The sequence below is a fragment of the Bombus fervidus genome, chromosome 1 (genome assembly GCF_041682495.2).
Source record: "Bombus fervidus isolate BK054 chromosome 1, iyBomFerv1, whole genome shotgun sequence".
NCBI lineage: Eukaryota > Metazoa > Arthropoda > Insecta > Hymenoptera > Apidae > Bombus > Bombus fervidus.
Window position 1 is genome coordinate 11304055 of NC_091517.1, and position 1090976 is coordinate 12395030.

The 1090976-nt window shown below is 31.8% G+C and overlaps 50 protein-coding genes and 5 long non-coding RNA genes across 132 annotated transcripts; 29 read left to right on the forward strand and 26 right to left on the reverse strand.

Annotated features, from left to right (window-relative positions):
* Positions 1-325514: 325514 nt before the first annotated feature.
* Positions 325515-335822, reverse strand: LOC139985925 (uncharacterized). Its single transcript, XM_072000829.1, has 4 exons — positions 335807-335822; positions 335044-335179; positions 330436-330737; positions 325515-325736 (listed from the first exon to the last, which is right to left on the reverse strand). Exons 1-4 carry the CDS (start codon positions 335820-335822, stop codon positions 325555-325557), a joined length of 636 nt encoding a protein of 211 aa, XP_071856930.1. The 3' UTR covers positions 325515-325554.
* A 3434-nt stretch (positions 335823-339256) lies between these two features.
* On the reverse strand, positions 339257-351265 carry LOC139986816 (venom allergen 5). Of its 3 annotated transcripts, XM_072002465.1 has the most exons (6): positions 349582-351265; positions 348698-348937; positions 348530-348625; positions 348135-348462; positions 340852-341022; positions 339257-339951 (listed from the first exon to the last, which is right to left on the reverse strand). In XM_072002465.1, the coding sequence occupies exons 4-6, from the start codon at positions 348282-348284 to the stop codon at positions 339859-339861; spliced, it is 414 nt and encodes a 137-aa protein (XP_071858566.1). In that variant the 5' UTR covers positions 348285-348462; positions 348530-348625; positions 348698-348937; positions 349582-351265; the 3' UTR covers positions 339257-339858. The 3 variants fall into 3 exon arrangements, with proteins under 3 accessions (XP_071858566.1, XP_071858551.1, XP_071858558.1); XM_072002450.1 differs by having other exon boundaries at positions 348530-348937; XM_072002457.1 differs by lacking the exon at positions 349582-351265 and having other exon boundaries at positions 348530-349065.
* Positions 351266-353854: 2589 nt separating this feature from the next.
* Iav (transient receptor potential cation channel subfamily V iav) lies at positions 353855-412029 on the reverse strand. Of its 3 annotated transcripts, none has more exons than XM_072000234.1 (13): positions 410243-412029; positions 408379-408604; positions 400839-400954; positions 396759-396989; positions 394537-394688; positions 376607-376823; positions 370499-370660; positions 368872-369069; positions 368241-368350; positions 365154-365497; positions 361595-361843; positions 360819-361122; positions 353855-355235 (listed from the first exon to the last, which is right to left on the reverse strand). In XM_072000234.1, exons 1-13 carry the CDS (start codon positions 411062-411064, stop codon positions 355058-355060), a joined length of 3309 nt encoding a protein of 1102 aa, XP_071856335.1. In that variant the 5' UTR covers positions 411065-412029; the 3' UTR covers positions 353855-355057. The 3 variants fall into 3 exon arrangements, with proteins under 3 accessions (XP_071856335.1, XP_071856327.1, XP_071856344.1); XM_072000226.1 differs by having other exon boundaries at positions 396759-396995; positions 410243-412028; XM_072000243.1 differs by lacking the exon at positions 370499-370660 and having other exon boundaries at positions 396759-396995.
* LOC139985657 (uncharacterized) lies at positions 356480-363849 on the forward strand. Its single transcript, XR_011799467.1, has 3 exons — positions 356480-356606; positions 356691-356818; positions 363001-363849. It is a non-coding gene; the product is annotated as an uncharacterized lncRNA (long non-coding RNA).
* An 8321-nt stretch (positions 412030-420350) lies between the features above and the next one.
* On the forward strand, positions 420351-475119 carry LOC139985677 (icarapin-like). Its single transcript, XM_072000283.1, has 4 exons — positions 420351-420613; positions 453967-454176; positions 471930-472045; positions 473602-475119. The coding sequence occupies exons 1-4, from the start codon at positions 420547-420549 to the stop codon at positions 473899-473901; spliced, it is 693 nt and encodes a 230-aa protein (XP_071856384.1). The 5' UTR covers positions 420351-420546; the 3' UTR covers positions 473902-475119.
* LOC139985687 (uncharacterized) lies at positions 424471-428451 on the reverse strand. Its single transcript, XR_011799477.1, has 3 exons — positions 428329-428451; positions 428113-428261; positions 424471-424844 (listed from the first exon to the last, which is right to left on the reverse strand). It is a non-coding gene; the product is annotated as an uncharacterized lncRNA (long non-coding RNA).
* Positions 456184-462876, forward strand: LOC139985683 (uncharacterized). Its single transcript, XR_011799476.1, has 2 exons — positions 456184-460712; positions 461102-462876. It is a non-coding gene; the product is annotated as an uncharacterized lncRNA (long non-coding RNA).
* Positions 475120-476242: 1123 nt separating the features above from the next.
* Syx5 (syntaxin 5) lies at positions 476243-478342 on the forward strand. The gene is made up of 5 exons (XM_072000371.1): positions 476243-476535; positions 476940-477196; positions 477260-477451; positions 477529-477650; positions 477892-478342. Exons 1-5 carry the CDS (start codon positions 476337-476339, stop codon positions 478049-478051), a joined length of 930 nt encoding a protein of 309 aa, XP_071856472.1. The 5' UTR covers positions 476243-476336; the 3' UTR covers positions 478052-478342.
* An 80-nt stretch (positions 478343-478422) lies between these two features.
* Positions 478423-485545, reverse strand: Tango1 (transport and golgi organization 1). 6 transcript variants are annotated; one of them, XM_072000359.1, is made up of 17 exons: positions 485327-485545; positions 485101-485234; positions 483046-484825; positions 482874-482950; positions 482652-482789; positions 482381-482497; positions 482239-482316; positions 481916-482140; positions 481813-481833; positions 481512-481679; positions 481223-481445; positions 481013-481151; positions 480828-480917; positions 480652-480748; positions 480438-480561; positions 479357-479426; positions 478423-478976 (listed from the first exon to the last, which is right to left on the reverse strand). In XM_072000359.1, the coding sequence occupies exons 1-16, from the start codon at positions 485484-485486 to the stop codon at positions 479362-479364; spliced, it is 3636 nt and encodes a 1211-aa protein (XP_071856460.1). In that variant the 5' UTR covers positions 485487-485545; the 3' UTR covers positions 478423-478976; positions 479357-479361. The 6 variants fall into 6 exon arrangements, with proteins under 6 accessions (XP_071856460.1, XP_071856452.1, XP_071856425.1 ...); XM_072000351.1 differs by lacking the exon at positions 479357-479426 and adding an exon at positions 479562-480071 and having other exon boundaries at positions 482652-482774; positions 482874-482944; positions 485327-485542; XM_072000324.1 differs by lacking the exon at positions 479357-479426 and adding an exon at positions 479562-480071 and having other exon boundaries at positions 482874-482944; positions 485327-485542.
* Positions 485546-486517: 972 nt separating this feature from the next.
* On the forward strand, positions 486518-624954 carry LOC139985753 (uncharacterized). 17 transcript variants are annotated; one of them, XM_072000549.1, is made up of 14 exons: positions 486518-486918; positions 487654-487792; positions 595963-596026; positions 605970-606226; positions 610417-610480; positions 614539-614634; positions 616726-616826; positions 616904-617035; positions 617115-617288; positions 617776-619659; positions 619907-620045; positions 620133-620255; positions 620338-620727; positions 621002-624954. In XM_072000549.1, exons 2-14 carry the CDS (start codon positions 487688-487690, stop codon positions 621043-621045), a joined length of 3573 nt encoding a protein of 1190 aa, XP_071856650.1. In that variant the 5' UTR covers positions 486518-486918; positions 487654-487687; the 3' UTR covers positions 621046-624954. The 17 variants fall into 17 exon arrangements, with proteins under 17 accessions (XP_071856650.1, XP_071856657.1, XP_071856667.1 ...); XM_072000556.1 differs by lacking the exon at positions 486518-486918 and adding an exon at positions 486939-487136; XM_072000471.1 differs by lacking the exons at positions 486518-486918; positions 487654-487792 and adding exons at positions 525769-526149; positions 528141-529670.
* On the reverse strand, positions 489547-491514 carry LOC139985883 (uncharacterized). The gene is made up of 2 exons (XR_011799517.1): positions 491368-491514; positions 489547-490370 (listed from the first exon to the last, which is right to left on the reverse strand). It is a non-coding gene; the product is annotated as an uncharacterized lncRNA (long non-coding RNA).
* Positions 624955-625378: 424 nt separating the features above from the next.
* LOC139985818 (uncharacterized) lies at positions 625379-650270 on the forward strand. 2 transcript variants are annotated; one of them, XM_072000611.1, is made up of 8 exons: positions 625379-626000; positions 627367-627564; positions 638358-638615; positions 645483-645616; positions 646839-647345; positions 647610-648671; positions 648754-649209; positions 649542-650270. In XM_072000611.1, the coding sequence occupies exons 1-8, from the start codon at positions 625877-625879 to the stop codon at positions 649719-649721; spliced, it is 2919 nt and encodes a 972-aa protein (XP_071856712.1). In that variant the 5' UTR covers positions 625379-625876; the 3' UTR covers positions 649722-650270. The 2 variants fall into 2 exon arrangements, with proteins under 2 accessions (XP_071856712.1, XP_071856729.1); XM_072000628.1 differs by lacking the exons at positions 625379-626000; positions 627367-627564 and adding an exon at positions 637690-637894.
* On the reverse strand, positions 635027-637652 carry LOC139985852 (uncharacterized). Its single transcript, XM_072000672.1, has 2 exons — positions 636903-637652; positions 635027-635753 (listed from the first exon to the last, which is right to left on the reverse strand). Exons 1-2 carry the CDS (start codon positions 637033-637035, stop codon positions 635107-635109), a joined length of 780 nt encoding a protein of 259 aa, XP_071856773.1. The 5' UTR covers positions 637036-637652; the 3' UTR covers positions 635027-635106.
* Positions 649806-651405, reverse strand: LOC139985857 (transmembrane protein 70 homolog, mitochondrial). The gene is made up of 3 exons (XM_072000686.1): positions 651150-651405; positions 650592-650951; positions 649806-650516 (listed from the first exon to the last, which is right to left on the reverse strand). Exons 1-3 carry the CDS (start codon positions 651255-651257, stop codon positions 650268-650270), a joined length of 717 nt encoding a protein of 238 aa, XP_071856787.1. The 5' UTR covers positions 651258-651405; the 3' UTR covers positions 649806-650267.
* A 982-nt stretch (positions 651406-652387) lies between these two features.
* Positions 652388-653247, forward strand: Osi (electron transfer flavoprotein regulatory factor orsai). Its single transcript, XM_072000717.1, has 2 exons — positions 652388-652779; positions 652963-653247. The coding sequence occupies exons 1-2, from the start codon at positions 652741-652743 to the stop codon at positions 653167-653169; spliced, it is 246 nt and encodes an 81-aa protein (XP_071856818.1). The 5' UTR covers positions 652388-652740; the 3' UTR covers positions 653170-653247.
* On the forward strand, positions 652963-654539 carry LOC139985864 (trafficking protein particle complex subunit 2-like protein). 2 transcript variants are annotated; one of them, XM_072000707.1, is made up of 5 exons: positions 652963-653086; positions 653801-653973; positions 654047-654134; positions 654201-654280; positions 654370-654539. In XM_072000707.1, the coding sequence occupies exons 1-5, from the start codon at positions 653084-653086 to the stop codon at positions 654419-654421; spliced, it is 396 nt and encodes a 131-aa protein (XP_071856808.1). In that variant the 5' UTR covers positions 652963-653083; the 3' UTR covers positions 654422-654539. The 2 variants fall into 2 exon arrangements, with proteins under 2 accessions (XP_071856808.1, XP_071856799.1); XM_072000698.1 differs by lacking the exon at positions 652963-653086 and adding an exon at positions 653478-653662 and having other exon boundaries at positions 654370-654491.
* Positions 654540-654872: 333 nt separating this feature from the next.
* LOC139985839 (uncharacterized) lies at positions 654873-656593 on the reverse strand. 3 transcript variants are annotated; one of them, XM_072000647.1, is made up of 3 exons: positions 656343-656593; positions 655164-656099; positions 654873-655013 (listed from the first exon to the last, which is right to left on the reverse strand). In XM_072000647.1, the coding sequence occupies exons 1-3, from the start codon at positions 656386-656388 to the stop codon at positions 654919-654921; spliced, it is 1077 nt and encodes a 358-aa protein (XP_071856748.1). In that variant the 5' UTR covers positions 656389-656593; the 3' UTR covers positions 654873-654918. The 3 variants fall into 3 exon arrangements, with proteins under 3 accessions (XP_071856748.1, XP_071856758.1, XP_071856740.1); XM_072000657.1 differs by having other exon boundaries at positions 656408-656592; XM_072000639.1 differs by having other exon boundaries at positions 655164-656592.
* Positions 656594-658004: 1411 nt separating this feature from the next.
* LOC139986063 (uncharacterized) lies at positions 658005-672640 on the forward strand. Of its 5 annotated transcripts, none has more exons than XM_072001083.1 (12): positions 658005-658140; positions 659130-659318; positions 659471-661204; positions 661284-661551; positions 661629-662062; positions 662133-662356; positions 662427-663851; positions 664236-664399; positions 664786-664976; positions 665083-669097; positions 670018-670097; positions 670179-672640. In XM_072001083.1, the coding sequence occupies exons 2-12, from the start codon at positions 659217-659219 to the stop codon at positions 670902-670904; spliced, it is 9363 nt and encodes a 3120-aa protein (XP_071857184.1). In that variant the 5' UTR covers positions 658005-658140; positions 659130-659216; the 3' UTR covers positions 670905-672640. The 5 variants fall into 5 exon arrangements, with proteins under 5 accessions (XP_071857184.1, XP_071857202.1, XP_071857172.1 ...); XM_072001071.1 differs by having other exon boundaries at positions 658064-658576; XM_072001073.1 differs by having other exon boundaries at positions 658064-658576; positions 659158-659318.
* A 1006-nt stretch (positions 672641-673646) lies between these two features.
* LOC139986105 (glycerol-3-phosphate phosphatase) lies at positions 673647-676053 on the forward strand. Its single transcript, XM_072001162.1, has 6 exons — positions 673647-673944; positions 674127-674287; positions 674370-674507; positions 674593-674800; positions 674889-675030; positions 675111-676053. The coding sequence occupies exons 1-6, from the start codon at positions 673854-673856 to the stop codon at positions 675295-675297; spliced, it is 927 nt and encodes a 308-aa protein (XP_071857263.1). The 5' UTR covers positions 673647-673853; the 3' UTR covers positions 675298-676053.
* Positions 676054-677500: 1447 nt separating this feature from the next.
* Positions 677501-767805, reverse strand: Grd (GABA-gated ion channel). Of its 2 annotated transcripts, XM_072001148.1 has the most exons (10): positions 767043-767803; positions 746770-747277; positions 720551-720698; positions 714036-714228; positions 712997-713217; positions 689112-689194; positions 688290-688430; positions 683395-683547; positions 682503-682762; positions 677501-680232 (listed from the first exon to the last, which is right to left on the reverse strand). In XM_072001148.1, the coding sequence occupies exons 3-10, from the start codon at positions 720655-720657 to the stop codon at positions 679843-679845; spliced, it is 1548 nt and encodes a 515-aa protein (XP_071857249.1). In that variant the 5' UTR covers positions 720658-720698; positions 746770-747277; positions 767043-767803; the 3' UTR covers positions 677501-679842. The 2 variants fall into 2 exon arrangements, with proteins under 2 accessions (XP_071857249.1, XP_071857240.1); XM_072001139.1 differs by lacking the exon at positions 746770-747277 and having other exon boundaries at positions 767043-767805.
* LOC139986114 (uncharacterized) lies at positions 679997-680945 on the forward strand. Its single transcript, XR_011799569.1, has 3 exons — positions 679997-680132; positions 680200-680480; positions 680576-680945. It is a non-coding gene; the product is annotated as an uncharacterized lncRNA (long non-coding RNA).
* Positions 695485-697458, forward strand: LOC139998069 (uncharacterized; the record flags this gene model as incomplete). The annotated part of the gene is given in 3 exon segments (XM_072022307.1): positions 695485-695679; positions 697230-697274; positions 697276-697458. Coding segments are annotated over 3 exon segments (423 nt in total), but the record flags the coding sequence as incomplete, so codon positions are not given.
* Positions 726133-735760, forward strand: LOC139991752 (uncharacterized). Its single transcript, XM_072012148.1, has 5 exons — positions 726133-726396; positions 727844-728022; positions 731022-731227; positions 733804-734117; positions 735395-735760. The coding sequence occupies exons 2-5, from the start codon at positions 727876-727878 to the stop codon at positions 735637-735639; spliced, it is 912 nt and encodes a 303-aa protein (XP_071868249.1). The 5' UTR covers positions 726133-726396; positions 727844-727875; the 3' UTR covers positions 735640-735760.
* On the forward strand, positions 765847-778236 carry LOC139986088 (arylsulfatase B). Of its 2 annotated transcripts, none has more exons than XM_072001125.1 (9): positions 765847-765932; positions 772123-772313; positions 772698-772928; positions 774322-774477; positions 774601-774865; positions 775879-776036; positions 776105-776240; positions 776564-777012; positions 777178-778236. In XM_072001125.1, the coding sequence occupies exons 2-9, from the start codon at positions 772134-772136 to the stop codon at positions 777670-777672; spliced, it is 2070 nt and encodes a 689-aa protein (XP_071857226.1). In that variant the 5' UTR covers positions 765847-765932; positions 772123-772133; the 3' UTR covers positions 777673-778236. The 2 variants fall into 2 exon arrangements, with proteins under 2 accessions (XP_071857226.1, XP_071857217.1); XM_072001116.1 differs by lacking the exon at positions 765847-765932 and adding an exon at positions 770175-770470.
* Positions 778231-794918, reverse strand: LOC139986029 (uncharacterized). Of its 5 annotated transcripts, none has more exons than XM_072001066.1 (11): positions 794746-794918; positions 793541-793714; positions 793089-793466; positions 792653-793005; positions 791808-792567; positions 791537-791645; positions 790379-790507; positions 781359-790242; positions 779669-779832; positions 779322-779376; positions 778231-779022 (listed from the first exon to the last, which is right to left on the reverse strand). In XM_072001066.1, the coding sequence occupies exons 2-11, from the start codon at positions 793706-793708 to the stop codon at positions 778998-779000; spliced, it is 11025 nt and encodes a 3674-aa protein (XP_071857167.1). In that variant the 5' UTR covers positions 793709-793714; positions 794746-794918; the 3' UTR covers positions 778231-778997. The 5 variants fall into 5 exon arrangements, 4 of the variants coding, with proteins under 4 accessions (XP_071857167.1, XP_071857169.1, XP_071857159.1 ...); XM_072001068.1 differs by having other exon boundaries at positions 791579-791645; positions 794662-794918; XM_072001058.1 differs by having other exon boundaries at positions 794662-794918.
* A 1210-nt stretch (positions 794919-796128) lies between these two features.
* On the forward strand, positions 796129-806329 carry LOC139986257 (fatty acid hydroxylase domain-containing protein 2). 3 transcript variants are annotated; one of them, XM_072001472.1, is made up of 6 exons: positions 796129-796309; positions 802961-803087; positions 803236-803339; positions 803761-804088; positions 804558-804830; positions 805022-806329. In XM_072001472.1, exons 1-6 carry the CDS (start codon positions 796282-796284, stop codon positions 805179-805181), a joined length of 1020 nt encoding a protein of 339 aa, XP_071857573.1. In that variant the 5' UTR covers positions 796129-796281; the 3' UTR covers positions 805182-806329. The 3 variants fall into 3 exon arrangements, with proteins under 3 accessions (XP_071857573.1, XP_071857563.1, XP_071857580.1); XM_072001462.1 differs by lacking the exon at positions 796129-796309 and adding an exon at positions 799481-799631; XM_072001479.1 differs by lacking the exons at positions 796129-796309; positions 804558-804830 and adding an exon at positions 799481-799631.
* An 863-nt stretch (positions 806330-807192) lies between these two features.
* On the reverse strand, positions 807193-808837 carry LOC139986311 (uncharacterized). Its single transcript, XM_072001534.1, has 2 exons — positions 808453-808837; positions 807193-808273 (listed from the first exon to the last, which is right to left on the reverse strand). Exons 1-2 carry the CDS (start codon positions 808678-808680, stop codon positions 807557-807559), a joined length of 945 nt encoding a protein of 314 aa, XP_071857635.1. The 5' UTR covers positions 808681-808837; the 3' UTR covers positions 807193-807556.
* Positions 808838-811714: 2877 nt separating this feature from the next.
* On the reverse strand, positions 811715-814934 carry LOC139986250 (uncharacterized). The gene is made up of 2 exons (XM_072001448.1): positions 814144-814934; positions 811715-812933 (listed from the first exon to the last, which is right to left on the reverse strand). Exons 1-2 carry the CDS (start codon positions 814631-814633, stop codon positions 812179-812181), a joined length of 1245 nt encoding a protein of 414 aa, XP_071857549.1. The 5' UTR covers positions 814634-814934; the 3' UTR covers positions 811715-812178.
* Positions 814935-815202: 268 nt separating this feature from the next.
* Oscillin (glucosamine-6-phosphate isomerase Oscillin) lies at positions 815203-817873 on the reverse strand. 4 transcript variants are annotated; one of them, XM_072001556.1, is made up of 6 exons: positions 817718-817873; positions 816893-817041; positions 816494-816778; positions 816060-816418; positions 815848-815929; positions 815203-815502 (listed from the first exon to the last, which is right to left on the reverse strand). In XM_072001556.1, the coding sequence occupies exons 2-5, from the start codon at positions 817014-817016 to the stop codon at positions 815852-815854; spliced, it is 846 nt and encodes a 281-aa protein (XP_071857657.1). In that variant the 5' UTR covers positions 817017-817041; positions 817718-817873; the 3' UTR covers positions 815203-815502; positions 815848-815851. The 4 variants fall into 4 exon arrangements, with proteins under 4 accessions (XP_071857657.1, XP_071857675.1, XP_071857667.1 ...); XM_072001574.1 differs by lacking the exon at positions 817718-817873 and adding an exon at positions 817672-817695; XM_072001566.1 differs by lacking the exon at positions 817718-817873 and adding an exon at positions 817258-817480.
* A 185-nt stretch (positions 817874-818058) lies between these two features.
* Rtel1 (Regulator of telomere elongation helicase 1) lies at positions 818059-823980 on the forward strand. Of its 2 annotated transcripts, XR_011799589.1 has the most exons (13): positions 818059-818420; positions 818492-818915; positions 819002-819257; positions 819368-819631; positions 819702-820012; positions 820092-820298; positions 820379-820541; positions 820641-820898; positions 820966-821205; positions 821269-821778; positions 821898-822042; positions 822125-822278; positions 822357-823980. XR_011799589.1 is itself a non-coding variant. In XM_072001287.1 (12 exons), the coding sequence occupies exons 1-12, from the start codon at positions 818288-818290 to the stop codon at positions 822202-822204; spliced, it is 2991 nt and encodes a 996-aa protein (XP_071857388.1). In that variant the 5' UTR covers positions 818059-818287; the 3' UTR covers positions 822205-823980. The 2 variants fall into 2 exon arrangements, 1 of the variants encoding a protein (XP_071857388.1); XM_072001287.1 differs by having other exon boundaries at positions 822125-823980.
* LOC139986196 (T-complex protein 11-like protein 1) lies at positions 823347-828337 on the reverse strand. Of its 10 annotated transcripts, none has more exons than XM_072001360.1 (8): positions 827143-827282; positions 826268-826381; positions 825352-825471; positions 824941-825235; positions 824342-824860; positions 824075-824259; positions 823800-823966; positions 823347-823733 (listed from the first exon to the last, which is right to left on the reverse strand). In XM_072001360.1, exons 2-8 carry the CDS (start codon positions 826276-826278, stop codon positions 823486-823488), a joined length of 1545 nt encoding a protein of 514 aa, XP_071857461.1. In that variant the 5' UTR covers positions 826279-826381; positions 827143-827282; the 3' UTR covers positions 823347-823485. The 10 variants fall into 10 exon arrangements, with proteins under 10 accessions (XP_071857461.1, XP_071857452.1, XP_071857471.1 ...); XM_072001351.1 differs by having other exon boundaries at positions 827043-827249; XM_072001370.1 differs by having other exon boundaries at positions 827088-827245.
* An 871-nt stretch (positions 828338-829208) lies between these two features.
* Aif (Apoptosis inducing factor) lies at positions 829209-833181 on the forward strand. The gene is made up of 12 exons (XM_072001323.1): positions 829209-829600; positions 830096-830385; positions 830513-830573; positions 830660-830820; positions 830892-831022; positions 831107-831282; positions 831344-831535; positions 831623-831816; positions 831931-832183; positions 832282-832466; positions 832538-832735; positions 832830-833181. Exons 1-12 carry the CDS (start codon positions 829510-829512, stop codon positions 832899-832901), a joined length of 2004 nt encoding a protein of 667 aa, XP_071857424.1. The 5' UTR covers positions 829209-829509; the 3' UTR covers positions 832902-833181.
* Positions 832875-837667, reverse strand: LOC139986161 (protein broad-minded). Its single transcript, XM_072001273.1, has 8 exons — positions 835980-837667; positions 835569-835906; positions 835285-835481; positions 834877-835206; positions 834470-834789; positions 833892-834069; positions 833597-833812; positions 832875-833529 (listed from the first exon to the last, which is right to left on the reverse strand). Exons 1-8 carry the CDS (start codon positions 837653-837655, stop codon positions 833422-833424), a joined length of 3363 nt encoding a protein of 1120 aa, XP_071857374.1. The 5' UTR covers positions 837656-837667; the 3' UTR covers positions 832875-833421.
* A 134-nt stretch (positions 837668-837801) lies between these two features.
* LOC139986174 (TBC domain-containing protein kinase-like protein) lies at positions 837802-842236 on the reverse strand. 2 transcript variants are annotated; one of them, XM_072001302.1, is made up of 15 exons: positions 842084-842236; positions 841694-842002; positions 841347-841557; positions 841021-841270; positions 840686-840914; positions 840339-840613; positions 840124-840270; positions 839926-840046; positions 839562-839723; positions 839318-839495; positions 839049-839255; positions 838681-838940; positions 838478-838605; positions 838235-838397; positions 837802-838177 (listed from the first exon to the last, which is right to left on the reverse strand). In XM_072001302.1, the coding sequence occupies exons 3-15, from the start codon at positions 841549-841551 to the stop codon at positions 838070-838072; spliced, it is 2433 nt and encodes an 810-aa protein (XP_071857403.1). In that variant the 5' UTR covers positions 841552-841557; positions 841694-842002; positions 842084-842236; the 3' UTR covers positions 837802-838069. The 2 variants fall into 2 exon arrangements, with proteins under 2 accessions (XP_071857403.1, XP_071857411.1); XM_072001310.1 differs by having other exon boundaries at positions 837802-838170; positions 841694-842230.
* Positions 842237-842394: 158 nt separating this feature from the next.
* On the forward strand, positions 842395-844816 carry Rpl10ab (ribosomal protein L10Ab). The gene is made up of 5 exons (XM_072001585.1): positions 842395-842544; positions 843239-843394; positions 843925-844073; positions 844308-844480; positions 844588-844816. The coding sequence occupies exons 1-5, from the start codon at positions 842540-842542 to the stop codon at positions 844756-844758; spliced, it is 654 nt and encodes a 217-aa protein (XP_071857686.1). The 5' UTR covers positions 842395-842539; the 3' UTR covers positions 844759-844816.
* Positions 844817-846272: 1456 nt separating this feature from the next.
* Positions 846273-856320, forward strand: LOC139986126 (tyrosine-protein phosphatase 10D-like). Of its 9 annotated transcripts, XM_072001242.1 has the most exons (20): positions 848398-848691; positions 849676-850080; positions 850149-850436; positions 850566-850844; positions 850928-851194; positions 851274-851606; positions 851728-852045; positions 852132-852464; positions 852571-852870; positions 852943-853146; positions 853274-853379; positions 853542-853768; positions 853853-853929; positions 854018-854152; positions 854224-854346; positions 854444-854592; positions 854767-854902; positions 855484-855550; positions 855631-855729; positions 856168-856320. In XM_072001242.1, exons 2-19 carry the CDS (start codon positions 849681-849683, stop codon positions 855714-855716), a joined length of 3828 nt encoding a protein of 1275 aa, XP_071857343.1. In that variant the 5' UTR covers positions 848398-848691; positions 849676-849680; the 3' UTR covers positions 855717-855729; positions 856168-856320. The 9 variants fall into 9 exon arrangements, with proteins under 9 accessions (XP_071857314.1, XP_071857296.1, XP_071857304.1 ...); XM_072001232.1 differs by lacking the exon at positions 856168-856320 and having other exon boundaries at positions 855631-855954; XM_072001258.1 differs by lacking the exons at positions 854767-854902; positions 856168-856320 and having other exon boundaries at positions 855631-855954.
* Positions 856321-856402: 82 nt separating this feature from the next.
* On the reverse strand, positions 856403-857719 carry Dim1 (thioredoxin-like protein Dim1). Its single transcript, XM_072001599.1, has 3 exons — positions 857347-857719; positions 857086-857222; positions 856403-856909 (listed from the first exon to the last, which is right to left on the reverse strand). Exons 1-3 carry the CDS (start codon positions 857422-857424, stop codon positions 856696-856698), a joined length of 429 nt encoding a protein of 142 aa, XP_071857700.1. The 5' UTR covers positions 857425-857719; the 3' UTR covers positions 856403-856695.
* A 253-nt stretch (positions 857720-857972) lies between these two features.
* Positions 857973-860857, forward strand: Ugalt (UDP-galactose transporter). 2 transcript variants are annotated; one of them, XM_072001488.1, is made up of 5 exons: positions 857973-858223; positions 858787-858858; positions 858996-859115; positions 859213-859427; positions 859511-860857. In XM_072001488.1, exons 2-5 carry the CDS (start codon positions 858840-858842, stop codon positions 860156-860158), a joined length of 1002 nt encoding a protein of 333 aa, XP_071857589.1. In that variant the 5' UTR covers positions 857973-858223; positions 858787-858839; the 3' UTR covers positions 860159-860857. The 2 variants fall into 2 exon arrangements, with proteins under 2 accessions (XP_071857589.1, XP_071857599.1); XM_072001498.1 differs by lacking the exon at positions 857973-858223 and adding an exon at positions 858277-858428.
* Positions 860858-861294: 437 nt separating this feature from the next.
* On the forward strand, positions 861295-864505 carry Taldo (transaldolase). The gene is made up of 6 exons (XM_072001511.1): positions 861295-861487; positions 862479-862602; positions 863262-863501; positions 863584-863709; positions 863771-863907; positions 864020-864505. Exons 1-6 carry the CDS (start codon positions 861391-861393, stop codon positions 864292-864294), a joined length of 999 nt encoding a protein of 332 aa, XP_071857612.1. The 5' UTR covers positions 861295-861390; the 3' UTR covers positions 864295-864505.
* Positions 864506-866060: 1555 nt separating this feature from the next.
* Noa36 (zinc finger protein 330 homolog Noa36) lies at positions 866061-868149 on the forward strand. 2 transcript variants are annotated; one of them, XM_072001527.1, is made up of 6 exons: positions 866061-866583; positions 866806-866976; positions 867091-867322; positions 867426-867590; positions 867699-867752; positions 867841-868149. In XM_072001527.1, the coding sequence occupies exons 1-6, from the start codon at positions 866464-866466 to the stop codon at positions 868074-868076; spliced, it is 978 nt and encodes a 325-aa protein (XP_071857628.1). In that variant the 5' UTR covers positions 866061-866463; the 3' UTR covers positions 868077-868149. The 2 variants fall into 2 exon arrangements, with proteins under 2 accessions (XP_071857628.1, XP_071857624.1); XM_072001523.1 differs by having other exon boundaries at positions 866063-866583; positions 867699-867770.
* A 113-nt stretch (positions 868150-868262) lies between these two features.
* On the reverse strand, positions 868263-869795 carry Spase22-23 (Signal peptidase complex subunit Spase22-23). The gene is made up of 5 exons (XM_072001612.1): positions 869505-869795; positions 869059-869132; positions 868767-868855; positions 868574-868677; positions 868263-868482 (listed from the first exon to the last, which is right to left on the reverse strand). Exons 1-5 carry the CDS (start codon positions 869645-869647, stop codon positions 868353-868355), a joined length of 540 nt encoding a protein of 179 aa, XP_071857713.1. The 5' UTR covers positions 869648-869795; the 3' UTR covers positions 868263-868352.
* LOC139986236 (uncharacterized) lies at positions 869752-873604 on the forward strand. Of its 2 annotated transcripts, XM_072001437.1 has the most exons (6): positions 869752-869869; positions 870321-870444; positions 870948-871267; positions 871336-871781; positions 871850-872301; positions 873025-873604. In XM_072001437.1, the coding sequence occupies exons 3-6, from the start codon at positions 870959-870961 to the stop codon at positions 873048-873050; spliced, it is 1233 nt and encodes a 410-aa protein (XP_071857538.1). In that variant the 5' UTR covers positions 869752-869869; positions 870321-870444; positions 870948-870958; the 3' UTR covers positions 873051-873604. The 2 variants fall into 2 exon arrangements, with proteins under 2 accessions (XP_071857538.1, XP_071857529.1); XM_072001428.1 differs by lacking the exon at positions 873025-873604 and having other exon boundaries at positions 871850-872674.
* A 3828-nt stretch (positions 873605-877432) lies between these two features.
* On the reverse strand, positions 877433-882307 carry LOC139986361 (uncharacterized). Its single transcript, XM_072001622.1, has 3 exons — positions 880814-882307; positions 879071-879414; positions 877433-878795 (listed from the first exon to the last, which is right to left on the reverse strand). The coding sequence occupies exons 1-3, from the start codon at positions 881614-881616 to the stop codon at positions 878233-878235; spliced, it is 1710 nt and encodes a 569-aa protein (XP_071857723.1). The 5' UTR covers positions 881617-882307; the 3' UTR covers positions 877433-878232.
* A 1101-nt stretch (positions 882308-883408) lies between these two features.
* Positions 883409-886188, reverse strand: LOC139986650 (serine/arginine-rich splicing factor 7). Of its 3 annotated transcripts, none has more exons than XR_011799692.1 (4): positions 885920-886188; positions 885268-885647; positions 884631-884880; positions 883653-883895 (listed from the first exon to the last, which is right to left on the reverse strand). XR_011799692.1 is itself a non-coding variant. In XM_072002137.1 (3 exons), exons 1-3 carry the CDS (start codon positions 885926-885928, stop codon positions 883637-883639), a joined length of 648 nt encoding a protein of 215 aa, XP_071858238.1. In that variant the 5' UTR covers positions 885929-886154; the 3' UTR covers positions 883409-883636. The 3 variants fall into 3 exon arrangements, 1 of the variants encoding a protein (XP_071858238.1); XR_011799691.1 differs by having other exon boundaries at positions 884631-884883; positions 885920-886172; XM_072002137.1 differs by lacking the exon at positions 884631-884880 and having other exon boundaries at positions 883409-883895; positions 885920-886154.
* A 192-nt stretch (positions 886189-886380) lies between these two features.
* Nnp-1 (Ribosomal RNA processing protein 1 homolog Nnp-1) lies at positions 886381-890087 on the forward strand. 2 transcript variants are annotated; one of them, XM_072001944.1, is made up of 7 exons: positions 886381-886751; positions 886890-887113; positions 888021-888191; positions 888255-888437; positions 888532-888806; positions 888890-889613; positions 889791-890087. In XM_072001944.1, the coding sequence occupies exons 1-7, from the start codon at positions 886529-886531 to the stop codon at positions 889839-889841; spliced, it is 1851 nt and encodes a 616-aa protein (XP_071858045.1). In that variant the 5' UTR covers positions 886381-886528; the 3' UTR covers positions 889842-890087. The 2 variants fall into 2 exon arrangements, with proteins under 2 accessions (XP_071858045.1, XP_071858035.1); XM_072001934.1 differs by having other exon boundaries at positions 888890-889607; positions 889786-890087.
* Positions 890088-894006: 3919 nt separating this feature from the next.
* On the reverse strand, positions 894007-896652 carry LOC139986593 (lysocardiolipin acyltransferase 1). Its single transcript, XM_072002035.2, has 5 exons — positions 896493-896652; positions 895971-896150; positions 895637-895844; positions 894901-895467; positions 894007-894819 (listed from the first exon to the last, which is right to left on the reverse strand). The coding sequence occupies exons 2-5, from the start codon at positions 896136-896138 to the stop codon at positions 894656-894658; spliced, it is 1107 nt and encodes a 368-aa protein (XP_071858136.1). The 5' UTR covers positions 896139-896150; positions 896493-896652; the 3' UTR covers positions 894007-894655.
* A 500-nt stretch (positions 896653-897152) lies between these two features.
* LOC139986603 (regulator of microtubule dynamics protein 1) lies at positions 897153-899766 on the reverse strand. Of its 2 annotated transcripts, none has more exons than XM_072002054.1 (6): positions 899361-899766; positions 899048-899227; positions 898752-898934; positions 898286-898500; positions 897984-898150; positions 897153-897871 (listed from the first exon to the last, which is right to left on the reverse strand). In XM_072002054.1, exons 2-6 carry the CDS (start codon positions 899221-899223, stop codon positions 897614-897616), a joined length of 999 nt encoding a protein of 332 aa, XP_071858155.1. In that variant the 5' UTR covers positions 899224-899227; positions 899361-899766; the 3' UTR covers positions 897153-897613. The 2 variants fall into 2 exon arrangements, with proteins under 2 accessions (XP_071858155.1, XP_071858147.1); XM_072002046.1 differs by having other exon boundaries at positions 897984-898222; positions 899361-899764.
* A 2117-nt stretch (positions 899767-901883) lies between these two features.
* On the reverse strand, positions 901884-907249 carry LOC139986537 (phospholipase DDHD1). 3 transcript variants are annotated; one of them, XM_072001954.1, is made up of 10 exons: positions 906530-907249; positions 905514-905828; positions 904805-904972; positions 904586-904714; positions 904378-904519; positions 904171-904277; positions 903767-904080; positions 903362-903647; positions 903142-903279; positions 901884-903045 (listed from the first exon to the last, which is right to left on the reverse strand). In XM_072001954.1, exons 1-10 carry the CDS (start codon positions 906591-906593, stop codon positions 902900-902902), a joined length of 1809 nt encoding a protein of 602 aa, XP_071858055.1. In that variant the 5' UTR covers positions 906594-907249; the 3' UTR covers positions 901884-902899. The 3 variants fall into 3 exon arrangements, with proteins under 3 accessions (XP_071858055.1, XP_071858063.1, XP_071858070.1); XM_072001962.1 differs by having other exon boundaries at positions 903142-903276; positions 906530-907247; XM_072001969.1 differs by having other exon boundaries at positions 907036-907245.
* A 1092-nt stretch (positions 907250-908341) lies between these two features.
* On the reverse strand, positions 908342-909399 carry E(r) (enhancer of rudimentary). Its single transcript, XM_072002169.1, has 3 exons — positions 909176-909399; positions 908750-908837; positions 908342-908620 (listed from the first exon to the last, which is right to left on the reverse strand). The coding sequence occupies exons 1-3, from the start codon at positions 909176-909178 to the stop codon at positions 908400-908402; spliced, it is 312 nt and encodes a 103-aa protein (XP_071858270.1). The 5' UTR covers positions 909179-909399; the 3' UTR covers positions 908342-908399.
* Positions 909400-910041: 642 nt separating this feature from the next.
* Positions 910042-913316, forward strand: Pgi (glucose-6-phosphate isomerase). The gene is made up of 11 exons (XM_072001982.1): positions 910042-910255; positions 910551-910644; positions 910813-911004; positions 911126-911206; positions 911287-911502; positions 911565-911804; positions 911919-912099; positions 912212-912330; positions 912416-912644; positions 912716-912782; positions 912856-913316. Exons 1-11 carry the CDS (start codon positions 910125-910127, stop codon positions 912977-912979), a joined length of 1674 nt encoding a protein of 557 aa, XP_071858083.1. The 5' UTR covers positions 910042-910124; the 3' UTR covers positions 912980-913316.
* Positions 913317-913708: 392 nt separating this feature from the next.
* Dolk (Dolichol kinase) lies at positions 913709-916891 on the forward strand. Its single transcript, XM_072001994.1, has 7 exons — positions 913709-913877; positions 914235-914488; positions 914696-914916; positions 914986-915174; positions 915249-915458; positions 915547-915874; positions 916086-916891. The coding sequence occupies exons 1-7, from the start codon at positions 913798-913800 to the stop codon at positions 916217-916219; spliced, it is 1416 nt and encodes a 471-aa protein (XP_071858095.1). The 5' UTR covers positions 913709-913797; the 3' UTR covers positions 916220-916891.
* Positions 916892-917147: 256 nt separating this feature from the next.
* Syt4 (Synaptotagmin 4) lies at positions 917148-931035 on the reverse strand. Of its 4 annotated transcripts, XR_011799682.1 has the most exons (8): positions 930685-931035; positions 928777-929088; positions 927566-927927; positions 926635-926793; positions 925590-925907; positions 919537-923528; positions 919340-919467; positions 917148-919267 (listed from the first exon to the last, which is right to left on the reverse strand). XR_011799682.1 is itself a non-coding variant. In XM_072002001.1 (6 exons), the coding sequence occupies exons 1-6, from the start codon at positions 930734-930736 to the stop codon at positions 923409-923411; spliced, it is 1323 nt and encodes a 440-aa protein (XP_071858102.1). In that variant the 5' UTR covers positions 930737-931035; the 3' UTR covers positions 917148-923408. The 4 variants fall into 4 exon arrangements, 1 of the variants encoding a protein (XP_071858102.1); XR_011799681.1 differs by having other exon boundaries at positions 917148-919467; XR_011799680.1 differs by having other exon boundaries at positions 919340-923528.
* A 2513-nt stretch (positions 931036-933548) lies between these two features.
* On the forward strand, positions 933549-938965 carry LOC139986587 (arrestin domain-containing protein 17). Its single transcript, XM_072002028.1, has 7 exons — positions 933549-934508; positions 936295-936450; positions 936520-936731; positions 937017-937199; positions 937283-937494; positions 937839-938026; positions 938137-938965. The coding sequence occupies exons 1-7, from the start codon at positions 934394-934396 to the stop codon at positions 938268-938270; spliced, it is 1200 nt and encodes a 399-aa protein (XP_071858129.1). The 5' UTR covers positions 933549-934393; the 3' UTR covers positions 938271-938965.
* Positions 938966-960790: 21825 nt separating this feature from the next.
* On the forward strand, positions 960791-974920 carry LOC139986659 (uncharacterized). The gene is made up of 4 exons (XM_072002157.1): positions 960791-962163; positions 964129-964499; positions 969319-969498; positions 974742-974920. Exons 2-4 carry the CDS (start codon positions 964403-964405, stop codon positions 974918-974920), a joined length of 456 nt encoding a protein of 151 aa, XP_071858258.1. The 5' UTR covers positions 960791-962163; positions 964129-964402.
* A 31569-nt stretch (positions 974921-1006489) lies between these two features.
* Positions 1006490-1086143, forward strand: LOC139986479 (potassium voltage-gated channel subfamily KQT member 1-like). Of its 3 annotated transcripts, XM_072001867.1 has the most exons (14): positions 1006490-1011110; positions 1025367-1025925; positions 1042410-1042500; positions 1048141-1048267; positions 1049985-1050160; positions 1050429-1050569; positions 1053683-1053793; positions 1054404-1054610; positions 1058523-1058543; positions 1063525-1063757; positions 1066148-1066240; positions 1070170-1070326; positions 1076111-1076233; positions 1077118-1086143. In XM_072001867.1, the coding sequence occupies exons 1-14, from the start codon at positions 1010801-1010803 to the stop codon at positions 1077217-1077219; spliced, it is 2451 nt and encodes an 816-aa protein (XP_071857968.1). In that variant the 5' UTR covers positions 1006490-1010800; the 3' UTR covers positions 1077220-1086143. The 3 variants fall into 3 exon arrangements, with proteins under 3 accessions (XP_071857968.1, XP_071857976.1, XP_071857985.1); XM_072001875.1 differs by lacking the exon at positions 1058523-1058543 and having other exon boundaries at positions 1063510-1063757; XM_072001884.1 differs by lacking the exon at positions 1058523-1058543.
* The last annotated feature ends 4833 nt before the right edge of the window (positions 1086144-1090976 follow it).

Here is a 1090976-nt window from a genome sequence, read left to right on the forward strand (position 1 = left end):
TATACTATTACCTTATAGCGTATAACGTTATGTAGCAGTACGTTATAACGCATATCGTTATATATTGTTACCTTATAACGTTATACGTTATATACGATTACCTTATAACGCATAACGTTATGTAGCACTACGTTATAACGTATAACGTTATATACTATTACCTTATAACGTATAGCGTTATGTAGCATTACGTTATAACGTATAACGTTATATACTACTACCTTATAACGTATAACGTTATGTAGCTTTACGTTATAAGGTATAACGTTATATACTATTACCTTATAACGTATAACGTTATGTAGCACTACGTTATAACGTATAACGTTATGTAGCACTACGTAATAACGTATAACGTTATGTAGCACTACGTTATAACGTATAACGTTATGTAGCACTATGTTATAACGTATAACGTTATATACTACTACCTTATAACGTATAACGTTATGTAGCATTACGTTATAAGGTATAACGTTATATACTATTACCTTATAACGTATAACGCTATGTAGCACTACGTTATAACGTATAACGTTATGTAGCACTACGTAATAACGTCATACGTTATATACTATTCCCTTACAACGTATAACGTTATGTAGCACTACGTTATAACGTATAACGTTATATACTACTACCTTATAACTTATAACGTTATGTAGCATTACGTTATAACGAATACCGTTGTATTCTATTACCTTACAACGTATAACGTTATGTAGCACTTCGTTATAACGTATAACGTTATATACTACTACCTTATAACGTATAACGTTATGTAGCATTACGTTATAAGGTATAACGTTATATACTATTACCTTATAACGTATAACGCTATGTAGCACTACGTTATAACGTATAACGTTATGTAGCACTACGTAATAACGTCATACGTTATATACTATTCCCTTACAACGTATAACGTTATGTAGCACTACGTTATAACGTATAACGTTATATACTACTACCTTATAACTTATAACGTTATGTAGCATTACGTTATAAGGTATAACGTTATATACTATTACGTTATAACGTATAACGCTATGTAGCACTACGTTATAACGTATAACGTTATGTTGCACTACGTTATAACCTATAACGTTATATGCTACTACCTTATAACGTATAACGTTATATAGCACTACGTAATAACGTATAACGTTATATACTATTACCTTACAACGTATAACGTTATATAGCACTACGTAATAACGTATAACGTTATATACTATTACCTTACAACGTATAACGTTATGTAGCACTACGTAATAACGTATAAAGTTATATACTATAACCTTATAACGTATAACGTTATGTGGCTTTGCGCTATAACGTATATCGTTATATATTGTTACCTTATAACGTTATACGTTATATACTATTACCTTATAACGTATAACGTTATGTAGCATTACGTTATAACGTACATCGTTATATATTGTTACCTTATAACGTTATACGTTATATACTATTACGTTATAACGTATAACGTTATGTAGCACTACGTTATAACGTATAACGTTATGTAGCACAACGTTATAACGTATAACGTTATATACTACTACCTTATAACGTATAACGTTATGTAGCTTTACGTTATAAGGTATAACGTTATATACTATTACCTTATAACGTATATCGTTATGTAGCAGTACGTTATAACGTATATCGTTATATATTGTTACCTTATAACGTTATACGTTATATACTATTACCTTATAACGTATAACGTTATGTAGCACTACGTTATAACGTATAACGTTATGTTGCACTACGTTATAACCTATAACGTTATATGCTACTACCTTATAACGTATAACGTTATGTAGCACTACGTAATAACGTATAACGTTATATACTATTACCTTACAACGTATAACGTTATGTAGCACTACGTAATAACGTATAACGTTATATACTATTACCTTACAACGTATAACGTTAAGTAGCAGTACGTTATAACGTATAACGTTATGTAGCACTACGTAATAACGTCATACGTTATATACTATTCCCTTACAACGTATAACGTTATGTAGCACTACGTTATAACGTATAACGTTATATACTACTACCTTATAACTTATAACGTTATGTAGCAGTACGTTATAACGCATATCGTTATATATTGTTACCTTATAACGTTATACGTTATATACGATTACCTTATAACGTATAACGTTATGTAGCACTACGTTATAACGTATAACGTTATATACTATTACCTTATAACGTATAGCGTTATGTAGCATTACGTTATAACGTATAACGTTATATACTACTACCTTATAACGTGTAACGTTATGTAGCTTTACGTTATAAGGTATAACGTTATATACTATTACCTTATAACGTATAACGTTATGTAGCACTACGTTATAACGTATAACGTTATGTAGCACTACGTAATAACGTATAACGTTATGTAGCACTACGTTATAACGTATAACGTTATGTAGCACTATGTTATAACGTATAACGTTATATACTACTACCTTATAACGTATAACGTTATGTAGCTATACGTTATAAGGTGTAACGTTGTATACTATTACCTTATAACGTATATCGCTATGTAGCATTACGTTATAACGAATACCGTTGTATTCTATTACCTTACAACGTATAACGTTATGTAGCACTTCGTTATAACGTATAACGTTATATACTACTACCTTATAACGTATAACGTTATGTAGCATTACGTTATAAGGTATAACGTTATATACTATTACCTTATAACGTATAACGCTATGTAGCACTACGTTATAACGTATAACGTTATATACTACTACCTTATAACTTATAACGTTATGTAGCATTACGTTATAAGGTATAACGTTATATACTATTACGTTATAACGTATAACGCTATGTAGCACTACGTTATAACGTATAACGTTATGTTGCACTACGTTATAACCTATAACGTTATATGCTACTACCTTATAACGTATAACGTTATATAGCACTACGTAATAACGTATAACGTTATATACTATTACCTTACAACGTATAACGTTATATAGCACTACGTAATAACGTATAACGTTATATACTATTACCTTACAACGTATAACGTTATGTAGCACTACGTAATAACGTATAAAGTTATATACTATAACCTTATAACGTATAACGTTATGTGGCTTTGCGCTATAACGTATATCGTTATATATTGTTACCTTATAACGTTATACGTTATATACTATTACCTTATAACGTATAACGTTATGTAGCATTACGTTATAACGTACATCGTTATATATTGTTACCTTATAACGTTATACGTTATATACTATTACGTTATAACGTATAACGTTATGTAGCACTACGTTATAACGTATAACGTTATGTAGCACAACGTTATAACGTATAACGTTATTTACTACTACCTTATAACGTATAACGTTATGTAGCTTTACGTTATAAGGTATAACGTTATATACTATTACCTTATAACGTATATCGTTATGTAGCAGTACGTTATAACGTATATCGTTATATATTGTTACCTTATAACGTTATACGTTATATACTATTACCTTATAACGTATAACGTTATGTAGCACTACGTTATAACGTATAACGTTATGTTGCACTACGTTATAACCTATAACGTTATATGCTACTACCTTATAACGTATAACGTTATGTAGCACTACGTAATAACGTATAACGTTATATACTATTACCTTACAACGTATAACGTTATGTAGCACTACGTAATAACGTATAACGTTATATACTATTACCTTACAACGTATAACGTTAAGTAGCACTACGTTATAACGTATAACGTTATATACTATTACCGTATAACGTATAACCTTATGTAGCACTACGTAACAACGTATAACGTTATGTAGCACTACGTTATAACGTATAACGTTATATACTATTACCTTATAACGTATAACGTTATGTAGCAGTACGCTATAACGTATATCGTTATATATTGTTACCTTATAACGTTATACGTTATATACTATTACCTTATAACATATAACGTTATGTAGCATTACGTTATAACGTATAACGTTGTATAATGTTACCTTATAACGTACAACGTTATGTAGCATTACTTTATAACGTATACCGTTATATACTATTACCTTATAACGTATAACGCTATGTAGCATTACGTGATAACGTATATCGTTGTATACTATTACGTTGTAACGTATAACGTTATGTAGGACTACGTTATAACGTATAACGTTATGTAGCACTACGTTATAACGTATAACGTTATATACTATTACCTTATAGCGTATAACGTTATGTAGCAGTACGTTATAACGTATATCGTTATATATTGTTACCGTATAACGTTATACGTTATATACTATTACCTTATAACGTATAACGTTATGTAGCACTACGTTATACGTTATATACTATTACCTTATAACGTATAACGTTATGTAGCACTACGTTATAACGTATAACGTTATGTTGCACTACGTAATAACGTAAAACGATATATACTATTACCTTACAACTAATAACGTTATGTAGCACTACGTAATAACGTATAACGTCATATACTCTTACCTTACAACGTATAACGTTATGTAGCACTACGTTATAACGTATAACGTTATGTAGCACTACGTTATAACGTATAACGTTATATACTATTACGTTATAACGTATAACGTTATGTAGCATTACGTTATAACGTATAACGTTATGTAGCACAACGTTATAACGTATAACGTTATGTAGCATTACGTTATAACGTATAACGTTATGTAGCACAACGTTATAACGTATAACGTTATGTAGCACTACGTAATAACGTAAAACGATATATACTATTACCTTACAACTTATAACGTTATGTAGCACTACGTAATAACGTATAACGTCATATACTCTTACCTTACAACGTATAACGTTATGTAGCACTATGTGATAACGTATAACGTTATGTAGCACTACGTTATAACGTATAACGTTATATACTATTACGTTATAACGTATAACGTTATGTAGCATTACGTTATAACGTATAACGTTATGTAGCACAACGTTATAACGTATAACGTTATGTAGCATTACGTTATAAGGTATAACGTTATATACTATTACGTTATAACGTATAACGTTATGTAGCACTACGTTATAACGTATAACGTTATGTAGCACTACGTTATAACGTATAACGTTATGTAGCACTACGTTATAACGTATAACGTTATGTAGCATTACGTTATAAGGTATAACGTTATATACTATTACCTTATAACGTATAACGCTATGTAGCACTACGTTATAACGTATAACGTTATGTAGCACTACGTAATAACGTCATACGTTATATACTATTCCCTTACAACGTATAACGTTATGTAGCACTACGTTATAACGTATGACGTTATATACTATTACCTTCTAACCTATAACGTTATGTCGCATTACGTTATATCGTATACCGTTATATACTATTACCTTATAACGAATAACGTTGTGTAGCATTACGTTATAACGTATATCGTTATATATTGTTACCTTATAACGTTATACGTTATATACTATTACCTTATAACGTATAACGTTATGTAGCACTACGTTATAACCTATAACGTTATGTAGCATTACGTTATAAGGTATAACGTTATATACTATTACCTAATAACGTATAACGTTATGTAGCACTACGTTACAACGTATAACGTTATGTAGCACTACGTTATAACGTATAACGTTATATACTATTACCTTACAACGTATAACGTTATGTAGCACTTCGTTATAACGTATGACGTTATATACTATTACCTTATAACGAATAACGTTATGTAGCATTACGTTATAACGTATATCGTTATATATTGTTACCTTATAACGTTATACGTTATATACTATTACCTTATAACGTATAACGTTATGTAGCACTACGTTATAACCTATAACGTTATGTAGCATTACGTTATAAGGTATAACGTTATATACTACTACCTTATAACTTATAACGTTATGTAGCATTACGTTATAAGGTATAACGTTATAAACTATTACGTTATAACGTATAACGTTATGTAGCACTACGTTATAACGTATAACGTTATGTAGCACTACGTTATAACCTATAACGTTATATACTACTACCTTATAACGTATAACGTTATGTAGCACTACGTAATAACGTATAACGTTATATACTATTACCTTACAACGTATAACGTTATGTAGCGCTACGTTATAACGTACAACGTTATGTAGCACAACGTTATAACGTATAACGTTATGTAGCACTACGTAATAACGTCATACGTTATATACTGTCACCTTATAACGTATAACGTTATGTAGCAATACGTTATAACGTATAACGTTATATACTATTACCTTATAGCGTATAACGTTATGTAGCAGTACGTTATAACGCATATCGTTATATATTGTTACCTTATAACGTTATACGTTATATACGATTACCTTATAACGTATAACGTTATGTAGCACTACGTTATAACGTATAACGTTATATACTATTACCTTATAACGTATAGCGTTATGTAGCATTACGTTATAACGTATAACGTTATATACTACTACCTTATAACGTATAACGTTATGTAGCTTTACGTTATAAGGTATAACGTTATATACTATTACCTTATAACGTATAACGTTATGTAGCACTACGTTATAACGTATAACGTTATGTAGCACTACGTAATAACGTATAACGTTATGTAGCACTACGTTATAACGTATAACGTTATGTAGCACTATGTTATAACGTATAACGTTATATACTACTACCTTATAACGTATAACGTTATGTAACTATACGTTATAAGGTGTAACGTTGTATACTATTACCTTATAACGTATATCGCTATGTAGCATTACGTTATAACGAATACCGTTGTATTCTATTACCTTACAACGTATAACGTTATGTAGCACTACGTAATAACGTATAACGTTATATACTATTACCTTACAACGTATAACGTTAAGTAGCACTACGTTATAACGTATAACGTTATATACTATTACCGTATAACGTATAACCTTATGTAGCACTACGTAACAACGTATAACGTTATGTAGCACTACGTTATAACGTATAACGTTATATACTATTACCTTATAACGTATAACGTTATGTGGCAGTACGCTATAACGTATATCGTTATATATTGTTACCTTACAACGTTATACGTTATATAGTATTTCCTTATAACGTATAACGTTATGTAGCATTACGTTATAACGTATAACGTTATATACTATTACCTTATAACGTATAACGTTACGTAGCATTACGTTATAACGTACATCGTTATATATTGTTACCTTATAACGTTATACGTTATATACTATTACGTTATAACGTATAACGTTATGTAGCACTTCGTTATAACGTATAACGTTATATACTACTACCTTATAACGTATAACGTTATGTAGCATTACGTTATAAGGTATAACGTTATATACTATTACCTTATAACGTATAACGCTATGTAGCACTACGTTATAACGTATAACGTTATGTAGCACTACGTAATAACGTCATACGTTATATACTATTCCCTTACAACGTATAACGTTATGTAGCACTACGTTATAACGTATGACGTTATATACTATTACCTTCTAACCTATAACGTTATGTCGCATTACGTTATATCGTATACCGTTATATACTATTACCTTATAACGAATAACGTTATGTAGCATTACGTTATAACGTATATCGTTATGTAGCACTACGTTATAACGTATAACGTTATGTAGCACAACGTTATAACGTATAACGTTATATACTACTACCTTATAACGTATAACGTTATGTAGCTTTACGTTATAAGGTATAACGTTATATACTATTACCTTATAACGTATATCGTTATGTAGGAGTACGTTATAACGTATATCGTTATATATTGTTACCTTATAACGTTATACGTTATATACTATTACGTTATAACGTATAACGTTATGTAGCACTACGTTATAACGTATAACGTTATGTAGCACAACGTTATAACGTATAACGTTATATACTATTACGTTATATCGTATAACGTTATGTAGCATTACGTTATAACGTATAACGTTATGTAGCACAACGTTATAACGTATAACGTTATGTAGCATTACGTTATAAGGTATAACGTTATATACTATTACGTTATAACGTATAACGTTATGTAGCACTACGTTATAACGTATAACGTTATGTAGCACTACGTTATAACGCATAACGTTATGTAGCACTACGTTATAACGTATAACGTTATGTAGCATTACGTTATAAGGTATAACGTTATATACTATTACGTTATAACGTATAACGTTATGTAGCACTACGTTATAACGTATAACGTTATGTAGCACTACGTTATAACGTATAACGTTATGTAGCACTACGTTACAACGTATAACGTTATGTAGCACTACGTTATAACGTATAACGTTATATACTATTACCTTACAACGTATAACGTTATGTAGCACTTCGTTATAACGTATGACGTTATATACTATTACCTTATAACGAATAACGTTATGTAGCATTACGTTATAACGTATATCGTTATATATTGTTACCTTATAACGTTATACGTTATATACTATTACCTTATAACGTATAACGTTATGTAGCACTACGTTATAACATATAACGTTATGTAGCATTACGTTATAAGGTATAACGTTATATACTACTACCTTATAACTTATAACGTTATGTAGCATTACGTTATAAGGTATAACGTTATAAACTATTACGTTATAACGTATAACGTTATGTAGCACTACGTTATAACGTATAACGTTATGTAGCGCTACGTTATAAAGTACAACGTTATGTAGCACAACGTTATAACGTATAACGTTATGTAGCACTACGTAATAACGTCATACGTTATATACTGTTACCTTATAACGTATAACGTTATGTAGCACTACGTTATAACGTATAACGTTATATACTATTACCTTATAACGTATAGCGTTATGTAGCATTACGTTATAACGTATAACGTTATATACTACTACCTTATAACGTATAACGTTATGTAGCTTTACGTTATAAGGTATAACGTTATATACTATTACCTTATAACGTATAACGTTATGTAGCACTACGTTATAACGTATAACGTTATGTAGCACTACGTAATAACGTATAACGTTATGTAGCACTACGTTATAACGTATAACGTTATGTAGCACTATGTTATAACGTATAACGTTATATACTACTACCTTATAACGTATAACGTTATGTAGCTATACGTTATAAGGTGTAACGTTGTATACTATTACCTTATAACGTATATCGCTATGTAGCATTACGTTATAACGAATACCGTTGTATTCTATTACCTTACAACGTATAACGTTATGTAGCACTACGTTACAACGTATAACGTTATATACTACTACCTTATAACGTATAACGTTATGTAGCTTTACGTTATAAGGTATAACGTTATATACTATTACCTTATAACGTATAACGTTATGTAGCACTACGTTATAACGTATAACGTTATGTAGCACTACGTTATAACGTATAACGTTATGTAGCACTACGTTACAACGTATAACGTTATGTAGCACTACGTTATAACGTATAACGTTATATACTATTACCTTACAACGTATAACGTTATGTAGCACTTCGTTATAACGTATGACGTTATATACTATTACCTTATAACGAATAACGTTATGTAGCATTACGTTATAACGTATATCGTTATATATTGTTACCTTATAACGTTATACGTTATATACTATTACCTTATAACGTATATCGTTATGTAGCACTACGTTATAACATATAACGTTATGTAGCATTACGTTATAAGGTATAACGTTATATACTACTACCTTATAACTTATAACGTTATGTAGCATTACGTTATAAGGTATAACGTTATAAACTATTACGTTATAACGTATAACGTTATGTAGCACTACGTTATAACGTATAACGTTATGTAGCGCTACGTTATAAAGTACAACGTTATGTAGCACAACGTTATAACGTATAACGTTATGTAGCACTACGTAATAACGTCATACGTTATATACTGTTACCTTATAACGTATAACGTTATGTAGCACTACGTTATAACGTATAACGTTATATACTATTACCTTATAACGTATAGCGTTATGTAGCATTACGTTATAACGTATAACGTTATATACTACTACCTTATAACGTATAACGTTATGTAGCTTTACGTTATAAGGTATAACGTTATATACTATTACCTTATAACGTATAACGTTATGTAGCACTACGTTATAACGTATAACGTTATGTAGCACTACGTAATAACGTATAACGTTATGTAGCACTACGTTATAACGTATAACGTTATGTAGCACTATGTTATAACGTATAACGTTATATACTACTACCTTATAACGTATAACGTTATGTAGCTATACGTTATAAGGTGTAACGTTGTATACTATTACCTTATAACGTATATCGCTATGTAGCATTACGTTATAACGAATACCGTTGTATTCTATTACCTTACAACGTATAACGTTATGTAGCACTTCGTTATAACGTATAACGTTATATACTACTACCTTATAACGTATAACGTTATGTAGCATTACGTTATAAGGTATAACGTTATATACTATTACCTTATAACGTATAACGCTATGTAGCACTACGTTATAACGTATAACGTTATGTAGCACTACGTAATAACGTCATACGTTATATACTATTCCCTTACAACGTATAACGTTATGTAGCACTACGTTATAACGTATAACGTTATATACTACTACCTTATAACTTATAACGTTATGTAGCATTACGTTATAAGGTATAACGTTATATACTATTACGTTATAACGTATAACGCTATGTAGCACTACGTTATAACGTATAACGTTATATACTATTACCTTATAACGTATAGCGTTATGTAGCATTACGTTATAACGTATAACGTTATATACTACTACCTTATAACGTATAACGTTATGTAGCTTTACGTTATAAGGTATAACGTTATATACTATTACCTTATAACGTATAACGTTATGTAGCACTACGTTATAACGTATAACGTTATGTAGCACTACGTAATAACGTATAACGTTATGTAGCACTACGTTATAACGTATAACGTTATATACTATTACCTTATAACGTATAGCGTTATGTAGCATTACGTTATAACGTATAACGTTATATACTACTACCTTATAACGTATAACGTTATGTAGCTTTACGTTATAAGGTATAACGTTATATACTATTACCTTATAACGTATAACGTTATGTAGCACTACGTTATAACGTATAACGTTATGTAGCACTACGTAATAACGTATAACGTTATGTAGCACTACGTTATAACGTATAACGTTATGTAGCACTATGTTATAACGTATAACGTTATATACTACTACCTTATAACGTATAACGTTATGTAGCTATACGTTATAAGGTGTAACGTTGTATACTATTACCTTATAACGTATATCGCTATGTAGCATTACGTTATAACGAATACCGTTGTATTCTATTACCTTACAACGTATAACGTTATGTAGCACTTCGTTATAACGTATAACGTTATATACTACTACCTTATAACGTATAACGTTATGTAGCATTACGTTATAAGGTATAACGTTATATACTATTACCTTATAACGTATAACGCTATGTAGCACTACGTTATAACGTATAACGTTATGTAGCACTACGTAATAACGTCATACGTTATATACTATTCCCTTACAACGTATAACGTTATGTAGCACTACGTTATAACGTATAACGTTATATACTACTACCTTATAACTTATAACGTTATGTAGCATTACGTTATAAGGTATAACGTTATATACTATTACGTTATAACGTATAACGCTATGTAGCACTACGTTATAACGTATAACGTTATGTTGCACTACGTTATAACCTATAACGTTATATGCTACTACCTTATAACGTATAACGTTATATAGCACTACGTAATAACGTATAACGTTATATACTATTACCTTACAACGTATAACGTTATATAGCACTACGTAATAACGTATAACGTTATATACTATTACCTTACAACGTATAACGTTATGTAGCACTACGTAATAACGTATAAAGTTATATACTATAACCTTATAACGTATAACGTTATGTGGCTTTGCGCTATAACGTATATCGTTATATATTGTTACCTTATAACGTTATACGTTATACACTATTACCTTATAACGTATAACGTTATGTAGCATTACGTTATAACGTACATCGTTATATATTGTTACCTTATAACGTTATACGTTATATACTATTACGTTATAACGTATAACGTTATGTAGCACTACGTTTTAAAGTATAACGTTATGTAGCACAACGTTATAACGTATAACGTTATATACTACTACCTTATAACGTATAACGTTATGTAGCTTTACGTTATAAGGTATAACGTTATATACTATTACCTTATAACGTATATCGTTATGTAGCAGTACGTTATAACGTATATCGTTATATATTGTTACCTTATAACGTTATACGTTATATACTATTACCTTATAACGTATAACGTTATGTAGCACTACGTTATAACGTATAACGTTATGTTGCACTACGTTATAACCTATAACGTTATATGCTACTACCTTATAACGTATAACGTTATGTAGCACTACGTAATAACGTATAACGTTATATACTATTACCTTACAACGTATAACGTTATGTAGCACTACGTAATAACGTATAACGTTATATACTATTACCTTACAACGTATAACGTTAAGTAGCACTACGTTATAACGTATAACGTTATATATTATTACCGTATAACGTATAACCTTATGTAGCACTACGTAACAACGTATAACGTTATGTAGCACTACGTTATAACGTATAACGTTATATACTATTACCTTATAACGTATAACGTTATGTAGCAGTACGTTATAACGTATATCGTTATATATTGTTACCTTATAACGTTATACGTTATATACTATTACCTTATAACATATAACGTTATGTAGCATTACGTTATAACGTATAACGTTGTATAATGTTACCTTATAACGTACAACGTTATGTAGCATTACTTTATAACGTATACCGTTATATACTATTACCTTATAACGTATAACGCTATGTAGCATTACGTTATAACGTATATCGTTGTATACTATTACGTTGTAACGTATAACGTTATGTAGGACTACGTTATAACGTATAACGTTATGTAGCACTACGTTATAACGTATAACGTTATATACTATTACCTTATAGCGTATAACGTTATGTAGCAGTACGTTATAACGTATATCGTTATATATTGTTACCGTATAACGTTATACGTTATATACTATTACCTTATAACGTATAACGTTATGTAGCACTACGTTATACGTTATATACTATTACCTTATAACGTATAACGTTATGTAGCACTACGTTATAACGTATAACGTTATGTTGCACTACGTTATAACCTATAACGTTATATACTACTACCTTATAACGTATAACGTTATGTAGCATTATGTTATAAGGTATAACGTTATATACTATTACCTTATAACGTATAACGTTATATACTACTACCTTATAACGTATAACGTTATGTAGCATTACGTTATAAGGTATAACGTTATATACTATTACGTTATAACGTATAACGTTATGTAGCATTACGTTATAACGTATAACGATATGTAGCACAACGTTATAACGTATAACGTTATGTAGCACTACGTAATAACGTAAAACGATATATACTATTACCTTACAACTAATAACGTTATGTAGCACTACGTAATAACGTATAACGTCATATACTCTTACCTTACAACGTATAACGTTATGTAGCACTACGTTATAACGTATAACGTTATTTACTATTACCTTATAACGTATAACGTTATGTAGCATTACGTTATAACATATAACGTTATATACTATTACCTTATAACGTATAACGTTATGTGGCATTACGCTATAACGTATATCGTTATATATTGTTACCTTACAACGTTATACGTTATATAGTATTTCCTTATAACGTATAACGTTATGTAGCATTACGTTATAACGTATAACGTTATATACTATTACCTTATAACGTATAACGTTACGTAGCATTACGTTATAACGTACATCGTTATATATTGTTACCTTATAACGTTATACGTTATATACTATTACGTTATAACGTATAACGTTATGTAGCACTTCGTTATAACGTATAACGTTATATACTACTACCTTATAACGTATAACGTTATGTAGCATTACGTTATAAGGAATAACGTTATATACTATTACCTTATAACGTATAACGCTATGTAGCACTACGTTATAACGTATAACGTTATGTAGCACTACGTAATAACGTATAACGTTATGTAGCACTATGTTATAACGTATAACGTTATATACTACTACCTTATAACGTATATCGTTATGTAGCTATACGTTATAAGGTGTAACGTTGTATACTATTACCTTATAACGTATATCGCTATGTAGCATTACGTTATAACGAATACCGTTGTATTCTATTACCTTACAACGTATAACGTTATGTAGCACTTCGTTATAACGTATAACGTTATATACTACTACCTTATAACGTATATCGTTATGTAGCTATACGTTATAAGGTGTAACGTTGTATACTATTACCTTATAACGTATAACGCTATGTAGCACTACGTTATAACGTATAACGTTATGTAGCACTACGTAATAACGTCATACGTTATATACTGTTACCTTATAACGTATAACGTTATGTAGCAATACGTTATAACGTATAACGTTATATACTATTACCTTATAGCGTATAACGTTATGTAGCAGTACGTTATAACGCATATCGTTATATATTGTTACCTTATAACGTTATACGTTATATACGATTACCTTATAACGCATAACGTTATGTAGCACTACGTTATAACGTATAACGTTATATACTATTACCTTATAACGTATAGCGTTATGTAGCATTACGTTATAACGTATAACGTTATATACTACTACCTTATAACGTATAACGTTATGTAGCTTTACGTTATAAGGTATAACGTTATATACTATTACCTTATAACGTATAACGTTATGTAGCACTACGTTATAACGTATAACGTTATGTAGCACTACGTAATAACGTATAACGTTATGTAGCACTACGTTATAACGTATAACGTTATGTAGCACTATGTTATAACGTATAACGTTATATACTACTACCTTATAACGTATAACGTTATGTAGCATTACGTTATAAGGTATAACGTTATATACTATTACCTTATAACGTATAACGCTATGTAGCACTACGTTATAACGTATAACGTTATGTAGCACTACGTAATAACGTCATACGTTATATACTATTCCCTTACAACGTATAACGTTATGTAGCACTACGTTATAACGTATAACGTTATATACTACTACCTTATAACTTATAACGTTATGTAGCATTACGTTATAACGAATACCGTTGTATTCTATTACCTTACAACGTATAACGTTATGTAGCACTTCGTTATAACGTATAACGTTATATACTACTACCTTATAACGTATAACGTTATGTAGCATTACGTTATAAGGTATAACGTTATATACTATTACCTTATAACGTATAACGCTATGTAGCACTACGTTATAACGTATAACGTTATGTAGCACTACGTAATAACGTCATACGTTATATACTATTCCCTTACAACGTATAACGTTATGTAGCACTACGTTATAACGTATAACGTTATATACTACTACCTTATAACTTATAACGTTATGTAGCATTACGTTATAAGGTATAACGTTATATACTATTACGTTATAACGTATAACGCTATGTAGCACTACGTTATAACGTATAACGTTATGTTGCACTACGTTATAACCTATAACGTTATATGCTACTACCTTATAACGTATAACGTTATATAGCACTACGTAATAACGTATAACGTTATATACTATTACCTTACAACGTATAACGTTATATAGCACTACGTAATAACGTATAACGTTATATACTATTACCTTACAACGTATAACGTTATGTAGCACTACGTAATAACGTATAAAGTTATATACTATAACCTTATAACGTATAACGTTATGTGGCTTTGCGCTATAACGTATATCGTTATATATTGTTACCTTATAACGTTATACGTTATATACTATTACCTTATAACGTATAACGTTATGTAGCATTACGTTATAACGTACATCGTTATATATTGTTACCTTATAACGTTATACGTTATATACTATTACGTTATAACGTATAACGTTATGTAGCACTACGTTATAACGTATAACGTTATGTAGCACAACGTTATAACGTATAACGTTATATACTACTACCTTATAACGTATAACGTTATGTAGCTTTACGTTATAAGGTATAACGTTATATACTATTACCTTATAACGTATATCGTTATGTAGCAGTACGTTATAACGTATATCGTTATATATTGTTACCTTATAACGTTATACGTTATATACTATTACCTTATAACGTATAACGTTATGTAGCACTACGTTATAACGTATAACGTTATGTTGCACTACGTTATAACCTATAACGTTATATGCTACTACCTTATAACGTATAACGTTATGTAGCACTACGTAATAACGTATAACGTTATATACTATTACCTTACAACGTATAACGTTATGTAGCACTACGTAATAACGTATAACGTTATATACTATTACCTTACAACGTATAACGTTAAGTAGCAGTACGTTATAACGTATAACGTTATGTAGCACTACGTAATAACGTCATACGTTATATACTATTCCCTTACAACGTATAACGTTATGTAGCACTACGTTATAACGTATAACGTTATATACTACTACCTTATAACTTATAACGTTATGTAGCAGTACGTTATAACGCATATCGTTATATATTGTTACCTTATAACGTTATACGTTATATACGATTACCTTATAACGTATAACGTTATGTAGCACTACGTTATAACGTATAACGTTATATACTATTACCTTATAACGTATAGCGTTATGTAGCATTACGTTATAACGTATAACGTTATATACTACTACCTTATAACGTGTAACGTTATGTAGCTTTACGTTATAAGGTATAACGTTATATACTATTACCTTATAACGTATAACGTTATGTAGCACTACGTTATAACGTATAACGTTATGTAGCACTACGTAATAACGTATAACGTTATGTAGCACTACGTTATAACGTATAACGTTATGTAGCACTATGTTATAACGTATAACGTTATATACTACTACCTTATAACGTATAACGTTATGTAGCTATACGTTATAAGGTGTAACGTTGTATACTATTACCTTATAACGTATATCGCTATGTAGCATTACGTTATAACGAATACCGTTGTATTCTATTACCTTACAACGTATAACGTTATGTAGCACTTCGTTATAACGTATAACGTTATATACTACTACCTTATAACGTATAACGTTATGTAGCATTACGTTATAAGGTATAACGTTATATACTATTACCTTATAACGTATAACGCTATGTAGCACTACGTTATAACGTATAACGTTATATACTACTACCTTATAACTTATAACGTTATGTAGCATTACGTTATAAGGTATAACGTTATATACTATTACGTTATAACGTATAACGCTATGTAGCACTACGTTATAACGTATAACGTTATGTTGCACTACGTTATAACCTATAACGTTATATGCTACTACCTTATAACGTATAACGTTATATAGCACTACGTAATAACGTATAACGTTATATACTATTACCTTACAACGTATAACGTTATATAGCACTACGTAATAACGTATAACGTTATATACTATTACCTTACAACGTATAACGTTATGTAGCACTACGTAATAACGTATAAAGTTATATACTATAACCTTATAACGTATAACGTTATGTGGCTTTGCGCTATAACGTATATCGTTATATATTGTTACCTTATAACGTTATACGTTATATACTATTACCTTATAACGTATAACGTTATGTAGCATTACGTTATAACGTACATCGTTATATATTGTTACCTTATAACGTTATACGTTATATACTATTACGTTATAACGTATAACGTTATGTAGCACTACGTTATAACGTATAACGTTATGTAGCACAACGTTATAACGTATAACGTTATTTACTACTACCTTATAACGTATAACGTTATGTAGCTTTACGTTATAAGGTATAACGTTATATACTATTACCTTATAACGTATATCGTTATGTAGCAGTACGTTATAACGTATATCGTTATATATTGTTACCTTATAACGTTATACGTTATATACTATTACCTTATAACGTATAACGTTATGTAGCACTACGTTATAACGTATAACGTTATGTTGCACTACGTTATAACCTATAACGTTATATGCTACTACCTTATAACGTATAACGTTATGTAGCACTACGTAATAACGTATAACGTTATATACTATTACCTTACAACGTATAACGTTATGTAGCACTACGTAATAACGTATAACGTTATATACTATTACCTTACAACGTATAACGTTAAGTAGCACTACGTTATAACGTATAACGTTATATACTATTACCGTATAACGTATAACCTTATGTAGCACTACGTAACAACGTATAACGTTATGTAGCACTACGTTATAACGTATAACGTTATATACTATTACCTTATAACGTATAACGTTATGTAGCAGTACGCTATAACGTATATCGTTATATATTGTTACCTTATAACGTTATACGTTATATACTATTACCTTATAACATATAACGTTATGTAGCATTACGTTATAACGTATAACGTTGTATAATGTTACCTTATAACGTACAACGTTATGTAGCATTACTTTATAACGTATACCGTTATATACTATTACCTTATAACGTATAACGCTATGTAGCATTACGTGATAACGTATATCGTTGTATACTATTACGTTGTAACGTATAACGTTATGTAGGACTACGTTATAACGTATAACGTTATGTAGCACTACGTTATAACGTATAACGTTATATACTATTACCTTATAGCGTATAACGTTATGTAGCAGTACGTTATAACGTATATCGTTATATATTGTTACCGTATAACGTTATACGTTATATACTATTACCTTATAACGTATAACGTTATGTAGCACTACGTTATACGTTATATACTATTACCTTATAACGTATAACGTTATGTAGCACTACGTTATAACGTATAACGTTATGTTGCACTACGTAATAACGTAAAACGATATATACTATTACCTTACAACTAATAACGTTATGTAGCACTACGTAATAACGTATAACGTCATATACTCTTACCTTACAACGTATAACGTTATGTAGCACTACGTTATAACGTATAACGTTATGTAGCACTACGTTATAACGTATAACGTTATATACTATTACGTTATAACGTATAACGTTATGTAGCATTACGTTATAACGTATAACGTTATGTAGCACAACGTTATAACGTATAACGTTATGTAGCATTACGTTATAACGTATAACGTTATGTAGCACAACGTTATAACGTATAACGTTATGTAGCACTACGTAATAACGTAAAACGATATATACTATTACCTTACAACTTATAACGTTATGTAGCACTACGTAATAACGTATAACGTCATATACTCTTACCTTACAACGTATAACGTTATGTAGCACTATGTGATAACGTATAACGTTATGTAGCACTACGTTATAACGTATAACGTTATATACTATTACGTTATAACGTATAACGTTATGTAGCATTACGTTATAACGTATAACGTTATGTAGCACAACGTTATAACGTATAACGTTATGTAGCATTACGTTATAAGGTATAACGTTATATACTATTACGTTATAACGTATAACGTTATGTAGCACTACGTTATAACGTATAACGTTATGTAGCACTACGTTATAACGTATAACGTTATGTAGCACTACGTTATAACGTATAACGTTATGTAGCATTACGTTATAAGGTATAACGTTATATACTATTACCTTATAACGTATAACGCTATGTAGCACTACGTTATAACGTATAACGTTATGTAGCACTACGTAATAACGTCATACGTTATATACTATTCCCTTACAACGTATAACGTTATGTAGCACTACGTTATAACGTATGACGTTATATACTATTACCTTCTAACCTATAACGTTATGTCGCATTACGTTATATCGTATACCGTTATATACTATTACCTTATAACGAATAACGTTGTGTAGCATTACGTTATAACGTATATCGTTATATATTGTTACCTTATAACGTTATACGTTATATACTATTACCTTATAACGTATAACGTTATGTAGCACTACGTTATAACCTATAACGTTATGTAGCATTACGTTATAAGGTATAACGTTATATACTATTACCTAATAACGTATAACGTTATGTAGCACTACGTTACAACGTATAACGTTATGTAGCACTACGTTATAACGTATAACGTTATATACTATTACCTTACAACGTATAACGTTATGTAGCACTTCGTTATAACGTATGACGTTATATACTATTACCTTATAACGAATAACGTTATGTAGCATTACGTTATAACGTATATCGTTATATATTGTTACCTTATAACGTTATACGTTATATACTATTACCTTATAACGTATAACGTTATGTAGCACTACGTTATAACCTATAACGTTATGTAGCATTACGTTATAAGGTATAACGTTATATACTACTACCTTATAACTTATAACGTTATGTAGCATTACGTTATAAGGTATAACGTTATAAACTATTACGTTATAACGTATAACGTTATGTAGCACTACGTTATAACGTATAACGTTATGTAGCACTACGTTATAACCTATAACGTTATATACTACTACCTTATAACGTATAACGTTATGTAGCACTACGTAATAACGTATAACGTTATATACTATTACCTTACAACGTATAACGTTATGTAGCGCTACGTTATAACGTACAACGTTATGTAGCACAACGTTATAACGTATAACGTTATGTAGCACTACGTAATAACGTCATACGTTATATACTGTCACCTTATAACGTATAACGTTATGTAGCAATACGTTATAACGTATAACGTTATATACTATTACCTTATAGCGTATAACGTTATGTAGCAGTACGTTATAACGCATATCGTTATATATTGTTACCTTATAACGTTATACGTTATATACGATTACCTTATAACGTATAACGTTATGTAGCACTACGTTATAACGTATAACGTTATATACTATTACCTTATAACGTATAGCGTTATGTAGCATTACGTTATAACGTATAACGTTATATACTACTACCTTATAACGTATAACGTTATGTAGCTTTACGTTATAAGGTATAACGTTATATACTATTACCTTATAACGTATAACGTTATGTAGCACTACGTTATAACGTATAACGTTATGTAGCACTACGTAATAACGTATAACGTTATGTAGCACTACGTTATAACGTATAACGTTATGTAGCACTATGTTATAACGTATAACGTTATATACTACTACCTTATAACGTATAACGTTATGTAACTATACGTTATAAGGTGTAACGTTGTATACTATTACCTTATAACGTATATCGCTATGTAGCATTACGTTATAACGAATACCGTTGTATTCTATTACCTTACAACGTATAACGTTATGTAGCACTTCGTTATAACGTCTAACGTTATATACTACTACCTTATAACGTATAACGTTATGTAGCATTACGTTATAAGGTATAACGTTATATACTATTACCTTATAACGTATAACGCTATGTAGCACTACGTTATAACGTATAACGTTATGTAGCACTACGTAATAACGTCATACGTTATATACTATTCCCTTACAACGTATAACGTTATGTAGTACTACGTTATAACGTATAACGTTATATACTACTACCTTATAACTTATAACGTTATGTAGCATTACGTTATAAGGTATAACGTTATATACTATTACGTTATAACGTATAACGCTATGTAGCACTACGTTATAACGTATAACGTTATGTTGCACTACGTTATAACCTATAACGTTATATGCTACTACCTTATAACGTATAACGTTATATAGCACTACGTAATAACGTATAACGTTATATACTATTACCTTACAACGTATAACGTTATGTAGCACTACGTAATAACGTATAACGTTATATACTATTACCTTACAACGTATAACGTTATGTAGCACTACGTAATAACGTATAAAGTTATATACTATAACCTTATAACGTATAACGTTATGTGGCTTTGCGCTATAACGTATATCGTTATATATTGTTACCTTATAACGTTATACGTTATATACTATTACCTTATAACGTATAACGTTATGTAGCATCACGTTATAACGTACTTCGTTATATATTGTTACCTTATAACGTTATACGTTATATACTATTACGTTATAACGTATAACGTTATGTAGCACTACGTTATAACGTATAACGTTATGTAGCACAACGTTATAACGTATAACGTTATATACTACTACCTTATAACGTATAACGTTATGTAGCTTTACGTTATAAGGTATAACGTTATATACTATTACCTTATAACGTATATCGTTATGTAGCAGTACGTTATAACGTATATCGTTATATATTGTTACCTTATAACGTTATACGTTATATACTATTACCTTATAACGTATAACGTTATGTAGCACTACGTTATAACGTATAACGTTATGTTGCACTACGTTATAACCTATAACGTTATATGCTACTACCTTATAACGTATAACGTTATGTAGCACTACGTAATAACGTATAACGTTATATACTATTACCTTACAACGTATAACGTTATGTAGCACTACGTAATAACGTATAACGTTATGTAGCACTACGTTATAACGTATAACGTTATATACTATTACCTTATAACGTATAACGTTATGTAGCAGTACGTTATAACGTATATCGTTATATATTGTTACCTTATAACGTTATACGTTATATACTATTACCTTATAACGTATAACGTTATGTAGCACTACGTTATACGTTATATACTATTACCTTATAACGTATAACGTTATGTAGCACTACGTTATAACGTATAACTTTATGTTGCACTACGTTATAACCTATAACGTTATATACTAATACCTTATAACGTATAACGTTATGTAGCATTACGTTATAAGGTATAACGTTATATACTATTACCTTATAACGTATAACGTTATATACTACTACCTTATAACGTATAACGTTATGTAGCATTACGTTATAAGGTATAACGTTATATACTATTACGTTATAACGTATAACGTTATGTAGCATTACGTTATAACGTATAACGTTATGTAGCACAACGTTATAACGTATAACGTTATGTAGCACTACGTAATAACGTAAAACGATATATACTATTACCTTACAACTAATAACGTTATGTAGCACTACGTAATAACGTATAACGTCATATACTCTTACCTTACAACGTATAACGTTATGTAGCACTATGTGATAACGTATAACGTTATGTAGCACTACGTTATAACGTATAACGTTATATACTATTACGTTATAACGTATAACGTTATGTAGCATTACGTTATAACGTATAACGTTATGTAGCACTACGTTATAACGTATAACGTTATGTAGCATTACGTTATAAGGTATAACGTTATATACTATTACGTTATAACGTATAACGTTATGTAGCACTACGTTATAACGTATAACGTTATGTAGCACTACGTTATAACGTATAACGTTATGTAGCACTACGTTATAACGTATAACGTTATGTAGCATTACGTTATAAGGTATAACGTTATATACTATTACGTTATAACGTATAACGTTATGTAGCACTACGTTATAACGTATAACGTTATGTAGCACTACGTTATAACGTATAACGTTATATAATATTACTTTATAACGTATAACGTTATGTAGCATTACGTTATAACGTATAACGTTATATACTATTACCTTATAACGTATAACGTTATGTGGCATTACGCTATAACGTATATCGTTATATATTCTTACCTTATAACGTTATACGTTATATAGTATTTCCTTATAACGTATAACGTTATGTAGCATTACGTTATAACGTATAACGTTATATACTATTACCTTATAACGTATAACGTTACGTAGCATTACGATATAACGTACATCGTTATATATTGTTACCTTATAACGTTATACGCTTTATACTATTACGTTATAACGTATAACGTTATGTAGCACTACGTTATATCGTATAACGTTATGTAGCACTACGTTATAACGTATAACGTTATATACTACTACCTTATAACGTATAACGTTATGTAGCATTACGTTATAACGTATAACGTTATATACTATTACCTTATAACGTATAACGTTATGTAGCAGTACGTTATAACGTATATCGTTATATATTGTTACCGTATAACGTTATACGTTATATACTATTACGTTATAACGTATAACGTTATGTAGCACTACGTTATAACGTATAACGTTATGTAGCACTACGTAATAACGTATAACGTTATGTAGCACTACGTTATAACGTATAACGTTAATTACTATTACCTTATAACGTATAACGTTATGTAGCATTACGTTATAACGTATAACGTTATATACTATTACCTTATAACGTATAACGTTATGTAGCAGTACGTTATAACGTATATCGTTATATATTGTTACCGTATAACGTTATATGTTATATACTATTACCTTATAACGTATAACGTTATGTAGCACTACGTTATACGTTATATACTATTACCTTATAACGTATAACGTTATGTAGCACTACGCTATGACGTATAACGTTATATACTACTACCTTATAACGTATAACGTTATGTAGCATTACGTTATAAGGTATAACGTTATATACTATTACCTTATAACGTATAACGTTATATACTACTACCTTATAACGTATAACGTTATGTAGCATTACGTTATAAGGTATAACCTTATATACTATTACGTTATAACGTATAACGTTATGAAGCATTACGTTATAACGTATAACGTTATGTAGCACAACATTATAACGTATAACGTTATGTAGCACTACGTAATAACGTATAACGATATATACTATTACCTTACAACTAATAACGTTATGTAGCACTACGTAATAACGTATAACGTCATATACTATTACCTTACAACGTATAACGTTATGTAGCACTATGTTATAACGTATAACGTTATGTAGCACAACGTTATAACGTATAACGTTATGTAGCATTACGTTATAAGCTATAACGTTATATACTATTACGTTATAACGTATAACGTTATGTAGCACTACGTTATAACGTATAACGTTATGTAGCACTACGTTATAACGTATAACGTTATGTAGCACTACGTTATAACGTATAACGTTATGTAGCATTACGTTATAAGGCATAACGTTATATACTATTACGTTATAACGTATAACGTTATGTAGCACTACGTTATAACGTAGATCGTTATGTAGCACTACGTTATAACGTATAACGTTATGTAGCACTACGTTATAACGTATAACGTTATATACTATTACCTTATAACGTATAACGTTATGTAGCATTACGTTATAACGTATAACGTTATATAGTATTACCTTATAACGTATAACGTTATGTGGCATTACGCTATAACGTATATCGTTATATATTGTTACCTTATAACGTTATACGTTATATAGTATTTCCTTATAACGTATAACGTTATGTAGCATTACGTTATAACGAATAACGTTATATACTATTACCTTATAACGTATAACGTTACGTAGCATTACGTTATAACGTACATCGTTATATATTGTTACCTTATAACGTTATACGCTTTATACTATTACGTTATAACGTATAACGTTATGTAGCACTACGTTATAACGTATAACGTTATGTAGCACTACGTTATAACGTATTACGTTATATACTACTACCTTATAACGTATAACGTTATGTAGCTTTACGTTATAAGGTATAAAGTTATATACTATTACCTTATAACGTATAACGTTATGTAGCACTACGTTATAACGTATAACGTTATGTAGCACTACGTAATAACGTATAACGTTATGTAGCACTACGTTAAAAGGTATAACGATATATACTATTACCTTACAACTAATAACGTTATGTAGCACTACGTTATAACGTATAACGTTATGTAGCACTACGTTATAACGTATAACGTTATGTAGCACTACGTTATAACGTATAACGTTATGTAGCATTACGTTATAAGGTATAACGTTATATACTATTACGTTATAACGTATAACGTTATGTAGCACTACGTTATAACGTATAACGTTATATACTATTACTTTATAACGTATAACGTTATGTAGCATTACGTTATAACGTATAACGTTATATACTATTACCTTATAACGTATAACGTTATGTGGCATTACGCTATAACGTATATCGTTATATATTCTTACCTTATAACGTTATACGTTATATAGTATTTCCTTATAACGTATAACGTTATGTAGCATTACGTTATAACGTATAACGTTATATACTATTACCTTATAACGTATAACGTTACGTAGCATTACGATATAACGTACATCGTTATATATTGTTACCTTATAACGTTATACGCTTTATACTATTACGTTGTAACGTATAACGTTATGTAGCACTACGTTATATCGTATAACGTTATGTAGCACTACGTTATAACGTATAACGTTATATACTACTACCTTATAACGTATAACGTTATGTAGCATTACGTTATAACGTATAACGTTATATACTATTACCTTATAACGTATAACGTTATGTAGCAGTACGTTATAACGTATATCGTTATATATTGTTACCGTATAACGTTATACGTTATATACTATTACGTTATAACGTATAACGTTATGTAGCATTACGTTATAACGAATAACGTTATATACTATTACCTTATAACGTATAACGTTACGTAGCATTACGTTATAACGTACATCGTTATATATTGTTACCTTATAACGTTATACGCTTTATACTATTACGTTATAACGTATAACGTTATGTAGCACTACGTTATAACGTATAACGTTATGTAGCACTACGTTATAACGTATTACGTTATATACTACTACCTTATAACGTATAACGTTATGTAGCTTTACGTTATAAGGTATAAAGTTATATACTATTACCTTATAACGTATAACGTTATGTAGCACTACGTTATAACGTATAACGTTATGTAGCACTACGTAATAACGTATAACGTTATGTAGCACTACGTTAAAAGGTATAACGATATATACTATTACCTTACAACTAATAACGTTATGTAGCACTACGTAATAACGTATAACGTCATATACTATTACCTTACAACGTATAACGTTATGTAGCACTATGTTATAACGTATAACGTTATGTAGCACAACGTTATAACGTATAACGTTATGTAGCATTACGTTATAAGCTATAACGTTATATACTATTACGTTATAACGTATAACGTTATGTAGCACTACGTTATAACGTATAACGTTATGTAGCACTACGTTATAACGTATAACGTTATGTAGCACTACGTTATAACGTATAACGTTATGTAGCATTACGTTATAAGGTATAACGTTATATACTATTACGTTATAACGTATAACGTTATGTAGCACTACGTTATAACGTATAACGTTATATACTATTACTTTATAACGTATAACGTTATGTAGCATTACGTTATAACGTATAACGTTATATACTATTACCTTATAACGTATAACGTTATGTGGCATTACGCTATAACGTATATCGTTATATATTCTTACCTTATAACGTTATACGTTATATAGTATTTCCTTATAACGTATAACGTTATGTAGCATTACGTTATAACGTATAACGTTATATACTATTACCTTATAACGTATAACGTTACGTAGCATTACGATATAACGTACATCGTTATATATTGTTACCTTATAACGTTATACGCTTTATACTATTACGTTATAACGTATAACGTTATGTAGCACTACGTTATACGTTATATACTATTACCTTATAACGTATAACGTTATGTAGCACTACGCTATAACGTATAACGTTATATACTACTACCTTATAACGTATAACGTTATGTAGCATTACGTTATAAGGTATAACGTTATATACTATTACCTTATAACGTATAACGTTATATACTACTACCTTATAACGTATAACGCTATGTAGCATTACGTTATAAGGTATAACCTTATATACTATTACGTTATAACGTATAACGTTATGTAGCATTACGTTATAACGTATAACGTTATGTAGCACAACGTTATAACGTATAACGTTATGTAGCACTACGTAATAACGTATAACGATATATACTATTACCTTACAACTAATAACGTTATGTAGCACTACGTAATAACGTATAACGTCATATACTATTACCTTACAACGTATAACGTTATGTAGCACTATGTTATAACGTATAACGTTATGTAGCATTACGTTATAAGCTATAACGTTATATACTATTACGTTATAACGTATAACGTTATGTAGCACTACGTTATAACGTATAACGTTATGTAGCACTACGTTATAACGTATAACGTTATGTAGCACTACGTTATAACGTATAACGTTATGTAGCATTACGTTATAAGGTATAACGTTATATACTATTACGTTATAACGTATAAAGTTATGTAGCACTACGTTATAACGTAGATCGTTATGTAGCACTACGTTATAACGTATAACGTTATGTAGCACTACGTTATAACGTATAACGTTATATACTATTACCTTATAACGTATAAGGTTATGTAGCATTACGTTATAACGTATAACGTTATATACTATTACCTTATAACGTATAACGTTATGTGGCATTACGCTATAACGTATATCGTTATATATTGTTACCTTATAACGTTATACGTTATATAGTATTTCCTTATAACGTATAACGTTATGTAGCATTACGTTATAACGAATAACGTTATATACTATTACCTTATAACGTATAACGTTACGTAGCATTACGTTATAACGTACATCGTTATATATTGTTACCTTATAACGTTATACGCTTTATACTATTACGTTATAACGTATAACGTTATGTAGCACTACGTTATAACGTATAACGTTATGTAGCACTACGTTATAACGTATTACGTTATATACTACTACCTTATAACGTATAACGTTATGTAGCTTTACGTTATAAGGTATAACGTTATATACTATTACCTTATAACGTATAACGTTATGTAGCACTACGTTATAACGTATAACGTTATATACTACTACCTTATAACTTATAACGTTATGTAGCATTACGTTATAAGGTATAACGTTATATACTATTACGTTATAACGTATAACGCTATGTAGCACTACGTTATAACGTATAACGTTATGTTGCACTACGTTATAACCTATAACGTTATATGCTACTACCTTATAACGTATAACGTTATATAGCACTACGTAATAACGTATAACGTTATATACTATTACCTTACAACGTATAACGTTATGTAGCACTACGTAATAACGTATAACGTTATATACTATTACCTTACAACGTATACCGTTATGTAGCACTACGTAATAACGTATAAAGTTATATACTATAACCTTATAACGTATAACGTTATGTGGCTTTGCGCTATAACGTATATCGTTATATATTGTTACCTTATAACGTTATACGTTATATACTATTACCTTATAACGTATAACGTTATGTAGCATTACGTTATAACGTACATCGTTATATATTGTTACCTTATAACGTTATACGTTATATACTATTACGTTATAACGTATAACGTTATGTAGCACTACGTTATAACGTATAACGTTATGTAGCATTACGTTATAAGGTATAACGTTATATACTATTACGTTATAACGTATAACGTTATGTAGCACTACGTTATAACGTAGATCGTTATGTAGCACTACGTTATAACGTATAACGTTATGTAGCACTACGTTATAACGTATAACGTTATATACTATTACGTTATAACGTATAACGTTATGTAGCATTACGTTATAACGAATAACGTTATATACTATTACCTTATAACGTATAACGTTACGTAGCATTACGTTATAACGTACATCGTTATATATTGTTACCTTATAACGTTATACGCTTTATACTATTACGTTATAACGTATAACGTTATGTAGCACTACGTTATAACGTATAACGTTATGTAGCACTACGTTATAACGTATTACGTTATATACTACTACCTTATAACGTATAACGTTATGTAGCTTTACGTTATAAGGTATAAAGTTATATACTATTACCTTATAACGTATAACGTTATGTAGCACTACGTTATAACGTATAACGTTATGTAGCACTACGTAATAACGTATAACGTTATGTAGCACTACGTTAAAAGGTATAACGATATATACTATTACCTTACAACTAATAACGTTATGTAGCACTACGTAATAACGTATAACGTCATATACTATTACCTTACAACGTATAACGTTATGTAGCACTATGTTATAACGTATAACGTTATGTAGCACAACGTTATAACGTATAACGTTATGTAGCATTACGTTATAAGCTATAACGTTATATACTATTACGTTATAACGTATAACGTTATGTAGCACTACGTTATAACGTATAACGTTATGTAGCACTACGTTATAACGTATAACGTTATGTAGCACTACGTTATAACGTATAACGTTATGTAGCATTACGTTATAAGGTATAACGTTATATACTATTACGTTATAACGTATAACGTTATGTAGCACTACGTTATAACGTATAACGTTATATACTATTACTTTATAACGTATAACGTTATGTAGCATTACGTTATAACGTATAACGTTATATACTATTACCTTATAACGTATAACGTTATGTGGCATTACGCTATAACGTATATCGTTATATATTCTTACCTTATAACGTTATACGTTATATAGTATTTCCTTATAACGTATAACGTTATGTAGCATTACGTTATAACGTATAACGTTATATACTATTACCTTATAACGTATAACGTTACGTAGCATTACGATATAACGTACATCGTTATATATTGTTACCTTATAACGTTATACGCTTTATACTATTACGTTATAACGTATAACGTTATGTAGCACTACGTTATACGTTATATACTATTACCTTATAACGTATAACGTTATGTAGCACTACGCTATAACGTATAACGTTATATACTACTACCTTATAACGTATAACGTTATGTAGCATTACGTTATAAGGTATAACGTTATATACTATTACCTTATAACGTATAACGTTATATACTACTACCTTATAACGTATAACGCTATGTAGCATTACGTTATAAGGTATAACCTTATATACTATTACGTTATAACGTATAACGTTATGTAGCATTACGTTATAACGTATAACGTTATGTAGCACAACGTTATAACGTATAACGTTATGTAGCACTACGTAATAACGTATAACGATATATACTATTACCTTACAACTAATAACGTTATGTAGCACTACGTAATAACGTATAACGTCATATACTATTACCTTACAACGTATAACGTTATGTAGCACTATGTTATAACGTATAACGTTATGTAGCATTACGTTATAAGCTATAACGTTATATACTATTACGTTATAACGTATAACGTTATGTAGCACTACGTTATAACGTATAACGTTATGTAGCACTACGTTATAACGTATAACGTTATGTAGCACTACGTTATAACGTATAACGTTATGTAGCATTACGTTATAAGGTATAACGTTATATACTATTACGTTATAACGTATAAAGTTATGTAGCACTACGTTATAACGTAGATCGTTATGTAGCACTACGTTATAACGTATAACGTTATGTAGCACTACGTTATAACGTATAACGTTATATACTATTACCTTATAACGTATAAGGTTATGTAGCATTACGTTATAACGTATAACGTTATATACTATTACCTTATAACGTATAACGTTATGTGGCATTACGCTATAACGTATATCGTTATATATTGTTACCTTATAACGTTATACGTTATATAGTATTTCCTTATAACGTATAACGTTATGTAGCATTACGTTATAACGAATAACGTTATATACTATTACCTTATAACGTATAACGTTACGTAGCATTACGTTATAACGTACATCGTTATATATTGTTACCTTATAACGTTATACGCTTTATACTATTACGTTATAACGTATAACGTTATGTAGCACTACGTTATAACGTATAACGTTATGTAGCACTACGTTATAACGTATTACGTTATATACTACTACCTTATAACGTATAACGTTATGTAGCTTTACGTTATAAGGTATAACGTTATATACTATTACCTTATAACGTATAACGTTATGTAGCACTACGTTATAACGTATAACGTTATATACTACTACCTTATAACTTATAACGTTATGTAGCATTACGTTATAAGGTATAACGTTATATACTATTACGTTATAACGTATAACGCTATGTAGCACTACGTTATAACGTATAACGTTATGTTGCACTACGTTATAACCTATAACGTTATATGCTACTACCTTATAACGTATAACGTTATATAGCACTACGTAATAACGTATAACGTTATATACTATTACCTTACAACGTATAACGTTATGTAGCACTACGTAATAACGTATAACGTTATATACTATTACCTTACAACGTATACCGTTATGTAGCACTACGTAATAACGTATAAAGTTATATACTATAACCTTATAACGTATAACGTTATGTGGCTTTGCGCTATAACGTATATCGTTATATATTGTTACCTTATAACGTTATACGTTATATACTATTACCTTATAACGTATAACGTTATGTAGCATTACGTTATAACGTACATCGTTATATATTGTTACCTTATAACGTTATACGTTATATACTATTACGTTATAACGTATAACGTTATGTAGCACTACGTTATAACGTATAACGTTATGTAGCACAACGTTATAACGTATAACGTTATATACTACTACCTTATAACGCATAACGTTATGTAGCTTTACGTTATAAGGTATAACGTTATATACTAATACCTTATAACGTATATCGTTATGTAGCAGTACGTTATAACTTATATCGTTATATATTGTTACCTTATAACGTTATACGTTATATACTATTACCTTATAACGTATAACGTTATGTAGCACTACGTTATAACGTATAACGTTATGTTGCACTACGTTATAACCTATAACGTTATATGCTACTACCTTACAACGTATAACGTTATGTAGCACTACGTAATAACGTATAACGTTATATACTATTACCTTACAACGTATAACGTTAAGTAGCACTACGTTATAACGTATAACGTTATATACTATTACCGTATAACGTATAACCTTATGTAGCACTACGTAACAACGTATAACGTTATGTAGCACTACGTTATAACGTATAACGTTATATACTATTACCTTATAACGTATAACGTTATGTAGCAGTACGTTATAACGTATATCGTTATATATTGTTACCTTACAACGTTATACGTTATATACTATTACCTTATAACGTATAACGTTATGTAGCACTACGTTATACGTTATATACTATTACCTTATAACGTATAACGTTATGTAGCACTACGTTATAACGTATAACGTTATATACTATTACCTTATAACGTATAACGTTATGTAGCAGTACGTTATAACGTATAACGTTATATACTATTACCTTATAACGTATAACGTTATATACTACTACCTTATAACGTATAACGTTATGTAGCATTACGTTATAAGGTATAACCTTATATACTATTACGTTATAACGTATAACGTTATGTAGCATTACGTTATAACGTATAACGTTATGTAGCACAACGTTATAACGTATAACGTTATGTAGCACTACGTAATAACGTATAGCGATATATACTATTACCTTACAACTAATAACGTTATGTAGCACTACGTAATAACGTATAACGTCATATACTATTACCTTACAACGTATAACGTTATGTAGCACTATGTTATAACGTATAACGTTATGTAGCATTACGTTATAAGCTATAACGTTATATACTATTACGTTATAACGTATAACGTTATGTAGCACTACGTTATAACGTATAACGTTATGTAGCACTACGTTATAACGTATAACGTTATGTAGCACTACGTTATAACGTATAACGTTATGTAGCATTACGTTATAAGGTATAACGTTATATACTATTACGTTATAACGTATAAAGTTATGTAGCACTACGTTATAACGTAGATCGTTATGTAGCACTACGTTATAACGTATAACGTTATGTAGCACTACGTTATAACGTATAACGTTATATACTATTACCTTATAACGTATAACGTTATGTAGCATTACGTTATAAGGTATAACGTTATATACTATTACCTTATAACGTATAACGTTATGTGGCATTACGCTATAACGTATATCGTTATATATTGTTACCTTATAACGTTATACGTTATATAGTATTTCCTTATAACGTATAACGTTATGTAGCATTACGTTATAACGAATAACGTTATATACTATTACCTTATAACGTATAACGTTACGTAGCATTACGTTATAACGTACATCGTTATATATTGTTACCTTATAACGTTATACGCTTTATACTATTACGTTATAACGTATAACGTTATGTAGCACTACGTTATAACGTATAACGTTATGTAGCACTACGTTATAACGTATTACGTTATATACTACTACCTTATAACGTATAACGTTATGTAGCTTGACGTTATAAGGTATAACGTTATATACTATTACCTTATAACGTATAACGTTATGTAGCACTACGTTATAACGTATAACGTTATATACTACTACCTTATAACTTATAACGTTATGTAGCATTACGTTATAAGGTATAACGTTATATACTATTACGTTATAACGTATAACGCTATGTAGCACTACGTTATAACGTATAACGTTATGTTGCACTACGTTATAACCTATAACGTTATATGCTACTACCTTATAACGTATAACGTTATATAGCACTACGTAATAACGTATAACGTTATATACTATTACCTTACAACGTATAACGTTATGTAGCACTACGTAATAACGTATAACGTTATATACTATTACCTTACAACGTATACCGTTATGTAGCACTACGTAATAACGTATAAAGTTATATACTATAACCTTATAACGTATAACGTTATGTGGCTTTGCGCTATAACGTATATCGTTATATATTGTTACCTTATAACGTTATACGTTATATACTATTACCTTATAACGTATAACGTTATGTAGCATTACGTTATAACGTACATCGTTATATATTGTTACCTTATAACGTTATACGTTATATACTATTACGTTATAACGTATAACGTTATGTAGCACTACGTTATAACGTATAACGTTATGTAGCACAACGTTATAACGTATAACGTTATATACTACTACCTTATAACGTATAACGTTATGTAGCTTTACGTTATAAGGTATAACGTCATATACTAATACCTTATAACGTATATCGTTATGTAGCAGTACGTTATAACTTATATCGTTATATATTGTTACCTTATAACGTTATACGTTATATACTATTACCTTATAACGTATAACGTTATGTAGCACTACGTTATAACGTATAACGTTATGTTGCACTACGTTATAACCTATAACGTTATATGCTACTACCTTATAACGTATAACGTTATGTAGCACTACGTAATAACGTATAACGTTATATACTATTACCTTACAACGTATAACGTTATGTAGCACTACGTAATAACGTATAACGTTATATACTATTACCTTACAACGTATAACGTTAAGTAGCACTACGTTATAACGTATAACGTTATATACTATTACCGTATAACGTATAACCTTATGTAGCACTACGTAACAACGTATAACGTTATGTAGCACTACGTTATAACGTATAACGTTATATACTATTACCTTATAACGTATAACGTTATGTAGCAGTACGTTATAACGTATATCGTTATATATTGTTACCTTATAACGTTATACGTTATATACTATTACCTTATAACGTATAACGTTATGTAGCACTACGTTATACGTTATATACTATTACCTTATAACGTATAACGTTATGTAGCACTACGTTATAACGTATAACGTTATGTTGCACTACGTTATAACCTATAACGTTATATACTACTACCTTATAACGTATAACGTTATGTAGCATTACGTTATAAGGTATAACGTTATATACTATTACCTTATAACGTATAACGTTATATACTACTACCTTATAACGTATAACGTTATGTAGCATTACGTTATAAGGTATAACGTTATATACTATTACGTTATAACGTATAACGTTATGTAGCATTACGTTATAACGTATAACGTTATGTAGCACAACGTTATAACGTATAACGTTATGTAGCACTACGTAATAACGTAAAACGATATATACTATTACCTTACAACTAATAACGTTATGTAGCACTACGTAATAACGTATAACGTCATATACTCTTACCTTACAACGTATAACGTTATGTAGCACTATGTGATAACGTATAACGTTATGTAGCACTACGTTATAACGTATAACGTTATATACTATTACGTTATAACGTATAATGTTATGTAGCATTACGTTATAACGTATAACGTTATGTAGCACTACGTTATAACGTATAACGTTATGTAGCATTACGTTATAAGGTATAACGTTATATACTATTACGTTATAACGTATAACGTTATGTAGCACTACGTTATAACGTATAACGTTATGTAGCACTACGTTATAACGTATAACGTTATGTAGCACTACGTTATAACGTATAACGTTATGTAGCATTACGTTATAAGGTATAACGTTATATACTATTACGTTATAACGTATAACGTTATGTAGCACAACGTTATAACGTATAACGTTATGTAGCACTACGTTATAACGTATAACGTTATGTAGCACTACGTTATAACGTATAACGTTATATACTATTACTTTATAACGTATAACGTTATGTAGCATTACGTTATAACGTATAACGTTATATACTATTACCTTATAACGTATAACGTTATGTGGCATTACGCTATAACGTATATCGTTATATATTCTTACCTTATAACGTTATACGTTATATAGTATTTCCTTATAACGTATAACGTTATGTAGCATTACGTTATAACGTATAACGTTATATACTATTACCTTATAACGTATAACGTTACGTAGCATTACGATATAACGTACATCGTTATATATTGTTACCTTATAACGTTATACGCTTTATACTATTACGTTATAACGTATAACGTTATGTAGCACTACGTTATATCGTATAACGTTATGTAGCACTACGTTATAACGTATAACGTTATATACTACTACCTTATAACGTATAACGTTATGTAGCATTACGTTATAACGTATAACGTTATATACTATTACCTTATAACGTATAACGTTATGTAGCAGTACGTTATAACGTATATCGTTATATATTGTTACCGTATAACGTTATACGTTATATACTATTACGTTATAACGTATAACGTTATGTAGCACTACGTTATAACGTATAACGTTATGTAGCACTACGTAATAACGTATAACGTTATGTAGCACTACGTTATAACGTATAACGTTAATTACTATTACCTTATAACGTATAACGTTATGTAGCAATACGTTATAACGTATAACGTTATATACTATTACCTTATAACGTATAACGTTATGTAGCAGTACGTTATAACGTATATCGTTATATATTGTTACCGTATAACGTTATATGTTATATACTATTACCTTATAACGTATAACGTTATGTAGCACTACGTTATACGTTATATACTATTACCTTATAACGTATAACGTTATGTAGCACTACGCTATAACGTATAACGTTATATACTACTACCTTATAACGTATAACGTTATGTAGCATTACGTTATAAGGTATAACGTTATATACTATTACCTTATAACGTATAACGTTATATACTACTACCTTATAACGTATAACGTTATGTAGCATTACGTTATAAGGTATAACGTTATATACTATTACGTTATAACGTATAACGTTATGTAGCACTACGTTATAACGTATAACGTTATGTAGCACTACGTTATAACGTATAACGTTATGTAGCACTACGTTATAACGTATAACGTTATGTAGCATTACGTTATAAGGTATAACCTTATATACTATTACGTTATAACGTATAACGTTATGTAGCATTACGTTATAACGTATAACGTTATGTAGCACAACGTTATAACGTATAACGTTATGTAGCACTACGTAATAACGTATAACGTCATATACTATTACCTTACAACGTATAACGTTATGTAGCACTATGTTATAACGTATAACGTTATGTAGCACAACGTTATAACGTATAACGTTATGTAGCATTACGTTATAAGCTATAACGTTATATACTATTACGTTATAACGTATAACGTTATGTAGCACTACGTCATAACGTATAACGTTATGTAGCACTACGTTATAACGTATAACGTTATGTAGCACTACGTTATAACGTATAACGTTATGTAGCATTACGTTATAAGGTATAACGTTATATACTATTACGTTATAACGTATAACGTTATATACTATTACCTTATAACGTATAACGTTATGTGGCATTACGCTATAACGTATATCGTTATATATTGTTACCTTCTAACGTTATACGTTATATAGTATTTCCTTATAACGTATAACGTTATGTAGCATTACGTTATAACGAATAACGTTATATACTATTACCTTATAACGTATAACGTTACGTAGCATTACGTTATAACGTACATCGTTATATATTGTTACCTTATAACGTTATACGCTTTATACTATTACGTTATAACGTATAACGTTATGTAGCACTACGTTATAACGTATAACGTTATGTAGCACTACGTTATAACGTATTACGTTATATACTACTACCTTATAACGTATAACGTTATGTAGCACTACGTAATAACGTATAACGTTATGTAGCACTACGTAATAACGTATAACGTTATGTAGCACTACGTTATAACGTATAACGTTATGTAGCACTACGTAATAACGTATAACGTTATGTAGCACTACGTTATAACGTATAACGTTATGTAGCACTACGTTATAACGTATAACGTTATATACTGTTACCTTATAACTTATAACGTTATGTAGCACTACGTTATAACGTATAACGTTATATACTATTACCTTATAGCGTATAACGTTATGTAGCAGTACGTTATAACGCATATCGCTATATATTGTAACCTTATAACGTTATACGTTATATACGTTCACCTTATAACGTATAACGTTATGTAGCACTACGTTATAACGTATAACGTTATATACTAATACCTTATAACGTATAACGTTATGTAGCATTACGTTATAACGTATAACGTTGTATACTATTACCTTATAACGTATATCGCTATGTAGCATTACGTTATAACGAATACCGTTGTATTCTATTACCTTACAACGTATAACGTTATGTAGCACTACGTTATAACGTATAACGTTATGTAGCACTACGTTATAACGTATAACGTTATGTAGCACTACGTTATAACGTATAACGTTATGTAGCACTACGTTATAACGTATAACGTTATGTAGCACTACGTTATAACGTATAACGTTATGTAGCACTACGTTATAACGTATAACGTTATATACTGTTACCTTATAACGTATAACGTTATGTAGCATTACGTTATAACGTATAACGTTGTATACTATTACCTTATAACGTATATCGCTATGTAGCATTACGTTATAACGAATACCGTTGTATTCTATTACCTTACAACGTATAACGTTATGTAGCACTACGTAATAACGTATAACGTTATATACTATTACCTTACAACGTATAACGTTATGTAGCACTACGTTATAACGTATAACGTTATGTAGCACTACGTTATAACGTATACCGTTATGTAGCACTACGTTATGAGGTATAACGTTATATACTATTACCTTATAACGTATAACGTTATGTAGCATTACGTTATAACGTATAACGTTGTATACTATTACCTTATAACGTATAACGTTATGTAGCACTACGTTATAACCTATAACGTTATGTAGCATTACGTTATAAGGTATAACGTTATATACTATTACCTTATAACGTATAACGTTATGTAACACTACGTTACAACGTATAACGTTATGTAGCACTACGTTATAACGTATAACGTTATATACTATTACCTTACAACGTATAACGTTATGTAGCACTACGTAATAACGTATAAAGTTATATACTATAACCGTATAACGTATAACGTTATGTGGCTTTGCGCTATAACGTATATCGTTATATATTGTTACCTTATAACGTTATACGTTATATAGTATTACCTTATAACGTATACCGTTATCTAGCATTACGTAATAACGTATAGCGTTATATACTATTACCTTATAACGTATAACGTTACGTAGCATTACGTTATAACGTACATCGTTATATATTGTTACCTTATAACGTTATACGTTATATACTATTACGTTATAACGTATTACGTTATGTAGCACTACGTTATAACGTATAACGTTATGTAGCACTACGTTATAACGTATAACGTTATATACTACTACCTTATAACGTATAACGTTATGTAGCTTTACGCTATAAGGTATAACGTTATATACTATTACCTTATAACGTATATCGTTATGTAGCAGTACGTTATAACGTATATCCTTATATATTGTTACCTTATAACGTTATACGTTATATACTATTACCTTATAACGTATAACGTTATGTAACATTACGTTATAACGTATAACGTTGGATACTATTACCTTATAACGTATATCGCTATGTAGCATTACGTTATAACGAATACCGTTGTATTCTATTACCTTACAACGTATAACGTTATGTAGCACTACGTAATAACGTATAAAGTTATATACTATAACCTTATAACGTATAACGGTATATACTATTACCTTACACCGTATAACGTTATGGAGCACTACGTTATAACGTATAACGTTATGTAGCACTACGTTATAACGTATAACGTTATATACTGTTACCTTATAACTTATAACGTTATGTAGCACTACGTTATAACGTATAACGTTATATACTATTACCTTATAGCGTATAACGTTATGTAGCAGTACGTTATAACGCATATCGTTATATATTGTTACCTTATAACGTTATACGTTATATACGTTCACCTTATAACGTATAACGTTATGTAGCACTACGTTATAACGTATAACGTTATATACTAATACCTTATAACGTATAACGTTATGTAGCATTACGTTATAACGTATAACGTTGTATACTATTACCTTATAACGTATATCGCTATGTAGCATTACGTTATAACGAATACCGTTGTATTCTATTACCTTACAACGTATAACGTTATGTAGCACTACGTTATAACGTATAACGTTATGTAGCACTACGTTATAACGTATAACGTTATGTAGCACTACGTTATAACGTATAACGTTATGTAGCACTACGTTATAACGTATAACGTTATGTAGCACTACGTTATAACGTATAACGTTATGTAGCACTACGTTATAACGTATAACGTTATATACTGTTAAGTTATAACGTATAACGTTATGTAGCATTACGTTATAACGTATAACGTTGTATACTATTACCTTATAACGTATATCGCTATGTAGCATTACGTTATAACGAATACCGTTGTATTCTATTACCTTACAACGTATAACGTTATGTAGCACTACGTAATAACGTATAACGTTATATACTATTACCTTACAACGTATAACGTTATGTAGCACTACGTTATAACGTATAACGTTATGTAGCACTACGTTATAACGTATAACGTTATGTAGCACTACGTTATGAGGTATAACGTTATATACTATTACCTTATAACGTATAACGTTATGTAGCATTACGTTATAACGTATAACGTTGTATACTATTACCTTATAACGTATAACGTTATGTAGCATTACGTTATAACGTATAACGTTGTATACTATTACCTTATAACGTACATCGCTATGTAGCATTACGTTATAACGAATACCGTTGTATTCTATTACGTTATAACGTATAACGTTATGTAGCACTACGTTATAACGTATAACGTTATATACTATTACCTTATAACGTGTAACGTTATGTAGCATTACGTTATAACGTATAACGTTGTATAATGTTACCTTATAACGCACAACGTTATGTAGCATTACTTTATAACGTATACCGTTATATACTATTACCTTATAACGTATAACGTTATGTAGCACTACGTTATAACGTATAACGTTATGTAGCACTACGTTATAACGTATAACGTTATATACTGTTACCTTATAACGTATAACGTTATGTAGCATTACGTTATAAGGTATAACGTTATATACTATTACCTTATAACGTATAACGCTATGTAGCACTACGTTATAACGTATAACGTTATGTAGCACTACGTAATAACGTCATACGTTATATACTATTCCCTTACAACGTATAACGTTATGTAGCACTACGTTATAACGTATGACGTTATATACTATTACCTTCTAACCTATAACGTTATGTCGCATTACGTTATATCGTATACCGTTATATACTATTACCTTATAACGAATAACGTTATGTAGCATTACGTTATAACGTATATCGTCATATATTGTTACCTTATAACGTTATACGTTATATACTATTACCTTATAACTTATAACGTTATGTAGCACTACGTTATAACCTATAACGTTATGTAGCATTACGTTATAAGGTATAACGTTATATACTATTACCTTATAACGTATAACGTTATGTAGCACTACGTTATAACGTATAACGTTATATACTATTACCTTACAACGTATAACGTTATGTACCACTACGTAATAACGTATAAAGTTATATACTATAACCTTATAACGTATAACGTTATGTGGCTTTGCGCTATAACGTATATTGTTATATATTGTTACCTTATAACGTTATACGTTATATAGTATTACCTTATAAAGTATACCGTTATCTAGCATTACGTAATAACGTATAGCGTTATATACTATTACCTTATAACGTATAACGTTACGTAGCATTACGTTATAACGTACATCGTTATATATTGTTACCTTATAACGTTATACGTTATATACTATTACGTTATAACGTATAACGTTATGTAGCACTACGTTATAACGTATAACGTTATGTAGCACTACGTTATAACGTATAACGTTATATACTACTACCTTATAACGTATAACGTTATGTAGCTTTACGCTATAAGGTATAACGTTATATACTATTACCTTATAACGTATATCGTTATGTAGCAGTACGTTATAACGTATATCGTTATATATTGTTACCTTATAACGTATATCGCTATGTAGCATTACGTTATAACGAATACCGTTGTATTCTATTACCTTACAACGTATAACGTTATGTAGCACTACGTAATAACGTATAAAGTTATATACTATAACCTTATAACGTATAACGGTATATACTATTACCTTACACCGTGTAACGTTATGTAGCACTACGTTATAACGTATAACGTTATGTAGCACTACGTTATAACGTATAACGTTATATACTGTTACCTTATAACTTATAACGTTATGTAGCACTACGTTATAACGTATAACGTTATATACTATTACCTTATAGCGTATAACGTTATGTAGCAGTACGTTATAACGCATATCGTTATATATTGTTACCTTATAACGTTATACGTTATATACGTTCACCTTATAACGTATAACGTTATGTAGCACTACGTTATAACGTATAACGTTATATACTAATACCTTATAACGTATAACGTTATGTAGCATTACGTTATAACGTATAACGTTGTATACTATTACCTTATAACGTATATCGCTATGTAGCATTACGTTATAACGAATACCGTTGTATTCTATTACCTTACAACGTATAACGTTATGTAGCACTACGTTATAACGTATAACGTTATGTAGCACTACGTTATAACGTATAACGTTATATACTGTTACCTTATAACGTATAACGTTATGCAGCACTACGTTATAACGTATAACGTTATGTAGCACTACGTTATAACGTATAACGTTATATACTGTTACCTTATAACGTATAACGTTATGTAGCACTACGTAATAACGTATAAAGTTATATACTATAACCTTATAACGTATAACGGTATATACTATTACCTTACACCGTGTAACGTTATGTAGCACTACGTTATAACGTATAACGTTATGTAGCACTACGTTATAACGTATAACGTTATATACTGTTACCTTATAACTTATAACGTTATGTAGCACTACGTTATAACGTATAACGTTATATACTATTACCTTATAGCGTATAACGTTATGTAGCACTACGTTATAACGTATAACGTTATGTAGCACTACGTTATAACGTATAACGTTATATACTGTTACCTTATAACGTATAACGTTATGTAGCATTACGTTATAACGTATAACGTTGTATACTATTACCTTATAACGTATATCGCTATGTAGTATTACGTTATAACGAATACCGTTGTATTCTATTACCTTACAACGTATAACGTTATGTAGCACTACGTAATAACGTATAACGTTATATACTATTACCTTACAACGTATAACGTTATGTAGCACCACGTTATAACGTATAACGTTATGTAGCACTACGTTATAACGTATAACGTAATGTAGCACTACGTTATGAGGTATAACGTTATATACTATTACCTTATAACGTATAACGTTATGTAGCATTACGTTATAACGTATAACGTTGTATACTATTACCTTATAACGTATAACGTTATGTAGCATTACGTTAAAACGTATAACGTTGTATACTATTACCTTATAACGTACATCGCTATGTAGCATTACGTTATAACGAATATCGTTGTATTCTATTACGTTATAACGTATAACGTTATGTAGCACTACGTTATAACGTATAACGTTATATACTATTACCTTATAACGTGTAACGTTATGTAGCATTACGTTATAACGTATAACGTTGTATAATGTTACCTTATAACGCACAACGTTATGTAGCATTACTTTATAACGCATACCGTTATATACTATTACCTTATAACGTATAACGTTATGTAGCACTACGTTATAACGTATAACGTTATGTAGCACTACGTTATAACGTATAACGTTATATACTGTTACCTTATAACGTATAACGTTATATACTGTTACCTTATAACGTATAACGTTATGTAGCATTACGTTATAAAGTATAACGTTGTATACTATTACCTTATAACGTATATCGCTATGTAGCATTACGTTATAACGAATACCGTTGTATTCTATTACCTTACAACGTATAACGTTATGTAGCACTACGTAATAACGTATAACGTTATATACTATTACCTTATAACGTATAACGTTATGTAGCACTACGTTATAACGTATAACGTTATATACTACTACCTTATAACGTATAACGTTATGTAGCACTACGTTATAACGTATAACGTTATGTAGCACTACGCTATAACCTATAACGTTATATACTACTACCTTATAACGTATAACGTTATGTAGCACTACGTAATAACGTATAACGTTATATACTATTACCTTACAACGTATAACGTTATGTAGCGCTACGTTATAACGTATATCGTTATATATTGTTACCTTATAACGTTATACGTTATATACTATTACCTTATAACGTATAACGTTATGTAGCATTACGTTATAACGTATAACGTTGGATACTATTACCTTATAACGTATATCGCTATGTAGCATTACGTTATAACGAATACCGTTGTATTCTATTACCTTACAACGTATAACGTTATGTAGCACTACGTAATAACGTATAAAGTTATATACTATAACCTTATAACGTATAACGTTATATACTATTACCTTACACCGTATAACGTTATGTAGCACTACGTTATAACGTATAACGTTATATACTATTACCTTACACCGTATAACGTTATGTAGCACTACGTTATAACGTATAACGTTATGTAGCACTACGTTATAACGTATAACGTTATGTAGCACTACGTTATAACGTATAACGTTATATACTGTTACCTTATAACTTATAACGTTATGTAGCACTACGTTATAACGTATAACGTTATATACTATTACCTTATAGCGTATAACGTTATGTAGCAGTACGTTATAACGCATATCGTTATATATTGTTACCTTATAACGTTATACGTTATATACGTTCACCTTATAACGTATAACGTTATGTAGCACTACGTTATAACGTATAACGTTATATACTATTACCTTATAACGTATAACGTTATGTAGCATTACGTTATAACGTATAACGTTGTATACTATTACCTTATAACGTATATCGCTATGTAGCATTACGTTATAACGAATACCGTTGTATTCTATTACCTTACAACGTATAACGTTATGTAGCACTACGTTATAACGTATAACGTTATGTAGCACTACGTTATAACGTATAACGTTATGTAGCACTACGTTATAACGTATAACGTTATGTAGCACTACGTTATAACGTATAACGTTATATACTGTTACCTTATAACGTATATCGTTATGTAGCATTACGTTATAACGTATAACGTTGTATACTATTACCTTATAACGTATATCGCTATGTAGCATTACGTTATAACGAATACCGTTGTATTCTATTACCTTACAACGTATAACGTTATGTAGCACTACGTAATAACGTATAACGTTATATACTATTACCTTACAACGTATAACGTTATGTAGCACTACGTTATAACGTATAACGTTATGTAGCACTACGTTATAACGTATAACGTTATATACTATTACCTTATAACGTATAACGTTATGTAGCATTACGTTATAACGTATAACGTTGTATACTAATACCTTATAACGTATAACGTTATGTAGCATTACGTTATAACGTATAACGTTGTATACTATTACCTTATAACGTACATCGCTATGTAGCATTACGTTATAACGAATACCGTTGTATTCTATTACGTTATAACGTATAACGTTATATACTATTACCTTATAACGTATAACGTTATGTAGCATTACGTTATAACGTATAACGTTGTATAATGTTACCTTATATCGCACAACGTTATGTAGCATTACTTTATAACGTATACCGTTATATACTATTACCTTATAACGTATAACGTTATGTAGCACTACGTTATAACGTATAACGTTATGTAGCACTACGTTATAACGTATAACGTTATATACTGTTACCTTATAACGTATAACGTTATGTAGCATTACGTTATGACGTATAACGTTGTATACTATTACCTTATAACGTATATCGCTATGTAGCATTACGTTATAACGAATACCGTTGTATTCTATTACCTTACAACGTATAACGTTATGTAGCACTACGTAATAACGTATAACGTTATATACTATTACCTTATAACGTATAACGTTATGTAGCACTACATTATAACGTATAACGTTATATACTACTACCTTATAACGTATAACGTTACGTAGCACTACGTTATAACGTATAACGTTATGTAGCACTACGTAATAACGTATAACGTTATGTAGCAATACGTTATAGCGTATAACGTTATATACTACTATCTTATAACGTATAGCGTTATGTAGCATTACGTTATAAGGTATAACGTTATATACTATTACCTTATAACGTATAGCGTTATGTAGCATTACGTTATAACGTATAACGTTGTATACTATTACCTTATAACGTACATCGCTATGTAGCATTACGTTATAACGAATACCGTTGTATTCTATTACGTTATAACGTATAACGTTATGTAGCACTACGTTATAACGTATAACGTTATATACTACTACCTTATAACGTATAACGTTATGTAACACTACGTTATAACGTATAACGTTATGTAGCACTACGTAATAACGTATAACGTTATGTAGCACTACGTTATAACGTATAACGTTATATACTAATACCATATAGCGTATAACGTTATGTAGCAGTACGTTATAACGTATATCGTTATATATTGTTACCTTATAACGTTATACGTTATATACTATTACCTTATAACGTATAACGTTATGTAGCACTACGTTATAACGTATAACGTTATGTAGCACTATATTATAACGTATAACGTTATATACTATTACCGTATAACGTATAACGTTATGTAGCACTACGTAACAACGTATAACGTTATGTAGCACTACGTTATAACGTATAACGTTATATACTATTACCTTATAACGTATAACGTTATGTAGCAGTACGTTATAACGTATATCGTTATATATTGTTACCTTATAACGTTATACGTTATATACTATTACCTTATAACATATAACGTTATGTAGCATTACGTTATAACGTATAACGTTGTATAATGTTACCTTATAACGTACAACGTTATGTAGCATTACTTTATAACGTATACCGTTATATACTATTACCTTATAACGTATAACGCTATGTAGCATTACGTTATAACGTATATCGTTGTATACTATTACGTTGTAACGTATAACGTTATGTAGGACTACGTTATAACGTATAACGTTATGTAGCACTACGTTATAACGTATAACGTTATATACTATTACCTTATAGCGTATAACGTTATGTAGCAGTACGTTATAACGTATATCGTTATATATTGTTACCGTATAACGTTATACGTTATATACTATTACCTTATAACGTATAACGTTATGTAGCACTACGTTATACGTTATATACTATTACCTTATAACGTATAACGTCATGTAGCACTACGTTATAGCGTATAACGTTATGTAGCATTACGTTATAACCTATAACAATATGTACTATTACCTTATAACGTATAACGTTATGTAGCACCACGTTATAACATATAACGTTATATGCTATTACCTTATAACGTATAACGTTATGTAGCACTACGTTATAACGTATAACGTTATGTAGCACTACGTTATAACGTATAACGTTATATACTATTACCTTATAACGTATAACGTTATGTCGCATTACGTTATATCGTATACCGTTATATACTCTTACCTTATAACGTATAACATTATGTAGCATTACGTTATAACGTATATCGCTATATATTGTTACCTTATAACGTTATACGTTATATAGTATTGCCTTATAACGTATAACGTTATGTAGCATTACGTTATAACGTATATCGTTATATACTACTACCTTATAACGTATAACGTTACGTAGCATTACGTTGTAACGTATATCGTTATATACTGTTACCTTATAACGTTATACGTTGTATACTATTACGTTATAACTTATAACGTTATGTAGCACTACGTTATAACGTATAACGTTATGTAGCACTACGTTATAACGTATAACGTTATATACTACTACCTTATAACGTATAACGTTATGTTGCTTTACGTTATAAGGTATAACGTTATATACTATTACCTTATAACGTATAACGTTATGTAGCAGTACGTTATAGCGTATATAGTTATATATTGTTACCTTATAACGTTATACGTTATCTACTATTACGTTATAACGTATAACGTTATGTAGCAGTACGTTATAACGTATAACGTTATGTAGCACTACGTAATACCGTATAACGTTATATACTATTACCTTACAACGTATAACGTTATGTAGCAGTACGTTATAGCGTATATAGTTATATATTGTTACCTTATAACGTTATACGTTATCTACTATTACGTTATAACGTATAACGTTATGTAGCAGTACGTTATAACGTATAACGTTATGTAGCACTACGTTATAACGTATAACGTTATATACTATTACCTTATAACGTATAACGTTATGTCGCATTACGTTATATGGTATACCGTTATATACTATTACCTTATAACGTATAACGTTACGTAGCATTACGTTGTAACGTATATCGTTATATACTGTTACCTTATAACGTTATACGTTGTATACTATTACGTTATAACTTATAACGTTATGTAGCACTACGTTATAACGTATAACGTTATGTAGCACTACGTTATAACGTATAACGTTATATACTACTACCTTATAACGTATAACATTATGTTGCTTTACGTTATAAGGTATAACGTTATATACTATTACCTTATAACGTATAACGTTATGTAGCACTACGTTATAACGTATAACGTTATGTAGCACTACGTAATAACGTATAACGTTATATACTATTACCTTACAACGTATAACGTTATGTAGCACTACGTTATTACGTATAACGTTATGTAGCACTACGTTATAACGTATAACGTTATGTAGCACTACGTTATAACGTATAACGTTATATACTATTACCTTATAACGTATAACGTTATGTAGCAGTACGTTATAACGTATATCGTTATATATTGTTACCTTGTAACGTTATACGTTATATACTATTACCCTATAACGTATAACGTTATGTAGCATTACGTTATAACGTGTAACGTTATATACTATTACCTTATAACGTATAACGTTATGTGTCATTACGTTATAACGTATAACGTTATATATTGTTACCTTATAACGTTATACGTTATATAGTATTACCTTATAACGTATAACGTTATGTAGCATTACGTTATAACGTATAACGTTATAGACTATTACCTTATAACGTATAACGTTACGTAGCATTACGTTATAACGTATATCGTTATATATTGTTACCTTATAGCGCTATACGTTACGTAGCATTACGTTATAACGTATAACGTTTTGTAGCATTACGTCATAACGAATAACGTTATATACTATTACCTTATAACGTATAACGTTATGTAGCATTACGTTATAACGTATAACGTTATATACTATTACGTTATAACGTATAACGTTATGTAGCACTACGTTATAACGTATAACGTTATGTAGCACTACGTTATAACGTATAACGTTATGTAGCACTACGTTATAACGTATAACGTTATATATTATGTCCTTATAACGTATAACGTTATGTAGCAGTACGTTATAACGTATATCGTTATATATTGTTACCTTATAACGTTATACGATATATACTATTACCTTATAACGTATAACGTTATGTAGCAGTACGTTATAACGTATATCGTTATATATTGTTACCTTATAACGTTATACGTTATATACTATTACCTTATAACGTATAACGTTATGTAGCATTACGTTATAACGTATAACGTTGTATACTATTACCTTATAACGTATATCGCTATGTAGCATTTCGTTATAACGAATATCGTTGTATTCTATTACGTTATAACGTATAACGTTATGTAGCACTACGTTATAACGTATAACGTTATATAGTATTACCTTATAACGTATAACGTTATGTAGCATTACGTTATAACGTATAACGTTATATACTATTACCTTATAACGTATAACGTTACGTAGCATTACGTTATAACGTATATCGTTATATATTATTACCTTATAACGTTATACGTTATATATAGTATTACCTTATAACGTATAACGTTATGTAGCATTACGTTATATCGTATATCGTTATATATTGTTACCTTATAACGTTATACGTTATATACTATTACGTTATAACGTATAGCGTTATGTAGCACTACGTTATAACGTATATAGTTATATATTGTTACCTTATAACGTTATACGTTATCTACTATTACGTTATAACGTATAACGTTATGTAGCAGTACGTTATAACGTATAACGTTATGTAGCACTACGTTATAACGTATTACGTTATATACTACTACCTTATAACGTATAACGTTATGTAGCTTTACGTTGTAAGGTATAACGTTATATACTATTACCTTATAACGTATAACGTTATGTAGCATTACGTTATAACGTTTAACGTTATATACTATTACGTTATACCGTATAACGTTATGTAGCACTACGTAATAACGTATAACGTTATGTAGCACTACGTTATAACGTATAACGTTATATACTATTACCTTATAACGTATAACGTTATGTAGCAGTACGTTATAACGTATATCGTTATATATTGTTACCTTATAACGTTATACGATATATGCTATTACCTTATAACGTATAACGTTATGTAGCAGTACGTTATAACGTATATCGTTATATATTGTTACCTTATAATGTTATACGTTATATACTATTACCTTATAACGTATAACGTGATGTAGCACTACGCTATAACGTACAACGTTGTATACTATTACGTTATAACGTATAACGTTATGTAGCGCTACCTTATAACGTATACCGTTATGTAGCACTACGTTTTAACGTATAACGATATATACTATTACGTTATACCGTATAACGTTATGTAGCACTACGTTATAACGTATAACGTTATGTAGCACTACGTTATAACGTATAACGTTATATACTGTTACCTTATAACGTATAACGTTATGTAGCACTACGGTATAACGTATAACGTTATATACTATTACCTTACAACGTATAACGTTATGTAGCACTACGTTATAACGTATAACGTTATGTAGCACTACGTTATAACGTATACCGTTATGTAGCACTACGTTATAACGTATAACGTTATATACTATTACCTTATAACGTATAACGTTATGTAGCAGTACGTTATAACGTATAACGTTATATACTATTACCTTACAACGTATAACGTTATGTAGCGTTACGTTATAACGTATATCGCTATATATTGTCACCTTATAACGTATAACGTTATATACTACTACCTTATAACGTATAACGTTATGTAGCACTACGTTATAACGTATAACGTTATATACTATTACCTTATAACGTATAACGTTATGTAGCACTACGGTATAACGTATAACGTTATATACTATTACCTTACAACGTATAACGTTATGTAGCACTACGTTATAACGTATATCGCTATATATTGTTACCTTATAACGTTATACGTTATATACTATTACCTTATAACGTATAACGTTATGTAGCACTACGTTATAACGTATAACGTTATGTAGCACTACGTTATAACGTATAACGTTATATACTATTACCTTATAACGTATAACGTTATGTAGCATTACGTTATAACCTATAACGTTATATACTATTACCTTACAACGTATAACGTTATGTAGCACTACGTTATGACGTATAACGTTATGTAGCACTACGTTATAACGTATAACGTTATGTAGCACTACGTTATAACGTATAACGTTATATACTATTACCTTATAACGTATAACGTTATGTAGCAGTACGTTATAACGTATAACGTTATATACTATTACCTTACAACGTATAACGTTATGTAGCATTACGTTATAACGTATATCGCTATATATTGTCACCTTATAACGTATAACGTTATATACTACTACCTTATAACGTATAACGTTATGTAGCACTACGTTATAACGTATAACGTTATATACTATTACCTTATAACGTATAACGTTATGTAGCACTACGGTATAACGTATAACGTTATATACTATTACCTTACAACGTATAACGTTATGTAGCACTACGTTATAACGTATATCGCTATATATTGTTACCTTATAACGTTATACGTTATATACTATTACCTTATAACGTATAACGTTATGTAGCACTACGTTATAACGTATAACGTTATGTAGCACTACGTTATAACGTATAACGTTATATACTGTTACCTTATAACGTATAACGTTATGTAGCACTACGGTATAACGTATAACGTTATATACTATTACCTTACAACGTATAACGTTATGTAGCACTACGTTATAACGTATAACGTTATGTAGCACTACGTTATAACGTATAACGTTATGTAGCACTACGTTTTAACGTATAACTTTATATACTACTACCTTATAAAGTATAACGTTATGCAGCACTACGTTATAACGTATAACGTTATATACTATTACCTTATAACGTATAACGTTATGTAGCACTACGGCATAACGTATAACGTTATATACTATTACCTTACAACGTATAACGTTATGTAGCACTACGTTATAACGTATAAAGTTATGTAGCACTACGTTATAACGTATAACGTTATGTAGCACTACGTTATAACGTATATCGTTATATATTGTTACCTTATAACGTTATACGTTATATAGTATTACCTTATAACGTATAACGTTATGTAGCATTACGTTATAACGTTTAACGTTATATACTATTACGTTATAACGTATAACGTTATGTAGCACTACGTTATAACGTATAACGTTATGTAGCACTACGTTATAACGTATAACGTTATGTAGCACTACGTTATAACGTATAACGTTATGTAGCACTACGTTATAACGTATAACGTTATGTAGCACTACGTTATAACGTATAACGTTATGTAGCACTACGTTATAGCGTATATCGTTATATATTGTTACCTTATAACGTTATACGTTATATAGTATTACCTTATAACGTATAACGTTATGTAGCATTACGTTATAACGTTTAAAGTTATATACTATTACGTTATAACGTATAACGTTATGTAGCACTACGTTATAACGTATAACGTTATGTAGCACTACGTTATAACGTATAACGTTATGTAGCACTACGTTATAACGTATAGCGTTATGTAGCACTACGTTATAATGTATAACGTTATATACTATTACCTTATAACGTATAACGTTATGTAGCATTACGTTATAAGGTATAACGTTATATACTATTACCTTACAACGTATAACGTTATGTAGCACTACGTTATGACGTATAACGTTATGTAGCACTACGTTATAACGTATAGCGTTATGTAGCACTACGTTATAACGTATAACGTTATATACTACTACCTTATAACGTATAACGTTATGTAGCAGAACGTTATAACGTATAACGTTATATACTATTACCTTATAACGTATAACGTTATGTAGCATTACGTTATAACCTATAACGTTATATATTATTACCTTACAACGTATAACATTATGTAGCACTACGTTGTGACGTATAACGTTATGTAGCACTACGTTATAACGTATAACGTTATGTAGCAGTACGTTATAACGTATAACGTTATATACTATTACCTTAAAACGTATAACGTTATGTAGCATTACGTTATAAGGTATAACTTTATATACTATTACGTTATAACGTATAACGTTATGTAGCACTACGTTATAACGTATAACGTTATGTAGCAATACGTTATATCGTATAACGTTATGTAGCACTACGTTATAACGTATAACGTTATATACCATTCCCTTATAACGTATAACGTTATGTAGCAGTACGTTATAACGTATATCGTTATATATTGCTTCCTTATAATGTTATACGTTATATACTATTACCTTATAACGTATAACGTTATGTAGCATTACGTTATAACGTATAACGTAATATACTATTACCTTATAACGTATAACGTGATTTAGCACTACGCTATAACGTACAATGTTGTATACTATTACGTTATATCGTATAACGTTATGTAGCACTACGTTATAACGTATAACGTTATGTAGCACTACGTTATAACGTATAACGTTATATAATATTACCTTATAACGTATAACGTTATATACTATTACCTTATAACGTATAACGTGATGTAGCACTACGCGATAACGTACAATGTTGTATACTATTACGTTATATCGTATAACGTTATGTAGCACTACGTTATAACGTATAACGTTATGTAGCACTACGCTATAACGTATAACGTTATGCAGCACTACGTTATAACGTATAACGTTATATACTATTACCTTATAACGTATAACGTTATGTAGCACTATATTATAACGTATAACGTTATGCAGCACTAAGTTATAACGTATAACGTTCTATACTATTACCTTACAACGTATAACGTTATGTAGCACTACGGTATAACGTATCACGTTATGTAGCACTACGTTATATCGTATAACGTTATGCAGCACTACGTTATAACGTATAACGTTATATACTATCACCTTACAACGTATAACATTATGTAGCACTACGTTGTAACGTATAACGTTATGTAGCACTACGTTATAACGTATAACGTTATGTAGCACTACGTTATAACGTATAACGTTATATACTATTACCTTATTACGTATAACGTTATGTAGCATTACGTTATAACCTATAACGTTATATACTATTACCTTACAACGTATAAAGTTATGTAGCATTACGTTAAAACGAATAACGTTATATACTATTACCTTATAACGTATAACGTTATGTAGCATTACGTTATATAGTATAACGTTGGATACTATTACCTTATAACGTATATCGCTATGTAGCATTACGTTATAACGAATACCGTTGTATTCTATTACCTTACAACGTATAACGTTATGTAGCACTACGTAATAACGTATAAAGTTATATACTATAACCTTATAACGTATAACGTTATATACTATTACCTTACACCGTATAACGTTATGTAGCACTACGTTATAACGTATAACGTTATATACTATTACCTTACACCGTATAACGTTATGTAGCACTACGTTATAACGTATAACGTTATGTAGCACTACGTTATAACGTATAACGTTATGTAGCACTACGTTATAACGTATAACGTTATATACTGTTACCTTATAACTTATAACGTTATGTAGCACTACGTTATAATGTATAACGTTATATACTATTACCTTATAGCGTATAACGTTATGTAGCAGTACGTTATAACGCATATCGTTATATATTGTTACCTTATAACGTTATACGTTATATACGTTCACCTTATAACGTATAACGTTATGTAGCACTACGTTATAACGTATAACGTTATATACTATTACCTTATAACGTATAACGTTATGTAGCATTACGTTATAACGTATAACGTTGTATACTATTACCTTATAACGTATATCGCTATGTAGCATTACGTTATAACGAATACCGTTGTATTCTATTACCTTACAACGTATAACGTTATGTAGCACTACGTTATAACGTATAACGTTATGTAGCACTACGTTATAACGTATAACGTTATGTAGCACTACGTTATAACGTATAACGTTATGTAGCACTACGTTATAACGTATAACGTTATATACTGTTACCTTATAACGTATATCGTTATGTAGCATTACGTTATAACGTATAACGTTGTATACTATTACCTTATAACGTATATCGCTATGTAGCATTACGTTATAACGAATACCGTTGTATTCTATTACCTTACAACGTATAACGTTATGTAGCACTACGTAATAACGTATAACGTTATATACTATTACCTTACAACGTATAACGTTATGTAGCACTACGTTATAACGAATACCGTTGTATTCTATTACGTTATAACGTATAACGTTATATACTATTACCTTATAACGTATAACGTTATGTAGCATTACGTTATAACGTATAACGTTGTATAATGTTACCTTATATCGCACAACGTTATGTAGCATTACTTTATAACGTATACCGTTATATACTATTACCTTATAACGTATAACGTTATGTAGCACTACGTTATAACGTATAACGTTATGTAGCACTACGTTATAACGTATAACGTTATATACTGTTACCTTATAACGTATAACGTTATGTAGCATTACGTTATGACGTATAACGTTGTATACTATTACCTTATAACGTATATCGCTATGTAGCATTACGTTATAACGAATACCGTTGTATTCTATTACCTTACAACGTATAACGTTATGTAGCACTACGTAATAACGTATAACGTTATATACTATTACCTTATAACGTATAACGTTATGTAGCACTACATTATAACGTATAACGTTATATACTACTACCTTATAACGTATAACGTTACGTAGCACTACGTTATAACGTATAACGTTATGTAGCACTACGTAATAACGTATAACGTTATGTAGCAATACGTTATAGCGTATAACGTTATATACTACTATCTTATAACGTATAGCGTTATGTAGCATTACGTTATAAGGTATAACGTTATATACTATTACCTTATAACGTATAGCGTTATGTAGCATTACGTTATAACGTATAACGTTGTATACTATTACCTTATAACGTACATCGCTATGTAGCATTACGTTATAACGAATACCGTTGTATTCTATTACGTTATAACGTATAACGTTATGTAACACTACGTTATAACGTATAACGTTATGTAGCACTACGTAATAACGTATAACGTTATGTAGCACTACGTTATAACGTATAACGTTATATACTATTACCTTATAGCGTATAACGTTATGTAGCAGTACGTTATAACGTATATCGTTATATATTGTTACCTTATAACGTTATACGTTATATACTATTACCTTATAACGTATAACGTTATGTAGCACTACGTTATAACGTATAACGTTATGTAGCACTATATTATAACGTATAACGTTATATACTATTACCGTATAACGTATAACGTTATGTAGCACTACGTAACAACGTATAACGTTATGTAGCACTACGTTATAACGTATAACGTTATATACTATCACCTTATAACGTATAACGTTATGTAGCAGTACGTTATAACGTATATCGTTATATATTGTTACCTTATAACGTTATACGTTATATACTATTACCTTATAACATATAACGTTATGTAGCATTACGTTATAACGTATAACGTTGTATAATGTTACCTTATAACGTACAACGTTATGTAGCATTACTTTATAACGTATACCGTTATATACTATTACCTTATAACGTATAACGCTATGTAGCATTACGTTATAACGTATATCGTTGTATACTATTACGTTGTAACGTATAACGTTATGTAGGACTACGTTATAACGTATAACGTTATGTAGCACTACGTTATAACGTATAACGTTATATACTATTACCTTATAGCGTATAACGTTATGTAGCAGTACGTTATAACGTATATCGTTATATATTGTTACCGTATAACGTTATACGTTATATACTATTACCTTATAACGTATAACGTTATGTAGCACTACGTTATACGTTATATACTATTACCTTATAACGTATAACGTCATGTAGCACTACGTTATAGCGTATAACGTTATGTAGCATTACGTTATAACCTATAACAATATGTACTATTACCTTATAACGTATAACGTTATGTAGCACCACGTTATAACATATAACGTTATATGCTATTACCTTATAACGTATAACGTTATGTAGCACTACGTTATAACGTATAACGTTATGTAGCACTACGTTATAACGTATAACGTTATATACTATTACCTTATAACGTATAACGTTATGTCGCATTACGTTATATCGTATACCGTTATATACTCTTACCTTATAACGTATAACATTATGTAGCATTACGTTATAACGTATATCGCTATATATTGTTACCTTATAACGTTATACGTTATATAGTATTGCCTTATAACGTATAACGTTATGTAGCATTACGTTATAACGTATATCGTTATATACTACTACCTTATAACGTATAACGTTACGTAGCATTACGTTGTAACGTATATCGTTATATACTGTTACCTTATAACGTTATACGTTGTATACTATTACGTTATAACTTATAACGTTATGTAGCACTACGTTATAACGTATAACGTTATGTAGCACTACGTTATAACGTATAACGTTATATACTACTACCTTATAACGTATAACGTTATGTTGCTTTACGTTATAAGGTATAACGTTATATACTATTACCTTATAACGTTATACGTTATCTACTATTACGTTATAACGTATAACGTTATGTAGCAGTACGTTATAACGTATAACGTTATGTAGCACTACGTAATACCGTATAACGTTATATACTATTACCTTACAACGTATAACGTTATGTAGCAGTACGTCATAACGTATATAGTTATATATTGTTACCTTATAACGTTATACGTTATCTACTATTACGTTATAACGTATAACGTTATGTAGCAGTACGTTATAACGTATAACGTTATGTAGCACTACGTTATAACGTATAACGTTATATACTATTACCTTATAACGTATAACGTTATGTCGCATTACGTTATATGGTATACCGTTATATACTATTACCTTATAACGTATAACGTTACGTAGCATTACGTTGTAACGTATATCGTTATATACTGTTACCTTATAACGTTATACGTTGTATACTATTACGTTATAACTTATAACGTTATGTAGCACTACGTTATAACGTATAACGTTATGTAGCACTACGTTATAACGTATAACGTTATATACTACTACCTTATAACGTATAACATTATGTTGCTTTACGTTATAAGGTATAACGTTATATACTATTACCTTATAACGTATAACGTTATGTAGCACTACGTTATAACGTATAACGTTATGTAGCACTACGTAATAACGTATAACGTTATATACTATTACCTTACAACGTATAACGTTATGTAGCACTACGTTATTACGTATAACGTTATGTAGCACTACGTTATAACGTATAACGTTATGTAGCACTACGTTATAACGTATAACGTTATATACTATTACCTTATAACGTATAACGTTATGTAGCAGTACGTTATAACGTATATCGTTATATATTGTTACCTTGTAACGTTATACGTTATATACTATTACCCTATAACGTATAACGTTATGTAGCATTACGTTATAACGTGTAACGTTATATACTATTACCTTATAACGTATAACGTTATGTGTCATTACGTTATAACGTATAACGTTATATATTGTTACCTTATAACGTTATACGTTATATAGTATTACCTTATAACGTATAACGTTATGTAGCATTACGTTATAACGTATAACGTTATATACTATTACCTTATAACGTATAACGTTACGTAGCATTACGTTATAACGTATATCGTTATATATTGTTACCTTATAACGCTATACGTTACGTAGCATTACGTTATAACGTATAACGTTTTGTAGCATTACGTCATAACGAATAACGTTATATACTATTACCTTATAACGTATAACGTTATGTAGCATTACGTTATAACGTATAACGTTATATACTATTACGTTATAACGTATAACGTTATGTAGCACTACGTTATAACGTATAACGTTATGTAGCACTACGTTATAACGTATAACGTTATGTAGCACTACGTTATAACGTATAACGTTATATATTATGTCCTTATAACGTATAACGTTATGTAGCAGTACGTTATAACGTATATCGTTATATACTGTTACCTTATAACGTTATACGATATATACTATTACCTTATAACGTATAACGTTATGTAGCAGTACGTTATAACGTATATCGTTATATATTGTTACCTTATAACGTTATACGTTATATACTATTACCTTATAACGTATAACGTTATGTAGCATTACGTTATAACGTATAACGTTGTATACTATTACCTTATAACGTATATCGCTATGTAGCATTTCGTTATAACGAATATCGTTGTATTCTATTACGTTATAACGTATAACGTTATGTAGCACTACGTTATAACGTATAACGTTATATAGTATTACCTTATAACGTATAACGTTATGTAGCATTACGTTATAACGTATAACGTTATATACTATTACCTTATAACGTAAAACGTTACGTAGCATTACGTTATAACGTATATCGTTATATATTATTACCTTATAACGTTATACGTTATATATAGTATTACCTTATAACGTATAACGTTATGTAGCATTACGTTATATCGTATATCGTTATATATTGTTACCTTATAACGTTATACGTTATATACTATTACGTTATAACGTATAGCGTTATGTAGCACTACGTTATAACGTATATAGTTATATATTGTTACCTTATAACGTTATACGTTATCTACTATTACGTTATAACGTATAACGTTATGTAGCAGTACGTTATAACGTATAACGTTATGTAGCACTACGTTATAACGTATTACGTTATATACTACTACCTTATAACGTATAACGTTATGTAGCTTTACGTTGTAAGGTATAACGTTATATACTATTACCTTATAACGTATAACGTTATGTAGCATTACGTTATAACGTTTAACGTTATATACTATTACGTTATACCGTATAACGTTATGTAGCACTACGTTATAACGTATAACGTTATGTAGCACTACGTTATAACGTATAACGTTATATACTATTACCTTATAACGTATAACGTTATGTAGCAGTACGTTATAACGTATATCGTTATATATTGTTACCTTATAACGTTATACGATATATGCTATTACCTTATAACGTATAACGTTATGTAGCAGTACGTTATAACGTATATCGTTATATATTGTTACCTTATAATGTTATACGTTATATACTATTACCTTATAACGTATAACGTGATGTAGCACTACGCTATAACGTACAACGTTGTATACTATTACGTTATAACGTATAACGTTATGTAGCGCTACCTTATAACGTATACCGTTATGTAGCACTACGTTTTAACGTATAACGATATATACTATTACGTTATACCGTATAACGTTATGTAGCACTACGTTATAACGTATAACGTTATGTAGCACTACGTTATAACGTATAACGTTATATACTGTTACCTTATAACGTATAACGTTATGTAGCACTACGGTATAACGTATAACGTTATATACTATTACCTTACAACGTATAACGTTATGTAGCACTACGTTATAACGTATAACGTTATGTAGCACTACGTTATAACGTATACCGTTATGTAGCACTACGTTATAACGTATAACGTTATATACTATTACCTTATAACGTATAACGTTATGTAGCAGTACGTTATAACGTATAACGTTATATACTATTACCTTACAACGTATAACGTTATGTAGCGTTACGTTATAACGTATATCGCTATATATTGTCACCTTATAACGTATAACGTTATATACTACTACCTTATAACGTATAACGTTATGTAGCACTACGTTATAACGTATAACGTTATATACTATTACCTTATAACGTATAACGTTATGTAGCACTACGGTATAACGTATAACGTTATATACTATTACCTTACAACGTATAACGTTATGTAGCACTACGTTATAACGTATATCGCTATATATTGTTACCTTATAACGTTATACGTTATATACTATTACCTTATAACGTATAACGTTATGTAGCACTACGTTATAACGTATAACGTTATGTAGCACTACGTTATAACGTATAACGTTATATACTATTACCTTATAACGTATAACGTTATGTAGCATTACGTTATAACCTATAACGTTATATACTATTACCTTACAACGTATAACGTTATGTAGCACTACGTTATGACGTATAACGTTATGTAGCACTACGTTATAACGTATAACGTTATGTAGCACTACGTTATAACGTATAACGTTATATACTATTACCTTATAACGTATAACGTTATGTAGCAGTACGTTATAACGTATAACGTTATATACTATTACCTTACAACGTATAACGTTATGTAGCATTACGTTATAACGTATATCGCTATATATTGTCACCTTATAACGTATAACGTTATATACTACTACCTTATAACGTATAACGTTATGTAGCACTACGTTATAACGTATAACGTTATATACTATTACCTTATAACGTATAACGTTATGTAGCACTACGGTATAACGTATAACGTTATATACTATTACCTTACAACGTATAACGTTATGTAGCACTACGTTATAACGTATATCGCTATATATTGTTACCTTATAACGTTATACGTTATATACTATTACCTTATAACGTATAACGTTATGTAGCACTACGTTATAACGTATAACGTTATGTAGCACTACGTTATAACGTATAACGTTATATACTGTTACCTTATAACGTATAACGTTATGTAGCACTACGGTATAACGTATAACGTTATATACTATTACCTTACAACGTATAACGTTATGTAGCACTACGTTATAACGTATAACGTTATGTAGCACTACGTTATAACGTATAACGTTATGTAGCACTACGTTTTAACGTATAACTTTATATACTACTACCTTATAAAGTATAACGTTATGCAGCACTACGTTATAACGTATAACGTTATATACTATTACCTTATAACGTATAACGTTATGTAGCACTACGGCATAACGTATAACGTTATATACTATTACCTTACAACGTATAACGTTATGTAGCACTACGTTATAACGTATAAAGTTATGTAGCACTACGTTATAACGTATAACGTTATGTAGCACTACGTTATAACGTATATCGTTATATATTGTTACCTTATAACGTTATACGTTATATAGTATTACCTTATAACGTATAACGTTATGTAGCATTACGTTATAACGTTTAACGTTATATACTATTACGTTATAACGTATAACGTTATGTAGCACTACGTTATAACGTATAACGTTATGTAGCACTACGTTATAACGTATAACGTTATGTAGCACTACGTTATAACGTATAACGTTATGTAGCACTACGTTATAACGTATAACGTTATGTAGCACTACGTTATAACGTATAACGTTATGTAGCACTACGTTATAGCGTATATCGTTATATATTGTTACCTTATAACGTTATACGTTATATAGTATTACCTTATAACGTATAACGTTATGTAGCATTACGTTATAACGTTTAAAGTTATATACTATTACGTTATAACGTATAACGTTATGTAGCACTACGTTATAACGTATAACGTTATGTAGCACTACGTTATAACGTATAACGTTATGTAGCACTACGTTATAACGTATAGCGTTATGTAGCACTACGTTATAATGTATAACGTTATATACTATTACCTTATAACGTATAACGTTATGTAGCATTACGTTATAAGGTATAACGTTATATACTATTACCTTACAACGTATAACGTTATGTAGCACTACGTTATGACGTATAACGTTATGTAGCACTACGTTATAACGTATAGCGTTATGTAGCACTACGTTATAACGTATAACGTTATGTAGCAGTACGTTATAACGTATAACGTTATATACTATTACCTTATAACGTATAACGTTATGTAGCATTACGTTATAAGGTATAACTTTATATACTATTACGTTATAACGTATAACGTTATGTAGCACTACGTTATAACGTATAACGTTATGTAGCAATACGTTATATCGTATAACGTTATGTAGCACTACGTTATAACGTATAACGTTATATACCATTCCCTTATAACGTATAACGTTATGTAGCAGTACGTTATAACGTATATCGTTATATATTGCTTCCTTATAATGTTATACGTTATATACTATTACCTTATAACGTATAACGTTATGTAGCACTACGTTATAACGTATAACGTTATGTAGCACTACGTTATAACGTATAACGTTATATACTATTACCTTATAACGTATAACGTTATGTAGCATTACGTTATAACCTATAACGTTATATACTATTACCTTACAACGTATAACGTTATGTAGCACTACGTTATGACGTATAACGTTATGTAGCACTACGTTATAACGTATAACGTTATGTAGCACTACGTTATAACGTATAACGTTATATACTATTACCTTATAACGTATAACGTTATGTAGCAGTACGTTATAACGTATAACGTTATATACTATTACCTTACAACGTATAACGTTATGTAGCATTACGTTATAACGTATATCGCTATATATTGTCACCTTATAACGTATAACGTTATATACTACTACCTTATAACGTATAACGTTATGTAGCACTACGTTATAACGTATAACGTTATATACTATTACCTTATAACGTATAACGTTATGTAGCACTACGGTATAACGTATAACGTTATATACTATTACCTTACAACGTATAACGTTATGTAGCACTACGTTATAACGTATATCGCTATATATTGTTACCTTATAACGTTATACGTTATATACTATTACCTTATAACGTATAACGTTATGTAGCACTACGTTATAACGTATAACGTTATGTAGCACTACGTTATAACGTATAACGTTATATACTGTTACCTTATAACGTATAACGTTATGTAGCACTACGGTATAACGTATAACGTTATATACTATTACCTTACAACGTATAACGTTATGTAGCACTACGTTATAACGTATAACGTTATGTAGCACTACGTTATAACGTATAACGTTATGTAGCACTACGTTTTAACGTATAACTTTATATACTACTACCTTATAAAGTATAACGTTATGCAGCACTACGTTATAACGTATAACGTTATATACTATTACCTTATAACGTATAACGTTATGTAGCACTACGGCATAACGTATAACGTTATATACTATTACCTTACAACGTATAACGTTATGTAGCACTACGTTATAACGTATAAAGTTATGTAGCACTACGTTATAACGTATAACGTTATGTAGCACTACGTTATAACGTATATCGTTATATATTGTTACCTTATAACGTTATACGTTATATAGTATTACCTTATAACGTATAACGTTATGTAGCATTACGTTATAACGTTTAACGTTATATACTATTACGTTATAACGTATAACGTTATGTAGCACTACGTTATAACGTATAACGTTATGTAGCACTACGTTATAACGTATAACGTTATGTAGCACTACGTTATAACGTATAACGTTATGTAGCACTACGTTATAACGTATAGCGTTATGTAGCACTACGTTATAATGTATAACGTTATATACTATTACCTTATAACGTATAACGTTATGTAGCATTACGTTATAAGGTATAACGTTATATACTATTACCTTACAACGTATAACGTTATGTAGCACTACGTTATGACGTATAACGTTATGTAGCACTACGTTATAACGTATAGCGTTATGTAGCACTACGTTATAACGTATAACGTTATGTAGCAGTACGTTATAACGTATAACGTTATATACTATTACCTTATAACGTATAACGTTATGTAGCATTACGTTATAAGGTATAACTTTATATACTATTACGTTATAACGTATAACGTTATGTAGCACTACGTTATAACGTATAACGTTATGTAGCAATACGTTATATCGTATAACGTGATTTAGCACTACGCTATAACGTACAATGTTGTATACTATTACGTTATATCGTATAACGTTATGTAGCACTACGTTATAACGTATAACGTTATGTAGCACTACGCTATAACGTATAACGTTATGCAGCACTACGTTATAACGTATAACGTTATATACTATTACCTTATAACGTATAACGTTATGTAGCACTATATTATAACGTATAACGTTATGCAGCACTAAGTTATAACGTATAACGTTCTATACTATTACCTTACAACGTATAACGTTATGTAGCACTACGGTATAACGTATCACGTTATGTAGCACTACGTTATATCGTATAACGTTATGCAGCACTACGTTATAACGTATAACGTTATATACTATCACCTTACAACGTATAACATTATGTAGCACTACGTTGTAACGTATAACGTTATGTAGCACTACGTTATAACGTATAACGTTATGTAGCACTACGTTATAACGTATAACGTTATATACTATTACCTTATTACGTATAACGTTATGTAGCATTACGTTATAACCTATAACGTTATATACTATTACCTTACAACGTTTAAAGTTATGTAGCATTACGTTATAACGAATAACGTTATATACTATTACCTTATAACGTATAACGTTATGTAGCATTACGGTATAACGTATAACATTATATACTATTACGTTATAACGTATAACGTTATGTAGCTCTACGTTAAAATGTATAACGTTATGTAGCTCTACGTTATAACGTATAACGTTATATACTATTACCTAACAACGTATAACGTTATGTAGCACTACGTTATAACGTATAACGTTATGCAGTGCTACGTTATAACGTATAACGTTATATACTATTACCTTATAACGTATAACGTTATGTAGCACTACGGTATAACGTATAACGTTATGTAGCACTACGTTATAACGTATAACGTTATGTTGCACTACGCTATATCGTATATCGTTATATATTGTTACCTTATAACGTTATACGTTATATAGTATTACCTTATAACGTATAACGTTATGTAGCATTACGTTATAACGTTTAACGTTATATACTATTACGTTATACCGTATAACGTTATGTAGCACTACGTTATAACGTATAACGTTATGTAGCACTACGTTATAACGTATAACGTTATGTAGCATTACGTTATAACGTATAACGTTAAATACTATTACCTTATAACGTATAACGTTATGTAGCATTACGTTATAACGTACATCGCTATATATTGTTACCTGATAACGTTATACGTTATATACTATTACCTTATAACGTATAACGTTATGTAGCATTACGTTATAGCGTATAACGTTGTATACTATTACCTTATAACGTATTACGTTATGTAGCACTACGTTATAACGTATAACGTTATGTAGCGATACGTTATAACGTATAACGTTATGTAGCACTACGTTATAACGTATAACGTTATGTAGCACTACGTTATAACGTATAACGTTATGTAGCACTACGTTATAACGTATAACGTTATATACTAATACCTTATAACGTATAACGTTATGTAGCATTACGTTATAACGTATAACGTTATATACTATTACCTTATAACGTATCACGTTATGTGACATTACGTTATAACGTATATCGTTATATATTGTTACCTTATAACGTTATACGTTATATATTATTACCTTATAACGTATAACGTTATGTAGCATTACGTTATAACGTATAACGTTATATACCATTACCTTACAACGTATAACGTTATGTAGCATTACGTTATAACGTACATCGCTATATATTGTTACCTTATAACGTTATACGTTATATACTATTACCTTATAACGTATAACGTTATGTAGCATTACGTTATAGCGTATAACATTGTATGCTATTACCTTATAACGTATTACGTTATGTAGCATTTCGTTATAACGTATAACGTTATATACTATTACCTTATAACGTATGGCGTTGTGTAGCAATACGTTATAACATATAACGTTATATACTATTACCTTATAACCTATAACGTTATGTCGCATTACGTTATATCGTATAACGTTATATACTATTACCTTATAACGTATAACGTGATGTAGCACTACGCTATAACGTACAACGTTGTATACTATTACGTTATAACGTATAACGTTGCGCAGTACTACGTTATAACGCGTAACATTGTATACTGTTACGTTATAACGTACAACATTATGTAGCACTACGTTATAACATATAACGCTATATGCTATTACCTTATAACGTATAACGTTATGTAGCACTACGTTATAACGTATAACGTTATGTAGCACTACGTTATAGCGCTTAACGTTATGTAGCAATACGTTACAACGTACAACGTTATATACTATTACCTTACACCGTATAACGTTATGTAGCACTACGGTATAACGTATAACGTTATGTAGCACTACGTTATAACGTATAACGTTATGCAGCACTACGTTATAACGTATAACGTTCTATACTATTAACTTACAACGTATAACGTTATGTAGCACTACGGTATAACGTATAACGTTATGTAGCACCACGTTATAACGTATAACGTTGTATACTATTACCTTACAACGTATAACGTTATGTAGCACTACGTTATAACATATAACGTTATATACTATTACCTTATAACGTATAACGTTATGTAGCACTACGTTATAACGTATAATGTTATGTAGCACTACGTTATAACGTATAACGTTATGTAGCACTACGGTATAACGTATAACGTTATGTAGCACTACGTTATAACGTATAACGTTATGTAGCACTACGTTATAACGTATAACGTTATGTAGCACTACGTTATAACGTATAACGTTATATACTATTACCTTATAACGTATAACCTTATGTAGCAGTACGTTATAACGTATATCGTTGTATATTGTTACCTTATAACGTTATACGATATATACTATTACCTTATAACGTATAACGATATGTAGCACTACGTTATAACGTATAACGTTATGCAGCACTACGTTATAACGTATAACGTTCTATACTATTAACTTACAACGTATAAAGTTATGTAGCACTACGTCATAACGTATAACGTTATGTAGCACTACGTTATAACGTATAACGTTATGTAGCACTACGTTATAACGTATAACGTTATGTAGCACTACGGTATAACGTATAACGTTATGTAGCACTACGCTATATCGTATATCGTTATATATTGTTACCTTATAACGTTATACGTTATATAGTATTACCTTATAACGTATAACGTTATGTAGCATTACGTTATAACGTTTAACGTTATATACTATTACGTTATACCGTATAACGTTATGTAGCATTACGTTATAGCGTTTAACGTTATATACTATTACGTTATAACGTATAACGTTATGTAGCACTACGTTATAACGTATAACGTTATGTAGCGATACGTTATAACGTATAACGTTATGTAGCACTACGTTATAACGTATAACGTTATGTAGCGATACGTTATAAAGGTATAACGTTATGTAGCACTACGTTATAACGTATAACGTTATGTAGCACTACCTTATAACGTATAACGTTTGTAGCACTACGTTATAACGTATAACGTTATATACTATTACCTTATAACGTATAACGTTATGTAGCATTACGATATAACGTATAACGTTATATACTATTACCTTATAACGTATAACGTTATGTGACATTACGCTATAACGTATATCGTTATATATTGTTACCTTATAACGTTATACGTTATATATTATTACCTTATAGCGTATAACGTTATGTAGCATTACGTTATAACGTATAACGTTATATACCATTACCATACAACGTATAACGTTATGTAGCATTACGTTATAACGTACATCGCTATATATTGTTACCTTATAACGTTATACGTTATATACTATTACCTTATAACGTATAACGTTATGTAGCATTACGTTATAGCGTATAACGTTGTATACTATTACCTTATAACGTATTACGTTATGTAGCATTTCGTTATAACGTATAACGTTATATACTATTACCTTATAACGTATGGCGTTATGTAGCAATACGTTATAACATATAACGTTATATGCTATCACCTTATAACCTATAACGTTATGTCGCATGACGTTATATCGTATAACGTTATATACTATTACCTTATAACGTATAACGTGATGTAGCACTACGTTATAACGTATAACGTTATGTAGCACTACGTTATAACGTATAACGTTATGTAGCACTACGTTATAACGTATAACGTTATGTAGCACTACGTTATAACGAATAACGTTATATACTATTACCTTATAACGTATAACGTTATGTAGCATTACGTTATAACGTATACCGTTATATACTATTACATTATAACGTATAACGTTATGTAGCACTACGTTATAACGTATAACGTTATGTAGCACTACGTTATAACGTATAACGTTATGTAGCACTACGTTATAACGTATAACGTTATGTAGCACTACGTTATAACGAATAACGTTATATACTATTACCTTATAACGTATAACGTTATGTAGCATTACGTTATAACGTATACCGTTATATACTATTACATTATATCGTATAACGTTATGTAGCACTACGTTATAGCGTATAACGTTATGTAGCAATACGTTATAACGTATAACGTTATATACTATTACGTTACATCGTATAACGTTATGTAGCACTACGTTATAACGTATAACGTTATGTAGCATTACGTTATAACGTATACCGTTATATACTATTACATTATAACGTATAACGTTATGTAGCACTACGTTATAACGTATAACGTTATGTAGCACTACGTTATAACGTATAACGTTATGTAGCATTACGTTATAACGTATAACGTTATATACCATTACCTTACAACGTATAACGTTATGTTGCATTACGTTATAACGTACATCGCTATATATTGTTACCTTATAACGTTATACGTTATATACTATTACCTTATAACGTATAACGTTATGTAGCATTACGTTATAGCGTATAACGTTGTATACTATTACCTTATAACGTATTACGTTATGTAGCATTTCGTTATAACGTATAACGTTATATACTATTACCTTATAACGTATGGCGTTATGTAGCAATACGTTATAACATATAACGTTATATACTATTACCTTATAAGCTATAACGTTATGTCGCATTACGTTATATTGTATAACGTCATATACTATTACCTTAGAACGTATAACGTGATGTAGCACTACGCTATAACGTACAACGTTGTATACTATTACGTTATAACGTATAACGTTGTGCAGCACTACGTTATAACGTGTAACATTGTATACTGTTACGTTATAACGTACAACGTAATGTAGCACTACGTTATAACATATAACGCTATATGCTATTACCTTATAACGTATAACGTTATGTAGCACTACGTTATAACGTATAACGTTATGTAGCACGACGTTATAACGTATAACGTTATGTAGCACTACGTTATAACGTATAACGTTATGTAGCACTACGTTATAACGAATAACGTTATATACTATTACCTTATAACGTATAACGTTATGTAGCATTACGTTATAACGTATACCGTTATATACTAATACATTATAACGTATAACGTTATGTAGCACTACGTTATAGCGTATAACGTTATGTAGCAATACGTTATAACGTATGACGTTATATACTATTACCTTACATTGTATAACGTTATGTAGCACTACGTTATAACGTATAACGTTATATTCTATTACCTTATAACGTATAACGTTATGTAGCAGTACGTTATAACGTATATAGTTATTTATTGTTACCTTATAACGTTATACGTTACATAGTATTACCTTATAACGTATAACGTTATGTAGCATTACGTTATAACGTTTAACGTTATATACTATTACGTTATCACGTATATCGTTATGTAGCACTACGTTATAACGTATAACGTTATGTAGCGATACGTTATAACGTATAACGTTACGTAGCACTACGTTATAACGTATAACGTTATGTAGCACTACGTTATAACGTATAACGTTTGTAGCACTACGTTATAACGTATAACGTTATATACTATTACATTATAACGTATAACGTTATGTAGCATTACGTTATAACGTATAACGTTATATACTATTACCTTATAACGTATAACGTTATGTGACATTACGCTATAACGTATATCGTTATATATTGTTACCTTATAACGTTATACGTTATATATTATTACCTTATAACGTATAACGTTATGTAGCATTACGTTATAACGTATAACGTTATATACCATTACCTTACAACGTATAACGTTATGTAGCATTACGTTATAACGTACATCGCTATATATTGTTACCTTATAACGTTATACGTTATATACTATTACCTTATAACGTATAACGTTATGTTGCATTACGGTATAGCGTATAACGTTGTATACTATTACCTTATAACGTATTACGTTATGTAGCACTACGTTATAACGTATAACGTTATGTAGCGATACGTTATAACGTATAACGTTATCTAGCACTACGTTATAACGTATAAAGTTATGTAGCACTACGTTATAACGTATAACGTTATGTAGCATTACGTTATAACGTATAACGTTATATACCATTACCTTACAACGTATAACGTTATGTAGCATTACGTTATAACGTACATCGCTATATATTGTTACCTTATAACGTTATACGTTATATACTATTACCTTATAACGTATAACGTTATGTAGCATTACGTTATAGCGTATAACGTTGTATACTATTACCTTATAACGTATTACGTTATGTAGCATTTCGTTATAACGTATAACGTTATATACTATTACCTTATAACGTATGGCGTTATGTAGCAATACGTTATAACATATAACGTTATATACTATTACCTTATAACCTATAACGTTATGTCGCATGACGTTATATCGTATAACGTTATATACTATTACCTTATAACGTATAACGTGATGTAGCACTACGCTATAACGTACAACGTTGTATACTATTACGTTATAACGTATAACGTTGTGCAGCCCTACGTTATGACGTGTAACGTTATATACTATTACCTTATAACGTATAACGTAATGTAGCACTACGTTATAACGTATAACGTTATGTAGCACTACGTTATAACGTATAACGTTATGTAGCACTACGTTATAACGTATAACGTTATGTAGCACTACGTTATAACGAATAACGTTATATACTATTACCTTATAACGTATAACGTTATGTAGCATTACGTTATAACGTATACCGTTATATACTATTACATTATAACGTATAACGTTATGTAGCACTACGTTATAGCGTATAACGTTATGTAGCAATACGTTATAACGTATAACGTTATATACTATTACCTTACATCGTATATCGTTATGTATCACTACGTTATAACGTATAACGTTATATTCTATTACCTTATAACGTATAACGTTATGTAGCAGTACGTTATAACGTATATAGTTATATATTGTTACCTTATAACGTTATAAGATTTATACCATTACCTTATAACGTATAACGTTATGTAGCAGTACGTTACAACGTATATCGTCATATATTGTTACCTTATAACGTTATACGTTATATACTATTACCTTTTAACGTATAACGTTATGTAGCATTACGTTATAACGTATAACGTTGTATACTATTACCTTACAACGTATAACGTTATGTAGCACTACGTTATAACGTATATCGTTATGCAGCACTACGTTATAACGTATAACGTTATATACTATTACCTTATAACGTATAACGTTATGTAGCATTACGTTATAACGTATACCGTTATATACTATTACATTATAACGTATAACGTTATGTAGCACTACGTTATAACGTATAACGTTATATTCTATTACCTTATAACGTATAACGTTATGTAGCAGTACGTTATAACGTATATAGTTATATATTGTTACCTTATAACGTTATAAGATTTATACTATTACCTTATAACGTATAACGTTATGTGGCAGTACGTTACAACGTATATCGTCATATATTGTTACCTTATAACGTTATACGTTATATACTATTACCTTTTAACGTATAACGTTATGTAGCATTACGTTATAACGTATAACGTTGTATACTATTACCTTACAACGTATAACGTTATGTAGCACTACGTTATAACGTATATCGTTATGCAGCACTACGTTATAACGTATAACGTTATATACTATTACCTTATAACGTATAACGTTATGTAGCACTACGTTATAACGTATAACGTTATGCAGCACTACGTAATAACGTGTAACATTGTATACTGTTACGTTATAACGTACAACGTAATGTAGCACTACGTTATAACATATAACGCTATATGCTATTACCTTATAACGTATAACGTTATCTAGCACTACGTTATAACGTATAAAGTTATGTAGCACTACGTTATAACGTATAACGTTTGTCGCACTACGTTATAACGTATAACGTTATATACTATTACCTTACAACGTATAACGTTATGTAGCATTACGTTATAACATATAACGCTATATGCTATTACCTTATAACGTATAACGTTATCTAGCACTACGTTATAACGTATAAAGTTATGTAGCACTACGTTATAACGTATAACGTTTGTCGCACTACGTTATAACGTATAACGTTATATACTATTACCTTACAACGTATAACGTTATGTAGCATTACGTTATAACGTACATCGCTATATATTGTTACCTTATAACGTTATACGTTATATACTATTACCTTATAACGTATAACGTTATGTAGCATTACGGTATAGCGTATAACGTTGTATACTATTACCTTATAACGTATTACGTTATGTAGCATTACGTTATTACGTATAACGTTATATACTATTACCTTATAACGTATAACGTTATGTGACATTACGCTATAACGTATATCGTTATATATTGTTACCTTATAACGTTATACGTTATATATTATTACCTTATAACGTATAACGTTATTTAGCATTACGTTATAACGTATAACGTTATATACCATTACCTTACAACGTATAACGTTATGTAGCATTACGTTATAACGTACATCGCTATATATTGTTACCTTATAACGTTATACGTTATATACTATTACCTTATAACGTATAACGTTATGTAGCATTACGTTATAGCGTATAACGTTGTATACTATTACCTTATAACGTACTACGTTATGTAGCATTTCGTTATAACGTATAACGTTATATACTATTACCTTATAACGTATGGCGTTATGTAGCAATACGTTATAACATATATCGTTATATACTATTACCTTATAACCTATAACGTTATGTCGCATGACGTTATATCGTATAACGTTATATACTATTACCTTATAACGTATAACGTGATGTAGCATACGCTATAACGTACAACGTTGTATACTATTACGTTATAACGTATAACGTTGTGCAGCACTACGTTATGACGTGTAACATTGTATACTGTTACGTTATAACGTACAACGTAATGTAGCACTACGTTATAACATATAACGCTATATGCTATTACCTTATAACGTATAACGTATAACGTTATGTAGCACTACGTTATAACGTATAACGTTATGTAGCACTACGTTATAACGTATAACGTTATGTAGCACTACGTTATAACGTATAACGTTATGTAGCACTACGTTATAACGCATAACGTTATGTAGCACTACGTTATAACGAATAACGTTATATACTATTACCTTATAACGTATAACGTTATGTAGCATTACGTTATAACGTATACCGTTATATACTATTACATTATAACGTATAACGTTATGTAGCACTACGTTATAGCGTATAACGTTATGGAGCAATACGTTATAACGTATAACGTTATATACTATTACCTTACATCGTATAACGTTATGTAGCACTACGTTATAACGTATAACGTTATATTCTATTACCTTATAACGTATAACGTTATGTAGCAGTACGTTATAACGTATATAGTTATATATTGTTACCTTATAACGTTATAAGATTTATACTATTACCTTATAACGTGTAACGTTATGTAGCAGTACGTTACAACGTATATCGTCATATATTGTTACCTTATAACGTTATACGTTATATACTATTACCTTTTAACGTATAACGTTATGTAGCATTACGTTATAACGTATAACGTTGTATACTATTACCTTACAACGTATAACGTTATGTAGCACTACGTTATAACGTATATCGTTATGCAACACTACGTTATAACGTATAACGTTATATACTATTACCTTATAACGTATAACGTTATGTAGCATTACGTTATAACGTATACCGTTATATACTATTACATTATAACGTATAACGTTATGTAGCACTACGTTATAACGTATAACGTTATATTCTATTACCTTATAACGTATAACGTTATGTGACATTACGCCATAACGTATATCGTTATATATTGTTACCTTATAACGTTATACGTTATATATTATTACCTTATAACGTATAACGTTATGTAGCATTACGTTATAACGTATAACGTTATATACCATTACCTTACAACGTATAACGTTATGTAGCATTACGTTATAACGTACATCGCTATATATTGTTACCTTATAACGTTATACGTTATATACTATTACCTTATAACGTATACCGTTATGTAGCATTACGTTATAGCGTATAACGTTGTATACTATTACCTTATAACGTATTACGTTATGTAGCATTTCGTTATAACGTATAACGTTATATACTATTACCTTATAACGTATGGCTTTATGTAGCAATACGTTATAACATATAACGTTATATACTATTACCTTATAACCTATAACGTTATGTCGCATGACGTTATATCGTATAACGTTATATACTATTACCTTATAACGTATAACGTGATGTAGCACTACGCTATAACGTACAACGTTGTATACTATTACGTTATAACGTATAACGTTGTGCAGCACTACGTTATGACGTGCAACATTGTATACTGTTACGTTATAACGTACAACGCAATGTAGCACTACGTTATAACATATAACGCTATATGCTATTACCTTATAACGTATAACGTTATGTAGCACTACGTTATAACGTATAACGTTATGTAGCACTACGTTATAACGTATAACGTTATGTAGCACTACGTTATAACGTATAACGTTATGTAGCACTACGTTATAACGAATAACGTTATATACTATTACCTTATAACGTATAACGTTATGTAGCATTACGTTATAACGTATACCGTTATATACTATTACATTATAACGTATAACGTTATGTAGCACTACGTTATAGCGTATAACGTTATGTAGCAATACGTTATAACGTATAACGTTATATACTATTACCTTACATCGTATAACGTTATGTAGCACTACGTTATAACGTATAACGTTATATTCTATTACCTTATTACGTATAACGTTATGTAGCAGTACGTTATAACGTATATAGTTATATATTGTTACCTTATAACGTTATAAGATTTATACTATTACCTTATAACGTATAACGTTATGTAGCAGTACGTTACAACTTATATCGTCATATATTGTTACCTTATAACGTTATACGTTATATACTATTACCTTTTAACGTATAACGTTATGTAGCATTACGTTATAACGTATAACGTTATCTAGCACTACGTTATAACGTATAAAGTTATGTAGCACTACGTTATAACGTATAACGTTTGTCGCACTACGTTATAACGTATAACGTTATATACTATTACCTTACAACGTATAACGTTATGTAGCATTACGTTATAACGTACATCGCTATATATTGTTACCTTATAACGTTATACGTTATATACTATTACCTTATAACGTATAACGTTATGTAGCATTACGGTATAGCGTATAACGTTGTATACTATTACCTTATAACGTATTACGTTATGTAGCATTACGTTATTACGTATAACGTTATATACTATTACCTTATAACGTATAACGTTATGTGACATTACGCTATAACGTATATCGTTATATATTGTTACCTTATAACGTTATACGTTATATATTATTACCTTATAACGTATAACGTTATTTAGCATTACGTTATAACGTATAACGTTATATACCATTACCTTACAACGTATAACGTTATGTAGCATTACGTTATAACGTACATCGCTATATATTGTTACCTTATAACGTTATACGTTATATACTATTACCTTATAACGTATAACGTTATGTAGCATTACGTTATAGCGTATAACGTTGTATACTATTACCTTATAACGTACTACGTTATGTAGCATTTCGTTATAACGTATAACGTTATATACTATTACCTTATAACGTATGGCGTTATGTAGCAATACGTTATAACATATATCGTTATATACTATTACCTTATAACCTATAACGTTATGTCGCATGACGTTATATCGTATAACGTTATATACTATTACCTTATAACCTATAACGTTATGTCGCATGACGTTATATCGTATAACGTTATATACTATTACCTTATAACGTATAACGTGATGTAGCATACGCTATAACGTACAACGTTGTATACTATTACGTTATAACGTATAACGTTGTGCAGCACTACGTTATGACGTGTAACATTGTATACTGTTACGTTATAACGTACAACGTAATGTAGCACTACGTTATAACATATAACGCTATATGCTATTACCTTATAACGTATAACGTACAACGTTGTATACTATTACGTTATAACGTATAACGTTGTGCAGCACTACGTTATGACGTGTAACATTGTATACTGTTACGTTATAACGTACAACGTAATGTAGCACTACGTTATAACATATAACGCTATATGCTATTACCTTATAACGTATAACGTATAACGTTATGTAGCACTACGTTATAACGTATAACGTTATGTAGCACTACGTTATAACGTATAACGTTATGTAGCACTACGTTATAACGTATAACGTTATGTAGCACTACGTTATAACGCATAACGTTATGTAGCACTACGTTATAACGAATAACGTTATATACTATTACCTTATAACGTATAACGTTATGTAGCATTACGTTATAACGTATACCGTTATATACTATTACATTATAACGTATAACGTTATGTAGCACTACGTTATAGCGTATAACGTTATGGAGCAATTCGTTATAACGTATAACGTTATATACTATTACCTTACATCGTATAACGTTATGTAGCACTACGTTATAACGTATAACGTTATATTCTATTACCTTATAACGTATAACGTTATGTAGCAGTACGTTATAACGTATATAGTTATATATTGTTACCTTATAACGTTATAAGATTTATACTATTACCTTATAACGTGTAACGTTATGTAGCAGTACGTTACAACGTATATCGTCATATATTGTTACCTTATAACGTTATACGTTATATACTATTACCTTTTAACGTATAACGTTATGTAGCATTACGTTATAACGTATAACGTTGTATACTATTACCTTACAACGTATAACGTTATGTAGCACTACGTTATAACGTATATCGTTATGCAGCACTACGTTATAACGTATAACGTTATATACTATTACCTTATAACGTATAACGTTATGTAGCATTACGTTATAACGTATACCGTTATATACTATTACATTATAACGTATAACGTTATGTAGCACTACGTTATAACGTATAACGTTATATTCTATTACCTTATAACGTATAACGTTATGTGACATTACGCCATAACGTATATCGTTATATATTGTTACCTTATAACGTTATACGTTATATATTATTACCTTATAACGTATAACGTTATGTAGCATTACGTTATAACGTATAACGTTATGTACCATTACCTTACAACGTATAACGTTATGTAGCATTACTTTATAACGTACATCGCTATATATTGTTACCTTATAACGTTATGCGTTATATACTATTACCTTATAACGTATACCGTTATGTAGCATTACGTTATAGCGTATAACGTTGTATACTATTACCTTATAACGTATTACGTTATGTAGCATTTCGTTATAACGTATAACGTTATATACTATTACCTTATAACGTATGGCTTTATGTAGCAATACGTTATAACATATAACGTTATATACTATTACCTTATAACCTATAACGTTATGTCGCATGACGTTATATCGTATAACGTTATATACTATTACCTTATAACGTATAACGTGATGTAGCACTACGCTATAACGTACAACGTTGTATACTATTACGTTATAACGTATAACGTTGTGCAGCACTACGTTATGACGTGCAACATTGTATACTGTTACGTTATAACGTACAACGTAATGTAGCACTACGTTATAACATATAACGCTATATGCTATTACCTTATAACGTATAACGTTATGTAGCACTACGTTATAACGTATAACGTTATGTAGCACTACGTTATAACGTATAACGCTATGTAGCACTACGTTATAACGTATAACGTTATGTAGCACTACGTTATAACGAATAACGTTATATACTATTACCTTATAACGTATAACGTTATGTAGCATTACGTTATAACGTATACCGTTATATACTATTACATTATAACGTATAACGTTATGTAGCACTACGTTATAGCGTATAACGTTATGTAGCAATACGTTATAACGTATAACGTTATATACTATTACCTTACATCGTATAACGTTATGTAGCACTACGTTATAACGTATAACGTTATATTCTATTACCTTATTACGTATAACGTTATGTAGCAGTACGTTATAACGTATATAGTTATATATTGTTACCTTATAACGTTATAAGATTTATACTATTACCTTATAACGTATAACGTTATGTAGCAGTACGTTACAACTTATATCGTCATATATTGTTACCTTATAACGTTATACGTTATATACTATTACCTTTTAACGTATAACGTTATGTAGCATTACGTTATAACGTATAACGTTGTATACTATTACCTTACAACGTATAACGTTATGTAGCACTACGTTATAACGTATATCGTTATGCAGCACTACGTTATAACGTATAACGTTATATACTATTACCTTATAACGTATAACGTTATGTAGCACTACGTTATAACGTATAACGTTATGCAGCACTACGTAATAACGTATAACGTTCTATACTATTAACTTACAACGTATAACGTTATGTAGCACTACGGTATAACGTATAACGTTATGTAGCACTACGTTATAACGTATAACGTTATAAACTATTACCTTATAACGTACAACGCTATATACTATTACCTTATAACCTATAACGTTATGTAGCATTACGTTATAACGTATAACGTTGTATACTATTACCTTACAACGTATAACGTTATATAGCACTACGTTATAACATATAACGTTATATACTATTACCTTATAACGTATAACGTTATGTAGCAATACGTTATAACGTATAACGTTATGTAGCAGTACGTTATAACGTATATCGTTATATATTGTTACCTTATAACGTTATACGATATATACTATTACCTTATAAGGTATAACGTTATGTAGCATTACGTTATAACGTTTAACGTTATATACTATTACGTTATACCGTATAACCTTATGTAGCACTACGTTATAACGTATAACGATATGTAGCACTACGTTATAACGTATAACGTTATGTAGCACTACGTTATAACGTATAACGTTATGTAGCACTACGTTATAACGTATAACGTTATATACTATTACCTTATAACGTATAACGTTATGTAGCAGTACGTTATAACGTATATCGTTATATATTGTTACCTTATAACGTTATACGATATATACTATTACCTTATAACGTATAACGTTATGTAGCAGTATGTTATAACGTATATCGTTATATATTGTTACCTAATAACGTTATACGTTATATACTATTACCTTATAACGTATAACGTTATGTAGCATTACGTTATAACGTATAACGTTGTATAATATTACCTTACAACGTATAACGTTATGTAGCACTACGTTATAACGTATAACGTTATGCAGCACTTCGTTATAACGTATAACGTTATATACTATTACCTTATAACGTATAACGTTATGTAGCACTATATTATAACGTATAACGTTATGCAGCACTGCGTTATAACGTATAACGTTCTATACTATTACCTTACAACGTATAACGTTATGTAGCACTACGGTATAACGTATCACGTTATGTGGCACTACGTTATAACGTATAGCGTTATGTAGCACTACGTTATAACGTATAACGTTATGTAGCACTACGTTATAACGTATAACGTTATGTAGCAGTACGTTACAACGTATAGCGTTATGTAGCACTACGTTATAACGTATAACGTTATATACTATTACCTTATAACGTATAACGTTATGTAGCAGTAAGTTACAACGTATATCGTCATATATTGTTACCTTATAACGTTATACGTTATATACTATTACCTTTTAACGTATAACGTTATGTAGCATTACGTTATAACGTATAACGTTGTATACTATTACCTTACAACGTATAACGTTATGTAGCACTACGTTATAACGTATATCGTTATGCAGCACTACGTTATAACGTATAACGTTATATACTATTACCTTATAACGTATAACGTTATGTGACATTACGCTATAACGTATATCGTTATATATTGTTACCTTATAACGTTATACGTTATATATTATTACCTTATAACGTATAACGTTATGTAGCATTACGTTATAACGTATAACGTTATATACCATTACCTTACAACGTATAACGTTATGTAGCATTACGTTATAACGTACATCGCTATATATTGTTACCTTATAACGTTATACGTTATATACTATTACCTTATAACGTATAACGTTATGTAGCATTACGTTATAGCGTATAACGTTGTATACTATTACCTTATAACGTATTACGTTATGTAGCAATACGTTATAACATATATCGTTATATACTATTACCTTATAACCTATAACGTTATGTCGCATGACGTTATATCGTATAACGTTATATACTATTACCTTATAACGTATAACGTGATGTAGCATACGCTATAACGTACAACGTTGTATACTATTACGTTATAACGTATAACGTTGTGCAGCACTACGTTATGACGTGTAACATTGTATACTGTTACGTTATAACGTACAACGTAATGTAGCACTACGTTATAACATATAACGCTATATGCTATTACCTTATAACGTATAACGTTATGTAGCACTACGTTATAACGTATAACGTTATGTAGCACTACGTTATAACGTATAACGTTATGTAGCACTACGTTATAACGTATAACGTTATGTAGCACTACGTTATAACGCATAACGTTATGTAGCACTACGTTATAACGAATAACGTTATATACTATTACCTTATAACGTATAACGTTATGTAGCATTACGTTATAACGTATACCGTTATATACTATTACATTATAACGTATAACGTTATGTAGCACTACGTTATAGCGTATAACGTTATGTAGCAATACGTTATAACGTATAACGTTATATACTATTACCTTACGTCGTATAACGTTATGTAGCACTACGTTATAACGTATAACGTTATATTCTATTACCTTATAACGTATAACGTTATGTAGCAGTACGTTATAACGTATATAGTTATATATTGTTACCTTATAACGTTATAAGATTTATACTATTACCTTATAACGTATAACGTTATGTAGCAGTACGTTACAACGTATATCGTCATATATTGTTACCTTATAACGTTATACGTTATATACTATTACCTTTTAACGTATAACGTTATGTAGCATTACGTTATAACGTATAACATTGTATACTATTACCTTACAACGTATAACGTTATGTAGCATTACGTTATAACGTATACCGTTATACACTATTACATTATAACGTATAACGTTATGTAGCACTACGTTATAACGTATAACGTTATATTCTATTACCTTATAACGTATAACGTTATGTGACATTACGCTATAACGTATATCGTTATATATTGTTACCTTATAACGTTATACGTTATACATTATTACCTTATAACGTATAACGTTATGTAGCATTACGTTATAACGTATAACGTTATATACCATTACCTTACAACGTATAACGTTATGTAGCATTACGTTATAACGTACATCGCTATATATTGTTACCTTATAACGTTATACGTTATATACTATTACCTTATAACGTATAACGTTATGTAGCATTACGTTATAACGTATAACGTTGTATACTATTACCTTATAACGTATTACGTTATGTAGCATTTCGTTATAACGTATAACGTTATATACTATTACCTTATAACGTATGGCGTTATGTAGCAATACGTTATAACATATAACGTTATATACTATTACCTTATAACCTATAACGTTATGTCGCATGACGTTATATCGTATAACGTTATATACTATTACCTTATAACGTATAACGTGATGTAGCACTACGCTATAACGTACAACGTTGTATACTATTACGTTATAACGTATAACGTTGTGCAGCACTACGTTATGACGTGCAACATTGTATACTGTTACGTTATAACGTACAACGTAATGTAGCACTACGTTATAACATATAACGCTATATGCTATTACCTTATAACGTATAACGTTATGTAGCACTACGTTATAACGTATAACGTTATGTAGCACTACGTTATAACGTATAACGTTATGTAGCACTACGTTATAACGTATAACGTTATGTAGCACTACGTTATAACGAATAACGTTATATACTATTACCTTATAACGTATAACGTTATGTAGCATTACGTTATAACGTATACCGTTATATACTATTACATTATAACGTATAACGTTATGTAGCACTACGTTATAGCGTATAACGTTATGTAGCAATACGTTATAACGTATAACGTTATATACTATTACCTTACATCGTATAACGTTATGTAGCACTACGTTATAACGTATAACTTATATATTCTATTACCTTATTACGTATAACGTTATGTAGCAGTACGTTATAACGTATATAGTTATATATTGTTACCTTATAACGTTATAAGATTTATACTATTACCTTATAACGTATAACGTTATGTAGCAGTACGTTACAACGTATATCGTCATATATTGTTACCTTATAACGTTATACGTTATATACTATTACCTTTTAACGTATAACGTTATGTAGCATTACGTTATAACGTATAACGTTGTATACTATTACCTTACAACGTATAACGTTATGTAGCACTACGTTATAACGTATATCGTTATGCAGCACTACGTTATAACGTATAACGTTATATACTATTACCTTATAACGTATAACGTTATGTAGCACTACGTTATAACGTATAACGTTATGCAGCACTACGTAATAACGTATAACGTTCTATACTATTAACTTACAACGTATAACGTTATGTAGCACTACGGTATAACGTATAACGTTATGTAGCACTACGTTATAACGTATAACGTTATAAACTATTACCTTATAACGTACAACGCTATATACTATTACCTTATAACCTATAACGTTATGTAGCATTACGTTATAACGTATAACGTTGTATACTATTACCTTACAACGTATAACGTTATATAGCACTACGTTATAACATATAACGTTATATACTATTACCTTATAACGTATAACGTTATGTAGCAATACGTTATAACGTATAACGTTATGTAGCACTACGTTATAACGTATAACGTTATGTAGCACTACGGTATAACGTATAACGTTATGTAGCACTACGTTATAACGTATAACGTTATGTAGCACTACGTTATAACGTATAACGTTATATAGCACTACGTTATAACGTATAACGTTATATACTATTACCTTATAACGTATAACGTTATGTAGCAGTACGTTATAACGTATATCGTTATATATTGTTACCTTATAACGTTATACGATATATACTATAACCTTATAACGTATAACGTTATGTAGCATTACGTTATAACGTTTAACGTTATATACTATTACGTTATACCGTATAACCTTATGTAGCACTACGTTATAACGTATAACGATATGTAGCACTACGTTATAACGTATAACGTTATGTAGCACTACGTTATAACGTATAACGTTATGTAGCACTACGTTATAACGTATAACGTTATATACTATTACCTTATAACGTATAACGTTATGTAGCAGTACGTTATAACGTATTTCGTTATATATTGTTACCTTATAACGTTATACGATATACAATATTACCTTATAACGTATAACGTTATGTAGCATTACGTTATAACGTATAACGTTGTATACTATTACCTTACAACGTATAACGTTATGTAGCACTACGTTATAACGTATAACGTTATGCAGCACTACGTTATAACGTATAACGTTATATACTATTACCTTATAACGTATAACGTTATGTAGCACTATATTATAACGTATAACGTTATGCAGCACTACGTTATAACGTATAACGTTCTATACTACTACCTTACAACGTATAACGTTATGTAGCACTACGGTATAACGTATCACGTTATGTAGCACTACGGTATAACGTATAACGTTATGTAGCACTACGTTATAATGTATAACGTTATATACTATTACCTTATAACGTATAACGTTATGTAGCACTATATTATAACGTATAAAGTTATGCAGCACTACGTTATAACGTATAACGTTCTATACTATTACCTTACAACGTATATCGTTATGTAGCACTACGGTATAACGTATCACGTTATGTAGCACTACGTTATAACGTATAACGTTATGCAGTGCTACGTTATAACGTATAACGTTATATACTATTACCTTATAAAGTGTAACGTTATGTAGCACTACGGTATAACGTATAACGTTATGTAGCACTACGTTATAACGTATAACGTTGTATACTATTACCTTATAACGTATATCGCTATGTAGCATTACGTTATAACGAATATCGTTGTATTCTATTACGTTATAACGTATAACGTTATGTAGCTCTACGTTATAACGTATAACGTTATATACTATTACCTAACAGCGTATAACGTTATGTAGCACTACGTTATAACGTATAACGTTATGCAGTGCTACGTTATAACGTATAACGTTATATACTATTACCTTATAACGTGTAACGTTATGTAGCACTACGGTATAGCGTATAACGTTATGTAGCACTACGTTATAACGTATAACGTTATGTAGCACTACGTTATAACGTATAACGTTATATACTATTACCTTATAACGTATAACGTTATGTAGCACTACGTTATAACGTATAACGTTATATACTATTACCTTATAACGTATAACGTTATGTAGCACTACGTCATAACGTATAACGTTATATACTATTACCTTATAACGTATAACGTTATGTAGCATTACGTTATATCCTATAACGTTATATACTATTACCTCACAACGTATAACGTTATGTAGCACTACGTTGTAAGTCATAACGTTATGTAGCACTACGTTATAACGTATAACGTTATGTAGCACTACGTTATAACGTATAACGTTATATACTATTACCTTATAACGTATAACGTTATGTAGCATTACGTTATAACCTATAACGTTATATACTATTACCTTACAACGTATAACGTTATGTAGCACTACGTTATAACGTATAACGATATATACTATTACCTTATAACGTATAACGTTATGTAGCACTACGGTATAACGTATCACGTTATGTAGCACTACGTTATAACGTATAACGTTATGTAGCGCTACGTGATAACGTATAACGTTATATACTATTACCTTACAACGTATAACGTTATGTAGCACTACGTTATAACGTATAACGTTGTATACTATTACCTTATAACGTATATCGCTATGTAGCATTACGTTATAACGAATATCGTTTTCTATTACGTTATAACGTATAACGTTATGTAGCCCTACGGTATAACGTATCACGTTATGTAGCACTACGTTATAACGTATAACGTTATGTAGCACTACGTTATAACGTATAACGTTATGCAGTGCTACGTTATAACGTATAACGTTATATACTATTACCTTATAACGTATAACGTTATGTAGCACTACGTTATAACGTATAACGTTATATACTATTACCTTATAACGTATAACGTTATGTAGCACTATATTATAACGTATAACGTTATGTAGCACTACGGTATAACGTATCACGTTATGTAGCACTACGTTATAACGTATAACGTTGTATACTATTACCTTATAACGTATATCGCTATGTAGCATTACGTTATAACGAATATCGTTGTATTCTATTACGTTATAACGTATAACGTTATGTAGCACTACGTTATAACGTATAACGTTATATACTATTAGCTTATAACGTATAACGTTATGTAGCACTACGGTATAACGTATAACGTTATGTGGCACTACGTTATAACGTATAACCTTATGTAGCACTACGTTATAACGTATATCGTTATATATTGTTACCTTATAACGTTATACGTTATATAGTATTACCTTATAACGTATAACGTTATGCAGCACTACGTTATAAAGTATAACGTTATATACTATTACCTTATAACGTATAACGTTATGTAGCACTACGGTATAACGTATCACGTTATGTAGCACTTCGTTATAACGTATAACGTTATGTAGCACTACGTTATAACGTATAACGTTATTTACTATTACCTTATAACGTATAACGTTATGTAGCATTACGTTATAACCTATAACGTTATATACTATTACCTTACAACGTATAACGTTATGTAGCACTACGTTGTAACTTATAACGTTATGTAGCACTACGTTATAACGTATAACGTTATGTAGCACTACGTTATAACGTATAACGTTATATACTATTACCTTATAACGTATAACGTTATGTAGCATTACGTTATAACCTATAACGTTATATACTATTACCTTACAACGTATAACGTTATGTAGCACTACGTTATAACGTATAACGATATATACTATTACCTTATAACGTATAACGTTATGTAGCACTACGGTATAACGTATCACGTTATGTAGCACTACGTTATAACGTATAACGTTATGTAGCACTACGTGATAACGTATAACGTTATATACTATTACCTTATAACGTATAACGTTATGTAGCATTACGTTATAACCTATAACGTTATATACTATTACCTTACAACGTATAACGTTATGTAGCACTACGTTGTAACGTATAACGTTATGTAGCACTACGTTATAACGTATAACGTTATGTAGCACTACGTTATAACGTATAACGTTATATACTATTACCTTATAACGTATAACGTTCTGTAGCATTACGTTATAACCTATAACGTTATATACTATTACCTTACAACGTATAACGTTATGTAGCATTACGTTATAACGAATAACGTTATATACTATTACCTTACAACGTATAACGTTATGTAGCACTACGTTGTAACATATAACGTTATGTAGCATTACGTTATAACGTATAACGTTATATACTATTACGTTATAACGTATAACGTTATGTAGCACTACGTTATAATGTATAACGTCATGTAGCAATACGTTATAACGTATAACGTTATATACTATTACCTTACAACGTATAACGTTATGTGGCACTACGTTATAACGTATAACGTTGTATACTATTACCTTATAACGTATATCGCTCTGTAGCATTACGTTATAACGAATATCGTTGTATTCTATTACGTTATAACGTATAACGTTATGTAGCTCTACGTTATAACGTATAACGTTATATACTATTACCTAACAGCGTATAACGTTATGTAGCACTACGTTATAACGTATAACGTTATGCAGTGCTACGTTATAACGTATAACGTTATATACTATTACCTTATAAAGTGTAACGTTATGTAGCACTACGGTATAACGTATAACGTTATGTAGCACTACGTTATAATGTATAACGTTATATACTATTACCTTATAACGTATAACGTTATGTAGCACTATATTATAACGTATAAAGTTATGCAGCACTACGTTATAACGTATAACGTTCTATACTATTACCTTACAACGTATATCGTTATGTAGCACTACGGTATAACGTATCACGTTATGTAGCACTACGTTATAACGTATAACGTTATGCAGCACTACGTTATAACGTATAACGTTATATACTATTACCTTATAACGTATAACGTTATGTAGCACTACGGTATAACGTATCACGTTATGTAGCACTACGTTATAACGTATAACGTTATGTAGCACTACGTTATAACGTATAACGTTATATACTATTACCTTATAACGTATAACGTTATGTAGCATTACGTTATAACCTATAACGTTATATACTATTACCTTACAACGTATAACGTTATGTAGCACTACGTTATAACGTATAACGTTGTATACTATTACCTTATAACGTATATCGCTATGTAGCATTACGTTATAACGAATATCGTTGAATTCTATTACGTTATAACGTATAACGTTATGTAGCTCTACGCTATAACGTATAACGTTATATACTATTACCTAACAGCGTATAACGTTATGTAGCACTACGTTATAACGTATAACGTTATGCAGTGCTACGTTATAACGTATAACGTTATATACTATTACCTTATAACGTGTAACGTTATGTAGCACTACGGCATAACGTATAACGTTATGTAGCACTACGTTATAACGTATAACGTTATATACTATTACCTTATAACGTATAACGTTATGTAGCATTACGTTATAACCTATAACGTTATATACTATTACCTTACAACGTATAACGTTATGTAGCACTACGTTATAACGTATAACGATATATACTATTACCTTATAACGTATAACGTTATGTAGCACTACGGTATAACGTATCACGTTATGTAGCACTACGTTATAACGTATAACGTTATGTAGCGCTACGTGATAACGTATAACGTTATATACTATTACCTTACAACGTATAACGTTATGTAGCACTACGTTATAACGTATAACGTTGTATACTATTACCTTATAACGTATATCGCTATGTAGCATTACGTTATAACGAATATCGTTTTCTATTACGTTATAACGTATAACGTTATGTAGCTCTACGTTATAACGTATAACGTTATATACTATTACCTAACAGCGTATAACGTTATGTAGCACTACGTTATAACGTATAACGTTATGCAGTGCTACGTTATAACGTATAACGTTATATACTATTACCTTATAACGTATAACGTTATGTAGCACTACGTTATAACGTATAACGTTATATACTATTACCTTATAACGTATAACGTTATGTAGCACTATATTATAACGTATAACGTTATGTAGCACTACGGTATAACGTATCACGTTATGTAGCACTACGTTATAACGTATAACGTTATGCAGCACTACGTTATATCGTATAACGTTATATACTATTACCTTATAACGTATGACGTTATGTAGCACTACGGTATAACGTATCACGTTATGTAGCACTACGTTATAACGTATAACGTTATGTAGCACTACGTTATAACGTATAACGTTATGTAGCATTACGTTATAACCTATAACGTTATATACTATTACCTTACAACGTATAACGTTATGTAGCACTACGTTGTAACGTATAACGTTATGTAGCACTACGTTATAACGTATAACGTTATGTAGCACTACGTTATAACGTATAACGTTATATACTATTACCTTATAACGTATAACGTTATGTAGCATTACGTTATAACCTATAACGTTATATACTATTACCTTACAACGTATAACGTTATGTATCATTACGTTATAACGAATAACGTTATATACTATTACCTTATAACGTATAACGTTATGTAGCATTACGTTATAACGTATAACGTTATATACTATTACGTTATAACGTATAACGTTATGTAGCACTACGTTATAATGTATAACGTTGTATACTATTACCTTATAACGTATATCGCTATGTAGCATTACGTTATAACGAATATCGTTGTATTCTATTACGTTATAACGTATAACGTTATGTAGCTCTACGTTATAACGTATAACGTTATATACTATTACCTAACAGCGTATAACGTTATGTAGCACTACGTTATAACGTATAACGTTATGCAGTGCTACGTTATAACGTATAACATTATATACTATTACCTTATAACGTGTAACGTTATGTAGCACTACGGTATAACGTATAACGTTATGTGGCACTACGTTATAACGTATAACCTTATGTAGCACTACGTTATGAAGTATATCGTTATATATTGTTACCTTATAACGTTATACGTTATATAGTATTACCTTATAACGTATAACGTTATGTAGCATTACGTTATAACGTATAACGTTGTATACTATTACCTTATAACGTATATCGCTATGTAGCATTACGTTATAACGAATATCGTTGTATTCTATTACGTTATAACGTATAACGTTATGTAGCACTACGTTATAACGTATAACGTTATATACTATTAGCTTATAACGTATAACGTTATGTAGCACTACGGTATAACGTATAACGTTATGTGGCACTACGTTATAACGTATAACCTTATGTAGCACTACGTTATAACGTATATCGTTATATATTGTTACCTTATAACGTTATACGTTATATAGTATTACCTTATAACGTATAACGTTATGCAGCACTACGTTATAAAGTATAACGTTATATACTATTACCTTATAACGTATAACGTTATGTAGCACTACGGTATAACGTATCACGTTATGTAGCACTTCGTTATAACGTATAACGTTATGTAGCACTACGTTATAACGTATAACGTTATTTACTATTACCTTATAACGTATAACGTTATGTAGCATTACGTTATAACCTATAACGTTATATACTATTACCTTACAACGTATAACGTTATGTAGCACTACGTTGTAACTTATAACGTTATGTCGCACTACGTTATAACGTATAACGTTATATACTATTACCTTATAACGTATAACGTTATGTAGCATTACGTTATAACCTATAACGTTATATACTATTACCTTACAACGTATAACGTTATGTAGCACTACGTTATAACGTATAACGATATATACTATTACCTTATAACGTATAACGTTATGTAGCACTACGGTATAACGTATCACGTTATGTAGCACTACGTTATAACGTATAACGTTATGTAGCACTACGTGATAACGTATAACGTTATATACTATTACCTTATAACGTATAACGTTATGTAGCATTACGTTATAACCTATAACGTTATATACTATTACCTTACAACGTATAACGTTATGTAGCACTACGTTGTAACGTATAACGTTATGTAGCACTACGTTATAACGTATAACGTTATGTAGCACTACGTTATAACGTATAACGTTATATACTATTACCTTATAACGTATAACGTTCTGTAGCATTACGTTATAACCTATAACGTTATATACTATTACCTTACAACGTATAACGTTATGTAGCATTACGTTATAACGAATAACGTTATATACTATTACCTTACAACGTATAACGTTATGTAGCACTACGTTGTAACATATAACGTTATGTAGCATTACGTTATAACGTATAACGTTATATACTATTACGTTATAACGTATAACGTTATGTAGCACTACGTTATAATGTATAACGTCATGTAGCAATACGTTATAACGTATAACGTTATATACTATTACCTTACAACGTATAACGTTATGTGGCACTACGTTATAACGTATAACGTTGTATACTATTACCTTATAACGTATATCGCTCTGTAGCATTACGTTATAACGAATATCGTTGTATTCTATTACGTTATAACGTATAACGTTATGTAGCTCTACGTTATAACGTATAACGTTATATACTATTACCTAACAGCGTATAACGTTATGTAGCACTACGTTATAACGTATAACGTTATGCAGTGCTACGTTATAACGTATAACGTTATATACTATTACCTTATAAAGTGTAACGTTATGTAGCACTACGGTATAACGTATAACGTTATGTAGCACTACGTTATAATGTATAACGTTATATACTATTACCTTATAACGTATAACGTTATGTAGCACTATATTATAACGTATAAAGTTATGCAGCACTACGTTATAACGTATAACGTTCTATACTATTACCTTACAACGTATATCGTTATGTAGCACTACGGTATAACGTATCACGTTATGTAGCACTACGTTATAACGTATAACGTTATGCAGCACTACGTTATAACGTATAACGTTATATACTATTACCTTATAACGTATAACGTTATGTAGCACTACGGTATAACGTATCACGTTATGTAGCACTACGTTTTAACGTATAACGTTATGTAGCACTACGTTATAACGTATAACGTTATATACTATTACCTTATAACGTATAACGTTATGTAGCATTACGTTATAACCTATAACGTTATATACTATTACCTTACAACGTATAACGTTATGTAGCACTACGTTATAACGTATAACGTTGTATACTATTACCTTATAACGTATATCGCTATGTAGCATTACGTTATAACGAATATCGTTGAATTCTATTACGTTATAACGTATAACGTTATGTAGCTCTACGCTATAACGTATAACGTTATATACTATTACCTAACAGCGTATAACGTTATGTAGCACTACGTTATAACGTATAACGTTATGCAGTGCTACGTTATAACGTATAACGTTATATACTATTACCTTATAACGTGTAACGTTATGTAGCACTACGGCATAACGTATAACGTTATGTAGCACTACGTTATAACGTATAACGTTATATACTATTACCTTATAACGTATAACGTTATGTAGCATTACGTTATAACCTATAACGTTATATACTATTACCTTACAACGTATAACGTTATGTAGCACTACGTTATAACGTATAACGATATATACTATTACCTTATAACGTATAACGTTATGTAGCACTACGGTATAACGTATCACGTTATGTAGCACTACGTTATAACGTATAACGTTATGTAGCGCTACGTGATAACGTATAACGTTATATACTATTACCTTACAACGTATAACGTTATGTAGCACTACGTTATAACGTATAACGTTGTATACTATTACCTTATAACGTATATCGCTATGTAGCATTACGTTATAACGAATATCGTTTTCTATTACGTTATAACGTATAACGTTATGTAGCTCTACGTTATAACGTATAACGTTATGTAGCTCTACGTTATAACGTATAACGTTATATACTATTACCTAACAGCGTATAACGTTATGTAGCACTACGTTATAACGTATAACGTTATGCAGTGCTACGTTATAACGTATAACGTTATATACTATTACCTTATAACGTATAACGTTATGTAGCACTACGTTATAACGTATAACGTTATATACTATTACCTTATAACGTATAACGTTATGTAGCACTATATTATAACGTATAACGTTATGTAGCACTACGGTATAACGTATCACGTTATGTAGCACTACGTTATAACGTATAACGTTATGCAGCACTACGTTATATCGTATAACGTTATATACTATTACCTTATAACGTATGACGTTATGTAGCACTACGGTATAACGTATCACGTTATGTAGCACTACGTTATAACGTATAACGTTATGTAGCACTACGTTATAACGTATAACGTTATGTAGCACTACGTTATAACGTATAACGTTATGTAGCATTACGTTATAACCTATAACGTTATATACTATTACCTTACAACGTATAACGTTATGTAGCACTACGTTGTAACGTATAACGTTATGTAGCACTACGTTATAACGTATAACGTTATGTAGCACTACGTTATAACGTATAACGTTATATACTATTACCTTATAACGTATAACGTTATGTAGCATTACGTTATAACCTATAACGTTATATACTATTACCTTACAACGTATAACGTTATGTATCATTACGTTATAACGAATAACGTTATATACTATTACCTTATAACGTATAACGTTATGTAGCATTACGTTATAACGTATAACGTTATATACTATTACGTTATAACGTATAACGTTATGTAGCACTACGTTATAATGTATAACGTTGTATACTATTACCTTATAACGTATATCGCTATGTAGCATTACGTTATAACGAATATCGTTGTATTCTATTACGTTATAACGTATAACGTTATGTAGCTCTACGTTATAACGTATAACCTTATGTAGCACTACGTTATAAAGTATAACGTTATGCAGTGCTACGTTATAACGTATAACATTATATACTATTACCTTATAACGTGTAACGTTATGTAGCACTACGGTATAACGTATAACGTTATGTGGCACTACGTTATAACGTATAACCTTATGTAGCACTACGTTATAAAGTATATCGTTATATATTGTTACCTTATAACGTTATACGTTATATAGTATTACCTTATAACGTATAACGTTATGTAGCATTACGTTATAACGTATAACGTTGTATACTATTACCTTATAACGTATATCGCTATGTAGCATTACGTTATAACGAATATCGTTGTATTCTATTACGTTATAACGTATAACGTTATGTAGCACTACGTTATAACGTATAACGTTATATACTATTAGCTTATAACGTATAACGTTATGTAGCACTATGGTATAACGTATAACGTTATGTGGCACTACGTTATAACGTATAACCTTATGTAGCACTACGTTATAACGTATATCGTTATATATTGCTACCTTATAACGTTATACGTTATATAGTATTACCTTATAACGTATAACGTTATGCAGCACTACGTTATAAAGTATAACGTTATATACTATTACCTTATAACGTATAACGTTATGTAGCACTACGGTATAACGTATCACGTTATGTAGCACTTCGTTATAACGTATAACGTTATGTAGCACTACGTTATAACGTATAACGTTATTTACTATTACCTTATAACGTATAACGTTATGTAGAATTACGTTATAACCTATAACGTTATATACTATTACCTTACAACGTATAACGTTATGTAGCACTACGTTGTAACTTATAACGTTATGTAGCACTACGTTATAACGTATAACGTTATGTAGCACTACGTTATAACGTATAACGTTATATACTATTACCTTATAACGTATAACGTTATGTAGCATTACGTTATAACCTATAACGTTATATACTATTACCTTACAACGTATAACGTTATGTAGCACTACGTTATAACGTATAACGATATATACTATTACCTTATAACGTATAACGTTATGTAGCACTACGGTATAACGTATCACGTTATGTAGCACTACGTTATAACGTATAACGTTATGTGGCACTACGTGATAACGTATAACGTTATATACTATTACCTTATAACGTATAACGTTATGTAGCATTACGTTATAACCTATAACGTTATATACTATTACCTTACAACGTATAACGTTATGTAGCACTACGTTGTAACGTATAACGTTATGTAGCACTACGTTATAACGTATAACGTTATGTAGCACTACGTTATAACGTATAACGTTATATACTATTACCTTATAACGTATAACGTTCTGTAGCATTACGTTATAACCTATAACGTTATATACTATTACCTTACAACGTATAACGTTATGTAGCATTACGTTATAACGAATAACGTTATATACTATTACCTTACAACGTATAACGTTATGTAGCACTACGTTGTAACATATAACGTTATGTAGCATTACGTTATAACGTATAACGTTATATACTATTACGTTATAACGTATAACGTTATGTAGCACTACGTTATAATGTATAACGTCATGTAGCAATACGTTATAACGTATAACGTTATATACTATTACCTTACAACGTATAACGTTATGTGGCACTACGTTATAACGTATAACGTTGTATACTATTACCTTATAACGTATATCGCTCTGTAGCATTACGTTATAACGAATATCGTTGTATTCTATTACGTTATAACGTATAACGTTATGTAGCTCTACGTTATAACGTATAACGTTATATACTATTACCTAACAGCGTATAACGTTATGTAGCACTACGTTATAACGTATAACGTTATGCAGTGCTACGTTATAACGTATAACGTTATATACTATTACCTTATAAAGTGTAACGTTATGTAGCACTACGGTATAACGTATAACGTTATGTAGCACTACGTTATAATGTATAACGTTATATACTATTACCTTATAACGTATAACGTTATGTAGCACTATATTATAACGTATAAAGTTATGCAGCACTACGTTATAACGTATAACGTTCTATACTATTACCTTAGAACGTATATCGTTATGTAGCACTACGGTATAACGTATCACGTTATGTAGCACTACGTTATAACGTATAACGTTATGCAGCACTACGTTATAACGTATAACGTTATATACTATTACCTTATAACGTATAACGTTATGTAGCACTACGGTATAACGTATCACGTTATGTAGCACTACGTTATAACGTATAACGTTATGTAGCACTACGTTATAACGTATAACGTTATATACTATTACCTTATAACGTATAACGTTATGTAGCATTACGTTATAACCTATAACGTTATATACTATTACCTTACAACGTATAACGTTATGTAGCACTACGTTATAACGTATAACGTTGTATACTATTACCTTATAACGTATATCGCTATGTAGCATTACGTTATAACGAATATCGTTGAATTCTATTACGTTATAACGTATAACGTTATGTAGCTCTACGTTATAACGTATAACGTTATATACTATTACCTAACAGCGTATAACGTTATGTAGCACTACGTTATAACGTATAACGTTATGCAGTGCTACGTTATAACGTATAACGTTATATACTATTACCTTATAACGTGTAACGTTATGTAGCACTACGGCATAACGTATAACGTTATGTAGCACTACGTTATAACGTATAACGTTATGTAGCACTACGTTATAACGTATATCGTTATATATTGTTACCTTATAACGTTATACGTTATATAGTATTACATTATAACGTATAACGTTATGTAGCATTACGTTATAACGTATAACGTGGTATACTATTACCTTATAACGTATATCGCTATGTAGCATTACGTTATAACGAATATCGTTGTATTCTATTACGTTATAACGTATAACGTTATGTAGCACTACGTTATAACGTATAACGTTATATACTATCACCTTATAACGTATAACGTTATGTAGCACTACGGTATAACGTATAATGTTATGTGGCACTACGTTATAACGTATAACCTTATGTAGCACTACGTTATAGCGTATATCGTTATATATTGTTACCTTATAACGTTATACGTTATATAGTATTACCTTATAACGTATAACGTTATGCAGCACTACGTTATAACGTATAACGTTATATACTATTACCTTATAACGTATAACGTTATGTAGCACTACGGTATAACGTATCACGTTATGTAGCACTACGTTATAACGTATAACGTTATGTAGCACTACGTTATAACGTATAACGTTATATAATATTACCTTATAACGTATAACGTTATGTAGCATTACGTTATAACCTATAACGTTATATACTATTACCTTACAACGTATAACGTTATGTAGCACTACGTTGTAACTTATAACGTTATGTAGCACTACGTTATAACGTATAACGTTATGTAGCACTACGTTATAACTTATAACGTTATAAACTATTACCTTATAACGTATAACGTTATGTAGCAATACGTTATAACCTATAACGTTATATACTATTACCTTACAACGTATAACGTGATGTAGCACTACGTTATAACGTATAACGATATATACTATTACCTTATAACGTATAACGTTATGTAGCACTACGGTATAACGTATCACGTTATGTAGCACTACGTTATAACGTATAACGTTATATAGCACTACGTTGTAACGTATAACGTTATGTAGCACTACGTTATAACGTATAAAGTTATGTAGCACTACGTTATAACGTATAACGTTATATACTATTACCTTATAACGTATAACGTTATGTAGCATTACGTTATAACCTATAACGTTATATACTATTACCTTACAACGTATAACGTTATGTAGCATTACGTTATAACGAATAACGTTATATACTATTACCTTATAACGTATAACGTTATGTAGCATTACGTTATAACGTATAACGTTATATACTATTACGTTATAACGTATAACGTTATGTAGCACTACGTTATAATGTATAACGTCATGTAGCAATACGTTATAACCTAGAACGTTATATACTATTACCTTACAACGTATAACGTTATGTAGCATTACGTTATAACGAATAACGTTATATACTATTACCTTATAACGTGTAACGTTATGTAGCACTACGGTATAACGTATAACGTTATATAGCACCACGTTATAACGTATAACGTTATGTAGCACTACGGTATAACGTATCACGTTATGTAGCACTACGTTGTAACGTATAACGTTATGTAGCACTACGTTATAACGTATAAAGTTATGTAGCACTACGTTATAACGTATAACGTTATATACTATTACCTTATAACGTATAACGTTATGTAGCATTACGTTATAACCTATAACGTTATATACTATTACCTTACAACGTATAACGTTATGTAGCATTACGTTATAACGAATAACGTTATATACTATTACCTTATAACGTATAACGTTATGTAGCATTACGTTATAACGTATAACGTTATATACTATTACGTTATAACGTATAACGTTATGTAGCACTACGTTATAATGTATAACGTCATGTAGCAATACGTTATAACCTAGAACGTTATATACTATTACCTTACAACGTATAACGTTATGTAGCATTACGTTATAACGAATAACGTTATATACTATTACCTTATAACGTGTAACGTTATGTAGCACTACGGTATAACGTATAACGTTATATAGCACCACGTTATAACGTATAACGTTATGTAGCACTACGTTATAACGTATATCGTTATATATTGTTACCTTATAACGTTATACGTTATATAGTATTACATTATAACGTATAACGTTATGCAGCATTACGTTATAACGTGTAACGTTGTATACTATTACCTTATAACGTATATCGCTATGTAGCATTACGTTATAACGAATATCGTTGTATTCTATTACGTTATAACGTATAACGTTATGTAGCACTACGTTATAACCTATAACGTTATATACTATTACCTTACAACGTATAACGTTATGTAGCACTACGTTGTAACTTACAACGTTATGTAGCACTACGTTATAACGTATAACGTTGTGTAGCACTACGTTATAACTTATAACGTTATGTAGCACTACGTTATAACGTATAACGTTATGTAGCACTACGTTATAACGTATAACGTTATATACTATTACCTTATAACGTATAACGTTATGTAGCATTACGTTATAACCTATAACGTTATATACTATTACCTTACAACGTATAACGTTATGTAGCACTACGTTATAACGTATAACGATATATACTATTACCTTATAACGTATAACGTTATGTAGCACTACGGTATAACGTATCACGTTATGTAGCACTACGTTATAACGTATAACGTTATGTAGCACTACGTGATAACGTATAACGTTATATACTATTACCTTATAACGTATAACGTTATGTAGCATTACGTTATAACCTATAACGTTATATACTATTACCTTACAACGTATAACGTTATGTAGCACTACGTTGTAACGTATAACGTTATGTAGCACTACGTTATAACGTATAACGTTATGTAGCACTACGTTATAACTTATAACGTTATATACTATTACCATATAACGTATAACGTTATGTAGCATTACGTTATAACCTATAACGTTATATACTATTACCTTACAACGTATAACGTGATGTAGCACTACGTTATAACGTATAACGATATATACTATTACCTTATAACGTATAACGTTATGTAGCACTACGGTATAACGTATCACGTTATGTAGCACTACGTTATAACGTATAACGTTATGTAGCACTACGTGATAACGTATAACGTTATATACTATTACATTATAACGTATAACGTTATGTAGCATTACGTTATAACCTATAACGTTATATACTATTACCTTACAACGTATAACGTTATGTAGCACTACGTTGTAACGTATAACGTTATGTAGCACTACGTTATAACGTATAACGTTATGTAGCACTACGTTATAACGTATAACGTTATATACTATTACCTTATAACGTATAACGTTATATAGCATTACGTTATAACCTATAACGTTATATACTATTACCTTACAACGTATAACGTTATGTAGCATTACGTTATAACGAATAACGTTATATACTATTACCTTATAACGTATAACGTTATGTAGCATTACGTTATAACGTATAACGTTATATACTATTACGTTATAACGTATAACGTTATGTAGCACTACGTTATAATGTATAACGTCATGTAGCAATACGTTATAACCTAGAACGTTATATACTATTACCTTACAACGTATAACGTTATGTAGCATTACGTTATAACGAATAACGTTATATACTATTACCTTATAACGTGTAACGTTATGTAGCACTACGGTATAACGTATAACGTTATGTAGCACCACGTTATAACGTATAACGTTATGTAGCACTACGTTATAACGTATATCGTTATATATTGTTACCTTATAACGTTATACGTTATATAGTATTACATTATAACGTATAACGTTATGCAGCATTACGTTATAACGTGTAACGTTGTATACTATTACCTTATAACGTATATCGCTATGTAGCATTACGTTATAACGAATATCGTTGTATTCTATTACGTTATAACGTATAACGTTATGTAGCACTACGTTATAACCTATAACGTTATATACTATTACCTTACAACGTATAACGTTATGTAGCACTACGTTGTAACTTATAACGTTATGGAGCACTACGTTATAACGTATAACGTTGTGTAGCACTACGTTATAACTTATAACGTTATGTAGCACTACGTTATAACGTATAACGTTATGTAGCACTACGTTATAACGTATAACGATATATACTATTACCTTATAACGTATAACGTTATGTAGCACTACGGTATAACGTATCACGTTATGTAGCACTACGTTATAACGTATAACGTTATATACTATTACCTTATAACGTATAACGTTATGTAGCACTACGTTATAACGTATAACGTTATATACTATTACCTTATAACGTATAACGTTATGTAGCACTATATTATAACGTATAACGTTATGTAGCACTACGGTATAACGTATCACGTTATGTAGCACTACGTTATAACGTATAACGTTATGCAGCACTACGTTATATCGTATAACGTTATATACTATTACCTTATAACGTATGACGTTATGTAGCACTACGGTATAACGTATCACGTTATGTAGCACTACGTTATAACGTATAACGTTATGTAGCACTACGTTATAACGTATAACGTTATGTAGCACTACGTTATAACGTATAACGTTATGTAGCATTACGTTATAACCTATAACGTTATATACTATTACCTTACAACGTATAACGTTATGTAGCACTACGTTGTAACGTATAACGTTATGTAGCATTACGTTATAACCTATAACGTTATATACTATTACCTGACAACGTATAACGTTATGTATCATTACGTTATAACGAATTACGTCATATACTATTACCTTATAACGTATAACGTTATGTAGCATTACGTTATAACGTATAACGTTATATACTATTACGTTATAACGTATAACGTTATGTAGCACTACGTTATAATGTATAACGTCATGTAGCAATACGTTATAACGTATAACGTTATATACTATTACCTTACAACGTATAACGTTATGTAGCACTACGTTATAACGTATAACGTTGTATACTATTACCTTATAACGTATATCGCTATGTAGCATTACGTTATAACGAATATCGTTGTATTCTATTACGTTATAACGTATAACGTTATGTAGCTCTACGTTATAACGTATAACGTTATATACTATTACCTAACAGCGTATAACGTTATGTAGCACTACGTTATAACGTATAACGTTATGCAGTGCTACGTTATAACGTATAACATTATATACTATTACCTTATAACGTGTAACGTTATGTAGCACTACGGTATAACGTATAACGTTATGTGGCACTACGTTATAACGTATAACCTTATGTAGCACTACGTTATAACGTATATCGTTATATATTGTTACCTTATAACGTTATACGTTATATAGTATTACCTTATAACGTATAACGTTATGTAGCATTACGTTATAACGTATAACGTTGTATACTATTACCTTATAACGTATATCGCTATGTAGCATTACGTTATAACGAATATCGTTGTATTCTATTACGTTATAACGTATAACGTTATGTAGCACTACGTTATAACGTATAACGTTATATACTATTAGCTTATAACGTATAACGTTATGTAGCACTACGTTATAACGTATAACGTTATGTACTATTACCTTATAACGTATAACGTTATGTAGCATTACGTTATAACCTATAACGTTATATACTATTACCTTACAACGTATAACGTTATGTAGCACTACGTTGTAACGTATAACGTTATGTAGCACTACGTTATAACGTATAAAGTTATGTAGCACTACGTTATAACGTATAACGTTATATACTATTACCTTATAACGTATAACGTTATGTAGCATTACGTTATAACCTATAACGTTATATACTATTACCTTATAACGCATAACGTTATGTAGCATTACGTTATAACGTATAACGTTATATACTATTACGTTATAACGTATAACGTTATGTAGCACTACGTTATAATGTATAACGTCATGTAGCAATACGTTATAACCTAGAACGTTATATACTATTACCTTACAACGTATAACGTTATGTAGCATTACGTTATAACGAATAACGTTATATACTATTACCTTATAACGTGTAACGTTATGTAGCACTACGGTATAACGTATAACGTTATGTAGCACCACGTTATAACGTATAACGTTATGTAGCACTACGTTATAACGTATATCGTTATATATTGTTACCTTATAACGTTATACGTTATATAGTATTACATTATAACGTATAACGTTATGCAGCATTACGTTATAACGTGTAACGTTGTATACTATTACCTTATAACGTATATCGCTATGTAGCATTACCTTATAACGAATATCGTTGTATTCTATTACGTTATAACGTATAACGTTATGTAGCACTACGTTATAACCTATAACGTTATATACTATTACCTTACAACGTATAACGTTATGTAGCACTACGTTGTAACTTACAACGTTATGTAGCACTACGTTATAACGTATAACGTTGTGTAGCACTACGTTATAACTTATAACGTTATGTAGCACTACGTTATAACGTATAACGTTATGTAGCACTACGTTATAACGTATAACGTTATATACTATTACCTTATAACGTATAACGTTATGTAGCATTACGTTATAACCTATAACGTTATATACTATTACCTTACAACGTATAACGTTATGTAGCACTACGTTATAACGTATAACGATATATACTATTACCTTATAACGTATAACGTTATGTAGCACTACGGTATAACGTATCACGTTATGTAGCACTACGTTATAACGTATAACGTTATGTAGCACTACGTGATAACGTATAACGTTATATACTATTACCTTATAACGTATAACGTTATGTAGCATTACGTTATAACCTATAACGTTATATACTATTACCTTACAACGTATAACGTTATGTAGCACTACGTTGTAACGTATAACGTTATGTAGCACTACGTTATAACGTATAACGTTATGTAGCACTACGTTATAACTTATAACGTTATATACTATTACCATATAACGTATAACGTTATGTAGCATTACGTTATAACCTATAACGTTATATACTATTACCTTACAACGTATAACGTGATGTAGCACTACGTTATAACGTATAACGATATATACTATTACCTTATAACGTATAACGTTATGTAGCACTACGGTATAACGTATCACGTTATGTAGCACTACGTTATAACGTATAACTTTATGTAGCACTACGTGATAACGTATAACGTTATATACTATTACATTATAACGTATAACGTTATGTAGCATTACGTTATAACCTATAACGTTATATACTATTACCTTACAACGTATAACGTTATGTAGCACTACGTTGTAACGTATAACGTTATGTAGCACTACGTTATAACGTATAACGTTATGTAGCACTACGTTATAACGTATAACGTTATATACTATTACCTTATAACGTATAACGTTATGTAGCATTACGTTATAACCTATAACGTTATATACTATTACCTTACAACGTATAACGTTATGTAGCATTACGTTATAACGAATAACGTTATATACTATTACCTTATAACGTATAACGTTATGTAGCATTACGTTATAACGTATAACGTTATATACTATTACGTTATAACGTATAACGTTATGTAGCACTACGTTATAATGTATAACGTCATGTAGCAATACGTTATAACCTAGAACGTTATATACTATTACCTTACAACGTATAACGTTATGTAGCATTACGTTATAACGAATAACGTTATATACTATTACCTTATAACGTGTAACGTTATGTAGCACTACGGTATAACGTATAACGTTATGTAGCACCACGTTATAACGTATAACGTTATGTAGCACTACGTTATAACGTATATCGTTATATATTGTTACCTTATAACGTTATACGTTATATAGTATTACATTATAACGTATAACGTTATGCAGCATTACGTTATAACGTGTAACGTTGTATACTATTACCTTATAACGTATATCGCTATGTAGCATTACGTTATAACGAATATCGTTGTATTCTATTACGTTATAACGTATAACGTTATGTAGCACTACGTTATAACCTATAACGTTATATACTATTACCTTACAACGTATAACGTTATGTAGCACTACGTTGTAACTTATAACGTTATGGAGCACTACGTTATAACGTATAACGTTGTGTAGCACTACGTTATAACTTATAACGTTATGTAGCACTACGTTATAACGTATAACGTTATGTAGCACTACGTTATAACGTATAACGATATATACTATTACCTTATAACGTATAACGTTATGTAGCACTACGGTATGACGTATCACGTTATGTAGCACTACGTTATAACGTATAACGTTATATACTATTACCTTATAACGTATAACGTTATGTAGCACTACGTTATAACGTATAACGTTATATACTATTACCTTATAACGTATAACGTTATGTAGCACTATATTATAACGTATAACGTTATGTAGCACTACGGTATAACGTATCACGTTATGTAGCACTACGTTATAACGTATAACGTTATGCAGCACTACGTTATATCGTATAACGTTATATACTATTACCTTATAACGTATGACGTTATGTAGCACTACGGTATAACGTATCACGTTATGTAGCACTACGTTATAACGTATAACGTTATGTAGCACTACGTTATAACGTATAACGTTATGTAGCACTACGTTATAACGTATAACGTTATGTAGCATTACGTTATAACCTATAACGTTATATACTATTACCTTACAACGTATAACGTTATGTAGCACTACGTTGTAACGTATAACGTTATGTAGCATTACGTTATAACCTATAACGTTATATACTATTACCTTACAACGTATAACGTTATGTATCATTACGTTATAACGAATAACGTTATATACTATTACCTTATAACGTATAACGTTATGTAGCATTACGTTATAACGTATAACGTTATATACTATTACGTTATAACGTATAACGTTATGTAGCACTACGTTATAATGTATAACGTCATGTAGCAATACGTTATAACGTATAACGTTATATACTATTACCTTACAACGTATAACGTTATGTAGCACTACGTTATAACGTATAACGTTGTATACTATTACCTTATAACGTATATCGCTATGTAGCATTACGTTATAACGAATATCGTTGTATTCTATTACGTTATAACGTATAACGTTATGTAGCTCTACGTTATAACGTATAACGTTATATACTATTACCTAACAGCGTATAACGTTATGTAGCACTACGTTATAACCTATAACGTTATATACTATTACCTTACAACGTATAACGTTATGTAGCACTACGTTGTAACTTATAACGTTATGGAGCACTACGTTATAACGTATAACGTTGTGTAGCACTACGTTATAACTTATAACGTTATGTAGCACTACGTTATAACGTATAACGTTATGTAGCACTACGTTATAACGTATAACGATATATACTATTACCTTATAACGTATAACGTTATGTAGCACTACGGTATGACGTATCACGTTATGTAGCACTACGTTATAACGTATAACGTTATATACTATTACCTTATAACGTATAACGTTATGTAGCACTACGTTATAACGTATAACGTTATATACTATTACCTTATAACGTATAACGTTATGTAGCACTATATTATAACGTATAACGTTATGTAGCACTACGGTATAACGTATCACGTTATGTAGCACTACGTTATAACGTATAACGTTATGCAGCACTACGTTATATCGTATAACGTTATATACTATTACCTTATAACGTATGACGTTATGTAGCACTACGGTATAACGTATCACGTTATGTAGCACTACGTTATAACGTATAACGTTATGTAGCACTACGTTATAACGTATAACGTTATGTAGCACTACGTTATAACGTATAACGTTATGTAGCATTACGTTATAACCTATAACGTTATATACTATTACCTTACAACGTATAACGTTATGTAGCACTACGTTGTAACGTATAACGTTATGTAGCATTACGTTATAACCTATAACGTTATATACTATTACCTTACAACGTATAACGTTATGTATCATTACGTTATAACGAATAACGTTATATACTATTACCTTATAACGTATAACGTTATGTAGCATTACGTTATAACGTATAACGTTATATACTATTACGTTATGTAGCACTACGTTATAATGTATAACGTCATGTAGCAATACGTTATAACGTATAACGTTATATACTATTACCTTACAACGTATAACGTTATGTAGCACTACGTTATAACGTATAACGTTGTATACTATTACCTTATAACGTATATCGCTATGTAGCATTACGTTATAACGAATATCGTTGTATTCTATTACGTTATAACGTATAACGTTATGTAGCTCTACGTTATAACGTATAACGTTATATACTATTACCTAACAGCGTATAACGTTATGTAGCACTACGTTATAACGTATAACGTTATGCAGTGCTACGTTATAACGTATAACATTATATACTATTACCTTATAACGTGTAACGTTATGTAGCACTACGGTATAACGTATAACGTTATGTGGCACTACGTTATAACGTATAACCTTATGTAGCACTACGTTATAACGTATATCGTTATATATTGTTACCTTATAACGTTATACGTTATATAGTATTACCTTATAACGTATAACGTTATGTAGCATTACGTTATAACGTATAACGTTGTATACTATTACCTTATAACGTATATCGCTATGTAGCATTACGTTATAACGAATATCGTTGTATTCTATTACGTTATAACGTATAACGTTATGTAGCACTACGTTATAACGTATAACGTTATATACTATTAGCTTATAACGTGTAACGTTATGTAGCACTACGGTATAACGTATAACGTTATGTGGCACTACGTTATAACGTATAACCTTATGTAGCACTACGTTATAACGTATATCGTTATGTAGCACTACGTTATAACGTATAACGTTATATACTATTACCTTATAACGTATAACGTTATGTAGCATTACGTTATAACCTATAACGTTATATACTATTACCTTACAACGTATAACGTTATGCAGCACTACGTTATAGCGTATAACGTTGTATACTATTACCTTATAACGTATATCGCTATGTAGCATTACGTTATAACGAATATCGTTGAATTCTATTACGTTATAACGTATAACGTTATGTAGCTCTACGTTATAACGTATAACGTTATATACTATTACCTAACAGCGTATAACGTTATGTAGCACTACGTTATAACGTATAACGTTATGCAGTGCTACGTTATAACGTATAACGTTATATACTATTACCTTATAACGTGTAACGTTATGTAGCACTACGGCATAACGTATAACGTTATGTAGCACTACGTTATAACGTATAACGTTATGTAGCACTACGTTATAACGTATATCGTTATATATTGTTACCTTATAACGTTATACGTTATATAGTATTACATTATAACGTATAACGTTATGTAGCATTACGTTATAACGTATAACGTGGTATACTATTACCTTATAACGTATATCGCTATGTAGCATTACGTTATAACGAATATCGTTGTATTCTATTACGTTATAACGTATAACGTTATGTAGCACTACGTTATAACGTATAACGTTATATACTATCACCTTATAACGTATAACGTTATGTAGCACTACGGTATAACGTATAATGTTATGTGGCACTACGTTATAACGTATAACCTTATGTAGCACTACGTCATAGCGTATATCGTTATATATTGTTACCTTATAACGTTATACGTTATATAGTATTACCTTATAACGTATAACGTTATGCAGCACTACGTTATAACGTATAACGTTATATACTATTACCTTATAACGTATAACGTTATGTAGCACTACGGTATAACGTATCACGTTATGTAGCACTACGTTATAACGTATAACGTTATGTAGCACTACGTTATAACGTATAACGTTATATACTATTACCTTATAACGTATAACGTTATGTAGCATTACGTTATAACCTATAACGTTATATACTATTACCTTACAACGTATAACGTTATGTAGCACTACGTTGTAACTTATAACGTTATGTAGCACTACGTTATAACGTATAACGTTATGTAGCACTACGTTATAACTTATAACGTTATATACTATTACCTTATAACGTATAACGTTATGTAGCATTACGTTATAACCTATAACGTTATATACTATTACCTTACAACGTATAACGTGATGTAGCACTACGTTATAACGTATAACGGTATATACTATTACCTTATAACGTATAACGTTATGTAGCACTACGGTATAACGTATCACGTTATGTAGCACAACGTTATAACGTATAACGTTATGTAGCACTACGTGATAACGTATAACGTTATATACTATTACCTTATAACGTATAACGTTATGTAGCATTACGTTATAACCTATAACGTTATATACTATTACCTTACAACGTATAACGTTATGTAGCACTACGTTGTAACGTATAACGTTATGTAGCACTACGTTATAACGTATAACGTTATGTAGCACTACGTTATAACGTATAACGTTATATACTATTACCTTATAACGTATAACGTTATGTAGCATTACGTTATAACCTATAACGATATATACTATTACCTTACAACGTATAACGTTATGTAGCATTACGTTATAACCTATAACGTTATATACTATTACCTTACAACGTATAACGTTATGTAGCACTACGTTATAACGTATAACGATATATACTATTACCTTATAACGTATAACGTTATGTAGCACTACGTTGTAACGTGTAACGTTATGTAGCACTACGGTATAACGTATAACGTTATGTAGCACCACGTTATAACGTATAACGTTATGTAGCACTACGTTATAACGTATATCGTTATATATTGTTACCTTATAACGTTATACGTTATATAGTATTACATTATAACGTATAACGTTATGCAGCATTACGTTATAACGTGTAACGTTGTATACTATTACCTCATAACGTATATCGCTATGTAGCATTACGTTATAACGAATATCGTTGTATTCTATTACGTTATAACGTATAACGTTATGTAGCACTACGTTATAACCTATAACGTTATATACTATTACCTTACAACGTATAACGTTATGTAGCACTACGTTGTAACTTATAACGTCATGTAGCACTACGTTATAACGTATAACGTTGTGTAGCACTACGTTATAACTTATAACGTTATGTAGCACTACGCTATAACGTATAACGTTATGTAGCACTACGTTATAACGTATAACGTTATATACTATTACCTTATAACGTATAACGTTATGTAGCATTACGTTATAACCTATAACGTTATATACTATTACCTTACAACGTATAACGTTATGTAGCACTACGTTATAACGTATAACGATATATACTATTACCTTATAACGTATAACGTTATGTAGCACTACGGTATAACGTATCACGTTATGTAGCACTACGTTATAACGTATAACGTTATGTAGCACTACGTGATAACGTATAACGTTATATACTATTACCTTATAACGTATAACGTTATGTAGCATTACGTTATAACCTATAACGTTATATACTATTACCTTACAACGTATAACGTTATGTACCACTACGTTGTAACGTATAACGTTATGTAGCACTACGTTATAACGTATAACGTTATGTAGCACTACGTTATAACGTATAACGTTATATACTATTACCCTATAACGTATAACGTTATGTAGCATTACGTTATAACGTATAACGTTATATACTATTACGTTATAACGTATAACGTTATGCAGCACTACGTTATAATGTATAACGTCATGTAGCAATACGTTATAACGTATAACGTTATATACTATTACCTTACAACGTATAACGTTATGTAGCACTACGTTATAACGTATAACGTTGTATACTATTACCTTATAACGTATATCGCTATGTAGCATTACGTTATAACGAATATCGTTGTATTCTATTACGTTATAACGTATAACGTTATGTAGCTCTACGTTATAACGTATAACGTTATATACTATTACCTAACAGCGTATAACGTTATGTAGCACTACGTTATAACGTATAACGTTATATACTATTACCTTATAACGTATAACGTTAAATACTATTACCTTATAACGTGTAACGTTATGTAGCACTACGGTATAACGTATAACGTTATGTAGCACCACGTTATAACGTATAACGTTATGTAGCACTACGTTATAACGTATATCGTTATATATTGTTACCTTATAACGTTATACGTTATATAGTATTACATTATAACGTATAACGTTATGTAGCATTACGTTATAACGTGTAGCGTTGTATACTATTACCTTATAACGTATATCGCTATGTAGCATTACGTGATAACGAATATCGTTGTATTCTATTACGTTATAACGTATAACGTTATGTAGCACTACGTTATAACGTATAACGTTATATACTATTACCTTATAACGTATAACGTTATGTAGCACTACGGTATAACGTATAACGTTATGTGGCACTACGTTATAACGTATAACCTTATGTAGCACAACGATATAACGTATATCGTTATATATTGTTACCTTATAACGTTATACGTTATATAGTATTACCTTATAACGTATAACGTTATGCAGCACTACGTTATAACGTATAACGTTATGTAGCACTACGTTATAACGTATAACGTTATGTAGCACTACGTTATAACGTATAACGTTATATACTATTACCTTATAACGTATAACGTTATGTAGCATTACGTTATAACCTATAACGTTATATACTATTACCTTACAACGTATAACGTTATGTAGCACTACGTTGTAACTTATAACGTTATGTAGCACTTCGTTATAACGTATAACGTTATGTAGCACTACGTTATAACGTATAACGTCATATACTATTACCTTATAACGTATAACGTTATGTAGCATTACGTTATAACCTATAACGTTATATACTATTACCTTACAACGTATAACGTTATGTAGCACTACGTTATAACGTATAACATTATATACTATTACCTTATAACGTATAACGTTATGTAGCACTATGGTATAACGTATAACGTTATGTAGCACTACGTTATAACGTATAACGTTATGTAGCACTACGTTATAACGTATATCGTTATATATTGTTACCTTATAACGTTATACGTTATATAGTATTACCTTATAACGTATAACGTTATGTAGCTTTACGTTATAACGTTTAACGTTATATACTATTACGTTATACCGTATAACGTTATGTAGCACTACGTAATAACGTATAACGTTATGTAGCACTACGTTATAACGTATAACGTTATGTAGCACTACGTTATAACGTATAACGTTATGTAGCAGTACGTTATAACGTATAACGTTATGTAGCATTACGTTATAACGTATAACGTTATATACCATTACCTTACAACGTATAACGTTATGTAGCATTACGTTATAACGTACATCGCTATATATTGTTACCTTATAACGTTATACGATATATACTATTACCTTACAACGTATAACGTTATGTAGCAGTACGTTATAACGTATATCGTTATATATTGTTACCTTATAACGTTATACGATATATACTATTACCTTACAACGTATAACGTTATGTAGCAATACGTTATAACGTATAACGTTATATACTATTACCTTACAACGTATAACGTTATGTAGCACTACGTTATAACGTATAACGTTGTATACTATTACCTTATAACGTATATCGCTATGTAGCATTACGTTATAACGAATATCGTTGTATTCTATTACGTTATAACGTATAACGTTATGTAGCTCTACGTTATAACGTATAACGTTACATACTATTACCTAACAGCGTATAACGTTATGTAGCACTACGTTATAACGTATAACGTTATATACTATTACCTTATAACGTATAACGTTAAATACTATTACCTTATAACGTGTAACGTTATGTAGCACTACGGTATAACGTATAACGTTATGTAGCACCACGTTATAACGTATAACGTTATGTAGCACTACGTTATAACGTATATCGTTATATATTGTTACCTTATAACGTTATACGTTATATAGTATTACATTATAACGTATAACGTTATGTAGCATTACGTTATAACGTGTAACGTTGTATACTATTACCTTATAACGTATATCGCTATGTAGCATTACGTGATAACGAATATCGTTGTATTCTATTACGTTATAACGTATAACGTTATGTAGCACTACGTTATAACGTATAACGTTATATACTATTACCTTATAACGTATAACGTTATGTAGCACTACGGTATAACGTATAACGTTATGTGGCACTACGTTATAACGTATAACCTTATGTAGCACAACGATATAACGTATATCGTTATATATTGTTACCTTATAACGTTATACGTTATATAGTATTACCTTATAACGTATAACGTTATGCAGCACTACGTTATAACGTATAACGTTATGTAGCACTACGGTATAACGTATCACGTTATGTAGCACTACGTTATAACGTATAACGTTATGTAGCACTACGTTATAACGTATAACGTTATATACTATTACCTTATAACGTATAACGTTATGTAGCATTACGTTATAACCTATAACGTTATATACTATTACCTTACAACGTTTAACGTTATGTAGCACTACGTTGTAACTTATAACGTTATGTAGCACCTCGTTATAACGTATAACGTTATGTAGCACTACGTTATAACGTATAACGTCATATACTATTACCTTATAACGTATAACGTTATGTAGCATTACGTTATAACCTATAACGTTATATACTATTACCTTACAACGTATAACGTTATGTAGCACTACGTTATAACGTATAACATTATATACTATTACCTTATAACGTATAACGTTATGTAGCACTATGGTATAACGTATAACGTTATGTAGCACTACGTTATAACGTATAACGTTATGTAGCACTACGTTATAATGTATAACGTTATGTAGCAGTACGTTATAACGTATATCGTTATATATTGTTACCTTATAACGTTATACGATATATACTATTACCTTATAACGTATAACGTTATGTAGCAGTACGTTATAACGTATATCGTTATATATTGTTACCTAATAACGTTATACGTTATATACTATTACCTTATAACGTATAAAGTTATGTAGCATTACGTTATAACGTATAACGTTGTATACTATTACCTTACAACGTGTAACGTTATGTAGCACTACGTTATAACGTATAACGTTATGCAGCACTACGTTATAACGTATAACGTTCTATACTATTACCTTATAACGTATAACGTTATATACTATTACCTTATAACGTATAACGTCATGTAGCAGTACATTATAACGTATATCGTTATATATTGTTACCTTATAACGTTATACGATATATACTATTACCTTATAACGTATAACGTTATGTAGCAGTACGTTATAACGTATAACGTTATGTAGCACTACGTTATAACGTATAACGTTATGTAGCACTACGTTATAACGTATAACGTTATGTAGCACTGCGTTATAAGGTATAACGTTATATACTATTACCTTATAACGTATAACGTTATGTAGCATTACGTTATAACATATAACGTTATATACTATTACCTTATAACCTATAACGTTATGTCGCATTACGTTATATCGTATAACGTTATATACTATTACCTTATAACGTATAACGTGATGTAGCACTACGCTATAACGTACAACGTTGTATACTATTACGTTATAACGTATAACGTTGTGCAGCACTACGTTATAACGTGTAACATTGTATACTGTTACGTTATAACGTACAACGTAATGTAGCACTACGTTATAACATATAACGCTGTATGCTATTACCTTATAACGTATAACGTTATGTAGCACTACGTTATAACGTATAACGTTATGTAGCACTACGTTATAACGAATAACGTTATATACTATTACCTTATAACGTATAACGTTATGTAGCACTATATTATAACGTATAACGTTATGCAGCACTACGTTATAACGTATAACGTTCTATACTATTACCTTACAACGTATAACGTTATGTAGCACTACGGTATAACGTATAACGTTATGGAACACTACGTTATAACGTATAACGTTATATACTATTACCTTATAACGTATAACGTTATGTAGCACTACGGTATAACGTATCACGTTATGTAGCACTACGTTATAACGCATAACGTTATGTAGCACTACGTTATAACCTATAACGTTATATACTATTACCTTACAACGTATAACGTTATGTAGCATTACGTTATAACGTATAACGTTATATACTATTACGTTATAACGTATAACGTTATGTAGCACTACGTTATAATGTATAACGTCATGTGGCAATACGTTATAACGTATAACGTTATATACTATTACCTAACAGCGTATAACGTTATGTAGCACTACGTTATAACGTATAACGTTATGCAGTGCTACGTTATAACGTATAACGTTATATACTATTACCTTATAACGTGTAACGTTATGTAGCACTACGGTATAACGTATAACGTTATGTAGCACTACGTTACAACGTATAACGTTATGTAGCACTACGTTACAACGTATAACGTTATATACTATTACCTTATAACGTATAACGTTATGTAGCACTACGGTATAACGTATAACGTTATGAAGCACTACGTTATAACGTATAACCTTATGTAGCACTACGTTATAACGTATATCGTTATATATTGTTACCTTATAACGTTATACGTTATATAGTATTACCTTATAACGTATAACGTTATGCAGCACTACGTTATAACGTATAACGTTATATACTATTACCTTATAACGTATAACGTTATGTAGCACTACGGTATAACGTATCACGTTATGTAGCACTACGTTATAACGTATAACGTTATGTAGCACTACGTTATAATGTATAACGTTATGTAGCAGTACGTTATAACGTATATCGTTATATATTGTTACCTTATATCGTTATACGATATATACTATTACCTTACAACGTATAACGTTATGTAGCAGTACGTTATAACGTATATCGTTATATATTGTTACCTTATAACGTTATACGATATATACTATTACCTTATAACGTATAACGTTATGTAGCAGTACGTTATAACGTATATCGCTATATATTGTTACCTAATAACGTTATACGTTATATACTATTACCTTATAACGTATAAAGTTATGTAGCATTACGTTATAACGTATAACGTTGTATACTATTACCTTACAACGTGTAACGTTATGTAGCACTACGTTATAACGTATAACGTTATGCAGCACTACGTTATAACGTATAACGTTCTATACTATTACCTTATAACGTATAACGTTATATACTATTACCTTATAACGTATAACCTTATGTAGCACTACATTATAACGTATATCGTTATATATTGTTACCTTATAACGTTATACGTTATATAGTATTACCTTATAACGTATAACGTTATGCAGCACTACGTTATAACGTATAACGTTATATACTATTGCCTTATAACGTATAACGTTATGTAGCACTACGGTATAACGTATCACGTTATGTAGCACTACGTTATAACGTATAACGTTATGTAGCACTACGTTATAATGTATAACGTTATGTAGCAGTACGTTATAACGTATATCGTTATATATTGTTACCTTATAACGTTATACGATATATACTATTACCTTATAACGTATAACGTTATGTAGCAGTACGTTATAACGTATATCGTTATATATTGTTACCTAATAACGTTATACGTTATATACTATTACCTTATAACGTATAAAGTTATGTAGCATTACGTTATAACGTATAACGTTGTATACTATTACCTTACAACGTGTAACGTTATGTAGCACTACGTTATAACGTATAACGTTATGCAGCACTACGTTATAACGTATAACGTTCTATACTATTACCTTATAACGTATAACGTTATATACTATTACCTTATAACGTATAACGTCATGTAGCAGTACATTATAACGTATATCGTTATATATTGTTACCTTATAACGTTATACGATATATACTATTACCTTATAACGTATAACGTTATGTAGCAGTACGTTATAACGTATAACGTTATGTAGCACTACGTTATAACGTATAACGTTATGTAGCACTACGTTATAACGTATAACGTTATGTAGCACTGCGTTATAAGGTATAACGTTATATACTATTACCTTATAACGTATAACGTTATGTAGCATTACGTTATAACATATAACGTTATATACTATTACCTTATAACCTATAACGTTATGTCGCATTACGTTATATCGTATAACGTTATATACTATTACCTTATAACGTATAACGTGATGTAGCACTACGCTATAACGTACAACGTTGTATACTATTACGTTATAACGTATAACGTTGTGCAGCACTACGTTATAACGTGTAACATTGTATACTGTTACGTTATAACGTACAACGTAATGTAGCACTACGTTATAACATATAACGCTGTATGCTATTACCTTATAACGTATAACGTTATGTAGCACTACGTTATAACGTATAACGTTATGTAGCACTACGTTATAACGAATAACGTTATATACTATTACCTTATAACGTATAACGTTATGTAGCACTATATTATAACGTATAACGTTATGCAGCACTACGTTATAACGTATAACGTTCTATACTATTACCTTACAACGTATAACGTTATGTAGCACTACGGTATAACGTATAACGTTATGGAACACTACGTTATAACGTATAACGTTATATACTATTACCTTATAACGTATAACGTTATGTAGCACTACGGTATAACGTATCACGTTATGTAGCACTACGTTATAACGCATAACGTTATGTAGCACTACGTTATAACCTATAACGTTATATACTATTACCTTACAACGTATAACGTTATGTAGCATTACGTTATAACGTATAACGTTATATACTATTACGTTATAACGTATAACGTTATGTAGCACTACGTTATAATGTATAACGTCATGTGGCAATACGTTATAACGTATAACGTTATATACTATTACCTAACAGCGTATAACGTTATGTAGCACTACGTTATAACGTATAACGTTATGCAGTGCTACGTTATAACGTATAACGTTATATACTATTACCTTATAACGTGTAACGTTATGTAGCACTACGGTATAACGTATAACGTTATGTAGCACTACGTTACAACGTATAACGTTATGTAGCACTACGTTACAACGTATAACGTTATATACTATTACCTTATAACGTATAACGTTATGTAGCACTACGGTATAACGTATAACGTTATGAAGCACTACGTTATAACGTATAACCTTATGTAGCACTACGTTATAACGTATATCGTTATATATTGTTACCTTATAACGTTATACGTTATATAGTATTACCTTATAACGTATAACGTTATGCAGCACTACGTTATAACGTATAACGTTATATACTATTACCTTATAACGTATAACGTTATGTAGCACTACGGTATAACGTATCACGTTATGTAGCACTACGTTATAACGTATAACGTTATGTAGCACTACGTTATAATGTATAACGTTATGTAGCAGTACGTTATAACGTATATCGTTATATATTGTTACCTTATATCGTTATACGATATATACTATTACCTTACAACGTATAACGTTATGTAGCAGTACGTTATAACGTATATCGTTATATATTGTTACCTTATAACGTTATACGATATATACTATTACCTTATAACGTATAACGTTATGTAGCAGTACGTTATAACGTATATCGCTATATATTGTTACCTAATAACGTTATACGTTATATACTATTACCTTATAACGTATAAAGTTATGTAGCATTACGTTATAACGTATAACGTTGTATACTATTACCTTACAACGTGTAACGTTATGTAGCACTACGTTATAACGTATAACGTTATGCAGCACTACGTTATAACGTATAACGTTCTATACTATTACCTTATAACGTATAACGTTATATACTATTACCTTATAACGTATAACGTCATGTAGCAGTACATTATAACGTATATCGTTATATATTGTTACCTTATAACGTTATACGATATATACTATTACCTTATTACGTATAACGTTATGTAGCAGTACGTTATAACGTATAACGTTATGTAGCACTACGTTATAACGTATAACGTTATGTAGCACTACGTGATAACGTATAACGTTATGTAGCACTGCGTTATAAGGTATAACGTTATATACTATTACCTTATAACGTATAACGTTATGTAGCATTACGTTATAACGAATAACGTTATATACTATTACCTTATAACGTATAACCTTATGTAGCACTACGTTATAACGTATATCGTTATATATTGTTACCTTATAACGTTATACGTTATATAGTATTACCTTATAACGTATAACGTTATGCAGCACTACGTTATAACGTATAACGTTATATACTATTGCCTTATAACGTATAACGTTATGTAGCACTACGGTATAACGTATCACGTTATGTAGCACTACGTTATAACGTATAACGTTATGTAGCACTACGTTATAATGTATAACGTTATGTAGCAGTACGTTATAACGTATATCGTTATATATTGTTACCTTATAACGTTATACGATATATACTATTACCTTATAACGTATAACGTTATGTAGCAGTACGTTATAACGTATATCGTTATATATTGTTACCTAATAACGTTATACGTTATATACTATTACCTTATAACGTATAAAGTTATGTAGCATTACGTTATAACGTATAACGTTGTATACTATTACCTTACAACGTGTAACGTTATGTAGCACTACGTTATAACGTATAACGTTATGCAGCACTACGTTATAACGTATAACGTTCTATACTATTACCTTATAACGTATAACGTTATATACTATTACCTTATAACGTATAACGTCATGTAGCAGTACATTATAACGTATATCGTTATATATTGTTACCTTATAACGTTATACGATATATACTATTACCTTATAACGTATAACGTTATGTAGCAGTACGTTATAACGTATAACGTTATGTAGCACTACGTTATAACGTATAACGTTATGTAGCACTACGTTATAACGTATAACGTTATGTAGCACTGCGTTATAAGGTATAACGTTATATACTATTACCTTATAACGTATAACGTTATGTAGCATTACGTTATAACATATAACGTTATATACTATTACCTTATAACCTATAACGTTATGTCGCATTACGTTATATCGTATAACGTTATATACTATTACCTTATAACGTATAACGTGATGTAGCACTACGCTATAACGTACAACGTTGTATACTATTACGTTATAACGTATAGCGTTGTGCAGCACTACGTTATAACGTGTAACATTGTATACTGTTACGTTATAACGTACAACGTAATGTAGCACTACGTTATAACATATAACGCTATATGCTATTACCTTATAACGTATAACGTTATGTAGCACTACGTTATAACGTATAACGTTATGTAGCACTACGTTATAACGAATAACGTTATATGCTATTACCTTATAACGTATAACGTTATGTAGCACTATATTATAACGTATAACGTTATGCAGCACTACGTTATAACGTATAACGTTCTATACTATTACCTTACAACGTATAACGTTATGTAGCACTACGGTATAACGTATAACGTTATGGAGCACTACGTTATAACGTATAACGTTATATACTATTACCTTATAACGTATAACGTTATGTAGCACTACGGTATAACGTATCACGTTATGTAGCACTACGTTATAACGCATAACGTTATGTAGCACTACGTTATAACCTATAACGTTATATACTATTACCTTACAACGTATAACGTTATGTAGCACTACGTTGTAACGTATAACGTTATGTAGCACTACGTTATAACGTATAACGTTATGTAGCACTACGTTATAACGTATAACGTTATATAATATTACCTTATAACGTATAACGTTATGTAGCATTACGTTATAACGAATAACGTTATATACTATTACCTTATAACGTATAACGTTATGTAGCATTACGTTATAACGTATAACGTTATATACTATTACGTTATAACGTATAACGTTATGTAGCACTACGTTATAATGTATAACGTCATGTAGCAATACGTTATAACGTATAACGTTATATACTATTACCTTACAACGTATAACGTTATGTAGCACTACGTTATAAAGTATAACGTTGTACACTATTACCTTATAACGTATATCGCTATGTAGCATTACGTTATAACGAATATCGTTGTATTCTATTACGTTATAACGTATAACGTTATGTAGCTCTACGTTATAACGTATAACGTTATATACTATTACCTTATAACGTATAACGTTATGAAGCACTACGGTATAACGTATAACGTTATGAAGCACTACGTTATAACGTATAACCTTATGTAGCACTACGTTATAACGTATATCGTTATATATTGTTACCTTATAACGTTATACGTTATATAGTATTACATTATAACGTATAACGTTATGTAGCATTACGTTATAACGTATAACGTTGTGTACTATTACCTTATAACGTATATCTCTATGTAGCATTACGTTATAACGAATATCGTTGTATTCTATTACGTTATAACGTATAACGTTATGTAGCACTACGTTATAACGTATAACGTTATATACTATTACCTTATAACGTATAACGTTATGAAGCACTACGGTATAACGTATAACGTTATGAAGCACTACGTTATAACGTATAACCTTATGTAGCACTACGTTATAACGTATATCGTTATATATTGTTACCTTATAACGTTATACGTTATATAGTATTACCTTATAACGTATAACGTTATGCAGCACTACGTTATAACGTATAACGTTATAGACTATTACCTTATAACGTATAACGTTATGTAGCACTACGGTATAACGTATCACGTTATGTAGCACTACGTTATAACGTATAACGTTATATAGCACTACGGTATAACGTATAACGTTATGAAGCACTACGTTATAACGTATAACCTTATGTAGCACTATGTTATAACGTATATCGTTATATATTGTTACCTTATAACGTTATACGTTATATAGTATTACCTTATAACGTATAACGTTATGCAGCACTACGTTATAACGTATAACGTTATATACTATTACCTTATAACGTATAACGTTATGTAGCACTACGGTATAACGTATCACGTTATGTAGCACTACGTTATAACGTATAACGTTATGTAGCACTACGTTATAACGTATAACGTTATATACTATTACCTTATAACGTATAACGTAATGTAGCATTACGTTATAACCTATAACGTTATATACTATTACCTTACAACGTATAACGTTATGTAGCACTACGTTGTAACGTATAACGTTATGTAGCACTACGTTATAACGTATAACGTTATGTAGCACTACGTTATAACGTATAACGTTATATACTATTACCTTATAACGTATAACGTTATGTAGCATTACGTTATAACCTATAACGTTATATACTATTACCTTACAACGTATAACGTTATGTAGCACTACGTTGTAACGTATAACGTTATGTAGCACTACGTTATAACGTATAACGTTATGTAGCACTACGTTATAACGTATATCGTTATATATTGTTACCTTATAACGTTATACGTTATATAGTATTACCTTATAACGTATAACGTTACGTAGCATTACGTTATAACGTTTAACGTTATATACTATTACGTTATACCGTATAACGTTATGTAGCACTACGTTATAACGTATAACGTTATGTAGCACTACGTTATAACGTATAACGTTATGTAGCACTACGTTATAACGTATAACGTTATGTAGCACTACGATATAACGTATAACGTTATGTAGCACTACGTTATAATGTATAACGTTATGTAGCAGTACGTAATAACGTATATCGTTATATATTGTTACCTTATAACGTTATACGATATATACTATTACCTTACAACGTATAACGTTATGTAGCAGTACGTTATAACGTATATCGTTATATATTGTTACCTTATAACGTTATACGATATATACTATTACCTTATAACGTATAACGTTATGTAGCACTACGTTGTAACGTATAACGTTATGTAGCACTACGTTATAACGTATAACGTTATGTAGCACTACGTTATAACGTATAACGTTATATACTATTACCTTATAACGTATAACGTTATGTAGCATTACGTTATAACCTATAACGTTATATACTATTACCTTATAACGTATAACGTTATGTAGCACTACGGTATAACGTATAACGTTATGAAGCACTACGTTATAACGTATAACCTTATGTAGCACTACGTTATAACGTATATCGTTATATATTGTTACCTTATAACGTTATACGTTATATAGTATTACCTTATAACGTATAACGTTATGCAGCACTACGTTATAACGTATAACGTTATATACTATTACCTTATAACGTATAACGTTATGTAGCACTACGGTATAACGTATCACGTTATGTAGCACTACGTTATAACGTATAACGTTATGTAGCACTACGTTATAATGTATAACGTTATGTAGCAGTACGTTATAACGTATATCGTTATATATTGTTACCTTATATCGTTATACGATATATACTATTACCTTACAACGTATAACGTTATGTAGCAGTACGTTATAACGTATATCGTTATATATTGTTACCTTATAACGTTATACGATATATACTATTACCTTATAACGTATAACGTTATGTAGCAGTACGTTATAACGTATATCGCTATATATTGTTACCTAATAACGTTATACGTTATATACTATTACCTTATAACGTATAAAGTTATGTAGCATTACGTTATAACGTATAACGTTGTATACTATTACCTTACAACGTGTAACGTTATGTAGCACTACGTTATAACGTATAACGTTATGCAGCACTACGTTATAACGTATAACGTTCTATACTATTACCTTATAACGTATAACGTTATATACTATTACCTTATAACGTATAACGTCATGTAGCAGTACATTATAACGTATATCGTTATATATTGTTACCTTATAACGTTATACGATATATACTATTACCTTATTACGTATAACGTTATGTAGCAGTACGTTATAACGTATAACGTTATGTAGCACTACGTTATAACGTATAACGTTATGTAGCACTACGTGATAACGTATAACGTTATGTAGCACTGCGTTATAAGGTATAACGTTATATACTATTACCTTATAACGTATAACGTTATGTAGCATTACGTTATAACGAATAACGTTATATACTATTACCTTATAACGTATAACCTTATGTAGCACTACGTTATAACGTATATCGTTATATATTGTTACCTTATAACGTTATACGTTATATAGTATTACCTTATAACGTATAACGTTATGCAGCACTACGTTATAACGTATAACGTTATATACTATTGCCTTATAACGTATAACGTTATGTAGCACTACGGTATAACGTATCACGTTATGTAGCACTACGTTATAACGTATAACGTTATGTAGCACTACGTTATAATGTATAACGTTATGTAGCAGTACGTTATAACGTATATCGTTATATATTGTTACCTTATAACGTTATACGATATATACTATTACCTTATAACGTATAACGTTATGTAGCAGTACGTTATAACGTATATCGTTATATATTGTTACCTAATAACGTTATACGTTATATACTATTACCTTATAACGTATAAAGTTATGTAGCATTACGTTATAACGTATAACGTTGTATACTATTACCTTACAACGTGTAACGTTATGTAGCACTACGTTATAACGTATAACGTTATGCAGCACTACGTTATAACGTATAACGTTCTATACTATTACCTTATAACGTATAACGTTATATACTATTACCTTATAACGTATAACGTCATGTAGCAGTACATTATAACGTATATCGTTATATATTGTTACCTTATAACGTTATACGATATATACTATTACCTTATAACGTATAACGTTATGTAGCAGTACGTTATAACGTATAACGTTATGTAGCACTACGTTATAACGTATAACGTTATGTAGCACTACGTTATAACGTATAACGTTATGTAGCACTGCGTTATAAGGTATAACGTTATATACTATTACCTTATAACGTATAACGTTATGTAGCATTACGTTATAACATATAACGTTATATACTATTACCTTATAACCTATAACGTTATGTCGCATTACGTTATATCGTATAACGTTATATACTATTACCTTATAACGTATAACGTGATGTAGCACTACGCTATAACGTACAACGTTGTATACTATTACGTTATAACGTATAGCGTTGTGCAGCACTACGTTATAACGTGTAACATTGTATACTGTTACGTTATAACGTACAACGTAATGTAGCACTGCGTTATAACATATAACGCTATATGCTATTACCTTATAACGTATAACGTTATGTAGCACTACGTTATAACGTATAACGTTATGTAGCACTACGTTATAACGAATAACGTTATATGCTATTACCTTATAACGTATAACGTTATGTAGCACTATATTATAACGTATAACGTTATGCAGCACTACGTTATAACGTATAACGTTCTATACTATTACCTTACAACGTATAACGTTATGTAGCACTACGGTATAACGTATAACGTTATGGAGCACTACGTTATAACGTATAACGTTATATACTATTACCTTATAACGTATAACGTTATGTAGCACTACGGTATAACGTATCACGTTATGTAGCACTACGTTATAACGCATAACGTTATGTAGCACTACGTTATAACCTATAACGTTATATACTATTACCTTACAACGTATAACGTTATGTAGCACTACGTTGTAACGTATAACGTTATGTAGCACTACGTTATAACGTATAACGTTATGTAGCACTACGTTATAACGTATAACGTTATATAATATTACCTTATAACGTATAACGTTATGTAGCATTACGTTATAACGAATAACGTTATATACTATTACCTTATAACGTATAACGTTATGTAGCATTACGTTATAACGTATAACGTTATATACTATTACGTTATAACGTATAACGTTATGTAGCACTACGTTATAATGTATAACGTCATGTAGCAATACGTTATAACGTATAACGTTATATACTATTACCTTACAACGTATAACGTTATGTAGCACTACGTTATAAAGTATAACGTTGTACACTATTACCTTATAACGTATATCGCTATGTAGCATTACGTTATAACGAATATCGTTGTATTCTATTACGTTATAACGTATAACGTTATGTAGCTCTACGTTATAACGTATAACGTTATATACTATTACCTTATAACGTATAACGTTATGAAGCACTACGGTATAACGTATAACGTTATGAAGCACTACGTTATAACGTATAACCTTATGTAGCACTACGTTATAACGTATATCGTTATATATTGTTACCTTATAACGTTATACGTTATATAGTATTACATTATAACGTATAACGTTATGTAGCATTACGTTATAACGTATAACGTTGTGTACTATTACCTTATAACGTATATCTCTATGTAGCATTACGTTATAACGAATATCGTTGTATTCTATTACGTTATAACGTATAACGTTATGTAGCACTACGTTATAACGTATAACGTTATATACTATTACCTTATAACGTATAACGTTATGAAGCACTACGGTATAACGTATAACGTTATGAAGCACTACGTTATAACGTATAACCTTATGTAGCACTACGTTATAACGTATATCGTTATATATTGTTACCTTATAACGTTATACGTTATATAGTATTACCTTATAACGTATAACGTTATGCAGCACTACGTTATAACGTATAACGTTATAGACTATTACCTTATAACGTATAACGTTATGTAGCACTACGGTATAACGTATCACGTTATGTAGCACTACGTTATAACGTATAACGTTATATAGCACTACGGTATAACGTATAACGTTATGAAGCACTACGTTATAACGTATAACCTTATGTAGCACTATGTTATAACGTATATCGTTATATATTGTTACCTTATAACGTTATACGTTATATAGTATTACCTTATAACGTATAACGTTATGCAGCACTACGTTATAACGTATAACGTTATATACTATTACCTTATAACGTATAACGTTATGTAGCACTACGGTATAACGTATCACGTTATGTAGCACTACGTTATAACGTATAACGTTATGTAGCACTACGTTATAACGTATAACGTTATATACTATTACCTTATAACGTATAACGTAATGTAGCATTACGTTATAACCTATAACGTTATATACTATTACCTTACAACGTATAACGTTATGTAGCACTACGTTGTAACGTATAACGTTATGTAGCACTACGTTATAACGTATAACGTTATGTAGCACTACGTTATAACGTATAACGTTATATACTATTACCTTATAACGTATAACGTTATGTAGCATTACGTTATAACCTATAACGTTATATACTATTACCTTACAACGTATAACGTTATGTAGCACTACGTTGTAACGTATAACGTTATGTAGCACTACGTTATAACGTATAACGTTATGTAGCACTACGTTATAACGTATATCGTTATATATTGTTACCTTATAACGTTATACGTTATATAGTATTACCTTATAACGTATAACGTTACGTAGCATTACGTTATAACGTTTAACGTTATATACTATTACGTTATACCGTATAACGTTATGTAGCACTACGTTATAACGTATAACGTTATGTAGCACTACGTTATAACGTATAACGTTATGTAGCACTACGTTATAACGTATAACGTTATGTAGCACTACGATATAACGTATAACGTTATGTAGCACTACGTTATAATGTATAACGTTATGTAGCAGTACGTAATAACGTATATCGTTATATATTGTTACCTTATAACGTTATACGATATATACTATTACCTTACAACGTATAACGTTATGTAGCAGTACGTTATAACGTATATCGTTATATATTGTTACCTTATAACGTTATACGATATATACTATTACCTTATAACGTATAACGTTATGTAGCAGTACGTTATAACGTATATCGTTATATATTGTTACCTAATAACGTTATACGTTATATACTATTACCTTATAACGTATAAAGTTATGTAGCATTACGTTATAACGTATAACGTTGTATACTATTACCTTATAACGTATATCGCTATGTAGCATTACGTTATAACGAATATCGTTGTATTCTATTACGTTATAACGTATAACGTTATGTAGCACTACGTTATAACGTATAACGTTATATACTATTACCTAACAACGTATAACGTTGTATACTATTACCTTATAACGTATATCGCTATGTAGCATTACGTTATAACGAATATCGTTGTATTCTATTCCGTTATAACGTATAACGTTATGTAGCACTACGTTATAACGTATAACGTTATATACTATTACCTTATAACGTATAACGTTATGTAGCATTACGTTATAACGTATAACGTTATATAATATTACCTTACAACGTATAACGTTATGTAGCATTACGTTATAACGTATATCGCTATATATTGTTACCTTATAACGTTATACGTTATATACTATTACCTGATAACGTATAACGTTATGTAGCATTACGTTATAGCGTATAACGTTGTATAGTATCACCTTATAACGTATTACGTTATGTAGCATTTCGTTATAACGTATAACGTTATATACTATTACCTTATAACGTATGACGTTATGTCGCATTACGTTATATCGTATAACGTGATATACTATAACCTTATAACGTATAACGTGATGTAGCACTACGCTATAACGTACAACGTTGTATACTATTACGTTATAACGTATAACGTTGTGCAGCACTACGTTATAACGTGTAACATTGTATACTGTTACGTTATAACGTACAACGTTATGGAGCACTACGTCATAACATATAACGTTATATGCTACTACCTTATAACGTGTAACGTTATGTAGCACTACGGTATAACGTATAACGTTATGTAGCACTACGTTATAACGTATAACGTTATGTAGCACTACGTTATAACGTATAACGTTGTATACTATTACCTTATAACGTATATCGCTATGTAGCATTACGTTTTAACGAATATCGTTGTATTCTATTACGTTATAACGTATAGCGTTATGTAGCACTACGTTATAAGGTATAACGTTATATTCTATTACCTTATAATGTGTAACGTTATGTAGCACTACGGTATAACGTATAACGTTATGTAGCACTACGTTATAACGTATAACGTTATGTAGCACTACGTTATAACGTATATCGTTATATATTCTTACGTTATAACGTTATACGTTATATAGTATTACATTATAACGTATAACGTTATGTAGCATTACGTTATAACGTATAACGTTGTATACTATTACCTTATAACGTATAACGTTATGCAGCACTACGTTATAACGTATAAAGTTATATACTATTACCTTATAACGTATAACGTTATGTAGCACTACGGTATAACGTATCACGTTATGTAGCACTACGTTATAACGTATAACGTTATGCAGCACTACGTTATAACGTATAACGTTATATACTATTACCTTATAACGTATAACGTTATGTAGCATTACGTTATAACCTATAACGTTATATACTTTTACCTAACAACGTATAACGTTATGCAGCACAACGTTGTAACGTATAACGTTATGTAGCACTACGTTATAACGTATAACGTTATGTAGCAATACGTTATAACGTATAACGTTATATACTATTACCTTATAACGTATAACGTTATGTAGCATTACGTTATAACCTATAACGTTATATACTATTACCTTACAACGTATAACGTTATGTAGCACTACGTTATAACGTATAACGTTATGTAGCACTACGTTATAACGTATAACGTTATGTAGCACTACGTTATAACGTATAACGTTATGTAGCACTACGTTGGAACGTATAACGTTATGTAGCACTACGTTATAATGTATAACGTTATGTAGCAGTACGTTATAACGTATATCGTTATATATTGTTACCTTAAACGTTATACGATATATACCATTACCTTACAACGTATAACGTTATGTAGCAGTACGTTATAACGTATATCGTTATATATTGTTACCTTATAACGTTATACGATATATACTATTACCTTATAACGTATAACGTTATGTAGCAGTACGTTATAACGTATATCGTTATATATTGTTACCTAATAACGTTATACGTTATAAACTATTACCTTATAACGTATAAAGTTATGTAGCATTACGTTATAACGTATAACGTTGTATACTATTACCTTACAACGTGTAACGTTATGTAGCACTACGTTATAACGTATAACGTTATGCAGCACTACGTTATAACGTATAACGTTCTATACTATTACCTTACAACGTATAACGTTATGTAGCACTACGTTATAACGTATAACGTTATATACTATTACCTTATAACGTATAACGCTATATGCTATTACCTTATAACCTATAACGTTATGTCGCATTACGTTATATCGTATAACGTTATATACTATTACCTTATAACGTATAACGTTATGTAGCATTACGTTATAACGTATAACGTTGTATACTATTACCTTATAACTTATATCGCTATGTAGCATTACGTTATAACGAATATCGTTGTATTCTATTACCTTATAACGTATAACGTTATGTAGCACTACGTTATAACGTATAACGTTATATACTATTACCTTATAACGTATAACGTTATGTAGCATTATGTTATAACGTATAACGTTATATACTATTACCTTATAACGTATGACGTTATGTCGCATTACGTTATATCGTATAACGTGATATACTATTACCTTATAACGTATAACGTGATGTAGCACTACGCTATAACGTACAACGTTATGGAGCACTACGTCATAACATATAACGTTATATGCTATTACCTTATAACGTATAAAGTTATGTAGCACTACGTTATAACGTATAACGTTATGTAGCACTACGTTATAACGTATAACGTTATGTAGCACTACGTTATAACGTATAACGTTATGTAGAACTACGTTATAAGGTATAACGTTATATACTATTACCTTATAACGTATAACGTTATGTAGCATTACGTTATAACCTATAACGTTATATACTATTACCTTACAACGTATAACGTTATGTAGCATTACGTTATAACGAATAACGTTATATACTATTACCTTATAACGTATAACGTTATGTAGCATTACGTTATAACGAATAACGTTATATACTATTACGTTATAACGTATAACGTTATGTAGCACTACGTTATAAGGTATAACGTTATATACTATTACCTTATAACGTATAACGTTATGTAGCACTACGTTATAACGTATAACGTTATGCAGCACTACGTTATAACGTATAACGTTCTATACTATTACCTTACAACGTATAACGTTATGTAGCACTACGGTATAACGTATAACGTTATGTAGCACTACGTTATAACGTATAACGTTATATACTATTACCTTATAACGTATGACGTTATGTCGCATTACGTTATATCGTATAACGTGATATACTATTACCTTATAACGTATAACGTGATGTAGCACTACGCTATAACGTACAACGTTGTATACTATTACGTTATAACGTATAACGTTGTGCAGCACTACGTTATAACGTGTAACATTGTATACTGTTACGTTATAACGTACAACGTTATGGAGCACTACGTCATAACATATAACGTTATATGCTACTACCTTATAACGTGTAACGTTATGTAGCACTGCGGTATAACGTATAACGTTATGTAGCACTACGTTATAACGTATATCGTTATATATTGTTACCTTATAACGTTATACGTTATATAGTATTACATTATAACGTATAACGTTATGTAGCATTACGCTATAACGTATAACGTTGTATACTATTACCTTATAACGTATATCGCTATGTAGCATTACGTTATAACGAATATCGTTGTATTCTATTACGTTATAACGTATAGCGTTATGTAGCACTACGTTATAAGGTATAACGTTATATACTATTACCTTATAATGTGTAACGTTATGTAGCACTACGGTATAACGTATAACGTTATGTAGCACTACGTTATAACGTATAACGTTATGTAGCACTACGTTATAACGTATATCGTTATATATTCTTACCTTATAACGTTATACGTTATATAGTATTACATTATAACGTATAACGTTATGTAGCATTACGTTATAACGTATAACGTTGTATACTATTACCTTATAACGTATAACGTTATGCAGCACTACGTTATAACGTATAAAGTTATATACTATTACCTTATAACGTATAACGTTATGTAGCACTACGGTATAACGTATCACGTTATGTAGCACTACGTTATAACGTATAACGTTATGTAGCACTACGTTATAACGTATAACGTTATATACTATTACCTTATAACGTATAACGTTATGTAGCATTACGTTATAACCTATAACGTTATATACTTTTACCTTACAACGTATAACGTTATGTAGCACAACGTTGTAACGTATAACGTTATGTAGCACTACGTTATAACGTATAACGTTATGTAGCACTACGTTATAACGTATAACGTTATGTAGCACTACGTTATAACGTATAACGTTATGTAGCACTACGTTGGAACGTATAACGTTATGTAGCACTACGTTATAATGTATAACGTTATGTAGCAGTACGTTATAACGTATATCGTTATATATTGTTACCTTAAACGTTATACGATATATACTATTACCTTACAACGTATAACGTTATGTAGCAGTACGTTATAACGTATATCGTTATATATTGTTACCTTATAACGTTATACGATATATACTATTACCTTATAACGTATAACGTTATGTAGCAGTACGTTATAACGTATATCGTTATATATTGTTACCTAATAACGTTATACGTTATAAACTATTACCTTATAACGTATAAAGTTATGTAGCATTACGTTATAACGTATAACGTTGTATACTATTACCTTACAACGTGTAACGTTATGTAGCACTACGTTATAACGTATAACGTTATGCAGCACTACGTTATAACGTATAACGTTCTATACTATTACCTTACAACGTATAACGTTATGTAGCACTACGTTATAACGTATAACGTTATATACTATTACCTTATAACGTATAACGCTATATGCTATTACCTTATAACCTATAACGTTATGTCGCATTACGTTATATCGTATAACGTTATATACTATTACCTTATAACGTATAACGTTATGTAGCATTACGTTATAACGTATAACGTTGTATACTATTACCTTATAACGTATATCGCTATGTAGCATTACGTTATAGCGAATATCGTTGTATTCTATTACCTTATAACGTATAACGTTATGTAGCACTACGTTATAACGTATAACGTTATATACTATTACCTTATAACGTATAACGTTATGTAGCATTATGTTATAACGTATAACGTTATATACTATTACCTTATAACGTATGACGTTATGTCGCATTACGTTATATCGTATAACGTGATATACTATTACCTTATAACGTATAACGTGATGTAGCACTACGCTATAACGTACAACGTTATGGAGCACTACGTCATAACATATAACGTTATATGCTATTACCTTATAACGTATAAAGTTATGTAGCACTACGTTATAACGTATAACGTTATGTAGCACTACGTTATAACGTATAACGTTATGTAGCACTACGTTATAACGTATAACGTTATGTAGCACTACGTTATAAGGTATAACGTTATATACTATTACCTTATAACGTATAACGTTATGTAGCACTACGTTATAACGTATAACGTTATGCAGCACTACGTTATAACGTATAACGTTCTATACTATTACCTTACAACGTATAACGTTATGTAGCACTACGGTATAACGTATAACGTTATGTAGCACTACGTTATAACGTATAACGTTATATACTATTACCTTATAACGTATAACGCTATATGCTATTACCTTATAACCTATAACGTTATGTCGCATTACGTTATATCGTATAACGTTATATACTATTACCTTATAACGTATAACGTTATGTAGCATTACGTTATAACGTATAACGTTGTATACTATTACCTTATAACGTATATCGCTATGTAGCATTACGTTATAACGAATATCGTTGTATTCTATTACCTTATAACGTATAACGTTATCTAGCACTACGTTATAACGTATAACGTTATATACTATTACCTTATAACGTATAACGTTATGTAGCATTATGTTATAACGTATAACGTTATATACTATTACCTTATAACGTATGACGTTATGTCGCATTACGTTATATCGTATAACGTGATATACTATTACCTTATAACGTATAACGTGATGTAGCACTACGCTATAACGTACAACGTTATGGAGCACTACGTCATAACATATAACGTTATATGCTATTACCTTATAACGTATAAAGTTATGTAGCACTACGTTATAACGTATAACGTTATGTAGCACTACGTTATAACGTATAACGTTATGTAGCACTACGTTATAAGGTATAACGTTATATACTATTACCTTATAACGTATAACGTTATGTAGCATTATGTTATAACGTATAACGTTATATACTATTACCTTATAACGTATGACGTTATGTCGCATTACGTTATATCGTATAACGTGATATACTATTACCTTATAACGTATAACGTGATGTAGCACTACGCTATAACGTACAACGTTATGGAGCACTACGTCATAACATATAACGTTATATGCTATTACCTTGTAACGTATAAAGTTATGTAGCACTACGTTATAACGTATAACGTTATGTAGCACTACGTTATAACGTATAACGTTATGTAGCACTACGTTATAACGTATAACGTTATGTAGCACTACGTTATAAGGTATAACGTTATATACTATTACCTTATAACGTATAACGTTATGTAGCATTACGTTATAACCTATAACGTTATATACTATTACCTTATAACGTATAACGTTATGTAGCATTACGTTATAACCTATAACGTTATATACTATTACCTTACAACGTATAACGTTATGTAGCACTACGTTATAACGTATAACGATATATACTATTACCTTATAACGTATAACGTTATGTAGCACTACGGTATAACGTATCACGTTATGTAGCACTACGTTATAACGTATAACGTTATGTAGCACTACGTGATAACGTATAACGTTATATACTATTACCTTATAACGTATAACGTTATGTAGCATTACGTTAATTCCTATAACGTTATATACTATTACCTTACAACGTATAACGTTATGTAGCACTACGTTGTAACGTATAACGTTATGTAGCACTACGTTATAACGTATAACGTTATGTAGCACTACGTTATAACGTATAACGTTATATACTATTACCTTATAACGTATAACGTTATGTAGCATTACGTTATAACCTATAACGTTATATACTATTACCTTACAACGTATAACGTTATGTAGCACTACGTTGTAACATATAACGTTCTGTAGCACTACGTTATAACGTATAACGTTATGTAGCACTACGTTCTAACGTATAACGTGATATACTATTACCTTATAACGTATAACGTTATGTAGCATTACGTTATAACCTATAACGTTATATACCATTACCTTACAACGTATAACGTTATGTAGCATTACGTTATAACGAATAACGTTATATACTATTACCTTATAACGTATAACGTTATGTAGCATTACGTTATAACGTATAACGTTATATACTATTACGTTATAACGTATAACGTTATGTAGCACTACGTTATAATGTATAACGTTCTGTAGCACTACGTTATAACGTATAACGTTATGTAGCACTACGTTATAACGTATAACGTTATGTAGCACTGCGTTATAAGGTATAACGTTATAAACTATTACCTTATAACGTATAACGTTATGTAGCATTACGTTATAACGAATAACGTTACATACTATTACCTTATAACGTATAACGTTATGTAGCATTACGTTATAACGTATAACGTTATGCAGCACTACGTTATAACGTATAACGTTATATACTATTACCTTATAACGTATAACGTTATGTAGCACTACGGTATAACGTATAACGTTATGTAGCACTACGTTGTAACATATAACGTTCTGTAGCACTACGTTATAACGTATAACGTTATGTAGCACTACGTTATAACGTATAACGTTATGTAGCACTACGTTATAACGTATAACGTTATATACTATTACCTTATAAAGTATAACGTTATGTAGCAGTACATTATAACGTATAACGTTATATACTATTACCTTATAACGTATAACGTTATGTAGCATTACGTTATAACCTATAACGTTATATACTATTACCTTACAACGTATAACGTTATGTAGCACTATGTTGTAACGTATAACGTTATGTAGCACTACGTTATAACGTATAACGTTATGTAGCACTACGTTATAACGTATGACGTTATGTCGCATTACGTTATATCGTATAACGTGATATACTATTACCTTATAACGTATAACGTGATGTAGCACTACGCTATAACGTACAACGTTATGGAGCACTACGTCATAACATATAACGTTATATGCTATTACCTTATAACGTATAAAGTTATGTAGCACTACGTTATAACGTATAACGTTATGTAGCACTACGTTATAACGTATAACGTTATGTAGCACTACTTTATAAGGTATAACGTTATATACTATTACCTTATAACGTATAACGTTATGTAGCATTATGTTATAACGTATAACGTTATATACTATTACCTTATAACGTATGACGTTATGTCGCATTACGTTATATCGTATAACGTGATATACTATTACCTTATAACGTATAACGTGATGTAGCACTACGCTATAACGTACAACGTTATGGAGCACTACGTCATAACATATAACGTTATATGCTATTACCTTGTAACGTATAAAGTTATGTAGCACTACGTTATAACGTATAACGTTATGTAGCACTACGTTATAACGTATAACGTTATGTAGCACTACGTTATAACGTATAACGTTATGTAGCACTACGTTATAAGGTATAACGTTATATACTATTACCTTATAACGTATAACGTTATGTAGCATTACGTTATAACCTATAACGTTATATACTATTACCTTATAACGTATAACGTTATGTAGCATTACGTTATAACCTATAACGTTATATACTATTACCTTACAACGTATAACGTTATGTAGCATTACGTTATAACCTATAACGTTATATACCATTACCTTACAACGTATAACGTTATGTAGCATTACGTTATAACGAATAACGTTATATACTATTACCTTATAACGTATAACGTTATGTAGCATTACGTTAATTCCTATAACGTTATATACTATTACCTTACAACGTATAACGTTATGTAGCACTACGTTGTAACGTATAACGTTATGTAGCACTACGTTATAACGTATAACGTTATGTAGCACTACGTTATAACGTATAACGTTATATACTATTACCTTATAACGTATAACGTTATGTAGCATTACGTTATAACCTATAACGTTATATACTATTACCTTACAACGTATAACGTTATGTAGCACTACGTTGTAACATATAACGTTCTGTAGCACTACGTTATAACGTATAACGTTATGTAGCACTACGTTCTAACGTATAACGTGATATACTATTACCTTATAACGTATAACGTTATGTAGCATTACGTTATAACCTATAACGTTATATACCATTACCTTACAACGTATAACGTTATGTAGCATTACGTTATAACGAATAACGTTATATACTATTACCTTATAACGTATAACGTTATGTAGCATTACGTTATAACGTATAACGTTATATACTATTACGTTATAACGTATAACGTTATGTAGCACTACGTTATAATGTATAACGTTCTGTAGCACTACGTTATAACGTATAACGTTATGTAGCACTACGTTCTAACGTATAACGTGATATACTATTACCTTATAACGTATAACGTTATGTAGCATTACGTTATAACCTATAACGTTATATACCATTACCTTACAACGTATAACGTTATGTAGCATTACGTTATAACGAATAACGTTATATACTATTACCTTATAACGTATAACGTTATGTAGCATTACGTTATAACGTATAACGTTATATACTATTACGTTATAACGTATAACGTTATGTAGCACTACGTTATAATGTATAACGTTCTGTAGCACTACGTTATAACGTATAACGTTATGTAGCACTACGTTATAACGTATAACGTTATGTAGCACTGCGTTATAAGGTATAACGTTATAAACTATTACCTTATAACGTATAACGTTATGTAGCATTACGTTATAACGAATAACGTTACATACTATTACCTTATAACGTATAACGTTATGTAGCATTACGTTATAACGTATAACGTTATGCAGCACTACGTTATAACGTATAACGTTATATACTATTACCTTATAACGTATAACGTTATGTAGCACTACGGTATAACGTATAACGTTATGTAGCACTACGTTGTAACATATAACGTTCTGTAGCACTACGTTATAACGTATAACGTTATGTAGCACTACGTTATAACGTATAACGTTATGTAGCACTACGTTATAACGTATAACGTTATATACTATTACCTTATAAAGTATAACGTTATGTAGCAGTACATTATAACGTATATCGTTATATATTGTTACCTTATAACGTTATAGGATATATACTATTACCTTATAACGTATAACGTTATGTAGCAGTACGTTATAACGTATATCGTTATATATTGTTACTTTATAACGTTATACGTTATATACTATTACCTTACAACGTATAACGTTATGTAGCATTACGATATAACGAATAACGTTATATACTATTACCTTATAACGTATAACGTTATGTAGCATTACGTTATAACGTATAACGTTATATACTATTACGTTATAACGTATAACGTTATGCAGCACTACGTTATAACGTATAACGTTCTATACTATTACCTTACAACGTATAACGTTATGTAGCACTACGGTATAACGTATCACGTTATGTAGCACTACGTTATAACGTATAACGTTATGCAGCACTACGTTATAACGTATAACGTTATATACTATTACCTTATAACGTATAACGTTATGTAGCACTACGGTATAACGTATCACGTTATGTAGCACTACGTTATAACGTATAACGTTATGTAGCACTACGTTATAACGTATAACGTTATATACTATTACCTTATAACGTATAACGTTATGTAGCATTACGTTATAACCTATAACGTTATATACTATTACCTTACAACGTATAACGTTATGTAGCACTATGTTGTAACGTATAACGTTATGTAGCACTACGTTATAACGTATAACGTTATGTAGCACTACGTTATAACGTATGACGTTATGTCGCATTACGTTATATCGTATAACGTGATATACTATTACCTTATAACGTATAACGTGATGTAGCACTACGCTATAACGTACAACGTTATGGAGCACTACGTCATAACATATAACGTTATATGCTATTACCTTATAACGTATAAAGTTATGTAGCACTACGTTATAACGTATAACGTTATGTAGCACTACGTTATAACGTATAACGTTATGTAGCACTACGTTATAAGGTATAACGTTATATACTATTACCTTATAACGTATAACGTTATGTAGCATTATGTTATAACGTATAACGTTATATACTATTACCTTATAACGTATGACGTTATGTCGCATTACGTTATATCGTATAACGTGATATACTATTACCTTATAACGTATAACGTGATGTAGCACTACGCTATAACGTACAACGTTATGGAGCACTACGTCATAACATATAACGTTATATGCTATTACCTTGTAACGTATAAAGTTATGTAGCACTACGTTATAACGTATAACGTTATGTAGCACTACGTTATAACGTATAACGTTATGTAGCACTACGTTATAACGTATAACGTTATGTAGCACTACGTTATAAGGTATAACGTTATATACTATTACCTTATAACGTATAACGTTATGTAGCATTACGTTATAACCTATAACGTTATATACTATTACCTTATAACGTATAACGTTATGTAGCATTACGTTATAACCTATAACGTTATATACTATTACCTTACAACGTATAACGTTATGTAGCACTACGTTATAACGTATAACGATATATACTATTACCTTATAACGTATAACGTTATGTAGCACTACGGTATAACGTATCACGTTATGTAGCACTACGTTATAACGTATAACGTTATGTAGCACTACGTGATAACGTATAACGTTATATACTATTACCTTATAACGTATAACGTTATGTAGCATTACGTTAATTCCTATAACGTTATATACTATTACCTTACAACGTATAACGTTATGTAGCACTACGTTGTAACGTATAACGTTATGTAGCACTACGTTATAACGTATAACGTTATGTAGCACTACGTTATAACGTATAACGTTATATACTATTACCTTATAACGTATAACGTTATGTAGCATTACGTTATAACCTATAACGTTATATACTATTACCTTACAACGTATAACGTTATGTAGCACTACGTTGTAACATATAACGTTCTGTAGCACTACGTTATAACGTATAACGTTATGTAGCACTACGTTCTAACGTATAACGTGATATACTATTACCTTATAACGTATAACGTTATGTAGCATTACGTTATAACCTATAACGTTATATACCATTACCTTACAACGTATAACGTTATGTAGCATTACGTTATAACGAATAACGTTATATACTATTACCTTATAACGTATAACGTTATGTAGCATTACGTTATAACGTATAACGTTATATACTATTACGTTATAACGTATAACGTTATGTAGCACTACGTTATAATGTATAACGTTCTGTAGCACTACGTTATAACGTATAACGTTATGTAGCACTACGTTATAACGTATAACGTTATGTAGCACTGCGTTATAAGGTATAACGTTATAAACTATTACCTTATAACGTATAACGTTATGTAGCATTACGTTATAACGAATAACGTTACATACTATTACCTTATAACGTATAACGTTATGTAGCATTACGTTATAACGTATAACGTTATGCAGCACTACGTTATAACGTATAACGTTATATACTATTACCTTATAACGTATAACGTTATGTAGCACTACGGTATAACGTATAACGTTATGTAGCACTACGTTGTAACATATAACGTTCTGTAGCACTACGTTATAACGTATAACGTTATGTAGCACTACGTTATAACGTATAACGTTATGTAGCACTACGTTATAACGTATAACGTTATATACTATTACCTTATAAAGTATAACGTTATGTAGCAGTACATTATAACGTATATCGTTATATATTGTTACCTTATAACGTTATACGATATATACTATTACCTTATAACGTATAACGTTATGTAGCAGTACGTTATAACGTATATCGTTATATATTGTTACTTTATAACGTTATACGTTATATACTATTACCTTACAACGTATAACGTTATGTAGCATTACGATATAACGAATAACGTTATATACTATTACCTTATAACGTATAACGTTATGTAGCATTACGTTATAACGTATAACGTTATATACTATTACGTTATAACGTATAACGTTATGCAGCACTACGTTATAACGTATAACGTTCTATACTATTACCTTACAACGTATAACGTTATGTAGCACTACGGTATAACGTATCACGTTATGTAGCACTACGTTATAACGTATAACGTTATGCAGCACTACGTTATAACGTATAACGTTATATACTATTACCTTATAACGTATAACGTTATGTAGCACTACGGTATAACGTATCACGTTATGTAGCACTACGTTATAACGTATAACGTTATGTAGCACTACGTTATAACGTATAACGTTATATACTATTACCTTATAACGTATAACGTTATGTAGCATTACGTTATAACCTATAACGTTATATACTATTACCTTACAACGTATAACGTTATGTAGCACTACGTTGTAACGTATAACGTTATGTAGCACTACGTTATAACGTATAACGTTATGTAGCACTACGTTATAACGTATAACGTTATGTAGCACTACGTTATAACGTATAACGTTATATACAATTACCTTATAACGTATAACGTTATGTAGCATTACGTTATAACCTATAACGTTATATACTATTACCTTACAACGTATAACGTTATGTAGCACTACGTTGTAACGTATAACGTTATGTAGCAGTACGTTATAACGTATATCGTTATATATTGTTACCTTAAACGTTATACGATAAATACTATTACCTTATAACGTATAAAGTTATGTAGCATTACGTTATAACGTATAACGTTGTATACTATTACCTTATAACGTATAACGTTATGTAGCATTACGTTATAACCTATAACGTTATATACTATTACCTTACAACGTATAACGTTATGTAGCACTACGTTGTAACGTATAACGTTATGTAGCAGTACGTTATAACGTATATCGTTATATATTGTTACCTTATAACGTTATACGTTATATACTATTACCTTATAACGTATAAAGTTATGTAGCATTACGTTATAACGTATAACGTTGTATACTATTACCTTACAACGTGTAACGTTATGTAGCACTACGTTATAACGTATAACGTTATGCAGCACTACGTTATAACGTATAACGTTCTATACTATTACCTTACAACGCATAACGTTATGTAGCACTACGGTATAACGTACAACGTTATGTAGCACTACGGTATAACGTATAACGTTATGTAGCACTACGTTATAACGTATAACGTTATGTAGCACTACGTTATAACGTATAACGTTATGTAGCACTACGTTATAAGGTATAACGTTATATACTATTACCTTATAACGTATAACGTTATGTAGCATTACGTTATAACCTATAACGTTACATACTATTACCTTACAACGTATAACGTTATGTAGCATTACGTTATAACGAATAACGTTATATACTATTACCTCATAACGTATAACGTTATGTAGCATTACGTTATAACGAATAACGTTATATACTATTACGTTATAACGTATAACGTTATGTAGCACTACGTTATAATGTATAACGTTATGTAGCAATACGTTATAACGTATAACGTAATATACTATTACCTCACAACGTATAACGTTATGTAGCACTACGTTATAACGTATAACGTTATGTAGCACTACGTTATAACGTATAACGTTATATACTATTACCTTATAACGTATAACGCTATATGCTATTACCTTATAACCTATAACGTTATGTCGCATTACGTTATAACGTATAACGTTATATACTATTACCTTACAACGTATAACGTTATGTAGCACTACGTTATAACGTATAACGTTGTATACTATTACCTTATAACGTATATCGCTATGTAGCATTACGTTATAACGAATATCGTTGTATTCTATTACGTTATAACGTATAACCTTATGTAGCTCTACGTTATAACGTATAACGTTATATACTATTACCTAACAGCGTATAACGTTATGTAGCACTACGTTATAACGTATAACGTTATGCAGTGCTACGTTATAACGTATAACGTTATATACTATTACCTCACAACGTATAACGTTATGTAGCACTACGTTATAACGTATAACGTTATGTAGCACTACGTTATAACGTATAACGTTATATACTATTACCTTATAACGTATAACGCTATATGCTATTACCTTATAACCTATAACGTTATGTCGCATTACGTTATAACGTATAACGTTATATACTATTACCTTACAACGTATAACGTTATGTAGCACTACGTTATAACGTATAACGTTGTATACTATTACCTTATAACGTATATCGCTATGTAGCATTACGTTATAACGAATATCGTTGTATTCTATTACGTTATAACGTATAACGTTATGTAGCTCTACGTTATAACGTATAACGTTATATACTATTACCTAACAGCGTATAACGTTATGTAGCACTACGTTATAACGTATAACGTTATGCAGTGCTACGTTATAACGTATAACGTTATATACTATTACCTTATAACGTGTAACGTTATGTAGCACTACGGTATAACGTATAACGTTAAGTAGCACTACGTTATAACGTATAACGTTATGTAGCACTAGGTTATAACGTATATCGTTATATATTGTTACCTTATAACGTTATACGTTATATAGTATTACATTATAACGTATAACGTTGTGTAGCATTACGTTATAACGTATAACGTAGTATACTATTACCTTATAACGTATATCGCTATGTAGCATTACGTTATAACGAATATCGTTGTATTCTATTACGTTATAACGTATAACGTTATGTGGCACTACGTTATAACGTATAACGTTATATAATATTACCTTATAACGTATAACGTTATGTAGCACTACGGTATAACGTATAACGTTATGTAGCACTACGTTATAACGTATAACCTTATGTAGCACTACGTTATAACGTATATCGTTATATATTGTTAGCTTATAACGTTATACGTTATATAGTATTACCTTATAACGTATAACGTTATGTAGCACTACGGTATAACGTATAACGTTATGTAGCACAACGTTATAACGTATAACCTTATGTAGCACTACGTTATAACGTATATCGTTATATATTGTTACCTTATAACGTTATACGTTATATAGTATTACCTTATAACGTATAACGTTATGTAGCACTACGTTATAACGTATAACGTTATGCAGCACTACGTTATAACGTATAACGTTATATACTATCACCTTATAACGTATAACGTTATGTAGCACTATATTATAACGTATAACGATATGCAGCACTACGTTATAACGTATAACGTTCTATACTATTACCTTACAACGTATAACGTTATGTAGCACTACGGTATAACATATCACGTTATGTAGCACTACGTTATAACGTATAACGTTATGCAGCACTACGTTATAACGTATAACGTTATATACTATTACCTTATAACGTATAACGTTATGTAGCACTACGGTATAACGTATCACGTTATGTAGCACTACGTTATAACGTATAACGTTATGTAGCACTACGTTATAACGTATAACGTTACATACTATTACCTTATAACGTATAACGTTATGTAGCATTACGTTATAACCTATAACGTTATGTAGCACTACGTTATAACGTATATCGTTATATATTGTTACCTTATAACGTTATACGTTATATAGTATTACATTATAACGTATAACGTTATGTAGCATTACGTTATAACTTATAACGTTATATACTATTACCTTACAACGTATAACGTTATGTAGCATTACGTTATAACGAATAACGTTATATACTATTACCTTATAACGTATAACGTTATGTAGCATTACGTTATAACGTATAACGTTATATACTATTACGTTATAACGTATAACATTATGTAGCACTACGTTATAATGTATAACGTCATGTAGCAATACGTTATAACGTATAACGTTATATACTATTACCTTACAACGTATAACGTTATGTAGCACTACGTTATAACGTATAACGTTGTATACTATTACCTTATAACGTATATCGCTATGTAGCATTACGTTATAACGAATATCGTTGTATTATATTACGTTATAACGTATAACGTTATGTAGCTCTACGTTATAACGTATAACGTTATATACTATTACCTAACAGCGTATAACGTTATGTAGCACTACGTTATAACGTATAACGTTATGCAGTGCTACGTTATAACGTATAACGTTATATACTATTACCTTATAACGTGTAACGTTATGTAGCACTACGGTATAACGTATAACGTTATGTAGCACTACGTTATAACGTATAACGTTATGTAGCACTACGTTATAACGTATATCGTTATATATTGTTACCTTATAACGTTATACGTTATATAGTATTACATTATAACGTATAACGTTATGTAGCATTACGTTATAACGTATAACGTTGTATACTATTACCTTATAACGTATATCGCTATGTAGCATTACGTTATAACGAATATCGTTGTATTCTATTACGTTATAACGTATAACGTTATGTAGCACTACGTTATAACGTATAACGTTATATACTATTACCTTATAACGTATAACGTTATGTAGCATTACGTTATAACCTATAACGTTATATACTATTACCTTACAACGTATAACGTTATGTAGCACTACGTTGTAACGTATAACGTTATGTAGCACTACGTTATAACGTATAACCTTATGTAGCACTACGTTATAACGTATATCGTTATATATTGTTACCTTATAACGTTATACGTTATATACTATTACCTTACAACGTATAACGTTATGTAGCACTACGTTATAACGTATCACGTTATATACTATTACCTTATAACGTATATCGTTATGTAGCATTACGTTATAACCTATAACGTTATATACTATTACCTTACAACGTATAACGCTATGTAGCACTACGTTATAGCGTATAACATTATAAACTATTACCTTATAACGTATAACGTTATGTAGCACTACGGTATAACGTATAACGTTATGTAGCACTACGTTATAACGTATAACGTTATGTAGCACTACGTTATAACGTATATCGTTATATATTGTTACCTTATAACGTTATACGTTATATAGTATTACCTTATAATGTATAACGTTATGTAGCATTACGTTATAACGTTTAACGTTATATACTATTACCTTACAACGTATAACGTTATGTAGCACTACGTTATAACGAATAACGTTGTATACTATTACCTTATAACGTATATCGCTATGTAGCATTACGTTATAACGAATATCGTTGTATTATATTACGTTATAACGTATAACGTTATGTAGCTCTACGTTATAACGTATAACGTTATATACTATTACCTAACAGCGTATAACGTTATGTAGCACTACGTTATAACGTATAACGTTATGCAGTGCTACGTTATAACGTATAACGTTATATACTATTACGTTATAACGTGTAACGTTATGTAGCACTACGGTATAACGTATAACGTTATGTAGCACTACGTTATAACGTATAACGTTATGTAGCACTACGATATAACGTATATCGTTATATATTGTTACCTTATAACGTTATACGTTATATAGTATTACATTATAACATATAACGTTATGTTGCATTACGTTATAACGTATAACGTTGTATACTATTACCTTATAACGTATATCGCTATGTAGCATTACGTTATAACGAATATCGTTGTATTCTATTACCTTATAACGTATAACGTTATGTAGCATTACGTTATAACCTATAACGTTATATACTATTACCTTACAACGTATAACGTTATGTAGCACTACGGTATAACGTATAACGTTATGTAGCACTACGTTATATCGTATAACCTTATGTAGCACAACGTTATAACGTATATCGTTATATATTGTTACCTTATAACGTTATACGTTATATAGTATTACCTTATAACGTATGACGTTATGCAGCACTACGCTATAACGTATAACGTTATATACTATTACCTTATAACGTATAACGTTATGTAGCACTACGGTATAACGTATAACGTTATGTAACACTACGTTACAACGTATAACGTTATGTAGCACTACGTTATAACGTATAACGTTATATACTATTACCTTATAACGTATAACGTTATGTAGCATTACGTTATAACCTATAACGTTATATACTATTACCTTACAACGTATAACGTTATGTAGCACTACGTTGTAACGTATAACGTTATGTAGCACTACGTTATAACGTATAACCTTATGTAGCACTACGTTATAACGTATATCGTTATATATTGTTACCTTATAACGCTATACGTTATATACCATTTTCCTTATAACGTATAACGTTATGTAGCATTACGTTATAACCTATAACGTTATATACTATTACCTTACAACGTATAACGTTATGTAGCACTACGTTGTAACGTATAACGTTATATACTATTACCTTATAACGTATATCGTTATGTAGCATTACGTTATAACCTATAACGTTATATACTATTACCTTACAACGTATAACGTTATGTAGCACTACGTTATAACGTATAACATTATATACTATTACCTTATAAAGTATAACGTTATGTAGCACTACGGTATAACGTATAACGTTATGTAGCACTACGTTATAAGGTATATCGTTATATATTGTTACCTTATAACGTTATACGTTATATAGTATTACCTTATAATGTATAACGTTATGTAGCATTACGTTATAACGTTTAACGTTATATACTATTACGTTATACCGTATAACGTTATGTAGCACTACGTTATAACGTATAACGTTATGTAGCACTACGTTATAACGTATAACGTTATGTAGCACTACGTTATAACGTATAACGTTATGTAGCACTACGTTATAACGTATAACGTTATGTAGCACTACGTTATAATGTATAATGTTATGTAGCAGTACGTTATAACGTATAACGTTATATACTATTACCTTATAACGTATAACGTTATGTAGCATTACGTTATAACCTATAACGTTATATACTATTACCTTACAACGTATAACGTTATGTAGCACTACGTTATAACGTATAACGTAATATACTATTACCTTATAACGTATAACGTTATGTAGCATTACGTTATAACCTATAACTTTATATACTATTACCTTACAACGTATAACGTTATGCAGCACTACGTTATAACGTATAACGTTATATACTATTACCTTATAACGTATAACGTTATGTAGCACTATATTATAACGTATAACGTTATGCAGCACTACGTTATAACGTATAACGTTCTATACTATTACCTTACAACGTATAACGTTATGTAGCACTACGGTATAACGTATCACGTTATGTAGCACTACGTTATAACGTATAACGTTATGCAGCACTACGTTATAACGTATAACGTTATATACTATTACCTTATAACGTATAACGTTATGTAGCACTACGGTATAACGTATCACGTTATGTAGCACTACGTTATAACGTATAACGTTATGTAGCACTACGTTATAACGTATAACGTAATATACTATTACCTTATAACGTATAACGTTATGTAGCATTACGTTATAACCTATAACGTTATATACTATTACCTTACAACGTATAACGTTATGTAGCACTACGTTGTAACGTATAACGTTATATATTGTTACCTTATAACGTTATACGTTATATACTATTACCTTATAACGTATAACGTTATGTAGCAGTACGTTATAACGTATATCGTTATATATTGTTACCTTATAACGTTATACGTTATATACTATTACCTTATAACGTATAACGATATGTAGCATTACGTTATAACGTATAACGTTGTATACTATTACCTTATAACGTATATCGCTATGTAGCATTACGTTATAACGAATATCGTTGTATTCTATTACGTTATAACGTATAACGTTATGTAACACTACGTTATAACGTATAACGTTATATACTATTACCTAACAACGTATAACGTTGTATACTATTACCTTATAACGTATAACGTTATGTAGCACTACGTTATAACGTATAACGTTATGTAGCACTACGTTATAACGTATAACGTTATGTAGCACTACGTTATAACGTATAACGATATGTAGCATTACGTTATAACGTATAACGTTGTATACTATTACCTTATAACGTATATCGCTATGTAGCATTACGTTATAACGAATATCGTTGTATTCTATTACGTTATAACGTATAACGTTATGTAACACTACGTTATAACGTATAACGTTATATACTATTACCTAACAACGTATAACGTTGTATACTATTACCTTATAACGTATAACGTTATGTAGCACTACGTTATAACGTATAACGTTATGTAGCACTACGTTATAACGTATAACGTTATGTAGCACTACGGTATAACGTATCACGTTATGTAGCACTACGTTATAACGTATAACGTTATGTAGCATTACGTTATAACGAATATCGTTGTATTCTATTACGTTATAACGTATAACGTTATATACTATTACCTTATAACGTATAACGTGATGTAGCACTACGCTATAACGTACAACGTTGTATACTATTACGTTATAACGTATAACGTTGTGCAGCACTACGTCATAACATATAACGTTATATGCTATTACCTTATAACGTATAAAGTTATGTAGCACTACGTTATAACGTATAACGTTATGTAGCACTACGTTATAACGTATAACGTTATGTAGCACTACGTTATAACGTATAACGTTATGTAGCACTGCGTTATAAGGTATAACGTTATATACTATTACCTTATAACGTATAACGTTATGTAGCATTACGTTATAACGAATAACGTTATATACTATTACCTTATAACGTATAACGTTATGTAGCATTACGTTATAACGTATAACGTTCTATACTATTACGTTATAACGTATAACGTTATATACTATTACCTTATAACGTATAACGTTATGTAGCATTACGTTACAACCTATAACGTTATATACTATCACCTTACAACGTATAACGTTATGTAGCACTACGTTGTAACGTATAACGTTATGTAGCACTACGTTATAACGTATAACGTTATATACTATTACCTTATAACGTATATCGTTATGTAGCATTACGTTATAACCTATAACGTTATATACTATTACCATACAACGTATAACGTTATGTAGCACTACGTTATAACGTATAACATTATATACTATTCCCTTATAACGTATAACGTTATGTAGCACTACGGTATAACGTATAACCTTATGTAGCACTACGTTATAACGTATAACGTTATGTAGCACTACGTTATAACGTATAACGTTATGTAGCACTACGTTATAACGTATAACGTTATGTAGCACTACGTTATAATGTATAACGTTATGTAGCAGTACGTTATAACGTATATCGTTATATATTGTTACATTATAACGTTATACGATATATACTATTACCTTACAACGTATAACGTTATGTAGCAGTACGTTATAACGTATATCGTTATATACTATTACCTTATAACGTATGACGTTATGTAGCATTACGTTATAACGTATAACGTTGTATACTATTACCTTACAACGTATAACGTTATGTAGCACTACGTTATAACGTATAACGTAATATACTATTACCTTATAACGTATAACGTTATGTAGCATTACGTTATAACCTATAACTTTATATACTATTACCTTACAACGTATAACGTTATGCAGCACTACGTTATAACGTATAACGTTATATACTATTACCTTATAACGTATAACGTTATGTAGCACTATATTATAACGTATAACGTTATGCAGCACTACGTTATAACGTATAACGTTCTATACTATTACCTTACAACGTATAACGTTATGTAGCACTACGGTATAACGTATCACGTTATGTAGCACTACGTTATAACGTATAACGTTATGCAGCACTACGTTATAACGTATAACGTTATATACTATTACCTTATAACGTATAACGTTATGTAGCACTACGGTATAACGTATCACGTTATGTAGCACTACGTTATAACGTATAACGTTATGTAGCACTACGTTATAACGTATAACGTAATATACTATTACCTTATAACGTATAACGTTATGTAGCATTACGTTATAACCTATAACGTTATATACTATTACCTTACAACGTATAACGTTATGTAGCACTACGTTGTAACGTATAACGTTATATATTGTTACCTTATAACGTTATACGTTATATACTATTACCTTATAACGTATAACGTTATGTAGCAGTACGTTATAACGTATATCGTTATATATTGTTACCTTATAACGTTATACGTTATATACTATTACCTTATAACGTATAACGATATGTAGCATTACGTTATAACGTATAACGTTGTATACTATTACCTTATAACGTATATCGCTATGTAGCATTACGTTATAACGAATATCGTTGTATTCTATTACGTTATAACGTATAACGTTATGTAACACTACGTTATAACGTATAACGTTATATACTATTACCTAACAACGTATAACGTTGTATACTATTACCTTATAACGTATAACGTTATGTAGCACTACGTTATAACGTATAACGTTATGTAGCACTACGTTATAACGTATAACGTTATGTAGCACTACGTTATAACGTATAACGATATGTAGCATTACGTTATAACGTATAACGTTGTATACTATTACCTTATAACGTATATCGCTATGTAGCATTACGTTATAACGAATATCGTTGTATTCTATTACGTTATAACGTATAACGTTATGTAACACTACGTTATAACGTATAACGTTATATACTATTACCTAACAACGTATAACGTTGTATACTATTACCTTATAACGTATAACGTTATGTAGCACTACGTCATAACGTATAACGTTATGTAGCACTACGTTATAACGTATAACGTTATGTAGCACTACGGTATAACGTATCACGTTATGTAGCACTACGTTATAACGTATAACGTTATGTAGCATTACGTTATAACGAATATCGTTGTATTCTATTACGTTATAACGTATAACGTTATATACTATTACCTTATAACGTATAACGTGATGTAGCACTACGCTATAACGTACAACGTTGTATACTATTACGTTATAACGTATAACGTTGTGCAGCACTACGTCATAACATATAACGTTATATGCTATTACCTTATAACGTATAAAGTTATGTAGCACTACGTTATAACGTATAACGTTATGTAGCACTACGTTATAACGTATAACGTTATGTAGCACTACGTTATAACGTATAACGTTATGTAGCACTGCGTTATAAGGTATAACGTTATATACTATTACCTTATAACGTATAAGGTTATGTAGCATTACGTTATAACGAATAACGTTATATACTATTACCTTATAACGTATAACGTTATGTAGCATTACGTTATAACGTATAACGTTCTATACTATTACGTTATAACGTATAACGTTATATACTATTACCTTATAACGTATAACGTTATGTAGCATTACGTTACAACCTATAACGTTATATACTATCACCTTACAACGTATAACGTTATGTAGCACTACGTTGTAACGTATAACATTATATACTATTCCCTTATAACGTATAACGTTATGTAGCACTACGGTATAACGTATAACCTTATGTAGCACTACGTTATAACGTATAACGTTATGTAGCACTACGTTATAACGTATAACGTTATGTAGCACTACGTTATAACGTATAACGTTATGTAGCACTACGTTATAATGTATGACGTTATGTAGCAATACGTTATAACGTATATCGTTATATATTGTTACATTATAACGTTATACGATATATACTATTACCTTACAACGTATAACGTTATGTAGCAGTACGTTATAACGTATATCGTTATATACTATTACCTTATAACGTATGACGTTATGTAGCATTACGTTATAACGTATAACGTTGTATACTATTACCTTACAACGTATAACGTTATGTAGCACTACGTTATAACGTATAACGTTATGCAGCACTACGTTATAACGTATAACGTTATATACTATTACCTTATAACGTATAACGTTATGTAGCACTATATTATAACGTATAACGTTATGCAGCACTACGTTATAACGTATGACGTTCTATACTATTACCTTACAACGTATAACGTTATGTAGCACTACGGTATAACGTATCACGTTATGTAGCACTACGTTATAACGTATAACGTTATGCAGCACTACGTTATAACGTATAACGTTATATACTATTACCTTATAACGTATAACGTTATGTAGCACTACGGTATAACGTATCACGTTATGTAGCACTACGTTATAACGTATAACGTTATGTAGCACTACGTTATAACGTATAACGTTATATACTATTACCTTATAACGTATAACGTTATGTAGCATTACGTTATAACCTATAACGTTATATACTATTACCTTGCAACGTATAACGTTATGTAGCATTACGTTATAACGAATAACGTTATATACTATTACCTTATAACGTATAACGTTATGTAGCACTACGTTATAACGTATAACGTTATATACTATTACCTTATAACGTATAACGTTATGTAGCACTACGGTATAACGTATCACGTTATGTAGCACTACGTTATAACGTATAACGTTATGTAGCACTACGTTATAACGTATAACGTTATATACTATTACCTTATAACGTATAACGTTATGTAGCATTACGTTATAACCTATAACGTTATATACTATTACCTTGCAACGTATAACGTTATGTAGCAATACGTTATAACGTATAACGTTAAATACTATTACCTTACAACGTATAACGTTATGTAGCACTACGTTATAACGTATAACGTTGTATACTATTACCTTATAACGTATATCGCTATGTAGCATTACGTTATAACGAATATCGTTGTATTCTATTACGTTATAACGTATAACGTTATGTAGCTCTACGTTATAACGTATAACGTTATATACTATTACCTAACAGCGTATAACGTTATGTAGCACTACGTTATAACGTATAACGTTGTGCAGTGCTACGTTATAACGTATAACGTTATATACTATTACCTTATAACGTGTAACGTTATGTAGCACTACGGTATAACGTATAACGTTAAGTAGCACTACGTTATAACGTATAACGTTATGTAGCACTACGTTATAACGTATATCGTTATATATTGTTACCTTATAACGTTATACGTTATATAGTATTACATTATAACGTATAACGTTGTGTAGCATTACGTTATAACGTATAACGTAGTATACTATTACCTTATAACGTATATCGCTATGTAGCATTACGTTATAACGAATATCGTTGTATTCTATTACGTTATAACGTATAACCTTATGTAGCACTACGTTATAACGTATATCGTTATATATTGTTAGCTTATAACGTTATACGTTATATAGTATTACCTTATAACGTATAACGTTATGTAGCACTACGGTATAACGTATAACGTTATGTAGCACAACGTTATAACGTATAACCTTATGTAGCACTACGTTATAACGTATATCGTTATATATTGTTACCTTATAACGTTATACGTTATATAGTATTACCTTATAACGTATAACGTTATGTAGCACTACGTTATAACGTATAACGTTATGCAGCACTACGTTATAACGTATAACGTTATATACTATCGCCTTATAACGTATAACGTTATGTAGCACTATATTATAACGTATAACGATATGCAGCACTACGTTATAACGTATAACGTTCTATACTATTACCTTACAACGTATAACGTTATGTAGCACTACGGTATAACGTATCACGTTATGTAGCACTACGTTATAACGTATAACGTTATGCAGCACTACGTTATAACGTATAACGTTATATACTATTACCTTATAACGTATAACGTTATGTAGCACTACGTTGTAACGTATAACGTTATGTAGCACTACGTTATAACGTATAACGTTATGTAGCACTACGTTATAACGTATAACGTTATGTAGCACTACGTTATAATGTATAACGTCATGTAGCAATACGTTATAACGTATAACGTTATATACTATTACCTTACAACGTATAACGTTATGTAGCACTACGTTATAACGTATAACGTTATGTAGCACTACGTTATAACGTATAACGTTATATACTATTACCTTATAACGTGTAACGTTATGTAGCACTACGGTATAACGTATAACGTTAAGTAGCACTACGTTATAACGTATAACGTTATGTAGCACTACGTTATAACGTATATCGTTATATATTGTTACCTTATAACGTTATACGTTATATAGTATTACATTATAACGTATAACGTTGTGTAGCATTACGTTATAACGTATAACGTAGTATACTATTACCTTATAACGTATATCGCTATGTAGCATTACGTTATAACGAATATCGTTGTATTCTATTACGTTATAACGTATAACCTTATGTAGCACTACGTTATAACGTATATCGTTATATATTGTTAGCTTATAACGTTATACGTTATATAGTATTACCTTATAACGTATAACGTTATGTAGCACTACGGTATAACGTATAACGTTATGTAGCACAACGTTATAACGTATAACCTTATGTAGCACTACGTTATAACGTATATCGTTATATATTGTTACCTTATAACGTTATACGTTATATAGTATTACCTTATAACGTATAACGTTATGTAGCACTACGTTATAACGTATAACGTTATGCAGCACTACGTTATAACGTATAACGTTATATACTATCGCCTTATAACGTATAACGTTATGTAGCACTATATTATAACGTATAACGATATGCAGCACTACGTTATAACGTATAACGTTCTATACTATTACCTTACAACGTATAACGTTATGTAGCACTACGGTATAACGTATCACGTTATGTAGCACTACGTTATAACGTATAACGTTATGCAGCACTACGTTATAACGTATAACGTTATATACTATTACCTTATAACGTATAACGTTATGTAGCACTACGTTGTAACGTATAACGTTATGTAGCACTACGTTATAACGTATAACGTTATGTAGCACTACGTTATAACGTATAACGTTATGTAGCACTACGTTATAATGTATAACGTCATGTAGCAATACGTTATAACGTATAACGTTATATACTATTACCTTACAACGTATAACGTTATGTAGCACTACGTTATAACGTATAACGTTATGTAGCACTACGTTATAACGTATAACGTTATATACTATTACCTTATAACGTATAACGTTATGTAGCATTACGTTATAACCTATAACGTTATATACTATTACCTTACAACGTATAACGTTATGTAGCATTACGTTATAACGAATAACGTTATATACTATTACCTTATAACGTATAACGTTATGTAGCATTACGTTATAACGTATAACGTTATATACTATTACGTTATAACGTATAACGTTATGTAGCACTACGTTATAATGTATAACGTCATGTAGCAATACGTTATAACGTATAACGTTATATACTATTACCTTACAACGTATAACGTTATGTAGCACTACGTTATAACGTATAACGTTGTATACTATTACCTTATAACGTATATCGCTATGTAGCATTACGTTATAACGAATATCGTTGTATTATATTACGTTATAACGTATAACGTTATGTAGCACAACGTTATAACGTATAACCTTATGTAGCACTACGTTATAACGTATATCGTTATATATTGTTACCTTATAACGTTATACGTTATATAGTATTACCTTATAACGTATAACGTTATGTAGCACTACGTTATAACGTATAACGTTATGCAGCACTACGTTATAACGTATAACGTTATATACTATCGCCTTATAACGTATAACGTTATGTAGCACTATATTATAACGTATAACGATATGCAGCACTACGTTATAACGTATAACGTTCTATACTATTACCTTACAACGTATAACGTTATGTAGCACTACGGTATAACGTATCACGTTATGTAGCACTACGTTATAACGTATAACGTTATGCAGCACTACGTTATAACGTATAACGTTATATACTATTACCTTATAACGTATAACGTTATGTAGCACTACGTTGTAACGTATAACGTTATGTAGCACTACGTTATAACGTATAACGTTATGTAGCACTACGTTATAACGTATAACGTTATGTAGCACTACGTTATAATGTATAACGTCATGTAGCAATACGTTATAACGTATAACGTTATATACTATTACCTTACAACGTATAACGTTATGTAGCACTACGTTATAACGTATAACGTTATGTAGCACTACGTTATAACGTATAACGTTATATACTATTACCTTATAACGTATAACGTTATGTAGCATTACGTTATAACCTATAACGTTATATACTATTACCTTACAACGTATAACGTTATGTAGCATTACGTTATAACGAATAACGTTATATACTATTACCTTATAACGTATAACGTTATGTAGCATTACGTTATAACGTATAACGTTATATACTATTACGTTATAACGTATAACGTTATGTAGCACTACGTTATAATGTATAACGTCATGTAGCAATACGTTATAACGTATAACGTTATATACTATTACCTTACAACGTATAACGTTATGTAGCACTACGTTATAACGTATAACGTTGTATACTATTACCTTATAACGTATATCGCTATGTAGCATTACGTTATAACGAATATCGTTGTATTATATTACGTTATAACGTATAACGTTATGTAGCTCTACGTTATAACGTATAACGTTATATACTATTACCTAACAGCGTATAACGTTATGTAGCACTACGTTATAACGTATAACGTTATGCAGTGCTACGTTATAACGTATAACGTTATATACTATTACCTTATAACGTGTAACGTTACGTAGCACTACGGTATAACGTATAACGTTATGTAGCACTACGTTATATCGTATAACGTTATGTAGCACTACGTTATAACGTATATCGTTATATATTGTTACCTTATAACGTTATACGTTATATAGTATTACATTATAACGTATAACGTTATGTAGCATTACGTTATAACGTATAACGTTGTATACTATTACCTTATAACGTATATCGCTATGTAGCATTACGTTATAACGAATATCGTTGTATTCTATTACGTTATAACGTATAACGTTATGTAGCACTACGTTATAACGTATAACGTTATATACTATTACCTTATAACGTATAACGTTATGTAGCATTACGTTATAACCTATAACGTTATATACTATTACCTTATAACGTTATACGTTATATACTATTACCTTATAACGTATATCGCTATGTAGCATTACGTTATAACGAATATCGTTGTATTCTATTACGTTATAACGTATAACGTTATGTAGCACTACGTTGTAACGTATAACGTTATGTAGCACTACGTTATTACGTATAACCTTATGTAGCACTACGTTATAACGTATATCGTTATATATTGTTACCTTATAACGTTATACGTTATATACTATTACCTTATAACGTATAACGTAATGTAGCATTACGTTATAACCTATAACGTTATATACTATTACCTTACAACGTATAACGTTATGTAGCACTACGTTATAACGTATCACGTTATATACTATTACCTTATAACGTATATCGTTATGTAGCATTACGTTATAACCTATAACGTTATATACTATTACCTTACAACGTATAACGCTATGTAGCACTACGTTATAACGTATAACATTATATACTATTACCTTATAACGTATAACGTTATGTAGCACTACGGTATAACGTATAACGTTATGTAGCACTACGTTATAACGTATAACGTTATGTAGCACTACGTTATAACGTATATCGTTATATATTGTTTCCTTATAACGTTATACGTTATACAGTATTACCTTATAATGTATAACGTTATGTAGCATTACGTTATAACGTTTAACGTTATATACTATTACGTTATACCGTATAACGTTATGTAGCACTACGTTATAACGTATAACGTTATGTAGCACTACGTTATAACGTATAACGTTATGTAGCACTACGTTATAACGTATAACGTTATGTAGCACTACGTTATAACGTATAACGTTATGTAGCACTACATTATAATGTATAACGTTATGTAGCAGTACGTTATAACGTATATCGTTATATATTGTTACCTTATAACGTTATACGATATATACTATTACCTTACAACGTATAACGTTATGTAGCAGTACGTTATAACGTATATCGTTATATACCATTACGTTATACCGTATAACGTTATGTAGCACTACGTTATAACGTATAACGTTATGCAGCACTACGTTATAACGTATAACGTTATATACTATTACCTTATAACGTATAACGTTATGTAGCACTATATTATAACGTATAACGTTATGCAGCACTACGTTATAACGTATAACGTTCTATACTATTACCTTACAACGTATAACGTTATGTAGCACTACGGTATAACGTATCACGTTATGTAGCACTACGTTATAACGTATAACGTTATGCAGCACTACGTTATAACGTATAACGTTATATACTATTACCTTATAACGTATAACGTTATGTAGCACTACGGTATAACGTATCACGTTATGTAGCACTACGTTATAACGTATAACGTTATGTAGCACTACGTTATAACGTATAACGTTATATACTATTACCTTATAACGTATAACGTTATGTAGCACTACGTTGTAACGTATAACGTTATGTAGCACTACGTTATAACGTATAACGTTATGTAGCACTACGTTATAACGTATAACGTTATATACTATTACGTTATAACGTATAACGTTATGTAGCACTACGTTATAATGTATAACGTCATGTAGCAATACGTTATAACGTATAACGTTATATACTATTACCTTACAACGTATAACGTTATGTAGCATTACGTTATAACGTATAACGTTATATACTATTACCTTATAACGTGTAACGTTATGTAGCACTACGGTATAACGTATAACGTTATGCAGCACTACGTTATAACGTATAACGTTATGTAGCACTACGTTATAACGTATATCGTTATATATTGTTACCTTATAACGTTATACGTTATATAGTATTACATTATAACGTATAACGTTGTGTAGCATTACGTTATAATGTATAGCGTTGTATACTATTACCTTATAACGTATATCGCTATGTAGCATTACGTTATAAGGAATATCGTTGTATTCTATTACGTTATAACGTATAACGTTATGTAGCACTACGTTATAACGTATAACGTTATATACTATTACCTTATAACGTATAACGTTATGTAGCACTACGGTATAACGTATAACGTTATGTAGCACTACGTTATAACGTATAACGTTATATACTATTACCTTATAACGTATAACGTTATGCAGCACTACGTTATAACGTATAACGTTATATACTATTACCTTATAACGTATAACGTTATGTAGCACTACGGTATAACGTATCACGTTATGTAGCACTACGTTATAACGTATAACGTTATGTAGCACTACGTTATAACGTATAACGTTATATACTATTACCTTATAACGTATAACGTTATGTAGCATTACGTTATAACCTATAACGTTATATTCTATTACCTTACAACGTATAACGTTATGTAGCACTACGTTGTAACGTATAACGTTATGTAGCGATACCTTATAACGTATAACGTTATGTAGCACTACGTTATAACGTATATCGTTATATATTGTTACCTTATAACGTTATACGTTATATAGTATTACATTATAACGTATAACGTTGTGTAGCATTACGTTATAATGTATAACGTTGTATACTATTACCTTATAACGTATATCGCTATGTAGCATTACGTTATAACGAATATCGTTGTATTCTATTACGTTATAACGTATAACGTTATGTAGCACTACGTTATAACGTATAACGTTATATACTATTACCTTACAACGTATAACGTTATGTAGCATTACGTTATAACGTATAACGTTGTATACTATTACCTTACAACGTATAACGTTATGTAGCACTACGTTATAACGTATAACGTTATGCAGCACTACGTTATAACGTATAACGTTATATACTATCACCTTATAACGTATAACGTTATGTAGCACTATATTATAACGTATAACGTTATGCAGCACTACGTTATAACGTATAACGTTCTATACTATTACCTTACAACGTATAACGTTATGTAGCACTACGGTATAACGTATAACGTTATGTAGCACTACGTTATAACGTATAACGTTATGTAGCACTACGTTATAACGTATAACGTTATATACTATTACCTTATAACGTATAACGTTATGTAGCATTACGTTATAACGTATAACGTTATATACTATTACCTTATAACGTATAACGTTATGTAGCACTACGGTATAACGTATAACGTTATGTAGCACTACGTTATAACGTATAACGTTATGTAGCACTACGTTATAACGTATAACGTTATATACTATTACCTTATAACGTATAACGTTATGTAGCATTACGTTATAACCTATAACGTTATATACTATTTCCTTACAACGTATAACGTTATATACTATTACGTTATAACGTATAACGTTATGTAGCACTACGTTATAATGTATAACGTTATGTAGCAATACGTTATAACGTATAACGTTATATACTATTACCTTACAACGTATAACGTTATGTAGCACTACGTTATAACGTATAACGTTATGTAGCACTACGTTATAACGTATAACGTTATGTAGCACTACGTTATAACGTATAACGTTATATGCTATTACCTTATAACGTATAACGTCATGTAGCAGTACATTATAACGTATATCGTTATATATTGTTACCTTATAACGTTATACGATATATACTATTACCTTATAACGTATAACGTTATGTAGCAGTACGTTATAACGTATATCGTTATATATTGTTACCTTGAAACGTTATACGTTATATACTACTACCTTATAACGTACAACGTTATGTAGCATTACGTTATAACGTATAACGTTGTATACTATTACCTTATAACGTATATCGCTATGTAGCATTACGTTATAACGAATATCGTTGTATTCTATTACGTTATAACGTATAACGTTATGTAACACTACGTTATAACGTATAACGTTATATACTATTACCTAACAACGTATAACGTTGTATACTATTACCTTATAACGTATATCGCTATGTAGCATTACGTTATAACGAATATCGTTGTATTCTATTACGTTATAACGTATAACGTTATGTAGCACTACGTTATAACGTATAACGTTATATACTATTACCTTATAACGTATAACGTTATGTAGCATTACGTTATAACGTATAACGTTATATAATATTACCTTACAACGTATAACGTTATGTAGCATTACGTTATAACGTATATCGCTATATATTGTTTCCTTATAACGTTATACGTTATATACTATTACCTGATAACGTATAACGTTATGTAGCATTACGTTATAGCGTATAACGTTGTATAGTATCACCTTATAACGTATTACGTTATGTAGCATTTCGTTATAACGTATAACGTTATATACTATTACCTTATAACGTATAACGTTATGTAGCATTACGTTATAACCTATAACGTTATATACTATTACCTTACAACGTATAACGTTATGTAGCATTACGTTATATCGAATAACGTTATATACTATTACCTTATAACGTATAACGTTATGTAGCATTACGTTATAACGAATAACGTTATATACTATTACATTATAACGTATAACGTTATGTAGCACTACGTTATAATGTATAACGTTATGTAGCACTACGTTATAACGTATAACGTTATATACTATTACCTTATAACGTATAACGTTATGTAGCATTACGTTATAACCTATAACGTTATATACTATTTCCTTACAACGTATAACGTTATGTAGCACTACGTTGTAACGTATAACGTTATGTAGCACTACGTTATAACGTATAACGTTATATACTATTACCTTATAACGTATAACGTTATGTAGCATTACGTTATAACCTATAACGTTATATACTATTTCCTTACAACGTGTAACGTTATGTAGCACTACGGTATAACGTATAACGTTATGTAGCACTACGTTATAACGTATAACGTTATGTAGCACTACGTTATAACGTATATCGTTATATATTGTTACCTTATAACGTTATACGTTATATAGTATTACATTATAACGTATAACGTTGTGTAGCATTACGTTATAACGTATAACGTAGTATACTATTACCTTATAACGTATATCGCTATGTAGCATTACGTTATAACGAATATCGTTGTATTCTATTACGTTATAACGTATAACGTTATGTGGCACTACGTTATAACGTATACCGTTATATACTATTACCTTATAACGTATAACGTTATGTAGCACTACGGTATAACGTATAACGTTATGTAGCACTACGTTATAACGTATAACCTTATGTAGCACTACGTTATAACGTATATCGTTATATATTGTTAGCTTATAACGTTATACGTTATATAGTATTACCTTATAACGTATAACGTTATGTAGCACTACGGTATAACGTATAACGTTATGTGGCACTACGTTATAACGTATAACGTTATATACTATTACCTTATAACGTATAACGTTATGTAGCACTACGGTATAACGTATAACGTTATGCAGCACTACGTTATAACGTATAACGTTATATACTATTACCTTATAACGTATAACGTCATGTAGCACTACGGTATAACGTATAACGTTATGTAGCACTACGTTATAACGTATAACGTTATGTAGCACTACGTTATAACGTATAACGTTATATACTATCACCTTATAACGTATAACGTTATGTAGCACTATATTATAACGTATAACGATATGCAGCACTACGTTATAACGTATAACGTTCTATACTATTACCTTACAACGTATAACGTTATGTAGCACTACGGTATAACGTATCACGTTATGTAGCACTACGTTATAACGTATAACGTTATGCAGCACTACGTTATAACGTATAACGTTATATACTATTACCTTATAACGTATAACGTTATGTAGCACTACGGTATAACGTATCACGTTATGTAGCACTACGTTATAACGTATAACGTTATGTAGCACTACGTTATAACGTATAACGTTACATACTATTACCTTATAACGTCTAACGTTATGTAGCATTACGTTATAACCTATAACGTTATATACTATTACCTTACAACGTATAACGTTATGTAGCACTACGTTGTAACGTATAACGTTATGTAGCACTACGTTATAACGTATAACGTTATGCAGCACTACGTTATAACGTATAACGTTATATACTATTACCTTATAACGTATAACGTTATGTAGCACTACGGTATAACGTATCACGTTATGTAGCACTACGTTATAACGTATAACGTTATGTAGCATTACGTTATAACGTATAACGTTATATACTATTATGTTATAACGTATAAGGTTATGAGGCACTACGTTATAATGTATAACGTCATGTAGCAATACGTTATAACGTATAACGTTATATACTATTACCTTACAACGTATAACGTTATGTAGCACTACGTTATAACGTATAACGTTGTATACTATTACCTTATAACGTATATCGCTATGTAGCATTACGTTATAACGAATATCGTTGTATTCTATTACGTTATAACGTATAACGTTATGTAGCTCTACGTTATAACGTATAACGTTATATACTATTACCTAACAGCGTATAACGTTATGTAGCACTACGTTATAACGTATAACGTTATGCAGTGCTACGTCATAACGTATAACGTTATATACTATTACCTTATAACTTGTAACGTTATGTAGCACTACGGTATAACGTATAACGTTATGTAGCACTACGTTATAACGTATAACGTTATGTAGCACTACGTTATAACGTATATCGTTATATATTGTTACCTTATAACGTTATACGTTATATAGTATTACATTATAACGTATAACGTTATGTAGCATTACGTTATAACGTATAACGTTGTATACTATTACCTTATAACGTATATCGCTATGTAGCATTACGTTATAACGAATATCGTTGTATTCTATTACGTTATAACGTATAACGTTATGTAGCACTACGTTATAACGTATAACGTTATATACTATTACCTTATAACGTATAACGTTATGTAGCACTACGGTATAACGTATCACGTTATGTAGCACTACGTTATAACGTATAACGTTATGTAGCACTACGTTATAACGTATAACGTTACATACTATTACCTTATAACGTATAACGTTATGTAGCATTACGTTATAACCTATAACGTTATATACTATTAGCTTACAACGTATAACGTTATGTAGCACTACGTTGTAACGTATAACGTTATGTAGCACTACGTTATAACGTATAACGTTATGCAGCACTACGTTATAACGTATAACGTTATATACTATTACCTTATAACGTATAACGTTATGTAGCACTACGGTATAACGTATCACGTTATGTAGCACTACGTTATAACGTATAACGTTATGTAGCATTACGTTATAACGTATAACGTTATATACTATTATGTTATAACGTATAAGGTTATGTAGCACTACGATATAATGTATAACGTCATGTAGCAATACGTTATAACGTATAACGTTATATACTATTACCTTACAACGTATAACGTTATGTAGCACTACGTTATAACGTATAACGTTGTATACTATTACCTTATAACGTATATCGCTATGTAGCATTACGTTATAACGAATATCGTTGTATTCTATTACGTTATAACGTATAACGTTATGTAGCTCTACGTTATAACGTATAACGTTATATACTATTACCTAACAGCGTATAACGTTATGTAGCACTACGTTATAACGTATAACGTTATGCAGTGCTACGTTATAACGTATAACGTTATATACTATTACCTTATAACGTGTAACGTTATGTAGCACTACGGTATAACGTATAACGTTATGTAGCACTACGTTATAACGTATAACGTTATGTAGCACTACGTTATAACGTATATCGTTATATATTGTTACCTTATAACGTTATACGTTATATAGTATTACATTATAACGTATAACGTTATGTAGCATTACGTTATAACGTATAACGTTGTATACTATTACCTTATAACGTATATCGCTATGTAGCATTACGTTATAACGAATATCGTTGTATTCTATTACGTTATAACGTATAACGTTATGTAGCATTACGTTATAACCTATAACGTTATATACTATTACCTTACAACGTATAACGTTATGTAGCATTACGTTATAACGTATATCGTTATATATTGTTACCTTATAACGTATAACGTTATATACTACTACCTTATAACGTATAACGTTATGTACCACTACGTTATAACGTACAACGTTATATACTATTACCTTATGACGTATAACGCTATGTAGCACTACGTGATAACGTATAACGTTATGTAGCACTACGTAATAACGTATAACGTTATATACTATTACCTTACAACGTATAACGTTATGTAGCACTACGTTATAACGTATAACGTTATGTAGCACTACGTTATAACGTATAACGTTATATACTATTACCTTATAACGTATAACGTTATGTAGCATTACGTTATAACGAATAACGTTATGTAGCACTACGTTATAACGTATAACGTTATGTAGCACTGCGTTATAACGTATAACGTTATGTAGCACTACGTAATAACGTTATACGTTGTATACTATTACCTTACAACGTATAACGTTATGTAGCATTACGTTATAACGTATATCGTTATATATTGTTACCTTACAACGTATAGCGTTATGTAGCACTACGTTATAACGTATAACGTTATGTAGCACTACGTAATAACGTTATACGTTATATACTATTACCTTACAACGTATAACGTTATGTAGCACTACGTTATAACGTATAACGTAATGTAGCACTACGTTATAACGTATAACGTTATGTAGCACTACGTTATAACGTATAACGTTATGTAGCACTACGTTATAACGTATAACGTTATATGCTATTACCTTACAATGTATGTCGTTATGTAGCACTACGTTATAACGTATAACGTTAAGTAGCACTACGTTATAACGTACAACGTTATGTAGAACTACGTTATAACGTATAACGTTATATACTATTACCTTATAACGTATAACGTTATGTAGGAGTACGTTATAACGTATATCGTTATATATTGTTATCTTATAACGTTGTATGTTATATACTACTTCCTTATAACATATAACGTTATGTAGCATTACGTTATAACGTATAACGTTGTATAATGTTACCTTATAACGTACAACGTTATGTAGCATTACTGTATAACGTTTACCGTTATATACTATTACCTTATAACGTATAACGCTATGTAGCATTACGTTATAACGTATATCGTTATATATTGTTACCTTATAACGTTATACGTTATATACTATTACCTTATAACGTATAACGTTATGTAGCACTACGTTATAACGTATAACGTTATATACTATTACCTTATAACGTATAACGTTATGTACCACTACGTTATAACGTACAACGTTATATACTATTACCTTATGACGTATAACGCTATGTAGCACTACGTGATAACGTATAACGTTATGTAGCATTACGTTATAAGGTATAACGTTATATACTATTACCTTATAACGTATAACGTTATGTACCACTACGTTACAACGTATAACGTTATGTAGCACTACGTTATAACGTATAACGTTATATACTATTACCTTATAACGTATAACGTTATGTAGCATTACGTTATAACGTATAACGTTATGTAGCACTACGTTATAACGTATAACGTTATGTAGCACTGCGTTATAACGTATAACGTTATGTAGCACTACGTAATAACGTTATACGTTATATACTATTACCTTACAACGTATAACGTTATGTAGCATTACGTTATAACGTATATCGTTATATATTGTTACCTTACAACGTATAGCGTTATGTAGCACTACGTTATAACGTATAACGTTATGTAGCACTACGTAATAACGTTAGACGTTATATACTATTACCTTACAACGTATAACGTTATGTAGCATTACGTTATAACGTATATCGTTATATATTGTTACCTTACAACGTATAGCGTTATGTAGCACTACGTTATAACGTATAACGTTATGTAGCACTACGTAATAACGTTATACGTTATATACTATTACCTTACAACGTATAACGTTATGTAGCACTACGTTATAAGGTATAACGTTATGTAGCACTACGTTATAACGTATAACGTTATGTAGCACTACGTTATAACGTATAACGTTATGTAGCACTACGTTATAACGTATAACGTTATATGCTATTACCTTACAATGTATGTCGTTATGTAGCACTACGTTATAACGTATAACGTTAAGTAGCACTACGTTATAACGTATAACGTTATGTAGCACTACGTTATAACGTATAACGTTATATACTATTACCTTATAACGTATAACGTTATGTAGGAGTACGTTATAACGTATATCGTTATATATTGTTATCTTATAACGTTGTATGTTATATACTATTACCTTATAACGTATAACGTTATGTAGCACTACGTTATAACATATAACGTTATGTAGCACTACGTTATAACGTATAACGTTACATACTACTACCTTATAACGTATAACGTTATGTAGCACTACGTTATAACGTATAACGTTATATACTACTACCTTATAACGTATAACGTCATGCAGCTTTACGTTAAAAGGTATAACGTTATATCCTATTACCTTATAACGTATAACGTTATGTAGCATTACGTTATAACGTATAACGTTATATACTATTACCTTACAACGTATGTCGTTATGTAGCACTACGTTATAACGTATAACGTTATGTAGCACTACGTTATAACGTATAACGTTATGTAGCACTACGTTATAACGTATAACGTTATATGCTATTACCTTACAATGTATGTCGTTATGTAGCACTACGTTATAACGTATAACGTTAAGTAGCACTACGTTATAACGTATAACGTTATGTAGCACTACGTTATAACGTATAACGTTATATACTATTACCTTATAACGTATAACGTTATGTAGGAGTACGTTATAACGTATATCGTTATATATTGTTACCTTATAACGTTGTACGTTATATACTACTTCCTTATAACATATAACGTTATGTAGCATTACGTTATAACGTATATCGTTATATATTGTTACCTTATAACGTATAACGTTATATACTACTACCTTATAACGTATAACGTCATGCAGCTTTACGTTAAAAGGTATAACGTTATATCCTATTACCTTATAACGTATAACGTATGTAGCACTACGTTATAACGTATAACGTTATGTAGCACTACGTTATAACGTATAACGTTATGTAGCACTACGTTATAACGTATAACGTTATGTAGCACTACGTTATAACATATAACGTTATGTAGCACTACGTAATAACGTATAACGTTATATACTATTACCTTACAACGTATAACGTTATGTTGCACTACGTTATAACGTATGACGTTATGTAGCACTACGTAATAACGTTATACGTTATATACTATTACCTTACAACGTATAACGTTATGTAGCACTACGTTATAACGTACAACGTTATATACTATTACCTTATGACGTATAACGCTATGTTGCACTGCGTTATAACGTATAACGTTATGTAGCACTACGTAATAACGTTATACGTTATATACTATTACCTTACAACGTATAACGTTATGTAGCATTACCTTATATCGTATATCGTTATATATGGTTACCTTATAACGTTATACGTTATATACTATTACCTTATAACGTATAACGTTATGTAGCACTACGTGATAACGTATAACGTTATGTAGCATTACGTTATAAGGTATGACGTTATATACTATTACCTTATAACGTATAACGTTATGTGCCACTACGTTACAACGTATAACGTTATGTAGCACTACGTTATAACGTATAACGTTATATACTATTACCTTATAACGTGTGACGTTATGTAGCAGTACGTTATAACGTATATCGTTATATATTGTTACCTTATAACGTTATACGTTATATACTATTACCTTATAACATATAACGTTATGTAGCATTACGTTATAACGTATAACGTTATATACTATTGCCTTATAACGTATAACGTTACGTAGCATTACGTTATAACGTATATCGTTATATATTGTTACCTTATAACGTTAAACGTTATATACTATTACGTTATAACGTATTACGTTATGTAGCACTACGTTATAACATATAACGTTATGTAGCACTACGTTATAACGTATAACATTACATACTACTACCTTATAACGTATAACGTTATGTAGCACTACGTTATAACGTATAACGTTATATACTACTACCTTATAACGTATAACGTCATGCAGCTTTACGTTAAAAGGTATAACGTTATATCCTATTACCTTATAACGTATAACGTTATGTAGCACTACGTTATAATGTATAACGTTATGTAGCACTACGTTATAACGTATAACGTTATGTAGCACTACGTTATAACGTATAACGTTATATACTACTACCTTATAACGTATAACGTCATGCAGCTTTACGTTAAAAGGTATAACGTTATATCCTATTACCTTATAACGTATAACGTTATGTAGCACTACGTTATAACGTATAACGGTATGTAGCACTACGTAATAACGTTATACGTTAGATACTATTACCTTACAACGTATAACGTTATGTAGCACTACGTTATAACGTATAACGTTACATACTACTACCTTATAACGTATAACGTTATGTAGCACTACGTTATAACGTATAACGTTATATACTATTACCTTACAACGTATAACGTTATGTAGCACTACGTTATAATGTATAACGTTATGTAGCACTACGTTATAACGTATAACGTTATGTAGCACTACGTTATAACGTATAACGTTATATACTACTACCTTATAACGTATAACGTCATGCAGCTTTACGTTAAAAGGTATAATGTTATATCCTATTACCTTATAACGTATAACGTTATGTAGCACTACGTTATAACGTATAACGGTATGTAGCACTACGTTATAACGTATAACGCTATATACTATCACCTTATAGCGTATAACGTTATGTAGCAGTACGTTATAACGTATATCGTTATATATTGTTACCTTATAACGTTATACGTTATATACTATTACCTTATAACGTATAACGTTATGTAGCACTACGTTATAACGTATAACGTTATATACTACTACCTTATAACGTATAACGTTATGTAGCATTACGTTATAAGGTATAACGTTATATACTATTACCTTATAACGTATAACGTTATGTAGCATTACGTTATAACGTATATCGTTATATATTGTTACCTTATAACGTTATACGTTGTATACTATTACCTTATAACGTATAACGTTATGTAGCACTACGTTATAACATATAACGTTATGTAGCACTACGTTATAACGTATAACGTTACATACTGCTAACTTATAACGTATAACGTTATGTCGCACTACGTTATAACGTATAACGTTATGTAGCACTACGTTATAACGTATAACGATATGTAGCACTACGTTATAACGTATAACGTTATGTAGCACTACGTTATAACGTATAACGTTATATGCTATTACCTTACAATGTATGTCGTTATGTAGCACTACGTTATAACGTATAACGTTAAGTAGCACTACGTTATAACGTATAACGTTATGTAGCACTACGTTATAACGTATAACGTTATATACTATTACCTTATAACGTATAACGTTATGTAGGAGTACGTTATAACGTATATCGTTATATATTGTTATCTTATAACGTTGTACGTTATATACTACTTCCTTATAACATATAACGTTATGTAGCATTACGTTATAACGTATAACGTTGTATAATGTTACCTTATAACGTACAACGTTATGTAGCATTACTGTATAACGTATACCGTTATATACTATTACCTTATAACGTATAACGCTATGTAGCATTACGTTATAACGTATAACGTTACATACTACTACCTTACAACGTATAACGTTATGTAGCACTACGTTATAACGTATAACGTTATGTAGCACTACGTTATAACGTATAACGTTATGTAGCACTACGTTATAACGTATAACGTTATGTAGCACTACGTTATAACGTATAACGTTATATGCTATTACCTTACAATGTATGTCGTTATGTAGCACTACGTTATAACGTATAACGTTAAGTAGCACTACGTTATAACGTATAACGTTATGTAGCACTACGTTATAACGTATAACGTTATATACTATTACCTTATAACGTATAACGTTATGTAGGAGTACGTTATAACGTATATCGTTATATATTGTTATCTTATAACGTTGTATGTTATATACTACTTCCTTATAACATATAACGTTATGTAGCATTACGTTATAACGTATAACGTTGTATAATGTTACCTTATAACGTACAACGTTATGTAGCATTACTGTATAACGTATACCGTTATATACTATTACCTTATAACGTATAACGCTATGTAGCATTACGTTATAACGTATATCGTTATATATTGTTACCTTATAACGTTATACGTTATATACTATTACCTTATAACGTATAACGTTATGTAGCACTACGTTATAACGTATAACGTTATATACTATTACCTTATAACGTATAACGTTATGTAGCATTACGTTATAACGTATAACGTTATATACTATTGCCTTATAACGTACAACGTTATGTAGCATTACGTTATAACGTATAACGTTATATACTATTGCCTTATAACGTATAACGTTATGTAGCATTACGTTATAACGTATATCGTTATATATTGTTACCTTATAACGTATAACGTTATATACTACTACCTTATAACGTATAACGTCATGCAGCTTTACGTTAAAAGGTATAACGTTATATCCTATTACCTTATAACGTATAACGTATGTAGCACTACGTTATAACGTATAACGTTATGTAGCACTACGTTATAACGTATAACGTTATGTAGCACTACGTTATAACGTATAACGTTATGTAGCACTACGTTATAGCATATAACGTTATGTAGCACTACGTAATAACGTATAACGTTATATACTATTACCTTACAACGTATAACGTTATGTTGCACTACGTTATAACGTATGACGTTATGTAGCACTACGTAATAACGTTATACGTTATATACTATTACCTTACAACGTATAACGTTATGTAGCACTACGTTATAACGTACAACGATATATGCTATTACCTTATGACGTATAACGCTATGTAGCACTGCGTTATAACGTATAACGTTATGTAGCACTACGTAATAACGTTATACGTTATATACTATTACCTTACAACGTATAACGTTATGTAGCATTACCTTATATCGTATATCGTTATATATGGTTACCTTATAACGTTATACGTTATATACTATTACCTTATAACGTATAACGTTATGTAGCACTACGTGATAACGTATAACGTTATGTAGCATTACGTTATAAGGTATAACGTTATATACTATTACCTTATAACGTATAACGTTATGTAGCACTACGTTATAACATATAACGTTATGTAGCACTACGTTATAACGTATAACGTTACATACTACTACCTTATAACGTATAACGTTATGTAGCACTACGTTATAACGTATAACGTTATATACTACTACCTTATAACGTATAACGTCATGCAGCTTTACGTTAAAAGGTATAACGTTATATCCTATTACCTTATAACGTATAACGTTATGTAGCATTACGTTATAACGTATAACGTTATATACTATTACCTTACAACGTATGTCGTTATGTAGCACTACGTTATAACGTATAACGTTATGTAGCACTACGTTATAACGTATAACGTTATGTAGCACTACGTTATAACGTATAACGTTATGTAGCACTACGTTATAACGTATAACGTTATGTAGCACTACGTTATAACGTATAACGTTATATGCTATTACCTTACAATGTATGTCGTTATGTAGCACTACGTTATAACGTATAACGTTAAGTAGCACTACGTTATAACGTATAACGTTATGTAGCACTACGTTATAACGTATAACGTTATATACTATTACCTTATAACGTATAACGTTATGTAGGAGTACGTTATAACGTATATCGTTATATATTGTTACCTTATAACGTTGTACGTTATATACTACTTCCTTATAACATATAACGTTATGTAGCATTACGTTATAACGTATATCGTTATATATTGTTACCTTATAACGTATAACGTTATATACTACTACCTTATAACGTATAACGTCATGCAGCTTTACGTTAAAAGGTATAACGTTATATCCTATTACCTTATAACGTATAACGTATGTAGCACTACGTTATAACGTATAACGTTATGTAGCACTACGTTATAACGTATAACGTTATGTAGCACTACGTTATAACGTATAACGTTATGTAGCACTACGTTATAACATATAACGTTATGTAGCACTACGTAATAACGTATAACGTTATATACTATTACCTTACAACGTATAACGTTATGTTGCACTACGTTATAACGTATGACGTTATGTAGCACTACGTAATAACGTTATACGTTATATACTATTACCTTACAACGTATAACGTTATGTAGCACTACGTTATAACGTACAACGTTATATACTATTACCTTATGACGTATAACGCTATGTTGCACTGCGTTATAACGTATAACGTTATGTAGCACTACGTAATAACGTTATACGTTATATACTATTACCTTACAACGTATAACGTTATGTAGCATTACCTTATATCGTATATCGTTATATATGGTTACCTTATAACGTTATACGTTATATACTATTACCTTATAACGTATAACGTTATGTAGCACTACGTGATAACGTATAACGTTATGTAGCATTACGTTATAAGGTATGACGTTATATACTATTACCTTATAACGTATAACGTTATGTACCACTACGTTACAACGTATAACGTTATGTAGCACTACGTTATAACGTATAACGTTATATACTATTACCTTATAACGTGTGACGTTATGTAGCAGTACGTTATAACGTATATCGTTATATATTGTTACCTTATAACGTTATACGTTATATACTATTACCTTATAACATATAACGTTATGTAGCATTACGTTATAACGTATAACGTTATATACTATTGCCTTATAACGTATAACGTTACGTAGCATTACGTTATAACGTATATCGTTATATATTGTTACCTTATAACGTACAACGTTATATACTATTACCTTATGACGTATAACGCTATGTTGCACTGCGTTATAACGTATAACGTTATGTAGCACTACGTAATAACGTTATACGTTATATACTATTACCTTACAACGTATAACGTTATGTAGCATTACCTTATATCGTATATCGTTATATATGGTTACCTTATAACGTTATACGTTATATACTATTACCTTATAACGTATAACGTTATGTAGCACTACGTGATAACGTATAACGTTATGTAGCATTACGTTATAAGGTATGACGTTATATACTATTACCTTATAACGTATAACGTTATGTACCACTACGTTACAACGTATAACGTTATGTAGCACTACGTTATAACGTATAACGTTACATACTACTACCTTATAACGTATAACGTTATGTAGCACTACGTTATAACGTATAACGTTATATACTACTACCTTATAACGTATAACGTCATGCAGCTTTACGTTAAAAGGTATAACGTTATATCCTATTACCTTATAACGTATAACGTTATGTAGCACTACGTTATAATGTATAACGTTATGTAGCACTACGTTATAACGTATAACGTTATGTAGCACTACGTTAAAAGGTATAACGTTATATCCTATTACCTTATAACGTATAACGTTATGTAGCACTACGTTATAACGTATAACGGTATGTAGCACTACGTAATAACGTTATACGTTAGATACTATTACCTTACAACGTATAACGTTATGTAGCACTACGTTATAACGTATAACGTTACATACTACTACCTTATAACGTATAACGTTATGTAGCACTGCGTTATAACGTATAACGTTATATACTATTACCTTACAACGTATAACGTTATGTAGCACTACGTTATAATGTATAACGTTATGTAGCACTACGTTATAACGTATAACGTTATGTAGCACTACGTTATAACGTATAACGGTATGTAGCACTACGTAATAACGTTATACGTTAGATACTATTACCTTACAACGTATAACGTTATGTAGCACTACGTTATAACGTATAACGTTACATACTACTACCTTATAACGTATAACGTTATGTAGCACTACGTTATAACGTATAACGGTATGTAGCACTACGTTATAACGTATAACGCTATATACTATCACCTTATAGCGTATAACGTTATGTAGCAGTACGTTATAACGTATATCGTTATATATTGTTACCTTATAACGTTATACGTTATATACTATTACCTTATAACGTATAACGTTATGTAGCACTACGTTATAACGTATAACGTTATATACTACTACCTTATAACGTATAACGTTATGTAGCATTACGTTATAAGGTATAACGTTATATACTATTACCTTATAACGTATAACGTTATGTAGCATTACGTTATAACGTATATCGTTATATATTGTTACCTTATAACGTTATACGTTGTATACTATTACCTTATAACGTATAACGTTATGTAGCACTACGTTATAACATATAACGTTATGTAGCACTACGTTATAACGTATAACGTTACATACTGCTAACTTATAACGTATAACGTTATGTAGCACTACGTTATAACGTATAACGTTATGTAGCACTACGTTATAACGTATAACGATATGTAGCACTACGTTATAACGTATAACGTTATGTAGCACTACGTTATAACATATAACGTTATGTAGCACTACGTTATAACGTATAACGTTACATACTGCTAACTTATAACGTATAACGTTATGTAGCACTACGTTATAACGTATAACGTTATGTAGCACTACGTTATAACGTATAACGTTATATACTATTACCTTATAACGTATAACGTTATGTAGGAGTACGTTATAACGTATATCGTTATATATTGTTATCTTATAACGTTGTACGTTATATACTACTTCCTTATAACATATAACGTTATGTAGCATTACGTTATAACGTATAACGTTGTATAATGTTACCTTATAACGTACAACGTTATGTAGCATTACTGTATAACGTATACCGTTATATACTATTACCTTATAACGTATAACGCTATGTAGCATTACGTTATAACGTATATCGTTATATATTGTTACCTTATAACGTTATACGTTATATACTATTACCTTATAACGTATAACGTTATGTAGCACTACGTTATAACGTATAACGTTATATACTATTACCTTATAACGTATAACGTTATGTAGCATTACGTTATAACGTATAACGTTATATACTATTGCCTTATAACGTACAACGTTATGTAGCATTACGTTATAACGTATAACGTTATATACTATTGCCTTATAACGTATAACGTTATGTAGCATTACGTTATAACGTATATCGTTATATATTGTTACCTTATAACGTATAACGTTATATACTACTACCTTATAACGTATAACGTCATGCAGCTTTACGTTAAAAGGTATAACGTTATATCCTATTACCTTATAACGTATAACGTATGTAGCACTACGTTATAACGTATAACGTTATGTAGCACTACGTTATAACGTATAACGTTATGTAGCACTACGTTATAACGTATAACGTTATGTAGCACTACGTTATAACATATAACGTTATGTAGCACTACGTAATAACGTATAACGTTATATACTATTACCTTACAACGTATAACGTTATGTTGCACTACGTTATAACGTATGACGTTATGTAGCACTACGTAATAACGTTATACGTTATATACTATTACCTTACAACGTATAACGTTATGTAGCACTACGTTATAACGTACAACGTTATATACTATTACCTTATGACGTATAACGCTATGTTGCACTGCGTTATAACGTATAACGTTATGTAGCACTACGTAATAACGTTATACGTTATATACTATTACCTTACAACGTATAACGTTATGTAGCATTACCTTATATCGTATATCGTTATATATGGTTACCTTATAACGTTATACGTTATATACTATTACCTTATAACGTATAACGTTATGTAGCACTACGTGATAACGTATAACGTTATGTAGCACTACGTTATAACGTATAACGTTATATACTATTACCTTATAACGTGTGACGTTATGTAGCAGTACGTTATAACGTATATCGTTATATATTGTTACCTTATAACGTTATACGTTATATACTATTACCTTATAACATATAACGTTATGTAGCATTACGTTATAACGTATAACGTTATATACTATTGCCTTATAACGTATAACGTTACGTAGCATTACGTTATAACGTATATCGTTATATATTGTTACCTTATAACGTTAAACGTTATATACTATTACGTTATAACGTATTACGTTATGTAGCACTACGTTATAACATATAACGTTATGTAGCACTACGTTATAACGTATAACATTACATACTACTACCTTATAACGTATAACGTTATGTAGCACTACGTTATAACGTATAACGTTATATACTACTACCTTATAACGTATAACGTCATGCAGCTTTACGTTAAAAGGTATAACGTTATATCCTATTACCTTATAACGTATAACGTTATGTAGCACTACGTTATAATGTATAACGTTATGTAGCACTACGTTATAACGTATAACGTTATGTAGCACTACGTTAAAAGGTATAACGTTATATCCTATTACCTTATAACGTATAACGTTATGTAGCACTACGTTATAACGTATAACGGTATGTAGCACTACGTAATAACGTTATACGTTAGATACTATTACCTTACAACGTATAACGTTATGTAGCACTACGTTATAACGTATAACGTTACATACTACTACCTTATAACGTATAACGTTATGTAGCACTGCGTTATAACGTATAACGTTATATACTATTACCTTACAACGTATAACGTTATGTAGCACTACGTTATAATGTATAACGTTATGTAGCACTACGTTATAACGTATAACGTTATGTAGCACTACGTTATAACGTATAACGGTATGTAGCACTACGTAATAACGTTATACGTTAGATACTATTACCTTACAACGTATAACGTTATGTAGCACTACGTTATAACGTATAACGTTACATACTACTACCTTATAACGTATAACGTTATGTAGCACTACGTTATAACGTATAACGGTATGTAGCACTACGTTATAACGTATAACGCTATATACTATCACCTTATAGCGTATAACGTTATGTAGCAGTACGTTATAACGTATATCGTTATATATTGTTACCTTATAACGTTATACGTTATATACTATTACCTTATAACGTATAACGTTATGTAGCACTACGTTATAACGTATAACGTTATATACTACTACCTTATAACGTATAACGTTATGTAGCATTACGTTATAAGGTATAACGTTATATACTATTACCTTATAACGTATAACGTTATGTAGCATTACGTTATAACGTATATCGTTATATATTGTTACCTTATAACGTTATACGTTGTATACTATTACCTTATAACGTATAACGTTATGTAGCACTACGTTATAACATATAACGTTATGTAGCACTACGTTATAACGTATAACGTTACATACTGCTAACTTATAACGTATAACGTTATGTAGCACTACGTTATAACGTATAACGTTATGTAGCACTACGTTATAACGTATAACGATATGTAGCACTACGTTATAACGTATAACGTTATGTAGCACTACGTTATAACATATAACGTTATGTAGCACTACGTTATAACGTATAACGTTACATACTGCTAACTTATAACGTATAACGTTATGTAGCACTACGTTATAACGTATAACGTTATGTAGCACTACGTTATAACGTATAACGTTATATACTATTACCTTATAACGTATAACGTTATGTAGGAGTACGTTATAACGTATATCGTTATATATTGTTATCTTATAACGTTGTACGTTATATACTACTTCCTTATAACATATAACGTTATGTAGCATTACGTTATAACGTATAACGTTGTATAATGTTACCTTATAACGTACAACGTTATGTAGCATTACTGTATAACGTATACCGTTATATACTATTACCTTATAACGTATAACGCTATGTAGCATTACGTTATAACGTATATCGTTATATATTGTTACCTTATAACGTTATACGTTATATACTATTACCTTATAACGTATAACGTTATGTAGCACTACGTTATAACGTATAACGTTATATACTATTACCTTATAACGTATAACGTTATGTAGCATTACGTTATAACGTATAACGTTATATACTATTGCCTTATAACGTACAACGTTATGTAGCATTACGTTATAACGTATAACGTTATATACTATTGCCTTATAACGTATAACGTTATGTAGCATTACGTTATAACGTATATCGTTATATATTGTTACCTTATAACGTATAACGTTATATACTACTACCTTATAACGTATAACGTCATGCAGCTTTACGTTAAAAGGTATAACGTTATATCCTATTACCTTATAACGTATAACGTATGTAGCACTACGTTATAACGTATAACGTTATGTAGCACTACGTTATAACGTATAACGTTATGTAGCACTACGTTATAACGTATAACGTTATGTAGCACTACGTTATAACATATAACGTTATGTAGCACTACGTAATAACGTATAACGTTATATACTATTACCTTACAACGTATAACGTTATGTTGCACTACGTTATAACGTATGACGTTATGTAGCACTACGTAATAACGTTATACGTTATATACTATTACCTTACAACGTATAACGTTATGTAGCACTACGTTATAACGTACAACGTTATATACTATTACCTTATGACGTATAACGCTATGTTGCACTGCGTTATAACGTATAACGTTATGTAGCACTACGTAATAACGTTATACGTTATATACTATTACCTTACAACGTATAACGTTATGTAGCATTACCTTATATCGTATATCGTTATATATGGTTACCTTATAACGTTATACGTTATATACTATTACCTTATAACGTATAACGTTATGTAGCACTACGTGATAACGTATAACGTTATGTAGCATTACGTTATAAGGTATGACGTTATATACTATTACCTTATAACGTATAACGTTATGTACCACTACGTTACATCGTATAACGTTATGTAGCACTACGTTATAACGTATAACGTTATATACTATTACCTTATAACGTGTCACGTTATGTAGCAGTACGTTATAACGTATATCGTTATATATTGTTACCTTATAACGTTATACGTTATATACTATTACCTTATAACATATAACGTTATGTAGCATTACGTTATAACGTATAACGTTATATACTATTGCCTTATAACGTATAACGTTACGTAGCATTACGTTATAACGTATATCGTTATATATTGTTACCTTATAACGTTAAACGTTATATACTATTACGTTATAACGTATAACGTTATGTAGCACTACGTTATAACATATAACGTTATGTAGCACTACGTTATAACGTATAACATTACATACTACTACCTTATAACGTATAACGTTATGTAGCACTACGTTATAACGTATAACGTTATATACTACTACCTTATAACGTATAACGTCATGCAGCTTTACGTTAAAAGGTATAACGTTATATCCTATTACCTTATAACGTATAACGTCATGCAGCTTTACGTTAAAAGGTATAACGTTATATCCTATTACCTTATAACGTATAACGTTATGTAGCACTACGTTATAACGTATAACGGTATGTAGCACTACGTAATAACGTTATACGTTATATACTATTACCTTACAACGTATAACGTTATGTAGCACTACGTTATAACGTATAACGTTACATACTACTACCTTATAACGTATAACGTTATGTAGCACTACGTTATAACGTATAACGTTATATACTATTACCTTACAACGTATAACGTTATGTAGCACTACGTTATAATGTATAACGTTATGTAGCACTACGTTATAACGTATAACGTTATGTAGCACTACGTTATAACGTATAACGTTATATACTACTACCTTATAACGTATAACGTCATGCAGCTTTACGTTAAAAGGTATAACGTTATATCCTATTACCTTATAACGTATAACGTTATGTAGCACTACGTTATAACGTATAACGGTATGTAGCACTACGTAATAACGTTATACGTTATATACTATTACCTTACAACGTATAACGTTATGTAGCACTACGTTATAACGTATAACGTTACATACTACTACCTTATAACGTATAACGTTATGTAGCACTACGTTATAACGTATAACGTTATATACTATTACCTTACAACGTATAACGTTATGTAGCACTACGTTATAATGTATAACGTTATGTAGCACTACGTTATAACGTATAACGTTATGTAGCACTACGTTATAACGTATAACGTTATATACTACTACCTTATAACGTATAACGTTATGTAGCAGTACGTTATAACGTATATCGTTATATATTGTTACCTTATAACGTTATACGTTATATACTATTACCTTATAACGTATAACGTTATGTAGCACTACGTTATAACGTATAACGGTATGTAGCACTACGTTATAACGTATAACGCTATATACTATCACCTTATAGCGTATAACGTTATGTAGCAGTACGTTATAACGTATATCGTTATATATTGTTACCTTATAACGTTATACGTTATATACTATTACCTTATAACGTATAACGTTATGTAGCACTACGTTATAACGTATAACGTTATATACTACTACCTTATAACGTATAACGTTATGTAGCATTACGTTATAAGGTATAACGTTATATACTATTACCTTATAACGTATAACGTTATGTAGCATTACGTTATAACGTATATCGTTATATATTGTTACCTTATAACGTTATACGTTGTATACTATTACCTTATAACGTATAACGTTATGTAGCACTACGTTATAACATATAACGTTATGTAGCACTACGTTATAACGTATAACGTTATGTAGCACTACGTTATAACGTATAACGTTATGTAGCACTACGTTATAACGTATAACGTTATATACTACTACCTTATAACGTATAACGTCATGCAGCTTTACGTTAAAAGGTATAACGTTATATCCTATTACCTTATAACGTATAACGTTATGTAGCACTACGTTATAACGTATAACGGTATGTAGCACTACGTAATAACGTTATACGTTATATACTATTACCTTACAACGTATAACGTTATGTAGCACTACGTTATAACGTATAACGTTACATACTACTACCTTATAACGTATAACGTTATGTAGCACTACGTTATAACGTATAACGTTATATACTATTACCTTACAACGTATAACGTTATGTAGCACTACGTTATAATGTATAACGTTATGTAGCACTACGTTATAACGTATAACGTTATGTAGCACTACGTTATAACGTATAACGTTATATACTACTACCTTATAACGTATAACGTCATGCAGCTTTACGTTAAAAGGTATAACGTTATATCCTATTACCTTATAACGTATAACGTTATGTAGCACTACGTTATAACGTATAACGGTATGTAGCACTACGTTATAACGTATAACGCTATATACTATCACCTTATAGCGTATAACGTTATGTAGCAGTACGTTATAACGTATATCGTTATATATTGTTACCTTATAACGTTATACGTTATATACTATTACCTTATAACGTATAACGTTATGTAGCACTACGTTATAACGTATAACGTTATATACTACTACCTTATAACGTATAACGTTATGTAGCATTACGTTATAAGGTATAACGTTATATACTATTACCTTATAACGTATAACGTTATGTAGCATTACGTTATAACGTATATCGTTATATATTGTTACCTTATAACGTTATACGTTGTATACTATTACCTTATAACGTATAACGTTATGTAGCACTACGTTATAACATATAACGTTATGTAGCACTACGTTATAACGTATAACGTTACATACTGCTAACTTATAACGTATAACGTTATGTAGCACTACGTTATAACGTATAACGTTATGTAGCACTACGTTATAACGTATAACGATATGTAGCACTACGTTATAACGTATAACGTTATGTAGCACTACGTTATAACGTATAACGTTATATGCTATTACCTTACAATGTATGTCGTTATGTAGCACTACGTTATAACGTATAACGTTAAGTAGCACTACGTTATAACGTATAACGTTATGTAGCACTACGTTATAACGTATAACGTTATATACTATTACCTTATAACGTATAACGTTATGTAGGAGTACGTTATAACGTATATCGTTATATATTGTTATCTTATAACGTTGTACGTTATATACTACTTCCTTATAACATATAACGTTATGTAGCATTACGTTATAACGTATAACGTTGTATAATGTTACCTTATAACGTACAACGTTATGTAGCATTACTGTATAACGTATACCGTTATATACTATTACCTTATAACGTATAACGCTATGTAGCATTACGTTATAACGTATATCGTTATATATTGTTACCTTATAACGTTATACGTTATATACTCTTACCTTATAACGTATAACGTTATGTAGCACTACGTTATAACGTATAACGTTATATACTATTACCTTATAACGTATAACGTTATGTAGCATTACGTTATAACGTATAACGTTATATACTATTGCCTTATAACGTACAACGTTATGTAGCATTACGTTATAACGTATAACGTTATATACTATTGCCTTATAACGTATAACGTTATGTAGCATTACGTTATAACGTATATCGTTATATATTGTTACCTTATAACGTTATACGTTATATACTATTACCTTATAACGTATAACGTTATGTAGCACTACGTTATAACGTATAACGTTATATACTATTACCTTATAACGTATAACGTTATGTAGCATTACGTTATAACGTATAACGTTATATACTATTGCCTTATAACGTACAACGTTATGTAGCATTACGTTATAACGTATAACGTTATATACTATTGCCTTATAACGTATAACGTTATGTAGCATTACGTTATAACGTATATCGTTATATATTGTTACCTTATAACGTATAACGTTATATACTACTACCTTATAACGTATAACGTCATGCAGCTTTACGTTGAAAGGTATAACGTTATATCCTATTACCTTATAACGTATAACGTATGTAGCACTACGTTATAACGTATAACGTTATGTAGCACTACGTTATAACGTATAACGTTATGTAGCACTACGTTATAACGTATAACGTTATGTAGCACTACGTTATAACATATAACGTTATGTAGCACTACGTAATAACGTATAACGTTATATACTATTACCTTACAACGTATAACGTTATGTTGCACTACGTTATAACGTATGACGTTATGTAGCACTACGTAATAACGTTATACGTTATATACTATTACCTTACAACGTATAACGTTATGTAGCACTACGTTATAACGTACAACGTTATATACTATTACCTTATGACGTATAACGCTATGTTGCACTGCGTTATAACGTATAACGTTATGTAGCACTACGTAATAACGTTATACGTTATATACTATTGCCTTATAACGTATAACGTTATGTAGCATTACGTTATAACGTATATCGTTATATATTGTTACCTTATAACGTACAACGTTATATACTACTACCTTATAACGTATAACGTCATGCAGCTTTACGTTAAAAGGTATAACGTTATATCCTATTACCTTATAACGTATAACGTATGTAGCACTACGTTATAACGTATAACGTTATGTAGCACTACGTTATAACGTATAACGTTATGTAGCACTACGTTATAACGTATAACGTTATGTAGCACTACGTTATAACATATAACGTTATGTAGCACTACGTAATAACGTATAACGTTATATACTATTACCTTACAACGTATAACGTTATGTTGCACTACGTTATAACGTATGACGTTATGTAGCACTACGTAATAACGTTATACGTTATATACTATTACCTTACAACGTATAACGTTATGTAGCACTACGTTATAACGTACAACGTTATATACTATTACCTTATGACGTATAACGCTATGTTGCACTGCGTTATAACGTATAACGTTATGTAGCACTACGTAATAACGGTATACGTTATATACGATTACCTTACAACGTATAACGTTATGTAGCACTACGTGATAACGTATAACGTTATGTAGCATTACGTTATAAGGTATAACGTTATATACTATTACCTTATAACGTGTCACGTTATGTAGCAGTACGTTATAACGTATATCGTTATATATTGTTACCTTATAACGTTATACGTTATATACTATTACCTTATAACATATAACGTTATGTAGCATTACGTTTTAACGTATAACGTTATATACTATTGCCTTATAACGTATAACGTTACGTAGCATTACGTTATAACGTATATCGTTATATATTGTTACCTTATAACGTTAAACGTTATATACTATTACGTTATAACGTATAACGTTATGTGGCACTACGTTATAACATATAACGTTATGTAGCACTACGTTATAACGTATAACATTACATACTACTACCTTATAACGTATAACGTTATGTAGCACTACGTTATAACGTATAACGTTATATACTACTACCTTATAACGTATAACGTCATGCAGCTTTACGTTAAAAGGTATAACGTTATATCCTATTACCTTATAACGTATAACGTTATGTAGCACTACGTTATAACGTATAACGGTATGTAGCACTACGTAATAACGTTATACGTTATATACTATTACCTTACAACGTATAACGTTATGTAGCACTACGTTATAACGTATAATGTTACATACTACTACCTTATAACGTATAACGTTATGTAGCACTACGTTATAACGTATAACGTTATATACTATTACCTTACAACGTATAACGTTATGTAGCACTACGTTATAATGTATAACGTTATGTAGCACTACGTTACAACGTATAACGTTATGTAGCACTACGTTATAACGTATAACGTTATATACTACTACCTTATAACGTATAACGTCATGCAGCTTTACGTTAAAAGGTATAATGTTATATCCTATTACCTTATAACGTATAACGTTATGTAGCACTACGTTATAACGTATAACGGTATGTAGCACTACGTTATAACGTATAACGCTATATACTATCACCTTATAGCGTATAACGTTATGTAGCAGTACGTTATAACGTATATCGTTATATATTGTTACCTTATAACGTTATACGTTATATACTATTACCTTATAACGTATAACGTTATGTAGCACTACGTTATAACGTATAACGTTATATACTACTACCTTATAACGTATAACGTTATGTAGCATTACGTTATAAGGTATAACGTTATATACTATTACCTTATAACGTATAACGTTATGTAGCATTACGTTATAACGTATATCGTTATATATTGTTACCTTATAACGTTATACGTTGTATACTATTACCTTATAACGTATAACGTTATGTAGCACTACGTTATAACATATAACGTTATGTAGCACTACGTTATAACGTATAACGTTACATACTGCTAACTTATAACGTATAACGTTATGTAGCACTACGTTATAACGTATAACGTTATGTAGCACTACGTTATAACGTATAACGATATGTAGCACTACGTTATAACGTATAACGTTATGTAGCACTACGTTATAACGTATAACGTTATATGCTATTACCTTACAATGTATGTCGTTATGTAGCACTACGTTATAACGTATAACGTTAAGTAGCACAACGTTATAACGTATAACGTTATGTAGCACTACGTTATAACGTATAACGTTATATACTATTACCTTATAACGTATAACGTTATGTAGGAGTACGTTATAACGTATATCGTTATATATTGTTATCTTATAACGTTGTACGTTATATACTACTTCCTTATAACATATAACGTTATGTAGCATTACGTTATAACGTATAACGTTGTATAATGTTACCTTATAACGTACAACGTTATGTAGCATTACTGTATAACGTATACCGTTATATACTATTACCTTATAACGTATAACGCTATGTAGCATTACGTTATAACGTATATCGTTATATATTGTTACCTTATAACGTTATACGTTATATACTATTACCTTATAACGTATAACGTTATGTAGCACTACGTTATAACGTATAACGTTATATACTACTACCTTATAACGTATAACGTTATGTAGCATTACGTTATAAGGTATAACGTTATATACTATTACCTTATAACGTATAACGTTATGTAGCATTACGTTATAACGTATATCGTTATATATTGTTACCTTCTAACGTTATACGTTGTATACTATTACCTTATAACGTATAACGTTATGTAGCACTACGTTATAACATATAACGTTATGTAGCACTACGTTATAACGTATAACGTTACATACTGCAAACTTATAACGTATAACGTTATGTAGCACTACGTTATAACGTATAACGTTATGTAGCACTACGTTATAACGTATAACGATATGTAGCACTACGTTATAACGTATAACGTTATGTAGCACTACGTTATAACGTATAACGTTATATGCTATTACCTTACAATGTATGTCGTTATGTAGCACTACGTTATAACGTATAACGTTAAGTAGCACTACGTTATAACGTATAACGTTATGTAGCACTACGTTATAACGTATAACGTTATATACTATTACCTTATAACGTATAACGTTATGTAGGAGTACGTTATAACGTATATCGTTATATATTGTTATCTTATAACGTTGTACGTTATATACTACTTCCTTATAACATATAACGTTATGTAGCATTACGTTATAACGTATAACGTTGTATAATGTTACCTTATAACGTACAACGTTATGTAGCATTACTGTATAACGTATACCGTTATATACTATTACCTTATAACGTATAGCGCTATGTAGCATTACGTTATAACGTATATCGTTATATATTGTTACCTTATAACGTTATACGTTATATACTATTACCTTATAACGTATAACGTTATGTAGCACTACGTTATAACGTATAACGTTATATACTATTACCTTATAACGTATAACGTTATGTAGCATTACGTTATAACGTATAACGTTATATACTATTGCCTTATAACGTACAACGTTATGTAGCATTACGTTATAACGTATAACGTTATATACTATTGCCTTATAACGTATAACGTTATGTAGCATTACGTTATAACGTATATCGTTATATATTGTTACCTTATAACGTTATACGTTATATACTATTACCTTATAACGTATAACGTTATGTAGCACTACGTTATAACGTATAACGTTATATACTATTACCTTATAACGTATAACGTTATGTAGCATTACGTTATAACGTATAACGTTATATACTATTGCCTTATAACGTACAACGTTATGTAGCATTACGTTATAACGTATAACGTTATATACTATTGCCTTATAACGTATAACGTTATGTAGCATTACGTTATAACGTATATCGTTATATATTGTTACCTTATAACGTATAACGTTATATACTACTACCTTATAACGTATAACGTCATGCAGCTTTACGTTAAAAGGTATAACGTTATATCCTATTACCTTATAACGTATAACGTATGTAGCACTACGTTATAACGTATAACGTTATGTAGCACTACGTTATAACGTATAACGTTATGTAGCACTACGTTATAACGTATAACGTTATGTAGCACTACGTTATAACATATAACGTTATGTAGCACTACGTAATAACGTATAACGTTATATACTATTACCTTACAACGTATAACGTTATGTTGCACTACGTTATAACGTATGACGTTATGTAGCACTACGTTATAACGTATAACGTTACATACTGCTAACTTATAACGTATAACGTTATGTAGCACTACGTTATAACGTACAACGTTATATACTATTACCTTATGACGTATAACGCTATGTTGCACTGCGTTATAACGTATAACGTTATGTAGCACTACGTAATAACGTTATACGTTATATACTATTGCCTTATAACGTATAACGTTATGTAGCATTACGTTATAACGTATATCGTTATATATTGTTACCTTATAACGTATAACGTTATATACTACTACCTTATAACGTATAACGTCATGCAGCTTTACGTTAAAAGGTATAACGTTATATCCTATTACCTTATAACGTATAACGTTATGTAGCACTACGTTATAACGTATATCGGTATGTAGCACTACGTAATAACGTTATACGTTAGATACTATTACCTTACAACGTATAACGTTATGTAGCACTACGTTATAACGTATAACGTTACATACTACTACCTTATAACGTATAACGTTATGTAGCACTACGTTATAACGTATAACGTTATATACTATTACCTTACAACGTATAACGTTATGTAGCACTACGTTATAATGTATAACGTTATGTAGCACTACGTTATAACGTATAACGTTATGTAGCACTACGTTATAACGTATAACGTTATATACTACTACCTTATAACGTATAACGTCATGCAGCTTTACGTTAAAAGGTATAACGTTATATCCTATTACCTTATAACGTATAACGTTATGTAGCACTACGTTATAATGTATAACGTTATGTAGCACTACGTTATAACGTATAACGTTATGTAGCACTACGTTATAACGTATAACGTTATATACTACTACCTTATAACGTATAACGTCATGCAGCTTTACGTTAAAAGGTATAACGTTATATCCTATTACCTTATAACGTATAACGTTATGTAGCACTACGTTATAACGTATAACGGTATGTAGCACTACGTAATAACGTTATACGTTATATACTATTACCTTACAACGTATAACGTTATGTAGCACTACGTTATAACGTATAACGTTACATACTACTACCTTATAACGTATAACGTTATGTAGCACTACGTTATAACGTATAACGTTATATACTATTACCTTACAACGTATAACGTTATGTAGCACTACGTTATAATTTATAACGTTATGTAGCACTACGTTATAACGTATAACGTTATGTAGCACTACGTTATAACGTATAACGTTATATACTACTACCTTATAACGTATAACGTCATGCAGCTTTACGTTAAAAGGTATAATGTTATATCCTATTACCTTATAACGTATAACGTTATGTAGCACTACGTTATAACGTATAACGGTATGTAGCACTACGTTATAACGTATAACGTTATATACTATTGCCTTATAACGTATAACGTTATGTAGCATTACGTTATAACGTATATCGTTATATATTGTTACCTTATAACGTTATACATTATATACTATTACCTTATAACGTATAACGTTATGTAGCACTACGTTATAACGTATAACGTTATATACTATTACCTTATAACGTATAACGTTATGTAGCATTACGTTATAACGTATAACGTTATATACTATTGCCTTATAACGTACAACGTTATGTAGCATTACGTTATAACGTATAACGTTATATACTATTGCCTTATAACATATAACGTTATGTAGCATTACGTTATAACGTATATCGTTATATATTGTTACCTTATAACGTATAACGTTATATACTACTACCTTATAACGTATAACGTCATGCAGCTTTAGGTTAAAAGGTATAACGTTATATCCTATTACCTTATAACGTATAACGTATGTAGCACTACGTTATAACGTATAACGTTATGTAGCACTACGTTATAACGTATAACGTTATGTAGCACTACGTTATAACGTATAACGTTATGTAGCACTACGTTATAACGTATAATGTTACATACTACTACCTTATAACGTATAACGTTATGTAGCACTACGTTATAACGTATAACGTTATATACTATTACCTTACAACGTATAACGTTATGTAGCACTACGTTATAATGTATAACGTTATGTAGCACTACGTTATAACGTATAACGTTATGTAGCACTACGTTATAACGTATAACGTTATATACTACTACCTTATAACGTATAACGTCATGCAGCTTTACGTTAAAAGGTATAATGTTATATCCTATTACCTTATAACGTATAACGTTATGTAGCACTACGTTATAACGTATAACGGTATGTAGCACTACGTTATAACGTATAACGCTATATACTATCACCTTATAGCGTATAACGTTATGTAGCAGTACGTTATAACGTATATCGTTATATATTGTTACCTTATAACGTTATACGTTATATACTATTACCTTATAACGTATAACGTTATGTAGCACTACGTTATAACGTATAACGTTATATACTACTACCTTATAACGTATAACGTTATGTAGCATTACGTTATAAGGTATAACGTTATATACTATTACCTTATAACGTATAACGTTATGTAGCATTACGTTATAACGTATATCGTTATATATTGTTACCTTATAACGTTATACGTTGTATACTATTACCTTATAACGTATAACGTTATGTAGCACTACGTTATAACATATAACGTTATGTAGCACTACGTTATAACGTATAACGTTACATACTGCTAACTTATAACGTATAACGTTATGTAGCACTACGTTATAACGTATAACGTTATGTAGCACTACGTTATAACGTATAACGATATGTAGCACTACGTTATAACGTATAACGTTATGTAGCACTACGTTATAACGTATAACGTTATATGCTATTACCTTACAATGTATGTCGTTATGTAGCACTACGTTATAACGTATAACGTTAAGTAGCACAACGTTATAACGTATAACGTTATGTAGCACTACGTTATAACGTATAACGTTATATACTATTACCTTATAACGTATAACGTTATGTAGGAGTACGTTATAACGTATATCGTTATATATTGTTATCTTATAACGTTGTACGTTATATACTACTTCCTTATAACATATAACGTTATGTAGCATTACGTTATAACGTATAACGTTGTATAATGTTACCTTATAACGTCCAACGTTATGTAGCATTACTGTATAACGTATACAGTTATATACTATTACCTTATAACGTATAACGCTATGTAGCATTACGTTATAACGTATATCGTTATATATTGTTACCTTATAACGTTATACGTTATATACTATTACCTTATAACGTATAACGTTATGTAGCACTACGTTATAACGTATAACGTTATATACTACTACCTTATAACGTATAACGTTATGTAGCATTACGTTATAAGGTATAACGTTATATACTATTACCTTATAACGTATAACGTTATGTAGCATTACGTTATAACGTATATCGTTATATATTGTTACCTTATAACGTTATACGTTATATACTATTACCTTATAACGTATAACGTTATGTAGCACTACGTTATAACATATAACGTTATGTAGCACTACGTTATAACGTATAACGTTACATACTGCTAACTTATAACGTATAACGTTATGTAGCACTACGTTATAACGTATAACGTTATGTAGCACTACGTTATAACGTATAACGATATGTAGCACTACGTTATAACGTATAACGTTATGTAGCACTACGTTATAACGTATAACGTTATATGCTATTACCTTACAATGTATGTCGTTATGTAGCACTACGTTATAACGTATAACGTTAAGTAGCACTACGTTATAACGTATAACGTTATGTAGCACTACGTTATAACGTATAACGTTATATACTATTACCTTATAACGTATAACGTTATGTAGGAGTACGTTATAACGTATATCGTTATATATTGTTATCTTATAACGTTGTACGTTATTTGCTATTACCTTATAACGTATAACGTTATGTAGCACTACGTTATAACGTATAACGTTATATACTATTACCTTATAACGTATAACGTTATGTAGCATTACGTTATAACGTATAACGTTATATACTATTGCCTTATAACGTACAACGTTATGTAGCATTACGTTATAACGTATAACGTTATATACTATTGCCTTATAACGTATAACGTTATGTAGCATTACGTTATAACGTATATCGTTATATATTGTTACCTTATAACGTATAACGTTATATACTACTACCTTATAACGTATAACGTTATGTAGCACTACGTTATAACGTATAACGTTATATACTATTACCTTATAACGTATAACGTTATGTAGCATTACGTTATAACGTATAACGTTATATACTATTACCCTATAACGTATAACGTTATGTAGCATTACGTTATAACGTATAACGTTATATACTATTGCCTTATAACGTACAACGTTATGTAGCATTACGTTATAACGTATAACGTTATATACTATTGCCTTATAACGTATAACGTTATGTAGCATTACGTTATAACGTATAACGTTATATACTATTGCCTTATAACGTACAACGCTATGTAGCATTACGTTATAACGTATATCGTTATATATTGTTACCTTATAACGTTATACGTTATATACTATTACCTTATAACGTATAACGTTATGTAGCACTACGTTATAACGTATAACGTTATATACTATTACCTTATAACGTATAACGTTATGTAGCATTACGTTATAACGTATAACGTTATATACTATTGCCTTATAACGTACAACGTTATGTAGCATTACGTTATAACGTATAACGTTATATACTATTGCCTTATAACGTATAACGTTATGTAGCATTACGTTATAACGTATATCGTTATATATTGTTACCTTATAACGTTATACGTTATATACTATTACCTTATAACGTATAACGTTATGTAGCACTACGTTATAACGTATAACGTTATATACTATTACCTTATAACGTATAACGTTATGTAGCATTACGTTATAACGTATAACGTTATATACTATTGCCTTATAACGTACAACGTTATGTAGCATTACGTTATAACGTATAACGTTATATACTATTGCCTTATAACGTATAACGTTATGTAGCATTACGTTATAACGTATATCGTTATATATTGTTACCTTATAACGTATAACGTTATATACTACTACCTTATAACGTATAACGTCATGCAGCTTTACGTTAAAAGGTATAACGTTATATCCTATTACCTTATAACGTATAACGTATGTAGCACTACGTTATAACGTATAACGTTATGTAGCACTACGTTATAACGTATAACGTTATGTAGCACTACGTTATAACATATAACGTTATGTAGCACTACGTAATAACGTATAACGTTATATACTATTACCTTACAACGTATAACGTTATGTTGCACTACGTTATAACGTATGACGTTATGTAGCACTACGTAATAACGTTATACGTTATATACTATTACCTTACAACGTATAACGTTATGTAGCACTACGTTATAACGTACAACGTTATATACTATTACCTTATGACGTATAACGCTATGTTGCACTGCGTTATAACGTATAACGTTATGTAGCACTACGTAATAACGTTATACGTTATATACTATTGCCTTATAACGTATAACGTTATGTAGCATTACGTTATAACGTATATCGTTATATATTGTTACCTTATAACGTATAACGTTATATACTACTACCATATAACGTATAACGTCATGCAGCTTTACGTTAAAAGGTATAACGTTATATCCTATTACCTTATAACGTATAACGTATGTAGCACTACGTTATAACGTATAACGTTATGTAGCACTACGTTATAACGTATAACGTTATGTAGCACTACGTTATAACGTATAACGTTATGTAGCACTACGTTATAACATATAACGTTATGTAGCACTACGTAATAACGTATAACGTTATATACTATTACCTTACAACGTATAACGTTATGTTGCACTACGTTATAACGTATGACGTTATGTAGCACTACGTAATAACGTTATACGTTATATACTATTACCTTACAACGTATAACGTTATGTAGCACTACGTTATAACGTACAACGTTATATACTATTACCTTATGACGTATAACGCTATGTTGCACTGCGTTATAACGTATAACGTTATGTAGCACTACGTAATAACGTTATACGTTATATACTATTACCTTACTACGTATAACGTTATGTAGCACTACGTGATAACGTATAACGTTATGTAGCATTACGTTATAAGGTATGACGTTATATACTATTACCTTATAACGTATAACGTTATGTACCACTACGTTACATCGTATAACGTTATGTAGCACTACGTTATAACGTATAACGTTATATACTATTACCTTATAACGTGTCACGTTATGTAGCAGTACGTTATAACGTATATCGTTATATATTGTTACCTTATAACGTTATACGTTATATACTATTACCTTATAACATATAACGTTATGTAGCATTACGTTTTAACGTATAACGTTATATACTATTGCCTCATAACGTATAACGTTACGTAGCATTACGTTATAACGTATATCGTTATATATTGTTACCTTATAACGTTAAACGTTATATACTATTACGTTATAACGTATAACGTTATGTGGCACTACGTTATAACATATAACGTTATGTAGCACTACGTTATAACGTATAACATTACATACTACTACCTTATAACGTATAACGTTATGTAGCACTACGTTATAACGTATAACGTTATATACTACTACCTTATAACGTATAACGTCCTGCAGCTTTACGTTAAAAGGTATAACGTTATATCCTATTACCTTATAACGTATAACGCTATGTTGCACTGCGTTATAACGTATAACGTTATGTAGCACTACGTAATAACGTTATACGTTATATACTATTGCCTTATAACGTATAACGTTATGTAGCATTACGTTATAACGTATATCGTTATATATTGTTACCTTATAACGTATAACGTTATATACTACTACCTTATAACGTATAACGTCATGCAGCTTTACGTTAAAAGGTATAACGTTATATCCTATTACCTTATAACGTATAACGCTATGTTGCACTGCGTTATAACGTATAACGTTATGTAGCACTACGTAATAACGTTATACGTTATATACTATTGCCTTATAACGTATAACGTTATGTAGCATTACGTTATAACGTATATCGTTATATATTGTTACCTTATAACGTATAACGTTATATACTACTACCTTATAACGTATAACGTCATGCAGCTTTACGTTAAAAGGTATAACGTTATATCCTATTACCTTATAACGTATAACGTATGTAGCACTACGTTATAACGTATAACGTTATGTAGCACTACGTTATAACGTATAACGTTATGTAGCACTACGTTATAACGTATAACGTTATGTAGCACTACGTTATAACATATAACGTTATGTAGCACTACGTAATAACGTATAACGTTATATACTATTACCTTACAACGTATAACGTTATGTTGCACTACGTTATAACGTATGACGTTATGTAGCACTACGTAATAACGTTATACGTTATATACTATTACCTTACAACGTATAACGTTATGTAGCACTACGTTATAACGTACAACGTTATATACTATTACCTTATGACGTATAACGCTATGTTGCACTGCGTTATAACGTATAACGTTATGTAGCACTACGTAATAACGTTATACGTTATATACTATTACCTTACTACGTATAACGTTATGTAGCACTACGTGATAACGTATAACGTTATGTAGCATTACGTTATAAGGTATGACGTTATATACTATTACCTTATAACGTATAACGTTATGTACCACTACGTTACATCGTATAACGTTATGTAGCACTACGTTATAACGTATAACGTTATATACTATTACCTTATAACGTGTCACGTTATGTAGCAGTACGTTATAACGTATATCGTTATATATTGTTACCTTATAACGTTATACGTTATATACTATTACCTTATAACATATAACGTTATGTAGCATTACGTTTTAACGTATAACGTTATATACTATTGCCTTATAACGTATAACGTTACGTAGCATTACGTTATAACGTATATCGTTATATATTGTTACCTTATAACGTTAAACGTTATATACTATTACGTTATAACGTATAACGTTATGTGGCACTACGTTATAACATATAACGTTATGTAGCACTACGTTATAACGTATAACATTACATACTACTACCTTATAACGTATAACGTTATGTAGCACTACGTTATAACGTATAACGTTATATACTACTACCTTATAACGTATAACGTCCTGCAGCTTTACGTTAAAAGGTATAACGTTATATCCTATTACCTTATAACGTATAACGTTATGTAGCACTACGTTATAATGTATAACGTTATGTAGCACTACGTTATAACGTATAACGTTATGTAGCACTACGTTATAACGTATAACGTTATATACTACTACCTTATAACGTATAACGTCATGCAGCTTTACGTTAAAAGGTATAACGTTATATCCTATTACCTTATAACGTATAACGTTATGTAGCACTACGTTATAACGTATAACGGTATGTAGCACTACGTAATAACGTTATACGTTATATACTATTACCTTACAACGTATAACGTTATGTAGCACTACGTTATAACGTATAACGTTACATACTACTACCTTATAACGTATAACGTTATGTAGCACTACGTTATAACGTATAACGTTATATACTATTACCTTACAACGTATAACGTTATGTAGCACTACGTTATAATGTATAACGTTATGTAGCACTACGTTATAACGTATAACGTTATGTAGCACTACGTTATAACGTATAACGTTATATACTACTACCTTATAACGTATAACGTCATGCAGCTTTACGTTAAAAGGTATAATGTTATATCCTATTACCTTATAACGTATAACGTTATGTAGCACTACGTTATAACGTATAACGGTATGTAGCACTACGTTATAACGTATAACGCTATATACTATCACCTTATAGCGTATAACGTTATGTAGCAGTACGTTATAACGTATATCGTTATATATTGTTACCTTATAACGTTATACGTTATATACTATTACCTTATAACGTATAACGTTATGTAGCACTACGTTATAACGTATAACGTTATATACTACTACCTTATAACGTATAACGTTATGTAGCATTACGTTATAAGGTATAACGTTATATACTATTACCTTATAACGTATAACGTTATGTAGCATTACGTTATAACGTATATCGTTATATATTGTTACCTTATAACGTTATACGTTGTATACTATTACCTTATAACGTATAACGTTATGTAGCACTACGTTATAACATATAACGTTATGTAGCACTACGTTATAACGTATAACGTTACATACTGCTAACTTATAACGTATAACGTTATGTAGCACTACGTTATAACGTATAACGTTATGTAGCACTACGTTATAACGTATAACGATATGTAGCACTACGTTATAACGTATAACGTTATGTAGCACTACGTTATAACGTATAACGTTATATGCTATTACCTTACAATGTATGTCGTTATGTAGCACTACGTTATAACGTATAACGTTAAGTAGCACAACGTTATAACGTATAACGTTATGTAGCACTACGTTATAACGTATAACGTTATATACTATTACCTTATAACGTATAACGTTATGTAGGAGTACGTTATAACGTATATCGTTATATATTGTTATCTTATAACGTTGTACGTTATATGCTACTTCCTTATAACATATAACGTTATGTAGCATTACGTTATAACGTATAAAGTTGTATAATGTTACCTTATAACGTACAACGTTATGTAGCATTACTGTATAACGTATACCGTTATATACTATTACCTTATAACGTATAACGCTATGTAGCATTACGTTATAACGTATATCGTTATATATTGTTACCTTATAACGTTATACGTTATATACTATTACCTTATAACGTATAACGTTATGTAGCACTACGTTATAACGTATAACGTTATATACTATTACCTTATAACGTATAACGTTATGTAGCATTACGTTATAACGTATAACGTTATATACTATTGCCTTATAACATACAACGTTATGTAGCATTACGTTATAACGTATAACGTTATATACTATTGCCTTATAACGTATAACGTTATGTAGCATTACGTTATAACGTATATCGTTATATATTGTTACCTTATAACGTATAACGTTATATACTACTACCTTATAACGTATAACGTCATGCAGCTTTACGTTAAAAGGTATAACGTTATATCCTATTACCTTATAACGTATAACGTATGTAGCACTACGTTATAACGTATAACGTTATGTAGCACTACGTTATAACGTATAACGTTATGTAGCACTACGTTATAACGTATAACGTTATGTAGCACTACGTTATAACGTATAACGGTATGTAGCACTACGTTATAACGTATAACGCTATATACTATCACCTTATAGCGTATAACGTTATGTAGCAGTACGTTATAACGTATATCGTTATATATTGTTACCTTATAACGTTATACGTTATATACTATTACCTTATAACGTATAACGTTATGTAGCACTACGTTATAACGTATAACGTTATATACTACTACCTTATAACGTATAACGTTATGTAGCATTACGTTATAAGGTATAACGTTATATACTATTACCTTATAACGTATAACGTTATGTAGCATTACGTTATAACGTATATCGTTATATATTGTTACCTTATAACGTTATACGTTGTATACTATTACCTTATAACGTATAACGTTATGTAGCACTACGTTATAACATATAACGTTATGTAGCACTACGTTATAACGTATAACGTTACATACTGCTAACTTATAACGTATAACGTTATGTAGCACTACGTTATAACGTATAACGTTATGTAGCACTACGTTATAACGTATAACGATATGTAGCACTACGTTATAACGTATAACGTTATGTAGCACTACGTTATAACGTATAACGTTATATGCTATTACCTTACAATGTATGTCGTTATGTAGCACTACGTTATAACGTATAACGTTAAGTAGCACAACGTTATAACGTATAACGTTATGTAGCACTACGTTATAACGTATAACGTTATATACTATTACCTTATAACGTATAACGTTATGTAGGAGTACGTTATAACGTATATCGTTATATATTGTTATCTTATAACGTTGTACGTTATATACTACTTCCTTATAACATATAACGTTATGTAGCATTACGTTATAACGTATAAAGTTGTATAATGTTACCTTATAACGTACAACGTTATGTAGCATTACTGTATAACGTATACCGTTATATACTATTACCTTATAACGTATAACGCTATGTAGCATTACGTTATAACGTATATCGTTATATATTGTTACCTTATAACGTTATACGTTATATACTATTACCTTATAACGTATAACGTTATGTAGCACTACGTTATAACGTATAACGTTATATACTATTACCTTATAACGTATAACGTTATGTAGCATTACGTTATAACGTATAACGTTATATACTATTGCCTTATAACGTACAACGTTATGTAGCATTACGTTATAACGTATAACGTTATATACTATTGCCTTATAACGTATAACGTTATGTAGCATTACGTTATAACGTATATCGTTATATATTGTTACCTTATAACGTATAACGTTATATACTACTACCTTATAACGTATAACGTCATGCAGCTTTACGTTAAAAGGTATAACGTTATATCCTATTACCTTATAACGTATAACGTATGTAGCACTACGTTATAACGTATAACGTTATGTAGCACTACGTTATAACGTATAACGTTATGTAGCACTACGTTATAACGTATAACGTTATGTAGCACTACGTTATAACATATAACGTTATGTAGCACTACGTAATAACGTATAACGTTATATACTATTACCTTACAACGTATAACGTTATGTTGCACTACGTTATATCGTATGACGTTATGTAGCACTACGTAATAACGTTATACGTTATATACTATTACCTTACAACGTATAACGTTATGTAGCACTACGTTATAACGTACAACGTTATATACTATTACCTTATGACGTATAACGCTATGTAGCACTACGTGATAACGTATAACGTTATGTAGCATTACGTTATAAGGTATAACGTTATATACTATTACCTTATAACGTATAACGTTATGTACCACTACGTTACAACGTATAACGTTATGTAGCACTACGTTATAACGTATAACGTTATATACTATTACCTTATAACGTATAACGTTATGTAGCATTACGTTATAAGGTATAACGTTATATACTATTACGTCATAACGTATAACGTTACGTAGCATTACGTTATAACGTATATCGTTATATATTGTTACCTTATAACGTTAAACGTTATATACTATTACGTTATAACGTATAACGTTATGTAGCACTACGTTATAACATATAACGTTATGTAGCACTACGTTATAACGTATAACGTTACATACTACTACCTTATAACGTATAACGTTATGTAGCACTACGTTATAACGTATAACGTTATATACTACTACCTTATAACGTATAACGTCATGCAGCTTTACGTTAAAAGGTATAACGTTATATCCTATTACCTTATAACGTATAACGTTATGTAGCATTACGTTATAACGTATAACGTTATATACTATTACCTTACAACGTATGTCGTTATGTAGCACTACGTTATAACGTATAACGTTATGTAGCACTACGTTATAACGTATAACGTTATGTAGCACTACGTTATAACGTATAACGTTATGTAGCACTGCGTTATAACGTATAACGTTATGTAGCACTACGTAATAACGTTATACGTTATATACTATTACCTTACAACGTATAACGTTATGTAGCATTACGTTATAACGTATATCGTTATATATTGTTACCTTACAACGTATAGCGTTATGTAGCACTACGTTATAACGTATAACGTTATGTAGCACTACGTAATAACGTTATACGTTATATACTATTACCTTACAACGTATAACGTTATGTAGCACTACGTTATAACGTATAACGTAACATACTACTACCTTATAACGTATAACGTTATGTAGCACTACGTTATAACGTATAACGTTATATACTATTACCTTACAACGTATAACGTTATGTAGCACTACGTTATAATGTATAACGTTATGTAGCAATACGTTATAACGTATAACGTTATGTAGCACTACGTTATAACGTATAACGTTATATACTACTACCTTATAACGTATAACGTCATGCAGCTTTACGTTAAAAGGTATAACGTTATATCCTATTACCTTATAACGTATAACGTTATGTAGCACTACGTTATAACGTATAACGGTATGTAGCTCTACGTTATAACGTATAACGCTATATACTATCACCTTATAGCGTATAACGTTATGTAGCAGTACGTTATAACGTATAATGTTATATATTGTTACCTTATAACGTTATACGTTATATACTATTACCTTATAACGTATAACGTTATGTAGCACTACGTTATAACGTATAACGTTATATACTACTACCTTATAACGTATAACGTTATGTAGCATTACGTTATAAGGTATAACGTTATATACTATTACCTTATAACGTGTCACGTTATGTAGCAGTACGTTATAACGTATATCGTTATATATTGTTACCTTATAACGTTATACGTTATATACTATTACCTTATAACATATAACGTTATGTAGCATTACGTTATAACGTATATCGTTATATATTGTTACCTTATAACGTTAAACGTTATATACTATTACGTTATAACGTATAACGTTATGTAGCACTACGTTATAACATATAACGTTATGTAGCACTACGTTATAACGTATAACGTTACATACTACTACCTTATAACGTATAACGTTATGTAGCACTACGTTATAACGTATAACGTTATATACTACTACCTTATAACGTATAACGTCATGCAGCTTTACGTTAAAAGGTATAACGTTATATCCTATTACCTTATAACGTATAACGTTATGTAGCATTACGTTATAACGTATAACGTTATATACTATTACCTTACAACGTATGTCGTTATGTAGCACTACGTTATAACGTATAACGTTATGTAGCACTACGTTATAACGTATAACGTTATGTAGCACTACGTTATAACGTATAACGTTATGTAGCACTACGTAATAACGTTATACGTTATATACTATTACCTTACAACGTATAACGTTATGTAGCACTACGTTATAACGTATAACGTTATATACTATTACCTTACAACGTATAACGTTACGTAGGACTACGTTATAATGTATAACGTTATGTAGCACTACGTTATAACGTATAACGTTATGTAGCACTACGTTATAACGTATAACGTTATATACTACTACCTTATAACGTATAACGTCATGCAGCTTTACGTTAAAAGGTATAACGTTATATCCTATTACCTTATAACGTATAACGTTATGTAGCACTACGTTATAACGTATAACGGTATGTAGCACTACGTTATAACGTATAACGCTATATACTATCACCTTATAGCGTATAACGTTATGTAGCAGTATGTTATAACGTATATCGTTATATATTGTTTCCTTATAACGTTATACGTTATATACTATTACCTTATAACGTATAACGTTATGTAGCACTACGTTATAACGTCTAACGTTATGTAGCACTAAGTTATAACGTATAACGTTATATACTATTACCTTACAACGTATAACGTTATGTAGCACTACGTTATAACATATGTCGTTATATACTATTACCTTACAACGTATAACGTTATGTAGCACTACGTTATAACGTATAACGTTATGTAGCAATACGTTATCACGTATAACGTTATGTAGCACTACGTTATTACATATAACGTTATATACTTTTACGTTACAACGTATAACGTTGTGCAGCACTACGTTATAACGTGTAACATTGTATACTGTTACGTTATAACGTACAACGTTATGTAGCACTACGTTATAAGCTATAACGTTATATACTATTACCTTATAACGCATAACGTTATGTAGCACTACGTTATAACGTATAACGTTATATACTACTACCTGATTACGTATAACGTTATGTAGCAATACGTTATAACGTATAACCTTATATACTATTACCTTACAACGTATAACGTTATGTAGCACTACGTTATAAGGTATAACGTTATATACTATTACCTTATAACGTATAACGCTATGTACCACTACGTTATAACGTATAACGTAATGTAGCACTACGTTATAACGAATAACGTTATATACTATTACCTTATAACGTATAACGTTATGTAGCATTACGTTATAACGTATAACATTATATACTATTACGTTATAACGTATAACGTTATGTAGCACTACGTTATAACGTGTAACGTTATGTAGCACTACGTTATAACGTATAACGTTATATACTACTACCTTATAACGTATAACGTCATGCAGCTTTACGTTAAAAGGTATAACGTTATATCCTATTACCTTATAACGTATAACGTTATGTAGCATTACGTTATAAGGTATAACGTTATATACTATTACCTTATAACGTATAACGTTATGTAGCATTACGTTATAACGTATATCGTTATATATTGTTACCTTATAACGTTATACGTTGTATACTATTACCTTATAACGTATAACGTTATGTAGCACTACGTTATAACATATAACGTTATGTAGCACTACGTTATAACGTATAACGTTACATACTGCTAACTTATAACGTATAACGTTATGTAGCACTACGTTATAACGTATAACGTTATGTAGCACTACGTTATAACGTATAACGATATGTAGCACTACGTTATAACGTATAACGTTATGTAGCACTACGTTATAACGTATAACGTTATATGCTATTACCTTACAATGTATGTCGTTATGTAGCACTACGTTATAACGTATAACGTTAAGTAGCACAACGTTATAACGTATAACGTTATGTAGCACTACGTTATAACGTATAACGTTATATACTATTACCTTATAACGTATAACGTTATGTAGGAGTACGTTATAACGTATATCGTTATATATTGTTATCTTATAACGTTGTACGTTATATACTACTTCCTTATAACATATAACGTTATGTAGCATTACGTTATAACGTATAACGTTGTATAATGTTACCTTATAACGTACAACGTTATGTAGCATTACTGTATAACGTATACCGTTATATACTATTACCTTATAACGTATAACGCTATGTAGCATTACGTTATAACGTATATCGTTATATATTGTTACCTTATAACGTTATACGTTATATACTATTACCTTATAACGTATAACGTTATGTAGCACTACGTTATAACGTATAACGTTATATACTATTACCTTATAACGTATAACGTTATGTAGCATTACGTTATAACGTATAACGTTATATACTATTGCCTTATAACGTACAACGTTATGTAGCATTACGTTATAACGTATAACGTTATATACTATTGCCTTATAACGTATAACGTTATGTAGCATTACGTTATAACGTATATCGTTATATATTGTTACCTTATAACGTATAACGTTATATACTACTACCTTATAACGTATAACGTCATGCAGCTTTACGTTAAAAGGTATAACGTTATATCCTATTACCTTATAACGTATAACGTATGTAGCACTACGTTATAACGTATAACGTTATGTAGCACTACGTTATAACGTATAACGTTATGTAGCACTACGTTATAACGTATAACGTTATATACTATTACCTTACAACGTATAACGTTATGTTGCACTACGTTATATCGTATGACGTTATGTAGCACTACGTAATAACGTTATACGTTATATACTATTACCTTACAACGTATAACGTTATGTAGCACTACGTTATAACGTACAACGTTATATACTATTACCTTATGACGTATAACGCTATGTAGCACTACGTGATAACGTATAACGTTATGTAGCATTACGTTATAAGGTATAACGTTATATACTATTACCTTATAACGTATAACGTTATGTACCACTACGTTACAAAGTATAACGTTATGTAGCACTACGTTATAACGAATAACGTTATATACTATTACCTTATAACGTATAACGTTATGTAGCATTACGTTATAAGGTATAACGTTATATACTATTACGTCATAACGTATAACGTTACGTAGCATTACGTTATAACGTATATCGTTATATATTTTTACCTTATAACGTTAAACGTTATATACTATTACGTTATAACGTATAACGTTATGTAGCGCTACGTTATAACATATAACGTTATGTAGCACTACGTTATAACGTATAACGTTACATACTACTACCTTATAACGTATAACGTTATGTAGCACTACGTTATAACGTATAACGTTATATACTACTACCTTATAACGTATAACGTCATGCAGCTTTACGTTAAAAGGTATAACGTTATATCCTATTACCTTATAACGTATAACGTTATGTAGCATTACGTTATAACGTATAACGTTATATACTATTACCTTACAACGTATGTCGTTATGTAGCACTACGTTATAACGTATAACGTTATGTAGCACTACGTTATAACGTATAACGTTATGTAGCACTACGTTATAACGTATAACGTTATGTAGCACTGCGTTATAACGTATAACGTTATGTAGCACTACGTAATAACGTTATACGTTATATACTATTACCTTACAACGTATAACGTTATGTAGCATTACGTTATAACGTATATCGTTATATATTGTTACCTTACAACGTATAGCGTTATGTAGCACTACGTTATAACGTATAACGTTATGTAGCACTACGTAATAACGTTATACGTTATATACTATTACCTTACAACGTATAACGTTATGTAGCACTACGTTATAACGTATAACGTTACATACTACTACCTTATAACGTATAACGTTATGTAGCACTACGTTATAACGTATAACGTGATATACTATTACCTTACAACGTATAACGTTATGTAGCACTACGTTATAATGTATAACGTTATGTAGCACTACGTTATAACGTATAACGTTATATACTACTACCTTATAACGTATAACGTCATGCAGCTTTACGTTAAAAGGTTTAACGTTATATCCTATTACCTTATAACGTATAACGTTATGTAGCACTACGTTATAACGTATAACGGTATGTAGCTCTACGTTATAACGTATAACGCTATATACTATCACCTTATAGCGTATAACGTTATGTAGCAGTACGTTATAACGTATATCGTTATATATTGTTACCTTATAACGTTATACGTTATATACTATTACCTTATAACGTATAACGTTATGTAGCACTACGTTATAACGTATAACGTTATATACTACTACCTTATAACGTATAACGTTATGTAGCATTACGTTATAAGGTATAACGTTATATACTATTACCTTATAACGTGTCACGTTATGTAGCAGTACGTTATAACGTATATCGTTATATATTGTTACCTTATAACGTTATACGTTATATACTATTACCTTATAACATATAACGTTATGTAGCATTACGTTATAACGTATATCGTTATATATTGTTACCTTATAACGTTAAACGTTATATACTATTACGTTATAACGTATAACGTTATGTAGCGCTACGTTATAACATATAACGTTATGTAGCACTACGTTATAACGTATAACGTTACATACTACTACCTTATAACGTATAACGTTATGTAGCATTACGTTATAACGTATAACGTTATATACTATTACCTTACAACGTATGTCGTTATGTAGCACTACGTTATAACGTATAACGTTATGTAGCACTACGTTATAACGTATAACGTTATGTAGCACTACGTTATAACGTATAACGTTATGTAGCACTACGTAATAACGTTATACGTTATATACTATTACCTTACAACGTATAACGTTATGTAGCACTACGTTATAACGTATAACGTTATATACTATTACCTTACAACGTATAACGTTATGTAGCACTACGTTATAATGTATAACGTTATGTAGCACTACGTTATAACGTATAACGTTATGTAGCACTACGTTATAACGTATAACGTTATGTAGCAATACGTTATCACGTATAACGTTATGTAGCACTACGTTATTACATATAACGTTATATACTTTTACGTTACAACGTATAACGTTGTGCAGCACTACGTTATAACGTGTAACATTGTATACTGTTACGTTATAACGTACAACGTTATGTAGCACTACGTTATAAGCTATAACGTTATATACTATTACCTTATAACGTATAACGTTATGTAGCACTACGTTATAACGTATAACGTTATATACTACTACCTGATTACGTATAACGTTATGTAGCAATACGTTATAACGTATAACCTTATATACTATTACCTTACAACGTATAACGTTATGTAGCACTACGTTATAAGGTATAACGTTATATACTATTACCTTATAACGTATAACGCTATGTACCACTACGTTATAACGTATAACGTAATGTAGCACTACGTTATAACGAATAACGTTATATACTATTACCTTATAACGTATAACGTTATGTAGCATTACGTTATAACGTATAACATTATATACTATTACGTTATAACGTATAACGTTATGTAGCACTACGTTATAACGTGTAACGTTATGTAGCACTACGTTATAACGTATAACGTTATATACTACTACCTTATAACGTATAACGTCATGCAGCTTTACGTTAAAAGGTATAACGTTATATCCTATTACCTTATAACGTATAACGTTATGTAGCATTACGTTATAACGTATAACGTTATATACTATTACCTTACAACGTATGTCGTTATGTAGCACTACGTTATAACGTATAACGTTATGTAGCACTACGTTATAACGTATAACGTTATGTAGCACTACGTTATAACGTATAACGTTATGTAGCACTACGTAATAACGTTATACGTTATATACTATTACCTTACAACGTATAACGTTATGTAGCACTACGTTATAACGTATAACGTTATATACTATTACCTTACAACGTATAACGTTATGTAGCACTACGTTATAACGTATAACGTTATGTAGCACTACGTTATAACGTATAACGTTATATACTACTACCTTATAACGTATAACGTCATGCAGCTTTACGTTAAAAGGTATAACGTTATATCCTATTACCTTATAACGTATAACGTTATGTAGCACTACGTTATAACGTATAACGGTATGTAGCACTACGTTATAACGTATAACGCTATATACTATCACCTTATAGCGTATAACGTTATGTAGCAGTATGTTATAACGTATATCGTTATATATGGTTTCCTTATAACGTTATACGTTATATACTATTACCTTATAACGTATAACGTTATGTAGCACTACGTTATAACGTCTAACGTTATGTAGCACTACGTTATAACGTATAACGTTATATATTGTTACCTTATAACGTTATACGTTGTATACTATTACCTTATAACGTATAACGTTATGTAGCACTACGTTATAACGTATAACGTTATGTAGCACTACGTTATAACGTATAACGTTATATGCTATTACCTTACAATGTATGTCGTTATGTAGCACTACGTTATAACGTATAACGTTAAGTAGCACAACGTTATAACGTATAACGTTATGTAGCACTACGTTATAACGTATAACGTTATATACTATTACCTTACAACGTATAACGTTATGTAGGAGTACGTTATAACGTATATCGTTATATATTGTTATCTTATAACGTTGTACGTTATATACTACTTCCTTATAACATATAACGTTATGTAGCATTACGTTATAACGTATAACGTTGTATAATGTTACCTTATAACGTACAACGTTATGTAGCATTACTGTATAACGTATACCGTTATATACTATTACCTTATAACGTATAACGCTATGTAGCATTACGTTATAACGTATATCGTTATATATTGTTACCTTATAACGTTATACGTTATATACTATTACCTTATAACGTATAACGTTATGTAGCACTACGTTATAACGTATAACGTTATATACTATTACCTTATAACGTATAACGTTATGTAGCATTACGTTATAACGTATAACGTTATATACTATTGCCTTATAACGTACAACGTTATGTAGCATTACGTTATAACGTATAACGTTATATACTATTGCCTTATAACGTATAACGTTATGTAGCATTACGTTATAACGTATATCGTTATATATTGTTACCTTATAACGTATAACGTTATATACTACTACCTTATAACGTATAACGTCATGCAGCTTTACGTTAAAAGGTATAACGTTATATCCTATTACCTTATAACGTATAACGTATGTAGCACTACGTTATAACGTATAACGTTATGTAGCACTACGTTATAACGTATAACGTTATGTAGCACTACGTTATAACGTATAACGTTATATACTATTACCTTACAACGTATAACGTTATGTTGCACTACGTTATATCGTATGACGTTATGTAGCACTACGTAATAACGTTATACGTTATATACTATTACCTTACAACGTATAACGTTATGTAGCACTACGTTATAACGTACAACGTTATATACTATTACCTTATGACGTATAACGCTATGTAGCACTACGTGATAACGTATAACGTTATGTAGCATTACGTTATAAGGTATAACGTTATATACTATTACCTTATAACGTATAACGTTATGTACCACTACGTTACAAAGTATAACGTTATGTAGCACTACGTTATAACGTATAACGTTATATACTATTACCTTATAACGTATAACGTTATGTAGCATTACGTTATAAGGTATAACGTTATATACTATTACGTCATAACGTATAACGTTACGTAGCATTACGTTATAACGTATATCGTTATATATTGTTACCTTATAACGTTAAACGTTATATACTATTACGTTATAACGTATAACGTTATGTAGCACTACGTTATAACATATAACGTTATGTAGCACTACGTTATAACGTATAACGTTACATACTACTACCTTATAACGTATAACGTTATGTAGCACTACGTTATAACGTATAACGTTATATACTACTACCTTATAACGTATAACGTCATGCAGCTTTACGTTAAAAGGTATAACGTTATATCCTATTACCTTATAACGTATAACGTTATGTAGCATTACGTTATAACGTATAACGTTATATACTATTACCTTACAACGTATGTCGTTATGTAGCACTACGTTATAACGTATAACGTTATGTAGCACTACGTTATAACGTATAACGTTATGTAGCACTACGTTATAACGTATAACGTTATGTAGCACTGCGTTATAACGTATAACGTTATGTAGCACTACGTAATAACGTTATACGTTATATACTATTACCTTACAACGTATAACGTTATGTAGCATTACGTTATAACGTATATCGTTATATATTGTTACCTTACAACGTATAGCGTTATGTAGCACTACGTTATAACGTATAACGTTATGTAGCACTACGTAATAACGTTATACGTTATATACTATTACCTTACAACGTATAACGTTATGTAGCACTACGTTATAACGTATAACGTTACATACTACTACCTTATAACGTATAACGTTATGTAGCACTACGTTATAACGTATAACGTGATATACTATTACCTTACAACGTATAACGTTATGTAGCACTACGTTATAATGTATAACGTTATGTAGCAATACGTTATAACGTATAACGTTATGTAGCACTACGTTATAACGTATAACGTTATATACTACTACCTTATAACGTATAACGTCATGCAGCTTTACGTTAAAAGGTATAACGTTATATCCTATTACCTTATAACGTATAACGTTATGTAGCACTACGTTATAACGTATAACGGTATGTAGCTCTACGTTATAACGTATAACGCTATATACTATCACCTTATAGCGTATAACGTTATGTAGCAGTACGTTATAACGTATATCGTTATATATTGTTACCTTATAACGTTATACGTTATATACTATTACCTTATAACGTATAACGTTATGTAGCACTACGTTATAACGTATAACGTTATATACTACTACCTTATAACGTATAACGTTATGTAGCATTACGTTATAAGGTATAACGTTATATACTATTACCTTATAACGTGTCACGTTATGTAGCAGTACGTTATAACGTATATCGTTATATATTGTTACCTTATAACGTTATACGTTATATACTATTACCTTATAACATATAACGTTATGTAGCATTACGTTATAACGTATATCGTTATATATTGTTACCTTATAACGTTAAACGTTATATACTATTACGTTATAACGTATAACGTTATGTAGCACTACGTTATAACATATAACGTTATGTAGCACTACGTTATAACGTATAACGTTACATACTACTACCTTATAACGTATAACGTTATGTAGCACTACGTTATAACGTATAACGTTATATACTACTACCTTATAACGTATAACGTCATGCAGCTTTACGTTAAAAGGTATAACGTTATATCCTATTACCTTATAACGTATAACGTTATGTAGCATTACGTTATAACGTATAACGTTATATACTATTACCTTACAACGTATGTCGTTATGTAGCACTACGTTATAACGTATAACGTTATGTAGCACTACGTTATAACGTATAACGTTATGTAGCACTACGTTATAACGTATAACGTTATGTAGCACTACGTAATAACGTTATACGTTATATACTATTACCTTACAACGTATAACGTTATGTAGCACTACGTTATAACGTATAACGTTATATACTATTACCTTACAACGTATAACGTTATGTAGCACTACGTTATAATGTATAACGTTATGTAGCACTACGTTATAACGTATAACGTTATGTAGCACTACGTTATAACGTATAACGTTATATACTACTACCTTATAACGTATAACGTCATGCAGCTTTACGTTAAAAGGTATAACGTTATATCCTTTTACCTTATAACGTATAACGTTATGTAGCACTACGTTATAACGTATAACGGTATGTAGCACTACGTTATAACGTATAACGCTATATACTATCACCTTATAGCGTATAACGTTATGTAGCAGTATGTTATAACGTATATCGTTATATATTGTTTCCTTATAACGTTATACGTTATATACTATTACCTTATAACGTATAACGTTATGTAGCACTACGTTATAACGTCTAACGTTATGTAGCACTAAGTTATAACGTATAACGTTATATACTATTACCTTACAACGTATAACGTTATGTAGCACTACGTTATAACATATGACGTTATATACTATTACCTTACAACGTATAACGTTATGTAGCACTACGTTATAACGTATAACGTTATGTAGCAATACGTTATCACGTATAACGTTATGTAGCACTACGTTATTACATATAACGTTATATACTTTTACGTTACAACGTATAACGTTGTGCAGCACTACGTTATAACGTGTAACATTGTATACTGTTACGTTATAACGTACAACGTTATGTAGCACTACGTTATAAGCTATAACGTTATATACTATTACCTTATAACGTATAACGTTATGTAGCACTACGTTATAACGTATAACGTTATATACTACTACCTGATTACGTATAACGTTATGTAGCAATACGTTATAACGTATAACCTTATATACTATTACCTTACAACGTATAACGTTATGTAGCACTACGTTATAAGGTATAACGTTATATACTATTACCTTATAACGTATAACGTTATATACTATTACCTTACAACGTATGTCGTTATGTAGCACTACGTTATAACGTATAACGTTATGTAGCACTACGTTATAACGTATATCGTTATGTAGCACTACGTTATAACGTATAACGTTATGTAGCACTACGTTATAACGTATAACGTTATGTAGCACTACGTAATAACGTTATACGTTATATACTACTACCTTATAACGTATAACGTCATGCAGCTTTACGTTAAAAGGTATAACGTTATATCCTATTACCTTATAACGTATAACGTTATGTAGCATTACGTTATAACGTATAACGTTATATACTATTACCTTACAACGTATGTCGTTATGTAGCACTACGTTATAACGTATAACGTTATGTAGCACTACGTTATAACGTATAACGTTATGTAGCACTACGTTATAACGTATAACGTTATGTAGCACTACGTAATAACGTTATACGTTATATACTATTACCTTACAACGTATAACGTTATGTAGCACTACGTTATAACGTATAACGTTATATACTATTACCTTACAACGTATAACGTTATGTAGCACTACGTTATAACGTATAACGTTATGTAGCACTACGTTATAACGTATAACGTTATATACTACTACCTTATAACGTATAACGTCATGCAGCTTTACGTTAAAAGGTATAACGTTATATCCTATTACCTTATAACGTATAACGTTATGTAGCACTACGTTATAACGTATAACGGTATGTAGCACTACGTTATAACGTATAACGCTATATACTATCACCTTATAGCGTATAACGTTATGTAGCAGTATGTTATAACGTATATCGTTATATATGGTTTCCTTATAACGTTATACGTTATATACTATTACCTTATAACGTATAACGTTATGTAGCACTACGTTATAACGTCTAACGTTATGTAGCACTACGTTATAACGTATAACGTTATATATTGTTACCTTATAACGTTATACGTTGTATACTATTACCTTATAACGTATAACGTTATGTAGCACTACGTTATAACGTATAACGTTATGTAGCACTACGTTATAACGTATAACGTTATATGCTATTACCTTACAATGTATGTCGTTATGTAGCACTACGTTATAACGTATAACGTTAAGTAGCACAACGTTATAACGTATAACGTTATGTAGCACTACGTTATAACGTATAACGTTATATACTATTACCTTACAACGTATAACGTTATGTAGGAGTACGTTATAACGTATATCGTTATATATTGTTATCTTATAACGTTGTACGTTATATACTACTTCCTTATAACATATAACGTTATGTAGCATTACGTTATAACGTATAACGTTGTATAATGTTACCTTATAACGTACAACGTTATGTAGCATTACTGTATAACGTATACCGTTATATACTATTACCTTATAACGTATAACGCTATGTAGCATTACGTTATAACGTATATCGTTATATATTGTTACCTTATAACGTTATACGTTATATACTATTACCTTATAACGTATAACGTTATGTAGCACTACGTTATAACGTATAACGTTATATACTATTACCTTATAACGTATAACGTTATGTAGCATTACGTTATAACGTATAACGTTATATACTATTGCCTTATAACGTACAACGTTATGTAGCATTACGTTATAACGTATAACGTTATATACTATTGCCTTATAACGTATAACGTTATGTAGCATTACGTTATAACGTATATCGTTATATATTGTTACCTTATAACGTATAACGTTATATACTACTACCTTATAACGTATAACGTCATGCAGCTTTACGTTAAAAGGTATAACGTTATATCCTATTACCTTATAACGTATAACGTATGTAGCACTACGTTATAACGTATAACGTTATGTAGCACTACGTTATAACGTATAACGTTATGTAGCACTACGTTATAACGTATAACGTTATATACTATTACCTTACAACGTATAACGTTATGTTGCACTACGTTATATCGTATGACGTTATGTAGCACTACGTAATAACGTTATACGTTATATACTATTACCTTACAACGTATAACGTTATGTAGCACTACGTTATAACGTACAACGTTATATACTATTACCTTATGACGTATAACGCTATGTAGCACTACGTGATAACGTATAACGTTATGTAGCATTACGTTATAAGGTATAACGTTATATACTATTACCTTATAACGTATAACGTTATGTACCACTACGTTACAAAGTATAACGTTATGTAGCACTACGTTATAACGTATAACGTTATATACTATTACCTTATAACGTATAACGTTATGTAGCATTACGTTATAAGGTATAACGTTATATACTATTACGTCATAACGTATAACGTTACATAGCATTACGTTATAACGTATATCGTTATATATTGTTACCTTATAACGTTAAACGTTATATACTATTACGTTATAACGTATAACGTTATGTAGCACTACGTTATAACATATAACGTTATGTAGCACTACGTTATAACGTATAACGTTACATACTACTACCTTATAACGTATAACGTTATGTAGCACTACGTTATAACGTATAACGTTATATACTACTACCTTATAACGTATAACGTCATGCAGCTTTACGTTAAAAGGTATAACGTTATATCCTATTACCTTATAACGTATAACGTTATGTAGCATTACGTTATAACGTATAACGTTATATACTATTACCTTACAACGTATGTCGTTATGTAGCACTACGTTATAACGTATAACGTTATGTAGCACTACGTTATAACGTATAACGTTATGTAGCACTACGTTATAACGTATAACGTTATGTAGCACTGCGTTATAACGTATAACGTTATGTAGCACTACGTAATAACGTTATACGTTATATACTATTACCTTACAACGTATAACGTTATGTAGCATTACGTTATAACGTATATCGTTATATATTGTTACCTTACAACGTATAGCGTTATGTAGCACTACGTTATAACGTATAACGTTATGTAGCACTACGTAATAACGTTATACGTTATATACTATTACCTTACAACGTATAACGTTATGTAGCACTACGTTATAACGTATAACGTTACATACTACTACCTTATAACGTATAACGTTATGTAGCACTACGTTATAACGTATAACGTGATATACTATTACCTTACAACGTATAACGTTATGTAGCACTACGTTATAATGTATAACGTTATGTAGCAATACGTTATAACGTATAACGTTATGTAGCACTACGTTATAACGTATAACGTTATATACTACTACCTTATAACGTATAACGTCATGCAGCTTTACGTTAAAAGGTATAACGTTATATCCTATTACCTTATAACGTATAACGTTATGTAGCACTACGTTATAACGTATAACGGTATGTAGCTCTACGTTATAACGTATAACGCTATATACTATCACCTTATAGCGTATAACGTTATGTAGCAGTACGTTATAACGTATATCGTTATATATTGTTACCTTATAACGTTATACGTTATATACTATTACCTTATAACGTATAACGTTATGTAGCACTACGTTATAACGTATAACGTTATATACTACTACCTTATAACGTATAACGTTATGTAGCATTACGTTATAAGGTATAACGTTATATACTATTACCTTATAACGTGTCACGTTATGTAGCAGTACGTTATAACGTATATCGTTATATATTGTTACCTTATAACGTTATACGTTATATACTATTACCTTATAACATATAACGTTATGTAGCATTACGTTATAACGTATATCGTTATATATTGTTACCTTATAACGTTAAACGTTATATACTATTACGTTATAACGTATAACGTTATGTAGCACTACGTTATAACATATAACGTTATGTAGCACTACGTTATAACGTATAACGTTACATACTACTACCTTATAACGTATAACGTTATGTAGCACTACGTTATAACGTATAACGTTATATACTACTACCTTATAACGTATAACGTCATGCAGCTTTACGTTAAAAGGTATAACGTTATATCCTATTACCTTATAACGTATAACGTTATGTAGCATTACGTTATAACGTATAACGTTATATACTATTACCTTACAACGTATGTCGTTATGTAGCACTACGTTATAACGTATAACGTTATGTAGCACTACGTTATAACGTATAACGTTATGTAGCACTACGTTATAACGTATAACGTTATGTAGCACTACGTAATAACGTTATACGTTATATACTATTACCTTACAACGTATAACGTTATGTAGCACTACGTTATAACGTATAACGTTATATACTATTACCTTACAACGTATAACGTTATGTAGCACTACGTTATAATGTATAACGTTATGTAGCACTACGTTATAACGTATAACGTTATGTAGCACTACGTTATAACGTATAACGTTATATACTACTACCTTATAACGTATAACGTCATGCAGCTTTACGTTAAAAGGTATAACGTTATATCCTATTACCTTATAACGTATAACGTTATGTAGCACTACGTTATAACGTATAACGGTATGTAGCACTACGTTATAACGTATAACGCTATATACTATCACCTTATAGCGTATAACGTTATGTAGCAGTATGTTATAACGTATATCGTTATATATTGTTTCCTTATAACGTTATACGTTATATACTATTACCTTATAACGTATAACGTTATGTAGCACTACGTTATAACGTCTAACGTTATGTAGCACTAAGTTATAACGTATAACGTTATATACTATTACCTTACAACGTATAACGTTATGTAGCACTACGTTATAACATATGACGTTATATACTATTACCTTACAACGTATAACGTTATGTAGCACTACGTTATAACGTACAACGTTATATACTATTACCTTATGACGTATAACGCTATGTAGCACTACGTGATAACGTATAACGTTATGTAGCATTACGTTATAAGGTATAACGTTATATACTATTACCTTATAACGTATAACGTTATGTACCACTACGTTACAAAGTATAACGTTATGTAGCACTACGTTATAACGTATAACGTTATATACTATTACCTTATAACGTATAACGTTATGTAGCATTACGTTATAAGGTATAACGTTATATACTATTACGTCATAACGTATAACGTTACGTAGCATTACGTTATAACGTATATCGTTATATATTGTTACCTTATAACGTTAAACGTTATATACTATTACGTTATAACGTATAACGTTATGTAGCACTACGTTATAACATATAACGTTATGTAGCACTACGTTATAACGTATAACGTTACATACTACTACCTTATAACGTATAACGTTATGTAGCACTACGTTATAACGTATAACGTTATATACTACTACCTTATAACGTATAACGTCATGCAGCTTTACGTTAAAAGGTATAACGTTATATCCTATTACCTTATAACGTATAACGTTATGTAGCATTACGTTATAACGTATAACGTTATATACTATTACCTTACAACGTATGTCGTTATGTAGCACTACGTTATAACGTATAACGTTATGTAGCACTACGTTATAACGTATAACGTTATGTAGCACTACGTTATAACGTATAACGTTATGTAGCACTGCGTTATAACGTATAACGTTATGTAGCACTACGTAATAACGTTATACGTTATATACTATTACCTTACAACGTATAACGTTATGTAGCATTACGTTATAACGTATATCGTTATATATTGTTACCTTACAACGTATAGCGTTATGTAGCACTACGTTATAACGTATAACGTTATGTAGCACTACGTAATAACGTTATACGTTATATACTATTACCTTACAACGTATAACGTTATGTAGCACTACGTTATAACGTATAACGTTACATACTACTACCTTATAACGTATAACGTTATGTAGCACTACGTTATAACGTATAACGTGATATACTATTACCTTACAACGTATAACGTTATGTAGCACTACGTTATAATGTATAACGTTATGTAGCAATACGTTATAACGTATAACGTTATGTAGCACTACGTTATAACGTATAACGTTATATACTACTACCTTATAACGTATAACGTCATGCAGCTTTACGTTAAAAGGTATAACGTTATATCCTATTACCTTATAACGTATAACGTTATGTAGCACTACGTTATAACGTATAACGGTATGTAGCTCTACGTTATAACGTATAACGCTATATACTATCACCTTATAGCGTATAACGTTATGTAGCAGTACGTTATAACGTATATCGTTATATATTGTTACCTTATAACGTTATACGTTATATACTATTACCTTATAACGTATAACGTTATGTAGCACTACGTTATAACGTATAACGTTATATACTACTACCTTATAACGTATAACGTTATGTAGCATTACGTTATAAGGTATAACGTTATATACTATTACCTTATAACGTGTCACGTTATGTAGCAGTACGTTATAACGTATATCGTTATATATTGTTACCTTATAACGTTATACGTTATATACTATTACCTTATAACATATAACGTTATGTAGCATTACGTTATAACGTATATCGTTATATATTGTTACCTTATAACGTTAAACGTTATATACTATTACGTTATAACGTATAACGTTATGTAGCACTACGTTATAACATATAACGTTATGTAGCACTACGTTATAACGTATAACGTTACATACTACTACCTTATAACGTATAACGTTATGTAGCACTACGTTATAACGTATAACGTTATATACTACTACCTTATAACGTATAACGTCATGCAGCTTTACGTTAAAAGGTATAACGTTATATCCTATTACCTTATAACGTATAACGTTATGTAGCATTACGTTATAACGTATAACGTTATATACTATTACCTTACAACGTATGTCGTTATGTAGCACTACGTTATAACGTATAACGTTATGTAGCACTACGTTATAACGTATAACGTTATGTAGCACTACGTTATAACGTATAACGTTATGTAGCACTACGTAATAACGTTATACGTTATATACTATTACCTTACAACGTATAACGTTATGTAGCACTACGTTATAACGTATAACGTTATATACTATTACCTTACAACGTATAACGTTATGTAGCACTACGTTATAATGTATAACGTTATGTAGCACTACGTTATAACGTATAACGTTATGTAGCACTACGTTATAACGTATAACGTTATATACTACTACCTTATAACGTATAACGTCATGCAGCTTTACGTTAAAAGGTATAACGTTATATCCTATTACCTTATAACGTATAACGTTATGTAGCACTACGTTATAACGTATAACGGTATGTAGCACTACGTTATAACGTATAACGCTATATACTATCACCTTATAGCGTATAACGTTATGTAGCAGTATGTTATAACGTATATCGTTATATATTGTTTCCTTATAACGTTATACGTTATATACTATTACCTTATAACGTATAACGTTATGTAGCACTACGTTATAACGTCTAACGTTATGTAGCACTAAGTTATAACGTATAACGTTATATACTATTACCTTACAACGTATAACGTTATGTAGCACTACGTTATAACATATGACGTTATATACTATTACCTTACAACGTATAACGTTATGTAGCACTACGTTATAACGTATAACGTTATGTAGCAATACGTTATCACGTATAACGTTATGTAGCACTACGTTATTACATATAACGTTATATACTTTTACGTTACAACGTATAACGTTGTGCAGCACTACGTTATAACGTGTAACATTGTATACTGTTACGTTATAACGTACAACGTTATGTAGCACTACGTTATAAGCTATAACGTTATATACTATTACCTTATAACGTATAACGTTATGTAGCACTACGTTATAACGTATAACGTTATATACTACTACCTGATTACGTATAACGTTATGTAGCAATACGTTATAACGTATAACCTTATATACTATTACCTTACAACGTATAACGTTATGTAGCACTACGTTATAAGGTATAACGTTATATACTATTACCTTATAACGTATAACGTTATATACTATTACCTTACAACGTATGTCGTTATGTAGCACTACGTTATAACGTATAACGTTATGTAGCACTACGTTATAACGTATATCGTTATGTAGCACTACGTTATAACGTATAACGTTATGTAGCACTACGTAATAACGTTATACGTTATATACTATTACCTTACAACGTATAACGTTATGTAGCACTACGTTATAACGTATAACGTTATATACTATTACCTTACAACGTATAACGTTATGTAGCACTACGTTATAATGTATAACGTTATGTAGCACTACGTTATAACGTATAACGTTATGTAGCACTACGTTATAACGTATAACGTTATATACTACTACCTTATAACGTATAACGTCATGCAGCTTTACGTTAAAAGGTATAACGTTATATCCTATTACCTTATAACGTATAACGTTATGTAGCACTACGTTATAACGTATAACGGTATGTAGCACTACGTTATAACGTATAACGCTATATACTATCACCTTATAGCGTATAACGTTATGTAGCAGTATGTTATAACGTATATCGTTATATATTGTTTCCTTATAACGTTATACGTTATATACTATTACCTTATAACGTATAACGTTATGTAGCACTACGTTATAACGTCTAACGTTATGTAGCACTAAGTTATAACGTATAACGTTATATACTATTACCTTACAACGTATAACGTTATGTAGCACTACGTTATAACATATGACGTTATATACTATTACCTTACAACGTATAACGTTATGTAGCACTACGTTATAACGTATAACGTTATGTAGCAATACGTTATCACGTATAACGTTATGTAGCACTACGTTATTACATATAACGTTATATACTTTTACGTTACAACGTATAACGTTGTGCAGCACTACGTTGTAACGTGTAACATTGTATACTGTTACGTTATAACGTACAACGTTATGTAGCACTACGTTATAAGCTATAACGTTATATACTATTACCTTATAACGTATAACGTTATGTAGCACTACGTTATAACGTATAACGTTATATACTACTACCTGATTACGTATAACGTTATGTAGCAATACGTTATAACGTATAACCTTATATACTATTACCTTACAACGTATAACGTTATGTAGCACTACGTTATAAGGTATAACGTTATATACTATTACCTTATAACGTATAACGCTATGTACCACTACGTTATAACGTATAACGTAATGTAGCACTACGTTATAACGAATAACGTTATATACTATTACCTTATAACGTATAACGTTATGTAGCATTACGTTATAACGTATAACATTATATTCTATTACGTTATAACGTATAACGTTATGTAGCACTACGTTATAACGTGTAACGTTATGTAGCACTACGTTATAACGTTTAACGTTATATACTACTACCTTATAACGTATAACGTCATGCAGCTTTACGTTAAAAGGTATAACGTTATATCCTATTACCTTATAACGTATAACGTTATGTAGCATTACGTTATAACGTATAACGTTATATACTATTACCTTACAACGTATGTCGTTATGTAGCACTACGTTATAACGTATAACGTTATGTAGCACTACGTTATAACGTATAACGTTATGTAGCACTACGTTATAACGTATAACGTTATGTAGCACTACGTAATAACGTTATACGTTATATACTATTACCTTACAACGTATAACGTTATGTAGCACTACGTTATAACGTATAACGTTATATACTATTACCTTACAACGTATAACGTTATGTAGCACTACGTTATAATGTATAACGTTATGTAGCACTACGTTATAACGTATAACGTTATGTAGCACTACGTTATAACGTATAACGTTATATACTACTACCTTATAACGTATAACGTCATGCAGCTTTACGTTAAAAGGTATAACGTTATATCCTATTACCTTATAACGTATAACGTTATGTAGCACTACGTTATAACGTATAACGGTATGTAGCACTACGTTATAACGTATAACGCTATATACTATCACCTTATAGCGTATAACGTTATGTAGCAGTATGTTATAACGTATATCGTTATATATTGTTTCCTTATAACGTTATACGTTATATACTATTACCTTATAACGTATAACGTTATGTAGCACTACGTTATAACGTCTAACGTTATGTAGCACTAAGTTATAACGTATAACGTTATATACTATTACCTTACAACGTATAACGTTATGTAGCACTACGTTATAACATATGACGTTATATACTATTACCTTACAACGTGTAACGTTATGTAGCACTACGTTATAACGTATAACGTTATGTAGCAATACGTTATCACGTATAACGTTATGTAGCACTACGTTATTACATATAACGTTATATACTTTTACGTTACAACGTATAACGTTGTGCAGCACTACGCTATAACGTGTAACATTGTATACTGTTACGTTATAACGTACAACGTTATGTAGCACTACGTTATAAGCTATAACGTTATATACTATTACCTTATAACGTATAACGTTATGTAGCACTACGTTATAACGTATAACGTTATATACTACTACCTGATTACGTATAACGTTATGTAGCAATACGTTATAACGTATAACCTTATATACTATTACCTTACAACGTATAACGTTATGTAGCACTACGTTATAAGGTATAACGTTATATACTATTACCTTATAACGTATAACGCTATGTACCACTACGTTATAACGTATAACGTAATGTAGCACTACGTTATAACGAATAACGTTATATACTATTACCTTATAACGTATAACGTTATGTAGCATTACGTTATAACGTATAACATTATATACTATTACGTTATAACGTATAACGTTATGTAGCACTACGTTATAACGTGTAACGTTATGTAGCACTACGTTATAACGTATAACGCTATGTACCACTACGTTATAACGTATAACGTAATGTAGCACTACGTTATAACGAATAACGTTATATACTATTACCTTATAACGTATAACGTTATGTAGCATTACGTTATAACGTATAACGTTATATACTATTACGTTACAACGTATAACGTTATGTAGCACTACGTTATAACTTACAATGTTATGTAGCACTACGTAATAACGTATAACGTTATATACTATTACCTTACAACGTATAACGTTATGTAGCACTACGTTATAACTTATAACGTTATGTAGCAGTACGTAATAAGGTATAACGTTATATACTATTACCTTACATCGTATAACGTTATGTAGCACTACGTTATAACGTATAACGTTATGTAGCACTACGTTATAACGTGTAACGTTATGTAGCACTACGTTATAACGTATAACGTTATGTAGCACTACGTTATAACGTACAACGTTATGTAGCACTACGTAATAACGTATAACGTTAAATACTATTACCTTGCAACGTATAACGTTATGTAGCACTACGTTATAACGTATAACGTTATGTAGCGCTACGTTATAACGTGTAACGTTAAGTAGCACTACGTTATAACGTGTAACATTGTATACTGTTACGTTATAACGTACAACGTTATGTAGCACTACGTTATAAGGTATAACGTTATATACTATTACCTTATAACGTATAACGTTATGTAGCACTACGTTATAACGTATAACGTTATATACTACTACCTGATAACGTATAACGTTATGTAGCAATACGCTATAACGTATAACGTTATATACTATTACCTTACAACGTATAACGTTATGTAGCACTACGTTATAACGTATAACGTTATGTAGCAGTACGTAATAACGTATAACGTTATATACTATTACCTTACATCGTATAACGTTATGTAGCACTACGTTATAACGTATAACGTTATGTAGCACTACGTTATAACGTGTAACGTTATGTAGCACTACGTTATAACGTATAACGCTATGTACCACTACGTTATAACGTATAAAGTAATGTAGCACTACGTTATAACGAATAACGTTATATACTATTACCTTATAACGTATAACGTTATGTAGCACTACGTTATAACGTATAACGTTATATACTACTACCTGATAACGTATAACGTTATGTAGCAATACGCTATAACGTATAACGTTATATACTATTACCTTACAACGTATAACGTTATGTAGCACTACGTTATAACGTATAACGTTATGTAGCAGTACGTAATAACGTATAACGTTATATACTATTACCTTACATCGTATAACGTTATGTAGCACTACGTTATAACGTATAACGTTATGTAGCACTACGTTATAACGTGTAACGTTATGTAGCACTACGTTATAACGTATAACGCTATGTACCACTACGTTATAACGTATAAAGTAATGTAGCACTACGTTATAACGAATAACGTTATATACTATTACCTTATAACGTATAACGTTATGTAGCATTACGTTATAACGTATAACGTTATATACTATTACGTTATAACGTATAACGTTATGTAGCACTACGTTATAACGTACAACGTTATGTAGCACTACGTAATAACGTATAACGTTAAATACTATTACCTTGCAACGTATAACGTTATGTAGCACTACGTTATAACGTAAAACGTTATGTAGCACTACGTTATAACGTGTAACGTTATGTAGCACTACGTTATAACGTATAACGTTATATACTATTACCTTACAACGTATAACGTTATGTAGCACTACGTTATAACATATAACGCTATATACTTTTACGTTATAACGTATAACGTTGTGCAGCACTACGTTATAACGTGTAACATTGTATACTGTTACGTTATAACGTACAACGTTATGTAGCACTACGTTATAAGGTATAACGTTATATACTATTACCTTATAACGTATAACGTTATGTAGCACTACGTTATAACGTATAACGTTATATACTACTACCTGATAACGAATAACGTTATGTAGCAATACGTTATAACGTATAACGTTATATACTATTACCTTACAACGTATAACGTTATGTAGCACTACGTTATAACGTATAACGTTATGTAGCAGTACGTTATAACGTATAACTTTATATACTATTACGTTATAACGTATAACGTTATGTAGCACTACGTTATAACGTACAACGTTATGTAGCACTACGTAATAACGTATAACGTTAAATACTATTACCCTGCAACGTATAACGTTATGTAGCACTACGTTATAACGTATAACGTTATGTAGCACTACGTTATAACGTGTAACGTTATGTAGCACTACGTTATAACGTATAACGTTATATACTATTACCTTACAACGTATAACGTTATGTAGCACTACGTTATAACGTATAACGTTATGTAGCAGTACGTTATAACGTATATCGTTATATATTGTTACCTTATGACGTTATACGATATATACTATTGCCTTATAACGTGTAACGATATGTAGCAGTACGTTATAACGTATACCGTTATATATTGTTACCTTATAACGTTATACGTTGTATACTATTACCTTATAACGTATATCGCTATGTAGCATTTCGTTATAACGAATATCGTTGTATTCTATTACGTTTTAACGTATAACGTTATGGAGCACTACTTTATAACGTATAACGTTATATACTATTACCTTATAACGTATAACGTTATGTAGCATTACGTTATGACCTATAACGTTATATACTATTACCTTATAACGTATAACGTTATGTAGCACTACGTTATCACGTATAACGTTATGTAGCACTACGTTATAACATATAACGTTATATGCTATTACGTTATAACGTATAACGTTGTGCAGCACTACGTTATAACGTGTAACATTGTATACTGTTACGTTATAACGTACAACGTTATGTAGCACTACGTTATAAGGTATACCGTTATATACTATTACCTTATAACGTATAACGTTGTGTAGCACTACGTTATAACGTATAACGTTATATACTACTACCTGATAACGTATAACGTTATGTAGCATTACGTTATAAGGTATAACGTTATATACTATTACCTTATAACGTATAACGTTATGTAGCACTACGTTATAACGTATAACGTTATGTAGCACTACGCTATAACGTATAACGTTAAGTAGCAATACGTTATAACGTATAACGTTATATACTATTACCTAACAACGTATAACGATATGGAGCACTACGTTATAACGTATAACGTTATGTAGCACTACGTTATAACGTATAACGTTATATACTATTACCTTACAACGTATAACGTTATGTAGCACTACGTTATAACATATAACGTTATATACTATTACGTTATAACGTATAACGTTGTGCAGCACTACGTTATAACGTATAACGTTGTATACTATTACCTTATAACGTATATCGCTATGTAGCATTTCGTTATAACGAATATCGTTGTATTCTATTACGTTATAACGTATAACGTTATGTAACACTACGTTATAACGTATAACGTTATGTAGCACTACGTTATAACGTATAACGTTATGTAGCACTACGTTATAACGTGTAACGTTATGTAGCACTACGTTATAACGTATAACGCTATGTACCACTACGTTATAACGTATAACGTAATGTAGCACTACGTTATAACGAATAACGTTATATACTACTACCTGATAACGTATTACGTTATGTAGCAATACGTTATAACGTATAACGTTATATACTATTACCTTACAACGTATAACGTTATGGAGCACTACGTTATAACGTATAACATTATGTAGCACTACGTTATAACGAATAACGTTATATACTATTACCTTATAACGTATAACGGTATGTAGCATTACGTTATAACGTATAACTTTATATACTATTACGTTATAACGTATAACGTTATGTAGCACTACGTTATAACGCACAACGTTATGTAGCACTACGTAATAACGTATAACGTTATATACTATTACCTTACAACGTATAACGTTATGTAGCACTACGTTATAACGTATAACGTTATGTAGCACTACGTTATAACGTGTAACGTTATGTAGCACTACGTTATAACGTATAACGTTATATACTATTACCTTACAACGTATAACGTTATGTAGCACTACGTTATAACATATGACGTTATATAGTTTTACGTTATAATGTATAACGTTGTGCAGCACAACGTTATAACGTGTAACATTGTATACTGTTACGTTATAAAGTACGACGTTATGCAGCACTACGTTATAAGGTATAACGTTGTATACTATTACCTTATAACGTATAACGTTATGTAGCACTACGTTATAACGTATAACGTTATATACTACTACCTGATAACGTATTACGTTATGTAGCAATACGTTATAACGTATAACGTTATATACTATTACCTTACAACGTATAACGTTATGGAGCACTACGTTATAACGTATAACGTTATGTAGCACTACGTTATAACGTATAACGTTATGTAGCACTACGTTATAACGTATAACGTTATATACTATTACCTTATAACGTATAACGTTATGTAGCAGTACGTTATAACGTATATCGTTATATATTGTTACCTTATGACGTTATACGATATATACTATTGGCTTATAACGTATAACGTTATGTAGCAGTACGTTATAACGTATATCGTTATATATTGTTACCTTATAACGTTATACGTTATATACTATTACCTTATAACGTATATCGCTATGTAGCATTTCGTTATAACGAATATCGTTGTATTCTATTACGTTATAACGTATAACGTTATGTAGCACTACGTTATAACGTATAACGTTATGTAGCACTACGTTATAACGTATAACGTTATGTAGCACTACGTTATAACGTATAACATTATATACTATTACCTTACAACGTAAAACGTTATGTAGCACTACGTTATAAGATATAACGTTATATACTATTACCTTACAACGTATAACGTTATGTAGCACTACGTTATAACGTATAACGTTATGTCGCACTACGTTACAACATATAACGTTATATACTATTACGTTATAACGTATAACGTTGTGCAGCACTACGTTATAACGTGTAACATTGTATACTGTTACGTTATAACGTACAACGTTATGTAGCACTCCGTTATAAGGTATAACGTTATATACTATTACCTTATAACGTATAACGTTATGTAGCACTACGTTATAACGTGTAACGTTATATACTACTACCTTATAACGTATAACGGTATGTAGCATTACGTTATAAGGTATAACGTTATATACTATTACCTTATAACGTATAACGTTATGTAGCACTACGTTATAACGTATAACGTTATGTAGCACTACGTTATAACGAATAACGTTATATACTATTACCTTATAACGTATAACGTAATGTAGCATTACGTTATAACGTATAACGTTATATACTATTACGTTATAACGTATAACGTTATGTAGCACTACGTTATAACGTATAACGTTAAGTAGCAATACGTTATAACGTATAACGTTATATAATATTACCTTACAACGTATATCGTTATGTAGCACTACGTTATAACGTATAACGTTATGTAGCACTACGTTATAACGTACAACGTTATGTAGCACTACGTAATAACGTATAACGTTATATACTATTACCTTACAACGTATAACGTTATGTAGCACTACGTTATAACGTATAACGTTATGTAGCACTACGTTATAACGTGTAACGTTATGTAGCACTACGTTATAACGTATAACGCTATGTACCACTACGTTATAACGTATAACGTAATGTAGCACTACGTTATAACGAATAACGTTATATACTATTACCTTATAACGTATAACGTTATGTAGCATTACGTTATAACGTATAACGTTATATACTATTACGTTATAACGTATAACGTTATGTAGCACTACGTTATAACGTACAACGTTATGTAGCACTACGTAATAACGTATAACGTTATATACTATTACCTTACAACGTATAACGTTATGTAGCACTACGTTATAACGTATAACGTTATGTAGCACTACGTTATAACGTGTAACGTTATGTAGCACTACGTTATAACGTATAACGTTATATACTATTACCTTACAACGTATAACGTTATGTAGCACTACGTTATAACATATGACGTTATATAGTTTTACGTTATAATGTATAACGTTGTGCAGCACTACGTTATAACGTGTAACATTGTATACTGTTACGTTATAACGTACAACGTTATGTAGCACTACGTTATAAGGTATAACGTTATATACTATTACCTTACAACGTATAACGTTATGTAGCACTACGTTATAACGTATAACGTTATGTAGCACTACGTTATAACGTGTAACGTTATGTAGCACTACGTTATAACGTATAACGCTATGTACCACTACGTTATAACGTATAACGTAATGTAGCACTACGTTATAACGAATAACGTTATATACTACTACCTGATAACGTATAACGTTATGTAGCTATACGTTATAACGTATAACGTTATATACTATTACCTTACAACGTATAACGTTATGTAGCACTACGTTATAACGTATAACGTTATGTAGCAGTACGTTATAACGTATATCGTTATATATTGTTACCTTATGACCTTATACGATATATACTATTGCCTTATAACGTATAACGTTATGTAGCAGTACGTTATAACGTATATCGTTATATATTGTTACCTTATAACGTTATACGTTGTATACTATTACCTTATAACGTATAACGTTATGTAGCTTTACGATATAACGTATAACGATGTATACTATTACCTTATAACGTATATCGCTATGTAGCATTTCGTTATAACGAATATCGTTGTATTCTATTACGTTATAACGTATAACGTTATGGATCACTACGTTATAACGTATAACGTTATATACTATTACCTTATAACGTATAACGTTATGTAGCATTACGTTATGACCTATAACGTTATATACTATCACCTTATAACGTATAACGTTATGTAGCACTACGTTATCACGTATAACGTTATGTAGCACTACGTTATAAGATATAACGTTATATGCTATTACGTTATAACGTATAACGTTGTGCAGCACTACGTTATAACGTGTAACATTGTATACTGTTACGTTATAACGTACAACGTTATGTAGCACTACGTTATAAGGTATAACGTTATATACTATTACCTTATAACGTATAACGTTATGTAGCACTACGTTATAACGTATAACGTTATATAGTACTACCTGATAACATATAACGTTATGTAGCAATACGTTATAACGTATAACGTTATATACTATTACCTTACAACGTATAACGTTATGGATCACTACGTTATAACGTATAACGTTATATACTATTACCTTATAACGTATAACGTTATGTAGCATTACGTTATGACCTATAACGTTATATACTATCACCTTATAACGTATAACGTTATGTAGCACTACGTTATCACGTATAACGTTATGTAGCACTACGTTATAAGGTATAACGTTATATACTATTACCTTATAACGTATAACGTTATGTAGCACTACGTTATAACGTATAACGTTATATAGTACTACCTGATAACGTATAACGTTCTGTAGCAATACGTTATAACGTATAACGTTATGTCGCACTACGTTATAACATATAACGTTATATACTATTACGTTATAACGTATAACGTTGTGCAGCACTACGTTATAACGTGTAACATTGTATACTGTTACGTTATAACGTACAACGTTATGTAGCACTCCGTTATAAGGTATAACGTTATATACTATTACCTTATAACGTATAACGTTATGTAGCACTACGTTATAACGTGTAACGTTATATACTACTACCTTATAACGTATAACGGTATGTAGCATTACGCTATAAGGTATAACGTTATATACTATTACCTTATAACGTATAACGTTATGTAGCACTACGTTATAACGTATTACGTTATGTAGCACTACGTTATAACGAATAACGTTATATACTATTACCTTATAACGTATAACGTTATGTAGCATTACGTTATAACGTATAACGTTGTATACTATTACGTTATAACGTATAACGTTATGTAGCACTACGTTATAACGTATAACGTTAAGTAGCAATACGTTATAACGTATAACGTTATATAATATTACCTTACAACGTATAACGTTATGTAGCACTACGTTATAACGTATAACGTTATGTAGCACTACGTTATAACGTACAACGTTATGTAGCACTACGTAATAACGTATAACGTTATATACTATTACCTTACAACGTATAACGTTATGTAGCACTACGTTATAACGTATAACGTTATGTAGCACTACGTTATAACGTGTAACGTTATGTAGCACTACGTTATAACGTATAACGCTATGTACCACTACGTTATAACGTATAACGTAATGTAGCACTACGTTATAACGAATAACGTTATATACTATTACCTTATAACGTATAACGTTATGTAGCATTACGTTATAACGTATAACGTTATATACTATTACGTTATAACGTATAACGTTATGTAGCACTACGTTATAACGTACAACGTTATGTAGCACTACGTAATAACGTATAACGTTATATACTATTACCTTACAACGTATAACGTTATGTAGCACTACGTTATAACGTATAACGTTATGTAGCACTACGTTATAACGTGTAACGTTATGTAGCACTACGTTATAACGTATAACGTTATATACTATTACCTTACAACGTATAACGTTATGTAGCACTACGTTATAACATATGACGTTATATAGTTTTACGTTATAATGTATAACGTTGTGCAGCACTACGTTATAACGTGTAACATTGTATACTGTTACGTTATAACGTACAACGTTATGTAGCACTACGTTATAAGGTATAACGTTATATACTATTACCTTACAACGTATAACGTTATGTAGCACTACGTTATAACGTGTAACGTTATGTAGCACTACGTTATAACGTATAACGCTATGTACCACTACGTTATAACGTATAACGTAATGTAGCACTACGTTATAACGAATAACGTTATATACTACTACCTGATAACGTATAACGTTATGTAGCTATACGTTATAACGTATAACGTTATATACTATTACCTTACGACGTATAACGTTATGTAGCACTACGTTATAACGTATAACGTTATGTAGCAGTACGTTATAACGTATATCATTATATATTGTTACCTTATGACCTTATACGATATATACTATTGCCTTATAACGTATAACGTTATGTAGCAGTACGTTATAACGTATATCGTTATATATTGTTACCTTATAACGTTATGCGTTGTATACTATTACCTTATAACGTATAACGTTATGTAGCTTTACGATATAACGTATAACGATGTATACTATTACCTTATAACGTATATCGCTATGTAGCATTTCGTTATAACGAATATCGTTGTATTCTATTACGTTATAACGTATAACGTTATGTAGCATTACGTTATGACCTATAACGTTATATACTATCACCTTATAACGTGTAACGTTATGTAGCACTACGTTATCACGTATAACGTTATGTAGCACTACGTTATAAGATATAACGTTATATGCTATTACGTTATAACGTATAACGTTGTGCAGCACTACGTTATAACATATAACGTTATATACTTTTACGTTATAACGTATAACGTTATGTAGCACTACGTTATAACGTATAACGTTATGTAGCACTACGTTATAACGTATAACGTTAAGTAGCAATACGTTATAACGTATAACGTTATATAATATTACCTTACAACGTATATCGTTATGTAGCACTACGTTATAACGTATAACGTTATGTAGCACTACGTTATAACGTACAACGTTATGTAGCACTACGTAATAACGTATAACGTTATATACTATTACCTTACAACGTATAACGTTATGTAGCACTACGTTATAACGTATAACGTTATGTAGCACTACGTTATAACGTGTAACGTTATGTAGCACTACGTTATAACGTATAACGCTATGTACCACTACGTTATAACGTATAACGTAATGTAGCACTACGTTATAACGAATAACGTTATATACTACTACCTGATAACGTATAACGTTATGTAGCTATACGTTATAACGTATAACGTTATATACTATTACCTTACAACGTATAACGTTATGTAGCACTACGTTATAACGTATAACGTTATGTAGCAGTACGTTATAACGTATATCGTTATATATTGTTACCTTATGACCTTATACGATATATACTATTGCCTTATAACGTATAACGTTATGTAGCAGTACGTTATAACGTATATCGTTATATATTGTTACCTTATAACGTTATACGTTGTATACTATTACCTTATAACGTATAACGTTATGTAGCTTTACGATATAACGTATAACGATGTATACTATTACCTTATAACGTATATCGCTATGTAGCATTTCGTTATAACGAATATCGTTGTATTCTATTACGTTATAACGTATAACGTTATGGATCACTACGTTATAACGTATAACGTTATATACTATTACCTTATAACGTATAACGTTATGTAGCATTACGTTATGACCTATAACGTTATATACTATCACCTTATAACGTATAACGTTATGTAGCACTACGTTATCACGTATAACGTTATGTAGCACTACGTTATAAGATATAACGTTATATGCTATTACGTTATAACGTAGAACGTTGTGCAGCACTACGTTATAACGTGTAACATTGTATACTGTTACGTTATAACGTACAACGTTATGTAGCACTACGTTATAAGGTATAACGTTATATACTATTACCTTATAACGTATAACGTTATGTAGCACTACGTTATAACGTATAACGTTATATAGTACTACCTGATAACATATAACGTTATGTAGCAATACGTTATAACGTATAACGTTATATACTATTACCTTACAACGTATAACGTTGTGCAGCACTACGTTATAACGTGTAACATTGTATACTGTTACGTTATAACGTACAACGTTATGTAGCACTCCGTTATAAGGTATAACGTTATGTAGCACTACGTTATAACGTGTAACGTTATGTAGCACTACGTTATAACGTATAACGCTATGTACCACTACGTTATAACGTATAACGTAATGTAGCACTACGTTATAACGAATAACGTTATATACTACTACCTGATAACGTATAACGTTATGTAGCTATACGTTATAACGTATAACGTTATATACTATTACCTTACAACGTATAACGTTATGTAGCACTACGTTATAACGTATAACGTTATGTAGCAGTACGTTATAACGTATATCGTTATATATTGTTACCTTATGACCTTATACGATATATACTATTGCCTTATAACGTATAACGTTATGTAGCAGTACGTTATAACGTATATCGTTATATATTGTTACCTTATAACGTTATACGTTGTATACTATTACCTTATAACGTATAACGTTATGTAGCTTTACGATATAACGTATAACGATGTATACTATTACCTTATAACGTATATCGCTATGTAGCATTTCGTTATAACGAATATCGTTGTATTCTATTACGTTATAACGTATAACGTTATGGATCACTACGTTATAACGTATAACGTTATATACTATTACCTTATAACGTATAACGTTATGTAGCATTACGTTATGACCTATAACGTTATATACTATCACCTTATAACGTATAACGTTATGTAGCACTACGTTATCACGTATAACGTTATGTAGCACTACGTTATAAGATATAACGTTATATGCTATTACGTTATAACGTATAACGTTGTGCAGCACTACGTTATAACGTGTAACATTGTATACTGTTACGTTATAACGTACAACGTTATGTAGCACTACGTTATAAGGTATAACGTTATATACTATTACCTTATAACGTATAACGTTATGTAGCACTACGTTATAACGTATAACGTTATATAGTACTACCTGATAACGTATAACGTTCTGTAGCAATACGTTATAACGTATAACGTTATGTCGCACTACGTTATAACATATAACGTTATATACTATTACGTTATAACGTATAACGTTGTGCAGCACTACGTTATAACGTGTAACATTGTATACTGTTACGTTATAACGTACAACGTTATGTAGCACTCCGTTATAAGGTATAACGTTATATACTATTACCTTATAACGTATAACGTTATGTAGCACTACGTTATAACGTGTAACGTTATATACTACTACCTTATAACGTATAACGGTATGTAGCATTACGCTATAAGGTATAACGTTATATACTATTACCTTATAACGTATAACGTTATGTAGCACTACGTTATAACGTATTACGTTATGTAGCACTACGTTATAACGAATAACGTTATATACTATTACCTTATAACGTATAACGTTATGTAGCATTACGTTATAACGTATAACGTTGTATACTATTACGTTATAACGTATAACGTTATGTAGCACTACGTTATAACGTATAACGTTAAGTAGCAATACGTTATAACGTATAACGTTATATAATATTACCTTACAACGTATAACGTTATGTAGCACTACGTTATAACGTATAACGTTATGTAGCACTACGTTATAACGTACAACGTTATGTAGCACTACGTAATAACGTATAACGTTATATACTATTACCTTACAACGTATAACGTTATGTAGCACTACGTTATAACGTATAACGTTATGTAGCACTACGTTATAACGTGTAACGTTATGTAGCACTACGTTATAACGTATAACGCTATGTACCACTACGTTATAACGTATAACGTAATGTAGCACTACGTTATAACGAATAACGTTATATACTATTACCTTATAACGTATAACGTTATGTAGCATTACGTTATAACGTATAACGTTATATACTATTACGTTATAACGTAGAACGTTGTGCAGCACTACGTTATAACGTGTAACATTGTATACTGTTACGTTATAACGTACAACGTTATGTAGCACTACGTTATAAGGTATAACGTTATATACTATTACCTTATAACGTATAACGTTATGTAGCACTACGTTATAACGTATAACGTTATATAGTACTACCTGATAACATATAACGTTATGTAGCAATACGTTATAACGTATAACGTTATATACTATTACCTTACAACGTATAACGTTGTGCAGCACTACGTTATAACGTGTAACATTGTATACTGTTACGTTATAACGTACAACGTTATGTAGCACTCCGTTATAAGGTATAACGTTATGTAGCACTACGTTATAACGTGTAACGTTATGTAGCACTACGTTATAACGTATAACGCTATGTACCACTACGTTATAACGTATAACGTAATGTAGCACTACGTTATAACGAATAACGTTATATACTACTACCTGATAACGTATAACGTTATGTAGCTATACGTTATAACGTATAACGTTATATACTATTACCTTACAACGTATAACGTTATGTAGCACTACGTTATAACGTATAACGTTATGTAGCAGTACGTTATAACGTATATCGTTATATATTGTTACCTTATGACCTTATACGATATATACTATTGCCTTATAACGTATAACGTTATGTAGCAGTACGTTATAACGTATATCGTTATATATTGTTACCTTATAACGTTATACGTTGTATACTATTACCTTATAACGTATAACGTTATGTAGCTTTACGATATAACGTATAACGATGTATACTATTACCTTATAACGTATATCGCTATGTAGCATTTCGTTATAACGAATATCGTTGTATTCTATTACGTTATAACGTATAACGTTATGGATCACTACGTTATAACGTATAACGTTATATACTATTACCTTATAACGTATAACGTTATGTAGCATTACGTTATGACCTATAACGTTATATACTATCACCTTATAACGTATAACGTTATGTAGCACTACGTTATCACGTATAACGTTATGTAGCACTACGTTATAAGATATAACGTTATATGCTATTACGTTATAACGTATAACGTTGTGCAGCACTACGTTATAACGTGTAACATTGTATACTGTTACGTTATAACGTACAACGTTATGTAGCACTACGTTATAAGGTATAACGTTATATACTATTACCTTATAACGTATAACGTTATGTAGCACTACGTTATAACGTATAACGTTATATAGTACTACCTGATAACGTATAACGTTCTGTAGCAATACGTTATAACGTATAACGTTATGTCGCACTACGTTATAACATATAACGTTATATACTATTACGTTATAACGTATAACGTTGTGCAGCACTACGTTATAACGTGTAACATTGTATACTGTTACGTTATAACGTACAACGTTATGTAGCACTCCGTTATAAGGTATAACGTTATATACTATTACCTTATAACGTATAACGTTATGTAGCACTACGTTATAACGTGTAACGTTATATACTACTACCTTATAACGTATAACGGTATGTAGCATTACGCTATAAGGTATAACGTTATATACTATTACCTTATAACGTATAACGTTATGTAGCACTACGTTATAACGTATTACGTTATGTAGCACTACGTTATAACGAATAACGTTATATACTATTACCTTATAACGTATAACGTTATGTAGCATTACGTTATAACGTATAACGTTGTATACTATTACGTTATAACGTATAACGTTATGTAGCACTACGTTATAACGTATAACGTTAAGTAGCAATACGTTATAACGTATAACGTTATATAATATTACCTTACAACGTATAACGTTATGTAGCACTACGTTATAACGTATAACGTTATGTAGCACTACGTTATAACGTACAACGTTATGTAGCACTACGTAATAACGTATAACGTTATATACTATTACCTTACAACGTATAACGTTATGTAGCACTACGTTATAACGTATAACGTTATGTAGCACTACGTTATAACGTGTAACGTTATGTAGCACTACGTTATAACGTATAACGCTATGTACCACTACGTTATAACGTATAACGTAATGTAGCACTACGTTATAACGAATAACGTTATATACTATTACCTTATAACGTATAACGTTATGTAGCATTACGTTATAACGTATAACGTTATATACTATTACGTTATAACGTATAACGTTATGTAGCACTACGTTATAACGTACAACGTTATGTAGCACTACGTAATAACGTATAACGTTATATACTATTACCTTACAACGTATAACGTTATGTAGCACTACGTTATAACGTATAACGTTATGTAGCACTACGTTATAACGTGTAACGTTATGTAGCACTACGTTATAACGTATAACGTTATATACTATTACCTTACAACGTATAACGTTATGTAGCACTACGTTATAACATATGACGTTATATAGTTTTACGTTATAATGTATAACGTTGTGCAGCACTACGTTATAACGTGTAACATTGTATACTGTTACGTTATAACGTACAACGTTATGTAGCACTACGTTATAAGGTATAACGTTATATACTATTACCTTACAACGTATAACGTTATGTAGCACTACGTTATAACGTATAACGTTATGTAGCACTACGTTATAACGTGTAACGTTATGTAGCACTACGTTATAACGTATAACGCTATGTACCTCTACGTTATAACGTATAACGTAATGTAGCACTACGTTATAACGAATAACGTTATATACTACTACCTGATAACGTATAACGTTATGTAGCTATACGTTATAACGTATAACGTTATATACTATTACCTTACGACGTATAACGTTATGTAGCACTACGTTATAACGTATAACGTTATGTAGCAGTACGTTATAACGTATATCATTATATATTGTTACCTTATGACCTTATACGATATATACTATTGCCTTATAACGTATAACGTTATGTAGCAGTACGTTATAACGTATATCGTTATATATTGTTACCTTATAACGTTATGCGTTGTATACTATTACCTTATAACGTATAACGTTATGTAGCTTTACGATATAACGTATAACGATGTATACTATTACCTTATAACGTATATCGCTATGTAGCATTTCGTTATAACGAATATCGTTGTATTCTATTACGTTATAACGTATAACGTTATGGATCACTACGTTATAACGTATAACGTTATATACTATTACGTTATAACGTATAACGTTATGTAGCATTACGTTATGACCTATAACGTTATATACTATCACCTTATAACGTATAACGTTATGTAGCACTACGTTATCACGTATAACGTTATGTAGCACTACGTTATAAGATATAACGTTATATGCTATTACGTTATAACGTATAACGTTGTGCAGCACTACGTTATAACGTGTAACATTGTATACTGTTACGTTGTAACGTACAACGTTATGTAGCACTACGTTATAAGGTATAACGTTATATACTATTACCTTATAACGTATAACGTTATGTAGCACTACGTTATAACGTATAACGTTATATAGTACTACCTGATAACGTATAACGTTATGTAGCAATACGTTATAACGTATAACGTTATATACTATTACCTTACAACGTATAACGTTATGTAGCACTACGTTATAACGTATAACTTTATGTAGCAGTACGTAATAACGTATAACGTTATATACTATTACCTTACAACTTATAACGTTATGTAGCACTACGTTATAACGTATAACGTTATGTAGCACTACGTTATAACGTGTAACGTTATGTAGCACTACGTTATAACGTATAACGTTATATACTATTACCTTACAACGTATAACGTTATGTAGCACTACGTTATAACATATAACGTTATATACTTTTACGTTATAACGTATAACGTTATGTAGCACTACGTTATAACGTATAACGTTATGTAGCACTACGCTATAACGTATAACGTTAAGTAGCAATACGTTATAACGTATAACGTTATATACTATTACCTTACAACGTATAACGTTATGTAGCACTACGTTATAACGTATAACGTTATGTAGCACTACGTTATAACGTATAAGGTTATGTAGCACTACGTTATAACGTATATCGTTATATATTGTTACCTTATAACGTTATGCGTTGTATACTATTACCTTATAACGTATAACGTTATGTAGCTTTACGATATAACGTATAACGATGTATACTATTACCTTATAACGTATATCGCTATGTAGCATTTCGTTATAACGAATATCGTTGTATTCTATTACGTTATAACGTATAACGTTATGGATCACTACGTTATAACGTATAACGTTATATACTATTACCTTATAACGTATAACGTTATGTAGCATTACGTTATGACCTATAACGTTATATACTATCACCTTATAACGTATAACGTTATGTAGCACTACGTTATCACGTATAACGTTATGTAGCACTACGTTATAAGATATAACGTTATATGCTATTACGTTATAACGTATAACGTTGTGCAGCACTACGTTATAACGTGTAACATTGTATACTGTTACGTTGTAACGTACAACGTTATGTAGCACTACGTTATAAGGTATAACGTTATATACTATTACCTTATAACGTATAACGTTATGTAGCACTACGTTATAAAGTATAACGTTATATAGTACTACCTGATAACGTATAACGTTATGTAGCAAAACGTTATAACGTATAACGTTATATACTATTACCTTACAGCGTATAACGTTATGTAGCACTACGTTATAACGTATAACGTTATGTAGCAGTACGTAATAACGTATAACGTTATATACTATTACCTTACAACTTATAACGTTATGTAGCACTACGTTATAACGTATAACGTTATGTAGCACTACGTTATAACGTGTAACGTTATGTAGCACTACGTTATGACGTATAACGTTATATACTATTACCTTACAGCGTATAACGTTATGTAGCACTACGTTATAACGTATAACGTTATGTAGCAGTACGTAATAACGTATAACGTTATATACTATTACCTTACAACTTATAACGTTATGTAGCACTACGTTATAACGTATAACGTTATGTAGCACTACGTTATAACGTGTAACGTTATGTAGCACTACGTTATGACGTATAACGTTATATACTATTACCTTACAACGTATAACGTTATGTAGCACTACGTTATAACATATAACGTTATATACTTTTACGTTATAACGTATAACGTTATGTAGCACTACGTTATAACGTATAACGTTATGTAGCACTACGCTATAACGTATAACGTTAAGTAGCAATACGTTATAACGTATAACGTTATATACTATTACCTTACAACGTAAACGTTATGTAGCACTACGTTATAACGTATAACGTTATGTAGCACTACGTTATAACGTATAAGGTTATGTAGCACTACGTTATAACGTATAAAGTTATATACTACTACCTAATAACGTATAACGTTATGTCGCACTACGTTATAACGTATAACGATATGTAGCACTACGTTATAACGTATAACGTTATGTAGCACTACGTTATAACGTATAACGTTATATACTATTACCTTATAACGTATAACGTTATGTAGCATTACGTTATAACCTATAACGTTATATACTATTACCTTATAACGTTATACGTTATATACTACTACGTTATAACGTATAACGTTATGTAGCACTACGCTATAACGTATAACGTTAAGTAGCAATACGTTATAACGTATAACGTTATATAATATTACCTTACAACGTATAACGTTATGTAGCACTACGTTATAAAGTATAACGTTATGTAGCACTACGTTATAACGTATAACGTTATATACTATTACCTTATAACGTTATACGTTATATACTATTACGTTATAACGTATAACGTTATGTAGCATTACGTTATGACCTATAACGTTATATACTATTACCTTATAACGTATAACGTTATGTAGCACTACGTTATCACGTATAACGTTATGTAGCACTACGTTATAAGATATAACGTTATATGCTATTACGTTATAACGTATAACGTTGTGCAGCACTACGTTATAACGTGTAACATTGTATACTGTTACGTTATAACGTACAACGTTATGTAGCACTACGTTATAAGGTATAACGTTATATAATATTACCTTATAACGTATAACGTTATGTAGCACTACGTTATAACGTATAACGTTATATAGTACTACCTGATAACGTATAACGTTATGTAGCAATACGTTATAACGTATAACGTTATATACTATTACCTTACAACGTATAACGTTATGTAGCACTACGTTATAACGTATAACGTTATGTAGCAGTACGTAATAACGTATAACGTTATATACTATTACCTTACAACGTATAACGTTATGTAGCACTACGTTATAACGTATAACGTTATGTAGCACTACGTTATAACGTGTAACGTTATGTAGCACTACGTTATAACGTATAACGTTATATACTATTACCTTACAACGTATAACGTTATGTAGCACTACGTTATAACATATAACGTTATATACTTTTACGTTATAACGTATAACGTTATGTAGCACTACGTTATAACGTATAACGTTATGTAGCACTACGCTATAACGTATAACGTTAAGTAGCAATACGTTATAACGTATAACGTTATATACTATTACCTTACAACGTATAACGTTATGTAGCACTACGTTATAACGTATAACGTTATGTAGCACTACGTTATAACGTATAACGTTATGTAGCACTACGTTACACCGTATAACGTTATATCGCACTACGTTATAACATATAACGTTATATACTATTACGTTATAACGTCTAACGTTGTGCAGCACTACGTTATAACGTGTAACATTGTATACTGTTACGTTATAACGTACAACGTTATGTAGCACTACGTTATAAGGTATAACGTTATATACTATTACCTTATAACGTATAACGTTATGTAGCACTACGTTATAACGTATAACGTTACATACTACTACCTTATAACGTATAACGTTATGTAGCATTACGTTATAAGGTATAACGTTATATACTATTACGTTATAACGTATAACGTTATGTAGCACTACGTTATAACGTATAACGTTAAGTAGCAATACGTTATAACGTATAACGTTATATAATATTACCTTACAACGTATAACGTTATGTAGCACTACGTTATAAGGTATAACGTTATGTAGCACTACGTTATAACGTATAACGTTATATACTATTACCTTATAACGTATAACGTTATGTAGCATTACGTTATAACCTATAACGTTATGTAGCACTACGTTATAACGTATAACGTTATATACTATTACCTTATAACGTATAACGTTATGTAGCATTACGTTATAACCTATAACGTTATATACTATTACCTTATAATGTTATACGTTATATACTATTACGTTATAACGTATAACGTTATGTAGCACTACGTTATAACGTATAACGTTATGTAGCACTACGTTATAACGTATAACATTATATACTACTACCTAATAACGTATAACGTTATGTCGCACTACGTTATAACATATAACGTTATATACTATTACGTTATAACGTATAACGTTGTGCAGCAATACGTTATAACGTGTAACATTGTATACTGTTACGTTATAACGTACAACGTTATGTAGCACTACGTTATAACATATAACGTTATATGCTATTACCTTATAACGTATAACGTTATGTAGCACTACGTCATAACGTATAACGTTATGTAGCACTACGTTATAACGTATAACGTTATATACTATTACCTTATAACGTATAACGTTATGTAGCATTACGTTATAACCTATAACGTTATATACTATTACCTTATAACGTATAACGTTATGTAGCACTACGTTATAACGTATAACGTTATATACTACTACCTTATAACGTATAACGTTATGTAGCATTACGTTATAAGGTATAACGTTATATACTATTACCTTATAACGTATAACGCTATGTACCACTACGTTATAACGTATAACGTAATGTAGCACTACGTTATAACGAATAACGTTATATACTATTACGTTATAACGTATAACGTTGTGCAGCACTACGTTATAACGTGTAACATTGTATACTGTTACGTTATAACGTACAACGTTATGTAGCACTACGTTATAATGTATAACGTTATATACTATTACCTTATAACGTATAACGTTATGTAGCACTACGTTATAACGTATAACGTTATATACTACTACCTTATAACGTATAACGTTATGTAGCATTACGTTATAAGGTATAACGTTATATACTATTACGTTATAACGTATAACGTTATGTAGCACTACGTTATAACGTATAACGTTAAGTAGCAATACGTTATAACGTATAACGTTATATAATATTACCTTACAACGTATAACGTTATGTAGCACTACGTTATAAAGTATAACGTTATGTAGCACTACGTTATAACGTATAACGTTATATACTATTACCTTATAACGTATAACGTTATGTAGCATTACGTTATAACCTATAACGTTATGTAGCACTACGTTATAACGTATAACGTTATATACTATTACCTTATAACGTATAACGTTATGTAGCATTACGTTATAACCTATAACGTTATATACTATTACCTTATAACGGTTTACGTTATATACTATTACGTTATAACGTATAACGTTATGTAGCACTACGTTATAACGTATAAGGTTATGTAGCACTACGTTATTACGTATAACGTTATATACTACTACCTAATAACGTATAACATTATGTCGCACTACGTTATAACGTATAACGTTATGTAGCACTACGTTATAACGTATAACGTTATGTAGCACTACGTTATAACGTATAACGTTATATACTATTACCTTATAACGTATAACGTTATGTAGCATTACGTTATAACCTATAACGTTATATACTATTACCTTATAACGTTATACGTTATATACTATTACGTTATAACGTATAACGTTATGTAGCACTACGTTATAACGTATAACGTTAAGTAGCAATACGTTATAACGTATAACGTTATATAATATTACCTTACAACGTATAACGTTATGTAGCACTACGTTATAAAGTATAACGTTATGTAGCACTACGTTATAACGTATGACGTTATATACTATTACCTTATAACGTTATACGTTATATACTATTACGTTATAACGTATAACGTTATGTAGCACTACGTTATAACGTATAACGTTATATACTACTACCTAATAACGTATAACGTTATGTCGCACTACGTTATAACGTATAACGTTATGTAGCACTACGTTATAACGTATAACGTTATGTAGCACTACGTTATAACGTATAACGTTATATACTATTACCTTATAACGTATAACGTTATGTAGCATTACGTTATAACCTATAACGTTATATACTATTACCTTATAACGTTATACGTTATATACTATTACGTTATAACGTATAACGTTATGTAGCACTACGTTATAACGTATAACGTTATGTAGCACTACGTTATAACGTATAACGTTATATACTACTACCTAATAACGTATAACGTTATGTCGCACTACGTTATAACGTATAACGTTATGTAGCACTACGTTATAACGTATAACGTTATGTAGCACTACGTTATAACGTATAACGTTATATACTATTACCTTATAACGTATAACGTTATGTAGCATTACGTTATAACCTATAACGTTATATACTATTACCTTATAACGTTATACGTTATATACTATTACGTTATAACGTATAACGTTATGTAGCACTACGTTATAACGTATAACGTTATGTAGCACTACGTTATAACGTATAACGTTATATACTACTACCTAATAACGTATAACGTTATGTCGCACTACGTTATAACATATAACGTTATATACTATTACGTTATAACGTATAACGTTATGCAGCACTACGTTATAACGTGTAACATTGTATACTGTTACGTTATAACGTACAACGTTATGTAGCACTACGTTATAACATATAACGTTATATGCTATTACCTTATAACGTATAACGTTATGTAGCACTACGTCATAACGTATAACGTTATGTAGCACTACGTTATAAGCTATAACGTTATATACTATTACCTTATAACGTATAACGTTATGTAGCATTACGTTATAACCTATAACGTTATATACTATTACCTTATAACGTATAACGTTATGTAGCACTACGTTATAACGTATAACGTTATGTAGCACTACGTTATAACGTATAACGTTATATACTATTACCTTACAACGTATAACGTTATGTAGCACTACGTTATAACATATAACGTTATATACTTTTACGTTATAACGTATAACGTTATGTAGCACTACGTTATAACGTATAACGTTATGTAGCACTACGTTATAACGTATAACGTTAAGTAGCAATACGTTATAACGTATAACGTTATATACTATTACCTTACAACGTATAACGTTATGTAGCACTACGTTATAACGTATAACGTTATGTAGCACTACGTTATAACGTATAACGTTATGTAGCACTACGTTACACCGTATAACGTTATGTCGCACTACGTTATAACCTATAACGTTATATACTATTACCTTATAACGTATAACGTTATGTAGCATTACGTTATAACCTATAACGTTATATACTATTACCTTATAACGTATAACGTTATGTAGCACTACGTTATAACGTATAACGTTATGTAGCACTACGTTATAACGTATAACGTTATATACTATTACCTTACAACGTATAACGTTATGTAGCACTACGTTATAACATATAACGTTATATACTATTACGTTATAACGTATAACGTTGTGCAGCACTACGTTATAACGTGTAACATTGTATACTGTTACGTTATAACGTACAACGTTATGTAGCACTACGTTATAAGGTATAACGTTATATACTATTACCTTATAACGTATAACGTTATGTAAAACCACTACGTTATAACGTATAACGTTACATACTACTACCTTATAACGTATAACGTTATGTAGCATTACGTTATAAGGTATAACGTTATATACTATTACGTTATAACGTATAACGTTATGTAGCACTACGTTATAACGTATAACGTTAAGTAGCAACACGTTATAACGTATATCGTTATATAATATTACCTTACAACGTATAACGTTATGTAGCACTACGTTATAAAGTATAACGTTATGTAGCACTAAGTTATAACGTATAACGTTATATACTATTACCTTATAACGTATAACGTTATGTAGCATTACGTTATAACCTATAACGTTATGTAGCACTACGTTATAACGTATAACGTTATATACTATTACCTTATAACGTATAACGTTATGTAGCATTACGTTATAACCTACAACGTTATATACTATTACCTTATAACGTTATACGTTATATACTATTACGTTATAACGTATAACGTTATGTAGCACTACGTTATAACGTATAACGTTATGTAGCACTACGTTATAACGTATAACATTATATACTACTACCTAATAACGTATAACGTTATGTCGCACTACGTTATAACATATAACGTTATATACTATTACGTTATAACGTATAACGTTGTGCAGCACTACGTTATAACGTGTAACATTGTATACTGTTACGTTATAACGTACAACGTTATGTAGCACTACGTTATAACATATAACGTTATATGCTATTACCTTATAACGTATAACGTTATGTAGCACTACGTCATAACGTATAACGTTATGTAGCACTACGTTATAACGTATAACGTTATATACTATTACCTTATAACGTATAACGTTATGTAGCACTACGTTATAACGTATAACGTTATATACTACTACCTTATAACGTATAACGTTATGTAGCATTACGTTATAAGGTATAACGTTATATACTATTACCCTATAACGTATAACGCTATGTACCACTACGTTATAACGTATAACGTAATGTAGCACTACGTTATAACGAATAACGTTATATACTATTACGTTATAACGTATAACGTTGTGCAGCACTACGTTATAACGTGTAACATTGTATACTGTTACGTCATAACGTATAACGTTATGTAGCACTACGTTATAACGTATAACGTTATATACTACTACCTTATAACGTATAACGTTATGTAGCATTACGTTATAAGGTATAACGTTATATACTATTACGTTATAACGTATAACGTTATGTAGCACTACGTTATAACGTATAACGTTAAGTAGCAATACGTTATAACGTATAACGTTATATAATATTACCTTACAACGTATAACGTTATGTAGCACTACGTTATAAAGTATAACGTTATGTAGCACTACGTTATAACGTATAACGTTATATACTATTACCTTATAACGTATAACGTTATGTAGCATTACGTTATAACCTATAACGTTATGTAGCACTACGTTATAACGTATAACGTTATATACTATTACCTTATAACGTATAACGTTATGTAGCATTACGTTATAACCTATAACGTTATATACTATTACCTTATAACGGTTTACGTTATATACTATTACGTTATAACGTATAACGTTATGTAGCACTACGTTATAACGTATAAGGTTATGTAGCACTACGTTATAACGTATAACGTTATATACTACTACCTAATAACGTATAACATTATGTCGCACTACGTTATAACGTATAACGTTATGTAGCACTACGTTATAACGTATAACGTTATGTAGCACTACGTTATAACGTATAACGTTATATACTATTACCTTATAACGTATAACGTTATGTAGCATTACGTTATAACCTATAACGTTATATACTATTACCTTATAACGTTATACGTTATATACTATTACGTTATAACGTATAACGTTATGTAGCACTACGTTATAACGTATAACGTTAAGTAGCAATACGTTATAACGTATAACGTTATATAATATTACCTTACAACGTATAACGTTATGTAGCACTACGTTATAAAGTATAACGTTATGTAGCACTACGTTATAACGTATAACGTTATATACTATTACCTTATAACGTTATACGTTATATACTATTACGTTATAACGTATAACGTTATGTAGCACTATGTTATAACGTATAACGTTAAGTAGCAATACGTTATAACGTATAACGTTATATAATATTACCTTTCAACGTATAACGTTATGTAGCACTACGTTATAACGTATAACGTTATGTAGCACTACGTTATAACGTATAACGTTATATAGTATTACCTTATAACGTATAACGTTATGTAGCATTACGTTATAACCTATAACGTTATGTAGCACTACGTTATATCGTATAACGTTATATACTATTACCTTATAACGTATAACGTTATGTAGCATTACGTTATAACCTATAACGTTATATACTATTACCTTATAACGTTATACGTTATATACTATTACGTTATAACGTATAACGTTATGTAGCACTACGTTATAACGTATAACGTTATATACTACTACCTAATAACGTATAACGTTATGTCGCACTACGTTATAACGTATAACGTTATGTAGCACTACGTTATAACGTATAACGTTATGTAGCACTACGTTATAACGTATAACGTTATATACTATTACCTTATAACGTATAACGTTATGTAGCATTACGTTATAACCTATAACGTTATATACTATTACCTTATAACGTTATACGTTATATACTATTACGTTATAACGTATAACGTTATGTAGCACTACGTTATAACGTATAACGTTATGTAGCACTACGTTATAACGTATAACGTTATATACTACTACCTAATAACGTATAACGTTATGTCGCACTACGTTATAACGTATAACGTTATGTAGCACTACGTTATAACGTATAACGTTATGTAGCACTACGTTATAACGTATAACGTTATATACTATTACCTTATAACGTATAACGTTATGTAGCATTACGTTATAACCTATAACGTTATATAGTATTACCTTATAACGTTATACGTTATATACTATTACGTTATAACGTATAACGTTATGTAGCACTACGTTATAACGTATAACGTTATATACTACTACCTAATAACGTATAACGTTATGTCGCACTACGTTATAACGTATAACGTTATGTAGCACTACGTTATAACGTATAACGTTATGTAGCACTACGTTATAACGTATAACGTTATATACTATTACCTTATAACGTATAACGTTATGTAGCATTACGTTATAACCTATAACGTTATATACTATTACCTTATAACGTTATACGTTATATACTATTACGTTATAACGTATAACGTTATGTAGCACTACGTTATAACGTATAACGTTATGTAGCACTACGTTATAACGTATAACGTTATATACTACTACCTAATAACGTATAACGTTATGTCGCACTACGTTATAACGTATAACGTTATGTAGCACTACGTTATAACGTATAACGTTATGTAGCACTACGTTATAACGTATAACGTTATATACTATTACCTTATAACGTATAACGTTATGTAGCATTACGTTATAACCTATAACGTTATATACTATTACCTTATAACGTTATACGTTATATACTATTACGTTATAACGTATAACGTTATGTAGCACTACGTTATAACGTATAACGTTATGTAGCACTACGTTATAACGTATAACGTTATATACTACTACCTAATAACGTATAACGTTATGTCGCACTACGTTATAACATATAACGTTATATACTATTACGTTATAACGTATAACGTTATGCAGCACTACGTTATAACGTGTAACATTGTATACTGTTACGTTATAACGTACAACGTTATGTAGCACTACGTTATAACATATAACGTTATATGCTATTACCTTATAACGTATAACGTTATGTAGCACTACGTCATAACGTATAACGTTATGTAGCACTACGTTATAACCTATAACGTTATATACTATTACCTTATAACGTATAACGTTATGTAGCATTACGTTATAACCTATAACGTTATATAGTATTACCTTATAACGTATTACGTTATGTAGCACTACGTTATAACGTATAACGTTATGTAGCACTACGTTGTAACGTATAACGTTATATACTACTACCTTATAACGTATAACGTTATGTAGAATTACGTTATAAGGTATAACGTTATATACTATTACCTTATAACGTATAACGCTATGTACCACTACGTTATAACGTATAACGTAATGTAGCACTACGTTATAACGAATAACGTTATATACTATTACCTTACAACGTATAACGTTATATACTATTACCTTACAACGTATAACGTTATGTAGCTCTACGTTATAACATATAACGTTATATACTATTACCTTACAACGTATAACGTTATGTAGCACTACGTTCTAACGTATAACGTTATGTAGCACTACGTTATCACGTATAACGTTATGTAGCACTACGTTATAACATATAACGTTATATACTTTTACGTTATAACGTATAACGTTGTGCAGCACTACGTTATAACGTGTAACATTGTATACTGTTACGTTATAACGTACAACGTTATGTAGCACTACGTTATAAGGTATAACGTTATATACCATTACCTTATAACGTATAACGGTATGTGGCACTACGTTATAACGTATAACGTTATATACTACTACCTGATGACGTATAACGTTATGTAGCAATACGTTATAACGTATAACGTTATATACTATTACCTTACAACGTATAACGTTATGTAGCACTACGTTATAAGGTATAACGCTATATACTATTACCTTATAACGTATAACGCTATGTACCACTACGTTATAACGTATAACGTAATGTAGCACTACGTTATAACGAATAACGTTATATACTATTACCTTATAACGTATAACGTTATGTAGCACTACGTTATAACGTACAACGTTATGTAGCACTACGTAATAACGTATAACGTTATATACTATTACCTTACAACGTATAACGTTATGTAGCACTACGTTATAACGTATAACGTTATGTAGCACTACGTTATAACGTGTAACGTTATGTAGCACTACGTTATAACGTATAACGCTATGTACCACTACGTTATAACGTATAACGTAATGTAGCACTACGTTATAACGAATAACGTTATATACTATTACCTTACAACGTATAACGTTATGTAGCACTATGTTATAACGTGTAACGTTATGTAGCACTAAGTTATAACGTATAACGTTATATACTACTACCTTACAACGTATAACGTTATGTAGCACTACGTTATAACATATAACGTTATATACTATTACCTTACAACGTATAACGTTATGTAGCACTACGTTATAACGTATAACGTTATGTAGCACTACGTTATCACGTATAACGTTATGTAGCACTACGTTATAACATATAACGTTATATACTTTTACGTTATAACGTATAACGTTGTGCAGCACTACGTTATAACGTGTAACATTGTATACTGTTACGTTATAACGTACAACGTTATGTAGCACTACGTTATAAGGTATAACGTTATATACTATTACCTTATAACGTATAACGTTATGTAGCACTACGTTATAACGTATAACGTTATATACTACTACCTGATAACGTATAACGTTATGTAGCAATACGTTATAACGTATAACGTTATATTCTATTACCTTACAACGTATAACGTTATGTAGCACTATGTTATAACGTGTAACGTTATGTAGCACTAAGTTATAACGTATAACGTTATATACTATTACCTTATAACGTATAACGTTATGTAGCATTACGTTATAACCTATAACGTTATATACTATTACCTTATAACGTTATACGTTATATACTATTACGTTATAACGTATAACGTTATGTAGCACTACGTTATAACGTATAACGTTATGTAGCACTACGTTATAGCGTATAACGTTATATACTACTACCTAATAACGTATAACGTTATGTCGCACTACGTTATAACATATAACGTTATATACTATTACGTTATAACGTATAACGTTGTGCAGCACTACGTTATAACGTGTAAAATTGTATACTGTTACGTTATAACGTACAACGTTATGTAGCACTACGTTATAACATATAACGTTATATGCTATTACCTTATAACGTATAACGTTATGTAGCACTACGTCATAACGTATAACGTTATGTAGCACTACGTTATAACGTATAACGTTATATACTATTACCTTATAACGTATAACGTTATGTAGCATTACGTTGTAACCTATAACGTTATATACTATTACCTTATAACGTATAACGTTATGTAGCACTACGTTATAACGTATAACGTTATATACTACTACCTTATAACGTATAACGTTATGTAGCATTACGTTATAAGGTATAACATTATATACTATTACCTTATAACGTATAACGCTATGTACCACTACGTTATAACGTATAACGTAATGTAGCACTATGTTATAACGAATAACGTTATATACTATTACCTTATAACGTATAACGTTATGTAGCATTACGTTATAACGTATAACGTTATATACTATTACGTTATAACGTATAACGTTATGTAGCACTACGTTATAACGTACAACGTTATGTAGCACTACGTAATAACGTATAACGTTATATACTATTACCTTACAACGTATAACGTTATGTAGCACTACGTTATAACGTATAACGTTATGTAGCACTACGTTATAACGTGTAACGTTATGTAGCACTAAGTTATAACGTATAACGTTATATACTATTACCTTACAACGTATAACGTTATGTAGCACTACGTTATAACATATAACGTTATATACTATTACCTTACAACGTATAACGTTATGTAGCACTACGTTATAACGTATAACGTTATGTAGCACTACGTTATCACGTATAACGTTATGTAGCACTACGTTATAACATATAACGTTATATACTTTTACGTTATAACGTATAACGTTGTGCAGCACTACGTTATAACGTGTAACATTGTATACTGTTACGTTATAACGTACAACGTTATGTAGCACTACGTTATAAGGTATAACGTTATATACTATTACCTTATAACGTATAACGTTATGTAGCACTACGTTATAACGTATAACGTTATATACTACTACCTGATAACGTATAACGTTATGTAGCAATACGTTATAACGTATAACGTTATATACTATTACCTTACAACGTATAACGTTATGTAGCACTATGTTATAACGTGTAACGTTATGTAGCACTAAGTTATAACGTATAACGTTATATACTATTACCTTATAACGTATAACGTTATGTAGCATTACGTTATAACCTATAACGTTATATACTATTACCTTATAACGTTATACGTTATATACTATTACGTTATAACGTATAACGTTATGTAGCACTACGTTATAACGTATAACGTTATGTAGCACTACGTTATAGCGTATAACGTTATATACTACTACCTAATAACGTATAACGTTATGTCGCACTACGTTATAACATATAACGTTATATACTATTACGTTATAACGTATAACGTTGTGCAGCACTACGTTATAACGTGTAAAATTGTATACTGTTACGTTATAACGTACAACGTTATGTAGCACTACGTTATAACATATATCGTTATATGCTATTACCTTATAACGTATAACGTTATGTAGCACTACGTCATAACGTATAACGTTATGTAGCACTACGTTATAACGTATAACGTTATATACTATTACCTTATAACGTATAACGTTATGTAGCATTACGTTGTAACCTATAACGTTATATACTATTACCTTATAACGTATAACGTTATGTAGCACTACGTTATAACGTATAACGTTATATACTACTACCTTATAACGTATAACGTTATGTAGCATTACGTTATAAGGTATAACATTATATACTATTACCTTATAACGTATAACGCTATGTACCACTACGTTATAACGTATAACGTAATGTAGCACTATGTTATAACGAATAACGTTATATACTATTACCTTATAACGTATAACGTTATGTAGCATTACGTTATAACGTATAACGTTATATACTATTACGTTATAACGTATAACGTTATGTAGCACTACGTTATAACGTACAACGTTATGTAGCACTACGTAATAACGTATAACGTTATATACTATTACCTTACAACGTATAACGTTATGTAGCACTACGTTATAACGTATAACGTTATGTAGCACTACGTTATAACGTGTAACGTTATGTAGCACTAAGTTATAACGTATAACGTTATATACTATTACCTTACAACGTATAACGTTATGTAGCACTACGTTATAACATATAACGTTATATACTATTACCTTACAACGTATAACGTTATGTAGCACTACGTTATAACGTATAACGTTATGTAGCACTACGTTATCACGTATAACGTTATGTAGCACTACGTTATAACATATAAGGTTATATACTTTTACGTTATAACGTATAACGTTGTGCAGCACTACGTTATAACGTGTAACATTGTATACTGTTACGTTATAACGTACAACGTTATGTAGCACTACGTTATAAGGTATAACGTTATATACTATTACCTTACAACGTATAACGTTATGTAGCACTACGTTATAAGGTATAACGCTATATACTATTACCTTATAACGTATAACGTTATGTAGCACTACGTTATAACGTATAACGTTATATACTACTACCTGATGACGTATAACGTTATGTAGCAATACGTTATAACGTATAACGTTATATACTATTACCTTCCAACGTATAACGTTATGTAGCACTACGTTATAAGGTATAACGCTATATACTATTACCTTATAACGTATAACGCTATGTACCACTACGTTATAACGTATAACGTAATGTAGCACTACGTTATAACGAATAACGTTAGATACTATTACCTTATAACGTATAACGTTATGTAGCTTTACGTTATAACGTATAACGTTATATACTATTACGTTATAACGTATAACGTTATGTAGCACTACGTTATAACGTACAACGTTATGTAGCACTACGTAATAACGTATAACGTTATATACTAATACCTTACAACGAATAACGTTATGTAGCACTACGTTATAACGTACAACGTTATGTAGCACTACGTAATAACGTATAACGTTATATACTAATACCTTACAACGTATAACGTTATGTAGCACTACGTTATAACGTATAACGTTATATACTATTACCTTACAACGTATAACGTTATGTAGCATTACGTTATAAGGTATAACGTTATATACTATTACCTTATAACGTATAACGATATGTAGCACTACGTTATAACGTATAACGTTATGTACTAATACCTTATAACGTATAACGTTATGTAACAGTACGTTATAACGTATTTCGTTATATATTGTTACCTTATAACGTTATACGATATAAACTATTACCTTATAACGTATAACGTTATGTCGCATTACGTTATATCGTATAACGTTATATACTATTACCTTATAACGTATAACGTTATGTAGCATTACGTTATAACGTATAACGTTATATACTATTACCTTACAACGTATAACGTTATGTAGCACTACGGTATAACGTATAACGTTATGTAGCACTACGTTATAACGTACAACGTTATATACTATTACCTTATAACATATAACGCTATATACTATTACCTTATAACCTATAACGTTATGTCGCCTTTCGTTATATCGTATAACGTTATATACTATTACCTTATAACGTATAACGTGATGTAGCACTACGCGATAACGTACAACGTTGTATACTATTACCTTATAACGTATAACGTTCTGGAGCACTACGTTATAACGTGTAACATTGTATACTGTTACGTTATAACGTACAACGTTATGTAGCACTACGTTATAACATATAACGTTATATGCTATTCCCTTATAACGTATAACGTTATGTAGCACTACGTTATAACGTATAACGTTATGTAGCACTACGTTATAACGTATAACGTTATATACTATTACCTTATAACGTATAACGTGATGTAGCACTACGCTATAACGTACAACGTTGTATACTATTACGTTATAACGTATAACGTTATATACTATTACCTTATAACGTATAACGTGATGTAGCACTACGCTATAACGTACAACGTTGTATACTATTACGTTATAACGTATAACGTTGTGCAGCACTACGTTATAACGTGTAACATTGTATACTGTTACGTTATAACGTACAACGTTATGTAGCACTACGTTATAACATATAACGTTATATGCTATTACCTTACAACGTATAACGTTATGTAGCACTATGTTATAACGTATAACGTTATGTAGCAGTACGTTATAACATGTAACGTTATGTAGCACTACGTTATAACGTATGACGTTATGTAGCACTACGTTATAACGTATAACGTTAAGTAGCAATACGTTATAACGTATAACGTTATATACTATTACCTTACAACGTATAACGTTATGTAGCACTACGTTATAACGTATAACGTTATATACTATTACCTTACAACGTATAACGTTATGTAGCATTACGTTATAAGGTATAACGTTATATACTATTACCTTATAACGTATAACGATATGTAGCACTACGTTATAACGTATAACGTTATGTACTATTAGCTTATAACGTATAACGTTATGTAACAGTACGTTATAACGTATTTCGTTATATATTGTTACCTTATAACGTTATACGATATATACTATTACCTTATATCGTATAACGTTATGTCGCATTACGTTATATCGTATAACGTTATATACTATTACCTTATAACGTATAACGTTATGTAGCATTACGTTATAACGTATAACGTTATATACTATTACCTTACAACGTATAACGTTATGTAGCACTACGGTATAACGTATAACGTTATGTAGCACTACGTTATAACGTACAACGTTATATACTATTACCTTATAACGTATAACGCTATATACTATTACCTCATAACCTATAACGTTATGTCGCATTTCGTTATATCGTATAACGTTATATACTATTACCTTATAACGTATAACGTGATGTAGCACTACGCTATAACGTACAACGTTGTATACTATTACGTTATAACGTATAACGTTCTGCAGCACTACGTTGTAACGTGTAACATTGCATACTGTTACGTTATAACGTACAACGTTATGTAGCACTACGTTATAACATATAACGTTATATGCTATTCCCTTATAACGTATAACGTTATGTAGCACTACGTTATAACGTATAACGTTATGTAGCACTACGTTATAACGTATAACGTTATATACTATTACCTTATAACGTATAACGTGATATAGCACTACGCTATAACGTACAACGTTGTATACTATTACGTTATAACGTATAACGTTGAGCAGCACTACGTTATAACGTGTAACATTGTATACTGTTACGTTATAACGTACAACGTTATGTATCACTACGTTATAACATATAACGTTATATGCTATTACCTTACAACGTATAACGTTATGTAGCACTACGTTATAACGTATAACGTTATGTAGCACTACGTTATAACGTGTAACGTTATGTAGCACTACGTTATAACGTATAACGTTATGTAGCACTACGTTATAACGTATAACGTTAAGTAGCAATACGTTATAACGTATAACGTTATATACTATTACCTTACAACGTATAACGTTATGTAGCACTACGATATAACGTATAACGTTATGTAGCACTAAGTTATAACGTATAACGTTATGTGGCACTACGTTATAACGTATAACGTTATGTAGCACTACCTTATAACGTATAACGTTATATACTATTACCTTATACCGTATAACGTTATGTAGCAGTACGTTATAACGTATATCCTTATATGCTATTACCTTATAACGTATAACGTTATGTAGCACTACGTTATAACGTATAACGTTGTGCAGCACTACGTTATAACGTGTAACATTGTATACTGTTACGTTATAACGTACAACGTTATGTAGCACTACGTTATAACGTATAACATTATATACTATTACCTTATAACGTATTACGTTATGTAGCATTCCGTTATAAGGTATAACGTTATATACTATTACCTTATAACGTATTACGTTATGTAGCAATACGTTATAACGTATAACGTTATATACTATTACCTTATAACCTATATCGTTACGTAGCAATTCGTTATAACGTATAACGTTATATACTATTACCTTACAACGTATAACGTCATGTAGCATTACGTTATAAGGTATAACGTTATATACTATTACCTTATAACTTATAACGACATGTAGCACTACGTTATAACGTATAACGTTATGGACTATTACCTTATAACGTATAGCGTTATGTAACAGTACGTTATAACGTATTTCGTTATATATTGTTACCTTATAACGTTATACGATATATACTACTACCTTATAACGTATAACGTTATGTCGCATTACGTTATATCGTATAACGTTATATACTATTACCTTATAACGTATAACGTTATGTAGCATTACGTTATAACGTATAACGTTATATACTATTACCGTACAACGTATAACGTTATGTAGCACTACGGTATAACGTATAACGTTATGTAGCACTACGTTATAACGTACAACGTTATATACTATTACCTTATAACGTATAACGCTATATACTATTACCTTATAACATATAACGTTATGTCGCATTTCGTTATATCGTATATCGTTATATACTATTACCTTATAACGTTTAACGTGATGTAGCACTACGCTATAACGTACAACGTTGTATACTATTACGTTATAACGTATAACGTTCTGCAGCACTACGTTATAACGTGTAACATTGTATACTGTTACGTTATAACGTACAACGTTATGTAGCACTACGTTATAACATATAACGTTATATGCTATTACCTTATAACGTATAACGTTATGTAGCACTACGTTAGAACGTATAACGTTATATTCTATTACCTTATAACGTATAACGTTATGTAGCAGTACGTTATAACGTATTTCGTTATATATTGTTACCTTATAACGTTATACGATATATACTATTACCTTATAACGTATAACGTTATGTAGCAGTACGTTATAACGTATAACGTTATGTAGCAGTACGTTATAACGTATAACGTTATGTAGCACTACGTTATAACGTATAACGTTATATACTATTACCTTATAACGTATAACGCTATATACTATTACCTTATAACCTATAACGTTATGTCGCATTACGTTATAACGTATATCGTTGTATACTGTTACGTTGTAACGTATAACGTTATGTAGCACTACGTTATAAAGTATAACGTTATGTAGCATTTCGTTATAACGTATAACGTTATATACTATTACCTTATATGGTATAACGTTATGTAGCAATACGTTATAACGTATAACGTTATATACTATTACCTTATAACCTATAACGTTACGTAGCAATACGTTATAACGTATAACGTTATATAATATTACCTTGCAACCTATAACGTTATGTCGCATTACGTTATATTGTATAACGTTATATACTATTACCTTATAACGTATAACGTGATGTAGCACTACGCTATAACGTACAACGTTGTATACTATTACGTTATAACGTATAACGTTATGTAGCACTACGTTATAACGTATAACGTTATGTAGCACTACGTTATAACGTATAACGTTATGTAGCACTACGTTATAACGTATAACGTTATATACTATTACCTTATAACGTATAACGTGATGTAGCACTACGCTATAACGTACAACGTTATGTAGCACTACGTTATAACGTATAACGTGATGTAGCACTACGCTATAACGTACAACGTTATGTAGCACTACGTTATAACGTATAACGTTATATACTATTACCTTATAACGTATAACGTGATGTAGCACTACGCTATAACGTACAACGTTGTATACTATTACGTTATAACGTATAACGTTGTGCGGCACTACGTTGTAACGTGTAACATTGTATACTGTTACGTTATAACGTACAACGTTATGTAGCACTACGTTATAACATATAACGTTATATGCTATTACCTTATAACGTATAACGTTATGTAGCACTACGTTATAACGTATAACGTTATGTAGCACTACGTTATAACGTTTAACGTTATGTAGCACTACGTTATAACGTATAACGTTATATACTATTACCTTATAACGTATAACGTGATGTAGCACTACGCTATAACGTACAACGTTGTATGCTATTACGTTATAACGTATAACGTTATGTAGCACTACGTTATAACGTATAACGTTATATACTATTACCTTACAACGTATAACGTTATGTAGCATTACGTTATAAGGTATAACGTTATATACTATTACCTTATAACGTATAACGATATGTAGCACTACGTTATAACGTATAACGTTATGTACTATTAGCTTATAACGTATAACGTTATGTAACAGTACGTTATAACGTATTTCGTTATATATTGTTACCTTATAACGTTATACGATATATACTATTACCTTATATCGTATAACGTTATGTCGCATTACGTTATATCGTATAACGTTATATACTATTACCTTATAACGTATAACGTTATGTAGCATTACGTTATAACGTATAACGTTATATACTATTACCTTACAACGTATAACGTTATGTAGCACTACGGTATAACGTATAACGTTATGTAGCACTACGTTATAACGTACAACGTTATATACTATTACCTTATAACGTATAACGCTATATAATATTACCTTATAACCTATAACGTTATGTCGCATTTCGTTATATCGTATAACGTTATATACTATTACCTTATAACGTATAACGTGATGTAGCACTACGCTATAACGTACAACGTTCTATACTATTACGTTATAACGTATAACGTTCTGCAGCACTACGTTGTAACGTGTAACATTGCATACTGTTACGTTATAACGTACAACGTTATGTAGCACTACGTTATAACATATAACGTTATATGCTATTCCCTTATAACGTATAACGTTATGTAGCACTACGTTATAACGTATAACGTTATGTAGCACTACGTTATAACGTATAACGTTATATACTATTACCTTATAACGTATAACGTGATGTAGCACTACGCTATAACGTACAACGTTGTATACTATTACGTTATAACGTATAACGTTGAGCAGCACTACGTTATAACGTGTAACATTGTATACTGTTACGTTATAATGTACAACGTTATGTATCACTACGTTATAACATATAACGTTATATGCTATTACCTTACAACGTATAACGTTATGTAGCACTACGTTATAACGTATAACGTTATGTAGCACTACGTTATAACGTGTAACGTTATGTAGCACTACGTTATAACGTATAACGTTATGTAGCACTACGTTATAACGTATAACGTTAAGTAGCAATACGTTATAACGTATAACGTTATATACTATTACCTTACAACGTATAACGTTATGTAGCACTACGATATAACGTATAACGTTATGTGGCACTAAGTTATAACGTATAACGTTATGTGGCACTACGTTATAACGTATAACGTTATGTAGCACTACCTTATAACGTATAACGTTATATACTATTACCTTATACCGTATAACGTTATGTAGCAGTACGTTATAACGTATATCCTTATATGCTATTACCTTATAACGTATAACGTTATGTAGCACTACGTTATAACGTATAACGTTGTGGAGCACTACGTTATAACGTGTAACATTGTATACTGTTACGTTATAACGTACAACGTTATGTAGCACTACGTTATAACGTATAACATTATATACTATTACCTTATAACGTATTACGTTATGTAGCTTTCCGTTATAAGGTATAACGTTATATACTATTACCTTATAACGTATTACGTTATGTAGCAATACGTTATAACGTATAACGTTATAAACTATTACCTTATAACCTATATCGTTACGTAGCAATTCGTTATAACGTATAACGTTATATACTATTACCTTGTAACCTATAACGTTATGTCGCATTACGTTATAAGGTATAACGTTATGTACTATTACCTTATAACGTATAACGTTATGTAGCACTACGTTATAACGTATAACGTTATGCAGCACTACGTTATAACGTATAACGTTATATACTATTACCTTACAACGTATAACGTTATGTAGCACTACGGTATAACGTATAACGTTATGCAGCACTACGTTATAACGAATAACGTTATATACTGTTACCTTATAACGTATATCGCTATATACTATTACCTTATAACCTATAACGTAATGTCGCATTACGTTATATCGTATAACGTTATATACTATTACCTTATAACGTATAACGTGATGTAGCACTACGCTATAACGTACAACGTTGTATACTATTACGTTATAACGTATAACGTTGTGCAGCACTACGTTGTAACGTGTAACATTGTATACTGTTACGTTATAACGTACAACGTTATGTAGCACTACGTTATAACATATAACGTTATATGCTATTACCTTATAACGTATAACGTTATGTAGCACTACGTTATAACGTATAACGTTATGTAGCACTACGTTATAACGTATAACGTTATATACTATTACCTTATAACGTATAACGTGATGTAGCACTACGCTATAACGTACAAAGCTGTATACTATTACGTTATAACGTATAACGTTGTGCAGCACTACGTTATAACGTGTAACATTGTATACTGTTACGTTATAACGTACGACGTTATGTAGCACTACGTTATAACATATAACGTTATATGCTATTACCTTACAACGTATAACGTTATGTAGCACTATGTTATAACGTATAACGTTATGTAGCACTACGTTATAACATGTAACGTTATGTAGCACTACGTTATAACGTATGACGTTATGTAGCACTACGTTATAACGTATAACGTTAAGTAGCAATACGTTATAACGTATAACGTTATATACTATTACCTTACAACGTATAACGTTATGTAGCACTACGTTATAACGTATAACGTTATATACTATTACCTTACAACGTATAACGTTATGTAGCATTACGTTATAAGGTATAACGTTATATACTATTACCTTATAACTTATAACGACATGTAGCACTACGTTATAACGTATAACGTTATGGACTATTACCTAATAACGTATAGCGTTATGTAACAGTACGTCATAACGTATTTCGTTATATATTGTTACCTTATAACGTTATACGATATATACTATTACCTTATAACGTATAACGTTATGTCGCATTACGTTATATCGTATAACGTTATATACTATTACCTTATAACGTATAACGTTATGTAGCATTACGTTATAACGTATAACGTTATATACTATTACCGTACAACGTATAACGTTATGTAGCACTACGGTATAACGTATAACGTTATGTAGCACTACGTTATAACGTACAAAGTTATATACTATTACCTTATAACGTATAACGCTATATACTATTACCTTATAACATATAACGTTATGTCGCATTTCGTTATATCGTATATCGTTATATACTATTACCTTATAACGTTTAACGTGATGTAGCACTACGCTATAACGTACAACGTTGTATACTATTACGTTATAACGTATAACGTTCTGCAGCACTACGTTATAACGTGTAACATTGTATACTGTTACGTTATAACGTACAACGTTATGTAGCACTACGTTATAACATATAACGTTATATGCTATTACCTTATAACGTATAACGTTATGTAGCACTACGTTATAACGTATAACGTTATATTCTATTACCTTATAACGTATAACGTTATGTAGCAGTACGTTATAACGTATTTCGTTATATATTGTTACCTTGTAACGTTATACGATATATACTATTACCTTATAACGTATAACGTTATGTAGCAGTACGTTATAACGTATAACGTTATGTAGCAGTACGTTATAACGTATAACGTTATGTAGCACTACGTTATAACGTATAACGTTATATACTATTACCTTATAACGTATAACGCTATATACTATTACCTCTTAACCTATAACGTTATGTCGCATTACGTTATAACGTATATCGTTGTATACTGTTACGTTGTAACGTATAACGTTATGTAGCACTACGTTATGAAGTATAACGTTATGTAGCATTTCGTTATAACGTATAACGTTATATACTATTACCTTATATGGTATAACGTTATGTAGCAATACGTTATAACGTATAACGTTATATACTATTACCTTATAACCTATAACGTTACGTAGCAATACGTTATAACGTATAACGTTATATAATATTACCTTGCAACCTATAACGTTATGTCGCATTACGTTATATCGTATAACGTTATATACTATTACCTTATAACGTATAACGTGATGTAGCACTACGCTATAACGTACAACGTTGTATACTATTACGTTATAACGTATAACGTTATGTAGCACTACGTTATAACGTATAACGTTATGTAGCACTACGTTATAACGTATAACGTTATGTAGCACTACGTTATAACGTATAACGTTATATACTATTACCTTATAACGTATAACGTGATGTAGCACTACGCTATAACGTACAACGTTATGTAGCACTACGTTATAACGTATAACGTTATATACTATTACCTTATAACGTATACCGTGATGTAGCACTACGCTATAACGTACAACGTTGTATACTATTACGTTATAACGTATAACGTTGTGCAGCACTACGTTGTAACGTGTAACATTGTATACTGTTACGTTATAACGTACAACGTTATGTAGCACTACGTTATAACATATAACGTTATATGCTATTACCTTATAACGTATAACGTTATGTAGCACTACGTTATAACGTATAACGTTATATACTATTACCTTATAACGTATAACGTGATGTAGCACTACGCTATAACGTACAAAGTTGTATACTATTACGTTATAACGTATAACGTTGTGCAGCACTACGTTATAACGTGTAACATTGTATACTGTTACGTTATAACGTACGACGTTATGTAGCACTACGTTATAACATATAACGTTATATGCTATTACCTTACAACGTATAACGTTATGTAGCACTATGTTATAACGTATAACGTTATGTAGCACTACGTTATAACATGTAACGTTATGTAGCACTACGTTATAACGTATGACGTTATGTAGCACTACGTTATAACGTATAACGTTAAGTAGCAATACGTTCTAACGTATAACGTTATATACTATTACCTTCCAACGTATAACGTTATGTAGCACTACGTTATAACGTATAACGTTATATACTATTACCTCACAACGTATAACGATATGTAGCACTACGGTATAACGTATAACGTTATGTAGCACTACGTTATAACGTACAACGTTATATACTATTACCTTATAACGTATAACGCTATATACTATTACCTTATAACCTATAACGTTATGTCGCATTTCGTTATATCGTATAACGTTATATACTATTACCTTATAACGTATAACGTGATGTAGCACTACGCTATAACGTACAACGTTGTATACTATTACGTTATAACGTATAACGTTATATACTATTACCTTATAACGTATAACGTGATGTAGCACTACGCTATAACGTACAACGTTGTATACTATTACGTTATAACGTATAACGTTGTGCAGCACTACGTTATAACGTGTAACATTGTATACTGTTACGTTATAACGTACAACGTTATGTAGCACTACGTTATAACATATAACGTTATATGCTATTACCTTACAACGTATAACGTTATGTAGCACTATGTTATAACGTATAACGTTATGTAGCACTACGTTATAACATGTAACGTTATGTAGCACTACGTTATAAGGTATAACGTTATATATTATTACCTTATAACTTATAACGACATGTAGCACTACGTTATAACGTATAACGTTATGGACTATTACCTTATAACGTATAGCGTTATGTAACAGTACGTTATAACGTATTTCGTTATATATTGTTACCTTATAACGTTATACGATATATACTATTACCTTATAACGTATAACGTTATGTCGCATTACGTTATATCGTATAACGTTATATACTATTACCTTATAACGTGTAACGTTATGTAGCATTACGTTATAACGTATAACGTTATATACTATTACCGTACAACGTATAACGTTATGTAGCACTACGGTATAACGTATAACGTTATGTAGCACTACGTTATAACGTACAACGTTATATACTATTACCTTATAACGTATAACGCTATATACTATTACCTTATAACATATAACGTTATGTCGCATTTCGTTATATCGCATATCGTTATATACTATTACCTTATAACGTTTAACGTGATGTAGCACTACGCTATAACGTACAACGTTGTATACTATTACGTTATAACGTATAACGTTCTGCAGCACTACGTTATAACGTGTAACATTGTATACTGTTAGGTTATAACGTACAACGTTATGTAGCACTACGTTATAACATATAACGTTATATGCTCTTACCTTATAACGTATAACGTTATGTAGCACTACGTTATAACGTATAACGTTCTGCAGCACTACGTTATAACGTGTAACATTGTATACTGTTACGTTATAACGTACAACGTTATGTAGCACTACGTTATAACATATAACGTTATATGCTATTTCCTTACAACGTATAACGTTATGTAGCACTACGTTATAACGTATAACGTTATGTAGCACTACGTTATAACGTGTAACGTTATGTAGCACTACGTCATAACGTATAACGTTATGTAGCACTACGTTATAACGTATAACGTTAAGTAGCAATACGTTATAACGTATACCGTTATATACTATTACCTTACAACGTATAACGTTATGTAGCACTACGTTATAACGTATAACGTTATGTAGCACTAAGTTATAACGTATAACGTTATGTAGCACTACGTTATAACGTATAACGTTATGTAGCACTACGTTATAACGTACAGCGTTATATACTATTACCTTATAACGTATAACGTTATGTAGCAGTACGTTATGACGTATATCGTTATATATTGTTACCTTATGACGTTATACGATATATACTATTGCCTTATAACGTATAACGTTATGTAGCAGTACTTTATAACGTATATCGTTATATATTGTTACCTTATAACGTTATACGTTATATACTATTACCTTATAACGTATAACGTTATGTAGCTTTACGTTATAACGTATAACGTTGTATACTATTACCTTATAACGTATATCGCTATGTAGCATTTCGTTATAACGAATATCGTTGTATTCTATTACTTTATAACGTATAACGTTATGTAGCACTACGTTATAACGTATAACGTTATATACTATTACCTTATAACGTATAACGTTATGAAGCATTACGTTATAACCTATAACGTTATATACTATTACCGTATAACGCGTAACGTTATGTAGCACTACGTTATAACGTATAACGTTATATACTACTACCTTATAACGTATAACATTATGTAGCATTACGTTATAAGGTATAACGTTATATACTATTACCTTATAACGTATAACGTTATGTACCACTACGTTATAACGAATAACGTTATATTCTATTACCTTATAACGTATAACGTTATGTAGCAGTACGTTATAACGTATTTCGTTATATATTGTTACCTTATAACGTTATACGATATATACTATTACCTTATAACGTATAACGTTATGTAGCAGTACGTTATAACGTATAACGTTATGTAGCAGTACGTTATAACGTATAACGTTATGTAGCACTACGTTATAACGTATAACGTTATATACTATTACCTTATAACGTATAACGCTATATACTATTACCTTATAACCTATAACGTTATGTCGCATTACGTTATAACGTATATCGTTGTATACTGTTACGTTGTAACGTATAACGTTATGTAGCACTACGTTATAAAGTATAACGTTATGTAGCATTTCGTTATAACGTATAACGTTATATACTATTACCTTATATGGTATAACGTTATGTAGCAATACGTTATAACGTATAACGTTATATACTATTACCTTATAACCTATAACGTTACGTAGCAATACGTTATAACGTATAACGTTATATAATATTACCTTGCAACCTATAACGTTATGTCGCATTACGTTATAAGGTATAACGTTATATACTATTACCTTACAACGTATAACGTTATGTAGCACTACGGTATAACGTATAACGTTATGTAGCACTACGTTATAACGTATAACGTTATATACTATTACCTTATAACGTATAACGCTATATACTATTACCTTATAACCTATAACGTTATGTCGCATTACGTTATATCGTATAACGTTATATACTATTACCTTATAACGTATAACGTGATGTAGCACTACGCTATAACGTACAACGTTGTATACTATTACGTTATAACGTATAACGTTGTGCAGCACTACTTTATAACGTGTAACATTGTATACTGTTACGTTATAACGTACAACGTTATGTAGCACTACGTTATAACATATAACGTTATATGCTATTACCTTATAACGTATAACGTGATGTAGCACTACCCTATAACGTACAACGTTGTACACTATTACATTATAACGTATAACGTTATGTAGCACTACGTTCTAAAGTATAACGTTATGTAGCACTACGTTATAACGTATAACGTTATATACCATTACCTTACAACGTATAACATTATGTAGCATTACGTTATAAGGTATAACGTTATATACTATTACCTTATAACGTATTACGTTATGTAGCATTTCGTTATAACGTATAACGTTATATACTATTACCTTATAACGTATAACGTTATGTAGCAATACCTTATAACGTATAACGTTATGTCGCATTACCTTATATCGTATACCGTTATATACTATTACCTTATAACGTATAACGTTATGTAGCATTACGTTATAACGTATATCGCTATATATTGTTACCTTATAACGTTATACGTTATATAGTATTACCTTATAACGTATAACGTTATGTAGCATTACGTTATAACGTATAACGTTATATACTACTACCTTATAACGTATAACGTTATGTAGCTTTACGTTATAAGGTATAACGTTATATACTATTACCTTATAACGTATACCGTTATGTAGCACTACGTTATAACGTATAACGTTGTATACTATTACCTTATAACGTATAACGTTATGTAGCATTACGTTATAACGTATATCGCTATATATTGTTACCTTATAACGTTATACGTTATATAGTATTACCTTATAACGTATAACGTTATGTAGCTTTACGTTATAAGGTATAACGTTATATACTATTACCTTATAACGTATAACGTTATATACTGTTACGTTATAACGTACAACGCTATGTAGCACTACGTTATAACGTATAACGATATATACTATTACCTTATAACGTATAATGTTATGTAGCATTACGTTATAACGTATAACGTTATATACTATTTCCTTACAACGTATAACGTTATGTAGCACTTCGTTATAACGTATAACGTTATGTAGCACTACGTTATAACGAATAACGTTATATACTATTACCTTATAACGTATAACGTTATGTAGCACTACGTTATAACGTATATCGCTATATATTGTTACCTTATAACGTTATACGTTATATAGTATTACCTCATAACGTATAACGTTATGTAGCATTACGTTTTAACGTATAACGTTATATACTGTTACGTTATAACGTACAACGTTATGTAGCACTACGTTATAACGTATAACGATATATAATATTACCTTATAACGTATAATGTTATGTAGCATTACGTTATAACGTATAACGTTATATACTATTACCTTACAACGTATAACGTTATGTAGCACTACGTTATAACGTATAACGTTATGTAGCAATACGTTATAACGTATAACGTTTTATATTGTTACCTTATAACGTTATTCGATATATACTATTACCTTATAACGTATAAAGTTATGTAGCAGAACGTTATAACGTATATCGTTATATATTGTTACCTTATAACGTTATACGTTATATACTATTACCTTATAACGTATAACGTTATGTAGCATTACGTTATAACGTATAACGTTGTATCCTATTACCTTATAACGTATATCGCTATGTAGCATTTCGTTATAACGAATATCGTTGTATTCTATTACGTTATAACGTATAACGTTATGTAGCACTACGTTATAACGTATAACGTTATATACTATTACCTTATAACGTATAACGTTATGCAGCATTACGTTATAACGTATAACGTTATATACTATTACCTTATAACGTATAACGGTATGTGACATTACGCTATAACGTATATCGCTATATATTGTTACCTTATAACGTTATACGTTATATAGTATTACCTTATAACGTATAACGTTATGTAGCATTACGTAATAACGTATAACGTTATATACTATTACCTTATAACGTATAACGTTACGTAGCATTACGTTATAACGTATATCGTTATATACTATTACCTTTTAACGTATAACGTTATGTAGCACTACGTTATAACGTATAACGTTATGTAGCACTACGTTATAGCGTTTAACGTTACATACTACTACCTTATAACGTATAACGTTATGTAGCTTTACGTTATAAGGTATAACGTTATATACTATTAGCCTATAACGTATAACGTTATGTAGCACTACGTTATAACGTATAACGTTTAGTAGCACTACGTAATAACGTATAACGTTATATACTATTACCTTACAACGTATAACGTTATGTAGCACTACGTTATAACGTGTAACATTGTATACTGTTACGTTATAACGTACAACGTTATGTAGCACTACGTTATAACATATAACAGTATATGCTATTACCTTATAACGTATAACGTTATGTAGCAATACGTTATAACGTATAACGTTATGTAGCACTACGTTATAACGTATAACGTTATAAACTATTACCTTATAACGTATAACGTTATGTCGCATTACGTTATATCGTATACCGTTATATACTATTACCTTATAACGTATAACGTTATGTAGCATTACGTTATAACGTATATCGCTATATATTGTTACCTTATAAAGTTATACGTTATATAGTATTACCTTATAACGTATAACGTTATGTAGCATTACGTTATAACGTATAACGTTATATACTATTACCTTATAACGTATAACGTTATGTAGCATTACGTTATAACGTATAACGTTGTATACTATTACCTTATAACGTATATCGCTATGTAGCATTTCGTTATAACGAATATCGTTGTATTCTATTACGTTATAACGTATAACGTTACGTAGCACTACGTTATAACGTATAACGTTATATACTATTAACTTATAACGTATAACGGTATGTGGCATTACGCTATAACGTATATCGCTATATATTGTTACCTTATAACGTTATACGTTATATACTATTACGTTATAACGTATAACGTTATGAAGCACTACGTTATAACGTATAACGTTATGTAGCACTACGTTATAACGTATAACGTTATATACTACTACCTAATAACGTATAACGTTATGTAGCTTTAGGTTATAAGGTATAACGTTATATACTATTACCTTATAACGTATAACGTTATGTAGCACTACGTTATAACGTATAACGTTATGCAGCACTACGTTATAACGTATAACGTTATATACTATTACCTTACAACGTATAACGTTATGTAGAACTACGGTATAACGTATAACGTTATGTTGCACTACGTTATAACGTATAACGTTATATACTATTACCTTATAACGTATAACGTTACGTAGCATTACGTTATAACGTATATCGTTATTTATTGTTACCTTATAACGTTATACGTTATATACTATTACGTTATAACGTATAACGTTATGTAGCACTACGTTATAACGTATAACGTTATGTAGCACTACGTTATAGCGTTTAACGTTACATACTACTACCTTATAACGTATAACGTTATGCAGCACTACCTTATAACGTATAACGTTATATACTATTACCTTATAACGTATAACGTTACGTAGTATTACGTTATAACGTATATCGTTATTTATTGTTACCTTATAACGTTATACGTTATATACTATTACGTTATAACGTATAACGTTATGTAGCACTACGTTATAACGTATAACGTTATGAAGCACTACGTTATAACGTATAACGTTATGTAGCACCACGTTATAGCGTATAACGTTATATACTACTACCTTATAACGTATAACGTTATGTAGCTTTACGTTATAAGGTATAACGTTATATACTATTACCTTATAACGTACACCGTTATGTAGCACTACGTTATAACGTATAACGTTGTATACTATTACCTTATAACGTATAACGTTATGTAGCATTACGTTATAACTTATATCGCTATATATTGTTACCTTATAACGTTATACGTTATATAGTATTACCTTATAACGTATAACGTTATGTAGCTTTACGTTATAAGGTATAACGTTATATACCATTACCTTATAACGTATAACGTTATGTAGCACTACGTTATAACGTATAACGTTATGTGGCACTACGTAATAACGTATAACGTTATGTAGCTTTACGTTATAACGTATATCGCTACATATTGTTACCTTATAACGTTATACGTTATATAGTATTACCTTATAACGTATAACGTTATGTAGCTTTACGTTATAAGGTATAACGTTATATACTATTACCTTATAACGTATAACGTTATGAAGCACTACGTTATAACGGATAACGTTATGTAGCACTACGTTATAACGTATAACGTTATATACTACTACCTTATAACGTATAACGTTATGTAGCTTTACGTTATAAGGAATAACGTTATATACTATTACCTTATAACGTATACCGTTACGTAGCACTACGTTATAACGAATAACGTTATGTAGCACTACGTAATAACGTATAACGTTATATACTATTACCTTACTACGTATAACGTTATGTAGCACTACGTTATAACGTTATACGTTATATAGTATTACCTTATAACGTATAACGTTATGTAGCATTACGTTTTAACGTATAACGTTATATACTGTTACGTTATAACGTACAACGTTATGTAGCACTACGTTATAACGTATAACGATATATACTATTACCTTATAACGTATAATGTTATGTAGCATTTCGTTATAACGAATATGGTTGTATTCTATTACGTTATAACGTATAACGTTATGTAGCACTACGTTATAACGTATAACGTTATATACTATTACCTTATAACGTATAACGTTATGTAGCATTACGTTATAACGTATAACGTTATATACTATTACCTTATAACGTATAACGGTATGTGGCATTACGCTATAACGTATATCGCTATATATTGTTACCTTATAACGTTATACGTTATATAGTATTACCTTATAACGTAAAACGTTATGTAGCATTACGTTATAACGTATAACGTTATATACTATTACCTTATAACGTATAACGTTACGTAGCATTACGTTATAACGTATATCGTTATATATTGTTACCATATGACGTTATACGTTATATACTATTACGTTATAACGTATAACGTTATATACTATTACCTTATAACGTATAACGGTATGTGGCATTACGCTATAACGTATATCGCTATATATTGTTACCTTATAACGTTATACGTTATGTAGCACTACGTTATAACGTATAACGTTATGTAGCATTACGTTATAACGTATATCGTTATATATTGTTACCTTATAACGTTATACGTTATATACTATTACGTTATAACGTATAACGTTATGTAGCACTACGTTATAACGTATAACGTTATAACGTATAACGTTATGTAGCACTACGTTATAACGTATAACGTTATGTAGCACTACGTTATAACGTATAACGTTATATACTACTACCTTATAACGTATAACGTTATGTAGCACTACGTTATAACATATAACGTTATATACTATTACCTTATAACGTATAACGTTATATACTATTACCTTATAACCTATAACGTTATGTCGCTTTACGTTATAACGTATAACGTTATGTAGCACTACGTTATAACGAATAACGTTATATACTATTACCTTATAACCCATAACGTTATGTCGCATTATGTTATATCGTATAACGTTATATACTATTACCTTATAACGTATAACGTGATGTAGCTCCACGCTATAACGTACAACGTTGTATACTATTACGTTATAACGTATAACGTTATGTAGCACTACGTTATAACGTATAACGTTATGTAGCACTACGTTATAACGTATAACGTTATATACTATTACCTTATAACGTATAACGTTATGTAGCAGTACGTTATAACGTATATCGTTATATATTGTTACCTTATAACGTTATACGTTATCTACTATTACGTTATAACGTATAACGTTATGTAGCACTACGTTATAACGTATATCGTTATGTAGCACTACGTTATAACGTATAACGTTATGTAGCACTACGTTATAACGTATAACGTTATGTAGCACTACGTTATAACGTATAACGTTATATACTATTACCTTAAAACGTATAACGTTATGTAGCACTACGTAATAACGTATAACGTTATATACTATTTCCTTACAACGTATAACGTTATGTAGCACTACGTTACAGCGTATAACGTTATGTAGCACTACGTTATAACGTATAACGTTATGTAGCACTACGTTATAACGTATAACGTTATATAGTATTACCTCATAACGTATAACGTTCTGTAGCAGTACGTTATAACGTACAACGTTGTATACTATTACGTTATAAGGTATAACGTTGCGCAGCACTACGTTATAACGTGTAACATTGTATACTGTTACGTTATAACGTACAACGTTATGGAGCACTACGTTATAACGTATAACGTTATGTAGCACTACGTTATAACGTATAACGTTATGTACCACTACGTTATAACGTATAACGTTATGTAGCATTACGTTATATATTGTTACCTTATAACGTTATACGTTATATACTATTACGTTATAACGTATAACGTTATGTAGCACTACGTTATAACGTATAACGTTATAACGTATAACGTTATGTAGCACTACGTTATAACGTATAACGTTATAACGTATAACGTTATGTAGCACTACGTTATAACGCATAACGTTATGTAGCACTACGTTATAACGTATAACGTTATATACTACTACCTTATAACGTATAACGTTATGTAGCACTACGTTATAACATATAACGTTATATACTATTACCTTATAACGTATAACGTTATATACTATTACCTTATAACCTATAACGTTATGTCGCTTTACGTTATATCGTATAACGTTATATACTATTACCTTATAACGTATAACGTGATGTAGCACTACGCTATAACGTACAACGTTGTATACTATTACGTTATAACGTATAACGATGTGCAGCACTGCGTTATAACGTGTAACATTGTATACTGTTACGTTATAACGTACAACGTTATGTAGCACTACGTTATAACATATAACGTTATATGCAACTACCTTATAACGTATAACGTTATGTAGCACTACGTTATAACGTATAACGTTATATACTATTACCTTATAACGTATAACGTTATGTAGCATTACGTTATAACCTATAACGTTATATACTATTACCTTACAACGTATAACGTTATGTAGCACTACGTTCTAACGTATACCGTTATGTAGCACTACGTTATAACGTATAACGTTATGTAGCACTACGTTATAACGTATAACGTTATATACTATTACCTTAAAACGTATAACGTTATGTAGCACTACGTAATAACGTATAACGTTATATACTATTTCCTTACAACGTATAACGTTATGTAGCACTACGTTATAGCGTATAACGTTATGTAGCACTACGTTATAACGTATATCGTTATGTAGCACTACGTTATAACGTATAACGTTATGTAGCACTACGTTATAACGTATAACGTTATGTAGCACTACGTTATAACGTATAACGTTATATACTATTACCTTAAAACGTATAACGTTATGTAGCACTTCGTAATAACGTATAACGTTATATACTATTTCCTTACAGCGTATAACGTTATGTAGCACTACGTTATAGCGTATAACGTTATGTAGCACTACGTTATAACATATAACGTTATATGCTATTACCTTATAACGTATAACGTTATGTAGCACTACGTTATAACGTATAACGTTATATACTATTACCTTATAACGTATAACGTTATGTCGCATTACGTTATATCGTATAACGTTATATACTATTACCTTATAACGTATAACGTGATGTAGCTCCACGCTATAACGTACAACGTTGTATACTATTACGTTATAACGTATAACGTTATGTAGCACTACGTTATAACGTATAACGTTATGTAGCACTACGTTATAACGAATAACGTTATATACTATTACCTTATAACCCATAACGTTATGTCGCATTACGTTATATCGTATATCGTTATGTAGCACTACGTTATAACGTATAACGTTATGTAGCACTACGTTATAACGTATAACGTTATGTAGCACTACGTTATAACGTATAACGTTATATACTATTACCTTAAAACGTATAACGTTATGTAGCACTACGTAATAACGTATAACGTTATATACTATTTCCTTACAACGTATAACGTTATGTAGCACTACGTTACAGCGTATAACGTTATGTAGCACTACGTTATAACGTATAACGTTATGTAGCACTGCGTTATAACGTATAACGTTATATAGTATTACCTCATAACGTATAACGTTCTGTAGCAGTACGTTATAACGTACAACGTTGTATACTATTACGTTATAAGGTATAACGTTGCGCAGCACTACGTTATAACGTGTAACATTGTATACTGTTACGTTATAACGTACAACGTTATGTAACACTACGTTATAACGTATAACGTTATGTAGCACTACGTTATAACGTATAACGTTATGTAGCACTACGTTATAACGTATAACGTTATGTAGCATTACGTTATAACGTATATCGTTATATATTGTTACCTTATAACGTTATACGTTATATACTATTACGTTATAACGTATAACGTTATGTAGCACTACGTTATAACGTATAACGTTCTGTAGCACTACGTTATAACGTATAACGTTATATACTACTACCTTATAACGTATAACGTTATGTAGCACTACGTTATAACATATAACGTTATATACTATTACCTTATAACGTATAACGTTATATACTATTACCTTATAACCTATAACGTTATGTCGCTTTACGTTATATCGTATAACGTTATATACTATTACCTTATAACGTATAACGTGATGTAGCACTACGCTATAACGTACAACGTTGTATACTATTACGTTATAACGTATAACGATGTACAGCACTGCGTTATAACGTGTAACATTGTATACTGTTACGTTATAACGTACAACGTTATGTAGCACTACATTATAACATATAACGTTATATGCAACTACCTTATAACGTATAACGTTATGTAGCACTACGTTATAACGTATAACGTTATATACTATTACCTTATAACGTATAACGTTATGTAGCATTACGTTATAACCTATAACGTTATATACTATTACCTTACAACGTATAACGTTATGTAGCACTACGTTATAACGTATACCGTTATGTAGCACTACGTTATAACGTATAACGTTATGTAGCACTACGTTATAACGTATAACGTTATATACTATTACCTTATAACGTATAACGTTATGTAGCATTACGTTATAACCTATAACGTTATATACTATTACCTTACAACGTATAACGTTATGTAGCACTACGTTATAACGTATAACGTTATGTAGCACTACGTTATAACGTATAACGTTATATACTATTACCTTATAACGTATATCGTTATGCAGCAGTACGTTATAACGTATATCGTTATATATTGTTACCTTATAACGTTATACGTTACCTACTATTACGTTATAACGTACAACGTTATGTAGCACTACGTTATAACATATAACGTTATATGCTATTACCTTATAACGTATAACGTTATGTAGCACTACGTTATAACGTATAACGTTATATACTATTACCTTATAACGTATAACGTTATGTAGCATTACGTTATAACCTATAACGTTATATACTATTACCTTACAACGTATAACGTTATGTAGCATTACGTTATAACCTATAACGTTATATACTATTACCTTACAACGTATAACGTTATGTAGCACTACGTTATAACGTATACCGTTATGTAGCACTACGTTATAACGTATAACGTTATGTAGCACTACGTTATAACGTATAACGTTATGTAGCACTACGTTATAACGAATATCGTTATATACTATTACCTTATAACCCATAACGTTATGTCGCATTACGTTATATCGTATAACGTTATATACTATTACCTTATAACGTATAACGTGATGTAGCTCTACGCTATAACGTACAACGTTGTATACTATTACGTTATAACGTATAACGTTATGTAGCACTACGTTATAACGTATAACGTTATGTAGCACTACGTTATTACGTATAACGTTATATACTATTACCTTATAACGTATAACGTTATGTAGCAGTACGTTATATCGTATAACGTTATATACTATTACCTTATAACGTATAACGTGATGTAGCTCTACGCTATAACGTACAACGTTGTATACTATTACGTTATAACGTATAACGTTATGTAGCACTACGTTATAACGTATAACGTTATGTAGCACTACGTTATAACGTATAACGTTATATACTATTACCTTATAACGTATAACGTTATGTAGCGGTACGTTATAACGTATATCGTTATATATTGTTACCTTATAACGTTATACGTTATCTACTATTACGTTATAACGTATAACGTTATGTAGCACTACGTTATAACGTATATCGTTATGTAGCACTACGTTATAACGTATAACGTTATGTAGCACTACGTTATAACGTATAACGTTATGTAGCACTACGTTATAACGTATAACGTTATATACTATTACCGTAAAACGTATAACGTTATGTAGCACTACGTAATAACGTATAACGTTATATACTATTTCCTTACAACGTATAACGTTATGTAGCACTACGTTATAGCGTATAACGTTATGTAGCACTACGTTATAACATATAACGTTATATGCTATTACCTTATAACGTATAACGTTATGTAGCACTACGTTATAACGTATAACGTTATATACTATTACCTTATAACGTATAACGTTATGTAGCATTACGTTATAACCTATAACGTTATATACTATTACCTTACAACGTATAACGTTATGTAGCACTACGTTATAACGTATAACGTTATGTAGCACTACGTTATAACGTATAACGTTATATACTATTACCGTAAAACGTATAACGTTATGTAGCACTACGTAATAACGTATAACGTTATATACTATTTCCTTACAACGTATAACGTTATGTAGCACTACGTTATAGCGTATAACGTTATGTAGCACTACGTTATAACATATAACGTTATATGCTATTACCTTATAACGTATAACGTTATGTAGCACTACGTTATAACGTATAACGTTATATACTATTACCTTATAACGTATAACGTTATGTAGCATTACGTTATAACCTATAACGTTATATACTATTACCTTACAACGTATAACGTTATGTAGCACTACGTTATAACGTATAACGTTATGTAGCACTACGTTATAACGTATAACGTTATGTAGCACTACGTTATAACGTATAACGTTATATACTATTACCTTATAACGTATATCGTTATGTAGCTTTACGTTATAACGTATATCGTTATATATTGTTACCTTATAACGTTATACGTTATCTACTATTACGTTATAACGTACAACGTTATGTAGCACTACGTTATAACATATAACGTTATATGCTATTACCTTATAACGTATAACGTTATGTAGCACTACGTTATAACGTATAACGTTATATACTATTACCTTATAACGTATATCGTTATGTAGCAGTACGTTATAACGTATATCGTTATATATTGTTACCTTATAACGTTATACGTTATCTACTATTACGTTATAACGTACAACGTTATGTAGCACTACGTTATAACATATAACGTTATATGCTATTACCTTATAACGTATAACGTTATGTAGCTCTACGCTATAACGTATAACGTAATGTAGCATTACGTTATAACGTATATCGTTATATATTGTTACCTTATAGCGTTATACGTTATATACTATTACGTTATAACGTATAACGTTATGTAGCACTACGTTATAACGTATAACGTTATGTAGCACTACGTTATAACGTATAACGTTATGTAGCATTACGTTATAACGTATATCGTTATATATTGTTACCTTATAGCGTTATACGTTATATACTATTACGTTATAACGTATAACGTTATGTAGCACTACGTTATAACGTATAACGTTATGTAGCACTACGTTATAACGTATAACGTTATATACTACTACCTTATAACGTATAACGTTATGTAGCACTACGTTATAACATATAACGTTATATACTATTACCTTATAACGTATAACGTTATATACTATTACCTTAAAACGTATAACGTTATGTAGCACTACGTAATAACGTATAACGATATATACTATTTCCTTACAACGTATAACGTTATGTAGCACTACGTTACAGCGTATAACGTTATGTAGCACTACGTTATAACGTATAACGTTATGTAGCACTACGTTATAACGTATAACGTTATATAGTATTACCTCATAACGTATAACGTTATGTAGCACTACGTTATAACGTATAACGTTATGTAGCACTACGTAATAACGTATAACGTTATATACTATTACCTTATAACGTATAACGTTATATACTATTACCTTAAAACGTATAACGTTATGTAGCACTACGTAATAACGTATAACGTTATATACTATTTCCTTACAACGTATAACGTTATATAGCACTACGTTATAACGTATAACGTTATGTAGCAGTACGTTATAACGTATATCGTTATATATTGTTACCTTATATCGTTATACGTTATCTACTATTACGTTATAACGTATAACGTTATGTAGCACTACGTTATAACGTATATCGTTATGTAGCACTACGTTATAACGTATAACGTTATGTAGCACTACGTTATAACGTATAACGTTATGTAGCACTACGTTATAACGTATAACGTTATATACTATTACCTTAAAACGTATAACGTTGTGTAGCACTACGTAATAACGTATAACGTTATATACTATTTCCTTACAACGTATAACGTTATGTAGCACTACGTTACAGCGTATAACGTTATGTAGCACTACGTTATAACGTATAACGTTATGTAGCACTACGTTATGACGTATAACGTTATATAGTATTACCTCATAACGTATAACGTTATGTAGCAGTACGTTATAACGTATATCGTTATATATTGTTACCTTATAACGTTATACGTTATATACTATTACCTTATAACGTATAACGTGATGTAGCACTACGCTATAACGTACAACGTTGTATACTATTACGTTATAAGGTATAACGTTGCGCAGCACTACGTTATAACGTGTAACATTGTATACTGTTACGTTATAACGTACAACGTTATGTAGCACTACGTTATAACGTATAACGTTATGTAGCACTACGTTATAACGTATAACGTTATGTAGCACTACGTTATAACGTATAACGTTATGTAGCATTACGTTATAACGTATATCGTTATATATTGTTACCTTATACCGTTATACGTTATATACTATTACGTTATAACGTATAACGTTATGTAGCACTACGTTATAACGTATAACGTTATAACGTATAACGTTATGTAGCACTACGTTATAACGTATAACGTTATGTAGCACTACGTTATAACGTATAACGTTATATACTAATACCTTATAACGTATAACGTTATGTAGCACTACGTTATAACATATAACGTTATATACTATTACCTTATAACGTATAACGTTATATACTATTACCTTATAACCTATAACGTTATGTCGCTTTACGTTATATCGTATAACGTTATATACTATTACCTTATATCGTATAACGTGATGTAGCACTACGCTATAACGTACGACGTTGTATACTATTACGTTATAACGTATAACGTTGTGCAGCACTGCGTTATAACGTGTAACATTGTATACTGTTACGTTATAACGTACAACGTTATGTAGCACTACGTTATAACATATAACGTTATATGCTATTACCTTATAACGTATAACGTTATGTAGCTCTACGCTATAACGTACAACGTTGTATACTATTACGTTATAACGTATAACGTTATGTAGCACTACGTTACAACGTATAACGTTATGTAGCATTACGTTATAACGTATATCGTTATATATTGTTACCTTATAACGTTATACGTTATATACTATTACGTTATAACGTATAACGTTATGTAGCACTATGTTATAACGTATAACGTTATGTCGCTTTACGTTATATCGTATAACGTTATATACTATTACCTTATAACGTATAACGTGATGTAGCACTACGCTATAACGTACAACGTTGTATACTATTACGTTATAACGTATAACGTTGTGCAGCACTGCGTTATAACGTGTAACATTGTATACTGTTACGTTATAACGTACAACGTTATGTAGCACTACGTTATAACATATAACGTTATATGCTATTACCTTATAACGTATAACGTTATGTAGCACTACGTTATAACGTATAACGTTATATACTATTACCTTATAACGTATAACGTTATGTAGCATTACGTTATAACCTATAACGTTATATACTATTACCTTACAACGTATAACGTTATGTAGCACTACGTTATAACGTATAACGTTATGTAGCACTACGTTATAACGTATAACGTTATGTAGCACTACGTTATAACGTATAACGTTATGTAGCACTTCGTTATAACGTATAACGTTATATACTACTACCTTATAACGTATAACGATATGTAGCATTACGTTAGAAGGTATAACGTTATATACTATTACCTTATAACGTATAACGTTATGTAGCACTACGTTATAACGTATAACGTTATGTAGCACTACGTTATAACGAATAACGTTATATACTATTACCTTATAACCCACAACGTTATGTCGCATTACGTTATATCGTATAACGTTATATACTATTACCTTATAACGTATAACGTGATGTAGCTCTACGCTATAACGTACAACGTTGTATACTATTACGTTATAACGTATAACGTTATGTAGCACTACGTTACAACGTATAACGTTATGTAGCACTACGTTATAACGTATAACGTTACATACTATTACCTTATAACGTCTAACGTTATGTAGCAGTACGTTATAACGTATATCGTTATATATTGTTACCTTATAACGTTATACGTTATCTACTATTACGTTATAACGTATAACGTTATGTAGCACTACGTTATAACGTATATCGTTATGTAGCACTACGTTATTACGTATAACGTTATGTAGCAATACGTTATAACGTATAACGTTATGTAGCACTACGTTATAACGTATAACGTTATATACTATTACCTTAAAACGTATAACGTTATGTAGCACTACGTAATAACGTATAACGTTATATACTATTTCCTTACAACGTATAACGTTATGTAGCACTACGTTACAGCGTATAACGTTATGTAGCACTACGTTATAACGTATAACGTTATGTAGCACTACGTTATAACGTATAACGTTATATAGTATTACCTCATAACGTATAACGTTATGTAGCAGTACGTTATAACGTATATCGTTATATATTGTTACCTTATAACGTTATACGTTATATACTATTACCTTATAACGTATAACGTGATGTAGCTCTACGCTATAACGTACAACGTTGTATACTATTACGTTATAACGTATAACGTTATGTAGCACTACGTTACAACGTATAACGTGATGTAGCACTACGCTATAACGTACAACGTTGTATACTATTACGTTATAACGTATAACGTTGTGCAGCACTGCGTTATAACGTATAACATTGTATACTGTTACGTTATAACGTACAACGTTATGTAGCACTACGTTATAACATATAACGTTATATGCTATTACCTTATAACGTATAACGTTATGTAGCACTACGTTATAACGTATAACGTTATATACTATTACCTTATAACGTATAACGTTATGTAGCATTACGTTATAACGTATAACGTTATATACTATTGCCTTATAACGTATATCGTTATGTAGCAGTACGTTATAACGTATATCGTTATATATTGTTACCTTATAACGTTATACGTTATCTACTATTACGTTATAACGTACAACGTTATGTAGCACTACGTTATAACATATAACGTTAATTGCTATTACCTTATAACGTATAACGTTATGTAGCACTACGTTATAACGTATAACGTTATATACTATTACCTTATAACGTATATCGTTATGTAGCAGTACGTTATAACGTATATCGTTATATATTGTTACCTTATAACGTTATACGTTATCTACTATTACGTTATAACGTACAACGTTATGTGGCACTACGTTATAACATATAACGTTATATGCTCTTACCTTATAACGTATAACGTTATGTAGCTCTACGCTATAACGTACAACGTTGTATACTATTACGTTATAACGTATAACGTTATGTAGCACTACGTTATAACGTATAACGTTATGTAGCACTACGTTATAACGTATAACGTTATATACTATTACCTTATAACGTATATCGTTATGTAGCAGTACGTTATAACGTATATCGTTATATATTGTTACCTTATAACGTTATACGTTATCTACTATTACGTTATAACGTATAACGTTATATACTATTTCCTTACAACGTATAACGTTATGTGACACTACGTTATAACGTATAACGTTATATATTGTTACCTTATAACGTTATACGTTATATACTATTACGTTATAACGTATAACGTTATGTAGCACTACGTTATAACGTATAACGTTATGTCGCATTACGTTATAAGGTATAACGTTATATACTATTACCTTATAACGTTATACGTTATATACCATTACGTTATAACGTATAACGTTATGTAGCACTACGTTATAACGTATAACGTTATGTAGCACTACGTTATAACGTATAAAGTTATATACTACTACCTTATAACGTATAACGTTATGTAGCACTACGTTATAACGAATAACGTTATATACTATTACCTTATAACCCATAACGTTATGTCGCATTACGTTATATCGTATAACGTTATATACTATTACCTTATAACGTAGAACGTGATGTAGCTCTACGCTATAACATACAACGTTGTATACTATTACGTTATAAGGTATAACGTTGCGCAGCACTACGTTATAACGTGTAACATTGTATACTGTTACGTTATAACGTACAATGTTATGTAGCACTACGTTATAACGTATAACGATATGTAGCACTACGTTATAACGTATAACGTTATGTAGCACTACGTTATAACGTATAACGTTATGTAGCATTACGTTATAACGTATATCGTTATATATTGTTACCTTATAACGTTATACGTTATATACCATTACGTTATAACGTATAACGTTATGTAGCACTACGTTATAACGTATAACGTTATGTAGCACTACGTTATAACGTATAAAGTTATATACTACTACCTTATAACGTATAACGTTATGTAGCACTACGTTATAACGAATAACGTTATATACTATTACCTTATAACCCATAACGTTATGTCGCATTACGTTATATCGTATAACGTTATATACTATTACCTTATAACGTAGAACGTGATGTAGCTCTACGCTATAACATACAACGTTGTATACTATTACGTTATAACGTATATCGTTATGTAGCACTACGTTATAACGCATAACGGTATATACCACTACCTTATAACGTATAACGTTATGTAGCTTTACGTTATAAGGTATAACGTTATATACTATTACCTTCTAACGTATAACGTTATGTAGCACTACGTTATAACGTATAACGTTATGTAGCACTACGTAATGACGTATAACGTTATATACTATTACCTTACAACGTATAACGTTATGTAGCACTACGTTATAGCGTATAACGTTATGTAGCACTACGTTATAACGTATAACGTTATGTAGCACTACGTAATAACGTATAACGTTATATACTATTACCTTACAACGTATAACGTTATGTAGCACTACGCTATAACGTATAACGTTATATACTATTACCTTATAACGTATAACGTTATGTAGCAGTACGTTATAACGTATATCGTTATATATTGTTACCTTATAACGTTATAAGTTATCTACTATTACGTTATAACGTATAACGTTATGTAGCACTACGTTATAATGTATAACGTTATGTAGCACTACGTTATAACGTATAACGTTATATACTACTACCTTATAACGTATAACGTTATGTAGCACTACGTAATAACGTATAACGTTATATACTATTACCTTACAACGTATAACGTTATGTAGCAGTACGTTATAACGTATATCGTTATATATTGTTACCTTATAACGTATAACGTTATGTAGCACTACGTTATAACGCATAACGTTATGTAGCACTACGTTATAACGTATAACGTTATATACAAATACCTTATAACGTATAACGTTATGTAGCAGTACGTTATAACGTATATCGTTATATATTGTTACCTTATAACGTTATACGTTATCTACTATTACGTTATAACGTATAACGTTATGTAGCACTACGTGATAACGTATAACGTTATGTAGCACTACGTTATAACGTATAACATTATATACTACTACCTTATAACGTATAACGTTATGTAGCACTACGTAATAACGTATAACGTTATATACTATTACCTTACAACGTATAACGTTATGTAGCAGTACGTTATAACGTATATCGTTATATATTGTTACCTTATAACGTATAACGTTATGTAGCACTACGTTATAACGTACAACGTTATGTAGCACTACGTTATAACGTATAACGTTATGTAGCACAACGTTATAACGGATAACGTTATATACTATTACCTTATAACGTATAACGTTATGTCGCATTACGTTATAACGTATAACGTTATATACTATTACCTTATAACGTATAACGTTACGTAGCATTACGTTATAACGTATATCGTTATATATTGTTACCTTATAACGTTATACGTTATCTACTATTACGTTATAACGTATAACGTTGTGTAGCATTACGTTATAACGTATATCGCTATATATTGTTACTTTATAACGTTATACGTTATATAGTATTACCTTATAACGTATAACGTTATGTAGCACTACGTTATAACGTATAACGTTATATACTATTACCTTACAACGTATAACGTTATGTAGCAGTACGTTATAACGTATATCGTTATATATTGTTACCTTATAACGTTATACGTTATCTACTATTACGTTACAACGTATAACGTTATGTAGCACTACGCTATAGCGTATAACGTTATGTAGCACTACGTTATAACGTATAACGTTATGTAGCACTACGTTATAACATATAACGTTATATGCTTTTACCTTATAACGTATAACGTTATGTAGCACTACGTTATAACGTATAACGTTATGTAGCACTACGTTATAACGAATAACGTTATATACTATTACCTTCGAACCCATAACGTTATGTCGCATTACGTTATATAGTATTACGTTATATACTATTACCTTATAACGTATAACGTGATGTAGCTCTACGCTATAACGTACAACGTTGTATACTATTACGTTATAACGTATATCGTTATGTAGCACTACGTTATAACGTATAACGATATATACTACTACCTTATAACGTATAACGTTATGTAGCTTTACGTTATAAGGTATAACGTTATATACTATTACCTTATAACGTATAACGTTATGTAGCACTACGTTATAACGTATAACGTTATGTAGCACTACGTAATAACGTATAACGTTATATACTATTACTTTACAACGTATAACGTTATGTAGCACTACGCTATAGCGTATAACGTTATGTAGCACTACGTTATAACGTATAACGTTATGTAGCACTACGCTATAACGTATAACGTTATATACTATTACCTTATAACGTATAACGTTATGTAGCAGTACGTTATAACGTATATCGTTATATATTGTTACCTTATAACGTATAACGTTATGTAGCACTACGTTATAACGTATAACGTTATGTAGCACTACGTTATAACGTATAACGTTATATACAATTACCTTATAACGTATAACGTTATGTAGCAGTACGTTATAACGTATATCGTTATATATTGTTACCTTATAACGTTATACGTTATCTACTATTACGTTATAACGTATAACGTTATGTAGCACTACGTTATAACGTATAACGTTATGTAGCACTACGTTATAACGTATAACGTTATGTAGCACTACGTTATAACGTATAACGTTATGTAGCACTACGTTATAACGTATAACGTTATATACTACTACCTTATAACGTATAACGTTATGTAGCACTACGTAATAATGTATAACGTTATATACTATTACCTAACAACGTATAACGTTATGTAGCAGTACGTTATAACGTATATCGTTATATATTGTTACCTTATAACGTTATACGTTATCTACTATTACGTTATATCGTATAACGTTATGTCGCACTACGTTATAACGAACAACGTTATGTAGCACTACGTTATAACATATAACGTTATATGATATTACCTTATAACGTATAACGTTATGTAGCACTACGTTATAACGTATAACGTTATGTAGCACTACGTTATAACGTATAACGTTATATACTATTACCTTATAACGTATAACGTGATGTAGCACTACGCTATAACGTACAACGTTGTATACTATTACCTTATAACGTATAACGTTAAGTAGCATTACGTTATAACGTATATCGCTATATATTGTTACCTTATAACGTTATACGTTATATAGTATTACCTTATAACGTATAACATTATGTAGCACTACGTCATAACGTATAACGTTATATACTATAACCTTATAACGTATAACGTTACGTAGCATTACGTTATAACGTACAACGTTGTATACTATTAAGTTATAACGTATAACGTTGTGCAGCACTACGTTATAACGTGTAACATTGTATACTGTTACGTTATAACGTACAACGTTATGTAGCACTACGTTATAACATATAACGTTATATACTATTACCTTACAACGTATAACGTTATGTAGCACTACGTTATAACGTATAACGGTATGTAGCACTACGTTATAACGTATAACGTTATATACTATTACCTTACAACGTATAACGTTATGTAGCAGTACGTTATAGCGTATAACGTTATGTAGCACTACGTTATAACGTATAACGTTATGTAGCACTACGTAATAACGTATAACGTTTTATACTATTACCTTACAACGTATAACGTTATGTAGCACTACGCTATAACGTATAACGTTATATACTATTACCTTATAACGTATAACGTTATGTAGCAGTACGTTATAACGTATATCGTTATATATTGTTACCTTATAACGTTATACGTTATCTACTATTACGTTATAACGTATAACGTTATGTAGCACTACGTTATAATGTATAACGTTATGTAGCACTACGTTATAACGTATAACGTTATATACTACTACCTTATAACGTATAACGTTATGTAGCACTACGTAATAACGTATAACGTTATATACTATTACCTTACTACGTATAACGTTATGTAGCATTACGTTATAACGTATAACGTTGTATACTATTACCTTATAACGTATATCGCTATGTAGCATTTCGTTATAACGAATATCGTTGTATTCTATTACGTTATAACGTATAACGTCATATACTATTAGTTTATAACGTATAATGTTATATGGTATCACCTTATTACGTATAACGTTATATACCAATACCTTATAACGTATAACTTTATATACTATTACCTTATAACGTATAGCGTTATATACTATTACCTTATAACGTGTAACGTTATATACTATTACCTTATAACGTATAACGTTATATGGTATTACGTTATAACGTATAACGTTATATACTACTAAATTATAACGTATAACGTTAGATAATATTTCCTTATAACGTGTAACGTTATATACTATTCCGTTGAAACGTATAACATTATATGGTATTACGTTATAACGTATAACGTTATATAGTATTACCTTATTACGTATAACATTATATGGTATTACGTTATGACGTATAACGTTATATTCTATTACCTTATAACGTATAAGGTTATATACTACTACGTTATAACGTATAACGTTATATACTATTACGTTATAACGTCTAACTATATATACCATTAAGTTATAATGTATAACGTTATATACTATTACTTTATAACGTATAACGTTATATGGTATTACCTTATCACGTATAACATTATATACTATTACGTCATAACGTATAACGTTACATACTACTAAACTATATCGTACGACGTTATATACTATTACCTTATAACGTATAACGCTATATGGTCTGACGGTATAATGTTTAACGTTATACGGTATTACGTTCTAACGTATAACCTTATATGGTAATACGTTATAACGTATAACGTTATATGGTATTACGTTATAACGTAAAACGTTATATACTTTTACCTTATAACGTATAACATTATATGGTATTACTTTATGACGTATAACGTTATATGTATTACCCTATTACGTATAACGTTATATACCAGTAGCTTATAACGTATAACGTTATATACTATTACCTTATAACGTATAACGTTATATACTATTACCTTATAACGTGTAACGTTATATACTAGTACCTGACAACGTGTAACGTTATATGGTATTACGTTATAACGTATAACGTTATAGGGTATTACGTTATAACGTATAACGCTATCTGATATTATCTTATAACGTATAACGTTATATACTATTATGTTATAACATAAAACGTTATATACTATTACCTCATAACGTATAACGTTATATACTATTAAGTTATAACGTAAAACGTTATGTACTAATACGTTATTACGTATAACATTATATGGTATTACGTTACAACGTATAACGTTATATGATATTACCTTCTAACGTAAAACGTTATATACTATTACGTTATAACGTCTAACGTTATATACTATTTTGTTATAACATAAAACGTTATATACTATTACCTCATAACGTATAACGTTATATACTATTAAGTTATAACGTAAAACGTTATGTACTATTACGTTATTACGTATAACATTATATGGTATTACGTTATGACGTATAACGATTATATTATATTATCTTATAACGTATAACGTTATATACTATCACGTTATAACGTATAACGTTATATGGTATTACGTTATAACGTATAACGTTATATGGTATTACGTTATAACGTATAACGTTATATGGTAATATGTTATAACGTATAACGTTATATACTATTACGTTACAACGTATAAAGTTATATACGATTACGTTATAACATACATCGTTATATGATATTACCTTATAACGTATAAGGTTATATACCATTACGTTATAACGTATAACGTTATATACTATTACCTTATAACGTATAACGCTATATGGTATTACGTTATGACGTATAACGTTATATAATATTACGTCATAACGTATAACGTTATATATTACTGAACTATTACGTATAACGTTATATACTATTACCTGATAACGTGTAACGTTATATGGTATTACGTTCTAACGTATAACGTTATATGGTAATACGTTATAACGTATAACGTTATCTGGTATTACGTTATAACGTATAACGTTATATGGTATTACCTTATTACCTATAACGTTATATACTAATAGCTTATAACGTATAACATTATATAATATTACCTTATAACGTATAACGCTATATGGTATTACGTTTTGACGTATAACGTTATATACTATTATGTCGTAACGGATAACGTTATATAATAGTAAACTATTACGTATAGCCTTATATACTATTACGTTATAACGTATAACGTTATATGGAATTACGTTATTACGTATAACGTTATATGGTATTACGTTATAACGTATAACGTTATATGGTAATATGTTATAACGTATAACGTTATATACTATTACGTCATAACGTAAAACGTTATATACTACTAAACTATTTCGTATAACGTTATATACTATTACCTTATAACGTGTAACGTTATATACTATCACGTTACAACGTATAACGTTATATGGTATTACGTTATAACATATATCATTATATACTATTACTTTATAACGTATAACGTTATATGGTATTACCTTATTACGTATAACGTTATATACCAATAGCTTATAACGTATAACGTTATATACTATTACCTTATAACGTATAGCGTTATATACTATTACCTTATAACGTGTAACGTTATATACTATTACCTTATAACGTATAACGTTATATGGTATTACGATATAAGGTATAACGTTATATAATATTACGTCATAACGTATAACGTTACATACTACTAAACTATATCGTACGACGTTATATACTATTACCTTATAACGTATAACGCTATATGGTATGACGGTATAACGTATAACGTTATATGGTATTACGTTCTAGCGTATAACGTAATATGGTAATACGTTATCACGTATAACGTAATTTGGTATTACGTTATAACGTATAACGTTATATGGTATTACGTTATTACGTATAACGTTATATGGTAATATGTTATAACGTATAACGCTATGTACTATTACGTTACACCGTATAACATTATATACGATTACGTAATAACGTACATCGTTATAGGATATTACCTTATAACGTATAAGGTTATATACTATTACGTTATAACGTATAACATTATATGGTATTACGTTATAACGCATTTCGTTACACACTATTACCTTATAACGTATAACATTATATGGTATTACGTTATAACGTATAACGTTATATGTATTACCCTATTACGTATAACGTTATATACTAATAGCTTATAACCTATAACGTTATATCCTATTACCTTATAACGTATAACGTTATATAATATTACCATATAACGTATAACGCTATATGGTATTACGTTATAACGTATAACGTTATATACTATTATGTCATAACGTATAACGTTATATACTACTAAACTATTACGTATAGCCTTATATACCATTACCTTATAACGTGTAACGTTATATGCTATCACGTTATAACGTATAACGTTATATGATATTGCGTTATAACGTGTAACGTTATATCCTATCACGTTATAACGTATAACGTTATATGGTATTACGTTATAACGTATAACGTTATATACTATTAGTTTATAACGTATAAAGTTATATGGTATTACCTTCTTACGTATAACGTTATATACCAATAGCTTATAACGTATAACGTTATATACTATTACCTTATAACGTATAACGTTATATACTATTACCATATAACGTGTAACGTTATATACTATTACCTTATAACGTATAACGTTATATGGTATTACGTTATAACGTATAACGTTATAGGGTATTACGTTATAACGTATAACGCTATCTGTTAATATCTTATAATGTATAACGTTATATACTATTATGTTATAACATAAAACGTTATATACTATTACCTTATAACGTATAACGTTATATACTATTACGTTATAACGTAAAACGTTATGTACTGTTACGTTATTACGTATAACATTATATGGTATTACGTTATAACGTATAACGTTATAGGGTATTACGTTATAACGTATAACGCTATCTGTTATTATCTTATAATGTATAACGTTATATACTATTATGTTATAACATAAAACGTTATATACTATTACCTTATAACGTATAACGTTATATACTATTACGTTATAACGTAATACGTTATGTACTGTTACGTTATTACGTATAACATTATATGGTATTACGTTATAACGTATAACGTTATATACTATTACCTTATTACGTATAACATTATATGGTATTACGTTATGACGTATAACGTTATATTCTATTACCTTATAACGTATAAGGTTATATACCACAACGTTATAACGTATAACGTTATATACTATTACGTTATAACGTCTAACTATATATACCACTAAGTTATGATGTATAACGTTGTATACTATTGCTTTATAAAGTATAACGTTATATACTAATAGCTTATAACGTATAACGCTATATGGTATTACGTTATAACGTATAACGATATATACTATTACATTATGACGTATAGCGTCATATACTATTACCGTATACCGTATAACGTTATGTGGTATTACGTTATAACGTATAACGATATATACTATTACTTTATTACGTATAACGTTATATACTATTACGTTATAACGTATAACGTTATAGGGTATTACCTTATAACGTATAACGTTATATACCAATAGCTTCTAACATATAACGTTATGTGGTATTACGTTATAACGTATAACGTTATATAACATTACGTCATAACGTATAACGTTACATACTACTAAACTATACCGTACGACGTTATATACTATTACGTTACAACGTATAACGTTATATACGATTACGTTATAACGTACATCGTTACATGATATTACCTTATAACGTATAATGCCATGTGGTATTACGTTATAACGTAAAACGTTATGTACTATTACGTTATTACATATAACGTTATATACTATTACCTTAAAACGCATAACATTATATAGTATTACGTTATAACGTATAACATTATATACCATTACGTATAACCTTATATGGTAATACGTTATAACGTATAACGTTATATGGTATTACGTTATAACGTATAACGTTATATACTTTTACCTTATAACGTATAACATTATATGGTATTACGTTATAACGTATAACGTTATATACTATTACGTCATAACGTATAACGTCATATACTACTAAACTATTGCGTATAACGTTATATACTATTACCTTATAACGTGTAACGTTATATACTAATACGTTATAACGTATAACGTTATATGGTATTACGTTATAACGTATAACGTTATATGGTAATATGTTATAACGTATCACGTTATATGCTATTACGTCATAACGTATAACGTTATATACTATTACCTTATAACGTGTAACATTATATACTATCACGTTATAACGTATTACGTTATATGGTATTACGTTATAACGTATAACGTTATATACTATTACGTCATAACGTATAACGTCATATACTACTAAACTATTGCGTATAACGTTATATGCTATTACCTTATAACGTGTGACGTTATAGACTATCACGTTATAACGTATAACGCTATATGGTATGACGTTATAACGTATAACGTTATATGGTATTACGTTCTAACGTATAACGTTTTACGGTAATGTGTTATAACGTATAACGTTATCTGGTATTACGTTATAACGTATAACGTTATACACTATTACCTTATAACGTCTAACATTATGTGGTATTACGTTATAACGTATAAAGTTATATACTATTACGTTACAACGTATAACGTTATATACGATTACGTTATAACGTATAACGTTATATGGTATTACCTTATTACGTATAACGTTATATACCAATAGCTTCTAACGTATAACGTTATATGGTATTACGTTATAACGTATAACGTTATATAATATTACGTCATAACGTATAACGTTACATACTACTAAACTATACCGTACGACGCTATATACTATTACGTTACAATGTATATCGTTATATACGATTACGTTATAACGTACATCGTTACATGATATTACCTTATAACGTATAAGGTTATATACTATTACCTTATAACGTATAACATTATGTGGTATTACGTTATAACGTATAAAGTTATATACTATTACGTTACAACGTATAACGTTATATACGATTACGTTATAACGTATAACGTTATATGGTACTACCTTATTACGTATAACGTTATATACCAATAGCTTCTATCGTATAACGTTATATGGTATTACGTTATAACGTATAACATTATATACTATTAAGTTATAACGTATAACGTTACATACTACTAAACTATATCGTACGACGTTATATACTATTACCTTATAACGTATAACGCTATATGGTATGACGGTATAACGTATAACGTTATACGGTATTACGTTCTAACGTATAACCTTATATGGTACTACGTTATAACGTAAAACGTTATGTACTATTACGTTATAACATATAACGTTATATACTATTACTTTATAACGTATAACGTTATATGGTATTACCTTATTACGTATAACGTTATATACCAATAGCTTCTAACGTATAACGTTATATGGTATTACGTTATAACGTATAACGTTATATAATATTACGTCATAACGTATAACGTTACATACTACTAAACTATACCGTACGACGTTATATACTATTACGTTACAATGTATATCGTTATATACGATTACGTTATAACGTACATCGTTACATGATATTACCTTATAACGTATAACGCTATATGGTATTACGTTATAACGTAAAACGTTATGTACTATTACGTTATTACGTAGAACGTTATATACTATTACCTTATAACGCATAACATTATATGGTATTACGTTATAACGTATAACATTATATACTATTACGTCATAACGTATAACGTAACATACTACTAAACTATATCGTACGACGTTATATACTATTACCTTATAACGTGTAACGCTATATACTATCACGTTATAACGTATAACGTTATATGGTACTACCTTATTACGTATAACGTTATATACCAACAGCTTATAACGTATAACGTTATATACTATTACCTTATAACGTATAGCGTTATATACTATTACCTTATAACGTGTAACGTTATATACTATTACCTTATAACGTATAACGTTATATGGTATTACGTTATAACGTATAACGTTATATAATATTACGTCGTAACGTATAACGTTACAAACTACTAAACTATATCGTACGTCGTTATATACTATTACCTTATAACGTATAAGGTTATATACTATTACCTTCTAACGTATAACGTTATATACTATTACCTTATAACGTATAACCCTATATGGTATTACGTTATGACGTATAACGTTATATAATATTACGTCATAACGTATAACGTTATATATTACTGAACTATTACGTATAACGTTATATACTATTACCTGATAACGTGTAACGTTATATGGTATTACGTTCTAACGTATAACGTTATATGGTAATACGTTATAACGTATAACGTTATCTGGTATTACGTTATAACGTATAACGTTATACACTATTACCTTATAACGTATAACATTATGTGGTATTACGTTATAACGTATAAAGTTATATACTATTACGTTACAACGTATAACGTTATATACGATTACGTTATAACGTATAAGGTTATATACTATTACCTTCTAACGTATAACGTTATATACTATTACCTTATAACGTATAACCCTATATGGTATTACGTTATAACGTATAACATTATATACTATTACGTTATAACGTATAACGTTACATACTACTAAACTATATCGTACGACGTTATATACTATTACCTGATAACGTGTAACGTTATATGGTATTACGTTCTAACGTATAACGTTATATGGTAATACGTTATAACGTATAACGTTATCTGGTATTACGTTATAACGTATAACGTTATACACTATTACCTTATAACGTATAACATTATGTGGTATTACGTTATAACGTATAAAGTTATATACTATTACGTTACAACGTATAACGTTATATACGATTACGTTATAATGTATAACGTTATATGGTACTACCTTATTACGTATAACGTTATATACCAATAGCTTCTAACGTATAACGTTATATGGTATTACGTTATAACGTATAACATTATATACTATTACGTTATAACGTACAACGTTACATACTACTAAACTATATCGTACGACGTTATATACTATTACCTTATAACGTATAACGCTATATGGTATGACGGTATAACGTATAACGTTATACGGTATTACGTTCTAACGTATAACCTTATATGGTACTACGTTATAACGTAAAACGTTATGTACTATTACGTTATAACATATAACGTTATATACTATTACTTTATAACGTATAACGTTATATGGTATTACCTTATTACGTATAACGTTATATACCAATAGCTTCTAACGTATAACGTTATATGGTATTACGTTATAACGTATAACGTTATATAATATTACGTCATAACGTATAACGTTACATACTACTAAACTATACCGTACGACGCTATATACTATTACGTTACAATGTATATCGTTATATACGATTACGTTATAACGTACATCGTTACATGATATTACCTTATAACGTATAAGGTTATATACTATTACCTTATAACGTATAACATTATGTGGTATTACGTTATAACGTATAAAGTTATATACTATGACGTTACAACGTATAACGTTATATACGATTACGTTACAACGTATAACGTTATATGGTACTACCTTATTACGTATAACGTTATATACCAATAGCTTCTAACGTATAACGTTATATGGTATTACGTTATAACGTATAACATTATATACTATTACGTTATAACGTACAACGTTACATACTACTAAACTTTATCGTACGACGTTATATACTATTACCTTATAACGTATAACGCTATATGGTATGACGGTATAACGTATAACGTTATACGGTATTACGTTCTAACGTATAACCTTATATGGTACTACGTTATAACGTAAAACGTTATGTACTATTACGTTATAACATATAACGTTATATACTATTACTTTATAACGTATAACGTTATATGGTATTACCTTATTACGTATAACGTTATATACCAATAGCTTCTAACGTATAACGTTATATGGTATTACGTTATAACGTATAACGTTATATAATATTACGTCATAACGTATAACGTTACATACTACTAAACTATACCGTACGACGTTATATACTATTACGTTACAATGTATATCGTTATATACGATTACGTTATAACGTACATCGTTACATGATATTACCTTATAACGTATAACGCTATATGGTATTACGTTATAACGTAAAACGTTATGTACTATTACGTTATTACGTAGAACGTTATATACTATTACCTTATAACGCATAACATTATATGGTATTACGTTATAACGTATAACATTATATACTACTACGTCATAACGTATAACGTAACATACTACTAAACTATATCGTACGACGTTATATACTATTACCTTATAACGTGTAACGTTATATACTATCACGTTATAACGTATAACGTTATATGGTACTACCTTATTACGTATAACGTTATATACCAACAGCTTATAACGTATAACGTTATATACTATTACCTTATAACGTATAGCGTTATATAATATTACCTTATAACGTGTAACGTTATATACTATTACCTTATAACGTATAACGTTATATGGTATTACGTTATAACGTATAACGTTATATAATATTACGTCGTAACGTATAACGTTACATACTACTAAACTATATCGTACGTCGTTATATACTATTACCTTATAACGTATAAGGTTATATATTATTACCTTCTAACGTATAACGTTATATACTATTACCTTATAACGTATAACCCTATATGGTATTACGTTATGACGTATAACGTTATATAATATTACGTCATAACGTATAACGTTATATATTACTGAACTATTACGTATAACGTTATATACTATTACCTGATAACGTGTAACGTTATATGGTATTACGTTCTAACGTATAACGTTACATACTACTAAACTATATCGTACGACGTTATATACTATTACCTTATAACGTATAACGCTATATGGTATGACGGTATAACGTATAACGTTATACGGTATTACGTTCTAACGTATAACCTTATATGGTACTACGTTATAACGTAAAACGTTATGTACTATTACGTTATAACATATAACGTTATACACTATTACCTTATAACGTATAACATTATGTGGTATTACGTTATAACGTATAAAGTTATATACTATTACGTTACAACGTATAACGTTATATACGATTAAGTTATAACGTATAACGTTATATGGTACTACCTTATTACGTATAACGTTATATACCAATAGCTTCTAACGTATAACGTTATATGGTATTGCGTTATAACGTATAACGTTATATGGTACTACGTTATAACGTAAAACGTTATGTACTATTACGTTATAACATATAACGTTATATACTATTACTTTATAACGTATAACGTTATATGGTATTACCTTATTACGTATAACGTTATATACCAATAGCTTCTAACGTATAACGTTATATGGTAATACGTTATAACGTATAACGTTATATAATATTACGTTATAACGTATAACGTTATATACTATTACCTTATAACGTATAACATTATATGGTATTACGTTATAACGTATAACGTTATATACTACTACGTCATAACGTATAACGTCATATACTACTAAACTATTACGTATAACGTTATATACTATTACCTTATAACGTATAACGTTATAGACTATCACGTTATAACGTATAACGTTATATGGTATTACGTTATAACGTATAACGTTATATGGTAATATGTTATAACGTATAACGTTATATACTATTACGTTATAACGTATAACGTTATATACTATTACATCATAACGTGTAACGTTATATACTACTAAACTATTACGTATAGCCTTATATACTATTACCTTATAACGAATAACGTTATATGGAATTACGTTATTACGTATAACGTTATATGGTAATATGTTATAACGTATAGCGTTATATACTATTACGTTACACCGTATAACGTTATATACGATTACGTTATAACGTACATCGTTGTAGGATATTACCTTGTAACGTATAAGGTTATATACTATTACGTTATAACGTATAACGTTATATACTATTACATCATAACGTGTAACGTTATATACTACTACACTGTTACGTATAACGTTATATACTATTGCCTTATAACGTGTAACGTTATGTACTATCACGTTATAACGTATAACGTTATATGTATTACCCTATTACGTATAACGTTATATACTAATAGCTTATAACGTATAACGTTATATCCTATTACCTTATAACGTATAACGTTATATAATATTACCTTATAACGTATAACGCTATATGGTATTACGTTATAACGTATAACGTTATATACTATTATGTCATAACGTATAACGTTATATACTACTAAACTATAACGTATAGCCTTATATACTATTACCTTATAACGTGTAACGTTATATACTATCACGTCATAACTTATAACGTTATATGGTATTACGTTATAACGTATAACGTTATATGGTAATATGTTATAACGTATAACGTTATATACTATTACCTCATAACGTATAACGTTATATAATATTACCTTATAACGTGTAACGTTATATACTATCACGTTATAACGTATAACGTTATATAGTATTACGTCATAACGTATAACGTTATATACTATTACTTTATAACGTATAACGTTATATGGTATTACCTTATTACGTATAACGTTATATACCAATATCTTATAACGTATAACGTTATATATTATTACATCATAACGTATATCGTTATATACTGTTACCTTATAACGTATAACGTTATATACTATTACCTTATAACGTGTAACGTTATATACTATTACCTTATAACGTATAACATTATATGGTATTAAGTTATAACGTATAACGTTATACACTACTACGTCATAACGTATAACGTCATATACTACTTAACTATTACGTATAACGTTATATACTATTACCTTATAACGTATAACATTATATAATATTATCTTATATCGTATAACGCTATATGGTATTACGTTATAACGTAAAACTTTATGTACTAGTACGTTATTACGTATAACGTTATATGGTATTACGTTAAAACGTATAACGTTATATGATATTACCTTATAACGTATAACGTTATATACTATTACGTTATAACGTCTAACTATATATACCATTAAGTTATAATGTATAACGTTATATACTATTACTTTATAATGTATAACGTTATATGGTATAACCTTATTACGTATAACGTTATATACTAATAGCTTATAACGTATAACGCTATGTGCTATTAAGTTTTAAGGTCTAACGATATATACTATTACGTTATAACGTATAAAGTTATATAATATTACTTTATAACGTATAACGTTATATGGTATTACCTTATTACGTATAACGTTATATACTAATAGCTTATAACGTATAACATTATATACTATTACCTTATATCGTATAACATTATATGCTATTACCTTATAACGTTTAACGCTATATGGTATTACGTTATAACGTATAACGTTATATACTATTATGTCATAACGTATAACGTTATATACTACTAAACTATTACGTATAGCCTTATATACTATTACCTTATAACGTGTAACGTTATATACTATCACGTCATAACGTATAACGTTATATGGTATTACGTTATAACGTATAACGTTATATGGTAATATGTTATAACGTATAACGTTATATACTATTACTTTATAACGTATAATGTTATATGGTATTACCTTATTACGTATAACGTCATATACCAATAGCTTATAACGTATAACGTTATATACTATTACCTTATTACGTATAACGTTATATACTATTACCTTATAACGTGTAACATTATATACTATTACCTTATAACGTATAGCGTTATATGGTATTACGTTATAACGTATAACGTTATATATTATTACATTATAACGTATAATGTTATATGGTATTACCTTATTACGTATAACGTCATATACCAATAGCTTATAACGTATAACGTTATATACTATTACCTTATAACGTATAACGTTATATACTATTACCTTATAACGTGTAACGTTATATACTATTACCTTATAACGTATAGCGTTATATGGTATTACGTTATAACGTATAACGTTATATAATATTACGTCAGAACGTATAACGCTACATAATACTAAACTATATCGTACGACGTTATATACTATTACCTTATAACGTATAACGCTATATGGTATGACGGTATAACGTATAACGTTATATGGTATTACGTTCTAACGAATAACGTTATATGGTAATACGTTATAACGTATAACGTTATATGGTATTACGTTATAACGTATAACGTTATATACTATTACCTTATAACGTATAACATTATATGGTATTACGTTATAACGTATAACGTTATATACTACTACGTCATAACGTATAACGTCATATACTACTAAACTATTACGTATAACGTTATATACAATTACCTTATGACGTATAACGTTATAGACTATCACGTTATAACGTATAACGTTATATGGTATTACGTTATAACGTATAACGTTATATGGTAATATGTTATAACGTATAACGTTATATACTATTACGTTACAACGTATAACGTTATATACGATTACGTTATAACGTACATCGTTATAGGATATTACCTTATAACGTATAACGTTATATACTATTACGTTATAACGTATAACATTATATGGTATTACGTTATAACGTATAACGTTATATACTAATAGCTTATAACGTATAACGCTATATACTAATAGCTTATAACGTATAACGTTATATACTATTACCTTATAACGTATATCGTTATATACTAATAGCTTATAATGTATAACGTTATATACTATTACCTTATAACGTATAACATTATATAATATTATCTTATATCGTATAACGCTATTTGGTATTACGTTATAACGTAAAACTTTATGTACTAGTACGTTATTACGTATAACGTTATATGGTATTACGTTAAAACGTATGACGTTATATGATATTACCTTATAACGTATATCGTTATATACTATTACGTTATAACGTCTAACTATATATACCATTAAGTTATAATGTATAACGTTATATACTATTACTTTATAACGTATAACGTTATATGGTATAACCTTATTACGTATAACGTTATATACTAATAGCTTATAACGTATAACGCTATATGGTATTAAGTTATAACGTCTAACGATATATACTATTACGTTATAACGTATAACGTTATATACTATTACTTTATAACGTATAACGTTATATGGTATTACCTTATTACGTATAACGTTATATACTAATAGCTTATAACGTATAACATTATATACTATTACCTTATATCGTATAGCATTATATGCTATCACGTTATAACGTATAACGCTATATGGTATTACGTTATGACGTATAACGTTATATGGTATTACGTTATGACGTATAACGTTATATGGTATTACCTTATTACGTATAACGTTATATACTAATAGCTTATAACGTATAACATTATATACTATTACCTTATATCGTATAACATTATATGCTATTACCTTATAACGTATAACGCTATATGGTATTACGTTATGACGTATAACGTTATATAATGTTACGTCTTAAGGTATAACGTTATATATTACAAAACTATTACGTATAACGTTATATACTATTACCTGATAACGTGTAACGTTATATGCTATCACGTTATAACGTATAACGTTATACGGTATTACGTTATAACGTATAACGTTATATGGTAATATGTTATAACTTATAACGTTATGTACTATTACGTTACAACGTATAACGTTATATACGATTACGTTATAACGTACATAGTTATGTGATATTACCTTATAACGTATAAGGTTATATACTACTACGTTATAACGTATAACATTATATGGTATTACGTTATAACGTATAACGTTATATACTGTTACGTCATAACGTTTAACGTTATATACTACTAAACTATTACGTATAACGTTATATACTATTACCTTATAACGTGTAACGTTATATACTATCACGTTATAACGTATAACGTTATATACTATTACGTTAAAACGTATAACGTTCTATGGTATTACGTTATAACGTATAACGTTATACAATGTTACGTCATAACGTATAACGTTACATAATACTAAGCTATGTCGTACGACGTTATATACTATTACCTTATAACGTATAACGCTATATGGTATGACGTTATAACGTATAACGTTATATGGTATTACGTTCTAACGTATAACGTTATATGGTAACACGTTATAACGTATAACGTTATCTGGTATTACGTTATAACGTATAACGTTATATACTATTACCTTATAACGTATAACGTTATATGGTATTACGTTATAACGTATAACGTTATATACTATTACTTTATAACGTATAACGTTATATGGTATTACCTTATTACGTATAACGTTATATACTAATAGCTTATAACGTATAACGTTATATACTATTAAATTATAACGTATAACGTTATATACTATTGCGTTATAACGTAAAACGTTATATACTATCACGTTATAACGTATGACGTTATATGGTATAACCTTCTAACGTATAACGTTATGTACTAATATGTTATAATGTATAACGTTATATACTTCTAAATTATAACGTATAACGTTATATACTATTACCTTATAACGTATAACGTTATATACTATTACTTTATAACATATAACGTTATGTGGTATTACCTTATTACGTATAACGTTATATACTAATAGCTCCTAACGTATAACGTTATATACTATTAGCTTATAACGTATAACGTTATATACTATTACCTTATAACGTATAATATTGTATAGTATTACCTTATAACGTATAACGTTATATACGTTATGAGGTAATGCTACATATCGTTAGTCGTTATAACGTAATAGTATATATCGTTATACGTTATAAGGTAATACGATATTACGTTATGCGTTATAACGTAGTGCTACATAACGATATACGTTATAACGTAATGGTATTTAACGATATACGTTATAGCGTAATAGTATTTGACGATGATCATTATAAGGTTATACTATATTTCGTTATACGATATTACATAATGCTGCATAACGATATACGTCATAACGTAATAGCATATAATGTTATACATTATAAAATAATACCATATAACGATATACGTCATAACGTAATAGCATATAATGTTATACATTATAAAATAATACCATATAACGATATACGTTATAACGTAATAGTATATAACGTTATACTTTGTAAGGTAATAGTATATAACGTTATAGGTTAGAAGGTAATAGAATATAACGTTATTCGTTGTAACATAATACTATATATCGTTATACGTTATAACGTAGAATTACATAAGGTTATACGTCATATGCGTCATATAATGTCTTACATTATAACGTAGTATCGTATAATGTTATACGTTATGCCGTACTAGCATATTACGTTATACGTTATAACATAGTAACAAATAACGTTATACGTTATAACGTAATTCTACATAGCGATATACGTTATAACGTAATAGTTTATAACATAATATGTTATGACGTATTACGCTGTGACGTTATTCGTTATAAGGTATTTTGTTATAACGCATATATGGAGCGTATTTTAGTATAACGTTATATAGTATCGACTTTATATGGTAATACGTTGTATAATATTACGCTATGACGTTTAACGTTAGATTGTAATACATTATAACGTAGAACGTTATATAGTGTAACCTTATATCGTAATACGTTATAACATATTACGTTATGTAGTATTACGTTATAACGCATTACGTTATATTGTATCACGTTATATGGTAAAACGTTATAACGTATTACGTTAAACAGTATAATGTTATGTAGTAATGTGTTATAACGTATTACGTTTTGCAGTATTATGTCATAACGGATTACGTTATATAGTATAACGTAATATGGTATTACGTTATAACGTATTACTATATATCGTATTACGGTATAACGTTTAACCGTATATAGTATATCGTTATATGATATTACGTTATATCGTATTACATTATGTAGTATAACGTTATATAGTTATGCATTATAACATATTATGTTATATAATATAATGTTATAACGTGTTATGTTATATAGTTTTACGTTATATTATATTTCGTTTAAGTATATCATATCATATGATATTATATTTTTTTTATTTTATTACATTATATTTTATTACATTATAATGTATGTCGTATTGGGGATAAACGGAGTGTAATTAAGATCTACTGCACCTTGTGTTTTTCGCGTCTCTGGAACACTGCCTGCCGGGTATACAGGGGCCATTGTGTAAGAGATTGCCGTTGGTCAGTTGAAAGGTGAGTGTTTCCAGCGTTGTAGATGAGTGTCGTTAGCGTTGTCAAGGTGTGTTTTCATCGTTGTCAAGGAATATTGTGTGCGTTGTCAAGGAATGTTGTCAACGTTGTCAAGTAATATTGTCAGCGTTGTCAAGTTGTGTGGTCAGCTTTGTCAAGGAGTGTGGTTAGCCTGAAAAAGGGCGTTGTAATCGTAGTACTGAGCGTAGTGTGTGACGAATGATGATTGCGTGCTTATATACTGACGGGGCATCATTTTCTATTTTGTGTTGACACGAACGATATAAAAACGGACCATATCTTTGCCAATCCTACTAGCAGAATACTCTTGCAGAAGTATTACGTTGTGAAGTATTACCGTATGAAGTGTTACGTTATATTAAATAACGTAATAGCATATCAGAATATGGTATATTATATTACGTCATAATGTATTATGTTTTATATTATTACGTTATCATGTATTATGTAACATGTATATGTACGTTATATTAAATTACATAATAGTATATTATAACATGTTATATTACGTGATACTATATTTCGTTATATTATACTACATAATACAGAATGACATTATTCTATATCACGTTATACTGTATAACGTTATTATATGTCGTTTACGTTATCTTATATTACGTAATATATTATAACGTTATATCATATCACGTTATACTAGGTGACGTCATACTGTATGACGTTATATTGTATCACGTTATACTATGTGACGTTATAGTGTAAAACGTTACACTATATAACGTTATTCTATGTGATGTTGTACTATGTGACGTTGTACTGTATGACGTTTTATTATGTTACGTTATAGTATTTCACTTTATACTGTATGACGTTCTATTTTATTACGTTGTATAATGTTACATTGTACTGTATTACGTTATAATATGTATCATTATACTATATGACGTTATACTGTATGACGTTATATTATATCATGTTATTCTGTATAAAGTTATTATATGACGTTATATTATATCACGTTATACTATACAAAGTTATATTATATCACATTATACTGTATCACGTTATATTATATAACGTTATAGTTTATTATATGTAGATACGTTATATTATAACTTGGTACATTATATTACGTTAAACTATTTTACGTTTTACTATAGTACCTTATATTATATCACGTTTTTTCGTATCACGTTGTACTTTATTTCGTTATGCTATATTACGTTTATTTATGTTACATCATTCTATGTAGCGTTCTGATATATTATGTTACCTTATATTACCATACTTACATACCATATTTCGTTTCATTGTATCATAATTTATAATGAACACCGAATAATTATTCATGTTATAAATCTTTCGATTGAATTATGATTATTTGGTCCATTATTTTTTGTTAATATTTATTCCATGTCATGTGAGATATCTTTCAGACTCTAAATCGGGTTGATCGGTATTTCTTCTGCGGTATTATCGATAGATGGATTAGTAAATTTATTAGTCCAACGTAATAACCCTCAAGAACGGGAAGTAGCAACATTGTTAGTGCAGGATACAATGTTGCTAACTCAATGGATGTTGTAGAAAAAGCATAAAATACATAAGATAACCCAGATAGATAAAAGGCTATCTTAATGTCTAAATTCATATTAATATTAATATCACAATTTCTAACAGTAAATATGACCGTAATCTACATCATTATTATTCTTGTATTCGTAATCTCGTAACTGTAAGGAATATCTGCGTATATAGGTATCTCTTTTATATATTATAACTTATTTTCATATTATACATAAGAAATAATTATTGGTATAAACCAATTCAAAGGAATAAGCAAGCTGCAGATGTTGAGATATTTGCAAGGAATTTAGAGATACGAAAATTCACAGACTGTATACGATACCCAAAATTGCATGAAATACGCAAAGTATATTCATTCTAATGTTCAGTGAGTAAAGAATATACTTCACCTCGATCATATTTCTTTAAATATGTTAAAAACATAAGAGACATACAAATAAAAATCTTTATATAAAAAAATAAATATGATTAAACGAAATACCTACTCCGAAATATTGTTAATAAACAAAGAAGAACAAGTGAAATCAATATACTGTTTTACGCAAATAATACTAAAAATAAGAGCATTTTGCTAAAGTGAATAGACTTGCGGATAACTAGAATATAGGTGTAGAAAATAAGAAAAATCTTTGTATCCACCGGGGTTGCAATAGACGAAAACCAATAGATTATTATTCCTATTATTATTGTTATTATTATTATCCCTATTAACTAGTTACGAGTGTTATATATATGGGCAAACAGGCATGATACCAAGTCTGCTCATAATCTATTTAAGTGTTATAAACGAGCGCGTTATATTTATAGCTTTTAGAACTGACTCTTGCATACATGTATAGATGTTTATGTGCAGATCTAATTCCTGTATATTTTTGCAAAAAGATTTTCATGCTATTCCGAATACTGATACGATTATTGGTAAAATTTTTACAGTTGTTTGGTGTCATACCTTTGTTATTTCTCGCGCTAATGGCACATGTTTTTCTATCATTTCTTGCTACTTCTTTATTACATTGTCGTCGTTTAGGGTGCTGATTTCTATTAGGTGTTCGTTTCGTTCATTTTATCTATTAGTGTTATGTCTGGTCTATTGTTCGTTATTGTATGATCCATTTGTGTCGTTTTATCCCAGTATAGTTTTACGTCATCATTTTATACTATTGCCTGTGATCTGTGTGTACCTATGTATGTACGCATGTACGTGTCTGAGTATCATTTTCCATTGTGAACTTGTAATTCTGTGCTATGGCTCTGTGAATTCCTTGCTGCCGCTCGGTTATGTCTGTTTATTGTCATTGTTACTATTATTGTTATATCGATATAAATATAATTTTGGAAATTAGCAATAGAGCAATATAAATAAGTAGAACTCGATGCTCATTCAACTAACGAAGTACATGGTCTAATTAAACGTTTCAACGATTAAATATTCAGATAAGAGGCACCAGGGGCGAGCATACGGAAAGCGAAGGAGGCATCTACGATATCAGCAACAAACGTCGGCTGGGCTTGACTGAGAGGGAAGTGGTTTTCGAAATGAGAAACGGGGTGCTTGAATTGATCAAACAGGAAAAACAACTACAAGAAGATCAGCAGTGATATCGTCTGTCCAATAGAAATCAACGAGCGGCAAACTGTTTTGCCGATTCCAGGTCGATTCAGTCGTTTTTATGCCTCTTATAAATCGAAATATCTAAACCGTATCGATTAATGTTCCTTCCTTCGGCGATTCTTTATTAATTTCTGATAACATTGCTGTACGGTTGGTAATACCGATTATTTTTATACAGAAATATATACATAATGGCTATATACATATAAATTATATGTGTACTATTTCGTGTTTCAATTTACTTGCAAATTAATTTAATTCAATTTTATATATTTATTGATTTTAAATTAGCAGATATTGCTTTGACGAGGAAGTAATGTCACTTTTAATCACGGAGGAAATCAAGACAATGGTTCTATGCTTTTGAAACATTTGCTCCTTTTTCGAACCTAGAAGTTAACTTAAAAATAGAGTAGTTTTAACGTTTAAACTCGGAGCGTGGCAAAGTTTGTTTTTGGTCAATTATTTTACCTTCGAGATTTCTTTTTACATTCCACATTTCCTAGAAACCCCATATTCTTCCTCTACCGTAAAATTATTTGAAATTGAAAGAAATACATACACATTCGTTGAAAGCGAATGAGAGAATGAGAATTGACTTCTTTTGTATGAAGGTAGTATGGAAAGGCCATAGAAAACAATACTCAATAAAATATAATTAATTAAACAAAATAAGACCATTCACTTTTATACCTATAAAACCGGCACTACTTCCCCATTGGCTTGATATCTATTCAAATAGTTGCACGAATTCTTTAATACTCACTGTGCCACAATAAGCTACGCGAAAGCCATTTCAAGCAGCTGGAATCAAAAGAACTAGCACAGTGTTTTCCGTAGCTGCTAGAAAATACGTACGATCACTTGCGGTAACCCCGTGGGATCTTATATCGACAACATCGACTTTATGACACTCAATATTCACTTCTTCGACTTACCACACATTCAATATTACATCTTCGGACACAGAGGACGCAACACACGACAAATCTGGCCAAGTAGAATTTCATATTGATAACATCGAAGTTACAAAACTTACAAGATTCGGTATAGAGTATAGACGAACGATGGAGAACGATCTTAAAACGAGTAGATCTTAGATATGCGCCAAAGGCGACTTTCACGTTGCCACATAGTCGTGAATTTGGAAATTTATGTAAGATTCTAAAACTTTAGAAACGTAGTAAATAAATTTGATAAATCTCTGTAGGATACGAACATGAAATTCGTCAGATAGAATTTCCGCGAATTTTAAATCTTACATTAATTCTCCAATTGATTTTTTTGATTAAAGAATCAATATCATTCAAACTTGCGTTTATTCTTCCATTTTAGTTATTCTCAAAATTTCAAAGGAAATATTATCTATGTTCTTGACTTATTTTCCATTTAAAAAATGCTTCTTAAACTAGGGTCTTTATACCATCTTTGGATAACTATTATTCCCATTAACTTCTCAAACTTTCAGAGCTCAAATTCTTAGAGATAAATTCGCAGACGAAGCTTTATTAATTTTAAGTACACAGAATCGAAAAATTGAAACGACTCTCGCTCGTACAATTCGATAGATAACTCGTTAGAGAAAACAATCGAATTAATATAAATCGATAAAGACAACGTCGGAATCATTAGACTCGATTAGTAAACTCTTGAGGCGATAAGACGTAAGAGACTAAACGATAATACACGCGAAATGTAGATATCTAGGTTATGGGAATAGTGGAAAGACTTTCGAGGCTTAAGAACACAAATATTTCGCTGGTCTGAAGAGAAATAAGAATTCTAAGAATGTCAGAGATACATAAGAACTTTAGCGGTACCATAGGTATGCGAACTATCCGAAATTGTAATATGTTGTACGGGTGCTACTGATATGTATGGTCGCTAAAAGATTCCAAAGATACTGCAAATATCTAAAGACCGCAAAGATTCCAATGATGTTTGAAGCATCCATGATCTTCCAGAGTTTCAAACTTATCGACAGGATTCGAGGTTATCAGAGGTTTTAAGAGTACCTATTGTGGGACCACGGAAGTCCAACAGGTATTGAGGGTATCCTGGGACCCAGAAAGTTGCGTGAATATTGATGATACACGTCTGCCTGGAAAGCCACGCTTTGGACTGGTAACATAATTGAATGTAAAAAAATCTTTCTTCAAAGTATATCCTTTATTCAAAGTATATCATCTCTCTAACTTTATTTGTTTTTCTCAAAAATCAATGTTATCTACACTCTCAATTTATTCTTTCATGAAAAATCTTCTTTAATTAGAATATTTAGACTATTTAAAAGGTAAAGAAAAAAAACCGAGAAATGTTTCCTGATCTTCCATTTGACAACACATTTTGTTCATGAAAATTGGAACTGCGAAACTATCAAGTCGCAACGATTATAATGTTTCCAAATGTCTCTACCAGATAGCATTAAAGATTTGGTATACCGGTTAAAATCAGGAAATGCCCGCTCTGTACAGGAACAAGATACGGATAAGGATGACGAATATTCTACTAACCATTCTTTGTCACGATGGTTAAGTAAAGTATAAACTTCATTTTATGAACAATACAGACGAATTTATCAAATGTTGTTTCTTTTCTAGTGGACTAAATTATCGATACAATCAAGCCATTTGGTCATATCCCTTGTTTTTCCGCCTTACCTTTCCTTTATGAGTAGCAAAATTCTTTTTACCTTTGAAACTCGTCGAATGATACTCAATAAATAATACCAATAAAGCTAAAGATAGTCGACCAATGAATGAATAGATTTCTGGGTATGTGTTACTGCTGTGATCTCGTGTAACTATTTTTACGTTTGCAATGTCTTCTTTGCGAGTGTGTTATTGGAATTTTGAGTTTCCGGACTAGAAAGTGGTTACAGAGTGCCAAATTAGGTAAATACAGTGGATAAGGAAGCATTGCTACTTTTTTTGGCAAAGATTCACGTACAATGTGCTGATGTAAGCAGGTAATGTTGAATGCCAAGTAGAATATATCAATGTTATGTCTGACGAATGAATGTTGTATCAAGTAGTGGCGTAGTGAAGCATAGTAATGCGATATCCACTGGTTCCTACACCTGTGAATCTTAAAGTTGTCATAAACAGATTCCATGATATCTTGAATCCTGAGTAGGTGTTCTCCTATCGTAAATGTCTCTTGCAATTCCATATTTCAGAATGGTTCCGAAGGTGTATAACTGCAATATTTCTATTATTTCCAGCAAAATTTTCAAATGTGACATAAATAATCCACATTCTATCGTAAATATTATTGAATAATTAAAAAAGTACCGAATGGAGTAATAATAGCAATGTCGAATTTGAAAAACAATTGTTGACCTCATTTCCTTTTTGCTTTCTTTAATCTGAAAGCTGCGTTCTCTTAAGTTGAACGCTCTGGCAACTTTAATATTATTTAACGCCGAGAACCTACTATTTCTCACACCATAAAAATATACTATATGTGAATGTGTCTAGAAATAACAATAACGCGCAGCACAGCAGCACCAGTAATCTGAGAGCCTGACAACGGAATGGTTATGAAAGTTTGCAGGATGTCATTTTTCGCGTATATAAACTATCATATATTACATTGCACGACGTTTGATATTGCAAACTTCGAACTTCTTTCATACTGTAAAAAACTTGTGTAATATGAGTCTGAGTAAGTGCCTGGTAGGAAATAAATATATAAATTTCCCAAATTCTTTTAAATTATAATTTAATGTGCCACCGACTTATGGTAATTAAACTTTAATCACGTGCATAGTTATATGCTCGATAAACTCATTATTCCACATTGTTACTTAAACACTCCAAGTACTCAAATAATGTTATACATTTTCTCGTACAAATTTAAATTGTTTTTAACTTTTCTTCAATGAATTTCTTCCTCCTTAACCCTTTGCGCACAATAAAATCTGTTCATAGATATATGATAGTCCCAATAAAATTTTTTTGAAAACATTTACGTTCCTATAAGCGTATACACACACACACACACACCACATACATGATTTGTGTGGAGCTGGCTTGTGTGTGGATGATGGCTTTGGAGTATCATTTATCGAATGATTTCTTAATTTATTAATTCCATATTCTTACATCTGTGTCAATCTAAATAAATTCATATCACACACGAATTCACATCGTTAGCCAAGCGAGATTCTCTTCACATCGTTTGTTTCATCCCATCCTTCAAATTCTCTAATCAGGGTTCACGAGGTGAACATGTGAAATCTAGTGTGATTTGACGTGAAATGGCTAGTCGTTACGTGATCTGAAGAGCTCGGCTCTCTCTTACTCACTCGATGTCTTTCCGCTCTATGACTGTAAGGAGAAACACAGAAGAGGAGAACCAATTCACTTGGTAAACAATAATCCCGTAGAGATGCGCAAATACTTGACACTTCCAATTAACGCAACGCCATTGTACGTGGTTATGGCTATTTTGTATCCAGTTGACGTGTAACATACAGTCTACTTGTCAGTTGGGAGAGATAAGAAATATTCATTTTATTGTACATCGTTATTCTATACGACGTTTAATCATTTCTTCTATTTCGGCGAATTTTTAAAATAAAATAAAATATTTTCAAAGAAAAGAAAATACTATTTATTGTTTATCGTCACATTCCTTGTTGAAGTATTAGTGACTACAATTTCATATTTTTTATACATATATAAATATTTAAATACTATTTACATGCTTAATTTGGTATAGTTACCTTAATGCTGTTAACTAGTAAATAATTAGTTATTAGTAGTTAATTATCAAACTAGTACAGTTTTACATACATGTTTCTACAGGCGGCGCAAAAGATCTAGTATTTTTTATAGAAAACTAAAGAGTTTTTTTTAAACATTGTGTTCTAGCAGTTAAAAGCGTTTGATATTGTTGGATATTTTTACGTTTTGCCTTTTACGTATATATTAATATTTTTCAGCATGCTGCACAATCACATTGCTCTGCACTGTATTATATTTGTTCACTGTTTTTTTCAAGTACAATTCTGTTTTGTAAAATCATACTTATTTTTTGTGCCGCTTGTATCTAAACTTTCTTTTGTTCGCTACCGTATCTTAGAGTAAAATAAGAATAAAAAGGGGTGTCCAAGGAAGTTGCGGAATGTCCATAGGTTCCGAAGGTCGCGAAACATCGAGCCGAGAAAATTGTTTAATGTCACGAAAAAGGAACATCGAGCTAATATTACTTGTCGCTAGAAACGTTGCGGAATAATTTAATGAGAACTGGCCGGTCCTTCTTTCACGAAATGATTCTCCGCCTCCTCGCGATGTTCATTTTGAATTGGAAGTCGAGCGCGAGGGTAAAGCCGATTGCCTGACATATTAAATCATCTTGTTGTCGAGTCGTGATACCAACTTTCTTCGTCCCTTCGGTTAGATTACCGTTTCCACCAGACCTGCGCCGTTAAAAACTCTCCGGTTAAATTAAAAAACAAGACGATCGCGACGATGGAACGAAAGAAAGAAACAATTTCGCTGTCGCGTGAAATGTTCATTGCGAAAACACCTTGACGCTTTTTCATTAGCGATGCTATTTCTATTGGAACGCAATATAACAGCGTCTCCCACTAAGCTCGAAGCACATTACGATTTCCTTCGAACGTCATACTGAACAAGAAGACATCTTGTAATATTTTTTCGTTTACGATTACGACGATGCCAGGATAATTACGTTGATCGAATCAGCTAATGTAATATTTCGTAATGTGATGTTTGAAAAACAGAATTTTCAATGAATCTTCGATCGGTTCTTATCTTACCTTCTTCTTATGGAATTCAATTAATATCATTATCGAAATTTTACATGTCAGAAATTACAAGTATCAATTATTTCGTTCTCTGCATGAGTACTAAGCTCGTAATGGTCGAAAGTCTAACACGATAATAATGGTAATAATAATGAAAAGAAAAGGATTTCAGAAATAAATTTTGCAAGCTGCGAATAAAACTATGAAACTAAACGTCCTAAAACTATGAAATTGTGAGAGACAAATCTATATCCTACAACCTTTAACTTCTCTATTTATAACATTCGTTAGAATATTAATTTATTTATTTGTCGTATTTTTATTCAAGGAAACATTTCAGACAAATGAAGTTTTATCATATTCGATATATTGTACCTACATACATGTATATAGAACGAGAAATTTATATTACATTGTAGAATTCTTCAGGTGATGTCATTTTGTTATTTACATGAATTGGGCAATTTCATTAAATTTTATTCATAGAAGTTACATCTACTGTTATTACAATTATTAATTGAATTGCGGATTCCCATTAATTTATAATACGATACTGAACTCAAAAAAAAATCGGAAATTAAATATACACAAATTGTTGAAATGAGTGCGATAGTATTTTTTATACAACATCTTTGACATATTGATTGTCGCTTCCGATAATTTGATAATAAAATGCTCGAAACAAAATAATTCCGACCGATGAATAAATTGTTGTAGCAGCTCGGAAAATATTATCTGTCATAAGATTATAGAGATCCTCTTGTAGTTGTGCATTTATTAGAAATCTAAGTGTACAGAAATGTATAAAATATTCAAATAAAGTATTCATCATATTTGGCAAATGGAACAAATTTTTATTTAGATTCTATTTCTTTAGTTATATCCATAAGAAGATAGATTTGCAGAAATAATTGCTGTCTATTCATAATCATAATACATACAAAGATGAATTTATCGATTTACAGTAATGAACGTCATTCGTATATGACATTACTTTAAGATCAAATAATCTTAAAATAATCAGTAAGATCGATGTAAAAAGTGATGCGTATAGTATTTCTGCGTTTACAGTATTCTGTACCTACGACCAAGTTACAAAGTCCATATGTATATCAAATACTATTTGTATCTGTAACGACTGCTCTATGAACATCATCATACTAACAGAATTTTCAATGGAATCGTTTAAAACGCTCGAAAAAATATTCCGTTTTAAACTCACGTTCTCTTAGCACGCAAAAATGATTTTGACAAAATCAGAATGAAATCGAAATTTTATTCACGCGAGCGCTCCCATTTCCAAAAAAAAGAAAAGGGCAACCGAACCGATGGAACAAACCACTCAACGACACGTCAAGCAACAGACATGCCACGAAACGTTCCGACGTTGCAGCCAAACAAGAAAATAACGCAAAACGGGCAAGAACATCGTTCCACTTACGAAACATCGATTTTCTCGTTTCTTCTTTTGCGAAACCTTCGATGACGGCCAGCCGTTACCACCGTGAGTGAAGCTTCCCTTTTCCGCCTCGTAATTCTCGACCTGATCCCCGCTGAAATATTCATCAATCGTCTCGCTCGATTCTCCTTTCGGTCTGTCTCTTTCAATTATCGCCTGGACAAGCTGGATCCGTTTCTTTTTGCACCCAACGGCCATGTTGCTTCGTCACGGTCGTTTAATCGTCCGATCAAATTCTTCGAGCTAGCAAAAAGTAACGGACCTCGGCAAATTGATCGAGTAAAAGTCCACGTTAAACACACGTCTAATCGTTCTACGATCCACGTTCCTCGTTATCGCGGCTAATGAGCCGACCCGGTGACTATGGCATAAACAGTGGTTAAACTGTAATGAAAAGGTGAATGGAGATTAATGTCGTTGTCGTGACACCGGTGATCGTTATGTTTTAGGGGTAATCAAATGAATTTGCCTCGTAAATGGGTTTCTAAAATTTCAATTAGATCCAATCGAATTTACTTACGGCATAATGTCGTTCTCGTTTCGATCGAGAAAATGATTTCTAATGTTTTAAAGGAAGCTTCCAACGTAAAATTGGAAGAAGAAGTTACGCATATAACAGTGATTATTTTATATTTTTCTCGATCCTTTTGACAGATTTTCTGATGATAGAGCAATACGATTTGATCGGAAATAAAGCGATGAAGGCGACAGTGTTCAGACTTCTTAGGGTTAGCGTAAGATTTTTATAAAATTGATATGAAGGATTAATCGCGAGAAATATTAACTATCCGTGTTGAGAATACAAATAGATAAAAAGTATGCGAGAAGAAACTACTGACGTGGAAATCACGGGATTGTTGGATTTTAAATGAAATGAAGTGTACTTACGTGTACTGTGAGTAGGTTTTACAGATCTGAGTTAGGTGCAGCGGCGTGATTGGCATGCAATTTGTAGAAACGTTTTAGTACGTTATATTGTAATTAAGTAACATTTGCAAGACATGTTCAGAAATTTAGAGAAAAGTATAATCACGTTTTTAGCAGTTCTTGAAACGATTAAGTTCTGAAATGTTTGCTTTCAACTACAACGCATGTTTGGCTTCTCCCATTTTCTAGTATTTGCAGACGTATGCAAAAACAAAACTCCCATGAATTTGAAATCCGTCAAAAGCGCTATACAGTCGTAACTAGTTTTCCCTTCCGTTACTATAATTTACTTTCGAATATTATAAAATATTCAGAGATTGGACATCAGACATTATTACGTTATAAGATAAAAATTGTTTTATTACCTTGTAAAGATCTCTTGTAATAATACATATTTGTTGTACAGCAATTGAAACATATCAGTTGTGAGAAAAAACTGAGAGAAAATTGAAACATTACTTGAGTGAACATTTGTATAAGAATTGCTAAAAATAAGTTGCTAATAAGTGAATAGAATAAATAAATAGTAATAAATCAATAAAAGATGAATAAATGAATAATTACGGATGATAATGGAAAATAAAGTTCAAGGAAAATAAGAAATTCGAAGAAGGAAAAGAAACTATTTAAGAATATCAACGTCAAGCGATTAATATAATAACACTAAGAAGATTAATTAACGAAAAGTTACTCAAATACACAATGCGATAATATAATATTAATTCTCTACGAACTACAATAACGGAGGAAAAATCTTTGACCGGATAGATTTTCCCCTGTAACTCTTTGAATACGTTAAATCGCTCGTTCTTTACGGAAATACACAAACATTAATAATCAATACCAATTAAGATTCTTTCAATTTTTTTGCAAAGAACAAGCCTAAAAATTTCCATTTGTTCGAAGACTTTCTATACGCTATTGTGCGCCGAATCAACGGGAAGGAAGAGAAAGAAAAAACGATTTACCTGGTGAATACGGTCTATTAATAGTGCTACAGCAGGGAATGACGATAAGTGGGCGATCGCGTCGACAACAATAATAATAACAGTTGAATAAGATAAATTGCCGATTTGATTAAGAATGCCCCGTTGCTCATCAGTCGATCGTTCCTTTTACCTTGCTTCTGTTGAATCTTGTGCTGCACCTTTTGCGACTGCCGCTTCTGAAACTTTTCTAATAGAGGCAATCATTTTTTCTTCTCTTTTTTTTCTTATCTTTGTCTCTCTCTCTCTCTCTCTCTCTCTCTCTCTCTCTCTCTCTCTCTCTCTCTCTCTCTCTCTCTCTCTCTCTCTCTCTCTCTCTCTCTCTCTCTCTCTCTCTCTCTCTCTCTCTCTCTCTCTCTCTCTCTCTCTCTCTCTCTCTCTCTCTCTCTCTCTCTCTCTCTCTCTCTCTCTCTCTCTCTCTCTCTCTCTGTCCCTTTTTTTCTCCATTCGAGTGGCAGTGTCTCATGGAAAACTTTAACGAGCATCCACCTTATCCTTGTTGAGATCTCGCAAGCGAGTTCGTTGGTATAAATTGGAAAGGTAACTGAAATCCATGCGCAATTTCGCGACCAACGCGGCTACGTTGTTCGGTATAGTAGATTATTGTTTTCGTATATGAAACGAGTCACGCGATATGTCGGTTTTCTGGTTTGCTTTTTGATGGCATAGAAGAGGGAAAATGTCGACTCGCGAGAAAACAGCCGAGCTGGGTGAGATTTATTTGCTTACGACGTAATGTTGCCACGAAGATTGATGTTTGATACTTACAGTGGCTGCACAAAATATTTGCACGTGCTTCTTTTTACTTTGCGTTTCGACGTGTTTGTTCTGACTGGTCTTTTAGGTAACATTACAATTACTAAACTCGTCGAAATACGAAATCTTTCGTTCCATATGTAATTGGAAGGGTTACAGCTATGAGACAATTGCACAATATCTGGTAATTTGAGTAAATAACACAACTTTTCAAGCACGTTATAAATTTATGGTTAACTAATATCGACAGCAATAAAATTCTTTTCTCAAGTGTTAAAATATATTTCTTTATTAAATGTTAAATCTATATTTTGTTCCACTAGGAATAAATATCTTTTATTGTGTTGTGAAAACGAATAATCATAGGGAACTTGTCATTCGCACGAGACGGCAGAAATGACAGTTACAGTTTAATTAATATCGGGATACGTTGATTCCTTAACGTGGAAACGCGGATGGATGTTATTAAATGGCTATTTGCGCAGTTAACATAATTCTTTCGCTGTCATAAGACGCGTACTGTTTGGGACCTGGTAAGAAACCAAACTAGATGACGAATGGATTAATTTTGTCCGCCAAGAACTTTAGCGACATTTCCATCAGGAGCGGATTAAGAAGAAGGACTAAAAGGAGTTACAGCCCCGAAGCCTTCTACATTTTTGTAGACGCCGCTGTTCGAGAAAAATTTCATTTTACGCCAATAACAAGAAATTCACTCGCTCATCTCAAATTTAAAAAATTTTTTAAATTAAAAGAAAGCAGCTGTCTTTTGATAATGCATAGTAGATAGTTTTGAATATGACTTATTATAAAATAAATTTCATTCCATATTTACGTAAATTTATTTAATTTTGCTGTAGATTAATAAAGAATACTTCTTATAATATCTAATCGATATAAATGTATACACATTTTAACTCCCGACCCCGAATTTTCTACAAAGGAAGCCTCGGCTGGATCAATAATCCCAAACCTCAAAAACTTTCATCCGGCCCTGGTTTCCATCGACGGATTTTAGATTTTCTTTCCCTTGGAATACGTAATGGACTGAGAAACGATCGAGTAATTTTCGTAACGAGAACCATACGACTAACTCGAAATCACGAACGCTGTGTCACGATCGTTCCATTGTAACGTATTAATTTGTATCCTCGTTATGTGTATTATTTGGTTGACGATGGTCGAATTGCGATGAAAGGCGAGGAAAAGATTTCGCGAGGAATAAAAAAGGTTATGCACGGAACGAGTCACGCAATTTCAGCGAGGAAAAAGTCGAACAGTGTAACGAGGTTTGTCTTGCTATGATTATTGCTTTTTCCAATTGTAACAACACTCCAGGGAAAGATGCTATTATAGTTTTTTTATCGCATAACTTTACATTTTTTGCTTCTCTTCGGTTTCGCTCTTTTTCAGAATGTTCCATGCACAAAGAAAAAAGTTGAAAACGAAAGATAAGGTAATTAAAAATAATACGTTAAGCAGTTAACGTAAACACTTATGTATAATTTTGTTCGTCTCAAAAGGAAACGTATCTCTTATTGAATTATTGGAAAATAATTTTAGGCGATAAGAAGAAAAATCTTCGCATGCAATGTTTCACGCTAGTATAAGCTTATGGGAAATGAAATTTTGTTTTCGGAGATATGTTTTGTGATTCGTTACTTTTCTGCTGATATTCTTCCTGTCGTAGTGTGTTTTCATATTATTGTTAGTGATAAATCATGTAAAATTTTAACACTTTATGATTCGTATTTTTAGTAAGGAATTATTTGAATGATATCTAAACGAATAATGACGAAAATAAGAAGATATCGATTTAAGTAACTCGATTGACAAAGGTAATAGCGTCACGGTTTTATTGCTGTTCATTCGTTCTAAGTTCAGTTTCAAACAGAAGCGAAAATTTTCGAGGGAACTAGGTACGTTTTCGGGAAACTCTGGAGGATTCAGCAATACCGGAGCAGAATGCTGAATAAGATTGTAGAGACGCTCCCTTAATATTCAGCCTGCCCCTTCTATATCTACTTATAGAAATGTTCTGCAACTTCAAGTACCTATATCTCGCAATCAGAGGTAATAGTTTCGCGGCTCTTACAGTCGCTCGAACGTTGGATTTTACGAATCGTTCAGACATCGTCAAAATTGCAAAGAAATAACATACTTTTGCGAAGAATAAAATAGGCAACGGAGGAAAATAGAGGAAGTAAGGATATTCTTTAAAAGCTGAAAAATGTATTTTATCAGTCGCGACGCCAAATATTTGCTTTTTTATAGATAAATTTTCTAAAAGTAGCTTTTGTTATGAATAAACAAACTAAATCATTTTTTAAATAAAATCCGACAAACGTTTTTCAAACAAAGCAATACTATGCAAAATATTCTTTTGTCCATCATATTTCAGCGTATGAAAAATCGATGTTTTGCACGCAATAAAAGAAGGAACAAATAACGTACAAACTGGTGGCTGCATTTCATTCTTTGACAGAGTTGCATTGCAATATTTACAATGTATATTTCACTATGACCGTTTTCTACTAAATTGAACGTAGAAAATCAGTCTTTCTTTCGCCGATTGACGGCTTACACTTTTATTTTGTTATTTCAACAAAACTTTCATCGCAGTTACCTGCTACCTTGTGAAGTATTTTAAGACCAAACCGTAATTGCAATTTCCCGTGTTATATTAAGATTTCGACAAAAACAACATCATTCTCGTTTTCTCACAGTCATTGAAAAATAATATAGCAAATAAAGACTTATATAGACTTATAGACAATATAGACTTGATCAATGAAGCAAAGTGAAACACTATTTCGATACAACTTCAGTCTTGTCCTATTAACCTGCGAATACCGAACAAATCGATTTTATTCTTGAATTAGCCTTATCATTTTCGCGTGAGATCTGCTAAAAATCAATTTGTGTTATTCTATGAAACTTGATAAGCGTAAATTTGATAGGCATGGCAGCTACATTTTTAAACAATTGAAGTGTCAATAGCATTACATTCCGTTTTGTATATCTTATATAATGTCGATACGTAAACACTGTAGAACGGTACATAAATAGCGTTAAAATATATATAGTATAAATGAATATTGGAAACTAATGGCAAGTTAATCAAATTTATTAAGAGTCACACTTGTGATCTCATGGAATAGGCATACTAATTTGATTCACTAAAATGTTTATGAAATCCATACATAATAAATTGAAATTATTTATTAAATCGTAGTTGCATACTGAGTTCGGATACAGTGTCGGAAGAAAGTATCTTTTATATACCTACTAATTAATTATGTTTAAGTATATTAAATTTCGTATGATTTAGAAGTACCTTCATTTGGTTATCTAATTCCACGAAAGTGAAATGTAAAATCTCATAAAAAACTTCTTCATTGGGAAATAACTGTCGGTATTACAAAAATGCTTTGCATAGCCTTTGTAACTTGTTGCAGCAATTTTCTGCAATCTGCCTGGAAAGATCTACTGCCCCGTTTTACCATTAAATCCCTTATTTAATCTTATCCTACGACATCCTTTCTCATCCTCGACCATTTCGACATCGCAGAGACTATGCGCGCACTAGTGACAATTTGTCGATTGACATTTTCGTTGTTTACGAAAAGTACGTGTATATAAACGCACATTTAATGATTGCAAGACTAGCATTTAACTGCTTATTGGAGAAAGAAACAATTAAACTTGCGGCTTATGCGAACGGGAGCGTGACAAATTGTCACCAGCGCGCACGTAGCCTAAATATTCCGTTATTTACGATAACGAAAATATTTCATATTGTTCTTGTTGTGACAAATTGTTGCATAGACTTTTAACGATGATTGTACGTATCGTCTCTTACGTTTCCCGTTATGTTATGGCAGCAGAACTAACCCACTCCGTATATATCGAATAACCTGAAACCAGTATCCCGTGAGACCAGCGATCCGAACACTCCATGAAAACAATTCTAATGTCGCGTCGTCGCGTCGTCGCAAGAATCGTCATCCAAGGAAATAGTTAACAAGCGCTGTATGCAGACACAGCAAGGGAGAGCACAGAGAGAAGAGAAAGGAAGCGACAACGATCGCGCGAGTTCCGCGGCGGGAACATCTCTACGAGGAAACACTTACGACAGAGGGCTCGGTATTGTGAGCTGCGGATCGTCCCCGGTGGACAAAGAGCCGGCACACCATCTTCGTACAGTTCTCTTGCCGTGTTCCGATCGAGTGGGCCGTAATTGCACACGAGGGCCTCTACGCGATCCCCGAATCCAACTGCCATTGTACGGCCGGCTATTGGCGTGTCTGTGCTACTGCTTGTCGATTGCCCGGACCTGCCCGTGTAAATTGCACGACCGCAACCGATCTGCCTAATTGTCGACGACGCGAACGGAATGTAAGACAGGTTGCTCCGCGCTGCGAAATTCACCAATCTGAAATCGAAGGATTGTAAATGAGGAGGTTTTGCAGAGAAGCATAGAAACTGCAATGTGAGATGAGGTGGTTGCGGTGCCCTGAGGCAATCGATACTATTGTCAATATTTCATGGTTCTCAACGAAAATGTGATTTATCAGTAAATATTGACAATATTGTATTGACAAAACTTATTGAGCTCTTCGGTTGAGAATCTTGAAATGGTGACAATATATATATATGATCTGATGATTGATATCATGGTCTGAAATTTTATATGCAAAGGTTGATAACATTGTATGATATTCGAATTGGAAAAAGTCGTAGCTCCATTTAACACTGGGCTTGGTATTTAATGAGCCATCCCAATAAATAAAATTTGAACAGTTATGGAAAAATGTAATACTTTGTACAACATCATACGATACGTATAATAAAACTGAAGGTGATAGCTACGTATTGTCCTGGATTTTTAATAGCCTTTGTAATAAATATACGACACGTTGAAACTACCACTAAAATTCGCTCGTAGAGACACCCAATTTTAAAAATTGTTTATCATTATTCCTAACATTGCACAAATTTGCCACTAACAAATTTATTTTATACCATTTATTATTGCATGCTCGGTGTCATTCGATATGATTCTATTTATCCATTTTCGTTTAGTTTACTCAATCGAATTTGACTAAAATTGATTCACTACTGTACCAACATATATGATTAAATGGACCAATTAAGACTGATACATGCATATGCATTAGTTTTTACACTTGGAATTAAACAGAGTCTATCAATAGTCTAATAATAACTATCGAGAGTCTGCGATAATTGTCTTTCACTGAAGCATATTAGAATTAAGAAAATAATTTAATCAATCAGAAATTAAGCAAATTCAACAAAACGATATTAACGATACGATTTGAAAATTTCAATCTACTACCACTGTAATACAGATTATTATACAAACTATAATACAGAGAATTTTCATTAAGATCGACGATGAAAGCTTGATGTTTCGGTGTTTTCCTAGACAACGTCGATTCGATGTAAGCGAAATGCGTCTGTCGTACATAGATAGTTGGGATAAAACACGCAGAGACAGAGTGGAAAGTTAAGGAAAGGGCTAGAGAAGGAGGCAATGTAAACCTTCTGCTAAATTCAAAGGCGAGTTAACAGTGTCTACACACGCTGCATCGATCAGTTCCATTCACAAAGTGAAAGCCTTGGTACATAAAAGTCGTTTCGATCAATTCAACTTAGGCTATTGCATGCTGTACAGAATGACAATACGTGTGGATTTTCCGCGACTTGGGTGCACATTCACACGTACACAAGCTCGCGTATACACGAGGTATTATCACACGACAAACATACGGTGAAAGGCCTTGTATCTTTTGACTTCCTTTGTATCTGCGCTATTTATTGTTGTTCCCTAAAGATGGAAGGGAAGTGGTTGAATTCCATTGAATTTTACGAGTCATACTCGTTGGTCATTTTCCTTTAAAGTTGTTTAGAAGCTTATGTCATGTATTTCGTAAGACGGTTCCTATCTTTTTCTACGCTACTTACTGCTCTCTGTAATTCGAGGATATGAAGAAATATACTTACATATTTATATTTTGTAATTTTTATTTTAATTTTCAAGCTTGATTGCGAAATGGAAGAGCACTGAATGGAGAAAAAGTTATAAAAGAATAAAATAATGAAAGAAGTATTTATTTATTGTATCGTTATGCGTACGTTCCAAAAAATATATTTTGCCATTCTTTTCTAATATACTTCTAATTATAAGATTAAATGAAATGACGCTACATATGTAATTTCTGTCTTCGATCCTTTTAAAGATTTTGAAAATTTACGTTAGCTAGAAAAAACATGTTTTATAAATGCTTAAGTACTCCGAATAGCCACAAAACTGCGCGACGCTTCCTAAAAATATTGAAGTATAAAATATCATACTCTGTAATGAAATAATAATACCATCGAAATATCGTAGTAGATACCAATAAATACAAAATTCACGAAATATTCTTCTCTTCGTGCAATTTCGTCAGCGGAAAATATGCTTTCTTTCCCAGTATTCGGTCGATTAGTTTCATTAACAATATAAAAATAAACATTATGTCACAAACGACAACGAAATCATAAAGCTACGTTCATTTCGTCCTTCTTATTTTTTGCGTGTCGAACCGCCGTTAATGCAAATAACGAGTTTACGTCGTGATAAAGTCGCGGCGATGTGATTAATGCATACCATTTTTTCGTTTGCTTTTCTGGTCGTATTTCTCGCTTTTTTTACGTTTTTAATCAAATCCTATTTATCTTGTTAAATTACATACGGTTCATACTTATCCGTGAATCGTCCGCCTGTGGTAAATCACCGTGAATATGTTTGTGAAAGCCGCTTAATGTTACAAAACCGAACAAAGATATCTATTCGAACACCACTTTTTGATATAATTTCACAATTAAATAACATCCCTGCATCATCGATATCGGAAAGCTTTTGTTACAATTTAAAATACGAGATGTTTTTGTACAGAATTGTGTACCTAAAATCTTGAGTGTACGCGTATTTGTAAGTATTTTGTACAAGTACCTTTACCTCATAAGAATGTATCCATAGGTTGAATTTTTTTATTTATTGGAAGTTTGTTATCGATTAGTTTTAGATTAATTATAAGCGTATAAAGAAATATTTGATCTATTCTAGTCTATCCAGTCGGATATCTAGATTTTCAATTCGTTAATCTTCTATTTAGGTTCATAGCTATTTGATCTGAAGGCTTTGTTTCAAGCACCTCCTGTAATCCTAAATACCGATCTTGTAATCCTAAACCGTGACATGACTTATTATCGTCGACATCATATTACTCCTGTATCAATTTTTCATATCAGGGTATTTGCAGACTTTTAGGATTTTAATCATTCCTCAGGGGCCAATAAAATCCGCATCAATATTTCCGAACGACAAACTATTTCGATACTTCAACGCCGTGCAGAGGGAATGAAAAGGGAAACAAGATCTTTGGCAATCTTTGGCGCCGTTCCAATTTCTCTTCCATCGTTCGAATCATTCCTTTCTATAAAAGACATAGTGACTGAAGAAAGTAACTAATCAAGATTTTATATCTCACGAATGAAATTTTATAACTGATTTAAATTGTGTATAAGAATAAGATATTCATTTATTCAGAATAAAATAACCCTTAGAATATTTAAAGGAAGAAGACGTCAATTAGGATCCAATTTATTTCATTCTGTTCATAAAAATATGAATTTGTGTAAAAACCCATAGCCTGCAAATTATAATAATTAGTAACAGAAACGAATAGCAAAATATTGGCGATTATTTTTAAATATTCTCACAGAATCAAAGATTCATTGATGTACCATTAAGAAAGAAAGCCAGGTGGAATTCATATCTTATTCGTTATATTGTTATGTAAAAAAACATTTTGTTTTAACTTGTAGTATTAAGTATTGTAGTATTTCTAGTATTAAGGTACCGTTGAGGGAGTCATATTTTTGTTTCCATACAATAGACAGATTAAAATGTATGTATATGGAAAAGAATTCCTTCCTAAAAGAAAGCCTTCCTAAAGAATAGATCGATTTCGAATTAACTACGTTGCCACGTTCCAAATCTTCGCTTTCCCCCTCATGCTCCCCGCAATTGAATCAAAAACAATATAAGTCACTTTGTAGAAACAAATATAACTTATAACGTTTCTTACGAATCACTTTTTCTATTTTATCATATACACATGTACACATTTTTGGCGTGTCTGCACTCATTTAACGTATTATTTAACGTATTAGTGACGTATAATTCTGCACTAATTTACAAGCGAAAAATATGATTCAGCGAATAATTCGATCCCTCCCCTCCCCCGCCCGCGCCAAAAAAACTTGTTAGTTCCCGATCTCACCGATTCAATTACAGTGTCTTGTTAAACCAGCCACAATAGAACAATTAAACTCAGCAATCTGAACTATACAACAATTCTTCCAATCTCAAAAAACTGAAAGACTACCATACAAATAAAATTCAATTTAACACGATACACAGAATCGGTGCGGAGCACGGCTACGCGCTCACTTTTATTCTTTTCGAATAACGCCTTTCACACCGGATCTCTCTGCTGAAGTTCATCCTCGCACGCTCGTGCAAAAGGGTAGATTGAAAAAGAGAACTTGAAAAACAAAAAAAAAAAGAAAAAAGGAAAGAAAAAGAAAAGAAAAGAAAGAAGAGGAAAAAATAATCACCGCGAAAAACGACGCTGCCTTAAAATCCGTACGAAAGCGCGCGCAAAGCTTACCCGAATTCCGCAGAATCGAAATCTTCTACTTCATCGTACCATGATTGAATATGAAAGCGAATCCTCGCGGTGGACGTCGTGTTTCCTACGCTATACATATCGAGCACGTGCACGTTCTGCCACACTCCGAATCGTTCTACAAAAGATAAACACCCGGATTGTTAGCATCTGTAATTTTAGGTTCTAAAAACTTTTATAACGATTGGATGATACAAAGTGGCTCATGAAAGTATTCTGACATTTCTAGACACATTTTATGTATATGCAGTTATACGAAACATTTCGAAATATCATTAACACTATACCGAGACACGGCTCGTTAACAACAAATTGTTCGAATCGGTGAAATGACATAATGAAATTCTTTTTCTTCGGATGTTCCTTTATTCAAACGTTTCTAATCGTATGCTTGTAATTACTTGCGTTTATTTTATGGTAATACTTATCGTTACTGATACTAATACTAATCGTCAGAGTAAAAGTTAATGTTGTATCGGTATCGATTATCAATTATTGATCATTAGGTATAAATAGATGTAAACAATGTTTCCTTTGAAGTTTCTTAGAAACCTGAATAACAACTTTTGTCAAATTGATTTTTGTGGCCTCTTTAACCTATGTTCATGTGATTCCGAATATCTTCTAATTTCCTATTCCACTGTTAGGATTTTTAGTATCTTCCTTATGTCATCGTTTTATATATACCACGATGCATTTAACGTAGTTCTTAGTAGAACCGATTGTAGATTTTTTTTTTTAATACGGAATTTGGCAGCCATACCGCAAACTTGAATTCAATACGACCACATGAGGTCTGTGATGGTTTTGTAAATTTGTAGTTTACTGTTTGTATTCAGTTTGGAATTGCTGGTTATGAGCCAGTTCATAGTTTTCCTGCCAGTTTTTATTTGATTTTCTCTTGAATATATATTTTCCAGTTTAGTTTGTTGTCCAAACGAAGACCAAGGTATTTGACAAAACTTGTTTGCGGGATTTCTGAATTATGAAAGTAGATTTTCGAAGTTGGATTTTGTTTTCAGTGTAAAAGCGACATTCGAGTTAATTTTAATTTTGTTGTTTTAACATAATAAAATAGAAACGTGGTTACAACTGAATCAATTAAATTCCTTAGTTGGATAAATCCATTTGATTCGTTTTGTTTTGTTTTTCCCTTTGTCATGCGTACATATTGTATATGTTTTGCTAAAATTATGTCGTTCGTCGATATTTTTTCGAACAAGTATCAGTTCATTCAGTGAAAATAGAGGGAAATTTCTGCTTTATTGATAAAATTCCAGTAGAGCCCTATTTTTTGTATTCAAATTTTAAATAGACGTGTAAGTATTAAATGTATGCATACGTCGATCGGTGTAAATTTTATTTCCCTGAATTCAAGTTAATTTAAAATTGAACGCGACGATCGTGGAATCCGCAATGGAATATTTAATAATACCAGTAACATTGGTAACTTCGATGTTATTCGATGTTTTCCATCTGTTGTAAATATTGTTACATTAAAAGAATTCATTTGTTACCAGAAAATGTAAATACTTCAGATTTATGCATCAAAACGCCAAAATAATCGAATAACGTTTGTTAAAAGAAACTGTGTTGAAATTTGTTGTTAGCAACAGACCTGCAATCCTGGGAATTTATGAAACCACATAAATAGCTTCATAAATTAATGCGACAAAAATACTTAAATATCGGATTATGCATTAGCGTGTTAAATATTATATGAACTAAATTACGAGTACTATGATTCTACTAATCAATTAATAATAATATTCATGCTGGTAAATATTAATTTTGTTATTAATAAATAGCATTAACATAATATCAATAATCGATATTATAAATAATGATTAAAAATATATGCGGCGTAAATGTATTATAGAATATATAATTCCTATATATTTCTTGCGGGCAGAATCGCTGCTACAAATAAACTACCATACTTTGGAAATTCGTTAGATCTGGTTCACGTATGACTGACCTCCGGTTTTCGGTCTCATACCCGAGACTGTTTTAATAAAAGGTTTTCTGGTCATTGAATTGATAAAAGAGAGCCAACTGCATGACCCACATGCTCCTCGGATTTCAATCTTTCGGATTTTTTCATCTGGAGGCAACTCTACCGGCTTATTCGCTGGAATCCTGTTGATAGTTCACAAGATCTCAATTATAAACTCGCGTTACGCAATCCAGAACGCACCAAGGGGTTTGAATATCACGTGCCGTGATATATCGAGGGTCACACTTGAATATTTTTCTATTATACGAAAAAATCAGAGAAAAATGATAAAATCTTTAATTTGGAAAAATTGTGCGCGATGTTTAAATTTTCGTTATCGAACGTTATTCTTTCACTGTCAAACGTTATTACAGATACAATAGAAACTCGATTATCCGAACTAACTTCGTTCAGGATGATCGGATAATCTAATTTTTCGTATAATCGAACGATTCGTATATAACTACATTCTACGTGAAAAATTATAATTTGTTACATATTACAAGTATTATATAAGTAAGTTTTATTCATCATTGTTTTCCTAATCCTTGTGAGCTACAAAATCTCATATCTTTTTTAAAGTTAATAGTTTCACAGGAGTGGAAATGTCGTCTTCTTCAAGATTTCACACTTTGGTCTTTTAATGTCACAAATTGTTAATTTACTAATTCCGCAAATTACTGCTATTTCAGTTACTGTTTCACCATTGCCTAATCGAGTCACTGTTTCACGTCTCCCCTGAATTGAAAACGGTATGCTTACGTTTTGATATATTAGCGTGCAATATAAAAATCAACTGACAATATATCGACAATACAGACAATATACTAGCTTGTCTCTCATCGACAAAAACATATGTACAATGTTTACCGATGCAATGTTCAGATAATCGAACGTTCGAATAATCGATGTTCGAATAATGGAGTCTACTGTACTTACAAAGGCTCAAACATACAAAACAACTACATATTCAATATAAAAAGGAATGGAACATTGCCATCTTACTGGGCCCTTCATATGTATATTTTTCTTGTTGCATTATTATTTTATTATTGTATTATGTAGTACAATATTTTCTTAATTATTTTATTACTCTAATACATATTTACCTTTTATTAATATCTTGTATATTTTGATATCTTTTCCTTTTCTTCTTTTTTTTTTCTTTTTATTTTTTTAATGAAACGATCCGCTTAGTTTCTTACGTTTAGTATCCTTTTCGTACCATAATTGTTTACTTATATATGCAATATTCGCTTTCATATTTCACTTTACTTTGTTTTATTTCAAGTTGATATTACTCTGATATTATTGTGTTTATTTTACGTTTCGCGTACTTTACTTTAAATTGGTTGAATCAATGAGTCTGGTTTGATAATGAAAAGCCGATGTTTTAAATTAGCTATATTTTTATCGTTTTAATTGCTGAAATATTTACGCGGAATAGAACTAAATAAGCTTTTCAAGCGGGCTTCCTTCTTCTTCTTTTTAATTTCATTAACGTATTCGAAATATTTTCAGAGAAAAGGAATTCTACGAACTCATGCTTTTTCTAACAGGATATATCTACGCATAATTAGTTTTTTACATATTTCAATCGGTTTTCCTTTCTAGGTAACTTTATATTTTTCGCGGTGAGCGTAAATAAGAGAATCTATTTCAATTATATACCGAACGATATAAAACGATATGTAAAACAAAGGAATTGTTTCCATGCATTACCAGTTAAACGCTTGAAAATTCTGTATATTGAAAAAAGTATAAGAATTATAACTAAAGTTAATAATTTTAAGCCACATTAAAATACATTTTTTGTGCTTAAAAATATACCAAAAGAAAATAAGATGCTTTGTCGAATTAAATTAGTCTATGTAATATTATTCTCTTAAATTATATAACTGTTTCCGAAATGAATAAAAAATTTGCAAATTTATGTTACAGCAACCGAACAAATGATTCCAAGCATTTAATCGATGATGTATATGTAGAGGAATTGTACAGGATTGATAAATAGGTAACAAGAACTTGCTGTTGCAACCCGTCAAATATATTTAAAATAAATTAAATAAATTATAAATAAATATAAACAATGTCCGAAGTCGCTCGTACAAACGTATTCGCAAAGACAGTATATAATCGCTCGCATAACTCGTAGATATTAATCGATAACTCGTATAACTCGTATAACTGCTTGGCTCGCGATAGCATCCGTTTATTTATACTGATCGGGGGAGAGTCGGAAAATTCGAATTCGTCTTTGTTCGACGGTTGGACGTAGCGGCGACATTGTTTTGTCCGGAGTTTATTTATTCTTACATTACGTGTATCCTAACGATCTTGATACTCGGAGGCAAAACAACAACATGATTTGAATTGTTCTCTGATTCATGTGCCGCTACCTATATTATCAAAACGCAGAAAAAATATTTCGAAGGCATCTAAAGCAAGTAAATTGTTTCTGAACAAAATCAAACGAGCAATCAAGTGCACCCATCGAAGACAGGCTATAAACGAAATGGAATTTTTCTTTTATAAGAACCACTGTCGCTTTGTGCGCCTTGCTGTTGCAAATTGAAATGAAGTCGAAACAAACTACAAGGAACAAAAAAAAAAAAAGAAAAAACAATATGGTGGAGGAGATTCGTAAGTAAGAAGAAGAAAAATTGAGGTAAAAAGAAGAAACGCACTGACATCGATCCGGTTGCAGGCGGAACAATTTCGCGTTCGAACGTATACCGGTGGATATTGAAAAATGATAGGGACGACTAAAGGGAATGAAAAATGGAATATATCTGTAGGAGTTACTTGCCAACGTCTCTGCACTGATCTTTCTCGAGAAGGTTGCACTGTACTACCCATCGTCTCGCGATATGAGCAAGTTCGTCATCCCAGATCTGTCAAAATAAATATCGACATCGGATACACAGGTATGATCATTAAAGAAAAGTCCATTAACTCTTTATTCGAAATGATCGAAGAAATCCACGATAGCTGTGTAACAAAAGAGAAATTACTGATATACGCTGCATCATAATGTGATTTTGTTTGTTATTAATATATACAAAATAAATGTAGCTTCAACCGTTAATTGTTATGATTAGACGACGGACTTTTGTATATTTATACGGAATGTAAAATTGTAGAAATGCTTATAATATACGAAAATATTCGAAATACTTCACGTATAGTACTTATTATAATATTCAATGGATTTCTACTTAGATTTCATTTGTTTAATTAGGTTTATAAAAATACGAATTTACATAAAAATCTAATTGTGGTGAAACACAGATACGTCCATTTTCTAGTACACAGATAAAACATCCATAACTGAACTCATAATTATGAAGCTCAAATTAATTTAAAGAGAAGACAAAAATATGAGATACCATTTTTGACTTTTATGTAGCACTTGAATATTTAAAGAACGATCGAAAATCAAGTGTTAGGGAGACTAAAATTCTCCCACGACAGTTATTCACTGTTCTTTCGTTTAATTAACAGTTTTTATTTGACTTGTAATAGAAAGTTTTTATAACTCGAGTTTATAAGTTACATTGGGTTTACGCGTATCGAAGTGGGATATACTTTGGTTTATGAACAGATTTATGAAATAAAACAGTCGAAAGGGACTGGTTGGGAATTTTTCTACTATAGAGAGGGTTGAAATTTCTTTACAGTTGCCATTCGACACCTGAATGTTGTTCATGCCAGTCGTCAGCATGTTCCAACCTTATCCCTTATTTTTTTATAGCCACATATATTATACCTTGGCCGTCCAAACTATATCTTACCAGCTCCATCATGAACTTTGCTGGACGTTGAGGGCCCGGATTTCCTCGCTCCTCGTCACCGTTCGCCACAGTGTTGCGATAAACGTTGTGCCAATCGAGTATGGTCTCGATATCTTTCTCGTTCAGATCAGTATGCTGAAGGTTCACGCATCTGGTGCCATCCGTGTCTTGCTGTGAAAATGATATATCGAACTTTCGATTTACGATAGGACATTAGATGTTTTACTATTAACTTAATATTAAGAAAGTAGAATTTGTTTAATAAAAGAAAGGGAATAGTTATTCTCTTTGATCATTTCTTTCGTTATTTCTTATAATCATATTTTTTCCAATATCTTTGTTTCTTGTTGCTTTGTCTTGAACGATTTTAAGTCATTCGAAAGTCGTTTAAGTTTGACAAACAAACGAGATATTGTTAATTGAATCGCTGTTTTAATCTTTCTGTTCGTTTCAAATAGCTTTTATACATTCTAATTGAAATTGTCATTTAAAAGCCCGATTAGTTATACATCTTGGATGTTTGTATTAATAAACGCAAATTATGAATCGAAATTTCTATAACTGGTATAGCAATAGTACAAGAATAGTGCAGATATACATATTGTATGAAGACTCATATTACTATATTTTAGGTACGTCGACGATTTATTATACCTATGTTTACTCTCACGAAGATTATGGTTTTAAAATACGATTTCTATTACTTGATATAATGTTAGAAGATCTATTTCCATTTTCCATATTAACATTTCTGAAACATACACAAAAATTTATCAATTGGTACGGTCAATTATTATCAAGGATACACAAATGTATTTGGTTTGAGTCAAATAGTTGGAATAAAATTAAAATGTCAATAGCCTTTTTTTATATGGATTTATAGTTCCTTCGAACTGGCGCTATCGACTTGCGAATTTCGTACTCAATAAAAATAGCCTCTTTAAGCTTTTCATACGAAGTGCTATCGAATTTAGTGGGAGTACTCGAAGCAGATACTTTCTTTAGGCAGAGCTTTGACGTGATGCTTCATCGAATTCGCTTTGATGTATAGCAGAGGAAGAAGAATTTTTTTATGTCTATCACAGGCCCACAGGGGTATTCTATCTTTTTTAGAAGCAGGCTATGAAATTCACTCGGTCAGTCTTGATTTTCGTTTTACGCGTTCTTTGTTTGGTTGTTTTATGCGTGTAAAATACATACATGTGTGATATCCTAGCTAAATTAATTCATCAAGTATATACGTATATATTCTTTCATATTTTTGTACGGACAATATATAAAATTCTATAGTCTATATATTCTATATTCTGCAATACATTTCTATTTTAAGTAATAAAGGTACCTATTTAAGAAACAAAAAGAAGACAGAAAAAGCGAGTAATTCAAAAAGTTTCAAGATCGATGTAAAAAAATCATTCTAAGAGTTTTCTATATAATTATTTTCAGGAGAAATAAAAATTGTAGATATAGTGGCGATTTTTTGCCGTGTCGAAAAGTTTGATCTGATACTGCTTCTAAAATATTTTTCCAATAAAGCATTCTATTTTACGCAATCGTGTGATATCGTAAAAGTATCGTTATCAAAGGAAACAATATCACGACGTTGCTTTAATTCTCTATCTTACGTAATTCCATCGATTGCAAATAGGAATGAAATCTTAATTCAACTGCAATTTGAAGTTACTCAAGTAGCACCTTCAGCTAGAGAACTAACGATGACATCGATAACGTAGTACTCGAAGCAAAATTGGAAATTAATTTTGACAAGCCATGCTATAGACCATAGATAAATAATTTTCAGAAATTATTTGATTATACCTGCTTGCATTTATACGTGCATTCGTACCTGTAACAGTTCTCATATGTTTAAATGCAGGTGGATTTAATAAATAGCAGGCAATTCTGTACGTTGCAATAAATACTAAATTTATTTTCAATAAATAATAAATTTAATTCGATTCTGAGCGATTACTATTCTGTATCTCAATGTATCAAATGATAAATAAGACGGCTACTTAATACTTTAACGCTCTAAAGAATCTAAAGTATGACGGTATTTCAACTAATCGAAACAAGACGGATTGATGATAACGCGTTAGTTGTTGCGGCATCGGGGAATTTAGAAAATAATTGGACGGAAAATATCACAGAGAATTTTAAAACTGCCACGAAAGCTCGGATTAAAGGGAAATTAGTGATAACGACAGAGAGCGATCGACCTAATGGCATTTAATCGAAAGGTTTCTTCTCACCTGCCTCCTGCATTAACGTTGATCGAATGAATAGAGAAAAAAACCTCTATCACGCTATCAGTTTTCACCGTTCTAAATGTCCAGCTTTTAATCTTTCATTCTGACGAATGTATAAATAAATTTCATACTTCAATTTTCCGTTAATAATACTACTATATTTTTCTACTATATTTTTGGATTGTTTGTGCCAGCCGAAAGTTCACGTAAAAATGTTATTATACATAACATATTGTTCATTCATATAGAGGATGTTCCACGCAACTAACTCAAGCTATGGATTTAAAACGATAAAACGTAGAAAGAATGCTCATTAAGTAAAATTACGACGGTTCCGAACGGCTCATGTGACGCAAGTGTTTTCTTTTAAAGCGCAGGTGTTTTAAAGAGTTCGAGTTAACCCATATTTTTTAACTGTATATCTTTTAAATAAAAATAAAAATTGACGAGCTTTCCTTCTGCCACCAAAAATGTTAAAGTCTTTAGAAAGGATTAATTCGAATGATATATACACTTTAATTTCAATTTTTGCAAAACGAGGAGAACACAAAGCCGTACTTTATACTTTATTACTTTTTCTACATTACAAATTTCCGAATACGTGTACATTTCTGATATATATTTTCTTGCTTAAAAGTTGCTATTGAATGAAATTTGTCACCCCTTTCAATTACAACAATGTCTCTAATTACACAATATATTGCATGCTGTCTAGCAAAAGCGTTCATAACCAGAAACAGTCAGAAAGTATTGATGAGCACGTAAACTGAAATCTGTATCCGATATATCAATATTTCAAAAGCTCGATTTCAACGGTACGAGCATAAGCGTAATTTATGTACGAGACGTACCTAAATCACTCTAACTAAAATATTAAACATGACAGCGAAATATAGTTTTCGAATGCACATTGGTATTAAGAGCCTTCATAGAAATATATCATAATAGTACTTCGAACGATAAATATTAAATATTAATCGCTTTTATATTTTTACAAATATATATACGTGACACGTAATTGTAATTGTATATGGCCAATAGTAGGTTGAATTTTGGGGAGAAAAGTCCAACAAACGCTAAAATAGAGAGTTAACGTGATTGGTACAAATAACGTTAAGGAACAGCGGCATCGTTATTCGAAATTCCATGGCCCGCAATTTCACACGCACACACTCATAGCCATCGTTAATGCAGTATCCACCCTTTACCACCAGCTTATTTTCGATATATCGCGTTCTCGACATCGTTATTTCCTCGTTTCATAAATTTAAACCGGTAGAAATTTCGCACTGGCCGAGCAACGTCGACACTCCTTGTCGCGCTTTACTCTGAACGTGCATATGAAATAATTGAATATGCGTATGAAATGGTAATTCGTTTTTCAAAAAGCGAATTTTGCGATCGATGTAACGATCGTTTAATCTCGTTCTCTGCTGAAATAAATTAGCTACCAGATTTTAAGAAAAGTGAGAAATCGATTTGGAAACAAGTAAATACATCAAAAAACTGAAAATTATCGAGTACGAAAGTAAATTATTTTTTTATTACGTGTAAATTATTATTTATTTCGTGACATTTTCCGTATACAATAATGGGCGAAACTGAACGTGCACACTTTAAAATAAAATAACTTTTTAAAAATAGGATCAAACGACTTGAGTTTATTTCTTGAGAATTAGGAGGATTAGTTTAATAGTTGACGTGCAAAAAGTTTTTGTAAAAATTGCAAATGAGCGGAATCGCGAAGAAAATAGTAAAGCTCGCATAACGTCTTTATCTGAGCCTGTCATAAAATTTTAAACAATACGTTTGATTATGAATATATTACAAATATTTCGTTTAAACACAATTCGATCCAAAACAAAATTTTCGTTACTTTCAGCCTAAAATCTATAGATTCTTTCATCTTTATATCTTTACTGCAGACTCAGATGAAAAAGTTGTAAAAGCGATTTTTATTTTCTTCTATCGGTTCTGACCAGTTTGCGATTTATATAAAACATTTTTACACGTCATCTAGTAAACTGATTCTTCTTGCTTCTTAAAAAAGAAAAAAAATCAATTCGTTTGGTCGAATTTTAAAAAAGTTACACTGTTTTAGAGGCCGTGTATTTAATTTTGCTCATTACTGTAATTGTCTATCATATTTTCATGCAAGAAATCGTTTGTCATTAATTACAATTGCAATTCTAAAACGAGTAAGCGAGAGGTTGGGAAACTAGGCCAAATGGAGACCTATTGATCTACAAAGATCGATTTTAAGGGAACACGAAATAGAAATTTTATAATACAGTTGTGTTAAGATTAAGTTGTCTTTATATAAAATTACTAAAAGGAAATTGAATCTTTTGTGTAGCATAAGTTCGTTTTTTGAAGAAGCTGAAGCATAAAAAAAATATTATACTTTATTTAACTTGTGCTTTTTAACTCGTTGCCTACGAGAAAGACTCTCTTGATGTCTCCTTTAATATCGTTTAAAGTAAACTAATGTAAAATAAGCATTTTGCTTTAGTATGCTTTGCTTTAAGTGTAACACAACGATTATTTATAATAATAATATATTTGATTTTGAAATTAACATACCTATCTACTGTTCTAGTATATACTATTTGTAAATTGCAAAATAATATACAAGTTACTTTATTTACAATTTTCAATAACATCGTATTTATGAGACTTTTAAACATTGTTTCACTACTTAATCGTTAATCGTTAACAATTCCCTTGTTGCAGGTTAATACCTAGACACTTCCGTATTACATGTTTATAATCTTCCCTTAAATAAAGTAGAATTTCCTTGCAAAACTTTGATTCTTTTATTATCAAAGCTGTTATATCATCATGAAAAAATATTCGTTAACAATGATAATTTGTTACTTGCATCTTGTACTGTTTCCCTAATAATATTGTTCCAGTTCTACAAAACAGCCCCGGTCGTATTTTAATTTAACCATAAGACAATATAATATTAATTTGCAAATTAGTACACTTCGAAATTTTTTCACAAAGGGGCGTTAAAAAATACTACAAAAATGTGAAGTTATACAAAGCTACATTGTCATAGAAAATCAACGATTCATGGCATTTTTCAGTATTTTCCAAGCTCATCAACGAGAAGCAGGCAGCATCGGCGTGCATCCGGCGCGGAATGATGATACCACGTATCTGACATCGCGAATTAACGCCCGTCTCAAGAATTCACGTTTCCTATAAAACCTTAGTCTGAATGCGTTCGCGCTATTCTTCGTGGGTGACGGCGTGATCCTCCGGCCTGGAAATGTGCGCCGAGAATAGACTCATTGTATGCGTGACACCGGGTCGACAATAACGAGCGGTGTCGTCGTCCCGAATTTCCTGTTGCGCAAATTCACACTTGCGATGGATTTTTATGTTCTCGATTCGCTAACCTCGACCGCATTCGTATTTATTATCGACGTCGCGGTGACGTTTTCCGCGCGTATCGTTCGCTCATCGCGAACGCGGTGTCTCGATGAAGCAAAAATTTCGTTGGATATTTACGGGAAACAAGCGGAAATCGATATTGAAAGAGGGTGTGATTATGTTTCGTGAGATAAAGACAAAGCGTAAATGAAGAAGATTTAAACGATGAATCGACGTGTTGCCCTATTTAAAGCGAAATATCCTAAAACATAAAGTTTACTTTACAGTATTTTAGTTTAAAAGATTGTCGTAAAGAAGATTGCATTAGGGCGATACGTACGAGACGTTCGTTTCTGCGAATCAAATTTTAACCGGTTCATAGTTTCTTCAAAATGTCGTGTAACCTTTAAATAGTTTTCCAAAATTTTACGGTAGTCGTATTTCTGGGCAGCCGCGGATCTGCACGCAACGTATTTCATATGATTTCGACGATAATAACGTCTATGATAGATTATGTACTCTGTTTTATGGTTTAATATTGATCATTCTTTATGCACTTGCACGCATTTAAACAATTTTTATAGTTTACCGATACATTGCACTTAATAAATTGTGGATTTAATGAAGATTCAATGGGGAGTAAACAATGGATGATTAATGACCAATAATCTTACTCAGCGTTTTCTCACTCACTGTATCGGTTAATTAAATGAACAAAATCACGTTTGCTCAGACTGATTAATATTTGCTGCATTAATTAAAAATATTATCGATAGAACAAACAGCATAGATATTGCGTAAATGTGAAAGTACCGCAATAAAGGTGATTTAACGGCTCCAATAATTACATTCCACTTCATTCCTATCTCAAATTTATGATGGATTGATTAAAATTCATGTCTTTATATCATTAACCTGATATAATTTACACCATTTGTATCGTTGTACCATTATTCACATCATTCCTGACATCGGCACTAGAACTACCGACGATTAAAACATAAGATTCACAAGTATCAGAGAAATGCAAATGCAAGATAAAATATAAAAAATACCATACTGTTTGGTCCTCTTAATACAGTGATACAAGGCAAAAGGGGATCTTCCATCCACATATTTTACGCAGAGTCATCCAACATTGCAAAAATGGACTGTTTTAATTTTATACAATTCTTATGAAAAGTCGCTAATTTGTTATTTGCGCCATTCTTGTAGTATCAACATTAAAATTCGACATAAAATTAGTACAATAAATCTTCTAACGTAATAACATAAAATAACATTGAGATTGAAGAAACCTCAGCTTAACAGTTGGAGATGTTGTTCATTATTTTTATGATCGATTATGATTAAAAGCCATGTTATTATATTACTAATTTGCCATCGTTTATACCATTAAGATGCAATGTAACATCGAGATAATAAACCTCATAACATAACATGATATCGAAATTTACTAAACTTCGCCTCGATAATTAGGTTAACATCTCACAACAACCATACAAATCAACAATCATAACAAGATGATAGAAATTACGATTCTCCCGAAACGAGTCAGATATGGCACAGAGGATTAATATCTCTAAATGCAACAAATACCTAAGCAGCAAGTCACTTTAATAAATAAGTTCATCGATTCATGGAAATACGTACCGGAAATTGGCACATGGTGTGATTGGCGCAAATACGGCAGTAAGGATTGTCTTCGTGGCCCACTGAGAACGATGATATTGTTCTCGGTAGTATGCAATCATAGCAGCCCGTTAAGAACAATAAGAAGCAAAACGAGATATGACCTGTCATTCCGCCGGTTCTCGTCGTGGCTTTCAGCGGCCGAAAATTCGCCGCGACGTTTTATCTTTTGCGTTTCACTGCTGTCCGGGTAATCTCGCCGCTACCTTCACCCCATGGCGATGTTTTCCGAATCGATTTTCCAATGAAACAATGACAAGCCGGCCCACGGCGGAGGATAATATTTTTCCTGCCGAAAATGATGTTCGTTAAAAAGTAAGCGGGTAGAACGAACCAAAAGAGGATAACAAACCTACGTACCAGTTCCTTGATGGCAACCAACGCTCGCTCACGACTGAGATTTCACGATGGTGACGGTTAATCGCTTAACGTTTAGTTACGAGCCTGCTATTCTATAAATTGAACCGGTCATTTCATTGATCAATACATATAAGTATGTGACAATACGTTAATGATATTTTTACATTAGCTTCGGATATAAATATTTTCAGATTAAAATTGTTGAATACGATCCATTGAATTATCAACAGTATAGATACTAGTATTTATATTAAGCGATGTAGAAACAGCATCTAGCATATGTATATTCACTCTGTTGGGATAGGAACGTTTCGTGTAAAATATGCAAGGATATACGTATATATCTAAGCACTCGCCCAATCCAAAATCAACCGTCATAGTAAAAACACGGGAAAGCTGGTCGTCTGCAAATTAATGAAAAATAATAATTAGTAACTTATAATTACAATTATTTTTTTCCTCCTCGTAACAGATCTTCTAATCAAGTATGTAATTATCGTTTAACACACAGTGTCTCCATACGTTACCGGAATTGAATTTTTTATAGAAAGATTGAAATAACATTAAATTTTTTCTCTCGATTCAGTCACGTGTTTACCTATATATCTCTTACTCATGAAGGACGATTTGTGAATTTCCTTCAAAAAGTTCATGTATTTTTATTGTATATATACATATTACACGCGAAGTTTATGTTTATCGCCATAACATTTATTTTTCACAAATATTATATCAAATAATAATACAATATTATATTGCGAAGTTTTTCTCAATTTTCACATTGCCGACAATTTTTCAGTCCACGGAAATTTATCTTAATTCAATCATTCTAAATTTAATAAAACGTTTGTCACTGATGTACACCGTGGCAATGAACGTGTCAACCATGTACAAAAGGTCCAGTAACGAAGTTGCGTATTTGCGACTATTTACACAGTTAATTATCCCTCGGTTGAATTTTATTTCGACCATATGGTAAAAGTTCCGGTACACAGCATCTATATCGTTCCCCAGACGGAAACACTATAACACGTAAACGGCAACTTACCGACAAGTTGGACGATTTTCGGATGTTCAGCACGTGTTTTCATTTCGTTATCCCACCGACTTCTTCCCATATCATTACTGTTTCAATACGCGCGGGAGACGAAAAGTTTTCCGAGTCAGCGAGCCTTCGTATATCGCTGGTCTTTTTCTTCCCTCTCGTTCATGGTCTTGTTGGAATGGCAATAGCCCAAACCACAAAAGAACGCTTGGAGGAGAAACGACCAACCAAAATTTTATATCGGTAGTTCTTAGATCCGCGAGAAAATCGGGCAGAAAAGGAATAAAGAAGAAGCAGTGTGTTAAGTTTGTCGAATGTTATACCGTGGTACCTATTTTTATCTTCAAGCTGTTGAAATTTAATTCGTTATAGCTATCAAATGTACATACATTTTTATAGACATAGCTAAAGCCATATGTAAAATTCAAATAGAGATTTCAATTTAATCTAATAGAAATCGTAACTGAAAGTACCCTACTTTGGACAATTTGTATATTTTCGTACGGATATGTTGTACGGATTTTTACATTTTGAAATTTCTCACATAAAATAAAAATGTACGGTCTAGATACCAGTGTACCCTTCAAGCGACATTGAAATTAATTCCATCTTTATTTTTAAGAAACAAAAATTCGAATTTCGAGCTTCTTAGTAAGAATCGAAATAATATTAAAAAGACTATTATACTTATATATTAAGTTGACGAAGATTATATATTGTTAAATATTTTAAAAGAGAGTACAAATCACGAATAGACATTTCTGAAACCAATGTGACTGATAGGAAAGCTGATAATATAGATAATAACGATCCCACCATTATACGAACGGTGCACAAAATTTATTCCCTCGTCGCATATTAAAACTATAACAAACATACATTTATTATTTATTATCCGGGTTACTTTGGTTAAATAAAAAAAACTATACACACATCAAATAATGAATAATTCAAGAAAGAATAATTAATAATAAAATAAGAAAAGGTTGGAAATAACTTCCTTTTTCACCTCTACTAGTACATTTCTCGCGTATATATCGTTTTCACACGAGAAATATGTATAAGATCCTCGAGATTCTGTCCTCTCTTTTCTTTTTACATATGTATCAAATCTACGATAATTCTACGCGTCGCTTCGGGATACACAACTGCGTTGGTCTCTAGACACGTTAAAAATAGGGCAGTGACGTAGTTTATTAATGAAATTGCTCCGATAAGAGGACTAATTACTCTTGCATGCTATTGCGATCAGGCATTTAAGAGGCCTCAATTTCTCTTACCTAAGCCTTCTGAGCTTTTAATTCACGGACTTTCTTTAAAGTGTTGAATGTTTCAACTTGAAACATCGACCGCGTGTGTACGCAGCTGCGTTAAGCCCAGCGCACGCGGTTACATTTGCGTTCTAATAACATCCGTATGCACACTTTCAAATGTAAACAAGATTACTTTCCGTCGTAAATGACGTGTAAACTTCTTCGTATATGCTAACATGTGTATAATTATTTGAACGACTTCAAAAGTAAAACGATTGTTGTTTCGATAAGAAAAGAACTTCAACTCTAGATTTAAGAGTAGTTTTGGAATAACATTGGATGAGATCGTAGAAAAAGATAGAATAACTACGGACCTAAGATACGAGCGATTAAATTACAATAATACAGTTGACCACTGTAGTTGAAATAGTTGATTAGTTCATACACATTTATTTAATGCATATTCATGGAAAATTTAAGTGTGCAAATGTATTTAGAATGTAAGTGATACCCAGAATCAACGAAAAAGATATTTTCCATTAATTTTTTCCATTAATTGGTTAAATTGATCCTCGAAGTTATCCTACGAATGTCACTCGTGCGCATCAGATTTTTAACTAAAACATACTGGATACCTTGAGGTCGATGATAAACCGAATTAACCTCTTGACGTCAGGCTCGGTATCCTGCACGCATCAACGCGTTTACGAGTAATAATATGCATTGCCTATTAGTAATATAGACATATATGGTTGTAGTTTATTTAATAGGAGTTTACCCATTCTCCCTACTACAATCAGCGAAAATTCAGTTAATCGGGGCGCTAACTAAAATATCGTGTTGATAAATGGAGTACTGTAGAAGGAAGTATATCCTGTCACCTAAAAATATTTGAAATATTTCCAAAATTATCAAGCACACGCGAAACATATTTAAACGAGCTTCTCAATATACCACGAACTGAGGCTTTATACAATATAAGTACGATACATTGCCCAATTCTACATATTACTCAGTTATAAAAAGTAAATAAAATATGGAGGAAAAATAATACATCGGATACGTAATGTAATATTTTATTTTAAATATGTACGTAAAAAAGATAATTGTTCCACGCTCCGCGTTATTGCTACAGCAATAGTTCTAGTATTGTTAAAGATACATTTATAACAGTCTGTTGTTGCTGTTAATATTGGAAACCGTGTGCTTCGATTTCACTTTCCTCCACCGTATCTCTAAACTGATTTTCTGAGAAATATGTTCCCATTTCCCTATTTTTATGTATCAAACGTATCTGCGGTACATCTTGTATACTATAGTAGCTTATACGTATAACTTCTACTCTCTTGCACTGTTAACTTTGTCATGGAAACTTGATAATTTCTGTTACAATAATTTAAATTCTTTCCTGCATTTTCCGATAATTGTAACTTTCTTTCCTGCGCTTCTTTCTTCCGTACAAATATACCGTTTTGTGTGCAACTTCAAAATTCCAAAGAAAAACATTTGCGATTGTACGGTTTTGTATTTCTTTTTTCATTGTTATAAAGGCTCGACTACATTTGGATCGTTAAACGAAGAAGTCGATGTAACTTTGCACGTGGTTTTCGAAGACCGTAACTCTGAAGAGGAAAAGTTTGCACAATACATCTTTCATTCCTATAAATAGTAGGAAACTTTTCTTAAATATTTTAATAACATTCTGCTTGGAATAAATATAAAGATGAGTTATAGAAGAGTGGTGAGTGCAGCGTTATGTGCATGATATACTTTCAAAATCGAACGTGGGAAAAACGGGAGCAAAATTAAATAATCTATATCCATATCAGTAACAATAGAAAGTTATAAATTAAAATAGAATTTTTGAACGTGAAATTAGAATTTCTATCGAATTTTGACTTGAGAATAAACACAAAAGAAATTTCTTAATGGATCAAAATTAATCAATCCTCCCTTCCTTATTCCTAAGCTAGGAAATGGCAAGACGAGTAATCTTAGAATGATTTCTTATTTAAAATTGATCTACTGTAAAATTCATCTAATGCAAAAATCGTTTATACATAACGCTATTTGAATCTTAGTCTACAAAATGGCCTAAAATATTTACAATTGTATAGCCCCGTATAAGTATTTCGATCATTTCTCAAATAGGTCGTACTGTTATAAGATTTATATTCCTTTTTCTTTTTTGGCACGTGCAATATTTTTTGTTAAATTCCTTCATATATTTTTATTTAATTTAAAAATTACTTAGATACTACTTAAATACCAAATTACTTAATATCATGATACATTTGTTTCTTGAACTTCAATAATCGATATACTAGAGCAATATCTTTGATTAAAGTTGATCTATCAAAAACTGAACATTTATTCGTAGATACCCAAACTATGCTTCAAATTACTATATATATTTTATTATACAATATTTCTATAAAAGCTTTTAATTAAGTAATTTTCAAAACTTTGTTTCAAAATATCTGGAGTTTTATTTTTCATTGCTGTTGTTTCTTTATCGAGATGTATATGCTTTCATATCAAAGAACAGTTTAATGAGCAACATCTGATCAAACGAATGGCGTTCGTCAGCATGATTTTGATTTCTTTGATTCTTTTCTGCGATCATAAATGCGAAGAATTAATCCTTTTGCAGAAAGAAATTACTATTTGTTGATTTTATCATTACGTCATTATCCTTTATGATATTAGTCAATGTTGGTACGCTACAAAAGGAATAAACGCTTTTCGTCTAGTATATTCGTATTTTCGTACTCCTTGTAATCGGATTAAAGTGTTCTTGGATGAACATTTGATACGTTTGTTATTCATTTATAGAGATTTAACTAACGAACTAAATGAATGGTAAAAACGCTTTTTGTATCATCCACGTACAAGGACGACAATCTCATTAAATTTTTAATCCTATTGTTCCTTAAATACATAAATGAACTTGATTTGATGACGTTACAATTTTAACGTTTGAACCACTTTTCGAATAAAAATCTATATCTTTTTCATCCCCATTAATTGTCACAATTTTATTCCGGTATCGCTTTAAAATTTCGTACTAAACTCAGTCACAATTTTCTTGTACGAGATGAAGTAAAAGAAACTTTCAAAAGTTCTTAGAGTTTACTTCAGACAATATTGGAATTAAAACAGAATAAAAACCTGCAGTTTCTCCGGATTCGTTAATTACTGCAATTTTGTTCCTGAATCGCTCTAACATCTCTAACGAAACTCAATCACAATTTACTTTTGCGATATGAAGTTAAAACAACTTTCAAAAGTTCTATAAAATTCATTTCGAATAATTGAAATCAAAAAGATTCTTGCCAACTTTCACTTTTTCTTCCTCAACGGAAATATGTTACAGACAATACACGATATAAGACAAATTGCGTTTCGCTGAAACAAGATGTAAAATGCCTAATAATGACAGCCATAACACGAAATAGTATCACTTCGCATTGTATCCAGACAGTTTGAGCGAAAAACAAACTTATACGTATTTATATACATTATATGTATATATACTTCGAACTGGCAATATACAGTGGCTGCAAAAAAACATTTGTACATCGTTGTATTTATTTGGGCATTTACATACCTATTAATTGGGTCCAAGTATTTTAAATTTCGTCTGATTTAGTAATACTTTCATATAGCCAGCCATAGATATTGGGACACCTACTGGTTATATTTATTCGAAAAATCTATCAAATTTCATTTCCTACTTAATATTTTACATTACAAAAAATACATATACGTTGCGGACGAAACGACTGGTTAACAATAAAATAGTTAAAAGATAAAAGCAGCGAATAGCATTCTACACCAAATATCAATAAGTATTCCAATACCTATAGTCGACAGCTACAAACAACACAATACTGCAAATAATGTTGATACTGTGAAAGTGAAATGTGAGAAGCTATTTAAAAAACAGAGACTATATCTTGCGATAAGAGTTTGTTTGATGTACATACAAATACCATTTGTAGCGACTGTGTTTTCCCTTTTTCTCTCGATACTTCCTCAACGTTACCATCAAATCCTTCAAGAATTCTCTATATCGGTTGAATCTCGGTTTGGCTTTCGAGCGATCTCGAGCTTTCAAGTACTTGACGCGTCGCAGCTTGCTGCCAGGGCAAAAACCATTGATGCCACTTTGTCGATCGAACGATCAGCCGGAGGTACACGGCGCATAATATCGTAAAGTTTCGTTAAGGACTGTCCGGCGTATTCTCCTCCCAAGCCAATATCGTGTTCATGTCCTTAATGCCGCGTGTGCTCCATGGTTCGAGCGGATCAGTAGGCGACGTCGCCGGTGAAACCGCCTTATTCCGCTCGATCGATTCTCTTCTCCTCGGACCAGCCTCCTCTATTTCCTTCGGTGATACCCTGTGCATGCATCGTGCCGAACAGAAACCATTAAACGAACGGTCAATCGTTTCCTGTGCTCACGGACACTAACGCCGCGAACATTGCTTCCGATCGGGATTGGAGGAATGGGTTCTTTCGAACTTGCGATTCGAAAGGTCTTGGTAAGATAGGATTTTCTTATTATTTTCGTCTTCGTCTTTTTTTTTTTTCTTTCCGTTTTCTCTTACTTCTTTTCTTACTTGTTTTCTTTCTACGGGTTAGGAAGTTGAATTTTATATAAAGAACGTTGGAACTGAATGATGAAAGTAGAAGCAAATCCGTATGTATATTTCTGGAGGCCCTAGGAACAACGCCGTTACAAGGTCTAATTAGGTTGCCGAGTTAAGTTTTAAGATGTGGCCACGTAGAGAGCGAGGCCCCACCTTGCTCCTAATGCGCCTTATGGCAAATGCGGCTCTGGGTAGAAGCGTAATAATTTGGAGTTAAGTACGTGGCAGCTAACGGTGTTGGAAATTTATCTTCGTCGATAGAACCATGGATAAGCGCGTATATTTAAATATTTCGAAAAATAATTTACATCGAAGCGCGACAAAATTGGAATTCGAGAATGACTACGCGTTCCAATAGCATAACAGCCCTGAATGTCGTTCATATCTGGTGAAAAAATGGCTGTTATAAAAATAAATGATTCTTTGGATATTGCGTTATGTACGTGTAATGCTTTTGTTCGAATTTATTCAATTCTACTTCCAGATCGATATTGCATATTTAGCTGATTCGATAAATAATAGAAACGACGACGTTGACTGTGATCAATACTTCGCCGCTTGTGCATTTGTTCCGATGTTTCTTTGATTTTGAAATGATCGAAATAGAAGCTCGTCATGTAAAATGGAATTAAGCATTCATACTTTTTGTCGAAAATAATATTCCCCCACTTTTTATTACTACGTCCCTGCATACGCCAATATGGAAGAAATCAATTAAACAATATAATCCGATCGGATAAATAAGCAATTCATTATGACAATATTTACGAATTCGCTTCCGTTGTCGCCTTTTTATCGCATAATCTCAATTTGCTCTGGGAACGACTCGCACTCCGCGTTTATCCCGCCTAATAAAGCTATACTTTCAATTTGCCTTTGGTAATCGTCGATATCACCGATCGTTCCGCGTTTAAATCCCTTCTTTCACGAGCAATATCGCGCTCGCGTGATTTCCAATACTGTTTATCGAACGGCTGCATACGTCGTGATCCGATTTCGTTGTCCCATGGCGTTCGTTTGAAGAAGAATTATTAACGAGTGATTAATAATTTATCGCAGCATCGAGTTCCGTGGAATAATTACAGAGGACGTTGACGTTCCACCGAAACTAACTGTATCGGTAACAGACGCCTCCCGTATTACATATCGGTGCGGAAAATTTTGAAATTCGCGCACGGTAATTTACATTACTTGTTTCGGATAGCTATTCATCATTTCGTTATCCACGTCCCATTGGTTGCTTTAGGATCTCGGATAAAAATCGTGTGACAAGTCGATGATGGAACGAGTAATGCGACTCATGCGAACCAACGTCAGTCAGAATGAAAAGTTGTAAGAAATTTTTCAATTAAGAAACGAAATATGTAAACTATATAACGTGACAAAACAGTGGCAGAATTAGTAGTCGTAGAGAGCGACAAATGCATCGTGTAACGTGCTAGATAAATTTAATATTTCTCGAACCCAGAACCAATGTATTAAGTCACGTTTTTCAAACTTTAAAGCAAAGCAAATCAAAATTGCAAAATCTTTGTATCGAAATACGGACTGAATGTTATTTTTACGCTATTATACGAAAAGCTTAGGATGAGAAAATTTTTACCATCGGAAAGAGCGAAGAATTTGACACGGGAAACATGTAAAATGTTATTTTTGAAAAAAAAATAGACTTAATACATTCTAACTCTGGAGTCTAGTTTTTGGACTGTTACGCTCTTTTCGACTTTTTGTTTAGAAAAATATTTTCACACGTATGGTAAAGCGCGAAAAAAGTACCTGTCGCGTTTCATGGGATTATTTCTATGAAAGGACTATAATTTATAAACAAATTCAAATAAAGTTATAATTAGTAATAATAGATTATTTCAAAACGTTAGAGTATTAAATTCGTTATCTTTTTTTAAAGGAAAATATCAACTACGATTTAATCATCTTCGGAGAAAAATTTTACAGAACAATTTTGTTATTTCAAGAGTTCATTATCCTCGATAATGTTCGCTCGTCAAGGAATACGTATAAGATAAAGAAAATTCTTCCAAATTGAGGTTAATTATAGCAACAATTATATTTAATTATATTCATGCTGCAATGATATATTTAAAGCGCTCATAAGCTAAATCGATGGACTCTCTACTTCCTATAAATTTTCTTCAGTTCAACGACACATTTGTATTACACTAGTATGATTAACTTTTAAATTTTCAGAAACAAAATGATTACTGTCTTTCGTGTCTAATTCATTCAGTTCATAAAGAAAAATACGATAGGTTGAAAATAATAATCGTTGAAATTTATTTTCTATCCTGTCACGCCCATAAAATTCCAGCGGTTACCTCGCAGATAATCCGCAAAGAAGAATGTTTCGATGAATAGGTACCTCGCGTGGCAAACTTCTGCTGCAGATGCGTAAGATTTATTCTAACGTTGGAACAAAACGTCTTGTATTATTCTATTCACGAGGTAACAACGAGCACTGTGCAATCTGAGTAACACACAATGATTTCATTGTGACGATTAATCAGAGCTCTGAGTCTATAGTTTCGAGTGACTCGTTTGCTGTGCTCTCTTTGTTCTGAAACACGATTACTTGGAAATTGAACAATGAAAAATTGTGCACCTTAAAGGAATGTTCCTTTAAACTCTTAATAAAATTGACAAAAGACCGATTCTTTATGATATTCTTTAGAATAATTCCGTGCTTCTACGAGAAGTAACAACGAAATACATGTTTTCTTGAAAGGAAAGAAAAAATTTACAGATGTCGATTCTTCGCAAATTATTTAGAAACAAATTTTATCGTGTCGTAACATGCTACGGGATACAGCTATAATAATAAATAAAGGGAATATTAGCACAATACCGCTTAAAAGTATGTAAACGCTTGCTTGCTTTTGATAGAATCAAATAACTTCGTTACGAAATTACGCGGAAAAAGATCCAGACCGATTCTATTCTTTATCACTAGAATGCGGATTTCTATATATTTATGGGAAATTTTATGGTGTATATAACACGCAAAAATATATAAAATACACAAAATAAAGTATTTATTATAATACTCGAGAGATGAAACAAATTCCTATTTAAATTTCATTTCTTTAGTTCTATTCGTAAAAGTATAAAAGCGCATAAAAATCCGCAGTCTAATAATAAAGAGTAAAATTAATCTGGATCTTTCTCTGTGTAATTCTATAACGAAATTATAAAATTGCGTTAAAAGTAAGCAAGCATCCAGATACCTTTGAACGATACTACGGTATTATTCCTTTCTCAGTTACATCATCTACGATCTACGCAATTACAATGAACCATGTATAATTTCACCGATGCAAAACAATCGAAAACCCATTCTTAATTTCATCCACGAGTACGTGTTTTATACGCGGAAGCGAACCTGTCTGTTTTCAGACTTTGTACGGAAAATGGTGGAAGGAAACATTCGACAAATCTAAATAGGAAATCTATGTTCCAATATTGCGTGTTCCTCGTGTCCCGGTATGTCGACACACGATCGATTATTGATAGTGTTGCTCAGTGCTTCTAGTGTTTTCAGCCTGATTCTATATACCTTTGTCCGGTGTACGTATACGTGGTTGTACATACATCCGAGCCGTGACTTAACACGAATGCCACGAAACGTTGTAACTCGACCATTATGTTGTAATTACTTTTCGAGGCCGGGACAGGAAATTGTGTATTTTCTATACTTTCGTTTCTCTGGCGGGCGTTCACGCGGCGGCTCGATGAAATTTTATTAAAGTCCAAAGAAGTCAGTTCGGCCGTACCACGGATTTCCATTTAACTGTTCTTTAAGTGATAATTGTTTTGTTACGTGTGTATGGCTTTGTTAGATGCCCGATGACGCTCGCGTTACGGGAGATTCAAATTGGATACGGGTAATGGGATTGACGATCGAGGAAAATGACGACGGCGTTGAAATATCAAACGTTAATATTGCTTTCTGATAAGTATAGATTTTTCGTAATGAACCACCTTAATTGAGGAAGTAGGGCAAGCTCTGCGAAATTGAAGCTCTTAATAGTTTTTTGATACGACTCTCAGGTTGTTATCAATTACGTCGAACAATTAGATTAACCTCTAGCTATGATAATATAATATTACTCTAATATCGATATTTTGATTTATAACTCTATATATATATATGTCGGAGATGAAAGGACAACGGGATCACCCGTTGGAATTACTTGAAAAAACCTCAATAGCATTCACAAAATGACCCAGACACAGTCATTCGAAACTTGAGACAGTGAGCTTAGGCTCGAAGCGATAACCGGTCGCCGAGCGTAGCCACGGTCACGGGATGAACGTTCCACCTAACAGAAAAGTACCAATATTATGACACATGTTGTGTTAACAATCAAACCCCGGGCAAGAGCAATGTCGCAGCTACGCGGGTCTGCCTAGCAACGGTGGCTGCAGTTTTGTTGGTATCCCGGGCCAACGTTCAACAAAGCTAACGCAATCGTAAGGAGAGGAAAGTTTCGATCAGTCAATTATTCTTGTGATCTCCTTGGTGAGTGACACATCGTCTAGAGATCAATATACCAAGCGTCATAGCGAGCGTTACTTTTGTGCATAGAATTCTATTCTGAATTTAACAAAGAGTGAGCCCGTGGACCGTGGATTCGCTATATCGAACCTAAGGTCATTGCCATTAGCGTCTAGTTACCGCGGTCACTGGTCGATCTTATTTCATCTGTATCCGTGATAATAAACGCTGTCTTGATTGTGCAACAACAATGAACAACCCAGGCGAAGATTCTTTACACGCCCATAACCCAAGCCCCAACAACTCAAACCCGACATATATATATATATATATATATTCATTGATATAGATTTTTTACGGTTAAAAGTATTCAAATGTTGAATTTTTCAAGCTTCTTCGTTAGATTGTGGTAATGAAACGAAAATACAGACTCTTCTAACAGTTAAGTGGTCCGTAGTTAAAGGCTAAAGTAGACTTTTTCTAACAAATAGAAGATAGGACAGGTAAATATAGGGAGAAACTTATAATCGGATAATCCTAACAATACTAATTAAAACCAAATAACAGTACTTTAATCTTACTGATATGTCGTCCATAGAAAAACGTTCCCTTTCGTCCCTCTTCTTATCTGTTTAACTTTTTTATACTCTACAGAAATACAGACTTTGATTTGGGGATGTAAATTATTCAAAAATATTTTCACCTTTCTACGTTTACTAGCATAGCTAGTAAAGTGCGTTAATCCTTAATTCCATAATTAAAGTTTAATTCTATCAATAATTTAAACGAGAAAAGAAAATAGTTTCATTATGAATTAGCTACCTATTTTTCGCCGTTTTCGGTCGACGCTTCTGAACCTTTATCTTCACTGAATCGCATGACCCGTTCTGCTTTACTTGCGGCTTAATTGCTTCGATAGAGCTTTCTCGACTTTCGATTTGACGGCTCGCCGAGTTCTCAGGGCCGTTGAGCAATGGCTGATATTGAGGATTTCTGTCGGCGGATGTGGACGACGTGGATGACAGGTCGTCGTCGGTGTGCCGCGACCGTCTCCGTGTCGTGATAAATCTGTTGTTCGCTGATCTTATTCTACGTAGACGGGCCTCGGTTCCGAGTATGTTATCGCCTGCGATAAGACAATCAATTTTCATGAAATACACGTGACGCTTAACGCTCTCCAGCGAAACTTACGGTTACACAGCCATTGCAGGTTTTATTCTTTGATATTTTCATTGTAAAATTATCGTTGAGAGATCGCTTTGCTTTTTAATACTTTAATTATACGCGTATAAATGCATATTAAATATTAAACATAAATTTGAAATTTTGATGGTTTGTAATAATTCTCTGGTATTATTCCTTTCGTTGCTCGGAATAAAGCAAAAATAAAATTCGATTTGATGAGATGCTTGCAGATTAAATTAGGTAAGACGCAAGTGTACAGAGATGATTCATTCAAATTCGCCTAGTAACAATTACGCTTAATGCAATCGGTGGCGCGTTTAGTAATAGGCGTTTAGTAATTAGTTTGCAACCAAGCCATTGATTAATTCTTAGAATATCAAAGAAATATTTTACGGAAAGTAGTTCGTCATTACCACCAAAATCGTTGTCGCTCGATTCAACAAAGTACTGCTTCTTTGTAGCGGTAACTTTCTCCTCCATAGGTAGCTTAGTCATCGTGAATTGCTCCAAAATTTGCAGATTTATTTTCGAACTGCTCTCCACTTCGAAATTCGCCGCGGCCCGCTCCGCTATTTTCAGCAGAGTTTCAGGATCGTCCGTATTTTCGGAAGCAATCACAAGCTCCAAAAGCGGATCCTGAAAATCCTCGGCCATGCTCGAATCTAGGATAAATATGTATATTTGAAGATTTGTTTTTAATATTCATCGTTTTGAGAAGTCTATTATATCTATAAATAATATTAATAAAATTGATATATTCTTCTTTAGACACTGCTCGGATATCGTGTAATTCGACGTATCTCTGAATAGAAACGAAAAATCTTTTCGTTTGCGATTATTACAAAAAGAAAATTTCAACAACTCCATTTTTACTGAACTCGATTTTATGCTGTAGCAATTTTTATTTCTTTTGAACATAGTTCCATTTTTGCTGAAGTAAAGTTAAATGCATTGAAAATATGGATAAAATTGTTACGTTCTTATATGTATTATACGTTACATCGTATGATTATCGATATTTATTTATTGTTACTAGGCTATTATTTTGCTTGAAACTTTATCGAGTTAATGTATTAAACGAACAAACATAAAATAAGTACCTGATCCGAGAAAATTTAAAAAACGATTAAAAGAAGTATTGATACTAATTAGCTGCTTTATCAAGTAACTACCAAATTAATTTTAAACAAATGCAAACGGATTTCCATAATGTAGAAACATTTTTGAAGACCGTAATTTGTTATTTGTTTTGAACAAAACACTTCGATCCAGCACTGTTTCGTTCAAAGAAATTGCACTTTCTCAAGAATATAGAAAATTATTTCATTCAAATCCAAACAATTCTAAACAATGTATAAACATCGTTCACCAAAATGCGTATAAACAAAAATAACAACGAAGATATAAATTTCAAATCCACGAAAAGAGACTTTTTAATAAACTTAATTTTTGACATTTCACGACCTATATCCGACAAAAAGAAATCGTACACATATACGAATGAAAGCAACATATCAATTGCTGCTGATCTTTCTGTCGAAAAAGAGAAAAGAGAAAAGGGAATCTTTCTCTTGAAAAAAGAAATTTGTTATCTATATCGTTACCTTTACTTTTAAATTTATTTGTTTAAAAATTGAAGTTGTTAAAAATTGTCATTTCTGCGTCCGTGCAGACTTCTGTTTGCCGCAAATAGACCAGTTTTCATTATTTTAATGCGCAAGCTCGTTTTCAAGTTTTAGTAACGTCCTGCGCATAGCAAGCTGCATAATAAAAGTTGGCCAAGCTGCGTTAAATCCTGACGAATGTGAATTATTTTCAGGCCAAAAATGGGAAATGCTTGTTGTGCAACGATGCCTGAAACAGCGGCATTTTGTTTTGTTGCTCATGAATGGAAACGAGATCAAGGACGCCAGAAACAAGAAAGGCGGAAACGTCGGAGGCCGCTGAAAAATATTTGAAATATTTCTGTTCGAAACGTTAATCAAGTCTACATTTATGGTTTCGTTGATATTTATCTAATTAGCGAACTCGTAAGAAAATAGTATGAGTAACAAGATCTGCAATTTGAGAGAATTGTGGATTAAAGTAAATTTGAGCAGAAAAGTCTGTATGGTTGTAAATATCAAAGTAGCTACGTTGTTATATGTAAAAATAATTCTTTAAATAAATACAAATATTATTTTCTCGTATTACTTCTATCCTTTTTTGGGGAAAAGGCATAAAATACACACGTATATTAAATTTTTTACATTACACATACTATACGTGTAATATATAGCGTATAATGGTTACAATCTAGTTTAATCTTGTAGAATTGGCACAGTTTGATTATATCGAGTAAAAAGCAATAAAAATTTACGTAGAGTTGTATAAAAACTTGAAGGAAACGAAGGTGACAATTAATGAATTGATAACGTTCTTTGTTAATGGAAACCTCGAAACAGAGGTGATAATTAAAGGATGGAGGTATAATATCGTAGCAATTGCTGCAGAATACTGAAGGATTACAATATTTGATTAACGAAGGAAATTAGTTTACAACTTTGCTAATTTATGATAATCATATGCTTAACGGATGAAAGGCCATAAATTATCCGATGCTTGTTGCACTACTTTTCAGGTTAATCAATAAAGTCTCTCGTTTCATTTACGCTTTAATAACCAAATTATCGTGATTAAGATCGAAACTGCAAGCTTCTGAATTTAAGGTGCTGTTAAATGACAAGTGTTCGGTTTTAATACATGAGTATTATGCAGACATAATGAGAGACATCCAGCGAAGAATCCGCAAGATTGAACCGACTTCTGCTTAGCAAACTCGTAAGATTTCCTAATAACGCGAAAAGCTGCAACATTTATATTTCTACTTTGGTCTGTTCAGTTATATATGTACGTTGTAAAATTCGAAATTTAATTCAATATCAAATAATTTGTATTTAATAATTACCAATTATTTCATTCCCCGATACTTTCTAACGGATAACATCGAAATTGGAACTTGGTTTTGTGATCGAATTTTATCCAACAAATAAAACCCTATGTGCAGCTAGTAAAAATTCATGCACATTCATAAGCTTGATTCGATTACCATTTCTATAGGGCTTCGAAACAACTCAAAATTTGGATTATATGTAGAGGATATATCAGATTTTAATAAACAAATTGGAGAACACGTAGAGGCAGTCAAAGAAAGAAGAATAATTCGTCCTGCATTCCTTTTTAAACTATAAAGAAATTAAATTGTTTATAATTGACGGAGTGCATCGTTTGACAGAAAAATCAAAATAAGCAATTTTATTGTAGTACGTTTTCAAAAGAGAAGGAAATATTTTCACTTTCATTAAATTACAGATTACGATTAAATTGTAAATCGCTATATTATGCCCATTGTGAACAATGTTCTTTTTTTTATCGAATCGTTTGCAATTTTCAATATCTCTATGCTTTTTTTTAAAAAAAAAAACCTTTTTCATTTATAAACGAAATATCTTGCGCGATGTCTGTAAAAATCGGTTCACAAAACATCTCGCCCATGGATGTTATAGGATTAACGATATTGAATTTTAACTCCATTTTTACACAAAACAATATTCAGTTGTATATATCGTAAAATAAAAAGTTGGTAAAATTTTTGTTCAAACATTTATCGTTATATTTAGCGATATTTCCTGTTCGTGAATGTGAAGGGGTTATATTTTAACGGATACTCAAGAAATTAAAACAAGCTTTTACCTTGTAAGAGGTTAACAATGCTATTTAAAATTTCACGGTTTTTATTAAGTCATAAGATATTCTTATATTATTCTTCTTATTATTATGCTATGTTAAAATATTAAAAATATAAAAATTAAAATAAAAATATCAAAATATTCGCACATCATTATTATTATTCTACGTTGTCGTGTCGCAATCCACCATTCTTCATAGTTTTTCTTAAAATTCCTTTTTAATTAATACAATAACTTTACTTACGACTCGCATTCTTCGAATTCATCTCGCGAACGGCCACAAATTCGCTGGGTGTTTTGTCAATATCATTACGACTGCTCGCCAGGTTATCCAGATTTTCCGTGATTAATTTCCGTTGTTGCTGAACGTTCGTCGACAATTTCTCCTGATTAGTCGTCGCCGATTTCGCTTGATCCTTGCAGGCGATCTTTGATTTCGACTGCTTCGCGTCGATGTTGGTCGGAATTCCTTCCGTAGCAGTAGACAGGTCGAGATCGTGGGCGAACGCCATCACATCCAGTGCTGCGGTCAATGCGTCTCCAAAACCGGCCGTAACCGCTGAAACTTGAGGCTCGGCAGTGTTTGGACTGCGCAGAAATTGATTATCTCTCTTTCGGTATTATTCAAATAACATCTGCTACTGGAGACTTTATAATTTATTAGGTTGTCCGAAAAGTTTCTTTCGTTTTATGAGGAAATAATAGACGCACAACGTTTTTTTGTTTTATATTATTTTGTAGAATTACGTACGATCCATTTTGTTCTGTTGAGATAAACACCGTGACATTTCACAGACTTGGTTTCACGTTTGTATGAAGGCACACTGTTGTAAAAAACACGTTTGCGAAAGAAAGACACTTTTCGGACAACCTAATAATTTAAATATAATTTACTGTTTATTTTAATAATTTGCCTATTTCGAGAGTCGTTTTTCCTTGCTTTTCTTTTTTCTTCGCATCTCATTTGCATCGACGATGTTTGATATCAGTGAAGTCAACAACGACGCTGATACATATTATATCAGCTAGTTATATAGAACATATTATATGTGTCTGAACATTTTTCATACGTAAAAAATTTGATTACATTATTTATTTTGTCGTTTGCTACGCAGGAAGTTCATACGAATTTAGTAAATAAACTAATGAATGTTTTTTAACGCGGTATAAGGCAATCGGTTCGTTAACTCTATCGTAAACAAACATGTTCAATAATCTCTCGAACACTATGATAGCCGAGTATCAATGGGATTCACTGTATACAAATGAAATTCGAACGAGACCGAATACGATATTTTGGAAATTCATGAACAGCGTTTCAAATTTCGCTAAATATTTAAGTTAGACATAGCGATGAAAAATTGGAATTGAATAGAATATGCATAAATTCTGTATATGTAAATATTTTACGAAACACATTAATATTGATCGTAAAAACGAATTTTAATATTCACCTTATTTTAATGTTACAACTCGTAATATTTATTGTATAAAATATACGCGTAAAGTTTCGAGCGTTTAAGCTTTAACATCTTTAATACCTTTCGAGCATTAAAATCATCTGAAGTCGTTCCGTCTGATCATTTACGAGTCTCGTCGTTTTAAAAGTTTGAGCATCGAGTACAAATGACGACCTAAATTAAATATCTTGGTAAGTAAGATTTGGTGGAAAGCTCTGCTACTCCCAAGCTAATTTCTACTCTTTAACTTTATTAAAATCAATCGCAATGAGGTGCCATTAAAATTGAAGTCCGATGCAGACGTTCTTAATATCAGTTGTCTGATATCGAATGCTATTAAACTCGCGTAAATTTTTATCGGTAATGCCCGAACTACAGAACCAATGAAAAAATATCCCATACTTATGCAATATGGGCATATTAATATTTATTAACCCACCAACATATACAATACCGTACCATTATGATTAGACCACGGAATTCTGTGCGAATTTAAACATTTCTAAAATTTTTCAAAATAAATTTATGTCAAATTCAAAGATGCAAAAATGCACAGTACGAGTAATAAGGAAATATATATGAAATATCCAAAGTAACAGAACAAACAATTTTCTATCTAGGTTCCATTCCTTTTTAATTATCTTTATAGAATTATGAAGCTGCATAATAAATATCCGTAGTCTACTCAATGCTTTCGAAACAATTCACGTGTATAAGGTTGTTCAACTAACTGTAGTACTTGAAATATTATGTTTAATAATATTAAAATATGTTCCAAGTACACCTAGAATGGTTTAGAGAGCAACATAATTTCACATAATTAGCATTTCTCACATGTGAACGCGTGCAGGAATGTCATCGATGTTTTCTAAATCGGAATCATATATATTTTAATATATTAGCATGCATTACTCTCTTAGTGTGTCTCTACCAAAAAGTATTAATCTGTTTATTACCTATTCGTATATACTTTTAGTTTAGTAGATATTTTAACTATAATTTGTCAAATTTAACGTATGAGAGGCAAAGGGAAAAACGCGAAGTGGTATTCCAGTGTTTTCGTTATCTTTATACCTTACCCTTTCGTTATACCTTAAATTTGACAAATTAAAGCTAAAATATCTACTAAACTAATAGTTTTCCGACTACAGGTTATAGAAATATGTTAACACTTTTTTATCAAGAATATCGCAATGGATCGATTAATTTATTAAATTGTATGATTTCACTTAAAGAAAGAACGCTAACCTTTATATATCTTTCACACGTTCATCCACTGAGAAAACTAATCATGCCAAATGATGTTCTTTTCGAAATTATTCGACTTGTATCTGAAATATTCCTTGATATTACCAAAAACAATCAAAATATTCTATGTGATAAAGTTAAGTGGATCGCCTTGTATAGTTGATCACTTAGAATCCTCGGAATTTAGTCTCTTAGGCCTTGAACTCCAAATATTATCTCGTATGATACTATACTAGATTCGTTAGCACAAATTGGTAGAAATTCCAGTGCCTTCAGCGTGTGATACCATGACAGGAGTACTCAGAATGATGACACTGTCAAGCATTATGGTCGACCAATATCGTGTCCTTGGAGATAATAGTTTGTCGAATCACGTGTCATGCCCCTCATGTTACCAATATCGAATGCACCGCATTTACTGACGTTAATATCGGATTTCGTACCCTTGATGCCTTGCATATTAACTCTCACAAGTGCAAGGTCAATTGTATCGCGTTCCATTAAGCCGAGACAATCTATATGGTTTCAGACATCACGTGGGCCCCCGTTAACGAATTAATTAACGATCTCGATGTTACATTTATCACTTCCTTTGTCGTGTAATGAACGCAACTTGATATTACCTTGTTCTGACAGGAGTAGAGAAAGATGCTCGGCCCCACATGACTCGTCGCAACGCCTCTCCTGTTATGCCACGTTTCTTCAATTCGTTTATCGTCACTTTGCCTACGCGCTGTAAGCAGAAGAATTAAACATAAGGAGTTAAATTAAGAGTAACGAGATTAAAAAAATTCAGTGTAGAAATTCTACGAGAAAAGAGGAAGATAAGGCAAACTGCATTTATACTTCTATTTTAATTTCATTAAAAAATCCTGTAATATCGAAGTTAAATTAAAAGTAATAAGGTGTAAAAGAAATTAGTTTCTAAGAGAAGAGAGAAAGAGAATGCAAATTAAATTAATACGTTTATTATAATTTCTTGGAAATACTGTAATATCGAGATAAAGAAAAGATCGTGCAAGAAATACAGCTGATAAAAATTCATAACGCTACTCCGGTTATTCTTGTTATTCTAGTCGCTTAAAACGAAGATTTCGGAAAGTTTGAAACATATCCGGACCCTTTAAATCGATTCGTTACTGTACCAAAATCCATTAAAAATACTTGTTGAAGCACAAAGCTAAGGTTATAAAACGAAGGGAAATATAGTTTGAACATAGATTTGAACATGGATCTCAACTCAAAACACGTCACCTTCCAATTAGCCACTGCGCCTTTGCGTTGCTTCGCCTTAGTTTTCGATTTACTTTTAATAACCAGGACTCCGCGCTGTTCCGAGGCGGGGTTGTTCGGGTCATCTCCAGGTCCCAGTTTAATACTGTATTCTTGCAAATAATTCTGCGCATCTTTCTGCGCGACTGCACGCTCCAGAGAAACCACGATTTTCGCCCACTGCAACCAGTTAAACCCTCTATAATAGACTGCTTCTAAAATTTTCTGACATTTCAGCTTAATTTGTTAATTAATTCTTAAATTAAAAATAAGTAGAATATATATTAAAACTAATAACCATTGAAAACAAGACCTTTGCCAAATTCTTCGTTACACGTATATCACTACGATTATAATATAACTATTTCATCGATATATCAATTTTATCATATATATATATATATATATATATATGTCGGAGATGAAAGGACAACGGGGCCACCCGTTGGAATTACTTGGAAAAACCTCAATAGCATTCACGAAATAACCCAAACACAGCCATTCGAAACTTGAGACAATGAGCTTGGGCTCGAGGCGACGACCGGTCGCCGAGTGTAACCACGGTCACGGGATGAACGTTCCACCTAACAGAGATATGAAGTTACATAGCTTTCCTTTAAAGAATTGGCCGTACCGGCACTTGACAATGAAACATTCCAGCGGCCACACACAGACCCCATTCTTTGGGTAAGATGGTCGCCAGATGCCGACGCATCATTCGCAGTTTATGTTCAGATAGCCTGAGGAACCGTTACAAATCTTAGGATCTGGTTAACTAAAGTCCTTTAGATTGGCAAACAGTCTTTATTATATCAGCCCGTATATCTGTCACCTATTGCGGCAAGATACGGGAGATCTGCTTTCCTCACGTACGACGTTTCCCGCTAGGAACTCTTTCTCGAGAGCGGCTAGCATCCTTTTCTAACCGCCAACATGGAGATTAACCAATTAACAGCAACGTCTATTTCCCTCACCCTTCAAGCGGAGGCTTTCTTTGACGAATCCGATGACCTCGTGCCCTTAGGCACATCCCACCATAGTTTTCCTCTGCAGCGTCGTTGCGACGGAAAGTCATTCTTTTTCTTACAGTCGCATTAGTTAGATACCTAGTGTGTTTGTACGATCAGTGAATAATCTACGTCTTAGTAAAGAGTTAATCAAGCAATCCTTGTATCACGAGGAGTAAGTCGAGTTCGACTTAGACTTTGAAGTAAAGTAGATCAGTTATCCCGTGGGCCGTGGATTCGCTATACCGACCCCACGATCGTTGTCATTACCGTTCGAGTATCGAGACCAGTAGTTTATCTTGTATTGTGACAATAAAAGATATCATCGATTGTACACCGACGATGAGCGACCCTGGCGCAGATTCTTTACACGCCCCAAACCCAAGTGTTAACCCTAACCCGACATATGTATATATATATAGATTTTTTTAATATTTACATAACTATATTTAATTATACTTTATCGACATTCAAATACACGTGTATGACACTTAATTCTATCTGTAGACTTGCAGATCGACGCGATCGTATGATATACAGAACCCAAGGGATAGCAAACAATAGGGCACGTTAACATATATTTACGTTGTACATATATTTACTTGCTTCACCCATTCCTTCTCGCTCTGCTCGATCACATGCGCGTAAGTGTTGCCCATCATCGCAATCAGCATATTCAACAGCAATATGGGCACCAGGACCATAAATATGGCGAACACCATCTTCGATAAATTAGGGTAGGTCGTGTAGCCGAGGTCTGTATACTGAAACGGACAATCGTTTCGCATCGTTATCAGTATCGTATCCAAAACACTCGAACGATCCGGAATCCGGAATCGCGGGCAGCGGATCGATGAAAATAATCGTGTCGCAAGCAAAAGTGCACGACTATAGATTTACCAGCGGGAATCCAGCCGATTCTTCTGCTGCTTCGCGTGTTTAATTCGAAGTGTTTAGACGAATCGCTAGACGAACCGTAAAACCGAGCAACGATTTTTAGCGGACATTTTACGCTTTATAAAGCTATTTATGCGGTGCTGGTGCTGGCGTGGTGCAAAATTTTATTCGTTTGTCTTTTTAAGGCAAAAAAGAAAAAGAAAGAATATACAACATAGAGAAACTGATGAAATAGACTGAAAAATGTAACGTTATTCGCGCAGACGACTCGTAATTGAAATTCAAAATTAATGCGTACCGTAGTGTTCCATGAGGTGAAAAGAGGCCGACTTTGCCGTAAATTTACACTTACCATTAGAGAAATTTTATTCACGGATTATAAAGTAATCGCTGTAACGAAGATCGAAATTTAACTGTATTTCGTTAAAAGTTTGCATTGCAAGATGTTTAAATGGCGCAAATTCGATAACCTTTCTCTATATGAGTCGGTCGACAGCTAAGCTGATTAAGTTGGTAAATTAAAATGCACAGAAGAATGACTATTACAAACTTTATCTCTGAAAATTTTCCTTCGAATTGACAATTATTTATGCAATCTTCTTACGATAAATACGTTTACGAAAATGAGATTTTTGTTTAAAACGTCGAATACTAGTTTTGTATGATAATGTGAAATTGGTATATTTCTAAGAAGTGAAATTGATCAGTTTGAGGCTCGTATAACAGTATCTTTCTAGACGTTAAAGGTATGAAAATGTTGATGCGGATATTATAACACGTTTTATGATAAACAACATAAAACGAGTAGATAGTGAGTACGGGCTTTAAATGTTTTCAAATTTCTTGCTTAAAAGCTAAAGTAAGAAATTAAATTCCGATTTAAATTCATATTAAATTTTCCTAAAATACGTAAATACCAACCTTCCCTCTACAAAACGTACATTGAATTCGAATCTTCACGGGAAAGTTTTTTTTTCACTCGGAAAGTTTGCCAATTTTTATCCACGCATCGGTTTTTCAAATTCGATAATCTGCCGATAGATCGTTTCCCGTAGACCAACGATTCTAAGCAAATGTTTCACAGGGAATAAATTCCCTCCCCTTCGTCGCCCGACAGCATAATCGATTCGTTAATTACGCGAAAGATATACGAGATCTCGGGAAAACGCGGCGTGGCGCGTTATTTTCTAGCAGGTCCGGGGGCCGGGTCGTTGAATGTAATTCAATTAGCCACGGATACATTGAGCGCGCGTTGCGAATTGTCTTGATATTTCATCGGTGAAATTCGATTAATTGAAACGCAGGAAACCACGCCGCGAGGCGAGCCAATTTTTCCCGACGCGCGTGCCGGCTTGCAACTCGCGATCTATCGATTGCCGAACGAGCGAGTGTTTCTCTTCGCCCCTTCTTTTTTCCCTTTTATACGTGCCCGGGAATTGCGCGTAGCGCGAATGTTACATTAAAAATGAGTTTTCCGCGTTGAATATTCTCAACTGTGAAATGACGACTTTTTTTCCTATTCTTGTTTATGGTACAGTGGCTTACGAAAGTATTTGAACGCTCCTGAAAACTTTCTATGGCCATGACACAGGCCGTGTCGCTTGTTGACGTTAACTTTAAGCCTGTAATAATAATACTTACATTTATCGTTGATCATTGTGTACTTTATCATCATTTTTAGCGGACCCCTACTATCTCTCGATTAACTTTTTTATTGCATTTTTCAAACATTTGCGAGGCTTTGAATTAAAAAATACCTAATCTATTATCAACTTGATATATCCGCTATCGTTGGCCTTTTTTTAATAAATATATCATGCGCGTTATATAAAACATTTTGAAATTTCATTGGCACTGTAACGAGACACAACTATCGCGATACAAGATACTCATTGGAAGCGTAACTTCGCAAACATCACGAAAGTAATTGAACAATCAATTATTCACTATATTGTATCTTTAAAGCTACTATTCATGCTGTATACTAATCACTTACTAAAAGTAAAATACATTTTCAAACCGGTTCCAGTGGTTTCAGTGCTTTCACTGGTTTCAAGATAGTTGCGTTTCGTTGCAGTGCTATCGAAATTTCAACAAGTTTCGTATAATGCAAATAATATACTTGTAGAAAAAATCGGTGATAAGCGTTTGAATATTTTCGTGAACCACTGTACATCGATTCAAGTCGAAACGATACCGTTCATGCTGAAAACCCCTGTTACTTGGAAATTGAATTTTCCTGAAACCGGAAGAATAGTTCTTTCATAGTATTGTTGTACTGCTGGTATCAAAGAATTATTCTTTCATTTTATTTATCTTTTTTCCAAATCCCCTCATCCTCTTTTTGCCTTCAACGAATAAAATGGAAACAAACAACAAACAATTCTTTGATAATTCATTTTGTTGCAGCAGTTTGATGGATTGGAACACATTTCCGATGATCGCGAAGAAAGAAATTAAGTTACTTGTTATCTTAAATAAAAAGTAATGAAACTTTGAAATCCGAATTGGAGATACTTCATTTTTCATATTCATTAGCGACGAAATTTCAATGGTTCTATATAATTTTCTTTCATATCGTAGAAAATTAGATTTTAGTGATTGGTGAATTTTAAGTAAATCTTAACTGCAGCTTTGTAAAACTTTGTAAGATATTTTTTACTAGATTCTCGTGAATTATTAGTATTTTATTATTATTTTATATAGAAGCACCATTGCTAATAATACGAAACAATGATATACTAAAATAAATATAATTACAAATTAATAACAACACGAAATAACAATAAGGTAATCATTAACTAACCATTATTTCCTAATCACCTTTCACCTATTATACTCCTTAATAATCAAGCATTAAATCATTAACAAGAACCAATCATTTATTTTATTATTATTTTATATAAAAACGGCAACATTAATAATACGAGGCAATAATACACTAAGATAAATATAACTATAAATAATAATAACGCGAAACAATGATAACATAATAGTTAAGTGATTATTATGTTCTGCTATCCTTTCGCTTATTATAAGCCTTTAATAACAAAGCGTCGAGTCATTGTGAAAAATCAATCAGTAAATTGAACGTTTCTAACAACCAATAATATTTTTACACCGACTTAATGTATTCCTATAAATTATATTGAACGTTATTAAACTCGTACGAAAGAATAAATCAAACGAATTACTTTGAAAAAATAAGAAGAACAGAAGATTCTGTCGCTCTAACAATGTGAAAAACAGAAATGGCAAGTATCTCTGATTGAAACTGATCTACGAGCAACGTTTAAATTCTTAACCCTTCCACGGTAACAGCCACGAAAAAAGCTGTGCTGGAAGCGCCGCTGGGAGTTACGCTCTCCATTGACATGCTGGCACGATTTACCAAATTACCCGATCCTTCTCAATATTCAACTTTTTCCTCCTATTGAAAACGCCGCGACTGAAGTTGTGTACACATGTACATAGAGCACGTAACAACCCGCACAACCTTAAAAAAGAAAGGTTGCAAACGTTTCAAAATTTCCTTTCACTCCTTTCAAACGTCAGTTTCCTTTACCTGTATTGGAGGAAATATTATAAAGAAATAAACATGATCTCGATCGAACTATAATTCGTATGATGAAGGAAAAGAATGTAAGACTTTTTCGATTCTGGAATCATTGGTTATTTTAACTTCCAGTTATTTTTTCCGAAGTACCATTTCGGCAAAGAAAATATTTAAAAGTTATGTTTACTAAAGCTCAGAGAATGTTCGATGAAATAAGAAGAAAGGTATTGAATCATTATTGAGGATACAATAAAATCGGACATGTAAACGGGAAAAAACAATAACGTGTATTTCGTTCTTAGTAGTCACTGTCACTAAAGTGATTATTAAATAGCAATTCAATTTAAGAACCGTGACGATCATATTACATCAATATAACGTACAATGTATATTCTAATTCCTTTCAACTCTGTATAAATATTTGTGCTATTGTTCGTACTAATTGCGAATATATTTAGTTGGTAGGAACTAGTAGCCAATGTGAGTTCAATAAATATGTCTTTACAACGTAACTGGTAACGTAACAGTGTGTGGTTGCTAGTAGCTAATAAGCCGCTGCGACACTAAACAAATAAATAAATAATAATAACGTATAACATATATATTACGTATGAAAAATAGCGAAACTTCGTCCATTTCTATTTTCCTCACAAATTTATCATTTATAAGAATATCGCAATGCCGCAATAATAAAATAAAATGATTAAAATAAAATTTAATATTTAACAAGCATAATCTCGTTATCGCATATAACACTCTCTGTATTTTCGTCCAGTCGCGGGGAGACGCGATCGTTTGATGTAGCGCGTCAACGGGAGTCGTAAATTCCCGCTACGATTGCACGAATCGACACCACGAGCAGGGCGATCCCCTTATTTCTTTTAGGATAATAGGGGTGATTAGTTTTTAATATAACTGGAATCCACAGTTATAGAATATATATATATATATTTATTTACACTAGCCTACAATAATTATTGCGTCGACAGAAATTGTTTGACTTCGTTGTGTCGGAAAGCACAATAATTGATTAATCCGAAAATGGATCGATTTGATGGATAGAACGTCGAGAGATTGATTTTGATACGTATCGATGTTCGATGAATTCGATTTTATCCGTTAGCGGTTAAGACGTGTGCGGTAAGATTTTGGAAGAAAGACTGACTGCCCTAGGATAAATTTCTTGTCCTCTCGGGGAGACGACCCCCTCCGCGCTCCCATCACGCCACCGTTCGCGCCGATGATCACGTATGCCGACTTCTTTGTGTAATTAAAGAACGGATCGAGTTGTCACGTAAAATAATAAAAAAAACACAAAAAATAATAAAAAAACATAAAAAAAGACAGAATTTATTTCTTCACACTTGATTTACACTTGACTTCCGAACTCTAGGAGCGACTTTTTAAGACTGAAGCTCTTACAATTCCACCTTTAAAAACTGATTTGTTTCTTTCTTTGTCATCCCTTAATATCCCCACTATCCACGCGTTTGTTAGCCGTTCTCGAATATTCGGCAAAAGGACCGTTGGGATATTGAGGGTTCATTGAGCACTTCGCCTCGCCGACATACACTGTCGCCGAGTGCGGCCGCATCTTTATTTCTATCATCAGCGGTTCCGAAGCGCGGCCCGGTCTTTGATATAGATCGAGGTGTAGTTGATGTTACACGCTCGTCGATACATTGTATATCCCGTCGGGGAGATGAAACGATTTGTGTATGACGCTAGAGGACCGCGAGAGACGGTTAGAAACACGATCCATATCAAGCTTCGCGACGTAACACTCTCTATCCTGATTTATATAGTAAGCAACGTACATAAACGATGTTTTATCAGATCCTCTCAAAATCCAAAAACTGTCAGCTAAATTATAAAAGAAAGAAGTTTGTTCACTGCCAAATGATTAAGTAATTAATAATTCTCCTCTTCAAACTTTCTACTTCCTGATTTGATTTCATAAAATCTTCTTTGCTTCGTTCTGGCATAAACGAACGATACACGAAAATAATGTAAATATATTGCTGTGTTACATGCTGTGTTGTTAAGCTGGTGATGGCCTTAGTCCGCAACGAGCATTTCGTTCAAAACCTCGTTCGAAATGCGGTGTGTTCATAGTCATGAAAAGACAGAAGTAAAAAACGGGGATAAAGAACAGGCGTGTATCCTTGCAAGCATGTGTGCACGTGAATACATACGACGATAGTAGAAATAACTGTGACAATAAAACGCTGATTTATAGGGAACGAGGGAGGCTTACGTTATAATCGCCAAGGGTTATCTGAAACAGTGCCATCCAGGTCGAATGATAGGAACTGTAGAGGGATGATTTCACTCCCGGGAAGCCTTTGTACAAAAAGTAGAACGACTGGCAAAATCCGAACAGCACCACCATGTAGATTATCCCGAAGGTCAACATGTCACCGGTTATCATACTGTAGACCATGGTAACGAATGGACCGGTCAACCGGATAGCGCTGTTAAAACAATCGAAAGATACATAAAGGTATATATGTGTGTATCAACGACCGCACGATAATGATGCGTTAAAACGCGTTGACGATCAGATATCGCGGTTGCATCGTTTGTTTGCGCACAGATTTCGTCGTGCGTCCTTCTGTACGGATGCAAACAGTCAGAAAGGGTAGAGAAAGCGATAGAGAGCTGGTATGTATTACTGCAGTGCGGTTTTCCATTTTTTGCTTAATAGTATCCTGCTGTTGCTAAAAAAAATTCTCCTTCCTTAATTTTTGCTTTATTAACTCCACTTTTGTATTTACAATCTGTCAAGAAGAGACAACAAGAAGATATATGTAGTTATTTCGTTACAGTAACATGCAGCTTTTCACGAATCTTTCCTAATACGCGTGAATTTAGGTTTTGCTTTTGTCACAAAGTTGTTTTTTTTTTATTTTATTTTTTAATACTACAATAGTCTTTTTGATTAGTAAAACAAGAGTGAGACTAGACTATAAAAATTGGAGAGCCGTAGCAGTAAACCGTTAATTGTATTCGAATAAGGAACGCTGCACACAGGGTACAATTTATGCAAGAGTGAATTGAGCGCTAGTTAGTGTGTAAGTATAACGATAAGTATTGTTATCCCATCTAAGTAGTTAAGCATGTATCTACGAGAACTCACCCCAAAGCAATTAGATTAACCCCAGCATCATTACGGTTCAGCTGTTACGTTTACAGTATTATCAATGTTATGGCGTAATTTTTGTAAAAAGAAGTTGTAGGTAATGAGCGTATTTTTTTTATTAAAAAAAAGCCTTGTACGTGTGTGCTATTGTAGTTTTATCGCGAGAGATAACAACCGACATGATCGATGGAACTGAATGTCGTCGTGAAAAAACAGCGTTAAATGTTAGTGTTCAGGTTTAACGTATTATAAAAGAGAGTAGTAGAAAGAATAGAAAGAGAGAATACTGGATTATTCAACCACAATTTGGAACTTATGGTTTTGATTCCAGGGGAAAGTTGATTATATTGGTCTGACAAAAAATTTGTCTATGCATACATTTTTCTATCAATTTTTTTATTATTGACAATGCTTTGTAATAGTGTGACACGTTCACGATTTATTATTTCATGCATGAGTCCATACAGCGATCTATTCCTGCATCAGTCATGTTCGGGGTCAGAAATCATATACTCTTCTTTCTACATATAACAAATATTTTTCTTTTATTCGCTCATTTATTTTTTTTTTCCGATAAGTTGTAGAGAAAACTTCTACAATAATCGCGTTGTTTGTGAACAATGAATATCAGTGAATATTTCCGTATTGTTTCTATTCAAGTTGCGTGGGGCGTCTTGTTTTGAATAATGGCGAAACAGATTGTCTAACCATGGAGTGCTTCAGTTAGCGTAGTTTGCTTCCTAAGAGAGAGGATACGTAATTAAACCTTCTAAGTAAACATGTTCTTTTATGAAGCTTATCTCGATGACTTGATACCATATATAAGATATACTATTGATTTTGGATAAATTTTACCTTTGCGCTGCTTGCTCTTGCATATCTTATACGATACTTCTTTATACAAAGTTACAGCTCGAGCAGATTGTTCAATCTGAGATGAGCTTCTTATTCTATTGTACGTACCAACACTAATTAAGCTAATTAAACTACATAGTTCCGCGCCTACATACGAAGAAGATAGTTTCTGCTTACAACAACAATGCTTTCTATTCTAAAAAGTTATTAGTTATCTTGCATCTTTCACCATAGCTACACAGTTAACATAAAATAATAACATTCTAAATGATAGTACATGTGGCGTTCTTTATGAATTAACTTCTGGCACGAGACATAAAATTAGCAGTTTCGTAGCTAATAATTTTTTCATATTTTTTAAAACTAAATGTTGCTTGTAAAAGGGTAAATCTAAAATTGGCTATCCTAGAATTACCAGAAATATATAAAATATATAAAATATATAAATTACCAAATCTCTTTTAAAATAAGAATTTTTGTCCTTTTCACATTTTATTACGCTATGGAAAAGTTTATAGTTTATACCATAGTTCATACTAATCATTAAACATGTTTCCTGCATTTAGTTGATAAATGTACGATCCTAGCATATTCAAAGCTGTATTAATATTAGGTTGTCCGGAAAGTATCTTTCTTTTACAGACACGTCTTTTACAACAACGCATCTTTATACAAACATGAAACCTAATCTGTCGAACATTGTGATCTTTAGTTTGATAGAATAAAATGGATCACACGTGATTCAATAGAATAATATAAAACGGAAAGTGTTGTACATCCATTATTTCCTTATAAAATGAAAGAAACTTTTCGGATGACCTAATAATTTTGGAATAAAAATTAAACTAAACTATCTGTAAGAAGGAAAGAGACAGAGATTCTGTGTTAAATATTCGTGGAAAAATATGTATAGATGAAAAATATAAATTTGCGATCTTCAAGAAGCGCTACATCGTTCTAGTAATTTCCTTTCTATTTTCCTTTCACTTTGTCTTGTGTCTCAAAGAGATTTTCGCTCTTCAGCGAGACGCAGCTTTAACAACGATGAAGCGTCACTGTCATTGCGATATCGATGAAGTCTCATGTTCCTTTCAAAGGTACCCGTGCATCGTACAACAGATATCGATCCTTTCTGTGTTTACTGTCAACGGATGCAGTCGTATATAACGTGAACGTGTTTAACGTCAGTTTGTAGACAGGAAGGCAATGACTGGCGTTTGATTCCTCAATACAATGCGATTACGAAGACACTGATCTTCTAACTATCGTTACCAGTGATTCATTAAAGTTACCCGAGAAAAGTGACATTTAAAAACATTAAAGATTAATATCGAATGACGCTAATGATAATTTATCAATTTATTATTGGCGAGAGAGAATTTGAAGTACAGGAATAAAATGATGGGAAAAGGTAAATACGTAATTATTTTATTCTATGTGTATATCATGATATTAAAATTGTAGAGATATGACAAAAAGTGAAATTTAAGCGATTCGTTTGAATTCCTAATAATTTTTGTATCTGCATTAAACACAAGCATTATTATTTTCAGTGTAATTCATCGCAATTGCTTGATTATTGCCACAACAACATCATTATAAATTTTTCCGGGTATTCGATTATTTCTGTAGAAACAAATATTCTGGGAATTTTACACAGAACTTGTCGTAATGAAAATGTAATAAATATAGCAAAATCAATTCAACATATTTATCCGGTCGCTGAATTTTATTAATTATTGCCCATAATACCGTGCGTTTTATTTAAAATAATTAAGATCGTGTCCACTATACCGTTAAAAGATAATTCATATGAAAGTTCCTTGTCAACCCGTCGATGTTTTACATTCAAAACAACGAGATAATTAGCTTATGTTTCCTTTTCTACCGTTTATTATTCTAAATTTTCATAAAAATCAATACAGTAGAGTCATTATCCGGACGCCTATTATCCGAATATCTTAACATCCGAACGTTCTCTTATTCGAACACTTTGTTATCCGAATATAATATTTCCTAATAACGGATGCTTTTTCTGTTTCTTTTTCTTTATTCTATCGAGTAGATTCTGATTATAAGAACTTAGTATAAAACTAATAGAGTTCTAACTATCGAAAGAAAATACGACATAATTAAAAAGCTCGAAAGTGGGGTAAGTATGACAGAATTAGCGAAAGTACACGATGTTAGAGAAGCGATAATCACAAACATTAAAAAATATGATATTGAAAATTATCTAGAGCATGTAGATGTCTCAGGTACTGGTAACATTAGAAAAACCTTATATATCGATGTAACGAATGATGCTTTCATTGCAATAGAAGCGATTAATAACGACGATTTTACACAAATGGAAAGAGCAAACGAAAGTATAATAGAATGTCTCCTCATGTCGAAGCATTAGCAAAGTATTTAGAAAAAGACTTCAATGGTTCGAAGTACAGAAAGATTGTGACTGTACGCAGTTACTCATGTTGAAAGAATTATGTGATTTATCAGCTAGAAGGATATGGGAATAAATATTTCAAGAAACTATCAATCTTAATCGGTATTCGAATAAATGAAATTTTGTATCAGAAAAGTGACTGTTCTATTATCTGAAAATTCCATTTTGTTTTATTTGTTTTGTCTCCCTATTAGTTCGGATAAGGGAGACTCTACTGTACCTCGCTTGTTCGTGGCAGACCTGAAACTGGAATATTTACTTCTTCAGGACAGACGTAAAACTGGAATATGTATTCAGTTCTTCGGGACAAGCTTTAAATTGAAAAGTTCTCGAAACATTGGAACAAAGGTAACTATTAAAAGCACGATCGAAATCCAAAGAACCACAAATACATGTGTCATCTAATAAACATGGTAAAAGTTACAAATTTTAATAACTATTAAATTAATAAAAATTAAATAATTACTAGCTCATAGCCTGTCGATCCCTTCAACAACCGCCCTACCACAATACCCATACCTCTACCAGGCTGCGTAATTTATTCGCGAGCCACGCAATAGCTCTAGACAGCGGACATAATTGCGAATGACGTGATTGTGAACCTTGTAGCGAAAACCTAGTGGTATAGTGCGTAATATAAGAGATCACATTGTATCTTTCGAGTTTGTCATCGGTTTACAGATCATCCCGAGTGGACCATGGACAAGTTCGAAATAAAATGCCGTGAAGAGAGATAAAGTTACTCCTATTACCAATGCTATCGTGTTGTCGATCGCTCGTCACGTTACCTGTTTCGTCGGCCGTTGATTATCCGATTTACCAACACGATCGGCGTTCAATGAATTTGAAGCAGCGCGTAATTCAAGCCGAAATCACGCATGGGACAGGACAATGGTCGCGTTTCCTGAATCGAGCGCCAGCCGAAATCGATTTTCGCGACACCGCCAGACAGACGACAGAAAGGAACATTTTTAATCTGTCGTTAACACGGATAGACTCTTTCGTTACGTTTTCTCTTTCTTTCTCTTTTCCCTTCTTGTTGATAAGGATTTAGAATCGTGTCGATTTCCGATCTAAAAAACTACAGACGTGCAACATGACATATGATGCAATTAAATTTTATGAGAAGCTTATATTAATTTCTTATAAGTAACGTTCGAATCCAACGAGACAAAGGAGAGTCGATAGATATGGAAGTCACATATAGCTTATCCGTGGAACAAAATTCATCAGAAGTAAGCTAATTTACTGGATTGAAACGATCTAAAAGATCAATTTTTATTATTCGGACATACAGTGGAATTAGGCAAATAAAAAATTAGATTTAGAACAATGTTCTAATATTATTAATTTAATTGATTTTTCATAATATAATAATTCAATTTTGAACTTAGTTCTGTTCAAAGAATAATTATAAAAGGTTCTTTCAAGCGTAATAGATGTGTGATATAAATCTTAAATCTATACCACGCGCTTCAGAACATTGACCAAAATTATAATAGATAACTATAAAATCAGTCGTAAATATTTGTCAAAGAAGCGAATCTTCCTCGTTACTTAATCCAGATTTCATCAGTTTTACACGTCGTTCGTATTTAATTTATTCTTTTCTTTTCACTTATTTTGATTTGATATAGCGTACGAGTAAATTGGCGGAATTGGATTATATAAAGAATAGGGAATCATATAAAGTCAATAGAGAAATGACAAAGTGGAGGAGGCATCGATCCAGGTACCATTAGCCAGACCGACAGCTCGATCCCTTCTCGCTTCCGTTAATCGATCGGTGACCTTATCTTGTCAAGAGTTACCGGTAGTCATAAATCTTTGGTTTTTACTAACGCGCGAAATTCAAGGGAGGGTACAGTCGCTGTGGAAATTAATAAAATAGAGATGCACGAGAGAGTTACGAAGATGGTGATAGCCGGAGATGTTGAATCTATGGAATGTAGTTATCTTTTATAAATTTGGAACGTGTATAATGAAATTTTGTGAAACTTTTTCATATATATTGTATAAATTTGTTGCTTCTCCTTTCTGTTTATAGATATCATGTTCTAACCTGATCGTATATTGTCAGATATTTTTCATGCTGTTGAAAATACAGAAGAATTATTTAATAAGAAGCTATTTTTTTTATAGGAATGAAGATATATAATGGTAATGTATAATACATAATCTTATATGTTTTAAAATTAGAAGCTGATTTGTATCGCATAGTGAAGTATCGTTACTTTGAGCGTGGAGTATTTTTCACCATTTTCTTGTATCTTGTAATATATCGCTGAGTAAAGTTATATCTAAATCTGACTATGATTCAAAGTAGTGAGAGAAAAATGGAAGTACAGTAAGTCGGACATCAATGAATTAAAGAAGTGGTAAGATAATAAGTACATATAAAATATTTCTGATTTAAAAAGAAACGAGGAAGATATATATATATGTGTGTGTGTGTGTGTATAATTATTGTTTCATAAATAATAACATTTTCATTGTATATGTATAAATCAAAGGAATGATTTATCAAAATATATTCTGATACCAAGCAATTCCCGAATAAAACCATCTCATCTAAATAAGTAATAACTAATGGAACCACAGATGCACTTCTGTTCAAAACGCAATAAAAATGAATTCGAACGTACAAATCTCTCTGGATGAAAAGCTTATAACAGCAAGAGATATTAAAAAGCCAATAAGAAGAAAAGTATTTTAACTTATAGCCTGTTTTGAAACAAATAACACGGGAACATTAAAACAACTACGAATTTAACCTACAAAGAAATAAATAAATTCATCCAGACCAAAAGCTTGCGATTCAAATTTCTTAAAAAATATATAATTTCATGCTACTCGCGTTTATATATTACAGATTCGTTTATATTTGAATAGATCTATTTCAAACTAATATGTTATTCGCTTATGAGTGTAATATAACGCTATTTTATCACTTAATTAGTACATCCTTCTATTAGTACTCTACTCATAGAACTAACTAATTTACAATTTTCAAATAAAAATGGGAAATTTCAACCAATCATTTTCCTTGCAAAGGAACGAGATTCGAGTTACAGATAGATCTAAACGATTTTCGACTTTTCCTACCGCTAGTATATGTACGTATGAAGAAAAAAAGAAAGATAAGAAAGAAGTAGGCTGATTATAAGTGAGAATAGAAGAACGAGGAAGAAACGGGCACAGATTCGTTTCTAGATCGTACGGAAGCGAAACGCCGGCCTCGCAAACCCGAAGCTGGTAGCATGGCTCGACGTAAAAGCAGATTGTATTTCATCGTGTTTCCTTCTCTTTTTTCCTCACATTTTCTACCATTTTTTCCTCCCTTCTTTTTTCCAACTGTATAACCCGAATCTCAAGCAACATTTCTCGTCCCTTGCTCTCTTCCGCGGGTAATCGAGCTTCAACAAACGGAGAATGATTCCGTAAAATTCACGGGTGTACGGACGATGACAATTATTCGACGGTTTACCGTGCCCGCGACATTTTGAAGGACGACGTTTCGCGGAAATTTACATCGACAGGCTGACTCGTCGTCTCTGTTTTATGTTGTACACTCGCTACCACCGATTTATACCGTTCCTGCGCCACTGTCTCGTTATTTCACGCGCCATTTGTATTATTTAGAAGTTATTCGGCGTGTCCGATTTATGTTCGACTCTTCCCCTGATTTGATTGGTCGCGCCGTTTTTATCATACTGTGCTGTACGAAAATCGATGGGAACGGTGTGCAACGTCGTTTTAAAATATTATCGTTTTATAAACTGATTACAACGAGTATATAACGAATCATATAGAACGTTTATAAACTCCATGTCTATAAGTATCTAATCATATCGTATAGATAATAGATATAACATAAGAGTTAACAACCACCAAAACCCATTAGTTACTCAATTTCTTGACACGTCGGATCAGATCCGCAGGCTAAAAATACATTACCCTTTAGATTTAAGCATTAGATTCAACTAGAATCAAACACACGATAAACACTTATTAAACACGACATAGTAACACGCCAGAAAAATTTACTTATAATTCTCAATGAGAATTGATTGTAAAATTCATCCAAATAAAAAAAAATATCGTATAGATTGTAAAAGATAGATTGTATACATGAACGAAAAATTAATGACTAAAAACAATATTTATTATTAGATTGCGGGTTTTTTATGCATTTGTAGGAAATTTGAAGATGCAAAATTTCAGAAAAAGATCATCCAACGTTTAGTGCTTTCTACATATAATACTTGATAAAGAAAATCTTTTACCAAGATTATTATTATTTTTAATCATATTCTCAGAAATACGAATGTGCATGAAAATCCGCAGTTTATTTATTACCTTCTTGTGAAATCACATTATAAATAATCAAATTATTTGCTCTTTGAAAAAGGTTAAATACGCAAAGTGTTTCAGTTGTACACGATCAAACTTTGTCAGGCTCTATGGGTATAAAATTTTAAAGATGTTATACACTACAAATGTAGATCGTTTGAAGATTTATTGAAATGACAAACAGTCGAAAAGATTAGCCTCCAATATCACCAGATTTCATACCACTTTTATATGTACCTTTATGCATGGGTTACTTTGGAAACAAGGGATATCAAACAAATACGTAATACGTGTAGCGAACTGATAGCAAGATTTCATCGACCGATTCAGTGATATGAAACGGAATCAAAATGAACTTCTGGTATACACATCTGTACTGATCCTATAGAATTAAAATCATTGCAGATCCTTTTATGAAGTATTTTTTTATCTCGCATCCTGTTCACGTTTTGCAACAACAATATATATCTACATCATTCAATATTAATTTTGAATATTAATCTGAAATATTAATCAATGTAATTTTGGAAATTAAACATACATCCGTGGTACGAGTTTGCCAAGTCTTATTTATTGCCAAAACACGATTTTGTGTTGTATGTGTATATTTTATATTGTATGTAAAACAATGACGTGACTTATTTGTATTAAAGCGAATACCAAACAAAGACGAGATTCTTATATAAAACTCTTGTTCATTCCTCCAGCTTCTTCTCTCCTTATTCCTATATCTGGTATAGTCGGATAATTCCTGAGGCTTTCTAAGCGCTTGATACGCTTAGTGTTCCTGGAACGTGATGCAGATTCTGACGGAACCATTTTGTTCTCCTTTGGAATTGCAAATAGAATTTCAGAGATGCTTAGCATTTACGTTTTTTCATTGGCATATATATTAGATAATATTTTTTCAAGGAAATTTGTTACGTAACTATACAGTATCATTTTTTCGGCGTGTTATTTTGTTTCCTTTTCAGAACTTATCAACGTTTCATCGCTCATCTTTTTAATTTTCCAATTAATGTGAGTATACGTATGTAAGGAATATTATTAGCGACATATATTTTATTCCTCGTAATCAAGCAAAGTAACTTAAAAATGCAGTGCTATTGTTTTTGTCATTTCCATTAAAAGATATACATTATGAAAATTACTTTCTCCAATTGAAAAAATCGTGCACACGATTTATTACGTCAGACTTCTGCGAGTATACCGATCGGATACTAACGAATTAATTGCCGATTTGATGATCTGTTGAGTCTTTAAAGACTTAACCTCTCGTTAATAATGATACAAACATTTAAACACCGTTCCATTTGTCAAATATTTCATAAAAATAACCAACGTTTAATTCCTACTAATTACGTAAATTCAATGAAACCCACTCTGAAATTAAAATCTAATCAACCGAATTTTCATAGGCTCCGGTCTCTCATTAGTATAGACACATTAGTCACTAATTACGTTAAAATTGCATTGTAATTCTTAAAGAAAGAGAAAGAAGGAAAACCGATGGCAAGAAAGGAAATATCTCTTAATGTCAACATCGTCAGTCGGAAATACGAAGCTCCATTACGATTATCGATTTTGCGTAGTATAGGACCAAGCAAGAGAAACTCTACCGAGAGAATCGGTTTAACCCCGCCAATAGCTGGACAGAGCTTATGTCAGGTTAACTATAGCCTACAAATCTGAATTAGGTTCTTGGATGGTAGACATTCGATTCATACTTGGCTCAACTCTCTCCTCTCCTCTCCTCTCCTCTCCTCTCCTCTCTTCTCCTCTCCTCTCCTCTCCTCTCTTCTCTTCTCCTCTCCTCTCCTCACTCTCTCTCTCTCTCTCTCTTTCTTGATCGGAGAGGATTATACCTTGTTAGGCTTGTGAATCTAAACTATGCGGGTTAGCATCTCGGAGCTAGATGAGGCCGCAATTATGTTCGCTTCGTGTACCTATAATTAGAAGTCTCGGCACGGTGCTTTCATGCCAACGAATCTGAAATATTCGACCATTAGGTAACAGAAAATTTTAGCTAATCGTTATCCGTTTCGAATAATCGTCTCGCGATGATGTATGCGCAGTACGATATAACCCGTGTGATATCATGTGATTGAGCGGTCGAAATAGGTTGGAATTGCAAATCAAAACGTTGAAATTTTCTATCGGATACTAATGCTTACGCAGACAAACAGTGTTCCGTGAAAGTAGGATAAAATTATTTCTGTGGGATGGTTAAATATTAGCAAATTCTGTACAGGACAAGTGGTTAATTTTTGAACGACTGATTTCTATAAGCGTGTTCTATGATATTAGCACATGCTCGAATGTATCATGCATTTTGAAATTTTATTTTAATACGAAGAAAAGGAGTAATTAAGAACACGAAATGCGATTTAATGTAGAAAGATCATTCAAAAAGTATTTCGATCGATTGAAGTTCCCAAAATTGATGACAATTTTTGAGTAAATGAAATACGGAAATCATTGTACATACGTATCAACCTACTATGATGGGATAGGTATAACACGAAGTAACATTTTTTTAAACCGACGGTACTCTTTTATTAAACATGCTCGTTATTACTAATCTTCGGTATTTTACATCTACTCGAGATTCTTTTATTCAGATTGAGATAAAACTTCCACTTTGAAAAGAAGAGTGAATAACAACATCGTTAAAAAATTTGTTCTCCATATTCCTTTCCATTATTACCGTACAAACCGTTATTTACTCTAAAAAAAAATTTTCGTAGTTTAATGGTACTTCTGTAATTAATAACCTTAAATTCATCTATCATTCGAGAAATATTCAATGATTTCGAAATCCGATGAAAAAAACTACAACATTTGTATCTTTCTGTTATGTTTCAGAATACAGAACAACATATAATTATTTTATGCATAGAGAAAATAAATATGAATACAAAAATACAAATTTGATTTTATATGATATGTTTTTAAATTAAATTAATTCGTTTCCTATAAGAATTCATTAACTTTTTAAAAGGGATGAAAGAAAGGATTTTCAAGTTTCTGACTACAAGCTCAAGAAATAGCGTACTGAAGATGTTGCAAGCGAGGACATTGAAAAAGTGATTGCTGTAGCGAAGAAAGTAAGCCAAGCAAGCCCCGTTGCTAAGCAGTGAGTACAGATTTGTATACCGAAGGATGTAGCAGGATATTTGGGAAAACAAATCGTGAGAAGACTCGACGTTTCACCAAAAAGGGCGTACCGCACTCTGCAGGCTAAAAGATAGTGCTTCCAAACTTCTCGTCGGTGTCGGATGTGCAATCATGCAGTTGCAAAGTGCAATTATGCTTTTTTCCCAAGTGGAGCTCCATACTTTTTGGTGAAACGATCTACTTATACGGTTTTTCATTCTTTTCGAAAAACCATTATTAGGTTTCTGTGGCGATAGATATATAAAAAAAACTAATTATCAAAAGAGAAATGAAAATCTTCTCTTATCTTAGTTTAATAAGAATATTCCCTTGTTAATCCTTAACATTAACCTCTCATTAATCCTGTTTACATTCCTACAGAATTTATCATAGTTATAACTGGGAGAAACGGGAAAATATTCTGCATCGTATTATTTCAAATCATTATGCCATATATTCATTGACAAAAGATGTCATCATTCATATACTCGTAACTTTTTAAGACCTAATCAGTATTAATTTGCAATTCAGCTTAATCATGCTAATATTTATTAGCCCAGTATAGTTTTGAAATTTCAGATCCGAAATTTACAAAATATTTATTTCTAACTTTTGAACGCTCCAATGTTACAAGCATTCTTTCGCAGTTATAATTTTTAATGCACCGTTAGGAGTAAATATTTAATTAACAACATAAATAAAGACAAAATACTAAAATCTTTCTTTGCTTTCTATAAGTTCGGAAACTTTTATAAGGTCTAGTAGACTTTCGCAGGAAAAGGAACAAATGTTTTCTTTCTTTAACAAATAACGATACGCGTCGTGTAATCACCAGGATTATAAAGTTAATCTAAAAAAGAAGAAGGGTAACGATGAATGAGAACACGAAGGAAAACGATGATAAGTAATGGAAACAGAGAGAATCGTAAGCGGAAGTGGCGTAGAATAAAGCGTTTCGGGGCGAGAGAAACTGCATCGATCTGCAGTTAAATTTCGTGCGAAATTAATCTCAGGCGCAACGGTGGCTTATTGCCAAGTCAACGGCAGCAGTTATAGAGGACAAGAAATCTGGTAGCGGGCGTTCGAAAGCCTTTGAGGAATTACGCTCCCTATACATGTACTTAAACGGCAAGCCAGAGACAAAAGGGCGTCCTGATGGACAGTAATTACACGCTAGAACGCAGACGCTTTTACGTAATATTGCTCCAATAAAGAAAATACGTTTTCGACGCGGCATGCAGACGTTAATGCTGTGAGGCTCGTTTTATTTCTCATTATGTCAAATTAAATTAACTCTGCCGATACGTTTTTCCATTGTACACGATAAAATGGTTATTCCTTCGACTTATATTTACTTGTTTTTCAATAAACAATGACGTATCATTTGAAAGAATTATCATGAGTTTCATACGATTCTCGAGTTTCCCGAAATTGTTGACAGTATAGTATAACTAAGTTAGTACAGTTAAAAATAATTCGATGTTATTTAGTTGATAAAAGATTAACATGATCTGAAGATTTCATATGGAAAGGGTTATACAAATTTAACATATTTTCCCTTATCAAATACCCGAAATTGAAAATGTCACAGCATAAGAATTAATAGTTTAAATGATTTTGTTTACACTTTGAAAGATCCAATTACGAAAATGAAACCTAAATATCGTAATAATTTGTTTCAGCTAAATAATAATTATTACGAATACTCCATATATTTTCGTATATTATATTATTTGCATTCTGCATATTTTCAAACGTTTAAGTCTCTTATAAGTGCAGAAATATCCGAGATTTAATAATTCTTGCCAGAAATTTTCTACAATTTGTTTTGCGCTAATATAATCACCGAACGTATTAACATCGAACACGTAAACAAACTACTTCATACAACAATTTGCTCTGAACTTATCCTCTGTAAAATCAGGAATTTTAATGAAACGAAATGAAAATAAATTCAACGCAACAGTTCGTGCAACTAACAATCCTAACATTTTCCACATTCGGAAGCCTTGTTTCAGCCCACCGAGCAAATTCCACTCCTCTCGAATCCGAAAAACTCACGCTTCGCGTAGAATTGATATTTATCTACAATTACCGACATCACGGTTCAAAGTACGAGGTCAGAAAACAAGATGCACTATCGCGGCCCAATAGGGTCTTGCATCCTTTTTCATCGTTTTGACGCAATGGTTGCAGAGGCTCGTCAAAGTGACGGTGGAGAAACCGCGTGAGTCAAAGAGCGTTTGTCGACGAATTGCCTCGGAGCTTTGCAACAGAAGATAGAAAAGAAGTCGTCGACGTCATTGAGCTACACCAAAGAAAGCAGCAGGTGGGGGAGGAAGAGAGAGAGAGATGGGGGGGGGGGACAGAAAGTTCTGCAGTAATATCTGCAGGAAAGTGGTCACGAAAAGGACGCGGCGGTGGAGAAAAACGATTGCCAAGAGAGGCGTGTGTATGGTAATGCGAAATAGCCGGCATTATCTCGTCGTAAATCACGTGAAAAGAGGTTTGAAATCTGGAGGCGCTATCATCCAACCGATTATAAATGCCTTTCTTCTGGTTGCTCCATTCATTCCTGGCGAGAAAAATCGCGCGTACACGGCTGCTGGTGGATTTTATTTCGGCTGATTATAGGGTCCCTTCCTTTATACATATTTAATGCGTTAATTCTCCGTTTTCTTATACGTATAATATTAGATCAGAACGTACGAAAAGTCTAGTTTCTTCAGTTTTACGTTTCGTAAAATTAACGTGCTTATTTCATCCAAATGCGATCCTTCTGATGGTATTTCCGAAAAACATGTACCGAGCTGTCTTTGTAATCACTTTCATTTAATTTAATTCATTAACGATTTAATGATATCGCTAAAAGAAAACTTAGAGAACCACTGACGGATCGTACGTTCATTACTGACACTTTCAAATACATATCAACGTTATCTATGCAAATCGGCTAAACAATTTTTAAGGGAAAATGTCTCAAAGTTCATGTATATTTGTTCTACTCTTGTAAACAGAATATCGAAGAACTTGTAGCGATAGTTCAAAGAAAGAAAGAAACATAAATCAGCATTTAACTTTATATATGTTATTAGAGGAAAGCAGAAAAATAATATGTTACTTAATACAATTTAGATAAAGAACTTGAAACGTTCGACTTTGCATGTTACAACCTATTACGTACAATATATTCGGTTACTTGGGAGTTGATATATCTAGCAATAGAAAGTATGATGTACTTTTTATACCTAAAATATACAGACACAGTACTTCTACAAATTTTGTAATTTAATATTTATAGCATTCTGCGTACGATGTGCATTATAATATATTCTATTCCTATAATAGTAGTATAAAGGATTCGAGTGGATAGAGAAGCGATATTACGCTAGAAGAGGACGCGATAAAAAGTAATATCAATCGGATAGAAATTGAGTAGAAATATAGTAAAGACACAGAGAATAAGAGAGTGAAAATGAGAGATTTGAGTGAAAGATTAAGACAGAATTATAAACCAAAGATTTTGTAAAGCAAGCCCATTTCTTAGCCGTAAGGTTGATAATAAAGAATATTATCAATGATACTAATATTTTCTGCTGCCTGTAATTTTTTAGCTAATAATAAAAACTAAAGTATAGTTTTTGTACGTAAGTAAGGTGTTATGTATACGTGTGAGTGACTGACAACCCGCTAAATAATAAAAGTCCTCTAAATAATCATTTAATCACGCGAGATAATGATCATCTATCTTGTAAGACTGCAAATAACGAATATTTATGTAGCCATTAATATCACTATGTTTTCACTTAAGAGATTTAAGACAAATTACGTTTTAACATTTTGTATTATTTTTAAATCGTATCACATAATTTTCTATGTTTCTATTAAATAATCAAGTTAGTATACCTTTTATCATTGATATATAATTTCGTTTAATTTATAATATAAATGTAGTAAATTTGTGCTATTGATCTAACGTATGCGCGCCATTACCAGCAATATTAATAATCCTGAGTATATTAATCAAATTTATGCTGTGATCATTACATATCATTCCAGGAATGGATATAACTCATAGTTATTTCACGTCAAAATCTAACCAGTTGGATTGTATGTCAATTACTTAGTTCTGAATTAAATGTTTGTTTTCGAATGATAATCAAAACCTGGATATTCGAAACCTTAAATTTGTTAAATCCTCTGCATAACAAAAAGATAGTAAACTATCAAAAATAACCATAACTCAGCGTTGCATTTATTGCAAACAAAATTAACATGTTTATTTACTATTACGTTGCAACAATTTATATATTTGCTTGACATCCATTATATTTTCAGAAATATTTCAGAAATGAAAGTAATTCATTCGTTTAAAAAAAACGAAGCAACTTGCAACGCTACAGTAAATAAGGAGATACGTCAAAGTTACAAAATATCGTCCCAGGTATTTTAAATAGCACGTGTAGCCAACGTTGCATGACCAGGCAACATAATACTTAATCGAGCATTCTTTTATCATTCTTCATGAATATTTCTATCATAAGCTAACTAGCCACCAACGGAATTTCAACGATGAAACATCCATTCGACATCGTCGTTACCTGCTATATTATTAACAAACACCGATGCCGTTAATAATTCACATTCTATTAACGAAGCGTAGCGTAAAGTCGCGCTAGATAAATACGGGTTTGTAAATCCTCTCAGCTAATGCAACGGTCACACACGAAATTTTAGCAGTTAATTGTTGTAATAAATGCGTTAACGTAAATACATAAAGCAGCGAACTATATAAGATAATGCATACAATATATATTAATATATTCGAGTTTATAAAACATTTTTCCGCACTTCTTTTCAGAATTTAATTTCAATGTCAAGTGGTAAATTATTCGTGTTCTTTATTGGAGAAGTATAATTACTGATAAACATCGAGGGTCACCGCTGACTCACGCATAGTTCTTTCAATGCATTAGACATTAATTCAGCAATTTCTAAGTTCACTTCCTTACGATGCAATCATGCTTAACTAACATGCAAATAAGGAGTTGATAAACATACAGCGTAGAATACACAGACTGTAAGCTTATTGTGTGGTGAGTTATCTTTTAGATTATTAGCAAAGATACAGATTTTAAGGTAGCTATTTTTATAAAAAAAGGAATAAAACATGAAATTAATCGATTTGATTCGACATAACATAAATGAAGCTAGAGAATTTGTTAAATATATTACGAGTAATATTTATCAAATATGGAATTAAATTTTGTATAAATTAATACCTTTTAACTTCTATTTTTCAAGTAATTTTAACTGATTGCGAAGCAAAGACATAGAAGATAAAATAAAAATTTCCTTTCAAAGCTCCATTTTCATTTCCGCCATGAAAATCTATAAACGTTCGTTCCATTTCAATGGCAGAGATTAGTTCATGGTCTGGAGGCTGTTACGATCATTCTATTACTTGTTGCTGACTTAATTAGCATTTACACGTGTGCAAGAGGTTTTGGAACAAGTAATATATCAGTAATACATCCAACAGTTCATCAGTTGAATAAAGTAAGCTTCTTATATAATTTCCTATCGTATCTTCTACTCTTAAGAACATACATATATTTAATACATAGTTCCCGTGAGAAGATAACGCTTTAACTATACGAAGTCTGTAATGTATTCAAGAAGTCGCTAACTTAAATCTAATGTAATTACACGTAAAATAAAACCAGTTTTTCAAAGCAGTCGATATTGTGACATTAACATTACAATGATAAAATAACTTTTTATCTTCGTTAATTAATACTCTTTGGAAATTGCTAATCGCTAATTATCTCTAATTACTAAAATAATAGATTTACATGTAATACGATTAAAACTTATATGTCGTTATTAATGAAATAAAATAGAATTAGTTTTATCAAACAAAAAGAGATAGTACTTAAGAGAAAAAAATTGCAATTGATTAAAAGTCGGCAATAGAAACGAATTTTTTTTCATTCCTTCCGGTTGCAGGTCCTTTTAAGCATACGTACAAAATTGCGGATATATAAAAATAATTATATAGAAAATAATTAGGCATATATAAAAATTACAGCAATTGAGCACGCTTAATACGGAATTGGCAATTATTAATGGGAAGAGATTTCCTTTTGAATTCTTATTCAGTTGTTCTTCTCTTAAGCGTGTATCGTAAACACTAGAAATTCAGTAGCAATTAAGAACACAAAACGTCACTCACCCAGCAAAGAACATGAGGAGGAACCAAGAGCCGGGAACAGCAACCACGAGTATCGCGTCTTCAGCATGCCTATTACCAGCAAGACGACATGGTATGCACGCGAGTATGAGCAGATTGCTGATCAAGAATATGAGCTTGGCAGGCTCGTGACTCTGTAAGGTAAATGCGCAGGTGAAACGTCAAAGGTAGCACGTATTCTTGCACGCTCCACGGCCTTCCGCAGAGGAATCGATATACGCCATGGAATTTCGGTACGTGGCAACGCGTTACGTCGCCAAGCAAACGATCTGCATAATTGTACCGTGAAATCGGAGTTGCTTCCTAGAAAATCATTTTCAGTGGTTCGAAAAGGATTTCACGGCAACGTTGATACGCGATCACGATTAATAACTCGCGATATATCACATAATACTGCCGCATATATCAAGTCGTCCTAATTATATTGTACACTTGATGTCTACGTTATCGAGCAAGCCAGGCTAATTACGAATTACGTATTCCCCCGTACGAGAATGCTCAATGAGCGCGATTTACGAGTAATTCTGCCGTTAGTGAGAAATTAATTCGCGAACAATGTCCCCTTTTAGATAAACGATGCAAATTTCTTGTGTTTGGTTTGGCACGTGAGCAACAATTTGTTTCCATTCTCGTTTCCAAGCTTTAATCGTGAGTTTTCGAGGCAGAACGGTGTTCTAGCAACTTGTAATTTTTGAATAATCATTAATACAATATTCTTTAGAATGTATTTTATAACATACGAAAATCGAGAGATACACATGGCACTAAATCGAATCGTTCGTCTAATCCATGTTCATCTAATTTGAATACGTTTTGCCTAAAAAGCAACCGCAATCATGAGATCTCCAAAATAATTCAATTGAATACGGTCCTCTGACATACTTACAAACAAAACCCATCGAAATGATAGAACATACCGATTTCGTGAAAAAGATTGAAATGTATGCAACGAACATCGAATATAAAACCTTTCTTTTTCCCTCCGTAAAAGGATAAAGATTGACAGATGCCTTTTTCTATGGAACTTTTAGTAACAACTGATGAATTATTCCATATAATACCTCAGAAATTGTTATACAACGATTTTTACATTCTTCTTCAGCTTCTACCTGTAAAAAATAAAAAAAAACCTCACGCGGCATACGTTTACTTTCAAATTGCGATCAGAACCCCGTGCACGCTCTATCCAGCCAAACCAACAAAAAAAAAAAAAAAAAAAAAAAAAGGAATCTCTCGTATCTAGAAGCGCACTGCATTCACGACGAAATACTTCCTTTCCTCCATTATACTCCTGACCCGTTACAGTTCACTGGCGGTTTGCACAACCTTCGATACCCGCGGCGCGATTCGAGAGATTCGAAATTGCTTCCGTCCATCCATCCAAGTGAGATATTTCGATGTATGGAACAACGGAGTATTTCGTGAAAGTATAACTTTCACGGCTGAACCGCCGATGTATAATAGAGAACTGAAAAGACTATTTGGCAAAGGAATGCAGGTTTGATTTGCTATTTCTGATTTAGCAAGTAGAATCATAAAAATAAGCACGCCTATTGGTCGAAGGTATCAGACGTACAAATAAGATCATACGAGCGAGATGAACAACAGGAATACGGTAGTACTTCATTTGTTCGAGCTTCATTTATCCGAATTAATTTCATCGCTAGACTGCGAAGAAATATACACGTTCGTATGTTTACAAGCCCAATTAAAAAAAATGTAATCCAGATAGACATCTGTTTTACTTGCTAAATATCGTACCGAGCCCTATACTTCGAATATTATAATATATATAATATAATATATATTTATTATATATATAATATATTTTTATATATTATATATATTAGTAAATCGTGTACACTCTATATTCTACATCTGTTTATACCTCCCAATTCCCCATAAATGCTTAATAATTTCGTAATCTAGTCACCACAGTACTCGGTTTATCAAATTTGTTCCTAAATTCCCATTATTCGACTTCAGACTTGTCGGCTTAGACTTAGTCCTGCTTCACCTTGTAGTCTAACGAATGAGCAAAATCCAGTCATGTGAAAATCAGCTCTGATTGTACAAACGAGTAAGTATCGGATAAGTGGAGCTTTTGCTATACTTAGCTTGCCCCTGTCATTCACTAGCCATCTTTCCAGCTACGCAGCGCGGGATGAAATCATTCCAGAAGCAAGATTTATGATTAAACGTACCAATTGTTTCATGAACGACAGAAGACCAATGTTGACAACCTCGCCGCCTAGTTGCACCAAAATGTAGCTCAGCACACCTATCACCGTGGTGCACTCCGCGATCATGCGTCCAACTTCCGTGATTTCTTCCGGCCATTCCAGGAGGGTGGCATCGATGTTCGACGGTCTCATATACACGGCTAGCGAGAGTGATGTCAGATGGAACACCAGGATGATCAACCGTTTCAAGAACTGCAACTTTCATAGGGACATACTAATTATTAGAGTGGTATGCTAATTATTGAATAATTCTTTGTCTTCTTTGATCTTTCCATAGGTTGTTCCATAAGTGAAGATATTCAAAGTGTTTTCGATAGTTAATACATTGGATCGTATATACGTTGTTTCTAAATTTTTAATATATTTCACTATAAACTTTCCAAACAGCCTAATAATTTTGAATCTCTGTGCCAGTGACTCTTAACTTTTTCAAAATATATTTTGAGCTACGTGTTAAATTTTAAGGGCTGTTTTCAACCTGTTTCAAGACGTAGAAGACGGTCGATAAACGGCAGCAATCAAATATATTTGTTCAAAAACTCTCTCGAAAAATTTCAAAATTGATGATCAACAGTCGAAATACTTCCACTTGGAAAACATACAAATGCGTTTATAAAAAATATAACACTAAAAAAATGACTGAATATCTGCAACGCATATATACATAACATATATCTATCGCACGTCACCATGAAAAACATGTAAAGCCAACATAAATAACAAAAAATGTAACGTCCAAGCGATAATTCTAAGTACCGCAAACAGAATTGCGATTCATGGCTTATGATAATAAACGTAATTCTCCATTAAGTTATTGTGTTGTTTAAGTTGACGGATAACACGAATAGATATTTGCGAATGTTCAAGTAACGTATATTCTCGTCTGTCCGTGGAGTTGTTCTAATGACGTGTTACCATCAAATGTGCTTCGTGATTAATTACACTACAACCATGCTAATCCCTGTGTACAGTATCATGGCATAATTGGTCATTTGACGCTTGTATGCGGTTTAAACGTGGTCGTGATTAGTACTATATGTGGGATATATCATGGATGCTGTGCTATTATGATGTTCCTCCTTAGTTGTACACGATGTTCCATTAACTCCATTACAAGTTTCTTAAATGTCCGTAACGAGCAATCAATTTAATCTCGATATTATGTATGTATACGTATCGATAGGAGAAAGAAAAAGAAAATTTATGTACATACTTCTCTTTTTTTTAACCTCGTGTTAACTCGGCCAACTTTTTTACATTTTTATCGAAAACAATTTTCGAAATAATACACGGATCGGTGGTTACCGCATAACCTCTTTTAATTTTCGATATGGAAAATATAGTCAGCGATATTTAAATATGGAATTTTTCATAAATTCTACGTGCTCACGTTTTTTTTAACGTTTCGTGCTCGCATTTTACGAAACTATTTCAAATAACAGCGAAATTAATCAAAATAATTCGTAAAAGCGACGAAAATACGTGTAATTACGCTCCACGATTAATAAATGATAGCTTTACATGGAACGTTACGTCTTTGATTTCGTGATAATAATTCCAAAGTTTTTTTCTTCTTGCGACATAAAATACTTTTCTTATGTCGAGAAATAGAGAACGTGATATCGATTCCACGAATATAGACATTAAAGAATTTTGTACTGTAAAGTTAGAAAAGCCTGTTATGTGTAAGTACTCGCATGTCTGCCTATACATACGTACATAATTTAATATTATAAATTGAATATTGTTCGTATGATTGATGATATTCATATATTCACATCACTTCGTTCTTTTTGTTTGTGCAACACATGTATATAACATATAAATATTGCGATAATTTATACAGACAATTTATATGCAAAATATAGTAAATTGATAAAATGAATATGTATGAAATTTTAAATGAAAGAATGCAAAAGTGATATTTCGCAAAATTAAAAATATACATCAAATTAATCACAATTTTTTAGTTAGATTTTTCGATCTCTTCTTCAAAAAACATTCGAACATCGTTTGAAGTTCAATTAATATCTTGATCCTCTGGAATTCCGATCATGTTACTGTCAACTTCATACACCGGGACAAGAAACGATTCTAACATGTTCTTTCGTTTCTATTTTTCTTTGTTAAGTAATCTTAATATTACTTATCAAAAGTTCAGAAAACTGTATACTATATGCTTTTCCATGAGTGGAATAATTTTTACATGATCATAATACAGACTCAATTGTCTAGACTAAAATACATTTAACGAAACGTTTCTACGTTTCAATGCCCATCATCAATGAAACTCCCCCTTCGTTGAAAATACCAAACCAAGTAGACATCAAACGTATGCCAAAACCATTCATTCTCATCCCTTTAACATTTTTATCGTGTATCCCGTACGTCAACCCTAATAATAATCCTATAATTGGATGTACATGTCAGCTGTCCTAATTGACGAAGCTCGCACGAGGAGCACCAGGTACATACACCAGAAATTTTCGTTGCTCAGGCAAGTACTTACACGTGCACGAGCGTATTTCAAATTATTCCGGTGATTACCAAGTGACGTCGAGTAGACGTTGGACGAACGTTGACTCGAAAACGATTGTCACCCGCGTGCTCGACGACCGGACGATCGAGTGGCATCGACAGGATTTTCCAGAGGTTTTCTAGGTTGGAATGGTGAACGCGCCGCACGATTTATTTCGATTGACCGGCTCGGCCTGGCATTCACAATGCTCGGCAATCTCCAAATGATCTCGTGGAACAACGATAGTCGTCGACGTCCGACTGATTGCGGTCATAATCGCGCCCACCCAATGGCACTTGATGCCTCGAAAGGGTTAATGAGTGGACGTTTTTTAAATTGCACGTACATTTATTTCATATTCGAAACGACGATGGTTCTCGCGTTCGAGATTTGTTTTGATAACGAGCTCCCAGCGACCACTGTAACCATAACCGTGCGCTTGATGATGAATGTAAATGGTAACGGAAGTACTTACCGCCTGTAACTGTCCGACCGCGCTTTTTCGACGATTTGCGGCAACAATACTTACGTACAGAGTCTTCCAGGTTTTTGCTATAAAACGGTGCCAGCTGTGAGTAAAGATAAGAGAATAATGCTACATAAATGTAGGCTCATAAATGTTATATTAAAAAATTATAACGGAGATAGGCAAGATAGGATCAAAGTAGATTTTCCTTTGATAATTGAATTTTAATTTAAGATGAACGAGACATTAATACTAACGATGGATAAGTCGAGGAGAAGAAATTGTTTGGTTTCTATGAGCATCGGATATGATTTTCTTGTAGGTGATAAAGGATATGCAATGCATTCGATGTAATTAAAGGAAGAAATCAATAAATAATTCGTAGTGTAACAAATCGATCAATATTTTAAAGTGAAGATAACGCCAATACTGTTCATTTATCTGTACGTTTTATTCAACAAAAATCCAGCCTGTTATCATTTGATATTTTTGTTATAACTTTTTAATGAAATACTTGTGAGCTTCTAATTATATAATATTTTTCTCTTATTTTTACCTACAGAATATGCCAATATCGTTTTGTGAAAAAAACCTGAGAAACACGTTATACAATGGTAAACAAAATGCACGAAAATTTTATACATTTCCAAAATCGAATTTCTCTTAAACAAAAGCTCATTTACAAAGATTAAGGCTCTCGCTTTATCCCTTCGTATAGAATTATACCTTGTAAAGCTTTTTAATTATACAAGCGAAAAATAAGAATTCCTCGTTTACGAAATTTTTATTCTACAATTTCATTGTATCTGCTTGTAAAAAATTGCACACGTTGCTCAATAATACTACATTTAGCAAAGCGCCGTATATGAGGCATGCGAGCAGCAAAATATCAATTAAATTCTTTGAACGTATAAGCAAATGGTGGAAATTCCTAACGGAGCGATCTAATGGATACCATTGCTTTTCCCGAGTAGGAGGAAGCTGGTCTAGCTAGAATCCGTGAAAAATGTCCGGAAAGGAGGTGGTAGCGAGAATATTGTCACGTGGACGCACTTACCCGCGCAAAGGTCTTCCATTTTTCCTCGAGTAATCGCTGAATAATACCACCGTCCAGCATGTCCAAGTGCTCCTCCTTCGTACCGTTCAGAATGATAAATAGCGCGGAGTTCCAGTCTGAAATAGAAATTCGGAGAGGACCATTTGCAGTTAATGGAACATCACTTTAGGGTTCTCTCTACGCCGCGATAATTATGGGTTTTGCATTAGCGGCTATATATATTAGATGCACGAGTTTCCTCGAGGCGACGGTGGGCGGCGGCGAAGGAAGGATGGTGGCTTTTTCTGTAACCGCGCCACGTGCGCTGGCTAAACTTTCTTGCATGTAAAGATAAAAGTTTACGCCGGCCCACCTCGATTCTGCAGACCACGAAAGAATTCCATCGAATCGTTAATCTGCTGGTCGAACTTGCTAAAAGTCAGCTAATGTTAGTTCGATGTACTGCACTAGTCGGATTGTTGCACTGAACACATATAAATGACGACTGTCGCACACTGTTAGAAGTAGCCTGTAACTTATATGTCGTAGCAGAAATGAATTTGTGCAGTGAATGTTTTGACAGTTTTAATCGAACGACGATAAATAATATCGATGATTCTCATACATTCGCTGATCTTTTTTACCGGCTGCCTTATTTGTGCAAACACGAGCTCGTATCTCGCTCTAGATCTTTGTTCGTTCCTATCTCGCTGTGTTATTTATAAATTACACTGTATCTTATATAATTTCCTTTCTTTTTTCTTTTTATTAACGAGTGTCTGCCATCAATAAATAGGAAAATGGGTAAACTATAACAGCGAATGTACTTCGACATTGGAAGTAATCGTTTGAAATTAATAAATTCAGACTTACTATTATAATCACTTCAAACTCACATTGCACGATCTCCGTCTTTCTTGATCTATACCAATTGTGGCAAAGTAAGGTTAAAATAAAATAATAAAGAAGACTTTTGATTGATGTTTCGATTTGTAACAGCACGTTAGAGTATTATATCTTGACGCACATAAAGTACCACTCTCCTTGTATTTTTAGTATTCAAAGTCTTAAAACATTCGCCAAAGGCAAGCAGTTGGAGTGCTTACGGGATCCCTATTACTTACACTTTCACTAGTGAACGTGGATAGAGAAATCTATACTACACATTTGCTAGTAACAAAACGTTATGCCGATTTATTTGTTTCCGCTTTAATATATACACCGTGAATTTAAAATCTTGGTACAAACGAATTTAAAGATATTCGATGGCTAAAAAGGTAAAACGAGAATCGAGAACAACGAAACTGCGTCGAAGGTTTCATCCGCTTGAAAAAGAACCACCGACAGTATCGCCTGTATTTTATAGTATTTTTGTCAAATACTACACAAACATTTTAAAAATTTAATCCATATCATATGTACATGAAATTAACGACATATAGCACCTCATAAATCTGTCACGTTTTTGCTAAATCAAAGTTGGCTTGCACACGATCGATTAATCCTTTCATTCAAATCACACAATCCACGAACATTGCTCAGTCAACACTGTTACAAGCAATCCAACATTGTTACACTAATTTGATCGCGAAACAAAAGCAGTCTACAGAGTACGGTGGAGCGTGAAAGATTTGAAAGAACCGACAAATATCGAACAACGGCCAACGACCTTTTAACCGTGTCATCCGTATTGATTATCGAATTTTGTTCAGCTGACTTCGCCGTGAAATATTAAGCGTTCATCGTCAGTAAGTTTGGTAAAGTTTAGCGCGTTCATCGATCGGATTCGTTTTCCTTTTCGCGTGTCGTCTCGACTACTCGCGCCCTGTCGCGTCAAATTCTTCGTACAATGGCGATAGCAACGTCTCACCTCGATCGTCTTGCCTTCAGACTCTTTAATCAGTCGTCGACCCAAACAAAGCTGCTTTCACGGTAGCTTAAAGCGTCAGGAAAGTTCGCAGTTCCATTGGATATTTTCAAGGAAACGTTTTAACGTTCGCTCGCGTCTGTTGTCAATCTCCATTCTTCTCTCTTTCACACTCCACCGCGACGGCGGCAGCGGAGCCGCCATTGATGGGAACTTCCCCGACAGCTTTTGGCTGGGAAATTGAATTTCAGATGTGCAAGCAAAATGGCAACGAATATCCGCGTCCCCATTCTATCCAGTCCGAAACTTTCCATTCCGGCTCTGTCTTCTACGCCGATCAAATCGATGCTCGAACTTTCGGACGACCGAATCTATCTCGTTCCTTTTCTCTCGCACCTCCGAATTATATGGAGCCTCCATTGTGAGATTCAATTAACTAAGCATTTAACGGCTCGTGGATAGTGCGCGAATATTAATTTGACTGACCACTTTGATGTTCCACCGAAGCTTAAACACTGTTACGAGACCGATTAATTCGATCTGCGACCAAATATCTATGCGACGCTGTACTTGTTCGATACGTCCCCTTGATAATCACGTGGATTAAAATATTTTAAGTCGAATAATGGAGTTTAAGAAGTACCAAGCATGTAGTTAAATTTGAAACTGTTAATACTGTTGAACAAAGCTTTGTAAAAGAAGGAAATATTCGTGAATTTACAGAAGCTTATTAAACGAGTACTGTTTGATATCGGTAATAGTAATGATGTGAAATGAAATGTTTTAAGTTAAGCAAAGAGTTTTTTATAATTTTTAGATGCAGAGCTGTCCAATTTTACGAAAGAAAACAGGACAAAATTAGTTTCTTACTATCGATAACAGCAAACGAGAAACCTTTTTCGATAATTTAAGATAAGCAAACCCGAATTAAAGCAATAACTTCCTAGCAAATCCGTGTCTTAAGGTGACATTCTATCGCAGGATTCGTTCTTTAAAACTTTCTTGGCACATTTTTTACCAAGAATTTATACAGCATTTTCCATCGCTATCTTGCACGCACATTTATCCTGTTTCAGCAACATCCATAAAACTTTTGTAGTGCAAACTCTCCAGCACGCTTGATTAAGACAAAAGGAGTTTTCTCGGGGTGTTCGTGATTTCACCCATACATTCACCAAGTTCTTTCAATTCCCTTTTGCAAATTTTCATCAACCACAATTTATTCACACGATATGTTACGCGTATCGGAAAATACATCGTACACGATACGATCCAAGTGTCTTACGTCTGACAGTTGCTGTCGTCCAATCTTGAATTTTCGGCGATACATCGTCACTGTGTCGAACAGGGTGTTCAAAGTTCGCGCACACGACGAACTTCTCTATAGTAGGCGGTCGTTACCGCAACTCGTAATTATATCCAACTCCGGCACGAACCTCACGAGAAGTTTTCCCTGACGGTTCTCTGTTCTCTCTTCACCTATGGTCATCCCGTGGATCAACGAGTGGACCGAGGTGGTCGATCAGTCCCGCAAAAACGGACATTGAGCCAAAGTTGAATAACGATTCGCTATCGCTGATAATTATCCCTAAGTGCTGCGACCGGATAATTATTAACGTTCCAGCAGAGGCGGCCATCCGTGTTCCCAGTAATCAATTTAAGCTATCTTTCCGAGGTTAATTTCATCAGGGAACATCAAAAGTCGATCGTTGGTGATGTAATAGCGCGACAGATTATATTAGGAAACCTCTGTCCCTGTGAACGCATACGCCCGATGAATTTTCGTGTCAAGCCGCTCGATAGAGAACAAAGAGGCGTTAGGAATATCATCGATCAACTTTATCGCTTTTAGTTACTCCTCCCCATTTCATTCTCTTTCTTCCCCCCCCCCCCCTCTCTCTCTGTCTCTCCCTCTACATGATCGATAATGACGACACGTGGACGAAACATTGTCTCCCCGGTGGCCTGTGTGCTCTTTCTGTCTCCCCTTTCGACCCCTGTAGTTTCTCTTGTATTCCCTTGGAGATTTTAGTTCCCTTCGTTCGTCGAAAGAAGAGAAAGATTCTTCGAAAGAAGAAAGGAAATACAACGGCGGGTGAAAGAAGATCTCGACGATTTCATGTCATTGCGGATCCACGAGGAATTCTCACGATGCCAACAAAGGACGACCGAAAGGATTTAACAAAGGAATTAACGCGACTCCTCAAAACTGCGACGTCCTGTAAAGTCTCTTTTCCAAGGCTTCTCCTCTTTCTCGCGGACACGGTGCGCGTGACAAATACAAACGCGAAAAGCTCGAACAGGGAAGGAAGAGCGAAGAAACGACAAAGAAAATAAGGAGGAAAGTCTGGACCTTGGTTAGCAGACTGGTTTACCCAGCGGACTAAACTGATCCGGCTAACCAACTGACGGACCCTGGCTGGCTGGCTGTCTAGCTGGCTAGCTAGCTGGCCTTGGCTCGGAGTAATTAAGCGTTCCCGCTGGAAGGAGAGCAAGCCCAAAGTTCACCCTCTCTTATACATATATACCAACGGCATGGTTACCTTCTTCTCCGCCCCGTGTCATCCCCATCCTTTAGTCGGTAGGTTCGTCTCGACTCAGCTATCGGCGAATCCATCGGATGACATTCACGCCGCGGTGACAAAGACGGACACGGCTAGGAAACGAAGGAGCTTGGAGAGACGATGGTGAGTACGAAGTGGTAGTGAGGTTAGGTTGGGGGAAGAGCTGGGTGAAAGGATAATGGATTCCGAAACTAAATGAAACGCGAGCACCCAACTCCGCGTCCGCGGCTAATCTCGAAACTTCGTTAAATGGCCGTAATTGCATCCTGCAACGACCCGCTTTCCCTTGTCTTCCTTCTTACACCGTTTCCGCGCCCCTCCTCGAGGGTGGCATTCCCAACGTTGCACAATCTTCACACTGGCATCTTTGCTTTCTCTCTATCTCTCTATCTTGCTCTTTCTGTCTTTCCCCTCCGTTTCTTTCTTTGCTTCCCATGAATCACCCAAACGTCTAGAAAACTCGCCAATCGTGGATGGATACATCCACTCCGCACGAGTTCGAAGCTGAATGAGAGAGAGGGAAGGAAAACAGGCAGGCTCAAGAGATTGCTGAGAACTTCGATACAATTTGGCAGAAGTCCGATTGCCGGGCTCTTTAAATGCAGATCGTGGCATGGTAACGGGACTTAACTCCGTGCACGGTGCGTCTCTCTGTCGAAGACGAATTTCATGGAAATTAAACGACGATCGCGAGTAATGTGATTGCTCATGGATATCGAGGTCCCACGATCGAATTATATGATTGCTCGTTTCTTGATTCAGTATTTGGTAATAATCGCAATTAACGAGTGTTATAACGAGTCTTTCTCAAATGCGTACAAAGTCTGAGTAAATTCTTGATAAAATCGGTAAAGTTCGTCAATGTGAACGCTTAAAATCCGCAAAATTCTTAAAAAAGTTCTTAAAAATCAACAAAGTCCATACGAAAGATCTTAAAAGATTCGCATGTTCTGTAAGGAAGTTCTTAACGTATCTAATCATATGTCTTTCGTCAACCGCTTTTATAAACGTTCGTGAACTGTTTAATTAGAAATCCTGTTTTGTAAAAAAGAAAAATTCTATTCAAATAAGGAGAATGTTTCGTTCGATCCACAATTCGTTATCATCCAGTTTTTAATTCTAAAAATAAGATTGCGATACATCTATCGTTAGTAGAAAATATCGAAAGCTTGAGCATCGATTAAATCTCCAATGTTTTCGTTGACAAGAAAGTCTAATAATAAATATAAATTAAATAATTAAATCCGCAAGAATACTAAATATTTTCGTCTGTAGAAACTTTATGCCGCTCTATTCTAAATATCTATTCTATTGCATTGCTGTTCCCAGATTTACTTAATAGAAGCACGGTGTCAATTCTAACTTAAATGATGAAGTAGCGGAAAGTTGTTACAGTAGTGGAACTCAAAATTACAAACGTGCGCTCTGCTCAAGTTAACTGGAAATATATCAGAATTAAGCTTGTAATTTCGGCCAGTCGCGGGGAGACGCGTTCGCGAGGAGGCGCGTCAACGGGAGTCGTAAATTCCCGTTACGATTGTATCAATCGACACCACGAGCAGGTCGATCCCCGTATTTCTTTTGGGATAATAGGGGTAGTTCAGTTGGAATAAAACTGTAGTGTACAGTTTTATTAATATATATATTTATTTTTATTTTGCACGGATACACACTCTCATACACAAGCGAAGTCGGTGAATTTGATTACTTAGACGGAACATGGAGTTCCTATGATGCCCGATTGTCGTACGAACAGTTGACTTGACTGTCGCGAGGGCTTGAAGAGCCAAAGGAACCCGGGAGATGTGTGGCACAGACTGGCCTAGACTTGACTCACAGTTCGTTCTTTCGCCATCTCAGGAATGGGAGACTTTCTACCGTCTTAGGTAGTGGATGATATTGTTTTTTGGGATGAAGTCCCTTTTTTCTTTGTATACACATCCGCTCTTTCCGTATGGCAGATACCTGTTTTATTCGTGATTGTTACCAGCACGTAATAAATTCCAGGTAGTAGTGAATAGCCCGCTGTAAGCGTAAAGTACTTTTTGGGACTCTACGTCCCGTAATTTTAGTGCAGACCAATTGATCCATCTATATACGTTAGACATTAAACTATCGTTAGAGTATATGGTGGGTCCTTGGGTCTGTAGAAGGTCAGAATAACGGTATGAGGGCCGTTGACAGTCAGGTAATAAGGGCTAACTTGTTGGCCGCTTCATACGGCGTAACAAAGCTATTTCATACTATTACGGATAGAGTTGTCAATAGTTGCTTCTATTTCTATCAATCCGTACCGATGTTTGAAATATGTTTACGTCAAATTTAACTATTGTATTATTTACATATAAATAAGTTCAAAAAATGAAATACAACGGTGCTTCGAAAGATGTTCAGAATTCGAAATCCATGACGAATGTTGTTCGTCATTTATTAAAATTATTCGATCTGCTCTCAATATATAGTAAAGTACGTATCTGTTATTAGAAATGAACAAACGTAACTATTTAAAAATGAGACAATTATTTTTAAATCTTAAATACTCTTTCGCATAAATATTCTCTTCAAGGTTTTAGTGATTTCCTCGTCATATCAAAGAATAATATCATACGCGCAACCACATACGCGTAAAATCACATATCGAATCGAGCTCGAATCATGCACAGTGTTCTTCTTAAACCCATATTTTATCTCCATGAGCGCTGGTATCATCGAAAAATAGTTAGTACCTTAAATATCAAACCAAAACTGGAATATATTTTATCTTCTATTACCAACGATATTCGCACGATCTGGCAATTCCATAAATTAAAGGTCCCAAAGCAGCTACAAATTTCCGGCTCTCCCACAACACTGATTTCAAAGCACCGGTATTTCCCTCAGAAAATCAAACAAGAGGTGTCGATCGGGATTCGAAAAGGACGAGCCAATTACATGGTATTACCGGAGAACCGGTGTCCCCTTTTTTTCCACCGAAATAGAGAAAACGATCTAAAGACGATTCGGGCTTGAGTCTTGACAGTTATACGAAGGCACGTCACAAAGTGAGTGGCCACTTGAACGTTACTCGTGGACGACGAAACCCGAACGACGATTCTCGAAAGCGTGTAATTCGATTAGCATTACGACGTACTTGTTCTGCCGTCAGGTAACAGCGTGTCGAGTGCATTCAGCGGATATGCCGAGCAGGTGATATTACTGTAACGCCAGAATTCCCGTGCAGACAGTTCCAACATCTCCCGAAAGACCTCTGCGCGACCCAGCTGGCAGGCGAGTGTCAATGGGGTCAGTCCAGCGGCATTCACGATCCCATTGCGAGCAGGAAGCTTCGGATGACGGAGGGCATACCCGAACATGTCCTGCGTTATACAGCCATGCTATTGTACTCGATTTAGCGGAAATCTTTCTCGATGGTCCAAGAAAAACAGACCAGTACGCTATGTGGTCTCTTGTTTAAGATGGTATTCGTTTGCGTTGGGTCAGTGATATCGATTTTTCTCTCTTTTTTTATATATTCGTTGCAAGTAAATAGCGGATAGAATGTACGTGCACGATATTGTAATATTAGATACGTAACGTAATAATGAAATAAGCGATGAAGATAAAAAAATGAAAATGAATATCATGAAGAAACTTGCGATATTGACTGTGTTAAGGGGGTTGAAAAAAAATATGGTTTTATTTGTCTAAAATGTACACATATAAAAGCGTAATTCCCCTACTGTTTTGTTTTTTATTGTCTTTTCAAAAGAATAAAGAAGTCATACAAGGTTAAAGTCGTATGGACTTGGTATTGCATGCATACGTATGTATATGTAAACAAATCAAATAGTAGTTAATCGAGTTTTCGAATACTCGATGTTCTATTTTTATACACCGTCGCTTTGTTATATTTAACTGTTTATCAATGTAGCATGAATTGTAAAGATACATACTCTCCCGAAATAACTTTCGACTTGGTTGGATCATGATTTCCACGAAAACCGATATGACCTTGTGAAAAAATGCAGATAGCTACGAATAAAAAATAAAAAAAATGTGACAAAAATATTGGTAAATTGCAGCTTGAAATTTTTCCGATTCCTTTGAAAGAAATCAACATAGCGATCAATTTTTGACCGGTTTGCCAACAAATAACCTTTATTAGAGCGTTGTTACATCAGATAACCGAGTAAACTATTTTTAATTACGTTATATGGAAATTACCGATACGCAGAATAATATTTATGGTGAGTCGATTAATTCGCCTGTTCGTTCGATATATTCTGTCTGGTGTCGTGAATGCTAATTCGATTTTATCGTTTAAAGCCGTATGAGGCTTATTAATCCTTTATCTTATAAAGCTTTTATGGCTAGACGAGTTAATTAGGTTTTTAAACACTGCGACTACGTCTACATTTGCTAGATCGCGAAACCTTCTTCTAAATTTTCGTCTATATGTCTCCTGTTTATCATGTATGAATTATAGTTAGGTATACTCATGCTATAGGACAAGGAATTCAAGTGCTCAGTGTTGTTTAAAAAATTTCTGTAGAAAACAATCATAAGTTATTGTTCAAGGTTCTCTAGGCATACAATTTCAAACAATAATAGATATTTTTTCTTCGAGAATTATGTTGCGATATCTATGCAGAATATACGCATATACATATACGTAAAAAGAGTTCTGTCAATAATTTATTAAAGAAAATATCGTAAATATGTTTTCTTCGAAATCTTATGCGACTGAGTGTGGTATAGAAGATATGGTAAAAAAGAATCAGAAAAAATAAAAAAAGCATTGCATATTAACTATTATCACGAATTGAACCTTGAATAACGATATTATGCTTGTACAAGATATCGTTCGATTAACCAACTTACATAATATAGAAAAATATGCCTCTCAAAACAGTGAAATAGAAATATTCAAAGAATATTGCAGAAACAAAACAATAATTTAAATTAACATTTGCTTAGAATGACGTACGATATAAACAAATTTAACAAGTACATACCAATTTATCACAAACGACTACCATATGTAGTATCATATTCCCAAAAGAGTCCTGCTCGTCGGGATCAGCGCCAGAGTCGAGTAATAAGTTGTAAACACTCTCGTTTGCACAACAAGCAGCCCAGGCGAGGGGATACTCTCCCAGGTATGCTAATCCCTCGTAATCCGTATTCTTAGCTGGATTCGTTCGTTGTTGATCTCTAGGCAGGAAAAAGCTGCCTATCGCCCTCTGAGAAATAATCGCGCCCGCCTCCACGAGATCTTGAACCAGTTCATTATTGTTGTACGCGATAGCGAGATGCAGAGCGCTAGCGCCGAGGTACTCCTCACCCTCGACTACGTCAATAGCCAATCGTGGAAAGCACTTAAGCAGAATACGCGCTAATCGTGTGTGTATCCTGGTATCGCATATAATCAGGACATGCAGGAGAGTCTCTCCGAGTGATCCTCTATATTGCATCTGCCAACATGCTTCATGATCGTTCCATTGAGCCAGAGGATCGAACTGTGACAAAGAAGCCTCTATTGGTAGCACAACCTGCTCGAGGTCACGGAATTTCCAACGTAGATATTCCGCCCGATTGATCGCCTGACCCTTCCCATCTGCGTACATCAGTACACCAAACTGTTCCCTGATCAATTTTTCCACTTCCGCTTGGCCACCTTGATTGTACGACTCGATCAGCTCGCCGCCCTTCTTGTAATTGGCCAGACGATACAATAGACATTGATCCTCGTCGCTCGCATGACTGATCACTCGATCAAGGATCGAGCCAGCATTCACCTGGCTACCGCGACCTCGACACGAGCAGACACCACCCATTCAGACATCCCTCTTTACGCTCTTTCACGTCCCCGAAACGTCTTTTTCTTGACGTTTGTCCACTCTAGATCACGCTTTTTCTTCCTTCCTTCTTACTTCTTACCTGCCACTCTCGATAGGCCTACGATCTTTCCACGATCCTTTCCTTCGGTTTATCAACTGCCAGCCGAATGGGATTCTCGTCGAGTGCTTTCAGGTATCCTCCAAGATAAGGGTTCTTCCATTTTTCAACAGTTCTATCCTGGTGGACGAGGTTACTTCGCTGTGTGGCTAACCGTGATCGACTCCCCCACGCTGGATACAACCCTTGAGAGATTCCTTCGTGCCGACGAAAGGTGGCACACAGGTGGAAAACTGTTTTCAAACTATAGCAACCAACGGTGTACACCCGGTGGTAATCTATAAACAGTGCCTGGCTCCGCTTGACACGGGAGAGTCACTGGGTAATGTCTAAACTTTCGATTCTGTGTCAAAACCTATTTTTCTCGTCGATACAGCCTTGAATAATATTTCTCTAAGACATTGTTATTCTATTTTTATTGTTTAATCTATTTTTTCATAAGGCTATCGTAAATTTATGCTCTTTCGCTTCTTTATTCTTTTTTCATTGAAACATCGGCTTGTCGATAAAGTTTTCGCGTAAAATGCAGTTCGAGAGACTAGCGAATATTCGCTCCACTTTTCCTTCGCTCGACCTTAACACAGATTGTGACGTCTGAATATTATGTTCCCGCAGATAATTTTAGAAACCGATTAACAGAGTGTACAAAGCATAGAAGACAGTGGACGTGACTTGCAAAATATGAAGGCAAAGCTGCACGAAATTAACGGAAATATTCGCTTTTTGTGATTTCAGATTTATTTCATTGTGTGAGATCAGAGAATGTCGTGAATTTTTTCTTTTTATCGAATACAAGGAATTTTTACTTTTCGAAAACAATTTTTCATAATAAAAATTCAATTTTTCAATATATATATATTTATAGATATCCATACGTATAATATCAATTTTCTTCTTATTTCTTTTTGTATAATTTCAGCTTTTATATCAATCTTTGATCAGTTTTATTTCAATAACTGTTCATAATGAAAGAATATGTAACAGAGTACATAAATTTATTTTTTAACAAAATATGAAGGATCCCTTGTTAGTATGCATGTCTTCCCGCTCCTATGTTAATTATACTTTCTCCTTACAACATTGAAAGTCTTTCTGTTTATTATCACGAAAGCAAGATTAGAATCTAAAAATTCCAAGAACATAGTGATAGTAATAGAAATATTATGTTTCCCATTATAAAGACTTTTAACTTCGATAGGACTTTTAACCATGATAGCAGTTTAACGATGAATCTTTTACGGAAAGAAACGAACAATGTTATTCGACAGCGTGCTATGATTGCGTGATTGTGTCGCGACATATTGTCATCGATTGAATGAATGGAACCAGGGAAACGCCTTTTTGAATGGATATTTACGAGAAGAATAAGAGCAGATCACGTGCAAATCATAAAAAAAAGATCAATGAAAGATAAAAGTACATTTAGCGTAGTTTAACAACTTATGTTTCGTTTGTCTTTCTTTCAAGGAAAATAATGTTTCGTCTGTAGGAATACGTAACGAATTGACGTGTTCAAGTTATATCGCGAAGAATGAATCACACGTTAACATGTACTATTTTGTTTTATGATTTGAAAAAAAGTCAATAATTATAATTTTATGTAATAGAGAAGAAATTAATAAAGTTGTATTTAAAATTTTCGAACAATTTCATATTAAATTTTATTTAGTTCATAATCTAGTGGCAAATTATTCAATCAATATCACTTGAACCAGTCGGGAGTTAGTAAACTGATTATGAAATATTTCTTGAGAATAAAAATAGAAAGTATGGTAAGATGTCTTTGAGGAATATGCATTCGGAAACGTCCAACCATTTTGAAGATCGGAAAGGAATCTCACAATCTTAATGTAACTTAGCAATTACTTAAAACAAACTTTACTATTCGCTGTCCGTGAACTGTAATTCTTTTGTAGAATCGTTTAATCGATAATGAAACATTGTTGAGTAAATTTATGTCTCACAACTTAATATATTTGTAATTGTGGAATTTAATAATAAAGTTTGGTTAAGAAGTAAAATGCCTTTGAGCGATAGGAAAATTACTTTTGCCAAAATTTGCCCCAATCTTATCAAAACTTAGAAACAGAACATACTGAATCAGTTATTATCAATGTGAAGATCATACAATACGAGGTAGTTCACGATATTTCATTAACGAGTGAAGTCTCATGGAAGAATGAGTGACACTTTGTCACAATAAGATTTATTTTACATGATTACTAAGTAAATGACATCAAGAACGTAATCTGTCCTCGAAATGTTCAAAGTGATTTCTTGATAGTCATCGTATACGATAAAGCATACGAGTGTTTGACGAAATTGAATAAACAAAATATTGGAATAATTGGAAGCCTCTTCGGAGAAATCATACCTTTCCTTCGTTTGAATAATTAATCAAATTTTTTTTTATTTTAACGAAAGTTAATTCGCAATATTACGTTACCAAATCAAAGTATATTATTACTATGCAATGATTCAGCATCTAAGTGTTTATATTTTCGTTATCCATAAAATTAGAAAATTAAAGGAGGAACATTCGTACATATCTATTAAATTCGAGGAAATGGCTATTTCGTATTTAAAGTTTTAATTAAACATCGAAGAAATGAAAATGCCTCATTCTGTCCGAATAACGTTCTTTTATTAAAATTTCGAACCACGACTTTCAATTATAGCTCCGATAAAAACGGAAATAACCACAATTTAAAGGAAGCGAGTTGAAATGGTTGCGATGCATTACTTTATTCTTTCCGCGAGCAAATCATGCAGTTCAAGCTCGAATGTTCTGGACACGTCACCATTTGCAGGTACACTGCATACAGTCAAGGAGAAAATATACGTGTGTAAACGGTCGGTGTAATTACGATATTTTCAGCCGTGATGACTCAACATTTGCGTCGCACAATGGTGCTGGTACCAGTCTCAGAGAAGCACACTTACTATCATTGCACCATTAACCGATAATGAGGAGCAGCCTGACGACACATTATCTAAGAAATATTCAGTCGAACACTCTTCACACAAAGCTTTTGTCGTTGTTGTCAAATTGTTGGGTTCTAGCCAAAATCTGCTGATACCTTCTTCGATTCTTAATATCTACAAAATTGTATTTAAAATTATAGACTGTTAACTGTGCTGCTTTGCTAATGACCTCCGCTGTTGAAACAACGTTAAATATATATAATAAAATCATTATCAACACCGTTCGAAATAGCTGACTTGCAATTTGACAAAAATATTCGACATATACATATTGTTCACTAACAAAGTTACGTAGGTATACAGGGCATTTCATTTAGTTGGAAACGATGGAATATTTCACGACTAGTTGAAGTTACCAAAAAATTGTTCTTACAGAATAGTTTTACAAATTCTCCAACCAAGTTTCCAGCAAAAATGTTTTCGTAAACACGTACAGGGTATTTCAGTACCTTCCCGCAAAACTTTACTGGTGTAGTCTATAACCAAAAATAAGAAAAAGATATTTTATAAACATAAACTCCTAAATGCTTCGATAGAAATTTACAATAAAAATATGAAACGACAATGAGTTACTTTCTTCTTCGATAACACATAGGAGTTGATTATCGATTCACATTATAACACCATTTCAAATCGTAGCCTGTTATTAAGAATGCAAGACTGGCATCTATGAGAAATACAGTCTATTGTATTACCAATTTCTTGTTGGGAAATGGAAAGGAAACTGTTCTTAATTGCGTAAATAGGTATGAATTAATATACGAATATAATAAATATATATAATAAATATAATAAATAGTAATTCTTTGCATTAACTCTTGATGAGTATTAATTTGTGTTTCACAAACTCTTTCTATTACAGTTTCTCACAAGTGAAAATCCATTGATGAGATATCTGGTGATCTTAGTGGCCAAGAAACAAAATGAGAATCAAACCAAAGTATAATTATTAGAAGGTTGCTAAGAATTTAGGATTGATTAAATTAATTGTTTAGATGACTAGTTAAGGTTTATATAGCGATAAGTAAAGAGTAAGATTAGAATAAGTATAATGTAAGGAAAGCAATTATATAGAATTTGCAAGGAATCATGTATAAAATGAACCTCCCAAAGCCGAAAGGCAAGAGGTAATAAATATAAACACAAATACAATATAGCATTCTTTTCTTAACCTTGCTTATAAAACATACTGGAAAAGTTTTGCGGAAAAAAACTGGGACTTGTATACAATTCTTTTCTTCTGAATCAATCTTCATTTCTAAGAAATATTCCTATATCATTAATTTTGTATCCATAAAATGAATCGCGGTTGTATTACAGCAAGCTAAAATCCGATTGCGTCATATTAACATTATTCATCTCGGGCACAATGCAGCTACTACGATCACGTAGATTAATATAGACTATTTTGTGAAACTGGGTAAACAAAGAGACCTCAGTGGAAGTCTTGAGTCAAGCAAATAAATTCAACGTTGTGACGAGAATCCTGCGAAAACATATGTATATTTAACAGCGAAATTCGTTCCTCCTTCGTTTCATCAAGCAATATGATTGTAAGAACGTTAGACGTTTATCTCTTATTTGTGCGTATATACATTTCCACTCGCAAATTATTACTCGCTAACGACAGAGAAATCCAAGTTTACTGCAACTACATGTACAGATGTTCTCTGAGTTAACAACTCTGCTCGTGAATGAGAAGTGGATCTTATACGTCTATAAAATGGAGGAAGTTTATTCGAACTTTGCTCGTAGATCATGATATCTAATCTCTAATTTCGTTTACAAACAAGAAATTAAAATTATGGATTATATATATCGTTGTTCACTATTGGAAATTGGGATTATCGAAATAGAAATCATTAACAAAAGACTATCATTACTTGGAATTAATATTTATAAGACTAATGTTTTTTTAATTTCACTTCTTGGAAATGATGTAGGAATAATAACGAGTACAAAAGTATAACTAGAAAAAGAAAGAAACTAAAACCAGAAGACAGAAATGACAGTGACACAGGTGAAGCAAACTAAGATAAGAATTATCGTTTGAAATGGCAGTTGAGATAGAATGCTTTAAAAAATAAATGATATTAAGAAAAAATTTATATTAATAACATCATTAATAGATTAATATTATGGCAATGAGCACAAAGATGATTTTCTACAAAATAATTTGATTTGAACCTACTACATAATATCATACATTATACATGAAACATGTAATTACAGTAACGCAATCGATTCCGTTTTGTTATTCTTTAAAGTAATCAAACGAAGCACAAAAATCGTATCTCGCAAACAACGGTCTATCACTTCGTTTCTGCAAATGGTGCAACTGATAAAAAGAGAAGATGAAAAAAGAATAGAGAAAAAAATAAAGAGGAACTGTCGTCGTTGCAAAAGAGATCATACTGTGTCATTCGCAACGAAGATCAGGATATCGACGGGCACAATCGTAACACACGGCTTTATGGTCTCCGATAAAACACCGGAAATCCTCGTACATTTAGAACGCAAGCCACGTTGTTTACGACTTTACGAGACACCAAATTAACGCCGACGCCTGGTCTTCTCTTCGAAATAAATCTACGCCAACTGATGATCGTTCGATTCATTCTACGCTTGAATTTCACGATTTCAACGAGCCATCACGGAGAAACGCCGCGAAATGGAGGAAGTAAATCGTTCGAGCATTATTATAGGATATCGGAAAATTGGTAACATTGCTTTGTCGCCTGGCCTATCGCAAATCGATTTTATTTTATTTTTCAAATCATTGTCCGATGTGCCTTTGTTGCTATTAATATAACACATAAATTATCGACGATCGCCACGTTTCGAACATTATGTCGAATTCTGGCGAAAATATTACGTAACAGTCGAACACGTCGCGTGCGTAAATTTTATTCAATCGCATTATGCAAAATCGCAACGAAAATGTAATACATATTTCTCGAACGATTTCGCTTTGTTAACTCGATGCACGATCAAACCGATCGCTCATGGTTGCTCGAACACCATTCCAGATTTTCTACGTTATAAATCGTAATCGTACACTAGATCGGAAAGATCGGAGGAAATGGACACGAAACGAAAAACAACAATGAAATACGACGTCACGGTCGATCCACGGGGCGCATTTTCGCGAAATCGGTGCTGGTTTCCAAGCAAGTGTAGCATCTCGAAAATTCGACGGAACATACGTGCAACGTCGTTAATGAAACTTCCCATTTATATTCCATGACCGTATGATCGTTTAACGTACGTCGTAACAGCTCGCATAAGTACTCACGATTCACACTGTAGGCCATTTACTTGCACGATCGTTTGAAACATTCGCGTATTCAATGACCTGTTGGAATTGCATCATTAACTAAGAACTACATGGTTTCGTCGACAAATTCTCCATTCGTCGACGATTACAGTCTTATTCGTATCTGGTTACAAAAAAATTGCCACGTTGTCGAATGTCTGGACTCGTTAATAATGACTTTTGAAATTCATGAAGTGTCACACTTGCAGATGTTCGGTGAAAACAAGTTTAAAAGTGTACACTCTTCTTATTCTACGATTACAACCAGTTATTACATTGCTATCGCACGTACAGTTAACCTTTCCTTGTGGTGATATGAAATGATCAGTTATATTTGCATATCTGCAAAGGTATCCTTGACGTGCGTTTTTTTTTAACGTAATGTTTGTAAAGATGAATTGAGGTAAACTGTAAATTGTAGAACGTGCAAATCAATCTGGCATGAATGACTAACGTTTAAATGAACAAGAATTTTTTAATGAAATTGTATTCATTCGCAATGTTATTGAAATTTTGCGAACATTTACTAAATGAAAACTTCCATTTTGAATATCACGATACATTAATTATTAAATCGCGTTCTTAATGTCTTATTGTACTTTATATAGCGATATATTTTGCATACTAATGTGGCTACAAACGCTGAATATGTGGTGCGACCACCGGTCATATCTAGGTTATGTTACTTTATCCTTATATTATTATATTAGATAATATATCTCTAATGCTATCAATTATTGCAAAAATGCAAACTCAAAAAAGGAACAGCATATTTAAATTTATGAAAATCTTACAAAAATGATAGACACCCATCTTAATAAATTTATTTTCTAAAAATGAAGCGACAATGGGTTATAGTGGAAAAGAATGTTTGTTTCACTACTAACCTTCATTACTATTCCCTCCATCATTGACTTCTAAAACATCTTGTACATCATCTTGTGTCGTAGAGGAACACGGAGAAATCTAATTCACCTTTGAACCAGAATGGACTGATTACCGCACATAACAATTCAAGGTAGACCAACGCACGCACAGACATCATTAGCATGTATGTAGTTAATGTAACTATACATACCTACAAGTACCGGAGTACCGAGTGAGATTAATTATCTTCAAAACATTACCAAGGTTATTTGTAATATCGGAAATACCAAATCATTCGATAATAAATAACGTGATTGATGACATCGTTTCCAATATCTGAATTTATTTCCATAATATGTAACACTGCTTCGATATTTCAAGAAAACGAAAAATACATATTTTCGAACGATTGTAAGCAGAGCCGTCCACACAGAAGATGTAACAAGGTTATACAGGAGCCCCGGAAAAAGGAAAAAATAATTAAAAAGAAAAAAAATTAGAACGAAAAGTTTTTAATTGGTTAAAATTAATTTCATTTTGTAAACTCGACCAGAATGTGTGCAGAACGATTAAACGCACATGTTTTATTAACTATTGATAAAAATATTATAAAAAATTGAAATTTTTCAATATTATTGATGATATAACAATAAAAGGTTACATATTTAAATATGTTAATGTCTATTTTCTTATTTTTTGGTATTATTTTCTTTATTATGTCTAGTCTTCTTCAGTTTTTCGAGAAAATATGCTTTTTTACCGATAAGGAATTATTTGGGACTCCAAAATATTTCTTGCAGCTGGCCCCCACTATTAAAAGGGTCAATCCTGATTAGAACTAAGGTGAAACGGTGAAACTGATTTATGTATATACATAAATTCATTCCACTATAATTAACAGCGCACTATGATTATAGACTGATTGGTTAGAAAAATTAAACTCATGAATAAACCGATGCTACCCATCGATGAATTCACAACATCAAGGATCTGTAGGAAATGTACCTTCCGTTTGTAACGTTTAGCTCCTTATAATGTTGCAATTATTATATTCTATGAATATCAGGAAAGAAGATAAAAGAAATGATATAAAGGAAGTCACACATTTATGTAATGACTTCAATTATAAATATTTCCTTTGGCAAGGATACAATATGGTATTGTAAGATCAATTATTTCAATAAATTATTTTATATAGAAGAAAATGATTGAATATTATTATGTACTTATAATATTTACAATATTTTATTCTACCACGATAATATCTTGGATGAATTACATTTTATTTTTACAAATAGCTCCTCCATTGCAATAAAATCGGAGAATAGAGATTTAAAGTATTATTAACAGATTTCGTACATATACGTGTAGCATAATCTCTTACCTGACGATACAAACACGGACAAGCGGAATCAGTAATAATGTATTTGAAACAGTAGTTGTTGAATTTCATTTCTATAAATGTTCAAATGATTCGATATTCCAGTTTAGATGCACATGCACAATAAATGTTGGAAATGTAATGCGTTAAGTCCATTTCATAAAACAAATAACATAGCTGTGGCTGACTTTTACGTCTTATAGTATCATTAATTCTCCAACGTGTTTATTACAAATAATTGTAGCTAGTAGTTAACGCAAAATCATACGTTCAAAATTCGCAGAACGGAAAAAGAACTTGTTCATCATATTCACAGTATCATCCATAGTGTTCTCTATCATTATCACATCAACAAAGTCAGTTTGCAATTCTGTATGAAATTAATTATAAAGAATAGTCGCGATCATTCTGTTTACACAGTTGTTGAAGACGGTAGCGACATAGCAGAATGTATTATAGTAGAATGTAAATTAGTAATACCGGGAAAAAACGTTGTGCTATGAGTCAAGCAGCGCGCCGTACAGTCACGTGACCAATTGTTCACGTGATTACGACGAGATGCGCGATGATTGGTCGAACAGCAGGCGAACGATCACATATAGAGTGGCGCGAGACAAAAGTCGTAGTGCAAAGCGTCAGCGAGTTTCAGTGAGCTGGTTCTGTGAGTGACCTTGATCCCCTCGCGAGTTGTGTGACAATCTCGTTCGCAAGAAGCCGAACCCGTCAGTACTAATCGAATCATCGTTGCAGAAACTTACCGCTAGCGGCTTTTCTAAATCAGCGCGACAGGAAAACAAAAAGACAAAACAAAAATGAAAACCTTTGCTGCAGTTCTACTAGTCGCGGCGTGTTTCGTCGCATATACGCACAGCTTCCCCGGTGAGTACACAGTTTTGTGGTTACGGCAAACAAACGAAAAAGCCCCGACTTTTTCGTCTGTAGCATAAAAATTCGACACGAATGACGTACGAAGGGACAATTTGCCCGAGACTAATTATGCCGACAGATGGATCCGGTCACGTTCGACGCTCCGTCGTTATCGTTGTTTGTCTTTCGGGATTACCTTCGAAATTAGTTTCTGTCGACCCTACAACGAATCGAGTTTTTCAATTCGTTGTTCTCGAACAACTGAATAATTTTCCGAGGGGAACGGACAAGTGAATAAAGAGTCGCGCTCGATAGAATTCCTTGGCAATTGCTAAGGTCATATTCGTGATCTTGTCGCGTAACAGCTGAATAAATGCTGTTACGAGCGAAAGGAGCATGCGTGCACCGAGTATTACGTGCGGGGGCGAAACGTATAGTCAAAGGTATAGAGTGTTCGAAAAGTTAGTGTTCATTCGTTAATCGCAGCTTGTTTGTTGTACATGTATGAAACGTTCAAATTTTTAATTATATTTCTTTTTTTCAATCGTTAATACTAGAACTATCGGATTTGTAGATTGGGAAAGTTTGTTTTTCTTTTTGTATTATATGTATATTTTTTATAATACTTCCATTTAGATTTGTTTAGTATAAGCTTTATACTCTTAGTTATCAATAGTTTTAATGTTAAAATATTAGAAGCTATAAATTAAACGTTATTAAAATAATAAATGCCAACTTTATATTCTATAATGTAAATACATATGTATCTACATACATACATACATGTATTTGTGACGAATATACGATTTGGAATATTTACTAAAAATAGTTCAGGGAATATACCGATTCGGTTATCGTGTGTGACTCATCATAACAATCGCGCCGACTCGAGACATCCAAAACAAATGCTCGATCGACATAGATCGGTTTCGTCAAAGAATATCAAACAAGCTGATCGAATCAAAACATTGTTCTTCTTACTATCAGTGACACACACGATATTCGATATTTATCTGATACAAGACTTTCGAAACTTCTCGGAACGTTTGACTAATACTTAGTACGATGTAGAGTTATATAATAATTGATCTTTCCGGGGGGTTAGAGAGTACCATACATAGATAATAGTAATATAAATTGAGTGCAACATTAAGGGAAGATAGATTCATTCGTAAAATCTCGCAAATATTTTTCATTTTAGTTTAAATCTATAAATATTTCGTTCTCGGAAAATTTCTTATATTTACTCATTATATTTATTGGAAAACTAGAAAATTTCGCTTTATTTGGTATTTTATTATCAGATGCATATAATGCAAATGGAATAACAGATCTATAATAAAGTATACAGAAATTAGAGACAGTGAAAAGCATTCAATTCATGCTAGATATTAATAGATATCCTAGTACTTACGATCGGCAGTACATGTATATATATAAATAGTAGTAATATACACTGAATATATCAATAAACTAAACTATATGTATACATTAACGAAAGATAGACTCATTAGTAAAGAAAATCTCGTGAATTTTTTCGCTTTAAGTCTATAAATCTTTCGTTTCCGGAATACGTAGGCGCGTACATATTTGTAAATGGACTTAACTTTTCTCATAGTGGGCATTTTCCTGCCGGAATAGTGCCATCTTGCTATAAAACTTCGCAAATAAAGAGCTGCGTCGGTCTGCCGTTGTTTTACACAATTTTATGCGAAAAGTTGTATGCAGTATGGTTGTACGCCCAAATAATCGTTTTCTCCTTCTTCTCGTTGGTAGAAAGTGAACCAGGAATATTGACAATTGGCATATATGTTTATTTTATTTCTTTTGTAGTATAATTCACGCCTTAACATGGCGTATAAATTTAAACTTGTACGTTTTAAATCTAGCCTAGTGTTGCGTCATTCTCTTAAATACGTTGCAATTCAAATTGCTTCAACGAAGCTTTCCACGATATTAGTCACATAATTTTATTGCTTTTTTTTAGTGTGGAATCATTTTTTGAATATTAAGAAATAAAGAGAATATGGTAGTTAAAGTATTATGGATGATTAAATCTTAACTCGATTTAAATGTCGATATCTCGTAATCAACCTAGACTCGTTTACGTATAACATTTTGGATTATTTTGTAATACAGGTTATTGTAACATGTTACAATATAGGTAGTTTTTGTGAGAGATGAAATGAACCTAAAATAATGGATTTTAGCACAATAAATACTTTATGAAAAATGGATATGAAATAAAATAGGAAGTTGGTAAACAATTGTAGGAGATGAGGGAAATTATAGTAATAATTAATAAACAGATAATTGTTTATTTAAATGCATTGCTTATAACAGTAGCTTGAAAAATATTTCGCGAAACTATTTAAACGAATAATATAATGAGAATTTGTTTATGGTAGATACTAATGAAAGTTCAAACTCTAGAATAAAAATTTATAAGCTTTAATGATTAGGCTCCGAGTAAACTTTTCAAATTCAAAGCTTAAAGAATTCGAAGTATGTGGTATTGATTTTAAAGTTTATCTAACATTTCTGACTGTTCCTATCTTTTTAATGTTCTGAGAGAATCGATGGTTTCAGATACATATTATGATTTTTCCAACTGATTCAAAAGACCTCGTAGCCTCGAAAACGTTCTTCCAAGAATATCTTCCAAAATTGTCATTGAAAGTGACATGATTGAAAAGTGCTGTTTTCACTTTCACGTTCACGTTTGCATTTCGACTAAATTAAAGTGTTTCAAAAAATGTACAATCCTTAAAATCTTTTAAGTAATTTCTCAAATATAGCATTGTTCTCTCACAATATCGTCACTGATTTTTAACATATAGTACACATAATCTAGTATAATAATTTACTTTTCTCTTTAAAATACGAGTAATATTTTCACCTTGTCAATTTAGAAATAATAAATCAAACTCAAAAATCAAGATATTTAACTGATCACTTATTATGCATACCTACAACAATCATCTGGTCAATTTAATAATTGATTTAATTTAATATGACATTATAATCAATGTCACAATTTACGAAACAAGCAGAGGTAATGCGCCTTACAGAAGATCGCAAGAAACCTAAAGCTCAACACTTTTAATGTAAATTTTGAGTTTATTCACATAGGTGATGAATAAATAGGAGCTCCAAACAGATAAACAAAGAACAAAAATAACTACTTCGTAGTTAAAATTAAAATAGTCTGAAAGCTTGATTAAAACGAATGATTAACGTAAACAGTCTCCGCTTTCGCACGTGAACCGTCAGTCCTCGTTTCTTTTTAAGCCGATTACATCGTAATACGTATTCAAAGCGTTGATTAAGTTCTCGTGTTCGTCTCGACAGTTTATTCATTACTACGTTCTTCTTTCCCAGATGTATAAGGCTAAGTATAATTACATAGGTGTTATAACAGTAACTATCGTTATTAATTTAATAATGTAATTAATTGATTAAAACTGACTGTTAATCGATAGTTTATTTTATAATCATCATTAAGTTTTACCATATATCTAATTATACTGAATGGGAATTATTTATTACATGCTAATAGGCAATCGATAATTCTGAAAAATTGAAAAATGTTAATTGCAATATTGAGAAAGAAACAAGAACGATAAGTAAAAAATAGTGTGAGATAAGATAATTGATAAGATAGTAGTTAAAATTGAATTGATAATTGAACTTTATAGTTTATAATAGTATAAAGTAAAAAGTAAAATTTTCCTTACGTTATAAATATTTCTGAAAAATGATCATCTTGCGAAAATTATGTGGGATGCAAAATAGTGGCATGCGATAAAATTACCTTTGATCAAATATCTGGACGCATGTCCTATGTCCAAGAGAGAAAAGCGAGTATTCTGTCGCAGGAAGAAATTGCCGAGTGGTATTGTTGAAAGTACTTTGGATCGTTTATGAGGTAGAAGACAGCCCAGAATAGTTGGCGGAGTATCCAAGACTCGTAGATCCTGGTATGAAATTCACTTGGAGCATGGACTTTGCTAATTAGTACCGACGTCGTTTTTGCAAGCTCGGAAGAACGAGGGAAACTCGTTTAATTGGTGCCATTTCATTCCGAAGATAATTGTTCGGATGAATTTCCGTCGAACCGGAGTTTACTCCAGTTGTGTTTTGATCCAAGTTTCCTGTCAGTCAAGATTTTGTCGCGCCGTGTGCCGGGTTGCTTCATTATTCTGCAAATATGCCTCGCATTGTTGTCTGTCCTGATGAAAAACTAGGAGAAAAAATGAGAATTGCCGGGCTATATAGGTTGCAGGTTGAAAAGAAACAAGCATCGTTATTATATGCTTTTGTTGACCTGTTTCTATTTCTTTCTCTACCATTAAAATTTATGAATTAATTGCACGTTTCTGTAATGCATACTTATCATAGTAAACATAATTTCAAGAATGACAAGGGACTATAACAGATATAATACTATATGATAATAAGCTAATGAAATTATGATTAATGCTTAAAAATTGTTAAACATATATCTTATATGCAAACTGACAGTTTACGATGAACGTTTTTGTCAAAAAATATTATTTTGCACCATTTTTAAGGTCAATTTAGATTTAAAGACCGAGTAGATGGTAATTTTAGTTGATTAGAGATTTTATACGATATTATTTATATGTAAAATGGGAGTCGGTACATTCTAGCAAAAGATATTACTTTTTAACTGTCGTATTTTTATTTTATAAATTAAATCTATTTTGTGATAAAATCATGTGATTGTCTTTTTGATTAATTTTTTTTGAACGCATAAGACGCAAATCCGCAAGCCATAAGCAAGAAACTATTATTTCCATAGGAATTTTAATCGTTTTGATTTTATCCAAACATTCCAATGCTTTCAATATGGCTTTGATAAACTCCAATTTGCATAACACATACAGATAAAAATCTCTGTGAAGCATATATTCACCAACTAAAGTGTATTCGAAGTAATTTATAGACCGTGTCGTATTGTGGTTAAGTGGAACTTCATATGTATTACACCTGATTGTTAGCATACTTGTCATAGGTATAATTTTTTTGATGATTCACGGGAAGTGACTGGAGAACTTCATACACTATGTATTTAATATATTTTATACACTACGTATTAAACTGGTTTTATAATTTCTTCTCATATCATCATAAACATTCGTAAATTTATATATATTTCATAGTTATAATATAGTAGTATATTGATATACTTTACCAATTTCAAAAATATTATATTCTGCTTTAATTTCATTATACCGTGAGATAATTGAAGCCTGCGTTGTTTGTCAAAGAATATCCATTTCGAAAACTCTTGTACTATATTCTATTTATACTATATTTAATTTTGTTCAATACCAATATTACAATATTTTAAACGAAAGTTTTATTTTCATAATCTTTACAAACCTCCAAATAAAGAATCTTCAACGCGAAGGTGTGAAAACAGATCTGCGAAATACAAAATCATACAGCACTTGCAAAAGTACGTAAGAAACGTCCAGTTAGCACAAGTCCCAGAATCAACACAGACGAAGACTAAATTAGATAAAGGTGTGTACTCAACCAATCACTATTTTATTCTTACTTCCATAAAGGCTATTCTTTGTGTCAACGATACATTTGAAAATAACATGACAAATATTTTACCGTAAAATTACTTGTGCCGTGAAACAAAATTAGTGATAGGGAAGTTAAATTTAATATATCGAAAATTTTTTTCGATTTACTTTTTACGATTTATTTTTTTCTTTTTTCGATTTTTCGCATTGTAAGTCAAATTATATTCTATTATGTGAAATCATAGTTTAATCAAGATTTGCGAATCTGCGGTAATTGAAAAGTCATGTGTCTATATTTACATGTCTGTGTACCTCTAAATTTTTCAGACATCTTTCATAATTAGTAATGATCGCTCCGTATATAAAACGGAGTAATACTCATGTAAAGCCAGTTGCAAAATTATTTTAGATCTAAAAATGTTTGGTCATTGCCTTTTAATCTGTCTTTCGATAAAGGTTAAATTGTACGAATCTTATTACAATGTAAAACGTCAACCCTTCGAAATGCACAAAATTTAATGACACAATGATTTTTCTTTGTTTAAAGAAATTTTCAGTGATTGACCTTGCAGTCCCCTCAAAATTCGAGGCAACGCTCAAAATTGCCCGTCTGTTACGTTCAGATGTAACACGAGGTCTCCCACATTTTTAGTTTTTCCATAAGCTTTAGGATTTCTCAGTACATTCTATGTGGCATGACGATTTCTATTTAATAATTTCACAATTTTTGCCAACTTTTCTGGATTTTTAAACCACTTTGATTTGGGTTAAATTTAACTTCATATTTTTTGTCTTTTTTTTACTACCGAATATTGATATTCATACTTTCGTTCATTTGGGATTAATTCCGCTTGGACAAAGTTTATTTGTCACGAATCGCGCAGATATACAAATTAATTTGCGACAAAAGATGTGAAGGCCTCGCTAGCCAGCATTTAATTATATCGCGAATAGGATATGCGACTAATTACTTCCGACATCGTTCAATCGTTAATTAGTTTATCCAGCATGAGCCAACGGGTTAGGTATTGTCTTTCTTTTTATATGCCAACGAACGTAGCCAGGAACGTTCAACGTCCACTTATTCCTCTATCTCTGCACACGTATTTACGCATCCGTTACGAACGTAAATGGATGTTTGCGCTTCCTCGCGCCGTTTCGTGTCACGCTCAGTTGCTCGGTTTATTGTATACGTACCTTTGCTCGCTATCTACCTGCTTAATAACCTTCCACGTTGAAACGCAGTACAACGGCAAAAATATGGGCTCGAGCAAGCTTCGTGTTGCGTTGAATTTTAATTTGACCATTGTAATCAGCGCACGCTGAACTATTTCATTCGATCCACTCCATACACAACTAGTTTCTGATAATTGGCTGTGAAAAATCACAAGATTTTATTGCGATTTTGACATTTGTTTAACGCGACTGTCACGATAGTCATTCGTAATTTACTACGCTGTTGTGGGCTAACAGAAAATAAATATTAAAGTATAAGAACTGTGTTGCTTGCATTGATACACAATAATTGTATATATACTTAATAATGAATAAACAATTTATAACTGTTCGTCATCCACAGACCAGAATATTAAAACGCCGTATCTCTAGAACCAGCACGAATCAGATTTCCGTTACGATTTATTCCGCTTTGTCTAATTAGTTTCGAGAGCTATTAACGGATTATATAATTACAACAGATATTCCCTTGCAAAGATTCCTCCAAGGTATTCTACTACTCATAAATTTCAAAATCCATTCAATAACTTAAACTAACGTAATAGTTATATATCATTTCAACGTTTTCTATTAAACGCACGCCAATCTTCATTCATTCGAACAAGTTTTATCTTTCTACTATCACATCAGAACGAAACTTCAACTTAATACAAAACTAACAACACGAATATATCCTTCAAATAATTCGAATAAAACTTCACCTTGAAAGCTTACTTTGACAACTAGTAAAAGCCACTAGAATGATCCATTGTCTATCCAAATCAGCCATTCAATCAACTTAAACTCTTCACCTATTCTATTCAACTCTCAGTCAAGTTCAGCTCTTGCAGTGTCCTCGACCAACTGCACTCGACGACGTGTCCCTCTTGCATGGATCATCGAAGAGAAGGCCAATCCTCAGTTCCCATGAGACGGAATACTCACGTAGACTAGGATATACGCTGCCATTTGGATAAACGATTACGTGATTTTCTCGTGATAATGTAACGTGTACCTCGTACACAGCCAGAGCATGCGTACACCTGTACCTATATATCCGTAGACAAAAAGCAGCCACGAATTATGAGGAACTCGGTATTATTTTCCTGTCGCGAACAGGTCTGCCAGCCGTTGACGTAGTAGTGTGTTCTCGGTTTGCCTTGAGTGGCAGTGGCAGCGCACAATATGCGGCCATTAGGTATGCCGGCCGCGTCGCATCACTACCGCCTTCGAGTAATTTAAATGAAAAAAGGGGGTACACCCCCAGTCACTTTGCCTGGCCGGCGTGCTTTTTCTCCGCTGATGATCGCCGCATCCGTTCACCGGGTCCGCTGTCCCTTGGCTGGACTCTAACACGTTCGCCCTGCCACCGAGACTCTCCAGGAGGGTCAATTTAGCACACGATCATCAGCGACGTTATCAGCGATTGAGTTTATGATCATGGGAACTCCCGGGACGCACGATAGTTGTAGCAGCTCGATGAGAGCGATAAGATACAGTCGTATCTTTCAGATAGCTTAACCTGTCACCTATGTAGGTATCCCTTTGAATTTCCATGACCCGTATAATGAATCAAGTATAATCTATATATCCGTAAGATGTCGTACGGAGCAAATGTGACATTACGGTCAAGAATAGAACGAAGAACTCGTAGGTGAACGATGTTGTCGATGACTGGACAAAATTGGATTGCGTAGAGTGAGTGTTTCATTGAAGAATAAAGTCATTAGATGTCTCAATCGCTCTGCAGACCTATCTTTGTAGCATAGATTACTGTCCAACTATGGAAAAGGCAATAATTGCGAGAAGTGTAAAACCAGTCTCTTTGAGTCCTCGATTCAATGCTACAAGGAAACAGTACGTTTGTTACATTTACACAAAATGTAGCAAATGTTGAAAACGACAAAAGTTTCTGTCGGTTTCCCACAAATTGGTTGTTTAACGGATATTACCTTTCATAATTGGATTCGCCTTTTTATTTTCTAATCTAATCTTTTATTATTTCATAGCTTAACCTTTCTACCTTGACTTCTATTTTCCAGATCTTCCTATTTTAATTGAAAAAAGTAGATTGTAGGAATGTTTTAGGGAAATCCACAGATTGTTTAAAGTCTAATTGAAGAATCTAAAAGAAGCTACTTCGTTGCAACGTTTTACTACGCGTTGTTATATCTTACCAAGACAGAAATCGGTGAACGACCTCGAGGATCGTTGCAATATGCATCCGAGGTCAAAAGTCGACAAAGTTGACTCGATACGCGGTATCGTTGCAGCAAATTAGTCGAAGTCGATCGGCTGAAATGTATCTGACACTTCGAAAGATTCAGAGGAAACGAGGTTCCTGTTTGCTATCGTACTATCCGAGAAGTTTTCGTTGCAATCCTCAACCGAAATCGTTCGAAACTATATCCCAAGTAGTTGGCCTATGTATTCCATCGTATGAACGTTTTCTTCGATCAAATACGTTAATACTAGAAAGAGTAGTAGGTTATTAGAACATTTCAATAGTACAATATTCTATTTAATGGAATATTATATATTTCAATAACTATTCTACCGTTCTTCGAATTTTTTACAAACGTTTGACTTTATCTACCAAGGATAGATTAACTATTGTAATATCTCTATACACGTATCGTGTCACGAAGTTCATTTTATTTCATGGAAAAATAAGGATGCAAGTTGGAAGTAAAGGAAGTAAAGGAACGATAGGTTGAACACATCACCGAGGATTTATAATTCCAGAAACTGCGCGAGGACAATACTCTGTACTTAACAGGACATGAGATACTTACATCTGTGAGCTGCTCTGTGTTCAGTGTCCCAGATAACTTGCGATGTATCGCTAGAAAAGGCATGTTAGGATTGAACTTTTGTTCCATCTCCGAGCTACGTACTTACGTGCAACTTACATTTAAGCCGAGGCAATCGCATCGGCGTTGCCGCTTTTTAAAAATCGATAAATACGTACATCAGCGGTAAAATGATACGGTTGTAGGAAACTTTTAGAGTGTATGATTCGTTCAGAACTCATGGTTATCAAATTCATAAATCGAATAGTTGAAAAGAGCGATGATATAAATATTATTTTTTTAAATTCTTTAAATTCATTGAAATAGATCAATATAACAGAAATGGATACTTATTGTAGAAACAAATCATTTTTCTTTTTTTTTGTATTTGTTTTTTAGAGAAATTTATAAAAGACGGCCACGGTATGGTTTCTTATTGTTTAGCTGATAAAAAAATAAAGTAGTTCTATTATTAATCGAAGATTAAAGGACTAAAATATTCTAGTTTAATTTTTAGTTTAAAGTAAAAATAAATGTATGGATGCATATGTATTAAGAAATTAAAAAATTTATACGGTTTTTTTAAATGCATCATATCGGAATTTTCTATATTTGTAATTCAATGAATTATTTTTCAAAGTATTTAAAATATCGATACGTATACAATTGAATAATAAAATACATCGGCTGAAATTACAGGATTTCACACGTTGCAATGTAATGTATTAATATATCGCTAATGGATTTTAATGTCCCAACTGTGCCAGTTCGGGCTGTATGCCGGTTTGACGCCACGAAAACGCATTTGATAAATTCAACGTAGCATTGCATTACATAAAAACGCGATGCCGCTATCGGTCACAACATTTTTTAAAATATGTATAATGTATATTATTACTCGAAGTACACGGGGCGCATTTTTGTGATTACGTGGTTTCATAACGTGTCTTTCAAAGCATTGCGGCTGATTTATGGAAATAAGAAGTAAATTAGCCTTTTCCGTGGTGGATGAGTTGAAAAACACGAAACGCCATATGATGTAATAATTCAATACCCTGATGGAAACGTATAAATTTTTAAATAGCTGAAAATTAAATTTTAATCTATGAAGTCGCGATCAACGGAACCCGCGTACTTCCATTTACGTATAATTAAACGGAAATCATATTACCAATTTTCGTCGGCTAACGCGAACCAACATTTTTACTGTAATTAAAATTTTACCGTTTATGTGAAAATTTTTTTAAAGCGAAACAGAACTTTTTAATTGCTGTAACAACAATTACAGTAACGTGAACTGTCCATTTTCATTCTGTACAATGATTTTAAACAGTATTAAAGGGAGTTACTACTACAACGTATTAAACGAAACTCGTACGTTCATATTGCTCTCCAAAATCGATTCTCCAATTTGTAATATACTCAATTGCCAGGTAACCGTGAAACACATTCTTGTTCAACCTTTATACGTTTATTATTTTTTGATACAAGCGAACAGCAATTTCAGCGCGTTTTTACAAGTGAAGCTTTACGTGTAATATTTATGAATTTATTTATACAAGATTATTTGTACGCCCTTTTTCATTTTCCGTCGGTGGAAACAAAACGAAATAATAATTTTCACATTATATTATAGCGGCGCTAGTGAATTACATAGGGTTAAATTGTTCGAAGTACATCGAATCTTGTTTTTAAATCAAAGTTAGTTACTATTATTTAGATCTTATTGAACAAAAATAACATTTCATTATATGATTATCATGTTAACTTCGATAAATGACACGGGCTTTTTAATAAAAAGGGGAGTGATGTTTTCGCTCTGTTAGTTGACGAATGAGAAAGAAGGTGGAAAAAGGATTTAACATAAGCTCGAAGGGTACAAATGGACAATTACACGTTTCATATTAAAATCATTAACTACCTGTTAATTATAACAAATCGGCGAAAATAATCTTATAGTTGCAGTTATGATTTTATTACGAATAAAGTTGCATTGTATAAAAAGACGTAACATAATTGCATCTCGCGTATTCGTTGATGAAAAACTTGATTCCGCCCACGTATGATGTAACTCTCTTTTATCAGCTTCGAAGCGCATAACTGACCCATATATATACAGGTATTATTTAGGAGAAAATAAAAAAGTTGAAACGCACAACGCTTGCAATTAGGAGAAAATTAAATTTTGTTGAGAGAAGTAAGTTTCGCGAGATGTTACACGATAATAAACAAACTAAATGTATATTATTTTTATTGAAAACAGAAAACGTAGTAAATATCGCCAAACATTACAAAGCATAAATATTACAAAATTAATAACAACACGAGGAACGCTTTCTGCGTACATTGCTCAGTTTTTCGTTAAAATCGAATAGATAGAAGACGAAACTAATTGTCTTGAACTTCTAAATTCATATGAAATAAAATTTATAGAGGCAAATAAGTATAATAGAGACACTTGATAATAAGCTTCGCGTTACTTCGAGTCAATATTATTCAATGATAATGAATAACCATAAATTTTGTTTCTTGACATATTGCTCTCGAGACTTCTAATGTGTTTTGACAGTGTCTTCGAAACGTATTGAAACTAACGTTATAAAACCGTACTAAACATTTGTGAAAATGAGAATATCGCGTGTTTTATAGTGAGTTTGGAGCTGGCGAGAAAAAAAGCTACGAGAGAAAGGACGAAAGTATCTTTAAAATGTTCTGCTTCCTCTAACAAGATCTTAATAAGGCGTGAAAACTTTTCAACGTAATATAATTTCGTGAAACTTTTTACACGAAACTTCTCATATTAACGCTTCGATTCGCGCCAGGCAAGACAGGATAACATGTTCGCGAAAACGATTGGTTAAACAGACTTCTAAGAAAGACCTTGCTGACGGAAATAGCTCAGCTAATTTCTATCTACCGTTAATTGGTATTTATGATACATAATGAGTATTCTAATTAACTTCAGAACTTACAAAGTATATTGCGACACTGCCGAAATTGTCACAAATGACGTGTCTTCCATAATACTCAAAATCCAATGTAATATCGAATATTATAATATTTATCGAACTTTATTATGAAAACGATTTGCACATGTCACATTTGAATATAATCATGAACGAACAGATTAATACATATTGAAGTATTCGAATATTCTGTTGCCCTCTGACACGTAACTTTAAAGGAATAATTAACATAAACAGTAACAACAAAAATATGTAAAAAGCTTGCAACGAATAATGGAATATTCAATTGCGTCATCAGTTTGGTAAAAGCGGCTTTATTAAGGAAAGTAAATTTATCAAAATATCAGCTCGAAATAGAAATCTTCATTAAAAACATTATTCATATCTACAATCTGTGTTATATAAATCAAATATCAACTCGTCGTCGTCATTATCTTTTCTTACCTCTTTCATAACTTACAATTTGAAAAGCATGTAATTTACCAAACATGTTTAAATAGTTTGTTTAAAATAGAAATTAAAAATATACCCACGTTTTGTAAATTTCAAATTTTGAGATTACAATAAAATATCAACATTATCGTTCTGAACTGCAAACAAATACTGATTAGAACTCGAAAATTAAAACATACAAACATAGCGGAGTATGCCAACTTTCAAGAATTAATTATTAAAAATAAGAAAGAAAGAATATTATTATTATTCGAGTCGGATAATAAAATACGCTAACAGCCTTTGATTTTCGAAAAGTATACATATGAATACTCCTAATGCTAATACTAATATCAAACAACCAAGACCAAGGCCTTCAAGACAGATAAGGAATACTTTCTAGTGTCTTGGAAAAAGAAATTTGCAAAAAGAAGCCACAGTCATTATAAACAGACGTAGAGCCGATCGTTATAACTTTTTAGCCTTATTAGCAGGCTTAAGCATTATTGATAGTACGAAACGCTGCTACTTTAATTTTCAATTACCTTTGAAATTGTCCATTATACGATGAGCAGAGACTTGTATTAATCGATAGGTTGTGAAAACGCAAAGTTTTTCTTCCATTAGATAAAACCTGCTCTCGCCGAATATAAAAGTCTTATAGAGCACATACGTACATTTTTAAACAAACGTAATATCCAAGTTTAAACGAACGTACTTGCACGAACCTTGTAACGTAATGCCGTATTCAGTTAATTTTGCGTAGCCGCATAAACCTCCTACACAGCTTCGAGCAAGCTTAATGAAAGAAAAAAGAAGCGCTCCGTTAACGCAAAAAATTTTACAGAAGATATTATTTACGGAGAATTTTAGATACAGAGAAAACGTGGCTCGATATGCAGAGCGCGCAATCGCCATTTCGATTTTACGCTACGTACAAAGAATTATGGAAGCGTTCGTTCGGCCAGTCGACAGACAATCCGATTAGCGGCGAGTTGCGAAGCCATAAACTTCGGCCTCTGTGGCCGCTAACTATCCAGTAATTATGAATAGTCGAGTGCATATCGCACGTGGAAATCGGAATTGAATTGGTTAGTTGGAAATTCATTTGGAAGCAATCATAAGTCCGGGTCCCTTTATCATCTATCTTTTTTCTGCTCCATCGTTTCTTCTCTTGGATGCACCGATTCGATTCGTCCCGATTTCCGATCCTACGTATCCCGTATCGCGTCGTCGCTTCGATAACCATCAATGCAATTCTGCGTACGCGGAAGTGCTCTCCACGTGAAATGGAAGAAGAAGGACCTCAATTTGAATCAATTTAAAATGATACATCATTATTCGAGTTCGAAGGAATATTCCTCGACGAGAGAGCGTACTCTGTTTCGAGAGGTAACTAGACGATCATGTTTCACGTGAACGTTGTTTAGAGCAGTAACGGTATACAATTAGCAGTTGTCTGTATGTATCGTGCAGTTAATAATCCACGAAGACGCGAATGAAGTCAGAGGAAGCGTTCTGATTGACGTTGACTCATCGTCGTCGAGCCACTTTGTCGAATGATGTGCATACCTATGTAATTTGCTCTATCCTCTCTACTTTGCTTTTCTTTCTCGTTTTGTAAACGTTAAACCGTTAGGTAGAAAATTGAGCTACGATTACGGGATGTTTGTAATTTCTGTGTGCTATCAGTTTCGATTCAATAGAGATTACGATTTGAATCTCGGACGGTGTGTCGTATCAGAAAAAAGAATACACATCCGGTTTCAGCATGACGAGGCTCCGCTACATTTTTCAATTAATGTGATATAACATCTAAATCGAATCTCTAGTGGGAAATAGATAGGACGAGAAAGTCCAAGAGAATGGCCTCTTCGATCACCTGACTTGGATGCGACTGCTTTTTGTAGGGACACTTAAAGAATCTACTCTGCTGATCGCTAACGAAGTAATGTAGTAGACTTAAAACATAGAAAATAAAAATATATATATAGTCGCAAATATCAGTCTTGTAAGAATGCACGAAACGCGCATAAAATACAAAAATATACAAAATATCTAAAATAAAATACTCTTCGTAACATTTAATACATTAAATAACCTTCTGTTTAAATTCTACTTCTTTAATAATGTCTAAAAATATTAGTTTGCATAAATAACCGCAGTCTACTTATATCTATCGAAGTGAAAAAAAACACATCCGACATCTTTTACGAATATTGTATTTTTTATTGGAAACTTACACCGTTTTGCCTTAGATCAATTTCTGTAACATCCTGTATAAAAATCGAACTAGAAACTATATATATATATAATAGGAAGTCAACTATTACTCACGTTTTCTTAATCATGTATTTCTAATACGTTCTCGTGGGCGGAAAATCACGATTGAACGCGTCGATTAAACGTGGATCACGCGTCGGATTAAATCGACGTGCCGGTCGTTTAACAGGTTATGCGGATCGGTTTAGCTTACAGAAGCGCGTAATCGCGTATCAGATTCACGGTGAATTTTTAAAATTCAATTCGCGCGCGGCCCGATCAGGATGGAATACGATACGCAATGGGGTCTCTATCGCACGGCTAGCTAATATTAATACTTACCGATTATCGAATCGATACGTTCGAATTGAATTGATTCTATTACATTCTACCTCTTTCTTCCTTTCGTTTCCTTATTTTTCTTTTTCCTTTTCCTTTCTGTTCTTATTTTGTTCGATTGGTTTCCTTTTACGGTATTTTCCTACGGCTGTAATTTACCGATTTTATAGATACGACGATTCGTAAAATTCTAAAAATGGAATTTTTCGAGCCAGGTGTAGTTAGCTTTTTTTAGTATCGTTCCCCGTTTCCTTACTTTCTTTCTCTTTTCTCCTTTCGGTATTATATCTATACGTTCTTTTTTTTGGATTTGGACCCTCGAATCGAATCGATATCGGTTTGCCTGATATTTTTACTGTATCTTTCCGATGTTTGTTATTTTCTTTTCATTTCTACGTAACTGCTTTATAATTACGACAGCAAATCGAATATCCTGAATCAGCTTACGTCTTTCCTTTTAATAACATTTCGAAAATTTTATAAATACACCGATATCGATAAATCCCAGGTGTGATTCAACCTCTCGAATTAAACGTTCCATCGTAAACTCGAACTAATCATGGCAGAGTGTACCTTATTTCCACACAACGGCTTTATAAATTATGGTAACGAATTGAATCTCGCTCTCAACTCGCGTATCCTTTTAATAACATTTCGAAAATTTTATAAATACACCGATATCGATAAATCCTTGGGGATTGAACTTCTCAAATCAAACCTTGGAAACCGCAACTAATCATAGCAAAGTGTACCAACACCCATAAATCCTCCACCTTTCCCCTCATCCTCTCTGATCCCGTAGCCCGCAGTAACGCCACTCGTAAATTCTCCCATCGATTTATTCGTATTTTTGTCGGTGTTACCCCGTCTTATCCTTTCCAACGTCGTTCTTTTAATTACGAGTCAGCGATCTCCGAAGAACCGTAGCGTAGGCACACTTCTTAGCAACGTATCTCTATTCGAGCATGAAGAAGTTCATTGTACCGTTTCTTCGTGTGTTACGACACGGTTGGCCGTGCAAGCCTCGCGGAACGTGTCGACGTATACCGGAGCCGGTCGCATTCCAAGATGAGAGTTGGCAGAGGCAAAGAAGTGGAACGACTTCCAATTATCGACAGGCGTCTGGCGGAAGTGTACACGTTGAAGGACTTCGTCGCGGATCGGAGCGAATCATCGGCGATGAACTCGTTTCTTTTCCGATGCATGTCGCGCGTTTTCCGCCGCTCTGATGGATATCTCTGTATAGGGTGGGGCATCTGGAACAGGCTATTCGAACAACTCGTTTGTTTTTCATGGTAGAAGAAGACGCATCGAATTAAACTTGCTTGCTTTGGAGGAAGATATAATCTGGCGTTAATAGTTTTTTCCTAGGTGGAGGGTTAGAGGAGATATCAAGATGAACTTCATTTTTTTTTTTTTTTTTTTTTTTTTGTACGGAACAATATATTTTTTTATCTACCTTCTAAGAGAGAGAGAGAGAGAGAGAGAGAGAGAGAGAGAGAGAGAGCTTTAAGATGAATGCAATGATCTATAGTTGAAGATCGTTCAAGGTCAGTACGTTAATTATTATTAGTTTGAGATAAAACGCGAATCTCGTACAATATCTCAAACTAATAATGATGTAGTTAGTATTCATGGATATAGATAAACACAGATACGACACGACTCAGTGTTTCGAAATGTTAAACAGAATTTAAATATTATTACTGAAACTAATGAAATCTCTCTATCGTCTTTGAAGCATCTATTTATAGATTAACAATAAGGCAAACTGTAGGTAATGAACTCTTTACATAACAAAACTACTTCGTAATGTTTTGTACGTAGATGTCAGTTCTTATATCGCGTATTAATATTTACAAATAGATTGTAATAAATTTTAAATGTTAAATTTATGCTTATATAGACTTCGTCGTATTATACCAATATTCTGCAACAGTTCTGACAAAGGATATACTGGTCTTGAGACTTCCTATTTATAAATTCGTAACTAAATTACATTCTGCTAAAAATAATCTTATAACTGCGTACATATATCTTTGCGCTCCTTTTAGGTATGCAAGCTTATGTGTGGCTTAATATGTATCTTACTGCCTTTATATGCCTCTGCCTCCTATATGCGTTTGTATCTTTAATCTTTATGCGTCTCTCCCGTGCGCACGCATGCGTCTCAGTACGTATATACATAATATATATGCGAAGCTTCTTGCGTTTCCTTGCGACTTGGCATTGGTAACGAGCGTAACGAGCCCGAGAGATGTCCTCTCACGGTCAATCGTATATCCTTTCGAGCGAGATAGAAGCATCTATACGACTTCCTACCGTGCGTCACGTTAATAACACGCATAACTGAAAATGAATTTCATTATGATAATCTTTCTTTATTATGCGCGTCACCGTGATAAAATACAATATGTATGAAGCCCTTGCATGCGCGATACATAACAGTGCACGCGTTGAACGACCATCGTGACGATCGCACGAAAGTAACGCATACTCTGCAGTTTCCATTATTTCGAAATAATTGTTTTCTACGGTTCGTGTAGGATTTTTCTTTAATTGTCTAGATTTCGTAATTAGATTTAATTTAGAAATTGCAAAAGAAATGGATGTTTGTCGAAGAATATTGTAGGTGACAATAATCAAGTGGCTAATATCGAATGGTATACTATATGTGTGTGTAATTGTAATTATTGTAAGTTCAGTATAAACGTCGAAGGTTGTTATACACCTCAACGAATATCAAAGTATTAAAAATACAAGAAAGATGAAAGAAACTCGATAGACAATGATTTTGTTTAGGTTGTTATTTATAGAAACTTCAGTTTCAATGTATCTGCGTTTTACATACTTATTACTTATTATTATATTATTGTAATCGTCCGAAAACTCATTATAGACTTCCAAGATGAAAGCTGTTGAATTAATTGGTAGATTGAGCATTGGTAATCCATAATATGGAGATAATCTGTCTAGATCGGATTAGCTGTATCTTTGAAAAATGAATGTGACGCATTGATTCAAAATAGGTGAAAATAAATCAATAAAAAACATTCTTATTCGGTACTAATTTTTCAAGTCAGATATATATAGGTTATATACTCAGAATAACTCGGTATGTAATTACATATATGTAATCGTATTTCCACTTCTGTAGAAGTCAGTATTAATTTTGCTAAAAGCACTTGCATGCTTTTAGTAATTGTAAAAATAGGAACCGGATTTTATCTCAGATATATAGTATATCTGAAATTATATATATTTGATCATTTTATTTATCAAATGGTTGTATCGTAATAACCATAAAAGTTTAATAACTAATTTAATAACGTAGACACGCGGAAATCCCTTACAATTAAGACACTTAAACGCTCGCCTCTAAAATTCTCTACTGAATTCTACTAAAGAAATAAAAATTCAAACTTCTCTCCGAGACGAGTTGCGTATGGTTAAGGTCCAGCGCGGTCCACTTCATGTTCAGCATACCCAACTAGAATGCAAATATCGCTTATACCTGGTCGCGGTAGTTTCTAGCCGTGGCATAACTTTCAATTTCCCCAATTTCCCTAAGATCCCTGCACCATAATCGTCGTGCCACCTGTTCCGCTCCCTGAAACGCATAAACGCGAGGTAATTTCGCGTACGGTCGCGTCTTTTCGCCTAATTAACGAGCCTTCGACCATAAAGAGTCGCAACCCCACCGCGCCTAAACGTTACGTTACACGCGACTACTTGCGAGTTATTACGTCTTTGGCATTAAGCCCGTACTCGTTGTACGTGTACTCGCTCGCATTATTTCGATTTCAAGTTTCATAATGCCGGAACGTATTGTCGGCACCGTTTTTACTTCGCCTTTACCTCTCAACCTTTCTCTCTTTCTCCTCCTCTTTTTTTCTCTCCTTCTCCCGCCGGCTTGTCAACCCGTATCGTTCGCCTATCGTGGTAGAAAATAGAACTTCGCTGTAGAACGGGCACAACGTCGGGATGAAAATGATTCAACCACTTAACTCGTCAAGATTTCACATTACTTTCCCGTTAAACCCACCCTAAGTTCGCTTCTAGCAGCGATATAATCTCTTTCCGGTTATCTGTTCACGACCGGTGGTGGTTTTCTATGCGTTGATTGTCAACAAGTATTTGCCATTCCTCGATTGATGAACGAGTTAATTTATGAGAATGATTGAGATTGATCGAATTAGACAGGTTGAATCGTGCATCGTTGCGAACTTATTGGCGTCTATGGAGATTGCGAATATTCCAAGTAATCTGATTGAGAATCAGAAATTTTATTACTGACCAATTTATTTCTTGTATTTAATTTTCAAATAATGTTTCTTTTCACATATGTTCAAGTTATTTAGGATTTGACAGAAGTTTATTGTGAAAAATTAATGTCACGTTAAATATTTCATTTCAAGTTATATTTTTGTATTATACGTGTTATCAGGGAACCGTTTCGGCGGTAGGTTCTGCACATGAAAACAATAAAAAAGGTTTATATAACGCTATAAGGATATGACTTATTTAACCTTATTTTCGAGTTACAGTGAGTTTCATTTAAACAAGCAGTATCTGTGTAACTCTACAAGAAGCGTTCAAAATAGTCTTGCATCACGCTTGAACACGAGATTGGAGACGTCTTAATGACTGTTCTCTACTTCTCCAGGTATTGTTCGTTAGATATTCTGTTAGAAATTCTGTCTGTAAATAGATAGATGAGATTAGTTCAACTACTTCCATTTTTCAATAGAATTATTCCAATATAAAGCTCGCTATAACTCGTAAAAAAAGTCAAAGAGGGCATATCTTTATATAAACTTTTTCTTGTCGTTTTCATGTGCAAAATCCATCGTCGAAGCAGTTGCTCGATGCTGAGAAACATCCTGAATATAAAAGTAATCGTTAATCGCAATTCAATGACAGAACATCTTTTTCATTTAATTTTTTACATTTTTTTCATGTTGTATTCGGCTTGCATTGATCTGTGAAAAATAACACAATAAAAGAAGAAGTTTATTAAAATTGTTACTTACGAACGATACTTGTTATCGTTTAATTTGTTATAAAAAGATTTATTACTCCTAAAAACTGGTTAAGTTAATTCCAAATGTGATCTGGAAATTCGTGTTATTTAAACAAGTTTGTGTCCATAATCGAATTACTCCATTCAAAGTTATTTTCAAAGACGAGATAAGAAAATTAAATCTCGTAGCCAGTGAAACAGTGAACGCAAATAACGTTTCCATTTTTAAGAGCTAAGTTTATTTGTATGTCTAAGGTATCACGCAGAGTTTATAAATTCTTAGAGAAACTCATGAATATTTAAAAATCGGATCACGTAAGTACCTACATCATTACAGCCATAATACAGAATTGCAAATTCATTCATTTGTAACTGTTTTGTACCTTTCAATTTAAGATCAACCGACAATTTCATTTTTCTTTTTATAAAATGTAAAATAACACGCAAACGTGATATTTGTTACTTCGTAAAAAGAAAGAGGCTAATTTAAGCCTTCTTCCTCTAGTAAAAAAACATACCTTTTCAACGTAATTATGCGGAAGTCAAGCCAACCCTATCGAAACTAGTCATTCCTAAAGAATTCAATGTTGCTCATGTAATTTCTGCTTCTGATGTTAAAATGCAGAAATTTTCCAGAACTGCTGTTGATCAACCAACTTTCGAATGATTCTAATTATACACAACAATTTTTAAATTTCTCAAACAAAAATTCTACGTATTGTTTTCAAATATAAATTAATGTAATCTTTGTTTCGAGGGCAAAAATATAATTGTATTATCACGTTGCAAAAATACGGTTAATATCTCATTATGATTCTAGTAACGTTTTAATTGCAATTTTATATTCTGCATGTAACAAACTTTTTATCAAGCAGTTAGGAAGATAAGAAGATACGCTCTAATTTGAGAAATGCGTAAATAATCGAACTAACAAAATCAGAACGAATATATTATTTTATTTTTATTTATTTCATTTGCTTCTAATTTTCTTACTTCCAGTTACATTCGTGTTCTATTTTTCCAACCACCAAGCTTAACGTCTCTCATGCTTAACATTTAAACTTAAAACCTACAATTTATATTCCTTATTCTCTGTGTCTTTAGCACTTGCATGTACAACTCTTCTTAAACTTTAATAGCTTAACTTAAATTTCAGTAGCACACAAAACAGAAACATAAAATATGAAACTCAAATAATATAAAATATAAAAATACCAGAATATACATAGAATAGTTATAGATGATCATCGCACGTATTTGAAAAAGTGTTCGTGGAACGAGCAGAATGTAATATGGTCAGGAAGCCAACCAAGGTTCTAGGTGGTTGGTAAATGTCACTGGACGAGATTTACACACGTAGGTCATGTGTGCTATGAATCACACACGATTACGGAAAACTTGTTTCTTCCAGCATGCCAAGAAAGCTGTTCTGTTGTCTTTGATCTCAAATACTCGTTCATTGCGTATTCATTCGTCGGTCAGTCGCATACGTTACGGATTATCTTCGCATAATTTTTCTTAAATGCTCTGGTGTTATGTGTATCAGTTAAAGTCCAATGTCTATTGCCTTTTTTTTACTTCTGTTTTGCCATTTTGTAATCTTTTAAACCCGTTCAAAGCAAAAGTTCTCGTCGACTCCGTCGTAAAAATAATTAATAACGCGTAATTTGTTTATCGAGTTAAATTAGAATAAAGTACGAACTATTATCTGCGATCCATAGATCCTTAAGAACTGTAAATATTTTAATTAGTAAATTTCATGAAAATCTTTGTCAGTACATTTTGCTACCTTCTAAGTGTTTAATAAATATTAAATTCTCAATTAAAAGATAAGATAAGAAAGAAATTAGCCAATCCAATTTTTCACAGAAAAATGCCAGTTTTTATTAAAGAAATGCTTCTGACTTTCAATGAACGAACCTATGTTCTTTCCCGTTTAAGTAATTTCGTAAAAATTGAAAAATATGTTAGAATCTGAAATTATTATGAATACGTGTAAATTATTTATTTAATAAATTTATTAAATTAAAATTATTAACATATAAACTAACGTAATAACGTGCAAATTACTTGAAATTGTTTATCCTAACATGATAAAATTAACATTACTTTACCACTAATTCCATATTTCGGCAAGAAATTAATTCTATCCTTTACAATTTGCTTGTAGTTTGGCGGTAGAGGATTCTAACGAAGCAAAATTATTTTATTATTTATTGTCGTAGTTTGTCGTTTCATTGCGTGAGAAACAATTACGCTTATAGACTTTTAGTAGGGAACGATGCGCTCGAATCCTGCGACATTGCACACAGACTTGGAAACACGAGGTGTCTAAATACTCCTTTTGGGGACACCGCAACAGCACATCGCACTTTAAATGTTGAGTTTCATTCAGATTAACTCGCTTCCGAGTTAAGTTTCCCTTTCCGAGTACGAAAGTCAATGAGATAATTGAAATCTTGTGTTTCGCTGGTAGCCGCGTTGCCTCGAACTCTCAACGAATTTTTTAAAAGAATTAAACATATATTTAAATCGTACACCATCTGCTGGTTTTAACTTATTTGAATAATAGCCTGGAACTTTGTTCACGAAAATTGAAGATTATACAATGGTCTGAAACTGTATACATTTAACAGATGTGAAAGTTCGAAGGTTTGGAACATTTGAATCATTGGAAAATATTTGGTTTCGGAATCAGATTTACATCTCTTTGCACATCAAATTTGAATAAATACGAAGTATGTATTTCACGTAGTTATCAAAATCATATTGTTAATGATGAATGTTGCAAAGAACAAATTTCTGCTAGTTGTCGAAATACTCGAATTCTTAATAAAACAATTACAGATACAGGGCGACGTTGCATTTTTGAATTTTTATTTACGCCTCGTTGAAAGCAATTTACGAATTCAATTCAAAAGTATATTTGAGACAAGTTATTTACGCTATGCATATACCAAATCATCATACGTAAAACAAATTCAAAAAAATCGTTTCTTCTAAATAAAAGCCTCGTAGTTGGAACTGCAACAAATAAAATTCACTTAAGAAGAATATTTCCTTTCGATTCTTCAATGAGTGTACAATTTTATTAGAGAAACGTCTCAACATCGACGCTACCCCATCACAATATAATTACGAATAAGCCTTGCTACATTTTCATTCTCCTAAATATTCGGTCTATCTGATTATCGCCTCTCGCCGCTAAACGCGTGCAAACTTTATTCAAGCCAACTGCAGGCTATTTTCAAGCCACGATATATAGATATTCAAAGAAATGTTAAAACAACCATTTATCCACACCCATTGCGTTCAAAACATATTAATTTAATTAAATTACTGTAACGTAGAAAGTATGTATGTAGAAAGCAGATGTGCCGAAAAAATGTTATAAACGCTGATTAGAAGTGGCCGATAAATCTTGAACTCTTCAATCACCAAGCGAACGTCACGGCTTGAATACGTCTTGGCTCGATAAAGCTCGCGATAAAGTGACAGAAGAGAGAGCACAAGGTACTTAAAATAACACAAGGTCCACTCGTAATCATTATATATTCGCATCGATTTCCATAAAACCTTCTCTGCACCGTTCGTTGCACTCTATGATTTCCTGCAGTTGGCAATTGCGACGACTTGATACACTGCAGTATAAATTTAATGGGAATATCGCTGCGCGCACGTTTCCTGCATGCACACTCATATCGCGTAATAAATCGGGTAAGACGGTGATAATTTGACGATTTTTCTACTAACTCCTAAACATTCACATTTACTTATGTTTTAATAGCGAGCCAGGGATATAATATCATCGGAATAATGATTGTGACATAATTTAGCTCGATATATCTGGCAAGAAAAATATTTCATATGTTATGAATTTAATTATATTATAAAAATAAAAATACTTTCTGAAAATATGATTCCATAATTAATAATATATGATATAACAAAGGCAAAAGATGAAAGCGAATGATATGTGGGTCGTTAGAAAGATGAAATAGATATTAGGAAGGGAATGAGAAGAAACTATGCGAATTTTGTAATGACGAAATTGGAGATTTGAAGCACGTGTTAATAGAGTACGAAAAACTGGCGGGGAGAAATGAATATACAGGAGATAGTTAACGAGAAAGGAAAAGAAGAGACTTTGGACTGATTAGGAGAACTGGAAAGGAAAAGAGAGGAAAGATTAAAAAGGTATTTTAGGAGTTAGATACAGAATCATAATCGGTTAAATAGTTAGCTCTAATAGCTATTACTAAATAATCAGATAAGAGCTAAGCAATAACAGTTTAAATAGTACAGTTAGGTTGATGGACAATAGGTGGATTAATAGCTATATAGTTATACAGTTTGATAAGAAGAGTATTTAAAATATATGTATCAGAAGAATGTTTGGTGAAGACTGTAAGGCAAATAAGAATAAGAAGAAAGAGTGAAAACATAATCTATTATTATTAATAGTATATAACAAATATAAAACAAATAAATAAAGGTATAATCGAATATCTAATATACATATAAGGAAACATCTTCGATATTAATTTTTTAATTTTTCCAAACAGTTCAACAAGAAACACAGGCGTAAACTCAAAACAAAAATAGTTTAACCCTTGTGGAACGATAATATTCTCTCGCTTCATGCTAATAAATTAAGAAATTTAAACTAATTTACTTTCTACAATCTAAGCTAGAAATCAATCATTATATACTAGCTTTCTTCAACTAAATTAGATCTGACTATTTCGTGTTTGAAATTAATGAAAAAGTATCACGAAATGTCATCAAGTATTATGAAGTATCAGGTAGTATCACTAAATCGAATTTGTCCTAATGACCAGCCCCGTTATATATCACATAAATTTTTCTTCTTTACGTGCTGGATATATCTTTTTCTTTCATCAAAAATCCACGAAACGGGCTTTTCTAAGTTAAGGCAATCTATAAATCCACTGGACGAAGAATCGGCGAAAGAAATAAATATCAGACTTGTCTTTCTATCGACACTATCGAGGGTCGTGTATAGGTGGTAGTTCGTATCTACGGGAAGGCAAGCATTATCATCCGCTTAATTGCCGGCTATTAATTCAAGTGGTTGTGTCAATGGTTATAGCTATTCAGCTAGTATATACACTAAGAGATTCATCCTAATGTTAGCCTAGGACGCTGTTATTGAGAAGCTGTGTCGTTGCCGTATGCACATATGTGTATCGGTTATATATTGCAAGCTACACGTCGATCCTTTGCCTATAATTACTATAATTACTCAGAATGCAAGGGCAGTCAGTCCACGTTCATATTGATAAGCCAATTCTTAATTAGGCTTATGTTCAGTCTTTGGTCGAAGTAAATTATTCCAATTGTGAAACTCATAATAAAATCGAACTTTATTAATTTTTTGACTGTTTTAGATAATAGTACATTATAGTGGTTGAGATATACATAGTGAACCATAAATAATATGACGAAACATAGTGAAATATAGCGAATCATAACGAATCTCGATAAATACTATAAAAATTATCTATATTCTATCGTATCGTCGAATCGAAATTGACTGCTTGTACTGAAACAACCTATATCGAAGATGTTTCTCAACGGAATAGCTCTTATTTCTGTTTCTTTTTTCTTTTAGCCAAGCACTAGTGTTCAGTACTTTATGTAACTAGAAAACTTTTGTAATATAAACCAAAAGTAATTGGCAGTTAAATATCGTATGCATCATTTCTCCGTATCGTATCGTAAGAACTTATCTAGTAAACGGAAATATATACGTGTGTATATATCTACGGTTATATTCCGTCCATTGCGAGATAAAGGAGCAGTTCTACCCAAGGTAAGACTGTAAGTCACGCTTTGTACCACAATCCTGAATACACGAACCACTGTGAACCACCTCAAAGACTCGGGACCGCAAACTCCAAGATACCAGGTTCGTGAAACACATCCAAGTCCAGTTCTAAAGTGTTAGAAACAGTACAAACCAATCTAAGATCGTAGAACTCAAAACTGCTTGCTCGGGGGATCTAAAACTGGCCGTGAAATCATAAATTCGGTGATTCAAATGCATAGGATCGGGCACAGTGTAGTAGACTATAAACTACCAGGATTCGATACAAAGCGCCCGAAATGAGTCAGAATTCTACGATTGCGAAATCATCGAACTCGCTTTGGATACACACGAAAGTCGTGAAGACTGACACGGTACATTTCGAAACCTTGAAATTTCAAATTTCGTACAAGTGAAGTAGAACGTGATATAAATACACACAACGTCAAAACGTCGTAGAATCTGGGATTCTAAGATCGTGGATATGTGTCACCATTTGCTGACACTTCTTTTCTAGCCAACGAACGTGAAGTAAGATATGAAAAATTTTGTTATTTACGAATAACGCTACACATATGTACAGTTGTCAGAGTTTCAAACATCTATTTATCCTCTAAACATATATTCTCAGTCTACGTGCGCGATTTTTAACCGGTTTGCCACAAGAATTTTTTAAACGTGCAATGTTTCACTATTTATTCGAGTAAAAACAATAATAGTCGTCCAGAAACACAAACGTAATATACTTTTTGACGCGCCACATGATTACTGAAAACGAAGATTCCATCCGAATGTAAATACACGTCGCGTAAAAAAAGCTTACGAACATTATGCGATCTACTAAATACAACATACCAAACGAAAATTATACATCTTTTTATTTCTTCCTTCATCTCGGTTCGGTACGATATATCGATGCCCAGAGATATATCGATGTCCTTCTTGACAACGAGGGAAAGGGAATGAAGAGACAGAAAAATAACTGAAGAAATTGAACAAAAAGAAAAATGAAAACGGAAAAGAACAAAGAGAGAGGAAATATCAGTTCTTGCTCAGGGCGCGTACTTCGTGGAAAAGAAATGGAATTTTGCCAAGACTGAGCCACGCTGGAAATACCACCATCTATTTTATTCTGCAGTCAATGGCACTCGGCACCTACTAGCTGTACCTCTACACCCTGTTTCCCTTTTTGCAGGCATCGCATTAAACCTGCCTAATGTCACTTGAGAAAGAGCGTAGGAAAGGAAGGCGAAGGAGGGCAGAGGAGAAAAAGAAAAAAGAGAGAAAACGGAGAAAAAAAGGTGGCAGGAGCCGCGTCCGATAAATCGATCAGGTTCAAATTTCTCAAGGGAGGTCAGAGACCCGTGTACAGGGAAAGGCGCGAGGAAAAATGTGACACGACGCGACGCGGGAAAGCGTCGAAGTATCGTGAGGGTCCATGAACCACGGTACATACATAGTTTACCATATTTGCGGATAGACGAGCAGATTTACCGGCTAAGCGTTCCGCCGTACGAACGGTCGACGATAAACTGCTCAGGAGTGGAAGTTCGCTGGAAGTTACCGAACTTTGCTCGCTTTAACGCGTCTCCACGAACGCTATACTCGTAGAAATTAATTTTAATGCCCGGAGATAATTTCGTGACTCTCGTTATAGTCGCTCGGCGAGGGAGAGTTCTGAATTAACGATGGCCAAGCAGCATGTCTGTTAACGATGAGTTTCTTCCGCGTAGTTTTCTGCTTTACGAGAATCACGGACATGGGAATCAACGGTACGAGAGTTCGATAAAAATTAATGGAAAGTTTTGTTCGTCGTTGAGATTAATAGCGTTATTATAATAAATCGCATAAGGCTGAAGTAGATAAGCTTGTAGAGGCTGTAGCATTTATTTCATGAAAGTATACTGAGAAATATCGGTTGTATGTATAGAGTAGATGGAATTTTTGGTTTATTATGTCACTATCTGTTTTACTTTCTGTACCATTTTTTTAATTGTGTAACGTCTTACTTTCTTTACCATCGTGCCTATTTCATTCGACTTTCTTCAGGAATTAATCGAGAGTTTGCAGGAATTGAAATTAAGAAACACAAGTTGAAAGTAATATCTGACGTTTTTGACGATGAAAGATTTTCTTGAGTTTAGATCGTAATTAGACACGGTATGGCCTACGTAATGGCTAAAGCCACTAACTCAGTAACTTCGTCAAGCTCTTCACAGTAGAGTGCGAGAGAGGCTCGAGCAAGTTGTCAAGAATAATGCTATGAACTTTACGTCTTAAATATTATTACACGCGACATGATTATTAGGAATTGTCGAGTATGATAAGCTGAAAGTACATGTTTTCTACGTCCAACGTCAAAAGTGCAACGTAACTTCGCTATAAAGAAATAAAGTATATTTAAGATACATTTAATCTCAACTTCTCATCATTTTTTCACATTGGAGGAATTCAAAAACGATTAAAAAGGACGAAGTATGTACTACTATGCGTTGTCGAAAAGGAGACTAGCGCCATGGAACTATATATATGATACTTGCGATCAATACGCGTGCTTATCGTTATGATTGTGTTGAGTCTATACGAAACAGCTAATCGGACTCGCGTTCCTCACGCCAGTCTTCTTTCCAGCAACGTTCTATAAAATGACAATAAGTTGACAATTCCTACGTACTTGTACAACACAGACTTGTCTACTTCTCTCGATTTCCTTTTTCCTAGATTTTGACATTTTATTATGCACCTAACACAATACCGATACAAAACACTGTTTTTATTTCGGTATGCAGAATTGCATGTACTTTATTGCAATAACTTTATTACAATTTAATAAAAACAGTGGCATGCTCGGTGTCTAGCTGCTTGGAAAGTGTTGTATGGAATAATCCTGAATTCGTTTCTCTATACTATAGAAGCCTTAGAGGAGGGAATTCAATAAGGCAGTAGTATCTTGTCGTTGTCGTCTGTCAAAACATTTCATTCCGTGGCAGCAATCTCGACGACTTTTCGTCATTGAAAGCTGTGGCCGCGAATTTCCTCGAGCTATGATAGACCGTGCGTCGTTTTTCGCACGGGGAGGGACTTCCAAACAGGAATTAGATTGACTCAAACTGACTCCTACGTTTCTACGTGCGTCAATATGAATTGGCTACCAGTAAATTGAATAATCGCCAGAAGCATTCGAGAAGAACCTAGTTCGCAGAGTCCGACGAATATGCTCCTGTCTCTATCTTTCTCTCTCTCTCTCTTTCTCTCTTTCTTTCTTTCTTTCTTTCTCTCTTTCTCTCTTTCTATTTTTCGACACCCCTTACATATTAGATGCTTGTGCGAACGATAGTGATTTCTTTGGAGGAGATTGCTTTTACTGTTCTTAGGATTTCGTAGGATTATTCGTTTGCAGAGTTATTGGTATATCGCAAGTTTCTCCTGTAAAGCTAACTTGAAAAGTTAACAAAGTGCAATTAAAAATTTACCAGTTCGATAATTTAAAGATTACGTAACGCGAAAATTTTCAAGTTCAATGATTCTGAACACCTCTTTCGCTTGCGAAGACAGTCTTTTGTTTTCCCGAAAGGGTTAAGTAAGTAAATGAGGAAACTTAGCGAGATATTACAAAAATTTACAAGTTTGAAAGTATGAAAATTGAAAGGTTTAGTAACTCGAAAGATAGAATACTTGAAAGATTGCAGACTTGAAAATTTGTAAATTTACAGATATAACTCGTATATAACGATTGTATGCATGTATTACGATTATAAATTATATATGTTATACAAGGTACAACGACTATGTATAAAACATTAAAAATGGTTGATGTCTTTTTAGCATAAAAATACTTGTCTGTTTAACAGATTATTCTACGAAATAACTTTGTAATAGTTCGAAAATTGTATTATCATACATCTGAAATCTCGAATAATTTCATTTAACAGCTTATTTTGAAAGCACCGCAGGGGGTTGTATAGAATATAATATCCCGTGTACAGAAACAAAGACGATCTTAGAAACATCCGTAACACCTCTCGCGGTTTCCCTCTGAGAAATTTTCACGAACATCCCGTCGACGTCTTTCAAACGTTGCGCACCCAATTTCTTCACCTCGCCGTACTTATATACCCAGCTACCGTGCTTCTACAAATTGAAATTAAATTATGCTCGAACATTCTGTACACGAAACGAGGATTACACTTTGAAAGGATAGCACGGAATATAGAGGTATTACGTTATCTTTCGCCGATAGTCATGATCGATCGTAACTTTACATTCGCGTTTTTCTTTATCGAAAAACATCCCTATTTTACATTTCATCCCGTATAAACGGTGTAGCGTCTATGAAAAAAATTCGAGGTTCTTTGAGAGGAAGGAATACTGTGTGGCGGACCGTTTGATATACAAACGAGGGGAGGGGTTGTTTAAAAGAAGACACGATCGATCATTCCGAAACGATAGCCGTGCGCGACGCCGTCGAGACTTTAGTTACACGCAGCGCTTTGACACTTTGCAAATGAGACGTCACGTGGTCGCTGTTTTTATTGTTTTCTCCTCTTTTCCTTTCTTTCTCTCTTTCTTCTTCGTTTCTTCCCTTTTCTCTTGCTTTTTAATCCTTACCAGACATACTCTGCTTATCGATTACCGATTAAGTTTGTTCATGCGTGTCAAACTACCAGCACAGAAGTACAGAATCCTGCATTTCCTGGCTGACAGTGAAGTCGATAGCGGATCCAGTGGCATGGCACTAAAAGGGCTCGACGATAAATCACTACGGCAAATTCGTTGTAAAGCACTAAGTGCCACGAGCCGTTTGAAAGGATCGCGCGGGCAAAACACCACGCCGAGAGCAAGAATAATTATTATAAGGTCGCATTCTGGTGCTTCTCGTTTTTAAACGACCTTCTTCGATCGATGCATGTATTTGAAGTTTCGTGATTGAAAGCTTCGCAGCTGCACTGGCTTCTCTTCTTTATCCGTACTAATTTATGTTTGAAAGAAGCACGTGTAATTGAACTCGTATTTAAGAAATTCTACAATTTCTGAAAATTATATTTTATCGAATACGCGATTAATATTCTATTTTTATTCTTACAACAAATTTTACGAGCAACAAGAATCGAGTTCAAGTTGATAAGCTGGAAAACGGAAATTCTGTTTTCCTTGTGATATCTGATACGCAATATATACGGAAGAGTCATGAAATGTATCAGTATTGATTCAATTCAGTTGCTTTTTTTTATGCTTGTCTAATAGATGACACGATCGAAATTAACCGTTTGAGATCCAAGCATTTTGTATTGAAAAGTCCCAGTACATTTGAACGCTACGGACGACTGAGGGTATTTTGTATTTCATTGTTATCTTCTCAATAACTTTTATTGAACAAAACTTGAAATATGTATAAACTAATAGTACACATATATAATAAGATAGATGTATTTTGTAAAATAACAAATATGACGAGCGCTATTGTGTCGCTTGTTTCTCTTCACAGTCGATTAAGACAAGCGCTATCGCGCTGTTCGGGATTTTCCGATCCTGCTTTTTCAAAAACCCCTGGGACTCAAACAGTTAAAAGGTGGAATTTTCAAAATCGAAACGAGAGAATTCGTTTAAAAGGGGAAATAGGTTAAACGCGAATTGCATAATTCGAAAATTGTCCATTTTCGAGCAAGTTTCGACCATAGAAATAACAGATATAGATTGCGGCTGGTAAATAAAGAGCATGTTGAAACGAAATAGACATATTTTGATATGACTTTCCCTTTGTAGCTGATATTTGCTCCGCCTATAGAAAGGGAAAGAAAAACTTGTTACTTATTTCTATTTCTCTCTATGAAGTCGATTTTATCAACACAACATCTGCGGTCTATACTTCTTATATCTACGGTCTTGACATATTCTTACAAATCCTGAAACTAGGCGGTACTTATATTTAGCTCGCCTGAATCTTTTATATATATATATTCTATCCATATAGCTCTTTAAAATACCAGAATGATTTACCTAGATATTATCTTTAGAAAAATAGGTTAAACAGAGGTTATACGGTTTCATGAGGGAGTCGTAAGCTGGATCAAACGAATTCTTTCTTGGAAAATGTGTTTTTCAGAGAATCGAAGGTTAAGCTTAAAATTGTTTGGCGAATGATAAAAATACATATTCTTTAGTACTAACAAAATTCACTTTTTTATAAAGAAAAAAATATACCTCATGTTTTTAGATTTGCTTATTGTTAGTATGGCAATTTGTTTTACAATCCATACTCCTTCTTACTTCGTCATGTATAATGTACCTGGTAATTTTGAAACTTTTCTTCTCGTATTAATTTAACTTTATAAATATACGGTGTGCATACGATAACGTAATATATACTCTCGCCATATGTTTTTCATTAAAACTTTCTATAACGACCGTTCTTTTCGGTACTAGCATATAAATCGGCAACGAAAGATACACGCATATTTACGTAACGTTACGAGATATGCAATCATCGAAATACTTGAATATTCCGGAATTTAGTAACAAACAACCTATCCTGAATCATCGACCAATGTTACATATGTATGTACCGAACATGGTAGTCAACTTGAGTATTAATGCTAAAAGTTATTCGAATAAACTGAATCTTTGTTACATATCACCTAACTGTATAATTTACAAAATGGGATATTGTTAGTCGACGTACGCCCTCATATATACGTCATCAGAAATTTCATTTTAGAGCGAAGAGAAATTTATGTTACGTATTACAATATTTATTAAAATATATACATGATTTATATACAATTACAACGTTCAAAGCTAATACTTAATACTCGGTTAGATTTTAAATGTGATTCAGTTATTTAAAATTGAAAGATCGTATCAAAGATCCATCTCGACAGCTATAATTACTAAGGAACGTATTTAATATCTAACGTGTTTTTCAAATAATTTTGTTATTTTTTACAGGTGCACGTAACGCAGATACTAGCGACAAGAATAATGTAGACACCGTCGTTGTATTGCCATCCGATGTTGGAAGTCAAATGATGTCAGCAGCGTTCGATTTCCCTGATGTGAGCTTCGACAGCGATAGTGACAGTCTTGAAAGTCCAACCTGGAATTGGAACAGGTTGTTCAGGTCAAACTTCTTGGACGGGTGGTATTCCAGCCTGCAAGGTATGTGAATAGAAATATTTGCTATATGTGCGCTATATACAATTTCAATATGTTTATTAAGCATTTTGTCGACGAGGCGGTTTCAAACGATAGCTTGTTATCTGGGCTATCTTTAAAAAATGCAAGAAGAAATTGAACGTTCTCTAAAAATATAATTTACCTATTTAAACACCGTAAATTTGTTCAATTTACTATTAAAATGTTCTTCCGATATCTCCACAATTTAATTTCTATAATTAATACCGAATATCTTTTCTGTCAAGAAAGATCAGCTATTTCTTGCCGTTAATTTTTGAACGAAATTTTTAAAATCGGCACAGCACCTTGCGTGTAATAGTAAATACTCAATAGTAAATAATTTTTCCAGTAGTGTTACACGAGCCAATATATCGCCATTGAAAATAGCCGCAAGAAAATTTCTTTTTTCTATTCGAAACTATTTAGATTATATCTAAAATATTTCCTTCGTCGTTAAGTACAAAGGAAATATTTTAGTTTTTGAAATTAGTTTTTATTAGCTATTAATTAGTTTTTGAATAACAGGATACGATGCATAACGTTCGAAAGAAATACACTCAGCTATATCAAAGAACTCCTTTCGAACAACCGCTTTTCAATCTGGAACGACGTTTTCAACAGTCGTCATTGTCACTGCCTCTCGAAAAAGAACCTCTCGTTAACACCGTGAAACGACTCTAAATCGAATTCTACTTTAACTCGACGGATTATCAGAACACCTGTTTCCACTTTTGACTTTTTCGAATCACCCTCTTTTCAATCTCGAACGACACAATTGCCACAACCGTAATTGCTGCTCAACTCTCCGACGAAACGTCTCGTTAATATCCTAAAACAACTGGCTATCGAATTATGCTTTAGATCGGTAGATAATCAGGGAACGGGGGATTATGATCGCGGATCAGTTGGATTCGTGGGGACGTAACACAAAATCGGCCAAACAGAGTGATAGTTCGCTGGAATCGGGAATGACCGCACGCGTGCCGCTTAGGCTGCCGCAGAAACGCGATCACGGTTCAGCAAACACAAACATAAAATTACACGGAATCGCGAACGGCCGTGTCCGTGTTCCGCTTACATGCGGTTTGTCAAACGTAACTTCCGGCGGCCCGTTGCGCTCGTAATACCCGCGCGCAATCGGCCTCTGTATAGCCAACCCGATTGTCGTTTCTCGCGGTGATATACGGGTTACGTTTGTGTACGTTCGTGAAAGTATTCGCCCGCCGTCGAAATTTCTCGAATTTCCGACTCGCTTTATTGCGACTCGCGTGCACACATAGAACTGTGTCATCGGTGCTTTACGTCGATAACGTGCAGCGTAAAAATACAGCAAAGGAAAAATCATTCGGTCGCAGGATGAGAAACGAATAACGGTGGTCAACGATGATTAACGACGAGTTGGAAGACGAAAAAAGATTGTAGATGCGATTCGTGATTGCGGAGGGATATAATACGTTATAATCATCGATCATAGAACATTTTCAAGATCTTTCATTTCATTTTAGTAAAATGAGAGGCACGAACCAATTATACGATAGTAAGTTTATCGACGATAGATGTCAATAAATGGATGTTTCGTACAGAATATGATAATCGAGCTAGATTATTAGACTATTGATCGTTATTGATTTTGACAATATATGGCAAACGCGTTTAAGAACAATTTGCAAGAATTATCCAAAGATTTGAGGTAAATTACATACAGTATATTCAAAAAGCTGGACTAGAAAATATCTAAATTTGAATCGAGGCATCGTTTAAAGTGCAGAATCAAATAACGATAAATACTTGTAATATGAACATGGATGGTATATAGCGAACGAAAACTGGTTGAACGATCATATTCAGCATTCGAGAGAGGCGATTTAATTTTATTATACAAAGAACATAATTTAATTCCGTTATTTAGGTATATGTATGGTCGTTGAGAAATTTGGTATAATATTAAACATAGACACGCATATGGACCTTTTAAAATATGAGATGATACTTGAAAATTTCTAAAAACTTTCCAGATTTACCTTGTATTTCGCAAGTATCTTATTAAATTTTATTACATGCATGCACATATGAACGATAATATGAACTATCGTAAATTGAATTCTCGGGTGTAGCTATATTTGTAGACTCTGACACGTTTGATAACTTATCGGAGTCTAAATAAATTAGCCGACGTAAACTGAGAACCTTTATCGTAGAATAACGCAGGAGTTTCGAAGTCATTTCCGCGCTAAGTGTTGAAGCTATTCTTGAACGTGAAATAATATAGGAGTTCCGAAGTTACTTTCCTCATGAAATATTGCAAAAGTTTCGAAGTTACTTTTCGACATAATGTAATCGTTTTGCAGTTACTCTTACGTTTACTCTGGAACGTATATACGAATGTGCTAATCAAAATTTCAAGTAATATCGTGACTGACTGTTTCGACTTCTATAATTTATTTTCTTTCTTTCTTATTTTTAAAATTACGCAAGTTATAATGAAAGCCACTGTACGTTTCCTGCATAGAACGTTAATATCACTTTTTAAAAGAACTAAAAAAGAGAATAAGCTTATTTTTGACGTAATTAAAAGTAAATGTTAGCAAATTAATTATATGAAACAACGAAATTGCAAACAAGCGTTAATTATAACGCTTTTAAAATTTCGTTAAACGTTCTTATCGCATAACACGCATCTATAGCACATATTATTAAGTCACTTTTCCATAATTATAATTACGGAAATAATATTTCGAATTATTAATTCTTCTTAATCTAAATACCGAGAAACAATTCTTACGAAATTACTAAGAAGAACAGAGTAAAAGTGAAGCGGTCGCTGTTTAATAAATAAAACAGATTCACGTGAAATCACAATAAAACGCTATGGACATTTTGCTTCGTAGACACTAACCACGACTCAAAGTCGGCCAATTGACACAGGAAGCACAGTTATAAAACATGGTACCGTGAAATCGACGTAATTATAGAATTATATCGGCGATAAAGAAGACGGTAGTTCGGTCTGTACTAATGAAAGCAATTAGCAGAAATTACCGCCCTAATTAGCTGGTCGTGATTACTGCCGCATCGCGGAAACTGCGGATCCTTTCGCTCCTTTCCTTCTGCCGTCCCTTTTTTTCTTTTCCTTTTCCTTTTTTTTGTTTTCTTTTTCATCTTTCCTTCTTTCCTCTCGCCTGTCTCCTTTTCTTTCTTTCTCTCTTTCCCTTCTGTTCCTACATTCCCTTCTACGTAACGGAGAATTGATTCCATAGCCTTCAAGACGAGCATCTACAATTTGTTGCCAGTTCCATGCGCTTCTGCTCACGTTCACGGAGCAATTTCATGAATATATCTGCATACCGTTAGGAACGAGTTTCGAAAAGAAAAAGGGAAGTCAGAAAACGAAGCGGAGGCAGTAGAGAATAAGTGGACGAAGGGGGATGAAGATAAAACGAGGACCAAAATGATGAAGAACGGAAGAAAAGAAACAACGTGATAGGATCGAAGAGAGGCCGACCGCGATGCGAGGAGATTGATGACATTATCGCGTGGAATTCGCAATGAAGCGGTCTTTAAAGTCACCCGACATTCCCAAAACCACACGTGCCTTTACATGCATAATCGAACGAGAAGAAAACAAAAATCCGTGGCTCTAAGTGCAGTTTCACGATTCCTACTTTTAATACAGTGGGTAAAGGTCTGGAATATCGGCTACCTAAAAACATTGCTTCGTATTATACATTTTCAATAAATGAAGCGACGAGTGTCGAGCAAGGAATGTTGTTTGTTAATGTTGAAATAAAGGTTCGGCATATTAATGCAACGATGTTCCTTGCAAACGGATTAAATATTGGCTTGACGCAAGATGCTACGATAGAAGGCAGCAAGGTCCTGCGAACACAACAAGCACAACGATCGTGCAATTGAAATAATAAGCGATATAAATGCTGAGAATGTAAAAGAAAGTGCGAGAGACCGTAAATTATACGTGGAATAAGGTGAAGAAAGTTGTAAGTGCTAGAATAATTTATTTTATTCTAGAACTTACAATGATTACTTAAAGTGATACAACTACGATCCTATGTGCTAATTACATTGTGATAAAAAATGAATAATAATATAATGTAGGAATAAATAAATTCTTCCTTAATTTCGTAAAAATGATAAATGTTAAAAGCCCCGAATGATATAAATTACAAAATTAACAGACACGCCTTCTTTTTTTCTGTGTCTATTAAAAATGTTCAATTCTGACATTTAACCATTTCAAATATCGTCCTTTGTATCGCTTGTTATTACTTGAGATTGAAACAAGCAACTAAAAATTCTCCGTTTTTTCAGTGCCACTGACGATTAATGTAACGTGTGGTAGTTTAGAAACTATAAAAACCTGCTGCCACGTCAGCAGCTATTAACTTGTTAACATTATCAGTAGACGCGAACGAAGTAAACAATACGGAAGACAAGCGTGGAACGGAAGTATTTAGACGAATTGCAGCAGGTCGGAGAAATGAAATTCCTCCCGTCTCTCTAAATATTTCGCTTAGCATTAGCGGCGACAGAATCAAAAACGCGATTCTAATTGTGTTTGCTTACTTTGAAAGAGGAATTCTCGGTTGTGCCGAGGAGGATGAACGGAGGCACCAATTTCTGCTATTATATTCACGGCAGATGTTTGCAGCGGAACGTCGAAGAAAGTAGCAGTCGCGAGATTAAAATGGCCCCAACGTTGCCTGGGCGCAATCTGTTTAATTGTAAAGCGTTCCCTGCCGAATGAAGCAGCAAAAAAGAAAAGCCTGTTTCACGGAAGTTCTCCACGCTCTTGGCCAACGTTTTGTGCTTGTGAAAATGAAGGGAAATTGAGGTTACGAAATTAAAGAATCTTTGATAGCTTGGTCACTGACGATAGCCAGGAAGGATATTGGTTAATGCTGTGAAACTTGTAAGAGGAGTATCGCAAGCATCTGGATCCTGTCAAACGATTAATCATTCTCGTTGAATGTTCACTCGTGGTGAAACACGATAGTTGCTCAATAACTTTGCTCCAGTTGTTTTAGAATCCTACTGGACTTCATTTATCAATCGTTTAATAATTATACAATCGAAACAATTGGTCTCTTTTAAATGAATATGCATCCTCCGTTGAATTTGATTCGAGTATGTCTAAGTACTTTGAAATAATTCTCAACTTGTTTTTAATATTTCTATACGCTTATATTAGATCGTTAGTGGTAAATATTTCTTTTCGAGATCCTCTTTCGTCCATCTCAAAATCACAAAGCATTCAAACAGACATTATTTCCATTTGTGTATCATTTTCTACATAAGGCTCGATCTATTATTTTTTTCGTACATGGTACGTTATATATTATTACAGAGTATTTAATATATAGTATATTATATGCTTAAAGCAAGTATACGGTCTGCTTCTTTCAAAGTGAATTGCAGTTTCCGGGCCACTCTTCTTTTTCTTCGTGAGTACATGTCTAGTACTCTAAACTGCTCCGAAACAGCGAGAATACCAAGTTTTTACAAATCCGAAATTAACAAATTTATATTTAATTACGAAAGAGGAAACATATACAAACCAGTCGGCACCGACCATAAACTTGATAATGTTGATACGATTGACTCAATCTTTGGATTAAGTAATACATTCGATTTTAAACAACTTCATAATCATTACTTCGCATATACACTAAACGTGTCGATAAAAACAATTTCATTCTACTCCTTTGAAATCACTCCTTTGAAAAGAAATCTCTGCTTCGTCGTTACTTCCTGGTAATCTCCGTTATAAGAAATATTCCACAAATTACCTCCGAAGAAAACAGAAGGATCTAATTTAAAAGACTACGGGGAACTAAATCGATAACAACGAGAGCAACGAGCAAAAAGCCGACGATTATCCGTATGCCGCTAGTTGCATAACCCTTGCAGTTGCAAAACACGGACGAGCGAGTTTTACTTTCAAAGGTCGGGTTCTGTGGCGCCAAGGTCGGCCATCGTAATATGCGGTTTATTTGTATTGACGATCGCTTTCACCAGCGAAAGTTCTTTTCCACGCGCTTATCTGATCTCGAGATAAAGAGACACAGAAGGACGCGCCGGAAACGACGGGGAAAGGGAGCAAGAAGGAAAAGAGGAATAGAAGGGAAGAATAATTGCACGGGTCGATCGTGTAATTCATTAGGCGAAAGACGAGCCGGTGAATGGACAGCAATTTTCGGTAATCGCCGATTGCACGACTCGATGAGTCGTTATTCAGATCCACGTTACGTATACCGTTGCTGCTAGCCAGAGTGGAAGAAAGGGTCTTCAGGATTAAAAGTTGCAGAGCTGTCGAGTGGCGGAGCCAGAGACAGGAGCCAGAAAAGCAGAGCCGTTGTTAAAGAGGGGAGAAAATTTACGCCTGAAAAGAGATGCTAGGCGGAGAAAGAAGGGAACGAGAGAGCTCCAGATGTACGGGGTGTTTCTGCAGAGAAAGAATGTTGCGTTGATATAGCGAAGTAGGGCTGGAGAAAACGTTTCTGGTAAATATTGTCTTATTTCGAAGGTTGAGAGGTAAAGAATGAAGTAGGAAATTAAAGTATATATTGACAGTGTGCCTGATGATATAATTAAAAATATAGCAAAAGGCAACGGCTATTTTTACAGTTCTGTGAATTATAAAGAAAGTAGAAGAATTTCTTTTTTAAATGCACAAGCAAATAGAAATGATATCGTCATAGAAAATAATTTAGTCGGATCTAAAGTCTAAAGTTCACTCCAAAGTATTTAAGTAAAAGTAATAGTATCGTTGAAGCAGTTCGCTCATTATGAAATTATCTGCAGGATAATTTCCTTACTTGATACAAATGTATCTGTTCGTATTATCGATTAAAAAACCAAAACTAAAATAGTTTTTTTATCGTTCTAATAGATGAGAACTAACAAACTATACAGTTGTACATACATTTTGAAATACAGAAAGATTTGAAAGTAAAAATGTTAAAATTACTTGAAACAGCTAATTTGTAATAGAAAGAGAATAAACGAAAATAATAGCAGAACTAGGAAACAAGAAAGATAGAAATGAGAGATATAAAAAATTAATAAATGAATAATAGATGGAAATAACAAATGGAAAACTAGTGTTTATATCAATTTCTTGCACGTTCGTGAGGCAATATTCCAACTGTGGGAAAGTCTGGAATCCAACACGCAGTTGATCTCGCTTATAATCTCGCTGTACACGTGATATTTGACGAACGAATTCAAGCGTATAATGTCGAACTGGCTGAGCATGGTTACATGGAAATGTCAGGGATTTTATTCGCGGCAATGAAGCGTTTTCATCGGCGATGAACAGGGGCCACGAAATTCGACCGACCGAACAAGAAAAGCCAACCGAATCGGAGCTGTCGTCACCAGCCGAATAATTCGTTGCCTTCGAAACGCCATTTTCAACGCGTTCACAGGTAGAGCCCATTCGTTTCGATTAATGAAACTGCTTTGAACTGATCCAAATTGATCCTACTGTAGAAACCATTTCACCTGAAACCGTGCAAGATTTGTTATCGTGACGGTGCTTAAATTTGTAACTCTCATTGATAACTAATTCAGCGAAATTAAAACTTCGTTGAATTTTCAACACCTAATTTATAAAGATTAGTGGGTGCGAGTTATCGAAACCTCGGAAATTTTGTTTGATAATCGTGGTATGCTTCCGTGAGAAAGCTTAGATTTCACAAAGAAACAAATTATGTATATCCGTAAAATGTTGTTACTAGATAGTAACCTTTTATTCTCTCCAATTTTTTAGTAAATAAAAATTTGTCTATTGAGAAGTTAAGGATTAAACATAGAAGCTCGAAATAATTAAAAAATATTGTATAAATATGATACGGAAGATTAATCCCGCAAGCCAAGTAAATTAAGATATTATAACGCAAATTCATATTTTTATGAATATAATTTAGAAGATAGAACCTGGACAATAATCTTTATTATCTGCTAAATATTACAACGAGTACTACATTTTGGATAGTTTATACAACTTTGCAGATTATACATTTTTTAGTCTTCGAATCCTCCATAAATGTATAAAAATCTACAGTTTATTAATTATAGTCGTTTCTCGAAAATAAAAAAATATACTCGTTCGAATATTAGACGAAAGAAGATCACTACAAAAAATCTTTTATGTATCTATTGTTGCGTGGAATAACTTTACAAATTAAACATTCATTATCTCACATCTGAATAGGTTTGAAAAATATGCAAGAAGCAGGCAGAAAAATATTCAGATAGAAGCCCATGATTCATTCTATCCTGAACTAGAGCATAAATGCGAAGACAAAACAGTATACTGTTCCGAACCAAAACGTAATCAACGAAACGTTATTATTATTCTCTGTATTTTTTAAAGTCTTCGTCTTTAACGCTTCAAAAAAATTGTTCGATTCAGCAACTAAAATCTTGTGCGTAAAATGATCGCTTCCTTCATAAAATACTTCATTCCACGATGTGTCATCTTGCACGTGCTGCAATTTTATAGCGTTGTATTAAGCGGGAATACCGAAAGCGGTGTCAAGGTCTTGTTTTACCGGTTTTTGGATATGGTTCGCTTGTTCTTACATAATTTAATGTAATTCTCGTGGCGACCAAGGCGAAATTATTAAACTGTTAGCGGGATCGTTACTGGAAAGCAGAACGTGGATATAATTAACTGATCGAATAATGGATCTGTTACCATTTTTGTTACGTGGACTCGATTTATTGCGTTAGTTAGCCTGAGGCATGTAACTTATCAAACTAACTAGATTTGATATGGTGACCGTAACTGTTAATATTATTTATATTACTATTTTCTCGAGGCAAGCAGGTACTATGTTTTAATGAATAGCGGTGTTTTATTTAATTGAAAATGCAGTTAATGCTGATAAGAAAGGAAACGCAGGAATGACGACTTACTTGAATTGACCCTAATACGGCTACCAACGCTTTAATTCTGCCACGTTCATTTTCCACCTAAGTATATTTCTATAATGTTAAAAAATATCTTCGGCGTTTTGGGAAAATATGAAAAAGTTTTGTTAGTATACGTGATTTCTTCATTCGATTTTATATTAAACATCTTCTCGTTACTTTACAAATCCTTCTTTCCTCTTAAGATGAGAGCAAGATTGAAATATAAAAATTTCGACGAGGATCGTGGGTTAAATACAAACAGGATTAAATAAATGCTGGAATTATATGAATCTTTAGAGAAAAAGATATATCTTGCTTAATTAAAAAAAATGCTGATCGTACCAGGGAGGAAAATAATCTAACGGTTCTTTCTTATTTCGTTCTTTCTTTTTTAATTGAATTTAGAATTATTTAATAGAATTTACCACTAAAGATGAGTCACATTAGGCTTCCATTCGTTAGTATATACGATCGAATAATATTTCAGCTCGTAAAATCTGAATGTAGGACGAGAAAATGATGCAACGTTTCTTCCTTACTCTTTCCTTTTGTTCCTTTTTTTTTTTTTTAATTAGGTTTAACGCTGACCGGTTGCTTTTACGCGTAATCGGTCGGTGTTGGTGCAGCGATACGGTCTTATCTAAGTTTCAACGTTTTTTCTACGATATGTTAGCACTTGAATCGCTCACTGACTCCCCGCACGATTATGGCAGCGCGCGCGAGTCCGCGTAACCGCGATAAAACGTTATTGCCCTCGCGGCTATCCGGAGGAACGGAAAAGTGAAATCGCGGTCACAGGTAGGGTCGTGGAGCAACGCGAAATCGATTATCGAGGAAATTACCATAATATCGTTGGCATTTGAATCGCCGCTCATTAGAACAAAGGTAAATTCGCATTTAAGGAAAGTCATCGTAATGCCCGAAACTCTTGGTGGTCGCGGTTTCTAAAATTTGCCGCGACCACCTCGATGTTCGAACGTTTAAAATGGATATAAATGACGAAAGTTAGTCTCGTAATGTTGGCACGTGAATATATCTTTAGGGAATGCTTTCGCATAATATATGCGTAATGTTACGATAGAATTTTATTTACATTAGTTACATTCGGACAGCGCTATCTTTGTATTTTTTGCTGCATATATCATTCGTTTTATTTAAGGTCGCGTCATTTTTTTTTTTTTTTTTTTTTTGTCATTAGCGATTAACCAAAAACGTAACAATAATATAGAAGAAACGAAGTGTACAATAAGGCAAATTGCAAACTTGTGTAACTGTATCTATATGTTTTGAACATATATCATATATAGTATACTATATCAGTACAGTAGAATTAGTCTAAACTTAAATGAATATGACACAGTGTATATTAGAGCTAAGTCGATAACTTACAATATAGTAATTCGTGGTACAAATTAATATATTTGAAGAAATAATGATTTTCGCAATGTTTCTTGTGATTCAAACACGTGTGAACCTCGTTTGGGAGACAAAATTTAATTTTATATTTTGGAACACGTTACTACAATTAAAAAGAATTACTTATAATATTGGCGTTACAATAGAATTCTGTTTACAGTTACATTAATATTCGGACACAGTAGTGTCTCCGTATTCGTTACTTTGTAAAAACAGGTTTTTTAAAATATTGTGTTGCTTATTCTAACAAAATACAAGCTATTTATTATAGCTTGAAGATTAACAAGCTAAGCTCCGAGGTAAACGATTTCTTCCTAGCAATAACATTTTATTGTACGATAAATTTTTAACGTTAATATGAGAAAATGCACCTACCTAAATCCATTGGCAGTCAAGTCGTCCATATTATAATTCATTCACGTACAAATAAATAGATTTAATCGACAGGAGGATTATTTAATTGTGCATTAATATTTCGTTTCAATAAATGGAGTTCTGTTGTACATGAAAATCAACCTTTAGATATTCTCATTATAGTGTTGCTCATTTATAATTTCCTTTATTCTGCCAATGAAAGCCTTCAAAAATACTAGAATAATGCTAGAATGATTAAAGTTCTGATTTAAATGGAAACATGCATGGGATTATTTTGAACGAACCAAGAGAGCGAAAATTGAAAACGGGGTTCCTGAAATACTGAAAATAAACGGATAGGAAATAGAGAATACGAAAAACGATAAGTACAGATGGTATTCCTACATTCCTTTAAAACGGAATAACTTTTTGAAAGTGAAATAAATAAATAGGACCAAACGAATTGAGCTTTTTTTTTTAGAAGATAGGAAAACTAGCTTGTTAGATGACGTATAAAAAAATGTTGACAAGATTACAATACATCGAAATCGCGAAGAAAATAGCGAAAATTGCTTTTTACATTTTGAAATTGCAGTTTTCTCAAAATGTTTTTTACGTGTCATCTAGTAAATTGGTTCTTCTAACTTTCCAAGAAAGACTCAAGTCCAGTTTGACCCGATATTTTAAATGTTATTCTGTCTTAAAGAATACCTTCTACAACCATTGTAAATATATTAGAAAAATGCTGGGTGCCATAAAAAGCATTTCATTTCATAAGAAGAAATTCGATTTTACCGTGTTATATTAGATTTCACAATATATGAAAAGAAATACATATTGTGTATCTCTGCCTTTGATATTCTTAACGAAATTAACTCGTGCACGGGCCATTAGTAAATGGGGCAACAGATAATTGTATCCAATCTCTGGCTGGAAAATAATTACGAACAATTGTGAAGCGTCTTTGTGTCTTTTGGCAATGGACAATTGCGATATATGTATATATATTTACAACGCATTGTTAGCTGATACTATTTCTGTTTCGATAACTAATGGAACAAAGACAAAGATTTCATAATTTTATCGCATATTTGTAGATGTTTTGTTTTCTTTTTCTTTAATTTTCCATGGATACGAGATTAAATAATGGTGTAGCGTGGCATATATCCTGATTAAAATTCCGCGTAACAATAATAAACCAATACAGTAGTCTATTTTGTTCCGCATTGTAAACGTAATAAAATATACGAAATTTATCGACGCGATTATCACCTATCTCCGTGCATTCATGGCCTCAATTCATGCATAAATTATTATTACATTGTCAGGACAAAAACGTTTATCTCGAATGCCGTTCTGCTTACGATGCAGAGGACTTATCTATCACTGTAAATAAAACGAACAAAATACGTATGTTTCTCGAATAATCAATCGTCTATTAAATATTCAAATATCGAAATAGAATAAATTTTATATACAGAATGTGTAATATATAACTGACTGATTTTCATTGTCAATAACTCTTACATAGGACAGAAAACAACAGTATTTTTAATACCAGTCATTTGTTACGGAAGCTACTTGAAAGTTATATATGGAATATAATATCAGAAAGATTTTCGCCTTTGGACGTTGTACAAGGTCGAGCCCTCTCGATCGCATTTTTCGTTATATTTTCACACGCTTCGCATGATATGTTCGCTATCGCTTCTCGAATAGCATCTTTTAGCTGCTCAATTGCGTTTGGTTCGCCGATGTACACTATACGTTTTTAAAAAACGTGAGAAATCCGGTGCGGTTAACCCTTCATCCGCATACTGGGCCATTATCGACCGCTATTTTTAAGTAATTTTTCATATTCTTCATATTTTTGTTCAAATTTCGCTTTGCTTGAAAAGAACAAAAATCACACGTGATATAAATGAAATAATCAACTATACTATCAACCAAGTAAGAACTATCGGATAACACTCTGGAAACTTACAACGTAAAACGTAAAACAAAATGTAAAATAAAACAAAAACATAAAAAGACTTGAACGACCCAATATGCAGACGACGTCAGGTAAAATAAGATTGCAGATCGAGGGTTAAGTCAGACGATCTAGATTACCAGATGATATCGCCAACGTAACTTGCGTAAGGTCACCGTCATCGACGAATTACTTTGGCAAAATGTTTCGACTCCGTCATTATTTTGCCGTGCATCCGTAAAACAATTGCTAAAGCGGAGCAAAATATGATGCATCGTTGCAGAATGGCGGAACTTTAAAATTAGTCAGTTATATATCGCTCACCCTATATATGAGCATTGCATGTAGATTATTCGAATAAATTCAGTCGAATTAGTAAATCATTACGATTATGTAGGAAAGAGTTGTTTCCAAATTTATGTAATTTTACGCGCATTTATATATTCACTTGCTCAAATTTTACATGTATTTTTCATGTTATCTCGTTCAACTTGAGTGTGTCCTAAACCAATGTTTCGAACCTGAGCACGCTTCGGTTCAATCTGTTTAACCTTTATGAGCCCCGAGCTATTCAACCTGTTCGATATCTACGAGTCCCAAACCAATCTATTCGATTTCTATGTGTCCCAAGGTAACCTGTTCTGCTTTTACAAGTCTCGAACCAATCCATTTGGCTTCTGTGTATTACAAGACAATCTATTCGATCTCTACAGTCCCGATCGATTTTTAACAAAATTTAACGTCCTTTTATCAAACTCTATCGTTTTTTCTATGCTTCTCGGATTCTGTAAAAGGCTCACGTATCTTACATTAAAACTGGAAATTTGAATTAATACACATAACATTCGAAGGCATGCACACTTATTTATTATATGTATAAAAAATGTATATTACGTGTTAAAGAGTTGAAGCAGATAAAAAGAGTTCATATAAACTTACGTTCGAAAATGCTTTCTTAATGAGTTAGAAACGTTCAAAGAATTCCGGAGAAGAGCTCTTAAGGCTCGTTGTACAGACTCATACAGACAGGCACAAGTGCGTTTACTACTATTTCTACGACAGCAGGTATGTTCGAAAGAGTTCGACGAATGAAAGGAAGCCTGTGTTCTTGCAGAAGCAAGAAATTTCGGACACTTATTGTAACTGCCAAAACGATCGATAGAAATTTTCGAACGCTTATAACTCTTCGGTAAAACGTTTTCAAAGTAAATTTATATGAATTTTTCTTATCTACTTGACCTCATTACTAGCTTCTTTTCGAACACTCTATATATCAAACATTTTCGTTCTTATACTTTGCCATACAACATACGATATATAAATCGCCAATAACTTCGATATTCTGCAGCTCGTGCTTATTTTTTTATAACGTAAAATTTTAGTTTCATTATACTCGCTGTACGTTAAATGCTGTTAATCCAATCGATTCATATCGATTTTCACTTGTACGAAGGGTCTTATTTCTCATTATACCGCTGCAATATGACGTATAACATCATGCTTTACGATTTAGTGGTAGTCTTTGCCGAATTTCAACGACCTAGGGTTAATCTTTATTGCATTCTGCGAGTGCTTAATAATCTCTATCGGTTACACCAGTCTCTGATGATTTGTAACACCTGGTTGCTCCACCTGTCACGTGTTCTACATCATAGTTTACGAACTCGACGTCGTCTTTATTGTACCCTGCACATTCTGTCTGTCCTGCATTGCGTATCTCAAGTTTACGATTGTCGAGCTATACAAGTCTCCTATAATTTGCGAGCCCATAGTCATGTTTTAGAAATTACAGTAGGCAAGCATACATGATATTAATAGCTTCCACAGCAACTGCGATAGTTCATGTACTCGATACATTTTTTATTATGTTAAATTATGTTAATTACGCTGGCGTGTTAATTATTTGAGAAATATTTCTCTTTAAAAATAAATCTTCCAGTGCGCATGCACAAGCACCACTCTATAGTCTTGTCGTATCTTCGATTAGGCTACACTCTCGCTCGATTCTCCTCGTTGACCTAATTTATCTGCGATATCAAAAGTATCAGTCTATAATTAATCGGTTTATTTATTACTATATTTAATTGAAAATATCTCTCTGCAACTTACTGCTTTATCTTGACTTTTTCGAGGAAATTTATACTGTAGACTTGTAGAATATTTCCAGCAAATAAGAACTGAAACTGTAGCTGCGAGAAAGCATAAAAGAAGAAATTTCTTGGTATTTATAATAATCAACGTTTCGTGTCTCGATTCAACGAGGAAAAACAATAAAATATAACGCTCTAGCAATGCGTCGAGAATTAATTTTTTAAGCCGAACTCCAGGTTATAACCGTCAAGCTTATGCTATATAATACTTTCTTTAAAAATTCATTAATATATTTTCTATTTATCAAGCTGTGAAAGTTTACGTCAATTTGCTAGAAATTGTGCGTTTAACAGAATACTACCTGTCTCCATGGTTGCAGAGTTGTTCTACTACCATAGCTAATCTATAATCTTCGACGCTACTATAATGATCGAGCCATCATCTTCAATATTAGATACTGTAATAATCCATACAATGCTCCAATTCTCTGTCCTATACATATATCCATATGCATGAATAAATCATAAACTACACATATAAATTATAACTTTAGCAAACAAACCGACATTCACACAACCATTTAGAGTGACAATATCGCTCGAGCTGAACATCCTTAGATCTGACATGGAAAAATCGTGTAATTCGCGACGTTTTACCATGTCATTCTCCTCGACTGATAAAGCGGTTAGGCGAGAAATTTTCATCGACGATGGTCTATGAGAGTCTATAGAAATAATTATAGTTTCTATTTTCCCATCTATCTACCGAGGACCGTAACCTAGTCTTAATGCACGTGAACATGTACCTTCCTGAATAATGCTAGACGTTCTTAAGCCAACGTCATGCACGACTGGCCGTGAGGTTTTTTCAACTCGTTTGGTTAGACGCTCTAACAGGATTTGTATGAATAATGCAAGTTCGATTACGATGCTTTCTAAATCACTCTCGTGATTCGAACAATCGAAACGAGATATTTGTGTGCTTTGTTAGCGTTGGCGCACATTGCATTTCTGCATAAACAGTCGCGTGTTTCTTTTGTTAATTTCGCGGGAAGTAACACTGACAAATAATCGAGAATGAAAGAAGTCATTTCTGTGTATTTCTATTATTTTGTGCATACATTTGTTTTTTTTTTTAGAATTCATTAGAACTGCAAATATTATTGTTCGAGTACTGTAAGAACCAACTTTTATTTGTGACTATCTGTAAAGATAAATATCAGAATTCGAACGTGTAAGTACAACGATATTACCAGATGACGAAACAAATCATTTTATTACCAATTCCACATTTCTCCAAAAACAATGATACGAACTAAATATTCAGTTTCTTCTATTTGTCAGATCTTCTATTTGTTATCAACTGTTTCATATAACGTGTTTTATATTCGTTTTCTATGCTTTTTCTGTTTATTCGTTAAACATCGTTTATTCGTTAAAATAGAGATCCGACGCAGAGGTTGACATATTCCGGCAGCGGGAAACGGATTGATAAATTTATTCTTGGTTTTATATTCCTGATATAACCGGGTCAAGTTCAACGTGTACTTATTGATCTGAAAGAGAAACATGTCGATGCAAGGTTGCGAAATGCTTATGTCCCAATTTTGGTATCGATATCTTTTAAATGACTGCGTAGAAACCTACGTGTCAAAAATTTTTAATTTAATAAACGCCAAATATCGTGAATACTATACTCGAATATTATTTATAATTCTATTTTATATCGTTTACACTGTTTATCGAACCTTAGCAGAAATTTCTTTTACTTATTAAACGTTACAACGAGTACTCTGTTTTAAATATTTTCGACATTTTTCCATTCTGTTCATTTGTGGATCTTTAAATTTCCCCGTAAATGCATAAAAATTCACAGTCTAATAATCACAAGTAATAAGCAGCTATCTCTTCAAATTTCAAGTTTTATTCTAGAAACATCTAGAGCAAAAAATACTGCTTTAAGATATCAACTCGAACTTCTTAGCCTTCGAACTATTGAAAACTCACGTACCTATCATAAACTCGATTCAGCTAACAGATCATAAAACTTTTTAAACTATTTCCCTCTATGGAACAAAAATTTATATCCACTATACTGTACTAATGTAGAATCTCTTATTAAATCTTTTTCGTTTTCACCTGAACGTTACAAAGATTATTCTCTGCGCGTGTATAGGAAATATTTTACAGCTATATAAATATACTACAGTTGTGTGTAATAAAATATTACAGTAACATTAATGTCTAAACGTTAATACGTTAATAATACAAGAATAACATTGACAATCGTAATTGCTAAATCTCGTAGAGTAGTTTTATCGTTTGACATGCTCTTTATCAAGTCGTTTAACCCTCTATCCGCAACATTACCTTTACCGCTTTGTTGCTTTACGTGCATACTGAGTCGTTTAAGCCCATGCAGTCTTCTTCAGACTTCTGTGTATTAAAAAATCCCCAAAAAATCCCGAATATTATCCCAAGTTTCTAGAATATCATCCAATAGTTTTTATTGCTACCTATATGTTGCCTTATCTTTTTTTAAGTAAAGCAAAACTTAAACAAAGATACGAATAGAATGAGAAATTACTTTAAGTTACTGGTCGCTAACGACGCGATATACAGCTGGAAAGTTAATCTCTGAATTACGACTTGATAGTTAGATAAATTTTCTTCGAAATGTCATCAATCGAAGCAGTGATATTTAAAATTAATAATCGCGTCGACAAATTGCATATTGTACCGTGATATACTACTAACAAATTCTCTTATGTAGTAGATAATCTAAAAATCCATAACCTACTGACTTCATAAGCAAGTGCACCTTCTCATCATTAATTTACAATTAATTCCTGCATAGTAGAATTCAAATACTATTGCTAGTATATATATATATATATATATATATATATATATATTTATATACTTTTTTTATGGAATTTTTTTTTATATTTTTTTTATGTTTTCAGCCCACATGAAGAGAATAAGAGATCAGATGGCTGGCATTTTGTCACGTATTCCCGGAGATGGGGTTGTGAATTGGAGCAAGATTCCTGAAGGAGCAAACACCACCTCCACTACCAAGGTCAGTCACGCGTAAATATTACGCTCATTTCCGATTTGCTTCTTTCAGCTAATCGATACACGCGGCTGACAAAGTTCCTTCGGTTAGAACCCTTTGTTACTTTTGTATATCATAGTCTTTGTACAGTGAAAAGATACATTCCCGTTGAACGTATTCCAGAGAAATACGTATGTAATTCGGTTCATTGAAAATGGGAATCTTATTAGCATCAAATCGTACCGTCTTTGTGTCTATCGACGAGAACAATAACGGCAAGTATATTATAGCGATTTTTGTTGCATGTTGATGACATAACATGCGTTATATAAATTGTCTGTAAAATCCAAGGTGAAATAGTAAATATCATCGAATAAGAAACTACGATTAATAGTAATTTCATTTTCTCTTATTTTATCTAGCTTTATCGTCATCGCTCTCCGCTTTTCAACGATTCGTTTCTGATTTATTTAGGAAATTAATTATTCATTTAGTAAATGGTAACTTGTGTTCTTTCTATTCAAATACAAATACAATTCCGCAAAACTTTTTATGTATATATTGGATATTCTACCAAGATAAAAGACAAGTTTAATTACGTTTGTTATAAGATGTAAGTTTTAAAAATTGTTAACTGCTCTCATAAAGTACTTTGTCATTGGCCGTGTTTAATGATCCAAGAGCAGAGACGAAAGAGTTAATGGAACATTAATCGAAATATCAAGAGTAATATCATTGCAGAAACTTAAGATGATCCCGTAATTGCCTTTAAATATTTCCACGAAACGATCCTCTTCTATAACATTCAATTTAAAGTAAATACGTTAGAACAGCACGGTAATCCCGCCTCCTGTCTCTTGTGAAAGATGAAATAATGAAACAAGAGTGTTCAACTTTAGCATTACTCAAATATAATTAATAGCGCTGCGTAAGAGTACGGCTTATGTACTTGCATATAACGTGTACGATTTGTCTGAATACGCGCAATACATTGTTCCAAGTTACGTAATAAATTGCGCAACGTAATCTGCACATCAATGCTGATCAGGTTGCTACATTTCCTGGGATGAAATAACCGCCGTGCCACTTAGATCGATACGCAGCCTTTAATTTTTATTGCGACGCATTCGCAGAAAGTGTAAACATTTAAAATTAAAATAGCTGCGTGCTGTGAAAATTGTTGATACAGATTGTAAAAAAATTGAAAGTTTGATACATAGACGAGTGTTCATAGAATATTGAATGTTAATATTTTAGACGTAGCTTTTTTAAAGATTTTCTTAATTTGCTATTTGTTAATATTTTAATTCGAGGAACGTTCATTTGTATTTTAAATCTATTTTTCAGCAAAAGCACCTTCGTCAAATAATGATTAGTAACTTACAAAATGATCTTTTTTAATTTTGCGGAAATTCATTTAATGCTCTAAAGAAAAATAAAACGTATCATTGCATTGTTAACGTAGATATGCGTATTACATTTCATCGTAAATCTTTAATTTTGTATATCCGTATAAGTGTTTGAAATTAAATTGAAATTAAGTTTATTGTAAAATACAGAACACTATCATTTGCTTGTAGATCATCAACGGACACGTGTTGACCATCAACGAAACAACCTACACCGATGGTGACGACGAATACAGCACGCTGATCCGCGTCCGTGTTATTGACGTGAGGCCTCAGAACGAAACTCTCTTGCAGACCGAAAACGAGGCTGATGCCGAAGTAACCACCCTTCCTACAGTTACGGGTACTGGAGGGACCACTGGTACCGACACCAGCAAAGTAGATCGCACCACGCCCTCACGAAGCGTGGAAACCGTGGAAGAATTCGACAACGAAATACCGAAGAATCAAGTGGACACTCTAACTGCTTGAGACATTCAAGAAACAATCTAAAAGAATAGCGTCGGATTTATTGAATCCGAAAGATTCCATTATTTTTTATCAATTTTTACAAAAATTTAATAATTGGTTTATATATCGTATTATATATCTTATGTATACATATACCATCATTGAATGATTTGAGATTATTGTTCGCAATGTTTAAAACATATATTTATATAACGTCTTCCTGAATGCAGTGTATAATCAAAAATTTATGCAAGAAAATAATTTTCCTAAATTAGATCGATAATTTAGATTTTTAAAGTATCATTTTATGGTAAGTAACCGGAATGATGCGTGATCTCAAACTTTTAGATGGTGTCTGTATATTGCACTAATTATATTTTTACACAGTATAGCTATGTACTTAGGTACACTATACGTATATAACTTAATCAGTAAAATAGCAGTGATAACATAAATACATAGTAAAAGAACGTAAGATTTCCGTCCGCGACACTCTTTCGGATTCAACGACGATATTCGTGTACGAGAAACTGTAAACCATCGCGATGCAATAAAATGTTGACTATCGTAGAGTTATATAGATGATATACATATATGTTATATGTTCTTCTATAGCTATGTACATTATATATTTAAGAGAGTCACCTGTAACGAAGCCGATTGTTATGTATGCTTTCTCGAAGATGAACGCATAAACTAAACTATACTATAGTTACGTATAGCAGTCCTATGAAATAGCAGCATTAGTGAGACTATATTACAGGTTGTACACCATCCATAATATTCGACAGTAAGACATTTGGAAAGAGAACGAAAACATCTTTTCTTCAAATTTTTGCTTAAATGAAAAGATACGAGTCAACAATACCCTTGTTTCTTCTGGATTCTCTTCCTTATCCTTGAAGTCAGGAAAATCTCCTCTTAGTAAGAATACATGCATGTAACAGAAATTTTATACGTGCATTCGTTTGTAATGATCAACCGTATTTTACTTATGCTAATAAATCCTTGAAAGAATATTTAAATATATTTACGTGTAAGTATACCGAGCGATTTAAAAATACAGAATAGCTGTTTTTCTTATTCAGTCTTTGACTGGAAAGGGATCAAAATAAATGGGAACTATTTTTTTATGAGATCAGAAATGGTACAGTTTAAAATGTAACGAGTTGTTTCGCGCGAAGATAATTTTTTAATGAAAGTAAATGTTAGCATAAAAAATAAATATTGTTGGCATAAGACTGGTATCTTTATTTCAATTGCCCTATGAAATTTTAGCAGACTTATATACTGCAATAAATAATTCTTTTTGATATCATGCGTGAAATAAAAACTGATATAAAAAGGTATATAAAAAATGAAGTAAAAAAGCCTCGCATCAAAATTGTTATCCCATTATCATTTTCAACATTATCTATACCACTGGTACCGACTAATAGGAAAGGTTTCTTCTTATTTATCACACAATAATAAATAAAATATCATTATTAGAACGAATAAATGCAAATAAATGGTAATATATAACAAATAAATACATAGTAAAAATATGCAGTTCGAAATAAATAACGAATACTTACTTTCCTTTCTTGAAAATTTTCAAACCGTATTAACTCAAATAAAGATAGATCTTCTGTAATGAACCATATAATTGAAATTATTTTGAAGATAGGAATAAAAATTGCAGTTTTCTTTTCCTTAAAAAAGAAATTCACGTAATTTTGTAAAAATTGAAATAATTGAATTATTTAAAAAATCATACGTGTTAAATAGTTCGATAACGAATATGGTGTAAAAATTTGAAATTGATGGGATAACTAAATCAAACAACATGGTTTAAACAAACGCGCTTAAAATTTTAAATTAACGATCTATCTCCTTAATGTACCTATATTTATTAATTCATAGTTGCTTCATATTTTTATTGCATTCAACAAATTTCATTGTGTAAACAATAATAAGCTAATTAAAACGTATTACTAAGCATGAAGCTAATAATAATATAAAATAGTACAGCATCACACTTAAAAAATATTCAATAATTTTTAAATATGACAAATATTTAGAGCAATTCAAAGAATATTTCTATGATGCTTAAAATTAATAGAATTTATCCCATTTTATCAAATGCGCACCTTGACATCTGACGTTGTCAAGAATAAAAGAGGAAAAATCCCCATAGGAAACATAGTCTGTAGTGTCACGATTAGGGGGATTCACGTTAGGCCGTGTAGCGTATAGAACTATTTTATTTAATACATGAACGTACAAAAATGGTTACGATACGCATTGCTAGTTCAGCCATTCTCTTTTAACTAGCTTCTCTATCCCTCTACAGATGGTGCTACAATCGTGCTGCCAACTCTTTAGATCAAATGCTACACTCCTAAAGCGTCGCTGCACTGTCATGTGGACGTGTCGAAAACGAAGGAAAGTAAACGGATATTGCAGCCGCGACAATGTCGTCGCGCGACAGGACTAATGAATTTGTTAAAGCTGTTCGAACGATGGAAGTCAGAACCGTTGCTCGGACATCAGTTCTGCAAAATCCTCGTCGGGCACGCCAATTACACAGTTACTCGAATTTCATGATGAACGCTAAGAGCATTGGAAAAAATATAGCGAGCACATATGCTAAGTTAGAAAAACTTGCTCTAGGTAAGATTATAAAGCCTATCTAATGCTAGATTCTTGTTAAATTTAATATAAAATGTTTATAACATACTATGACATAAAGATGTAAGGTAAGGAATGTACCATATAATTAACATACTACATACATTTTTATAATGTAGATGAAGTTTCATCTTTATTAATTAATTATATCAATTGATTATTTGATTGAAATAATGTTTTTACACTTGATTCACAAACATCTTTTACATTGAATTCCTCTATATTTTTATTCTTTGAGCTAAATCTTAGTCTTTGATAAAAAGATAATGATGTGTGTTATATACATGTAAATAACATTCTATATATATCAAATTTAAGTATATCGAGCATATAGTTAAGTATAGACATGTTGATAGAAGTAACACTTATTAAATCAATTGTTTCAGTGGCAAAAAGGAAGTCTATATTCAATGACAGACAAATGGAAATTGAAGAATTAACAAACATGATAAAAACAGATTTAAAAAGTTTGAATCATCAAATAGGAAAACTACAAGAACTTAGTAAAAAGCAACGGGAAAAATATGGTGCATCTCAAAGTCATCACATGGCTTCACATTCATCTTCAATTGTTATGGCCTTACAATCAAAACTAGCAAACATGTCAAATCATTTTAAAAGTGTACTTGAAGTGAGATCAGAGGTATGTAAGAGGAGGAAAACAAAGAAATGTAGAATTAAGTAATAATTCTATTAATATATACAGAATATGAGAGAAGAACAAAGTAGAAGACAACAATTTACTCAAGGAACTGTATCCACCATGTTACCTCCAAGTGTAACTGGAAAACAAGGTTCATTGTTATTACAAGAAGAAAATTCTGCTTCTTCTGTGGCTATTGATCTGGAACCAGCAATGGGGCAACTAGTAATGCAACGTGCAATACAAGATGACACTGTAAGCTACATAATATATATGACAAAATGATAAGAAACTGACATGTCTGAAAAAAATTAATCAATGTTTGATTGAAGGATGCTTACCTTCAATCAAGAGCAGAAACAATGCAAAACATAGAATCAACTATAGTTGAACTTGGAGGAATTTTCCAACAATTAGCACACATGGTTAAAGAACAAGAAGAAATGGTAGAAAGGTAACAATATTTTAGATATATGTACGTGTTAATATGTTTCATATCCTATTCTATTAATAATTAACAAATTAAGTGCTAAGAGTCCAGCACAAATGTTGCATTCTTCTTTTAATATCTGTTGCATTTGAATTTTTAATTTAATTGCAATTATTACTTCTTTTTGGATATGGAATATGTTAATAAGATTTTTGTATTTACAATTATTTATTAGAGTTATTGTAAATTTTGAATAAACTTTCAGGATAGATAGCAATATAGAAGATACAGAATTAAATGTAGAAGCTGCACATGCAGAAATTTTAAGATATTTCCAATCCATAACTAATAACAGGTGGTTAATGATAAAGATCTTCGCGGTTCTTATATTTTTCTTTATATTTTTTGTAGTATTTTTGGCATAAAATAATTGTTACATTATTATTATGCATATTTCTTTATGCAACTGTGTAGTTGACCATCCATATCGATTACTTGTGATATAAGATGATCGAAGAACAAGCCGAATTTTTATAAAATTACGACTCATTAGCTATAGAGTTATAGTATAATCATTGCATTCCTCGACCTCTTTGTTGAATTGTGAATACTGTAAGTATTAATTATTAAATGATCCAGCAATGTAGACAAACGGCTACATTGTTGTTCATAAAATGTAAAAAGGAAACTGTGGATAATAAATGTATAATTTTCAATGCTTGACAATTTCTGAGAAATATACATATGTATATACACGAATAGTAAATGGAAATCATAAAAATTATAAGATGTAACGTAATAATAAATTACAATTTATTTCAATTTTTTAAAACCTTATATAACAATTGTATTTAATCTAAATTCATATTACAATTTATTTCCTGGTTGAGAGATTTATGAAGATAGTAAATTTTTTAGACTTGAACAAAGATTTATATATAACTATATAAAGAAACATTTTTACAATTCATTCTATACTTCGATACATCTCTAAAGAATAATTAAATATATATATACAATTTGTTTCTTTCCCCTTTTTGACATAACAGTGATGGCTAATAGATGTATTTCTCATAGCAAACTAATATGTGTTTATTACATTTGACAAATATCATATCAAAATGCATGATTTACTATTTCACAAAGTAGTAAATGCTGGTTGGTCTATTAGCGTTAATATATCCTGCATCACTGTTATTTGTTTATTGAAATATTTTTATATTTAAATGTCTCACAATATAATGACAAGTTTAACGCGTATACGAAGATATTTTATAACAAAATAAAAGACTCAAACTTTGCTGTTATGATGTGATTTATCTAGTGATTCTCCCGAAGAATGTAAGGAACCTGAAAACAATAATAAACTGTAAATAACATGTTATATCTGCTACTAATTCGTTCTAATTGTTGATATAGAAAGAAGAATATGAGAAGTACAAGTCATGAATAAAAATATAGAAAGAAAAAGGTATTGCTACTTGAAAGTAAGTGTAATTATTAAGATATCACAAATCCATGTCCAACAAAGTAAATTATATTTTAACAATAATATCATAATACAATGTCATTAAGAAAATAATGAAACTACTATATAAAGAATCTATTTAACACATATAATAACGAAAGGAAAGAAATTTGTGATTTAATTTTTACACTTATTTCGATATTTGACGCATATTTTGCATCGGCGGAGCAAAACAAAATCAATCTCGTTCAACTTGACATACTGCATTTATTTGCAATTATTTCCCTCCATAGTACTCCAAAATTGTCTCACTTTAGAGAATCGCTTGCGTCCTTGCATGCACAACAGAAAAGAAGAGAAAAAAATAATAATGAGAAAAAATGGAAAAACTCATTTCAATGAAAGTGAAATCGACCATTAATGAGGGTGCCGGGTTCTTGCAGTTGCTTGTCATCTTATACACAAACCTTTGTGATTTCGAATTCGTTCTCGTTGTGCTGGATGAAAACCAGAACTGCGTGGAGGCGGCAGTGGTTCTTCCCCCCATGAATGCGGCGTTCCAAGGGGTGGTGGTAATATCGAACCAGGAGGAGGTGGAGGAGGTGGATGAATGTCACTAGCAAACGGAGGAGGTGGGGGTGATCTATGATTAAAAGGTGGAAGTAAGTGTGGAGACATTGGTGGTGGGGAACCTGCGTTGTCGTACCTATTAGGAGCAGGTGGATGCAGAGGCATAGGCGGAGGTGAAGATAATCGACCACCAAGTGGTGGTGGTCGTTGACTAACTTCGTATGGTGGTATTCCGGATGTATTTGGTAACGGAGGTGGTAAGTACGGAGGAAACAATGAATGTAGATAGGAAGGTGGTGGTGGCGGTGGAACACTCGAAGAACCAGAAAACATTATGGGGGAGCTGGATGATTCTGCTCCTATGAATAATGGAGGCGACGTTGTCGTCTCGCCGTTTGCTTCTAGTCCTGTTTGAAAATTACGTTAAAAAAATACAATTTTCTACATTAGGGCACTCTGTAGTATCATATCACCAATGGTAAATGTGCCAAAGTACTTTTGGTAAGTCTCATTATAACTTCATATATTTCGATGATTAAATGTATTCAATAATTAAGGCAACAAATGTCTCTATGTCTATAACTTCTACTAATGCTAAATAGAAAATTTATACCAATTTATCGCATTAGATTAGCAACAATAATCTATCAAGTATACATTTTAAAATACTATTGCCTCTCTAAATTAAAATAATATTTACTAAAGCAATTACAACATTGAAACGAAATTGGTAAACATAAAATAGAAAAGGAACTTCTTTTCATTATACTTACGATGTAATTTCGCTTCGGAATCTACATCATTAATATTTTTTTCTATTAGTGTAAGGCGATTGCGCAATTGACCTGCTTCAACCTTGGATTCCTCTAAACGACGTTCAACTTGACGAGCTATGACCTTAATATAAAATTCAATCAAAATATTACAACGAATTTCACAACATAGTAAGTTAAGATAATCAAGTCAAAATAATCAAAACATTCATACCCATTGCTCATGTGCTTTTGTTTCAAGAACAGAAATTTGATTCTTGTATTCTCTTTCTTGGTCTAATATTTCACGTTTTAACACTTCTATTTGTTGCCTAAATGTAGTTTAAAAATTCAATATTATAATAACCATAGAACGAGTTTTCAGACTTAGTTTAAACGATAAACACTCACTTATAGTTTTGTATTTCATTTTGCATCGTTTGTATTCGTTCTACAGTGGATACAACCTCACCTTGCTGTTGTAACCAAATAGCTTCTTCCCTAATGATAATGCATATGAATAATTGATATTTTTAATATAAATATTAATTAAAGAGAAAAATAATTTTATATTAATTTAGATAATCATGTAATACTTTTGGCGATGTGCCTCTTTCTCCTCGAAAAAATTTGTCAACACCTCAAGTCGTGTTTCTGCATCTTTCTTTTCTTTTTCCGCTACTTTGCATTGTTCGCCTAAAGTAGCTACCTCCTCTTTAACGAACTTCACATGTTCTATAATTCAAAAATTTATATATAGTATATTCCACCAACTATGTGATCTTAAATAATATTTCAAGATATACCTTCTAATAAATTGTGAGCTCCTTCAATTTCAGCCAATCGTATTTTTAATTCATTTCTTTCTTCAAGCAATGCTGTTGCTTCAACTTTAATACGAGATACATCATACAACTTGTCCAAATCCAAATTGTTAGAATTCAATCGATTAACAACATCTACAAGGTCGTTTGCTTCTACTTCTTTAGCTTTCAACGCCTTCTGTAAGGTTGTCTTTTCAGTAGAAATCTACAAAAATAAATATACATAAAACACATGTACCTTTGTTAATACTCATATTTGTTTAATACTTACTTCCTTGATTTCCATTTCTAATTGTTGCACCTTATCACTTAATGTTTTTTCGATATTATTCTTGCTGTTTATTTCTTGTTTTAAATTTTCCATAAGCCTGGCTAGTTCAACCTCAAGCTCTTCATATTTCTTCTTAACAAATACAAGTTCTGCTGATATAGATTCGTTCTGTAAAATATTTAGTATTGAAAATTATATATATGCATAGAATAAAATATATTATACGAGGTATATATTCCAATAAATTATAATGGTATCCTTGATAATATACGAACGTTACGAAATACCTATGATTACGAACCTCAAGTTTATGAAATTCAAACTGTAATAAATATGTAGAACATGCAATTAAATACATACTTCTGTTCATAAAAATATCTATCACCTAATTTAAATATACACACCTCTTGAGTTTTAAGATTCACAGCATTCGTTAAAGATTCGTTTGCAGCTTGTTGAACATTCAATCTAGTTTGTAGATCTTCTACTGACTGAGCTAATGGATTAACTTCATTATTTGCCGAGAGAACTTCTCGTAACATTTTTTCTAATTCTAACCCTGCTTCAGTAGCACTTTCTAGGTCTTTTTCCAACATGGCTACTTGATCTTCTAGTTCTGTTTTTGCATTCTATTAGAAATATTACATTGTTATTATTATTATTATTATTATATATATTTTTTATTATATATATATCGTATTTAAATGCAAATATTACAAAATATTACCTGTGAGGCTTCTAAATCAGCCCTTAAAGAAAGCACCATTTCGTCAGAACCGAATGATTCATCTTCCATGCGACTCAACTACAATATGTTTTATGATAATATAAATTCACTAAAAAAGAATATGAATATATAATTTTGGTACCTTTTCCTTCGTTGCTTTTAAATTTTCGTTTACCATTGTACATTCTGCTTCTGAAATAAGTAAATCTTTTTCAAGTTTGTTGATTCTAACTATCAGTTGTCTATCACTCCTCATATTCTATAAACATAAAATTATTAAAATTATATATGCATGTTTTCCTCGTTCATATATATTTTTGCTCATACAATTTTAAATAATTTTTTAATATTAATACTAGAATAGTGAAATATTTCTACATATAGCATATACTTCAAAAGTATTTACTTAATACCTCAATGCAGTAGTACCCTAAAGAAAATATAAGCGTTGCAGCGGCAGTGACACTTAGATACATTAATGCCAACCAATAATTGCTTTCGATTTGTATCCCACTCATTAGAGCATTTTCACTGTCCTGAGAAGGTTGTTCCTATAACAATTAACTAAATAATAAATAACACACAAAAGACTTACAATTTATAATTGTAATATTTCTAAGATAATTATGACTTACGTGATGTGGAAAATTATTTTGATTGTCTGTTAAAGGACATCCAATATTATCGGCTGTACAAACATCTGGAACTGAAGCTAAAAAGTATTAACGCATTAATTAGAATTATATATGAATGCTAATAATAGTACATAATAATATACACAAGAATAAAATAATTTTTATATTGTACCTTGTACTTCATGGAAAATATTCTCAGATGTTTCTTCTATTATAGGCAAAGCATCCTCATTATCTGTATTATATTGGATATCTGTTATTTCTTTTACAGAAACAGTATCTTCAATATTTGAATTAGATTTAGTATCTAATATAGTTCCTTCCTCTGTTTCAATATCTAAATCAAACTGAATATCTTTAGTTTCAATATTATGAGTAGGTAACGTTACTAGTACTTCATCGTTTACATTTGATTCAATAAATGAAAATGGTTTATATTCGCTAGTATCATGTTCATTTAAATCTTCAATACTTTTGCTTTCTTCTTCTTTTTTTGAATCATCTGGCTCTGTTTGTATTTGCATAACACTTCCTAAATATCGGGTATCTTTTATATGAGGTATGATGTTTTCTAATAATGGGATATTTTTTATATCAACTTTATCAAAATTTTCTTCATTTTGTACATCTGATTTAGTGTCACTAGTTGTAACTATTGTAACATTTTGTGAAGGCTGGATATCTTTAGCTCCAGTTTGATCAGAATCCTCTGCATTTTGTACATCTGACTTAGTGTCACTAGTTGTAACTATTGTAACATTTTGTGAAGGCTGGATATCTTTAGCTTCAATTTGATCAGAATTTTCTGCATTTTGTATATCTGATTTAATGTTACTAAGTGAAAATAATTCAATGTTTGCTGAGGAGTTAACATCTTCTTTTTCAACTTTACCAGAATTTTTTGTATTTTGTATACCCGATTCAGTCTCATTAACCACAATCATCTCAGCACTTGAAGTGTGGATATTTTCTGTTTCAACTTTATCAGAATTTTCTGCATTTTGTGCATCTGATCTAGTGTCACTAGTTGTAACTATTGTAATATTCTGTGAAGATTGGATATCTTTTGTCTGTATTTGATCAAAACTTTCTGCATTTTGTATATCTAATTGAGTTTTATTGGTTGTATCTATCATAACATTTTGTAAAGGTTGAATATCTACTTTCTCAATTTGATCAATAGTTCTTACATTTTGTACATCTGGCGTAGTGTTATTATTTACATCTGCTTCACTGGGACTAACATTACCTTCTTTATTTAATTCAAGTGTTTTTTCTCCTTCAATAGTTATCAATGTCTCTTTAGGACCATCAGATATAGATGTTTGTGGACTATTGATATCAATAACTTTATCTAAAAATTGATCGCCTTCCACATTCGTGATTGACTTATTTTCTACATTCTCTATTGTATATTCTACTTTATCAGAGGTTATACTTATATTCAATGGTGAACTCTGTATACCAGATATTTCTGGCAAATCTAATATTTTTTCTGAACTTACCACAAAGTCTTTAAAATCGACTTCAGCAGAAATGGTGTTCTCCTTGCTCTCTAGATTATTATTTAAGATTTCATCGACTGCATCTTGTTCATTTGGCACTACTGTTGTTTGAATAACTTCTTTTATAAAAGTTGGTTCAGAAGGCTTATTGATATCTAAGTGGACTGTAGTTCCATCTATAATCTCATAAGATGGATTTATACCATTTGCACTCTGTGGCAGTTCTTCCAAGGACTTTAAATCCAAATTATCAATTTGTTCACTTGAAGCTTTAATATCCTCCTTGTCAAACACTGATTTATTTTTATTTTTCTTTGATTGAAGTTTCTCATTAGATGAAACATTACTAAATAGTGGATCAATTGATACTTCATGTTTTAAATTTTTATGTAGAATTTTATATTCCTTTAAAAATGTTTTTGGTATATATCCATGTCTACCATTTATCTAAAATTAATAAAATCTTTCGAATTATTTGTATAAATATAATAACTACCACAGGAAAAGTAAAATAAAAGATTATACAATCAGAAAAAGCATAATATAATCTTTAGATTTTTATATTGTTCTTAGTATTTAATTGGCCAGTTTCAGATTATACTAGTTTAATTTTTTTAATTCCTACATTTGTTTTAATACCAAATAATTTTACATACCAGTACGAACAATAAAAACCGGAATACCTAAAATTAGATAGAAAAATAGAAATTGATAAAATTTACCTCTACACCCCACAAGTCATTTCTCTTCCCTGCTTCTTTACTATAAACTGTAACTTTTTCATTAATGTTACACGACAATAATCCCGCCTCGTTTGGGGTATATCTGATAGTCGTTCTAGCTAGTGAAACAGGCTCTATAGAAAATACATCATTAAATAATTTACACGAAATAAAAAAAAGAATTTAAATTAGACACGTATTGAGGATAAAGTATGGCTTCAATTACCGGAACAGTCAGGATCATAACATAGTCGTTTGTCTGATAAAACTGAGGAACACTGTGGTATTGCACTAAATATTATTGCAATAACTAGAAATAATACATTAATAAACAAATTCCTTTCCGTCATATTTGTACTACTGCAGTTCCACATCACTACTAACATATAATGATACAGCCTTGGACGCACATTTTATCCGTGAAGTACTCTGTAATAAGATGGTTCGTTGAAAGGAATATTTAATATTGGCCTGAGACGAACATTGACTATACTTCACAGGATTGGTAATTGAATCTACACAAAATACAGAAAGTACGGGTTCATTTTCATATATATTTATCTATTTTCAAATCTTATATATATATATATATATGTGTGGATTTAGGTTATAGAAAATATTATATTTAACAAGCATTTAAATAATAAGTGGATACTATTGGATACGTATGTATTAAGAACAAATGGTGCCAACTGAAACAAAATCATAAAGATTTCTAACGCACGTATACCCGCATTGAATTCAGAAATTCAAAATGCACATGCGCAATATAAAAAGTCGAAGATAATATTCAACGTGCATTTATTACATTTGACTTTTCAATTTTGGATATGATATATTTATCAGTATATCTAATTTCCCTTTTTATGGAATTCAAATTTCATTAATCGTATAAAAACAATATTTATGTTGTTAACTCCAAACCACTAGTTTCAAACAATACTACTCTTTATTATTAGACGTATTAGAAGAAACAAAATTGATTTAAAATGTAAATATTATACCAGATCATACTAGAAGAAATACAATGAAATAGTAACTCATAGGTATAGATTGTAGCTATTTAAAACTGTTTTTTTCTGTAAACATTCATGTCAAAGAATTGTTATTGTGAAATCATAGTATATAATAATAATTTAACTATTACGATGCATAATTATTAAGATAATTGACTTTATTCACGTAGCAAAGACGAAATTAAAGGCGCTCATGCTCACGCCCGGAACGAGAGTTATCCCCCAGAGCTTTACAAGTGCTACACCAGGCGGCCAAATGCTGTAAAAGAAAGGGATTTATTCTGGCTCCACTATCGACGAAATACCTCATCTGCAGTTCCACTCTAGCATAAGAAGCATGTATGCGCCAAGTATTAAATCAAATGGTAACCATTTAATTACCAAAGTTAGATCATGTAGTAATCTTACTTTATACCCAGCCGGTAATATCGCATGTGGTATGAAAATGTTAAAAAATTTAGAACAAAAAAACTAAGTCGGGTAAGAAAAAGCACCACATCTCAGATCTATTCTATGTTTCGTCTGTGGTTATAGTATCTTTTTGTATGAAAATTTGTTAGGTCAAGGGCAGATTATACTAAGTTAGTATTTTTCACCATGTGTATATTCGTTATCAATGCTAATTATTGCTAATACATCAAACTTAATGTGCAAGTTAATATATAATTTACTACTTGTATTCGTTAAAGTAAAACAATAAATCAAGTTCGTTTTTTATCTAATCGTCGTAAAGCACAATTTACAATATGTATCGAGGCCAAGGTGATCAAGTCTTGACAAACAAAATATCGACATAAGATCAGTAAGTGCATAACACGCCCACGTGTGAAAAGGATAATATCAAAATAAGCTGGAATGCTTCATTTGGACGTTATTTCATAGTTTTTGTTTGAAATTGGTATTAGCAAATTAATTTGAAAAATTTCGGCGGCAAAAGTGTGGTGACGAATATGTTCATCGTAGTTACACGGAACTCACTTTCGTCAAATACAATCGACATTTGAATTTAAAAAATCGTTGGTATGTATCGCGTTAAATATTCAAAACAATTGTTCGATTTTATATTTTTCGTATGTTTGTCATATAACAAATATTCAAAATATATATCACGAAATATTTTGAATATTAATTATCATTCATAGTGATAATCTCCAATGTTTTGTATATTACAGATATGTTTTTAACCACTTTCTAAGTTGTTACAATCGAATCAATATATTTTTATTTAAAAAGCATATTATCGGATATCAATCATAATTGCTATATACAATGTACATATTGAACTATCTATGGTTCATAATTATGGGATTTCTATGGTTAAAACTAAAAGTGAAAGTGAGGTTATGATCTTATCGAACGTGTTTATTTACCACGATCGAGAACATCATACAGTTCGAAGGACGTGTAAATTGCATGTTTGACTAAATGAATAAATTTGTCTAAAACAATATTTAAATATTTAGTGGAATTGATATTACATATGTAATATGTCTTTTGTTTTACTCAGTCATGTGATACATATATTTTTAATTTAAAGAAAACGGGTGAGAATCAGTGAAGCATCTATCATTATGGTGGAATTATCGAAACTTGCTTTGGATATTGCAGTTCCTCCGAAAGTTCTCGCACGTCGTGGCGGAGTTACTATTTCAGAAGATATCGTAACGTTATTTCATGTAAGTCAATTTTTCTTTTTTTTTTTTTTTCGACATTTTATCCTGTTTTTATATCTTTAATTAATGAATAAACATGCCATTCATAACATAACTGTTAATACACCAGACGCACAAAAATCTACTTTCAAATCAGTGATTTATTGAGATAAAATCATGAGTAGGTTTATATTTACATTTTATGATGCAAATGTAAATTATATTATATTATAAATCTTCATTATAGAAAACGAAATATGACAAATACTACTATTAATTATAAAATTCACGTCCCAAAAATTAATTTCAACTCGTTGTTTGATTTCGTAGCGAAATTCCACTGAAATGATATCTTTATTAAGAGAAGTAAAAATCAAAGTACGTAAAGATAATGAATGAAATTGTCGGTACTATAAAAGACAAAATACATGACAAGAACACGTAACGTTTCTTATGTGATCGATTCATAAAGTTCGTAAGTAACTAAATATTTATGTAGAATGTAACGTCAAATATAATTTATGATAAAAGAAGTCTCGTTTCATAGTCTTCGTATTATGCACACTGAATAATGTTCGCGATACGTCTGGCTCCAAAGGAACGTTTCTATTGAACGTATACGATCTATCATGTGCATAAACATTAGGTAATCCTCGTGTTAAAATTAACTCGACTCATTTGTCGATGGATAACTAGAATAGCAACAACAATTTAAAACAATCTCAAGAGTTAAAAGTTATATCTTTCGTTAAATATGAAGACGGAAATTAAATCTAATTTCAAGTTTCCTTTTTCCTCTTATAATAATTGGATCGCAGATATTTAATGGAAATTCATATCTTTATGACCATGTAATTAGAAAACTACAGAATTTGTTTAAACATTACAAAACAAAGATTTATTTAAATATTACGCTGAATATTAGGTCAATATTATAAACGCGATCTTAGAATCATAATCGTTAAAAAGATTTTGATGTGATATATAATATAACGGGCATTAAATAAATATTATTTCCTTTGAATTTTGTAAATTAAATTCTCGGTAATTCTGTCATTAATATTCTCCATATTCTTGCAGATAGTAAGATTCTGATTATTTCGATTCCTAAGTAATAATAATATTACTACTAATATTATCTAATATTATTAATGTTATATTTTATAATATATTATAATGTTAATATTATATAATATATTATAATATTATTACTAATATCAAAATCAACCGCGGTTCAACACAAATATACTTAATACTGATTAAATCCAATAAAATTAAAAGTGCTTTTTTCTTTCAAATTAATTCTCTATGCTTGATAAATATTTCGAATCCAAACTCCGAAGAATTCTGAGAACTATTGCGAGAACGCTATATAATCTTCTGGGACATTATTTCTGGCGTGCGAAATTTTTCAATAAGAATGCCGCGAACTTAAACTCAGGATGCCTCTTAAATTTATTGGAAGAGTACTTTGCAAATGGGAGAAACTAAAACCAACGATACTTGTGACGATGCAGTCCAATATATGGAATAGCAGATGTTCAAATCTGAGAATAATTTCATACAATAATCGCTTGTTTACTATTTATTGTCAAATGTCTGTTGCACACAATGTAGACAACGTACGATATTTATTAGGATAAAAGGTGTTAAAGGATAAAAGAAAGAATGTGATGATCAGAATGATCGAAGGGATAAGCTGTAATAACGGGAACGGCAACAAGCTTCCTTTCATATGGGAGAGGAGGTGCGCTTCAGGTGCGTGAAGTTAGGATCGATATTGCAAGCGACTCCCTGGGCCATGACATGCCCCTGCGGCAGCCATCGGCTGCACGCGATCGTGCTAAAATTAAATGATGAAATTCATTCCTCCTTTTTTCCCCCCGATCCTTCCTATTCACTCATTTTATTTTTCGTCTCATTAACCCTCATTTTTTTCTTGTTTTTCTCTCTTGTTCTCTTTATATTTATTTCCCCCATTCACTCCTGTCTGCTATTCTTTTTACTTACCATCTCTTTTCACACACTATATTTATGGCTTTGTTTCTCTTTCGCTTTGCCATCTCCTTTATTTCCGTTCACTTTGGTCTTTCAGCATCCCTACGTTTCTTTCTTCTTCTTTTCGCTCTATTGTCTCACTTCATATCCTTGTTGTTTACTGATCTTCATATCTTCCATTTTGTCATTGCTTTTATGCTTCTTTTATTTTAATTTCTACCTTCGTTGATCTCTTTCGTATTCATTTTTTTAACGTTTCATATTTTTTTCGTCATATCCTCCACCGCTATCCCATCTGTTCTTTTATTTTCCATTGTTTTTTGTTTTTCTAAATTTTTCTGTTTATTAGATTTTTATTTATTTTATGTATTATATAGATCTTATTTATTTCCTCTTTGCTTTTTTTTTTTAGCGGAAAGACATTTTCTTCATCTTTCTTTTTTGATTTTTACGTCATCTAGCTTTCTTTTTCGCCATCATTTGAATTACTCCCTTTTACAGTGTTTCGTCATCTGTGTCACGAAGCACGCGTGACGTCTTATCAGTGACGTAACACGGACCGTATTATTCAGGAAGTAGTGTGCGTCATCGTCCTTGAGGTGATCTGTAATGCAAACGGCCAGGGAATTACGTTTACAAGTGGTGCACGCATCCCCTAACCTCGCTTGTTCATACATAATCAGCTTTTATCGTACAGATTTTAGTTAAAAATAACGCGTAACAAACATCTAGCTATTCTATTAAATGACAAATCCTTAGTAGTGACTGACTTTTTTGAGTATTTAAACAAAATGAAAATATATGAAAGAAATCAGTTACATTTAGTAGATAAGAATAAATATAATTAATCTACTAAATAGATTAAAAAGTGGAATTTAACTTTTGCGGAAGCATTATAATATTTATACTATAGAACATTATGTGTAATATTTATAAACGCGCGTGCGTTTGATATTTTACTGACAACACTGACGATTCCTTCAGGTCAAATCAATTAACCCTGCGAAAATGCATCAATTGCACGCGATATTGCTAAATTTATACCAGGCAGCTTCTTGCCACCTGCACATACATTTCTGCGTGACGTACGCTAAAGTCAACTTCATAAATGCAATCATTACGGAAAACGCAATTCAGTTCTACGAAGGATGCAACGATATATAACGTATCCTAAAGTGTATAGGCACAAACATAAACGTATTTTATTGTTGTTTACTTCCCGGAATAAGGACTATATCTATTATTATTCCTTCCATCGAATTGCGACTACTTTTGCAACTATAAAAATGGATTTTTGCTCGCTAAACATCGGTCGATTAATCCTATCATAATCCTCGAATTTTTATATTTCAATCTAGCACTCATTTTAGAAGACAAAAAGAATTTACAATGTTTTAAGAAGATGTTTAACATACAATTGAAACGGAAAATCTTTCATATTCCTTCCAAACTATGAAGAAATATTTTAACATTAAAAAAATATAATTTGGTTGAAAATAACTGAATGAACGTAGCAGGGTTGAACGTTTATCGACCACCGAATTAAATGTTACAATTGTCAAACAAAAAATGACATAATCGACGAATAATCACAGTCATACCAATCTCAACACCCTTAGTAGCAATGAACACTGAAAAATATGTGGAGCACATATGCCCATATGTTTATATTATATATACGGTGTGCGTTAGAGAGTAGAAAATGTCAGACGATTTATCTCTCGAATAGAAGCTATCGAGGAAGAAAATTGTCAATTGTCAAACGTAAAACGTCGCTCCGTATCGACTATATGCGGCACCGCGACCCGATTCTTAGGTAGCCCTGTCTTCGGTGAACCTCGCACGCGCTCGTGAGTGTTCGGGTACTTCTAGGTGAGTGTCTTCTTCGGCTCTAGTCTCATTGATCTCTCGGATGCGGTTGCGCGCAATGGTCGGCAGACGGCGGTGGTACTCCCGTCGACCAATCAGCTGTCGTGATTCCCTAGCTACGCTCGAGTCTCGTGGTCCTTCGGGCTAGCCGGTCGCCTCTTGTTTTCCATCGTGGGCTTCTTTAACCCGTTCGGTTGTTCGGTGGTGCGGCGCGAGGCGCGTTCTACCAACGCCGCTAAACGTCAAACGTGCTCGGCCGAAAAGACGTGGTAATAAAAAAAAAAAAAAAATACAACTTGTCGACAACGGCGGTCACGACGCGGACGACAATTAGTAGCAACGTCCTCGGTGACAAGGTTCGAGCGGATCGTACGCCCCCTTCTTGTCGCCGCCGTCACCATGATACCGTACTCCACGTGCTTGTCTTTTGGGGGCCGACACGACGCTCGTCGCTGGGTGGTCCTACACGACGAGTTCTCTCCCTACCCGGTGAGTCGCAGTACGAATACGCACGAGCACGCACGACGTATCACGTTCCTCAACCGAAAAGACGCGCGGCCACCGCCACTCCAAATCTCCTTTTCTCTATCCTCTAGCTAGTGTGATTACAGACAAAGCAGAGGGAAGTTGTGTTTCGGCACATCGTGTTGATGCATACTCGCATAACATGTAGTATCAGTACTATACACACGTACACATACTTGTGCACACGTATACACCTTAGTTACCGTCTATATACATAACACTGGTTCTATTCGCGTGCGCGACAATGCCTCCGGGTTCGATGAACGTCTTCGATTGCCTCGATTGCCTAGCTTCATTGTGTATAGACTGCATTTACGGGATAGATCCGAGCGACTTCTCTCTCTCATCGTCTGCCATATTTGTTGACATTCGATTCGTTCGCGATACATCGTCGTGCGATATACATATCTATACATATGTTTTTTGGAAAGTTATAACCTTTTCATGAGCGGAAATTAAAAAATAGAAAGCTTGAGACAAAGCAAGTGCTTAATAGATACATATATGCTTATTTTAGTAAAATTAATTTACTTTCTTTGTGTACAACCGTTTACCTCTTTAAAAGGGTTAATGTTAAGGGGGTAATGGTTCCTATCGCCGAATATATTCAATATATTTTATTAAATTGACATTTAATGGAATGGAATTGTTTGTTTTCTAAGGTTGTTTATGCACATACGTATGTAACAGTACATATATATAACTGCAGAAATGGAAACATATTTTTATATTCTCTATACCCATGACTTCAATTGATGGGAAAAATAATTCACTTCATCTATGACAGAGTTAAAAGGTTGATAGATAATATTCGAATGTTTGACGTTCGTTAATTTTTTTACGCGTTGACTACTGGATTTGTTGTATTTTACGACATATGCGGAATATCGATCCAGTTTGTGCGTATTACGTATTATGTATTATAGAATTATGTTTTTACGCTCGACGTACAGTTCACGATAGACAATATATGAGCAAGGCATACGAAGAATTACTCCATAATCTGTACCGATCGCGTGTTTTATGTTTCTTATAATGTTCTTAACTCGCTTAATATTAAACATGATTTTGTTTTTTGTTACAAGTTATAGGCGAGGTATAGGTGGTTTACCGGAATATGCTTATGATTGTTCATCTGTTCCTTAGAAATCAGATTTTTGAATTGAAACAATAGGAAAATAATTATCAATAAATAAGAAATATAAGAAAATTACTTCGTTCAAATGGTAAAGTGAATTAACATATTATTTGCCTTTTAATCTTAATTATACAAGATATAATGTGTTACATTGTTTACCAGTACACGTATATTTAACGTTAATTTAAAGTTACATATATTTAAAGAACAACTTATTATTACTTATCTTTTAATTATAATTACGTTAAACGAGGAATAATATTTTAAAGAAGTAACTTTTATTACCATTAGAGTACCTAATCTTCTAAATAACGTTAATAAAGGAGAATTTGTTAGTTGTTGAAAAATTCTACAAATATTTTGTACCAATATATTATAGAGATAAATATGAATTGAAAAATATTAATATCTTTTGTTTTTTGTGAAACAAGGATTTGTTTGACAAATATTATTAAAAGATCTCTTTACAATTTTTTTTATGAATTGAAGATAAAGTGTATATATTTTATTGGATGGTATCATTATGCTTGTATTTTAAAGTATGATTTGTCTTATCGGTTCAACTGGACGAAACTATGACAATGGACGGCTGATAGAAATAGAGAGGGTCGGAAGTTTCATCAAATGACACGGTAATCAGATAACTTCAGCCGTGAATATAACAATGAAATGAGCATGGTCATTGCACGTTATTATAAAATGAAATCGATGCCACTTGCAGATGAGCCGCATCTCCCGTATAGCTTCTCTCATTTTCATCAATATCGTATTTAGACGTTCCGAGCATTTCAATTTTTAATTATTAAAATGACAAGATCGTTCGGAGCAATTAAATTACAACTCGTCAATGAGCAAGGTAGTTACAACGAAAATATCCAATTTTTATTTCAGCATTATAAATTTATCGTATTTCCCTGATTTTATGTATTCAATACTTAAACGTGCTATAATTCTTTATTATTAATTAAAAATTTATTGTATTCTGTGATTTCTTCATTTATAATTAATAAAAACACTAGAATTTTGTTTTACAATTTAGTTTACTTTAACGCGTAATATACTATTTATTTCTACAAAATAATGAGAAGTATAAAATTAGCCAGAAGTTTCTACTTCCCTTCCATTTTTCTATCAATGGTAACAATTCTTTTAACCTTGGAATTCTATACTGGATATCACATTCCCCACCTGTTCCCCTCTATTTTAACTTCATCTAACAGTTGATAGCTCTTTGTTATTAATTTTTCCTTGATAATTTTCCAATGCGGAAGAACGAAGATTATTCAGTAGCATGCCCGAATTCATTTGAAGTATTATATTAATATTATAAATATAATATTATATTAATAACATTGTTTTTCAATCATGTAAATCCTATAATTACTTGTTTTCATAGTTAGATTATTCAGTTCGTTAGTTACAGTGTTACCATTTTTTTGTACGTATAACATTGCAAAACTGACACGTCAAAGAATGATGTATTAATTCTATGTTAAACTAAAACATTACGTCACTCAATAGCTCGTATTAAATATACAATACAAATAGATATACAATACGATATAGCCGTTTTATGTTGAAATATCGTAGTACGAATAACGAATATACTTCGAGTTAGTTTTTGTAGAAAGAAGATTTGAATCTCTTTGTAAAAATGAAAACTACCGTCGTTTTGTCGTGAGAGCCGAAAAATAATTTGGAACGAGCAACAATTTATGCACAGAAATGCATGCAAAATGCATCGTAAGCGTAAATGCGTTTTTAGGAGTTTGCAAAAAAGTTGATTACGCACTGTTGAGCAGAATACGTGCCCGTCCTTTGAACACTCGGTCAGATAGCTCGAAGGGTTGCTATAAACGAATTATTTTAAGGTGATTGTTGTTCACGGTTGACATTTTGTTGCGCTATTGCTATAGTCGATTGAACTTTCATTAAATTACATACTTGGATTCTTCGTTTTCTGCGGATTAAATCAGTTTTTCAAGAAGAATAATTACATTGTAGTTAATAATTAAACTTGTATCACAAATTTACGAGTTTAATATATTCCTTAATATGAAAATTACTTTGTGTACGCTTTACAAGGTTTTGTTCGTTTTAATGGGATAAAATAGGAAACCACCTCTATTGTAACTCTTAATTTAATTTCAAAAGCTAAATTTTTAATTAATTTTGTTTCAGTGGAAATAAATCGAAAAAATGGGATTTTTTGTTCTTTTACATTAATCTTTTAAATTAAAATCAGGTAAGCTGGAAGATCCTTTGTTTAAATAAACTAAACTACATAATAAGGGCGCCTTTATGGTTCGTTCACACACGTTCTTCTGCCCCCTTTATTTTTCATTATATCGATCAATAAATACTTCCTTGTATCTTTCTATTTATATAATAACCTATGCACGTTGTCCCATTAACGGGACGTTTGTCAGAAGAATCTAATTATGTAACAGTTTATTCAAATTATCTTCTTCTTTCTTTTTTAATAAAACTTCATTTTCTCTCTTCATAGTCCCAAAAATAATAAGAGAAAGGATCAATCAAATATTAATGATACGAATATACTTATTGTTAGAGATATGCGTACTATTAAATAATAGAAAGATTTTGAAACAATATTCAATATTGTTACATATTAGAGATAGATTATCTATTTTTCACGCATTTTCAAAGTATTTTTTAAATGTCAATAAAAATTGATTTCAGTCTTTATTACATTTATTCCACAAAAAATTTCATGGCCTCAGTTAAAACGAAGATAAAGCTGTTTCGATATTTTGCGATAGAAAAATTAACTTGCAGGCATTTAACAGTTTATTCTCCGATTAAAAATCAGCAAACACTGGTTTATTCTCGTAGAATTTTTGTGAGAAAAGAATCATCCTACGTAAAAAATCATTCTGTTCGATACGATGTGCATATTTCTCGTATAAGCAATTTTTCTGTTAATCTTCTGGCAATCTTTTATTCGCTTGTATTAATCTATTGATATTTTTGATAGATTTTTTAAAACTTTATTTTTTAATTCAAATTCAAATTTTTTAATTAACTTTTAATATCCATTTTCAATGTCTAAATAATAGGTTTTATTATCTTTGTCGTAATGAAAATTAAACTCAGGAAAAATTACATACTATATTGTAAAATAAAATCATGATTATTAGACGACTACGTTAAACGTAGTATTTAAAACTTTCCTGAAACACGTTGGAAACATAGGTATTTAGAACACCAAGTAAATTTACGAATAAACTAAATTAACATAAATTTACTGGGTTGTTTGCCAGACAATGATTCAGCGAATTGACCTGAAAATTCTGAAATCACGGAACATCTCTTCCTTTTCATTTGTATCAACATGACGCACGAATATAATTTCTCCAAAAAAACGATCCGTTTCTCATCTAATTTTGTAAGCCGTTTGTTTTCGTAGATTCGTTATCTGCCACCTAATCGTAAATTAAAATATGCTCGAAAATATTTTGTAACCTTGTTCCCTTTACACTATCTGGGACACTAATACATGCTATTTCACAGTTATGTATAAAAATGTGCACGATTGTAACATTTAAAGGAAAAAGAAGAAGCAACAATTTTATACGTATATATAGGTACTTACAACTTAATCGAGTTTTCTGAGTAGTCAGAGTTCTTTTATTTTGAATTTTATTGAAATACCTAAAATGCAGCTTCTTTTTTATTGTAACTATTACTAGTTACTATAATAAAGTTACTGTATTACTATAATTTACATGGAAATATACAAATGGATTTTTATGTTCCTTTATTTCACTTATATATTACTTAGCACAGAAACTTTCGCTGTTAATTTAACGAGTTCCAAAACATTTCTCCTTCTGATCGGACTTCCTTACCCAAATTAACTATTTTTATTCTTTCTAATAACGTTTCTTTAGAATTTGTAACAATCAGTTTGCAATTTCTCTCATTAGAATAGATATATATTAACAATCAGCATTTTGTGACATTTCTTCAACACATCCAATGCAACAGGATTTCTAACGATTCCTGTTCTATCTTTTGTGACGAAAAGAATCAAAGAAAATTGTCCTTTACTTGGTTTTAGTTGAAAATGTAACTCGTACGCATGATGTTAGATTGTTGAGAAATATTAAAACTAAAATAATGTTATAGATTTTATCGATATCGTCATTGAACGTATTAAGTATCCATTATTTGAAATCAAATTAGATAAATTTCCAGCTAAATTGCTTGAATTCAAGTTTTATTTGAACAAAGTTTAAGATTCAATCTTGGAAAGTTACCCCTCGGATAAGAAGCAGAGACGAAATCGAAAGATCTGTAACACCTGTTTCAATGTTGCTACAACGCTGCTTTTGTTTCGTTCTATTCTAGCTGCGCTGTTAAAGAAATCTCTATTCCAGAGCTGTTCCATTTTCCTTGTCGTGGATTTAAAAATCCTGTGCCTATGTCCGTGCCCGACGAAACAGTGTCGCGTTGTTCTATTCCCCTTTTTATCGATTTGCAACTCACAGGAAGTTCCATCAGAAAGGGTGAGCGAATAAAGCCTCGCGGTACTTGTCGTTGGCTTTATCTAAATAGAATTTTCGGTACATGTCTCAATAAAGCGCGATGCTACCGAAGAATATGATTCTCCAACGAGCACGTGCATCACATAGCCAATTTTCATAGCCAATCTCCTTTTCTTATTGATTGCCTTTTTATTTTTAACTTGAAATTGCATCCCTTTGTACTGCCTAAAGGAAATCTGGCCGAGGTTGATTGAAACTTTCAAATCGGTGCTAAATGCTTCTTCTTCTACAATTTTTCAAATATGTAATTAATGATAATACTAATATGTCTTGCTTTTATATAAACTTATAAACCGAGAGAATAATATCCGATCCTATTTTGTTTAATTGTGCCAGTAGTAGAAGTTGTCTCGTACAAACGAGCTTATTATACATTTATTATTCAAGTAAAGTCATTGAAACGGGGAGAATTTTGAAAGCGTATGCTATTACGTTGTAGAATCTGGATTTATTGTTCATAACTGAAACACAGTGTTCAATATTCTAGATTATTGGTTATTTCAATAAAAATCGTTAACTACAATAAAAAATTATTGCAAAATAATTTATTTGACCTTAACATAAAATTGGGTTGCTTTTAAAATAAAAATAGCAAATTGGCCGAAATGACTTATTTTCATCTCATATACAATTTGTCTATGTCTCGTAGAAAATATGTTTCATAGAAAATTATATTATTTAATCCAACATTTTTCAATCGCAAAAATAATTAGTAGCAAGGTCCTCTGTATATAAACAAACAGAGTTAAATTTGTATTCTGCTCTTTTTTCTTTTTTTATTAAAATTTCAATAAAAATTTATCCAAACTGTAAGTTTCGAGAACTTCCTCAAGCTTTATAACTTGATGAGATTTTTGCAATAACAAGCAATAGTAATTAACGCTTTTTAACAACTCTTGTGTGTATCATTTCATTGCAGGCTTCTTTCTTCTTATGATCTTAAATCTTTCGTCAGAACTGTCATCATCGTGAAAGATAAAAATTGCATTAGTTAGCCGGTGTCGAGGAAGGACTAACGCAGTCTCATCACGGATGGGATAATGAGTAAACTTCATTTCTGAAATTGAGACTGAGAAAGGGATCAGTACGCAGAAAAATAGTTTCATCCTGTTGTGAATGTAACTCTCGAATTGCTTTTGCGACCTTTTCGTTTCACCGTTTGACAATTCACCGATTCGCTGTTTCGAACAAATCTTTCTCCCTTAAAGATATATATACACACATACATATTGGATTGACTAAAGGGTAATGTCGGACTTTTTGGTATGAAACTATACCAAGAGTTAATGCAAATGATCTTCAACGTTGAATTTCTATATTCCTAACATTTCAACCAACTCTTGTGCGTTAATATGGATTATTTTCTACTACTACTAGATTGTAAATTTGATCGTTATCGATCTCGACAGTCGTTTACCATCGATAAGATCGAAATCTTCATCGGGAAACTTTTTGAACCATTTTTGCACCATTTTTTCATTCCTGCACCACGTACATCTTTTGTGCTGTTTATACAGTATTTTTACCTTTGAAATTATATGACCTATGAAATTATAATTCATAATTGCGAAATACGGAAATACATCTTCTTGTTGTTCATCTTAGAGTCAAAGTAAACATTAAAAAAATGTAAGCGAATGTAATTAATTATTTTTTAAATTGCAAGAAATTCGAAATGCCAGCTTATAGGTCGTACGGACGTTATACAGGTTATCGATAGTCTGTTGCTTTCGCAAGTAGAATGGCAGAAACGAATGTTTAGGGAAGAATCCGACATTACTTATACGTATTGGCCAATCTAATATGTACATGTTCATGTTAAAAAAAGGAAAAAAGATGAACAATCGAATAATAATGAACACGTGAACAGACATAATTAAGAAATTAATAATATGTAATGATATGATCTGACGTATCTCAGGGGCCAGGAAACATTAATTAAGAAACTAATTTTCATTTCAATTTCTATTTCAATATACAACGATGACAAATGAAAATTGTAAATGAAATTATTTGGCAATCAGGTAGAAAAGATTTCTTTAGGAACGGAAAGACAAGCCGGTTGACCACAATCGTATCCCGTTTGCGCTAAATTAATTTTCCAGACTTAACTGGTTATCTCTGAACTTGATATAGCTGAATTATAGCTCGTTTATTGTTCATGGTGCTCGATGCTCGCACGATGAAATCTGGGGAATGTTTGTTGGCAGGGCAAGTTCGTTTATCAATGCCAAGATCAAAGGGATTCAGTACGTTTCTGTGATCGTTGACTAAACTTATTGGTGAAACGCAATTGCTTTAGCTTACCTTGTCACGAAACAACCTCGTATAGATCCCTTCCCGAGAGATGGAGAGCGAGGGAGAGAGAGAGAGATATTGAATCGAGCGTGTAGATAACTTGATTAGTCTATATATCGCGAAAGAAAATGCGTTTCAATATCTCCTATAATCACTTTTGTTTCACAGGGAATTTGAAATTTCAAATTCCTCGCGCGGTTTTAATAAAATTGTAATTTCATACGAGAGATCTTTGCATTGGAGAAGAAAGATTATCTCGTCGTTGACTAATACTTCGTCGAAATATTTCAAGCGAACATAGCTTTCGATAATCGCGTTTTATAACCCATTGCTTTGTTCTATTATATCGTTATAGGATCTCTGTACATTTGTCGGAAGTAGAACATTTTTAAAGAAAATTGTATCATTTAAAAGATGTTTGAATTTCCCTCTATATCGAAATATCGTGCAAGTTAACGATGGTTTCCGTATATCTCTAAACAGATGATTCAAGGAGAAAGTTTCTCATTATATGGTAGTATACTACCTCTTTGAAGTGAGTTTTATAACAAACAGTACCTGTTTTATAACAAAAGTCGTCCATGATAGTAAGAAGTTATTGTTATTCAATGTTAAAACCACGTGCGAAAATAAAGACTTTTAAGATATTGAAACGATCGCATAATGAAGATCTTCATCTACTTCACAGACCTCGATTCTTGAGACTATTCTCAACTATTGGTTTCAAAAGTATCTCTATTATTTGAATTCTTCTCGAATATAATATTAAATTCTACTATTTAAACATCCTCACAATTTCATATTGATCCCTTGTAAATGAGATCGTGAAATATAAGAAATGATTTTTTCTCCCTGCCAGGTTAACGTTCTACTCAACTTTCATACCTGAGCAGCAAACATTTATTTTAAACACGTGGATGAAATATTTAACTACTAATTCATTTCATTCGAATGAATATAGTAGAAAAATTAATAATAATTTTGTTGTGTAATACGTAATACATCTAAAGTATATATATATAAAGAACTAATGAAGGAATCTTCATAATGACTAGACACGGCTTTTCATGTATTCATAGGAAATTTGAAAATGCAAGATCGCCAAGATTGCGTATAGTCTGAAAAAGTGCAGGAAATATCCAAAATACAGTGGTGTCTATAGTATTTGGCAGATAAAACAATTTCCTACCGAGATTCTACTTTCTGAATTATATCCTGGAAAATATGGGCGTGCATAAAATTCGCACTATTCTGATAACGATCCAGCATACGGATCAATGTTTTCCTTCGCTTAAAAATTCGTTCATTGCCGAAGAAACACAGGACACCGTGCGTGCTATAAGAATAACGGAAATAGTTGGAATATAATCTCGGTGGGTAATTTCGAAACGACAAGCCCCTCGGTATGCCGTAGGATTGTTTAATCAAGATGCAAGGGAAAAGAGGCGAAGGACACCATCTTTGAAGGAGAAATATTTTCACGATCGAAGGGCTTGCCTTGCAATTTCTTTCGGTCCTCCTCTTCGCGGTGTCGTTCCTTCTCCATCGTGGACTGTCCGAACGCTCCGGCCGGGTGATTAAAAACGAAGCTAATAAATTGATTTAAAGCGCTTTCAAGATGGCGTCTTTGATAGCAAATCATGAGACGAGGAGGAAATGGGAAAGTAGCATCCTTCCATCCTGAATCGTCTCGAAGACGTTTTAACGAGACTTCCAGCATGACTACCACTTTCCTCTCTTGTCTTCTTCTCTTTCTTCTCTTTCTTCTCTTTGACAACTGGTCTCCCGTCGTTTTCGTTAAAACGTACCGCGATCGAAGAAATCTATCATTTATTGGTTTCTCGTCGGAGTTGTTTATCACGGATTTCTTGCTAATGGTCCTCGTTATACTCGTTACTGTTACGGAATCTTTATGTGCGAGTAATAATACAAGGGTCTTATAACAAGAAACGACCCTTGTCAAATTCTTCCGTCTCCGCTAGCTTCTTCTATGAAGCTTTAACCGCGTGTATTTTTATTTGTCGGAACATAGTACATTTAATCATAATAATTCGTGAAATGATGTAACGTACTTTTTCAACGACTAGTTTTACTATTGCAGATTTATTGGTTTGTTTTGAAATAATACAGGAAACTATTGGTTCGTTGGAAATAATATCTGCGTGGAAAAATTATGCGATTAAAACAAATACGATAATCACACAACGTATTTTAGACTTTTACGAATTAATAAATAATTAAGAATTTGGGACATACAAAAAATGTTAAATTTAATCTAAACCAGCGCTTTTTAAACTTTTTCTATTCGCGACCGCATTTTGTCTGGGAAAATTGTATGCGACCACAATTATATACATGAGAAGGTACATAAAATAAATATACAAACAAACCTTAATCGATAATAAATCAAACAAGTTTAGTTCTTAACAATTCTTCGCTATAATTATAGTTTCATTACATATTACTATTTATTAAGGTAAAAGCAAAGGATATCGATGAGACAAACGAGCTAATTTATTTTTCTATAAAGAATTAAATATTGGTTGAATATTTGATATAACAGAGTATCTTCAACGTTTTTCAAAATTGATGGATATTTTGATTTTACAATCATCAATGACGAAAACGTCGTTTTGCTATAAATACGTAGTATGAAAGATTATAAGGCTATTGTAGAAATTGCTGGAAATTCTGTCCTAATTCCAGCAAAGTAAAAACCCATTTACATGACTTTTTAAAAAGCCGGTGTTTTATATCTATGTCGATTAATGGCTCAGTGAATTTTTCATGATCCTTTGATGACAGATGAGCGACATTTTTCATTTCACTGGTATATGGTAGTCGCAAAAATTGTCAAGATCTTGTAATTTTTTTACGCGATCCATAGCTTACAAAGCTCCTGATTTAAACTATAACAAAATAAATATGCTCGTGAGTTTTATATGGATTTAGAATCGGTGTCGCAATGTATTCTTGGTGTCTAGAGTTGCAGAATTTCATCAGATACCCATGTACGCCTCACGGTTATCACCTATTTAAGGTATACTTACCTGCTCATATCACGGATCACTGACGTCCACCACAGGTTTTTAATTGACCAGCTGATCAACCGTGCCAAATGACCCATGATATGAGCACGAGTATCTACCTTAAATAGGTGGCAAGCGTAAGGCGCAAATTACCATCAGTGGGTCCTTAGAACGGTGACAAAGCTAGATGTGATACTGATATAAAAAAAGAGATATTTTTTTCAACGATACACATTGAATATTTAACAATTTAAACTGAATCTAGTAGGAAATTGGAAAGTTAGGAATAAAGCCTCCATTTAAAATAATCTCGGAATCGGAGAAACTCACTTGAGATGATTTATGAATTAAAATAAAGTTTGACACTTCAAAAAGATGAAAAAGATCGTTTCTTTTAAACTGTTAGTATTTTTTGTTTAATTCTGTTGTAACCTACTTGTGCTATACTTACGTTACTTTCACTGTGCATATCGTTTAGGTGTTAATATAACGTTGGAAGTATCTTGTCGTTATGTATAATGTGTAAAAAAATAACTTTCAAAAGTGTACAATCTTTGTTTAGAGAAGTTGTTTCTTGGTTATTAATTCTAATTCTATATCTTACGTCTTTAATACTGAAGATGCAAAATACAAGATAGGAAATGAAACAAAGTACGTGTTTTTATAACTATGAAAATGTATATGAATTATATATATATATATTAGTACATTATATATTTATTAATACAAAAAATGTATTAAAACGATTGATTAACTGCACTCGTGTCTTCTTAAAGGCTTCAAGAAATTGATAGAACGTTTTCACTGGCTGGAGTCACTTACGAACGTATCGTGAACGTATGTTTGTTCGTATTCAGCGTAGACCGTAGGTGTTCCGAAACGAGTTTACGTGACGATACCATTTGCTGCTAATGCATGTTTAGGCTTTCTGGTACGTTACCCCGTAAGAAAGCTGCAGGGGTGCCGTACAACGAGGATGTCGGAATTCATACAGTTACGGACCGGACAAGGTTGGGAAGGTGGACAAAGAGAAGACAATAGGAGCGAGGGAGATAATCAATGGCATAGTCCATGGGGTGGAGCGGAGTGATGGGTGAGAATCATGAGGGTGCCACTTATGTCGTCGATCGACATCGCCGTCATGTTACTATATCAAATGCTTACATTGGTTTCGCTTCAAGCGTATACAACGAGATCCAAAAATGAGAATACATCTTGATGGCGTGTAATTTGTTGTAAAATCTCTTACGCGTATGTCGTATAAATCAAAAGTTGATTGTAAGCGTTAAAGCGTTAGCATTTTTTAAATTAAAGTTCAGTTTTTTTACATATATTGTATTTGCCTTTGAATCTATCTAGTCCAATGTATTTGCTATTATTTTATGACATATATGTTTCATCTTTTTAATTATAAAACGGTTAATAGAAACATATCACTGGAAGTTTCACGGGCAAAGGAATATCCGTTCCTCGAACTAGACGAAGCGTAACGAGATCCGTAGAAAAGAGTAGAACACAGATAGATATACGTCGTTCCTTCGCACCATAAACTTTATGGTCGACCTTCTACTTCATACGTCGATATGCTCTCGTGAAATCGATGCGTAACGCGATTTAATACGGAAAAGAGAGCAATTACGATGTCCTGACAAGGTAGTCGACGGTGCAGTAGAATCTCATTTTCGATGAGATCTACGCGAATCCATATCTAACGTTGCATTATACGAGTAATATTCGTTTAACATTCGTTCGCTATCAACAAAATGAAATCTTCACAGCACCGTTTTGCTTAGTTGTCTAATCATTTCAAATTTTTCGAACCATATAAATATTTCCAGATTAGATTAGATTATTATTATTTTTTTTTTTTTTTTTTTTTTTTTAGAAACACGTTGCGATAGGAAGTGGTATTAACGTAGGTTAAGGATAGCAACGTGAGCCATTGGTATTTGTAAATATTTACGAAAATTTTTGTAGACTGCTTGTAATCTTTGCTCCTTACATGTAAGAAATACACTTTAATCTTTCAAGCAATTGTGTAGTATAATGTACATCAAGACGAAAATTAATTCACAATGGAAATGACGGATATAATCAGACTGTGAAAATTGTTGTGCATATCAATCTGTATGTCGGATATGTTAACTTATGACACTTTACTGCGTTAGATCTTGAACTGTCGCACGAAACTAACCGACTTGTTCAAACTTATCTTCTTCTGTTTAGCAGTAAATTCAGTCATCAAGATACTGCATTGGTTATCACGTATGTATATATACGGTACACTTTCCGTAATGAATCATATATATAAACAAAACGACCGCTTCACTATTGACATTTGAGCATATTCAACTAGCCACCTATTACAATTCGTTTTACGATACATATTTTCTAATGAAGATTACGCGCGCTTTTGTTCAACGGTTTACTTTGTACTTTTTAAAAACTGAAGAAGACTAAGATACGGATCAGAAACCATAGTGATAATTCGATTTTCGAATACAATTTCACAAAATCATCACAAGAACGCCATGAGAAAGATGCTTCTCGATTGAGACTCTGTTGAAAACACGAATTAATAAACACGTATAGACGATCTATGATCGAATGAAAGTGTCAACTTGAGAAGCACGGATTCTCACGGATACGATACATTGCAAGACAAGCTGAACACAAAATCGAGCAGCAGATCGATATAAATTCGCTGGAATGCGATAGTTGAAAGGACGGTTCAGGAACGCGATTATGCGGATGCCAAAATTCTCAACCGGCAGTGTTCTGCGTGGGAAACGAGAGAGAAGGAAAGAAAGTGAGGTCGTGTTCTCGCGAGTAATTTAGTTGATGGTGGCTGCGCCCTCGACAAGAGTGAGCGAGCGAGAGAGAATGGGCGAGAGCACCCTTAGGAACGATTCGTGGCCTCTTCAGAGACCTCGAGGTCGGTCCTGCCTGTTAGTAAATATTACTTAACATTATTGCTTGTCAGGCTGATGTCATTGTGGACGTGGACTAACGAACGAGGACGCTCGCGTTCACTTCATTGCGTGTCGCAGTTTTTCTCTATGGAATTTGGCTTTTTGGAATGCCAAGCAGAAGCTTGCGTCAGATTATTTCGCAGCAGGGCTGGGCAACTCGTGGCTCGCGAGTCGCATGTGACTTCTTTCCTGCTTGTATTCCTTATCATACGCACTTGACTTTTACGTATGTATCTTAGGTATTTTGATTCAGAAAGTTTTATTCTTTCAATGCAAATAAAGAATATTTTATGAACACAAATAAGCGGAGCGTTAATTAAACTGTAATAGACCCATAATCATAATCATTGTATATATACATACATATACTCTCAGTCGCACGAGATAAAACAAGATAGGAATATATGACGTGGTGGGGGCATCGGCAGATTAATGGTGAAAAACTCGATGATGGTAAGGAAAAATGTATTAAATGAAATTAAGAAATTAATTGACAGATAAGGAGTTAGAATGACGAGTGTGATTGTTACATTAATGCCTACTCATCACTTACTGACATCATTCATGTGATATGGCAATATAGTTCTTGTAACGTATTACTACCGAACTTAAATTTTCTTCGCACAACGATACGTGTATCGCAATACGCGAGATACAGCTAATTTTTTCTCAATAACCATACGACAAATTCCTGCTCCTGAGTCTTTCAGTTGAAGAGAAACATCGTCGCAGCTAACTCATTAATCGTCAATCTGTCAATCTTGTTCGTTTCCTTTGTATCGTGTATTCACCTCTGGAATGTTAATTTGGAGTAAAAGGATAAAGCAAGATCATTTTCAAGCGAACAGTAATTGATTTTTCGGTATATATTACGCGAGTACTAAAAGTGAAAAGATCTCCGATAAAAACCTTGGTGAGAAGCAGATATTTGTTTATTAGCACATTCTGACTTCTGATGAGTGTCTAGTTGTGATCTGATCATGTAACGAGTTCTAAAAGGCAGGTATACGTCGATTCCAAGGATTTACGTAAGATTCCACGCATTATACGCATTAATTATGAGGATACTATGTATGAGATTTGTCTTTTTATTGAATTACTCGACTGTCCGCATTGCGAAGGTAATCATATAAACAAAGATTGTCAATCCATAAGAAATTTGTCAAAACCATGTCATTTAAACGGAGATTGACATAGGAGATCTTTGGATCATGAAAATGGGTTGCTACATTTTATGGAAAGTCAAATACTTGAACTTCTCTTTTCCTCTTACATGTTATCAGTAATTCTGATAATAGCTGTCGTCAAATCGTTTTACAACATCTTGTTTCTGTAAGTCGATTGAATTAATTATTAAAAATAAATTGCAATGGTGAATCGAGGTTCGAAACATTTAATCTAAAAATCACAGCTATCTCCATAAAAGATAATTGTTTATTGATTATACGTTGTCTTTAACGTTATATCTATTATACAAAAGGCTCTCCACGAGATAAAAAAACTGTCTTATCCTATATTTGTGTCTATATAAATATCCGTAAGCTGTTTCTATTTATTTACATTATTTTATAGTCCTTTACATTGCTTTGATTAATCTTTTATGTTGCGCTAATTAATATTTTATTACATTCTACGCTTAAAAAATAAGGAAAAGGAATACCTACATGCATTTATAAACATTCTATTGATCGTTTGCTACCAGCTAATTCATTATCAACGTATTATAAAAAAAGTATTATAATTACCATTATATAAGTACCTCTCAACTATTTAACCCTAACGCTATCTCTTATTTTTAGAAATACCTTAGTTTAAACATATCGTGATACAAACAAACAAAAGGTTGTATTATCATTTACAGCATTATACCTATTTTATTAATTTACGATGAGATAAAAATTCCATACTTAAAATATGTAACTATGTTTCAACAAAGTTACATATTCGTAAAAATCAGGATTCGAAACGGCGAAGAAACCTGGTTAATCAGTGTAAACACTGGTTTTTAATTGACCGGTTAATCGGATCCGTAAACCTGGTTAAGCGGATCCCCGTAAATCTGATTTTTCGAGGCTTTTTTCTGGCGCGTCACGCACACTCGTACTCACGCGGACCCTCTTAACTCGTTTGTTCAGAAAACAATCTAAGTTTAGCGCGACCGTCTAAATACGTCCGCGGTGGCGGATCGCGAACAACTATTTTCGACTTGTATGTCTCACCTACACCGCGGTAATACTACTATTTTGACGTTTAATCTTCGATCATAGCTAGTGATATTATTTTTATTAATAGTGGCGCCATACGCTCGCACTGATAAATAACTTTGGCTCGCTCTTCGAAATAGAATTTAACGTTTCTAATTGAAATGCGTTATTTTTGTCGCCGGTAGCGGTTTAACGAGTCCTTTTTTTCTTTTGACATAAAATTTTCTTTTATGTACATGTTGGTTTCGCTGAATTATAAAAGCGCATTTATGAATGTCGCCAGAGCAATTTAAGTTTCGATTTAGTCTTTTAATAAATTGTCAAACTGTTGCATAATGAATGTCGCTTCGTTTATACTTTTACAAATGCAGTTTTGTAAACCGTTGACAGGTTAAACTCTGTTCGCCAAGATACAGAAATCTAGTTCCTCGTTGACTGACACTACTGATTAATTCTCCGCGAATAAACGCATGATAAATATAATTACACATTTTCTGCATATTACGCATAATAAAACGTTTATCATTTCATTTTCCAAAGTCATTTTATTCCAGATTGTTAAATGTGAGAAACAAAGGGAAAAGATCTACTCTTTCTACTTCCATTACTTTTGATTAGTATAAGTTTGTATTACATTAGGCGTAATACAATCTTATGCATAACAAACGAGCAAAGGGGCAAGGTATCTGAACTGTAATACAGTAAGAGGATATTTCTTGTTTTGATAATAATAGAAGAGCACAGTTTCTATTTTGTTCTAATATATTTTGCAATGTTTGATCGTAATACAAACATAACAATAGATAACATAATGCATAATACATTCTACTAACCAGAAATTCTACTAGTCATTCCTTCATGAAATCTAACACTAATCAATCACACCACGTCGCGGTTGGTATTGTGAAAAATAATCTATATTCTAAGTTATAATCGGTTAACAAATTTATTTTTCAGGTGAATCGAAGTATCGAATTGATGTATATATTATACTTACCTGTATATTGGTATAATTTTTTATTCTAATTATTTATTATTTATTAATACAGGTATTATTTCGTAGAGATTCTGATCCTAATTTATTTTTTGTTTTTGGTACTTGGATAAAACGAATATCGTTTCATGGAAATAATTTATTTTAATAATTAACTAAGTTTGAGAAGTTGAAAATTAAGTTTTTCTATAGCGATATATATAATATTAATGTAATATTTAACAATGTAGAACCAATACAATATTTCACTGAATTGAAATGAAAAAGAAATAGAACATTCGAGACTTTTATTCGATGTTTTACATAATACACAATCAAAGTTTTCAAAATAACGACACGACTCGACACCTACAATATCCTAAACCCGATATTTTGTCTACTTGTATGCCAAAATAATCTACGTGGAATTAATTTATCCTCCGTGCAAGTTTCTAGCTCGAGTTGAAGAACGTCCAATTATCCCAAACAAAATGTCACAACTCGACGCTTGTCTAAACTAAAATATGCTACACAGCAACCATTACAATAATACGATATTTTGTCTTGTTCGCGAAGCACGTCGCTTATATCTATTTTACTAGCAGTCATTCGTCTAGATTGTGCCATTTTTAATTTATTATATAATAACAACACGCTGTCTTCTGACATAGATAGCCGTCTATTTGGATCGACATCAAAAACTCGTGCGACTCGGTCAAGAAATAAACTGAACGCCGATATCACGATGCAACGAAGACGATGCAAAGTCATCCTCGTATTCACTGCTTTTTTCGCTAATTGAATCAAAACCTACAATAACAATATCAAAAACATTTAGCATATTTTTTGAAAAATGCGGTTTTTAAATTACACTGTTCCGTAAGATTCAATCTAACGCGTTTGTTGTGTTCAACATCATACTGAGAATCTTGAGGTTTTCATGGCTCGAGTTGTCGCAATCAACCCTGCTACTTCGTCTTGGGTTTATATAACGTGAAATGGATATTATATTTTAGTAAATATTATTAAAATATAGTAGATGTTTAATTGTTGTCTTAATCTAGACATTCATCCGGACAAACCACCTATATCCTTCTGTACTATCTTCTTCTTCTAGTATCTTTAGCCGTCTCTTTTTCTTTTCCGCACACGCCAGCCATCTTACTACTTCCACATCGAAAAACTTTGCCACTACATCTTCTAACCTGCATTCGCACCTTTCCAGTTTCCTACGTGTCTCAATTAGGTGCTTCAGCGTTTCCCGACCTTCCTTGTGTAACACACAATGCTACAGCATACATATGCTACTTTCCTCATCTATCCAATATTTATCCCATTGCTCAAAGTTTCCGCTCCTGATCTTTTCTATTAGCTTTTGACTGTCCGCTACACCTACCCTGTATTTGATTTTAATATTTGATATAATAAATATATTGCTTTTCGCGTGTTCTACGCGTTTTATGGATAAAATATTCAAAGAGAAAGAGATATCTAAAGAGATACAAACCCGAAGAGGAAGTAAGGAGAACAGCAGGATTAACACACTTAGCATTGTTATGGATAACATTGCTAATATGCTGTTCGATTCTGTCTGACGCTTCTAGATACAAAAATAAAAGATCCCAACATTTCGTTAATATCAGTACAGCCAGTTTCGTCAGATTTCCAAGAACTGCGTGTTATCACTGCAATTTTCGACCCCTAACGAAGATAATTACTAGACTGCGAGTTTTTATGCAAATTCATATTTTTGGGAATATAATTAAAAAAGTAAAACCTCGGTAGAAAATGACTGTAACTACCGAGAAGTAGTACTAAAGTACTATACTCTAGATTTTTCACTTTTAAATTTCTTATAAATGCATAAAAATCCTCAGATCACTGATTGCAACGTTAACGACAGTTTGGCAATCTTTTGCTCTTATCGTTGGTTACGGCTCACATCCGAAAGCCTTTAAAGATCCTTATTCGAGGTTTCCCTACAATTATATTGTCACCTTACGAGTCCTTTCGAGAACAGCGAACGTTTACTCTTGGATCGATGGTATGTCGAGAATGCTGATTTGGAGACGAAACAGAGTCTGGGATCGAGTTTCTACTTTCTAAAGATAACGTGCACAAATTAAGAGGGCCGTGGAAACTGCTTCCTCAAAGCAACGTATCGTCGCTGAAAGGAAACGCTAAAGCCAACAAGGAGATTGCCTCGCTCGCCATAGGAGGAGAGAGAAGCTACACACGGGAGACATTTTGCACAAAAAAAAGGATAAACATCAATAAAGACAGCGAGGAAGGGTGGAGACTCCACGCTCTTGATCCTTCTTTTCGTCTTGGCTTCCTCTTCGGCCGTAGCATCACCTCCTACCCTCGTTGATTTGTTCCACTTCTTTCTCGACTCAGTGTTTCGACAGACGAATTTCACAGTTGCGTGTATCAATGTCATGCTATTCCGTGAAAAAAGGTGTCTCGTCGATAGAGACGAACTGAAAGGCTAAAGATACTGTTAGGATGAAATGAAAGAGTAATATACAGGGTGTCGCGTAGCATCCGGGAACCGCTTCGGCGGTAGATTTTGTGTATGACCTTGCTTTCGAATTATAGCGAGTTTCTTCTGCAATAAACCGTATTTGCATATCTATACAGGAGATACTCAAAATGATTCTCTTTGCATCCCAACACGAGCCTGGAGACGTTTACTACCATTAGCCATTAATTGTTCTACGCTTTCTATTTCTTCAGGTATTGTTCTGATTTTTTGGACGCCTTGTACAATTCTCTCGCGATTTCGACGCTGTTGACGGACAACTTATTCCAACGTGAAACCTATATTATTGGATTATTGTTCTGTTTGATATATTATGACAGATTTTTGTCATTTCTTTCTTAATTCAGGCCTTTGACGCGTGAATATGAACGTTATATCATTGCTCGAAGAATAATATTTTGTTGATAGACGGGGGAGAAAAGATCACAGTCTCGAGAGACGAAGCAATTGAATCGATGAAATCGTGGAAGGAAGTGCAAGTTGCGCAACTTGTTATAAGAACTTTTTACTTAATAATTGCAGAGTTTAAATAATAAAAGACGCAAGTAGCACGAACGTAAAAATTTTCTTTTTATTTTCCTTTTAGTGAAGAGAAATGTAAATTGCACGATAAATACAATACAATAAGACAATTTTTTAATAAGGTAGGTACGCTGAATTATTTACTGGGGTAAAACTTGTTTCGTAGAAAGTCTCTATTTGCAGACACTTCAATACGGCGGATAGTAATTGCCAATTAACCTATTATGAAAATAAATATATCCTACGAATATACAATTTTTATGATTATTGAAATTCAAAAGAATACATATATGGTATAAATATATGAAAATAAATGATATGAATTTTCATAACCATACGATATAAATTTACAAAAATAAATGGTATAAATTTCGTATAAATTCGGAGATTTACGTTTATGCGCAATACAGCATTGAAATTGAAAAGAAAGGCAATTTATACTTTACAAAGCGCTATTGTTTTCTTGATTGGCTATAAATCAAGTCCCAATTTAATATCGTGTCTGTTAGCACGGTTCATTGATATTCCACGGAAATCGTAGACATCTTTAAACTGTATAATCGATTTTCATCTAATATATCGTCTGCCATTTCTATCTTCTTTTCCTCTCACCCTCTTCCGGGTATTCGAGTAAGCCCTTGTAGAATCGGCAAGATATTACCAGAGAAAAAGGTGGACGGAGTTAAAGGTGACAGACATCGCTATTGGAGGTTCCAACGAAAAATATTCGCCACGAACGCACTGTATCTACTGGGAAAATGGAATTTCATTGTAACCAGCAGCCCTGATTTAGCATCGAGGATAAAGGCACAGAACGATTCAACGATAAAGAGATTTAGGGAACTTGACAGTGTTCAATTACTGCGTCAAAGAGAGACTAAGGTTTGCTCTTTGGATAGGTAACGTAATTATAGCGCGATCACGGATACCAGAATTTAGAATATGTGTACAGTTGCTTCAACGTGTTATCAATATTTTTAATGCGGCTAATTTTGTAGATGGTTAAATAAGAGCGAAACGTCATTGAATACCAACTAATTCTTGGATTATTCTAATTACAGAGAACCATTTCTAAATTTAAATGTCGCGTAAACGTGTTTTTAATGAATTTTTTATTCATAGATATAGCCAAAAGAATCTTCCTGTTCGATAGGTTGTTCTAAACTCGTCGTAGTTCCCTTGTTTTAAAAGTGTTTCTCGAGGTTCCGTTATTTTCAACTTCATTAATTTTCTTAGAACTTAAACAAACGGTTATAAGGTTGATAATATAAAAGTTTATGAAAGGCTATAAAGGTTGGCAGCGATTCTTTCTACAGCTATACAACGAATTTTATCATTTCATATACGAGGTGTGTCTAAAAGGTAACGAGATAGATTTCGGTTCTGGGGAGTCCGCGACATTGTATCACGATGCTGCGACGTTATTTGAGACGTATATCTCTGCCCTACCTTCTGTACTAATTTCAACTCGATTCAGCTAACACGACCAATTTCGCAGCGAGTTTTATAAAAGCGTGTTTTAGCGACGCGTTACGGAAATGGAACAGCAACGTATCGAGCAGCGTTTTACATTGCATCAAGAATGAGTTTCGATCAATTTCGAACGAGTTTGTAAATAAGTTTTGTGTCCAACAATAGTATTCATGTGCTTCCACAGCCTCCGTACTCCCCAGATATGAATTCACGTGACTTTCTCGTTTTCTCAAAATTCAAAAGTCATCTTAAGGGATATCATTTTGGAACTATGAACAACATCCAACAGGTTGTAACCGATCAACAGAAAGTAGTTTCGGTAGAAGAATTTCAGCACTGTTTCCAGGAATGGAAACGGTGTATAGCTTCTCAAAGGAATCATTCTGAAATGGACAATATAGATTTTACATTAAATGACATATCAACATTTTTAGAGAACCAGTTTCGTTACTTCTTAGGCACATGTCGTAGTACTAATATTTGTAAGGGTGCATATTAACAAGTTTGCTACCGCCGTTTAAAAACTAGGAGGCTTCCCACTGTCCAAATAACGAATTTTCATGATATTATACATATATACTATAAAAACGTACTAAATCAACAATCAGAGCGAATTTTATAGTATGTCAAACATGTGCGACGCTGGGCTGTGAATAAACCGTATCTATGTACATATATGTGACGCATTGGAATAATGACAAAGAAAAAGACATATTTGAAGCTAGGTTATTTTTATTTATTAACGTGATATTTTTTGAAAGATCCACATAATCATCATTATCATTATCATAAACTAAAAGGTATTGAAAATATTTCTACGACTATCTGGGAAGCTAAAGTCGAACGGCGATATGCACAAGTGAAATTACTCAGAATGCTGATACTGGCAGCGTATTTGAGGAACGTTGAAGTCGCTGAGTTATGCTCTTTCGATGTATAATTATCAAACACTTCCAACAATAGAAATGCACTGTTCGAGCGAAGGACAAGTCGCGTTTTAATGAAATATTGTGTAGTTAAAATAATAAAAGATAAACGTGTTGTAACACCAGATCAAGGGTAGTCGTTGTGGATACTGTACAGAAGCATCTCCGATGACAATAAACGAGGCTTCATCTATTTTTCTTGTCGAAAATTGGAACGCAATTCGCTGTACAGCTCTTAGTGCGTCACGCACGTGTGACGTTCGGCAGCGAGCGTGTTAGGAAACGTGACCTGTAGCATACAACGATTGTTTTCGTAAAAATTCTTAATGACATTTCACATTTCACATTATGACCATAAGACTATACTATTAGATCAGTGTACAATGTGTTGTCGCAAATGCTGTACGCGTGTAGAAGCACTCTAGAAGTTGGAAAATCCTGTACTCTATCGCTAGAGCAGGTGTGTACCACAAAAGAAGAGAGTACGTAGAAAGTCAGTCAGGTGTACGCGTATCGAGTATACGAGGGCGTATAATGGGCTCGTAAGGCTCGATGGATCCGGGCGGATGGAGCTGGAGCTGGCTAGCAGAGAGGGTGCGCACGCATTCTCTCCCAGGAACACCTTTTGCGCGTCCATCCGCGTGGCCCAGCCATGACTAACCACCCCCGTAGCGCGACCAGCTCTATCGTTACCAAAGTCAGCCTGGATAGCCCACGCTTCCAGGGTTTATAATACTTTTTCGACCCCTGAGGCGAAGTTCCATCCCGACGGAAACTGTTAATGGCGTAAACAGCGTCTGGTATTTGCCACCAAAGGATAGCTTAATTAACCGTTATACAGATTCGTTGTAACAGGTTGTAGCCTTTGTTATTTTTGGAAAATGTCGAGTGATTTCAATCTTGATCAAAGGGACACTTTGACTTCTCTCTTGTTAGGGAAAGATTTGGCGGGGTTTAAATTTATGTTGCTTCATTACACCCGGTTCTCACTGATTTCGATGAAAGTTGACAGAGTAGTAACTAGATACATGGTAATTGTAGTTTCGGCACGTATAGAACCGACATAAATCTACGGAAACGTATCGTTTAAATTTTCATTAAAAGACCAATCGCAGTTTTTTCCCAAAATTTTCTCTTATATGTCGTTTAGTAAACGAATCTTTTTATTTTAACTTTTCAGGAAAACTCAAGCTGTTTGATCCAGTTTGGAAAGAGTTATTCTGTTTTAAAGGGTGTGCCAATATTAATGTAATTGGTTTTATGAGAGAAACACGGTTTAAAGTTTAAAGAAATCACATTCCGTGGTATATTCAACTCGTAGAGTATTTTATTGAACGATATAATCATAAAATATAGAAGCAAGATCGATCAACTTCACTTTTTATTACCAATTTCACACTATTAGTATCCAAGAAAATAGATAATTAGTATTGAACATCTCAAAGAAGAAATCTTAAATTTATGAAAATAAGATTTATCACAAGGAGATAGCATAAATAATTGTAAATTGCAAACAAAATTGTGGTAACAAAAATTTGTAAAATATTCGCAATTGTCGATCTATGAATTTTAATTTATGGATGTAATCAGCGTGGATTATTGTGTAGAATTTTTGTTAAACTATTTATTTTCCACGTAATTGGTCGAACATCTGCACTTAAAATTACGTTCATTGTTGTAATACGGTATTGTAGTACTATCATCTTGCCACATCTGAATCAAACCTTGCTAGAACGATAAGATAGTAGGTTATATCGCGTAGGGTAGACCTGGTCGAAAATAACAATTTCACTTTCGAATACTATCTCGAAAAGATAGAGCTACAAAAAGTTCCTTTATACCCGAAGCTCATGTACCCATCTAATATTACTGAAAGTATAACAGTTGGACTTTGTGATAAGTAATATCAAAATTGCCAATCAAAAATAAGAATAAGAGAAAATATTACAACCACCCTTTGCTGCGGGGAGGGTTCGCGAAGATAATTGTAACTTGATGAGACCAAAATATTTATTCGATCAAATAAATAAAAAGAAACTAAAATATCTGTCTAAGCAAAGAGAAACTGAAAACCAGTTAAATCATTTGACAATTTGAGTAAGACTTTTAACCATTTACAAATTACTATAAATTGTTTGCAATGTTATAAACGTGTGAACGATATGTCAACTCTTAACGAAAGATATTTACATTTTTATCTAAATGGTGGGTGAAATTATAACGAACAATATGCGAATAAACGATATAAATGTTTGACGTGAGAATATAAGATTTTGTTTATTGTTTTAACATAATAAAAAGCTAAGAAAATTTACTCTATTAAAATTCCAATATCAATTGATTGACATTAATATCGTATACGTATTTGTACATGCATATAAATATTTTCTTTCCTCTTGACACAGGTAAATGTTAAAATATTCATATATGAAAATGTATTCTAAAACCAATCGAATTTTTATTATATTTACGTACTGCGATTATTTTACTTTTGGTACAAATATTCCATATTTTATTGGTGAAATTAAAAATACTTCCATCATTCGTTTAGAGTGGATTTTATATTATTGATTAATCGCTGCAATCATCAGCCTCTGATATTCGTCCGATAGCTGTTATTGGAGGGAACGCTATGAAATTTGAAAAATGTAGTTTTCGAATCTATAAATCGAAATAACCAATGAAGATATTTCATCAATCTGAAATATGCATATCACGTTGTTTGACAACCTTATATTTGTCTGTTTATACAAATACACGTGAAATATGGTCGTCAGTATATCTTCGATAATTTCATTTCCTTGATTTGAAATAAACGTCGATAAACGACGATGGCTATTCATCTTCTCTTTCGAACGACAATTTTCAGGCAAGTTGAACATTTTTCGGTCAGGTTATTTTTTGTTTTAATTTCGCGCTTAGAGATTGCTTGGCAACGGAGTTGGAAACGGCGTACTCAATGCTCCAAATTACACAGATCAGTTGTCCATTTTGCCATTTGCGCGATGGTTCCTCTGGGAGGAATAATCGCGGGTGGTTCCGCCACGTTGAATTCGACTGTCACACAATCCTTCTCGAAACAAATTGCACGTCATCCTATCTGAATTATGGTTGCAGACATAAGGAAAAGGGAAAACGGGAATTGGATAAGATGATCTGTTCGATAATAATGCATGTCCCGAGACTTCTCTGGTATTATGGCCATAATTATACCGTGGATGTTTGTGTATGCATGGAAAATTTAAATGTACATGCATATTTAATGTACCGAAATATTATGTATATATATATACCATCTATATATATAATATATATTATATATTATTATATATATAATAATATATAATAAAAAATATTATATATATAATCATATTTAATTGTTATAAAATAAAAAGCGTGTATTGGAATTATAAATACCTCCGAGGTGGAATTATTTTTACTTCACCGTAGTTCAGGAAAACTGATAAAAGAAGAATGATTAATGGATTGGGACCACGCAGAAAGAATTAATTTAATCACCAAGTAATGTACAATTTTATTCGTATTATTAACTGCAAGGTAAAACTGAAAAACTTTTCTGGCATCGAATGTGAAATAAAGCTATATGATACAAGGTATCATAGATATACGTTTAGAAAAATTTCACGAATTAGAAAATTATTTGCGAATTTATTCTATCGTATCTTATTTCGAAGAATTATATTCAAAACATAAATAGTTGTATTTAATGATAAATCTGAAAATGAAAAGCTACGATTGCAGATACGGGGACAATTTGCATGTTACGATTTGAAACGCAGTGATCTAAGAGAGTACCATCTATATCGATAAAGAAAATTACCGATACTATCTCACGTTTCCTGTGACAACCACTCCGTCTTGCATTCTTCTCGCGTGGAAAAGAAATTAATCCGATGGATAGTGGGAGAAAAAAGACGCGCAAAAGCTCGAAGAAGCGGAAAGAGTCGTAATGAGTAACCAGACAGGAAGAGCGATAGATACGGAGGAGAGGCAGATAGAATAGTTTCATGGCACCTAGAAGAGAGAGACTGAGATGGGATAGTGGTTGCAGTTGCGAGGTCAATGGCCGACAAGCAGTCACCCCCCGTTCCAGCCATCCTACCAAACGAACAGAGGTTCTCAGTTATCTGTTTTTCTCGTCTCTTTTCGTCTCGTTTGGTTTTGCTCCTTTCTTTCTCCAAGTATCTATCGAACAAAAGTGACATACAAAATGAATATAAAAACAAGCTAATTGTAAGTCTGGAGGATTGTCTGGAAACAGTGAACTTACTGTTTGTTTTATTAATCGTTAACAAATTTATGTTGTAGCAAGCTGAAAGAGTGGCTATTTATTTTTAGAAATTTGAATATTGAATTATTTAGCGGTACAGAGAAACAAACATTGGAATTTAACTCTCTAAAGAAAGAAAATATTTAAAGAAAAATTGGATATTTAAAAAAAATAATTGTGGAGAAAAGTGTACAAGCTTTACTAGATGTATAAATAAGTTTATAACATGTTGGCCTAAAATCTAAAATTTTGAGCCAAAATCCACGTCTTTAAGCTCTCACAATAAGCCTCCATTTAACGAACTCGTGTAGATTTACTGTGAGGTATATGTTTGTCAGTAAAAGTATAGATAAAATTAAATCGTATAAACACTCGGTACAAAAGTCGAATATCGTTACGTTTTATTTCGATAATTTAGCGATAAACAACTCGATATTGCAAGCAATCTTATTGGAATGCAAGAACAAGTAGTAAACCGTAGCATATTCGCGGTCAAGCAGTGGACGTCAGTATCCAAAAGGACGTTAGTACTTTTATGCATAAAAAATTAAGAGAGTTGCGATTTCTTCGCGTATTAATATGTTGCTTACGTTGTAAGCATACATAAACTTCGATATAGAACACGAAATAGGATTCGATATCGATATACATAGAATACATCCGATATAGAGTATGAAATATAAATTGGATATCAAATAACTGGAACGAATTTGATTAAGCATATCGTATTCCTCTAAAACTGAGTATGTATTACAAGCTCGAAGATTCAGTGCCATTTATAATCTTATCAATCGAAGTAGTTCGAATTTCATGAAAACTTTCGTTTCATAAAAAAAAAATTCTGCCGAAGTTGTGATAGCAGATACTGGAAATTATTATTGAAGTCACTTGTCCATCAATCTATTCGATCGAGGTATTATCAGAATTAAAATTTTCAAGGGAAACGAAACTTTGAAAGCTTTTCGCCAGTTTCACTGACAGCCGTGAGTTTCAGTTTGAAAGAAGTTGAAGAAGTATGTAACTCGATTACCTATACTACTTGCATTGCAAGCTATATGCATGCAGTATGTACATATATCGCGAGCACCTTGACAGAGGCAAGGGAAAATAGTACGTGTATTTCTATCGCGGTAATAGATACGTACTTGTGCCCGTTTACGCTGATTCTATATTTGGAATCGCTTAGATGAATTCCTAAATACGCGAACATTCCGTTTGAAAGTTTCGTGAAGTCGTTGCGTGAAACCGTCGCACACGGCTATAATATTACGTTGTTGCTTTAAAAGTCGAACTGAATAAATTGGCCGCGATTTGTACCAAGCAACATTTTTGTTGCGCTTAACTTCGGTTAGATCACGTTGTTCGAACTACATAACAAGACAACAGCATAACTTTTCTAAACGAAAACGTATTTTACATTTTCTTCTGTTTCAGGGGAAATTCTTTGATCGCTTTTGAAGTCGCATATAGTCGTAGATTAATGTAATACAGTGCTAGATAAAACTATAGTAATTTTGGAATAACTAATGTTCGCTGATCCCTTTTACATCTTTAACGCGATATTGACAAGCTTTTTTAAAAAATAATTTAAATTGTCTCTAGTATCTAACCTACAAAATATTCGATTAAAATAACCTCCTTTAGGAGTTTTTGAGGTCTCCGAAGCCAAAAATATTGGTCGCTTTTCACGGAAATAAGACGTCAAAAATTTCGATCAACTTGTTGATGTATGACATCCTCGTGAATTTTAACGGGACCTTTTCTAAAATTTGATGCTCTTAACCTACTGTATGGCTTACTCTGTGTGCATTTGAATCGTGAGTATTGAACTAGGTTTGTTTGGGTTATTTTTTATTTTTACAGAGAGCGGTAAGCTGTAAACAGGAAAATTGGCATTTGGAGCATTGGCATTAGCTGTGCTATCACTTTAAACGGTAAGTTACCCCTTACCGCTCTGTATGGTCTTAAGCGGATTTCTACAGTTAAAACCTTTGTCGGCTAAATGTTCACAAAGACGAATCTTTAAAGGCGTTCGTTTCCGTGAAATATGATGTCCGATTTCGGCTTTGCCGGCCCAAAGCACCCTCGGAAAGACACATTTAGATTAAAAATTTTACAGTCCATATCATTACTTCTATAGCAAATCCTTCAAATTTATAATCTATCGATTTCATAAAAAGAGAATAAATATGACTTTCAATTCTCAATTGTTAATTTCAATTGATATAAACTTATTTGTCTTAGTAAGATTTACGTAACGACAAATCGATCAAGCGTCTATAACTATAGTTTCTAACTAGTAAGTACTAATAACACAATTGAAACTTTGAAAAAGAGTCAAGAATACGTCATCCAATTGCCGTGAAAGTATAAAACAGTGTACGCGAATACTGTGAAATATGCTCTTGGTCTCTTGACAGAGTCTCCGTGTTTCGCGTTGACACCATCGATTCGCCGCTAAAATCCATTGTGGCAACCATTAGACGCTAGGATCTCGTTTAAACGCAGATGTCCCACGACGAGAGCTCTGGTTATTACCTAAATTCGGTCCGTAGGTCGATCGACCGGTGCTTTCTGGCGTTCGTTAACAAACGTATTCAAGGGATCGTCGACGACGAACCCCCGTCGCGAGTTAGAGTGTCCTTTCCGCGAAACGAGCCGCAAAAGAAAAGTTTGAAGGGGGGAAAATAAAAGAAAAGAAAAGAGAAGAAAAATGAGGTTTCTATGGCGGTGGCCAAGTTGAACGTAAAAGAGAATACGGGTCAAGCTTTTTTTTTATAGCGGCAATGGCAATCCGGCGATAATGCAGCCCGATTCTCCCTCTTTTCGGGATTGTCGTCGTGCACAAGAGAAGAGAGGATTCACTGAAAACACATCGTTATTTTCTCTATCCGCAATTGCCCCAGCGGGAATCTCACCTTGGTTCGGGCATGCTCTCCTCTGCGTGCGTTTTCAGGGTCACGCTCTCGTAGGAAATCACGAATTGCTATAAACTGGAGGAACATGGGTAGATCTTTCTAATATTTTAATATTGTATAATATATAAATTAAAATAATATATCGAAATGTATTTGAGGCGGTCATTGAAAGAGTGGTATAAATGTAGAGTACTAGTTGTTATTGGTGCATAATTGCTAATTATAATTTATAGTAACGAGAAAATAAGAGTAGTATGAAAGAAAATATGATAACTAGAATCTTTCTTCTTCTGCGTGTGTTTCCATGATCACGCTTTTACGAAATCGTGAGTTGCTGTAAACAGGAACTTAGGTAGATTTTTCAAATATTTTGACGTGTAACATATAAATTAAAATAATAAATTAAAATGTATTTAAAGCGCTCATTGAAGGAACGGTGTAGGTGTAGTATGCCAGTTATTATTGGTCGTATAATACAAGTTATAATTATAGTAATCAGAAGATAAAAGTAATTACGATAGAAACATCCGAGGAAGTTAATGTTATTATAAAAGAAAATATAATAACTAGAATTCCTCTTCTACGTGTGTTTTCATGACCACGTTCTTACGAGTTATTGTAAACCGGAATTTAGGTAGATCTTTCAAATATTTTGACATGTAACGTATAAACTAAAATAATAAATTAAAATGTATTTAAGGTGCTTGTTGGAAGATTAGTATACGTGTAGTTATTCAACTATTGATCGAATAATACAAGTTATAATTATGGTAATCAGAACATAAAATTAGTTACGATAGAAACATTCGAGAATGTTGATGTTATTATAGAATAAAATTCTTCTTCTACGTATGTTTTTTATTGTTACGCTCGTAAGAACTGACGAATTGCTATAAACGATCGTATTTGGTGGAACATTTTTCCCTTTTTTGAAAAGTGTAATAGAAAGTGCAAAAATTTCATAAAGTAAAATGGATTGTATCTCTCGATGTTTCCTCAGTTTACAAAACCTCTTCGTCTTGATAAAATAAAAGCTTCTCGACGCTTAGAATTGTATTATTTTCTTTCTTCTGATCTGTGTAAGATATGGTGATCATTTTGATTTCTCATGCGTCGAAACAAAGATCTCTTTGTTGGAGTTGGATGGGAATATGGGGATGCGGAAATATGAAAAATTTAAAGTCATGAATGATAGTCATGTTATTGTAGAGGCACGAGCTTTGGAAAATTTAGTATTTCAAGAATGGTAACGTTTATTTGATCGTATTTTTCGTCCTTTCGTTTTACGATATTCCAGCATTTTATCTCTCATTTTTGCAGCTTATCCAAAAATTGTCGATGATTTTTAACTTTAACTTGTATACGGGATGTATCGTTGCTTTTATTAAAAATTCATAATAATATAGTAATAAGAGAAATTAGTAAATAATTGATTATTGACAAAGAAATTATTTTTCAGTCTATAACTAGATTGCAAATATTTATGCAAGTATATAATATCTATGATCAGAACTAAAATAATGAAATCTAAATAGAGATCCCATGTCGCTTGCTAAATATTATAACGAATAATTTGCTTTGGCTATTTTATGTATTTTTGCATATTGCCGTTCTATATATTTTTATATCCTTCGATTTCTCATAAGTGTTTAAACATCCGCCATCTAATTATAATCAACTATGTTTATTTTTTCTTCATAAGCAAACGAAATTCTGGTTATAGAAAGGTTAACGTGTTTTCACCGCTATTTCCTCGAATAAAGCACTCGGCCGTGCTGTTTCGTCGAACAGAGACGAGTGCATTCGCGTTTTCGATAGTGTGAATACGTTATCTGACGAATCGCATATGTAGAACCGGAAACGTTTATCGATTTTTCATCTAGCCATTTCTGATATCGGTGTAAAATGCAGAGATAGGCCGGCACATCGCTCTAAATTCATCGGACACAGTTGTCACGATACTTTGTAATATTCCCTGCTTTTTTCGTTTCATTTCGAGAAAAATCGAATTTATCCACGCGACAAATAAAAATAATCTTTTTCGCGTATTCGTTCCTCGAGCAAAAATTTTATCACGTTGCTCATGGTATTTGCGGCATTAAACATCGCGTTTCCATCATTTTCATGTTTCAAGAGGGAAACAAATCGTCGAAAGGAATTTCTAACGCGTTCCCTCAGGTTTTCGCTTGTTTTACACTCTAATGCGATATAATTTGCTTAATGCTTGTCGCAATGACGCAGAAACAACGTAATATACAATTCCATTTAGATATTAATTCTACTAGAAGTCACGGTGAGCGAGTAATGAAAGAATATCGCAATATACTGCAGTGTTAAAGAGTCAAAAATTTATTACATGTAAATGGTACTTGTGTAAATGTATCTGCTATATATCTTCCAGTTTACTCCGTAACGGCCTTTATACCGTATTTCATCTTCAAATTCTGTTTTCGAAAATTTCAAAAAGTGGAAAGTATTTAAGTAATTTTATTCGAAATTTTCATTAACCCATCGAAGCCTGTTTAAAATTTGAAATTATTGCGACGGAGCATATCGAGTGTACTTCTTTGAATACAGCGAGCGTCTATGAGTTAAGAAATTTCTTTTAAGAAATTAGCGATTAATTCGAAAAACGATGAAGGTCGTCGTACCCTGTAAAGAGAGATTGCGCTAGACTTTAACTACATGTAATATTCATTAACCCTTTACTGCAGTTTAAAGCTTGACTCTACTTTTAAACACCCTATGCATTCGTAATTAACTATAAACCCAATTCGTTATACGGCAAAACTTGCAAAAGCAAGTAAAAAATTTTACAAATTGTACAATGGGTGAAATTTCTAGCAGTTTGTGAAAGTAGCTTGGTGAACCCTAGAAACGCTATCCCACAATTTTTCTTTTACGACCAACAATGAAAATCGACATCGGGCTTTGCTTATCGGTACTCTAAGCCATAAAGTTTCAAGGCATCGGTCATTGGCTATTGTAAACTCGTGAATCGAAAAAATCGTTCCAATATTCGACATACACGAAAATTTACTCGATCGAACTTTCACGAATCTGCGAATATACGACTCGAAAACGCCCTGTCTATATCTCTATGAATCAACCGTTCAATTTGTGCCCGCAGCTTCCGATCCATACTTCCGAACAGTAAACACGGTCAGCTTCCGTCGTTAGCGTTGTTCAGTAGCGACGAATCAGCAGAGCACGCCTTCACGTTGCATGCAATACTCCCAGCGAAATCTGTAAGGGATCGATAAAACAGGGTATATCCTTTGCACGCGTCTTGCGACCGCGAAATTCTTGACCGCGGACGTTCGCGATGTTCCGCGGGGGGTAGTGTAAGACTGGTATGACGTGCGTGTGTAAATACGTGGCGGCTACGTCGCCGTGGCTGGCGCGTACACGCGACGGAAAGAGGGAGGGATCCGTTATTGATCTTCTCTCGTCGCGTACAAGCGATTCCTCTCTTTCTCTCTCTCTCTTTCTATTTCCCAGAGGGAGAAACGCATCGAAGCAAGCGCCGACCGAACGGTCGCGATGGCCTACCTAGAACGAGTCACTCGCGACGAGAGCTCGACGCATAATGAGAAAGGCACTCTCGCGTCGCCTGTTCGGAGCAAGCGTTGCGCGGTTCGGGCAGCCTGACCGGGAAGCGTGGCCAGGCAACGGAGGCGGCCGAGAGGCGGCGAAGACGACCGAGCACCGCCGAGCTCGTACACCGTCCGAGCGTTCGTCGCTCGAAGCCAGTGGCTCAGTGCATGCACAGCGGCCGGCCGGCGTGCATAGTCGGTGATAGCTGCAGTACGCTCCCGGCCTCGAATTCTTCTATCTTCGGGGGGATATTCCTCTTTCTCTCACTCTTTTTATTTATTGCTACATTTGCCTCGTACGGAAACGTGTACGACGGAGGAACCATCAAGGGAAGCGCCCTCGTGCTCGAGCCGACGTCGGCACCGGGCCTCGGGGCCCGGGGGCCAACCCGTAACACGCGGTTATGGAGCTCCTAGGCTCGTCCCGGTGCGGAAGCAGCTACGATATCTGTGCGCGGGCGTTACCCCGTCGTTCTTCTCTCGCGTACTAGTTAGGACGGCACAACGACAGCCAAGCCCCGTATGCTCCGCTAAAGGTATCGCATCCAGGGTATCGTTCTTACTCGCGGATATTCTATTCGATTCTACTGCAATCTCGATGGACGCTTCTCTCGTGTCTCTATACGATGAGGATATTCCGAGGCTGTATACAGAAGTCGAGTTGCAGTTGTTGAAAGAGGATATCATCGTCTATTGACCATCGTTCGATTGTTCCTTCGCTGTCGGGTGATACGGCTTTTAAGTGATACGAGCGTATGTTTACGCGGTGCGTCCGTACGACGAGGAAACGATAGTGCTTGTTGAATTTCCGTACATGTCGATGTTGATCGAGATGTTTGAATCTTATCGACCGAAATGTAAATAAAGCTAAATCGCTTAATTTCTCATGTCGATGAAAATGTATTGGTGAAAGGTGGCCCGGAAGCTTCTCAACGAATCTTCTTTCTTTCCGTCTCTCTTTAAATGACAAGAATTAATCGTACGAGCAAGAGACATTGAAACGATAGGAAGCGCGGAAACGAGTACACGCAACCGTGGTTCCCACCTTTTTCCAAACCTCTTTTCCTCTCGTTTTTCACCATTTCTTTTTTTTTTTTTTTTTTTTTTTTTTCGTGGCCGTACTCTTTGAGAGCGAACTCTCGCCACACGGTTATAATTGCTGCTCCGTAAGCTGAAAAAAGAGTCTCGCGGAAAAATCGAGGTCGAAGGGAACAAAGAGGAGGACCTTTGTTCTTGCCCATTTTTATTTCTTTTCTCCTCTCTGGCCTGCACACAGCGAAGAGAGAGAGATTCTTACTACGGATTCGTGGTATCTTATCGAGAAAGGTAGTAGCGGGAGAATCTCGTTGTTTACCTGACGTATTAGACGTGCCATTAACGACGACGACGACGACGACGACGACGACGACGCGACGCGATGGAAATCGACAATGTAGTTCACGGATAGAGTCGCGATCATCGAGATTTCCAGGTTCAGCGAGTGAACCACGTGCTCATCATCGTCTCGATAACCGTTTTTTTCGAAATTCGTCGACGTCCGATCGAAAGAAATACGAAGGAAACGACAATTTACACGTTTCTCTGTACTTGTCCCTGTTCTTCTTACACGGCGTATGCCATTTTCCCGATATATTAATCTTTCGTACTCCGCATGAATCGATTGACAATGTGCCAATTGTTATTTGGTTTTACTTTCATCGGTAAAGCGATGGAAAAGAAAAGAAGTTTACAATGCACAGGTAAATTCGTATCATAGATATTTATTAGGTACTTTCTTTCTTCTAAATATATGAGATTTAGCTTTAAAATACTCCACTGTATAAAAATGCTGGGATCGTTAACTGATCATATTGAAAGATTTTGCAAAGGGTGGAAATCTGGCGGATGTATTTAGGGAGCAGCGTTGTTAGCACGTTCCGTGCCCACTATAAAGCAAAAGTTCCGCTATATCAGAATTACGTAATGTTCAATATATTAACATTTTAAATAAGATTTTGCTAGCTTCACATAATCGTGAATAAAAGACTTCGCAGGTTCCTCGACTTTGAAAGAACGCGAATGGTGTTTCTTTATCGTTCAAAAATTATAACAAAAATGTCGTTTGCTCGTATAGAAGAGAAACTGCAATCAGTCACGGTTTTTAGTTCGATCTAAAAACTAAGGACCAATAACGAATAGACTGCAGGTGTATTTCTTGGTATATCAGTAAAATGATATAGTAATTAAATATAATATTGTAGTAATTAATAAAATACGATTAGAAGGATATACCTATATAGATATACAAATTGCGTAATCTCTAATCATAAATAAACAGATGTCTGTTGGTTAAAACAAGGCCGAAATTGTTACACAAAATATTGCAACAAAAATAAACGAAATAAAAGGGAAACTCTCGAATATACCTACTTTTGGCCCAAAATTCAAACAGGAAGTGCATATCGGAACATTTGTTTCAAGAGTGACGCTTCGATCTTGCTAGCGCCAACTTTTTAACCTTCCCCATTCTACGAGTCCTTCTCTTCAGCCGACGAAGTGTTTGCTTTCGTGTGTATCTTGGACCACGGGGGACCCGAGGGGCACGGGGCGCGTTAGAATTCCAAAAGCTACGTTCCCACGTGACCCGGACACACGGCGCCACGAGACATCCGTTCGGAATCGAGATTAACGTCTGTCCACAAGGAAATCGTTCGATCGTCAATTTTACATCGTACGGACCATGTGCGTACCCAAATAATCGGTTTCGTTCACCTTCTGTGTGTGATTCGCCCAACATTTTCCTATTCTTTCTCTCTCGTTATCCTAGTCATGGTGCTCCATTGTAGGACCACTATGTGTCGTTAGATGCTATCGTGCTCGTAACTTGACGGCAATCGATAGTTTCCTCCGAGGAAAGGAAGGAGAGAGCTGCAGCTCCTCCCTCTCGACCTTCTCGAGTTCCGTGGAGACTCGTTTCCGACGTACTTTCCTGGTGGTGCAGGTGATATGCGGTACCGGTGGATCGTCGTTGGAAGGGACGGTCGTCTGAACGGCGTGCGACACGGGATCGATCGAATGTACGCGACCACGCGACCACTAGCCGATCTCCGGATCAGGACAAAGCTGAACCGTGTCCGGGATGAGGCGTTCGAACGTGAAAGATAATCGGTCAATCGTGTCGAGAGATATATCTGAACCAGCTGGCTAGATGTACATCGTAGTAACGCGAATATATAGTAGTACGATCGAATAGTTAAAACGGTGAAGTTCGAAGTCGCGGTTGGATAACGATAGGAGATACCTGCATGCGAAGATAACGATCTGGGAGATCGGAGAAAATAGTGTGAAACAGTAGTGAGCAGCTGAAGTGCGACAGATACGTGAAATTTAGAGAAAGAATAATCAGAGAAATTTTAGCACAAGTGATAAAAGTACTCGAATAATTAAAAAAAGAAGGCGCGATAAAATCAAACACGAGGAATTACGCGAGAGATTAAAAGCGCAAGCTTTGAAAACGCTCTCTAAGAGAACATTCAGGAATTGAAAGAAAAAAAAAGAAGAACAAAAGAAATTAATTACATTTCGAAGAGGCGAATAAATTATCGACGATCCATCGAGGATAAAAATCCGAAATAAAATTGGAAGAGTGTAGCGGAATTGTATAGTAGAGAAAAGAAATAGAGAAACAAGATTGAACGAAACGTTTGAAGGGATAATAAGATTAAAGCGTGAAAAAGATAAAAAGAGGCGGAAAACGAAAAAGGCAGAAAAGCTGGCGTCCAAAGCACGTGAGGGTGGCTCTCGCGGGACTCGGACCCGTCGACGAACAAATGGCGGCTCGTTGTCCAGCCGAGGAAGCGCGACGGGTATGCAGTGTGGCCTGTGCGCTGTCGTTGCGGGACTTTTCCGCCGAGCCATGTGTATCGCCGGCAGCAGACGAGGTTCCGGCGAATCCTGCTATCAGGAACTTACCGATGCCGAAGGGCGACGACATTCGCAGATCTCACCCATCGAGACCGGTCTGACTGCGGCGGAGATCGCGGAACACGTTATAGAGGCCGTTGAGGCTGTAGAGGAGGTGAGACTACCTTTACCACCCACATATCTAAGTACTCTTACTTCTCACTTCTCATTGTTTTTCCTTCTACCGATCGTTTCGTGATTCTTATGTAATGTTTCGACCGAACGAATGTGGATACACGTACGAGTCATCTAAAAGCGCTGTCCGGACTCTGAAAGAGCAAACATTTGTTTTTGGTAGTCTTAGTGTACCAGTGAAGTACGTGTTTTAAAAAAAGATTAGTTTTATTGATTTAGTACAGGCAAGGGATATTGAATAGTATTGGATAGTTTCTACTTTTTAGTTTTCAGGATGTAAGTGTTTCTTATTTTTCCTACGGATTTGGAAAAATAGAATACAGAATTAGAAGTAATCGATATTAACGCTGCGACTACTATTTATTAATATGTACTTAAACATATCGTATGCAATTAATTGGGATTAAAGTAATGTGGTAATAATAAATAGCTATATGTAGCTAAATTTTCGATACGATAAAAGCAAACATTTTAATATCGAAGGTAGTTATACGTGTTTTTAGTAATTGTAAAAATAAAAAACTGATAGCAGTCATTTTGACAGGCTCGGTAGTTGCGGTGTTATTGGATTGTTGAAACGAATTGAACGAATAGCGTGTGTGACACGTACGATACTTCTTGCTAAACAGATACTTTGTCGCTTTTTTTCATGGAAGATAATTGAAAGTGTATCAAGCAAAAGTCTGTATAGTTGGGCAATTTTGTACGTTACGGTTATTTTAAACATAAATAATTAATTGTTAACTCTATCTTTTTTTTTTGTTTGTTTGCAACTGTTTCCAAATTTAAATGTCGTTGATTCAATGACTGGTTGAATCAGACTTGTATTTCGTAAAGTTTTCTTACCATTTATCTTCGTGAATCTAAATATTTGTTGAAGGAAAGATTGATTAATTCTTCCAAATACAATATACGTGTATGCAATTAAACGTAATTTTCAAAATAACGCGACATAACGGTATAACAATTCAGCAATTTTTATAAAAGTTACCGTATAGGATAACTGCACCTAATATGGGACACCTGATTTTAAAGACGAAATAAGCAAAAAGAGGAAAAAAGAGGCTTTCTTTTCAATGAAATTAACGTTAAAACGCGACAACATGGATAAATGCTCGTGTGCTAATAGTCAACTATGTAAAAGTTTAAGTGTCGTAAAGTCATGATGAAAGGTATTAAAAAAGTCAAATCCGGCAAGTTAAAAAATAATATTTAGGAAATTTGTAAAGAAACCTCAAAAAATTTTATTTTTACCGTGAAAACTGAATATCTATTTAAGTAAAAAAAATAAATAATTATTTTCCGTTTGTTTCAACTTATATTATATTATGTTACATTATATTATATTATATTATATTATATTATATTATATTATATTATATTATATTATATTATATTATATTATATTATATTATATTATATTATATTATATTATATTATATTATATTATATTATATTATATTATATTATATTATATTATATTATATTAACGACCTTTATCTTCTACACGTTGAACACGCGAATGACGCACCTGAAACACATAAATCGTGATCCAAGTGAAAACAGCAAATACATTGGGCACATTTTTCACTATTATTGTCTCTTTTGTAGTTGCCAACACAAGACAGATACTATTCTGTATCATAGTCATCGGTAACAGTATCATTCACATGTTCCATATTACGTGAATACTAAATATATACGAATACATACCAAGAAGAAAATTAATTTCACGGTAAATTTCTTTGGTCACTCTAAAGCAAACGTGTTTTACGATAAATCATGCAAAAATAATATTTTCTAAGTTGTCTCCATTAAGAAATTTTGCTCTCAAAAATTTTATTACGCTTTCAAACACAACGATCAACTGCATTCAACGACAGATTTCCAAATGAAGCTGAGATGCGAATATGTTTACCTCTTGCTTTTAGCGAAATATTTTACGCTGTTGTCGATTGATTTTGTTAGTTACTCGCCGAAATATTGCGCTGTTCCATATTGGGTATAGTTGCCCTATCGTCTCGTCAGTTTTGAAAAGGTTAAAGCAGATATAAGAGAAAGCTTACTGTAACGAGAATTCATGTTCGGTTAAATCTAGCAGAGATTTGTCAGGACTTGCAGCTCTTCTGAAAAACGATCTAAATATCTAAGAACCGACGAGTATTTATACTGTCGCGTACAATTTTAACGATAACCACTTGAATAAACGCCGATGACTGAGAAAATGTCAAGGATCTGGAAATACTTCAAAATCATCAATATTCAATGTGCCGAATAATGTTTCGAGTCCGTTCGCTATTTCGAATCTCGAACATCCCTTCTCCCATACCATACTGAACGCGCCTCTAAATCCAAATTGCGACGACATAACAGCCACTTTATTTTGTAAATGCAGCCCCTTGCCAATTCGATCCTGGCTCACGTTTCGATGTCAGGACTTCGTGTTTCGTTTAGGAAATGCCCTAGATGCAACCATTGCCATGATTAATCTAGTCCCCTCCCTATTTTTATCGTTCATTATTTTGATATCCTCGATCTTACGATCGTCACACGAAATTACCAGTCCATCTCCAAATTTCGCACTGTTCCCTCGTTTAAATCGCGTAAAGGGACTGTAGGTTAAATCAAACTCGCAAGTGTGTCGAGAACGAATAATATTATTCGAGTTGATCACCTAGTCGAATTCCAATTACGAAACGTTCGATGGAAGGGAGCCAGTGTTCGTAAAAATACTCGCTAGACCGATACAACGAAGTAAACATAGAGAGCAAAGTGTACTGGTTGGAACAAAAGGGTGCAATTTTCGTGGCTACAATTTTATGTCCCGTATAGTTAGAGAGGAGAAAAATCTCAGCACCTTGTTCTTAGAAAGCAATCGCGATGAATTAATTTCGAATAAACTGCAAGTGCAGCTCATTCGTTACATCTTGATACAATTGTACATTTCTTGACTTGTTCTTTGATTCGTACGTAAAAATGCACTTTAGGCTCTTTCTAATCCAAGTATATTCTAACTTTGATTCAGTCCTTATCGTAAAGTATAGAGAAGCATACGCAACATTATTATTATTATATTATTTATTATATTATTGTTGTTGTTGTTGTTGTTGTTGTTGTTGTTGTTATCGATGCATCAGTAGTGGTTTCTATTCGATATTTCAACCCTTTGCATGGTCAGATTATCCGAAAAATATTAATTCTTTTTTTTATGCCCATATATTTCATCCTGAAGTAAACGAAACGATATAATGCTAGACAAGGAACTTTTTACTATAATAGAAAATATGAAAAGAAAACAAGCTTATGAATTATCTTAACAACATTCGATCGCAACATGTTTAAAAATTGAATTATCTACGATACACACGCATTCATAATTAAAGAACACATAATCCACCATCGCAATTTCGCCGCGATTGGATCTCGCTACCTCACGTAAGCAATTGTCACAGGCTGGTCAATGTGCGTGCGTCATGTCAACTCATGAGAGTCACGAGCTGCCCGTATCGGGGGTTAATTTAAGATCTCCCCATATTACGAAGGCTACTGCACTTTATACAACGCGAACCTAACCGTAGCCGAGTTTTCGAGCCTTTATCATCCAACGTTTCTGTCAACTCGCTCATCGAAACGTTCCAACACGTGAAACTACGAGCACGTGAACCGCCGATGACGTCGATCCGACCAATTCTACGATCTCGTTGATATTTCTTCTCTGCGCTATGTAGTAAATACATAACGACTACATACCTATCGTGTCCGCGTTCGAAATCGCGATAATCGACTTTTAATATAACCGTTCACGTGCCACGGTGGTTCTGCCTTTCTTACGTCATGGCCGGTCGAGTACGCCTCTCTAACACGGACGAGTTTACGTCGAGCGTGTAAATCGAGCCTTTCCTTTCTTTTCCCATTCGCACCTTATCCGTACCTCTGCGTGGCGAAGTTTACACCCCAACGAGTCTAGGTCAGGACGATGACGACAGCACCAACGTTTGACCTTAAAGTCTAATTTTAAAAATTCCCACCAGCAGGAGAGAGCGAGGAAGGAATAGAGAGAAGTACACGAGAGATGCAACGAACGAGATATATACGATCGCCACTCGATGAAACAACAAGCATTATCACATTTATCAACGCGACCGATATCAGTAGCCGGCGTTGTTCGGCAACCAAGATTTTTTCACTCGATAAAGAGAATCGAGGCGGTGGAGCGTATCCACCGACCTGTTTTCGCGGATCCCTGAAAAAATTTCGTTCTTAACACAGTCAAGGCTGACAACAATTCGTATTCGTACAATGGCCAGCATAAATAAGCATTCCAACGCTTGCCATAGAATCGTTCTACGAATATATCGTGTGTATATTATACGAAACTTTGTGGAATTTCGTTAACACTGCAGCAAAGAACGACTATGGTGATTATACTACAATAGTACAATTTGGAACGAATTTGAAGATGTATATAGAAGTTACAAGATCTTTTTTCCGAACTTGGTAAAAAGTTAATATATAACGCGAATAGTAGTTTTAAATGTACAATTAGTGCTAAATTTGGTACATATTTTTGTTCCTTAACTGTCCCGTACCTGTTTGTATAAATAAAAAGAAATCTATCGTCACTTACTAATATAGAGAATAATTAACTGTTCAAATATCTTGGTGATTTTTGCGAAAAGTATATTTCCAATAAGTGTCTTGTAACTTCTATATACATTTCCAAGTTGCTTTCAAATTTGACCAATGTAACGACGATAGTCGTGTCTCGTTACAGTGTTAAGGAAATTCCTAAATGTTCCATATAATATCCATATAATACGTACATATATATACAAAAAATTTTCCAAGTGCGTTGGAATACTTTTTTGAGCCACTATATTTGACTAAAGGGATTAACAAGGGCTTTAAAAAGGCGTTAAGGAACGCAAAAATTGATTTTTTCTTTTATCGGTAAAAATATTCTCTTTGCAATGGAGCCGAATCCATTTTCTCGAATAAAGTTATTGACTTGGCAATTCACCATTGGAATCATGCATTAATAGCGAAAGTAGACAATCTAAGAAATTTTCACACGCTGATCTCTTTTTATCAGAGCGCGTCGCATAGTATTGAGCGAAAAATATTCGCGAAGTTACACGCTTGGAACCGAATTAATATCGACGCTGTGTGCACGATATAGTGAAATAACTCGTAGCAACCACAACCTCGCTATCCGCCGCCTCGTCAAAGTAACGCACGTGTCACATGGTAAATCAACCCCCTAACCACTCGACTAGCCTGTTAACGCATTATCACAATCAAAGGGATTTTGCAACTATAACGAGTCGAAAAAGAACTTACTTAGTAATTTCATTCGGAAGTGTTGTTATTTAAATAGAAGTCCTTCAATTCCAACTACGATAGCTGATGGTGGCAGTAAATTTTTTCACTGTATTACTGACAATTTATATCACTCTTCTATTTTCGATAAATATGATTTAAATATCTTAAACGTTAATTTCATCGTGGCTCTGTTATTACTAGACCGTGGATTTTTATGCATTTATAAGAAATCTGTAAGTGCAAAAATCGAACGAAATGCGTATAATACGAAAAAGTATATCAAATATTCAAGGTATAGCGCTTTCTATAATACTTTATAGGCGAAACACTTCTCTACCGAGGTTTTACTTTTTTAATTATATTCTCAAGAATATGAATTCACATGAAAACACGCAGTTTTATCATCACAATATCCATGGTTTTACGAAGCATTCTACTTTTTCTTCGAAAGAACTGAATCATAGCAGCCTCTACGATACAGCAAGCTCTTAAAATCGGTCAGGCGTCAAACTGTAACTATGTCTAGTAGACGCATGAAATTGTCAGAAGAGCGAGAAGATAAGGTCCTGAAAGTTCAGTGAACGTTGCATAAAGCGCACACGTAACAAGCTGCACATGTAACAAGCAAATCAAATTGGTCAAAGTGTCGATGTTTGACTACCAGAACGTTTCTTCTATGTACAAATGAATTGACAGAAATTTTACGAACTTTTCTTTCTGTTGATCTTTTTCGTCGTAAGAATGATTGCATTCATGATACACGCAAAATGAGGTTTTCACGCAACAGTAGATTATCGTAGATCAGTTTTGCAGGAATCCAAAATTACACACCGATTTTTTACTATACACAATATGTCATCGTTAACTCTTGCATTGTTCGAGGATCGATTGTGTTTGTATTTGATAATATCTGGCTCATTTTTCTCTTCAAATATCGGTAACTACCGACTTTTGAATCAATTCTAAAAAAAAATCTATATGCAGCACGATATACATATAATCGAATTAAATTTTATGACAAACATTTGCATCGATTACGAGCTTAATGGTATTCTTGCAAGGGTCTTGTAGAGTAAGAGCGGTATTTGAATAGATGCTTCCGCATTTACGAGTCGAGCGTTTTGCGTTTGAATACAGATAATGGATCGTAACAGGAATTACAACGGCGATTCGTTTTCTCGCTTCAAAAGTAATCTTAGAGTGGATCGTTATTGTTTCTTTCTCCCACGTGGCTGTGCAGAGTTGCTTGATCAAAATTCTTGGCCGTATTCCGAATATCAGTCATTCTTTTCACGTTTTTAAACTCGAATGAAACGCAATAAAGTTACATGAAACAAAGGAACGATATGAAAAACAAATTCTGCTAAAATCTGAGTAATTTTGCTAACGCAACGATCGACACTGCGAGGATGTCGACACGTCTGACGCATGTACCGCTTCGAAACAAAAACCAAAGTACAAAACTCGCAAAAGATGCATACAACGTTCAAAGGTTTTTCGTTTTCCAACTTTTATTCGTCGTCGTAACGATTATCGGGGCCATCAATCTCGATTTAAATGTTAAAATAGATGCGTACAATGTATAGCAAGCAGATCGAGATCCTTCGTTTCTGTAGTCGTGCTTTTTTGTTGTTTCGTTCCAAGAGCTTGAACCGAAGTGAGTTGCAAGTTTTTGCTCAGCAATTTTTTTGTCGTTTAATGACACCGCTACTATGAAAACAGTAATTTATGACTAAATTAATGGATATTTATAGATAATTTATAGACGGAGAACCTAAGCGCGCGGATTTTTTGCAATATTTGAAGTATCTTATAACATTTAAAAGGTGTAATAAATGTCTAATCAGATTTTACTTTTATAGTTACGTATAATTAGTTTATGTTCATAGGTATATTTTATATAATTTTGCATAAATCTTTTCGGTACTTATCGATATTTATCATCTCCATTGTATCTGTTAGTCATGGTTGAGCAGTTTACGTTAGTATATTATATCTGTACGTTTGTAGCAACAGGAAATGAAGCTAATCGAATAGACCGATTCGAAATAAGCAACTGGGCGACTGGACCAAAACATTTTCAATTCAGAAATACGTGTACATACGTGTTTAAAAAAAAATTTTAACAAATACACGTACGTTATTCAGCAACATATCTATATTAGGTAACTTGTATATATAGCGATTGTGTATGCACATGTGTGTCAAAGATACGTTCGATGCTCGATCGAAAGAGTTTTCACGAGGAAAATTCGATTCGATTCCGAAACAGATGATATGCCCGACCCTTATCGACGAGTATCATGCGCCGACAATGTGATTTCTCTCGTAAATCACAATAATTAGCGATATAGTAGTTCGACGAAATAGTCTGATCATTATTTCGCGGAGCACTTGGTACACGGCAGTTAAGACTCGCGTGCTCGTAAACTACGCGAAACAAGTTTATGAGACGGGACGATAATACGGTTATCGCAACCGCTGTGCCTGACCTACCCTCGAAAATAATGTAATCTTCCCTCCGCCTCGAACTTTCAACAATCGGACAAGAATTAACGGTAGAACAGAGACAGACGGACATGGCAAAAAAGAGGAACTTTAACGAGCATTCACGGAACTACGTACACGTACAGGTGCTGCTGCTCAAAGGTATCTCCAGTTATTTTAGCAGTTCACGATCAGTGTAGATACGTTAACATGCTATGAATATTGTATATAAATTACGTGACCGTCACACGTTACTTTTTATAAGACTAATGTTTAAAGTAGCAAAGTTAAAACGAACAGTTCGATGAATTTCATTATTATTTTCATTAAATTTTACGAATTTTATTTATATTATATTTGATAGATTTCATGAAATATTTCATCCACAGCATGAAATAACAATTATAGTTTTTCGTGTACATATTCGTTCTGTATTTTTATTTCTACGTTTATAGTATCAAGTGTTTTGTACATTTGTTTACCGTATTGAGTACAAGAATTGTCTACCCTTTTTATAAAATTTTTTATAATCTTTTCCTGTGTGACATAGGCCCATTGAATTTGCCGATCCATGCGAGGACCATGCAATTTCAAATCTTTTTTCAGTACAATTAAAAAAAATGTCAGATGGAGAAAGTGAACGATACAAATAGTACTATGTTTGTAGTACTATATTTTCATCTTTGTAAGAGATCTAATAATTAGACTTCGGATGCTTACGCAAAATCATAGTTTCATATGTAACTACTATTTTCCATATTGCATATGCTTCGCGCATTGTCTTAATTAAAGAGAATATGCGTACATATGTTAAATATTTCTTCCATGTCTATCTCGTGCTCGTATTTAATTCCGATCATGGTTGGCTATGTATATAATTACAAATCGGAATACGTACGACGCAAATATTCATAGATTATATTACATATTTGATGTAACTCGGTAATTGCAACGAACAAGTTCACACGAAGGTAGATGCAATGTTAAAAAGAATACTGGTTTGCGCGACATGTGTAAAATAGCGAGCATATTCGCGTATCGTAAATTGTGGAACAGCCAAATTATGTATCGCAACGATATTATAAATTGTAAATTGCAGCGAACATATTAGATATGTATTCGTTTCATTTTGCATATTCGATTTATTAAAGTTCACTAATTCCACTATTTTTTTAAACGAGAATGCATTTTCTACTTTACATAGATCAAAGTTTCTCATCATTCCACGTAGAGCCGAGTTTAAAATAAATTGCAGAAAAAGTGAAACGAACGTCGAATATCTTGTTTATTAACGCAAATCGAGATAACGAAACGCGAAGCTTTTTCATCGTAAGATCTGTATCGTTATTGAAAGATAAAATTTCTTCCATCTACGTAGTTTCTTTCTTCCTTTTATGTAGTTTTGAGTTTCAATTTGGTATACTGGAGGTTTTCATTTGGCAATATCTTTCGCTCCTCTTTTTGCTAGCAAAACTGCAACGCAAAAATCCTGTGGTCAAGTGTAACGGCAAATACTGGAAATGTTTTTCGATTGAAGCAAACTTGTCGAAACCTTTGAAGAGTACGAAACTCGAAGCATACCGATAAAAAGCTTTTTGCCTCTGTGATTGGACAAACGGAGATTTATCGTTCTTGGTAAAGAATAAATAAAATATACATAAGTATACATATGTATATACTTATGAATGTTTTTTCGACGATGAGAGTCGTTAGAATTTTATTCCGGATTTATGCTCTTACTTCTACCGTGAATTTCAGTTTATTTTGTATATTTCATGCCTCTATATCTCTTTTCAAAACCGAAATTGCATCAAATATGTACACATATAATTATATTGTATTTACCGTTTATGAAGTAAAATGAGAATATAATAAATGGAAGAAACTTTTCAATAAAAATTATACTAATATAATTTTTCGAGGTTTTTGGTGTTTTATAAATCACTTTTCTAATCATTGCTTTTCGCTATTTGTAATTATACAAGAACCTTGAAACGCAATTAGAGGATAGAATAATATTTTTAAATGCTAATTTTCTTACTATCAATATTCTCGATTTTGGTATTTTTTAATATAATAACAGCATGAATTCTGATAAACAACGCATTTCTTATGTGTTCATATATCAATATAATATAATTTTAATAATATAATTAAACCACGGAGAAAGATGCTTCTCGAAAAATTCCCATTTCTCTTCTAACTCTTTTTTAACAAATTATAAGTACCACATACTGACAAATTATCATAGCATTATTGGGCCTTCTAGTATAGTACCTATGCTGATTGTAAAATATTCGGTTAGAACGACATCTTTTAGGGTTTTTCGAGGTCACTGGAGCCGAAAATGAAGGTCGTTTTTCACGGAAATAAGACGTAAAAATTTCGATCAACCTGTTGATGTGTGACGTCCTCGTGGATTTTAACGAGATCTTTTCTAAAACTTGGTGTTCTTAATCTACTGTATGGCACGCTTTGTATGCATTTGAATCGTGAGCATTGCACTAGATTTGAGTTATTTTTTTGTTAGTTAGTGTTCATACAACGAAGTAGTGTTTATACGCCGAGCTATAAGCGGCAAAATTAGCCTACCTCTTACTAACTTTGAAAATGTAACATTGCACAGAATGCATACAATATGAGAAAACGCATCTAAAGCATCTAAACTATAATGTTTTCTGTGATACTTGATAGGTAAAACAATTTTCTACCAAGGTTCTACATTCTCGAATATATTCTGAAAAATATGAATTTGCATAAAAAACCGCAGCCTGACGATCACTGTCTTGCTTGGATTTCTAAAGTTAAAACTTTTGTCGGCCAAATGTTCGCAAGGACGAATTGTTAAAACCGTACATTTCCATGAGAAATGATCCTTATTTTCGGCTTTAGTGGCCCGAAATATCGCAGCCTGAAAGACACATTCAGACCAAAAATTTTGCAGTCCGAATACTGTACCGGATCCTAGCAGTGCATCGATGATTTCTAGACAAATATAATTAAATGTGCAAACTCTGAAAATCTGGTAACTGGAAAATAAACATGGCACATGTTTCAAGAAACATCCGTATTCTCAATTGTCCCGCTTCATTTAATTTCTTTCTTCTGAAAAAAAAAAGAGGAAGAGAAAACGGGAAGACTTTTCGATAAAGCTGTTACCCATTCCAGCATCAGAGTCTGTCGATGGGAGTGGTGTGCATTTATATCTCTAAGAAACAGGTTAAATCTTTTGTCTGGCGAATCGAGATGATTTACCATTGGCGGCGGAAAGTTGCGCGCTACCACGGTTCGAAAGCGACTGTGACCGAACAGTAAAAATCGGGTCAATCTCTTATTGGATCTATGAAACGTGCCTCGACTATAAAATAAACGAGCGTTGTGCGTGTACCGTACTCGAATTCCATCTCAATCAACGGCGTCGCGTAGGCAAATACGTTCCTCTCCGATCGAGGTCAAAATAACGAAACTCAATTCGCGCATCAGTCGTTGTTAAGCAACGCCATCAATTTGCATCGAATTAGCCACGCTCCTTGTTCATTGTGATTTCGATCATTTCTTCCTTTCTTCTTTTTTCTCTTATTTATCGTTTCTCGTTACTTAAGCTGGTAGGATACTAGTGGCCACAATTACTTGTATTCTAAATACAACCTCATTGTCAGATCTTTCATGATGTGAAAATAAAAATTGACGAAATCGTTTATGTAATTTCATATTATAATATAAAAGAACACTGAAGATACGTCAAACGAAAATTTTCTTCTCTCGAAGTTTGGAAGAAATTAAATTTCCTTTTAAAATTGTTTTTGACTGTGAAAGAATATAAACTCGATGTTAACTTTGTTACCTTTTCGCTCAATATTTAGTGGATTTCCCTTTATTTATGGCTATTGCTATTAATCTGTTAGGTACGCTATCCACTAACTTATTTAAAATTTCGTTCCCGTTTTTAAATTCAATGATATTTTCTATAGATGACTTCTGTTAGTCGCAAACTTTTCTTGCCAGAATTCCCCACAGATTCTTGATCGGATTCAGATCAGGACTCAATGCCGACCATGGTAACAGTTCTATTCCGAAATCGTGAAACCACTTTTTCGTAGCGGTGACTGTATAAATAGTTGAATAATTTTCTATCTTCTATTACGATTATTAAAGATAATTATTATCTTTTATCTATAAAATATTAAAAATAATTTCTTACCATGAAAGGCAATAGTTCGTCATGTAATATCACGATATCCTGATATCCTATCAGTTTACTCTTTGCAAAAATAATTTCGCTTAACATATCAAGCTACGATCAGTAGTTTCTTGGAAATATCAAAGATATAATGCAGAAATTGTGTTTGAGTCTATAATTATTCACAGCACTGTATACAGGTATCTAAATACTATTTTCATGCTTAATAGTTAATGCTATTAATAATTGGTCAGTGCAGTAAATAATTAGTTAGTTATTAGTTAGCGAATCAGTACAGTTTTTTATACTTCTATAGGTGTCGTGAAAGATCTATTTCTTCTAGCAAACTTGCAATTTTTTACACTGTGTTCTATTAATTAGAGGCGATCGTACAGGCTGAACAATGTACATATGTATAACTGACTAATTTCAAAATAGCCATTCTGGCACGATGTATCACTTTTCCGCTTTAGCAATTGTTTTATGGATACGTGGCAAAATAATTATGGAGCGTTGCGCAGTTCAAGAACGAGTAAAAATTATCGTAACATTTTGTCAAAGTAATTCGAGTATTCTTATCAAAATAATTTTGATGACGTTGATGTCGCGCAAATTGTATTCGCTTTCTTATCATCCGATATCGTCCTATCATCTAATCCAACTGATCTAACTGCACTACACTTCTTCCTCTTATGGTGTTTTCTTGAAAGTAAAGTGTATGTCAATGAACCAAACGTAATCGAGCAACTAAAGGATACTGTCGAAGAATCGATAACGAACATAACTTGCGAAACGTGCGAGAATGTAACGCAGAGCATTCTTCGATTAAGGGCTCGACTTCGTAAGCTCTTTGCCAATGTCATTCTGATATTATATTCCATACATAATGTCCAAGTATTAATGAATCTCTTGTATCGAAAACTGTTGATTGCCGGCTGTTGTGTTCTATCTTATCTAAAAGTTATTGACAATGAAAATCAGCCACCTGTATATCGTATCTTTGTGTCGCGTCTTGTTTCGCCGAATTTGATTTAATAGCAAAGTAAATATTCCATGGTGTTGTTGACGTTGCAATACTTACGGGCTTTAGGATTCTGTTCTTCGATAAAGTGCGAAGGTGTAAAGTTAAGACTGACCTTATCCCCAGTCTAGTTATTTGTGTCTGTTCTTTTCTCGTGAAAGTCATAGCCGGGCTTACTTCGTGTACGTTTCTACTGGATTTATGTACGAAGATGTTGCGCTTCTGTCAGAAGTTATACCATTCTTTTCTTATCATTGTTCTTACGAGGCGTTTATCTTTCAAGTCTTTATTAGTAGTTGGCTGTTGGAGCGTAGTGTTGCTTTTATTTAGGCATTTCTCAACTCTTACGCGATATGGTTTGGCTGTTGGTGGTTTTTTGCTCTAATGGAAACCGGTGGAAGGTTTCATTAAATATTTTATGCACCTGTTTATTGGATGCTGGCTTATTTTACCGATAACAGAGTTTTTTTAGAATGTTCGATAATATCAGTATCTATATTCTTATTTATTAATATCTTCTAATAACCTTCTAATAATCCTTAGGGGTCGCAGAATAGAGTTTGGTTTACGGAATATACTAAATCGCACAGCCTTCCATTCCATATTACACGTTCCTGACCTTACACTCCTACTTCGACCTCACTTTGGTATCACTCGATGTTGTTGGGTACTTTTATTGCCAACATTCTTTTATGTTTATTTGTAGATTTATCAATCTAAACCTACTTATTACATCCCGATAGTCTAAACTGCTCTAAATTGATCTATCGCTATCTTCAAACTACACATTGGATACTTTTCTTGTCCTATTCTTGCTCTTTATCGTCCTATCCACTTTGCTTGATCAGTTCACAGCTTAACACTTTGACAGCCAGGCCGAAATCACATGTTTTGCTCAGGACGCCACGAGAGTATTTTTATTATTCAAAGCATATAATAGCAAATTAATAATAAATTGATGATGTAAGACAATATTCTTCCCCAATGGACCGTGTATCTTATTGGTGGTCACGGATGACCACCGTGGCGTCTTGGTAACAGTCGATAGCGACATATTATAACAAGGCTTCGTTTATTTCAACAAATCATTCGCATTCGTTACTTCGTCGTAAGCAAAATATGCAGAATATATTGTTGAAGCATGTAGAAGATATTAGTAAATAGTATTTGCTCATTCTATATATAATAGTAAGGTATGTGCACATTTCTAACTTCAATTATATATATGATTATAAAGCAACATTTACGATTATTTTCTAAGCTGTGTTTATAATAATATTCGTAGATTACTCCTCAAAGATATGAATGCAAACACAGTGCACCGTTAGATGCAAAATTTGTTCTCATTTTTTTTTTATTGATGTTCTAATAAAAATGTTTAATTGTTCAATGGAACACTTTTTATTTCAAAGTATCTTCTATCTATCGGTTATATTCAAAATGCCCTAATTGTCAATTTTCATACAATTTTTACAATTGTAAGAAGTTCAAGCGCTCCGGTCACCAATAACCACCGTGGCGTCACAGGAGAAACCATGGCTGGTCATATATGACCAACGTGGCAATCAGAGTGTTAAGCAAAGCACTAAGCTTTCGCTTAATATTTCTTCTATATCGCACACGCTTGATCATCGTGTCTCTGTACGGACTTGCAACCAGATATCCATTGCATAATTGAATATTTTTCTGATGTTCTATGCAGAGAATCGAAGTCAGAAGGAGAACACGTGGTATGATATTTACAGCCGGTTACGAAAGTCTATATAACACTTGCAGAATTTCGTGTGTACGGTTTAGCAAAAATATTAAAAACGCACTTTGTCAAAAAATTATTTATATTCATATATACTATAGCTAATGCTTACGCATCGATACAATTATTATTAACGTATTTACGAAAGGAATGTAAAAGAATGTTGAAACATTTGACGGATTAAAATATCGGAGTAAAATTATTACAATCACGTCACGGTGGCAAATGTGTTAATAAATTATCCATAAATCATTATTTCTGTCAAATAAATATTCAGAAATATAAGATTCTCGGTTACACATGTGGAATATTAGTCAATGTTATTGACAGTTTGGAAAATCGATAGACGTAATTTTAATAGAAGACAGATTGCCAGAAATCCCTGTCGCGATACATAGAAGCACGAGGTTAATGAAGATATTGACACAAGAAACAGATGTTCCTGTTTTCGCAACTCATAAAGCCATACACAAAGGCCATAAATCTCTCGCTCATAAAATGATAACCATTCATGAATTACCAGAAATCGATTATCAGCGGGAAACAATTTACTACGATTGATTTCATGATCAATCATCGGCGATGTAATCGTAGTTGTAAAGCAACGCTGTAAATAAAGATTAATCTAAATTAATCATCAAATTTTTCTGGTCAACGATTCTGGTGCTTCCTAGTGCTCTACACTTCTAGTATTAGTATTTGAAACCGCACTTGTTAAAAGCGTCAATTAATTCTTGGATATCGGTTAACGGCACAAAATATCTATAATCTTTCGTTACAACTAATTTTTTAACGTTATATAATTCTCTCAGGAAATATAATAATTCATCGATGTCATCTATTGTTCTTCATTACGAATTATTAATTTTACCTTCCGTAATGAATTAAGTTTGCGTCAAATATGTTTTTGTACTCTCGCGTTTGATACTTAATATCGCAACTCGTATCGTACGCGTAATATGTTGATTAGAAATTAAAGTGGGTTGGAAAGGAACAAAACAGCTTCGCCGGTAAAAGATTCGACGTTATTTTCCGATCGATTCAATAATTGTTGGCTGTCAAACATTAATTAACAAGGCGGAATAATTAGACTGTTTGACCGTGGAATGACCGATGAACGCATGTAGCTTTGAATGCAGTGGCACAAAGGTGCGCCACGGTATCAATTGATTCATGTATATCATATGGTATCGTAGCAGCAAACGAGTTTTCGAATATTTATCTCGGGGTAACGTGACTCACTTGTCAATACGGTTTTGCTAGCAACTTCGTTAAATTCATGCTACGACCTACCGGGGACAACGGGTATATATTAATCGCGCGTCTGCTTTCGAAATGCTCGAGAAACTTGGAACGCGCCGCCGTGGAATTTCAATCGGCCCACGTTCGCCCTATTCGAATCGACACGATGCGACGCGACGCGATTGACAAAACACCAATCGATTTTCGCTTCAAACGAGCCGCATTGCCAGAAGCAAAACTGGATTTTTCCGTTCGTTCCCAGTTCTCAGTAATTCCATTAAAAAATTCAATTTTCATGAAATCGTTCAAAAGGTTTTCGAGATTAAAAACGTATTGGTATTTAAGGATTTATCGTTTCTATTTGTTTAAAATTGGAATATCGTAGTACGGTATACTGTATTTTTTTATTTGTTCCAAAGTATTTTTAAGAAACAGTAACTTTCTATTTGAAGATCAATGGTAGGTTTGAAGTTACTTGAAATGATATGGCAATGAAATGATGTTTTTCAATCGGTTAGGGAACGTTCAGGCTTGTAGTTTTAATTGCAATGGACCAAGTAGATACGTTTCTATTTTTAGCAAGAAATATCCCTCGAGAAAATATCGGCCAACGATCTAAACAATTGATCGACTGAATATGAAATAAGTGATCGAAAATTCAAGGTCTCATTCATAACAAATTCTTCTGTCGATGGAATGTTCCGAAGATTGATTCCCCGTTGAAAACAACATTCCATCTCTGGTTGACTAAACATTGTAATTATCTGATATAATCAGTTGAAAGTCAGCGAACCGAAGCAACATTCAATGTAGTACGTAACTCCGCCTTGGATTGGCTTTAGATCGTTTCACGCGTTAGACTCGATTACGAGCGAACTGTCTTTTCCTTAAAAAATCCGCAACAGAAATTTAAATTATCCATGTATTTCTTTTTTGGTATTCCAAATACTTTGCGCATTCTCATATTTCATTTTCGAATCATTTTAAATCGCGAATCACACGCAAGAGCCAACAGCAGTCGCATTTATAAAACTGTCGGAAGTCCAATAAAAGTAGCCATTTTTCAGCTATCGAATTTAAAAAGAAAGTTTCAGTTTGCCGTCCAAATGGCTCAATAGATCGGAAAGTTGAAGTCACACGATCGATAAAAATTATTCTAATAGCCGACGGTTCTTTCTGCTCCGGGGCAAGCCTCTACGAACAGAATCGACGAGCATAAAGGACATAGAGAGCGCGTAAAAGTCGTTGGTTTTATATAGAGCGCGAATGCCGGCAAACCGGTGGAAAGCAGAAGAAGCGACTGCGAGTTACTCGGCTCGATGCACTCGTCGTTCCACTTATTCTTTAAATAGTGCGAGTCAACAAATCTCGGTTCCATAAAGTTCAAAATTTGTCGCGGGAGAAACCACTTCGAAGTTTCTTCGTTTCTGACCCGATTCACGGAAACACCTATATCCCCTCCAGCCATCTTTTTTTGTCAGAATTCAAACAACCGACGAAAATATCCGGGCTACGGATTTCGCAATCGTCGTTGCACGACGCGCACCGTGATTCTTCGATTTATCGCAGAAAAGTTTCGTCACCGTTCAGATTTCCTCCTTACTTTGTTACGTTTCGTTCGTTCGTTCGTTCGTTCGTTCCACTCTCATAGGTGAATGGAATTATGATGATGTTAAACGTCTGTCGAATGTCGAATTTGACGAGCATACGGTAGCTTAGGAATGTGTACGGACACTTATCATGGAATTTCTTTTATAAATTTATCGTGTGCGTGATACTAAACTTTGCGAAACTTCATTAGCACCGTAACGAAATACGATTAGCGTGATTATAATTGCTAAATTTGAAAGCAATCCAACGAAGGATGTATATAGGAGTTACGAGATATTTGTTGATATTAAGGTACACTAACTGAGAAATCAGTATATTAGCGTGAATTATTCGTTCGATTATATAGCAGTCTTAAATGTACTATTATACCCATAAACATACTCTTCGATTCTTGAAATTCTTCACTTTTGCATAGTGGAAATATTGCGATAGATGAAACAAAATCGTTCCACGAATGGATGATTTCGGCGACAAATGCAATTTTAAGCGAATGCAAGAGAATAAACAAATACAAATAGATCGTGGGTAAAATTTGTTAAAACTCTGTAATGCTTGTGCTTAATTAATTACCAAAAACCAAATTGATATACCGAGTTAATGAAAATAACGCAACATTTCTTCAGCATATCCGCCCACACTGTCAATGTCGGAAGACTCTTCTCTTTAATTGAAAGACAATGAACGATAGAACGAAATTTCTTAGGATTATGTACAATTTCATCGCTAATAAAGATAAATTACAATTTCAAAGACTTTGAAATTGTACTTGCACTGACTTTCACAAATTTCTCATTACCAAAGAAGATGTTTTAATGGCCATTAGCAAGATCGACGAGTACAAGAAGACTGAAACTACATAAACGATATTCATAGTTCGATCTCGCGTTGACTTTATCAAAGATTCGCATCTTAATTAAACTATTGCATTGTCAAATAGATTTCAATTATGTTTACGTTTATATATTTTAGTTACATTATTGTATGCCCTAAATTCGTTTGTAACGAATAACTTGCATCTTGATTTTACTTTGAGATTTATTTTTACTAGATCGTTAATAATCGTCAAAGTAATCAAAACGACTGATTTAAATATTCTTTATCGAGTTTATTTCAATTGTAAGTTAGATTAAAGTTTAATTTGACAACATAATAAACGATCAGTTTCATTGTTTTCTTTGTCGAATAGTTAATACTTTACTTTTCTATTTTTTTGTTTACGGTGGATAAAAGATCGTAAATAAAGTTCCTATTTTGTACAACTATATATATTTTGTTTTGTTTATTTCTTGATTACGATTACAGTTTCTGTAGTTGCTTATTATTATTATTATTCTGTAGTATTGTGGCTTATTAATATTATAGCGAATAATCGAACGTACAACAAATACTTCGGTGACTTTTGCGAAGTCAATAATTTACAACAAATATATTGTAACTTTCATATACGTATTTTTGATTACAAATTACTTTACTACACCATTATTTTGTCACACATCTCAAAATGTTTCGTATAATATATAGATAAGTTTCCAAGATTCTTCGAATACTTTCGTGAACCACCGTAGATTCGTTCGAAGAAGATCATTTAACCATCTCTAAACAACGATACGTCAGGCGACTGAACCTTAAAAGAAACAGTCACGGTCTTACTCCTATTGACCCGTATTTCTTATTACGTTTTCTCCTTTTATTGTCTCGTACGACTCAGAGCCAACGAAGCGCCCCCTTCTTGGTCAATGTTTTCATTTAACCGACTTCTTCGCTAGAGAATCTCCTTATCTATCCTTCCTTTCTCCTATGCCGACATTCCTCGTCGTTCCACCATCGTAAATGTTCTTTCACCGTGATCCTGTCCCTGTTACGTTCACGTTCGTATCGCATCTACATTCTGGATGCTACAGTCTACTTAGCAATCGATTCATGGGCGCCAGCTTCGAACAATTGGAAGCTAGGTGAAAGGGCGCGTATACATATATCGTGGGCCTACATTTCTAGCGCTAAAGTATTCTATCAGTAGTGGTAAGAGTACTATTTCTAGTGGTAGAGTAAGAAAATCGCGTTGGACGCTTCATCTTTTAGAAAATCTAGCTTGAAAACTCGTCGAGTTGACGTGTGCTCGACTAATTCTCGATCAGATAAGAGCGAACAATCTGTAGCACGTTGTTCGTCGGCAATACAGAACAAAATTTTCTTTAAAATCGTGTTTAAACACGTTTGGTTAAGAATCAGCCCGATGCAACGTATTGCACAGATTTTCCAACTCAATTTCCCCGAAAATTGTGCTTCAAGCGAAGATATTGTGTTCCACGCGTTCAACTTATTCTCACGCGTACGATAACCGTCAGCTAATAGTCCAATGCTATCTAACGGAGAATTGGCTGAAATACGCGCGTACTCGTCAAATTTTCAGCGCAATTTTTCTCGAAAACGAAGCTTCTAACGATATTCCCATTAATTTAGGTCCACGGTGTATACGACCGGGCTTGCGGCTTCCCTATTTACATGAAATTCGTTTAAGCGCCGAATGATCGACGGTAATATAACTGACCGTCAGTGTGCAACATCATCCGGAATGCTCGAGCAATTAAATCACTCACGAGCAGCATGGCGACAATGACAGCTCTGTCGCGATGGAATTTACGTTTCGTCGACCTGTCATTATGCCGTGGCCGTTATGCAATTAGGCGTTCGAATAACCGTGAAACGTCTACACCGTCGTAAGCCGCACAGCTGCGTCTACGAGCCCTGTCCACCGAATATTTCTACGGCGAATAAACATCGCGATGAACGTTTCGCGTCACTTGTCCGTCAACGCGCTGAGACGTTGCGTTAATTTTTCGGTGGATCGACGCCAATGCATCGAGATCCGTAACCACTGTGTACTTCTCTGTTTTAAACCAGCACGAACGACAGCTGGCGAGGCACCCGAGAGAACAGAGTGCAACTGTAAATCGAGGTGACAGACCCGTTCTGTGTTCTAGCCGAGCATAGTAACGATGCGAGAACGCACAGCTTTACTCACAGCTGTCTTTTATTTTTCCATATTTATATCTTGCAGAGTATTTAATCCAATCCCGTGTAGCCAGCCGCGTCTCTGTTCCTACTATCGAGCCAGAATCTGTCTTCTTCGTTCGAAGAATCGAACTAAGCGGCATTTGTACCGAAAAGCGAGAAAGATATTGTTTGCGTACACGCGTCACATAGAATCGAGATAGTTTGTTACTTTGAATGCAGAATAAGTAAATGGTCCAAGTTCTTAATAGGGAAATATACAGGATGTGTCAGTAAAAACTGTCAGCTGAAATAATTCGTTATCTATTGACGACATAAAGAAAGAAAATGTTTGAAGTGGAATTTATTGTATTCAAGGTGATTGATCGGAAGAGTACGTTTTGATTTTTTAAAATAGCTTATATTCTTTCAAATATCAAAGTGGCTTTGATTTCTTTAACATCGTATATCTTTTATAACATTAGTCGATCAATCTGGACATTCTCTGCGAGAAAATATTAAGCTATTTTTTTTATCGAAAAATCATTTTTTCGACAGGTACTTTCCTTATCTATCATTCAGTTACTTTGACAAATTAAAGTTAAAATACCTGTTAAACTAAGTTGATACTTGTTTGTAGAGAATTCCCAGTTGAATCGACCGATGTTATAGAAAACATATGGCGATCATTAAAAAAATCAAAGCCACTTTAATATCTAAAAAGATGTGAGGTATTAGGAAACTGAAATGTAGTCATCCGACCAGGCTACTTAAGTACAATAAATTCCATCTAGAACATTTGTTTGATAACGTCAATTGATAACGAGTTATTTCAGGTGATAGTTTCTACTGATTCACCCTGTATATTCTAAGAAAACTTATGAAGAAACGACTTGTTAATTAATTTTCATCGCAAGATCATTTTCGCCGTTCTATGAAACCAAGTTTCATTTTGAAAATGTTCTCTTTGTAGTTCAACCATCCCTGTTCCAAGTATGATTTTATGTAAAATACTGTGCGCTTGAAAGCTTGACATAATAATAATTCTCTTAGTCCAGTTACGTTCTTATATTGTGCTACATAATTGTTTCTGTGTCATCAGTTTACTCCCAGTTTTAACGAGAAACGATCAAAAGAGGAAGTAGGAATTTGATACGAGCTTCACAAGCTGAGGTATCTACAAAGTTCAACTCAGAAGATTTCAGAGTCGATGTTTTTCTTTTTTTACACAAACACAACTGTAATGCCAACTAGTTTATTTACACAATTTCTTCGAAACGTGGAAAGATCGTTAATAAGCGAACGATGTTTCGGACAGTAGTTGAAATAAGAAATTACTGCGTTGTTGCTCGTATGTTTAACGAACCCGTAAGCTACTTCGACGGCAAAGATTCGACTGCTTAAAAAAATATTGTACGCCAACAATTTTGAGATCGACTTTTTCCTAACTTTTTGGCGAAAACATCCGAGCATGCATCGTGGCGCGTGCACGACGAAAACAATCTCGTGGAATGTGTTTCTCACGAGGCTCGCCCGAACTCCGCCTCCAACTATGCTTGGCAAAAACAAGAAAATAAACAAGTCTCGTGCACTTTCAAACATTTGTCGCATGCTCCGAGTCTAAGTAACTAGCAGACATTCCACAAACTAAATACAGACTTTCTTTGACGAGTGTTGGAAAGTTCTTCGCGGTTTTCCGAGAGAAACGTACGAGCAACATTTACGTAATCTGTCGCGTAAACGGATTACATAGTTTGATATCGAATATGCTATCGACAAATCGTTCGTTGTTAAAGCAAAATATTTTATCTGTGTGCTTCGATCGCTAAATGTGCCTCGGAACTTCCTCGATTCTTCTACCGATTACTTATTTGATTAGTACTCCAATCTGTCTTACTAACCGTCCTATTGACTCGGAAGGGGGACTGTAGAAAGTATATTAAATGTCAAAGGTACTGGAAATATTTTGTATTTAATTCAATAAAATTATTTCTATCGAATGTCTGACTTATATAATATTTTATATAGATTACGAAAAAGACAATATTTTCCGAATAATAAAGGTACGATATTATTAGTAAGCGATTCAGGTAGCTCATTGTACGAAGATAGTACGTTAATTATCGTCAAATATTTATGAGTATTAATATTACGTATTAATAGAATATAAATATCAAATTACTTAATATATAAATTGGTAAAATATCGAGTGTTTCGAATTTATTAAATTTTGGAAATATTCTATGTTAGAGGTATCTGTACAATACGATATTATTCGCACTTCATTATCAGGCCTAGAACCATTTTTCAATGGAAAACATGTTTCAAACTTCGATGGTTATCATCACGATTGTTACCAAATATATTCATAGTCCATCGAGGTATTTGCATAACTACTTCGTTCACTTTCGCATCTTTATTCGCGAAACTTTCGCTATAGATGTTTTTTCAGCTGTGAACGTTCTAAGAACCAACTGATAAACAATGGTGTTGGCTTTGGAGCAATACCGAAAACTTAAAACAACCATTTAAGATAATTGTCAATAATTGGGCGTGATCGTTCTTTAATAATTTAGTTGTTTAAATTAACTTCCTAGAAATAAACGATCTAACCTTTTCCCTTATCGTTTGGTTAATTCTTGCATTTTTCATCTCGTTATCTGTATATTACTTTTGATTAATGAAATAAAAATTCAGTGGTATAGAGGAAAGTAAACAAACAGGGATTTTGTTCTTCGAATATCATTCTTAGAAAATCGATTACATCAAAAAAATACTTTTATGGATATTCAATGAGATATTAAGACCACTTTTATGCTTCTCACGTAATGAACAATTTTCAATATTTAACTAACATTGAGAAGACACAAGTTGTAGCTAATATGAAATACCGACGTTAGATATTTTCATAGATAATAAGCAAAAAAATCGTATTCTTTTTATTTTAGTCTTCTTTGAGAATAAAATCACATCTCGGAAGAACTGTGTTAAAAAATAGGTCTCTTTTTTCACAAAGTCGAAGTAAGGTGGTTCTCGGGTCTTGAAAACGATTTGTTACCTTCAGGTAGCCCTTTTTTCTTTTCTCGAACCATTTCTTTTTCGTTTCACGGTTTTCTTTCTTGTCAATCTTTCCTCACGCTGAAATAGGATATCCCGCTATCTTATAAATAAAACAACCTATAAAAAGAAGTAATCCAAATATGGAATAGTCTGTAATTTGGCCACTACTGGATGTCCGCATTTGGAATTTTACAAAGTTAAAAAACACGATAATAAGTTCGTAAATACTTGTAAGTATCACGGGCAAGTATGTCGGCAACAACGAAAAGCGCAAATAAGTATGGTGAAATGATAACAAAAACACGTCAAATTTGCACACCGTGGGAAGTTTTCGAACGGCGGTAAAGTAAAACTATCCTGCCATGACATTAACGTTCGCTCGATTGATGAACCACAATGCGTGCGATACCAAAGTGACTGAGTGAGATTATAACCGTTCGAGAGATATTAATTTGTCAGATTTTTAAAAATAGCACTGTTCCATATTACATATTAGGTAATTAGTTTGGCTATTACGTTTAGTTTGGCTATTCCATGTTTGGTTACTTTTTCGTAATATTACGAAGATGAACAACGATACTAGAAACGCATCGACTGATCGACAAGTGTTAGTTTCATTAACAAGCAACATTGTTAGCAAGTTTTTAATTTTTCTTTTTAACGAGGACAAATTATTCTCTAACGATTATTTCTGCGATAAAGAAATAGTACGTTCTCGCAAGAAAACATGGCAAAGAGAGAAAATTTTGGTGTTTTTCCTATCAATGGATTAAAACAGCCTGGCGTTTTATCACAGCGTGGATCGACGAAATCAGGAATTCGAGAAATTCGAATTCTCCAGGTCTCGAAGTTGTAATTACTGTTGCACTAATCAACGCCATATTTGACACATTGTTTGAAGGTAAATGGAAGAACGTCGATAGGGAGAAATCGCTGCTTATCGTCGCGTTTGTCGCACATTTCACCCGAAGTCCCGCATGCGTGCGTATTCTATCTGGCGAAAGAATTTTCAACGAGACGTGTCAGCGCGCGCGAATTCCCCTGTTGACGAAAATACACCGCTGAAAAGTTTATGTCCCATCGACTACGTGTCTGGTCTGGCGCTGTGTCGCCTGCGTGTTTCTCTTGTAAACACGCTATAGTTAGGAACGATGAGTAACATTCTCAATAGATTCGCGTTCAGCAAAAATTCTCTGTCAAAACAAAATGGCAATCGCTATTCGAAAAACGATACAAATTTCCAAGTTGCAAAGTAAAGTTTGAAGATATATTTAGCGAACGTTTGGACAAATTTGAATATTTTACAATGGTATCAAATATATTGACTGGTAATGTGGTAGCCACTTCGTCACGTGAACATTGTAGCGAATTTCACAGTACTATAAAAAATATTTAGAAGTTTATAGATAATTAGGAAAACAAGCGTGAGAAGAGTTTTAGTATTGCAGTTCAACTTCAATGAGCGTCGAACATTATGAGCATAAAAAAAAACGAAACATTTTGATTTATTAAATTCCGTATTAATACCTAAATTTACTCAGATTTCTTATTATAATTGTATATAGAATTCTTTATTAAAATTTCCAAAAAGACACTTCGATTTATTTTATCGATCAATACGATGCTCAAAGTGTTGCTTTGTAATAGCTAAAGAACATATCTGATGAAATTATTTGTGTAAAAGGAATCTTTCGTTAAGCTTGTACGATTTCTCTCATTGACAAAAAAGATAGTGAAACGCTTTATTTTAACAATCGTACTTTTTAATAAACGGGTTACGAACCATGCATTAAATCGAGAAACGAATTTTCTAAATTTTCCAGTTTCGCTATTATATCTTTTCAAAATTAAATCCGTTAGATTTAACGACGATGTCAAAGAGCTATCCGTTGTTGCAATGAAAGCTTATTTTTCAAAGGAAAACTTCTTGCTCTGTCTGGAAATTGAGAAAGGTGCGGAAGAAAGCTCACAAAGCATACACGAAAAATATATACGCACGTAATTCCTCGTAGGAAGTTGTCGAGAATGTTACGTACTTACGTTTTCATCGTTAAAAATTCGCATTTGAACACACGTTGTGTTCCATAAATAAATCTGTCACGTCAAGTATGCGGAGAAAATTCACAGACACGCGATCAATTGTGAAAATATAATCTGAAACGCGACGCTTTGACAGTGTATACTTGATGCACATGCCGGTCGTGATATGATAATTGCGCATAGTGGATTCGTTTACACGATACATAGGGTATATCAAATTCAAAAGACGAGCGCAAGCGTAATGTTTCCTTCTCGTAATATAATGAATTAATGCGATATTATAATTATCGCGATAAAGATAAGAGTCCAATTTCTTTCAAGTAGCTTTTTTTAACACTTTTAACAGTGCTTTTTAGACTAACGAGTATACCCGTCTTACAATTGGTATTATCTGCGATTAGATAAAGATAACAGGTCAATAGTTCAATTTCTTTCAAGCAATTTCCTTTGGCACATATCTTTTTATCTTCTTAGCTCCTCTGCGAAATGTTCCTAATTGTCAAGTACAATTAATTACAAGGTTATTCTAAGGGTTAAAAAGAATTGCGTGGATTCCGATACGATTATATCGGCAATCACTGGAATGTTTTATGGCTGTGTATGCGTGTACGTGTAATGTAATGCGTGTTAGTGTGCGAGTACGAGTAAATCGGAGAGTTGTTTACTCGTGAATTTTCTTGGTAAGTTTGTGTAACAATTTTTAGCGTTTAGTATGTTCGTGTGGTTGTTTGTCCTATTTAGATGAGCTTCGGTGTGTCTTGTAATTTCTTCTTCGACCGTCGCAATTGTTAACATTTTCTTTATATCTTCGTTTCTGACAAATCACGACGCTTTAACACACGTTGTAAGTTTTTTTCGCAGACTGACGAATATGTTCGTCTTAGGATTAGTATTAGTTAGAATTAGTTGTTGCGATAAACAGAAGAGTCCAATTTCTTTCAAGCCATTTTTTTCGATACATTTTTAGTAGGTCTTTTACAGTATGATGAATATTGCAATCTCATAATTAGCGTAGAAGATACAACGAAGTGGCAAAATTAGTTAGGAACTAAAGTTGATATGTTTCAAGGTTCGAAATAAATTTTCGATATTTTTTAGAATGTAAGAGACGTAGAGTTCGTTCTGTAAAATATAAACTCAAAACCACCTTTTTCTTTTTTTACTTTTTCCAGAACTATGAAGCTAAACCTTGAACAGCTGTAAATTAGTAATTTTTGCAGGTAGCTGAATTATTATCGAGCAAACATAACCGGCAAGACTAATAGAAATGCCCGGGAATATAAGAAACTTGAGAAATTTAACTATGGAACGGAATGCCTTGAATTAATTAGCATCGTTAGTTTGAATTATATTTCAGCTACTTAATGGTGATTAATTTTACATGAATTCATCATATAAAGTGAGGTGCTCCAAAACCAAGTAATTTAATCCAAACTCTTCATGTACAATCCAACGATATGAATCGAGGATCACATCGCTAAATTAGGAATTAATTACAAGGATATCTGAATTTATATGTTTCCAAATTTATGCTAATTTTCTGTAAGGAAATTTTATGTGAAATTTTATGTGAAAGCTTTTTCATCCTTCGAATCGTAACTTAAGAAACGATATTATATTATCGTATATTTTATACTTTTCTATCTTCAAGTTTAATAGAAAAGACTCGCTAAGGAACGATTAATTTCATTCTTTTTCCTCTGATATGATTATATTTTATTCAACGTGAATCTATAGCAATCTTACATAAGATAAAGGCACGAGAAAGATAAAAAATATGTTAGAACAATCCATGTGAATCGAGCCAAATAATATCAATCATCTATTAAAGATATTATATTTATACATATCGCGTATATTTCACGGCGCGTTAATCTCGCAGAGAGCAAAAATGAAACATATTTACGCTAAAAAATTGCGAGAAATGAACGTATCAAAAATATCATAAACCATCGATACACAGAATTAATCTTTTTTTTTTTTAACCGAAGAGATCTAACAGCTCCGATAAAAAAAAATCATACAGCAATTTTACAGGATAATGTAATACTAGCAATTAAAACGACGCTTAAAAACAACTTAGCCATTCATCGTTCGCTATTATATCACGTATTGTATGACATTATTGAACTCAAATACCATAGACAGGAAAACCATGGTAAAAAAGAAAATAGAATTTTTTATTCTAAATTCGACTGATTCAAATTCGACGTATGAAAAATTGTTTCGCAACGTTCGATGCGTTTCATATTCAATATACGAATTGCACGGATATGGGGGATGATCTTAATTTTAATGGTGAAAAAAAAACACAGATGTATTTTCATGCGATTTGATGGGATATAAACATGTCCTGGTGAAATATACTGTCCAATATGACGCAAATAGCGCGTTTGATCTTTTCGCATTTAAACGATCGCAAAATAGATGCCCGCATTTGATAATATCGACATTTCAAAGATATTGCGTACAACGATAAATCTGATAACATGCTCGAAAAATTGTCGATGCTGTTTTACGCCTCTCATTACGTTCCATTATCGACCAAAGCGGATTATATTTTGATATATTTGATATATTTGGAAACGTCGAGCTAAAATTTTGATTGATTACGCTTAGAATATCGTTAATGAACCTTTGAACTTGTTCGAAACGGTATGTTGATTTTATCTCTTGTGGAATATCTCTTACAGTACTTGTTTTCCATTTATTCCTATTTCATATTCTATCGTAATTTCGACTCTGTAATTGCCGCTGTCGTAACAACGGTAATTTACTATAATTCCCAGTGGTATTTAAAAGTGTATTATCTAAAATTATACCTCTTTTTAGAAAAATGTTACCGCGACTACTATCATATTATCATTTTTTGTCTTTTTTTTTTTTTTTTTTTTTTTGTGAAATGGACCAAACGACATGATATTTTTTGAGAAGCTAGAAGAATTGATTTTATCGGATGATGTGCAAAAAGAATTGCGAAAGAAGTGCAATCTGGCTGTGTAATGAAAATTTAAGCAACACATTTTGTACATTTACGCCAGTTACATATATGCTGAAAATTTTGTCAATATCGGTAAACGTTGCTGTGAGGTACAAATAGTTAAAGTTGAAAAATCGTAGTTTCCCGAATTTTGGCCTAGAATCTACAGATCCTTACAACTTTCGATGCCTGTCGCTTGTATTTGTATCAACCGATTTCATTACTGTATACAAATTTATCATTTTCCTACGAGAGAGAACGTATTTTCCAATCTTTTCCTTACTCTTAATTTTTTTCTTGTTCCCTTCCGACAAACATTTATCGTTACCTTCCTTGGATTTCTCAACTTTTAAATCTTTTCGTTAATTCCATGTGGTAATTCGTATAATTTTAATCACTTGACAGGTTCACGAAGAAACTAATAACGTTTTATAAACAGGTTTTACATGCTCGTTTCTTTTATTCAATTTTATTCTATCGCTTCTATCAGTCAATTTTTAATATTTTTTCGTTTAACACCTCGTATTTTTACATTGAATCGAGCCCATATCGAATCGAGTCAAATGGCGCCCAGATTGCAAAATAGGTTGAATTCGTAAAATAGTTTGTCCTCGAATCTTCTAGAGTTCTTCGATCGTTTAACTCTGCGGAGTAGAGCATTCTACGTGTTGACTCTTCTGTTCGCTTAAACGACCAAACACATTCTACATGCTTGTTTTGCATGTCCATTTGCTTGCCTTTGTTCACTTTATACGACTCGTGTCCACTTGGAAGATTTTCATCAGCATCGGCCACCACTTGAGCCACGCGAGACGCGACGTTTATCTTTTAGCATGTTGATCACGCATTAGCGCAAAAAGTTAAAGGGATAATGGCCCTTTAATGGAAGTGTCTTTGAATTCGGACGACATCGCACTAATAGTTGAAATTACGTTCGAACAATGCGCTGCGTTCGACCTGCGTCCACAGGAACGTTTCTATAGACTAAAATTGCGCGCAATGACTATAATGAAAACCAGTCAACCTACGGCTTATCGTCATTGTCCTCTCGCACGATAATTTCTTAATTAGCCGCGTAAGAAGAAGTTAAGTTAGTTTGAAAGAAACCAGCTCGTTTTACGATCATCGGACAAACTGTATTTGTAAAGAAGATCAAAGCATATCTTAGTTGATGTGTGCCACAAATTAATTCGGAGATTGTGGCGCTATATTATATGACGGTTATTACATAAGCTGTTATTCTATAAGTCATTTTATTACGTTAACGATTTTATAATATGTGACGCGCTTTGGCGAAACAACATTAGCGTACGAAAATTACTTTTCGAGACAAACGTGTAAAATTACGCACTCCATAAAGGGGGTAGCTTTTGTTTTCAGCTGTTTTAGGTTGTTAAAAAAATAATCGATTTTCTCACCCCTTAAACATACGTTTTGTAATTTTTATTAATGCAGTAAATAATTGTCTACTTTTATTATTGATATGTAATTTCGATCGTGAACTATAAAATCAATAATTTTTCTAGGAAATTAGAGATGATCTCATTACAAAGAAAGTTCTTTGGCCTACAAAAAAAAAAAAGAAAAGAAAAAAAAAGAAAGAAGAAAATGTGAAATAGTAGGAATCAGCATATTACTTCCTTTATATCAGAACACGTCACATACGAGGTTAGATGAAAAAGTTCGCAGAATTTTTATTTATTTCAAGAAACATTTATTTATTCATCCGCATTGATGTTGATCACTTCAAAGTAATCCCCATCGGATATAATACATTTGTGCCAGCGTTGTTCCCGATCATAAAAATATTTTTAAAACACACTTTTTGAAATAGCTTTCAGTTCGTCCATCGATTTTGTCTTTATCTGCTGCATCGCAAAGCGGTGTCCTTTCGTTTTTCGTTCCGATTTTCCAGTTTATTCTTTTCCCCTGGAGACTATTCATATGTAAATACAAATAACCAGCCATACGGTATTCCTTCGGCTCCAAGAATTTTTTGAATTTTTGAATTCGACATCTTTTAAAAATTGATTACTCTTATTCTGCCTTGTTAAGTGAAAAGGGTACATTCGCATCTTTCGCTTAAATCAAGTCGTATTAAATAAGAAATTCTTATCTGTGCATCGAAATCGAACGTACACGTAACGCTTTTGTATTTTGAACGTACGTGAAATCAATGCCTGCTCGTAAAATGCATCTAAAAGTCGTTCTTCCTAAAACCACGTTTTGGCTAGACACAATTATCCTGTTTGAATTAACAAGGCAGAATTTTCGTTGTCCAACGAAATCTTTCCCATGCTTATGCCATTTTTAGTTTACATATCTTTCGCTATTCTCATCCTCTCTCATCTCCGTCCAACTGATTCAAGTATCTACTCAGTTGCGCGCTCTTGCATCACTATGTTGAACGTCTTTTCCTAAAAATATATAAATATTTGGATCGTTCATTTTGGAAGTGGTGTAAGCGCATTTTCCTTTGTTTCGCGACATCGAAGTGATCGCATTTCCATCGATCGAAAAATCTTAACGAGGTCTACTTCGTTTGTACACACCTCTATGCGTTTACGTAACTGTGAATTCATTATACAAATAGTTTTGTTGAGAATTAACTAGACCAATATGTTTTTGCAGGATTTACACAGCACTTTGGAAATCAGTGAATCGTACGATTCATTAAATTTTGATCATTTCTCTATATTTCATGGACTTATTTGATCCACTTTTATTCGTAAATAACAGCAGGAAAAGCAAAATACTATTGTTTAATCTCAATATTATTTGTTTATGATTATTGGTGTCCCGACTGTTTGAACAGGCTGCAGATTACAGGAAATGAACTTATGCACCAGTTTCAAAATAAACGATTGTGCAATTCCATTTATTACCGAAATTTCAACGCGACTAAAACAAACGAATATTCTACGATTTAAATTGTGATTTGTCTATAAATAAAAAGTTTCTTGTTTTCTCAATTTTTCCAAAAAATATACTTTTATAATGAACGGTTCATTTACAGGAGCGAACAAACATAACGGTACAAGTTGAAGCTTTAACACGTTGACTTATTTATATTACTTATTTATATCTTATCTTAAGTTCTATTTATGGATATCTTAGATATTAACTGCCTTTTATCCTCCATTTCGTTGACCTCTTCATCTTTGAAAACAGGAAGAAGTCGCTGGGGACTATGTTCGAAGAATACGGCGGCTGAGACATCTCACTGTCGTGTAGTTTTCTGACAAAAATACACGAACAAGTAGCAAAGCGCGAGTCGTGTTTCGTCATCTCCAGAATTAAAAGATCGCCGAACTCATCGAAACGTGTTTACTTCTTTATTTGCCTGCATCAAAAGCAAAGGACGAATGCGAGGCAGCTGAAAATCTGTACATACGGGATATCCCCGGGCTTTCTCTCGGCCAAACATTATCAGTATGTTCAACAGGTGTCAAGATAACGAACACACGTCATATAAACGTATGTCATTAGAAACATTGTTAAGAAGTTATAACAAAAAAAAAAAAAAAAAACAAAAGGACGATTCATTAAACGAGCGATAAGGAACGTGCGTTACCACGGTATACAATATGAATAGATTAGGAATGTTTACATCCAGTAGTAGGCAGAAGATATCGCAGTACTTCTACGACTTCAACTACAACTCCGTTTCGAAATGTTCATCATTCTTGTCGATACAAGATTACCAGCGATAAAACATTGAATTTATTACTTTTTAAAGTTCTTGTTTACTGCTCGTCGAAGTTGGAGTCGTAGAAGTGTATTACGATATCTTCTACCTATCGCTATGTGTAAATACTCCTGATCTATTCATATTTTGCACTGTAATAAAGTGCACGTTTGTTGCCGCTTATTTCGTGTATCGTCTTTTTTTTCTTTTTTTTCGTTAATAACTCTTTAACGATGATTCCAATGACATATGTGTATATGGCTTCTTTTGCTATCTTGACTTATGGGGTATACTTACAACGTCTGACCGAAAAAAACTGGGACATCCCGTGTATCACGGACATGCGCGCCATAACACGAGACGAAAAGATAAATTCAATCGAATATGTAGAGAAGCAAATCTCTGTAAATTCTATTTCTTTAGCTGCGTCCGTGAGAAATTGATTGCTGAAACATTTCAATCGTTTTTGGGCGATTTAGTCGATATTAAAAATAACTCTGGCCATTTCATCCGTCTCGTAAGTGGTGGTTTTTTAAAATTTATGTCGATTCCTGTCAATTGTACGACGTTGTTGAACTCGCCCACGCAATGCAACTCCGCCGCTTGGGTCGTGTCGACTTTATGGCAGAGCATGCAAAATTAAAAACTTGCGGCAACTTTTTCATCCAACCACTTATATTATCAATTATTTAATAACGATATATCTAATCAGAAAGTTTTGATCACCGTTACTCGTATTCGTGTTATTTTGCTGGGTCGCTCGTCTTATCCCTTAATTAATGGTCAGATTGTTATTCTAAACTCCTTTAAGACGTACGAATTGGTTTCGCGTTACTTTCTATCGCGTGCCGCAAAAGACACGCGTGCGGGGTCAAAACGATCCGAGAAAAAGCACGTAGAACGCGGAAATTGCAATTTATTAGAAAAGTTACGATGTGAACTCAGTTTTGTATAGAATTGTTGTTAAGGAATTGCCGAGTGAACTTAGTCAAGGCGAGTATCGGATCGTGTTTCGGCTCGTTTCGGACAACTGGTTAAAAGAAGAATATTTTTTTTTTTTTTTTTTTTTGTAAAATCGATAAACTTTTACCGAGGACAGTACGGCTTTTTATCAGCCGCTATTTTTCTCTGCAATTTTATATAGTATAACGTGAAGAAAGGATGAAGTTGAATCTTGAATAATTGAATAATTCTCTTAATTGCCAAGTAATTGAGATATTGTCGACGAATCGTATAATTAGATAATCAGATAAAAGAAGGAAAAAATAATATATATATATATATTTTTTTTTTTTTGAACTAACAGATAATTTTTGTGAAATTCTCTGCGTCTTATCATCTTATATTGAAATGTTTACGTTTAAAAGTTAGCCGTGACGTTCTTTTTATATATATATAAGTTTTAAAAAAGTGTATCTTAAATAGATCTGCATCGAGACTTCAATTAGCCGGTCGCAGCGGTTACATAATTTAATTGCATCGTTCTTTCCATTTTCTACACTGCCGGACAAAAGTCATACATAATTGTTATCTTTTTACCCTGAAATGTACGCTAAAGGTGTAGACTTATGATCATTTTCAAATTTTTATAACTGCATGTGTCAGACAAGTTATTAGTACGTTGAAAGTTAGAACTCATTGGAAAGATTAATGTTGGTCATAAAGTTGCCAAGTGGATTGCTTAATCGTAACAAAAATCCCTGGTAATTGTGCATACGTATGTACGACACAGAATTAATAGCTTTATCATTTGTAACAGCCGGGTTAAATGTTAATAAATACAACTCTATCGTCCGCAGTTTACGTAGTAATAAGGAAATTGTGGTATTCATTGGCTGCATCCATCCGCATGCATAATACCATAATGTTAGCGATAAAAAAAGAGATAGAAATAAAGAATGTTTCCTTATGTATATAGATAACTTTGTATTAATCTTCGAAGTACGACACACGTGCAGAAGGAAATTGTTGTTACGAAAGCTCGTTTCCATTTCAATGTAGCAACATACATACATTGTCCGCGTTTAGAAAAAGATTACTCTAAACAAAAACAATCCGCCAAAATTATTCTTTTACGTTGATGATTTACATTTGGACAGTTCAACATTTGATAACATTCGTGACTGATGATTTCTCGTTTAAAAAATAAACCAAGGAAAAGGCTAAAAGATGTCATCGACGATAATGCTATTGAAAATAATTCATGAAAAATAACGGGAGAAATAACGTTTCAAATGTATACGATCCATTCGACAATTATTTATCACTTGGTTGGAATGAGAAAAGTAAGGAAAATGCAAGGTTTGCATTGGGTTGAACGATGTATAAAATCTTAGACGAACAAAGATGGATATCTGATTGCTTCAAAGAAATAATTTAAAAACGGATCTTATATGATAATGGAAAATGTTCGAAATAATGGCCAGATAACGATGAACATGCAAAATGCTTGTCGAAATAATGGCAATTGTTTGGTAATACAGCGCGTGTTCTTAAAGGAATTTCCCGGTTATTTTTCTGAAAAACGAGCCTCGTTAGCATTCTACGTTTTTAATCCATTCTTGCACAAGAAACTACGCAGTTTCGGGTTATACTACGATTTTTTGTACATGCCGTATATCACAGGAACAAAGATATACAGGATGTCATCGATCAATCTACATGAAAAAATAAGTCGAAAATACAAAAAAGTAGAAAAATAGTAAATAAAATTGTAGTAAATAAGAAAAGGGCAAAAAGTAATAAAAATTTTTGTTCGCAGCACGCTTCGCTATCGACGAAAATAAATTAAAAATTTGATCATAAACGTGTACCAGGTCAATTCCTAACCAAACATGTTCATACCTTATTTTCTTGAAAATGAAACCTTAAACGAAACTATTTTATACCAGATTTTCCATTTATTTTCGCATTTACGATAACCTCCTGACTGCTTACTCGTACCTAGTCGATAACTACTAGCCAAATTCTAATATACTTGACATATTTTCAAACTTGATTTTCTCAACGACAAAACTTCGAACAAAAAAATGGTGACATTTTTTGTTTTCGTCACTCTACATTTTCCACTTCTTATTTATGCAGATTCGCCTCTTTTCCACTTGTACCATCGATTCGGTGACACTCTATATATATAGATTTATATAATTATAAATATTCAATGCGAACAAATATTTTGCTGACCAAGCGCGAGCCTTTTTCGAGAACATTGAACGTTGAACGTTGAATAAGGACATTGTCGAACTAAATGCAGGCAGAAAATTGCTATCTCGATGACAAAAAATTTAAATAATCTAATTGTAAAGATGGATATTTGGGGGGCACGTGACGCTAATTATTAATGAAGTCATGGTAACCGAGCTTCCGATGGACGCTCGGCGAAAAACCACTCTACCGATGGACGATTCCCGGGGTAATTGATAAATTGCAACAGAAATAAAATTTCATTTATTATCCATATGTATTCGGGGTCCGCAGTGACGGAAAATTAGGTCAACGTGTGACGAATGTTTTATACTATGTCGAATTTAACGTAATATCAGACGTACGAATATGTACCTCGTATAGGATAAGATATCTAGGAAGCAATAGCCAAATTTCTCGGTCTCTAAGTTTCCAACAATGGGAAAATATTGTTGACGAACTTAAAATTAGCAACAGATATATCACATATACGCAATTATCTCACAATCTGTTCCTTCGCCAAACAAGTGTTTGGAGCGGAACGTATGTTGTTTCAACGGAGACAGCTTGCGATGATCACGAATTTACGTATCCGACATTTCAAGTTGACATCTTTGAAATTGAGCATCTTTTAAAAGTGAAAAACGTGCAGATAATTAACAAAACAACTAATCGGTAAAAATAATAAAAACAATAACATTCGCCGCTCTTAATGAATCAAATAGAAATGTGTTCTTTGTTTCTATTGGAAATCTTCGCTTCTGACATTTACTATCGTTTATCGTTTCAATTCCTCGATTAAGTACGTGTATATAATATGATATACCAAAATAGAACAGAAGAAAAATGGTAAATTCGTGCTGATAATTTCTATTTATTTTTAGCAACACGATTATAAATCTCTCCATGGGATCATTAGTTTAAGAGTACTGTATACAGGATGCCTCATTTGCCCACGCAAATATCTGCTAAATTATACGTTGTTCGAAAAAGTATTTCATACAAAACTTGTTCTATTTCAAGGTGGACGTCTTACGACGACCACCAGATTCGTTTAAGTGAAGACGAATTCTCGAGATCTCAATGCGAGCTTTATTTTTTTTACATGGACTCATACATTTTTTTATACACCATTCGATGCACTTTTTCATTCTCTACAAACAAGTAGATAAGATACTTGTATCTGAAAATGCTTAGTTTAAAAGATATTTCAATGTTGATTTCGTGAAATTGACTGTATAAAAAACAAGAGAAACATAAACGTAAAGACGCTACGTTATCTTTCATACGATAAGTTGCACAAGATTAAAGTTAAAACATCTTTCAAAGTAATCATTTCTTGATCCAACTACCTTAATACTTTTTTATAGAGAATTAAAATATGCATCGAGTGGTGCATGAAGAATCTATGGTTCCATAAAAAAAGAACAAAAACCACGTTGAAATTTCGAAGGCACGTTCATCTGGATAAGATTTCTGGCCATCGTGACATGTCCCTTTCGAAACAAAGTGAGTTTTCTTTGAAACACTGTTTCCAATATTCGTTTAGAAGATGTTTGCATGGATCGATTAAAATGAGATACCGTGTATAACGATACTGACTATGTATACGGCTCTGTCGCGTCAACTTGCATTAAACACGATTTGCATTATATGTTTTTGTAGCTGAGGATCGCGTTTGATATAGTCGATAATGATTGTTTTTAACATTTAATTTGTCTAGATTGATGTACGCGCTCGACAGAAATTGCCTGTAATTAGCGTACGCACAGATAAATTCGCGTCTCAGTTGATTCTAAACTATGAATGGTAAATAGACAATGTAACAGGTATTTTTTAAGTAAAATATATAGACGCGCCAAGTGTGCAATTTATTTACATATAGATTTAGAGATTTTCACGTCAAACACCGGCGAATTTGACGATAAAAGAACAATATTTTTTTCATCGTAAAGGTGTTATTGTAAATTAGCTAGGGACGATATGTATGTAGTATTACGGATTATTTTCGTAGAATTATTAAAGAGCTAGATATCTTTCATACATTGTTTCGATATCTTTTGTAGTTTCCGCAGCGCACTAAGTTTACTGTGTGTTTTCAATTTTTTCCACCGCACTTGCAGTACGTTTGTGTTCACCGTTCAGCTCTGGAAAAACCAATGTTAACCAAACACAGCGTAGAATATACCTACATGGGAAAGAAAAACGCATAAAAATATAAAATTTAACAGTTCTCGAGTTACATATAAGGTAACAAGCAAACAAACCGACAGACAGACAGACATTGCATTTTATTAACGTAGAGATAAAGACTCTCGTGTAAAAAATTTTGTTCTATATTTTCTTTTTCTTATATATATATAAGATCGCTTCTTCTTTATATTTAACTACCACCTACGACTTTCATAGCGAAATGGTTAATGCAAACGAACTTCGGATCTTCGAAAGAAACCGCCTCGAAAAACTAGAATTTCTTTTACCTACTTCTCTCTTGTTGATCATAAAACTTTATTCTTAACTACATCTCCGCATCTTCGAAAGTGAGAAAAAACGCGTTTAGGCCTACTTATTCCTACAGCTTAGCTGGCATACATAGAAGCGCAGGTGTACTCGGAAGCTAGCAATCACCGCAAAACGCAGATGTTGCGTTTCAACGCGTCTCTCTCTCTCTCTCTCTCTCTCTCTCTCTCTCTCTCTCTCTCTCTCTCTCTCTCTCTCTCTCTCTCTCTCTCTCTCTCTCTCTATTTATTATTTATGCGACTACAACGTTACATCGATTTATAAAGATGCCACCGCCTCTCACTAATCACGTCACAGACTTTGCCTACGCCTCTGTGTATCTTCCCAGTGTATTAATATCGCGAAATTACATCAGTCGTGAGATTAATTTCAACGACATGACCTAAGGCAACTTACACGAAATTCTAGCCGTGTCGTGACGCGCTATGTCATCGCAGAACGTTTTAAACATTGTAAACAAGTCATTGCTCGAAATCGCGCGTTCAATGTCGGCACGAGAAGCTTATCAGCGCGAGACGCTTAATGATTAATGACAAGAGCGTCGAGTGCAGGAAGAACGCCTTCGAACCGTTTTGTAGCCAATATAATAAGCGCAGGCTAATTGTCTTGACATAGTAACGAAGTTCTGCTATTTCGAAAACAGCCTGGCTGTTCGAGACGAAAATATCGTCCACGAACACGAAACGTCCGTGTACTCATTGTAACTCGATAACAACACCACGATGCACGCGCGATGCGTCTATTTCCATCGTAATTAAGTTTCTCAATCTGAACGATTGCGAAACTGTTACTCTGCCGTTCGTGATCGATTTAATGCATGTAAAAGTGGTTCGTGTCTAATAAAAATAGCGTTGAGTGATCGTCAAACCGTTAAACGAGTGACAATCGCTGTGTTGTAAATTTTCATTCCTTTTTCGAAAACAAGTTTGATATTTTCGATAGGAATAATTGCGTAAAGATATCGTTTTATCGCGCGTTGCATTAAAATAAGTTGTTTAAAATAATTAGAAGATATGACTCGCATGTAATAAAATTAGTGTTAAACGTTTGTTTATCAATGTACCAAGCATGCGAGGATCACTGTGCAGTAACATAATCGATTTCCGTGAGAATTCCATTTTTAAAAATATGTTTGTCGCCGTAAGGTTTTTTGGCGAAAAGAAATATCGCGTTGAAATAAATTGCTCGAAACGATCGAAAAATGGAATAGATGGTTGTACTGCGTATAATAGAAATAGCGTTAGATGATTATCAGTCTGTCAAGCATGTAGAGATCATCGTGTAAGTATGATAAATAAGGATAATAAAATTTGGGAATATTTGGGAAGGAAAAAGTTTTATTACATATAGCAATAAAATAAATAGTTTAAAACAACTAAATAATTGGACATTACAACTGTTGGCTGTACGTTTTTGTTTAATGATTATCATAAATTTCATCTTTCTCGTAAGTAACAAGTTAGTCTGTCAAGCTTGTAGGACTCGTTCGCGTCTGTTCAATTGGTTGCTGCAACAAAACCATTCATAACGAAGTTTCTCCGATTGTTTCGTATTATAATTTAGTAGAACGCCGAAATTGTTTAGTCATAGCTTTTTCGTATGTTTTGAATACTGCAAAGATATCTAATATCTTAGATTCTATCAGAAATAATGAACGTACTTTCCTGGCAGAGTTCGCCAAGTTCAGCATTAAGCATCAACTATATACTAATTTTGATTTCATATTTTCTAAACGTTTCTATTTGGAAACTTCACTGGGAATAGTGGACAGTGGATTTAACGATGTTTATTATTAATGAATGTATTCTTTTAGAAAAACTTGTCGCGCCTATGTGTAAATTATATTGTAGCAGCAAGTAAGAAAACATTTACGCTGTAATCATTGTGATTTATTATTGACAAGAGTATCGAGTGATTTACTAATGTAAAAAGTCGGCAAGATTTCTTCGTTCTTCATGTTAATGAGTTTTTTGGCTGCTGAACGACATAGGTTCTAGGTCTAGGAACAACATAAGTCAGGAATCAAGATGTAGATAGATAGGAGTGGAATATAATGCAGGTACGAAACGTAGTAAACTTTTCACGTCATGCAGTTTATTTTTGTTCGACCTCGATATGACAGCAAGCATGTTAACGTATTTCGGTTGCAACCGTGTTTTTCGGGTGGAAAGAATTTGCATCGTTTTTGAAAATAGATGGTGGCTGGAAGAACGACGAAACAGATGTATCCAAGAGTACCATAATACAGCATTTGTAAACGTAGATATGCATTAGATACGTTTTCCTTTTCGTAAATAAGAGAAAACTTGTATAACACGAAACGAGAGAACTTGCATGATTTTTTAAAATCTTTTATTATTATCCAGTGTTTAATATATATGGCAAAGTAGAAATAGCATATAAAAATATGAATTATTTCATTCGAGAATTATTTTAACGTAAACAAAATTCTTATTATAGAATCTGAATACGATAAGGATCGGCCATAAAATTTGTAAAATATTCTCCGATCCGAATGATATAGGAGATAAGTTGCGTTTTCAGCTAATTGAAAATTGAATGTAGATAAAAGAATACGAACTGTGTTTGAAATTTATTTCCTGTTACTTCGAATTAGTAATTGTAATGGAAAACTTCCAAGCTTTTTTATATTACATTTTAACAATATAGAACCCATCCGCTAGCAATTACGATAGTAATATTTCACGCTGTACAATTTCAAACAAAAACGTGACATTAAGGAAAGAGCGAGTGTCATTAAAGAGAGCACTTTGGGAACAAAGCGCTTCTATCCTTTTCGACGCCTCTTGATAGGCATTTTCTATTATATCCCACCTATCTCATTCGAGCTTCTATCAAACCAAAAAGCCTCCAAAGATACACTACAATTTGATACGTTTCAAAACTGACAAACCCGTCATTCAAGACAACCTCCCCTTTATTATCGTTACGCATTAACCCATCTCATCCCTCGATCGACGTTTTTAATCGCCTTTCTCCTTCAAACTTCCATCAAACTGAAGCCATTCTACTGCCGGTTACTACGTTCAAAAAAGGAACTCTCTGAAAAAGAAAGCCCCGTCTCGAAAGTATTATTACCTTCCCACGCTGCAATTCGCTAATTAATTCCGCTATTATTAATCCATTAGAAAGATGAAGAAGGAAAAAAGAAGGAAGAAAAATGCCCGTATCGATGATGACGTTACATAACGTATCATACAAGATAAACGAGCCACAGAAAGCACGAGAAAGGCAGCAAATAGGTTCCTTCTTTTTCTTTTCTCTTTTTCTTTTTTCTTTTTTTTTTTTTTTTTTCTTCTCTCGTTGACGTTTACGAGAAACGTTCGAGTATACATGTAAAGTGGGGGTGAGAGATACGGAGAAAGATGGAATGAGGCAACAGGGATGGACAGAGCGAATACAAGGGACAGACAGAGAGAAACCGAGAGAGGGGGGAGGGGGGAGAAAAGGACAGAGCGTGGTGGTGGGTGGTTGATAAAGGGGTGAGTCGACCTGAATTTCAACGCGTGACCCCAGGCTCGATGACGTCACGGGACTGTATTTCCCTCGCCCTCCTCCGTGTCCTGAAGTATTCAGGGCCGCAAAGGAGTGCAGTAGACGAAGTTAGCCAAAGAAAGAGAAAATTACGGGGCTAACTGCAAGGGGAGGGGGCAGATAAAGGGGGTTGGACGAAGAAGTGAGCAAGGTAGCCAGAAGAAACGTGTGCGTATAGGTGTATGTGTGTATGTGGCAAAGGAGAGGTTGAAGGGAGAATTTCAAAAGATTCGCGGCAATTGCGTTAAGCAGCCGTGACTGTCGTGACACGGCACCGAAATAAGGTTACTTGTAAACGAGACCGGTGACTAAGAGAAGCCGTCTTAAAGTAAACTCGGCCCAGCGAGGTGGGTTCTTCAACCCTCCGCGTGAAATACGCTGTTAAAATCGAGTTTCCTTGTCTGGCTGCATTTTGAGCGCAGGGAAACGAGACGCAGACTTCGATTAGGGTTGTTTGGTGGGGATCGTTTGTTCGCGTACGGATATAGTTCTCAGATTACGAGTTTTCATCTCTAAGAAGCTTTCGACTGGGAAATTTTATTTTAAATCGCGGGTGGCAAAGACAATTAAAGGCGTCTTCGTTTTTCAGGGAGATGCATCAAAATTTCATGATGTGTTACCTAGCGTCTCGACGCCTGTCGATTCTCCTGATAGTTCATTAATATATATCTAACGTAACGCGATTTCATAGAATTTTGTTTCGAACATACCTTATTAATTTAAAATCTGTGCCATCACGCGTTGCTTTGTATATGAGATTATAATAGTCATAATTGTTATATGGATGCGAACGTCAAGCGTTTAGTGTTAGATTTATTTGACGATATTCGTTATAAAAAAATCGATGAAAAATCATAATGTTACGAGAGATCGGCACCGCGGCGATACGCTTCTGCAAAGCAATGACGGATGAGTTAAACGTTGTTCGTGTGTAAACGCGGTAGAACGCTGCGATCCCGTGCAAACTCCCTTCTGTAAGTTTATTTAATAGAAATTTATCCAATCATTGTCGTCTTTCTCACTAACTCAAACCTGGTTTAAGTCTAATTTATGGGATGGCACAATTTCCTCGCGTAGGGCATCATCGCAGCAGGATAGAAGATGCAGCTTGGAATCGCAAGAATACACTAATGCAGTTAATTAAAAAGAATATTACCAGTGCGTTAACGAATGTCGTGTAATTTTCGATATTCGTTTGTTATTAGTCTGTAAACTATAGCAAGATTATACGTATGCGTTATCAGAAAAGACAAACGTTGAATTAAATTCTTAGTGATAAAAGCGAATCTTTCGAATTTTTCTCAAGATTTTTCCACATATTGATTAATATTATGCGATTAAGTTGTCCGGTGGTCACTCGTGGAAAGAGAACATTTTTACTTGGATATTTTATTTTTTAATGTACAAATAGGAAGCGAATGGAGAATATAATGTTTGCATAATTCTCTTCCGTGTGAGTGGTTTCTATATTTTAGTTATTAGCTTGGCGATATGGAAACTCATTTACAAACTTATATTATCTCTGTCGTTACTATTTCGCTTTTAATATTCACTGTTCTTTCACTTTTTTATATCAACTTTTTAATCACACGCTAGAATAATTCTCCTTTTAGTACGTCGTCGTTGCTCATTGCTTTTTCCTATATACTCTCGTGTTAAAAATTAGTAAAGTCGATACGTTCATCGAACTATACAAACACTCCATATTCATGATTTGTATAATTTAATATCAGTTCCCAAGTTGAAGCAAAAATAAGATATTTCCCGGAACAACTGTCACTCGTATTCTACGATATAACGTATTCGTCCAACGGGTAGGAATAATTCAAAGGATCAAAATACATAAACTGTTCTGGCACTCGTTCCATCATTTTATTAAACGCTTCGTCAACATTCGCTCAACAACGAAAACAGTCGCCAAAAATTTACTTACGAATGATTCACACTCGCTGGTAATACGCCCGTTCAAACCACGCTTTTCCGACGTGTTTATCGACGAGGAAAACGATCGTTGATTTTCGCTAGAGAGATCGTAAAATGAAGGCGCGATGATGTCGGTCACGTTTCGGCCTGGAAGAGACAACAATCGATAATCCTCGAAAGCTGTGCGAGTGTAATGGTTTTTCGGCTCGGGGAACGATAAATCACGTCCGATTAACTGTTTTCAGCGACGGTGGTCGTTTCTGTGGATCGTTCGCCGATCTTAATGGCCGTTTTCCGGTTTCGTAACCGCGAGCCGGAGTTAATCTTAGCCGTTTCGCAGTTCCACGCAATTTACAGCCCGCAAATCGAGACTCGTGCAGATGCCGTCCATCGATCCTTGATATCGCGACATCACGACGACTGCGGTTCTTCTTGAAAAGACTAAATAATATTAATATTATTTTGGACGCGACGCGCGCACAGGGAAGAAGCTTCCTTTATATCGTATAGAAATTTGATAAAATACAATTATAATAAATACAGTAAATAAATGACAATTTGATAAAGCATTTCATACAAACCTGAGTACGCAATAGGTGTGAGAATAGGCGAGGAATGTAGGGGTAAGATTAAAGCGTAGATTAGGATTAAATGAAGTTAATGAAATTTAGAAATTATTGAATTTAATTACTGATGAAATTAGAATAGGGCAAAGATAGAAATAAGGTTTCGCTTACAAAATTTGTTAAGTATATAAATTATAGTTATATATGTGTATATATATATATGAATTTTACTATATTTTTGTTACATTACATTATATGTGGTATTTATGTATATGATATATAGATATAAATCAACAAATGTTGTTGTTGTTATTATTACTATTATTATTAACTGAGTATATATATCTATATAATCCATCTTGAATTTTATAGAGTCTTGGATAGCGGCTAATGTATCAGGAAAAGGTTCACTACTTTTTACAATATACATACGTAGACATACGTTACCGCATTTACCCTTTCTCCAGCTGTTGCTATTGGCTCCCTTCCTATCTTCTGTATTTATTTCATATAATTCGAATGCTACTTTCGAACATAACTAGAAGTAGAACGTAAAATCGTTAGTACCAATGCTGTCCAGAAAATTCTCATTACAGATCTTTCGGTTTCACCCTCGTCGTTAAAATTCTTTTCACGGATTTCTCTCCATCTACCTGGGAAATTGCCTTCGAACGAGAAACTATGCGTCTGGTGGCTTTATCTTGCACAGAAATCGCAAGTGCAACATTTTTGAACGAAAAGAATACTTGTAACGAACAAGTAACTCGAACTGCTAATTTGACCTAGTTCCCTAAGTTGTCGTTTTCGATCAAATTTCCGAATATTTGCCTCCTCGTCGATTTCGATGTTCTTGAAATATGTCAAGGTCGTCGTGCTGAACAACCTTTTTCCTATACATATACAGAATGATCGGTTTCAATTTTCAAGTTATACACAAAGGTATGTTTGCTGTCATATACATATGTCCGTGTGAAGCTGTCGACGTGCTATCTCCTCGTGAATTTTAATGGGATTTTTTTTAATATCTTCGTAGCGACGTATAAACAATGGAAAAGATAATAAAAATTCCAGCCACTTCCAAACCCAAAGGATTACTAAGGGTTAGGCAATTTAAATGGTGGCGGCCAGCAAAAGCGGTTATATTTTGGGGGCACGGACACACACACACACACACACACACACACACACACACAAAACACACACACACACATGGATACACAGACAATAATTATACTAGATAGAAAGATAGATATTCATTGTAATATCAGCCCCCAGGGAGTCATAGAATGAACACTGTTTACAATATTCCTTATAAACACTCGTTCCTTCATACCATACCCATATCGCCCTCTGATCTATATTGCACACAGTACTCTCTTTGGTCCTATTACCTTCCACTTGCCTTCTCCCTCTCCTGGTATTAACATCCACATAAAGTTACAGAGTATATAACTGGAAATGGAAGAACGCAAACAGACCAGCCAGGAAACGTAAAGTAGCCGCACGCATTCATACAGAGATAGTGCGGCATACTTGGAATACCAGTTTGTTTAAGATGAATGAAAAATTACAACAGAGGATGGGAACAAATAAAACTGTATAACATCATAGGGAAGCTAATGTACTTTTATCATTTCAAACGCTCGGTAATAGCGAAAAGCAAAAGTATCTGAAGCGTTGGTCTAATTGAAAACTGACATAAAAGGAAATGATTTTGTTACGGTGCGAGTAATTTGAAATATCGCTGCTCCAATTTAGCTTCGTTATATAGAATTAAAGAACGGTTAGATAATAAAAGTATTTTCTCTTTTCTCAGGTCCAATCGTGTACAAAAATCACAGCACAGGAAACGATCGCATTTGGTGAACGTCGACTCTGTGTGTTAAAATTTACTTGTAGTAGTCACATGTGTAACTTGCACTGTCATAACCAACGCGTTCAAAATGTAGCCACACTCTGCCGCTCTTTCGCCTTCGCTGTAGCTCACGTTGCAGAGAAAAGGCGCACAGCATCCATCTCGATAGGTTTTTTCTCGGTATGCCGAATTAGCAACGTGACATTGTAACCTAAAATACAGTGTCATGTTATTTATTCACGAAATGTTCGCAAAATTGACACGAGTGAATTAAGCCATTTTCTCTAATGTTTTGTCATGGTTGTAACAATGAATAATAATTGACATTCTTTTACAGACTTTACCGTAGATCGAAGCGGAAATGTCAAAATTACGATTCCTCAACAAATGTCACTGGTTAACAGGTCATTCGCCTCTATTATTCGCGGTGTCACAAATCAGACGACGTTAATAGTTTTTTTAGATACTTAGGTATTCCAAATTACTAACAGTATCCCAAATACACTGCATTTCCTCTACACATATCAGAGTTCGAAATACATATACCAATAAATACTGTTAATTAGAACTAAACTAAAATTACAGCTGAAAAAGCTAGAACTAAAGCTACACCAACATAAGTATAAATATAAATAGATAAATATGAATATAATACTGATGGGGTAAAAGTATACATACATATAACCGTTAGACAATAATTATATCTGTTCTGCACAATTTTCTATAAAATACGCTAATATAATAAGATCATATATAAATAAATAAAATAAAAGTAAATTATATATAAATAAAAAGTAATATAAAATTTATTAATATACTGGTATAGAGGCGATATCTAAAAGCGACCATCTTATATACAGGGTGTTTCGTAATGCGTGGAAGCCATTTTAGGAATGGGCAAGGGATACAAAAACGACGAACAAAGTTCATAAAAACGCGTGTCCTCTTTAACCTCGTTTCAAAGTTAGAACCAGTCTCGTGCAGCAATAATCCGCGACAACTTATCTTCATAGAGAATGCTCGAAATGACCGCCTTCGGTTTGTACGCAAGCTCGCGATCGTCGTGATAAAGAATTTTGCGATCTTTCAAAAATTCCAGGTCTATGTCGGATAATACAGACCGAGGGTGATCATTTGGAGCAGCTTCTACAAAGGTAAGCAGTTGCGGGTTATCGAATCGCAAAAGTAGCCGTAACTTTGAAACAAGGTCAAATAGAACGCGTGTTTATATCAACTTTTTTCATTGTTCTTGCGTCCCCTGTTCATTCCTAAAGTGGGTTACGCTGTGAAACGCCCTGTATGTACAGAAAGTTGTTTAGGGTGGTGATCTTGACAACGCATTACAAGGTCATGGAAATCGATCAAACGGTATTATTCGATAACTTTACCCCGTTTTTGACAGAATCTACATAAGTGAAGACGAGCCTGAGTGCAGAGTTTGAAGAAACTCGGACAAATAGAAATGCGTGAAAAATACCCGACAAGATTTAACGGCCTCGAGCAAACATACATCAAAATGACTAAATCTTTGTAACAACCTGTAATCCGTTGTTTTATCACATTTTTCTTGTTGCTGATAACGCTCGAAATGTTTTTCATTCGTGTCCCAGTATTCTTGTTTTGAAAAGTTTTTCAGTTTTATGCGCATTCGTGAGAAATTTCAAAGTACAGAAATACATCTAATATGCAAAAATATATAAAATATCCTAAATAGAGTTCTCCTTATCACATTTAATGAAATAAATTTCTGTTTTATCTATATATAAATAAATAAATAAATAAATATATATATATATATATATATTAGGTTGTTCGGAAAGTGTCTTTTACAGACACGTCTTTTACAACAACGCATCTTTATACAAATATGAAACCTAATCTGTCGAACGTTATGATCTTTAATTTGATAAAACAAAATGGATCATACGTAATTCGATAAAATACTATAAAACTGAAAATATTGTGCATCCATTATTTCCTTATAAAACGAAAGAAACTTTCCGGACGACCTAATATATGTATATATATTTTGCAATTTGTCAGTAGACAAACATTAGGCAAATTTTTTTAAGTGTGACAAAATAACACGGCGACGGTGTCTTCATTGAGACGTCATTATCGACGGTCCGTGTTTTTTGCTTAAGTTTTCCCGATCCATAAAAATACGAGTTTACATGAAATCCTATTTTAGCAGTCTATTGATTAGTCTACGAGTCTCCGATTATTAAGGGAATTATTAAGGGAGACAATGAACGCGTCAGTTAAATATATAGAACTTATTATTAAAGAGATTATTAATAGATGTATAGAATTTTCCTTTTTCTTTGATGCACCAGACATGTTATGCTTGAAAAGTTCGAATCCTTTATCTCATTTCTGTATGACACGGACATTTTACTTCGTGCAGAATGCACATTTAAAGATTAAAAGCAGTTATTCCAAGTTTCTTGTGCTTCGTACATGTTTTATGAATATATAATTTGTCGAGGAGCTCCTGATTGGAATCTTTCGTTTCATTTTTCAATTGTCAGATTAATGCGCATCGCAGATTTGTAACGTTCAAAAAGAAGTGTTAGAATTCTACTTTCTCCTCGTGAATCTAAACGATTTAAATACTTTAGAGATTATAGGAAATATATTTACCTAGAATTTTTACCGAGCATTGTATACAATATTCTATACGATGTAATTAAAACAAAAGTCTCGTACAATTCGATTTCCAATAAAAATTGTATTTTATAATTCGAGCAACAATTTTAAATTATCTAATGTGTAGAATGGAGGGACTCAGTGAAGAACAGATATATGTCAAATATACATAAATTTTCGTTTTTTTTTAATTATCATTAATCCATTCCCAGAATATAGCGTTCATTCCACAACCTCCTAATATAATAGCATGTACGTCTCACTGAACATAATAATATTATATTTTCTTCACGCTTTATATTTTATATTTATATAGCTTCATATAACATCTAGAACATATGGGTCCCATTTTGTTGGAACTGATTGTACACATAAAATCAATTTAAAAAAATTTCATATAAACGTATTTCATGTTCCATCTATCTTCGTTTATGTGACGTAACGAATTTTCTATTTTGATTTTGTGTTATCTAATTGCTAGACCACGTGTTTTTATGTATTTATAGAAAATTTCGGATTGCAAAATTGCACAGAATTCGCATTATATGAAAAAATATAATAAAACACCCAAAACATAGTGCTTTCTGTAATTTGGTAAGTAAAGCAATTTTCTACCGAGGCTCTGCTTTTTTAAATTAAATTGTTGAAAGCTTGTTCTATTCTGAACCTTAGTATTTCAACATTTTCAATAGCTGCTACATACACATAAAATTCGTCATATCTCATGAACGAAAACAGATAAAGCGCATATCTATACAAGTTTCTTTCGTTACTTTTAGATGTACAATCAGCCCCCGAAGTTGGGCCCCACATACTCTGTTATTGCTTATATTTATATTTATATATTATATGTCTGATAGTAATTGTCATTTACCATTTAATTGAAGTGTCGCTTAAAACGATTACGATTTCATAACGCGTTTCTTACGAAAATAATTTTTCCTTTAATTTGCTTTCTTCTAAAATTAATAAAACGATGACAAACGTGTCTGCATTTCGCTGGACCCCTCAATTTCGAACAGAATAAATAGAATTCTGATCGAATAATTTATGCATACGCGCATGCATATTACAATTAAACATCCTGTCTTTTATTATAATTAACTACTACTTTATGCATCGAACTAATTTTCCGCTACGAAAGTCGGTCGATGGTAAACTAATTGATTACAGACAGTTATTATTCTTAATTAAAATATGAATATTAATGTCTTACTCATCGCTGGTATAATCATGCACAACGTTCCAGTGTCACTATTATTTCACAGCAGTTTGTGACTTGCCACGAAATGCACCCGTTATTTTAATGATAATTACATGTTAAACGAGAATCGAATACAGTTACCCGCGGCACCGGCCGATGAAATAATTTTATCGAAATAGTATTAATAATTACGCGAATATATCAATTCGTCCATAGTAGATACCTGTTATCTGCATTCACCAATTTCGTATAATTGCCCGATAAAGTGGAAACATAATTTCCAGTTCGCCTTCTATTAATAATCTTGGCGTGATTATATCTTATACCTTTCTGCTTTAGAAAAAATTAATTTATTTGGCGTTTACAATTGAGAAGCTCGGAAGAAAAGTAGTACATCGGTGTTCTGTATATCTACCGAATATTGTGTTCTAATAAGTTATTAACTAGCTAAGAAAAATATTGTTATTTATTTATTTTTAATCGCTGCCTTACGGCTTAGGATGGCTTTCCATTTACAATCTATTTGTTTACAATATGTGCTTAAACCGTATTCACACTATAATTACAACTAATAACCTTACTTATCATTATCTTCCTTATTAAACTATCAACCTATTGCTAAACTATTGTTCTATCGATGTTATAAGATGTATATGTCCGTTCAAAGTTTTATATTTTTTCGATTATTGTGCGTGAAGTGAAACGTAGATTTTACAAAGAATCAAAGAATCAAAAATGTAAGAATGTAAAATCGAAAGTTCGTGTAAATTCTGAAGTTGAGGACTAGATAAAATAAACAAATATAAATAAATATTGACTAGCTGAGAAAGAGCGATAAGTATACTAATGTAATTTTAATGTAAATTTAATGCGTTATGTCTTCTTTAAAAAAATTGTGTTTCAATTTTTAATCATGTTTAAATATTAGTAATTATTCAAACGTCGATACTTTTCTATAATTCAAAAAGCATTAATTTCAAGGAAGAACTAATTTGAGAAAGCTATGAATAGAGTCAATAGTTTTCAGAGATGGAATGAAACTGTTGAAATTTCTAATTAATTGTGAAATAACAAATAATTTTTACTTATTGCTTATTTATTATTTTCTCTGTTTCAAAATGAAATGAAACTTATTTGTTGAAACTTTGATTCCATACATTTTTTGCGTAAATAGGAAACTTTTATTTTCTTGGGGATAGGAAGGAAATCCAATTATACAGAAACATTTATTTTGCTTTAAAAAAAGTTAAAGCTGTCCGAGCATTAATGAAAGTTACTTAGAAAATACATTACTCTTAAAAAAATTAAACACTAAATTCTACAACGTATATGTAATTAATTGCTTTTTCCTTTGTACAATTCCGCCCTTGTTGTTGGCGAAATAAAACAATTATACAAAAATCGTAACTTGCTTTCTCTTCTACATTGATCCTACTTTCGATTTCTTAAATAATCATAGGTGAAAAAATAATTTTAACCTTCGTATTTTCTCCTAAAATATCTGCTAAAAAGTATATGGATCCATCAGAAGTTTTATTAATGGAATACAAAATAACTGGTTATAACTCAACTTTTATAACAGAGTTAAAGTGTTAACATACAAAGTTAACTTAGAACAGGAAAGGAATGATTGAAAAGTTAAAAGTTCGGTAAATCACGTTTATTTATAAAAGTTAAAAGTTTCATTCGATCCCTGTTGGTTCTCCACAAACTTGATCTGCAATTTTATTGCGTTAAAATATAAACTCTTTACAAAAAATATGTTTCAATTTTTAATCGCGTTTAAAACATAATATTAATAGTTGCTCAAATACGTAGATATTTTTCAGATACCCAAAAGGAATTCGATACTGATAGGTTTAATCTGAGACCATAACGTTGAAGTTCTTCGCGTAACAATTTCTCAGAATGTATTTAAACTATCAATCTATTGCTAAACTATTATTCTATCAATGTTATAAAATATATATGTCTGTTCAAAGTTTTATATTTTTTCGATTGTTGTACGTGAAGATAATGTAAAATTGAAAGTTTGTGCAAATCTTAAAGTTGGGGACTAGATAAAATAAAAAAATATAAATAAATATTAACTAACTGAAAAAGAGTGTGTATTTAGATCGATGACAAATTTATTATATATTTATAAATGTAAAAACCATGAGGAAGAGATATAATTTTCGATAGAACGTTAAGATTAATATAGTATGATTTCTTGCGTAATATGTACCATACAGTAAATATTTGTGCGGCTCGCGTTCGATATATTCAACAAATATGTCTTCTTCCTGAAATGTAGTTTAAATATTATCCAACGATATTTAGTAGTTCTTCTATTTATATCGATTAATATTGACTAATATCGATTAATATTGACTTATAGATTGAAAACGCATAACATGGTTGCAACACAGTTTCGTAGTAATATGCTGTTAAATGTACAAGCTATTAATTTGCTATCATTGTTTGCCAAAACACGGTTTATTTCTGTTTAACAATTGCTGGTCGCTTGCATGGCTAACCGATTTTGATTTATCTCGTCGCATGCGTGTCACTTTTGCATTATTGCGTCGTTAATTTATCAAAATCAGCCTTTAACACACGCGGTGTGACAGCATAATCGAAAGCATTCACCGATATTATAAATTGCCAAAAATTTAACTATGTTCTAGACAGGTGGATTTGTCAACGAGCGTAGAGTCAATTACTGAAAAAGAAATTCTGAAAACTGAATTTTATAACGTGTAATATTCTTTGTGAGATCGCAAATTTACAGTATTTCAAAGTTAATATAATAAATAATCCTTTACGTTATCCAGTGTGTTATATCCATCATACTTAGATCGACAATGTAACATAATCGATATAATTGAACTCTGATACAATTAAGACTAAGGTAGGAAGGAAATAATGGAAAATTAGTAGAATAAACAAAGTACAATGTAATGAATGAAGAAGAACTATGCCAAATATGTAACATGAAAAAATTAGAATCAACGGAATACCTCATAGAAGACCAATGTATATAATGAACAAAGAACAAAAATATGCAGTAATAAAAACAGCAGGCAAATTATGAAAGCGAACATTGAAGAAAATGTAAAAATACTCCACAGCTTCGTACAAAGTGCAGTGAGAATTAGAACAATTTGCTGAAAGTACTAAGACAATAAAGGTTCATTTAGAAAAATTGATATTAATTGTGATATTAATTATCAATGTTAATTTCTAGTAATAAGGATAGGAATAAGACTGAAAGGGATTGTACAAATCAGGACTATACCAAAGAAAAAAGATCGTTACTTATATATCTACTCATATACTTTTGTAATATTATTGCATGAAAGTATCCAAATATGAAATACTATTTTGTTTTTCGTATATCGTTCATACAAAATTAATCACATCAAAAGAAGACTTTTATGGATATTCAATGATACATTTACATCAAATTTAAGACCAATTTTATGCTTCTCACGCTATGGATTTTCAATATTGAACTAACATTGAGAAGACAGAAGTTGTACTTAACATGGAATACCGACGTTAGGTATTTCCATAGAAAAAAACAGAAGAAATCGTATTCTTTTTATTTTACTCTTCTTTGAGAATAAAATCGTACCTCAAAAGAACTACATTAAAAAATAGGTCTCTTTTTTCACAAAGCCGAAATAAGATGGTTCTCGGGATTTGAAAACGATTTGTTGCTTTGAGGTACCCCATTTTCTTTTCTCGAACCATTTTTACGGCTCGAACCGTCTCTTTTTCGTTCCACGCTTTTCTTTCTTATCAATTTTTCCTTACGCTGGAACAGGACATCTTGCTATCTTATAAATAAAACAATCTATAAAAAGAAGTAATTCAAATATGAAATATTCTATAATTATACTACTACTGGGCGTCCATATTTGGAATTTTACAAAGTTAAAAACACGATAATCAACTCGTAAATACTTGCGAGTATCATATCGGCAACAGGAAAAAGCATAAATAAATACGATGAAATGATAACAAAAACACATCAAATTTACACATCGTTGAAAGTTTTCGAACGACAGTAAAGTAGAACGATATCCTGCCACGACATTAACGTTCATTACATACACGACATTACATATCAAAGTGAATGAGGTAGTCTACAACCGTGTGAGATATTCGATTGTCAGATTTTTAAAAATAACATTATTCCATATTAGATATACTATTCCATACTTGGTACTTTCCTCTATTTTTTTACATATTTGTAACCCGCTTATTACTTAGGCTTGTAATGGGCAAAAGTCTAACACAAGAATAATAGCAATAAAATAAAAAATAGATAATTAACATAATTGATGGGACAACAACGAAACTTTAAAAAGATATTTAATAATCAATGATAATTGAGCAACTGTCTGGTATTTCATAGAAACTTGATGGACAGAAATACAAAGATATTAATTATTTATTAGTATATAACCCCCTGGCGATTATTTACTTCTGTTCATTTTCGAATTATCCAAATTCAAATATATCTGACAAATTTTCAAACTGAATTTTCTCGAAAACGATATGCCATGGAATAGTGTTATATCACATTTTCGACTTGCTTTTTCACGTAGAACCATCCTATCGCTGATTATATCACAATTGCAGGAATACTTTTTACTCCGGAGACTTGAACATAATTGGTAAACACAATAATAAATAGAGTAACGTGCCAACACGTTTTCTAGCCACTGTTAATTAACACGTTGCTTGGCACGCGAATTTTATGCATTCTGCCCTGGTATTTTCCTAATTTTATATATCAGACGTAGAAATTACTTTGGCGCCATTCGTAATCAATTTATCATTTATTTATCTATGTAGCTTTGAAATCAATACATACTACATTTACTGTTTTTTAAATACTTTTTGATGTTACATTATATTAGGTTGTCCGAAAAGAATCTTTCTTTTACAGACACGTCTTTTACAACAACGCATCTTTATATAAACATGAAACCTAATCTGTCGAACGTTGTGATCTTTATTTTGATACAACAAAATGGATCATACATAATTCGATAAAATACTATAAAACGGAAAATGTTGTGCATCCATTATTTCCTTATAAAACGAAAGAAACTTTTCGGACGACCTATATAAGTTGCGTCTTAGAAATATTTAAATTGGTTAAAATTCCGTAATATTTGGAAGATATTCGAACTCAATATGGATTCTATAACATGAATGATGGAATTAATTTCACCGCTATAAATACATAGATTAAAATGTATAATAGTTACACCATAACGTATAATTTTTGCAAAATATTATATTGCATTTACTTACGTTTTTCCCACAATATTATCTAAATCTAAATCATTCGCATTGTTGAAAATTTGTTAGTCCATCAAATTTATATTCTATGAAATATTTAAAATCTATGACATTTAGCATACCGTCTCACCGATGAACAATGTGGCCAGTCAACGTGTCGAACATAACGTAAAGCCATTTCTATCAAGATTTCAGGTCGAAGAAAATCGAAGAAGCAGAAGGAAAGAGAAAAGAACAGAAAAAAGAAGAAAGAAAGATTTCACGCGATAGAAACTTGGTTTACATAATGACGTTGGCACGCGTGGTGCGTTCCATTAATTATGCGCGGCCACAGTCCTCCGGATTACAGAGACTCTTTCTTGGTTAAACTAACGCCTTGTTGTGCGACGATAGGCATTTTGTAATAGCTGGAACGATCCTTCGAGGGTTGGCCACGGACCAAATTCTCATGGACGGTCACGAACAGATATGACCGACCGCGAATTTATTATTCTATACGCGACAGTTTGATGTACGACATCGAGATCGAATTAAACCGATGCGATGTATCTCGATCTCGCAACCACTCTGTGAAGATATTCGTGCTGTAGATCGTATAGCTTAGAATTTAGAATGAAGAAACAAAAGGAGATCGTGTTGGGTTGTCGTGTTGCACGTACAAAATGTTCCACGCAACCAATAGTTGTAATAGTAAAGATGTAATAGTACTTATTATAGTAATTGTAAGTCTAGTTCTCTATAAATCAATCTCTTCTTTGCTCGTGAAAGAGAAAGTAGCATTCCTGATCTTTATAACAGTAATTATAGAGATTACAGTAATTATACATACGTAGTAATGAAATTAAATATTACAGTGCAATAAGTAGACTACGGATTTTTATGAGATGGTATGTTCTGAATAGAAGAAAGTTTAGAACATTTATTTTATTTGGCTATAGAAAGTACATAGCTTCAGTTTAAGTGTTAAAATTTCGGCTGCGTATAGGAGACAAGACAAACTAAGAAAAATAGTCCTTTAGATATTCGCTCGTTTTTGCTCCGTTTTGGAAAAAACACGTAGAAGGAAATAAAAATGTTCTCTTTTCTTTTTTTTTTTTATTTTTTAATTATTTAGTTACACTTATTTATTCCGAGAGACCGAATCGCAGTCATATTCAACCGACAGACCGAATCGTAGCTGCAGTGCAGCAAATATCACCAAGGCAATATCATCTAGCTGCGATTATAGCGGTCAATGTTAGACGTAACGCTTGTATTGCTGCAAGAGGCCAGCATTGTGGACAGTGTCTTCGTAAAATATATACAGATGATAACAACAATAAATGAATGTCAATAAAGAAGTGAAAAAACGGAAACTTTTGTGTTTCCTCCTTCGCGATTTTCTTCAATTTGGGGCAAAATTGAGCAAATCTCTAAAGAACTGTCTTTCTTAATTTATCGGTCCCATGCACGCTCCCGAAGTTTTGACATTAAATTGGGGGCACTGTGTATATATGTATACATATTTATCGTAATTCCAAACCCCGGAGGGCCGTGGAACGTACTTGATTTACAAAAAACCCTGCAATCACTCATCCCTCCCCACGTCACAATCTTACCTCGCTCCGTACGTCGGACTAACTTTAAAATTAAATTATCTGCAATGCGCACAGTTCTTTCTTTGATCATCTTTATTTCTCTCGAATTACTTTACATTTATTCTTGCCACCTAACGTCTGTACTACGTCCGTACTGCCTGTACTCTCATTATACTAATATTGACATCTAAATATAATTACAAAACGGACTACAAAAAATATTTGCACGCTATTGTATTTATTATAGCATTTAAATACCGATTACTTAGGTCCAAGTATATGAAACTTCGCGTCATTCGGTAACGCATTTACATGATCACGAAAATTTGATGCTACGAAAGTGAAATATAGAAGCTGATAAGAAAAAAACATTTTATTAAAAAATGAGACTATACGCCGATACTTATCGCAGCCATCGCAGATGGGACGAAAAAATGTAACTTCGCCAAGTGGAGAAATGCTAATAGTCAGGCTGGAATTTAATTTTCGATATTCTTCTGGTCTTTCGTCACCATTTTTATTTTTACTGACACAATTTCCGTTAGCAAGAGTACCAATGTTGAACAACAGTTATGAAGTCTCGTTTTATAATGCAATCTTCGTAATAACTACATCCGGCATTGCAACACAGAGCTTTCATGTAAGTATCTGCTTTAGAAGATAAAGTATCGCGTAGTTATGAATTTTAACGAGTAATATATATGCTATGATGAAAATTTCCATGATAATAAGAATTAATAGAATACCGTAATTAACGTTCTCCGAGTACTGATTTGATCAAGACGAATTACGTATTTAAAATCACTGGCTAATTACATTTTCTGTTTCCAACGATGAAGAATATATAAAGAATAAAGGGAACAGGGACGAGAAACACGCACTTGTGTGTGATTTTCCATTCTATAACACATTTTGTTAATGGGAACCGGGACTGCAAAACTATCAAAGCACAAGGATTGCAATGTCCAAAATGGTAGTCCGTAAGGTAGTAGTAAATGTTTGGTGTACTGGTTAAAAACAGGGAATGTTCACTTTGTACTGGAACAAAATACAGATAGAAATGATGAGTACTTTATTGATCATACACATGTCGTGAAAGTAGATGTCGACTTTAATTCAAGATACACAAATATGATAATTAGACAACAAATTAACATATGTGAATGATTCGTTTAAATTCCGAAAATCCCTTGCATCTTTTGTTTTAGTGCATCATTTTTCATTCTTATTACAAATAAATGAAATCACTTCCTCTTCCCACATTTACAAGGAATAAAATTAACTAGAACCTGGATCAAACTTCAGTCGTCTTTATTAATTTTTAATCTCATGCTTGCTGAGGTTTCTAGATAACTCAATTAACATTGAAATTACTAATTTGCGATATACCAAATATACTAAATATAAATGACTGCAGCTAGTGCGATGCGATGACAATTAATGGATATATTTAAAAGTAATAGATAATTATAATAATAAAAAATCTAAAACATATTGTATCGACACGATTTATAGTTTCGGTATTAACAATTCCTCGACCGTCCTTTCGACGTTTCGTATCGTTTGAAGGTTCATGGTTGCAAGCGTACGGCGCATTGCACAACTATGCGAATAAGCTGCTTTCCATTTATAAGTTTGCAACATTAGCAACATATTGCGATTATACCAGAGATTGCATAACATATACCAGCCAGCTAGGAAATTCTGTTTGTCGAATGCAGACGTGGGAACTTAAAGAATATGATATTCAGTAACCAGTGGATAGAATTAGGAATAAAGGAACGACCAGCTGCGTGAGCGTGACCTGTTTAAGTAATAACAATTTACTATATGAATTATTACTATTGATAAAATACCTATAGAGTATCTCATTTTCATTAACCCACGCAAACATCTTCTAAACGAATATTGGAAACAGTGTTTCAAAGAAAACTCACTTTGTTTCGAAAGGGACATGTCACGATGACCAGAAATCTTATCTGGATGAACGTGCCTTCGAGATTTCAACGTGGTCTTTGTTCTTTTTTCTATGGAACCATAGATTCTCCATGCACCACTCGATGCATATTTCAATTCTCTATAAAAAAAGTATTATGGTAGTTGGTTCAAGAAATAATTACTTTGAAATATATTTTAACTTTAATCTTGTGCAACTTATCGTATGAAAGATAACGTAGCGTCTTTACGTTTATGTTTCTCTTGTTTTTCATACACTCAATTTCACGAAATCAACATTGAAATATCTTTTAAACTAAGCATTTTCAGATACAAGTATCTTATCTACTTGTTTGTAGAGAATGAAAAAGTGCATCGAATGGTGTATAAAAAAATGTATGAGTCCATGTAAAAAAAATAAAGCTCGCATTGAGATCTCGAGAATTCGCCTTCACTTAAACGAATCTGGTGGTCGTCGTAAGACGTCCACCTTGAAATAGAACAAGTTTTGTATGAAATACTTTTTCGAACAACGTGTACTTTAGCAGATGTTTACGTGAATCGATGAAAATGAGACCCTCTGTATACAGTAAACTCGGATTGATGATCGTATGGAGAGATTTATAATCGTGTTGCTAAAAATGAATAGAAATTATCAGCACGAATTTACCACTTTTCTTCTGTTCCATTTTGCCATATCATATTATATACACGTACTTAATCGAGGAATTGAAACGATAAACGATGGTAAACGTCAGAAGCAAAGATTTCCAATAGAAACAAAGAATACATTTCTATTTGATTTATTAAGAGCGGCGAATGTTATTGTTTTTATTATTTTTACCAACTAGTTGTTTTGTTAATTATCTGCACGTTTTTCACTTTTGATATTTAAAAGATGCGTACATTTTACTTAAAATAATAGCACATCGTTTCTCAATAATTAGTTGTAAATTATAAGTGGACTATACTTGAGTTTATTTGATAGATGATAGACATATATAATAAGTGAAGAGTTAGACGATAGACAGTAGATATGGGTAGTAAAATAAGGTTAAGATAAGATTGTGTGTTCGAGTAGGTGGATATGTGTATAGATGATTAAGTGAGAGTACAAGGCAATGGGAGAAATGATTGTGAACCGAGTTCCTTTTATGACTGGCAGGCTGAAAATAAACTATACTACCACTTAAGATATTTGTAGGGTAGATTACTTCTTTTTACAATTTCTTTGAAATTTTGACGATACGTCATCTATACGTGATTTAATTGTTAGAGAGCCTAGTCTTATCGAAATGGAGATATTCACCTTCAGAGTAGGAAGATTTAACACGTAATCCTTATAATAAGCCTCTGCAAGCATAACTTTTTGATTAATTGCAAACAAAATACCGTTGTTACAAAGTTGTTAAAAAACTAATATACAGCGTAGAATGTTGGCCAGAAGAATCTTTTTTTAAAGAAAAATTTAGCTCTCGCCTCATCGTTTTCAAATAAATTTACTGTGAAGTACGTGTAATATCGGTAATTTCGGTGTCCAAAATGCTACATGTCCTAATGTGAAACTATCGTCGTATTCGTTTCTCAATTGTTTGTTGGTGTACGCGCGCAAAAAGTACAGACAATGAAAAAATTTCCTCCTAGAGGTAGAATCTCAGAAGCGCGTGAAGAATAGAGTGTTTCGAGTGTCAGCGTCTTCTACTTTTGCGGAATATTGTCGCGCTATAAATACCTTCAGTGAGATATCAAGAAACTCTGCAATTTCTAGTGTTAATCCTATCACTTTTATCATTTATCACTTGTTAGCTGTTCACTTTCACCATTTAATCCTTTTATGGATTTAGAAGAAGAATAAACGATGAAAAATTATTTTGAATTACTTGAATGTATACATTTATAACATATTTCATTTTCTCAAGCACAGCTAAAATAAATCACTGCAGCGCTTAGAATTTTGTTCACCGTAAGAGCAATTTTTAGTTACCCTACAGATTAGTAAAATTTTTCACTAAAAAGATTGCTTTTTATTTTTTGAATCACTCATATCGTTTATCGTTTCAACCTCTCAATTTTGGCGATTCATTCACTTGCTATACTTCATTTTTGAATTAAATTGATGTTTCTCCGATAACTCTGGCAGCATGGGTTTACTTCTACGGCAAAGTACAAGCGGAAGAATGTTGCGAGAGATTTCCTCCAAGTTTCCACGGCTTTCCATCCGATTGTTGTTGCATTCGACGAATGAATGGTTTCTTTTTCGTGTTCCCTAACAGCCTTCCCTTGAGAACCGGACCAGATCCTTGCAAAAGATTCTGCGGTTACTTTTAACCTTTACCTTCGATCAAAGGCAATGCAACGATCCTTTGATCATAAAGCAGAATTAGTTTTTCGTAATCAACGTCAAAGCCGAAGAATATTTCGAAACGGTGTCATTATACCGCGCGTATACCATTTATTGCTCTTATACCTTTGAGTACGAAAATCATTGCTCCGTATATTTAGTTGGTTAAATAGTTGTTTGAAAATAAATCTAATTTAATCTTATTTAACATCGAAATAATAGTTACTGAAGATGGTCTATGCAGGGAGTCTCGGATAAAGCGAAACATCTGGAGAAGGAAGGAAACGCAGACAACCAGAGGCTAATAGCAAGGGTAGGATGCGGAAATGTTGAGGAAATGGTTACTGGTTGAAAGAGGAAAAAAGAAAATGTGCTTTATGTAGTTTAGAGATACGCAGCTTAAAAGATTTATCAGAAAATTGCTGTGGATTAGAGGACTAAGAGAGAAAGATATAGTAGAAGATAAAATATGCGAAGCGATGATAAACTGGTTAAGAGTTTCGGGAAAAAAGCGTAAAGATATAGGTACCAAACTAATTGTGAGTCAAACGTAGCTATGTTATAGTATTAGGTTGTCCGGAAAGTTCCTTTCGTTTTACAAGCAAATAATAGATGCACAATGTTTTTTGTTTTATATTAGTTTATTGAATCATGCACAAACATAATAATAGAAATAGAACGAAATGGATGATACCTAATTCAATAAAATAATATAAAACAGAAATTATTGTTCGTCTATTATCACCTTATGAAACAAAAGAAACATTTCGGACAACCTAATACATAGATTAATTATTGGATAGTGTACATAGGTTGAGAGAAACAAAGATATATATGTTTTATTAATTTATTAATTTTTATTATAATTTTTAGATATAAGAAGGAATATGTGGATGTGGAATGAGTGGAAGTTAGAATGTATAAACCAAGTTCTTTTTCCGGACTATGAAGCCGAAAAATACACGAAAAATACACAGTATCTTGTCCATCTTGGGCATCTTAGATTCCTTCTTTGTTTTAATAATATGTAATTCTAATCCCTGGAGGTCACAGAATGCAACTTGGTTTGCATAATATACTAAATTACCCAACAGCCTTCCATCCCATATCATATCTCAGTGGCCTCACGCTTCTACTTCGTATGCTGCACATATCCCTGTTCTTTGGGCGTTGCTTTGGTTGTATTGTCTATTCTCATTGCTAACATCATTCTATTTATAAGTAAACTTATGTCCTGATAGTGCAAAATGCCCTAAACTAATCTGCTTCGATCTACAAACTATTTCCCTTCTTCCTCCATGAGCATTTTAAATATCGCATTTGTATTTTATAATAAAAAAGATCGTGGAAGGAAAATATTGCTTGTTTAAAGGAATAAATATTATAAATAGTCTGCAGATGTTTATGCGATGTTTTTAGTTTTACGAATATAAACCGCTACTCGCATTAGAAAAACTCTGATGAACTAAAAACTGAAGATTCGTTAAGCACGGAATACAAAAGTAGTTTTTTACTACGCAAAAAAGTAAAGACATTAAATTTATACATATATGGGTTCATTGTTCATGACGCTCATTAAATAGTTGAACGTTGACATATAAATAGGTCCATAATACACGGTGAATAACTCGTATAGGAGTTTATACCTCCGAAAAGGTTAACCTGCAAATTTTTTCCAATTACCCTCTTATTATATCGTAAGATTGAATTAACATACCAGGAAGTATGTCAACTTGGTATTACGACTTTAAAAACCGTGGAGAATCTCAACTAATTTCAACGAGTCCTTGTTTGTCTGATTAGAATTCTAAAAATTCGATGTCGTTCATTACGACGATTCAAAAGATCAGAAGTCGTTGTCCGAATAGCTTTGCTTAAATTTTAACTCATTCCTGTGGACAATCACGAATTAATGAGGCCAATAAAAGGTTACGTGTCTAGAATCACTCATGTCGAACATCTCGTTCAGTTCACAACGTATTTCAATTAAGTTTCATAGTTCCATGTGTCGTGCTAATAATTCGAATAATTAGAGTATTCCCAATTTTATAACTAACAACATCAAAACTAAACTAATCTTCAACGCTTTACACTTTTTTTTATTTAACACTTTCACAAGCCTCTAATAAATCTCATCGGGTTTTACAATCTTTAGAGGAAATCTTTAATGCATATCGGTACTTGCCATTAATACGACTCAACTCGAAAAATGTAGATTTCAAAGGATATGCTTTTTAAAATTTGCAAAGAAATCTTGTTGCGTCACTTCAAACACATTCTAAGGCTGACTTAATACAAGATAATACAAGGTAACCTTATTCTCGAAAGCGGTAGAACCTTCCATTCGTAAGGTCAAAGAGCAACAGCATTGTTGAAAAACCAAAGCCAGATTGATAACGACGTAAGTAATGATTTTGCCCTCTGACGCAAAACTGATTATATTTAACTAGGAATTATAAATATAGCGTTTTACACGATGAAAATAGAAATATAACGTAGACCATTGTAATTGGATAAAAGGAAAATTTAAATTCTTTCAGTCGTGTTACTTTAGTCTATGCCAAGCGGCGATATGCATTAAAGATTTCTGCTCGCAATTTTCGCTGGCTAAGTTCGAGAATGGAAAAATATAAAAATCATAATATTTCCATAGTGTTCGGGGATTCGAAGGATTCTGTCCGTAACACTGGATATTTCAAGCATTCCATTAACCTTTTTCTCCTCCGATTCTAAAGATTCGGATTTTCTTTTCGTTCCGATTACGAAGTCCTCTATCATAAGCGTATAAATAAGAAAGTAACGATCTTAACCACGTTTCCAATTTTTCCAAGAGTTTTCCATGTTTCCCTTCTGAAAACGTATTCAACGTGTGTCGACTACGTAACGAGTGTTTCATCGAGCGTGCGCGAAAGATTTCGAGATCCGACTATGTAGTCCACAGGTCCACAGAATTCACGAATTCTGCCAAGTTCTTCTACGTGGCCGGCGTAATGAGCACTTCCTGTCGTTCCTTCGAGGATTCTTCTGTTTCGCAGGCCTATCACGGAGTTGGTAATCGTCCCTGCATCAAAACGGTAGTCTAGGTGCCTCGAAATCCAGGTCGCCCCATTTTGCAATTGGCAATCGGCCTGATCCGCTAGCGAGAAGACTGCCAGCAAGTTCCAGTCGTCGAGTACTGCCAGGTCGCTGTATCTATCGGTCGCCGGGTTACATCTTCTATCATTCTTTTTTTTTTTTTTTTAACAAATTACGAACTTATCGTATTCTCATTTTCGTGCCACTTTTATATCGCTCTTCGATAAATTTTCTATCATTTCTGGAAGCTTACGATGACTTTCGTCGGATGTATGCGTTCTTTAGTTATCCGTGTATTTTACGTTTCTGTTTAGATTTGTTATTGAAGCTTAGGCGTTGAGAGGATATAAGTCGTAAAAGCATAAAGAATAAGGAACACAAGAAGCACCATATAAGGTCAAGTTGAAGTTGTTGGTTTTAAATCAGGATGTTAAGTACAGGAGATGTTTGATGGTTGGAAACGAAGACAATAAGTGTAAACCAAAGAATAAAATGTAGTTGCAAATCCGTTTCAAACCAGAAAAGGGACTGTGAAAAATAAATAGCGAATGAAAGATAAGTGTCAATAAATTGCGGACATTTATGCAAACTATTATTTGCACAAACACTGTTAGAGGAATGGAACTTGGACGGAAATTTATTCTATTTATTAAATATTGTAATAATCCCTGTTTCAGATATTTTAGATATTTCTGCATTTTATGTGCACTCTGTGGCGTATCTGCACCTTTAAATTTTCCATAAATACATAAAAATTCGCAGTCTAGTTACCATGATTCGTTTCGCGTATTATTTTTAAATCAGTAGAATAAATCAAAGCGTGTTTTTTTTTTGTGTGTGTGCTTCCAATTTAATTTTAATTTGTGTAATTGAACTTTAATAAAGAATGTATATCGAAACATTTTTTCTCTATATTAAATTTTTTTCAAAACGTTTTCATAATTCGCGATAGATAAGCTTCAACGTTCTGAAGCTCTTATCGGACTCGTTCGTCTTCTTTTCTCGTTCCTTGTCGACATTCGCGTCGTATCTTCTCTTCCTGTTTTCGTTCGTTATTATTCTCCTGCAGCCGAACCCACCTCGTATTTTCGACATCCAGGACAGTCTTCAATTCTTCTGTTTTCCAAAGAAAATTCATCGAAGTCTATTTTTCACGAGAACGGAAGGAAGTCGGGCGAGGAAAGAAGAGAGAATTGATTCAAACGCGCGGGAAGTTCGCGGAGTTCAGTTTCGGGGATGGGGTTGCAGGTTGTCGAAGTAACGGAAGTCCACGGCGTAGGAACACTGTCCGAAGGTGTTCGCGTTAAAAGTTCTTTTTGTTCTTTTCGAATGAGATAGATGGAACACTAGCAACTGAACTTGAATTTATTGGTTTCTGTGAAATTGAAATTGCAATAAAGAAAAAGATTCTTAGTTTTGCGACATACAAAAAATATAAAATTTGTAGTTCTCATTGATTTTGAAATTGAGTTGAAAAACTATTGTACTGTATTTCTTCAAGTATAATATTTTATCCTTTCAAGAAAACGAATGTTCATTTAGCAAAGAAAAATTCGATAGTTCTACGAATTTTATTAGAATCGCCACGGTACAGATGCTAGGTGAGGCAAATCTCTATTTAGATTCCATTTCCTTAATTGTACTCATAAAAGCGCAAATTTGTATAAATGGTACACGTTCTACGTGTAAAAGAAAAAGAACATGTTTTTAATTATCCTGATCTGATCGCTAAGTATTCTACTATGGCGAAATGGAATTAACTCCCTGGTGAGGTTCTCAACTAACTCCACGAAAGATTTAAATCTAGACTTGTAATCTTAAGACTCGACCTAATTCGAAATTATTGATGTAAGACGGATTAGTGTCATGCGTTACTTGAACGAAATTGTAACAGTGTCTATATCGCGCGAGATATTTCAGGATTTCGTAGTAACAGTATTAAATAATCGAACACGTTACGAATATAATTTCTAATTTCTGTTACGTTGAAATTAATTTCAAAGTGCATTTTACGTATTTAATCTACGTGAGAAATGCTTTTTATTATTCTCGTGTTTACAAATGCAAAAAGTAAACACTCCACCCTTTTTTACCTCGGATATAATAAAAATTATTTTTAATCTCGTATTAATGTCGCCACTTAATTTATTCACTTTCCACACTTATATCTGTCAGAAGAATAAAACGTTACGTAAATTCTTTTATCGTTACAGAGGAGAAGTGCGGAGATAACGGTGGACAGTGGGGAGCAGAATGCCGTGTTCATCCGCATTTCCGGTGAGTGTAACTCGTGCTGCATTAAAAATTTAAATGAGCGTTGACTTATTTATCTTTTTTAAACCGTTGTCTTTTCATTTACATAATGAATTTGGAAATGATGTTATACAAATGCAACATCCAGTCGAGTCGCAGTATTTTAAATATTCTTTCCCTTACTCATAAATATATATACGATGTTTAAAAATACCATTGCTACAAATAGAAGTAATACAAATGTTATAAATATTGCAAGTGTCGCGTGTATATTTTTCTTTCCTCGGTTTTAAAATTACGAATATTTGTACGAAAATAATATCGAGAAGTTTCTTCTCAATTATGTACAACGAACGTAAATACTTTGTCCGATTAAAGCGCTTATCTCGTTTACCTTATCATCGCTTTTTTCCTCTTACTCCTACGTCCCTGTACATAGAATCGAATATCAATTTATTATCACATTACGCAAAAAGTACGCCGATTATCGAAATCTTGGATGCATATTACAATATCATAATTCATCGCGGAATACATAATTATAAGAGCATATTCAGAAATTGATTTTATAACTTTCGATTAATTCAGATAATTAAGGAGCTATTCGTATTACGATCGCTTCTCGAGATGTTCTCTCTTTCCGATTATCGCATCCTTATAATCTATAGACTTTACACAAAACGGCTATTACACTTAGACACAAAAAAATTATTTCACAAAAAAAGCCTTTACCGATTTAATATTTTCCGATCTACAAAAAGGACATTTCCACAAAAATCTCTAAAGAAATTTTAACTTTCACGAAATGTCAACAGGGAATTTTTATCGACCTTCATATTGATGCTTTCGAACAAACATATATTTTTTTAAATCTATCTTTTGTAGTACATAATATAATACATTATATATATATATATATATTCGCGTTCAAAATTAATAACGCGTTAGTTTTGTACTAATTTATAAGTATTTCTTCCATTATCGGTACAATCTGGTATTAAATTAAGTTACTAACGTAATCTTTTTCTCATATTTGTTTTCTATCCGATAAATATTTGTAAAGACTCCTATATCTGTTTTTATTGCTTTGTATTTACATACGTGTACGTCCAATCGCGTTTAACGGAGTATTGCACATGTGTAATTACTTTTAACGTTGTGATCCATCATAATGAAACGTGAAGAAACCCGATATTCGAAAAAAAAGGCATCCAGAGTCATCTTTTTACAGCTTTGTCATTTTTTACTGGAAGTAAAGTAATCATATTTCTCGACATAATTTTATTATACGTTAAAGGGTGAAATCTGTACAGTGCCGATTTTACAGGCTTTTCATAAATACCGTAATTCTATAAACGAGAGAAAGCTTTAACTTTGAATATCTCGAAATATAATTTTGTCAGATACGTGAATAGTATTCCAAATAACTTTTCGTTTGCTTGTGTTAAACGATCGCAAAATTTAATATTTCTTTGTTTCCGAAAAAACATCATACTATCAGAATCTTTCTAATCAAATGCCAATGTTTCTTTTAACGCTTTGCTTCCAAATTGTTCTCATGAATGTTGGAAAAACGTTCGCGCCTTAATTTGCGTACGAGTCAAATTACTATGTAACAAAAAGAAAGAGAAAAGGAATTTAACACAATTGCAATTCATTGTTCCGCTAGACAATACCAGCGTACTCTCTTGAAATAAATGAGAAACCAGCGTTTTACGAAGAATAAATTCAAATGGTTTACGTGGAAATAGCAAGCATTGCGCTACTGAAGCATCGCGAAACAACAACAAAAATAAATCAAGTCCTTTGCCGCAGTGGGATTTGGTCGAACCATTGCCCATTGTCCACTTTTTTCCCGTCCCTATGGTAGTGAATCTGTTTGCAGCCATAAATTCAATTCGAATTGTTCGCAAGAACGCTGAAACAGAATCGCCTTGTGTAAATGAAGCTGGAAACAAACTATTGAAACGCGAAATTATTATCATACTAAGAAACCACGCAACGTAATAAATCATTGTCGCTATATAAGTGCTAGCTTTTCGTATAACTTACTCGGACGATTTAGCTTATTCGAAGGAAATTTAGTATTTTAGTTTTCCAACACCGTAGAAATCCTTTTATCTGAACTACGTCTATCGAAACGAAATTTTGGTTATCATCGCCTGATTAATTGAACTTCTGCCGATTAAATTCGCTTTTCCATGAGTTCCTATCGAGTGAACGGAAAATAACAGATAGTCAGAGATATCGACGAGTTCCTATTATATGAACTTCAATTATATAAACTATCTGTTCGTCGATATCTGTTCGGATAAATGTAGTTCTACTGTAATTACAATAGTAAATACGTACGGATTATTCTACGATTACGCTTCATAGCTATCTCCTACTTCGAGTAGATAGCGAGTTTCGTTGAAATTTTTATCGATTCATATATTTTACAAAAAGGAGTCACAGAGAATCTCCTAAAATTATGAATCTGTAAAATTCCTATGAAAAATTACGAATCGACCATTTCGACAATTCTATAGATCTTTGCCGATAATTAAAGAAACCTGCACTAAACAAGAATACGAAAGGATAAGAAAAAGTATAAGGAGTAATCAACGCTAGTTAAAATTTGTGCCGAAGTACCATTCGATCGATTTGCTCGGTAATAAACCGGTTGATCGATAAAGAAAACATCGATCGAAATAGACAAACGTGCGGAGAACGCTGGTTAATGAACGATACAAGAAATCATGGCACTACACTATTAATCTTTGGTCGTTAGAACCGAACGGAATAATTGAAACAGTTAAACGGGGAATTCTAACTTACGATTGAGTTTTCTCAAGACGTCCGATTCGATTAGAAAAAGGTTTACGAGATAGAAAACGGGAATGGCGATCGGGAAGTATTGTGTGTTTCCCACGACAGTGTCGATAAACGATAATGGACCCTTGTGTTTGCCATATTTGTCTTGTCTAACGAAACGTTCCTGTCCGATTGACTGTGTGTTTACCGATCCTGGACTTAACAGATAGCCGCTCATTGAATGCGTCAGTAAATCGTTAACCTTCGATTTCACGATGGGACTTCTCTGTCCGCACCTTTCTTTATTCCTTGTCTCCTTTGTTTTCTCTCTTTTTCTACCTTTTCGATTTGGACGCATTTTACGCCAATAAAATTGCGTATACTGGCTACAAAAATCATCGTACGAGGGTCGTCCAGATATTAATAGTCGTCGGTTTTGAAATAACAACAATACAAATGCATTTTAAAAACTTCTTTTTATTTGTAACTTTAGTATATGTACTAAGTTAGTTTTTAATATAATCAGCAGCCCTATTTCAATGCTTATCGTAACGATAAATACGAGTTTTTGTATAAGTCATACACTTTTTTATCGTTGATTCCATAAGTACATTCAATCTCGGTCTAGTCTACATTGTAGAAAGTCTACTTTCTGGACGACCGTTTATTATATTAACTACATGCATATCAGTTATTACAATATTATAATTACCATTAGATTTATATCAATTAGGCTCAAGTATTCGTACATTAAATTTTGTATTATTTGCAAGTATTTTCATATGGTAACTAAAATTTCGTATTAAAGTTCATAAATAATTATCAAATAAAATTTCATATTATAAAAGTGGAAATGAGACGATGTCCTCGTTGCGAAACTACTTAGAAATACTTCTTGCGGTCACTGTACTTGCATGAAGGAATGGAAATTTAGTGCGAATGTTTCTATTAGTAAGTAATTGAATTTCGAATATCGATTTAGATATACGTATTTATCATCGACGCAGATGGTTGTAAAAATCACGTCCTACCATTAGTGAGTTTTGCGTGGTAATAGTATGTCGATTATAGGAAATCTTTCTGGAAGAAGCAATCTCAGTGAGGTATTACGAAAAAGGATTTTATTCTAGCGCACGTAGTGCTTGCAAACTATGAAAATCCTGTATGAAAAAATTGTGCAAACTGTCATTAAAAAAGATCTTGTGAAACTTCTATTTGAGAAACCTGAATGTTTGAAAGTTTGAACGTGCTCGTCCTTTTGTACAAAGCAACCGAATTAACGAGCGAATCAGTGAGAGTCTTGCTCATTGATCGCATCTAATACTATGTCTGGTTTGGTCGAAGTAAACGGCTAAAAGTAAAATTATGTGATCTTTAGGACGATACTATACGTACACAGGTCTAAGATAATATAATATAAAAATGATAAATTCGCGATTGAACGAAGATCAGACGAAAATTAGACGTAAAAGCGAGAAGTCATGTCGATGATTAATCGCTATACGTTTATACGAACGCGTTAATGCTCGCGCTGAGAAGCGAAACTGATGGATCTTCCGCCTCGACCCGATAATATTTCAGGAAGTAGCCGAGCTACGAAAGAAAACGCGATGACTGACGCACAGTGCGCTTCCTGAATGCTGCTGAACACCCGAAGCTTCACTATGTATGGAGATGTTTCTTACCTCTGAATGAATGTCTACTATACCAATGAACTTTCAGAACGAATAATATATCGTTTTCTCTAGGTTCAATAAGAAAATTTTGTTTTCAAACGTTGATAGTTGCATGAACGTGTAATAAAAAGTCGCAAGGAATTGCGAGCTCGAATTCTAAATAGCGTTTCGAAGCTTTTTGGTCGACACTCGTCGTCATGCTTCATGATTCAAAATAAGAGAAAAACGTTGCACGATCGTCTATCTAAATTATTAATAAAAGCCTGTAAAAGCCATAATTTATATCGACATTTTCGATCGAAATGAAATTCTTTCCAATCTTCTTCAATAAGTATGCTATAATGTATATAATAATAGTAATAATATAATGTATGATATATAACTTATAGTATAATATATCGCACATATGATTGATATAGAATATTTTTCAAACTATCGCGAGTATCACCGTGCGAAAAAGGAGAATGGTGAAAATATACTTTTAAACCGACTGATATACTTGGCAAAGAACAAACGGGGAAAAGTAACGAAGCGATAACCTCGATGAAATTTACGCGTTATAAGGTCTGTCGGTTTCTTTGACTGATAACACGTATAGCTGCAATTAGGTTAATTAGACAGCGACAGTGCGTGAGCACGCCATAGGCAGTGGCGGATCCAGAAAGGGGCGATTCAAGAGTAATAAAATATAAAAATACTATGGCAGATTTTAAAAAACTTATTAGGTATATAATTAATGTGTTTAATTGTTTGCGTTATAGTATCGGACAGAGGTATTAAAATATAAATTACAAGCAAATTTTAAATCTCATTAAAGAAGGTTCATAAATGTACCTGGTCGTGTACTTTTACACGTTTTGCCCCACCCAAGAAACTCACCCTGGATCATCTACTTTTACTGGTCACGAGAGCCATAGGACGTTTACGTTCTCTTTCTACTCGCACTATGATTTAAACTTACCTTTTATATCATTTACTATTATTTATTTGTTATAAAACTTCCGGGTTAAAACTGACTCGCAGTTATATTCCTCTTTGGTTTACACTTATGGTCTACTTTTCCAAGCTTAACATCTTTCATTAAACAATTAGTTCTGAAATTTATAACTTAAACTTGGGCTTAGAATTATGTCTATAATGTAATAGTCAAGTTATGTCTATTGCCTCTTATGTACCTTATTCTCTATACGTTTACTATTTATATTCTGTCAGTGTCTAATCTTCAGCAAGATACAGATCCAAATAGGAACGTAAAATATAAACTAAGAACTAAGAAACTCTAACAATATAAAATTAAAAAATACAAAAATATAATACAAAACTATAAGTTATGAAATTATTCCCTGTTCCTTTTAGTCCTCCTTTTACTTTCTCTCTCCTGTTCTCCTCTCTTCCTACTAACGACTTACATTTTATATAAATTATTAAAAAATTCAATAAATAGATACAAAAATTCGTAAATTCTAGGAACAGGTGACATCGAGCTGGATAAATTTAATTGTCTAATTTTACGAATTCATTCTTCCAGAGTAGACAACATTTTATTTTAGTAAAGTATATGGTATTTCGTTATATACTTTATAATATTTCGTTATAATATTTCATGTCGATACTTGGAAATATTAGCAGCTTTTGAATTATACTAACGCATGTTATGAAATGTAATGTTTTATCGAATGAAACATTAAACGCACATAATCCTATCAAAATATATATTCAATCAATGTAATTTAATATTACCGTGACGATGCATCCAATGTAGATTATGGTAAAGAGTGGTGCAAAAAATAGCTCTGTACTACATGTGGAATTTTATATTTGCTATCTTTTATTATCGAATATCCATTTTATTTTACACGTATCATAAAATACCCATTCTATTTTATCACTTCCAATAATAAAAATCGGCATGCTATATAACAAAATATTTTTTCGCTCAATTTCTAATAATCCTTGGATCAGTGTTTTCTTACACGAATAATAAATATAACGACGAATAACAACAAACAAGAAGATTTACGTTATCGAAATAAAAAAGTATAAATCAACATGAAGAGATAGGTCCCCTAATCTTTGTTGACCAACCATTTTTACTTGACTCAAGGATTTCCAATAATAGTATCAATAATACAACGTACAAAATCAAATGACTTGCATTATCATCGCAGGGAAATACAGCAATTTTCGTGTTTATATTGATCAAGCTTTCTCCGCGTACATCAATTTCCAATGACAATTCGTTCTCATAATAACATTACATATAAGACACAAAATAACACTGTAATAACACTAGTGCGTACTAACATAACACGTTCCTTCTTCGTTTTCTCGCTCAATAAATACAGGGCGTTTACGCTATTAGTTCCCAACGTTTTTCTCGTAAACGATAAGTATGAGGAAAGAATGAAAGAGGGAGAAGACGAATGATTCAAAGTGATCTACATATTTACGATAATATTTTCCTCGCAAGTGCGTAAATGCACGTGCGTTTTGCAGCTGCGTTATTCTTTTAAACGGAAACCTTCCGTCTCGTTTTGCGTACATCGAACCCTCTCATCTTTCTATCAAAAAATGTATTAGGATAACACAATCGAAAACTGATTACTAATTTAAAACTAAATATTTTAACTTCAATTTTATAGAATTTATCACATAAAAGACAAAGAAAACATAAATACAATAATACTGCGTTACGTCTTTTCTCATTTTTCGCGTGACATTCTACAAAATTAAAGTTAAAATATCTTTTAAACTGGAAAATGCACGTGCATTTTCGCACTTGCGCGAAGAATATTATCCCGAATATATAGATCACATTGGACCATTCGTCTTTCTCCTCTTTCCTTTTTTCTCTCATGCTTGTCGTTTATGAGAAAATCGCAGAAAACTAATAGCGTGAACACCTTATATATCCAAAGGACATGAAGTTGTTGTTTCGGTATTCCTTAAAATAAAATTGCAATAAAAAATGTTAACTTCTGCGAAGGACCATGAATAGATTGAACCTAACGAACTGGGATTGTATAGGCAGTTGAGAAATTGGAAATTTGTTAATTAAGGTCAACTCTCGTGCACATGGAAGCTAGGTGTCAATGTAGGTTCTAAGATAGCATCGATTAATTGGTTTAAAATTAAATTTTTTTATCTTACATAAGCACGGAGTTCATTTATTCTATTTACTTGGACGCGTTTCAACCGAATCGCTCTCTAGATGAGGCATCGTTACGTAAACGTGTAATTTCTAAGGAAAATTCTTTTTCTCCTTTTTCCAATGAAGGACAAGTTTCGTTATCGAGTGGGTGTATTCCAGGAAAACGCATGCAAAAGGTTGGGAATAGGTGAAAAGTGGATGAATCGATTTTGAAAACTGTAGTTGTGTAAGTAAGCGAAAAGTTGGGAATTTGTTAATTAAGGTCAAGTCCCGTATTCTGCGCGCACGTGAAAGTTCCCATTACGTTTCTATCTTTCCATTGTAAACTCTACAATGCAACAGACTGAGAAATTGAGTAAAATTAAGTCTAGTAATTTTGTGTAGCCACTAATTTTATTCAAGTAAAGCGTGGTAAGGTCCGTTTAAAGGAAGAGTAATTAACCAAAATTATAGCATATTTTCTACAATATAATATTTCCTAAAATTATAATAAAAAATAAATTAATATATTTTAATAGTATTGGAAACACATGCAGAGTTTCATAAATATGAAATATAAATTATATATAATACAAAAGAAAAAGTAACAATTTTTTAGTTACGCTTTGATTATAATAATTATGGACAAATGTGTGACAAATTATAGACAATTAATGACAGTAATCTGTAGAAAAATATCACTAACGATGGAATTTTCTTCTAAAAGTTAATATTCAGTAACAAAGGTAACGTCTTCTATCGTCTTGTCATCTGGAAAGCTCTTTATCCTCGACTTCTTCGAACCTTTCAAGACAATTTTTTTAGTCTTAGAGAAATTATTTTGTATAATTTATTAACAATAGAAGCATGATATTATCGAATCATCCAGGCACGTGACCGTCTACTTATTGTTTCCAGCAGAATATTTACACGAGCAACGAACGTCATACTCTCGCAACAATACTCTTAATAATTCCGAACACGAGCCCCGATATAAATTATTATATTTCTGCGTATTCATCGTCATTGACCAATTTTGTTTGCGTTCAATCTCGACAAACGGAGAATCGCAGTATCGCACTGACGTAGAATTAATCTCCCAGCGATCATCAGTTTACTTATTTATAATTTATCAAAGATTCATTTCGTGACTGCAACTATAGAAAAAGATTGCCAGAGCGACTTGATTTCAAAAATAGCTCTACTTTAATGCTACTATTAACATCGAATGGTAATATTTCTCGAGATAAATGTGCAACGATGTACAACGTGATGTACAAATTGTGACAAAAACAAATTCGATGCTCACAATGTAGAACATCTCAAAAACATAAATCCTACAATTCCATAAGACCATTGTTTGTCTTTATTTCAACCATTGACCTTCTAGTACAAAGATAAATTGCGGGTAACATCGAAAACTAAATGTCATCCAGCATTGATGACACGTGAACTTTCTTTGTTATCTCGATATTTACGTAGAATCAATTATTCGAGAAACGCCCACATATTTATAAAGAAGAAAGCCTGTATTTTATATCATATTCCTCTTCGTACTTAATTGTATTATATTGCTAAAAAAATTCCATGTTTTCATTGATAAACATCATCGTGCTATTTAGCGTTATTTTTAATGTAAAGATAAAAGTCCACTTGGGAGTAAAACTATCGCGAATTGCTCTCGAGAGTATCTTGACGTAGTGTCCACTTGTGAGAAATACTCTCGAGAGCAACTAGCGATAGCTTTACGTTCAAATAGAAATCTACCTTAATGTCAAATCTCTGATAACACGGACAACAGAGTATAAATGAAAATTATTAGTTTTCCAGAGAAAAATTTACTCGCAACCTTCTTGAATATAAGATTTTGAATATACTATTAGAACCTAAAATAAAATAAAATAGCGACAAAAGAATTTACCTGTTAGAATTGTAAGCAAAGGACACGGACACCTGTCTTTAATCTGCACTACCTTTAAAGTGTTGAGAGCGACTATTTCATCTCATAGCGACTCGTGCGGTCTCTCTCAACGCATTGTCCACTCTTACGAGAAATACTCGCGAGAACAACTGACAAACGAATACACAGTGAAACTGTTATTGCTTTAGAGCTGCTCTCGTGAATATTTCTCGCAAGCTGACAGGACACTGCGTTGAGAGTGACTATCCGATCTGGCAGTGACTTGGATAGTCGCTGTCGGCAGTTTCGACGCAACTGTCCATTTGCGTACACTTTCAAAAGCAACTGGCGATAATTTTACTCTCGAAGGAACATACGCACCTATGTACCTTTAACGCGTTAAAATCGCGTGACATATTTCATCTCACGATTCACGCCTAACGATTTCTTCGAATTGCTTCGCAGAAAACGCCGCATTGCCTACATCCGGCGTATCGGTGACTTTGACGGAAGTGCGCAATGAAGCCAGGACAGATACGACGTTTAGACGCTTGTCAGAGGTAGACCGCAGCCTGCTAGAGAGTTTGGATATCGGTCGTTCCAGGCCCAGACCCACCGGTCGATTCCTGACGATGCACAAGAGACGCCGTAAGAGGCTTACCACTAGATCCTTAACCGAAGAGCCTGGTATCCTGGACGATATCTTCCACGGCCTGGTTCAGGTAAGCCATTAATCGACGAGGATTTAAACCTTATATGTATATACGTAAAAAGATGCCGTTTTCTCGGAATTGTATCCACTGTTATCTTTAAGATTCGGCGTATCTTACGATATGTATCGTTTCGATATTTCATTCGTGTTATTAAGGGAAGTTGGTTAAAGGGATAGAACGTATACAGATTTTATAGGATATTAAATTTTATATTTGAATAAAGTGGAAAGCTTGTAAGAAAGGAATATATAAGGAAAAGATATCATTGAATGTTTTATAAACCATACTTCTTAATATTGGATTAAAAACTTGGAAATCTTGAAGGTAAACTATACAAGGTTTTTCGTTTCTTCTTCTTCTTCTCTTTTTTTTTTTTTTTTTTTTTTTATATCAGATTAAAAAGTTGGAAATGTCGAAGGTGAAACGTAACGAATGGGAGGAAAGCTCGTAGATTATTTTTGTTTAAATTGTTCTTCGAGTTTAGATCGTGACATAGTGAATTGCAGTTTAAGACAAACTAGACTACGCTATCTCGTGTTATAGAACGCCGGGAGACTTTTGAGCTAATATTTTGAAGTTAAGTTTAGTTGTTTATATTAGTATCTTTGATCAAAGTTGTTGAAAGCTGAATCATAAATTACAGAATAATCGTATCGCGTTATATCTGTGTCAAAGCTGTGTTCATTACCTTGGCAATAAAATATATGTGACGTGTATGAAATCGAAAACTAGATGGAATAACGTTCATATATTCCTTTCGAAGACAAATGCCAAGTTTGTTAATTTTTTTATTTTTTAATATCGAAACTTTCGTATCTTCGTGTTTCCAAATCTTCAAGTTTGCCAATCGTCTAGAAGAACGTTCCAATCTTTCAAGTTCCGAAACTTGAAGACCCCGAAACTTCCCGAAAATTGATATCGATACAAGCAACGCGAAGAAGAAACTTCGAGAAACTTCAAATAGTCTCCCAACCGAAAGGTAGTCGTTTCCTCTTGAGATACTGTTTTAAACTTTCCAACAGACAGGATACATTGTTTACGGCATCGATATAAGTACCGAGGATTTGGAGATTCGTGCAACTTTTTGTCTTACGTACATATACTTCGAAAAATCTCGATACGAATTCGAAAATTTTCGATTTACGTGTTAATTTTCTTCCTGTTCTTCGCTTCAAACCCTCGAAACAATGTAAAAAAATATGACATACTAAATGGAAACTATAACTCTCCTATTTTTATTTTATTTTATATTATTTTATTGACCGATTGGAAAAATAACAGCAGGAAAGTTACGCAAGTGTGTGAATAATTAAACTAAAATTGAAACAAAACACTGTAAGTGCCAAAATTAAAAATTTTGATTTTTTATTGGAAACTATTCTACGTACCAATGAGAATACTGTAGTATAGAATTTATGTGCAATTTCCATTTCTAAATATTTATTAATAATGCTAGAGGATGGTTTCACGATATCGTTTCTATAGAAAAAGATATAAATCCCAATAAACATTGGTTAACTGATTTTTGGCTTTTGTTTATACCATCTATCTAAATGATTGAAACATTGAGTCGTTTTTACAACTAACAATTTTCTTCTACACATACACTTTCCTTTTTCATGAATTTGGGTTAATCATGTATTATCATGCATAAGTTTTCTTTTCCTCCTGAAAAACTCGTTTCTTAGCACTTACAGTGTTTTTTTACAAGCACTCTTCAATTAGTAATTGTAATTACTGAAATTAGTTATGGTTAATACTTAATTACTAAATAATACCTAAGTACTTAAATAGAATTTAATTAGCGAATATGAATTAAAAACTAATGAAATAAAAACAAATCCAATGGGACAAACAAGATCTAAAGCGACATAGAAGGTCGTTGATATTAAAGTAGATAAGCGAGATAATTGCAGAAAAAGATCAGCAGATGCATGTAATTTGCTATTATATCCACAACGCTTCATTTTTTCAGACTGATTTTGTACAACTTATTAGATCGAAATAAAAAAACTGATCAATTAACGAAACCGGTCCAGGTAATCGGATCGATAAAATCTGAAGTAGTTAAGACACTTAAACTGTTATGTAATTGAAGCGGAAAACCGATGACACCGGTCGAACGATCAGAACCTTTGTGCAATTTAACCGGTTAAATGCTAATACATTGCTGGTCAGTAATGATCGTGATGCTGGGTGAAAGTCATTGATTCTGCTTAGAATTTACGCGTTCGTTGATTCTCATGTTCCATAGAAAAAGGGAAATATCGCTGTATTTCAAGAACAATAACACCGATGGGAAAAACGTAATTTTTTAAAAAATAAAAGAGGATCGACTTTACTTAATCATGCTTGTAACTAAATAAAGAAAGAAGTTGATTGATTGCAAGATAATAATAGTTCACAGAAAAGAAATAGTAATGTCAACTTTTTTCTTTTTTTTTAGAAATGCTGGAAATATGTTTTTTAATGAAAGGAAATATGAATTTTTCATTGTACTGAATGAAGGGATTACATTTTAATAGGAATTATTCCTGTACAGTTGTTAAAAAAATTTACAAAACACATACATAATTTCTTAACGTTCAACATGCTGAAATTCCAAGCGTGATTTCCTTCATTTTAATTTTATCTGTTAATTAGGATAGTTGTAAAAACGGAGAATAATAAGCTACGTGTAGCTAAATTTGAACGAATTTTTTGTTATACTTATAAATTTAATAAATGCATGACCCTTTCTATATATATTATATATATATAGAATATATATATATATATATATATATATATACACTCACACTCGGAGGATCAATATTTCATCTTGTGCTTAATGGCATAAGGGTACATTTAGCAGCATATCCATCCAAGTTTCAATTTGTTCCACCCTTTTAAAGTGAAAGAAGATGAAGACCTTCTATCTAAAATCCATTTGAACCTCCTTACACTTTCGTTATTAATTTAAATTCACGTCGATTTTAAAAAGTTGAACGTCAATATCATTATAGGAAGTGTGTACAAAATATTCACGCGTATTCACTTTAAGGTAATATATTTTCTAATGTCAATTAAATGTACTTACACGTTCTTAAATTCTATTATTTAAAGATACAGATGGTCGTATCGTTCTAAAAGTAAAATTTTACTTGTCGTTCGTTACTGCTTGTATTTTTTTGTAAAATACAGTGATAAAGATTAATTTCGTTTATGTAAGAATGATTTCTGTTACAAACGATCAGCCTTGTCGTTATCATTCATTACAAACTTGTGTAGCTTGCTTAACCTTGATACGAAATTTCGCACGATATAATTTCTTTTCCTACGATCATTTTCGATAATAGACTGAATATTATACTATCTAAATCGTGACTTAGCAGTATAATATTAATATGTATTTGTAAATATACAGTATCTCGATTAGATCACCTAAATATTATTTGCGATTGAATGAGAAGCTTATCAGGACAAAGTTAAATTATTTCAGGACGCAATTTTTTCCCCAAGGTCGAAAACTATAGGGTATCATTTAAAAATACACCAATAACCTTGAAATCTTCTAGAAAAGATGAACTTGTGAAAAAATTCTTCTCACCGTTACACGTGCTTCTTGAAATAGTTTAGCTTCGCCCTGAGAAGTTTTTTCATACAATCGTAAATAAGACAGATATCTAGGTAACCTCGCGTAACTGAGATACCCTGTATACGTCCAAACAAATATTATCCACAAAACAATTAAGTATTACCTATATATGTATATAAAGTACTATATAATAATTACATCAATTTAATTATTAGTCATATCCTTCATTTCCTATTAATTCTGTTCGCCAATAAACGAAATAAACACAAAGGAACATGTGGCAAGCATTCTGCGAAACTTTCGTATTCAAAAGTTTCTATAACAGAACGTTTGAAATTTACTGAAAGCTCTCTTTGATTCACTGACCCACGTATGCATTATTACGCGTTCATCGAAGCTTGCTATTGCTCCGAGGCACATAATTTCACGAAACGACACGAGAGAATTCGATTAACAGAGCCACGTTCCAGATCCTTAATGATTTATTTTATTATATTCTCGAGAAATGGACACGGTTGTTCCATTACAGTGACATTGTGCTCGGGAACACGTTTCAACCCTTTCTAGCGACAGTCGTCTATTTCACTGTCGACCTAATGTGATATTTGATGGTTTGTTGCAGTGCGTGTTACAGAAGGCTAGCAACTGGCGATTTAATGCGTTCACGCTGGAAACGGTGACGGGAGGTAAGCAATTAAGAAAGAAGAAAAAAAAGAAAAGAAGTTCGCTGGTTTCGTGGCTCGTTGAACCTCGACATCGCGAACACGTTGACTTTGAAAGCGATAGACGAAAGCTCGAGGTTAGGCAGCTATTTTTCAAAAGATTAAATTAATAATCGAGTGGAGTAAATTGGTTGAGGATATTTACGTTCGAACGGAAAGTTTTATTGCATCGATTGAATCATTAATACGTTCCGTGCTTTGTAGGAATTGCATGCTTTTAATTGAATTTTTTAAACCAAGTCAATCTGTTTGCTTGAAATATCTAATTACAAATAAATAACAATCCTCTCCGTTGAATTTTTTCTATTTTGATAAACGTTTAATCGTTTTTCTGCTATTTTCAACAAATAACGGATCGAAAAGCATATTTTTCCCGGTTATAAAAATTGCACGGCTAGTGTCTATTAACTATTGGAATAATTTATAACAAAGTTTGCCAAGTTCTCGATCGCAAAATTAAGGCAGCTTGTTATTCGTCTGCAATGCGAATAAAAGCTGATACAAGTCAATTTCAGCTGATCAAGGTTTAATATGCATTACCTGGTAAAAGGATGGAGAATATTTCTATTGCCAAAAAATCAGATATAAGAATATTACATTAACGTTTATTACACTAACAGCTGTTTACTTAAATAACATAGATTACGATAATACTTTTTTATATTTATATTTGCTATGTTGAGTATTTTTTTTATATTCTATTTCATTAAATGTTTAATACTATATGTCACTTTGATAATACCAAAGTAAAATGCACATTACAGTTTCTAGTAAAAATAAGATGTAATAGTTAGTTGTTCAGAGAAAGATATTCTCAATTTTTTTATTTATCCTGTAATTTAAATACCTACCGAAGCTGTTTGTTCCATCGGGTTGTTGCGGGATTCTTGCGGATTTTTGTGTATAATGTTTTATTAATACCCACGCCCCGCCACGAGAGAATGTTTACGTTATCCACGTACTGAAAGCTTCAGCGTTGTATTATGTATTTTATAAAGCAAACTGGCTGGTACGGCGTTTTACTTCTGCCCTGTTAATATTGCAAAATGTCTTTCACAAACAAAGTACTTCTTCCGAGAAGTCGTTTCTGTCTGTTGCATGAATTCAAACGAGAAGATGCCTTACAGCAACAATACGATACCAAATCTAAACGAAAGATATCCGTGAGAAAATAATTTCACTACACGATTGCGCCATACAGTACAATACAAACTTCGTCATTCAGAAAATGTAAATAATTCAATTATTTTTAAAAACTATTACAAAAATTATACAAACGTAAATAAAATTTTAACGTTGTATCGTATTGTATTCTATTCGTTCATTATACCGAAGTTTACGTCTATTACAATGTTTTCGTGTATGTGCCCGCTTGATACATTTTGTTTCTACCTCGGTTTATTCCTTCAAGCTAAATCTTGGTAAATAAAATTTTAACAACATACTCAAATACAATCGTCCTGTAAAAAGATTTCACAATTTTTGGAAAAATATTATATATATCTAGCACGAACCTAGCACGAAATAAAAACGATAATCTTATTATTCGAAAAAGATTAACGATTTACGGATCATTTGATATATGAAGAAAATTGGATAAAACTGTATTTGTTAACGAAATATCGACGGTATAATGTAAAAAGAAAACAACAGATGCATTGATCTATTTTTCGTTTCTACAATAACATAGAGAAAAAGGCAATTTTATAAATTTATAGGCCACGATAGAGCGATAAATTTAGGAGTTTTCCGTAATACAAAGAAAGCACCATAAAACCTTCAAGCAACGAAAAAGCTGCAATAAACAGCAACAGATACATAATTCACCATCGATACATGCTTTCTAAAAATTGGATTTTGCAACGGAACATGCACCAGCATCTCGATATTCACCGTCGTGTGTGAAAAAGAATCTTTGAAAATATCAAAAAAAAAAAAAAAAAAAAAAAACAGAAAAGAAATTCCTAGAAAGAAGCGTCGCTTTTAACGTAACTCCGACCCGATTTATCATTCAACGTCAAAACCGCGTGTGAGCATGCAAAGAGCAGCGAAACGCGTGGTATCGAGAAAAAAAGCGTAGTTCTCGCTTGAAATAAGAGTATTTCGCTTTTCCAACCTGCAGGATCCGCGGGAATCCTCGCGATCCATCGCGATCTAATATTCACGCGCAGCTTGATTTATTTGGCACGAGCCGGAGCGAACTGAGAAACCGTGATATTTATGAGAAAGCGAGAACATTTTCGATTGGGCCTGTTTAAGTCCGGTGCAGTTATTAATTAACACGCTCGGTGGTCATCGGTAGCCGACGTTATGAAATTTTTTAGAACGACTAACTAATTAAGAACCAACCCGATAATTGATCACAACGTGATAAATACAGTGTAGCTTCCCTTACTCGAAGTAACAGGGAGACAAAACTGTTGGAACAATGGAATTTTCGAATAACAGAACAATCACGTTTCTGACGTAAAATTTCATTTGTTCAAATACAGATTAACATCGACTGGCAATTTCTTTAAATATGGATCTGGTATCTTTTTGCCTGCTAAATCACGCAATTCTTTCAACGGAAGTAACCGCAGAGAGTTAGATTCTTTTTCTACTTTGAACCATCGAAGCCTTTTTTCGAATACCACGAATGACTCGACATGAGAAAGCATCATTCCAATTAACGCTCTTTCGTTCGTTCTTTCCATTTGTTTAAAATCGTCGTTATTAATCGTCTTTATCGCTTTATGTTTATCTAAAATCATTTCATTACGTCTACTTACGTATATTACGTATATTTCGAAGGTTTTTCCGCTATTGCATTTACCGAGGAATCCATATGCTTTGGATAATGCTCGATATCATCTCTTTGCTTTTTAATATGAATGTTAATGCGATCTGCGATCGTGGCTTTCCCAGCACCGTGTATTTCTGCTAATTCTGTTACAGTTACATCGCTTCCGAGCTTTTCAATTATGTGGTATTTTGTTTTCATAGTTAAAACGCTATTAGTTTCATACTAAATTCTTCAAATCAAAGTTCATCCGAATTTTTCTCTCTCGAATTCATTCTCGAATAGAGAAAAGAATACATTGTGTATATATACACTATGTTTCGTATGTGAACACCACTGTATACGAATGAAATACGTATGTACATATTTGAAACGGAAAGAGGCATCTGTTACTAGGAAATATCGTGTTCGGATGATAGAGCGTTCGGATATTCGGATAATAGGTGTTCGGATAAGGGGGGTTCTACTGCATTTCGATTTCCGTCAATTTTCAATTTCATAAAATTATAGAATCTAGATGGAAGAAATGGTGACGTAAAAGAAATATTAAACGAATCCTTGGAGTTTCCTTTCTATAGCCACAGTGTCAGGAAACAGAACTGGAGAATGTAAATTGATTGGGAAAATTGAAAACGAAATGTTGTATTAAACCAACGTTGATTCTCAGTAGATTAAAACAAGACAAATTTCATAGACTAACAAATTTTCAACGATGTAAACGATTTGGATATCGTTAGAAGAAAATGCGCGAAATACAATATAATATTTTGCAAAATGGAAATGTCATGGTGTCGCGTATAATCTATCGTGGCTCCCAGAGTAAAATATATAAAATTCGCGTGACAGTCGACGTGTTAACCGGCTTTGCTGTTAATTATTATCAGCTTGAATGCATATGAAATATGTTTTTCTTTTTTTTCTTTTCAAATGAAACTTTAATCTTATATAGTGTCTTCGCGATATTAATTAAATTTATGAAAATTTGGTACAAATAATACTAAAGAGTAAAACCTATTAGAAATGCGAATCGCATCCGTGCAAACGTTGTTAATTCTCTTCTTTATTCCTTCCTCTCTCCTCGTTTTATCTATCTTCCTTTCATCATTTGAAATTTTTCTGCTTTAAAGTAGTTTCAGTTTACTGTTATTTAATGTCCATGAGGTTTTAACTCGACGACACGGTAGCTCGACTTACAGCTTAGATACCATTCCCGTCGTATCACGTTGCGTTTGATTTTCAGGACGTTCGCTTCCGGTACTATGCGTCCACCTTTTCCACTGGTACGGACTTCTGGAGTACTTCAACCTGGACGTGGTAACCGTGTGGAAATTGTTCGGTAAGTAAATACAAGCGATCACTTTGTCAAAACTTTTTTATTTGGAAAATACTTTGTGATATTTCATGATTTTGGAAAACGCGCTTGCAAGCGTTGAATGAAAACCCCGTGAACGCACATAAATATACACCGCGCTAAAAATGTAGTCAGACACTTTTTGAATTTTCGTAAGACGCGATTTAATTTAGAAATTATAAACTCGTTCGTAATATCACCAAGTTTCGTATTCGTGTAATACGCACGACACATTCGTAAACAAAACTCAATGGTAAGTGTTCGAATACCTTCGCGAGCCACCGTATCGCGCCCGTTTCTCCGATACTGCGTTTCCGTGAAGGGCAGAAGCCACGTATACCTCCGTATTAATGATCGTTGCTCTCTTTTTGCACGAAATTTTTACGTCATCGTCGGGCCTGGAATACAGGTCGGAAGCTATTCGTCACCATTAAATATTCAAAAGGGGAGAGTCCCGTGAAGAGAAACGGCCCTCTTTACGCGCCGTACGTATTCGTATTTATAGACTGTACACGATGCTTATTATTTATTTATTCTGTATAAAATTTCCATACAAACAGGATTTATGTAGCGACATGTATAAAAGAGAGATTGGATGGGGTTACGTGAAAATTTAAGTCCGCAATCGGTCGACTAAAACAAACTTGGCTACGCGAGGATCATTGTTGCAGTTTCTCTCGATAGAGAGGATGATGGATAATAATTATTGAAAAAAGTATCGAGATGGTCGACCGTATTATTTGTTCAAAGGTATTTTAGGGGATTTACAAGACAAAGCCCGAGGAGATTTACCTAAAATACTCGATGAAATGATTTGTGGTTTTCTGTTGCGCAATCGTTCATTGTTGGGGAGTTATATCGTTAAAATTAATTAAGCGTAAAAACTCGCGTGGAAATTGTTATGGAATATTAAGAATATTATTTTTGTTACATCCTGATGTTCTTCGATGTCTGCAGAGTCTGCGTTCTAACTTTGCCGTAGCCCCGAGACATTTTTAATTATGTTACTTTTTCGATTCCTTGTTTTATTTATTAATTTATTTATTATCAAAAATTTATATACCAAGTAAACTTCGATTCGGTATTTTGTATTTCTTGACGTAAATTAACTACCAACTAATATCTCGTTATCATCTTCGATTCAGTAGCTTTTTCATCTCTCTTCTCATCTCCTTTTTTCTCTTTCATTTTCGATTCGTTTGCGCGTTCAGTACTCTTTAGCTTTTTATCGTTCTATTACAAACTCATTTTATATGAAAATTAAAACATTTATATACATATAATGAAACGGTAGAAGCATTGTGTCTACACATTGAATAAAAAAAAATGAAACCCCAATCATCCAGGAACAGATCATAAACTACAAAATGGAGAAAAGGTAATATTTGGAATTTTTGTCTGCCTGTTTGCTTGTCTCGTATCACGTAAAAACTACTGAACGGATTTTCATGGGTTTTCTCTGTTCTATAACTTAGTATCCGAGAAAAACAATAGATTATGTTTCATCTCTATCCATTTCCTAGAAGATGAGAGATAGCTTGGCATCCGAATTGTATGCGCTCCCATGTTTGGTAAAAGTCAAGCAACGATAATTACTGTTCACGTAGTGTTTGTTCTGAGATCGAATCCTTTTATAATTTAATATTCTTTACTACGAAGAATCACCTAACTGTTAATATAAAAAACACGTAGGTATTTCATTCATAAAAATGCAGCTGCTTAAAAATCGTTCCGTATATCCACGCGAACAAATACGCAGGCAAGAGCTAATTGTTAAATAAGAGATCGCGATAGAAGTTTAAATTACAGAAAAATAGAAATTTTATCGAACTCTTTCACTCGTATCTTTTATTACATCGTTACATCATTTAAACAACGAAATTGATGAAGTTGTACGTTTCGAATACACATAACACGTTAGATGCAAAGAAACTCGCGTGAGCAACTCTTATTCTTTGTAATTCGTTTAAACGGTGATTCCTATCGTTTAAGCTAATTTTTATTTAAAACAGCCACGCAAGATCTAAAAAAACATATGGCAAACAATTTAATCATACTCCGTCTTCTCCCATTCAGCCTTCATCGAGGAGGGTTATCATAGCACAAATCCTTACCACAACAGTATACACGCGACCGATGTGACGCAGGCGATGCACTGCTTCCTCCAAGAAGAAAAAGTAAGTATATACGACAAGATTTTTATGGCTTGTAAAAGATGAAGTACAATGAGATGTGCAACGTTGTAAATTTACAGATTAGGGCGCACTTAACCAACTTGGAGATTATGGCGTCGCTGATTGCCGCGGTGACGCACGATCTGGATCATCCAGGCGTCAATCAACCGTTCCTAGTTGCCACGAGCAATCACTTGGCTGCTCTCTATCAAGTAAGTCGACGCAATTTTCTGCATGTTTAATACACAGCTGCGTAGAACTGGTGAGAAACGTTCGTTGACGGTTTTCCAGAACACGTCGGTTCTTGAGAACCATCATTGGAGATCAGCGATAGGATGTCTTCTGGAGAGCGGAGTTTCCGATCAACTGCCAGCCAACGTGAGGCCAGAACTTCAGCGGCACATCAGTTCGTTGATTTTAGCGACGGACATCACCAGACAACAAGAGTTTCTCATTCGATTCAAAGTGAGCTGTGAAAAATCTTGTTAACATTCGTCAACTTATAGGCAATATTAACACGTTAACTATTTATCGATGCAAAAAATACTTTGAAAAAACGAGATTTTACAAAGAAGATGTATTTGGCTTATTTTTAATGAATACCACTTTGCGTCTGAGAAAATATGAGAAATTGATGGAAACAGTCCTTTCGGTCCAACAAACTTTCTTCAGACAATACAGCAGTTTTTATTAAAGAACGGTTCACGCGTCGTAACATATGAACAATACACTAAAAATCGAGTAACCAAACGATGATATCAAATTCATTAAAGATATTGAATTTTTATGCAATCTCTATTTTATCTATAAATATAAATACGCGTTAGGAAAGAAAATTGCGTGGAAGCAAAGGAAGAGAGAGAGAGAGAACTCTATTTCTTCTATCGTTTTCATATTATTTTAATATCTTCTTTTTATCATATTTCATCCTTCTTCTGCCGTATGTTTGCAGCATTACTTGGACGATAACCTGCTGGAAATGAGACGCGCAGATGATCGACATTTTATCCTGCAAATAGCCCTGAAATGCGCCGACATATCGAACCCGTGCAGGCCTTGGGACATCTCGCAAAAGTGGTCGCACAAAGTATGCGAAGAATTCTTTCGTCAAGGTGATTACGAACGTCGTCTAAACCTTCCGGTGACGCCATTATGCGATCGGCATACCACTAGCATACCAAAGATACAGGCTGGATTCTTTAAATTCGTCGTGACGCCTCTATACGAGGAATGGCATCGTTTCCTGGGCGATGGTCTCAGTGTATCGTTAATGGAACACCTGCGTACAAATCAGAAGAAATGGGAAGCTTTAATTTTACAAGAAACAGCGAAGGATACGGAAACGGAAATCTCGGAACTCGAGGAGGTGGAAGACGCCGTCAGCTCTGTGGGAGATCCAGCTGCGGAAGAGGATACAGCAAGTATCGATTTGCTGATACCAGCTGCGTACGTTCAATCCTCTAAGATGCAGAGTCTGCCAGCGCGAGTTGGTCTGGAACGTGTTGGAAGACGCCATTCCGTACCATTAAGTATCACGCAACCCATGACTCTTCTTCCACGAAGTAACGTTAGGCGTGAGAGTCTACCGACTGAACAGAGCAAATCGAGGAATCTTTTATGGAAATTGGATGACCAGAGTCTTTTAGATCCAAGCTCGATGTCTTTATTGTCGTCTAAGACCAGTATACCCGAACTTTCCCCGAGTGCCAGTAATACAGGGGAAAGACCGGTCAGTGCTGAAAGTCTTTTGCCAGAAACCAGCATAGCCAGTATCACGAATAGTACTGAAGCCTCGAGATTAAGCACGGTATTACAATCGGATGTGGAAAAGCCAAATACGCAGACGAAACAACTGACAAGACAACAGACCTTCCCTCCACTACAACCGTATGTCAGAACAAGGTATTTGTCCACGACCGCGGAGATGTCGCAATGTTACTCACAGATCTTATTAGAGGCAGACAGTTCGGCTTCTTCTTCGTGCTCGGTGAAAGAGAAATCGTGCTCGGATGGCCGCTGCGGTACTCCTCCGTCAAAAGAAATGGATACCAGTAACGTTGCAATGTCAAAAGAAGTAAATATGTTAAATAAGAGACGAGGTTCCGCGATTCCAGAAACGTTTAGACAGAAAACAGAACCGGTACCAACTATCGAATATCCACGTCGTCATTCGGTTCAAACGATCCGTATAGAAGATATCAGCTTAAAAAATCGATACAAACGACCAACTTCTGCTCAAGGAACAGATTCCACGCATGTCTTCTACGCGTCTTTAGCCGGTTCACGTACCGACAAGGATGGTCACAGCATCGAGGAAGAATCTAAGCCAGGTACTATCTTCGTCTCGAAGACGATATTAGAAAGTGAAAAGTCGATAAGCGAGGAGCAACGGACTACAATATTTAAAAAATCAGAACAGTATGGTTCGATAGCCGTTACTGCGAAACCAAAGTGCACCAACTCCGAATTACGAAGATACTCAACTCCTGTGCCAGAAACTAAGACAATAACGACTGATACCAGTGGTAGACGATTTACCGCGATACCAGTATCCTCCGAACTTAGCACACATAAAGTGTTCTTTATTGGTAGCCCGCCAGACTCGCCGCCCCTTGTTCAGAGCGTGTCTTCGTCGAGCGACAGTGGTAGCGACTCGCGAAGAGCAGATACGAATAACGAGATTGTTTCTATCGGTAACAAACGGGATCCGGATCCTATGAAAGAACGAAATTCAAAAGTAGCCAAACTAAGTATGGATATGCAGATGAAGGAGAACGTTGATCCGCGAGCGATAGAAGATACAAAAGGAATTAATTTGTCTAGAAAGGGAAGTCAGGTAAAGTTCCGTAATATATTCAATTCCTAATATACAGCTTCTAGATTTTTTGAACAATTAATTTGTTTAAAAATAATAATTGATAAATTTGAGTAGTTAATATAATAATGAATTATAAAAAAATAATTGTGTAACTTAGAAATGGCAGCACAGAAATTATAGTTATATTTACTACAATATTTTAATTTCTATTTCATCTTGAATAAGTACCAATTCAAATTAAAATATGTTGTCGATCGTTATTTAGTCATGGACCAGACGACGTGGCTCTGCTCCAGTTGGCCTCATGTCTAGATTGGATGACATTACGGCACCAGCTATACCAACCAGGGTTGATCATAGTTCCAGGCGTGGTTCTGTACCAAATGACATTACTAGACAACAAGGTAAGAGAACAACAAATAACAATGCTAAATCTCCATAAAATCAATAAATCGTGGTTAATATTATAATAATATTTGCTGTATTTTCAGGTGGTGGCTTTAATAGATTAGCCTTAGGACCTCGAGAGGGTAATGTTGCAGGACCTCGAAGAGCAAGTCTCCCGCAAGAAACTGCTCTTGGAAATCTTCTTGGCAATATCTTGTCTTTAACAAGTATGTATATACGCTATATAATTAAAATTGTAATTAACAAGTTTTTGCTTGAAGTTTGTTACTACTAGCTGCATGTTTCTAGATGAACGAGAAAATCTCCCAATAAATAATAACAATAATAATAACAATACCGGAAGTAGCAACAATAACGGAATAACAAGAATAATCGATAGTACCGGCCCTGGCATGCCGTCACCACGGCGAGGTTCAGTGCCAGCAGACATATCCGAATTACGCCGTGATATGTTCAATAGGAGTAGCATAAATGGTAAGCCTCGTAATCGGAAAAAGATATTGAGGAGAAGGAGTTCCGGAGGACCAGAAATGTTCTCTGGAGGATCCACAGATGGAAACGATAATGGCACATGGCTTAAATGGAAGAGGGAACTAGGAAAAAAGGACTCGATTCCTGAACCGATCGTCAAACGAAGAGGTTCCTTGCCCATAGAGATGGTGGCCATTACTCATGCTGGTCGGTACAATCATAGATAAAGGAGGATGTCGTTAAACACAAGCCGGTACCATTGCGTTCTCCACTAATATTTTTATGATGGAATTGAAAATTCGCTAGTTCTCACTCACTCACTCACTCACTTAAATATTTTCAATTCGTTAGCAGCATTTTAGTAGAAAATCTAGCATTGATCACATAACACTACGTACGTTCGATATAATCATTTTACATAGAAATAGGTCATTCGAATTATTATTGGCCCTAATAAAATCACTGTGTATATGCATGCCAGGATCAGGATCAGGAGCACGAAGATCTAGCTTATGGAGGCTTTAGCATGCAGTAGAAACAAGTGGACCGTCCGTGTTATCAGCGGTTAACATCAGATCATCGAATACTACCGTACTGACAGTCTTTCCTTACAACGTTAGCAGCAACAGCGATGATTGACTTCCACGTTTCTGGATTGCCAAAACTGGAACTCTTCTAACCAACTGTAATTGTGGGCAAGTGAATTTTGTAAAATTAATCAAGATTTCTATAATAATATTTGCAATAAGAAAACGAAGGAAAATGTTTGCGGCGATTTATTAAACGATCGTTAATAATAATTTTATTGCCGTTATCCCAAATACTACGCGTATTATATACCTATAGTAAAGAAAGTGAAACAAGCTACTTTAAAGGAAAATGGTATATGTATATCTTTGAACATCGGTATAGTATACAAATTCAAGATTGGCAGATTGTAACATGAAATTTTGCGACAGGGTTAAATAATAGCGAACGAAGAATGAAGAAGTATGAATTCTAAATTCTTCCCCGCAATTAGTGCACCCGCGTGGAAGAAGTAAAAGTAATATACGCATATTAGTTATGTGAGCTCTATATTCATTTGTGCCATACACAAATGTTGTTGAAAATGAGACACAGTCAAACACAGGGTTCAAAATATGACGATTTTAATAATTAAAATGCCTAGGTTCGGAGAAGGAGAAAAGACTGGTAGAGAAACTCACCGTTATAAAATTAGACACTTCTAAAGTGGCACATAAACTGATTGAAACCTAATGACATTTGCTCATAGTTAAGGAAATTAAAATTTTTCGAAACAATTGGGATAGAATGAAGTTTTATCTTCATTCGGTTGATCATACTTAGCGTGCGTCATTCCCATCAAATATTAAATACGTTTCTGTACCCACCTCGAACATATGATTTTTTATTTTTTATCGGCCATGTTAACGCAAAACAAGTTGAATTTATTATTAAGTCGAAAATAAGAGAAAGTAACGGCTATGAGAAAAATAGCTCTGATAGGAAAAAATATACTCAATATCAGATGTAGTTTTATTTGAACTCTAATGAAAATCAAGATAGACATTCCATTAAAACAAATAGCGTACAATGCATAGTAACATGAATAAGAATTAATCATGATAAAGTTGTAATTATCGCTATTTATCATTATTCATTATATTATCATAATCATAATCATAACTATTGTCATCATCGTTGTTGTTATAGTTATAAATGAAATCTTAAATGACCGTTCAAGTAGATAGACATTGTAAACTTAGGAAGTAACAATATGTGCGTTTAATCTCAAAGTTAATTAGTTAGAGAATTGCGTGAAATTATAACCATGATCGTTTATTATCAATGAAAATTAAAGATGGTTACACGATGAGTGGGTTTACGGTACGTGAGCCGAGATCAATCAAAAGCCACAAAAATTCGTTTATATTATCTATTAAAATATTAATTTAGTAAAGAACGTTCAATTAGTAAACTTTAGTTACGTAAAGTACAATTATTAAACTGCCTGTGCACAAATATGTACAACACGGATTCAAGCGTTAATTTGTTTTATTATAAAATTTCTGTTATTATAAGGTTACAATTGTACGAAAGGGAAATCTTTAATAGCGTCTTGAATTACGTTTTTTAGGAAGTAAGGAAAGTTATAATTTATATCACGTACTGTTATAAACCTATCGTCCCTCTGACTGTCAGAAAGTAAAGAAATATTATTAAGCCATTACAGTTCAGTAATAATATATACTGAGTCTAAGTTTATAACTAATTAAAGTAATAATTGATATCTGTATTGATGTAATATAGATAGGTGATCCATTTTCCAAGCAAAATATTGCAAAGCTTAACAAACTCTCCCTGGTAAAGATTCCAGATCTTCTTGATGCAAGAACTATCAGAGCTTTATGTGTACTTCACTCAAAATGACCAGAAAACAAAGGTGAAGAGAATCGCCTTGAATAGATTTCAAATCTTTGAACACAAAATATGAAAACGATTCTTAAGTTTTCCTATTTATAATGCAGGGTCACTGCATAAATGACTCGTTGTGTAAGTGTATTGACAACTAAGTTAGTATAAAACTACTAGTCTTTCTAACTCTTAATATAATTTGTATATAAATATAAAACTATATATATATATCTCATTTGACAAAGAAATGCACAGACAACGCCAAGGAACACATTGATAAACGCTATTGAAAAGTTTCAGTGAAAAATTTATTTATTTATACTTCTCTAAATACTTATCTTTACAGACAGACCAATAAAAATGGGACTAAATGGAATCTCTTTGTGAAAACGATAATTGACTTAGCTTCTGAACTAAATTTGAATTCAATAATATACATGACCATTCTGTCCAACTACTTTTTGAAGAATTTACGGCACCTAGATATACATACATGTTCCCTGTTACAATACAAAACATGCCTCATTCCAATAGAGAATTATTGATGTTCTTCAAAAATTCTCTTCTGCCATCCTATAGATATGTACCGTGTATTTATATTACACTGTTTTCTAAGATTATATTATCGCGGATGTGCAAAATTAACGAAACAGTTTATTAATTATTATTTTATAGGAATGGATGTAATAGAATATTTGACATATAATGCGTCAAACAGTGTCTATGGTCATACAAATATCAATTTTTTATGCCAAAATCTTACGCTATTATATTATTATGAGTCATTAATCTTTTATTATAATCTTTTTTCACGCTTTTACTCGATCATTTTATTTACAACGAAGGATCAGTAAAAAATGAAATAAAATTCTAAAAATTCAGGGATATACATTTTTTGTTTAAATTACTGTATTGATAAAAATTTGAAATTATATTCACATTAAAGTTATATCCAATATTATATTTATATGAAATATACTTTTTTTGCAATTTCCTTACAATTTTTTAAACTATCAATTGTTCAAGATCCTATATTACTATAATTATTACTGTTAAAGTTCACATAAACTGTATGCACATTTTGATACCTAACAATGGCCAAATTATTTTTCATTTTTTTGTATTATTTTTCGTAATACATATATAATGATACTATAAATAATTTTGTTTATACTCCATTCATAATGAAAACATAAGAAAAATGACAACCAATTGTCTCTCTCTTTCTCTTGAGGTATATTAATATATTGGAACATCTGCGATATGGTGAATAATTAATTAATGTATGAGTGAAATTGAAAAGCTTGTTCCCAAATTTAATAAAATGATTAAATATATTAAATCAGAATATTTCCTTTCAAAATAAATCAAACAAGTGTATTTAGAATGTCCTTTTTTTAACTAATATTCTTCATTTTACGTTGAAAATATTAAACATTGTAATTATACACCAGCAAAAAAAATCGCGTGCAATTCGCAGTATTGGAAATGTCAATTAACAAGTAACAATTCGTATGTAATCGGTCTGACGATAAGAAAGTCGTTATGTATTTTCTATAATGTTACTGGTAGATAGCTACTGCGTTAGATACAATTAAACGATGTGTTCTTATCATTATTCATAATTAAATTATAATGTCGTTACAATAAACGCAAGATGCGAAATAGTATGAAATGGACATGTGCATGTGTGGCAGCGATAAGAATGTGAGTGTAGTTCAATTTATTGTCCTATTTGTGGTGGACAGTGTGGAAAAAAAAGTTAATATATATGTATATGTATGTGGTGGCTCTACATGGCCTATTATATTATTAGATTGAAATTACTATAGTAGATAATTATAGTACCCAAATTTTCTATAATTTTCATTCGGTTGTATTGACTATTTATTTCATCAATGTACATGCAATTTTACCCATTGTACGGTACAACTCCAATTATAAGTTTCAAATTGAATGATACGTGATACAATATGTAAACCCATCTTCTTTATTAAAAAAAACACACAAAAGTTATATGAGTATATTTTATTAGCTGAGATATATCATTCTTACCTTGATTGAAACAAGATCGCCTCTATCATTCTTTTTGTTACAATTTTTCACTGTTAATCAAATATTAAACTGTCTTAATACTAGACTGCGGATTTTTATACATTTAAAGAAAATTTGAAGGTGTGAAAATGCATAGAATGCATACATATAAAAAATATATAAATATCATAATAATTAAATATTATAGTATTTAATAGATAAATTTCTCTACATAAATCCAATTTATTAGATCATATTCCGAAGGATATGAATTCGCATAAAAATTCATAATTTACTAATTACTAGATTGCGGGTTTTTATGCATTGTCCAAGGTATAACGCTTTCTGTAATACTTGGTAGATAAAGCAATTTTCTACCGAGATTCTACTTCTCTAATAAAATTCTCAAAAATATAAATTTAGCTAAAAATCGACAGTCTACTAAATATGTTAATTTGAATATTGGCGCGATACACGCTACCGACAGAGATACCAACTGTAAATACAACACAAACGTTGCGTCATATTGCGTACTGTGTTCCGAGTAGTGTCGGGAATCTCGTTTTCGAAAGAAGCACGCACACACATGCCGCGTCGTGAAATCAAACCATCGGCCCGGGAAACAACAGTGCATAAATCACGAGCGACAATTCACAGTGTTCGTCGAATGAAAACAGTTTTGGCGCGTGTGGTTGCGTACGTGTCGCGTGACTGTCGATTCACGTATCTGTGCGCGCTCGGTAGGTCAAAATGGCGTGAACCGACTGTGCGATTTTAGGTTATCTTTGCTCGTGACAAATCACCGCAAGTCTAGAAAACAAAGACGCTTGTCCGTTCCTCAGTGGTATCCTTTCTTTCGAGAGCTCACCGAAATCCTCCACGTGCGTTTTCGGGTTCAAGTTACATGAGTTATGAGGACGGAATGCCCGCAGGCGGTAACAGTCGTTTCCGCGGTTACCCAGCGCGGATGTCCGAGCGACAACAGCTCGCGCTTCTTCTTCAAATGACCTCCCAGGAAATAGCATCAGGTGAGAAGAAGGAACACTTTATCGAACATAAACACATGCACAATTTGATACTCTGATGAAATACATAACACATCGTCGATGGTCAAACAATAACGCTCCATGTGATCCACCATGCATGTACACCTTTTACGCTGAACATCTTTCATGCGTTCGGACGAGTTATTTTTTATTTCTTTTTATGTTTACACAGGTGTACATAGTTGACAATAAAATTCACTACAACGTAACTTTACGTTACTTTGTACATAGGTTAGTCGAAGAATGTACTTGACAGCTGGATTACTTGTTTGATCGCGAGTCTACGTGTTTATTTCTTTATTGGTACACTGATAAGTACACTCGCGCGAACTACGCAGTATTTGTACCTCCCGATAGGCACATAGTTTTCTGCTGTGTATTGCTCATTTTATCGAAACAAACTGCAATGCGAAATCGAGGCTAGTTACTTCGCGCGAACGAGTTTTGCCCGCCTGTACTTTCCATTCAGGCCTGCCAACCACGTAATTTTATGTCAGTCGAGTTCCCGCGGTTTTGTTGCAGCGAATAGCGCCTTCCAATTTTAACAAAGAAAAGAGAGAGGGTTATGTTAATGTAAATAATTGACGTGCGCTCGAGTTCCCGCCATAAGAGAAATGACCTGACAGCGACACCGATTGCCGGTAACTTGACGCAGCTATAATGTGCGCTAGGAGGCGTTAATATGTATATTCATATAGATAATATAGCTACGCGACTGTAATATGTAAAACCGAAACTAAGAGTGAGTTTAAATGACCGAAGATTAAACGCTAGATTTAAGATTAATGCACATTAGATTTAAAATTAAGTATTAGAAACAATGTAATTCATTTAAACTTCTAATTCTAAGCACACTATTTTTGTATATTTGTTAAATGATTATACATTTAACAATAATTGTTGCAACCTATAGACTTACGAGAGGCTAAAATTCGTATTCAATGAAAAAACAAAAAGAAAGTGTATATATAACGTAGTTGATCAATTCCATTGCTTTTTACGTATTTGACATTTTCTAGTTTACATATCCGAATTTTATAATATTGATCTTGACGAATTGAAGTATGAGAGTAGCATGAGAAAAATACTTACTTTATATACCGCATTTTTAAAACTTAATATTTATTTTTCTTTATATATTGATGGGGCACTTAATGATATATTCAATATTTTTTCAAGTAAATAGGCGAACACCCGAGGTAATGTTATAATAATTAAATTGCAATGTATGTTTTTTTCTATTGGTTATTGTATAGTTTACAAACAAGAGTTTCGTGTGTTTATTTCGCGTTACGTGATTTAGCAAATGATGATTCATAAAAGATCTAACTCATTTATTTGTTTTCAGGCGGAAATCGAACAGAGAACACAACTGCATCAAATACTACTTCAAGGTCATCAACATTGCAACAGCGAGGGTCAAAAGGCCGCTGGACGAGCAAAAATGGGGAATCGGCAGTTCAGGCGTCTATCAATCGTAAAGAAGATTTTCGAGTGCGGCAGATGCTCGTGAATGGTTATGATATCAATGCTAAGGAAGGAAATGGTAAGTAAACTACAGTTCTTTTGTTTTTCACCCCACTTTTATTTTATTTTATTCTATTTTATTTATAAACATATAATCCCATATCGTCCCATTTTCGTTCATAGCAATTTCAAACATAAACCCTATGGTAATAGTTATTACTTATAACTGTATTTCTTAATGCTTGTATTATTATTTCTAACATCAATGAATAGCAATTAGCTTTTTCTTTGATATATCCCGTAACACGATGTACCTATGTTTACTATTTAAAAGAGACGCAGTAAGTAAAAATCAATCGTTAATTGATATATCTATATTTCTTAATATATATATTATACGATAAAGAGTAAATTGTATATTTTTAGAATCCGTATCTAGAACCCCTAAGTAGCTTTTTTATGTATATTAGAAAAGAAAGAACGGTTCTGAATTGACGCCATATGGTCCTAAATGAGAATCCAAGCTTCTTATTTCCCTTTATATGTCTAAAATAGTTGTTTTAGCTCTTAAACATGTAAACTTTAACATTAACACTTTACCGATTTTATAACTATATCTCGCAGTATATCTTTTCCATACACAGTACATAATTATAGCGTGATAGAAGCCAGAAAGTTTTCTTTTAAACGAAAGACAACATTGTCGGGGTCAGTCACCTCCGTTCGTTCTTGTGTATAGTAGAGAGTAGAGTAGAGATTCTCGTCAATAAATGAAAGCGACGGTGCACGACCTTCCTAAACGCAGGAAGTCAGCGGGTCCGGGTTCATTCATATACAATCCACCTTCGTTGCTCGGCTACCCTTTCTCTGTCCCGTTTCGTCCCATTACCCTTTAAGGTCGAAGAAACAGATGGAACAAGCTACTTACAAGGCATAACTAACAAGTTTTTTCAGCTTCTTCTTTCCATTTTTCATTTTTTTAATTAATTGTTTTGAATCATAATGCATATATAAAATATTTTTCTATCGTTGTACTTATTTCAGTATTCACGATTAATCATATATTAATATGAAATTTTGTTTTACCACATAAACATAGTTTCATGCGATTATAAAAATCTAACACGAGGGTGAAGCGCAAACTTTAATTAAGAAATGTGAATACTTTAAAGTATATTAATTTTTGCTATTTATAGCAGTTAAATATAATGCATTCCAATATCGAAATAAGACGAGTACAAAAATATCATATTCTGGTGATTAAATGTTTTATATAGTAGATGTGTTCACGTCACAAAACAGTAATCACCAATCAGCATCATATTCTAGTTGACCAGGTGTACAAATTAATTTAAAAAAAAGAAAAAAATGTGGAAAGAAATATTTTAAAAAACACACTGCATTGCTACGAGCAACATGCTCCTTCAAATAATACGCAAGACGAACAGTACGCAGCTGGTGCTAGATTCACACAACGGTTCGCAGGCATTGTGGAAACTTTTGCGAGCAACGAACTCATCAACGAGCAGCGAATACCATTTAGAAAGTAATACATATATTAAAGGGCTTATTTGCGAAAGATCTACTTATATCCTGCTCATGAACTTCAATATCATTACAACGTTGTCTCCATTAACGAACAGTCTGCGAGCAGCTCGCGAATTGAGTCGTTCACAGGCCAAAGTGGTTAACCTCACTATATACAATTTTTAAAATTTTAGTGCCAAAGTACTTGTGATTATGTTATGCTTATCTTTTATAATTTTATCGATTTTCTTTACTTCTTGTTTTGTGGAATTAAGCGATTTGGTAAATAAACGCCTAACTTGTTTGCGTATAGTCCTAGCAAGTGTGGATTCGGCATTAGGAATAACTCCGTTGGTCACTTTCCCTTTTAGCGTATCTTGCGTGGTTGCATAAGTGGGCTCCAATCTCCGACAAAATTGAAACTATTCCATAACGCGAAGGTCGAATTTGAATGATGCCGTAGGCCGTAGAATATCATAATGTTATAGTGGAAGTGGAGAGCAAATGGTGAGTCAAGTCGTAAGCTCGCATGTACTTACGTATACCTAATACCTACCGTGCGAAGACAATGTCTCCTCGGCGTAAGATACCTATATATATGTAATAGGGTATTCACCAACACTGTAGTCACAGGTGCACGACATCCTTGTTGTTCAGGGGTTGCGGAGGGATGAAACATCCAGCGTTGGGCTTGGGAGGGGCGGCAGACAACTCTCGTACAGATCAATACTCGAGACAGGGCCGCACTGTTCCACATAATTTTTCATCTCCGATTGCTATGGGTCTGGGATTTTCGGCATTTATATTTTAGACGATATTTAAGGGTGGAATTGTATTAGACGCTATCTCATAGTTTCGAAATGTATAATATTGGAAGAAATTATTCGATAACTGACTTTATTAGTATTGTTTGTATTGATGACGAATATTATAGTTTTGTGTTAGAAAATGATACAAGCTACCCGATAGTTGATTTAACTATAGTTCTTGAAATTGATTAGTTTTAGTACCAGAACCTATATATTAAAAATATCTGAATGCTTAAAGCAGTGTACCATGTTCTCTCTCATTCTCTCTCTTTTTCCCTCTCTTTTTCTTTTGGTAATATTAGGAAAATTATTTGACATAAGAACCGCAATACATGGCATGACTTTGAAGTTGATGATAAGACTTGAAGAATATTTCCTTTAAATGTTAAAATTATTTAAAGCAATTTTTAGTAGCACAACTACTAAAGAATGTCTCCCTGGAAGATGTTCTCCGTCAGATTGTTCTTAATTAATTAAAATATGCAATATCTCTTTACAATATTTAATATAAATTTTTTAAATGAATATTGGTAAATATTAACTGAACATTTAAAATAATGTTTAATTAATGTTCATTTTTTTCAGACGAGAAAAGTTATATATATATATATAGGAAATCATCTAGTTGTTAATGCTTGAAACGAAAATAATAAATGACTTCGTTTACCCAGTACCCAGTAGTATTATAGTCATTTAACAAATATAATAAATGAAATCATAATATAGAATTTATTTTCTTTTGAAATATCATAAAACGACAGATAAAGTCTTCCTAGATTGATCTCGTATCACATTTATCTCTTTTTCTTGGCTCGTATTGTAAATTTTCTCCTTGAATCTCAACAATATATGCAATTGTGAAAATCATAAGAAGATTCAATATCTTCATGAATATTATGATCTATTTTCTGAAGTTGTACCATTTTGTGAAACAATTCACTTTCCCTAAATGTTTTCACAGTGGTGGTCATTTTTAACGAAAGTTCGGCCCTGGCTTACCTGCGAGACGATGCCGACGACAAATCCAATGTTTCCACAGAGAATTTCGAACTCTGCTTTAAAGCTGAAGATTCGGTGTACCGCTGTGCCGTGCCAGGCATTCTTGAGGAAGTAATCTTTAATACCAATGGGCGTTGAGCTCACGTATATAAAGATTATATATATAGTCACTACCAATATCTACTCAATATAGTCATTCATTTATTTCGAATCAAACTCGTATATAATTTTCTGTAACTCTATACACGAGTTGCGAGTACATACATCGTAAACATCCTATGTTGGTATGTTCTACCTTCATTCCTCGCAAACTCGTATATAATTTTCTGTAACTTCATACATATATACAAACATCCTATCTAACGCTAAAAAATTCAAATGACATTTTCGCTTACACGATAACCTACTGAAAAGGTTAACGTGGTTATCGTGGTTATCGTGGTTATGAAAAGGTTAATGTACATCTTTATGAATATATATATATATATATATATATAGAGAGAGAGAGAGAGAGAAAGAGAGAGAGAGAGAGAGCTACGAGAACTGATTTTTATCTGGATCTTTCGATTTTGTGTAGCAGCATTCGGTCTTCCGTATATCTCTATTATATGTATGCTTTTATCTGTATATCAGGTACGAAATGTCATGGAATTTGTGTTACTCTTTCTTCTTCTTCTTCTTCTTCTCTTCCGTTGTTTCCTTTTCTTTTTCTTTTTTTTCCGAGATATTTATGTCGCCGTGTGAAATTGACTAAAGTTTTGAAGTAGAATCTCCAGTCAGTAATGTAATTAAAGTGAATGCAGTTTTCATCAGACTGGTCAGAGAAGGAGAAGGCGGTATCGGGCGCCGCCCGTGTCTTAAAGCCGATATACCACTCAAGAAATGACGGGCTTGTTTATCGCGACGTCGCGTCGCGTCGCGTCTGTTCCGAACTTATTTTCACTGGTGGTAACCATATGTGTTCTTTCACGAAAACAAAATGACGCCATCTGTGCCTACGTGACACCTTTTCTACGATATCCGCGAATTATGTATGTCGAGATAGTATGTACATGAAATCTTTTCGTCACGCTACATTTCGAATAGCGAAATATCAGATGTCTGATTATTCTCGTCTGCTGCAAACAATTTTGGAATGGGAACATTCGTTTGATATGAATAAATATCGTCCCGTTATAAGGAATGTATTTAACAAGTTGTTAAAAATGAACACTGCAAAATGAAGCCTGAACTATTTCCCTGTTTTTCACGCATTAGCCTCGTTCTGTATTCCACTTCTCTTCCTTTTTTTTTCGGAATTAACGTGCTCGCTGAACAGATGGAACCATTTAAAGTGACCGCAAAAGATTACATTTCTTGGAAATTAATCGAAATAACAGAAATATTTTATTTCAAATACATACTTCGAAAATCATTTCGAATATATTGAGTTTCTTTTTATGACAATTATTTATTATATTATATTTATATAATGTAATATTACATATATTATACATGCATATATATACTATATACAACATTAAATCAAGGAATATATCTTATTTACAACATCTATTATTTAACTCCCACTCATTCTCTCATTCGTCAAAGTAATATTATATACAATATCACATATATTATTATATTATATTTTAATTATTATTACAAATTGCCTAATATATGATAGAAAAATGCATGTTTCATTGCATTCTAAATTTGACATAATAGTGCTCCCCTCCCCCTTCTTAATGCCTAGAATTCTTAATCCTAAAGTCACACAGTGTCCCATCATATATATGTGTGTGTGTATGTACCTCAAAAAGGATCTGAATACTTGAAAGATAGAAGGAATTTTGTACCCTGATTCATAATAGTTATTAGGAAAATAATTTGTGTATCTGGTATGCTTTGACTGATTCAGTTTAACCTGCAGTAATTCCTAATACTGCGATTTCGAAGCAGATGTTTCTGATGAATCAATCTATAGAATTTAATACCTTATTGCCAGGTATCTCAAGCGCATTTAATATCAGGTAAACGAATAGTACTATACTTTTGTTACTTTAATGCCATTCTATATAAAAATTTCTAATCAACGGACATAGACAACGCGATATAACGATTGCACGATCCTTGCATAATCGAAATTATCAGGTTCGTGTTTATCGCAAGATCACATTGGCTGAAAATTTCAAGTGCAAAACCTTGAACAACGTTTTCCTCGCGATATTAATCGTCCAAGGATTTCTTCTATTACCTCGCACGCCATCGACTGTTCAGTTATTCGCGTTTTCTGTTTCTCATAAGCGGTGGGGATAAAGCATTTTATCGTTCGTTGAATGTCGGACCGTTGATAAACAGGAAATGTGTTTTACCAATGAAACACGCGGTGTGAAAGGAACGAGAATAAAAGTCTAGAATCTTGAAACACGACGAGTTCCATCTTTGCCCGTAAATGGCCAGCTTTATTCTAACGGCGGAGATATCGATCGGGAAGAAAACCAACGAATGTCGCAACTCCTCGACAAGGATCGTACACTAGTCAAGTTAACATGACAGTTCACAGGACGTTCAGATTCGAATCTTTTTGTGAATACGCTAAGAGAACATCAATTACTTGAAAGCGTCGCATTTTTTCCCTTTGTCTAAATGGAACACACAGATTCTTGGAGACGCTTCTATTCGTTATTACTCTTCTAGAATTTAATAATAAGATTACATTCTTTCCTTTAATTCCTTTTTAGCTCTTTACTTATTTATTTTTCCTTTATCTATTCTTTTCATCAATCTTTCTTTTATGTAACAATATGTACTACATATACTACAATATGTAAAAAGCGTAAAAAATATAATTTATTAGAAGAATTTGTGTTTGTAATACTTAATTGAACGTTTGGTTAAAATGTTAGTAATCTTCCATTTTATATTATTACATAATTGCCACTATATTAGAACCGTACCCACAGTCTTGTGTTAATATTTTTAAATAATTGAGAACAGGGAGAAAGAGAGAGAATTAGAGTAGCAGTCAAGAATATAAATATAATAAACGAAAATTGGTAAAGGATATAATATGCAATAATTTAACTTACAATTAATTGCAATATATCTCTCTACATGGGCGACCTATTTAGAAAAACATTTACATACTCCTAAAAAATAGTATATGCTCTAAAATATTGATAAATTTGACTTTTCACAAAAACATTCAATTAACGTTTACCGAGCTATTTACCAGACTACTTATATATATACTTGATACTAACCACAACGTGAAAGGAAGAGATAAAAGAGGTGGAACTCGATATTATAAAAATGTTATTGTCTTAGACTTTCCTGCCATTTTTGTCATATCTGGCAAACAGGCAAGTGATTCTTGATACTCGAGATAGTTAATCAGAAAAAAATGCTAGAAAAAAAATAAAGCGGTCACGACAATCATACTAGTCTATCGCCTTTAAAGTAAACGTTGCTTTTCATGTGTGCAAATACCCTAAGAGCATGTCTCGTCCCTCTCGTATTCACCAGTAAGCCACACGTCGACCAAACATGCCTGTCTTCCCCTCATCAGCCCTCATGGCAGTTTGGCATTCTACCGAATCACGTTTTCACTTTTTCAACCAGTCTGTACTTACTTTGTTTCCTATTTCCTGCTTCCTTTCCCATATCTCATTTGTTCATCTCTCCAACGCTTTACAGACGTAACGATCGTAAATATCGCTGATTTCATCCAACGATTTTGAAAGGTTTGTTTTTGTCGATGGCGACCCTTCTCCTGTTTTTAGAAGACGCACACGGCCATCTTGATTTATTACACTGGTCACTAAGGCCGGTTTCACACAGAAGTATGCGTAGCGCGATACACGTATCGCGAGCTGCGTACCGTGTGTATGTCACCATGTGTTTCGATGTTTTATCTGTCACCTTCATACGAAAAGTACCTATCATTGCCAAAATAAACAAAACGAATATGTGTATTTAGTATCTATCATATGTATACTTCTGTGTGAACCCAGTCTAAAAGCTTCGTAACACTTATGTTCTGTCTTATTAAAATAAATAATTCGCAAAGTATTCAAACAGTTAATGGATGATGAAGAAAAGTCCTTCCTACACATCAGAATGTCTATGCACGATTTAAATGTTCTTTTAGGGAAAATAGAAAATTCCACGAAAAAAACAATACAACTTTCAAGGAAGGTATAAATCCAAGAGAAAAGCAAGCAGTATGTTTGAGGTAAATTTTTTTATTAATGAAAAACATATAAAAATTAAATTATTTATCTATGTATGTGCATCGAACTTATTTAAGTATTGGTTGGTTGCTGTGGATTAATCGTTTGTAGTGACTCTAGTGTACATGGTGACGGTGTGGGTGTTGAAACGGCTGATGAATTTAGTGATTCTGATGAAAAATGTTGGCGATTTGTATTGGAAAGTTCTTGTATTTGTAATTCGGATATCACAGAGGAAACGCGAGCTTTAGCTATTATTTGATTGTATGGTGATAGTTTTTTAACAGTTAACGCTATACTTTTGAAAAATAAATCTATGTCGTCCATAGTTTGTTGTTCTTCATTTACGGTCCTATTAGTATTACTTGAAGCGTAATCCATTAATACTGCTGTTGCTGGTTCTCTTTTCATCTTTCTCCTAAATGTTTCTATTGGTATGTCGCTAACTTTAGAAGATGATGATCTTTCTATTAAATTGCTATTGTCTTCTGTCGTATTGACGTCATCCAATTCATCATTAGATTCGTCACTGACGTGTACTTGTACTGAGCTAATAGTTTCTCTTTCCTTCATATATGGAATTAAAAATGACATTTCATCTTCGTATCTCCATTTTCTAATTTTATTTGCGGCTTGTCCGCCTTTTGTATCTTTTCTTTTCCTTAGTGATCTGCGAAAACTATCTCGCAAACTGTTCCATTGTTTTTTACAATGTTTAGCTAGAAAGGTTGAAGAAAATTAAGAACTATCGTAGGTGTCATAGTAATTAGAGCTAAAATATATGTTGTTTTCCAGATTTCTAGCAACCAGTGATTCATAGCTTTCAATTACCGATTCGGCCATACTGTTGTTTCATTTATCATATATAATTGAGGTTTACAGGGCAATAATTAAATACCTCTTGTCCAGAGTATATCGCTATACTCAGTCAGGTTAAGTGGCTTACAATAGCTGATGAATTTCGGAAAACGGAATTTTCTCAATTGTATTCATACTTTAAGCGAAAAGCGTGTGATTATTGTTGCATCACCTAATAGCCGGTTAATTTTAATTGCGAAGAAACATTTTCTATTATCTTATTAGTTTTAATAGATGCCAATTATAAATGTATAGCAGTTGATATCGGATCGTACGGAAAGAATAGCGATGGCGGAATATTTTGTAATTCAAAATTAGAAAAATATATAAGAAACTTAATGTACCGAAGCATCTTGTGATATTCGAAACCGTAATTCGATAATCCCGCTAAGTAATATTATAATTATCGATATTCACAAGCGTGAAGAGTGTCAGAAAAATATTTTCCGAATTTTAATGCAAAAATTCAAACTATACCAGGGAAAAATTCAATTAAGTCCAGAATATGCGGTCAAAATTATTACTCAACGATCTATATTCTACACAACTATATTACATTTCACAATTTTCAACTATCAGCTATGGCACCTTTAGGAAGAATTTCGTCTTAGCAAAATCTTCCATTGCAAGGTGATAGTAATGCTTGTGTAGCGTCTTATATTACAGATATATTTAAGGACTTCTTTAACAGTGAATTTGGAAATATCAAGTAGTTGCGTACAAAAAACAAATTATAAAGTTATGTACAGACAGTATGAGACTGACCCGTGAGGCTGCCTCATGTAGTAAGATAGAATACGCGAGGCAAGCAAGCGAGGCAGGCTAAGCTGCAGTTACACTTTCGATAAAGTCCTCTCAATCTTCCATACGCATCGAAACGAATCATTGACTCTTCCCGAGGCAGTCTCGCGAGTCAGCCTCGCACTCCCTATACATAGTTTAAGATGTAAGAACACGTGGATAATATTCATTCCACTAGGGAGAATAAAATCTGATTATACGTTACCTACCTGGTTCATTTAGCATTTTTCCAATTTCTTTCCAGGCAGCATCCTTTTTATCATTATCACTATAACTTTTATCTTCCTGGTTGTATAAAAAACTATAGTACCTGACTAATTCTATTAATTTTTCGTTGTGCATTATAAAATGTAGATAGATTACACGTTCGTCCACTAGCAAGATTCTGCCTGAAATAAATGCATGTCAAGGTGAATTTACGTTATCCGTTCAGACACGGAACGGTTACGGCACGGTTCCGTTCATGACTGGTGTGCTAAGCGCTGAAGCGCAGAAGCGGCACGTGAGGAAATGCTGCCACCGACACTTGTGCAGATACAGGATATAGCTATAGGATGTGTCCGCCTTCGTATACAGATATCATAGCGAATACAGCCACATGCTTTTATGCAGTGGTGACTGTGACCACCGTCTTGTAGAGCGCACGACTGACTGTGCCGTTGGCGGGATCAGCCGGCGTCCGATTGGCGAAAAAGAACGTTCTTGGCTCACTGTTGGTGGGGGTCGCGGGGAAAGGCGGAGCCAATCGTCGACATAGCGACGCAACATGGCCTCTAGTTCGCGAGGGGCCGTGTTCGCGTGCACGTCGAGCACGTACACGTACGGACTTTCCCCCGGCGGACCGACAGATGTCGCCCTGACCGCCTTTGAATCGTCAAGATCGGCGTGACAATTGGTCTCGCAAGAAAAAAGGAGATCGAGAAAGAACCTGTTTATTGTAAAAAAAAAAAAAAAAAAAAAGAAAGAACGTGATCAAATATCAGTATGGTCAAAAGCATTTGTGGGAATGAGTTGAAACAGAAGATTTAGCATTGCCTATAATATCAAGCTTTAGAAGACATTGAGAATGATGATAGCTCATCCGTTACATTTCGAAGCATCGAAACTTTTGTTGGATCTTTCGAAACCTTTCCTCTCGAAAAAGGAGTCGTTTCTTGCCAATTAATTGTCGTTTCTTGCCAATTAATTGTCGTTTAATCAGGTGTGTTGTGCGTTGTTATAAGAACTATACTGTGGTAGAGCAATCTGAATTTTGTTTAGGCATGTACACACGAGATTGTGAAGATACTAGTTAAATATCTTAGGGAAGTGTTGAGAGTGTGTGTATATATCGAGACAGAAAATTTGTGCTAATTTGTCAAGTGTCCTAATTGTTCATATCGTGTTGACAAACTACGTAGACCTTAAATGTAATGAAAATATTATTCTAATAGAACGAAGGGAGAAGTAGAAAGAAATGTTAGTTCCCTTAGAATGTTAATCAAATAATCCAAATATTAGAAATTATTGTGTACATTCTACCAAACGTTTACCTTGAACCACAGTTACATTATTCCTATATTCTGTATTATATTTTATCGACGTCTAGACATTTGAAATGTTTGAAGCAATTTTTGGAAGAGCACGCCCATAAGCTTTTATTTCTGTTTTATTTGTGACTATAGATATTACAGGTGTGAGTTCACCTGATGAAAATACAGCAATTGTCCCTGATAGCCCATGCTCTCCGGCTGAAACAAGCGCATCAGCGCCGTCAAAGGAACAAGAACAAGAGCTACAGCAACAGCAGATTTACGATCACCATTCTCAATTTCAACAACAGCAGCAACGTACGACCGGAAGTGCGCCAGCCGCTGCACCGCACGTTGCTGAGGACAGTGGAGCCCCCTGTGAGATGCGGAGGACACCACCGCAAAATAAAGGTGAGTTTATATGCAATCTTCTTATACACTGATATTATTTGCACAATAATTTACTAAGATTATAGTGTGCTAAAGTACTCGGATAGACAGATATTTACGCATTTATGAAAAATCTAGATACAAAATGCACAGAATGCATATAATATATAAAATTATGTAAACTTATTAAAGTTTAATATTATTCTCTGTTTAAATTACATTCCTTTAGTTGTATTCATAAAAATAATATTGTATAAATATCCATAGATTGCTAATAATATTAGTAAATTGATAAATGATAAGTTGTTGGACAACATTTAGCTGGCTTGTAATTAGTACAATTCACTTGTAGAATTTTACTTTATATTACCAAGTTTTTTTTACACAAGGCATTATTAATATCAATAATTACAAGTTATAATTTATGACACTTTGTTAATAATATCAGTTTAATTATGCAAAAAGGCCCTGATATTATTGTTTTACTACTTTTTAAAATTGAAGTTTAATTCTTACATGGAATTCGAACTTTTCATGCATGCTAAATTCCCTGATGGGTGCTTTTATATTGAATATATCGAAAAAAATGAATATTTTTTAAATATGCAAAGTAGATTTGCAAATAATATTAAATTCAATTAGTTACAGAAACAGTAAACATAGACATACATATGTAATCACATTCACAGTAATGTATGCTTGACGTAATGCTTTAGTTGATAATGTTATTATTTGGAATGTTTTGAAATTCTAATTTTATATAAATTCACAAAAGTCATTTTCATTATCTAACAATGTAATTAGTACAGTTAATAAAATGTTTTTATGTTCTTTATCTTTATTCTTTATACTAGAAAATAAAACGATTAATTTAAAAAATTTTATGTCTTCATATTTACTAATATTTATTTATTGATAACTACTAATGCATTTTGCTGTATCGTTTTACCGATATAATAAAGACCGACTTTACCGACATAGCTCTTAATAAGTTTCTTTTTGATGAATGTAATAAAAACGTAAAAAAAATAAAAAAAAAAGAAAACATAGTTAAAAACCACATGTTACAACATTATATGTATATTGAAGTTGATAATTACTTATAAAATAGACTTAAAAAGATGATGCAAAAATAATCTTTATTTTGTTTATATATGTTTTCTTTTTTCATAAAACAACCTTCAGAAAATTTTCTTATAAGAATATTATTTAAATTCCTAATAAATATTTTCAACTACAAAACTGAATTCATAACCGGAAAAATAAAGAAAGTAGACAAATCATTTTGCATTCTATATTATTATACAAATTATTCAAAAACTGAAGATAGAACTATAAAACAGAAAAAATTTTCATTTATCTCTGTTACCATAACATCAGAGTATCATGAAAAATTGTCCCATCGGACGCAATATGTACTCGGTGCATCGTGAAACACATACAAGATCGTGGCAATTAGCAAGATTATTCTTTTCACCACACATAAGCGCATGATAAATATTTAATACGATCGTAGCCTATCTATACGCGCGTGCGCGTACAATGTGTATCGCTCGTATAGCTTATGGACACGCGTGAGCGTGCAATCACTACCGATCGGTAATAATAGCGGGCGATGCAGAAACAGCACTTAATTAGACGTGACATTCCCCAGTAGTGACGCGTCGGTATCGTGCGCGCGATGCAGTGCCGCGCCTGGTAGAAGTTGGTCGAGACGGAGACGCGGCGACACAGTCGCGAGCCGGTTCCTCTCTCTCTTAGCTCTCTCATCGTCAGTGTCTTCGCTCTAGCGCGTTGTGTGGGAGCCGTACGAGTGGCAGTAGTGTACACACGCTGCTTCGACGGTTACTGAACCTCTCGCCGGCCTGTATACTTTTTGTATTCTACGCTCGATCGTCACATTGTCCTTTTTTGCCTATTATATTATTCCACGATAGTCAATCGAGAATCATTGTATCGTCAGGAGCCGTGTTAGTTGGTGGTCTGTCGCGGGAGCAGGTATGCGCTCGTGGTTACGCTTGTACACGTTCGAAACCCTCTGCCTGCCATCGTTTGATCCAAAAGTACCGTTACCAGCAAGTACCGTCGACCACGTGGCTTAGCGCGTGTTTCTACTCTCTTAACGTGCGTCGTTCCATCGAGTCGACGTCCCGTTTACCGACGACATTCGATATCAACCTAGAAAGAAGCGTCAGTCGCGAACCAGGAGTGCTGAACCTTGGAATACATCTCTTCGCTGCTGTTCTCTTTGCTGTCGAACGAGAGAGGGACAAAGGCAGACTTGTACGAGGTGAGAGAAGGGGGAGAAAAAGAGGGAGAAGGTGAGAGAGGGAGAGGGAGAGAGCGAGCGAGCGAGCGAGCGAGCATGCTGACTGGCAAGTACATTGGACACGTTTGCGCTCGCGGGCTGCGTCCATCGACACCACTAGGGTGATCGTACCTCCGAAAGGGGTCTGTGTTGCAGTTATTGCAACAGCGCACCATTTTCTAACAAGCTACCTTGGGTTATTTACGTCTCGTTTGTCTTTTAATTCTGTAATCGGAAACCGAATTTTTGTGTTGACTGATTTTGGTACAAGTATACATTTTAAGGTACAGAAGTCTAAATGATTTATATTCACAATTAATATTTCAATATTGCGGTCATCTATATTGAAACCGTGGCTAACGTAAAAATCATGTCAATATCACATTCCTTTTTGTCTCTTTATCTTTTTCTTCTAAAGCCAAGAGTTGAATTATTATTTTGAACAATTCTGGATAAGATACAGGTGTCTAAATCGGTGATTTTCAATCTTCTTCAAAATTGTGTTTGGTACAAGTAAAGGCATTTACACCGAATAGATTTTGTTGTATTGGTTGTTATCATTTCTTTATTTGACGGTGTAAATGACTAAATGCATAATAATAAATGTAATTGACTTATCACATAGTTTTAAACATTTCCGCGGTATACTGGTTAAAAATTTCTGATCTAAATGATTTATACTTGCGATTAATATCGCAGGCTTCTACGTCGAAACCGTTGCTAACGCAAAAATCATGTCAATATCGCAGTCTTCGCGGTTTATTGGTCGTTAACAAAGTCAAATCGAAGACTAGGAAATATTTAACCGCGACAATTAAACGTACGTGCATAGCGAGGAACAAAACCGGTTGCGTAGTTTGTCTCGTTCATTTCGCGGAACATGTTGGAAACACGATATAGCATGTTCGCTACGCTCGCTTTCAATGTAGCTGAAATCTTTTAAACTTCAGCTTAACGATATGCTAATCTTTCGCAATATAAACTGACGGATAGTCCGTAGGAGGAAACAGCGACACTTTACAGAACAGTATCTCGGTTGACCTTGATTTTCGTTGTAACATTTTGTCATTGAGCTGATCGATAATTGGATTTAGATCAGTACTTCACTAGTCGATCGGCCATTACGAATTGTTCATCTGCAAATCTCGTTTTAATCGCGGTATAATAATGTTTTCAAGAACGATAATATTTACATACATTTTTACGTATATATATTCGTTTTTTTTTTTTAAAGCAGAAAGATAGAAACAATGTTATATACTTATACAAGACGTTTACGTTTAATTGAATTAATTGAAGTATTATATATGTATATTGAATGCCACTTAATTTTAATGCAATGATTTGTGTGGCATGTCAAAAGATAATTGTCATGCGTTAATTTATGTCATCGATTGTACAATTATCTTTGTCGCTACAAGTTAATGAACTTCTCCTGCAAACAATATCCGATAAAACGCGTTTCGTTATCGGTCAAAAAGGGTATGATATCTTCATTCTTCGGATAAAAACTAACTCTCGATTCGTGTTTTGCAAGGTCAGGAACGAAAGCGAATAGAATAAACGACTTCTAGCATATTCCTTCAACGATATATAAAACAATTCCGCGTGTATTTTATAAAGTTATCTTTTCAGCTATCTTATCGATTTTCAATATTTGATTTGTCGAACATTAATATTATAGTTAACTTCTCTTGCGCGTGATTACGTTTCATGGAAATTTACATGTTATTCTGAGCGCGTGATATTTACATAATACATGTATTTGGCGAATCGTGAAATATAATCATCTCGATTAGTACGACATGATTGATAAATCGTCTCGCTCGATAGCTTTTTTAACGTATTAATGATTCACTCCCTTGAAGACAGATTTCTTCTATCGCGCAGGAAATGGGAGGGCGGAGCGTATATGTGTACATATGTACATACACTATGAAATAATATACGTTGCATTCCGAGAAGCACGTACGTCGGATACACTGTGATATTTGCTTATCGTCGTTTCTCAGTAAGAATGTTCCATAAATATGTAATGCCTTTGAGAGAGATATAGGGAGGTCATAAAATCGGTCAGGTGTTAAAGTTTACATATTTCGAGAGTGAAAACAGTAATTCGCAACATACGGTAGAGATAAAAAGTTCGAGATTTCATTAATTCGAGAATTCGTATTGCATTAATTCAGAATTACTTCTCCTTTTGTAGTGTATCTAGAAAGATTGTATATATATAGCACGCAACCTGGAAAACAGATTCTGAAATTGCACAATTTGTTATTTTTCATACGATACATAGATTTTATTAGGTCGAATAATAAATTCATTAAAGCGCGCATTAAGTGTTATTAGTTTCATATAAAAGTTATTCATTTAGTTTAATTGTTATAATTAGTTTACTTATCCTATTTATTTATAAATATGTGTATCTATTGTCAAAAATTCAGATTCATGAGTCTTTATAATCTTTAAACAATTTTTTATAATATTTTGTTCGGGATTTGGAGTGGCTGTCTGTTTATGACACGGACAACACATCTACCTGTTTTGGGAAGTCCGAATTACCTACTTCCCCAAGTTGTAAACTTTACAACGCGGACCTCATTAATCCGGCTCGAAGGACCAATATATTACGAATTCTCAACTAACTGGCGATCAGTCAGATTGTAACCGATTTAAAACCGATTTGTAACCGTTTAAAAACGAATCAGAATACTCTTTTCTACCGGTGCGATCAAGTCGAACGGAATTTCCTAAAGTAATTAAAAAGCATCGAGGCATGTGTATACGGTGAAATCATTTCCGTGAATCGTCAGCATTGTAAGAGGCGGCGAACAACTACGAATTCATTGACTAGCGAAGTTGGTGTATTTTGGGATACTCTATTCGCAAGCGCCAAGTTTCATTGGCACAATTCCCTCTTCCGAAAGAGAGAGAGAGAGAGAGAGAGAGAGAGAGAGAGAGAGAGAGAGAGAGAGAGAGAGAGAGAGAGAGGAAGAAACATGGTGCAGATGGGAGGGGGAACTACGATCAATGACCAAACGAAAGAGATATTAATAAAAGTACGATGCTATTTAGAGATTATCTTAGAATGGAATCGATATTAAACGTGCAACGTTTTCATACAATTCGGCATAGGTATTGATCCTGAATTCTGCAATTATAGAGTGACGTTTGCGTTAACTCGTAGATTTAATTATATATTGATCGAGAGCAGTGCTTGCGTCAGCATCGCTTTCAACATTGCACGGTATCCTAGAATCTCTCGAAACAAGCGTTCCATGAAATCACCGGGACAAGCCTCGTATTATTGCTACGCCACGGAATCCGTTTTCCCGCTCGGCTCGCGAATCTCTCTCGGGCCAATTCCGCCCGTTAAAATACACTCGAAACGATTATGTTGGCGAACGTAATTGTATCTCGCGATGGATCCTTTCGTGCGCCTAATGAACGTACGCTTGTCACGTACACTATAATTTTAGTATTCCATTTGCGTTTGCCACTTAATCGAGGTATTCTGGCCTTTGACTCTCTAACTGAGATAGTTCGATCGCTAAACTTTACCGACTTCTAACGATCTAATCCTCACCATCAAATCGTATGAAAGTCCGAAAATTATCCTACTCGATGATAAATTGTTCTTGCTCTGTAAAATACTTTTGTAAATATTGATATGCGTAATACACGTTCATGTACATACAGAGCGAGATTTCTGAACAACTAATTTATAGGAACAAAATAATTAACACGTTAACTGTCACGATGGCAGCCATTTATTTTATTAGCCACGTTACTATTTTTCTAGGATGATAAATAAGATAAAGGTAAGGTAAATTTCGTGAAATGCAAAATGTTCAACAACGCGAACGACTTGAGTAACATTATTTAAAAAAAGATGCCCAAATACGATGTAATATTTCGCAAAAATTGAATTTTTAAACAATTTCGATTTCCAGGGCAAAATATATAAAATATACAAAGTGATGAGAGTCGATACTATTATGTACAATTAATCAATTAACTAAAATAAATAATGAATATATAAATAATTAATTACTACAACACGACAGAAATTTCGAAAATAAAATACTCGAAAGATTCTCGATTCCGTCGGTTGGTAAATTTCGCTTATTGTACTGATCGCGTACCGCAGCCAAGCGAATAAAAAGTTTAATATGGCATGCCTTCCTGTAACGCGATCGTCCGGTAAAAGGCCACTAATGAATCGATCGCAGATCGGGATGCCCCTCACTCTCCTCGAGGAACTCGTTCTCCCGGGGGTCCCTGTGATTAACGGCCGTACCCTCAATGATAGCAAGCGGCGACTCATTCCTCTCTGGATCTCTTACCATCTTTGTCCTTCTTTCTTTCGAATGGTTTCCTCCTCTCCTTTTCACTTACCTTCTATTTCGTCCTCCTCTTTCTATCAATTTCTTTTTCTCTCTTTTCTCGATTCCTTCAACTTCAACCATCCTCCATCTCTCCCTCTCCCTTGATGCCAGAGGAATACTGGTTTCGTGGAAACTCATTCCCCTGCTATTTCGTTGTTCTTGCAATTAACCGGCATTTTCTGTTATCCACAGTCGATAGATCGGGAACCGGGCAGTCTGGAAGCTCGCCGAGGGTGACGCTTCGGCTCAACCAGGTGCGAGGAGCGAGGGATGAAAAGAAAGGAGGGGGTGCTACTAACTCCCGTCAAGGCGGCATAAACGCACAGGTATACATATATACATACATATGCACATAGATGAATATAATATTGTATATGTACAGGGTGTCCCGGTATTGATGATAATCGGCAAGACGGTGATTGATTCTATATACGCGGGAATACAAATAGAAAATATAGGATAAAACATGACGCTTCGTTTAAAACGAATTTGAAGATTTGTCGAGTTGAACTTGGCTGATTGAATCGGACTAGACAGAAGTAAATAATCGATAGGAGTTATTGTATGTGTGAAAACGAGTCGAAAATGTAGAATAAAATTGTTCATAAGACTCTTTGTTTCAGAGACATATAAATTTGAAAATTTATCAAACATGCGTACTGGGCCAATTCTTAATTGAATACGTTTGAATTTTATTTTGTTGAAAATGAGACCTTAAATCAAAAAATTGTATCCCAAATTTTTTACACATTTTCACATCTTCTGCCGATTGTTTATTTCTAGCTAATCGGTAACTGGCCTGATTCACATATGCTAAACGAAGTTTCAATGTCAATTTTCCGCGAAAATAAAACATCAAATGAAAAGAATTTATCTTATATTTCCGATATATTTTTTCATATAGAATCACCCTCTCATCGATTGTATCGTTAATACTGGGACACCGTGTATGTGTCTGATGTGTATATATATCAGTACTTGATAGGTCTCTTCGATGGAAATCTGTGGTTTGGGACGATCGTTACGAACAACGTTAAATTTTAATGTTTACGAGAACCTGGGACATTAAGAAACGATCGTTAATTCAATTTAACTGACCAAAGCAATCACAGGAGCTTCGACGATGTATAAAATACATAGTGCATAGTTAAGACTTGTTAATAGGAATTGTATATAAAAAGAAACACTAATATACGATGTATTCAATAAATATATTAGTGATGTTTTTTTACTTAATGTTCTAAGTTTTCGCTGACACTTAACGCAAATTAACTTTGCCATTCGTTTAAATACGGGTTTGTAAGAATGACGTTTAAAAGATGCGCATCGATTAGCGAGCAGTACCGAGGTCATTGTTAAGAAATATGACGATAAATATTATACTTACATTGGAAATAATGGAATATGCGATAACGTGTAAAAATGCTAACAAGCAAAAAAATATTTGTATTTTACAAATTGTACGTTATTTGTAGTAACGTTAAAGAATGTGTATGATTTGCGCATTGCGTCAAGAAATTGTATCATTTTTTAAACATGCATTTGCAGAATCAAGGTCAAATGGAAACTTCGTCGAAGACGTCGTCAAACGTCTCGTCAGGGACCGTGAATGCCGTCTCGGGCTCCAGTACCTCTGGAAACACATCATCTACCGGTGATAGTGGCGACGTGTATGAATTCAAAAGTTCGAAAGAGCCAACACCAGTTAGGGGTGCAAGCTCGTCGCCGAATCCTAATCCCGAGAAAGATAAAGATGGTAACAAGTCTGCTAACAATCAAGGGAGTCAGAGTAGTGGTAACAACGTGTCTACTGCTGGTAGTGCGACAACATCTTCTGGTGAAACAACGACCGCATCGATTACTACCGATGATGCTCCTGCGGTTTCAGCGTCGCCTTCGTCTAAGCGCGCGTTTGAAAGCGACAATGCGGAGGAACAGGACGAAGAGATTCGTCGGAAGAAACGAAAAGATTCAGAACCTGCGAAAGAAAATTTAAAAGGCACCACCACTGGAAGACAAAGCACTGGTAGAAATTCCGCTAATACTGGGGAAAAGGTTTGTTTATTGTTACTAGCTATAAAATATGTAATTAAACCATTTATATAATCGGTGGAAGAAATAAATGAGAACAAACTGCAATCATTCGTAAATTGATCACTATACGACAAAATGTGTAAAATAAAATTTATGATGCTAAGAAGAATATATGTGTGCTGCACATTCGTTTCTTCTTTTTTTTTTTTTTTTTAGATAATTATTTAATGATGCTGTAATTAATAATATATTAATATTAAGCTAATATTTTTCCTTTCTTTGTAGTGTACAAAGTCGGGAAAACAAGGATCTGGCGCAACATCGAGCAAGAACAATCAAAATACAACTTCGATTAGTACGGACAGGAAAAGTCCAAGTACGTCTTCAATGGCAAGTAGTCCAAAGCCTTCGAATCCGTCTGGTTCAACGATTAGCTCTAAAACAACAACACCAGCACCTCCAGAATCCGATGGTGAGGACGATCGGTCGAAAGGATCAGATTCCAATTCAGCCCCTAAAGTACCACCTTTGAAGATAGTTATTCCACAAAGTACTACGTCCGAGCAAGAGCAAGGCAATAGAAACGGAAAGAGCACATCTAATAGGAGTCATCAGTTGCCCTATGTAGTTGCCAGTTCTAACAGTAACGATTCAACGGATAAAGAACAGAGTCAATCCACTAGTGGAACAACAAGTCCTACAGAAAGCGGAAATAATACAAAAAATGAGGATAAGAAAGATTTCAGTGGTGCCTTACACGGAGAAGAAAGATCAACGCATCACCAAAGAGTGTTGAGAAGTTCACATAGATCCGGTAATGGAAGTAATGGATCAGCAACCTTGAAAGAAACCTCCTCTTCTTCAGGAAATGGAAGTTATTCGAACTCGTCTCCATTACCAGTAACTACTTCGACGGATCGTTCTAATAATTCATCACCACAACAGAGGCATCATTCACCAACACCTGAAACTCCTGGTTCTGAATCGAATAAAAATACCTCAACGGAAGTCTCAAATTGCGGCACGACTTCAAAAACAAACATTATGACAGAAAAATCCGAGAAAAACAACGAAATTAGTGGAAAATGTCAAAAAGATAGCGGTACCGAAAATTCTGAAAATACTTCTACTACTACCTCATCGACGACGTCAAATGTAGGCACCCCGGCACCACCGGTTGAACTTCATCCTAGAAAAAGAAAAATGAAACCTAATAAAGAAGCACAACAAGCTGCTACCGCTGCCTCTAATGAAGCATCTGAAGCAACAAATACGGGTCCAGAAGTTCATCCTCATGATCAACCAATTACTAATTGTTATCAGTTGTTTTTAAACATTAGAAAACAGGTTCGTATATTTACCGTTTTTAATATATTTCAACCAATCTTTTTATAAAAAATATATCGTAAGTACATTTTCTCTCTTTTAGATCGAACGAAGAAGAAAAGGCCTTTTTCCAGTTCAACCAAAACCACCTCAGGGTTTTAAAGATTATTTAATGAATCGTTGTACATACGTGTTAGCTGGGAATGCAAATAAAGAGCCCAACGTTAATCCTCCAGTTGGATTGCAGGGCGCTATGAAGGACTTGTATATTGAACAAGAAAAAGAGAGATATCGTCTTAGAATGCAGCATGTTGTTGAAAAAGAAAAGCTAGTTTTGTCGGTAGAACAAGAAATCCTTAGAGTACATGGCAGAGCTGCTAGAGCTCTAGCCAATCAATCCCTTCCCTTCTCTGTTTGTACGATATTAAAGGATGAGGAAGTTTATAATGTTATTACTCCAGAACAAGAAGAGAAAGATAGAAACGCAAGGAGTAGATACAATGGTAGATTATTCTTAAGTTGGTTACAAGATGTAGATGATAAATGGGAAAAGATTAAGGTAAAAATTATAGCGGTTATTATAATATTTATACCTGAATTATATAGATTAGACAACTCTCTCTCTCTCTCTCTCGTGTGTGTGTGTGTGTGTGTGTGTGTGTGTGTGTGTGTGTGTGTGTGTGTGTGTGTGTGTGTGTGTGCGCGCGCGCGCATATATATAATTGTCTTTAATTATTCAGGTTAAATTAATTCATGTTACGTAAAAACCGACTAATAACCTTTTTTCTATGAATATCAGTTTAATAAGATGTAATACATTGATAAATGTTCCATTAAAATTTGATTTATCTAAGTTAGGATAAAATTAAAAATAAAAAATTACTATTTTAGGAAGCGATGTTACTCAGGCATCACAATGAAGCTGAATCATTACATGCTGTACAAAGAATGGATTGGGAATGGAAATTAAAGGAAGTTGGATTATGTGAATTCAAAGCAACACCACAAATAGAAGATATTCATGTTCCGATGGTACATGTTTCAGATGACTTCGATTTACTCCCAGCTTAGTGTATAGTGATTACAATTGACTCGAGACGTTTCGCTCATTCCTTTGAAATAATCTCGAAGGATATACATAATTATAATCTGTGATCTCTTTAATAATGTATTTGCCGTTCTTGCACGGTTACCAAATTGCATCGTACTACTCTTAAAGCTATTGTTACACAAGGAGGCTATATTTAAAAAATATTTGACTCTAATTAGATTATGTATTACATTATATTTATATTTTTAATTAACTTTTCAAAATTTATGTACCACATTATATAAATTATTTTTGTTTACGTTTAATACTTAATATGTTTTATTGACACATTATATAATTAAAAGGATGAACACATGAAAATTATATCATCGGATGATTTGTAATATTCTACAAATTCAATAACTGTACAATATCATGCATTAGTAATTTGGTACTGTATCTTTTAATATACAGTCTCTCGTAATAACGTATATATTTTGTACCTAGCAACTTATATAGTGCTTTTAAATAATGTATAAAAATTTAGACTAAAAAACCGTGTAATAAATGAAACTATACTTGTCAAATTATTTCTGTACTTCATTTTTGTTTCCCATTGTTATTCTTTTTTCTTGTGGTCGATTGATCGCAGCAATATGTAATTCCTTCACTTCAAAATCTATTGGTTTGTTATAATTCATAATAATTTTATAATGTTTGGGATCTATAAAATTATTTTCATCAAAAAGCAAAGGTTTACCACCTACAACACAAGTTGTAAGTGCCCCTGTAATTTGTGTTTTAGGTTCAATAACATCATTTGGAGTAAATGTTATCTGTAATATACAAATCATCATTTTATACAAAATAGCTTAATCAAGTAATAAATTAGTTTAAAGAGATATAAATACCTCTCTTTCTTTGCACAAAAATGAAAATAATTTGGCGGTATACTTCTCTTCTTTAGGATAATGATACATGTCAATTACATATCTCTTTGTTAAGAAATGTATTAAAAGAGGACTACTTATAGTCATTACATTTAATATTGCAAATAATGTTCCTGCACCTACTACATTATCTTCTTCTAAAATCTTCATGTAAATGATTGGTTGAGAAATTACAGATATGGCTGATGTTAACAAGGATACTATTTTAATATTACGGACTTTGTTTCTTAATGTTCCATTGTATATCATTTCTCTTTCAATAGTGTTTTTTTCACTGTGTTTATCAGAAACATGCCTTACTTGCAAACATGGTATAAATTTCTGTAACATAAAAAATATATATTTATGTGTTACTTTACAAAATAAAATTTATATTTTGAAATGTATTATATAAATCAATATACAAAAAGGTTATAAATATACATAGAGTGAAAGAATAATTAGAATAAAGCTTATAATATACATATATTCATTGATAACTTCATAAAAATAAAATACTTCTTAAAAAGAATTTCTAACCTTGACGTTTCCGCATGTATAATACATAGACGTCTGTTTAAATGTAATAATTTCTTGCATGAACAGTTTCCTTTGGTTTAAAATGCAACTCCGCAAAATTAAAACCATGGTTAATAATTAACTGCAGCTTATTTTGGGTTATTTAAATTATTTAAATATACAATAGGGATGTTTTAAAATCGCCATGAACAGGGAAACTTCAAATTGTTCAAATATATAGAGTGTTTAGTTTCTTCCGAACAACTTGCAGTTGTTGCAGAACAAATGAAAATAAAAAAAGATATTATATAATACGTAAAACTATGAAACAAAGTTAGAAGCAAATGTTAACTATACGATACAGAAGTAACTATAAGATAAATTAATGCAATGAATTAACAACTTGATTACACATCTAGAGTAAAATTTTTAAAAAATCAGAACGTAATAAAATCCATATTACATTGATGTAAAGTTTATCTGTGGTTTTGTACAGAAGCCCTTATAATAATAAGTGCAATTTAAAATCCGGCATTAGATCTTCTTCTTATAACTATGTTCTATAGTTTAATTTCAACATATATTTCTCGATATCTTCAAGCAAAAGCTTTGTAAAATAAAAAAGATAATATAACAATTATTTTCCTATAAAAATATATAAAATTCATTTACGAATTGTTATGTGTACCGTCATAATCTTGCAACTTATAATTTTAAAGTTTAATCCATTTCTTGTTAAATTTAAGTCTATTTTCCAATTTATCATTTAATTGAAGATTTTAAATATTAATTAGTAAAATTGTGTATTTATTTTTAAATTATTAACTATTTACATGCTACATCATTAATCATCACATCATCACGAGCAGAGCGCTTAGCGCTCCACCTGTAAGAAGAACGGACACGCAATACTCTCTATAAGTTAGTTCAGCAGTTCTTATGTTCATTCTATCTTTTGTTTATCAGGGATCCTCTTTGAATAATTTTTTATTGTTGCGGATCCCTAAGACTTAACTCAATATTTAAATTCTTAATGTGCTAAATATATATTTGAAACACTCATCAACTGCTCATTAATAATCTTTTTCGCGATAGGAGATTCATTATAAATAAATAAATACAGTAAATAATTTTTATTCGTATAGTACAATAACTTGCATATGTAAGGATTTCGTAGCTCCCCAAAAGTCTGTCACAGGTTAAGAATCGCTATTCTAATTAATTAATTATAATTAATTAACAATCACAACACGATTATTCATTTTCTATTTACTTCAATAAAAGAATGAGTTATAATGTGATTGGTTAATAACATGTGTTTCATTTTGCAATATCAGAAGTACGAAATAAGCAGAAATGTTTTGTTAGCGTTTCCTTGCATTTACAATATTGTTTAAAGTAATGGAACTAACAATATTGTGTTTAACAATAGACTGTTTCCAATATTTTAATATAATTTCTATACATTAGAAATTATATATATATATTGTCCAATTGAAGTATAAATACATATTACGCATATAAAAAACAACAACATATATGTACATGTATATGTACATAACCAATAAAATATTCATTAATTGATTAATACTTATAATTATTATTTTAAACGATGTCTCAACGTACTAAAGTTATCCAATTATACAAGACGGTATGAAATATAATATTACAACTTCGTTACAATTTATTAAAAAATTAAATATATTATTTTAAAATAAAATAGTTGTGCGATATATATATATATAATAACACATAACTAAAATTACATATAAAAGAAGATATTGTTTATACATTTTATTATAAATACAAATGACAATATTTTTTATGCTTTTAGCTCTTGTATATGGGTCGTGACTATCCAAGAGGTTATGATGTTTTCAAAAGAAATCTAAGAAGAGTTTTTGAAAAAAATAAACAAGAACGTGATCCTGAGAAAATTGATAAAATGTTGGCTCATGGTAATTTTGTTATCAAAGAATTAGAAACTTTGTATATGTTACGCAAGTACAGAACTTTAAAGAAAAGATATTATAAAGAATGATATTGTATTACATTATATTGTACTCATATGTTTAAATATAGACACAAAATACAAATTAAAAATTAATTTTCCTTATAATTTTATTTTTCAATCAATTTTATGGTTTCTATTTTTAAAAATGAAATGATTCGTATATCATGCTTATAAATACAATTAATGTTTTTACCAAACCTATACATTTGTTGTTATTTTATTGCAAAACAATGCAATGTTTTATAACATAATTGTATGATTATTAATTTTACTAAGAACTGTTTAATCATTCATTATCAGCAGTTGTCAAAAATGGTGGCATAACCTATATATTGTGAAATCTAAACAATATTTAGGTGTGTGGTCTTTACAAAAAAAGGGTCTTTACGTGTGTAATGATCTTTACAAAAATTGAAGTTTTCAATCCTAATTACTAAAAATGTTTTGTTATGAATTATAATGTTGTAAGTTTATAAGATTCATAAATATGGCCATTTGTGTAGCTGTAATCGGAAAAGATGTAAGTACACATCTTTTAAGGTTGGAATGTTAATAACTGTGCAAAATCTTTAGTTAATAAATGATACAAATCAAAAAATATTGTGATTCTGAACTTCGATAGCAACAATAATATGTGTTCCAAACTATTTATTTGCAGAATTCTCCAAAATATATTAGATGTGTAGATGAATCATCAGCATTGCAATTTCATTGCAAAGTTCATACGTCAATTGATATTATAGAAGAAAAATTAAATGTTGGAAATAAAACTGCTATTGATATACGAGATTTGTATTTAAATTTATTATATGCTACTGAAGAATATAAAATGTACATATATAACATATATTGCATTTTCAAATATATTATGTTTTTTACATAGTATTTCATTGTACAATTTCAGATATGGTTATGCTACTAATACAAAAATCAAATTTATTATTGTGTCTCATTCATCAAATACGTCTCTGAGAGATAATGATGTAAAAATGGTAAATCTTTTATAGATTATATGATAAAAGAACTATATTTAATATATGTAAATCTATACTTTGCAGATTTTTAAGAAATTGCATGCAGCTTATTCTAATGCTGTATGCAATCCATTTTACATTCCAGGTGATCAATTGAATTCCAAGTAAGTTCATTTAATTTAGTTAATAGTATTACTTTAATGTGTATAGTAAATTTTAATGTATTACTATCAATGCATATATATCATTTCAGGTCTTTTGATTTAGCAGTAATGGATATAATGGGTATTATATCACCTTTTTGATAGATTATATTTGAACTTAATATATTGTGAATATATTTCAAATAGGTATCATTAAATTATATAAAAATTATTGCAAATCTTTTTGCTTTGATAAAATGTATAGTAACTTATTACAAAATTTATTATGTTAAACTGTAATTTACCTTTTTAGTCTTTAACTTTGCAATACTGCAGTAAACTTCTGTATTTTCTATCCATTTCTGTTTTAGGTATTTTTAAGAAATGGTAACTTTATTATTTGTTTTTTGATAATATTCTGATATGCAAAGATTATTTAGTAGTGAATTTTGTTGTGATAATAACAAGTGATTATTATGTTGATAAAATTTTATTTTCATGATTGAAATTTTCAACAGAATTGAGTCTAATATTGAAGGATTAAAAAGAATATTAAATAATTGAGTCTAATATTGAAGGATTAAAAAGAATATTAAATAATAAACACTAAAAGTATTTTTAAAATTTGAAATTAAATAGTTTATTTATCTAGAAATCTTTTAAGGAGTTGAAGGAGTTATAGTTATGAAAGGAATTTGAAATAATTTAGGTACCCTGCATAATTTGCACACTGGCGACCGTTTTACATTGAATCCTAAAAAAATTAAACGTTACTATATAACAAATTGTTACTAGTTCTTACAGTGAGATATAATTTTTGCATAAAGAAATTATTTTCATATTTATGTGTTTATATTTAAATATTATTTATTTATTTTTTAATTTAAATATTAAGATCACTTACTCTCAATCCTGTTTTCAAGTAAATTATCTGCTTTTTTAAAAATTTCTTTACTTAATATTTCGATATCAGTTGATATGTTTGAAGACATATTAGTGGTATCACTTGTCTCACTTATATCACTGGTGGTAAATATCTTTCTGCTCGTCCATTTATTTACTATTTTACGAGGAAAGAAATGTTTTAATTTGCCTATACATCTCCCAGAGTAGTCATGAGAATCATTCAATTCTGAATTGCTACTACTTTCATTGGAATCCTCCAATATTGTAATTAATTGCTCAGAATTGAATCTGTCTAAAGAAGATGTATTAGATGAAGATGAAACTTTACTTTTACTATAGTTATTTATATTATTAATTGAAGTTGTCGACATATTATTAAATTTTTGTGTTTGACATATTGGGTCATTATTATTTATTTCAAAAGAACTGTCCGATGTGTCTGTTAAGTTGCTATTATTTGACAAAAACTCATTGCTTGAATGTCTGTTAATATAAGTTTTGCCTAATTGTTTTGTAGAGTCATGTCTTCCTAAAATTTCATCGAACATCTGCCTTAATAGTGTTCTTAATGAAACATCTTTATTTGTCTTGCAATTATCTTTTTCAGTGTCCATGTCTTGTTGGTGTTGCAAATTACTTGAATTTTGTAAATAATCATTCGTAAGATTATTGCTTATACAATGTGAATCACATTTTGTACGAGGTAAAGAAAACAGACTTGTGCTATCATTGTGTTCAAATATACTTGAAATATGTTTGCTTCCTTTTGTATTAGTTGCAACTGATATGTCGATTTCTGTGTCTTCATTCCTTAATGAGAGACCAGAATCTAATGCATCATGAAAACACTCGTTATCCAAATATGAAAAAACCTCATCATTAATTGACATAAACATAGCATCATTTAAATTTATTCTTGAACTTGAATTTTTGCCTAGATAAAATAATATACTTTGATTATTTGCAGGAAGGTATTCTTGCTTTTGGTACGTTAAAATTTTCCTTATTAAAAAATACATTAATTTTTAGCTAATGAATAGAAATTAAAACAAATTTTGTCATAATTATATTAAATAATATTTATGTTATAAACAAAATATGAATTTTCATGCAAAGAATATGTTTAAAATAAATTTCTGCCATTCATTTTTTTTTATTAAAAAATATTGCCACTCACAACTATATATTTTATCTGTAGAACTTATGGAATTCGCTTGTTCCATATCTTCTATTTCAACTTACTGTTTTCGTATACTCGTAATCGTTGATCTCTTGACGTGTATTGGATGAAAAGAAATGCAAATACTACTTTGAAATACGTTATATTTAACTTCCAGAGTGTTTTGTTTACTAACAAATTTTGAAACACATAATAAGTAATATAATTCCAATAATTTGTAATTGACAATACTATTCACTAAAAAAGATTTTATTATAACGTAAAACAAGATTTAATAAAAAACTCGATCTTTAATATAAACAATACATCGCAAAAGATATAAGATTTCTTTACCAATTAATGTCGAATAATTCAATGATAGTTTTGTAGAATTAAATTTGATTGAAAATGAGAAAAGGTCACAGAAAATGGTAGGTTTCAAAATTAAGTTCATTAAAAACAATAAACGATTTTCTCAATTTGTAACACAAATAATATCATTTAATGCCAAATAATCAAATAAGATCAATATTATGATTAAAGACATGGTAAAAATTATTTTAGCAATTACATTAATTCATGCTTCCAAAATTCGTGCTCACAAAAGATGCTGTAAGAAGCTTTTAGATTTATAAACTTCACCTTTTATCTTTTATGCCTTTTCCCCTGTTTGAGGGAAAAAACAAGGTTTCGAATTACAATTAAGTTTTATGTTTTCAAAATTATTAACTTGATTAGTTTCACAGACAGTTCAAGAATGGCGCCGATTCATGGACTACAAAACCGCCTTAGAACTTAACGGTTGAGAAAGTAAACGCGAACGGCGCGATCTTTGGTTTGTTTTGTTTGTATTGTTCAGATTTATATAATATGTAATTTTTTCAAATATAAAAATTTATTTATTAATAAATAGAAATGTATGGAAATAAATTGCTTTTTTTTGAATGTTGATTTTTCGTATCGCCGAAATCGTGCCGCATCCTATAGTATCATATTCTCCTGATATAAAATCACAAAATCGATCGAAAGTATTTTCCAGGAGCTGAAAATTTCTACAAATTCTTAGAGTATGAAGTCATCTTCAAGAATCATTAAAATTGTGCTATCTCTTATGTTATCATGTTCTCCTGATACAAAATCGCTATTTTGACCGACATATTTCTCGTTCGAATAGCAAATTTTTGCTCTGTGTCTTTTTTTCTTTCAGAAAATGACGTCATTTCTAGGAATTTTAAAAGGTCTCAAATACCTCTTACTTTATTCTTTTAATATGTACTTACCTCTCAAATACCTCTTACTTTATTCTTTTAATTTGTACTTACTAATTTGGTCGAACTTCTTCTTCGTATTCTATAACGTATTCCTTAAATTAATGAAAACTGGAAAGGAATTGGTGATTGTGAATGTTGAAAGGGTTTTAAATGATTAAATATTTTGTTCATCTGCAAAATAAGATTGTTTTATTCAGTCCAATTTACAAGTTTACAGTAATTGTACAATTCTACAATGAGTTCATAATTTTCTGTATAATAATTTGCATAATTGTATGCTACATAAAACCAAAGTTGGCGCTCTACAAGTAACAATCCAAACTCAAATTCCCCAAACGAACAAATACACAAACACAACGAAATACATTTTATATTTACAACTCACTTCATGTTAGAAGTATTGATGTTGCCAGGACTGATAAAATCGCAAAAATTTAAGACATTCGAGCAAATTATCTAATATTTTTTGTTTAATATTATACACGGTTATCGCTTTTTTCTTTTCGCGTCGTTCTTGTAAAACTTCACATATAACAAATATAAAAGTTTCACGTAATATTATATTCATTGTTAAAAATAGTTATGTGTTCCTTACGTTACTAGCATATGTGTTGCGTTTGTAAATAACTGTGTTATCGATTATTCAGATTTTGTCGTTGCCATATTTTCAATTTTATATAAGTAGGAATTCACGAAGTACCACGTGATTGTCGTTTACAAATGATCATCGTGATGAAAGTTATTGTGTTTAGTATTATGAAAAAATGAATGATATATAATATATGAAAATCCAGTTTTTCTCTGAGTATCTCAAAACGTATTTGTCAGTTTTCGTTAAATGTTTGAAAATTGATTTTATAAGACATATTTATGTAACACGGCATTCTGAATTAGGTTATAAATACGTTGAATCTTAACGTACTTTTGTGAACTAGTCTCGTCTTACCTGTGTTTAACGGTAATCGTATTAAATATCTAAATGTAAGTTTTCATGTATTAGTAGATTAATAGATAATGTATTAATAAATTAGCAGTTAATATATTAATAGATTAATAGATAATGCATTAATACATTATTAAGTTTATAATAAAATTATATATCAATATTATCATTTTATAATTTTTTGCATTAACAGTGTAAATTGTTTAATTCAGTTCATGAAATACCTTGGCAATTAAATTTATTTTGGTTTATTAAGTGGAAATAAGTAGAATATAATAGACTACACATTTTTATGCAGTTTCATATTTTTAAGAATCCAGTTAAAAAAGTAGAGCTTCTGCAGAAAATTGGTTTTTCTGCTAAGTATTATAGAATGTATTATAGTTTTGAATATTTTACACATTTTAATATTATGTGTATTTGTGTAAGTTTGCTTACTTTTAAATTTCCTATAAATGCATAAAAATCTGCAGTGTAATGATTATTTATTAATTTTTATGCTTATATAATTACAATTATACAGATAAACATCAAAAAAATGTTTTGTTTTGAAAGATATATATTTTTAATATTTACAAATTATATTTATAGTTTATTAATTTATTGCACATACTACAAGTATGGAAAAGCAAGTGACAATTAAACAAAAATTGACTGCTGTGCAACAGATATAAAAATATGCGAAGTAGCTCCAAAAAGGAAGATACTAATGCAAAAAAGAAATATGTTTTTTTCACTGATCCTGACATTATTGTTCAACGTGCTGAAACATCTGCAGCAGTAAGTCAATTTTATATTTTTGTTTTTATATCATATGTATTGCAATGATCTTATAAATGAAAATAGTTATAATAATTATTATCTGTATATATGTATATATATATATATATATATTGTTACAAGTATAATTTAATAAAATATAATTTTAACAGCAGCAAGATTATATTACCAAGCAGCTATCTAAAGACAAACCACCTCATGTTCCACTTCAATTTGACTTGAAAAGTCTCGAGAACTTATCATATCATTCTGTCCAACCATATCCTTTCACGTTTATAAGTGCTCTGAAACGAAAACTTGCTTTAAACGATGGTTCTGAAGTCTATAGAAAAACACATGAATTAAATAATAAAAATGCAATTAAGTCTCCAACAATATTAGAGTCTAATAGTGTGCAGAATTTGTATGAAGTTGTACAAAAAATGGATTTTATAAGGCCATTAAAAGCACCAGATCTGAAAATTTCTGCAAAGAAATTAGATTTCTCTAACAGAGAAAATTGTGCATCGAAAGAATTGATATCACCAAAATTTGAGACACCTACAAAGGAATTTCACGAAAGAGGAGAGAAACCAACAAAGAGCTTTGAGCGAGTTCAAAGAAGATTAGATTTCTCAACATCAGATGTCTCATCTACTATTAACAGTGAAGTAGAACCACTAAAGGTGCCAAATATTTCTATATCTTCAAATTTATCAAAGAAGAAAGAATGTATTAGAGAAAATTCTAGAGAAAAGGAAAACAGATCTAAAAGAATTAGAAAAGATGAATCCTCATTCTCTAAACAAGATGATACAGTACAAGACTTTCTTAGAAGATCCAGGAGTCCAAGACATGCTTCTAGGAAGGATTTTTCTAATAACGTAAGTGAAAATACATTAGGTATAAAATTAAAAAATGACAGATTGTCATTTCATATTCCACGGGAAAGTGATTTTGTTCCAACAAAACCAAGACCAAAAAACTTTGCAACATCAACTGCTAAAAAGGTTAATGATAAGAAACATAGATCTATTAATACTAGATCTTTAAAGACAAGAGATATCTCTTTAGAATCTAAGAACAGATCTTATAGTAATGAATCACTTTCCGAACGATCTTCAAAATTATCAGACAAGCTCACAGTTAGAGAGTCTAGAAATATGTTTGAAAATTTGGATTACAAACATAAGGATGATTTACATACATTAAAACAAATAGATGATCAGAAATATATGTTTTCATCGGAAAGCAGACAAGTTCAACAACATAAAATAACATGTCAATCACAAGGAAAGACAGGAAATGTATTTTTTAAAGAACAGAGTAAAAGATTCGAAAAAGTAAAACCATCAACAAGTAAAATGGATGGTAAAATGTATATAATAAACTCTAAGGAATCTGAAAGTATAGAGAGTGTAACTGATTCAAATATTAGTGTAAGAACTCAAAGTCCAATCACCATCTCTACACAGCAGATGAGAAATAAAGATTCTGAAAAAATTGCACAAAGTATTAACATTAGTAAATTAAATAAAGCTACTGAAGATTCAAAATATACAGATGATTCTTTGACACAATGTACTAGTGTAAATACAAAGAAAGAAGAAGAATCGTTTACACAAAGCATTGCTACTACAGTTAAACAAACTAGTAATAGTAATGAATCTAATTTAAACAACAGTATTTTATCAAGTGCATTATTAGATCCAAGAAGAATTTCATTTAGAGATGAAAATCGTTCACAGCAAGAGGACTTTTGTGATTTAATTACGCCAGATATGAATCTTATGCCTCGATCTAAGCGAAAACGGCAATTTATGCAGAATAGTAATATAGAAGCTGATTTTAAGTGTTCAAAACATAATATAGCTAAAACTGAAACAGAGCCAGAAAATATTTCATTGGTAAGTAAATATGTACAGTATACATTGCCATTTTATTTAATCTATGCATTATGTTAGAAAAGCAATTTTACAATTGTAGTTACATCCAACTGCCTTACACATGCAGTTTCAAGCTGAGCTGCATCTTCTTGATTCATTTAATGAATCACTGAGGCAAGTCATGGATGTTGAAAAGTGTTTATATAATGTTAAACATGATCAAGAAAAAGAGTTACCATTACAACATAATCAGTCAAATGATCAAATAAAATCACATTTCTCTAAAGCAATGGATGAAAGAAATATTGATAATATGGAACATTGCAATGAAATTAGTAGATCACAGAAACATGTTGCCATTGATAAAGGTAGAAGATTTAATAAATTATTTATTATAATATATGAAAATTATTAATTACTAATGAAAGTATTAATATTGACATAGCGTTTCCGACTCACAAAGTACATCATATTACAAGTCAAACTATGGGAAACGAGTTTGACAATGTAAATAAAGTAACTAAACCAGTAGTTAAAGCTGTAGAAGTACAAACCCAAACAGTGAATGACATGGCAACTCAAACAGATATACGTCCAACTCGACGAAATGTACAAAATAGATGCTCGGAGATATGTGGAATACCATATGAACAAGAATTCATTGGAGACAGTGAAGTTCCACATCTTTCTTTAGATTCGGTAGAACAATTTGAAGATTTAGATCAAATAGAAGAAATATCGTTACCTAGTAAATTAAGAACGATGTCTGAAATAAGCTTACATGAAACCACGTCGTCTATACGGACAGAGACTGGAACGGAAATTAGCATCTCCACTCGAGACGTAACTTGTTCTTTTAATAAATATCTAGATCTAGAGGTAAGTATAATGGATTAAAATTTCCATATTAAAAATAAATTGAGATTAAATATATTACGCATTTTTGTAGATTGCACAGCTAATAAAAGACGAGAAACAAAGATATGATAAAATTGAAATGCTATTCAAATCTCGTGAAAAAACATTAAATGATCGAACTAAAAAGTTAGTGAAACTAGAAGAACAAAAACGGGCATTAAAAGATACTGGGCAAGATAGTCGTGTTAGCTCTGTGAAAAAGAAGCAGAGAGCTTTACTTTTAAAATTACAACAAGAAAAAGACGAAATGAACAGGTATTGCAATTCTTTGTATTTAAAAGTACTTTATTTAGTTTTTACATATTTATAAAGATTATGTTTTTAGATTAAAAGAGCTTCATAAAATTGCAAGCCAAGAACGTAAGCTTATGTTACAAAAACAGAGAAACATGTTTAATCCCCAAATATCCACTAAAAATATTTTAACAAAACTAAAACGAAGTGCAGATAGTCAGTCTCCAAGGAGATTATCTGGACCTATGAAGGGTTATGATATAAGGAGTAATAGTTCTATGAGTTCTCTAGTTGATTCTGATAAATCTCAGCACGATCGATCTCAAACAGACGTGCGCTTGCAAATATCAGAAAACGAATCACACTTTTCTAAAATCGACTTACCAAAAAGTAATAAATTCACGAATTTCATTGAGGGATCTAATACATCGTTTTTAAGATCGGGTAAATCCGATGAAGCTATACAAAGCAATGTGTCTCAAGAAAAATGTCTTTACAAAACACAAAGGGATGGAAACATATCTAGATACGAGATAAAGTCAAGAAAATTTGAGGAAAAGATGCCCAAGGTGGACGTTATAAGACTGAAATCGCATCAACATTCTGTTGACCCAAAATTGATGTCAAATCATTCCATAAGCATTCCTGGGAAATATCTTTTTGAGAAAGAAAAATCTCCCGATATGTTAGAAGTACAACAGAATCTAAACAAATCTATCTCTGAACATATTAAATCAGAATCTGACACTTTAGTAGAAGAATTATCTAAAAAATCAAAGCCTTCTCAAGTAATTGATAATCATTTTCAGAGTATAGTGTCTCCAAGAGAATCTTTGAAAGCTATTACTACGAATAGCGAAATTTTGTCAGAAGAAGTAAGTTCTGTTAGTCAAGATACCATATTAAAAACATCAAAATCATCTCAAGTGTCTGAAGACATTTTACAAACGTATTCGAAAAGTTCTAAACGAAGTAGTAAATCAATTCCGACCGATATGTCTAAAAAGACCCAATATAGTTCCGAATCTAAATCAAATTTTAAACGCAGAAGTTCAAAATGTCAGAAAAGCAAATCGTCATCTAGCATACTCACCGAGAATATATTACGATCCAAGTCCAATTCTCAAATGTCAGAAGAGCTTGTCAAGCATCATAATAAACGAACAAAAATGGAAAAGGAATTTATTCAATTTGATAAGAACGATGAAACTGCACTTATGGATAAACATACAAAAGATAAGAATTTCAAATTACTAACAGATAGGATAGACGACTATGATAGCAAAGAGAATGTATTCTGTCAAAAAATGTTTGATAAAAGTGTAAACTCCTATGAAAATTCCTTTTGTAGCCAAGACAAGGATGAGCATAATTTCGATGAGACATCCACAAAATCTCAGATCAGTAATTTCGCTATTTCTCATCATAGTTCCGGAGAGAGTGACAGAAATTATTCTAAATCCGTAGTTATTAGATCACAAGATCATAATTTGAAAACATCTAAAAAGCTTGAGCAGTAAGTATATGTTTCTTTAGATTAATTTATATATTTATATATTTTATCGTTATGGTTTCGGAAAGTGTTTCTAATATGATGTTCAAATTAAATTAATAAATTTGTGAATCACTAGAGACATGTGTAAGAAGTCTAATAATAAACTGTGTATTCACACTATGAAATGAAGCATTGTAAAAATAGATTCAGTGCACCGACGATTTGCATTCCGCCGTTATTGCAGTATTCCACTGTAGTAAAGAATATTTGGCTTACTTCTTACACCTAAATAATTGTTTTTAATAATTTCGAATTCTTGCAATTCTCATACAAATTTTTTTTTGTAGTTATTTTAATCGATATGGAAAATGTATTCGTGTTATGGGATGTGGTTACATTTTTTAGAATTTTGAACGCACGTGAAGCTGCACTTACATCGCGGAAAAACTGTGTGGAAGAATGGATGGCTTGGCATGCGAAATTAAGAAATGAAGAAGATCGTGTTGCACGAATGGAACAAGCTGCACTTAAACTTGTAACTGCAACATCTAATGTTTTTTCTCAACAAGGTAACTTTATTGTAGAGTTTTTTCAAATACAACTTCATACGTGTGTACAATTCATACTTCGTACGTATTTTAAGATATATTATCGTTTATCAAAGCTGTGAGAAATTTCTCAGAAAAGTTCTTTATTTATTTTTAATAAGAACCATTAAATAAATCAAACCTATGATTCGTTCCTTGCAAATTTTCAAAGTAATATTATCATGTGTTTTCTACATAACTAAATGAAAGATTTAATAAAAAATTATTTACGTTAGTAATAGTAAAATTTCTTCATGAATGAACAAATACTTCTAAACGATAATGTGTATAAAATATACTACTTAATAATTTGCATTGAATCATCTATTTTATATAAATATACATCTTTTAACTCTGATAACTATCAGAGAGGAGTATGTGTCATTTTATAGATACTACTATTTCATCGGACACGAGCGATATCGAAGGAAGAATAGAGTTACTCACTGAAAAATTAGCTGAAAGACGAATAGAAATGTCACGTTTGAAAAGGGAAGCCAGGAAACAGACGAAACAAAAACTTCGGGCTTTAGAAGCTAATTTACTGCATCAAATCAAGGTAGATAATTTAATATTGTTGATAGATTTAAATATGATTTATAATAAATTTGACGAGATAAATCTTATATGTTACATTTATTGAATGATTTGTTATGTTCAAACAGAAATATGATACAACGATTTACGAAATGCGTAAGAAGCTGGAATCGAAAAAAGGATCTTCTAAAGAAAATGAGAAATTAGCGATAGAGTCCAAATCTTTGGCAGACTTCAAAATACCTGAGATTCCTCTGAAAAAGCTACAGGATATGTTCAAAAGTAGCGATTTGTTGAGGTCTAGGTCGGAATCTGATTTGTTTTCCACGAAAAAATTACCAGCAAAAGATTCCATAAAAAATATTAATTTATTGCGAGATGAAATTATTGAAGCTAAGTATGATAGAAATCACTCTGAAAAGACGCTTAAATCTTCAAGAAGTATGAGAACATTAGAACAACCAAGTTCCGCAAATCACCGCACTCAATCAGTTTTTGATGAAATCATATCAGAAAAAATTGAAATTGATAAACTTGGTTCTGCTGCGATGTCATCAGTTTCAAATGGACGATCTGACAAAAATATTCCTTGTGAAACTGAACAATATAAAGATGAAATCCGAAACAATCAAAGTATTTCTGAAGATATTAGAACTGAAATTAATACATCGAAGTCTGAAACAGATATACTTACACAATCGGAAGCTAAGCTTTCTCAGCATGATACTACGATTCAGTCTGATTTAAAGGAGTATAAATCCGATTTTGATACGTTTTCTGAACAGTCTCAGGCTAGAACTATTTCATCACAACATTCAGAACATTCACATATTTCTTCGAGAAAATCCAGTAATATTCAAAATTCTAATGCAGAAATCAACACTGAATCTGTTAATGAAAGTCTTGATTTTTCCAAAAAAGTAGACTTTTTGCGTTTAAATAATCAAAATTTGAATGAGGATATAAGCTCATTGGAAAATGAACTAAAGATACTTTCAGAGATGATGTCGCGTTTTAATAAAAAATCAAACGAAGAAAGAAAATATGAGTCACAAAATGAAGAGAGAAGTACATCGAAAGGAATATCAGAAATACTTTCAGTATCTGATAAAAATAACGAAGTTTATGATGAGGAAATCGTAAAAGAAGACAAAAGCACAGATGTAGAATTATATGAAGAGAAGGGTAATTCTGACATTCCACAGTATTTAACGAATAATACAAAATTGAAATCGGTTACTAACATCAGTGATAATAAAAGTATAACGAAAGAAGGCGATAATGTAATATCTGTTATGATGCCTCAAAATAAAATATCACCTTCTAAGTCAAATATCCAAGAAATTGATTATAAAGCGAGAAGCAAAAAAATTTTAAATGAAATCGAGAAATCTATAATATTAGAACATATTAAGGCAACTAAGGATGATCTCAGTCGCTCAGAGATGTTAATAGAAAATAATAATTTAAGCTTGCGTAAAAAAGACGAAGAAGTGTCTTGTGATACTTCTGTTGGAATCAGATCCATATCCGAAATTTGTTCAAAAACAATGCAGAATGAAGAATGTATAAATATTATGGAATTTGAAACAGTATATTCTGAAGAAAATGTTGATGCAAATATTGAAGAAGATTCGGTTAACTCATATAATTTAGAGAGTCATCAATCATTGGAGTCAAGTAAAAGTTCTTCATTATTCTTAGAAAAATCCAACTTAGCTGAGAAGAGTAAGTCCTCAAATCAATGCACAAATATCAATCATAGTTCAATAATAAATGTACTTAATATAGAAACTCAGTCTGAAAATAAAAATGATCCATCTCTTAAACAAGTTCTGCAGGATATTTCAAAACAGACAATAGTTACAGAATATGTAAATGAATTATTAAAAAGACAAATTTCTCCGCAGTTATCAAATTCGTCCAAACAAAATGATAGTTTTAAGGAACCAATAGATTATATGGAAGATACAGTGAATGATAGTAAATACCAAAATATAAATGATATATGCACAGCTTCAAAAATAGAAGGTTCAGAATTATTCTTAAATGAATCCAAAGAATTTAACGATAATAATAAGAATGAAATTTCATTTCTACAAACTGATACAGGAAAACCTAAAGAAATTTCTCAAAAATCTGTTCAGGGATCTAAACATGATGCCTTTGATCGCGCTTTAAGTATTAGTAATCAAGAAGTCGATAAGAATGGAAGTCAGACACATGAAGGATTTATTAATAAAAGTTTTGATAAAGATAATTGGACCACATCTGATTCATTTGATATTCATTCTGCATGGAAAAATTCTCAAAGTCAAATTTCAAAATTATTCAATGATGACTCGAGTATATTATCAAGTTCGAAAGATACATTCCAGTCAACTAATGATTCTAAAAATCAAATTAACGCAATCACCGATATAGAAGATATAGAAAATATGTCACTATTTATTCCAAAAAGTGAATCTACGAATATTGACATATATGGAATCAAACTTGATGAAACGATATTAGATTCTCATTTTGAAAGTTCTGATAATAAAGCTAAAAGTATTTTGAATATAATTACAAAAGATAACGATAAAGAGCAATATGAAGAAGACACTGTGCACAGTATAGAAACCGATGATTTCCAAAAGGCTATTTATGATTCTGTGATTAAGATACTGGATAAGGTTGAAAAGAGCATTGAGGATAATTCAACAAGAGAAAATATTGAGAATCATGTACATAGTATAGGAAGTAAAACTAAAATAAAAGTCACAGTAGAGGAAAAAGAGAAACCAATTTTAAGTAGTTTTACTTTACAAGATAAATGTTTGAAAGAAAATAAAGGTAGCACCATTGATACTAATGAAGAAGCCACTAACAGAAATATCAATGAAGAGATTATAACTAATGAAGTTAGTACAGAGGCTGCTATGAGACTAGATGTGCACAAAAAAATCAAAGATGATGATAATACATGTCTTAGTGAATCTAAATCTCGAGAAATTATCATAACAGAATTAGAACCCGGGAGTGCTGAAAGTGAATGTTTATCAGAACTCGAAATTGATGCTAAAGTAGAATTAGCAGAAGAAGAACTTATAGAAATAAATAAAAGTGATGACAAAGAAGAAATACAAGACAAAATAACACAAGAACAAAAATCCTTGGAACCCATAATAGAACAAGATAGTTCTGATGGTGAACAGCTTGATAATTTAGTTGAAGTAACTGAAAGTGTATTGGATGTTATAGAAAAAGAGACTAAATATTTTATAGATTCTATTACCGAATCAGAATCGACTTCACATAATAAAACAGATATTCAAAGCATTGAAATACAAGAAAATAAAATACAAAGTAATGTAACTCCTTCCACAATAATAAATAATGTTAAAACAGTAGAAAATGTTGAAGTAATTGTATCGGATGTCTCACCAAATATAGGGGATAAAACCTTTGATATTTTGAAAGATCCAGAGTATGAAGATATTTCAGAAGAAAGTCTTGAAGTTTCTGAAATATTCGATAAAAGTGAACTTCAGAAATCTGCTGTTTTACGAAAATCATCTTCTATACCGGAAAGATATGAAGCAATACAAAAATCAGGAGAAGTATTGAAAATACTTGATGAAATTTCACAGAAATTTTCATCAAGTTCAGAAAATGATATAAACAAACTTCAAGACAATAAATATATTTCTGAGGATAATAAAAAATCACAAACTGAAATTTCTGATACAGATAGCATTGCATCCTTAAAAGTAGATAATAAAGCTATTGATAAACACGAACAACCTCTAATAAATAATTTGGAAAGCCAACAGCCTAAAACAGAAGCACTAGGAAAAGAAAATCAATTGATAAAAGCAGTGATTAATCCAAATAAAACAGAAGAAAAAGAAAAGCAGGAAAAAGATGTATTATCTGAGTCAAGTGAGGGCAAAGATACACCAAAATGTGTATCTGAAATTGAGATGGATTCTCCTAGAGATCATAATGATTCAAGATTGGATATCGACGTGTTAAATGATGATTTATTAAGTAATTCAAACATAGAAAATCAAAATGCAGATTCGAAGAATACATTCCATGCTACACCCATTGTTGCAACATCTGAAAAGGATATAGAAATCATGATAGATAAATTAAAAGGTATGATTTTTATTTATCGTAACTATTACATTACTATTAAATTAAGGCTATACAATTTAAATTTTAGTAAAAATATATTTTTAAATATCTATTTCATAATTCAATATATGGAGGAGTATTTCTTTCATATTTTGTAAATATTTTTTAATTTTTTAATCATAATTCTTTATATTAAATATATATATAAGTTCAAATTATTAAGTTGTAAATTACATCGTTATTGAATGAATATATGAATATTTAATACATACATATTTTTACAGTATTAAATATATATTGGATACAACCAACTTAGTTTTAATATTATTTATATAATTTAATGCATAAATGATAATACATTCTTGCATATCACATACATTACAGAGACACAATCTGATTTTTATGTTGGCTGTGTATTCCTGTGCAAAGCATTGCCTCGTATAGCCATGTATTATTTATTTTCAGAATAGCAAAGTCGAGATAATAATTACTTAAAGGTAATACAACACGAAACTTTGAATGAAACAAACATTGACTTGTTCCTTTTATACAAATCAGTGTTGCATGAGTGCTTGATATTTACTTATTAATTTCTGTATGCACAAAAAAAGCCTGTAAATATTGTGCAACACAACACAATATAAAACATTGTATCTTCTGTTCTCTTTAGATACTTTTAAAAGAAAATGACTATTGTATACATATATATGATCTTGGAATGTATAATTTTATCACAGCTTCATACTGTTTTATTAATGCATCAGAATATTTTTTTATCCATATTTGGATGTTTTTCTTTTTCTTTTTAAATCATCAAAGCACCTAATCAAAGTAAAATGTAAACTCATAATGTAATGTAAAGATTCGTGTTGCTTTTCCTAGACAATTTATTTATAAAGTTTTTCATGAATTTGTATTATTTCACATTTTTATTTACACAGCCTCATTGAAACAACCTGGTATGGAGGCAGATTGGGAAGCAAAATTGCTTCGCATTGAACAACTTCAAATTGAGTTAGAGGTAACAATTCATTCCTGGTATCTTATTATATTGTTTATGTAAAAGTCGTTCCCCTATACATATAGCATCCCTTTATAATAGATTAAGAAATTAGAAGCAGAGGAAGTATCTTTCTATGTTCGAGAAATACCAAACAAACCACCACCTCCGTACACACCACCTGGTGGTGGTGCAAGAATTTCAACATCCCTTGGATCATCTTCTCCTCCTCCAGCCGTAATTCCCTCCAATATAGAAGAATTAACGGCATTTACTGAAAAAGCCACGGCTATAATATTTAATGCCAAAGAGGCTGGTGAAGATATCATGAGCTTAGAAGCTCCTCCTGAAATCTGCGAGTTAACCAAAGAAAACGACGAGACTGTAAAAAAGGATAGAAGAATTTACAACACATTCCTCTTTGATCTGTGCAAAGAAACAATCGCCGAGGTTTATCAGGCCGAATACGAAAAACCAGGTCCAAGTTGGACAAAACCAAATGTGAAAACAAAACCTACAATGAAAATCCCTAAGACAATACAAGAGCTTAATGCTTATGTGAATAAGGAAGTGGCCACATTGTTCGGTTTCAAAACGAAATTGCAACGGGAAAACATGGTGATGCGTTGGAGCAGAAAACGAAGGGACAGGGTTGATGAATTATTGGCTAGAGAAGCTCAGGCTGAGGAAGATGAATGGACGAAATTCCATCATGATGAACTCGCGGTAAAAAATGGTCTTACTGTAACTATATTAGATACTCTGTTAATGGAGACTGTGAATGTAGTTAAAGTGGCATACGCAAAAAAAAGAAAAGTAATGGTTTAGTTTCTCTCTTTATTCTTTCTTTTTTGCAATGTTATGACTAACGACTGAGATTACCAATATATATGAAATACGGAAAAACCATTTAATTATGAAAAACAGTATATATTATTTTAAAATTCAGTAAACTGGCCTGAACTGCCATATTTTAATGAATTTATATAATAATTAATTTTTATGTGTGCCCTATACATGATCTGTAGGCTGGTTCCTATTTATTTCTTTGATAAACCAATCGTAAATACGAAAATAAAATGTGTAAGGGATTCATTTCATGAATTTTAGAATTGTAGAAGGTATTTGTGTATCAGTGTGTAGAACTCGATAATCAAACGCTATAAGTTCGTTTTGTTAAAATTAAGAAATAATTATTACAGCATATAGTACATAGGTTTATCATACTCTATATTCACATATATTGGGATATAATAACATACTTAATATAGCGGAATCCCGTTGATATTTAATTTTAAGAAGAACATATAGTGTTGTTGCTTTAATAACTCTGAGCGTTTTGTTCGAGTAATTTTTCAAGTAATATTATTTTATGTAGTTATTAATGACATGTTCCTTATTTGAGTTGTTTCACTTTTATATATATTTTTGACTTTTATGTAATAAGTACAATTGTAACTTACTTGTTACAGAAATATTATAAACATTTTGATTAAGTGTTATACAACGTTACTCAAACAAGTATTTATTAATTATTCAAACATATTAAATATTCGAACAAAATGCTCTTTCGGTTATTACGTGTAACCATTATAATTGTGTTATAGAAGACGTCGGCTATGGAACGTAGATAGTATGTTCTTATGAAGCCACATCAGATTTCGTAGAATTATGCTCAACTATGTATAATAAAATTAACAAAATTTCAACTAAAAGACTGATATTTCGGGGCCATTTCGATCCAAATTAAAAACATTTTAGAAAGATGCATAATTATAAGTAGTCGGTAGTTGAACGTTGGTTATTAATTGGCATTGAAAAAACTCTCTGAGTTGACTATCTGCAACAAGGAGATTGCTTCGTTTTTCTACTGTAGCCCCTTTATTACATAAGAATGAATATATGAATGTAAAAATAAGATACTACTTTTGTGCTATCAACTGCAACATGTTAACGAACTGATAAATCAGTTACACATTTTAATCTAATTTCAGTTGGCAATATGCTAACTCTTATTCTATCGGACCTAAGTTTATATTTGTGGTTGTGATGTCGATTTAATATCCATTAAACGATAGAAATGACGAGTTAATTACATGAAAGTACAGAAGCGATAGGACAAATGAAACATTAGCTTTAATTACCATGAATTGTCAGTTATTGATACTGTGTGATGAGTTCAAGTGTTTAATTGATTTATTGTACGTCTTTAGAAAACATCGTGAACTCTGGTCTTCTAATATATGCCCATTAAAACTTCTATATTTTAGAAATGTACATACAGTGATAAGGTTCAAATTGTAGAATGCTACGTTTTCCTTCGTAGAGATTTCTACCAATCTGTTCTTAACAATTTCTTAAGTTTTTCGTCTGTTATATGAATTTCTTCTAACTTCAGTGTTGTCTAGCTTCACTTTTTTTTCTTATTTTGCAGTCAGTTTGACAATCTGAGATTGATTGCATACATAGTTGTTATACATACATAGATATTGTTCGCATACGTAGTGTTGAATATGTACTTAACTAAGGTATAATATATTTTATAATAAATTTTTCGAAAAATTTATGGTGACTTTGTTAATAAACGAAAAATAGAACATATTTTAGGTATTATTTTAGATAATGAAATTTATAAAATTGAGTATAATGTAAAGAACATTTATTTTGTGTGAAACAAATAATATGTAATTTAATTATTACATATGTCTTTTTGTGTTTATTAAGGTCTAATTTATTTTGATTATATCTTTAATGAATAAAATATTTTTTTAAGAAAATAAAGGTGATGGAAGGAATAAGTATATAAAAAAGAAATGGACAAAAACATAATAAGGGTTACAATGCAAAAACAATGTAATGATAGAATAAATATGTATATTATAATATTGATGTTTATAAAATTTGACTTTTATTTATAAACATGTAATAATAGAGATTATTTATAGACCTAGAAACATTATAAATTACAATACAATTTATAAGCTATATTTCATTTTCCAGTTACTCAATCAATTATAATAAGTCAAAAAATTAGCTTTTTTTTATATTAAAATCATTTGTTTTTTATTCTTCAAGATACAGTATAAAATTTGTATACAAAAATTGAGTATATCATTACAGATTCTTTTATATGATCTATTTAAAATTTGCAAAATAGTTACATCCGGACTGTTTGATTGTCTTTACATAAATATTACATAATGCAAATCAAGTCCAATATATACAATTCAAAATCCCGCTGCAAACTGGCCGACATCCACGTACGTTTGTTACAGCCAGAGACTCCATTCATTGGATGAATCCTATAAATAGAAGCCTATATGGCATCAAAGTAAGCCATCAAATTTGCTAAAAACATTCAATCTCACATACGCATGACTTTTGAACCGCTGAATTCTTAAAATCGAGGCGTATTTTTGGATTATATGCATTAAAAATTATTAAATTGTAATAAAAAAGGCAATAATTTTATGTTCATTAAACCGAAGTGCAGCCCATATTATTTCTCTATTGATATTGATATATATAATTGCCAATCATATACATTTGTAGTTGTGAATGATATAGGAACAATTTATATCCCTATATTACGTAACCAGCACGCAAGGTCACGTTACAAATGCGTGAATGTCAATGGTAGTACTGATAGGCTGATAGACATGCTCTGTTTAAAATCATCTCTTTAGTTACCGCGGTTAATTGCTAAAGAGTGTACTTTGTGTGAATAGACTCAGCTTCATTTCAGTTTGAAAAGTCGTATCTGCAGGTTATTGCAAAATGACGACAAAACGTTATATATTGTCATTATCAAGTGCAGAATTTAAAAATTTCATAGACTCCATTGATGTAGTTTTATCAGACTGTGATGGTGAGTAATTGCTTAGTGCAAAATAATCTCTATAAAAAATTGTTGAAAATAAATATGCGTACTTTATGTTATTTTTATATCATATTTTTGATATTGAAGTATTTAATAATTGTAAGATAATAATAGACAAATACTTCCATGTACAATGTCATAAATGGTATTTTAATCTCAGTAAACCTTAGGCGTACTATGGAAGGAAACCCAAGTAATAAAGAATTCACCTGAAACTGTAAATAAGTTTAAAGAATTAGGTAAAAAGTTTTTTTACATAACAAATAGTAATACCAAAACCAGATCTGAATTTGTGGACAAGTGTAAAAATCTTAAGTATGATGCAACAATAGTAAGTAAAATATATGCTGTAATGTTTTGGATTAAATAATATGCATTTATTGTTTAAAATATTATTTTAAACTTTTCTTCAGGATGAAATAGTATGTTCCTCATTTTTGGCTGCTATGTATCTTAAAGAAAAAAAATTTAATAAAAAAGCATACGTAGTTGGGAGTGATGGTATTACCAAGGAATTGGAAGCTGAAGGTATCAAACATTTTGGTGTCGGAGTAAGTCTTTTTAAACAAAAGATATATAATTGTCTCTAAAATTTCAGTTCAAATTAACAATATGAAATTTGTTTTTTTATTGTAGCCAGATGTAATGGAAGGTGATGAAGTAGAAATGATAGAAAACTTTAAACCAGACCCAGAAGTTGGAGCAGTTATTGTAGGCTTTGATAAACACTTTAGTTTTCCTAAGCTTGTGAAAGCTGCCACTTATCTACGAGATCCAAACGTTCATTTTATAGGGACAAATTGTGATGTAGAACGACCATCGCCAAATACTAATAAATTCCCAGGTTGCAAAATTATTTATTACGCTACATTATTAATATATTTATTTCAAATATTTTTTAAAATTTTGAAGTATAAATTTTAATTATATAGGAACTGGATGCTTCATAAAGATTATAGAAATGGCATCCAATAGATCAGCAGTGATGCTTGGAAAACCAGAATCATTTTTGAGCGAATATATTATAAAGAAATATGGTTTAAATCCTCAAAGAACACTTATGATTGGTGACAAGTAAATATTATTCATAGTCATAATACTATGCAGCAATAGTTTATTATTGGTATGTTTAAAACATAATTATTCTATTTCAGTTGTAATACTGACATTCTTCTTGGGAAACGTTGTGGATTTAAAACTCTTCTCGTATTAACGGGTATTACAACACAAAATGACGTAGATGCCATGAACGCTTCTACTACAAGTTCTAAAGATTTGATAATTCCAGACTATTATGCAAACGAGTTAGGTGATGTACTAAAAATGATTGCATCATCTTGATAATTTCATTGGAAAATCCAATAGTTTTAGCAGAATTATGTGAAATAATTCCCGCAAATCGTAATATATAATTATTTCATTCTCATTTATATTTTTCGGTCTTCCTAATTGTTTGGATTACTAATATAATTATTTATTTATTATAACATATGCAAGAAATATTTTTCAATGTTCCTTTATATATATATATATATTTTTGTCTAATTAAAGATGTTTTATTATATAAAAATTGTTTAGTTACATGTACAATACATAATTGTTATTTAGCTAATATAGAAATTTGCATATGAAAATATACAGTGTTATAGCGTTATATGTAACATGTTCAATTTTTGCTAAAATATTATCTTAAATAATATTAAAAATGATTAGTGTTTCAACCCAAATACAAAATGACAGTACAAATATGCAAAAACATTACTGTATTAATTTTGGGTATTTTTTATTAATATTACCTTTTGATAAATGTTTTTGAAAGAAACTGAAAGAAAAGATTTGCCAAAAAATTATATCTATATGATAGTCTGTGGTTACTGATAGAATTAGCATTTTGTATTTACTTGTATGCCTAAGTATTTTTATAACATTTAAAATATTGCATGCCTGGTGCATACAGCGAGAATTAAATAAAATATATGTATGGATCTATGTTTAGCTCAGCAATGAAGTTATAGTTTACATATATTACATATATATGTTACATTATATGTATGTGTGTATGTAGTAACAATAAATGTTAAAAGCATATATAATGTTTATGTTATATATTTTTTATGTATTATATATTTATATTAAAGCATTTCTTAATATTATGGATACTTTAAATAAGACATAAAAGAATTTATTAGTTTTATTAATTTCCGAACTCTAATATTTAATAATTGTCATTCAATATATGGAGTAAATCTCTTGTAATATGAATAATAGACAATATCTCAGGGATTGATTCAGTATCTGAAAAATGTTCATATAAATACATGCCTATTTGACCTTGTTTACAAGCTATTGTAAATTTTATGTTGTAATAATCAATAAAAGAAGTTATCAGAATAATTTAAATAAAAGAAATGCAAATTCCTGAACTGTAATATCTTGAAACAGTGTCATTTTCAATTTAAAATATTCTTGTTCATTATGAAGATTATAAAATATCTCAAATAGAAGGACCACATTTTGAAAAATATACAGCTTAATGTGTTTTAGAAACTTGAAAAACATGAATTTGTAGACGATTGCTATCTTGTAGAGGCATTATGATAAAGAGAAATTAATACATACATATGTATGTATGTATTGCGATACTACATACTAGTCTCTCAATAAATATATTACCGAGACTTATTATAAAGTAAGCACGATATTAGCGAAAGTTGAAGTGATCGAATGCGCCAGAAATCTTTGTGATAAATGGGTAATAAAGTGATAAATAATGAAGATGGATAGGATACCTGTTGCTTTCTAGAATGAAACATGTATAAACGATAATGTTTGCATATTTTGAATGTGCCGAAATGCATCATTCACTTTATGCTTAAAAATGAAAGTTATATGATTATATATATGTATGCACATATTTTATTATTATATGCAGGAAATTTGAAATTGAGATATATTATGGTCACACATTGCATGTAATAACGAAAATGGAAATTGGGAAGTACGAATATTTTTGCTACAGAGAAATTTTTTATTTATTTCTTATTTCCTTCTTTTCTTATCTTTATTTGTAAGTTTCTCTTTTATTAACTAGAAACAATACAGATTTTTAATGTCAGCATTAATGATACAACATGCGTGTTAATTGAATGGCGTGAATATTGTTCATTTTGAAAATTTTGGACAACAGAATATGTTTATAAAAGCTAATACAACATCAGTGTAATAACAAACTTATCATCATTATAACGTTTTGCATTTCATTGTATCAGTCAAACGAAAGTTATTGTAAATATGAATTGTTTGAGTAAGTATTGTATAAAATATGATGAAAGATAAGAAAGTATTATGTATAATTTGTTATCAGTAAAGAAATATTTGTTTTGTGTCAAAAAGGAAAAACAATTAACTGAAGCACATACTATCAATAAAAAATACAAATTTCTTAAATATTAAGAAACAGAATAATTTAAAGAAGTATTTAAAAATATTTACAAAACATGAAACAGTAATATTATTATCTCTAAGCTAAATAAATGATATCTTGTTGTTTTTTTTACAAATCTGTTATAAGAAATGAAAGAATTCTATTGTATTTATATTATATTTCTCATTATTTAATAGTATTTTCATAGAGGACATGTATTATGTATACCTCACTATACTCCATATGTTGAAAAATACTACATATCTTTATTTTATTGTAGCAGGCTATATTGTATGTACATATTTTGTGTATATATGTTACAATAAATAACAACGGATTGTTTTTAAAATTGATTTTTATTGTCGCACCTAATACGCAATTACCATTGAATATTTCTATCATTTCACTCATTAAACGTTTTTCTAATGATTAAAATTTATTCCGTACGTTTCACCGATATTTTATTATTAAATCAGACTGGCACAATTTGTTTTCTGCAATTGATGCAACTCACATTCAAGTAGGAATTTCAAACAATTTTTATATATTTGTCCTAAACTTTATCGCATCATTTACATTTGAAATCTTTTTTTCCACACATGCACGGAAGGTGAGAATTAATTTATTTTCTGAAACAGATTGAATGTTACAGATATCGCGATATTATAAAATTTCGTTTTATTGACAATTAAGAAGGAAGAAAAGTCGATAATTGAGAAAAAATAGGGAAAGGTTTTATCTTTTTGTTGTTCACGTATTTTATATAGTCTAACGAGGGAGGTATTAAAGCTAAATTTTCTTCTCAGAAAATAGTAGACTAACTTGAACACTGTGTTTTCGAGGAAAGAAAACCATAAATACTAACTATTGTATGGCACGTTAACGGTCAAAAATATGAAACGACGATTTTAATTTGTTACCATTTATGACTGTTAGATAAAGGTCGAACCTATAATAATCAGTCGTTATCTGTAATGAAAATGATGAGTACAATTTAGTACTGTACCGGCTATCTCGTTCTAGCATGGTCATACAATCATTTGTTGACCCAATTGCTTGTTTCAAGAGTGGAGGAAGTAATTTCTGTGATTGTGATTGACAGAAATAGATTGGTGTTTTCCAATACATTTATCACTATTTAGAATGATTAATTGGTACGGATAAGGGATTTTTTATATCCGTGTTATATTCGTGTGCTATAATTTAACACTTAGGAGATTGAACATAATATTTCATATATATATGTGTATATATCTCATTTTAACGCAGACAATTTTCCCATTTTTGTCGAGAATAATGAATAATGTTATTTGCTAACGAAAAATATGCTTATTAACCCTTGAACGGCTTGTAAGTCGTGAATTATAAAAAGATACTTTTACATCTGATTGTTATTGTAAAGAGATATTTTTACATATATCATTCTATTTTGAATCGTGAACATAACGTTTATTGTCATAAAATAGTAATAATAATATATATTGTTTACTATCTAACAATGATACTGTTTAAATTATAAATTCGTTTACTATATTCAAAATGTTAAACACAAAAAACCTATTATAGTTCATTTTTTAAGTGTTACGATATGAATCACTATTTAACAAGATATAAAATTTAAACAATAATTATTTCTTAAACCGATTTAAACAATATTTATCTCTTCAGTTTCTCCGCATACATTACAAACTCACATTTTAAGCTTTACTAAATATTTATATAGCGTTTTATAAGGTTTCCTAGTCTGGTCTCATATCTTCGTCCGTATTGTTGGTATCGATTATTTATTGGCATCATCGTTCACAAGGTTAATCGTACTGAACAACAATTATGAATGAAATATGTATCATTGTACTAATCGTAAAGCAAATTGGAAAATGTCACAACTTTTTAATGTTCCGTATGCAAACTTATAAAATATATCTTTTTAATGTAGAAATTGGATTGTTTATATCCAAACATAATCTTCAGACTTTAAAAAAAATTCTGCCATACTTATTAACATCTTTGTTATGTTATCTAATCATTTCTTAAGTCAAATATTAGAATCTCCTCTTGAAATATTCGCAATTCTTTTCGAAAAGATCCCAGGGTGAAATTTTACTTTGATCGCAAGCTAAGCAATAATTAAAACTTTTTTTTAAACAATAGTTAGAAACTTCTCCTACAGAGAGTTAAAAATACAAATGCAAATGTCTCTAATATGTATAATATTCATGCATCCTTGTCCCTTTCTATTTAATACGATTAAACTTACGAACGATAACGTAATATTCGTTCATACACTCGTCCAAAGCTCTCATTGTCCTCGTAAATCGTCCGCCGGCCAACAATTTTTATTAAGTGATCGCTTAGAGTAATATCGTAGATTGGTCGATCGACATCTCCTTCTCCGTTGAATAATCTCGTGGAGAACGTTCGTACACTTGTTTTCCCTTGGTTGTCCCGTTTAGCGACCGATTTCACGTGCCGTTCGAGTCCACGTTGTAGTAATTGATACGCTCGCTCCTCGACAGATACGCGCACCAGTAGAACACGTTGATAGCCAGGAAGAACACGGGGAACACGATGCGGCTGGCACGATCGATTTTCGATACGGAATTGTATCTAGGCGTTCTTCTGCGTCGCCTTCGACCGGATCCCTCTTTTCTGCTCGGAGGAGCTTGACGAGGGGGCGGGCTGCAGGTCACGCAGGACATCTGCCAGTGGCTCACTGTAGGATTTCTGCTGGGTTCTGGGATCGCTGATAACGGTATCACTTCGATCACACCGTCCTCGTTCATCGTAAAATTTCGACTTGAGTGCCCTCGTGCCGTTAGGTTTCCAGCGGTTCTTTTGTGCGATTGGGGTACCTAAAATAAGTAGCAGCAGATATTTATTGTGCGTTTCAATGCTTTCGCATATAATATATAGTCTAATAATATTCCGACGGGATAGGTGAAATGATAAACGTCCCTTAAATTAAACGAGAATTAAAACGAAAAATACGAGAGTCGCGGAGGAAGATATTGTCTCTCGAAATTCATCTGGAACTTGCAAATATTTTCGTTGGATCGTTTTTGTTGTTTTCTGCTAGTTTTATTGATCCAGAATATTCGAAGTAATATTTTATTTTATATTTATTATTTTTTATTGGTATTTATTGTTTTATTTCACCATCTATCCGTTACATGTGTCTGTGGATATATTTTTCAGTTTACGCTGTTTTTGGTCGCATAATTGATCGATAAATGAAAGCTGTTTCCGGTTTGCAAGCTCGCATAGAAACCATATATTTGAGATAGCATATAAATAATATTAATACATTAACGATTACTGACGTAATATTGCGTCTCTCCAAGGCGAAAACATGTCCAAGTATAAGCTAGTCGTACCAAGCTGATTATGAATATCTACAAGGAAAGAAAGATCTCTTGTGTTTAGTTTAATTAATAATAATAGCCGATGTAAAATACTCTAGACTTTGAAAACAATATACCATAATCGTCGAAACTTGTCATCTTGAAATTTCAGGATTTTCGTACAATTACCGGCTGTGAAGTATGTTAAGATACAATGTTCGATATTTAAGACGACTTCTTAGTGTTCTTTTATTCTTCGATTTTGTTTTGTACGTGGAAACTATATAATCAGTGAATTCATTCATCAGAAATTACACGTTGCATTACAATTTTTTAAAATTATCTCAGTCTTAAAAATGATCGAATTATCTTCGTTTCAAACGAATGACCGCACTTTTGGAAGTATATTTTCTCAAACCTCTTTTTATCCGCCAAATGGAAGTTATTCGATGAATTAACGCATTGATCATCCATGTAAATGTATTTCAAATCGAAGGTAATTTTATTTCGATGCGAACAACTTTCCTTTTCCTTCTATTAAAGCTTTTCATTGCAGTAACCTACATACAACTTTAGGGATCCAATTATTTCTTGGATTGGATTAAAGTAACTTTAAATCAACATTTATATTCTCTTTATACTTCATGTACTTCATTGTTATATGGAGATCGAATGATATATACGTATACTCTTCCTCTTATGTAAATCAAAGTATCATGGTCCAGGTACTTTATTTTGTTTTTTTTATATGCAATTCGTTTCCACAATGAAGAATATGATGACCTATTAAAGTCTTTTATTTTGCTGGTGCATTTATAATAAATTCAATCTTTCCAAAATATACGCGGCGTTAAGAAAAATAAGTTAAATCTCTAAAGGTTTACATTTGCTAACAAGGGCAGCTTCTGATTTGATTCTCACCGATTTCAATAAAAGCTCTCATCTGTTTCTTTTTCACGAGTATTGTACTATCCTACTGTAGAAAAAAAAGAAGAGCGACAAACGCGAAACGTGTAAAACAAGTTTCTTTGTATCTCTCAATAGTTGTGGATATTTCGTAACATAGATTTTGTTTATTAATGTTCGCTATCAAGTTTTCGTAGAAGCACGTGTCTTATATCGGAGGGGACGTAAGCAAGCAATCTATGATGGATTATCACGCTGGCAAAGCGAAGATTTTGATCTTTATAATCGGAACTCAGAAATCGGGTTTGCCGATTTCAATATGGAACAATGCCAAAATAGCGGAGATTTGCATGATCTCTTGCAAAGTATGAATATTGAACGATCTTGCACGTATTCGTGAAATATAAGCGAGAGATTTATCATTGTTATTGGAATTTGGGAGTATTTTTGTTCCATTTCCATTTTAAATACCAGTGATTTATCGTAGTCGCTACTTATTAATCAAAACTTTAACACTTGAATAATTGAATATAGGTTGTGCCAATCTCAATATCGATATCTGTTTTTTCCGATTTAGATATTGAAAGAACGCTACGCACAAAATAACATTATTTTTATTCTCTGCGTAGAAGATAATATAATTTCTATACTTCCACATCATAAATGTTCGTTATTATGAAATAATTAAATAACCGTAGAGACAAATGGTTTAACACAAATTCGATGCAACTAGATTAATTTACAATGGACAAATTTATGAAAACAGATTTAAATATGTTTGACGGGTGATAATGCTTACTATAAAAGTTTATCAACTGTTCGTTCGTTCGACCGTTTTCACTGAAGTAATAAAATATCAAATGCATGCAAATTACCGGTTCTTTCTGCAATTGTCGTGTATTCGCCTCCTCCTCGTCGCTGGAACTCTCGCTTTCGCTTAAATCGGAGCTGAAATAACACTCGCCGGAACCGTACTTGGTGAAATAATGCACCACCGCGAATTGTATAATGGTAGCAAAAATGAAAGCGAACGAAAGAAAAACGAAGAAGTCCAGGGCAGTGGGGTAAGGAACTTTAGGCAAATCTGTCCGCGCCTCCAATCCCAGAAATGTCATCGTTAATACGGTTGTTATACCTTTAAACAAATATGAAAGGACTTTTATTTATATTTCATTCAATTGTCAAGTTATCAAAGAATATACGTATTTGGCTCCAAAATGTAATTTTTAAAATGGCTCGAAACCAACGCAGTCGTTATTGTTTATATAATTGAGATAAAACAACGAATGTGTTACATCTGTCGCAGTGCTCTATCGATTATCCTCACAGTTTGTTTTATCATTCATTTGAACAATAGATATGTTGCAAATAATCAAAGTATGATTTTATTCAATTCCCAATGATAGAATGTTTTAGCAGATATATTTTGTTCTAATTAAATAAAGAAAAATCTAATTATTAGGAGACGACAGGAGAAAAACTATTATACATCGTTTTACAAATAAGATGAAGTCATTATATGAGTTAATAAATAGACAGATAGAAATTCCTTTTTCCGAATAAAATCAATATAAAACTGTCTGAAATTTCCAATCGACGTAACAAGTTAAATATCCGATAAGAGTATCACTATAATTATATACTTCTGGTATTATTTCTACCACGCGATTGTCATTTAATGTTGTCATTTAAAAAATCCGATTTATTTTTATTTACTTGCTTCTAGCGTACGTGTATCTGTGAAACATGGCCTAGCTATGAACTTACCCAGTGACACGCGATCTGCAGTGGCTTCTCGATTTAACCAGAAGGAGACCCAAGATAGGACCACGAGTAAAACACAGGGCCCGTATACTTGTATAAGGAAATTACCCATGTGCCTCTGCAGATGAAAATATACCAGCAGCATCGAATATTCCGCTGGAATCAGATAATACATTCAATACGTAACACAGAAAAATTTATTATTTATTTACTATTTACTAATAGGTTGTCCGAAAAGATTCTTTCGTTTCATAAAGTGATAATAGATGAACAACAATTTCAGTTTTATATTATTTTATTGAATTAGGTATGATCCATTTCGTTCTATCTCTATTATTATGTCCGTGCAGAATTTAATAAACTAATATAAAACAAAAAACATTGTGCGTCTATTATTTCTTTATAAAACGAAAGAAACTTTTCGAACAACCTAATATATTTCTTTATTCATGAGTTTATTTCAAGGTATACATAGCGCGTAATTAACGATTACATGTTTACAAGATTAATGATACACGGTTACATGGAATCGAGTATGTTTAACTGTTTAAAAAAGTCTTGCACGCGTTATGAATGTTTTCAAAATCATTCATGTTTAGACGTTTGTATCGGCTTTAATGTTGCAACTGTTTCTTTCAGGTGAAAATCTAGGGCAGTCCGATAAACTGTGCTGTATGGTTATAGGTGAGCCACAAGATTGGCATTCAGGAGATGATTGTTTTGTTAACAACTACTCGTGCGTAAGTCTGGAATGGTCGGTGCGAATGCGGGTGAGGGCGGCTTAGTTCTGATTAGTGCTGAGACGTTGGGTATCTCTTGCATGCTAGGTCGTACTGTGCGAAGTTTTGTATGGGGGTTGTTGAGCCATAAACAGTTCTAAAATTTGTTAACGTCTTCTTTGTTAACGGTTTTAGCATCGTGGAAGTTAGGTTTGATTTTTCTTCACGGTAAATAAATTTTGATGGCCTCTTAATTTCTATATGACTGGGTATCCATATCAATTTGATGCTATACTGTTTATTTCAATGATCAAATGGATTTCTATTTATGATGTTACATGTTAAGGCGTTTTCGATGGCTTGAGTTTCGTACGATAAAGAAGAGAAGATATAATCTGCGTGTAGAAGTAAAATCGTTTCTAACAAATATTTATTATATTACCCTTAAAATTTCGTTACAATATAATGGTAAATATATAGAACCTAATCTGTCCTCTTTTCCTTGTTATATTATAATCCACATTTGTAATCTATCTTTTATGCTTCGAATGAAAAAAAGAGAAAGAGGATTACATGCCAATATAACGCAATTTCACTCATAAAATTAATAAATCGAGTTAATTCAATATTCCACGATCTTTTTCGTTCGGTCCACCTTCAGCTATTGTTCGATATGTATATAATATTTATCTTCCACTCGTTTCAATTTTCATCTGTAGTTGCGTTCGACATCGAATATCAACAAGGTTCGACCGGAATCGAAATCAAACAGAGTTGCGATCATTAGTTTCTTCGGTTACGCACAAACCATATCCAACGTAGCAGCTAGTCGCTCTGTTTGCCCTGCACTTTTTCCTCGATAACGAGTACAATGTACAAGGAACAACTGTGTCGAACATCAACTTGTATTGTCTCTTTCTATTTTCTATCTATTATCCCTGGCATCGCTTTCGATTTGTCCAACGCAAACAGAAACGATGTCGTACATACACGTGAATGTTTGCGCCACGTTCATGGATCCTTAAAAAATTCTTACTACCCTATTGATGCAATCACAGTGACGACGCGACGATTGTTTGCGGAGTATTAATCGATGCTAATCCAATTAAAAGTGGAAGTCGTTGCGAGTCGGCGTCTCCCCTCTCGTTTCTCGTTATCAGCCGATGGAAATACAAGAGGGACGAGAGTTTTCTGCAGAAGGATGCTGCAATTAGTCGTCGTTTCTCCCGTTGCCAACTTTTAACGTGGAACCTCTTTTCTTCATCCTCCTTCTCCTGTTTCATCCCCTATCCTCTTCCATTGCTTCTCCTCCATCTTTTCCTTTTTCTTTACGTCGTCGTTTTCTCGCACCACTTGTCGGTCCGCTCGAATCCCACCCACTTTCGGGCTGATTCATTCGTACCTTCGATATTCCTGTAGAATCCGTAAGCGTGGCCTGATAAAAGTTTCCAATCGAGTTCCTTTGCAGTCGTTAAGAGACAATTCCTTCCTCTCGTTTCTCTAATTCGAACAAGCCTTAGCCGCCGACATTCTTCGACGACTCTTATCGTGGCTATACGTTTCTCTTTCGATTATACTTCCGTCGTCTAACTTTTCCTTCCTCGGTTTGATCCTTGATACATCGCGTCGTCGATAAGGATTTTTCGTTGAAATCTATTCTTAAATGGAGTTTCCTTTCACGGGTTATCGCCTGGCGTACAAGTACGGTTCTTTAGGTAGACAATTCTGAAAATATTTTGAAAGATGAGAAAGGACAGGTTGAAGATGAATGTTGAAGTATTACGGATAGATAATAATCTGGTATACAATAGTCTGGTATATGAGTATTATTATGTCGTATGAAGCGTGATTTCTGAGGGAGGCAACTTGGAAAATATTTTTAAAGATGAGAAAGGATAGATCAAAGGTGAAAGTTGAAAGTATTATGGGTAGGTTATTGTGTGGAATACAAATGGTTGTCGTGTTATACGAAGTATGATTTTCGAGGGGGTAAATTTTGAAAGTATTTTTCAGAATGGATAGATCGAAAGATGAGGTATTAAAGATATTAAAACTATGAAACGAAGATTGTTCGACCGTTCGCGGAGAGATGTGTTCGCGGTAGATAGCGTCAATGGAAGTCGTAATTTCCATTACGATTAATTAATCGACGCCACGAAATGATCGATCCCTATTTCGTTTAGGATAATAAAGGTGGTTGAACTGATTATAACACTGAGGTAACAGGTTACAATATACACTTTATTCCAATAACTTCCTGAATATAACATTCAATATTACAATTGATATGTTGACAGCCAGAATACAAGTTAAGACGAGATACAGTGGGTACAGTGACGGATCAGAGAACAAACAGAAAATTAACTAGAAACTCCTGTTTTGTGACGGAGGTATTTATACTGAACCGGGGATGGCCTTTGGTCGTCTCACCATAGGTTATTTACGAGTAGAAATCCTGGGAAAAATGGGAAAACGTTTCCCCATTTTTCATTGGCTGGAACAATAGCCCTAAGGAACGTCTCGATGTGACCTCTATGTTGCAGCAATTACTGGCTTTGAAATTAAAGTAGAAAGGACGATATTTAATTTGTGACCGTGCCTTAAGATTATTGCAGTCCGACCTATGATGTTTGTACCGTTAGTGGCCCGACCGAGGGACGGAATTCAGCCCGTAACAGATAACGGGACCTAACAGAGATTGTTAAGAAAATTCAAATTTTACATAAGAAAAACTCAGCAGAACTCTCAATCGCTATCGATTTCATAATTTTATTGTATGGGCATGTAATATTTTCATTCGGATATCGAAAATTCTGTCACGTAGTAAACAGGTGACATCTTCAATTTGTTTGCTCGAGTGCATCGAAATTTCATTTGTAGTTTTCTACTCCATTTTATAAGGAACATATTTATCATACTTCGTTCGAGGATAAAGTATTTGATGATATCGTTCGATTTATTGTTTCTGTTTCATACCAGCGCTAAACTACGCAGGAAAACAACATCTGCAAATCAACTACACGCACATATTCACCGCTGTTTAATATATACAGAAATTTATTTTTCCTCATTTTTCTATTTATTACTCTTTTTCGTAGCTTCGTAAATTATATTTACAAACTAAAGCTGTCGAAAATTGTGAATATTATGTTGATTTCATCCAACTATAATGGAAAAGTGCATATTTAATACGTCGTATTACTGGAGATCAAGATTTACTTTGCGATCTTTGCGTTCTTCTGCTTCTGTGAATTTCGAGGGCGGATATTAGATTCGTAGTATAGTACACATTGCGGAGTGACCAACGAAGAGTCTATTTACAGAATAGCAAGAGTAATCAGATTATTTCTAATCTGAAAAATACGACAGACTGGATTCATGATTGAAATTTTCTACTTCGAATCGTTCGATTATTCGTTTTGTATTATCGATTAGTTTTTTTTATTAACTGCTGCGTATTGACACCCATATAGACCAGTTTTATTGCTTTTCTCTGGCTATTTTATAATTTAAGAACTGCAGTCAACTGTTATGAACGCTGGTCATTTATGTCGGTATGAATTGATTAATTGTGATACATTAAAATTTTTATGAAAAAGATTAAATTTTTGGATTGAAGCAGTCGAGAATCATATAGTATTATCATACATTATTTTTCTCATAATAATAATACCTTTTATTATAATAATGTCTTTTTTTGTAATTATATTACTAATATCTTTATTTGGTTTTCGCTTCGAGGTAACATTAAAGTGAAATTACAGTGCCACGATTTCTTTAGAACAATCGAAATTCATATTATAAAGTAGCGTAAAAAAGTTGATTAAGTGTACCGATTTAACGTAATAAATTAATTACGACACGCGATACATGTATATAAATAAACAAAAAGTTCACTCGTCTGCATGTATTTATAACGAAGAGAAGAATATGTTAAGAAAAATTGTAAATTTGTATCGTTATAAACAGGTATGATGGTAATATAAAAAGGGACTGAAAGAATCCAAAATAAAGAGCAAAGATGAAACAAAAGAAAAAAATAGTAAAATAAAATGGCAAGTACGTGAAATAAATTCTCCTTTCTCTAGCGATTTCAGCAACTATTTTTGTTTCTTTTTTTTTTCTTAAATAAAGTTTCGAATAAAGTGCGGAAGAAGGAGGAAGAAGGAGGTGACTCACCGTGTGAAAGCGTCGCCGATGCAGAATAATTCGCAGTGGGATTGGCAACTAAATCGAATTGGGATAATTTCATGTCCTCGGCGATTGCTACTTGTCGGGCGCTGTTCCATTTGTAGATCACGTCCCGTTTCGTGTAACCGACTGCAATCAAGAGAATATTTCTTACTAGCTCGTCGCCCTGGAGCTGTAAAAAAGCATCGAATTCGTTCGTCGTGGAAGTGTCACCTTTCGACGAAAAGCCTCCCGAGTGGCTACTATAATATACGTATTCTTTGCTGATCTTAAATCTCTCTTATTTCTCGTGCGACACGATCACGCAAAAACCGACAATTACGCGAACGTTCTTCAGATATGGGAGTATTCTATCCTTTTAGTGCTTTTTACGTTTGACAAATTTCCTCGGAAATTTCGAATTTCTTCCATAATTTGTTCCTTTTTCTTGAACACCACTGGCAAGAATAATTTTGATAAAAGTCGTTGCAACTTACAAAATAATTATATAAACGCAAAAGTTTTGTATTGGCGTAGAGCATAATCGTAATTAAATTTTTACGCAATGTCGCATTTTTATGAATGTGATTAAAATACGAAACGTAGATAGAAAATTGTTTCACGTACTACGTATCACTGAGACTATTACAGGTTTAGACATTTTATATATCTTTGTAAATTATATTTGCATTCTGGGTGTTTTTTCTGCTTTCCTCGTAAATGCACAAAGATCCACAGCCTACTAACGATTAAGATAAAAGAAACCAAGAGAGAGGTGAAAATTTATAACAAACAATGGAAAGTAAATCTCTTTTTAAGTTAAAAACGTACAGCTGCCAAATTGTAGTGGACATCTCTGCGTATCCATTGGAAAATTCTCAAGATTCATCGGACAACCAGCCTTGATCGTAAGTCTGAAATCAAACAGTTTATAGCATTAGTATAGTATCGTGGACAAAAGGCCTAAAAAATATCGGGTAAACCATAAACATTGTCGCGAGCCGAGGTGGAAAAAAGGTCTACATGACTCTGGCCACAAACGGTTGCGTAACACGTGCGTGGTGAGACTAAGACAAAGGGACAAAAGGGATGCTAAGGCAGAGAGACAAATTCACAGTCGGTGTCAGTGGAGAAGTCAGAGAGTATGAATCGAGAAGTCAGAGAGTGCGAGTTGCGTTGTCGAGATAGTGTTGCTAGCGTTGTCGAGAGAGTATGGTCCGCCTGAGAGAGAGAGTATTGGATCCGTTGTGACGAGAGTTGCATATTAATTATTGAGTTGTCTAAAGTATAGTACGTTTTTGCGAATAGTTCATGTTAAATAACCATCGTTTCAATCTGTGTCAATCTATTCTTTGTAAATAAACTATCATCAATCATTTATTAAGTAGTATCCTCCGATACTACATTAGAAAAAGAAAAAAAAAAAAAAAAGAAGAAAATATACTCGCGATTATCACGAAGATCATTAATATTAGAATTTCATTAATGTTATCATATAATTGAAGGTCCGTTGAGAAAATTAATCTTTTGAATAAATAAATTTATACTATAAAACATAATAAATTTAATAAACTCAGATCTAATTAATTAGCATGTGTAATTAGCTAATTAATTAGTACATGCTATAACAGATAGACATATAACAATATGCCGTGCCAATACTTTTTGTAGCCTCTGTATAGCGCTATAACACTCGGTATCGGTCGATTTTGTTCGCCGTACGTGGTGAACGTGATAATTGATAGGCGAACCTTCGAAATATGTGTTCAACTTACACGCGTTATTCGCCACGTGTTGCTTCGTGGTACTGCGGTCCGTCGAGCATTGGGCTATCTAATTCGCGTGTACAATGGGCATACGGACGAAATCTGGGACCGTGCTATTGGAAAATATTATTTAGCGTCGCTAGAACGAACGTTTTGGAGCGCAACGGACGATAAGGAACGAGCCACGGCTTAGCTATTGTTCTTTTAGCGCGACGGACAGTTGGCGGCTACGAATTTTCATGAAATACGAAGCAATACGCGCAATAATCTACCACTGGTGGATTTCTCTGGCTATATTCATCTATTTCTTCTGTTTTAAGCTCTACAGAATGACGTACGTGAAATATCGTTTCTTTAGAGTTTGCAATTTAACGGATTAGTAAGATTCGTTTTTACTTTCTCGTTAACTCGGAGGCGTATGGAATGCTTCTTTAGAGTTTGCAATTTGACGGATTAGTGAGAATCGTTAAATATCGTATCGTCGGCTTGGAAACAGATGAAACGATCTTTTTACAGTTTGTAATTTGACGGGTTAATAGGAATCGTGAAATATCTTGTTGTCGACTTAGAAGCACACACGAAATGTTTCTTTCAGTGTTTGCAATTTGATTATTGGATTAGGTAGTGAGATACGTTAAAAGATCATTACGATTAGTAATTATACATTTATAATTATAGTTAGTAATAATACATTAGTAATTGCGACGTTAAACAATGTTTTTGATATGTCATGCATCTTCCACGTCCAGGTGTACAATTACGTCTAAAGACTTTATTTGACGATAAGTGATTTTTTATTAATAATGAACATATTTTAATAACTATACAGCGAATGTGTATCTTCATATTTCAAAATTATTGCAAATTAATTAATTTCAATTAATTCTAAAATTATATGATCTCGTACTATACAGAATTTAAGAAATTTAAAGAAAAATAAATTTAACGCAACTATTTCCTACAAGATTGGGATTATAATTACTACAGCGAAGAAGATAGGCGGAAGATCGTAATTGTTACAGCAAATCGAATAGGGAAATCAAGGTAAATAGCTGGAAAATAGATAAAACAGAAAGCTATTTATTACCTTTATTTTCTATCTTTAACAACGACCACAGTCTGCTCATTCTTTAACGAGTTTAATGTCGTGAAATCATGAAAATTCGCACACGTTCATGCTTAGAGGTAAATATCGGAGATAGGTGGAAAATCAGCTAGACCAGTTTGACCGAGTTATCGAGCCAGATATCGAGGAAGTTAACCTACGAAATACGAGACGATCCGTGACTAATCGGATCCATCATCCTAACATTCTCGATCGGCCAATTTGTAATTCGGATGTGTTACATTCACCATCGGCCAGATCACGATCGGTATTAACTTCTAAATACGCTGAATGGGCTGTTTTCACTGTAGAATTTCGATTACTACGAAGTTTCTTTCTATCTGCGGAAATTTTTCATATTTCGTGCAAAAGTATTTTACAAGCGTGCATGAACATTTTCTCTTCTCCTATTTTATCTCTCTATTAATAATAATGGGTCTTTTTTCATCGTTCGTGCTCTTTTGATTTCTGACCTACTCAAAATCGCATTGTACCAAATCCAGTTCTATCTCACAGAAATTTCTAATTGCTTTTTTTGTAACTTCTTCCTTTATGAAGATCGATTTGTAATATAAAATAATTATAAATATAAATTTATATTGTATAAATATAAGTTACGTTACAAAATATTATATTATAATATATTTATAATATTTATATTATAAAAATAACATTACATAATAATTTATACTTACTTGTAAGATAAGTTATACGTCATACATAAGTCAGATTTATGAAAGCTCATGTCTTGTTTTTGCAATTTGTGATTTGAAATTGAACGAACGAGTTTCAGCCTGAAACTTTTAATCGATGGATGTTTTGTTGCAAAATTCTACTATCCATGAGTCGTTTATCGCGATGTCGTTCTACAACCGAGATTTGTGGAATTCCAAATGAACTACGATATGTCTCACAAGCGTGTGATGATGCAGATTCTGATCACATAATTTCAAGTTTGTTGGCTGGTCGTGCTATAAACGTTAAAGATATCTCTGGTGTCGACCACCAAGATGGATAGACCGGAAGTGATAAAGCACACGTCCTGAGTTCTAATTAGAATTCAAGTATATATATACGAATATATTGAATGTAATTACTGTTGGATTGTACGTACACATACAAGTGTTTCTGAAGAAAATTGCTTTTAAAGAATGAGAGTCGATTGCAATCATTCGACCTATTATTTTAATTCTAACTTATATTAATTGCCCCAATCCTTTTTCGGTATCCTGACAAACAATATTAAATTGTAAATTGTAAGTTACGTTATTTCCATCTTTTACGCATTTTTTTTTTTACCGTTTGATTCTCAATGAGCTAAATCATAAACAGGTATCATACAGCACAGTATAGTGTATTTGTAGTTAACATTGCGAAGATCTTCCATTGTGTGAGAGAAATGTTTCTTAATGCCACTTTTGTTACGTTAAGTAGTCAAAATTCAGGCCGAGATGGGCTTTCTTCGCGCAATATCGGCGTTTTCATTGACCAACGATTGTCAATCTTACGTGCATCCATCTGCCTGTTTACCAGGAAGATATTTCTCACGTATCGAGTGTCAGTCACGTATCTGGTCTAGCCACGATTTTGATCGAGAATAGAGCACGTTCAAGCACGAGGATAGGTCTTGAGCAATTTGCTTTCGACAATTTTCGGCTACAATTACGTTGTTTTCTAAGCACGTCTTATCTACGAATCTCCGTTGTAGGTTTGATCGATTTTCTTCCAAACAATCGATTTTCTTCCAAACAATCGATTGATTTTCAACGAGAGAATTAATCCACCGTTACTGGGGACGATTCGATGTCGTAACAAAAACAACTCTCTTTTTTGTGAATATTTTAAGAGGAAGAAGAAATTCGATCGAAGAAAAATAAAAACAGAGAAAATGTTTATAAGTAGATTATAAGATTCAAAGTATGTAGATGTTTATTATGCTGAAAATAACACGTTGATAGGAACGAAATATGTTCCAAGCAATCGATTAGTTATCTATGGCTATTTCTTAATTCTGTTTCTTAAGAAGACCCAATTAAAATAAGACAGAATTTAAACGCAACAAGAGGAGATAGAAAATTCATTTCCTCTTCTTCATTTTACGGCAAGTCTGTCGAAACAGTATTTACGATATCGTTCCTGGAAAACAACATAAGTTAATTAAGCTGTTAATTAAATTGGCATTGACGTATAGATTTCCTCGTTTAATCTCCAGGGTCCTCTGGCGCGATAATTTACTAATAATATCAGCGAATCGACAAGTTACAAGTTGTACGTTATAAACTTATTTTCGATAATTTTACAATTTGACGTTAAATATATAATTAGCGATAATCAGCTGATTGTATAATAATTCTTGTAAAATTTACTTGTAGAATTTTATTTGTTTGGTTATTAAACTTGTTTGTGCTATATCAAAAAATTGTTTAATTCTGATAGCTTGTAATAGGTGACTTGTAAAATTTTGTTAACAATATTAATCCAGTTATACAGGTATAAAGTAGAGCTCGTACAACCATTATGTTCCCGGGCTTCGTACTCACATTTCAGATGTACGTACGACTTTAAGTTTTCTTCTCGTGCACTAGTCATATTTTTGCCGGATTTCCACGGAAACATTCCACGCGGATACGAAGAAAATCCTACTAAATCGCAAAATTTATTCGCTTCCGAATACGATATCGACTTCGTATTAGAAATAAATCAAGATAGTACTCGAATCTAATAACAGATATGATATCCTATCGATTCATATATTTGTGTTATCTCCGGAAATACAGATAACTGAATATCAGCAAATAATCATGAATATCGGTGAAATATTCCATCTAAAATACCCATTTTTAATTTATATGTTAATCATAAATAAGTAAATCGATGAATATTTTACAGGGTAATTACTATACGAGTTTAATGCTTCCTAGGGAATAACGATAAAATTAAAACAATGCAAAATATTTATTAAATAAAATAAATATTAAATATAATGCTTCTATTCATTTCTAAAATTAAAAAGCCTAAGATTTTTTATTCCGAAATAGTACTCCAATTGCCATGAAGATATGTAGCAATATGTTGATTTTATATTTCACATCGTCGATTGAGATGTAACGTCATACTTAGACCGCGGATTTCTATACATTTATTGAAAATTCGGAAAATCTACATGATGTGCAAAAATATATAAAATACACAATGTTTTTTCGTCCAGTCGCGGGAAGACGCAATCGCGTTGAAGCGTGTCAACGGAAGTCGTAAATTCCCGTTACGATTATACGAATAGACACCATGAGCAGGGCGATCCCCCTATTTCTTGTGGGATAATAGGGGTGTTTGTTTTTGAATACAACTGTAATCTACAGTTATATAATATATATATTTACAATAACTTACAACACTTGTTTTCGCGTATACTATTTTGATGACGATATCCTGTTATTGAATCAGGAGTTGATTGACTTCGTCGTGACGGAAAGTACAGTAATTGATTACTCAAATGTTTAGTTGAATAGAACAGTATATGACTCGTTTTGATATGTTGAAGAACAATATTTGACTTGACTACCCGAAGATAGGAAGAACAGTTTTCTTGAGTTAACTTCAATACCCGACGATTTGAAGATCAGTAAAGACTTGATTGCTCGAAGATTGGTAGAACAGTAATAGATCCGTCTCGTACTATTAAGGAGGAAAACTCGGTGTGGGTGTGCCCTTTTGAACAAAGAACGCGGATTCGTTGTTCATACTTTTCCTGCAAGTCTCCTGCAGATGTGACTCATGGGTGTCTTTGTTCATGGGAACATGCTATTTCGCTGGACAAACATCCGCTTTCTCCGTAATTAGTAAGAGCGTGCAATAAACCTAAGGACTGTTTGAAAGACCATCCATAAACTGAAAATACTTATATGAATAGAGATTAAACTAAGAAGATTTGGTTTATGGTGGTCCCTTGGGTTTATTGCGGATTAGTGTAATGAGGTGTAGGTCTTGGCGGCCAGACCGTAAGGGACATCGCACGGACCATCTCGCGCGACGTAACACCCAAGGTATAAATACATATTTAATAGATAAAACAACTTTTTATCCAAGTTTCATTTTTCAATCGTATTTGTAAAAATATGAATTTACACGTATACACGTAGTATAATTATAACGGATGCTTAAATTTCGAAATTCGTCGTTTCATTTACTGTCTCTCTATTTCGCATACGATTTTCAATAACACGTTCCTTTCCTCTTTTTCCTCAACATACTGTCATCTCTGTGATGATGCTCGTTTCGAAAGTTCGCAGGATGATTTGCGATGTCTGTTACAATCGTATCTGTTGGTGTTTGAAGGCGCATCAAACGACTTTTACAACGGAGAACTTTCACCTTAATTGCCAGACCGGAAACAGGAAACGTTTTCGAAGTTGAAAAGGGCTCGTTGGTACGTCAAAAGCAATGGGAAGGACTTGTTCAGCAAAGCGTGGGAAGAAAAGAACGTAATCTCCTTTCTCGCACCTTCTTCAAAATGCTTTTCCTATCTTCCGTACGTTTTTCGTAGTTTACTTTCTTTTTTTTTTTTTTTACTTTTCGTAATTTTTCGTAGTTAAGTGATCGAGATAGAAACACACGCAATTATTTGCGTTCCTTTGATCCTTGATCGTGTCAATTACGGAAATAGCGCTAAATCGCGTGTAGGAGAAACAAAATGGTACACGGTCTTTAGAAATAGGGAGACGATAAACGTTAAACAGGAACGAACGTAATTTTCTCTCAAAATGATACAAATATACTTTTCATAGTACGCTAGAGACATATGGACATACTTTATTAGCGTCCATATACAGTGTATTCTTTGCTTTATTCGTTTGAGTGAACTCTGATTATAAGTATTTAGTATGAAATTAATAGCGTTCTAACTATCGAGATAAAATACGACGTAATTAAGAAACTCGAAGGTGGTGTAGCTGCAACGAAATTGGCAAAGATATGACAAAATAGTTGGAAAAGCCACGGACATTAGAAGAGGAAAATGTGACATTAAGAATTATGTGAAGCAGGTAGATTCCTCTGATGGTGGCAACAATAGAGAAAATTTATATATATACTAACGAAATGATGAAATAATGGTTTCATCGCGATAGAGACGATAATAACGATGATTTTATACAGATGGAAAGAGTAAATGAAAGTGGTAACGAAGATGTTCGAAGTACAAAAAAGAATGTAACTGTATTTAGTTACTCATGTTGAAAGAATTATGTGACTCAGCAGTCAAAAGCATACGAGATACAGAAATATTTAAAGGAACTGTCAATTAATTGTAATTTATATTTGAATAAGTGAAATTTCATATTAGAAAATTGATCGTTCTATCATCCGGAAATTCCATTATCCGAACAGTTTTGTCTCCTGTTAGTTCGGATAAGGCAGGTTCTACCGCGTATGGGAATTTGTTTATGGTATAATAAGCTAACGTTACACCGTTCGAGTATTCCAGAGTTAATAGGTAATACGTCTGTGTGCACTTCTTTTTATGTTTCACCCTTAAGAATCAACATTTTAAACAGGATTTTAATAATTCATATCGATTGAACGGTAGAGATTCGTTACTTTTGCATAGCAGCCCTTGGTGCCAGAAGCTCTACTCGAATGCTTGTGGAATAAATATGTAATATGTAAATACGAAAGCTGACGAGCAGTATTTTCTCCTTCTAAACGCTCGTAGTTATATCACTCACAGATTTTCTACTGTGTCAGTTTATATGATCGTTAATAATATGTACAGTAATTAGACACAGCTGGAAGAAAACCTACGTTTAAAAGTAAAATAAAATAAAACGTACAATGCCACCAACTTACTTTTCAGGCTACGAAATATTAAACTTTTCTAAATAAAACGAAAGAGCGCAGAGTTTAGTGCTGGAAAAGGTCAACAGTGCTCCACGAACGCTATGGTTTGATCACGAGGAACGAACGTTTGCGATGAATCGATTCAATATTTAACTGCGAATCCTTTTTCCCAGTAATAGTGGAGTCTTTGTATCAGACGAGAAGCACGATATGCGAGGAAAAATAATTTTCATTGTTCATCAGGTCGAATGGATTTCATTGTGGGCCGTGTGCAACCCTTGAGAGTCGGTTAATGTTTGAATCACGTCCAGCAACACGTCCGAGAATACGTTTACGCGTCGAAAAACTGAGAGACGAAGACGAAAAATTCAAGAGAGATCGTAGATCGTTGGATTGGAAATTGCATATTGGAGAACGAATCGCCGCGCCTTTTTGCCACAGCTGTCTATTTTTACCGTGTCTTCCCGACTAGCCGTTAAAACGACCTCTTAAATAATTTTAATCCGTTCAGACCACGTTCGTGAATTCTGTTAGCTCCATTCTGTTGGAAAGGTTTTCCACGAGCATATTCAATAGCATATTGTTTGACTTACCTCGAGATTCGATTCTCGGTTGCCATGGAGCACCTTTCTATGAACCAGCAAATTTGGTTTTCAACGGGAATAAATATTGGAAAAATTGGTATATAGGGTATTCGCGTTATTACCAATCAATGTTTCTTTCGTAAAACGGTAAATGCACGGGGGAAAATGCAGGAAGAGAAGCTTCTCCCGTTCTATGACGAGTAGGATAAAATACGTGCTAATCTTTTACATATTTCTAATATTTCTCAGAGGAAATGAAAACGTTCTTTGATTTTTTTAATTGAACGACGTATGTCGTTTATGTAGCATACATATAACAAAATAATATAAAATAATATATATATATAACTAAATAATATAAAAAATAATAACATATTACTAAATGCAATATTACGAAGCGTTCAAACTATGATATTTTTTTCTTGTACCGATCTATTTAAAAAAACATAAATGTCGTCTTATGCTTCGAAGAACATTGAAAACATAAAAATCTGACGTATTCCGTTTCGCATATTTTATCTACAAGAAAATCAAGGACCTAAAGCATAAAAATGCGAGAACTACATCCAATGCCAATACATATGATAAGGAATATAGCGCAGCTTAAACCAGCTGGTAGGGGAGAAACTAACTAACTGAGAAACCAAAGAACCTATACTGTACAAATATCCGCAATATTCAGCGTACAGATTTATATCACAGCGGAATATTCTAAAATATTAGTAATAATAAAAGAAAAGCAGGTAAAAGCAATATATTGTTCAATATAAATAGCATTAAAAATAAGAACTTTTTATTTAAACGAATAGATTTAAGGACGTTTAGAACGTATAAGCGTTTCGTCAGGAGAATCCTTGCGTAGCCCGGAATCTATCCCTCGATCGAGGCGGTCACTCGCCACATCAACGCAATTAGTTGGATTGCAATAATTCTAAGGAACGGTCATAAAACGAGGCTTTTGGAATTATCGTTAAGGCCGGTAAGCGGCTTAAAACATCTTCGATTCAAGAGGTTCCTTATGGTTATTGCTCCATCATGTGAAAATAGGGGAAGCGTTGATTTTCCCATGTTTCCCAGGATTCCACCCGCAAGCGACCAGTGGTGGAGCAATCTCCACCGAGCAAGAGTTTTTTTTTGCAACAGCATCGTCACCGAACTTCGCTAAATCTACGACTACAGATCAGTCGACATCTCTTAACTGGTTCATCGACATTAGAACAGTCACATCTCTTTACCGGGTTTTCAGCCTTAAATCAATCATCTACGTCACTTATTTCTACGCACCAGCGTAACTATCTTTTCTACAAAGTTGTTGGAAATATATGTTGGAGATGAAAGGACACCGGGCTCTCCGTTGGAATTGCTTGGAAAACCCCCAATATTGTAGCCTTTATAAAATAACCCAAACACAATTGTTTGAGACTTGAGATAATGAGCTTAGGCTCGAGGCGACAATTAGTCGCCGAACGTAGTTGCGGTCATGGGATGAACGTTTCACCTAACAGAGGTATAGAATTGGATAGCTCTCCTTTAAAGAATTACCCATACCGACACTTAACAGTAAATATTCAAACGGCCCCGTGACTGGCCACACACAAACCCTATTCTTCGGGCAAGTACACATTATATGTTCAGCTGGCCTGAGGACCCGGGAAATTGACAAACAGTCTTTATTCTATCAGCCCGTAAATCTGTCACCTATTATGGGAAGATTCTCTTAAGGGCGGCTAGCATCCTTTTCTAACCACCAACATAGAAATTAACCAATCAACAGCAACGTCCGTTTCCTCCACCTTCCGAGCGGAGGCTTTTCTCGACGAATCCGATGATCTCGTGCCCTTGGGCACACCCCATCATAGTTCTCTTCTGCAGCGCCATCGTGACGGAAAGTTCCCTTTCTTGCAGTTTCATTAGTCGTCAACATTAGTCTTGTAACATCGTTCTTCGAGCCAGATACGTGTCGACTGAAAAAGTGCACTCATCAGTGACAACACAGTGCCACGTGAATGTGTTCAAAACTAGCTGAAGCGTCATCACTTCAACGAAGCCAGTGACTTCAGGAGCGTCACTTTCGAAGAGGTATAAACTCCTCGAGGAACGCAACCACGTAACCTCCTGCCGCAGCTGGACAATCATCAGCATAGCAATTTCTAACAATTCCAATCTCACAACATTACAAATGTCATCTTCGGGAACGGACACCTTCAGCGCCAAAAACATACTCAACATCCTGTCGCCCATTATTGAACAGTCACCAGAAGCCATGTACATAAAACAGCTAATCCTGAAACGAGAAGCGTTCAGGGAAAAATTAGAAATATTTCCTGTTATTTTCGATGATAATAATGAAGAGAAAGTAACCACTATCCAGCACTATTTAGAATGCTTAGATGAAGAATACGCGATATTTAAGGAAACTCAATACGAATTGGACAGTTTGGACGAGGTATTAATGCAGGATCGCATTCACCTTAAATTTAAGTACTTCCAGATTAAAGGATACGCGTTTGAGGAGATTGAGAAGGCAAAGAACCGATCATATCAGATAATGAAACTACCTACATTTTCAGGAGCTTCTGAAGAAGATTGGTTAAATTTCGCGATTCAGTTTAATTCCATAATTCACCACAATCCTCATCTTGACGACCATAAACGGTTCTTTTATCTCCGCTTTTGTTTAACAGATGAAGCGTTTCACACTATAGAATCGTTCGGCAAGGAAGCAGTCAATTACTCAGCCGCTTGGGACGCATTACAAAAAAAATATGATAAATCGATAAAAGTGGCTGAGAATTTGACAAGTTTATTTAACATTGTCCCTTTACGCGAAGTAACTACGGCAAGTTTCAACTCGCATATGGACAAAATATTGTACCACTACAGGGACTTGGAACGGAACGGAATGCCAAGCGCAGATAAAATATTGTTGCATTTCCTCGCATCGAAGTTAGATCGCGAGACCGAGTTAATGTGGAAGGAAAAGGTAAAATTCATACCATTTCCTAAGGTCAGCGATCTTCTGAAATTTATAAACGATCGCTGTCAGGTCTTAAAATCTACAGGATCGATAAACTAAACATGAGAGCGTGCATTCATCACGTCGCAATCTATCCGATTTGTCGTGAACCACATGAAATTTGGATTCATTTTTCCGAACGGCGATATTATGCTGACTCCGTCGAAGACAAGGATTTTTTGTATTTTCAGACAACCCTAATAATTTTGGAGCTACTAATTTTCTAAATATTCTAATATTTATATCACTCGTTGCAATTTTGTAAACCGTCAAAATCGTGATAGATGAAAGTCAATAAGCTATTATTTATAGCTTTTAATAAAATATTATAAAACTCTTTCTTCTTTCTTTTTTTTCATACCTTTATCATCTAAAAAAAAAAAAAAAAAACGATTTATTCTAATAAATAATAATACCGATATAATATAATAATAATACTATAATAAACGGCTTTGTCAAATTTGACGAGTCAAAACTAATCATAAAGAAACGATCGTGACAGAATTATCTGTATTAAAGTTGAAACGTCATGCTATAGAGATAATTGGCAACGCACGATCGTTTGTCAGAGCGTGCGGGTATGTTACAGGAGACAGAGCAAAAAGATCTGAACTTTAAAATGTTGGCTGCATTCCAAATGAGTATGCTATAAATTGAAACAAACCGCAGGTTCGAACGTGTATTGGGAATTCTTGTAATTTATAGTCGGATTTAATACTTTCTAGCGATCTCGTTGGCGTTTCTAATATTCGATAATAATTAACGAATTTTCATTTAACGAAAGCGCTATTCCGTTATTAACTATGACCATCAATAATTTACATTGCGATTTTATAATATAAACCGCGTTGAAAACCTTGATTTTGATAGTGTTCCTCGTTCTTTCACATCAACGATTAAAGTATTTAAATAAATTGACATAATTTGTACTGCTAGAATAGATTGAAGCATCGTGGAACCATTTTTGTTACATACTTATTATCAATCAATAACGATTCAATAAAAATTTTCATTTTGAATTTCTCAAAAAAAAAAAATTTTTTTTTCATTTTCATCGATATAAACTAAAAATCTACAAAACGATAATAAAACCTATTTGGACGTACGGAATACCACTATGGAGGGACAGCAGCAATAAGTCACATAAATAAACTAAAGTCGCTACAATCGAAGATACTGAGAACAATAGTCAACACCCCATGGTATGTCAGAAACGAGGATATAAAGATAAAGATGTAAAGACTTAAAAATATCAACGATTAAAGAAGAAATCGGCAGGTACGTAGAAAAACACAAGGAAAGAACGGCAACACATCCAAACCAGCTGGCTGTTGAAGCTAGCAAAACTCTCATAAAAAGTAGACTAAAGAGAAAACACCCCACTGACCTCACTAAAAAAACAAAATAGACAAACTCGAAGATGGTATCCCGCTGGAGGTAGCCATCCACATGTTACTTAGCAATTAAGCTAGAAAAATGTACCGAATGTCCAGCTGGACAAATTGTAAAGTAAAAATTAAATAATAAAAAAAAAAAAAAATTTCATCGATAGAAGCTTTTATAATTTGTCTTAAGGAATTATTGTATAATGTAATAGAGGTGTTGATAAGCAATCCCAAATTTTTGCAGACTTTCTAAAAACTTAGAAGAGTAAAATAGTTAGGTTTAGCTATAAATGATCTTAGTTTGTCCAGTTGTCTTAGTAGACAGTTCGAATAATGAGGTATAGTTTTCCCTAAAATAAATAAAACGGGCAAGCAATATATTAAACGCTTAGCATTCGCTTTACGTTCGACAAAACTTCTCAATTTCAAACGTATCTTTCGAACCTGTCCGAATCCTACGACTTTCGATTAAATTCGAAATTAATAGAAAATAGATTTATATTTATTCGAATTCTACCTAACATTCCTCAAGTATGGTCGTGTATTATTTCCACGGATATCACGTTAGACTTAATTCGAAGTCTAATAGGATCAACGTCCATCTCTTCAGGCACAAATCAACTCATATTAGCAAGCGAGACAAGCACGTGCAAGGATGAAGTGGAGAGTCCGGCATCTGTTTAACGCAGCGGGTATATCAGCTGTATCGTTTCAGATTGAATCCAACCACGGATGGTCGTCCATGCATGGAAGCTTGTAATTAATTGCGAAATCCTAACACGGATATTGCGAATAAATTTTCATCGCTGTCCGAGCAAAAAGCAGTAAAAAAGGCGGTCTAACGTATCGTGACGAACAAAAGTGTAAAAACAAAGCAAAAAAAGGAATCCGCGGGTAGTGATGTACAAAAAAATTTGAAATACGTTCCGGTCAGACGCCATGAACCGTTGCTATTTCTTCGATACATTTGCATTGTACTGGTAAGGATATTGTTTGATTTTGAAATAACTCTTGGTAAAGACGATTAAATTACATATAGGTACTTCATTAACGGACACTGTGAATAATTAGAATATTCATGTGATTTTCTTACACGAGAAAAAATCGTACGAGAGCAAATTTACTATTTAACGAAGATATCGTTTATTTCTTTTAACCAATTTTTAAATACGTAAATTGTATGAGAAACAGTTGCACATGTGCATCTTTGTTCCAAAAAATGTACGAATTTTAGGATTGACGATTCGTATAAATCCGGAATAACGAAACTAGTTCATCGTTGGAAAAACATATTAACATAATTGCTTCGATGAAATATTTTGAAGAAGCTGACGATTAAGCTGTGACTAAAATTTCGTTCGAGAAAATACAACATTTCTTATGCAGTAACTTAACAGTTGCGCTAATTGTACAACTTTTTCAGTACTCAGAGGATAATACTTTACTAAGCGTTTTGGACGTTTCTGTTAGCCAGACTTTGACTATACTCTATCGGCCAAACTCGATATCATTCCGGTGATGAAAACGTGGCTAACAAACTATAAGAATCAACAGCTGGAAAATTTGCGCCCCGGTGGCATTCGAATCGATTATTTCGACGAGTAATTGCCGCCAACTAAATTCAGATAACGTGAATAATCACCAGGGCAAACACATGTAGAAACGTGGTCCACGTCGTACACAAGAACAGGAATGTACACGAACGCAGCAAGGAGAGGATCATATTGGAAACTGTTGGCACGAGAATTCCAGCCAGTTCCACGCATGGACGAACGGAATCGTAACAGCAACCAGGCATTTTGAGATCCTTGATTCCGTCCAAGAGGATATAAATCATCTCGAGCGTGAAGTGTACACACGGCGCCGAGTTACAGGGGCCCTTCACATTTGCCAGCCTCCTTCCGGTTACCTCGCCGCTTCGTCTTAACCTCTGACGCAGTATTTGCCGGCTTGATTCTCGGTTCAAAGGGAAACGCGACCCTCTTTCGCTTCTCTTTTCATTCGTTTTTCCGGTAAAAATATGCCGGGAATTATCTCGTTTACCTAACTGTGTATTTTTAACTCGTTTTTCACGTGATTTTTACTGGTTTCCTGTTTAATTTTGGTAATGCTCATAGACGTGGCATGAGTTTAATTAAATATGGACTAGCTGTAGGGTCCTTTTTCATCGTTACGCGTGGATGCGCGAAATGGTTAGAGGGAAAGACAAATAGGATTTTTCTGAAAACAGAATACCTCTCTATAAATCGTTTCATTTATGTTGATTACTCTTGATCTCTTCTCTTCCATTAACGGATACGAATTTCAGGTGTAAAAAATAGTTCGATGATTGTAGCTGCTTGATATATAAGCAAGATTTAGGCCACTCGCGATGGGAAATTTTGCGGCGGAGATAAAAGTGATAGAAAGATTATTTCATTTTCAAATGTGTGAGTGAAAGAACTATGTGCGTTTAAATAAAAAAGTAAAATAATGGGAAAGAACGATGTAGAAATTAACATCGATATTAAAACGGGGAGATTTTTCCAGGAAAATAAAAGTAACATCAAATTCTTCTAATCACATGAAACTGTACTATGTAAATTATATAAAACTTCGGATACTTGGGATTAATTAATTATCACGTAAACGATATAAGAAATACCAATGTCTTTCGACGTTTATTATATTCCTTGTACATTCGAAGAAAGCAACGTCCCAAACGCGTCAATCTGCTATCAATTACCACTGACTCGATTTCCTATTTTCGCGCAAACAACCTGCTCGTTCTTCGTACAAAAACGCGCTCTGCTCCGTAAATTGCAATCGCGAAGGCTCTCCAAGCTCCGAATAAACCAACTCGTCCCTCCGTTCAAGTTGTTCAACCTCAAACAGACGAGTGTCTTAACCGAGCGGAACAACACCAGTGGTGAACGCCAGTCGTTTTATCCGGCTCCAGAAAAATTCATGGAATAGAAGAAATTTTCAGGACGAGTGGTTCCCGAGTCTGGTAAAGAGGACAAAGAGAAAGGGCGAAAATAGTAGGAAAATGAGAAAGCAGTGAAAGCGAAGGAGCGTTGTTAGTCTGCGCTTACTATGGTGTATTATTTAACAGGTTTCGTGGGCCGTCTCGTTTGCATGAAAATAACCGTCTCGATTAGCATACAGACGCGACGAAATCCTAAAACTACTTTGGCCTGAGGATCACGTGCGCGGTCTTCTTCTCCGTACCACGTAGGCAGAATCTAAAATCATGGATTTCCAACGGCGAAATCCTCGTGGCCGTGGAAGATCGCGCAGGCGAACACGCTAAAGATTATCTGTGACGAATAGTGGCCTGTTATAGGTGGTCTATTCTGTCTGGAAATGAGCAGATGCTGCCCATCGAGGGAACCAACATCCGACTGCTTGCTCGGCCACCCGTGAAATCGCGCCGCGATTTTATTCTCCAGAGATCGTGCATGTGGTTTAGGACGTAGTTGTATATAGTTGATATATTTACATATGTAGTTGCGGATAGCGATGGACATTTGAGTCTCAGTTTTCGAAATTATTCGATATTTTTTGAGGCTATGAAAATTCGATTCACTTCGAATAGAGTTTAATAGGTACCCTGAAACTCCTGAAAATGTTGGAAATCTTAAAAATCCTGGTCTTGTAAACCTTGTAAATCCTGCAAGTCGTTCGCATAAATGCATTTCCGATATCTTGAAATTTTCTTGATATTCTCCGATAGGTATCTTTATGTTATTATTAGATGTATCATGTATTTTACGTATATCATTGATATCGTTTAAGTTAAAACATTCAGAATGCTTGTAAAATATTGACTACGCGCTAAACCTTTTAAGATCTATCGAAATAATCGCGATTTTCAAGACTTTCCACACTTTCGAGACTTTCAGGAGTTTTCAGGGTATCGAATCCTATTCGATGCGATTCGAAGTGCTCGACAATCCATCGCTGGTTGCAAAGAAACAAAGGAAACTTTAAAGGGTGAAGAGGAAGAGCGCTATAATTTTACGAAATTGAGTTACGTTTTACAAGGGTAACAAATAATTTCCGTATATTTTGTATAGTACTGTATACTCAATTATTAATCTAATTGTATATAAATTTATTACTGCTACATATAAAAATTTATTGAATTTATTTAAAAATGTGACTTGTAAAATCTCAGTAATGATATTAGTGATTTAATCGTACAAGAGGCTGATGAATACTCTTATATTTCTTGCGAAAAAAGACCTATACACAGTATGTTACGTCGCGTGAGTCGGTACCTGCGACGTCCCTCATGGTCAGGCCGCCGAGGCCTGCACATCGTCACACTGACCCGCAATAAACCCAAGGAATCACCATAGCCCACATCTGTTAGCAATAAAGTTATATTCTTTGCATACATTCGGTCTATGAGTGGCCCCTTAAATGGGTCCTTAGGTTTATTGCACGCTCGTACTCATTACGGAGAAAGCGAAGGTTTGCCCAGCGAGGTAGTGGGTTTTTCCCAAGGACAGAAACAAACGTGATTCATATTTGCCGAGGACTGTCCCCTCGTATTTAATTCATTAACATTGGGAATACCCAATGGGCATCGAGGATCGTTACCCTCACTTTTCTACCGAAAAGTGTGAACTACGAATCCGCGTTCTTAGTTCATCAAGGATACACCCACGACGAGCTTTCTTCCTAAATAGTACGAGACGGGTCAATCACTGTTCTACTAGCCTTCAGACAGTCAAGTCCTCTGCTTTAAGATCCTTTGGACAACCAAGTCCACTGTTCTACTAACCCTCAGACAGTCAAGCACTGCTCTAAGATTCCCTGGACAGTCAAGTCCACCGTTCTACTAGTCCTCGGACAGTCAACTTCAAGTTCTAACATGTCAGTCAAGTATCATGTATCAATATGGATGGAATTAACAACGTGCTTCTTTGAAAAATATTGTCAATGAGCTTTTATTGAGTCGTCTCTGACGAGTTTTACTACGGAAGGATAGTCGACCCATTTTCACATCGACGCACGAGACGTACATGTTTGCTCCTTGTTCGACGAAGAAAGTGTAAAATGTATATAAAAAGGATAATGAACTTTTATAACCTGGAAACTTTATCGTAGCCAGAAAGCAAAGTAGAACGGTCTGCCTGACTTATGCCAAGTTTTTCTACTGAAAGCTTTTAATCTCGCGGTACAACATCACTTTTATTGCTTCACAACGAACCAAAACCAGTTGTTTCATACATAATCATGTAAAACAATGTGAAATTCTGGTAACAGCGTGATTTTCGAGATAAGAAATGTACATTGTTTTCATTTCTGTAGACGCAGGTAATATAATAATGTTTATTAATTTCGCCCTCTGCGCCTTTGAAATGGACTTGGTGTTATAGTTGCCAAATATTAATCCATCCAAATCTTCACATACATGCTTACGAAAATATTGCGTATTTGTATGCAAATTCATATTTTTCAAAGTATAATTTAAAAAATAGAACTTCGGTAGAAAATTGTTTCACTTACCAGATGTTATGAAAAGCGCTACACTTTGGTCGTTTTATATATTTTTTCATATGATGTACACTTTGTGCAATTTCGCACTTTCAACTTTTTTATAAATGCGTAAGAATATATATATATATATATATATATATATATATATATATATATATATATATATATTATTTGAACTGTCACGAAGTAAAGCTAGAATGATTGATCTACAATTCATAAGTAGAGAACAGATTCTTACGCATTTATAAAAAAGTTGAAAGTGCGAAATTTCTATTTATTCCCAGTTTTGACATAGTTTCGCACTTTCATTTTACTTTTTCCCTAAGGAACAAATCCAGTTAACTGTCTCTTTGCAATATTTTTCTTCTGAAATTTCTTTCATATTAGCTTCCAATCACTTCATTCTTTCGCACTTCGTTACATAGTGCGTCATTAAAAGTACAGGAGCTGTACGATCAATAATCCTTCGTACGCTAGTTCATGCTCCGTGGTACATTAGAAACGAGGATTTCAGAAAAGATCTCCAGGTGCAATCAGTTGAAAATACAATACAATTAACGTGTCTTTCTGCGAGACATAAGAAGAGATTAGGAGATCACCCAAATCTACTGGCAAACAATTTACGTTGAACGTTTATTCCGAGAAGACTGAGCAAAAAATATTCCAATAATCCGTTTAACTAAGACACTTAATAATCTGCGAACAAATGCATTAGGTTGTCCCAAAAGTTTTTTCGTCTTACAAGGAAATAATAGATACACAACATTCTCTGTGTTACGTCGCACGAGATGGTCCGTGCGACGTCCCTCACGGTCTGGCCGCCAAGGCCTACACCTCGGTACACTGACCTGCAATAAGCCCAAGGAACCACCATAAATCGAATCTTTGAGCTTCATTTCTATTCATATAAGTATTTTCGGTTCATGGATGGTCCTCCAAAAAGGACCAAAAAGGCTCCAAAAAGGCACACCCACACCGAGCTTTCCTCCTTAATAGTACGAGACGGGTTAATTACTGTTCTACAAATCTTCGGGCAGTCAAGTCAACTACTGATCTTCAAATCTTCGGGCAGTCAAGTCAAATACTGTTCTATTCTTTTAACATTCGAGTAGTCAACTACTGTACTTTCCATCACGATGAAGTCAATCAACTCCTGATCCAATAACAGGATATCATCACTACAGTCTACGCGACAACAAGTGTTGTAAGTTGTTGTAAATATATATATTATAGAACTGTAGACTACAGTTTTATTATATAACAAACACCCCTACTATCCCACAAGAAATAAGGTGATCGACCTATTCGTGGTGTCGATTATTATAATCGTAACGGGAATTTACGACTCACGTTGACGCGCTTCAACGCGATCGCGTCTCCCCGCGACTGGACGAAAAAACACTCTGTTTCATATTATTTTACTGAATCATGTATGATCCATTTTGTAGAAATAGAACAAGTATTTCCTTATAAAAGGAAAGAAAAGTTTTGGGACAACCTAATATTTAATTCTGAGGCATGGACTACTGGGACTATGCCTACAAATTAGTATTGTAGCTCGTTACACCAAGTTACGAAGTTTTCATAAAGAACATGTAAATTATCTCGAGGAAAATAAAAAGAAGAAAACGTAGTACTTTAAATTTCCTTTCCTATCGCTACATAATTTGCACTTCTTTTTATCTTTCTCTAACCAGAATTTGTTCTATTTTTTTAAATTGTCGAATCTTATCACTTTGCGATTCTTTTTTGGCTACAACCTTTATCACATTTATTTTTGGATATTCTGACATCGCTGCACATTTAATATATTTATAACTCACAGGTGGTATAATAAATAATTTTTCGCGAAAAGTGTACGCGAAAGAAACGGTCTTAATCGTAAATCTTATAATTTGTGTACCTAAAGAAACTTACTTCCCCTTGGTAGCGATAAAGTTAGCCGTAGAAAATTAAATTAATTTCTAATTGTGCTTCTGAATTAAACGATTACGGAGGAGTTAGAGCTGACGTTAATACTAATAGAGCGTTGAAAATTAACAAGTTTTCTAAAAGATTTGATCAAGGTTGAACAAAATTAGTAGGTACTTAATGCCTTTACGTTCAGACGTGTTCAATCTCGGTAAAGTAACTAGAAGCCGTACGAATAAATATTTACGGAAAGCTGTAGTAGCAGCTAATAAAGTGCTGTGCAAATAGTGCAGACGTGATCGACATTTAATGGCTACCGATCGGTCACGAAAGTGTACAGAGTTTCCGAAGGAATTCGATTTTCCGCTCTGATCACATCCCAGGGATAGTCGGCTAAGCCTTCAACAAATATTTTTAGAGGCACTACAAACATTACCAAGATTTATTGAATTATCGATTAAATTTATCAACTCCTTGTTAAGAAATAACAAAATATTATTGCATCGTAATTTTTCAATTCTACTGATTCGGATAAAATGTTTCATTGAATCATAGTAAACATATTATTGGAATACTAAAAGAAATGGTATTCCTCAAGTTTGCGTGCGTGATGTTTTCATTATATCTGGTAAACATCAAAACCGTAAAAACACTCAAACTCGTTTATAACGTGTAAACGATTTCGAACTTTTAAAATTATATGAATATATATTCTTATTCGGGAGAGCCCTTTTGTATCAGGTGGATGGAAAGATGCAGTTTGATATCCGTATAAATCAGTCATACGTATAATAAAATAGTTACACGTGTACGCCTGTACAACATTAATTATAAAATTCAAACGGCCATCCAATTTTGTGCCTGGAATTTATCCATTTCCCTTTATTGAATTTATCCATATAGGAAACGCGTGTTTCATAAATATCTTTCACACGATGTTTTATGAGATCGTGCACAGTTTTAAATTAATAATTATTCCTGTTTTAGCAATAATCATAACGAATATTCAAATAAATGTACTCTATTCTTGTTAGAAAAGATGAACATCATTCAAAGAGAGAAAATTCATATTTCAATTTTCAAGCAAGTTGCATCTGAAAGCTACTGCGCCTAGAATTTAGAAGAACGTTTCGTATAACGCTTTATTCGAATCATTTCGCTCTAGAACTAACAACATTGACGCAAATCAAGCTGGTAATCTCGAGTCCTTTGTCTCTCGGTCACCGTACACAAAAGATGATAGTTCCGAGAAGGACGATGCACTTTTTGAAAGAACAAGCCGTGCCCAACGCGTAATTCTTAGGGAAGCCAGAGAGATGTGCATGTACGTGTGCAGAGGCACCTTGAGCTCAAGGGTTAATTCTGGTCTGCACAATAGAGCCGATCCAGAAGACTAGGTCAAGAGAAAGGGAATGGGTTAACAAAGGGGAAATGTACATCGCTTGATTCTCTCCCTTTCCCTCTCTCTCTCTCTCTCTCTTTCCTTCTCTCCTCGCTCCTCACTCTGCTTCTTTGTTTGTTTTCTCTGCTTTTCTCGTGTAGCAGATGTGTATTTCTATCGGTCTCTATGGACAATTTGAAATAGCTGGATCATTGAACACTCTTGTGAATGAAACAGAGAAAGTATTAACATTAATGTTACCCAGGCCCGGTCAAACGACCGGTTTTAAAAGTTAATTTAAAATTGTACGTTCATTGTTATTTCTTTTGTTCATCTAAGTTCATTTAAGTTCTTATATTAACAACAATTGAGAAATTGATTAATCGAATAACATAAGAATTTATATAAAGTTAGATGAACGAAAGAAATAATGTAGAATTTTAATTTAAATTTTGTAACAGGTCATATAATCGGCTTTGGTAAGCTTAGTGTTAAGCGTTGTATTACATTTTGTTGATGACAGAACGAACATTCGAAACAAAACGAAACGTTCTCAGATAATAACTGACCGTATAAACTCGACCGCTATGGATAGTTTGCACGATCGATTGCAATATAGTTTCAAGTATAATCATGAGAATGTAACGCACAATTCGAATTATTAAATAATAAAAATTCGTTACTTTGTAACATTATGGATTCTGGGACAGATAATCAATCGAATAAATCAATAAATCGTTAACCATTAACTTCTACAGTTGTTAACATGATTTCACCTAAAACTACAGAGGTGTAATCTAAACAATTACTTCGATAGATCGATAAAATATTATTTGTAGTAATAACGAATAAATCTTTGTACCATTGATTTAAGATCGATGATTTGGAACAAGTTATTATTAAATTTTACAGCCATAAATCTAAAAATCTCATTGCATTTTCTTCAAAACTCGGAATTAAAAACTTTAAACGATGCGCAGACTTTTTATATCGAGACATAAACTTTAAAGTCCCCGTCACGCTAAGAAGGAATTTTGTCATATCGTCTACTAACATCGTTTTACGTACTTGAACGTATACTCTTCTTTCTCTATTTAATTCATATCCTTCAATGCGTCAGATGAATAAACACTCGTTTTTCGCGAAGAAACTCGGGTGGATTTTATGTGGGTGATTGAATTCGAGACAGTTTTTGAACTCGATCCAGAAACGTTTGACTAGAAGAGAATTTATCATTCGCTCTCAAACGATGGTCAAACATTTTTCCAGTGTAGACGCGATAGAGTCGTTTAACATAAACGCAAGTCAAGGCGGCCAGCTGGAACCGCTGCATCATGCTCGATCAAGCGAAGGACGATCACGAAATGGACGTAACGCAATAAAACAGAAAACTTGCACAATCCCCATAAACTTCACAGAGTGACTGCAGTTGATTGAAAGATATTGCAAGATACCTCAGCGTACCACGTTATTTCGCACGTTCATATTAGATATATATTTTTCTTGTCCTTTTTGACTTTCTTCTCTATTTATCCTTCAATCGTTAAGTTCGGGAATATACATTTTACTTTATCATTTAATCGTAAAATTTACGTTTAACAAACCTCCTATTTTATCCTTTAATCATTACGTTTCGTTTACAGGGTTTTTTGTTAGGTACATCTCATTTAATATGTCTGATTTTCGTCAAAGGATTTTGCATATAATCACGATACTTTTTCTTTTTTTTTTTTTTTTTTTAATGAAAGGAGTTGTCATTATACAAAGGTAAAGCTTTAGCGAATTTATAATTGAAATTTTTTCTACGCAGAATATCTGCTTCGTTCGTTGTGATAAAAGAAACCCGCGTGTTAAAATCTTCTAAAAGCGAAGCATTTTTATACGAATCTGCCAAATTAAAAATTTCAGTGTCTATCTGTCGATGGTAAAGAAAGTCTTGACATTAGGCTCTCAGCCTCGAAAAACTGTTTTGCTCAGAGAGACGTAGAATTCATTTCTAATCTGCGTTCTGGTAGAAAAATTTAATCTTAGCATTTTAGGATTAAAACGTATGTAAGTACTATATTAAAATTAGTATTAAAACTAGTAAATTAGATAAGACATTTTTAGAAGATTGAAATCATCTTTAAAGATCCAAAATTCGAGGACGATGAGAAGCAACCGTCAGTAATAAATATTAAAAATTATGCAAAATATTGTAAATTATAGGAAAATATTATAAATCGTGTAAAATATTCACTTACCTTGAACTATACAGCACTCTGCCGTCTTGATAAAGCCTGACGAACTTATTAGGGCTGGTTATTGTGTGTAAATAACTGTGCTTTCCATTGTAAAAGTACGTATCCGGCTTCCAGATTCTTGCCAGCATCGATATACTGAGCGCCAGAGTTTCTTTGCCACCTTGAAAAGCCAAACGTCGATCCACCCACGACTGCCGGAAGTAGCAATCCATTGAATATGTCTGCGTAGAGATTTCGTTCTTCTTACTCTTGTAAATTCGTATTCGATAAAACTTTCTAACCAACGAGATCCTCTTCTTTACCATTATAGCATTCCACGATAATAATACATTATCCAATATAAGTATTGGCGCAAAAACTTCGTGTACAATTCGCGCAAATAAGTTTTGCATTTGATTTCAATAGATCGGAAATAATCTCATTCCTTTACATATATACAGATGCTTTGGCAGATAAGTCTTAGAGTAACGAAATAAAGCGAACCGCAAGATACAGTTATATTTAGACAGATAGTAAAATAAGGTTTAATTTCAAGAAATACATTAAACCTTATTTACCAAATGTCCAGCTGGACAAATTGTAAAGTACAAATTGAATAATAATAAAAAAAACATTAAGCTATAGAAACAGAATATATTAAACGCATATATATTCAAGAAAGATCGTGAAAGGCATAAGCCTCGACATCATAAAGAAATACAATAAAATACAACAATCTCATTCTTCCTTATTACTATTTAACAAAATACTAATTCTATAAAAATATACTAACCCTTGTTTCTTTTTATTTTTTCATTTCTTCAATTAATTCACGAACTGTCTATGCATACGTGTAATGCTTACATTCGTACGTGTAATGCGCACATTCTGCAAATAGAAACTCACAAAACTGCTTCTACTCCTATCGAATCATGTAACGAATGAAATCGAATTTGTACCACGATGAATGAGATCTCAGGCAATTGTGTATGGCTATCTATCAAGTAGCCAGGCTGCTGCTGCTACTGAGAGAAACAAAGGGAAACGAAGAGATACGAACCATATCGACTTCGGAAATCGGACCCATACTGCGCACCATGATGTCGACCTCAACCGTGGCTGGTGGACCACCGAAGTCTGGTCTGACGCTGTTGTCGTAACCGCGAAGAAGATTGTCCAGTAGCTCGCTGATGTTGCTGTGATTATTGCTCTGCGTTCTCTGCCTCGTGGACGCTTTCGCTCCAGTAGCCGCTCTGAAACATTTTTCAAAACGATCGGTCTATACATCAGTGAAAAATGTGTGATTTTAAGAGAATCAAATAGGACAAGTAGAGGTAATTCAGAAAAAGGAATTTTGTTAAGCGGATTGATTTTTTCTCTTTAAGAGCGATTTAAAAAATTAAAAATCTTGTACGAAAAGAGCTGTTTTATCTAACTCGTTTCTAACTAATTAACCAACTACTGATTTCTGAAATGCTGAATAAATATGATTAATTAACAGTGCAAAAATGCACATAATATGTACAGGTTGTCCAAACGTTTTAAAAACACCACAGACAAGTGTCTTGCAGTATGCGTTATCGAGATACAAACTTAAAAATTCCATGCGCCGCTGACATTGCCGAAATACGTTTCCCAATGTGTCGAAAACTGTCAGTTCGGAGCAGTCGCTTTAATTTCTTATATCGTCCTATCAAATTTGAAAGCTTTTATCTCGATGGCGGATGGTGTAAAGGACGCAAGATTGCAGTATTTTGAAAACGTCTGAATGTCAAGTACTAAGAATATCAGGTATTAAGTTGTCTCAAAAGTTTCTTTCGTTTTACAGGAAAATAATAGATGCACAACATTTTTTGTTTTGTATTATTTTATTGAATTATGTATGATCCATTTTATTCTATCAGAACAATTCAATAAAATAGATAATTAGATAATTCAATAATATAATATAGAACAAAAAATGTTGTGCATCTGATATTCTTTATAAAACGAATGAAACTTTTGGGACAACTTAATATAATGAAAAATGAAGAAATCCATTTAACAATTTCAATGTTACCTCTGCCGCCAAGCATTTATTTATATTACAATATTTGGTAGATGAAACTGTATTTAGATTCAATTTCTTTAATCATACTCATAAAAATATAAAAATGCATTGAAATCCACAGTTCAGTTATCGCACACACGTAACAAATCCGTGAATCGTTAACTGATATTCCTCGAGGTCGCTAATAGCCCAAGGAGTTTCGATTTCTCCATCAATTTTAGCATATACAGAGGCCGGCTATTTATCGAGTTCGCATCGTTGCAAACTAGTAGGCAACTACTTGGAATATCGTGGTTCTAAAGCTCAAACATGTTATAACGCCTATAAGAGAAAAACAAGGAATGTCCATTTTTAGTTGTAGATTTTACTCTGTAGAACGTACTTTATCGATGATTACTAAGATTACAGAATCATCGAATCCGAAATTATTATAAAATAAAAATGTTCACGTTGGATGATACCAAATATTCAGTTAATTAATTCGCTAGAACAAAGAATATTCCTTCTCTCCCTGCTTTTATTATACTTTTTATTTATTCACTATAATTGTAAATATTTATGGAAATTGATATTTCTCATAAATTCATTGAACACTCTTGCTTTGCTGGTGTGTTAAAATATTAAAACTTGATTTACTCGATGAAACTATTTTGTGCCATTCTTCGTTCATTCTATTAATCTTTCGAACGTTATATATTTTCGATTCACTCGCAAATTCGTGCGTGTTAGCGCATAAGCCTTTGTAAACGCATTACAAAACAAGCAAACTTTGCAAAGCACGTGCTAGGTCGTTTTGGTTTCCGTATCCTCTACATTTGAAAGTATCGAGGACATTTGGTCGTACCATAGTGTTTGCCGTTATCGCAAACTAAAGTTGCTTTGTATCACACAGCTATTGCGAAAGGGATCGTCAGAGAGGAGCGGGAGATGCAAAGGGACGGATAGAGGGAAAAGTATAGCAATGTAGAGAGTATTTGTTAATTTTTTAAGCAGTTTGTAGCTGAATTTTGATATAATTAGGATTAAATCAGATGGATTTAATTTATATTAGTAATTTTTAATGGTTGATAAATACATAGAAAAGTAATAAGAGTAACGGAAAAGATATTTCAGCTACTTGAAATTTAACAATATTTATCCTTGATATTTATCTTCTTAGTGTTATTTGAGTATTTGATTTAAGTATTTAAAAAATTGCCTAACGATATATATGATTTTAAAAACTCTCTAATTTGTAGTATTTTAGAGAACTTTTTGTACCAATGACTGAATGTGTTTCCACGCTACAAATCTCTGATTCATCCTACGAATCGAAACGCTTTTTACCGAGTCTACTTTGATCAATGAACTGAAAATTCTCCATCGTGACCCCTTTCCCCTGTAAAACATCATATTTGTTCTCCCTTCGACTTTAGCTGTGAAATAGCAAAATTACTTCCACGTACACCCGTACAAAACATCGTATTGTCATTCTCCTTTTTGTAAAAAGACACCGAAAAGGACTGAAAACGAAAAGAATCCACAGAAACGTAAACACATTCACGGCCCACCTCAAACATTTTCTCTTTCTAGTTAACTAATATACCTCAAGCGTTTCTCTCTCTTTCTCTCTCTCTTCCCCCTATTTTCTTTTACTTTCAGTCAAAAAGAGAATTTAAAAAAGTAAGAAGGACACTAAACAGAGAAACAGTAAATTTGTTGAGCCTAAACATTTTCTCTCTCTATGTAAATTAATAAATCTCGAGGGTTTCTCTCCTCCTCTTCTCTCTATTTTTTTTACCTTCAGTCGGGAAAAAGCATAGAAAAAGAATTTTAAAGATGTAAAAAGGACACTAAACAGAGAAACAGTAAATTTGTCGAGTCTACACATTTTCTCTCTCTATGTAAATTAATAAATCTCGAGGGTTTCTCTCCTCCTCTTCTCTCTATATTTTTACCTTCGCTCGAGAAAAAGCATAGAAAAAGAAGTGTAAAAAAGTAAAAGAGGCACTAGACAGAGAAACAGTAAATTTGTCGAGCCTAAACATTTTCTCTTCCTATGTAAATTAATAAATTTCTCTCTCTCTCTCTCTCTCTCTCTCTCTTCCCTTTTCTCTATTTTCTTTTATCTTCACTCGAAAAAAGAAGAAAAAAAAAAAATACAGAAGGGACACTAAACAGAAAAACAGTAGCTTTTTTGGCTCTGGTGTCTCATTTTTTTCTCGTGTTCAATGCCGTTTCGTTTATGTTTCACGGTACAAGCAGCACATGTGTACACGTGGCACAGTGTACACACTCGGGGGGTGGAAATTGGGACGAGGGAATTTCGCCAGGATAGAATGAAAATTGCGGCTGGATCGTTTTTAAACCGAAATAAAGCGGCATTTTAATGCCTGTCCGTTCTTTTAGGTCACGATGAAAACCAGCTGCTCGATCGGACACGTTGCTACTGTTACCCGTTACCATTTCCGTCTACTACTCTATTTTCCAGGATCTCCTATACTAGCGGTCCTCTTTGTTTGCTGACATCGTGCCTTTCGATCTCCCGATTCTTTTCGCCGCGTCTCTTCCGTACAGATCGATGCACCATGAACGACTTTTGCCTCGTGACGATATAAGCAGCGCATCGTCGAGATACACATGTAAGAGGCTTTGGATATGCTTATGTAAGGATTTACATATTGAAATTATTAAAAGACAGTTGACCTGTTTGCGAGGGAAATAAGAATCCGAGTGATTCTTTCCAAGGAACGTTCTTTCTTTCATATAGCTGATTAACGTTCTCCTCGACCTTTTACTAGTCTTTTATGTAAATACCAAAGCGAATTCTCTTTGTGGATCGACGAGAATTTTTCGCTACTTCCGGAGACAGCAAAATTTCTTGCCAATTACAGATCTATGATGAAAATCGATGTTTCGCCGCTCGATTCGTACAAGTCAGCAGCACTTCGCTGTTGAAAAAATTAAATCTCTACTCGTTCGTTTCAACAAATGTTGGAATTTCTAGTTGATTAAAAAATTGAACGAAAGTTTCTCGAAATATTTAGAAGGAGTGAAGGAGTTTGTTCTTAAATGACCGTGTCGTACGCTTCAAGAGACTACGATAAATGATATATATATATACGATAAAAAGGAGTAGAAAAATAAAACGAATTCTTATACGAATGGAAGGAACTTTTTGGCGCGATTACAAAAAATTTGTGCATCGGATTTAGACCGCGTGCAGATCACGTCAGATTTATGTAAATTCTTTCACAAATACTTTTGGGCAGACATATTCTGAAGTTCACTATAATTATATGATTTACAATTATGATTTGTATATGAGTTACATAAACGTCATAGATCCTTTACACATTCGTGAACAGAGAATTCCGATTAGTTTACTCGATCGATCGTTATTTACTTAATTATTCGTTCTTTATACGTCGCCCAAGATGATTGCATTTATATGAGAAAATCGATATTGTTGCAAGAAAAAATTATTTTACATATGTCTTCGCGCCACTTTAGAACGAGCAAAGCATACATCGAACGAGATATGATATTTTCGAAATTCTAAATTAAATTGTTCGCATGATGAAACGAGGAAATGGACAATTATGAGAATAACGCCAAGAAATGGAGTGTTATTCAGCGACCGCCTCGAATTGGGTTAATTGTCTGACAAGAGGGTTCAAATCAAACAGGATTCCAACGATCTACATTACGACGCTCATCCAACTTCGAATATTCCATCGTTGCATTCACGGTTTCTCGTCGAATGGACACTGGAAAATACATCCTGAGCTGAGAGCTTGCGATCCATCGCATAAGATCAATCGTGTACGACTTAATCATATTGTACTTAAGTGTCTCTGTTATCAGATGATTTGACGTATCATTTTTATTAACCTAGATATTTCTATGTTTGATATCTGTAATTTCTTTTTAATGATTTACGACGAGACGCGACGCTTTGATACAAAAAATTGACTTTGTAATAACAATTTTTGTTAAAATATGTCCTTCTGTTATTAATCTGATTTTGTTTAAATCGTTCCTTTATTATTCGCATTTATTTTCTAACTTTCTATTATTGCGTAAACAGTATTTTTTTTTTAGATAAGGCAGAGTTATGTCATGTTATTTTGCTTTTCTTTAATGTAGCGAGAAAAATGAGCGTATGATATTTGATCTTCGATCCTTATGATAGTAAATCGAATATATAGTTAATGCAGTGTAAAACTGTCTTTCTACACTTTATTTATAAGATTACAATTATAAGATTTGTAGCGGCTCATGGCCGTAAAGGAAGGTCCAAGGTTTCAGTGATCTACGAAACGATGTCCGAGACTAACGAGTCGCAAAAGAAAAAACCCTGGCCAGGACGTCGTAAAGGAAGAAACTCTGGGACTTGTAAAAATGCGCAAGGGCATTCGATACGATTCCAATTGAGAACTCTAAGATCCTTAATAGATTCACCTTGGTATGTTTCCAACGAAACAATACATCGCGACCTTAAGATATCCACGGTTAAAGAAGGAATATCCAAATTCAGTAATAGATATAACATAAGAGTTAATAACCACCAAAACCCATTAATTACTCAATTACTTGACACGACAGATTAGATCCGCAGACTAAAAAGATATTACCCTTATTTAAACATTAAACATTAGATTCAGTCAGAATCAAACAGACGATAATTACCTATTATACATGATATAGTACCACGCCAGAATAATTTACTTATAATTCTCAATGAGAATTGATTGTTAAATTCTTCCAAATAAAAAAAAAAAAAAAAAAGGAAAAGAAGGGCTTTCGATAATAAAAAAAACTGTTTCCCTACCCAGAAAGAAAACTTTTTCTTTCGACATACGTCGCGAGTGGTAAGTAAAATTTAGTCGACGGTGAGCAAACGAAGTATGGTACCAGCACGGACCAGGTAACGCGCACGAATAAGATTGTCAAGTCCGTCTTAGTATATTCATAAACTCGTTGTTCAATCAATCCGCGGAGTATTTCTTTGACATCCTACACGTCCTACTACCTCAAATTGGGAACCTCGACATGATTTGAAAAGAAAGAGGTGAACGTATTAATGCCACATAAAGACATCGTTTCCGTAAATCGCAAGTGTTCGAAATGGCAAGGGCCAATGAGGAAGTGCGTGCGACAAATGCCGTGGACAGCGTAGACTCCATAGGTCAACTATTCCGCGCACCGCAATTCGCGACGTATGTTTCTGACTTCTGTGACTAACCGTTTCGGGCTTTTCCTCGTTTCCCTTTATATAGGTTGCCCTCGAAAGAGAAAGTTTTCCTTCAGGGTTAGGGAAACGGTTCTTTTTATTATCGAAAGCCCTTGTACATTTTTGTAAGTTCCAGGGTTTTCTCTTTTACGACGTTCCAGCTCCTGACGTCGTTTCGCAGATCATGAGGTCAACACATGTGCTTGAACCTTGAACCTTTCTTTACGGCCATGGACCGCTATAGATTTTTGTAATTATATTTATATTTTTAATTATAAGATTTCTTAAAAATAATTTAAAAAATACTTACAGGAAAGATGCGTAGGAGGTGATCAAGTTGGCGAGGGCCAGTAGGACTCGCTGCTTCATGATGTCTTGGGACCGATCCTCCCTCGCAATGCGTCCTAATTCATTCATCAATTCGATTGAAACGCCTAGCGTTCGGATACCTTCTATTTCTGAAATGAGATATTCATAAGAACGACGGTTAGTGTTTCAACAAAAATGTATCGTTCAAAGTGATACTATAATATCAAAAGTACGGTGGATAATATAACAAAATATAACAAACATAATATAAGAAATAATCGGTGATTATTTCGGTTTTACCTTTTTTTTTATAAAGACTATAAGTAGCCTAAGTTTTTTTCATTCTAAAATATAATTATGATATTCAAGTTTATAGTTACAAGTTTATAGTTTGTTTAAAACAACTGCGTTTTCCTTTAAATATTTTTAAAATCATGATATTCTACTTGATATTTTTACTTCTTCCATTTTATATCTAAATAAAGAACAAAAGATCTTTTTTTCCTGTAGTACTACCAATCTATCTATTTAATCATTTTTCTCCAAACACATTGTCCGTAATAATGAATATATTTTTAATATAGTGACACAATTTATACAATAACCCAATGGTTTATGATATACGAATATTTATATAGGATGGCGTTATCCTGTCAAGTAGTTTTACAGAGAACTGCTCGAATTAGAGAGGAACAATTTTTACTAGCGGACAGTCGAATCGAATCCGTTTCGAGTGTCCATTCGATCGGTTATTCCGGGTAGAACGTCGACGGTGAAACTTCGTCGAGTGTGCCGTTGATGGTGATTCATTCATCAACGAGTGAAAATAAAATTCAAAATTATTCCGGCTTTATTACGCGGCAAATGGCGCAGGCGAAGAGAAGAAGAGAGAAGGAAAAAAAAAGGCAAATTCATGGCGGAAGTTCGTTAAACGTTCGATGAATGATATTTTAACGACGGAAGATCTCTCAGGGGAGGACTGGAAAAAAATCATCTTTTTAATGATTTGAAAAAGTCAGTTTGGGGAATACAGTAAAAAATAGACCAAAGGGTTATCAACGATAACGAATAAAAGTTCTAGATTGTAATAACTTTGCTATAGAACGATCGAAATACATACGTTGAATAATAATTTAATACTAATTTTAAGAAGATCATAAATACTGAAAGTTTTATTTACGAAGTCGATCATACAGGAAACAAATCATTGGAATTTCGTTTTACAATTTGTAATATTAGAAGACAAAATTCCGTAATATAAATTGATCGAAAAAATTGCAAATGTTATATTACTAATTATTTCCATTAATAATTTATAATTTACAATTTTCAATCCTACCTATGACTACGCGATAACTAATTGTAATCGATAACTGTATCTCATCTGTCACGACCGTTTATCCTTCGGAAATAAATATCTTAAACGAAAAACGTACAACATTACGCTAGGTATTTTACAATCAACCAATCATCTCTTGGTCCTCTCTATATCCTTCGACGACACGCGATTTGCTTAAAGAACCTCGAATCGTCGTGTTTTCTTCGATCAATGAAATTCGCCGTTCAAGCTGTGCATCGAACAATGATTCCGCATCACGCTTGAGTACGTGCATTCACGTCCGGTGGAGAACGTTTCAATTACGAGGTTGATCGGCGATAATTAATACTATTCTGTAACCGTGGCCCAAAGGGCGGACGTGCGGGTGCAGCCAATTGACGGATGCAGAAAGGAATCGAATTAGCGAATTAATTCATCCGTTCTTCCTTTGTGGTCATCGTGGACATCGTTTCCACCGTTGAAACTCGCTCGGAGCTCTAGTCAACGGAGAATACAAAACGATTGAAAACGGTCTTTGCGATGGCGTTCACGTTGGAAAACGAACAGGCCGCAAATTCCAGTAAACATGCCTCGACTGGTAAACACGTCATCCTACGAGAGTACACACGCGAGTGCGAAAGCAACACTGGGGAAAGGTACTTCCGAGGGTGCGTTTGACTTGCAATTTAGCTCACCGCGACATTTGTCGATAATCAGGTCGCTTCTCGTTCGACCTTTCGTCCTAGCTATTTTTCAAAATTCTAGAATGTAGTAGATCTATCGTTATATGAACAACAGTTGTGTGAATGTTTTGTTATATAAACGTTCTGTTAGTTCAACGTTCTATTATTTAGACGTTACGTTATATGAACGTTCTGTTACATGAAAGTTCTGTTAGTTGAACTTTTTTATTATTAGAACGTTTTATTACGTGAACATTCTGGTAGTTGAACGTTCTATTATGTAAATCTTTTGCTTCATGAATGTTTTGTTAGTTCTATTATACGAACGTTTTGTTAGTTAAACGTTCTATTACATAGAGATTATGTTATATGAACGTTCTATTAGCTGAACCTTTTGTTAATTGAATGTTCTATTATATGAACGTTTTGTTAATGAAATGTTCTATTACAATACCGTAAGTAAACATACGAAGTGTTTACAGACTTGTTTTACGAACAGAAATGTAATTAGAATTCATAAAAAATTAAGTTTAAAAGACAGCAGCAATATGGTAGCATGTGACTAATTGATCATGAAAAAACTGAAGAAACCAAGGAAACACCGAAGAGATTACGTAGCAAACTCTTGCTGCATGAAGTAACAGAAGAAAATGAGGAAGTAGACTCGTGCGAAAATGATATAGACGAAGTCATTATAGTGTCACATAGAATAGTAGAATACAACGATTGTGATAAATCTACCATGGTAACGCCTCTCGTAGATCACATAGATTCCGCATCATTGAACTTCTTTCTTTGCGGAGTAAAAGATATCGTTCAGAGTTTGGTTTAATAATTTTTCATCTTATCCTATACATATGTATTATTAGTTTGTCTATTCTATTTGGTGTTATTTGACTTCATATATGTCGTAAACGATTTTACATAGCAGATTCTAAATTTCCATTTGATTTTGAACAAATTTCTCTTATTGCAATTTCTTCCAATGGAAATTTAGATCAAAATAAAATTCATTCATTATTCAATTATATCGATTCGTTGTTCTTTTATAGATGTTGCAAGTAGATCTCTACATTTTTGTCGTGTATTTTGAATCGTACTTCTTCTCTCATCGATTAACCGATTTCCTGATAGCAAATCATCGAGTCTACCGATACTTATGAGGGAGGTTGTGTGTGATCGAACAGTACGTGACAATGTTCTCGATACGACGTTGTACATGAAAGAAGATAGTTGAGATAACTGTGTAAAGATAAGCACAAGTTCGACATTAGATCATTATTGTATTAAAAAATTTGTATTTGAGAGGGATAGCTTGTATGTGAAAGTTTCAACTCTATCCCCTGGGCGAGGATAATGGAGGCTCTGCGACATTTCGAGGTGCCGGCGTACCTGGTTGAGGTCATCGGAGCCTACCTAAACGATAGGTGGATCACCTTCACTGGGAGGAACGGGGAAGAGAGAAGGCGCGTGGAGCGCGGCGTCCCGCAGGGTTCGGTGTTGGGACCGATCTTGTGGATCACGGCCTACGACTCCGTCCTTCGATGCCCGATGCCCCCGGGCACGGGCTTGGTCTGTTACGCCGACGATACCTTGGTGCTAGCCGGGGGACGGTGGTGGAGTGAGACCGTGATTCTCGCGGAAGACGCTGTGGCATGCGCGGTGCACGCTATTCAGCGACTGGGATTGAACGTGTCGCCGGCCAAGTCGGAGGCCCTATGGTTCTTCGACCGCCGCCGCAGGGGATCCCCTCCCGATGGTTTGTCCGTGGCCATAAATGGCGAAGCGGTGCCGGTGAAGTGTCGTATGAGGTACCTGGGCCTCACCATCGACAGTCGGTGGACGTTCGGACCACATTTCGAGCTCCTGGTCCCGAGGGTGACGGCTGCAGCCAACGCCTTATGCGGCCTTCTCCCGAATATAGGCGGAGCAGGGTCGGGAGTTCGCCGACTCTACGAGGGAGTGATCCGGTCCCGGGTCCTCTATGGGGCACCGGTGTGGGCCCAAGATCTGATGGCCAACCGTCGCAGTCGTACCCTGGTGAGGAGACTGCAAAGGACGATCGCTATCCGAATAGCCAGAGGATATCGAACAATATCCTACGAGTCGGCGACAGTGCTGGCGGCGTCCCCCCCGTTCGAGCTGCGGGCCCTCGAGCTCTGTCGGGTGCATGAACACCTGAGGGCACCGCCTTCGACGGTGGCGCTGTCGCTGGGCGGCCTCTCGGCCTCGAACGTCCGGGAAGAGGCAAAGCTGGAGATCTGGGAGCGGTGGCGCTCCCAGCTGATGGAGGAGGACGCCAGGCGGCCACACCGAGCCGTCCGCGCCGTGCTTCCCAATTGGGAGGCTTGGAGAGATCAAGGCGGGGTTCCGCTCACCTTCAGGACGACACAGATGCTCGCCGGACACGGGGTCTTCGGTGAGTACCTGCTGAAGATCGGGCGGGAGGTGACGTCCACCTGTCACCACTGCGGGGAAGAGGAGGACACGGCACAGCACACGCTGGAGTTCTGTCCAGCGTGGGCGGAACCGCGGCGCGTCCTGCAGCTCGACATCGGCGAGAGGTTGGCTCCGGAAGCGGTCGTTGAGGCCATGCTCCGAGGGCCCCGGGAGTTTAACGCTGTCCGCGCCTACTGCGAGGAGGTTATGCAGAGAAAGGAGCGGGCAGAGAGGGACCGGAAGAGAAGAGCCGATCCCAGTAGATCGTCGCATCAACGTCGCAGGGGCTCCGTACGACGCAGGGGCGCGGCGCCGCCGTCGCTGCCTCGGGTGCGTCAGATTAGGGGACGTGGCGCTAGGAGGAGTGGTTCCCCCTAGCTTTCCAACTCAAGCCGGGACGCCTCCCTAGACAACTACAACGGCAGGGAGATAGACGACGAGGTTGCACTCGGTAGTGATTCGCAAGAGACCCCGGGTGCACCTCTGAACGTCGGGATGACCACCGTGGGGTTTTAGTCGGTAGGAGTCCGACACTACACGGTCGTTGCTACGCAGCGCCGAGTGTCCATGAGGATTTCCCCACGATAAAAAAAAAAAAAAAAAAAAAAAAAAAAAAAAAAAAAAAAAGCTTGTATGTGAAAGTAGTTAAGTAGCAAATAATATAGATCGAAACTACATCGAATTATACATAATAATTTGACAATCAATAATTTATTATTATTACAATAATAAAATGGTAAATTACAAGTTATAAATTAACGGTTGCATATTTGTTAAATAGAATAATTATAATAATGTAATTACAATATCATTCATAATGTAAACATCTTGCACATTGTGTTCATATATATAGTATTTAAATAATAAATTTGTGTTTCTGTATAGAACAGATTATGCTCATTATATCGCTATAAAATATATATAACGTTCATTTCATTACACAGTCGTTGTGTAATTGTAATACAGTTTTTAGAATTAATTAGAAGATATTCAGAAAATACAATTTAATTATCTCTATATTTTATCACCAGGAAACTCAAGTATTTCAAAAAAAAAAAAAAAAAAAAAAAAAAAAGAGAACAAATGTATGTCAAGTTGTAGTATCGTTTTATGATTTCGGTATTTTCGATGAAATGATACAATTTCTATCAAACTGACACAATCAAACGTAGGTACTGAAATTAGCAACGTTTAATCGCAGAATCGAGATTAAAAAATGACAATAAAACTGCCCAGCAACGCGTTGCATTACGCGTCAGTTTGCTGTTGATCCGAGTAAAATTCGATATGTTCTAATTAAATTTGTGGTTTGGAGAAATTCCAATTTGCATAATTATACCATCGATTTATTTTGGCAATGTTATGATTCGAATACCTACGTTCTCTTAGGATTTAAATCTTCAGGAGGTAAAAGTCGCATCTTATTATCTACTTTCTTTTAAATTATATTCTCATTTATCACAGAGACAATCATCTTTTTCAATACTCGTTACCGTGCACACAGTAATAACAATACATAATCCTAAAATATTTAGCTTATTATGTAAATTAATAAATTCGAAATTCTGTTTTCAATCATTTTTATAATTAGACTTTTGAATGATATTAGTAAATTATTTGAATCATCAATTCATCAATTTGATATAGAAGAACTGCTCCATTAAAAATAAGCTGTAACAACGATAAAGTTAGTAATTATTTTCAAAGTCCATTATTTATTCCGTTATTATCTGTTTTTATCGTATTTTATACTACTGTTATTATTATACAGGGTGTGTACTGGTACTTTATACAGTGTGCCCGGTTATAAAAAAAATCATGAAAATTACTGGAAAACTGTCAATTGTATTATGAAAACTGGTTCAGACAAAAAGTGAATGATTTCAAAGGGGACGTAATCCAGAGTATTTAATCTTTTTGTGCATGATCAGGTAGAGATTTTATGAAGGTGATGTACGTTTTTGTAAATGAAATCATGTAATTTTAAACACAGTAATTGATCCGTCTCGGTATTCCTTACAACAACGTGTTAACCTATTCATGTCGAAAAACTATTTTAATTCAACAGATATGTTAACTTTAATTTGTCTAACGTAATGTATAAAAGACAAGAAAAGACGCGAAGCGGTATTCTTATGTTTGCGTTACCTTTGCATTCATATGATCTCTACCTGCCTATCCATCCAGAAAAATATAGTTACACCAAATTATACCCCTTTAGAAGCCATTCTCTTTTTGTCTGAACTATTTTTTCATACAATAGACACCCTGCGTATTACTATATTATACATATTTATATTTACGTATTATATTACAGTATATAATTAATCATTCTAATTTATTACTATACATACTATATATATTATACTATTTATACATATTATATATATACTATACTATATTATACATCTATTATATATACTATACTATATTATACATCTATTATATATATTAGGTTGTTCCAAAAGTTTTTTTCGTTTTATTTTTTTGTTTTATATTATTTTATTGAATTATGTATGCTCCATTTTGTAGTACTAAAATTTGTGTTTGTATAATTCTTTTTTTAGTATTAAATGGATCATATATAATTCAAGAAAATAATATTAAAAAAAAATGTTGCGCATCCATTATTTCTTCATAAAACGAAAGAAACTCTTGGTACAATCTAATATGATTGTATATATATTATTATTATTAATAAATTTATATATATATATTGTATTATATATATATATGATATATTATATAATTATATTATATTTAATACTTTATATTTATTACATATTTATATAATTGTATTATATATATATATCTTATATATGTAATATACATATTATTTTATATTTCCATGCAGCATAGTTGCAGGAAGTTGGAAGCAAATCAACCATGGTGTACGCGTCGAATCCACGACTAATGAATCGCGTACTCGATGCCGTGGTGCATCTATGTGAGGGGAAAGGATCCACCGCTCGAGATGTCCTCGACTTCCTTCGACAAACTTCCAAGAGCGCCCCGAGGAACTTGACGATGCAGGTGACAGAGGGGTGAACGTAAATTAATTTCCTACGATTCCTAGTGATTCGACATTGTCAATTGAAAATCATACCATTTCCTTACGTTTCTCTCGTTTCTTCCTGCTTATTCCAATATTAATTTTCACAATCCTACAGAGTAGTTTGATTTTTCAAGGGTAGGATGAGTTTCATTGTATATTCATGATACAAATCAGACTAATTAGTAAAGAACGGTACCGTAACGAAAAACGAATTTTTCTCATTGTTGTAGAATTTCAAACGATTTGAAAAATTTCTAAGATACTTATCGGTTTATCTCTTTTTTTACATAATAGCCAAATTTGAAAATTTAAAGATACGTGGATTTCAATTATGAAATTATTTGTTTCACTTACGCGCAAGTAAATTCTGAAGGATGTTGCTCCAAATAATTAATAACTTAAAAATCGAGAAGAGAAGGAGCGATTTGTTCGAGTTTTAACGATCGAAATTTTCTATTCGTCATACAAATATTTTTAGTATTTTAGTATTTTTAGTATTTTAATTTTTGAAGCTCATCTTTAGCTTTATCTACGGTTCGATTTCTATTTTTAGTCTTTAGTATTCGCGAAAATTTTCTCTTTGAGAAAATTAAACATTAGAAATTCCTGGAAATTATATGTAATAGAAAGGCGAACGATTTGTGAAGGGCTGGTTCCGCGAATTTACGAGATTTTCACAATGATGCTGTAGATGGTTGTCAAACAATTCGAAGCGCTCTAAGAATCTTCGAACGTCTTTGACGATCCATCAGACGCCTTGAAGCTTCCATCCTTCGTGGAAGGAGAATTTTCCAGCATTTTCTTTAATGCCGCAACTTCCAACGATTATACATTCGAACAGACAGTATTTGCTCCTACTTATCTTAATGTTATATTAGTGGTATTTAATATTCAATAAAATTCTGCTAGTAAATTATATAATTTCAGAACAATTTGAAGTAGAACGTACAAATAATGAAATTACCAACACTATGATTAGTTACACTTTTGACTGTTTCATCACTAAATTTATATACACGATCGCTTATAAGTATACGGGCACTCTGGTCAATTTGTAATAACAATATGCGAATTTGCGCACACTGTACAAATTAATGACGAATTAGCAATTAGAAGCAACACTCGCTTTTTATGGAGTCATTACAATATAAATCTAAATTACATATTAATAAACATTGCAATAATATTTTTATTATATTTATAATACATATAAATGCATATATTTGCTATTTAAATATCACTGGTAGTATTAACATTGAATGTCTTGCTATCAGTTTAGAAGAAGCTTCTTAATCTGTCTTATAATTCAAAAATTAAAGAATCTGGAGATAAAGAGCTTGCCAATATTCGTAATTCTTCAAATAGCATGAAATTTATTATTTTTACGAGTAGCATGAAAATTACAAATGCTAGTTTTCTCGTTATATACATATTGATTCTCGAAAGTCAATTTAATCGGGTTCTAATATCCTATTATACGTATCTATGATGATTATGGAGAACAAAATTACTGCAGCTTGATTCGACTGTAGTTTTATACCGTGCCGTGAATAATTGTAAACTCGAGCCTATTTTTAGATTTGTCATAATACGGAAATTGGCAAAATCGTTCATATAATTTCATATTATAATATTATAATATAACTCGTAATATAAACACTGAAGATACGTCAAACGAAAAGTTTCTTCTCTCGAAGTTTGGAAGAAATGAAATTTCCTCTTAAAATTGTGTTTTTGACTGTGAAAGAATATAAACTCGATGTTAACTTTGTTACATTTTCGCTCAATATTTAGTGGATTTTCCTTTATTTCTGTTTACTTCTATTTATTTGTTAAGTACACTATTCATCAACTTATTTAAAGTTTCTTTTCGAATATTCGCCCATGCGGATTTTATTTCTTTCTTAGGTTCCACGATATTTTCTATAGGCGGCTTATCCTGATCGTAAATCTTTTTTGCTATTGTACAATTCTCCACAAGTTCTCGATCGGTTTCAGATGGCGACTCAAAGTTGGTCATGGTAATAATTCTATTCCGAAATCTTTTTTTTTTATTTGGAAGTAGTTTACAATCAATTCTCATTGAGAATTATAAGTAAATTATTCTGGCGTGGTATTATAACGTGAATAATAAATGATTATCGTATGTTTGATTTTAATGTTTAAATCTAAATGTCTTTTTAGCCTGCGGATTTGATCCGTTGTGTCAAGTAATTGGGTAACTAGTGGGTTTTGGTGGATGATTCTTGTGTTATATCTATTACTGAATTTGGATATTTCTTCTTTAACTGTAGGTATCTTAATGTCGCGATGCATTGTTTCGTTGGTAACATACCAAGGTGCATCTATTAAGGATCTTAAAGTTTTTAATTGGAATCGTTGAAGAATTTCTATGTTGGAATTACTCGCTGTTCCCCATAGTTGGTTTTCGAAATCTTGAAACCATTATTTTGTAGCCGCAACTGTATGAACAGGAGTACTGTCTTGTTGAAAAATCGTCTCTCTGTCTATTATTTCAGTTATGAAAGGTAATATTTCGCCATGTAACATCTCCTGACATCTTACGATGATCGACTTAAAAAATATAATTTCTGTCCACATATCCAGACACGATCAGTGATTTCTCAGAAATCTCGAAGAAATAATACGTGTTGTGTCAACATGTTTGTGTCTATAATTATTCACAACACTGTACTTAAAATATACGTTGTCAAAAATAAGCGGTAATGTAGATGGTAAACAATGAAAGTTTACATTATTTAAGCGATAAACGGTGGTTCGTAACAAGAGCATATTTTTTATGTACGTTGAGAATTTTTGCCTCTGGTATAGACGCCTTGAAATAGGACTTGAATTACAAATTTTTGGTATTTTCATCATTTTTGTCCTCTCAACTTCTCAATTATAAAATACGAAAATGCGCTCGGCGTTTCCCGCAAGCTTCCCATTTGCCGTTTCTTATGAGAAAAGCTTTCAGGTTCATCGAGCTCTGAAGCACGCGGTGAATGCCGGATTGTTGCGGCATAGAAGTGGTCGTTACAAGGCAGTGTTCACGTTAAATCCAGCTCCGATTAAGCAGTCCGTGAAGGAGAATAACGAACAGAGATCTGCCGATGGGACGAACATATCCGACACACAACAATCGTCTTCGAGAAGTCAATCCAACGACGAAGAGGAAAATAGGTTAATTATTTAACGATCGATTAATTACGATTGAACGCAGAATCTTTATATTTTTGAGTTTTTATCACGCTAAACACCGTTATATTATATATTTCGAGAATCGATATATTACAATCAAAATGCGAACATTCGTGCGTTTATTGGAAATTGAAACGTGTAAAAATAGGATAAAGTACAGAACTATGTATAACGTATCCAAAATAGAGCACTCGCTATAATACTTAGAGAGTGGAACAAATCAGTATTTAGGTGCAACTTTTTCAGCTGTGTTAAGAAAAATGTATGTTTGCAACAATACTCGCAATTTAACTCAAATCGACGAATGTAATTTGCGGTAACTTCTATCACTATTTATCAATTGTTATTTACCACGCTATTAACTAATCAAATCGTGTTGACTAATCGGTACACGATGAACGTGTTTATTTCTTAGATCACGCGAGAGAAAGTATCTTGGATAGCAAGAACTTTTATCCTCTGTACTTTAATAGCATGCTCAATCGCGTTTCATTATAACTTTCTATGATTCTCTGTGACTAGTGAGACTATGATCCAATTAATATCAGTCGGATAATATAGTTACGCAAGTTCTCGTCTTCGTAAAACGATGTTAAACGCAGACGTCACACGGAATAGAATGTCAACTTGTCCCTTTACGTAGGTAATCGTTAAATTGACACGATCCCTGAGCAGTTATACCTTTGCTCTAAGCACTTTGAGCAATTAATCTCTACAACCTTAAAAATATGTATATTCTATAGGAAATCTAAGAAATATGTATATTCTATATATTTGCGTATTTCCATTGAAAATTAAAAAATGTCAGGATGAGATGATCAATATCTCGAGTAAATAAATTAAACCTTAGACTAATATTAACGCTTAGATTAATTGCCAGTAATTTTAATTCAGTTCACATTTTCTTCATATCTTTCTTGAAATTTTGTTTCATTTAAGAACGATTAAGGTAACGCGTAGCAATAAAAAGCTATTTGACGATATTTTGGAAACTTGGGAGAGTATTGAAGAATTTTGAGCGACTTTTTAAAACTCTACATAAAACATACACTCAGAAAATTGGGGCGATTAATAGTGCAACAAGGTTGATATAGTTCAAGAAATTTCTAGTACTATACGGAATAGAATAACATTGGTAATAACATTATATGGATTTAATTGTTAGAGTAAAGTGTTAAATCATAAGTTTCCAACGTCTGAATTTATAGATGTTAGATACCGAAATGTATAATTGCTTTCGAACTGCTCATAGAGTCTTTGGAAATTCTAGATTAAATGTTTGCCAACTACTTGCGGAACTGTGTTTTCCGCACAGTGCGGTGGTTAAAACTGTAATTCGTTATAACGATATGAGTAGAAAAGGCGCTTTTAACGCAAGCTTGAATAATTTTTCGTGATTTCATTAAAATATAATACTATAATAATAAAAGAATTAAGTAACGAAAACATTTTGATGAGACGAGATAGAAAGAACAACTACTGTGCTGAGAGAAAATAGAAAAATAAAAAAAAAAGATTGTTCGATAACTATTCTGTCAATATTCCGATACTTCCATTCCGAAAAACTTTCGATCAGTTGAAAATCGGTTAATCATTCTATCCATTGCTCCATACAATTTTCGTTTTACCCGAAAAGTCATATTTCTGTAATGCGACTGCAGCTTTAAAAGCACTGCATTCCAACGAACACGTATAAATACATATCCTCCGTTCTTACAGGAAAAGGCATTTTCCATTTCTATAGAAAGTTTTATAGATTTAAAAAAAATTGTATTTCAAAGACCACGTAGAAGTATATATATCCTTCAGCCCTATAGAAGAGGACATTCGCTATTTTTATAAGAAATTTTATAGATTTAAAAAAGGTGTTTTCTATAGAACTCATCGAATGTGTATCCCTTTTTCTGATTGAAAGAACATCCTCTATTTCTTTTATAAGACTTACGCAGATTCTTGCAGATAAGAATATCCTCTATTCTACACAAGGTTTTATAGATCTTAAAGCCCAGTGGGCGCGTTTCAAAAAATATGCACAAACGCGTGCTTCTCATTCTCATAGAAAAGTATATTCTCCATTTTTATAAGAAATGATTTTTTCCATTTTCAAACGTCAGTGAAATAAAAATATTCCACTATATCAGAAAATAGCTATTTCCACTGACTCATATTGTGTTTCATCTCAAACGTTCATAGGTAAACGTATTTTTCACGTTCTGTTGCTATACCGGATCGTTTAAGCGTTCGAGCTTAATTTTCACACTGTTGTAGGATTTGGAAAAAACTTGAAATACTTGTCAAAATCTTTATAACATTATACGATTGTTCCTCATTTTACATAGATACAATTATTACATACAATTATTCCTTCGCTAGATTCCTGAAGTATTTGACTTTTTCCCATCGAAACAAAACGTTTGTTCGAAGGAATTTTCAAGGCAGAAGTTTTACTTGAACCATCAATGACTCGGCTTGTCTACGCAGGATTAAGTTTAAGAATCTAATATATAACGAATATAATAAGGAATGAATAATATAACGATGGAAATTAATCGTTTAAGGGAGAAACGCAGGAGGCCACGCGGCGAGAAAAGACGAAGACGCAGCGACAGTCAGAAAAGACGAAAACGTCGCAGCGAATCCAGGAAACGCGACGAGCCAAAGTACATCGGAGAGATACGAAAGCTGAAGTACAAAGAAAAGGGGGAAAGTGTTCGGTCACCGCGACACAAGATCTCGAACAGCAGGCTTGAAGCAGATATTGGAAACACGTCGGGTTCTCCTAATCGTAAAAGAACCAAGTCGAAGCGGAGGGATCCAAGTAACTACAGCGATTTGTCGGACTGTAGCGACTACGAGGATAGAAAGGCTAAAGGTAAAAACTACATACAATGCTACTTAGAAATATCCAGACACTTTGGCCGACTTGGAGTAGCGATATACGAAAACTAAATAAAATTGCGAGTTACTAAGTCGTGAAATATGATGCCTGAAATTACCGGTGTTAGAATAATTGGCAATTAACCGTGATTAGCAAAATTTATGTAATTTATATTTTTATTATCTGCTATTTGCTTTTTTTCTGCTATTTGCTGTTTTTGCTATTTATTCTTTGACGAGAGTTATCTTATATTCTGATAAGAGTCCATCTCGATATCGTGTTCGTCTGAAGACAAAGGACTTTTCGAATAAAAGAAACCGGGTATAAAGGGGAGAAAAATCGAAACCGCAACATTTTTACTTACAGGCTACTTAAGTGCACTCAAAGCAAAATCTCCGAGATGTTTTTACTAATTCCTCGTTGTATTGCTCCTCTTTATGGATACATAGCGTAAACCTCTAAAGATGGGTATAAAAGTTCCGATCTTACGTAAAAAGTGATAAAAAAATAATATAGATAAAAACGAAACCTTCCATCTTCATCCAGTCGACAGAGTACAGCTTTGCTTACAAAATTGAATTTTTATGTACGCGTATCACGTTCGCTGGAGATTCGTACCTTTTATATCTTCGGTATCAAGTTGATGGTTAATTGAAATGAAATGAACAATAAACAATCTTCTGTTATTGAACGATACGTTTAATAACAAAGTCCTTGAATAAAAAACACTTTACCTCAAGTTACAATAACAACGTTCGCGTTTACTACGCGCAGTCCTCTTTGTAGGTTCTCTACGTATTAATTGATTTCATTTTAATTGACTTTTACCAAAATATCGATATCTGGCTGAATGTCCCTTCCCTTTGATCCCTTTTCAGCCGTTGCTTTCTTCTTTTTTTAAAGTCTTTGAGTTTACGGTTAAGTTTAGGGCCTCTTCTTTAGGGGAAAAGAACGATTTGTCTCGCGTAGACTTTCTCTATATTTAGACGCCGAGGATATTTTTCAGAGCTTAGCGAAATTAAACCTCTGCTCGCCTATTGTGTCTCATTGAGCTCATTGTTAGAAGACTGGCGACCATAATACTTGATTCAATTTGTGGCATAAGGGCAGATGTAAATGACAAATGATAAAAAGAACCCGCTTTTTTTGTTGCAACAAGAAGCCGTAGTGATAAATGACAGAGATTTTGTTCTCTCTTCTGTCCTAACTTATTTTGTCAACAGGTGTTACACGAACTATGATACGATTATATAGTATAAATTATTTTGCAGCGAGGAGAAGAAACTCGACGTGTCCAGAATCCAGACACGACGGATTTGGCAAACAATACAGGAGATCGATATCGCGGCATCGCAGCCCTCAAAAACAACAATCGCAGCAATTAAATATGAAATATTCCAACGACGACAACGAAGCAAGTAAATTGAATGCCAACGAGGAAGGAAACGACGAAGCAGATCAGGAAGGAGGGAAAGAAGAGGAGCCTAATAACAGCGGAAGTGGTAGCACGTTGTGAAATCGTGTAAAATTATGTCAGACAACGAGGACAATCTGTCACGTCTTTCGCGTCTTACATTAGCATTGTGCAAAATTTTTTATAATAATCCGTTCTTTTTGTAAAACTTTGTAGGATCGTGTCCGGGAAATTAAATGTATCATTTTAATAAACAACTCTGGTCAAAGGTAACGTTATTAATAACGCTGCAAATGTTTCAGCATTATTCATATTCTTACAAGTATTATCGAAGGATATGCTTCAACATTCAAGTGTGGTATCATGGAATTTAGTGAAATTATAATTTCTTCAAGTTGTAACATGCTATTACTCTCTATTTCACAACTCTCGTAAGCTTAACTTAATATGATCTATTTAACATAATACGATCCTTTTGATACGCGCGTTCTCTTGATTCAGTCGTATCGAATTTTTATAAATAAGCTACGGATTTTTATGCGTGTATAAAAAATTTGAAAGTACGAAATTACATAGAAATGAATTTAAAAAAATACATCAGATGTAGGTAAAATAATTTCTTTTTACCGAGACTCCATTTTTTTAATTATATTCTCGAAAATACGAATTTGCATAAAGATCTGCACTCTGCCTCTAAATCTCACACAGACAATACACGTTCTTGCCACGTGTGATCAAATTTTTACGCGGTGCAATGCATGATAATTTCCCGTATAAGTACATTGCTCGAACCACACTTCGCTCGCAAACGATATTTCAGTGTAAACATCTATTCACAGCTTTTAATCATTCGTCATCCATGCAATTTTTCATTCCCCTGGTACTTTATTTCACGGTTGCCATGATGTATCATTGAGATTTTGCATCAAAAAAGGGAACCCTTATCCACGACATGGATTGTATCATCAAAAGGATATTCCTAACTCAGGAGCAGTAAAGAAGCCTCGAAGCAAAACATTTTTCAACGTAGTCGCATGGCTAAAGCTTTCTGGTGTTTATCGGTTTAGCCAATGGCGCTTTTCTTACTGCGGAAGTTTCCTTCGATACGAGGTCGTACGGTTTCCAGCACATTCTTTTTCTCCTGTATCTCGTTAGTTTTTCAAAGCATCGTTAGACGAAACACGTGTAATCTGCGCTCGAGTATGTTTCAAAGTAGTACGATTTGATTTATCTATTAAGAGCTATTAATAATTAATAACGATGTGTAGAAATTTCTTCTGTGAATTAAATTTGAATATTGCGACATTTTGTTGATCGAGAGATTAATTATTATGTTATTCGTATCAATTAAATTAATATTTTTGTAAAAAGTTACTCAAATCACTGTCAGGCAGATTTTCGATAACTACGTAATGAGATCGATAAATAATAATAAATTGGCAAGGTTTCAATTTTGATGCGGTATATTAATCAATGTTTGGATCAACCGAAATATAATGGATAATGTATTTCCTTGTCATCGTTACTAATGGCTAATGCTTTGATTTGCATTTATTTGCAACTGTGTTACAAATCTAAAACTAATCGATATAGCTCAAATAAAACGGTCGTACGAGGATTATTAATCGGTTGAAATTACGTACGATTAAATTATTATAGGAGAACTTATTTCACTGTAGCGTATGTACTGAAAGTATCGTAAACAGATGTTATGCTTAAGTAAACTAAAAATTGTAAAGTATATCAAAAGTAAGTTGGATGATGTAAATTGCATAACATTATTTCCACCATTTATCTGTAATTTATTCGAGTCACTCCATTTCTTCCTGCAATTTTTCAGCCGATTAAATTGTAAGTTAAAGCAGAAAATATGCTCCGCGATTCTCTTTCCGCATAGCAGATTTATAAAATTATAAAATTTACAATTAATTTAATCCACACACTTTTTATGTACAAATTCATATACAAAACTAATCCACACATATTTCTGTTTTATATTACAAACGGAACAAATTTGTACATACAAAGCTTTGAAACTTCAATTATTATACTTTTAATTGTACGATCGCTAACAAATATTATTCGAACAGGCTTCTCAAATCTCTTGTCATAATGATTCGCATATTATACGAACTCTCCATTATAACGCTTTAATCTCCAACGCGGGAATATAGGTCAAAGAAGGAAAATTTTTTAACCAACTCGTATAATACCACTCGCTCTTAAAAACGAACCAAACAATGCAATTTCGAAATCTCGCGTCTTTACTTTGACCAAATCAATTCAACCAGCTGTCCATGCAAAAATTCCCGCATATGTATACAGAGTCTATCTTCTCTCTTGTTATTACGTGAAACTGTTGTTCGAGGGCATATACATTGTTTCATAATATATAAGCACGAAATATAAAATCTGCGAATGAGGTGAACACATGTAACATTTGCTGTGTTAGTTGATATTATTCCTGGTTTATAATCACATGCAGGTATATGTCCATCATGTTCAGAAAGCTAAAATATTGGACCAGCACAGTATACGAATTTAAAAATCGTATATCCTTATGGAAGCTTTTAAATATATTATTCATTAAAAATTTACTATTTTTAGATTTACTACCTTTTACTATATTTACTACTTTTCTTTTACTATGTTTGCTTACATTACTCATATTTATTTAAAGATTCTTTTTAATCTATTTAATACTACAGATCTATTATATTTACTACTTGTCAGGGATTTTTCGTTTTCATAATAATATTTTAATATTGAATAATAACGTTACGTTGCGCGAGATAGTCCATGCGACGTCTCTCATGGTCTGGCCGCCAATTATTTTCGGTTCATGGATGGTCCTTAAAACAGTCCTTAGGTTTATTGCACGCACTTACTAATTACGGAGAAAGCGGATGTTTGCCTAGCGAAATAGCAGGTTTTTCTCATGAACAAGGATACCCATGAGCCATGAGAAAAGTGTAAACAACGAATCCGCGTTTTTAGTTCAAAAAGGCACACACACACCGAGCTTCGGGCAGTCAAGTCAAATATTGTTCTTCAACATATCAAATCGAGTCAAATACTGTTCTATTCTTTTAACATTCGAGTAGTCAACTACTGTACTTTCCATCACGATGAAGTCAATCAACTCCTGATCCAATAACAGGATATCATCACTACAGTCTACGCGACAACAAGTGTTGTAAGTTATTGTAAATATATATATCATAGAACTGTAGACTACAGTTTTATTATATAACAAACACCCCTATTATCTCATAAGAAATAAGGGGATCGACCTGTTCGTGGTATCGATTATTATAATCGTAACTCTCGTTGACGCGCTTCAACGCGATCGCGTCTCCCCGCGACTGGACGAAAAAACGAATAATATTGTACTTTTCTACGGATTCATTTCGACAATTTATTGATTCGTATAAAGATTTTTATTAATCCATAGAAATTTCATTCATAGGATGATTACGTAAATAGTTACTACATTATTTGTTTGCTATATTCATGTTGAACATAATTATTTGGAACGACGCATTTAAAATTTTTAGTATAGCTTCGATATCATAACGCGAGTTGTTATAAGAAATTTCATTTCGACAATAAATCTCACCGCATCTAAATGTGCTCTTTACATGTCGAAAAACTTTGTCAGAATTTCCAACGGTTTCATTCGCTTTTGTAGACTGCCTTCGTAACTTTATTGGCCACTCAGAGTCATAATTCAGTTAATAAAAGGCCTTTATAAGAAACAAAGTGATTATAAAGTTGTGATGTTCTGACAGGTTTTTAAGCCTTTTATATAAAAAATAGTACGTTACTTGTTTATAATAATATCTTTTCTACAATAAAGAATCAGTCACACTGAAACAAAACAGAAAAATTGTCGATAATTTAATTTATTTATATAATCTTGTACTATTATTATTTTTGATAAACGATCGAAGACTTCTCGTGGACAACACTGTAAGTGCTAAACATCAACTTTTTTACGAGCGAGAAAATACTTCACTGACTTAACATTATCTTCGCAAGTTGAATTGTTTTGATTATTATAAAATCTCAAGTGTACGATAATCCAAACGAAAAACTTTTTATTCTTTTGCACTAATATAGTCGGAATTCATCATAAAAAGAATCATAATTGTAGAAAAGCTTATATGTGCCACATCTTAGTCGCAGAGAAAACATCAATCCTCTAAATCTCTAAATAACTTGTATAAAACACAAAAAAATACGTTTATTTAATAAAATAAATATAATTACTCATATATATCAAATACTCAAGATGTTCTTTTTATCTTTCTTACGAAAGTGCATTTTATTATTTTCCCAGTAAGAACTGTAAGATTGGTCATATTTAGTGACCATGTGTTTGAACATATTTATTGCATAATTGCACTTACGTTGTTTTACACGGAGACAACGTTAAACGAACCGGTGATATCACCTTTCAACTATTAGTAATTATTATATTAAGTAGTATTATATTAGTAATTATTATATTATTATATTAAGCTATTAGTAATTATTTACAAATGGAAGTTGCTATTAAATTCTGCTACGATATTCCTATTAGTATGTAAAACATTACACGACAAGATTTTTAAATTTTTGCACTTATGGTATCGTCTACAAGAAATCTTCGATTAGTGTCTGTAACTACTAACGAACAATCATATATAGCGTTGGCTGTTGTTATTATAGTTGTTATGGCTATTAACTAGAAGCAACTAAATGGTTCTGTATAAACTCACATTACTAATTACTGGCGCACTGCATAGAAATTATTTCGACACGTTTTTTCAGAAAATATTCTTTTACGAATAACGACACCAGCCGAGAATCAATGTTTTATTATTTTAACATTTTATGTATTACACGTATTAACACATTTTGTTATATCATATTTATTAATACTGGATAATCAAAGAGTCTCATAACGTATAAAAACTGGGTATAATAAAAAGTTTTCATAGTTTTTCGGAAGATACTAGTAATTATTATAAAAATATTAAAAGATAGAATGATAGATTCTAAAGACAAAAACGAATGGATATACTTTGAGAAAATTCTTTGTTATAAAATGGTCCCCTTTCTATACGTAGTTTTTCTAGTGCAAATTTATCTCGTTCAAGCAATATCAAGATACATACTAAGTATTTACCGAAGCACCCTATATATTTACGGTATCGAGGCTTTCACGCGATTAGATTTATCGTCGTTGTTAAAGTGATATCACGACCCATATTGGCACCGAACTGTCAGTATTTATTTGTCACGTTTTCACGCACGTTGTTACCGCCATCGTCACTCTGAATTCATTTTTTCCAGTCTTTCTCACGATATTATCCTTCGATAGCGTTCTATGATGCTCATTCTACCGAAAAATGCATTTATACAAATTGCGAAATATTTATAAATTAAATAAGAAATCCATTCTAAGTATCACTATTTATTTAATAATTTAAAGTCAGTTCCACCTTTAAAATATAAGAGCAAAAAAGAAACTAACGAGTAATAGACAGCAATAATATAAATAAAGACAGTAAAATATAAAAATAGTAAAGATAGAAAAACGCGAAGCGAACAATGACGAGATATATAACGTGGACAGAAAGAGAGAATTTTATGACTCACTGGGAATGAATACAATTCAATTTTAATGTTACAAATTACGTCGTTACAATTAGTAGTTATCGACGTTCGTTAATATTACCATTCGACTCATGCTTATAAACTTTCACCTGAATCTACATAATCCGTGGTACGATTTGTTACGAATAATTACGGCCAGATACATAAAGTTTCAAATCGTCCATAAAGAAACACGAAGAAACAAATGAAAGTTCATGAAGAAGTTGTTTATGGATCGTGATCGTATGTAAAATGTTTATCTTCGAAAAATTCTCTCAAAAGATTAATGCGTACATTAAAGGGCAAGAAAGTAACAGGTGTATTAAGTTTTCACTTCGTACTTTATATCAACAACTGTATCAGCTAAAAACACCAGAAGTAGTTTCTTTTGAATTAAACACGAAGTTTTACCGAGTGGCTAATAAAAATCTCCTTTACTTCGATTTATTTATAGCACGAAAATGATACTATGTCCAGTCTAATTTCGTGTCAAATTTCTTGGAATCCGGAATCCTCACACCACTTCTAAACTAAATTATCAGTCCAACAAATAGTCCTGTGACTGCACAAAAGTCTAATTTAGCCGAAAGACATCAAATTCTTTCAATAGAGTTTCGATTCTTCGATATAAAAAAAAAAAAAAAATCGTAGAATCGTGTCAGTTTCGCCAATGAATGGCTTACAATTGGCGGTAGATGCGATGTGAAAATATGTAAAGCTTATAATTGAAACGAAAAAACGAAAAGAAACCGAACAGAATTATTGTATACGTAAACTACGATCTCATCACAATTTCTAATTATGTTACAACGGAATCAAGAGTCTCGATTACGATGCAAACGAAACATCGACTTCGTTAACCCTCGCAATCTCGAGTGATATTATTACAAACCGTTTGTTACAAAATAACACCACGGTTGCAGGAAACTGCGCGGCTGCCGTTTCCATTCGAAACGGCCGGCTTTAACGTCGAGAGCTTGCTAATATTGAGCAAAACATCACAGATGGGTCAACGAGAAATTACATCGCACCCCCGTGAACACAGGGACCGCGATATTCGGTCGGCACACGATTCCCGAGGAAACGAAATCTGCCATCGTCGACAAGGTCTCTCGCCATGAAAACGTCCCGGGTAAATAATGATACTGACACTCTTCTCACTTTTCAAGGGTGTCAGGACTTTATCGCGACCTCTCCAGTGGCTTTTGTGTTTTCGCGATAGTCGCTACACGATTTCGTAACCGTGAGACCGTTTTTCCGGACGAGAATAAAGCGTTTGAAAGCGAAGAATCTTCGAAAAAGAGCCTCGCGGTATCCGAGATTTCTCTTCTTATTTTATATTATTTTCTATGTTTTCTCCTCTGGATTTTTCTATTTCACATTTTTCTAACATATTTTCAAACTTTTTCAGCGATGAGTTGATCATTAGGTTTCGTTTTACTCATCGGGACAACGAGTAGAAGGGAGTGTGATACCTTGATCGGAAGCTCGTCCCTAAAGAATTACAACTACGATGGTCCGAGACTCACAGTTCACGAGATTGTATCGAGAAAAATATATTAGTATTACTAATACATTGCATCTTGCCTAGATATACATACGTGACTGCATGCGCAACACGGTCGAAGCGATAGTCGTTTCGCTCGTAACAGGCTACCTAAACGACACGGTCGGAAAGTAAAGGATAGTCCAAACCTATATAATCCTATACTTACGTGCAAACAATAAATTATAATAGTTCGTCGACCGGCGAGCGAAGCGACTATCGCGTCGGCAGCATCTCTGTACGCAGTCGCATACATGTATGCACAGGTAGAACGTAATGTACATAAAACTAATAGAACTTTGTTAATATCTCGAAAACCACAAGTATGCTGCACTTTGAACTACCATATACAACGAAATCTGCATCTTAAGGTATAAGCTTCCAGTGAAGGTATCACGTACCCTTTTACTCGTTTTGTCCCAATAACCAAAGCCGTGTTCGGTCATTGTAACAATTGATAGCAGAATATATTTTGCAGCGTGTTTTCCTTCGAAAAATAGTCTTATGGTGTTCGAGATTTCTTTCTGCAGCGATTTTTTATATTCCACATCTTTTCACGTTACTAGTTGGTCATTGTAACAATTGATAACAGAATATCTTTATTTTAAGCACGTTTTCCTTCGAAGAACAACCTCGGCATCCGAGATTTCCTTTCGCATTTCTAATTTTCCATATTTTTTGCACAGTTTTTTTAAACATGTTTTAATTCTAACAACAGGGTGAGCGTCGAAGTGTTGGAGATTTGCTTCGATAGCCATGTTTTATTTATTTTTCTTTAATTGTTTAAAATATAGGAAAGATATTTCAGCGAGAGAGGCAAACTTTTATGACGAAAGTTTCTAATCAGCCTGGGAATAACTTGCATCTTCGTTTCGTTCCCGCGAAATCAGATTGCCGATACATTGTGTATGTTTCATGTATTGACAATCATCGAGTTTACTGAAAAGATCGGCTGAACAAACGACTCAAAACCCTGTGGATGAACTATATAATTATCGATTCGACGATGAAAACTGGTTGATTGAACTGAACGATTGAAAATGTGATTCGACGTTATATGGTATAGTAGGAATTAATATGAATCGATATTAGTATTAACAATTTTATAATTAATACTAATAATGATGTAATACTATGATAATTCTTAAAGTACTTAATTTATTTCCCATAGATGATTTTTTAATTGAATATTATCGATATCCAATTAAATTTCTAATTAAATATTATCGATATTTGATTGAATTTTTAATTGAATATCTTTATTCTTTTTTTTTTTTTTTTTTTTTTTTGAGTATAACTTTAGTAATTTTCCGTAGAAATTACGGTCAGTGGTATGTTTGAAATTCAATTTAATAAACTAAAATTTTAAAGTACGTAATATTTCCTTTTCTTATTATCGTATATCGATGCAATATTTTTAATTTTATTCGAATAAACATTCTTCGAGAAATATAATTTCTAAGAATTCGTGATCTTATTTTAGTGATTTTTTTCTTGCAAGAAAGTTTCTTTAAGAAATTTCTCCAAGGAAAGATTTCACGAGTGACGTTTTTATACGGAAAATGCGTCGCAATATGTTTTATTCGGTTAATCTTTTCATATATTTCATTCGGATAAGAAGATAATTTCTTTCAAAATTTGTTTTTTAAATTATCTTTAAACTATTCCAAGTAATTTAAAGCAATTTCTTTATTAATAAAGGTAACCATACATGTATGGCAGAAATGTATAAAATCTTCCTTCGTGCAAATTAAATTGCTAAATATATATGGCACTAAATTACGAAAAATATAAAATACAATTATAAGCGCGAATATTATGTTAATTTAATTTTTCGACATAAAAAGATAGATTGTTTCTCCTAAAAAGAAGCACGTTAACTTCTAATTTCGCAGCGAAAGCTACAATTTTCGCATGTAAAAACGACTGCTATAAATGTTCATTAACGCAATTATCACGTTATTTCACTTCGCCAGAATAATATACCAACTCTCTCATTCATCTAGCAAAGATCATCTCTATTAAGTCTCATTTAGATATCGTTCTACCTACAAGCTTCTTTTCACCGTAACGAAATGGCATACCTCCTCGTGCTTCTTGTCACATTTTCTCTTCAAGCGTTACCGGAACGCGTGTACATAATAAAAGTACGATTCGTTGAATAACTAACGTTCCATAGCATGTGAAACCAATTTACGAGCATCAAGTGTAAGTTTATACGATGTCGTACGGAAAGATCTTTAAACGAATTTCTTGAAAAACAGTCCATCCCAAGAAATAATTTCTCCTCTGGCGCAATATCTTTCCCATCTTTTACTAAACTCGGATGTGAAAAGCTAAGGAACATATTTCTTCAAAAAATGAATTATAGATTTATATTTTCCAGATATCACACGTATTTATTACGTTATATTTACTATTATTTAAAACGAATTATAACGTTACTAAAATCACGTATCAAGCATTGTTTTTAGAAAGTTTACATTAACGTGAAATTTTCTATTTCTTTTTACAAATATCATATGCTTGTACGTATAGTCAGCTCTTCTTTTGTTTCTCTAATTTATTTTTCGATTGGAATTCAATGAAAAAACCAATGTATGAGTACATCTTTCTTAACGAGTTTTGTTGTTGCAATATCGTTTTGATAAAATCCAATTATTTTATTTTGCATCAGTAAATAATTAGCAATATTACAAATTTTTTCTAATTCAACTTGAGCAAGGTTGGCAAACCAGTAACTTTGTTGAGCGTGTTGACCATAACGATGAAATAAAAGATGAAGTAGAAGTATAGCTTATCTCAACTTTCGAAATGTTCCTAAACTTAGCGAATTAAGACACGCTTCAAACTTTTTTTGCACTTGCTGTTATGAAAATATACTTTTCGACCTTTTAAAGTATTCTTAATGAAAGTGGCGAACAACTTCGCCGAAGAAGAGGGATAAAGCATAATCTTTGCTACCGCGGATAAAGATGCCTAATTTTTAGATAAACTGACGATTTTGAAGAACTTTTTACTACACTTTCGTGATTTTATTCTTAAGAAAGTGAAGTTTTTTATCATAATTTTTAGACTTGAATTCCTAAATTCTTAAAGTGCCAAAAATAATTTGCCATTGCGTCTTCTGCAATTCAAGAATAATGTTAAACGATTAATTGTTATTCTGACGTATCAAAAATTAGCACAATACTAACATAAATATTTGTTCTATACTTATTTTTATTTGTACATATTTCTTCAAAAGGATGCATTTCGAATTTCAATTTATACGCCGTCGATATAATTAATATTTCACCTTCAGTTTATAAAATTATATTTCAAAATAAATAACTGCCTAACTTACTTTCGATGAAAACAAGCTTATTTTTATTTCTTATCATTTAAATTCTTAATAAAGCACAATGTAACATTTACTTTTATCATCCAATTATTTTATCTCGTGTCAGTAAATAATTATCATTATTACACGTCTCAGTTTCATTTGTCTCCGACTTGCACCCTCATCTTTTTTCTCGGTAAAGAATCGCAGATATTAAATACACGAAGAAAGAATAAATTCATTGCAAAAAAGAAAAAAACAAAAATTAATTTTCAAACTAAATTTCAACAGAAACTAGTGTTACGTTGCCGAATCAAAAATTATACCCACGAGCAAGGTACAAAGAAAGTGTTAAAAATTCACACCGAAGATCAAACGATTCTGATTGCACGTCGATCGATTTGTAAAATTTGTTGTCAAAATAAAGTAAGAGACGAGTCGTCAAGATACAAAAGATACTTCGAATAACTACAATAACAAATTCAAAATACGCAAGTAGCAAGAAATATTATAAAAAATTGAGTAGAACTTTCGATTATTAAAAACCACACTTCTTTTTTTTTTTTTTTTTAATATAACTGTTGATTCTTTTCAACCGAAATTTAATATATAAACGTCGATCTTGACTTTGATTCGTGTCACTGGTTACTTTGAAACGAAACTGAAGCTAAGTTTATTAGTAAACTGCATGTTAAAAGAACGATATTTTTCACGAACTCACCTATTATTACGCTCGATAAAAAAACGCTGGAATCTCCATAATGAACTCGTATCGAAACGTCTCGTTCGTCACATGGTCATGGAAACAGTATGTACGACCGATGGTCACGAACGGATCCAGATGCCCCAAATTGATCGCATCGCGGAGAATCGGTGGTTCGATTTGATAGGCGAGTCAACACAACAAGATCACGGTCAAATATGAAAACATCGTCGACGATGGTGAACACGAACTTTGCAAAGAGACGAGAAGCACGTGGCGAAGCCACGACGCGTACTGGCTGCCTCGTACAGGACAGCTGACGAGGGGTGGCAACTCGGCGTTTGCCACCCTGCGCTTTCCCTCTTACTCTCTCGCTGATGCTCCGCATCGCTATGTATGTGTAGCTCTCGTTCCCCGATCCCCCACCAGTTTCCCAAAATTGATCAGATCGATGATTTATCGATGGTCTCTGTTTTTCTCTTCTTCCTCTTCTTTCGAGATTTTCCATCTTGATAAAGCGCGAGACCTGAAATTTTGTAAATGGAAGCGTTATCGTTAGCAGATGTAGGACGTAACAGAGTTCCGTTTTCGATACATAGTTTTCAATGTTGTTTTCTGTACGTGATCGGACTAAATACTAAAAGGTAATTTGATGTTAGACGATAAATCAAAAAGGGAAAAATACGTGTTCGTGCATTTATATTCATTTAAGATTTTTCCTTTAAAAACGATTGCTTAGATACATCATTATTTTGGCCAGACATTAAGTTATTTCGTACGAACGAAAATGCGAAAAATTTTATGCGACCTGTTTCGCGGTTATATTACAATTTTCGATATACCTCGGGCATATACGATAAGTATATCGTATCTAAGTAGATACTACCACTCTAAAGGAATCTCCTCGCCCCGCTCATCGAAGAAATACTTTTCAAAGTTTAAAAGTTAAATATCGAACGAAATTTGAGGAATGGTACGCACGTGCTAAGTTTGAAGCTAGCGTGCAGATATCATTCCTTGCATTTTCTCCTATATTCGATTGCTTGAAATCATATTGGAGAAGAAGTTTTCTAGTATAATTCACGTTCATCGTATATTTTAATCGATCGATAATACGAACAGAAAATATCCGTAAAATAAATCCTGCGTTCTTAACAGCATAGAATTACATTATCCAATACAACGTATACGTATTATATATATTTATTCAAAGAAAAGAAATAAAAAAGAAATATAGTGTTGATTAATAATATACAGTAGAACCTCGTTTATCCGAACAATTCTGGGGACAAGGCAGTTCGGATGACCTAATAGTTCGGATAATAATACAAAGCTCGAATTCATTGCAACAGAGAAAGAGAGAAAGAGAGAGAGAGAGAGATTTCCTGGTGAGAGATCCATTGTTGACAGTGCATTAGCAGTCTCCTGCGGTTCCACGGTACTCCATTCAGCGGTGGAGTTTTCTCGATATTCACTCGACAATGGGATTATCGATACCAAACCCGTGAACGGAAGTTATTAAAATCCGACAAACTTCGCCGGAAGGAAGATCGTAGCACGAAATATAAAAAAAACATTTCCAAGATTGAGTGCTACCGCTATGCGCATTAAGCAAAATTTCCAATCGATTCTTCGATAATGTCTCAAGTGGACGACGTTTTTCGAGAATGAGGCACGTTTCGCTATTGATTGAAACGCGTCGTTAGTATGTATAGCGTATTACGAAAACTTTACAGATCTTACTTTTAATTTATAATTTTGCGTATTTTGGTGCTAGTATTTAGCAGAGGGCTGGAACTTGAAAAGATAGAGGAAAAGCTTTGTTAAATCGGATCGAATCATTTTATTATCGAATAAGACGGAAAAGACAAAGTTTCGATCATTTCTCGTCGTAATGGTTATAATGTTCTTTCTGTTTGAAAATGTCAAACATGACTAAATATTGTAACAATAATAATACTGATTTATTTGTGCCTTAAGCTCATAGCCTATTACAAGGAAGATGTTGCGTTCTTATTCCTGTATTATATCGTGATTTAATTTATTGTTATACTAACTTAATCCTTTCTTAATAATTGCAACTAAGAATAAAATTCTGCAAAAATGTCAGCCAGGAAATCAATTAATTCACTTTGTAAATTACTAAGTATCTCTTAGGATTTAGTATATGCTTCGTAAGCATCCCACAAAAATACATACTACGCGATAATTTTATAATTATCGTTCGTATAAAAGACCTAGATATGATTACGACAAAAAAATAATTTTTATAAGCATATCATGGCTTCGCCGATAATATTATTGCCACTAGTAACACAACGAAGTATAAAAGAACGCGGGCACTCGCATCGATTTAAAGCCTCGTTATTGTCTTATTAATGGAGGAGCTAGGGAACCATATTTCTCGAATCGAGGTTGCTAGTGATTACTACTATTTACGTAGCCTTTTCTCCACCGAAGTACCAGTGAGATCTCAAGGAATTGGTAATTTAATCCGGAAATCGATCTCGCGTCTTTCCTCCACCCTACCTGATTGCAGCCGCGATCGTTTCTGAAGAAATACGGGCAACGATCTCAATTTTTTTCCCCGGTATTTTCATCGTTACGACGGCAACTTAATGGCAGATTTCACCACAAAATCGCGAGGCGTAATTTCCAGACTTTGCCGAGTTCTCAGACGTTTCTCCGAAAGAATCACTTCCAATGTTACGATTTTACTTTCCCGACGAAATATTTTTCCGTTCGTCATATCGGTAGCGTCTAATAACTTTTTATTTTTTCATTTACGATAGTTGCTATCTTATCTTTTATTTTATTTTATTTTGTATTCACAGTCCGAAAATGGACTTTTACAATATTTTCCGAAACTCACGCATACTTATACGTTTCTTACACTTAGTTTCAGTTCATTTGGCATACAAAATTCATGAAACTAATCCTATTCTTCTATGTATGTATATGTATATTATAACTTAAACTCTCTTAACATATATATCTTTGTAAAAATTATAATTAATATGATAATATATATTAATAACAAATATATAATAATTATTATAATATGATTATATATATGATATGATACGAACACGTTTGCATTTGATTTATATAGATAGTTAGTTTCTACAACATAGAAAGAGAAATGAATATTATACATGTCTTCTCTTCTGTGCAAATTATTGGAAATTAAATTTATGGCTGTTTTCGATTTTTGTGATAAAATCGACATTTGGTTTACAGGAACAAATGTTTGATATTGCATAATTTTCTAATGAAAACACGTTCTGCTCTTTAAACACGATCGTTTTCAATAGACAACTGATGCACTTAACTATGTTGAAAAATTTGTACAAATGTTTTATTCATATATTTACATGCCTATTTATTTATTTATTTATTTATTTATTTATTTATTTATTTATTTATTTATTTATTTATTTATTTATTTATTTATTTATTTATTTATTTATTTATTTATTTATTTATTTATTTATTTATTTATTTATTTATTTATTATAAAGAATTGATAACAGATGTTCCAGAAAAGATATCTTCTTTGAATTTTCTTGCAATCCTTATTTGAGTATTTTAATATAAATAGTATTTCTTTTACTATATCAAGGAGCATACGATGGAATTTAAATTTAAAATTTTACAATGTAAAAATTACATGTACAGAAAAAAGTAAATTGTGTGTCATATCTATCCGTATCGGTGTACCATTTTAGGATTCAGATTGATCTTGACTGGATACTAAATGGCAGAACTATCTTCCCCTTATCTGTCAGAGGAATGCCTGTAGGATTCATTTACGATTTCGAAGGGATCGGTGAGGAACATCTGCGGGTTCTCGCGAAAAACCATTTCCTTGATAACACATTTTATACATTTTTTTACTGTTCTTGTTGGTGCTGCTTGATGGATTATAAAGGTCCCCCCCCCTTGTATCATCAGCGATATACTGACGATATAGAACCACATAGGTACACATGTAAATATATGAGTATGTACAGTGCTCTAAGAACGTTCCATTCCTTCACGGCAAACGCGAGAAAATGTTCATACAGATTATAATATCTAAAAGAATCGAACAAACGTCCTTGGAGTATCCTTAGAGCATTCGAGTGTTCGATTCGGCAAGCAATCGTCAAACTTCGAACGAATGCTGGTTTACACCTTCGTTAACTTTCATCAAATACTGGTAAAGGAAAAGAAAAGCGAGCAACGTTCGCATATTGTTAGTCTAAGCGCATCGTATTAGTACGAAATTTAAAGAGACTAAAGCAAACCTTTCTAATATACATTAACGTGTCACGCATAATTATATTATCTCAAGAATAATGTCAAGATTAGCGATTTAAAAACCTTCTCTCAATTCCTATAGGTGGAATATTTTTCTTTACGTATTCTGTTACGTATACTTTATATGTATGCATACTACTTATGCGTATTATGTATGCACGAATTTGGAAACAAATTTGTAATTATGAAGAAGCTTCATGAAATATCTATTCTCAAAAATGTATGGACTCTTTGAGTATCCGATAGCGTTAGGCCTCTTTCACACGCCGATACATATATCGCGATACGTGTATGATATTATGGAAGCTATTATGAAGGCGATGTATAATCGGTATCCATCATACACGTGTCGCACATGTGTATCGCCATGTGAAAGAAGGCTTATTGTATACCTGCTACTTCTTCGCGTAATATAAAAATAAAAGTTCTTACATAGAATCTATAAGATTGAGGTCAATCAAAAGATTACGACAAATGATACACAGAAAGGATATCGCGAAGGATAATTCAACGAAAAGAGACTAAGATAAACGATACACTGCAAGGAACGATCAAACATTAAGGACGATTATACAAAAACAGATTACGACAGAAGATACACAACAAGGAACAATTCAACAAAAAGGTGCTCCGATAGACGATACATCGCAAGAAAGAATGAAACATTAAGGGCAATTAAACAGAAAAAGATTACGATAAATGATACACGCAAAGGATATCGGGAAGGACAATTGAACGAAAAGGGACTAAGGTGAACGACACACCACAAGGAACAATGAAACGTTAAGAACGATTAAACAAAAAAAAAAAGATCAAGATAAATGATACACAGGGGAGAACAATTAAAACACATTAGGAATTGATGCAGGTTTCACCTGTATCACCTTCGCTATCAAGAGAAAGATTAGAAGGGAAAAGGAAATAGCCGAAAGGACTTCCAACTTCGATGAATCCTTTGAGCTGGATGCTCATCGAGCGTGTATTAAATCGGATAAAGTCGCGAGATGTGATCATAAAGGTAAAAGGTATTTCGTAGGCAGCGCCCCTACGTATGGGACCTGTACAGGTTCTCGTTTTCACCACGTTTTCGGATCATCCACGTGTTCTTTCCAGGCATCGGAAGATCGAGCCGGCCCGTGAAAGCACGATAAAAGATGGATGATGGGAAAGAAGGATGCCGGGAAAACAGCGAGTTAAACGGAGAAACTCCGCATGAAGGGTGCTCCAAGATGGCATCGTCAGCGATATTCAGGAATCTTCTTTGTCCCACCTTCACTCCTTTGTGTCTGTCTTGCTTTCTCTTCCAGCCTGCCTACACTTTGACTTCGACCTCCGTCGCAGATACCCTCTTTTCGCCTTATACCCTCGATAACCTATATTCGGCGTTGCAACTGCGGAACCTCAAGGAAAGAATTTCCCTCTTAACCTGTATACACGCTAACGCCAAGCCCGTTGATTTTCATCGACGGTGGAATGAACCCGGAAATTCCCGAGGAATCATAAAAGGATACCCTGCCCTTTTTATACCGCGCCACCGACGAGAACGACTCTCTTTAAGACAATCGAACCGTTTCGACGATGAAATTTACCAAGTCTTTGTTGGGTGAAAAAGGCGGGGAGCAGGGTTTGGGGGGGGGGGGGGATGGAAGCTATTTGAAGGACGTGGATAGGGAAGAGAGCGGAGGAGATAGATTGGTTTTGATAGGTTCGACTGGTATTATGTGGCGAACGTGTGCTTATATAGATCAGTCAGATAGTTATTGAAATTAATAATTGCGTAATTATTCATTTTAATTGAATATCCACGGTATGATGAGTTGATGCATTGTTGTTTTGATTCACAGTAGGGTAATAGTAGCATTTGGACGAACCAGGCGACGGTTTCATGTCAGTTCGACGAATCGATAATCGGTGCGTCAACTGTCGAGTATGCGGATTAAATTTTCAACTAAATTTGAATAATACAGCGGAATGTGAAAGATGAATTTAAAAGATAAGTAGTAGAAAGAACGCCACGATTTTAGAAGAAGAGCTCATGATTGATAAGAACGATTAACTTGTTAGGGGATGTAATTAATGCGCGTATGTGTGTGTCTAGAATAAGCGAACGTTATCAACGTGGTAATGAAAATTTAGTACAAAATTATTATACACAAGTGAGTAATTCAAGCTTTCTTTTGTTCGCCACTGTATATACGCATTCGCATCCCAAACTCGGAACGTTATTTCCTCACGAACAAACAGATATTGACGCATGTAAAAGAAGAGAAGGAAAATTCTACTTTGACATTTCGAAATGATCTCTACGAACAGCTTCTTCATTTGTATTCCACGAAACGAGATAAAACGTCGGTGTCTCGAATGAAATTAATCAGTACTCGATCCAGAAGCGGCGGAATGTTGAACGGGAGGTGAAATATACTCGAGATCGTGGAAAAGCATCGAAAGTACTCTGCAAAAGTTCTTAGGTAAAGAGGCTTCAGTCGAGCAAGCTCGCGTCCATCTCACACTATCTCTCTTCATCGTCCTTCTTTTTTCCTATTTCCTTCTCTTTTTATCTCTACAAGTCAGACCTACATCTACTTGTTACGGGCATTGCTGATTTTTTGCAAAAAGAACGCAAAGAAAAAGAAACAGAAGTTTTAGGCGCTTTTAAGATCTCATAACAGGAAGCCGGCTTGTTTCTTTCTTTTTTTTTTTTTTCTAAGAAAGTTAAATTATATACTGGCAATCTGAAACGGAAGTCAAGAACAATCTTCAGGGAGATTTCCTCTGGAAAAGGAGATCAAGCCTTTATAGGAGAAGAGCTAATGATCATACCATTTTTGTTTTTATATTTACAGTCTTTATAAATCGTTCCAATTAACTCTTTTATTCTATCTTCATTAAAATGTTTATTAATTTTTGTATTGATACTCTCAATTATCTTTGTCAGTTTCTAATATCACATATTTCTTTATTTTTTAACGCATGATACTTCGTTGAAAAATGTGAAGCATTTAGATAGATTAGATTAGATTTAGATAGATTGTGTATTATAATAGTTATAATATAATGTGTATTATAATAGATCGTTATTGTTACAATCATAAATACTGTTGTTAATTGTTCATTTATCTGTTATTTGGTTATTGTTTATTACAAGTAGCTGGATTCGTTACGATACAGCGCTGTGATACGAAAACTTTTCCTTTTTCTCTACAAATACTCCCATGATATAGCGATATAACAGATTTCCAACATATTTTTAATTCATAGATTTAACGTCTATGCATTTCATCGCCATACTAACATATCTTAACTTACATAAATGTGACATCAAATATTTGAATTCGATACTTCCATTTAAGCATCGTGCAAAAGAGATGAGCAAAGACACCGACCCGCGTTCTAAAATTCTTCTTCGAAAACGTTCAATTTTGCCTCAGAGTATTCTCCCGAGATCCACTAAATCTCCGCTGTAGAAAGCTCCGTGTTCGAGATACGCGAAAAAAAGCGACGTTTCTTGCGCTTTTTCGTCGTTCTTTTGTAATCCCATCGATCCGAGATTTCCAGCAAAATTACAGAAAATAATACACTGTCAAGATATTCAACTGCTGGTACATTCTTGAAGATTAAGAGAAGCAGAATTGGCCAACCGAATATCAAATTCTTCCCTCTTCTATTCTTTTTCCGTTGTATTGTTCGACAGAGAAAGTAGTTGGTCCGATCGATACGAAGCTTTAACGAGCTTCTCACAATCAAGGATAAACTTATACCTCGATTTACCGTAATCTGTCAAGAGGGACTCCACAATTTTCTCAACTCTTCTAATCATAATTGGAATGACTGCTATCGAGATATAGTGATCGCAAAAAGTATTTGCGCATCGATGTATCGTAACATTTACATAGATACTAATCGATCAGGACCAAATATATTAAAAATATATTAAGTATATTAAATTTTAAATCACTTAATGCTAATTTTATGCGACTATGAAAATACGAATGAAAATTCTGTGAAAATGAAATATAGAATACGATGAAAAATATTTCATTGGATAATAAAGTTATGTGCGAATACAAAAGTTATTTATATTTATCAGCTTCTAGCTCAAAGTTAAAACTCGATAGAACGTATTTAGATTTATCACGAGTTATTTATGTACGTTAATTTCCAAATAAAAAAGATACATTTAAAATTTGATATTTTGATATTCAATTGCAACGCGTATACATATTGCGCTGTACATTGTTAATTTGTTCTGCGTGTTGAATTGTTTATGTTGGAAGCACCCGGTAGTTTTAGAAAGAAAGAACAATCGTAACGTAGTCTGTCATCGTTTAACGATTGTTGGAGCAATTAACATGTACAAACACAATCAACGAGCACGAAAACATGTGTACTCAAAGTATTTGGAGGCCCGATATTTGAACAGTAGCGTTGTATACTCGACAAACAAATTAATTTTATAGACACACGAAACTGTTGTTCACTTTTTATTTGAACGCTGCATACCTGATTTCAATTTTATGTCTTTTCGCGGAAATTGTATTAATAGAAATTATATCTTTCGGGTTGTATGAAAAATTGAAAGGCGATAAGTGAGCAAAGAATCATTAAATAGAGAAGAAAAGAATTTGAAATAGGAAGTCAAAACTTGCCTCGCACACAAGACAAGGAAAAGGCAGATACGAATAGGCACAGAGCCGAGTTTCATTTGCAATATTCCATGTTTGCTTGGCCCACGATGCTCACCAAAATCTTCTACTTTCCTGAGAACCCTCAATTCGGGGTCGCCTCATCGTCTGACGAAATGAATTTGCGAACATTCGTCGCGCAAACACAGCGCAGCAAAAAATCATCTCAGTAAGATTTACTTTTCAAGCTTTCGAATAAAATACCGTAAAATGCCTTCACCTTCGCAAATAAGTAATTAACGTAACGAAGATAAAAATGAACCAATGAGAGAGTCATTCCCAATAGAGATAACGAAGATTCAGGTAGAAATACAGCAAATTGGAGAATGTACGAATATTTTTCACCTGTCGTTTAATTACTTGAACTTTCTGTTCTATTTGGTATATTCTTGAAACTGAAATTCGTATTATAAAGCGTCGTTTTTAATCAATATTCCGGTTTAAAGTTTCCCGTGAATAATATGATACACCGGCGCTTTGCGCGAAAAGTTTCCTATCGAATTGACTTCTCGACTTTCGAATATACCGAAATTACTTTCGCGAGTAAGTTCTGCCACGAGAAACACCTTGAGACCAAAATCGTACGTTTCGACTAACGGTATAATGGAATTTTGAACAGCACGGTCTGTCAATATCAAATACAGAAGCAATCTTGAAGAGATGAACGTTAAGGGAGAAAAAGAATTATTACAAGTTTATAAATAAAAAAGAGTGTAACTGATCAACCCTGTTTTTTGTCAATTTTTCAAGTTTATTACATAAATACACGATCGGTGTCCGATTCTTAAAAAACATTGATTATCCCCCGCCATGAGTTCGTTTGTTAAAAGGAGATAATACGAATAATAACGAATTGCAAGGTAGGTTTGAAAATAATGTTTACGATATATCATCACTTGTTTTACTTTTCAATTTATAGAGTTGAACAACGTGGCTCCTGAACGACGCAACTTATATACCAAATTCTTGTCCACGTTTTTTAAAACATTCTATACACTGCTCGACTCTCTCTACTTTGGTCAAGGTAAAAGAAAAATTAAAATAAATCATCCTATACATCTGATCTAATAATCGGTCATTTTTTTAACATTATAGAGAAATTTATACTTAATGTTCCATCCAAAAATGTACGTCGTTGTGAACTACTGCAAGTTGAACATCGTCGTACATTCTACGGTTATTTTGGCTGCTTCAATCGCATGATACTACATGCCTTTAGCATGCATAGCTTTTTTCTGCAACCATCTCGCTTAAACACACACCAACAGTTCCTTTTATCGCTTTAGATCTTGTCTGCCTTTTTGTTATTATGTTGTTATAGTTAGTAATTCTTGGTATTTAAGTTATATTTAAGTACTTAGTTATTTTTTTGTCAATTACTTACTAGCCAGAATTATTACAATTAGCTGTTAAGTTTCCAATAATTATAATTATTAATTCATTACTCATTTACTTGCGCACCTATTCTCTTTCGTATTACTAATGGACTACTCACAATATAATATAATATTACGATATAATAAATAAAATAGAATAATGTAAAAAGAAGATATAAAACGAAGAATAATATAATGATGAAATAAAATAAAATGCACCTAAATCTACATGTTCTACTCGACCATTTAATTTAATTTAAAAATAGCGTATATAATATCATCGCTTTTACTTTTCCATTTATGGAATTAATCGATATAACTTTTGAAGTATACATATCTCTCGAAGATAGTTATTTCGTTCGCAGAAAAGTTCTATCACCGAATAATCTATTATCTTAAAAATTCTATTTTATTCCCATTGGCTTCTAATTTTTTGAAATAAATTTAATCGCGCTTTCATACGAACAGATATGTAAAAGATCTCAGATCGAAAAATATGTCTGTTGGTTCTCAAACTCCTCTCGATTTTTCGTTCATATTTCTCCCGCTTTTCGCTGTTTATCTCGCAGATGTTCATCGATCTGCTGGCACAGCCTCGATCGTAAGTCAAGAATGCAGTCTAGCGAAATGGAGATAAACCAGTGACGATTGATCGCGAACGCTTTCAAGGGTTCTCGATATCGTCCTTGACACCTGGTCCTTTGTCTTCTATTCTGCCTATGCTTTCGCTTATAACCGAGCAACAGAACTTTCTTAAGATTCTTTTTTAAAGCCGTCTTCGTTGTGCGCCAAATTTATCACGCCACTCGTAAATTCAGATTTCGATCTCGAATTATCGGCTTATATTTCACCTATTCTATATATACGTCAAAATAGTTCAACAAATATGAAAAGAGAACGAGACACACGACAAAATTATTTATTTCGTTAGCGAATATTGTTGAGAATAAATACGCGACATGAGCGTTTTTATCTTAAAAAGATTTAATAAACTGACAGTCTTTATGACAATTCGATTAAATTATTGATAAAATGTAATTCTTAAGTTTGTTAAAAAGATAACTGTACATTCTACGTGAGAGAAACTATTCCTCCGTTTTAATCCTCGTTCAAGCATCGAGATTTAATAAACGCGTAAAGTAATTTTCTCATTATTTCCTGCTCAATTGACGAGGTTCTGATGGTCTCCATCCGAAGATGTTCTTCCCGGAAGATCCGGAAATTGCGTACTACCTTAACGGAGACATGATGGAAAACGTCACTGCAGATGAGACAGAATCCTTTCAAGTTCTTGAAGTCGATTATCGTTCGAGAGTCTTGATCTTGGCAGAATTCCAGAAAACAATCTTACTACGCATAGAAAGATGTCGTAAAATAATTTCTCGTGTATATTCAATATTATCCCTTCTAAAAAATCCTCTCTTCGTATCGATTACATTATCATCCGAATAAAAATCTATTCCTAATAATAGAATTTTACAATACGAACAAGAATATTAGCTACTATTGTTGTAAAAAAATGTCGAGTACAAAAGTTTCGTTTTTTCTCTCATAAGAATCTGATTAACCGAATTCTTAATAGGAATCTACAGAAAACAATATATTTTCCTAATTAAAAAAAGTTGAGCTTCAAATAATCTTGAAAACGTTCCACATCTAAATTAATTAAATATCTTCTATTTTATATATATATATTATTCCACGAGTTGTTCGAACACAACGTTTGTAATTTCGAGCAGAACTTGCAGCCTCTAACGCAGTTTCAAAGCACATGCAAATACGTACCAGAAGTACATACAAATTAAACGTTATTCCTTATCTCTATACTTTTGCTTGTAAATGTTTCTGTAGTAGAAATTCCGCAGAGTTTGCGAAGCTGAACCTTGGTACGAAAAAGCAGGGACTGAAACGAGAAAAGTTTCTTGAAGAGATCTCAACGTAGTGTCCTCGCGCAGTCTACGTTGAACGAAACCGCTAACGATTCCTTTAAGATTTCGGCTGTATCTATTTTTCAATACCACCTGCTCCCATCTCGAGAATGAATTGATACGAAGGTTAAATGGAAAAGGGACGACCAGGGGTTACGTTTAACAAAGGCTGAACGAAATTCAATTTCAGCTGGAAGTTGGAGCTTTCGAGGCTACTTTTTCAAACTTTTTCATACTGATCTTTTTCACCCTTTTGTAATTATTCGTTACATATTACATATGCTTCTAATCTTTTCTTATTAAGAATGGTCGCGCTCCTTTGACTTGAGCGATCATAGCTAAAAGAAAAAAAGAAAATACTAATACTATGTAACATTTTTGGCTATCGAGACTGTTCACGACCTTTTCTTGCAAGTAACCTTCGATGTAAGCCTTACAGCTACAACTCATGAGTTTACATATTTATTTTGTACCGAAACATCTGAACCAAATAATTAAGCAAAAAAATATTTTCTTTTTCTTCTTTTATTTCCTCTCGTTGTCCTTCATTTCTTTCAGCTAATTTAAAGCGTCTATGATGTGATTCTTTGATATCAAAACGATCTTTCAATTCAATTTGTACTTAAGTCTTTGGGTTCAGATATTATTATCTAGCATATAGCAGCTACCCTTATCTTATATGGATGTTATCTGCTTGCACAAAGTGCAAATTATTGGTGTTGTCTTGCATAGGAGGTATTCGTGAGTGATCTTCATGTATCTGATTCTGAGCTTTCTCATAGTCGACTTTTCTGTTTAAGTTGAGAATGAACGTTTGTTGATAGAAGTCTTTCACCAAGTCGTGTTTTCGTTCCTTTCGTCGTGTTCCATTCCTCTTTCTCGATATTGTAGATCGATCCGAGGAAGTTTTCATAAGGGATTGGTTTTTCTACTGCTTTTTTATTTTTTTCTATTGTTTAATGGACCTGTTGTTGCTTCCTTTCTTATGGTGTCCGTTTTTTCTTTTCCTGGTATGCCTTGGTGGGCCGAGACCCAGGTAAAATACTACATATCTATTATTGTTTATGAGGTCCGAGCAGGTTTCTCGAATGGTCTGTATGATTTCGCGTTTCCTTTTCTCGTTTATGGCTGTTATTGCGCCGACTAACGAAAGATATATTTATTTCCATTAAAAAATTAGAACTGCATTTTATGAAATCAATGTTCCTATTATCGTAGTAACAAATGTACAACGTAGTCCCTCTTATTTTTACAATTGACTCGATACGTATTTAATAAAATTAGAAAAGCGTAGAACAACAGGGATAGAAACTATTAACGTCGCGAATGATCACCAAACTAAGGAGTTTCGTAATGCATAAGGAGTACATGTCTCCATAACCCACTCTTAATCCTATTTAACTGTGCACGAACCAGAGTGTCGATGTTCGCAAACACCGACAAAGCCGTATCGGAGCTTCCATTTCTTATGAAATTAATTTCGACGCGGCTTGAAACCATCTAAAGGTGCGTTTAGACCAAACGAGCAAGAACATAGTACGTTTAGCGTAAATAGTCATCGATTCTCGATTTCGATGACGAGCAAACGACGAATAAATGCTCCTTTATACTTTAATTTTAATAAAGTAGAAGAACAACAGACATTGTTTCGCTTTGAGATGGATTATTATACGTGTTAATTTGTTTAAAAAAGAGTGATAAAATTGTAACAGTCAATGTATATTAAAATCACTGTAAGTACAAGTACAGAGATAGTGTATGATAGCGTATAGTCGTCGCTCGCTCAATGCTACTATTCAACTCTCTAATTGTTCAACTATTCAACTCGCTATAATGACTGTCCTAGTGAGCACGTTCGTCTATTTGTATCGACTGGTGTTATTATAAAAAGTTCAAATGTAACTCTGGTTGACAATTACAAATAACAACGATAATATTTTGTCGGGAGCTCGTTTCCCTTCGAATCTAGCAAACCAAAACAACGTTGGTATTCCAAGACAGAATAATATGAGTCTCTCCCGATTCAAATCTTCCGTTGAATCATGTGCTGCTCAGCTTGATCTAAACACATCTTAATGGTGTAACCACGAGCGAGCATTCGCTCAGGAAAGTAAACCTACAGTGACGAATAGAAGAACACGCTATGAATTCTTTACAAGGACTAGAAATTTTTCACAAGTATTCGTTACAGTCATTAATTTTGCGTTAGATCGCTTTTATTGAACTTAGGTCTAGTTAACAAAATTATATTGTTTTTTATACATCTTATCTTATAAGATTTCTTTTGTTCACCACTGTAATTGTGTAAAAGGGCAACATTTTTTACAGTTTTGTTATCAAATTCTTCTGACAAAGAAGACCGAACTCTAAATTAATTGCATCGGCAGTTTATCGTAGCAACGATAGTCTACTGTAATGCTGGTAAGACGGATCATTTAAATTAATTTCGATCTTCGTGTGAAAGTTGATTTCAAATTATTCTGATTCTTTAAGGAGATGCCACGCTACATATATTCATGTACAATTTTATATTATTTTAATTTTATATTCATGTATTTTGTGAATTTATTTAGCCAAATGAGAAACAAACTAGAAACAAGATTTTTAGAACACGCGATCACGAAACGGAATCGTCGATAAAGCGATGAAAATCTAGCACGCATTAAAATCCACTTTACACGACTCTTATTTTCACTCAGACAGATGCCCGAGAAGTTTTCCATGCGTCGTTATCTTCGATCCTTGATCGCTAAATAAATAATGCATTCTACCTTTTGTACAGCTCATTTACTACTTCTCTCGCGTATTATAGCTTCGCATTATATACCGGGTGTGTTCAGATTTCCTTTCCACTAAAATAATAACTTTTCATTTCCAAAAATCCGTCCAGTAATAATATGATTTAATTTAACGAAATATAATAATTAATAGATATTCTAAATAATGAATACTTTACATCAATATAACACACAGATGAGTTCTAACAGTAAACACACCGTTATTAAAAAAAGTTAACGAACGAAAGATGTAAGTATATAAAATCCGTAACCCGGATGTTACTACAAAAACAATAATCTCTTAGTTACAAGGATTATTTTAAATTCATAAGGTCCCTACATTACAAATTATTCTCGCGTAAATAAAAATTCATGTATTTAATTATTTCCCATGTAGATAAAATAATGATGACATGTAATGTGAATGAACAATATGTAAAATATGTAAATAAGATAGAATAAATACACGTACCAAAAATTCGTATAAACGAAATAAACGTACGTGTCATTCATTCGTTAAGAATCACAAAATCTCCGTTTAATTAATTGCACCCTCTATACCGTTCGTCTTCCAACTATAATCCCTCACACTCGACCAAGATAACACGTCTGATTCTCATGACAAAACGATTCTCAGGATGACATATTTCATAGCTGTAGCACGTGTCGCTCAAAATCGACGCAGCTGTTGCATTTCGAAAATGTATCCCGGTCACCTCGTTCAAGGCAGTCACGTACGAATCTTCCGCCAAGATTAAAGCTTTCGATCTCTAATTCGAAGACACTCGTAAAGATACGAGACCCGAAATATTATATCAATATTCCCATGAAATTATATATAGAAACATTTCAAGTTTCAACATTCACGCAATTATCAAGATCTTCTATCGCTTTTAACGTCTGTTAGTCCTTCGACGTTTAATCAAATTTACTTATTGACGACTAATGACGTTAATAGGTTGCTACGAAGATTGCATTTTATCAATGTTCTAATCCTTATTAACCAGTCATTCTATTTCGTTAACAAATTCATATACTTTCCATAATTATTTATTAAGTTAATTATGCCCACCACTGAATATCTTTTTCCATTTCAAATATGTACATATTTTATTAGTGTTCGTGCACAATGTATCCTTTGCTTTATTCGATTCAGTGAATTTTGATTGGAAGAATTTAATATGAAACTAGCGTTCTAACATAATTAAAAAACTGGAGAGTGAAGCGAGTGCAACGGGATCAGGAAAAATACATGACGTTGAAAAAGCCACGATGACGACATTAAAAAGTACAAACTTGATATCGAATATTGTCTAAAGCAGGTAGATTTCCCTGGTAACAGTAGAAAATCTTAAATATATTAACGCAACGAAATGTTTTCATCGCGATAGAGACGATTTCATAGAAATGGAAACAGTAAACGCTGCTGGCAATGGACAAGTGCCTTCTGACGCCCAAGCATCCGAGGCATTGGAAAAAGCGTTTCGATAGTTCGAAATACAAAAAGAATATAAATCTATGCAGTTATTTATGGTGAAAGAATTATAATAAGATTTAGCAACCAAAAAGATATGAGATCCAGAAATATTTAAAGAAACTGCCAATTAATTTTAATCTATATTTAAAGAAGAAATTTTATATGAGCAAAGTGATATCATTCAATTATCCGAACAATTTTGTTTTTTCATATTATTTCGGATAGGCGAGATTTTACTGTTTATGTTATTTTTATATCGTCCCTTCATATAATGTCTCGTCGTTAATCTTGAGCTCCCCAACTTTAACCTTAGAACTATTACAAGAGCTATAGAATTATTTTCTTGTACAACAGGAAACAAGTATTACCACAGTATGCAATAATCTACAAAAACCTATAAAAAATATATATATGCAATAATCCAAATTGCTTGAAAAAACAAACTTCGACAGAAGATTTTGCTGCATAAATTACATTAAATCGCTATTCTCAAACTCATCGTATTGTTAATATCACGTTGCACTATTATTTCCTTGAGTAACTGACAAAAGTAATTTTATTTCGAATTATTTTGACGTCGTAAACTGTTCCAATTTTCTACGACACGCTATATATACTAATTAAAAACAGAAACAACACGTAAAACGCCTTTACTGCTGATGACTGACCGCTTTGTTGAACAATAATAGCGTAAATAACTATGTGGTCAAGGTACAATAGAGATATTACCCTAACATTGAAATGCTCTGTTCCGTGCAGATTTATGTTCTTTGCCTGAAATTGGTTTGCACTTGCGTAACGAATTACATGGAGTTTTCGCCAACAATTGAGCTGTCAGTGATTTGCATGTTTTTCGTCAATGGAATTTGGAAAGTGAAAGGCAATTAAAAGCAAATAACACGATGCAAAATATAAATAACAATGTTGTGTTTGTTATAGATCATAAGTAGAATTTAATAATATAGAAATGTTATGAAATTTATAGAATCTATTTAAAATCGTATGGTTATGAAAATATGCAGACATTTCCAAGTTAAAAATCATAATTCTTAATAATACCATAGAAAAGAATTTTAAAATCTTTTTAGTTGATAACAAAGAAACGAATACAATAGATAACACTGCAATATGAAAGATATCTATATTATCTATATTTATTTTCTTATATTTTTATATTTTTGTTAGAGATATGTAACGAGTTAGGCTATAATGAGTATCGAATTTATTATTTCATTTTGAATTTAAAAATTCGTAACATTGATCGTTGTGATAGAAGTATTCAGATATATTCTTTGTTTAAAATTCTATTGACCGTAATTCAGAATTTCATATTCATTCTAGTTGTAAGAAGAAAGTAGGAGTTTGTAATTTTGTTTTATTTGTTTTCTATGCACTTAGTAGGAGCGCTGTAAAATATGTCGAGTTTGAGATTTGTTGACCACGAGACAATGTAATTATAAACATTTCTTTCGTATGTAAATTCTTCCTTGATGTGCAAGTAATATCGATTAATTTCTTGTTCAACTTAATAGATTTCTTAATTGTAGAAAAATTGTACTAATCAATACGATAATTTTAAAGTATATATTCATGGAATGAAACCCTTGGCGAACAAGAAATTAGATGAAATATTTATCGAGTCAATTTAACTATAGAGATAGAGTGAAACTAAATTTATATTTCTGGAAGCAAGCGTCGATTTGGAAATCCATGATTTTGCAGAATGGTATTGAGTAGAAGACAGTATTAACCACACAGTAGCTAAGAACTTCATAACTTTCTCAATCTAGATGAAACGAAAGAGTTTTGCATTATAATCGCCAAATACAGTGGCTGACTTAAATGGAAAAGAACAAGAATCAAGTTATTCAGATAGTTGCAGTTATCCGTTCATAACTTCATATTCTGTTGAATTAATAGTATGAAACGAATTTAAATGGTTTGAATTAATTGAAAGTTATTCCACGGAGCGTAGAATTTGAAAATGCAAGCCCATTCAGCGAATATGCTTAGTAAGTTTACGCGAAAATAGGAAAAGAAGCGTTTGTTGTTTTACTCATTTTTTAATCACACCTCGGCGATCGGATAAACACGGAATATGTACAAAAACTCTGCTTAATTCTGTTCTTTCCATTCATTGCACTTTAGCAAACTTTTTTATTTCATTTAGTAATACCACAAAATCTCTCGCAAACTTATCTGTTATGAAATTGATTTAAATAAACTGCAAATGTTCAAGATGATTTTTTTTTAAAGAATTACGCAGTTATGAGCTCTCAGGAAGAATAAATAATTAATTATACGACGAATTCTTCTATCTTATCACAAAGATAAACACAAAAATAAAAGCAAAAACTCGATAACAAAGTCATATAACAGAGTTTAGAAAAAGAAGAAAGTGGACCACGAGAAGCAACATTGATATTTATTTTAAGAAATTTGTTAAACCAGAATAATTTTTTCATATTGTGCATAGTACCACAGTGGATTCGATTATTTCCTTTCGAGTCACAATCGTTCATGGACGAAATACAAAAACTGTTCTCGAGGTTGTAGGAACGAGCAACTTAAGCGTGAATTAGATAAATCGCAGTCTCCTTCAGTCTGGCAAACAAGAAAGTGTACCATTGTATTTTAAGGTAAGTTCTTGCCTTCTTATGTATCTTATTAAATATATATGATATAAATAATAATATAAATATAAATAAATAATTCCAATTATTGTTTCATGTGAATTTTACACGAAATCTCGCCTAGATAATTGATTGTTTTTAAACTGATTCCTGAGCACAAGGTGGTAGGTTAAACGTAACCAAGAAACATTCAGTCTATATACTCAATATATTACATCGATATTTGTATAAAAATAATTCCATTATATCAATAATTATAAAAATATAATTAGTAAAATTAATTCTTAAAATTTGCATTTTTGCAATTTTAAAACACTGTAATTTTAATCATGTGAAAATTGTAATCTTAATAATTCATTAATATTTTATGTATTATAACTTCAAGATTATTATGTGAATTTATATCTTATATATATAATAATTTCAAAATTAATACGATTGCGTATGATGTAAATGAGTAAAACATATTATGTCCAAAGCATTTTACGTATCACTCTTATTTCTTAATACTTTCTATTATGTCTCTAAAGTTTACTAAAAAAAATACTACTACTTTCCCTCTGTTTTTTTAACGAGTATGTAATTATACCTTATATTTACCTACTTCCTTAATCACTGTTCCATATCTGATTCTTTTCAAAGTAATATATATGACTTATTGCAGTAGATATATACTCTAAATTACATTCCAACAACAATTTAATATTTATGTATAACAATTTCTTTTCCTTTATCGAGAATTACAATTATTTTTAAACTGGAAGAACAATTAAGTAAATGGAATAATCATTATTATTCGCTAAGTTTATGATAACTAATAAATATTAATTAGTATCTAGTAACTATTACCATAATATTTAACTATATACTTAACACAATACATTATTGGTGCACAAAAAACATCAATAAAATTAATATTTATACTTTATATTACTTTTGCCGATTACTTTTTAATAGCTACTTTTATCAACAACAATTAAGATACATGCCACGTTCGAAATATGCAGTCGAATCATCGAGCAGCCATTACAATGAATCTATCGAATCCGATGAAACTAAATTATAGAATAAAAGTTTCGATAAAATGAAATAAAATTTCAAACAAATTTTAATTACCTTGAGATATTTGCAGAATGTAAAATAATTCGTAGAAAGTAACAGCATCGTCGTCAGTAACTCTGGTTTTCGTTGATGCACTCACTTCGAATAAATTACCGTCTAAGAAAACTATGTAGTCCATTTTCATTTTACGTTCGTAAGAAACTATTTTCTACCTTTCACGGAAGTAAAAGTACAAGACTATGTCTATGACATAACTTCGTTTTTAGGTATACACAATAAGCAAAAATGCGTGTGCTAAAGAAAAAGTGTCAGAAACAAATAAGATATCCATCGAGTTTCGAAAAATTGAAATGCGTGAATTAAGCATGAAACGAGTTTACTGGAGTGAATGTAAACTAATGGAAATCAAGTAGTGTCGCGTGTACTATGTACACATTTTACTACGCGAATCAGTGCATAAACTCCGTTCAACTTCGTTTACAAATAAATCCTGTTACGTTTCACCCATCTTAACCTCTCCGGTACACGCGTCAACTACAAAAACTATGAGCGTACTAACGACAATTTTTCGCGTCACAATTTTTTCACTTACGAAAGCACGAAATACCTTTTGTTAATATCTCGAAGAAGAAACTGGGCATTTGATTGATGCGAGCGAAAGCGATAAAACTGTTGCGCGACAATTTTCCGTTTATGCGCGTAACCTAATGATCGAGAACCATTCAATGCGACCCCATAGTCAAACGTCAACTGAAGTCTACAATACGATATACAAATGCCCTTGCTCGCGACGTGGTTGTTAAATGATACCACACAGCGAACGAGCGCCATACTAAATCAAATTGTAAATCAAATATTCAATGGAATAAAGAAAAATTTTAGTAAACTCTTAATTGTATCGATATTTGTTAACTTCTTCATTGGCTGAAATATCATATTAGTATTCGCAAGATGATATAAGATTTATTAAAGTCTGTCTATTTAAACTATAGGTATATGTAAATAAATACTAGGTAGATAATATGTACTTAAAAATTTGTTTCGTATGTTAAGAAATTGAAATATACAACAATATATGTATAATTAAAATATAAATTAAATTTGGTCCCTCGTCTAAATTTTTTAATTCGACATTAGAATCTGAAAGTTTCGGATAGTTTGGATTAAACAATTTAAATTACAAATCTTTCAATTAATATTTAAATATGTAATAAATGATAAGTAAAAGTAAATATTGGTTTCATTCTCAGAAAATCCCAAATCTAAGAAATATATAAGGAATACAAAAGTACATATTACAAATCAAAGTTTTAGAAATTTATGTTTTAAAACTTCAAACTTCTACAATATGGGATTTGATAGTATTTGCTATGGCTGCACAGAGGGACCAACGATATTTTGTATTCAAAGAAAGTCCAGAAATGACAGAAACAAAGAAAACACTTTTATCTTATAAAATAGGTCGCACCTACGACATTCTTGTCAATACCATAAAAATCAAACAGTCTTCGAGGATTTAAGATCGAAAAGAAATATATAAGATATTTTACCAAATCTGGGAGAAAATTGCATAAAAACAATTTCCTTGCTATTCCAATATTTATACCGATATCAAATAACAAAACTACAATATGGTGGACTTTGTAATAAATAAATTAAATTTCTACAAAATAAATATCTTTCAGAATACAAACGGATGAAGTATTTAAATATATGTTTGTATTTCATCAAATTAATTCATCTGCTAATTACTTTTTCCAAGTACTGTACATTATTAACGCGCATCTAGCTACATCTTTGATTTCGGTTAATTTACTCGCAATATAAATCGTGTTTCACTACGTCGTTTCTTTTTACGTCAGAGTCAATTTGCTATTTAATTTGAAAGAAACCGACTACATTCATCGAAGTAGAGCTACATAGCAATAATTAAGTGCATTTTTGTATATATAGTATGATATACAGTAGACAATAAAAATATTTGTATATCCCTTCTATCACAATTTATCTATCATAATATATAAATAGTAGTTCGTTAAATCCAACGTCTATTTATTAATTTATCCATTGTATAAGTGCATACATATAAAATTTCTATCATTTAATAATATCTTCATTCAATTACAAAAAGTCAGTATCCAATTAATAACCATAACAATGCGTATATGCTTTTTATATCAGCTGCAGTCACGTATAGCCGTATATAGAAAATCTTTGAAAAAGATAGCCTTCATACATGAGATCGCGAAGGAGATTATAAATTATAATAAAACGAAATACGAGATGTCAAAAACTAAAATCATATCTAATTGAACGAACTGTGTATGGAAGTTTTCATCGTAAACATCATCTTCGTTTATACCGATTTTAAATCATAATAAATATTATTAAGTAAGTAACGTAATAATATAAGTATATTATATTCCAATCGACACGATCTCATATGTGCAAGTATTTTGCTTTGACTCTATAAAAATAGATAAATATGAAATAGTGGAATGCCCCATGTAAAACTAACAGCGAAACGTAACAATCGGAACAAATTGAAGAAATTAGCGATAATTAGCGAACGTTTTCGCAGCGTTCTGCTTATGACAATCTGAATGTCATGCCGATTGAAAATTTAATTACATCGCGACGCAGGCTACTGCAAGCTTTACTTGTGTTTCCATCTAATTATTCAAATCGTATTTGTCCAAACTGTGGCACCGTTCCAACCAATAATATGTACTATCTCATTAATATAATATAATAATTCCACCGGAATTATTGGTCGAATCGAAATGCTACATCAAAAGCTATATCAAGCTCGAAATAAAAAGTTGTTCGTTCTCAACTAGTGTCATTGCATTATATAAATAATAATAACAGAATTGATTTGAGAATATTATCAAATCAAAACTATTTTAGTGCTATGTTTATCTCGATATTTATAAAACATTTATTTTATTAAAAAAAGATTTGTGCGTCTCTCTCTCTCTCTCTCTCTCTCTCTCTCTCTCTCTCTCTCTCTCTCTCTCTCTCTCTCTCTCTCTCTCTCTCTCTCTCTCTCTCTCTCTCTCTCTGCCTAAATACTATAAAATTATTAAATAAGATTTTTCCATGGCACAGTAATTTTACATGCACAAAAATCCCAATGATTTGAAAGGAACGTTGAATTTTCACGTATACATACACGACGCATCGCTGCGACTTCTCGCACTCGCCTCCTTCATTTTCCTCCCCCAGAACAGCACTTTCGTTATGCTCCAGATCCTCCCTTTGCTCCTCGCCGCTAGCCATACGGAAAATCTAAAGTGGTAATAAGCCAACGCGTTTTGAGTTTCCCAGTCAGTCGGTTCTCGCGTTGGCAAAGACCAGCCGAACGAAGCTGATCTCTTTTATTCCACGGAAAGATGCCACCCGGACATAAACGGAAAAAATGTACAGCTTACAACGAATAGTTGGATACAGGACAGTCATTCTTCTCCTTTACCATGAACGTAAGAAGAACTTTCTTCCTTCGCTCTCACGTGTTTGAAAGATATTTACGCATTTCCATTTAACGCGGCCGAAATTGTGTCATCGATAGAACGTTATTAATTAACATAATTTTCCAATATATAATATTCTAATGCTAATAGATGAATCGTCGAGTGGCAAAGTGATTTTTATTATCGTTAGTCGCCTCAAAATACGCGAAAAGTTGTAAGACCTCAGTAATAAATTTTATTGATCGATGAAGGATAGCTTCGTACAGTGAAAGTGTTTAGTTGACCATCCTGATTTATAGCATGGACCAGCATATTCACTACCTTTAAGGACTAACTTTAGCATGGGAAGAAATGTCCAAAACTTAGTTCCTCCGTAAAAGTTTGATCTTCTCGAATGAATACAAAGGTCATAGTTCTATTCTTAGGGTTGCAAACTAAGCGTACCTTAGAAAGAGTAGACATTTGAAGCAACGCTTGAATAGACTTGCTTCTCTTTAACAGGATAATCTAATCATAAAATCGCAAACAAGAAATATTTGAAATTACGTTGCTCTCTAGCATCTTTACAGCACAATGACATTGATTTTTTAGAGTTAAATTGCAACAATAAATTTGATAAAGCTTGCGAATATTTTATTGTTTGGGAATTATCTTATTGTTTGGAAAGCTCAAACTGTTTAATTATCTCCTACCGATCGTTTGCTTTTGTTCAGTCTGGAATTAGCCAGATTTAAATATACCTATTGTCACATTTTCAAACTGGATTTTTTCGGAAACGAAACTTCATATCATAAACTCTTATTGCATATTTTCCCCTTATTTTTCGCCAATTCTATCAATAGTTACGGACCATTCTATATAAATGAGATGACAAAGCGATCTTCTAAATTCATACAACTACTGATATTGTTTCATACGTCAAATAAAAGTCCTGTGGATTGATGATGAGTAATTAATTATTAATATTTAATATTTAATTTGTTATTTATATATTTATTTAATATTTAATTATTTGATTAAAAAGAAAGATATATATACTACAGTTAATTCTTTAAATAGATAATTTCAATGTATAATTTGCTAACTTCATAAGTACTGTTTTTAGCTACTAATTTGTCATTAATTTGTACTTTTTAATACAAATTCGCATACTGCTGAAACAAATACTGTTACTGTTGAATATTTACGGGCGGTAATATATAGATTTACCTGAAGATGGATTGAAATACAATAAGATAAATGACGGTAGTAGAAGACGCCCTTCACTTTTCTTTAGTCTCTTGAATTTGACAATTGCCTGCTCATATATTAGAGAAATATCCTGACAGGGATTTTGTTGTTCTTTTATTATTATTATTATTATTGTTTATTATACTATTGTTAAATTACTAATTTATTCCCCTCCGTAATTAATTATGTTGGAATTTCAACCTCGGGATAGTATTTTATTGATATTTGTACTTTAAAACTTTACACTTCGTTTTCAGTCAAATTTATAATTTACTTAATTAATATTTGTGATAGTAGCTAATCAAATTATAACTATTTGCTAGACAATCAGTTCTACGAACTGTATGGGTACCTTAATAGATTGAATCAGTTTTTATATTTGATCTGTAATCAACTTTTGTGAATGGTAAATTTTATTTTATTTGTTGCAGTTGATTTCGAGATGAACCTCGCATTTATACTACAGTTTTTTGCCGTGCTATTTCTTTCGGATTTAATAGTAACAACCGTGGGCACGGTTTTCTTCTCATCCTTATTTTCGCTGCCGAAAGTGAAAATTAACTTTCAACCGCCGAAAACTAAACAGAAGCCACATATCATCATTATTCTTGCTGATGACTTGGTATGTACAAATAACAGCAGAGAATCGATATATCGTGTCCGTAAAAAAAGACGTTATAATTAAACAAAGTAACATTATATCAGATGCGAAGGAAGATTCTGAAAATAAAACTATAAATATACCAAAGAATTAAGAATTTTGTATCTTTTTAGTTAAGAATATTTCTCGCAAAATCCATATCAATTTTTATCGAAATAGAAACTAAAAATATATTTTTATCGTAATTTTACGATAATATTCATGATATTCATCTATTGGTATTAATATTTAATATATATTTAATATAAATTAAATAATATATCATTCAGATGTACTGAAAATAAAAGACAATAATATTCATATCTTCGATTACTTAAAAAATGTTTATTTAATATCATTGCATAGGGTTGGAACGACGTAAGCTTTCACGGATCGGATCAAATTCCTACGCCGAACATCGACGCCCTTGCATACAATGGTATCATCTTAAATAATCATTACGTTCCGGCATTGTGCACGCCAAGCAGATCCGCTTTGATGACTGGAAAAAACCCGATTCATCTGGGTATGCAACATTCTGTTCTCTATCCATCCGAACCACGAGGGCTTCCTCTAAGTGAGAAACTATTACCGCAGGTAGGTTTCTGAACGAATCACGCAACGTGAGTTTCTTTCGATTTTATCTTCTTAATAAAATCATTTGTTAGGAAACTTACTAAATACTATGTTCTACTAAATATAATATATTACATAACTACTTTGCATTAGTACTATTAGCATAACTTATATATTAATATATAATTATATATATTAATAGTAATATTTGCATAACTTTACATAGCATTGATAGTGACGCAAGTACAAAGATTTCAAACTTACTTTTATTAAATACGAAATCTACGTTATATTTCTATTTCTATCACGTAAAATGGCATATTTATAGTGGCATTAGTTTTGCGTTAGACGGCAGTTACATCAATAAAGCCTATATTTAGTATTTTCAAAAATATAAATTTTAAGAAGTCTCTCCTGTAAAATTTACATTTCTTAAGTTGTGCCAATTAATTAATGCCAAGTAACGATATTAACTATATAATATAGTATTATCTATATTAAATAGTATTTATTGGGAAGTTTATTTAAAGTATTTTACAATTCTTCTCACGAATAACTTCTATGTATAATCATAGTAAATTCTTTGTTAATCCATGATCATTTGCGTGATCAAGCAAATTTACCATAAAGCAAATATTAAAATATCAGAATCTGCTTGATCAGAATACAATAGAATTATTCAAATAATGGAAGCTAGAATATATTCTTTATTTTTAAATAGAGAAAATTCTCTACTTTGAAATAAAAAAAAATTTGACGTAACTGCTGGCAATTCACCGAAAGATGCAGTCATGCTTATTCGAAATATTTACAATAATTCTTTATATTAATCGTAACTATTCTTATAAATTACTTTCCCGCAAATGTACTTCAATAACTTAGCATTGCCTATGGTCTCGAGTGTACCAAATTATCAGAATTCATAAATTCATTAGTATATGTTTAATTATATCGTAATTTCGATTAAATATTCATATGTTTTCTGTAATAAGAAAATCTTACTCTAATCAAATCACTGGATTAAATTACCGGAATTAATTATAAGAAACTATTTGTTATGATTTTCTCCGCGTTATCGATATCACAGAAAATACGTAAGTATGTCGGAAACTATAAATGGTACAAAAAGATTTGAAATAAATGTACGATTTCGAGGGGTACATACCATGCCGATATTTACTTTACCTTGCAATGATCTTGAAATGCCCTATGAAGGTCACAGTTACATTTTTAAATGAGAATTATGTATATGTTGTTATATGATGTACGTTCATATATATCTTTACTCCATATTCTTGTGAACGACATAAAAACATTTTTAAAAGTCTAAGCGAATGATTAATTTAAGTTTAATGCATTAAACTACGATTTGGACAAAAACTTAATATAGTTTTCGTACGAATGTTTGTTTCAGTATTTACAGGAGATAGGCTATAAAACACACGCTGTGGGAAAATGGCATTTAGGATATTTCAAAAAACAATATACTCCGACGTATCGTGGATTTGACTCACATTTTGGATATTGGAACGGTCTTGAGGATTATTACACTCATATCGCGCAAGAACCAGTAAATATTTTGAAAGTTAACTTCGTGATAACTTGTCATCTCTAAAATTTTATTTTCCTAAATATGAAACGTTAGAATATAAAACCTATATGAATCAGTTTTGTATAAGAAAAATTTCCTCAGGATCCACTATATAACGAATACAGAGGCTTCGATATGAGGCGAAATCTGACAGTGGCATGGGACACTGCAGGAAAATACGCTACCGATCTGTTCACAAACGAAGCTGTGCGACTGATTAACGAACACAATACTGAATGTCCAATGTTTCTATACCTGGCTCACTTGGCCGTCCATAAGGGCAATGAAAATCAACTACTACGAGCACCGGACGAAGAAATCGCCAAATTTTCATACATTCTCGACCCGGAAAGAAGAATCCAAGCAGGTAAACGTTAGTCTTTTTCTTGACAAATTATCTATTTCAATTATACCTTAACACTTTGAGGATGGTATGCTCTGACAAACATCTAGCCAGAATTCCGCGCATTTTTGGAAAAGTTTCAAAAGGTCGATGGGAAAGTTCGTTCCGATTTACGTTTCGATTCGATATACATTTATTGAATTATATAGGTTTTTTTATATATAGGTATTTTATTCCACGATCTTTCTTTATCTTTCACGCAACTTGAATATTCCATCCTTGCAGAACCTCTCAGATTTTTTGGCGAAAAACTTTTCAATATGATCTTTCATGTCGACCAAATTCCTTAAAAATCGGAACGAACTTTCCAAATAGCATTTAACAAGTGTAATATCTTATTAAGAATCAACGACCATATTTAAAGATACTTCTAGTAACGTTTCTTAGCGTGATATGCTTGAAAACAATTTCACCGATGAAGAGGTACTAAGCAAAATGTATTATTTTATTAAACTCCTTAAAAATCGGAACGAACTTCCCAAGTAGCCAATATTATATCTAATATATATATATAACGGTTTCGTATTATTCAAGCATGTTTTGTAGCATCCACTGCTTTCTTCTTACTGTTTTATTTAACGGTAGTTAACATTTTTAGAGGATACTCTCATCGCCAACAGTTAAAAAATGAAAGACGCGAATTCGCGTCGCACGTGCGCAAAGTGTTAATTTTATATCGTTTTTCAACATTTCCAAATAACAGCGTTCACAACGTACCTCCAGACCGCGGATCTGCTCTTTTAAACAATTCAAAATAGCGATCGTAATGTAAACAGATATTTAACACTCTACAATTAAAATATCAATTTACTCCCTTATCAAATTCTACGTTTTTCTAAGTAAAGAAACAATTTCCGTCGATAACAATAAAACGTACTTTCGAAGTTTCTGTGTGCGTGTTAAAAGAACAAAACATGGAAATAATATTCTAATATCGCGCTGAGTTCAAATATTATAATTTATATCTGTACTTACAGCCGTTGTATCGAAATTGGACCAAAGCGTCGGCGATGTGATGGACGCACTGCGAAGTCGCGGTATGTTGGAAAATAGCATAGTAATCTTCATGAGCGATAACGGTGCACCAACCAACGGTGTACTGAGCAATCAAGGCAGCAATTACCCTCTTCGTGGTGTAAATATATTCTACATAGAACGATTGTACGTTCGTCTGGAACAGCTGAAACTTTGAGAATTTTTCAGATAAAGAACAGTCCATGGGAAGGTGGAACGAGAGGAGTCGCAGCTATCTGGAGTCCCCTGATTAGAAAATCTAAAAGAGTGTCGAATCAAATGATGTTCATGTCCGATTGGCTACCTACGCTTCTATCTGCAGCAGGTTAATAGAATAATGTTAAAAGTATTAAAATCATTCTACGGTACTAGAAATTCGCGTTCCATTAAATTCTCATTTCTCGCAAAATTTTCAAAACAAGTGTAAGACAAATTATTAAAATTATTACAAATTATTAAGGATCAAAATTCTGCTATAAGTCACTTTACGTCCACGTTTCTATAGAAATATTTTACCATATTGATATTGTAAGATATTACGGTAAAATTACTAAAAACGGTAACAAAGACTGGATTAATTGAAACGTTTGCGAAATCAGATTGACACACGGTAAAGTTTATTTTATTCAAAACTCGTGTAACCTCTAGGAGTGGACAGGATACAACTCGGAAACATCGATGGATTCGATCTCTGGCCATCCTTGGTGTCGGACAAAATCAGTCCCAGATCCGAAATAGTTATCAACATCGATGACCTCGCTGATTATGTTGCTATTAGACGAGGCGATTTTAAATATATCATTGGTCGGACTGAAACTGGTATCGCCTGGCTTGGGGCAAGTGGAGACTCATCCGAGGGCGTTTCCCCTCGATACGATCCTTACAAAGTGTTGTACAGCAAAACTGGTGTCGCTATTTCTGGTATTATTACCGCTAAACAAGCGATGGAACTAAACGAAAAGAAAAAAGAAAACATAAGAATCGTGTACGATACTTCTTCAAAAACCAATTTTCAAGAGGAGATACTTACCAGCGAGGACATTATCAAAATGCGAACAAAAGCACAAATAAAGTGTAACGTTACAGAGAGAGATAAGGTCAGTGTCGTACGAACAAAGATCCTATTTGAAATTACATATGTTACGTATAAGTTTTCTATTTTATTTCTATTTTCACTGGTAAAAATATCATAACTTATAATAAGTTTTATAACCATCTTGTGTTGCAAACCGCTAAAAAATTTGTCTACAATTTTATTACAGATCCCTTGCGAGCCAATGATAGCACCATGTCTCTTTAATATAAAACAGGATCCTTGCGAAATGGTGAATCTTGCTGAGAGAAATCCTGTGATTTTAGCTATATTTCAAACGATTCTTATTAGGCACAGATTAACCATGATACCTCCTAGTAATTTGGATGGAGATCCCAGATCGGATCCATCGCTTTGGAATAACACCTGGACCAGTTGGGCCGAACCTAATCCATTAATGCTCGCTTATAAGAATATTAAGCAGCCTGAATATTACGCCGATCGGACGATCGCAGTAATGTCTATCATTTGTTGTTTTTTCGTCATTGGAGCAATCATTGCTTTTAACTATAAGAAAACTAATTCGAACAACTTGCGGAATCCTGAATATCAGAATTATCATGAAGGAGTCACTTGTACTATAGATAACAGCGAAGTAACATTTTCTAGTGTTGTACCAGATACAAGACGAAATGATACACCTAGACACGAAGATATAAATTGACATCTTCGAACGAGATACACGAGCGCTAAACCTCTTTTAATTACCGTAAAAATTTATTATACTCGTCGTACTCTTTTATGAAAATATTAATAATGTTCTATTTGAATTCTAATAGTTAAACTACATACGATACTTGTTCGTTTAGAAATTCACGAAATGTATTGAATGAAAGCGTGTACAGAAGTTTCACGGCTTTTATCTCGTGTCATCTCGTTCTTTACTTTCCTATAGAAAATGTGATCCATACGATATACAGAAGTATTATATCGTTAATAGGATGACAACGATAAAATACAAATTCCAGGTTTAAAGGTACCGCTTGTTCAGTAAGTTTGTTGTACTTTGAGAAAAATTCATCGAATAATTCGCAACATTTGTAAATAGTCGACAATCTTAATTAATGCTTACGAAATATTCATACTGATTAAAAACAAAAATTACACTTATGATTATGAATTAGATTATATCACTTCTAACAGAATTAAACACACGCGCACGTGTGTTCATTTAACTAAGATCTGTCACATGAATGATCAACAATAAAAACACTTTTATGAATAAATACTTCAGTTTCATAATTTATTTATTCACCGACGCTTTCTTGTCTCTGTACAAAATTTCATGGAAATAGAAAGTTCGAATCATCGCATTTAAAAAGCAACAAATACGGCACTTCCATTTGCGATCGATATCTAGATTTCGATGATCTTATGTTTTGCCACCATTTTATTTCAATTTGCTATCAATTTCATCGATACCGTTTACGTCAATAAACGGTTGGCAAATCACAGAGAATTTGCATAAAACGCATTTTGAACAAAACTGTTTGGAAAAACTATAAAGAGTAACCATCGGAACAAATATTCTTCCATCAGATATCGGAACTCGATACCCGAGAAACATCTTATACTATTAACAATTTCATAGCTAATAAAATAACTGAAATATACAGTTTTTCTTCAAGGCAATGTTTCGTTATAATGTATCTAAACACAAAAGCTATACAACGATTATAATACAGTTTAGTCATGCTCTCACACTCTCTTTTCCTCTGAAGAGATGGAGCAACTTTTCCGTTTTAAAAGCTTCAGGAGAAGTTCCTTTAGAAGCACGACGCGATTAATGTTCCAACGCTCAGAATTGTCACATTAAAAATACAGACACCTTTGCATCCTTGAAGCACAGGAATACGTGCGTCACATCTTTAATCGCGTTTATCTCGTTCGATCTAGTCTAATTACAGGAATAGCCCCGGCAGTTGGCACTTGGCAGGAATGTATCCAGAAGGCAAGGATGGTGTTCACTTCACCGTCATTAATATTCCATCACATGTGCACCACCTTTGGCGTGCTACAATTACGTTGACATCGTGTTAATATTAATTATCTTATGATAAACATTTCTTGGATATACAAATTTCGAAAAAGAAATAATAATGCATTGTCTCGCGATTCTAAATATTTTCTTGAATTTATAAATCAAAATATAAAATGAAAGGAACGGATGAGAGAAAAAAATTTCATTCAACATTGAGATTAAGCATCCAAATATTTTATAGAATTAAAAACGATTAGTGAAAAGGTCAATGACTGTTATTATCTCTTTTTATTAATCAAAACTAATCTATACTGATATAATTAGAAAACTACCTTTTTCCCCACAGCCAATTCAGCAAAACACTCGACTGACTCTGAACATCCCTAGCTGTAAGCAGAAAATTAGAAAATTTGTAGCCAACGCTTTAAAAATACCTTGAAACTTCTATAAAAATCTTACAAAACATTTTCCTAAAATTTTATATCTTGTTAAATTTCTCTTCAAACTAATCAAATGTTCTACTACATCACTTTTATGATAATGATTAAGATTTAAAAAAAAGCTTAAAATATAATGAAAAACAAAACACGTACAAAGCCAAACGAGAGTCCTACGTACTATTGCTTAATACTCTGGAAGATGAAAACTGGAAATTTTAAATATGCCTGAGGATACATACAGAGTGTATAATTTGCATTGACGAGCCGGGCAGCTGCTTCTGGGGGCAAGGTACTTAGAACGTCTTTGTGCGCTAGCAAAGACATTTGCTGTGTGTGCCTTAATTCTCGTTCATCCCTCAATCGCACGTCTTTTGCGTGGCTCACCGTTTGCAGCTGCGACAGCCTAAAGGGAAAACTAGCTTGTACAGTGAAATAAGGAGCTTACTATACTACTCACAAACACATCTTAACATATTTCCGCCGAGGAAAATATAAAGTTAATTCTCTCCTTACGAATGAAGTGTTCAGAAACGAATTTACCACTGCATTCACACATTTAAAGCTCTTATAAGTAGCTTATGTCTTTACAACCAGCTGATCCGTGAATTTATTAAATTGAACCCATTAAAGTCCAATTTCTATGTTTTCTTTTCTTTTGTTCAATCTAGAGATGCTATACAGGGTGTCTCCGAAATCATACTACAAACGATCGGGTGGTGATTTTATATGCAAAAATAGGTCAGAAAAAGAAAAGAATATCACTTTTTTATTTAAGGCTCCGTTTTCGAAAAAAATAAGTTTAAAAGCCCATCAGGTATCCTGCATTAGCTGGAAATTTCGAATTATGAAACTTTTGTTTCTGCTCGTGTCTGTATTATTAAACGTGGACAATGTCACGATTTGCTAAGCTTTCAAACACACTTCTCTTGAAAATGAGGCGTTAAACGAAAAAATGTTATTCCTTTCGGCTTATTTTTGCACGTAAAATCACCTCCCGACCGCTTGTATCATAATTTCGAAGGCATCCTGTATATAATTCAAGAAAAGAGATTTGAAAAAAAATTTTGCTTATCAAACCTTTGAATCTTTAATATGCTGGACGTAACAGGAGCTCCAAAAAATTGACACTCATTCGTTTCTTGAAATGCACTCATATTTAATTGAAAACATTTGTCTTGTTCAGATTAATTGGTGCAGAGCTTCAAACAACATGAACAGATCATACAGGGCTACAGAGGAAAGGATGAATCAACTTGGAAAGCTTGTTTCCAGATCTGCTACGCGCTAAGCAAACTTAGGGGCTAAACAAATGTATAATCCTTTAATTAACACAAAATTAAAAACTCTTTCTATTGAATTATGATATCGTATTTAATAGAAACTATCAGCTAACGAATGAAAAATATTACAGAGGATAATACGCTAGAATCAAACGTGTAATTATTTTTCTTGACACTAAAAAGTATTATTTTAAAATAATAATTCTTCGACGAGATGTTTGAATTGAAATTTATAAAAGTCCTTCAATAATAATACATTTTTTCTTTGTGAATAAAAAAGAATCAAAATAAACCATGCCTGAAGACCACTTCTATTTAAAAACATAGAGATATATTATATGTATTAAGTTGCCCCAAAAGTTTCGTTTTATAAGGAAATAATAGATGCACTATATTCTATTGTCTTATATTATTTTATTGAATTACGTATGATCCATTTTGTTCCATTGGAACTATAAAACGAAAGAAAGAAACTTTTGGGACAACCTAATATATTACCTCATATAAAGTTAAATATTAATGCCTCAACTATTCCAAAAAGGAATGTGTATAACACTATATAGCGACTATAGTAAATAATGATAGATATGATAGATAGATTATGTACTATATATACAATTTAATTAAGATAAAAGAATATAATACATACTTCAGGGCAAGAGTTTCCTTGTCTTCTCCAATTGGAGTATCAATAGCCTCTTTCGCTATCTCGACTGGTCCCTCAGACTTTGACGGTGAAGGATGTTCCACGATTGGTTCCACAGTGCTAGAAGATGACACCTCCCTTTTTGGGCTGAGGTCGGAGCTCGCTGAACTGCCCACCTTTCTCAACTCTTCGTTCACTCTGATTGCGTTAGAGAGGCGTAATTGCAATGTGTCACGTTCTTCGAGTAACTGCATCAATTCATGCGTCAATTCCTCGCATCTGACGTCCCTTTGGTGAAGCATATACAACGCAAGATCTAGTTCTTGCGAAGTCGACGCTTTGTTTTCTTCGTCAGAAGCTTCTACGCTTCGAATTGCAGAAGTATCGGTCGCAGGAACGTCTTTCGTTAAAACATTTCGAATTAATTCATATTCCTTCACTTTCTCTTCTAAAAGTGTCTTCAATGAATTTATTTCCGTTTCTCTGGCCGCTAAAGTATTTTTGAGCTCGGTAAGTTGTTTTCTAGCTTCATCGTATGATGCTAAAACTTCCTCTATACGTTCCTCCTTCTCATGAATTTGAATTTTCAAATTGTGAAGCTCCGCATCTTTGGTGATACTCAATTCGGCCAACCTACGTTCTTTCTCTGCCAGGTCGGAACTAACTCGAATCAATTCTTCGTCCTTCTGATGCAATTCGTTTTTCATTGTCTGCTCTATCGTAGAAAATTCTTTCAGTTGCTTCTTCAGATTTTCAATGTCCGTATCCCTCAATCGTAGTTCGTTTAAAATATTTTGATTTTCCTTGACTAATCTTTGCTTTATTTCGTCGATCTCCATTTCTTTCTCTCTCAGTTTCTTCTCCAAGAATTCATGAGCCTCCAAACGAACTTGTTCTTTCTCGATACTAAGTTTTTGTATAGCTTCTTTAGTTGTTTCCGAGAGCCTCTCAAATTCTTGCAAACGAGAAACTTCTTTCTGCAATCCAACAATTGTTGATTTCAAATGTTGAATTTCCTGTTCCTTACCGTATAATTCAGTAGTCAATCTCTGCACCATTTCACGCAATTCAAATTCATCTGATTGAGGTTCCATGCTGGCTTGAAGAGACAACTGAGAGTCTTTCTCAGCTATGACATACTTTAGTTCGTTAATTTCCTGTTCCTTGGCATACAACTCATTCTGAAGCCTAACAATTTGTTCTTGATCTTGAACCGATCTTCGATCTTTGGAATGAAGACTTGCCTCTTCTTTGGAAACAAATTCTTGATTTTGTATCTCTATTCGTTGTTTCAAAGCGTCAATTTGTTTTTCCTTATCTTCGGCTCTTATAGTAGCTACTTCCAAAGCAGATTCCAACTCAGCCTTTTCATTATACAGGCAATTGATTCTTTGTTGCATTTCTTGAATTATACTGGGATATGTATTTTCATTTAGAATGTATTTCAAATGCTCAATCTCTTCTTCCTTCCTTTCCAATTCAACCTGCATATTATCTATCGTACGCTGTAAATTTTGTTCGTTATTACCCATTTTAAAAACTGGTAAACCATCTATAGTATTAGAAGAACTCTGTTGGTGTTGACTCTGCTGTACAGTAGTTAATAATCTATCAATTTCCATTTGTTTCTCATTTAACATTTGACTGCTCTTCTCTAATAGAGATACCTTCTCATTCAAACTATGATGAGTTTCTTCTAATGTCTTACGAGTGGCTTCTAATTCCAAATTTAAACTGTTTATTTGTTCTGTTTTCCTTAAGAGCTCATTTTTCAAATCCTCTACGTTTTGTACCTCTGTACGAAGTTTATCAATTTCAATTTTATTGTTGTCTAAAATTGTCTTCTGCTCTGTGGTTTCCTGAATATGATGCTGCAAAATCGACTCTTTCTCCATCAAAGTTAACGTCGTACTTTGAACTTCTTGCTCTAAAGTCTGAATACGTAATATGTATTCATTTACACTGACTGATGCTGCTTCAGATTCATTCAAACGCTTATTCAGTTCTTCAATCGTTTCCGTATATCTTTGATTATCCAACGACAATTTCTGAACTCTTGCCTTGCTTTCAGATAACTCTAGTTGTTTCTCAGTCAACTGGTCAGTTATTGATATTAAATTAACCTGAATAGATTCTAGATTTGACTCCTTTTCCATCAAATTCTGCTTTAAAAGTTCCAGTTCTTGTTGCAGAATACGAAACTGAGAAATATTACTCTGTTTTTCAAGTGAATGCTCACTTATAACTTTCTCTAACGTCGATAGTCTTTCATTAAGATTTTGTATCTGTTTTTCTTTTTCCTCAATTTCTATTGCATGTTTTTGTACTAACTCTTGAGTAGCTTGACTGACAGTAGCACTGACAGTTTCCATACTCTGTTGCTGAATACATTCATTTTCTTTGTCACTAAGAGATTTTTTCAGAATTTCCAGTTGTTGTTTCTTTTCACTGAGCTCCTGATTCAAACCCTGTATAGTGTCCTGTAATTTTAACTTTGCACCCTCATTGTCCGTATACTGTTTTTGAAGTTCCTGCTTCAAGTCCGCCACTTCTTGTATTCTGATATTCAAGAGATCGATCACTTCCACCATCGACGCATTCATAGAAGATAATTGTTTCTCTGAAGATGTCATTAAAGCGGTTAGCTTTTCTTCTGCAGATGCTTTTTCTTGTAGAACGTCCTGTAATCTTTTCTGTAGTTCGATAGCATTTGATTCGGAGGTTTCGATTTGTTGACGCAAATCGGCTATTTCCATTTCCAATTTACTAGTTTTTTCAAATGCTTCCTCCTTCAAAAAATCAGTATTTTGTCTCATGGCCGTAACTTGATCATTGGCATCCATCAAACTCTGTTCGTACTGCTTCCTCAATAAATCATATTCTTCTCTAGATTTGCTTAACATTCCCTGCAATTCCGAAATTCTTTTATTTAAATCGTCTACGATCTGGATAGATTCATTTTCTTCCGCAGTTCGTTTTGATTCTAAAGCAGATAATTTCATCTTTAACTCTTCTAAGAAATGTTGAAGTTGCTCATTTTCAGTTGCAAGCGCCTCCATCTCATCCTTAAGATCGTCGATCTCATCTTTATATGTTTTACACAAATTTTCATAATCTGCTTCCTGAACAGATCGCTTTTCTCGAGAGCGTTCCTGTATAGCTGGCTTAGACTCTTCGTTCAAAGAAATGTTTTCATTTTGAGAAATGTCATTTTCGTCTAACTTAACTGCACTTCCCTGTAGTCGTTTGTCAAGAGCCTCGACTTTATCAGATAATTCCTTATTTTGAATACGTAATACTTCCATATCCATGTCCTGTCTTTCTTTCATTTCCATATACCTTTCATTCGCAGAAACTACCACATCCAAACGTTTTATCAAAGCCTCTTTCTCAGCAACAGTATTTTTCTGTTCTTCTTTAAGCTCTACCAAGGTCTTTTCCAATTTACTAATCTGAGACTTCAATTCTTCCTCTATTGCAGAATCTAATTCATAAAAATCACTTGCTGATTTCTGTATTTTTATCTGTTGTTGGAGACTCTCCAGCTGTACCTTATACTCTTTCAATTTTTTTATCAGTTTTGTATTCCTCAATTGAGTAGCCTTACTTTCTTCCATCATCTTCTCCTTCTCCTTCTCTAAATCTTTGATCTGATCCTGTAAATCATCTATTTTTGCTTGTAACTGCATTTCCTTGCTTGGAATCAATGTAGTAGTGAGATGCTGTTCATCAGCTAACTGAGCATCATCCACATTCCATCCCCAGGTTTCCTCGTCAAGTTTTTCCATTGATCCAGCATCCCATGCTGCTTCCACATCCAAGGAAACCTTCTGCTGAATTTCCTCTGTTGTAACTTTTGTGGTCTCCGGTTCTGTCTGTTGTCCAACAGTAATTTCCTCTAATGGAGTAGATTCTTTCGACATATCCACGATGGTGGGCGTTTTATCGGATTGTTTATACACCTCTTCCAGAGCTTGAGTAAGGTTTACAACTGGTTCTGTAGCTTCATCTCCCTCATGCATAATTCTCTCAATCTTCATCTGCAAGTGTCGTTCAACGTTTATGGAGTCCTTCAACTCCTTCATGGACCTAGACAAATCATTCACTTGCAGTTGCAACAAATCTCTCTCCTTGGTAAGAATTGATACACGATTTTCCAGCTCTGTTATCAATTCAAGATCGGTAGAATTTTTCAGTTCTGCCTCTAAGTTATTTATTTGTAATTTGCACGAGTCTAAAAGGACTTTTTGTTGGTTTTTATCTTCAACAGTTTTGTTTAATTCTTCCTTCATGGAGATTAAAGTCATGTTTAATTTCTCTATCTGATTATCTTTAGCTAACAATGAATCCTTGAACTTATTTTCAATATCATTTTGCTGTTCCATCATTTGCGTACTAAGATTATGTAACTCTGCATTCAGTGAATCAACCTGATTTTCTTTTTCAGTCAGTACTTCTTTTAGCTTTTCCACATTTGCCTCTGCAGCATGTAATTGTTTCTGTGAAACTTCTAATTCTTCAACACGTTGACTATAATTCTGAGATATTTGTGTCCTCTCTTCAATCATCAATTTCTGTAGATGATTAATCTCTTGAGTTAGATTAGAGCACTGTGCTTCCTTTTCGTTTAATAAAGTCTGCAACCTTCTCACTTCTTTGTTAGTCAAAAGATCGGAATTGGAAGCAGATGACATACCAAAGATTTTAGAAGCATCAAATAATTGGGGAGCATTATTCTGAGGAGCACTGTCAAGAACGGGTGACTCTTTCTTTGATTTCTCTATAGATTCTGTATTCAAATTTCTATATGCATCTAACTCCATCTTTAATTCCTCTATTCTCTTTTCACTGAATTCTTTATTAACTTTAAGAGACTCAATTTCTTGTTCCAAACTGTGTCTAGTATCTTGCAACAATTTTTCTGCCATTTCTCTCTGTGCTTCCATTGATTTAAGAGAATCTATTTGAAAGCTCAATTGTTGTTCTAGTTCATCAGCACGTTTCTGAACAATTTGCATTTTTTGTTGCATGTTTAATAATTCTGTTTCTCGTATTTTGCATTCTTTGGTTAAATCAGAATTTAATAGATCAGCACCTTCCAATTTTTCTATGTTCTGTTTATTGTCTTCTAATATCTGCTCTGTTCTAACTATCTTTTCTTCCAAAGTGGCATTTCTAGATCGCTGTTCTTCAACTTTCCCTATCAATTCTTTATTTTCTCTCAATGTTTCCTCCAATTTTGCTTTCACCTCCTCATGATTTGCTATCAATGAATTATACTGGAACAAAAGATCATTGTATGGATCTTCCAATGATCTGTTTCTCATACTAGTTTGATTCATCAAATCGTTGAATCTAAGAGATTCTCTCATCTGAACAAAGTTACCAATGGAATTAGCTAATTCATTATCCAAATTCTCAATTTCAGCTTCTCGTTCTTGTAATTTTGCTTCCAATGCTTGCACCAAAGTCTGGCATTGTTCACAATGACTACAATGTTGGACTCCAGTCATTTTTGTATCATCCTCAGTAACTTCTTCTTCCAAAGTTTGAGTAGTTTCCGTTGATGTGTTAATAACTGCTTTCTCCATCTGCTCGATCAACAATCTGCGTTCTTCCGACTCCTTTTCAACAATTTCCAGTTTTTCATTAATATGCGCCTGCTTTGACAGTAATAGCCCATTTTGAGCCTTAAGATCATTAATTAATGCAAGCTGGTCAACATACTCTGCTTCCATAACTTGCATTCGTACACTAAGCTCTCTAGCTTTCTCCTTTATGTCCTCTAGCTCCAATTGTTTACGTTCATTTTCTTGAATAACCTGCTGTTTATAAGATTCATATTCCGAGATTATATTCTGTTTGCTTTCTCTTTCTGTTGCAAGTTCTGCTGTAGAAGATTCAATATCTTTACGTAACTTCACAATTTCCTCTTCCATTTCTGTAAGTTGTTGCATAAGGAGAGGCATCTTCTCCTTTGAATTAGTCAAATCATTTGTTAATCTTTCGATATTTTTGGAAGCTTCTGTGGACTCATTTCTAGCTTGTATTAGTTTCTCTTCTAAATCGGCTATTCTATTATCCTTTTCGCGTATTGCAATCTCCACATCCTGAATTTGCTTGTTTTTAGCTTCTTTTTCATCTTTTTCTGTCGTCCACTTCTCTTCGAGCTCGATAACTCTACTCTCAAGCTCTTGACATACCGCTGTCTTCTTCTTTAGATTAGCGGCAATTTTTTTCATCTTTTCTAGCTGCATTTGTATCTTGTCGTCCGAATCCTTTAACTTTTGCTCCAAATCGGCAACTTTAGCTTCTAAAGCAAGTTTAGCTTCTTCAGTTATATTATGACCAACTAGTCTTTCCTTTTCTTCTAATTCACCTTTCAAGATTTCACATTCTTGCATCTTGGCATTCAATTCTTCAATTACATTTTCAAGTCTCTGGTTTTGCAGTTGGGTATCTTCAGTATGCTTCACTTTTAATTGTTCTATTTGTTTATATGCACTTCTTAATTCTGCTTGCACATCATTCATAAATCCTGTATTATTATCTATAATGCTCTGTAATTCCCAAACTTGTCTTTCAGCTTCACCTTTTTCATTCTTAGCTTCCACAATTTGTACTTCTAGATGATCTTTCATTGTCATTAAATCAACAAATTCTCGTTGCTTCTCGACTAATTGATTTTGAATATCGTAATTTTGCTGAGACAGATTTTTTACTTTTTCCAATAAATTACTATTGTCTTTCATGGTTGCATTGATATTACACTCTAGTTCATCAAGGATCATATTCTTATCTTTCAATTGCTCTACCAAAGCATCATAATCTTTCATAGGCTTTGATTCCTTTACTTTGTTATTCAATTCGACAATGTCTTTTCTCAAAGAATGTACTTCTTCTTCTTTATTTTTCACTAGATTACTAAGATTTGCTACTTCGTTAGATATCGACGTTAGCAATGAATCTTTGTCTTGGATTAACATTTTATAGTTATTAAGTTCATCCTGTAAACTATCTATCATAATCATTTTATTTTGTAATTCCGCATTTTTAGCTTGTAACTCTTGATTTTTGTCTTCAATAATTGCTTTAAAATTAGCAATTTCATTATCCTTTTCAGAGATAGCTGCAATCTGCTCCTGATGCTTTAATTCAAATGTCGTCGTTGTACTATGCAATTGTTGTTGCAGTGAAATAATTTCTGCATCTTTCTTTTCCTTTTCATCTAGTAATATTTTGTATTCATTTTGCAAAATTTTGAATCCCTCTTCGATGGAAACTTTTCCTGCTTCTATTTTCTCCATCTTTTCTTGCATTTCATTGCACTTATATTTCCATTCTTCTAAAGTATTAAACATTTCTTTTAATTCATTTTCCAAGCTTTCTACTTTCTTTCCAGACTTTTCACATTCCATAATCTGTTTACCTTTTTCCTCTAATTCTTCTTCCTTGTTTGCAAGTTTTATTTTCATTTCTTCAATTAGGCCTGTTTGTTCTGTGATTAAACTTTTGCATTTTTCTATCTCATGTTCTAAGGAAGCAACAATCATGGATTCTGTTTGTTGAGATAGGGTATCATCGGATTGTGGAGTTTCAAATACTTCCTGACCCGATTTCTGTAAACCAGTGCTATCTTGAACAGCATCTTGTTTTTCTTGATTTAGTTTTTCTAATTTTTCAATAAGTTCTAACTTCTCATTATCAGGATCATCTTGCAACATTTGATTCATTTTTAGATGTAATTTTTCTTTTTCTAGCATCACTTCAGTTAAATTATCTTTCAACTTTTGATTAAAACTTTTAAGTTCTGACACCTTTGTAACTACTTCTTCATTTTCTTTCAATAATTCTTCTATCTTGGTTCTCAAATCATTGATTTGAAGATCCTGAGTTGTTTCATGCCACTGATCTAATGAATTACGTAATTCTTTTACCTCTTTTTGTAAAAGACTTTTTTCTTCCATTAATATATCAACTTGTGCTTTAAAATCAATTTCTCTAATTGATATCTCAGAAGCTTCAGATAATTTTGTTTCAATTTGAGAATCATCATCCAATTTGACAATCGTAGACAATGCTTCAATTTGTTTCTGCAATTTACTATTCTCTTCAATAAGATTTGTTATTTGAACTCTGAGATTAGATAATTCTACAGACTGATTATCATTTTCTTGTAATAAAGTATCAACTTTTAATTTCAAATCAATATTTGATTTAGATTCTACATGTTCTAGTTGTTCCTCAAGTTTTGTAAGTTTAATTACAAGTTCGCTATTTTCTTGTGTGAGGAGCTCGATTTTTGTTATACTTTCGTTGTGCTCTGGAATCCGTTCAAAAGATTCTGTCGAACCCGTATCAGAAGATCCTTTCTCTTCCACTCTGCTTAACTTCATTGTTAAATCTGTGTTTTCTTGGGTTAATTGATCAATCTTCTTTAATAATTCATTTTTATCCGGGTCATTTATAGATTCTGTAGATTCAGTATGGAAATTTTCTTTTTCTTGAAGTTTATTTAATTTAAGGGTTAAATTACTATTTTTCTGTGTCAAATCTTCGACTTTTTTCAATAAATCAGTCTTGTCTAATTCTTGTACAGTTTCGAACGACTCTGTTGACCCAGTGTCAGATGTTCCTTTTTCCTCGAGTTTTGATATTCTATTATATAACTCGGCATTTTCTCGTGTTAAGGTTGCCACTTGTTTGATCAATTCTGTATGATTAGCTTCCATTGAAGATTCTAATTTACTTTCATTTTGCAATCTGTGCATAGCTTCTAATTGCTCTTCAAGATCAACCACTTTCATTTCTGCAGTTACTCTAAGATTTTCGGATTCAGCATTTTCTGCCTCTAGAGACGAAATTTCCCGCTTCGCCATATGGAGCTCTAAAGTGAAAATCAAATACTCATTATGGAATAATCAAATCTATATTTTATGTCTTAAATGTTTTTTAAATCTGGTATTCAATATTAATTTTATATTCAAATTAATACAAAAAGAAAAAAACAATACATAGATTACCTTGCATAAGATCCAATTTTTGATTCTCTAGAATAGCAATGGCTTCAATTTGCATTTCAATTTCTTTCGTTTGAGCAGAAACTTTACTTTCAAGATCAACAACACGTTCTTGCCAATCTCCTGCTGAGGCTATGCAAATCGTACAACATGCCAATGATGTATGTATATAATTGATATTAATTGATAGTAAATGCAAAAGCAAGCAACTTAAATATTACATTATTACAAGTAAATCCATATTCAACAAGCTTAGATTCAACAATTTTTAATTAAACATATCAACTGTTCTCCAATTATTAATTAATTTTAAGATTAATTGATCTTACACTAAGCATGATTAATATTCTTCAAATCATTAATTCAACAAACGAATTCCCAAATTTAAAGCAAATATAAATTGGTCTGTTTGTTAATTTAATTATCGCCTATTTATTTATTAATATATCCAAGTGTTAACTTGTATATTTTGAACCATATTAGACAGTTATTTTATATAATATTAATGATATTATACAGTATACTGCAAAGGTTTTAAAAATAATGGCAAAATTGCTTTTTTTCTAATTGTTCATGCAAGTATGTTAATTATGCAAAAAATCATGTAAAAGATAATACAAAATTAAATATGTGCTAACAAATAAATCTAGTTCTATGAATCAGAGTGTAGCAAACTTTGACAAGTAAAGTAGGTACCATGTTATGTTAAAATAATAAACTTGACATAATATAATTGATTAGTAATCTCAATAAATATTCATATAATTTACTATAAGTATCTAACTAATCAGGTAAAAAGATTCCATCACCGGAAATTAGCACAATTACAATTGTCTCAATAGCAATATTTCTCTTATGGCAACAAGAATACAAAAAATATTAACAATTTGTGCTATATATATATATGTATGTATAACTATTTCATATATACAAGATCAGTTATCAAAAATTCAATATAAATTTCTTATATGTATCATTAAATACATATGTATATATATGTACATAGGCATTGAAATTTCTCTGCAGTAAGGAAAACAACAACAGGACTTATGGATAATTATTTTAAGAATAATATAAATAGACAATGCATTGCACGTAAAATTGATAACAAAACTAGAACAATGAAAACAACGATGACAGAATTTCTGTCCTGGTTCCTACCTTTAAGCTCATCAAAGTCTACCAGACTCAGCTGAAGGTTACCTTTCTCTTCCTCTAATAATGCCACTTGGTTCCCCAATCTGACAAGTTCTGCATTTGTATCAGACACCTAAATTACAAAATTACATGTAAACGAATTTCATTATTATTTTAAGTAAATAATTACTTATACTTTCACATAATTGATCAATTTAAAAATTATAAAGCTTTGAAATGATTAATAAATTTCTGGACTTAAAACTTATAAATTAATAGTATTAATATATTTTACCTTTTTAAAGTTCTCCAACTGTTTTTGTAGGCTTTTTACTTTACTTTTATGTTGTGCTTTAATTTTAATCATACCCTTATTTAGTTCTTCCAATTCTTTGGTAAGTTTCATCACTTTTTCACCTTCTTTAATAGTACTTTCTTCTGGTAATTTTGCCACAATTTCATTTTTTTGTTCTTCAAGTTTGTGTACCAAATTTTCAAGATCGGTTATTTTATTTGAATATTCTTCATTTTTTGATGTTAAATCTGCTACTTGATTTTGCAATTCTGCTTTAGATTCTTCTTCAAGAAGCTTATTAGATTGTTTTAACTCTTCTACTAAATTTTCAAGTTCAACTATTCTATTATCCTTTTCCATTATTGCACCATTACCATGCATAGATATATTTACAATTTTATCTTGTAATTCTGCAACACCTTTTTGTAACTCATATTTTTCATCTTGCAACTGTTTATTATTATGTTCCAATTTTTGCAATTTAAACTGCAAATCATCAACAGTCGGATCTCTGACTATTCCAATACCAGATTCCAATTTAAATACTCGTTCATTAGCTTCTGCTAACTTCAACTCATAATCCTTTAATTGCTGTAATAAATTCTCATTTTTCGCTTTAAGAGAAGATTCCATTAGTACAAAATTTTCTTGCATTGATTTCATTGCTTCTTTAGTTTCTACCAAAGCATCCATTGTGGAACGAGAAAAGTCAGCACTTGCTGACTCAGACAACTTTTGCTTGTTAATTTCTTTCTTAAACCTAAATAAAGTAATAGATAGAAGAAATAATAAATAAATATATTTTAATCAGTTATAAAATATATTTAACAAATTTATAAAATTACCCATCAACCGAATTTTCTAGTTCTGTTATTTTATTATCCCTTTCTTGCAATTGTATTAAGAGATTCTCGTTTTTATTTTTCAGGGATGTCTCTAAAAGTACAAAGTGTTCCTGCATCGTTCGCATTTCGTCTTTCGTATCTTCGAGAGTATCTAACGTCGTTTTACCCTTTTTTGAAAGATCTGCAGACATAAGGGTAACTGCCTTTGTCTTAGATTCAATAACAGAGTCTTTTTCTTTTAAATTTTCTTGGAGATCCATAATTGTAGCTTCAAGCTCCAAAATTTTATTAGTAAGTTCTGCAATTTTGTTTTCTTTTTCCTGAATACTCTCAATTTGCATTGGTGACATGACCTATAATTAAAATATTAAGTGTAATTACCAATAGCATAGTAAAAATATTTATTATTAAAAGGTTGTAAAAATTGTTTGCTAACATCAGAAGTAATCATGACTGGTTTAACAGGGGCAATGGATGATAATTGATCCTTTTGAAAACCCACTACTGCCACATCTTTTTCTTCTAACTGTTGCCTAATAGCTTCTACTTTCTCTTCAACTGCACGTTTAGTTTCTATTATTTCTTTGTTACGTTGTTCAAAAGCTTTTCTATTTTCTGCTAGCTTCTTTTGGAGTAAAGTAGACTTTGCTTTTGCAGTTTTTGCCTGACTAATATCATCAATACTTTCTTCAGATGTATCTGCCAGAGATGTCTCAGATGTATGAGTTACATCTGTAGAAGTCAAATGTCTTTCTCTACTCCTACGTGACAATTTAGCTCTGGATTTAATTTTGGAAAGTCTCCTTGCATATTCCTAAATTTAAATTTAAATTTTCAATGAGATATTCAAATCTTTCCATTAAAATTTTATAAATTAATATTTACTACCTGAACTTCCTCTTCTTTCTTTTTTAAACTCTGTTTATTTTTCAACATAATTTCTTTAAGAGATTCCAACTGGCTTTTGTTTTGTTCACATTTTTCTTTCGCATGTGCCATAGATTCAGATGCTTCCCCTTCCGTGGTTCCTGGTGGTTCTTCTGATACACCCCACATTGTAAACTGTAGAATTAAGAACAATAAAAACCACTTCATTATAATTTGTATAAAACAAACTTAAACTCTTTTAAATAAGAAATTATGATGTCAATGGCAGTGAAAGTTTTTATAAAGTGGTCAGACAGTGTGTCACCCACTGCTCTCATTTTCATAGACTAATTGGATGAAAACTAAACGGGGGTAAACTAATTGTATTATCTATATGTATAGATGTTGAATGTCAGAATACACACGAGTTACCTTGTGGCATATTTAATGCTTACAACACAGCATTTAAGTAGGAACTTTTTCAATGACATCTTATATAAACTATCAGATAAGAAATATACTAATATTATAATCAGACTTATGTATTGTACATAGACATTTTCATTAATGCATACTTGTATATCACATATATTAATTTTAATGTATACATATTATATACAACAATAAGAAATATACATTCAATATAAATCTAGATATAAAAATTTTAGTACTTATATATATTTAATATGAATTTACTTTTATATATCAAAACATTTATATAGCTACAATATAAAACATATATAAAACATTTATATATTTGCTTAATATAATATCAAAAAATAATTGACCAAATTTTACATACAATATTTTAAACTGAAATTATAACATGACACATATGGCTTTCTAATGAATAGATAACTGAAGAAGTTAACCTCAAAATATGTTTAATTAGAAAAGGAACATGTTATACATAAATTACAAAGTAAATAGATAATAAGTTAAACAATAAATAAAATTACATAGATAAGTTTAAATAGTAATGAGATGACGTAATTTATGTTACAAGAGAAAAGCACATATTTTAACATTCTTTGACATTAAAAACTAGAAATCATATCAAAATAAGTGATTTTCATATATATTCTAAATAAACTTGTATTCTTATAAGAACACAAAGTAATTATTTTTCAAACTGTATTTACCTTTATTTATATTTCTGAAATTGTCAAGATGGAAACCCGTTATCATTCGTGCACATATTTTATTAAAGTATTTTTATCACTCACATCTGTATGTAATCAATACCGAATCCATTCATGTCCATATTTCATTAATTTTACAATATTTACAATAATTTTACTAATAAGTACATAAAAATACCAAGCAAATTGTAATCCTATGCTTCAAAATGTAAAGTCTACATTACTCCCTTTACATACGGAAGCAGTTGGAGTTTGAAGTGTTGGTTGGATCTCTTAAGCGCATATGTGCTGCCACATTACGGAAGTCTTTATGACTGTTAGAAGATTTAGAATAACAATTTAAAACTTATACAATTCTATTCCGAATATATTCCCTAATTTTTCTTCATATATTGGAATTTTCATTTTAATATTAGTGAAGTACAAATTGGAAACCTCTATTATCTTACTATGAGAACGACAAATTTAATGATTTAATTTTGCAATATTTTATTGGAAACTTTAATAAAATTGTTTATATTTGTCAGACAAGATTATGTAGGGTATAAACATACCACAATTGTAAAAATGTAAGATTGCATAAGTATTGTTGTTGAAAATAATTTTTTAGCAAAATTCACTATACCATTTTTTATTCATGTTTTAATAATATAAGAGTATATTTAATAAATCGTTTATTAAAACTAAACAATTTTTTATACAATTTTTTATTCTTTTATTATTTTGGTATAATTAAAAATTTATCTGTATATTAATTAGTTTTTATTTCTTTACTTTTATAAAATCAATAGTCAGTTTATAATAATTGGATTATTGTATTTTACAAATAATGAATTTTTTAACTTCAGACGATCATTTAATAGTAAAGAAAATAATCCTATTGTAACCTATCACGTACATTTCAATATAGGTACATACATCGTAACACAACAGGTGATAACAGCTGATTCTTATGTGTATTGTGCAACAAAAAACATTTCAACACCTACAGAATAGCATGCAAAATCTAGTTACTTTTTATAGCGCTCTTTTTAAATATTAAACATCTAACAGTAAATACATAGTATTTATTAACAATTATTAATAAATTATATAAAGAATAAAAAAGGAAATGAATGTGAATGAATAAATAGATTTCAAATATTATTCTAATCAAGTTTCTTTCTCTTTTAGCACGTTGATGGTAGTCAGCTCTAACAAGAAAAGAAAAAGACATAAGTACAATTCTAACCTAATACGTATGCGTAAACGCAAGTTTCATATACACATGTATATATAGATTGCATTGTACACTATAGAATACGGTTTATTATATATACCCATCTATACAGATCTATACACATCTACACACACACACACGCGCGCACACAACACACACACGCACGCACACAACACACACACACACATGCATGCATGCATATATATAATTGTACACATGAAAGTGTATGTATATGTATACGTATATTCGAGCTGGTGGTACGCGCTTGGTGCTACGGCGCATTTGCCAGTATCAACGGTCTGCATTTATCGACTATCATGTATACTGTGGCAAATGCGATCCATTAACTTCAGACGCAAGAATTTCCGTGGCTTTTTCATTAAACATTACCATCTTCAACCATGATGGACGTGCAGAACCAGTTCAAAGGTAGGAAGAGACCATTTCGATTTCTTCCTGTTAACTCTTGAATAAAACACGTCAAACAAGTCGAGTGAATCTACGACGGCACTGTGACAGTTACCACAAGCAAAACCATAATTCGTTGAACTGTATGTTTTCGTTTATTAAGTATAGTTCACTGGCGGTTGATTGTACTTCTTTCACCTTCTCTACATTTTTTTACTTATTCTACGATTTCAAATGTGATGTCGATGTATATGTGTATATGTATGTGTCGATATGCATTCGATTATTGACATACACTTTTGGAGGGAAGAAAGCTGTAGGCGGAGATGTAAATAAACGCGCATTAATTGATCAATTTGGTCTTTTATCTTTTGCTCGCTAATAAGTTTGATTTGTATAGCGGTTATCATAATTATGAAAGGAAATTATCGTTTTTATTTTACCAACTTGTACATAGCCACGATCACAGACACAAGGTGAGCGATATGAATTTAATCAATAATGAAATTAGTGTTTTCATCAAGACATTAACATGGCCCCGCTTATCGTATCATGCAAAAAAATAAAGATATATACACCGTTCCCACTGTGGAAGCTTTTATTTACAATGTATACAGGCAACGTTGATTAAGCTATTTATTTATTTGTATTAAATAAATCCTTTACTCTAGTAAAGTAAGTAATCCTTTTTCTTATAGAGAGGTGAATGTATCATACAATAGTATCGAAGTTATAAATTGATTTCGAATTGAAAAATTAAAGTTATTCAATATTGAAAACATTTTAGTATCACATATAACCATCAATATTTTTCAATTTACGATGTACTCATTTCTAAAAATAACAGAGAGAACTGTTTTTTACAATAAAATAAATACATTCTCGAACACGCAAGAAGTAAGTATGTGTTGAATGTATTAAATAGTCTGCATTAAATTTAAATTTCTTCATGTAATGTATTAATTAATTCCACACATATTATCTAATTATTGCACGCAAGATATAGACATGTAATGCTTTGTGAATCGAACTATATTCCAGACAAAGTAGTATATATCCATAATTCATATTATGCAACAAATTATTGCACAGATATAAATCAAATAAAATTATAATTGAACTGTTTAAAGATACACGGTGCAATAGGACAAATTATGCGAGAGCAATGTTTGACCTTAATCGGGTTAAATTGTCACGTGCGATTCAATTTTCGAATCAAGTCATATAATAAGCAAAGTTTCTTTATTGTAAATATTTTTAACGAAATCTAGCAAAAATGTTCAACGATTATTATGAAATTCATCTTCTTCATCTCCTTTTTTAACAAATGTTCATATCTGAAACTATACTTAATTGTAGTTACAATTAATATATATGTACATATTTCCTTATGCAATTATTTTATATGTACGTTACACTATGTACTTAATGCAAATAAAATAATTCAATATTCTAATATTTCATACTATTTCTATAAAAAATGTATATTATTGAATTTTTTGTATTTCTATTACTATATATACTGTGTTGATGCTTGCAGATTATGAATGATGGTTCAATTTGTATAATGCTTACACGTTATATGTATTTCACCTTTAATCTAGCTCGACATTTAAGGTAGCTGTTATATGCTTAGCATTTGAATTATATATGTTCTCTCTAATATAACTTACCTAAGCCTTTAACCCGTTTATGGAGTTTCAAGCTTAACCAACTAGTTACAACTTTGGATTATTTTATTTTTTTATAAAAGCAATTTTTTTATATGAAAAATTATTATCTATTTCATCATTTTTATCATATGACTCACATATATGTAATTAGTATAAAAAGATGTTTACATGTCCGTTATGTGTAAAATAGAATTCGTGTTTATTTAGAATAGAAAATTAATAAATAATGATGCTTTGTTCTCTATTACTGTTTTTGCAAATTTATTGCATAAACATAAGTAAGACATTGGAACTATAGCGTAAAAAATATTACAATCGGATCCATTTATATCCAACTAGTATGATTCTACATGAAATTTATCAGATAATAAAAAGGATAATATATATAGAGGTCGTGAATATATTATCGTTATATCAATGTCTTTGTGTTGTAAATGCTATAATGTTTATGTAGATAGCGCAAGTAAATTAAAATTTAAAGAGCATCTCTTAATTATATCGTTTAGATGTAAAGTAACGCGTTCGGTGACTCAAATATTCACGAATCAAACAACGCTGGTCGTCAGGGCGTCACAGGGGCAAGGGAGGTACTGCTTTCTATCGCTCACCGTCACACATTGCTATATTGTTTTATCTGCATATGTGACACTTTTGGCCAATACTCGTGCTTATCTTTATGATTGTGTTGAGTCTAACAGAAATAACCAATCGGACCCGCATTCCTCCCATCTGCTAACTTACCCGCAACGCATTATACATACACTGTATTCATGAGTTATGAAATGTTGCAATCTAAATTTTTAGTATCACAGTTTTAATACTTTTCATGTAAGCTACATATATTCTTCTCTTTAGTTGGAAATTAGTTATTTTTATTTGAATATTTATCACATAATTTAATGCAGAATGACTTGTGAACAAGATTTTAGTTCTACACATTCTTTTAACAGTGATTCATTTAAATGTGTACGATCATATTTGGAATACTTAAGCGTCAACGAAAATACATTGTATATGCTCTTTGTCATTATGACATATAGATATGTACATATGTATATTATACAAAACATTGTAGTTTTATATGAAAAATATTTACAAAAATAAGAACTAAGATTCGTATAAAACAAGAATTTCATGACTAATAGGAAAATATTTCAAAAATAATTAAAGCTACGTACTTTGTGAAGGTAAATTTAATGATGAAATTATTTTTCATAATAAAACTGGGAAATATAAAGATAAATCAATTATAAGAAAACCGTTGAATTCTTATCTTCGAGAAATTTGTAATCCAAAAGTTAGAACATTTGATAAATCTACTGATGTAACTTCCATTCAAAATACTCGAAACGTCATCGTCAGAAATCAAACATAAACATGTTTAGCAGCGGTTAATGGACTTTTGACAATCTAGTATTTACTTCCACGGAGTAGTAAAAGATTAAGTGGTATGAGTAAAAAGGAGCAAGTGGTGGAGGGGCGATTATATTGTCTGAGGTATAGTTAAGGATGAAAGAACACGAGTTTGGCCAGTATGTGTCACTCGACAACGCAATGCCGTACATCAAAGTCTGAACATAAGAGCGTGAATATAAAAAGTGCGTGTTTTAATCAGATCCTGAGGACAAGTTTCACGATGGCACTACTCGAAACTTTTTTTCGACGAAAAGGTATAATATCAGTGAAAACACAGACGAGAATATGTCTCGAAACGTGAATGAAGCGTGTCACTGTGCAAATGTACATTATAAATACATACTTCGAATTCTCCTTTCTTCGAATCCGCGCTTTGTGACGCACATCATGTGCGAGATGTTCCGTGGAGTTTGTGAACTAAAGAGGGAGCTATGTATTTACTTGATACGTTAAGGAGACTTTCTTCGAATCTTGTTACGAATAAATTGCGGATATTTATAAAGTGTTCCGACAATAGCAGTATAACCGGGTAGGGGATGATTCTTCGTGAAAAAATTAATCAAAAATATAGAGTAAAGTTTTTGCGTGTGATACTTTATTTTCGAAAAAATCAAGTTTGGAAATTTGACAAGTATGCTTGAACTTGTATAATTCCGAATTGAACAAAACTAAATAATCGACAGAAAGTTATTCTGCATGTGACAATAAGTATGAAATGTAGAATAAAATTTTTTCATAAGACGTTTTGTTTTTGAGAAAACTAAATTTGAAAATTTATTATGTGCCTGTACTAAGCTAGTTCTTAGCCAAATATGTCCAAACTGTCGAAAACTTCTTGAAAACAAGGTTTGAAATGGAAAAATTTTATTTCACATTATTGTCTTATTTTCGCATATAGAGTAATTTCCTACCGATTGTCTTCTATTCATACCTAGTCTCTGATTAGCCGTTTAAATATACTTAACAAATTTTCAAACTCGATATTCTTGAAAGCGAAGACTCGTACGTAAAATCTGTACTGTACGTTTTCGACTGTTTTTTAGAGAGAATTCGCACTACAAAAATTTTCTTCACCCACTAGATATTATACGTAATGATATATTTTACATATATTTTCGTATATAATGTATATAAGTATACTCTATGCATTTTTGCATCTTTAAATTTACCATAAATGCATAAACGAAGATAAATATACATATCTTCAATAATAGAAAATGATACATTTTCGAAATAAAACAATCTCGAAATAAAGATAATGAATACGAAATCTATCCATACTCAAAAACTCTATCTTAGAAAGATTACTATGGTATTATAAATCCTGTCATTGAATTATAGGTAAAACAATGATCCGAAATCATTGATGCTACACAAAGAAATATTACCGAAGAAATTGTTGTAGAAGAATCTAATCTTCAAAAGATGTTTGTAACTATAATATAAACATTAAACAAAAGTTGCGAAATATGTCGCAATCGTGAAACAAAAATAATTTTTTACAAATTTTCCATGTGTTATTGCATATGCGGCAATGATAAATCTTTCCGTATGAAATGTTAGATTTGAAATTTTCACGATGGTGAGATATCATGATATTAGTTTTTCGGGAAAGAGCTGTTACACTTGCAACACGGTTATATAATGATAATATCATAACTTTTGAAGACTTATAACTTAAACAAATATAACAAGTATGAGTATCCAGGGCAAATTACAAATCAATGTTACGAATACGGATTAAACACAAGTATGTCTGTCAATATTATCGAGAGCGTAAAAATAAACTCTTCGAGAATTGATGTATTTATTTTACAAGTGAAATCTCATTATGTTTTCAGAGCTCGTGAAACTTTCACCCTTACGTATTGCGATATTATAGCAGAAGTCGCTTTTTAACGTGACTTGAAAATTCTACGTCTGACGATTTATAGAAATTATTTAAAAAAATTATATATATATATAAAATTATATATTATAGATAATCAAAGCATCAGCAAATGACATGACAAAAGCATGACATATTGATGTGCCTTGCATAAAAATTATTCAATTAGACGAATAAAATTTTCCAATACAGTATATCCATTTATAATTAGTTTTATCCGTTCATCTCATCAAACAACGTACTACTTCATAATCAGTCCAAATTTTATGAGAAATCATTAAGAGGATGTGATTTAGACTGATGTTACTGTGAAAGATAAACTAAATTTTGTAATATATATATGTATATATATTTTAGAAAATAAATGGCATAATAGATAGGTATATTTTAAAAATTAATGTACATTGAAAAGATTGAATAAGGGAAGATAAAGGGATCTTTAAATAAACATTAGCTAACAGGAAGGAAAATCGAAGCATAAAAAAGCCAAGGACATGTTAATCTGGTTGATGCGCGATAAAATGTTCAATAGATAGCAGCAGAATAATATGTCTAACAAATGATTCATTAAAAAAGAAAATGAGTCACATAGATTTTTAAGCTCCACTTCCAGAGCAGTCATATATAATACATTATATGATGCACTATTCGAAATCATATTGTTTCATCTAATGAGATTTTTATTTTCCTTCTATCGTTTCAAATCTGTAAGCTGTACGACACTTCATATATATATATATATATATATATATATATATATATAAAGCAATACTTAAATCAATTTGTAAATACATTAGAATATGGTTTTACGTGTATTTAATTAGATCTTGACGTACAGGATGACATGTTCGTAGTTGATTTAAACATTGATGCCATTCGTTAAGACAACAAGCAAGGCATCATCTATCACAAAATTTACTGTATTAATTTTTATTGTTAGTCATGCATGCGACCTTCCCTGACTGCCACGTATTTATTCATTTTTTGCTTGTTAAAATATCTATAAGATAATTTAATAAAAAGAAATTAATTTTATTTCTTTTGTTTTAACGATATAAAATAGAAAATCTTTAAATATCAGCATTTTATCGACATAATTTTTGTAATAAATGTATCCGTTTATAATAGTTTTTTTTATGTTTCACATATACCATTTCCGTGTAAAAATTGTTTTGTAAAAATGTTGAATTCGTAAATATGGTATGGCATGGTATGTAATAATTCGAACGTCGATAATCGGTTTCGTGCAACTTGTCCGCGAATACGTTAAAAACGATAATTGCACGTAATCGCACGTTTGAAAGGGCTAAAGTCGAGTGGCTGTTCAGTGCATTGTCGATCGAATCCGGGTTATCTTGTATAACGTCCTGTTGTGCAAACGTCGCACCGTCTTTTCTCACACATTTTTGTTTGAAACCGAACTTTCTGCCATTACTATCCTTTTCTGGAACATAATAGGAAACAAAAAATTATACGGGATAAGTAATTAAAATAAGTAATCGCTCGATGTAATTATTAAATGTGAATTTAAATTTTTGAAAAAAACGGCGAGCTTAAGTAATAATAACGACAAGATCAAAGAATATCTCTTCCAAATTACATAAATTAAATGCCATTTGTGATGATATAAAATTGATGTAATCAAAAGAACTATAAAAACTATACATAAAGTTAATAACAATCTGTTCTTTACAGTGCCTGCGACCGGCGATGATTGTAAGAATCAAACACCACCAACTTTGCTTTCGAGTTTAAGAAGCGTCCTTTTCGTAATCGGAACCGTATTGATCGGGTTCGCTGCGTTCTGCAACTCGTTAACATGGTAAATTCTAACGAATGACGTATACCTATAAATATGGCTTCCACATTTTTGCAATTCAATCAAATATTAAGAGATATCGTTACCTTTAAGATTGAACGACTCATGTTTACCATAATCATTTCATTGCTTCGATACTTTCATTTATTAGGCATCTAGAAAGATTTTGGGGAGCCTCTGGTGATTTCTGGCAAGCACAATGGGACACAATCTTAGACACATTAGGAGACGATCCTCTCACGCTTTGGGTTCATGGTATATCAAGATAAAACAACGAGAATATTTAGAATATACAGCAGTTCCTAAATAAGTACCATTTAAAATGAAAAATCCAGTTCGAGATCGATTGATGATGATGATGTCATCGAAATTGAATTTTATCACAAAACTATTTCAAATGCGTTAGAGATATTAATAATAAGGAAGATGCTACACTTCTATGAAACACGATATAAGATAATATACAATTGAGTTATCTTTTATTTCCTCTTTTTTTATTTAAGAAAAAAGATGTTTATACAAATATGATATTTTATTATACGAGAACAAAAACAAGATCTATTAAAGAAAGAAATTATTTGAAACTTATCTTGGAACATTCTTGTTGTCTTACGTACGTTTACCAATTTCTTGCAAAACTGTAAAAAATTACAAATTTGGAACTAATACGTTCCAGGCTCATTGGGACTAATGTTCTTCGTATATTGGTTCTTCGGTGGGATTTACACGATTCTAGACATAACTAATCGACCGGCTGTTTTGCGGAAGTACAAAATACAACCGGGTACGAACGAACCAGTCGACACGAGGGAATTGTGCAAAGTAATCGCTCAAGTACTATTCAATCAGATCATTGTTGGAGTTCCTCTAGCGTGCGTTAGTTATCAGTTTATGGAATGGCGCGGTTATCCGCCTGTACGCGAATTGCCGACCTTCCACTGGGTGCTCGTTGAAATCGCCATCCACATATTATGCGAGGAAATTGGATTTTATTACTCACATAGGTATGCAATTTCTTTTTTACCCCCTATTAAGGTATTTTGTTAACTTTGCTCTTAAGTCGCTCATAAAGCTTCATTAGAAAACATTTTATCGTTAATAAATATGGATTATACGAGATGGCCTGTATTAATCCCTAAATTAATTCATCTTGAAAGGTACGTATACTGAGTTAAAAGAAAGTTAAATGTGCCAAATATCAGTTTCTAAATCTTTCTTGTATTATTTTTTGTACCAAATCTATTTATGTGTATAGTAAATTAAAATGATTCATTATGTGCATTGCTTAAAGTAATTAAGGAGTAATACTTTTATATAGATAAACAGAAAAATAATTTTTAATTATCTTACTAAGCAATTAAAATCACGTTTGGATAAATGTTCCTCTGCATTATTACGTATGTGTATTACGTAGTGTTTTATATGCCTATATTGTTGTAAATAAATGTATGTAAAAGTAAAATTATATTACAGATTTCTGCATAGCCGTTATCTCTATAAGTATATACATAAGCAGCACCACGAATGGACGGCCCCTATAGCTGTAACATCGCTATATTGTCATCCTTTAGAACACATTGGCTCAAATCTATTACCACCGTTTTTGGGAGTATTCATCGTAGGTTCTCATGTGGCTACTGCTTGGCTTTGGTTCTCGCTTGCTATTCTCTCTACATTAAATGCTCATTCTGGTTACCACCTACCGTTCTTTCCATCTCCAGAAGCTCACGATTTTCACCACTTAAAGTAAGTAATTTTCATACATTCTTTTTTTTTTGAGATTATTTATCCCTAATATTAAATAGATTGAATTGAGTTGTACACGCGCTAATAAAATAATTTGTTTACTTTCTTACTAGTATTTCATAAGTCTCTAGCGATATAAATATATTTTATATGGAAGTTTAATATTGAATATTAAACTTATTATATTTTAGATTTAATCAATGCTTTGGAGTTTTGGGAGTATTGGATCGAATTCACGGAACAGATACGCAATTTCGTAATTCCAGAGCTTATCAACGTCATGTAATGATGCTTAGCTTGGTTCCCCCAAGAGAAGCTTTTCCGGATGAAGTGAAGTATAAATCTAAGTAGAATGTTTTATCGAACATCGTGATTAAATATGAAAGTTCAGTACGAGAATATGTTTAATATGGAAATGCAGTATAAATACTTCTACATTTGTAGTATTTTTCTGTTTCTTTCTTCTTATTTTATTAATTTTCGTGAAGAACAATCGATGAATTAAATTTAATCAACAAGATATAGTATAAGTTAAAATTTTTTAATGTTTATCGTTCGTCAACTAAGTACATTTTTTTATGTAGAAACTGCATATTTTTTATTGCTATCAGTTTGTAAATAGTTTCAATTACTACAAACTTTACAATGGTGCGATTGTAATATTATTATTATTAAACAATTTATTCGCGTAAACAATTTTTTTGTATGAAAACACGACAAATGTAACTTTCTGAGAGTATTTATAACGAATACTTTCAGATGTAAAAATGATCGTTCTAAAATTATAACGGAAAGAATTTTACCATAACTTTAATGGGCGAATTTTAGATTATTAGAATATCTTTTTTACGACAAATACATTGTTGGGAAATTTAGAACGATATTGAGTATTTCACCTGCATATTACCCTGTTAATAATTACATGACATAGCAATATTCTGAGAACATCTACGTAACAAAATTATATTTATATTGAAATTACAACATTAAGATAAAGCTATTTGTGACAATTACTATTTTTATATTTAATTCAATAATAAAAGCAATAAATATTTAATCTAAGATGAAATTAAGATTGTAGTATTATAGTAAAAATTATAATTGCTGTAGATTGTTACTAGCCATCAAAGATTATGCACTTTAAAGCTTTAAATTTGCAAAATAAGTCAAACTATTTAAAAGTATTGAAGACATTAATATCAATAACTTCTTTCTCTAATCAAACTTATTTATATACTAAAAACATAGATCAAATCACGGAATTGAAGCTTCATCTATTTTTTCGTATAATAAATTTTTACATGTATAAATTAAATTAATACATGTATACAAAATTATATATCATATTTATAACTATCCTATAATTTGTTAACGATTATTATTAAAAATGGCTACATTATTCTTTGTCATTATAAACTTTGTAATTTATATGCAATGCTAATATGCATAATTTTATGTATCTACATAACAAGCTTACTAATAAAAAGAAAAAATCAAAACTACGAATTTTCCTTTACATTAAAATGTAATTATAATATATAAAGTGAAAGGTAATACAACGTAATATATAATATAAAAAATAATCAAACATTTTTAGTTACAAGTATTTATATTTTATAAGAATATATATATATATATATATATATAATATAGTTATTGCTTTATTACACCCAGATAACATACAAATTTTACGAACATTAAATAAACAAGAAATTTATAAAATTCCATCATTATAAATAACAATTGCAGAAACCTTATTAGATAAAGTAATTACATAAAATATTGCTTATATTTTCTATAGTATAATAAATTTACAAATGGACATTCAATTCCTATTCCATTTGCATGTTTATAGCAATAATTATTGCTTTACATAAACATATCTTTCCAAAAATGTAAATAACAATTAACAATTATAGGAATTAAATTGAGATATCAAATTATTCAAATCAGATACTTCTTTGGTGAGCTAGATATTATTATTTTACAATTCGTAAATTATTCTCAAGAGCATTTTTAAATTTAACAATACAACCAAGGTATAGTGAGAAGGAAATTATATGGAAATAGAAAAAACCAATTTCCTTTAATGTAAAAACATTTTTATATTGTTACCAGAAAAATTTTACTTTGAGTTATTAAAATAAATTATAATAATACTGTTCTCACAATCAAATTTGTAATACGTTTATTTCTCTATTGAGAACTTTTAGTGATAAATTAGCATAAGTTAATAATAAATCATTTACAGATAAAATTATTTGAGTAAAACCATTAATCTCAAAAATTATTTTAATGTACATTTCTTCACCTATAAAAGTTATAAACAGGTTAATAATTATCTTACAAAATAAGATTAAAGTTTAACTTTGAAACTACTTTATTTGTACAAATCATAAAATATTGCTATTTTTATAATTGTAAATTTGTTATTATTTCCATATTGTCTTTCCTAAGCACCATTTATCCAAATTTACAAACATGAATGTTCAAATTTCATACATGACATAGTATATATAAAATAACAAATCTCATATCAAGGCAGTAAAATAATAAAAATATATGCAGCAAGTTATAGTAAACCAAAAAATTTATAAGTATTTGTATATGGAATATATGTATATGTTCATTGCAGCAATAATGGCAGAATAGTATATTCAATTGTTATATATTGTATATATGAAACTAGCATTAGGATCCCACTTTCTAAATGATATTTGTTGACATTAATCGTTATACATCCCATCAATAAGGAAATCCATTCTCCGATAGTGTCTTTTATCCCAACAATCTCTACCTTGTTTGTATATCATGAAAATAATACCACCCAAAACTGGCAGAGCTATAAGAGTAACAATAACTGGTAAAACATAATCAATTTTCTTTGGCATTCCTAAGCGTGAACCTGAGTAGTATGAGTTAGCATGATCTATAAATGCTTGCTTATCACTATGAGAATCTGCCTGTGTTCTAGTTGGTTTATGTTTATGTTCTCGGACTGACGATGCATTGTTAGCTGCACTTGATAGTTTCTGCTGTATCACATTTGTAACCTGCAAAGTACTATTTACAGTAGTATTTGAAACAGTATTTGTATGCTTCTCAGTAATATTTGATTTTAATTCATTCATGTTTGTATCAATCTTTCCAATATTATGAACATTTGTTGTTGTTAAAGATTTAATTATTGTCTTTGTATCATTGGATGATATAGTTTCAATGGAAGAATTTGCTCCTTTCCTTGATACAATTTTAGAAGTGGTTTTTTTATTTTTTACATAAGGAACATTATCATCTTCTGTTGATACATTATCTCGTACATCTAAACTGTCAGTAGCATTTGTTATATATTTATGTGTATTAGTAGAAAATGTTGGTTCAGTAGTAGAAATAATTGAAATTGGGCCACCTTCCCCTGCAACTAAAGGGGTGGCAACATTTTTCTGTAATAATATTTACATATTTCAGTTATATATTTACTTGTCATCATTATATGTAGCTTATTTAAATAGAAAAAATTGTAAACATATTAAACAAACCATTCGTTTTTTAAATGATATAATTTAAGTTTAAAGATAATTATTTCTATGCTTACTAATTGTCAAATACCATTACTACATACGTTTTGGGTTTTAGCAGAATTAACAGATTCAGATGTAAATTGAATTGGCGAAGGTAAAGTTCGATGTTCAGGTTTAGAATCTCCATCAGTAAAGCTTGCATTTAACGTTAACGTTAAAATCGTATCACCATCTGTTTTAATTTCAACACTGATAGATAAGGTTAGAACAGATACGAGCCATATAAACAAAATTAATTTATGAAATTTCTGCATCATAAAGAAACTCATTATTTTAATTATAGAATTGTATTTCGTAATATGGCCAATTGCAGATAAATCTGGCTAAAACTTTTATAAAAATATAGAAAAACTAAAAAAAAAAGTGGCCTCAACCACTAAGAAACTTCTCGTTCCATCGTAAGCAGGCATTAACTATTGCGTAAATATACATGTAGAAACATATAGTATAAATATATTCCATTAATTGAATGCATAGGGTTTCACTTTTTTTTGTTGTGATTTTAAATAATTCAATTTTAGTAATTTATGTTTAAAAAAATATAAATTTAATTTCTTTTATTCTTTCTATTTTCTTTTTTTTTCTATCTCTATACATCTCACATAATTGATCAAACACTTTTGCGTTATCTAGTAAAGTAGTTTTTCTAACTTTCCAGAATAATTCAAATTGTTTGGTCCTGAGTTAAAAAAGTATTTCTATTTGAAAGAGTGTTTGATCAATTATCTGAATAACTGTATATACATATATATATCTAATTGTTGAAACTTTTCACATCAAGCTTTTATCTTATTATGGATAAATGATTATCTAATGACAACAAAAAATATGCAGTTAATGAAGTTTCTAAATATAAAATATGTATATTTTTGATTTCAAACAAGCTTTATTTAAAATAAGAATTAATTTATTATTGATGAGGATAATCTTTATGTAAAAGTATGAAGATTTATTTGATATCGGGAATTAAATATGTAATTACACTTTAGACACCAAATAAGATTAGGAGATAAATCTTTTATAGATTTCCATTAATAGGAGCATAGGAATTTAATTGGATACATTAAATTATTAGCTCATTTTGAATTTTAATAATGTTTTTTCTGTAAAATTTTTGTACTAAAAGGATCGAAGAAGTGATATTAAAAATACCAAGTATATTAAAAAAATTGCTAACTCGTATAATCATTTGCCACCCATTTAGTATAAAAAATTTGTAGTATATGATTAATACAAAAAATATTACAGTGATTGTTTATTGTTTACTTAATAAAGTGCAAAATATAAATTTTCGCATTAATCGTATCGACTATTATTTCAAAATATAAGCTATACAAAGTTATATTAAATCCTCGATACGATTAACTTATCATTAAATGTGATATCTACATACCGTCACGAAGAACATTATATAACATTACACATATATACATTGTACTTCGAAGCAGACAATACTTATATTTATATTATTATAGCATATACCTAAATGTTTATTATTATATAACATCATATTTATATTTTCAACGTTATTACATTTTGTTAGTCCAATTATACAAACAAAAATATTTTTTTTATTATAGAATAATTTTATGATCAGATATCTTTGAACATTTTTATAATTAGAAAGATGCTTTCTAATATTTTATTAAGTAATTTTTATATAAATTATATTCCGCATATTAAGTTATTCTTCTGCATCGCAATTCCAATCGGTTTACGTATGTATCAATAAATTTTCTCGTAGTTCAGATATATTAGGTCGTCCGAAAAGTTTCTTTCGTTTTAGAAGGAAATAATGAATGCACAACATTTTTCGTTTTATATTATTTTATCGAATTACGTATGATCCATTTTGTTCTATCAAAATAAAGATCACAATGTTTGACAGATTATGTTTCATGTTTGTATAAAAATGCGTCATTATAAAAGACGTGTCTGTAAAAGAAAGACACTTTTCGAACAACCTAATACAATTACAATTGCATTCCATTACTGCTTGTTATGATTATCGTACTTCGTAAAGGATTAAATATTGTTCGCCCATTTTGTACATACTTATGTATCACGTTTGAGAAATTACTTTGTCGAAAAACACACTGGAGTAATAATAATGTTACAAGAATGGGGCTTAATAAAACACAAATATAAAAAGTACATTAGCAATTTTTTAATACATACGAATTCATTTATAACGTAAAGGTCTCCACTAAAAAATATTGAATAGTGATTTTATCGCTATTTTCTAAGCTGTATGATTGATTAATAATTCTATATCGTTACCGTTTCCTGACAATACCTATAGAATTATTGTTCTATGACAAGCGATAAAAATATGCTTGTAACGATTCTTGATATTTCATTATCAGATAACTCACAAGGTTACATTTGTCATCCTTTCTTCAGTATCATTATTGCCTTTATTTTTTTATACTAATTTTCTATAAATAACACGTATATATACGCATGTTTTCAGTTCCATACCTATTTTCTTATATTACTTACTTCCGTAGATTAAAATAAATATAGAATTTATCTGAGAATAAAACTTTCGTAAAAGAGACATTCTAAACAATCCATCATTCGTGATATTTTCAATGCATTGACGTTTGGATATTACTTATATATACTAACTTTCATAACTCTGTTATCCAGGAAGGATTATGTCGAAATGCCATTTCAGCTCTTGTCTTAATATGTGTTTGATAACAATATCTAATTCATTTTGTCAAAGTCCCCTCGAACGAATAGACATGTGAAGGAATTGCGAACTAATACTTTATACTTCAGATATAGTTAAAAACAGTTATGTAATACAAACGAAATTTAAATAATCTTAACCAAAATTATTGGTTTATCTTAAAAACAATGATAGATCGGGATTAATCATAAATCTTGTTTGCCTCATCATAAGAAATCACGTTCATTTATGTATAAGAGATAAAACTAATCTCCGTGTAAATTGAATAAAATACACGCATTGTGTTTAAAAATAGTTTTATTAATTTACTCCATTTTTTTCGTGATAATGAAAGATATGTGTCTTTTGTCCGTTAATGTACAATTTTTAAATATTCGTATCCTCCGATAAATAATTCATTGATATGAATTCATTAAATCGCACTAAAAATAAAGCAACTAATCTTTATTATGCAGTTGTGAACAATAAATCTGACACATAAAAGAATTATTTATTCATATCTCTGTATAATTTATATAAAAAAAGGATTTTCTTATTATACATATATATATATATATAATTATATAGTTGGAATAATGAAATTTTTACATACGATAATACCATAATAAATATAAAATACTACTGTTCTTTTATTATACTATTAATTACATTTATATCTCTTGAAAATAATTTATTTATGACGATTAAAATTTTATTAATGCCTCTCCAAAAATCAAATGTTTATTTATGAGTTCGTCCTTTATCATTGATTTAGTTTATCTTTAAATGTTATCTGTTTTTCGACCAAATTCTTTCCTATTGTCGCCTGTCATTTAGATTTGATATTATCTCGCTGATTTATTTTACTGAATTTTATTTAATTGAACTGATTTTATTTCGTTGCAGATTACAGATATGGATTGGATTAATCATTGAGAATATAATTCTTATTGATGTGATATATCTGTGATTGTGATATATGGAAAAATCGGATACGATCATTTAAAAAATAATATGCTATGATTACGTAGGTACATATATACGATGTCACTTTATAGGTGCGGAAAGATCCACCTTCGTAATAATTTTTTTATATCCAATTACGTTTAACAAAGACGAGCACGAGTCTCCGTAGTCGGTCTTTAAATAATTGATTTCCGCTATGTCCCATAAGTACAGACTGCATTTTATCTACGTCAAAATTCTCTATTTCTTTCGTATCGAATGTGAGCACCTTTATCATCCAGCTTACATGGATGAACTCACGTTCGGCATCCTCGGCCAATTTCTCTTGAAATCCTTCCTTGGTATACAGACTCGTATTGCATCCCATTTTACTTAGCGTGTTTATGAAAGTTTCGTAATACCGATCCAACAGATCATCGATTTGCTCCTCCGTCGTTTCGTTCTTTACACTAGAGTAAAGGAAAAACAGCAGATCACGCAGGGGACTTCCGTAAAGGTATATTTGGAAATCGACGAATTTTACGCCATCGATTTTCCCTTTTTCGCTACGATGGAACATCACATTGTTCACCCAGAAATCAGAATGAATAATGGTCGTCCATGGTTCTCGAAGAGTGTCCGTCCAAAGATCTTCCATTTTCAATTGTGTTAAAATTTTCTCACATTTCTCGTAATGAGGATTTGTTTCTGGGTCATTCTTTATTTGATTGAGTACCAATGCAAACATATTATCCGTGTTGTCCTTTGAATGTTGTAAAGGTTTTGCGTACATCTTGAACACCTCGAAAATACCAGGTCTTTTCTCTTTCATAGCTATTCCTAAAGCATGAAATCTAGCCAAAGCCTTGACTGCTTCCTCTGCGTGCTCTAAGTCGTAACCTGTATAAAACCATCAAACAGAATAATTAGAAAATAAAATTTCATTTTATAAGTACAAATATCTTTCGAAATATTAGGTTTAGTAAATCTATAAGGAACTTGCTTAAAGCAAAATTTAATCGCTGTGTGCAAACAAATTTTTACGTGTTATTTATTATAAATAGAGTTTGTATAAAATGATCGAAATGAAAAAAATTTAACGATAAAATATAATTGTAAGGTCATTAAAATTTAAATAAATTTTGCATTCTATATTATATATAAACTTGTAATTCTCATCGTACGAAAAATCATTAAGAATGAGTTCTTAACATAGAAATCAAGGTATTTACGTATTAAGGATTTCTTTAAATTGTCAAGGATATATGAGCATGATTCAGCGAAAATACCAGAGTAAGAAATCTCGACGGTAAATATCAAACGATTATATACATAAATACTTGCGTAAGACACTGAACATAACTTAGTAGAAAGATTAAACATTGTTACTCGTAATTAATAACATATAAATTTATAAATTAATTTTTTAAATTTTATATAAATTTTTATGTTAATTAAATTTTTCAATGAATGTATTAAGTTTTACTTTGTGTAAATATTATTTTCATTTATATTATTTCATTTTTTATTTTTTCGATAAAAATACAATACAGTTTTCTTCTATTAGTTCATAAGATAGGAACTGTTTCAAAGCAATCTATAACTAATAATCTCAAGCGATTTTAAGAGAGACTTGATCTATATATAATATTAAAAATATACATAACATCAAGCCGCTAATATTTCGTGTTAACATTTTTCGTTTTAAGCAAACTTTAAATGAAATTTCATTATCATTTCGTTGTAAAAATGAGTGTCCCACTTTTTTTATCGGAAAAATGATTCAAATAATTAAACCTTTGAACTTAAACGTTAAAAGTACAAAGAGATATGATTAAAAAGATAGCTACATTTTAAAACGAAGTACAATTTTATAAAAAGATAGTATATAGACGTCCATATTTTTGTCATTACCATAAATATAAACATATTTTATTTATTAAATTACTGTATTACAAAAATTGATTTAATATAATTATTTTCTATTTCCTTAATACTTCCAAAATTATATACTAGACTGTAATAATGAAATTAAAATTTAGTCTATTCTTAAAGACGAATGGTAGTTAAGAATTTACTTAACAAATTACACTAAAGTATGTATACATACCTATAGATCGATCGCCTGTGTAGTAACCCTTAATTTTCAAATTCTCCATAAGGATAACAGCATCGTCATCGAACTCTCCATCCGGTTGTAGAGACAGTCTAGATCCATAAAATTTTGGCAAAATCTCGAACACCTCGTTCTTTCTCAATCCACACTCCACTTCCAACTTATTATAAGCTGGTAAAATAGTATCGTACATAAAGATCTCTTTCATAAATGTACGAGAACTATTGAAAACTTCTCTCTGATAATCCGTTGGTGGACACATCTTTGCAATAAGATGAAGATCCTCCTTCTTCCCAGTATTTTTATCCTTCAATTCAGCATCGACGCTAAAAATCGAACTTCCGTAATTTTCTCCAGGAGGTAATAATGATTTGCTGGTATAATCCCCGATGATCATATGATCCCCGATCCTTTGACGCAGAACCGATTCGATATCACGGAGTACAACATTCTTAATTTTAAACGCATCGCTGTTGTCATTCATTATTATAGCAGAGAGAAATACACTAACGAAAGAAAAACGATCTAATAGTAAGTTTTCGATCGATTAGTTACAGTTGGCGAGAGAAGCACCGAAGAACAATTTATAGGTTTTAGATATTGACTGAATTTATAAGATCGACTACTAACAAGATAACAAGATTAATGTCCTTATCAATTACTTCAGTGTGTGACTATTATCAGCAATTTTATCCGATACAAATGTTAACGGTTCTTTCTGGCAAGTCAGTACGATCCCAATAACCAACTTACGTATTGTCCTCAGTTCCACTTATCATGTACTCTTCATGATAATGATCGCTTCTACGCACGATCTCTCCCACTTGTTGCTTACAGTTCGACCTCGATTTTAAGGAGGAAATCAAATCATTCAAAATATATGCCTGTGTTTCCTTTATAAAATTTTTTTATTCGTGTAACATCTTAAAAATTATTTTATTTAAAGTTTATGTTTTCCTTCTACACGTTTAGACACACTTGTTAATTACAAATATTCTTTTAATTATGTCACAGTTCATTTCATAGAATGGAAAGGTAAGTATATGATAAAAATTTTGTGACAAAAAGCATAAGTTTATTTATGAAAAAATATACTGATACAAAAATATGAAACAATAACAATACTATAACTCGTGCTTTATTGAAACAAATGTGTATATATCATATAAAGTTTTCATATCAATTGTTTCGCATAATGTACACGTACACCGTGTAAAGTTCGTCACATCCATCAAAATTCTTTTTATGCGAGACTTTATATATTTTCATATATGTATAACAATATCTTATATTATTTTAAATCGATATTTTTCCATTTTCATCAATCAGTTTCCTGTGGATATTTCATAAATTCTGTAAAAATAACACATTTTACAATTTATCATAACAACAAAACGATTTATAATAATTTTTTAGATAACTCATTATATAATGAAATTATAACATTACAAGTAATATTCTGTAATACAATACCATTAATAAATTATTATTAAACTGTTGAATGCTATTAAACAATTAATAGACATTATTAATGTAGATTAATTATATAAACAACATAAAGAAAAGATGTAATGTTTTTGTAATAAGCAACAAAATAAGGAGTGCAGAATTCTCAATTTGCTCTAATTTAAAAAGAAACAGAAAACAAAAATACAGACGTGTAATCCATATTTATGCAATGTTAAAAAATATAACTACCATTTTAACTGTTTTGTATTGAACGACGAAGGATTGCATCTCCATCTTCTTCAATCAATTTTTGATGTGTAGCACTAAGAGCCTGCATATATCATACAAATTCAAAAGTTATGAATTAAGTTCCAATTAGAATACAAATATCTCTAAAATTTTTGCTTTTCAAATATTTTAAACAAAAGTTTTTAAAATTGTAGAAAATTTATATTTTATACCTTGAAATATTTGACTGTCTTCACACGTAATTCTAGAGTTGCATCCTCATCACAAATAATTATTGTACGGGGATGTTGTTGAAAAGCTGATACAGTCCACATATGATTAATTCCTTCTTCTATTGCTTTGTAAAGAGCAAATGCTTTATGAGATCCTGTGATAAGAATCATTACTTCCTTGGCATCCATCACTGTGCCAACACCAACAGTCAATGCTTGATTAGGAACTTTAGAAATATCATTTCCAAAGAATCTTGCGTTAGCTTCTAACGTATCTTGTGCCAAAGTTTTTACTCTTGTACGTGATGCTAAAGATGAACCTGGTTCGTTGAAAGCTATATGACCATCTGGGCCAATACCTGAAAGACAACATTTTGTTTTGTATCCAAATAATTTTTTATATGAACTTATTTGTTATATTACAAATTACATACCACCAATAAACAATTCAATACCACCAGCTTCTTTAATCTTAGTTTCAAAATCATCACATTCCTTTATAAGATCAGGTGCATTACCATCAAGAATGTGTACATTTTGTGGATCTATATCTATATGTTTAAAGAAATTATTATACATATAGTAATGATAAGATTCTGGATGGTCCCTGGGCAAATCAACATATTCATCCATATTAAAGGTTTTTACATACTTGAAGGAAATTTTTCCTGCTTTATAGTATTCTATAAGTTTTCTGTACATCCCTAAAGGAGTACCACCTAAAGATGATAATCAACCATTGTAAATTTATTGCCCATAATCATTGTTAATGGACATACATACTTTTCTATTTGTAATACATGAAAGATAATAATCTATACAGTAATACATACCTGTTGGAAGACCAAGAACAAAATATTTGTTTTCATTTGGTTGAAAATCATTAATTCTTTTTAAAACATACTTAGCAGACCATTCTGCCACATAATCCACTGTATCACAGATTACTAAACGCATTTTACAATTATGTTGTAATTGAACACTGAAAAAATTATAAAATTGTAGACACAATCAGAAAATATATATCGAAAAAATTTTAATAATTTATAAAAATGAAATATAATTTTTCAATAATATGACTAACATTTCAATTAATTATATAAATATGCACAGTATAGTTTTATCAGTTCTCGATAATATATTTATGCGAGTATATATGCAGAGATATCGTTATGGCAAAGAACTTATCTGAACACACAGAATATTGAGATCACAGAATTTCAGATTCAAGTTTTATATTATCTTTATCTTTACATGAAATATTTCATTTGATTAAAGTAAATTTTATATAAAAATTGTATTCCGGTCTTTTCTCCCTATTAATCTTTATTTTTAAAATCTTGAAGTAAACGCAAATGTATTCAGTAGATATATATTTTATCACTGTCAAAAACTTATTTCGAATACATATTTATTATGTCGTATGTGGTGCGCATGTTTCAAATGCAGGAATGTTGAATGGACTTCGGTAATTTATTTTAAAGGTCAATAACCAATAGTCATTACTCTTTAAAAAACAAATATTAAATCTTTCTAACTAATAAATTTTAATACGTTAGTAATTTTTATAAATTCGAATGCTACAACAACCCTGACATATAATAATTTATACTTGCTGCAAGAAACCAAAAAATGAAAGATGATAGAAGTATACTAACCTGAAGAAAAATTAAGAATTACCTACTCTTACAGTAGTTGGTCAAACATGAAATCAGCTGACATTCGACTGATGCCACTAATGCGAATGGCCTAATCTCGAGCCTTTACTACTTAGCAAAAGATTTAATATATATTGCACTTATAGATGTTGTTAATACTTGAAAATAGATTCTTATACAAAATAAACTAGCTGATAAATCGAAAATAAAATATTTATTATATACCTCTATTACATATATATCTTCTTTCTTCGAAATCTAATAAACGAAATATATATTTCGTCTATTATTTTCTTTTTATTATAATTTTAGAAAGAAAAGTTAATTATATGTAATAGATATGTATCAGAACAAATATAAATTGTATACTTAGTATCAGTTAGTGCTTATACATACATATGTATGTAAGTAAATACTTTAATAGTGTATGTAATTTAATATCAAAGTAGCTCAGAATTTGGCGGGAATGTGATCTTGATGTTTCTATAAATGCTAACTGAGAAATCCACATTTCTTATGTTATGAAAATCTTAATTTTTGTGTACATTGCATAAAATTTGTAACGTTGCAATGCCAGACGTGACAATTAATAACGTTATTGTAAATTTTCCTTTTAAACCATATTCGATACAAGAAGAATATATGGTAAAAGTGATAGAATGTCTTCAAAACAGTAAAAATGGTGTTTTGGAATCTCCAACTGGTATTATTCACTCTTTTTATTATTATATATTAGTTAAGAAATATTAAAACTAATTCATAGAAATGTTGTAGGCACGGGGAAAACACTCAGTCTTCTGTGTTCTTCTTTAAGTTGGTTATTAACAAAGAAAGCTCAATTACAGGCACAATCATTAATAGGTGCAATTGAGAAGCCTGATTTTGGTGGACATTTTTTTAAACAATTGAATAATGGACTTAAAGAAGGAACAGGAGATTCTGAGCCTACTAGTAATTTAGGTTGGGCACCACCAAAAATTATCTATGCATCTAGAACTCATTCCCAACTTTCGCAAGCGATGCAAGAATTAAAAAGAACTTCCTATAAACATGTAAGCACAGCTGTTTTGGGATCTCGAGATCAGCTTTGTATTCATCCAGAAGTTTCCAAAGAAACTAGTAGTTCAAACAAAATATATATGTGTCATTCTAAAATCAAATCTAGGACATGTTTCTATTACAATAATGTTGAAAGCAGGTAAAAAAACTGTAACGTTAATATTTAATAAATTTGATAAATCTTTTTGTTAACAAAAAATATTGATAAAGAAATATATGTTTTAGGAAGGATGATCCTCTTTTTAAACAAGAAGTACTTGATATAGAAGACTTAGTAAAAGCTGGACAAAAATTTAAATGTTGTCCATACTTTTTGTCCAGGGAACTTAAACAGAATGCAGATATTACCTTTATGCCATATAATTACTTATTGGATTCAAAATCACGAAAGACACAAGGTATAGATATCCAAAATAATATTATTCTCTTAGATGAAGCACACAATATTGAGAAAACATGTGAAGAAGCAGCATCATTACAGGTATTAAATTAATTTATATTTAATAGCAATTATTATCAATGTAAGAAAAATTGAATGAAATTAAGTTGGTAAAATATATATAGAAATTATTCTATATAAAATTTCTGTAGATATGTAGTACAGATATTGCAATGTGCATTGATGAAATAACAGCTGTAATGGAAGATATGGCTAGTAATATTGAACAAGAAAATGATTTTTCAATGGAAAATTCAGGAAATATTGTAAAAGATTTTACTGCGGATGACTTATGTATTTTAAAAGCTATGTTTCTGGAATTAGAGAAAGCTATTGATGCTATAGAAATCCTAAAACGCAATGAGGGAGATACATTTCCTGGTGGATACATTTTTGAATTACTAGGAAAGGCACAAGTACATAATTAATATTTTCTAATTTGTATAATTCTCTAAAGTAGATAAAAATAATAAATATATTCAACAGTTAACTCATGGCAGAGAACAACTTGTAATAGAGAAGTTAGAGAAAATTGCTTTTTACTTAACAACTACAAGCACTTCTCCATTTACAAGAAAAGGTCATGCACTTCAGAAATTCAGTGACCTATTAAAAACTGTATTTAGCAGTGGTAATAGTCCACGCTATAGAGAAAAAATCAAACAATGTTATAAAGTGTACATTCAATTAGAAGAACAGAAAAAAACAAAACAAAATGAAGTTTGGGAAACAAGAAAAATACTTAAAAAGAATGAAGGCAAAGTTATCAGTTATTGGTGTTTTAGTCCTGGATTTAGGTAAATCTTTCTTTTATTACTGCATTTAATTTTGAATAGACTGTATTGATGTATTTGTATATTAATTACAATAATCAAGTATGCAACAACTAATGGACCAAGGTGTGCGTTCAATAATATTAACAAGTGGTACATTATCTCCTTTGAAACCTTTCATATCTGAACTTGGAATACCAATTGAACTTCAATTAGAAAATCCGCATATTGTGAAAGGAGATCAAATTTGTGTTGGTGTCCTTAGTCAAGGACCTGATGGTTATTCATTAAATTCTTCTTTTAATACAAGGTATTTTTATTAAATATATTGTATGTAATATATAATCCCTTTCATAATACATCATCTAGAAAACATAATTTGTGTTTTAGAAATGATCCAAAATACATAGCATCTCTTGGGCGAACAGTACTTAACTTTAGTTGTATTATTCCTCATGGTCTATTAGTTTTCTTTCCTTCATACCCAATAATGAAAAAGTGTAAAGAAGAATGGCAAACTACAGGTTTGTGGACCAAAATTGCAGATCGTAAAGTAATTACCTTTAATTAATTTTAATTTCAATAATATTCAAATGATTATAGCTATATATTATAACTAAGATAGTAAAACTTATTTATTTATATTTATCAGCCTATATATGTGGAACCTCAGTACAGAGATGGTTTTATAAATGTTATGAATGAGTATTACGAAAAAATTAAAGATCCCTCTTGCAAAGGTGCTATTTTTATGGCAGTTTGTAGGGGTAAAGTGAGTGAAGGGCTTGATTTTGCTAATGCAAATGGAAGAGCTGTATTAATTACAGGTCTTCCATTTCCACCTTTAAAAGATCCGAGAGTTATATTAAAACAACGGTATTTAGAAGAAATGAAAAAACAAAATAAAGAGGTAATTAGAATTGAGATATTAAACATTCATCAAGTATGTTAATTTTATGCATCTTATTCCTCTTCAGGCTTTGTCTGGTCAACAATGGTACCAGCTTGAAGCATCACGAGCTGTTAACCAAGCCATTGGCCGCATCATACGTCATAAAAATGATTACGGAGCTATAATTCTTTGTGACTGTCGATTTGATAATCCAAGTTTTAAGAAACATTTATCTGCTTGGCTCAGACCTCATATAAAAAATTTTACCTCTTTTGGTATTATTATGAAAGAGCTAAAAGATTTTTTCAGATATGCAGGACACACTGTAAGTTTAACTTTATAAAAGAGGAAACATACTTAAGTATTACTATTTTATAATTATTTTCAGTTTCCACAACCGAACATGCCTGGTGTACAATTTACAAGTAGTTATGTTTCATTACCAGCAATATCAGCATCATTTGATACAACCGTGTCTCGCACCGGAAAAGCTACTTTGAAGCAAAAAATTGAAACCCCTTCAACTGAAGATAACTTCAATATCGATTCTTATACTAAGAAAGATGAGAAAAGTAAACAATTGGTTGAAACACAAAAAAGAAACTTGTTTGAACTTTTGAAAACAGAATCAAAGCCTGTAATTAATTTTAGCAATTGTAAATTAAGAAGTGATTATACCACTTGTGAACTAACAAAAAATAGCAGTGAACCTGCCACAAAAAAAAGAAAAATAAAGATATTACCAATAGAATTTAATGAACATTTATCTGGTGCTTCAACTTCTTCATGTGTAAATAGGGATCATACAGACAATACAACATATTCTCAACAAATATTTGAAGAAACTAATAATGAAGAAACTGATAAAAAAGCTTTAGGCAAAGCATATTTAAAGGAAGTAAGTAATCATCTGCGATTATGACTAATTATGATTAATTATAAATATACATAATGAATAAAAATTTAATTAACAAGAAATTTATATTACAATAACTTTGCATATAATACATTCCTTAGGTAAAACGATCTTTATCAGAAGCTGATTATAAAATATTTGCAAAAATGATACAGGACTATACAAGAACAGGCAATCTGGAAGAATTGTTAAAAATACTTCAAAATCTATTTTCCCCTAATAAGGAATTGCTTCATTTATTTATAGGTATTTTATATATATTAATAAATATATGTGTAGATCAGTTGTGTGATATTATAATCCCTTATTGATCTAACACAATTTCTAGGTTTTAAATATTTTGTAAAGAAGCAACACATTTCTGTATTTGAAAATCATATTACTTTGATCACTAATACACAAACGTAACAGTAAACATAGAAAAGAATTCAAAGATTCATAACGTTTTAATATAAAGAGTTATTATTAAAAACACGTTACAAGTAAGTATTAACGAATTACACATATTTTATAGCTTTACCCATATCTAGATTAATATAGATTCATATTTATTTCCTGAGTCTACATCTTCAAGTTCTCACAACCCCTGGGATACTTGTAACAATCTTATAAATTCAAGATCATGTTGAAGCGAGATCATTTTAGCTTAAGATCATCCTGGTTTTTGTATATTAGTGTAGCCTAAGGTTGTAGTCACAAATCTTGTGTTGTCTGACAATTTTTCATTATTTTAGAAGTAACGTCGTTTTGAACTAACATGATGATTTTTGCAAAACATACTTCAAAATTCTATAGAATGGTTCAACAATATATCTTGAATTTGTTCAACATTTTTTTGGAAAAGTTTTAGAAAATATCTTTGTGCAATAGGATCGTGTAAATAAATATATATTATTATGGTTATAAAGAACTTATATTTCAGCAGTGAATGTTTGTTACTTGATATTCAAAAGCCATTTGTATAATATACAATAAATATAAGTTATAATATAAGTTTTCTAGTAAAAATACGGAAATATGTGTTTTTATAAAAAAAATAAAATGTTGTATGTATATCAGAATCTATATAGCAATTTATGAATTACATTTTATGTAATAAATAAACTTAAAATGATTTTAGTGATTTCAAAAAATGCAATAAAATTTAGTTATGAATTAATTTAATTTTTGCATGTATATACAAATATGTTACATATTTTTTCATTATAGATTTTGAATACAATATTTAAAATAACATTTGGAAATCATGTTGAAGCATCAAATATAAAAAATAAGTTGCAGCTCATCATAATATGCAACTACAAAGTAAAGATTAAGTTACAGTTAACTTGTATGTAAAATAGTGATTGCATATAGTTAAAAACAAATAATTACTATTTGCAATATATGTGAAAATTGTTTTTTTCCTTTTTATAAGTATTTTTCACTCGTACAATTAATTGTGTCATTTATAACTTACATCAATATCAGAACTTTTTCTGTATAACGTTTTTGTTTTTATGTTTTTAATATATATATTCTTTTTGTGTGTGTGTGTGTGTGTGTGTGTGTGTTAGAAAACTTAACGTATGAAAACAAATAAATTGTTACTTTAAGATATATATGTCACTTATTTTTTTAATTAATGTGCTATTTTATGAACACATAAATATGTTTCCCTTACAAAAATTGATTAAAATCTCAATTGCTTTACAAGTCCATGCTATGAATTGCACTCATATCTTTATTACTTTCAGTTTCTTTTTTAATAAGTGCATTAGTAATGATTTCTTGATAATATTCTCCAAATACACTTCGATTATGAGAAATAAGTATCAAAAATTGAGCTACTATAGCTGTTAATTCTTCTTGTAGTGATGAAAGTCCAGGTGGAACTTGTTGTGGTGCCGTAGATTGAGATAATATTATTTTTTGTAAAAATTGCCGAATTCTTAAATCTAAAGAAAGGTATACAAAATAAATAAGATATAAAATAAATTTTATAGGTCCCATACAATACTTACTTATAAGATGCCTTATTTTATGTTCTGGATTGATGAGATCCAATATCTGTCCTTCTAATAATGTTTCTATTTCTGGAGATAAGGAAGCAGCATTGATTTCTTGCAATGTCGTTTTCAGCTCTGTTTTTACTTGTAATACAATATTTGGCATTACAGTTTCCAAATCCCTAATAATAGTTAAGATGAAAAATTTAATTTATGACTACTTGTGTGTGCGTGTGTGTGCGTGTGCGTGCGTGTGTGTGTGTGTGTGTCAGATGTTATTATATACATACTTATTTGAATGTACAGAATCTAACAACACATTAAGATGTTGTTTAATATTCTTCTTAAAATTTGATACACCATGAATTGGTGCACCTACTGTATTATTTACTAGCAATATTACAGATCCTATAATGCTTAATCTGCTGGTCTTATCACGCAATTCCAGTAATCTACTTTGATCAAGCATCAAAGTCTGTAAAACAGATGGCAATAAAATTTGTATTATTATTAACTCAAATAACCGAAGATTGACTATATTATTAACATAAATATACTTCTGCATCTGGACTAAAATCCCATTCTAGAAGATCAAGATACGCTTCAGTTAAAAGACAATGGGTAAGCTGGCGAGCTGCATTAATGTCAGATGAACTGCTCATAACATTTGTTGGATCAAAATGCCTCAACAACCATTTTTCTGTAAATTGTAGACCATTTGTATTAACTTTTAAGAATTCAGCGAACTTGGCTTTCTCGTATTCAATACTTGAAGCAACTATATTTGGTCTCATCATAGTAATGGTAAAATTTGCCAAATCAAGTCGCATTAATTGCAGTACTTCCATTATTCCTTTGAATATTTCAATAACATGCGTTTTTTGACTAAGTTCTCGAATCTTCTCGTCTCTTACTGGCGCACAAACTTTACTCATAATGGATATCACATATTGTGCATAATGATGGAAGTCCAAAACACCGTTTTCTGCTTGCTGTTTAATTAAATCCACATCAAGTACTTCTTTTAAATTTTCTCGAATTTTTGCATGATGTGGTAATACTAGTTCATCTAATGTCTATAAAAAAGAAAAATTATTGAACATATGTAGATACAGAAATCATACATTATTTTATAAAATCCATATAAATATACTACTTCTTTAATTTCCTTTAGTAAAACCAATGCTTGTGTATAATTTGGAGGATCTTCATCTAATTGCTCTGCTAATAAATTCCAAAAAGCTTTATGCATAATTTCTTTTACTTTTCTGTGAATTGTGCCATCATCAGGTTCAAGTTTTTGTAACTGAAAATTTTTATCCACCGCAATTTCATGTGCTAATGCCATATTTTTCATGCCATTTGCAGCATTTATGATTTCTTCGAGAGAAACAAATTTTGGTGGTGATGCTCCTATTAATCCACCTACCACAAAATTTGGTGTTTTTTGCCTGTGTGATACACATTTAATTACAAAAAATATTAATATAAAATCTAAACACGTTTATTGATGAATAAATTAAGAAAATAATCATATTATATTTCAACTAAAAAAATAATAATTTACCCCTTTGCATTTTCTTCTTCTGCCTCAAGATGAGAATCAGATTTACAATCTACAGGTACAGATGTGCTAGCTTCATTGATATTGGATTTTTGTTCTTCATTGTTTTCCATTTTTTGATTCCTATATAATAATATGTATTATTAAAATTTAATTGTGATAACACACATACAAACTCATACCATTTGAAAATACCATTAGTCTATAGCAATAAATAACATAACAAATAATAAAAAACAATGCACATTGTAAAATATAAACAATAAAACAATATTAATTATTTACTGTTAAATATTATACTTAATATTCACCATTTGATTAATATAAAACACACAATAATTATTACGTATAAAATTATAATTAGTGTATTAAAATTAATAAACAGTTACATAAATAACACTACAGATCTCAGATTATACAAAGGTGCACCGATTAAAACAAAATACCAGAAATAAAATCTAACAATGCCATTGAATATCAAAGTTAACAACTAATAAAGAGGCAGCAAAGAGTAATACCCCACATTACTCTAGCACTAACCAAAATTTTATTCCTAACAAAATATGTACCATTTTAGCATATGTTTAACAATATCTAAAAACATGTAAATTTGTTTTGAGCAATATAAATAATAAAAAATTTGTGTTTCATATAATTCAACATATAATTATCATAATAATCTTGTCTTTAGAAATAAAATTGAAAAATAATGTGTCGAATAATATTTCCTTAAATCAGATATATTGTAAAAAAGAAATATTTTATTATTCCACCTCGTAAAATTTAAATTTGCCTCCAAAAATAGTTTTCTTAATAAACAGATATTTTATAATTAGATAATAAATATAGTAATTCATATAATTATCATATATTCTTTACTATGTGATTAAAATGTTTTATAAATATATGAAAAATATACCTATTTGGCATGATTAATTTTTGATTTAACTGTTTTGTTGTAGCATGATCAGCACTGAGAAACAGCTGGCACTTAAATGCAATAGATATTGAAGACAAGGAGGTCAAACTTTGTCTATAAAAAGAACATTCACAAGGTGCATATAAGAACAACCCTCCTTATTTGATTTTAAAAAACTGATATAATATTTCTATTTTTTAATAACCTATCTCAGATTTACACATATATCTGTTACATATTTAATATACGATATTAAAATAATTATTGATTATAATATATTTCATGTTATTTACTAAAATATTTTATACTATGTATATTAAATACAAAACCATTATAAATATTTGTCTGTAAAATAAAAACTAAATAAAATTACTATATGTATACTTACAAAAGTTTTTTATAGATTAACATATTTCTATTCTTTATTTAGAATTTAAAACTTACCATAGTTTCTATATTTTATTTAAAAAATGCACTTTTCGCAAAAGTTCAGTTTATAAATATTTTTGATATCAATTCTAAATATTTTATATCAAAAATAATAATTTATGCATATCGCTCGAAATATTTTTCTGAATGCAATTTTTTTTACTTTCCAATCAAACAACGCATGTATATGCTGATCTGTTTACAAACAAAACTAAATTTGCAATATTGTATACATAAACTTATTTTTTACCATTTATTTATTTAGAAACGAAAGAATACGAAAGTGCCTTTTTCTAGATTTAATTGTATTTGATAATTTGCAATTTAATTGAGAAAACATATTTACACTTTCACTAGAAAGTCGAAATAATATCTAGACTTGATGTTTTACCAAAACATTCCAATGTTTTTACATAATACAATTTACATTTCTATTATAAATTTACCAGCAATTTTATATATAAATTGTCATGTTGAAAAATCAATTTTGTTCCAAACAACTACGAATTGTGTATTTACAATTTTTTAGGTTGATGCTCAACAGTGAACTTAGAATATATAAGACAGTAGCGTCCTCTGCAAATTGTCATTTCTTAGTTTTCGCAAAATTATTTTTATTATTACCATAATTATCTTTTATATTCTTTTATAAATATTTATACTTCTACATACTATTTCAAACAATAAAATGATACATTCAGGAAATAAAGATATGTACATTATTCATACATTTAATACTAAGGACATTAAACACAATAGCATTAAAAAATATATACAGTGTAATTTTACGCTTAATTAAAAATGATACTGTTTATAAATGACAAGACATATTACGTATTACAGAACATATGCACATACATATGTAATAAACTATATGCATGTAATATAAGCCAAGAATTAAAAACCATACTGAGCTAGTCCATAAATTGAAATTTACAAAAAAAAATCAATTACGAAATATACAGATACAGATATATACAAATATACAGATTTACGAAATAAGGAAATATAGAGTTGAATAATTTGGTTTCAGAGAAGTTCATATCTATAGTGAAGTCGCTACAATAATAATGATGATACATCAGATCTTAAGAATTTCAAGGTGCAGACGAACCATTTTCGGAAATAATATGAGTCACTGTTGTCCACCTTGAATCTTACAAAGGTTGTATAGGTACTAATAAATGAATTAGTCAGAATATGTTCTTACACAAAAGTAAGTAAAAACACAATGTATATTTAACGATTATCCTTCGACTTTTTAAACAATTCATATTAACTTGCAATTCATAATACTATATATAGTATGGCTAATGTAATTGTTATTATACATAATTACAATTTCTTATCAAAAATATAATATTATTTCATGTTAAAGAAAACGTTTTTAATTATTTTCTCTATTCATTAATCAGTTTCATTTGTCCAAATTAAACGAACATGTGCAAACTTATGCATAGGTGTTTTAAAATCATCATATATATATATGTATATCATGTATACCTATAATGGTGAAAATATTTGACTTCCCAAGAAATCGGTTGATCACGTACTTGTATATATGTATTTACTACCTAAGTATTTAATTACATACCTCCTTATGACCAATTGATAAGAATATCCCATAACTTGTTAATCGAGAAAATTTTTACAATTTTCAAAATGTCGATTCATCGCGCGGTTTTTACTGGCAGCAGAATCAAGCTTCCCTATTAAATTAGAAGAATCCCTGAGATTCATTTGATATGTTGACACTAAGAACACACTTCATATATAAAATTACTCAAAAAAACAAATTTCTTTCAAATTTTTTACATAAATAAAAACATATGTATTATCAATTTTTAACGTTAGCTTTTCTGTTGATCCTCAAGGAAGGAGAAGGAAAAGATTTAAGGTAATATAATAATAATGATAGTTTAATATAATGATTTATAAGAAAAAAATCACATATTTATGTTATATGTACATGTATATATATTCATATATAGTCATTTTGAAGACAGGTTCAATGAGCTATAACAGTATATATAAATACTTCAAGATCAGCGAAAGTCACAAAGGAGAATTTAAATTCTATTTAAATGTCGCTGGAATGTTGAAAAACAAATGAAGAATTCTAAAGAGTTGAAGATTAACATCACATTATACTTATTACTTACGCAGAAAACTTTGCTTATACGATTTTCGCTGACATATCAGTATTATACTTAGTGACATTCTTAGTGTTATAGATCGTTGAATTTGTCTTCGAAATGGCTATAACTTATAAACAAACAAAATGTAACATTCAATAAAAAGACAAAGTTGGTCTTTTTATCTCGTTAACCTTTTGTAACACACAATAAAACTATTTTTGCTATTCATTGCTCCCTATAAAACTATGTAATTTTTGTAAGAAACATTTTTTTAAATTTTGTGTTACAATGCAAATATATATTTCAGATGATAAAATTAAATGGTAGGTACATATGTACGCTCTGTATGCTTCATTTGTATTAGCATGAAGTTGCGCGATTATCTATGTGGAGTATGCGCGGCTGTCATTCGTTAAATTAAAATTGTAATAAATATTTTAACATATTTACAAATTTTATTCCCGCTGTATAACAAATTTCTCTGGAATTGTTTCAAAATCGATGTATCGTAAACACGACAAGTTGTTTCCTAAAGAAATTTGGTAATGGAGTGTCCTGTGCCATTCAAGTATAAAGGGAAAACTATAGAGCGACTTCCAGTCGTGCGTGTGGATAATAGAACCGGCCACACGCGCTTCCTCCATATTGCGTAAGGCCAAAATTGGCCCGTCAAAAATGTTAAGCTACGGTAGAGTTATAGGACGATTGCCAAAACTTACGAGACATTCATATGCCAATCACTACTGTCGACCTTCAAAATATGTTGGTAAGTACTGATATACTTAATTTTCAAAAACGTGTTTTTTCTTAATTTATATCAAATTTTCTTCTGCTACTGAGCTTATTAGTATTTTCCAATTAGATATTAAGTTAAATCTTTTATTTGACATTTTAATTACAAACATTGACATTAAGATCTTATAATTGTATATACACATTCAAATGATTTTTCAATTCTGTTCAATTTATATCCAGTTTATTTATCTGAAAGTACACCATGCGATATAACCTCAAAGTCAGACAATGTATACATTTTTTCAATATATTTATTTCATATGATGTTATCGATGAAAAAAATCCTTTTATTAAATGAAACCTAGAAGTTGTGTAGAGCATATTATTCAATTACAATTATTTCATAATGCTTATTTTTCTTCCAGTAAAACAATTACTAATTTTATTTATATTTAAACAATTTCTAAATTAATGTTTAATGAGAATTATTCTTAAATTAACTATTATTATATTTTTCTGATTTTAGGAATATTTAGTGTTCATAATTTATGGTATAGTAGCAATACAAATGATAAAGCATTTAAACCTCCAGGGACCACCATAAAACCAGAAGAATGTGTACCTGAAAGTAGTTATTCCAAACAAAAAAGAATTGTCCCTATATGTGAGTCTCATCCTAATGCATCTTGTCCACCATCTTGTTATGAAATTTGCGGAAAACCAGATGATTCGAAGAAACCAAATGACAAGAAGCGTTCATCGCCATATTGGAAAATATTAGCAACTTTATTCATAGCAGGAGTTACAATATATGCGGTATGGTACTAGAGATTTCTTTGTGTATCATGTCTTATTTGTACTCTTGATTATAACAGATTATAATATTATAAATTTTTTGTTTTTTTCTTTCTTTTTAATATTTTCATTGAAACATATTCTGTAGATATCTTCTTCAAATTGGTTTACTATGAAAAAAACAGATTCTCAAAAGGATGTAAGTAAGAGTAAGTTGAATAAGAGCTTGTACTTATAAAATGTTTTTTTAAATGTAGATGTTCATGATTAATTTATGTTTATGTCGCATATTTAGGAAAAAAGAATGGAAGGAGAATTAGAAGATCACTTGAAAAAACTAAATCTCCACCTACTTCTAGTTCATTCCCTTCAGAAATACCTTATCTTTTAATAGGAGGTGGAACAGCTGCATTTTCTGCATTTAGGTCTATTAAATCTAGAGATCCTAGAGCTAAGGTGCTTTGTAATAATTTTGTTTCTTCATTTACTGAACTAGGATCTAATAACATAACCAGTATTTTCCTTAGGTTTTAGTAATAACAGAAGAAGGAGATTTGCCATATATGAGACCTCCGTTATCCAAAGAACTTTGGTATAATAGAGATAGAAAAATAAGTGCGCAATTACTTTTTAAGCAATGGAATGGTGCTCAAAGAAGGTAATAATTGAATGATCATTTATTCAAATAGAAATTTATTATATTTTTATATAGTTAGTAATTTATTATATATTATGTTTACAGCATATTTTATGAACCACCAGAATTTTATTCAGATATTACTAATTTGAGTCAATCTGATAAAGGTGGTGTGGCTGTAGCTACAGGTTGGAAAGTTACAAAAATTGATGTTCCAAACAAAACTGTGATGCTTGATGATGGTTATGAAATAAAGTATGACAAGTGTCTTATTGCAACTGGTAAGTATAATTAATTTATATTTAAAATTTACATACAATTTTCATTATAATATATTTATAGGTGCATCACCTAAAAATCTCCCAGTTTTTGAATCAATGCAAGATGAACTTAAAGATAAAATCGTAACCTTCAGAACAAAAGAAGATTTTCTTGATTTAGAAGATGCTGTGCATAATCCTAAGTATAAAAATACAGTTATAATTGGTGGAGGATTTCTTGGTTCGGAACTTGCCTGCTCATTGGCTCGTAATTGTAGGTTTTTATTACATCTTTTATCATTAATACCATTGTTTAATTAATTATTAACATAAAATAATAACTAATTTTATTATTATTTAGTACCTGATAATAGAAAAGTATATCAAGTATATAAAGAGAAATTTATAATGGATCAAGTATTACCACAATACCTAAGCGAATGGGCAACAAAGAAAGCAATGTTAGAAGGTGTTAATTGTATTGCTAATTCTGAAGTAGAAGATTATTCTTATAAAGGTGGACAATTATCGCTCGTCCTTTCGGATAATCGTGTTGTACGTTTTATTTAAATGTCTACACAAAAATAAAAATAATAATGAAAGTGGTAGTTTGTTGATAAGTGAGTGATTATACTTTTTTTTTTTTCTTTTTTTTGTTTACATGGAAAGATTGATGCCGATCAAGTGATTGTAGCAGTAGGTGTTGAACCAAATACTGATTTGGCAAAAGCTTCACATTTAGAAACAGATCCTGAAATAGGCGGTTTTCTTGTTAATGCGGAATTAGAAGCAAGGAGTAATCTTTGGGTTGCTGGAGATGCAGCTTGCTTTTATGATATTAGACTTGGTAGAAGAAGAGTAGAACATCATGATCATGCTGTAATCTCAGGAAGATTGGCAGGAGAAAATATGACTGGTGCAAGTAAGTTAAGATTTTCTCAATATATGCTATGTTAATTATTAATATAAAAATTAAGGTAAAGTGATAAATGATAAAATCTATATTTCTGTGTTAACTAGGAAAACCATATCTACATCAATCAATGTTTTGGTCCGACTTAGGACCAGAGGTTGGATATGAAGCAATTGGTATTGTGGATTCATCACTGCCAACTGTAGGAGTTTTTGTAAAAGCAACGAAGTCAGATGCTTCGATAACATCTGTTAATAGTTCAAATGAAATCACACAATCTTCAGATACGAAGGTAATGAATAGTATACTAATAATACAATCATAATTAATTTTATTTATATATTATGTATTTTTAAACCACAGAAATTGAATTCAACACAAATACAATCAAGCTTAGAAGAAACAGATAAGTCAAAATGTTCCGATAATTCAAAAATCGCACTGGAAGAACCTAAAAAATATGACGATTTTGGAAAAGGAGTAGTTTTTTATTTACGTGATGATATTGTGGTTGGCATAGTTCTTTGGAACATCTTTAATCGGATGTCTATTGCTAGACAGGTGCGTTCATGAAATGTGTAGAACAGAAGAAAGTTCAGTGTTTATAAAATATATGTTAAAAGATATATTTCTTTTATATATGCATCTGTTACAGGTGCTTGCAAGAGGTACAAAATATGATGATTTAAATGAAGTAGCAAAACTGTTTACTATTCATGATGACTGATTCCACTAATACGAAAACTATATGACTATATCATGTCATTATTGTACATAAGGTTATTTATCTATCAGTTCTAAAACATTTTACAAATAAAACAAAAGTCTACAACTGATATCTTATTCCTGAGTTTATAAAATACGATTTGTATAAATATTGCACATATTACGTACAAAGTATTTTCCATAAAAATAAATGAAAACATTCTTATAGACAATGAGATATGTTTATTAAACTAGTTACAAAATGTGAATTTTACTAGAAAATAAATGCAAATGTTTTGTTAGTTAATCAGAGTTTAATATTATATCATACCAATAATAGTTATGTATATGTAAAACGTTTATACATACATATAAATTTATTTCAAAATAATAGTTTTAAAAGTCGTTTTGTGTTGACATATTTAAAGGTAGTTTTATTATTTAATATATTTATATATTTTTATATAATTATCTTGTTTTATTAATATAATGAATATTCATTAAAAAATGAAATCTTTTGCTATTTTTATATTTTATTCTTGTTAATTAAATCCTTTAACGGAAAATTTTGGTAAAATTTTGTTCCCATATCTTTTGTCTAATGAATCCATAAATTTGATATAATTGTGACATTGATAATCATCCAAAACCTATATAAATAACGTAGATATTATACAATATGTTGGCATTATATTTAATATGTGTTATGATACATACCATATGTTCTGGCCACAGTTTTCCATTCGTTGTGCTTTCCATTATTGAAAATTGACAATGATATAAAAGTGATACACAATAATATATTATATAATCAGGCGAAAACAAAACACAAATTGCGAAAAAATGCATAATTTGGGGCAATGGAAGTATACCCCAAAAACATTGAGATACCATTAAATTACATATTAAAGACCAATCCACTCCAGAAGCATTCTGCATTGAAATATAAATTAATATATAATAATCTGTGATGGAAGGCAAATAAGAATGAAATTTATTTTTCAATATATACCTTAAGTGCAAATTTGATATGTGGAAGTTCATTACTAACAATACTTTCTAATATTTGCATAAATGTATATTGTGTGGCACATTCTTCTTTAATATTTTTATCCACAACTTTCCCCAAATTACACCATAAAAACGGAATTACTGGGAATTGAATTAATTGACTAATAAATGTTTTGCATCTGCAATTATCATATGCTATTATATCATAATATAATATAGGTCAATGATGTGAAATAGTTGTCTTATGTGCATTATCATTGCAATGATGACCAAGTTTTCAACCTGAGACCTACCAATGATGATACATTGACTAGCTAGAGTTACCCCATAATCTTTTCTCAAAAAAGTAGTAGCAATTTCAATATTACTTTGTTCAGAAAGTTTCTGATCTATTTATTAAGATACTACAGCATTTAGAAATTGCTACCAGGGGTATATTCGCGGTCAACTGAGGTATATGTGTATGAAGTACAATAGTAGAAAATAAAACAATTATTTAATAATTATAAAATGTTTGTGTTTTTTATATAAAATTATATTATGCAAAAATTTAATTTCCACTGGTAATTTTGTGTGTACCTGTCAACATCTCCTTTACAAATAATGAATACTGTTGATAAAAACCAATCAAATCCATCAAATTTTGCTGGTCTTTCATATTGTATAAATGCATAACACGCATTTATAAATTCTTGTAATTTTTCTTTCATTTCAACTGTATTTTTCAAAACATCATTTTGTTCTGCATAATACAGAACTAAATCAATTCCGTGTATTTCTTCTGAAAACCAACAATCTATGTTTGATGATATGTTTTCCTTCCACTGAAAGATTTCTCCCCATTCTGAAGTAGGAATTGCTTTCTGCATCTGATCAACTAGTTGAATTAATACTGTATTCTAGTAAATAAAAAATTTATCTTATAAAAATATAACAAGATAAACTTAACAAACTGAACCCAATAAAAGTAGAAAACCTGTATTTACCTTTATTGGATCTTGCGATGCTATATACGCTTCTCTAATTTGTTGGACCCAATTATTATCTAATAATCCAGATCTATTTTCTCTAAGTAAACTTTCTAATTCTGTGCCATATTCAGTTTCTGAGAATGAATTTTCTTTGATTAATTCCAATGGAAGTAACTTTGGTAAATTATATTCTTCTGGTTCTGAAGCTTCTTCATCTTTACTTTTAACAAAATATGTTTTAGATATAATTTTATGTTGTATTAAAGTATAATCATCAATGTATTTTGTATTCAGTTTTTCGCTTATTACTTCTGTATTAAAATTTTGAAATCCTAACAAGATATTCTGGAAAGATTTATATCATAAAAATATAAAAAAGAAGAGATCAAAATATCTTAGTCTTATAGCATGTAGATGTATTACCTGAAAATTCAGTAATTCTAATAGATATAAACAAATATTCAAATTCCAAATTACAATATTTAATGATAGAAGCCCTAAATAGTGATAATTTGATTCAGAATTTATTGCATCATTAAATAATTCTAATAAATTAAGTGGATAATTGTGCTCTTCATTATTGTATGATTCTTTTATATTTGACATAAATGCACAAAAACCTATAAAATAAAAGATAAATAATTTATATAAATAAATTAAAATTAAATTAGTATGATATAGTGAAAAATTTTTATCATTATTCTTACACTTAAAATTAAGAGAAAAAATTTTTAGTATATGTAAAAATTTCTGAATATTTTCATGATCCCATGGGTCATGAAAATAGTGTGGATCTTCTAGTATTTTACATGTTTCTGAGAGTAAGGTAGATAAAACATGGGGTGCAAGATTAGCAATTACATTATACCCCAAATGAAAAAAGGCAGCAGATGATACAAAGTTAACTACTTCAATTGATGTCCATGACATTCTTAAAGGTACAGTAGATCCTTCAATTAGTTCTTGAAATACTGATGATTCTTGAACAAGACTTTTCAATCCATATGGTATAGATACCATTTTAAGTAATAATGTATTAATTGCACTATAAATAAAATTTTACTTTCTTAATACTATATTTAACTAATAAAAATACATGACATATATATTTAAATTACCTATTTATCTGTTGAGCTTTATTTTCATTTTCAAAATAAGATTTATGTAATTTCTTATAAAAATATGATACAGCAGGATAAAATTCTTTTTCTACTTTATACTGTATTATTTCATATGCATCAAATACATTAAATAACTTCTGTATTACTTCAAATAATTTAACAAGATATTCTACATTCATTATGGATAAAGGTTGCCGTAACATATTTGATGCTATTATTATAATAAACATAGCTGGACATTTAGATATGTTACTTTCAAAATTTACTGTATGTTCTTTGCATTCTGAGATAAGAAATGTAGAACCATCTGCTGTGTCTAACATACATAGAATAATATTTAATGTATGTGGCCATATATTAATGTTATTTTCAGAAAAAGATGATAAATGACATAGTGCAATATGATAAAATTCATAATCATATAATATAGTTGGTTGGTCTAAAATAAATTGTAGAGCATAACAAGAAACATCATATACACTGCTTAATGTTTCTATGGATAATTTATTTAAAGCTCTCAGAGAAGCAGTTAAAAATCCAGAAACTGAAAATGGAATGTCAAATGTATTTTCCTTTAGAAGTTCACGGCCTGCTTTATAAACACAGAGTTGGGATACAAAACATAAACAATGAAGATAAGTTACTGTTTCCACTGTACTTCCATTAATAATAACTTCCATTGGATCATCGTAAATAGAAACTGCTATTGAATGAGGAGGCTCTTCCAGTCCTCTTTGTACATAATGCATTATTTGTTGTAATAAATTTGGTGATTTTCCTATAGCAGTTAGAAATATTTTTCTAGTAGCAAGACTAACAATCCATTTTCTACTCCAATCAGCACGTGGTTCTAATACAGAAATAATATTCAGTACATTTAATGTTTTTGTCTGTGTTGCAGTTCCAAATTCATGTGTACTCAAAAATATTATAAATTCTTCTATCAATTGTTCTATAGTTTTATCAGGATTTCTTGCACTTTTTAGCTTTTCTTCGTGATAACGAAGTATTAGATGTATGATACGAAATATTCTTTCATGGAAAAAGAATTTAAAATTAATTCCAGAAATTAATGTAGGTAAAATTTCAAATGTCTTTTGCGAGTGGTATTGAGCATTAAAACCATTCAATAAATTAGTATATACATCATACGATTGTAAACAAGAGAGCAATTTAGCGTGTACCTGTAAACTAGCTTCAAAAATAGATCTACTTTCATCTATAAGACCATCTAATAAAGCTTTTTGAAGCGTATCCCATATGGGATTATTATTTAAATTCGATAGCTCACTTTTCAATAAAATTTCGTAACCAGCTAATCTTACATGAGCAGGTTTATTTTGATTAATTTTATCAAGAATAACGTTATAGCATTCATCGTTATTTAATGGAGAATTCCAATCTTCACTTGTTTGATCACTGATGCAAGAGGAGGATGACTGTGGTCGCGAATCGGAGAGTAGAGTTGATGTAGATCTTGAAGCAGATTGTTCAACGATTGTAGTTCTTATAGAATTCACTAAAATGGACATTTCTTTTGAACGTATAATCTTTTGAGCAATGTTAATATTATCCACATCTTCTCTCAATGATTTTTGTATATTTGCTTCAAATTCTTTTTTCAAGCATCTTTTTATCCACTTTTGAAGATTTGGAGAAATATCACCTTCCATATTTGCAAAATAAATGAATTCTATCTATACAACCATGTTTAGATAATTAGAGTAACTCGACATGTAAATGAAACCTTTATACTAAAATGTTTTGACTGTGTTTCTATAGTAACCACCGAAAGCAAATGAAAATATAGTATACTGTATATAGTATAACAAAAATTTAATTCTTTAATTAATATAATACATATTTTATATGTACTATTATCGTTTATAATCTTAATGTTAGAAAGATATATTTTACAATTATCTCATAATATTCTACATATAATATAGTTAAATAAAATATTACAATATATGAGTAATTTAAAATTATATATATATACATATATATACAAATTGTATAATCCTCAAATATGAAAATGTGGTGTTGTAATTTATTACATTAAAAAGTGCAGTATTTACACATTACTTTTATCGTAGTGCTACTATAACATTTGGAGATTTTGCCCGTAAGATAGAAATTCCTCCTTGTAAAGAACATACACCCACAACTCCACATTTTACCAAAAAATCTGCAAACTATAAAACATTTTTATTTCAATGATGAAAAACTAAATTTTGTATTATAATACTGACCAAGGCATTATTTTGATCATGAGGCCCAATAATTACAACAACGCTATTTTTATTTTCTACAAGTGGTTTTGCATGTGGTCCAAGAGTTTCAATATGAGTTAAGGAAAGTTGTACGCTTGTAAATGGAATATTAATACTGCCTACTACAGCACCTCTTTCAAATCTATATAAAGAAAATGATTACCATATATATAGAAATGATTTAGAATAATGTAATATTTCCTTTACAGGTAAATTACTCACTGTATGTTATTGCGTACATCTACAGTTATTAATCTTTCAGGGCTATTGTCTAATAAATCTAAAAAGTCATCAACAGAAATTCTTGGCATTTTTTCAGTACCTGGTTCTGGTTCTAACCAATTTATATCCTAAAACGTAACATATTTTTTTAAATTTGTATTTAATAAATTATCTTGAAGAATATATAGAGTTTATATTTATACTTTTGGTTGATTAAACTGATGTTTTCTATAAGTAATACTAGGTGGTGTATTTTGATACATCATCATAGAATCTTTAACACATAATTCGATGTCAATTTCAGGAAGATCAGAGAATAAGAGGATACATTCATTGAAACCTGAAGTTAAAAGAGAATCTCGTAATTGTTTTAATATTGCTAGTCCAACTAAAAGTGGAAATGATGAATCTCCTAATAGAAGTTTATCCCATAAATGAAGTATTTTGTGAAGTGGAAACACATCTAAAATAAGAAAGTTCAAGAATATGTAATAATCAACAATTTCAAAAGAGAAAAATTTATGATGTGAACAATTTTACATAATCCAAACATTAATAATAAATGGCTTACGTGAAAACATTGTTAAAAACCATGGAATTGCAAACAATTCTAATACAAAGTTGATTGATCTAAGATGATTAGCTAATTGTGGATCATGGAAAGCTATAATTTGTGAAAATTTTCCTAAATATTCTTGTATAATAGCAGAATTATCTTTCAGAAAAAATTTGTGAAGATATTTTGGTATAAATGCAGACAGACATTCGAATGCTCTAGCTAAAATAAAAATATTAATAAAGTTTACATATATATACTATATAATTTACTTAATTTATTACCTTCGTTATTAAAATTAAGATATAGAAATGGAGCTGTTAACGAATCTAATCCTTGCCAATAAACATAATGAGGATTATTTCGAACCCATGCTTTGAGCAATCTTTGTAATCTTTCGTGACCAGCACCAGATGACAATAATTCACTATACTGATGACATCTTGGTATGTCTACTTCTATCTAAGATATTGTTAATAAATTAAAACATAAAGATAAATAATGTAATGTGACTGAATGATGAATTACTTGTCGATCTGTGTGCGTAGGTGTTTCTTTATCAATCATATCATAACGTTTCTGAATATCACCAGTAATACCAAGCAATGCTGCCCATACAGCTCCCCTAACAGGTGGAGGTATATCTTTGTGTGCTTCTTCAATTATTGCTTCCCGTGTAATTGGATAAACCTAAATTATCAATATACATAAGTAAATATTTTAAGTGTTCTATGAAAAGATTCTATTTTTGTAATAATTTATTTTTATTAATGAATGACATTTTTTATTAATGAATTCATAGTAAATAATTTCAAACTTCAAAGATATTCAAAATAAAGTAATTACCTGTAACAGTTCATTATATATCAAATGTTCAAAATAATATAATCACCTGTAGTAATCTATCATATAAAACAATTCTATAAAATTGATATTCTGTATCTCTTTCTCTTATAATTAAAGGTAACTGGGAAGCAGCATCTATCAAATCCTCTTGCGATTGAACACGCATTCTATAAAGCATGTACAAAATGATTTATATAATATTGAAGAAAAATGTGAAATTTACATTTATCTTTATTATACTTACTGATTTGTTAACCATGGATAATTAGCTATATATGGAATATGAGACAAACGTTGATGTAGTGTATCAAGAGGAACTTTAACCACACGTAAATCAAGTAATCCTGCTGTGTCTCTTCTGCCAAACATTTGACCTAAAAGTATCACTAAACTAAAAAGAAAATTAAAATAAATTGTGCTTTTTTCCACAGAACACGATATTTATGAAACTTTTATTACTTTGGAATTGATAAAATAGGTGGTCTTGACCGGATAAATCCCTGTTTCTTTAACTCCACAGTAATATCGCCTCCTGCTAATTGCCATAAATAATATAATTCATCCATTTTTCTAACAATAACATTCTTATATAAACTTTTTTCTTTTTCTTTCTCATTTTGTAATAAAAATTCTTCAAATATAGGTAACTTCAGTAACTCTTCTGGTACCTTGCGCGTTAAGGGGTGAATTTGTAAGCAACAATCTACAAAATCCTTTACTTTATCAGGTAAATCCTAGAACAATAATAAATACAAAGAAATAACTATACAGTGTGACCCAGGATTTAAGAATCAAGTAAATTATACCTTATAAATATTGTAACAATTAGCTTCTCTTGCAAGACGTTCAAAAACAGAAGTTTCACAGTGTATTAGACTAAGAACTTTCCGCAAACATTGAGATAATTTTACACCTGGCCACATTGACTTTCCCAATAATAATTCTGCAATAATCATACCTAAAGACCAAGAATCTACTTTTGAGCTACTGACACCAGAACTCAGAAATACTTCAGGAGCTGTATACTTTGGATAACTAATAAAAAATTGTATTATGCATTTAAATAAGTATTTCTTATTTCTACTAAATATTCAATTACAATTGAATTTTATTAAACTAAATATTTTATTATAAAACATACCCAATAGGAAAAGATACATTCTTTCCACTATCTGTCATATAATATAAACCAAAATTATATAACTGTACATTTCCACTTTTATTGACTAATATATTTTCAGGATTTAAATGTCTGTGTACTAAGCCTAAATTATTCATATGCTGTAAACCTAACAGGCATTGAAATGCTATTTTCACAATATCATCAACATTTAAATTTTCTTTTTTATTTAATGTATCTCCATTATATTCTGCAACCACTACTACCCGTTCTACAAAAAATAATTTTAATTAGATAATCATATGAAATGTTTCTAAATTCCTAATTTTAAATATAATAAGATTTACCATGTTTACTTCTAATTATATCAAGATATGTTGATAAATTTGGATGGTGAATAGTCTTTAAAAATTGAGATTTTCCATATATGGTTATTGAATTTGGTGTAAGAGGTAAACCATTACTACCACAAACTTCAACTGGATGACTTTGGGCAAAAAATGTCATCCCTCCGAAACATCGTTCTTCGTTTTCTAAAAGTGCTGGACACATCTTCGACTATAAAATAAAACATATTATACAGTATCTTAACAATATTTAAATAACTAATTTAATTTTAATAATGACAAAAAGTTTACATATATATTAAAAAATACATCATATAATACAAGACATAATTATAAAATATACGTACTTGATTTATTAATATATATTTTTACAAAATTTTAAACTATAAATCGATATTTACATTATTAACCTCAACGAATACTTATACCCATTATCAATTATAAGAATATATTTAATTGTCTCTTAGAATTGTCTTTTCATAGTTTAATTATTTATCATTTGTAAAGTAAATCAAATTACTGATTTATTTATCAATTTTGTTTACAAGAATAAACAAGACCACCCACTTCATATACATACATATGTATATATGTATACATCACTGATATGTATATGTATCATGAACCACGATCATATAAATAGATCTGGACACTCGCTAGGGAAAATCGTTCGAAAAGTGAATCATGTCTAGTTGTGAAAAATTGACATGGAAGATCAACAAAGTCTGCGTTCTTACGAGATAGACAGAGATGAGTAGAGTGTCTCTTTCTCTGAAGTATTCATAGCGTGTCACGGATTGCAGAACGAGAACCTTCTTGCCTTTGATGTTAATTTTTCACAACTAGTCACGACTTAATTTTCAGACGGTTTTTCACAGCTTCAATATATATGAATGTAGGACCTGATGATAGGAATTCTGTGTATATAATATGTACAGTCTAACATACATAGACTATGCATATATCGATGCATACCGAAATAGTTAAATTTAAAGCCGAGTTCACATAAATTGCAAGCACGACATCTGTGACAGTTTCATAAACTATGAGCTAGGATGCTCATAAACGTGGTCCCATCTAGCAAATATATATTGCTTGTACTGGTTCTGCTGTTAACACAGCAGTTTCCTTTCTGATTTTAATCGTGCAGTAGATAGGACGTTTTCTTTTCAGTGATCTTGTAAGGAGGTACAATGACGTGAGTATCTAATCTTTTCATATTTTAAAAATCTGAAAATTTTTTTCTTTGATATTATAAATAATATTTATTGCGATATATCTTTTTAATATAATTACGAATATTTTTTAAAAATAACCGTTATTGAAGCTTTATATCGTACCAATTTCTGAACATATCTCCACATTGTACTATAATTTTTCAAATGCATCTTCAAAAGTCTTTTATAAAATGAATTTTAAGCATTTAATAAATATAAATAAATACTTTTTCTATTATGTGTTGAATTCTTTTTATTTTATATCATACTTCATTTAAATTATATTCTAATCCTAATCAACTTTTTTATCATTGTAGCATAGTATTATTGAAAATATTCAACTTTTATATATATACTATTTTAATATAATTTTAATTTAGTTCACTATATGTTGGATATAAATAAGGGAAATGGGCATTGCTTATAAGATTGATTGTGAACACCAAGCAATAAAAAGATTTCATGTACAAAAATGTTGGTAGCAGTTCATTTCTCAGTTATAAACAGTTTCATTAGAAACAGAAACATGCTAGTATCAATGAATCAAGTGACAAATCTCTGTCCGTATCTCACTCCTAAGACCCACTTCTTTTTATTTGTATACTGTATATTATAATAATAGTAATAATAGTTTTAAATTTCAACTTTGATTGCAATAATAATTTTAATCAATAGGTCCAAAGTATCACGTGATACTCTCTATGAATGTGTGAATGGTGTTATCCAAAATTCACAAGACAAAAAAAGGAAATTCTTAGAAACAGTGGAACTCCAAATTGGCTTGAAGAATTATGATCCTCAAAAGGACAAACGTTTCTCAGGCACCGTCAAGTATGTTTCTACCTGACATTGAGGATTCTTTTCGGTTTTTAATGATTACCATAAAATCTTTATTTTCCTTTTCCTTTTTTTATTTTTTTTTATTTTTTAACTAACATCCGAAAAGCTTGCCTCATGCATAGTCAGGAAGCTAGGTTTTACCTAGCGGACCTCTACCCAGGGTCTTAAATAAATTGGGGAGGTTTTTTACCGTTATATTTATTACAGGATCATGAATTATGATCCTGCTGGTAAGTCAATATTTGACTATGGCAACTATTCAATCAATTTAATTATTAAAACCAATGTTCAGTGATGTTGAACTACTTTGCATGTATTATCTGAATACTTCGTGTGGTTATCCAATATGTTACTGAGAATATTGACTTTGATAATAGTATTTTCATTTTTGAGTAATTGTAATAATGTTGAATTCCACTTTGAATATCACTTTGAATATTTATTCATAATAATATATATAGAATCAGCAGTTTAAGGAATATTGATTGCTTAATTACACATGTAATTTATCTCTATTAAAGGTTGAAGAATATTCCAAGACCAAAGATGCAAGTTTGTGTTTTGGGAGATCAGCAACACTGTGATGAAGCTAAAGCTAATAATATTCCATATATGGATGCAGAAGCATTGAAAAAATTAAATAAGAACAAAAAGCTTGTGAAGAAACTAGGTAATTTGAAGTTTTTTATTTTGTCTATTTAATTCTTTTCTTTGTGCCTTCCAAAAAGCACCATTGCTAGTTTGTAATTTGTAGTAGTGGTCGTCTACTGGAAGAAAATGAAATTCTTCACTTGGTGAGGACGTTGTGTTTTATTCCTTCGTACCTCAATCCGTGTCGAGACATCTTTTCAACCAACTTTAGTATAATTTGATTTAAAAATTAACTTGTATGTGCTTTTTACAGCTAAAAAATATGACGCCTTCTTAGCTAGTGAGTCTTTAATTAAACAAATTCCACGTATTCTTGGTCCTGGTCTGAACAAAGCTGGCAAGTTTCCTGGTCTTCTATCTCATCAGGAGTCAATGGTAGGGAAAATTGATGAGGTGAAAGCTACAATTAAATTCCAAATGAAGAAGGTAAATTTTGTTGTATATTTGTTGTTTCAAAAAATATTTTACTTACAAATTCTTGTTAAAATTGTAATTTATAATATTCAAACGTAATTTGAAAAACATTTTTTCAGGTATTATGTTTATCAGTGGCTGTAGGTCACGTGGGAATGACTCCAGATGAATTGGTACAAAATGTACATCTTTCAATTAACTTCTTAGTTTCATTGTTGAAAAAACACTGGCAAAATGTACGTTCTCTTCACATTAAATCTTCTATGGGACCACCTCAGAGATTATACTAATTTAATTAGTATAAATACTATCGATGTACAATGAAACAATAAAACAGACATAACTCAATGTATGATGTGTTACAATTTGTTATAAAAAATTTTCCTATTTGATATTTTCCAAACTTATAATTTAAGAATGTATCGATAATATGTCATAATTCATGTACTGTAACAATCTTATTGAAAATCGTACAGTTGTTGCATTTACTAGAGTAAAGTTCTATATGTTTTAACATAATGTATCGTCGTAATCGTATTATGTAATATTTCATTAAAAAGAAAAATTACTTTGTGATGCATTTATAATATTTTGTTGTTATTAAAACGGTACCAAAAATTTTATAACGAAGGAAACATTCATTTATTATATATATCGGTGATTATGAAAATGCTGTATCAAAAAAAAGTCAAGATTTTCATTTGTTTTATGTTGTATCGATTTATATTTCTATATAACTAAGAAATTTTTGCTAAATAGTTGAGAAATGAGTAACGATATAAGGAAGTCACTTTCATAATTATGAAAGTTCCGATTTATCTACGTTCATTTTGACAGTGGCGTAGGTCACATATATCTTGTGCGTGAGTTGTGAGACTTGTGAAAAAAATAATTGTATATTTTCGTATTATGTCAGAGAGGCAATGAGAGAGCTCACATCTATTGTTCTAGTTATTCCACAGTACAAATGCTACACCACGCTGCTAAGTCCTAAAGTCAAATCCTAGTGTTCCACGTTAACATATACAAAAACCTACTTAATTTCACCGCAAACGAGGTATAGCCCAACAAATGAAGACGACGTATTCGTTAAGACGATGGTACAGACGAAAGGCAACTTTGGACTTTTTGACCTAAGGCCTACTCTTTTAACGAATGATATAACTATACACGAACACAATACACCATAGCATACTAGCACATTGATCTTTCTCGTTTTTTTTATTTCTCTTGTGCTATTATGTGTCATTATCTTTAATGTTAAGCATGTAAAATAAAAATTTTACAAATAAATTTTCAAAGTAAAAGATAAAAATTATAGTTAACAAATTAGTCATGACGTCAAATCTTGTCTGCCGATAATTTGCTCTTCTGTTTTTATCGTTTCTGTAAATAAATACGCATGCAAACATATACATTACGCCAGATAATCTCTGATACTATTCACAATCTATCAACCACTGAAATTATTATTAAAGTGAAATTTAAGATTTATTATAACGTTTATTATTTAATATAAAGCAAATTTAATGTTAAATCTAAAAACCTATTGTGTATAAAATATATTAAAATTATTATTATTCATCATTCCACTTCATCATTCCAAACGATAATTCATTATCGTTTAAACGGTAAGGTTTCCTTTTTTTCTCTAAAAAGAATATAATAAATAATTAATTTCTCTTTCTGAGGCAACTTTCTTTCAGTATTGCGTGATTATGTTATTCTCTTACTTGTCTATCTCGAATAGAAAAATATGAACTTCTTCACAAAAGCGTACAATGAAATAGTCTTTTGCAGCGTGGAACTAAATAGGTTCATGTATATGCTAGCGTGGAACACTTTCAGTATTTGGCCGTTGGGGGCAGTACTAATCCGGAAACAACTGGAACCATACGCGTGAGTACTCCCATTTCCTCTCTATGTCGTTAAATAAAGGCTCGGGTATGGGGTATCATAATGCTTCATATGAAACATCAATAGATTTTGCAGCGGGATTTCATGTTTTAGACTTTTCACCGGAAAAAGAAAGGCCAAAAATATGTTATAATTTACACTTACCTTCATTATATACAAATGTAGGGCCAAAAGAAAAGTATAAAAAAAATTATTTACTACTTTACATTCCACTAATTTATTAGGAATATTTTAAAACCCTTAAAATATCTGAAACAAAATTTTGTTATTGAACCAGGAGATAATTAATAATTAATTCTACAAAATTATAATATATAGAACATAAATAAATAAATCTGTTTGTTTTAGTTTGTTTTCTTAATAAAATTCATTATTTTTTTTATCATAAAAGATTACATATTTTATGAAACGTTTTATTCCATAATAGAAAAATATTTTGTAATACACAAACGTAAAAATCTAAATATCTAGAAACAAAATATATATGTATGACTTACACCACGTTGATAATCTCTAGCACATATGTTGAGAAAACACTCTGTCGCAAGTATACACATCAAATTACATTAACATATGTGTGAAATGGTCAAATGATAAATCGGTTGAGAAATAAATAGTAATTCTATTTGTTTTTCCAACAATACAAATATAAAATTATACAATAATTGTAACAATGTTAAAAAATATTTATTTTTATTACTTAAGCAGATTTTTATCAAATTATTAATTACATATATATAGTTAACGTTCCTTTTTATATTTATTTTATTAACTTGTCTCAAACATAGTTTTCATGAATATTCTAATATATTTTTTATATTGAAAAATTAAAAGTTATAAATTAAAGATATACCAAAAAGTAAACAGAATATAAGTGTCTTAAATTTTCCCTCGTCTACGCTTATATATACATATAGTAAAATGAAGATTTTTTATTCGTCGAATTTTCGTTTATCTTATATCAGCTTATATATTTTCTTTTCATCTGAAAGTCTTACTCAAATAATCAGTAATAATTTATTAATTATTACTTAATTAATAAATTTAAGTTGTTCATTTCGTTTAAGTTGTACAAATATATTTTATAAATATACTATTCAAATACAAGGGTAAATATAACTTTTTTGTGAGTTAAAAGGTTCAAATAATCAGAACACGTTATTTTTAACAACCTTTGAGGAGGTTATAATATATTCTTTAAAAATGTATATACATATGCTCCTCTATTTCGCTTCATAAGTAAATTGCAGCTTCAATGAAGTTGTAGATTTATCCGACAGCTTAATACTGCTTTATTTTTTTTACGATTGAATGTAATTTTAATATAGAAAATTTCGATCATAGTGCTTAACATTCGATTCACATGTATTTTACTAGAATGCGCAAAAACATTAATGAAAACGGGGGTCTTATCTATATTAAAAGAAGACTGATATTTAATGAATAACATTGAGAGATTCAAATCACGAGAAAGTCTAATCTTTTGGGCAAGTATATTTTATGTTTAATTTAATACTTAACATACACAATTGCATTAAGAATTACGTACACATATATAATGGCATATAAATGTAGTTTAAATATTACAAATTATTTATTAATTATGATTTCCAATTATTAACAATGCGTTAACATATCAGTTATTATATATACGTTATTACATATATATATATAATTATAGATATATAATTAAAATTATACAATTTTAATAATTATAAAACTTTTCGATAACAGCCATTTGTGTAATAATTGTGTTCAGTGATTTTATAATCTTATTATAATAAATATAATTTCATGTAAGACTTCAAAGAAACGAATTTTTATAAAAGCTATATGTAAAATATAATAAAAAATTGTTAAAATTCGTAAAAAGATCAAGATAAATATTACCCTCATGTTTGATTAATAAAGTAGTACAGAGTACGCTTTTAAGAGTTTAAAATAGACTTGAGATTCTTATCAGCAATATCAATGACTATAGGAGGGATAAACGAAAACCTGTTGGTAAGTGATCAGAAGTCAGAATGATTATCAAGAAAATAACTAACACATCGAGTTTTCAAAATAGTTCTTCGTACCTTTGTTAATAGATCTCATTGATTCGAGTAAATTTTTAATAATATTATTGAAAACATCGAATTAATTCTTATGTGCAGAGTTTAATCCTGGATAAACCGACTTTTTCTTGAATAAGTGGATAAAACATAACAATTGTTTTGTATACGAAAAAGGTTTCAATTCTTAATGAAAAATATAGAATATATGTTTGTAATTTATCAATGAAGAACAATTTTTTGTGAGATTAAGTAAAGAATCGTGAGCATTTGACTTTTCATATTGCGATGATCTGTGAAAAAACATTGCTGATGGAATTGTGATTGATATGAGCTATAACATATCAATCAATTATTGTGAAATTCTACTTGCCACTTTAAACGCCTATTGTACATATATCATTTTATTTTTAATATCTGATTTTTTACAATGCATTTATGAAAAGAATAATAATAGTAATCAAAATAAATTAAAAGAATAATAATAGTAATCAAAATAAATTAAAAGAATAATAATAGTAATCAAAATAAATTCACATAATGTGTTAAATAAAGTGAAATGCACAATCATAAATGCACAAAACGTATAAAAATTACAATTTCAATTGTTAAGTCTTTGATATGAAATTATTTTTCTGGTTTTAAATTATGAGGCTAAATATATAATACTTTGAAATATATATATAATTAACATTTCAATTAATTTAGATAGCTTAAAAGATATCACTTTAAATAGAAAAAGGAATTATATTGGCAGAAGCCAATGTAACCTATCTAAATAATGTGTTAAAAAGATGCATTGGTCAAAATTAAATCGATTATTTATCAAATTTTTTTATTTCTAATATTAACATTTTTCATCGTTCCTTCGAAATCATAGTTAATGAAACGTTTCCATTTCTAATTAATATACGATTTATTTATTGTGACAATAATGATATTTTTCTTTTGTGAATTGACTCAAGGTAAAATTTAGGTTTATCAGAATGAATCACAAATATTGATTCCGTTTTTAGTTGTGATATGAAATAAACCTTTCGAAAGTCTAGATTACATCGTTTCAAGTACGTAATGTTAACTATACGACGTATAAAGTGTACAATAAAATTATCACCAGAACCTGATACTTTACCTAGCGCAGTTAATTAATTAATTAAGATAAAAAAACATCAAACTGTTATCTTAGATTTTTACGATTTTAATAATGGAACTGTGTTTCAATTTGCAATCTTATAGGTAACATGGTACGAAAAAAACGATTGAAAGTGTTGATTTACGCACTACAGATCATCTATGTGCTTAGTGAAAATAATTTTATCGATCATCGACACATCGGACAAAATGAAACAGTAAACACTTCGATGAAAATTGTATCGTTTGATCTCAATGCTGAATATGTAGTATCTTCAGAACTAAATAATTCTATGAGCATAAAAGAGTTTCTAGACGAAGCTACGGAATTCGAACAAAATGAGCTCCTGCCGAATGATTACCTGAAAAGCAACGATACTAATATATCGATTCTCGATACAACGAACAATGACTTCGTTCAAAAATTCGAGCATATTTCTATTTCATCTAACGAATTGAAAGATAACCAAATTTTATCGGAAGATATATTAGTGGCATGTAACGAAAAAGGTATAATTACTTAGATAAAGGTCAGTATAAATGAATGATCTTACTATTTACGTTTGCTTTGTTTATAGATCGAAAAAATGTACAAAATCTAACGATTGATCTAGTTGCTACAGAATGGATATTTCTTTCCTGGGAACCTCCTTGTGATAATATAACAAGTGAATTGTTTTATACTATCGATATATGTTTGGACTCGAATCAACTATGTTTTTCAGGAAATAGAACCATAGTAAAAGATGTACAATACAATGCCACTAATCTAGAACCATGCAACAATTATACATTTATTGTAAAAGCCATTGACAAAGATTTAAACTCGACTGGAGTTATTGTAACAGGAGCGACGAGTTCTAATAGTAAAATTATAATATTAATACAAATTTAATATTCAATATAATTATTTAAATTTACTCTGGTTTAATTATTTCGCAGAAATTGCTTTTAAAAGTATAATATACAATTTATATACTATTCATTCTTTTTAGTTACTGAAATTGGAGATATTCAAAAATTAGTTGCGCATACTGCTTTTAGTACAATTAAATTAAGCTGGAAATCACCAGGAGATCATCCAACATGTGTAAATCATTATTTAATTGAACAATGCCTTAAAAATATTTGTAATAATGCCTCAATTACAACTGAAGAATATATTTCATCAAATTTAGAACCATGTGAGGAATATTTCTTTATAATTAGAGCAGTTTCAATAAACAACAAACAATCTAATGGTGTTGATATTACATTAAAAACAAACTCTCCAAGTATGTTAGTCAGTGATTATACTAGCTTTTACACATAGCTACTAATTATTCATTTTTTGAATAATAATAATTATTTTTATAAGAATCTAGTAAACCTCAAAACCCAACTGTGGAAGCTAATGCATTTTCTTTAGTTATTCATTGGGAACCACCAGAAATTGGAGCTAAATGTATTAAGTATTACCGTGTTACTATTGATCCACAGCCAAAAACAGAACAAGTAACTGGAATAAATGTAACAATAAGTGACTTGTATGCATGCACTCCATATTATATTTCTATTAATGCAGTAGATGAAGACAATAATGATGGGGAAATTTTCAGTTTTGAAACAAGAACAGCATCAACAGGTAAAAAGAAATTATGAATATCATATATGTACATTATATAAAATATTTATGTTTAAGAATAAATGAAAATTTTACTTAGTATCAAAATCACCAATATTAAATATGAAAGAACCAATTGTTACAACGAATGACATAATGCTTTCATGGAAGATTGAGAAAGGCAACAGTAACTGTACTTTAACATCTTTAAAAGCTATGTGTAATGCTACAATGACAAACGGTCATGGTTATGAAATTAAGAATGGGCAAGCTGAAGTACATATAGATTCTCATATTGAAGATGAATATTTTACAAATTCAATAATAAAGAATGTCAGTCCATTTACTACATATATATGTTGGGCATATGTTCTTAATGAAGCAGGAAATAGTGAATTAAGTAAATTAATAAGTGTAACAACATCAGAAGATAGTAAGTAAGCAGAAATGCATAAAAATTATGTTAAACATATAGTTTTTAACCTACATTAAAAATACAAGAAATAACAAAAATCATAAGTAATATTAATTAGTGATATTCTTTAATATTTCAGTACCATCCGCGCCTTTTCTCAATGTTACAAATATAACATATTCACAGTTTATATTTGTTTGGGAACCACCATCATATTTAGCAGGGAATTTACATGAATTTGAACTTGTATTTGAAGGAGAAATATGTTTCTATGTGCCTGATTGGTGCAAACCAGTAACCTTTAAAACCATTAAACATTTTAATGGATCTACGTTCATTTTTGAATATTTAAATGCAACAGCATTTACATATTACACAGCAAAAATCAAAGCAAGAACCTCTGCAGGCTGGGGAAATTATAACAATGACTTAGTGTTATTTAAAACACCAGCTGGAGGTAATTTCTTATTACACGAAATTATAGATATTTATAATTTCAATATCACTAAACTCTATTATATTACTATAGTTATTATATATTAGTTCCAGGGATGGTATCCAACTTTTCATATTCAATTGTAAACAATGAAAATAATAAAAATGTTTTGAATACCATTTTGACCTGGGGCATTCCATGTTCTTTAAATGGAATATTGGAATATTTTAATGTATTTGTAGATGGGATTAGAACTAATTATGAACCACATTCTTTTACATTAAAATTTTTATCAAATGATGTTAAAAATGATACGATCATAACAAATTTGAACGAGTTAAAAGCAGAATATAATTATATCATTAAAGTGGTAACAAAGGTTCAGGGAGTCCAAGATTTTGGAATACCAGCATTTAAAAATATTTCATATCCTGCTGGTAGTATGTACCTAACTCTAAATAATATAAACTAGCAACTTTTATAAAATATTTATCTTCAAGTATTAAAATGTCGTTAATAAGTTACTACGCATTATTTATATTTTAGTTCCACCTCAACCTGATGAAGATTATATAAAATCTATAACTATAGATCCAGCTAGTGCACGAAGAACTACAACAACAGCTACACTTTTACTTCCCTTATTCCCTAATACAAATGGTGATATTATTTATTATTCTATTATAGTTTCAAAAATGAACTATAATATTCCATCAAGTATTAGATTTAATATAACGAATAATACGAATCATATATTATGGCCAAATATATCTTCTTGGAAAGAAGCTATGCTACAAGACTTTACAATACCTTATCAAGCTACTAGACTATGTTGGAATCCTTATCGTATGTGATATATTTTTCAGTTTGTATTCAAATTTAATTAAAAATATTTGAATTATTATTGTATTTTTGCAGCTAATTCTGTTGCTAATTATGGCGATATGGAAGCAGTCAAGTATACACTTGGCGAAAATACAAATTGTAAAGAAATTTCGTCTAATACCAATAAAAGAATTTATTGTAATGGTCCTCTTAAACCAAATACATGGTATCATGTTAGAATGCGGGCATTTACTCGTGGTGGATATTCTGATTCTACAACATTTTTAATAAAAACCAGTAAAGTGTTTATTGATTCTTAAAGTTATTTGTATTTTTCTTCGTTTAGTCGCTTCAATATTGGTATTGCAAAAATCATACATAATTAAATTTTATTGTATTCATTAAGTATTTTAAATTATATTAGATGCTGAAATAGATATCGTACTTGTTAGTGGAGTTGTTTTTGGTATTTTATTCTTGGGAATTTTATCAACAATAATGTTATTATTTCGCAAATGTTCAATTCGTGCGTAAGTAAATCTTATATTTTGTTTAGTTCAACATTATCACAGTAAAAATAATATTCATCAAAATATAGAAATTTAAACATTTAAACATTGTAACAAAGTATATATTATGGCCAAAAATTTACATAATTAATGATTTAATGATAATTTATACATGTTTTTTAGAATATTACGACGATTTCTACATTCTGACATGTCTGGATCACCAGTTCCTACACCTTTTTCAAAAAAGAAATTTATAGCTCATTGTCAACAATTTATTGATAATCCTGGAAAATTAAGCAATGAATTTCAGTTACTTCAAACTCTTAGTATTGATTTACAGATGCCAACCAATACTGCTTGTTTACAAGCCAATAAGAAGAAAAACAGATATTCTGATATTTTACCATGTAAAAATATTAATTTACATATTATAAAGATGTAAATTATATATAAAATGAAAAAGAAATGCTTTATTAAATTTATATTTTCAGATGATTTTTCAAGAGTTAAACTGGAAGTAATTGAAAATGATCCTAATACTGACTACATCAATGCATCTTTTATTAAGGTGAGTAACCATAAAATTATTTATTTACACTAGATATGAATTATATTATGTATTAAATATGAATTAAATAGTTATACTCTATTTTCAGGGCTATAGTGGCGAAAATGAATATATAGCTTGTCAAGGACCAAAAGAAGAAACAACATTTGATTTTTGGAGAATGATAGAGCAATATGACATCAATGTGATAATTATGTTGACTGAGTTAGTTGAAAAAGATAAAGTAAGATTTTCGCACTAAATATATTTAAATCTCCTTTAACGCATAAATGTTAAAAATTGATACCTTTGTAGGAGAAATGTCATCAATATTTTCCAACGATTAGAGAAACTTTTAAGTATGAAAATATGACTATAAAATGTATAAGTGAATTAGATTATAGATCTTATACACAAAGAACGCTAGTATTACAAAAGGTATAAGATTTAAACTTAAGTTACAAGATTTAATAAAATACATTTGTACTTATGTATATATGAATTTAATTCTCCTATTTATAAATAATAAATATAGGAGAACAAAAAACGAAATATAACACATTTACATTTCAAAGAATGGCCAGATCATGATGTCCCAGAGAATTTTGAACCAATAATCCATTTTTGCCAGATTGTACATCGTAATGTTACTGCTAATAAAGGATATATTGTAATTCATTGCAGGTAAAAATATATGAGTTTAGTATAATAGTTAATAACATCATATATCTTGATGTTTTCATATTATTCAGTACTGTTACTACTTTACATTTCGAATTTATTTAATATTATTACTATTTCACTATTTTATATAAATTTTATATATATATATAATATATATAATACATATTTTTACAGTGCAGGAATTGGTAGAACTGGCACTTTAATAGCAATAGATATAATTTTACAACATCTTCGAGATAATAAAAAATTGGATGTGTTTGGAACAGTATATAGATTACGACGTGATAGAATAAATATGGTGCAAAAAGAAGTAAGAAAATCTAAGATCTTTTATATTAATATTAATATAAATTATGTACTCATAAATTGTATATCTACAGAATCCGGCCGAATAACACGCAAAAATAGGCGTGATTCCTTGTGGAAAAATAAGGAAAAATATAGAATAAAATCTTTTTATTCTCGAGTTTGAAAATTCGTCAAGTATATTTGAATATGACTAATTCCGGGTTGAACAGGATTAAATAATTGATAGGAAATCATTCCACGTGTGAAAATAAATAAAAAATGCAGAACAAAATTTTTTTACGAGATACTTTGTTTCAGAAAAAAATTAATTTGAAAATTTATCATACGCGTGTAGTAGATCAATTTTTAATTAAATATATTCAAACTTTACATTATTTTGTCCTGTCTAATCTGAAATTTGTCATGTTAAAGCATGTAAGTTTCATAAACCTCGATTTTCTCGAAAACTAAGCCGAGAATGAAAAAATTTTATTGTATATTTTTTTCTTATTTTTCCACAAGCAGTCACATTATGCCCGTTTTTACGTGTTATTCGGTTGGATCCTGTATATCTAATATTATTAATATTTATTATATTTTTAGAGTCAGTATGCTTACATATACAATTGTACAAAGCAAGTATTAAAAAATCCCTATTGTTTAAAGAATTGTAAGTTTGTCATGTTTACTACAAACAAGTTTATTTACTATTATTTTTCGTTTTAAATATTAAAATTTGTATGTTTCTAGATAAACCACCACCTATGAATCCAGTGTATGAAAATACCTCCAGGAAAATAAGAATAGTACCGAGTTCAAATATAAATCTACACTAGTCACAACTTTGAAGTAAGCATGTAACAAGTAATTTTAAATATTTATTTTTGTTTTGCACAATATTGAAATTTATATGTATAAAAAAGTGATAGAAATATTTATTTTTTTTTAACATAAAATGAAGATGTATTATTTAATATAGAAGATCAATGTAATAAGTAATGTATGTATGTATAAGTACAACTGTAATGAAACATGATACTTTGTATTTTGTTTATAATAATACGTGAATCAAATTTTATTCTCGCAATTCATTAATTTAATTCTTTTTTATTTCTATGGAATGCATATGATAATATATTTCTAAAGCAGACAGAACATTTTAAGGAAACTATAATAATAACATTTCAATATAAGGTTGTAATTGTTTAGTTTTAACTGAGTATATGATTTAAAGATTACAATAGATTTAATTAATATTAATGTCTAATCTTTTAATTGTTATTCAAGGTATAAGCTACCTACCTACCATTGCTTGACAAGAGTCCTACATGAGAAGTGCAATCTTCCTTTGAGTGTAAGTCTATTTTATTTAAATATATATACATATCAAAAATGAATAATATACACAAAACCAATAAAAATATGTTTTCAAGATTTAATTATCTAGTCTTTCTTCTTATTAAATACATTTTAAATCATAATTATTAACATTTTCCAAAATTGTAAACTAAAAAGTCAAAAATTCACTAAGCTATGATTTATTGACTTCTTCTTGTATAGAAAATAAATTAATCAATTTATATAAAACTATAATTGCTATTTACAGATAAATGTAAAATAATAAATATAGATATATACTTTATATTTTTACAATAATTTGTATAAGTACATATATGCTACATATAACTTTATATTTATTTGTAATTATAATTATTTGTAATTATGACATATTTTTATTTATTAAGTTCAATTATATACTAATATTTTTTCTCTGATTCATACATTAATATAAAATATTTTCGTCAATACAGATAATTAATAACGATATTTTGTAGAATAATCTTTTGGTGAAACAACTAAACCTCTACCTTTTCTAGCACCTCTGTAGACTGTCTCAATGATATCAATCATTTCTTGTTTGTCCTCTAATGTCCAGTTTATTTTATTATTATTTCCAGTTCCCAAATCAATCATTATATGTTTATTTCGAAAGAAAAACATAACTGTACAAGGATCATACAATTCATACCTGTAAAAAATCATACTTATATCTTTCTGAAAATGTATATTTTTAATAGTATAAGATAATAAAAAAACATTATCCAATTTACTGACTAAAATAATACTATCAATAATGATTTAAACAGTATTTTATCAAAATATAAAATAATATCTTAAGATTTTTAATTGCAAATTAAACCTTACATTTTATTAAAATCAGGTACTTGAGTAATATCAACTAGATAAATGACAGCAAAGTTTTTTACTTTTTCAGCAATATTATAAAGAACTTCATCCATTTTCATACACATTGGATCCCAGTCGTGGCCAAATCTAATAACCTAAAAAATTTTGTTTTCAATTATAATTTCATATATAGATAGTCACTATAAATAGTAAAAATTCCAGGTGAAATTTCATCCATGATAGCTATTAAAAGTTAATACAAATCAATTAGAAACTTACAACTACTCTGTCTTCTTCAGATAATATTGCCTGATCCACTTGCCATCCATTGTGGAGATGTGACAACATATAAGACATTGTTTTCTGTTTATCAAATACAGATCCAAGAAAAGTGAACAAATTTAATGTAACCTATATTTTTATATTCAAGTTTAGAACACTTTTTATTGGTATATATCACAAACTAAAAAGTGTAGAATAACAATATATTTTACAAAATCATGTAATAAATATACATTGTTTACATGGGTTTTATCGTATGATTGAGATTATAGAATAAAAGTTTCTTTTAACTTCTCACAATACGATCAGTACCACCGCTATAATACGTTTATTTGCGAAAGTCAAAATTTACCACCCATTACCCCATTGCCACCAACATATTAGCAATAATTTAAAAAATCCCTAGTTTCATTTTAATCTGTTCAATTATATGTAGTTATATAGCATATTAATATTATAATATAAGATTATTAGATTCTTTTTACAATTTTATTCTATCGTATATTTATTTTTTCATACATATTAAATAATTACAATATCTATAAATTAACAATACAATTTCAAAGTTTTATTAAGATTTAAATGTTTTAAATCTGATCTATTTCTTCCAATAATGACAAGAAAAATTATTTTCTATCATCGTTATTAAAAATTTTTAATTTTGATTGATTTAGTAAAATATCTAAATATGTATTAAGATAACTAAACTTGACATATTTTAGATTTAAATATATCTCGGCTTTCTATTTGCACATCATACACATGTTGGCGATAAGCAATAAAGGGGTATAAATGTCAACGTGTACATATCTTGTGTGCATACTTACCATTCCTTGTTTTCTCTTTTTTTATTTTAGTAAAAATAAAGAAAAAGGTAAAATGAAAGTATTTATATATTTGAAAAAGAACATTATAGTTAGTATTATGTATTACTGTAAATATAAATTCTATGCACATTTTATTTTTATTGCTAAATATAAAATTTTTACTTACATACTTTACTTAAACATTAATCATATATCACATAATCATAAGGAATACATTCATTTAACATAAATCTTTTATACTCTGAATAATTGGTATGTTTTATAATATTTCATATACTATATATTTTTTCTTAAATTACAATATGTATTGTGTATTGTTACATTGATTTATAATTTTTGTATTATTTCTTTAAATGTTATATTGAACATGAATTAAAAAATCAGGATTACATTTGACAAATAGTATTAAGCTTTAGATATGTTAATGTTTTGTAAATATATTTATAATTTATTATATATAATCAAACATTTATGATTAAATATATATATTTGATACACATACATATACATATGTTCAACAATTTTCTAATAAATTTTCTAAAATTTAATAACATTATTAATCATTAATAATATTACATTTATAACTTTAATAAAACATCTTATTTTGTAGATGAAATAATCCATTAGCTTTTATATTATAAAAATTGTTATAAAAGACATTATATGATGGAATTACAACAACGTAAGTCTATAATTTTAATATAAGAAATTGTAATAAATAAATTTAACATAAAATTAAATTTAGTATGTCTAATGGATTAACTAATATATTGATTCCTTAATCATTCTCTGATATCTTTTTCTTAATTTATTTTACAGGAAGTGCTCAGACACTAAAATACATTAGTTTAATTACACTTACATTACAAAATGCCCTGGTTGGGCTTAGTATGCGTTATGCGCGTACAAGATCAGGAGATATGTTTCTTTCATCAACTGGTATATTACATTTTTTTATATAAATTAATTATTGTATTTATTATTTTTATTACATTCATGTAAGTTATTAATATATAATAATTAAATGTTATTTCAGCGGTAGTTATGGCAGAGGTTGTTAAACTTTTAACATGCCTAATATTAGTTCTTGTTGAAGAAGGAAACTTTCCAAAATTTTTTGATGCCCTAAGGTCAACAATCATAAAACAGCCTGTTGATACTCTAAAAGTATCTGTGCCATCACTTCTATATGTTGTACAGAATAATCTTTTATATATATCAGCGTCTAATTTAGATGCAGCAACTTATCAGGTATATCCAATACTTAAGTACATATTTGATATTTTTCACCTATTAATATTTATTACATATTTTTTATACATACTATTCCTCAGGTAACATACCAATTAAAAATTTTAACAACAGCATTTTTTGCTGTGGTAATACTACGAAAGTCTTTAAAGAATACTCAGTGGGGAGCTCTAATATTATTAGTCATAGGTGTAGTATTAGTACAACTAGCACAAAGTTCAGATACTGCTTTACCATCTGGTATAGAACAGAACCATTTACTTGGATTCTCAGCTGCCTTAAGTGCATGTTTTCTATCAGGGTTTGCAGGGATATATTTTGAAAAAATACTAAAAGATTCAGATATATCAGTATGGATGAGAAATGTTCAATTAAGTTTACTATCATTACCTTTTGGATTAATTACATGTTTTGTAAATGATGGTGAAATGTTACGAAAACAAGGCTTCTTTTTTGGCTATGATCTATTTATTTGTTATTTAATTGTACTTCAAGCAGGTGGAGGTCTTATTGTTGCAATGGTAGTTAAGTATGCAGATAATATACTTAAAGGTTTTGCCACCTCTTTAGCCATTATAATTTCTTGTATAGCTTCTATATATCTTTTCGATTTTAACTTGAGTTTCCAGTTTTCTTTAGGTGCAATTTTAGTAATATGTTCGATTTTTATGTACAGTCACCAACCAAAATCGACATTTGTCGATAAACATTCTCGAAGTGATAAAGTTTAATATAAATTAAACTAAACTTATTTGTAAGATGAAAGTGATATTTCCCAATTCAGCAAGTGTTTTAACATGTTCATTCAACAACATAATTTAATACATTTCTTCCATATAAAATGGGAATCTCTCTCTCATATGGTTTACATATTAGTATCTATGTCATATCACGTACTTTATTAGTATTCTATTATACATTTTAACAAGAGGTATAATGGAATTGATCAAATATATAGAATCGATCGAAGAATAGAATCAATCAAATTGATTTCCTAATATTAATCATGATCAATAATATAATTTATTGATAGTTCAGAGTATTTTCATAAGAAAATACAATTTACTAATGGACCATATGCTAGAGAGAAATAAGAATATATAAATACATTATTGAATAAATTCTATATTAAAATTAATTAAAATGAAGTAAGCAATATATTTATATCAAATTAAAAAATTACATACATCAATATATAAAAATATTCCACCTAAAATATATCTTAGACATTGAGATATATTTTTAAAGTATTATATATAAATAATTTTAATTAGAATGCATATAAAAAACAACAAGATTGTTTCCTTTTAATTTATATATTTTTATACAATGTTACAATGTTTGATTATAGATATAAGTATACATATGTATCGACAAAACTGAATTCACTATTATTGTACTTAAGTTTTAATAAATATGTCTTATAATGCGTACGCAACTTATATATTAAAATATATCTATTTACAATTTTAAAATATAATGTAAATTGTAAACTAAAAAAGTAAGGAACAAGATGAAATAATTTTTAATTTTGTAATGCATTTAAACTATAAGGGAAAATACGTTTGATTACAAAAGAATCAACATATATACTTCTGTATAGATCTTATCTCTCATCGTTACTAGGGTCATTGCATATAATAGTTACAAATAATAGATACTGATTTCAAATTATTTTAAATTGTAAAATATAAAAACCTATAATTAAATAATATTTATATAAATATTACTATATTATTAAAATTATAAATCAATGGAATTTTGTTTAAATATTTGAATAATATCGATTTCAGATACAAAGGATCGATAATAAAAGTTACGTAATGCAAGTAGTGTTGGAAAAAATTAAGCGGTAGTGTCATGCAAGTTGGCAAGCGTGCACAGTATCGTTGAATGCTGAATCGCTCCAGTGTAAGAAGCAGAATTTTCGATTTCCAGTCGGTATATAAAAGTAACGATAAGAATGAGTGAGCCTCAATCGAAGAAAGTCAAGATGACGAACTCGTTGACACAACTAAAAGAAATCACAACGATTGTCGCTGATACCGGTGATTTTCAAGGTAAGTAATAAAATAAGTTTTAAATAAACGATTTTGCACCTAATACACATACGGTCAAAGGTGAAGGTGACTAAAAAAAAGTATGGTAGGGGTACACCAATAGCGCACTTTTAATTTATTATTTAAACATCTTGTTACTTGAAGAATAAATATTTTTTATATATCTATTTTATTGTACATTCATTTTATAAATGCATATATGCATAAACACTATGATAGAATACGCAATACTTCATTAAAAAATTGATATTAGTTTAAAGTTTAGATTACGTTACGCACACAAGAGTAGGGGAACTTACAAAATCTTCCGATCTTACGATTGCTTTTTTTTTAATAGTTTCATAACAATGCTATTTATACTTATCGATATTTTATAAAAATGTAACAAAAATAAAATGTAACTAAATTATTATTCTTTATCATCGTACATTTTAAAATATATAAATATATAAAATATATTTTATATTACAAAGTACATTATGTGATTTTATTGTAATTGTTATATCATTAAAATCATTGTATTATATCATAATGAATAATTTATAACATATGTTAAAAAACCAAATTAATTGCATACAATTTTAATTATGTATTTAAAATGTAAAATAAGTAGTTTTAGTTTGATTCATTTTATTATAAACCTTTACTTTATAAACCATTCTTTTTAATACTATGTAGATAATATTTTGTTGAATTAAATAAAAAATTTCTATTTATCATGTAACGTAATCCATAAGATATATATGTATTTATCTATTACCTTTGACCTATAGATGTAAGTGATAACTCTTGGAATATATAATAAGTAAATACTTATATATTTTATATATACATAAGTAAATATAAAATATAAATAAGTAAATATATATAAATATCTTACACTAAAATATATGTTATTACAAACTAAAATAAATGTATTATCTTATTATTATATAAAATTTTTATTAATGCATTAATTTATTATTTCATTATACTTTTTAATTGTTTTTAGCTATGGAGCAATTTAAGCCAATAGATGCAACTACAAATCCTTCTTTGATCCTTGCTGCAGCTAATCAAAAAAAATATGCTCACTTAATAGATAAAGCTGTACAGTATGGAAAAAAGTCTGGATCGTAAGTATATTATAATATTAAACTAACAAATTGAAAGTATAGTTACTATAATAAATATTTTAAATAAATATGCTACTTTTACTATTACTTAAATGCCCATTATTTTACAAATTTTTAATATATATTAAATTTGTTGTCTTATTAAAATATTAGTACTAAATTATGAGATTTTTATTTTAACACATTACAAAGTATATTTTTTAATACCAATTTGTAAAAATTAGTATACTGAATTTTTTATAGTTTTCAATTAATAACTATTATAATTAAAAAATATATAAATGCTCGTTTTAGTAGATAGATTTATAGATATAGAATCTATAGTACAGTAAAAGTTAATTTAAGACATTATAGGAATTATAAGGGATAAAATGATATACGTGAACAGAATAGTATGCATATCAAGAAATATAAAGGAATTAAAGTAAATCTGTATGAAAATGTAGGAAATTCTATGAAGATTAGTATTAGGAATGGGAGAATATTAAAATTTATAAAAAAGAAAAATAAAAGGAAGTGTATGCAGCAAAAGGTATGAAAGAAAAAAAGTATCCACATGAAATTATAACTGTGGTCATAATTAATATGATAATTTTATGACTTATGTGGCTTCTTAATTAGTGAAATGGGAGACTTATAAACTAATGTATTTGTTTCAGTAATTTGACAGAACAAGTTGAAGCAGCTTTAGACATTACATGTGTTCTTTTTGGTAAAGAAATCTTAAATATTATACCTGGTAGAGTTTCCACGGAGGTAGATGCTAGGTTGTCTTTTAACAAAGAAGCTAGTATTGAGAAAGCCAAACGGTTAATTGCTTTATATGAAGAACTTGGTGTAAATAAAAATCGTGTGTTAATTAAGCTTGCTTCTACGTGGGAAGGTATTCAAGCAGCAAAGTAAGCTGGTCTCATTTTTATTATCAATCAGCTGTTTAATAAAAAGTTTAAACTCAAAATAGTGCAATTCATTTGTGTATAGAGAACTGGAAGAGAAATATGGAATCCATTGTAATTTGACGCTTCTATTTTCTTTTGCTCAAGCAGTTGCATGTGCAGAAGCAGGTGTAACTCTCATATCACCATTTGTTGGTAGAATTTTAGATTGGTAAGTTCAACATTATTTTTTATAAGTATTAAAAAGCTGTACAAACGAAGTGATTTGTTAGGTACATGGCAAATACAGATAAAAAATTTTATGAACCTAAAGAAGATCCAGGTGTTATATCTGTAACAAAAATTTTTAATTACTATAAAAAGTTTGGATATAAAACAGTTGTCATGGGTGCCTCATTTAGGAACATTGGTAAATATAAAAATTAATATTTATTAGGGGGTTAAGATCATTTTAAAATTAATTATAGTTACTAAAACTAGAGGTTGTAATGAAAATTATATTATATGATTTTTTCATTAAGGTGAGATAAAAGAATTAGCTGGTTGCGATTTTCTAACTATAAGCCCCAAACTATTAGAAGAATTGGAAAAGAACTATGAACCAATTCACAAAGTACTTACAGTAGAAGCAGCAAAAAAATCTGATAGTCAAAAGATCAGTTTGAATGAAGCTGAATTTAGGTGGCTTCTTAATGAAGATCAAATGGCAACAGATAAATTAAGCGAAGGTATTCGAAAATTCACAGTGGATGTTCGCAAATTGGAGAAGCTATTGCATGAAAAGATACAATCTTAAATATAACCAAAATACTTTTCTTAAACATACTTATGTAACAAATGTTTAATCGTAAATATTGTACACTACAATACTAAAAAATAATTATTATTTCGAATGATAAGTTTTCAATATATAATACATTCCACTGTGTATCTCCACAATACATAAACAATGTACAAATGAACATAGAAATTATACTTCTAAAATAAAAATGGGATATTAAGAAAGTACATACTTATAAAGGTTTATTTCAGGAGTTCAGTTTATTTATTCCTGATAAAGTATATCAAGACACCAAAATAGTGCACTTGATTAATTGCATGTAATTATTTAATTAGCTAGGAAATCGAAATAATACTATATAAAGACGATTTCTGAGAATTAAAGCATCAATTTAATCCTAGAATAGTTAAGCAATTCGCCTTGTAGATCGAAAAATTTAATTTTTTAATTTTGTCATAAAGAGGTTAATTCTGTTATTCCATCGTGTGATGGTTATAATATTTCAGAGCCTATGAGTATTGTCCATGTTAATTATTCCTTTTATGATCCTTTTAGAAATCGCGAAAGGAAATGATTATTGAAAACTCGACTTTTAGCGGTAAGAAATAACAAATGTTTTATTAAATAAGGAAACGAACTAAACAACTACAAGAAAGAAAACACAAATGCTATGAATTCAAATTAAACGATAGATTCAAACGATCATGTAAACAGATCTCTGTACTCGCTAGGGAAAACTATTCAAAAATTGTATCGCGTGTAATCGTAAAACATCAATATGGACGGTCAACAAAGTTCGCATTCTTATGAGATAGACAGAAAGAGAACATTTCTGTTTCTATCTAAGACACTCATAGCATATCACGTTGCGTAGAACGAGGATCTTGCAATGATGATTCGATGTGAATTTTTCATAACTTGTCATGACCCAATTTTCAGATACTCAGTTTTTCTTAGGCTTTGGTATATGAGTGTCGAGACCTATTTATATGATTATGACATAGTCCATAGCTTTACATTGTACAGTAAATATGTAAATATAACACCGATCAATGAACAGCGTCGGTGTGCATGCCTGATTAGACAGGGACAAAAGGATTCTCTTAGTAGCGATCTCTTTCTATTCTCATATCGTATCCACTTACATCGTAACATATGACTCGCGTAGCTGTATATCTCTATGGTCATTTGTAGCTCTTCTGTATAATCACGGTCTCAAAATTTCAAATTATTCAATTTTAAATCTATAAACACGAGCAAAATGCTCCAGCACTCTATGGGCATGACAACTAAGCTTGAATTCCATAAATTTCTGAACTGCCCGTATGTGCGAGCGCCTGTATCACAGACCCGCCAATTGAACGATTTTTTAAATTCGCTTATAACTAAGAAACCAGGGAGATTATTTAAATAAAACCAGATAAAGTTTGATAAAACTAATCTCAATTAATTCTTTAAGTTCTAAACTTTCACTTGAGCCCTCATAAGTTAAGAAATTTTGTCTAGGAGCCAAAAAATTTAAATTTCTTAATTTTGCCACTTATTGATTGAATGTAATTAAATATTATGTATGTATACTTCGGATTCAAATATCTCAGGATTAGATAATGGGTACGATATGTTTAAGGTTGTTAAATTTTTTTTTATAATCTACAAGGATATTGAAGAATAAATATATAATATAAATATATGTATAGACCTTATAATTTCTTTAAAAAACGACCATGAAAGAAATAGTTATAGTTTATTTTCTCCTCCGGTATTCATCGAGTAGGTATTTATATTTTTTGTCTTAACAGTACCAAAGAGGAAATTTCCTCTTTGATAGTACCTTGTTCGTGAAAAAAAAATTTTTTTACCGTTGCATGTGGTCCTTGAAATACTGTAATTTTGTCCTGAGAAGTTTTTTTATACAACAATAAATAAGGCAAATATTTAGGTGATCCCATTTAACTAGACCACTCTATATATTTTAAAAATACGAAAATAAATATACGAAATGTAGTGATTATGATGTATGTTATCCTGAAAGTAAACCATTAAATTAAAATAAACTGTATGGAATGAATTTGAATTCTACTCTAACCTTGTTTAATTAATCGAAATTGTACTCCAGCGTTTCTAACCTCGTTTTATTATTAATCAAATAATTATATTTGTCAGGTTGATATTAAATTTTCCAAAATGCCAAAAAAAAAGACAGGACAAAGACGGAAGGCTGAAAAACAAAAATTAAGGCAGAAAGAAATTAGAACCGCTAAAGATCAATTAGATTTAGCTAAATTTCCATGCAATGCAGTAATGGTAAGTATGATATATTATAATATACATCAGTATTAACGCTTTTACAAATAAATACCGAAAATAAATCCCGATTTCACAAATATATTTTTTATATCATAAAATTTCAAATATATTAATTATTAATATTATCAATTAGTAGAAAATATTTAAAAATAACCTATGTCTCATAAGCAGAGTATCAGTATTTCTATATATCACACTTATATCTAATTTTTAATAAAGGAATGTGACAAATGTAGCAAGAAACAAAAAAGTAGAGCCTTCTGTTATTTCTGCCAAAGTGTACAACGATTACCAATGTGTGCTCATTGTGGAAAAATAAAGTGTATGCTAAAAACAGGAGATTGTGTTGTTCGTCATCCTGGTGTGTTTAATACCGGATTGGGTATGGTGGTAAGTACATGTAACTTACATATAATTGAATATATATATAATTACTTATAATTAACTATATTATACAGTATAATAAACTATAAGAGTACAAGTAACGAACACAAATTTTTAAAGGGAGCCATATGCGATCATTGTGAAGCATGGGTTTGTCATGGAAGACGTTGCCTTACAACTCATGCATGTATATGTCCATTGATAGATGCAATTTGTCAAGAATGTGAAAGAGGTGTATGGGATCATGGTGGTAGAATATTCCGATGTTCATTTTGTAATTGCTTTCTTTGTGAAGACGATCAATTTGAACATCAAGCATCATGTCAGGTTTTGGAGGCAGAAAGTTTCAAGTGTAAGAATATAAAAGAGATAAAAATATAAGTATAAATATATTTTATGTATAATTATATTAGTGTCATAATTTTTGGTTTATTGTAAACAATCAATATTTTTAGGTCAATCATGCAATCGATTAGGACAATACTCTTGTTTAAGATGTAAAACATGTTATTGCGAGGACCATATTAGAAGAAAAGGGTTTAAGTATGAAAAGAACAAACCTATACCTTGCCCCAAATGTGGTTTTGAAACATCTCAAACAAAAGATCTTAGTATGTCAAGTAAGTAATATATTTAGTTCTAATACTATTTTTTTATATCTACATTTAATTAAAAAGTTATAATTTTTAGTAACTATTCTCAAAATTATATTTTCTATTCTATTGTAGCAAGAACTCATAAATTTGGTAGACAAGGTGGAACATACGAATCTGATGATGAAGGTGGATATAATTATTATGGTAAAGGTCTTAAGTATTTTAACGTTTGCTTATTGTCTTTATAGCCTGCTATATATCATTTTTTTTACAGGAAATCAATCACAAGACTATATTCCTGAAAATCATACATCTTATCATGAAGATGAAGATGAAGATGATGATAATGAGGATGTTGATGATGATGATAATGATGATGATGAAGATGATGATGATGACGACGACGATGATGGTGATGATGGAGAAGGAGAGCGGGAAAATGAGTTAATAAGCGAAAATCAAGAAAATTGCAATAATAAATTGCATCAAAGTATTAATAAAAATGTTTAGCAAAAATTTAAATTTTGCAACTAAATGTAAAAATGGAAAAATAAATATATCACTTTGTTGTCTTTATAACAAATTATAACATGCTATTCTTTAATATGAAAAATTGTATATCGAATATCGATATAGGATAAAGCTAATTGGGAAACCTAATAGTTCCTGACTATTAAATAATAATACATGAAAATATTAAATTTATTATACATCGGCTTTATGTAAAATAATTAGAAATTTTACAAAGCAATGAATATGAACGTATTGCATATACAGAAATGTATGTTACACACGCAATGAGGTATATTCAGATGGAAATGCAAAAGTATGAGAGCCAAAGGCATTAACACTTGGCAAAAGTCCAGCGTTTGGAATAATATTCCATGATAATGTCAATGTTACATTCTTATTTCCCCTAGAAAAAGAAGCAAACATTAGGTTAATTTATAAAAATTTATAATTTCTTTGATTAAAAAATTCTACTTATAATTATTAGAAAAAATTACCTTAAACCATTACCATCATCCCAAAAGTAATATTTTGTATTCATATTTTTAAAATCAAGTACTGCATTATCCCCGCGCAGTACTATTTTATCCCATAACACTACCTAGGATACAAAAATATTTTAATATAACATACAAAATGAATATGATTATAAACTAAAAATATTCCTATATTACAATATTTATGTTATACCTGATTAAAACCATTATTTTCTGTTTGATACTCTGCTGTGAGATATAAAAATAATTGTTTAACATTCCAATTAAATAATGGAGTCAGATGTATATATACTAATATGTGTAAGGAAATAATATATGTTATAATCTTATATTATTATAAAGAGATAAAAATTAATATAAATATAAACAAAAATAAATAAAAAAGCTTGATACATATTCCTATTGATATAAGTAAGCTTAAAATATAAGAAATAAAAATATTCAAAAGTATAATAGATAAATATTTATATAATAAAAAAGGATATCAGTTTGTAAATCAAATGTTAAGTATCCCAAGTCATTTTTTTCTCTTGAAGCACTGTAATCTGCTACATTTTTCCTACAAAATAAGACGTGAATAATTATTAATACATTTATTTTCATAAATAAGTAAATAGTATTAATTTTAACCATTTATAAATATATATTAATAATTTTAACCAACAGGTTTATATTATATAATTCTTCATAAGGTCTTTCATAAATTCAAATGATATTCAACTAATATTTTCATAATATATCATATAACATTTTGCAAAAAAATTTATATTACGCCGAAATAAGTTTTATATTATAGTAGATACATAATCCAGTAATGAAGAAGTCAGATATAATAACACATAGTTTGAGATGAAAAATCGTGAATAAATAAGTTTATCTTTTTCCTGAATTTACTCTTATAATGTCTGCAAAATAAATTTATTATACTTACACAACTACTTTTACAGTATTTAAAGTTGCATTTGCTCTGTAATCAATAAATACAGTAGAGAGAAAACAACAAAATGTTAGACACGCCGAAACAGTCAAAGTATATGCCACAATAGCATTACCGCGCGTAAAAACGGTATGCATTATTACGTTTTAATATTGATGATTAGGGTATACAAAATTCGTATTTAATAAATTAATTAATCGAATCATGCATCAAAATATTTTAACCAAAATCATCGTCACCTCGATTTCGATTTTCAACGTCAGCACTTCGACACAATGGAACACCGGGTTGGTGTTCGAAAATATACCGAATAATGTACCGTGTTCACAAATAAAGTAAATTTTACTTTAGCAGTCAATGTTAGTTTACTCAAATTACGTAAATTTACTTATTTACTGTTTTCGTTTTACAGAAATGCTTACAATACATATTTGTAAACAATTAATGTGAAACTGTTGATAAAAAATATTAATTATTACAATCTATTGTTTAAATTATATCTTTATTAAAATCCATATTAGCTTCATACTAAGATAAATGAGAGCATTAACAAGTAGACAAATAAATTTTATATAGTATGTTTATAAGAGCAAATTGTATAGAATATCAATTCTTTTAAAAATGATTGATATAATTATCACATTTCTAATAATGTGAATATATGTATTCATGTATAATAATTAGTATTCATGCATATACATTGAATTGGATTACTGGAATATAAAGAATCTAATTGATGATCTAAGTTGTTTCTTGTCTGGTGTGAATATATGCATATACACACATAATAGTTCACTTTTTTATTTGCAGCAACTTCAAGGAAGTGCAGATTACTATGCAACATGTTTATGTGGAATGTGTAATGTATTGTATGAAAGAAAATAAATAATTTGTCTTAAGAAAGGAGTTGAATGCGTTGGATATGTCGCATTTGGTAAGTAATTAAATATTACTAAAATATTTTTATGATTAGTTCTAACTTCAAAACATTTTCTTCTCATGTAATCGTATATTAACGAGATCGATGTTAAGATTCGCATCATAACATTTTATAAATTGTTTATTTTTTAACATGATTTATTTTTCGCTATAATGTTATATTAACAAACATATATGTTTTTATGCAAGAAAATTTTTAAAAATTGGTGACGATAATTAATTGTTTACTTATTAGATTATATATTAACAATATAATCATTAACATTGAATAACAGTTCTTCTTTTTATATCCTGTCTAATGTTTACATTAAATCTTGAAACATGTTATATTTTGAGACATTAATCATTTAATTTTTAAATTTAATATCAACCTATAAACACTAAAATATATACATATTATATTACAATGACATTTGTATATTATATTAACAATGACATTTGTATATTATATTAACAATGACATTTGTATTAAAATTAATTTGACTTATTTTATTTCAGAATAAAAAAGAATGGGTTGTGTCAATAGTCGAACAGATATTAATGATTTACATCCAAACGTTTTTCAAGTGATGAATGTAGATGATTTAGGTAATTTAATTACACCTGGACGTTTAGAAGTTACAGAAACTGATATAATACTTTACCAACGTGGTAAACAACCTATTAAATGGCCATTACGATGTTTAAGGCGATATGGCCATGATGCTGAAATTTTTAGTTTTGAATCAGGAAGGAGGTGCTCTACAGGACCAGGCATTTATGCTTTTAAATGTCGTAGAGCTGCACATTTATTTAATCTTGTGCAAACAAATATTCAGGTTTAGTTTTTATAATATTAAATGTAAAAATATGCATATGAGTATTTTTCAAATAAAATTTATTATAGGTTTGTAATAATAGTGGAGATGATACAATATCCAGAGAACTTCCAGTTGCTTCTCATTCTGGTCCTACAGTAACAAGAGTGACAATACCAGTTGAGCCTAACTATTTGGATCTCATATTAAATAGAACTAATAATCACGTAGGTCCTAGATTTGCACATAATCAACAAAACGGAGTTGGAAGATTAGATAGTGTGGGAAGTAGCACTGGTCTTATGTCATCCCAAGGAAACATAAGTTCTCCTACATCACCTCCTGTGTTACCACCGCTACCACCACCACCACCACCACCACCACCACCACCACCACCACCACCACCACCACCACCACCACCACCATTTCCTCAACCACATCCGTCCTCACTTTATGTGAATGAAGAAGTATTGTCTTCTCTATCATTAGAAATGGAACATAACAACAACAAAAGCCTTAGAAGCGCAATACACAGGTAACTAAAAATATAATTATATTGTTCATATTGTTTAATAATATCTATAGTCTTGTATGTTTTTATAGATCTCGTACAGTCAGTAATTCTATATTTGATAATGGTTCAGCATCATTAGAACTGACATCTATATACAAAAGTTCAGAAGTCACTTCTCAAATTAAATCACCACTCTCAGTAGCAACTTATATGAATGTAGACATTAATTCTGATGTTGGTCCACTTTCTCCAAGTCATAGTATTTCTGAAGCAATGCAGTTTAAAGAAGATAAAAATGAAAACAGTGAATCTGGACACGCCTACATAAATATAAGTCCTGGTCAAGAATATGCAGAATTTCTTGGTGCCAAATCACGACCATCACCATTGTTGTCTATTCAATCTGATGTAGAAGAAACAACAAGACATTGCTATGCTAATTTAGAACCAAGTGAAATTGAAAATTTAAGAAAAAGATTTTCTGGAGTATCTGCTCCAGAGAAATCACCTCTACCTCCATCAACACCACCAGGTGGTTCAGGTAAAGAAGTAAATTATGCTGTATTAGATCTGGATACAAAGGATGTACCAATGAATTCACCATTAGATGGTCCTTCAAATTCTACCACATCTCCTCCAGAATCTCCAAATAAGATACAAAAAGGATATACTACAATAGATTTTAATAAAACAGCTGCTCTTTCTCATTCAGTCAACCCAAATCTTGTGAATGATAATGAAGGTTCAAGGAAAACACGTCACAATTCTACAATTAGTGATTTAGCAGCCTCTGGTAGACGTAGTTCATCTATAAGTGAATAATACATTTTTTGTTTCCTGACTGTGCCTACATAATAAATATTTGTAGCATTTTATAAAAAATATGAAATAATACGCTTTCCTTTTTTATTGAATTCTAATATTGAATACTATAAAACCAAAGAAGAAATATTAAATTAGTTTGTATAGTTTTTGTACACTTATTTTGTACAATATTAAACAAATTAAATTTTTTAGTGCGTAAAAATATAACACATTTAATTAAAAAATCGTATTTCACGATTTGTTGTACAATTTATTATTCATTTGGTAGCATTTAGTTTTGTACAATGTACACAAAGGACATTACAGTATTTTTAAAGAATAAGTCGTTTTCCAAGTGCTATTAGTATGCACAAAGGAAAAATCTCTTTTATATGTATAATATACAAATGTGTTTATAAAACATTGTACGTAAAATGATTTTTCAAATTGACTATTGTAGGGGAATTGGAAGCAGAAGTGCTCTAATTTTCCTGTATCATAGGAATTGATGAGGCTCAAATAGACTAACTGAAATGAGAGTTTATGACGTGATAATATAACAGGATGATGATAAAAGAATATATCATTTTAAATGGCTACTTTTAAAGTAGTCAATTAAAATTTAACTATGGCCATAATTTGAAGTGATTTTGATATAAATGATAGATATTTATAGTAAAACACTGCATGTGTGTATATATATACATATTAACAGCACAGGTATTATATATACACACACACACACACACACACACACACACACACACACATGCATATGGAGATTAGTATATAATATTATAGCTCTTTAGAAAAATGTTTTTAAAATACACAATTTTAATAATACATTATCATGCTCTATCTAGAATTTGATATATTTTATAATTATTTGCTTTATAAATTGTATATATATATATGAAAGTTGATTAAAATATGTTTCTTTTACACAATTAATCCGTAATAAGAACTTTAATTGTAATATATTTAAGATATATGTTGTTATAAATTGTATATATATGAAAGTTGATTAAAATATGTTTCTTTTACAAAATTAAGAGAAATAGTTCAATCTGTAATAAAAATTTTAATTGTATTATATATATTTAAGATATATGTGTGACATAATATATCACTCATTTTTATTCAGTAGATAATGAAAATATGATTTTTGTGTATCGATTTATTTTAAAACTGATAGCTTTTTAAAATATACTCAAACAGTGTTTTCTATCTATATAAATTTCTTTATGAATAATGTTAATATTCTTATAATAATTTTGTTAAAATCAAAAAAATTTCAATATTATTTGCTTAAAATGTAATTTAGTGTCAGTAACTTGATTTTTCTGGATTATATTATTTTTTATAATTTTATTTTCTAAAAACGTCTAATATATGTGTTTAAAATCTTTAAAGTGTATAAAAATACTTTCTTACTAAAGATATATTTATCACACATTTATTATATACTTCTATACAATATTTTGCATATTTATAGTTCAATAAAAAAATATTAATCATTGTTAGGCTCTTTCTATCATGCTCATACCATAACATTTAGTTAATCATGACTGTTATCATATTTGTTATTTGCTAATTAGATTTAAATATGAAATTACTAAAAAGATGTTAATATTGTTTTAATACCTAGTACTAAATACGAGAAATAATTTCCATATTTTAAATCTTAATTTTGCATAGCACCATATTTACTGCACAGTTTTGTCAGCCTTCTTCTATCATAAGTATTAATATAAATGTTTAGAAGATGTGAATGAAACTAGAGTTACAAGTATAGTGCATTCCTAAGTTTAATATTAAGAACATAATTTTTTTATATTGAATATTGTCAAAAAATATAACATCACATATTTACAACATATACATAACACACACATCTGAAGATATAATTAATTAAAATCATTTATTTTTTTACAAGCATATAAACATGTTTAATGAATAGAAATGTTACAATGTTCTTAAATGTTATTCTGAAAAACTGATTATTCATTGAATATGTTAAACACTTTTACTTCTAGAAAGAATGTTGCATGCTATAAGTAATTTTAAATACATATTGTAGTAACATGATATTAGAAAAAGATGTAATAAAAGATTGCGTGATTACACGTAACTAAATGTTATCTCATAATATTGACATATTCACTGCCATAGTTTAACATTTATTAAGGAAACAAATATAACTTTTCATATGGATTTAAAATAATTATTGCTAATACTTCATATTACGTTTCATCGTATTATGATGGAAGTAAAACTTTGTTACAGTTTTTAGTGATAATTATAGATATTTTGAATGAATAGATAATGGTAGTGAATAAATTGATATAAAGTAGTAAAATATTCTGCTTTGTTATATAATAATTTTATATGAGAATATATTTGACTACATACATAGATCTTATATTGTCATTTAATATATGATTTGAATGCAGAGTGCACTTATATTCTTGAACAAATTAGGAGCTTTATGTTCAAAATGTAATAGTAAATAAGAAAAGGCAGGTTGGCCCATATAGAAGAATATATGTTTTCATAGTCATATAGGATTACACATATAGAAACTACTTCAATAAATAACTACACATGTATTCACTTTAAATTTTAAATAACCAGATCTAAAGAATCAAAGAGCTTCTATTTTTATTTTTATTTATTAGATTCAAAAGCATGCTTGTATCATTCTCTTAATTCATAAGTTTTCTTTTCACAAATATTGTTCTTCAAGATATATGAAAATATTGTATTGTTAAAAGTTTGTTACATTTAAATGAAGCAAATGATTTAATATACATTATTAACTTTATACATAGAATATATGAATATATAAGTGGTAAAAGACAACATTATATTATAAGTTGTATTTTCTTTCAATCTTTCAAGTTGTAACTAATTAAACTTGTTATGTGTTAAGTTAGATTTTTCTTGAAATTAATACTTTCAATGTAATTAGAGGAGTATTATGCAAACTAAAATATAATACATTTGAAACTTTTTCCTTTTTTTTTATCTAAATATGATGAAAATAAAAAAGAAACTGTAAATAAAGAATGAATGCAACTGTTCGAAATTACTTTGTAGATATACATGTGTATAAACTTAAAATATAATGAACTTTACACCATTATATTAAATAATAGTGCTGATATGGAATAATGACTATGGATATATATGAAGTTAAATTTATCGTTTAGGATACTTATATATTGGCAATAGTTCAATTTAATAACTCATAGAATAACAATGCAACATAAAATTACATTAAATTTTATGTTTTAATGCACATTTTACAATTAATTCTAGCCTTAAGTTTAAAATGTCTCTTATAAAAATTAGATATTTTACATCATTAGTAAGGAAAAGGGAGAGAGGAGGGATATAGCCAAGAATGGATGAACAAAATGTTTTTATAATTCTAATATATTTAAAATAATAGTTTTTGAGAATACTGAAAGGTGCCAAAGAAAAATTTGTTTCATTATGTGTGAAACAAATTTTGAAATACAATAAATTCTAGTGTAATGTACTAAAAATATTGTATGTTCATAAAAATAATTAAATCATTGTTTCATTCTTTGTACGTGATATAAATGTATCATAAAGCTATACATCGAATACGTTATATGAATGTTTCATTGTACGTGATATAATTAATACTTTTATATTATTGCAAAGATAAAAACTCGTTCTTATCTTTAAATATGACAGTATTATATGATCAATGGTCAATGATCACAGTTTATTAGTTTTCAAGAAGTTATAATTCATTGATTAGTATTATTAATCAATCTAGAAATACTATATAATAAAAATGTTTTTGGATGCTAATGCAACATTTCTTAATTTACATTTCAAAGATAAATAAATTAAACATGTATGAATTTATTACATATGTTTTGTTTGAAAAAGAAAAATTAAATATTCTATAACTGTTTATTACATGCAACAAATATTACTCATTAACCATCAAACAAAGACTAATAAAATTTGTTGAAATAATAAACATGATCCAATCCTTAATTAATTCTTAAAACAAAGAAAACGTTGCATTAGACATTTCAAACAATAAATGAATGAAAGAAAGGAATCAACTTTTTTACAGCAATTTATAAAATTGTGCAATGTCGGATATTATCACAATGCATTGACAAAAGATTATAAGTAAGTGTGGCGCAACGACAAATTGGGCAAGCATGCTGAATGTGCAATTACTGAATGTAACGGCTGTGAAATATTTTAATTCTTCGACTGTCATTTTACAGTCATATGGAAAAATGATTCGTAATTGTTTTATCCATTATTTCATAATTAACTTCCCAAATTTTAACTTTGTTTCAACTAATTGCTATTTATTTGAATAAAATATAGCTGCCCCTATTTTTAATTAATAATATGAGAGTCGAAAAATTAACAGCATACATTATTAAGATGAAACATTGGTTTCCATGCTTTTTTATATTTTAAACTTCAATTAGAGGATATAAAATTAGTATTTTTCTTAAGTAAAAAAGTCATGTTTGTATGCATTTTACATTAAATATACAGTAATTTTGAACTACGTATTTTAAAGTCGTTACGCAACTTTTGTTTACATGTATTGCGTTATATTTGCTATAAAACTTTCTTTAAACGAATATTAACTAGAAATTGTTTTATACGTAATTGTATATAAATAACTATAAAAACATGATTATTTCATTATTTCTTCTTTTTAATGGTTTATGTATGATTTATAATGTATACAAAATATATAGTAATGTTATTTTAATTAATCTATTATTATTTTTTAAAGTAATATTGTAAGATAATAAATTAATCATAATGTTAAAGGCATATTTAATAAGGAAATATTTAAATTGGTATTATTCCTTTATTTAGAATATAATGTTTTGATATCACACAAATCTTTAGAAGGCACTTTTATCCACAGCCAAAAATTATGGCATTTACGTACATATGTATATATCATTTTTAATTATATCTGTCCCAGTTTTACATATTTGAATACTAGACAGTCTTGAGCAACAAGCAAATACTAGTACCTATAATTGAAGAACAAAGAAGAATATGTACATGTGAATTACAATATTATGTAAGAATCTATTTTAAATTTTTCTTTTCCTGTACTGTGGACCCCGTATAACACGGAATTCATATAACATGGAACATATCTCTCGCGTTATAAGGGGTCCCACTGTATGTACCAAAATTAATAAAAAAATTATATAATTTTATTAGATAATATATTTTAATACTTAAATTTTGTAGAAAAATATTTTATTAAGCCGCGTGAAAAAATAACAGTCATATAGTTGATATTCTCAAAATTATCATACAGAGACTATACAAACATAAAATATTGTCTATAGTATTATGGATATAATGTTTTAATACAGTCATTTATTTCAAAATTTGAATATTTTCAATAACAATAATTTTGAAATATATTTTTATATAAATATATATTTATTAAATATCTATATCAATATAAAAATGAATAACAATATAATCATCAGATTAATTAACTGTCCATTTTTTGACGAAATTCAAGATTTTATTACAAATTATGTTTCAATAAAAATAAAGAAAGCTTAATTGAATTGACCATGAATTCAGCAGTCTATTAGTAAAAATAGATATAAAGAAATAATTAAGCAGCGAGTTGACGACGTCTACTCAATTCGTGATCTATTAAAATGGAAATATCAGGATGGCGATGAAAAATCGTCGTGCAATAGTTGACTGTTTGACTTGGGTCTGCGCCTGCTTTTAACAACAGACGTACTGCATTAACAAAGCCACTTTCGGCGGCTACTTGGAGGGCAGTCAATCCTTCTACGTTCAATTTCTCTAACTGTGCAAGGGGTGATGTAACCAACAAAGAAACGGTTTGATGAAAACCTCTTGCAGAGGCTAAATGCAACGGTGTATTACCACCAGCATCTTGTATACTAGGATCTTCTCCATGTTCCAACAGTTTCGCCACCATGTCAGCATAATTTTTTCTAGAGGCAATGTGCAATGGAGTTTCACCATAACGCGACATTATACCGGTTGGCGTGTGAGATATAAGTAAAAACGCGGTGTTTAAAGCACCGCACTCGAGACACTCGTGTAAAGGAGTTTCTCCTCTATCATTCTTCAGTGATGGATCCGCGCCAGCAGCCAACAACGTTTCGATCAATGATTCGATTTCAGTTCTATGATTGTTGTCTGTAATAAGAAAAATTATTTTTATTTATTTATTACACAAAAAATGAGAATAATTAGGAATAAATAGATGTGAAGATTACTTTTGATATTTAAATATACATATAATTTTAATATAATAATAATGGTTTAAATTTATTTCTTACTTATTAATTAAGGTAATTTTTAAGTATAATTTTTTTTTAAATATTAAGAAATATGTTGTTATTTAACAAAATACTTTTTAACAATAAAAAAAGTAATGTTTTAGTTTATCTGAATGCACATGGAATTCATACCAAAAATAGTGGAGGAAGCTAAAATATGAAGTGCGCTGCGACCTTGATGGTCCTTTGCATTAACAGGACCAGCGCGTGCTAATAAATCAAGCGTTTCTAAAGCTGCTTCAAAATTATGATGTAAATTTTTTGATCCTTGTGCGTGAGCTAGTTGGCGTGTTAATATGTGTAGCGCGGTTAAACCACCACCAGCTTCTTTCACGCCTGACGGGCAACCATATTTCAGGAGTTCTCCTACAAATTGTAATACATTTCCTGGTCCTCCATTTAAAATCACTCTGTGAAGCGCCGTCTCACCACGAGGGGAACGCACAGCTGGATCGCATCCGTTCGCAAGCAGTAAACTAAGAAAGTTGGAAACAATCGTTTTTTATTTTCGATTGTTCTGTATCTATCAAATTGCAATGTTATTACTGGTAAAAATAGGTTGTAAATAAATTTAATTTCAATAAAAATTACGATGTTAATTAAAGATAACAATACAAATAATTTGTCAATACTGAAATTCTACGTTATAGAACAATAGACTTTTAACTCTGCAGCGTTCTTTAAATTATTTTTGATCCAATCGCATTTCTTTATCGTTAAACAATTTCTTAATTTTGAAGAAGACATAAAGGAAGAGTTATTAATGTGAAAAGAATTCCAAAATAAATGATGTGCTGATAAATGTATTGCTAAATGCATTTCACATGTAATGCTAAAGAATATTTTAAAACATTTGAAATTTTATACGATTTAGAAGTCGTTTTAAATATTATTCGAAAAAAAATGGATAGTAAGTAGAATATTTTTACATTTCACGTGCAAATTATATTTTTGCGCGTATTTGTTCGTGTTAGTACTACAGAATTACATGAAATTCTTTCGGGAATATTACATCTTTGAACATCTGGTAACAACATGGCAAGAAAGATATTGAGGAAAACCATATAAACAAGAACATTTTCATGGTTATTAACAAGTTTGATGGTAAAATTCATTAAGAATGATTCACGTATTCATTTACCTCGATCGTAATAATTCCGACGTTTGGATACTTTTTACGACGTCAACATATTTCCCCACTAAAATTCAGTGGGCAAAATTAGAATTCAGTAAAGTCGACAAAATTAGATCGCTGTATTTACTATAGGAAATATTTGAATCTTTTTTCTTCTGTTTAAAAGAATTATATTTTATGTAAATTTAATATTTGATAGTAATATGGAATGTTAAAGTAATTATTCGTATACATAGGAAAGTAATAAAAGAAATGTGAAAATAATTAATAACAAGGAACTTTTTAAATTAATTTCTTCAAGAACAAATTTATTATGATTAAAACAAGGTAAGCACTATTTATATTTTTAGTTGTATTTATTTAAAACATACTTATATATAGACATTAAACAAAATAAGTAATAGAAGACCAAGAAAAATAATATGTATAGCCATTACATCTTTACATTTTTAGATATAACTCTCAAGCTCAAATGAAAAGATTAAATGTATATACACACTTGTGTCAATATCAAAAAATTAAAATATATTTTTAATAAAATTTCAGCAAATTTAAAAAAAATGGATACTTACTGACAATTATTAGGTATAATTTCGAAACTTCCAAATTAAATTTTTCAGAATTGTAGCTCACAATTATATCATTAGTATATACTTGTATATGTTTAACAAAAATCTTATTTAGAGATATAGAACAACTCAAACTTTTAACTTGTACAATTTATTGGAGAAATTTCTTACCTTAGAATAGGAAAACAATGGTTCGTAGCGGCTACTAACAGGGGTGGATCACCTGAAACATTCCAATCCGGTTCGTCCAGGTTTTGTATAGAGTCACTGGCAAGAAGTGCCGCAACGCACTTGGCGTCCCCAGCTCGTACAGCTTCGTGAAAATTCAATTCACTTTCGGGATCATATATTTCCTCAACGTCTTTTTGATGAAACACATCTTCTAACGATCCATTAGAAATTTCATAATTGTTTGAAAAATCGCTCGTTTCCATAGTAATATTATCGATAGAGTTCTGCAGTTCTTCTAACTTAAAATTATCCTCCGAAGAAAAATCGGTTCCACGTGTTTCCGACGTTGCATCTTGAGAATCACACTCGGTAAAAAACGCATCAACTTTCATTGATACGAGCGAATTTGAATCTGGTAATACACTTGGATCACAATCTTTCAACACTTCGTTTCTAATTTCATCAATATTTTTTGCATTTTCATTATCTTCATTGCTAATTGAAGTATTTTCATTTTTCTCTGGAAATTCAGCATCTTCGATATTTTTACATTCTACGGTATCTTTAACTTTCTGTTCGAACAATTCTGACGTAGAAAGCATCAATTTTTCTTGATTAACAAGGATTTTTTCTTGTTCCTGACCACTTGTTGCATGCTTCATCATTGCAGAATCAAATTCGGTGCTGTCCTCGCGCGTTGCTTGTTCTTTCTTGTTGTGCACTACTTTACTGACTACTGTGCCTGTCTTCTTCTCTATGTTCTGTTCCTGTGATATGAGTTCGTTTGTATAAGCAGCAGTCATTCTGATGATAGTTGCTCGCCTTTTAATTGAACCTGATTCTCTGGTAATTGGCTTGACGCCTTTTAAGAGGAAGATAGCCCCACACCGTGATCTACTTTACTGCAGTCATTGCTGTGTTCTGTTTTTTTTCTTTTTTAATACACCTGTTTGTTCATTGGTCTTTCGGTACGGTGTAATTGTCTACCATACGATCGAGATATCGGTCGGTGAGTAAAAATTATAAATCTCTGTACGTGAATCGAGTGTGGAAACAACTCATAAAACAGACCAACGAATCACAAATACGTGACTGAAAATCAAATGAGTCTGCTTACGAAGCGTCGCTATGGATCTCTCTGCTTCCCCTCTCCTTCTGCTAAACATCCCCACCTTTACTCTTTACCCCACTTCTCAAAACCCCCTGCGGTGCATTCAAGGAATTTATTGTAGATTGACATACTGAAAAATTGGATCACGATCATGATATATATTCCTTTTTATTTCTACAGCTTTATGCGTTTTAGACAATCACGAATATTGTTTTATCTATATGCTTCTCCTTCCTATTAATAAAGCGATAATAGTGCAAGGACTTTTACTTATCAAAATAATTAATATTTTTAGTTTTCAAACTAACATTTTACCATTCATCACTTTCCTTACATTACGTTAATATGCAGAGAATTTTATTTTTATTTATGCTGTTATATGAAAATAAATAATTCAATTAATAATTTAATTATGCAAAAATCGAATACATAGAGAAGCTACAACAATATATAATTTTAGCTTTAATGGCGTAAACTAATTAGGATATGTAATATCGTCGTTAACTCATTTTTTATGATTTCATATATACATCGCGGAACATAATTTTACTTTTCATTCACATTTCCAGAAAGATAATTATTTTTTTTAAATCTTCAAATGTTATATCAAAAAGTATTAAAATATATCAAAAATATATTAAATATTACTTATATATCAACAATTTGTTTTTTGTCTATTATTCAATATTTCGAAATTGTGCAAATTAATTACTTACAGTTAATTTACTTTGATAAAAAAACAGGTTTTGCAAAGAACGCATTTAGAATATTTTTCGCTTAAAAAAATAAAAAGGTTACTTCGCGAAAATACATACAAAACATTTTTTGAAATGATCTGTTCGTTATCTGTAAATATATTCACGGTGATATATGTACGTGTGTTATTATATATTATATAAAAAGTCCATGAGAGTCACATTTATTTTAATTTTATGTAAAAACCTCATTTTTAGGTTCTTGTTTAAAATTGTGCAAATAGAATTTGCATACGTATACATGTATATATATTCTTTTTTTTGTTACTAATCTCCTAACTATAATTTTGCTTTACTTCCTAAAACCACCTCTCACTCTCTGCCAAATATTGTAAGTATATATTCCGTATATTTAGACCTCTTAAGACTACAAATATTTCTTAGTATATCCAACATTTTCTTGTATACATAAATTATATAAAAATTCTACTAGCCCTGTGTGCAATATCTTACATTCAAGAGTATGTAATCAACTTATTGTGATGATTCTATTTTTATTATTATAATGTGAAGGAGATTTTAGGAAGCAATATATGATTTAAATTACAACAAATGTATTGTTCATGAAAGAGATATAGTGTGGCCATAAACTAAAATGTTAAATAGTGATACAGACTGATCCAGATGCACTTAGGACCATGAATATGTATATATATATACACCTTGAACATTTAAAAAATAAAGAAACTATAAATGTATAGTAATATTAATAAGAATGTTTTCTCCATCTCTAGTCCATCACTGTATAAATATTTACTGACTAAAATTTTGTACAAAAAAAATTAAACAGATTGTTCTAGAAATGTTTGAAATGTACATTAATATCTTAATTATTTAAAGTAGCACTTTTGTGCTAAGAAGTATCACAGGTATCTTCAAATATGTACATATTTCGAAAGGCTAGAAAAATTTTGCCACAAAAGAGCTTAATTGATAAAATAACATAAAAAATGATGGTCATACACATATCAAATAAAGAATATACATCGTTTTATTTGCTGTGATATCTAGAAACAGATTTGGATTTGGCGGACTATGATCTCTAGAATCAGATCGCCGTTTATTACAAAGTTTCTCTTTAGTATAATCGCTTCTACTATGAGAACGGCTACGAGATGATGATCGTGAATGCTTGCTTCTTGATCTTGACCTCGAACGTGAGCGAGACCGTGACCTTGATTGCGATTTTGACCGTGAATAAGACCTGGAGTGGGATCTAAAATATATATTATATTAAAATCACGATTATATTGAAATTGCCTACAATTTCGAATTTTATTGCTTTTCTCTATCAAGTACATATATTTATTTATGTCAATTGTATCAAATTTTCTATGTTTTCTATGAATGTAGTGTAGTATATCTTATACAAAATTTCAAGAGATTTATGGAATAATTGGGCTTGCAAAAATTGCGACAAGTACCCAGGAAAACTATCATAGTTTACTTCATATTCTGATAAAAGTAAAAATTACAGAAATATCAATATACTACTATAGTTAGTAAAATGGATCTTCATATTTTATAATATTTTCTATTTCTTTTCTTTTGCTTAAATGTCAATATATAAGTGTATATATATTATATATACAATAATATACATATATATATATATATAATATATTAATAAAATTAATTTAAATTACTAAGTATTACAAATAAAATGTTATATTAATTTTAAAACCAATTATATCTATTTTGTTCCATTATTATTTTAGTTATGTACCGTCTTTAACAGCTGTTTGTAGTAGAAGGTTGTAGAGTACGTAATAGCAATACCAGAAAGAAGAGAACAGATGAGTACTTATAGAGATGAAATCATATAAATATGTTAGGTATATGGGCGAAGAGTGGCTAGATGAAATGACTCACAGTTTATCTTTTAGTGACCATTAGATCTATTATAATAACTGGCAAAGATAATAAGACGAAGGAAGAATATCAGAGATACCAGTAGTGCTGATGTGCAAAAACTTTCAGTCTAAGGTGATCTCAGTGGTCGTTAGAAGTATCGCAGTATGCAGAACTAGCCACTCCATCGGCCGTGTTTTCCTCTTTTGCTTGTAGTATGCAGAAAGAAACCAGAGAAATGTGGATATTCTATGCTGTAACTACGTAGTATCACAAAGTGAACCCAAGGCGAATCTGATGAGAATCTCAGTAGCAACACGTTTCTCTTATGTATGCCTGTTCAGCGGGGTCTGCTATAAAAATGTCAATATTATATCGATATTGTTCTTGATAATGAAAGCACTTTGGTATAGTATGTAAAATTTTAATATACAAAATTATTTCATATTTCATTTGTTTCATACACCAAATATAACAAAAATAATTTCTCTTAATTAATATATATTAAAATTTATCTTCTAATATAAATATTCTATTATAAAATGTAACTTACTAAACATTAAAATATATTCAAAGACCCAAACCTTATATAAAATTCATTATTACAAATTACTTTCATTGTACATTTAAGCATATATTTGTTAAATCAAATTCTGCATATATTTCTTGCTTACTTGTCTAATAGTTTTTTGCATGCCATAAAGTTTATGTGAAATGAATATGTATTCTATACTTACCTTTTCTTACGAGTATTTCTATGTCGTTGACAATTTCTAGCATAGTGACCTCTTTCACCACATTCGTAACACCTATCTTCAGGATGAAATAGTTTGCCTACACCTCTTCTGAAATAACTTCTATCTCTTAATCTTCTCCCATTAGATGCTTCCACACGAGCTCGTCTTCCACATATAGTTCTCCCATCAAGTCCTCTTATTGCATCTTCTGCATCTCTAGCATCTTCAAATTCCACAAAAGCAAATCCAGGTGGGTTTCTAGCTACCCATACATTCCTTAAAGATCCATAATAAGAGAAAGCATCTTCCAATTCTCGTCTTGTTGCACCATTTCCTAAGTTTCCTACATAGACTTTACAATCTGAAGGATATCTTGGCATCTGAAAAATATATTTTAGTAATTTAATACTGAATATATATAAACAATTTCCTTTATTGTTTACTTAATAATGTATTTTAGACAATTAATGAATTTAATTTGTATGCTTTAATGATTTAACTACGACTGTAATATCTATTAATAATATTAAAAAGTAATAAAAGTCATAGCAGTCCTAAAGACTCGGACATTTGTAAACAATATATTATTTTTTTCTACGGAATATTTAATTTCTTTAAAAAATAAAGTATAACATATTCGACAAAATTATACCTTATTCATTGTTGATTAATTTATTAAGCACGAACATACAACGATATAATATACAAAATTATCAATTCTTCATACTGAAGAAAAAAATTGCATGTCAAGCGCGTCAATTTTTTACATTTAGTATTTCGCCGAAATGCAGGGGTTGATTAAAGTCCGGTTTCTATTTAAAAATATAAATGTAAACGATGAAAAATATGAAACTAACTGATATAATTACATATTTCTGTTATAATTTAAATATTATATAGATATAACTTCCTTTTTTCTGTTGTTTTTCAAACAAATAAAACAGATATTGAAAAGACTTAACATTTCCCAATTAAATTATTTCACGTATGTACAATATTAATAGCACAATATTTTAATCATTTCGATTTTACTATTGGTAGAACTGAAATCGATTCAGACCATGATTTAGACGAACTTCACGATACTGTAGTACTGTACCGTACTGTACGACGTGTTGACTCACATGTTGACTCATATGTTGGCGAAACGTTAGGAAGTGTAGTTACGAACTTTATGTGTTGTAATACATGTACATTTATAAAATAATAATTTTAAATTGAAATTTGGGTACTATTTAAAAATTATTTAGAATAGTTAAAAATGGCAGTTAGAAAACGTTATTTATTTGAACCGATGCCTAAGTCTATACTACATGTGAAACATATATCTTCAAAGCAAGTGAGTGAAAAAGATAAAAAAGCAATTGTTATTGCACAAGAAATAAAATTTGCTCGATTACTTTCATGTAATGATAAAGTAACTCGAGATAAAGTACTAAAATATTTAAAAAGGTGGTTGATAGTTCGTACACAAAGTTCTCTTGGTAAGATTTGTATTCTTGTTAATCGAAATTCCAATTAGTTATGATTTTTGTTTATTTAAATTTATTTATCTAAATTTTGTTTATCTATTTATTCGTTATATTATTAAGAAAAGATATACTTTCAATATTTTTTCTTAGCACTTTCAAAGGAGGATTTTATGCGATTATGGAAAGGTTTATTTTATTACATGTGGGTGTCAGACAAACCCTTGATTCAAGAAGAACTAGCAGAATCTCTTAGTAAAATTGTACATTGTTTAAAAGCTAAAGAGGTAGTAGTACTCTATACAGAATGTGTTTTAAGAACATTAGGTATTGAATGGTTTGGTATAGATCAATATAGATTAGATAAATTTTGCATGGTAAGTATTAATATGATACCTTTTTATATAATACACTTATATATACAATCCTCATCAAAAAGATAACTCCGTATGCTATCTTTAATTTCTCAATGACGCGTGTAAAGTTTTTTGTCTGTAACATATAATATCAAAACATTATGAGCTTAGGATATGCGGTTTGCTGGAAATAAATCGCAATGTTTTAGATGTTTGTATACAACAAAGAAAAATTATTCTATACCAAGGTCACAATGATAACACACTCTGTTAATATGTTTAGAAATTGCTCAGTAGTTCATGATCTATCAACGAGTATAGATTACAGTACAATATTATATAAATTTGTAAGTATGAGATGCGAAAAAAAATTAAATGAGTCTTAGAAAAAAAAGCAAATTCTTGAACTAAAACAGCAACAGTTATCAGTAGCAAAAATATCGAAAGTAATAAGAAGAAGTCGTAAAGTAATACACAATTTCTTAAGAGATGTTGAAGATTGTAGTAAAAAGAAAAGTACTGGTTGGCCGTCATCGTTATCCGATCGTGATAAGCAAGCAATTTTGCGTGTAGCTTCCAACTCTCAGTTAACAACAAAGCAAATAATGGAGAAATGTAGCGTTAGTGCCAGTGCTTCAAGTGTTCGTCGAGTTTTACTATCCTGCAAAAATGTCAAGAGGTTAAACTTGAAAAAGAAACCTTCATTAACAATGAAATACAAAGTAGAACGTTTACGCTTTGCAAAAGAAAAAATGCATTGGAAAAAGAAAAAGAAATTTTAAAGCATATTCTGTGCTCATAATGTTTTAATATTATACGTTACAGACGAAAAACTTTACACGTTATTGAGAAATTAAAGATAGCACTTGGGTTATCCTTTTGACAAGGAATGTATTAAAATTTTTTATTAATAAATGTGTATTTACAGCTAGTTCGAAGAATAATTCGACAGACTTTCCAGAAATGTAAAGAGAATTTATGGGATATTGAATGGATAAAAGATATTTCTGAAATACTTGAAAAGTTATTAGTTGATCCAAAAATATGTCTTGGTTTTACTATGCATATAACAGAAATATATCTAGAAGAACTTGCAAAAGTATGTTATTTTATATTAAATATTGATTTATTGTTAATTTATTAACAAGTTTAATTTTTATAGATTAGTGATGGAAATATACCAGAAAATGTTGTTACAGAATTTATTAAACCATTTATTTTATATTTTATATCTATGGATGATGAAAGACAAATTCAACATGTAATGAGACATATTTTTAGGTATCTGATTTTTCAATCAGATATTGGTGTGGATTATACGGAAAAATTTAAAGCTTGGAGAAGTGTGAATATTAATTTTTTTATTATCTTAAAACTTATATGAAATAATTTGTTTATAACTTATACTGACAATAATATGTATTATTGTTTTTATATAGGCTGGCTTTCCTGCTGGTTCTATTGATGCTATGGAAAAAATAGAACTGTCAGACGAAGAAGATAGTAATATTAGCAGAGACATAGAAATTTATCATGAAAAACAAATGAAATATAATACAGAGAAACCACTAGATCCTAGAGCTGGTAGAATAGATGTTGAATTGCCACAAATACCTTTTAATCCAAGACAGATAGCTGATTTGTTAAATAAGTATAAATTTCATTCCTCATCAACAACAAAATCACGTAGACAATTACGTCGTCTTATTAAAGAGTATGTATTGTGTGATTATCAATTAAAGAATATATTAAAGACATTAGTAACAAACTAATAAATTGATTGAAACATCTTTGTAGGTATATAGAATTATCAGATGGTAAAATGCCATTAGGCATTAAGGAAATAAGAACTCCAAAAATGCAAAAGAAAAATACAGATATAAAGTCAGCTGCAGTACGTCTTTTAAAATTTGAGCAGGAATTATATTCGGATACGCTACAAAAAGGGCGCAAAAAGAAAAAGAATAAGCAGTTAATACATGATGAAAGTGATAAATTTAGTGAAGAAGAATCAGAAAATATTAACGATGAAACTAATCGTGAAGATAATACTGTAGAAATGAACAATGATGAAACTATTAAAAAAAAAAGAAAAATGAAGCATAAATTAGATTTTACTGATAATTTAATAAATTCGCAAAATCAGAATATTTGTAAAGCAGATGCAAAAGATAGTAATTCTAAATTAAGAAATAATTCTTCATTATTAATTGAAGATATTGATGAAAATAAGAAAATAAAATTAAAAAAGAACAAGAATATAACTGCCAAAACACTAAACATCGTCAAACAAGTAAAGAGAAAAAAGTCAACAAAATCAAAAGTTACTGGTAAATGGGATGTTTCTGATAATATAGAACCATCCATTCTTTTGATGGATAATAACACCACAAAGTCATGTATGAAAATTGATGAAAATTCAGTTACAAATAACCACGAGCAAAAGAATAATATATATGGTAAACAACAAACTTGCTTGGTACCTATATTAACAAAATTAGAGAATAAAAAAAATGTAAGTCTTCTAACATTTACTTGTTATATATTTTTGTATTTTTATTATTTTTCATAAAATACGTACGTATCTACTTTAAAATGGCAATTAAATTTTCAAACTTACTGTCTTTTCTTATACTGTTTGGAACTATTATCATATGATTATTGATATATATATAAATATCTTTATTATGTAGGAAACACCAATAAGCTTAAAAAGAAAACACGAAATAAGTGCTACTACAAGTTCTAAAAAACGAGTGAAAATTGCTCTTCACTGTAATACAGCTCAAAATACATCTGAATATATTTCACAAATTCGGAAAAGTCCAGCTATACCTTTTGATGCAAACAAGAAACCATTAGCAGGTGTACTAAAAGCAAGTCCTATACCAAGTCCAATTAATCCATTTTATAGAAGAAATATATAAAATGTTTGTTAAATTAATAAATGAAGTAATAATTATTTGTTAATAAAACGAATAAAACTACAATTTTTCAAATAAATTATTCTTATTAATTATTATTTTTCATGTATTATGATGGTTCTTACATATTTTTTGGAAAATTTATAACATGGGAATAACAATTAACATACGGGAAATACAGAGTATGGGAATACAGAGTTATCTACTTAACTCGTAACCAGTGTTTGCGACATATAAACTGCTATTTACTCGCATTTAACTTCTGAACATGGTCATAAAACTATAAATAAGGTAGACCTAACATCATTGATAATTATGTATACGTATACTTGATCATTTTAATTATTTCTGCCAAAACCATTGGAGTGATTAAACACATTGAAGTTCAATCATCGGAATCACGGATATTCGAGTGTTCGGGAAGAAGTCGGATGATCTCATGCAGTGACACACGATATACGAATACTATATTTTTTATGCATAGTAGTGTACGGTGCGTGTGACTTTACACTTGTAATTGGGAAAAAAAAATTATTGCAATTATAACTACGTATTTTAATTATAAACTTATAAACAATTAAGAGAAAACTTTTCATATAATAATATAAACTTAAATGTGTTTATTGCATTTACATTTATTTTCATAATACTATACTAAAGTTTCATACATAATTACATTTACATAATAATAAAGTTTCATATATATATTTCTCGCATCATGAAATACATACACATTGGAACAAATATATTATTTTGATTTTTTTATAATTATAATATATATATATAATTATACAATAATATAAACTGCAATTATATAATATAAATTATATGATTATATAATTACAATTTATATTATTTTCCTTTTTGTCTATTTTTTTTTTTTGTGATGACACACACATTACATGTAACAAATATATATTCTAATGTTTAAATAACAAAAATATTTAAATGTATTTATGGTTTAAAAATAGTATGAAGTATATTGAAAATGAAAAGATTAAAGTGTATATTATTATTTAAGCCAAATAAACAATGATATTTTATTAATAAATTATTTAAAATTCGTAAGCAATTAATATTAATCTATTTGCTTCTTGTCTTAAATGAGGTAAGTAAAATTTTCATATAAATGACAATGAAAGTTTTAGAAAAAGCGGATAATTTAAACAGAGAAGTCTTTAAAATTCTTATACAACCTTGTTTGAATACTGTTCATAAAAGTACACTAATACACATATCTTTTTGGCACATGAATTCACTTTTACTTATAACATTTCTATAGCTACAGAAAAATAGAGAATTAGCTACTATTACAAAACCAAATACTTAAAAATTATATTCTATGCATTTCATTCATATATTACATAATATTTTTAATTTTAATACTAAGTTTCATTACAAAAGAATTGAAACTTGTAAGATTGTTTGTATAATTCAGTCAATACGAAAAGTAAAAAATTCTATTTCGTACTATTTAAATACATTGAAACGACACTGAGAAATTTTAAGTGCATAAGTATCTCATACTTTATTTTGATTGAATTTTAAATTTCGCAGGATTTTGAAATGTTTCACGAAAGTAATTTTATTTTATAACATATATATATGTACATTTGTACTTTGAAATATGAGATAATGAGGCACTGTGTCCATCGTTAGCTAGATTGACTTTATTTATGATTCCTAAAAAATATTCAAACCAAATATTATAGCATCATGTAAATTAAAAAATATATATAGATATCTGTCATTATTTAAATACATACATATAATACTACTTATATACATATAATACTGCTATCATTATGTTATAGATAGATTAAACATTTTCGAAAAATTATAATGCTTAATGCTGCTACAATTTATGATCATAAAATTCATTAATTATTGCTAAACTACATATCTATCATTCGGAATTAATTATCATTTCGTTTTATATTGTTTTTCAATAGTTATAATATAAATTATTGATAAAAAGCAAAATCAAAATTCTTTTTTCAAAATTTGTTACAGTATTCAAATTATACTCAATAAAAGTATCATTATAACACGCATTTGCAACACATCTTAAGAAATTTATACAATATCTATGATTTTTAAAGTATAAAAATCATAGCATGCGTGCACTTACTGAATTATATTTAATTTAGAACTCTTTTCGTAATATCAAACTATATGTCTTAAATTAATATTATAATCTCTAACAATAACATGTAATAAACTGATTATTTTTATATACATTTCATGCATAAATTTTGTATAAAGTACGTTCCTAAGTAACACAGAAAGTTTTTTGAAAATTGATCTGGTAATTCGTATAAATGTAATATTTTAATTGTTTGTAATGTACAATTTTTAAAATGTCTGAAATTTTTATACACGACATAAATAATTATTTTGTTTTGTACCATTATTATACATTTTGATATTAAATATTATTAAGCTAATTGTATTCTTTATATGTGTTGAGTGCTGGATAAAAAAGGTATTTGAAAATTTGTTAATTTTTCTATGATTGTACTTTAATATTAAATACTTCTTTTCTCAGGCTTTAGAAATAAAAATAAAATATTGTCATATATATAAATCGAAACCATTTTTTATAAATATTAACACTGAATATGAGAAAAGGATACTACACCCTAAACATTTAAGATACCAAAATATATTTTTTTAAAAACTTGTCGATATTAGTATCAACTCTCCATAGTTTACAAACTGTATCAAGATATAAACAAAATTATGAAAAACAATAATTTTTACCATAGCACATGGTAGAAATGAATAAATTAAATATTATGGTGTATATATGATATATACAATCTTTATTTTCTATAATCAGAACTAAAAAATGTAAAATATAAATTCTTTTTTATAACTCAGTAATCTATGGAGGGCTAATTTTCCCACAACATTAAAGTATTATAATTTCATATTTCCATCTTTTTTTATCTAGTACACTATAGTAATACCTTTAATTTATGATATTAGACTAGCATTATTATTATATATTTCAGTCAAATATATTAAATTGTGTTTGTTCTAAATCAACTTTTTTAAATTAATTCATATTAAATTTATATATCAGATCTGTAACTATGAAACCGGAATTTGCCTATAGATGGCCCTAGCTGATAATATAGTTATCACTAAACTGCGTCATTGATGCCAAAAGTCTTTGTTGACATCTCACAAACATTTTCGACTCAGAACAATACAAGTTTCATACAATAGCATAGTTTGTAATAGCGTTGAACATGTCGAATTTTGTGCCTGGAAACTACGATTTGCGGACAGCATTGATTTTCTGTTACCATTTGAAGAAAACTGCTGCAGAATCGCATCGAATGCTTGTTGAAGCTTACGGTGAGCATGCTCTTGGTAAATCACAGTGCTTTGAGTGGTTTAAAAAATTCAGAAGTGGCAATTTTGACGGGAGGAACGAAGAACGTGGAAGACCACCGAAAAAGTTTCAAGACAGAGAATTGTAAGCATTGTTGGATGAGGATGACGCTCAAACGCAACAACAACTCGCTGATCAATTAAACGTGACACGAGAAGCCGTCTCCATACGTTTGAAAGCTATGGGAAAGATCCAGAAGGTGGGAAAATGGGTTCCACATGAACTGAATGAAAGACAGCAGGAAAACCGAAAAACCACTTGCGAAATGCTGCTCGCCAGATACAAAAGAAAGTCATTTCTCCACCGAATTGTGACTGGCGATGAAAAGTGGATATATTTTGAGAATCCTAAGCGTAAAAGATTATGGGTAGCTCCAGGTGAACCACCGACATTGACTACAAGACCAAATCGCTATGGATGGAAGACAATGCTCTGTGTTTGGTGGGATCAGAAGGGTATGATCTATTATGAGCTGTTAAAACCTGGCGAAACCGTTAATACTGAGCGCTACCGACAACAAATGATTGATTTGAATCAAGTTTTGCGTGAAAAACGACCAGAATATCAAACAAGGCAACACAAAGTAATTTTGCTTCATGCACCATCACATACAGCAAAACCGGTCAAGGAAACGATTGAAGCGTTCAGTTGGGAAATACTTTCGCACGCGGCTTACTCACCAGACTTGGCTCCGTCCGATTACTATTTATTTGCATCGATGGAACACGCACTTTCTGACCAGCACTTCACTTCTTACGAAAATGTACGAAAATGGCTCGATGACTGGTTTGCCTCAAAAGAGCGACAGTTTTTTTGGCGTGGCATCCACCAATTGCCAGACAGATGGGAAAAATGTATAGCTAGCAATGGGCAATACTTCGAATAAAATATTTTTAATCATTTTCATACAATAAACGTGTATTTTCTATACAAAAATTCCGGTTTCATATTTACATACCTGGTATTATCTATAAGATAAGTGTTCCCACATATTCTATGCTCTGCTTCGAATTGTCATTATACCACTTAAAATTTCTAATATATAAACTTGTTAAAATTAATCTTTTATCGATTTTTGAAAATTAAATTAACTTTAATTTACTTCAAACTCATATATAGATTATTTATGAATGTCTAAAATATTTATAATAAAGTTTTAGAAATAATTTAATTTAATTTAATATTGGAATTTAATACTGAAATCTATTTGCATTAAATAGTTTAAAATTTTATTAATCATATCTTTTTTGTAAGGAAGTGTGTTCTCCAACGCCAATACCATCCCATTTCAAGTTGATTAAAACCAGTAGTAAAAAATGATAGAGCAATAAAAAAAATTGAATGTACCAGTGTCCATAATTGGAATACTGGTGAGATAATAAGTAAAACTATCATACATCCTGAAATTTAAAAAAAAGATACGATATTTTTAATAGAAATATTATCAAGAATTAGTGAAAATAAGTAGAATAAAATATTACCTGTTAGAATGCTCCAGAAACTAAAGGCAATATGCAAGGGACGTAATTTTGTTAACGGCCAAATTTCAGCAGGAAAAGTTTTCTTTTCATAAAATTGTTTTAAGATTTCTTCTTTGTTAAACCACTTTTCTTCTAACCATCGCCTTAATGTTAAATCATCTGTTGGCACATCCGATGATGGTATTCGCTTAATATGAAAATGTACTTCATTTGGTAATTTTCCTTTGATCAAATCTAATTCAGATTGTGGAATATAATCAGGATATGCAATCGTTAAATCATAAACAGCATTGAGATAACTTGCTTGTTGAAGATGTCGAACTAAATAACTGAATCCTGTTGTCTTTGGATGAAGAGTAAAAGAATATTGTGGCAGAACATGTTGCATGGCATATTTGTCAGATTTCTCTTTGCTGTTTTTTGTTAGATCAGTACCCTCAGGAAATATAAGTAATTGAGAGCGCCTATCAAGAGCAACTAAATAATCCAAGGTACGTGACAATCGGTTTTGATCTTCTTCCCAACGACGAGTTATATAAAGGAAACCATACATTTGCATTATCCATCCTGTTATATAATGACATTATTTTGTTATGTTATTTAAGAAAAACAAATGGAATAATAATTAAGTTCTTAATGGTCATTGTATAAAAATGATGTGGTAGTTATGGTATTATGAAAGGTACGTTATGAATATTTTTGGAATATGTGGAATTATGATCACTTATCGTATTACCTGGTCCTGGAATATGTCGTATAGGATCCTTTAAAACAAATTTTAATCTATGAGTTGCTACATTAGGTAAACATGCTTGATACATTGCAGCCCACAAAAAATTCCAATCCACCCGTGTTCTATGATTCATTACAAGAACAGCAGATTCATTTGGAGATATATGGTCTCCTGATACCAAAATTTTTACACCAAATACTTTTAAAAGAGCCTAGAAATATATTGAAATTATTAGCTTATTTATGGTACAATTACATAACTCATATATAAGGAAATTTTGATTCTGAAATAAAAAAAAAAAAAAAAGAAAGAAAAAGAAGACGTTTATTTTGCTTACTGTGGAATAAAGTTCCCAACAAGAAAGTAATAGATCACCACATTTTCGAAACTTTGGAGGACTAAAAAATAACAGTGGTAACATAGGGCAAGCAATAAATAGAAAACCAGCCACTATGCTGCTGTACCATAGTGCACAATATAAAGTACCACGTAAAAGTCCACGCATCTCAAATTGTGTCTTAAATATTTAAAGAAATATGTAATAATATATTTATTTATAATAATTATATGTATAAGGCTTAAAAACTTATCTATTATTATAAAATATATGTACTAGAAATACATACCTTAGAACATTTACTTATAATTAAATCATATATGATATAAAAGAATTATAAGGCAAAAGATAGAAACTTTTGTTTATAATGAAACATTTTTAGTTTATAAAAAAATAAAAAATTTTTATCTTTAAATAATATTTAATATTAAAGAAGTAGGAACAGCAGAAGTGTAGTTTAATATAAATTAAATTAAATGTTTACAAATTTGCATATATAATATTTTGAATAGTAGAACTTACCTTGTCATGTGTATGTTTTAAATGAACTACTTTTTTCAAGCATTTAATGTTAACTGAAATGTTCTGAAATGTTTTCTTTGGCTTCTCTTCTATCTTACTAGAAGGGCTTCCTCTACCTCACCCCTTTCACCCCATTCTCCACCCAATATCTACTAAGTTCTGGGATGCTGTGTTGGACCATTATTGATCTGTTAAAACAAGGGGAAAGTTCATAATTGTTTTTAAAATTTTGATTTGTTTCCACAATTTCTTCATAAATGTTATAAGAATAAATATTATAACAAAAAGACATATGTGTGTATATGCAATAGAATAGATCTTTGTCATTTGTTTTTACTTTTTTGTTTTATGATTATGTTGATAATCTTAACTTTCTATTTAAGTTTGTTTTACTAATACAAAAATATATAATTACATAAATTAAAATGAACAAAAAAAATATAACTGAGCTAGTTTAATATATTTTTACTAAGGTAGAAAAGTTATCAACTATTAATATAAAAATTGTTGCAAATTATACAAATAAAATATTATACATAATAATGAAAGTTTATTTTAATTGTAATGCCAAAAGTAACTGGATTGATAAATATTTAGGGGATAAATCAGTTGAAATTTACTCTTTTTATAAGGTTTATAAAATTTAATTATACAAAAGTGTTAGTATGACTTTTTATATTATAAATTTTACTTAGAAGATGTATACAGTTAATATCACTAATAATAAATTCTATAAATTCTTTTAAGAAAATAACTAAATCCAGGCGCTTCAATGTATATACCGTTTTCTATATATATAAAATATTATTTGCTAAATTGTACAACTAAAGTACATATTTCTAATTTACAAAACCTTGCACTAGTGATGTACATTTTTTATGCAGATCTTTACAAATTACATTCTTTCATAAAATTTAAATTAAAAGATTTACAATACATACTGCAATAGATAAAATATTTTGAAAATTGTTTAGTACCTATGTTTCATGTAATAATTGATTATAAATTGTTTGATGTTAACGTTTAAATTAAGCTGTAATATAGTTGTTTTTATCTGTATATGTATATGGAAATAGTATAACTATTAATATAGGTGTGATGTACAAATACATTATTTTTTACTATGAACTATATCCTGAGTACTTGTCGAGAAGTTTACTCGCTTCCGTATGTACTTTTTCATCATCAGCTGATACAATTGGTTTTTCTAAAATTTCTTTTAATGAATCAATTGCACATGTATATTTCTTTAAAGCAATATAACATTTACTAATGTATAACTGAGTGTATGGATTTGTACTTCCAAGCTTTGCTGCAGTTTCAAAACAAATGAGTGTTTCTTCAATAGAAACATTTGGAATTTCAAATAATGTTGCTACCTGCAAAGAGTACAAAAAAATTTAAGCTATTTAGTATTAAATTGTGATATTATATAAAAATAATATTTTGTATATATTAAAATTTTCTAGTAAATTAAATTAGAAGTTAAACCTTTTTCTCGATCCAACTTAAATTAGCAATTTCATATTTAAATCTTCCTAGAAGATAATGTAATTCAAAGTCATCTGGTTGCATTTCTAAAGCCAGTTCTACATATTTCTTAAAAACAATGCCATTCTTTATTTTGTCTGGCACTGATAAATAGTCTCCATGTAGTCCTATAAGGATAGCATACCACTTATACAGATCTGCTTTTCGATTTTCAATAATTCTCTCACACTGTTGAATACCTATTAAAAATATCATTTGTTTTCATTACATTATGCAAAAATAAACAAATATATTGTACTTACCTTCAAGAATGACTAACTTTCTAATATTCTTATCAATTTGTGCTTCTGCATAATGGTAGCTAGCTCTTGTGAATCTCCATACTACTTCTACATTGTCTGGGTGGGATCTTGCTAATGTTTGCAATATATAGTAAGTCTTGACATCAAATTGATCATTTAGTTGTTCATCAATCTCCTTAAGTATTATATCCAGCTGGTTCAGTTCGTCTGAGATCCTATATTACTGAACATATAATCTCTTCCTTTTACACTTTTAAAATAACTTTATTCGCCAAAATGATCAAATTTTAATTTTCCAAATTAGTACAAGTAATCACATGCTTAAATCACGAATTAAATAGTATAATTTGAATATTCTTAAGATGTTTCTTCAGGAAGTAGATTCACATTTTTACTAGAATAAATTATAAATCCTCGTACGTGTTATTTATACAAGTTTAACATATATTTATATTACTTTACCAACCTTAAGTCACTATCACTAACAATACTTTCACCATCGGAACAATCATAGAACTCATCATCTCCAATATCAGTTGTTGTTGAAAAAACATCAATATCTGTATCATTATCTAAAGTATAGGTACTATCGTTAGAGTTAAATTTTCGTGAAATTTTTCTTTTCTTTTTCTGTTGTTTTAGTTGTAACCTTAAATGAAACAAAATAATTATATATGCCAAAATAGTTATTAATTTTATAGGATAATACATAAATTTAAGAAATATTTATGTAAATATTTCATATCAAAATAATATTATTACCTTAAAGCTTCTAATTCTGTTTGTAATTCATCAATTCTTTTATTGGCAGCATTTAAGTCAGAAATTGTTGTGCTATATTGTTGATTTGCCAAAATTTTACGATAAATAAAAATACTAGCTGCACTTATAACACCAACGGTTACACCGATGGCAGCAGCAATTAAATTATTATGCATTATGCTGTAAATATAGTATATATTAATATGTTAAAAAATCTAATTCTATATTACTATTTTTTATTAAATAAATAATATATATACATGCATAAAAAAAAGTTAGAAATTCTGTAAGTAGCATAAATATATTAAAATACCGTTATTTCTCTGGGTTTCTTACTATAAATTATAATCAAAATTATATAAATTATCCACGACTATCATTCATTAATACACAATAAACATGTGCATAAAACAAACATTTTATTATCTCAATAAAAGAGAAACATATGTTCTTTCAAGCTACGCATATAAAACGTTTTTTACTTTTTTCTATAAAATGTTGATCACGCATCACAGAAACCACATTGTACGCCGGCAATTAAGACTTTCTTCGGCAAACGAATACTTAATTCAATTTCCATTAAAAATCCGACTTTATTACTCAACCGTTTGCTAACGATATATAAATATAATGTTCTTTTTAAGTTCAAAGTACAAAATGTTTTAAAACTCAAATCATAGAGCATGAACAACTACAATAGGATTTGCTATACACGTATGCATGTATATACATGTATATACATGTATGCATGTATATACAATGCTTCTGCTATTTACATACATTGCCGTGATTCTAAATCAATTCATCATATTTGACAAACATAAATTTCATGAAACATAACTATAACCAACTTTTTAATCGGGTAATTTTAAAATTAAGGAGAAAGAAAGAAATTCCATTATATCGTAAATTACAATATTTATATAATATGTATTTATACATGCAGTAGCCACTTCCTTTTTATTTTTAAATACATGTTCTTCCTTATATAATAAATAGATGTATGTATTTCAATAAATTTAACATAAATAGATAATATTGTATATACAGGTAATATTATTCAACCAAACAGTATAGTGATTACTATATTGCAAATATTTATACATTTATGGAAAAATAAAATGTTTAAAGTATACAAAATGCGGAATTGTACAAATGTCCATAATTTAATAGCTATACATAAATATGTATATTTATACGTATGTACATAGTAATTTGAATATTTAATATAATGTAATTTTGTATTCCATAAAAGAAATGTAATTTAATAACGATTACAAATTATAATCATTACATTATCATATTAAAAGGCAAACATACTTTTAATACTAATTTGCATGTTTTTTATATACTTATAGTTAGGATATGAAATTACAGAAAAAAGATAAGGAATAACTATAATTATGTATGTAATTTGAATTTATTTAAATAAATGACGTCAAAACTTTCATATTATTCCTCCTAATATTTTTTCAACATTATTTCATAAAAATATAGAGCTTTCTTTACAATAAAATAATAATAAGTAATGAAATAATTAAATGTAATTTTACAACATTAATGGGATATTTCGTTATCTATGTTTCACCAAATTATTAATTTTTTTATCAATTAAAATATAAACTGAATAAATTTAAGAAAAATCGTACAAAAATAATTGTAAAATTGTAAAATATTATATCAGTTATGTAGTGTAATATCCAATATTAAATATAAAAATTGATATAGAACAAGGGAATCATATATACTCTTATTTTTATAACATAACTATACCATATATTTAGATGTGTAGGAATAAATGAAATCCTCTTCTTCATTCTAAGAAAAAATATGTTTATTAACATATAAATGTATTTATATATTTATATATATTTTTAATGGATAAATATTTAAAATTAAATAAAATTTAATTATACCTAGCAACTTTGGCATCGCATATATATGTATATATATCGTATATACACATGTACATATGTATGTGTCGGTGTGTGTATGTCATGCTATTAAATATTTTATTAAAATGTTAAATTTTAAATTTTTTCAATAAAAGACTGTATATGTTTTATTATTGATACTATAATTTTAATTTATTTATTTTATTTAACATTTGCACTATGATTTGGAGGCTTTTTCCTACATGCCTATTATGTACTCTAATTTTTAAAATTTGATATGATATTTATTTTTGGAATAGTTAATATTATTGTCATGCTACCAAATTGTGTATTATAGACAAAGCTCCTTAAAAATTTTTGTTACATAATAGTCATTAAAAAGTGCACCATTATTAAATTTTCTAAAAACTGATAAGTATATAACATTATGATATGAACACATTTACATAATACGTAAATATTACTTATGATTATAATAATACTTATATGATTATAATATCAGAAAAATATGTCAACAAAATTTAGATACATTGATAAAATAAATTTTGTTCTTTGTTCACATATGGTTTGAATTTTTAATATATGATAAAAGAAATATATATAACAATACCGGTCACTAATGTTTCATATTTCATATATGTATAATTTTTTATATAAAGAATATGTAATAAAGATATTTTTTCACTTATGGCATAAATGATATAATATAAATAGAATTAATATTTAATATCAAATTATCTATAAAATTTTGCTAAAATAACGGAATTTAATATGTGTAATGAAATAGAAAAAAGACTATACAATGGAAATAGTATTAATAAAGTAGTCTTTCTAACGTATTATGAAAAATTTTCTGTTTTCTTAACGGGAAATTCGATCATTTAATAAGTATTAGAAGATAATAATAAATTATTATCCTTTCCTATTCGAAGCTACAAAGATAACATATTGATATCATTTATATGTTTTATGGATCGACCTTGGTTGATACAATTAATCAAATATTTTTTCTCTTATTTTAAGGAAACTTTCAGTACATAGGACGAGTTTCATTTTTTATAGCAAAATAAAAGATTATTTTAACAAAGAAATAAAATATTTAACGCATGTCGGTCTCAATCAATAATTTTAAATAAGTCAAAATAATTAATTAAAATTTGATTAAATACATTTCTGTTTTTCTTTACCTAACATATAAATAATATATAATACATAACATATTAATAAACAATATAAAATATACAAAAGTATGTACACATGTAACAGAAAGTAGAACTACAATTTCGTATTGATATTAGTTATGAAGATATATAAAAAAAATATTAAATTATTGAACGCAAAAGGATTTTTCAAACTCTTATAATATAGATTTATGATCTTATATTATTATGATAGTTAATTATGACGTTTTAGCGTTGCTTAAAGCACAATTTTAATGCTATTTTAAGATCTAAAATATAACTTCTCTATCTAAAAAATAAATATAACTAATAATTTTTCAGTTAACTTGTATAATACAAATTTTTGAAAGATATACTTTTCAATAATATGTTATAGTAATTTAAATAAATATTTTACATAAACTATATTTGCATATTCAACATAGATTATAAAATATATCTTTTTAATGATGAAAAATTTACTAATTAGATGAAATTATTTAAACAATCGTTTAATTAACTATGTTAATATACTGCATGTAAATGAGGTACCTTATAGAATATGTAAAATCTCGTTTCAACTTTTTAATTGTGAAACTCGACCACATTAATCTTAAATTATACGAACGATATAAAACGATTACATAGAATCTATAATATTATTGTATCGTTTTTTTCATTATCACAGATTGTTTTGGTGGTAGGCCTACTTCCAATATTAAGTTTTAAAGGCCTACAATGGACTAGTAAATTTTAACAGAATCTGACTGGTTTCATTCTACACATACAAACCAACATCATGTTTCTAATGTTGGAAAAAGTCTTGTTAGCACAAAATAAGCTACATCGTAGTTACTCCAATATGTTGTATGTGCTGCTAATGTGTAAAAATAATTTCTTCCTAAACTTGCTCGAAGTACATAATCCAATCGTTCTGTTAATTCTAACAAAAAGAGTAAAAAGATATTTAATTATATACCTTTTATTGAATAACTTTTATCATTATTAGATTAATTAAAAATTAATGTAATATTTTTACCTTGACCTGGTTGGATAGGTGCAGAAACATCTTTTTTAACATTCCAACCAGCACGGACTAAGCCCCAAAGACTCCAACCTTTGTCTGGTGCACGATTAGACATATCTACTGAATTTTCTTCTTTTTCATCATTATCTGCTATTAAATATTTTAAATTGTTTAGACATTAAACCAAATGAAAACTATCACTCTGAAAATAAATAGAAACTATCTGATATACCTATAAGAGAACAATTTTGATCAGCATTACTCATTGTTGGTGGTGACTGCTCTGTTTGTTGACCATCAACTCCTCCATATGGCGGAATTAGAACAGGTTCAATTTTGCTATATCCCCTTTCTAAAAGTGGCTCCATTCTATAAGCTACAGGATCAGACCAGTGAAATATATTGTAAAATCTTTTGCATAAACCTTGAGGCATCACATCTGTTTTGTTGGATGGAGAAGGTGTACGTAATACAAGAAATACTGATAATGGGGAACCCAAACAAAATAAATTTTCAATCTGGAATTATGAAAATATTTAAACTAAAATTCTTTAATATTACACTATATTGAATTATTCTTATTGTATATAAATATCTTATATTGTATAAATAATATGCAATTATTAATAACACCTACGGGGAATTGTAATCGTTGTTTTAAAACTTCTTGCGTTTCTGGAGATGGAGGTCTTGTATCTGGAGCCATCCAGCCTGTGACAATGTCATAAACAATTACACATCCCAAAGAATGTGCTAAAATTGAAACTTTCCCTTTCCAACCAGGATGACGACTAGTAAACATAAAGTATAATCTATTTAACTCTTTTTGTAATCCAGCTCTTACTTCCCCTCCATAAAGAGGACTTGTGTAGTAGAGAATATCCATTGCTGATGTATTTAATAAGTGTCGTATGCTTACCACACTAAAGGGGGTGATAGCTTCTACTATACCTAAAATAATTTTCATTAAATACAAGATGCTATTTAAAAAAATGTAAAAATCTAAAAATTAGTTAGAGAAATTGTATATCGGTTTTTTACCTCCATCAAGTTTTAATGATGAACGCCATTCGACAGGGAAAAATTCTATTCTATAGTTAGAGTTAGGAAAATATTTTTGTTTCAACCAATCTACACAGTCTCTAAACCTATTTAAATATTAAATACAATAGATTAATTTCTTAAAACTTTTATATGGTATCAATTGCATATAGTATATTATAATCGTTAATTATATTTTCTACATACAATGTTGTATTACGAATAATTTTTCCAGTATCTCCTTTTTGACCAATTCCATGAACTACAAAAATTATATGATCAATATCATGAGGTTTATCTTCCTTTACAGCAGCGATTTTATATCCTCTTCTTAATTGATAACCTGTTGCTATAAAAACCATTATAAGTAATGCATAAATTTTTAATAATAATTATATATTTTTAAAATACTTACTTTTTGCAAAACCTAATTTTGATGTAACACTACGCATTAATTTTTTATGCCTATATTCGCTATATAATACTACATCATTTATACTATGCCAGTCAACATGAAATTCAGAAAAATGTTCCGTGTGTAACACTAAAAATACAAGAATTTAATTTCTTATTATATTACATTGTATATATACTATTACAGAAAATAATATATAATTAAAATCAAAATTCATACCTTCGTAAGAGTGAGAAGGTGTATCATATGTTGAAGTGGATTGATCAGAATTTTGCTTTTGAAAAAGATTAAGATGAACTTCTTCTATAATTTTAGCTTGTTCTGCCTCTAAAGGTAACCAACTACCATCATAATACCAAGTTCCTCTCATAATTTCCCATTCTTCACCTTTAAATAAAATTAAAACTGATGATTACATTTATTTAAACAAAACCATATACATACAATATATGTATAGCTATTCAATTAATTAAAAATTTAATGTATTATTTTTTTACTTATTTAATGAAATATTTTTAATTTAAAAGTGAAAAAATCATAAAAATATTTTCGTGCATAAAAATTTCTCTATCTGAAATACACATAGAAATTGAAAAAAAATTACAATACAATATACATATAACACTCACCTTATACTCTGATTACATTAATCATGGTTAAATGAAATTAATTATAATAGATTTAAGAACAAATTGATTGATTTTTATGGTAGACATAATAATTAGTACCCATAAATAAAAGTGAATGTTATTACTCAAATTAAATTAAAATATTATATACAATAAAGAAATTTGTAATTCATTTAGAATGTGAAATGTAATATGAAATAATTAAATATAAGCTTGAATTATTTTAGTTATTTTATATTTTGTAAAATTATATTAAAAAAATAATGAAATATGAGATTGAAGCTAAATAAAACATATACCTGTACAATATATTGAAACACATTTCATTTTATCTAGTTCCACATCGTACATTCCTCCTCTAACTACAATTTTTTCAACAGAAGGTGGATTGTTGGTTATATTATTACTTTTACTAAGGACATTTTGATAATTTTGCCAAGCATATTCAATTCTTAAGCTATCATATCCACAGAATTCTACCCATCTTTTATCTACACCATCTCTATAAAACCATCGTATTTGTTCTGCAGTTAAAGGTTCTACATATGTTAATTCATTTATTATATTTTGTGAGTTATCCTTTGAATTTAATTCTTTGGTAGTTTCTGGAATTCCTTTAAACATTAAAATTTGGAATTAGAATAAAATAAATTTAACATGGTACATATAATTTTTATTATTTAATAAAATATAAAACTTACTAAAAACTTTGGTTAAAAAGATATAATGTTATAATTTTTAATCTTTCAGTTTATTATTTACAAACAATGTCAAATTATATAACATGCAATAACAAAAAATGTGAAATAAAAGATTCACACACAGTCATTATTAGTATATTTTAATTTAATAAATTGTAATACATGAGAAGTATGTATGTTTAAATTATATGTATTACAAAGATATAAATTGAACACCATCAAGTAAGATGTCAAATATATATATATTTCATTAATAGTTTATAAAATTGATAAATTATTATTAAATTTCTATAGGTTTCATTAAATTATATTAAAGTGAGTTTTAGGTTTATTAGATATGATAAACATATAGAAAGATTTTTTTATCAGATATTATAGATATTACAATTTGCAGTAACTTTGCATAATTTAAAAATTCTTCTTTATATCGACTGCACGTATCGAGTACATATATAGATACTTATACGTATTATAGATATTCTGAGCATACGAATTGCTCCTTATTGACGACAGATACACTAAATAATAGATTCTTTTAATAGTTCGCCAAATTTGTATAATGAATAACGTTTAAGTTATTTGCAAAGACAATCTTAAATAATTAATAACTTTACCTTCGCAATTTTGAGATTCCAGAGGTGTTTCACTAAAAGGATCAATTTCAATCTTGTCAGACATCCTGTCACTTATGTAATAATCACAGGATATTTTCTAAATCATCTGATTAAAAAATGTTGCAATATTTTATGTCATATCAACTTTTTTGTAACATCTGACACGTACAAAGAGCAATAATTTTTATCAGAATTAACGTTAGACACTACTGAACACTTGTCATCGATAAAAATTTATTTATAACACAAAATCCACAGTCTGTCAGTAGAAAATATTATAAATTGTTTTATTGGTATTTATAAAGGATAATTCCTATGATGGTATCGTTTATTAAAATATAAAGGTGTCTCGTTCACGAGTAAATGCAACGTTGAGAGCTGATTGACGAACTGGCAATCGTTCTCTACAGTAGTTGGACGTTATCTCAAAACTGATTTTTAGGACTTGGGTCTCAACAAACAAACTTATTCACGTTTCGTTATCTTATATAACTCCAATTTCGTACTTCGTCAAAACCACTGCATTTAATGGTAGACAGCTGATGTATAAACGCAATGCGTAAAACAGTATGCGATATGTACAATTCATACGTACTTTTATATTACTATGTACCAGTCTATATGTATATAGAGATATATAGTTATATATATAGATGTATGCATAAGCGCATATACTTACGAGTGATTGGATACAACGTGCTTATTACTAATGCATATGAATCATGTAAAAAATAAAAAATAAATTGAAACGTATTACTGTATACATACAACTTGTTTGTAAAATTTACATTTATATATAGGTCTAGATTATTATTAAATACAATATAATATATTTTGTAAAAATTATCATATAAAAAATAAAAAATAAATTGAAACGTATTACTGTATACATACAACTTGTTTGTAAAATTTACATTTATATATAGGTCTAGATTATTATTAAATACAATATAATATATTTTGTAAAAATTGCATATTTTTCATTTTTGATATTTAATTATTACATTTAACGCAATGTTATATTGAACTTAATACGAATACGCACTATCATTTGCCTTAATTTTTATAACAGAATGATAATTTCATCTTGTACAAACCAGATTCTTTTACAAATTTATTCATACGTAAATTGAAAACGTACATAATGAAAAATATGCATATAAAATGTTAGTTTTTCCAATTGTTTCTTATGTATTATGCAAAAGAATTATTGGTTATTTTATATACAATGTGTTATCTCATTATTCACTCTCATTGATACCAGGCAAATAACTATTGTTTTCTTAGATAAATTTTTAAATAGAATTAGATAATATTAAATACATCTTTTGTGTAACATACATATAAATATAATTTTTTAAAAATTTGATTTATTCTATTAATGATACTTTAACATTACTTACATACATATATTCTATTATTCTATTTTGTAAAAGTTAAATGAATAATAAATGTTGAATATTTATAATTTCATGTATTTATATAAGAATTAATGTACATTTTTTCGAACGAATTATTATTATTTAAAAAATAATATAAATTCATTTTATTTCTTTAATAAAATTTCTTTAATGTTAAGAGAAATATATATTTCATTGAACTAATACATATATTCACATTCATTTAAAAATAATACAAGTTTAAAAAAAAAACCACATAACTATTTTATTATAAATACACATATATGTGAAATAAGAAATTATATCATCACTAAAAATAATATTAAGGAGATTGTTCTATAGTATGTGATTATACAATAGTACAGTTTTTCTGCACGTTATATATTTATTATTAAAAATTTTAATATAGATCTTTACTTAAAAGTAATTTTTATTATACACAAAATTATAGATGTACATTTATTCATTAATTATTTCCCATGACCTGCAGCTCGACGTAGTAAAACATATATCTTTTCCTTAATCCAATCCTTATTGTATGGGGCATATGTGTTTGTGGATTTTTGATAAACAAGACATGATAAATCTGTAAGTTGATCAACAAAATCAAACAATTGACTGATATCGTATGTTATAGTTGGCGTATTTGGATTTCGCCTTTTTAAATGTTCTTCATAAATCTTGCATACACCTGTATTAAAAAATCAAGCTTATTTTCCTGTATTTATATCATGTATATATATATTTGATATATAATTAAATATTCTGTGATTCAATTAAAAAATTACTAAGTTTTAACTACAATATAGAATATCCTTACCTTCCATACATTCGTTAACACTTTCATAATCAGAGTATGTTCTTGTTTCAGGTCTATTACCTGGTTGTACAAGCAATATTGTGTGAGACTATAACAGATAAAAACAAATATTGCAATTTAGTTATTTTAATGTATACACTGTACTAAATAATTTTTCATTTTTAAATACTTATTGGTTATAATATTTCAAAAGAGTAAATATTTACATTCTTCGTGCCTCAGTGTAAAAAGACATAGGTACACATATGTATTTTAACATAAAGATACTATGGTATCTAAAATTTGCTATAAACTGTGTAATAATTTTAACTTGGTTAAAACATTTGTATATTTATAACTATTAACGTGAAAAGAAATTTAAGTTTCAAATAAATAAATATCAAAAGTTTGACATAACTTAAAGTAGTCAAAACAAAAGTCAATTACCATTTTTGCTCTTGAATTAAGAACAACTCAGTTATATGATTTTAGCGGCGTTTAACTTTTTCGCAATTTTTATCACTTTTACCACAATAATTCCACGCAATAAAAAAAATAAAACGTCGAAATCCCTTCAGAAAGCAACCTCAAAATTTCGACTCTAGAGTTTTCGATAATAACACTTGATTCACTTGGAACTTGGAATTTGGAACATACATCAGTTCAGTGGGAACATATCGTATTGTTCCTTCGTTCCTTGTATATCTCATGGTTCAATTTACGTTCCACATGTTTAACATTCATGTTATGTTTAAATATAAATTTTGAAATTAACGTCGAGTTTTTAAAGAAATGTGAAAATCCTAAAAACGAATGAAAAACTACAAGACTATATGATTAAACTTAATGATTTAGTAGTTAAATATATTAAATATATTTGATTACGATAAATAAATTATGTTAAGAATATTGAATGCAAAATTACCTGTTATATTAAAGAAATGTATATTATTCAATTTATTCAGCAAAATTTTATTGTTCTTTATTCCATTTTTATATATAATACTAATTAAAAATATTAAGAAAATTTTATCAAAATCTATACGATAAAAATCCTTTATTTCTTTAACATTATCAAACTCATTTTAAATCATATTAAATTTATTGTACATTAAGTAGTATTTAATGAATATTTGTTAAAAGTTTGCGTGTATTTGCAAAATTAAAATATTAAGATTTATATTTATATATAATGCAATTATAGTATGATAGTTTTTTGAAAGATATTCTTCACACACCGTTTTTATGAGAGATTACGTTGAGAAGCAGCTTGAACATACAAGAAATGTTGGCACGTCTTGAATTAACTTTATACGTGAGTAGTCGACGTCGCATAGAGCCACAGAGCACGAGTTTGGATTTCACACTGTCAGCGCGGTTTTCTCAAATTAAAAAAATGAAACCGAAACCAGAATTGACCATCGAAGCAGCATGGACTAAGTTGCAACAATATTTTGATACTAATGGTTCAAAAATTAAAATATATGATCTTTTTCAACAAAATCCTAAACGCTTCGAAAACTTTAGGTGAGTTTTATTAATCCTTGATATATGACCTTGAGATGACCCGAAGGTTGTTTGCTTTAATAAAATGAGATTATTGTAAAAATCTTTGTCTGAATTGTTTATGAGATTAAAATGAAAAAAAGCAATTCTATTTTACGTATTATTTTATATAGTTGTGATTTTTTTCTTGAAATATTTCTTTCGCTCAATTTCATATACAATAACGGAATACCTTCCACATTAAAATATTGTGGAAAATAATTGTAATATGATTTTATATAACGATCATTTTAACGATATTTAATTTATTAATTAGTCTAGAAATTCCTACTCCTGATGATGGGCCAATTTTACTTGATTATTCTAAGAATCGGCTTACTGAAGAAGCATTGCAACTGTTATTGCAATTAGTATGTATTATAATATTGTACAAGTATTAAATTTATATTGCATTAATTATAATAAGAAGAAATTTATATTTAAATATATTTAATATTTATATTTATATTTAAATATATTTAAATGCTATGTAATAATTTATTATATTCGCAATTATAATATATTTTGTAAATTTTAAGGCACGAGCACGTGAAATAGAAGCCGCAAGAGATGCCATGTTTGATGGAGAGAAAATTAATTTCACAGAGAATAGAGCAGTTTTACATATTGCTTTGCGCAATAGACTTAACAAACCAATATTAGTTGATGGTAAAGATGTTATGCCAGAAGTGAATGCTGTATTAAATCACATGAAACAATTTACTAATGAGGTAAAATTTATATATATATATCTCCATTATAAAATATATATATAAGATAGTTTTATATTTTATTTTTAACTTTCAGAAGTAATAACTTTGTATATAATATTAATTTTTTTATATTATATAGATTCTTTCAAAACAATGGAAAGGTTTTACTGGTAAACCAATTGAAGATGTTGTTAATATTGGAATTGGTGGTTCAGATTTGGTATGTTATATAAATTGTGATCATAAGATATATAAATTGATTCCTCTTTTATTCATATAGCTATATATTTATATATATAGGGTCCTTTAATGGTAACTGAAGCATTAAAAGCATTTCATGTTGGACCACGAGTTCATTTTGTTAGTAACATAGATGGAACCCATATTGCTGAAACTTTGAAAAAGTTGAATCCAGAAACAACTCTTTTTATAATAGCATCGAAAACATTTACTACTCAAGAGACGATTACAAATGCCACTTCTGCTAAAATATGGCTTTTGGATGCTTTAAAAGATGTGAGTAATGAAATAACAATCTTAAATTTAGTGGTATATAAAATATACTTATTTTTATATAGCCTGCAGCAGTTGCACGTCATTTTGTTGCATTGTCTACTAATAATCAAAAAGTGAAAGAATTTGGTATTGATGAAAAAAATATGTTTGGATTTTGGGACTGGGTTGGAGGACGTTATTCGTTATGGTCAGCTATTGGTTTATCAATCTGTTTGTCTATTGGATTTGAAAATTTTGAAAAATTATTGAGCGGTGCATATTTTATGGATCAACATTTCTGTAGTGCTCCATTGGAGAAAAATGTAAGTATATTCTTAATCTTTGTTTGTAATATTATAATTATATCTTTTTAATGTTTTGAGAAAAATATTGAATCATCGAATTTTGTTGTGTATTTAATAAAACATTACTTATAGGCACCAGTTATATTAGCTCTTCTTGGAATATGGTACCATAATTTTTACAAAGCTGAAACACATGCATTATTACCATATGATCAATACTTACATAGGTTTGCTGCTTATTTTCAACAAGGAGATATGGAAAGTAATGGAAAATATGTTACTCGTGCAGGGAAAATTGTAAATTACAGTACTGGTAAATATTTTATATTTATATGTCCAAAAAAAAATACAGTTTTTTATTTTCTCTAATTAAGTATTATAAGTGCTTTATTCAGTTAATGTGAAAAAAGAATTAAATATTTAAGGTCCAATTGTGTGGGGAGAACCAGGTACTAATGGACAACATGCATTTTACCAGTTACTACATCAGGGTACTAGACTTGTCCCTGCTGATTTTTTAATTCCAATACAGTCACATAATAAGGTATTATTATAATTAATAATTGGAAACTATCATTCGAAAAGAAAGTTTTAATATAATAGCAGGTAATAAGACATTCTTAATTTAGGTTCAAGGAAATCTCCATCACAAAATATTGCTTGCAAATTGTTTTGCACAAACCGAAGCTTTGATGAAAGGAAAAAATGAGAATGAAGCACGAACTGAATTGCAAAAAGCAGGAATGAACCCTGAGCAAATAAATCTATTATTACCACATAAGATGTTTGAGGGAAATAGACCAACCAATACTATTCTTCTTAAGAAAATAACGCCTTTTATTCTTGGAGCTTTGATTGGTAAATTTAATGCATATATTAATATATCATTTAAATGTATCATTCAGTTTAATCGTAATTTATGTTTAAAGCAATGTACGAGCATAAAATCTTCGTGCAAGGGATTATTTGGGATATCAATTCCTTTGATCAATGGGGGTAAGTAATAACTTCATCGTTGAATACTTGAAAACTTTGAAATATGTAAAAATATATAATTTTATTTTAATAGTGTTGAATTAGGAAAGCAGTTGGCAAAGGTAATTGAACCTGAATTAGAAAGTACTCAAGCAGTTACAAACCATGATTCATCAACAAACGGGTTGATCGCATTTGCTAAAAATCATAGCTCGTAAAAAGTTCCTCAAATGATATAAAATAAATAATTGAGGTACAATAAAGTAGTAATTGTCAATTGTTACAATCAAATTCTTGTTAAAGTATATACAAGTTGTTATAGAAATATAATTTTTTAATGTTCATTTACTGATTCTTATCACAAATTGTAGTATCAAGAAGTTTTTAATCATATCAGTACACTTATTAAATCACTGTAAGTGAAAGATATAAGATGACACCGCAAATTGTTAAATGATGAAAAAATTATTTATCGAAATAATAATCTGTTGTTTTATTTTTATGATATTATTCTATAATTTTTATAAATATGTATTTAATAAATAATATAATCATATTTTTCTGTTTCTTTTTTTTTTATTACCTTGGTTCCTATGTTATTAACAAATATGTTGATATTAAGTTCAATATCCAATATTAAATATCTAATTATAATTTTGTCTTAAACGTATACTATATGTCGTTCTAATAACAATATGTGAGACAAAATTTAACAAAAATATTACACATAAAGGCAAAAAATATAAAACATTATAAAATAAAGCTTTAAAATTGATAACAAAGCGAATCTATATTTTAAGATATTTCGTCATTTACTTATTATTATATTTTATTATGTACATATGTATATATATTGTACTGCATATTTTACTATACATGCATACAATACGCCATATACGGCGGAAAAAGTGTTTCATCTTTCCAGACGATATCACACCATTTAACCATTCACACTTCATACTTTTTCCGTGTTAGAAGATCGGGGGTGTGGTTATTGATGGTGTAGAACGAGTTTTTTTTAAATACCTTATTAATAATGGAATTTCTTTTAAACAAATACAGGCACTTCGAAGAAAGGATATTGCAAAGTTTGAAAGATAATGGCATAAAACATCGGTATGTTTATTATTCAGTGTATAAATGTAAAGATCAACGTGACTTAACCTAGAAATCTGTTTAAGAATATTAACTATTTAATATGTTTAAATTTTGTATTTATATCATTAAAAATTATGTAATGTTAAATTTTATTCAATATATTGTAATATATAAATATTTTGTATGTATAAATAATGTATATATAAATACTCTAAAATATTCAATTATGTATTATAAATTACTAGTGTGTTTGATCTATTTTATGCTACTTATTTATAACTATAGTGGTATATTATTATAATAAAAGTGTTTTTATGATGATTTATCTTCAGCTAAGTTCCATATAAAAATATTAACATTAAGAAATATTTTCAGTATAAAAGCTGACAGTGGACTATGGCTTGGAACATTAGTAGGTTTAAGTGCAATTTTAACTCTATTAAAGGAAGGTGCTAGTTACTCTGAAATCTGCCTCATTGTGGGTCTTACGGGAATTGGTCTTGTTATTAGTTCCATATGTTTATATTTGAAATTGTCAACTGAGAAAGTGACAGTTAAAGATTTTCAAGCTATATATTTTTTACCAGCTATAATAACATCCTTACTATACCTTCTTGTAGTAAATAAAGGTATATCAATTTATAAATATTGTTTTATATTGTTAATAATATCATTTAATATTTTATGAATTAATTAAAGTTAAATTATATTAAGTTTTATCTTATAATATGATTTGTTTAAATCAACTTTTTTATGTAAATATTCATTATCTATTTTATAAAATCATATTATTTTAGTTAAAGCAAATTATTTTATTTATTGATAAATAAGAACAGGATTACTGGTGAGTGTCACATGGGGCTTAAGTATCGGAAGTTTAGGAACATGGGGTATTCTTCAATTGATGTCTACATTTCCTTGTTGTTTCACAATTGGAGAAGCAACAGCAGTTATGCATGGATGTATTTTATTTCTAATGTCTGTAGTAACAAACTTGCCACTAAGATATCATCTACCACCAATCCATGATGATGATATTGCAACAGTTATTTTACAGGTATTCTAAAGGAAATCTTCTACAGATAATAAATTTGATGTGATCAATAATTGAAAATTATAATTTCAGATTGCAATGTTATATGTGATATCAGTATGTTTAATATCTAGTTATTTTCCAATGTTTCGCTTAGCCAGAAATTTTTATTTAATGACAATCACACTTTTATTGATTGTAGTCTTACCATTAATGTATATTTTATTGGATCAAAACCCTCTAATCTGGACATTTTACTTCGTTTGTAATAAAACAAATAAGGTGCACATAATAATAATTTTGCAGTATTTCTTATATAAGTATCAAATTATTTTTAACAGTTGCAAATATTGCAGATCATGTTAATTGGATACTGGGCTTTATGTTTAGTACTAGGTGTAATAGTTGTCACATACCAGGTATTATTAAATCTCCAAGCAACATCTTCAACTCGAAAAATGTTTCACTTACTGGCTGTACTTGTGTATATACCTGGTTTAATATATGAACGCATATTGTTGTATCTAGCTAGTGGTGTAATAATGGGACTGTTTGTATTTCTTGAGGTATATCAAGTTTAAGAAACTAAGCTTTCTTGAATTTTATATTTATAATATTTTTAAATTTTCTATTGATAATTTTTTACTTTTTTAGTTGATGAGGTACTTACAAATATCGCCTCTTGGAGAATTATTACAGCAGGGATTTTCTGTGTTTGCTGATGAGAAAGATAATTTGATTTCTTTAACACCTCTCTATTTGCTCTGTGGTTTGTCTTTCCCACTTTGGATGCCTACCAACAATCTTTCATTATTAGTTTTGCTTAGTGGTATCTTAACAATTGGTGTGGGCGATACTGCTGCTAGTTTTGTTGGTAGTAGATGGGGTTTTCATAAATGGACCAATTCGAATAAATCTGTTGAAGGAACAATTGCTTGCATTTTTAGCCAAATTGGATTAATATGTCTTTTAGCATTTATGGGTATGTATTATTTAAAATTTTCCTCTCAAATTTTTATGAATTGAATTTATGTATATTGTACATATATATAAATTTAAATATATTTAATATATTTAATAATATCCTTGTAGAAGTCTGATAAAATACTGATTAAAATAACTAATTATTAAAATTGTTATTTTTAAAAAATATATATTGGTACATCACAAAATTAATGTATGTTTTTTAATAGGCTACGTAGATAATGGTTGGTTATTTTTACAAAGCTTATTATCGAGTATTGTGTTGTCATTTATTGAAGCACAAACAAATCAAGTTGACAATCTGGCATTACCATTGTTCATGTACATGTGTCTAATGGTCTAAGCAAACAATAGGTAACAGTAACTGTTTTAAAACAAATTTGAACATATTTGATTGTTCAATGTAGTGTGGACCAAATGTGTAGTGTTTCCTTAATTCATTTCTTTATTTGTGTCGTTATATTTGAAGATACGTACATATTTCCTTGTATATAACATCCTTTTTCACACTAATTTGTTTTGTTACGAGTAATACTTAAAATTAGTTACTAGTCAAAAGTTTTGTTTTGCACTATATACTATTTCATTATTATATAGCTCTATAGTTTTATATCATTTAAAAATGTATGCATTATTGGAAATATTTATTTTGTAATTTATATTTCAAGTGAATAACAGAAAAATCTTACTCATGTATATTACTGTTGAAAGTTATGTTAAATAATATTTATATAAAATTGTTCATATTTGTATATAAATATTATATTAAATGTGTATATGAATTTGTTTGACACACAAAATAGCACATGAAACACTAGCTACTTTATGCTTGATATTGCATTTAATCATCTGATTTGTTCAAAAAAGATGAGTGGAATGCCTGTACTATTACGACGGCTCACATAATTTGGTATTCCGTAACGCGTAATTTATTCATTCCTACCGATGCATTTTTGTATTTCACTCGAAAGAGTTTGTAAACAAAATCTGATAATAAAATATTTTTATAGTTGTATGTATGTGTATTATTGATATTTTATTGTTTAGTAATTACAGAAAAGAATAAACAAAAAAGAAAAAATAAATGTTTATTGTAAAGTGGAATAACTTTTTTTGCGTTAATCTTGCAGTAATCTGAAAGTGTAATTAATTCGTATTATATTAGTATATCGTATTCTTACTTAATGTCAAATTTTTCTGGTAAATAATATAGTTACCATGAGGTATGCTATATATTTAGAAGAGGACGAGTCTGAAAAAGATCATTAAAATTATCTCGTTTCATTATTTTATTGACCACACAGCCTTAAAATCTGACCGTACACATGTCATCATACGCCATGTCTATACGCGTACATGATATGCGGAATGTTCGAAAAGCACCGATTTCTTGTCAAGGCTTATCATTAATTGCAAACTCTGTATTAAATATAACTCTATTATACCGCAGGTTTTATTCGTGAAGAAAAATATTAATAACATTATATACTAAAAGTATCTAGATTTCTTTCTTATTTTTCTTCTAAATCGTTTGACCTGACTTGTCACGTTATCGCATATTAATTTCTGTGTAGAAATCGTTTGTTTACAAGACGAGTCGAATAATAAACTAAAATTATAAATAAATCTAAATTAATATTTGATTAAAAATATTGATATAGTAAAAATACATGTATGCGAAAATATTACAATATTACAGTAGATCTATAATTTTAAGTTTATGTAAACTGATATGTGCAGTGGTATAGTTTCTCTGTTAACATTTTTCTTCACGAATTATTTTTTATACCATCTTTTTAAACAACTTTTTTTAAATATTAGTGGTTATGTCGTATTAATTTATTAAAGTTTATTGGTATTTATATATGTGTATATTTATGAATCGTTTATAAGTGCCATTAGTTTTTGTAAATATTAAAGGTGCGGTTAGATATTTTTATTTGAAGAAGTACAGTTTATTTATAACTGCCGATTGATTGCATCATTTAAAACACAACACTAAAATGATCAGAAGAGAAAGACGAAAACAAAAAAGAAAGAGGATAAAATAGAAACAAAGTAGAAAATTTATATTATCTTTCCCAATATAAAAATTATTACAAAAATAAAATACTTCTTATCGTGATTATTTGTATTGTTAAAGAGTTTATATATAAAAGTAGCTTATTACATAACTTATGAGTTATGTATAGTTTACTTAATCTGGCGTTGCAATATGAAACATGATACGGAAGTCATGAATTATTTCAAATTATTTTTGCAAAATAGCATTGTGAAATAGTATTGAAAACTTATTTTGCAAAAGATTCTTATTAATTTATTAAGTTGGAAATATACGATATTTAAGGTATAATATAAAATTAATTCATAAATAAATATATTAATTATAAATAAATTAATCTAGGAATAAATAAAATATCTGAATTATTTACGCATCTTTTACTGCATTTCCAACTTATACGATGTTAATTATTGTCCCACCGCATGTAGGTATTTGCTTTTGTAAAAAATGTCAGGCTGTTTTAATGTCAAATGAAACGTTTTTCAATATATTAATACAGTAAATTATTTTTAGTATATAATTTTTTTCACATATGTATACACCTCAAATTTAAATTGTACGTTGGGAAGTGTAATTATTATATTATAAAGTTTTATTGAACAATAAAAAGCTTATCGTTGTCAAAATTATTATGTCGACAGTTATGTCTCATAAAAATTATGGACCAAGCGACAAATACGTTCTGAAACATACATATAAAACAGAAAATATTGGAAGATAATAAATTATATCGATATATGGTGAATTAGAAAATAATTTTTAAGCGACTCATTGCATTTAAATATGTATGATAAATTCACGTACTATACTTTATTGAAAAACAGGGAAGGGTTGGATTCTAAACAATTGAAGTGAATCTCTTTTCTATATTCCATAAACGAGTATCAACTACATCGTAAATCTCAATACAAAAAATCGTTGTTGTAAAGTTCCTAACCGCGAAATTATCGACAAATGAAAGAAGAAAAATGATGAAAGGAACTGTGACAAGAACGGTGATTTTCCAGCATTCCATACCGACGTTCATTATGTTACATCGCATCTGTCGATCTCACGAAGCTGGGTTTCCGCATTGGTAAATCGCTGTCTTATTCGAAAATCGTCGAACGATTAATAGCAAGCTCAAGGAGAACGACAGATGATATTTATGAGATGTCTTACTATATGCTACTTATTATAGTCGTTTCTTATATAGTTGTATCTGTAATTGTATAGCAATTAAATAAATATCCTGAAACTCTCGATCGTGTAATTCCGTTTTATTTTTATTTTTCGTTCCACCATGGTGCGCAATAGTACCGATCTTCTGCTTTCTCTCTTTTCTTTCTACTATATTTAATTACGAAAATTTATGTATTTGGTGTATTTTTAAAATTTTTTTTGTGATATATTACGATGTACCTGTTGTTACTTTCGTTTTTTATTGGTGCTGATCTATGCCCACATTTTGTCGTTGCATCTTCCTCTTTTGCAAACAATCAGTTTCTCTCTTTGCCTTAGCAGCTCTCTTTCTGGTCTTGCCATTGCATCTTTTGCAAAGGAAGGACGATGGAGCGAAAAGTTACGATAAAAAAATAAGCAATCGCTTTATATCTTACCAGTTACCGACTGATACGCATATGTATTTAAACGTTTTACACGTCAGGCGCTTTCCTTTTACGGACAGGAAATACAGATTGCATTTTTGCTTGGTTTAATTTGACCCTCTGTGACGGTGCTTCTTATTCCGTTCTGGTATATCACGTCTTTAACGAATTCAAACTTTCATAAAAACCAATAAATTTCATTCATGCCTTGCTTGATTCGATCTAAGTGTTCTAAATTCCCTTTTTAGGTTAAATAATTATGTGACTTATTTTCGCTTTCACTTATACTTCATATTTAAGGTATAATTGATGCATGTTATTTAACACTTTCATTGATATTTATAACTTTACGAGTGCATCTGTATTACAATTTCATTACTTCGACATTCATCATGAAATGCAACATCACGTGGTTGGTTGTCTTGCTTTTACATAAACAAGAAATATATTAACGTCGTTTTACTTGGAACTGGAACTTTCTAAACTTTGGATCTGAATTAAATCGAGGTGACGGAATAAGTAAACGAGATTTATTGAATGAAATTGCAATCTAGGTCGGACTTACTGTAAGTTTGTCAATAACCTACAAATTATATTTTGAAATGTATAATGTCTAAAATGTGAAACTTTTGTAACTTTGCATTGAAAAACGTTGCTCTGCCTTTCATCAAACGTTCGATACATTAAAAATATTCGCTTAATCGAGTTATGCGTGATTACTTTCTAGGAACATTTCTGTTGCGTTCACCGTGAGACTCTCGCTATGTTTCGTTAAACACATCGTCAGAAAAAATGTTCCAAACATAGCAAATATTTCGTAATTAGCAGTGGTCGGTTATGCTGCAGTAATCTAGTGTACTTTACAGTTTAGTCACGAAGCTGATATTCTCATAATTGATCCACGTGTATAAGTTCCGTATGTTAAAGGTTATCTCAAGTTTAAAGTAACTTTAAAGTTTCGGTGAATTCGAGCCTACCATAATACTTAATCGATATTCGTTATTCATTGCAGTGTTGTATTTGCGGCACATGCGAACGGGGCCTTTAAACAGAAACTCCTCATTCTTATACGATTTAAATTCATTGTATCGATTGCCGATATCTCGCGTGCATATTTATCTACATTAATTTACTTTCCGGTGAAACAGATTAAGAAGCTATTAACTTCCCTTCTAAAGAATTATAGGATCGTTTTTAATCGTACCCTTATGTATATATCTAAGTTTGTCAAATAATTCAGACGTACAACGATAATAGAATAAAAATAATCCTCTATTGATAACAATAGGTACATCAATACACTGCTAAGTAACAAATCTTCATTTTCAAAGTAATATATTTAATTAAATAGTGTAAAGCAGAGTCGACAATACTTTCATTCGTTGAAAGCGGTGTTTTGCTATCTTTACTACCATTTCAACAATAATCGACTATTATTGGAAACATTTCAACAAGATCCACTACTTAATGGTTGATCTCTTGTTGCACTCTGTGTAAATGGAATCTTTTCATAAACTATAGTCATAAATTCTAATTTCTTCATTAATCGCAATTGAAACCACAATGGGTTCGTCGTAACTAAATAAAGAGCATCGTATCATTCTTTTTCCCCCCTCCATTTAAACGTAAATTACATATTTACAATCGCGAAGCGGTCTCCGTTGGCACTTCAAAACAACGTCACAATTCCTCGACCCCGTTCCACAATTATTAATGACACGAAGAAGAAAATGCTTCGCTTTCGTTAAAGCAAGTAAGGGCAATCATATATGTATTTGAAGGAAATGAAAATTTGCAACAAATATAACGTAAATAATTCAACAATAATGATAGTTCAATAATTCAATACACCATGAAGCTTTTATAGCAATACTGTGTCTTCCCTCCTATGCATTTGTTACAGTGCTTTTCCCCGGAGCACGTCAAGAATCTTATTCAATGTTCTCCAAGAATTTTATCTCGAGGAGAAGCATTTTTATTTGAAGTTTTTCGATATTCCGAAAAGTCGACGCTGAAACCTGTATTCACCAGCGATCGTAACTTTCCTTATTTTTAATTATCGAGTTATAATTGTCGTTCGGCCAGTTGACGTGGAGTTAGAGAATTTTGGAACAGGAACGAATAATCGTATTATTGTTTTTAAGTAGATCAATGTTTTTAATATTAGCGGTATTATCTCCACATCTTCCGGTGTTTGCATACGTTCTATACAAGAATCGCTCCAAAACCGTATTCTATTCGTTTATCTATTAATATATATTATATATATCTTTGGAGAGTTCTATTAATTCTCCGAATCCTGTGTATTATAAATATTAAGAAACATCAATCGAAGCAAAACTAAATATTCTATTTTCTCTTTTCCACTATATCTTCCTCTCTCTTGTTTTCCTTTTCTTTTCTCTTTCCCTAAGAGTAAAGACTGACTGAAAATTATATTAAAAGATTGTTCCCGATTATCGTAATTTGTTGTTCGACGAACATTTTGGAGAGATTCTTGCATTTACACAACGAACGAGATAAACACAGTTGCGAGTGTGTCGCATGATTTTCGATATTCTTTTTACGATTAATTCACATTAACTTCACCAAAACCGATGGTTTTTGTGATCTGACAGGGTCGTGTGAAATTTTCGCAGCACGTTTATTTGCATTAAAAAAGAACAAAACCAGTTAAATGGAATACAAATTTCAAACGTTATTTTTAAACTGTAACAAACTTTCATTGAAACACTCTTGTTTCGTAAAATACAAATGTATTGTTCGAAACAAGGTCCTCCGTAAACATTCACGTAGATCAGCTTTAAGCTTTTATCGTTGAAGTCAATGACCGAAATTGAAAAGTAGATAAATCAAAGATTAAGATAAATTTTCATGTATTATACTTTAGTGAGAATTTTATTAATTGCTGATAAAATATTCAAATATGTTCGTTTCGGGGTAAGTTTTCGCAACTTCTTCAAATCAAACTACATGTATTATAAAATATTATAAACCAAAGGTTTTGCATGGAATTCGAGATACACTTAAGTATCAAGAATTCTTCTTTCAACTTTCCGATTAAAAGCATTGATTTTCCATAGTACGACCCTGTGCAGTAATGTTTAATAATCGGCAAATTAGCTTTGTATTTAACTGTTTCATTTTCCTCCTCCCTTTGCCACCTGGTCGGAAATCTTAACAACTATATTTATATCGTAAAGCATTTTGTATGCGTTTCTCCCGCGATCGTTTGCCACTGCGATCAACGAAGACGCGATCTACGCTCGAAGAGCGAACGATCTAACTCACTCTTATCCTCAATGTCCATTATCTTTTTCAGCGAATAATTGTTTCTCTGAATAGTATAAATCCATAGCTCTATCAATATCATCTCCGGAGGAGTGGGCATTATTTTACGTGTTTCTGTTGCGTGAAAATCTTAAAACTTAAAATACGAAAGCTTAAAACTTACGCAATGAACTCGAACTGACGAGGAAGATCGATAATTTCAATTCGTTCGGTGTCGAAACGAAAAACAGATGTGGTTTCGCTATCAAGTCGAACTGCGTTCAGAATTGATCGGATAATCAGAAGTCGCTCTTCGTAGTGTACGCCTTGTACCGACAATGCCGACACGTAATACGGTTAGACGACTACTAGACAGTAGTAGACAGTAACATTTCACACGGTGCATACGCAGTGGCATCGATCGCGGGTGGACGTGCCGCCACTCGTTTCAAGCCTAATATACATCGAGTATTAGGTTTACAAAACAGATACCCTACTTCATCGTAGGGTTTCAAGGGATGAATCAGTGGTTTCGCAATGGAGAAGGACGTGGGGCATTTGGATAGTTGGAGACGGGATTCTAGGAAAGTTGACAGGGCTGGGAGAAACTAGTTTTACTCCCTTAATTTGTGCCAATCGGCGATCTGCCTCTGCGGTGAGCTACAAACTTCCCTCCAATGATTCAGAGCGGATCCTTGACAATTCGGTCCACCGAATTCGAGTCGTCCAATCACCTAAAAAATGTACAATTATGTGCATAATGGGTACGAGAAATATATTTTTTGTTGATTTTATCTTGTTTACAGAACAGTTTACCGAACTATGATTTCTCTGAAATTAATTGGTTAATTGACAATTATTATAGTTTCTGGAGTGTAAAAGATCAATCACGAGATAAGATGAGACGAGTTCAAAAGAGATTTTAATTCTTCTTCGATTGTATTATTTATAAAAATGTTGTATGTATGTATCATATATATACATATAATTACTTTGACTTTAAAATAGAAAATTAAGTAATTGGGTATTATATAGTATAAGCGTATCTCTAACGGATAGAATAATTATGTAATTAATTAGTTTTAAGTTAATTTCGTCATCTCGCAAGAAAGATCTTCCACTTGAAAGCTGGAAATTCTGAATAATTTACGAAATAATCGGTGATTTATCATTACGTATATTTCCTATTAAATGCGTTTTTCATTATTTCGATGTGTAAACGGATTAAAATCTTTCAAAAAGTTCAAATTTATATTGTTATTACATTTTTTAAATTTTATATTATTATTCTATTGCTCGGTGTTCTTTGTAGAGAAATCGAAACTAAATGATCTGCTATCAGCTTTGTTTCCTTTGATTTTATTTGATTAATCAAATTACTATTTGAATTTATTCGGTATGTTATGGATATAATTTGACCTAATTTCATAGAGTATTTCGTACAGCTAAATAAAAACGTGACATGCGGTAATCATTTTGAAAATTCGGTTTGTTCACGGATTGATTTATCGATCGAACGAGAGTTCGCTATGCTTAGTCAGTGTTATGTTACGTAAGAAAATTATGAAAAATCACGCTACATCGTGCGAGTCTACGACTTTCAGTCGCGTCACGCTATACCTGTCTATAGTGTTACAGTTTGAGGGTCGTATAGTATGATACGTACACACGCATCACTGTATGCATGTGCATGACTTAATTGTTCGATCAATCACATACATTTTTGTTGACTAACACTGGTACGAACGAAATTACCTAGTAGGTATATTCCTAGAAATTTTTAGCTTCGCGTTTTGCATATTGCGAGAAGGATTTGTAACATAATACTACGTTACATCGTAATATCTTTAACTGTAGAAGGAATTCTTAGGTCTTTTTACAGACCTCGCGAAACTGATTTTTCTCTCTACGATTTGCTTTTACACGTTGCTTATTAAAAATGTAACATTATAATTTAAAATTATAATCTAAAATTTAACTTTCAAATTTATTTTAATTTTATTAAATTTTAATATTATAACTTTTAATTTAATTCAAATTAGAATTTCAAGAGATTGACGAATGCAAATGTTACCAATAATCATATACCGTATAACGATTGTTAAAGGTTTTATTTTCATTTGAAAAGAAATTATTTAAAAAATTTCAAACTATAAATAGAAGTCATGAACCAGAGAAATAAAGTTAATTCCAAAATTTTACCTTCATTAATAAAAGACCACTTAAAAATTCACTTCTAACTAGAATAGTAACGAAACGCTAAATAATGCAGTGATTATCCACATATGTATGCATTACCTATAGATCGTGCGCGTGAAAAACAAGTTAGAAATTGATCTTTTGGTGAAGCGCAAGTAATGAATGGTTTCATGGGTGGTGTATAAAAATTGACTGGATAATTCGACGGGTGGTTTTGATTTGAACACAATATATAAATACACGAAACTTTATCGGTAAAGTTACTATATCGAAAATTGTTAATTATTGTTATTTAACTGAGAAATTATTAATCATATACGACCGAGATTGAAATATTACTGTGATATCGGAAAGTTGACGAAACATTTGTTTTACAAATATAACATTTCGTTCGTGAAGGGATGGAAAATAAATAAAATATCTACTCTAATTGCTATATATGTATATAAGAATATATTAGTAATTAAATTATAATTTCTAAGGAGATAAATTTGCAAATGAAAATTGCACGTTGGAGAAATAATCGAATTTACTGATCAAAATGGGAGAACGAAAGTGACACGTAGTAAGCTAGAAACACGGTTGAAGGCACGTACCTCGTTTCTTGTAACGCGATCCCAATCGATCAGCATAAACTCGAGGCTGACGTTGTTAAGACCATCAGCACCGTTCGGAATGTCAAAACCGAATGATTCGTTAAAGACCGGACTAAGGGTGCGTTTCTTCACGCGCGTCTTCCTCTTCGCTATGCGCTGGGAGTTGTACAAAAGATAGATCTTGACGTATGGATCTGCCAGCCCAGTCACGTCCATCTTCGGTAAATTCTGCGCCTTCAGCACAACCACCGTCAATCGGCTGTTGATCGGTTGCCAACAAAGGGAGACTAGTAGCTCACCCCTGCCTTGTGATTGAATCTATAATCACAGACATGATTTCAATCTTTCTTTCACTATAAAATATAACGTTCTTTTTTGACAAGTAAATTGACAAGTCATAAAAAGATAGAGATTTTATACTATTTGTATAGTTATCAAGATATCATTTCTTTTTAATTCCTTCAACGCGACATTTAGAATAGTTCGTAGGAAAGAAAACGCAAAAAGTATGCGAGATAGAAAAAGTATGCAATAGAAATCTATTGCATCGCGCGTTCAAATTTTATTGTATCGAAGTTCGAATAACGCTTTGCTAATAATAATTAGAGCGGGAAGATAAAATTGATCGGATTTTTAGCCTCTTTCTTTTCCTTTTTCTCATCAGGTTTTGCTACATTAACAAACCCGCATCTTTTCCTATTGATATTACGAAAAGTTCTCATGGTTTCTTAAAATATGGCTTTGGGTGATCGATCTGTTTGCTAGATAATTAATTAAATAAAATTCATTCTCGTATCTTTCTTTTTTTTCACGAGGAGCTGTAAAAACGTTAATATACAAATTACGTTAATTTTTCGTAATTTTTGTTCTCCGCATTATCTTTGTTCGCTGTGTTGTGTTGCGTGTGAAAAGGGAGAAAGAATATTTTTCGGAAAAAGGTTTAACGAACGTTTGTTAACGCTAAATGTGAAATTCGACAAAAATTGCAAGCTATTAGTAGAGGAACTTGAAAAAGTTAATTTTTCATTAGTGTTTTGTTTCTTACCTTTAGACTCCTAGGGCATATTTTTCGACACAATGATATCTCCTGGTTATCAGCGTTCTCCAAATCGGGCACCGATGAAAGTGCACATGTCAGTTCACCGATAATATCGTCCCGAGAATATCTATCGAAGCTGAGTACTATAAAGTGCAGACTGATTTTCTGTGAATGATAACGAAAAGATACGTTTCGATGAGATATCTCGATTCGTTTTTTAATTGATCTAATTTTTATATTTATTTATATCTTGAACTCGACTAATTCTAAATTTAGAATATTTATGTCCTGAACTTAATTCAGTTTGAATTTAAAATATTATATATATTACAAAATCTTCATTCTCTTTTTTATCTTTATAAATTCATCACATATATAACAATAACATATAATAATAACATAATTAATGACAATAACTATAATAATAATAATAATAATTAATAATAATTAATAATAATAATTAATAATAATATTAATAATAATAATTAATAATAATAATTAATAATAATATTAATAATAATAATTAATAATAATAACATATAATAATAACATATATCGAAACACGAAACGAAAAAAGAATTTACAAAAGTATTAACGCAACTTAAGTAAGAAATATTGTACCGTATCGTCACTTTAACGTTATAGTCATTGGTTTTAACGTCAATTATTTGTTATCACTTCGTTTCGAGGTGACAATAAAGAAAGTAAATAAGAGTAAGTAAAGAAGTAATCTCAAGCGAGTTATTAGATACCATTGTAATTTCACTTTCGATCGTAATTCTCTATTGTCCATAACAAACTCTTAAAATTCACGCTCTTAACATTTGAATACTATTGAACGTATTAACGACAAATAAAAGCAAAAAGAAATAAACAAGTAAAAATCTGTAATTTAATTGTTGCTTCTAAAAGACAAAAAGTAGAAAGAATTTGTTACCTGAAGCTGGTCCTTCGATATTCCGAAGAACGTGAAATCTTCATCATAGACGGGGTCTCTAGTGTTTCTGAGTACCCTGGTTTTCGCTTGGTGTTGTTTATCCGGCAACAACTTCAATTTCACGTAAGGATCGCTGGTAGCCCTCGCAGGTAGTCCCTTGCAGTTCACCACTGTCACTCCGAGTGCATTTTGTTCGTTTACGTACCGCAATTTGAATACCAATTGACCCATATCGCCTTTGTTATTCTCTGTTCCGTGGTTCTTTTCACGTTCTGTTTTCTCATTGTTCTCAATTTCCGCCTTATCCCGTTCATTCTCGATGCTTAGAGTAACCTCGCCAGAAGGTGTCTGAGCCGGAGTGCCTGCAGTTGATCGAACGAGCAACCGATATTTTAATCATCGATAACCCAGTCTCTTCTAACATGTTAATACGCTGGCTTAGGAATAATCTCTACCAAGCACATTCAGTCATTTAGCAATTTAAGGTAATTTCTATCAACCATATTCATTATTTTACGTGGTTAGTACTTTAGAATTTATTTGTCCTAATTTCTCGTTCTTGTACAGCAAGAATTTTTCCTTCTGCGAGTACTGTCTTTTACGTAGAATTGGAATAAATTTTAAATGAACTTTCAAGAGAGGACGGAAGTGTTGCTTCTGAGTTAAACCGTAGCAAACGTCTTTCAGCTACCAAGGTTGCAGAAAGAAGCTTGTATATATATCTTCACTCGTTTTTTACGACGCGATACCGACGGCTAAATTAGTCAAATGTTTGATAGTAAAAGTAAAGATGTTAAAATTTATCCGATTCTTGTATCCAATTATGGAAGTAATAACCGGAGGTATTAAATTTTGTACAAGTTAAATGGTTATCAACGTGTTACCCCTTAACGCTCGTGTTATTCAGCTAATAGTTCAAAGCGCACAAGCACGTACCAACCGCTAACCAATCATTTTTAATTCATTCTCCGTACAAATAAACAATCACGTTTTCGTATTTATAAGAAAAACGCTTACTTTTTCATTTCCTACCTTGTGTTTTGCATTTTGTCGTATTATAAACGTAAGATATAGAATTAAAATTACAGAAGAATGCATTAATATATAGCCAGGAAATAATTCCGCTGAAAACAAAATTGTGCATTTTCGACCGACTCGATTGTTAGATTAGAAAAGGGTGTTAATAAACGTACTTGAACGAAGATTTATACCTGTACCCTGAGGTGTTCTTGGCTGTGATCCAGGATTCGACGACTGGGATCCGGTCGGGCTGGGCGTCTGTCCTCCTGAACCAGGAGGACTCTTGGCTAGTCCGGTCGGGCTTGGACTCTTCTTCAGGTAGTGGCTGGTACTACCGGGACTTTTAACTGCCGTCGGTTTTCTGTGGGGCGGCCTGAACGCCAGGGACTTGTCGGAGTTCAGCTTGGTGTGTTCACGACGTCGTTGACAAAGCCAGCAGGTCATGGCGACGGCGCAAAGTAGGAAAACGGCTATACATAGTGCGACTACGCTCGTCGTCGACACTGAAATTCACGCATATTTTTCCTTGAAATTCTATTACTTTTTACTTATCGGCAGTTTACTGAATTTTTGTTTTTAATACGCGTTTCGCTTATGGACGATCATTAAGGAGGAATTAGCAATCGAGTATGTGTATTTTATGTTTAAAATTACTGTACTTACATGCGTATATACAAGTATATGACGTTGGAAGGTATCAATCGTATTTCTTATATTATATTTCTTATATTTTGTAAATATGCGTTGTATTTTTTAATTTTCGTATCTTGCTCTTAAGATCTCAACTTACGACAAAGATTAAACACATCTTTCTTTTCTTAATTTAACATTCTCAGTTTTATATTTTAACCTACTCTTCTCACTGATTATAAAAGAATATTTTTTAATTTAGTTTCTTATCGCGTGTTTTAATTCCATTACGCGCTTGAATGTAAGTGGCAACCGGTTGTAGTTAATGAGAACTACAGACCAGGAAAAAATCTATCTAAAATCTGTAGTTATATTTTTTGCGCAATTAACACCGAAGAAATTAATTCGTACGAAGACGAAAATATATATCGATCAGAGAAGATTTGAATTTCCTAGGAAGGTTAGCCTCTCATTGCTGACTAATAGCAAACCCTGGCAACGTTGAATCATCGTGACAACGTGTGCGTCTTATTTGCTAGTTTAATCAAACCTCGTAAACGTCACGAATCGATCAAAAATAAGAGGAGTTCCAATAAAAGTCACGCGATATTGCTAAAATACAATTTATGCTATTTTTATATCTGTCCTAATAACGTTTTCGTTGAAATGTTATAAGAAACACTCGAATTTCATCCCTTGTTCTGGCTGTTGTTTTTAAGTTTATACTCTATTACGAATAACATGGTTATCAAGTTTCCCTATAACGAGTTATGGAACCGTATGGGTTCGCAACGTCGACCCCAAAACATCCCAAAACAGCATCAACTGTCGAATCTACGTATATATGTGAACTAATTGATACTGATAATACAAGCATCGACTGACAAATATCACATGTTGTTGTGTGTCGTTATCCGTAAAATCAATCATCCTCTATTATATGCATACATCGTCGAATTGAAGCAATTTATTAAATCATTCATCAACCATTGCGATTACATGTATTATTCTAAAGTAGTTAGTTTACGTAGACTCATCTATAAGCAGTTAACAGTACGAAGCAACGAGAACAAATTCGAAAGTAATTTACTTCGATTCAACTACAAGCAGCTACAAACAACGAGAAGAAATAAAATAAAAGTGATCGCAATCGATGGAAACACCCAGTCACGAAACGCACAAGATTACGCGGTGTAACAGCTGTCTGCGGTTATCGGCGCCACGATTTCCTCGATCCTGAACCAGTGTCCCATTCGAATCAGTCGAATGGCATCTTCGAAATCGAATTATCCCCGAAAGAAGGAGAAGCGATGCACGATGGTGTAATCGCGTAAATCGAGCAAAGAGCTCGGAATCGTGGTTGCGAAGGAGGATCGATGTCGGTTGAATCACGAGGATTGCCCGGTTCGAAGAAGATACGCAAAAAAGGCTAGGACAAGTTGAATTTCACGTAAACGTGGTCCACTCACCGAAATCGACAGGTTGAATCACAGGTCCGTCTTCCGTCACTCTTGAAACCATGTTCGGCCACGTTTTCCTCCGTCTATTTGGACGCTTTTATCCGCGTAAGTTACTCGGCCACGACGCACTGAACGAATATTTACGGCGTGCGGACCGTTCGTGGTATTCTGAGGCGACCATCGGACGAAATGCTCCGATCAATAGTAACGTCCGGGGCTTGCGCGGAATAGACGTCGCTGGAAAAGGAACCAACGACGACCACGACGCCGACGATCAAGACGGTGACGACGACCATGACGCCAGGGACAATGCTGTTTCGATGGTCGTACGACGAAAGAAGGACCCCCGTCCCTGCAGGTAACGAAGGATTTCACAGGATGATGCACTTGAGGGGAAGTGGCGCAACCAGGGGTCGAATCGACGGGATATCGATTGTTGGAGTAGCTTGGTTTTAGAACTGATATTCTGAGAAACGATAGGATGACTAGTTTTTATTACCCACGAAGGATGACTCACGATGGAAGAGGGATTTAAGGGAAAGGGAAAAGGAATTAAAAGATTTGTGCGCGTTTCTGATAATCCTGGGATTTTGAAGTCCGAGAGTTAAGGTGGTGTTTTGTTTTTGACGTGTCACGGTGAGCGTGATATGATTGAGAAACAGTTTGGAGATAGCTAGGACTGAATGATAACACCTTTTATGTAATTTTGATTTAGCGTAAAGAAATTTCCTTTTTCTTATTTTTAGGATCGATACCCCTCTATATTTTTAATATAAAGTATCGATATAAATATGTATGTTCCTTTTATCGTTTAGTCATTACGTTGAAAGCATATTCATACGGTTTTGTAACCGTCAAAATATTTCATCGTGGAATTCATTTTTGTTTTTGCAATGTAAGGCCAATACCGACCCGGGGAACGTACTGATTTTTAAGGAAACAATAGGTAATATTTATCTATATTTATATTTGGGCGTGGACTACAGGTACAATGGACCCTTCTGCATGAAACTGACGTACTTACATATTTATAATTTAAATGTTTTGTTTTAACAATCTCCATTGATACGTTTTGAAATATCGATAAAAATATTGTGATATAGTAATACCGAAGAAATTATTATATAAATACTAATAATATAGAAATTTTGCATGTTTAGGAAGAATTATGTCGTGATATTTTTAATTATTTACTTCGGACGATATTATTATCATATTTATATTAGTTATGTTTATTAAAGTTAATTTATTTTCACCCCTTCCGTAAAATGGAGAAAGCATCAAAGTCGAAGGGAAAGGTGAGACTAAAAGTAAAACTGTAACTTTAATCCACTTCCCGCGAGTTCTGTTTTGAATTATCGATCTACATTACAGTTAACATACGGAAGATAAGTCTCTATGAGTCATCTATCACCTCAAACCTTCTAATTAAGTGAATAAATTAACATTCGTATGATGGCACGAATCACGCATAAATTGCGAAGTTTATGTTACTAATTAAATTAGAACGTCATATTCCTTGCATTTATAATCTCAGAAATATATGTCAAATATACGTATATAAACAATTTCTTTGTCTAAATTGAAGAAATTTGTTAAAACCGCCCAATATTTTAGAAATATATCTCTTGCATTTTGAAAAATTTTTCTTCGTACCAAATTTGTCCAAAACTTATTCATACAAATATCATTTTCACTGGATCGAAATATTGATGAAGGCCGTGTAGCGCATATATACGAGTGTATTCGTAACTATGAAATATTTTTGAGAATCGAATACTAACCTTCTCATTCACGCGGACACGTTCGTATTTTCTGTGTCCGAAAACACAAGCGATGATGTTCGACGTGAAAATAAATTTCCGTAAAATATCGTGTACGCAGAGCGCGACACGGCGCGTGCACATCTACTACATTTTTTAAACGAATTGGGATTACGTGAGTGACAGATAACTGCTTTCATTTTCAAGCTTTTATAGAAATTATTACTAAATCTTTAACGATCGCGTAAATCTTTCTTTTTTTTAGGAAAGAATAGAATAAATTTTCAATCAAAATAAAGAAATTCATTCGAATCTTATTAATAATTGGTTTTTATATATACCTTTTACGTAAATGCATTTCTTCAAAAAGTTTATCTATGATAATTTTATACTTTTCTACTTATAATCTTCATTTGTAATCGTTATTTTATTTCGTACAATATCGATATTTAGTTTTATTGTTTGACGTTTTAATTTTTACTTTTATCTTTAGATTACTCTTTTGGTATGATCTATAAAATGATCTATAAAATATTATGGTGTTAAAAATAAAACAATTGTATTTGACAGTTATTTCTAAAAATAGTTATTAATTTTAAATCATTGGTATTTTTAGCGACATATTATTGATAGGAAATTTAGAATCTCTTTAAATACAAATTATATTAAGGACTATCGTATAAACGAACTTTGATCATTCCGTTAACTATAATTTAAGCAGATAACCGATAAAAGTGATGACTCGTTTAATTATCTTAACAAATTGGAAGAGTCCGACCATTTGAGGATAAGAGTTAGCTTTATTATCAGCCGTCTTCGTCAATTACATCATTGCTATCTTATCTGTTATCCGCCTATGACGTCATTAGACTTGAATAGAAGCATGCGCGTTTCTATCACGAGGTTACAGCGCCATGATACGTGAAAACACTTTACCTGGGCGCATGTTTATCCACGCTTAACCAATGGGGCCAACGTAATGTTGTTACGTCATCGTTGATAGAACGCGTGTATATAGGAAACTTCAAAAGTGGCGAGTATAATTTTAAAAGTACTAATATTCAGGAGCTTCTAAATGGTCATATAAATATTGATGGTATAATATTCTTCCATAATAGTCGTATTTTCACGTTATCGTTGACGCAGTGTGGATATACAGGATGCTTAAAAACTGGAAAAAAATGTGTACCAAAATGATGAGAGAAATCATTTGAATTATTATCTCGTTTGTTTTGCTTCCTGCATTACATATCTTTTACGAAACTTCGTCATTTCAACTGCATTGATAGAAGCACATATGCACGTTAACCACGGAGCAGTTGTATCATTAATATAATAGCAAATACTATAATACGTAAAATAGTGATAAATTGAAATGTGACGTTAAGTTTATCATTTACTATTCTACCGCACCTTGATCTTTTTTTTATCGCCTCTCAGTCTGATACCAATGATCGAAGTGCAGTTGAATAGTACACAACGAATCTAACGCCACCTTATATTTTATCACTGCTGGGCCTGATAGCTAAGATCAAAGTGTAGAAAAACAGTAAATATTGAATTTTACATCACTTTCCAATTCTCTTTGAATCATAACCTCTCTTTTAGATTTTTCAGCGCGAGAGTAACAAGCGCCGTTGTCAATAATCTGTTTGAAATGGCCTGTAGCATCGTTCTACCAGCACTGCGTCAGTTGGTATGTGCGCAGAAGACAAATATCGAATGGTACGTAGTAACGTGGACTCGTAACTACGATCAGACCGGCTTTTACGAGCAGCTCGATATAGCCGCGCTGCGTGTGCTCAGTGTGTGGAACAAGAACGACGGATGAACGACCGTATGTTGGACGATCGCATATCTATCTCCGAACGTCACTGGAATAATTAATAAATAAAGAAACAAGACGAATTTATAAATCAAGTGACCGCGAAAGGTGTGACCGTGTCGCAACAGACATGGGACTAAAGGATTTCCGAATAATCTACGACAATCCTTGGGGGACTTATTATCCAGGACAGACCGTCAGTGGAAATATCATCGTGGTATTAAACAGTACAAAGAAGATTCGTGGTATGTTATGCATATTAGAAAGTATTGTCGAGCGACTCAGTCAGACGATGTTATTTTCGGATGAGTAATATGTGATAGTATATACTCGATTAGTAATATCTAGAGATCGACAGGTGTTTCTAAGTGTTCGAGATACGCGACATTCATATGCTTTCTTTCCGGGCAGATCATGATGTGTAATGCATTTTGTAGATTCGAGGATATATGCCGTATTAGAAAATAAGGAGAGGTAGCGGTAATAAGTAAGTACGAAGAAGCAACGAGAATTATTTGTAGTATTCTTCCTTTAGTTAGATAATTTAAACGAAGAAAGATCTGTAATTTAAATGAAAAAGGTCTTTGAAGAATTAAAGAATGACTATAAACATTTCGTACATTTAGAAAAGTAAGTTTTGCTCAACTTTAAATAGCAAAGGAATAAGTGAAATTATTTAGTATTTTCTATTAAGGAAATATTGTTAAATTATTTCTCATCTGTAAGAATTCTAAAAAGTTAAAGCGAATGTGGAACAAAGAACTATTACTTGAGTGTGGGAGAAACTATGTATAATATTAGATGCATTCTCCGTATACTGCTTATGTAGGAGCATGTTCTATTCTAAGTTTCCTTCTAATTTCGAAATGATATTCGATGTATATTGTCGAGCTCCTGTCGCCGCATTCCTGTGGAGAATATTTTTTTCTTCTTTGTAGTAAGGTGTAGTTTAATTATAGCACGACCATACACACCCGCACAGTGGAAATGAACAGTGGCGATCGGCCGTGGAACACTTGTTTTCGTCACGCTGTATTGTATTACTATATTACATATAACATTATTCTTCTAATTACTTTACTATAGCTAATATCCCATTTTAGTATTGGTACTATTTCTTCGTTGTAATATTATTTAATATCATTATTTGCTATTGTATTACAGTCTCACATATGACAGAGTATTGTTATTAATTTAATTTTTCTGAAATTTGTATATATCATTATTGCTTATTTTTGCTAATTATTTTTATGATTTTATGTCTTATTACCTTTTATTCTCGTAACATTTTTAACAAATCACGAACGTTTCTTCTATAAGCGATGCTATTTATATTTTAAATTTATGTCAGCCACATAGAAATATTCTATAGGATTCTCTCGTGATGCGATATTCTTGACATTTATTTGACGTTGATGTAATGTTTTATTAACATCGACTTGCGGTTGGCTCGCGGTTAATTTTACACCATTATCTCATTGTTAATGGTAATTTCAAAAATGTGTCACTTTCTGTTTAAACCGAGCAATGTGAAACGCCTTAAATAATTGAAAGTATGAAGCTCTGATAATTTTGTTATTCAGAGTTATCTGAAATCGAGTTAAACGTTAGAACCATACAAGGCAATGTACACTATCACATATTATATATACATTTATATCATATGCAATGAAATGAAGTAACAAAACTATTTAATTTCAATATTAAATTACATCTATATTACCTAGAGCAAAGATGTGAAGAAAGTAATAATCAGTTTTCAATGTTCTCAAAAACAATACCTCAATCTTACTCATATTGTATCGAAGTACAATTGTATTCAATTGTACTTAAATCAATATGTGATTTCAACTAGATAAATTTAAAAGCCATTACCGTATGCAGTATGGAACTAAGATTGATGAATTTAAACTATACGTAATTTCTCTTTATAGTGTAGAATGTCATATGTATACGATATTCTATAATTTATGTAAGAGAAGTATCAATGGATTAATAATATAATATTTAACAATTTCATTATTTTTCTAGGCATATGCGTAAAAATAAAAGGTGTAGCAAACACATGTTGGACAACGGACAAACAGGATATGGATGAGAGAGGACAGTACAGAGATGGAACTCAGACAGTCACCGCACATGAAGAATACTTCGATACAAAGTATTATCTTGTTGGATCAGCTTCTGGTAAAATTTTACCTTAAATTATTTCATTGGTTAGAACTTTTATTGGAAAAAGTAATAAATTTTCTTTAGGAGGTGAAATCGAGATACAAGGTGGCGAGCATAAATTCCCGTTTCAATGTATTTTACCCATGAATTTACCCAGCAGTTTCGAATCCGATTTTGGCCACGTTCGGTATACAGTCAAAGCGACTCTAGATCGCCCTTGGAAATTCGATCAAGAAGTAAAGAGCCCCTTTACAGTAGTGGCGCCTTTTGACCTTAATCAAGAAGTAAGGTCCTTGGTACGTATTCATCAGAAAATTCTCCATTCAGTGAAAATTTAGTGAACGTTTCATGATTGAAACTGAAGCTACGAATAATTGACATTCGTTAAACAGTTATGGGAACACTCAGTTCCTTAAAATTTAGCATACATTTCGAAGTAGAAAATTAAATCGAGAGTGAAATTTTTCATATTTAAAATTTATAAAAAATGCAGCAAAATTATGTTTCATAGTTTAACTTTTGCACATACAGTTGATCTAGTAAAATTTTATTATAGTATAAAGAAACGCATACATTTTCAGGAAAAAGTGCAAGTAGAAATGAGTAAGACGTTTTGCTGCTTATGTTGCGGAACGCCTTCATTAACTGTTAACTATTCGTTACCAGTGAGGGGATACGTACCAGGTCAAATAATGCCAATAAAAGTGAATGTTGAAAATTTGTCAGGAGTCACTGTGGAGACTATAAAACTCATTTTGTGTAAGGTATATACAGTTTGATGATGCTGATAAATATGCAATATCGGTGAAAATATTTCGAGATAATAATGGAATCACATGAAGTCTAGATCGTGACTTTTCGGGCTACCACACCGACCACTGATACTAAAACGGAGGAAATTGTGATAGCAGAAGTTGCCAAAGGACCCTTCGAAGGACACGGAACTGCAGATTATGAACAGAAGCTCGATATCCCTCCACTTCCTCCATCGAACTTGACGAATTGTGGAATTATTGATCTGGAATATAATCTTAAAGTCGTAGCTTGTGTCTCAGGATGGTTAGTATATGTTACCTTATGCAGAATATTTTATTTGCGAATTAATTAATTTTTATATACACAAAAGTTATTAATTTGTATACTATTAATTTTACTATAAGAAAATTTTTTTTAACGTTACATGTTTCAAGTGAAATTAAATACATGCGCTATTACATTTGTGAAGCATTATAAATAAATTAGTGTTATTCACTATTTGTATGATACGATGATACTATAACTCATCGAGTAATCTGCAAAGAATGGCAATTGAACGACACAATGGAAAATTGGCCCTATAAAACCGATTCTAGTTGCTCGTTAAAATGTTTTTGAATGAGTTAGAGCGGTTGATTCTATGTTAGGTACCATCGAAATTTGACGCAGAACAGTCTTATATTCGTGGGTACGGTGCCATTAGTAAATTATCAAACTCCAAGTGCTCCATCGGCCGAAGGATATCCACAACCCTCAGAAATTGGATGGACGACGACAGGAATTCCAGTTTCAAGCGTTGACGGAAGTCCACCATCGAATTTGTACCCTAATTTGCGTAAGGATATTTTCATGTATTTCTTATAATTATATAGTTTTAATGAATTAAATTATTGCGTTCCAAGAAAGGATATAGTTTAACGGTAGTTAATGTATAAAATTATATAGCTCCACCATCGTACGAAGAATCAACCAATGGTGCTAGAAGTCTGTGGGAACGTGGTGAATCCGAATATATTTTTGGTGTGTCGAATCGTTTCGCGCCAAAATATCCCGTGTTCAATTTTGCGGCGAATCAGTAAACAACGAAATGAAATAATTTGGTGCTTTGTTTTGAGAAAGAAAAGCGAAAGTCATACACGCGTTATATTACAGTCTGTAAAACAGATTCTAGGAGCTTTGATCAAAATTAGGAGCTCGCGATTATGTATGTTGTTTAAGCTGATAGCCTGAATTAAGAGTTGTTAAAGCACGCCTTGTTTAACTTTTTTTAAAACAGAAGGATGCGGACAAAATAATTAACCAAAGCAAATCCCAAGAAAATAATTATTTAAAGCATAAGAATGACAGTATAATTTAATTTATGTAATTTCTCATTAGGGATATTACTTTTTGATTGAGATGCGAGTTGGTCATATACCACTAATGTCAAACATTGTAATTAGTTTTGAAGGTTGCATTTCTGCAACGAAACAATCGTTCTTATTAATTAAGGCGCACAATTAGAAAATACTCAAAATGCAAAAAAATACTATGCATATTTTTCTATGATATTTTTCGTAGAAATGATTACAATCTAAAGCAATATTTAACATTTTTAAACTGCCGATACGAGAACATTTAGCTTTTACGATAATTTGTTCGAGTCACATTTTTATATGTATTTAATTATATGCTATAATTAGTTATATCAATATATTGTGTATAATGAAGATACAAATCCCAAAATTTGTATTTGTATCTATCTTGTTGTTAATAAAACGTTCTTTTTCATATATTTACGATATTTAATTATATACTGTCGAATTATATTAACTGTCATTAAGGGATAATTGCTGTCATCTGGTATCGCCTATATATAAGTACAGGCTTGACTTCATATGCCAAATTGATTAAACGTTATAGTTACTAAATTATTGCAAAAAATTCTACATAAGTAAGTAGAATGCAATTAGGGTACAATCGTTTACTGTGCAGGCATTAGTTTCCATTCTAAGATAAATATTTTCATTAATTTGATATTTGTAAGTATACTACTATACTTGATTAAGTTTTATTTCATATTATCTTTTCGTATAATAAAGTAATCAATTTTAGAAATAAATAAATATCTCCTATCTATAATTCTTGTCCTTCGTGTGTTATTATTTTTTATTATTGTTATTCTATCAATATATTTAATAAAATATACGAGTAAAACATTTCGGAAATGTTATATACCATTGCATGCTCAACAGATTACAATTATATTCATTTCATTTCTGATCTTACTTTTCAGTCTTGTACTTTAATAAAGTCCCAGTTACTCAACCTTATCCGTGTAGGAATGTTCTTACCTACTGCAGTTACGGTAGACGCGTAAATGTCTGTCCGAGAATTAAACGAATAACTCTCTCCAATAAATTAAAATCAATTTCTTAAATTAAAAATGAATTAAACAAATGAAATGAATGTCTTCAAATAATTGTAAATTAATCAAAATTTTTAACGAACTAAAATTTCTCGTTCTATCGACGCCTTTCGTGTAATTATAGTTACTTAAAATTTTAAGTTTCAGTATATGTAAACTATAATAGCATATAGCAATTTATCAATTAAATTAGCTGATCACTTCTTTCGTTCATGAATCTAATTCCATCGAAAAATGAATAATATAACTGTGTTAAAAATAAAAACGCTTTATATCTTATTCTCTGGTCACGACATGGGCGTTCAAGGTGTCTATTGATTTCACGTTAATCATGTTTTGTGGAAAGATCTCTATCGATAACTTCGTCATATCGAGGAATGATTCGTCACACACGGTATTTCTTATCTATTTGCTGCATCTAGACAATACATGATTCGATATCGTGCTGCTACATTTTTATTGCGGAACGGATCCTATCAGTGGTACAACGTTAAATTCGATTCACGGGGTCACCTTATTTTTCAAGTTTCAACTTTAAAACGATAGAACCGTTGTGTTTTCCCTTTGATTTTATAGCGGAATTGCGTATTATTTAAATCGAAATGAAACACCGGAGAGTTTATAGAAAATAATTTTTGTCGCTAACAACACAATTATTATTTGGAATTTTTCATTTGAAATGAACTCGAAAAGATTTTCTTGTGTTCACAGTAATGAGATTGGCCTTTAATACTTGTTCTTAATGAATCTGTATAAATATTTTCGAGTTGTTTCGTCAACTGACCACTACTATCCCTTCCACTCCTCTCGGCTCACTAAGCCTTGATTTGCTAACTGGCCGCGAACTCTCAGAAGTATGATGTGTAGCTTTCAACTAATAATATATAAAAATAAGGAAATATAAATATTTCCTTATTTTAAACTACTAATAAAATAACACAATTTCATTTTCGTTTTTTCTACGCGTATCAATTATTTTAATTCTCTACTAAATTTTCGTTTATTATTTTTAGAAACAACTTTAATCACTTTATTACCCGTGTATATATTAGGTATATACAAACTGTATAAGTTTAGGTATATACAAACTGTATAAGTTTAGGTATATACAAATTAGGTATATACAAATATTTTTGTAGAAATTCGTATAGTGCTGTTCATGAATGGACGGACCTTCGATTGGACCAGAGAAATTTGAATAGAAATGATATCGAGTACGGTTACACGTAACTTAAATTCTTTATTAACTATTATATGCTAATATAGCTAGCATATCCCTTGATCTTTTCTACTTTTGTTCCTTCTAAATTAGAGCGAAAATTATATCTTACATACAAAAGCTAGGAAAAATCAGACAGAATCAGAATTGCACATCTAATTCAATGCACAGTGGTGACAAAAAGTATTTGTGTATACTCTTATTTCCTAATGACACATTTTTTTTGCAGTCACATGAAAATACTATTGTACGAAATGACACGAAATTTGATATGCTCGAACTTAACTAGTTGCTATATAAATGTTATACTAAATACAATGATGTAGAAATACTTTTCGTAGCCACTGTAGGAACATAAAGGGTTAAGTTAATGGAACTATATTCCTATTGTATATGGATCGAACAGAAGCTCCGTTGATTCGAGTGTTAACGAGGTCTCTTGTGATATCGTGCAAGAGTCGAACATCGACGTATCGCGGTCACAGAGGTATCACGTTTCAATTCTACTCGTGTATAATACATTACTACGTATTGCGATGTTCAATACACCGCATAAGTGTTAGCTGTTAGTTGGACAAATGAGGCGTTAAATTTTAACCAATTTTAGCGTACCGCTGAACCATAATCTATTGTTACGTAAGTTACATTCGAAACGTTGTCGCTAATTAAAGCATCGTGGTTTATAATTGAACGTGTCGGGTTGTCCAGCTCGACTCGTCGATGCTCTAATTTAGCCCGTTAAATTTCCATATTTGGAATTTATAGAGGCTCAGTGGAGTGACGTATTATCGCTATTCCACGTTCGATATCGTTGGACATGCAATAGCAAATTTCTAAGGCGTGGCAACGATTACTCTCGATCGAGGTAATTACATATTGCTACACAAATATGACTAGATGTTTTGATACTTCGTCGTGTTTACACGATTATGATACCGGAGATTGCTAAGTAAAAGACCCGCTGTGTTGTAATTTACATGTTTCAAATTGATTTAAACGCGAATGAAGTACAGTATTTTAACTCCTTTCTGGCAACGACACTGATAATATGAAAATTTTAGATTATAAACTATCACGATCATTATTAAGATGACATATCTGCGGTTCTTTTACTAATTGAGAACACATTTGTGATTGTGGGCGAAGTTCGATTTTAAAACAGGTATGGAAAAATGTAAGCCCTGAAACACCGGAAAATTAAGTGGCCGTCTAAGGCTGATCGATTACGTGGAAGTATCACTGGGACGGTTTTGCGTCCTTGAGAGTAGCAAATGAAATATTCGTAGGCTAGGGTCTAACTTTTGTGCGGATGTTCAACTAGCAAGGATAGTATGGATTACGATAGAGGTAGGCTGATTTTTGTCCAATTGTTTGAAAATTTTCATTATGAAGAACCATTGCGTGGGGCACACGTGTCTTTAACCAACAGCCGTAAAAATACGACCATTCAGATGATAATTTAATTGCAATAGTAATTCTTTTATGTTTGAAAATAATATTTCAATTTGCGTGATAATTCTTTTTACGATCGTGCGATCGAATATTGCAAGATTGAAGTTTAGAATTAACATATTAATATATGTATATGTATTTCTCTCCTTTTTAATATATATATATATTTATTATGTATTAAATATTATATGTTTACAATATGAATATATAATATAATATTAAATATAATATTATTATATATTTTATTCTAATTATATTGATAATATAAAGATTAATTATATAATGTAATGCGTATATAATAATATATCAATCGTGTTGAAATTCTTCACCAATTAATCATTCTGATGGTTTCATATTAATTTTTTTACTCGAAGTAATGAATAGATTATAAAATGCATCTTATTTGAACATATATCTAAATATGTATGTACTCACTATCGTGTCATTTTACAGTTATTTGTAATTTGTATGGAATGAAACAAGTGCAGTAGATGAGTAGATAAGCAATTTGAACTGGAAACTATAAAGTGGTAGGTACGTAATGTGTACGTAATATACAGCAATCAAAATTTAAAGTTTTTTGCGGTTATAATTATCGTATAGTACAGATTTAATCATTTTTATAAATTCAGAGAGAAACTTTTATCTGTTTCTACCAATTATGATATTCGAAACTAAAAAAATTGTAAAAAGGAAGATGTAAAAAATTATTAATGTAATTAATTGCAAATAATAAAATTTTGTCACTGTATGTTAAAAAATGCTACTATGCTTATATAAGAAAAACTACAACTTCTTAACGAGGTGTTTAATATTTTAAAGATTTTAACACAACAAATTATCCTCACTGATATTATATTTAGTAGCTTGAAAGCTTTAGCATACAAAATTAGTCCATTAAAATGTCATTATCACCTAGAGTATGCCATGTTTCTTTCATCCCTTCATCGTTTCACTTTTCTAAATTGTTCAGGAACTTGATCCTCTAATTTATTTTGAATAGTGTATTTTTCTTTCTCTACCGTGTTATTTAACATAAAATGAACCGATAGTCTAGCTTATTCGTAATTAGCCATCTGACCAGCCATACATGTTTGTATAAAATACAGTTCCCTTTCTAAATTCTTCTAAGTTAATTATATATTTTCTTTGTCTTGTTATGTTTTATATTTAGCTATAATATATTTTAATCTATTGAATTAAATTAACTCTCTATTGAATCTAATGAATTTTATAAACAAGATAGTAAATAGTAAACTAGTACATATTGTTATTATTTGGCTTTTTTAGATAACGAAAGATTTTAAAAATGATCGATCTAGAGTTTGTCTACAATAACGTAAATAGATATAGAATATTTTATCTATTACATCCAATTATATGTTGACCGAATAATTGATAACTTCAGCTACTCTAATAAAAATTATTAGAAAATACACGACTATCACATTATGTATATATATATTTTTTATACTAACAGTTACGTTACACCTCTTTGTGAAAAAAGTATTAAATTATAAAAAGTTTCGATTTTAGACATATTGTTTGACCTTTACAAAATATGGGAGCGCATACAAGTCAGATGCCATGCTATTTTTTAGCTTCTATAAAACGGATAGAAATGAAATATACCTTATTTTCTTTCCTAAAAATTAAGCTCTACACCAGAGGAAACTCCATCAAAATCCGTTCAAAGTAGTTCTTACCTTTAGTAGTTTTAATAAGCAGTGATATGAGTACAAACGAACAGACAAAAATTGCGAAGATTAGCTTTTTGGACTCCATAACTTATGGCTGTTCCTGAATGACTAATGTTTTATGTTGTTTATTCAATGTATAAACACAACCCTTCTACTGTTTTATTACCTGTGTAGATTGTATAGATTAATTTTGAAGTTCAAAGTCACAGAATAAGCCAGCTTTTGTTTACGAATAGCCTGGTAAGATTCCAAGCGTTACAGTTGGCGCGCCTGCTTAATGAGCCGAGGGGTACGCTGCGCGTGAACGTATGCGCGATGGATGGAGGCGCGCGTGTACGCCTCCTGTCAGAGCTGTCCGTCCGTAACGCCGCAGGACGAGTTGTCTCCGTAGAAAAGCCGCCTATGGTGGTAGTGGTAGCTCGCGAGTCTCTCGAGGGACCATTTTTTTTCTACATTGCCCTACAGCTTTTCGCGCACAATCGATAGTCAAAGCGTGTGTGTCTCACGCGCCACGGCGTATACACGTGCACGCGAATGGATCGCTGGTACACGTGCCTATCATCGTAGACAGGTGCAGATCCACGGTGGTTTCCTCTCCATTCTCGTTTTGCTGTTATAATTTTGTGCAAGCAAGTGAACAATGAACAATTCTTGGTCAGCAAGCGCAGGAATCGATGCGACCAGGACGTCTCGAGGAATCCTCGTCCACATACCTTCGAATGCATTGGTGATCTGGTGATTGGTAATATGTGATCTGGATAACAGTTTGTTTCTCCGTATTATCTCTCTCTTGGTACACATCTCGTTCTGGGCTATTATCATAACAGGTAAGCATTTATTTTTGTATTATTAGGCGTATGATCGTTGATTTGGTTTTGTTTTGGGTTCCTCTTTGATAGTAAATTCGACTTACGATGTAAAGTTATGTTATATTTTCTTGTTAGGAAATTTTAATGGCCTCACTAGTTGAGAAGCAACACAACCTAAAAACGAGTAATGTTTATACATGATAATGATGTTAAAGAGATTCTTTTGTATTGATTGCTACATGGTAAAGTGAATAAATTCGAATAATTTGAAATTCATAGATTCTTGCATTTTGGCGATGCAATTGAGAAACAATATTGGAAACGATACGACGTTAAGAACAATTTCACTGAACTATGTCAGCTTATTAATCAAATATTAAGGAAGAAAAAGAAGTGTAGCTCATGTTTTTTTACGATGACACTTTTATCGAATACCTTGAACATTTTTACGATATTGGATACTTGAGCGACCGATAAAATTACTCGAGTACGTGATCTTTTAATTATTTTTTTCATCTTCGCTGAAAATATCGTATGTTTATTATAAAACGATGAAATCATGTTCGTTACAAAGCTTACTACATATAGGTAAAATAGCATGCTAAAAATATTGAAGTGCATGATTTAAATTCTCTGCCCAATCATCTATGACAACTAATTGAAAAATATAAATTATTATGTTGATCATAGAACAGAGATTAATTCACATCATTAAGTTGCTAGAATATAAAAGTTATTGACAAAACTATATATGCTCTATAATATTTATCTCTTTATCGCAACAATTTATTAATGCTCTAACGTTTTTAAAAAAGTATGTCACGAATTCTTAATTTCACCCTCGAGTGAAATCCATGTCTGTCTTGCGTTTAATCCTGATCACTTGTACTTACTTAATTACCCATTTTGTTTAATACAATTTCTTTTATTTCGCGTATTATCTGTAATATTAAGCATCCGGTGAATTACCTTTAGTTAGTTTAGTTTCTCATTAGATCGAGTGTCAAGGTAAGAAATACATTTTCTAGCGTGTTTTCGGTGATTTATCTGCGTAGTCGATAATTGACGCGGGTGAGTAACCCAAAGGTTTGCGTTTCGCGAGTAATCGGGGTCGAAGTTCAGAGCACATGCTAGGGTTATGTGAGCTCGATATATTTATGAAATTTCATTATGCTAATTATAGCATACGGAAACAGGCAATGTAATTAACGAATTAATATACGCCTGAAGTGATAAGATCAGTGGCATCTTCTGCACGCAGTGTTCTATTTAAACAACCGTTTCCTAGATTAACAAAGAACATGAATGTTTTGTGGAAAATAAACATGTAACTATGTTGCCATAAGCGGCAGAAGGTCTTCTATTTCGTTGAAAATTATTTTCATTGATTTCTATATATGACGTAACATTATAGAAACAACGAATAATTATATGTATGGCAGCAATTTTTTCGAAGATAGAATAAGAATATTATAATTAATAAGAATTAAAAAATTTGAAATTATTACGAAAGTTATATTACATGTAAATTATAGCGTTTTGTTGATTGATTGCTTACCTGTACGTTAATTCTCTTAATATCTTATTATATGAATATATTAGCGATATTTAATGAGCCATTCATTCAAATCATTTCTGATTCTATGGAAAAAGATCCAATGTTATTTCTACCGAGAATTACATGTACATAATTGAAATTTAAATTTTGTTGCTCGCTATTCACTTTCATCCAGTTAAAGCACAACGACACCACATTTACATCATTGATAGACCGAATATTTCGCGCATGTACATACGTAGCTTGTTTTTCGTGTCACGTTCTCATTGTTCCGCGAAATACGCCATCGCGAATTGAGCCTATTTTTCGGAGAGTGGGTTAACAGTGAAACGAGTACATATTTTTGTTTGTGTGAAGCGACACGGAAGTAGTTGATTACCGTGTGTTGCAACGATCTATTTGCAGTTGGTCGAATTTTGCTGATTGCGGAAAATCTAGTGGGAAAGCGAGATCTTTCCTGAGGATACAATTTTTATTTTTTCAGAATATTTTCGAACAAACGCTTTTGTTTATTTTCAATATCAGACGATTTGCCACTTTACAGCGAGATTTTAAAATCCATCAGTAAACCAAGTAATCGTGTTGTGGTTGTCAGGATGAAGGAATTGACAGACGTATGGGACAATCCTGGGATGAAATTGTTAATAAATAGTCTACTATGTTTGTATCTTATATATGTATACTAATAAATATTTGCATTTTTCTTATTTGCAAATCAAATGCCGTTAATTATGCGTTGTCATTTTCTCTTATGGTATGAGACCTTAAAACAGAAATGGGTCTACACCCCTAAGACATTATTCGGTAGCCGTTGAATGATTTAATTTTCATGTAAATTTCAGCCATCAAAATTCATTTAATATTTATATGCTTCATCTCGTACTCACAAACAATATTGTAATATGTTTTTACATTTTGATGAACACTAATAATGCTGTAGATGTATTGTAATACTGTAGAAACGGTATTAAATTGTCATATATCTGTTTCTATACTTCTCATCATTATTCGCATAAAACAATTTTGCACAATATGTGCACACTCGTATATATACGTTATGTGAGTGGTTTTTCATAGAATCGTAGGATTAATTTTGCCCTGACATAATACGCACTACACTCGATTCTAATACGGCGTAAAGCTTTCATCCGATTGACTTGTTAGCCAATGTTGCCGATTTTATAAAGTTTCCAAGGTGGTGCGACAATGAAACGCAAAGAAAAGCATACCTGACTGAGTACAACTACCTGTTATCGTCGAATGACTTTAGCACGATTTAGTACCGACATTTATGCTATTTTCTTCTACGCTGGAAAAATATCGATCCTCCTTAAATTATTTAATGACACCCTATGTGACTCACAGTGATTGCCTCTGGGTAATTTGCTTAATTATGTATCGATTTATGCTTGCTATTCTACATCTGTGTAGTATGCAACTGTTACTACTATTCTGACCTATATACATATATTCTGATTATTATCCTGACAGTATCTGAATCGACGTTCACAAGAGTTTCTTTTATTATATAATATTATATAATAACATTTATTAATATTGTATAATAACATAGAATTATTCGAAGATTCTTAGGATCAATTTCTAGGTTTACGAGTTTGGATATTTATTTGATTCTCTGATTAAGATTTTACCGTCAAGGTTCTATTGAAAGCAACGAGGTTCTGGTGCCTTCGAGGTATAACACACGGAAATGTGATATTCAGGCCATTCTTCTTTAGGAATATATATGATGTCATATATTGTTTATACTATTTTTGTTTTCACGAAAACGAGCTTATGCGCTGCGACGAAGATATATTAATTCAGATGATTTTAAGTTTCACCAAAAATTTCATTGTTTCGAAATTGACACTTATTTTGTAACGATATAGTTGTAATCGAAGACCAAATGTATTTTCTCTCTTACGGCTTTCCAGTTATCCTTCTGTCTTCGTATTTCTTTTATCTATAGATGGACGTCTCTGACGGATAAGGAACACGAAGTAGGTGTCTAGAATAGTAGATACAATCTGTACACGTTAAAGTCATCAACACAGCGCTTAGAATCGAAAATTAGGTCAAATAGAATATCAGCAAGTTGTTCGAACGCTATTTGCGCTGTCGATTTAAGCGTACAGTGATTATAATTGTTTATACATTCAATTTTATTGTATCGAATAGAAAATACGCTCTTTACTATTGCTTTGGTAACAGCGTGAAGTACCCTATCTATAGTGTACACTTTTTAGCAGCACGGAGTATTATAATTCTACTTTATATACGTGGCATTTAGGGCCAAAGAGATGCAAGTGCAATAACGTTATTTTCATATATTCGATAATTCGTAACACATTTGAATTTCAAACTCGATTTCCTCGATATCAAAAAAATGTCATTTGCATCCCTTTGACTCTGGGTAGCTCATATTTCTTGCAAGATTACGGTTTTTAATCATTCCGATGATATTTTAACCTTTAAATCGTATCATTAACTTTATGGGTTTAGATTCGTTGTTTCTTCAATTAGAATAATAATTAAAGCTTTTTGACCACGTGACTTAATACTGTCTATTTGTTAATTTATTTATCCCAAATATTTTGCACTTGTGGACAGCTGTACTTTATCAATATCGGATGGGAATAAATCAAAAAAGAAATAGAAGTTCGATGTGGAAACATTTATAACGAAACTGTTAATCTTCATGATGATTTTATCTTATTTTATGGAGACGACGAATTAGGATCAGGACGCTATACTAAATGTAAATGTCACAACGGATTTTTACGTAACTATTTATATTTTTTTTTCTGTCTAAAATATTTGTCCCGTTATTCGTATTTCTCCTGCAGAATTTTCCACTTCAACGTCAATATTGAAGTTCATTCTCCTTGATGCAGGAGAAGACCCGCACTTGCAATTAACCGTGACTTATAAAAGCTGCTTTTTAAAGGAGAGAGACTCGTGATGAATTAAAATTACGACGTGAAAAGAGCACGTGCAGAGTAAACGACGAAATCGGCCAAGAACTGTTATAACTACACCGTCGGCCAAAAGATTCATGTCATTTGCATAATTGCGCCAATATTTAATCTTCCGTTACGTTTCCTGTTCACTTGACTGAAACTTGTCTACTGTACGGATCTTAAGGGCAATTACGAATTGTTTCTGCTTGCTTTCTTCCTAGATAATAAATAGCAAGCAACTTTTTCAATTAATTAAAAAATTCTTCATTCTTCGAACATCTATGTTCCATGAATTGCATAGTGATCTTATGTCCTTTAAGAAATTATTCTGACTGACTTTTAGGTGACAATGTTTTTCAGTTAACTTGTAAAATTCTTATTTTTCTTTCCTTAACAATTTCGTGCTTCGCCCATTCAGTTATCCCAGTGCTGAACTAGAAACTTTCAAAATTTCAATTTCATTTTCGCGTTCCTCTGAGTCCTTCGAACGGCGTACTGACCTTAAATTTTCTATTTCAGTATCACAAAATCGTTTGATCCCATTTTTACCTATGAATAAAGATTTTTAACTTTTGATCGGGCAGTGTATGATTTCGCTTTGTCGTCCGTTTAACGGAGAGCAATGATTCCGAGCTTCGCTGATTTTTCGAACTTAAATAGTCGAGTAAAGCTTGATTCACACTAGCGATCACGGTACGGTCAGATCGCATCAAGTCAAGTGCCGGTCAAAATCGTTCACACCTGATCCGATGAGAGCATTCACGATGGATGATTCGGTCAAGTCAAATGAAAATTTGTTGACGGTGGCTTGTCGATTTGTTGACGATCAAGACCACGGCCGACAGTCGAAAACGAACACGAAGAACGTGATTGAATTTGTACGGAATTGCAACGTGATCTCAGTCCATGATTTCAGTCGCGAAAGATATCGTGACACACTCGACAAAATGAAACTTTGGATCGAAATAGGGAAGAAATTTCAAAAAGAATCAAAATCTCAAGAATCAAAAATTTCAAAAAAAAAAAAAAAAAAAAAAGAGACGGACTGGATGTGATTGTGTCTAATCTTTTAGTGCGAATGCTTGGGAAAAATCTTAGATTTTTGATTGATCGTGATCTAACCGTACGTTTGACCGCTAATATGAATCAGGCTTTATTCTTTCGTTCGCGGCGAAAATCAGGTGAACAGAGGGCAACGTAATTTTTCTTCTTTTCACTCGCGTTTGCTGGTATTCTTCGATCTATACCTCTTCCTTGAAAGCCCCACTGGGCTATGATAAAAGCCCTGACGTCTGTCTTCGTTTGAAAAACGAATCGTTTAGCACAGTTACATAGCATATTGCTCCCAGAAGAGCGATGCTGCCTGAGAAATGTCTGCTTTTTGACAAGGTCAAATATCCTATTTTGTGTCCGACGTTAAATCGTGTCTGCTTCTATTCGCTTTTGAAAATCATTGGTGAAAATTTTCCAGATATTTTCAAACTGTTTCTTGATAATTCCAATTAACGAGTGTTTTTATCAATAGCAATAATAATCTTTTTCTATTGCACGAAATTATACAATTTAAATTGTACAGTTGGTACTCGAACTACGAGCGCTTTAATTAATAAACAAAAAGATATAAGAAATGGTATTATGTAGTGTATCTTGTTATGTGGAGTTATTATATACACAGTGTCTTATAATACCTAGTGTAAATATTTCGTGATCACGTTTGATCGCCGAAGCAAATACAAATAACGTATATGTATATGAATTTCGAGAGTAAACTATCAAACTGTTTTCAATGCAAATGTTTTGCTTCTGGTTATCAACGATAACTGTTTAAGCAGTTTTAGATCGTTTAGGAACTGTGCGGTTTGAATTTTCGAATCACGCGTTAAATGGAAAGTCACGTATTTCGTTGTATCAAGCCTTAAACTGAACTTGACACGTGTCTAACAACAATTTGGTCGCTGATTGTGTGGTTCTGTCGATAAATTTCAGGAGAAAATTTCGGACACTATATAAAATATATAAATTTTGTTCAGTAACTTTGTTAGCAGATATTTAACGCTCAACTTGTTTTTCATTGTTTCCTTTAAAATATGTAAATATATGCGAGATTAGCTAGCAATTTCAAATTTATTTTCCAGCTGTCATCCGAAATAATGAATTTTTATTATATCAGTTTATTGTGGTAAACGGAGCAACATCATAGAAAGTAGTTTGTTACAGTAAAAGTAGACATTTAAACTTGATCTTTTGTTTCAAGATCTTATCAAAACTTTGATAAATAGAAAATTGCAGTTAGATTTGTTTTCTGCAGGTAAAATTGCTAAAAGATCGGGGAAGATTTGAGAAGAAAGTGGAAATTATTTAATGTTAATATACGTTATTATTTAATTAATTAATCAATTGTAAAATTATCCATTAATTCGATCAAACGTGTTCAAAGGCTGAGAAAAAGAAAGCATGATTTTGACCAAACAATATTTAATGACATCCATAAAGTGGCAAATTTAAATTCTATTTTACATGTTAGATTATTTCGCGGAACGAGTAGCGAGTGAAAGAGCGTGCAAGTATGAAATTCAGGATGGGACGACTTTACCGGTGTCGTCTTCTTGGATGGGAGTTTCTCCAGTTCCTGAAAATATAATCTACAGGATTCAGTGAAACGTCAGTCGAAGTTGTAGAAGCTTTTATAAATTCACTAGCCGGCAGTCAGTAACTTTTGTACCGCTTTGCCTACCAAAGTTCCCATTATACCTCCTCTTCCATTGTGGATCGTCTTCTCAATTCTCGTCTTTCGTATTAAAAATTCAAGATGCTGAATCGATTCTAATATCCTTTCGTTCGCGAAACCACGATGACGTGAGATAAGTAATTTCATTAAAAGTGCCGCGGTAGTAGGTTTATGTAAAAATATACTTTTATAGATCTTTCCGGGGCACGGTACGCTAAATTATATTGTCAATAGATTTCTCAGAGAATTACATAAAGGAATTTATCAAAACAGACTGTTGGTCTATCTCGTACGATGTGCAGGAATTTTCCCTGTAAGAAATATGAATTAACGTTATTTCTACGAAAGGAACGCGGTTTATAATATTCGATATTGGAAAAATAATATTTTCTTTAAATAATATCTGTATCATTTTCTTAATAATATTCGAAGAGATACATATTTAATTTTTCTTTAATTTATTTTATATTACACTTTTACCCAATATCCTATACTTTCAATCTTTCCACTGTAACGTTAAATTACAAATAATTATAGAAGGTCAATTTCCTCGAGATCTTGATTACTTTCCATTTCACGAGAAAGGTTATGAAAATACCGTGAACGAATATCAGACATTCTATACGAAATATTGTTAATTATTTTTCTGAAATATAAAAGTTCCGTCATAGAATCAGGGTGAGTATAAATCGTTTCAAGAACTGGCTAATGTTAACATTCTGATACGTCGAACAGATAAACATACCCGATCGAAAAGTCGGTTGGTCATCAAGGTTATAGTCATCTTTCATCTATTTAACTCGATTTATACATGCCAGTTATTATACATCGTGTCTGCTGAACAATGAGATTAGACTTAACTGGGAACCACAATATAATGGCCACACATAATACATTCATATATATGTATATCATTCGTTATCATTAACGACGCTTATCTTACGTAGGTATCGTTTTTATTAGGAAAATTACATGAAATTGCTTTGTCGTTGATTTCTAAGATGCATAGTATTTGCTCTTTGATACCAGTTCAGAAATAACGTACAATCTTCCTGCTGTAATTGAAATTATGTAATGTAACGAATAATGACATTAACGAGAATAATTTTGAAGCAAGTTGATTCGTTAATTTTAATTTCGTTGCTGTTGTCTTTAGAAATGTTTTGTCGTCGTGTTTTTTAAACTTCGTGTTTCTTGCTTCGTGTTTAACGCCGTCTTAGCATTTACAAGGACAATGAATAAGAACCATGAATAATTCAAACATGTTCAGAACACTTCGATAGCAATTGTGTCCATACAAAATTCAAGGATTTCCTTTGCCAAGCTTCTGAATTAAGAGATATAGTTGGAGCGATGGTTACTCGAGATAAAGCAAGTGTTCACTGACTGACTTATAACACTATCTTACATAGTGAGTTAGAGGTGTTTTACATAATTGCATGTTTTCATTCATTCGCAGTTTGAATATATTTATTCCTACATGAACGCGTGCTTGGTTTCATTCATACTTTTACATTGTACTTTTCTAGTATACACGAAATTTGATTTACAATTGTCCATAATATAAATTCCAGAACGAATACAAAATTGGGGTTTATATTTAGTGATTAGGATCTATATTTTAGTTCCATTCAAATTGAAAAATATTTCTTTACAATTAGTGGTGGAAGAAAATCCTTGTTATGTCAGATTAAATATTTTTCTATTAAAAATAGAAATTATTTAGCGTTTCGTGTGTTATATATATATACCAATTAATATATATTAATCGATATAATTAATAATTAATATATAAATTGTCATACATAACACATGAAGCGCTAAGTACTTTCTACTTTTGATATAAAATATTTAATCTGACATAACAATGATTCACTTATACACATATATATATTAAAGTTTGAAAAATTGTTTCGTTCCTTTAACCCATGAAAGACCAAGCATTAATTATAATTTATAAATACTTCAGTTTCTCTCGATTTTATCAGATTGTATAGTCCAATTGGAAGACACAGCGACGTAAAAAATATTAATCGAATCCTTGGAATTTCCTTTTAGTGCCGAAATATTATGAAGCAAAATTCAATAAAGTAGATTGATGGGCAAATAAATCGTTAATAAAATATCGTGTGAACACAACGTTGGGTTATTATTACCGATGGGTTAAGGATAATGACCAATACAGGTAGTAATAATGATACATAGTATTTCATATCATACTTCGGCCAAGAAGTAGCAATTTAGTTACGATAATGATAAACAAAATTTGTATTTCAACCATAAACAGCATCCATCGGTTTGAGTCTATAAAATTAAATTTTTCGAGATAAATTCATTTAATACAAAAATTAATTAATATTACTCCATTTTATTAGAAAATTTATTAATAGAAGACTATCTTCTTTTCCGCAAACAGCTAGATTTCACGTGCCATCATTAATTTGTCACTCGATAATTGCCGGATAGTTGGCCATTTAATTAACGGAAATCGGGTATGTTTTGTAAAGCTGCATCCATGTCGGAATAAACACCAGCTAATAATCGATACTTTTAAAACCGCGACAATGCATTCTCTCTCGTTTGCCCCTTTCTCCACATGCACCCGATAAAAAGTACATCTGGCTAATATATCTCTTTCTATTCCTTGTCGGAGATAAAAGAAGTTCAATCCGTAAGCAAATCTGAAGCGACCTAAATAGAAAATACGATTAGAGAAGGAAGAGGATCATTTAGCATGACGATTCCACATCGATCATTGATAGACGTCGATATAAATCTTGGGTACTATAGTTATTTACTGGAAAGCCAGGGAAGGGCAGCTTGTCACGAAACGTTTTCAGTCGACGATGTTTCGTATTCTGTTTCCTAAGCATCAATTTTCAATGAGCGATTTCAAGATATATTGGTCGAGCCTTTTCCTTCGCGAACTGAATACACACACAGTAAACGGAATATGTAATTTTCGCAAATGTATAATTCGTGTAAGTTAGCTAAGTTATTTAGATTTTTAATTCAAAATTCAAAAGAAAATCTATGATAAAGCTTTATCATCCGGAGATTTAATTCTATGTAAAAAATGTTATTCTATATTTTCTTCTTACTTTAGTCGCTGCTAAGAGATAGTCGCGTTATATGTAGCATGGTAAATCGATTTGTAGATGAAAGGAGAAGCGATGACTAGATGTTTAATGTTCCTAATGTACTTCGCTAACGATCCCGTGCTGCGCGTAGCAAATGGTTTCCTCTTCGGACACATCACGGTCGAAGGGTTAAGATTATGGGGATTATGGTCTGATTGAGTGGCGTTCGAAATTGTTCTGTCATGGACGCTAGACACATGGTAATAACGTTTCGTATCGATGATACGTACTGATATAAATTATCTGATTATTGCGTTACGGTATTAATGAACAATGGGTGGCAATGTAGGTCGAAAGGTATTTACACAGTTATGATCGTGTTGGTGGTGTCTTCTTGTTTTTTGATAAGTAATTTTGCATTCCGAGTTTATGGTAAAATCGTTAATTTCCTAAACTATGCTTATGTCAAATAGATTATGCTACATGTGAAATATTTGACGCTAGAGCGAAATACTTGTACAAGGTATAAGATTTGCGTAAACTGTACATTATCAAATTTGTAGGTCATCAGAATCTGTAGAATGTAAAAGCTGCGGAAAATAGGATTTATTAAATCCGATGCTAAAACAGAATCAGGATTTTATGGGCTACAGATTTCATAGGCCGTAGGATTTATAGGTTACAGAATCTGTATATCAGGTTAGAAAATTTGTAGAATGTCGAATTTATTATAGCTGTTATAATTTTCTGTTGTTAAACGTGTTATAGGATGGAAATCGATTACGTAAATCGAGATGATGATACCTGCTAAATTTACGCTATAACGACTCTATTTTTGTCAACTCTACATGGTATTGATCATTTCCATGAAATGTCACAATATCTAGTTTGTTAATATGCCATCGATTATGAAATACCTTTCGCGCGTTCGTTATTGTGAACGTTTTGCACTCTGTTAATCACCGCATTGCACGCTTTCTCGTTATAATATTATGTAATTATCCAAAGATTATATAATTTTCATTTTCTATCGTATCGATTAAAGAATTTGTGGACAATCCTTGGGATTTGATAATTCGAAGTAGTAAGTAACTTAAAGTAAAAGGTAGAAATCTAAAAGCAATTAATTTACTGTGTCGTATAGTTAAGCTGTTCATTGACGTTCGAGCAGATAAAATTGAAGAAACTATCGTATCGTTATATGCAAATGTACAGAATTCGTTATCACCTGAAGAGGTGAAACTGTAGAAGTTGTAGTAGTTAAAATATATCTGTTAATCTTTAGACATAACGTGCGCTTAAAAAGTTTATGATCCTTCGTAAAAGACAAATACAAGAAACATATTGGATTGCTAAAGTAAAAAATATCTTTCATCTCAGTTTCGTTCATTTAAAAATTGTACCAATCTATTGACGAACCTAAAGACGGCGGTTCTGTATGAAGAAATAAGTCGGAAACGTGGAATAAAATATTTTCGTGCGATGTTGAATCATATATGACGAAATAGGGCAGTAAATATAATTTCATAAAAGATTAATAGCTATAATAGGTGATATTATGTAATAAAATAAACATATAATGGAATATAAGACATTTGCGACAATTCATAAAGTAGTAAAATTATCATGCACATAAATATTTAGTATCGTGTATATATTCTTGCAGGAATCTCGTGGTATGTTCGTTTAATAATTTGCAACACAATTTTTATTGCCTTTGTCCCTATAATAGATAAGTCCCCGATAAGAAAAACTATTCTCTTGATGTATCGCAGAGTCAGATATTCTTTTATATCACTTGTTGTCAGTGGGCGATTAAATAACTGACACGAAATGGCTATCTTCATCATTGGTTACACGTTATTTCTGCATTTTATATTGTGTATTGTTTAGATATGTTTTAGCCATGTAGGTTATTTATTTTAGAATTTTAAACCATTAAACTGGAATAAAAATAGAACCATTAAATGATCTACAAGGTGTTCCACGTAACCAGGGCAAACTATAGCGCTGAAACAGTGAAAGATAGGACAAAATTTCATTAGACATAGCAGTTTTATGCGTCACCTGTATCTTCGGTGCAATATTCTTTTATGGCGTACAGATTGTTGGAAAGAAGCTTTATATCCCTTTTTTCGCTTAAAAGCGCATATTTTCTGAATAAAAATAGCTTTTAAAATTAATTATATCCTTTACATTATCGCTGGTCACATAATGAGATTGTTGCACCCAATAAAATAATTCATCAGATTGGAAAGATTTATTGACCTTTTCCTCTTTCAAAAGCGAATTTTAATCGAGTAGTTTTAGTCTATATGGAAGAATGGGTTGGTCAGTGAATTGTCCTAGAATTTCGAAGTTCACGAGTTCGTTAAATGTCAAGTCGCTTGTTATTTGAGGTCTCTATTATTTTTCTGACGATGTATTGATCGATGCTATGTAGTCATAACAGATTTGATTATTAATTATTGACTATTGTATCGATTCAAAGTGTAGGCGTAATATGTTTTTAATAAATATCATGAACATGCTATTTATTTTATATCCTGTCTATTTAATTCTGGCAGTACGAAAAAACAAATATTTCCCGATCCACTTAAGTAGATATATAATATCCTTAAATAATATTACAGAATATAATATAGTATAATATAATATAATATAATATAATATAATATAAAGTATAATATAAAATGCATAAAAACATTGGCCTCTCGTTGGACGGAACAAATTTCCGTATAATTATACCTGTTAGTTAAAATAATAATTTTTGTTTGTTAGTTAATGGGTCAGAATATCTCTACTACTATTTTTCCAATTAATATCTCTTCCCTTACCTTTTTCTTCAAATAACAAGCATAGTTAACATTTAAATAAATTCCGTAAAAAATTAGACGAACTTCTGAGAATATATTCAGTCTACTTTCAAGATTAAAAACTTCGTAGCTCGTTAATATCGTGGTCCTATGAGGTTCCCGAAATTAAGGATAATATGATTACATAATTTCGTTACGCGCGTAATAGGAAGACGGAAGCGCGAGATACGTCACGGTTCAACGTAATTTTAATCTAAAAATTCATCAAACGTTGATTGCAAAAAATGTGACTTTGACGCTGTATTGTTGAATTCTGCGCGAGAAGTTCTCGACAAAGAACTGTATGAAAACGGAAGGTATGAATCCCGTACGCAAGTCAAGTGAATGCTTGTCTCGGAGTCAGTGTAACAAGAGGGACATAAGTAGATCGTTATCCTCCCATTCTCATTATTTTAGATACAGTTAATGACATACAGCAACCTTCATAATTATTCGAGTGATAGCTGATTCGAATCTAACTGCAGTCAGGCACGTTACTTTTTGTAACGTGCTGTTTAACGTAGTTCTTATTCGATAAATTCCGGTATTTTTATGTTCTACTTAGAAGGGAAATTTTATTTTAACATTTTCTATTCTGTAGTTTTAGTTTTAATCTTTTTTCTTTTTTTTAAATTCATACCAGGCTAGTGTTTACAAAATGCTTAGTTATTGAATTAGTTAATTAAATACACATCGTTAGTGGCTTGAAAATAATGCTCTTCATTGAGGAGATATTTTATATTTCGAATTCAATTTCAACGTGGTTCTTTCACGGTATCACGTATTTGATGAAAGTCATTGTCGCACGATTGGAAGCAGTTTCCTGCTGGTTATTTAGAGTTTCTTAAGAGATCGCATGCTCTCCGTGCATTTCCATTCGCCTTCATAATGTACTTTATCAAAATACATAATTCACTTTACACGCGAATCACGTGAACTATTTATGTATCATGTTATACGTAGAACTGTTCGTTAAGTAGGATCTCAGATGACTTAAGAAGTGGTTTCGTCAAAAAATACAATGGCTTGCAGTTGTTTACAACAGTTTACAACGCATTAAATTACTGTTACTCGGTGGCTTCGTACTAAATCATTCTTAGTGGCTTTAAAATAATGTTTTCGAAAGGAGAAGTATACTCGGCATTAGAAATAATTTTCTAAGGAAATTAATGGTGTCGGATGAGAAAAACGAATAGTATATTTTATATATAGTATTATATATTATATATATTTTGCATTGGCTTCGCGATATTAGTTTTATAAATTTAGGACAAATCAAATAGTCCAGATTCGAAACCTGACTTATGTTTGCTTTATTATTATCATTTCAAAAATTGTTTTAGCACAGGATGAAACAACGACATATAAATCTAATACAGAAATCGGAAATCTCTTAATACGAAGAAGAAGAATGAACATAATGCCAAGAGTAGAATGAAACAGCGGTTAGAAAATATAATAGATTTATTATACGTGTGTCCGAAATAGTTGCAGCGAAACTTTTGCTTCTTCCTATGAGTACTACACTCGTAGTTTAGCCTCATTTTTCCTACACCCTATAGATAATTATCGATATTTTTATTACCTATATTCATTGGTAGTACGTATATTCGTATAAGTTCTTTGCAATCTAAGGTTCAAAATGAATTAATAATTCGTAAATGTACTCTGTACGCGTTATGACACGTATCAATGAAAATCTACATGTTGGATCTACCTTCAAAAATAAACGACAGAAAAACTGAAGTTTCAATTTAATATTACTCAGACACCAGGCATTGTCAATTTCAAAATCTTTATACGCATTCGCAATTCCCATTGCTACGTAAATATTCCTATAGTAGCATAGTCGCGCGATATGGACATCGCGGTAAATCGCGTTTTAATGGTTGGATTGTCGTCATCGTGATAAAAAAAAATGAGTTGGAAAAAAACTCGGAGAGCTCGTGTCAAGTTGTGTTCCCTTGTCGTTGGAAAAACTGTTTACAGTTTTCTTCTTACTTCTTCTTCTACTTCTCCTTCTTTTTTTAAAGAAGGGGCGCCAACTAAATTGATAGACGAAGGACAGACAGGAAAAAAGTATCACGTGCAACGATAAGGTCACTGTCGGTCTAAGAGACACGAACGATCTCGCATGTCTATACTGTACGATCCACTACATAATTCCAGTTGAACTAGACCTACTAACCGAGACAGCATTTCTATCGATCTATTTCACACGCACGTAATGTGTACTCTTAACAAACAGCTGTCGGTGGTCTACGCGTCTCCGCTTCGATGACCGAGGGTATGAGAACGTGAAGCGTGTCTATAGGCAAAAATACATATGGGAACGGTCACGTCAGTTACAATTCAGCGTTATATACGTGTATAGAGCGAGTCATAGAAATGTTCGTGCTCTCGCTATTATTGAATCTGATTATTGATTAATGTTCTTTAATAATAAAAATTATATTTTATAATTATAATTATATGAAGATTATATCGAAGTCAAAGATTTCATGTTTTCTTCTCACTTTTCGACGCTGTTGGTTTTTTAATACAACTTAGATATATATATATTTACTGTAACGTATATATGTCTAACAAATTACAGAAATATATCGTAAATTGAAAACGTGTGCGTGTAGCGACTAAATCGATATCTATGACTACTACATACTCATACACTCCTCGTCAAAAAGATAACCCAGGTGTGCTATCTTTAATTTCTCAATGACGCGTGTAAAGCTTTCGTCTGTAACGTATAACATCAAAACATTACGAGCTCAGAATATGCAGCTTGCTGGAAATAAGTCGCAATATCGTAGATGTTTGTATACAACAAAGAAAAACTATTCCATACTAAGGTCGAAATGATAACACACTCTGTTAATACGTTTAGAAATTGCTCAGTAGTTCATGATCTATCAACGAGTAAAGATTATAGTACGATATTATATAAATTTGTAAGTTTGGGATGCGGAAAAAAATTAAACGAGTCTGAAAAAAAGCAAATTCTTGAACTGAAACAGCAACGGTTATATTAACAGCAAAAATATCGAAAGTAATAAGAAGAAGTCGTAGAGTAATACACAATTTCTTAAAAAATGTTGAAGATTATGGCAAAAAGAAAAGTACTGGACGGCCGTCATCGTTATCCGATCGTGCTAAGCGAGCAATTTTGCGTGTAGCTTCCAACTCGCAGTTAGCAACGAAGCAAATAATGGAAAAATCTAGTGTTAGTGTCAGTGTTTCAAGTGTTCGTCGAATTCTACTATCCTGCAAAAATATCAAGAGGCTAAAATTGAAAAAGAAACCTTCGTTAACAACGAAACACAAAGTAGAACGTTTACGCTTTGCAAAAGAATGAATGCATTGGAAAAAGAAATGGAGAAGGGTACTATTTTCAGACGAAAAAGATTCAACTGGATGGTCCTGATGGGTTCTAATATTATTTTAATGACATAAGAAAAGAGACGATGTTAGCAATTCGACGACAAATGGTTTGGGCCGGCATCGGTTATTTTGACAAGACAAGTATCAAATTCATCAATGGGAGAATGAATAATGTCTGATACATAAATTTAATCAAAGAACAAATAAATAATCATGCAGAACGCATTTCTGGATCTGATTACATCTTTCAACAAGATAATGCATCTGTACACGCATCAAGATTGGTCCAATCATATTTTAATGAAAATAATATATCTATTTTGCCGTGGCCTGCACCTTCCCCGGACATTAATATTATTGAAAATTGCTGGGCAGAATTTGTTCACGGCGTATACGCGAATGGAAAGTAGTATCAACACGTACAAGAATTAAAAATGCAGTTGTACGTGAGTGAGATACGTTAAGTCAAAATTATATCCATAAACTATATAAATCGATAGCAAATCGTACAATAGAAGTAATAGAAAACAAAGGGGGATGTACCCATTATTAAATGACTATATATGTTTGATAAGCAATTATTGTTAGTTACAATTTATGTTGATTATTATTTTCTTATTGTACATGTGCTATCATTTCGTTCTTAAAATAAAACAATTTTTTTTGTTACACGCTAAACCTCATAAGATTTTTAATTATTTTCAACGAACCGCATATCCTGAGCTCATGATGTTTTGATATTATGCGTTACAGACGAAAAACTTCGCACGCGTCATCAAGAAATTAAAGATAGCACACCTGGGTTATCTTTTTGACGAGGAGTGTAAGTACTAAATTTGGATTTATATTTTTATATGAATCTTTATTTTGTACATTAGTTGGGTTTTAACATTCTGTATATTGTTTATATGTAAACATGGAAGGTCTAATTATTTTGTATTCACGCGGCGTACGTTCCTGTGATAAAACAACAATGAGAATGACGATCTATGATAAGCTGTTTAGAAGTATCGTTTTGATACCAAATTGCTAGCAATACGAAAGAACTCTGTCATCGTTGAATGATTTATGGTGTTGGTTATTGGTACGATCTACATATGCATAGGCAAGAGATTTTGTATATTGGCAGATCGCTTTATTGCTAGTTTTCAGTCTACTTCGCGTAGTTCATGTTCAAAGGTGTGATAATCAAAAGTTGTTCCCCTTTCTCACGAGAAATATGTTTTAAATCAATTTTCAGTATTTCCAATAATTTTCAAGTTGTAAAGATATTTCAAAATTAAGCTTATCTTTTCCTTTCGGTATTTATAGCCACATCAACTGATCGTACGAGTTATTTGTAACGCAAAACAATAGAAAAGATAGACGTGGCATTGTAGATTACTATGTCATCTGGAATATTTCAAGTAATTTAATTCAGCTGTTTGTATCCTCTCGTATTATTTTTTCAAACAGAAAGAAATGTGTAACGATAAAAAATGCACGATTGAAACGTTATAAAATATATGTATAGAATCATAGATTTAATAAAAGTATAAATATAAAATATAAAATTGCGAGAGAAATTATTCATTGCCAATTAATTAGTGATACGTAAATGGGTTGAAAAATTGTTGTAAAGTGGTCTGTAAGGTTGATGATAAGTTTCGAGGACAGTGTAATCAGCAGCTCAACGATTATACCTATGTCTATCTACAAGATACAACTTTTTCACAACAGCAATCAATATGTGACCTAAATTGGTTTCGTAGAAAAAATGGTCGTAGTGCTCTTATAGTAATCTTGGCAATTACAGTCGAAATCACGTGTAAGATAGGTAAAATTTTAGCACAAGATCCATTACTCGGCTTGCATTTAACGAGTACCATCGATAATTTGTTACTTTTAATAATATCATATAAAGTGATGGAATATATTATATCAAGACCAAATTCATTTTATAATATAAAATAATTCCAAATTGTATAAAATATCATTTGCATTTTATCGCACGTTTGCCAAATTTTACAAAATTCTGTACCTTCGATTAATCGAATAATAATTATTAATTATATTTAACGGTATTACGGAATTTATCAGAGAACGCAAAATTATTAAATCTGCAATATCAACTTGCCGATTGATTGCATGACGTAACTGATTGTTAATTAACGTTGTGATTACTTCAGAATTAGATTATTAACAACTCGATGAGACGCAACGAATAAATAATCTCCTTGATAGTTCTTTTATGTTTAATTACGAAACTTTATAAATAAAAAACCGACTTATTTAAATTATCTGAAATATACTTGTTAAATATGTATACATAATTTGCCATTATTGGATGGTAGGAAATGTGCAGTCCTGGTTAATGAATTATTATAATTATTACATCATTACAATAGGTGGCCAATTAAATCGATAACATGTTATACACGAAGAACACGAAACGTTGTGGCGACTAAAATTAATTTCTAAAATTGTCGAAACAAATATAAAATATAATATAAATACTATAAATATTAAATAATACAAATATAAAATAAAATATAAAAAATTGTAACGCTCGTTTCTGTGATTCTATATTTTCAAATATTATTTACGAATGAAAGGAATCTCCAACTTCAGATATTTCGATGGAAAAATTTAATAAACACACGCATATCCATATCCGTGTAGAATTCCATCGAGAAGAATTAAACTTTTCTTTTTAAGCTTCCCTCGATTTCTTTTTCTTACTCGCTGTTTATTCGTGACAATTGAAATTCCAATAATTAACGAAAACTTTCTCTGTTTATTGTTACAGAGCGAAAGAAGATCAAACTTGTTGAAGTAGCACACTGCAAACTGTTCGACTCGAGATTCTTTGTAAGCTGGGCATGGTCTTAGGGACGACGGCGGGGCGATGACGCTCTACCACCGTCCTTCGTCATCGCCAGGAGTCCTTCAGGACTCGCACAGTCTCTCGAACCCGATCCTGAGTTTCTCCTCGATCCTTACCTCCAATAACAAACGTTACTATCGTTGTTCAACGTGGAAACTGGCAAAGACGAACGCCACCATTGCGTTCGTTAGGAGGCATGAAGGATCGACCTCATCGACCTTACCGAGACCATCACGGACAGGCGATGCCTTTAGAGGAGGTTCAGGGATTGCTACTTCCACCCTCCAGAACAGGTAACACGTTCCTTCCTTTATCTTATCTATTGCCATCGTATAAAGTTTCCTCGTTTTTTCACACCTTTTTAACGAATTATGAGCTTTTTGTCTTCTCCGTATTGTACCACCTTTGTATCGCTTCTAGAAAAATTTTCTATTATCTTTTATGATTCCGGATGGTTTTCATCAGGCACATTCTTTGTTTATAACTACGCAGTCTAACGCTAAATTTACCAGGTTCGGTCGAATGATCGGTTTCAAAATTTAATTTAAAACTGTACGTTCATTGTTGTTTCTTTCATTCATCTAACTTTATGTAGATTCCTCTATTAAGAAAAATCGAGAAATTGATTAATTGGATAATATAAGAATTTGCACAAAATTAGATTTTACAAAGTTAGAATGTACAGAAGAAATAACAATAAATGCACAATTTTCAATGAAATTTTGAAATCGGCCATTTAACCGAGCCAGGTAAAGTTAGCGCTAAGTATCATTTTGAATCAATGGAATAAATCAAAGTGCTCTTTTTTGGCGATTTCAGCGAAAAATTAAATAAACCAAAATGCTTTTTCGTAATTCACGACAGTTAACCTTCAACATCCTCAAGCACTTTGCGTACTTGTTTAATCTCTTGGGTGCAGTTGAAATTTGTGAGGGGCTGTTTCTCTGTACGTCAGTTTGACGCGAATTGCGCGTAAACGATACAGCACTGCGATGTGTGCCGAATAATGCTATTCTCTACGCAAGCACATTGCAATGAAGTTTTTGATAATTTACACTGAAAGCAACAATTGATACCTGACACTGGCGTATCAAAAACAAAGACTATATATTCTGCCTGTATATTGTTAACACTGTTATAAAACGATGCGAGGATAAGAAAAGTATGAAGCAACACAAATGAAAAAGATCGTTTACTTCAAACGGTGAGTGAATGAGTCAGTAGAGTGAGCCACTATAGTGGCGCGTCGTAATATAAGATGACATCCGCGAAGCCAGTATAGTGGCGCATCGTATCTAAGAGGTTAAATATACGTAGGTACGCTCAATCGAAAAAACTTCTTGTATCGTTTGAAGAATAATTTTCATTCTTAATCATAAAACTTTTTTCAGTCCATCTGTAAATTTGCCTTTGCAAGTTTTCTTCGTTTTTCACAAGTTTTATAAATGTTTACTCAGTACTGAAGAATTTCTTATACCGTTTGAAGAACAGTGTTTGTCTTTGATCCTAGAACTATCTTTATTTTACTTGTTTTCTTGGTTTCCCACACAATTTTTAAACGAATACTCACGTGAAGAAGTTTTTGTATCGCTTGATAGATTTTAAATTTTAATCCTTGAAGGATCCTATTAATTGCAAAAGCCGTAAGAGGAGGCTACGCTAATCGCAAGATTTCAAATTATAGTTGTTTTTTTTTATAAAACAAACCTCGTAAAATTATTTCTAACTCGATTAAGCTTTCATGCAAGCTGGATTTACCTATAATACCAATGTTTTATAAATACAACAGAGTTCGTTTATATGGACCTGTCGGAGGACTAGTCGTTTCATATAACTAGGTCGTTCGTATAATAGAAGTCCACCTATTTCTCCCCACCATCTATCATTTTTCGTTCAGTTTAATAGAAAGTTCACGTTCGTACGGGAGAAGTCAACGAAACATTGCTTTTGTTTTTAAATACATAATCAATAATGAATGACGAGAGTGTGTCGCATAATGCGTGCCTTTATTGTTTACATCTTATTGTTCGACATTCGTATAAATGGATTGATGCTCGGCAGTAGTTCAGATAATAGAAGCTCAGTTAAAGTTCAATTAATCAGGTACGACTGAAATTTCATTCAGGCAAATGAAGTTACATAACTTGTATAAACGTATTAAATACAATACATTCTAATATTTTGTGTGTATATATATATATATTTTTACACTGGATGATATTTAGAAAAGTATAGAATTTTTACCGATATTGTGAACAAGATATGGAAAATTCGTCGGGCAATCGTTACGTTAACGACGAATCTCGTTTAACCGAGATTATGCAGCGTCCGTTAAATTTTCATAAAAATCTGGATGATCCTGCACCGAGTGTACCAGTCGATATAATTTTGAATTTGGTCATCGGTTATGAAAAGCTGAGCTTTACGAGGGCTGTTTAAGCAGTAAAATTTTATTGTCTTCCTTTATTACGTATACGATATACTCGAAAGTCAGTAGTATTCTACCGGATTATACAGGCAGGACGCGATAAGGATTTGATGTTTCTTCGTATTTATCGTGAAATCTTCGGCACGATGGTCAACTATTTCGAAGGAGAAATAAAACTCGACGAGTAACGATGGCTCGAATGAATAACCGTGTATTGGTTGTGTAGCTTTTTAAGTCATATACTTGGCATTTTTGATCTTTGTCATAAACGTCTTACAAGTAATCGGATTTTTCGTATCGGATAGCTACACGATTTCGATTTCCTCAGCTTCACGAATACGTCTGACCATGCGCAGGTTAAATCCCTGTTATAAATCGTAAAAGAAAGTAAAAATAGCATTGATCTACTTGTCTTAGAAATACGTCACCGTTCACAACTACTACATCTTTTTTACCCAAGCATAATGTCTTTATTCTTTTATATCTCTTTTTCCTATCTACCAACATTTAGCTAGGATAATCCCCGAGGAGACCTGGTAAAACTGTGAAACAACGAAAGGTCGTAGTATTACGTCACTGGTTAGTAAGTTTAACCTGTAGGAAGATATATATATATATATATATACACATACACACGTACATACAAATATTATATGTCTAATTGTGTCAGAGAAAAGGTCATAGCATTAAGTCATCGGATAGCAGGTTTAACAAAGTATATTTCGGAGTGTATTACACATCGACGCTCTTTCCGAGGAATTGATTGTTTTTTTTCGGAAACTCTATCACATCGGATATTTTCGATAATTTATTGAATCGGAAATCAGGGGAGGCATAGATTAAGAGTTAAGTGGCTTTAACGTTGACACAGCTTACTCGAGGCTTGGTAAAACGAAGGTTAATTGCCACTTAGTAACGTTCCCGAGAAACTCATCACCTATTTCCTCGTTCATAATCGTATTCCTTCGAATAATTATAATCTGCCATTGTCAACGACGTCGGTCGGTTGACCGACTGTTATAAATATAACGCGGAAAAAATTCCAAGCCGTCGACTACTCATACTTTGATCGATCTTTATTGGCCATTTTTATATTATCGAAAATGATAACACGTGGGAAACATCGTGAGCGTTTAACTATTTGCACGCACCTTCGTTTACTTTTGTCGGTAATCTTCAAATCGGTTATGAGAAATGAAATTAATTCAATTACTAATAAACCCAGCATTCACGAAAGATGAAGCAAACTAATGTAAACATATTCGATTTAATTTTGTGTTTCAATTGCAGAGCCTGGCGATCTAATATCAGATTTACTTTCTAGTTAAAGTAAGATATCTTTGAATATTCAATGACGCGTCGCGAATTTACTCTTTCCGAGGTTAAAAGGTCTTTAGTCGCATTGATACGCGATTTTTGCACGGTTGGCTGCTCGTCGAATTAGTATTGATCGATTGATTCACGGTGGAAAGTGAGTGGAAAATAGATATTCCCAAACGATGGATTAACTCGAACGATACGAACGTTAAAACGTTAGTAAAATGTTAAATGATTCTGCAAGACTATTCGACGTTTCTATTCGGCTGATGAAATGGTTCGAATAATCGCCTATCCAACTCGTTCGAGAGTTCGAGTCGTTCGAGTGTTAGATGTTCGTCCGTTTGATAATTGAAGTGTTTCTGACTTGCAAATCTTCAACGCTGACCTTGCAAGAGCCATGCAAGGGTGATTTTCGACATTATACATGCTGGTTGGCTTTCATCGAACGCAAGAATGTTTCAATGAACGTGTTTCTAAGGTGTCGTGCACACCATTGTGTGCGTGCTTCACGTACCACAGAGAAAGGATGAAACATTTTCTATAGAAAATTGCATGCATATAGATGTAACATACCGCATTAACGTAATTGTATTTTTAGTCGAGCTTGTGGTAATTAATTATCGCGTCTACAGCGCCAGTATCGATCGAAAAAATGGCCTCTGGCTATAATAATTTCCCGAGAAACTATATGTAACTTCTTCATACGTGAAGTTGCATTCTTTTTCTATTTATCGAACGAGTAATTTACTCTTGGTTAATTATCACTGGGTTATTTGAGATGAAAATTCTAGATGGAATAAAAAGATATATATGCTTCATTCTACTATTACGCCTGTATATATGAAAGAAAGAAACTTGTTAGTGATTGACTTGTTAATGATAAAATTCGTTTATACCGATTATATTTCTAATAATTTTGTAATATCCGTAGTTCTTCTTACACTTACAGTACATACAGATTTCATCATTTTTCCATCGTTTTATGCTTCCGTGAATTACACGATAATCATTTATAAAGTTACACGCATAGTCGAGAATGTAATAAAAATTTATAAAGCAATAGGAAGTAATTTATAAAGTAATACAAAGAGCTTTATGAAATATTTTTAATTAAGATTCTGAGATAAGAAACTGTAAGGAAGATAAAAAAATGTAAAAGAAAGGATTATATAAATTGATCGAAGAAAAAGAAAAATACAAATGAAACCGTCTTGTCGGATTAATGTAAGTTCCAATTTGCAAGTTAGTTGGTAAACACGGAATACATTGGTCGACGAATTGACCGGAAGTACTGTCGTTGCAAACATCTAGACGATGTATTTTTGGTGTCCAGGCCTCATTTCAGTTTCTCTGTTTTACGACAGGTAACCGGGGACCTCTGAACGTGACGATTGTACAGGTCGGAAAAGGAAACGGGGGCGGTGGAGATGGCGGAAGTGATTTACTGAGATTGGAACCACCGTCGGATTTAAGATCAGCACCGTCGCCCTTATCCGACACGAGTGCTACGCTGCAGTCCGACAACAATGATACTTTTAGCGGAGGTGAGGTTGTTCACAATTATTGTTCCCCTTTTTTCTTTCCGTTGATGCACTTGATATCTATTTTGATATCTATTGCGATATCTATTTACCTCTAATATAATCTGTTGAGAGTTTCACGACCCGGTTTGTTAGATGGCAATCGACTGTAACCTTGTTCATTGGAATTTGAGCTTCTTTATCTTCTTAACACTTTACTGATTGCTAGCTGTTCAACAGCATATGCACGTCCGACCGGCAGCTCTGGCGCAGATTCTCCCTGGCGTCGGTTCTGTTTCGGTTTAGACTCTCCAATACCATTCTTTTCGTTCATCGCGACTGGTAAGTTTTTCAAATTGGTATGAAACTGTGGGAGCTTACAAAGTAACGCAACTAACGCAACTGAGCAAGATACCTCAGTACTAAATAACAAATTACTGCTCAAATAATGAGAAAGATTGTCGACGACAAAAACCGATTAATAGACTATCGGTCGGTAAAGTGTGTTTCGTGGACCTTTCAAATTGATTTATCGAATCGTAATGGCCTTATATTTTGTATTATTGTTGAGGTTTTATATCTCGAAATAAAGAGAGCAAACGTATGGGTGAATGTATTATAGGATTTCTTTATCAGAAATGTTAGAAATTGGGATTTCCAGTGGTTTCTATCCTATATGATACAGTGGATTAAACAGAAAACGATGATTATTTAACGTGAACTTAATGCAGTAGTGCGATATCACAACTCTCGATTAACGACTTTTGACTGCGGTGCCGAAATATATTGATGACCGTTAGGCGTATTAAGGTTTTCTCACTCTTTCGGCTTGTCGGCATTTGCGCTTTATCGTCGACATTGTCTGTATGTCGGCGATCTTTCCGCGGTATTAGGTTGGCATTAGGTGGTAATGACAAAATCCTCAATCACTTAGTTACTAACTCAATATAATAGAGACGAAAGAAGCTGCTGTAAAGAGAATCGTTGTGCCAAAAACTAAACACTAGAGAAGGTGTAGAGTTCTCCTAGAAGTGAGACCCACTTCAACAATTATCGACCGTTTTTCGTCCATACATGTTACTTTGCATAATGGTCGATTATAATTATTTCTTTTTATAAATTAAACGCTTCTTAATATATCGCAAGAATGGGAAGGAAGATATTTTGCATAATGAGATAATTGAACAAAAGATTGCACAGAGTAAGAGACAGATTATCAAATCGAGAAGATTCATAAACAGAAATAAACGAAACAAATATGCACCGTGCTATAGTATTTCTGGATAAGAAATTATTCTTTCTTCAAATTTTAGTGTAAAGTAAGTTGGTGAAACGTGAAGAATTGTTGGAATTTCTCGGACACCGGTGGCATATGTAGGTACAGCTTAAATATTGACTGCGAAGGATCGGCTTACTTTCAGTTCGTAATGGAACGGTAGATGACGTCATATCCTGTAAGCGGAAGCGTTTCAGGGGTGAGGTCCTGGTTACAGTCAGGTTGCTAAGCGATAGTGTGAGAAAAAAGTTAGTAAAGCGCTAGATCAAAGGTGGATAAATTCATGATTGTATCGAATGTATTTTTGGATACACCGATATCTGCTCTGCTGTACAAACAATATAAGCTTAATAAATAATTTATTATATACGCGATGAGGTATTAAAAACGAATATGCTTCGGATTAATATGAAAATAATGACAGACGGTAAAGAATTTATCGAAAAAGAACGATATACTTGGAAAATGATGCAAACTATTGGAGAAAAATTTTGTTAAATTAAATTACTTGCCACTGTAGGTAACGATATATCGGATTTTTAATATTTTAAATACTTCATTTGAAAATCTAACTTTTTGTCATGTGTTTAGTTCAGTTTGATCATTGAATACGTAGTGCATGTAAAACACATTGTCTTTTGCAAATTACGTTTGAAGGGAAGGTTAACCTTATCGTCTCGGACAAGATGTAATTAGTGTAAGATTTTATTTACATCTCAATCTCGTACGCCTTTGATGTACTTCAATTTCTTAAATGACACAATGCCGCAGTTTCATGGTCTACTGAATTTATGTCAACGATTGTTTAAAAGTTCAGATACAGTTATATGTCGTTTTATATACAGAGTAATTCCCGTTTTCAACTAATTATTCAATGTTTCAAGTATTCAACTTATTATGCAAAAGTAGAACTAATAAAATATGCCGTACTATAATTAGGTAAGAGGACATGAAAAATTAATACTTTTTATAGCCATTTTAACATTAAATTCAATCGAGTCGATAGCATGCTGAGAAAGAAATCGCTCGAAATTGTTGGACTCGTGGCTCGAATAGCATTAATTACGAATATCCCCTGAGACTATCGTATTTCCTTATGGGTGACACACTTTAATTCCGCATCAGATTGTTTCTGTCCGCTTCAAGTTCATACGTGGCCGATATTTACTCGCCAAATAATTGGATTATTCGGAACCTGTGGTTCGTGTTCAGCTTGCTGTGGTTTTTTCGTGGGCGCGCTCGACGGTTTTTAATGAAAGAGTGACGGATAAAAAGCCTCGGATCGAACCATTCGTGCAACCGTGCGTCTCTCCCTCGTCAATTCTGTTCCGTAGCAGCTACAAATTTTTATCTCGTCAGATGACAATCCATTTGATCGAACAGGCGTCTCTTTGCCGCACTTGACAAAAATTAATGTATTTTTTGATAAGAAACGTAAGTTGAATCAGCATACTGAATTTTTATTGAAAAAGTCTCGAGCAATTTGCTGTTTGATCGGCGATAGAATTTCATTATTGTATTTGCTAAATTTGTAGATTTCTTATGTAATAAAGCATTTCATTCTTGGGTTACTCAATAAGAAGTTTGCATAAATTTTATTTTACTTTCTGATGGAATATCGCTTGTATTTGAGCGATTAATGCGTCTCTCTTTGTTTTTTAAAGATACGTATATCGTCAAAAAGAGTTGGAAAACATCATTTGTACGACTTTGTTTAATAAATAAATGAATAAATCCTATCGAACGCAGCGCCAGTGGATAATAAATAATTACGTATTAATCGACTTGAACGTAACTCGTATTATAGTTCATCGGTAATATAGTGTTCGATGTTTTGTAACTGCTACCGTGAGTGTGCAGTGCCGTACGTTGCACAGGGAAATTTTTGCGATCGATTGCGAAAACGCTGGAAATAATAACAATAACTTCGGAATAGGAGCGTTTCTAAGATGATATCAATCTTACTTAGATGATGTAGCTCTTGTAAATACAAGATTTGCAATTAAGAATCGACGAAGATGATAGTAAATGATAAAATTCGATTTAAGTATTTTAATTAAAATAGAAGTTTTATTTTATGCTATCTTTATCGAACGAAATCATAACTGTGAATTATCAAAGAGATTCGATTGCATTGAACGCGTTTCTATTTCATATATGGGCTTCGCGATGTGCTTTTGCAGCAGCTTCGCGAAACATCTGAGGCTTTGACAAATGGTAAATAGTTTATGCGATTATATAACATAATACGATCTCTATGCAGATTATATGTATACGGGATGGATGTATAATACGGAGATGCGTTCCAGCTACACCGTGTAGGTAATTCCTGGTATGAATTAATAATTTAGCGTATCGAAGGCTCATGCTTTAACCAAGTAACAGGATCTTCGGACGAATAAACTAATTAATAATAATCTACTTGTGTTTCCGCAAGTCTTGAATCAAGTATTTGATTGTTGCATAATAAACAGATTGCGGACATTTATGCAAATTCATAATTTTATCAATGCACTAAAGAAATAAAAGAAACAAAGCCTTTGAATGCTTCGATTTAAAATATATCATTTTACATTTTCCATAAATGCATAAACAAAATGCGTTTTGAAACGAATGGTATGCGGAAATAGGTACAACTAGCTTTAAAATGAACATTTTTAATCAAATAAAGGACACAATAAGGAAACATTATACTTTTTAAAATAATTGTGTAAGTTCTTTTGATTTCTGTTGCTGTATGGTTCGGAGCAATTTGGTCAAATTGATATTTATAAAGAAAAATGGTCGAAAATGGATGATTCAATTTGTCAAATCGCTGTTTGCAAAATGTAGAACGTATAATTGCTTTGAGAATATTATTGAATCAGCGAAGAAAATAGTCGACCAAAGCTTTCCGAACAAGATAATACTCGAATGAAAATAATTATTGAAAGTTTTATGACTTTAAAATAGCTGAAAGCCTGATATTTATTATGTAATGATCTGATACTCGTAACAACGTTAATTGTAGTTTAAGCTTAAAATCATAAAACAGTATCTGATAAAGTTCTCTTTTAATGTGCTTCGCGTGTAAATAAAATTATAAACCTCAGTGTCTATAAATTATTTTACAATGTATAACCGGTGTCGATTAGTCTATGAGAGAGTACTATATACATATATGTATAAATTTCTATCTCGCTATTTGCAAACTTATTGATATTAAATTTTCTCGAACAATTCCTCGACAAATTGTTGTGTATGTTTGTGCACATGGTGGATTGAAATTTACTTTTAAACTTACTTATTTTCATCAGACTCAATCAAAAATATTTATATGTGTATATATGTATATATATATGTGATATATTACGTAACTAAAATGTGCATTTATTGTCATGTGTCATAAATATATGCTTCTAAGTCGTTAATATTTATTTGATTGTATTTAATAGGAAGAATTTATCTTTGTATGTGTGTAGATTTTTCAAAATTTTGTAACACGCCTATACGTGTTTAAGTTAAAAACTCTGAATTAAAAATTCTGATGTCGTTTTTATATTTAATTTCTATTCCATTCGTTTGCTGATCAGTGAAATCTTAAATCATATAAAATTACCATACTTCGTATTAATTAAGTTTCAATGAATAAAGAAAATATATGTGAAAATACGAAAGGTAAAATATCTTCGAAACGAATTTCATTAAAAAATATTAGATCCTTTTAAATGAAACTTTTTAAAAGAAACGACGCTAACATTATACTAAAATGAAATATTCTAATAGAATGTATGAAAATAAAATATTTGGTACGCAAATGATGTAACGATAAACCTTTACGTTATACTGTACGTAGACTTAGTCTAATGTTTTCACAGTCGTATCTATCTTTTAGCTTTACGGAAACTCGATGCTTCGTGGAATGTTACTTTAAATTTCTGACGAAGAATCTTCAAATTTCCGTACTTTCATCGGCGTTCGGAGTATTCAACGAAATTTCACGAATGTTCAGGTGTTGATCCACGATTACTGTTGGGTGCAAGTACCGGCGGCGAACGTAACACGTGGGAGGGTCGTTATCACGTGAAGGAACATCGGCGTGCTGGAAAGGCGACCTTTCAGGGCCAAGTTTACAACTTCCTGGAGCGTCCCACTGGCTGGAAGTGCTTCCTATACCACTTCTCTGTGTGAGTACCTATCAATTTTATATATATACATTGTTCGATGTTTTTGATGCTTTCGATGTTTCGTATCGTTATTCGTTTTATCGATGACAATTCTTACTTTATGGAATATACGTTATCGCTTTTGTCTTTAGCTTATATTGTACGTTCTGGTAACAGTCATATATGTATTGTTACTATAAAATAATTCAAGTTTCTGAATATCTATGATATTCTTTATATACAATAGTAGTACATACAGAATAGTACAAATGTATATGTATTTTGGAATTTCTCTACGTGAAGTACGAGAAAGAATATTTCAATAGGAGCTTTTAAGTTTCGACGTATCATAGTAGAAAAATGTGAACTAACTAAATATTTTATATATTAAAATGACACACGATATACCTGGTTAAAAGTTTGTTGTGAACCGAGTGGCACAGAAACCTGCGTTTATTTAAAATGTAATACCTTTTAGTCGAACTGAATCAGCAGTTTTCGCCTGTGCTATGATTCTAACACATAAACATTGACCGTAGATATTCCACGATGAATAATTAATTTTTTCTACGTGTACGACCTTCTTCCTTTAAGAGTCGTTTTTCCATCGATTAACCGAATTTTTCACGTTGGAAGACATTACGCAATAAATAATGAATAATAAATGAATACCGTGAATAATAAATAGACGGCGGATGTTTATGCATTTCTGAAAAATTTAAGCGTGCAAGGACGTACAATAATAGTTACATAGAAATATATGAAACGATCAAAGCAAGGTATTCATTGAAATATTTAGAATCTAGAGGGTGATTCGGTCAGATACTATTTTCTCAATCGCTCTCGTAAAAGTGTGAACTTATATAAACATTAATAATCTAATAGGACACGTTATTTCAAGCAGCTTCGTTTGGATGCTGTCTTACGTGGTGATATGTCAAAGGCGGATTAACGGTAGTATATTGGTCCCGCTTCCTATATTATCTTCCGTGAACGTTACCACATCGATCTTTGTTGTCAGTTAATAAATATCATGGAATACGGTGTATTTCGTAAGATTGATCGCGCGAATAGAGTATTTCACGAAGTACGGGAAATACACATTATCCATCAGTTTGTTTATACAAATGTATGAAACATATTCCGCGCAACTGAAACACCTTGTTCCACTTTTCTAACTGCAATTACAAAAAGAAGTGAAAAACAAAAAATGTTAGACAACCTATTATTTGGAAAGATTAGAAAAAAATGTTGAAATAACTTAACACTAGAAATATCGAAGATATTTCTTGTATCCTTTGTAAAAATGTGTATCCTCTTATTATTATATTTTTAAAATGTCGCTAAAAGAACAATTTTCTTTAGTTATTAAAATTAAAATTAAGCATATCTTTAGTTTACACAAAAAATATGGTATAAAGTATAATGCATATCTAGAATTTCTTAAATGATGAAAATAATTATTGAAACGTTAATTTAAATTAATATATAATAATTTAAATTATTAGTTAGGATCGATAGTTCCATCGTTGTTTACAGAAGATTTATTGCGCTTGCTAGGAAGTTGAATTCTCTTCGCACAGATGGCGTGTTCTATACCGACCTGTATCCCTTGGTCTGATCAATATCCTGGCTACATCACTTACTGAGCGTCTATGCAGAAATCTGCAATTCGATTTGTCGTACTTTGGTCCTTCTTATAAAAGCTTTTACATGTTTATAGCAAAGATTAACGTTACAAATTAACAGCATCCGTACCGTGTACTATATAGAATTATAATTCTTGCAACGTAAACATTTGTTGTAAAAACAAAATCTTTAAATAATTCTTTCTGCTTTACGTTTCTATTGCTACATCCTATCTTAGCATTTCTATTGTTTTATACTTTTCGAAAGTCATATACATGTCTTTGATGACTCACTGATTTTTACATTAAACAGAAAACAGCTTTTTTTACTTGAACCTACCCCTCAAACAGAATTTTTCTACAAATATTAGCGACCGTCTATTTGTCAATTTTCCGACAGATGAAAAACACCGTTTATTTTTCCTTACTTCTTTTATCTGGAAAAATACTGCTACTTCTTTTTTCCTTCGATGGAATATGGTTCTTAATTAAATCGCGTCGATAGAGTGACGTTTTACAGGGAGATATTCGATGAAGAAGTTGCATTAGGATATCCAAGTAGAGCAAAGTAACATTCCTGATATTTTTCTTTACGTAACGAACATTTTTTATTTTGCTTCAAATTGTTTGTTTCGTTCTTTTTTCAATTTTTTTTTATCACTAGAAACAGTACGAGATACAATTTTCAATTTATTAATATCGTTGCAGCAACAGTACAAAAGGTTAAAAAGAAAGGTGCTTTTCATCTAAATTCGTAAATAAGCTACTGATAACGAGTACTAGTTAGGTTGGTGATTAAAACGGTTGGAACCCTAATTCGAAAATAGAATGTTGCAGTGGTTACTACGGGGAGTGGTAACTCATTGATGTAACAAAGCGGTTAATGTAACTAATGTAAGCTAGGCTTACAATGGTTGTTGCAAATTGAGTATGTATGAACAAGGTTCTCGCGATAATAATTCTCGCTCTCATTCTGCTTTGTAGCACTGTTGGAACATGCAAATGTTACTTGTAATAATATATAATATGCTTTAATTACGTACATTTGTAACGAAGTGATTATGCGTATGTCGAGATTAGGGAAGCTACACTTGTTACACCTATTATCATTAAAATATAATACTTCGAATTAGTAAGATTGATAAATATTTGTTAGTTACATTTGTTGAACATTAGCTGATTCGTTACAGTAAGTATTGAAACTAACATGTAAATGATGTTATTTAGAAAAGTTAAAAATGGTCCTTTTCTAAAGAGGTAAGTGTGTATTATGGATAACGCTTGGTAATATTCAGATTGAAATATCATTTACAAAAAATTAAGAAACTACATCCGATTAGTGAATTCGGAAATTCGCTCAAAATCTAAAATACTGTTCTATTTACAAAAATCAAGGTAACATAGTTGAACGTAATTGAATTTTTTAAGCCATATATAAGGAAGGATATTTTAAACAAATGGGACGAAAAAGTTACTTTTTGATTAAATAGATTTTTTATAAAAGTGATAGGACTTGACGAATGAATTTATTACTAAAGCTCAACATTTTTGTTAATAAAAACAGAATATTTTAAACACTTATTGATCGCTAAAAGTTGCTTGATATTACATATGAAATGTTATATATTTTTATATAGGAAATTAAATATATATATATAATTTCAGATATTTTTCTCTGAAATTGTTTGTTACGAGCTATACTCACTACGTCTTAGATATTTTTGCATTTTATGCGAATTCTATGTATTTTTGTATCTTCGAATCCACAAATTCATACGAATTCGTAATCTAATCGTCAGACCATGCACGAGATTCGAAGCCATTCCCAGTCATCTAAAGTTGTGCGAGCGAATCCGATTTTAATTAAAAATATTCGGCCAACGAGATCGCACGTTTTCTGACGATTTCGGTCCGCTTTACGATCGCCCGCCAACGTCCCAGAAAAAGAATCGTGAGACATGCAATTAAGTAATTTACCTTGTCCATCGCGGAGGAATTATTCGTGGTACGCTATTGCTGCCGTGTCAAGTTATTCAAATTATTCAAATTGGATCATGTGACGGCTGTGCATGTGGTGTTCTGCCCCCTGTGCATATATCATCGAAAGGGCCAGAAGTTGTTCGCGTGAGGAATGTTTCAGCGATGATAACCGAGGCTTTCATACTAATACACCTGGGGGAGCCTGCCGCGGAAAAGTATATCGTTTCCTCATGGAACGTCGTTTGGAAGGGAGCACGTCTGAAATAGGGTCAACGCGGTATCGAGGAGTACGTAGGGTATTTTGAAAGAAAGGCTCGGCTACTTTTATGACGTACATTCGTTTCATCGAAGCAGGCGCAGCATAGGTTCTGAGACGATATTGCTTTCACACAGGGTAGGGTGAAAATATCAGACAATCGGACAGGAGGTGATTCTTTATACAAAAATGTTGAGCTTGAGTAATAAGTTCACTCGTCAAGTCCTATCATTTTTATAAAAAATCTATCTAATCAAGAAGTAACTGTTTCGTCCCATTTGTTTAAAATATTCTTCCTTATATATGGCTTAAAAAAATCAATTACGTTCAATGTATTTAATTTATATCTGTCAAACATTTTCTACAATAGTTTCTGAAATGAATGCATTAGCGGAAGACGAAGGAATTTATTATTCAATCCGATAGATTAATTCTGCGACGTATTTTTTAATTCACTTTCGAGCCGATCGTGATTTACTATCGCTAAAACGTTTCTTAAGCTTGAGGAATGTATTGTTATAAACATAATAACACATTGTGGTACAACGAGGAACAGCGTACGATCTCTTGAAAATAATAATTTTTTTTTATTCACGCATCTTTATTATGTAAAATATTACTCTAGATTATGTAAAATAATACTCTACGGAACTTTTGCATCGTATAATTTCTATCCGTAGCTGTTCGTTCGATACATCAACCGAGCATTAAGGCCATTAATCTACGAACGGCAGAGGAAGATCACATACAACTTTTAGTTGCTGAATTTTAATCTCTTTCCTAACAGTATACCAAGTTACTTATAAATACGTAATATGCATTGTATCGTTTTAAGAACAGACAAGCAGAGTGCAGCGCATTTCGCGAGATCTTCCAAAGGCCGGGTAAAGCAAAATTACACGTCGTTTAATGGCAACGTGGTAGCGATATGCGTTGCTCGTTTTACTTGAAACGGCATTAAACCGAGAATTGCGTCTCAAAACGAAATATTCCTTGTAAAACGTGCATACAGAGGATGTATGTTCGAAATTTTGTAACTTTAACCGACCAGGGGTTAAGAAGATCGTTATTTTCTTGAATATAACTGGATACAATATTTTAGCATTTTTGTGTTGTTTAGAATTAACCAGCCACCGAAATAAGTATTTCGCTTTATTTCTTTCTTCACGAAAAACATGAATTTCTCAAACGTTCCTGCACGGATATTTTCCTTTTGACGTTTCAATCTGTAGAAACATCTTTCAAAGCTACACATCATACATATGGTTAAGTATCGAATAACTCTGGAAACAAATATTTTCCACAATTATTAGCACGCCACTGTTGCATTAGGCGTTATCAATGTAACGAGTTGAGAGTCACATTCGATACAGAGTCTCGCCTTTGTTACATGTTATTCTTGACACGAATTTCTTTAACGAGATCCAATCAGAATTCGCTGTCATAATTCAGCCTGTTTCGCTTCATCATTACTATCGATCTTGGACAGCAATTTCCTTCTTTTTGCTGGCCAACATCGTCTACCTGTTTTCCCATTAACGAAATGTTTTCATAACGTTCCCACGACTTTGTTTTTCTCTCCGCTTTACCGAACGAAATTTTCCACTCGTATTGAATTTTTGTACATCTTTTACCCAAGTAAACTATAATTCCAGAATAATTTCTTCCAACTGGAACAGTGCATTAAAACTTTCCTCTAGAAATCTACTGTTAATTATTAAATCTCGTGTTATTATAATGCTTGATTGCTATGCCGATTTATACAACTGATACATTAGCTATGTGGAAGACTTTCGACCGTATTGGAGGATAATTGTTTATTGATATGCCTGGTGATATTCTGTGTTTCTATTTATTTTTTGAAAAAAGACAACTTTTTGTAGATAAATATAACATTTCGATTTTCTAAGAAGAATTTCATAATATTACTTCACAGGATACACGAACCTGGTGGTTCCTTGGGTTATGTTCTCTTCCCAATTTACGAAGAATTTTTTACATTATACAAGAGTTCTCTATATTTGTAGGACACGAGGTCGAAATCATGAAGATAGAAGTTTAAAAAATCGCATATACATCGAAGAATGCGAATAATTAAATTCTTTATTACACGAGGATTTCATTAATGAAATAAATCTTCCGTGTGCAAAAATAAGAAAATTTTATTTTTGCTTTTTTTCGAACTGCTACTGACTCAGTACTGAGTATGGGTAGATACTAGTACGATACATGAGACCGTCTAACATGAGATTCTGACACCTGAGCATCATAGTGAGTAGGATACCTAAATAACGCTAACATGATTGTATACGTTCTTACATCTCGAAATAGGAAGAGCGGAGAATATTTTCGTTACTGTAGAGAAAGGTTTCAAAGGGACTGAAGAAAAGAAAAAAAAAAACGGATATTGATGAATATCGCGGACAATGTATCGAAAAATTTGGAGGACGCTTCGGAGTTGGCATCGAAAAAAGGAATAGGACGAAATCAAGGCCCGGTGTATCAGAGGGAAACGGATGATGAATCGGAGGAGGCAGGATAGGATAGGTAGCAGCTTAACGACTAATATCGATTTTCTCACTTTTGTAACTATACGTATGAATATCAGAGCTGTACGTCTACATTATCCTTCCACGTTCACCTTGGTGTTTCGTTCTTTTCCTGGTCTCATCGTACTGGACAGTGGATATGGATGCCAATGAAGTTTTGTTAAATAGAGCTTGTTTACATAAAAATGTAAATATTCATTTCGATTATTTACTACTTAATCGAAACTATTTAATTAAAATTAAATTGTAAGTAACGTATAGCAAATATGTATATGTATAATAATATGTAAGAAAATATATAATAAATAAAATTTAGGTATATAATTTACATAGTTTTGTCCACATATTTTTGTCTCCGACTATGTGTGGACCCCGTAACCTACTTCTTTTCAAGGTACCGCGTTGGAGAACAGAGAAGGACGTCTGTAAAGCGGCTCTAGTCGACCGCTTTAAGACGAGATTCGCGTGGATCCGAGCTTCTGTGCTAGATTGTGCTTCTGTTTTGCGAGCTTGGCCCAGCTACTCGTGTTTCCTCGTACGGTTACCGCGATTTCCCCTTTTAATTCAAATTGTTCATGTTGCGTAGGATTGCAACGTGTTATCGTTGCGTTGCAAAGCTTTCAACACGATTACCTTAATGCTTCATGGCTTTCATACATCGAATTAACTTTGCGTTGATCCTCTGTGTATCCTATTTTGTTATATACCGATGCAATAATGAACAATAAAATCATAACAGATCCTACGTGGGTCCCATACAGGTGAGAAAATTGTCAATTTAAAAAGAATTAAATAAATTAGAATTAAGACGAACGATGAACCAGGTTTTTAAACTCCTTCCTTTCCTTTAACTTTTAAAGGAAAAAGGAAGGATCGAGTGGACGTTTAATTTAGACATTGGGCGATAGCTTGGTCGAGTAGAGTATGTATGCGTCATGTATGTGTATGAATATTAAATCTTTGTGACCAAAGTCCTGCATTTTTTTAAAAATAGGTTACGAATCAATTTTGAGTATTTCGAAAATGTAGGACACTGGCCGTCGTTTTGTACACGCGTATGTACAACTAATATATTTGCTAAGATATTATTTTTGTCATAAGCTATTGATATTTATGGAATTATACGCGGACTTTTTTCATTTTTACAATTTTTCTTTTTCCTTCCAATAAATTCTAACTAAATATGCATTAATGGTGCGCGTCGTATCGAAATATCTTCTACAATAAAAACGTGACGGTTACTAAAGGGTATGTTATACGAATCGATTAAGCAAACAGTTATGAAATGCGAGAAAATTTTCTGGCAATTGAAAAAATCGAATACTTTAATACGAAACTGGAAAGTTGAAGAATTTTATACGCAGGAAGTTAAATAACTCGCAAGTCTAAAGTTGCACTGTAACGAAATTGTTATTGTTTACTGTAAATTTTGAAACTTTACGTCAATTTTCTCGATCTGTGAACGGATTCTGAATAATTCGAGAAATTCGAAATGGATTTTATAAATCAAATTTCTGTTTACGTCGTTTCTCTTTGTGCATAAGGATATGAAACTAGAGTGTCAAAATGAACAAAAGTAATATGTTTGATATGATATAATGACAATTATTAAACATCGCTTTTTACTCTGTTTCTCTTAAATATTAAAATAATTATGCTACACGGCAGTTCAACTACCATTCGGCCGTTCCACGATGACATTTTCTTGTTACACTGAGAGTTTTATCCGTGAAAATATTTTAACGTCGCTAGTGGATTAATTCGATATTAAAATTATCCGCTGGGAGGCAACACGAATTAATTAGAAAGTTATTAAACAATATACGAAAAAGAAGGAAACGATGGGAGTTAACATCTTCAAAAATTCATTAGCATTTGCAATAATAGTAGACGCGATACTCGCAGGTTGAATGGTGTAGTGACAAGACTTTAACTTCTCTTTTAACTTTTTTGACTTTAACTTTTCAGCGAATTGAATTTTATGCTTTTCAAGGAGTAGTTATAACCGTGATTAAAAATATTGCCTGAGCGTTTCTCCTGCATAACGTTAAAGCCTGGTAACATTTTAAACGAATGAATTTTTAAACGAATGAATTTTTAAACGAACGAATGAGTTTTAAAGAAATGCAGTCCAATATAAACATTGACAAAGCGACAAAACATTAAAATGAATTTTTTTCCACTGCAGCCTTTTTTCCACATCGTAAACTGAATGAAGAACGGTTTCCACGATGCTTCAAGTTATTTTTGTTACAATTGCTTGAATATTACTCGCTCTTTCGTTCTTTAGTTTCTTCATAAAATTTGCACGTTTAAAAATTCTCAATTTTCCGCATGAAATTCGATGTACTATATTATAAATATAATTATATTAAGTTGTCCGAAAAGTTCTTTTCGTTTCATAAGGTGATAATAGATGAGCAACAATTTCTGTTTTATATTATTTTATTGAATTAGGTATGATCCATTTCGTTGTATTTCTATTATTATGTTCGTGCATAATTCAATAAACTAATATAAAACAAAAAACATTGTGCGTCTATTATTTCCTTATAAAGCGAAAGAAACTTTTTGGACAACCTAATATAATCGGCGATGAGGATAATGCTATGCGAAAATATAAAAATAATTTTATGAAGAATAATTTTGAAGATTATAAATAAGTGCAAGAATTATTAATAGGATTCGGTTGCTTATACAAACGCATATTTTACAGAAAATTGATTTGTCTTCTCTTTCAAAAAATTGATTCGCGTATTATTTCGCATAATTTTATAAGTTACACAATTTTCGCAGATTTTGTTAATTTCTATCGTCTCTTTTCTTCTATAACATCTGGTTTTTGATAATGAGCGATTATACCGAAGACTTCGTCATTCCAGAATATTTTTACAATTTTTAATATACTTATCATGCGTAAGTTGGCATATTACATTTTCATATTTCCCATATTTCATTTACATATTTCAACATCCATAATCTAGAGATTGTTAATTTTTAATTCCATTGTGTAATTATCTCATTTTTTCGCATCACTGACAACTAGATTTTACGTATTTATAGGAGATTAAAAAGCGTAAAATTACACGGCAAGCACACGGTATGAACAAAATTTTTGTACAAAATATCCAATGCCTTTTATGATATTCGAAACAATTTTCCACCGTTGTTCTATTTCTGTTATATTATATTCTTAAAACTACTTAACTACATCGTTAAATTATATTCTTAAAACTACGAGTTTGCATAATTACTGAAAACGATTTGTCTGTTTGTAACTCCTGCAAGCCTGCGTAGTCGATACGGTTATGAACAATAGAAAAAGAAAAACGAGGAAAGGTCAAAGCATCCGCGATAAACAAATTGCAAACAATTTGTCGCGAAGAAAATCAGTATCCGCTTGTGTTGAGATTGACTGATAGAGGAACGAGTGGATGAATTTGTAATAGAAAAATATATTGAAATAAGTATAGGTATAAGTACAGGTATAGTGTATGCTGGACCACATCCCCACTCTTTCAGTGTTACAATACAATAGAATCGAATAGGCAGCACGTTCATACATTTGAAGCAAAGGACATCACTGAAAAATTAATTTTGGTAGCTCTAGCTGAAGACTACAAGAAACAACAATAGTAACCTTGTAACCCAAAACAAAATTTATATTCAAAGGCACAATAATATGGACCTCTTCTTATTTTGGATTTTTTTCATCAAATTCTATTCTTTTTGTAACAGCGATCTCCAGGTCACGGATATACAAAAGTAAAGATGTAGAGTTTTTCTAGAAATAATTATTGAGGAAGTAATTATTGTCGATACTATCTAATGACAAAATCCGTAATAACTTAGTTGCCAATCCAATACTTCAACAGCTTGTACGGATCCACGTACCGAAACAGTAGCTGTGATTGCAAGTAAAAAGAACAACGAGTATTGGATAGTAGGAACGATCGGAATTGCTTGATTCGAATCGGTGTTGCTTTGCAAAGGTTGACGCGTATAATGCGTTCGTTGCTCGTGCGTTGATGAAAAACCGCGCTACCGGAAACCATTATCGATCAACGTGTCTCGTTGCCGTGATTTAGCCGTTGGGAAGCTCGATAGGCCTGGGAGATTTCAATATCGTCTTGAAAAGAATTCGCTTTGTGCCCGCTAGCACAATATCGACGCGCCGATCGGTTTGTGCTCGCGTGTCCGTGCCACTGTCGCGTTCGTCCATCCTTTTAGTTTTAAATTTAGCAAAGTTTCTTTTTGCAAAAAGCGCACAATTGTACAGTTATCGCGTGCACCGCACTGTAGTTTGCTTTATCCGTACGTGGTGGATTTAGGGGATTCAGAGGATCTATTGGGTTGGCAACTAAGTGATTACGGATTTTGTCATTATCACCTAATGACAAAATCCGCAATCACTTAGTTGCCAACCCAATAGAGTAATTTAGTTTTCAAAGTGGCGGGAAGAGGACGAGTCGATCTATATTATCACGTTCAACGAAGATTTTGACGAAGGAACATAATGACAAAGTTTCAACTTCTCCTTCGCCGGTTAAATCTATTTAAACTTGATACTATCTTTTTTAAATGGTTGATTTTATGGTTAGTGGGAGGTTGACAATGAACGCCACTGGACCAAATAGCCGGTTTTAAGACCCACTTTTAAGTTTGAAATTCTATAGACACGACATACAGTGGTTGTAGGAAGAATGTCGACATCATTATATTTATTATAGCATTTGTATAAAGATTAGGTTGACGTAGATTGAAAATTTTTCTAAAAGTTCCATGTCTTTGACGATAGACATTAACGATAGACAGTTCCGCGATTATGAAAGTATGATGGAATCGATGTGTCTTACGTATGGGTATAAACATGCATCATACTCGACGTCCTATCATCCAATAAATCATGTTTAGTTACTATAGTCTCGGTACAATTTATTCATCTTTAACCGTGCCATACGTTATGTCCGTAATATGAGATATTAATTTTCTGACTTTTCTAGAATATCGATTACGTAAAGGACACCATGTAAGCAAAGAATACGTTGATATTAAGAAATAAATGAATAACAACGATAGGAAGTGAGTGACCATTATCAACAACATATCTATTTTCTTAATTACTGTTTCATCCTTAATAGTTGCAAAGTTTAAGAAGATTAAGAAATTATTGCAACTTAAATAGCAAATAATAAGTATATCAAATTATGTCATACGTGTCATAAATTTATAAATTTCACGATACAAAAAAAAAAAAAAAAAAAAAGAAGAAAAGAAAGAAGCCAACCTAACAGAACGCGACCAAAAGTTAACAGTTAAAGAGACAGAAAAGTTATTTTCTAAACGACAGTAAACGAAAGAGCGTGCGTCTACGATCGAAGACGTAATTTCTGTAACTTTACGTGAATCTTTTGATAAAATAAAAACTCGTGGTACGACCTAATGCGTCGGTGAATGCATTAAAAAAGGGTAGTTAGTTATCTGTTAATGTCTCGATTAGTCGCATTCCAGGCATTCACCATGCAAACGTCCATCGTTGAATAGGATAACCGGTGCGCAGCGAGAAAATTATTGTGACACAGAGCAGTCGGCACGCGAGGCTTGGTGACCCGCAAACAGCGAGACACCCCGTTCCACAAAAGCCGTCCATCAAGCATCAATAATGCAGAAGGGTCGTGGTGTGGCCTTGCCGCGAGATATCGACCCGCATGTGAATATCGATTCTTCCCATTCGGCGACCAGAAGACCCCTGCCACAAAGTATAACTCTTGCTGTTGCGTTCGCTTCGCTGTTTTTCACGTTTCCCTCCTACCTTGCCATTTTTCTTCCGTGTTTATTTCCTTTTTACTCCCAGCAATTGGATGTTCTTTCTGTCTCTTCGAAATTTTGGTTCCGCGCCACTTAAATTGCGAGTCGTTGCCGGATAGGCAACGTTCTTGCATTCTTGGCACCGACTTGTTTGAATCAACTTGTTCGATGGAAAGTTCGGAGTTTGTATGTTTCTCGATGGCTGTTTGCGGTGAATTTGTAGAATGGTACTTGCACCGTGCGATGAATGAAACGAGGGACGTTTAGGAAACACGCTAGATATGTAATATTTCCTTAGAAAAGATTATTTTTTCAATGATCTAGAATGAATAATTCGTTGGATGGAAAGCTTTTTTTTCCTGGTGGCGAAATTCTAGAATTCCTGGTTCTCGCACTGTCTGCCGGATAAAACGAATATCTCGTTAAGAGATATTGTTTGTACTTGATTACTTGGAACGAATAACTTGTGATTCGTTCGTTGTCAGATGTATCAAGTTATTTGTCTTCTGTTTCCTAACAGTTGCTTCCGGATAAACATATAGAAATATAGAGAGAATGCATATAATGTATAGTATGTATAATGTAAAATATTTAGCAAGTTTTTGCAATCGTTATGATATTTTAGTAGATGGAACAAATCTACGTTTGTGTTCCATTCGTTCAATCATATTTGCAGAAACATGAAATTGCATAAATATTCAAGAGAAGGAGACACGAATTGTATCTACATTTTTATTCTGGATTTACATTTATTTTATTTATTCTATTGCATCTACAATTTGAATCCGAATTTAAATACTGTTTAGGCACAATCGTACGAAAAGCAAAGTTTGACGAGGTGAAAAAGCTTGCGGTTGAAAGATAAACGATTCGGGCGTGAACGGTGGAAGTCTGTGAAAGTTTTCATTGGGAGAAAAGAGCTATTGAAGTTCACGTTTGATCGAGGTCTAGGGAAAAAAGGCGCAATTCACCGAGAGCTACACACTCGTCCAAGTCTGAATATCGATACTTTGCCTGATCGATCGACAGATCTGTAGTTGCAAAGTGATTCTCTTCTTGTAGCGTTCGAAATATTGCTTTGAATCGCCACCTTCTTTTCTCCTTTTCATGTCTTTCCCCTCTATTTTTCTCCGGTTTGTATTTTATTTGTGCATCCTGACGACAATTTCAGCGACGAAAAGAAGAAGCACTTAAGTTGTACGACACGAGAAATATACGGAAAACACGGTGAAGTTGCGAACAATGTTAGCAAACATATCGTTATACTACATGGTATACTTAGGTATATTTGCTGTATTACCTGTATGTCTTCATATGTTTATTACATATTTGTCGAGAAATTACATATCGATCGATTAAATGTTGCGAATATTTTTTTATAATTAGAATAGAGTGTTATAATAGCGATTACTTTACGATGCATTTTTAATTTCAAGTGTTTAATTTCCGAGATCAATCACGAGATAAATAACAAAAAATTTGATAAAAATTCATGTATTTTATGATATTTTTTTAGGAAGTTGATTCGTTGTGCGAATAACATCGCTCACTTTTTTTTTATATAAATACGAGCTATATTTGTTGTTAAAATAATTCCGCAAACGAGAACGTTTAATTTTACCGTAAAATATCAGACATTGTCGAAATATATTTTCTCGATGGCATTTCATAATATCAATTTTGTACACAGTATATTGTTGTTTTATATATACCGTATATTGTAATTTTGTATACAGTATGGAAAACGTACACAGATATAATTTCTACATGATTTGCGAATCTAATCATTAATCTTCAAGAAGATTAAATTCAACGTATACTCTGACTATGAATTTCAACCTGTAATTCATGCAGTTTAACATTTTCATTTACGAACTTTAATCTAGCCTTTCAGTTTAATTAATTTTCATGCATATTTAATACGGAATAATAGGTAATTCTCGAAATTCAGAGAGAGAAAGAGAGAGAGAGAGAGAGAGAGAGAGAGCAAAAGTGACAGCATAATTCCATTATCTTTGCAACAAGTAGCTAGGTGGTATAGTTACTCGACTATAGTTAGAAATTATTGTATAAATCACGTGATAAATTGGCAACGATTGATCTCAAAATCGAAATATCCATATTTCCAAGAATAACAAGTAATTTTGTTAGATGAGAAGAGGAAAGAAAAAGTGAAAATAATGCTATTGAAAAATACGGCAGTTCTATTAGGGGAATAATTCGCACGGTCAAATACAGTAACGATTTTCTATCGAAGAATTCCAGATCTTTTCTTCGAGCATGAGTTTTCCTTTTTTCCTTTTTCGCGATTTTGTATCAAAGGATACATGGGATCATTTATAACGATATATGGCTTTTCACGTAGAAACTGCGAAATAATTCATTGAGAGTTTCGAGATTTTCTTTTGTTCGAGCTCATATCTCCTCTGTTCCACTGCAAAATTGATATGTTCGGGTAAAAAGCTGTGATCCCGTTGTTTTTTATAATTTCCCGTTGTTTGTGAACGCGCAATCGACGAGAAATAAAACTAACGCAATTATGGACGCGTTTATCTGATGACAGGCGCGAGGATACATTTAATTCGTGGGTGTTCTTGGTAGTTTACAAAGTAAACTCTACAGCGTGGAGCAATAATCGTTAAATGTCGGAAGTTAAATGACAAAATGGGAGAGAAGAATTCTCGTGAAAGCTAACATGGTACACATGCGGTGACAGTAACATCTACTACTTCTTTAAAATAAATTACTAAGATGTGGCTGAAAGCGTTGTACAAGCGGAGAGAAGGTAATCTTCCGTAGAAAAAATTAAAAGCGCGAGATAAAATTTGATCACGCAAGGATTAATTTTTCTGAAAATTGATGTTGAAAATCCATTTGAGTATACCTATAACGTTTTTCAAGAAAGTATAAATGAAAATATTATCAACGACACTTTGTTTTATCAATTATTTCCGTCAAAACTATGCTATAACGCTATGACTATAGCTAAATACTATATAATATAACATAATGTAATAATAAATACCAAATATTATAATTAAATACTTTGTTAAACCTCTTAAGCTCTTTCTTTTTATATTTTTCTAACTACTTAAAAAATATCTACGCGCGTACTTTAAAACAAAATATGAGAAAAAAGACTTTTTTCCAATTGCGTATGCTGAACATTTTTTCAAAATATAACAAGTTCTTTTTGCTTGCCAAAACGAAAGTAAGATTCTATTTGCTAAAAATATCCATTCAAATTGGATGTGTGACGAGTAAGCTGCGAGAGTAAACGCTTGACGATGATTTCGTTAACTTTTACGACAGATTAATTATTTGCTCCATAGTAGATGTATCGTAAGCCACCATTCATGTGGAAGAATACAGAAATTGGATTACACGTGTGAAAGGATCCTCTCGCCTCAGAGAATATCGATATGTATTTTACAGTAACCATCTACATAAATGTATACAAAAATTAAAATAATTCAACGATTTGCGTTACAGCTTGCTAACGAGATTATAATTTTACAATGTTGTTTTTCATGTTACTCCTTGTTTTATTCATTCTATAATTTCAAAGGAACAAAAAGAAGAATTTAAAGAGGTTTGGTAGAAAATGTACAAATATTTTGAAGCTTGACAATCTAGAAGTTTGTATATTAACTTTCAAAAGTGCCATTTGACGACTATCTGGTAATTGTTATTCTTGTGAAGTTCTCTCCATCAAAGCTGGTACATACGTAAAACCTGCATCACACAACATTAGCCGTTATATGTGTAAGTCAGGATTTGCTGAGTAAGTTTATTGACGAGACCATTAGCGAAGCTAGAAAGAAACTCGCTTCTTTCGTTCTTCATCTTCCTTTGCTTTCCCCCTTTTTTTTTATCGTTTCTACCTTCCTTTTTCTGCCATCAGAAAACCATTCGTATAAAATGACCGATTTATATATAGTAAGCAACAGAGTAAAATTATCGTATACAATGTTCTAGTTCGTTTTGAGGTCAGCTGATCGGTTGAGTCGTTAAATGTCACTTAATGATTGAGAATTTCGAATTTCTGATATATAATATATAATAATATTTCTAATATAAAAAATAGCGAAAAGTCAGAAATAAAGAATATATTGACGTTTTGTAAATTTCGAATTGTGAAACCGCTTGCTAAAAGATATAAAAGTACTTTCACTTGAAAAATACAACATTATAAAAAAATATATTTTTACCTAGAGAACCTATAGACACGATGTATCTGTGTTCGAATTATTTATTAAACTTTTTGTTTGAAATTCTTAATAATTGACTTTGAAACATGCAATATTGTATCTATCTATATAATACACAAATAGAATATTTATATTTAAAATATTTACGATACTTCGAAACTACATATGTACCTGTCTTCTCAATCACACAAAGCTAGCTCTTTCAAAATGAATATATCGTCAAATTGTATAGAAACCTTTCGAGCTCAACTGCCGTGAATGAAACACCGAAAGATACTCGAGATGTTGTGTGAAAAATTCCTAATTAGCACAAGTCCAGTTCGTTCCACTGGGAGGCAAAACGAAGGTAAGGCAAAGAGATCCGTCACCTTAGGCTTCCGTCATTGAAACGAATGACAATGGGAAACAGACACGAGATCGTATAGAATTATCCTCTTGTTTTTTTGTGGCGAAGACGTCGCTTCACTTCGGAGACAATAGGATCCGGGCGTTCGGCGAGGTCAGCCTCTTAGTAGAAGATGAAGTAGCACGGAAAGTGCTCACTTCAGAGCGTTGGAGTGTACAAACAGGTCGCTAATGGGCCCCTTTGCACATTCTATTTCAGAGTTTCAGCCGAGTCGGTTCGCGTTCCTTTTCATGCGAGAACACGATCGACTCGCGTCTATCTGGTTATACAAGAGTTGAGTTAGTGGTATTCTCTAGTAGGAACTAGAAATAGAACGATTCTCCATCGATAATTTCCATTTTGTAAAATTTATTTGTACGAGTTCTTGTGACACAAAAGGAACAGACTTTAGAAAAGATTTCGTCTTGAGAAAACAGCAAATTTCGAAGGTTGGATTTTTAAAACGATTTCCATTTACTCATTTTTTATTCGGGGTCATTCTGTAATGTACTTTTGTTTAATCGAATCGTAATTTGATACGCTGCGGAGTTTTCTACGTTTGATTTAGAAATTTGAAGACGAAGATAAGTACAGAACGCATATAATGTGTAATTTGTATGTTACAGTAAAAATATTAGTTAAAATATATTTAATATACAAAGAAAAGGTATAAGATATCTAAAATAGAGCACTCGTTATACTTTTTAATAACCAAAACGAATCTGAAAGTTGTGTTTCTTTAGTCGTGTCCATAAAAAGACAAATTTGTATAAAAATCCGCAGTCCAACCATTAATTTCGCAGGGATATTGGGAAAAGTCAGGCGACTGAAATATGAAGGCAAGTATAACGACGAGATTTGTCGTCCTTTATTTAGAGGTGGCATCGTGTATCGTTGACGTGACAAAATTGAGAAATCGATGTGTTCACGAGCGAACCAATTTAAATCGTAATCGAAGCATTAACTGCATTGATTTCGCGTATTATATTTTTCGACTTTTTATTTTATTTGGTTGTCGCGGTTTTATTTTGACAAATGTTTGATAGTGGTTATTGAGCGCAACGCGAGCGTAGCGGCGCGGCGGCACAGGAGCATCGACTGGGAAATTTGTACCATGACGTTTCGATTTTTCTAAATGGAACGTTGAAAAACGTGATAAATATAAAACTTAATACAACGTCGGAAAAATTTGTTTCAGGATTAACTAATCATTGATTAGATATATTTTAACACGTGTAAAATCTTATAAATATCTTATACCTTTGCATATCATCTTTTTCTATATCTTTTCATTCCTTTCGTATGTTTGTAAATCTGTAAATCTCGTTAAATTTAAACTTGATTTTGAGTGAAAAAATCTAGGTTCTACTTCCTTAATGTATACAACAAATATTTTCAAAGAAGTCTCCTGTCCAGATCTATTTGCTGGAGTGGAGCGCGGAATACATTTACTTCATTAACTACTACAAGTCACTTTGCAAATTTTCTTCTTGCTGTTAAATTCACAGTTGTTATAGATTCAACTGTACGAGGACACTCTAACGATGTTTCGCAGGAAAGGGAAACGGAACGAAGAAAAGGATTCGTCGAGTAGAAAGATGAACAAATGGTGGAGGAGAAGCGTGTGAAAGGAACAAACAAGGAGAGCAGGTGGAAGATTGGAGTAGATCGCGGTTTGCTTTGAGATCAAACGCTAGGCTCGGATGAGCGGCGTTGCAACTAAATTTAACGTGAACTTTCACATTTCGCATTTGCGCTTCTGATTTTGGAACAAAACGGGGATTCCTCGGGCGATTCGCTCCCTTCAACGTTCCCTTATTCCCTTATTTGTGCCAAAAAAAAAAAAAAAAAAAAAAGTAACAAGAAAACAAGTATGAGAAGAGCTTTAAAACGTTGAAGCTCAATTATCGCGAATTATGAGCGCGAAAGAAATTTTAATATACAGAGGAGGATAAAAAGACGTATGCACGTTTCTACAAAAGAAATTTCCTAACTGACGATAATTCCATTCAATTTTGAGAAAGCACACAGCCAACATCTTTTGGTCCTTTCTGTGTAACAAATAAAAAACATTTGATTTATTTCATGCCCTTTTAAAACGACATAACCAGCAAGTGCACTGCATAAGCCCGCGAAAGTCGTATAAAATAAAGGACTGTTATAAACGAAAGTCATGCCAAGCTATCAGAAGTAATGGGAAAGCTTTTCCAAAGAATAATATAAAAGTGGTGTGAAACGGGCGAGATAATGAGCTCGTAATTCGTTAATAACCTTTATCACCGTTACTCATCTGAATAATAAATTCCAGCCGTTAAAACAGAAGATTGTTACGGAAAACTTCTTCTTTTTTTTTTAAGCAAACTATGCAAAATAAATCAATTTATTGTCTGGGCGGTCGACTTCTTCCGGTAGATAGGCTTCTTCGTTGATTTCATTGCGATATTGCTACTCACAACAGCGGAAGGAGACTAACAAATTTTCAACAACGCGAACGGCTTAGATTGTCAGAGTAAAGTGGTCCGATACGACGTAATACTTTGTAAAAATGAAATATTATGGCGTAATATATTTCAATCTATTGGAACTGTCAGGGAAAAATATATAAAATTCGCGTGACAATATCTTAATTATGCTCTTCGCTGTATTTATCTTTTTCGCTTGATATCTCTCTTATCTCTCTTCGCTTTCTGTATTTACTCTTTGTAAGCTTCTCTTGCCGATTTCATCGTATTTTCTCACTTCCCTTTCCTCTTTTTTCCTTCTCGCGTGCTCTAGCCCCGGTTTACTCTTGCTATACCGGCCGAATATCGATCCAGCCGCCTCTATAAATAGACACGCGGGTCGTCGACGGTATTTAGCATTTCACTACGAACTACTTACTCCGTCCGCGTGCACCGAACATCGGATCGTGACAAGTAGGCGTTACGATATTGGTGTCGGCACAGTTGCCGAAGTTAAAGAGCTTGAATACCTTCGTGGTGTAGCTGTTCGCTTTTACAGAACTCGATTCGATCGTTTTCTTTCTTTTTAGCCGGCTGAGATTGCATTCGATCGATCGCTTTTGATCGTGAAATTGCTTCTTGTCTGGTTTATGAGCCAGTCGAGGTGGCTGAAAAAGTTAGATACATGTTTGCTGGAAAAGTCACGTACAATTGGAGGTGTCGTTAAGGATTATCGATGGGCCAGAGATGAATCGGCGATGAATATGAATTGGTTGGCGATGATGAAACACGTGTTCGTATGATTGCTGGTATGCTAGATGGTACGCGTGTAGTTTTTATTTTGTTAGCGAGATTTGCGTTTGTTTTATATGTAAATTAAAGCACAATTCCAAAACAAATTCATCGGTAGCTATGATCTGATATTTCATCGCTTTTTAATTGATATTCCCAGGTTTTATTTACAAAATCTCTTTCTTTCTCGTGCGTATTCATTTTATATTTAATGTAAACATATCTGCGGTTTAGATATTTTAAACAAAGATACGGTTTATAGACTATAATAAAATATAATATGTAATTTGCAAACCTAATAAAGGTAACTTCGTCTCTGTTCAAATGTTCAAAAATTCTTTAAAAAAGATCTTCGAAAGCATTTTTAAGAACAGTTCGTAGTTGCCGCAAACTTCTTAATACCACGAACGACTCTATTCTACCCTCTTCCCTGTCATCCAATTTCATTCAACTGTTCCTCTTCAACTTTTTGAATAACTCAGCTATTGGTTCTTCTACTTTCACTTCAGTCTTTGAAAGTTAATACGACAGAAGAATTATTCGAAAGACACATAAGGAAAGTTAAACGGCTGTTGTAACTTTCTTTAATTCCCCCTATAGTTATCCTCCAAATTCCTGTTTTTCTAACAAGTCCTGTCACGTTAATTCCATTAATCGTATAGACAGCAACAAATCGTTACAGCAATAAGCTCAGAAATCACTTCCCTGTGTGACATTTCATCAGCGAGAATTATACTTAACATTGACCATACACGTATTTTCCATTGGGGATGTCTGCTCGCGTGGCGTTTACACAGAAACAGTTAACAAAGCTGGTTATTACCCTGGTCAGGGATTACTCCCACGAGTCTTAACCAGTTTACTCGGCAGCGAAAGCAGGTGTATAGGTCAGCCATGGCATAATTGCATGCGGCGAGAGTGAATTTACAGCGCGTTCAACTCCCTTGTCCGCTTACACCGTTACACACAAACACACACACACATATTGTTTCAAGACGTCCCAATGATTCTGCATTTCTAAAAGACAACCATGCGAGATTATATTTTGGACCATGTAGCGGTAATTAAAATAATTGGATGAAAATTAATCGATTAACGTATTTGAATAGTTTACTTATCGCGTGGCGTATGCAATTAGGGTGCAAGGGAAAACGGTCATAGTCTACTCGAGATCGAAATTGCTATTTTAGCATCGTGTTACAGCTTAGAGAAAGCTATAATAACGTATAACGGGGCAAATGTGAGAGAAGTTAAACGCCGAAAAATCTTGGAGATGGAAGTTTGGTAATTTCGTACGTTAATATAAATTAATATAATGTTTTAGAACTTCGAACAGCGTATCTCGTACTTTGCCAAATGGTTTAATTTGGTTTATCAACGAATGTGCAGAATGCGCTTAGTTTTATTCGATTCGTCCGAGTTTGATACGTAAATTGATTTTTCTACTGTTATTCTTTTTAAGGATATATTTCAGGTTTAATAATGACGCTAAGGAACTCGTCTAATTTTAGAATATTTTCTATGGTAATTATCGAATTACATTTTTAGAAACTGTCTGTGGTAATCGGAAAATCAATTTCTTATTTGTTTAATACCGTAATTACCTTGTGCTTTCGAGTATTTTATCCCTTACGTTATATAAAATTATACCTCACAAGCGATATCAGTTTTTTGTTCGCAACTCGTTTCGAACATCTAATAAAATCAATTAACCCGCCCATCGGTTAATCGAACTTTTCCCATCCGCGTTCGGGGCCATAAAGACGGCAGCAAACCGTGAATAAACTCCGTTTAAACCGTTTTGTATACGGTAGTCCGTGCTGTCGATCTTTCGACTGCTTTTGACGCGATACCTTCGCTACCATTGACTCGACTTATCGACTTATCTTTTGCGAAGCAACTGGCGGGATGCTCGAACGCTTTCAGGTGAGGTCACCGTGGAAATCGTAGAGGTGGAAAAGTCGTCACGATAGCAAGGACGAAATTTCACTTTATCGATGGTATATCGACACTAGAGGGAAAAGGTTGAATGGATAAAATTGTTAGCAGTTTGTTTCTGCTTATTTCGTTTGTTATCAAATAATAATACGTTAACTTGTTAACGAACCAATTACATCAGTTATAATGCAATATATAAAATGTTCCAAAAAATTGGGCTCAAGTCTCCGAAGCATTTTCCTAGAAGCATGATGTTATAAAAATCATATTTCGTTAATACTTGTAACATTTACATTCAAAGCTACCCAGGCGTCGTATCACGCAACTTGTAGCTTCGTTAGTATCAACAAAACCGCGTGGTATTAGATCGACCTAATATAATAGATAGCCCTTTGTCAACTAGTCTCTGTTGTAATATTTATTTGTTACATAAATATCTATTGCGAGTTAAAGATAGCGAAGAGTAGATCGTTCAACCAATCTCTAATCATCGGTATCTTACAAAATTAACAAAATGCTTCAAACTAAAATATACTACGCTATGTTCAAGTAAAAAAAAAAAAAAAAAAAAAAGAGAGAAGAAGAGAACACTCAGTTCAATAAAATCGCGAAATAATTGAAATATATTTTATAAATTGAATAAACATTCTATTCGATCTATACGATCGAAATGATATACGATAACAGAATACATAAAATATTGTATACAGTTGGGAAAGAAGAATTACGATACCTTGGAATATCGTTCTCTTTTCCAAAGTGATATTTTCCAAGATCATAACGATGTAATTATTTTTGAGCCACTTTCCCATTGAAATACTGGTATTTCCTGGAATCGGATATCGCAGAAGACGTTTGGGAACAACGAGACTTTAAAGAGGATAACGTGAAATGTGAATCAATAAGAAGTCCTCTTGTTTCTCGATTACCACCGAAATCGTTGCATATCGATGCCGTTTCGATGGAACCGCGTGGTCAAAACGTTGGAAATATTTCTGACAAACAGCTGCCTTCGTCCTCCATTACTCATCCCAACCGCAGCAACGCTTTAGCTTCTGGAACGTGCGAGCTTCAGCCTCGAAACATCGAAATTTCTTTTGGCTGGAAAACGGGAACGTTGTTCGATTAATCGAGCCTGACGGGTAACTTTGGCCGTGTTTGTTTCTCGTGGTTGTTTCGTGCCTCGAACGAGCTCGCTCTACGAAATGTCGATTCGAAGTGCATACGTGCCGTGAAACCTTTCTGCGCTTTTGTTAGTTTCGAACTGGCTGGCCAGACGTTAGAAGGTGTTCTCATAGGCGTTCTCATTAAAATCGCAGAATCTCAATTTAAGGAAAAATTACTGTTCGGACGAGTGTTCTTTATCGTTGTACAGGTGTTACACGGATATATCGATAAATTTAAAGAACTTAGAGGATATTAATTTCAGAATTAAATTTAAGAATGTTGAATATTTAACGCAAGAACTACCGATAGTCAACACGAAACTATTTCTACCAAAACTAGTCAAGATGGCTGGTCTTTAAAAAATACGTAAGAATAGAATATTTTTATATTTATTGATTTATTACTTTCCTACAGTAGGAATTCCATGTTATGTAGTACATTTTTGGTGTTATTAATCCATCTGGGATCATGATCCCTAACGAAGATCGACACATTTATAAAATTGTAGCACTAGTCGTTTTGACTGGTGTGATATTTCTAGCGTTAGCATCGATCCGGAATTTTTCTGATAACTGATATCATCATATCGAATGATACGCAGTAAAAATTTTAAAAACGTATGCGAAGTTGTACAAAACGAGAAAACTGGTTAATTGGGATTCGATAAATAGATTGCAGGACCTTTTTACACTTTGACAAGTACCAGCCATTTTGATCGGTATTGGTATAAGTAGTCTTGATACAAAATTATTTTGAGTTTGAACACATAAAAACAAAATAAAGTTCATTATATTATTCTTTTAGTTATCGTTGCGAAACTCGTTACATCATCGCGGAGAAAAATACAACACGAAGTAGGAATTTGAAAATAAATTTGTAAAAGCAACCAATTCGACTGGTGTGGTAGTTCTAGTGTTAAAGGATACGTAGATTTCATGTTATGCAGTTTTCGATAACAGGAATTTTTTGTTTTTAATGATATTTTCTAATCCATAGTGTTATATATACTAACTTATATATTATATATGTCGGGTCGTCGTTATAGTTAGGATTAGGGCTAGGGACGTGTAATGAATCTTCACTAGAACTATCCATTGTTATATAGTCAAGATATTATTTATTAGCACAAGGGTGGATAGTACAGAATAGACAAGTAACCGCGGCGATTAAACACTAATGGCAATGATCTTAGGATGGATAACGAATCCGCGGTCAACGGGATAGTAAATACACTTTCTCCAAGGTCTAAGTCTGGATCTTGGTTAAAATAAAACGTGAAGTATTCACTGATCGTAAAAGACGTTGTTTCCTCGCTGATGAGATCGTACGAAAGAATGTGCTTTCCGTCGTGGTGATGCTACAGAGGAAAATTATGATGGGGTGTGTCTAAGGGCACGATATCATCGGATTCGTCGAGGAAAACCTTTGCTCGGAAAGTGAGGGAAATGGACGTTGCTGTTAATTGATTAATTTCTATGTTGGTGGTTAGAGAAAGATGCTAGTCGCCCTTGAGAGAAAGTTGCTAGCGGGAAGCGTCGTTCGTGAGAAAAGCAGATTTCCCGTACCTTCTCTTAGTGGGTGGTGGATTTAAGGACTGTTAGAATAAGGACTGTTTGTCCGTTTGAAAGACCTTAGTTAACTAAATCCTATGATTTATAGTGGGTCCTCAGGCTAGCTGAACATGTCCTGTGGAGATGCATCAATATCTGTGTGTGGCGAGCCACGGGGCAGAAACCATTGCAATGTTTAGTGTCAAGTGTCGCTACAACTATTTCTTTTTAAGGAGAGCTATACAATTATTCTATACCTCTATTAGGTAAAACGTTCATCCCGTGACCGCGGCTACGTTCCGCGACTAGTTGTCGCCTCGAGCCCAAGCTCATTATCGCAAATCTCGGACAATTATAATCGGGTTAACTTATAAAGATTAAAGTATTGGGGATTTTCCAAAGAATTCCAAAGGGAAGGCCCAGTGTCCTTTCATCTCCGACATATATATTTATATAATAAGAATGGTAGAATGATATATTGTATATTATATAATGGTATATATGTTTAAAATGTTTATATCTTAATTTCGTGCCAAAGAATATTAAATCGATATAAGTATAAATATGGAAAGTAGTAGCAACTAAAATTACATTTCGCTCTTGAATTGCTCGATCGAAACGAGACCACAACCGATACTGCGCTCGTGGATGTCCGAAGATACGAGCTACTGGTAATCCTACTTTTATATCGATTGCTATTCAACCACGCATTACTGCCGCCAAAAGGTGGCTTGAATCCTTTCGCCAGAAGCCATTTATCAGTTGAAGTCGTTTTATCACTATAAGCCGGTAAGCTATATGAGATACAGATATCATGAAATTGGACCGGGCAAATGAAGTTAGATTGTGCTTCTACTCAAGAAATGTTTCTTTTTCTCATTTTCCATATATTTCTCTGCAATTCGACGTTTGGAAAGTTGCTATAACAGTTGGGATTGGAAGCATGTAAATGGTCATTTCCGATTTCCAGTTACGTGTCATTACAGGATGTCTGTATACGTACATAGCTTGGGTTTACATATACATAGTATGTATTTATTTGTATATATTTATAACCTAATTTCAGTATACTTATAGGTATGTATAGGTACAGTATATTTAGTAGGCCTTTTAGTGCTTCTTTCACTGTCAGTGGAGTTGCTTGATTTGACAAAATTGACCCTAAAACGTTTCCTTAGAGAACTTCCGCGTTTATATGCTTCACTTGTGAATCTTTAATTTTTATTATGACTGTTCTATTATATATATGTACGATTCGTGATGACAGAATCGAGTTGATTCGCCGACTATACGGAGAAAATCATAAAATCCGTCGATGCAGAGAGATAGCATTCTATACATCTAATAAAATACGATTAATGATTTACGTTCTTTCAATTTAAATTGATATTCTTCTCTCTAGAAGAACGTTGTCTTATCTGTTTTGTCTATAAATAAAGATTCTAAAATTATAACAAACAAAGATGAAGAAAAGATAAACAGGAACAAAAATTGATCAAAATAATAATAGCAATAATTTATTTGATCTCGACATCACGGCGAAGAAACGCGACTTGCTTACAATTTTTCTAACACCTCCTCCTCGTCCGATCTTTTCACTCATCTACTTGCATACTTTATTCTTATGCTAGCCTTAACCCAGTTACAACATACTATGTATTTAAGAATCTACGCTGCAAGTTCTTCCTATTCTAAAACTATTATTTCCGTCAGCCACTCCTACTGCTAGCCGTCTGCTTATTGCAACTTTTAATCTTTGATATTTCTCCCATCATTTTCTACTTTATCTTTCCTCTTCCTTTCCTTCTTCTTTCTATCTTCCTTAACCATTTCTACACTTCCATTCCATCTTTTATCAACCTAGAATTTTCTCCACGTTTGTGTTTGTTTCTTCTACTACTACACTGTTTTCTATCAGATGTTTCAACGTACCCTCAATATTTCAATTTTACATATTCTTTCCTGTTCCGAACTCCAATACTTGTTCGCATCTTCTACGTTTCCATATCCCGCTAGTTATAACGCTTTGCCCTCTCCCCTTTTCCTTTATGTGGCGTGACATCCTGATATTTTGTATGTAGTTACATAATCCGTTATATTTTGATTCTCTAATCTTATCGTCCTCCCACTGTTTTTTGAATATCGCCATCTCTTCCTTTCGGTATCTCAGTTATTACTTTCCCCTTCCTTTCGTCCATATTTCGTTCCATTACTCGTTGGCTGTACCCGTTTCAAATTTGCCAATGTATCTTAATAATAACAAATCGAGTAACATCGAAGCCATTCCCATATCGAACGTACCAGGTATACTTTTCAATTTCTCATCTCGTATATATCGAATTGTTAATTATGGGTTGCGTCCCTATAGAATTGCGAAAAGGTACGTGGCACGCATTCGAGAGGGGACTTCTTTCCCTTTTGACGGCGGTAAGAAAAATTTATCGTTGTCGAAGAAGGGTTGCGAGACACTTTAAGAAATCCTTTGGGACGCATTGCTCGTTTATCTAACGACAGAAAAGAATTTCTGATCCCGCAGATCAGAAACGTGACCATAAAGCTGACTGTCGAGGACGTTGATATTTACACCGATATACGTAACAGTTTCTCATTTTCAAAGGGAATAAGAATCGCCCAGTAAAATATTTATTTATATCGTTGCATCTTGCAGGAGAAATGCTAGAAATAGAAACGAATCAATAACACCTTCCTTTTTTCTCATTTATAGAAATCTGAGTTTCGTAATTTTGTTAAATTACACCTAATTTCAACTTTTTAAATATTTTTCAGAATTTTTTACAAAATCCACCATTTTTTGTGTTCACCAGATAAGCCGACCTCGCGGTATACATTCACCGCGTTGTTCTCAGTACAAACAAACTTGTTTAATGATCCTGCCCATAGAACGAAGATCTCTCGTTAACGTGCATCTGCATGCAATCGTGAAATTTTCCCATTAATTTCTGCTTTTTCTCTGCTTTCTCCTATGCGCGTAAAGATAAATATATACGTGTATTTAAAAAGAGTATCACTAACGAGTTATATCTTTATCTTTCTTTCAGCTTGTTATTTTTTTTTAACGAATATAATATGTTAAGAATAAATACGCGAGATGAAGGATGTTAATATTTTCGTAATTAGATTACTTGAATACCATATATATTTATTATTATTATTATTATTATTATTATTATTATTTAATATCGTGATAGTGATAGAAAATTTTTAGGCGTTGCTTATTTCTGTCGATCGTTTCTTTTTCCATCTATTGGGTTGGCAACTAAGTGATTGCGGATTTTGTCAATACCACCCAATGACAAAATCCGCAATTACTTAGTTGTCAACGCAATAGATCCTGCTACCTGATGAAGTCTGAAAAAATTGAATTTATAGCATTGTAAGCTATTTGTTTTAAAACCGTGGACGTTTTCTTATCGTATGTTTGATTTCTATGAAATAGGTATTTGTATTCGTTCTAATATATTTTTAACATGCCAGTTGCTTTATCTGGGGTTGTTAGGGTAAATATCATCAAGTGCATGGTTGAAATGTTCGGAAAGCTATCGTACAAAGCGATAAAACAGAAAAAAAAGGAAATGTAGAGAAATTCAGCAACGGTTCTACGATTTATTGCAGTCATGTTTGAATAATTTCATTCTGTTCCGGTTCAAAAAGTTCCGCTTAAATTATTCGAACTGTCGGTAAGTTTTGTGTAACTTTCGCATCTGATTTCGAAACTATCGTCGGATTTGCTAACTTAATCACTCACGGCAGAAATATGTAGACATTCGCCCTCATTTAATATCGTTTCCTTCCTCTTGTTCCATTCCATTGTACACATCTCTTTCTTCATTTTATCTTCCAACTTTTTATAATCATTTCGGTCGATCCAGATTTTCGATGTTTCGGCGTCAATTTCCTTCAATTTTCCAATCTATCCATCGTCACTTTCTTTCATCTCTACAATTTATAAAAGTCAATTTTTAAGGATTTAACATTTTTTGCATACTTTCTAAGCGATTTATCGCGAAAACAATTTGTGAAAATTACTTATACAAAAACTAAAATGCATGTAAAAATCGCTTTGCTAAAGATTGTTGAAATGTCATGGAAGTAAAAGATATTTTGTACAAAACGGAAAGACAATGTTTGGACAGCTAATATTTTAAAAATGCTAGTTGGCTAGCTTTGAACGTTGCTATGTGTATATATATGTATATATAACGTGTAATGTATGTTTGTGTAACCGTAGGAGTGAATCCTTTTAAGGGCGAAGACTGCGGATAAGAGTTAAGAAAGGATATTCAGAAAGAACTCTTAACGAAAGTTTTGAGAAAGAGTTTTCAAAGAGTTTTGCGAACGTATTTGCATTTGGTTTCGTGTCGTTTTTTTGTAGGAGAATTCTTCACATAACAATTTTCTCAGTTATGTAACTTTCCAAGCTTTAATCTTTATATTATGAACTGAAATCTTTAGATTATGAATATTAATATAATCAATCCAGGAAATGCTGGTTGTATCAAGATCCGATGATTGTAATTGTTTACTTCGTATATCAATAAATTCCAAATATTACACGTGTAATAATTTATAAAAGTATGGGGAAAATATTCGTATTACGTTTCATGAAAAAAATTTCCACAATTATAATTAGTATTAAGATTATAAGATTATATAGATTATAAGATTTAATAAAAATGAGGAAGGTAACGAAAGGCTGGAATTACGATTCTTAAAATAGTTGCAGAAACGCAATATAAACGGTGCAAAATTTGTACGCTTAATGGATTCCAAACCGTTTAATCCAACCAAGCCAAGGCTTTGCAGACATTTCGTTTCGCAGATCTTCTATAAATTCTTGTAATTTCCAATAAATACTTCGAGAGAATGAAATTAGTTGCAAAACTATCTTCAGTTTATATGAGAAAAATTAATTTTTTGAAACTTCCCGTAATTAGATATTACGAATTGATTTAATTTCTTAGCAAATTAAGAAGAAATGTGAAACTTTCAGTGACATTTGTTTTCAATATTATACAAGCTATCGTTATACCTATAATCGTTCAACCTGTAATTACCATAATTATTCACTATATTAATTAATTTTTCATAAAACCAGAGGTCCGTAATCCGCACAATTAATTCACGTAGATCTTAATAGATTTCATGATTGGTGTGCGCTGAACAAATTATCCCTCAGCTTAATTAAACGTTATACCCTTAGATTTAGCAGCAAGAAAGATAATCTAGTCTTTAATTATACTATACCATTATCCACGCTAAGCATTGTCAAGAATTTAGACGTCACCTTCAAGTCCAACTTATCATTTACAGCTCATCGTAATAACGTCATCTCTCGTAGTATTAACGCTGTGGGGCTTATTCGCGGGATCTCTAAATTCTCTGCTAATTACTAACGTTCTTAGAGTACCGTATCGTCAGCCGATTAGACCCATTTTGAAACACAGAAGGATTAGCTAAGAAATTAACAATTTCTTGTTTTCTTTTCATCGTTTTCTACATGTGTATCTGCACGTTTAATTTATTTTCCCGTGCATTACACCTGTGTATCCAAGAGTTCGCCACGCTAATAATAATAATAACAACGATAATAATATTGTTACAGACAAAATGCCAATATTTAAAGGAAAGTTTTCTCTTCTGTTCCACTTAACTATTTAGCATTTGCAAGCTCCTTGAAAATCTCTTTGAAAACTATGCCTAAGTTGTGTCGCCAAAATTAAGGGATGACGAGTATACTCGTGAAACACAGAGCACACGTGAATAGAATTAAGTTGTAACGAAATGAAATGAGAGATTCTTGAAATAAAAATGAAATTAAAATAAAAATAAATAAAAATGAAATAAAACAATTGCCATTTCTTCCTTTGACTATACTCGTGAAAAACAGCTAACTACTTAAAAAAATCGCTAGTAAGCTATTATTAACACTAGAACTACCAACCCAGTCAAATTGGCTGGTTTTACAATTTTATTTTAAAATTCCTACTTCATGTTATATTTTTTTTCCGCAATGAAGTAACGAGTTCCGCAACGATAACTAAAAGAATAATGTAATGAACCTTATTTTGTTTTTTATGTATTCAAACTCAAAATAATTTTGTATCAAGGCTACTTATATCAATGCCAGTCAAAATGATATGTACTTGTTAAAGTGTAAAAGGGACCTGCAATCTATTTATCGAACCCAAATTAACCAGTTTCCTCGTTTTATACACTTCTCACACGTTTTTACAATTTTTACCGCGTATCATTCAATATGATGATATCAGTTATCAGGAAAATTCCGGATCGATGTTAACACTAGAAATATCACGCCAGTCAAAACGACTGGTTCTACAATTTTATAAATATGTCGATCCTCGTTTAGGGATAATGGTCCCAAATGGATTAATAATACCAAAAATATACTACATAACATGGAATTCCTTCTGTAAGAAAGTAATAAATCAATAAATATAAAAATATTCTATTGTTACGTATTTTTTAAAGACCAGCCATTTTGAGTGGTTTTGGTAGAAATAGCTTCATGTTAATTAACGGTAGTTCTAGTGTTAAAGTCTTAGACCCTTACGTTGCAACACATTACACGATAAATGCCCCTATGAATCGTTCTAAGCCTGTACGCTCATTCCACTAACCAGAGTGGAACTCGAGTACCATGGAAGAAGCGTAAGGTTTTTGCGTGTGCGATCTGTCGCTCGACGAGGGGTAGGCCAGATGAAAACATTTCTCATGATCCGTAAACGGTGCGCGGCGTGCAAGCGCCGAGAGCCACCACCTATTCGGGGTTGCGATGGGTGGCGGAACTACAGGGTGGCCAAGAGCCACAGTTGGTTGCGGGCTGTCGTCCTGAGCACATTACGCGTCTTCGACCAGCGCCACGCGACCTCGTGTATCATCCACCCTCCTCTTCCCTCTGCCAGGTGCGATTGCGTGATCAACGAGTCGCTCGCCCTCGAACAACCATTTGTCGACCCCCTTGTGCTTCCGTCTCGAGTGAGTGCGGGAACACGTGCGTGAAAATTATCTGGAAACACGAGCGAAATTCGCACCGATCTTACTGTACTTTAACTCGTTCCTTCCTCTTTTCTTTTTTCTGTCGTCTCCTCCTCCTTATTCCTATCTGCCTTCTTTTCTCTTGGAGAAAATCCGTGAAAGTCGAACGTAGGCTTTACGACGATCGTGATTTTTTCGTTGGTTCGTCGCGACGTACGTAAATAATTGTCATTGCGCGGGAAAAGAAAGATCAGTCTGTTTGTGGAAATGGATTTCGAGCGTGCGAGGATTCGAAGAAGTTAGGAATCGAAGCTCGAGGGACGAAAACATGGACGAACTATACTTATGACCGAGAGAGATCTTTTCTCAGAGGTTGCAAGAAACCGACTAGATCAAGCTTTTTCGTTCAAACTCCCTCGATCGGAGTCGTAAATGATCGTACAATTATGGGGAACGGATCGAAGAGGCAAATTATCGTACACCTGTGTCAAACCTATCCTCTCGAAATGATGCTACAACGATTTCGAAATCCTGAACGTTAACCTGCACATGCCCAAATCGATCGAGATCCAACATCGTACGAACGCCAAGCGGTTTTTACTTTCCGTAGACTCGTAGGAATCGAGGATGTGCGTGTAAGAGGCGAACGAAGGAGAAAAGAAAAAGAAAGAAAGAAACGAACGACGAAATTGAATCGCGGTTGATCTCCGCATTTAGACGGGTATGAAAGCGCACTGCAACGAAATAGGCGGATCTTAAATGTCAAAGGAGACGCGTCCTCGTGGGAACTTTCAATTAAAATTTTATCGGACCGGGGATAACGGTCGGACGCGGATTCGAGGCTTCGTAAAATATAATCCCGTCGTTAAACACGCGGCCCGTGACGAGAATGATTGAGATAAGACCGTGGAGATCGCATTCGTTGCCTTATTAAATCATCGTATACCCCGAAAAGATGTGGATAAAAGGCCGAAATTACATCGTTTTATTCATTCTGTCCAGGGCACGGTGAATCGGAAATCTTACAAAGTCCAACGAAATTCTTTTCACGTGGATCTACTGGCAGACGTCTTGAATAAGAGCAATATAGAGGGATCTCGCTATAGCGAAGCAATTTCGTGCTACAAATCAAACGAATTGAATGGAAAAAGGAAGAAAATACAGGGAACGATCAATTTCTCGCGTTCCTTCCACTCCGATTGTAGGATTTTAGAGGTTGATAGAGAGGTGGAAGAAAGAATATACGAAATGTCAAAACGGAGCTAGGATCGCGTTTAAAGAATTTACGAAACGCCTGAATCCAACGAGGGCGAGATCGCGAAAGGTTCGAGCAGAGATGATCCGATGGTGTTGAATACACATTCTTCAACGACATGTACACACTACCCATGCACACGTATTCTTTTCTTTCTCTCGAAGACTTGTTCTATTTGTTCGACAAGAGATTTTCAATCTCGAAATAGACATTACGTTCGATGATAGGAAATAGTTTGTACAGAAGCTCGAAGCTGGTCGGAAAAGAAGAGATTTCTTGAGCCTTTTCCGTGGCAAGCTGACGTCGAGTTTCAAATTTGCACGTCCTCACGGTGAAGCGATTGCTTCCTTAAAAGCTTCCCTGTTAGAACTTATAAGTTTTGACACAAATGGTTGCCGAGACTGCGTTTCAATCAAACGATAAAAATATCGAACGATAAATACGCTAATTCTAGCGTAGAAGTAAAGCAGGAAGTTTCGTTAGTGTAACACGATATCGAGTAAAATCCCGAAGCAATTTCTGGCTACACGAAACAGTACTTCTCGTCCTTTTATCTCGACACGGTAAACACGTCGAGAATAATAGAGTCGTCGCACGAGAGTTCGTGTGTGACTGTTTGGAAGATAAGCGAGCGGAAATCGTCGGGAAACCCTCGGGATCAGTTTCTGCAACGGCTCGAGCATCGAATGTTGACTGTCCAATGTCGCGTCGTGTCGCAACAATCGACAAGAGGATCCGCAACCCGCCGAGAATGCCAATCTCGTCGACCAGACTGTTGTGGAAAAGCAAGAGGTGTAATCCTTTTAAAAGAGTCTCGAGGTGAGTCTCGACGTTGAGGACATCAACTAGGTGGAGAAGAAAAGCCGAGGGAAAGGACCGAGCACGTGATTCCTCTTCAAGTTTTCCGGAGAGAAATCTATTTCGCAAGGCAAATTCAGGGGGCGTAGAAAGTTATCGTTGCTACTGTTGCGCCTTTATTACGCGCTCCAGCCGTATAATTAACGATTACTCGAAACGATCGCTAAAGTCAGATTTAAGTATCACGTGTAGGCAGAAAGAGTGAAATATAACTGAAGATTGCTATCGAATCCAAGTCCTTGAAGATCGCCAATCTGTTTATACAATGGCTTCTGCTCTGACAGAATTTCTCCCTGGGAAATTTGTTTTGATAAATTCTTGAATTTGTACCATCGTATTCGACAAAAACTTGCAAGTTGAGAAACGATTCGTATTCGATCGTCCAACTTTCAAGGGACGAGTCGATCAACGAGGCAAAGTATATTACGAGAGCTAATCGCTTTTGCGGGATTGTGGATCGAACGAGGAACGAGAGATATCGCGAGGGAAACAGCATTGCAAGGCAGAAGAAGTTGGACAACGAGTGAAATTGCTCGATACTTCTCAAGGGAAAAAGAACGAAGAACAAACAGGGAAAGGCAATGGAGGGTCGTTTTGTTGCGACAGCAGGAAAAACTACATGGACACAACAGGAGAAAACTACGAGAACTGGATAAAAAAGAAAGTACTTTAGAGGAAGGGAGAAGAAAGTGTCGTTAATTTCCGTGTGAGATTGAAACGCACGATCTCTGTGAATTACGATAGTTAGAGATTGATTTGAATTACGATAGGAAACGATCTTAGGCAGAGATTGATCCCCTTTGCCGCCTTTCTGCCAATAGGCTAATGATCGCGTAAACTCCATTCAAATTGCGAGGAGAGAAACGTTACAATTCCAGATGGGCTGTTTCGCGTTCGAGGACCAAAGTGGTTAAGAAATTTTTGATCAAACTCGTGATTATCTGCGGTTAATTTAAGCTGCGAGTAGAAAGCAGTTTAATTTTGCATTAGTTCTTATTCTTTCGTTTTCTATCGCAAAAAGTGTTTACACGTATACAAGACTTTAGAGAAAGATTGGCCCAGTGTTTAATAGCGGATTTGGAATTTCGAAAATGTGATAGTAACTTACAGTTGCAAGATCCGCACTCATGAAAAATCCTTTTTCCTACAAGATATACGTACGAGAGATTAAAACATTCAAAGACTACGATCCTCATTACGCGTTAGTGTCTCAAAGTATACGAATGTCATCAGTTTGATATTAATCGCACGAAACTTGTTAAAATTTGTAATACAATTTTAAAGTCGGGCTACTACATCGTAACTTTAAAAAATCAGTTCATCAAAGTTTAGCGAAAAATTGAATGGCTCCAGTGTGTAACTAGTGCGTTCAAATTCCACGAATTAAGTGTTTGACGAAATTGTGGTGAAAGAATGTGCGAGAACTTGAAATCTCACCATCCGTTTCTCCCCTAAAATCTCGTCATCAAAATATTCAGATAGCGTTTAAATGCCACAAAATCGAATGTGTTGTTAAACGATGTGGAAGAATAGTACACTGGGAACCTTCAACCTAAAATCCTAATCCCCTTAAATCGTTATCAAACTACGTCAAAAGTGAGTTAGACGTTTCCAATGTCCAAATAGTGTTCAAACAACATAAACCGGGTGTTGTATTAAAAAGAAAGGTACTCGTCGCGTTCATTTCCCCTTAAATTAGCATAACGAACGAACCCACTAAAACGTACTAAGAGACGTTCCTTGGTGCTTAATTAGCACCTGAAATCATAAATGGTGTCATCAAACGGTGACCAATTGCACACGCAATGTTTAATCGGAAATGTTGTTACTTCCATTGTTTCCTAGATTGAAAATTGAATCAGAATCGGTGTAACAAAATACTCGAATAGTGTTTAAATCGTATGAAACGTGTATTTTATCAAGTTGTGAAAAAAGAAAAGAATAAAGAAAGAAAGAAGAAGACCGCGTATCGTGAAGTGACCATAGATCTGAGACGACCATGAAAAGAAGGGAGAATCGTCTGGCGGTGGGTCAGATGAACGAAAGTTCCTGCTGCAAGAGAGCGTCGGGATGCTGCACGCTGTTATGCTAGGTAGCGGTCCGGGTCGAGGGAGACACGAATGGTATCCGGGATTTTATTTGCAACGTCGACGACTTGGACGCAGGATGAATCGCGGGGAACAGGAGAACCTATACAGGCAGAGCAGGCAGCTCACAACGATCGTGCCACCTCACGAGGATCTGGTGCTGAGCGTGCTTAAATCGCCGATAAGCCAGCACCAGCACCAGCAACGCCAGCAGTATCATCCTACGCACCATTCTCACGGGCACCATGTTAACTGCCAAGGTCATCAGAATCATAAGAAGTGCACGTATTCAGGTATACTCGGACTAGCCGAGGAAACTCAGTTCGTTCTATATGGTGTAACGATCGGAAGATTTTTGGCTGCTCACTGCAATTATAGGAATATTGCTGGTTTTTCGGTGATTTCTGTTGTTCTGTTTCGTTGTTACAATTTCCTGTACAAAGATGCTTCTAATAAGTTGATTCGACAAGTGATTCTCTACGAATATCGTAGATTTCAATCGTGTCTTTAGTTTTTGTAGTTAGTTTAGGGGGTTTAGTGGTATCTCAAGTTATATCAGTCTTCATATTGTTATAAATTTGCTCTTGGAATACTGGTTTTTAAGAAGTTGAATTTGTTTGAACATTCTTGATTCGTTAAAACGTTAGAAAGGAATAGCCTCGTTTTTTCACTCTCGTATCTTCTATTTCCTTCGGTTTGTCTCGTGTTTATAGCCTTTACGAATCGCTCGACTCTACATTCAAACAGAAGACAGAGTTCTTGTACAGATGCAATAGAATTAGAATTTGATTAATTGAATTGATATTTTGTGAACGAGTAATAATATTGGAATACTTTCAGTAGGTACCAAAAGTTGGTATTTGTGAAGAGAGGGAGAGAGAGAGAGAGAGAGAGAGAGAGAGATACAGGGACACTAGCGTTACATTAGATTTTCTGTCAATAACATTACATGTTAATGTTTCAAGATATTTTCGACATTGAAGCTTCAACGTTTTATGGAATTTTCAACAGCACGATAAATTTTCAAAATTAAAACTTTGTCGTTTACAATTAACTTGCCTTTAAATTGAACCTGAATAATGTTTCGTTCACAAAGGATTAAATTGCATCGACAAGTTTCACACGAGGACGGGGAATTTGTAATAAAATGAAACAGAAAGAGTTCCGTGTGACATATTACCTGCGTTTCGGCAGTACCTAATTAAAAGATATTTAGAAGCTGTCGATATTTATTGTGATATTAACGTCAGAATTGTTTTTTATTGCATCAAATATTCTTTTACATTAACTAAAAGCAAATGAACGGCAGAGAGCCATGTAATTTGTGTGTTATTTAACTTTTCTTTGTCTGATATTCCGTTACTCTAATAATCTGATAATTCAAACGTTGTTTCACGTTCATTAAAAACAATTTTCTTCGTGAGTTTTGGTTGTAGCACAATTATAACTACGTTATCCATAGCATGAACCTAATAATACTATGAGTTATTATTAACTAACTACTAATCGTGTATCGATAAATTGAAAATATAAAAAGTGCCACAAAACGAATGAAAATTTTGAAGATAATTGCAAGCAAAAGCTGTCACAGGTCATCATCTTCAGTATTTGTAGCCTGAATTTAAAATATCAATATATCGTCATATACAATTACAAGTTCGATACGAAGATATCTTTACGAAAAACAATTTACAAAAAAACAGTTTAATTTTGAGTATCAATTATAGAATCAAACTAGACTCAAAAAACATTAAAATTTCGTTTAGGTCACAATAAGATGCGTAGATGTTCTAAGAACCTACGTTTCATTTTTTTAATTTTCAGTAACACGTAGCACACCGGACTTTTTCCACTATCGACCATATCGCCAGAACAAGCCGAGTTCTAACAATTCAGAAATAAAACCTTTGCCTAGTTAGTTGGGAGCAGAGAGCGTGGCCACAATCAAACTTGTATACGTGAATTCTGGCTATCTTTCGCAAATAGAATACGTCAGCATAGTTTGACCGACTTTGAGAACATTGTCTGTAGAAAACTTGCGCGAACTATTTTTTGTAAATATTCGTAATATACTTCCTTGATTTTATACCTGATATTACGGAAAGTATATACCAAAGTTATTTAATCGAATTAATTAACCTGTCAACTGCTACGTATTTTGATAAAAATCATTTACTTGGCGATTATTAATAAATTGATAATTACTTTCGCTATTAATTTACAAATGGATCTATTTATTTAGAAAAGAACGAAGATTTTCAACTGGCGAACTAATTCGTCTCTGCTGATTCTTCTGCTGTTATAAAATTTTCTGCCACAAAAAACCAATTAAAAGGAGTAGTACAAAGAACAAAAGTCGAATTTATATCGCAGTCGTAAATAAACTAAAACGGATTAAGCTTGATACCAAAAAGTTTAGCAGTATCAAACAACTACTACGATGGTTTCTTGTCGTAAAATGTTCCTCTTTCTTATCGCAAACGATCGATCCGCTTAACTTTTTCGTTCACGAAATAACGATCGAAATCTTCTTACGCGGTTTTTATAGAACCGGCTCCGTTAGACCTCGTCTCCGAATTAACAAATTATTCGCTCCGTTTCGAACGTTGTTCCAGCAGTTTGTTTTGGCAGGATTTCTTTTCGTTCTTAACTCTCCGGAAGATAGTTAAAAAAAAAAAAAAAAAGAATGGAAATATCAAAAGTGCACGACGCCGGTTGAAAGTGTCCCTTAAGCCGTCGTGATGGCTTTTAGGTGACTCTCGTTTCACAGCTCGGTGGAAACTAGGCAACGAGCTGGTGATTTTTAGCTTCTTGCCTTGTATTATACGGAAGCTCGGAAGGAAAGCCGGCTAGAGTGTAATCTTCTTTGAAAAAAGAGCGACTGATTTCGTGAACACGTGAAATAAAGTAATAGCTGTGTTTTCGTTGCGGTGAGCGAAAGATTTCACTCGTTTCTTCCCTTTCACAATCTTTTTCCTTTCTCCTTTGTTCGAGTAGAATTCTGCCTTCTTCTATGGTTCCTCGTTGAATGTTACTTAGTTCGGTCTTCCTTTAATAAATAGGCTGCGGTCGTTTTTGCAGATTCATATTTCTATGAACATTGCTAAAGAAATAGAACGTAAGTAGAGATATTTTTCATCCGAATAAGAGACGCGCAATTTTTACTTTGGGGATTTGCGTCTTGAATAAAATTTATATTTATTTAGGCAAGTCTGCAGGAGTTTCAGCCTTCATTATCATAATCTCATGGAAAATTTCAGTATTCGAATATCCGCGATTGTAAAGGACCCTTGGTAAACAAATATACGTATCATTCAATAAAGTACTTATATTGGATCAATGTTTATAACGCAATGTTTTAACGAATAAAATCACGCCTCTAGTAATAGCAAAAATAATAACCTTGAATGAATTTCATCTCCGCTTTCTCGAATTTGCCGCAATTTGTTTGCAATTTCCAAAAATTTGAATCGGTTGCAAAGAGAGTATTCCCTTACTTAGCATGTTAGTTGTTTTTCTCGAGTATACTAAGAATATTCTGTCTTTGAGATAAAAATAAGCAACAACAAGGGGACGTTTGTTTCCCTCGCTAGGAAAACTGAAAAATCTCTTGTCCTTTGGCGGTTGCTCGGTGAGTGAAACACGCTTGATTCTCGATCTTCCATGCGACTCATTATGAAATATCAGGGAGCTTCCATCGATATGCAGATGCCTCTATTAATACTACAGGGGAGTTATATTTATTTACAATCAATAAAGCGAGACTTTCGTATATCGCCACTTTCGTGTCATGAAATTTTCTACATGCATTTCGGAGCTTGGCCGACAAATTTTTTTAGCATCGTTTCGTAAATATTTATCAATCATTACTATATTATTATTAATTTCACGTAATATTTTGTATAATATAACCATATGTCATACAAATTGTTAGGTCGTCCGAAAAGTTTCTTTCGTTTTATAAGGAAATAATAGATACGCAACGTTTTTCATTTTGTATTATTTTATCGAATTACGTATGATCCATTTTGTTTTATCAAGATAAAGATCGCAACGTTCGACAAATTAGGTTTCATGTTTGTATAAAGATGCATCGTTGTAAAAGACGTGTTTGTAAAAGAAAGACACTTTTCGGACAACCTAATATAAAATATCATCATATTTTATAATTGAAAATCGGCGTTACCTTAAACGATTATTAACGATTATTAATAATTATTCATCTTTATAATTGTTCGGCTCTAAAAAAGTATATATCTTAAACGTCCATTGTTGTAGTACACGCAGTACGAGAGAAAGTAAGTTTCTGCTAGCGTTAAAGTTAGGTGATCGTAGTGATAATACAGCCTAATTAAGTTTTACGAAAATCTGCCTCCACGCAGTACAATTACATTCTTTGCTAGATTTCATGACGATTCAAGTAATCTTCTGTCCCTGTCTCTAAGTGTGTTTTACCTGTACGAAAGAACTTGCCTGCAGCTGATTCTGGGAAGTTAAATTATTCGTATTCACCGTTTCTCTCAACGCGAACGTTGGGTTAACGCATTCTTAACAAGGCTTCCGTTTTCGAGTAAGTTTCTCTGTGCGGACTGAATGTTCAGCTGGAGGATCCGTGGAATTCATTGTCTCAAGATAGAATAAAACGATCCCATTCGCCTGACGGCGAAGCATTGGGATAATTCTTAACTCTTTTCAATCATAAACGCTGGCTTTGTATTATTTCGCTTTAGATTTCACAATTTCATATATTTCAATTGTATTATATCTTTCGATAAGAGAGACGTACATGGAAAAAAGAAATATCGATTCAGTATACATATATTTCGTATATAGATTTCCGAATTTCAAATTATTATAACGGAGCAATCATGCTAAATTAATACAAACATACGTATACATATATAGTTACGTTTCGCAACATGTATTTATTCGCTGATATTTATTCGCTGAGTTTCCATACTCGTGGAAATTACATATACGTATGTTTCTTCCATTTCAATATAAGAATTGATTATTTTCATTCATAGACGCTTATCATTTTTACTTAATTTTATTTTGTGATTCGGCAATGTTTGGACTAGCTAGTTCAGGCGCGGCATTGTTTACTTTACCTTGTATCGCTTTAGGAGAATAGCCATTAATCAGAAACTTAGTTAACCGTGATGAAAAATTTAATCGATGCTTTTAAGTAGAAATTTAAATAGAAAATGACACATTTTCATTAGAACAGTGTAACAAAAAATGTTGGATATGGTGTTAGTTAATAATATCGATTAAATAGAACTCGTAGTCCTGATATTAACATTGCTCGGTTGTAATAATAATGCGGTTGTAGTAACGTTAGTTGAATGAACATGTAGGATAACGCGAGTTTCGATGCTCAGAACGTGGTCGAGTATAACGCACGACATTGTTCGAGGATATAATCTACATCAGAACGGAATTATTATATTATCGATTACGAGTATGAACGCCATTGACCTTTCTATTACGTCCCTGTAATCCGTTCCGCTGTAGTGTACAAACTCGTTGATGTGGACATGAGAATACGCGGATGGTTGCGTTAATATTTACAGGTATCTTGTCAACATTTCTTTCGTGATTCCATATATTTCTCGGCATTGCACGGTTTTCCAGCAAAAACGTCGGATTATACAAAAATTAAATCCAATACTACGCGTTTCGGGTTTTAACTAGAGATTTAATTTGATTAGTTTTGGCAAAATTTTAAGTTGACTCGTAACAAAGGTTTCCATATGTCCGTTACTAGTTAAGTTACATTTTTATTATTATTGTTGATAGAAGAATACCTGGAGCTGAAACACGTTTTTGACAAAAGACACATATAATTGTAATTATTTATTGCAGCCTGACGGTTTGGAAATTAAACTTGGCTGTAGTTTACAAACATGAAATAAAACTAAAGCTAAACTTGATGACTACATAGCGTAAGAATATATCGATGCTTCGATTGTGCCTTCTCTTTATCTCTAAATACTTTATTTCTATATAAACATTCTCCCCATTGCGCATCATTCGTCCGTTAATTCGTTCCTTCTTCATCCACTTTTTACTTGTACCTTATTTTCCAATAATTCTGCTTTTCTCCGCCCTTACTCTACTTCTACTTCTCCCTGTCTCTGGTTTTCCTAAAACAGACACATAGAAAATCCTTTTGCGGTCCAATCGAGAACGATGTTAAATGTTAAGAAAATAAATCGTCACTATCGCATAATGCGACAATACCTCGTGACACACACAGAATTGGAGATCGTGGAAATGGAAAATTTAGATTAGTTACGTGAAATTACGACCACTGCTCTGAAGTATTGGCGAAGCGTGCAAAGAGATCATCGAACGAAACTCTCGTTCTTATCCTTCTTTGTTTTCTCTTCTTTCTTTGGAAACAGCGAATCGGTTTCGGTCGAAGTTGAAGTGGTTCCCGATGAATATCTCGCGACTTGCTATAGCCGCTCCAACTTCCGATTCTTCGTTCGCTAATGTCCCGGGGAAATTGCATGTAATCGTTAGAATTTATCTGTACGGCCTATAGAGGTGGTCGCTGCTCGAAGAGAGAAGGAAGTGCTGGCGATGAGCGTGCAGATAATTTGAAGCAATTTATCGGCTTAGCGTGTATCGGTATCTGGTCTCCACGTGCACTGTTCGCGCATTTTTAGCTCGATCCGTGCACCAATTTTCTTTGTCCGTCGGCGAACTGCAGGCTCGATCGTACGCCTTTTAATTGGACGTCCAATTTCGTTAGCTTTCGCAGATTTTAAGATTCGTTTGTGGTAAAGATTGCTAGTTGCAGTATAGTTAGTATATCGAACTTTTATAGTATATACTACTGTCAAGTTATCTTTTTTATTATCATTTTCATTTCATTTAGGTAACTTTACGACTAGTTTTCTTCCAGAAAGGAAATATAGAAGCAGAGATTTGACAAAATGTGAATGATCAACGCTCGATAACTATTGAACTGCGAACGAATATTAATCGGTTCTTAAAAATTTAAATAAGCAATGTCGATATTTCTTATCAGTTTATTCTTATTTTTTACACTACCATGTAATTTTTAGCGATACATGTATATAGGAAGTTAATGAGACGAGTAACTTTAACTTTTGGTTGTCGAGCGAACAGCTCGCACTTTGCATTTTACACTTCAAAGATAAAGTGTCAGCGCAGTGATAAATAATAATCTGATAGTAGCTGTCTAACGAGAAGTTTTGAAACGTTAAATATCACATCGATTTGTGGCTATTAGGCGATTAATCATTCAACAGCTGTACCCATTCTTGGGTCTTCGTCGAATATGTTATAGGTCCGCTTTAATTAATAAGAATGCAAGTTTCATATCTTTAAGTAGACTTCCAAAACTTTGATTTAGGTGGGAAACTTTATTCCTGTAATGTATTGGATGAAAAGTCAACACATTGGGAATCTCATCGGTCGTTTCAGGCAATCCTTCACAAACGTTCTTTATTTATCACGTAATTATATAACTTATATTTATATAACTTATTATATAACTTATAGTTTAGTTCTATGAATCAACCAATTACTACGGAAATCGCAGAAACGCTAATTGTTGTATAAAATGGAATCTTTTAAGTTTCTCGAATTAATTTTAATCAAATTTACTTATAATTCTCAATGAGAATTAATTGTAAAATACATCCAAATAAAAAAAAAAAGAAAAATTTTAATCAACTACTTTCGTCAAAAATGTTTAAAGAGTTAGAAATTCAATATCGTAGTCGTTTCGTGAAAGCTCGGTTATCATTTTACAAGGGAATAAAGTTAACGATAACAGTGTATCGGACTGTTACCTATAAGAAAGAAGACTAACCCCAATAAATGAAAGGCTTGTACTTTTACATCGGTTTTTTAATGGATGTAGCCTTTGCCACCTAAATTAAAGCGTTTCTCTTGTTCGATTCAAAACCCCGAGCTTCGTGTAACTCCACACAAATAGAAAACTACAGGCGAACTTGTACAACGTGTTACAATCCATTAAAGCGTTCATTGGTTCATAAAGTCCATAAGGACGATAGAAATCAATAATTTCCGTGATAATATATCTAATCATTTTTCCGTAAGTATCGAGAGTGCAGTGTTTCGTGTTGCAAAGAATTTCTAAAAATTCAGGATTATTTATTAGTAAGATTGTTTGGATTTAATTAAAATTTTCGATTTTACCGAATTTAACAGAGTTTAGTTTGTTTTTAACACAAGATACTCGTAGCAAAAGAGAAATAACAGAATAATACAGAAATAGATGAAATTTTGTCGATTTTATTCATTTTTACTGTTTCGCAGTAAAGCTTCAAGTTCACGAAGACTCAGTAATCGAAGTCCACTAATTAATTCTGTTTAAAGTAGAATTCACTAGAGTGTATAGAATCTGCCCTGCAGCATAAATTATCGGGTCATCTCGTTAGTGGTGTATCTTTATTCATCCCGATCGTGATAAAACACAGTCTTACACCCTCCGAAATATATAGGTGACCGACTGTTGCCAGTATTTTTCTATAATTATTTCTATTTCTGAATACACATCTGGTTTGTTAATATCATATTTCATTTTTATATTCAATGTTAAACTCATAATTTTAGACTTTTGTTAAATTTTAAGACAAGAAATTTCTAACTTTAGTTCATAGACTTTCGCGTAACGAGCCATCAACAAAGACTTTTGATACCGTTAGAATCTCGTTACAAAACTTTCGCTCCTCTAATACTTTACCGATCGATCTTCGATGTCAGATTTCGTTATTAAAATACAAGCATCAGAAGAAGCTTTGTTAGTAGAATTACTTTCTATTATAAGGTATCAAATAATATTCCATCTTTCATGTGATTTTATTGTGACGTAGGTACTACCTGTATAGCGGATTTCGAATTTACATAATATAATTAACATTTGAACGAAGTATAAATGAATTTCAGCAATTTTCAATACTTCTTCGACGTACTGTAATACACGTTAAATTCAAACCAGTAACAGCTTGTCACCGTCTGCTTTCCCATCATGGAACTTCAATGCAAGAGTTTTTAATCTAATTTCACCATCTCCTTGCGCAACAATTTGATCGGGAAAACTCGTGTCTTTTAATATAGCCTCAGTCTGAATCCGATAAGAAACATTACTTTTATTTACTTATATTAAAAATAAGCTAAAGCCACTTAAAATAAGCTTGATAATAGAACTGCTTTATAATGTAAAATACTAAGTAATACCTGATTTCATTTTGAAACTCGTAGCAAACATTTTCTCATCTTAGCCTTTCCATCTGCCTTTTTATACACATCGTAGTAATATTATAAATCAGGAATTTTACAAGTTACGTATTACAAGTTATCCTATCGCAAGTATCCACGAAGTATCGAGTTATGGCAAACTGATCTGAATTCTCTGCTTCTAAGAAAAATTTCCTATCTCAGTTGCACGATTCTCCATGGAACAAGCTATCGATAGAATTTTCGTTTATTAATAACAGCGCGTCGTAAAATTTCGTATCTTCCGATATTCACTCGACCGATTTTCCACAACAGATAAGCGGTCTAGATCTGTTGTACTATAGAAGGCAGCCGATATACAGCGACATGTCGAGCAATCTCGTTACTTCAATTGATGCTGAGAAATATAACCGTCACGTATGTGGTCGATAATCGAATCTCTCAGCCGTTTTTGTTACTCTTGTTACACTGGCGGCGAAATAGAAAAATTTTGATCGACTGCGACACTGCAAAATCGTGATTCGATCGTATAAAAGTCTAAACTCATTAGCGGGACAAACGAAGAAAGAGTACGGAGGGAAAGGAAATATAAGAAACAGGTAAATATTTCTCAAAGAAAATATCAGAATCAATCGATAGAACTAGCTTGGTGCTAGCTGGAATTGCGAATCCTTAACGATTTTCATTGGATCAAATATTTGAATAATTCCTACTCGGCGAACGATTCATCTGTTTATCAATGGAATGAGCGCGAGATAGATTCCTCGTGCAATTTCCTTGCTTTGTTAATACTACAGTCGGCGTGTCTCATAGAAGGAATTTTCGTGATAATTTTACGATACGATCATGAAGATTCTTCGAACGGAATGAAGAACTTGATGTATCCAAGGTTCATTAAAATCGTTGTCTTTATATATGGTAGAAAATAGAAGATGGTCGAGCTTGTTGAAGACTTTTGCACGCTATTGAATCGTATTCGTATCCTTTGTGTTCCCATTTATTCTTAGAATCTCTACTTACTACACGTCATAGTTATGCTTCGTTCGAAAAGTCTCGCATTCATACGGTATTGGAGTGGTCAGTGTCGGGACTTCGTACGTTGCCTGTCGTTCAAAATAGTATAGGAAGAAAGTTCTATCGCGAAGAGAGAAAGGAAAGAGATTATTATAAAAGTTTGTAGCTTAAGATTGTCACTTATACCTCGTATATATTTGTTATAAATTATAGCTGGTTATAAAACACAAAAAATTATTACTATGTTAATCGTTAAATTATCATGTATTGTAGTGAAATTATATTAAATTAAAATTATTGGAACGTTATTACGTTATTAAATTATTACAGTTGATTTAAATAAGTTAGAATGTATTATATTTTTTATTGAAACGCACTTTAAAATATATTTTATGAAATTATATCAAATTAAAATTATTAAACATTATTACATTATTAAATTATTACAGTTGATTTAAGTAAGTTTGAATATATTATATTTTTTATTGAAACACATTTTAAAATATATTTTATCAATCGCCCTTATGCATTTATATCAAATATCCAGTTGCGCGTCATTTTCAGCTATTTGGTGATACGATTGTTACCGTGAATTGTACCCGTATAATTTGATTATAGTCGGGTCAATTAATCGAATAATTAATTCAGCGGTGAAATTCATCATTTGTTTGTAGAGTACATGTCGTAATCAAGTCTATGAACCCAATCCAAATGCCAGTTATTTGTCACATTGAATCAAGTTAATTACTGGTTGATAAACAGTATGCCTATTAAAATAATATAATAGTAATATTGAAGTTCAAAGGTTAAACGATACGATATACTATGACAAAACCATGTTGAATATACTCGTATTCTTTATACCGTAATTTAGAATCTCGTAATGGTTCCGAGAGAACTTTTTCATAATGTTATTTATCACTTTTATAACAACTGCGATGCACGTGGATCAAGACGATATTCAAATTAAACGAATATACGCCGAGGAGAACAAAATTATAGTTTTATTATTATTATTATTTATTAGAAATTCGTCCGTTTCACTTAAAGTTAACTTGAAAAATTAGAGCTTGTGGAATTCATAACAAATCTATACCATTTATTTATACCAAATTCAAATAATTACTATCCATATCTCTTAAAGTTAAGTTGAAAAATTAGAGCTTGTAGAATTCATAACAAATCAATACCACTTATTTATACTAAATTCAAATAATAGAAATAGAAAGCAACGGAATTGACAATTATAATTAATCTTCAAAAAATATCGCTTTTTCATATTAAATAGTAAGTATGTTCTCGGCATGATAAATGTCGCAAACTCCATAGATACACCATGATTGTCACTTCTTTCGTGATAACCTTCCCACGGCGAGACGTAACACTGTCGGAAATACGATTGCTCAAAGGCTGAACACGAAACAGCGTTTTATTTCCATCTTGCGATTATTAGTTGAAAACTAAAGTCACACGTGTTTTCGATAACGAAAATCTTTGTTCCTTAAAGGAATAAAGATTTAAACGTAGCACCGTGGCGAATAAGAGCTATAAATATTATCGCTTCGTGAAATGTTGGCCTCCAGTATCGTCGATATGATATTATCATATGATTTAGGTAGTTTCTTCTAATGAGAAGTAGTTTTCTCCTTTATTCTAGCTATTACAGGTTCTTTTTATTACAGAACGTCGTAGATAGTAAACGACAGGTAGCAGTGTATAAAATGAGAGAATAGTTAAGTATTTTATAGCTTTTTACAATGGAAAACTATTGTTAAGCACAACCGTTGCGTGTTAAAGAAAAAAGTAATTTTTCTCGAAGGTTATGAAAATCTTTTCTTAAATACATAGAACCTTATATTTTCATCTTATGTTCTTCTGAATAATTGACATATTCTTGAAGGTTATACATACTACATCGATCGCCTCTCAGTATTACGCTTGGCGTAATAGAATAAACATGATTTTCTGACTGGAAATTCATAGTTGAAATACATTCTTTGATTAATAACTTCTGATAATTTATTAATTTTGAATCTCACGGAGGAATATGTTTCTTTTGAATCTATCGAGCAACGAGAAACACTTAAATTGGATGTTAAATTCTATCTATAGAATCTAGAAATAAATTTCTTGTACTTTTTGAGCCACTAAAAATATACCTAGTATGACTGAAATTTATATTTCAAACATCTAAATCCGCTACATGCAAATAATTTTAATTTCATTCTTTTATCTCTATTCTTTTATCGATCTTTATTTCTACCAATAGTTTATCTTTTGATTCCACCTATTAATCACTTATTAATATTCTCAACAATGAAGCATCAGACGAGAGTGACAATTAAAAGCTACGACGAAGCACTTATTAGAATCAAACTGATCAGTTTCGATCCTATTGAGAGGCAAACGTTCTTTTGTACTTGGAAGCATCCATTCATCGTGTCGATCGATCAGCCCGAAATCCCTAGGCTCGTTTGCCCAGAAATTCGCTCTTCCCTCGCGTTACAAAATTCAGGCTGCATAAGCCGAATGTGGCCAGATAGAGATGTTGCATGATCGACGATAGAATTTGTCATCAATGGAATGTCATTCTGGCTATTAACGTATCACGCGAAACAATCAGAATTGACAAATTTTTTCAAATCTAAATGTTTTACCAGCGATCCTTGGCTTGAATCGATTACACGATGAATGTTCTAGAAATACGCAATGGTATAGAAAAGGAACGAGGATGGAAAAGCGTGACGCGTTTGTAGCTGTTTGAGGAATTGTTGTCCGTTGTCCCGTAAAATTGACTAGGAGTTTTGCTAAAAGCCAATTGCAACGAACGAGCGGTCAATGGTCGAGTAATCAGTGAGCTATGAGAGGAATCAAACATAGAACTGGTTCCCGGGATTTGATGGAACAAAAATTACTGCTACAATCCTGACGTTTATTTACTGACATTTTTAGGATATTGATAGGATGTGTTAGGATCGCAAATCAAAGTAGCCAGAATGGTCGTTCTTCTTCCAATTGAAGGCAACATTAAAATGTAAATTAAAATAAAATATTCTCTCGCCGTTTAGCGATTGCTCGCTCAATCGAAAATCGAACATCCGAATACTCCAAGAATGCTGGAAAAATAGGTGATATGAAAAATTTAAAAATTATTTATCAGATGTACGTAGATATAAATTGGAATATAATATCGCATAGAAGTCTCTGTTTTAAAAACGAAGTACCCCATGGTATACTATTCGCTATGAAGTCAGACTTCAGGATAATAAGGAGGCAGCAGGAGTCGAAGATTTCTGAATTTTCGATCGTTGACATAATTTTTCAAATTTTTTTACGAAGCGTAGCGCTAATTATAATCGATTGAAGCATTCTTAACGATATGATATCCTTCACTTGAGTTGAATGACTCATTAAAAATTCAGGAATTCATTAAAATTATCTACGTAGTATTGATTAACGTACTGTGATATTTCGTTGAAAAAAGAAAGAGAAGAAGGTCTTGACGTCTTCGTTGTGTATCCACAAAAGAAACCAGCGTTACTATATTCTATATCTTCGAATTCAAATATAATCAATCCCTGCTACGAGTGTATCTTACAAACTCGATCTTAATTTATTAATTCCTGTTCCTATCGTACCGAAATGTGTCATAATCATTTCCCAATATCACATCGTTACGTAAATTACCTTACATAAATCACCTTAGAACTAGAAATGTTCCCAAAAGTAAGCAGCCTATAATCAATTTCGATCGTATTTACCGCCTCGAGCATCAAACGCGATACTTAAACTGGATCTGCGCTTGACGAATGAGCAGAGACGAACATTAACGAGCAACCGCAAACTGCATTGCCAGCAGCAGCGCAAGCGAACATTAATAAACACGATCCTGTCGCTTGACGGTACAGTAATATACATCGTCAACAATAATCTAGAATGTGAACAATCTAGATGCCATTGTCAGATAAATACGAACAAATACAATGTAACATTTTGCAAAAATTCGATCTATCGTGGTTGTCAAAATGGTCAAAGCAAACATATGTATAAAATTCGCGTGGCAGTGGAACACGCGTTAATGGTCCTTACTTTCTATCTAAATATCTTAGGTGAACGATATCAATTGAAAACTGATACCGTCTTGTTCGTTCGTGTTCCTTCACGTTTGTTTGCGTCTGTTCGCGTTTACTCGTCAGCTGCAAATTCTTAGCGTTAAATCGAATCGTGAAAGCGACGCTCGGCGTGTATCTATCGAGTTCAGCACAAGTCGGCAATATCCTGGAAATGTCCAGGTGAGACCAACGAGAGTCTTCCACGAAGCAAGGACCAATGCTCTAGGCTCACAGAAAAGCGGTCGAGCGCGGCGGCCGCGTACGCCGCCCTGCAGGCAAGCGAGGACGAGCTCATCACCGAGCACTGCCTCGAATCGGAGGACATGGCATTGAAAACGCCGGGCAGCGAGACCGAGGACACTGAGGACAACGGCACGCAGATGGACGAGGCCAGTTCTTCGCCTAGTCGTCGTTTCACATTCCTCAGACGTTTCCGGTCGCCGAGATTCGGTGAGGCACACCACAAGAGAGTGCCCACGCCGATGAAACGGAAATATCGCCGGAAGAAGAGCAAAGATGACATTATCAATAGTGATATGAACGCCGCGGAGGTTGAGCCACCTAGCTTGAATCAAGCTGGGGTGCCCGATCCGTATTACCCGATCTATCTGCCCATCGACCAGGCCTTTAAAGCCAAGTACGTGTTCCATCATAAAAAAGGCAAGACTTTCCAGGAAAGACTGTACGTGTTTCTGGAACATCCTGGCGGGTGGATCTGCTTCATCTACCATTTCACTGTGTGAGTACTTTTGATGCAGTTTTTACCAGAGAGGTTCTATATCGATTAGACGTTGCGATGGTTAACATCGATGATCGTAACAACGAACGGAGCATCGTATTAGGTTGTTGTATAATGGACGTCGTTTCTCAACGAGATCTTGTTTCTGTCCTTTCCTTTTAAATTACATTTTTCTGTCGCACCAGCTCGTTGAAGTCATTAACAACCACGTTAATTTACATAAAGATAAAGGTAAACATACATGTTAGATCAGATTAAATGATAAATATTAATATGTTGTTAGAATTGTAATACTTGAGCGTGAATTTGCAATTCAAATAGAATGTACTCTAATTTGATTAAATAGTCTTATTTTAGAACTTGTTCTAAAGTAAGTTACATCTATTTATATCGTTTTTCTCGATGTTCCATGGCGCAACAACCTAATATGCTCGTAAATGTGAGTTTGAAATGTTCGTTATTCGATCTTTGATTGAAAAGGGGATTCTTCGACTGAGATTGAATTTTACTGAGATTGAAATTTACGTACGTTTAGGGTGGCCCGTAAAATTTGTTACACATTCGTACACCTTATCTTTAAGTTGTTTAAATAAGAATATATTTATCGTTGAAAATCCAATCAACATCTTTTATTCCATCGAATTTCTATTAAAATTATCACGGAATATCGTATGTGATTTCTCTCCGGGCAGAATAAATAACGATAAATCGATATATGTTAATATCTATCTGATTAGAGTAGTTACATTTCGTCAGGATTAATATTCAAAACTGACATTTTGCCCGATGTACCATACGTGAAATTGATTCGTCGTATGCTAATGCTCCAGGATCAGTATTAGAGAGATTTCCCTTTCTGAACGTACTGCTCGAGGAATTAGTGACGTATCGACAGGTTCGTTACTCTTGTATTCAGTACTGAGATCTCTCTTCATGTTGCGCCAACCATTGACAATCGTGATCGTTTATTTCTTTAACGATATTTAAAGAGTCACTTTGACAATTTAACGAAATTAATACGTGATACGAGTTGGCCAATAAATATAGAGAGAGTTAGAGAAATTGTTAAAGAAATTTCACTGTACTGTTAATGAAGCTTATACTTTTATAAGATATCAGAAAAAAAAAAAACGAGGAAAAATAATTGTCTAACGTTAGCTGTTTCTCAAAAAATACTATAAGCGAAGGAACATGTACTGATGTGATTGTACCGATTGTACAATTTATAAAACAACGTTAATCATTATTTTACTAAACGATAATTTACTACTGTAAATAAATATGCCGTCTCTTCTGACTTGGAGGAATACGATGATCGTAACAATATGTTGGAATTTAATTGATGGATATTTAAATATTAAGTCATAGGACTGACGTATATATATTTTCGTACTTTCTGCATGCTTTAATCAATAGCCCCATTCATTTCCTTTCAAGGATCATCCACCATTTTCTATACCTTTGCAATCCTGCATTCTGTTCCCGAAGACAAATATTTCTCCGTTCTATATAGGAAGCAACGTCAGCTATTCGAAATGGAAACGGCTCGATTCAACAAGTGAATCGAAATTCTTTTGTATCGTCTTTGCGTCGCCTCTGTTATATTATATAGACATCGAAGCTTGTTTGACGGTGATCCTTCGGTCTCCGTGCGCGTTTTTCATTGTACGTCGATTCTGTCGACTCGTTCCACCTGACAAAACACGCTCGAGGTGTTTCTCGATCACTCGTGGGAATTCCCGATGGGAAAAGATGCTGCGTAAAACATGCACGCTCGTTTTTCCATTTTATGGGACGCGTGAATATGACTTTTTTTTTATTGCGAACAATATCTCGTGTTTAAAGTCAAATACTACCGTACGCTAGTTTCACAGCAATAATATTACGATATCGTGGAATTTCAGGACGTACAGTTTCCTATAGAAAAAGTTGCGTACAGAATGTACGTAATATGAAAAAGTATGTAAAATATGAAAAATAAAATAGTCGTCGTAATGTTATGAAAATATGAATTTGCATAAACATCCGCAGTTTATTAATCACGTTCTTGAGTGTTCGCAAGGAAAGGATATAATAATGAATTATTATGACGTAAGAAAGACAGAAATTACTTTAACAAAATTGATTCGCATAGTGAATACGTTGTATGGCTACGTAATTTGATAAACGTGACGATATAACTTTTAAGTCACGTGGGGTTACAAAGTGCTACAAAGGCTTAACATAATGAGAGTTTTAAATTATTAGCTACTTTTATTTATCGTCTATCATTATTTGTTAGCCGAGCAGCAGCAGTAGCAGTAAACTAGGTTTTAAAGTTTAAAGCTACTACTCGAACAAAGTTCCATCTTTCTTTACGATCTGCAATCGAGAAGTAGAGGATTGGTATAATATTACGAAAGAAAAAGGAGAACGTAAGGAGACAAACATTTATAATTGTCAAAACACTGATATTGCAAGTAAATGCGTATTGGTTTTGTAGGAGAGTAATATTGATTGTTTGTACTATTTATGCCAAGATAAGTTTCCAACAGTTTATACATCTGCGTTTACGATCAATTTTTTCCATCTTCATAAAATTAATCGTAAGAAGTATATTAAACGTAAGAAGCATAAAAGGGTTTCTCGACTGTCAGGAGCACTTACAATATTTTTTCTGCCAACCCCTTGACGCACACAGGGTTTTTATGATCCGCTATGATTTATTAATGCAAACTCATTTACAATAAAAAGGAGCAATAACGAAAATACATCAATTACTTTTACGACGTAGAAAACGATTGTTATCGTATTATAATATCAATTAATTATGTAAAATATAATCCCATTCGAGATTAGTAAGTATCGTGCAAAATATTTCCTCTGGTAGAAACTTCGTTCTCATCACGTAACGATAAGAGCGAAAAGGAGCGTAAAAGGAAAGGAAAACAAAAATACACACGCATTAACGCAAACAGTCCCATTTCTCAACGCGCAAATCGCGAAATCGTAAAAACGTTATCACCGTCGCTCGATACCCTATGAAGTATTCTTACCCTGGACGATGCCGCGTTTCGCGAGGCAGGCGTTGCAAATAAACGTCATCGTAAAAGCTGACTTAAAAGGAATGGCCAAACTGCCGATGGTTGAAAGTACTCCGCTACCCTGAAGTTTCTCTATCGTTCCTGACCACCGTTTTATTCCCGCTTGCTTCTCTGGCATCGTGTACAGTAAAAATCCATCTTTGATCCGCCCACGTTCTCAATCACCTGCATAAGTATCAAAATACTTTCGGCCCTCATGCATTATTCAGCGTTTTGCCGTTTTTCATTCTCCCTCTTTGTTTTCCCCTGCGGACCTCCTTTTTTCCAAAGTTGCCGCCAAGTACCGCAGTCCTTTAAATAATTCATTACGAAAACAAAGTATACTTCATGATGGTACGTGTGCCATCGAAGTCTATTGATCGCACGAACGCAACCACGTTCACGCTTCCTTCTTTTTTTTTTATTTTCTCTCTTTCTCGGTTTTTTATCGCGTACCACGAGACCGGCATCGAACGGTTGTTCTTATCGTTTCTCGTTAATTTCCTGTTGCAGCGAAACGATTCTCCTCGGTGCTTTTTAATGAGCTTGCGTTCGTGTCACTTTCCCTCGTTGTTCCATTCTTTTGTTTCTATCCACCTGCGCTTTCTTTTTCTTTTGATCGATTCTCGCCTCGTTTCCTCTCTCTTTCTCTCTCTCTCTCTTTCTCTCTCTCTCTCTCTCTCTCTCTCTCTATCTTTATTTTTCTCGGTTTGCGTGTGCGAAAGATTTGACCGGATCTGTGTTGATTTCGCGATAATACACTGCACTATCGCACTTTTCACGATGCGAAACGTCACGATCGGAAATTATCACGGAAACGTGTTTCATTTTGCTCTCCACGCATCCACTGTCACTGTTCGAACGCGCCATTCATTTCCGCAAGCGTGAATCCGTTTTTCGTTCGGTGCGAACATCACTCTAACCGCATAATTTATCTGGTTTCTTCGTGTATTCTTGTTTAGATACCTTTTATCATAATTGCAAGCTTCGCGAAACATCAATATCGATTTCAGTTACAAATTCGCTCGGCGGATGTTCCAAGTGGTTCAATCGAACCGATTTCCTCGTAAAGCTCAACGGAACATCGCATACCGAACTCTTGGACGACGCGTTAAAAATTAACAATTGGTAAATTTTTTTTTTATTATTTAATTTGTACTTTACAATTTGTCCAGCTGGACATTTGGTGGATTTTTCTGACTTAATTGCTAAATAAGATTGGTACCAGCGGGATACCATGAATACCATAATTGGTAAATTTCACGTATCAATGACTCACTTGAACGAGCGCGCGATTCATTTTATTTTATCATTAGCTCATGTGCATCTGTTTTCTTGGAACGAGAATTATGGATGTTTTCAGAAGTTAATAGGAAGATTAGTTTTAAATAGCTTCATTTGGCTACACATGTAAACTGATCTCATTCATGAAACTATTCTGTGAAAGTTGGAGATTAGTATTAAGGAAAGGAAGTAACAGAAAGTTGTAGAAACTAGAATTGCAGGTAGAAAAAAAAAATTCCGAGTTCTTCCATCTTCTGAAATACTGCTATTGTATATTACCATTCCAATATTTAAATTTTCATGAAAATTAAGTGCCACGAGAATAAATACTTAATATTTGATTTCGATAATATTTGAAGAAAACGTGGGAAGTTGGGATTTCAGGTCGTACAATACGAAATTTCATGAGACCATAGGCCTAATCTGTTTCTTATCCGTGATTATGGTTTCCTTGTCCAGAAGAAAAATTATGGTTCAATGATATTAATTGAAGTGCAACTAGCTGTGCGGATATTTATCATTCTGTCGTGAAAAATATCGCAGGACTATTTGTCTTATATCAGTTGAATTGTTTGCCGAACGTTTCAGCACGAGTTATAAATCGTTTCACACTTCGCAATGATCGTCGACCGAGCTCAGGCGGTTCTTCTGTCTGTTCAAGACGTCAATTAATGGAGCTAATGGTGGTGATGATCATTTGTCGCAAACGATAAAGAAGATTTAATTTCTGTTTGCTTCGTATAATTTTACATAATAGAAATCCGAAGTAACAGCTTAATCATACATTACTATAGTTAATTGTATCCTGTAGAATATGCAAAATGGAAATAAATATTGTACTCGCAGTGATAGTCATCGCGTTGCGTGTTGCCTATAAGAAATTTTCCAGTTCAGAGTATTTAACATTCAAGAGATTTGAATTCCATATACACCGCTAGTTAAACAGGATAGATATAATAGTTGATAGAGTGATATTCAAAAATGCCTTGTTGCTTTAGACTGAAAATTATTTGCTTTAATTTATTTGATAATAGTCAGTACGAAGAAGAATTAACGGCGTCATTTTAATTATTTTAGCTGAATGGATAACGTAAGTAGCAAAATTATATCAGTGATAAATTATTTTCTACTGTGCGATATTTCATTGAGTTGAATAATTTGTTAAGGAATACGTTGCATAATTTCTCTGCATTTTTAGTATTAAGCATTGAGAGTCCTAGGTGTATAAATTATATAACGAATTTTCAGGATGTTAAGTTATTTGAATTGTTTCATGGTTTCACATTGAAGTTTAAAAATTAATACGTAAAAATATATAATACCATTCGATTAGCACAGAAACTCGTCTTTCCTGGTTAACAGAGTAGAGTCAATCTAAGAGAAATCTGATAAGTTAATACGTTTGAAGCATGTAACAATGAAATTAATAATGTATTCTATTTAATAAATTTCACGACTTATATCTTTTGTTTTAAAATGAATTATCTTACCTAGAATTGTCATGGCCTTCAACGTGATCATTGTTCCAAGTTTCTTATTAGCGAATTATATAATTCATTCATTTTGAAATAATTAGAACGCTCGTAGTACGACACTCGATGGTACCACTGTCCACGAATCTCAGTAAACATCGTAAATTATATTCTCATTATAATATACAGTAGCTATCATAAATTCCATTACCAGCAGTGCAAATATTTTTAATCATCATCTGTTTTCCAACGTTAACAGAAACTTTATTTGCAATATCTATTTGTCTTATCCGAACGAATACTTGTCACTGGTTGCACCATTGTTACACACGCACGTTTTCCTACAATCGATGCGAAATTGGAGACGAATATTCATCGTTCCTTCGTCGAACAAAGGAAATTGACTCGCATTGTGTGGCTCGCGTATAATCGAGTGTCTTCAGGGGATGCATAAAACGATGGTTTTAATAGTTTCTTAGTAAAACGATTTTAATTCTGTCGTAGACATCGCGTCGTTTTCCTTAACAAATTTTTTGATATTAAAAGAAAGGAAATTTCCAACGTAATTACAAGAAATATACATTAACAGTATATTATAGTTCTTTATATTTTTATCAAAATTCGGATTGCAGCAGCGAAAGAAAATTATAATTTTGCGTCTAGATTCTGTTTGGTACATTTCATGCATATTTTTATACATTTACTTCTTCCATATTTCAAAGTAGCAAGCTTTTTCGTCCGTTTCGCGAAACTGGCTCGTTGCAGTGGCGAAATTTTTAAAAAGGCCGATGTAACACGAATAATATTCGTAATACTCGTAAAGTTGTACCTTAAATTTCCGCATCATACGTATGTTGTAAGTTTTACTGTGTCTCCGACAAGCTTTCAAATTTCCAATTGAATATGAGATGAATTCGAGTTGAAACGAATTCTTAATATTCCAAGACTTTGGAAAAGTGTAAGAATAAAATTGATATGTGTGAAATTGCCGGATATGTATCTATTTAAACAAATCAGATAATACAGTGTGTGCAGGTTATTTCCTATGAAGATATGTAAAAGAATTAAGAATCGACAGATTTCTATTTTATACAGAGTACATCCAAGTTATTGCATTAATATTTTCGCTATGGGTTGTTAATAATTCGATATTCAGAAAACATAAAGCCAATATTTCTGAAATCTGATATTACGATAAAAGGTGTAATCAAATTATTTATCTATGCGGTATACGCAATATCTCTTTACGAAATGACAAAAATTCATTGTATGATCACTTTTAAAAAAAGTTACTCGCGTTTCTTCATTAAGTTCAAAGACATGGAATAAAAAATTCATTCGGACATTTATAAAGTTTCAAACTTCAGCAAGATCACGCATACACTTCATGTGTATTAGCATTTTTCAAGGTACAAAATATCAAGAAATTTTCTGTTTGCCAATTTTAAGAAGATACCTAATATATCATTAGACAAAAAATCGTGATTTCTTGCGACCTTTTTCATTGCAATGCCACTGACGATAATCTTTTATGGTCGGAGAAGAAACATCGCCGTGTTAATAGGAATGACCCTAACGTTTCGGCCTACTTTGTCGCCGCATAAATAGCAGCATTACTTATTAGGTGCAATGCATAGGCTAGCTATTTGCGTGTCGCTTGTTATTTTTAGCCCGGAAATCATGCTTGACGATACATGCGCGCAATCTTTCTGTGTTGAGCGTGGCATGAATTTTCTCGTATTTCAATCTTTTGCACGAGCATCGTTAAATTTTTTAACGGTCGGTCGCCTGCGCTCGTAAAATAGAAAAATATATTCGCCGGGCAAACGAATCGATTTGCGCCCAACATCTCGGGTTCCGTTCGAAAATTTTTTGGGAAGTCGAAACAAATTAGGTGTCATATTCGCCTAAACTTTGATCTTGTCAGAGACTTACGATTGCAATGGACGAAGAAGATAATTTGGTAGGTGACATGTGAAACAAAGGTAGTGTGATATTGTTAATTAGTATTTTCTTTTTAATATAATACATGCGTGGCATACACAGAATAGTTGCGGAATCGAGAAAATGTTTCTTCGAACGTTGAGAATTATTTGCTTGAAGAAATAATCTGACAAATCTTTTAGATTTTAATTTAGAACAAATAAACGATGTACTGTGTATATCGAGAAGATTATAATTTTTTCGATTAATCGCGATTGTGATTGGTATTGGAAGCTTTTCGAGAGTCTTCGTATATTTCTGTTTAAGAGAATGTAATATGTTTATGATCCACTAAGGAGATTATCATCGATATCGAAATACGGAGATAATATGATTGAAATTACAATTTCATATATGTATTTATAAATTTCATGGATATATTCTGTTTGCGTGCGGGTATACAATTCAGATGTTGGTCGCCCGTATTTATTGTACTTGATATGAATTCAATGATTGTTTGATATCGTACATAGTTGATGTTTGTTTGAAGTCTTCTACGCAGCGTTCGTTTACAGTATAATATTTTTACACTTTTTGTCATTAATTGTATTAAATTGTATTGGAAGCGTGTTAAGCGTATAATTACTTTCTATTTGTACGAATAAATTTTAAATCTCTATTTATAATTCTGTTGTAAATGTTTGTCGAAATATAAATTTTTTGAGAAAGATTAGGAAGATTAGGAAGTGTACCGTATGAAACATTTTCTTACGAAACGCTTGATTTACTGGAAAATTAACTCGTAACCTATGCGAAATAAGTATGTATTCGTGTCAACTTCTAGCATAATAAATCTTGTACGTCTGGATAGGTATTATTATTGATCTTTCCTCACCACTCTGTCGCATTCATGAGCAAACTATACTTTACGATGTACTGCATTAATGAAATCGAGGACTTGAATATTAATAACTAACCAGAAGTCTTTCCACGAAATATATTCAAATTACGTTAAAAACAACAATTATTTAAATATCAACATTATACGTCGATGTATGTAGAAATATTTAAATAGAGTCAATGTCTATTTTGCTTACTATATTATTTTACACTTGTCTTTTTATCTAATATCTAATACCTAAACTATGACTGTTTTTGTTTTACGAAGTTCATCATAACGATACTCAACTAAGTGACGATAGTGGTTATACAAGTGATTTTAATCGCAAAATTTCATCCAACCAGTCAGTACCCAGGATAAACGTCGATAACACTAGAATACCATTGTGATTCGGATTGCGGTTAACTACGAGAGAAACAATCAATGAATGGATCGCGCTTGTATATGAGTAACACTCGAACGCAGTTTAACCGATATTCCGAAATTAATTCGACGAATATGATTCGACCGGTCCGTTGTAGCTGGTTACGATTTACACGATGCTTTCTCACTATGCTTAACACGCGTCCAATTTTTCCCATTGATTCTTCTAACTATACACGGAATATTGCGATTAGTAGGAAATATTGATTCGTCTAGAATCAATAATTCAGTTTACAAAGGGAAATTACAGATTTCAATCAAATCCTTTTAGAGGGATTGCTATGTATCGATAATTCATATAAAAATTTACGTCTATTCAAACGAATTATAACATTCGTAAAAAAATATTGTTTGAAGAAATGGTGTTAAATATTATACCTTTTGGATGTGGATTGTGTTACAATCGAGAAAAACCGATCGTAAATAGCAATAGTAGCCCATAATGTTTGCCGCTGTATTCTTTTTTACAATTTATCTCAGTACGAATGTCGTTACAGTTGCTGAGATTCGATCTTAGCGTGACATGTGCATGATTCCGAATTTTCGAAACTTGAGATAAAAACTGGGGAAGTGAACGTCAAAAGGGGGTAAACAATCGTAAATCCTCTTTGGTGATACAGAAACAAGAGGAACGTCGTTCGTGACACGTTGCTCGCAGACCACTTGATAGAGCTGGTCGACCAACAAGGGATAAATTCTCGAGCACTCCTCGACTATCCTCCACGATGAAGAGCCTATCGACGTCGACCACGTCGTGAACACACTAACTGTATGGGCTGTTCCGTGATATACGATGAAAGAAAACATTTCAATCATGTAAAATAAAATATTATTTTACCGATTTTTACATTTTAAAGCTAAAACTCGACTTTATGATAATTAAATGTAAAGAAACGAAATAGAGCATAAAACTAAAAGTATACAGTCCTTTTATACTTTCCTTATACTTTATATACATTATAACGACACTTCATATTTTTAATATATAAAATATATTAAAATATTAAGTAATATATAAAAGTATAAGTAATATATAATATATAAAATATATATATATAAAATATATCATAAAATATATTAAAAATATTATTTTATATTTTTAAACGCATACTTTAATATATCTATTTCTATCGAACTGGTTGCTCGACCGGTTCTTGAATAAAAGTTATCTTTTTCCCGATTGAATGCAAATAATAGTGAGTTTACTACGGACAATAATAAAGATAATAACTTTTGGATATCAATTTAGAAAAGATTTATATATCTTTTTTTATTTTAAATATAAACAAGAACACGAACTTAATTAAAGCTTCATCATCAAAGACCGTGAGAGATTAGAAGTTTCACTTCGTTCGTAATACAAAATCAATTTTCACGTTATTATCCGAAAGCACGAAATTCTTTATTTCCAACTACCGCTTCCTGAGATTCAAACTAGCGAGATCTGTTTCATTTAAACGTTGTTATTAATTCATCGTGCGTACTAACGAAACGAGAAAACAGTAATGATAATCAACGGCTAGGAATAAATACGACCAAAGATGCGAATTGAAATGCGGCTGACATCTCCACAGGCAGATAGCGTTTCCTATTCGACGTTTACGATGGAATAAACGCCGAGATGATTTCGCGGGCATTGCAGTAGGAAATCCGAAGGCTTTGGTAAACGCTGTGGTGGATTCATCCGCTTGTGCAAGTAATTTATTAGCAAGCGATAGCTCGTTAAGTAACGACGAACGGCGCGTTAACGAAGTCGGCTCGCTTTGGAACACGCTTTAAGATGGCGTGTCGGCCGACTATAATTTCGATCTTACACACCCCTTAGGCTACCTTCGTTTTGCGGGTCACCTTCATCGACCTACTATGATAATTGTCCACGTTCGGCTCCCTTTTTTTTTCATTTCTACGGTGTTGTGCGGCGCCATGTTATTTTTTCTTTTTATTGTACCTCAATAGCGTATCGTTGAAAGTTGCAGGATTTGTTATTTGGTAGAAAATTCTGGATAATTTAGAGGATTTTGTACGAGGTTGTTGCACGTGAAATAATAGATTACGTTACTTTTTCGTGAATTAATAATTTACAATTTCTCATTGTACATTCATTACTTTTATTAATGCTTTCAATACTTTTTACATCGGTCGAAACAAACCGACTTTAACGAGTTTTTCTGTAGTTGGCATACTTTGAGTATATGGCATAGAAATTACTCATTAATAGAACATAACAAAAACTTTGTAAGAATACGTTGATGACTGAACTGACAAAGTAGCAATGTTCTTCTGTAATTTCACGTTAAACTTTTGATAGAAAAGAGACCAAATTTATGGAATAACTGAATAAGACGTTGTTGCGTAGAATCGACGACCAAACTTATTATGCTCTTCTGAAATATCAAATTTTTGTAAAAAAGAAAAATGTATTACGAACAGTTTGATAGAACGTTGTCGCATAGGGTTGTTATGGAAAATTCTTCCAAATTCCATAAGCTTGGAAAATTTATCAACGTCGTAAAGTTTGCAAACTTCGAATTCGTTCTCCGCTCACGACATTCCCATCTAACCGTCGTCGCATTCTCCTCACCGGAGAATCTTAAACCAACGTCGACAGTAAGTCGCTACGATAAGGTCGACGGTGATACGCGAGATTAGCCTTAAATCGAATCAAAGTAGTCCAGCCAAGTTGTGAAATTTCGAGGTATCTGCATTTCCAACTGTTAAATATCGCCCTACATATCGTGCTCGTGCATATTCTATCGCGTTTGCTTCGTTTGTTATTCCGCATCGCTTCGTAGATTGTCTTCGCGTGCTGATACGAACCACCGACATAAATTAAATTGCTTTGGAGTTCACTCGAGCCTGTGTATAATCACGGAAAAATTTGTTGAGTCGCTTTGGAAATTTTCATCGTTTGCGTGACACGGGGAATACAAAGTGAATTTCTTGGAAATATCGCGAGATCGATCCGCTACCTGTGTTACATCAAACGCTTACTTGTACATAGAAGTTCAAATTTAAGAAACTTCTTTAACTGACTTTTGTAACCAACTGAAATTCGATGAAATCTGAGAAAAAAATATCACGATGAATATTCGATTGTCGTGTAACTAATAACACGTGAGCAAGTTCGTAAATATTTGGCGCTGGTTCCAGTTAAATGGGTGGTTGTTTGGTGGTTTAATTAACAACAGTACAAGATTCGAGTAAGTCAAGTAAGCTTGCTCCAGAGATAGAGAGGTATAATGGAACATCTAATCGAATTGCGAAGTTGCAACTTGGCGTGATCTGTCCGTGAAATTCTAAAAAAAAAAAAAACATTGTTTTCTGTAATAAATTCGCGAGAAGATGAAGATGGAATTCACAGAAAAGGAACTGCGTGCAATTCAATTCAGAAAAAGACGATAGATCTTGAGGTCTCGAAATCGCGAAATCTATGTATGTGTCAATGTGTAGAAAAGCGATTTGCGCAACCTAAAAATTGTATTCTCATCGACACGTTTAATAAATATTTTTCTGGCCATCTGAAAATGTCCGAACACGCGAAACGACGATTCTGGTTGCGCGAATCGATTTAATAATGTGTGCATTCGTGACCTAAACGAGTATAATTCAGCCAGTAATTTATCACTGCATTGTAATTACGGTCCTCATTGTTCCTTTCAAATCTCTACGGATTCAATTATTCGTACGGAGCGTGTATTTCAACCGTAAGTATACGGTGTTTCGTTTCAATTTGACCACCTTAAATATCTCACTTATTTTCGATGATGGGAAAAAACGCGAGGGGAAAACATTATAAGAGATTTTTCTGTATATTTTTCTAAGAGAAACATAGGAAAAGAAGATTTTTTTTTGGTAGACATTTTACAATCAATTCTCATTGAGAATTATAAGTAAATTATTTTAGCGTGGTACTGTAACTAGGATTATGAGAGTTTATAGTATGTTTGATTCTAGTTGAATCTAATGCTTAAATCTAAAGGGTAATGTCTTTTTAATCTGCAGATCTGATCCGTCGTGTCAAGTAATTGAGTAACTAATGGGTTTTGGTGGTTATTAACTCTTATATTATATCTGTTACTGAATTTAGATATTTCTTCTTTGACTGTGGGTATCTTAAGGTCGCGATGTATTGTTTCGTTGGTAACATACCAAGGTGCATCTATTAAAGATCTTAGAGTTTTTGATTGGAATCGTTGGAGAATTTCTATGTTGGAATTACTCGTTGTTCCTCATAGTTAGATCAAATAGGTTTTAATATGGCTTTATATAGCATTATTTAACTCTTCATGTTTAAGTTGGAGCGTCTGCCAATGAGCCAGTAGAATTTTTTTAGTTTTGATTTCAGTTGTTAGGAAAAGAAGATGATAAAAGAATCGTCTGAAAGTTTCAAATAAATTTTTCGAAGGTATTGCGATATAAAGTAATCGTACGCACGCGAGACAGGCATATCGTGAATCGAAAGGATCACGTGTCGTCGAATTAATTACTATAATTTAGAGAAGAGAAGCTAGTTCGGATAGTGTGGCTATCTTGAGGTCGTATAACCTATACTATAAGCCTTATACATATATTCAACTAACTTTGGGAGTCGATTAATTACGCGATTACTAAGTTGAGTATTTTGCTGCAAATAACTAATCTACAGATTGGATTACTACAAGATACGAAAAGATAGTCGATTTTTGAAAGAACAGGGTTAGGAAATCTTAGTGATAGTTTTATTTAGATATTTAATTTTTATAATTAATTCACTTTAATAATTAATTTTTTCTTTAATCTCATAATAGTATAACGGCACATGAATCGACGGCACATTTGAATCGGGAGAGACTCATATTATTGTGCCTTGGAATACCAACGTTGTTTTGGTTTGCTAGGTTTTAAAGTAAACGAACTCCGGACAAAATATTATTGCCGTTATTTGTCACTACATATATAATACATATATAGAATTGATTGTAAAATTCATCCAAATAAAAGAGAAAAATTATAATCGTCAACCGAAGTTACAATTAAATTTTTTATAACAACACCCGTCGATACAAATAAACGAACGTGCTCTCTAAGACAGCCATATAGTCGAATATTTAGTCGAATAGCAAATAGAGAGTTGAATAGTAGGATTGAGCGAGCGACGATTACGACCAGCATACACTATTTCTGTACTTTACCTGCAGTGATTTTAATATAATTGACTATTACAATTTTACCACTCGTCTCTTTATTAAGTAAACCAATACGTTTAATATCTACCCCAATAGTACCTCCTATTATTTTGCCATTTATTTAATAACGTTAGATCCATAGATTGGATATCGCTCTATGAATATGTTTCATTTATTAGAAATATTGAATAATTGCCACCATAGGTTTAATAAATTAAGCGATCTTAGTTTATTGCACACACTTGACCTATTAGACTAATAAATTTCAAATTTATCGAACTTATTTAATATATGTAGCAAGTTTGAGAAGTTCTGCTTACTTAATCCCTACTTAACCCCGACTGTCTTATTATTTGAAATTCTTAACGAACGAAGATTAATTATTTCATTGTAATTGCCTGATAATGGGTTTAAATAAATATGTTTATTTCAAGAAATATTTATCCCTTCATATATTAATAAATAAATATGATATTATATAAAGTGTGGTTTATTCTAATCAAACGAACCCTTTAAGGATGTGCAGAGATTCTCCTGACTGATTGATACGCGCAGCTTGCTACTTTAGAGAGCTGTTTTCAACGATGGATTATAATATAATAGTAACTAGGTTTTTGCTAAAAATAGCATATCGTTATAAGTGTCTTTTCGCCGGAAGACCGTATGAATTGCAAAACTTGGATAAAGGTATAGCGGACGTCCCAGTTCGGCGGCTGTCTAAATGTCTCGATGATAAAACGGTTAGAATCGATACGTAATGCATGCATATGAATTGGTTCGCTTATAAATAAGTCCTTTCTTCCATGACCCGGCTGTTATTGACTGATAATGTATGCGGCGACGTAAGTAACGCGTTTGGCGTCTCATGAATTTTCAATGACAATGATTCGTGATAAAATGCAGGTCGCAATTATAAATCGGGCGTATCATCTACTGTTTCATCTTTCCCAATATATCCATATAGTAAGATGGATCGATCTTCTCCGATGCAGAAAATGTGCCGTTATAAATCATGAGGAGCTTTATACAAAATTCTAAACTAACAAATTTAAGTGCTTTCGTAGTATGTGACGAAGTAAACATTTCATTCCTTGTTTTCCTGCCGCAATGTTACATAATATAACAATATATTTTTATTACAATATAATAATGTTATATACGTATAACAGGAAATAAATTAAAAATTTTAAGTAAGAGCTCTAGAACGAAATGTATCTGAAAGTGATAAGTATAGCAAAGTTTTTTTTTTGTTATTTAATTTGTACTTTACAATTTGTCCAGCTGGACATTCGGTAAATTTTTCTAGCTCAATTGCTAAATAACATCTGGATGGCTACCCCCAGCGGGATACCATCTTCGAGTCTGTATAACAAAGTGGAAGCCAACGATGAACATTTTTATTTCAATCGTTTAATTGTACGAGATAAACCCATTTAACCCTTTCGAGATTAACAAGATATTTAAGTACAAAGCTAACCGTTAGAAAAATCATGGGATTCTTATTATATAATTTCACTGAGATTAAGAGCGTACAAATATCTGGAACATAGAATTCTACATATTTCATCTGAAAACTGTGATTTATTTATCCGTTTGTAAATTTGAGCGAATCGTAGCTGGTACTATTACACTGTTACGTTCATCGTTGAAGGAAAAATCTCCCTCGACAATACTAAAGTCGCGAATACACGAAGTCTGAAAATATCGTATCGTTTGTATCTTGCTCTTGCGATTGTAGTTGTAAAGTTGGTAGCGTTGCGATGTTAGTTTCCGTTTAAAGTTGAAATTAGCAGTAGAAATCAGATGGTCGTAATAAGTCAAACAGTAACCAGAATGTCAGAGAACGTCGAATAGCAAGTAGAACATCTCTCGGAAATTTCAACAGGAACCGTATCTCTCTAACTACTAGACTTCACTCCGCCAAACCTCATGACTTGTTAGACCTTATAAACTTTGCGTATAAACCTTGTACCGAGTAATTCTTTCTCTACATTTTCCAAACAAGCTAAAAGATATTCGTAAAGATACTTCGATAATATTATCGCAGTCCTGCGCTAAACTTTCAACGTATAAATTTTATTACATTTATTATTGGAATGATAATCTAAGAGAGTTACCGCGTTACATCAATAAATAATCTTACAATTCATAGTACTAAATGGTTCAACAACTCGGAAGGAATCCTTTAATCAATTCATTGGTAAATAACGAACGCAAAATAATGAAATTGTTAATCGAAATTACTTTTTTCCAGGTTCATGGTGGTATTGGTGTGCCTCATATTTAGCGTTTTGTCCACGATAGACCAGTACAGTAATTTCGCGAACGAAACCCTCTTTTGGATGGTAAGTAGCTTTCTTCTATATTCATCGTCAATTTTTTACTCCCATTATATAAAAATTTCTTCATAGTGCACTTGAATAGATGTTTCGAGAATTCTTACATCTGTCGCTCATGATGACTATAATCATGACTATAAGTTTTAAATTGAGTCAAGTTAGCTTTAAGGTCAAGTTACGTCTACTCTTTAGTTTAATATAATGGCTAACCGGAAGTTTTCCAAAACCAGAAGACATGGATAATAATAAATAAATAAATAAAACCTATACACTCGTAATTATCATTTGATAATTATCTTAAATTAATAATGGTAGTGTTTAAAAAGTAAAAGTAATCTCCTAAGATTGGAACTACAAAATTAATATACTTATTATATTAATATAAAAATAACGCTACCTACGTAACATAAAGATCGGTAAGTAAGTTCCTATTAGAAAATAGACTTGTGAGTTGAGAAAGAATCAAAAGTTGAAATTGTTCTTCATTGAGAATTAAAATGCTATTACTAAATGACGTTTATGTTATAAATATATTAAATAAAATACAAAAGAATAAAAGGAGAAATTACAGGGAATTCGTGGGAACAAAAATTGACTTAACTTCGGTGTTGCTTGCACATCAAAATTCTTCGAATACTACGCAAAATCGTAGAAGCTTAAACTCAATACGAGTTTCGCCTCAAACAAAGCAGTAATTCGTTTGAAGAGTAATTCGAGCGTAGCTTGATTAAGATAAATTGGCCTAATTAATTATACCGGGTCTGAAAGCAGAAAGGCGGCTGGAAGTTTGTCAACATTCGAAAGGGGAAATTTTCAATGCCAAAGGGCTGAGCTGTTTCTCGCAAACACTTCTGAAATCACAGAGAACGATCTCTTTATTCCATATATCTTTCAGGGAAGCGTTTAACGTTCCATCGGTCTTTTAGTGCTTTTACACAGTTCTCGAGGAAACAACGTACTTTTCTTTTCGTTGAAAGCGCTTGTTGTCTACGATCCTAGTGGAAGATAGTGGCAGCTCAAAGCCATCGAGCTGCTTCTCCCTCGTGTCTTGTTTATTTTCTGTTCACTGCTGAATCGACTACCCAAAACTACATATTGAAAGGTGAATTCTTACGTAGTTATCGTGTACTGTCGTACTCACATTGCGAATATTTCTACAAATTCATATTTTTATGAATATGATAATTAAAGAGCATATTCGTGATTCTTCGGGTTTCAATCGTGGCTTTATTAGTACTTTGCGCTTCATTTTCAGGTCTGCCCTGAAGAAGTGAATTTAGAATATTCGCAAAATGTCGGAATAAAGCGTAATGTACTGATAAAAACGTGATGAGAATCCGAAGTACCATAACTATGTTATCTAATCACTGTAAAAACTTCAAAAATCAAAAAAATTCAACTTAGATAGAAATTTATATTGCGATTGCAGTGTCTTTCTAATTGCAGTTTTCAATGTTACGCGGTACTAAATTAGGACTGCGCGTTCTAATGTGTATGCTATAATACTAAATTTCCGTAAATCGATGTTTCGTTATAGAAGTCTATATAGTTTGGCATGTGTTTCACGATTAATCGTGATCAATGTGGATTTTAACCGTTAATGGTCTTCAAACTGTTTGATAAATATCGTGGAATGTCGCGATAATGAAGATCGAAGTTCTAGGCCTTCGAATTGTTCTCATTAGTAGATTCGAACTATCAGAATACCGAAGTTAATGAATCAATGGTTTGTTCAAAGATGTCGAATAATATGAATTTTTAAGCCAAAGTTCGATAGTAATCGCCATTTGTTATTTGCTCCAATTATCAAATAAAATAATTACAATTTGGTATTGTATTTAAAAAAAGAAATTATTTCTCCACAGATTCGTTTTCTTAGAAATTTATATTGCAATATGTGTAATGAATTTGTATTGACATGTATCTATCTTCTATTAAATTTCTTGCATCTTCTTTCCATTTCTTATCGCACTACAGAACGTGGATAATTGGATCAACAGAAGTGGACGTTTAAAAAAATATTCCTCTATCTTACGCGTTTATTTGAAACGATTCGCGGAACGAGCGTAAATATCATTCAAGCTAAAAGGGTTTCTTCGTTCAGTTGAGAATAAACACAGTCAAATTGACAGAAACTTGAAAATGTTCAGATAGAAGTGCAGTGAGAACGGTATTTAACGGAATTGAGGTCGGAGGCGGAAAGGTCGATGGTGCGTTCAAATGTTAGATTAAAGAATAACGTTGACGGAATATGACTGGTGTATAATCAGAGAAAATAAATAAATAAATAATGCCATCAATTTTTCAAATTTAACTCTGTAAAAAATACATGTCGGTTTTGCTCGTAAATATTTAATTTGATTTGAATTCTCGAATCGAACAACGCTGGAGAACGTACGTTATGCTTTCGGGCGATTCACTACGAGCTATGGTTTTTTTTTGGATTTGAAATCTAATGTTTCACTATTTTATTCTTGTTTTTATGACCCTTTAATTATAACGTGATGCGCTACCGTGGCAATATTATCGGTAAGTATTTAGTAATACCGACGAGTTAAATATAAATTAATTTTCGCATTTCCTACTACTGAGATACCTTTCATTCCATTTATTCGCTCTAAATTAAACACGATCGAATTATGCGAATACTATTTCGACACAAAGCCTTCTACTGTAATTGAAATTCCAACAAGTTTTCGAAGTGCACCCACTCTCTTCCGATACTGATGCGTCACGTTGTCTCAAAAAGCATCAGAAAGTAAAGACAATGATAGATTTTGGGGCATGCGGAAGGATCGTAATTGCTTTTTCGAAAAGGAATTTTCCGTGTCCGTCTGTCCATGGCCATTGTCAGGCGAGCCATAAATCTTACTTATGTACGACGAATATACACCATAAAAAGCTTTTTACGTGCGTATTACGGGCCTTGACACGTTACCATTTTCACCCTAATGATACATCCTGACTTCCGGTTTTCTTAGACAGATCTTGGCCTAGAAGTAAACGCAGGTGGACAGTTCAGGCTCGTACATTTCTTAATAACCAATTCCTTTTTATAACTAACATCGGTAATTAATCAAAGGATAGTACCTTTCGTTGCTTTTGTCAAGAAGTATCAATGACAATTTTATTTTATATATATCCGAAAATATTATACGCTCGGGTATTTATTTCTCCATATAAATTACTATATAGGTATAATTAAATTATATATAGGTATATATAATTACAATAATAATATAATTATGATAATAAATATATAACGATACAATAATAATATTTAATTATATATATATCAATCGACAAAAAGTTCATTCACCCTTTCAATTACCTTCTGTCATTCAACGCTAATTCTATCTGTGAAATACTAACAACATGAACCATCCAAATTCAAACCAATCCAAATTTAATCCAAATCTCGAATCTAATTCTTAATATGTAGGTAAGTTAAATATCCTTACCATTATTATCTGTTATTGAATTTTAACACCATCCAGAATATCAACGAAGTATTCGTGCAAAATAGGGCTAAAAAAAAAAAAAAAAAAGAAAAATGTGAAAGTTTCACGGGACAGCAGCCATCGCGATTCTGTCATCGATGTCCCCATTTTTACAGGGCGTCGTGTCATTGCAATAAAGGTCGTACAATCGATACAGCATCTCTATATGTATAGCATCGCGCTCGTTGTACATTTATTTTAAGAACAGGAGACTAATGATTCCGCTGCCTAGAAAGTCATCAAGGAAATGCCTTGCTCCCTGTTATTACAATTATCGATTATTCGAGGCAATTTACATCGCATTTTTCTCGCTCATTTAACCTATTGACTTGTTTATTCGCATTTTCAATGCGTTTGTCATTGATCGTTCAATGAAATTTGTTCGATGTTTGTGTTTATTCAAATATTTGTGTAATATTATTCTGTAAATATTTCTTCTTAACTTAAAGATGTTCTTTTTTGGTTTCCTCTTCCTCCTTGTTTTTCTAATAATAATAAATTATTATTCTCCTAATTTTATTTCTTTCGCGATGAAGAAACTAATTAAATTAAATTATGTTCTTCGACAAGCTTTATCCAAACACTGTTTTAACGGAAACGCGAATGTTGCACTGCCAATATTTGTTGTAATACGAGTAAATGTAGCATGTTTTGTTGTAGAATTCAATAGATATTTTAATTTTATTTTTTTTTATTGATCCTCTTGATATGCAATTCCAATTCTGGAAGCTGCATGTAATATACGAACGATAAAATAAATATGAAATTTGCTAAACTGAAATTGATGATAAATAGAATTTATCATTAATAGATCATTATGTGTGTGGAATTTATTTATCGCTTTCATGAAATGTCCTCTTGAAATTTTTAAACGTTATTATTGAAGGAACGCGTAAATCAGTATATTTTGCAACACTTGTACTTTCATATTACAAAGTATGTTTTATTATACGTGACATATTTCATCACACAGAATGCAATACAAAGTGTTTGAAATGTCAGAGATAAAACGTGTGTGATGAAACATGTCCGTGTGTATGTAAATCAGATACAAGGTAAAATTGTTAAATAAAGATACAATTTCAGTTAAGTTTCGAAAATTAAAATCGTATAACGATTGATTTTCATCATTTTAAAGATTCTGTACTAAAAATTCCTATAAAAAATTGTATATAATAATACATAATGTATATAATAATCAAAATGAACTATTATATGCGATATAACGAAGAAGAACATCGAACCGAAAAACACGCGGCAACAACAAGTAAACAATTCCAATCAATCTGATTGAAACATATGGAATGTACAGTTAGAATATTTTTTGACAAAGTTATACATTCGAATCTAGTGGGCTATTCAAATCTCTGTTAAAAAAGAAGTTTTCATGGTAACGTGGAGAATAAAGCGGCGTTTGAATTGCGTGGAATGGAAAAAATGGTGAATGGAAGTTGAATGGTCAGAATGTACGGTATGTGGATACAAGCTGAACATGTGATTATCTAATATTTTTCATGCTCTACTGTTCGGAAAAACTGTTTGAACGATGTTTAAATTGTTTATTTTTTTTTCTTTTTTTCTTTAGTTTAAACTGTGTTGAACCACATTTACGTTATTACATTTTATATGTAATATTTAAAAATTGACATGTCTTATACATCCTATATTTTAACATTAAAAACTCATACTTCCTTTTCGATATTCATCGATTTATTTTATTTTAAAACTTGCATATCCAATCTCAAACATTTTCTATTAGATGTACATGGTTATATAAAAGCAAACATCAACTTTAACCTTAAGCATCGTACGTAAACCTGAATTAAACACTTGTTGTTGTATTATACGAAAATTCTTGTATCCGAGCTATTTTTCCTAACTTTCGTCCGCCTATTAATTCAAATACCAAATATCCTAGTTCCTGCGATAAAATCCAAAAGCACTTCATTCTTTAAATCTTCCACATGCGTCTGGTACATTGTATATTTCAACATTAAAAACATCGTATTTTTTCTCGGTGCCCATCGATCTATTTTATTCTAAAACTTGCACATTCGATCTCAAATATTTTCTGCCATTTTCGATTGAGAAATTTGGCAAGTTAATTAAAAAGCCTTGCATTATGCACTCTCTTTCGTGTTTACAGGAAATATGTTTGGTGGTGTTCTTTGGCGTGGAATACCTAGTGAGGTTGTGGAGTGCGGGATGCAGATCGAAGTACATGGGTTGCTGCGGCAGGCTCCGTTTCATACGGAAACCGATTTGTATCATAGGTGAGTGCGTTTCGCTAATGCACGTCAAGTCCCAGTCTAATTAGTCCGCAGCCCAAGGGCTGATCCAATATTCGCGTTGATCGATTGTCGTGGCCGAAATTGAAACTTCCCCCGGTGACAAAACTGTTTGTCGGACTCGTGTTCCTGCTGATTTCATTATCGTACTTGTCATTCACTCGTTATCCATACGAGATATCCTCTCATCAAGTTCGATCGAACATTATATCATCAGGATATCGTACATTCAGTTCTATAAGTTGACTCTCTAAGTTGATTCTCCCAGTTGACCAACAAACAGAGAAGTCTATGGGTTCATAAGACACAATGATTTGTATTAGCGTCAAAAGCTGAGATTATGATTTACCGATTAAGATATTATATTCTGATTGAGACGTATCGAATGGCTCGTCATTTGTTAAGATTTTTTTCAAAATTACTTTTTTGCAGTAGGATGACGAATATCATTTATGTTGAATATTATTTAATATTCATGCATGACAAATTTATTACTTCGAAATTGATTGTTAAGATTTATCGAATGGTTTGTCTTTTGTTCAGATTTTCGTTAATATCCGAGTATGACAAATTTACTACTAAAAAATTGTCAGAAACGTTCCTATTAAAATCGGGACGCAAACTTTCCAGAGTTTAGCGAATTATGGTCTTCGTATTAAAAGGATCAGTTAATTCCTTCGAGTCTATGTTACAAGCATAAAAGTAAGATAAATTCGTTGCCTTCATTAAGTGCCATTTATCGAGTTAAGCCTCGTACATTACCTTTCCTTCTCCAATTCAAAATATCGTTATCCTTTCTGAATCTTTTATAATTATATGTGTACGACCTTAATATCAAATAATCTTATTAAGGATATTTATCGCTAAAATATCTTATATTGATAAAATTCCGATCGATAATACCGAAATGTTTCACATCTATTCTAATATCATGTACGCGATTCCATTGTGATTCATGAGCTATCCGACGTAAACTCGCTACGGGCGATGCTTCTCGTGCTGTTCACGTAATTGAATCGCGCGAAAGTATAATCGAGATCGTTCGAGAATGAACAGCGACGGCTTCGTGACGCGCGACTTGATTCGCGATCAAACGAACTTTACGAGCGTGGTAAATTGTAACACGGTGCCGGATATTAATCGGATCAGGCATCGCGTGTTTATCGGTAAGGCCGATTACACACGCTCGATTTCCATGGAGTGAATAACCAGCGTAGCGTCGCGGAATGGCGAGGAAATGTCATCGGCCATGGATGTGCACGTATCATGGGTTATACCTGGCACTGTTTCAGTCACAACGCGATAGAATCGGTATTTTGTGAAACCGAATCATTTTGAGATATCATTTATCCGCTTCAGGGTAAGCGCGAATGAGATGCTGCATATTTTGAAAAGTCCATACCGTGACAAAGTTCTGCAAGGAAAAATTGTTTCAAGTATTCATATGGAGCGATGTTTCAAGAATGGATGTTGTTGTAGCCTTGTTTTCGTTGGAATAAGTTAAAGTTGTAGTATATATATTTAAAAATTGAAATTTTTTATACAGATCGCCTGATTATCTTGATTTTCTTTTTATTATTTTTATTCTTCCGAATTTGATTACGCTAGTATGAACATTGAATGTCACTCCATATGAATTTTCTGTCCTATGATATCGATCGTTAATTGTCTCTTTTTGTTTCTTTCTGTTTTCTCTCTTCAGACTTAATCGTGGTGGTCGCGTCTATGGTGGTGTTGACGGTGGGAAGCAACGGTCAGGTGTTCGCCACTTCCGCTATAAGAGGAATCCGATTTTTACAAATATTGCGGATGCTTCATGTCGATCGACAAGGTGGTACGTGGCGACTTCTCGGCTCCGTCGTTTTTATTCATCGTCAGGTACGTTAATCAATGTCTAAATTTAGATTCAATAAGTATCAATTATTGATTATATAGAATATTTTATGTTTTCTCGCGTTCTATTTGATACTTGTACCTCGAATGTATCGAATGTTCTCATCGGACTTATTACGCAATCAATACATACGTATGTTTAGTTATTTAGGTCAATAATTTCGATAAATAATTTCATCGAGAAACGATTCCACTGGCCAATGTAAAATGACGCGATGCTTCATCGTATGTTTTACGATTTCATACTTTTCAGGAGCTGATCACGACATTGTACATCGGGTTCCTAGGTCTTATTTTCAGCAGCTACTTTGTGTATCTTGCCGAAAAGGATGTTGTTGGACCCGATGGCAAAACAGATTTTTCCAGTTACGCCGATGCGTTATGGTGGGGCGTGGTATGTGGTTTTTATTTTTAAATGCTTGCTTATTTTACAATTTCATAGCACTGGTACAAACTATCTTGTCATTCTAAGCGATATCATACACATGTGTTTTGACGTCTCTTATGCACAGACTGTCTGAAAAATATTTCCTTAAGTTTTATATTTCTTACGTTATTGTATAAAATGTATGAATGTTGTCTACCAATTTCTATCGTATTTTTGAGGTCACATTTACATATATATACACAGAAGTATACACGAGGAAATGACACAACGTACAAATATGTATGAGGATGAACGATATGTGTATGTGTGGTGTAGGATACGTGCAATTTTATGCGAACGAGAAAACAATAGAAGATGCGAGGACGAATGCGAGATAAAAAAGAACTTTGTTGGAAAAAAGAATCGAAGATCGCATCACGCGAGAAATATTCTTGTACTTCTTCATTTTTTTATCATCTTTCCTGCTCTTCTACTTTCTTTTGTTTAATAATTTCTACTTTTTTTATATAATAATAATTCAATAGCGATCTGAAATTACTTCGAATTCGCAGGAATAATTATTTCCGACGCAGTTACGTATTTAAATTTACATTTTATTGGAGAATGTCCATAAAGCATTAACAGAAAGAGTTTGAATATAAATTTCGCCGTTATATTAGTTGATAAAATAATTGGACGACAATTATTTGGAGTATCTGGCAAGTTAATGTAATCGAAGGTAATCGATGGGTAACATCGAGTTCCATTGGCCGGATAATACGGTTAAATGAGGAGACACATACATATATGTACATACGTATAAATGTCAGAAACGTTGTACTAAATAAAACGAATTTTATCTCGAACCAATTGCCAATTACCATGAATTTGAAAACGTTAGACGTATTAATTTGATAACGAGTATATTGAAAGCCTAAATCTCGCATGATAGAGATAAGATGTATATAATTAGAGATAAAGATATATGTATATATAGTTTCGTTTAGTTTAAGTAAGTATGACAAGTGGCAAATGTTGTGAGACAATGAAATTTAGAAATAAAAACTGAATTTTGGAAAATTTTATTTCACAAACAGTCTTGAAATATTTGAATTAAAATCTACAAATACCTGTGTCTTTCAGTCAGATCCTTGATTTCAAAATTTCGAATCGGTTTCGGCGGAAATATTTTTGCAAATGGCTATACAAATATTCTGAAGCTTTCGTTTTAATTCACGAGTGCGCAATTTTTATCGATTTCTTCCCTTTACAACATCGGAATGATTTTAACAAAGAAAACCATAGAAAAAGCTTATTACTTTTATTGGGAACAATTAATATAAATACAAATTCGTTGTTGGTTTATAGCTTTTCAGACGAGTACTTGTAACAAACGAATGCTGAAAATACAATTCTACCTACGATGAAACTTCGTGTATTGTCCTTTTTTCAGGTATAAACATGTACAGCAACAAAACGACTACATGTAGACGATTGAAAAATTTCATAAACAGTGGAACAGATGCAGTAGAATCTGTGTAAACCTTGTTATCATATTCCCTTATTAATTATTCAACAGTTAAAAGCAGTTGTACTTTGGGAAATTTATGAAACGAATGCTTCTACTTTAAAATTATATGTTTACTTTTAATCAATTATCAAACTTGTTCTAATAATATCAAGGAACAGGAGACGCAGATGTTAACGACAACCTTTTTATATTTTTCTCAAAATTAGAAATTTTCTAAACAAACGATAAAACTCGAATCAAAATTAAATCAAATTAGAAAAGGATTGAAATAAATCTTAAAGAAAAATTTAAAAATTTTAAACTGCAAATCATCACTATTCGATAAACTTTCTAACTAAGAAATTTTTTTAACGATCGTTGCGAATAACTATGTAGGTTGTATAATATAAAGCAGATTCGAAGTAACGAAACCAGATATCCACAAAAAGTATAAAAAATGTCTCTGAAAAGTCACTGCAAAATTGACAACGAATCGACTGAATTTTGTAACGTCTATCAGAGGATCAAACTACATATGTGTATGTATATATCAATACTCATTCACACAGCTCCACTTAATAATCCTCCAGCTCTTGCTCCACTCGTTCGATTTCTATTAACGCCAATAATTAATTGGAATCACGGATTTCTCCAGATTTTCGTCGAAACCAATTGAACTGACTCGATCGTACGGACGACTGTTTGTTAAGCGACTGCCGCTAATCATTCGGAAAATATGTCTGTATTTATAGCCGTTGTCGAACGGGCAACAACGAGCCGAGGATCGATGAAACCGAGGCCGAGAATTTAAATGTGAGCTTGATTAACGTCGTCTCGCGGATTGCCGCTGTTCAACCGCTGTCCGATTTTCCAGGAGACGGGAAATTCTCCTGGAATCGTTTCGCCGCTACTGAAAGGGACGCGGCGCGGAATTGAAATTTTAATTAGGTTGTTTTTCAATTTGGTGTTAATTACCACGCTGCGCTCAACCGGAACAGGCTTTAATAAATTACCTGTTGGCTAATGGCAGTAGCGCAATAACGCATAATATCAAATTTACGGTGAAATCGGAAATTACAATTTCTATGTTCCTTCCAGTTTGATCGGGAGTTGCTTTGAGGTCATCGTGCTGCGAATTTCAAATTTGTAATGGGTATATTGATTTTACAGGTGTACGTGTACTTTCTGCGGTTTGATCTCTTGTGCGCTTCCTCTTTTTCTTTTTTCTTTATTATGCATTTATTTTCAAATTTTACTTTTGACATTATTTTCTTCCATTATTATTAATTATTAGTTCTTTTTTTAAATTTAGCAAAATTGTTGCTTCAGTCGTGCAAGCTATACAGTGGTTTGTTCATTTTCTTGACATTATTTCTTCTTCCTTAGTCAACTGTTTTATACAGTTTTATACAATATATAGTGTTAAAAGAAAATATATTTCTTTTATTTGTTTACGAGGAAGTGTGATGTTGATAAAATGGCTATCATAAAGACAGAAGCAATCGTCGCCACGTTTTTATGATGAAAATTATTTAAGTAGCTTTTTTAAATGAAAGTACAGATTCTCTTTCTTCGTATTTTCAGAATGCTTGAACTCTTCTAACGAGAAATAATTTTATTTCTTTTTCAGATTACCGTGACCACGATTGGTTACGGTGATACTGTCCCACAAACGTGGATGGGAAAAATAGTCGCTTCGTGTTTCAGCGTATTCGCCATATCCTTTTTCGCACTTCCAGCCGTAAGTATAATTCTAGCGTTATACATTCTTCCATATATTTTCCATTTTGACTTCTTGCGTAAATTTTGTATTTTAATCGTCGATATTTCTAACGTTAAAAAGAATATTTTGAAAGGAACAATTTCTTATTTTCGAGAACAAGCATTATACGTATTTTCTAATGGTAGTAAAACAAACCACCCTTTATCATTGTTATAACAACTGTACCGATAGTTGGATTGTTGACATTCGCATTAACACGTGGACTGCCGATGACGCAATTGTGGCGTCATGACCTAGTTGCTTCCGAAAGCGGATGACGCTACGTTGGCGTCAGTAGCTAATGATCTTCAAATGCCGTCGAAAACGGATTGACAAGTTTAAAATTATTAAGTTACTTATATAAATAGTTTTAAGACTAATTTCACTCCCAATGGAGGGCCATGCAGTCAACGTGTTAAAAGATAAAACACAAACGAGCTGTTCACAGGCAAAAGTAGCTAACTCCACATTTTGAGAATTTTTAAATTTTACTGCCAAAGCACTCGATCGATGTTTAATTTATATAATTTTATCAATTTCCTCTGTTTCTTGTTGTGGAATTAAGCGATTTGGTAAATACGCGTTTCAGGGAATATTGGGCTCTGGTTTTGCGCTAAAAGTCCAGCAGAAACAACGACAAAAACACTTCAACAGACAGATACCAGCCGCTGCGATGTTAATACAGTGTCTGTGGAGGTGCTACGCTGCCGACAAAGCCATCAACAGCGTGGCCACGTGGAACATCTACATCAAAGATCCAACACCAGCCGGACAACCGTCCACACCTTTAGGAAAGGTAAGATTTCGCGATTTTTTGGCCCGAGTTCAGTGGCAGTAGCTACTGTAGCCGTTGATTGTTGCTGTTTCTAGTTGCTTACGAATCGTCTAATTGGACGCTGACGATTGCGATATTCGTTCTTTGCCGTTCTTTAGGCCGGGATCATTTCAGTCATTCTTGTTTACAATGACGGACCAGATTCAGAATGTCACGATTGGAGACTTGGTTGATGTTTATTTTCGTTGAACAGATTACGGTGGATGTTACTGTAAAATGGTAGATGTATAGTTATAATGTGTCGATGTTTGAAAGTTGTTGAATGTTGTCAGCGTTAGAAATTGTTGTAAGCGAGAGTCGGTAGTGAAAGTTTGACAGTTTGGTAGAAGTTTCGTATTAAATTTGTTTATTGATGAATTTTATGTAAAAGTCTGTGTAGAGAAATGTTTGCATAGAAGGAAATTTTTGTCGAGAAATTAAGAATTAAATTCCATATTTTCGATATGAATCTAAACTTTGTGTAGAAGTTTGTAGATTATTGTACAGAATAACATATCACTCTTTTAAGTATAGTCGTATATTTGATTTTACATATTTATTTCTAATATATGTTTATAGATGAAAGATTGTTCTAGTTATTTCAGTGTGCATTCTTTTGAAACTTATGTTCGTAATTATCATCTAATCACTGCACTGTACTTCTCACACATGTAGATCAAATGAAGATATTTTTAAAACGAATAATTATCAAATAGAAAGAATATAAAAATTTGAAAGTAATTTAACTTGACTTTCTACATCACTGATCCGAGCAAAAATTACAATGATTGAAAATTAAATATGAAACAACAATTAAATATGAAATGTCTGACTATTTTGTGAATGAGAAATGTTACAGAAATTCATAATTTTACAGTAACATATACGCTCATCTGTTGCAATCATAGGAAAAACATCGAGCTAGTTTCCTTTCTTTATGTTCTGAACGTCCCTTTCTCACAATTGAAATCTCGTTTGATTTTCCTGCCGTATGTGAGACGGCATTGCCTCGTTTGATCTCGGTAAACTACACCAAATTTCAAAGAATTCAATTACGAAAGATATTATTCGCTTTTATTTTCGTTACAATGTAACGTCATCAGTCCATGATATTTTTCTTAAAGAAACAATATTACTTGGTAATTTGTTTATGTAAGTACGTTCAACTATTTCAAACTGTTTTCTTATTCTATCTTATATGGAATTGTATTAATTAAATATTACCGAGATTTTTCGAGTTAGTATACAACATAAGACGTTTTTAAAATGACATTAGAAAATTTGCAGACGAATTATCGTTAAAACAATCCAAATATATTTTGTAATTTATGTATAAAGTATTTGTATAATTTTTTGTATAAAACAAATTTCCTATAATTTCTAATATGTTTTTGTAATAATCTATACAACATTTCATGCTGTTATTTTATGAAATACAAGACGAGATTTAATTTTTTTGGCATAAGAATCTTTCCAAATGTTATCCTTCCAAAATTCCTCAAAACTTAATAAACGATACAGCTATTTTGAAAAATTCTATCGTGCATAATTTCATTTATGCGTAACGCAACAGTGAAGATGAATATTACTAACACTTACCAAAATTTCAATCTTAAAAGCAAGAACTAAAAGTAAATAACGAAGCGCGTAAAGTGAGGTAATGATTTTCCGCAGTCTTAATTTTTCAAATGTATATCTGTGATTTTCCGACGTCATTTCAAAAACAACCTGCTTATATCAGAGTTCTCGTTCGAGTTTGATATCGATAATGGATTGTTTGGATTGAAGGTACTTATTGGCATGTTGATTCGTTGATTACCGTTAAAATTGAGAAAATTTGTGACTTCCAATAAAACTGAAGAGATAAAAAATGGGGGGAAAAAAAAGAGAAAGAGAACGAAAATAAACGTTAATTAATACGGAGATACACGAAGTCCCGTGAAATTAGTATCGATCGCAGGACTTCGATTATCCCACAGGGTCATGCAAATAATTTGGCAGTGGATGTATGCAAGCAGAGAATGCGAATTCTGCTCTGTGTTTTTAATGTGCCGTTCAATATATTCGAAATATAATAATAATTGAGTGTTGCTCGTGATTATTCGTGTGTTGATGCAGTTTCAAATTACGCTTGGAAGCTTTTGTATTATTATATTTTCTCAGTTTTCTGTCGTGGCACGAGAAAAATCTCGCTTCTCTATTATTTATCCGAACCCTCCTCTGTTGCGTTCATTATTTCATCGTTGAGGAAACGAATTACATCGATTTCTTTCGTAGGGATCGTTTGCCTCTTAACGAAGCGTTAACTTCCGTTTCGTTTGTTCACGAATTTCCGAAACGCGCTGTAATTTGCCGTGTAATCGAATTAGGGATGCTCTTTTGCCTATAACAAAAGAGAAATTGCGAAAAAGATCCCTTTTACCTGGAAAGAACTTTTTGAATGGTCCATTGATTAATATACATATTTAGTTTCGTGGATTAATAACAGAAATTTATTTTATTCACTGATAAACGTTATATGAATATGTTAAAGAATTTCAATTAAATTGGAAGAATTTTATTTGCAGTTATTTAAATATAATCGAAAATAGTTTGACGTTCATTTGTCTGAGAAAGATTAGTATTTCTTTTTTTTTCTTTTTCGGAATTTAAAAGTTTTTTCTTTCTTAAGAGTCAAACAAATGCTCCATATTTTTCAGATTATTTAAGTACATACAAGCGTAAAAATTCAAATTACAAGGAAAGTTAATAAAAATTTTATTGTATTTTTGAATAGAATACGATAAATTTACATTTTTATCTATTATATCATAAACAAACATCTCTCGTTCGATTACATTAGAAGGGCGATTATTATTTTTGGCATCGATCATGTGTAATTTAATTTTAAGCGAATGCTTAATTGTATTTGTTTATGTATTTTTTCTTTGTAATGAATCATGCAACATTTTATCAAAAGGAAGCTCAAGAGAACTTGAGTCATCAACTGAATAAAGGCTTTTCATTTTTCGATAATATTTAACATTTTTTCATAAACCTTGCTTTCAAAACTCTGATTAATCAAGTGTTATGCAAATCGCTTCTCGCATTTAGGTACTGTTTAAAAATGAAAAGAATTTTTAATTTAATTTTTTTTTTTTTTGTGTGTCAAATAACCGATACGACTTAATTTAAGTTTGTATCATATTCGGGTACGTATCAGTTCAAGAAATATATTATATTTAAAAAATTTGTTCCTAACCATGCTGTTTTTAATGCAACTTTTTTAAACGTAATATCCTTGGCAGTAATTTAATTATTTCGCTTGGAAAATTGTATTTGTTAATATTTTGTGGCTGATGCAAATTATTATTTTTCCTTTTTGTTTCTTCTTGCTCAGCTGCCATCGAACACAGTGTCTATAGACAATAGAAATATAAAGAATGATAAATTAATTCTACAGAGAATAACGAGTATACAAGGGGAGAACATTATTTTCAAATGTAATATATTAATAAACATAAATGAAGTCTATATAAATAAATAAATGAATCGTGCTAAACAAAGGTTTATGAATTATAAATTAATATGAGCAATTTTGTGAATATTTCAAGCAAAGCTCTACAGTTTGAAATATACGAAATTTTCAAATAAATTCGGCACACAGAAATTTCACGGAAAAAAAAAAGAAATTCTACGCCGGAAACATCAATATCTGTCGCATCTGCTGCCAAAAATTCGCGCGTATTACAATATATCCCATTATGTTCGCTCTTTCTGTTCCGTCCTTTCTTCTCTCATACACTCACCTGTCGCGTTTCTATTAATTCCATTAAAATTTATATCATGTACATACAAAAAACATCTCTCCTTTCTCTGATACGATATATATAAAATGTACCTAATATATTTCAGTTGATTTGTGTAAAGAAGATGGTATGTAAAGGCTATTTAGATTTATTTCAATTTTTACTCTTTTGCATGTTTATTTATTTATCAATTTATTATTCACTTTTCCTTGTCACGTAACGGGAACCTATCGCGTTTTTGGAATCACTGGCCACACGCGAGTCTGTTGAATGTTTCAAGTGTTAAAATTTAAGTGATATATTTTAGTCGATAATCACTTTCAGCTTCCAATGACACCACACACACATATATACGCACACAAACATTCAAACAAACAAACACAGAATTTGAGATCGATATCGACTACTTTTTTTCTCAATTTTCGCGACATATTTGTCCAGATATGATTTTGTTGTGTTAAATAACTCGATCGTCGAGGATATAATAAATCGACAAAATTTACTCTATACGCTTTTTAGCAATTTAAGCTTTGAAGCAATTTGCATTATTAATGAAATATGTTGCTGTAAAATGATTGCAAGTGATTAAAACACGTGACTGTTGTAAAATACATGTTCGTAGAATAGACACGCTGGTGATTTTGTTTAAAAATAGTATTTACGAAAGCAAGACGCGATTATTGGCAATTCTATACGTAGTATAATACACCCTGTATAACGCGGGGAGGGGCGGGATATTCGCGATAATTCGCGGAAAGGCTCGTTTATTCGACGTATAATACTTTTGCTCTCTTTTCTATGTATGTATCTATATTGTTGTGTTTTTATTCTATATTGCACTTATATTAAGCTTTGTTTTACCACTTGGATCGTGAAAAATAATAATGATTTGCGCTATGCAATGTGTTTCTACCGCGTCACACGTTATTGTGCATGAATTCTAATTGAGTGTATGCGGTGTCTTTGTGCAAAATATATGTGCGACGCTTACGTACAGGGTGTTGAGAAAGTCGAGGATATTTCATAAGAGCTGTCTGATCGTTTGTATATCGTGTCTTGACATTTTTTGATTGTGATTTGTTAGAAATAAAAGTGGGTAGAGAAATTTCTTTGAACGCGTACAATTGTATTATTTCTGTCTTTCACATTTACGCGCTTCATGTGAGTAATCTATTGGCAATTTGTATCGCTTCGATGCTTAAGTGGAGAGTACTTAATCTTGTTCGATGAAGTTAAAATTGCAGTATCGCTTGATAGCTACTTATAAGCTTGTATATGAATTATTTATTTCGTTTCATTGGTTTCGATCAATTTTCAGTTCCTTTTCTCAGTTTCCTGAGTATTTTATAATTCTTTTAGATGTATGTTACGTTGGGCTTTGATAAACGTAAACAATTCTAGGACGTTGTAATCTATGCTCTTAAGAGAAACCTGCGTACGTAACAATTTTATTGTTTTAATGAATTTCAAACGTTGAAAGGGAAAATGTGTTTCGATGTTAAAAATCGATATAATATCACCATCTTTAGATATTGCATAATCATTACACGGATTGAAATATAAAAAAAAGTTTGAGTTTAACAGTTACAGATGAAAAATTCGTAAGTTTCAGGTAATGTTACACTACATGTTAATCTTAACAAGTATTCTTGATATTATTGACATCCTGTACGCACAATATAAACCGACACAACAGTGGTGGTAACAACTCTGCTTTAAACATAAATACCTTAAAAAAGAACATTTTTCACATTCCGATAACTCAGTTCTATAACTCTACATGATATTAAAATACCTATTACAAAATAAAAATATTCCGATTTTATTCATGTTACAATATAATTTAATAGTTTAATAGTGGATAGTAAATAGTTAATTACATTATTAGTACCTATATATAAAATATTACAAGCGCACTGCAATTGAATTATTCGTGTTACTAAATATGTATACTTGCTATAATCTTTATTAAAACCTATAATTACAGAATATAAGAGCCATGCGAGCAGTGGATACCTAAACACATTTCTAGGTGACTTTTGGACTCGTATTACATTATTATTACTCACTATCATTGTTACTAATATCTAATTACATTACATAACATTATTACTAATATTATAAACTAATATCTATTAACAACTATTTTTATTACGTTATCACTATTTCCTATGGAGAACAGATAAAAAATACAAGAAAAGGATTTCATTTACGTATCCTTCCCTTTAAAAGAAGTTTGTATTCTATAGAAAATATACGTAAGTAAAAACTTCCCTATTTCTTTTCTCATTAATTTGTAATTTATTGATCAAAATTTATATGTAGTTGGAAATTTAAAAAAAGACTTGAACGTGTAGTGGTGTTTGTAAAACGACGCACAATCGTAATATCGTTTCGAGGCATTTGAAGCAGAGTCGTTTCACCTATTCGGTGCACAGTGTATGTCTCGCCATTTTATTTTCGCGTCAGCTTGCAAAGCAAAGAAACGAACGCGTTCGCGGGGAACGAGAATTTACGCTCGTCGGCTGTCACGGTCGTCGCTCGAATATTTCCGTTGTCGTTTTCCTTTCTGTCTCGTGCGATTGTTTCCTGAATCTTGATAGAACTTTCATTGTCCATGCTAAACATTTACAGCTTTCACGCTGGCAAATAGGATTGAATACTAAAATGCACTGAGACACGACGGTACTTTCTCACCTTTTTCATCTGACGTCTTTTCCCAATGAATTTCCTTTTCCTGGTTTCTTCGGACTTCTTTCATTTGCTCACTTTTCTTTCGTCTTTCTATCACTTTACTTTCACGTATGTTTGATTCGTTGATTTGATTGTGTTATAACACATCGGTTTATGCGAACTGAACTGTCGAGTGCAGTGTTTCGATTAGTTTTTAATTAGATTAGAATAAGTTTGTGAGAAATTTTTGTTAGGTTCTTCCATAATAAATATCGTTTATCGGGACTGACAATATCGATAAGTATAATGTAATTAAAATTGTTCAATTGTTCAAGAATCATCCGAATCGATACATCCAAAAGATACTAAATTTTTGGTTAGTAGGTGGTATCGAACCTCTTTGTTATCGAACTATTCGAAAATCAAATTATCGTCAAGAGCTTCGTAAACTCACGATCGATTCATCCTGAATGCTAAAACTTTCTTCGTAAAGATTTCGCGAGTTGACAAGTTATGTCGATTACGGAAGTTTTATGAATTTTTATCCCGTGATATTCTTTCAAAACCCTCCATAAGTACTTAACGCGTAGAACCTAAGGAAAAATGACGTTAATGCGTAGTTATATTGCCAGCTCCGAGAGCAGATTTGAAAACCGATGCTGACCTACTTTCGTTCCTGTACGGAAAAAATTCGATAAGTCTGAAAAGGAGAGGAACGGTTTCATCGTCCGTGGCTCTTGTTTTTTCTTCCCGGTACGGTAAACAATTCTTTTTCCAACTTTTTCTTCCCTTGTGAAAACGTACAACGATTACAGTTCCATATGATGCGACGAATGTTGCGAAAAAGAATTTCAAACGAGTCTCTCAGCCTCTTGTTAATTAATTTCTAAAAGTTAAAAAGTTACCCTATTTTCCTTACTCCTTTCTTGTTTTCATTTTAATGCAGATGCAATTAGATTGCTGTTAGATTAGTTTTTTTTTATTTGGATAGATCGTTTCCCGATTTATTTTTAAAGTTTTATTATTTTTAATTGACCTTCCTTCATCCGAGGAAATAGTTTAATGAGATTGATATTTGTACCTCCGCAGTATTTTTTCGTAATTTATTCTATAAAGTTAATAAATGTTTGGTATCTAACTCGTAAATGGCACACACAAATATATTCATATTATTATTATTATTATATATACATATAATATCTTTTCATTTTTATTCAAATTGACGAATGTAATGTCAATAATTTTCCATTATTTCCTCCTAATACCATTGTATCCACATAAATAATTTCATGACTGATTTACGAAATATTTTATTCGACTTATAAAGAAGATTGACAACAAGCTGATACTGCGTGGATTTCAAATGGAGATCAGGTCCTTTTAGAATAGTATTTCCACATTTTGTCAACCTATCAATCTCATCAGAAGATCTGTACGCTATCAATATTTCGTCATTAAACTTGCGCTAATAATCAGAGTCGAATCTCGAAGCAGGATAGTACATGTGATTAAACTGATGAAAATTGAAATTGCGAGTGAACTGCCACATTCGAATCAATGTACATATGCTCGGTTTCCTCTGCCACTATTACTAGATGAGATATAAAGCGGATCATGCATTTGGTCGAACTATAAAGAAGATTCACACGTCTTCTGTGATCTCTATACACGTAGTGATTGATTTATTATTTCAATCTATGTTAACACGTTACAAAGTCATTCGTCACGATCTCTTTTTGCTGAAAAAACATCCTCCATAGTAAATGTGTCTCTTTCAAAGTTATTAACAAAGTCTGCATCTTATTCCAATCATTTGTGTATCTAACCATTATATTATCATACCTATAGAGTGTTTGCTCTTAAGAGAGATTAATTGTAGTAAATACAAGAAATTTCCCTTTTGTCGGAGTCATAAAATTTACGTAGGTGAAAGAAGTAATGCATCCGGAATAGCTCCAATATAGTAACACATTCCGTACATGGCTCACAGATGACCTATATCGAACCTTCCGCTCATCAATCTTTAGGTCATTTAATATTCTGACAATAAAGACAAGCAAAATCATAAAGTCATTTCATTCGTAACATCTGTTTGATGATGAACTACGTAAAATTGATGCAACACGGAATATGTTAACGATCTGTTCCGAATGTATGATGAAAACCCAGGTGCAGATTTCTGTCAATACCTATGGATGCTATCTATATAGATACTATCCGTCCATTATTAACGAAAATCCTGAATAATATCGCGGCAGCCGAACGAGCTTAAATTTTCAGTGCACAGATATACCGCCGTTGGCGAATTAGGGAGCTTTTCAGATGGATCCGTGTTCGGGGCCGAGCTGTGGCGCTCGCTAGTAGGGATAGTGCATGTTGTGTTCGACGTGTGTTGTAATGGGAGGGCACCGGGGGTTCAGTCTCTGATGATCCAGGTGGCAAAGAAGGCGAGCGTACTGAAGAGGCGAAAATCGAGGAACCGGATGGACGTTCAACAACAGCAACAGTTACCGCCGGTTACGATATCCGGTGGTGTGTCCAGTGGCGGTGCTACTGGCGACACCGGGGGTCAGAATGACAACCAACGGATGGAGAACGAGGGCGACGTAATCTTCTACATGGAGGAACCGAAGGCTGGTACACCTAATCGTGCTAGACGCGACAATCGGTGAGTCGAGGCATCGATTGTTCTTTTTTGTTAATTTACTAAAGCTGACGAATGTTGCTGGTAGAAGCGGAAAATTAACGTGTTAAGCGCCGTGTTGGTCATCGATAACCGATAGTATACTTTAGTAGTTGGTTGGTAATCATTTTAGTTGAAATTCTTTTCCGGTAATATTTGCATAGTGCACGATAAGTTTATTTTAAAATAAAAAATCTGTTCATAAATGTTAATCCAAACCAGTAAATCTTGATAACAAGATAGAAAATCGACGATCATGACATTTATAACCCAATATGTTATAATTTTAGATCTTTCATCTTATTAAATCGATGCTAATCTTTGATTAATTCCTTTTATAGGAACAGTTGATTGTACACGTGAAAAATATGCAATTTTTGCAATTGATTTTAAAATCAACGAGAAACCTCATCTTAAATCAATAAATACGATTTGACTCGTTAAAGTTAAAAATAAATTTTCACTTCCTTTAAATTCATTACACTGCAACTGTGTATATTTGAATAATTCGAATAAAATAATCCGAATAATGAATTGACCCCTGAAAATAGGAATTAGTGCACTGCTTCATTAACAATTTCACATTCCAATAATATGAATTACCGTTCGAACAAACAGATGTGAGTTCCATCCAATTCATTTACATAGAAACTTTAATTTTCAGTTTGCATCTTTCTATTAGAATTTCTATCGATTTAATGATATTAGATTGATGAGCAATTTTAGGTTTCATTAAAATGCATTATTCGACGAAGATTTAAAGAAATGTACGAACTACTTATTAGATTACTTATTGCTGCTTAGTGATCTGACTATATTAATTAATTATTTTTTCTTTATTCTTTATACTTTTTTATTTTTATACATTATTCGACTTTGAGTGCATCTTTATTACCTAGCTAATAATATTTTACTTAGACTAACTTTTCGCATCATGGTTCTAAGTAAATATATATACAAGTACATATTAAGCAGACTAAAATAGGACAATATGTCATAATATAAAAGAAATTTGTAGGTTTGCACCAGTCAATATTTGGTAAATAATCTTCGGGTTATCGCGGTTATTAAAATTTCAGTTTGAGTAATACATTTTTTAATGAGGTTATTTTCATTTTTTCATAGTGAAATACTTTTACTGGCCACTTTTAATTTCGGATTAAATAATTTGGAATGTCGTACACAGACTCCAATCGATCTACAGATTAGACACAAATAGCTTTTGTACTATACGAGGAAATTAAACAAAAATCACATTTTATTTAACGTTTTATGACACAGACCATCGATGCGGATGATTCAAAACTTCGAGCCACGGTTCTATAACTTTCAATATTATTCAGTTCTCAAATAAACTTGCAAATTGAGTTCTATAGTCTGCGCTTGGAAATGAGGTCTCGCGAACTTATTGAATTTTTAAATAAGCCTCTGGAATATCCAATTTTGAAATGACCAATGAATCGACAAGATACAAGCTACAGATAATGAATTTTTCTTTTATAGCTCTATCATTTTAACGAGTCGGGCAAAAATTGCCTAATGTAAATGCGACTTTAATAAAAATATTTGTTCCTACCATCAAGAACGTTTGATTATACAATCGTCTTTATTTTAATATTCTAGTTATCTTTGTAAAATTAATCGAGCGACTTTGCTTCGAAACGATACGTCGAGACATTATTCTTATTTAATTGAGTGTCAGATTATGGTGGATTTCCTTTGCTAACTATGGTATTGCATTGTAACGAGGAATAATGATATTATCCCCTTACTATGTTCATACGAAATCTCGTAATATTTTGTTTCTGCGGAACGAAACATAAAACGTTGAAATGAAAAATGAAAAATGTGAAAATGAAAAGAATAATCTAAACAGTAATCTAGTTACTTAATTCTGAAATTCGCTCCAGAGAGAAGCTTAGAAGCCGACTGATATAACAATTCCTACGATTTAATATTTAAAAATTTATACATGCATTTGAAATATATTTGAATCGAAATCTTCTAAATAAATTCTCCTTATAAACCCTCCGCTACTTTCTCTAACAATAGTCTTCTAGCTGCACGTACATTCCTTTTTTTTTTTTTTTTTTCTTATATTGATCCGCCGACTTTAGACAATAGATAACTAGTGCGAAAAGATCTCATTTGCTGGAGCATCAAACGCCGGTAAAATAGAGCATGTGAAGTGTGCGTAAGGGTCGGGAACGGAGAAAATCTTTGGAAATTTCGCGGGGAAGTAATGGCTGGTTCGGGAAAGTTGGCGTGACAGGAAACGTCAACCGGCTGAAGGGCACTTTCTCTGGAGCGGTTTGAACGTCGAACGAACTAGTTCTTGAGTTTGGTAGTGTGAGTAGCGTATTTCCGGTTGGCAGGGGAAGCCTCTTCACCTCGCAGACGAGCTCCGTCACGGAGGCTACCAGCGATGAAATTGACATTGATATCGAGGAACCGCAAAGAGTCACCACGTAAGTACGATTTTCTTTCTGTCATCTTGCTGGATTTTTGTATGAAGATACGAGGAAAAGTATTTTAACCGAGGAATGGAGGCAAACTACAACAACGTTGTGATTTTGTGTTATGGAAATGTCTTTTCTAAGTTACCTTCCTTTGATTGAATCGATTGGTTAAATCGGATTTGAAGAGTTGATTGAATAAATCGAGATATAGGTAACTCTTTTGATTTGTATATATATAGCGTTGTTGTAACGTCTACGAAGTACTTTTTGAATAATGAAAGAAATTTGTAAGTACATATATGCTAATGTACGAAACAGTAATTTGATATTGAACAAATTTATGCCTGTATTTAAACGAGACAATAAATAATTGTTGACATAATTCAGAGTTTATCAGATGGTATCTAGTATTACAAAAATCTATGAATAATTTGTAGAATGAATAAAAAGGTCTTTTCGTTAACTGTCGCTCGATTCTGATATCATTTAGAGTCGACAAAGTATGTAGCACATATGTACAAAAAGGAAACAAAATTTGAATTTTAATAATACGTGCTTAGAACACGCGTGGAATAAAACGAACATTCCTTAACAAATTTTCATCCAAATGATTAAAATTAATTATTAGACGATCCAGATACTTAAATACAAAAAGCACGTGTCATCACGTCGAAGTGAAATCGTCAAGAGACTTTTCCCACTCTAAAAGTATCTAATAGAAATTTTATTAATCTCCAAAATATTCACAATTACAAAAAAAAAAAAAAAAGAAAAAAACAGTAATATTTTTGTCGACGTTTAAATGGAACTGCCTTGAAAAAACTGGCAACGATAGTATCGTTCGACTATTTTTCGTTTGCACGTCGGGTCTGATAACAGCAAGCAAAATCAAGGCATATGCGAGAATAGAGGAAGCCTACATCTTCATGCAAATTACTTTCATTTTGCATGCGGAATCGATATTAACCGGAGAATTTCGTCCAGCACGTATGGTTTCTGTAATACATGCTGGAAACAGCTCGAAACGGCACTGTACAGTGTGCATCCGATTCAACGATTCGGATCTCGTTAATGTTAAACGTGCCGCGATTCATGGTCTTTCTGCTGTTCGATCGATCTCGAGAACCGCTGCAAAGCAAGTAGGTAAAGCGTGCGGCGAAGAGAAATTTAAATGTGCTCGAGAATCACCGTCGAATGCAAGCAGCAATTATTGAGTGTAACAACGACTCGTTTTGTGGGGATAAAGAGAGCTTGTACCGTACACGTATTTCTTTCTAATATGTCAATCTAGAACTTTGTATTAGGTTGTCGCAAAAGTTTCTTTCGCTTTGTAAGGAAATACCAGATGCACAACACTTTTTGGTTTATTATTTTATCGAATTAGGTATAATCCATTTAATTTTATTGGAATGAAAGGAAACAAAAAGTGTGTGCATCTATTATTCCCTTACAAAACGAAAGAAACTTTTGCGACAACCTAATATTAATGAGCTACTTATTTAAAACAAATTTTTAAAAAATATCCTTTTAAAGATTCTTGCACCGATTCATTAAGGATAATTGTGCTAATGAAATATATCATCTTATTTTTTAACGTTGTGATCACGAAAGGAATATCAAAGACTTGCTTAATATCTTGTTTGTCACTATTTCTATAGTCTGTCGTTCATTATAAATCATACAAATTCTTTTCGTGCCTCCGATTCAGATATTGAGCTTTCATGAACTGTCTTTTGTTCTAATTTCTAATATTTTTCGCGCCTCTTGACATTTTCCTCAAACAGCTACTACCAACAATTATCCTCCCCTGGCCTCGTCCAGGAAGAATTTTTTCAAAATTTTCCTCAAAGTGTTATTATCGAAAATTATCGCCGTGAATAAATCAACAGTAAAGTTGGTAATATGTTAGGAAAGCAAATTCCGAGCACGTGGCATTGACATTTCGAGGAAGTCTCCGTTCTCGAAAGCGGAATGGAGCGTTACCTTGCGGCGGCTCTCGTGAAAAGCTCCTCTTCTCTACTCGTCTGTTTCTTTCTCTTTTTCCCTCGCCCACTTCAAAAAGCACGGAACGTAAGTGCTTTTTTCACCGGTGCATTACTTCGCTTCATGGACGGCCTACATTCTTTGCAAGCCTGGCACTCGAACCTCCGACACAAAGACAAGTCGCGTTCGGAATTTTTCTTTTTCTCCCGTTCTTCTCGCTGCCCCGCGACGCACATCCCTAACGTTTGATTCGCGAGTCGCATCTCAATCTCTCTCTCTCCCTCTCTCTCTCTCTCTCTCTCTCTCTCTCTCTCTCTGTTTCTTTTTTTCTCTATTTCATTTTTTGCTTTTCTAGTGTTTCGGAGCTCGAGTTTCCCGCGTTTCATCGCTGAAACGTGAAATCGTTTGTGAAAATAAGCGGTCGACGGCTGGCCAACCGTTTTGTCGAGCCACTCCAATTTTTTCTGTGAATTAGGAATTTTCGACTCGTGAATTGAGAATAGATAAGTCGAATGGTGAAATTTTGCCGGTGAGCAAACAAACATCTTCCGCTATATTTGGATAAAGTGCTGAAAAATGCTCTCCATTTATGCAGGTTGTTTAGAGGAAGGGTGTTTAGTATTTGAATTAAATAACCAGATCTTGTGTATTATTTTCATCTGGTAATGTTACTGTAATTTTTCTGTAATTTGTCTATAAAATCAAATCTATAAAATCTATATAATCTTTGCAATGCAGACTTTGGTAAATGAAAAGTTGCGAGTAATGCGAATCTTTACTGTATAGTATCACGATAAGAAAGCTGGTCAATCTTTGGAACAATTTCAAACTCATTTGAATAATTTCTCATTACTACGTTTAATACCGAAAACAAAACAAAGAATTTATTGTATTAATGTTTCATTTTCTAGGAAAACATGCACACGTTCAAAAAAGGATAAAAATTGTAATTATTCAATTTTGCAGTTGCCCGAACAGTTCAACATTTCGTTAAATATTATCTTGTTCTATTATAAATTTAAAATAATTCAAGATTTAAAAATAACACATCATAATGTATTTCAGTCAATAGCTAACTAAACTAAATTTCTGTGTCCACATAATTTGTAGAAATAAATTAATTGACTCGAGTAATTTAGCGTTATAAGAATAAGAAGCAATAAGAGCGCAAATTACTCATAAAATTCCGTGACACAGAACAAGGAAGAACCAGCAAACATCACATCGTTTCGCATAAACTCGCATCATCAATTGCGACACTAATAAACGTCGAAAGTGTGCCACTGACGAGATTGTTGGAATAACACGAGTCTTTTCTTAGTGGAATACATATGCATGTGAAATCCTCCCTGTTCCATTTATGTACGTCTCTCAATGAGAATACGTCTTTACTCGCGGTAAGACAGCATTGAATAGTAAACAACCGAAGGACAGCCACTTTTCTCGAGAATGTCCTTGTGAGATAGATAGCACGCGTATCATTTAAAACAGTCAGTAGAATCGTGAGCTGACAACGGAAAATATTTTCGATAAGCAAAGTTATACGAGTGTTGACGATCTATAGTCAGTGTTGGATAATAAAATAAATTCTCTACTTGTGCCAAGTTTCTCTTCTTTTTATCACTTTCAATCAAATTCTTTTGGACGGTTTTTATATTTTCCATCCTATTTTTTCCCTTTTTGAATCGAATCTAGCTCGATTTTCTTAGACTTTCAGTTTTTGTAAATAATAATTCGAACAGAGGGACAAATTTTATTTCAATACGAAATAGTAAACGACTCATAAAGTAAACATAAACTAATGTATAAGACAGATTCGTATAAACGGAAGCGAAGGAATATTAACTGTGATGCGAACGGTGAATCATTATGTAATGACGTATATGTATATTGGAAAATTTGTTTGTTATCAATGTGAGTAAATTGACCGAAAATAGAATCATTATAATTTTCAGGCTAACGGAAGCACATCGAAACGCCATAAGAGCGATCAGGAAGATTAAGTACTTCGTGGCCAGGAGGAAGTTCCAGCAAGCACGGAAACCGTACGACGTGCGCGATGTGATCGAACAGTATAGTCAAGGTCACTTGAACATGATGGTTCGGATTAAGGTAAGTTTTTGTGGCTACTTTTTTCGTATTATTATGACACGATTGTATACGAGTTAGTTGCTGATAGACAGAAATAGTTTGAAATATAGAAATTAATAATTACTACGATACACAATGATAGTACAGGGATAAGCAAATAAAATAAACTTTAGATATATGTAAATCTATTAACTTCCAAATTACATATACCTTTAGTTGCAACTATGTTCTATAATTAACTTAAAAAGTTACCACTGCAGCAACATTGTTAACAAATTACGGTTTTTAGGTGAAACAATTGCCTTTGGACAAATTGTCCACATTGTAGTTTCAAATCATATTGTTCTACTTGAACTATAGTTCTGGAACATTATCAGAGAACTCAATTCGCAAGTTGCACATTTGTCATGCTAACTTCCTTCCTTGAATTTATGAAACGTCAAGTTACCGTTGCGAGATCCAAAAACTGTAGACTAGAAAACAGGAAAGTAAAAAATCATGTAACTTCCTAGCTGAAATTTTCGCGAAACAGTCTTCCTTATGGCATTCTGAACAAGAAATAGTGCCTTAGACTTTCATCTTTTCGTTTTACGAATCCTATTGCGAAGAAGAGAAAGATTTCAAGAAGGAATTTTGATTAAGGGGAAAGCTGAATCCTTTAAGAGACTCACGGAGCTCGCAAGTTCTATCGCTAATGCGAATATTAATGTTTACCTGTGTACACACGCAGGTCAAATATTTGAGCAAAGCAGGAAAGATATAAAAGATGGACGAAAATATCTTTCATGTTCAAATGTAAATCTTCGTAGGTAATTTTCGAAAAAATTGCTAAGAGGCCGAAGGAAACTTTTATATTTGCGAACAGCAGGAAAGTTCCGTCATTACACAAACGAATAAAGGCACAAGAGTTATGAATAGAAAAAGAGAAACAAAAAGATCACATAATATCACGCATCAATATTTTTTATTCGAAAAGCCTTTTTTCCTAACATATTAGTTTCCAATTAAATTATTTATATTTTAGATATAAATTTCTCCCGCTCTTTTGTGGCCTTAAAGCGTCAATCTTAATATTTAAGAAATCACATAAGAATAACTTGTCAAATCAAACGACAAAATCTTATTAAAAAAAACAAAATAGCAGAAACAACGGCATTCGAAAATCAACACATCAAAAGTTGTATCATTTTAGATTTTTAACTGAAGGAAAACACTGATGAAGATGGGAATATAATTTCTTTCTTCGTTGATCGTACATCAATTTCACAGATAATCAAATTTATATTCGTTACTTATCAAAAAGACAAATATTTCGAAAATTCAAACATATTACATTTCTCTACTAAACTAATTAAAGCAAAAAAAAGAAAGAGATTGAAAAAGTAACAAAAAAGGACACGTTAATAATATCGGATCGTATCGACGCTTATTGAAAATTCTCTTTATCGCCATCTGCGCGAATACTCGTCGATTCTCCGTTAAATGCAAAAATAAAAAAAGAAAAAAAATAGCGGAAAAGGGAAAATAGCAAGGAGAATAAAAAAAGAGAAATCGGTCATCGAGGCGAGTAACGTTTAGCATTTCGCGATAGAACGTGCTGCGAGCTGCGGCTCAGAGACAATAGCAGCTGTTACGTCGCGTATCATTTCTCAACGGAGAAATGCAGATTTCGCGTTGTCGACAATTATTACGTCTCTGCCAATCGCTGCGAGTGAATAAAGCCAATGTCAGACCACGGGATAACAGAGTTGTCAATAGAAGGAACGACAGGTCTAGGTTAGGTGATCGGCTGTCGACATAATAGCCTAACCAATTGGAATTGTATCAAGCATACTCGTGTGCTTGAACTTTGCCATGTTTTAAGGGATAACCCTTCATTAATAGAAAGTGAAAACCGTTTCTCTTTAATATGACTTTATTTCGTTATGCTTGCGAATATTTTCTTCGATTATTGGGTCAATATAACGTTGATATATTATATCGATATATTGATATATTATGAGAAGATAGTTGCCATTAGGATGCTATAAAATTAATCGAACTGTTGTACGAATTATGGTTAAGACTTGGATGCGTTCTAAGTTTCTTGAAATATTGTATGGCAAGTATCTTCTAAAATTCCGCTTTAAAGGATTCGGCAAATCCTCTTAATAAAAAAAATGATATTGCATCAAGTTCTATTTGATTAAATTATTTATATAGTATTTTATTAATTAATAATATGATATTAATTTATTAAATTTACTTGAGGTATCGATTATCATTCAATCCATTCCAAACATAATACACTTCTATTATCATTTATTCTGCTCTTTACAAGTTTTGCGACAGTAAGGACTTCAATATTTTAGACTATTCTAGAGGCTTGCATGAAATATTCAGGGGATTTAATTGCCAGGAAATTTCGAGAAGCTTCTCGGAAAGGATTTGTGAAGCTACTCTACGGAACTTCACTATAAATAAAAAATTGTTTATCAACAATATATTAGCGACTTCGAAGTGCGTAAAAAATTTGTACTCTATTTAGACACATATGGAGCAACGATTAAGATTATTCATTTATTTACTAAACGTAACTTGTATATTAAATATATCGCAATCTTTTCGAAAGCGACGCAAAATTAAAGATACATCTAATATATGGTCTATTTTCACTTCTATTCATTCAATTAAAAAAATTCTTTTATTTTACATTTTTTTAATGGAAACGATCGATATTACAGGGCCAACGTAAAATGGTTTTCACTGTCATTAATTAGGCGGTCATTTATTTTTATCTATTCATTATTTATTTCAATTTTTAATTCTTACTAATGAATAAAAAATTGTATTGGCTGTATGCGAATAAAGAATAAATCAGCTGTACTGCGCCACTGATATTATGATTATGATCAGCGATAGAAAAGGATATTTCTATAACTCAATAGTGTGTCCCAAATCATTACGCAATGAAGATAGACTTATAGCCGAAAACGTATCCAACGTATCCTGCGACGGAAACGCGAGTTAAAGCCTATCTTGAGAAACGCAATTTCAAAGCGCACGCCTAGGTCGCTACGGTACAATCATTTGGACATCTGTCTAATAATGGCAAAACAATCGCTGAACGCAAGTAAATGAAATTAATGAACTAATTCTTTACAATAATGATAGTTAATAATGAACAAATTGGAGAAATTTTGCAAAAGATTTCATCCCAATAGCTCAATCCAATACTGAGTAATCGATGAACATACGTAAAAAATGGATTTTTGCAAAAGAAAAACTGGTTGACAAAAAATTAACGCAAAAATGTTTTAATTGAACCAACCGGGAGATATGCCCTATAAGATACAAAAAGAATGATTGCGATTGGTCAAACCGTTTTGCAGAGATAGACGAATATATATAAAAGAACAAATATATGTGGAATTGAGATACCTTCCTTCTGTTCCGAAATCGGTATAAATTGGTATAAATCGGTATGAAAAATGATGGATACATTATTCGATAAATGTGGATTGTCTCTAAGTATTCTAATAAAATACATTACGTTAAATTTCTTCTCAAACATCGTTACGAACTTTCCGAATAAATGAATATGTTCTCATATATTTTAAAATTTCATTATTAAGGCATTTGTCACGCGAAAACTATTTATTTCCTCGAGATTAATTAATACAGAAAATTTAACGAAGCCAACGAAATTCATTACCGTAGATCCCACGCTTGTTATCTACGAAAAAGGATATCTACAATTTGTCCTGATTTTCCTAGCGTTGAAACGAGTCGAAAATGCTGAATAACAAACTCATCCGGAAATGATGTGGAACACTGTGATTATTCAAAGCGAATCATCGATCATATTGATCCAGCTTACGCGAACGAGGCATCCTTTGTTCGAGCGAGAACCAGGCTTTGTTATATATTCGGAAAATCGATAGTATTCTTAAGCCTTCACGGTATCACGCTAAGATGGCGTTTCCTTATTCTCATACATAATTCTTAACATTATGGTAGTTGTACGAACATCGATTTGTTATATCGTTATAATAGACAGATAATATTTCGTTGTTTTTGCAATGTTTGAGATCTTCAATAGCGTACCGAAATACGATAAACCTCGATATGTTATATTATTAAGTTGGATTGATATTAGTTCGGATTAAATTCTCATAATTATTCTTTATGAATTTCTGACTTTGTGCAATTTGCATATAATATACCTACAGTATTCCTGATAACGAAAATAAAAGATAACCAACATTCTTTGATTCATTAATTATTGATACTTAAATTATAAATGATTGATGTTATTGATAATAAATATCTACTGATATCGATAAAAATAATTTAATACAAATCGAGCACAATCCAATATAAAACTGGCCAACAATCAAAGAAACGTAATAACTTTACGGAAGTCTAAAACGAGAGTTTTGTATCTTTAAATAATTATAAACATTTTAGGTCTTGATATTATGTAAAAAGGCAGTAACATATGATATTCTCCTTAAAGAAACTAGTGATGTATTTTTTGCCTTTAAACAAAACGCATTAAACTGTGCAAGTAAGTGTAAATTTTCAACAAATTACTTGTTTAATAGGTATTGATTTCTTTTATATTAGTAACTGCAAACAGTGTACGCTTCATTTGTATTATTCTTTTACTCGACGGCCCCATAATCTTCACTAATATGTATATATTATACAATATATTTATTGACCTGAAGAAAGTATTACCTCATAATTTCTCCCAATCTCCGTGCCAACATAAATTTATCATTAGCATCAAGCAAGTCGACGGTATTTTCCGTTGCTCGCTACTCATAAAATACGATTAATTAATAAGGCTAATTAAACATATCTACAGCACAATCAATTTCGTTCGCTCGATAATGTGCGTATGAACATCGAATGTTGTTTTTCGATCCAGGATAATGAACGGATAATGCAATATTCACATTCGAAAATCCAATTATACGTTGATGTGTATGTATGTATGTATGTATGTATATATGCTGTGCGTGCGTGTATATGTATACATAATACAATGTACTTGAGCACGGTGCCTGGCAAAATGTCGGTCTCTGAGCGAGCACGGTCTCTGCGTGCGTATAATTGTATATTAAGTTTGAGAGAAAATTCGACCCACGAATAGGAAAACGCGAGTTAATTACATACTCTAATAATAGAAAGAGAATTATGAGACTTATGAATACAAGAATTATAAATACGAACATATCGTTTTCAACAAGTAAACTTTTATTGATCAGAAAGAAAAATGACTATAATCGTTATAGTTATATTATAAGTAAGTTATATTACAGATTAGATATAAAAAAAATGAGGCTGCATTATTTCTTTTAAATTCCTCTTACTTGATACTGCACAGAATATCGCATTTACAATGAATAACTAAATTATTTTAAGTGATATTAAGTGATTAAAACAAAGTATCACGTATAATTCTGAAAATATGTCAATAACTAGACTGTGGATATTTACACAAACGAATATTTTTATAAACGCTATTAAAGAAATAGAACTTAAGCAGAAAGTATTATCTATTAAATATTATAACGAGTGTTCTAGTTTCAGAGTATTCTATCTTATGTGCATTCTGTACATTTCTGTATTTTCAAATCCGCAAGTTTATTAACGACTCTTACGCCTCTTTATTTAATTACATATGTCTCTTGTATTAAGTCTGAAATTTTCACGTTAAACAATATTTATGTTATAAAATTCGAAAGAAACAACTCGCTTGTTCCCAATTTTATACCACATTACGCCGTTAAGCGTTTAACCTGCGCGTTTTCACAGGAATTGCAGAGGAGGTTGGACCAGACCCTGGGCAAACCAGGCAGCTACCTAGCAGGAATCGACCGAGCAGGCAACGTGAAACCGATGACTATAGGTGCACGTTTATACAGGGTCGAACAGCAGGTGAGTTCCGTCGTGACCCTTTTTCCGGCTCCATTACGTCCTTAATACTGATTTCCCCTTATCTTTTTTGAGAAGGAAGAAAGTTCGTCAGTCTTTCACCGTATATCTCCTTTCACTGTAGGATTGCAGGTAAACAGATGTAACGAGAGATATAATTTTCAATTTGTTGGGTGCCTGCGCAGCATCGTGCTGAGGCACTCGAGTTCAGTTCGATCGAATTAACACGGATAGTTGCATCCTAATAATATAATGCGATAACAGGGGTTTCAAAGTTGACGAATTCCAGAAAGATGTAATTCGAGTATCATTAAATGGAAGTTGAAATTTTCATTGTTCTTTTCCCTTCCTCTTTTTAAGATTGTTCGAGGGAAGCTTTGAAATTAATAACGATTTTCGTTACAACTTTTGGATTGAACCATCTTTTCCTTGTATTTTTCTACGAAATCTAAGAATTATGTTATTAATCGTCTCCTTTGATTAAATCCGTCATAACATTCTCCGTAGTAAATGGTATTTAACCGAATGTAAAATCATCGATCGATTCCTTCTCAGAATTTCTACCTCGTTGCACGATTAGAAATAAGGAGAAACAAAATATAAAGCAAAGAATGTAAAAATATAAAATATCCCTTTATAAGTGAAAACGAATGTAAGCACACAAACCGTTTTCTTACCTATCCTTCGTCTTGACAAACTTGATCTATTAATCTTCTCTCCTTGATCTCTGAAATAAAATTAAACGAAAAGAAAAAAAAAAAGGAAAAAGAAGGAAGAAAATAGAAAGTCCAAAGGAAACTATCTCAGGTCGAAAGGCAGAGATTTTTCTATCCAAAGCGCCACAGTGAGAAGATTGATTCTTATATGGAAACCATTTCTGTCCGCAGTTGTCCGTGATAGACAAGAAATTGGACCAGCTGGTCTACGTGCTGAACGCAGTAGCACAAAAGCAACAAATACCTCTGAGGAGTATAGAGGACGACGTGTAACAGAAAGCCCCCGGCGAGCTCGTGCCATCTGTTTCGCGATCACCGGCAATCCCGTGGACTTTACCCCGTGTTACCATAACCAGCGTCGCCTCGAACATGCTCAGCAAAAGCGGCTGAATCGATGTCTCCGATAGCCCTCGAGCACGACACATATTTACTGATTCGTGAGACTTCTCGCGTCACGAACCGAGGTGGAGATAACGTTCAAAGGAAACTGCAGGCGCGGACAGTTTTATCGGGTTATTCTCCCATTTATTTTCTTTTTCTTCTTTCTTTTCCCATCTTTCCTTACTGTTGTCGCCGTTGATGAAAGGATATAAGAAGAAGTGACGAATCGCGAAGAATCGAAAAGATATCGATATAAGTGATGAATCGAGTGGAGTGGAGAAGTATCGAAATAAGTGATAAATCGCGTCAAGGATTTCGAAGACCACCGGAAGGAGTGACGAATTTGGGTGGATATTGGAAGAAGCGATGAATCGCGAAGGATTTGGAAGAGCATTGAAAGAAATGATGAATCGTAAAGAATTTGAAAAAAAGTATGGGAAAAAGCGATGAATGGCGTGGGTGAAAGGAAATGGTGGATGCATTCAAGGTGGCGAAGGTTTAAAGTAATTTCAGCAAAGAACCGCTGATAGAAATGAAAGCTGTGAAATAAATGAAAAAGTAAAGATAGATTAGTTGATTGATTGGCTAATTAAGACGCGATTCAAGAAGATACAGTAAATTAAAGAAGGAATGAATCTGTCTTTAAACATTAAATTGGTAGTTGTAAAAACAGACTTGGATTTATTTTGGAGATGGTGTATGTTGACTAAATAAGAGTAAATGAATAATCTGTTGCTTGTTATTGGAATATAATTGATATGAATTGTGAAAACATCCAGATAAATAAATGTAATATAACGTGAACGTCAGAATTGTGATTAGTTAAAATTACTTTGAAGATAAAATTGATAAGAATATCTGTCCAAAAAGAAAGAAAGGAAATAAGATGCAATGATTAATAGAACGAAACTACAATTTGTTTTATTTTTCGAATAAATCCGAAAACAAAGTACGTTTACGAAATAAAGATCGAAAAGAATATAGATGATACACAGAAAAGAAGTTACAATCAAATCAGTGAAGCTTTGATAACTCCATTACTTCAAACTCTAAAAATTGCTTTAATTTTCAATGACTCGTGACATGGACTGTAACTAAACGAATAGAGGTGAATCGAAGCAAAGCATTCACAAAATCAGATCATACAGAACTCGTTTAGAACAAGAAGAAAAAGGGAAGAAGAAAGAACGTTAAATACTCGGAAAAGAAGGGAAAAAGAATGGAAGATATCGTTTTCTTTAAACTCGTTCGCACCTCATCGATAGACAAAGGAGAAAAAGAACACCAAAGATTTAAAAAACTCGCTTTCCCCAGCCCAGAGGACGCGCTTCTCCCGGAAGAAATCGGTTCACATTTAAAGGGATTGAAAATTAGTATGAGTCGACGGGAACGAAAGCTCACTGAAGATGGAGACGTTGTCACTTGGATACTTCCGCTACGCAGGATCAATGGTCCTCGGAAAATATCAATGGCCTTCGCGAAACGATCACACTAAACGCACAGAAACGATAATTCTCTTCGCACGAACGAGGAATGATTGCCAAGTCGATAGAAGCGTTAGAAACGTTGGAAATGAGAAAATAAACGAAAAACTAAGTAAAATAAAGAGAATTAAAAAAAAAAGATAAAAATAGAAAAAAGGTATAGAAGATTCTTCGTTGGTGTTAATGAAGATTTAATCGATTCACTACGTCGATCTTCGGCTGATCGACGTTTCTTCGCGTCGCACGATGTAACCAAGAGATCGAAATTCCGAACGAGTCGGATTAATCGGATCTGCAGGTGAACATTGAAGAATTTATCGAAATATGTGTTTTATAAAGGAACGTGATAAGAAAGTTGGTAATCGGAGTAGGGGAAGTGTTAAAATAAAAAAAAAAAACCGAAGATAGAAGAAGTTTCTTCAAAAAAGCTACGTAGGACGATACGCCGGAGAAACGTACGCAAACGTATTGGGAACATCACATGGGCCAACTAGGAATAATAGAGAGGAACAATAAGCAAATAAAGAGAAACTTCCTAGACAAGATATATCTCTATAAATAGGCTTATATACATATATTATATATATATAGAATAATATACTTATTATTATATACTTGTGTGTTTGCGCGCGTGCATGTGTGCTTGTGTGTATATATATACACATACAGATACAACTTCTAGTCTCTGCTGGTAATAATGATCAATTATTAAGCCTTAAAATTAATCACGGACTTTACAAAACTTGTTGCTAGGCTAGTTAGAAGGGAATCGAGGTATAGCCGCGTGTACGCGTGGACGATAAGCGGGAACACGCATTGTACAAAAACGCGATGTCGAGTTCTATACATACTTTTGCTCGAAACGAACATTTTTCTCCCTCCCTCTCGCTATCTCTTTCTTTCTCTTTATTTTTCCTCGATTTCTAACGCAAACTTTGCCGGACTACGTGAAAATGTTATACATGTATATATATCTGTACTTTGAAATCGTTGAAATATCATCTTCTCCTAAATGATCTTTGATGCAAATGTAGAATTGGTAGCTATATAGGGTGTTCGTGGTTTTTAATTCACTCCGCAAGTTTTGTGCGAATATGTTTTAATGTAAAAACTATGCAGGAAATTACGAAAAACATTATCTTTTATCATGAATTGTCGTGAAATTTAATGGTCTAATCATTTAAAATATTTATTTTGAATTGCTTTCCAACATTCATAGTCGTGATTTACTGACAAATATTTGGTTTTCGCAGACTCAAACTGTAATAGAATGAAGTAAGTTTTCTCAGCACCATCTTATATACGAAAACTGTTCTGAAACACGACAGAAAATATATAAGAGAGCAATATAAACTGATGGATATTTAATTTTCTTAATTGTAACTTTCATTAAATCTTTTTGTCTCTGTTAGAGGCATTAGAGAATTATTGCCTTACAAATCTCAGATTAAGAACGTCCAAATATCCAAAAAATTTTATTCAATACATTTTCTAACATATTTGTACAATTTCAGATATTTATATCATGCCACGAATATCTTATATCGATATTGCTCGTAAACGCACGAAGGATTGTGCATTTGAACGCAGGAGACGAAAGAATAGTGGTAGTGGAAATATTGCAGAAATAAAAACAAAAAGAGAAAGAGAAAAAGAAATTCGAATTATATTCTGCATGTATAAATACATTTATATTTTCTACGTAGGCTATCGAATATGGCATATAACGAATTGTAATGTTACTGACACCGTAAAATATTATATATAAATTCACGTCTAATTTCTAAGCGATTCTAGACGTGTGCGTGCGTACGTATGCCGTACAACAAGAAGCATTTTTCTGTCTATTATTCATTTTTCAATGACCATTCGAGTGTAAAGGAACATAAAGGTTATATTTTATTTATGGCTATGAAAATCCTGAGCTCGTCATTTAAACAATAATTAGAACTCAAATAAGTTTCAAAAAGATGAAATAATTATAGAGCATCTCTTCTTTTTTGTACAGTACTCATCTTCGTTGCTCCTTTTTTCTATTTCTATTGCAATTTACCAATTAATTATAATAATAATTATTACTTTTTTTATTTGATATTTGATAAGTTTTTAAATATTTGATAATATTTTTTATTTGATAAGTGTAATTTAAATCAAAAGTTTGGCTAACAAAATAAAGTGGCCTCGTTTCGCTTAAAAATGATTAAAATATTGATTCGAACATAATAATAATTTATATCCTATAATTAAAAAAGAAGAAATCTTCATCAAAATCTTTGAGTTCAAGATTTCAAGCAATGTATCCATGTTCAAAGATACAGTAAATGAATCTGTGATAAATCAATTCTTTCATACTCGATCATTTCGGTTTGAATTTAATTAAACCAACAAGAAAGAGAGGATATCGTTATACATTCGAATGGTAAAACAAATCGGCATCTTCTGCGGATAGTTTCTTTGAAACGCACGTGTGCTTTGGAAATGCACGAAAATTTTTCAGTTTAATCGATCTCTGTGTGGGAAGGACCAGTTTCTTGATAACTAGGATTACGTACATAATCGGGCGAAATATTGCACTGAATATATCTATCGTCTTCACTATGTTATTATTATTAGTCTAACGTAACGCAATTCTGTATATATATATATATAAATACATACATATGAATATCATATGAATATATAGCGAGAATAGAGAAACTTAAACGAAGCAGCTTTTTAGGAGTATTTTTAAATCGAGTATCTTTTTAGTATCATTAACAAATTTTCAAAGAAGGTAATTTCTCGAATGTAATTGGATATATAAAAAATTATAGATGTAAAAATATTATTTCGAATGATAAAATTAATAGGATAACGAAGAAAATTGTAAGATATATGTTGTTAAAGAGTTTTCGTTCTTTTATAGTTGACTATCTAATTATAATATATAAGTTGCCTAATTAAGACGAACATATTCTAGTCAATCGATCGTAAATGTACCATTAATAATTATTAAGTTATGTAATGCTTACTTTTATGATCATAATTCGATTTCTTGCCATTGTGGTAGATTTCTCGGTTTGTAAGTAGCTTCGAAAACGTCGCTACACTTCGATGAAAACGGAAAAATACTCTGTAAAATGCGCTCCAACGTATTAAGATCGTACGATATAAAGATTCTATGGTGCCTCTTACTCGACTAACTCCACTATAACGCAACTAATTAATAATATCAACGATAGAATTAGGTGTAAGATAGCGTTATAAATAACGTAGGCGATATAGTAGGACTATTAAACTATATTATAATGGCAATATATATATACATGTAGGTACGCTCCGAAGGTACAGCACGAATTTTTCAATTTCGTAATGCAAAGTCGCTCGACGTTAGTCTCTTTCGTCCCTGACAATGAAACGTTTCTCGTTGGATAAGTATACAAATAAGAATACAGCAAGTTAATAATTCATAAATAAACATGTGTAAATAATAATTCATAGAGACAAGATTATGGGGAAGAAATGAGAAAATTGTACGAAAGGAGTGTGAAGTTAAATCTTGAAAGCAATTCTTAAATAGCAATATCTCTGTACGCAACAATCTTCATGCTTTCATATGACGATGAAAAATATTTGAAAAAGACGCGTTATGCTGCGAAAGAATTGTTAAATATTGCAATTAAAAAAGTAATCAGAAATAGGGAGGTATGCGTGTAATTCTTGTGTTTTATAGGTGGAATATTTTATGAAGAATACGCGAAGAAATTATTGTTTAAGAGGATACAAATATCGTTCGAAAGTAACATTGCTGCGAAAGTTTTTATTCATTTTTTATTCATGCAATATAAACAAAAAAATACTATGATAATAATGCTCCCATACTACCCAGATTACTTTTTGCATTGATGAAAATTCAACGAGAAACGTTTTTTAGGATCTCGAAACTTTTATGTCATTAATCCTAAAAACGAATCGGTTCAATCGATCGTTTCGAGAGAACGTTTTAAGAGTTTATGAATTTTAAAAATCACTCGATTATTATATTGCCGACCATAAGTAGAGACAATCAATAATGTGAATACGCGCGTAAAGAGTATATAAACATTAACGATTTTGTTTTCCGATAGAATCTCTTTGTGAACGATGATTAATAATCAATGTTGGAACACACAACTTTTCGATTCTATGAGAATACTCTGGGAACATTTATTATAAGTTAACTAACTGATAATCTCGGGAGAACAACGTGAAAGAATCGTGTTAAGTTTAAACCGAAAAAGTCATACTTGAAAATCGTTTCATAAGTGATGAATTTTAAAGGATGAAACTCGAGGTACGTTTCTGGATCATAATGAGAACCCGTACTAGATAGGTACTGGGTAGATTTTTATTTGACATTCCAATAATTTCCAAATTGACCCATTGAGTTAAATTTCAGTAACTTGAGAAATCTGACAAACATACAAAGATAATTTTATATGTATGTTTTTTTATTAAGCTTTTCCTTCTCTCTTTACTATAACGTCAACCATACAAAAAAGAAACTAAAACGTTTAAATTTATATGACATTTTTTTACGATAATATGAAAAGCAAAGTGTTATAAATTATCAATGGTTTTCATCTTGTTTAATTTTCAGTTGAAACATGGATCGGTATAATATACTTTATAAGTATTTATTATACAATTCTATTTATTTCAGTTACTTGATAAAAACAATAAAATGTCAACATTGTCCAGGATTGGTAACGATGGTTCTGTGTAAATTTTTAGCTTTTCACGCGAATTAGCCATCTATCTCATACGGCCTCCTTTTCTAAACATATATCTCTTGAATAACTTACAAGTATGTACTAGTAAATAACGATATAATTTCATTTTCACTTTGTTGTCACGTTATTTATCTAATATTCCAGTCATGAGGGTTAATACGAAGAATTTTATCTGAATTTATACAAAAAGATGTATCGAAACACGGGCAATCGAAGCGTCCAAAAATTATACTCACAACGGTATATCTTATTTTCGTTGTACAACATTTTAACTGGACCACCGTAATGTCTGCTAATTACAATAGAAAACATTTAAGAGACTTCGAATAAAATCAAATTGCGCATAAATATTATCATGTTTATTCATATAGGAAGGTAGTATTAATCGACGCTCATCAAAACCATAGTGATTAAAGAAAAGAAAGAAGATAAAAAAAAAGCATAATAAAAAGAAATAAAAATTATCTTAAACTTCAAACTTAAAAATCATGTGAAATCAGGAAAACTTTCCCAATTATTTTTCAATCGAATCGTCTACAAATCTTTACCATAAATGTGCTTGAGAAGTAGGTTGTATCTTCGTTTGCAAAATTCAACATGTTTCTCGTTATATACTCCGAGCATAGAGAGACAATTTTTGCGAATTGTAAAGAAATGTTATAAAGGATATGTATAAAAATATATATTATCACAGTCGTGATAATGTTTTACAACTTTTACATGGTTGATATGTTGTATTTATAGCTTTGTTAAAAATTGTAGAACATTTATGGCGAGGATCTTGGAAGGCAAGTAGTGTTCGCGAATCGGCCGAAAATACATGTAATACGATTGTTAATAGTGTACGTGTAACGTATATATCGTAAAACGTATAAATAGATATACATGTACATAGACGCTTTTGCTTCGTGTAATTTTACAAAATTATTCGCGAATATTCGGTTGAAACGAGATGGAATGTAACTTTTATTTAACACGTTGCCTCTCGGTTTTACAAAGAATGAATTTTAAATTAAACGTAGAAAAAATGTGATATCTCCAGGAAATGTAATCTCCACTGCGGTTTAAAACAGAAATTCATTTCACTGAGGAATTAACAATTGAATAAACAACAATGTTGTACGTTCGCGCTTTGTTTATATCCTCGGGTTCTTCCGAGTTTATTTTCAACGAAGGAAAAAACATTTAATGAATGCATATTTCTAGATGAAAAAGAAAATTATAAAAAAGATTATATAGTACAATTAGAAAATTGAGCGCAAAGCGTTAAAATCATGGTTTTAAGATATCTCGGATGTGCTCGTATTACGCGAGTTATAATTCAACATAATACAATAATTACGATATTAATACATTGCGTACTGATCTTGCAATATTTAAATTTTACACTGCATATTTAAGGCTAAATTGATTTCACATAATGGAAATATTGACGTTATTCAATAATCACACGCAAATCAAATTAAACAATGGCATAGTAGCAAGTTGAAATACCGTTGATCTTCATTAGACAGCTGATATTAAAAAAGAATTTAATTCTAACAAAAAAAAAAAAAAAAAAAAAAAGAAAGGATAGTGAACTAATATTTACAAACTAACTGTCTAATTATAGTTATATAATAAAATTTTTTGTTTTTCAACAAATTCTCGTTTTTGAAAGCTGAGAAAGATTGATTAAAGTTGCAATGGATTTGAAAACCATTTGTATATACATTTGTATAGTATACTACTCTTCATAGTTTCCAATGAACTATCAATGAGATATTTTAATCGTATTTTCTTCAAATTGGGAGTATCGTTTGATCATTTGATCTTATGATACGCCCACAATAATATTAATACATATACTGCAATACGACAAAAAATAATTTTTATACAATATTCTTTTCTCAATACTTTTTAATACTTTTATATAATATTCTTATATTGCAAACCTTTACACACATACTTTATATGAATTATGATCAAAGCTTTTTTCAAAATTTTCGGAAAAGAAATTTAAGAAACATAGTTCCGTACGCAATGTGTTAAAATGGCATCGTAGCGTGTATAAACGGGGAAAAGATTAAATCTACGAATTAAAATTTCAACAAATTTTGCAAAAGTTCTTGCAGTTCGCAATTAGAACGTGTGATGACCTTTAGTCGAAATTCTTTCCTTTCTCTTAGCAGAAACGAACCAGTTTCGTTCTTTCAATTAATCTCTATTTGCTCGCAATTTCTAAAATAAAACATGCTATTGGATCTTTAAGACTTTTATGATAGTTAGAAATAATGGTAGTTTCTTTTTTCTAGTTTTCAATTTAAACGTAACCACAGTAACAAATGTTGTGAAATTACATATATACTTGTTGCTATCGAACGAAAAGTAACAAATATTGTAGAGGAAATGAAGCGAGCAATACTGAAACGTCGTTTCTTGTAAATCCTCATAACTCAGTATCAAAACAACAAACAATAATTAGCGTTAACTGTTGTTATTGCTTTTGACAAAATTATAGCGTATGCCACTGAGAATTTGACCCAATAAAATTAATTCTACTTATTTTGTCTAGAAACATCTCAGAAGTTTTGTTTGTGAAACTATTAATAAACTAGTTCGACTCACGACTGGCGTGGTCTAGCTTCAAAAGCTTGGATCGTGTTGGAAATTGTTCGAAAATATAATTCGAAAATGGAGCAGCCATAATGATCGAAACACAAGAATATTCGCAGAATTCTAATATTTTCAATTATTTATTGCACCTAAAATTGGTCTTTTGTTTCAGTGGCATTTTCGAAATAAAATTAAACTCTAACAGTAAATTGTATGGAAAGAACATCGTTTTGCAAAATGATGTTTATGTCGTAGATTAATTCTTCTTAATATAGATTCTCTGTAGTATGTATATGAAATATAAAATTTATAGAGTTTCGATTAGTCGCTAGATTTAGAAATTTGAAAATTATGACATGTAAATTATAACCAGCAAGTGAAGACTATTAAATCACACCGAATCTTATATTTCGTAAATTCATATTTTTGTAAAAGTAAATTTATTCTTGTTGTCTCAGTTCGTACGATGTTATAACAAAAATCGCGAAACGTTTGCTAATACGGTAACACAATTCCTTAATTATTTTTATTTTACAAGTCTCCCGGAAAACATTCCATAAGTTTCTAAGAAATCAACTTTTCTTTGAAGACTAATATTAAGAAATTAATTAAAAAATTCGACAAATAAATATGGTAATAATTTTATTATATAAATGACTGGTGCTTTGCTGAATATATCCATTCGATAAAATATATGTAAGAAGACGCAAAAATTTGTCAGAATTGTAATACTTTGCTCGTACAATGGAACGTAGCTATTTATTGTGTACTTGTCCACATAGTGCTGTATCTTTAAAAACAATTACTTTTAATTTTTATTCATTCTGTCTTTATCGATACGAACGTGATTTCGTATGTCCTTGATCCGTTAGTGTCACGAACAATTAATTAAAAAGCCTTATGAATATAAAATTTCTTAAATGAAGAAATTACTGTGTATTCGAAAAGGTACCTACAATTATCTATAACGCACTGAGATAGATAATAGATTATTAAAAACTTCATTAGAATGCAATGTTTGTCAGGTTCATCAACATCTGCCTCGATAGTTTTGATATATCAGCAACGAAATCGAAAGCAATAATCGCTTAATTACAGAATTACACTACGGATGCTTCTACGTCTACTAGATAGGTAATTTCCATTTTTTTAGTCTCATGCCCCGATCATGTAAAATCGAACAGCTAAACTTGCGTTGTTACTATAATGAATCTTGTTGTCTCTTGAATTAAATATATATTGGTACGAACGCACAAAGTGATAGTAACTAACAACATAGTCCAAAAGTTCAAGCAAAGATACCATTTGTTGTGATGGTTAACCAATGTTGAAATAATCTCCTTTTATCCTCAATCGTGATACTTTTGGATCAAGGATCAGTACGTTTCCTGTATTGTCCTGGTTTCACGTTTCTTGTATTTTTATGTGTAGATAAAATCTAGTGCATCAAAATGTGTTTTAAATCATAGAAAAGGAAAGGAACCTGATACACGAAGGATGATTTCTTCCAATCGTCAAAGCGAATTCGACGTGTACCATAATTACAAAGATGCATGTGATTTTATACACTGGATAAAATAAAACGAGAGAAAGATAAAATCAAACAAAAGAAAGAAGAAAAGACACAATTTACTCTATATTTTCGAACGATCATGAGACAGACCTACTTGACCGAAATGGATACTAAATCCTATTTCCATATATGAAATCAAATTTTATGTAAATCAATCAGAATTAATTTTTCATTACAGTAGAATCAAATTTAATCGTACCAACGAAAATCGAATGTCTACTTTCAATTTTTAAACAAACTTCAATGTAAAATCCACGCTCGATCGGATTTTCTTGGAGGAACTTGTAAATGTATTCGCGATTCTCAAATCGATTAGAAATAAGGTCGGAAATGAAAGTAGCTGAACAATTTTGCGATTCAGGAAACGTATTCGTTGCGAGCGAAAGAAAAGAAAGAAAGTAAAATAATCGCGAGAAGGGTTCACGATCGAATCTTTTGAAGCTACGGAAACGAGATAAACGAAACTCAATCATATCACCGTAGTTGCCTCTACTATCCGCTAATAGTAGCTCGTCGACAATACTGTTGACTTTTTAACGTTAAATGGTTGGAACAATCACGGAAATCTTTGAAAGCAATCCGATTTCCGCGATCGATCTGACACGCGCTGTGTTTTTACTACTACTCTCTATTATAGTTACCGAATAAACGAGCTATCTAACGTGACTATCAATTACGATTATACTTAACGATCACACAAAATAATCTTTAAGATCGTACTTGAAGAGTTGAAAAGCTAAATGATAAATTCTTCGAAAATATGGCTATGTATATTAACCCTGCTTGCGACCTTTTCGCCATTTTTTGTCCAATCGTGTTTTGTAATGTTAAAAAGGTTTCTTAAGTTTAAGGAAATTGCGAAACAAATCGTCGATAAAAGCAATTTTAGATTTGTATTTTATATTGAAATTTGTCTAGTTTGTTGAAACAGATCCGAAATTGGCGTATAAATGCTCAGGAGTCGTAGCAGGATTAAAAGAATTTATTTACAAAGAAATCGAATCATTATTTATTTGTTTAGCGATATTGAGATATTGCAATAAGCTACACGTGCTTTTCCGCTATTGCATGATATCTACATTTTGTTAAAGGATCGTAAAAATCGGAGCACTGTAACAGACAAAACTTGGAAATCGTGTAATAGCGTGAGATATCATTGGAAATATCATTGAAAAAATAAAAATGAATTCTCGTCATTTGGTTTTTTAACTCCTTCTACTGTAAATACATGGCATGTACTTACTTACATTATGGTTACTATACACAAATACAGACGTTTCGAGCGAATTGTGTTGCCCAAGAGTGGCGTTATGAGAACTCGTAAAACAATCGATGGATCCTCTGGGAAGTTCGCACTAATATTTAATACGATATACGGTAATTTGTATAAATAATGTCGAAGCTATCCGAAATTAGACATTTAATATCGAAGAAATTCTAGGATTATTTCTAAATCTAATCGTATTTAAAATGAAGGTAGATTAAGCAAGCTATGATACAAGACAGAATATTTACGATCAAATGTATAACTAAGTATTAACACGAACGTTCCAAGGGATTTAATAATATTGCAGAGCGATATGTTGTGATACAAACACATTGTCAAATTACTAAACTCGTTCCAATGGCACATCACCAAATATTTGTATAATATGATATACATAAACTTTAAGAATCAAATCTCGAAAGGTTCTTGAGCAACATTATTCGTTTTAACAGTCTGTGCAATATAAAATAGACTATACTATCGCTGTACCGATAAATCGTAATCGATAAATACAGAGATCGACGTATTGAAAAATATAATCGGCAATTCAACCTGTACGCTGTAGTTTGTCCAACTTTTGCACTGGCTGTGTGTCTTTTTCTACGTTCGAAAAATTGTCGGTCGACTATTATTGCGAGGACGTAATTAAAATATTACTTCGAAGATATTGGAGTCTATTCCGATGATCGTATCTCTGTTTTGTATGTTTCTTAAAAACACGTGCTTTATCCAGTAAAAGTGGGGCCAAGATCTTTAATGGTGGCTGATTTCGAATATTCGAAGGTGAAAAAATGGTATACGAGGAGAAAGTTTAAGTTTATAAAATTAATTCATGTAATTACACGTGTGCTTTTGTTTAAAATATTCCTGTATACACGTTCGTTCGTACACTTGAGTTAATGATTTAGTACAATATTTCTTTATAACTTGACAAGTCTTGGGATTTCTTTCTATGAAAATTTTCAATCTAAATCTTCTAAAATATTCTAAATCTAAAATGCTTCGTTTTGTTATTTTGGAAACGATAGTAATTAGAAATATAAATAAACAAAATATTCCTACATCATTGAACCATTGCGTTTGTAAACTTGTATCTTTTGTTTTCTTCGAAGTTCACAGTCTACTTTCAATGTAAAATTTTTAAATTGCATATAAAAAAGACACCCTTTTTAACGCAATAATTATTCGATAAAAGTAATTCCAGACTTTGAAGCAATTTTCAAAAAATATGAATCATCGCTGTTTACTTAAAGAAAATGGCAATGTGAGAATAATTCAAAGCAAGAAGTTAGAGAAACTGAACGTAACAATCCATGATACAAAGGTACCCACTTTGTAAATCAATTTAAATAACAAATCCAGCAATACTCTTCGATTTTAGTGCTCTTGATACTAGAATCGTTAAGAATACTATATAGTTCGTTGATAGTTTAACGTGTTCAACCTGGCACGAGGTTTTGATAAAAATCTTGATACGACGGTGAATACCATATCGTGTGCATTCCCTTGCATTTGTTTTACTAACCAGAAAACATTTGATAAGAGAATTCTTAATTTACTATTATCAAATAATAGTTCGTAGATAATTAACTAGTATCAAATTTTATGATTTAATGTATACAAATAGGTGACATTGTAAATCGTAATTACAAATATAATTGAGGAATATAATTGAAAAACTTGTTAACTAGATAGACTTAAGAGAAGAAAAACGAGATTAATAGACAAGTGAAACTGTTATAAATTATAACGTAAAGTTACTGCTGGTTCTGTGACTTCTTTTATCTTCTTTATTAACTATACACTATTTTTTAACTATACAGGTGATCTGTGCCGAATTCAATGTTAAAAATGTAAATAGCGTTTGAACCGCCTTTAAGATTAAGATATAAATTTACGCGCGAAATTAGAAAATAGCTTCAGCTGAAAGAACTTTATGCTTAATATATATAATATCCTTTTTTTTTTTTTTCGTACGT

What these genes read in the sequence shown, in the direction of transcription:
- Taldo (XM_072001511.1), top strand. Translation starts at nt 861,391, where the DNA reads ATGAGTGAGCCTCAATCGAAGAAAGTCAAGATGACGAACTCGTTGACA. An exon ending in GAAGGTATTCAAGCAGCAAA is followed by an intron (nt 863,502 to 863,583) that starts GTAAGCTGGTCT and finishes ATTTGTGTATAG; the next exon opens with AGAACTGGAAGAGAAATATG. An exon ending in GTTGGTAGAATTTTAGATTG is followed by an intron (nt 863,710 to 863,770) that starts GTAAGTTCAACA and finishes GTGATTTGTTAG; the next exon opens with GTACATGGCAAATACAGATA.
- LOC139986361 (XM_072001622.1), bottom strand. Translation starts at nt 881,616, where the DNA reads ATGACTGCTGCTTATACAAACGAACTCATATCACAGGAACAGAACATA. An exon ending in CATTGTTTTCCTATTCTAAG is followed by an intron (nt 879,415 to 880,813) that starts GTAAGAAATTTC and finishes CAACTTTCTTAG; the next exon opens with TTTACTGCTTGCGAACGGAT. An exon ending in AGCTTCCTCCACTATTTTTG is followed by an intron (nt 878,796 to 879,070) that starts GTATGAATTCCA and finishes TTCTTATTACAG; the next exon opens with ACAACAATCATAGAACTGAA.
- Tango1 (XM_072000315.1), bottom strand. Translation starts at nt 485,486, where the DNA reads ATGTTAGTAGTGATGTGGAACTGCAGTAGTACAAATATGACGGAAAGG. An exon ending in TTGAATTTCATAAACTTGAG is followed by an intron (nt 481,680 to 481,812) that starts GTTCGTAATCAT and finishes AATATTTTACAG; the next exon opens with AACGAATCTATATCAGCAGA. An exon ending in TAGAAATGGAAATCAAGGAA is followed by an intron (nt 481,446 to 481,511) that starts GTAAGTATTAAA and finishes TTATTTTTGTAG; the next exon opens with ATTTCTACTGAAAAGACAAC.
- LOC139986537 (XM_072001954.1), bottom strand. Translation starts at nt 906,593, where the DNA reads ATGTCTGACAAGATTGAAATTGATCCTTTTAGTGAAACACCTCTGGAA. An exon ending in TGTTTCAATATATTGTACAG is followed by an intron (nt 904,973 to 905,513) that starts GTATATGTTTTA and finishes TTTTATTTAAAG; the next exon opens with GTGAAGAATGGGAAATTATG. An exon ending in TCAAAATTGTTCTCTTATAG is followed by an intron (nt 903,280 to 903,361) that starts GTATATCAGATA and finishes AATATTTAATAG; the next exon opens with CAGATAATGATGAAAAAGAA.
- LOC139986236 (XM_072001428.1), top strand. Translation starts at nt 870,959, where the DNA reads ATGGGTTGTGTCAATAGTCGAACAGATATTAATGATTTACATCCAAAC. An exon ending in TTGTGCAAACAAATATTCAG is followed by an intron (nt 871,268 to 871,335) that starts GTTTAGTTTTTA and finishes AATTTATTATAG; the next exon opens with GTTTGTAATAATAGTGGAGA. An exon ending in CTTAGAAGCGCAATACACAG is followed by an intron (nt 871,782 to 871,849) that starts GTAACTAAAAAT and finishes ATGTTTTTATAG; the next exon opens with ATCTCGTACAGTCAGTAATT.
- LOC139986593 (XM_072002035.2), bottom strand. Translation starts at nt 896,138, where the DNA reads ATGCGTGGACTTTTACGTGGTACTTTATATTGTGCACTATGGTACAGC. An exon ending in GTTGGGAACTTTATTCCACA is followed by an intron (nt 895,845 to 895,970) that starts GTAAGCAAAATA and finishes ATATATTTCTAG; the next exon opens with GCTCTTTTAAAAGTATTTGG. An exon ending in TTTCTGGAGCATTCTAACAG is followed by an intron (nt 894,820 to 894,900) that starts GTAATATTTTAT and finishes TTTAAATTTCAG; the next exon opens with GATGTATGATAGTTTTACTT.
- Noa36 (XM_072001523.1), top strand. Translation starts at nt 866,464, where the DNA reads ATGCCAAAAAAAAAGACAGGACAAAGACGGAAGGCTGAAAAACAAAAA. An exon ending in ATACCGGATTGGGTATGGTG is followed by an intron (nt 866,977 to 867,090) that starts GTAAGTACATGT and finishes AAATTTTTAAAG; the next exon opens with GGAGCCATATGCGATCATTG. An exon ending in GGAGGCAGAAAGTTTCAAGT is followed by an intron (nt 867,323 to 867,425) that starts GTAAGAATATAA and finishes CAATATTTTTAG; the next exon opens with GTCAATCATGCAATCGATTA.
- Rtel1 (XM_072001287.1), top strand. Translation starts at nt 818,288, where the DNA reads ATGCCAGACGTGACAATTAATAACGTTATTGTAAATTTTCCTTTTAAA. An exon ending in AAGAAGCAGCATCATTACAG is followed by an intron (nt 819,258 to 819,367) that starts GTATTAAATTAA and finishes AAATTTCTGTAG; the next exon opens with ATATGTAGTACAGATATTGC. An exon ending in TCAGATATGCAGGACACACT is followed by an intron (nt 821,206 to 821,268) that starts GTAAGTTTAACT and finishes AATTATTTTCAG; the next exon opens with TTTCCACAACCGAACATGCC.
- Dim1 (XM_072001599.1), bottom strand. Translation starts at nt 857,424, where the DNA reads ATGTCTTATATGTTGTCACATCTCCACAATGGATGGCAAGTGGATCAG. An exon ending in CTGAAGAAGACAGAGTAGTT is followed by an intron (nt 857,223 to 857,346) that starts GTAAGTTTCTAA and finishes AAAATTTTTTAG; the next exon opens with GTTATTAGATTTGGCCACGA. An exon ending in GTACCTGATTTTAATAAAAT is followed by an intron (nt 856,910 to 857,085) that starts GTAAGGTTTAAT and finishes GATTTTTTACAG; the next exon opens with GTATGAATTGTATGATCCTT.
- LOC139986257 (XM_072001462.1), top strand. Translation starts at nt 799,496, where the DNA reads ATGTGTCACTCGACAACGCAATGCCGTACATCAAAGTCTGAACATAAG. An exon ending in GGATTTTATTACTCACATAG is followed by an intron (nt 804,089 to 804,557) that starts GTATGCAATTTC and finishes ATTATATTACAG; the next exon opens with ATTTCTGCATAGCCGTTATC. An exon ending in CACGATTTTCACCACTTAAA is followed by an intron (nt 804,831 to 805,021) that starts GTAAGTAATTTT and finishes ATTATATTTTAG; the next exon opens with ATTTAATCAATGCTTTGGAG.
- Pgi (XM_072001982.1), top strand. Translation starts at nt 910,125, where the DNA reads ATGAAACCGAAACCAGAATTGACCATCGAAGCAGCATGGACTAAGTTG. An exon ending in TTTTGGATGCTTTAAAAGAT is followed by an intron (nt 911,503 to 911,564) that starts GTGAGTAATGAA and finishes ATTTTTATATAG; the next exon opens with CCTGCAGCAGTTGCACGTCA. An exon ending in AATTGTAAATTACAGTACTG is followed by an intron (nt 912,100 to 912,211) that starts GTAAATATTTTA and finishes TAAATATTTAAG; the next exon opens with GTCCAATTGTGTGGGGAGAA.
- LOC139991752 (XM_072012148.1), top strand. Translation starts at nt 727,876, where the DNA reads ATGGTGTACGCGTCGAATCCACGACTAATGAATCGCGTACTCGATGCC. An exon ending in CGAGGAACTTGACGATGCAG is followed by an intron (nt 728,023 to 731,021) that starts GTGACAGAGGGG and finishes AAAAGCTTTCAG; the next exon opens with GTTCATCGAGCTCTGAAGCA. An exon ending in CGAGGATAGAAAGGCTAAAG is followed by an intron (nt 734,118 to 735,394) that starts GTAAAAACTACA and finishes ATTATTTTGCAG; the next exon opens with CGAGGAGAAGAAACTCGACG.
- LOC139985852 (XM_072000672.1), bottom strand. Translation starts at nt 637,035, where the DNA reads ATGCACAACGAAAAATTAATAGAATTAGTCAGGTACTATAGTTTTTTA. An exon ending in AAAAATGCTAAATGAACCAG is followed by an intron (nt 635,754 to 636,902) that starts GTAGGTAACGTA and finishes CAACCTTTCTAG; the next exon opens with CTAAACATTGTAAAAAACAA.
- LOC139986063 (XM_072001083.1), top strand. Translation starts at nt 659,217, where the DNA reads ATGCGAAGTAGCTCCAAAAAGGAAGATACTAATGCAAAAAAGAAATAT. An exon ending in GTGCTGAAACATCTGCAGCA is followed by an intron (nt 659,319 to 659,470) that starts GTAAGTCAATTT and finishes TAATTTTAACAG; the next exon opens with CAGCAAGATTATATTACCAA. An exon ending in CATGATAGATAAATTAAAAG is followed by an intron (nt 669,098 to 670,017) that starts GTATGATTTTTA and finishes TTATTTACACAG; the next exon opens with CCTCATTGAAACAACCTGGT.
- Nnp-1 (XM_072001934.1), top strand. Translation starts at nt 886,529, where the DNA reads ATGGCAGTTAGAAAACGTTATTTATTTGAACCGATGCCTAAGTCTATA. An exon ending in AATTTAAAGCTTGGAGAAGT is followed by an intron (nt 888,438 to 888,531) that starts GTGAATATTAAT and finishes GTTTTTATATAG; the next exon opens with GCTGGCTTTCCTGCTGGTTC. An exon ending in AATTAGAGAATAAAAAAAAT is followed by an intron (nt 889,608 to 889,785) that starts GTAAGTCTTCTA and finishes TTTATTATGTAG; the next exon opens with GAAACACCAATAAGCTTAAA.
- LOC139985857 (XM_072000686.1), bottom strand. Translation starts at nt 651,257, where the DNA reads ATGGTTTTAATTTTGCGGAGTTGCATTTTAAACCAAAGGAAACTGTTC. An exon ending in ATACATGCGGAAACGTCAAG is followed by an intron (nt 650,952 to 651,149) that starts GTTAGAAATTCT and finishes TTTATGTTACAG; the next exon opens with AAATTTATACCATGTTTGCA. An exon ending in TTTTGTGCAAAGAAAGAGAG is followed by an intron (nt 650,517 to 650,591) that starts GTATTTATATCT and finishes TGTATATTACAG; the next exon opens with ATAACATTTACTCCAAATGA.
- LOC139986650 (XM_072002137.1), bottom strand. An exon ending in AGAAATACTCGTAAGAAAAG is followed by an intron (nt 883,896 to 885,267) that starts GTAAGTATAGAA and finishes TATATATTTTAG; the next exon opens with ATCCCACTCCAGGTCTTATT.
- Syx5 (XM_072000371.1), top strand. Translation starts at nt 476,337, where the DNA reads ATGTCGTCGCGCGACAGGACTAATGAATTTGTTAAAGCTGTTCGAACG. An exon ending in TACTTGAAGTGAGATCAGAG is followed by an intron (nt 477,197 to 477,259) that starts GTATGTAAGAGG and finishes TAATATATACAG; the next exon opens with AATATGAGAGAAGAACAAAG. An exon ending in CAAGAAGAAATGGTAGAAAG is followed by an intron (nt 477,651 to 477,891) that starts GTAACAATATTT and finishes ATAAACTTTCAG; the next exon opens with GATAGATAGCAATATAGAAG.
- LOC139986250 (XM_072001448.1), bottom strand. Translation starts at nt 814,633, where the DNA reads ATGAATGACAACAGCGATGCGTTTAAAATTAAGAATGTTGTACTCCGT. An exon ending in CACAGGCGATCGATCTATAG is followed by an intron (nt 812,934 to 814,143) that starts GTATGTATACAT and finishes GGTTTTATACAG; the next exon opens with GTTACGACTTAGAGCACGCA.
- LOC139986126 (XM_072001213.1), top strand. Translation starts at nt 849,681, where the DNA reads ATGGTACGAAAAAAACGATTGAAAGTGTTGATTTACGCACTACAGATC. An exon ending in AACAAGAACAGCATCAACAG is followed by an intron (nt 851,195 to 851,273) that starts GTAAAAAGAAAT and finishes AATTTTACTTAG; the next exon opens with TATCAAAATCACCAATATTA. An exon ending in ATTTAAAACACCAGCTGGAG is followed by an intron (nt 852,046 to 852,131) that starts GTAATTTCTTAT and finishes ATTATATATTAG; the next exon opens with TTCCAGGGATGGTATCCAAC.
- LOC139986088 (XM_072001116.1), top strand. Translation starts at nt 770,410, where the DNA reads ATGTACAGCTTACAACGAATAGTTGGATACAGGACAGTCATTCTTCTC. An exon ending in GTGAGAAACTATTACCGCAG is followed by an intron (nt 772,929 to 774,321) that starts GTAGGTTTCTGA and finishes TGTTTGTTTCAG; the next exon opens with TATTTACAGGAGATAGGCTA. An exon ending in GGAAAGAAGAATCCAAGCAG is followed by an intron (nt 774,866 to 775,878) that starts GTAAACGTTAGT and finishes CTGTACTTACAG; the next exon opens with CCGTTGTATCGAAATTGGAC.
- Iav (XM_072000226.1), bottom strand. Translation starts at nt 411,064, where the DNA reads ATGGGTGGTGTCTGCTCGTGTCGAGGTCGCGGTAGCCAGGTGAATGCT. An exon ending in CTCCTCATGTTCTTTGCTGG is followed by an intron (nt 376,824 to 394,536) that starts GTGAGTGACGTT and finishes TTGTTTTAACAG; the next exon opens with CGCTATCCGGTTGACCGGTC. An exon ending in GCGCAGTGGCTAATTGGAAG is followed by an intron (nt 368,351 to 368,871) that starts GTGACGTGTTTT and finishes TTCTGCTTACAG; the next exon opens with CGCGTAGGCAAAGTGACGAT.
- LOC139986196 (XM_072001335.1), bottom strand. Translation starts at nt 828,322, where the DNA reads ATGGGATATTCTTATCAATTGGTCATAAGGAG. An exon ending in GATTCTGTACATTCAAATAA is followed by an intron (nt 823,967 to 824,074) that starts GTATGTATATAA and finishes AACTATTATTAG; the next exon opens with GGATTTGGAAACTGTAATGC. An exon ending in TAAAATAAGGCATCTTATAA is followed by an intron (nt 823,734 to 823,799) that starts GTAAGTATTGTA and finishes ACCTTTCTTTAG; the next exon opens with ATTTAAGAATTCGGCAATTT.
- LOC139986311 (XM_072001534.1), bottom strand. Translation starts at nt 808,680, where the DNA reads ATGAGTTTCTTTATGATGCAGAAATTTCATAAATTAATTTTGTTTATA. An exon ending in ATTCTGCTAAAACCCAAAAC is followed by an intron (nt 808,274 to 808,452) that starts GTATGTAGTAAT and finishes ATATTATTACAG; the next exon opens with AAAAATGTTGCCACCCCTTT.
- Syt4 (XM_072002001.1), bottom strand. Translation starts at nt 930,736, where the DNA reads ATGGTTTCAAGAGTGACGGAAGACGGACCTGTGATTCAACCTGTCGAT. An exon ending in GATTCAACCTGTCGATTTCG is followed by an intron (nt 929,089 to 930,684) that starts GTGAGTGGACCA and finishes CGTGAATTTCAG; the next exon opens with TGTCGACGACGAGCGTAGTC. An exon ending in ATCGCGTTACAAGAAACGAG is followed by an intron (nt 923,529 to 925,589) that starts GTACGTGCCTTC and finishes TACATTTTTTAG; the next exon opens with GTGATTGGACGACTCGAATT.
- LOC139986816 (XM_072002465.1), bottom strand. Translation starts at nt 348,284, where the DNA reads ATGACAGGTCATATCTCGTTTTGCTTCTTATTGTTCTTAACGGGCTGC. An exon ending in ACACCATGTGCCAATTTCCG is followed by an intron (nt 341,023 to 348,134) that starts GTACGTATTTCC and finishes TCATTTTCACAG; the next exon opens with CAAGACACGGATGGCACCAG. An exon ending in CAAAGTTCATGATGGAGCTG is followed by an intron (nt 339,952 to 340,851) that starts GTAAGATATAGT and finishes TTATTTTGACAG; the next exon opens with ATCTGGGATGACGAACTTGC.
- LOC139985753 (XM_072000471.1), top strand. Translation starts at nt 529,461, where the DNA reads ATGCAGTGTGGCCTGTGCGCTGTCGTTGCGGGACTTTTCCGCCGAGCC. An exon ending in CGTGTTCATCCGCATTTCCG is followed by an intron (nt 596,027 to 605,969) that starts GTGAGTGTAACT and finishes ATTGCTTCGCAG; the next exon opens with AAAACGCCGCATTGCCTACA. An exon ending in TGTCTAGAAAGGGAAGTCAG is followed by an intron (nt 619,660 to 619,906) that starts GTAAAGTTCCGT and finishes ATCGTTATTTAG; the next exon opens with TCATGGACCAGACGACGTGG.
- LOC139986174 (XM_072001302.1), bottom strand. Translation starts at nt 841,551, where the DNA reads ATGTGTCCAGCACTTTTAGAAAACGAAGAACGATGTTTCGGAGGGATG. An exon ending in TATAATTAGAAGTAAACATG is followed by an intron (nt 841,271 to 841,346) that starts GTAAATCTTATT and finishes TATTTTTTGTAG; the next exon opens with AACGGGTAGTAGTGGTTGCA. An exon ending in TATCCATGGTTAACAAATCA is followed by an intron (nt 840,047 to 840,123) that starts GTAAGTATAATA and finishes CATGCTTTATAG; the next exon opens with AATGCGTGTTCAATCGCAAG.
- Ugalt (XM_072001488.1), top strand. An exon ending in TATGTTTCTTTCATCAACTG is followed by an intron (nt 859,116 to 859,212) that starts GTATATTACATT and finishes ATGTTATTTCAG; the next exon opens with CGGTAGTTATGGCAGAGGTT. An exon ending in TAGATGCAGCAACTTATCAG is followed by an intron (nt 859,428 to 859,510) that starts GTATATCCAATA and finishes ACTATTCCTCAG; the next exon opens with GTAACATACCAATTAAAAAT.
- LOC139986603 (XM_072002046.1), bottom strand. Translation starts at nt 899,223, where the DNA reads ATGCATAATAATTTAATTGCTGCTGCCATCGGTGTAACCGTTGGTGTT. An exon ending in ACAGAATTAGAAGCTTTAAG is followed by an intron (nt 898,935 to 899,047) that starts GTAATAATATTA and finishes GTTTCATTTAAG; the next exon opens with GTTACAACTAAAACAACAGA. An exon ending in GTTAGTGATAGTGACTTAAG is followed by an intron (nt 898,501 to 898,751) that starts GTTGGTAAAGTA and finishes TCAGTAATATAG; the next exon opens with GATCTCAGACGAACTGAACC.
- LOC139986029 (XM_072001048.1), bottom strand. Translation starts at nt 793,747, where the DNA reads ATGAAGTGGTTTTTATTGTTCTTAATTCTACAGTTTACAATGTGGGGT. An exon ending in AGAAAGAAGAGGAAGTTCAG is followed by an intron (nt 793,467 to 793,540) that starts GTAGTAAATATT and finishes ATTTAAATTTAG; the next exon opens with GAATATGCAAGGAGACTTTC. An exon ending in AAGGAAACTCTTGCCCTGAA is followed by an intron (nt 779,833 to 781,358) that starts GTATGTATTATA and finishes TTTTCCCTTTAG; the next exon opens with GCTGTCGCAGCTGCAAACGG.
- Grd (XM_072001139.1), bottom strand. Translation starts at nt 767,172, where the DNA reads ATGAAAATGGACTACATAGTTTTCTTAGACGGTAATTTATTCGAAGTG. An exon ending in CATTCTGCAAATATCTCAAG is followed by an intron (nt 720,699 to 767,042) that starts GTAATTAAAATT and finishes ATCTCATTTCAG; the next exon opens with AAATAGAAGGTATCCGAACG. An exon ending in TGCAGATCGCGTGTCACTGG is followed by an intron (nt 682,763 to 683,394) that starts GTAAGTTCATAG and finishes ATTTGTTTAAAG; the next exon opens with GTATAACAACCGTATTAACG.
- Rpl10ab (XM_072001585.1), top strand. An exon ending in CGTTTCTCAGGCACCGTCAA is followed by an intron (nt 843,395 to 843,924) that starts GTATGTTTCTAC and finishes TCTCTATTAAAG; the next exon opens with GTTGAAGAATATTCCAAGAC. An exon ending in AAAGCTTGTGAAGAAACTAG is followed by an intron (nt 844,074 to 844,307) that starts GTAATTTGAAGT and finishes TGCTTTTTACAG; the next exon opens with CTAAAAAATATGACGCCTTC.
- LOC139986587 (XM_072002028.1), top strand. Translation starts at nt 934,394, where the DNA reads ATGGGACTAAAGGATTTCCGAATAATCTACGACAATCCTTGGGGGACT. An exon ending in CAGTACAAAGAAGATTCGTG is followed by an intron (nt 934,509 to 936,294) that starts GTATGTTATGCA and finishes TTATTTTTCTAG; the next exon opens with GCATATGCGTAAAAATAAAA. An exon ending in GAATTTGTACCCTAATTTGC is followed by an intron (nt 938,027 to 938,136) that starts GTAAGGATATTT and finishes AAAATTATATAG; the next exon opens with CTCCACCATCGTACGAAGAA.
- LOC139986659 (XM_072002157.1), top strand. Translation starts at nt 964,403, where the DNA reads ATGAAGGATCGACCTCATCGACCTTACCGAGACCATCACGGACAGGCG. An exon ending in ACTTCCACCCTCCAGAACAG is followed by an intron (nt 964,500 to 969,318) that starts GTAACACGTTCC and finishes GTTTTACGACAG; the next exon opens with GTAACCGGGGACCTCTGAAC. An exon ending in CAATGATACTTTTAGCGGAG is followed by an intron (nt 969,499 to 974,741) that starts GTGAGGTTGTTC and finishes ACGAATGTTCAG; the next exon opens with GTGTTGATCCACGATTACTG.
- Aif (XM_072001323.1), top strand. Translation starts at nt 829,510, where the DNA reads ATGTTAAGCTACGGTAGAGTTATAGGACGATTGCCAAAACTTACGAGA. An exon ending in CAGGAGTTACAATATATGCG is followed by an intron (nt 830,386 to 830,512) that starts GTATGGTACTAG and finishes CATATTCTGTAG; the next exon opens with ATATCTTCTTCAAATTGGTT. An exon ending in CACAATCTTCAGATACGAAG is followed by an intron (nt 832,467 to 832,537) that starts GTAATGAATAGT and finishes TTTAAACCACAG; the next exon opens with AAATTGAATTCAACACAAAT.
- LOC139985864 (XM_072000698.1), top strand. Translation starts at nt 653,630, where the DNA reads ATGGCCATTTGTGTAGCTGTAATCGGAAAAGAT. An exon ending in GCTACTGAAGAATATAAAAT is followed by an intron (nt 653,974 to 654,046) that starts GTACATATATAA and finishes GTACAATTTCAG; the next exon opens with ATATGGTTATGCTACTAATA. An exon ending in GAGATAATGATGTAAAAATG is followed by an intron (nt 654,135 to 654,200) that starts GTAAATCTTTTA and finishes TATACTTTGCAG; the next exon opens with ATTTTTAAGAAATTGCATGC.
- Oscillin (XM_072001556.1), bottom strand. Translation starts at nt 817,016, where the DNA reads ATGCGTTTAGTAATCTGTGATACAGTGGATTATGTGGCAGAATGGTCT. An exon ending in TGTTCTTGGTCTTCCAACAG is followed by an intron (nt 816,779 to 816,892) that starts GTATGTATTACT and finishes TATCATCTTTAG; the next exon opens with GTGGTACTCCTTTAGGGATG. An exon ending in TATTGAATTGTTTATTGGTG is followed by an intron (nt 816,419 to 816,493) that starts GTATGTAATTTG and finishes GTTGTCTTTCAG; the next exon opens with GTATTGGCCCAGATGGTCAT.
- LOC139986479 (XM_072001867.1), top strand. Translation starts at nt 1,010,801, where the DNA reads ATGCTGCACGCTGTTATGCTAGGTAGCGGTCCGGGTCGAGGGAGACAC. An exon ending in GAAACCGATTTGTATCATAG is followed by an intron (nt 1,048,268 to 1,049,984) that starts GTGAGTGCGTTT and finishes TTCTCTCTTCAG; the next exon opens with ACTTAATCGTGGTGGTCGCG. An exon ending in TGATTTGTGTAAAGAAGATG is followed by an intron (nt 1,058,544 to 1,063,524) that starts GTATGTAAAGGC and finishes CTGATGATCCAG; the next exon opens with GTGGCAAAGAAGGCGAGCGT.
- Osi (XM_072000717.1), top strand. Translation starts at nt 652,741, where the DNA reads ATGTCTCAACGTACTAAAGTTATCCAATTATACAAGACG. An exon ending in TTATCCAATTATACAAGACG is followed by an intron (nt 652,780 to 652,962) that starts GTATGAAATATA and finishes TTATGCTTTTAG; the next exon opens with CTCTTGTATATGGGTCGTGA.
- LOC139985818 (XM_072000611.1), top strand. Translation starts at nt 625,877, where the DNA reads ATGAGTTATGAGGACGGAATGCCCGCAGGCGGTAACAGTCGTTTCCGC. An exon ending in CTCCCAGGAAATAGCATCAG is followed by an intron (nt 626,001 to 627,366) that starts GTGAGAAGAAGG and finishes ATTTGTTTTCAG; the next exon opens with GCGGAAATCGAACAGAGAAC. An exon ending in CCGCTAATACTGGGGAAAAG is followed by an intron (nt 647,346 to 647,609) that starts GTTTGTTTATTG and finishes CTTTCTTTGTAG; the next exon opens with TGTACAAAGTCGGGAAAACA.
- Dolk (XM_072001994.1), top strand. Translation starts at nt 913,798, where the DNA reads ATGGAATTTCTTTTAAACAAATACAGGCACTTCGAAGAAAGGATATTG. An exon ending in GATAATGGCATAAAACATCG is followed by an intron (nt 913,878 to 914,234) that starts GTATGTTTATTA and finishes AAATATTTTCAG; the next exon opens with TATAAAAGCTGACAGTGGAC. An exon ending in GACTGTTTGTATTTCTTGAG is followed by an intron (nt 915,459 to 915,546) that starts GTATATCAAGTT and finishes TTACTTTTTTAG; the next exon opens with TTGATGAGGTACTTACAAAT.
- LOC139986161 (XM_072001273.1), bottom strand. Translation starts at nt 837,655, where the DNA reads ATGGAAGGTGATATTTCTCCAAATCTTCAAAAGTGGATAAAAAGATGC. An exon ending in AAAGCTCAACAGATAAATAG is followed by an intron (nt 835,907 to 835,979) that starts GTAATTTAAATA and finishes TTTTATTTATAG; the next exon opens with TGCAATTAATACATTATTAC. An exon ending in ATATCAAATTTGCACTTAAG is followed by an intron (nt 833,813 to 833,891) that starts GTATATATTGAA and finishes ATTTCAATGCAG; the next exon opens with AATGCTTCTGGAGTGGATTG.
- LOC139986105 (XM_072001162.1), top strand. Translation starts at nt 673,854, where the DNA reads ATGACGACAAAACGTTATATATTGTCATTATCAAGTGCAGAATTTAAA. An exon ending in TTAAGTATGATGCAACAATA is followed by an intron (nt 674,288 to 674,369) that starts GTAAGTAAAATA and finishes ACTTTTCTTCAG; the next exon opens with GATGAAATAGTATGTTCCTC. An exon ending in ACACTTATGATTGGTGACAA is followed by an intron (nt 675,031 to 675,110) that starts GTAAATATTATT and finishes ATTCTATTTCAG; the next exon opens with TTGTAATACTGACATTCTTC.
- LOC139985677 (XM_072000283.1), top strand. Translation starts at nt 420,547, where the DNA reads ATGAAAACCTTTGCTGCAGTTCTACTAGTCGCGGCGTGTTTCGTCGCA. An exon ending in ATATACGCACAGCTTCCCCG is followed by an intron (nt 420,614 to 453,966) that starts GTGAGTACACAG and finishes TATTTTTTACAG; the next exon opens with GTGCACGTAACGCAGATACT. An exon ending in ACACCACCTCCACTACCAAG is followed by an intron (nt 472,046 to 473,601) that starts GTCAGTCACGCG and finishes ATTTGCTTGTAG; the next exon opens with ATCATCAACGGACACGTGTT.
- LOC139985839 (XM_072000639.1), bottom strand. Translation starts at nt 656,184, where the DNA reads ATGTATTTTTTAATAAGGAAAATTTTAACGTACCAAAAGCAAGAATAC. An exon ending in ACTTGAAAACAGGATTGAGA is followed by an intron (nt 655,014 to 655,163) that starts GTAAGTGATCTT and finishes TAATTTTTTTAG; the next exon opens with GATTCAATGTAAAACGGTCG.
- Spase22-23 (XM_072001612.1), bottom strand. Translation starts at nt 869,647, where the DNA reads ATGCATACCGTTTTTACGCGCGGTAATGCTATTGTGGCATATACTTTG. An exon ending in AATACTGTAAAAGTAGTTGT is followed by an intron (nt 869,133 to 869,504) that starts GTAAGTATAATA and finishes CTTATTTTGTAG; the next exon opens with GAAAAATGTAGCAGATTACA. An exon ending in AAAATAATGGTTTTAATCAG is followed by an intron (nt 868,678 to 868,766) that starts GTATAACATAAA and finishes TTTGTATCCTAG; the next exon opens with GTAGTGTTATGGGATAAAAT.
- LOC139985925 (XM_072000829.1), bottom strand. An exon ending in TTCGATTCTGCGGAATTCGG is followed by an intron (nt 330,738 to 335,043) that starts GTAAGCTTTGCG and finishes CTTCGATTTCAG; the next exon opens with ATTGGTGAATTTCGCAGCGC. An exon ending in ACAATACCGAGCCCTCTGTC is followed by an intron (nt 325,737 to 330,435) that starts GTAAGTGTTTCC and finishes TGCCTCTATTAG; the next exon opens with AAAAGTTTCAGAAGCGGCAG.